The following is a 1,153,433-nucleotide window of genomic DNA, read 5'->3' as shown; positions in this document are numbered from 1 at the left end:
GTAGCAGTTCATAGATAAAATTATGTATTCACAACAACAAAACACATGTCGACAGAAAACTAAAGTGGCATTATCAATTTGGCAGTACCGTACGGTTTTCGCTCTGACACTAAGGATTAGTGAAAGCAGCAAGACGAATTTTGCTCGAGCGTTTTCTTACGATTCCCTTATTGAGTTTGTATCTTCCTGCTTGTAGCTCTCCTACAAAAGAATTAAAAATCTGGCTTTCAGCGAGTCTCGATAGGCGAACGAAAGCAGCTTGCACCTGGTAGCCAAGCATGTTACCTGGGAACTGTTTTTCCCTAAAGTGGGTAGACATCCTTTTGAGGTTGAATTGTTGGTAAATGCTAGTCGCCGGCTGAAGTGGCCGAGCGGTTTAAGCGCTAGAGTCTGGAACCGCGAGACCGCTACAGTCGGAGGTTCGAATCCTGCCTCGGAAATGGATGTGTGTGATGTCCATAGGTTGGTTAGGTTTAAGTAGTTCTAAGTTCTAGGGGACTGATGACCTCAGAAGTTAAGTCCCATAGTGCTCAGATCCATTTTTTTTTTTTTTTTTTGAGATGCCAGTCAGAAGTGTGCCGTTGGTGTAAGTGTTTCGGTCTGTTGAATTTGTACCTATGATTTTTCTATAGGTTTTTTCTGTCCCAAATAGAGAGTTGAAGTCTCCCATTGGTATTTTCGCGTCATCTTGGTGAAGTGTGCGCATAGTGTTTTCGAGTGTGTTTTTCGACATTTTCGGTGTTTTTCTTATTTTCGATTTTGGTGGGAGCATGTGCATTGATGAGTGTATATTTTTTACTGGTGCTCTGAATGAGCATAGTCATAAGTCGATTGTTAATGGGTGTGATTTCTTTGACAGAGTTGATGACAGATCTGTGTTCGAGAAATGCCATGCCGAAGATTGGTGCGCCTTTTGCTACCTTTTGGTTTATTTTGCTCTTGAAGATGCAGTAGTTTCCGTAATGCAAGGTTTCATTGTTAGGTAGTCGTGGGATTTGAAGAGCAAGGATGGGAAATTTTTGTCGGTTGATTTCTTATGTGAGATTATTTAGTTTTCGTGTTTGGATCATTGTCTCGATGTTTAGTTTTCAAATGCATGTTTTCTGCTTGTAGGGAAATTTACCAGAGAACTTCGACATTCTCTGCTGTGCTAGCCTGGACTCCCCAGAATCCGAAAATCCAGCTGCCGTCTGTCTACGGGCGGGTTGTGTACCCCCTGGGATAAAGTTGACTTTACTTGCACAGTTCATGTTTGCTTGTGTTTCATTGGTTTGGCCTGGGTGATATCAGGACCGGACAGGACCAGAGGGTGTTGAAGCCATTCGAAGCAAATATTTTTAGCCGACCTCATTGAGCTAAAAGACGGTGACCAAAGTAGCCGTGATTTTCACTCAGACGTGTCTGGAATTTGGATTCAACGGATTGAGTAGCGGTTCAGTATTGTGGTACTATTTGGTTCACCCTAAGTATTTGATTTCCTCGGTACCACCCATATGGGGGATGCTTTCCCCTACCCGCCACACGGGATTATTATTATTATTATTATTATTATTATTATTATGTCATCAGCAGATCCGATAAGGTGCATCGTCCCACCACTGAAATAGTTGTGTATTGTTCGATTCAATATTTCCATCACATATATATGTGTTATAATTACGTTACATTGCTGCTAGTACGTATTTCTCACTTTTTCTTAGACAATTCCTACTTCTTACTCCATCAAAGGAATTTATGTGCGCAGCATTCTTGCAATACAGACGTTCAAATTATCCGTTTTCTGTAATTTCATTTCAATACCAAATTGTTCTAATCGGATTCAGCCAGTCAGTCTTAATGTGAATATCCGACTACAGGTCTCATCATATGATAAACTGGTAAACAACATTCTTAGTCGAATTATTGACTCAAGATCACTTAACTATGCCAGAGCCTGAATTCTTAAACACTATGGAATATAATAATACAATGTGCTTATTACAAATAAGCTATTTAAAAATAAATATATGAAGTAACTAGATAACAGTTTATTTACAGTAGCAGAGTCCCATCCTTCATAGCAGAGCAGTGCAAGATTCGTTTCAGGGCCAAGAGAGGATAAAGCGTTGCCGTTTGTTCCACGATCACCGAACATGAACCACATAGAGAATATGTGGGCAGAGGTAACAAGGTCATTGCCACGTGAACCTACAAATGCAAGCGACCTTTGGACGAATATAGAAAACGGATAGTGGGAAGTAAACCATCACGCTAAACTGTCGACGACTTAGTGAAATCACTGCCCCTACGCCTTCGAGAAATGATGGTGGGTGGGTTGGTTGCTAAAAGTATACTCGTCCACAAAATCCATGTGGACAATTATCTGATAATCGGTCAAGCTTTGCTTTGTCGCAGCTCTTTAGCATACAAGTTCATTTACTTTCAGTCTCCTCCTTAAAATTCTTGCAATACAAGGTAATTGAAAAATCTCATCCACTCAACGCCAACTGAGGAATTGATTGGTGCATGTGTTGTTCAACAGACAATAGTCGTCACCCTCATTGGAATTAATGACTGTGTGTGTGTGTGTGTGTGTGTGTGTGTGTGTGTGTGTGTGTGTGTTTACGTGTTCACGCACAATCTGAATCAATACTATTAACATTAGAGAGACAACCAACAATAAATATTTAAATATTGCATCAAATATGACTGTAAAGTATTTTAATGCGAAGAGAAGTTACAACGGAATTTTTACCCAACCCACGGCTTCCATATTACGTTACGTAAGATGTATTAACTCCATAGTATCGTTAGCAGAGACAGTGCGCTCTTGTTGTCGAGGCTCGCGGCAAGTGCAGCGTTTAGCAGTGCCCTATGCCGCCGCGATTTGTTTATGTTGGCTGATAGTGGAAACTGCAGTAGACGCTTCGCCATAAACAGAAAGAAATCACCTTGGCTCTGACTGCAGTCAGCGGACATTGCTGCCTGCGTGTTCTTATAGTAACCAACGTGACACTCTACTCACAGGTGTCATGGAGCAATTGCAACGGGTATCGTGTCATTAGTCATCAGAATATTAACCAGTGATGAAATGTCCAGTCTATTTGAATCCCAGGAAAATAGGAACCTACTCACAAAGGAATGTGAGGTGATATCAAAATTTATCCAACATACAAAAATTAACTGCAGGGCTTTCATGTACGCAGCACACAAGGAAATATTATGTCTTTGAAGTGTATGTTTTATTTCTTCTTCTCATATCAACGCCCTTGTTTTAATATGAAGTGAGAAAATAAATACGAAAAACTAAAGTTCTTGAGAAGCATATGTCATTTCCTCTTCTCATGTCACAGTTTTCGTTTTAGTATGAAGCAAAAAAATAAACATTTTAGCGTTCTGAAGCATAATACTACACCAGATTCTTATCGTGGACGCTATCGGAAACGCAAAAAGCAAGGAGCTGTCCATTCTTTTGTACAACAGTCTGTTTCCTTTCATGCATTACTCTCGCTCGGAGATTCTTATTTAAGGGCTTGTGGGCATCAAGTTCTTCAGCGGAATATGCCTTATTTGTGCTAATTACGGTATGGAAAAAATGCAATAAAGACGAGTTTCCTAGGGCAGGGGGGATATTTGCACATGTCTGTATTCAGCAATGACAGCCAGCTGCCACAAAACTTCACAGAATCCATGCGGTAGGCAACACGACTGTGCGTACACTTCAGACTTTACTCAGTAAGACTTCAGGAGATGGACAGAAACGTCAAATTAACGTCGCTTTCCGAGTCGTATTCAAGTCAGAATGAGGTGTTATTATGGTAGTTGAGCGTTCTAGCAATTACACTTTGATAATTCCCATATGAGTATTCCGATAGCCAAAAGAACCCGTTAGTGTGAAACCATCGAGAACTGCATTAATATCAAACTGCAAGAACTTGAGACAATACGTGGACTCTTCTCTTCGCTGGGTGACCTAATTCTGTTATTTAGGATTCTCTCCGTCCTAGGCGGAATGCAAATGGAACTTCACATTCATGAGGCTCTTTCCGCTATTCTTGACAAACATCAGCAACTTGTAATCATTGCGAGTTACAACTGTGTGATGATAATGGTACAGGCTGTCAGTAGTTGTGGTGTTGTTGTTGTCAAACTGCTTGCAGTAACGTTAATAGTGTCGCATATAATTTAGCGCTGACTACCTACTTAAGTAAAGATAGTGTTGTGGCGTCATCGCTTCTCTTTATTTGGCATCAGCTTGAGTAATCCGATTTAACGAACATAGTACGCCTTTCGTGAGCTGCTAATGGTACAGTATGACTACAGAGATCATCGTGTGTGTATTACATTAATTCTGCAGTGAATTGCTTAACAAATATTACCCTCAGCTATGCAGCTGGAATGACTCATTACACAGACAGTCTATGTTGCACTTGGTTAAGTGATCAGTTCACAGCAATCCTGCTTATACTGTTCGTAAATACTTGTATACTGACCATTCGTTATTTGACTAAATGTGCACTACAATCTGATCAATCTGTTTCGCATGTACATGACATGGGGTAGCGCCGACACAAAGCAATGACTAACGGTTGGATGCCGTTGAAGTCCCGTTACATTGACGGCATGACAAATTTTTGCAAATCACCTCTATTGCCTCAAAAACCAATTGCATCTTAAATATCGAAGGACCGACGTTCACACTGTCACAGCGCATTGAAATACAGAAACGACGGCAGATGAAAATTTGTGACCGACTGGGCTTCGAACCTGGACCTCCTGCTTCCTAGACAGAGGTGCTGACCACTGCACAATTTTTTTTTTTTTTTTTTTTAAGGTTGAGAAGACTTTCAGCACCAGATAAGCAGAGGCAAAGAGGGCAGGGGTCGAAGATCCGAGGCCTGGCCACAATGTCTTCCCCGTGCCTGTCACTAAGTAGCTGCATCATGCCGAAGTATTCCATGTTTGTTCCCATATATGCCTTAAATTGTAGAACAAAATTGAAGTAATAATTAAGGTAAAATAAATTACAGATTACCGCCTCTAATGGCGTGCGTTCCTTGTAGAACATAACTTACAACAGTGAAAAGGGTGACGGAAAAATACATAACAAACATTCATTCAGAAATATGTTCACAATTTAAGATATTATGCACTGGATGCATAAGAGGTCTGTAAGGAAGCCATATATTTTTCAACAAATGAAAGAAATTTCGGAGCCGGAGTGGTTTTGCCAAGTTAGAACAGTTCTGATTTTAGAACTAACATAAAAGAAGATTTCAGGAATAAAAAAAAGTGAATGAATAGTATTCTGCTTCTAATCAATAAAACTGTCCACCTATTTGTAGCCTACATAAATCAACAGATAAAAAATTTTGAAACCATTCCTTATACTTGTTATTCTTCTTCAGCGTAAAATGTTCTTCTGCAATATAAAACATGTACTCCTCTAAGTTCGAAGTTTTGTTTCTTAAGACGTAAAACAGAAACTGTCCCAGAAGCCACGAATAACTGTTATTCTTTGCGGACGGATAACATTTTCCAGTCGGGTTGTAAAGCTTCAGTTATCGGTGTATGACTTTCTGTTGATAGTGCTAATTTCTTCCTAGTCCAGTTCCAAATTGTGATTCTATTTTTACATAAGAAGATGTGCGCTACAGTTTCCACAAGCCGACATTTGTCGCAGTATGGAGATGGTCTCAATTTGATTTTCCATAATCGTTCCGCTGTGGGTATGGTTTCGTTTACAACGTCGTACCATACAGCACTGAATCTAGTTGACAGAATATTATTGTTGATATTTTTACAGACGTTCATCCAGTTTTTAGTAGGTTAATTTACCAGAATTGGGTTATGAAGACGATGTCTGGTAATATAATCGTGGTCGAGCGGTTCTAGGCGCTGCAATCTGGAACCGCGCGACCGCTACGGTCGCACGTTCGATTCCTGCTTCGGGCATGGATGTGTGTGTTGTCCTTAGGTTAGTTAGGCTAAAGTAGTTCTAAGTTCTAGGGGACTGATGACCTCAGAAGTTAAGTCCCATAATGCTCAGAGCCATTTGAACCATTTGCTAATATAACCATAGAAAGTTCTAGTGTTGGTTTGTGCTAGTGGAAGTCTTATACAGCTTCAATCGATATAGTACTTTCGGACGTAATATAGGCTGGCATGCTACATTAACAGGAGCGTTCCTGTCCCAAGGATCTAACGAGAGGAACAGAAGTTTCGTGATGCCTGTCTTAGTGGGATGTATTAGTTTAAAAGCACGTCTTTAATTCCAAGTCCTCCGTTTTGCCTCTACAGAGTCACCGTGTGGAAGGATGGTTTGAAGATATTTTGTTTCCACACATACCAAAACGCTACAGCTAATATTTTATGTGCGGTGACCTGCGGTATCGGTAAGACTGCTGGGACATGATATATTTTGCTATGTATGTACCTTTATAAACTGAACTTTCTGCAGTCGGTCTAACGGTCGCATGTCACTGTCCTTAAACAAGATTCCGATGACATTAAGTTTCCGCTCCCAATTGTTCGTTGCCAAGCACTTGCGATTCGCCCTTAACCACAATCCGAGTTGGAGTCTCTCTTCAGTTACATCTAACCGGTGCGCACCTACTGCACTATTGTAAGAACCGAGTTGCAGTATTTTGCATTTAATATTTTCTAAATTTTGGTAAGATCTTATGGGACCAAGCTGCTTAGGTCACCGGTACCTAAGCTTACACACTACTTAATCTAACTTAAACTAACTTACGCTATGGACAACACACACACCCATGCCGGAGGGAGGACTCGAATCTCCGACGGTGGGCACTGTCGGGACACAGCAGGCAACCTCTCTGCAGCACCAATCTACACATGCTCCTCGTCAGGCGCGAATTCCCATCTTTGCCGCATACCACATACGCGATACCTCCCCCCCCCCCCCCTGCCAGTCACCCCACCCGCATCCCTCGTCCATTATCCCACTCGCTTGCGGCCACACTGTATTCCCGCGAGGTGTTTCAGGAAGAATAGTAAATATTGTAGGAGGTGGTAGTAAAGACAATTTGCAGAAAAAATTCCATATAACATGTGTCCAATTTTGATTGAGTACATATAGCTGGGTTCAATGCATTTTCGTTTCGTATGTTGGTCCTTACAGAACCAGTTGTCTACACTTCCTTGAAAATGAGCTTCCAGTGTTATTGGAAGAGGTTCCTTGGGCTGCAAGAGTGCGTATGCTCCTCCAGCATGCCGGGGCTCCTGCACATTCTAGTCGTCAGATGACACATTATCCAAACTTAACATTTCCCGGAAGATGAATCAGTAGATATGGGCACTCTCCTTGGGCACCAAGGTCCCCGGACCTTATCTCTTTGGATTTTTGCCTGCGGGGATGGATAAAGGCGAAGTCTACAAAGAAAAAGTAAACCCAAGAGCCGATTTGAATGTTCGGATTATGAATAGCGCAGCCCTCATAAAAGTACGCAAAGACGAGCTCAGAAGAGCTAGACGTGGTGTTAAGAGAAATCATATGTGCATTGAAATTGGTGGCGAATTTTTGAAAATCAGCTTTGAGCGTCCTTCATTTGCCTTTGCTTTGAGTTTGTTAGTGTTACCTACTAACAGCCGTATCTCTGAACTCAATAAAAAGTGGGCGCATCTACATGGAATTTTTTATGCAATTCGTCTGTGATACCACCTGCTAAAACATCTACTATTCGTCCTGAAACACCCTGAATATGGATATATGTGTGGTGTCTGTTCTTTCGGACATGTCCAAAAGAATGACACTACGAATCCGGGTTGGAACCTAGTCAGGCAGAAATTTTCATCTGACCCCGTTCTATTTTAACGCCCATGACAGCCTGGACATTTGTCCTTCGATATTTAATTGATTAACAAGGCTGTCTATCTCGATTCGTAGTGTCTGTTCTTTCGGAATTTCGGAAATGTCCGAACAGACACACACACACACACACACACACACACACACACACACACACACACACACACAAACACACACGCACACACAGACACTTATGTGCTATTCGGAAAATGTTTGGCAATTCAGTGATAGTGCCAGACAGGAGCTGCAACAATCTACTCATTTCACTAGATATAGTTGTAATTTTCTGAACAATTCCTGTTTAATAAGTGACAGCGACAGTGTCTCTCATCGTTTACTTTGTCGGAAACCTGCTTCTTTCTGCCCTAGCCTATACTACAGCAATGAGTGATTGCTCACATTCTTGATACCTCACTGGACGTGCTACTCCAACTGTAGCCGTACATTCAAATCCCGCTGGAAAAGTATGTTTCGACTCAGATGGGTTTGGTCCTCCCCTACTGTTATTGAAAACGATCGCAGCGAAATTAAGTATAGGAATCCTATGAAACCCTTGATTTCATACTGCGGTGTTGTGCAGACGAAGAAAGTAGTTTTTCACAATTATCAGATGACAGATGGAATTTGTCAGATTCCACTAATTATAGCAGCAGTATTAATTGTTGTTTCTTTGAATGTTGGAGCTGGAAGAGTAGGAACATCAAATTTTCGCCATATGGAATGTTCGAATTCACCTTAAGTCTTTACGTTTAGAGAAAAGGCAGAATATCCGCCAGAAAAGCTGGCAATTATAAGCCATCTCATGTCTGTCTTCTGGCGGATGTGACAATGACAGTGATCTCAATAACAATATTGTACTGCAAAGATACATTGCTAACTCAACCAATGGAGAAGCTCCAAAATTGTGAATCGCTTCTGGTGAATATGCTTTCAAGGTTTCGGTCCGATTAAGACAGTAAAACACAAATAAATTGCCGCAGTTATTCATTTATGACATATAGTTAGCATTCAGCACATCGATGTATTACAAGTAATTGCACTCTAGCCCCGAATCCTAGTTACAGAAATGCGAATAAGACTCATTGACATATAATGAGGATCTTGGGGCGCTTTCCACCCGCAACTTTGAGACGCAGCTATAGTCACTTCTGAGGTCCGTCACAGAACTCATCAGCTGGTATCCTTCCTGGAAATATAACTGAAACTTGGCAACAGCGCAGAATATGTTTGGCAACTCTGTGAGCGACAAGTTATTTCCTTGATGGCACAGAACTATGCTGCTAAATTCACTTGATAATATCATGTCATTTCAATTGAATACTTTGAGTGATTTTCCCTTGAGATGTGACATAAAGATATGAGTTAATGCATCTGAGTCAACGAACGAGATTTGTGTTTTGTTTTACAATGATTCTTTTTTTTCTTTTTCTTCCTCAGAGGATGCATTTCATTTAGTGTTTGTGAACTGACTAATTTTGTATCCAAATAAAATACCAATAAATAAATGTTCAAACAAAAAAAAATCCAGGTTCCTTTAAATTTGTGTTTTGTTTTAGAATGATTTTTTTGGAGAGGATGCATTTTATTTAGTGTTTGTGAACTGAATAAAAAAAAAAGTGGTCAGCGCGACACAATGTCAATCCTAAAGGCCCGGGGTCGATTCCCGGGGCCGGCCAAAGTGAACGTGCTGTTCTAGGCGCTGCAGTCCTAAACCGCGAGACCTCTACGGTCGCAGGTTCGAATCCTGCCTCGGACATGGATGTGTGTGGTGTCCTTAGATTAATTAGGTTTAACTAAGTTCTAAGTTCTAGGGGACTAATGACCTCAGAAGTTGAGTCCCATAGTGCTCAGAGCCATTTTTTTTTTTTGTTCGATTCCCGCCTGGGTCGAAGATTAAAAAAAAAAAACAAGTAACATGCTTGGCTACCGGGTGAAAGCTGCTTTCGTTCGATTTCGAGACTCGCTGAAAGCCAGATTTTTAATTCTTTTGTAGCAGAGCTACAAGCAGGAAGATACAAACTCAATAAGGGAATCGTAAGAAAACGCTCGAGCAACATTCGTCTTGCTGCTTTCACTAATCCTTAGTGTCAGAGTGAAAACCTTACGGTACTGCCAAATTGATAATGCCACTTTAGTTTTCTGTCGACATGTGTTTTGTTGTTGTGAATACATAATTTTATCTATGAACTGCTACATTTTCATAATACTTGCGAATGATACAGGAAATGAAGTAAACACAGATCTTTTCGAAGTCAAAAGTCGGTAATATCCTACTAGTCGTGTTAAAATAGGCTCAATCGTCTTACAGATACTTAATGCTTTATTAAAATAGACTGCCGTCGTGATGTTTCTGTAGTAAGCTGAATTAAGTTTGTATTAGTATAGTGAATATTTTAGTTGCGTTTTCCATTAGTTTACTAAACGTAACAGTAATCATCAAAGAGAAATTAATCAGCATCAGAATTTTCTTTCACGATATCTAAAACAATCAGACAATGCTAAAGTTGTTTAAAAATTCTACGCCCGTAGAAACCTACTGGTTCTAACGATGTCATTAAACCAGTGTAGTTTTAAGAGTATTTTCGTTAGAAATGACTTGCCTTGACGGTTGATCGATCAAGAGCGGGAAAGGTAAAAGTTTACGAGTATATGACGAGAGGGAAAAGTGTTTGAGAGAGGACTTCCCTATCAATACAAGTGCCTGAGAGACGACTTTCCTACTAATCTCCTGGGTAGTTTTGTTTCTCAAATCAACAGAGTGCCTTATCATGCAGTAGCACAGGTGATGCAATTTTGTTGCTCGATTTTCTCACACTGAGACCGAAAGATGTCTCAGCTGTTGGCAACAAATTCCTGTTGTGATGCACACACCCCTTGGGGCAGAATTCGTAGCCCAAAACACTCTTTTGAGGCTATCATATGTAAAATATTATGTTCACACTACTCTTTGCTCGAGTTTACGTCTTATGATGGGGCTCAGTCTTTCGTTTCTTCTTAGGAAGTTAACGATAAAGGCATCATAACACGTCACCAGTAACAGTACTGCATAGGAATCCTCAATGAGCGAACTGATGACGTTCACTAATAGTCGCTCCGTTGATTTTTGTTGTTTCGAATTGGAGCATGCAGTACTCCTACACCAGACTTCTGAACTTTGCCTGCTGAATGCAAATGTCACATGATGGTTAAAATGGTAATCCATCACATACATCAGTAGTCGAGACTTCCTTAATGTGGAAAATCATTCATGCCAGAACGATCTTTGTAGAAACAAGAATATCTTTTTCTGGCGTATTTTTCCCAAAAGAACTCGCTCCACCCACAGTTCACATCACTCTAGCTGCCTCCTCTGCATTCACCCCTCTGTTATACCAAAAGTAAATATTGTGTTGCAGATGATACACCTATTTCCACTTGCGACTCAATTTTACTAGGGTTAACCGTTGTTCATGATTTTCAAGTACTCAAAATCCAATGCTTAACGCAAGTTAATAACAAGAACTTCCAATTCGAAAATGACGGTACATACACTGACAGCGTCGCGCTGCGTTCACATGGGCGGCGCCGGATTTCTGGTGACGGGTGGCGTCTGGCCGGTGGCCGGTAGCCGCTGCAGCGCGAGGAAACGCTCGAGCGTAAGCTGTTATGATCGCGACGCAGCCACGAACTGTCGTGCGGAATTGTTTCTGAAAGTACTTGTAGTTGCTAGTGGGTCGAATGTGAATCGAATTATCTTCGATGTTCAATCAGACTCAAAACTTTAGACGAGGGCCGAAATGTAGTAAAAAAAAAATATAATAACAATACAGTTGGACGTGAACAGGTGACTATAAGTTTAGAACGCATGACTATTACAACTTTTTTTTTCTGCACCGGGCGGCTAACCCTCTTTTTTTATGCCTTCTTTGGCGAGCTACTTCAACTGTATTCAAAAGAAAACAAATACTCCAATTACACTGGTTTCTCCTTCTAGTAAACAAAAAGTAGTCTCCTTCCTGTTGATGGCGAAGAAGCAATCTTTTGGAACAAAAAACGTTTCTCAAAGCCGAAATCAAATTTCTTTTTCCTTTAAGAACACACTATGAGGAATAAATAAGGAAAAGTATTTTTAATTTTTATTATTATTATTATTATATATATAAGGTCGTCGTGCGACTTGTAGTTAAAGACCAGTTCTTACAGGAGCCCCTGAAGTGTCTCCGCCTACAGCATGCCAGCTCGTCCAAACGTGTCTTCTCATCGCGTAGGCGTGGGTTCTGGGTAGCAGATCTATTCAGTTCGGTTCGGTTAATACAGTTTTCAGCTTCTCAGGGCTTGGACGTTCCAGCTACGAGGTGGGTCATCGAAAGTGCTCCGTAAGAAATTGGAAAAATATTGCTTATAGCGTGCGTTGCGTATCAGGGCGCAGTGTCGTTCGTTGAGATAAGTCCAATATCCTAGCGTAGACTTGTCGCCAGAAGTAAAAAGATAGCTGATCGTGTGGCCACAGATCCAATTCACAGAGTGAGTTTTGGTGGAGGGGTAGAAAGTCTTATCGGGGTACAAAAGCATGTGTACATCGATCTGAGCTGGTGTCTGTCGAGTAAGAAACGCCAAAATTCGCCGCGCAAGTGTCCAAACGTCGAACGCTGTGCTACAGTGGAACCGGTGGACATCCGTGTCATCCACTCCACAGTGGGTGCAGAGGGATGAATCGGCTAGATGGATGCGGTGCAGATGATCGCGGTTAACTTGTTTGCCATTCACGGTGATGTACCACGCTGATTGAACGTCTGATTCGAGAAAACGCGCATGGATCGCCTTCCATATGTGTCGCCACACGTACTGTGGATACTTACGTTCGGTAGGGTTGTTCGGGCGGCACTGTTGTAACAATTCGGAGACTGTTTTCGTAAGATACAAACGTGTAATTGGTAAGGACCGGTAGACATAGCTGAACTCCAGGAAAAATCGTTGGATGTAATAAAAGGGGGTTGGAATGGTCGATACCACTACTGGGGCGGACAAGGAGGCCGGCGCAAAGTTGTGAAGCAGGAGGCTAGTAAGGCTCTGCGGGCAACGATGCCAAAGTTTTAGTTGGGAGCTGACGTAAAGTGCCTTGACACGAGTCGGCAGGTGGATGAGTCCCACCCCGCCACGATCTCGCGGCAGTGCAAGGGATTCATATTGCACCTTGAATAACATCCCCGAGCTGACGAAGGAGCCGAAAGCCATCAACAGTCGTCAGGCCAGGAGATTTGGGACTGATAGTATTTGAGCCACGTGTGGTATACGTGAAGCATGATGCATGTTCACGTATTGCGCGCGTTGGACAACGTCGAGAGATCGTAGCCGGTGATCTGCGAGATTTGCTTTGATTGTCTGTAGCAAGCGTTTACCATTGATAGTCGCTGAGCGGCGCAGATCTGCTGCGAAATCAAGTCCAAGACATCGTATGTTTGCGGCGACACTAAGGGGGGCAACGCATCTCTCCGGCAAGCCCTCACCAATGAGCAGGACCTTCGATTTTGACACATTGAGGCAGCTCCCCAACGCTTCGCCGTAAGTCGCCACCCATGTCAGTGCTGCTCGTTCTTCATCTTCACTGCGCAGATATAGTACTATGTCGTCTGCGTAGGTTGTACAACAAAAACGGTGGCCGTGCACAGCCATACCTTCCAATCGTTGGCCCATGCGCTGGAGCAGGGGTTACAAGGCGAAAGCTTACAAAATCGTGGAAAGAGGGCAGCCTTGTCGTACAGATCGTGCGATGACCAGGGGCGGTGTGAGGCGACCATTGTACATGATTTTACAGGTTGCACTACTCAACAGGTGCATAACCAATGTGACAAAACCACCAGGAAAACCCATTTGCGGAAGAACTGTCCGTAAATAGAAGTGGTCAACACGGTCGAAAGCCTGGCTGAAGTCCAGTGAAGCCAAGGTGCCAAGGAGACTTTGATAATGCGCCAATGCTATCATGTCTCTGTAACGGCAAAGGGCCGTACGGATGTTGTTGTCGCCTCCTAGGCAAGTCTGGTCGCAGGATGTGACGTAACGTGCGACCTTCTTGAGTCGCGATGCCAGTAGCCGTGAGAATATTTTCATGTCGCTGTAGAGCAATGTAATTAGTCGATAGTCCTGGACTCTCGATAAGCCGTGCGGTTTATGTACGGGAATAATAATGTCATCTAAAAAGGCGCTCGGGACCACTGTCATCGGTGGCATCAGCTCTCGTGCGATTACCGTCCACGTGGAAGCCAACAAATAGTGAAAACTTTTATAAAATTCGATGGGTATACCGTCAGGTCCAGGAGATCTGTTATCGGAACCCGCCTTGATAGCATCTACCACTTCATCTGTGGTTACGTCGTCTTGGAGGTCATACACTGCATCCTCCGGAAGAGTGTTCGTAGTACGCTGAGCGACTTCCGTGATCAGTGCTGCAGAATGCGGTACGGCTGCGTATAGCCCGGCAAAATGAGTATGGAGAGCACGACCGATGCTTTGTTGGGTGTCGTGCCGGCGCCCTTCCACATCAGTGAGGACTTGGGTCAGAGCTCGTCGTAGTCGTTGTCGTTCCTGGAGGAGGTGGTACATCGACGGACGTTCTTGAGGGATACGTTTAGAAGCACGAGGACGGACTACAGTTCCTTCCAAGTGACGCCGCATGATAAAGGAGATCTGCGCCTTCGTGCGATGGACCTTCGACTGCCGGGCTGGCGAGAAAGGCATCGTCGCACAGTCACGTAGAATGGTGTAGTAGAAGTGCAGGCCATTAGTTTGCCACGCCTTAAATTCCTTCCCGTAACTCATCAGTGTCTTCCTGAGGGTCGGCTTTGCACAGGAGAGCCACCATGATAAGGTGGAGTCATAGGCTTCTCGACGATGCCGGCAGCGTGCCCACGCTTCTTCGACCATACGGCGACAGTCTGAGGAGGTCAGGTGAGCGACATTGAGTTTCCACAGACCACGACTATGCCACACTCGCTGTCGGGCGAGAGTGACGTCACAGAGGTACGCATCATGGTCTGAAAAGGCCAAGGGCCAGACTTCCGCATGACGTGTGCCATCAGCAAGAGAGCGCGTAACGTAGATGCCATCTATGCGGCTTGACGACTGAGAGGTGTAGAATGTATAGCCCGGTTGAATTCCGTGGAGCTTCTTCCAAATCTCAACAAGTCGTAGACGGTCGATGGCCACTGAGAGAGATGCACAAGTTGAATGTCGCGGGAGTTGGTCCACGGGTTCTTGTGTCGAGTTAAAATCCCCACCGAGTACCAAATCGTCCTGCGGACCTCTGAAGAGGGGTGTGACGCTTTCGGCAAAAAAAGTTTGTCGGTCATGACGGTGGCCAGAGCCGGACGGAGCGTAGATATTAATAATACGCACGCCGAACAGTGTGAGGGCCATACCTCGCGCAGTGGGGAGGTAGATGACGTCCTCTGCAGGGAGTCCGTCGCGTAGCAGGATGGCGATTCCGCTACCGGTGTCGGATGCGGGGGAAACATGTGCGTTGTATCCGGTGGGAACTGGGAAGTCAGCCACAAACACCTCTTGTAAGAGTGCTATATCAACATCCGCAGAGTAAATAGTGTCTCTGAACATGGCCAGTTTATGGGGGCACGAATGGTGGCAATATTCATCGTGGCGATGCGATATTGCGGTGTACGGCCATCCACAGTATTTGCCGAACGTGCGGTAGAAGTAGCCGGCAGGTGGAGACACGCCGGTGGTGCCGCAGTGGTGATAATTACTGGCGGGGTGCCAGCCCCGGTGTCGTCGCGGTGGACTCCTGTGCAGACACGCTGGCAGTCTGTTCCACTTCTTCTTCAACGTCATCGGCCCAGGAAGCTGACGACGTGGACATGTGCCGGGCACGTACTTCCGGAACGGGTGTTGTGGATTCCGCAACATGAGTGGCAGGAGGACCGCCGTCATCATTCGTTGACAACGGTGAGGACACGTCCCAGGCTGGGAGAGGAGGCGTCACAGGAGGGGCGCCTGTTGCTGCCGCATCGCGTGACTGGGCGCAATGTGGGAGATCACCGTCAGACATCAGGTCGACATCTCGCGGGGGCGTCTGAGAAAGGGGGTTATCGGAAGGCGTTCGTCGTCGTTTCCTGTGTTTGGGAGGCGACCGCTGTTTTCTGATGTGGCCTTCTGAATCAGAATGTGGTCGCCCGTCCTCTGACGCCAAAGGCAGACGCCGGCACGACACCGAGGTCGACGTCAATGGTTCCAACAGGAACATCGGTTTCGGTCTGCAACCCTGACAGTCCTGAAGCGAGCACAGGAGGCGACGCCGTGCTTGTGTCGTCGGCGCGTTCTGCTGCGGCGGGTGGCGTTGACGATGCTGCTGGCGCAATCGGGAGTGGCACGACGGGGTCCTGTGCAACCTTGGCGTAGGTGGTGGGCTAGGACGTGCCGTCGAAGCCTGGGTCTCTTCACGTAACGGCGTCTGTATTAAACGGCGGTGTAAGCATTCGGAACGTACATGGCCCTCCCGGACACATCCTGCGCACGATCGTGGCTGTCCATCGTACATGACGATCGCCCTCACACCGCCAATCAGCGGGTACGATGGGACATGTTTCGTCTCCTCAATTTTTATTTGCCGGACGCCATTAAGTATGGGGTAGGTCGTAAATGTTTGCCACTTCTCTGCGACGTGACCCAAGACGGTGCCATATGGCTGGAAAGCGGCAATGACCACATCCTGAGGCACCTCGAACGAGAGCTCAAACACCCGCAATGTCCGGAGACCGAATCCAGCAAGGGCGACTGTCACAGCACCCATATGTCCATCAGAGTGTTTAAATTTTAGTCCGGTGGCATGACGGTGAATTACGTCAGTGCAAATTTCCTCCGTCGACATCTTGATGTAGACAACACTTCCAGTGATGGAAAAATGTATGCCGATGACGTCCTGGGGGTTCAAACGTAGATCCTCTCGGATGAAATGTTCGACTTCGAAAGCTCTGGGTCGTGGATGTTCGGCCTGAAACGTTACTTTGATCGTTGCACGGCGGTACGGGTGTTCCATGGAGTACGTTAGTACTGGACTCGATAGACACAAACACCGCGACGCGGAAGTAAACACCATCGAGAGCAGAGCGTCGGACGGTGCGCGGAGCAGCTCCGCACGCTAACACGGCTGTGAGCCGACGCCACTAGACTACGGGCTCACACAAGCGCACAGCGTCTCTGAAGTAGACAACACTTCCTCCTAACACTTCTGCGTCTTACAGTGCTGCCAGATTGTGCAGATGTCCGAACTTAAGAGTTGTCAGGGGCGGTAAGTTTTATTGGCCACCTTAAGTGAACTTCTCGGACTTAGTCTCTGTGGCGGCCGGCCGACGGTCAGTTTTTCTGTCTAAGACTGTACATGTCAGTTGGCTGCATGGAATCAGCCTGATTATATGGGTCCACGTGAAAATGTGACAGAATGGCAGAATAGGGGCATCGTTTTAGGGCATGCCTAAGGCCACAATGCGAACGAAGTTACCTGGTTGGTTGGTGTATCAAAGCAGTTCAGAGTGTCCACAAGCCGGCCGCGGTGGCCGAGCGGTTCTAGGCGCTTCAGTCCGGAAGCGCGCGACTGCTACGGTCGCAGGTTCGAATTCTGCGTCGGCCATGGATGTGTGTGATGTCCTTAGGTTAGTTAGGTTTAAGTAGTTCTAAGTTTTAGGGGACTGATGACCTCAGATGTTAAGTTCCATAGTGCTCAGAGCCATTTGAACCATTTGAAGTGTCTACAAGAAATGTTGTACCTTTTAGAGGCATGTAACACAGCATAACACCAGTGATCGTAAAAATCGACTGGGACCAGGCTAAAGTGTCACGTGCTATCAGTGACAATTTATTTCAGATCTCGAAGGAGTTGCTGTTGTCAATGAAACAGATCTCTTTCAACAAGTGCCGGGCGAACACTGCGAAGAGAAGTGCATGCAGTGGACACTTTGAGGTGATTTTTGCAGAAAGACATAGCGCCCCATAAAGCTGCAAGCCTTCAACTTGCCAAACAATATAGAAACTGGGTAGAAGCTGAGCGAAGATATGAAGTGTGCGACAGATTACGATTACATCTCTTTACAAATAACGCAATGTGTCGAGCATATTAACTGCCGTGTCCGAAGATTGGTTCAGGTCGAAAGCGAGTTGATGACTTTTGGATTTTTTTAGAAGCAAGACTTTGTCCTACTTACTCAGGTTACTGTAAACATGATCTAGGATGTTTATCTGAACATTCTCAGAGACAAAATGTTGCCCTTTTTTCCACATTTTTATGGGAAGTAAGCTGTGGACATTCCCATGTCCCTAGATGACAACAGCTGTGTTCATAAGGTTGATTTGATCATTTCTCAGACGCCGTACTTCACGTCGAATCGTCCACTAAACGACCTGTCCTTAATCCTATACAAAATGACGTGATTTGTTTGGAACAGAATGTGAGAGATGGCAGGACCGTCGGACACGGCATGCAAAACTTCACGCGGCGCAATGTTCAGCACGCCTGCGGTCCGAGACTCGGTCTGTCTGTCTAGGCTTTGCTCGGTACTTCTCGGAACTGTTCGGTACAGCGAGATATTTCGTTTAACAGGGCGTTGCGACACTGCTTGTTCTGGCATTTTGCGGTCGGTAGAAATTCTTAAGCTCCTCTGAATCATAGTGTCAGTGCTGTTTCTTCCTCACCGCATATTTGTTGTATAAGGAAAGCTCCTTGATCGAGTACTTATCTGTGGAAAAAGCGACAGTCTAGAGATCCATCGTCTCAACACATACAAATGATTGGCAATCACACAAGGGATCCATGAGAATTTTCAACATCTATTATGCAGTCACACACGCGACAGGCACCGAACATTTGCTATGGAACTACATTGCAACACCATGCAGAAATAATTTACGTATTTAGCTGACGATGAATGAGTAAGATAGTAATATCGTGGAAGGAGAAACTTCTGCCAAAAAATTTGGCCACTTCCCTGAGTTAAATTACTTTATGGAAAACGGCAGCTTTGAAGAACTAATTGTGGGGTTTAAGGCATTACAGGAATAGTTCTCTAAACGTTTTGAGGACACTGACAGTCTTACAGCTGTTTTGAGCTGTTTTCGAGGCTATTTGTCATTTCAGTTGAAATTGCACCTGTACATGTGCAAACGGAACGGAATAATGGTTCAAATGGCTCTGAGCACTATGGGACTTAACTACTGTGGTCATCAGTCCCCTAGAACTTAGAACTACTGAAACCTAACTAACCTAAGGACATCACACACATCCATGCCCGAGGCAGGATTCGAACCTGCGGCCGTAGCAGTCGTGCGGTTCCGGACTGCGCGCCTAGAACCGCTAGACCACAGCGGCCGGCAAGGGAATAATCTGCAGTGCTGTTCCAGTTAGAAAAACAATTTCTTTTACGATAAAATTATCCAGGAGTACTACGTTTTTTTTTTTCCTCAGGGAAAGCTTTCGTGTCTCCACAATGACGTTTAAAAGTGATACAATGTTTCGAACAACATATGTGAGTGAAAGGCTTTTTCGATTGCGAAACTAACTGATTCGACGGTTACATGGCAACCAGAGTAGCGAAACTACCAGCGCCTGTCCACATGCCGACTGCTTGTACTAGATATAAATTTTATTATGTCTTCAGCGCGCCTAAAATAATTAAATAATACTTAAAATATATTGTTTCCAACCTATGGTGTTGCGAAATACGAAGCCAAGCTGCATGCAAGACATTCAGTGTTTCTTTAGTGATTGCATTGCCTTGTAATTGGTCCACATTGGCTCTTTCCGCCTCTTCCCGCTCAGGCAGTGTGGCGTGATATAAAGATAAAAGGAGATAAAGATGAAAAGTGGGCAGACAGGCAACAGAATTCCGCAAGCAAGTGAGAGCACTGCATGTGTGTAGCATTCTTGGTCATCCCTGCTGTACAGGATCCAATAATGATTACCCTCAACTAGATACGGCATAGTTCCTGTCTGAAAAACTCCGTGAACACTCTTTATCGTCGTAGTAAGACAATTATCAATGATAGGGGCAGTGTACACGATATTAATGTGATATCTGTGGGGAGTGAACCATTTCTTTTTAGTCCAGATTATTTATATTCCAGTATATGCAACAAGAGGCAGTTAGTCGGTTTTTCTAGTTAGAGTAACTCCTTATGTTTCAAATTAAAATATCGACCGGCCGCTGTGACCGAGCGGTTCTAGGCGCTTCAGTCCAGAACGACGCTACTGCTACGGTCGCACGTTCGAATCCTGCCTCGAGCATGGATGTGTGTGGTATCCATAGGTTAGTTTGGTTTTAGTTCTAAGTCTAGAGGACTGATGGCCTCAGATGTTAAGTCCCATAGTGCTTAGAGCCATGTGAACCATTTAAAATATCGAACATTTGTGAGAATCGTTCGAAAACTCATTACGATAAGTAGTATGTTATCCTGACAGAGATAAGAAATATGTTATCCTTAACAAGAACTATTTCTTGGCATCAAAAGGTCATTGGATGGTATCTTAAGACAGCGTAAGCATGTACAGATCGGTTTCACGTGATCTGATCCGTTGTCAATAATATGTTACCAATAAAAAAGTATCAGTCCTGAGCAAAACTATGAACGTGAACAAATGTAGTGAATAATGAAAAATGTTAATGTTTGTGCAAGAAAATCAAAGTATATTACACATTATCTGATCAAATGTATCTGCACACCCTTCGTAAAGAGGAATTGACCACTAGATGTCAAGAGAAGCGGACCCGCCATGATAAGCGGTGTATTGTCAATTTCGATTCTTGGCGAAGAAATGCTGGCATTCCTTCGGGAGGGCGCGTGATCCTACTGGCGCCATTTCTGCGCGAGTTCCATCTCCCTGACCCGCATCGTATCATCTTTGCTGGGTTATGTGTTCCCTCTGGGGCAGTGTACTGGTGAGCGGTGTGTCGGATGCTGAACTGGACGGGTGTGCCTGAGTAGTCGGCGTACTGCTGATTTCAGCGAACTAACACCGTTGATCTTTGGACTATGAGATGGCTGCCTTTTCCTGCAGCTTTTACTATTGATACCGGCGAGTTTAGTGGGAAAGGAGCGCCCCTCGACGCGTGCAACCTGGTTATGACGTGCATCAGTCAACTGTGGCGTGTTAAATACGCCGAGATATAACCAACAACTTGTTAGCAGCCACGAGCAGCCGGACAGCATTATCGGTGCCTACTTGGAGTCCTGAAGCTGTTGGCATCCTTAGCATTGGTTTGAAATTATCTATGAAGATTGTTTAGTAAGTACTATACTTAAGGATTGTTAATTATGCCCGGAGTGAGCTGGCCGGGAATCCTGTTTCTTTTTGCCTTTCGGTAACCACTTTGGGGCTGTATGGCTCAATCTGCAGGTTTCTGTACGCACCAAGCTAGTATTTTGCAACGATAAACTTGCACCTAAAATCATGGTTTCTTGTTATTGTGTAACTACGGATTGCAATTTCTGTCTGTTGTAGGCTTCATGGCTCTTCCTCAGACGAGTTATTGGATTTGACCTATAACTAATGTATGGACGTGTGGTTCACGTGTGTGTGCGTACTTGTATTTGCACTCTCCCTTACTCCGTGTTGGGGAGCCCTTCGGGTTATAGGTCTACTGTTTAACGGGCCATCTGTCATTTGGTGCGTACCCCAGTTACCTTGTCTATTAGCTCCTAAGAGGCCACAGAAAAGGTATACCTTGATATTTTAAATCTTGTTTCAATTAATATGTAGTTATTCTTTTAAATTACCTTGTACAGTGCTTCTTGTTCTTGCTGGGAAGATTAACCTGCAATGTTATGAGCGGGCCGCTCCCAAACTAAAGTTTTAGTAGCTGAATTTTCAGTTGCGCTTTTAAGTATTACTGTGCATTTCAGTTTATCAGACTTGCTGGTTGTTATTTGCTATATGTTTATAGCCTCGCATCGGCAGCGGTTGACACGTTGCTGTTCTGCTGGTCCGGGACAGGGACGCGTTTTCTTCTGCTTCGGAAGCCTTCCCATCAAAGGGCGAGGCCTAAGTGTTGGCAGGTCACATACGATTGTGGGTCTCCTGTTCCAGCCTCAAGTTGAGTAGTTTGTTTCATGCTATTGATATCGTGCCACGGCGGGATGTCGCTGGATTAGGAAGTAACTGATTCAGTGTTCCTGTTATGTAAGGCCCCTGTGGGCGTGTGAAGAATGTGTTTGGACAAATTGAGCACCGAGTTTCTCTATTTCTTTAAAAAAATGCGTGTGTAACTGTCATTATCATTTTAATTGTTCTAGGGATCCGGTAGTTTATTTAAGTACTTAATGTGATTTATGTGGAACAGCCTTGTGGTCACTCAGTGAAGTACTACTGTTGCTTCGGTTTTACGAGGCCTGTTCAGAAAGTAAGCTCCGATTGATTGCCAAATTGAAACCACAGTGAACATCAGAAATGTTTTACTTGTAACAATTAGCTACATCTTTCAGCTACTTCTCTACGTAGTCGCCGTTCTGACTTAGACTTTTGTCATATCGTTGTACCAACTTTTCAATGGCCTCATCATAGAAGGCAGCCGCCAGTGCTTTCCGCCAATTCTCCACGCTGGCCTACACCTCGTTGTCTGTGTCAAAACGTTGTCTTCAAAGACAGTGGTTCATGTGACCAGAGATGAAACTCAGGGGGAGGCAATTGCGGACTGTATTGTGGGTAATCTAACATTTCCATTTGAAAACGATGCAGGAGCATCTTCATTGCCCCTGCAGAATGCGGCTGAGAATTTTCGTGAAGACGAAACAGCACGACAGTTATGTAATGTTAGCTGCATAGCTTCAGGCGAAATTTCTCACCAGGCCCTCGTACTTGGCGGCAGACACTATTTTCTAGACATCTTTACGCACTCACTGCGAGCTCAGAAATGAGAAGAGCGACGTGATGCTAACTGGGGTTATACTAGAGACACTACCCAACACATCTGTGCAAAGCTTTATCGGATTTTCGTAGTCGTTTCCATTTCGCGACCGATCGGAGCTTACTTTCTGAACGCCCCTCGTACATGTGGGTAGCCTTTGGGCAGATTGGCCGTATCTTTTCTATGTCAGAGCCGAATAAATAGTGGAGGTGTATGCATGTTAATGTTTTCTTTATTTAATGTTTGTTGAACCTATATTCAAGTCCTGTTGTGGAATTAGCCCACAGTTGTGATCTACTTACGGGGACAGAGTACCACCGCAGGTTTATTTAGTTAACTGTTTGTTGTGGGGCCACCATTGTGTTGCACGATGGCCGTATTTTGAGTACTATTTGTAATTTCATGTATAATACACATGCATTTATACATTGTGAATTTACTTTAAAAGTCTTGACTACTTGTATGTATTTCGCCAGAATCTCGGTAGCCGTCCGTTTAATTCATGACTGAATTGTTATTAAATAAAAATATTTCTTTGCGCCCCACTTCCACGGGTTTTCGTTAAACTAATCCCGATCGTTGTTGTTGGTCTCAACAGACACTTTGCTGAAAGTGTCCTCAGCACCGCTGTAGCCGTGATAGAGGTGAAGGGTGGATACTAATGGCTGTCCGGATACCTTTCATCAGACGGTGTACACTTCGGACGATTAAAATTGCAATAACAAAGATATCAAGTATCGAAATTTTGATCTTAGGGCGTATACAGCACAGTAGCTTTCAGGGCATACAGAGTGCTAAATTTGGTGCACAGAGCTGCCACGTCTGGCGCAGCAGTGACTCTAACACGGCTGCACATGGAGTAGAACATAGATTGAGAGGTTTGGGTATATTATATCTTGCTGCTTCAGCTCCATGCTAGACTTCATCAGTCGTTATGGCCAGCAACTGTAGACATGCCAGTGTCTCGAGAACTGCTTGGCAAGCGACGTCATCGGAGAACAGTTGTAACCTCCCCCTCACTTACCGACCTTAATGACAGTGAAAAATGAAACCGCGTGTACCTAATGGGAGTTTTGGAAAAGCAATCGTCACCGAAGTTAACCTGTCGGTAAAGAGGGAGGAAAGGGTTACATCTAAATGAAAGGAAATGTGCTAATGAAACTGGTGGAAATTAATTTTGAAAAGGGATAAAGTTAATAAAGAAAGTAAGTGTGCGGCCGTTACGTTAACAATTAACTATCGGTAATTAGGTATTTGAGATTTGGGGGAAATTACGGTCGCCAGTCCTAAGGACAATTACTATAGTAACTGAAAAAGAAAGGTTATTACACATATAATTAGCACTAGAAGCGTGGCAACTGAAGGTTGACACGTGTAGTGTGAAAACTGAAAGTTTGTCAGAAGTAATAAATTTCGCTACACTCTGACTTAATTTAGCAAAAGAATTACTAAAACCGGGAAATCGAAAGTTAATTTAGTGACTGAAGTTAATAGTGAGCTTTCTTTCTGAAGCACATCGAAATTCAGTAAAATACGGTTAGTCTTGGACTACCTCAACAATCATTTCAAAAGCTACTTGAATCTACGCAATTTAGAAAGAAGAGATTTAACTTTGAACTTGAATTAAATGATTCTGAACAATTAACAATAGTAAAATTTAGTACGTACCAAGCTGAGCTGCAGTCACAGGTAAGCTAAAATACGGTAACAAAGCTCGCACTCTTAATTCGTGCTTGTGTAATCTGAATATTGTAGCCAGCTATTAATGCCATAATTGAACTTTGAAATTAAAGCAGTGAAAACGAGTTAGCTATATTACTTTAATGCTGGCGTTTGAATTTCAACGACACTCGTGTTCATTTCGGAAAAGGAAGGGACTCTGCTTGGTGATGCAATTGGGACAATGAGCAACAAACGTTCATGCTAAGTTGCTGTAATTATAGTTACGAAAATGGAACAAGATTAAAAGCTGAGGTCTGCCATACAGCTCTAAAACTTTACGTGCGTCCAGTCTTCCTTGTCGGTTGATTGAAGGTTTGAAGCCGTCGGTCGAGGAGGTGGCGACAGTCACTCATTGTCGGCCGTCGCTGTTGCAGAAGCTGGATGTTGGCGCGCCTTCTTCTCGACACGGTCACCAGACGAAACGGGCTCTTGATGTGCGCTAGTTAATGTTTCCCGTCCGCGACACCATGTCAGAAACTATCATCGCAAGTCGAGCGCAATTACATGCTGCCAAACCCCGAAAGCGCGGCAACTCGCGGGAGCGTCACACAACACACCTGCTCCACTCGCTACTCCCGCCACCCTCCTTCTGTTCTGCCCGCGCTCCACGCGGCAGAGTTCACACTACCAAAGATCCTACACACTTTGATTCTTCACACGACCTATCGACGTAATCGTTCGATAGCAGTTTTCCCTAGGCAAGACCCAGCGTAAAAATACAAATAATATTTACGAAACAAACCAATTATACATCGACATAAGTGCATAAATATATATATATCCAAACAGTAAAGCAATTACAATATATAAAGAGACAGAAATGTCATATCTTGAGGTAACAAAACAAGGAAAAAAATAATAGTACAATAGATGGAAATAGGAGGATATGCATTTCCGGCGTTACACAGTCACATATTCTCTTTATCGGCGTAGGTCAGTAAAAAACGGCAGAATGCCTTATTACGTTGTCTTATTGGAAGGTAACGTCACGGAGACATGGAAATAGGGTACAGCCACCGGACATAGCACGTAAGTACTGGTACACCTGCCTAATAATGTGTACGGCCCCCGCGAGCTCGCAGAAGTGGCGCAAAACGACATGGCATGGACACGAATAGTGTCTGAAGTAGTGCTGGAGGGAAATGACACCATGAATCCTGCAGGGATTTCCATAAATCAGTAGAAGTACGAGTGGGTAGACATCTCTTCTGAACAGCACGGTACAAGGCATTCCAGATATGCTCAATAACGTTCATGTCTAGGGAGTTTGGTGGCCAGCGGAAGTGCTTAAACTCATAAGAATGTTCCTGGAGCCACTCTATAGCAAATCTGAAGGTGTGTGATGTAGCGTTCTACTGCTGGAATTGTTTAAGTCCGTCGGAACGTACACTGGGCAGGTGAACTAGGTGATCATAGTGGATGTTTACGTAAGTGTCACCTGTCAGAGTCGTATTTAGACGTATCAGAGGTCCCATACCACTCCAATTGCCCGTGCCCCATCCCATTACAGAGCTTCCCTGCTGACAAACAGGGTTCATAAGATTCATGATGCTTTCTCCATGCCCGTAAAGATCCATCCACTCGATGCAATTTGAAACGAGATTCGTCCGACCAGGCAACATGTTTCCAGTCATCAACAGACCAATGTCCGTATTGACAAGCCGAGGCGAAGCATAAAGCTTTGTGTCGTGCAATCATCAAGGGTAAACGAGTGAACCTTTGGCTCCAAAAGCCCACATCGATGATGTTTCATTGAATATGTCCCCCCGCTTAGCTGGATTGTAACGTGCTCGCCTCCCAAGCAAGCGGGCCTGGGTTCGGTTCCCGGCCAGGTTGGAGGTTTTCTCCGCTCGGGGACTGGATTTTGTGTTCTTCTGATCATCATTTCCTCCTCATCACCGGCGAGCAAGTCGCCCAATGTGGCGTCGAATGAAATAAGACTTGCACTTGGCAACCAAATTTCCCCGAACTTGGGCCTCCCGGCCATCGGTGCCATACGCTCTTTTTCTCTTTTTTTTTTCATTGAATATTTCGCACGCTGACACTTGTTGATGGCCCAGCATTGAAATCTGCAGCAATTTGCGGAATGGTTGCACATCTGTCACATTGAACGATTCTCTTCGGTCGCCGTTGGTCCCGTTCTTGCAGGATCTTTTTCTGGCTGCATCGATGTCTTAGATTTGATGTTTTACCGGATAACTGATATTCACGGTACACTAGTGAGATGGTCGTACGGGAAAATCCCCACTTCATCGCTACCTCGGAGGTGCTGTGTCCCAACGCTCGTGAGTCGATTACAACACCATCTTCAAACTAATTTAAATTTTGATAACCTGCCATTGTAGCAGCACAACAAGTGGCACTGGGTGTTTCTAATTTGCAAAGAAGTCAGTCTGATTGACCCACGCCAGGGCAATAGAGTGCATTAAGTACGAGTGTGCCGGACTCTTGTTGTCTTGTATAGGCGTTGCCGACATCGGCTCCGTATTCTACCTCTTTACATATCTCTGTATTCGAATACGCATGCCTACACCAGTTTCTTTGGCGCTTCAGTGTATAACGGCCATCCTCTGAATTACGAGCTGAGCCAAGCAGAGGAGTTCATTTTTACCCACTGGTAGACTTTAGCGACTTTTAGCCACGAATGCAACCTTGCGACATTCATTCCACATGGGTACATAGATAATCCGACTAGTCGCTATTTTGAGACGAAGTTGAAATGGCAGGCGGAAGGTGCAGAGGTCTGTCGTCCCCACGACAAAAAAGGCCATCACGCTAAATATGAGATAAAACAAATGATGCTTGAGAACGATTACCGTGTCATCGTCATTACATGCGTATTTGCATGTGGACAAGATGTCACAGGACGGTATTATTACTAATTCAGACAACGACTGAACAGATGAATGTAAAAACCCTTAACTTAGTGTGTCGTGTTTTGGCCTCTCATTCTGCACAAAGCTCTCCCAAATACCGCTCGTGTCTTAATCGGAAAGCTGCGGAAATATGTCAGGGAAGCAGTACTTCATGCACCCTACGGTCGTCGCATGGGTCAACGAGACTGACTTATTTCCAAAGTTGAAACAGCCAATTCGATAATACTCATTCACTAACGTTAAAGGTTTCTCCCATCATTACCCGGGTCATTCACCATCCGTGCAAAGATGACGTTCTAGAAGGAATTGTGTAACTTCCGCAAAGTTACGAAGTGGCCATTAAGAAGCAGGTAGACCATATTGAAGAACTGTAAAAAGAATTGACATGGAAACAATTAAAAAAATTCCTGCATCATCTATGAACTGACCCTCGTAATTATAAATTCCGACACCAATCTGAGAAGGCGTGTACCATATAAGGTGTGAAGTCCAGTGAGCGAACTTTGACTTACGTAATCTTCTCTTCGCAAAGAGGAAAGGTGTCTAAAAGTTTTCTTTCTGACTTTGGAAGTTAGTGTATTCTTGGTGCTGCCACCATGCAATCCGACGCTCCCCTGCAGCAGGGCTGTAGCTGCCTGCCCGCCTCCGCCATCACCCACGCTGTAATATCCTCACGGACGGCAGTCGGTAGTTCTCGCCACTGATTACAAGGAGCGCTAATTTTTGGCTTCCGCGCCCCCGCGAACCGACCCTCGTCAGCCATTAGCTACCGGAACTCTTTAATGTGGGGCAGTTACGGAAGGCATTCCGCCAAGTTGAGCCGAGTTCATCCGGCAGGCGGCAGCACCAGCGCGGCGCGGCGTACCCCCGGTGACTCGTGACTCGTACTGCTGCGGTGTTTGCTCCTCGCTGGCTGGCTGGGAGCCTGCGGCGGTCTCCTCGGCTCAGCACGCACGGGGGAGGCTCGGGGGCGGCGAGAAATGCTTGTGTTTTGCATAGCAGCCGCCACAGGGAATTTCCAACTTTGAGATTCTTGAGCAGCATCTGCAATGAACTTTGCTGTAACAGGTTTTCGTAATTTCGCTGTTTTTATGATGTCACAGACTTGTTTCGTACAACTTCGCCCGCGTGCGGACTTCTTTCAGTCTTTCATTATTTACTGTGGCCAGCAGGATGACAAACAGTCAAACGAATAATCATTCTCTAGTGTAAAATTTTCATTTCTGAAAATCTGTCCCCGATTTTTGTAGCCATAAATGCAGCTGTTGACGATCTAGAGTTCCTGTTGGCAAGCATATAACTGGAACACCAAGTTTGCTAATCACAGAATGAAACATGAAGAAATATTTTGTGAGTAAAACTGTCTAGATCCCTTACAGAACACCTTGAACGACTAGAGGAGGAGGAGGAGATTAGTGTTTAACGTCCCGTCGACAACGAGGTCATCAGAGACGGAGCACAAGCTCGAATTAGGGGAGGATGGGGAAGGAAATCGGCCGTGCCCTTTCGAAGGAACCATCCCGGCATTTGCCTGAAGTGATGTAGGGAAATCACGGAAAACCTAAATCAGGATGGCCGGACGCGGGATTGAACCGTCGTCCTCCCGAATGCGATTGAACGACTAGAAAAGGCCGTTTTATATACAAAGCAAATATCTCTTTGCTTGCTGCGGAGGTTGGCCACGGAAACAGACTTGGTAATAGATCAGTTTCATTGAAAAGACTCGCAGGATGCCTCGTAGACGCATGCGCGAACGTACCGTCAAATCAGTGAGTTTGAAAGAGGGGACGTTATTGGCATGATCATGAGAGGATGTGATGCGTCCATCTGGGAAATTGCATCTCGTGTGGGACGAAGTGTTTCAGCAGTGAAACGAGTGTGTGTAGAATGGTTCACGGAAGGCAGTAAAACACGATGAGGTGCGTCAGATCGCACCACACAGATCGACACCTCATCCAAATTGCATTGTGGGAGAGGTCTGCGTCCTGCTCGTCTCTAGCGCAAAAATAGAACAGTGTAACCGCCATACCCTATCAGGTGTGGCGTTCTGTGGCCGTTCATTTTGGTATGGCTTACGTGGGCGTCGTTCGCTTCTCCACGTACCTTTGATGAATTTGCATAAACATGCTAGTGGTATCGCTGTATGTAGCGACGTCACTGGGGACAGGAATGGCACCACACAGTATTTTCGGACGAATCGAGGTTCTGTATGTTTGAAAATGAGGGCCACTTTTTGATTCGCAGCAGACAGGACGAGTCACATCACAGTGGCTGCATTCGTAGAAAATGTACAGCACCAAATCGAAAGCTTATTGTGTGGGGTGCTATAGGGTATAACCACAAATCACATCTGTTGCGTGTCCAAGGTGTTGTGATCAGTGTGACCATACTTGAATGACATCCTGTGACCTGTAACCATATCCTTTTTGTACCGCACCCCAGACGCCATTTTGCAGCAAGACAATGCCCAACCACATGTTGCTGCATGAACTTTTTGGTGTCACAGGATGTTAGCCTTTTACTCCGGCCCACACGTCACCAGTCTTATCGCCAATCGAAAATGTGTGGAATATGGTGAAATGACGGGTGCTGTGCTGTGACCCAATGCTAGCCACCACAGACAAAATGGTTCAAATGGCTCTGAGCACTATGGGGCTTAACTTCTGAGGTCATCAGTCCCCTAGAACTTAGAACTACTTAAATCTAACTAACCTAAGGACATCACCCACATCCATGCCCGAGGCAGGATTCGAACCTGCGACCGTAGCGGTCTCGCGGTTCCACACTGTAGCCCCTAGAACCGCTAGGCCACTCCGGCCGGCCCACCACAGACAACTTCGGAACCAGGTGAATACAGCATGGACGCTATTCGCATCTTATACACGTCAACTCCATCACACACGTAACAAGTTATATTGTCCATGGCAGGCCCTGTGCCTACTACGCAACAGGACACATGCTGCACTGAGGTGACTGAAATGCTAATCATTTCCACAGAACATACTCATGTACATGTCCTGTGAATATGAACATCGTAACTCTAGTCGTTCAAGGAGTTGTGCTTCTTCTGAACATGAGTGTAGACATCTTTATTTACTACCGCAGTTTCGCTACTGTAATGACCAGAGTCAGACTCGGTACTTGCGAAAGAAATAGAGAAGACAGCGTAATAAATAAACACACTGCATGGCAAGGGGGGTGGCGAGCCAAGAAACAAAGAAGGAAACGACATGAAACATCACGGGCTGAGAGGATATGTATTGTTGTAGCGATCGTAAAATCGAGTCAAATTTATGAATATCTTGGCAGTATGAGAGCACTATTCAATAGGATGTGGTACCCAGTCTGGCCTGGATACGTGCACTGATTCAGTTGGCAAGGGTCCCAGAGAGCCATTGTATTCTGTCCTGTTGCAAGCTGGCCGATAACTGTTGTAACTAGTGTTTGATAACCATGGATCCAGGAGTAACGAGACTGTACTTCTAAAAATATTGGAAGAATGGGACCTCTCCCTAATTCAACGGCACACTCGCCGGCAAAAGACAGTGCGGAGCGATTGACGGAGTCCATGCTTCCTGGTCATGCCATTACCCCAAACTCTGCCGTTTGTGTTGCGTAGTTAACAACAGCCTTCGCAGTCGGCCTGCTGCTAGTCTCCAACCAATGAAGCGGGATGGCACAGAATGTTGCAGGGAGATCGTTACTTCTTCTCAGACGACAGATGTGGATGGGAAGAAGTTGTGATGTACTTGGTGGACAAAATAGCGATCCTCCCTTGTGATGGTGGTACGTGGCTGACCAGAGTCTTGACGAGTATTCCTGCCCTCGTTCCTAAACTGTCCAAAACTGGTCCACTGGCAGATCCGAATGCCCACAAATGTATATAACGCACCATTCGATCAGACAGCCAAATAGCGACTCAAAATGAGACCCGTTGAAAACCCTGCCAAGTGGTAGTAAAGCTTTGAAACTAGTACGTAGCATCTCCGTGTCCTTCATAGTGATCAGTCGGCATTTTATGCTGTTCACGCAGCTTACATACCTTCAAAGCCTAAACTCGTACATCACAAATTCACTCTGGTGGCCAATCTGTCAGTCAAATAGTGTTGCAACCCTAATTACTTTCATTCCCGCCGATGGTGTGTACGTTCCGAAGGTACCGGGTACTTACAATTAAACCGGTCGTGTTCCCAGTATTGCAGTGCAGGGAGTGTACATAGTAAGACGCTGAAACATCGTAGGAACGTCCATTAACTGGTGCACTCATGGGGGTATTCTGAAAAAAATTATATTTGCTCTTTCTGCCACCAAGTCAAAATAGGGCATTGTAAGCTGTCAGAATGTGGTGTGGGTGCTGGGAAAGGAAAGGAACGATCAACATCACGATAACAATGGTTCTAGCACGTTTATTAAAATATGGTGTCCGCCCCTGGTAGCTGAGTGGTCAGCTCGACGGAATGTCATACCTAACGGCACGGGTTCGATTCCCGGCTGGGTCGGAGATTTTCTCCGCTCAGGGCCTGGGTGTTGTGTTGTCTTTATCATCATCATTTCATCCCCATCGACACGCAAGTCGCCGAAGCGGGTTCAACTCGAAAGACTTGCAACAGGCGAACGGCCTACCTGACGGGAGGCCCTAGCCACACGGCATTTCCATTAGGATATGGTCACAAGTTACAAAATATGTTCCAAACGATTTCTCAACTTTGAAACACACTGTAACCGTAACCTGTCATGGTCGACAGTTGCTTGCAACACGGACGGTGTAATCAGAGCGATATGTCGTCATACACTACTCTTCAGATCTCCTGATACAACCCAGACAGACATCATCTTTCAGATAGCCCCACTACCATAAGCAAAGTGGATTTAGGTAGGAGGAGCTGGAAGGTCACATATCTTGAGACTGCCTTGAGATGATATGGTCGTTACCGGATTTTTCTCGAAGCAAATGCCGGCCAGTGTGGCCGAGGGGTTCTAGGCGCTTCAGTCTGGAACCACGCGACCGCTACGGTCGCAGGTTCGAATCCTGCCTCGGGAATGGATGTGTGTGCTGTCCTTAGGTTAGTTAGGTTTAAGCAGTTCTAAGTTCTGGGGGACTGATGACCTCAGAAGTTGTCCCATAGTGCTCAGAGTCTTTTTTTTCTGTAAATAAGTTGAATGCAAACAAAAGGCAAAAGCTTACTTGGTTCAAGGAGCACAAATCATGGGCTGCCAACCAATGAAAACGGGAAATGTGATTTGACGAACCTGATATTGCACATTGGTATTAATATAAGTTTTCACAAGAACTGAAACATATTAAACATGTTAGCAAGACACAAAATTTAAACTTTTTGTATTACAATCTTACAGTTATGTGTCCATCATGAATAAGCGGTTTTACTTACTGTCAATCCTGTCACATTTACGTGTTAACAGCCGTTTCACGTATGAACGAATGAAACACGGATAAGGGATATTCTACACAGTGGGATTGCCTCAGATTTGTGTTCACATTCTCACATCTTTGATTTTTATATACGTTTGGCACGTGTACCGTATGATGGTGAAACAATAATTCTAAACAAGTTTCAAAATAAAACTTTTCATGGAGGGAGTAGGGGATGATGTTCGAGATATCCCCGTACCTATAATGATTTGGTGCATTTATGCAGTCCCCAATAAAATCCATTCGAAAATGACAGTTGAACATCAGTTACTGAGGTTAGATTACGAAAAGACAATAAAATTAAAGAATTTAGTTCCAAGTTTCTGAACGAAATAAACGATGACGCCACAACGAATGAAACAGCGACTATACATGCGTTTGTGGGAGTCTGTGTCGGTGCTTTGGTTTCTTTTTCTTAATTCGATTACGAAAAAAATTTAGTACATAAGAAGCTAGCTCACATCTCCATAGGTGTATTTCTGTTCTCCCTACTTTTTTGCTGTCTTATTGGCCTTACACTTAACATATGGCACTGCCGGACTAAAATAGAGACGTAACTTCGTTACAAGATAGTTGTGCGAAACATTTCTGTGTGTGAACCTCTGTACACAAGAATGACATTACTTAACTCTGTTTTATATTTGTTCAATTCTGAATTTTTTCGCTCTATTTCTGTACTGTAATCTAGTGAACACTTGCGGATAATGTTTTTTTTGTTTTGTTTCATAATATTTATTTTTCTATTCCAGTTAATATCCATGCACGCACGAAGACATGCAAGTGCTGCAGATATTCCTTTCTGCAGTTGACGTACCTCTGCAGTTAACTGTCGCAAATGTCTTTTCCACAAACTATGCAGATTAGAGGTTTTTGTGTGTACAAATACTGTAAATTCAGGAGGGCACGTATGCGATCAACAACTGCTTAAATGCCAAACAGAGACTGTAAATACACACGATTCAATAAGACAAAGACATCACGAGAAGAAATCACGACTGAAAAATATCCATGAGTGTCGTGTAGTATCGGGTTGCGTGTATGGAATCTGCGACTTGTGAACTATGATCTGCTTTATGCAGTACCACCATAATGCACCAAAACAATTAACGCCCACCTCTACCTTCGTTGATGCGGCCTGTCGCACGACGAATACATCCACCGCACCGCATAAAGCAAGCGAAACAAGTGTAGTGTCTAGCAAAACGATGAGGTAGCCACCGGTCTCCCAGAAACATACAATGCTGAGTACATTGAAGACGCTTTTATTAAAATCTAGCGCAGTCACTCTGAATTAAATTTCTTCTACTACTTTTCCTGAAGCACTATCCCTGTCTTAATTAGAAACTGTCGCGAGATCTGCAGCGTGCAATGTTGGAGTACTGATTAGCGTGGCAAACTGCTGGTCGCTTTTTCCCCAGTTTAAGGCCGCTGATGAGGAGACATTAACTTTTTACTGTTTATAATTTATAGAAAGTTCTCGAAATTTCTTATGTATGCAGTGTTTTTTACATTCTGAAATATTCAATCTTTCTATAAATAGTGGGGCAACCCGCCAAGGTGGCAGTTCTGTCTTTACATTGATATCTATAATAAACTTGCTTTCAATGTTACTGTTGTATCTAAAGCATTGTATTTAATTGAAGACTTCGCTTTCGCATTTGGACTTCATTGTGCTTACGATGTGACAATACACACCGAGTGGCATGTGAACAACGTCAACGTAGTTAGTCCTGTGGCAGCTTGAACTAAGAAATGTAAACAACGGAAGTGCATTCGACCAGTGTTAAGTAGTGGACGTGCTGCTGTAGTGTGTCAGTGTTGTTGCTTCACAAATCGGCATGCAGCAACATCTCTAAAACAACAGTTCAAGAGACTGTCCAGAATATTTTGAAGTAGACGAAAGTGTGTGCAAAATTTTTCCCGCAGGCCTTGATTCCCGAACAAAAACAACGACGCGTGGACACCTGATCGGCTTGGCTGAAATGCAAAACACGGACAATTCTTTTATGTGAAAAATCACCACAGGTGGTGGGACTTGGAGCTATCAGTACGAACCTACCGAAACACGATAAAATGCAGAACTTCACGTGAAGTGTCAATGGCGCTTAAGCCAAAGTGAGTGGCCGATTGAACAACATCCAATAGAGTAATTTTTCTGGCAGTTTCAAATGGTTGTGTGAACGTTCTGTGCGTTATTCGCAGGGGTGAGGAGCGAAGAGGGGGGATGGGTAACCATGTAGGACACGCGGAGTATTAAAACAACTATCTTAACGTTGATCTATGTTTTATTTCTCCATTCTCTAAACTTTTTGGACCGAAGGGACGAATATGCCAAGCTGTAAGGCCTCAAATTTATGTAGTACTGATGAAAACCAATTCCACTGTAATAAGGAAAACAATACATAAAGTTCCACAACGAAATTTTTCCGCTGCAGTACAGTGTGTGCTGATATTAAACTTCCTGACTGGTTAAAACAATGTGACAGACTACTGGGGTAAGTGCTCCGCCAAGGTAGGAAAAAAGCACGACTCACGATTCCTCCTCACAGATTTGGTTCTGCGGTACTCCATCTCCTACCATTCTGACAGCTTTACTTCTTCCAGTATCTCAGCTGTGAGGGAGGTTCGCCAATCATGTTTGCGTATCTCATTAGGTAGAGTGGGGCTGGGCAAAGGTCAGGTGTCCGAGTACCGGTCTAGCATACAATCTTAATCTGCATGGACGTTTCAGTACACAGTATGTCATATGAGATTCGCACATGTTCAGCATCTGCCGGCCGTGAGTTCATGTGAACACGTGAATGCGTAAACTCGTTCATCTCTCGACCAGCCTCACCGGGGCTGATGACTCTCTCCACATTACTTTGCTGTCAGTGCAGCTGCAGCTAAGAGGAATAACAATTAACATTCCCAAATGACATGAATTAAGGTAACATGTTCTTTTATAAATATGACGTACACAAGTTAAATGCAGTGCTATGTTTCTGTGACTCAGCTTGTAGCAGACAGGGGTGTTTTTAAAGTGCGCAAAACCTTATCGATCGCTGACATCCCTCTGAACAATGTGTTGATTCAAAGATGGTTCAAATGACTCAGAGCACTATGGGACTTAACATCTGAGGTCATCAGTCCCCTAGAACCTAGAACTGCTTAAACCTAACTAACCTAAGGACATCACACACATCCATGCCCGAGGCAGGATTCGAACCTGCGACCGTAACAGTCGCACGGTTCCAGACTGAAGCGCCTAGAACCGCTCGGCCACACCGACTGGCAACAATTTGTTGAGGCCGCAAAGAAAAATCCACTTTAAGACAAAAAGAAAAGACGCTCCACAGGTGAATAATTCGGATGGGACAGAAATCGGTAGATGTGCTGTACATGTACAGACAAATGATTACAATTTCAGAAAAAGTGGATCATTTATTGAAGAGGAAGAGTTTCACAGATTGAGCAACTCATAACCGCGGAAACTGTTGTACACTGTCCAAAGAATCCACGATCAATTTCCCATACACATCAACTTTCGAAGTGTACATTTATAGACGTCCAAATTTTCATTATTGATACGGAAAACTGTTGATGATATGCTCCTTTTCCCCCACCCCCAGAGACCAACGTAAGGAAATGTCTCATAAATGTGCAGTGATCATGGTCATATTAACTGATTTCTCTACTGATGCAATACGCAAATTCATTAATTAACTTCTTTATGTAACGCCATTAGCCACAGTTTTAAAATTCCATAGTTTGTTTCGAAGCTACGACAGACAGTTTATGTGAAGATCATCTAATGTCTAAATGTAGATACGATATATTTCCCTTACGTACACAATATGCCACTGTCAAAGATAAATAATAGATAACATGTCGCGAAACAGACACAGCGGCGGAACTGCAGCAGAAAAATAAAGGTTCCATCCATGAAGATGAATCACACCAAAACAAAATAAAATATTCTACAGCCAGTAGCAGCAGACGATATACTTTCAAGAATTCATACCGACTCAGGACCTATGTTACTAAAACTTAAAGCAACTTGACAATGGCGTAATAGGAAAAGTAAAGGTTTCCGCAGCCATAAACGGTATATGACGTATTTTCTAGAACTCGTACAGTTTTGCGAACCCATGTTGCAAGTTGTTAATACAAAGTGTTTATGAAGTCCTGCTACCATTCCAAAAAATAGTAGCTTGGAAACTGCTCGAGACTGCTGCGTCTCTGCCAGTTATGGTACACAGCGATGGATTACTAAGGCACCGCGCTCCAAGCAGTCGCAGCTTAGCCTCACACGTAGTACGGTGAATCGCCTCCCAGACGACAAGCGCTATTTTATGCTTCCATTAAAAGACACTCAAAATGTCCATTTATCCGGTAATAGTAACGTCTGCCGTGAGTGAAACTCTGAACTATTCGAGGGATCTCTCAAGAAGAACGCAGAGGCAAATAATACGAGGACAAAATATTTATGCAGTCGCATGCACACACTCAACCAGCTCCGTTTCCAGTTCCAGTTGCGTACAGTGATCGGACAGTTGTCATTTGCAGTCATCAGTAGTAGTTTCACCTGTCGGACAGTTAACGTCGATTTTCAAGGAGCAGTCGAGATTATAATTAAAAATTATTACTGTAGGAAGAGCGAATTTATAAACTCTGTAACTTAGTACAATTACATTAGGTAGTAAGTAACACGTTAGGTGCAAATGTTTACGTATTCTTACAAAGAAAAAGCTGAGCACATTTTGATGGGCGTGGTCTGCAAAAGTTATTGCGGAAATACTTTCATTCATTCATTCATTCATTCATTCATTCATTCATTAATACTTGTTCTATAGATCATGAATACGACATTTCGTAATAATGTAAAACGAGTCACTTTAACGGAAATTTTCTTTAGACAAAATATTTAATTAATTAATTAATTATTTTTACAGTTACTACTTCATATCTAAAAATTCATCTATTAAGTAGAAGGAGTTGTCATTCAGAAGTTCTTTTAACTTGCATTTAAATGTTAATTGGCTATCTGTTAGACTTTTAATGCAATTTGGCAAATGATCAAAGGTTTTCGTGGCAGCATAATTGACCCCTTTCTGTGCCAAAGTGAGATTTAATCCAGAATAGTGAAGATCATTCTTTCTTCTAGTGTTGTAGCTATGCACTTTGCTGTTATTTTTGAATTGGAATGGGTTATTAATAATAAATTTCATAATACATGTATTGCGGAGTTACTATGAATATCCCGTCAACCTTAAATAAATGTCTGCAAGGTGATCTTGGGTGGGCTCCAGATATTATTCTGATTACACGATTTTTTGCAATGAATACTTTCTCGTTTACTGACGAATTTGCCCAAAATATGATGCTATATGAAAGCAGTGAATCAAAATAGGCGTAGTAGGCTATTTTACTGATTAATTAATCACACAAATTTGTAATAAGTCTAATAGAACAAGTAGCTGAACCTAATGGTTTCAGCAGATCATCGATGTGTTTCTTCCAACTCAATTTTTGATGAATGCACAAACACGGAAAATTTGAATATTCTGCCTTAGCAATAGACTTCTGTTCATAGTCTATATTTATCAGTGGTGTTATGTCAATGGTGTTATGCCATTTACTGCACATAATTGTATGGACTGTGTTTTTTTTTCACAATTTAGTGAGAGTACATTTGCAGATAAGCACTTAATAATTTTCTTAAAGACATTATTTACAATTTCCTCAGCTGATTCTTGTTTGTTGGTTGTGATTATTATCCTTGTATCATCAGCAAAAAGAATTAGCTTTGCATCTACATGAATACATAGTGGCAAGTCGTTAATATACCATATATTAAGAACAATGTTAAGAACTTCATTACAACTCATAAAAACAGATACATGTTTCATAGTTCTACGTCCCTCTTATCACTACCATTCTGCACAACCCATTGCCAGCGATATAGAAGCCGCAGGATACCTTTGGCAACATCATCTGTGTTGAGATTCCGAATGGAGTGGCCTGTTGCCCGACGAATCTCTGTAGCTGTTCTGAAGCAAATGCCATGAAATGCTTCCTTCAGTTTAGCAATCAAGATTAAGTTGGTTGGTTGGTTCGGGGAAGGAGACCAGACAGCGTGGTCATCGGTCTCATCGGATTAGGGAAGGATGGGGAAGGAAGTCGGGCGTGCCCTTTCAGAGGAACCATCCCGGCATTTGCCTGGAGTCATTTAGGGAAATCACGGAAAACCTAAATCAGGATAGCCGGATGCGGGATTGAACCGTCGTCCTCCCGAATGCGAGTCCAGTGTCTAACCACTGCGCCACCTCGCTCGGTCAAGATTAAGTCACGAAGTCTTTACTCCGTGGAAGGTGGTGGGTGGTACAGCACTTCGTAGCCCCACAGATCAAACAAATCAGTCACAACTTGTGCCTTATGCATCCGAGCGTTGTGCTCCAAAATGATCGACGGGCCCTGCAGGAAGTGTAGCCGCTTCTTTCTCTAAGCTGGTCGCAGGTTGTGCTCCAGAAAGGAAAAGTTAACAGAAATAAATTTCCTGTAGGACTCACCCGTCATTTTAAAAAACAAAGCACGCATAAGGCACAAGTTGTGACTGATTTGTTCGATCAGTGAGTTAAGGAAGTGCTTCACAACCAACGACACTCCGCTTACTTACGCCCTTGGACTACAACTTGATTCCTAAATTGAAGGAAGCACTTGACGGCTTACACACAAGGCTCTGAGCACTATTGGATTTAACTTCTGAGGTTCAAAAATGGTTCAAATGCCTCTGAGCACTATGGGACTTAACATCTGATGTCATCAGTCCCCTAGAACTTAGAACTACTTAAACCTAACTAACCTAAGGACATCACACACATCCATGCCCGAGGCAGGATTCGAACCTGCGACCTTAGCGGTCGCGCGGTTCTAAACTGTAGCGCCTAGCACTGCTCGGCCACTCTGGCCGGCTTGACGGCTTAGAGCTGTTAAAACATTTGCTGGGCGACAGACCGCTCCACTCGCATAGTCATCTGGCCCTGCTAAGGGCAACCTACGACTTCCAAATCGCTGGCAACATGCTATGCACAGTGCCAGTGACTACTATGAAGGACAGTAAAACTTTGAAGCATGCATCAGTTTTGTTTAAGTTGTAAATAAGTTGCTGAAATGCGGTTGTAGGAGAAGAAGTAGAAGTAAGGGTCACAGCAGAATATGGGATTGATAGTAGGAATGAGAAAAGAGAAAGACTAAGTTGTGCAATAAATTTCAGATAGTAATAGCGAATACTTGTCCAAGCGTCACAAGAGGAGGAGGTATATTTGGAAAAGGCCAGAAGATACAGGATGATTTCCGTTACAGTACATCATGGTCAGGCGGAGATTACGAAATCAAACACTGGATTGTTAGACCTGGCCAGGAGTAGACATACTCTCAGAACAAAATTTAGTTGTGATGAATAACAGGCTGAAGTCGTTTAGAGACTAATCAGGAAGAACAAACGACCAACGAATTGTGATACGGTAGCACTAAGACATGAAAAGATACGATTGAAGTTCTCTCAGGGTATAGATACCGAGAGGAAGAACAGCTCAGTAGACAGTTCAGTTCAAGACTAATGGACATCTCTAAAAAGAGCAATCACAGGTACAAGGAAGGTAACTGCGAAGAAACCATGAGTAATAGAAGAACTACTTCAGTCGATCGATGAAAGAAGGAAGTACGGAATTGATGAGAGGAATTCATGATTAGAGAAATACCGGTCACTTAGTAATGAAATAAATAGGAATTGCAAGGAAACTATAGCGAAATGGCTGCATCAGGAATATGAAGAAATGGAAAAAGAAATGATTATCAGTATGATGGCTCAGCGTATAGGATCAAAACAACCTTCGATGAAATTAAAAGCAAGGGTGGTAACATTAAGAGACTAACGGGAATTCCACTGATCATTGCAGAGCAGATAAATGGAAGGCATTTACTAAGCGGAGTACTTGTCTGATGACGTGATAGGAAAAAAAAACAAGAGTCGTCAGGGAAGAGATAGCAGATCCAGTATTAGAATTTGAAAGAACTCTGGATAACTGAAGATAAAATGAAGCAAAAGGGATGGATAACATTCCACTGAATGTCCATAGTCATTGGGGAAAGTGGCAACGAAACGATCATTCAAGTTGGTGTGCAGGATGTATGAGTCTGCAGTTATACCATCAGACTTCCAGGAAGTCATCCATACAAAACAGAAGATTCAAGAGCCGACAGCTGCGTAAATTATCTCACAATCAGCGTAACTGTTCATTCATCCAAGAGTAAAATACAGAAGATTGGAAAAGAAAGCATGATATGTCAGATGGGGATGAGTATGGCGTTAGTAAAGTTGAAGGTACGAGAGAGGTAGTTTTGACGTTGTGATTGATGGAAGGAAAAATAAAGAAAAATTAAGGCACGTTCATAGCATTTGTGGACCTGGAGAAAGCGTTCGACAAATTTTAACGGTGCAAGATGTCCGCAATTCTGAGAAAAATCGGGACAAGCTGTAGAGGAAGACAGGTAATATACAAAATGTACAAGAACCAAGAGAGAATAATAAGAGTGGATGACAAGAATGAAGTGCTCAGATTAAAAAGGCTGCAAGACAAGAATGTAGTTTTTCGCCCGTGCTGTTCAATCTATGCATCGAAGAAGCAATGACAGAAATAAAATGAAGTTTCACGAGGGGGATTAAAATTCAAGGCGAAAAGAAGGCAGTGAAAAGATTCACTAATGAAAATGCTATCCTCAGTAAAAGTGAAGAAGAATTACAAGATCTGCTGAATGGAAATAAAAGTACAGAATACTCACTGGGGAAAGACGAAAGTAATGAGAAGCTGCAGAAATGAGAACAGCAAGAACTTAACATCATGTCTGATGGTGAGAAAGTGTGTGAAGTTAAGATGTTCTGCTACCTAGGTAGCAAAATATCACATGACGGACTGAGCAACGACGACATAAAAAGTAGATTAGTAATGGCAAAAAAAGGCGTTCATGGCCAAGAGGAGTCTTTTAGTATCAAACATAGATCTTAGTTTGAGGAAGAAATTTGTGAGAATGTATGTTTGGAGCACATCATTGTATGTTAGTGAAACACGCACTGTGAGAAAACTGAATAACAGAGAATCGAAGAGTTTGAGATGTTACGCTACAAATGAATGTTGAAAATTAGGTGGACGATAAAGCAAAGAATGAGGAGGTTCTGCGCAGCATCGGAGAGGAAAGGGTTATGTGGGAAGCACTGACAAGAAGAAGGGACTGGATGGTAGAACATCTGTTAAGACGTCATTGAATAACTTCCATGGTACTAGGGGGAGTTGTATAGGGTTAAATCTGTAGAGTAAGACAGACTGTATACTTCCATCAAATAACTGATGACGTAAGTTGCAGATGCTACTCTGAGGTGAAGATGTTGGCACAGGAAAGGATCTAGTGGTGGGCCGCATCAAATCATTCACAAGATTGAGGACTTAAAAAACGAAAAAAAAAAACAGTTGCCACTATTAATGTTCCAACACTCACGTGCTGCCGCTGTTATTCTGTTTTAGATATATTCTCCTTTGACGTGACCGTGGTAAGACTGCAAGCATGTCATTTTCCTAGAGACACGTAACTCTCCAGCTGGGGCTTCAGTTGCTGCTACTGTTATGTTAGGAATCAGCGTTATCTGTGAATACAACAGAGATGGAACATCTTAAGTTGTAAAAAGTTTATCAGCTCTCAACGTTTATTTCTTTAAGCTAGAATTACAGTGTGCGCTCTTCTCGACGCTCGTAGCACATCACAGCGGTATTCGAGCTCTTCCCATGTACAGGCCAAAAATGCAGCATCAGCGGTTGTGATTGGTACATTAATTCGTGCACGGAGGGTAGAAAAGTCAGTGATTGGTGTTGTGTATTCGCTATATTTAGTGTTGTCCCACGATATTTGAAATAGCACCACAGAAAGAAGTCTAACTGCATGACGTCGGCGGAGCACTGGGGCCACGCGATGAGACCATCATGGCCCATCCACCTCTCAGGAAATATGTAATTCAGTACGCCCCGCATGTTCAACATCCAATGTGAGGGTGCACTATTATGCCATAAGATAAAGGACGGTTGCATCTCTTCGATCTGCAGTACCTGAAATTGTTCGAACACGTCCGCGGAAATACTTTGCGCTATGGTGTTCTCTGATGAGATAAATGAGTTTATACCATACCATACATTAGGCTACACCAAACATTAAGCTTCGGGCAATTGTAGATCATATGTATTGTGTGGGTTTTCAGAGCCCCAAATCTTAATGTTGAGGTGATTCGCATGACCAGAAATGTGAAGGCGTGGGCCCACACAAATTCTAGCAGAAGGTAAGAATGCTTTGAGAGCTGCTCGACGATTTACAGCAAACCACGATTCCCTGTCTCTAATAGTTCTTAAGTTACGGTTTTTTAAACATGATATTAGGAGATTTTATGGGTACTGCATATTGTTCACACACGTACCATTATTTGAAGCTGTACGATCGCCTCCCCAAAGAAAGAAATACCCAGAATGTTACAGGTAAAAGTGACTGAATACGATCTACTGAGTAATATTACATCAGTATTTACGTGTTTTGCAGACTAATAATTGTAGCCATTAGCTGTATGTTTTTAGCTTTTTTAGTACCTCCAATTACATGTGGCAAGAGCAAGCCATTAAGTCTTATTTTTCCCATGGAAACACGTCAAGTATTGATGTGTGGACACGTGGACGCAAAACTTTTAATCTATATTGACAGGCGTCGTCTACTTCCTGGCTGAGTTACAGCCTTGCAGAAAACATCAGTTCGTAAAGCTTGTAACGTGTATGTAGGGAAACTGTTCGATGGAGAGGAAAAGCAACCAATACATTGATGTCTTTCCATATTAAGGTACCACATACAAAATTAAATGCACTTACACCCGTTGCATCATGTATGCATAAAATATTGGCTTTCAGCGGCCTGTAACACACAAAGCTTTCATTGATGATTCGTATGACACGGGTAGGATGTCGGAACTTCAGTGGTCAGAATAAATTCTACTTCAGACGTCACAAGTGATGAACTTCGTCTGTGACAGACTTTATAAATTAGTTCCTCGTTAGTTCTTCCCGCTGTCGTGACGTCACGAACAATGAGAAAGTTTCGAGCTCGGTATACACGATAACAATTTGGAAAGTACTCGACCCCGCCTGCCGCCTCGCTCCGCGGCTTTTGTGCTCCGGAATAAACTGCAGGGGAATTTGTCTCACGAGTCGGTGCGCTGCGCCGCTCGGGTGTTACACTGCGCATCAAAACAGGAGAGCAGCGTTGCGCCATTCCGGCTAATGAGCTCAAGCAACAAATCCGAAAGTCGCATCAGGGGCCGTGCGAGTAGTTTGGCCCGGCTGCCTCCCCTCGCTAACCAGAGAGGAGGAGCACTCTTCGAACAAGGCAAGGCGGGAGTAAGTTTGCGGAGCGCGGGCGGACACGAGTGCCCTAGAAAGTTATCTCGTCTGGAAGGCAAGAGGCGGCGCGGCTGCCGGCAGCGCCTGGCCGCTAGGCAACTCCACAATGCGTGTGCCCTGCTGTGCTGTGCTGCGGAGTGCGGGGCCGTGCCTAATGTTACGGACACGGCTTGTTGCCGGCTCGCCTCTGGATCAACAGGGCCTCTGGCACCACTCTCTCCTCGCCTGCCACGTGCACACTTGCACTGCATCAGCCACTAAACTTGGTAGAACGAATTACCGAGATGGTTGCGTCAGAAACAAGTACAGTGCGTCAACTTCAAAGTCTTATCATACCTGGTAGTAGCAATTGTGAGTTTCCAGTTAACAAGGTACACAGTCAATTAGCTGCTGATTTTTATTTGTTTCGAAACCGCTAAGGAAATCTTCTTCAGAAGAGCGAAGAGTTACTTGGATTACATTATGTAAAGCACGTCATATATATAAGGAGCTGAGCACTCAAGTCACGTACAGACAACATGATTAGAATACATTAAAACTCTAAATAAAAGAAAAAGGTGTGGCAACTGAACAGACAAACTGGCGCCTAAGATACTTCTGAAACCGAATGTGCAATTCATGTGCTGTTTCCACAGTGATAAACTGTAGGCAAGGGTTTATAATTACAGTTCACACACACCTCTACATACATACTCCGCAATCCACCATACGGTGCGTGGCGGAGGGTACCTCGTACCACAACTAGCATCTTCTCTCCCTATTCCACTCCCAAACAGAACGAGGTAAAAATGACTGCCTATATGACTCTGTACGAGCCCTAATCTCTCTTATCTTATCTTTGTGGTCTTTCCGCGAAATATAAGTTAGCGGCAGTAAAATTGTACTGCAGTCTGCCTCAAATGCTGATTCTCTAACTTTTAACAGGCACAAGAAAGTGCAGTTATTTTAAAAAGGCAGTGTTTTTAAATGGAAAAATATCCACTGACACTTTTCTTTAGGCGTATGTTTTCTGATTGATTTGATGCTCCCTGCCACGAATTCCTCTCCTGTGCCAACATTTCATCTCAGAGTTGCAGTTGAAACCTACACTCTCAATTACTTGCTGGATGTACTCAGTCGTACTTTCTCAGAAATTTCCTCCTCAGATTAAGATCTGTGTCCGACACGAGCATATTTCTCCAGACCAGGAATGCCCTTTTTGCCATTAACTAGCTTGCTTCTTATATCATCTTTGCCCCGACCATCATGGGTTATTTTTCTGCCTTAAATTAATCTACTTCGTGTTATCCAATTCTGAAGTTAAGTTTCTCGTTGTTCTCATTACATTCGTCTTTCATCAGTTTACTCTCAATCAAAATACTGTACTTAATAGACGGTTCGCGCCATCCAACAGATCCTGAAATTCGTCTTCACTTCGACTGAGGATAGTAATGTCATCAGCGAATCTTATCATTGATATCCGTTTGCTGTGAATTTTAGTTCCACTCTTGAAACTCTCTTTTATTTCCGTCATTGCTTTATCGAAAAGTAGCATCGAAAGACCACATCCCCGTATTTTGACTTCCAGCGTTCTTGTTCCTCTTGGTTATTGTAACCATTCTATATTACCCATCTTTCCATATACCTTGCCCCTACTTTTCTCAGAGTTTCGAATACCTTACACCTTTTGATACTTGCGAGCACTATCTGTATGTCGACAAATCCTATCAACTTGTTCTTGATTTTTCTTCGTTCTTGCTCCCATTATCAAACGCAACATCAGAACTGCCTCTATGGTACGTCTACATTTCCTAAATCCAAACTAATCGTCATCTAACATATCCTCAATTACATTTTCCATTCTTCTGCATATTATTCTTGTCAGTAATTTGAGTGCGTGAGATGATAAGCTGATCATACGATAATTCTCTTGATATTGTCGCCAGTCTTATACTTTCTGCACAGCAAAGTGAGCAGTCTTTTTGTTGTTACTTTTCCAACGATTTTAGATATTCCGATGGAATATTATCCATCTCTTCTGTAGAAGACGTATAAACGACTTTTAAATTCTGATTCTAGTGCTGGAGTTTAGACAAGTCCCCCGCTCCCCCCTCACAGAGGTCTTCAATGTCTTTCCACCTAACCGCTCTCTCCTCTGCATTTAGCTGTTGAATTGTCATGGACATTACGAAAATGAAACTGGAGAAAAATACAGAGGTCTTTAAGTTTGATATGTTGGCACTGAACCTTTTTGTAAAAGTATCCGAGAGATAAGCTAAAACTGAAAGGCAGTGTGGCCGAGGTCGGCTGTTCCGTTGTAAGTACCACCCAAGCGGTGCCCTCTTGTATCTGTCGTAATATGAAGCAAGAAGAGTGACCTGAGCTACTAAGATTACACGTTAGCTCACTTTATACGACAAAGGTGCTAGATAAGTAGCGAATGTTGTAAGTGGAACTGTTTGCTAATTCCAAGAGTATCAGATGTATGTATGTACGGACGTCCAAGTGAGCAGTGTTTGTGGGAGCAAGTAAACAGTCGAAAGGCTTCATAGAATGAGTCAGCCGGAAACGAGAATTCTACTTAGCAATGTTTACACTGCAATAGACGATTCCGGCTTCCTACCTATTCGAGTTATGTTCATATCTGGGATACTTCCGCGAAACGTTTCCACCATAACATTAACAACCGATTTTTAAATCACTAGATTTGTCTCTCCAACTACTTTCGAACGCTGTTAAGAAAAATATGTCATTATAAATTTTTAAAAAAGCATACTTTCTTCAGTGCCTCGTTTGATACTAGTAGTAAATGTATTAAACAATTAAGTCACCTACGCCTGTACCTAAAACCATATGCCGAAAACCTCGTTGCGGTATCTTCTTTGTTTTATGAAATAAACGGGGAGCAAGTTTTAGGTGATTTTTCCCTTCTTAATAGTAATATTGGAGAAGAGTTCCCCCATCCTGTGGGTATTTACCCCTTTGGAGGAAACAAAATATTCTGAGAGGTAAATACTTATTAAAGTATGCTTGAGTATAAAGGAAAAAGGAAAGTTAAGATCTCTTTCATCACAATTCTGTCAGACTCTGCATTCAATAAGGCAACCGAATTATTGCCTAACTTGTCATTTATTGTCTTGGCAGCACCTTATTCGGTGGCCGAACAAGCCAACAAATTTAAATGATTTCAAGTCCTGAATTTCTTTGCGTCGGAATGCGAGAAAATATTGCGAATATTTTTACAGCACAGAATAAGATCGGTATTTTTCTACGAAATTGAGGCTTTGTAAATGAAAGATTGAAGCTGAGGGTATTTATATGTTCTCAGAGCTAGCAATAATGCTTCACGACAGCAAATGCTCACTCTCGGATGACGTAAGACAGCAATATTCATCAGTAATGAAACAAATATTTTCGTGATTTTCAACATCGACATACATACGTCAGGACTCTAAGACGTTTTCTGGGAATACAGGTGTTCCTCCAAATACTCGATTCGAGCAGGGTCCCGTTCTTAAGATTACGCGAGGGCAAAACTCTGAATGTAGGATTTGATCAAATATAACTGACACTACTCTGACACAATTCATCAAAACATCGTCAGTAGGGCTTTAAATTGCCTCAGAAATTTCATTTTCCAATAACTGAGTACTACGTTCCATTAGTCCCGCACACGGTAGTGTATAGACTGGCCCATAACCGTAGGATTCAGCGATACCAATATCAGGTCATATTAGAAGAAAGGCTGTGCGCTTGCATCTGTAGAATTCAATATTAATCTCATTTCACATTTGACCGAACACGAAGAAGTAGCTAGCACAACACAGGATTATCTGTGGAGAGGCCAGACAAACATGTCGATCCTGAAGAGGGTCAGCAACATTTTTAGTAGTTGCAGAGGAAACAGTGTGGATGATCAACTGATATGGAGATGTGATATCCAACATGGCCTTGCGGCGCTGGTACAGCAAACGGATAAAAGTAATGCGATTCCACAGCCGATATTTTTTCCGAAGGCATGCAGCTCTGTTGTATGGTTAAGCGATGATGGCATCCTCTTGGGAAACAAAGTAGTCCCCTATTCGGATCCCCGGTCGGGGCTTCTCAGAAGGATGTTGTCATCGGAAAAAACAAATCTGGCAGGCGAAGAGTCGGAGTCTGAGATCCCTTAATCGATCTGGTAGGTTACAAAATTTAAAAAGGGAAATAGTCAGGTTGAAATTATAGATATAATGAGAATTATCGAAATACAGTGGCAGGACTAACAGAACTTCTGGTCAGGAGAGTAAAGGGTTATAAATTCAAAATCAAATAGGAGTAATACAGGAGTAAGTTATGTCAATAAGTAAGAAAATCTGAATACGGTTAAGTTGCTATGAATGACATCGTAGCCAAGACAGATACAAAGCCAATACCAGTCACGATATCACAACTTTATAGGCAAACTAACAGTAGATCATGGGGAGAGAGAGAGAGAGAGAGAGAGAATGTATGACGAGATAATATAATTTTTTGAGATAGTTAAGAGAGAGGAAAATTTAAATGTGATGGAGCACAGGAATTCGAGAGTAGGAAAAGGAAGTGAGGGAAAATTAGTAAGCCGGCCGTTGTGACCGAGCCGATCAAGGACATTCTGTCAGGAACCGCGCTTCTGCTATGGTGGTAGGTTCGAATCCTGCCTCGAGCATGGATGTGTGTGATGTCCTTAGGTTAGTTAGGTTTAATTAGTTCTGAGTCTAGGGGACTGATGACCTCAGATGTTAAGTCCCATAGTGCTCTGAACCAACTGAAAATTAGTAGGAGTATATTGACTGGGCGAAAGGAATGAAAGAGGAAGTCGCATGGTAGAATCTTGCATAGAGGATAATTTAAACATCAATCACAATCGGTTTAAGAATCATGAAAGAAGGTAGTGTAGTCAGAGAAAACTGAGGGCACTCGAAGGTATCAGATTGATTATTTAATAGAAACACAGAGATTTCGGAACCAAATTTTAAAACTGAACACGTTCCCACAGCAGATGTGACCTCTGACGATAATTTATTGTTTATGAACTGTAGATTAAAACTGAATAATGGTAGGAAATTAAGGAGATGAGGCCTGGGTGTTGAAAGAACAAGACGTTGTTGAAATAAGTTTCCTTTAATTTACGTCGGATCTGTTTCATAGAAACAAAGTCCTAATGCGCTGCAGCCATAGTGGCATCGTCAAACGTTAAATGCGGAATCATTTCACGATGCCACTGTGGATGCAGTATATTAGGACTTCGTTTCTATGAAACAGATATGATGATGGTCATTAAAGACCTAAACCGGTAATCTGTTAACAAAACGTTTGTGACCATAGACGTAAATTAATGAAAACTTATTACATATACGGGTCACTGTTTTTTTTCGAGACGATGTCGTAGTTTGTGAAATATTGTTGTAAGTTTTAGAGGGAGCATTAAGCAGTGACTGACTGAAAAAGGGGAAAAGGTCAGAGTACAAGACGAATGGGTAGTTTTTTGAGATAAAGTGGTGAAGGTAGTAGACATGTAAAAGACAAGACCTAGTATAAAACACTGCATATCACAGGGTGAGATTGACAGAAAGTGCCAAATGCCTAATGAGCAATGCAAGACGACAAAACAAGGCATCTGAAGTTCTTACAAACAGAGGAGAAGAAACTTGGAGGCCTCTGGAGAAAAGTGAAGCAGCTATATGAACATGAAGAACTCAGATAGATAAACAGTGCTAAGCACAGAAGGGAAAACTGGTAAATGCAAGTATCCTATAGCGGGAATACATAAGGAAAATGAAGTAAAATGCATATTACAGAAAGGGAAGAGAAAGTAGGTGAAAATCAGGTGGGAAATGCAGGGGGTGGAAAAAATTTGAAAACGCGAAAACGGCAACACGTTACCACGCCTAATACGGTGTAGGAAAACCTTTGGTGTTCTAAACAGCTTCCACTCATCTCGGAATGGTTAAGTATGGATCCCGCATGGTTTTGTAGAGAATCGTGTACCAATATTCCTGCAAAATAATGGGCAGTACAGATACCGATAATAGAGGTGGATGGCGATCACGCGCCCTTCTCTCCAAAGCAGACGACAAAGGCTCAGTAATAGTGGCATCTGATGACTGATGACTTGCCAGGGGAGAAGCAACATCCTCGACCGCAAAACCAATCCTGGACGATGTAAGCTGTACGCTCAGGGCCCCTGTCATCTTGGCACACACCATCCTAATTGAGGATCAAACATTGTACCATGGGATGGAGCTTAACGGTCAAAATGATCACATAACCGAAAGGAAGAAGATGCTGTGATAAGCAAATGATTAGCTTTTCAGAGCATTCACACAAGGTTGGCGCCGGTGGCGACACCTACAACGTGCTGACATGAGGAAAGTTTCCAACCGATTTCTCATACACAAACAGCAGTTCACTGGGGTTGCCAGGTGAAACGTTGTTGTGATGCCTCGTGTAAGGAGGAGAAATGCGTACCATCACGTTTACGACTTTGATAAAGGTCGAATTGTAGCCTATCGCGATTGCGGTTTATCGTATGGCGACATTGCTGCTCGCGTTGGTAGAGATCCAATGACTGTTAGCAGAATATGGAATCGGTGGGTTCAGGAGAGTAATACGGAACGCCATGCCGGATCCCAACTGCCTCGTATCAACAGCAGTCATCTTATCCGCATGGCTGTAACGGATCGTGCAGCCACGTCTCGATCCCTGAGTCAACAGATGGGGACGTTTGAAAGACAACAACCATCTGCACGAATAGTTCGACGACGGTTGCAGCAGCATGGACTATCAGCTCGGAGAACATGGCTGTGGTTACCCTTGACGCTGCATCACAGACAGGAGCGTCTGCGATGGTGTACTCATTTACGAATGTGGGTGCACGAATGGAAAAATGTCATTTTTTAGGATGAATCAACGTTCTGATTACAGCATTACGATGGTCGCATCCGTGTTTGGTGACATCGCGGTAAACTCATATTGGAAGCGTGTGTTCGTCATCGCCATAGTGCCATATCATCCGGCGTGATGGTATGGGGTGCCATTGGTTATACGTCTCGGTAACCTATTGTTCGCATTGACGGCACTTTGAACAGTGGACTTTACGTTTCAGATGTATTACCACCCGTGTCTCTATCCTTCATTCAATCCCTGCGAAACCCTACATTTCAGCAGGATAATGCACGACTGCATACAGAAAATGTTCGACTGCTGCCCTGGCCATCACATTCTCCAGATCTCTCACCAACTGAAAACGTCTGGTCAACGGTGGCCGAGCAACTGGCTCTTCACAACACGCCAGTCACTACTCTTCATGAACTGTGTTACCGTGCTGAAGCTGCATGGGCAGCTGTACCTGTACATGTCATTCAAGCCCTGTTTGACTCAATGCCCAGGCGTATCATGGCCGTTATTACGGCCAGAAGTGGTTTTTCTGGTTACTGATTTCTCGGGATCTATGCACCCAAGTTACGTGAAAATGTAATCACATATCAGTTCTAGTATAATATGTTTGTCCAATGAGTACCCGTTTATCAACTGCATTTGTTCTTGGTGTAGCAATTTTAATGGCCAGTAGTGTAGTTCCCTACGCACAGTCATTGCTCTAGTTAGACTGCTGGTAGTTCTCTGGAACTCACCAATGATTGTTTCTCCTGATTTCATGCGATTTTTTAGAACTACCCTCGGTAATACTCGACAGTCACTGTCTGTCACTAAATGAGATTTGCCTGGCCTTGGTTTATCTGTGCTTGTTGCTTCACGTCTTCACTTCACAACCACATCACCAACGGTCGGGCACCCTTAGAAGAGTTTAAACGTCACTGATGGATTTGTCAGTCAAGTGACTTCGGATGACTCGTTCACATTTGAAGTTACTATCTCTCTTGATCGACCCGTTCTGCTGTTCTCACCTCGTTTTATACTTGTGGGTCCGCCTCTCGTGACATCTACACATTACATACGGTTTCCGGATACTTTTAATTAGACAATATTCTGTGACGACAGTCACATACTGTAACACTGTAGCTCACACACTGACATTTTGTCCAGCTCACAGGACAATGGCGGAACGAAGGACAATATTTAAAATATCAACATGATGTCGGCTTTTAGATAGGTAGTAGAAGCCGAACTGGAGGTGGATAAAGGAGTAACTGGCCTGCGTTTGTTAAAAGAACAAGTCAAGATAACTGGAAGAAGTAATTTATGAAATTCTATACCATGGTGGACAAATCTAATAGCCCTGTTCTTAAGACAGAGTGCTCGGTTGCCCTGTTATAAAAATTTAAAGAAGAGATAAGAACATGTGTAATGTTGTGAGGGAATCAAACTGTGAGGCGGCTATGAGGAGAGAGACTGCTTTGAACATATATACTCTGAGACAAAATAAATGGCGCAACACGGAAGAATTATCTCAATAGGACGGAAATCGGTATACGTAATGAAAATGTACAGACGAACAAATGATTACAATTTCAGAAAATTTTATATGTGTTTCAGAGAAAGATCTTAGAAACTGAGCAAGTGAGTACCGCATTGGTTCACCTCTAGTCCTTATGCAAGCAGTTATTCAACTTATCATTGATTGATAAAATTGTTGGAGAACCTAATGAAAGATGTCGTGCCAAATTCGGTCCAATTGGAGTGTTAGATCGTCAGAATTCCGAGCTGGCCGAAGGAGCCTGCCCATTATCCTCCAAACTTACTCCATTGGGGGAGGGATGCACCTTGCTGCCCAAAGTAGGTTTCGGGAACCACGAAGACAATCAGTAGAAACTTTCGCCATGTGCGGACAAGTATTATATTGCTGAAATGTATACCCAGAATGACTTGACTCATCGCTGGAAATTCTACAGCAATCAGTGAAATTCCATTCAGAAGATGTGTCTAGCGGCGCCCAAGACGGAGGTGGGATACTAACCTGACAGTCGCCCGTCGTTCGGCAAGACAACAAGGAGTGATGGTCGGGAATGTCATTTGTTTTCATAGCAGGCCTCCTGCAGTTGTCATCCGTGGCATCCTTACAACACAGCGATAAGTCGACGATGTTCTACGCCCCGCTTTGTTGTCCTTTACGGCTTAGGGCGAGAGTTTCTACTGTTTGAGTCCCTCCTAACCTACTCCCATCTTGGCGAGCGAAATCACAGAACCTCTCCACAGCTGAGAACGTTTAGAGCGTTGTGAGCCACACCTTAAAACAGCTCTGGATTTTGACCATCTAACGCGCGATTTGGTCACGATTTGGCACCATTTGCTTCAGGAGAACTTACAACAACTCTATCATTCAATGGCAAACTGAATAACTGCTTGCATAAATGCCAGAGTTGGACCACCGCTTTATGGTGTTGCTCAATTAGTCAAGCACTTTCTCTTAAGTAAATAATAATTTTTTTCTGAAATTATAATCATTCATTTGTCTGTACATGTGCGTCATATCTACCGATTTGCGTCCCATTCGGAATTTGTTGGTGGAGCGTTTATTTTTGTCTTAGAGTGTATAAGAGTTTATTTTTGTCTTATGGTGTATATGTGTTTAGAGTGCTAAAAGGCAATAACTATTATCCACAGACGCAACACTGCATCACTGAACATCGACGGTCCTTACGATTTGTTGAGTGCTATGAGTCGTTGCTGTTGGTAAAGGGTACTTTAGATTTCAGCCAACGGCAGTGTGGTTCTTTAGTTGCTAACCAGTGTCCTCGAATGTATAGTGACTTAGTGTCTTAGGTAAATGGCTCAAATGGTTCAAATGGCTCTGAGCACTATGGGACTTAACATCTGTGGTCATCAGTCCCCTAGAACTTAGAACTACTTAAACCTAACTAACCTAAGGACATCACACACATCCACGCCCGAGGCAGGATTCGAACCTGCGACCGTAGCAGTCTCGCCTAGAACCGCTAGACAACCGCGGCCGGCTCTTAGGTAAATGTCTCCACTCCTAGTACACAATGAAATCCCCGCGCCACTAGAAGGGCTAAAACTAAATGACGATGCTCAACCCCATTTTATCAACGCAGCGTCTTTAGTGTATTTCAGTAGCGTGCACGATGTATCCAATTTTGCACGTGGCAACACGACTTGTACACACCGTTCAGTCACTGTGCCTCCAAGGACCCCTTTGAAGCTTCGACCGTGAGCACGTTGACACTTCAGGACTTCACCCGGAAAGCTGCAAGCCGAATCATCGGTCTACACTACACCAACAAAATTTGAAAATTCTATCACTCTGAACGTCGGGAAGTAGTCACCGGCATTCAACAATGTTCACAACATATAAAAATTATACCTCCTCTGTGTAGGTAAATGAGATTGCAATTTAGACCTAGTCGTTCGTAAGTCTAATTTGTAAAGTGTTAGTTAAAATTTTAACCTTTGTACACCATGTCAGATATGACTTTTTTATGTTTTCGTTACTTATCCTGAAATGCAGATAAACGTCTACTCAAGATTCCTTTAGTCATCTGAAGCGGTCTCTCTCGTCTTCGCTATAGGGAGAAGTCTGGCTCTGCCTCCTGCCCTGGGTGGGGCGCGGGGTGGGGTGGGGATGCAGGAGGCCGCAAGGCGAACGACCAATACTGCTGATTGCCGCCGGCCGGTAATCCCTCTCGGCCATTGTTTTACTTACGGGCGCAATTGAAGGATTAGCCGAGACCGCAGCCGCAGCGCGGTCGCTATGAGACGTGGCTCTGCGGCTGGGCGGACTCCGCCAGCTTAGGCGGCCTCTGCAGGGCTGTCCAAACAGCGCGGCCAGACAAACGCTTCCACTCCAAGGCGCTCGCGTTACTGAGCCGCTGTATATCCTCCTGGTCTGGAGCCGAAATCCGTGCAGTCACGTCTGGTCGCACGGAAACGACGCCTAGGAATCAACTGCAGTCCTGTAACTTACAAATCAAAGAGCAAAGTAGCAAGGTGGATGTTCAACGTCCCGGGTCGGATAACATTCACAAAGTGGACAAAAATAAAGACAGAAGTCATTCGTGGTCTCGCTTAATCAGTCACAGTGACACACGCCTCAAGTGATTTATGGAAAGAAAGAAAAACAACGTAAATTGAGGGATTTGGACTCTTCTCTCCCGAAAATGGATACAGTATCCTAGTCAATGTGCCACCTCTCTGGATCATTTATGAACTGTCAATAAAACTAGGTCGCTTTAACAAGGGAACGAACCTTTGCATTATTAACTACGTTACGGATTTAGCGGTATGAAACATGTCACTTCAGTAATTTGACAGTAATTGTCTTTTTTCACGATGTAGGGGTACGTAGGGTAAAATCACTCACTGTAAGCTGCATGTTCACTGGCTTCGTCCACCCACTACCCCACGCTAAGTGTAATAATTAAAAGTAATGTAACGCAGAATAAGAACAACACACGGTTAGGTGCAGAAACTAAAATTACAATAACACGACCGTTCGCCGATTTGCGGGGGAGGAATGTGGTGTCACCGCCAGACACCACACTTGCTAGGTGGTAGCTTAAATCGGCCGCGGTCCATTTAGTACATGTCGGACCCGCGTGTCGCCGCTGTGTGATCGCAGACCGAGCGCCACCACAAGGCAGGTCTCGAGATACGGAATAGCACTCGCCCCAGTTGTACGACGACTTTGCTAGCAACTACACTGACGAAGCCTTTCTCTCATTTGCCGAGAGACAGCCTTCAGCTAAGTCCATGGCTACGACCTAGCAAGGCGCCATTAGCCTTACATAGTTTGATAGTTATCGTATGAAATGTCTCATCAAGAACGTTGTAAACCAACAAGAAATAAAAGTTAAGTATTCGAGGAGCTGCATACTTTTCTTATTAGAATTCACTACTTATCCTGTTCCAGAATTCACGCCCGTCTGCGTTAGATAGCGTGCATTTCGGCCTCCTTGGCGACGAGGCAAACGTGTTCTTTCTAATTGCTTACATTTACTTGTGTCATGGCTTCGCCAGATGTACTGTCCGAATTTTATCACTTGCAGAATCAGCAGACGCAGGCGTTATTGGATGCCGTTGGCCAGCTCGTCCAGGGGCAACGTGCCATACAAACCGATGCGGCAGCCGCCGCTTCACCGCTACCGCAGCCACAACATGCAGTTGCACCGCCGTTTCGCAACTTTGACGCGGCGCACGAATCCTGGACTGAGTGGTCACGCCAATTTGGATTTCAACTCGCCGCCTACAGAATTCAAGATAACGAGCGGCAGCCTCATTTATTGGCGTGTGTAGGGGTGCAAACGTACCGTGTGATAGTGAAATTGTTTCCCCGACGCGACGTAGCAACTCTGTCCTAAGAAGAAATTTTGTCGGCGTTGGACGCCTATTTCAAAGAAACAGTCAATGTCGTTGCAAAAGGTATACTTTCTTTCATACAAAACGTACGGCCGGTCAGACTAATAGGGAGTGGGTTGCAACTTTGCAAGGCCTTACAAGGGATTGTGCTTTTGAATATGACTGTGGCCTTCCTTATTCAGATACAATGGTACGTGATGCAATTGCACAGAACGTTTCTGATGTTCGCATACGGGAGCAAATTTTGAAACTAGTTAATCCCTCCCTTCAACAAGTGATAGACATACTGGATAGACAAGACACACTTGACTGTGCTCAGGAATCATTTTCAACTTCGCCAGCCGTGTGTAACATTAACCGGACCGCCGGGCGCGCTGCGCTGCCCGGTAAACTGCCCTTGCGCACGTCCACGCAGCGGCCGCCACGCTCTAAACCAGGTGTGCCACGCCAGCATACAAATGCAGTGAAATCATGCCCGCGGTGTGGTACTAGACATTCGCGTGAACATTGCCCGTCACGCCAAACTATTTGCTTTTTCTGTAATAGGAAAGGACATGTTCAAAGTGTTTGCCAGAAAAAGCTCAGATCAGACAATCACAACCATTCCAGGCCCTTTGCTTCGAGGCGGAATCGAACCAAGGACACTCAGGCTCGTGGACCTTCGCCCATGGACATTCATGTAGTTACTTCCACCCCGTCCAGTGCCACTTTCTCTAACAGTGACTGTGTTCGTCCCACAAAAAGTGTGCGTCGACGTCGCCGGAAATCACGTCAATTAGCAAGTGATTCTGTACCAGTGTCTGTTCAAATTGCACAAAACAGTCGCTCTTGTCGTCAGCAGGACAATAAACTTTTTGTAGATTTGGCAAGGTCATACCATTCCAGCTCGATACCGGAGCTGCAGTTTCATTGCTCAATCACGACACGTACAAACAACTGGGCAAACCTCCGTTGCGTGCTGCAACTGTTAAGCTCACTACATATTCAGGACAGAAAATTCCTGTGATAGGACAGTGCACTCTTCTTGCAACATACAAGGAACAAACAAAACTTGTGTCATTTTACGTTCTTCGTTCTTCTACTGCAGTGAACTTGTTTGGTTTAGATTTATTTCAATTGTTTAACATGTCTATAGTCAATCAGGTCCTATCAGTGAATCAGACTGTGCCTTCAGACAGTGTTTCTCGTCTGTGTGAAGAAATTGCAAACATTTTTGCACCGGGCCTTGGTTGCGCTAAGAATTATGAAGCACATTTGGAACTGAAAGTCAACGCGCAACCGAAATTTTTCAGAGCGCGCAATGTTCCTCACGCATTGCGTGATGAGGTCGCAAGAACATTAAACGATTTAGAATCACAAGGTGTAATTGAACGTGTGCAAGCTTCTCTCTGGGCCTCAACCTTAGTAATTTTGCCAAAACCTTCCGGAAAACTGAGACTTTGTGTGGACTTCAAGGCAACAGTGAATCCACAACTCGTGATTGCAACTTTTCCCTTACCCCGCCCGGAAGATCTTTTTGATAAACTGTGCCCGGGTAAATACTTTTCGAAGTTGGACCTAGCCGATGCGTACTTGCAAATCCCAGTGGACGCCGAATCCCAGCGCGTCTTGGTGGTTAACATGCATCTTGGTTTGTACTGATTCAAAAGACTGCCATTCGGGTGTGCATCCGCCCCTGCATTGTTTCAGCAATATTTACAAACTGTTTGTGCGTCGGTCCCTACTGCTGCGAACTATCTGGACAATATTGTGATCTCCGGAAAGACAGCCGACGAGCATTTAGCACCCCTACGAACATTATTTCAGGTATTGCGACAAAATGGTCTTCGCTTGCGGAAGGACAAATGTGTGTTTTTTGCTCGTGACTTACCATACCTGGGACACGTAATCAATGCCCAAGGCATACATCCGAGTCCAGAGCACCTCTGTGCCATACAAGATTTGCCTTCGCCACAGAATGTGAAGCAGCTACAGAGTGTGTTGGGTAAAATTAACTATTATCATCGCTTTCTGCGCAATGCCTCTTCCATTTCAGCTCCGCTTCATCGCTTACGCCGTACAGGTGTTCTGTTCGTCTGGACGACGGAATGCGAACGCGCCTTTCGCCAGTTGAAATCGGCGTTGCTTTCTAATACTTGCCTTACGCCATTCGATCCCCAGAAACCCCTTTTGTTCATGGTAGATGCATCGGATTTCGGGATCGGGGCTGTGCTTGCGCACAAAGATGAGTCGCATGATCGCCCTATTGCCTTTGCGTCCAAATTGCTCTCGTCTGCGCAAAGAAATTATTCCCAGATAGAGAAAGAAGCTTTGGCTCTCGTGTTTGGTGTTACTAAGTTCCATGATTTATTGTATGGTCGTCACTTTACCATCATCACAGACCACAAACCTCTGTCGTCGCTTTTTCATCCGAACAAGCCTGTACCTCCGCGTATAGCGCAGAAATTCATTCGCTGGTCTATTTTCCTCTCGCAGTACCGCTACGATATCTTGTATCGGTCCACTGCTAAGCAAGGAAACGCCGATGCGTTGTCCCGTTTGCCTGTTGCTGAGGATAAAGCATTCGATTCTTCCGAACTTGCTTGCATGTTCATTGATTCGGAAACGGATGAAGTGGTCGAATCGTTTCCGATTGATTTTCGTCGTGTAGCTACAGCCACAGCTGCTGACCCTGTCCTTGCTACCGTTTTGCGTTTTGTTGTTACGCAATGGCCTTTGTCAAAGTCTCGGATCGAGGATCCGTTGGTTCGCCGATTTTTTGCTCACAAGGAGAGACTTTTTGTTCGACGTGGTGTTTTGTTGTTGCGTTCTGATAATGATCAGTCCAGAGTCGTGGTCCCACGTTCGTTACAGTCCTCTGTTTTACGGCTTCTTCACCAAGGACATTGGGGTATAGTGCGAACGAAACAACTTGCTCGTCAGCACTGTACTTGGTTCGGAATCGATGCTGCGATTACGAATTTGTGTTCTTCTTGCATGGCGTGTGCCGAACAACAATCCGCACCGCCGCGGAAAGTCTTTGCTTGGCCAAAAGCCACTTCCCCTTGGCAGCGCTTGCACATCGATTTTGCTGGTCCATTCTGGAATGCTCGATGGTTGGTTCTGGTAGATGCCTTCAGTAATTTTCCTTTTGTTGTCCGGATGTCTTCCACGACGTCCTCTGCCACCATCCAAGCGTTGTCTGCTATCTTTTGCATTGAAGGTCTTCCGCAGACTATTGTTTCCGACGATGGCCCGCAATTCATGTCTGCAGAATTCCAGTCATTCTGCCAGGCCAATGGTATTCAACATCTGACATCCGCGCCGTTTTCGCCTCAGTCAAACGGTGCCGCTGAACGATTGGTCCGGACTTTCAAGTCACAGATGTTGAAGTTGAAAGAGTCGCATTCTAGGGAGGACGCGTTGTTGCTCTTTTTGTCTTCGTATCGCTCTCAGCCCCGAGATGGTCGCTCGCCGGCTGAGTTGCTCCACGGTCGTCCTCATCGAACCTTGATGTCTTTGCTGCATCCGCCGCATCAGGTTCCTGTGCAGCGGCAGACTCCCGCTTTTGCTCCCGGCGACGTTGTATTCTATCGCAACTTTCGAGGTTCACGGCGTTGGCTCGCAGGGCGCATTCTTCGCTGCCTCGGACGCGCGATGTATTTGGTTTTGGGGGCCTCTGGTGAGGTGCGTCGGCATCTCAATCAGCTGCGCTTCTGTCGTCGCCTGGGTTCTGCCGCTCCCCGTCTGCTTCCAGCGACGGTGCCGTCCGGTCAGCGCCCTGGGGACCCATCTTCTGGCTCGCCTCATCCCCAGGTGTTACCGACGATGCCTTCCATTTTGCCCCATGGCGACGCGCCGCCGCCGCAGCCGCCGCCGCCGCCGCCGCCGCCTGTTCTCCCTCCGGCGCCGCTTCGCTGCAGCCGCCAAGAGCCTCCCTGGGTCACGCGCCGCCGATCGCTTCCCGTGACCAGCTGTCCTCCGCCATGGAACTCTTGCCCGCTCCGGACCCCATGACGTCATCGCGCGTCGGGTACCCCGACGCAATGGAGGTCGACCCTTCGGCCCCTCCTGTCTCTTTAAGGGCGCATACACCGCATGTTGACGTGCACCCTGGACTAGGTTTTCAGGCGTTTCCTAGCTCCCCTCGGACCGAATGGCCGGGTGCGGGTGGCACAGCCACGCCTGTTGTTAGGCTCCCCACCTCATCGCATACGTCAACATGGGGTCCTCCCCACGGCGGGCGGAAGCCTTATAACACGACCGTTCGCCGATTTGCGGGGGAGGAATGTGGTGTCACCGCCAGACACCACACTTGCTAGGTGTTAGCTTAAATCGGCCGCGGTCCATTTAGTACATGTCGGACCCGCGTGTCGCCGCTGTGAGATCGCAGACCGAGCGCCACCACAAGGCAGGTCTCGAGATACGGAATAGCACTCGCCCCAGTTGTACGACGACTTTGCTAGCAACTACACTGACGAAACCTTTCTCTCATTTGCCGAGAGACAGCCTTAAGCTAAGTCCATGGCTACGACCTAGCAAGGCGCCATTAGCCTTACATAGTTTGATAGTTATCGTATGAAATGTCTCATCAAGAACGTAGTAAACCAACAAGAAATAAAAGTTAAGTATTCGAGGAGCTGCATACTTTTCTTATTAGAATTCACTACTTATCCTGTTCCAGAATTCACGCCCGTCTGCGTTAGATAGCGTGCATTTCGGCCTCCTCCTATCTACAAGGTGTTGGCACATTTGCCAATACATCATTATCCACCTACGACATCACTCAGACAAAAAGCACGATTTAACTACTGTACAAATAAGACTTAGTAAGTGGTTTAACATCGCATCAACAAAATACATATCCACTCAGGTCAATTACAAAGTTGGGCGCAGACCAAAGGAAACCACCTCGTCTTGTGCCATTTCCATCACGGCAAAGTAGTGGCGCCTATTGGTCTGAACAAAATATTAACAATTACCACACACAAGGAAAAGTGGCCCTAATGGTCACAGTTTTATGTGACTCACGGGACAGCATAATTGAAATGCGGAAAGAAAGAATTGGCTACCACTAGATGTTTACTCGAACTAGCCCTTATAATCTTTTTTAGAACTTTGAGGAAACCAAGATATGAAAGTATTCTTCAGCAAACGATGCATCGAACTCCTTGTGACCGTGAAACAAAAGAAATGTTCAGGAATAGGTTTCAATTAAGGGTGAAAGGATTTACAGCATAAGATGCACTGATTCCTACGATTAGTAAGAATAGTCATATGAGATCCCACTACGAATCACAGTAAATGGAAGAAACACGAAAGTAATAGGGAGTAGTAGAAATCAGAATTGCGAGAAACGTTACATGTAAATTGGTGACCACGATGTAGACGATGTTGAGGAATTCTGATACTTTGTAAGCACAATAACTTATGGCAGACAAAGGACACAGGCAGGACCTTCCTGGCCAAAGGAATTTATTAGTATCAAACATTGGACTTAATCTAATGAAAAAGTTTCTGCGAATGTACGTTTGGAACTTAGCATTGTATCTAAATGAATAATGGACTGTGAAGTAACCGAAAAAAAAGAGGCCCGAAGCGTCTGAGGTGAGGTGCTACAGAAGGATGTTGAATATTAGGTGAACTGATACTACACACATCAAAAAAAGTTTTGCATCAGCTCGGTTCCCAGAATTCCTGCAGATAGATGTTGACTGGGGATACTGTATCACAGACACAGTCCATTTGACTGTCCAGAGATATCACTAAACACGCCCAAAGTTGTGAACAAACATGCATGAGCAGCGCCTATTAGACGGAGGGGGTGCGACAGCCGATCAGTTCCAGTCATTCCACCACGAAGGAGGTATACGGTCCGTGTTGTCTGTAGTTCAATCATGACTAGACAGTCAATACCGCGGCTCGATCGCGTCCGCATTGTTACTTTGTCCCATGAAGGGCATTCAACAAGGGAAGTGTCCAGGCGTCTCGGAGTGAACCAAAACGAAGTTGTTCGGAGATGTAGGAGATACAGAGAGACAGGAGTTGTCGATGACATGCCTCGCTCAGCCCGCCCAAGGGATACTACTGCAGTGGGTGACCGCTACCTACGGATTATGGCTCGGAGAAACTCTGACACCAACGCCACCATATTGAATAATGCTTTTCGTGCAGCCCCAGTACCTCGTGTTACGATTCAAACTGTGCGCAACAGGCAGCATGATGAGCAACTTTACTCCTGACGTCCATGGAGAGGTCTGTCTTTGCAACCAATGCACCATGCCGCGCGGTACAGATGGGCCCGACAACATGCCGAATGGACCGCTCAGCACTGGCGTCAGGTTCTCTTCACCGATGAGCATCGCATGTGCCTTCAACCAGACAACAGTTGGATACGTTCTTGGAGGCAACCCGGTCAGGCTGAACGCCTTAGACATTATATCTTACATGATTCTCCATCGTTAACTGTGCGTATACAATGAAGAGCCAAAGAAACTAATACACCTGCCTAATATCGTGTAGGGTCCCCGCGAGAACGCAGACGTGTCATGGACTCGACTAACGTCTGAAGTAGTGCTGGAGGGAATTGACACCATGTATCCTGCAGGGCTGTCCATAGATTCTTAAGAGTACGAGGGGGTGGAGGTCTCTTCTGAACAGCACGATGCAAAGCATACCATATACCCTCAATAATGTTCATGTTTGGGGAGTCTGGTGTGGTGGTCATCGGAAGTGTTTAAACTCGGTGTGCTCTTGGAGCACTGAAAACTCACGCAGCGCAACCTGTTTAGCAGAGATGTTACCCGCTATTACTGAGATGCTATTGAAGCTTTACTTTTCCGCGTAACATCCAAAATACTACCAGAACCACAATTTCTGTATAAAACGTATAAAACGAAACCCTTACAATTACACTACCAAAATACCAAAACTCACCTCTTACTTTTAGTGTCTCATTAACTAATCTAATTCCCTCAACATTCACCACTTTAATTCGATACATTCATTTATCCTTGTTCAGCTTCTGTTGATTTTCATCTTACATTCTCCTATCAAGGTGCTGTCCATTCTGTTCAGGAAGCCTCAGAGTTTTTGTTTCTTTCCCCTGAACATTAATTCCTTTACCAAATTGTTCTTTGGTTTCCCCTAATTCTCGCACAATGTACAGTTTGAATAACATCGAGGATAAGACACAATCCTGTCTCACTTTCTTCTCAAACACTGCTTCCGCTTCAAGCCTCTCGGTTCTTGTAAATGGCGTATTGCTCCTGTATAAATTGTTAGTAATTTTTCGCATCCTGTACTTTAACCGCATCCTGTACTTCCGACCCTATAGTCGGAATTCGTAGTCAGTGTTGTCAATATCTTTCCATACAATGCTGTGTCTATAGTGTAGGAGAAATCCTCGGATCAGATTCCCAAATTTCTCTGGCAATCAAAATGATCTTCCTCGAGGTCGACTGCAGTTATGACCACACCTTAGACAGTCTGAATTGTTGTCAGATCTCCCCTCAAGGTCACAGTCACAATCTCCTTCCCCCATTTTCCTGTCGTCTATGCCTATTTCCTTCTGCACAAATAGTTGGAAATTGAAAATACGAGGAGGATCTTTGTCCTACTGACTGGTGGTACTGCGCCGGTCTGCATGTGTGACAGATTTCCCTTGTATATTTAGTACATAATTTATACAGCGTGTTTTCCTGTGAGCGTGCAAAAAAAGGACATAGAGAATGCTCCAGTGAACAATTTGAGATACGGAACTCGTAGTAGGAGGAGCCAGGTTGAGGAATTGTGTACTGTTCTGACTAGCAATCCTTTTTTCTGGCTTATTTACAACTAACTGGCGTACAAGTTTACACGTTATATGCTGTTTATTTACTTGTACATTCTCAATTTCCTGCAAGAAAACGATAAGGATGAGCCTGATTACCAGGGAGTTATGACGCATGTTTTCTTTATTTTATTTGCCCATAAGGTGGCTCTGTTGTATCGTATTTACATTTTCCCATGAGAGAATGTGCTATCAATTAACGGCAGACCAATTCGTTACTCAGTGCTATTCAAAGACGCACAGTACCATCCGATGGAGTATTACCGGTACAATATTTCCTGGTATCTGGATTGGAAGGGGAGGTCCTATTCCATGGCCTGCGGGGTCACTTTTCCTGAATCCTCTTGATTATTTCCTATGGGGATATATATAGTCAGTTGTGTATGAGACGCCGGCGTATACGGAGATGGAATTACCTGTCAGAATTATAGCTGCCTGTGATGCGGTTCGAAACATACTAGGGGTATATGTCAAGGTGCGTCAGAAGCTTGTTCGCCGATATAATGGTTGCATTGAGGTTGATGGCCGTCAGTTTCAGCACATCTTCTAAGATACAATACAAATGGTATATTCATTGTGCCAATGATGGTATTTGCAGTTATCTAGTGTAAACAAAAATGTACATAGTAATGTGATTTTATTCCTAATAGCTCTTTAAGGTGGTTTCTCAGACCCGGATTCCTAATTCAAATTGTTCAGTGGAGCATCCTCTATGTCCTGTTAAATTTTTGCACGCTCTTACGGAAAAACCCTGCATGTCACGTGGTCACTTATGGTTACTGTGTATTTTCCAAGATAACGTTACCATAATTAATGTAATTTGTGGCCCTACAATACACGGCTGGAAATAGGGTCGGAGGACTGCCTCTTGAAGTGCTTCTTTATTCCATAACTTACAAGGGAACCTCCCCATCGCACCCCCCTCAGATTTAGTTATAAGTTGGCACAGTGGATAGGCCTTGAAAAACTGAACACAGATCAATCGAGAAAACAGGAAGAAGTTGTGTGGAACTATGAAAAAACTAAGCAAAATATACAAACTGAGTAGTCCATGTGCAAGATAGGTAACATCTAGGAGCGACCGAATTCAGGGACGCCGTGGTCCCGTGGTTAGCGTGAACAACTGCGGAACGAGATGTCCTTGGTTCAAATCTTCCCTAGAATAAAAAGTTTACTTTCTTTATTTCTGCAAAGTTATGATCTGTCCGTTCGTTCATTGACGTCTCTGTTCAGTGTAATAAGTTTAGTGTCTGTGTTTTGCGACCGCACCGCAAAACCGTGCGATTAGTAGCCGAAAGGACGTGCCTGTCCAATGGAAACCGAAAACATTTGATTGCGAGGTCATAGGTCACCCGATTCCTCCACAGGAAAACACGTCTGATATATTCTATACGACACTGGTGACGACATGTGAGTCACATGATAGGAGTATGTTGTCGACCCACCTAACTTGTACACTTGGTGAATGGGTAAAAAGATTCTTCTACCTTGCCCAATTTAGGTTTTCTTGTGGATGTGATAATCACTCCCAAAAAAGTGTGAAAACATAAGAGTTTGTCACATAAACTGCAACAAATGAATGCAACAGTTTCACAGTCGCACAGTTTTGTCTGTGCTCTGTCAAAACATATGTTTTTAACGTTTTCAAATTTTTCCGTGTGTAGACCGTCAAATCATGCATATGTCCAAGCAAATCTGAACATGTCCTAGAATTTTGGAGAGCGAAGTTGATTATATGTGAGTGCCTGAAATTTTGATAATTGTCTGAAAATAAAAAATTAAAATTTTCTCCCGAGGGAAGACTTGAACCAAATACCCATCGTTCCGCAACTGCACACGCTTCCCACGGGACCACGGCGCTCATGTGTTTACAGCAACCTGATGTTGTCTATCTTACACATGGACTACTCAGTTTGTATATTTTGTTTATTTTTTCGTAGTTCCACACAACTTCTTCCTGTTTTCTCGATTGATCTGTGTTCAGTTTTTCAAGGCCTATCCACTGTACCAACTTACAACTAATTCTGAGGGGGGATGCGATGGGGAGGTTCCCTTGTTAGAAACCCACTATCGCCTTCAGGTACGGTGCCTTGTTAATGTGTTCTACTCTACAGTCTGTGTATCGAGTTCTGGTACTGCAGTATACTGGTTAATATCCTGTATTATTCTGTATATAAGGGTGCCACTCAGGATGGGAGTTTCTCTCCCTACTGCTGATATATAGCGCTGTTCACCGGTTCACAGAGCCTCGAAAATTATTTCCATCCTTTAAATATATCTTAGGTCTTAGGGTTATATAAGCAGTTTTGATCACTGAAGGTGATAAGTACTCTGCACATAATTATTATTGCTACATCTTGGATCTTTACAGTACGTACGAAACTTTGACAGCGGCAGTTGATCAGTTTTCCGTGTCATCAACATATAAGAGAGTGAAGATGGGTTCCACCACTGTTAGTTGGCTATGGTGCCGATTTTGTAAAAATGAGTAAACATTAAGTTTTACTAAAAATGGCTAACGTCAACACACCTGCCAACGATGCGATAACATTGTACCACACTCCACCTCACCTACAATCCATGTATTTTTGTCCATATAAGGGGCAGCTTTCACAGCTAGGATTGTGCTCATGAAAGTTCCTGTTGGTAGACATTTGGAAGAAGAAGAAAGATCATCTGAAGAATACTTTGTAGATTGAAAAATATATACGATTTATTCCAGAAATGCATTTTCTTTTATTGGGGCTACTGGAAATTAGTTTAGGTACACAGTACCATCCTCGGGCTACGTCCTGTTTTGACACACATACATGGGTACCAAGCGTGATGACTCCAAGCCACAGGATGGGCTGAGCATGGCACTGTGTACTGAAAATGGGAACCAATAGACAAAATAAATTATTGCCACTTTAGATGATAACATGTTTTTTTTCTGATTCTGGTGGTCGGTGTTCCATCCAACAGTATGCCATGAATATGTTGTTTGTAGATACTCTGGTTGGGTGGGGGATCCGAATCACTGTTGGATACTAAAGAGACCAACGAACACTTGGTGGCGTATTGGAAAAGAAAACAAATAATCGCGTACAAAAGGTTTAATTAAATTTTGCACATACATTTACAAATTGGAAACAACTCTTTCGTCACTCTCACTTTCTGCAGTTTTAAAAACATCCATCCCAGTTCTTAACTTAAAATTTAAATCTACAACAGTATCACCTAGCTCTTTCCCCAACTAGTAATCTTACAAATACAAAGAAGGTATGAACATGTGACCTGTAATTGGAATTTTCATGCTCATCACTCCTCTGGTAAAGGATTCCGGATTAGCCCTTATTCGGATATCTATGAGGGAGTGTCAAAGGGAAGGTAACCATGAGAATAAATTTAAAAACTCAACCAAAGGCCAATTTCCTACGAGTCAGGGTGTGGAATTTCAAGAGTTTGAACTTGGTAGGGAAGCTAGAAAATCTGAAACGGGAAATGCAAAGACGTCTAGATGTAGTGGTGGTAAGTAAAGTGAAATGGAAAGAAGACTAAAGATTGCTGGACAGACGAATATAGGGTAATACCACCAGCAGCAGAAAATGGTATAAAGGTTACACAATACAAAAGTATGGCAGAAAGTGAGTTACTGTGAACAGTTCAGTGGTGGGGCTGTTCTCATCAGAAGCGATAACAAACCAACACCAACAACTATAATTCAAGTACACATGCCAAATTCGCAAGCAGAAGATGAAGAGATAGAAACTGTATAAGCGGATATTTAACGAGTAATTTAGTATAAAAACGGAGGTGAAAAACTTATAATCAAGTGGGATTTTAATTCCTTTGTAGAGGATGGAGTAGAAGAATTGGCTATGGGAGAATATGGGGTCGGTAGTAGGAATGAGAGAACAGAAAGACTAACTGATTTCTGTAACAAATATCGGTAATACCGTTCAAGAATGACAAGAAGATGAGCTATTCTCGGAAAAGGCCTCGAAATATGGGGATACTTCAGTTAGATTACATCATTATCAGGCAGTGATTCCGAAATAAGATAATGGATTATACGGTATACCCAGGAGCGGGTACAGACTCAGATAACAATTTAAAAATAACGAAGCATAGGCTGAAGAGTAAGAGATCGGTTAGGAAGAACCAGTGAGCAGAGAACGGGGATACGGAAGCACTAACATATGAAGAGATACACCGGGAGTTCTCTGAGATTACAGATACTGCGATAGTGAATAGCTCGGTAGAAAGTTCAGTGGAAAAGGAATGGACATCTCTAGCGAAACGCTGTCAGAGACGTTGCAAAGGAATAGAAAGCTACAAGAAATCTGTGAGGAAACAACTGGTAGCAGAAGAAACACTTCAGCTGATCGACAAAAGAATCGACAGCGAAATTCAGGAGTACAGAAATACGAACACTTAGGAAATAAATAAATATGAAGTACAGGGAAGCTAAGTCGGAATGGCTGCATGAAAAATATGAAGAAATCGAAAAAGAAATGATTGTCGAAAAGAATGACTGAGCATACAGAAAAGTCAAAACGTCCTACGATGTAACTGAAAGCAAGCGGGGTAAGATTAAGAGCGTAATTGGAATTCCACTATTAAATGCAGAGGAGAGAGCGGATAGGTGGAAAGAGTACATTGGAGGCCTCTATGAGGTGGAGAACTTGTCTGATGACGCGACAGAATACAAATCAGTAGTCGATGGGGAACAGGTGGGGACTCAGTTATTACACCAGACTTTGAAAGAGCTTCGGAAGACTTAAGATCAAATAAGATGAAAAGAATAAATAACATTCTATCAGAATTTCTAGAATTATTGGCGGGGGGGGGGGGGGGGAGGGGGAGCAGGATTGACAACAAAAAGGCTTTTCGCGTTTGGTGTATGGACTGTATAAGACTGGCGATACAGCATCAGATTTCGGATAAACACCACCCACAGAAATCCGAAACGGAGAAGAGCGAGAATTATCGCACAATCAATTTAACAGCTCATGCAGCCAAAATGCTGACAAGGAAAATATACTGAACAATAGATCTATTATATGAAGATCAGTTTGGTTAAGGAATAGTAAAGGCACCAGAGTGACAATTGTGATTTGTGGTTGACAGCGGAAACAACACTGAAGAAAAAGTAAGACACGTTCATCGGATCGGTCGCCCTAGAAAAATCTTTCGACAGTGTAGAATTGTGCAAGATGTTCGAAATTCAAGGAAAAATAGAAGAAGGTTAGAGGGAAATATGAGTGATATCCAATACGTACAAAAATAAAGAAGGAACAATAACAGTGGAAGAGAAAGAACAAAGTGCTCGGTTTAAAAAGGATGTAAACCAGGGTGTAGTCTTTCGCCCCGACTGTTCAGTCTATACACCGATGAAGCAATGACGAAAAACAAAAAAATAAAAAATAAGTATATAAAGAGTGGAATTAAAATTCAAGGTGAATTTTCTGAAATTGTAGTCAGCTGTTGTATGTTACATGTACATCACATCTGCACATTTCTATCCCATTAGGTTATTTTCTATGTTGTGCATCGTATTGTTTCCGTTTTTTGTCTTAGAGTGTATATGCTATGCATAGTATATCGATATACTAGTATTAATAGTGTACCACCAAACACTGTTACTAATGAGGTGACAATAGGACTGACGCTGGCGGTGGCGCCACATCTGCTGATGCTACTGCTGCCACTGCTGGACCTCAGGTGATTTGTGCTCGTTGGTGAGTTGACTCTCAACTTGTGGTTGAGTGTGATTTCAGTTATACACCTTAATATAAGGCACTCTTGCTAAAATATCGGTTGGTCTTATTAAGTCACATATTATAGCGATAGAGGTAAGTATGATATAAATGTAGCCATCTCGGGTAATAAATTATAGTGGTTTAGTTATTGGGTATAAATTAGGTCCTAAAACACATCTGAAATCCGGCAACTATCTAGGTTGGAACAGTACCACTAGCCGATAGGACAAAGCCCCAGCTACGATTTTGAATTTCATGCCATTTATAAGTAAAGCAATTGGCGTAGAAGGGAGGAGGAGAGGAGGGAGAGAGGAATGTGGGCAATGGTCTTGACATTGGGGGCGATTTGGCAATAGCAATAGCAGAAGCTTTCTACTAATACAGCCCCCATACTGGCTCCTATCAGATTTCCCAGCCGTCTGTAAATAATTCGTCATACAGTCGTGATTTATTAAACTCATTGTGGGAATATGCATCTGTTTATTTTGAGATTGGAATAACCACCATGTCCAGTTAGTCTATAGGTATTTCCCCTTCCCGTACATCTTGCTCACCATGTGGAATAGTTTTATCATGTCTGCGTCTCAAGAATATGGAAGTTTGTGCTTAGGTATTTCACAGTGTTCTGTTAAACTCACATTATCATGGTCTCTCACCTCTTTCTCATCTAATTCCGCTTCCCTTTCTGTATATTGTCTTCAAGTTCATTCACTGTGTGTGCCCTACCATGCACTGTTAGCTTCCCCTTCTTCGCTTAGTACTGATTTTCCAGCAGTGCTGTTGATATTCTTACAGCTGATTCTTTGTCCAAAGGCTTCTGTATCTTTCCTATGGGCGGTGTACATCTTCCCCGTAATTATACTTGCTTCTACGGCCTTTTATTTGTCCTCTAGCCAAGCCTGCCTAGCCAGTATACATTCATCTTCTACTGTATTCCTTTCCTCTGTTTCAATCAGTTGCTGTGTAAGGCCCCGTTTGAAACTCCCAACAATCTCTACTTCTTTCAACATTCAGGTCGCATAATTTTAATTTCCTACTGTTTTTCAGTTTCTTCGCTTCACTGTACGATTCAAAACCAATTAATAGCGGTCAGGGCCTACATCTGTCCCTGAAAATGCCTTGCAGTTTACTATCGGGTTCGGAAACGTTTGTCTCACCCCTGTATAGCCTATGTGCAACCTTGCAGTATCTCCTCATCTCCTCGACGTATACAACCATCTTTCACGATCCTTAAATCAGAATCATGCTTTAAGTTGATGTAAACACGAATGTTTTCGGGGCCTTAAAAGTCTTCAGAGACGCAGACCGTTTCATGTGGTACAATCATACATCACTGCGTCAGCTATAACTGCAAGTGGCCTTATTGATGAAGGACACTTGTAGTGGTACGAACTTAGAATTATCTTAATACCTTCAGCTGCTGACGGGTGTTGATATATATCAAGGGGGACAGGTGAAAATGTGTGCCCCGCCCGGGACTCGAACCCGAGATCTCCTGTTTACAAGGCAGATGCTCTGTCCAGCTGAGCCACCAAGGGCACATAAGATAGTGCGACTGCAGGAATTACCTCGCGCAGGCCTCCCGCGAGACCCACATTCTCACCTTGTATGTCCACACAAAACATTCGTAGTGTCCCACCCTAACAGATATCCATATAACTTGTAGTGGTGGCTACAGTATGGTACATTTTTCAAAACGACGTTCTGTACACTACACATTAATGACTTTAGAGATAGTATTCACTGTAGTGTCGTGTTTTTCACAGGCTGCACCTTTACGTATGAGTAAATTGTCCCCAGAAACAAATGCATTGTTATCCAGTTATGTGAACATGTCATCATGCCAGTCACATGAATATTTCAGAGTAATAATGCGCTGGAATACTGAGAAATTCAGTTTATTTACAACACAGATTGGTTACAAATCAGTTGTAGACTACTACACAGTTCCAGTGAACGAAACCGTTATCAGGCGAATTGTTAGGGGATATAGTTCGTATACAACGAATGGTATTACCAGCAGTCACGAGCTTCTTTTACTTTTGAGAGAGTGGAAGCGAAATCTTAGAAATTATTACCTGACAGGGATTCGGAGACAGACGCAGTACGTCTCGCCAAAATCTTTTTCATAAATTCCCGAAGTAGTACCTCAGGGAATAAATCACAAATATTCATTAGATCAGTGCGTATAATTCCTGTAGGGATTGCTCGAATTAATTCTAACTTTTTAAACAGTCATTCTTCTCAGGCTTGATCTGTAAGGTAAGGAGCGTTGAACATTTCCCTCATGTAGGGTAACACAGCCATGAATGTGTTAAAGGGAGTGGCATTGTTACACTCAGCTATCGCTTAAGTAACAGCTATTTATTTGATTGCGTTTCGCCCCATGTGACGCAAAATAAAGTAACTGTCTTTTAGTAAGGAATCTTACTAAGCGGTACAAATCCGGGAGCTTAACATAGAGATCACATTTCGTTACATAATTTATCTAATCACTTGCCTACGGCCAATCTTACACGTTTTAAATAATGAAATTATTCAATTATAGAACGAAAAATGTCAGTTTAGAACCTTAAAGAATGTAGTCTGAGCCATTTGCTTAACATCCTAGTCATCTAACGTAGAGGATCTCTGTTGTAGTCCAGGTACATATGTCAGAGACCGAACGATCTGTGCACGGTTAACAGGTGTCAGTTTTCATGGTCGTAACACTTCCTAGAAGCGAGTGATCACAAAAGCGAAGACCTTAAATCATATGAAGTGGTATCAATTATGCTGTTACTGATCTTTGAAGGAAAGTGTCATGGTTGTACTGAGTGATGAGTCTATCTGACTTAGTGGAACCCAAACGTAATGGTGTAGAACACACGGCAATCACGTTCACCGCAGTCTGAAAGAGATGATGTTGAAAATATGAGCTGCTAAGACATATTACTTTGGGTCGAGGTTCACAGCATGTAGAAATTCCTTTGAAGGACTTCGTAGTCGCCGTTGACGCTATAAATTACGTTACTTTGCAGTTTTTTGTTCACATGTTGAACAGCTGTGGAGCATCTCTAACAGTAATCACATTCTGTTTTAGAGCAGTGCGAAGGGAGAAAAATGTGGTGGAGGTATTATAGTGGTCTAAGCATGCAAACAACGGTTACTTCGGTAAGCATATCACTGATTTAAAAATAAATGAAAACACTACTGTATCCTCCACAGAAACGAATCCCTATAGAAATTAACTCAACGTTATCAATCCCGCACGAAAAGGGAGAAAATAAGAATTACTGAAGTCTAATTTCTCTTTCACACCACCTAATTAATGTTCTTCACCTACAACCCTCTTCGCAGGGACTCAACTCTAAGCGAAATTACCTCATTTAATAGCTGTATCGACGGGTAGGGGAAAAAATTGCATTCCTTAACAGCTAATGACTTCTTCTCATTAGCGCACTCTGCTAAGTAGTTATCGACTTTTAAAATTAATTATTCCGCCTTATTCCAGTTGAGAAACGGCGTTCGTTCGCGGCCTTTGTTTTTGTCGGGGACTTCCCAAGATTAATAACACCGTTGGTAAGAATAGCAAAATAATGCGCCTTTTGTAGCACGGACCTGGTTATCTCCATTAAGGAACAATTAGTGATATTAATGATAATGCAGTTTTGCGGCCGAGAGTTGGTGGCTTGGAGCTCCTATATCATGGTCCGTACTGCGGATATGGTGGTGGGAGGCGTTGTCTTGGTGGTCGGTAAGTCGGTGTGTAATCTAGTACAAAGACCGGGCCGGGCCCCTGGCTCAAGGTGGGGACATCTTTTAAAATTTCTTTATTTTTTAACTAGGACAACGATGTACCGGCCTGCAAGCTAGCTTACGGACGCGCGCCTCTTGAAACTGGTGATAGATGAAAGCATTGTTTACTTCGCGCAATATTATCACAATTTTTAAATGAAATTAGTTCGCTTTATCGTGTTGAAAAATCGTTTATTCCGACTGCAATTTCAACACGTAGTCATTTTCAAGCATTCTGAAATCGATCAGTCGTCAAATATAGTACACGTTAATATGAAACTGACGACGGCTGAAAATGAATATTTCAGAGCTACTTATGTGGGATGTTGTAACACACTCAGAGTAACACAACGCTGTGACATACTGTGAAAGAGCAGTTACATGTGATGGTGTGAATTTATCTGCAGCTCCATACACTATACACTTTAGGAATCTAGTAAAATAATAATACAAACACTGCAGTATAAATTCATTCGTACATGGATCAAAAGCGACAAAGCTGTAAACATACAAAGAGGATGAGTTCTGAATTCAAAAAAAGGCTAGTGTATGGAGCGATGTCATCTGGATTGTGAAATGTGGGCGCAGAAAGGAGGAAACCGACATAAATTAGCGTTTTTGACTCCATACCCCGTACCTTTTATGTCTACAGCTTTGCCGCTTTTGTGTTCCATTTAGCATGTCTGCTACACGAGATTTAACATCTTTTTAACGTGAATGGTACATGGAACAGCAGATAAATTCACACCACCACACGCAACGGCTCAGCGTGTGACAGCGTTATATTATTGAGTGGGCTACAACATTCCATGTAGGTAGTTCTCAAATATTCATTTTCAATCTTGGTCAGTTCATGTTAAGGTGTACTATATTTGAGGCCTGACTGCTTTCAGAATGTTTGAAAACGAACACGTGTCGAAATTGTAGTCGGAATAAATTACGTTTCAACAACCTTAAGCTAAATGATTTCGTTAAAAAATTTCATGAAACCTTTAGACCCAGTCATCAAAAAATTACGAACACAACTATTTCTGTATCATGAAAATATGTGGCCCTTGCTTGTTGTTAACTGTAATGTGTTCTTGGCTTTCTTTCTTAGGTGGATTTCAGTGATAACGAAAGCTTGCAGTGACTCCCCGTGATGTTCTTTAGGAGGAACAGACTGTCCTGAAAGATACAGCGATGGTGTTCCGTCGTCAGTAGTTGGTACTGAGCCGTGGTGACTGGCGCTAGTTATGCTCCACTTGCTTCACTGTTGTCGACACTCGGCTGGTCTTGCATCTCTGACTGTTCGGCCTTGAGTTTTCCGGCTTGGCTTGTGGCCGGAGGCTCTTTCTGGTCGGCGTTCAACGCGGCAACATGTTTTGAAGGTAGGCCACACTCTCGATCCGCTGTGCCTGAGCCTCGCCGTCCTTGCCGTTTTGCCGCACGCTGAGTGTACGGTGCTGATTAGTTGACGCTTTTGCGTGCGAAACGGTGGCGGGTCCGCCATGTCATGCTGGACACCTTCTCATCGTGTAACAGGAAGCGTTAAGCTACATGTGATTAATATTCTGCTGTTAACCTGTGAGGATTTGTGAAACTTCTGGTGGCATGTTGTACCTGCCGGAGATCAGTTAAGGATATTTCTGAATAAGAGAGTGTTATACTGAAGTTACGAAGTCTAAGGCTTTGAAGTGTTGTTTCCGTGAAGCGGAATCTAATTATTTTGGGAAATGCAAAAGGTAACAGAGTTTTACTGCTTGGTTTAAAGTTCCTGGCAGTGTTAATTTGATGTAATATGTTAGTCAGTGTGCTTTTCGCCGAGTTTTGGTTTTAGACTTTCTTTGATATGAAAGGCAGAGCTTTTGTTAGTGTAATTTTAATTGTTCTTTTATTCGGTAAATGCCTCAGTTTGGTTTTCAGTTATGTTACAGATAGTCTCGTAGTTAGTAAGCCTTGCATGGTCGTGAAAAGGGCGAATCACGAGTTGCATTTGGCTGCCGCGTGAATTATTTGCTGTTACAGAAATGGTCTGGTATGTGAGGCAGATGAGGTTTGTCGCCTTAGAGGGCAGGCTGAGATTGTGTGTTCGGCGTGTTTTCCGGCCTGGCTTGCAGCCTGATCATCTTCGAATTGCTTGGCGATTGCTTTCCACTGGTTTGTTCCGAGTACCACCGTGTATAAGACACACTTCCATCCTTTAGTTAAATATCCGGCCTGTCCGCCGGGACGGACGAGATCTTTTCATAAGCAACGCAAGGTGAATCATTAGCGTTGTGTAAATTTTGGTTACGTAAGCAACGCACTTAATAGCGTGCATATGGTGGTGACTGTCAGTGATCCTTTTGCAATCAGATCTAACTGTTATTTTTAAAAATGCTGTTGTTAAAGTAGTTCATGATCATATAGTTTTTCTAAGTTTGGTGAAGGACAAGCATCCGAAATTTAAGGACTTGGTCTTTGGTAATTCCATTTTCTATTTTGTATTTTTTAAAGAGAACAAAGGTTCGAATTAAATTTTTATATTGTTATTCCGATCCTGTATTTTTGTAATAATGAAATTTGTTCTTCAGTTGAACTTAAAATTATGTGTCAACCACGAGTTTGTCCATCAGCAAAGATCCCTAGCTTCCCATCTCCTTTGAGTAGCTGGGGTTAAATTGCAATTTTGGTTTCCCATCCACGTAACTTGAACAGGAACACAGCTCAGATGCAGAACAGGCAGACATATTTCGTAGTGAAATCATAAAGAGGAAATTATTCTGTTCTGAGTGCCTATACTTCTAAGTGTCTGATCGGACGATAGTAATGGCATGTCATCGGTAGCAGTTATAGCTCAGCGTGTTTCTACACCACCTTGTAAAACGCCGAGCAACGTATTCCATGAACAGCTAAGAATGTTAGCCGTTAGCCATGTAAAATATGTCACAATGAAACATAAATCGCTGTAGTGTTTCCTCTTACCTACATACTGTTTGAGGAGCACTTCTTCTCCCGAATGTTTACACAAAAAGAAACGTCTGTCAACATGATGCTATCCGTCAAAGCTAGCCCTTATACAGGTTCAGCATTAATAAAACCTAAAAACAGCAGGGACTGATTCCTGACTAGAATTGGAGGAAAAAAAGTCCTATGAATATGTGTCCCAAAATGCATCGTTGTCACGGTAGATGGCGCTGACGAATGAGAGTTCCTCTGACCAAGTGCCGTGTGTTCCTTGTGTGTTGCAGGCTGTGTGATCGACGCATCTCATAGAACACGGGTGTTTCATGTTTTCTTGGAAACGGAAGGTATTGCACGCATGGCGTGGCCTGCTCGCTCTTCTGATTTGAACCCCATAGAGCATGTCTGGGACGCACTGCGGAGACGGGTTGAATCACGTCAGCATCTACCAGTTACTCCCCAAGTCTTGCGACCAGCTCTGCAGGAAGAGTGGACGTCATTGCCTGAACATGGGATTGAGGACATCACTCACAGCGTGCCATGTCGTCGTCAGGCCTATACTGCTGACAGAGGTAGTCACATCCCATACCCAGCACTTCGTGGCGTTTGCTGTGTTATTCAGTGGTTTGGCATTTAATTAATTTGTAAATGGAAATGATAATCTTATTTTATTAGATTGAGTAATTACTAAATATTTTTTCTCCCGGCTAAAGATTTGATCAAGTTGCTAAAGAACTCCAAGTTAACGTCGTGTTAAAGTGTTGTCTGTAAGTTGTGTAAGTGTCACTAAATCACAGTTCATACAACAGATTCTTTACAACTATTGATTAAGATGGAAGCAGTTATCTTCAGCAAAATGAGCATTAAAACCACCGAATATCAGCCGCGCACAACACTGACGTATGTTACCTAAAACAATATTCTTCGGAACTCGGGCGTAGTTAATTTCGGCTCCATACATCAGCTAGAAAAGTTTCTTATAAGGATCGTGCTATGAGCACTGTTTTTAAAGAACCAATCTGATTCGAATCATTTTCATTAAAATGAGTTCGGGACCACCGGTGCACATTTATTTTTACACATTTGCATTACCTTCGGCATTTATTCTGCAGAGTTGCGTAATTTGAATTTGAATTTGCTGCTGAGACAATTGTTAAGATGGCGGCAGACAATTGATAGAGACTATCTATTGTTAGAGCAAATAAGTAAGTATTTAAAATGCTTATTAAACGCTATAAAATCTACTTTCGTATTGTGCACTATTTAGACTTCATCAAGCAAACTTTTGGTTTGTTTCTAAGGAAAACACAGACAAAAACGCGATACAAATCGCTATCATCAATAGCTGCGCTCCTTGCAGCGGAAAGAAATAATTAACACAGATAATACTTACTGAGAGAGGAATTAAAGTTACAATAATTATTCACTCATGTTTATAATAATAATGAACTTTATTTTCAAGTAATAATTAACAAATAATTACAATTTCTTAACAGAACTCAGTTCGATATGCGTCCGCAACCTACAAAAGCCAACCAACAAAAGGTAAAAACAAAGGAAGACAAACGCAGATCTTAAAAGGAATTTACAATTATCATTGTCTTTGTACGATACACATCGATATGTCCAATTACATCAGAGAATATTGTATAAATAATTAATATTTATCATTGTTTTCACTATTTTTTCATATGTCGAATAGATAATGTTTATAACTGTTACAGGCATAATTTCCTCTCGTCGCACTGTAGCTAAAATTTATCTCGTGGATGTTACAACTTCAATCAGTTGCCAGAATGTGTGTGCAAATCCGTTTAAGTTCTAAAAAACGAAGAATATTTTTGTCTACCTTTACGCATTTCGTAGTTGTTTGCGTTCTGTATTTTTTACATTGCTACAAGCGCACATGAGTTCTCAAGATCTCATCACGATACCTGACAGCAGTTAAACATTACTGATTCACCAGTACGATTTCACGAAGAGCTGTTCGAGTGGTGAGCATAAATCCTGCGCATATCTTTAGGGATCCTCCTCTATATTGATCTCTTTCCACAGTGTTTTGGTCCCGCAACCGTATTCCACGTTCCCTCCAGAGGCGAATCCGTCGAGAATCACTGTCCAGACCAAATCGGTACTCATCTGTGAAAAGAACATTGGACAATCGTTCGATCGTCCACGTGGCATGTTGACGACACCGCTCTAGACGTTCCCTTCCGTGAAGACGCGTCAGAGATACACATGCAGCAAGTCTCCGACGATAAAGGCCACTCTGCTGAAGCCTTCTGTAGAGATTTTGCCTCAATAAAAAACGTTGCTGCGATGTCAGCTGCCAGTTGTTGTGCAGTACTAAGGCAGTACCGTTGTACGCTTGCAGACAAATAATCGTTTCTCTTTCTGATGTCACACGTGGTCGGCCCTGCTATGGTCTTCGGTATACAGTTTCGGTCTCTATAAACTCGCCACATCCAAGAAACAACAGAACGATTCACCTTATGCCATCGGGCCACATCGGTTTGCAACTGTTTTACTTCCATTCTTCCTATGCTTCTCTACTGCAGAGAGTCTGGTAGGAGTCTTGTCTGTGCCATACTGTACCATCTGTGACTGTGTACTCAGAGAATGTGATTGTGGGACTTCCGACAAATAATATTCCGTTGGTTTGGTGGATGCCCTGACGTCATCGCTAGCGTGGTTGTCCGTTGACCAGAATGCCATCTTCCTTGAAGAACACGATCTTTCGGACAGGTGTTCACAGTTGGTATGATTATATCGTGACTTAGACACAAAAGGGCAAATGGCGGTTTGCTTCCTAAATTTTTGACACCAGTGTATGTATGCTTGATATGTGCTTGAAGTTGTGCAACGTTCTTCTACCAGTAATTCTTACCAGAGGGTATCGAGACAATAGCACATTTATTTCTCCCCGTTTGATTAGAAACATTTTGTAAGCGTATTGAACATACAGATTTATTTACGTTTTGTTTTTCATCACTGTTGGTAGAAGCACATATTTTTTTTATAGTTACTGATTGCTTTATCTTCTTGAGGACGTATCTGATGGTAGTTTACATGTTATTACAGCTGGTTGGGCTGATTTACATCCTGAACAAAATCACCTAATGTTGAGAAAGGAATATAACCTCATTCATGTTTTATCAAGTACAAGGTGTACAACTTTGCTTCCATCGTTTGCCGATAGGTGGCGACAACGGAAAATAGCGGTCGAAAGAAACACATCGCAGACGTCAGGCAGTTACCTTGGACCTCGGTCAACATAACCACATTCAAACATTAGTCGATTTGTGTCTGCATCATAAAGTTGTTCTTCATTGAAACCGTCAGTTTACAAGCCTAATTCTCGTCATTTGCGGGAGGTGTTACTATTTTGTTTCAATATGAAGAAAACAGCGGCAGAGTCTGATAGAATGCTCTCAGGTACGTATGGTAAGGACGCTATTAGTGAAAGAACGTGTCGTGAGTGGTTTCAACGCTTCAAGAACGGTGATTTTAACGTCGTAGACCAGCATAGTGGTGGAAGAGGGAATGGTTTCGAAGATGCAGTATTGGAGACAACGCTGAGTGAAGACTCGCATCAGACTCAAGAGGAATTGGCACGATTAGTGGGAGTGACACAGCAAGCCATTTCGAAACGTCTCAAGGCTATGGGCACGATTCAGAAAGAAGTAACTTGGGTCCCGTGTAAGCTGAAACCACGACACGTTGAACGGCGTTTGTGTGTTTGTGAACAGTTGCTTCAGACGCAAAAACGGAAACGATTTCTGTGTCGCATTGTGACCGGGGACGAAAAATGGATTCATTACGATAACCCTAAACGCAAAAACTCATGGGAATATCCCGGCCATGCTTCCACGTCGACGGCCAAACCGAATATTCACGGCCGGCCTTGGTGGCCGAGCGGCTCTAGGCGCTTCAGTCCGGAACCGCTCGACCGCTACGGTCGCAGGTTCAAATCCTGCCTCGGGCATGGATGTGTGTGATGTGCTTAGGTTAGTTATGTTTAATTAGTTCTAAGTTCTAGGGGACTGATGACCTCAGATGTTAAGTCCCAGGGTGCTCTGAGCCATTTCGAATATTCACGGTTCCTACATCATGCTCTGCATTTGGTGGGACCAGCTCGGCGGCGTGTACTATGAGGTGTTAAAACCAAGTGAAACAATCACAGGTGCTTGTTATCGAACGCAGTTAATGCGTTTGAGCGGAGCATTAAAAGACAAACGTCCGCAATTCAGCGAGAGGCACGATAAAGTGATTTTGCAGCACGACAACGCTCGACCCCACTTTGCAAAAGAGGTCAAAACGTACTTAGAAACGTTAAAATTGGAAGTCTTACCCCACCCGCCGTATTCCCCAGGCATTACTCTCCCTATCATCTGTTTAGATCAATGGCGCATGGCCTGGCTGACCAACACTTCGGATCTCATTAAGAAGTCACAAATTGGATCAATTCGTCGATCGCTTCAAAAGATGAACAATTTTTTCGACGCGGGATTCGTACACTGCCCGAAAGATGGGAGAAAGTAGCGGCCAGTGATGGAAAATACTTTGAATGATACATGTGCAACCAACTTGTTGCATAAAAGCCTGAAATGTTGGGGAAAAAACGGCGGAAGCAAAGCTGTAGATAAGAAAAATTCTTTCTTTTGCAGCATAATTTGTTTGTTTTTACCATACTTGTATAGTCCTGTTTCAAATGATATATGAAGCAGTACAGATTGCTAAGAGTGCGTCAACGGAATAGCAGAATACACAAAAGAGGAAATTAAATTTACTCATGAGCAAAAATAGCTGGAGATCAAGCACACACACACTTACACAAACACACACACACACACACACACACACACACACACACACACACACACACACATAGACAGGGTATTCTGACACATGTTGTACACAAGAATCATGGATCTCACATACAACTAAGTGAAACAGACATATATTTGTTACGAAAACGCTTTAAATACAACATTAACAAGAGTGAATTAACAAACGCAGACATGAGGGACAATATAACAGAGGCAGAACATTTTGTGACAGAGGTAAGAAAAAACCGAAACAACGACATAAATGAGGAACTAGTCAGAGGATTGACGGCATTAGAAGTCAATGGCTTCATGATAAATAAGGGCGCCTCAGGAGCTATAACGACAGAAGAGCCTTAACTGTCAAATCAATAAAGGGAAAAACTTTATGAAAGGCGGGTAATAACTATAAAAGCAGACCAATATATTATTACTGAGGCAACGGATGAAAGGAAATACAGTAACAAAATTTTATTACAGAGAAATGAAATCACTGAACTAAAATCTTAAAATCTGATCAACTATCAGACTTCAAACAAAGCTAGAAACCAATATAAAAGAATTCAAAACCAAAGTCACATAAAATCTGAAACTAAATTTACGTAAAGACAGTATTCACATGAGACTGGCTGTTAATTTGAACAGTGGTCCCACATATCTCACTGCCAAGTCTTCACACAAGAACATTTTAAACAATAGGGCAACAGGAGTTTAAGTACTCCTTCGAATTACTCTAAAATATGATTTTAGATACATCTTGTCAAATACATAGCTGTTAACTTTGACTGTGAAAGATATAATTATTTATTTGATGACACAAAACATTGTAAGAGGAAAACCGAAAGGAAACTCGGCAATCCCTAACACTGCTACAGAAGATCTTATACAAATCATAAAACGGTTTAGCTACTGAATCCTACTGAATCACACGGAACTGCATCTTTTCCGGAGCTCATAACGATGGATAATCGCCGTTGGACAGGATAGATTTGAAAACGTATAGTGTACTGATGGGAAGCGCTAACACGAAAAGTTCTCCAATGCAGTTTCTTTTAAAGTATGACGATTGAGATAAGACTGCATTATTAAGGATATTATGTGTACTTCGTTGCATACTTTAGAAGTTATTTTAGAATGTTGATATGCAGTTTGATTTGCAGCGAATATTGCGCGCCAAAGGCGACGAACGGTTTCTTTGTTACAGCTTGGAAGTGAACGGTTGAATTCCATAATGATACATCTACAGTCATATAAATGCACTAACAATAGTTGAAATTAAATGTTATCGTATCATATAAACTTGGTAATACAATCTGAATTCGGTTTTGTCTCCATATTTAAGTAACCACTTAATGACGTAATTTAACCTTACCGATTAGTACACAGGTCGCAAGATACAAAGAGCAAATTATCGGTATTAAGACTCCTGACGTGTACTCTTGTCATGTTGTCCCCCAGTACGGAGAGAGTAATGTAGAAATCAGTCACAATTATTTGCACTTGCGCAATATTTTCGGGGTGAATCAAATTCAACTTGCACCTAAAATAGTGCAAAAATGCACAGTGCTATCGATGTGCAATTTTCACAGAATGTATTGGTTGTCAGGGGCTCGTACTGTTAACCAACGAACACATCGTAATAACACCCTTTTTTTTTCAGGCATCACCCTTTTAAATGGAACAATGCCTATTGACATTAACAAACTAAAAGTAAGATAAATCAGAATGTTTACAAGATAATTTAGTTTGAAAAGTTCCCATACCAACAATTGTGCAATATCTTTGGTAGCCCACATTAAAGAACAACGAAAATGCAAACACTAGTTACATGGTTCCTTACCAGTAACGGGTAAGTTGTGTTCAAAATGTCCACCGACAGCGGCAATACACTCTTCCAGTCTCTTATGGAATGACTTCTGTATACGTACCTATCATTTCAGAGGAGATGTCTCACCAGGCTGCAGTAATATTTCGTCGCATATTGTCATGTGCAGCTGATATGCCCTTGTAGACAGCGTCTTTCACAGAAAACAGATTCGGGGAACGGGCCGGCCAAAGCACAGGTCCTCTGTGTCCAGCCTAACGATTTGGAAACAATTCGTGAAGACATTGTATAGTACTTCACTATGGGCTGGACAGCAGTCATACTGGTACAACAGGATCCTCCTGGTCTGGAAAAGAACGTCTTCTACCATCTGTGGAACATGGTCTCTTAGGAAGCTTCCATACTTGTCCCCATTCAGTGTTCCATCTACGTTACATGGCCCTATAAGCTGACGGCTCACTATCCCGCATCACACTCACGCTCATGCACGCGGACATTCCGCCTGGCGAAGGCAACGAGAATTGTCAACAGTTCAGTAGTGCATGTTTTGGCGGTTAACCTGGCAGTGATTGTTAAATGTGGTTTCACCACTAAACAAGATACATGACACATGTGGACTCCCTTGTTTTAATGTCCATAATGGTTTCCATGCAGCTGTTGATGGAGAGACATGTGATAGTGATGCAACCTATGTCGATGGAGAACGCGTGGAGGACTTTCCTGACTCATGCCACTTCCTCCTGCAGTTTCAAGGAAGCTAACATGCGGATCAACTGCAACAGCAACAAGAATATTGATTTCCCCCTGTTCTGTAGTCACTTGTTTCCTTCTGTAACATCTTCTAGCTCCTACAATACCACTTTAACGTAACTACTTGAAGAGACACCCATGATTTAGGGGTATTGTTTCTGATTGGTTATCAAGTCACCCACAATGCAGGTTTCGAACATCGCCACTGCTTAGGTTTTGAATAAAAATCAGCACTGGCGGACGGTGACTACTGGCATAAGAAGCCATCCTTATTCAGCCAACGGCCCTGTCAAATAGGACGGAGGAGCGGATGGAGATTGAGGACAGTCTCTTGTAACTGGGCAGGGAAACTGCTACTAAAAGCGGAACAATCAGCAGTGATCAACGGCAGGAGGATGCGCAAGGCAGTGGAAACCACTGCATTAAAGATACTGTGTGTATCCACAGGACATGATCTCTCCACTTGCAAATGATTTCGGGATACTCTCCCATTCTGTTTTCTGGGAGCAAACTGCCAAGGGGGTGATGATCTTGAGAAAAGGAGTGAATAACGAAAGAAAGGATAATGTTCTACGAGTTGGGGTGCTGAATGTCGGTGGTTTGAACCTGGTAGAAAAGGAGAACGCTGACGCTCAATCTAGTTGTAGTGGGCGTCAGCGAAGTGAGCTGGAAGGAAGACAAGGACTTCTGGGTAGACGAGTATTAGGTAATATCAACAGCGGCAGAAAATGGTATAACGGGAGTACATTCGTTACGAATTTCAGTGATAAGGCTATTTCATTGCAGTTGACAGCAAACGAAAACCGCATCGACAGTTCACATTTACGTGCTAAAGATGAAGACCTAGAGAAAGTAAATGAGGATATAAAACGAGCGATTTAGTACATAAAGAGAGATGAAAATCAAATAGCATGCAGTTGTGTATGGAGTAGAATAAGGTGTTGCGAGAGAGTATAGGCTTGATAGAAGAAACGAGAGAGGAGAGAGCCTAACCGAGTTCTGTAATAAATATCAATTAGTAATAGCGAATACTATGTTCAGTAATCACAAGAGGAGGTGGCATACTTGGAAACGCGCCGGGAGGTACGGGAAGATTTCAGTTAGATTACATCACGGTCAGGCAAAGATTCCGAAATCAGATATAGGATTATGAGGTGTACCCACGAGCAGATGCAAAGTCAGATCTCAATTTAGTATTGATGAAGAGAAGGCTGAAGTTTAAGAGACTAGTAATGAAGAATCAGTACATAAAGAAGTGGAGTACCGAAATACTAAGAAATGAATAGATACGTTTGAAGTTCACTGAGGCTAGTAGACACTGCGATAATGAGCAGCTCAGTAGGCAATACAGCTGAAGAGGATTGGACGTCTCTAAAGAGGGCAATCCGAGAAGTTGGAAAGGAAAACTACGAAGAAACCATGGATAACAGATGAAATATTTCAGCTGATCGATGAAAGAAGGAAGTACGAAAATGTTTAGGGAAATTCAAGAATAGAGAAACACTAGACACTTAGGAATGAAATAAACATGAAGTGCAGGGAAGCTAAGGCAGAATGGCTGCATGAAAAATGTGAAGATATCTAAAAAGAAATGATCATCGGAAGGACGGATTCAGCATATAGGAAATTTAAAAAACCTGTTCGGACGCTGCAGTTGGTAATGGAAGCATGACTGAAGAAAAATCAAGACACTTCAAGGGATTTGTCGACCTGGAAAAAGCTATAGCAGTGTAAAATGGTGCAAAATTTTCGAAATTCTGAGAAGTATATGGAGAAACTGTATGGAAAGACGCAGAAGCATCGCGGTTCAGGACTGAAGCGCCTAGAACCGCTCGGCCACAGCGGCCGGCGGATCACGAAGTAGACGAAGTTAAGGAAATCTGTTACCTACGCAGGATAGTAACCTATGATGGAGCAAAGACGACGTAAAAAACAGACTTACACTGGCAAAAAGGCATTCATGGGCAAGAGAAGTCTGCTACTATTAAACATAGGTCTTCCGTTGAGGAATAAATTGAAGAAAATGTTCCTCTGGAGCACAGAGTTGTCAGATAGTGAGACATGGACTGTGGGAAACCAGAACAGAGGAGAATCCAAACGTTTGAGATGTGGTGCTACAGAAGAATGTCGGAAATTAGGTGGACTGATAAAGGAAGAAATGAGGTAGTTTTCCGTAGAACCGTCGAGGCAAGGGAAATATAGGGAACACTGACAAGAAGAAGGGACATCTGTTAAGACGTCACGGGATAAGTACCATGGTACTAGAGGGAGATGTAGAGGGTAACAACTGTAGGGGAAGACAGAGACTGAACTACATCCAGAAATTATTGAGGATGTAGGATGCAATTTGTACTCTGAGGTGAAAAATTTAACAAAAAAATTAGGTGCTTGATAAATAATTTCCATGATGGTTAACGTCTATTGGGATATCTCGCTGCATAAACCGTACAACGAACTGCATTCTTCCCACACTCTCTATTCCGAATTATTCAGCATTGCTAAATCCCATCCTACACTCACGACCTACTGCTTGGACTGCCACGCACTAACTTGCAAGCCAGTGCACTCAAGGAGCAAGCATGTACACTGTAAACAAACATAACAACATCGTACCTAGCAACTAGGCAGGTTGAACGGCACAACCAAGTGTCGGTGTGGGAACTTTTCAAAATAAAGTATATCGTAAACGAATAGCACTAGAATCCTGAAACAAATACCATTGACATTCCAATTTACCCACCTTTTAGACTGTTGATATCAATAGCCATTGTACCCATTCTAAGTATTATTACAACCTGATTATTGGCTAACAACGTAAGCCCCTGACTACCAAGCAATCTTCTGAAAACCGCACGTCAGTAGCACTTTCGATTTCCGCGATACATGCTGTGAAAAATTTCATGTGATTCACGCCGTATATTGGTCAGAAACAGTAAGAGAAGTTTGCAAAAGTATTTCAGGGTAGGTTGTGTTTCAAGAACAATGGCTCAGTACCCGAGTTAATCAGTATCGAAGTTATCCAATCACGCCATTATATAAGTAATTTCAAGCAGCCCATCAGAGACGATACGAAAACTGGACATAGGACGGTAGTATGGACTGAACGCGATTCAAAGGCTGAGCAGTCTCGTTCGCTGTCGCCTAAGCTATGAGAGCAGCATACACTAATTGAATCTGGCGCTATGCTTGAATTTGCGCGCATAACTGCCTGATTAGATAATTTCAGTGGTAATTAACTCGGAAACGGCACAAATTAAGGAACTTTTCTAACAATTATTTCGCAGTACAGCCTGCCCAAATTCGGAGTAGGTATTAAAATCCATGGAGAAGAAATAAAAACTTTGAGCTTCGCCGATGACATTGTAATTCTGTCAGAGACAGCAAAGGATTTGGAAGAGCAGTTGAACGGAATGGACAGTGTCTTGAAAGGAGGATATAAGATGAACATCAACAAAAGCAAAACGAGGATAATGGAAAGTAGTCGAATTAAGTCGGGTGATGCTGAGGGAATTAGATTAGGAAATGAGACACTTGAAGTAGTAAAGGAGTTTTGCTATTTAGGGAGCAAAATAACTGATGATTGTTGAAGTAGAGAAGATATAAAATATAGACTGGCAACGGCAAGGAAAGCGTTTCTGAAGAAGAGAAATTTGTTAACATCGAGTATAGATTTAAGTGTCAGGAAGTCGTTTCGGAAAGTATTTGTATGGAGTGTAGCCATGTATGGAAGTGAAACATGGACGATAAATAGTTTGGACAAGAAGAGAATAGAAGCTTTCGAAATGTGGTGCTACAGAAGAATGCTGAAGATTAGATGGGTAGATCACATAACTAATGATGAAGCATTGAACAGAATTGGGGAGAAGAGGAGTATGTGGCACAACTTGACAAAAAGAAGGGACCGGTTAGTAGGACATGTTTGAGGCATCAAGGGATCACAAATTTAGCATTGGAGGGCAGCGTGGAGGGTAAAAATCGTAGAGGGAGACCAAGAGATGAATACACTAATCAGATTCAGAAGGATGTGGGTTGCAGTAAGTACTGGGAGATGAAGAAGCTTGCACAGGATAGGGTAGCACGGAGAGCTGCATCAAACCAGTCTCAGGACTGAAGACCACAGCAACAACAACAACTCAGCCTGCCCTGCAACTTCAGTACAAGTTTTCCTGGCTTTCTGACAACCGTTTACATGTATCAATTTCTGAACGATAGTAAGGGGTGAAAGCAAACTGTGTAATTCAGCATAAAACGCTTCGATTCAAGTAACAGTGTTCGTGTGTTGACTGCAAAGAATATCCTTATACCATAATATTTTATCACGAGTGTTTTTAGTCCAGTATTACTTTACGTCAATCACCCAAAATGGCTGACAGAGTGATTATGGATGGCCGTGATCAGTAGGAAATTCGTGGTTGAGTCTCTTCCTTCATATTGAGATATTAATATAACTGAAATCTTGTTTTTCACGTTTCGTCTGTTAGGTTAGAATTAAATTATAATTAAGTCGTATACTGGGTGAGCTAGTACTCTACCTACAAACTGTCAGACGTGGTAGTACAGATCAAAACAAGGAAAAATGTAGATTAAAAATGGAATCTGCTCATGACATAATTATCACGACGTTCCAGAAGGGAACCACAACTGACTACATAACGAGACTTAACCCCCATTAATCTATCTTGAATCGCAACTGGTGCGCAAGAAGCAGTTTGCGGTACGGCTTTCAGTTCTTTTCGGACATGAACGAGAAACTTCATGGATTTGCTAACGAACTTCCTCAACTATATGAAAAATACGCTCCCTCAAAGATCGGAAAAGTAAGAAGGACACCTGTACCTCGGCTAACTAAAGAACTAAAACAACTCATGAAAATTAGAGATGCTGCACAACGGGCATACAAACGGGGCCCTTTGTTTGAAACAAAAGCGGAGCGGAGTCAGTCAAGCTGTGAGAAATGTAGAACTCAGTCACGTCTGTACATCTACATCTACATCATACGCCGCAAGCCATAAACTGGTGTGTGGCGGAGTGTACTTTCGGTACCACTATCTGATCCCTCCAACCCTGTTCCACTTGCGAACAGTGCGTGCGAAGAATGATTGTCGGTAAGCCTCTGTATTGGCTCTAGTTTCTCGAATTTTCTCCTCGTGGTCAATACGCGACATGTGTTGTCCGACTCCTACTGAAAAGTGCTGTGCCGAAATTTCAGTAGTAAACCTCTCCGTGATGCACAACGCCTCTCTTGTAACGCCTGCCAGTGGAGTTTGTTTAACATCTCCGTAACGTTCTCTCGCCAGCTAAACGATCCCATGACGGAACGCGCCGCTCTTCGTTGGATCTTCTCTATCAGTTCTATCTGATAGGGATCCCCGATAGATGAGCAATACTCAAGAATCAGGCGAACTTATAAGCCACTTCTTTGGTAGATGAGTTACATTTCCTTAAGATTCTTCCGATGAGTCTGATTCTGGTGTCTCCTTTTCCCACAATCTGTTTTATATGGTCATTCCACCTAAGGTTGCTCTGGATAGTTACGCCTAGATATTTTACGGTAGACGCTGTCTCTTGTTCCAGAATGAGATTTTCACTCCGCAGCGGAGTCTGCGCTGATATGAAACTTCCTGGAAGATTAAAACTGTGTGCCCGACCGAGACTTGAACTCGGGACCTTTGCCTTTCGCGGGCAAGTGCTCTACCAACTGAGCTACCGAAGCACGACTCACGCCCGGTCCTCACAGGTTTACTTCTGCCAGTATCTCGTCTCCTACCTTCCAAACTTGCCCACGAAAGGCAAAGGTCCCGAGTTCGAGTCTCGGTCGGGCACACAGTTTTAATCTGCCAGGAAGTTGCTGTCTCTTGTTATTAATAGTGTAGCTGTACAGTAGTGGATTTCTTTTCCTATGTATGCTCAGTCTGCAAAATTTATTTATGTTCAGGGTCAGCTGCCAGAGCCTGCACTAATCATAAGTTCTCTGCAGGTCGTTCAGCAAATTCTGTCTTCTGGCGTTGCTACTTTGTTATAGAGAACTGCATCATCTGCTAACAGCCTTAAAGAGCATCCGACGCTTTCTACTAAATTGTTTATATATACTGTAAACAGCAACGGTCCTATCGCACTTCCCTGTGGTACTCCGAATATTACCTGTACATTAACCGGCAACAGAAAAACACCAGCTGTCCCATGGAAAAATATGCATGGTCTTAATATAGGCAAAGAACCCAACATGTATTTCACTCCAGCTACAGCCACAGGTGAACGGCAAACGAAACAAAGATAAATTGATTACTTCGTGGGGTTAAACGACTGTGGCCACGAAAACATGTTACTGAGAAAAGCGTCAAAAAAGCCTTCATACGTATCAGATCAGCATCTATTAGACACGATGGCATCCTAGTTCCTCTACTGCCCACTGTAGCACGTATCTTCAAACTCTCCTTAACCACAAGCGTTTTCTCTGAGACCAGAAAACAGGGACCAGTTAAGAAAATATCTAAAAAGGACTAGCCACAGCACCTCTGATTACCGACCTACGAGTCTTTGCATTCTTCCTGCACTATCCAAGCCCCAAGAATATATAGTCCACGACATACTAGACCAATACCAATCAGGTTTCCGTAAACGTCGCAGCACAACAACTGCCTTAATGAAGGTAATAGACGGTCTGATAATTGGCATGATTGCACAGGAGGCGATTGCCATGTGCTTCTCAGACTTCAGCAAAGACTCTGTTGACTTGGACATTTTACTTGCAGAAAACTTCTCGCAGAGCGCAGTGTAATGGTTTCACTCATACTTGACGAATCTCCAGCAATGCTTCACGTCCATCATCTTAAGTACCAACGGAGGCTGGCAGTATCTAGCGTCCCCCAGGATTCGATATCAGGTCTCATACTTTTTTCCACAGTATGTCTGCGATGCGTCATGAGCTTTGTCCTACTGCCTGTGCAACATGTAGGGTGATGATCTTCAAGCGTTACGCGTATTAGAAGAACTAGTCGGTTGCCTACAATTAGTACAACATAAGGTGAATTTGTCTGCGCAACTGTACGGCCCCAGGGCCGATAGAACGACGCGGCCGGGCTGGCCGTCACGGCTGATCCAGGCGAGCCACTCGCGTTATCAAAGGAACGGTTGTTGGAAAAATCCCGAAGTTGGGAATCTGGACTGCTGTTACTCGCATGTCCTTTGTGCAAGATACGCTCAAGGAAGTGGCAGAGTGTCAGAAAATCTTAAAGATGACCGAGTCACAATAATTCGCAGTCACATTGCACTATAGCTATCGTCCCTGAGAGCTACGTATCTATCTGCTTTATTTATTGATTTACGACTTTTTTTTGCATACTTTTCATTATGCAAATGTTTGTCAGAACATCGTATTCCCCACATATACACAGCAAAAGAATGCAGCTTGAATACCTCATTTTCTTTTTATATTTGTCTTTTTATTTAATGTATAGTTTACTAGTTTGGTAGTAACTTTATTTTATTGCAAGATATAATTTAAAAGTGGTAAATCGCATGTGTTGGCGGACACCACGTTTGTAAAAGAATGCCGAAAGACACTTCTGACAAGCAGGCCTAAATAACTGTTTAAATTATATTAAACGACAATACGTTGTCGTTTAACATAAGATCACTCTCGCAAGAATGCGGCTTTATTTATTTGTGAACCAACAGCTGCTTCATTTACTGTAAATGGTCTGAAGATAACCGTGTGTTTGTAGCATTTCTGTTATTTAAATACTTATAACACCGGGTGTCCCAAAATAATGTATACACTCTTTGAAACTGAACATCTCGTTAATGAAAGGGGTTAGAAATAAGATTATAGTGGTGTTACGAGCCTCATGGCCCGAGTTAAGGTGGTAAATGTTCAAACTGGTGTCCGTCCATTGCAGTGCACCGTCGACAACGACTTACGACTAAGCGACATGCCAACTTAACTGTTTCCAAGGGAGTAGCATCACAGGCTTGCTCAATTTGCTCTCTAAGATCATCCACTGTGTGTGGTCTCACTGCGTAAACTGTTTTCATGAGAGCACCCCACAGAAAGAAGTCTAACGAGCGGGATATTCTACACTCCACCTTCGTCATGTCCATCTGCCAGGGAATGTACGACTGAAAAATGCCCTCACATCCAGGTGAAAGTGAGATGGCGCCCCATCATGTTGAAAGTAATAATCTTCATTTCCAAACACAACATTAAGACCACGAGTTATCACTTCCAACATCTCCGAGTCGCCCGTGACAGGTTTATCAAAGTAGTACGGCCCGATTAACCATGCAGAAGACAGACCACACCAGCCTATTACTTCTCGTAGATTAACATGCCTTTGTTCGGTCACGTATGGATTCTCCCTGGCCCAGTACACGCAATTATGGCAGTTAATTGTTCCATCAAGTTTAAACGTCGCTTCATCTGACCAAAGAATTCGATCTTGGCATCGTTGCTCTTCTTCACATCTGTTAATGAACCACTCACAAAATTCGCTTCACCTATCAGGATCATCCTCGTTAAGAGCATGGAGAAGTCTTGGAATGTAAGACTTAAAGTACTGAGACCGCAAATTTCTATGAACACTGCCTCTGCAGACCCCAGTCTCACGAGAGCATTGCTTCACAGGTTTCTTCGGGGGATCGTGTGTATGCCTGGATTACTGCATCATCACTCTCATTGTCTGTTGAACTTCTCTTTCGTCAGCTATGTCCCTTCTTCATATCGTGCTCCGTTCCTTCGAATTCAAACTTATCTTTGATTCTTGTAATTGTTACTGTTGTCGATGGCGGTGTTCCAAATTGAACTCTCCAACGTCGGCGTACCGCACTCACACTCTCTGTTTTCCAGTAACACTTTAGCACCCATTTCCGTTGTTCAAACGATAACGCCATGTTTGCTGACAATCCTGAAACAAAAGAAAGCATTGTTTTCTTTTTCACCGCCATCTAAATTATTACCCATAAAAATTGTATTTCTGTCTCCTTTAATTAAAGAGAGATTCTGTTTCAAAGAGTCTATGTATTATTTTGGGACACCCTGTATATTACTTTAGTGCAGGAAAGCGGTCAAGTGAGTCAAATCATGTCTGTAGAGCTTGAGAACGATGTACTCTAGGTGGTAATGGCCTTCAGCCAATGGAAGTTGGACAGTGGCTGAACACTGCTGGAGTCAAGCGGCGACAGGAATTCTAGAGTTTGGATCGAATGCTGGAAGAAGGCACGCCGCCTATTGTGCGTGATTCAGTGGTGTAGGTGATAGATTCTGGGCGAGGAACGGCCGCTACAATACTCTAACGTTTGAAGGGGCTCTAAGTCCACAGAGATCTGAATTTGCTCCGCTTATATAACGGAAATGCGGACAGACAGAGTATGGGTTACTAAGTTTGTATCGCTTATATTAATTTGTGAATCATCTTGTTGAACTCTGAACTGTTCCGAGCTGATCAGTATTTCGTATACTGTGATCACGAATGAACTTAGTTTCCGCGAGTCTTGGATGACTGTTTCGTTTAAGGATTTTGCAACCATTCTCGTAACGTCCTCTATGGACCTTTACTGCGTTTGATGAGGATATTTTCTGTTTGTATTTTGACAGAATATCGTGGAACCACATACCGTTTATTTGAGACGTCCAGTCTTGAATAAACATTGTTGAACATAATTCTCTGTCGCCTACATCAATTACAGACCTTAGAATGGAACCCTTGTTGTTAAATTATTCGTTTAACTTTTATATTTCTGTGTATTTTATTAACTAGCAATCCTATCCAGTACAAGGACTAATTAACGACAGAATCGCCACTGCAGGTTATTACTTGCAGTTAATTAGCTGCAGCGTGTGAAAGCAGACATGCGCGGCTCAATCCCATGACTAAATCGAGCCATCATTTTTAAACAGAGCTGTGCAGAGCCCCAGTACCTAAAATACGAGTAACGGCGGATGAAGAAGCAACTGGTTTGCTGGTATGGGATGCGGTTTGGAAGACCAACTACTCAAGCAGTAACCGATAGGTAACGTCGCAACCTCCAGCTATAGCTATGTGCAGAACCAATAAACCCGAAGGCAGCTATCGAGAATCTCAATATTGAGCTGTGCGCTCTATCAAAATGGACACTGGATGTAGCGTTAAAACTCAACCCATACGTAACACAAGGAGCATTGGTTTCTCATCCTAGAGTCACTAGACGGAAATATCGATAACGCTTACCATCTTTAACCCTAAATGGGACAAATATTAATTCTCCCTCAGCAGAGAGTCTAGGTCTAACACTAGATGAAAATATAAATTTGACTGAACACTTAACCCACTTTCCAAGAAGGCATCAGCATCTCCCTATGCCCTACAGAAATGTGAAAAGCTCTTCCCTTCCTGACCCAAAAAGAAGTATTAGAAACACTTTTACTTCTAATTATGTATTACAGTAATTTTATTTTGTGAAGCCTTTCTCAGGATAGTTCACACAGCCTGGATCTGATTATGAATGCCTGTGTTTGTTACATCTGTGATGTTCTACTCTTTTACCATATTTCACCAATCTCTCTGCACACACCCACAAGTGAGGCTTCCATATTCTCTGTTGTCAACGTACACTCGTATTTCCCCTCGACCTTAAAGCTCTTGTCTGAACAATATGGCAGAAACACACGTTACTATCAGAGCAAAATCTTTTTTGTCCCCCCCCCCCCCCCCATCTTTCAGCCTCTTTCTCGAAGTCCTTCTCAGTAGCAGGAACCTTACTCGGAATAATCCCCTTATTTATATTAGAGAACTGAATAACACCTCCTGCATCAGAAGACAGTTAATGCTATATCAACTAAGCAACGATGATGATTACCACGTCCCTGCACGTACATGTTACCTGTACACATCCTGTACACATCCTTCCTTCCATGCTGATTTTCCCTTTTCCCCGTGTTCTTAGCTGTTGCAATTTACTTACATTTCTTTTCCCCTAAATATGTCTATGTCGGGAAACATGTATTTTCTACATCTACACCTACACAATATTTCTCATGTCTGCCACTCTCATTGTTATTATTGTTATTTATTTATTTTCTCAGACGTTATGTCTGGTCAAAAATGGAAAGTGACGCGGACCTTGATCAAGCGTGACTTCCTTTTAACTGTACGGTATATGTTATATTGCATTTAGGAACTTGCGGGTGATTGAACATGTATCAATAATTACGGATTTCTGTAGTTGTATATATAAGTTTGGATGTAGCTGTATTGCATTGATGTTCTGGTGGATATTGTGTGGTATGACTCCTGTAGTTGATAGTATAATTGGTATAATGTCAACTTTATCCTGATGCCACATGTCCTTGACTTCCTCAGCCAGTTGGATGTATTTTTCAATTTTTTCTCCTGTTTTCTTTTGTATATTTGTTGTATTTGGTATGGATATTTCGATTAGTTGTGTTAATTTCTTCTTTTTATTGGTGAGTATGATATCAGGTTTGTTATGTGGTGTTGTTTTATCTGTTATAATGGTTCTGTTCCAGTATAATTTGTATTCATCATTCCGCAGTACATTTTGTGGTGCATACTTGTATGTGGGAACGTGTTGTTTTATAAGTTTATGTTGTAAGGCAAGCTGTTGATGTATTATTTTTACTACATTGTCATGTCTTCTGGGGTATTCTGTATTTGCTAGTATTATACATCCACTTGTGATGTGATCTACTGTTTCTATTTGTTGTTTGCAAAGTCTGCATTTATCTGTTGTGGTACTGGGATCTTTAATAATATGCTTGCTGTAATATCTGGTGTTTATTGTTTGATCCTGTATTGCAATCATGAATCCTTCCGTCTCACTGCGTATATTGGCTTTTCTTAGCCGTGTGTTGGATGCGTCTTGATCGATGTGTGGCTGTATTAGATGATACAGGTGCTTGCCATGTAGTGTTTCCTTTTTCCAATTTACTTTCTTCGTATCTGTTGATGTTATGTGATCTAGAGGGTTGTAGAAGTGGTTATGAAATTGCAGTGGTGTAGCCGATGTATTTATATGAGTGATTGCTTTGTGTATTTTGCTAGTTTCTGCTCGTTCTATAAAGAATTTTCTTAAATTGTCTACCTGTCCATAATGTAGGTTTTTTATGTGGATAAATCCCCTTCCCCCTTCCTTTCTGCTTAATGTGAATCTTTCTGTTGCTGAATGTATGTGATGTATTCTATATTTGTGGCATTGTGATCGTGTAAGTGTATTGAGTGCTTCTAGGTCTGTGTTACTCCATTTCACTACTCCAAATGAGTAGGTCAATATTGGTACAGCATAAGTATTTATAGCTTTTGTCTTGTTTCTTGCTGTCAATTCTGTTTTCAGTATTTTTGTTAGTCTTTGTCTATATTTTTCTTTTAGTTCTTCTTTAATATTTGTATTATCTATTCCTATTTTTTGTCTGTATCCTAGATATTTATAGGCATCTGTTTTTTCCATCGCTTCTATGCAGTCGCTGTGGTTATCCAATATGTAATCTTCTTGTTTAGTGTGTTTTCCCTTGACTATGCTATTTTTCTTACATTTGTCTGTTCCAAAAGCCATATTTATATCATTGCTGAATACTTCTGTTATCTTTAGTAATTGGTTGAGTTGTTGATTTGATGCTGCCAGTAGTTTTAGATCATTCATGTATAGCAAATGTGTGATTTTGTGTGGGTATGTTCCAGTAATATTGTATCCATAATTTGTATTATTTACCATGTTGGATAGTGGGTTCAGAGCAAGGCAGAACCAGAAAGGACTTAATGAGTCTCCTTGGTATATTCCACGCTTAATCTGTATTGGCTGTGATATGATATTATTTGAATTTGTTTGGATATTAAGTGTGGTTTTCCAATTTTTCATTACTATGTTTAGGAACTGTATCAATTTAGGATCTACTTTGTATATTTCCAATATTTGTAGTGACCATGAGTGGGGTACACTATCAAAAGCTTTTTGGTAATCAATGTATGCGTAGTGTAGCGACCTTTGTTTAGTTTTAGCTTGATATGTCACCTCTGCATCTATTATCAGTTGCTCTTTACATCCTCATGCTCCTCTGCAGCAGCCTTTTTGTTCTTCATTTATAATTTTGTTCTGTGTTGTATGTGTTATTAATTTCTGTGTAATGACTGAAGTTAATATTTTGTATATTGTTGGTAGGCATGTTATGGGGCGATATTCAGCTGGGTTTTCTGTGTCTGCTTGATCTTTAGGTTTCAGATAAGTTATTCCATGTGTAAGTGTATCAGGGAATGTGTATGGGTCTGCAATGTAACTGTTAAATGATTCAGTTAGATGTGAATATGTTGAGGTGAATTTCTTCAGCCAGAAATTTGCTATTTTGTCTTTTCCAGGGGCTTTCCACTTGTGAGTAGAATTAATTGCTAGGGTGACTTCATGTTGCAAAATTATCACTTCAGGCATCTGCGGTATCATCCTGTATGTGAGTGCTTCTGCTTGTATCTACCGTGCATGCCTGTTATGTTGTACCGGGTTTGACCATACGTTGCTCCAGAAGTGTTCCATGTCTGTTATGCTTGGTGGATTGTCTATTTTAATGTGTGTGTTATCTATTGTTTGGTAAAATTTCTTTTGGTTTGTGTTGAATGTTTGGTTTTGTTTCCTTCTATTTTCACTTTTTTTGTATCTTCTAAGTCGTTTGGCCAATGCTTGTAATTTCTGCTTCTTTTCATCTAACTGCTCTATAGCTTCTTGTTGTGAGATTTTACCTAACCTTTTTCGTTTTTTTTCTGGCATTTCATTTCTTATAAATTGTGTTAGCTGTCCGATGTCTTTTCCCAGTTTTTCTATTCTGATCTGTAGCCTGTGTTGCCATGCTGGTTTTGTGGGTTTCTTCTGTGTGTTGGTTGGTTCTGATCTCTGCCTAGTGTGTTTATTTAGTGTAATGAGTGCTCCTATATAAACCAGTAGTTGTAGCTCTTCCATAGTTGTGTTTTCATTTATTTTGTTGTGTATGATTATGTTGATAGTTTTTATTGTTGTTTCGACTTGTGGGTTATTTGGCAGTCTATGCAAGAATGGTCTAATGTCTGCATTTGTGTCTTTGTATTCTATATGTGTCAGCTGGAATTTCTCTTCTATATATAACATGTGTGTCACTTCGTGTTCTATTTGTGCTTGTTCTGGTGGCTGTCTTAAGATTTCGTTTTCCTCTGATTGTTTAATTGATGCATGTTGGCCTTTGTTTGTTTGCTCTGAGATGTTTGAGTCCATTAGTGTATTTTCTTCTTCTTCTTCTTCTTCTTCTTCTTCTTCGTCTTTTTGGCAGAACACACCGGAGGCCTATTCCTTTCCCGGGCCTCCACGGGGTTTATTATTATTATTATTATTATTATTATATTATTATTCCTGTTATTATCATTATATATCATTTTTTATTATTATTTTTACTTTTTTCATTATTAGTGATAGTAGCTACAGTATTAGAAGTACTGCTGGTATTACATTTATTTTGACGTAGTATTATTCACTCACATTGTCAGTACATACACTCACATCATTTTAGTACTACTTAATTAAGTTTTTATTTCTTAAGTAACTACGTATGAAAAAGGTATTGTATCCATGAAAACGTGTCCAATGTGAGATAGGGCCTGTTGGCCCTAATCAGGTCATATTAAATGAATAAGTAAAAAAATATTTTGAGAAGTAGTATTAGGGACCATAACAAGAAAAAAATCCAGTAAATATCCACTAAACACGGTCTCTAACGCCATACATCAAGATCTGTGAGCAGTTGCTCATTTCCGCTACTGCGAAACACACCTACTCTACTAACAAGTCTTTTTCTTGTTGTGGTCCCCACCTCCTCGCAAAACATGTACAGCAAAGTGTTTTCAGTAGAAAAGATGTACTTCACTGCATCGAAGATGAACAACTCACAGCTCGTAAGGCACGTTGTTTGGAGTCCATGTTTACTCGACATTCTTTTCGTGTTCTGGTCCATACTACCATTACTGAAAATTTGTTGATGAAGTTCTGGGCCGCGCGGGATTAGCCGAGCGATCACAGGGCGCTGCAGTAATGGACTGTGCGGCTAATCCCGGCGGAGTTTCGAGTCCTCCCTCGGGCATGGGTGTGTGTGTTTGTCCTTAGGATAATTTAGGTTGAGTAATGTGTAAGCTTAGGGACTGATGACCGTAGCAGTTAAGTCCCGTAAAATTTCACACACATTTGAACATTTTTTGACGGAGTTCTGGTTCAATCTGTACATTAGTCGCACTATCTCTTTCTCGTGGAAAAAAAACCACTACACTGCTTAACGAGCTACTACGTGGCTACATTTTGCTCCATATATGGCGCATTCTGTATTTAGCCTCTGTGCAGGACATTTGTCGTTTTCAATACTAATGATCGCAGCTTACTGGGTCGCATTCCACGTGTAGCTGGTCGCAGTTGGCCCCGGCGTATCAGAACTATAGAGTCCGCATTTCGATTGTACGATCGGACGCCTGTCGATAAGCAGAATCCGGGCTCGGCGAGGCACGCACGCGTGCCCAGTGGAGCGCGATTGACGGCCACTGACATCACGCCACGTCATGTCACGTCACGGCAGCGCGTCAGACGCACACGATCACGCACCATGGCCGGAGGAGCGCGCTCGCACAAATGTGTGGTTACACACACAAACACACACACACACAAGCGCGAGTGGGTTTGCGCGTGCGTGCACGCGTTGCACACACGTTCACATCACTGCTTTCTCACGACGCCCCGTGTTGCACGAAACAGCTACCACCTGTCCGACGGCATTTAGCAATTGACAGCTTGAGAATGAGTTCCATTTTACGAGACCCTGCTAGATGTTAAATCCACAATTTTACGTCCTCGCTGTCTGACGACTGCGCGATTCTATGTACGGGGGCAGTACACGTCACCGCAGGTCCGCTTTATGGTCGGTTTATACAGTTCTTACTTGTCAGATCCGAGCTCGTTTAATGCTGAATCGACAGATTCATTTTATGTGCCCTGAGTACTTCCATCGGGTTAGTAAAGGATTAGCTGTCCAGAGACTTCGAAAACCTGTTTCGCGGTCTTCTGCAGAAGCTGGTTGCCTGGTTCTACTTCCCTGATTACATAAATTGATAACTCAGGCTAGATGTAAGATACAAATATGAAGCTGGTGTCTAATTGTTTACAAACTATCAAAGTTTTTTTTCTGTTTTAGGTTCGCAGTACGTAAGTAGTGGATGAGGTGCAGTGCCCAAGAAGCCATGTTAACCAATCAGGACAAGGCATAGTGTGTCCTGTGATACCATGAGACACGATCACCAACCACAGTGCAGAGACACTTCCAGACAACATTTGGAAGGAAACCACCTGATCTCAAGAGCATTAAAGCCTGGTATGAGAAGTTCAAGAACACAGGATCGGTTGCTGACCTTCCGAGGTCTGGTCGACCAAGAACCTCAGCAGACAGAGTGGAAGCTGTCAGTCAGTCTTTTCTGCGAAGTCCGAAGAAATCGGTGCGCAGGGCCTCACGTGAATTACAGATGTCAAAAAGCTCTCTCCACGACATTTTACACAAACGTTTATTGTTTCGTGCATACAAAGTGCAAATCGTTCAGGCCTTGTTGTCCAATGACAGTACACGTGGATATGACTTTGCGGTCGAAATGCTCTCACGTATTGAGGACGATGATGGTTATCTCAGAGTAATTGCCTTTTCCGACGACCGACCTTTTTTGTCAGTGGCGTAGCGAATCGCCATAATGTGCGCATTTGGGGTTCACAACCCCCTGGCGAGGTCATGGAGTGCACCAGAGGAAGTCCAAAGGTGAATGTTTGGTGCGCGCTATTGCACGATCGAATTATCGGGCCATTCTTCTTCGCTGAGGCTACCATCACATCTGCAGTGTATCTGGACATGTTGCAACTGTATGCTGTTCCTCAGCTGCTTCAGTATCAACCCGATGTCTTGTTTCAGCAAGACGGTACACCGCCTCATTGGGGTTAGGACGTCCGTGCCTATCTCGATATGACCTTTCCTGGGCGATGGATTGGTCGTGATGGGCCAACGGTTTCGCCTCCACGCTCTCCTGACATAACCACATTAGACTTCTTTTTAAGGGGTTATGTCAAGGACGAGGTCTGCCGAACACGTGTACCAGATCTTGAAACCCTGCGGCAACGGATAACCACAGTCGTTGAATCGATCCCTCCAGTGATGTTGGCTAATGTGTGGACGGAAATTGAATATCGCCTAGATGTGCTACGTGCTATGTGTCAAAAAAACTTTGATAGTTTGTAAACAATTAGACACCAGTTTCATATTTGTATCTTACTTCTAGCCTGAGTTATCAATTTATGTAATCAAGTAAAGACTTTTGGGATACTCTGTGTTTTCAGCGTAATGTCTCCTTTCAGTGCTCCACAAAACTCTTTCTTCTTCTACTAGTATTTCTGTATTACTGTTTTTCGTAAGATAAGATTCTACATCAGTATGAAACGTAATTACTGTTTTAAAAGATGTACAGAAATATGTGTGTGACTTTCCGTTTCTGACTATGATAGTATCATAACTAAGAACAAAAAGAAAAGTGATGGAACAGGAAAGAAAACATTACTCCTCCAACAAATTATAAAGAAATCAGTTCTCAACTCTCTGACGGCGAGTTTTCAAATATCCACTAATGTCTCTGTTCTGTATTGGTGCAACGTGATACAACGGCGCAGCAGCGACCAGATGCTCCCTGCAGGTAAGGATTTTTTCTGCCCGCCCGTCCACACAATACACGGCCGGAACCGGCCGGGACATTGACACGGGCCGTAACCACGAAGCAACGCGCACGCACCACTCTGTTTCGTAATGTAGTCTCTAAATACAGTCCACTTTCACCAATCATTCACGCACTTTCATTTCAACCGCCCTTGCTTTGCAACGAGTGATATGCATTCTTTTGAACTGTGGAAGGAGCGAGGCAGCGCAGAATTTACCGCGCGTTTTGCGGTTGCCTACGTTTTGATTCTCCGGGCACGGATATAACTAGTCGAATATGTTCCAGCACAAAAGTTCTGTGCTTTGATTTGCACCTACGGCGAATTACGAGTATCCGGCTATCGTGGCTTTCTGAGTGATTCTCCGAGACTACCATACGCTCCGCATGTCTCTCACGCATCAGCAGTGATAGACATCCGCACTAGAGCTCTCCAAGGTACAAACGCCGCGAGAATTGTGTTGTGAAGTAAACCTCAAGCCAGCAGACGTCGTAACACAGCCAAGCAGTTCCGACGACACGACACCAGTGTATCAGTGAGCCCTGCCCTTCGTCGTCTCCGCCAGCAGCTGCAGCCCAATCAGCGCTCTACAGGTACCGTCGTCCCGCTCTGCGAGCAGCCTGGCTCTAGTTCCTTAATCTATTATACTTTGTGCTAATCTCCTGAAGCATGGATCCTATTCAGAAACGAAATTTAAGTAAGAAAAGAGCAGTAATCAAGTCACGAGTGACAAGACTCTCAACATTTGTTAAAAGCTTTCAAGATGGATCCAACTCAACGACACTGCTAAATACAAGCAAGGATGAATACAACGACATCAACATTCAGTTAGATAGTAACGATGTAGAAGAATCTCATAATGCAGACAGGGAGTCGTTTGAAGACTTGTGCTTAGATTCAGAATCAAAGATAGCGACACTTCTCCAGTCAAATGTTGTGTTACCACCTAAGTCTGTAAGTTCATGCAGTTCGCGTGAAATAAAGCTTCCAGCAATTTCATTATGAAAATTCAATGGTAACATAGCAGAATTTACGCACTTCTTCGATACCTTTAAGGCATTAGTTATCAGCAATGAAGCCTTAACTGATGTCCAGCGATATTATTATTTATTATCATGTGTGTCTGGTTGAAAACTTACCGGTTACAGAAAGTAACTTAACATTGAATGGGATTTAATCGATCAAAAGGGTAACAATCCCAAGTTAATTGTTGAATTGCATGTAAAAGAACCTCTGAATCTGCCCACCGTCAAAGTTTAACCTGCTAAGGACTTACAGATGTTAATTAATCAGATAATAAGGAATCTGAAAGCGATTGAGGTAATGCAGGCCGGCATTCCATTGCATGAAATATTGCTGTCGAACATTTTGTTGGATCATATTAGTGTGACTCTGAGGAATCAGTGGGAATGTAAAACAGGTGACACCACATTTCCGCCTCTGAAAGATCTGGTGGCATCTGTAGAAGCCAGCTGCCAGACGTTAGAGCTCATTCATCCAAAAAAAAATGCTGCCACAGTCCCAGCAGCTGGCCGCGATGCATACTAAGGCAGAAGGCTACAGTTCTCCACGTACATTTCTCGTGACTGCTCCCGACTGTGCGTTCTGCAACTCAACGCATAAGCTAAGTAGGTGTCCTAAGTTCAAAGAGAGCGACACTGCTAAAAGAATACACTTCGTAAAAAGACAAAAACTTTGTTTCAACTGTCTGTCAACTGCCGTGCCGGCAACTGCTGCATTTGTAGAAAGCACCATAACACATTATTGCACAAGGAATAAGCCAGTAAAGAGAGTGACAGTAGAAACCAAGAAACGGATGTATAACGACAGCAAACATACTGCACAGTGAAAGTAGACCACCAACGTGCAGAAGTATTATTATCTACTGCACTTGTAAACATCAATGACAAAAATGGGAAGGTATACAAATGCAGGGCATTTCTCGGCAATGCCTCACAAATGAACTTTATGTCTAGGATCTTAGCAGATCGGATGGGACTACAGCTCAGTCGCCATTCGATACCAATAAGTGTCATCAACGATGTTCAAATCGCGCAAGTTTGCGGTGTGTATATTTCATCAAGAGTTGCTGACTACAGTACACATGCAGTCTGCGCATTGCTATCGCGTATAACAGGGTCACTGACAACAGAATCCCTTGAAACCTCCACTTGGCTGCTTCCTAATCACGCAAGGTTAGCTGACACATCATTTAACAAACCTGGTGAGATTGATCCTCTGCTTGGAGCATCGATCAACTGAAAAGAGATAACCACCAAACCTAACAGGAAACATCATTTGGTTGGATTGTGTCAGGAAAGATAGCTCCTCATTCAGTTAAGTCCAACGCTCGAAGAGCGCTGTCATGCCTAGCACGCAATACCATCCTTAACATTCAGGTCTAAAGGTTCTTGCAGCAAGAAAAATTGAAGCCTGTTTCTGTGCACAAAAAAGAAGAAAGTGAGAAGAGGATGGTGGTGATGGTGACGACGATGTTGACGGAGAAAACGACAAGTCGGGGGACGAAACAGATCCATTGCTTGATCAAACCCTGGAAATATCACGTACAAGAGAGAGAAAGAAGGTGGAAAGTTTCACAGAAGAATTCAGTGAGCTTAAAGAAACGGAGGCAATTGAAATACCAGAAGGCAAAGGAACTCCGCTGGGTGAAATACCAAGAACTAAGGCATTCCTCAAGAAATTCAAGGCGATGCTCTAAAGCAGCTTCACAGAGCTCTGTTCAACATTTGAGAAGTCACTCTTGTGAGAAATAACATATCGAATTTCTGTGGGTTTCATTTTGACAAATGGTCAGACCAATACGAAAAGAAGATGAAAGAGATTAGAAAGATGTGGAAGAGGAGCCTGATGAAGGAGCTAACAGTGATGATTCAAAATCCAAGCCAAAATCAAAGAAAGGTCGCAGAAGCCAATCTAAAAAAAAGCATCCAAGAAAGCTAATGCTAAAAACACTCCAAACAAAATGTCTGAGAAGAAATCTTCAGCTAAAAAACGGAAATCCTATAGTAAGAGTGTTGACGAGTCTTCATCTGAAAACGAACTCCTCTCAAAAAAGACAAAGGCTCCACCTACAGATGAAGAAACGAAGTCGTATCTCAAAGAAATTTTCGAAGGAGCTAACTCGAAGAAATAACAATGAAGACTGTTTGTAAGCAAGTATATGCTCATTATCCACATTTTGACTTGGCACACAAGAAGGATTTCATTAAAGTAACGGTAATGCCGCTGCAAGTCGTAGTGATTATCGTACCTGCACTTCACATGCATTTTGCAGAATACTATGCAATTGTAAATAAAAATGACCACATTAAGAGAATGTTATTTGACTTAATTATTGGTTTATAAAATAACAAGAAGTAATATCTTGCAGTTGCAAAACCCAAACAACTTTAATAGAAATACCTTGGGAAGAACTCCAGATGTCTACTGAAGTGTGCTTCTTTGTTTCATGTTTCAACATTCTACTTTAATAGAACTGTGTACTTTTAAGAGTAGTTTCAAATTACCTTTATTACTGAAACTTTTTCATTTTATTAATACATTTTAGGCACTTATCATTAACATATTATTCCAGAGAATATTCTATTCAGTACCTTTTCATTAGTTACGTGATCTACCAATGTATGTGTGCACAGAATTCTGAAATTGTGTATATTGACAGTAAGAGATACATTAACAGATACACAGATTAGTTAAAGACTATGAAAAAGTGCTGAAAGCTAAAATAAGAAAATGCATTTAACAGCTGCGGCACCTATGCTCGCCACTGTATATTTCTACCAAAGTACAGTAAACCCCCTAGGTTATTATTCTTTGTACACTTTGATGTTCGATACATGATGAAGATCTCTTGATTTATATGTGCTTATGGTGTCAAGTTCCACAGTATTTGCATGTGCGTTTCGCTGTATGTGAAATGGATCTTCGTACACCAAGAAAACTAGCTAAGAAAAACTTTCCTGTATGAAATAAATGATGCGATTTGAGCAATACTTTCTGGCCTACCTGTATTTTGATGTTCACTCGTGAATTCTGTAGCTTCTTCCTTTTATCTGACACTTTCTTGATGTTTTCCAATGCTGAATAAATTATTTCACTATGTCTTAAACGTAGTTGTGTCTGGAAGGCTACTAACTGTTTTATACTATCGTCGTGGATTATTCTTTAGTATAAAGAGTGGAGGCAACGTTGTAAAATCATTCGGTAGTTCGTTAATGATATTTTGAAAATCAGATTGATTGAATCCTACTTTCTATGTTGATGATAGCAATACAATCTGCAAAGTTTACCTAATTCTTTCATATTGCGTCCTGAAGGGTTACAACATGGCTTAAACGTGATATAAATATTTGTCTAATGCTTCTACGTATCAAAGTTTTTAGCAGTATGTAAGAACGAAATTGTGGGCCATTATGAGAAATTACTTTGTCATCATGCCCTACTTCTTTCAGAAAATTCTTTACGAATGCTATACGAACAGATTTAGCAGTAGCTTTCCTGAAAGGTGTAAATGACACAAATCTAGAGGTAAGCTCAACAGCTACAAAAACAAATGAATGACCATGACTGGATCTGGTAACAGTACCGAAAATGTCAACAGCAGCTAATCCCCTTAGTTCCACAGGAATGATTGGAAATAATGGTGTTATGTGCGTAATGGTAGACTGTTTTGCCTTTTGGCATAGATTGCATTTTGCTTAGACAGTATGATTTCGCTTTTCCATATTGTTGAAGTGACATGTATCCCGTAACTTAACGGTGAGAAAATGTTCATGATCAAAACCATCGTTTTTCTGAACTGATGAATTTCCTCTTATACTCGCATTCCATTCATTGTGTCCTGAAAACACATCATGTTCACCAAAGAAGTGATCACCATCTTCAAAATTAGTGTGTTCAATGTGATCTCCAACGTGAGAATGAGTAAACCTACTGTTATCGTTATCGCGACCGATCTTTTCTTCGATACTGGCAAGCTGTTCCTGTATCTTGCTTACGTTACGCTTATTTTGCTGATTAATCGTCACCTGACCTTCTTTAAAATGTTGCAGGGAATGAAATTCTTCGGTATCAGTGAACAGAACCCGCTGAGTATCGTCTAATCTTTAATCTGAATCATAATTTGCATCACTCTCCCTGATAATACTTCGACTCGTTTTGCAACAGTTACAAACTGATATTGCTTCTTTGAAACTTCAGTATTAGTCTGTAACTATAATGACTCGAACTTTAGTGCTAATTCCTCTGTTTGCAGTTCTTATTGAACATGATCACGTCTGGACTAAAAATTATTAATATCTGACTTGAGTTCCTCACTTCCTGACTTTTCGACCGTTCTGAGATTTCCTCGAATTTACGATTTAAATTGTCATTTATCTCACCACGAAACAATTTGAAGTTATCTTCCTATGTGCTACTAGATTCGTTGATCTTTGCAGTTATCTCAGCATAAGATTTTTTGATCTCAGCAATTTGAGTAGTATTAATTGTAAAACATTATTACTGAAACAGGGGAAGACAAAATTATTTCTCTCTGTTTAAGCACTATCTGAATATCTCATAACAAAATCGGACTGTGCTGCGATATTTTGATCGCCTGAATTGCGTGTAGTTTCTTGCAGTTCATCAAACGTGAGGCAAATAATAGCCTACGATGTGATTACTCACGGTATTGTTTGGAAGTTCCCTGATTTCATTATCCTGAGAAGAATTTTCTACACCATGTCTCAAATTATCCGAAACTTCATTTCATGCTTCTTCTACTGTATTGTCCATTCCTGCCCGTGCTCTAGTTTTCATTGTCGTTGTAACAATAAAGAAGATGGCACAAAAATGCAAAATATCTATCTTAAAACAAAACTCTTAACTTCACTGTTACAAAATAAATACTGAACTATAAAACTGATGAAATAAAAGTTATGAACTAACACAAAGCAACGCGCAGGCAACAAAAATGCTATGCAACAACTACTAAGTGCAAATGCATTTGCAAGGCGAAGCATCTCTAACTGCTAAATCGTCCAACGAAACGAAATCCTCGCTCACTGGCCAGGCGAAACGCGTTCGTAATGATTATTTTAAAAGATGTACGGAAATACGTGTGTGACGTTCCGTCTCTGACAATGATAGTATTGTGACAGAACAAAAAGAAACACCCACGAATTATAAAGAAATCAAATCTCAACTCTCTGAATGCGAGTTTCAAAATATCCTCTAACGTCTCCAAGCAACTGTCTTGCACTGCTACTCTACGCAACAAACAACTTACCTCGTCTTGCCACTGAAACTTCGTGTTCAGCTCACACTAAAATATTTCAAAAATCAATGCTGCCATCCATGCAGAGCGCAATGCATGGACTAATTGAAACAATTACTGCCATATTTTTATACACAGAAATTGAATGGTCTGGAGGGGTTTGGTCAACTAACCACAAAAGATGTAAAGAAAAATGAAGGAAACCAGTAAAGCTTTTAATTCACTATATTCTGAAAATTGATTAATTAAATGCAGAGAAACTTTTCACAGACTTAATCCATCCACAGTATCAGTACTCAATAAACACTTCATTGGCCACAGTAAAGATATGAATATTAGTCTGAGTGTATCCACGCACAAATCTGACAAAATCCTTCCAGTGCGCAAGCAACCAACAACTACATGCAGCGAAAAGACAAATTATCAAAATCCTCAGTTAATAGCACGATCTCGGCAGGCTACGACCTCCCATGTCACGCGGCTTCTCTCCACCGCACTCTGCGTCCGACCACTTCCGATTCCCCTCGACAACTGCTCGCTCGCTACTACTAGCGACAATAATATCTCAGAGTTCGTGTGTGCACAAAACAGAATGAAAGACGCCCAACTTTCGAAATTTTTTAGTTAATCCTTACCGAAGTTTTCCAGAATCGTATCACGCGCATTCATAAAAGTGTCCATATACGAGGCCACTGCTGTTTTGATTATCTTCGGTTCTACATAGCTGTTTCAATCCATACAAGTTTTACTCTCTATTGTCCACTTTCAGTACAAAAATCATTCTAAATTCGCGCATTGCTATCATGAAATGTATAAATTTCATTACGATTCGCTTCTATAAACAGATGTATAATTTCATCGTGTTATTAATAAGACTTGGTCGAAGTTCTGACGCATTGTGATATTTCTGCATGGTGTGCAACAAACATTGAGAATGAACCATGGTACAAGATATCTTAATAGGTTGTATTAAGCATTCTTACGCTTTTCCTTCTATACATCACGAAAAAAGTTCAGTTTCTAATATTTCAGGGCTCTTAAATAGTACAGCAACTTAAAAAAGGAATATGTATCGAAAAGGTATTCGGCCTATCACTTATAAAAAGCATCTACTTCTTATAACAGCGATATAAACATAGTCGAAACACCACTGTGACTTCAGTGTAATTTTAACTATGCACCTGGCAAGAATAAGATTTATTATAGTGCGACTGGGGCCTTAACTTTGCAGGAAATTCGAACAGGACCTTCTGTATAACTCAAATGTGGGTCGATTCAACTAAATACCCAGGAGCTGAAATTACCAAGAGCTTAAACTGGAGCGATAACGTAGACAATATTATGGGGAAGGCGGACCAAATACTGCGTCTTACAGGTAGAATGTTTACAAGTTCCTAGAAATCTACTAAAATAACTCTCTGTGTTCATGCTGCATCAGACATGAGTTTGTCTCAAGGTATCAGAACCAATCACGCTCTTCTTCAGATAAAACTCCAGTATTTGATTTGACTCCACATGAACAAGAATATGTTAAACAAGGATGCCGCCGAAAAAAAATTCTCTACTGTTCTGGAGAGGCTGCCTTTATAGACTACACTTGTCCGACTTTTACTGGAGTGCAACTGGGAGGCAGCTCGTTTTGTATCATCGAAACACAAGGGAGAGAGTGACATGAATATGACATGCGAATTCGACTGTCAGTAGTCTTAAAAGGAAGTTTTCGTTGCGATGAAAACTTTTCATGAAATTTCAGTCACCAATTTTCTCCTCCAGGTGTGAAATATTTTGTAGTAAATTGTGACATACGAGGGTCGTTCAATAAGTAATGTCCACATTTTTAAGAAGCCATTAATCTACATAGATAGACGTCCTTGTAGGTGCTTCACATTTGATGTTTGTTCGGTGCACCGGTGAACGTTTGTGTTCAGTGTATGGCGATGCTGCAAATGATAGGAGTACACATCATTACAGGGCCCCCACCAGCTTGAGCATTCCCCTGCTGACTTGAAGGATCCACGGATTCATGAGGTAGTCTGTACACGTCCATCTGCTCGATACAATTTGAAACGAGACTCTTCCGACCAGACAACTTGTTTTCAGTGATTAACAGTCCAATGTCGGTGTTCACGGACCCAGGCGAGGCGTAAAGCTGTATGTTGTGCAGCTATCACAGGCACACGAGTGGGCCTTAGGCTCCGAAAGCCCGTATCGATGATTTTTCGTTGAATAGTACGCACGCTGACACTTGATGATGGCCCAGCATAGCGATCTGCAGCAGTTTGTGGAAGGGTTGCACTTCTGTCAAGTTGAACCATTCTCTTCAGTCGGCATTGGTCCCGTTGTGGCAGGATCTTTTCCAGCCTGTGGCGATGTCGGAGATTTTATGTTTTATCGGATTACTGATATTCACGGTACACTCGTAAAATGGTCATGTGGGAAAATCCCCACTTCACCGCTACCTCTGAGATGCTGTGTCCCACCGCTCTTGCACCAACTGTAAGACCATCTTCAAACTCACTTAAATCTTGATAATCTGCCATTGTAGCAGCAGTAACCGATCTAACAACTGCGGCACACACTTGCTATATAGAAGGTGCCGACCGCAGCTCAGTATTCTGATTTGAAAGACGTATGTATTCATTACCAGCGATGGCGAGGCATGACAGAATCTCTGACCAGAGAGTTATTTATCGTTGCTTGTCTGCGCTTGACCGCGCGAGTCGTCAGTAGCATGTAGCGAGTCGACAGGAACAGTTAGTCTGCGCGAATCTGCAGTAGTAGTCAGTCGGCAGTAGTAGTAGCGAGTGGACGGTTGTACTGAGCAGAAGTCGGCATGCGTCGGCGGCGTGCTCTTCTCGCGACTCTGGTCATGATTCGGGACGATATGTATTGTTGTAGAAGGTAAAGACGCAGCATTGCGCACATCTAGTAATGTATGTTAATTGTAATTGATTTGTTAAAAAAAAATGCCCCAATAATAATTTCTTTTATAAGGTAACTCATTTAAAGAAAAACAATCATTTCAATTTAAAGAATATTTCCTATGCATTTCCTCCAAGAATCAAAATTAAATATACGCCAGCATTGCACGAAGCTGTGTTGATAGATAAGAGCAGATATAGATGCAGTTTTTATGATGCAGTTTTTATGATGCAGTTTTTATTGAGGTAAGAATTTTTTGCTTTTGTTACTCAGAATACAGGGCCGAAGGTCAGCGTTGCTGCCCCTTATAAAATTTATCAGGTTTAATTATTTCTGTTGAGATGTTAGATACGGTTCATGGTTCATTATCTAATTGTGTGGTTTTTGGTCAATTTTCATTTAACAATTTTGTGGGGAGTTTACATTTGGCTCCAATTTGCATTCCTATTTAACAATATTATTTGCGGAGAGGTTACAATATCTTCGAATTCGGACGGCTATACCACTTTCTTTGGAGCTTTAGTGTATAAATAATGACAACAGTATTAAGTGAAAGGAGCTAAACAATGGGAGGTAAACTGTTCAGATTTTATTATTTATTTATGTTGGCGCCATTGGCCACTGGGACAACGGCGATACGTGGAACTGTTCAGTATACTGGAGACGAGGCCGACCACGGGACGCGCGTTAGCAGGAAACAGAAGTAAGTGAGCTGCTTCGATGGCAGGGAGTGGACACTGCCGAACCGAAAACGTGCTAGGGGTCGCACCGCATGTTTACAGCTTGCCATGTTGTGTGGGACGTGTCTGTAGCTTGTGTAGATGCTAAGTAAAACCTAGTGTGAGGGTAATTAACAGTGGTACGTGTTTCACCAGGCCAGTGTGTGATAGGTACAGATTACATGTATTAAATTGTGACTATAACAATAAAACATCGTCAAAATGTGGAAAATTCTATGTTACATAAATGCCATTTGTACATACTTTTCGAGTGCGGGTTGGTCATTCTGCAAATCCTTACAGTTAAGACAGCAAAGTTTATAAACTTCTTCTTAAAGTTTCATTGTGTACGAATTTTCGACTATGTGGAAAACTTCCATTTCGCGTGAATATGGCGGGGTATAAGTGTGTTCTTTAGTTCTACGATGTTCTGCGGAAACCGACTTACATGAATTCTGACCAATACTTTGTAGGACCCGTTTCTAACACATCAAAAATGTTTTGTGTCACTTCGGTTCAAAGTGTTTCGGAACCTGTATAGAAAATTGCAATGGAGATAATCCACCCTTCTGATTGCTCGTGAAAACCACACATTGCGTATTGTACCACCATACAGCGAGACCTTCAGAGACGGTGGTCCAGACTGCTGTAAACCCGGCATCTCTAATACTCAGTAGCACGTCCTCTTGCATTGATTCATGCCTGTATTCGTCGTGGCATACTATCCACAAGTTCATCAAGGCACTGTTGGTCCAGATTGTCCCACTCATCAACGACGATTCGGCGTAGGTCCCTCAGCGTGGTTGGTGGGTCATATCGTCCACAAACAGCCCTTTTGAGCCCGTCACAGGCATGTTCGATGTGGTTCGTGACTGGAGAACATGCCGGCCAGTCTAGTCGAACGATATCGTTATCCTGGAGGAAATCATTCATAAGATCTGCACGATGTGGCGCCTATTGTCGTCAATGAAGACGAATGCCTCGCCAATATGCTGCCAATATTGTTGCACTATCGGTCGGAGGATGGCATTCACGTATCGTACAGCTGTTACGGCACCTTCCATGACCACCAACAGCGTACGTCGGCCATCCCAGAAGGTCGGGGAACGTCTACCTTGCTGCACTATCTGGAGCCTTTGACACTGACCGGCTTGCCTTCAAACACGTCTCCGACGATTATGTGGTTGATGGCATATGCGACACTCATCGTTGAAGAGAACGTGATGCCAATCCTTAGTGCTCCATTCAGCATGTTGTTGCGCCCATCTGTACAACACGGCATGGTGTCGTGGTTGCAAAGATGGAACTCGCCATAGACTCGGGAGTGAAGCTGTGCATCATGCAGCCTACTGCGCACAGTTTGAGTCGTTACACGAGGACCTGTGGCTGCACGAAAAGCATTATTCAACATGGTGACATTGCTGTCAGGGTTCTTCCGAGCCATAATCCGTAGGTAGCACTCATCCAATGCAGTCCACCCTTAGGCGACCTGAGTGAGGCATGTCATCGACAGTTCCTGTCTCTCTGTATCTCCTCCTCTTCCGAACAACATGGGTTTGGTTCACTACGAGACGCCTAGACACTTTCCTTGTTGAAAGCCCTTCCTGGCAGGAAGTAACAATGCGGACGCGATCGAACCGCAGTATTGACCATCTAGGCATGGTTGAACTACAGACAACAAGAGCCGTGTACCTCCTTCCTGGTGGAATGACTGGAACTGATGGGCTGTCGGCCCCCCTCCGTGTAATAGGCCCTGTTAAAGCGTGGTTGTTCACATCTTTGGGCGGGTTTAGTCTCTGAACAGTGGAGGGACTGTGTCTGTGGTATAATATCCACAGTCAACGTCTATGTGCAGCAGTTCTGGGAACCGTGGTGATGCAATTTTTTTTTGGTGTGTGCATTTCAATGATAGCTTATCAGTGATATGAGTCTATTTCACTTCTGAACATGATAATTAAAACTTTTAAAACCAGTAAACTAAAGAAAATAAAGGTTTCCTTGTTTATCTGGCGAGTGATATTTATCTGGAATTCTCAGTATATTCTCTTAATTAATATTTTCATAAAATATGAAAGGCAAACGGTAATTTGGGATAACAAATAAATGTCCAAGCATTTTTATCGACACGTAAAGAATGTGCTCAAAAACTACAATTTGTTTCTATCTCATCGAGAGAGAAAGAGAGATCACATCTCTATAGGACTACATGAAAATACCTTCCACTGTACATCGTCGGCTATCCAGATAATTTGTGACGAAATGCGTTACGGACGGTTTCCCGCTAAACTGTGCGATGAGACAGAATCTTTTACGAAAGTAACGAAGTTAGATTTTCTACAGAGACTTAAAAACAGCTCTATACTAGTAAAAATGCGGCGTTTATATCTTGTGAAAGATGCCAAGAAAATTATCGCTTGATCTTTCAAAGTTCCTTTGTACAGAAGTTAGCCCATCAGGTCGTCCGCGCCAAAATCCAAGCAGCCTGCCAGGAACATTAGCGCCAAACTAGTTCTTCGTTCCTTTTCTTCAAACTAAAACGGCTCTAAGCACTATGGGACTTAACATCTGAGGTCATCAGTCTCCTAGACTTAGGAATAGTTAAGCCTAGCTAACCTAAGGACATCACACACATCCATTTCCGAGGCAGGATTCGAACCTGCGACCGTGGCAGCCGCGTGGTTCCGGACTGAAGCGCCTAGAACCGCTCGACCACAGCGGCTGCACACCTAGACTACGTTTATCACTTCCAAAAAAGGCACATTTTTGCTGGTAATGAGCATTTCAAAAGAGGTAACTTACGGACGCACAGATGTCTTTACGTTGACGTATTTTAGCCCGCTGAAATGCTTGGATTTGTGCGTGCAATGAACTGACTAACAGACTTCAAGCCGAAATAACTCGGAAACCGTGTAATTTAATCGAAGTTTTTTCTTAACAAGTATTTCTCAGCACAATCTCCCCTGCAACACCGTAACAAGCTTTTCAGACTGTTTCTGACTAAACAAGAAGAGGCGCCACCGACTACAGAATTCAGAGCAGATCGTTTCTGGGCCACAATTATTTCAGCGGCCTGCTGTGCACAGATATACCGTTGCAGTTGTCCTGTATGTTACTCGCGTGGCTGTGAAAGCCTGCTGGTTGCCTGGACCCGCTTGATGCCCAAAGTGGTATCTGTAGCTTCCGTTACAGACTTTCATGGCTTTAAAGAAAAATTCCATAATACGAAATCAAAATGTTCTAAGAAGTGTACGTTGATAACTATGACCAATCAAGCGATAACCACTGATGTCTTCTTGAAGTAACAGAACGACTCAGTCTGGAAAATACATAGCTTCGTTTATATCTACATCACGTGTGACAGAAAACGCTTTGTTTTATTCTAACGAAACCTGAGTAAAAGCGATGTAAAGGTACTGATGCAGTAGAAAACTTTCTATATGTTCGAAATGGTTGAAGTGTGGGGCTATCCTGAGTAATGTGAAATACAGAACTAAAAAGAAAAATTGTGTGTGAATATTTTCAATTTCAAATTCCAGCCACAAGATGCCATTAGTCCAGCCCAAAAATACACGTCTCCTTTCTGTGTGGCAGAGGTAAGCTAAATGGATGGACACCCCCGCTCTAATGAAAGTTTGCTCTATGACACATCCTGTTCAATACTTTTACATCATAAATTCCCTTTTTACATCGACTTGAAGCTTGCTGTATGTTTTTATTCCTGACTCAGTAAGTGCCTTGGTACTTTCGTATGAACTCACTTTTAGCATTCTAGGCAATAGACAGCAACTTCATATGATTCAATGAAATTAAGTTTGTTTTCGTGATTTCATCGAACTTTAGTACGTGTTGCAGAGCCTTAGTAAAAAATTTATTTTCCTTTGATCATGGTTATCGATATTACAATGCCTCTGCAAGAAATCTGTATTGTCGGTTACATACATCATCACTGGGTATGCATATTGACCTGAAAATCTAAATATCCTGAGAGACTTGAAGAGACTCCTGCAGGATGTTATTTCAGTAACGGCATACATTAATGTAGCTGCTCGAAGTATGAAAATTTTGTCGACTGCAGCAGCATTTCTATTATAGAATGGACATATGTAAAATACGAGAAAAGAATTTTTCTCTGTTAACAAAGTTAGAAATGGCACTCAATGGAAGTGTAACGTTTGCTGTCTTCAGCTGGAGGCATTGAAGAATATTGGAAGATGGGTATTTGTTCTGCAACTTTGCGTTACTTTAGAGGGTTAGGAAATTAACGACAGCTACTTTTCAGCAGACGAAGAACGCGGCAGTCACCTAAGTTAATATGAACCACTGTAGGCATATGGCTCTTTTGCTCTCGGTTCACCTCTTTTTAGTACTTTTGGGGTTACTTCGGCCAAGTAAGAGGAACCTGGTGAATATCTCATTTCCAGAAAAAACATTACATCTCGTGGTCGATTTCCGAGTGAAGTACTTATTTTGTAAGTCACATAACGCGGTGTGAAGCTCATTTCAGCCGATTTACACCCAGTTTCTTCAAGGCGGTTGGCGGAAGGACGCTCTGCTGTGATAGGTTAGACCAGGCTAAGACAGCCAGCTTCGTACGGGGCCCGCAGTAGACGCTTTGACATTCTATTTCCATCCAGTCTCACGAGTATAATTCAGGATGTACAAATGAAACCACAGTTTACTAGGGGCTCACTTTTCGTTTTTGCCATTTGGTTTTCCCGATCAGCTAGTGGAATTTATAATTTTGTAATAAACTCTCACTGCGTGAGTGGTGCGTGATCCAATTAAATCTGGCCGATGTGTGCTGCGATAATCGCGGGAAGTAGGTCCTATTGCAACTGCGTGCGAGAGATTTGCCCACACTCAACTTCTAGATGTGACTTACAATGTCTACGAAATAAATTGTGTTTTAAAGACGTGTCCGCAGTTGCCATCTTCCTATAGCTACTCGTTTCAGTATCCTGTTGATATAAAATATGTTTTATGTCGGAATATGGCCTCTTTTAAGCCTGTGTAACTTCGTACCAGGCACGGCTTAGAGAAATGTATACTCTGCACTGTCAAAACAAACCGTAGAACCATATTTCTCGTGTCGAGATGGAAGTATCCGCAGGTACCAAAGGTCAGTAAATTAACTCTCCATAAACAGTTGACGTCTCACAGGACATAATGATTTCATTTGCATTTCTTCAGAGTTAGAGAAACCATTGCAAAGTAATCAACTTCTCTGACCGCGCTCTTACATTTATGCCTGTTTTAATGAGCTTCTGTAGGTTTTAAATGGGCAGCCAAGTCAAAATAATCATGAGGTTAACATGGAGGAGAGAAAAATAGTCAAATCAGACCCATTTCAATTTTATGGCTTATAGGTTACTAGCTGCTTATTAATGTTTTAGTACAAGGTCATACGATCAAAAGCTTTTACCGAAGAAAAGTAGAATAAATTACGTTTGAGGCATATATGGGCAGGGGTTTGAAGATTTGTGTTAGGTGGGCTGATGTAGACAATTTTGTATAACTATCCCATATAAAAATTTCTACGATGAGGAGAGTCCATAATTTTCTTCGTGTATGCCATATCCAGATGAAACCACCCCTTGTTCATTAGATCCTGAAGAGCTACCAAAATGTGGAGTTGTTGATTATACGTTTCACGAGCTGGTACAAACAGTCCAGGTATTTTATTTGGTACCAGTATTATCTAATTTAGCTGAAAAGATGAGTGTGATAGGGTACTTGAGTTCCTCAAACTAAAAAAGGATATGTGGAGACCTAGTGACACGCCTGTTGCCATCTTGGATGACGGGAGTATCCTCAGAACACTCATCAGGAAGATGTGGAACAAACAGCAACACGTTTCCTCCACGATTATTGATTTAAGTATTCAAATTCGTGTTCGCGGTAACCTCAATGGACCGTCAAAGAACACTTCCGAAACATTACAGAATTACCTTCAGCTTGAACTATACGTTCCACATACTGCTAGTTAAATGCCTCAATGCGCGGTCGGGGCTTGTATGCCTGGTGTCAATAGGAAACAGGCAAAACCATGTCTCGTCAGGATACACTACACTCCTCCAGTCCAGCTACTGTCCAGTTTCGCACTCCTGCTAGTAATCTAGTTGCAACGGTCCTGCGTCCATTGGGAAAAGCAGTTACTGTCGGTTTTAAGGCCTTGCGCCACCGCACTATTCGCCCCGATGTCCTGGCGCTAATAGCATAGACACATAGGGAACACACACGACACAGATCTGTAAGATCACGGTATTCGTGACAAGTCGAGAAAACTGCCCGAAAACACATGTGCTACAAAACGCCACTGTTTTTTGCCCGTGTACCCCGACATCAATATGGGTTATGATCACCATGCACAAGTACACAGGTCGCGCAATGGGTTGGCATTCACTGGATCAGGTGGTCGAGCAGCTGCTGGGGTATAGCCTCCCATTTATGCACCAGTGCCTGTCGGAGCTCCTGAAGTGTCCTAGGGGTTTGAAGACGCGCAGCGATACGTCGACCGAGAGCATCCCAGACGTGTTCGATGGGGTTTAGGTCTGTAGAACAGGCAGGCCACTCCATTCGCCTGATATCTTCTGTTTCAAGGTACTCCTCCATTTATGCACCAGTGCCTGTCGGGGCTCCTGAAGTGTCCTTGGGGTTTGAAGACGCGCAGCGATACGTCGACCGAGAGCATCCCAGACGTGTTCGATGGGGTTTAGGTCTGTAGAACAGGCAGGCCACTCCATTCGCCTGATATCTTCTGTTTCAAGGTACTCTTCCACGATGACAGGTCAGTAGGGCCGTGCGTTATCATCCATCAGGAGGAAGGTGGGACCCACTGCGACCCTGAAAAGGCGAACATACTGGTGCAAAATGACTTCCCGATACACCTGACCTGTTACAGTTCCTCTGTCAAAAACATGCAGGGGTGTACGTGCACCAATCATAATCCCACCCCACACCATCAAACCAGGATCTCCATACAGGTCCCTTTCAAGGACATTAAGGGGTTGGTACCTGGATCCTGGTTGACACCAGATGAAAACCCGGCGAGAATCACTGTTCAGACTATACCTGGAATCGTCCGTGAACATAACCTGTGACCACTGTTCAAATGACCACGTACTATGTTCTTGACACGGGCTTTCCTGTCACTAGGGATCAGTGGAATGCACCTTGCAAGTCTCCAGGCGAATAAACCATGTCTGTTCAGTCGTCTGTAGACTGTGTGTATGGAGACAACTGTTCCAGTGGCTGCGGTAAGGTCCTGAGAAAGGCTACCTGCAGTACTCCGTGGCCGTCTGGGGGCACTGATGGTGAGATATCGGTCTTCTTGTGGTGTTGTACACCGTGGACGTCCAGTACTGTAGCGCCTGGACACGTTTCCTGTCTGCTGGAATCGTTGCCATAATCTTGAGATCACACTTTGTGGCACACGGAGGGCCCCTGCTACAACCTGCTGTGTTTGACCAGCCTCCAGTCGCCCTAGTATTCTGCCCCTCATAACGTCATCGATATGTGTTCTCTGAGCCATTTTCAATACACAGTCACCATTAGCACGTCTGAAAACGTCTGCACACTTAGTCGCTGCACCGTACTCTGACATGCACCAACACTCCTCTGCGTATGTGGACTGCTGCCAGAGCCACTGTGCGACGACCGCAGGTCAAATGCAACGCATTTGATTTAAGCCTGCAAACCGCCCACCAGAGCGTTGTTTCACCATGTATCAGCATTATCCTTAATTTATGAGCATGAGTGTATTAGGTGGAATTTTTTCCTTCTTATGTAGTTCACCTGAGGATGCTGTTTCACTGCAATGAAACCAGTTGTGACAATAAAGAAATCAGTTGTAACTGCTGTGCGATTCATTTTACTTCTATTCATTAAAACAGTTGCTGTTTCCGAGGCGTGATATTTATCTCTGGTCCCTGTCGGCTGAAATCCTTTTACTTTACATAGCTGCGGGTGGTAAATTATTCATTGTAGATACGTTGAACGGTTCTCTTTGGTGCACCAACAAACTACAAAGTTCCCTCAAGGTGTAGTCCGTGGTACGTCCAAGCACGTATCTCCTTTCTGTCGGTGCGTCACGTCTTCTGGCCTACCCATTCCACTGCCCTGATTCAATACAACCGACTATCACATACATATCACCGCCTCTGCCATGACCTACGTCAACGATAGAGGGTCACCTACCCTCCTCTTACCAGTTCTACAGCGCTACAAATCGCCTAGAGTGATCATTTAAGAGTGGGTGGGGACTAATCTTCTGTCTGGTTAAATTTCATTAGGGGTGATTTAGCTGACCCTGCCCCTGTCGTTTTATGCATTCCACAATGTTATATCTGGTCTTCAAAACCAGCATGAGATTTTTATATTCTCCCACTCGCTCTGTACAAACTATTAGTCGTACAGAAAAAGTGAACAGGAACTTTTTGTATGAAATTTAATGTAGTTAGATTTTTAGTAAGATACGGTTTGCTGGAGGCCAATGTTTTCTACTTATTTATGAAAAACGTACGAAAGTTACCGTCAGAAACAGCTCCACCCCCCACACTCGGCTTCCCCGATCAGGATTTCTAGTATGTTGTTCGTGGCACTCCTTCCTACCACAATGCAAAATTTTCCCACTACATGAACTATTCCTTATACTGGACGCTTTTTGGTCTGTATTGACTGGGTTACTACGCTACCAGCACAGTCGGCTATTTCGTAACATTATTAATTGAAACTTGCCCCCGAGTATAATGAAAACGAAACAACTATTGTAAACATTACACTGAAACTAATTACATTAACAAAACTCGATTGCCGGCCGGTGTGGCCTTGCGGTTCTAGCGCTTCAGTTTGGAACCGCGTGACCGCTACGGTCGCAGGTTCGAATCCTGCCTCGGGCATGGATGTGTGTGATGTCCTTAGGTTAGTTAGGTTTAGTTAGTTCTAAGTTATAGGGGACTGATGACCTCAGCAGTTAAGTCGCATAGTGGTCAGAGCCATTTGAACCATTTGAACAATACTCGATTCAAACATAAACTATAGCGGCACAGTAGATTAGTAGTCAGAAGGCCTGACGAATACAACGATGCAATTGTTTATTTTGTGCTACTAAAATTCACAAAATTAATAGAAAGAATTAACACAAACGTCAGTTTTACAGTTCGTAAGTGCTCAACTAAGTTAGTGGCGTAATAAGGCCAGTCAATGAAGACCAAAAAACGTCAAACATCACGAATAGTTCATGTAGCCGGAAATTATTTTACAGCGGAAGGAGGGAGCGCCGCCGGCCACGGTGGCCGAGTGGTTCTAGGCGCTTTAGTCCGGAACAGCGCAACTGCTACGGTCGCAGGTTCGAATCCTGCCTCGGGCATGGATGTGTGTGATGTCCTTAGGTTAGTTAGGTTTAGTTAGTTCTAAGTTCTAGGGAACTGATGACCTAAGATGGTAAGTCCCATAGTTCTCAGAGCCATTTGAACCATTTGAGAGAGCGCCGCGAACAACTGGCAATGGATGAGTGTGCTGGTGCAGCTGCGTTTGAAGGTCAGTCACGGTTTATACTTTGTGTTGAATACCTCGACAACGTAATCCGGTACAACATTGAACTGCATTACACTTTACAAGAAAAGATCCTGTTTAGTTTTTTTAGGACTAATAGTTGTCGTGTAGCAAAAGAGAATATGAAAACGTCGCGGAGGGTTTCTGAAGGTCAGATACTACATGTCGGGTTGCATGCAGCGACAGCGGTCGGGTCAGATGAATCTCCCTGTATATGACACTTCCAATATTTGAAAGTGGTTTTAAAGGGCTGAAAATTTACTGAACCGCAACTGAATTATAACTATCGACGATTTTTCATTTTCTTAATCAAAAAAACTCGTTATCTTCCAAGACGGTTCGACATTTTTGGTGGGCTATTTTCCAAGAATTTGGAACTATAAGCCAGCTGAGATTGATGATAATTGGGATTTGTGGATTACAGTAGAAGTGAGCAGTAAGTGATTAAATTTATTTGTGAAATTGTATTTTAGAGTGAGTGTGGGCTTTCGACTTAGACTCGTTATTAATTATGATTGAAACTGACGGAGTTTCACTCAGTAGTTAATCACCCAAAATGAATAATTTTATGACAGCACAGGAACCCAGTTTGTTGTTTCTTGTGGTCATTATTCCGAAAACTGCGTTGATGAAACTCAACTCACTAGTCTATAAAGGCTCTTCAGCTTTGTGTGACTACTGCAAGCTAAATCCATTACAGCTTGCTTATTAACAGTCAATCCTTGATCTCCTACCGTTCCCCCTCCACAATGCCTCCCCCATTTCCCTTAATTACCAATCTCACGATTCTTTGATGTCTCAGGATGTTTACCTACCTCTTTTCTTCTTTTAGTAAAATTGATTTGGTTACCCAAACTACAGATACAACATAAACGACTTTAGGAAGCACCCTTTTAACTGTGCAATTTTTTAACTGAAAAGCATGTTGCAATACACTGAAACTATAGATTTCTCCCCAATGAGGTTCAATAACTTACATCAGTTACCTGATATACTCAACTAATATTCAGCATTCTTCTGATCAGCACATTTCAACACTTTCTATTCTCTCCTTGTCTGAAATGTTGATCGGGCATGTTTCTCTTCCACGTAAGTTTACACTTCACACAGATAACTTCAGAAAACAGGTCTCCTAACGCTGAAATTTATATTCGATGATAAACTTTTGTTACTGAGAAGTGCTGTTTTTGCTATTCCCAGTGTGTATTTCCTATCCGCTGCACATCGGCTACCGTGAATTATTTTATTATTTTAGAACCAATATAGCAAAAGATACGAGGCTCGTCCACAATGTAAGTTCCATTTGGTTACATAAATCAAACGTGTAAAGATACAGAAAAAATATTTATTGTACAAAAATGTACAACTGTTAAACTAGTTTTATACATAGCTTCCGAAATTTCTAGGCATTTGTCACAACGTGGCACAAGTTTTTGTACGCCTTCTTCATAGAAGGTTGCCGCCTGTGTATTCAACCATGTGGTAACATGTTCTTTCTGCTCGTCATAATCGTTGAAGTGTTGACCACCACTGACAGATTTTAGGTGTAAGAAGAGATGAAAGTCGCTAGGTTGTGCTTCAGTAGTGTGAACCAGTTCCTCAGTAACCACAGACGGGCGTCCACTTCGTTCTTCATCGTGCACTTGATGACGTCCTTCATTGAACAGTCTGACCCATTTTCTAACGATTGAATCACTCATAGCAGCCGGCCAGAGTGGCCGAGCGGTCTAGGCGCTACAGACTGGAACCGCGTGACCGCTACGGTCGCAGGTTCGAATCCTGCCTCGGACATGGATGTGTGTGATGTCCTTAGGTTAGTTAGGTTTAAGTAGTTCTAAGTTTTAGGGGACTGATGACCTCAGACGTTGAGTCCCATAGTGCTCAGAGCCATGTGAACCATTTTGAACTCATAGCATTTTGTCCGTAAACCTCGCAGATTTGCCGATGAATTTCCTTTGTTTTAACTTTCTTTGCATTTAGAAAACGAAACACAGATCTGATTTCACACTCGGCGGCTTTTTCAATTACGGCTGACATTATAAAGAAGAACTACAAAGCACATGTCGGCAGCAGCGATATGAAAATGGCGTACATATCTTCTCATTGAGTCAGAGTAACTGCCGCGCATGCACGGTACAGCGATCGTAGCGCTTCCGCGGATATAAATAGAAACGGAACTTACTTTGTCGACGATCTTAGTATATAGTACTTACAGGGTCTCATATCTCATTCTAATTCTCTCAGCATCGTCTGACTTTGTTCGTCTATGTCCCATTTATCCTAGTTGTATTTCTGTTGTGGTTCATCTTACAAGCCCTTTTCAAGACCTATCTACACTGTTCAGCCGGCCGCTGGTGGCCGAGCGGTTCTAGGTGCTTCAGTCTGGAACCGCGCGACTGTTTACGGTCGCAGGTTCGAATCCTGCCTCGGGCATGGATGTGTGTGATGTCCTTAGTTAGGTTTAAGTAGTTCTAAGTTCTAGGGGCCTGATGACCTTAGATGTTAAGTCCCATAGTGCTCAGAGCCATTTGAGCCATACACTGCTCAGCTAATCTTCCAAGTTCTTCGCAGTGTCTAACAGAATTAAAATGTCACGAGCAAGCCTTTAAGTACCTTTTTCTTCTCCCTGAACTTATATTCGCTATTCCTCTTCGGTTTCCTTTACGGCTTCCTCAGTATATATACTAACATCGAGGATAGTCTACAACCCTGTCTCACTCCCTTCCCAACTATAACATCCCTTTCAAGTACTTCGTCTCTTGTACCTGCATACCCGTAGATAACATCCCGTTCCCTGTCTTTGCTCCCGCTACCTTCAGAATTTCAAGTTTAGCCGGTTGAAAAGCCGTGTAAATAGAATAGTTTCGCAATTGTTTTGAACTGAATTAATTTATTGCACAGATGTATCAACATAAACAAAACTACATTTCATTGATGTCAGTGCCATCTCAATGCCAGGCCGATAACTTTCCACGTGTTTGGTGCTACGGCAGCGGCAGGCGTGGGCGGCTCGCATTCAGCCAGCGGACTTGGCAGCGCCGGGGTCCCACAGGTGTCGGGTGCTCCTGAAGGGGTTCGTTAGGGCTGCGGAACGCTGATTCAGGCCATTCTTACGCCGGCCACTGGCCTCTCCGGCGAAAAACTCTGCGCCGGACTGCGGCTGCGCGCACATTCTGCGGCCAGCGTCCGGCCAGGAGGAGCAATCACGCAGCACAGCGCAGAGCAGACCAGTACTCGGCCGCCTCTATACTTTTCTTCTCGAGCCCCCCCCCCCCCCCCCCCCCCAGCCCTTGGTCAGAGCTTAGACTGTCCGTCCCGCTCCGCTTGTTCCTTACACCTGTAATTCAGTCGATATTGTCCGAGCGGACCGCTGTCCCTAGAGCAAAACTGCAGCCACCGGTTAACCGTTACTGCTGGCGGCAGAGTCGTCCGATTTCGGTCGGAAGTGGACTGCTCTTCCGAAGCGATTTGGTACTCGGGACGAAACGAGAAAAGGAAAAATCGCTCAGAGTTTTCTCCTGTACTGGGCAATGGAGATGTGGCAGTAGCTGAACGTGAATAGGGCAATGGATCTGCGGCAAAGCAACACACTTGCGTTTCAAATGTTTCACATAATGGAAAGATGTAATAGGCGACGTTCCTTCGTATCTTTTACTGAAGCTATTTTAGTTAAATTACATCACAAAATTCAGCTCATCTCTTCTGCAAGCACTACAGATCATTGTTAATAGCCGACCGCGGTGGCCGAGCGGTTCTAGGCGCTTCAGTCCGGAACCGCGCGACTGCTGCGGTCGCAGGTTCGAATCCTGCCTCGGGCATGAGTGTGTGTGGTGTCCTTAGGTTAATTAGCTTTAAATAGTTCTAAATTCTGTGGAACTGATGACCTCACATGTTAAGTCCCATAGTGCTCAGAGCCATTTGAACCATTTTAACATTGTAATTTCTTAGACTTTCCCGGCGATTTGATGACATCTCGTGGAAATCGGGTTTTCTGCCAGATATCAGCGTCTTCCAAACACGATATTTCGACGTCATTACTTGACGTCTTCATCAGGTGTGACCTGAGACTGTCTCAGGTCACACCTGATGAAGACGTCGAGTAATGACGTCGAAATATCGTGTTTGGAAGACGCTGATACCCGGCGGAAAACCCGATTTCCACGAGATGACATTTTATCATTGTTCATATTTAAGAATCTTCAAAATGTTTTATACTAAAAAAATGCTCATAAATATATGGGATGCATAGTGAATGAAGACTCTTCAGGCCGCTGTGCGTCTTTTGCAGTCCTTTATTCGAAACACTACCGGTTTCGCACCATTACAGATGCATCCTCACGTGGTGCACTGTTTGTTAAAATACAATTTTATAACACGATATTGTAAAACAAAAAAATGGAAATAACTTTCATAATTTTTTTTAAAAAAATACTTGTCAAACGTGCATTAAATGAAAAACAGTAAATTATTTTTTTTAAAAATACCAATACTCACTTGATTAGCCTCCAAACTATTGGGTAGTTACTATCTCCCATAGTTCAGCAGTAAATCGGAAAATTTAATCCATTATATGCTGTCGTCACTAGTAATGCGACGAAAAGTTATGACAATTACAAAATAGCATGTAATAACAGTTTATGTTTCTGCAGTGCAGTAACACAGCCTACCAACAAATAAATATTTGACAACTTATTATTTCGTAATAGCTTAATTTTATTGTTTTTTTGTTAATGAATCTGTAACTGTCCTCTATCATGTACAGGTTCCTTACAATGTGACTCCGTTATAAAACTCGGATATTAGCAAAACACAAATGATTACTATAAAATCACTCCATTTTGGAACGTCAGTTCAGTTTTTATGGAAGTATGTACATAACAAAATATATATGACTGTGTAAGCTTTTATAGCCAGGCTGTTTCTTTCTCTCTTTCTTTCACTGGTTCCATGTCCTGCACTGACGCAGGGTCGACATTGTTAAGAACGGATTTGGTAAGGTTAGGATGAAGGGGTGGCAGTATGCCCTTCCTGCCGCCACCCCGTACCCCCCGGGGTGGAATTTGTGTATCCCAGCTGTCTGCGGCTAGTGTAGTGCATGGAATAGTGCGAACGTGAGCAGATGTCGGCGGGTCGTGTAACTGAGGCGGAACGTGGGAACCAGCCCGGTATTCACCCAGCAGGATGTGAAAAACCGCCTAAAAAACACACCGTCCCTCATCGTTAGTCTGCTGGGCGGATTCGATCCGGGGGCGGCGCGCCTACCCGAGTCCAGGAAGCAGCGCATTAGCGCTCTTGGCTATCCTGGTGGGTCTTTTTATGGCCAGAGTCTATTTCAATAAAGTCCTTGTGGGTCATAAAACATTCAGTCAACTGCTGCAGGCAACCTCCATCAAGGAGCCTATCGCCCTGACTAAGACTGATGGCAAAAGTCATCACACACCCAGAAAAAGTATATTCACATGAAAGAAGCATGGTAACTACTTATGAATTAGGCAGAGGTTTGCTTATTTTTTCACTGTCTATTCCGAAAAGCATGTAGCATAGCTTTCTCTCCGATGAAAAGTGACCAACTGCAGTGTCCAACCACTTCGTTCGAGGGGGAGATCTGGCTGCCTTCCTTTCACCACTTTGATACGTCCACGTAAACGCTTTTTTTACCTCGATAACATCACAATTTTCAAGTGTAAAATTCTAGGTTACTATTCGAAGACTGAATCTTGTCGCCCATCAGGCAACCTAGCTTCTCGAGCGTTTCCAGCATGTTCACTACATAAATTGTGTGTCGTTTTTGTTACCTGGTCGTTTCAACCACCTCTTGAATTAAATTAAGCCGACCTTTAAGTTGCCTCCTTAACCCACTAGCTTGAGTCTGCAGATCCAGGTAATTAGAATATAACTTTTCCAATTAATATTTCCATTCCTTATAATTAGCATCCAACTTATATTTTAATTTAGAGCGATTAGCTCTCATTTTCAACCCTGCTTGCTGTTTATCAGATTTCATTTCTGACCTTAACTGCTTCTCATCAGATTTCAATTCTGTAAACATACCTATCATAGCAATGAGTAAATTCGAGGGTGCCTCATTTCCACAACCGCTACCTTCTCTATCAACTTCCTCCTCCTTTAGTCTTTCAGATATCTCATCACTCAAATCTTTATCACTATCACTTTCTACTGTTTCTGATAGTGTTTCATCATTGTTCTCTTCGCCTAATGTAACAGCCAATCCCGTCTCATAATCATTCTTCTCTTCTACTTTTTCTTTGGTTAATTATCAGATACTGTCTTCAAAAACCTGAAATATACAGCCAGAAGTTGCAGTGCAGCCGTTATGTAGACCAGCCGCCGGCTGCGTTGTGTGTGGTGCCGACGGACCCGCCAGCTGAGAGCGACACCAGCGCTCACCATCACTCGCTGTGACACGTGTCAGCAACCCACACGGAGAGCTCGAGGGACTGGAATGTGTGACCCCTTTGACACTGCGGCAACAAATCGAGCGAGCTAATGTTCCCACAGCCCGTTCCGGGGAACACAACAGCCGTGCCGTTCGTGGTCGCCACGTAAATGGCTACGTCGAGCCTTGGACCTCACTCCAGGCAACCAGCGCTGGGCTGTCCGGCACAGACCCATGGAGTGAAGCAGCAAAAGTCTTGGGTAACGAGCTGAGCCGCATCCTGCTCTGACGTGAGCTGCCGGCATCGTGCGCTGGTATTGAAATTGTCACGCTACTGCTTATCATACAGGGTGTCCCAAAATAAAGTATACACTTTTTGAAATTGAGTATCTCTCTAATTAAAGGAGATAGTGAGACGCCCTGCTAAGCCCGCAGGACAGGACAGGTAGTTTAAGTTGTGGAAAGGAGCCAAAATAAGAGGCTGTCAGTTATACCTTTTATTTGATCAAACGTTACAAGAGCAAAGAAAAATTAAAAAGAACACAGCTTTAGTTGTGGAACTTAATTAGCAGCGTAATGCGCCATACAATCTCATGTCTTAAGGGCAAGACCAGTTTAATTAAAAAACGGCTGAAAGCCAATAAATTAACGCTCAAGCAAAATCAGAAATTTAAAATGCAAAGGCTTATCTTAAAACAGTTCCTCAATTTGGCTGAAGGCCCAAATAATCTGACAGTTTAAGAGCAAAACAACTTAAATTCAAAATCGGCTGAAGGCCCAACCCTTAAAACTCAATAACATTAATTTTAAAAATGCCAAAGGCTTTACGTAAAACAGTTCTTAAATTATGCTGAAGGTCCAAACCATCTAACACCTTAAGAGCACATCAACTTTAATTCAGAATCGGCTGAAGGCCCCAAGAATCTAATACTTTAAGAGCAAAACAACTTAAATTCAATATCGGCTGAAGGACCAACACTTAAGTCTCAATAACATTAATTTTAAAAATGCCAAAGGCCTTTCATAAAGCAGTTCTTAAATTAGGCTGAAGGCCCAAACCAAGAGCCTTAAGGGAAAATGAACCTTAATCTAAAATTCGGCTAGAAGCCATACAAGTAAAAACAACAAGAACAAACAACATAAGGCAGTACACCCAGGGACGCTCAGAAGTTCCGAGGGTCGGACTGGAATTCAAACACTTAGGTGTTTAGGTGAGACAGGCAGTTGGCCCAACCATTGTCGATCCGACGACAACCCAACCGACAGACAGTCAACCGACCCACCAACAAGATAACCTCCGCTTCACCTGACCAGCTCACAACAGGGAGTTCAATGGAACAACGTAAAAGGTATTGGCGCCCACAACCAATTATACATTGAGCTGTCAAACTACACACCGTGCTGGACAGTGACGATGAGGAGAATATGTAGTGTTGGCAGAAGAGCCAACACCGTGTTGCTAGAGGAGGCCGAAATACACGCGTTTAAGCTCACGCAGATTGGCGTGAGGTCTGGAACAGGACAATGTCTTGAGAATTACAAATAAAGTACGAAGATCTTGGAATACTTAACTTTAATCCATAATTGGTGTACATCTCTCTTGACGGTACATGTTTTGTAATCTCAATATAAACTGGTTATGGCGCCTTGCTAGGTCATAGCAAATGACGTAGCTGAAGGCTATGCTAACTATCGTCTCGGCAAATGAGAGCGTATTTGTCAGTGTAGCATCGCTAGCAAAGTCTGCTGTACAGCTGGGGCGAGTGCTAGGAAGTCTCTTTAGACCTGCCGTGTGGTGGCGCTCGGTCTGCAATCACTGACAGTGGCGACACGCGGGTCCGACGTATACTACCGGACCGCGGCCGATTTAAAGGCTACCACCTAGCAAGTGTGGTGTCTGGCAGTGACACCACAAAATACACTGCCTGAATTTACGTCAACGGCCAGGGCAGGTAACCGGAATGTTAACGGCCAAAAGGCAGAAGATTCCGCTGGTGCACTTCAATTCAACTAACCAAGTACAGTTAAATTCCACCGGAGGGTGGCTAAAATTTGCCAACTTGAAAACACACGATGTTTCTTGCAGGAATATCCCAACAGCCGACAACGAATTCCAAACGACACAGTGTGAACAGCCGTGGCCGCCCTGTGTGGCCGTGCGGTTCTAGGCGCTTCAGTCTGGAACCGCGCGACTTCTACGCTCGCAGGTTCGAATCCTGCCTCGGGTATGGATGTGTGTGATGTCCTTAGGTTAGTTAGGTTTAAGTAGTTCTAAGCTCTAGGGGACTGATGACCACAGATGTTAAGTCCCATAGTGCTCAGAGCCATTTGAACCATTTCTGAACAGTCGTGACTTGCTGGCAGATTAAGTGAAAACTCAACTTTCATGTCCACGATCTGTGAGCCACGAACCTCGTAGCAATGGGAACAGCACCACACACTCCGACACCGCATAGAGGCCGGCAGCGGGCCCGTCCAAACCACGTGCTGCGGAGATTTCCTCGCTGCTCCAAGCCAACCGACCAACTGCATGCACACAGCCCAGCTGGAAACCATAAGCGCCAGGCCAAAGATAGTCCAAGGTGCGAATATCGATACACACCGCTGCTGCCACCCGCGGAAAGGGAGGATAACAGCATAATCGTGATAACCGCGGGAGACTAAACACAGAATAGTAACGAAGGTTTAATCCAACACATAGCATGAACCAGCCACGGCTCAGATAGAAATGCAGTTTTTGTGGATAATTATTAAGAAGGCAATGGAAAACATAACAACACTATCTTTTGTTCTAGGTTTGTAAACATGCTGTTATTTACGGCTCAACGGAAATGCGTGCTAAAGTTTTACTGGAAAACAGAGAATGTGACTGAGGTATGATGATGTTGGAGGTCTGAATTTGGTACACCACCACCACCGAGGGTAACAACTGCAATAATCTGAGATAAGTTTGACATCAGAGGAACAGCACAAGATCTGAAGAATTGACATTGTGGAAGAAAGAGATGTTCAGCAGTTAATGAAAGGGTTGATGCAGTGATCCAGGCATACACACAATCCCGAATAAATCTGCAAGGCAACGCTCTCGTGAGATTGGGACCTGCAAATGCAGTGTTCATAAAATTCAATGGACTCAGAAATTGAGCCTTACATTCCAGGACTTTCCTATGCTCTTAACGAGGATGATCCCAATACCTGAATTTTGTGAGTGGTTCGTTAACAGATGCGATGATGAGCAACATTTCCACGATCTAATTCTTTGGTCAGATGAAGTGACCTACAAACTGAATAGAGCAATTAACTACAATAATTGCGTGTACGTGGCCAATTAGAACGTATACATAACATAGGAAAGACATGGTAATCTACCAGGAGTAGGAGTCTAGTGTGGCCTGTCTTCTGGAAGGTTAATTGTTGTGTACTACTTTGAAAACACTGCCACACGTAACTCTTACTTAAAAATGCCGAATATGTTAACTCCTGGTCTTAATGACTTTTTTTGAAAACGAAGGTTATTGTTTTCAGCAGGGTCGTGCACCACATCACTTTCACACTGATGTGAGGGTATTTGCCAGTTGTACATTCCCTGCAGGATGGATAGGACAAAGAGGGACTGCGGAGTTACCAGCCTGATCCCCTGATTTAACTCCTCTAGATTTCTGTCTGTGGGGTACACTCAAGAATACAGTTTACACTGCAAGACCACAAACACTGGATGATCTAAGAGAGCAAATTGAGGAGGCCTGTCATACTATTCCATTAGGAACAATACAGTTGGCATGTCACTCTGTTCTACATCATTGTCGATGGTGTATTGCGACTGAAGGAGGCCATTTTCAATATTTAACACGTTTAGTTGGACCTTAAGGTACACCAGAAACGTTGTACTGTATTTCTGTCTCCTCTAATTAAAGAGATACTCAGTTTCAAAAAGTGTATACATTATTTTGGGACACCCTGTACTACTCACCTATTGCAGCTTGATATTTTCCTTAAAACCAATCGACTCCCAGTACAGTACTGGCAGAAAAGTCGTCAGAGTGGCGTTCTACTTATCAGGAGGCGATTGAAGAACCCGCTTATTTGATCTATTTGCTTACACATTCGCGATCCTGAACAAATCTTAAATTATTAACATCTTTGGCGCAGGTGGAAACTCCTGCAATTGGGGCCTAATATTCTAATCCCATTAAGATCGCATCGGTTCGTTAGACTGGCGGCTCTAAATAATGATATGACTGCGTTGTAGTTAAAGTTATTCCCTACGTAATAAAAGTTGCGCTGTAAATTACTCTTCAAATCAAGGACTACAGTTTCTTAGTATCACACAATTAATGTCAGACTACAAAACAGAACAAGGAGCACAGTTATAATGCACTTCAGATGTATTTTTCAAACAATACTACACACTTCACCGTATGTTTCCTGTCTATCCTTAAATATTTCAAGTAATTCCTACATTAACTCTAATAGGCACTAAAAGTGTGATCTGATTCCACTGAACTCTATACGTCAGTCAATCAGTTATCTAAACTCTGCAATGTCTTCACATGGTAATGCCGTGATGACGCTAGAACCTTTCAGGGATGATAGAGTAGGGGTAAATGTATCAAGATCTGGTATGGGATCCTGGCCCTTAAACGACTAAGTCGAAAGTTACAATCGAACATCATCCTGATACTTCTGATAGAGCACCTCTCCTACTGGAAGCACTTTCCATATTTTGAGAGCAGGTAGTATGATAAATAAAAAGATAAAGATCTAGTAAACATGGGCAGTAAAGTGAATACGTTAAGAGCCATGAGCACGTGTTCAGTAGAAGAGATGTGTTCAACAGTAGCAAAGATGAACAATTACTCAAAGGTCTCAAGGTATGCTCATTAGTGCCAATATTTTTACTGGACTGGTTTTTCTTATTCTGTTCCCTACTTTCTTCTTTTTTTTTTTTTGGAGTCACCAGTCTTCTGACTGGTTTGATACGGCCCGCCACGAGTTCCTCTCCTGTGCTAACCCCATCATCTCAATGTAGCATTACTCAGATATGTGTTGGGCGTGTTCCAGTCTCTGTCTTCCTCTACAGCTTTTGCCCTCTACGTAGTACGATGGAAGTAATTCCCTGATATCTTAATAGATGTCTTAGCATCCTGTCTCGTCTCCTTGTCAGTATTTCCCAAATGTCCCTCACCTCTCCGATTGCGCGCAGAACGTCCTCATTCCTTACGTTATCAGAACCCACCTAATTTTCAACATTCGTGTGTAGCACCATATCTCAAATGACTCGATTCTCTGCTGTTCCCGTTTTCCTACAGGCCATGTTTCACTACTTTATAATGCTCTGCTCCAAACGTACATTCTCAGAAATTTCTTCCCCAAATTAAGGCCTATGTTTGATACTAGTAGACTTCTCCTGGCCAGTAGTTCCATTTTTCCAGTGCTAGTCTGCTTTTCATGTCCTCCTTGCTCTGTCCGTCAATGGTTATTTTACTGCCTAAACAGTAGAATTCCTTAACTTCATCTGCTTCGAGACCGTCAGTCCAGATGATAAACCTCTCGCTGCTCTCATTCCTGCTACTTCTCATTACATTCGTCTTTCTTCGATTTACTCTCAATCCACATTCTGCACTCATGAGACTCTACATTCCTTTCAGCATATCATATAGTTCTTCTTCATTTTCACTCAGGATAGCAATGTGATCCGCGAATCGTATCATTGTTGTACTGTCACCTTCAATTTTAATTCCGCTCCTGAACCTTTCTTTTTAGTTGCATCATTGCTTCTTCGCCGGACGGATTGAACAGTAGGGACGATAGACTACATCCCTGTCTCACACCACTTTAATCTGAGCACTTAGTTTTCGTCGTCCATTCTAACCTATTCCCTACTGGCTCTTGTATACATTTTATGTGCATATAGCTTACTCGTAGTTTTCTCAGAATTTCCATCATTTTGCACAATTTTACATTGTAGAATGCTTTTTCCAGGTCAACCTATGAACGTATCTTGATTTTTTTCTTTAGTCTTGCTTCCATTGTCAACCGCAACGTCAAAACTGTTTCTCTGGTGCCTTTAGCTTTCCTAAAAGCCAAACTGATAGTCATCTAACGCAGCTTCAATTTTTCATTCTTCTGTATATTATTCCCGTCAGTAGCTTGGATGGATGAGCTGTTAAGCTGATTCGGCGATAATTCGCTACCCCTTCTCAATATATGGTTAATAAAAAGCACGCAGTACGAGACGTCCAGCGTCAGAGCTATCAGAACGATCTTCGTTCATAACTTTCGATTCAGCTGTTCCAGGACCAGGGCCGCATCACTCAGGTTAATACATTTACCCTGCTCCATCAGTCCTAAAAGCTTGTAACATCAGCACTGAATCACTCCATAAGCCGTTATTGTCTTCTTGGTAGCAGAGGTGTTGCGAAGCTAACGTTTGCAGTATGAGAAACACCTACTCAGACAGTATGACGACGTCTGAAGCATCGTGGACGGCCAACGAAGCTACCACAGCTGCGGTTTGCCTTGACGCGCTAGCAAATAGTCACCAACAGTCGTGTCCAGACAACACTGGACGCAGGGATGGGAGCACACCATATTTTCAGACAAGTGCCAGTTCTACGTGCAACATCACGATAGACGTCCTCATGTGTGAAGGCTCTGAGGAGAGCGCCTGGATCATCACATGGGCCTGGCACCTGACGTAATGGCATGGGTTGCCGTCGGGTTCTCAGTGCCATCACCTTTCCTTCGCCTAGGCAGTAGAAGACGTTTTATGCCCTATTCATTAATGACTGAGACTGTGCTCATCTTCTGGATGTCGTTAATGTTACGCCCGACTGTCCGTGTTGTCCGGCACTAGCTCGTTACAGAAGGTGTCACCCCGGCCAGCTGATTCTCTAAATTTCGTACCTCCTGAAAAGCTCAGGTCATGAGTAACCGATAGGCTGGCACGCCTCCAGCCACCAGCCAGTGCTGTTCATGAACTCAGCAGCATGGAATAACATACCGGCGTTTAACATCATCATAGAGAGACAGAGAGAGACAGAGAGGGACAAAGCCAAGATTTTAAGACCTTTATTCCAATCACTAGTTTCGACATAATCGTGCTGCTATCTTCATATGGACATTACACTGTGTCAAAAGAAAATACGTAATCGTTAATCTACACGAGATACAATCACTTTTTGGGATGACACAAATGTTAGAAAAATTTTTGTATACCTCTGAGTGTGTGTTCACACACATGTGTTCAAATGGCTCTGAGCACTATGGGACTTAACTGCTGAGGTCATCAGAGCCCTAGAACTTAGAACTACTTAAACCTAACTAAGCTAAGGACATCACACACATCCATGCCCGAGGCAGGATTCGAACCTGCGACCGTAGCGGTCGTGCGGTTCCAGACTGTAGCGCCTAGAACCGCTCGGCCACTCCGGCCGGCTCACATACGTGTGTCGCCGACATATTGAGAACAACTTGTAAGTATATTAAGAAACTCCACATTTATAAAACAGAATGTTCCTAGATAGGTAAAGGTACAACATCCATAGAAACAATGGAGTTATAACTACACGCCATGTCGACGACCTAACGTGGACGTGTTTCCAAGATGTCGAAGAAACATGTTTGTGAACATACAAGCAGTGTAAAGGTTTTTTGTCATCCCAAAAAATGGGCACATCTTGTGCAGATTACCGATTACCTATTCTCTTTTCATACAGTATAATGCCAGTTTGCAGACGACAGCACGATTTTGTGGAAACTGGTAATTGGAATAGAGGTCTTACAATTAAGCGATATATATATATATATATATATATATATATATATATATATATATATATATAGAGAGAGAGAGAGAGAGAGAGAGAGAGAGATCGCCCCAAGAACAACCGTAAGATATATATTACATCATAGCTCAGTTCGAAAGGCCGCCCCAACCGCATTAGAGCCACTTCTGCTGCGAGATGTGGCAGCTATGAGTACTGAATTTTAGCGCACGGTAGGACTCCAAACCACCAACATATTTATTCAAGTATACTTCGTAATGTACTATATACGAAACTTTTCGTCATGTGCTATCTACTGCGAGCTCCTTTACAGAGGAAAAGAGGATAATGAAAGGAATCATTTGCAGATAGGGTTAAAAAATCACTGTTCATCTATGAAATTTTTTCTTTTGTGCTAGACGTTTGTTGAAAATGGAACCTCTGTGAAAACTGACACTTCCGGTTCTATAAATAAGGAAGTAAATAAGGATTTTTGCAGCCAAGATAGCATGTTGAAATATTGTAATTTCTTCAATGACCGGTTTTGACGGACTCTAGCTGTCACCTTCGGATCTTTTGGAAACAATATTGCTATGGATGAGAGAGTACACTACACTAGTAAAACAAAGACGTCTCACTGACTTGTGAAATACATAAAACAGAGTATATAAGAAGTCCGTAGCACCAACAATGTGCCCCAGAGTGGATGCAAGTTCTTTGGTGCAGCCGTTGTAACTACAACCCTTCATGAAAATGTGCAGCTTATAAGAATAAAGAAGTGTTATCCAAGTACATACTGTTTTCACTCTAGTTTCCAACAGTATTGCCATTTTAATATTTTTAACCATAGATACCATGATAAAGGTTGTGGTGTGTAGTAAGAGGGAAAAGTTCCACGAATCTGGAGTTATTTGACGTGAGGATCTAGTGCAGCAAGCTTTTCTTTATTATTTAATTTTATTTCTTTAGGTTTCTTGAGTAGGTGGATAGTACTATGACATCACATAGTTAAGCCAGAAGTTATACCATGGATTTGCGAAGACCATAAAAAAATCTCGGAAACGTCACTAGTAATAGCAAATATTCAGAAACGTGTATATGCAGGATGAGTCACGTAACACCACATTTATTTCGTGAACAGTTACATATATCCAAACGCCAAGTTAGGCAAATTATATAGCGTAGATGGGCAGGTGTACTTTTGTCTAGGGGTAGCGTCTCTGATTCGTAATCAAAACGTCTTCGGTCCCGGGTTCGAATTCCGTCGCTGATTAAATTTTGATAAATAATCAGACTTCCAGTGTAAGAAGTCACCGGCATTGTCAAAGAGGGCGGAGGAGCGGACAGAGCTTCAGAGCACTCTCTTACCCTTTTGTTGGGAATCTGCCCCTAGTACGTGGAAGAATCAACAACGATCAACAACATGAGGATGCAGATGGCAATGCAAACCACTGCTTTTTTCTTGTCATCAGTCTTCTGACTGGTTTGATGCGGCCCGCCACGAATTCCTCTCCTTTGCTAACCTCTTCATCTCACAGTAGCACTTGCAACCTACGTCCTCAATTATTTGCTGGATGTAATCCAATCTCTTTCTTCCTCTACAGTTTTTGCCCTCTACAGCTCCCTCTAGCACCATGGAAGTCATTCCCTCATGTCTTAACAGAGGTCGTATAATCCTGTCCCTTCTCCTTTCGAGTGTTTTCCACATATTCCTTTCCTCTCCGATTCTGCGCAGAACCTCCTCATACCTTATCTTATCAGCCTACCTTATTTTCAACTTTCGTCTGTAGCACCACATCCCAAACGCTTCAATTCGCTTCTCTTTCGATTTTCCCACAGTCCATGTTTCACTACCAGACAATGTTTATTCCAGACGTACATTCTCAGAAATTTCATCCCCAAAGTACGGCCCATGTTTGATATTAGTATACTTCTCTTGGCCAGTAGTTCCCTTTTTAAGATTGCTGGTCTGCTTTTGATGTCCTCCTTCTCCGTTCGTCATTGGTTATTTTACCGCCTAGGTAGAGAATTGCTTAACTGCATCTATTCCGTAACCATCAATCCTGATGTTAAGTTTCTGGCTATTTTTGTTTCTGCTACTTCTCATTACCTTCGTCTTTCTACGATCTCCTCTCAATCCTTACTCTGTATTCATTGGACAGCTCATTCCGTTCAGCAAATCATGTAATTTTTCTTCACTCAGGATAGCAGTGTCATCAGCGAATCGTATCACTGATACCCTTTCAGCTTGAATTTTAATTCCACTCTTGAAACTTTCTTTTATTTCTAACATTGCCTCCTAAATGGCTTTAAGGACTATGGGGCTTAACATCTGAGATCATCAGTCCTATACAGTTAGAACTACTTAAACCTAACTAACCTAAGGACATCACACACGCCCATGCCCGAGGCAGGATTCGAACCTGCGACCGTAGCAGCAGCGCGGTTCCGGACTGAAGCGCCTAGAACGACTCGGCCACAGCGGCCAGCTATTGCTTTCTCGGTGAACAGATTGAACAGTAGGGGTGAAAGGCTACATCCTTGCCTTACACCCTTTTTAATACGAGCACGTCATTCTTGGTCGTCCAGTCTTATAATTCCCTCTTGGCTCTTGTACATATTGTATACGACCGGTCTCGCCCAATAGCTTATCCCTACTTTTCTCGGAATGCCCGACATCTTGCACCGTTTTACATTGTCGAACAGTTTTTCCAGGTCGACGAATCCTATGAACGTGTCTTGATTTTTCTTTAGACTTGCTTCCATTATTAACTGTAACGTCAGAACTACCTTTCTTAAAGCCAAACTGATCGTCTTGTAGTGCATCCTCAATTTTCTTTTCCATTCTTCCGTATATTATTCTCGTAAGTAACTTGGATGCATGACCTGTTAAACTGTTTGTGCGATAATTCTCGCACTTGTCGGCTCTTGCCGTCTTCGGAATTGTGTAGATGATGCTTTTCCGAAAGTCGGATGGTATGTCGCCAGACTCATATATTCTACACACCAACGTGAATAGTCGTAATGTTGCCACTTCACACAACGATTTCAGAAATTCTGTTGGAATGTTGTCTATCCCCACTGCCTTATTTGACCTCCAAAACTCTTTTAAATTCTGGCTACCCTATCTCTTCTAAATCGACTGCTGTTCCTTATTCTACAACATCAGACGTCTCTTCCCCCTATTCCCTCCTCTGCATTCAACAGTGGAATTCGCGTTGCACTCTTAATGTTATCACCCTTGCTTTTAATTTCACCGAAGGTTGTTTTGACTTTCCTGTATGTTGAGTCTGTCCTTCCGACAGTCATTTCTTTTTCGATATCTTCACATTTTTCCTACAGCCATTTCGTCTTAGCTTCCCTGGTCTTCCTATTTATTTCATTCCTAAGCGACTTGTATTTCTGTATTCCTTAGTTTTTCGGAATATTTTTGTACTTCATCCTTTCATCGATCAATTGACGTATTTCTTCTGTTACCCAAGGTTTCTTCGGAGTTACCTTCTTTGTACCTATGTTTTACTTTCCATCTTCTGTGATGGCCCTTTCTAGAGATGTCCATTCCTCTTCAACCGTACTGTCTACTCATCTATTCCTTATTGCTGTATCTATAGCCTAAGAGAACTTCAAGCGTATCTCGTTATTCCGTAGTACCTCCGTATCCTAATTCTTTGCGTATTGATTCTTTCTGACTAATGTCTTAAACTTCAGCTTGCTCTTCATCACTACTATATTGTGATCTGAGTCCATATCTGCTTCCGGGTACGCCTTACAATCCATTATCTGATTTCGGAATCTCTGTCTGACCATGATGTAATCTAATTGAAATCTTCTCATATCGCCCTGCCTGTTCCAAGTATACCTCATCGTCTTGTGATTCTTGAAGAGGGTATTCGCTATTACTAGCTGAAACTTGTGACAGACCTCAATCAGTCTTTCTCCTCTTTCATTCCTTGTCCCAAGCCCATATTCTCCTGTAACCTTTCCTTCAACTCCTTCCTCTACAACTGCACTGCAGTCCCCCATAACTATTAAGTTTTCATCCCCTTTTACATACTGCATTACCCTTTCAATATCCTCATACACTTTCTGTATCTCTTCATTTCATCTTGCGACGTCAGCATGTATACCTGAACTATCGTCGTCGGTGTTGGTCTGCTGTCGATTCTGATTACAACAACCCGGTCACTGAACTGTTCACACTAACACATTCTCTGCCCTACCTTCCTATTCATAACGAGTCCTACTCGTGTTATATAATTTTCTGCTGCTGTTGATACTACCCTATACTCATCTGACCAGAAATCCTTGTCTTCTTTCCACTTCACTTCACTGACCCCTACAATATCTAGATTGAGTTGTTGTATTTCCATTCTCAGATTTTCTAGATTCCCTACCATGTTCAAGCATCTGACATTCCACTCCCCGACTCGTAGAACGTTATCCCTTCGTTGATTATTCAATCTTTTTCTCATGGTAACCCCCCCTTGGCAGTCCCTCCTGGAGGTCCGAATGGCTGACTATTCGGGAATCTTTTGCCAATGGAGAGATCTTTATGACACTTCTTCAATTACAGGCCACATGTGCTGTGGATACACGTTACGTGTCTTTAATGAAGTGGTTTCCATTTCCTTCCGCAACCTCATGCTGTTGATCAGCTGATTCTTCCGACTTTAGGGGAACAATGGAGTTCCAACCCTAGGACAAGAGACTGTACTGAACAGTAGGTAGACTTCTTATGCCGGAAGTCTTCGGCCGCCGACTGTGATCCTTATTCAAAGTTCAAGAGGTGGCTTGGTTCGAACCCGGGATTGAGGACGTTTTGATAACTAATCAATGACGTACCTTTAGACCACGGGTGTACCCTCCATTACTTCTTACCTGCTGTAATGGAGACTCAAGTGACCAGGAATCTAGCGTCCAATCGATACGGTGATGAGGCTAGGAGAGCCGCTGCAGGCGACGTCGTTCTGTTAGCAAAGGCACTCGCATCTGTCCTGCCACAGCCGATTAGCGTCAAATTTCGCCTGAAATTTGGTAGAAATTTCGTATTCTCGCTACACTCTTCTCGCTGTGGATTGAATTCCCTAACGATTTCCGAAATGGAATGTCCCATGCGCCTATCTCCGCCTATCTCCAGCTACCACTTCGCGTCCTATGTCTCTTATTTCCCGTCGTGCGGCCATAAATACGTCACATTCACGTGAACCGCCTGAGTATAAAAGATAGTTTTGCCAATGCACTGCTCTTTTATTAACCTTGTGTACGCGATACTACCGCTGGCTGTGCATATGCATATCGCTATCCCGTGACTTTTGTCACTTCAGTGTATGTAACAGCGTGCCACTGTGGCTGAAATACATCCATTGAAATGTTAATAGGAGTTACTGTTTTTGAAAGATGAGTACTATATGAAGTACGACCCAATATCTCGTATGGCATAAGGGTATTTATTGTTAACGTATATTAACATTTAACACAAAACTTACGGACTGTAACTATGAGCAAGATATTGTCAGTGTAACTATACTGTTTACGTACAGTATTTACTATTTTTTAACTTTTCCGGTAAATAACTTATTACATTATGTTACAACTTTTTTTTGGTCATCAGTCTACTGACTGGTTTGATGCGACCCGCCACGAATTCCTTTCCTGTGCTAACCTCTTCGTCTCAGAGTAGCACTTGCAACCTACGTCCTCAATTATTTGCTTGACGTATTCCAATCTCTGTCTTCCTCTACAGTTTTTGCCCTCTATAGCTCCCTCTAGTACCATGGAAGTCATTCCCTCATGTCTTAGCAGATGTCCTATCATCCTGTCCCTTCTCCTTATCAGTGATTTCCACATATTCCTTTCCTCTCCGATTCTGCGTAGAACCTCCTCATTCCTTGCCTTATCAGTCCACCTAATTTTCAATATCCGTCTATAGCACCACATCTCAAATGCTTCGATTCTCTTCTGTTCCGGTTTTCCCACAGTCCACGTTTCACTACCATACAATGCTGTACTCCAGACGTACATCCTCAGAAAATTTCTTCCTCAAATTAAGGCCGGTATTTGATATTAGTAGACTTCTCTTGGCCAGAAATGCCTTTCTTGCCACAGCGAGTCTGCTTTTGATGTCCTCCTTGCTCCGTTGGTTATTTTACTGCCTCGGTAGCTGAATTCCTTAACTTCATTGACTTCGTGACCATCAATACTGATGTTAAGTTTCTCGCGGTTCTCATTTCTACTACTTCTCATTACCTTCGTCTTTCTCCGATTTACTCTCAAACCATACTGTGTACTCATTAGACTGTTCATTCCGTTCAGCAGATCATTTAATTCTTCTTCACTTTCACTCAGGATAGCAATGTCATCAGCGAATCGTATCATTGATATCCTTTCACCTTGTATTTTAATTCCACTCCTGAACCTTTCTTTTATTTCCATCATTGCTTCCTCGATATACATATCGAAGAGTAGGGGCAAAAGGCTACAGCCTTGTCTTACACCCTTCTTAATACGAGCACTTCGTTCTTGATCGTCCACTCTCATTATTCCCTCTTGGTTGTTGTACATATTGTATATGACCCGTCTCTCCCTATACTTACCCATACCTTTTCAGAATCTCGAACAGCTTGCACCATTTTATATTGTCGAACGCTTTTTCCAGGTCGACAAATCCTATGAAAGTGTCTTGATTTGTCTTTAGCCTTGCTTCCATTATTAGCCGTAACGTCAGAATTGCCTCTCTCGTCCCTTTACTTTTCCTAAAGCCAAACTGATCGTCACCTAGCGCATTCTCAATTTTCTTTTACATTCTTCTGTATATTATTCTTGTAAGCAGCTTCGCTGCATGAGCTGTTAAGCTGATTATGCGATAATTCTCGCCCTTGTCAGCTCTTGCCGACTTCGGAATTGTGTGGATGATGCTTTTCCGAAAGTCAGATGGTATATCGCCAGACTCATATATTCTACACACCAACGTGAATATTCGTTTTGTTGCCACTTCCCCCAATGATTTTAGAAATTCTGATGGAATGTTATCTATCCCTTCTGCCTTATTTGACCGTAAGTCCTCCAAAGCTCTTTTAAATTCCGATTCTAATACTGGATCCCCTAACTCTTCTAAATCGAATCCTGTTTCTTCTTCTATCACATCAGACAAATCTTCGCCCTCATAGAGGCTTTCAATGTATTCTTTCCACCTATCTGCGCTCTCCTCTGCATTTAACAGTGGAATTCCCGTTCCACTCTTAATGTTACCACCGTTGCTTTTAATGTCACCAAAGGTTGTTCTGACTTTCCTGTATGCTGAGTCTGTCCTTCCGACAATCGTATCTTTTTCGATGTCTTCACATTTTTCCTGCAGCCATTTCGTCTTAGCTTCCCTGCACTTCCTATTTATTTCATTCCTCAGCGACTTGTATTTCTGTATTCCTGATTTTCCCGGAACATGTTTGTACTTCCTCCTTTCATCAATCAACTGAAGTATTTCTTCTGTTACCCATGGTTTCTTCGCAGCTACCTTCTTTGTACCTATGTTTTCCTTCCCAACTTCTGTGATGGCCCTTTTTAGAGATGTCCATTCCTCTTCAACTGTACTGCCTTCTGCGCTATTCCTTATTGCTGTATCTATAGCGTTAGAGAACTTCAAACGTATCTCGTCATTCCTTAGTACTTCCGCATCCCACTTCTTTGCGTATTGATTCTTCCTGACTAATGTCTTGAACTTCAGCCTACTCTTCATCACTACTATATTGTGATCTGAGTCTATATCTGATCCTGGGTACGCCTAACAATCCAGTATCTGATTTCGGAATCTCTGTCTGACCATGATGTAATCTAATTGAAATCTTCCCGTATCTCCCGGCCTTTTCCAAGTATACCTCCTCCTCTTGTGATTCTTGAACAGGGTATTCGCTATTACTAGCTGAAACGTGTTAAAGAACTCAATTAGTCTTTCTCCTCTTTCATTCCTTGTCCCAAGCCCATATTCTCCTGTAACCTTTTCTTCTACTCCTTCCCCTACAACTGCATTCCAGTCGCCCATGACTATTAGATTTTCGTCCCCCTTTACATACTGCATTACCCTTTCAATATCCTCATACACTGTCTCTATCTGTTCATCTTCAGCTTGCGACGTCGGCATGTATACCTGAACTATCGTTGTCGGTGTTGGTCTGCTGTCGATTCTGATTAGAACAACCCGGTCACTGAACTCCTACCTTCCTATTCATAACGAATCCCACACCTGTTATACCATTTTCTGCTGCTGTTGATATTACCCGCTACTCATCTGACCAGAAATCCTTGTCTTCCTTCCACTTCACTTCACTGACCGCTACTATATCTAGATTGAGCCTTTGCATTTCCCGTTTCAGATTTTCTAGTTTCCCTACCACGTTCAAGCTTCTGACATTCCACGCCCCGACTCGTAGAACGTTATCCTTTCTTTGATTATTCAATCTTTTTCTCATGGTAACCTCCCCCTTGGCAGTCCCTTCCCGGAGATCCGAATGGGGGACTATTCCGGAATCTTTCCCAATGGAGAGATCATCATGACACTTCTTCAATTACAGGCCGCATATCCTGTGGATACACGTGACGTGTCTTTAATACAGTGGTTTCCATTGCCTTCTGCATCCTCATGTCGTTGATCATTGCTGATTCTTCCGCCTTTAGGGGCAATTTCCCACCCCTAGGACAAGAGAGTGCCCTGAACCTCTATCCGCCCCTCCGCCATCTTTTGACAAGGCCGTTGGCAGAATGAGGCTGACTTCTTATGCCGGAAGTCTTCGGCCGCCAATGCTGATTATTTATCAAAATTTAGGCAGTGGCGGGGATCGAACCCGGGACCGAAGAGGTTTTAATTATGAATCAAAGACGCTACCCTAATGTAAGGCACATGATACATATATATATATATATATATATATATATATATATATATATATACATATATATATATATATATATACCGGCGCGAATTTAATGTCACTGATACTGAAAATAAGCGGGATACCCAAAGCGTTGCGAGCATACAAAAACACCAATGGAAAAACAGTCAGGATGTAATTGATTACTTGTATAAGGTATCAACAACACGGTTTTGTGCTGTTTAATGTGTCCAGCGAGGCTGCAAGAATCAAAACGTTTATATTAGGTTTTTGTATAAGTTTGCAGCGTTTTTCCGTATGTTTAATAAACACAACAGATGCACATAGCAGAGACTTCCGTAATCAGTAACATCTTCTCCTTCAATATTTACAAAAGTGTGCTAACGTTGAGGTAACTTTCCGATTCCGTGACTGTGGATATCATGTAGTTTGAGACGGAGAACTCGTCGAGCCTCGTTCGCAGCACATTCTCATCCGGAAAGAAAGCTCCTTGAATGTTCTTCCATGGAGGGCGGAAAAGGTCAAAACTTACGGGCGCAGTTGGATAAGGTGGATGAGGAACGATTTCGCTAACCAACTCATAGCGATTTTTGTTAGTGTTGTAGAATGCAGGCGGGCGTTATCAAAGAGCAGCATCACTTCACGCAATACTGCTGGTCGTTGTTGTTGGATTGCGTCTGCAAGATGTCTCAGCTGTTGACAATAAATGATGGCAGTGATGGTTGCAACTTGAGAAAGCAATTCGCAGTACACGAGATGCATAATATTATCTTTTGTGGATACGCTTTTCTTTGCACGGGGAGTTGCTGTTTTGTATGGGTTCAACCATTGCTTTTTTTTATTTATGTTAGTACAAAGACTCTATTTGTTGTCAAGAGGAATGATACAGGATGGGAATAGTCGGTGTTGTTCACGAGGCAGTTGATGACTTGCAAGCAGAGATGCATGTATTGTCACCCGCTGATTTCTGTGATTTTGATTTACAGCATGCGGTACCCACACAGCCGATTTTGAACCTTCCTCGCTGTATGCAAAACTCGCATGGTAGTGGGATGATGACAGCTGATTACATTTATCAGTTCTAGGGTTCACTTAGGTATATCATTGTGGATTAAAGCGTTTAAACGATCTTCATCAAGCTCGGATGGTTTTCCTGAACGTTAAGAGTTATTAATGTCAAAACGATCCTCCTTAAAACGAGAAACCCATTTTCTTGCCGTGCTCTGTCAAAAAGCATTATCCCCATACACGGCGCAAATGTTTCTGACTGCCACCGCAGCTATCATCCGTCTATTGAACGCAAACAGAAGCATATGTCGGAAATGTTCCAATTCTTCCACTTGTCAGTCCATTTAAAGCGTCCACAGTTCCACTCACCCATCTCCAAATGACAAAATGTAAACTCAAATAGGAACGAGAAACTACAAACAAAAGTGTCAATCGATAAATAAACCCACAGCAACTGGAATACCAACATGGAAAACAAAAACGCTACCAATTTGTCCACCAATCTTGCATTATCTGGGTAGTGGTGCAATAACTGGAGAATGGAAGGCAGGTAAGGTATCTCCAGCTAGTGTTTTGGGCGTAAGTAGAGGACTCTTTGGTTAACTGTTTACTTCATGCACAGCGTGTCTGCACTGCTACGATTTCTTTGGCTTTGAACTGGGTGTTGAACATCTTTACCCTCAAAATATGTTATACAGGAAAATAAATCAGAGATTGCTCAGGTATCAAAAATTTCATTTCCTTATCAGTTAAAACATTCACTATACCTGCAGTCTATACTACGAGCTTCTTGTTGATCATTGTAAAAAAATAATAGCCCCACAATCCATCATCTTCTCGAGGGTAGCATAAACTTGTACTAAATTTTACTTATGAGGTGTCATTCGATTTCAGACTTATTTCTGAGGATAGCGATACAAATACGGTAAAGTGTCAAGAACTGCATAAATAATAGCAGTTGCTCTGACTGGCGGTAGGTGTAGGTGCTGTGAACTTACTGGGTGGGGCAACACGGTGAGGGCAGTCACCCCAGGGTGAGCTGCGTCTCTGGACCGGACCGCCAGCGCCCGTGCCGTGCAGTGCCGAATTGCCGCCTATACAGGGTCGCTGGGGCATCCAATGTGACAGCCGGAAGCAGCCTAGCATTAAGGCCTAATGCATGGACCGCTTCGGATCAATAATACTAACTTGCCGGCTCTCCGCCGGTCACTCAGGGCCGATACCAGGCAGCGATCAGTCACCCCCACGGCTTACAACGCAGCCGCGGCAGGCGCTGAATCGCCCGTACTCTGGACGTCTCCAAGGAAACAGGCGTACTGCTGGCGTCTCGAGTGTTTCTTCGGACCTGTAAACCGTACGAGGAGACTAAAATTATCTTTTCCAAATATGCTGGATGTGAATTGTGAAATGGAATGTTATGTCTTCTCCTCGAGTCAAAAATTTTGCTAATGTGCCCGTGAAGCTGCGAACAGCTAAGTTACGTTGTGATACAGCATTCAGATTGCTATTATTAAGAATTATGGTTTAGCGATGATGAGGACGGTACTCAGTTGCGACAAGTGTCACTTGCATACTAATTGTTTCTGCGAAGGAGCAACGCTGTCCTTCAGCATCAGCATAGTGATTAATTGAGCACTGCAAACTCCATGATTAAAATGTGTAAGATTATTTTTCACGTTTTTGTTGGTGTGACGGTGGTTGTGTGGATGGGAGCGGGGCGGGGAGGGGGGAGGGGATAAAACTGAAGCGTCTAATACAAGTACGACAAAAGGGCAGCGTATAGGCTGTAGGGTACCATACAGCGCTCAGAACTCCTTTTGACAAACACATTTACCAACTGTTAACCCAAAAACTACATGTCTTGGCATTTGTTTAGTGTAACAATGATGTCTGGTTTTACCTCCTTTACCACTGCTTAAGACTTCGGGATGTTTTAAAGGCAATAATCGAGATAAGCACTCGAGTCCCTTAACCACAGTGTCACCTTACTTCCGATCAAAACACTTTGTTTCTGGTTGTTTCCGAGAAACTGAAAGATACCAGCGACCTTAAGTCATTCAAGTTTGTCTAGTTATCTTTAAAAAGAAAGTACAGAACAAATACTTGGGTTTATCGTCCAGTCGACATGTTGGTTGTTTGGGACATAGCATAAAATCGGTTAAGATACGTATCAAAATCGCACTAATATGATTCAATAAAACCATCCTGGAATTTAAAGCGAATCAGTAAAACCGAAAGAAATCTAAATCATGTTTACGGTACCAGGATCTGAATCCTGGCCCACACGAATTCTAGTCTTGTATCTTAGTGTACTGTCATGCGGTCAGTCACGACTTCTTCCTCTGTGCCGGCCGCGGTGGTCTAGCGGTTCAGGGGCTCAGTCCGGAACCGCGCGACTACTAGGGTCGCAGGTTCGAATCCTGCCTCGGGCATGGATGTGTGTGATGTCCTTAGGTTAGTTAGGTTTAAGTCGTTCTAAGTTCTAGGGGACTGATGACCACAGATGTTAAGTCCCATAGTGCTCAGAGCCATTTGAACCATTTCTTCCTCTGTGCCGAACTCTTCATCTCACAGTAGCACTTACACTCGAAGTCCTCGGTTATTTGCTGGATATATGCCAATCTCTGTCTTCTCCTACACCGTTTACCCACTACAGCTCCCTGTAATGTTAGGGAAGCTATTTCCTGATGTCTTAAGACGTGTGCTACCATCCTCTCATACTTCTTATCAAAGTTCTGAACGTACTGCTTTCTTCACAGATTCTGCAGAGAACCTCCTCATTTTCAACATCCTTCTGTACCACCACATGTCAGACACTTCGATAATCTTCCTTTTCACTTTTTGCGTATCCATGATTCACTTCTGTACAATGTACATTCTCAGAAATTGCTTCCTCATTTTAAGGCCAGTGTATGATACTAGTAGATTTGTTTGACTAGCAATCCACTGTTCACCTGTGCGGGTTTATTTCGTCCAACATTCGTTGTTTTGTATGCAGTTAGCAAAATTCCTTAACTTCGTCTACTTAGTGGTCCCCTGTTTTGATGGTAAGTTTCTCAGTAATCTCATTTCTGTTACTGCTCATTACTTGCGTCTTTCTTCGATTAACTATCAATCCACAGTCTGCGCTAAATACATTGTTCACTCATTCTGTATGTAATGTAATTCTTCCTCCCTCTCACTGAGGATTTGAATATCATTATTGAATCTTGCCATTGATGTCCATTCGCCACGAACTTTAAACCAACTTTCCTCTCCCTGATTACTTTTTTGTATTATAGGCTGATCGGAAGTGGAGAAGAATAGATTCTTATCATACACATTTTTTTGCGAGCAAGTCCGCACCCGTAGCTCAGTGGTAGCGTTAGCGCCTATCACGCTAGGGGGCTTGTGTTCAATTCCCGGTAAGGGGACTGGGTGTTATGTGTCATTCTTCACATACACGGAAGTCGCCGAAGTGGCGTCAACTAATAGACTGTCAAAGAGGAGGGATGGGATGATAGGACATCTGTTATAACATGAGGGAATGATGGTACTAGACGGAGCTGTAGAGGGCAAAAACTGTAGAGTAAGACTGATACTAGAATACTTGTAGCCAATAACTGAGGACGTAGATTGCAAGTGCTACTCTGAGATGATGAGTGCGGTTGGCGCAGAATTCGTGGCGGGCCGCATCAAATCACACAGAAGACTGATGACCCCCTTCCCCAAACAAAAAAAAAAAAAAAAAAAAAAAAAAAATAGGACAAGGAGGCAGTGTGACAACGGTATTATATTCAATCTCGATTTCACTTACGTCGAGAAACAAGGTATATTGAATGCTGGCCTTCAAGAGGCTAATATTTCATTGCGTAAAACATATACGATTTGATACAGCAGTGCGATGAAAACGGGCAGAGCGTACATAGTCAGCCTGTAACACGTGTCAGTGGCATTTTGCAGTGATACTTAGCAAATTCCCCACACATAACGGTTCACTCAAGTCTATCTGAATACTTGTTAATGACCAATAACGTCCAGTAAAAAATGTCGTGTGACTAGGGCCTCCCGTCGGGTACACCGTTCGCCGGGTGCAAGTCTTTCAATTTGACGCCGCTTCGGTGCCTTGTGCGTCGATGGGGATGAAATGATGATGATTAGGACAACACAGCTCCCAGCCGGAAGTCGAACCCGGGCCCTTAGGATTGACATTCTGTCGCTCTGACCACTCAGCTAGCGGGGTAGGATATAACGTTCAGTAAGAAAAGGAAATACACAAAAAATGAAGTTGCACATTCATGTACTGAGATGACTACGTTCAGTCAGCCGCACCCAATGCTAATACTCCTTCCGCACGCGGCTCATATGCCGCAGAAACTCTTTGCGCTTAATCAGACCATGAACAATGACCATAACACGTTGAGACATGCTGTGCCTGCTCCCTACTCAAATATCTCACGTGACGGACAACCCTGGTCAAAAGACTTCTGTCAGGCCTGGCCACCATTCGGTATGTGCAATATACGTGTTGGAACAATAGTAATTGAACATGTTTTTAAATGACATGTTGTTAAAATATTGAGAGGAAGCTATGTATTATATTCTGCAGGAACCGAAATAGCAATTGCGTCAACCGACCATATTTTCTCTTGCCAGCTGTGCTCTATCTTGTACAAATAGGTTCCGTACACATGTTAATCCCCACATTTCTGATTAAATGCGCCTAAACATGCAATAAAACAATTGTATAAGCCATTCAAGACGTGGCTATCCTTTCATATAACTGTGGAGAACTCTTTGTTTTGGCATTTTGTAATCATAATAAATATTTTTATTTACAATAAATGGACAGAGCCCGCCGAAGTGGACGAGCGGTTCTAGGCGCTTCAGTCTTGAACCGCGCGACCGCTACGGTCGCAGGTTCGAATCCTGCCTCGGGCGTGGATGTGTGTGATGCCCTTCGGTTAGTTAGGTTTAAGTAGTTCTAAGTTCTAGGGGACTGATGACCCCAGAAGTTAAGTCCCATAGTGCTCAGAGCCATCTGAACCATTTTGTTACCCAAGAATTTCTACTAGCCTCTTCTTTTTATCTACTTGATCCTCTGCTGCCTTCACTATTCTTGTCAATCGTTCGCTAATGCCCCATCTGAAACCGTCTATAACCTCTGCTACTTTCAGTTTATCATGGTCCCATCTCCTTAAATTTCCACCGTTTTGCAGTTTCTTCAGTTTTAATCTACAGTTCATAAGCAATAGATTGTGGTCAGAGTCCACATCTGCCCCTGGTAATGTCTTACAATTTAAACCCTGATTTCTGAATCTCTCTCTTACCATTATATAATCTACCTTCCAGTGTCTCTAGGCCTCTGTCACGTATACAGTCTTCCTTCATGATTCGTAAACCAACTGTTAACTATGATTTTGTTGTGCTCTGTGTAAAATTCTACCTGGCGGCTTCCTCTTTTCTTCCTTGCTCCCAGTCCATATTCACCTACTACTTTTCCTTCTCTTTCTTTTCCCAGTATCGAATTCCAGTCCCCCATGACTATTAAATTTTCGTCTCCCTTAACTATATGAGTGATTTATTTTATCTCATCATACATTTCTTCAATCTCTTCATCATCTGCGGAACTAGCTGGCATATAAACTTGTAATTCTGTGGTAGGCGTGGGCTTCGTGTCTATCTTGGCTACAATAATGCGTTCAATATGCTGTTCGTAGTATTTTATCCGCGTTCGTATTTTTTATTCATTATTAAACATACTCCTACATTACCCGTATTTGATTTTGTATTTATACCCCTGTTTCACCTGAACAGAAGTCTTGTCCCTCTGCTACCGAACTTCACTAATTCCCACTACATCTAGCTTTAACCTATCCATTTCCCTTTTTAAATTTTCTTATCTACCTGCCCGATTACCCGATTAAGGGACCTAACAAACCGAGTACCGATTCATAGAACAGCAGGAGCAGTCCCCTCCCGGAGATCCGAATGGGGGACCGTTTTACCTCCGGAATATTTTACCCAAGAGCACACCATAATCATTTAACCATACAGTACAGATGCACACCCTCGGGAAAAATTACTGCTACAGTTTCCCATTGCCTTCAATCTTTCGCAGTGCCACCTTCGGTACGGCTGTCTGTATCGCTGAGGCACGCGAGTCTCCCCACCAATGGAAAGGCAAGGACCATCCATGGTTCATGTGACTGCAGGGGAGGGGGGGTGGAGGACGGGAGAATTTAGGCCTACTCTTCGTAAATCATTTGGATGCTGGTCTCCTTATTTACGAACCGGCGAAATTGAAAGAGTTCATGCTGCCAAAACATTACGTCTGATCACTGTCATTAACAATACTACCAATAATAATAACAACTGCAATAGCAGCTGTAATAGTAGTAGTGGCAAGAGTAGGAGCAGAAATCCAAAGTAGATCCCACAGCAGTGTACGCCCGTTACATAATCCAGTTGTGTAATGTTGTCAGTTAGTTCGTTTATTGCTGTGAAACGAATTATAAAGCAACTTCTAGTCTGTTGTGGGAATTACTTACAAGTCGGAGAAGGTATTTTCATAACATATCTAAGCATTCGTCATGTGCATGTCTCAGTTTTAATGTCTCACACTGAAGCGCCAAAGAAATTGGTATAGGCATGAGTATTCAAAGACAGAGGTATGTAAAGAGGCATAATACGGCGCTGCGGTCGGCAATGCTATATAATACAGTGAGTGTCTGGCGATTGTTAGATCGGTTACTGCTGCTACAATGGCAGGTTATCAAGATTTAAGAGAGTTTGAACTTGGTGTTATAGTCGGCACACGAGCGACGGGATGCAGTATCTCCGAGGTAGAGATGATGTGGGGACTTTCCCGTATGATCATTTCACGAGTGTACCGTGAATATTAGGTACCCGGTAAAACATCAAATCTCCGACATCGCTGCGGCTGAAAAACAGATCCTGCAAGAACGGAACCAACGATGACTGAAGAGAATCGTTCAATGCGACAGAAGTGCAACCCTTCCGCAAATTGCTGCAGATTTCAATTCTGGGCCATCAACAAGTGTCATGGTGCGAACTATTCAACGAAACATTCACATGGGCTTTAGGAGCGTAAGGCCCACTCGTGCACCCTTGATGACTGCACGACACCAAGCTTTACGCCTCGCCAGGATCCGTCAACACCGACATTGGACTGCTGATGACTGGACACATGTTGCCTGGTGGGACGAGTATGGTTTCAAATTGTATCATGCGGATAGAGGTGTACGGGTTTGCAGACAACCTCATGAATCCATGGAACCTGCGTGTCAGCAGGGGACTGTTCAGGCTGGTGGAGGCTCTGTAATGGTGTGGGGAGTGCAGTTGGAGTGATATGGGACCGCTGATACGTCTAGATACGACTCTGACAGGTGACACGTACATAAGCATCCTGTCTGATCACCTGCATCCATTCAGTCCATTGTGCATTCAGACGGACTTGGGCAATACCAGTTGGGCAATGTGACATCCGACACGTCCATAACTGCTATAGAATGGCTCCAGGGACGCTCTTTTGTGTTAAAAACCTTCCGCTGCCCACCAAACGTCCCAGACATGGGTATTATTGGGCGTATCTGGGATGTCTTGCAACGTGCTGTTCAGAAGAGATATCCACCCTCTCGTACTATTATGGATTTATGGACAACCCTGCAGGATTTGTTGTGTCAGTTCCCTCCAGCACTACTTCAGACATTAGTGGAGTCCATACTAGGCCGGGTTGCAGCACTTTTGGGTGTTCGCGTGAGCCCTAAACGATATTAGATGTAACAGTTTCTTTGGCTCTTCCGTGTAGATGCATGGCATAAAGTACCAAGAATGTGTATAGAGGGCGGGCTGTGTGAAGAAGATGTTGTTCATTCGTTCGTTTCACTGAAACTTCAACCACATTGCTTTAAGAGTTAATGCCAGTATTTGAAAAAAGATGTAATTATCGGTACGTAATCGATATTACAGTCTCACACATGGCAATGATATTAATGATATATCGAAAATAATTTTTTTTCGTCGGCGAAACAGAATAAAACCTTTTTGGCTTTACCCACCAGAGCCGACCGGAGTGGCCGTGCGATTCTAGGCGCTACAGTCTGGAATCGGGTGACCGCTACGGTCGCATGTTCGAATCCTGCCTCGGGCATGGATGTGTGTGATGTCCTTAGGTTAGTTAGGTTTAAGTAGTTCTCGGTTCTAGGGGACTGATGACCACAGCAGTTATGTCCCATAGTGCTAAGAGCCATTTGAACCATTTTACCCACCAGAAAATTACATTTCTCTCCTGGTGGAGTAGTTACCCCCAGATTGGGAACCGCTGCACTAAAGATATTCTTGAATTTTCAAATCTGTGTTCTGTTGCCAGTGCTGACTCATTGCCGTAACGGATAGTGACATCTGTCACTAGAACGCTGCTGGTTAGGAATACCGTCTTTTTAGACATCTAGTCATTAGATCCTATCTCCACATTTTCCCTCCAGGTGCCCTTCACAGTATGCTGATTTTTCAGACTTGAAGAACGAGAGATTAAATATCTTCAACATTTCGCGGCCCTGTCAGCAACTGTATAAATATTAATTTTAATTTTAATAATCAATAGCCTCAGTTTTTCCTAGAATTTACCTAGTTTTCAGTCGGAATAACCCAACCTTCTTCAGCATAACAGTAACTACCGTTTGTCCATAGTGGACATCGTCAAGCTAAATCTACAGCTCCATAAATTATCGTCAGTCTATGAAACTTACCTGGAAACTGCCTCGGCTCCACTTCGCGACCGTGATGCGGGAGCCACGAGTGCTGTACTGGAACTGTTGACGGCTCCAGTCCACTATGGACAAACGGTGGTTGCTGTTATTCTGAAGAAGGTTGGGTTAGGTGCAACTGAGACTGTTGATTATTATAAATAAAATTAAGAGCTATAATACGTTTAGTGGATGTCTTGTCACCTACTGAGGATACTTGATGACATACGTAAATTTTACACTCATATAATTTATTTTCACACAATAATACACAATGGCAAGTGAAATTTGAATGTGCTCCTCCGTTCTGAGTAAGATACATTTTTGCAGGACACATACTCTCTCTCTCCCTCTCTCTCTCTCTCTCTCTCTCTCTCTCTCTCTCTCTCTTTCTCTCTCTCTCTCTCTCTCCGACACATACACATACAAACAACTGACACCTGTCAAATAATCGTTGGTTGGTGGTTTTGCGGAAGGAGACCAGACAGCGAGGTCATCGGTCTCATCGGATTAGGGAAGGACGCGGAAGGAAGTCGGCCGTGCCCTTTGAAAGGAACCATCCCGGCATTTGCCTGGAGCGATTTAGGGAAATCACGGAAAACCTAAATCAAGATGGCCGGACGCGGGATTGAACCGTCGTCCTCCTGAATGCGAGTCCAGTGTTCAAATAATCGTAAAAAGTACGCAAACGCCAGATACATTGTTACTGGGCGAGCGTACTGTTGCATCTGAAACTGCTGAACATATAATAGCATACCATCACGAAATCAGACACTGTTTTGGTGATTAATCTCTGAGAGTGCGTAAAGAAGAAGGCGAGAACCGCGGCGTCTGGAAGGCGAATTTACAGCAGACCGCCGGAGGAGCGAAAAGCGGGAGTTTCCAACGGAGTAAGTGCGGAGGAGTCAGCAGGCCAGATGAGGTGCAGGGAACGCCGCCGGAATGAAATACGTGTAGCGAAACGAAATTACGGGCCAAGTGGCGGCGAGCTGCGAACCCGAGATTGTGAATTCCGGGGGCGCGCCGAGTACAACAGCGGCGAATTGCGGCCGAGAGGGTCTGACTGGGCAGGGCCGGCACGACGCCGCCCATGGGAACAGCCATACCCGCTCCAGACGTGTGCGGTGGCTATCCTCCGCTACGCACCTAAACCGTCAAGTGGCCGCTGCCATGGCGTATGGAGACCGAGTTCGGTGAAACTAGACAATGGACCTGTCGGTTTCCACTGAGGCTAAACCTGGAAGTCGTCACTGCGCGCAGCAATGAAGTAATCCCAGAAATGAACACGAATACACGGATTATCATTGGCAGCGGGTGATGTCGGAGTGATAGTAGGTCACAGGTAGGTCACGCTGTGTTAGTCATTCTTCACGTCCAACCTACCCTACTCTGCTTTCCCGGCTGTGACCGTATGACATAGCAAAGGAAATTCATAAAGCTTACGTAGGTATTAGGCTCGGGCAGATAACTGCCGCACCATGAAAATGCCATTCAATAAAAGTCACAATCGGTTAAGCTTGAACACGTAACGTGTTAGCATTCCAAAGATGTCGAAAAGAGTAGTGTGACGTCCCGTCTCCCCTTTTGTTGTCGCTGTCGATGCTGAGCCGCCGCTGCTACAGCTCGGTCGGTGGAATGGAGACGCGATGCGCAGTGATGGTTGTCCCCGTCGGATAACGTGGAACAGCACCTGAAAATCTCTAAAGAAAATTGTTCCTCGCGTAATGTATGAAAGTCCGTTTGTGAGTCCGCACAGTCTTCTCAGCGATGCGAACTGCTGATTTTAATTGTCTGTTATGGTTTTATGATGATTTGCTATGCCTGGTTAGTTAGTTATTGCAGTATTGAGTGAATCTTTCATCACCGGCGTTGTTTCACACCACTGAAGCGAGGAAAAATTCATTTGCGGCTCAGTATCAGTAGTTGCTGTTGCGTTGCTAGGCAGAATTGTTCACCAAGGCACGACGCAAATCCAGAGATAATCTATAAGGTTATCTTGCTTTCGTGCGTCGTGATATTATTTCGACAAAACACTCCTTTCAATGCTCAATGTTCATCAAGTCACTCTCTCAATTAAAATGTTCACAGTTCATTAATTTTGACTATCAATTATCACACAGTTCAATTAATGATGGATCCAACACGTAAGATTTCCATTACTGACGAACAATTTTATTGTTCCTTCTTAGCAGTTAGTTTATAATCATCACACCACACGCACACCGATGGATCAGATCAATTACGATTCTTTTCAGTTCGGTGATCGTGACAATTACGACAAGTTTTACAATCAGCGTATTTGTACTATCTTCGTGTAGCCGTATTAATGTTTCCTACTCCAGGCTAATCAGGTATTGCAGTCTTCGATACTATGTCCATTCTTCGTTGTAACTGTTTACTCTGATGAAGGTTGAGTCCAACAATAATACACTCCTGGAAATGGAAAAAAGAACACATTGACACCGGTGTGTCAGACCCACCATACTTGCTCCGGACACTGCGAGAGGGCTGTACAAGCAATGATCACACGCACGGCACAGCGGACACACCAGGAACTGCGGTGTTGGCCGTCGAATGGCGCTAGCTGCGCAGCATTTGTGCACCGCCGCCGTCAGTGTCAGCCAGTTTGCCATGGCATACGGAGCTCCATCGCAGTCTTTAACACTGGTAGCATGCCGCGACAGCGTGGACGTGAACCGTATGTGCAGTTGACGGACTTTGAGCGAGGGCGTATAGTGGGCATGCGGGAGGCCGGGTGGACGTACCGCCGAATTGCTCAACACGTGGGGCTTGAGGTCTCCACAGTACATCGATGTTGTCGCCAATGGTCGGCGGAAGGTGCACGTGCCCGTCGACCTGGGACCGGACCGCAGCGACGCACGGATGCACGCCAAGACCGTAGGATCCTACGCAGTGCCATAGGGGACCGCACCGCCACTTCCCAGCAAATTAGGGACACTGTTGCTCCTGGGGTATCGGCGAGGACCATTCGCAACCGTCTCCATGAAGCTGGGCTACGGTCCCGCACACCGTTAGGCCGTCTTCCGCTCACGCCCCAACATCGTGCAGCCCGCCTCCAGTGGTGTCGCGACAGGCGTGAATGGAGGGACGAATGGAGACGTGTCGTCTTCAGTGATGAGAGTCGCTTCTGCCTTGGTGCCAATGATGGTCGTATGCGTGTTTGGCGCCGTGCAGGTGAGCGCCACAATCAGGACTGCATACGACCGAGGCACACAGGGCCAACACCCGGCATCATGGTTTGGGGAGCGATCTCCTACACTGGCCGTACACCACTGGTGATCGTCGAGGGGACACTGAATAGTGCACGGTACATCCAAACCGTCATCGAACCCATCGTTCTACCATTCCTAGACCGGCAAGGGAACTTGCTGTTCCGACAGGACAATGCACGTCCGCATGTATCCCGTGCCACCCAACGTGCTCTAGAAGGTGTAAGTCAACTACCCTGGCCAGCAAGATCTCCGGATCTGTCCCCCATTGAGCATGTTTGGGACTGGATGAAGCGTCGTCTCACGCGGTCTGCACGTCCAGCACGAACGCTGGTCCAACTGAGGCGCCAGGTGGAAATGGCATGGCAAGCCGTTCCACAGGACTACATCCAGCATCTCTACGATCGTCTCCATGGGAGGATAGCAGCCTGCATTGCTGCGAAAGGTGGATATACACTGTACTAGTGCCGACATTGTGCATGCTCTGTTGCCTGTGTCTATGTGCCTGTGGTTCTGTCAGTGTGATCATGTGATGTATCTGACCCCAGGAATGTGTCAATAAAGTTTCCCCTTCCTGGGACAATGTATTCACGGTGTTCTTATTTCAATTTCCAGGAGTGTATCTTCAATAATTAAAGTTCATTAACTCGTCGTACACTATCAGAATATCACTTCAGTTCTAGTTCTCAAGGCAGAATAACTGAGAACAAAGGCCGCGCATCTCTGTCACACAATATTACTTTTTTTAAAAAAAGAAACAGTCTCGCAGCGGTCCGTTTGTAGTACTACAACAAAGGGTGCTCTCTCTCGACTTAATAGCAAGTAGACTTGGCCACTGTTTCTATGTTTCGATACAGTGTATCGATACGTGGAACTGTTTCAGTGTTTCGGAACGGCTATGGTTCACTGTTTCGAAACAGTGGTGTTTCATTCCACCCCTGTCTCCGATAACTGGACCAGATTCGGTCTCGAGCCAGACACAGAAACTGTATCATTGTTTCAAAATAAGGCTGTTTCAGTCCACCAGTGCTTGGAACGGACTAATTGTATCGAAACAGTGATGTTTCATTCCCCTCTGTGTCGGACGAGATTCCGGTTCGGCACAGGTACTGAAACACATTTAACACACCACTTCATGAAACACTTTCAAGAGTGTCAAAATCTGACAAGCAATAGCATGAAGCTTAAGATATCCGAATATAAAGCTTCGTTTCTAGCTGACTGTCATATTCCGAAATGGCGTAACATCTGCTTTATAAACACTAACCAAGCAATGAAACAACGCATACTATTCACATTCAAAATAATACATATGTGAAAATCATTCAGTTAAATTACACTTATTGATAACGTACGCTTCTCTGTTCATGTAAAGTAATCATATTAAGAAACGTAAGTAAGCCTACAACATTTTGAAAAAAAAAAAGTCGTAGAGTGACAGTTATTAGACATATACATAAATTTGATGTAGGTATAATTGCAAGCAATATGTTTGACATACACTGGTAGTGTAATGGTGAACAGGAAGGAATAGGAAGCGTGGTGAATTTATAATAACGGTTCGAAACACCTTGAAAGACAAAATTTTTTTCTGTTATATTTTGTTATTTATTCGAATTATTTGGCGTTATTTGTGACTCTATAGTCACTGTGCCTATTATCCACAATGATTCCCTTTGTGTGCATGGAAATTAGCAGGATGGGTATATTACCCACGCTAACGGAATGTGGGAATCCCAGTAGCATGTCCTTTGTCTCTGCAGTTTGCTCCCACCTCCAGTTTCGTTCGTGGTGGCTCTTCTGTCTTCAGCTATGGCTGTCTTCAGTCAATTGAAAAGTATGAAAGTCACACGACACGAAAGCAGCGCATTTGCTGCAGAAATACGAAACTGCCAAGACGACTAAGTGATAATTTCATACTTTCTGCGATATGATTAGCGCTATCGCACCTCATTTGTGTTTATGTGGACATACTTATACAGTAGACAGTCAAGATGATAAAATGTGTAGGTTTATTAGATTACAAACCACAAACTGTTTCACTGTTTCGAAACAGCGTATCGAAACATTACATTGTACTGTTTCATTTGTTTCGAAACAGTTACGTGTTTCAGTTTGCCCATCTCTAATAGCAAGCAAGCTACCAAGCGACCAACTTTTCCATGATCGAGCATTGTAGACGCACTGAATTTCGTTTTCACTGTGTTTACAACTCTCGTTCACAATAACTGTTATCTCTGACCGACATATTACTTTGGACTTAACTTTCGTCGTACGGATTTGCAGTTACTACTGAGATGTTTGATAGCTAATCAAAAATAACATTTCTTCCTTCCTACCTTTATATCATGCCATACTCAGTAATTATTGAAAATGGTGTTCATCAAAACTTTAAGGTGTTATATTATTGTCTAAGTTGTCGTACCTGTCGGGGTAACACTGTACCCTACTTTAATTTGTCTTGACATTCTTATTTGGGTTTTCGGGTTTCTTGAAGTGTTACAGTAGGCAGGAGTAGCGCTATCTTAATTCTGCAAAGGATGCACCAGAGTGTGTTACAGGGCTTAGTGGTTGATAGATAGGTACAAAGTGAGAGTGTTGTGTTAACAATATTCATCAGAATCGACAGAAAATCGGCCACAGAAGTGCAGCAGTACCTGCCGACATGGCAAGCAGGAGAAGAAGAGAAAGAGGAAGTATGCGAGAATTTTGGATGGGTAATTCAGTACGTAAATTGAGATGAAAATCTAATAGTCGTTGGGAATGCAAGGTTATTGCAGGGGAAGCAGTAGAGGAAATGTTAAGAGAGGAAAAGGGTTTGGTGGTAAGAATGATGGGGGAGAAATTCTGATTGAGTTCTGCAATAAATTTCAGCTGATAATAAGCAACAGGTCTATTCCGCTCAAGAATCACACGAAGAGGAGAAGGTATACTTGGAAAAGGCCGGGAGATACCGGAAGATTTCAATTGCATCACTGTCAGGCAGTGATTCCGAAATCATATATTGAATTGTAAGGCATACGCTTGAGTAGATATGGAGTCATACCTGAAGTTAGTACTGATGAACAGTAGGCTGAAGTATAAGAGACAGGAAAAATCAGTGCGCAAAGAAGTGCATATGGATATACTACAGAATGAACAGATACGCATGACGATGTGTAAGACTGTAGATACTGAGATAGTGAATAGCTCAGTATGCAGTTCAGTTGAAGGGGGTTGAACATTTCTAAATGAACAATCACAGAAGCTGGGAAGGAAAACTGAGGTACAAGGAGAACAAAGGCGAAGAAAGCTTGATTAACAGAACAAATAGTTCAGCTGATCGACCAAGAAGAAAGCACAGCAATGTTCTGGAAAGTACAGAAAATAGAAATATATGTCACACATGAATGAAATAAACGGGAAGTGTAGGGAAGCCAAGACGAAATAGCTGTGTCACAAATGTGAAGAAATCAAAAAAGAAATTATTGTTGGAAGCATTGCCTCAGCATACAGAAAAGTCAAAACAGTTTTCGGTGAAATTAAAAGTAAGGGCATTAGAATTAAGAGCGCAATGGGTATTCCAATGCTAAGTGCAGATGAGAGAGCGGACAGGTGAAAAGACTACAAAGAACGCCAGCATGAGTAGGAGGGCTTGTGTGATACGCGATGGAAGGAGAAACAGGAGTCAACAGGGACGAGATAGGGGATCCAGTATTAGAAATAGAGTTTGAAAGAGCTTTGGAAGTCTTAAGATCAAATGAGGCAGAAGTGACAGATAAAATTCTATCGGAAATCATTGGAAGAAGTGGCAACAAAACGACTGTTCACACTGGTGTGTAGAATTTATGAGAGGAGCGGTCTGCAATCACACTTCCACAGAAATATTGTCAACACAATTTGAAAGATCTCGAGAATCATAATTGTGAGAATTTTCATGTTCCGGCGTAAAGTCAAGCGCCGGCATACCATTCGAAAACGTTACAGGAGAGAGAGCTGTGAAGGAGAAGTCACCCAATAGCACTCCGACTGTCCCCTCTGTAGGACATCAACGCGACAGCAGCGGCCTCTAGGAGAAGATAACATAAGCGCCACTCCGGACTGGTTGCAACCCAGTTCTGCAGTAGCATCAAGACCATCGACCTGGATAGAAGCATCCACTGCATTATTTCACTTGTATTGGAATCGCTACAATGAAGGACACTGATTACATTTCCTGTTGCCCTTTGCTTGTGACACATCTATGTGTTTCTCAAAGTTAAGTAATGTTAATTATTTTCTGTAATAAAATTAATTAATACGATTTGCTTGAATTGTTGTCTAGTGATCCGAAAATCAGGTTTCCTAGGCATACTACATTTGATGAGGAGGCAGGATAGAACATTGGCTATGAGCAAGAAGAGCCCCGCACTTGGCTACCACAAATTTTTGATATTTTGTGGGATATTGTGTTTTGCTGTCGCTTTAATTCTGCTTTGTCTTTCGTTGAAGTGGTGTGTTTACTTGCTTTAACAGTGTCTCTTAGTCTTTTTGCTAATCAGTGTTTTCAGGTTAGCGTGACGGAAATTTTCTTTGTTTTTGTGCTTATTTTTCTTGCTTACCTAGTCTGTTTATTGCATTTGTCCCTTCTGATAAGAGAAACCTACCTCTCCCACCCCTGACCAGGAGTCCCAGCTGCAAGCGACAAAAGCAACACTGCTAACACAAATGTTTCAGAGTCAACAAACAGCAACTCTACTGAATACAGCACAGCAGCTACTCACCACTCAAGTCACCAATAAGTGCAGCAGGCCCATACAGCGGCTCCGAGTGCCATACCACCGTTTCGTCAGTTTCATGAGCAACGAGACAATTGACTCCAGTGATTTCAACAGCCTGAGGCCCACGTGATTGCTCACAACGTACCAGGTACTTTGAAACTCCATTATTGTTTGTTCACAGTAGGAAGTGCAGTGTTTCGCCTCATTCAGAAATTCTTCCCTAACGCCACTCTGAGTGAACTTTCCGAAGAACAGGTTGTGGATTCGCTAACAAACTATTATGACCAACAAGTAAGTGTGGTAGCAGGTAGGTACCAATTCTATAATTGCGAGGAACGGTCAGAACAAACTTATCATGAGTGGGTATCATATTTGCAGGCTATGACGCGGAAATGCAATTTCAAATGTGCCTGTGGCGCTTTATAATCAGACTACAATGTAACTGATGTAAAACTTAGAGAACAGATTTTGAAAAAGCCCAATCCATCGTTTCAGCACGTAGTGCAAATGCTAGATCAGTACGAGTCAGGTGCCATGCCGGCCAATAAATTTGAGCAGCCACAAATTTGTCGGGTCGAGTCACCTCTTGCTTGCGACCCGCCCATTAGGTACAACAGCCTGCGCACACCATGCTGCGTAAACAGGGAGCTACACAGGCGAACAGGATTAAGTCATGCCCTCAGTGCTATTCGTGGCAGAAATGTCAAGACTACCTGTCCAGATAAGCAGACTGTTATGCTTTTGACAACAAATGTCACGTACAAACTGTATATTTGCAACGGAACAAAAATCAGAATTCTGCCCACTCACAAAAATCTCATCACAAGGCCCATGTAATCAGTGCTGTGTATTCAAAGCCGGATACAGGCATTAGTAAAACTAGCAAGCAAACAGTCTCTTCAGTGCAATGCCAGTTCAAAAACTTTTTGTTCATTTGCATATTAGTGGAAAACATGTGCCATTTCAGTTGGACACGGGTGCTTTTTCTACATTGTTGGATCGTAACACTTATCAACTTTTATGCTCCCCGTGCCTGTCTAAAGCTAGCACGCACCTGACGGCTTACAATGGACTAGACATCCCCATTCTCGGAAAATTTGCCTGTTATATACCGCTCGTATACGTGAACTGTAACATTATCTGTGCTACAGTCACGTGATTGTGAGAACGTATTGTATTTGTTTGGCTTTAACAATCAGGACAATGTGTTGTCAATTCAATGCTGAAGACAGAGTAGCTAGCTGGCTGAAATAATTCTCGGAAACCTTTTCTGAAGGTTTAGTCAAGGCTAACAATTTTGTCGTACATATTGCTATGAAAGACAATGCTCAGCCGAAATTTTGCCCGGTCAAAACTGTTCCTATTGCATTACAGGTCAAAATCGCTGCTGAACTTGAAGAACTGCAAGATAGCAGAGCTATTGCGCCAATACAAGCTAGTCAATGGGCAAGTCTACCGGTTTTGCTCACCAAACCTCCAAGCCGCCGTCGCCTCTGTGTTGACTTTAAGTCTACAGTCAACTGGCAAACTGTGATTGATAGTCATCCATTGCCACGCCCAGAGTATCTCACCGACGGATTAGGCTCGGGTCGCTACTTTTCAAAAATTGATTTGCGCTACGCGTACTTCAAATACCACTAGATGAAAAATCCCAAAGGTGTGTGTTGTGAACATTAATTTGGGCTTCTTTAAATATTTGCGTTTGCCTTTTGGCAGTGCTTCCGCACCCACCATTTTCCAGTGATATTAGGAACAGTTGACTCCTCAAGTGCCAGACTGTTCAAACTATTTGGACGATATTGTCGTAGCGGGTCGTACACCTGATGAACACAGTGCAAATTTTCGTGCTTTGTTTGTTGTGTTATCTGATGCAGGACTAAAGTTTTTCTTTTTTTTTAGGTCTGAGTGGCAATATCTTGGTCATGTAATAAACAGTCAAAGTGTACATCCTCTTCGGTCACATTTGTTATCCATGCGTGATTAGCCAGTTCCTCGCAATGTCACAGAATTGCAATCAGTATTAGGGAAAATGAACTATTATATTCGGTTCATACCGAATGCTGCGCAAAACGCAGCTCCATTGCATCGCTTTCATCTCAAGAACGTCCCCTTTGTTTGGACAGATGAGTGCCAAGAAGCTTTTCAAAAACTTAAAGAGGCATTGCTCAGTGATCGGTGCTTAGTTACTTTGATACGGACAAACCTGTAATGTTGCAAGTTGACACCTCCTCTCACGAAATCGATGCAGTGCTTTCGGACTGAGTGATAAAGACAGCCTTATTGCTTTCTCATCAAAAGTGATGTCCAAAACTCAGGGTAACTATTCACAAGTGGAGGAAGAGGCTATGGCTATTGTGTATGGTGTCACCCAATTCCACCACTATTTATAAAGCAGAAAATAAATTCTACTTAGTAACTGGTCACAAGTCATCTCAGTCCTTGTTCCATACGATGAAGCCGATTCCTGTAAGAACTGCCCAAAAATGGCAAAGATGGGCTTTATTGTTGTCTTAATATCAGTACGAGATTGTGTATCGTCCGAAGGCTAAACATGGTAATGCAGCCGCACTTTTCCGTCTTCCGATTGTCCCTGATACAGACTTTGACACTTCTGCTGCATCTTCTTGTCACATCGATCCCCAGTATTCTGGATTGCTTCAATCCTTTCCGCTGAACTATAGGAAAAGTGCTCAATCCACGGAAGCTGATTCAGAGTACAACATTTTGCTAAAATACTTCCGCACATTTTGGTGTCGCTCATTGTTTAGCATAAATAACTCTGTAGTGAGCCGATACTTTTGCAAATCGGCATAGCCTCGCCATACAACAAGGAGTGATCTCGTTCAGTGACAGTGGACAGTCAGCTATGTTGATATCTACAGCTTTGCTAAAAGAAGTGATGCAGTTACTTCACCAAGGACACTGGGGGATTATTGGTACGAAACAGTTAGCGCGTCGACCTGTACTTGGCACGGTATGGACAGCCAAATGGAACAGATGACGCCACAGTGTCACGCATGTGCGGAAAATCAGTCCGCACCGCCACAAAAATTCTCTCCTTGGCCTAAGCCGCAATCACCAATCCAACGTGTGCGCACAGATTTTGCGGGACCTATTTGGAACATTCCTTGGTTGATTGTGGTAGACGCTTATAGCAAGCTTCCTTTTCCTGTGCCAATTAACTCGACAACGTCACGTAGCACAATTCAGCTGTTGTCCTCTACTATTTGCTTCGAAGGTTTGCCTGAAGTCATAGTGTCGGACAACGGCCCACGGTTCACGTCGAATGAATTTGAAACATTCTATGAACGCAATGGCATACAGCATCTAAATAGTGCACCGTTCCATCCACAGTGAAACGGAGAAGCGGAACGTTTTGTCAGAACTTTCAAGCAGCAGATGGCCATACTACGCACCGCACACACCAGGGATCAAGCGCTGGATCTGTTCCTCGTCTTCTGTCGTTCGCATCCACGAGATGGCCCATCGCCGGCGACTCTGCTTTACGGCCGCCGCCATTGGACACTGCTCCACCCGGTCCACCCTTCTTAGCATCCGGCGCCGAAGGAAGGCCGCAAGAATCGCTTCGTGCAACCTGATATTGTGCTTAAAATGTTTTTAGGGGTAGCAGACGATGGGCACGAGGCAAAATCCTTCGTCGACTTGGCGCCTGCGTGTATCTCATTTCAGACTCAGATGGATTGTAGCGCCGACATCTTATACAACTACGTCACTGTCACCTGCACGGTGATCCTTCTGTGTCTCTTACCCCAGATCCACGGATCTCAAGAACAGCGAGGTCACAGTCCCCGCCTCAGGGTGTCATCACGGCAGCGCGGGACGGAGCCTTCCCCCCCTCCGCCTCCTCTCGTCCTACCGATTGGGCTGGATCTCCCCACACCGCAGTAGCCGACGCCTTCTACATATTGCTATGGGCCTCAGGAGGTGGGCGCGTACCCTCCTGGTCGTCATCCGGGGGCCGTCCCCGTCAAAGCGAAGGCCAGATAGCGGTGTACGACTGCAAGCCTGACGTCCCCTGCTGCCACAGCTTTCAGTCCCTCAGAGCATCCACACTCCTGCCTCCCCCGCCGTTGTCGAGCTGCCTATTCGATGATGGTTGTTCATTGTGTTGAACACACCGTCCCTGTTAAAGGTGCAGTCATCAGAAAACAGGATACGTCGGCGGTAGTTATGAACTTCGAGCAACCGTAGGCAAAAGTTGGCACTGCGAGAAAAGTCATTCTGAGTCATCGCATGAGCTTTCCGCAGCTTTCAAGGATGTAGGTGCACATGTTGCTGAACATAACACTCTGACACGTGGTTCACATCCATGTTGTATGCTACATCTCCGGTGCTCGTAACAGGCTGCCCTGCGAAACGCCGACCTACACTGTACGGCATGTCCTTGGCCGCCCAGTGTGACGTAAGCTGCCCATTTCACGTAAACGCCTCTACCGTGTTGGTGCGGGCTGGAGTGATGTCTGATGAGGTAACGTACCAGGTGATCAAAACGTCAGTATAAATTTGAAAATTGAATAAATCACGGAATAATGTAGATAGAGAGGTACAAATTGACACACATTCTTGGAATGACATGGGGTTTTATTAGAATAAAAAAAATACAAAAGTTCAAAAAATGTCCGACAGATGGCGCTTCATCTTATCAGAATAGCAATAATTAGACTAACAAAATAAGAGAAAGCAAAGATGATGTTCTTTACAGGAAATGCCCAATATGTCCACCATCATTCCTCAACAATAGCTGTAGTCGAGGAATAATGTTGTGAACAGCACTGTAAAGCATGTCCGGAGTTATGGTGAGGCATTGGCGTCGGCTGCTGTCTTTCAGCATTCCTAGAGATGTCGGTCGATCACGATACACTTGCGACTGCAGGTAACCCCAAAGCCAATAATCGCACGGACTGAGGTCTGGGGACCTGGGAGGCCAAGCATGACGAAAGTGGCGGCTGAGCACACATCATCACCAAACGGCGGGCGCAAGAGATCTTTCACGCGTCTAGCAATATGGGTGGTTCTAATAAAACCCCACGTCATTCCAAGCATGTGTGTCAATTTTTACCCCTCTGTCTACATTATTCCGTGGTTTATTAAGTTTTCAAATTTATACTGACTTTTTGATCACCCAGTATTTCGTAAAGCTGGGAAGCTACTCTTGCATTCCCTGTACACGACAATCCAGTCGGCGTATTCTGCAGCTTTTTACGCGACCACCATTTTTCATTTCCATTTTAATACACGAATGACCAAAAACTATGGGCAGCATGAAACTAAAGAACCCAATACAATACTGTACTCTACCGTTGTCTTCCTTAGACTGTGGAGCACTGTGTTTTTCATATAACAAATGAGGCATGCAACAAGTGTTGGTTTGTTTACCTACAGTACCGTTTCGGAAATCTTAGCGCGTCGACTATCTCAGAGCAAATCCAATTTACATTGTCTCTTGACCCCTTGCCTAGTTCATGTCATCAAACCTTCTTACATCCTCCTCCGCATTTCAGAGACGCTAGCATCCAACAAAGCGTTTTCGAACATACATATATTAGCAAATTTGCTCATGTGTTACTCAACTACCAACCACCAGGCCTAGTAACCTTCAATTTCACACATCCTATATTAGGAAATATTTTACACTAGCTGCCTGTCAGAAATCAAATCTGAATGTTGTTTATTTGTGGTGAGGTGTATAAGAAATCAGTTTGTTCAGGAAGGCGATACTTAACACCATGAACGATCTCAACACATCGATACGGCTAACACCGGTCGCGCAAGACCTCGTAGACACGTATCGCAGTTATAGACGGGAGGAGAACTCCTTTGTAACAAGACGAGTGTGTGCGGCGACAGCGTGGCTGCAGGTGGAACACCAGGGACTATCAACACTACAACCTTTGTTGCAGTTTCCCTTCTCGCGGTGGCAAAGGAAAGCGAGCCGACAGTGGAGTGTTCAACGTTATTACAGACAGGATTGGCTCCACGCCCTCTGTTCAGAGAATTCCCGCTTCTGCGTATACCATCACAATGGGTGAATCTGCATGTCGGGGCTGTATCCGCTAACGTCGCACGTGTCTAGAACTTTTTTTTCATCAGTCTTCTTACTGGTTTGGTGCGGCCCGCCACGAATTCGTCTCTTGTGCCAATCCCTTCATCTCACAGTAGCACTTGCGACCTACCTCCTCAATTATATGTTGGATGTATTCCAATTTCTTTCTTCCTCTACAGTTTTTGTCCTCTACAGCTCCCTCTAGTACCATGAGGTTATTCTCTCATCTCTTATCAAATGTCGTATAATCCTGTCCCTTCTTCTTATGAGTGTACTCCACATATTTCTTTCCTCTCCAATTCTGCGCAAAACCTCGTCATTCCTTACCTTGTCAGTCCACCTAATTTTCAACATTCGCCTGTAGCACCACATCTCAAATGCTTCAGTTGTCTTCTGTTATAGTTTTCCCACAGTCTGTGTTTTACTACCACACAGTGTTGCACTCTACACGTACATTCTCAGAACTTTCTTCCTCTAATTAAGGCCAATATTTGATATTAGTAGACTTCTCTGGACTAGGAACGCCTTTTTGGATATAGCTAATCCTGAAACGTCCCCTTAGAAAAACTTATGAATTACTGTGCTGATAAACCTCTTACATTATTTTCTTTTCAAATAGCTGAGCAGAACTGAACGTACTCAGACATTTCTCATTTTACTTATTCTGATCATCACTATATTGACACACAATATTTTTAGCGCAACGCAATCTGACTTTCAATAATCCCTACAAAAGAATGGCCCTGACTAACATTAACCTATACCTTTCACAAATCACTTACCTCACAAAAATCTTCTTTACTCGAACTACTGCAATACAGCGAGCGCCACTACTGCCAGCTAAATAAAAGATTCAAACTACTGAAGGCACTAACTACTGATAGGCATAGTTAGCAAAAGAAAGATTTTGATAGAGAACAAACAATGTATTTACCTTAACAGTGTTCAAATTCATTATATATAGTGTTGCGCAGTTGGAGGTGAGCCGCCAGCAGTGGTGGATGTGGGGAGAGAGATGGCGGATTTTTTAGAGCGGATGATCTGGACGTGTGTCCATCAGAAACAGTACATTTGTAATATTGGATATCATGGACTGATATATATATATATATATATATATATATATATATATATATATATATATATATATATATATATATATATCAGTCCATGATATCCAATATTACAAATGTACTGTTTCTGATGGACACACGTCCAGATCATCCGCTCTAAAAAATCCGCCATCTCTCTCCCCACATCCACCACTGCTGGCGGCTCACCTCCAACTGCGCAACACTACGCGCTGATAACATCCAGCTGCCCAACTCTACAATGGCAGACAACAATGCAAACTAGCCACAGACTGCACACAGCACAGCCAGTGATTTTCATACAGAGCGCTACGTAGCGTTACCAATAAGAAAACCTAAACAGCCTACTTACATAGCCCCCATGCTCCCCACAAAAATTTTACAAATTGTTTTGGGCACTGGCCAATACATATTTGTTAAAATTTTTTCACAATTACAATAACAAAGAAGTCAAATGCATACTCTTATTCATACAATGTTGGTCAAAAGCTAAAATTTTCTCACAGTCCATAAAGACAGTCCTGATCGTTCATCACAGTAAAATTGCAGTGTTTTTCTCAAAGTCTAAGCAGTAAAAGAAAATGCACTCGGAAGTAGTTGATTTCCATGCAGTCTTGAAGAAGTAGTGTTGTCCTTCCAACAGAAAGACAGTGCTGACTCTCGACATCCAGACAGGTAACAGGCCACAACAGAGCAAACCCACCGCAGAGTCAGTCGAAGTTTTGAAGAATATTGGTAGGTAGGTCATCATAGAGTAGACCTACTATAGTCCTGGTAGAGATTACGGTATTGGTGGGCCACCAGAGGTGCAGACCCAGTGCAGTATAATGGTATTGGTGGGCCATCAAAGATGCAGACCCACTGTAGTCCTTTTAGAGATAATGGTATTGGTGGGCCATCAAAGATGCAGACCCATTATAGTCCTTGTAGAGACGGCCAGCAGCCATCTATTGTGACTGTGCAGGTGCACAATCACCATCGAAGAGTCTTGCAGAGAATATAGCAAGTCCATAAACCAACACTTGTGCACACACAAAGTTTGTGGAATTGTCCTTAGAACCAGCAGTGCTGTTAACCAGTCCCTTGCTGAATTATCAACACACGTGCAAACACTAACAGTCCCTACTTCTCACATATTGTCCATATACTATGACCAACAGAAACGTGTGCTGTGAAATGTAACTTACAAGTTACTTAATTTGATGAACTGGTGTCAATTACAATTTTATAACATAAGAATAAAATAAAAAAATACATCATTAAAGAACATAACAATACAGATACCATTTGTAGTAAAACAGGCTTTACAAAAGAATAGAAATAAACATGCACATCAGTGTTACAAGAATTATGACATAAGTACATACACAAAGATCAGAATAACTTTTGAAACATCAACTTCACATATGAGCAACAAAACAGAACAGATAAATAATGTGTAAACATCATTACAAAGTAAATAAAATAGTATTAGAAAAATTCTACAACATAACTCTCATCAGCTAAACACATAAAGACAAGAAAAACACAAATACACAAGGGTACACAAACACATAGCAGAATTACACAAGAGGAACGGGCAGGGTTTGTTTTCAGTGTAACATTTGGTACTGCAGTCCAACCCAAAACTTCATTCCATAGATCTTTCATCTTATTTCAACATTTGTTTCCACCAAAAAAATCCTATCCAAGCATGCTTTCTGTATTTATATGTTCACATATTTCTTACCTCATTATTTATTTTCCATTATCGTACGTCATCATTTATTTCCAAGAAAATCCTACCTATACCTGCTTTCTGTACTTTTTACATATAAGTTCTCAATGCATTTCTTCCAATTCATCGCAACTCAATCTCTCATATAGTCTACCCCCTCTTAAGCTAACTTAAATCTACTGAGCTCAGATGCTAAACTAAGGGATGAGGCAATACAGCAGCACAAAACAATTAATACAAACAGCAATGACAAAAAAATAGAAATTGGCAAAGCAAGCAGCAGTAAATGTAATAACTTATATATGAACATGACAAACCCACAAGCACAAAAAATAGTACACTAAAGACAACAATGCAGATAAGGGAAATGTATATTCACATCTTAATATCTATGTCACTAAAGTGGTGCACCACAACTTATTCTACAAAAAATATTACCAAGTAGTTGAAAAGAAAATTATGTATGGAAGTCCTGTGAAGGGAAAAGTCTTTTTGTGCTCCTTCATTTTTTTTAAGTAGATCATGAAGTTATTATTTACTGGATCTGTAGGCATAAAATATCTATATTAGTACATCTATAAAATTTTATTGTAACCAATGCTGCAGTGCTGCTAGAAACTAGATATTAAACAAAATGAGCAAACTCTCAACTAGAAAGACAATAGATGTAAAATATTTCTAATCAGTTCATTAGGCATTTTAGTAAATATCATAAATTAAGAGCTCCAAAGTATAATCATATGTTTTCAAGTTTGAGCGTCTCATATTTGCGATGCTTTCTAATAAGAAATGTCAATAGCGAGGATAATGGCCTCCTTTTTTCTCCACCTGTGCCTCTGAAAGGCACACACTAATGACTTTTTTCCAGACGACTGTCGCGCAGCTGGGTGCCCACCACACATTACGTGAAGGTCACTTAACTTTCTTACCGAAATATTTACGATACCAGTTTTTCACTACAGTGACAGTCTCATATAAAAAATTTTACAGGTCGAGAATTTGCGTTGCAAATGTGTAGAAACAAAATCCTATGAATATAACAGTGTGTAAAAAATTTTCGGCTGCATTGTGATACATTCACGCATTTTCACACATTTCATAACTCTTAAAGCACGATTCTCAGCTTATTGATCATAAACATACCTCAACAGCATAATACACAACGTCATCATAATAATAACATCATAACAGTTCAATCACATCTCAGAATCATCGCAGCTTCTTTCAATAATTTCAAGATCTTCAATAAAGTCATCTACCTCTAACATACTTCAAAAGTCATGATCCCTTACCAAATACAAAATTCAAAGCTCTGGTAGTATCACAATGGTTCCGAAAAAACATGAACAGTTCACAAAGTAGAGACAAGATACAATTTCATAAGTGTGAAATTATTCAACTGTGTTATTGCATAAACATGTGCCACTGACATAGTAAAAAAATTTTTGTTTCTCTGTTAAATAATCAGATAGCTGTGTAATTCAGTGTTAGAGAAATATGGTACCGATGTGTAAAGTTGTATAAGCAAATATCATATTAGCTAGGGCTCCTTGTGCTTGACAGACACATGGTACACAATGTAAGCGTGTATCCTCCTGAGGATTAATGTAATTATACCCTCAGGTGTTACAGATTACAGAATGGAATGAAATGTATCACGGAAAACTTTCTTAGTAATTAAAAAATCTTTAAAAATAAATGTTTTAAGTACAAAATTAATCACTCAAATACGTGTACTGCGGCGCTAAATTGTGCGTCTTGTTGTAACATAGTCTCTGTCATTACTTGAGGGTAAAAAATGTGCCAAGTGTCGTAATTATCGTCGTCCGTAAGCAAAGTTCTGTAAAAGTCAATGTACTTACCTCGTAATAAATGAAGTGAATTGCTATGCATATAGATATCATAGTTGTTACGCTTATTGCCGTGATGAAGTGAGTACTGTACTGTAACGTATTGTTGTGCTATAGAAAAGGTTGTCTCATTGTAGCTATACGAGGTGCATTCAAGTTCTAAGGCCTCCGATTTTTTTTCTCCGGACTGGAAAGAGATAGAAACACGTGCATTGTTTTAAAATGAGGCCGCGTTCATTGTCAATACGTCCCAGAGATGGCAGCACCGTATGGCAGATGGAATTTTACCGCCAGCGGCGAGAATGAGAACTGTTTTAAATACTTAAGATGGCGACGTTTTCCTTACTTGAACACCGTGCAATCATTCGTTTTCTGAATTTGCGAGGTGTGAAACCGATAGAAATTCATCGACAGTCGAAGGACACATGTGGTGATGGAGTTATGGATGTGTCAAAAGTGCGTTCGTGGGTGCGACAGTTTAATGAAGGCAGAACATCGTGTGACAACAAACCGAAACAACCTTGGGCTCGCACAAGACGGTCTGACGACATGATCGAGAAAGTGGAGAGAATTGTCTTGGGGGATCGCCGAATGACTGTTGAACGGATCGCCTCCAGAGTTGGCATTACTGTGGGTTCTGTGCACACAATCCTGCATGATGACCTGAAAATGCGAAAAGTCTCATCCAGGTGGGTGCCAGGAATGCTGACGGATGACCACATGGCTGCCCGTGTGGCATGTTGCCAAGCAATGTTGACGCGCAAGGAAAGAATGTATGGGACTTTCTTTTCGTCAGTTGTGACAATGGATGAGACATGGATGCCATTTTTCAACCCAGAAACAAAGCGCCAGTTAGCTCAATCGAAGCACACAGATTCACCACCACCAAAAAAATTTCGGGTAACCGCCAGTGCTGAAAAAATGGTGTCCATGTTCTGGGACAGCGAGGGCGTAATCCTTACCCATTGCGTTCCAAAGGGCACTACGGTAACAGGTGCATCCTAAGAAAATGTTTTGAAGAACAAATTCCTTCCTGCACTGCAACAAAAACGTCCGGGAAGGGCTGCGCGTGTGCTGTTTCACCAAGACAACGCACCCCCACATCGAGCTAACGTTACGCAACAGTTTCTTCGTGATAACAACTTTGAAGTGATTCCTCATGCTCCCTACTCACCTGACCTGGCTCTTAGTGACTTTTGGCTTTTTCCAACAATGAAAGACACTCTCCGTGGCCGCACATTCACCAGCCGTGCTGCTATTGCCTCAGCAATTTTCCAGTGGTCAAAACATACTCCTAAAGAAGCCTTCGCCGCTGCCATGGAATCATGGCATCAGCGTTGTGAAAAATGTGTACGTCTGCAGGGCGATTACGTCGAGAAGTAACGCCAGTTTCATCGATTTCGGGTGAGTAGTTAATTAGAAAAAAAAATCGGAGGCCTTAGAACTTGAATGCACCTCGTACCACAAAAGTTACTACTAAAACATGTTTTCCTTTCCATAAGAATTCAGAAAAACTGTGCAGATATAAAACAGATACAGCGCAAAAGCAATAATATAAATTGTGTCACTCATTAGTAGCGTCGTGATATAATCGTGTAGCTGTCAAATAAACCAAATACTAAGTCATCTTTAATTCCACAGAAAGTGCTTCAAATAAAGAATGTATTTTCAAGTAAACCAAAATGTTGCATTAAAATCTCATTAGCAGTACCCGTATATGTAAGCCTTATAGTCGTTACATAATCGTGCAACTAACAAGCAAGAATGTACACACACAATAACACTGTGTCGTCTGTTCACTATAACAATGCACTCGTAAATACTGTCTAAATATGTTCCCTAGGTTCTAGACTGGATAGTTAACTTCAAAACATTGTTGCATGTTAACAGTTTCTCAGTGTGACAAATTGTACCAGTAGCGTGAAGTGAAAAATTTTATAGCAAAGACTAAGTTAAAGAAGCAGATTATCTCTCAATAAGCGGTTTTACATGTGAAGTGTGGTGCAATCCTTTACTCTTCATAGTACTCAGAGTTTGAACTTGAATGCAATTATCATGCGGTATACGTTGGTAAAGAATACTGAAATATTTCTCAAGGTTAGCGTCTATGTTATTTTTCTCTGAGCGAGCCGGCGCACGTGGCTGCCTGCGGTGCGAGTCATTGTCTGCTATCTCTTTGTTGGCGCGCGTCGTTATTAGGATTTGGAGACCTAACTTCTACAAATTCACCTTATCGAGAGGGCCCTGCCTTGTTTGAATCCCGCCAGTTCTGATGCAATTCAGGTCTGTCGTTACGATTATATCGTTTGTCGTCATGTCGGTAGATTCCATAGTTTCTTTCTTGTCGGTCACATGGTGGAGAATTTCTCCCTGATTCGTAACTGCAAGCTGAACCGTTGCGTCTGAAGTTATTCTGTCTCCCTTGATAATAATTATTTTGGTTCCCATATTGTCTGTTTCTCTGATTGTCTCTGTGATACTCATTACCACGGAGAGGTGATCATTCCCTGTAATTATTACTACTCTGCCAACGATTGTCATACGGGTGGTGTCTGTTTTGGTCACGATAGACGTTGTAAGAATAGCCTTGTCGTGTCCATTTATTATTTCTGTCATCGCGGAATTGTGACGGATGTGACCTGTAGTTGTTGTGCTCCTGTTTTCGAGTCCGCGATTGTCAGTGTCAATTTCCAGTTCTTGTAACAGTCCCTGAAAAGCTTCAATGTCGTCTTTGCAACGTCCTGCCAAAATAATGTGTCGTAAATGTACAGGCAAGTTCATTAAGCAAATGCGGATGAGTTCTGAGAGGCTGTATGGGTTTGTCAGGTACTGATTCTTGTGCAACATGTCTACAAAATATTTCACAAGACTGGAAAATTCAGATTGTTCGAAATGTTTCATCATTATGATGCTATGTTTTACCCTGTCTTGTGTAGCTTGAGACCAATATGCTGAGAGGAAGGCATGATAAAATTCTCCTTCACTGTGGTAATCGTGAATGACCGATCGCATTCTTACAGCTGGTTCATTCTCTAAATAGCCACACATAAATTCTAATCCGTGCTCTAATGACCAGTTGGGAGGAAAACAATGAGAGAATTGATGGAGCCACGCTTCTGGATGAATGTCGTTGCCCGAATTCTTAAATGTATTGAATTTACGTGTAATAATGAACAGCTTATAGTCAAAATCATCATGTCGGCGAGTCGCATGTCGGTCATTGTTATGTCGTTTCGGCGGTTCCATTTCAAAATTCGGTGCACCTTGCCAATTTCTTTCATAATTTCCGAAATGCCCTGTGTTATTATTTCGTGGCTTTTCCTCCTCTGAAATATGTAATTTTTGTATCACTTGTGCCAACTGATCTTGTACTTCCCGGATTTCTCTTTTGTGTTGCGTATTAATTTGATTCTGATTTTGTTTGAATTTATTAATTTGTTCATACTCTTCGGTGTCAGTGATGGCTACAGGTCTTGTGTCATTCAGATCATCATCTACCTTTGCAGATAAGTTAGTGAACTGATCCGAAAGTTCGGCTACTTTCTCCGATAGTGTGCTCATTTCCTCAGTGTGTTTTTCTGAACTAAGTTTCAGAGTGTCCATTTGTGTTGGAATCGTATCTACTGTGTCCTTTAAGTATTCCTGAGTTTTTGCAAGTTGATCGGTAGATGCAACTGAGTCAATTTTAGCTTGCAAGGTCTCATGATTTTCATGAACAATAGTTTGCAGTTCTTTTATGGCTGCTTCATGATTCTGTAATGTATTTCCATGCTGCGAAAAAATATGTTGGAAATGCTCACAAATTTGTGTTTTTACGTCATTACAGACTTTTTGACATTTCGATTCGATTTTATGTAACTCAGTAGTTAAATCTTCAAGTGTTTGTTCAAGCATATGTTCGACTGAGTCTAACTTTTGAAGCTTTTGTTCCATTGCGTCTTACTGTTGCTGTGTTTGTCTCTGGTGTTGTTCCATTGTGTCTAACTTTTGATGATTTTGTTCCATTGTGTCTAAATTTTGTAGCCTTTGTCCCATTTGTTGCATTAACTGTAATAACAATGCACTGGTGTCTGAAACACGTTCCTCAGTGCTTTTCGGCAGTGAAGTTGCACCGGCAACATTCACATTTTGACAAGCAGAAAATGTGTCTTGACTTATTTGAGAAAACGGTGAGGACCCAAATCCTGAATCTGCAGTATTTGCAAGATTGTGTCCTGTCATTCCCGATTCCTGAGGCGGGCTGTTGCCGACCGATCGATCGATAATGCTTCCCTGTTTACTAATTGTTTCACTGTCTACATCATTGTTTGCCGCCCGCTCCATTTCCCTATGCACAATTACCAAATTACTATGTTGAACATTCGTTAATTCATTACACGGTGGCGCTAACACACTGCTTTCGTCTTCACTGTCATTTCTCAGTTTACTTTGGAGCCTAGTATTACGTTTTTCACACGCCATAATTGTCGCAATATTTCACATAACACAGAAAAGCACAATTTGAAGAACAAAAATAAGAAAACACATTAACATAGCACTGAAAATAACATCTAGTTAATCGCAAGCGCAGCTACGAAATACTTGGTGCAAATCTACATGCATGCCACAACTGTTTTACTGTACAACAATGAAAGACTGCAATTACAAAGCAGATTCTCTCTACAATTACGCGCTAGCAATAAACAAAAGCTACACTAATTACACAAACTACAAGAAAAAATCAGAAGATTCCAGTGAGGTATCCTCGGCCAAGGGTCGACATATAAAACGTCCCCTTTGAACAATTATACATGACTGTGCTTAAACTGACACACAATATTTTTAGCGCAACGCAATCTGACTTTCAATAATCCCTACAAAAGAATGGCCCTGACTAACATTAACCTATGCCTTTCACAAATCACTTACCTCACAAAAATATTCGTTACTCGAACTACTGCAATACAGCGAGCGCCACTACTGCCAGCTAAATAAAAGATTCAAACTACTGAAGGCACTAACTACTGAAAGGCATAGTTAACAAAAGAAAGATTTTGATAGAGAACAAACAATGTATTTACCTTAACAGTGTTCAAAAGTCATAATATATATCAGTCCATGATATCCAATATTACAAATGTACTGTTTCTGATGGACACACGTCCAGATCATCCGCTCAAAAAATCCGCCATCTCTCTCCCCGCATCCACCACTGCTGGCGGCTCACCTCCAACTGCGCAACGCTACGCGCTGTTAACATCCGGCTGCCCAACACTACAATGGCAGACAACAATGCAAACTAGCCACAGACTGCACACAGCACAGCCAGTGATTTTCATACAGAGCGCTACGTGGCGTTACCAATTAGAAAACCTAAACAGCCTACTTACAATCTGCTTTTGATATCCTCCTTGCTCTGTCCGTCATTGGTTATTTTACTGCCTATGTAGCAGAATTCTTCAACTTCATCTACTTCGTCACCATCAATCCAGATGTTAAGTTTCTCGCTGTCGTCGTTTCTACTACCCTTCATTACCTTCGTCTTTCTTCGATTTACTCTCAATCCATAATTTGTACTCATTAGATTGATCATTCCGTTCAGTTGATCATGTAATTCTTCACTTTCACTTTCACTCACTGTAGCAATCTCATGAGCTAATCGTACCCTTTCACCTTGAATTTTAAATCCACTCCTGAACCTTTCTTTTATTTGCATCATTGCTTCCTCGATCTACGGATTGTCTGTATATTGAGCAAGCAGTAAAGGAAACAAAAGAAAAATTCGGAGTAGGTATTAAAATTCATGGAGATGAAATAAAAACTTTGAGGTTCGCCGATGACATTGTAATTCTGTCAGAGACAGCAAAGGACTTGCAAGAGCAGTTGAATGGAATGGACAGTGTCTTGAAAGGAGGATATAAGATGAACATCAACAAAAGCAAATCAAGGATAATGGAATGTAGTCTAATTAAGTCGGGTGATGCTGAGGGAATTAGATTAGGAAATGAGGCACTTAAAGTAGTAAAGGAGTTTTGCTATTTGGGGAGCAAAATAACTGATGATGGTCGAAGTAGAGAGGATATAAAATGTAGGCTGGCAATGGCAAGGAAAGCGTTTCTGAAGAAGAGAAATTTGTTAACATCCAGTATTGATTTAAATGTCAGGAAGTCATTTCTGAAAGTATTCGTATGGAGTGTAGCCATGTATGGAAGTGAAACATGGACGATAAATAGTTTGGACAAGAATAGAATAGAAGCTTTCGAAATGTGGTGCTACAGAAGAATGCTGAAGATTAGATGGGTAGATCACATAACTAATGAGGAAGTATTGAATAGGATTGGGGAGAAGAGAAGTTTGTGGGACAACTTGACCAGAAGAAGGGATCGGTTGGTAGGACATGTTCTGAGGCATCAAGGGATCACCAATTTAGTATTGGAGGGCAGCGTGGAGGGTAAAAATCGTAGAGGGAGACCAAGAGATGAATACGCTAAGCAGATTCAGAAGGATGTAGGTTGCAGTAGGTACTGGGAGATGAAAAAGCTTGCACAGGATAGAGTAGCATGGCGAGCTGCATCAAACCAGTCTCAGGACTGAAGCCCACAACAACAACAACCCTTTTTAATACGAGCACTTCGTTCTTGGTCGCCCACTCTCATTATTCCCTCTTGGCAGTTGTATACATTGTATATGATTCGTCTCTCCCTAGAGCTTACCATACTTTCTTGAGAAATCGAACATGTTGCACCATTTTACAGTATCGAACGCTTTTTCCAGGTCAACAAATCCTATGAACGTGTCTTTATTTTTCTTTAGTCTTGCTTCCATTATGAATCGCAGTGTCAGAATTGCCTCTCTCGTACTTTTCCTAAAGCCAAACTGGACGTCATCTAGCACATCCTCAGTTTTCTTATCCATTCTTCTATATATTATTCTTGTAAGTAACTTGGATGCGTGAGCTCGTGCCGACTTCGGAATTGTGTGGATGATGCTTTTCCAAAAGTCAGATGGTTTGTCGCCAGACTTGTGGATTCTACACACCAACGTGAAAAGTCGTTTCGTTGTTACTTCTTCCAATGATTTTAGAAATTCTGATGGAATGTTATCTATACCTTCTGCCTCATTGGACCTTAAGTTCTCCAAAGTTCTTTTAAATTCTGATTCTAATACTGTATCCCCTATCTGTTCTAAATCGACTCCTTTTTCTTCTTCTATCACATCAGACGAATGTTCCCCATCAAAGAGGCTTTCAGTATATTCTTTCCACCTATCCGCTCTCTCGTCTGCATTTAACAGGGGAATTCCCGTTGCACTCTCAATGTTATCACCCTTGCTTTTAATTTCACCGGAGGTTGTTTTGACTTTCCTGTATGCTGAGTCTGTCCTTTCGACAGCCATTTCTTTTTCGATCTCTTCACATTTTTCCTGCAGCCATTATGTCTTAGCTTCCATGCACTTCCTCTTTATTTCATTCCTCACCGACTTGTATTTCTATATTCCTGACTTTCCGGAAACGTTTTTGTACTTCCTCCTTTAATCGATCAGTTCACGTATTTCTTCTGTTACCCACGGTTTCTTCGCAGTTACCTTCTTTGTACCGATGTTTTCCTTCCAAACTTCTGTGATAACCCTCTTTAGAGATGCCCATTCCTCTTCAGCTTTACTGCCTAATGAGCTATTCCTTACTGCTGTATCTACAGGCTTAAATAACTTCATGCATATCTCGTCATTCTTTACTACTTCCGTATTCCCCTTCCTTGCGTACTGATTCTTCCTGACCAATGTCTTAAACTTCAGACTACTCTTCATCACTACTATATTGTGATCTGAGACTATATCTGCTCCTGGGTACGCCTTACAATCCAGTATCTGATTTCGGAATGTCTGTCTGACCATGATGTAATCTAACTGAAATTTTCCCCGTATCACCCTACCTTTTCCACGTATACCTCCTTCTCTTGTGATTCTTGAACAGGGTATCCGCTATTACTGGCTGAAAGTTGTTACAGATCTGAATTAATCTTTCTCCTCTCTCATTCTTTGTTGCAATCGCACATTCTCCTCTAACCTTTTCTTCTACTCCTTCCCCTACAACTGCACTCCAGTCCCGAATGAGTATTAGCTTTTCATCCCTCTTTACGTACTGTATTACCCTTTCCATATCGTCATACACTTTCTTTATCTCTTCATCTTAGGCTTGCAACGTTGGCACGTATACCTGAACTATCTTTGTCGGTGTTATTTTGCTGTCGATTCTTATGTGAACAACCCTGTCACCGAAGTGTTCAGAGTAACACACTCTCTGCCCTACCTTCCTATTCATAACGAATCCTACACCTGTTATACCATTTTCTGCTGCTGTTGATATTACCCGATACTCATCTGACCAGAAATCCTTGTCTTCCTTCCACTTCACTTCGCTGACCCCTACTATATCTATTTTGAGCTTTTACATTTCCTTTTCAGATTTTCTAGTTTCCCTACCACGTTCAAACTTCTGACATTCCACTCCCCGACTTGTAGAACGTTATCCTTCCGTTGATTATTCAGTGTTTTTCTCATGGTAACCACCCCTTTGGCACTCCCCACCCGGAGAACCGAGTGGGGGGACTATTCCGGAATCTTTTGCCAACGGAGAGATCATCATGACACTTCTTCAATTACAGGCCACTATAAAATAAATAAAATAAAATAAAATAAAATATTAATTATGTATTATTGTATGATAGTGATTGGTTGTACTTAATATTTGCGTGACGTTTAATTATTCGGTATCAGACGCTTGACAATGGCTTTTTCGTAAATGTAATGTTATTCGTAGTTGACCGTGAAATAAGACTCAAATAATCGGACTTCGTATTTAAATCGTTTCCAAAGACTGCTGCGGTAGGTGCGGACTCATATCTAAATCTCAATATTAGAATAATTTGCCAGCCATGTCAATACGTCGTACAGAGGTGACTGTCTACTAAACATAAAAAGTTTACACAGTTAGTTAAATCAGATATATTCAATGAATAAGCCTACAGTTCATAATCCTACTTACTTTTATAAATATAAATTCTTTTCAGAATCGAGTGCCTAGTATGGTTGCAACTCGCAGTAATTTTCTATAACATGAAATATGGCGGTGTGCCAGACAATAAACTAAAATACGTGCTTCTCGCACCACTTCAACCAGAGCTCTCGTTTCTTAATCAAAACATACGAGTAACGTAATTGTGCTTTTGTTTTATCAGCGACACAGCGCTGCAGTTGTGTGCCATAGGCTTTATTTATTTGTCACTGATTATTTATTTAATTAATATCTCGCGTTTCCGAGGAAACTCACGCTCGGCATGCAAATGTGCCTTTATATTGCCCCCTGAATTGCGAAGCGAAAGGACACTCCTGCAGGCGAGCAATTCACCTAAAGGCACAAGAAAATCTAAGTTATCTACAACTATTTACATGACTTACATTATACACATTATACACATTATATACAAACTTTGAATGACGCGGGTGCGCCGTAAAAGTTCTTAAGTTGGCAGATAGAGTGCGCGCTTGCGCAGAAGCGTCTGTGTGACTGCCGCTATGTCGTACAGTTAGATCACGCGGCACAGTATTGCAGTTCATATTGTTCGTGTGCGCGCGTTTCTCAGTCGTTGCACAAAGAAAATATTCAACCAAGATTACATATGAAGACTACATTCTATGACAGGTAACTTAGTTTTAAATTTACAATATTTGTTATAACACAATACAACTTAGATTGTTGAATGTTCTTAGTTACATAGTATTGTTTTGAAATACTTCAAAGAAAAATGTCCGTATTTTTCAGGTGCGTTGACCTATACACATCGTGTCGTTATTACAGTTTATATTCATCTACTGCACAGTACTGTTTCACAGGTTAGTGTCGTCGTGGTAAAGTTTTTTGATCACAGTAACATCGCTGTATAACAACGTGATTGATACATAAGCATGTCCATCTCCTATTTCCATTATAGTCGTTGTGATGCAGTTCGTTGTGACAAAAAGCATTGTTTATTACAGATCAGACGTGACCCGTCGAGTAATTAGTCCATACGCAGTTCGTTTTCGATATTCCGTGGAAGCTTGGTTGCAGAACCTCGGACGGCACATAGCTGGCGTCGATCCTTGGACAGTCCAGGTAAGAGTGTCCGTCACATTTCGAGAACATTTCATTCCCTGAAGTTCCAACCAGAATTCTTCCACCCGTCGTGTTGTTTTCTGGACAGGCACTTTGTGTCCATTTAATCCAGTTAACATCTTGAAGTTGGGTACTGTAGTAATGTCACTAGACGATGCACGAATTATGCACTTCACATATTCAGTTTTTTTTTAAATATAGCTCACCTAAATGTTCGTAGTTACTCATCGCGTTTACAAAGGTACGATGCATCATGAATGTCATTAACAGTTTCTTTCACATAGGTTTCTGCGTAGTTGCAGACTTAGTAATGTACGTTAATGTCCGTGAACAGTGGTGCACTACGCATTTTTTTTTTAAAAAGTTTTTCACATTTTGGCACTCGTTATCGTTCAAATTTTCACACAGTAACAGTTACATTATACATCAGTTAAAAAAAAAACATAAGTAATCATACATATACACGTCACATATTTTCTTAGCATAAACATAATACAGTTACACATAAACATGTTTTCATCATTATTACATAGCTATAAATTATTACATAGTGTCACATTTGATTACATGGATTGCAGATATTTACGTCCTCTTTAACGGTTTTGCTGGGATTTTATCGATGTTTTTTGTGATGTCATCTGAAATTAAGATAGGTTAGACACAACATTCATTACATCAGTAGGCAAGACCAGGCGTTTTCACTACTCAATAAATATTCAAAATAGTAAAAGAGAGAAAATGTTCGATTCCTCGCGTTTTGTGCGTGTGTGTAGAGTGTATGTGTGGCCTTGACTACTGATAGATGCCTTTCGTGTTGAGAGATGTGCGTCTAATCTATTTCTCAAAGTAAAAGATCGCTTCACAGATGACGTCTGTCGGTTCGTCAGGTGTCATACCAAGTCAGTGGTACCTACAGTCACAAATGTTCCGTGAAAAATTTATATATCATTCACTGCTACGTAATCATAAATTTTACTTTAATATTCAGTCTTCTCGGTGGTGCCGCGGCGTTGAAAGAAAAGTTCTTCTGTCTTCAACTGCGTCACTGGAACCGCTGAAATGAAAATTTCTATACTGCTTATTATCTGTGTTGTAGCAAACAGAGTTTTGCGAGTTGCTTAGCAATGTTTTCATGGGTATGACTTTGACATTATTTGGCATGAAATGCTCTAAGATCTCGGTGTGCGTATAGCCCAATAATTTTGATAGTTCTAGGATGTTGTAACAGATACGCACCAGGATGCGGTATGTTAACAATTATATAAGGTCCTTCATATAGCAGACGCCACTTAGCGTTGCGTCGTTTGAGTGCTACAGATTTATGATGAGTACGAAGTAGCACAAGCATTCCTACCTCGAATTTTTGTTTTCTTTTTATTATGTTTCTGTGATGTTTGTTTCGTATCTGTGCGTGATGTGTCAGTGTATTCAATACTTCTTTTATTTTCTGTTCAGGTGTGATTTCCTTGTCTGACAACTTAGGTAATGGTTCTATCCATTGATCGTTCTGTTTGCAACTGAACATGATCTCGTTAGGTGTGTAATTCGTATCGTAAATATTTAAGTTATTGTGTACGTCTTCGAAAAGACTTAGGTAGGACACCCAATTAGTATGTTTTGATGAAATATAGGTCCTCATGAATCGGTTTAGTTCTCGGAAAAGTCTCTCAGTCGCGTTACATTGTGGACTAAACCTCGAAATAAATATACTTTTAATGTTATTGTCCTTCAAGAAATTTCTCCATTTGTACCCAGAGTAGTATGCTGCATTATCTGACAGAATTGCTTTAGGTTTTCCCACGTGCGTCAGGTAATCACTTGAGAATCTTCGTATTATAGCATTTGCAGAGGCGGATTTTAAAGCATAAAGTTTTACATGTTTAGAAAATATATCGTAAAAAGCTAAGATATATTTGACGCCTCCAGAGCTTGCTGGATGCGGTCCACTGATGTCAGTACACAGAATTTCCAGGGGTTTACTAGGTAAAATAGAATGTAAATCTGTTTTTGTGGATAAATTCTGAGGTTTTGATTTTTGACATATGACACATGTTTTTAGTTCCCTATAAATTTTTCTTCTCATATTGCTAAAATAACAGTATGTACTGAGCTTTGCCAAACACTTTTTCGTCCCATAATGACCCCAAACTAAGTGTGTGTGCCAAATTAGATTACGTTCAGACTCTTTGGGAATGCATACACACCAGTTAGTAGCATTTGGATGTCGGCGGTAAAATAACACATCATTGTGTAACTTGTAATACTTAGTCAAAGGATGGTTGTGTTTTCCTACCAGTAATGTTATTATCTTATACCAGTGAGGATCAGATTTTTGTAATTCAGCCATGTTTCTGCACATATCAATATAATATTGGTGATACTGCTTGTCTTGCATTAAGAGAATCCTGTAGTCATTTATATTTTCTAAGTCACTGTTGGTGTCATTCATACCTTGTGGAAGTCTAGACAAAGTGTCTGCAATGGTGTTGTCCTTACCTCTTATGTACTTAATTTCAAAACAGTAGTTCTGAAGTGTAACTGCCCATCGTGATAGTCTAGGATGTACAAGTTTACAAGTTAACAAAAATGTCAGGGCCTGGTGATCGGTGTAAATTACCGTATGTTTTCCAAATAAATAATAATTGAATTTCTTGAATGCCCATACTATGGAAAGTGTTTCTAACTCAGTAGTGGAGTATGTACGCTCACATTCAGTTAGAGTGCGACTCGCAAACCCAATAATTCTTATCTGTTCCTCCTCTTTATTCTTTACAACTTGAAATAAGCAACAGCCCAAGCCAGTACGTGAAGCGTCACAAGTCATACAAAAATCTAAATTGAAATCTGGATGGCTCAATATGTTAGCATTCACTAAAGCATGTTTAATTGTATTAAAGTCATTCTGGCACTGTTCCGACCAGATCCAAACTTGATTCTTTCTGAGTAGATTTAGCAGATGTTTACTGTTCAAAAGTGGTTGTGGCAAAAAACGCCTGAAAAATGAACATAGCCCAAGGAATGATTTTAACTGCTTTTTAGTTCGAGGGCTAGGAAAGTTTCTGATAGCATCTAATTTACTGGGATCCGGACGTATGCCCTGTGAATTAATGATATGTCCTAAATACTTTATCTCACTGCAACCAAATTTTGATTTTCTTAGGTTGGCTGTGACTCCAGCTTGTGCAAATTTTTTTAAAATTCTTTGAAGAGTGTCAACGTGTTCATTCCAAGATTGTGTAGCTATCAGTATATCATCTACATAGTGTGTGACTGTCTCAACTAAATCGTCGCCAAGCACGGTATCCAGGGCTGTAATGAATACCCCAGAGCTGACATTCAGTCCGAAGGGTAGAACACAAAACTGATAGGTTCGCCCCCCGAACATAAATGCAGTATATTTCCGAGAATCAGGAGTGATACCCACCTGCCAAAACGAATTAGCGAGATCTATTGTGGAAAAATATTTTGCATCTAGAAATTTCTGTAATTGCTCTTCTAAATTTTCAGGTTTTGTGTGAACCGGTAAAATTATTTCATTAATAGCTCGTGCGTCTAACACTAACCTAATGCTTCCATTTGATTTTTTGACAACAAGTAGAGGACTACAATAAGGTGAGGTGGATGGTTCAATGACCTTCCAGTCTAATATTTGTTTTAATTCTTGCCACACAGCAGGTCGTTGAGATAACGGTACGTTATATGTCTTATGGTAGAAGATCTTGTGAGGCTTAACTTCAATCTTGTACACATACGTGTTGATAACACCTAATCGTTTGGTAAAAACTTGTAAATATTTGGATAACAGTTCCTGTAGTTTTATACGTTCATGTACACTGAGAGCTGTAGCTTCACTTATCTTATGGTCAAGCAATGTTTTCAAGTCCATTAGCTCTGTGTCAGATGAGTGTGTTTGCATGTCTTGAATGTCTTTGTCAAGTACTAACTGAACCTTGTACCCTGTACAGTGTTTGTCATGCTTTAGAGTTCTCCTGTCCAAATCAATAATAATTACACTGCCTTTATCATTTAAAATACATTTACCTTTGGAGAAGTCTATAATGCAGTCCTTCTCGCTCATAATATCTATTCCTAATATGCAATTTGTCACAAGGTTTTGTACAACCAGGAATGGCCATTGTACGGTTCCATTACCTATTTTAACGTTTACAAAAACTTGCTTTGTAACCCTACATGACTTATTACCTAGAGCGGTAGTTATTTTACAGTTCTGGGCAGGAAACTCAGGCACAGGCTCCAATTCACACATCTTTTTATAGAAATTAAAAGACAAAACGCTCCAGCTGCACCTGTATCTAGGATAATAGTAGTTGGAATCCCACCTACTACACCAGTAGTAGATGCTAAAACAATTTCATTTGTGTTTAAACGACATTGTGTACTGTCTTGTAAAAGTTCATCTGATATATTGTCATTGTGGTTGTATCTTATAAATAAAACAGGTAGCTTTTGTTTAGAATTATTAGGCACATCAATATTTTGTTGTTCAATTGTGGTGTCAAATAACTGATTAACGTTGAAGTCGCCCCCCAAGAATTCTTCAGCCACGACCTGGGGCAAAGTAGTGACTGTTTCTAGTTTGTTGGATTATCATTTGTACTAGGTACTGACACAGATTGGGGTTGTGCATCAGGTGTCATTTCTATTATATTCACATTCGGATATTGCCTATTATGATCTCCAAACTTTTGCGGTTGTTGTTGCTGTTGCGCATTATAACTTACCTGTCGGTCGTAAGGTATGCTCCAATTATGTCCTGGTGGCTGCTGTGGTAAAGCAGTATTTGAATGAAAGTATTGATCGCTACGAGTCCAGCCTTGATGCTGTCTTGGCTCGTAGTTATTATTATTTCTATTTCTGTTTGTGTTTTTGTTGTTACATTTGTATCCGTTGTTACCGTTGTTGTTATTACCGCGGTGCCTTTTGTATGGATTGCCGCATGAAGTGTTATTACTGTTGTAATTGTTGTTTGTATTGGAATACGCGTGTTGATTTTGATTTCCGTATTGAGACGGCATGTGAGTTTGCTGTTTTTGCTGTACCGCGTATCCAACTGTGGGCGCGCCAGAATTGTGTTGGCAAGCCTGCATGTTTTGCATACCACTAGTGTAAACATTGTGGCTGCTGTTTTGCCGCGCGAAGCGCTGATCTTCAAGTAACATGTCAACCGAATCTAAAGCTGTTAAAAAATAATCTGAATCGTCATCCGGGATATGTAGAAGTTTTTCCTTAATGTTGAAAGGCAATTTGGCCTTCAACGCTCGGAGTATATCACGCGTTGCGACTGGTTAGTCTAAAAAATGTCCCATGTTCAAGTATTTTTCAAAATATCTGCGTAAGTTACCATTTTTACTGTTAAAAGTTTCAGGTTCTAAAATTTGTCTTCTGAGTCGCTCCTGGACGGATTGCGACCAGAATTTGTTCAGAAAAGCACGCTCAAACTCACTGTACGTGGTACATACGTCAGATTGACTGTATGCCCAGACAGCTGCATCGCCTTGGATGTAACCGACAATATATGAAATCTTTTTCCGGTCACTCCAAGTGCGTGGAAATGCGTTACTAAAAGATTTAAGAAAAATCACCAGATGAATGGTTCGTTTTTCTGGGATAAAAGCCTGAAATTGCCTGTGTTTTATTAAGCTTTCTTCTTCCTTTGCATTATGATATGGATTTGTTCCACTGTAATTACTGCAATGCTCAGCTGGCGAGTAATTACGATAATGTTGCTGTAGTTTACCATGATAATAGCTTGTGTTTGTGTTTGCACGTTGTGGTATGTGTTGTTGTCGTGGTGTGTTTTGTTCTTGTGTGTATGTTGTGTGCGGTATGTGTGCGTCACACTCGTATGTATATTGGTTTCTGAACTGTACATTTTGACTGATATTTTCGTTACATTCAGACTGTGGTTGATCGGTGAATTGTCTCATGGGTGCAGTGACGGATTGTACTGCATCACTAATCAGCTGTTTGTTATTAGTGATGTATTCCGCTACGGAGTCGTGCACAATTGTTGGTAAATTTTCACGTATGCATCTATCAAAATGTTTGTCTTTGTTCTCTACCCATTCATGAAATTCTTTATTAATATTCTGAAAATGAGCAGTGGCATCAGATTGTAAGATGTCAGTCAGGTGTTGTTCAACATCGTCAAATTTATTCTGCACGTCAGTAATTCGTTTTTCAAGGTTGTCGTGTACTGAAGGATATGTTTGAATTTGTTCAGTAAGAGCTTCACACGTGACATTAAGGTTTTTTAATTGTGTCTGTAAAAGTGCTACGTCATTTGTAGTCTTTTCTTGTCTCGTATTAAGCTTGGAAAATTTCGTACTGAGTTCAGTCATCTGTTTGGTCAGTGTGGCGTCTATAAGTTCCACACGTTTACACAAAGTGTCATTACATGCCTTGATTGCTATGAGGTCAGATTTAATTTCGTCATTTTGTGTCTTTAAGGTTGCCATGTTTTCCGCGTTCTGTTTCATTAGCACTTGTAACATGTTGGCAATGTTTACTGTTTGCAAGGTCTCTGCCCCCGCCGCGTCATTAGACGTGACGTCATGTATTAACATGGGCTCTGACTGAGACTTTGAAATTTTTGTGGTGGACGGCCTATTGTCAAAACTTCCGTTAACACTTGCGTCAATATTTGATGAATCGTCACTACCGGTTGCTGTCGTAAAGTCATTTTCTAACATTTGTCTCTCGTCCGAGTCGGATTGCGTCTGAATAGTATGTCTTTGCTGTTCCATCTTTGCGTATTGTTTTCTAGTTATGACCATGCCACACGTGATATATATTTCAAGAAATTAATGTTTGACACTGGTTTTAAAATAAAATGCAGTTGAGCATGAATCGCTCGTAGCAACAATGGCTGTTTGTTAATTTAAAAATGTAAACTGAATATGGGATTATTGTTAATGGCTGCTGTCCATGTTACAACGTATCGTACAGAAGTCGGCCATATTGTACACTCGTGTATTGGTATTGTTGCAGAAGTTATTGTTTAAGGAAAAGTACTGAGAATGAAATTTATCACTGAAAACTGCTACGCGCGAAAGAAATACTACAGAATCTACTGAAGAGCTAATACACTGAATTATGCGTCTGGTCAAGCCTGCCAATGCAAAGATGCTGCGTCTTACCTTATTTTGCTGGAAGCTTCATTGCGTCTTCCCGCAAAATTTTAGAATTGGAAAATATCTTCAGATCTTTGTTATTTCTCATACATTCACGACCAGGTCCAGATAGTTAATTTTTCACATGAAACAAAGAGAACAGTGCAACAAATGACAAAATAACAAGTCCGACACGCAGTCGCCAATATAAAATAAATAAAATAAAATAAAATAAAATATTAATTATGTATTATTGTATGATAGTGATTGGTTGTACTTAATATTTGCGTGACGTTTAATTATTCGGTATCAGACGCTTGACAATGGCTTTTTCGTAAATGTAATGTTATTCGTAGTTGACCGTGAAATAAGACTCAAATAATCGGACTTCGTATTTAAATCGTTTCCAAAGACTGCTGCGGTAGGTGCGGACTCAAATCTAAATCTCAATATTAGAATAATTTGCCAGCCATGTCAATACGTCGTACAGAGGTGACTGTCTACTAAACATAAAAAGTTTACACAGTTAGTTAAATCAGATATATTCAATGAATAAGCCTACAGTTCATAATCCTACTTACTTTTATAAATATAAATTCTTTTCAGAATCGAGTGCCTAGTATGGTTGCAACTCGCAGTAATTTTCTATAACATGAAATATGGCGGTGTGCCAGACAATAAACTAAAATACGTGCTTCTCGCACCACTTCAACCAGAGCTCTCGTTTCTTAATCGAAACATACGAGTAACGTAATTGTGCTTTTGTTTTATCAGCGACACAGCGCTGCAGTTGTGTGCCATAGGCTTTATTTATTTGTCACTGATTATTTATTTAATTAATACCTCGCGTTTCCGAGGAAACTCACGCTCGGCATGCAAATGTGCCTTTATACCACATGTCCTGTGGATACACGTTACGTGTCTTTAATGCAGTGGTTTCCATTGCCTTCTGCATTTCCATGCTGTCGATCATTGATACATGGCTCTGAGCACTATGGGAATTAACAGCGGAGGTCATCAGTCCACTAGAACTTAGAACTACTTAAACCTAACTAACCTAAGGACATCACACACATCCATGCCCGAGGCAGGATTCGAACCTGCGATCGTAGTGGTCTCGCGGTTGCAAACTGAAGCGCCTAGAACCGTACGGCCACCGCGGCCGGCTTCTCAACAGAATCCATGTTTCAGGAGATTAGCGCAAATGATAACAGATTAAGGAAATAGAGCCAGGCTGTTCACAGAGCAGGACGGCGGTACCTGTAGATCATTGACTAGGCTGCAGCTGCTGGCGGATACGAAGTCGGACGGCGCTTTCTGATGCACTGGTGTCGTGTTGTCGGAATTGCTTGGCTTGTGTTGCGACGTCTGCTGGCTTGAGGTGCACTTCACAACACGATTTTCACGGCGTCTGTACCTTGGAGAGCGCTAGTGAGGACGTCTGTCACTGCTGATGCTTGAGAGAAATGCGGAGCGTGTGGTAATCTCGAATAATCACACAGAAAGCCATGATAACCGGATCCTCGTAATTCACGGTACGTGCAGATCAAAGCACATAACTTTTGCGTTGGAACATGTCCGAATATTGTATCTGCCACGAAGGACCAAAATGTAGGCAGCCACAAAACGCGCGATAAATTGAGCGCTGCCTCCCTCTTTCCATAGTCTAAACGAATGCATACACTCGTTGCAAAGGAAAGGTGGTTGAAAATGAAAGTAAATGATTGGTAAAAGTGGACTATATTTGGATATTACATTGCGAGACACAGTTGCGGATGCGTGCGCACTGCTTGGCAGTCACGGCCGTCTCCCTGGTCCCGGCCAGGTCTGCCGTGCATTGGGAGGTCGGGCGGGCAGAAAAAATTCTTACCTCTAGCGAGCGCCCGGCCGCTGCTGCACTCTTGTGACACGTTGCACCAATACAGAACACTCACAATAACATACACATCATATTTATTCACTTCATTTAGATGTACACAGTTAATGAAGCAGGAAGTATTTTATATGTAGGCACTGTGTTGTTGTGTTACAACCTGACCGATGTGTAGGAAGAATCCCACCTCTTGTGCATTCGAAATAGGGGCGAACGCAGTCAGTGGCATCCGTAGACGTCTTCTTAACAAGGCAAACCCTTCGATCATGTCTTGCAGGCTTGCTTATGTTCAGTAACACGCTGTAATCGGCTTTATGTTACTCGATATGTATACCTATGTCTCCACTAGCTCCCGCGTAAATTAAAAAGTACAGTTTGGCGCTTGCCTTTTCCTCTTTCTATTGTCTAAAATGTTTATTTATTGCGACTGAGAGAATATTTCTCTTCTTCAAGCGACTGCAAGCCTATCAGGTTGTGTAGAGGGCTGTATAAAAAGAAAGACGATTACTGTCCGAAATGCCTTAGGCTGTAGGGGGTGGATGGGGGGTGGCGGCTGGGTGGTGGCGGTACTTGCAAACCACATACGCAAATATGCACAAGGGCATAAATACAGTCACAATTCCAAACTAAAGGCGAGTTATAGAAATGTACACGTTACAAACGGAACAGATATGCGTAACATCAAGGCAAAACCACATTTTTCGCTGTAGTGAAAGTAAATCATAACGCTAGTGAAAAAATTACGCGAAATTAACATCGCTAACTTTTCAGAGAGCCTGTGCCCCCATTAGCCATTTAAAGTGTTACAGGTTCGTGAAAATGGTTACTGATATAACGAAATTAACAGCAATTACCTAAGTCAGGCAACACTCCCATCTATCTGAAAAGGAAGGGGCAAACGTTTATTAGAGTTTGGTTCTCAATAAGTATCTCCAGGGCTGCGATGTGCGAAACAATAGTCAATGGCCGACGGTCTCCGGTCCAAACAAACGACAAGGCTCATCAGCTCATCTAGCGGTTGAGAGTGATGAAGTCCATATTTTCGTTTGCGGTCGAATGAGAGCACATTGTTCACAGAAACTCGCGACAAAGTGAAAAAGAAACCGAAAGCAATACATAAAATACGGCAGCAGTCGATATTTCATTTCAGAGATTATTGTCATTTATACTGATAATTACCACTGTAGGGAACGAAGAAAGAATAAACTTCTGCGAGCTCTTTAAGAAGATAAATAGGAAAAAAGTTCTGTTTTGTTCACAAGCAATCAGAGGAGCAGCAGTTACGAAGCGTTGCATCGAATCATACACCGGCAATAAAATCGTAGGCCGAAGCAGTCTCTGTCTCTAACACCATAAACATGAACGTAACGAACAGGGTCACATTTATTCACTTAAAAACGGTAGGCTTTTAATTAACGTTACTTCATACACAGCTGATATCTGTTGGTTTAATATGTAGTGTAATTTTTTTGCCGTGGTGTATGTTTTCCCTATAATTCTGTTAGCCCCTTATTTCTAAGAAGTTTCTTTGAAAATATTGGAAACTACCGAACCCGGCAATGCCCTACAAATGTTAAATATGTAAGGGATATATATCATAAACGCCCTCCCCATCTCTTCCTCTGCCACCTCCTCCCCTCTCTCTTTATCCATCTTCTCCTCCTTCCCCCCTCTCTATGTGCGTCACTTCCTCCCCTTTCTCTCTGCCCATCTCCTCCTTCCCCCTCTCTATGTCCATTTCCCCCCTCCCCCCCCCCCCCCACAGCCCCCGTTTGTCTTTTTACCCATATCTCTGATGTTGCCCTGTTTATTAGAAAGGAAACCTCGTTTGGGAATTGAAGTAGCATAAAGTGAATGGGTGAGTCAGTTGGGATAGTTGGCGTGTGGGGTATGAGGACACCTCTCTGGCTGCTGGATCTGTGAGGACAGTGACTCATTGACAGTAATTAGCATAGTTATTATCAGCAAATGGGTAGGATTACGAAGTTTCGGATGATTCAGATGCTGTAGTAGCGTTCATAAACCGATAAGCCATTAATTCAACTTACCTTTTTTGTAAAAGCGACGGCGAGGAAGAAATCAAAACAGCACATTGCTGTCTATACAATTTTTTTCTGAAATTATATAAATGTAAGGAGAAAAAAATATATTCGTGAGAAACAATTTGTCTAATGGTCTGCATGCTCTACTATCTTAGTTCAAACTGACAGCGAAACGAACTCATATTTTCACTGCACGGCACAGCAATCAGCTGTATCAGAGAATCTCGACATTACTGTTTAAAAAAAATTTGTGACAGTCTTTTTATTGTGCCTATCCGCTAAATGGTGAGTAGAAATTTTGCTTTTCATAAAATTGTTACTGTTTAATAAAGTTGGTAGTAAATTGGTTAAGAACATTTTGCAGGTGGCGACTATTCGGAGGCGTGGCAGAAGGATGGTGTGCCAGGAGGCAGCCGCCCAGTTCGACACTTGTCGGTTCCCCCGGGAAGAGGAGGTGGTTGTACTCTGTGTACGCCGGTGGGCCCAGTTAAAGAAGAGTGCCTTTTAACCATTTATTTCTCCAAAATACATCTCTCCTTTGGCGATGTTACTGCAGTCCTCGGTCGCTGCTTGTCTGGATGCGCCGCAAGCACCCCGAAGCCACCCAGGAAGTTGGTGTTGCGTCTCCATTCTCGGCGCTCCTAGAAGGTGGCACGCGCGTATGTGCTTTACACACGCCACCGCAGGAAGTCCTCGATCCCCTCCAGTAACTGTGGCTCATACCTGCTCTCTGAACCACGATGGTGGTTGTCGTGTGGTCGAGAAGTGCGCCGACCCTTGCCTGCCCTGCAGGTAGACCCCGTAGCTCCGCTGAAGTGTCAGGAACGCTGGTGTCCTGGCCAAAGTCGATACGGAAGACCCCAGGCCTTCCCATCTGCATTGGAAGCTGTCAGTAGCGCCGAACTCTGCCGTTTACGGAGAGGAAGACTGAAATGCCCTGCTCAACGTGCAGGAGGGGACAGATAGAATGAATTGTGGAAAGGGGCAAAATATGGGGCTGTCAGTTGCACTCCAGCATACAACATTATTGTTTGGTCAAACATTAAAAGAGCCAAAAAAAATTTTTTATACACACAGCTTTAATCTTTGGGACTTAATTACCGGCTGAAAGCCACTTTATTTTAAAAACGTCTGAAGGCCAATAACCTAAAACGCAAGCATAATCATAAATTTAAAAGGCAAGCCATATCTTGAAACAGTTGCTTATCTAGGCTGAAATAAACAAGTTAAATTCAAATCGGCTGAAGGCCGATGACTTAAAAATTCTAACATTTTTAAAATGCCAAAGGGCTTACGTGAAACGGTACTTTGAACTCGACAGAAGGCCTTAATAGCAAAACAACTCTAATTTAAAACATAAAACCGGCTAGAAGCCATACAAGTACCAACAACAAGATCAAATAAAAAAAAAAGGCAGTCCACACAAGGGCGATCAGATGTTCGACGGTCGGCCCGTAATTCAAACACTAACGCTCGCTCAGGTGAGAGAGGCAGTCGGACTAACCATTCACAATCCGACGACAACCCAACCGACCGACAGTCAGCGGACCCACCGACAAGATAACTTCCACTTCACCCGACGCGGGCACAACAGGGAGTTCAACGGAACAACGTAGAAGATATTGGCAACCAATCATACACGGAGCTGTCAAACTACACACCGTGCTGGACAGCAACAACACGATGAGGAAACTACACTGCCTGAAATTTACGTCTACGCCCAGGCCAGGTAACCGGAACTTTAACGGCCACAAGGCAGAAGATTCCGCTGGTACACTTCAGTTAAAATCACCAAATACAGTGCAATTCCACCGGAGGGTGGCTAGAATTTTCCACCTTGAAAACCACGTTGTTGCTCGCGGGAATATCCCAGCAGCCGACATCGAACTCCAAATGACACAATGTGTACAGTCTTGACGTGCTGCTAGGTTACATCAAAACTCAACTTTCGTGTCCAGGGTCGGTGAGCCGCGGACCTCGTAGCGATGGGAACAGCGCCACACTCTCCGACACCGCGTAGAGACCGCCAGCAGGCCCCGGCCAAACTACACTCCTGGAAATTGAAATAAGAACACCGTGAATTCATTGTCCCAGGAAGGGGAAACTTTATTGACACATTCCTGGGGTCAGATACATCACATGATCACACTGACAGAACCACAGGCACATAGACACAGGCAACAGAGCATGCACAATGTCGGCACTAGTACAGTGTATATCCACCTTTCGCAGCAATGCAGGCTGCTATTCTCCCATGGAGACGATCGTAGAGATGCTGGATGTAGTCCTGTGGAACGACTTGCCTTTGCTATTCTCCCATGGAGACGATCGTAGAGATGCTGGATGTAGTCCTGTGGAACGACTTGCCATGCCATTTCCACCTGGCGCCTCAGCTGGACCAGCGTTCGTGCTGGACGTGCAGACCGCGTGAGACGACGCTTCATCCAGTCCCAAACATGCTCAATGGGGGACAGATCCGGAGATCTTGCTGGCCAGGGTAGTTGACTTACACCTTCTAGAGCACGTTGGGTGGCACGGTATACATGCGGACGTGCATTGTCCTGTTGGAACAGCAAGTTCCCTTGCCGGTCTAGGAATGGTAGAACGATGGGTTCGATGACGGTTTGGATGTACCGTGCACTATTCAGTGTCCCCTCGACGATCACCAGTGGTGTACGGCCAGTGTAGGAGATCGCTCCCCACATCATTATGCCGGGTGTTGGCCCTGTGTGCCTCGGTCGTATGCAGTCCTGATTGTGGCGCTCACCTGCACGGCGCCAAACACGCATACGACCATCATTGGCACCAAGGCAGAAGCGACTCTCATCGCTGTAGACGACACGTCTCCATTCGTCCCTCCATTCACGCCTGTCGCCACACCACTGGAGGCGGGCTGCACGATGTTGGGGCGTGAGCGGAAGACGGCCTAACGGTGTGCGGAACCGTAGCCCAGCTTCATGGAGACGGTTGCGAATGGTCCTCGCCGATACCCCAGGAGCAACAGTGTCCCTAATTTGCTGGGAAGTGGCGGTGCGGTCCCCTACGGCACTGCGTAGGATCCTACGGTCTTGGCGTGCATCCGTGCGTCGCTGCGGTCCGGTCCCAGGTCGACGGACACGTGCACCTTCCGCCGACCACTGGCGACAACATCGATGTACTGTGGAGACCTCACGTCCCACGTATTGAGCAATTCGGCGGTACGTCCACCCGGCCTCCCGCATGCCCACTATACGCCCTCGCTCAAAGTCCGTCAACTGCACATACGGTTCACGTCCACGCTGTCGCGGCATGCTACCAGTGTTAAAGACTGCGATGGAGCTCCGTATGCCACGGCAAACTGGCTGACACTGACGGCGGCGGTGCACAAATGCTGCGCAGCTAGCGCCATTCGACGGCCAACACCGCGGTTCCTGGTGTGTCCGCTGTGCCGTGCGTGTGATCATTGCTTGTACAGCCCTCTCGCAGTGTCCGGAGCAAGTATGGTGGGTCTGACACACCGGTGTCAATGTGTTCTTTTTTCCATTTCCAGAAGTGTATGTCCCGCCGAGAATTCCTCACTGCTCCACTCCAACTGCCCGACTCCACACATCAGCAGGGAGACAGCACTAAAATAACTGAGCAATCGACATCACAAGCTACACACAGTTTCACGAACACATGCACGAAGGACTAGACAATACTAACGGCAGTGACTGTGCAGTAACAAGGACGAATCACGAGTCGGCACACGCAGGCAACACTTAAAGCGACCGCCGGCCAACATACACGTCGTCCGACAAGACGACCGACCGACGACCGGTCCGCACTCAAGTGATATGAATCGGCAACCGTCGGGCGAGTCATCGCTGTCCGGACCTCACTGCAGCCGCGCCGCGACTGAACTTCTGCCGCTTGCTAAGTCAAACACTGCCAGGTCCGAACTGCAAAGATAATAGACCAGGGCTTATATCGATAAACGCCATGTGCTGCCGCTCACAGGCAGGTAAGGCGGCAACTCAGTGACACCAGTAATTGAAATTAAGATAACGAGGTGGTAGTACAGTAAAAACAGGATGTCAAATGAGATACGGCACGGACACGAGCCACGTACGGCTCAAACACATCTCTCCGTCGGCTGCTGGCAGTGTTGAGTACGAGCAGGGCTTATACACAGCGTTAATACTGTCTCAGGGAATCGAGTACGCGCGTCCTGTTCATCGACCCTTCTGACCAACTGCCTTCTGAACTCAAAAGCTGGAGCATTTATAGTGTGAAATAACGGCTGGTGTTGACCCAACGTCACTTGTAATGAGCGCATGGGCTTTCCTGATATCAGTGATTCATATCGCGCCCTATTTTCTTAACACTTTTGTTATACCAACAGACTGGTCCGTAACATTATTCAGTACGCCTTCTTGCGTTAGCTTCGCGGCTTCTTACTTCACGTAACAAGGTGACGTGACATCCCTCAGTCATACCTCTCTACTAATCTCCTGCGGATTCTAGCTACCCACTTCGTGCAGAATACCGATGTCCTGCTTTCCGCCTGACCTGCTAACATCATGAAACGCTGTCGTTTCGTTTCGCGCTCGTTGACACTTCCTCAAGGAACACAGACTGAACGAGGTCTCGCAATTATGAAATTCTGCGGCCAGTGCCTGATACAGAGTTGGTACATAACAATTTCATGATTCTTAGTAACAACGTTTCCACTTTACACACTGAAGTGTCAAAGAAACTGTTATAGGCATGCGTATTCAAGTACAGAGATATGTAAACAGGCAGAATACGTCGTTGCGGTCCCGACGCCTATATAAGACAAGTGTTTGGTGCACTTGTTAGATCACTTACTGCTGCTGCAATGTCAGGTTATAAAGACTTATGGGAGTTTGAACGTGGTGTTATATTCGGCGCACTAGCGATGGGAAACAGCATCTCGGAAGTAGCGATGAAGTGGAGACTTTCCCGTACGACCATTCCATAAGTGTACCTTGAAAATCAGGAATGCGGTAAAATATCACATCTTCGACATCGCTGCGACGGAAAAAGAGTCAACGACGACTGAAGGGAATTGTTCAACGTAACAGATGTGCAACTCGCCGCAAATTGCCGCAGACTTCAATGCTGGGCCGTCAACAGGTGTCAGCATGAGAAACATCATCGATATGAGGTTTCGGAGCTAAAGGCTCACTCGTGTACCCTTGATGACTGCACGACACAATGCTTTACGGCTCGCATGGACTCTCAACACCGACATTGGACTGTTGATGACTGGACACTTGTTGCCTGATCGAACGAGTCTCGTTTCAAATTTTACCGAGCGGACGGACGTGTACGGTTATGGATACAATCTCATGAATTCATGGACCCTGCATGTCAGCAGGGGACTGTTGAAGTTGGTGGAGGCTCTGCAATTATATGGAACCGCTGATACGTCTAGGTTTAGCGCCCGTAAACCTCAAACACACACACACACACACACACACACACACACGTCTAGATACGCATCTGACTGGTGACACATACTTAACCATCCTGTCTCATCACTTGCATCCATTCTTGTCCATATTACATTCCGATGGACTTGGGAAATTCCGGCAGGACAATGCGAAACCCCACACGTCCATAATTGCTGCAGAGTTGCTCCAGGAACCCTCTTCGGTATTTAATCACTTCCGCTGGCCACCAAAGTCCCCAGACACGAACATTATTGAGCATGTGTGTGATGACTTGCAAGGTGCTGGCCAAATGAGTTCTTCACCCCTTGGTACACTTAAGGATTTATGGGCAGCCCTGCAGCATATACGGTGTCAGCTCCCTCCAGCATTACTTCAGACTTTAGTCGAGTTGATGTTTCGTTGTGTTGCGGCACTTCTGCGTGCTCGCGGGGGCCCTTCACGATATTAGGCAGATGTATCAGCTTTTTTGGCTCTTCAGTGTATATTACACATACATTTCTGTATGTAATATTATAAAAATACCCAGAGTATTTCCGTAAGAGCTTGCATAAAAGCAATAACACATAGAGAATGCTCCAGTGAACATTTTGGGGCCGGCCGGTGTGGCCGTGCGGTTAAAGGCGCTTCAGTCTGGAACCGCGTGACCGCTACGGTCGCAGGTTCGAATCCTGCCTCGGGCATGGATGCGTGTGATGTCCTTAGGTTAGTTAGGTTTAATTAGTTCTAAGTTCTAGGCGACTGATGACCTCAGAAGTTAAGTCGCATAGTGCTCAGAGCCATTTGAACCATTTTTTTGAACATTTTGGGGTAGGAAACTTTTGGGTTGGAAAAGCCGGCTGAAGAAGATTGGAAGTAAACTTGTCTACCGCTTTCTCTAGCATTACTCTTTTCCACCTTATTTACAACTAACATGCGTGCAAGTTTTCAAGTACTGTGCTGTTTATTTACGTGTACAGGGAAACAAGGAGGGCGAGTCTGACTACTAAGAAGTCATGATGTGAGTTTGCCTACTTTACTTGTCCATGAGGTGGCTCTGTTGTATCGTATTTGCGTCGTGCCATGAATCAGCGACAGATCTGTTCATTAGTCGTTGTTATTCAGAGACGTACAGCACAATACGGTGGGGCAGTACCAGTACACTTTCGCAGAACTCAGTCAATGCACCTTGTGTATTGGCAAGTACATTGCAAAGCTCTCGCTGCTGAAAGGCTGTATAGGGAACGAATTCCCAACAGACATCATTCGTCATATTACGGTATATTGATAATTTTTACTTATCGACCGTCTGACAGCAACTGAATAAAACACAATCTTAGTGCCATACGCGTTTCGCCTTTGAATATCTGCATATGTTAGCTATTTAATTTACATTTTTGTCACTGTGCCTATAAGCTGTGCCTATAGCTAACATATGTACATATTCCAGGCCACTGATGATGCCTTGCAGAAAATAAAGGCGAAACGCGAATGGCACTAAAATTGTGTTTTATTCAGTTGCTGTCAGACGGTCCATAAGTAAAAATTATCAATATACCGTAATATTACACGCAACTGAGGAAGACAGGACCAAAAAAGTTGAAGATATCATTCGTCATATTTTTTCATATTCTGGTAACAAACTCTAATAACGACTTGTCTTTATAAGATGGTATAAATAGATGCTGAGAACAGATTACTAATGTTATATAAAATTTTTTATATCGGTAATCATAGAACATGCCTTTAAACGTCAATACCACTGGTTATTGTTGAGTTATGATTCTTTTTACCTAGTCAAGGAAATTATTACACCTTGTTCCAAGATTTCCTTACTTCAGTGTACTGTCCAAAGAAAACATGGATGAAACTGTTTTCAAGGGTGCCTGAGATTCGCTTTCAAGTGAGAACTGAGTGACATCTTTTTTTTTTTTTTTTAATAGTTATACAGGGTGTCAAAATTCCCCTAAACTCCTAGGACTTGTAGAGGAGTTAAGTATTTAATAATGTGAAGAGGAACCCATGTCCGGAAACGTACTGTTTCAATTCAGATGTGTAACACGACTACGTCTGCTGAGGGAAAGAGATAAGTCTCAGAGCTGCTTATCCTGGTATGTAACAGAGTAGACAGGAAGACGTGTATTTGCTCACTCTCCTCTACAAGCCTTAGAAGTTTGTAACGGGAATTTCTGAACACCCTATGTATAATTTATTTTGACTTGGCACTGCATCCGAAATGATTCAGTTATTCGAAACAAACAGCCTCGCTCGTAAAACAGCACGTGATTGCAACTGCTGGCAGTGAAACCTCATTATTCTCATCAGATGCTGTACATCAACCTTTGATGGAGACCTCAGACACGTATAGCATGGAAACACCGCACAGACTCTGGCTGCCCTTACTTTCAAGTGAAGAAAAATTTCGGTAAAAGTGTTATCGCTTTGACTGTAACAAAATGACAGCAAAAGTTTCACAGAATCTATCAGACTGCTAACTGCACTATGCTGCTGTGAATCCACAAAACCGAACAATATAGCAAGTCATGAATGTATACACGTCTAAGTCGGGGAACTGATCTTCAGGTGAACAGTGCACGACAACCGCTCTGGTCCCCTCCTGTGACAAAAACAGTTCCACTCGTCGTCAGAAGTTCAAGGAAGTCTTATATTTCCTTACTTTTTCAAAAAAATGTTCAAATGTGTGTGAAATCTTATGGGACTTAACTGCTAAGGTCATCATTCCCTAAGCTTACCACTACTTAACCTAAATTATCCTAAGGACAAACACACACACACACACACACACACCCATGCCCGAGGGAGGACTCGAACCAGCCGCACAGTCCATGACTGCAGCGCCTTAGACAACTCGGCCTTACTTTTTCCCTCACAATATTCTGTCATTGATTTCATAATGTAAGATGTTTTGTTGGCAGAAGAGCCAACACCGTGTTACTAGTGGAGGCCGAAATGCACGCGTTTTAGCTCACGCAGGCTGGCGTGAGGAGGGAAGAACTATACTGACGTGAGGTCTGGAACATAACAGGGAATTAGAATTCAGAAAGCGGACGTAATTAGTTCGATACTTAACTTTAATCCGTTAAGGATGAACGTCCCTCTTGACGGTACATGATTCACAATATTATCTGTTCAGAAGCCATAGTAACTGAATATGGCGCCTTGCTAGGTCGTAGCAAATGACGTAGCTGAAGGCTATGCTAAACTGTCGTCTCTGCAAATGAGAGCGTATATAGACAGTGAACCATCGCTTGCAAAGTCGGCTGTCCAACTGGGGCGAGTGCTAGTAAGTCTCTCTAGACCTGCCGTGTGGCGGCGCTCGGTCTGCAATCAGTGATAGTGGCGACACGCAGGTCCGACGTATACTAATTTAAAGGCTACCACCTAGCAAGTGTGGTTGGTGTATGGCGGTGACACCACATAAGATATCACGAATATGATGTTTCGCACTGCAGCGCTTAAGTTAGTATTCAGCATTAATTCTAATTATAGTCTGTGAAATGCAATACATAGATAAGATCGGATTCACTGTTATTGAACTTAGTACTCTAATAGTATACTCTCCCTGTCACAGACTGGTGAAAATGTTCATGTATCTGAAGACCTTACATAGTTCCACCTAAACCAGTACAGACACTAACTATATAAATCGTCATTATTATGCACAGCAAGTACTTCTTCCCTACTTTCTTTAGCACGAAACACAGATATTTTTGCTAAAAGGTTTGTTAAAATATACTTTTTGACCTACTTCTTATAGCTAACTCCATCATACCTGTTGATTATGCTCGGCTCTTTCATTCACTCGACTGATGACCACAGATGTTAAGTCCTATAGTGCTCAGAGCCATTCATTCACTCCAACTTATTCCTGTACAACAGGATTTTTCCAGGACGTAGTAATAGGTCTGGCTCATTCAGAGTTACATATCCAGTGACAAACAAGAAAAAATCGAGACAGGGACGCTACATAATTGAGTGTTGTTATTAATATAATTAAACAGGGGTGTCAGACAAAAGATGGTGGTGGAGGGGGGGGGGGGGGGGGGGGAAGGCTTGATCATGCCTTTTCGTTTTTACTATAGATCACTAAATGTGCAATGCAGAGCGAAACCGTAAGTATTTTTTCTTCGGAGAATTATGCAACGTGAAACGCTTTTGTTTCATTGCGATTATGCAATGTCGACTGATGATCAAGACTGAATACCTTTAATCACATATTTTCAAAGATCCGTGTGAGGTACAACTTGAGATATACATATTCTGAGAGATGGTCTGAGGGGGAGTGTTAGGAAAGGTGGTACGTCCATAGGAAGAAGAGTTTTGATATGAGTAAAACGGCTACCTTTCATCATTACCATATGACGGTTACTCTACTAAACAATCCAAAAATTTTACAAATAAATTAATACCAGTCTCTTAACATAGACAGAGGGTAGGACTAAGGACTTCAGTCAGAATGTGATCTTGATCATCTAACAGGAGGTTTGGGAGACAGACTTCGCAAGTCTGCAAGAATCTAGTAGTTTCTCACCACAACTTGTTTAAACAATCTCACAAGAGCACCTGCGGGAATGTTTACTTAATTACATCACTACGAGACAACTGTTAATTCAGAAGAGGGAGAAGGGAGAGGGGGGGGGGGGCACAGAGCCACGGTCAAGTTCAAGCTCTTCAAGGAAAGCATAGGCGTTCGTTTTACGCAAGATTCTCTAGGCTATAGAATGCAGCTATCCTCCACTGGTATGTTAATAGTTGACAAAACGAGGCTCCATGTTCAAAGTAAGGGAAGGTCATGGCAAGAAACGGATTAAAATCTTTGAATAATAGGTGAAAATTAATTGTATACATGAGGGTTCGTCCTACACGTAATTGTGTGCACTTTTGAAATGGTGCTGGTCTCTGAGTCACCCGCGTGATTTTAGGTGCTCACTCAAAGGATGAGTTCAGTCCACATACAACAAATCATTATAACGCCACGATAACCTAAACTCTACAGCCAAGAAGACGTTATGAGAAAATCTCTGAAAGTGATCGATTTATTCAATTCTTAGAACCTTATACAATTTTACATGCTATGAACATCATGCAAAGACTCTCACTTGCGAATCCTGCAACTCGTTGTGATACGATATTTACGGTAAAATGAAATATTCTGCTTGTTTTATATTTCACGTAATGAATCCCACTCTGGGAAATAGTTAAAAGCTAACGGAGGTGTTAAAGGTACATTGTCAAATCTTCAGCAGACACAAAGCCCCGGAAAGTACACCCGCGGCTACGTCGACCTACGTTCCGGGGAACGGCAGTAATTACAGCTCGGCAGCGGGACACAGAGTTTCCGGATTTCCAGTGACGACAATAACAGGACCCTCTGAACAGACATGTCTTGTTACTGAATATCTGTGGTGACAGCAATGGAGAGCTGGTACTAAAACTTGTGTGAACGACTCTCCCTGACCTCCATGTGTACATCTAGTCACTAATAATGTACAAAATCACTCAGAGGATGGGGCAAAGAGGAAGGGGCTTGCTGGTTATGATATAAAATGAAGAAAGTCGTTTCATCGCATCGTTTTCCCAAGTTCTTAGACCGAGCGATGTGGCACAGTGGTTAGCAAACTGGACTCCCATTCGGGAGGACGACGGTTCGATCCCGCGTCAGGCCATCCTGATTCAGGTTTTCCGTGATGTCCCTAAATCACTCCAGGCAAATGCCGGGATGGTTCCTTTGAAAGGGCACGGCCGACTTCCTTCCCCATACTTCTCTAATGCAATGAGACCGATGACCTCGCTGTCTGATCTCCTCCCCCGAACAAATCAATCCCTCCCAAGTTCTCAGCCGCCGCTCAACCCTACGACAAGTAAAACTTTGTCTCCAGAATGAAATTTTCACTCTGCGGCGGAGTGAGCGCTGATATGACACTTCCTGGCAGATTAAAACTGTGTGCCCGACCGAGACTCGAACTCGTCTCCGCAGTATCCTTTCTTTCAGGAGTGCTAGTTCTGCAAGGTTCGCAGGAGAGCTTCTGTAAAGTTTGGAAGGAAGGAGACGAGGTACTGGCAGAAGTAAAGCAGTGAGGACCGGGTGTGAGTCGTGCTTCGGTAGCTCAGATGGTAGAGCACTTGCCCGCGAAAGGCAAAGGTCCCGAGTTCGAGTCTCGGTCGGGCACACAGTTTTAATCTGCCAGGAAGTTTCGAAACTTTGTCTACCAGACTTGAGAAATGAAACGCAGAAACATAATGATTGAGGTAATATGAAATTGATTATTACATAAGAGTTTCAATCGCTTAGTGTTCGAGTTAACTTTCGACCATCACCTGTCGTTCTTGGTACTGCTCCGAGTTAACTTTCGACCATCATCTGTCGTTCCTGATACGCTCCGACTTCGGCCGCTGGTGGCCGAGCGGTTCTGGCGCTACAGTCTGGAACCGCGCGACTGCGCCGGTCGCAGGTTCGAATCCTGCCTCGGGCATGGATGTGTGTGTTGTCCTTAGGTTAGTTAGGTTTAAGTAGTTCTAAGTTCTAGGGGACTTATGACCTCAGCAGTTGAGTCCCATAGTGCTCAGAGCCATTTGAACCATTTGAACTGCTCCGACTTCCTTTACGGCACCTACCACAAACGTCTATATGATTCTCCTTGAAACCCTACAAAAGTAGCAAATTTTATACAGGATACAACGTTATTTGACTACCGAGCATTCCTTCACTGAATACCTGTCGCTATTGTAATCCCTTCAAGAACCCGTTTTCTCTTATGTTCAAAGAACCTGTGTAGGATAGTATGAATACTGTGTATCAAATCATAGCAATAAAAGCAGAAGACTAGGAATTAATGGTCTTTAAGTAGTGTCTATTTAATAAACCAGTATTTCCGTTTCAAAACCACCTAGGTTGTACGTTACTCGTGACTGCATTTGTACTCTACTTAAACGAACGCAACCGCTATATTCACAATATAGGAGGGTACTTAACCAGAGGTAAGTTGAAACTTCCCCAATGATATGGTGTGATACGATTTACTGCTACATTATAGTCAAGAGAAGCAGGAAAGTGTTTGAGGCAACGTCGTTGTACACAACACAATCGTATTATTACTAACATCACGAAGAATTCCATCGCAGGGCGTTGTATCTTTAGGTATTATCAGTGCCGCATTAAAGGCAGCAACACCGAGTAATACTGCAGCCGTGTGGGGAATGGAGCTACAGCGCCAGAAACAGCATGAGTCACTAACAACTGGTGCACATAGCAGGGCGTCAAAGCGAATTGACGTTCGCATCCAACATATTTTAGCACATCTGCTGTCCACAGCTAATAACAGCAATGCAGACTGTGTTGCGCGAATTAGCTGCAGGAGTGTCAGTTGGCAAGGAAGTAATTATCCGCAAGCGATCCGAGCGCCAACGGGGGCGCTGTTGCAGCACCAGTGCGCTGCAGTGCGCAATACCACTAATGCCACGTAAAGGTTTCCGCAGTACCTAACACGGTTAAACTTCTACAGGCCAGATAACGTCAGTACGGCGCGATGGAATTCGGAGATCACGTACTGATCAACTGTCCTAGATATGAGACCGTTGCACAGTCTCCATATCGTGGCACGGATTTCTGCCGACAGTCTATTATACTAAATACCCACAATAGGAGCGGATAACTTTCGGAACGTGAATTAGTCAGCCGCAGAATGTATTAGTGGTTTTGAAACGCGGTTTCGGATACGGATCACTGTTCGACGGTGGCCAACGAACGCTTTGTATCCTAATCGCCAAGACCGTACCTACATGATCTTCTCCAGCGCTGAGGCAGCAGTTTCCACCACACTAGCTGCGTGGGCTAGCCGCTTGGTCTCAGGCGTCTTGTCACGGATCGCGTGGCTGCCGCTGTTGGAGGTTCGAGTCCTCCCGCGGACATGACTGTGTGTGTTGTTGTTGTCCTTAGCGTAAGTTAGATTACGTAGTGTGCAAGCCTAGGGACCGATGACTTCAGCAGTTTGGTCCCATAGTCCTTACCACAAATTTCCAATTTTTTTCCACCACACTACTCGCATTAAACTTGGTCGCCGCGATCATCTGGTTCATCACAACAGAGCTGCTGGAATACGTTTCTCAGTGAGCTTCTTCATTGTTATTCAGTAATGGTTCAAATGGCTCTGAGCACTATGGGACTCAACTGCTGTGGTCATAAGTCCCCTAGAACTTAGAACTACTTAAACCTAACTAACCTAAGGACATCACACACAGCCATGCCCGAGGCAGGATTCGAACCTGCGACCGTAGCGGTCGCGCGGTTCCAGACTGTAGCGCCTTTAACCGCGCGGCCACTCCGGCCGGCTATTCAGTAATGCGAATTAGGAGAAAAGTAAGGGAAATGGCACAGTAACTGCTGTAGCCTGAGAAACATAAAATGGATGACACGGAAGAGGGGTCCTTCGTTGATATACTGGTCTGCACTCAACCACCACATACAAACTACAGCCATCAAAATCTTTTACTAACATCTGCACACAGCAGGAGACTGCACGTTTCTCAGCAGCGTGACAGCTTGTAAAATACATCTGTCCAAGTCTGTTTAAGGTGCCAGACTTCCATTAAAATTGGATGAATACAACCCGTTTGCTTCAGAGAGACCTACATTGTGCTTTTAGTATTCAGACTAACTGTGGGATGAAAAACAAAATGAGTGGCTCTAATACTGAATATTGTATTTAAATTGTATGCCTTTTACCACTAGGTCGCTAGTACATGCTCCAGTTGGCAGATCGAGTGGAGGAGAATTTTGTTGCATAAAATGTTTCAGCTTACAGTGTTATCAGCTTGTGTTGAATGCTGTTTTCGAAATCAGAGGATGGTCCAGTTTATTGTTACAATTCGGCTCCAATTTAGTAAAGGTGCCAGACTCTCAAACGCCACATTTCTTGTCAAACCCTGTCTATTCAGTAGAACATTATGGGAAATGAACAGTCTGGAGAAGCGGAGAAGGTTGGCCAACGTGAATAGTCGTTTTGTTGCTACTTCGCTCAATGAGTGTGGAAAATGTGATGGAATGTTATCTACACCTTCTGCCTTATTTGATCGTACGTCCTCTAAAGCTCTCTTAAATTCTAATACTGGATCCCCTGTCCCTTCAAAATTAAATCCTGTTCTTTCTTCTGTCACCTTTCCCCTCATAGTGACTTTCATTGTATTCTTTCCATCTACATGCTCTGTCCTCTCCATTAAGCAGTGGAATTCCCGCTGCACTGTTAATGTTACCATCCTTGCTTTTAATGTCATCAAAGGTTGTATTGAATTTCCTGTATGCTGAGTCTGGCCTTCCGACAGTCATTCCTTTTTTGATTTCTTCACATGTTTCGTGGAGCCATTCCGTATTAGCTTCCCTTCACTTCTTATTTATTTCATGACCCGGAGACTTGTGCTTCTGTATTCCTGAATTTCCCTAGACATTTCTCCACTTCCTTCTTTCATCTATCAACTAAAGTGTTTCTTCTATTACCCAAGGCTTGCAGGTATGGTTTTCTGTCCAACTTCTGTGGTTGCCCTTTTTAGAGATGTCCAATCCTCTTCAACTGTACTGCTAACTCAGCTATTCGTTATTGCTGTATGTACGGCCTTAGAGAACTTCAAGCATATCTCGTCATTCCTTAGTACTTCCGCATCGCTCTTCTTTGCGTATTAATTCTTCCTGACTAGTCTCTTAAACTTCAGTCTACTCTTCAACTCTAGTAAATTGCGATCTCAGTATATGACTGCTCCTGGGCGCCCCTTACAATCCAGTATCCGATTTCGGAATCTCTGTTTGACTATGATGTAAGCTAACTGAAATCTTCCCGTACTGCCCTGGCTTTTCCAAATATACATCCTCCTCTTGCGATTCTTGAACAGAGTATTCGCTATTACTATATGAAATTTATTACAGAACTCAATTAGTACTTCTCCTCTCTCATTCCTTGTCCCAACTCGATATTCTCAAGTAACCTTTCCTTCTACTCCTTCCCCTACCACTGCTATAATTTCAACAATAGGATTAATTTCAACATCAACCTTAATTCAATATACTATGACTTAAGTTACACTAATGGCCATTAAATATGCTACACCAAGAAGAAATGCAGATGATAAACGGGTATTCATGGACAAATATATTATACTAAAACTGTCATGTGATCACATTTTCACCCAATTTGGATGCATAGATCCTGAGAAATCAGTACCCAGAACAACCACCTCTGGCCATAATAACGGCCTTGATACGCCTGGGCATTGAGTCAAACAGAGCTTGGATGGGGTGTACAGGCACAGCTTCCCATGCGCTTCAACACGAGACCACAGTTCATCAAGAGTAGTGACTTGCGTATTGTGACGAGCCAGTTGCTCGGCCAACATTGACCGGACGTTTTCAGTTGGTGAGAGATCTGGAGAATGTGCTGGCCAGTGCAGCAGTCGAACATTTTCTGTATCCTGAAAGGTCCGTACAGGACTTGCAACATGCGGTCGTACATTATCCTGCTGAAATGTAGGGTTTAGCAGGGATCGAAGGAAGGGTAGAGCCACGGGTCGTAACACATCTGAAATGTAACGTCCACTGTTCAAAGTGCCGTCAATGCGAACAGGAGGTGACCGAGACGTGTAACCAATGGCACCCCATACCGTCACGCCGGGTGATACGCCAGTATAACGATGACGAATACACCCTTCCAACGTGCGTTCACCGGGATGTCGCCAAACACGAATGCGACCATCATGATGCTGTACACAGAACCTGAATTCATCCGAAAAAATGACGTTTTGCCATTCGTGCACCAAGGTTCGTCGTTGAGTACACCATCGCAGGCGCTCCTGTCTGTGATGCAGCGTCAGGGGTAACCGCAGCCATGGTCTCCGAGCTGATAGTCCATGCTGCTACAAACGTCGTCGAACTGTTCGTGCAGATGGTTGTTGTTTTGCAAACGTCCCCATCTGTTGACTCAGGGATCGAGACGTGGCTGCACGATCCATGCGGATAAGATTCCTGTCATCTCGACTGCTAGTGATACGAGGCCGTTGGGATCCAGCACGGCGTTCCGTATTACCCTCCTGAACCCACCAATTCCATATTCTGCTAACAATCATTGGATCTCGACCAACGCGAGCAGCAGCGTCGCGATACGATAAACCGCAATCGCGATAGGCTACAGTACGACCTTTATCAAAGTCGGAAACGTGATGGTACGCATTTCTCTTCCTTACACGAGGCGTCACAACAACGTTCCATCAGGCAACGCCGGTCAACTGCTGTTTGTGTATGAGAAATCGGTTGGAAACTTTACTTATGTCAGCACGTTGTAGGTGTCGCCACCGGCGCCAACCTTGTGTTAATGCTCTGAAAAGGTGATAATTTGCATACCACAGTATCTTCTTCCTGTCAGTCAAATTTTGCTTCTGTAGCACGTCATCTTCGTGGTGTAGCAATTTTAATTGCCAGTAGTGAAATTTAACTAATAACCTTCAAAGTTACAATTAAAAAAATAATATTTTAGGCTTTAGTATACAGATTCCAGCTCCCAATGTCTATTAGATTTTGATCTCCCTTTATGTACTGTATTCCGCTTTCGCTATCCTCATACACATTTTCTCTCTCTTCTACTCCAGCTTGCGACGTCGGGTTGTATACCCGAACTATCGTTGTTGTGGTTGGCTTGCTGTCGATTCACCCCCAACTATATCTAGATTGGACCTCTGCACTTCGCTTCACGGGAGGAACTGAGCAGTCCTGCATCCCCTCAGATGTGCAGTCAATTGACCACAGTAGCAGACGATCGTGAGGGTAAGCCTCCAGCACCTAGCAGAGAACGAAGGGTGGTGTCTATATTATAAAATTAATAAATCACATATCTTCTGTTAATTCGTCTGACAACATGTCCAGGAACCTACCACCCTTAAAACACTAGGAGCACCAGCCGGGAGTGCTGGTCACTACAATGCCAACGCCTTGTGACACAAAGATGAAATCCTGGCATCAAATGTATCTTCAGAAACGCATTGTCTCCCAGTTTACTCTACATGGATGTTAGTACCTGTTGACTGCAAATGCTTCTGTTGTATCAGTACATCGTAGTTGTAATTATGAACTAAACTGCATGGATTGGATGTCAAGGTTTCTGCATCTGAATTTAGTACGACATGAGCAGATACGTAGTAGAGAGCAAGTCAGTCACCGGCAAAGAATTTTCCAGCGCCATGCAGAGGTTTCAGACTGGACCAGGAGCAACTACCAGTAGCGGTAATCGAGCAAAACGAATAAAGTGAGCCATCTCGAAGAATTCGACATTGTAACAATTGACAACGCTTTTGTAGCTACGGAAGAAGTTTTCCTGTTTCTTTTTTTTTTTTTTTTATATCGTTCTCTTGCAGAACATGAGTATTTTGGTCTTCTTGATGTAGTTATCTTTTCTGTAAACAGTTTCACATTGAGTTTAATAATAATTCTCTCTTATCTTGATTATCGTTAGTTGCTTGATGACAGTATAGCGCCGCACACTTTTAGACCACGAACTATCAAAATATTAATGCTAAGTGAAGATGCCGACAGTACCTCAATATCACACAGTATTTGGAGAGCAAGTGAAATTGAAATGGTCGCCGTATACCTTGCACTACATGAAGAGTGTGGAATTCAACGTGAAAGGTATTTTAGATTTGCAGTCACGCTTTCTGAATTTCGTTTGTGGCAGGGATGGTTGTTAATACTGGTTACATATTTATGGAAGACCTCTATGTATTATCTCTTTCAACAGCCATTCGACTTCATACTCAACTTCATTTTATCGAAAAAATTATTAATGAGCACATCAAGAAGGAGAAGGCCTTTCTATTCACCTCCTACCTCCCCCCCCGGAGACACACTCTGGTTCGACCAGTTTGCAGAATGGCAAATCAAGCGTCCATGAATTGCATTTTACTATTCGTGCTACTGGAAAATTGGGTTTTTTAGGTATTTCCGGAAATTTGGAGATGTAATATTTTTAGGTAATTCTTACTTGTAAGATTTATAGCGAGAGTATTTTGGCTCTCTTTAAGAAGAGTTGTGACAATGTGGGACATACAGGATTGTTCTATTTACAACGTCGTATTTGATGCCTGCGATTACTTTGTCTCTGTGTAATGCTGGTATAAGTAGTTACGGAATGTAAAGGAGAGGGTGAAACACAATCGGAGACTACTTCCCTGTTATGGCACCAAAGAAGTCATAAGTACATCGTTACCATGCGACGGACAGCACATCATCAACACGCATCGTCTTATTTTCATTCTTTAAGCACAAAAGAATCCTTTTATGTCGACTCTTTCTTAAGAACGAAATACTTTTATGGTCACTGTCTGAAACAAAAAACCAGCGAGTCATACATTTTTCTTGCATTTGACCAAACCAAGTTCCAGAACTGCTGCACATTCATCATCATTTTAAACTACAGCATGTATATAGTTTCACGATGAACTAAAAATGGATCAAATGGCTCTGAGCACTATGGGACTGAACTTCTGAGGTCATCAGTCCCCTAGAACTTAGAACTACTTAAACCTAACTAACCTAAGGACATCACACATCTATGCCCGAGGCAGGATTCGAACCTGCGACCGTAGCGCTCGCGCGGTTCCAGACTGCAGCGCCTAGAACCGCCAGGCCACTCCGGACGGCGTCAATGCTCTTTTTGAAGGATAACTGGTATTAATTTTGTATACCCCATGTGAACTACATTGTAATAGGTTGTTGCCTGAACATGATTACCTACCACAATGAAAGCACTTAGAATTCTATCGCAAACGGTTACCCATTGCGTAAACTAATACACGAACACTCGTCTGCAAAAGATAACGGCGAGACTACTAAATTCTAGTAGCAGTTTGAATAAAAGGAATTTGCTAATGTCGGGCAATATCTAATGTATGCCAAGATAGGTAGCGACCTGAAAAGAGGATTGTGAAGTAAAGAAACGAAAAACGAAAATTGTTCATTGTGCAAGAAACTGAAATGTGCCTGCATGTAAGTAAAAAATCAATAAAGACATTAATTATACAAATCAGGCAACAAAGATTTCATTATTTGGTGTTTGTCAACTTGCATGCGTTATAAAATCAATTAACGATATATTTATAGTCTCTGAGGGTATCTTCAGTATTAGAAAAGGAATGAGCAGAGAAACACGCCCTATTGCCCAGATGACTAAGTTTATCCATGATATAAAAAGGGTATTAAATGTGTTCTTTTATGCGCGGTGGCCTCAGAGTTCTTTAATGTCTTATTTTGTTCTTCCACACAGAAAGCACTGAGGTTATCGTGAACTCCGCACTGTTGTTTCCTCAGCTTGCCAATGAAACGCTTGCGACAGTATTATTGTCGACTACCAGAAGTCGAAACTGTTTTCCCGAGTCAGTTTCCACCGAATTATCCCTCGTAAAGAAGCTCTACTACGAGGCAGAAAAGGCGTGTAACAGAAGTGCTGAAAACAATCTTTTCTGCCCTTATTTACTACGTCTATTTACGGCGGTATTTTCCCAGTCTTGCTCTACTGCATACGCACTTACGAGTGTGTACCATTCTCCACATCGTGAAGCATACAGCTAAGAGGTAGCTGTTCTCGATTAATTCCGTTAATGGAAAAGAAGCAGATAATGGCCTATTTTCAGCTCTGTAGCGGCTGTGCAATAAATAACGCTATAAATCACCCGGCCTTCCCAGAATATTCCCAGAGCGCCGCGTCCTTTGCCGCGCCTGTCACGCGTCGTGCTCCGTGCTTTGCTTTTCGGTAAGTGCCCGCGCCGGTTCTCTTTGCGCCTGCGCACAGGGATCTTGTCGGGACACGTGGTCGTCGCCACCGTCCACCGTGAAGTAAGGGGCGGCGGTGCAGGTGAAAGGCAGAGGGAGGGGGTGGTGATGTGGTGAAGGAGGGTGGGAGGGGGGGGGCATCAGCGGGGCATTAATCACGGCGACAGGCGCGTCAGCAGGCCAGGCCCTGGGCTCTCCACCACTCATTAGCCCCGGCCTCACACAGCCAGCGGCCTGTCGTAAAAAGCGGGACACACCTCCAGTCGGCTCGATAGGGGTGTTAAGTACTTTTAAAATGACTGCTTTTGACCGCGTCGCTATTGTCATTTCCATTGTCCTGGTTGCTTCTGATCACTAAGCAAGGTGACTGCTCCGAATTTTGTTATGATATTTAAACCCATGTAACATGGTATTGTCTGACGCGAATGGTATTCAGTGATCCACGACGTGAATACTGGATAATGGCGAGTCTTCGACAGTGATTAAATATTAAAATTAGCTGTTGAGCTGAAGTAAGTGTGTTGATATTCTGTAACGTTATTGGTGGCTTACATATGTTTAAAATAAGAAGTCGTGGATGAAACCGCTCTCTAGTAAGATTTTACAACTGAGCAGGTTGGCTAGGAAACAGGTTCAAAACGGTTCAAATGGCTCTGAGCACTATGGGACTTAACTACTGTGGTCATCAGTCCCCTAGAACTTAGAACTACTTAAACCTAACTAACCTAAGGACATCACACACATTCATGCCCGAGGCAGGATTCGAACCTGCGACCGTAGCAGTCGCGTGGTTCCGGACTGCGCGCCTAGAACCGCTAGACCACCGCGGCCGGCTAGGAAAACAGGGTTTCCTTGGTAGAAATGTGCTGCATATGAACTCAAGATCTGGGATTTATTGACTCAAATTTTATTAAATTAAAATCTTTATTTCTTTGATACTCAAAAGATACCTGTAGAAGTTCAACTCAGTTAATCAGTAAGTGTATTATTCTTTAAAAATCAGAACGCACAGAACCAGGACCAAGCATAATGATACAATCGAAGGGAACTATCGACCGACAGTTACATTTCAAACGAGAACAGTTCCATACGTTTTTGAGTGGGCCATTTGAGCCATTTGAACCATTTTTTTTTTTGGGAAATTCGTATACCACCATACTCGGACATCCGCCTCATTTAAACATTACAGGACCGGAGGGAGATTATGCACCGCTACTTCGGCTGGTCAAGAGCGGATAAATCCGCAGCAGGCTCCTTGCAATTACGAAACAATGCCGTGTTACCATGGAAAACTAGCGTACAGAGAATTTTCAGGCTTCCACAACAAACTCTGATAACATACACATCAACTGATGCGCCAAATTATCATTTGTAACATGCACAATGGACAAAAAGCACAGCATCCCAAGATGGTTCTTCCGCAAAATTTCATACTTGGCGGCTAAATATATTAAAGCCTCCGAAAACAGCTTCTTGCGGAATTTAAAGAGCTCTCGCGGAAATGTACGAGCAGCCACTTGAACAGGGCGTAATGTGAGAGTAGCACTACCAATCACAGCTTTCAAATACCCACAAGAAGATAAAATCGAGCGACTACAGCCAATGCACTGCATAACATGTCTAATGCACCGCGATGCCAGTCCGCAGCTCCTGGTCGTGCGGTAGCGTTCTCGCTTCCTGCGCTCGGGTTCCCGAGTTCAATTCCCGGCGGGGTCAGGGATTTTCTCTGCCTCGTGATGACTGGATGTTGTGTGATGTCCTTAGGTTAGTTGGGTTTAAGTAGTTCTAAGTTCTAGGGGACTGATGACCATAGCTGTTAAGTCCCACAGTGCTCAGAGCCATTTGAACCATTTTGAACCCGCGATGTCTCTCAAAGTTCAAAATTCCAGCTCACCGTCGGAACAGCCGACCAAAACTGCTATCGAACGCGTCACACCTCACAGGACGGCCACACGCTGTTTCTCATCATAACAAGGCTAGTAATGCGGCCCGCGGCGCTCACTCACTCCCGTCGTCTGCTCCGGTCTGCTGTGACTGCCACACATCGAGCCACTGCCGGCACCGGAGTCTCGCGGAGCGCAGCCCCGCCTCCCGCACTGTCCAGCCACCGCCTTTAGTCCAGGGCGCTGCTTCAGACCCTCCTGTTCACCACCGAACATGCTCCCTCTACCAACCCACCAACGATGTCCCTGGAGTCGAACACGTCTCTGGCAAAATCTACCGAGATCTTTCAATGTATTACAGACCGAGGTTGTAGTCCAAGGATAATTAATATACACTCCTGGAAATTGATATAAGAACACCGTGAATTCATTGTCCCAGGAAGGGGAAACTTTATTGGCACATTCCTGGGGTCAGATACATCACATGATCACACTGACAGAACCACAGGCACACAGACACAGGCAACAGAGCATGCACAATGTCGGCACTAGTACAGTGTATATCCACCTTTCGCAGCAATGCAGGCTGCTATTCTCCCATGGAGACGATCGTAGAGATGCTGGATGTAGTCCTGTGGAATGGCTTGCCATGCCATTTCCACCTGGCGCCTCAGTTGGACCAGCGTTCGTGCTGGACGTGCAGACCGCGTGAGACGACGCTTCATCCAGTCCCAAACATGCTCAATGGGGGACAGATCCAGAGATCTTGCTGGCCAGGGTAGTTGACTTACACCTTCTAGAGCACGTTGGGTGGCATGGGATACATGCGGACGTGCATTGTCCTGTTGGAACAGCAAGTTCCCTTGCCGGTCTAGGAATGGTAGAACGATGGGTTCGATGACGGTTTGGATGTACCGTGCACTATTCAGTGTCCCCTCGACGATCACCAGTGGTGTACGGCCAGTGTAGGAGATCGCTCCCCACACCATGATGCCGGGTGTTGGCCCTGTGTGCCTCGGTCGTATGCAGTCCTGATTGTGGCGCTCACCTGCACGGCGCCAAACACGCATACGACCATCATTGGCACCAAGGCAGAAGCGACTCTCATCGCTGAAGACGACACGTCTCCATTCGTCCCTCCATTCACGCCTGTCGCGACACCACTGGAGGCGGGCTGCACGATGTTGCGGCGTGAGCGGAAGACAGCCTAACGGTGTGCGGGACCGTAGCCCAGCTTCATGGAGACGATTGCGAATGGTCCTCGCCGATACCCCAGGAGCAACAGTGTCCCTAATTTGCTGGGAAGTGGCGGTGCGGTCCTCTACGGCACTGCGCAGGATCCTACGGTCTTGGCGTGCATCCGTGCGTCGCTGTGGTCCGGTCCCAGGTCGACGGGCACGTGCACCTTCCGCCGACCACTGGCGACAACATCGATGTACTGTGGAGACCTCACGCCCCACGTGTTGAGCAATTCGGCGGTACGTCCACCCGGCCTCCCGCATGCCCACTATACGCCCTCGCTCAAAGTCCGTCAACTGCACATACGGTTCACGTCCATGCTGTCGCGGCATGCTACCAGTGTTAAAGACTGCGATGGAGCTCCGTATGCCACGGCAAACTGGCTGACACTGACGGCGGCGGTGCACAAATGCTGCGCAGCTAGCGCCATTCGACGGCCAACACCGCGGTTCCTGGTGTGTCCGCTGTGCCGTGCGTATGATCATTGCTTGTACAGCCCTCTCGCAGTGTCCGGAGCAAGTATGGTGGGTCTGACACACCGGCGTCAATGTGTTCTTTTTTCCATTTCCAGGAGTGTAATTATGAAAAGAACAGCGAGGTTTCCTTGACTGGACATTTATTGTGGACTGGAAATGTCATATCTCCGTTTGATTCTTTAATCTGTTATTCAATGTTCCGGATCTTTCGTAATAGAGGTGAAAAGCGTCAAAGCTTTTCATGTTTTTAATTAAAGGAGATAACTGCTTTTAAAATCAGTCATTAGTTTATTGCAATATATGAAGTGTGATGGAGGTGAATTATTGTGTCATTAAGCGTCGGCAAAGGACTATGATTCTTCTCTTTGCAAACTTGGTGCACTTTGTGCATGAAAGGAATTCTTCTGATGCGTTCCTAGCTGGGAAGCCCGGCGACCAGGGGGACACAGGTAGTGCCCACGGGCGAGTGGCAGTCGCGCGCCAATGTCGGTACGCTTCACAGAGGGCAGGCCCCCAGAGGATTAGCGACAGGCGAAGGCGCTACATACATCAACACGCTGCCAAGGGAGGCCCTGGACATTCGCACGTGTGCCTGAGACAGCGGAAACTACATACTAAGAGCGAAAAACAGTTTTGTCACGATTCTAGGTAACGCGGACAGAGCGGCGAGTTGAATAGCAACAGCACGACTTGGGTGTCGAAGTGGCTTGAGGAATTTTGGCCGTTTCCGACGAACAGAACACCTGGGAAAGTAGAGGCAATACCCAAAGGGAGAAGTCTTGGTTTATTTGTATACTCTGTCTCACACAGAGTATGGCTCTCTTTTCCTCGCGGAATGCGACGGCAAGGAGGGAGGAAATTTTGAAAGGGAGTTCTTCAAAAAATGGTTCAAATGGCTCTGAGCACTATGGGACTTAACATCAGCGGTCATCAGTCCCCTAGAACTTAGAACTACTTAATCCTAACTAACCTAAGGACATCACAAACATCCATCGCAGAGGCAGGATTCGAACCTGCGACCGTAGCGGTCGCGCGGTTCCAGACTGTAGCGCCTAGAACCGCTCGGCCAGCCCGTCCGGCGGGACTTCTTCATTGGCAAGAATCTAACGTTCGCTTTGAAAAATAGTTCGAGCTACGTAATTTGCGGAAGGGCGGAGACAAGACGCTGGAGGGGAGCGGCTCTCTCTCTCTCTCTCTCTCTCTCCAGGTGCGAGGAGCGCACTAGTATTGGGCATTCCGAATTTTGCTTCTGAGGAGGCAGGAGTTCACTCTTGACTGCTTCCGATAAGTGGCAACGATTCTCTTATCGCTTGTCATGAGACAATGCACTTTGCATTCGTCGCAAACAGCGTAGAGAGCAAAGTTTGTTAGATCCAAGTAGGCGAGCTTCATTCACTGTGCGCGTTATCAAGGGCTTAACTCAGGATCATTTTGATTTACTACAAGTCCGACGACGGTGGTTCTGTTAGAACAGTTTTGAGCTTTGTTTAATGCAGTTTCACGTAGGTTTGAATTTGCAGATGGACGCTTACCGTCGTCCAGTAATGGTAACTTCCAGTAGCAGGTTTTGGTCACTATTTTCAGCGTAGGGCATGTTAGACGCTATCAACTACGACGCTGGCAGAGTCTTGTTGCAGCCGCACGCAATCAGCCGACTCCACCGCCACGCCGACCACGCTATGAACATGGTAAAACAGAAAACACCCGCCTTCCTAGCTGCGCATTCTTCTTTCGCATTCTTCAATTTCTTTGCAATGTGTTAGATGCTCATACAGACGCAAGGCACAGTATTCACCGTTTGCCCGTTAAGAGAGTCATATGTTCAGCTGTTTTTTTTTATTCCTTCCTCATTTAACACACCATGTCAACACGTCTCGCGTAATCTATTTATATGTTAAATTAGAATGAAGTCATACAATGCTCATGTTAAAAGGCAAATACCAGGGCAGGCACCTTACAAAATTCACTTCTTGTGAGCTCTTAGTGACAATTCAATTCTATTTGTTGTCTTTTTTTATTTTATACTTTCTACAGTATCTGGCGACCCAAATTTTTTTAATTTTTGTTTATCATTATTTGAATAATTTGTGAGTGATTGTTAAATGAATTTGATAAAATTTCAATAATTATTTCATGCAGTTTCGCTGAATAAACCACTTATATGTTGAATAGCACTCCTTGCATTTCATTTATAGAATTTAAATCAAAATTCACACTTCTTCCTCCCACACGAGGTATCATCCAGAGGCAGCACAACACCCCCTCTGTGCAGAACTTCTTTTATAACACGCCCAGCAGATGTGATGCTAAATCAAACAATCACGCTGCCTCTCTCAAATCCGAGAAGGTAATGATATATTTCCTTTGTCTTGTACATTTAGGAAACGAAAAATGACGGTTTCGAGTGAGAACGGTTATTAGTGAATCGCAGATTTCAAACTCCATTATGGACTTTATTACTCATTTCAAACAGTTTAACTACAATCCGTTTTAGGAACGTCCTCTACACCAAAGTACAACATTAATCGCTTCACTCTGAAACTTTATCACTGTCAGGACGCAGTGCGAATAAGTAACATGGAACCACGTTAACGAAAGCGACCAACCAACGCCCGCTCTTACACAGTATCAGTGGCTAGTCTGCTTCGACAAGCGCACACGCGAAGCAACAACATCACTACATCACAACGCGCTGTCAGGGAGCAACGACTGCTCTAATTAGCAGCACTCGCTGAACGAGCGGTACCTGCAGTAACGTAACAGGGCAGTTGAGATGAAAGTAATGGTCAGTTTCCGACAAATGCCACAAAGAATAAGAAAAAATTTTTCTTTGGAGGATATAAAAGCCTTACACTCTGCTGATGCCTTCCAGTTCTTCCGTCTGCTGTTGCCTGTTGCCCTTCGTTAGCTATTCTACACTGAATAGTCGTGCTGCGTTTCCCTCCTGTTAGTGCCTCACGATATTCTTATCCATTCTAACGAACATTCATTGGTTAGAAGTTAGCACACAGGTACTCTACTCATCTTTTTAGTAATACGTCTTTACATGCTACTGCTGGTTCGTATGGTGTAAAATGTAACTCATGTACAGTCCAGTGATTCGTTGCACAAGTTACAGAAGTTATCTCCCGGGCCTGAGTGAAGTGTTTCCTAAATTCCATACATAGTAATCGTCTTGTTTTTATTACTGCCTCCACGAAACATTCTTTCTTCTTGCTATTACTTTCATGAATTAGCCATACCTTGCTCGTTTTCCATCTGTTCAGAAAAAAATCGTAAGACATTTCACTTTTATTTTCTTTTTCGACCATTAATGTGTTCTGCTGCTTACACCATTCCACCCTCATACACCGTTGGCCATTAAACTTGTCGCACCCTGAAGGTGGCATGAGCAGATGTCAAACTGGCAATAACTGTAGAAGATGACTGGCAATGCAAATGATCATCATTTCAGTGCTGACTCACAACATCAGTAGCAGTAACCCCATCTACATTCCGTAGACAAGGGAACATCAGAAACAGTTGTTTGTGAGAAGAAAGTGTTATGCCTCACGCAAGATGAAGAAACGTATATGAGCACTGTCAAAATGCGACAGCAGCAGCGTCATAACCTACCTAGACAGTGGTTTACTGTTCCGTGATCTTGTTGGCTGTGATGTCATCAGTGTCATGCGAATACGGAATCGATGGGCTCAGAATGATCAAATTCATTTCCACACAGAATCTTAAGGGCTCCAAACGACTAGTGCCTGATACCACATAGTATCGCACAGTGACGTCACGTGTGCATACAGACAAAGAATAGGTGTCTGGAGCACCATGGACTGTTGGCACGACGACCATTGTTGCGTCTTCCTTTTCATTCCAGCGAATAACAGCACACATAAATTACTGCACCGAACTGCAACACTGGACAGAAGAGTGTCAACACTGTGAATGGAAACATAACAACTTGGTTGCGCTATTTGAGCCGTACCAAGAATCGATGTTAGAAAGGCTTGCATGAATGCCCTGTGGCTCGTGTTGTTATTGGCCAAGAAGTAGGAAGGAAGTCGTGCAGCGACGGTTAGCATCGAGTATCAGTCACCAGTCTACCTGGGCTGGAGAGTGTTGGGTAGCAGCTAGCCTCTATACTCCTCTCACGTAACTGTGACAGGCAGCTTTGGGCATAGAGTTCTGGCTGGTTGTCTGCCTCTTGTTACGGGCAAATACTGCAGACTACCTGTGTGTCATTTCCTCGGTGCCGTGTACTGAATATAAGGCCCAGGCAGGCACTGCACAGTTACACTCAACAGGTACAGGTTGTGAGTAGGCAGATTTCTCACTGCGGTGTATAGAGTAGGGCACTCGCATAGGTGTTACGTCTGCACAATGCAGTACGTCTGGATGCGGGACCGACAGGATCGGCATGGTGCTCAGCTGTGGCTGCAACAGGACAGATATTCGCCACTCCATTAATCGCTATGCCACACTGGCCGGCCGTTGACAAGTATACTTGTAACATCGCTGGGCAGACATTGTGGTTGATCGTGTGTATAAGCAACGTTGTTTTGGCTGTCATTACAATTCGTTACAGCTTTGTCCTTGTAATTGTGTCTCTCTTGTCACATTTGTGAGAGTTGTTGAGATGAGTATTGCCTCCTCGTATGGGCGTGTGTCTTTGATAAACCGTGCATATTAGTGCATTGGTCTCTAGCAGAGGTGAAGAACTTGTAATGAATGTCAAGATTGTTTCTCATTCGTCCAAGGCTTTAAAATCGGTGTTCAGTCTGGCTTGTCTTCTACTCACTTATACCTGTAAATGTGTGTATTTTAAGTGATGTTTTTATTGATAAATTAAATTTTGAACCTCCCCACAATTCGATTACTCTTAAAATTCTACTGTTCTGGTAGCGTCGAGATTATCGAAATGGCCACCACTTGATTGTGCAAATATAAATCCTTTCACTCTGTGGCTATGGTACAGCAACCATGATATGTTTTCAGAAGGGAGAAACAGTCTAGGTTTCAAAGACAGCAGAAGACTTATTGATTTGTTTAGCTTTTTGAGGCATCTTCAAAATTTGCCTAGGAACTGCGAGTGATGCATTAGTCATGAGTACCCAAACTTCTGGTGTGCGCCTTCAGCGAAGATATACAGTTTCGCTTAGTAGGGCCACACTTCAAATCTTGGCAAATATTGATATACAATTTGTATACAAATATTTGAGTTATCTGCAGTTCCTAAACAAATTCTGAAGGTCCCTCAAAAAGGCGAAACGTGTCAATAAACCTACCACTGTCTTGGCAAACTAGACTGTTTCTTCCTTCTGATTATGCAAAGTTTAGTGTACCAGTTGTGCTGAGATTATGTGAACATTTCGGTTGTAAGGTGTCAGGCAAATCCGACACCTTCCATGAAAACCCTGACGTGATAAGCAAATCCAGTAGTATGTCACATAGCTCTGAATAAATCGTGACATTAAATTAACCAAAGTAATACGAGTAAAGAGTGAGCAAATGGAATACCACAGACTAACACAAGAGTGCCTAAATGCATGTCATACCTTCCCACCGTGAGACAGACGCAGTTCCGAGGGGAGAAACGAAAACAGAAGCCGAGAGCAGAACCGTGTTAAGCTAGAAGGCCCTACGATAAGGGACGGACGGACACCCACGTCGCCAGCTAACCGCTAGGACCACCCCCCAGCCCATGTTAAACGCTAGAGCCCTCCAGAAGAACAGTATAGATCTTACGATAACACAAAAAGGGTTACCCCAGCCGCAAGTTTTAGCGCGAGACTTTTTCGCGTCTCTGTTACGTCGGGACCACCCCCCAGCCCATGTTAAAAGATGGAGCCCTCTAGAAGAACAGTATAGATCTTACGATAATACTAAAAGGACCACACCAGCTGCAAGTTTTAGCGTGAGACTTTTTCGCATCTCTGTTACGTTGCAAACTTTAAAAACATTGCCCCACCACGAAAAGTATAACGTTTCTCATTGGATAGACAGAATTTTTGTAGGCGGAGCTTAAAGCTAACATTGAGACCCTGATTGGTCAGATGAAAACACAGCCAGATAGTTTTTTTTTTAAACCAACTTCGGTAAATTGTAGTAAGGAGAGGTTAGGAGAGAGTTGCTTCCGAGATGGCGAGGTGAGCGGAGCTGTGCTGCCCGCCGCCCCCTGACGAACACCAACAAGGTAATGAACGCAAGCGATGCCGCATAACAGCGCATAAAGCTTCACTCAGAACTGCAGAAGTTTCATCTGTCACACCCCCTTTTTACGTAATACTAGTGTCGATCGTCAATTAAAGCTCATGGTGTTCACATTTGCCACTTGAAGTAAAAATCAGAAACGCGATGATTTTTCTGTTATATAGTTATTGAGAAGCCACATCAGCCACTGTAATTTACGACAAGTTAAATAAGTAATTAAAGATAATTGAGGGTCAATGTAGACCATTTTGTTAGTTTTCTCTTTTGTGAAACTTAATTTAAACCTAGATTATAGATGTGATATGCCATAGGTCGTCCTTCGATCCATTGTAGAACTTGGAAACCCATTCAGGGAATATTCGTTTACATTTTTGTTGAACGTAGTTGGTTTTTACCATCCTGTATTAAAACATTTCCTTTTATCAATAGTGCAATTTATAAACAATGTTTAGTGAGTAGAATAAAATTTCCAATGGTAAACTTAACTGCTTTTTCGACGTTATTTTACCAGCTAACTAAAAATAGGAAAGCCTTGAACCCCTTCCACTAAATTTAGTTAGTATTAAGATTCTTACACAGGGAGTGCAGTGGAGCTGACGCTGAAATCATTAAGTATTTGGTTATATCATCGCTAGTCTCACTAAACTTTTCTGAACTCTACATGTCATGTGTGGTCTGACGTCTCCTTACCAGCAACAGGTCCCAGGTTCAAACTAGTCAATTCCCTAAAAAACACGCCCAGAGCGTCGTTGCGCGAAAGTGGTAGGGAGACACGACGTAGAACAAACAGACACCACGCGGAATGTTAGACAGTGTGTACCGTGCTAATTGATTTGTACTTGTTGGGTATGTCTGTGGAAAGTGTTGTGTCGAAGACCTATTTTTAAAGACATTGGTAACTATTTGTAAAAGTCTTTCGTGATTTTTAAGAAGAAAATACCGCTGACTACGAATCTGCTGTTACATTTACTTTTAAGTATTTGTTGTAACATTCTTTGTTTTGAAATTTATCATCAGCATCCAATTTTATTATCACTTTTGTTGAACGATTGTCTCAGTAATGTCTATATGGTTGAATGTTGTTTTTTATAATGTGCTGAAAACATTACAGCAATTTTTTTACTGTAAATTGTAAGATGAAAATTTTGTTTTCTTATTGCCAATTGTGATGAAATAAACTTGGTGTTACATGTGTAAGTGCAGATATTTCTATTGAGGATTGAGGACATTGTACTGAACAACATTACATCGGTATTTATTTCATTTGTTTACTAATAACTATAGCTGTTACAGGCAGGACGTTTTTAGATTGGTTAGAACCTCCTTCAACTGCACACTGCACGAGCAAGCCATTAGTGTTTATTTTCCCCTGAGCAGTTGGTCAAGTACTGAAGAATGGTTGCATGGGCGCAAAACAGAGAGTTTGTGATAACAGATGTAGTCCACTTCAGGGCACAGTTGGAGCCATTGAGAAAACATCTGTTAGAAAATTATGTGTTGTCTTTGTGGGAAGACTGTTAGATACGGAAAAGGACAACTAACGCGCTGTAGTAGGTGTTTATTAAGGTAAAAAAGAGCACAAACTGTGTTCTTATACCCGTAATGCAATGCATGTTTGAAGATTACACTGTGCCGGATCAGCTACGATGAATTCGCTTTAAAGTGAAGTGAAATGTCACGTTCCGTTTTCATTAATAAATGATGAATTGAATTTACGTCCAGTAAAACCACCTGTACACTCCACTGTGGCCCATGCCCACGCTATCTATCGTGTCATCATTGACTGATGTGTACTTAGGGATCGCACCTGAAGATGACGGCTAGATGGATCGCCAAAATATTGTGTAGTGAAGACGATCATATCCGACAGCATTCCCGTCAAGAGCATAAACATACTGGTGCCTTGCTAAAATTTAACATTTCAACTGTATCATTACTACGATAAATACAACTGTACACTGCACATGTTTTCTTATCAACAATTCATTATGTTTTACATTTCTTATAGTTCATCTTTTATGTAGTTTTCGTTTTGAGATATCTCTTACACTGTGATTCTTTTTTAAGAAATAAAAAAAAACCTCTTTACGTAGGAGGCACTCTAATCACAACTCACCCAAATTATGCCTAACTTGGAGCTATATTGTTAGTGTGGGACTGCATGACTGCATGCCAGGGGTAAGGGGCTGTCTATATTTTAAGGTTACCCTTTGTACCATGCTTAACCTGTCATAGAGAAAAGTATTTTGCAAATATTTCCTAAATAACCTTTTAACTATGTACTGCATTTTCTCGTAGTATGACATAATACCAGTACTTGACACCGACACCTGCAGTCACTCTCAAAATAAACATTCAGCTGTAGGCTATAGTAATTAATTTTTCTCTTCTTATACCTATTTCCTCTTTAACCACCATAGTTGCCCCAAAGGTATTTCAGGGACAATATCAGTGGTTTACGTGCGACTGACGCTTAAAGAGAGGATGAACAAGAAAAAATTTACTTTTACAGCGCTTTGCAGATCTGGCATTCGACTGCATGGACGTGGGGATTTGCTGACTGAGATGCTGTAAAACTACAGGCACATTCCCCAACTTATCTTTCATGGATTCCACTGAAACGCACCCAGGTGACTACGATGAAGCACTGTGCCACTTCCTGCAGAGTATTCATGGCCTTCTATCTTTATCTTGATTAACAGTTGAAAGGAAATAGCAATTTATTACCGGTACAGTCTGGGCTACGTACATCTTAGTAATTTTACTCAGTCCAGCTATGTGACACAGATAACAACTTCTGTTCGTTGTTAGGTAACATGCGTGACTGTTGTGTATTGTTAAGGCTGTGGCTGCAGCAACCCTAATTTCGTTTTCGTTTTTGGGTCTTGTGTCCTGTAAATTATCATCACTCAAAATAACTGAGATTCATTTTATGTTAATTCTATTTGAAGTGAGAGTATTATGAAGTGAGAAAATATGTGCTCACTTACTCCAGAATCATTGTTGGTAAATCAGACTCACGTCTGTTATGGATGAAACTGAAGAATTATCAAAGCAGAGGACCAACCGATAGCTATAGCTGACATTTGCCTTAAGTATTTGTTTCCTTTCAGTTCCACGACTGTGTGGCAGTGAACAAAAACTCGCATGAATAGTAACTATTACTTACGCTGCAATGTCGCACCACCAGCAGAACTGAAAGACTTCATTATGGTAACAGGCAAACAAGGTTGGCGCCCGTGGCGACACCTACAACGTGCTGACATGAGGAAAGTTTCCAACCGATTTCTCATACACAAACAGCAGTTGACCGGCGTTGCCTGGTGAAACGTTGTTGTGATTCCTCGTGTAAAGAGGAGAAATGCGTGCCATCACGTTTCCGACTTTGATAAAGGTCGGATTGTAGACTTCCGCGATTGCGGTTTATCGTATCGCGACATTGCTGCTCGCGTTGGTCAAGATCCAATGACTGTTAGCAGAATATGGAATCGGTGGGTTCAGGAGGGTACTACGGAACGCCGTGCTGGATCCCAACGCCCTCGTATCACTAGCAGTCGAGATAACAGGCATCTTATCCGCATGGCTGTAACGGATCGTGCAACCACGTCTCGATCCCTGAGTCAACAGATGGGGTCCTTTGCAAGACAACATCCATCTGCACGAACAGTTCGACGACGTTTGCAGCAGCATGGACTATCAGCTCGGAGACCATGGCTGCGGTTACCCTTCACGCTGCATCACAGATAGGAGCGCCAGTGATGGTGTAGTACTCAACGACGAACCTGGGTGCACGAATGGCACAACGTCATTTTTCCGGATGAATCAAGGTTCTGTTTACAGCATCATGATGGTCGCATCCGTATTTGGCGACATCGCGGTGAACGCACATTAGAAGGGTGTAATCGTCATCACCATGCTGGCGTATCACCCGGCGTGATGGTATGGGGTGCCATTGGTTACACGTCTCGGTCACCTCTTGTTCGCATTGACACCACTTTGAACAGTGGACGTTACATTTCAGATGTGTTACGACCCGTGGCTCTACCCTTCATTCGATCCCTGGGAAACCCTACATTTCAGCAGGATAATGCACTACCGCTTGTTGCAGGTCCTGTACGGTCCTTTCTGGATACAGAAAATGTTCGACTGCTGCCCTGGCCAGTACGTTCTCCAGATCTCCCACCAATTGAAAACTGGCTCGTCACAATACGCCAGTCACTACTCTTAATGAACTGTGGTATCGTGTTGAAGCTGCAGGGGCAGCTGTACCTGTACACGCCATGCAAGCTCTGACTCAATGGCCAGGCGTATCAAGGCCGTTATTGCGGCCAGAGGTGGTTGTTTTGGGTACTGATTTCTCAGGATCTATGCACCCAAATTGCGTGAAAATGTAAACACATTGATTGGCGACTCCATGGAGTGTTCTGTGTACCACGACCAGATAATGCATATAATTGGAAGGAGAAACAGCATTTTTGTATTTTTTTGTTTTATTATCCGCAAAATCGATTTTCGGTCACTTAGTGGCCATTCTCAGTGCTAGAAGTTAAAAATTTCACATAACTGTCAGATAGTATAAAACAGAAAATCACAATTACACCTGCGTATAAACATAACAGTTGGTAGTAACATACCTGTAATATACAATACGCAGGTGTAGTTGTGATTTTCTGTTTTCTACTGTCTGATTGTTATGTGAAATTTTTGACTTCTAGCACTGAGGATGGTCACTAAGTGACCGAAAATCTATTTTGCGGATAACAAAACAAAAAAATACGACCAATGCTGTTTCTACTTCCAATGTAGTCACATGTCGGTTCTAATATAATATATTAGTCCAATGAATACCCATTTATCATCTGCATCTCTTCTTGGTGTAGCAATTATAATGGCCAGTAGTGTAGTTAGTTTGTCGACGTAATTAGAACCCTTTTGAGATTATGCCACCTAATTGTGGGTATCCTCGCTTCAGTTTTGCGTTCACACTGTTATCATTCTGACACAGTGAACCTCTGAGATGGGCCGGCAACCGTGAGGTCCACCGAGGCGTGGCGAGTCGCCCAGAGCGCGTGGCGGGCAGCCCACACCCTACAGTGTGGGCCAGCTGCGGCCCACGGCTGCCAACTGTCACCGCCGCCAATAGCCGTTAGCTTCTAACTGCGCGCCGTTACCGCAACAGCAATATCCGCGCCGCGGGGAAACCCCGGCTGCAGAGATTTCCCGAGTGCCGGTCATTACCGTAACGGCGGCTGTATTGCAGCCAGACACGGCCCGCTCCGCCGCCTCCGCGCGAGCACTTGCCGCTGCAGCGCCGACCTACTCGACGCTTAAATGAAATAAAATAATCGCGATGGTAGGCGCCGAGATAAATAATATGACACAATTCCACGAATAATTCGTACCGTGGTCATGAAACGCAACAGTGGTAAGTGCATCTACTTCTAATTTTCATGCTCGAGACAATTTCTCATGTACAGTGGCGCAAGTCTTTTAAGAAGCATTTGATGTCATGAACTGATGAATGGGACACACAGGCGTTGACAAAATCCTGACACAACCCGCAGAATGATCGGCCACATTGTAAAGATTATTTTCTACCACTCCTGGTTCTTAAATCCTTCCATTAGGTTTCTGAACGTAGCCCAGCCCTTTATCACTGTACAGTTTTGCTCAGACTCTCGCAGTTAGTCTGCGGTCCTTGTAATATAAAAGTGTCTTCTACTTCCAATCTGTTCCATGTGTATTAAGTATCAATTTTGCACCCTTTGTTCATCACTCGTATCTCAATATAGCATATTCGTTAGACCTTCTGGAGTGTTCGTTCCCTTACTAGTCTTCGCTTAGTAGGGTTCATCGTATCTCCTTTTGAACTAATCTCTGGCTACCTAATATTTATTACATTCCACAAGGTATGGCTTACGACCACTTGAAATAAGTTAGTGGTATATTTACTGGTCTTCCGGAGTTTACATCTGAAACGCAGACAAAATTAAACGGTACCACAACATTTTCTGATCTTGATTGCTGCACATTGGCAAATTTTTTGGTGACTGCATAATGAGATGTCCGGCTCCACAGCTGAGTGGTCAGCGCAGCTGACCGATATGCAGAGAACGTGAATTCAGAATGAGATTTTCACTTTGCAGCGGAGTGTGCGCTGCCAGTAAGTTTCATATCAACGTGAGTTCAGTTCGCCGTTCTGGCAGTGATTTTTCCTGGGTGGAAGACTCGAATGGGGCCCACGCCGCATTCTGACGTCAACTGAATGTTCTTGTGGTCTTCAGTCCTGAAACTGGTTTGATGCAGCTCTCCATGCTACTCTATTCTGTGCAAGCTTCTTCATCTCCCAGTACCTACTGCAGCCTACATCCTTCTGAATCTGCTTAGTGTATTCATCTCTTGGTCTCCCTCTACGAGTTTTACCCTCTACGCTGCCCTCCAATACTAAATTGGTGATCCCTCGATGTCTCAGAACATGTCCAACCAACCGATCCCTTCCTCTAGTCAAGTTGTGCCACAAGCTCATCTTCTCCCCAATTCTATTCAATACCTCCTCATTAGTTATCACATTTCGAAAGCTTCTATTCTCTTCTTGTCTAAACTATTTATCGCCCGCGTTTCCATACGTGGCTACACTCCATACAAATATTTTCAGAAACGACATCCTGACATTTAAATCTATACTCGATGTTAACAAATTTTTCTTCTTCAGAAACGCTTTCCTTGGCATTGCCAGTCTAGAATTTATATCCTCTCTACTTCGACCATCGTCAGTTATTTTGCTCCCCAAATACCAAAACTCCTTTACTACTTTTCGTGTCTCATTTCCTAATCTAATACCCTCAGCATCACTCGACTTAATTCGACTACATTCCATTATCCTCGTTTTGCTTTTGTTGGTGTTCATCTTACACTCTCCTATCAAGACAGTCCATTCCGTTCAACTGCTCTTCCAAGTCCTTTGCTTTCTCTGACAGAACTGCAATTTCATCAGCGAACCTCAAAGTTTTTATTTCTTCTCCTTGGATTTTAATACCTACTCCAAACTTTTCTTTTGTTTCCTTTACTGCTTGCTCAATATACAGATTGAATAACATCGGGGATGGGCTACAACCCTGTCTCACTCCCTTCCCAACTACTGCTTCCTTTTGATGTACCTCCACTCTTATAACTGCCATCTGCTTTCTGTACAAATTGTAAATAGCCTTTCGCTCCCTGTATTTTACACCTGCCACCTTCATAACTTGAAAGAGAGTATTCCAAACAACATTGTCAAAAGCTTGCTCCAAGTCTACAAATGTTAGAAACGTAGGTTTGCCTTTCCTTAATCTTTCTTCTAACGTAAGTCGTAGGGTCAGTATTGTCTCACGCGTTTCAACATTTCTACGGAATCCAAACTGATCTTCCCCGAGGTCGGATTCTATCAGTTTTTCCATTCGTATATAAAGAAGTCGCGTTAGTATTTTGCAACTGTGACTTATTAAGCTGATAGTTCGGTAATTTTCACATCTGTCAACTGAATAGCTACACGAATAAGAAGTAGCGGCTCCAATGTCTGCAAAGCCGAGAACGGCTTGAAGAGAGGTGTTCCGACTCCACAGGCTTGCATACCTTTTCCAGCCTGTCACACCTGACTTCGCGAGTTTGTTCAGATCTTTTCCTGTACGACGCAACTTTCACTATTATGGGTCCAGGTTTTTAAGATCCTCTGACTTCTGTCTATGTCACTCAGTGTGTCACCTGAAAGAATAGCTTGTCCCGGACAAGACTGAACACTAATTCTTCAGTATTCCCTCTGTTGCTCTCAAGAATCCCGAACACTCTCTGAGATTATTGCGTCTCTTGTATGCAACTCAGTTCGTCAGATATCTTGATCAGCTTCTTTGCGGGCAATCATGCACTATATTCAGTTTCATTCGAAGATGTGTTTGGAGCACGGATCTCGTTTGCTTTCCTCTCTGGAGTCTCCAGTACTTTAGCCGCAGTGGCAGCATCAGTAACGCCTGCACAACAAGCCCGAGCTTGTCTTTGTGGCTCGGGCGCCGCACTCAGCCTTCCCTGGCGCAGCGATGTCGGGTGGTGTGGTCGCAGTTCGTGGTCTCGGCTCGGCTCCGTCTGGCCGTTGGCGGCGCTGCACGTTGCTCGACTGTTACCCGTTTGAAATGTAGTTCCAGGTCACAGATTTTCAGAATCGAATATTAATTTGTCAGTAGATATTCGTCACTCGACTTTCGTAATATCTACAACAACCTAACTGCTTAATAAAACCTCCAAAATACTGGTAAACTTGCGGACGAATCTAACGTGCGTCACACACTTGACGCCATCTTGCTAGTTGTATTATTGTGTGACGCATGGATCAGAAGAAATGACGTCATCAATACTGAGATGAGTGAAAAACTGCCGCATCATGCATAAAGTTTAAATTTATTACTTCTTTGCTACTAACTCTATTCGCACCAATTTTTGCAGACAGCATCCACATACGCTGTTGAATGGACCTACACAAATATGTCATTGTACAACACATGGCACAAGAGACGTGATGTCATCAACACGGAGTTCCATATTTCTTTGTACGACTGTTTCATAATCTCGGAGATGTTTTCACCAATACGTGGTCATGAAATGTTTTCGATATTACACTAAAAGTAGTTATTTTTTGTTTTAGTTTGTAAGAGGAAACTGACAAAATGAATACCAGGACAATGTGGGATTTGTCAACTAGTAGCGAATAAAAGAAACCGTATGCCAGGAGCCACATATCCCTAACCAAATAGAACATCGTCTGTAAACAGGAAAATTTGATGTTAATGCCTGCACCAAGTGGATTCATGCAGCGTCTATGGATATTAACGAACTTCAGGGTGTCCAAAATAAGGCACTGAAAATAATATTAAAGGAGCTACGGCTGGTTAGAATTTCAAACCTCTACAAAAACTTAAAAATTAAAAATAAGCAATCCACTTCGTGTTTGAAAACTTTTACCACAAACTTTTTTATCAGCCAACACACTAATTCATCACTTACACAGAAATGACACACATGACAAGCACGAAAATAAAAGTGAAAAGTTGAAACTGTTAGCACGTCAGCAATGGAGTATGATCACTTTCAGCATGTGCTCCACAACTGTTTGTTTAAATAATGAAAGACCAATCCAGTTGCACTGTAGAAGTTTATTTAATTCGCTCCTGGTTTCGGCTTTTATGTTAAGGAATTGTCAAGTGGTTCTGAAACTTTCATAAATATGTTAGATATACGTATACATCTATACAATTGCAGATGGAGAAACAAGCCTTACATATGAATACGTGCAGACAGAACATAAAATTTATAGCAGTGAGGTAATGTTGGAAAGCCACAAGGGAAATTCTCAGCGATTTAAAATCTTGCTTGTTGAATGATATAGTGAGAATACCGAAGCCATACTAGCATCCAAGCTGTTCTAACAAACTGTAAAGCTCCCCGTCTTTCAAGTTTTTGCACCCGGAGAGCTGATTCTGTACCTGACCTGAATGACCTGCTCATTGCAGTTATGCCACATTTTTACTAAAAAACTACATTTAACCTCTTACTTGCCAACCACACAAATTAAAATTTGCGAGGAAGCCAGAAACACAAACCTTCATCAATCCAAAGAATAATGTAATCAATTATACAATCTTGAGGACACAATATTCCCAAGATATCATTAGACAAGTAAAATCTAAAATCAGCCAGACTTGTACTTATAACTTTCACACATTACTTCTTCACTTTAACTTTTATATTCTGGGTGTACATATACATAAGTTAGCCTCGTTTCTTCAGTTATGTACATGGATATATTTATCACAGTTATGGCATTTTCAGAACCACTTGACAATCGTTTAACATAAAATCCGAAACCAGTGATAGACTAAATAAAGCTATACTCAGTAATTGGAGAGGCCTTTTCATTAATCAGTATTAAAAAACCAGGATGACTCCATTAATATTATAATCACAGACTCATATACACCGTACGTCAACCACCACTGTAAATAGTAACTTGTCCGTTTTTATAATGACGAAGCATGATATCCAATATGTGAGTGCAAGAACCCTTGTAAACTAATCTTTGTTTAAAAATTAGTTACAAACTAGTCTTTTGTAACCCAACTTGATATATGTCTATACACTGAGCTGTAGTTTGTAATGTTGTAGGTTTGTTATTACATACATGTTAAATGTTTTGCCTCAGTCCTGTGATATTATGTTAGTCATACAAAACGTTTATGTAATTGATTGCAAGGAACCTCAGGTTTGAACGCTACAAAAGAGGAAGGAAAGAAGTAAAACCAGTCCCTTCACTGAACATCTTATAAGGGGCCTTACTGTCTCGAAAACCCAGTTTCATATGAGACATTACAGGTCAGTAGTATACCTCAATGGAATCCAACTATAAAAACTGTAAAGTAGACTAGCAAAAAGATTCCGAGAAAAAGGACTCTAAGGTTTTAAGAGCACTTCATACACTTGTCAGTCATGAGCCAAGGCAGCATGGTCAAATGGCTGGATATGTGGCGGACCCGTTTACCACGTGGGCGATTCGGGTTCGATCATATATTTACATAATATCTTTTTATTGTTGTAAAAATTATAACAGCGTTTAAATAAAGCTAATGTCCTAAAATGTTATCTTCGACATCTGATATGCTAATATGAGAGTCTAACGACAGGATTGTATATCGAAATTCTCAAAAGTTTTCTAAGGTCTTATGTGGGAAAAGAACAATTTCTACTAATTATTGACTGTTGGGGAGGACAAGCAAAGCCTGAATTACACGACGAAATCTTTCAAGTTGATTAGAGATAACCAATATGTACAAATAAAGTGATTCCTCCAATATGTACTTCCGTTGTTCAACCTCGTGACTTCTACTTTTATGGACAGATAAAAAAATCTAATAAAGCAAGTACCCAATTGCGCTTCCGTGAAGAGTGTACATATAGTCAATAATGCATCATCAAATGCCATCGCCAATTTTGATGAAATTTTCGATATGCCTTGTACACTTCCAGGCTTTCTGATGAAATAGAAGTTCTCATGAATGTTAACAGGGTATCTTTTTCAACAGGTCTTTTGAAATTTGTTTGTTCGTGCAAACAAACGTCCTTCAGAAATTGTACAAGATGTCAAATTATTTTTTTCAATGTTTTTATGGTAATTAATATTCTGATGCATGTATGTGAGATACGAAACCGACAAATAAAAAGGATATGGTAAAATGTTTTACACAGAGAAAACCCTACCCGAAATATGGTTACAGAGGTAATTAAAGCTTTAATTTACCTCCATTGAAAACAAATTTGAAGTTATTTAACTTTTTAAAAAGAAAATATTAATCATAATTCCACATTTTCAATTAATTACCAATAACAGTCGTTTCATGAATAAAATTAATTTCTTTATCATGTAATTCGTAATATTTTAGATAATTAACTTTATTTAAAATCGATTTTGGCAAATAAAATATTTCTAGTGCAGCTCATATGTGTGGAGGATGTTTTTAATACATATTTTAAAGCTGATATAGTTTTTAAAACAGTAAAAGATACAAAATCAAAAGTTACTCGAAGCTAGGATCGAACATAGATCGCCCGTGTGAAAAGAGAGGCCGCGATAGGCGCAGCAATGTCGCTGTGATACCAAAGCATATAAATTGACCAGAATATGAAATGCAAATACGCTACTGGTCATTAAAAATGCTATATAAAGAAGAAATACAGATGATAAACGGGTATTCATTGGAACAATATATTACACTAGAGCTGACATGTGATTACATTTTCACGTAATTTGGGTGCATAAATGCTGAGAAATCAGTACGCAAAACAACCACCTCTGGCCGTAATAACGGCCTGAGCATTGAGTCAAACAGAGCTTGGATGGAGTGTACAGGTACAGCTGCCCATGCAGTTTCAACACGATACAACAGTTCATCAAGAGTAGTGACTGGCGTATTATGACAAGCCAGTTGCTCGGCCACCATTGACAAGAGGTTTTCAATTGGTGAAAGATCTGGAGAATGTGCTGGCCAGGGCAGCAGTCGAACATTTTCTGTATCCAGAAAGGCCCGCACAGGACCTGCAACATGCAGTCGTGCATTATCCCGCTGAAATGTTGGGTTTCGCAGGAATCGAATGAAGGGTAGAGCCACGGGTCGTGACACATCTGAAATGTAATCTCAGCTGTTCCAAGTGCCGCCAATGCGAACAAGAAGTGACCGAAATGTGTAACCAATGAAACCCCATAACATCGCGCCGGGTGATACTCCAGTGTGACGATGACGAATACACGCTTCCAATGTACGTTCACCGCGATGTCGCCAAACACGGATGCGACCATCATGACGCTGTAAACAGAATCTGGATTCATCCGAAAAAATGACTTTTTGCTATTAGTGCACCCAGGTTCGTCGTTGAGTACACCATCGCAGGCACTCCTGTCTGTGATGCAGCGTCAAGGGTAACCGCTACCATGATCTCCGAGCTGATAGTCCATGCTGCTACAAACATCGTCGAACTGTTCATGCAGATGGTTGTTGTCTTGCAAACATCCCCATCTGTTGACTCAGGGATCGAGACGTGGCTGCACGAGCCGTTACAGCCATGCGGATAAGATGCCTGTCATCTCCACTGGTAGTGATGCGAGGCCGTTGGGATCCAGCACGGCGTTCCGTATTACCCTCCTGAACCCATCGATTTCACATTCTGCTAACAGTCATTGGATCTCGACCAACGCGAGCAGCAATTTCGCGGTACGATAAACCGCAATTGCGATAGGCTACAATCCGACCTTTATCAAAGTCGGAAACGTGATGGTATGCATTCCTCCTCTTACACGAGGCATCACAACAACGTTTCACCAGGTGACGCCTGTCAACTGCTGTTTGTGTATGAGAAATCGGTTTGAAACTTTCCTCATGTCAGCACGTTGTAGGTGTCGCCACCGGCGTCAGCCTCGTGTGAATGCTCTGAAAAGCTAATCATTTGCATATCACAGCTTCTTCTTCCTGTCAGTTAAATTTTGCGTCTGTAGCACGTCGTCTTCGTGGTTTAGCAATTTTAATGGCCAGTAGTGTAAAACTTCGGTTCCCTTTTTCTCGGACCCTTTTGACCAGTGCGCTTTAAAACTTTTATGGGTGGACACTCTTGACATATATTGTATTACTAACCTGCTGAAGTCGCATACTAAATGGAATTTGCGAGACCGTAAGGACCCCTTTTCGGCCCAGCCTAGTTTCATCGCATTATAGGTGAAATTTTGGGCATTTCCGATAATGATGAAAGTTGAAGAACGAATCACTGACCCAATTACAGTAGTACCTTCACTGTAGTCACACATCGGAAACGCCAGATGAGCAGCGACGCAGCGCCACTACTTGCTCCGGCGCTGGTTCTCCAGGGTTGACTCACACTCCAGTAGGGCCTTCCTCTCGTAGCGGGCGGCGGCTCCAGTTTTATTAAAAACAGGAGGGCGGCCGAGTTCGGCCGAAGGCAATTTCTTGGCCCGTTCCGACCGCGATGGTGCGCCTGCGGCGCGCTTCTACGGCCAACTGTACGAAATTAATGAGAATTTTCCGAGCAAAATTAAAAGGAATTTTGTTTCCCCGCGAGGGAGGCAGCAGCAATGGGTGGGGCAACGTCGAGTGCACCACCGCAGACAGACGCGATTATATGCACACAAGCCGGCAAACTTCCTTCACGTATATATATATTTCATCGCGGCTTCCCGAGTCTATTTTCTTTACTCAGACAATTCGAGTACCGCAGACTGAAGAATGTGGGATATACCATCTAGCACGCAATCTTCATCCCAACTCTGTACTCACTAATCAGATGCTGCGATGGAAGACTTTGTAGCCGTAACAAAAGTTTCCGTAATTTTATGAGGGCTCTTCTCTTTTAGAGAACACTCCAGAGCTGAGAGCACCATTTGTTAAGGTAATGGCTTTTTGGTATGACAGAGGGTTGAATCTTTTTTCCTCTCTTCCCTCTCCGGCCTAACTACCTCATTTGTTTGAAGTTTCTCTTCGCGGAGTGAGTGGCAGTCTGACAATCAGCATTTCTTGCCGCTTCTGAAGATGGCGCTCCCGTGCTAGGGGCTGGAATCATCATCACATCACTTTCACACGTAACTAACGCTATCAGTAACAGAAGTGTTATCAAATCTATTACAACCATATTCAAATTATTGCTGTCGATGTCATTTCTATGGAAGCTTACGTAACCAACCATGTTAATACCGTTCGTATAGCGAGAGTCCTGCTTACATGGACACCACACGGCAAGTGGATATTAGTAATTTTTTATGTTTATGGTACGTGAAGTTCAGAACTCTTTATCATTCCCCCCAAGCAGATCAATGCAGTATGAAAAAATTTACTTTGACGTTTTCCAAGCATATTTATGACTCTAAAGTAAAGTAGAATTTTCGACAGATTGTGAGACTGTGCGGCAGAAAATTGGTTTTCCCTGTGTTTGGTTCGAAAGCTGGGTGATGAAATTTTACAAACGAAAGTGCATGTTCTGCTCTTTTATAACCATGCAGGTCTCGCTTCCACAAAGCAGTCTGGGGACTGCAACAGTTTTGTAGAATTTGAGTATCATTCTTAGTTTTGTTTTTAAAGTTTCTGTCAATTGTTCCACACACCAGGTTAAATTTACTAAGCTTTATTTCTACATCTTAGATGTAGCCATATGTCACTCCCCATCCTAGGTAACTGAAGTGGTTCACTTGCTCTAAAATCCTTTGATCTACCACTGTTTTGGTTCAAAATGCGTTCTTTCACCATCAATGCCATTGTCTTAGTTTTTCAGTTGATATCTCCACCTCAAATTCCGCACTTATTTAATTAAGTAAATTTGTTTATCTGCTAGGATCACTCTTCTTTACCTGCTAATATTACTGTATCGTCAGCATATAGTAAGTTATTTAAAAGAGTCATCTTATCTAGGTATATACCTTTTTGAAATTCTGTTTTCCACATGTGCATTGTATCATGTATGTAAATGTTAAACGAAGTTGGGGAGATATAACAGCCTTGTCGTACTCCCTTGTTACTTGGTATCTCATTAGATATATTTTCGTTGAGATCTAGAGTGACAGTCATGTTCTAATATATACCTTTTATAGCATTTATTAGATGTTTTGGATACATGCATTTCATCACTATCGTCCGTTTCCTTTCTATGGATATTATCAAAAACTTTTTCTTAATCTATGAAGGCAGTGTATGTTTCTTTATTATATTCTCCACGCTCTTGTATAATCTGTTGTAAAATATCAACTGAATCTATCATAGATCGTCCTTTCCTAAGACCCATCTGTTTTTCTTGCAGTACTGCTTCTGTTATGCTTTTAAGTCTCCTCTTTAAAATATTAGCATTCATCGTGTATGCTGGGTCTAGTAAACTTATTCCTCTGTAGTTATTGCATACGCTTTTGTCTCCTTTTTAAAAACTGTTATCACTATAGCAGTACTCCAGTCTCTGGGAATACTTTTGCTCTTACAATATTCGTTTAACAGATATAACTGTCATAGATGAACCACCATTTCTCACTATATTAACAATGCAACATTAATACCATCTCTTCCTGTCACTTTTTTCTTCTTGATAGATGTTAGATCTGATTTTATTTCATTGTGGTGTATTTCATTTAATCCCTTTTTATCTATTGTTTCAGTTTTGGTTTATTTGCTGTATCATCATATCATAATTCTTGGTAATGATCTACCCACAGTTCTTCTTCAGTATTGTTTATTTGTGTTATGTCTTTCTCTGTTGTTTTAAAGTTTTTAAAAAGTTATGGGCCATTCTGGAAATTAAAAAAAATCCATCCCTATGATCTTGGCATGACTTTGTTACTACACACTTATTAATATTTCTTGTCTCCATATAAGATTGCACCTATGAGGTTGCTTATGTTTTTACATATGCATCCTGTTTTTCTTTAACAGCTTTTCTTAGATGCTCAATCTAAATTTTTAGGCCCTTTCTTTTCCTTTATTTTCATTTTACTAAGAGCTTCTCCTGCGACTGTATATATCTCATTCTTTAGATTTTGCCATTCTTCTTCTATGTTGTCTTTAGTTTGGAAGTTAAGTAGCTCCTCATTCAATCTGTTTTGGTAAAGATGCTTCATGCTCTCCTCTTCCTGCAAGTATACTTTATAAATCGTTTGACGTTGTTGGTTTCTTAATTTTTTTGCCATATTCTTTAATTTTGCAGAAGGATCTATTCTAGAGATTAGTAGGAAATAATGTGAGTCTATATCTTATCCTTCATAAACTCTTGTATCTGTTATTTGAACCACTAGCTTACTGAAATGTAGTCAGTTACCGATCTAATATTTCTTGCTGAAGTATACTTATGTACATGTTTTTTCTTAAAAAGTGGTTTTGTAATTTTTTGATTACTGCAAGTGGCAAAATCTCTAATAATTTTTCTGTTTCCTCAAAAAGGTCCTGTAATATTTGTTACTATGATATTTCTTATTCTGACAATGAAATAACTCAACATAATAATTTGATCAGTAGCGCTGCACTTATCTAGAGTCTTCTGCAGCTGTTCACAGAAGATTCTAGACCCATCCTTTTTTAATTTTTCTGGTGCATATACGCTTATGATAGTGGCGTTGCCTCTTTTCAGTTTCAGTCTAACTATGAGTATTTTTTCGCTTATATACGTGCAAACTTTTGACATCTTTTTCCTATTTCTTACTCAGGCATAATGCCGCACCTTCGCTTCCCCTTTGATTTTGTTTAACTCCACTAAGAACATAACGTATTCACCTACTTATTTATCACCTCTCATTTTCATTTTCGTGTCTGTGTGCTGCAGTATCAATATTTACATTAAAATCACCAGCAACCAATATTTCCTTCTTTTTTACTGTAAGATGGGGCAACAGAGCTTCCAGATTTTTTAGTAAGAGGTTAAAGTTTCCTCAAAGTGCTCTGTATATTCTTATTATTATAAAGGTCTTGTTATGAAATACTACTTCTATTGCACAGACTTCTAGGTTATGCTCTGAGCAAAACTGATCAATTCAGTATTCTTGAAATTAAAACAGTTTCTGACAAATATGGCAACTCCTCCTTACTCCATATTTTCTCTACAGAAGTACGAGTAAGAGGCTACCTTAAATCTTGTAACATTTAACATATCTATACCAGGAGTCACATGATGTTCAGACAGGCAGATTATATCAATTAGTTAGGCCAGCTCTAATTCTTCATCACAGGTTAGTAACTCATTAAGCTTATCCTTCAGTCTTCAGACATTCTAAAGCAATAAGGATAATTAATTTTGTTCACTGGCTGAATTACAACTGGCTGAACGTATTTTTTCTGTCAGTCTCTGAACATCTCCAGTTTCACTTAGGTGCTGTTTGCATGGATTGTGTAAATTAAAGTTTTTTTCTGGCAGCTTCTTCTATGAATGTGAGCATCATTTTCAACCTGTATCTGAACATCTTTTGTTTCTTCACTTCCTAGTCTAAGAAGTCTGCTGTTCTATCACTTGTAACCACTTGCACTTTACCACAAGTGATACTGTCCCCCTTAAGTTATTTGCTATTAGCCCAGATAGTTTTCCCTTCCCTTTCCTGCTGATGCGAAGGCCATGCCTACTACAGTCCCACCTAACGATAGAGTCAACAGGAACGACACTAATATGAGACCACACACTGATCCAAGCAACCACTCCGCCTCTAATTACCAGCACGCTTTCTTTTCTTGTTTTCTTTTTTGTTTGGCGTAGTGTAAACACGTAACGTTTAAGTGTTAATACAAACAAATTGCGGTTAAGTGATAAATGGATATTTCCTTACCTTTCATTTCGAATTGTTACATAATAATTGTGATGCGTCACGCCTAATTCATTTCCTCAAGTGGAAGTGGAACCGTCGTGGAAAAGAGACAGTGCGTTTCCGGAAATGGATTCCTATTCAAAATATTTTCTACTCACTCCACTCCACAAGTCCTGGAAGTTTGTTACGAGAATTTTCTAACATTCTGTAGATGATAAACTGGAACAATATATCAGCTGCTCTGGGAATGTCAATCACACAAATAACTGTACGTGTTACTGAGATACATATATTTTCTGTTAATAATTCAATAAACGTCTGCTGAAATTTTTTTCCACACGCCCTCTTGTTGACAATTTTCCTTACAATTTTTCTCTCATTTCTGAATGATTGCGAATAACGTTTATAGTTCACGTACAATAAAATTTTAGAAAAGAGGCTGCGCTACATCATTGATTACTGATTTACCATGTATGAAGTTATGTGCCCTCAACCCATGACCTTAAATATGGGAGACGCTCGTTTAACACTTTTACATTGTCATGTAACGCTCACTTGCATTATTACTGTATATGCCGCATCTTCCAATAACCGGGAACTAATTATTATTTGGAAAAACCTAGTTATCCGTAAGAGACTCCTGAACAATATTCTTGATACAGCCACAGGACTTTTCTTTTACAGTATATAGTTAATTATAATTCGTTCCTTGGTTATGATATTTATGCAGTCATAACATAAAATTTGTGAATACTATTATTCACAGAATTCAGTCACATAATTTGCAAAACGCTGTAATCTCATTTGTAAACGAAACTGCAGGAAAATCAGTCGCGGACTGCACACGCTGTTTGTTACCAGTAGGCCGGGCTGATGTGGCCTAGAGGAAGGGAATAGGAGGAGGCAATGGAGTGCTGTCGCTTCTTACATTTAGAATTACTGTACAGGACAGACGTTTATCCATTGCCAGGCAGAGTGGCTGCTGCCATAGGGCCTTGTTAACCAGTGTGCAACAGTGTTGAAGAAGGTTTCCTTCGTTGGCTGTAGGGATAATACTTTTCTATTGTACTGTTCAGGATGCTAAACCATTAACCGAAGAACCCATAGTTAACCAAACTTGCTGAAACTTGCTGATTTCTCACAATGGTGACCTAGCCGGCTACCTGGTTTGCGTATACAGTTGAGACGACCCTTACTGCCACATTGCTGGCCTAATTTGCGAGCATATTGGGATTTGGTTATGAAACTGAGATGAATACTCCTTCAACCATTCCGAAGACGTGTAGAACTACAACTGGCTGTTTAGGGCACGAAATGCGTATCCTGTGAAACTCTCTTCATCCCGGTATAACAGCTGCAAACAGTTTCCACATGGACATGTTTACTGTAGTCTGTCTTGGTCTCTCTCTACAATTTTCACACCCAAAACTTCCATCCTTTATCAGAATGACTGTGCGTTAATGTCCCATAATGTGTCCTAACAAACCATCCCTTCTTTTTGTCAAGTTATGAGTTTCTTTTCTGCCCACCACAGTAGCTCTTCCTTACTTATTCAAGCTATTCATCTAATCTTCAGCATTCTTCTGTAGTTACAAATTGCGTAAGATTCTTTTCTCTTGTTGCCCGTACCGTTTAGTGTTCAAGCTTTCTTCCACATAAGGACATACTGCGGAAAATACTTCTAGGAAAGTGATGCTAACATTTAAACAAAATATTTCTCTTTTACACTAAATATTTTCGTGCTACTACCACTCCATATTTTATGGTCTCTTTACTTCTGTCTTCGTCAGTTATTCACTGGTCTTCTACTCTCTTCAGCTTCCCATTTCCTCATCTCCTTTCCTCATAATCACCTAATTCGAATATCCCAGATCCACCTCTATTACTTCTAATTGTGTTCATCGTATAACTTATTTTCGAGATACCTTCCATTCCACTTAATTTACCTTCCAAGTCTTTTGCCATCTCTAATAGCATTACAGTGTTATCAGCAAGCATCGGCTTTTCTTTAATTTATCTCCGTGAACTTTAACTACATTTCCAGATTTCTCCGTAATTATCTGTACTGCTTCCTCAATGCACAGAGTAACATGAGGGCTGTGTAACAACGATGTCTAACTCCCTTCTCAATTACTGCGGTCTGGATTTGTGCAAGCCGCAAATAACATTTCGCTCTCCGAATTTCTGATTACTTCACAGTTTCAGAGAGTATATTTTACCTTTCTCTAAAGCTACATCTTATACAGGGTGTTACAAAATGGTAAGGCCAAACTTTCAGGAGACATTCCTCACACACAAATAAAGAAAACATGTTATGTGGACATGTGTCCGGAAACGCTTAATTTCCATGTTAGAGCTCATTTTAGTTTCGTCAGTATGTACTGTACTTCCTCGATTCACCGCCAGTCGGCCCAATTGAAGGAAGGTAAGGTTGACTTCGATGCTTGTGTTGACATGCGACTCATTGCTCTACAGTACTAGCATTAAGCACATCAGTACGTAGCATCAACAGGTTAGTGTTCATCACGAACGTAGTTTTGCAGTCAGTGCAATGTTTACAAATGCGGAGTTGGCAGATGCCCATTTGATGTATGGATTAGCACAGGGCAATAGCCGTGGCGCGGTACGTTTGTATCGAGACAGATTTCCAGAACGAAGGTGTCCCGACAGGAAGACGTTCGAAGCAATTGATCGGCGTCTTACGGAGCACGGAACATTCCAGCCTATGACTTGCGACTGGGGAGGACCTAGAACGACGAGGACACCTGCAATGGACGAGGCAATTCTTCGTGCAGTTGACGAAAACCCTTATGTCAGCGTCAGAGAAGTTGCTACTGTAAAAGGTAACGTTGACCACGTCACTGTATGGAGAGTGCTACGCGAGAATCAGTTGTTTCCGTACATGTACAGCGTGTTCAGGCACATCAGCAGCTGATTGGCCTCCACGGGTACACTTCTGCGAATGGTTCATCCAAAAATGTGTCAATCCTCATTTCAGTGCAAATGTTCTCTTTACGTATGAGGCTTTATTCCAACGTGATCAAATTGTAAATTTTCATAATCAACATGTGTGGGCTAACGAGAATCCGCACGCAATTGTGCAATCATGTCATCAACACAGATTTTCTGTGAACGTTTGGGCAGGCATTGTTGGTAATGTCTTGATTGGGCCTCATATTCTTCCACCTAGGCTCAAGGGAGCACTTTATCATGATTTCATACGGGATACTCTACCTGTGCTGCTAGAACATGTGCCTTTACAAGTACGACACAACATGTGGTTCATGCACGATGGAGCTCCTGCACATTTCAGTCGAAGTGATCGTACGCTTCTCAACAACAGATTCGGTGACCTATGGATTGGCAGAGGCGGACCAATTCCATGGCCTCCACGCTCTCTTGACCTCAACCCTCTTGACTTTCATTTATGGGGGCGTTTGAAATCTCTTGTCTACGCAACCCCGGTACCAAATGTAGAGACTCTTCGTGCTCGTATTGTGGACGGCTGTGATACAATACGCCATTCTCCAGGTCTGCATCAGCGCATCAGGGATTCCATGCGACGGAGGGTGAATGCATGTATCCTCGCTAACGGAGGACATTTTGAACATTTCCTGTAACAAAGTGTTTGAAGTCATGCTGGTACGTTCTGTTGCTGTGTGTTTCCAATCCATGATTAATGTGATTTGAAGAGAAGTAATAAAATGAGCTCTAACATGGAAAGTAAGCGTTTCCGGACACATGTCCACATAACATACTTTCTTTCTTTGTGGGTGAGGAATGTTTCCTGAAAGTTTGTCAGTACCTTTTTGTAACACCCCGTATAAAGACGTTTGTCTCTCTTTGCCCTACCTTCTAAGGGAAGCCGAGAGTCTGCAGTGAAACAGGCGTCGGTTCTCTCCTACTGGTAGGCTGCCAACATAACCCGGTCATGTCGCTGTAAACATGCCAGACGAACTGCAGGACGTAGCCTGAGCTTCCTCAAGGTCGACTTCTATCAGCTCTTCACGTTATTCTGTAAATAATTACCGTCGGTTTCCTGCAATTGTGGCTTGTTAAGCTGATCATTCGATAATAAACCAATCTTTGTTTAGTAGTGCATTGCCTTCTCAGATCACAATTGCTCTTCTGTTCTCCATAAGTTTCTTTAACCATCCTGTAAGCAGCATAAATTCAGCTTCTTCTTCTAATATCTCGGCTGAATACCGTCAAGCCATCTTCAGAGTGAGCCGAGGTGACTAACACTCCACTACTTGCTCCGTCCTTTTAAACCCGGGGACCGAACGACTGCGTATGCGCATACTCTCCGCCTTGAGAGTTTCACCGCAACTGTCTCGTTTCACTTAGCCACGTAGCGCCTCCTTAGTTTTTACCCTACTGCCATTTATTCTAGTCTGCTTTTCATAACCAGTAAATTGTGGTCAAAATCCACATCTGCTCCTGGAAAATAATTGCAGTTTAAAATCTGATTTCCACTTTCTGAAGTCTTCCGCTGTCTACCGATCTCCTGCACGTATACAGTGTTATTCCTTGATACTTAAACCAGGTGTTAGCGTTGATGAAATTGTACTGTGTGGAAACACTACCATGTGCCTTCACCTTTCAATCGTTCCACTTATGCTCGTAAGGCTTTTTGTTTTGTTTTTTCTACTATCGAATTTCAGTGGACTATCGGAATTAAATTTTCGTTTCCCTTAACATACTGAATTATTTGTTTTATCTCATCGAACGTTTCTTTGAGCTCTTACACCTCTGAAGAGCTAGTAGGTGTAAATACGTTTGTGATGGGTCAAGTATTTCTCATACTGGATAGAATTTTGTGTGATCCAGCTACGAGGCTAACCCCAAAAGTAAGGTCTCCTATTTTTTTATAAGTACAGACTCTGTTTGTGTGGCAATTGGTCACACTGTTATGAAGAGTGCTTCAAGCGCTGTGTGTAAACATGCGCACACCGCGCTGAGGCGCTCAGTCTTGGCTTGGCAGCTGTTGAAAATGGAGGTCCCGCCAACTGCGAATTGTGCTGTTATTCGGTTTTTGAACGCAAAGGGCACTGCGCCGATTGAAATCCATCGCCAATTGACGGAAGTGTATGGTGAGCCGTGCATGGATGTCAAAAATGTTCGTAAGTGGTGTAGAGAGTTTGCAGCTGGTCGGACCAAAATTCATGACGAATAAAGGAGCGGGAGACGGTCAGTTTCTGAGGAGACAGTGTTGAAGGTTGTGCAAGGCATGCGTGAAGATCGGCGGATCACCCTGGACTATCTCTGCAGGTTGGTCCCTGAGGTTTCCCGACGCACCGCTCGCAGAATGTTGACGGAAACATTGAACTACCGGAAGGTGTGCGCCAGATGGATGCCACACATGGTGACTGAGGGCCACATGCGGCAACGAGTTGATGCTTCCCGCGCATTTCTTCACCGCCTTGCAGCCGAACAGGCCAACTTTCTGGACTCAATTGTCACGGGTGACGAAACCTGGGCATATCACTTTACACCTGAGACCAAGCGACAATCACGCCAGTTCATAACTTTCTGAACAGCACGGTGGCGAGCTGGTATGACATGGACATACAAAAACTGATACAGCGTCTACAAAAATGCATCGACAGAAATGGTGATTATATCGAAAAATAGCTAAATGTTCAAGCTGTAAACTGATGTGAACCATTGTACAAATAAACAGGTCTATGTACTAATAAAAAATAGGAGGCCTTACGTTTGGGATTACCCTCATATCATTAACGTACTACAGCATTTCAGATCTATTTCCAAAAACTGTTTGGATACGATTTTTACATTTATACTATGTGACACGAGACAGTCATTTGATGTCATTTGGAGAGAGACGTTTGATCGTAGGTCGTGCTTAAAGGGCGCGCACGGCATATGGTAAGGCCAGCGGGGAAAGACGACGGCGAGAAAGTGGTCAGCGGCAGAACGCTCCACCTGGAGTTCCAGCAGCTGGCGGTTGCGTTACGTCACGAGGGTTTACTCCGTCCAGGACACGGCTTTAAGACAATGCTTTATCCACATTTGCGTTGATTAGACGCAAACGCATATTGGTACGACAATGCACAACACGGCAAATAAAAGAGGTGTTGAGACGAATCAACCGAGACACTGATACGATTTATAAGAAAATAAAGAAAGCTGCTACATGTGCAACTTACTGAATAATTTAGAACTTTTGAACAAGTGCAGGTGCAAAATCTCGTCGAAACGCGCCGCTTGACATATTTGTATAAACTGCAGCATTAATATTTCCATGGTAAAACACCAATTTTGTTAATTTGTTGCTAATAATTAATTAAAACTAATAATATAAAACAGATAAACGAGCAGCAAGCCAGTGTTTGATACTGGGTGTCATTGCACACATTTAAAAATTATTAGTTTTTGATATTTGTAGTTATTATGGTATGATGGAAATCAGATTTTAAACTGCAATTATTTTCCAGGAGCAAGCATGATTTTTGCATAGTTATGCTAATATTTCCTTAATGTTTTCTTACATAAATAAATTCTGATCAGCGCATCAGAAAGCATGCTTCAAATCCTTATAATGTTATTTAGTGGCACAAATGGACAAAGATTATTTTCGCACACTGCAGAGATCATTGCAAAACATTGAAACATAAATTGTGGGCAAACTATTGCAGCTACAAATTTTTGTGATGCACGTTTTTCGATGAGAATTTGAGCGGATGACAGAATAAAGATTGCTCTTCTGTGTAAAAAGCTGTGCAAAGAAGTGGTGATCAATGGAAAGCTGTTATGTGGCCTTGGGAGAGGGCAAGTTACTCTCTCACCTGTTTTCCGAATACGAAATATTATTAAAGAAATTTTACAACCTGATGCACCTTGAGCGAGGCTCTAGAAAGTTGATGGCCTGAGCAGACGCTGATGGAGCCTGGTAGGGCGCTAGAAGCATGAGGTATTTATGTGGTTCTTAGCTCATAAAAACGGCAGGTTGGGAGTTGAAAGCCCATCCCTTACTAAAACTTGCTGGACAGTCCCACAGACATACAGGTCAGAGAGGACAGCCGCTCGTTGAGACAGGTCTCCAGCAGAACAATGCCGAGCTACCCGCCGCGGCGCCAGCAGGAGCCTGGGCTGGGGCGGTGGTCTAAAGGAATGCGTCTGCACAATGGTGTCGTAAACCGAGCGTTGTGTGCAGCCACACGTAATAAAATTTCACCTGTTGTCGTGTTCGCTGATACCGCAAAAAGGTTTGTGAACCACTTCCATCGCCTGCCTCGGTTGTAAAAGAAAAATCCGGCGTCTGAGAAATGTTTGGAGAATCTTTATTACACCTCATAGCTAGGACTAACGAGCTCCAAGACACAGGCGATTTAGATAAAGATCTTTAAGGTTGTATCTATTCACTTGTTGCCATGTGAAGCGGCATGACTTTGGAAAAAATCCTCTTTCCCCCTGCGAAAATTTAAAAAAGCTAGAAGTAGGCGGTTTCCTTTTTTTTTTTTCAGAGACAAAGGATTCTTAACTCTTGCCATGGTCCGACATGACTTTATGCCGTCATCTGGGAGGGGAGATTTAGTGCCTCTAGGGCCCTGTGAGAGCTGTAGATGGGGTGAAGGTGGTGTCATTCGTGCACTTTACGGGAAACCGGGTTTCTTTTTTTCTGGAATGGTGCGAGGCACTCGGGTGTGGGACCCTGGTCTCGTAAGCACTTCTAGTCGAGGCTCTGGCATGTGTGGTTAGTACTTGGGACCTTGACAGGTTCCATGCCATCTTTTGCATGTTGCCTCTCATTTTCATCAATTTTATTAATGACATCTTGGATATTCTGGAATCCAGCCGGATGTTCGCGTAGTTCTCGCACGATATTTCAACAGTGTGCCTCGCTGTCTTCTTCAGGTGCTACCTGAGACTGGTCCTTGTGTCGACCTAGTCCAGTATTTATGCCTGGAAGGAGCTGGCGTTCCCTAATCGGTCCGCGCCGAGTCGAGTGTTTCGTCTGTGGTCCGCGCCCGCCAGACTCGGCTTCAATGGACCCCTCCAGTCGGTGATGTTCCGACTGCCGTCCACGTCCGTTTTGACCATCCTTAACGGTTGTGGTCGTCATCTGAGGTGTGTCAGATCCCATCTGAGATGTTGGGTACTCTGCCTCTTGACGGTTACTGTGATTTCCACTTCTGTTTCGTGCTGGGCGCTCCATAATCGGTCCGCGCCGCGTCGTGTGTTCCGTCTGAGGCTACTTTGGCCCTCTTTGGTCGCCGGTGTTCCGATCGCGGTCCGCACCCGGCCTGGCCGTCTTCTGAAGTCGAGTTCTTGATCTGAGTGTGTCAATTCTGATCTCTAATACCTAGTCTCACGGCTGTTCTCTCGGTCTCCACTTCTATTTCTTGTAGAATCCCGGAGTGTCCCGTGTTGAGTTTTCACAAGCTCAAGCGCTGGATTCCAGGCAGTGCTGAGTAGGTATCACGAGTCACAGTTGATTAGATTGCCTATGACCTTAATCTCAATGGATTCTTTAACGACACTGTCCCAGAATCTTGAGGTCTGTGTCACAGTCTTGGTGTTATTGTAATCCTTTGCATGACCAAGTTCCAGACAATGCTCGCTATGGCTGATTTAGTTGCCTGTCTGAGTCTGGTATGTCATAGGTGTTCTTTACACCTGATGTCCACAGTTGTAGTGGTCTGGCCAATGTATGACATCCCACACTGGCATAGTATGTTGTAAACACCTGGCATGCGTAGCCCCAGGTAATCTTTTACATTCCCCAGCATAGTCCCAATTTTATTAATGTTTTATGTCATTTTACGGTGGTAATAGGCCGAATAAGGCTAATTTAATGAGAGTATTTGTACTGAGAGCTCAATATACTTTTCACTTGCTTCCTTTACATGTTTGGTTACTTCCCTGGGTGGCCTGTGCTATGCGAACACTGGAGGACACAGCACACTGCGTTTGTGGTTGGGAGTACAAACTCTTCTACACCCCGGCACCTCAAATCCTGACCTGAGACTGACTCCACTTGCGAGTAGTTTAGACTGGGGAGCCTGTGGTGAAGTTCTTACTGTACCGACAGTGTGACTTCAAACGTCTCGGACTAATCGTTTGGTGAGGGCACACTTATTCGTTTCTGGTACAGTCTTGACGTTTGGTATCCTTGTTTGCTCTTTCGAATAACTAAGCCAAATTGGTCCTCGGTACAACCAGCGGACGGGTGCCATAGACTGAAATCTACCGTGATTTCTGGGTTCTGGTAGAGAGTAAATTGCGATCCGTCTGCCTGATCACTAGACTGTGAGATTTTTGCATTTCTTTCGTGGCCGCGGTCGGTTCACAGGTGCCGCCTTCACGTCTCACCTCCGCCGCACACTTCTCGCCAAATGCAATTTACATCGACACACAAAGCAAACAGGGTAACATACTGCCGCTCAGGCATTGTCAGGGCGCGGGCAGATCTCAATCGCCACTTGCTCTCAGCGATACCATTATAGAGCAATTTCAGTAGATTTCATCAATCATACTCAGCGTCAGATCAATTCAGACTGCGTTATCCGCATTTTTAGCGCCAGAGTACTTTACTCACTTCACTAGTTATACTGCATCTGCCACCCAGGATCCATGTCCAGTGTAGTCTTGAATCACCTGTTAGTAGTTTACAATATTCAATCAGTAACTTGTTTAGCATAATTTATGTCTTTTTAGAAAAAAATAAATGTTGCTAGAACACTAAAATCATGCCAGTCCCCATTAGGGTTACTTTTCAGCGTACCTTAGCGAACATCGGATTGAGGGTATTTAAGTTGAGTTGACAAAGAGCTGCAGGATAGAGTTCTGCTAGCTTTGCCGACGCCGGATCTGTGTTGCTCGATGCTACACTTTGGTGATAGTTTTGCGGTTCCAGAACTGTTACACTATCCGAATTTCGCGTGTGTGCGCAAACGGAAGAGAGAATTTTTCGCGAAGAATCTGCGAAGAACATTTTCAGTGTTTTTCACGCATTGTTCTTTCTATTAATTCTGCAAGTAAAATGAACTTTGCTGCAAAATTCGAGTGTCACCACACTCAGCCGCTACAGCACTAGTATGGGACTCTGTTTATTTTTGAGCATTCCGAACTGTGTTTTGGGATGCCAACGAGACCCAGTTTTTGATACGATCAGGTTGGACTCTAATTACTTTCACCACGTTTAGGTGACTAATTCTGGAGCAATGCCACTGGACTTTAGCTTTATTTAAAACAGTCGGCACTTTCAATATTTTGTGGCATCTGACACTTAGTAATTTGCGCTACTGTCGAGTGAACTTCAGATCGTCGGGAATAAGCCTGTTTTAGCGAACTTTATAGCGTGGTCAGTATCGCTATTGGGGACTCGAGCAGTAATTAAAACGACACATAACTGTTTGGAAAATAACACCAGTTACCTATATTTCGTTATGAATAGGAACTTGTGAATTTTAACGAACTTAACACTCGCATTCGATTACTCACTTAACTTCGGCCTCCTATACTGTACCCTGGTTGACATTTACACTTGTCGGTCACCAGCATCTAAAGTATTTTACTTAAGCACTTCAATAGGTGTTAAGCGCACGTGTCTGGCGGTGGAAAGGGTAGGATATCATCCCTGAGTTAGACGACGAGAATCAGCGAGTAGAAGCATTTGCAGCCCCATTCCCATTCCGCCGACTTTCGCAATTGGGGGCTAGTACGGGATTTAGGAAGCATTTGCTGCATCGTTTCCATTCCGCCGACCTTCGCTATCAGATTCCTGTACAACGAATTGCGCACAAGAATACTAACTCATTTCTTTGCACGAAATATTGTTTCAATTGATGTTTTATTTTACGATTTAGTATGTAATTAGCATAGACTTATTTCATCAAATCAAAAGGTTTTTTTTCATCTATTGAAGTTGTACAATTCTTTCAGCTAAGAGTTGCTTGTAAAAATGTATGTTACATTCTATTAGGTAATGCAGCTTTACTTTGTTTCACAACCTATTGTTCGTTCCTGAAAATTTCCTGTAATCCAAAACTGAAGAAACTAATAACGTCCGCCATTGTTTAGCGCACCAATACATTCTGTCCTTCTTTGTTTTAGGACCCAGATAAGCATAAAATGTCCATGAATCTAATTCTGCGCCGGCCGCTGTGACCGAGCGGTTGCAGGCGCTCCAGTCCGGAAACGCGCTGCTGCTACGGTCGCAGGTTCGAATCCTGCCTCGGGCATGGATGTGCGTGATGTCCTTAAGTTAGTTAGGTTTAAGTAGTTCTAAGTCTAGGGGACTGATGACCTCAGATGTTAAGTCCCATAGTGTTCAGTGCCAATCTATTTCTGCATACCATGGAAAGAAAAAAATATGTGTGAAATCTTATGGGACTTAACTGCTAAAGTCATCAGTCCCTAAGCTTACACACTACTTAATTTAAATTATCCTAAGGATAAAAACACACCCACGCCCGAGGGAGGACTCGAACCTCCGCCAGGACGAAACGCACCGTACCATGGAAAGAACTTCTGACTCCTAGGATATCACATCAGATGTGATCAATTATATAAATAATATGAGTATAAATTTATAAATAATGTTAACATTTATAGTGTATTCCTAAAGTGATGTACAGTTACTACATCATTAATAATAATAATAGTAATAATAATAACAGTAATGTGCATCTGTAGTCGAGTGTTTTGTGGTAGTTGACGCTTTGGCGTCGGGACAGCGGTACCTTGTTCTAAAAGTCACCCAGTAATCTTCTAAGGGCGACAGAAGTTGAATATTCTTCTACAATGTGATACATACTGCCGACAGAGCAAAACCAGATCATCTTTTGTGTGTACTTATACGAAGAGTGCCTCGTTTTCAGACTGACCACTTTAAATGTGAAAGTGATCAGATAGAGAATACGAAACGTTGATCAACTCATTACATATTTGTGCATTACAACTTCAACAAGATGTAACAGCAGCTACAATAATTACTGTTTTATCGTTAATTTGCACGTGTGCCCAGTTTACATCGGTTCTAAGCAACCAGCAGTCAGATAAAATGTACACAGCTTCGGATGGAGGAGAACGAGATGATTAGTGAGGTGTGACGCAGAAGTGTGACGTCGTCAGTCGTAGGTAGCGACAGCTCCGACTCGTCCATGGCCACTACAGCGTAACCGAACTCTCGTGCACCGTAAATATATCCGTGCTGGGCGCCAGCAGACCCGCCTGCCGTCCATTGTTTTTACTTGGTGTGATTACGTTTTGTTGTGAACTGTGGAGAGGGGAGGATGAGGCGTGGTAAACGAAACGAAATATCGATACGTGGCCGACGTGTTACCGTACCACCGGTCGGAAACAATACCTACAGTGTACAAAAAGAAAGGGCGAACCGCCAGTTATAAGTGTTGTAAATCAAGTTTGTTTGCAAGGCCGACGTTACCGTCCTTCACGAGAGCCCCTTCTTTTTGTACCAATCAATATATGTTCCCTTTCAAATATTGGAAGTATGAAACTGTTGTAACTTCGAATTAAATATTGACGGCTATTTAGGTTATGTATTAAAAATAGCTCTGCGAAAATTATTTTACGTTTCAACCTATGGAGGCAACATTTATTTGTGGATTGTCATTAGCGTTACAATTTATGTCCCTCCTTGCTGATATAAACAGGTAATTAAGGTACTGTTACTTATAACACCTTTACAGTAAGCAAACTGTTAACGATCTCTGTCTCCCTCGCCCTGCACCCCGCCCCTCTCTCTCTCTCTCTCTCTCTCTCTCTCTCAGATACACGTATCACTGATACGAAATTTAATTTAAGTTTAATGAGAGGTGATGTGGGAAATCCACTTCGGTAGTTGTTTACCGTTATTGTTCAAATCAAATGGTTCTGAGCACTATGGGTCTCAACATCTGAGGTCATCAGTCCCCTAGAACTTAGAACTACTTAAACCTAACTAACTTAAGGACATCACACACATCCATGCCCGAGTCAGGTTCAAAAATGGTTCAAATGGCTCTGAGCACTATGGGACTTAACATCTGTGGTCACCAGTCCCATAGAACTTAGAACTACTTAAACATAACTAACCTAAGGACATCACGCACATCCATGCCCGAGGCAGGATTCGAACCTGCGACCATAGCGGTCACGCGGTTCCAGACTGAAGCGCCTAGAACCGCACGGCCACACAGGCCGGCCCCGAGGCAGGATTCGAACCTGCGACCGTAGCAGTTGCGCGGTTCCGGACTGAGGCGCCTAGAACCGTTATTGTTATTACACAACACCAGCACTGAGTCATAGGACTATATTGGATTCTGTTTCAGGTAGATGATGTATGAATACTGGAGTTATAGAGCCTATTCTACTCCGGATATCAGCGCTTCGTAAAACTTCTAATACTTACTTAGTGTCAAGTGGACAGGAACTCATAGAGGAAAAGAAGGAGAAGGAGAAGAAGGAGAAGGAGAAACAATAAGAAGAAAGAGTAGACAAATATAGAAAGGGAAGCTTTCGCAGTGACTGATAATGCAATATGGGCAGTTGCTGAAAATTGGCACTTGCAATTTTTCGTATTGATTGTGCACTGCAAATGTCGTCATATCTGGCTACAGGCAGGTGATATGAAAGTTGCACGACCGGGCTTATTTCATTCCTGTTAAGACATGAATAGGTACTACGAGCTGACACACCAGATCGAGCAGCAAAATTAAGATTCTTATTACTTTCGGCAATACAGTTTAATACGTTAAATTCTGTGGCTCTTAAGAGTTTTGCGCACTTTCTTAATTACCTGTTCCCTTTAGGTGTAGGCCTGCAGCGTTTTGCTGAAAGCCTCCAAAACTTTAATATATGAGAGACAGTCCAAAAAAAATTGTTTTAGGTGACACACTGGATCATCTATGTTACAATATATGGTTACACTATATGTTACATTATATGGCTATTGTATCACATTTAAGTTCGACCAAATTGTACCTTTCTTTGAGACCAGGAATTCGAATTATCAGAGCAGGCGCACTGCAAAATAGGCACGAATCATTATGTTGTATGAGTTCACACGTTCATCTAACACGGTTTATTCAACGAAACGTTGTTAATCACCATTGCGTTCCATTGATCAAGGTCACTGGTTGAATCAGCTGCAAGTCCTCAATGTAACTCTCAATATCAATGAAATTAAACGGTTTTGTAACTTCTGTATTGTTCCACACTGAAGCTACTGTTCAACAGATGGTGGCTATCATACGAAACTAAACCGTAACTTCCGCCGAACTGAAATACGAACAGTTCCTACCAAAGGATTGGACACCAGCGAGGTTTCCACGTTAACTGCCCTCTGATCACCACAATAACTGCGGCTGTGGCTTACTGTTCCTGTATAGTTGTCTCCCTGGCCTCTGATATCACAAATCAATGCCAGAACGCGTCTCAGTTTTGTATAATACATTAGCATAATGTTGCAAAAAGTGTTGTCTGTGTGTCTGACTGTACAATGACTCGTAGCGGTGACTCACGTCTATAAATGATATGAAAATTTCATAATTTATGGTACAAAAACGTGCATCAGCGATTTAATACTTATACGTGTTCAGTATTGTTCTGAAAGGTATACTGCTGTGTAAAACTCAAGAAAGAAAGTAACTTTCACAATTGTTGCACCCTGCCAAGTACGGGGTGTTCAAAAAGTCTCTCTGCAGTGCCGTATGATTGTCAGCCGCGCGTGCCGTATGATTGTTAGTCCGCCTGGGTTACTTCCCTTCAAGTGGACTCTTCCAACATTCCACTGTTTCGTTTATCTCGGCCAGCGTCAGTAGTACCGTTGGTGTGTGTCGTTACGTGTTGACGTGAACGTTTAAGTTTAGTTCCTTTGTTCATTTTTTCGTTTTTGTCACTGTTAAAATGCGAATCATTGAACAACGTGTGTTTTCCGTCGAACAAGTGTTCAAAGCTGGCGGTAAATACACAGGTTCAGTTCGTCAAACATTTAATTCAGCTTTCTCTGAGACAACACTCCTACTTCGCAATACTGTGCGAGATTTGATTAACAAATTTCGAAGCACGGGTTCCGTGACAGATGCACTGAGAAGTGGTCGTCCTACCGTTTAGTCTCAGGATAAATTAATCGATATTTCCGATAAAATGTCCATGATCCGAAAAAGTAAGTAAGAAATCGCCCAGGAAATCGATGTTAGTGTCGGAACGGCCTATGCAGCTGTAAGGAAAAAATTATAACTTTTCCCACACAAAGTGACAGTCGCGCAAGAACTGAAAAATACTGATCATGGCAAGAGACTGCATTATTGTCAATGGTTAAAAATTTCGTTCAACAAAGTGGAATGGATATTCTTAATGAAATGTTTTTCACCGATGAGGCGCGGTTTTATTTATCCGGGTGCATGAACTCGCAAAATTCTCGTATGCGGAGTACTGCAAATCCATTGTGCATCTATGAAGAACCACTTCATTCTGTAAAAAAAAGAAGTTTGGATTGCAATTTCTAGACGTCGGATTGTGGGTCCCATATTTTTCAACGAAACAATAAGCACACAACGATACTGCAGTGATATTTTGTACCAATTCATAGGAAAAACTTGTGATAAGTGAAATACTGAACGGTTATTTTCAACAAGATGGTGCAACCGCGCATACAGCTCGCGTTTCAATGTCGCTGGTTGCTGATATTTTTGGTGATCGCATAATTTCACAGGGACTTTGGCCTCCACGATCGCCTTACCTGACACCACCTGACTTTTTCTTCTTGGGTGCAGCGAAAGTAACTGTCTATAAAAACCGTCCAAAACCCATCGATGAATTGAAAACTACAATATCCACTTTAACTGCTTCTGTTACAGAATAAATATTACAGCTTGTGTTTGGAAACATGATTAGACGAATTAAATTGTGTATTCAACAACAGGGGGGACACTTTCAACATTTAATGTGAAAATTTGTAAGTAAAAATAAATATTCAATAAATCAATATCTTGTATTTCACTGAGTTTCGTTTCGGTATATTCACTGCGGCATACGGCACGCGCGGCTAACAATCATACGGCACTGCGGAGAGACTTTTTGAACACGCCGTAGCTTAGTTCCATGAGACTTGGGCCATACAGTAAGCTTCTATAGTTAATTAGAGAATAGATTTGGGAGATCAATAAGACAAATAGAAATGACGCGTTTATTCAAAGATAATAATAACATTGGTGCATATGCACGCGCTGCAATACTCCGTCTCCCCACGGCACCCCACATGTGATCGACGGGAATTAAGCCGGAGGGAAGGTAGGCCGGTCCATTCGCCGAATGTCCTCTCGTTCGAAGAGCTCCTTCACCTGCGCCCTTCGAAGCGGCGGCGCATTGTCATCCGTAAAGCTCGTCAGAACCGAAAGCATCCACGAAAAGTCAGACTTGGGAAAGAAGTACAGTGTTGAAATAACTTTGATTGATGAGTGTCCCGTGTTCAAATATTTGGACTGTCAGTACAGCCATGCAACATTTTTCCCTCAGCACACGGTACCCCTTGTACCAGGAGATTAATCAAAATGGCTCTAAGCACTATGGGACTTAACATCTGAGGTCATCAGTCCCCTGGACTTAGAACTACTTAAACCTAACTAACCTAAGGACATCACACATACTTCCATGCCAGAGGCAGGATTCGAACCTGCGACCGTAACAGCAACGCGGTTCCGGACTGAAGCGTCTAGAACCGCTCGGCCCCAGCGACCGGCGAGACTGATCATATTCGACAATCTTCGCAGGTGCAGTACCTGTAATCACTGCTAGGTTGCACCGAATTACCGCGCACATGGGGCTTAACCTTGAGATGAACGAAGTGTTTTGAGTACAGCATATGCAAATTTGATCGGCAGGATGCTGAGCCAAGTCCTGTATCCGAAGTAAATGGAGGGGGTTTGCTGGTACAATGTAACACGAGAAAAGGTTAAGACTTGGATTTCAGTGGATGTGTGGTATTTCGGGTGGGTTTTATTGCGAAATGCTACGATCTATAGACAGCAGGTAAATGTATATTTCCCAGTTCGTTGGCAAAATGTCGCTTCAAGTCCTATGTCATCCTCTGGGAGGCTGGAGTTACTACGTGACCACGGAAGAGTGAGTGAACAGATCTAATTAAAACAGTCTAGCTGGTACACTCTCTCGCTGTTATAATCATACAGGAAAAATGTTACGGCAACTGCTACAATGTCAATTACTCTCGTGTAATGGCTTTTCAGCTTACCTGCTTGATGAATAAATGTCGTGCTGAGGTTCTTTCTGAAAATAAAGTTATACGCGGTGTTCAAAAAGTCTCTCCGCAGTGCCGTATGATTGATTGATTGCCTGCACAACGATACTGCAGTGATATTCTGAACCCATTCATAAGAGAACTTGTGTTAAGTGAAATACTGAACGGTTATTTTTCAACAAGATGGTGCAACCGCGCGTACAGCTCTCGTTTCACTGTCACTGCTTGCTGATGTTTTTGGTGATCACATAATTGCACAGGGACTTTGGTCTTCACGATCGCATGACCTAACACCACACCACTTTTTCTTCTTGGGTGCAGCGAAAGCAACTGTCTATAAAAACCGTCCAAAACCCATCGATGAATTGAAAACTACAATATCTACTTTCACTGCTTCTGTTACAGTAGAAATGTTACAGCTTTTGTTTGGAAACATGATTAGACGAATTAAATTGTGTATTCAACAACAGGGGGGACACTTTCAACATTTAATGTGAAAATTTGTAAGTAAAAATGAATATTCAATAAATTAATAACTTGTATCTCACTGAGCTTCATTTCGGTGTAATCACTGAGGCATACGGCACGCGCGGCCAACAATTATACGGCACTGCGGAGAGACTTTTTGAACACCCCGTATTAGGTCCCGCGTGAGTGCAATCAGGTTCCAGTAGACTATAGTTTACTTTCGTCACCAGTAAAATTCCATCGAAACGTCGACAACGGTGATGTGCCGAGTCTGTATTCCGCCACACCTTATCATATGATGAATCACTGAGAATGACATGGCGGTCGATCTACTATCGCGTGACCTTTATCGTCTAATCGGGGCATAAAAAGTATTATTTATACCCGTTCACATATGATGTTATGCCAAATAGGCTACAGAATGTAAGAAAATGGATGAGCCCTAACGCTACCTGAACGCCCAACTTCTCAAGAAACAGTTAAATGAAGAAGTGTACAGGTGCCTCGCGGGGCCTTCGTGTGCATAATATGTTAGGCCACGCAAGTAGAGATCGCTTTCATCAAAAAGATTGGCAAACACAATAACAACACAACTCCTGTGCTAGCGTGGCCGATTTGCAAAACAAAAATATAAGTTATCAAAGTTATTACGAGTATTTAATATAAAAATGACAGAATTATTATTTGATTTATTTATTCATTTATTTCGGCGAGCAGCACCATAGAAAAAATTTGTGATTACGCCAGACCAGACCTATCACTCCCTCCCAGTTTCAGGTATTTTACATTCAGCTGAACCCATAAATTGATTATCAGATACAGTAGAACTACCAAATTTCGATGCTATTTTTTGCTATTCTGAACGCTCTGTTCCCAATCACCTGGAGATCTAGTGATTTAGCGGGCCAGTAGAGACGTATGAATATCCTTCAAATGAGAAATGTGAACTTGATATCCTGTATAAACGATTATCCTCATCTTGGAAAACAGAACTCCGCGCAACGTACGCCTCATGAAGATGTAGAAGAAGCTACAGGTGGTTGACAAAGATTTTAAAATGAGAAACTCGTTTAACGTACACCGTAACGAGAATGGTGGGGCGAAAGTGATGTTATGAAAAACCACAAACATCACAAAATCACCCGCATCCAGAACTACAGCCTCCAGACAGTGCGGACTAAACGCTTGAGTCGGCACTCGATGCCTTGCATCACATGAAAACAGACAGGACTTCGGTCAGCTACTAGCCACTTTCTGTTGTTTGTCCCAGTGACGAAATGCAGCTTAATGCACTGTCTTTTGTGAGGTAACCGTCCCTAAACGACAATTTCATGGAGTTCGCTTCGCCAGTTCCGCTCGGAAGCTAGATAGGACCGACGTGCGTTCTCTGAAAGCAACTGACAATGCGTGGCAGCACTCATTGTCTTTCTGCGGCCACTGAACCGTCGTCACACAGACCGTGTGTTAGAACGTCAACGTTGGACGTGCCGAGTTTCTGACGTCACAGCATGGCGAAAGCGCGTTGGGGAATCTTCCCGAACGTGTATCTCAATGTCTAGTTTGAACGTAGATCAGTGAGATGGAATAGCGACACCTACATCGGATGACGGTATCTCTCTTCAGTAAAGAGTTGCGGGACGCCTTATTGACTTTCAGTTGAAGCGCGTGTTTACGCCTGCCGTTCCTAAGCACCAGCAGAACGAAGATCTGTCGAGAACTCGTCGTTATTTGTAAGATTTTTTTATAATAAAATGAAGGGAAAGTTTATATTGGTGTTAGAGAATTATTGCAGCTTGCGTATTATGAAAGTATACCGTTTCAAGCCTCCCCCCATGAACCATGGACCTTGCCGTTGGTGGGGAGGCTTGCGTGCCTCAGCGATACAGATGGCCGTACCGTAGGTGCAACCACAACGGAGGGGTATCTCTTGAGAGGCCAGACAAACATGTGGTTCCTGAGGAGGGGCAGCAGCCTTTTCAGTAGTTGCAGGGGCAACAGTCTGGATGATTGACTGATCTGGCCTTGTAACATTAACCAAAACGGCCTTGCTGTGCTGGTACTGCGAGCGGCTGAAAGCAAGGGGAAACTACAGCCGTAATTTTTCCCGAGGACATGCAGCTTTACTGTATGATTAAATGATGATGGCGTCCTCTTGGGTAAAATATTCCGGAGGTAAAATAGTCCCCCATTCGGATCTCCGGGCGGGGACTACTCAAGAGGGCGTCGTTATCAGGAGAAAGAAAACTGGCATTCTACGGATCGGAGCGTGGAATGTCAGATCCCTTAATCGGGCAGGTAGGTTAGAAAATTTAAAAAGGGAAATGGATAGGTTACAGTTAGATATAGTGGGAATTAGTGAAGTTCGGTGGCAGGAGGAACGAGACTTTTGGTCAGGTGATTACAGGGTTATAAATACAAAATCAAATAGGGGTAATGCAGGAATAGGTTTAATAATGAATAAAAAATAGGAGTGCGGGTTAGCTACTACAAACAGCATAGTGAACGCATTATTGTGGCCAAGATAGACACAAAGCCCATGCCTACTACAGTAGTACAAGTTTATATGCCAACTAGCTCTGCAGATGATGAAGAAATTGATGAAACGTATGACGAGATAAAAGAAATTATTCAGGTAATGAAGGGAGACGAAAATTTAATAGTCATGGGTGACTGGAATTCGTCAGTAGGAAAAGGGAGAGAAGGAAACACAGTAGGTGAATATGGATTGGGGGGAAGAAATGAAAGAGGAAGCCGCCTTGTAGAATTTTGCACAGAGCATAACTTAATCATAGGTAATACTTGGTTCAAGAATCATGATAGAAGGTTGTATACCTGGAAGAATCCTGGAGATACTAAAAGGTATCAGATAGATTACATAATGGTAAGACAGAGATTTAGGAACCAGGTTTTAAATTGTAAGACATTTCCAGGGGTACATGAGATGTGGATTCTGACCACAATATATTGGTTATGAACTGCAGATTGAAACTGAAGAAACTGCAAAAAGGTGGGAATTTAAGGAGATGGGACCTGGATAAACTGAAAGAACCAGTGGTTGTACAGAGTTCCAGGGAAAGCATAAGGGAACAATTGACAGGAATGGGGGAAAGAAATACAGTAGAAGAAGAATTGGTAGCTCTGAGGGATGAAGTAGTGAAGGAAGCAGAGGATCAAGTAGGTAAAAAGACAAGGGCTAATAGAAATCCTTGGGTAACAGAAGAAATATTGAATTTAACTGATGAAAGGAGAAAATGTAAAAATGCAGTAAATGAAGCAGACAAAAAGGAATACAAACGTCTAAAAAATGAGATCGACAGGAAGGGCAAAATGGCTAAGCAGGGATGGCTAGAGGACAAATGTAAGGATGTAGAACCTTGTCTCACTAGGGGTAAGATAGATACTGCCTACAGGAATATTAAAGAGACCTTTGGAGAGAACAGAACCACTTGTATGAATATCAAGAGCTCAGATGGCAACCCAGTTCTAAGCAAAGAAGGGAAGGCAGAAAGGTGGAAGGAGTATATAGAAGGTTTATACAAGGGCAATGTACTTGAGGAAATAGAAGAGGAGGTAGATGAAGATGAAATGGGAGATAAGAGACTGCGTGAAGAGTTTGACAGAGCACTGAAAGACCTGAGTCGAAACAACGCCCCGGGAGTAGACAACATTCCATTAGAACTACTGATGGCCTTGGGAGAGCCAGTCATGACAAAACTCTACCATCTGGTGAGCAAGATGTATGAGACAGGCGAAATACCCACAGACTTCAAGAAGAATATAATAATTCCAATCCCAAAGAAAGCAGGTGTAGACAGATGTGAAAATTACCGAACTATCAGTTTAATAAGTCACAGCTGCAAAATACTAACGCGAATTCTTTACAGACGAATGGAAAAACTGGTAGAAGCGGACCTCGGGGAAGATCAGTTTGGATTCCGTAGAAATGTTGGAACACGTGAGGCAATACTAACCTTACGACTTATCTTAGAAGAAAGATTAAGAAAAGGCAAACCTACGTTTCTAGCATTTGTATACTTAGAGAAAGCTTTTGACAACGTTAACTGGAATACTCTCTTTCAAATTCTGAAGGTGGCAGGGGTAAAATACAGGGAGCGAAAGGCTATTTACAATTTGTACAGAAACCAGATGGCAGTTATAAGAGTCGAGGGGCATGAAAGGGAAGCGGTGGTTGGGAAAGGAGTGAGACAGGGTTGTAGCCTCTCCCCGATGTTATTCAATCTGTATATTGAGCAAGCAGTAAAGGAAACAAAAGAAAAATTCGGAGTAGGTATTAAAATCCATGGAGAAGAAATAAAAACTTTGAGGTTCGCCGATGACATTGTAATTCTGTCAGAGACAGCAAAGGACTTGGAAGAGCAGTTGAACGGAATGCACAGTGTCTTGAAAGGGGGATATAAGATGAACATTAACAAAAGCAAAACGAGGATAATGGAATGTAGTCAAATTAAATCGGGTGATGCTGAGGGGATTAGATTAGGAAATGAGACACTTAAAGTAGTAAAGGAGTTTTGCTATTTAGGGAGTAAAATAACTGATGATGGTCGAAGTAGAGAGGATATAAAATGTAGACCGGCAATGGCAAGGAAATCGTTTCTGAAGAAGAGAAATTTGTTAACATCGAGTATAGATTTAAGTGTCAGGAAGTCGTTTCTGAAAGTATTTGTATGGATTGTAGCCATGTATGGAAGTGAAACATGGACGATAACCAGTTTGGACAGGAAGAGAATAGAAGCTTTCGAAATGTGGTGCTACAGAAGAATGCTGAAGATAAGGTGGGTAGATGACGTAACTAATGAGGAGGTATTGAATAGGATTGGGGAGAAGAGAAGTTTGTGGCACAACTTGACTAGAAGAAGGGATCGGTTGGTAGGACATGTTTTGAGGCATCAAGGTATCACAAATTTAGCATTGGAGGGCAGCGTGGAGGGAAAAAATCGTAGAGGGAGACCAAGAGATCAATACACTAAGCAGATTCAGAAGGATGTAGGTTGCAGTAGGTACTGGGAGATGAAGAAGCTTGCACAGGATAGAGTAGCATGGAGAGCTGGATCAAACCAGTCTCAGGACTGAAGACCACAACAACACCGTTTCAAGACAACAGTACATTGATGATCCATCAGAAACGCATTTTTCTTGGTATAGCTTGTTATCATGAAATGTTGGTTACTAACATATGTGCGAGTAAACCTGCAAGGGATGGTCACTTATTACTTGTGATTGGTGTCGTGTAATGGTTTCATTGTTTTTTAATTAATACTCATATTTTCTAATAGGTCCTAATACTTACTTGTTAGTTTAACACAAGTGAACTCTTTCAGAGGAGTGAGTTTCTTCTTTTGGCTTTTTCTACATGACATCTTGCAGCACCTGTAGTAACATATTTTGCAAAGTATTTCAAGTTTTATATTTCACATGTCATAAAAGGTTCTATTACTGAATACGAAACAGTGATCAACTAATAATGATCTTAGAGTTTTCCTAGAAACTGTGAATGGAGAAATAATTTTGTCTTATGTGCAGAACTATTGTACATTTCTATCGCACAGTTTGTAATGGAGCTTCAGTAACTCGGTGTACTTATTGGCTGGACATGGTACTTTCCTTTTTGCCTTACATTATGTTCTTGGATGTTGAAGTTTTTATTTATGTACGCTACAGACAGAACAACATTAGTAACATATGGACAACGGAGGAAATGTGTGTTTTAATACAGCTAACGTAGAAACATTACGCCCGTCCATTGTCGCGAACAAGCTGCGTCGTTAGAGAACCAAGTATAGCCAACAATTACCGCTGAGGCGTGCTGCGATTGTGTGTACCACGTTGAGGCGCACGTATTGTATGCACAAGTCGCATCATTTCTGAACGTTCAGCAGCGTTGATACTCGACAAGCTCAGCGTTGACGTTCGAAAGCAAAGAAGGTGTGTCGACGGCTTGGCGCAGTATTACGTACCTGTGTGTGATAGACTGTTCTTTGCGCATACACTGAACAGTGCGCTGAGATACCAACAATAGCTGAGATACCAACAATAGCCCACTTACACTCACAGCATGGTCAAGGGTACATCCACAGACGATAGCCTTTTTCTGACATTTTTCAGATCTCCACTTCGACCGGTTTCATTGTTGTGGTTCCGTTAGCCAACACGTGGGTACATACGACTTCGCGTGGACAGCTTAACGTCATCGTTGGAATGTCATACGACTGTCGGGTACGAGTTGTGCAGTTCTGCAAAGTGACCAGTGTGATACCCTAAGGACAGCAACTGATAAGTCTTTTCGCTGAGCTTATGTGACTAGTTACACATAAACGAAAAAAGTTACAATGAACCAACATAAAAGCTACCGAAAAAAAGATAAAAAACATAAGAGAAAGTACTTCTGCCGCAACCTGGCGATAACTGATTCATTACTGGTATGGTATAGGATTGGTAAGCAGGGCACAAGGGCGGCTGGAGTGGCATGCTAACCCAATTTGATGGTACAAACAGACCACTGGTAACAGCACAATGATTATATACCATTTTCACATTGCGGTGATCTACACCGATTAGCCGGCCGTTGTGACCGAGCGGTGCTAGGCGCTCCAGTCCGGAACCGCGCTGCTGCTACGGTCGCAGGTTCGGATCCTGTCTCGGGCATGGATGTGTGTGATGTCTTTAGGTTAGTTAGGTTTAAGTACGAGTTCTGAGTCTAGGGGACTGATGACCTCAGATGTTAAGTCCCATAGTGCTCGGAGCCATTTGAACCATACACCGATTATTCCATTGTATAAAAGCAACGAGAATTGTAGAAAAAAAATTTGAAAGAAAAACAGCCTTATAGCCCCAACTTCAAATTTAAAAAAATTACTTCACACATATATAACTGCAAATCTGAGCTCACTAATTGTGAAATGAAGTCAATTAGCAGATCTTGTGAATATGAAAAATAACAATTTGTACTACCTATTAGGTCTCAAAAATACTCACTCAAATAGTAAGATTTGCTAAATACGTGAATTAATTGTTATGGAAAAGATTCGGCAATATGATGTTACGATAGCCTGAAAGACCTACACAGCAATCAGCACATTATCGTCGTTTGACGTTCACATCGGCCGCGCGTCTGAATTCCGTGCCCTAGAGCTCAAGTGACAATAGGGCCTGCGCACACCAATAACGGCTTCTAGTACACACAAACCCAGCATTAATACACAGTTCAGCAAAATACTAAAACCAACACCCAAGGACTGGGTAGCGCCAAATGCAGGAAGAGATGTTAAACGTTATAGTGTGACAACTGCAATTACTATTAAAGCAGTACTGTATCACATAACGATGAAATTCACTATTTTTTCCTCGTAATCGCCTGGAAGCCGCTGAGCGACAGTAGTTTTTCTCCGTAGTCCTAAACCGTTTCGGTTGAAAAATCTTGATAGCCAGCCCCGGCTAGCTTTGAAACTGGTAATGCCTAGTTCTTTGGCTAAAGACAATGCTGTAAGTTGGCACATTTCACTCGTCACCGCGCATCCGTATTGTCGCTTCTGATCTACATAATCGACTTATGACCTCAGCAGTTGAGTCCCATAGTGCTCAGAGCCATTTTTTTGATCTACATAATCGCAGAGCCTTTTCTCGAGGTCCGGATGCTTCGCTTTTTGGCCGCGAAATGCCCGGCGATTACTATTAGTTTCTTGAAGCTGCGTTTTATTTTTTCGCCAGTCACTAGTACAACTCTCACTCACGTTGTACTTTCTTCCTTCAGCACGGTTTCCAATACTCTCGGCTTCTTCAGTAATTTTCACTTTTTCTTTAGCAGTGTACGAGCGATAACAAGAACTTGTAGCCATAATTAACAAGTTTGAAGACGTTAATACTTCACATCTAACATGTTACTGATGCGTCACATACTGAGGCTGCAACAATGCAATAGTATAATGGGATGTAATGTTGGAGGCGGAGCAGTACCAACAATGTTTCGAATAATCCGCACACCCCAGTTTTTCGTCCTAAAATTCGGGAAAAAACATGCGCGCATGAGTATATACGGTAGTTCATTAAACAATCTCCAATGACGTGAGATTTCATTTGACAAATTTATAAACCACAAATAGCTCTGTATCCGCATTACGACAGCAGCAATTTCTGCGTCCACCTCGACACGCTTTACGTACCTGCTAGTGTTGCCATCTGTCGCCTGCGAGTGGTAATTAAAGCTTGACGTCGAACATTAATGTGAATGGGTCGTGTGTTTCTGCCACAGCTGTGAGCGACAGCCATCTTATCATCTTAGCTGGCGGCCCAACGTGTAACATGCGTCTCTGACGACGTGTTGAGGGCGTGGGTCATCTTTCAGTGCGTGTAGCGAACACGGGGAAAGTTAGCACAGTGCGCTGCCCGGATCGCCAGAGGCGCACGCTATGCAGAGCCCATCCCAGGTCGAGGCGCAGTAGCCAGCGGACGGGTGCGCGAGTGCCAGCATGGGCCGGGATGCGATGGGATGGGAAATTGCCGCAGTAATTGGCTCAACTGTAGCTGGCCGCACTTAGGCCCCTGATTGGCCAGCGGCGCCTGTTCTCTCGCAGACTTTTGGCTGCGCCAGTAATAGCGGCGAGACCGACGTGCCGTGTCTCCTGCTGCCGAGAGCAACGACGTGGAGCTCTGACCGATAAACTCTGTTAGCATAAGCTAATTCTCAGTCACTAACGTTTTGTGGCATATAAAGAAGACTGCACATGTAGCCTTCACAGGCTTTTATTAAAGGTTGCCTTGTTAGTCAGGAGAGAACCACGAAAAAATTTCTTAAGTGTTTATTCGCATCTAATGCTCAACATCCATTGTAGCAGAAAGCAATCCCCCTACTGCGAAAAAGTATTTGCTGCACAAGATAGATGGCTTGCAGACCAGTGATGTGCTCGCTGTGAGTATATATATATTAACACAACGTGCAATCAAATACTCAGCTCCGTGTAAAGACAGTGCGTGGAACTATAACTGACGTCTTAACTATAGAAACCGATCGATCTCATATATACAAGTCCCGTGTTTTCAACATACACTACTGGCCATTAAAATTGCTACACCACGAAGATGACGTGCTACAGACGCGAAATTTAACCGACGGGAAGAAGATGCTGTGATATCATAATGATTATCTTTTCAGGGAATTACACAAGGTTGGCGCCGGTGGCGACACCTACAACGTGCTGATATTATCAAAGTTTCCAACCGATTTCTCATACACAAACAGCAGTTGACCGGCGTTGCCTGGTGAAACGTTGTTGTGATGCCTCGTGTAAGCAGGAGAAATGCGTACCATCACGTTTCCACCTTTGATAAAGGTCGGATTGTAGTATATCGCGATTGCGGTTTATCGTATCGCGACATTGCTGCTCGCGTTGGTGGAGACCCAATGACTGTTAGCAGATTATGGAATCGGTGGGTTCAGGAGGGTAATACGGAACGCCGTGCTGGATCCTAACGGCCTCGTATCACTAGCAGTCGAGATGACAGGCATCTTATCCGCATGGCTGTAACGGATCGTGCAGCCACGTCTCGATCCCTGAGTTAACAGATGGGGACGTTTGCAAGACAACAACCATCTGCACGAACAGTTCGACGACGTTTGTAGCAGCATGGACTATCAGCTTGGAGACCATGGCTGCGGTTACCCTTGACGCTGCATCCCAGTCAGGAAAGCTGCGATGGTGTACTCAACGATGAACCTGGGTGCACGAATGGCAAAACGTCATTTTTTCGGATGAATCCAGGTTCTGTTTACAGTATCATGATGGTCGCATCCGTGCTTGGCGACATCGCCATGAACGCACATTGGAAGCGTGTATTCGTCATCGTCACACTGGCGTATCACCCGGCGTGAAGGTATGGGGTGCCATTGGCAACACGTCTCGGTCACCTCTTGTTTGCATTGACGGCACTTTGAACAGTGGACGCTACATTTCAGATGTGTCACGACCCGTGGCTCTATGCTTCATTCGATCCCTGCCAAACCCTACGTTTCAGTACGATAATGCACGACCGCGTGTTGCAGGTCCTGTACGGGCCTTTCTGGATACAGAAAATGTTCGACTGCTGCCCTGGCCAGCACATTCTCCAGATCTCTCATCAACTGAAAACGTCTGGTCAATGGTGGCCGAGCAACTGGCTCGTCACAATACGCTTGTCACTACTCTTGATGAACTGTGGTACCTGTACACGCCATCCAAGCTCTGTTTGACTCAATGCCCAGGCGTATCAAGGCCGTTATTACAGCCAGATGTGGTTGTTTTTGGTATTGATTTCTCAGGATGATTGCACCCAAGCTGCGTGAAAATGTAATCACATATCAGTTCTAGTATAATACACTCCTGGAAATGGAAAAAAGAACACTTTGACACCGGTGTGTCAGACCCACCATGCTACCATGCCGGCTAACCATCTGAGCCACCGAGGGCACGGAGGATAGTACTACTGCAGGGAATATCTCGCGCACGCCTACCGCGAGACCCACATCTCACCTTCTTAGTGTCCCACCCCAACACACTCATTACTCGTGGAAGACATTCTTACAAAGTCCCGTAAGAGTTCGGGGCATATGTGTGCATCCGCACGGAAGAAGAAGGTCATGGCCGGTATTGCCAGAACTATATACTTATATCGATATGGTGTCTGTTCTTTCAGGCATGTCCGAAAGAATAGACATCATATCCTTATAAGTACTTAGACAATGTGTCTAATAGTGTATTTTAAAAACGACAGTATGCCATCTTAGGCACTGTGTAACATTAAAACACTTGATAATGACACTTTAAAGGCAAAATCATGATCGTGTAAATGTAACACTGCAAATAAATAAAACAGTCCAATGGCGGTACTGACTTCAAAGAAACGAGACGTAGTGTCGCGACTGTTATGTTGGACTATGATACACTGTATCTCTGTGTCTGCAAAAGGCGTGTGTTATCATGGCTTTGTTCAGAGAGTGGGTCGCGATTCTCGGCTGTTTGCTCCCTCCTGAAGCCGCCGCTGCAGCCACAGCGTTTGGAACAAGTTATTGCCGATAGTGAGCGGAAAAAGCGCAGCTTTGGGTGCTGTAAGTGTGCTGATATATAGGGAAATAGAATTACTGCATTAACAGTGAAGGACGCAAAGAGAGTTGGATTACTGGTAAGCACTTACCCCGTTCTAAATAGACATGTATGAAACCTATCTGAAGTTCGTCATCCTGCTCACCAGACAAAGATTATTTTAACTTAAGTGATTGATTCAGTTTTTTCGTAGAAGTGCGATGGAAAGACGATTCATTAATTTTAAAGAGGGCGTGCGCGAAGTGACTTTGGTGCTATTTAACAATATTTAAGTTTTCTAGTACTTACTGTTGTACATTTTTGTGAATTAACCCGCTTTACTGTAGGTAGCAAAGTGTGGTGTCAGCCGTAGTATATTGCTGATGTGTTATTTGTAACTGATACTGTTTTCGATGCAACGTTGGTTAAAACACTTCTGACGCATTGGTCGTTAATGAACTAATAATTATACTTAATTCTGGGCTCCATTTGTTATGAATAAACATACTTCGTGACTTACATTCTTTCTTTGTAAATAAATGAAGTAAGCAACAGTTAATTATGCCAAGGTCTGGTAGTTTTAAGAATTAAAAGACTATGTGCTTACTCAGCTTCCCTGGCTACTGCAAATGCACAACAGCTTTTGTGTTGCAGGAGCTATTGTTGTAAGCTGAAATTTGCACTATTAAATTGATGGAAGGCACAACTGGCAATGAGTGATATGACCAGGGGACTCACTCTAGCGTTAATGCTTCCAACTAAAGGACCTCATTTTGGATACGAGTCGCCTTACTTCCACTTACTATCAAAGTGGTTGGCCTAGTTCTGAGATTTCATTGCTCATTCTTCAAGTGATAGAACCTTTTTTAAAATTCTGAAATATCTTGATTTTCTAAAATTTCTTGTAAAGTTTTACTGAAACGATTTTAGAGTTTAGAAAACTTTTGATGTTTTGATTCACTCCAAGGTTTCACTTAAATTTACAAATAATAATTAAACTACCATTGTCTTGCAGTAAAAGTGAGTTTCTGGAAGCTGTAATATTTAAAATCTATCGTCTTTGATGTTTATTACAATAAATAAATTTTTTTAAAATAGTAGTTAAGCAACTCTCGCCCCGGCATCACTCCTACTCCAGAAGCTTAGAGCTGTCCGATTGGTCCAAATTGATTAAAATTGGCCTGCTCAAACTTTTGTTAAAAGTATATTGAAGATACGGGACTCTATATATGAGATCGATCTGTTTCTATTGTTAAGACGTCAGTTATAGTTCCACGCACTGTTCTTCACTTGCACGTTGTGTTAATAAATAAATACTCCCAGTGAGCACATCAGTAACTGGTCTGCAAGCAATCTATCTTGTCCAGCAAATACACTACTGGCCCTTAAAATTGCTACACCAAGAAGAAATGCAGATAATAAACGGGTATTCATTGGACAAATATACACTCCTGGAAATTGAAATAAGAACACCGTGAATTCATTGTCCCAGGAAGGGAAACTTTATTGACACATACCTGGGGTCAGATACATCACATGATCACACTGACAGAACCACAGGCACATAGACACAGGCAACAGAGCATGCACAATGTCGGCACTAGTACAGTGTATATCCACCTTTCGCAGCAATGCAGGCTGCTATTCTCCCATGGAGACGATCGTAGAGATGCTGGATGTAGTCCCGTGGAACGGCTTGCCATGCCATTTCCACCTGGCGCCTCAGTTGGACCAGCGTTCGTGCTGGACGTGCAGACCGCGTGAGACGACGCTTCATCCAGTCCCAAACATGCTCAATGGGGGACAGATCCGGAGATCTTGCTGGCCAGGGTAGTTGACTTACACCTTCTAGAGCACGTTGGGTGGCACGGGATACATGCGGACGTGCATTGTCCTGTTGGAACAGCAAGTTCCCTTGCCGGTCTAGGAATGGTAGAACGATGGGTTCGATGACGGTTTGGATGTACCGTGCACTATTCAGTGTCCCCTTGACGATCACCAGTGGTGTACGGCCAGTGTAGGAGATCGCTCCCCACACCATGATGCCGGGTGTTGGCCCTGTGTGCCTCGGTCGTATGCAGTCCTGATTGTGGCGCTCACCTGCACGGTGCCAAACACGCATACGACCATCATTGGCGCCAAGGCAGAAGCGACTCTCATCGCTGAAGACGACACGTCTCCATTCGTCCCTCCATTCACGCCTGTCGCGACACCACTGGAGGCGGGCTGCACGATGTTGGGGCGTGAGCGGAAGACGGCCTAACGGTGTGCGGGACCGTAGCCCAGCTTCATGGAGACGGTTGCGAATGGTCCTCGCCGATACCCCAGGAGCAACAGTGTCCCTAATTTGCTGGGAAGTGGCGGTGAGGTCTCCTACGGCACTGCGTAGGATCCTACGGTCTTGGCGTGCATCCGTGCGTCGCTGCGGTCCGGTCCCAGGTCGACGGGCACGTGCACCTTCCGCCGACCACTGGCGACAACATCGATGTACTGTGGAGACCTCACGCCCCACGTGTTGAGCAATTCGGCGGTACGTCCACCCGGCCTCCCGCATGCCCACTATACGCCCTCGCTCAAAGTCCGTCAACTGCACATACGGTTCACGTCCACGCTGTCGCGGCATGCTACCAGTGTTAAAGACTGCGATGGAGCTCCGTATGCCACGGCAAACTGCCTGACACTGACGGCGGCGGTGCACAAATGCTGCGCAGCTAGCGCCATTCGACGGCCAACACCGCGGTTCCTGATGTGTCCGCTGTGCCGTGCGTGTGATCATTGCTTGTACAGCCCTCTCGCTGTGTCCGGAGCAAGTATGGTGGGTCTGACACACCGGTGTCAATGTGTTCTTTTTTCCATTTCCAGGAGTGTATGTTGACCTCCATATCTCTGAAGCGTCCCCACCTAGCAAGAAAAAAACATGGTCATATTATGGGCCCCGTTGTCCCATGTAACTTTTGTCCCAAAGACTTTCAGCTCCTACTATATTTTCGGAGTTATTCTTGGTGGCAACAGTTAGTGACTCACCTTGTATACTGTAGAAAAAGGGGATGTGGCCGGAGTTAAATCCTTTTTTCTACAGTATATGTGTCGCCCTCAGACGTCCGGCGTCAGTCGGAAAGGCTCAACGGAGGCGCAACGTAACGTTAGGAACCGATGGGTTTCGTTGACCACGATCGTATACCCCAAAAGGTTTACCAGCAGGAATGTCACCAGGTCGTGCAAGCCTTCATTCTACTATCACATAGACACTTGGCATTTACTGTCTGACAATAACTCGCTCACACCGACTAGCTATAACGGCGGCATCTGACAACATGCGTCAGCGGGCGACAACGGTAGAGTGGAATTGTTGATGGAGCTACAGACGAGCTGCGCGAACTGCAGCTGGCAGAGAAACAGCGCGTTTCCATTTATCCGTCACCGGCAGAATAACCTAGCAACTGTGACATTTTTCGTGACAGCTAAAACTAATTCCCGGTGTCAGGGCCCTTTGTGGCGACGGGGGTCAAAATAGACGTACGGAGCGCAAGATGGCTCCATTTTATGAGCGCGACTCAGTGGCGACGGGTGGGAACTAGGGACTCCTGGCGTGAAGAGTGCTTGAGTAATACTGCCCTCTGTTAATATCGCTGTGTACCATATGTCTGCATCGACAGCAGCAGTGTGTAACACCGAAAATGCTGATAAAATAGTTCTGTACCATTCAAAATTTTTGTCATTTAATATCCGTTAATAACTTGTGCAGTACTTTAATTCTGAACATCTAGACTTTATTACACAAACTATATTTGATTTGTAATGGATGTAATAGTGGTTCTATTTCTGAATGTATACAATTGATTGTAATTATAATGTAAATATCGTAAATTGCTTGGTAAAAGGACGAAATAGCAGTAGCTCTGCCGTTTATTTTTATATATGTAGACTGTAGCGTTGCGAGCAGAGAGCAAGAACAGCAGCTTCAGTCATGAAAGAGAGCGGAAGTGTTGTATGTTGGGCGCTACCGCAGACGCGATGTGCAGCTACGATTGCGCCAGTGTAGGCGTACTTACTTTGTTAAGACGCTACTATTGACATAACGGTAGGAGTGAACAGGCGAAGGTAAGGTGCAATTCTAGCTATTGCCTGTTCCATATTGCTCTGGCTCTGGAGATGACTCGTGTTTCTCAACCATCAGCAGAAGCAACAGCGGCAACAATTCTTCGTCGTCCGGACAGATACAACGTCGTAAGAGTGTTAACTAACATTGTACGGGCATTACCCAGTGGCATTTCTTTCACAAACTTTAATAATTTTCGTCAATAATAACCCGCTATAGTTAAAACTTGTAGGGCACCTTTGTTGTCGTTGTCCTCAGACATTATCACCAAGCAGAATCCCTTTCCATTCCATGCAATCACCGAGTGTCGTAAAAATACGAAAATTGATTAACTATTTATTGCCAGTTCTGTTTGATTGCTAATGACCAGTTTCAGTCAATATTTTGCTGCCCCAGGAGCTGTTCATTCTTGTAATGCATAACAGAGGCTTAACTAATTTACAATTTTGAGTATTAACTTCACTCACTTAAATTAGCGTAAAATTTCACTGGCAAAACTAACAACTAAAGATATAGTGTTGTAGACTTTGCTCCTACTAACCGCTATTACTTTCCTTTGGGAACGACAGCCTTACTCACTATAAAATTTCACTAGGCACACGTGAACACGGTCAATTGTGTTGCAATGCATTATGACGATTAGGAATGGGGCGGTTACACGTGGAGACGAAACTGATAGGACAATGTCAATCTGGTATTGTTCTTGGAACGAATTTTGCATTGTGCAGATTCTTAGCAAATTAAACCCTTTCGCTTCGAATAAAGTCGCCCACGAACGGCTGTAGTACGTAGGGCACAAAAATATCTGAATTTGTATTAATCAGCAAGACACTCAACCAAAATGAAATTGATAATTTGATTGTACTTAACGAGGAACAGTCGGTAGAAGAAAGGGGAATGCTGGCAGCGGAACCCGTTGTTGAGGAACTGGCGGCTAGCATCGAAGACGCTACCGCTAAACAATGGAACTGTTGAAAATGGAATTTCTAGCATTGGTAGATGGTACGAAATTTGGAATGAAAATAAAAACCGAATTCACTGACGGCGGATACTGAAACCACTAAGAAACAACGAGAGTTTGAGTCAGAACCAGTAATATCTGGAAATATTAACGATTTGTTGAACAAGTTGATCTGTAAAATTAATGCTCAGTGCAAAGCAATTAATACTCAGTCCAAATGTAAAACTGATCCATAGTTAAGTAAATTATATGACCAGGAGAAACCAATGAAGATTTTTAACAATAATATTGGAGGTGTAACGCGAAAATAGATGAAATTTGGAAATTTGTGATAAGGTCTTATGGGACCAAACTGCTGAGGTCATCGGTGCCTAAGCCCACACACTACTTAATCTAACTTTAACTTACACTGTGAACAACACACATACCCATGCCCGAAGGAGGACTCGAACCTCAGACGGTGGGAGCCACACGGACCGTGACAAGGCGCCCTAGGCCGCGGGGCTACCCCCCGTGGCGAAAGTAGATGAACTCAAGAAAGAAGTAATTGTAATGAACATCAAAAATCTTAAGCACGACATGACAAAGGTACAGTCGAAAATAGGAAGCGTAAATAGCCGTTTTGAGACGGAAATAGAGAGGATCTAAGAGAAACTGGAACAGACTGTTGATTCCATTATTGAAAATAAAGTAATTGAAAACGTAGAGATAGCGCGAAAAGACGACGGGGAAAAAGTATCACACAAAGATACTAGAGTGAAGAAACAGTGGACTACGTGTGATGACAAAAAGCGGGAAGTGGAAACGTTAGCGACGACCATTTGGTAAGTAGTTACAAAAGTAACTGAACAAGGAAACGCATTACTGAAATCTTAAGGGAGGAGAGTTTGGATCCCCTCAAAAAACAGAGTGAATTGCACGGTATCGACTTCATTAAAAATTGTGAAAGAGTATTGCCTGAATCGTGGTTGGATAAGAGAAAAACTAGCTGCAATCGACGTGCTAGCGGGCGAAGTTAAGGGATGAGGCTTAAACATCGATGATGTGAACTCGAGCTTGCAAGAATTTGAGAATGAAGGATATTGGTCGGAGCAGAAGCAGGAGAGTGTATGGCGCGATTTCTAAGTGTCAAAATCCTGCGGCGCAAACTCTTACAGCTCGATGAAAGAATTTTGCGAGTATTGGATCCGCAAATCAGAATATTTGAGTAATCGACGTACGGAATCGGAGATTGTCTGGGAGTTGTGGACGAAGCTTCCAGATGATTCCAAGAGATACGTAGGCGGTAGTCAGAGAACGATTACTGCAGTCTTAGAAAAGTTCGAAGATGAAGGTAACTGGCCGAATAACCACGAACATTTTAAGAGCCGTGGTAATAGCAACAATTACCACAGCGGCAACAACCATAATAACAATAACCAGGCAATAATGGTAACCTCTACCATGATAATAGTAACTCACATCACTATAAAAATAACAGTCATAGTGGGAAATATAACAATTGAAGAGACAGAGGCCATTATCAAGCGAAAATGATACATGGTTCTCAGCAGAATGTAGGTAGGCAGGTGTAAAATTAATAATTGTGACAGACGGACTGAAATGGCCGGTAGTTGTTAATCGGGGAAACCATTAGCCTTGCCAGTTTGGGGCACACCGGGCGTGGGAAGACCTCAGTGGCCCAGGAGGAAGTCTGGGCAAACGTCGCTATGACGGATCGGAATGGATAAATCGGCGATGGGAGAACGTGCAAGAAGACACAGTGAGTGACGCACCCCCGGTAACAATAACTGAAGTTTAAACGGTAGTCGATGAAGCAATCAATGTCCGTAATAACGCCGAAAACAGAGTGCCGGTCATTTAGGAAGAGGCGGCCGCTGTTAAAGCAACAACGGAACCGCAGGCTTCCACTACAGTGTGACTTGCCAGCAGAATTAAAGAAACCGATATCGGATAAAACTTCCGTTATAGCGCAGGGCAACGCGGAACGCGAGGAGATAGGCTACGTCAGTTCCGTCAGATATATGACGAACTGCAGAATTTCGGAGGATTATACGGGAGGTGTGATAAAGGGGAGACCAGACAATATTGGACACTTCTCACCCCACATGAAATTAGCATTTACAAAGAAATGGAAAGCTCTGTACGGAGAGGTAGGCTTGTCCAAATGTTCTAGTAATTGAAGTGGCCAACCCTAACGACGCTGGTCCAGAAGAAAATCGGGGCAAAATATTTGGGGAGGGAAGAGTCTGCTGATGATCACCAGGTACGAGTGACTGAAAACGAAGTGGATTACATCTACGAGATTAATGTTGACGTCGTACAGTCAGATGGTAGAGGTGTGGGTTGCATGAGCTCGGGACGAGAATCAGAAGCAGAAGCACAGCATATTTCTCCAAGCAATTGCCATTTCTCCGAAGAAAATTCACCTTACTTGACAGTTAGTGAATTGCTGGGAATACAAGATTCGTTAATCGAAGAAATTGATAAAAAGTTAACAGCTTTGGGGTCAAAAGAGCTGAAACAAAATCAGAAAAGACAGATAGAAATTAAGAATGTCCAAGAACAGAAAAGTAAAAAAACCGCCAGGTATGCTGCTATCGGTATCAGAGCCTGATGGATTATTGTAGAATGATCTTGATGTAAATGAGGACTTTTTATGTAAATGAGGACTTTTTTATGGGATAACGAATCCGAAGGTGTACTGAAACTGTACTACTTTCAAGACGTAAAAGGACGGAAGAAGAATTTGTAAAAATACGTGTCGTCATCTAAGCGAGGACGAATGCTTCAAAATAGTGAAGACTAGATATGACGAAAAGAATAAAGAAGGAGGAAACTTGAGAAATTGTTATAGGATATACAATAATATCCTGTATATACGCATAGATGAGGATAGCGACACTTCGCGCTTGTGTTGACCCACCAAGCACATCACCGAAATAGTAGACTATTGTCACTTAGCCTATGGTCATTGCTGACCAAACAAATGTGCAGAGGAAATGGCTGAAACTGTGAATTTTAACAACCTGTTAAAGGGAATAACAGATAGCATAAATATTTTGATAAGTGTCAGAGGCTGAAAGTGACCAACTGCACAAATCGTAGTCCTCTGCAAAGACCTGACGTTGTACTAGAGTTCGTGTGCACGGACCTCTATGGCCCCCTGGACCTCAGGTAATTTCGCATACATGTTAGTAGTACTGGAAGTCTTTTCGAAATTCATTAAGTTATATCCGATAAGAAAAGCAACAGCAAAACCGGCTTATAACAAACTCACAAGCGATTACGTTGAGCTTATAGCCAAACCAAAAGCGATTTTGTCCGATAATGGGGTACAGCTTATTTCCAATGAAACTATGGAAGGCAATGGGGATGAGGAGATACAGATCTAGGGGTATTTCCCGTCCGGAAATGTGGAGGAACGATACATGCGCGAGTTGGGGCGATCTTTTCCGAACTTAACTGTCACCACAATCACCGGACGTGCGGAAAATATATAAACGATTTTAAAAAGTTTGACGCACGAACCTACAGGGTTCTGTCAGAGGAAATCCTGTTAGGCCGTAAGTCTAAGAGTTGGTGGAAGAGATTATCGATTTACCTCGGCGAATTAGTCTAAAAAATTGAGGTGAAGAAAGAACGTTTACGAGAGGTGATGAAAAAGAAAGTCGAGGCGCGAATACGACGTCATGACGCGCAAGCGCGGTTTGCTAAATTAGCCATTGGTGACCTCGTTCTCGTTACAGAGAACAAAAAATCAAGCGAGACTGACAATGAGATTTCAAATTTTGAATTCATTTATAATGGTCCATTTGATATTGTCAATATATCTCAGACTACCGCTTATTGCTTAGCTTTTCCTAATTCTGGCAAGCTGTTAGGTGTATGTAACATTGCTGACCTAAATTGTATCAGTTAAGAACAGATTAATCAGAGAGAGAATTTACAGTAAAAACTTACTTAATACCATAATTTTCAAAATTTATTCCAAATTTATTTCTTGGACGCGACAGTCATCAACGAATTTGCGAAAAAGTATAACGAGAAATTTACCTTAAACTGTAAATATTCTGAAAGCAACTGAAATGAAAGAAAAACCCCAAGCCATAACCAATGTGTATAAACGTCACTCTGGTATATGTATAGTTTTTAATTGTATAAATAATATGTTGTAAAAATTCTCTTACACCATGTATTATACAAGTGAATACAGATGCACTCCGGCAATGTATAAGTTTCAGGACTGTGTATACGTGTGTATATCGACAGTGTCGAGTTATCCATTGTGACAAAAATATAGGAACTCCTTGAGATTACTCAGGAGCGAGTTTTCAAAGAATGCGAGGGAGGTTGACATTCTGGAACGCCACTACAAAAACAATAAGAACATGCGTGCCACTGTAGCTCACACAACAATGCCATGTGGCGACTGATCCGCGACGATCTTTTCAGCACAATCAGAATAAAGCTTTGTTGTAAACATTAAAATTTTTCTCGACGCGTTCTTGAAAGACATGATCTCTCATAATGAGAAATGCAGTCTTATAACGATTAACTAATTTATGAAAAACTTAGTTAAGTAAACTTTGTAGCTAATGATATCTTGTTTCTTATCCTTTCAGTCATTCTTCTGTATATCTTTAACAACGAGACTTACGTTTTATTGTACACTACTGACGTGAAATGCCAATGTTCGTAACAAATGTAACATTTCAAACTTAATGATTTATTGAATTATTTAAGTTTCTGTTTTTAAATACACTACAGGCCATTACAATGGCTACACCACAAAGATGACGTGCTACAGAAATTTAACCGACAGGAAGAAGATGCTGTGATATGCAAATGATTAGCTTTCACACAAAGTTGGCGCCGGTAGCGACACCTACAACGTGCTGACATGAGGAAAGTTTCCAACCGATTTCTCATACACAAACAGCAGTTGACCAGCGTTGTCTGGTGAAACGTTGTTGTGATGCCTCATGTAAGGAGGAGAGATGCGTACAACCACGTTTCCGACTTTGATAAAGGTCGGATTGTAGCCTATCGCGATTGCGGTTTATCGTGTCGCGACACTGCTGCACGCGTTGGTCGAGATCCAATGACTGTTAGCAGAATATGGAATCGGTGGATTCAGGAGGGTAATACGGAACGCCGTGCTGGATCCTAACGGCGTCGTATCACTAGCAGTGAGATGATAGGCACCTAATCCGCATGGCTGTAAAGGATCGTGCAGCCACGTCTCGATCCCTGAGTCAACAGATAGGGGCGTTTGCAAGACAACAGCCATCTGCACGAACATTTCGACGGACTATCAGCTGGGAGACCATGGCTGCGGTTACCCTTTTCGCTGCATCACAGACAGGAGCGCTTGCGATGGTGTACTCAACGACGAAACTGGGTGCACAATGGCAAAACGTCATTTTTTCGGATGAATCCAGGTTCTGTTTACAGCATCATGATGGTCGCATCCCTGTTTGGCGAAATCGCGATGAACGCACATTGGAAGCGTGTATGCGTCATCACGATACTGGCGTATCACCCGGCGTGATGGTATGAGGTGGCATTGGTTACACGTCTCGGTCACCTCTTGTTCGCGTTAACGGCACTTTGAACAGTGGACGTTACATTTCAGATGTGTTACAACCCGTGGCTCTACCCTTCATTCGATCCCTGCAAAATCCGGCATTTCATCAGGATAATGCACGACCGCATGTTGCAGGTCCTGTACGGGCCTTTCTGGATACAGGAAATGTTTGACTGCTGCCCTGGCCAGCACATTCTCCAAATCTCTCACCAATTGAAAACGTCTGGTCAATGGTGGCCGAGCAACTGGCTAGTCACAATACGCCGGTCACTACTCTGGATGAACTGTAGTACCTTGTTGAAGCTGCATGGGCAGCTGTACCTGTACACGCCATCCAAGCTCTGAGTCAATGCCCAGGCGTATCAAGGCCGATATTATGGCCAGAGGTGGTTGTTCTGGGTACTGATTTCTCGGGATCTATGCACACAAATTGCGTGAAAAGGTAATCACATGTCAGTTTTAGTATAATATATTTGTCCAATGAATACCCATTTATCATCTGCATTTCTTCTTGGTGTAGCTATTTTAATGGCCATTAGTGTATGTTATGGTACACTTTGATGCTTGCTGATACAATGGCACAGTGTTGTAATGCTAACTACATGCATACACATAATTATGATAATTAATGAGAAGCTTAATGAGTAACTGACAAAACTTAGGTAGAAAAAACTGAACACATTTACGCATCTGCATTTCTTCGGACATTTCCTGATTCATTTTCCCTTCAGGAGTAACATTATGGAATGTGGGTTACATGTAACACCCAATGTGCAGATAAAATACTTTCTGCACCATCCAAAATTTTTCGCCGTTTAATATCCGTTGATAACTTGTACTGTACAGTAATTCTGAATCCGTAGCCTTTGATACAGAAACTATATTTCATATTTAATTGATGTAAAGGTGTATTTATTTCTGAATGTATATAATTGGTTGTAATTATAATGTAAACATTATAAATTGATGGGTAATAGCCAAGGGAACTTTGTTTTAATGTGTGTATAGCAAGGACAAAATTGCAGTAGGTGTGCCATTGTTTACCTTTACGTATGGAGAGTGCCACGCTGCAGGCAGAGAGCAAGCAGAGCAGCTTCAGTCATGAAAGACAGCGGAAGTGAATGTTGGGCGCTCCCGCAGACGCGGTGTGTAGATATGATTGCACCAATGTTGTTGTTGTTGTTGTAGTCTTCAGTCCTGAGACTGGTTTGATGCAGCTCTCCATGCTACTCTATCCTGTGCAAGCTTTTTCATCTCCCAGTACCTACTGCAACCTACATCCTTCTGAATCTGCTTAGTGTACTCATCTCTTGGTCTCCCTCTACGATATTTACCCTCCACGCTGCCCTCTAATACTAAATTGGTGATCCCTTGATGCCTCAGAACATGTCCTACCAACCGATCCCTTCTTCTGGTCAAGTTGTGCCACAAACTTCTCTTCTCCCCAATCCTATTCAATACTTCTTCATTAGTTATGTGATCTACCCATCTAATCTTCAGCATTCTTCTGTAGCACCACATTTCGAAAGCTTCTATTCTTCTCTTGTCCAAACTATTTATCGTCCATGTTTCACTTCTATACATGGCTACACTCCATACGAATACTTTCAGAAATGACTTCCTGACACTTAAATCAATACTGGATGTTAACAAATTTCTCTTCTTCAGAAACGCTTTCCTTGCCATTGCCAGCCTACATTCTATATCCTCTCTACTTCGACCATCATCAGTTATTTTGCTCCCCAAATAGCAAAACTCCTTTACTACTTTAAGTGCCTCATTTCCTAATCTAATTCCCTCAGCATCACCCGACTTAATTAGACTACATTCCATTATCCTTGTTTTGCTTTTGTTGATGTTCATCTTATATCCTCCTTTCAAGACACTGTCCATTCCATTCAACTGCTCTTCCAAGTCCTTTGCTGTCTCTGACAGAATTACAATGTCATCGGCGAACCTCAAAGTTTTTATTTCTTCTCCATGAATTTTAATACCTACTCCGAATTTTTCTTTTGTTTCCTTTACTGCTTGCTCAATATACAGATTGAACAACATCGGGGAGAGGCTACAACCCTGTCTTACTCCCTTCCCAACCACTGCTTCCCTTTCATGTCCCTCGACTCTTATAACTGCCATCTGGTTTCTGTACAAATTGTAAATAGCCTTTCGCTCCCTGTATTTTACCCCTGCCACCTTTAGAATTTGAAAGAGAGTATTCCAGTCAACATTGTCAAACGCCTTCTCTAAGTCTACAAATGCTAGAAACGTAGGTTTGCCTTTCCTTAATCTTTCTTCTAAGATAAGTCGTAAGGTCAGTATTGCCTCACGTGTTCCAGTGTTTCTACGGAATCCAAACCGATCTTCCCCGAGGTTGGCCTCTACTAGTTTTTCCATTCGTCTGTAAAGAATTCGTGTTAGTATTTTGCAGCTGTGACTTATTAAGCTGATAGTTCGGTAATTTTCACATCTGTCAACACCTGCTTTCTTTGGGATTGGAATTATTATATTCTTCTTGAAGTCTGAGGGTATTTCGCCTGTTTCATACATCTTGCTCACCAGATGGTAGAGTTTTGTCAGGACTGGCTCTCCCACGGCCGTCAGTGGTTCCAATGGAATATTGTCTTGTTTCGACTCAGGTCTTTCAGTGCTCTGTCAAACTCTTCACGCAGTATCATATCTCCCATTTCATCTTCATCTACATCCTCTTCCATTTCCATAATATTGTCCTCAAGTACATCGCCCTTGTATAGACCCTCTATATACTCCTTCCACCTCTCTGCTTTCCCTTCTTTGCTTAGAACTGGGTTTCCATCTGAGCTCTTGATATTCATACAAGTGGTTCTCTTATCTCCAAAGGTCTCTTTAATTTTCCTGTAGGCGGTATCTATCTTACCCCTAGTGAGAGAGGCCTCTACATCCTTACATTTGTCCTCTAGCCATCCCTGCTTAGCCATTTTGCACTTCCTGTCGATCTCATTTTTGAGACGTTTGTATTCCTTTTTGCCTGTTTCACTTACTGCATTTTTATATTTTCTCCTTTCATCAATTAAATTCAATATTTCTTCTGTTACACAAGGATTTCTACTAGCCCTCGTCTTTTTACCTACTTGATCCTCTGCTGCCTTCACTACTTCATCCCTCAAAGCTACCCATTCTTCTTCTACTGTATTTATTTCCCCCATTCCTGTCAATTGCTCCCTTATGCTCTCCCTGAATCTCTGTACAACCTCTGGTTCTTTTAGTTTATCCATGTCCCATCTCCTTAAATTCCCACCTTTTTGCAGTTTCTTCAGTTTTCATCTACAGGTCATAACCAATAAATTGTGGTCAGAGTCCACATCTGGCCCTCGAAATGTCTTACAATTTAAAACCTGGTTCCTAAATCTCTGTCTTACCATTATATAATCTATCTGAAACCTTTTAGTATCTCCAGGGTTCTTCCATGTATACAACCTTCTTTCATGATTCTTAAACCAAGTGTTAGTTATGATTATGTTGTGCTCTGTGCAAAATTCGACCAGGCGGCTTCCTCTTTCATTTCTGTCCCCCAATCCATATTCACCTACTATGTTTCCTTCTCTCCCTTTTCCTACACTCGAATTCCAGTCACCCATGACTATTAAATTTTCGTCTCCCTTCACAATCTGAATAATTTCTTTTATTTCATCATACATTTCTTCAATTTCTTCGTCATCTGCAGAGCTAGTTGGCATATAAACTTGTACTACTGTAGTAGGCGTGGGCTTCGTATCTATCTAGGCCACAATAATGCGTTCACTATGCTGTTTGCGCACCAATGTAGGCGTACCTAATTCCTTAACCCGGGAGTATTGAGGGCACGGTAGGAGTGAGCATGTGGAGGAAAGGTGCAATTCTAACTACTGCCTGTCTCATAATTACCTGCGACTCTGGAGATGGCTCGTGATTCCTAACCAGCAGCAACAGCGGCGGCTCAGCATTGTCGTCTGCTACATTCTTCGTCGCCTGCACTGCTATAGTATCCTAAGACTGTTAACTAATACTGTACATGCATGAACCAGTGACATTTCTTTCACAAACTTTCATAATTTTCGTCAATAATAACCTGTAATAGTTAAAACTAGTAGGGCCCCTGTGTTGTCCTCAGACATCATTACCAAGCACACAGTCCCTTTCCTTCACATGCAATCACCGAGTGTCATAGAAATGTGAGTACTGAATAACTGCTTACTGCCAGTATTGCTTGTTTGCTAATGACCAGTATCAATTAAATTTTGCTGCTTCGACAACTGTTCTTTCTTGTATTGCATAATAGAGGCATAACTAAATAGCAATTTTGGGTATTAAATTCACTCACTTAAAGTAACGTAAAATTTCACTGCCAAAAATAATAGCTAAAGATACAGCACGAATTAACAATGTGGAATTTTATTTATTCAGTACTTAGCTTAGCGAGTAACTTCTGCTGGTTTGGTATATACCTTATTGTTATGTTAAAAGGAAGCCACTTGCTTAAGTGCTTAAAGCAAATTCTATTCTGTCTTCCAATAACCTTTTTCCTAAATTTTTATCACGTTATGCTGCTGTTACTGCAAGTCATTTCTTTACGAAAGAAAATTTCAGTTATAATCAGTCATTTACTTAACGAGCAACTTCGCTAACTTTACTATCAAAATTTAGCATGTCAGATTAAGGAATGGAAAATTCACTGCTTCTTCATTGATTTATTTCCTCGTGAACTCTTATGTTGTGGAAAAGCCTGAAAACCTTCTGTTAACACGCCAGTGATTATTTGCTTTATTTTCTTTGCCGTTACTTTTCTTAAAAATCAGGATATTCGTTTCCCTGGTGAGCTGGTGACCGTTTAATTATCCTTTCTTTGCCAGTCAGTATTTCTTTTGTATTAAATATTACGTGGTACTTTTTTCCCTTGTGTGGTTCGTGAGAGATTGCACTATATTCAACCCGTTTCACAATTATTAGTAGTATTTAGATCAGGTTTAGAACAGATTCACGCTTCAGAAGGGTCTGTTGTAGACTTTCCTCCTACGAACCAGTATTATTTTCCTTGATTACCGGTAGCCTTACTCACTGTAAAATTTCATTACGCATACCAGATCACGGCCAATTATATCGCAATGTAGTAGGTCGATGAAGAAGGGGGAGGTTATAAGTTCACTACTTTAAACGGTATGTCGCTCGATAATACAGGGATGCAGTTACAACTCTGCCCTCCAAAAACATTTCAGTTATCACAATTTCTTACGAAAGTGGCGAGGAAGTGACAGCGTGGACTGCAAAGTGAGAAACCGTGAAACGCTCCAGGAAATCACAGTCGTCATCATCTTACACGGTTGCTATGGGTGTCTCTATGGACCGTCGTGTCCATCGTGATTCTTTTCTTGTGAGAAATCTCATTATTGAATACTAAGTCAGTTTCACACTCGGAAACTAATGCATTTCACCAATAAAATACTCTCCCACGAGTTGGAATGTCAGATATGGCATAACTGCTGTTTCTTCAGCTAGCCGTAGATCATGTCTGGTATTTCGTCCAACCGTTAATTGCTTTTAATGCTTTGTAAGTAATTGTTAGAGTTGAAGTGAGTAAGAGAATCGTTTTGTTCTGTTGTACGACATTACGAACGTTAGAAGTCTGAAAAATTTTTAATTTTTGGTTGCTTTGCTTTGTAGAAATTAAAACCTTCAGAATTTCATGGCCTGTTGATGACTATGTCATTTGCGACGAGGAGTGATTTCGGAATGGGTAGTTATGGGAATATAAATCGGCCGTGTACTTTTCAAAAGAAGCACCTGGTCACTCCTTAATCAATTTATTAAAAAAAAAAAAAAAAACGAAACATCCGAATGGTCAGGTTGGAGTTGAACTGCAGTCCTCCTGAATGCGAGTTTCCTGCTTGATGGGTTACGACCGTTCCTCACGATTTAACTTCACATCCTGCCTTCCCAACTCCACAGAAGTTTTCCTCCATATCTTTTGCTTATTATTTTTTATATATGAACATTTCTTGGGTTACGATGGCTCAAATTATGATTGACTTTTCCGTCAGCTCTTCATCCTCGTGGTATAATTTTCATATTACGTACACCAGTCTTCTGCAGCCTTTTACTTTCACAGTACGTCCTGATTCGCCTATATTGGAAACAGCGCACCAACATATCTGTCTCCTTATAATCTTGTGAATTTTAACATGACTACGAATTATTATGTCATTATGTAATCAATTATTATTACTGTTATTGTATCAGAGAAAGAGACTCATTTATTTATTAAGAACTTATTAACTTAAAACAAACATTTCTAATACGAGTTTTAAAGTAAACATACCTTCGGTGTGATATTTGAGTCTGTTTAGCTACCCACAGATGGATGGCTAATTCGTGCCGAAATCATTGACAGGGCTAGCCTCGATGGATTTAAGTCTTTCTCCCTCTGGTGTTTTAGTTTCAGTCATGTCGAGAAGCACAGGTCACACAAAATGGTTCAAATGGCTCTGAGCACTATGGAACTTAACATCTGAGGTTATCAGTCCCCTTGAACATAGAACTACTTAAACCTAACTAACCTAAGGACATCACAAAAATCCATGCCCGAGGCAGGATTCGAATCTGCGCTGGAACCGCTCGCCCAGGTGACACAAAAATGTAGTTGAAGACGGTAGTAGCTCATTAACTGCCATCTCGAAGACAGCCGGGTATTCACTGCTTACTGCCATCACAAATGTATTAGAAGACACTCAGAAAATTTTTTATTTCAGTGATCTGTCTGCTTTTAAATCCGCCTGCGTCTCGAGCAAGTCTAAGCCTAAATGTTTCGATTCCACAAATGGATTACGAACTCACTCAGATTCTTCAACACTGCTTCCAAAAATTTTTTGAAATTCTGCTACAAGAATACTAAATGTTCTTTGATGAAGTACTTCAACATCTTGTTATCGTCAACAATGAACCTCATGTTTGGGAACAACTCACGCAGTCCGTTTGCAGCTTCTGCATCCAGAAATTTAAATTATTAATAAATCCTTGAATATCATTTATAATACTCAGAATATCTTTCTTTCTACCTTGCAGATTTCTGTTTAGGTCATTTTAGTGTATGTAATTAGCAGAACGATATGCCAACTTTTCATCATGTGCAAATGAATCTGCATAATCATGCTCTTCAATTGTACAATATGCAAGTACGTCATCTCTAAGTTCAAACATTCTCATTAACATCTTATCTCGTCGTACCTCTGTATATAGCTGAAGTGTAGTGGGTTGTAATCCCATTTCTTGACACAAAATCTTAAAGAGCTTCATATTTAGGGGCCATGATTTGACGAAGTTCACGGATTTTACTACTTCGTCCATCACAATTTCTAGAAGAGATGGCAAATGAGAATGACTGGGTGTTGTGTGATGTCCTTAGGTTAGTTAGGTTTAAGTAGTTCTAAGTGACTGATGACCATAGATGTTAAGTCCCATAGTGCTCGAGCCATTTGAACCATTTGAAATTTGGCAAATGAGACGCTTGTCAGTTCGTCAATTAGGGTCCATTTCGCGTACTTTACCGACGATTCCTTTCACTCGGCCTGTCTTGGAAGTTCACTCGGCCTGTTTTGGAAGCTGCTCTACAGTGCAAACCCTAAAGCTGTCCTCCCACGTTAATTCATTGCGAACCGAATGTTCATTAGTCTTCGCCAGTCGCTCGTTCGAGTAGTTCTTTGCAAAAAAAGGAAATTAGCTGCAATTACATCCCCATCAACATACCTTACGTAGGAATGAAGTTCTTCGTAATCGCCAATATCGGTGGACTCGTCGATCTGAAGTGAGAACTTCCGACTGCTCTTTATTTTCTTCTTCAAAATGTCTTTGATATCACAGGGCATATCACTGATTCGGCGACTGATAGTGCCAACACAGGAAGAAATTTTTGTAGTTTCTGCAGCAGCCTAAGAACTATGGACTGTTTCTAGCGTTTGTTTACATTCCGGCATTAACATTTCTGCTATTCTGTGTAGTTTTTTTTCCTTTACGATAAGTTCGGCTACTTTATAGCTAACTTCTTGTACTTTTTTCGAAACACGTACTGTCGTAATCATGACTTGTTTCTTATTTAGTTATAACAGCCGAGGAAAATAATTCACATATTGGCTTAACAGAGAAGGATATGTTTTTGACAAGTGTCTTTTCAATTTACTGGGAACCATATCAGTATTAGTGTTTAATCACACGCAACACACTCGGGTATGGCCACGTTTTCTTTTCTTTTCCTGAGCTCGATGGTTTCACAAATTGCACGCGATGACAGACCACTCTGTACAAATAACTTACCTATATCGAAAAACGCATTGTCTAATATCACTGTAATAGAAAATTCTAGTTTAGCAATCACAGTTTTCGTATTTCTGCAAACCACAGCTGTGATAAATCTGAACTGACATTCTCAAAGAATGGAAAGTTCACGATGGAATAATAGTATTGTAGAAATGAAATATTATATTGTTGCTGACAATGTGCGGCTCTTTTGGCAGCGAACGAAAAGAGGCGGCTGCAAACGGAGACAAATATCGAAACAAGGTAATAGAGGTAATAATAGGGGGACATTTTTGCTAATGTCCGGAATTTTAAGGAAAAGCATGTACAGCGAGCCGTACACAAAGTACTCTCACGCTACCAGCATAACCAGTGCAATGGTACGGACAAGAAAACTATTTTATAAGAGAAGTAAAGGATAACAAAAATTTTGAGTAAATACATTATATTTAATTTCTGTGAAAATATAACAACTGTCATGATACATTAAGTAATTAAAGAATAAACATGCACACTCTAGCGTAAAATCGGAGGTTATAAATGACACTTAATTTCTCTGAAGACACAAAAATTCTTGGTATCTTGAAAATCAAAATCCCTTAATTTATTGTAATAATATGTAAATGTTCTCGTCGCTCCCTCCACTTTGTGACGGTAAACCCGTGTGCTCCTTAGCTGTTGTCTCAGCTTTAAGGTGTACAAAACTTAATCCAGAATTAAAGCCACTTGTACGTTTTTCTCAGGTTGTGTACGACAGCATTATTTATTTTCACTGCCCAAACGTCCAAGCAGAGGAACCTTTCTTCCATAAACAGAAAACTAAGGATTTGTCGTAATTTCCCAAAGTAGTGCAGAACGCTATCAACTGAATCTACCTAATCTGCCCCAAGTTGTATTTTGCTCATCCATAGCAACCAGAAATGTGTTTCAAGAAGCATCATATTCACTTTGTAAATCAAGTGGTCCTTTCAAATAATGAAAGTCTTTGACACTCTTTTCAGTGACATTTTTAACACATTGTAATCACTGTTAAATTCAGTAATGTGTAAGCAAGCATATAGCAGTTTTACAGGGACAATTATGACACGTCTGTCACAGATACAAACTAAAAATATGGTTAGATAATAGTGACACATACTTTGCATTAATTCCTTACAAATTCTGAAACTATGCTTTGATCTTTGTTACAATTCTAGGCATACTAAAGTATACAGGGTGTTACAAAAAGGTACGGCCAAACTTTCAGGAAACATTCCTCACACACAAAGAAAGAAAAGATATTTTGTGGACATGTGTCCGGAAACGCTTAGTTTCCATGTTATAGCTCATTTTAGTTTCGGCAGTATGTACTGTACGTCCTCGATTCACCGCCAGTTGGCCCAATTGAAGGAAGGTAATGTTGACTCCGGTGCTTGTGTTGACATGCGACTCATCGCTCTACAGTACTAGCATCAAGCACATCAGTACGTAGCATCAACAGGTCAGTGTTCATCACGAACGTGGTTTTGCAATCAGTGCAATGTTTACAAATGCGGAGTTGGCAGATGCCCATTTGATGTATGGATTAGCACGGGGCAAAAGCCGTGGCGCGGTACGTTTGTATCGAGACATTTCCAGAACGAAGGTGTCCCGACAGGAAGACGTTCGCAGCAATTGATCGGCGTCTTAGGGAGCACGGAACATTCCAGCCGATGCTCGCGCCTGGGGAAGACCTAGAACGACGAGGACACCTGCAATGGACGAGGCAATTCTTCGTGTAGTTGACGATAACCGTAATGTCAGCGTCAGAGAAGTTGCTGCTGTACAAGGTAACGTTGACCACGTCACTGTATGGAGAGTGCTACGGGAGAAGCAGTTGTTTCCGTACCATGAACAGCGTGTGCAGGCACTATCAGCAGCTGATTGGCCTCCACGGGTACACTTCTGCGAATGGTTCATCCAACAATGTGTCAATCCTCATTTCAGTGAAAATATTCTCTTTACAGATGAGGCTTCATTCCAACGTGATCAAATTGTAAATTTTCGCAATCAACACGTGTGGGCTGACGAGAATCATCACGCAATTGTGCAATCACGTCATCAAGACATATTTTCTGTGAACATTTGGGCAGGCATTGTTGGTGATGTCTTGATTGGGCCCCATGTTCTTCCACCGACGCTCAATGGAGCGCGTTATCATGATTTCATACGGGATACTCCACCTGTGCTGTTAGAACATGTGCCTTTGCAAGTACGACACATGTGGTTCATGCACAATGGAGCTTCTGAGCATTTCAGTCGAAGTGTTCTTACGCTTCTCAACGACAGATTCGGTGCCGATGGATTGGTAGAGGCGGACCAATTCCATGGCCTCCACACTCTCCTGACCTCAACCCTCTTGACTTTCATTTATGGGGGCATTTGAAAGCTCTTGTCTACGCAACCCCGGTACCAAATGTGGAGACTCTTCGTGCTCGTATTGTGGACGGCAGTGATACAGTACGCCATTCTCCAGGGCAACATCAGCGCATCAGGTATTCCAAGCGACGGAGGGTGGATGCATGCATCCTCGCTAACGGATGACATTTTGAACATTTCCTGTAACAAAGTGTTTGAAGTCACGCTGGTACGTTCTGTTGCTGTGTATTTCCATTCCATGATTAATGTGATTTGAAGAGAAGTAATAAAATAAGCTCTAACATGGAAAGTAAGCGTTTCCGGACACATGTCCACATAACATATTTTCTTTCTTTGTGCGCGAGGAATGTTTCCTGAAAGTTTGGCCGTACCTTTTTGTAACACCCTTTATATACAGAATGTATATGAAAAGATTGTACAAAATGAGTGGGCTGGTAGAGTGGGTCATAACAAGCATATTTCACGTAACAACCCATGTCCGCATTCCTTAGCGTACGGCGCCAGGCTTCATTGAGGAGCGTCGCGCGCGGCAAGAGGGTAGGCGCACAACATGCCATCCGAGCCCCCGTGGTAACGGGTCTGCAGGACAACGACTTCCATGTATGTGACATGAAGGCGAAAGAGTGGTCGGGATGAAGCTGTATGATTTTAATTTGCAAACGCTGTAGTCGATATAGTTGCAAGTATTCGAGACGGGACAACACTATACGGGTTCTCCGTCTCTTATTGGAACGTGAACGCGTTCCTTCTGGTTGTGCAAATGCCTGTCTGAAAGGTGTTACATAGCGAGCTGTACCTTTGCACACTGTGAAGTCTATTTCTCCCTGCATCAGTTTGTAAACAGACGGCGAAACTTTACTATGGGACCGGGCGGGAAATGGAGCGCTATTCTTGGGAGGAAAGGAGAGACTTAAAAGGCTGTGCATATGGGTGGCGGATGGAAACGCTCACACTGCCCAACGTTTGTACGTTTGACGGTTTCGGAATCGTCGAGTGCCAGATCCACGCACATCTACTGCCATCCCAGAGATGAGACAGGTTCACTTGTGGTGCGATATCCACTGGCACGTGTATATAAGGACTACTTCGAAACTTGGTGTATTTATTTCGTGTTACAGTTTCGGAGGCCTGACGGACGCGGTTGTCAACGCACAGTGCTCATACCAGGCCTGGAAGAGCAGGCGTTAGCACTGCTGGAAAACAATAAGGTCGTGGCGTGTTGTCCGGAGATGAGTGTAAGTCATTCCACAATTTGGCGAGTGTTTCATGAACATGAATTACACCCATCCCGCCACATAAGTTTCAAATGGCTCTGAGCACTATGGGACTTAACATCTTAGGTCATCAGTCCCCTAGAACTTAGAACTACTTAAGGCAGGATTCGAACCTGCGACCGTAGCGGTCTCGCGATTCCAGGCTGAGGCGCCTAGAACGGCTCGGCCATTCTGGCCGGCGCCACATAAGTGTCACGCCCTGAACCCAGACGATTTTCCACGTCGAGTTGAATTCTGACAGCCCTTTTCAAAAACCACTGGCAGAATTCAACCGGACTTTTCGAAGCATGTAATTTTTACGGATGAGGCATCCCTTACCCGAAAGGGTATTTTCAACACGCATGGGCACGGGAAAAAACTCACTCCGCCTTTATCGTGGTCACTAATATCCCTTCGCTGTCAACATTTGCGTGGGCTTGGTTGGCGATAATCTGGTCAGTCCATACGTGTTCCCCAGGCGACTGAACACAGATGGATATTTCTTTTTTAGAGAAACTCTGCCAGAGCTGTTAAAACGTGTAACACTCAGAATGCGTGAACAAATGCGGTACCTAAACTGTGGTGTACTTGCGCTCTTCTCAAATGCAGTGCGAAGGCATCTGAATGATACCTATGGAGTGAGAACTGGATAGGGCGCTGTGTGTCGGTGACATGACCTGCACTTTCCCCTGACTTGACGCCTATTCGGTTTTCTTCTGGGGTCACCTGAAATCTGTTGTCTTTGAAACACCCAGTGAGATTGATGAAGAGCGGATAGCGCGCATTATGGCAGCCTCCAATGCAATTTTCACTTTGCCAGGAATGCTTGAAAGAGTGCGGTGGTCACTCCAGCGTCGTTGCACGAAATTCATTCAGGCTAGAGGGCGTAATTTCGAGCTCTTTTTGTAGTCCGACTTCCTATTTACATTGATGCCACAAATAAGTTGAAAACGCTGCCCTGCAGACCTCCCAATACGACGATTCCGATGACATGTTGCGTGCCTATCCTCTAAGCGGCGTGCGACGCTGTTCAACGACGCCTAGCACTGTACGCTAGGGGATGCGAACATGGGTTGCAATGTGAAACATAAGATTTTTTAACATTGTGCAGCCCTGTCAGCAACTGTGGTAACTCAACCTGTAACACGTCACCCTCAGTTACAAATAGAAACCAATCTTCACCCAGGTTTGAGCCAAAAAATTTGGCCTTCTTCAGAAGCCAGTCACACTAAACCATTATTGCATGCTAAATTGTGACCGCGTCAAGTATAAACCTGTAGTACCGTAGTAACCAATCATAAATCTACATTACTTGGGCTGAAGAGAAATAGCAGGCCCCACTACATGGATGAGGTCGGCAGGCCGCGAGAGCTTGTTATATACCACTCTACAAGCCCACTCATTTTCTACGTTCTTTTCAGAAACACTCTGTACCGGTTCCTGTGTTCCATGAGAATACACATTGCTAGACAGTAGATGACGTAAAACTGTAGGCTGTTTGGGACTCTACCAGAGTGTAATTTATGTAGGGTGGTCCACAGGTGAGGAATCATCGTTCTACAACAACAACAGCTGGGTAAAGGGGCATTTGATGTCTATTAGTATGAGATGGGAGAGGGTAGCACATGTGAAGCTGTGTTACGAACATGGCAACCGTTTTAGAAACCTCCTTATTGAATACTCCACTCCGTCTACAGGTCACAAGTGGCCCATGGGGACCATCCGACCGGCGTGTCATCCTCCGAGGAGGATGCAGATAGGAGGGCCATGGAGTCATCACACCGCTCTCCCGGTCGTTGCGATGGTATTCTTGACCGAAGCCGCCACTGTTCGGTCGAGTAGCTCCTCAATTGGCATCACGAGGCTGAGTGCACCCCAAAAAATGGCAACAGAACATGGCGGCCTGGATGAACACCCATGCAAGTGCCAACCAAGCCCGATAGCGCTTAACTTCGGAGATCTCACGGGAACCGGTGTATCCATGGGGCAAGGGCAAGGCCGTTGCCTAAACACTTAATACTACTTCTTCAAATTTTGTTAGTAGGCTTTCATAAGATAGTTGATATTAACATGTAACCACTTTGTTGGGCTATGTGGGTTAATACCCAAGTCAGATTCTTGATTGAATGCAAGCTATAATTTTCAGATGGGAATGTTTCATACGATATATCAAACAGAGAACTGCATGGGAAACACAAATTAAAACTCCTACTGACATTTCAATAAAAAACAAACGACAGAACTTGGAGGTAGGTGATTATAATGTGGTTAACGCATTCAAGCTGGTTTTTAAAAATGGTTCAAATGGCTCTGAGCACAATGAGACTTAACATCTATGGTCATCAGTCCCCTAGAACTTAGAACTACTTAAACCTAACTAACCTAAGGACATCACACAACACCCAGTCATCACGAGGCAGAGAAAATCCCTGACCCCGCCGGGAATCGAACCTGGGAACCTGGACGTGGGAAGCGGGAACGCTACCGCACGACCACGAGCTGTGGAGAGCTGGTTTTTATGGTCGTCTTTGCATAGTATACGTGTATGACCTACACTACAAGTGGTCGTAAATGTCACCAATTCGGAGTTTGCTCAACCTGAGGACATATTGTTGACCTTCATGTCCTTTGATTCTGAAGAGTAATTCATAAAAATGCCTCTATATCTAGTCTGGCAGTCTAATTTTGCCTTAAAACGCTTCTATACAACACGAATTCATTATTTTTCTACCTGTAGCATTTCCTTTAATTTTGTGGCGCTAGAGGTTCATACAGTTCATCTTGTTCTATGGACATGAATACCTTGATACGAATTTTGATAACAAAAGTCTGTGAAACAAACTTCCTGGTAGATTAAAACTCTGTGTCAAAACGGGTCTCGAAACTGGGACCTTTCCCTTCCGCGACCAATTGCCCACCGTCTGGAATATCCAAGCACGACTCATGACCGGTTCTCACTGCTTTACTTACGGTAGTACTTCATCTCCTACCATCCAAACTGCACATAAGTTCTCCCGCATACCTTACGGGACCATGACTCATGGGAGAAATCATATAGGGAAGATACGACAGCCACAAGCTGTGGCCTAGCCAGGTCTTCATGTCTTTCCTTCTTTTCTCCAGGAGTACTGTTCTCGCAAGATATGCAGGAGAACTTCTGTGAAGTATGGAACTTGAGAGATGAGTTATTGGTGGAGGTGGTGGGTTGTGAGTTGGATAGCAGTCGAATGAGCACATTCCAGTGAAAGTCAGAGGGCCTAGGTTATAGCCTCGGTCCTCCAAGTGTTTAATCTGTCAGGAAGTATCATATACGACTTAATCGAGCACCTCTGTAAAAAGACAACGATTAATGACACGATACGTCAGAATGTGAAACTGATAACGTGATAGGAAACACAGCAGGTTGAAATGTTGTTAATATTTCGCATCTACGATCATCTGTCGTGCTCCACAGAACAACAGTTTCGCTTTTAGATGGAAGACTGGGGAGCCACAACTTTTTTTCTGCCTGATGTTTTGCTTCCGGTGCCCCAACAGACCCAGTTTCGCAACGCAACTCATTAATCGCGAACAAGATCAGACTGCTGGCAATAAAGTGGAAATGAAGCAAATTACGCTGGCCGTGTGAGAAGAGCAGCTCTGCGAGCAGGCCCACCGGACCCAGTACCGTGCTGTGTGGGCCGCCCCCGGCCACCCGCCGCAAACGCGATAAGCCGAAGGTAATCGCGGGCATCAATTGCGCAACAGTCGCTTAATGGCCACGTAGGCCTTTAATGTGACTTAAGTGCTATCAGCCTGTAGGCAAATGGCGGCCTATTGGAAGATATTAGCTGATTGCTGCCTCAAATGGCCCAAGGGCTGTGGGCCTGCCGACGCGTCTGTGCGTACCGTCGACCGGGCGTGTGTGGCCTGCCTCTGCCGTGGCCCACAGCTGCAGATGCTCTAATGAGATTAGTGACGTACTGCTACCTTCTGATATGACGTATCTCGGCGCTCGTGTGATTGCCAATAAAGCTAAGGTGTCTCTCACCCCCTACTATTCCGATTTGACGACTCTCATAAAAATGATATTTCTCAGAAGTACCATCCACTTTTATGCCTTGAGATGGTGAGGAACACCCGTTACATTCAGATCACCATACCACCGGAAGAAAGCAATGAAACAGGTTTCTCCGCTACTTCCTGCAGTTATTCAGTTCTGAATATTCAAACATATTCAAAGACAGGAGTATTTCATTTTTGTCTGGTACAAGGTAAGTAATTGACCCAGACATAATTTAAAAAAGTGCCATTCCCTCGATTCCGACCGAGGTTTTCCGGAGGGTTCATTGGACTGTAAGACATATCCCAACTGGGAATTTCTCTGTACCGTTGCCGGTACACCTGGTAATTAGGTGAAAACAATATCGACTATTTACTGGGCCAGATCATAAACAGCTAGCCCAGAATGTCTCCAGCTACTGTACCACCAAAATATCACTCTAGTGTTAAATATGATGAAGATATTACATCCGCCCCAGCAGCATTGGCCAGTAACAACAGCTCACGCGCTCACGTGCCATTTCCAGCGGCCGGTTCGGGTTTTGAAAGCTGAAGATAGTTGTGTTTATAATTCACTAGTTAAAGCCGTATATGTGTAATAGAATACAATGAATTTTATAGTTGCACACACGATTCGCCTTTACTTTTCGACGGTCATCAGCAGGGCGTAATGTGTGCACATATTTATGTGTCTACTATTTCGGTTGAGATGGTAGACAAAGAAATCTACGTTACGAAGAGTTCTGGCACTTACTGACTTTCTGAAAAGGTCCAAATTTGTACCTTCTGTTTTTGTAAATGCATCTTTACACGTGCACTTGCTTTACAGGTTCTAAAACTGTTCTTATGCCTTCAGTGGTTCGAATTTTCACTACCGTAGTACTAATACTGTGGACACACGCTTTCTCCACGTTCTGTTCTCAGCGTTGTTGCCGACGATTGAATGTTCTTACCTATTATCGAATGCTTGTTTTTGATATCTGTGTGTGTGTGTGTGTGTGTGTGTGTGTGTGTGTGTGTGTGTGTGTGCGTGCGTGCGCGTGTATGTTTGTGTGGATTAGTATATATGTACGTAATTTTTTTGGTATTTGTTTCTTTAATCAGATTTAATAGAAAGTTTGTGTTTATATGAGTCTGATCATTTATCAAATGTTGGTTTTTTGCAATAGCATTCTGGATGAGGAAGTTTCCTGTGTTCCGATGAGGCATCTGTCCTGATTACCCTAATGATTTTCGTGTCTTGTTCTGTGCTGATGGGATGAAGCCATTCAAAACGTAAAGGCGATACACGTCTGGCATGGTAAATTTGGTTTTATTCAGTTGCACACAGACATATCTGTCCTGAAAATTATCACCATAATATTATACGCAAACGAAGGCGACAGGACACCTAAAGTTAGAGATCTTTCAACACCGCTACTAGGTGATCAGCGGGAGGAGAGAATTGGTGGTATACTATTCCTGATCACCAAACAACTCGTAATGTCCTGATTTAAATACTGCACGTCTCTTCAGTGTCATTGACGTAAGGGCATCTGCCACTGTTGCTATTGATATATTATGTGCGGACAAAAGTTGTACGATTCCTTTCTTCAAATATCTCATTCTCTCACTTTCCTCTTATCATCATCAGGAACATAAACTCGACACTGCGAGGGTTAAAGAATAGTTCCATGGTGATGAGCGTGATAATAGCCACTTCCTTAAGGAATGATTCCCTACCTGTAGGATGTGGTACATAATAATAGCACTGTGCCATTAAGATAGGTAGCTAAGTTATTATGTACTGGTAGCCCTGTCAGTGAATCCAGGTGTTTAACTGCAAAGAGTAATTTGAAATTAGGTCCAAAGAGATAGGAGCTGTGAAACGTCAGGGAATGTAAAAGCAAGTTCTTCGACGTTAATATAAGGGCGTTTGAGAGTTAACACTCGGCAGAGCGAATTGGTCTCTCGGTTGTCATACCGCCACGTTTCGACTCGCACTGGACATGCTGCAAAGAGAGTGATACATGTGGCCAGTCAGAGGACAGGAGAGGGTTATGTGCAACGCTGAGAGTATGCTGAACAAAATATGTTGAAAACAGGGATGAATGTCATTTGGTCCTAATTGTTGCATGCTGCTAACTCGCTGCTGCATTTAACGAATTTGAAAGCAATATTTTATGGGCAGATTCTAAAAATATCCCAAAAAGTTTTGGTCGTACATAAAATCTATGAACGCTACAAATAATGCAATACCTTCTCTTTCTGACAGTACGGGCAATGTAACTGATGATAAACAGAGGACTGCAGCACCATTCCCCCTTTCAATTATCGAACAAACGCAAGGCTAGCTGACATAGTGTTTAGTGTATCTGCGATTGTAAAACAATTAAGATCCTTAGACGCCAGGAGGGCATCTGGCCCAGACAGTATTTCCGTAAAATTATATGTTGACTATGCTACAAATATAGCACCATTCTTATCCATCATCTATCAGAGATCATTGGAACAGCGGAAAGTTCCACGGGACTGGAAGAAGGCCCAGGTCATATCAATCTATAGAGAGGGTAGAAAATCGGTTGCACGTAATTACCGGCCAATTTCACTGGCATCGATTTGTTGTAGAATCATGGAACATATTTTATGTTCAGACATAACGACCTTTTTAGACTCTGAGAAGCTCATCTGCAGAAACCAGCACGGTTTTAGGAAACAGCGGTCATGTGAGACACAGCTGGCCCTCTTTGTGCATGATATACAACAGGCTCTAGATACCAGCTCCCAGGTTCTCGACTATCGAAAGGCGTTCGACTCAGTTCCGACTTTCGTTTGCTTCAAAAAGTGTGCGCGCTTACGGTCTATCCGATGACATATGCGGTTGGATGGTAAGGTTTTTAACAGACAGGAAGCAGTATGTCGTCCTGAAAGGGATGACTTCAACAGAAACAAGCGTAACTTCAGGTGTGACCCAGGGCAGCGTAATAGGTCCCTTGCTTTTTACGATTTACATAAACCATCTGGTTGATGGTATTGACAGCGGCATTAGACTGTTTGCCGATGATGCTGCAGTCAACAGGAAAGTAGTATCACACGAAAGTTATGAACAAATCAATGAGGATTTGCAGAAAATAAATGCGTGGTGTAATGACTGGCAGTTATCTCTCAATATTAGTAAGTGTAACCTACTGCGTATAACAAGGCGAAAATCCGCATTAATGTACGAGTACAAAATGAATGCCCAGGCTTTGGGAGCGACTATTCGAAATGATCTCAAATAGAATGATCAGATTGCAGAAGTAACGGGTAAGGCAAACTCTAGATTGCGGTTTATTGGTAGAATCCTAAAGCAATGCAGTCCTTCAGCAAAAGGAAATTGCTTACTATACGTTAGTTCGTCCAGTCTTAGAGTATTGTTCGTCTTTATGGGATCCTTACCAGTTAGGTCTCATTCAAGAGCTTGAGAAGGTCCAAAGAAGAGCGGAAAGAATCGTGACTGGTACATTTAGCCATCGCGAGAGCGTTACAAATCTCATAGAAAGTTTGAAGTGGGACACACTTGCAGATAGACGGCGCGCTAAACGGAAGGGGCTGCTCACTAAATTCCGAAATCCGATCTTCACCGAGGATGTAGAGCATATATTATTACCACCAACTTACAAAACGCGCAATGATCACCACTCAAAGATAAGGGAAATTAGAGCTCGTACTGAGGCGTTCAGACAGTTGTTTTTCCCTCCCGCGATCCGCAAATAGAACAGTGGGGGGGGGGGGGGGGGAGGGGATATGACTTTGGCACGAATTGTGCCCTCCGCCACACACCGCTTGGTGGAGTATATATGTAGATAAGTGTGGGGAATCAATAGACTGACGAGGCTAAGGCCTAGTGAGAAGTGAGTAATGAGCAAAACAGCTTGTTAACAAAGATTAAAGCTGTCACTATAGGTGGAAATCAGTAAATACTCATACTCAGGGACGAAACGGTACAAAACAACAAGAAATATTTTCAGTATCCACATGTCAATGTGAATATATTCATCGGGCTATTCACTCTCCACCGGTATCACTATCACTGCTGAAGATAACCGAGCGGATAGAAAAGCAGTGAACCTTCCTTGCTATCATTCGTTCAGTAGTAACTTCTTACAGTTCAAGAGCCTCATGTCTATTTATTCCATACATCAAAGAGTGACTGTCATTTAGTCTGGATCGTGGTATGTTGCAGCAGTAATTATACACATGGGGAATCAGTAGACTGAAAAGGCTCAGGTACATTGATGAGACGTAACTGAACAATTGAAAGTGATAACAATAAAGAATGACTGCGATTTCTTTCGTATGAGTGTAACGGAGCGTACGTCATCAGTGTGGGTTCTCTGCTGGCTTTGCTCTGTTTGCGTTGACGGTTCGTCGTTGTCAGCTATTCTCTGGCATGTGTAATTATGTAAATATGTCGACTTTCATCTCTCGGAAACAGCAAACGTCTCACACATCTGGAGACGTATTAACGCCGTTGTTGGCAGCCTCAATCGGGAAATGTAGTACTGTGTTTTGTGTCTCCTTTTTAACCTACGGTGATGGCCGCTACTTTGATGATAACCGGTAGTGAGATCCATTCAAAGATTCAACCCATAGTCTCCTACACTTTTGATAGATTTTAAGGAGAATTTCGAAACATCCACATACGCAATGGACTGGGAGCACTAAAGAGTTAACTTACATCTCTGTAAAGAGAGTCAACTTTGGTAGAAACATTACGAACAACGGTAACTGTAATAGTTGTATCAGTTGACAATCAGATTTCGACCACATGTAGGCTGCGATAGATTGTCAATCTGTTATCTCTGCGGCAGGGGGCGGCACGGTATACAGGAGATTTTCAGGAGAACGGTAGCGCTCGACTGGCGTTTAATTTTGAGTAAGCACGTGTGACGCGCGCAACATGGAATACTTCTGCATATTGTAGCGATATTATTATGGATATGACATACCACGGATTTCTGCGATATCGGCTGTGTGCCAACATAGAAACACGCTAATACCCAGCGATTGGCATCTGTTGCGCTCTTATTGATTACTGATGCTTCCGAAGCAAACTATAATTGCTTTCAAATAACGAAAGCAGGTCTGAATCAACATTTATTAATTAATTTACAACAAGCAGCAAAAGTACGATAACGCTCAGTATCCGTATAATAAATGTTAATTAATATGGGGTATGCAGGACTGCTGACTATTAGTGAAAAGGTTTACCTCTAGTTATAAGTGCTCCATTTCATAGCTCTATAAAGTCTTACCATTTGCGAGAGAACTTTTCGAGAAGATGAGTCGGCAGAAGTCATAAAATCAGAATTCCCAGTTTTCGATGTACAGGTGCAGGTCGTTTCATCCTCAGGCCGTGTACAGATTTGTTGTCAGCGGTGGCAACGCTGGTAGAGAACACGCATACGCACACTGTGCTTTCAGCATGTTAAGAAATGCCTGTAGCGAAATTGTTGACACATGCAGCGGTTCCTGGCTCAAATGGCTCTGAGCACTATGGGACTTAACTTCTGAGGTCATCAGTCCCCTAGAACTTGGAAGTACTTAAACGTAACTAACCTAAGGACATCACACACATCCATGCCCGAGGCAGGATCCGAACTTGCGACCGTAGCGGTCGCGCGGTTCCAGACTGTAGCGCCTAGAACCGCTCGCCCACTCCGCCCGGCCAGCGGTTCCTGTATGGAGAGCAGTGACAACAGTGATTTAGAAGACGTTAACAGATATAAGCCTAGGAGAGTAATTTAGAGATGTAATACATTGATTATTCCTTGCTACTGTAGCGTTATCTTGAAGCTGCGAGAAAGGCGCGGAAGCAGAGACTATGCTGAGGGCAGACGAAACTAGGAGAGATATTGTTACATGAAGTAAGCCGTAAGGGGAGAGCCTTGCGAAAATGCAGACGCCCCCACAAGCGGTCCTAGGGCGTTAGTTACTCTTCAAGGAAGTAACATGTAACTTCATATGTCGTATAGACGCTGTAGTAGGTTGTCACCGTAGAACTTTGTAACCAACAGGCACGTACTACCGTATAAAGCCAGCTTGATACCATCCCTGAGAACAGCAACGTCAGTAAGCTCACAAGGGTTAGAAAGAGAGCGAAAACGCCAAAAACTGTTGACCTAGCAGTCCCTACTCCGGGGAGCCCGAGGGGCAGGACTAAATGACGTATAACAATAATGTTGCAAGCCTTATTTGGCAGAGTAGTTACGTTTAGCTTTCAGCAAATACGGACTTAGTGCAACTGCATTAACATCCCCACCTTGGAGCATTAGGGGGGACCTAACTTAACCGTGACTGGCAGGCACCTGCAAGAGACTAGCGGGATTGGCTGGGTGGCGTTAAGTGGGGAAAACAGTGCCCCCACGCGACTCTTTAAAACCCCTACATTCCGCATTTTGGCGGAGTTCTCAGTCAGACGTTCTGGGCGCCGAATCCGTGTCCGTCGAGTCCAACTTCGAGTTGTTGACTTAAGATGCTGCTAGTGTTTCTACTGTGGTTAGCATCCACTCCTCGTACTTCTGAACAGGCTTCTGTTGTACCAGTGTTATTCATGCTTTTTCTAACCCTAGAGCTAGCCTCCAGTGTATTAGTTAGTCCTGTCTGGAATAAACAACTATTTCAAAACCCTGTTCGTCCCAGAGTCTCCACAACGAGTTCCCTACCGAGTCTCGCCACCTGCATTTCTAGTAAATGCCTGTAGGCTCAGATGGAAGAAAACAATCAAATGCCTTCACTGCGAATTGTCCTTCTGCCTTCTGCTCTGTACCGCTCTGGAGCGCAGACTGACCAGTAACCCCCTTTTTTCCCCTCTCCCACCTATGTCACGATACGACAAAGAATCTGTTCATCCATTTCTCTCTCGATATATATCCACATCCGTTTCCTGTTTTTATTTTTAACAAAAAATGTTCAGATGTGTGTGAAATCTTATGGGACTTAACTTCTAAGGTCATCAGTCCCTAATCTTACACACTACTTAACCTAAATTATCCTATGGACAGACACACACACCCATGCCCGAAGGAGGACTCGAACCTCCACCGGGACCAGCCGCACAGTCCATGACTGCAGCGCCTTAGACCGTATTTTTAACAGTGCTGATATCCCCACCGTTGAGCCCCCTTAAACCCGTGAAACACACACACACTGAAAGGTGGCTACACTGTGCCACTGCGCCAGAGAGTGCGCCAAAGAGTACTATTAAGCCGCCTCCACAGTGCCTGTTTAGAGTTCGTAGCAGTCAGAGTGCTTGTTATGAGATCGGACTGGACAGTGGTTGTCGAGAGTTCATGGGAGAGTGTGTGTTGAGAGTTCGTAGCAGGCAGTGCCTGTCGTGAAGTTGGAGTAAGATGTTGTAGTAAAGAGTGTTCCATGTTTTATGCAGTTATTTGATGGGAGAGATAGCAGATGTTATTGTAATGAGTGCATTTCGTCAATATATATGAAGGTAAAATTTATAATGTTCCTTTATTAGTTGTGTATCTGAAATAATGTGTCACTACAGGTTCAGTCAACAAAGCATCTGGCTCGTGTTCTTGTATTAGAGTGAATTTTGGTTTTCTTGCGTAATTATAGTTTTTCTAAACTTCTTTTGTCACGTCAGTATAGTTGGTATTTAAAAATTCTTGTCTTGTTGGAAAAGAACCGTGCCAGATGTGGGCATTGAGTCACACTCCCACATACAGAACAGTTACTCTTGTGCTTGGATTTTGTAGGTTTTTTAGTTGAACCTGTAGTGACACATTATTTCAGATACACAACTAATAAAGGAACATTATAAATTTTACCTTCATATATATTGACGAAATGCACTCATTACAATAACATCTGCTATCTCTCCCATCAAATCACTGCATAAGACAAGGAACAACACTCTTTACTACAACATCTTACTCCGACTTCACGACAAGCAGTGCCCACTAGTACATCTCAGTACGAACTCTTAACACACACTGTCCTCTCCGATCTCCTAACAAGCACTGACTGCCACGATCTCTTAACACGCACTGTGGAGGCGGCTTAATAGTTATGAAAGGTGGCTACACTGTGCCACTGCGCCAGAGAGTGCGCCAAAGAGTACTATTAAGCCGCCATATGCCCCTCCTCCACAGGCCAGAATTTGATGGTATTTTTGCCAGCATTGGTGGTGAAAATACCACCAAATTCGTCCACAAAAATACAGACAAAAATAAAAGATAATATTAATACCTAAATATCACATAATTAGTTAAAAATTTTGGCTTTGCACTGACCTTTCACTAACCTAATGTATGAAATACAGTAAGCAATACAACTTCTTTTCATACATGTGACTTTACATAATAGTTTACAATATACAAAAAATCAGTTTATGCAAATGTTCACATAAAATGCCTTCAATGATTAGTTTATACAAAAAAAGAACACCAACAGGTAACATCTTTTCAGTAGAAGCAGTCCATCAGTTGCACCCAGTAAAGTTTAGCAGGTACACCCAGCAACAAGTCACATTAATTCAGTAGAAACAGTTCATCAGTGGCACCCAGCAATGTTAAGCAGGTGCAGACACCAACAAGTGACATCATTTCAGTAGAAGCAGTCCATCAGTTGCACTCAGTAAGGTTTAGCAGGTACACCCAGCACAAGTCACATTAGTTCAGTAGAGGCAATCCATCAGAGGTACCCAGCAATGTTGAGTAGGTGCAGACAGCAACAAGTGACTTCATTTCAGTAGAAACAGTTCATCAGTTGCACCCAGCAATGTTGAGCATGTGCAGACACCAACAAGTGACATCATTTCAGCAGAAACAGTTCATCAGTTGCACCCAGCAATGTTGAGTTGGTGCAGACACCAACAAGTGACATTATTTCAGTAGAAACAGTCCATCAGTTGCACCCAGCAATGTTGAGTAGGTGCATACACCAACAAGTGATACCATTTCAGTAAAAACAGTCCATCTGTGGCACCCAGTAAAGTTGCAGAGGTACACACAGCAACAAGTCACATTAGTTCAGTAGAAGCAATCCATCAGAGGCACCCAGCAATGTTGAGTAGGTGCAGACAGCAAAAGGTCACATCTCTCAGCAGAAGCAGTTCGATAAAATTCACTAGCACTGATCACACAGTTCATCAGCAGAAATTAAACATGACTAAATGTCACACATCATGTTGAAAAAGTGCAGGTAACAGTTCAGAATATTTATCTTCACTAATCAGACAGTTCAGGCATGAACAATAGCTTGAATGCACATACAAATGCTTTTACAGTAAGATACAAATCATAACAAACACACAAATGATATCAGATAATTATCCTATTAACTATTACAATACACAAATACCAGTAAACCTATAATATTTATGGGTGTCAGTGCAAGCCACTACAAACAAATAAAATAATATTTAGGAGATAGGTGGGTAGGATTAGTAAAGGAAAACACACAGAACACACTCACTCATCTCTCATCCACATTAAGTACTACTGTGTAATTGAATAGTGTTAACTGTGTAAATGTAATTCTGTCAAAATCTGATGTTCATCATGCGTATCAAGTAGTACTGGCAGCAATGTATAACAGTCAATAATAGTTAGTCAACGTCATAGTCATCATGTCAAGACCAATGTTTGCCAAGCCAGATTAAATGTACTGTTGCTGAACAACTGTCAGTGAGCCACGATACGCAATTACTTCCTCTCTCCAAAAAAAAGTATATACTGCTTAGTGATTTAACAAAGTGTGTGTATAGACTGTCTTCTTTCTACTTTAGTGTTTTAGTCTGCTCTCTTCATCCTCTTTGTTCCATAAGACCAACAAAAAAAATATGCTCCTCACTTACTATACCTCTTATCCACCAAAACTCCAATAATCATCAGCATCACATAATCTCAATAATACCTCAATAATACGTCGATAAATGTAAACCTCAGCACCAATATCACCTTACCTCTTGTCCACAAACAACTTCATATACTCTCAATACCTATAATAATACATCGATAAATATAAACCTCAGCACCAATATCATTTCACTTCAATAGCAACTCTTTCCTCTAGTCAGTCTCCTCGAACAAGAACAGATAAAATCCTAATGCAACTTCAATTCAGCATCCCATACAATCCGAAGACACAGTGTCCACACACAACCTCTGTGTAATCCATCTGACCCAAATTTTCTACTCATTATAAATTATAAACAAAGAAATGCATACATGACCTCTAACAGACTTAGTTCGAATAACTCTCAGTAATTAAGTACGATTACGGAGTGTGAATGATCATAATATTTCACAGTGTGTACACCACTTCAAGAATTATGGCAAACAGAAGCAAACATGTGGAGTATTTCTTGTGTCAAGTGTCACTTCCTATTTCAATTGCTTACGAAAAATGCAGTCTAATAATTGTTAATGGTCTAAACCTCGTAATGGTATGTCATGTCGTTAGCTTCCTTCCTATTAGCATAAATTTATACAGCTTCCATAAAACCTCAGCTCATGTGACTTCAATGACTTTCTTGTACTAATGTCGTTCGTCGAATTATAGCAGTTCATTTTCTTATCTTAAAATGTAAGGCACTGAGCGTAAGCAAAACAAGCAATAGCGAGTAAATATACCAGTGGAGAACAGAATGTCAACAAGTGGATGCAGCACAATCCCTACAACGAGGCTCTGCCAAGCGAACGATCTATAATTAATCCAATAGTGTGACCTAAACTCTATGTTTATACACAGTATATCAGCATTTCTATACACCAAATTAAAGAGCAGTTATGGCAACAAAACAGAAATGTGTAAATATGTAATCCATACAAAAAGCAGCAAACATATATCTTACGTAATAAACAGGTCATTAGCATCATATCAGCATAAGCAATTAAATGTTCATGTGTCATCCTAATAAGTAAACATGAAGGCGCAAGCAGATAAATGACAAAGTACAACATACATACATAATCATAGTCAGCACAATTAATCAGATAACAATTATAATTTAAATAAATAAGCACAGCAGGCACATAATAGAAAAATATGACATCAGTGAAAAAGCATAGCAGCCAAGCGATGCACAATATATACAAATAACACCCTGTTCATTAATCAATAATTGTCAAAATCAGTAAATGTACACAAGCACGTCGCTTCACAAGTAAATTCATAGAACATAAAATTAGCACAAAGTATGAATCACGTAATCGCGAGCAGCAAATTACGTCTGAAGTACGTACCTAAGTGGAAATAGGTTACCTGTAAAATGAACTCAATTAATAGTTACCCTTTTTTTAGTTTATTAGTTTCTTCTTCGAAATTACATTCTTCCTGAAAATTTCTCGATAGCAGGTCGTCTTAACGTCGGAGACACACAGAATTTACCTGAAGTTCTCAAATATTTTACACAACCATATCCTGGAAAATACTGAATGTTAATAACAGAATTCATCAAGTCACTATAGCTTATACAGAATTTAGTCGGAGAAATTAGACTGTGTGTTTGTTTACGGCTGTCAGTGCATTCGCACTGAGCGCTCGATCAGCTGTAGGCGCGTGACGTAGGAAGCTATTGTTCGCGGTCAACGACTGCCTTGTGCGGCGCGCAGACTTGACTGTTGCTTTGAGTATGTGCCGCCGCCAAAACACAGCGCGGTATCCTTGTACTCTCCGCATGTTTACATGTAGCTGTTAGTTCTCTAAAGTATGTCATTCCACAAAAATTTTTACGTTAGATATATGATGTATTCCTTTAGAGCGTCGTGATTTAAGAGTTTCTACTTCAACAGTGTTATCATGTATAATTTTGCGAATTCTATATGGACCGTTATAAAGCAGAAAAAATTTGCGACACAAGCCTTTTCCTTTGTGCGACAAACGATGAGCCTTAATTAATACCTTTTGACCAACTGAAAAAATTTTTAAACGACCAGGACGTTTCGCTGATTTCTCTCTTCTAGTAGCCGCTGATGCAATATTTCGTAGAGCCATGTTGACAACTTCAGAATGCCGCAGTTTCCGTGAAGGCGGAAAAGGAACGATTTCAGAAATGCGATCTGTTGGTACTTTATTTTTTAATATTAATAGAGGCGGTAAAGAAGTTGAGTCATTAGGAAGTTCATTCAGAATGTTTTGAAAAATATGAAGATACTGATCCCAAGTTCTGTGATTCTGATGACAATAAAGACGGCACAATTTATTGATTTCCTTCATCCATCTCTCTGAAGCGTTAGATTGAGGGTGAAAAAGTGAAATGAAAATTGGTTTAATTTTACGACGCTGAAGAGTACGAAGCCAAATTTTAGAACGAAACTGTGATCCATTATCTGATATAACCTTGTCAACATGACCAACTTCTTTAAGAAAATGTTTGATAAAAGCGTTAGATACTGAACGAGCTGTTGCTTTGCGTAACGGTGTAAAACACACATATTTTGATGTCAGTTCCACTGCTACGAAAATGTACGCAAAACCATTAGTAGAACGAACCACTGGACCAAACAAATCGACTGCAGCCATCTCCTTTAATTTCGCTGGAATGATGGGAAACAACGGTGCTCTGTGAGAAATCGTTGGAGGCTTAGCCATTTGACATAATTTACATTTGGCAAGAACAGATCGAATACGTTTTTCCATATTATTGAAGTAACAATTTTCTCGTAATTTGTGAAAGCATTTTCGGGGACCAAAGTGTGCATAACTGAGATGCGTATACCAAATCAGTTTATTGACCCACTCATCAGGAATACAAACTAACCAAACAAAGTTGTCGACGGATTTTCGTTTAAAAAGAATGTCATTGCGAACTAAATAATGCTGTCTAATCGTTACGCTTTCCTTTCTCCTCCACTTCTCCTTAATGTCCTTCCAGATAGGATCCTTATTTTGCTCCTTAGCGATGTCCTGGAGCGAAGACGAAATAAAGTTCTCAAACGCAACACCTTGAATATACATCAAACAATAATTGTTTTCTTTGCAGTCCTCTTCAGCACTTTGTTTCAAACCCATAGGTGCACGTGATAAAAGCATCGGCAACAATATTAGAAGAACCCTGTATGTAAACAATACTAAAGTCAAATTCCTGTAGGTACAACGCCCATCGTGACAATCTGCCATGAGTTAATTTTGTTGACATAAGAAATTCGAGAGCTCGATGATCGGTGTAAACCTTAGTATGTCTGCCAAACAAAAATGTGCGAAATTTTGTGAAAGCCCAAACAACAGCCAAAGCTTCAAGTTCCGTAATCGAATAATTCTTTTCTGATTTAGAGAGAACGCGACTTCCAAATGCAATAGTTTTCTGGACTACAACGCCGTCTTTTTCTATTTCTTGAAATAAATGTGCACCTAGACCTTTGTATGATGAGTCCGTTGCCAAACAAAATTCTTTTGATAAATCCAGATGTGAAAGAAGTGGAGCAGCAACTAAAGCATCACGAAGCTGTTCAAATTCTGACTGAGCTTCCTCATCCCAACACCAATTAGATTTCTTTCCGGATAGTTCACATAAACGAGGTGTGGCCAAATCGTCCAATTTAACAAAGCGTCGAAGAAAATTACAGACACCAAGGAATCTACGAACATCACGTTTTGTAGTAGGAACAGCATAATTACGAATAGCATCTAATTTTTCTGGATCAGGAAGAATACCTTCTGTAGAAATAATGTGGCCGAGAAATTTCACCTGAGAACGACCAAATTCAGATTTTTCCAAGTTCACTGTCATGCCAACTCGTGCAAAAATACGTAATAATGAATCCAAAATTTTGTTGTGCTCACTCCAAGAACGTTTAGCAATAAGAATGTCGTCAACATAAGAAGTAATGTTGTCACGAAGATAAACAGGTAAAATTTCATTTAAACTACGAATGAATGCTGCTGAAGATACAGTAAGTCCAAACGGTAATTTCCGAAATTGGTAACAGTTACCAAAGGCTAAAAAGGCGGTGTATTTTCTACAGTCAGGGTGGAGTTCTATTTGCCAAAAACTTGCGCGCATATCAATCGTGGATAAAACTTTAATTCCATGGAAATGTTGAAGAAGTTCATCTAAATTTTGTGGGCGGTCAGTTTCAGGAATGATGATGTTATTTATCTGTCTGGAATCCAGAACCAGACGAATTGATCCATCCTTTTTAAGAACAACGTGTAATGGGCTAGTATAAGGACTGACTGCAGGCTCAATAATGCCCTGATCTAACATGTACTGAAGTTCATTCTTAACCTTGTCTCTGTAAGCCAAAGGAATAGCGTACGTTTTCCCGCGAAATGGTGTGTGTTCTTTTACTTTAAATAGATATTGTAAGCCTTGTATAGTTCCTGTGTGATGACTAAACACTGTAGCATGTGAAGTCAAAATGTGGTGCAGCTCTTCTCTTGCAACGTCATCTGGCACTTCAGCTTTCTTAACCTTTTCATTAATTAATTCTTCGCTATTAATTATATCATCCATCGCGTCCCTGTATCTATTGTCATTGTCATGAATAAACACATTGTCGTCATAATGCTCAACGAAAACATCAGAAGTAAGAAACCTTAAACATTTTGCATCTGGTTCAGATCTTGTTAAACACTCGAAAAATTTTAAACATTTCGGCATTCCAGCAACAGTCAAATTTACACTTCCTTCTTTAAAGTTCAAAATTGCCTTATGTGCGTTAAGAAACTCCATACCTAATATAATTTGTGTACTGAGTAATGGAACAATAATAAAATTAGCAGAAAATTCGTATCCTTGACAAATGAAATTTAAATTGGTCTGTTGTTTGACCTCCACACTTTTTCCAGAAATCGCACCTCGAATTGTAGTTTTAGAAATAGGTAACACAGGACAGGCAATAGTTCTTTCACATATACGAAAAACTGATTCACTAATGACATTCAATGGGCTCCCAGAATCTAATACTGCAGTGAACTTATTCTTACCCACACATACTTCAATAACAGGATGTAAAAATGCGTCTACATTATCTTCCTTTTCGTCTAATAAAATGTCTCTCATGTCTTCCAGGCGTACGTAGTGTAAAGTCGTAGTGTCATTACTTTCTGAGCCGTCTATATTGCTGCCAGAAGCCGAAGCTGCAAGTCATTGTCGATTGTTTGCGTCACGTCTTTGAGTATTCGCGTCATTTCGCGGATCAATTTCTACGATTTGCACTTGTCTCTCTGAAGTTCTGTCACGTGGAGGATGCTAATTAGGTCCCTCCTGTCTGTTGGATGCAAATTCTTGGCTGTGTCCGTTATTAAAATTTCTGTTCTCCTGTCTGTCTGCATAACTACTCCTTGTGTAATTTCGACTATCACTTCTGAAATTATTGTTGTATCTACTACCCTGATTGTTTCTGTAGTAAGAATTTCTATTACTGTTTGAATAATTTCTGTCTTGATAATACCGATTACTGTTTCCGTATGATTGATCATTCCGATACGAATTACCGCTATTGTCTGTGTAATTTCTGTTAGAACGTCTGTTATTGTCATAGGGCTGGTATCTATTGTCGTGTCTGCTACGTCTGTCATTCTCAAAATTACCCATATAACGCCCGTTCCGATCACTATCTCTTTTCTCTGGAAATCTATTGTAAATACTGTTACTGAAAAAGTTGCAAGAGGTCCCGTCGTCGTTGTCATACTCAAGTTCTTGCAACAAAGTCTTAAAAGTCTCAATGTCGTCTTTACATCTTCCGGCCAAAGCAATTTGTCTTATGGATTGTGGCAGCTTAGTTAAACAAATGCGAATTAATTCAGTCGGGCTATAAGGGTTGGACAGGAACTGATTCTTTCGAATCATGTCTTCAAAGTACTCTGCCGGCGTGCGGAACTCAGACTGTTTGAAATTACGCTGCATAATAAGACTGTGTTTAACTCTGTCCTGCGTGTTTTCGGACCAATATGCCGATAGAAATGCATGATAAAAATCATTTAAATTATTGCAATCTCTAATGAGTGCGCGCATCCGCGTCGCCGGTTCGTTTTCTAAATATCCACACATGAATTCTAGTTTGTGACTTAGTGGCCAATTTGGTGGAAGTGCGTACATAAATTGATCTAACCATGCACATGGATGTATGTCATTCTTAGAATTGCGGAAGATCTTAAATTTCCGGACAGTCAAAAAGTGTTTATAATCAAAGTTTTCGCCTCGTGGCGACAAAGACCTACCGCGTCTGTCTCGGTCCGAATGTCGATTATTGTAAAGTTCGCGCGCCTGGCGCTCTCTTGTTGCATCCCGTAAATAAAACAAATTATTTTCTTCAAACCCCTCTGCTACCTGTGATTCTAAATTTCTTCTGCTATCTTTTCCTACAATTTCGCCTTCGATCTGCTTGACTTGCTTCCGTAATGCCTCAAATTCCCTTTTCACGCGTTCATTAAATTTTCCCTGATTCTCAACATGCTTATTTATGTTCTGATACTCTTCGGTTTCTGCAAATGGTAATGGGGCTGTATCATCCGAATCTCTGTCCCCATGTAAACTAAGATTTGTCAATTTATCTGAAATTTCCTCAACTCTTTCCGATAAGTCACCTATTTTTTCTTTCTGTTTGTTTACATCTTCCGTAAGTGTCGCGACTCGGGTTTCAGTATTGACACATTTGGTAGTTAACTGTTCATATTGTCGTGTTAGATTATTTATTCTGTCATTTGGTACGGATTCCTCGATTCTTTCAAATATTTCTTCCTTATCCTTTGCACGTTGTAAATTTAACTCTGAAAAATTCTGTACTATCACGCGATCTCTTTCTTCCTGTTCTCTATCCTGTTCCCTTTGTCTGATTTCCACTGCAATTAATCTATTATTGTGAGAATTCAGAATCGGTTGTACTTCTTCCCTGATTTCTTTCTTTAATTCATCTTTCATATTTTTGAAACATGTCCCTATTCTTGAATCTAACCGTGTTTCCAAAGTTCCCATCTGTGTTTGTAATTCAGATCTAAACCGAGTTTCCATTGTTCCCATCCGTGTTTCCATTGTTCCCATCTGTGTTTTAATTGTTCCCATCTCAGTTTTAATTGTTCCCATCTGTGATCCCAGATTTAATATTGCACTCATCAACTGCCCCATGGTAACTGTTTCAAAATTATTTTCGCCCCTAACATCTCCCGCAAAACCAGTTTCCTTCGTCATAGCTGTAAAGCTATCTGTGTTCGATACTCTTTCAGAATCTTCTGTCGTTAATCTCAGATTCTGTGAATTTTCCGATTGAGAAAAATTTTGAAATGGTTCCGGACTGTCTTCCCGACTTATTACATTGTTTTCCACTTCATTATCCATCATACTGTTTTCCTCTGTTGGCGAGTTCGCCATGTTAACAATTTCGTTATTCTCACTATTCATCATTTTTGCCTTTTTCATTGATCGCGTAATCATTTACAAAATATACGAAAGATTCGTCACTGTACGAAAATCACACACAATGACCCCTTATCATACGAAAGGTGGCTACACTGTGCCACTGCGCCAGAGAGTGCGCCGATAGAAGAATCTGGAATAGTATCGAACACAGATAGCTTTATAGCCATGCAGAAGGAAGCTGGTTTTGTGGGAAATGTGAGGGGTGAAAAGAATTCTGAACAATTTAATATGGAGCAGTTGATGAGTGTAATATTAAATTTTCAATCTGAATTAAAAACTGAAATGGGAACAATGGTAACACGAATGGAAACAATGGAAACACGGAAGACGTAAATAAACAGAAAGAACAATTAGGTGACTTATCGGAAAGAGTTGAGGAAATTTCAGATAAACTGACAAATCTTAGTTTACATGGGGACAGGGATTCGGATGATACAGCCCCATTACCATTTGCAGAAACCGAAGAGTATCAGAACATAAATAAGCATGTTGAGAATCAGGGAAAATTTAATGAACGCGTGAAAAGGGAATTTGAGGCATTACGAAAGCAAGTCAAGCAGATCGAAGGGGAAATTGTAGGAAAAGATAGCAGAAGAAATTTGGAATCACAGGTAGCAGAGGGGTTTGAAGAAAATAATTTATTTCATTTACGAGAAGCAACAAGAGAGCGCCAGGCGCGCGAACTTTACAATAATCGACATTCGGACTGGGACAGACGCGGTAGGTCTTTGTCGCCACGAGGCGAAAACTTTGATTATAAACACTTTTTGACTGTCCGGAAATTTAAGATCTTCCGCAACTCTAAGAATGACATACATCCATGTTCATAGCTAGATCAATTTACGTACGCACTTCCGCCAGATGTGCCACAAAGTCACAAACTTGAAATTACGTGCAGTTATTAATGTCCTCAGGGGATTCACTACTCTAAGTGAATATGTGCCGTAGCGAGCATAGGGCCCCGAGCTGTAGTGGTGCTATTTCTCTTTTAGTTTTCTGTACCGCTGCCTACTCTTTCACTATTCTTTGCATCTGTCAAACCAGCTCTTCGACTATCAATCTATCTAGAGAGTAAGTAAACAATAACCGGATTTGATTATTTACGTAAATGAGATTTCGAAATTTACTGTTTGAACCTATTAATGTCCTCAGGGGATTCACTACTCTAAGTGAATATGTGCCGTAGCGAGCATAGGGCCCCGAGCTGTAGTGGTGCTATTTCTCTTTTAGTTTTCTGTACCGCTGCCTACTCTTTCACTATTCTTTGCATCTGTCAAACCAGCTCTTCGACTATCAATCTATCTAGTGAGTAAGAACAATAACCGGATATGACTGTTTTACCCAAAGGTGACTTTGGAAATTACCGATTGGACTTAATGTACCTATTGCAGCATTCATCGTAGCTTAAATGAAATTTTACCTGTTTATCTTCGTGACAATATTACTTCATATGTTGACGATATTCTTATTGCTAAACGTTCTTGGAGTGAACACAACAAAATTTTGGATTCATTATTACGTATTTTTGCACGAGTTGGCATGACAGTGAACTTGGAAAAATCAGAATTTGGTCGTTCTCAGATGAAATTTCTCGGTCACATTATTTCTACAGAAGGTATTCTTCCTGATCTAGAGAAATTAGACGCTATTCGTAATTATGCTGTTCCTACCACAAAACATGATGTTCGTAGTTTTCTTGGTCTCTGTAATTTTCTTCGACGCTTTGTTAGATTGGACGATTTGGCCACACCTCGTTTTTGCGATCTATCTGGAAAGTTCTTTTTAAACGAAGATCGGTCGACAACTCTGTTTGGTTAGTTTGTATTCCTGATGAGTGGGTCAATAAATTGATTTGGTATACGCATCTCAGTTATGCACACTTTGGTCCCCGAAAATGCTTTCATAAATTACGAGAAAATTGCTACTTCAGTAATATGGAAAAACGTATTCGATCTGTTCTTGCCAAATGTAAATTATGTCAAATGGCTAAGCCTCCAACGATTTCTCACAGAGCACCGTTGTTTCCCGTCATTCCAGCGAAATTAAAGGAGATGGCTGCAGTCGATTTGTTTGGTCCAGTGGTTCGTTATACTAATGGTTTTGCGTACATTTTCGTAGCAGTGGAGTTGACGTCAAAATATGTGTGTTTTACACCTTTACGCAAAGCAACAGCTCGTTCAGTATCTAACGCTTTCATCAAACATTTTCTTAAAGAAGTTGGTCATGTTGACAAGGTTATATCAGATAATGGATCACAGTTTCGTTCAAAAATTTGGCTTCGTACTCTACAGCGTCGTAAAATTAAACCAATTTTCACTTCACTTTTTCACCCTCAATCTAACGCTTCAGAAAGATGGATGAAGGAAATCAATAAATTGTGTCGTCTTTATTGTCATCAGAATCACAGAACTTGGGATCAGTATCTTCATATTTTTCAAAACATTCTGAATGAACTTCCTAATGACTCAACTTCTTTACCGCCTCTATTGATATTAAAAAATAAAGTACCAACAAATCGCATTTCTGAAATCGTTCCTTTTCCGCCTTCACGGAAACTGCGGCATTCTGAAGTTGTCAACCTGGCTCTACGAAATATTGCATCTGCGGCTGCTAGAAGAGAGAAATCAGCTAGACGTCCTGGTCGTTTAAAAACTTTTTCAGTTGGTCAAAAGGTATTAATTAAGTCCCACCGTTTGTCTCACAAAGGAAAAGGCTTGTGTCGCAAATTTTTTCTGCTTTATAACGGCCCATATAGAATTCGCAAAATTATTCATGATAACACTGTCGAAGTGGAAACTCTTAAATCTCGTCGCTCTAAAGGAATACATCATATATCAAATGTTAAAATTTTTGTGGAATGACATACTTGTGAGAAACTAACAGCTAGATGTAAACATGCGGAGAATATAAGGATACCGCGCTGTGTTTTGGCGGCGGCACATACTCAAAGCAACAGTCAAGTCTGCGCGCCGCACAAGGCAGTCGTTGACCGCGAACAATAGCTTCCTACGTCACGCGCCCACAGCTGATCGAGCGCTCAGTGCGAATGCACTGACAGCCGTAAACAAATACACAGTCTAATTTCTCCGATTAAATTCAGTATAAAGCTATAGTGACTTGATGAATTCTGTTATTAACATTCAGTATTTTGCAGGATACGGTTGTATAAAGTATTTAAGACCTTCAGGTAAATTCTGTGCGTGTCCGACGTTAAGACGACTTGCTATCGAGAAATTTTCAGGAAGAATGTAATTTCGAAGAAGAAACTAATAAACTAAAAAAGGGTAACTATTCATTGAGTTCATTTACAGGTAACCTATTTCCACTTAGGTACGTACTTTAGACGTAATTTGCTGCTCGCGATTACGTGATTCATGCTTTGTGCTAAATTTTATGTTCTATGAATTTACGTGTGAAGCGACGTGCTTGCGTACGTTAACTGATTTTGACAATGATTATTAATGAACTGGGTTGTGACTTGTATATATTATGCATCGCTTGGCTGCACTGCTATTTCACTGATGTCATATTTTTTAATTATGTGCCTGCTGAGCTTATTTATTTAAATTATAATTGTTATCTGATTAATTGTGCTGACTGTGATTATGTATGTATGTTGTACTTTGTGATTTATCTGCTTGCGCCTCCATGTTTACTTATTAAGATGACATATGAACATTTATTTGCTTATGCTGATATGATGCTAATGACCTGTTTATTACGTAAGATATATGTTTACTGCTATGCGTATGGATTGCATATTTACACATTTCTGTTTTGTTGTCATAACTACTCTTTAATTTGGTGTATAGCAATGCTGATGTACAGTGTATAAACATAGAGTTTAGGTCACACTATGGTATTAATTATAGATTGTTCGCTTGGCAGAGCCTCGTTGTAGGAATTGTGCTGCATCCACTTATTGACATTCTGTTCTCTACTGGTATATTTACTCGCTATTGCAAGTTTTGCTTACGCTCAGTGCCTTATATTTTTAAGATGAGAAAATGAACTGCTATCATTCGACGAACGACATTAGTACAAGAAAGTCATTGAAGTCACATGAGCTGAGGTTTTATAGAAGCTGTATAACTTTATGCTAATAGGAAGGAAGCTAACGACATGACATACCAATACTAGGTTTAGACCATTAAGAGTTATTACACTGCATTTTTCGTGAGCAATTGAAATAGGAAGTGACACTTGACACAAAAAATACTCCACATGTTTGCTTCTGCTATGATTCTTGAAGTGGTGTACACACTGTGAAATATTATGATCATTCACACTCCGTAATCGTACTTAATTACTGAGAGTTATTCGAACTAAGTCTGTTAAAGGTCAGGTATGCATTTCTTTTATTTAATGATGGACAAGGAACCAAAATGTATCTTATAATTTATAATGAGTAGAAAATTTGGGTCAGATGGATTACACAGAGGTTGTGTGTTGACAATGTGTCTTCGGATTGTATGAGATGATGAGGTTTGCATTAGGATTTTATCTGTACTTGTTCAAGGAGACTGACTAGAGGAAAGAGTTGTTATGGAAGTGAAATGATATTGGTGCTGAGGTTTATATGTAGCGACGTATTATTGAGGTATTGAGAGTATATTAAGTTGTTGATTATTGGAGTTTTTGTGGACAAGAGGTAAGGTAAATGATATTGATGATAAGACGTATTGAAGAGGTATTAGTGACGTATTGAGATTATGTGATGCAGATGATTATTGGAGTTTTGGTGTATAAGAGGCAAAGTAAGTGAGGAGCATATTTTTTTTTTGGTTGGTCTTATGGAACAAGGAGGATGAAGATAGCAGACTAGAACATTAAAATAGAAGGAAGATAGTCTATACACACACTTTGTTAAATAACTAAGCAGTATATACTTTTTTTTTGGAGAGAGGAAGTAATTGCATATCTTGGCTCACTGACAGTTGTTCAGCAACAGTACATTTAATCTGGCTTGGCAAACATTGGTCTTGACATGATGACTATGACGTTGACTAACTATTATTAACTGTTATACATTGCTGCCAGTACTACTTGATACACATGATGAACATTAAATTTTGACAGAATTTCATTAACACAATTAACACTATTCAGTTATACAGTAGTACTTAATGTGGATGAGAGATGAGTGAGTGTGTTTTGTGTGTTTTCCTTTCCTAATCCTAACCACCTATCTCCTAAATATTATTTTATTTGTTTGTAGTGGCTTGCACTGACACCCATGAATATTATAGGTTTATTGGTATTTGTGTATTGTAATAGTTAATAGGACAATTATCTGATATCATTTGTGTGTTTGTTATGATTTGTATGTTACTGTAAAAGCATTTGTATGTGCATTCAAACTATTGTTCATGCCTTAACTGTCTGATTAGTGAAGATAAATATTCTGAACTGTTACCTGCACTTTTCAATATGATGTGTGACATTTGGTCGTGTTTAATTTCTGCTGATGAACAGTGTGATCAGTGCTAGTGAATTTTATCGAACTGTTTCTACTGAAATGATGTTACTTCTTGCTGTCTGCACCTACTCAATATTACTGGGTGCAACTGATGAACTGTTTTTACTGAAATGAAGTCACTGGTTGCTGTCTGCACCAACTCAACATTGCTGGGTGCAACTGATGAACTGTTTTTACTGAAATGAAGTCACTGGTTGCTGTCTGCATCAACTCAACATTGCTGGGTGCCACTGATGGACTGCTCCTACTGAAAAGATGTCCCCTATTGCTGTGTGCACCTACTCAACATTGCTGGGTGCCACTGGTGGACTGCTTCTACAGAAATGATGTCACTTGTTGGTGTCTGCACCTGCACTCAACATTGCTGGGTGCAACTAATGAACTGTTTCTACTGAAATGAAGTCACTTTTTGCTGTCTGCACCTACTCAATATTGCTGGGTGCCACTGATGGACTACTCTTACTGAAATGGTGTCACTTGTTGGTGTCTGCACCTGCTCAACATTGCTGGGTACCACTGATGGTCTGCTTCTACTGAACTAATGTGACTTGTTGCTGTGTGTACCTGCTAAACTTTGCTGGGTGCAACTGATGAATTGCTTTTACTGAATTAATGTGACTTGTTGCTGGGTGTACCTGCTAAACTTTACTGGTGCCACTGATGGACTATTTTTACTGAAAAGATGTTACCTGTTGGTGTCCTTTTTTTTTGTATAAACTAATCATTGAAAGCATTTTATGTGAACATTTGTATAAACTAATTTTTTGTATATTGTGTAAACTATTATGTAAAGCCACGTGTATGAAAAGAATTTGTATTGCCTACTGTACTTTATATATTAGGTTAGTAAAAGGTCAGTGCAAAGCCAAAATTTTTAACTAATTATATGATACTTAGGTATTAATATTATCTTTTATTTTTGTCTGTATTTTTCTGGACGAATTTGGTGGTATTTTCACCACCAATGCTGGCAAAAATACCATCAAATTCTGGCCTGTGGAGGAGGGGCATATGAAAGGTGGCTACACTGTGCCACTGCGCCAGAGAGTGCGCCAAAGAGTACTATTAAGCCGCCTCCACAGTGCCTGTTTAGAGTTCGTAGCAGTCAGAGTGCTTGTTATGAGATCGGACTGGACAGTGGTTGTCGAGAGTTCATGGGAGAGTGTGTGTTGAGAGTTCGTAGCAGGCAGTGCCTGTCGTGAAGTTGGAGTAAGATGTTGTAGTAAAGAGTGTTCCATGTTTTATGCAGTTATTTGATGGGAGAGATAGCAGATGTTATTGTAATGAGTGCATTTCGTCAATATATATGAAGGTAAAATTTATAATGTTCCTTTATTAGTTGTGTATCTGAAATAATGTGTCACTACAGGTTCAGTCAACAAAGCATCTGGCTCGTGTTCTTGTATTAGAGTGAATTTTGGTTTTCTTGCGTAATTATAGTTTTTCTAAACTTCTTTTGTCACGTCAGTATAGTTGGTATTTAAAAATTCTTGTCTTGTTGGAAAAGAACCGTGCCAGATGTGGGCGTTGAGTCACACTCCCACATACAGAACAGTTACTCTTGTGCTTGGATTTTGTAGGTTTTTTAGTTGCTGGGGACTTAATTAATTAACTGTGTTTACGAAAATTTTCTTACATTGTTCTTTGCAGTCAGATAGCGTAATAATACTAGTCAGGGCCAACCGATTACGAGACTTACGTAATCGGACATACAGTTATTAAAACAAAACAAAAAAAAAAACATTTTCAATTGATTATTTAATTAAGCCCCCATGCAACACATAAATTCGAAACTGTAGCTAAAATTGTAGTGATCTCTGCATTGCGTCCCTTGCACATAACTCTGTAAAGAGGCATCTGGAAACAGGAATTCTTATGTATCTATAAAGAATTCCAGGTTCGTGGTCAGATAGCGTTCGTGATTTTTCTTTGGTAAAAGTTTTGCTGAAGTCACTTATTTCATGTACTCGCTTCAGTTCAAAGAAAATGTTTGAAGGCTCCCATTGTCTTATTTGAACTGTAATTGCTGAGATGCAGTCAGGTATTTTATCCTGCCTTGAGAACGAGTAATTACAATCCATATGATCACCTTCTCTGTGATGTGCCTAAGTTCCTGCATAACGGTTGTGTTTGTGATACCATTGTTTTAATTATCTCATGGGTATTGAAAGTCGGAGTAAGATTTAGATCCTGGTGATCAGTAATCGAAAACGATTCGAACATGCAATTCAAAAAACTCACCATAAACAAGGTTCGCCACTATACACAAGATTGAGTTCCAATACTTCATCACTTTTGACAGAAAGTTTTCAGGGTGCCGCCGCGTGGAGTGACCGCGCGGTTAGAGACGCCTTGTCACTCACTGATTGAGCGGCCCCTCCCACCGGAGGTTCGAGTCCTCCCTCGGGCGTCGGTGTGTGTGTTGTTCTTAGCATAGGTTAGTTTAATTTACGAAGTGTGTAAGTCTAGAGCCAGATGACTTCAGCTGTTTGGTCCCATAGGAATTCACACAAATTTGAACATTTTTTCACGGTACCTTCAACAAATCTTTTAAACTACAAGACTCAGACGTATCTTTAGCGATGATACAGCTTTGTAGTCTATACAATCTGCTTGCGTATGCGCTTCGTTACGTCTTTACGTCAGACTCAGGATTTATTATTTCTGTGTTGGGTCGGCCTATTATTTGTTCTGTTCCCTATTGCTGTGTTTGAAACTTTGGTTCTGTCTTTGTCATACTCTCTGCTGCACAGAAATCAACCGTATTTGTCATATAAATTAGAGATAATGAAATGGTATTCTCATTCTTTATGTGAATCACTGAGTGTGCTGGCTCCCTTCAATTTAACGGAGATAAGTACTCTGTGCAACAAGTGCTGGGAGGGAGTTTTTCCTCCATATTGTATAATTAATTGCGTTTGAAGGGTTTCCAAACTCTCAAACGATCTTAGTCGTCTTCCTCCATCTGTGTGATCATTTATTCAATTTTTTTTCAGAACCTTATTTATTTACTTCTGTACTTCTTTAGGGATCCTTTGTAGCATAAGTGGCACGTGATTTGATTCATATATCGTCCATAAATCTCTGCTTTCCTTACTTTTCTATTCTTTCTGGCTTATGAATTACTAGTTTCATTATTTCTATCCCTGATGTCATACAAAGCCAGTTATAAGCCAGCCAAACATCATGGAGGCTCTGCACACAGCTGCAGGAAGACGACAACGAAAATCATGAATATGAATCGCTTTATAATTAATGTCGTAATAAATTAGCTTTTGTTAGTGATGCAGTCATTTTCTTAAAAATAATTTAAAATAGCATTATTCATATTGAAGTAATTGTTTTTGGAGTGGTGGGATGATCACCATGAAGCAAATGGTCCACTATCCGTAACGTGGAACAGTTAATGGCGTTTATAAACAGTGCGCACGAATTGGGGGTGCGAAAGGACGCAAAGCTAACCACTAGTACATAGACATTGGAGAATGTGCAGACAATGTAGTACCTACTCATATTGATACCTATCAATTTCTTTTATTAGTTCAGTGGAATACTTTCAAAATCGGCTAAAAATATTAGAGATACGTACACTGATAAAGGGAAACATTGTGACTACTCATTGAAAGCTTTCACGACCAGTTGTCTTAATTGATGGTGAATCTTTCGAGTTCTGTGATCGTGGTCCATTAAGCGTTTTTGTTTCTGATGTTTCGTCGAAGGCTGCGTTTGGCATCCTAGGAAGAGATCCTGGTTGCGCTGGTTCCTGCCGACTCACTTCGCATAGCGCTGTCCAGAGCATGAAGTTAGCTTCGCATGGTGCTGCATACAGATAGTCTGCCTGCATCTAGCTTAGACACTCTATTAAGTGGAAACAGGAGCGTAACGCATTTGTAGTCCATTTCCATATATCTCGGTTCTTTTCAGATTCATGTTACTTCATCGAAAGCGTTCTCGGTAATCTGCTAGGACGTCTGCAAATACAAGTTGCGTTGAGCTCTGCTTATCCTGTTCTTTAGTTCAGCAATTTTTTTTCACGTCGTTTATCTTAGCATCACACTAGCGTTTACTGGGCGTTCAGCTTACGTTACAGAAATATAGAGACGAAAACAACTTGAATAACGTACTAAGCTAGCATGAAATACTTAGTTTATGTGTCTTACGCTGATTCATTTCTCGCTTTTAGCTTCCGCTAGGTGGGGGTAAAGTTCTTTACAGAAGCAAAGTATTTTTTATTTTTATTTTTTGAGTCATCAGTCTTCTGATTAGTTTTATGAGGCCCATCAAGGATCTCCTGTGCCAATCTCTTCATCCCAGAGGAGCACTTGCAAACTAAGTCCTCAATTACTTGCTGGATGTATTCCAATCCCTGTCTTCCTCTACAGTTTTAGCCCTCTACAGTTCCCTCTGGTAGTATGGAAGTCATTCCCTGGTTTTTTTTTTTTTTTTTTTTTTTTTTTGACGTCCTACCATTCTGTCCCTGTCTGTCAGATTTTGCACATATTTCTTTCTTCCCTGATTCTGCGCAGGATCTCCTCATTCCTTACTTTATCAGGCCACCTAATTTTCGACATTCGTCTGTAGCACCACATCTCAAATGCTTCGATTCTCTTGTGGTCCAGTTTTCCCACAACCCGTGTTTCACTGCCATACAATGATGTGCTCCAAACATACCTTCTCAGAAATTTCTTCGTTCAGTTAGGGCCTACGATTGATCCTAGTAGATTTCTCTTGGCCAGGAATCCCCTTTTTGTCAGTGCTAGTCCGGTTTTGATGTCCTCCTTGCTCCGTCAAGCACTGATTACCTTGCTCCAGGGGTAGTAAAATTCCTTAACTTCACCTACTACGTAACCATCAATCTTGATGCTAAATTTCTCGTTGTTCTCATTTTTGCTACTTCTCATTACTTTCATCATTCTTTGATTTACTCTCAATCCATATTCAGTACTCATACATTCAGCAGATCATGTAATTCTTCTTCACTTTCACTCAGGATAGCAATGTCATCAGCGAATCATATCATTGATCTCCTTTCACCTTGAATTGTAATTCCACTTTCGAATATTTCTTTTATTGAAATCATTGCTTCTTCGATGTACAGGCTGAATAGTATGGGCGAGGACTACACACCTTTCCTTCACTTATCAGTCGCAACGTTGGATTTGCCTCTCTGGTGCCTTTACCTTTCCTAAAGCTAAACTGATCGTCATCTAACACATCCTCAATTTTCTTTTCTATTCTTCTGTATATTATTCTTCTTTGCAACCCGGATGCATGAGCTGTTACGCTGCTTGTGCGACAATTCTCGCACGCATCAGCTTTTGCTGTCTTCGGAATAGTGTGGATGATATTTTTGTAAAAGTCAGATGATATGTCGCCAGACTCATACATTCTGTAAGGTGTCAGGCAAATCCTACACCTTACATGAAAACCCTGACATGATAAGCAAATCCGGCAGTATGTCACATAGCTCCGAATAAATCGTGAAATTAAATTAACCAAAGTAATACGATTAACGAGTGAGCAAATGGAATACTACAGACTAACACAAGAATGCCTAAATGCATGTCATACCTTCCCACCGTGAAACAGACGCAGTTCCGAGGGGAGAAACGAGAACAGAAGCCGAGAGCAGAACCGTGTTAAGCTAGAAGGCCCTACGATACGGGACGGACACCCACGTCGCCAGCCAACCACCAGGACCACCCCCCCCCCCAGCGCATGTTAAAAGATAGAGCCCCTCAGAAGAACAGTATAGATCTTACAATAACACTGTAAGGTCCACACCAGCTGCAACTTTTAGCGTGAGACTTTTTCGCGTCTCTGTTACGTTGCAAACGTCAAAAACATTGCCCCACCACGAAAAGTATAACGTTTCTCATTGGATAGACAGAATTTTGTAGGCGGAGCTTAAGGTTAACATTGAGACCATGATTGGTCAGTTGAAAACACAGCCAGATAGCTTTTTTTAAACCAACTTCGGTAAATTGTAGTAAGGAGAAGTTAGGAGAGAGTTGCTTCCGAGACGGCGAGCTGCGTGGAGCTGCGCTGCCCGTCGCCCCCTGACGCTGCCTAACCAACGACAAGGTAATGAACGCACGCGATGCCGCATAATAGTGCATAAAGCTTCACTCAGAACTGCAGAAGGCTCATCTGTTACACCCCCTTTTTACCTAATACTAGTGTCGATCGTCAATTAAATCTCATGGTGTTCACATTTGCTACTTGAAGTAAAAATCTGAAACGCGATGATTTTTTTGTTATATAATTATTGAGAAGCCACATCAGCCACTGTAATTTACGAAAAGTTAGATAAGTAATTAAAGATAATTGAGGGTCACTGTAGACCATTTTGATAGGTTTCTCTTTTGTGAAACTTAATTTAAACCTAGATTATAGATGTGATATGGCATAGGTCATCCTTCGATCCATTGTAGAACTAGGAAACCCATTCAGGGAATATTCGTTCACATTTTTGTTGAATGCAGTTGGTTTTTATCATCCTGTATTAAAACATTTCCTTTTATCAATAGTGGAATTTATAAACAATGTTTTGTGAGTAGAATAAAATTTCCAATGGTAAACTTAACTGCTTCTTCGACGTTATTTTACCAGCTAACTAAGTATTTCTTCTATTACCCATGGTTTCTTCACAGTTACTTCTTTGTACCTATGTTTTTCTCTCCAACTTCTGTGATTGCCGTTTTTAGGGTTGTCCATTCCTATTCAACTGTACTGGATGCTGAGCTATTTCTTCTTGCTGTGTGTATAGATTTAGAGAACTTCGAGCGTATCTCGTCACTCCTTGGTACTTCTGTAACTTACTTCTTTGCGTATTGATTCTTCCCGAATAATCTACCAAACTTCGGTCTACTCTTCAACACTACTAAATTGCGATCTCAGTCTGTATCTGCTCCTGGGTACGCCTTACAATCCAGTATCTAATTTTGGAATCTCTGTCTGACCATGATGTATCGCCCAGCCTTTTCCTAGTATATCTGCTTCACTTGTGATTCTTGAACAGAGTATTCGCTATTATTAACTGAAATTTATTACAAAACTCAATTAGCCCTTCTCTCACCCTATTTCTTGTCCCAAGCCCATATTCCCATGTAACCCTTTCTTATACTCCTTCCTCTACAACTGCTTTCCAGTCTCCCATGGCTATTACATTTTCATCTCCCTTTACGTACTGTGTTACCCTTTCAATATTCTCATACACTTTCTCTATCTCTTCATCTTCGGCTTGCAGACGTCGGCGTGTATTCCTGAACTATCGTTGTAGGTGTTGGTTTGCTGTCGATCTGATAAGAGCAACCCTATCACTGAACTTTTCACAGTAACACACTGTTTGTACTGCATTCTTATTCATGACGAATCCTACTTCCGTTATACCATTGTCTAATGCTGTTGTTATTACCCTAGACTCAGCTGACCAGAAATCCTTTCCTTCTTTCATTTCACGTCACTGATCCCCGTTATATGTAGACTAAGCCTCAGCATTTTCCTTTTCAGATTTTCTAATTTATCCACCACGTTCAAACTTATAAAATTCTACGCCTTGAAACGCGTACGTTTCAACCAGCGATGGCGAGGCATGACAGAATCTCTGACCAGAGAGTTGTTTATCGTTGCTAGTCTGCGCTTAACCGCGCGACAGTTCAGTTGTTGTACGTAGCGAGTCGCGAGAGCATGTAGTTCAGTTCAGAGTTGGACGCTGTTGCTTGTTGCACTCTGTCAGTGCTAGTTGCGAGTCGGAGTTGTGTGTGAGGAGTCGGCGGCGGGCGTCGACATGGTGAAAGGTGGCTACACTGAGCCACAGCGCCAGAGAGTTTTGTTTCGCCGCCTCCACTGGCAGTGATTATTGAGAAGTAGCGGAGGGCAGTGCTTGTTGAGAACTCGTAGTAGGCAGTGATTATTGAGAAGTAGCTTGCTGAGATGTCGTAGTGAAGAGTGCTTGTAGAGATGTGGCAGTAGTCAGTTCTTGTTGAGATGTGGTAGTAGCGAGTCGGTGTGGAGATATTGTAATGTTTAGAGTGCTTTTCATCAATATAAATGAAGGTAACAAACTACTTTTCTTTTTTTTTCTCATTATTTCAATGTCCTGAAGAATGCGTCATTACAGGTTCAGTCAACAAAGCATCTGGCTTGTGTTCTTGTATTAGAGTGTAATTCTGGTTTTCTTGCGCAATTATAGTATTTCTAATTTTTTTTTATCACGTCAGTATAAATGGTATTTGAAATTTCTTGTCTTATTGAAGAAGAACCGTGCCAGATGTGTACGTTGAGTCATACTTCCACACACAGAACAGTTATACTTGTGCTTTGGTTTCGTAGGTTTTATAGTTGCTGGGGACTTAATTAATTAATTGTGTTAACGAAAATTTTCATTTCATTCTTTGTTGTTGTTCTATGCAGTCAGATTGCGTAATAATACTAGTCAGGGCCAACCGTTTACGAGACACAGCGTAATCGGACATAAAGTTCCTAAAAACAAAAAATTATTTTCAAATTTAATAAATAAGCCCCCATGCACGTGGCGACCGCTGCTTCGGATCGTCCCTTGGAATTCTTCTGATTGTAAAAACAGTAGACAGTAGTATTGTTGTAGTAATTTGTAGTTTAGTAATTGTAGTCTATATTGCATGTGTAGATTTGGTAATTGGCATTCTTCTAATGGTATTTCAGAATTTAATTTTATTGTCTTGTATACGCGTTTGACAATTTAGGGCAATTATTGCAATTGTTCGATTAATCGTGTTTGAGGGAAACATTTCAGGTAAATGGTATTGTTGGAGATAAAGAGTCATTGTGTATAATTTTCGTACAGTGACGAGTGTTGTATGTTTTGTAAATGATTACGCGATCGATGAAAAAGGCAAAAATGATGGATAGTGAGAATGACGAAATTGTTAACATGGTGAACTCGCCAACAGAGGAAAACAGTATCATGAATAATGAAGTGGAAAACAATTTAATAAGTCGGGAAGATAGTCCGGAACCATTTCAAAATTTTTCTCAGTCAGAAAATTCACAGAATACGAGATTAACGATAGAAGATTCTGGAATAGTATCGAACACAGATAGCTTTACAGCTATGACGAAGGAAACTGGTTTTGCGGGAAATGTTAGGGGCGAAAAGAATTTCGAACAAGTTAATATGGAGCAGCTGATGAGTGCAATATTAAATTTGGGATCTCGGTTAGACTCACAAATGGAAACACGGTTAAGCTCACTGGGATCACAGTTACGATCTGAATTAAAAACAGATAGGGGAACAATGGAAACACAGTTAGACTCACTGGGATCACAAATAGGAACAATTAAAACAGAGATGGAAACAATGGAAACACGGTTAGATTCACGAATAGGGACATGTTTCAAAAACATGAAAGATGAATTAAAGAAAGAAATCAGAGAAGAAGTACAACCGATTTTGAATGCTCACAATAATAGATTAATTGCAGTAGAGATTAGACAAAGGGAACAGGATAGAGAACAGGAAGAAAGAGATCGCGTGAAAGTACAGAAATTTTCAGAGTTAAATTTACAACGTGCAAAAGATAAGGAAGAAATATTTGAGAGAATCGAGGAATCCGTACCAAATGACAGATTAAATAACCTAACACAACAATATGAACAGCTAACTACCAAATGTGTTAATACTGAAACCCGAGTCACGACACTTACGGAAGACGTAAATAAACAGAAAGAACAAATAGATGATTTATCGGAAAGAGTTGAGGAGATTTAAGATAAATTGACAAGTCTTAGTTTAAATGGGGACAGAGATTCAGATGATACAGCACCATTGCCATTTGCAGAAACCGAAGAGTACCAGAACATAAATAAGCATGTTGAAAATCAGGGAAAATTTAATGAAAGCGTTAAAAGGGAAGTTGAGGCATTACGAAAGCAAGTCAAACAAATTGAAGGCGAAATCGTAGGAAAAGGTAGCAGAATAAATTTAGAATCACAGGTAGCAGAGGGGTTTGAAGAAAGTAATTTGTTTCGTGTACGGGATGCAACAAGAGATTTAACAATAATCGTCATTGTGACTGGGACAGACGCGGTAATTCTTTGTCGCCACGAGACGAAAACTTTGACTATAAACACTTTTTGACTGTTCGGAAATTTAAGATCTTCCGCAATTCTAAGAATGACATACATCCATGTGCATGGTTAGATCAATTTACGTACGCACTTCCACCAAATTGGCCACTAAGTCACAAACTGGAAATCATGTGCGGCTATTAATGTCCTCAGGGGATTCACTACACTAAGTGAATACGTGCCGTAGCATGCATAGGGCCCCGAGCTGTAGTGGTGCTATTTCCCTTTTAGGTTTCTGCACCGCTGCCTACCCTTTTACTATTCTTTGCATCTGTCAAAACAACTCTTCTACTATCAATCTATCTAGAGAGTAAGTAAACAATAACCGGATATGACTATTTTACCTAAAAGTGATTTCAGAAATTACCGTTTGGGTTTACTGTACCTTCAGCAGCATTCATTCGTAGTTTAAACGAAATCTTACCTGTTTATCTTCGTGACAATATTACTTCATATGTTGACGATATTCTTATTGCTAAACGTTCTTGGAGTGAACACAACAAAATTTTGGATTCATTATTACGTATTTTTGCGAGAGTTGGCATTACAGTGAACTTGGAAAAATCTGAATTTGGACGTTCACAGGTGAAATTTCTTGGTCACATTATTTCTACAGAAGGTATTCTTCCTGATCCAGAAAAATTAGACGCTATTCGTAATTATGCTGTTCCTACCACAAAACGTGGGGTACGTAGTTTCCTTGGTGTCTGTGATTTTCTTAGACGCTTTGTTAAATTGGACGATTTGGCCACACCTCGTTTATGTGAACTATCCGGAAAGAATTCTAATTGGTGTTGGGATGAGGAAGCTCAATCAGAATTTGAACAACTTCGTGATGCTTTAGTTGCTGCTCCACTTCTTTCACATCCGGATTTATCTAAAGATTTTTGTTTGGCGCCGGCTCAGAAACCAACAGTTTACGTAAACATGCAGAAAATACAAGGATACCGCGCTGTGTTTTGGCGGCGGCATATACTCAAAGCAACAGTCAAGCCTGCGCGCCGCACAAAGCAGTCGTTGACCGCAAACAATTGCTTCCTACGTCACGCGCCTACAGCTGATCGAGCGCTCAGTGCGAATGCACTGACAACCGTAAACAAATACACAGTCTAATTTCTCCGACTTAATTCAGTATAAAGCTATAGTGACTTGATGAATTATGTTATTAACGTTCAGTATTTTTCAGGATACGGTTGTATAAAATATTTAAGAACTTCAGGTAAATTCTGTGTGTCTCCGACGTTACGAGGACTAGCTATTGAGAAAATTTCAGAAACAATGTAATTTCCAAGAAGAAACTAATAAACTAAAAAGGTAACTATTAATTGAGTTTATTTTTTCAGGTAACATATTTCCACTTAGGTACATACTTTAGATGTAATTTGCTGCTCGCAATTACGTGATTCATACTTTGTGCTAATTTCATGTTCTATGAATTTACTTGTGAAGCGACATGCTTGCGTGCATTTGCTGATTTTTGTCAATGTTTTATTAATGAACATGGTTGTTATTTGTATATGTTATGCATCGCTTGGCTGCAATGCTTTTTCACTGATGTCATATTTTTTTATTATGTGTCTGCTGTGCTTATTTATTTAAATTATAATTGTCACCTGATTAGTTGTGCTGATATGTATGTAAGTTATACTTTGTGATTTATCTGCTTGCGCCTTCATGTTTACTTATTAAGATGACATATGAACATTTATTTTCTTATGCTGATATGATGCTAATGACCTGTTTAGTACGTAAGATATATGTTTGCTGCTATGGGTATGGATTTCATATTTACACATTTCTGTTTGTTGTCATAACTACTCTTTAATTTGGTATATAGAAATGCTGATATACTGTGTACAAACATAGAGTTTAGGTCACACTATTGTATTAATTATAGATTGTTCGCTTGGCAGAGCCTCGTTGTAAGAATTGTGCTGCATCCACTTGTTGATATTCTGTTCTCTACTGGTATATTTACTCGCTATTGCATGTTTTGCTTACGCTCAGTGCCTTATATTTTTAAGATAGGAAAATGAACTGCTATAATTCGACGAACGACATTAGTACAAGAAACTTCATAGAAGTCACATGAGCTGGAGGTTTTATGGAGGCTGTATAAATTTATGCTAATAGGAAGGACGCTAACGACATGACATACCAAAACTAGGTTTAGACCATTGACAGTTATTACACTACATTTTTCGTGAGCAATTGAAATAGGAAGTGACACTTGACACAAGAAATACTCCACATGTTTGCTTCTGTTTGCCATAATTCTTGAAGTGGTGTACACACTGTGAAATATTATAATCATTCACACTCCGTAATCGTACTTAATTACTGAGAGTTATTCGAACTAAGTCTGTTAGAGGTCATGTATGCATTTCTTTTATTTAATGATGGACAAGGTAACCAAAATCCATCTTATAATTTATAATGAGTAGAAGATTTGGGTCAGATGGATTACACAGAGGTTGTGTGTTGACAGTGTGTCTTCGGATTGTATGGGATGATGAGGTTTGCATTAGGATTTTATCTGTACTTGTTCGAGGAGACTGACTAGAGGAAAGAGTTGTTACGGAAGTGAAATGATATTGGCGATAACGTTTATATGTGTCGACGTATTGAAGAGGTATTATTGAGGTATTGAGATTATATGAAGTTGATGATTATTGGAGTTTTTGTGGACAAGAGGTAAGGTAAATGATATTGATGATAAGATTTATATGTATCGACGTAAGAGGTATTATTGAAGTATTGAGATTATGTGATGCTGATGATTATTGGAGTTTTGGTGGATAAGAGGTAAAGTAAGTGAGGTGCATATATTTTTTTTTTTTTGTTGGTCTATATGGAACAAGGAGGATGAAGATAGCAGACTAGAACACTCAAGTAGAAGGAAGATTGTCTACACACACTTTGTTAAATCAATAAGCAGTGGTGGGGTTTCGGGTTCCGCTGGATAGGTCAGGAGTCCACTACACGCAACATGCTGCTACACGGGTAGCAGGGGTTGTGTGGCGTGGGCTGGGCGGTTTTTTAGGTTAGATGGCCTTGGGCAAGTACAGCAAGAGAGGGGAAGAAAACCAATGTGCACTCCGTGTGCATACCGGGGGGAGTCATTCCAGATGTGGAAAGGGTCCTTCCGGATGCCATGAACGGTACAGAGTGCACCCACCTGCAGGTGGTCGCTCATGTCGGCACCAATGATGTGTGTCGCTATGGATCGGAGGAAATCCTCTCTGGCTTCCGGCGGCTATCTGATTTGGTGAAGACTGCCAGTCTCGCTAGCGGGATGAAAGCAGAGCTCACCATCTGCAGCATCGTCGACAGGACTGACTGCGGACCTTTGGTACAGAGCCGAGTGGAGGGTCTGAATCAGAGGCTCAGACGGTTCTGCGACCGTGTGGGCTGCAGATTCCTCGACTTGCGCCATAGGGTGGTGGGGTTTCGGGTTCCGCTGGATAGGTCAGGAGTCCACTACACGCAACATGCGGCTACACGGGTAGCAGGTGTTGTGTGGCGTGGGCTGGGCGGTTTTTTAGGTTAGATGGCCTTGGGCAAGTACAGAAAGGGCAACAGCCTCAACGGGTGCGGGGCAAAGTCAGGACATGCGGGGACCAAGCAGCAATCGGTATTGTAATTGTCAACTGTCGAAGCTGCGTTGGTAAAGTACCGGAACTTCAAGCGCTGATAGAAAGCACCGAAGCTGAAATCGTTATAGGTACAGAAAGCTGGCTTAAGCCAGAGATAAATTCTGCCGAAATTTTTACAAAGGTACAGACGGTGTTTAGAAAGGATAGATTGCATGCAACCGGTGGTGGAGTGTTTGTCGCTGTTAGTAGTAGTTTATCCCGTAGTGAAGTAGAAGTGGATAGTTCCTGTGAATTATTATGGGTGGAGGTTACACTAAACAACCGAACTAGGTTAATAATTGGCTCCTTTTACCGACCTCCCGACTCAGCAGCATTAGTGGCAGAACAACTGAGAGAAAATTTGGAATACATTTCACATAAATTTTCTCAGCATGTTATAGTCTTAGGTGGAGATTTCAATTTACCAGATATAGACTGGGACACTCAGATGTTTAGGACGGGTGGTAGGGACAGAGCATCGAGTGACATTATACTGAGTGCACTATCCGAAAATTACCTCGAGCAATTAAACAGAAAACCGACTCGTGGAGATAACATCTTGGACCTACTGATAACAAACAGACCCGAACTTTTCGACTCTGTATGTACAGAACAGGGAATCAGTGATCATAAGGCCGTTGCAGCATCCCTGAATATGGAAGTTAATATGAATATAAAAAAAGGGAGGAAGGTTTATCTGTTTAGCAAGAGTAATAGAAGGCAGATTTCAGACTACCTAACAGATCAAAACGAAAATTTCTGTTCCGACACTGACAATGTTGAGTGTTTATGGAAAAAGTTCAAGGCAATCGTAAAATGCGTTTTAGACAGGTACGTGCCGAGTAAAACTGTGAGGGACGGGAAAAACCCACCGTGGTACAACAACAAAGTTAGGAAACTACTGCGAAAGCAAAGAGAGCTTCACTCCAAGTTTAAACGCAGCCAAAACCTCTCAGACAAACAGAAGCTAAACGATGTCAAAGTTAGCGTAAGGAGGGCTATGCGTGAAGCGTTCATTGAATTCGAAAGTGAATTTCTATGTACCAACTTGACAGAAAATCCTAGGAAGTTCTGGTCTTACGTTAAATCAGTAAGTGGCTCGAAACAGCATATCCAGACACTACGGGATGATGATGGCATTGAAACAGATGATGACACGCGTAAAGCTGAAATACTAAACACCTTTTTCCAAAGCTGTTTCACAGAGGAAGACCGCACTGCAGTTCCTTCTCTAAATCCTCGCACAAACGAAAAAATGGCTGACATCGAAATAAGTGTCCAAGGAATAGAAAAGCAACTGGAATCACTCAATAGAGAAAAGTCCACTGGACCTGACGGGATACCAATTCGATTCTACACAGAGTACGCGAAAGAACTTGCCCCCCTTCTAACAGCCGTGTACCGCAAGTCTCTAGAGGAACGGGGGGTTCCAAATGATTGGAAAAGAGCACAGATAGTCCCAGTCTTCAAGAAGGGTCGTCGAGCAGATGCGCAAAACTATAGACCTATATCTCTTACGTCGATCTCTTGTAGAATTTTAGAACATGTTTTTTGCTCGCGTATCATGTCATTTCTGGAAACCCAGAATCTACTATGTAGGAATCAACATGGATTCCGGAAATAGCGATCGTGTGAGACCCAACTCGCCTTATTTGTTCATGAGACCCAGAAAATATTAGAAACAGGCTCCCAGGTAGATGCTATTTTTCTTGACTTCCGGAAGGCGTTCGATACAGTTCCGCACTGTCGCCTGATAAACAAAGTAAGAGCCTACGGAATATCAGACCAGCTGTGTGGCTGGATTGAAGAGTTTTTAGCAAACAGAACACAGCATGTTGTTATCAATGGAGAGACGTCTACAGACGTTAAAGTAATCTCTGGCGTGCCACAGGGGAGTGTTATGGGACCATTGCTTTTCACAATATATATAAATGACTTAGTAGATAGTGTCGGAAGTTCCATGCGGCTTTTCGCGGATGATGCTGTAGTATACAGAGAAGTTGCAGCATTAGAAAATTGTAGCGAAATGCAGGAAGATCTGCAGCGGATAGGCACTTGGTGCAGGGAGTGGCAACTGACCCTTAACATAGACAAATGTAATGTATTGCGAATACATAGAAAGAAGGATCCTTTATTGTATGATTATATGATAGCGGAACAAACACTGGTAGCAGTTACTTCTGTAAAATATCTGGGAGTATGCGTGCGGAACGATTTGAAGTGGAATGATCATATAAAATTAATTGTTGGTAAGGCGGGTACCAGGTTGAGATTCATTGGGAGAGTGCTTAGAAAATGTAGTCCATCAACAAAGGAGGTGGCTTACAAAACACTCGTTCGACCTATACTTGAGTATTGCTCATCAGTGTGGGATCCGTACCAGATCGGTCTGACGGAGGAGATAGAGAAGATCCAAAGAAGAGCGGCGCGTTTCGTCACAGGGTTATTTGGTAACCGTGATAGCGTTACGGAGATGTTTAATAAACTCAAGTGGCAGACTCTGCAAGAGAGGCGCTCTGCATCGCGGTGTAGCTTGCTCGCCAGGTTTCGAGAGGGTGCGTTTCTGGATGAGGTATCGAATATATTGCTTCCCCCTACTTATACCTCCCGAGGAGATCACGAATGTAAAATTAGAGAGATTAGAGCGCGCACGGAGGCTTTCAGACAGTCGTTCTTCCCGCGAACCATACGCGACTGGAACAGGAAAGGGAGGTAATGACAGTGGCACGTAAAGTGCCCTCCGCCACACACCGTTGGGTGGCTTGCGGAGTATCAATGTAGATGTAGATGTAGATGTACATAATTTTTTTTATGGAAGCTGTATAAATTTATGCTAATAGGAAGGAAGCTAAGGACGTGACATACCAACACTAGGTTTAGACCATTGACAGTTATTACACTGCATTTTTCGTGAGCAATTGAAATAGGAAGTGACACTTGACACAAGAAATACTCCACATGTTTGCTTCTGTTTGCCATAATTCTTGAAGTGGTGTACACACTGTGAAATATTATGATCATTCACACTCCGTAATCGTACTTAATTACTGAGAGTTATTCGAACTGGGTCTGTTAGAGGTCATGTATGCATTTCTTTTGTTTATAATTCATAATGAGTAGAAGATTTGGGTCAGATGGATTACACAGAGGTTGTGTGTTGACAATGTGTCTTCGGATTGTATGGGATGATGAACTGAAGTTTGCACTAGGATTTTATCTGTACTTGTTCGAGGAGACTGACTAGAGGAAAGAGTTGTTATGGAAGTGAAATGATATTGGCGATAACGTTTATATGTGTCGACGTATTGAAGAGGTATTATTGAGGTATTGAGATTATATGAAGTTGATGATTATTGGAGTTTTTGTGGACAAGAGGTAAGGTAAATGATATTCATGATAAGATTTATATGTATCGACGTAAGAGGTATTATTGAAGTATTGAGATTATGTGATGCTGATGATTATTGGAGTTTTGGTGGATAAGAGGTAAAGTAAGTGAGGTGCATATTTTTTTGTTGGTCTGTATGGAACAAGGAGGATGATGATAGCAGACTAGAACACTAAAGTGGAAGGAAGATTGTCTACACACACTTTGTTAAATCACTAAGCAGTATATACTTTTTTTTGGAGAGAGTAAGTAATTGCATATCTTGGCTCACTGACAGTTGTTCAGCAACCGTACATTTTGATCTGGCTTGGCAAACATTGGTCTTGACATGATGACTATGACATTGACTTAACTATTATTGACTGTTATACATTGCTGCCACTACTACGTGATACACATGATGAACATCAAATTTTGACAGAATTGCATTTACACAGTTAACACTATTCAATTACACAGTAGTACGTAATGTGGATGAAAGATGAGTGAGTGTGTTTTGTGTGTTTTCCTTTCCTAATCCTACCCACCTATCTCCTAAATATTATTTTATTTGTTTGTAGTGGCGTGCACTGACACCCATAAATATTATAGGTTTAGTGATATTTGAGTATTTGTAATAGGTAATATGAAAATTATCTGATATCATTTGTGTGTTTATTAGAATTTGTATGTTTAGTGTAAGAGCATTGAGAATAATTTTGTAAAAGCATTTGTATGTGCATTCAAACTATTGTTCATGCCTGAACTGTCTGATTAGTGATGGTGAATGTTATGAACTGTTACCTGCACTTGTTCAACATTGATGTGTGACACTTAGAAATGTTTAATTTCTGCTGATGAACTCTGTGATTAGTGATGGTGAATATTATGGACTGTTACCTGCACTTTTTCAACATAATGGGTGCCACTTAGAAATGATTAATTACTGCTGATGAACTGTGTGATTAGGAGAGTGAATATTATGGACTGTTACTTGTACTTTTTCTACATGATTGGTGCCACTAGGACATGTTTATTTTCTGCTTATAAACTCTGATGAACAGTGTGATTAGTGATAGTGAATATTATGGACTGCTCTCTGCACCTGCTCAACATTGCTGGGTGCCACTGATGGACTGCTTGTACTGAAATGATGTCACTTGTTGCTGTCTGCACCTGATCAACTTTGCTGGGTGCCACTGATGAACTGCTTCAACTGAAATAATGTCACTTGTTGCTGTCTGCACCTGCTCAACATTGCTGGGTGCCACTGCTGGACTGCTTGTACTGAAATAATGTCACTTGTTGGTTTCTGCACCTGTTCAACATTGCTGGGTGCCACTAATGGAACTGCTTCTGCTGAGAAATGTGACTTGTTGCTGTGTGTACCTGCTCAACATTACTGGGTGCAACTGATGGACTGCTTCTACTGAAATGAAGTCACTTGTTGGTGTCTGCACTTGTTCAACATTGCTGGGTGCCACTAATGGAACTGCTTCTGCTGAATGATGTCACTTGTTGGTGTCTGCACCTGCTCAACATTACTGGGTGCCACTGATGGACTGTTTTTTACTGAAATAATTTGACTTGTTGCTGTGTGTACCTGCTCAACATTACTGGGTGTCACTGATGGACTGCTTCTACTGAAATGATGTCACTTGTTGGTGTCTGCACCTGTTCAACATTGCTGGGTGCCACTAATGGAACTGCTTCTGCTGAGAAATGTGACTTGTTGCTGTGTGTACCTGTTCAACATTGCTGGGTGCCACAGATGGAACTGCTTGTACTGAAATAATGTCACTTGTTGCTGTCTGCACCTGCTCGACATTGCTGGGTGCCACTAATGGAACTGCTTCTGTTGAGAAGTGTGACTTGTTGCTGTGTGTACCTGTTCAACATTGCTGGGTGCCACAGATGGAACTGCTTCTACTGAAATAATGTCACTTGTTGCTGTCTGCACCTGCTCAACATTGCTGGGTGCCACAGATGGAACTGCTTTTATTAAAATGATGTCACTTGTTGGTGTTTGCACCTGTTGACCATTGCTGGGTGCTGCTGCTGGAACTATCAACTATTTGTTTTTTTTTTAATAGTTAAAAGTATTTTATGTGAACATTTGTATAAACTGATTTTTTGTGTATTGTGTAATCTATTATGTAAAGCCACATGTACGAAAGAATTTGTATTGCCTACTGTATTTCATATATTAGGTTATTGAAAGGTCAGTGCAAAGCCAAAATTTTATCTAATTATGTGATATTTACGTATTAATATTATCTTTTATTTTTGTCTGTACTTTTTTTGACGAATTTGGTGGTATTTTCACCACCAATGCTGGCAAAAATACCATCAAATTCTAGCCCGTGGAGGAAGGGCATATGAAAGGTGGCTACACTGAGCCACAGCGCCAGAGAGTTTTGTTTCGCCGCCTCCACTGGCAGTGATTATTGAGAAGAAGCGGCGGGCACTGCTTGTTGAGAACTCGTAGTAGGCAGTGATTATGGAGAAGTAGAGGAGGGCAGTGCTTGCTGAGATGTCGTAGTGAAGAGTGCTTGTCGAGATGTGGCAGTAGTCAGTTCTTGTTGAGATGTGGTAGTAGCGAGTCGGTGTGGAGATATTGTAATGTTTAGAGTGCTTTTCATCAATATAAATGAAGGTAACAAACTACTTTTCTTTTTTTCTCATTATTTCAATGTCCTGAAGAACGCATCATTACAGGTTCAGTCAACAAAGCATCTGGCTTGTGTTCTTGTATTAGAGTGTAATTCTGGTTTTCTTGCGCAATTATAGTATTTCTAATTTTTTTTATCACGTCAGTATAAATGGTATTTGAAATTTCTTGTCTTATTGAAGAAGAACCGTGCCAGATGTGTACGTTGAGTCATACTTCCACACACAGAACAGTTATACTTGTGCTTTGGTTTCGTAGGTTTTATAGTTGCTGGGGACTTAATTAATTAATTGTGTTAACGAAAATTTTCATTTCATTCTTTGTTGTTGTTCTATGCAGTCCGATTGCGTAATAATACTAGTCAGGGCCAACCGTTTACGAGACACAGCGTAATCGGACATACAGCTACGAAAAATAAAAAATTATTTTCAAATTTAATAAATAAGCCCCCATGCAATGGGTCTCTGGTCAAGGTTCGGGACAAGGTATATTGTTAAATAAGGTAATGAAGCAGCATTGCGCACATCTGATAATGTAATGTATGTTAATTGTAATTAATTTGTTTAAGAAATGCCCCAATAATAATTTTGTTTTCAAAGCAATCTTTTCTAAGAAAAGAATCATTCCAAGTGAAACAATATTTCCTATGCTTTTCATCCCAGATTCAATTTATCAGATTAATTTTTGCACAGGGCCTAAGGTCAGCGATGCTGCCCTTCAATTTATCAGATTAATTATTGCACAGGGCCTAAGGTCAGCGATGCTGCCCTATTATTGTGAGTTTAATGATTAATGTTCATTTCTCAATTTTTGTGTCGAGTTTACATTGGGTGATTATTTTTCAATGTTTTTGTAGCGAAGTTACAGTCACTTTTATTTCAATTTAACGATGTTTTGTGGGAGCTCAACAACATTTGCCTCTATTACGATTAACATTCAATTATAGTAATTTACATTATTTGCGGAAAAAATATTCTCATTTCAAATATTTGTGGAGAGGCTACACTTGGTTCTATTCACTTCTTTTCATTTTCATATTTTTACGGGGAGGTTACACTTAGCACGATGTATAATTCACATTTAAATATTTTCATTTATTTTTGTGGGGAGGTTACAACCTTTATTGGTAGAACGTTGTCCTTTTTTTGGTTATCAATCTTTTTTGTGAAGGCCATCCCCGTCCTTATCTCCTTGGTCGTCCCCTCTCAGAGATCCAAATCGGGACTATTCCAGAGTCTTTTGTCAATGGAGAGATCATCGCGAAACTTTTCGGTTACAGGCCACATGTCCTGTAGATACACGTTATGTATCTTTAATGTAGTGGTTCCCATTGCCCTCTGCGTCCTCATGCCGTTGATCATTGAAGACTCTTCCACCTCTAGGGGCGGTTTCCCATCCCAAGGACAGGAGAGTGCCCTGGAACTCCATCCGCTCCTCCACCCTCTTTGACAGTGCTTTTGGCAGAATGTGGGTGACTTCTCATTCCGGAAGTCTTTCGCCGCCAACTACTAAGAAACAACTCTGCCCCGACAACCCTCACGTGCTTCCACTCCTCAGCCTGTTGCTTCTTCTGAATCTAATATTTTTCACATGGGCGTGGTCGCAGAACACTATTCTTCAAAACTTCCAAAGTGATTATGTCCATCCTTTGGTTATCTCCCTTGTTTAAATATTACGCATGGACTTTTCCTTTGTAGATCCCAACGAATCGGAGGGTCCGTATTTGCAGAAGTGAGATTTAATTGAGATGGTTGCCCAAAATTATGGGGTCGAAATTAATAATCCAGTTGCATTTTTGGCTGAGTTCAAATGAGTGTCGGTTTCATCTGCATCCATTGGTGGCTGTAAGGAATTCATAGTCGCATTAAGTTTTCCTTTCCGCTCACGTAAACCTCTATAAATACTTATGGAGACGCTCGTAGGCGTAGATGTGATCTATTTCTGCAATCTGCCGCGTCAGTAGCGGTGGACTTCTTTTCACTATTTTCCTGAAAGCGTTTCGGAAACAATTGTTGTGATCTGTTTTTCTCCACATTCCTACAGATTTTCGTCCAATGATCCATTGACAGACGCAAAGCAACTTCCCTCATTTTCACAACGTTGGGCACAAATGGCTACCGTCCAAGGCGACTGCCTCATGAGATTCGAAAAAAGAATTGTGGGGTAGAAATATTTAACATGGTGATGCGAAGAAAATGAGAAGTAATGGGTAAGAGTGTATCATTGACCCATGACTAAAAACGAAAATGTCTGATGGATAAAAAGCGTCCATTACCATTGGTGGTACAGCAAACAGTATATCTACACTACTGCCGACGACCAATCACTGAAAGCACCTTTGTTTACACTAGGGTTGCACTTACGATGAACGTAGTAAAGCATGTCACGTTACTAGAGCATTCATTCAGTACACCACAGTGACGGGTGGAGAATAACGTCTGAGTATTTGGCTGTTTGTCAGGCACCGTGACAGTCTCTCATTTTTTTTCTAATGTCTCTGCCATCTCACCCGAATGGAGCTCAGAGTCGCACAATACGATTGATGATCAGTAGACTTCCTATGAACTTTGTTTCAGAAGTTGGAAGATTGAGTCTTATCTTCCTTTCTACACACTCACCACGCAGTGTGATGCACTTACCATGCACTTCAAAATCGCCTCTAAAGATCTGTGGAGTTTTAATACGACGTCTCTCAAGGCCACTTTTCGCAGTGAGATAGAAGAATAAGTTGCTCGGTGTCAGGTTTTGAGTGTAAGTTGGGTGGAAAACCTTAGAAATACCTTTTCTGGTCAAAACTTCGAACACAGTTTGGGCAACGTGAGAACAAGCGTTATCGTAGCGAAGCTTCCACTTTGAAACGAATTGTTTTGTTCTTAGGTGAGTGATCCCCAATCAGTTGGCCTTGGGACCAGTCTGTTGCGTGCTGTGGTGCCTGCGGTATGCTTTGGACCTGCATGAATGTACAACATGCCTTTTAATCGATTTATGTGATGACCAGGGCCTTATTCGCTGACTTGGGTGTAGTGGTTGGCCGTGTTGCACCCGCTCTGCGCTACTCGGTTTCATTTCATTGTCATAAAAATACACGCACGTTGCACATGCAGTGTCCACGTTCTGCGCCGTTCATTACCACCTCCCACACTCTAATAGCAGTAAACATCAATACGATTCTGCTTTTTCTTTGCAGCAAACCATCGCCATATTCGTTGTACACGCCACCTAGACATGTGCAGATGTTTCTTTAAATGAGTGTGAACATTTCCAAATCATATATAGAGAATGCGTGGGAGTTTTCCGATAGGAAAACGATCACTGCGAATAATGGCTGTAGCAGCAGGGTTGTTGTCTCTATCAAGGTCGTGATATTCCCCTTTCATTTCGTAACTCTTCTGGTCGCCTTGAAATGGTTGTGGCAAAGAAAACTGCCTCGATCCGAATGGCAGACTCACCAAAAACTGTTCTGAATTTTTAATAGATCAGAGAAGCATTATTGTCCAGAATAGCATAAACGTTTCGCGCGTAAAGCTGATCACGAAAATCAGACACATCGAAGTTTTAAAGGCATGAAAAACGCACGGCTACGCCCAATCACACATGCAACTCTGCTGGTAAGAACGATACTGCATCTACGGAGCCTAGCATGTAGTTTTCTCAGATGGCGGTAGATGGCTCCTGAATCAGTCGATACGATTCAGAGTTACGTCGGCTTTACGCAAGCGACTCTCCTGTCAAAATCGACTACTCGTAATGGGCGCGCGTCACTTGGCTTCTTAGAAATCTGCCACAATATACGCCATGACGAAGGCAGTGACGTCAATGATACGTTGACTGCGCCGAATGTAGAGCTCTAAAATCTTGAGTCTGTAGAGCATTGAACACAATAAAATCGTCCCAATTTGGTTCTACTTGTTCTCTGACAACTGCCTATCACTGCTGTAATATTTAAGACTGTTTCACAAACTTTAGTCTAGGCTGTAAATCACTGACGTAAATCATAAGATCTCCTACTGTAAACTGACATCTGTAACGGAATTTAATAGTATCGCCTGTCTACCTGTAATGCTCCGACAGAAAGGGTTCGCTTTATCATTAACGTGGCGTCAACGAGTATATCTTAATCGAGATTAATTCAAAGTACCACGTCCCTATTGACACAACATGCTTTAAATCAGAATAAATATACCTATGCAATCGTCTGGTGGCTAGCTTTCTTCTTTCATCCGACTGGGATAAGCACAGCGAAACTTTCACACGCTTACTCCAACTATTAAGTTTTCATAAATACAATATGGTCTCGTAAATGTAATAGTATGGGATTAGAAATAAGAGATGGAGTTTACCTACATCATTTATTATTTGCGGATGATCAAGTAGTCGTAGCACAAGATGGGGAGGATGCTAACTATATGTGCAATCAACTAGCAGTAGCATACAAAACTTGGGGTTTGAAGATTAATTACCAAAAAACAGAATACTGGACTAATGATTCAGATGAGCTATACATTGAAGGAAAGAAAATAAAAAAGATAAACACTTTCTGTTATTTGGGATCCATTTTAGAAATCGATGGAAAATCAGAGTCAGAAATCAATAAAAGAATTAGTAGCGGACGGAGGGTCATTGGGATGCTTAACTCAGTCTTATGGAGCAGGAATGTAATGAGCAGAACTAAAAAATTAATATACAAATCCATATTAGGGAGTGTGGTTCTGTATGGAACGGAGACCTGGACAATTAACATGAAGCACATTAAAAAATTACAAGCTCTAGAGATGGACTTTTGGAGAAGATCAGCAAGAATATCCACGAAAGAAAAGATAAGGAACACTGAAGTAATAAGGAGAATGGAACTAAAAGAAAGAATATATGACGTAATGGATAGGAAGAAATTACAGTGGTACGGGCATGTACGACGAATGGGGAAAACCAGAATACCGAAATTGATACTGGAGTGGGAACCGGAGGGGAGAAGAAGAAGAGGACGACCTATGACAACCTGGCTCCAAAATGTACAGCACGTAATGAGGAGAATGGGCGCAGAGGAAGAGGACACACAAGATCGAAACACCTGGAGAAATATTTTGAGAATATAGTTTAAGAATGTTTATTGTTTGTATTGCAATTTCCAAGTAAATTATTATGTTGGAGATAAGCCTCTGTAATGAGGAAAAGCTCAAAGTAATAATAATAAATACAATATACACAGGATGTTCAAAAAAGTGTCGAATGAGAGGTGGTTTCGTCATCGAAACAAGAAAAATAAATGCACACATTCTGAGATGAGTCCAATAAACATGGGTCCGGAAATGCAAACTTTCTTTGACAAACACGTGTTTACAGGATGTTTTCAATGTGGCGTCCATTCATGACAATGCACGTCCCTATCCTGCGGCGTAAGGAATGATGCACCATTTGCAGTATACCGATTTGTTGTTTTACCTGCTGGCGCGCATTGGTGAGTCGAACCTTTAGTTTCCGCACATCGTCTGACGCGGCGTAAACCAATTCATTCCCGTGTTTCCTAACCAAAAGTCTATGCGAAGGAAGCCTGGGGAACGAGCAGGCCAAGGTGTGTTCCGCCCCTCCCCCCTCCCCTTCGACGAATAAAGCGTTCCTGAAATGTCTGCGTCAGATGTTCGCGCACATTGTGACGAAAGTGTGTTGGTGCGCCATCGTCCAAGAACCACCTTTGTATTCATTGCTGCAATGGCACGGCCTACACCAAGATAGGCAATACATTAATGAGAAATTCCAGATAATGCGTCCCAGTTTACCTTTGTGATGGCACATACGGCCATATTAATCTATCGCCACGTATACCTGCCCATACTTTGATTGAGAATCGGTTTGATGTCCTCTTTGCTGAATTGCTTGGGGATTTGCATCTGCCCATATATGATAGTTATGGAAATTCACAACACAATCTCTTGTGATCGCTGCCTTATTGGCAAATTTAAATCTTGGATGTGAACAGTGGATCTGCGACCCACTTCTGCAACAGCCATTGAAAGAACCGCCGTCTGCTGTGATGATCCTGTGATCTTAGAGCCTGAACGTACTGTAGATGATATGGTTACAGCAATTGTTCATGAAGAACCCTCGCCTCCCCCCCCCCCCCCCCCCCACATAACAGATTGAGACACGTATTCTGCTGCTGCTAATCATCGCAAACAGGTCCCAGTCCCAGAGGTAGCACACGCTCCTCCATGTCAGGCATGCGGACTGTGCTGGGCTTTCCGCCGTCAGTCTTTCGAGGTAAAAGGGTACTTGTGTCCCTCAGATGCTGGGAAAGTCTACCGATCAGCTATCAGAGGGCATTCTGCACTGTGCATATTTTTCAGCGTAGAGGACACGGGCTAGCAGACTACGTCCATTTGCTAAATCATAGCAGAAGATTGTTTCCGCCATTTCACTTGTCCATTGCTAACATGTGGTAAAATAGAGAAAATGTGAATGTCCTACACCACTTGTACGTACAAACAGTGTAACAATAGTAAACATATAAGTGAATCCACGTTTGGAAGAAGGAGAAACATCATGATACGTACCCAGCGTTGACAGTACTGTACAATAAGACATACAAACACGACGAAAACTAACGTAGCCTACAACACGATTCGAAGCACACACTGACTGCGACCACCTAATGGTAGATAGGGTACTGTGAGTAAGACATCATTTTACCCTGCTGACACATTTGACGCAGAGCCAATGCAACAAATGTGCTAATATTCGTAAGCGAGTGTCCCACAGCCATTCCTATAAACACATGCATTTCCGAAAAAAATGGCTCTAAGCACTATGGGACTTAAGATCTGTGGTCATCAGTCCCCTAAACTTAGAACTACTTAAACCTAACTAATCTAAGGACATCACATACATCCATGCCCGAGACAGGATTCGAACCTGCGACCGTAGCAGCAGCGCGGTTACTGACTGAAGTGCCTAGAACCGCTCAGTCACAGCGGCCGGCTATGAACTTATCTTTCTTGTTTCGATAAGTACAAGCACCTCTCAAGGTATTCGACACTTTTTTTTGTTCAAATGTGTGTGAATTCCTAATGGACCAAAGTGCTGAGGTCATCGGTCCCTAGACTTACACACTTCTTAAACTAACTGATGCTAAGAGTAACACACTCAGTCGTGCCCGATGGAGGACTCGAATTTCCGGCTTGCGGGGTCGTGTTATCCGTGTCATGGCACATTAAACCACGCGTCCACTCCGCACGGCGCCACTTTTTTGAACACTGTATAGACACATATACACATACCAGAAAGTCTACTACGATAATCACTATTAAAAGGTTAACTGTTTGCTATGGAAAACGGCTATGTGGTCAAGGCACTTATTTTTGCTTTATGCTAAGAATGTTATAGATGAGCGCTAGTGACGTGTGTTGCCTGTTCGGTATTGAGTGAGATACTCAGATCGAAGATGAACGACAGAATAATGAGTATTGAAGACGTGGGTTTCGCATAAATGTGCGAAGCTGCGCCAGACTTATGTTGCTACAGGATAGAGTGACACTTAAGACACTGGGTTACAAAAGCACTTCTGAATAAAAATCGATGCTGAAGTTTGCTGAAAAGGGTACTTACATTTTCGTTTGTTTCTATAATACGTCACATTATGTCCTATCTGTAATATCGTTTTGTTTATCAGAATTACTGTATCTTTTACCTCTTCAACTCGGAAACGTAGAAGTACACGATCATAACTCACACACAAGCTCCAATATTTACACAGTTCCTATTTTACGGTATGACTGCAAATTCTAACTGCGCAACATTAAAACAAACTGCACGAGGTGTAAGTGCCTCTGAAAAATATGAATACGCAAATATATCCAGCATGAGTGAAGTGCGATATTCTCAAAACCCAGGATCTATGTGTGGAAGAATATTCGGAATGAAGTAGAAAGCAAAACATCTTGAGTAGTAATTGTAATTTAATAGTTTTTAATACTAGTACTGTGAAACATGAAGACTATTTACGATCGTAAGAAAAACCTCATTGTTACAGAGATCAGTGATGATTCTTTGAAGTAAAGCGAAATGCGTACGACTAAATAACGCCTCTATTACAGTCGCAAAAGAGGGCCTGTAACCTATATTTCAATAGAGATCAGTCTCCATTCATAACACAGCAATTGGACGGATAAAATTTAGTCTCCTTACTGCCAATGTAACATGAAATAATTCGATATGCTGCTTCAACTTGTCACAGTGCAGCATCTGATTTCTCTTTGTACGATTACTTCTGGTTCTCTATTGTTCTCGGTATCGTCTTCTTCCTCTTCCCGATGCTTTCTGCGCTGATCTAAAAATATGCCACCTCACTTGCAGTTCGTCTTTTCTCCAATGCTCTTCAGTTCTTGCGAAACCCTCTTCTGAGTCAAGCTTCGGAGTAAATCTTCTTCTCGATTTTTTGGTAAGTTATTAGAAAAAAGGCGCGGCAAACGTGTTCTAAACAGTTCTGAAGTATTCTTGTCTCTTCCACGATATTATGCGTTTTCCCTCTCTACATACTGTCCCTGTGATATTCTTAAGCTCTTCCACTTTCAACCATTCCTAAAACCGTTCTCCCTTCCACGAAATAGGTTTCCATGCTTGCTCCTGTCCATTCACAAGCGTCTAAATCGCGCTGTGGACTACACTTCAAGGCTTCGAATTATCTTCTTTAAATTTCACCTTCTGCTAGTTACGGCCAATAAAACGTTTCCTTCTTAGAAAATGCCGCTGATTTTCCACTAATGAACAGACGTACCACACCTGTCCATCTTCATACATCTGAGTCCCACTGCAGAGTGCTCATTATTTCTTACTTCCTTGATGTCATTTTTTACGCAGATGAAATGTTTGAAGCTGGGCAAAAGCTACATACAATTTACACTGAATGGATAACATTATGCATTTATACAGCATTATTCTTTACATAAAGCCATGAAACAAATAAAGGAATTTTGAAAGACTAACTAGATACAACTTTACAACACATTTCTGCTAGGTATAACATGGGTGAGAAGTTGTTGTTCCATTCACAGAGAAGGTTGAAAGTGCTCCAATTTAGTACGCAGGCATGGGAGATATGGGCACGCCTGCTAACACCGGAAATTAACCATTTCTCGGCGCATCATTCGTGGTATTGTAATACAGCTTCTTTTAATCATTATTTGACGTTAATTTTGTTTTCGAGACACATAGCAACGGTTACTTGAAGATTTAATATTTTTACTAGGTGTGTTATCACTTGAAAGATCAAACAGCTAAAGGCAAAAAATTTTTCAAGCTTTACAATTCTGTACCTGAACAAAGAAAAGCCTACTCTGCGCACATACAAATACATAAAAAGCTATGTTTTAATGAAAATTATTTTAAATGTGAAAAAAGTTAGCTTTATTGATGGCGAAACATAATTTCGGATTTTATTTGGAACTCACAGTAAAAACAAGACAAAAACGGTAAAGAAATAAGACATTGTGTTCTGCATTGGTGCTCGTATGTATTTTTCTAGTGAAGGAAAAATGTTCTGTAATTTTTGAGTGACGGTTTTCCTATTCTTAACTTTGCAGGAGTGTTGAGGATTTATCGTTGACCCTTCTCAAGAACATTCGCTATGGCTCTGTCTTTGGTATTTAATATTTATTCCTTAATGTCGTTACTATATCCCAATTTGATATAAGGATAGTCCCTCACAAGGTCACTTTGACAACAGACAGCACTAGGAACATCGCAGGTTTGGCGCCGTGCCTAAACGAGACCGACCATTTGTGACAATGTAGTGTTAACACAAGGAGTCGCTTGTGCAAAAGGATGTGAAGTGCCAGTCTTTATTGGACTTCCTTGTAAAATCAATCTTTCCTGAACTAAATTTTCAGACATTACATCGTTTGAAACAGGTCACCGTACTTTCCAACCATGTGATACAGTATCGAGGTTCGGTTCAGGCGTGGTCACAGTTTCGCACCACTTCTTCCCCACCTAGATATGTACTTTGCTGTTACTCTTGTATTTGACGTATCACAGACACCTAGCATTTTATGGTAATAATAAAATACATAAAACATTTTATTGTAATAATATTTTGGTTACCTTACTGGTTAGTACATTACTTTAATGTAAGATAAACAAGAATAATTTACGCAGTACAAAATTGAAATGTACACTGGTTGTTATCAGTATTTCACTTAGCACTACCACTGAATAAACATCAGTAGATAATGGTTATATGAGTGTTTGCATGAAGTCCTATCTGATACTCACTCTGCTCACCTTTGGTTGTATTTCTGTTACGATATTGCTTACTAAATGGCCTTTCTCTTCCTGTCTTGCCTTACTGAATTCCCTGTTCTTTGCCGGTACTGTCAGTGGCCTCTCAAACAGCCTCAGATTTGCTGTCGGTAACAAAACAAAGAAAAAAGGTTCAAATGCCCCTGAGCACTATGGGACTTAACTTCTGAGGTCATCAGCCCCCTAGAACTTAGAACTACTTAAACCTAACTAACCTAAGGACATCACACACATCCATGCCCCAGGCAGGATTCGAACCTGCGACCGTAGCGGTCGCGCGGTTCCAGACTGTAGCGCCCAGAACCGCTCGGCAACTTCGGCAGGCGCTGTCGGTAACAGGAGAAGGCGATCTGCGGATTTGTGTTTTTACCTGACTCGAACTTTTCTGTCGTCGGTCAGCTGGCAAACCCACCCACGTCAGCTAGCCCTCAAACGAACCACAAAAAGAGTCCTGTGTCATAGGTTGTAAATTCCTAGTATCGGTAGACTTATTTTGGAATATCGACACCGACAACAGTAGTTCGGGTGTCCATGCTAACGTCGGAAACATAAGATGAAGAGATAGAGAAAGCATATGAGAATACAGAATGAGTAGTTCAATACATAAAGGCAGATGAAAATGTAGTCGTCATGGACGATTGGAATGCCGTTGTAGGGGAAGGAGGAGAGGAAAAGATTACAGGAGAATATGGGCTTGGTAGTAGGAACGGGAAAGTAGGAAAACTATTCGAGGTTTTCAATAAACTTCAGATGGCAATAGAAATAGTCTGTTCAGGAATTAGAAGCTGAGGCAGGCATAGATTCCAAAATCAGATACTGGATTGTAAGGCACGCCCAGGAGCAGGTACTGATTCAGATCAAAATTTAGTAATTATGAAGAGTAGGCTGAAATCGAAGATACTAGTGAGGAAGGAACTATGCGCAAACAAATAGGATACAAAAATACTAAGAAATGAAAAGAAACGTCAGAAGTTCCGTGAGAATATAGATACCGCGATAATGAATACCTCGTTAGGCACTTCAGCTCAAGAGGAATGGACATCTATAAGAAAAGGGAAATCACAGAAGCTGGAGAGAAAAATGTAGGTACAAAACAGGTGGTGCCACGAAACCATGGGTAACAGAAGAAGTACTTCGCCTATCGACGAAAGAAGGAAGTACAGACATGTTCAGGGAAATCCAGGAATAGAGAAGTGCAAGAGACGGGGGAATGAAATAAACGGGAAGTGCAGGGAAGCTAAAGCGAAATGACTGTATGACAGCTGTGAAGAAATTGAGGAAAAAATTATTGTCTGAAGTCCTGACTCAGTATGTAGGAAAGTCGAAGCAGCGTTCGGTTAAATTAAAAGTTATGGTGATTACATTAAGACTGCACTGGGAATTCCACTGTTAATAAAGTTATTCAATGTGCGTCACACGTGTTTGTTTTATTTGTGCCGGACACTTTAAGAATGTGTTGCCGTTTCTTTGCTGTGACACCTGCATTACGTAGCCAAGTTTAATATATGTCGTCGATGACTTCGTTTATGGAAGCCTAATCATGTCCAATATTGTGGTACTCGAGAAAGGCCGAAGGCCGGAATCTTAACATAATAGTAGAAGAAATTATCCATACAAACGGCCGAACTTTCCTGAAAAAGTATTACGTGGCACTGGCCCCAAACCATGATAAACGTATCATGTTTTGCAATGATTTCAAGCTACACCGTCTTTCTAACCATTTCTGACATTAGATACTTGGAAACTGAAATGTGTAAAAATATAAAAGCTTTTAGTAAAGTGATTTCTTGAGTAGGCTTGTTGTGATAATCCCCTTATTCGACTTGCACTTGCGTAGCACTGACAACAGAGTCACACCCGATACAAGTACTATACTTTCTCCTTTTCATTTTTTCATTCGTAATACATATATCACTAAAGTTATTAAGTTCTCCTCTATGCTGTATTTCACTAAACTTTTTTACTTTACCTTGCTTTACTTTCAGGCCCCTGATAACAGCGTAATTAAGTTTTGAGGAAATATTTTATTTAAAGAAATGCACGCGAATTAAAACCCATCTTAACAACGAGCACTTCAGAATTCGACTCATCAAATAATTGTTTGTACTCCGCAAATAATTGTTTGTTTTAAGGCTCATCTGTCTTGCTTAAAAGCCCTCATTCCCACCTGTCTATGAAACGTATTATCTTTTCTGAAAATTCGAAAGTTATTTTCATTCAGAATTAACGTATTATAGAAAACAAGAATTTTAAAATGTAAGCCTTTCAAAATTTCGCTGTTTTAGTTCTTTAGCCCCAGTTTTTCCGATTACAAAAACGTATAACTTTCCTAGAATAACATGCATGGAGTAATTCCTATAAGACCATAACGGCCTCCTTACTCAACTACATAGACCTGGAGGTGATCAACTTTGATTGCAAGTAGTCATACCGTAAAATAAATGTGTGACGGTAATATAACCGATAAAAAATTAATAACAACTTATGCTGTGAAATTTTCAATTAGAGAATTTAACTTTCCAGAAAATTCCTCATGGGCTTTTGTAGATCCAGGTCCACACCAGAAGTCTGGCCCAGTAAAAGAGAGACATTTTTGATAGCAGTTTACGTGCTTACGGCTTGTGGTTAAACAAATTCACTTCACTGCCTAATGTGTTCATGATTTTTAACTTTGCCGACTCTTTATGTAATATATAAAATGTAATACCTTTCTATTTTAACATTTTGTTTTCCGTTCTATGCTCGTCTTTGAAAAGGAGTCGAGCATAAAGCTACGGTCAGCCGGAAGCGAGCATACAGCCAGTTCAAATACTGTGTTATACGGTTTGTTCAACCTGCGTCCAGCGGTCATTGTGTAACCCTTCTTGTCATACACAATATTCATACGCTCATTTCACCATTGTATTCAATTACGATGATTGTTACAGTGAAAGTTTTGTTATTCAACCACTTGTTTAGTAGTGAATGGCCACCTTTTGTTTTACTAGCCTACGTAGTCTATGTGAGCTCTTGAACCGTATTACAGTATTGAAATTACTGTATGAAAGTTGATTATCCCATTTCTAAAAACCATAAATATAAATGAACAGAAAAACTGAAAAGTAAATTCGACAATGTTGTGTTAAATCATTAGTGACTCTTTAGAGCACATAAAGAACGAAGAGGATGATTCCGAAAGATCTACAAGACTTACACACTGCTGTATCAGGTCTTTTTTAAATTTGTTAATGGATTTTGGACATCACCATTACAGTCAGTCTTATCATTGTTTTAATGTTTAACTGCCTAAAAGCGTCAAAAGGAAACGGGGTATAACAGTACCACTATGACAACAGCAATGCATTACACTCATTTAAGCCGAAATTAAGTCCAAGTTCTAAGGAAATTAATATACATTCATTACAATATATGGAAACTTGACGTTATGAAACGTAAGTCTTATTGAGATTCACAACACTGTAAAAAAATCGCTTTTTCTAAATTCTCATTTGTCCTGCTACAGAACCGTATAGGGGTTTATACTGTGTTCGTTATTCTGTCGCTAAAAGACTTCGAATGTCCGATGGTAATTCACTAGCATAGGACACGCTGTGATAGTAGAAACCTTCTGTCACAGCCGAAGAAAATGTTAACAACTTCCACACCGCAGCATTCACATGAAGGTGTCGAAATCATGTTGAGGTGGTAGAACTGGTGCTGGCGTCTTCCATGGTTAAAATTAAGTTGTGCCATTGTCACTACCAAGTCTCTGTTGGTACCATGGATGTAGAGGAAATTAGGCACCACTGCGGCATAGTGTTACCATTTAATTCGTAAGAACGGTGCAGGTTTCAATTCCATCTGTCCACGATTTTATTCATTATGGTATGTGGATGATCGCCAGGTGACAATTTATTGTATTTCACTAAACCAGTCTATACGGCTTTCTTGGTTGGAGTATCTACTTGTTAATTTCCCTTTATTTCACTGCGCGTCTTCACCCATGAAACAATAGTGGTGTTATTTACATCTACATCTACATCCATACTCCGCAAGCCTCCTGACGGTGAGTGGCGGAGGGTACTTTGAGTACCGCTATCGGTTCTCCCTTCTATTCAAGCTGTGGGCGAACACGTATACTGTAACCTACTTCCTTTGTTTTCGGATTGCGTTTTCTTAGGATTCTTCCAATGAATCTCAGTCTGGCATCCGCTTAACCGACGATCAACTTTATATGATCATTCCAATTTAAATCACTCCTAATGCCTACTCCCAGATAATTCATGGAATTAACTGCTTCCAGTTGCTGACCAGCTGTATTATAGCTAAATGATAAAGGATCTTTCTTTCTATGTATTCGCAGCACATTACACTTGCCTACATTGAATTTATACGGGAGAGTTCCTGAATTGCTTCTGTAATGTGATATACGAGATGAGTTTTGGAGTTGTTGACGTCGTAACCATTTAAATGCGTGACTCAGATAAATCGCTGTATTTCTGCTGTGCGGACGTAGCGTCAGGGAACTTGAATTTTCGCCGTAAATTTGTCTTGCCATCTATGAATCCACTTCCTGTTCCTCTTTTTGTTTAGAGCTATTTGTGTAAATGTATCTCGAGGATAGACATGCTGCTAAATTGCCACCTAAAATTTTCTCCTTGAGTGTACTTTGAATGTATGGAAGGTGTGTATCAAAGTTCAACAAGCCATTAACGTAGGACGCGCAGAAGCAACACCACCTACGTACAAAGCCTCACATCGTGTATCGTTACGTCATGACTCGGCGTTTGCAGTGCAGGGCGGTTTGGGAGGCACTGCTCCACCTATTCAACTGAATCACATACACGAAAACATTTAACAATTTTATAGCAGACCGCACATTCTGCTTTTTCATACGTAAATCCGCAGACATGGATCATTTTTATCAGTCTTAAATCGTTAAGATTTCGTAAGCTATTGCTCCAAATGGTAAAATGACTTTCCGTACCCTCCTTCAGTCATACTTGCTACAAATTCGGGTTTTAAAATCAGTAACTCTTATCTCTCAATATAATGACCGTGTTCACTTCAGTCACTTTAATTGAAGTTGAAAAGAGCGACAATTGATCAAAGATTTCTGAAATGCGTAGCTATTCTAATTTTATTTTCATACGACCAATACCTCATTAAGCTTTTACCAGCTGCTTCTTAGTAAAAAATTTGCGAAAATGTTCCCGAATCTTCCACTCTTTACTTCAAATAGCCCCTGAGTAAAAAGGAAGCACAGTATCTACTACTACTAGCCTGCGCACACGCGGTCACACACACACACACACACACACACACACACACACAAAAGCAACAAACACACACGCGCACACACTCACAAGCGTGAATGAGAGAGAATGAGTACTCAGAGTGGAATAAAATCTAAATATAGAATCAAATATTTATTTCACCCATCAGGGGACTATGATTCACAAAGCGGAAATTTGCAATCTACGGTACGGTGTGACATTATTTGAACCTCTTCTGCACAATTATTTTAACTTTAGTTTCCTCATTTTATTGTTTACCAAAGTATTTACACAGAAAAATAGTTATGTTGTAGTGGTTTTCAGTCCAGAGACTGGTTTGATGCAGCTGTCCACGCTGCTCTTACCCTGTGCAAGCCTCTTCGGCTTCGAGTAGCACAAAAAAATAGTTCGGAACTCCTAACCGATCGACGGGAATGCCTATTTTTACTTTGAAACACAGATAAAGGAATGCTTAGGATGTTAATCGGATGTTACCTTGAGAAGCACACTTTTCTGATTTGCCTGTTGAAAAATAAAATTTCCTTTCACTTTGGAGGTTTCTGCAGATGCTGTGCCACTACATCATCTGCAGGACATGCCAACCGTCGACGATCTTTTAACACTATCAACTCATCACCCAGTAGTTAGGAACAGCTAACAATGCTTTTCATTTTCTTCGACACTGTCGATCTGTACTTTTCGAAATGGCAGGTATGATCTGTTTTTCGGACACAGATAGCAGCCGCTCAAGTCAATCAAAGGGACAGTCGTGTGCTTCAAAGCAGAATATATTTCTGTCGCTAGTTTCCTTACGCCTCTCAAATAATGTAACGAATGGTTCAAATGGTTCAAATGGCTCTGAGCACTATGGTACTTAACATCGATGGTCATCAGTCCCCTAGAACTTAGAACTACTTAAACCTAACTAACCTAAGGACATCACACACATCCATGCCCGAGGCAGGATTCGAACCTGCGACCGTAGCAGTCGCGCGGCTCCGGACTGAGCGCCTAGAACCGCTAGACCACCGCGGCCGGCTAATGTAACGAACATAACCATACATGATGGGAATTAGTAATCACAGTTTCTTGGAAAATATTTTATAACTTCTGAGCCATAGGCAATGTTTTCATGCCATTAACAATTTACTATTTTTATGAATGAAGAAGTACTTCCACAGTTTTAAATTCTTTTCTTTGAAACGAATTTGTCCAAAGATACAACTGTCATGTCATTAAAAATACCTAACACTACGTTGTGTAACATCCACGAGATAAATTTTTGGCTACAGTGCGACGAGAGGAAATTATGCCTCTAACAGTTATAAACATTATGTATTCGACGTATGAAAAAACAATGAAAACTTATAGTGAATTAATTATTTATATAATATTCTATGATATAATTGGACATATCGATGTGTATCATACAAAGACAATGATAATTGTAAAGTGCTTTTATGATCTGCGTTTGTCTTCCTTTGTTTTTACCTTTTGTTGGATGGCTTTTGTAGGTTCAGCACGCAAGACGCGTATCAAACTGAGGTCTGTTAAGAAATTGTAATTATTTGTTAATTATTACTTGAAAATAGAGTTCATTATTATTATAAATATGAGTGAATAATTATTTGTAACTGTAATTCCTCTCTCAGTAAGCATTATCTGTGTTAATTATTTCTTTCCGCTGCAACGAGCGCAGCCATTGATGATAGCGATTTGTATCGCGTGTTTGTCTGTGTTTTCCTTAGAAACAAATCGAATGTTTGCTTGATGAAGTCTAAATAGTGCACAATACGAAAGTAGAGTTTCTGTAAAGTTCAATAAGCATTTAAAATATTTATTTGCTCTAACAATAGAAAGTCTCTATAAATTGTCTGCCGCCCTCTTAACAATTGTCTCAGCGGAAAATTCAAATTACGCAATTCTGCAGACCTAAATGCCGAACGTAATACAAATGTGTAAAAATAAATGTGCACCGGTGGTTCCGAAGTCATTTTAATGAAAATGATTCGAATCAGATTGGTTCTTTAAAAACAGTGCTCATAGCACGATCGTTATAACAAACTTTTCTAGCTGATGTATGGAGCCGAAATTAATTACGCGCGAGTTGCGAAGAATGTTGTTTCAGGTAACATACGTCAGTCTTGTGCGCGGCTGATATTCGGTGGTTTTAACGATCATTTTGCTGAAGATAACTGTTTCCATCATAATCCACAGTTGTATAGAATCCGTTGTATGAACTGTGGTTTAGTGACACTTGCACAACTTACAGACAACACTTTAACACGACGTTAACTTGGAGTTCTTTAGCAACTTGATCAAATCTTTAGCCGGGAGAAAAATTATTTAGTAATTACTCAATGTAATAAAATAAGATTATCATTTCCATTTATAAATTAGTTAAATACCAAAACACTGAATAACCCAGCGAACGCCACAGTTGACATTTTGGCATTATATTGATTTTGGAAATGAAGACTTAAATGAACTGTCATTTTCTTATCACGTGTTTTTCAGTTCAAACTGTGTCTGAAGTCGGATAAACACAGCATCTGCTCCTTTTCATTGAAGTAGTTGTTGTGAATACACTTCAAAAGATGAACAGTATACACAAAATAGTACAGCAGGTGATATGTAGACGACCGCGCAGGATGATGCACTTGATTTCCACATCTGGAGAAGTAGAAAAGTTAGGTCTGCTTCCCTGCTAATCTCTTTGTCTGGTATTATCCGAACAGCCTTGGATTTTGTAGCTTCTACTTTAGGAATTAGAGTTTTAATATATAAGCATACACAATCACTAAGAACAGGAAGAATAAGTATACCATAGGTACTGGTTGAACACAAAACTTTGTCAGTGCTTAGGGCACCTCCCAGAACATTTCCACAATTTTAGCCAAGATGTTTTCAACTGAATTTCGTCGAATTATGATCCGCAATTTAGGGTGGCAATCATTAAAACAAAGAAGTTTTTCCTTGTGGCGAGATATTTCCAGGAAATTTCTATCATTAGCCTTCTCCTATTCATGCGAAATCTTTCTTTCCATTTCAAACTACTGAGGGAGAAATTATCAACGTAATGAGTTAAGAGAAATCAGAGCTCGCAAAACGAGGTTAACTGTTCCTTTTCCTGTACGCTGATCGAGAGTAAAACGATGCAGGAACATTGTTAAAGTGGTGCAAAGAACCCTTTGCTGGCCGCTTAAGTGAGAGCTGCAGGGTAGGTTTATAGATGTAGATCGGTAGGAGCATAGATTTATCATCTAAAGTTAAAGCCCCTAATTTATTTGTGATGTGACTCGTAAACTGGTCACTCTGTTGTTCCATGACGGGATCTGTTAACAGAATGAGATTTTCACTCTGCAGCGGAGTGTGCACTGATATGAAACTTCCTGGCAGATTGAAACTATGTGCCGGACCGAGACTCAAACTCGGGTCGTATGCCTTTTGGGGGCAAGTGCTCTACAATCTGAGCTACCCAAGCACGTCTCACACCCCGTCCTCACAGCTTCACTTCTACCAGTAACTCGACCGCTGGGATCTGTTAAGTTTGAGAGGTTTGTTGGCATACAGAAATTACCATTGTTTCCCATATTTTGTTAGTATGGAGGCTGACACTAGTTACGAATAGCCGCATTATCGTAGGATTAGTATCTACATTGAATTGAACTTGTCACTTCAAACATGAAACACGTTCCATCCAAAATTTTGTTTTGGTTTCGTTTCTTGGTAACTTTACTAATAAGTGTTACAATTAAAGACGAAATGTTATCAGCTGGAGCCATAACACTAAAATATACTAAATAAATGTCCTTAAGAGCATTACTTACCAACCGCATGTTGTTCACTTTAACGGAAAATTTAATATTTCCAATATATTTCACTTCGGCGTCATTAACAAACACATTGAGTAACATACGTCCGACTTGTTTACCGGTATGAAGTCACTTCGATTTTAACATTTCTTCAGCGTAGTTTTGAGTTCTTCTAAGCTATGAGACAATGCTGTATCAATAATTTTCGCTTCTGCGCCTATACTTTCCTGGATGTCAACTTGGAGGGCGCTATTTTGTGAATGCTCCTTGTGACCTCCGGTTCCTCTCGTTTTGATGTTCCATGAGTAGAGAAATGTGTTGGGTGTTCTATCAACTTCGATGGAATTCCGTCTCAAAACGGCAAACTAAATATCAAAGTTATGAACAGTAGATTAAAACTGAAGAAACTGCAAAAAGGTGGGAATTTGAGGAGATGCGACCTGGATAAACTGAAAGAACCATAGGTTGTACAGAGCTTCAGGGAGAGCATTAGGGAACAATTGAGAAGAATGGGGGAAAGAAATACAGTAGAAGAAGAATAGGTAGCTTTGAGAGGCGACATAGGCTAATAGAAATCCTTGAGTAACAGAACATATATTAATTGGTGAAAGGAGAAAATATAAAAATGCAGTAAATGAAGCAGACAAAAAGGAATGCAAACATCTCAAAAATGATATCGACAGAAAGTGCAAAATGGCTAAGCAGGAATGGCTAGAGGACAAATGTAAGGATGTAGAGGGGTATCTCACTAGGGGTAAAATAGATACTGCCTACAGGAAAATTAAAGAGACCTTTGGAGGAAAGAAAACCATTTGCATGAATATCAAGAGTTCAGATGGAAACCCAGTTCTAGGCAAACAAGGGAAAGCAGAAAGGTGGAAGGAGTATATAGAGGGTCTATACAAGGGCGATGTACTTGAGGGCAATATTATGGAAATGGAAGGGGATGTAGATGAAGATGAAATGGGAGATATGATACTGCGTGAAGAGATAGAAACAAGGCCCCGTGTTAGACAACATTTCAATAGAACTACTGACAGCCTTGGGAGAGCTAGTCCTGACAAAACTCTACCATCTGGTGAGCAAGATGTACGAGACAGGCGAAATACCCTCAGACTTCAAGAAGAATATAATAATTTCAATCCCAAAGAAAGCAGGTGTTGACAGATGGGAAAATTAGCTTAATAAGTCACTGCTGCAAAATACTAACACGAATTCTCTACAGACTAATGGAAAAAATGGTAGAAGACGACCTCGGGGAAGATCAGTTTTGATTCCGTAGAAATATAGGAACACGTGAGGCAATACTGACCCTACGACGTATCTTAGAAGAAAGATTAAGGAAAGGCAAAGCTCCGTTTCTAGCATTTCTAAACTTTGAGAAAGCTTTTGACAATGTTGACTGGAATACTCTCTTTCAAATTCTGAAAGTGGCAGGGCTAAAATACAGGGAGCGAAAGGCTATTTACAATTTGTACATAAACCAGATGGCAGTTATAAGAGTCGAGGGACATGAAAGGGAAGCAGTGGTTGGGAAGGGAGTGAGACAGGGTTGTAGACTCTCCCCGATGTTATTCAATCTGTATATTGAGCAAGCAGTAAAGGAAACAAAAGAAAAATTCGGAGTAGGAATTAAAATCCATGGAGAAGAAATAAAAACTTTGAGGTTCGCCGATGACATTGTAATTCTGTCAGAGACAGCAAAGGACCTGAAAGAGCAGCTGAACGGAATGGACATGGTCTTGAAAGAAGGGTATAATATAAACATCAACAAAAGCAAAACGAGGATAATGGAATGTAGTCGAATTAAGACGGGTGATGCTGAGGGAATTAGATTAGGAAATGAGACACTTAAAGTAGTAAAGGAGTTTTGCTATATGGGGAGCAAAATAACTGATGATGGTTGAAATAGAGAGGATATAAAATGTAGACTGGCAATGGCAAGGAAAACGTTTCTGAAGAAGAGAAATTTGTTAACATCGAGTATAGATTTAAGTGTCAGGAAGCCGTTTCTGAAAGTATTTGTATGGAGTGTAGCCATCTATGGAAGTGAAACATGGACGATAAATAGTTTAGTCAAGAAGAGAATAGAAGCTTCCGAAATGTGGTGCTACAGAAGAATGCTGAAGATTAGATGGGTAGATTACATAACTAATGAGGAGGTACCGAATAGAATTGGAGTGAAGAGAAATTTGTGGCACAACATGACTAGAAGAAGGGATCGGTTGGTAGGACATGTTTTGAGGCATCAAGGGATCACCAATTTAGTATTGGAGGGCAGCGTGGAGGGTAAAAATCGCAGAGGGAGACTAAGAGATGAATGCACGAAACAGATGCAGAAGGATGTTGGTCGCAGTAGGTACTGGGAGATGAAGAACCTTGCACAGGATAGAGTAGCATCGAGAGCTGCATCAAACCAGTCTCTGGACTGAAGACCACAACTACAACAACAAATACCAAAGTAATCTCACAAGGCATTTAAGAGACCTATTTAGCTCTCGTGATACTGTAGTTTAGATTTGTGGTATCTGCCTACTTGCCTTTGATTAAAAGTGAAGTTTTTCTTCCTGAACTTAACTTCCATGGGCTGTCAATGGCGCACCAGATTTTGGGTCACACTGATTAGCACAAAGGGCGTCGCGAATTTGCATCATACCAAAACCACGCTAATAAGTGTTAAGTTAATTGTTTCTGAGTGCCAGTGACGGTAGGCGCAGATTCTACAATAAGGTACCAACATCTGTGAAGGTTCTTTTGTGTCCTGAGTGCTTTGGGTACTTCTCCAGCGACTTTCTGTTCGCATCTTCGTTTACGCCACACATACGAGAAGTTATCGTCATTGGTTGGACGAATGCGGCTAGATACAGAGGTAAGTTGAGTTCTGAAAATTTCTTGTTTGTACTGTAGTACCTGTGAGGTGATGTAAACCACATTGTGATCCAATAAAAGAGTTACACGTGCAACTGAACTCGATACTGTTTGTGTAAAATATGCGTCATTACGAGTGAGTGTACCTTCGTGGGCGCGTGCATAGATGGCGTTCTGAACTGCCACGAAGAACAGACGCCCACTAGGATTGTCGTATCGCGAAGGCAGCAGATCGTACAGCTACCACGGCACAAATAACAGAACTTGTGAGCCGAGAGGTGTCAGCACGAACTGCGATTATTAGCAGTGGGACTACGGCTGCGCACACCTCTAGCCCGTCTTCCACTCATGTGGCAGAATCGACGGGCACTGCTCGAATTGTGCCCTTTGATGTATTTGGAGCGGATGCTAAACTATGCTTGCTACATGCAGATTCTTGTTAGACTCGTTCTTTTGCCGTTCTTGCAGAAGGAAGGCGACGTGTTGTTCCAACAGGATAATGCTCGCTTACAGATTGATCATTTAAAAGATGGAATGACGCTCCGTGGTCTTTACTTTTTGAAAGCAGAGTGATGGTCGTCTGCGTGTATAATATACACCTGGTGAGGACTGTTTCGCAGAATGCGTTCATCCAAGACTCATTGGGCCCACCCCAAGTCTTATGGTCTGGTGTGCAATTAGCTTTATTTATTTATTTATTGTTCCGTGGGACCAAATTAAGGAGAAGTCTCCATGGTCATGGAACGAGTCAATACATGAAATTATAACACGATAGTAGAAACAGATAAAAGTAAATATAAGAAACGTATTCAGGCTACAATTCGTAAGTTTAAATAAGGAAAATCAACAATGTAACACTGGAATTTGCTTCATTTTTCAGCTCTTCCCGGAGCTCCTCGACAGAATAGATGGAGTGAGCCATGAGGACACTCTTCAGTTTAGTCTTAAAACCGTTTCGGCTACTGCTAAGATTTTTGAGTTCTTGAGGTAGCTTATTGAAAATGGATGCAGCAGAATAGTGCACTTCTTTCTGCACAAGAGTCAAGGAAGTGTATTCCACAAGCAGATTTGATTACTGCCTAGTATTAACTGAGTGAAAGCTGCTAACTCTTGGGAATAAGCTAATATTGCTAACAACAAACGACATTAAAGAAAATATATACTGTCAGGGCAATGTTAGAATTCCCAGACTATTGAAGAGGGGTCGACAAGAGGTTCTCGAACTTACACCACATATAGTCCGAACAGCCCGTTTTTGAGCCAAAAATACCCTTTTTGAATCGGAAGAATTACCCCAAAAAATAATACCATATCGCATAAGTGTATGAAAATATGCGAAGTAGACTACTTTTCGTGTTGAAATGTCATTTATTTCAGATACTATTCTAATGGTAAATAAAGCAGCATTTAATTTCTGAACAAGATCCTGAACATGGGCTTTCCACAACAGCTTACTATCTATCCGAACGCCTAGGAACTTGAACTGTTCCGTCTTGCTTATAATATGCGCATTCTGTCTGATCAAAATATCGGTTCTTGTTGAACTCTCCCTCATCCTTGGTGTATATGGAGGGGATGCTAACCTGTGCTTGCTACATGCAGAATCAGACTCGTTCTTCTGCCGTTCCTGCAAAAGGAAGGTGATGTGTTGTTCCAACAGGATATTGTTTGCCTACACATTCCCTGTCAAACTCAATGTGTAATACGTGCAGAAATTTCCCTGGGAAGTATAATCTCGGGACTTGCCTCAAATCGAGCGCGTGTGGGGTATTATAGGACGAGAAGTGACTCATGCGACTCATCAACTAGCCACTCTTATAGAACTACGTGAACGTGTCGATCTGAGGAGAAAAACATATCTCAGGACAATATTGAGCACCTGTACGATCGACTGGTTGTCAGAGTCAGTGCCTGCATTTTAGCCCGTGGAGTCCACACCACGTACTAATATGGGCGTTTTAGCATTGATCGATATCTGGGACCTTGATCTGTAAGTGTCATCATTTCATGTAATCCTTATGCACTGTTGGGAAAGTTAATCCTGAGTGTATTTGTATCCTCTAAAAGGGTGCACTGATTTCTTTCCGGCTGTGTAGTTTCTCCAGGCTACTTTGTATTGCTGAACCGCAGCCGACTGGTGGGGTTGAGCAGTGCTTCCCCCCGCCCGCCTGTGGCAGCTCGTCAGCTACCTGCGGCCAGGGTGGCGGCGCCGCCCCTGTACGCGGCAGCCACCGGCAGGCAGCTCCACAGACTGAGCCTCCCGACTCAGCCGGCGCGCCGTGCTTCAATAACGCGCCGGGCCCGTGCGGGCTGCGTGCTTGCCGTGCCGGCCTGGCTCGCCTTTAATATCTCAAATGACGCCAGGGCGCACGCCGCCGCCGCTCTACGTCACTCACGCGGCACACTCTGCCAAATCAAAGCACCTGTCGCGAAAGGAAACCGGCGCCCGGAATGCGGAGGGGCGCCACCGGATATTACGGCCACGGTAGGCGCCTAAGCGCGCAGCACCGCTGTTAACGCAACTACCTCAACACGCCGGCAAGTTCCCAGCTGCTCCGGTAATACCTTCAGCGCACTTTACTATTTGTAGCACGGGCCGTGTTTTCAGTTCTCGCTAAGTGCTGCTGTTAATTAAGCCATGTACAGAACTTCGGTCAGGGCTCTGCGTGTATGTTCTGCGTAGCTATTGGCTACCCAGAGACGCCATAACGCAGGCATTCATCTATACTGTACGGAAGCATGGACGTCATTTAAGCCTGCTGCGGACAGATTATAAGGTACGCTGGTTATCTATGATAAAGCACAGTACGAAATACGTGGCAAACAAGCGCAGGAGATCGAAGTGGCTCGGAGTCTATACTCGTACGTACAATATGAACAGCAGCAGTGAACCAACCACATCTATAACAGTAGTTGCTGGAGGACCATAACAAACATCCACAGGCACACTCCTCAAGACACCGTACGTTGTTTGGCCGTGGGTACTTTGCGTTGCACTGTCGCTTGTTCCAGGCAGAGCTGTGTGGGGAATAAGCCTCCGTGCGAGTTGGAACCAATTGAATGTTGCGTCATGGCTTTTACGCGAAATATACAGAGCAAAAGTACACTACTGGCCATTAAAATTGCTACACCACGAAGATGACGTGCTACAGACGCGAAATTTAACCGACAGGAAGACGATGCTGTTATATGCAAATGATTAGCTTTTCAGAGCATTCACACAAGGTTGGCACCGGTGGCGACACCTACAACGTGCTGACATGAGGAAAGTTTCCAACCGATTTCTCATACACAAAAAGCAGTTGACCGGCGTTGCCTGGTGAAAAGTTGTTGTGATGCCTCATGTAAGGAGGAGAAATGCGTACCATCACGTTTCCGACTATGATATAGGTTAGATTGCAGCCTATAGCGATTGCGATTTATCGTATCGCGACTTTGCTGCTCGCGTTCGTCGAGATCCAACGACTGTTAGCAGAATATGGAATTGGTGGGTTCAGGAGGGTAATACGGAACGCCGTGCTGGATCCCAACGGCATCGTATCACTAGCAGTCGAGATGACAGGCATCTTATCCGCGTGTCTGTAACGGATCGTGCAGCCACGTCTCGATCCCTGAGTCAACAGATGGGGACGTTTGCAAGACAACAACCATCTGCACGAACAGTCCGATGACGTTTGCAGCAGCATGGACTATCATTTCGGAGACCACGGCTGCGCTTAGCATTGACAACAGAAAAATAAACAAATATATAAGTCCTTCGTTGAAATCCTTTGTGCTTATTTAAAATGGATCTGTTGATCGAAAATTACGCTGAGCGTTATACATGGACAATTTTTTATGTTCTGTGCGTTTAAGGTGTGAATGTGATCGAAAATCATCGGCATATTAGTGACATTTATGGAGAAATCACCACGAGCATTGGACAAGTAAGAAAAGTAATGCAATTAAATATGTTCAGTATCAAATGCGAAGTGGATTACTTTGTTCATCCCATAATGTTAGTTACTTTATAACCACTTGGTGCAGTAATTCCAAGAAGAGTCTGAAGAAAATAGATGGGTTCAGACTTAGTCATTATCCAGTGACTTTTCTCACTTCTGAAGAAACAGTTTTTGCGAAATTTTTTCTCAACACTCTAACTACCGGAAATTGTACTCAAGCTGGATACCGAAAAGACTAACTGTTGCTGACGGCCAGTCGAGTAACCAGTGCTCTGAATTTCCATGAGTGCCTCATGACGGTAAATTTATGAGCCGCATTGTCACAGGAGACGAACTGTCGTCTACAACAATGAAGGCAGCGTCAAATCGGCCGCTCATCAAGAGTTGAAAAATCGGGAGACCGATTTTTGTGAGAATGGGAATAAGTAGTCGGTATGTTAAAGGGGCTGGATGGCGGTGGAAATAGCCTTGGGGTGTATATTATGTTATCAGATTTTACATAATAATAAAATTGCTCCAAAAACATCCCATTTGTTTAATATACAGACGTTGGTTACAATCAAAACAACACTACTCGTATCGAGAGAATCGATCCAGGTTGGTTATGTATAAATAGTTACAAAAATGGCTCTGAGCACTATGGGACTCAACTTCTAAGGTCATCAGTCCCCTAGAACTTAGAACTACTTAAACCTAACTAACCCAAGGACATCACACACAACCATGCCAAAGGCAGGCTTCGAACCTGCGACCGTAGCATTCGCGTGGTTCCGGACTCAAGCGCCTAGAACCGCTCGGCCACCACGGCTGGCTTAGGCCGATACGCTGTGTGATTGTGAATCACTGTTAAGCAGCATAGTTTGATGGTTTTGCACATATTGTAATTGAAATAAAACTACATGGTCTATGCTAGGTAATATACAATAATATATACAATAATATAATATATGCAATAATATACAATAGGTAATATACACTAACAATCTAACATTAATTGTGCAGGTTCTTACATGATTAAGGCAATACAAAAAGGAAATAGTACACTACTGGCGATTAAAATTTATACACCAAGAAGAAATGCAGATGGTAAACGGGTATTCATTGGACAAATATATTATACTAGAACTGACATGTGATTAGTGGTAGTGACTGGCGTATTGTGACGAGCCAGTTGCTCGGCCACCATTGACCAGACGTTTTCAAATGGTGAGAGATCTGGAGAATGTACTGGACAGGGCAGCAGTCGAACATTTTCTGTATCCAGAAAGACCCGTACAGGACCTGCAACATGCGGTCGTGCATTATCCTGCTGAAATGTAGGGTTTCGCAGGGATCGAATGAAGGGTAAAGCCACGGGTCGTAACACATCTGAAATGTAACGTTCACTGTTCAAAGTGCCGTCAATGCGAACAAGAGGTGACCGAGACGTGAAACCAATGGCACCCCATACCATCACGCCGGGTGATACGCCAGTATGGCGATGAGGAATACACGCTTCCAATGTGCGTTCACCGCGATGTTGCCAAACATGGATGTGACGATCATGATGCTGTAAACAGAACCTGGGTTCATCCGAAAAAATGACGGTTTGCCATTGGAGCACCCAGGTTCGTCGTTGAGTACACCATCGCAGGCGCTCCTGTCTGTGATGTAGCGTCAAGGGTAACCGCAGCCATGGTCTCCGAGCTGATAGTCCATGCTGCTACAAATGTCGCCGAACTGTTCGTGCAGATGGTTGTTGTCTTGCAAACGTCCCCATCTGTTGACTCAGGGATCGAGACGTGGCTGCACGATCCATGCGGATAAGATGCCTGTCATCTCGACTGCTAGTGGTACGAGGCCGTTGGGATCCAGCACGGCGTTCCATATTCTGCTAACAGTCATTGGATCTCGACCAACGCGAGCAGCGATGTCGCGATACGATAAACCGCAATCGCGATAGGCTACAATCCGACCTTTATGAAAGTCGGAAACGTGATGGTACACATTTCTCCTCCTTACACGTGGCATCTTTACACGTGGCATCACAACAACGTTTCACCAGGCAACGCCGGTCAACTGCTGTTTGTGTATGAGAAATGAGTTGGAGACTTTCCTCATGCCAGCACGTTGTAGTTTCGCCACGGGCGCCCACCTTGTGTGAATGCTCTGAAAAGCTAATCATTTGCATATCACAGCATCTTCTTCCTATCGGTTAAATTTCGCATCTGTAGCACGTCATCGTTGTGGTGTAGCAATGTTAATGGCCAGTACTGTATGAAAAAGCTTTGAGTTTGCTGGAAGCCATAAACAAGTTGTGATGTGGAAACCGAAAAATGCAGATTTTTGAACTAAATGGGCACTATGAACATGTTCGTACTAAATGTGACATAATAACAACACAGGAGCTGTCCATTAGTTAATATTTGTTTAATTTTTATACAGTAGGGTAGACCTCGGGAGACTTGCGTTCGACAACGATTTGCGGTGTTATATCGCCGCACTGTCCTAACGGCCACTTTCGTCGGAGTTCTAACATTGATTTCTGCCCTTTTTTCACTCTGTATTTCTCGTCACTTAGCAACGCAAACTCTATGCAAACGCAGCTGCTCTTGGTCGTTAAGTGAAGGCTGTCGGCCACTGTGTTGTCTGTAACAAGCGGCAACGCCAAGCATATGGGGATCTCGGCACACTATTGACGCTGTTCATCTTGGAAACTTGAATGTGCTAACGATTACCGAAATGGAATGTCCGATTCTGCGTTCAAAATCTGCTAATTGCCGTCGTGCGGCCATAATCGCGTGGGAAACCTTTTCATATGAATCATCTGAGTACAAATGACAGCTCCTCCATTATACCCTGTGTACGTCATACTACCACCATGTGTATGCGTGCATATCGCTATTCCATGACTTCTATTATCTCACCCAAAGCGATCAGAGCGTAGTCATGTAACACATGAAAGGAGAAGAGAAGTCTTATTGTAAATGGTGTGAATTTATGCCAAATTGCATCATTGGTCCGTTATTGATCAGTCTACCGTCAACAGTAATGTTTATGTGGACTTTTACAAGAGTTTGCAGTGTCACAATTGCATCATCTGCGATTTGATGTTATTTTCCAGCAGTATCGGGCACCATCACGTGCCTTTTCTAAATACGTAGGTTGGGACTTAAATAGTGGCAACACAGCTGTGGAGACACTATGCAACTGAATCTACTATTTTCGCTGATAGCACACGTTGTTGACACACCTACCTTACCTCCGAGCAAATGGACTCGCCTGTCCCACGTCACCGGCGTGCGCACAATCGAGGGAAACACAGTCACTTGTGAGCGAGCGGTCTAACGTATCGGTGTCACCGTTTTCGAAACAGGAACAACGGAGTTGAATCAATGCACAGTATTACTGTTCGTTTTTGGAGTCTCACCTGCGACCAGCTTTGCGAAAGAAGCGGCGACACGTTCCGTGTAACCTACCCATCATTTTGCGCGAAAATGCGCGGGCGCATACAGCGCAAGCTGTGGCTGCTCTGTTCGGTCGATGGGACTGGGAAGTACTATAACATCCACCGTACTCCCCGGGCTTAAGTCTTTGTGACTTTGATTTGATTACGAAGATGAAGGAACCACTTCGTACCATTCGCTTCAGAACTGTTCCAGAGATTCGACAGGCAGTAGACCGCTCCATTCGCGCCATCAACAGAACAGGCTCTGCTAACGGTATACTATGCCTTCCACATCGCTGGCAGCGGGTTCTACACAACGCTGGTGACTACTTTGAAGGACAGTAACAGGTGCAAACATATAACTCTTTTGTATAGGTTGTGAATAAATATTTGCCACTATTTAAGTTCCAATGCTCGACTGTCAGTTCCTGGATGAGTAGAACGAGATGACCCCGGTCCCCAGTACCACCCTGCTCATACCAACTGACGTAGTCCTATGGGGGTCTGTAAGGCAAGAAGTATGCAGAATCAAGGTTAAAAACTACAGGAATTTGTGATACATTTGAACGTATCTGTCATGGTAAAGCTGGAGTGTACGTGGAGAGAAACTGAATACTAGCTGGACAGAGTCCGTGCGATTAGGCGGTTCCCAGCCTTTTTGAGACCAATATCTCTTGAAATCGGATACTAACTATTACACTCCGCTCCATCTCCACCCGCCACAACGTTGTGAAAAAAAAGTTTTCGAAAACTTTTATTTTTAAAATGACAGAATATAAATGGGTGTTTTTGTTAAACCACGACAAGTGAGTCATAAGACAACGTATATTATAGAATGACGAAGCTACTCTCAGTGCAGTGCGAGTGCTATCTACAACTCAAAAATGTTCAAATGTGTGTGAAGTCTTATGGGACTTAACTGCTAAGGTCATCAGTCCCTAAGTTTACACACTACTTAACCTAAATTATCCTACGGACAAACACACACACCCATGCCCGAGGGAGGACTCGAACCTACGCCGGGACCAGCCGCACAGTCCATGACTGCAGCACCCAAGACCGCTCGGGTAATCCCGCGTGGCTGTCTACAACTCCTACAGGAAAAAAAACGAACCTATGGGCATTGAAGGTAGACTATTTTTACAAGATTTTCTTCCTCTGCATCACTACTTCTCGTCTTAGCGACACTGCTTCAGTGACACTGCTTCACCTTCAGCTGCAATACCACTCAGAATTAACCAAGTTCAAATGTGAGCACTATATTATTTTGTTTCTAAATCAGTCGTTATTTATGAACTGACATACTGGAAGACTTCAGGCTACCAAAGCTTTGTGTCTGACCACTGCCACTAATAGTAATAATAACAATAATAGTAACTAATCAGTGTATGCCTTACAGCAGTGTTGTTTTCTTGTCACGCAGTGAATAATGAAACAATTTATTGTCCAATGTGTAACTAAACACAACTAAGAGAAGGGATTTACATGACATATTTAAGCATATGTGACATAGATGGATGCATGAATAATACAAAATATGTGTGTAGTGGCTGAATTATATGAGAAAGATGTATCTTGTCACTTATTGAAAAAGCTAGATTTTTACCTAGAACAATTTTAAATTTGTTAAAGCCTGAAATTGTAAAGATGATTTATGGACACCGTGTATTTGGGATGGCCTGCATTAGATGTCTCACCCCGTACAGGGGAACCATAAACCCATTGGGTACGCCCTGCGTATTTTGTAACAAGGGACCCTCGGTCTCCGGCACTTTGCTACAGACTTACTGCATTTCTTTTGATTTATTGCCCAAATTACGTTTGTATCTACACTCCTGGAAATTGAAATAAGAACACCGTGAATTCATTGTCCCAGGAAGGGGAAACTTTATTGACACATTCCTGGGGTCAGATACATCACACGATCACACTGACAGAACCACAGGCACATAGACACAGGCAACAGAGCATGCACAATGTCGGCACTAGTACAGTGTATATCCACCTTTCGCAGCAATGCAGGCTGCTATTCTCCCATGGAGACGATCGTAGAGATGCTGGATGTAGTCCTGTGGAACGGCTTGCCATGCCATTTCCACCTGGCGCCTCAGTTGGACCAGCGTTCGTGCTGGACGTGCAGACCGCGTGAGACGACGCTTCATCCAGTCCCAAACATGCTCAATGGGGGACAGATCCGGAGATCTTGCTGGCCAGGGTAGTTGACTTACATCTTCTAGAGCACGTTGGGTGGCACGGGATACATGCGGACGTGCATTGTCCTGTTGGAACAGCAAGTTCCCTTGCCGGTCTAGGAATGGTAGAACGATGGGTTCGATGACGGTTTGGATGTACCGTGCACTATTCAGTGTCCCCTCGACGATCACCAGTGGTGTACGGCCTGTGTAGGAGATTGCTCCCCCCACCATGATGCCGGGTGTTGGCCCTGTGTGCCTCGGTCGTATGCAGTCCTGATTGTGGCGCTCACCTGCACGGCGCCAAACACGCATACGACCATCATTGGCACCAAGGCAGAAGCGACTCTCATCGCTGAAGACGACACGTCTCCATTCGTCCCTCCATTCACGCCTGTCGCGACACCACTGGAGGCGGGCTACACGATGTTGGGGCGTGAGCGGAAGACGGCCTAACGGTGTGCGGGACCGTAGCCCAGCTTCATGGAGACGGTTGCTAATGGTCCTCGCCGATACCCCAGGAGCAACAGTGTCCCTAATTTGCTGGGAAGTGGCGGTGCGGTCCCTTACGGCACTGCGTAGGATCCTACGGTCTTGGCGTGCATCCGTGCGTCGCTGCGGTCCGGTCCCAGGTCGACGGGCACGTGCACCTTCCGCCGACCACTGGCGACAACATCGATGTACTGTGGAGACCTCACGCCCCACGTGTTGAGCAATTCGGCGGTACGTCCACCCGGCCTCCCACATGCCCACTATACGCCCTCGCTCAAAGTCCGTCAGCTGCACATACGGTTCACGTCCACGCTGTCGCGGCATGCTACCAGTGTTAAAGACTGCGATGGAGCTCCGTATGCCACGGCAAACTGGCTGACACTGACGGCGGCGGTGCACAAATGCTGCGCAGCTAGCGCCATTCGATGGCCAACACCGCGGTTCCTGGTGTGTCCGCTGTGCCGTGCGTGTGATCATTGCTTGTACAGCCCTCTCTCAGTGTCCGGAGCAAGTATGGTGGGTCTGACACACCGGTGTCAATGTGCTCTTTTTTCCATTTCCAGGAGTGTATATTAGACAGAAAATAATATATAACAGTGCACATATCGCGGGGTATGATACCTTGTCTAGAAACGGAACTGTTCCATTCACTCACAATAACAGCTGTTGAAACAGTAATGTCCACTAAAATCTGTGCCTTCAAACTTGCACTCAGTATTGCTTGGTAAAACGTAAAGTCGTATGGCATTGTTGGCTGAAAGATCTAGATGGTCAGATGCAGCCGCCTAGTTGGAAAGTTTTTTCCTAGCGTACGCACACATTGGCACCTTTCCTTCAAGAAGTGTGAGATTTGTGCGTTAAGTGTATCTAACACGTGAAGATCAGTGTAATGTGTGTGTGCGTGCGTGCGTGTGTGTGTGTGTGTGTGTGTGTGTGTGTGTGTGTGTGGGTTCTGGTGTAATGTTGGCGTTGTATGATGACGAGAGAAGCGTGAGGGTGAAACCTGGTTCCTGCACACAGCCTACTCTTTTGTAATAACCGAGTGAGGTGGCGCAGTGGTTAGCACACTGGACTCTCACTCGGGAGGATGACGGTTCGACCCCGTGTCCAGCCATCCACATTTAGGTTTTCCGTGTTTTACTTAAATCGCTCCAGGCACACAGCGGGATGGTTCTTTGAAAAGGCACGACCGATTTCCTTCCCTATCCTTGACAGAATCATAGCTTGCGCTCCTTCCCTAATGACATCGATGTCGAAGAAATGATAAGCCCAATCTTCCTTCCTTCTTTCCTTTCTAATAGCATCAAGGGGGTCGCCAGGATTGTTGTCCCCGTTCGACAGACGGGGCTTCGTCAACAGAGTCACGTGACCTCATTTCATGAGACACTGCCAAGAAGTCTGGAATTCAGTCCAGGGCACTGGCGCGAAGTCTGGTTATCATGAACTTTGCACCATCACGCCTCCTCCCACTTGCCGGAAATAAAAACAGAAAATGGGTAACAACGGTCACCCAAGTAAGTACCGGCTATGTCCGGCGTTGCTTCAGAGCAACTGGTGTATTCAACGAGGCAATGACGTTGGCTCAGGGCTCTGTTATGTCCCAAGTATGTTCCACGGCTTTGTTAGTTTTGCGTCAGAAGTGGTACATAGCAGTGGGGATGGACTTAATGATGAGCAGGCATCGTGTGTGAGATCACTTAACGTAATGTAGGAGTGGCATAGCGACGCTTTGGTGACCTGTTCCTGCGGAGACGTGACCTCATCACTGTGCTTTTGCATCTCTGATAGGGGCCTACATGAAACGGGTTCTTCCGTGTCAAATGCTTGCATGTTACAATTATTCCCATCGAAGTGCTAGCATTTTCACAGAAACACAGACGCTTATGGCAACAAACCGAATAAATCGTAATTAAACTATAAAGCTGTAACGAGCCGCCGGAGACGAGGTCCCTTATACAAAAATACTCGAAAGGCATCCATTATCAGCCCGTGAAATTTTGTTGTGGAGTTTTGGTTCACAATATATATCACTACCTTCGAGAATATTACGCAGCAGATACAAAATGAAAACTTAACTTTATCCACTATGGTTGTTCTGGTGAGTAAATGTCATTTCATACAGAAAAAGAATTAAATTGCTGATCTATTAGCACTCCTTATAGACTAATACGTATTGGGAGGTGTACAGGAATTTAGGTTAATTGCCAAATATTAACCTAATAAACAACTTTAAGTATTATATTTATGCCGGATATTTCTTTTCGGAATACACTGCTAGCACACCGTTTACTTCTTTTGTAATATGATCATAGCGCCAATATATCCATTATTGCTTTCATTCTTCATATTGAATTTAGGCATTAGTAACGCCATAGATGCTGAAAATGTTGCTCTTGTAAAATTGAAAAATGTGTGTACAGCCCATTGTGTGAAGAGATGGAATGTGCATTTGCCCCAAAACACGTCATAACGAATGCGGTGAAGTGCAGCAGTTAGTTGATTCGTAGGGCTATAATTCTGTTTGTTGTTGAACTTGTCTTGGTAGCTGAAGCAGGTTTTCAATATTTAGGCACCAAATATCGGAATGAATATGAACTGCAAAAAGCAAACAGTAAGAGTATTAATTTTTAAAATGTGGTCTTATAAATATTTAGATACTCCAACACACATCCAGTAAGAGAATGGTCGAGTCCGATGTGTCGAAACCTACTCTGAAATTTTTCGCAAGGGAAGAATACACTAAAAGAAATGCACTGTCAAAATTTTAGCTGCTGAGGCGCACTACAAGTATTTCTTAAGTATATTAAAGTTACTCAAAAACGGTTGATAACAGCGAGTTGTACAGTCCTTCCTGCCTAGCGAGGAATCGGCGAATAAGCACATGTAGCCGTGGCAAGAGAAGGAATAAAGTCCAAAGTCCAGACATGCAAATTTTAAGCACTTAAAATATCCCAAAAATGTCTCAAATCATTAATTTTTTGAAAACTGGCAGTTTGTGTCGACAGCTAAACTGTCTGTTGTAATTGTTACAGATGACTAGCAGAGACAAGAAAATGAAGGCAGTGCATGATGTTACATTACAGACGACTTTCATCTGTCAGTACTTAAGTTACTGACATGAGATATCTTACAACAGTTCCCGTAACATTGTTCTTATGATAATGTTTCATTAATTTGTATTTTACTGACTTATTTATTGACAAATGTTGATTTTGTTAAGACAGCAACCAGCCACAAATTTATGTTCAGTTCCTTTATTCAAAGGGTACCGTTACCGGTTCCGAATCGTTACGATTCATCTTCAGACGGTTTTCATGCTTTCATTACAACATGTGGTGCGTTTTATTACAGATTAATTGTCCTAAAATATAAATAATACATAATTATAAGCACGCCACAAAGATGGTTGCGTTACAGATTTTCATTGGCTGGGACATTTCGTAATTAGGACCTTGCCTAATCGGCGGTGCGGGTCTCCCGCATACGTCCCCTATGCTCCTCGGAGTGGGACGTCATCATCATTTTCCCAGATTTTCTTCCGTAGATTACTAGATTTTTGGGACTAAACAATCATTTTTGTAAACTTTTTGTCTTACGTTTCCTGAGGATACATATAAAACTCACTTGTGCTTCAAGCTTGTTCTACGAACTTCACTGGAAATGATAAAGTTCGATTTTTCTAGCAGTTGTTCCGTGGAACATGACTGATAGCTTTTTATGCAGCAAAAAATGGCTCTGACCACTATGGTACTTAACATCTGAGGTCGTCAGTCCCCTAGAACTTAGAACTACTTAAACGTAACTAACCTAAGGACATCACACACATCCATGGCCGAGGCAGGATTCGAACTTGCGACCGTAGCAGTCTAGTGGTTCCGGACTGAAGCGCCTAGAACCGCTCGGCCACCGCGGCCGGCTTTATGCAGCAGTTTAAGGGATTAGAAGCTTCATTTTCACATCAGCTACAAGTTTCTCTATAGTATGAGCTATTAATGATAATTCTTGTGCGCGTTTATTTGAAGTAAACTTCGTAGTTTTACAAGTTCCTTTTCCGTATGATTTCCTGAATCCGTTTACCAAGGTCGAGGAAGCAAGGTAATCAGTAATGTTCACCACATTTGCATTTAAGTCGGTCTAATCTCGTAGATATCCCTCAATAACGCTACACTGACTCTCACGAGCGATTCTAAATGTTTCAAACTGCTTTTCTTTCAGGCTTCTGTGAGATTAATCTTGGCGCATATTTCATGCTTTCTGTACATCTTTCTTCCATTTATACAATCCAGTTTACATTTTACTAAATGAAACCAGCTTTGCATACTGCATGAACTTTCAAGTGTTTACTCCCGCCATCGTTTAACTAAGAAGTTAAGCCTTTTCTTTGTCATTTCTTTGGTCTGGGAAGGTATTGAATTTTTATTCTGGACTTTAATTTGCACAATAGTCAGCTTCAGAGTTATTTCTTGGTCCTTCCAATTGTATTTCCTCATTCGAATGAATGTCCCAGAAATTAACTGATAAATAGCAAATATGTAGTTCTTCATGACAAGTATTGATTTCAATTGCATACCAATTTTTCTTATTTCATCTTTGCACAGTTGAAAACAATATTTGATTTCCATACCACTATGAAGCTCTGGAACCCGCACAAAGACAGCGTATTACTATTAACAAGCATATAGAAAGGAAAAACAAAAAAAATTGGATTTCAACACCATTGTTAAAACTTATTACAAAGACAACTGCCAAGCAAATCGAAGGAATAGCATCTGACAACAATTGTGTCAGATTTCAACATAGGATTATACAGCCAACAGGTTGCAAATTACTGTTCGGTATATTGACGTAGGTTGCACAACTTACTAAGGGTGTATTCATCAGACAAAGGCTGGAACGCTTTGTTTTACGAGGGGCGTTCAGAAAGTAAGCTCCGATCGGTCGCGAAATGGAAACGACTATGAAAATCCGATAAAGCTTTGCACAGATGTGTTGGGTAGTGTCTCTAGTATAATCCCAGTTAGCATCACGTCGCTCTTCTCATTTCTGAGGTCGCAGTGAGTGCGTAAAGATGTCTAGAAAATAGTGTCTGCCGCCAAGTACGACGGCCTGGTGAGAAATTTCGCCTGAAGCTATGCAGCTAACATTACATAACTGTCGTGCTGTTTCTTCTTCAAGACAATTCTCAGCCGCATTCTGCAGGGGCAATGAAGATGCTCCTGCATCGTTTTCAAATGGAAATGTGAGATTACCCACAATACAGTCCGCAATTGTCTCCCCCTGAGTTTCATCTCTGGTCACATGAACCGCTGTCTTTGAAGACAACATTTTGACACAGACAACGAGGTGTAGGCCAGCGTGGAGAATTGGCGGAAAGCACTGGCGGCTGCCTTCTATGATGAGGCTATTGAAAAGTTGGTACAACGCTATGACAAAAGTCTAAGTCAGAACGGCGACTACGTAGAGAAGTAGCTGAAAGGTGTAGCTAATTGTTAGAAGTAAAACATTTCTGATGTTTACTGTGGTTTCAATTTGGCAATCAATCGGAGCTTACTTTCTGAACAGGCCTCGTATTTTTGACTTGAGGGTAGCTGCATTAGAATCGGTCCATTGCTTTTAACCAATGCAATTTTATGGTTTATCAGAATTTTATTCTGATGAAGACACTCTTAGTAGGTCAATGTACCGAACAGTAATTTGCTACCGGTAGGCAACCTACACTACTGGCCATTAAAATTTCTACACCAAGAAGAAATGCAGATGATAAACGGGTATTCATTGGACAAATATATTATACTAGAACTGATATGTGATTACATTTTCACGCAGTTTGGGTGCATAGATCCGGAGAAATCAGTACCCAGAACAACCATCTCTGGCCGTAATAACAGCCTTGATACACCTGTGCATTGACTCAAACAGAGCTTGGATGGCGTGTACAGGTAAAGCTGCCCATGCAGTTTCAACACGATACCACAGTTCATCAAGAGTAGTGACTGGTGTATTGTGACGAGCCAGTTGCTCGGCCGCCATTGACAAGACGTTTTCGTTTGGTGAGAGATCTGGACAATGTGCTGGCCAGGGCAGCAGTCGAACATTTTCTGTATCCAGAAAGGCCCGTACAGGACCTACAACATGCGGTCATGCATTATACTGCTGAAATGTAGGGTTTCTCAGGGATCGAATGAAGGGTAGAGCCACGGGTCGTAACACATCTGAAATGTAACGTCCACTGATCAAAGTGCCGTCAATGGGAACAAGAGGTGACCGAGACATGTAACCAATGGCACCCCATACCATCTCGCCGGGTGATACGCCAGTATGGCGATGACGAATACACGCTTCCAATGTGCGTTCACCGCGATGTCGCCTAACACGGATGCGACCATCATGATGCTGTAAACAGAACCTGGATTCATCCGAAAAAATGACGTTTTGCCATTCGTGCACCCAGGTTCGTCGTTGAGTACACCATCGCAGGCGCTCCTGTCTGTGATGCAGCGTAAAGGGTAACTGCAGCCATGGTCTCCGAGCTGATAGTCCATGCTGCTGCAAACGTCGTCGAACTGTCCGTGCAGATGGTTGTTGTCTTGCAAATGTCTCCATCTCGGAGATCGAGACGTGGCTGCACGATACCCTATAGCCATGTGGATAAGATGCCTATCATCTTGACTGCTAGTGATACGAGGCCGTTGGGATCCAGTACGGCGTTCCGTATTACTCTCCTGAACCCACCGATTCCATATTCTGCTAACAGTCATGGGATGTCGACCAACGAGAGCAGCAATGTCGCGATACGATGAACGACAATCGCGACAGGCTACATTCCGACCTTTATCAAAGACGGAAACGTGGTGGTACGCATTTCTCCTCATTACACGAGGCATCACAACAACGTTCCACCAGACAACTCCGGTCAACTGCTGTTTGTGTATGAGAAATCGATTGGAAACTTTCCTCATGTCAGCACGTTGTAGGTGTGGCCACCGGCGCCAACCTTGTGCGGATGCTCTGAAAAGCTAATCTTTTGCATATCCAGCATCTTCTTCCTGTCGTTTAAATTTCGCGTCTGTAGCACGTCATCTTCGTGGTGTAGCAATTTTAATGTAGAAATTATCAACGTATGAAACGTTCCCTTAGAAGAATTATACATGACTGAGGTTAAACTGACACACAATATTTTTAGCGCAACGCAATCCGACTTTCAAAAAAATCCCTACGAAAGAATGGCCCTGACTAACATTAACCTATGCATTTCACAAATCGCTTACCTCACAAAAATCTTGGGTACTCGAACTACTGCAATACAGCGAGCGCCACTACTGCCAGCTAAATAAATGATTCAAACTACGGAAGGCACTAACTATTGATAGGCATAGTTAGCAAATGAAAGATTTTAATAGAGAACAAACAATGTATTTACCTTAATAGTCATAATATATATAGCAGTTCATGACAAATTACAAAACTCCGCCATCTCTCTCCCCACATCCACCACTGCTGGCGGCACACCTCCAACTGCGCAACGCTACGCGCTGTTCACATCCAGCTGCCGCTGCCCAACACTACAATGGCAGACAACAATGCAAACTAGCCACAGACTGCACACAGCACAACCAGTGATTTTCATACAGAGAGCGCTATGTGGCGGCGGCGTTACCAATATAAGAACCTAAACAGCCTACTTACAAACGGAAACTGTAATTTACTTTTGAAATTATAAACGTTTTGTGCCACATTATGTGCTTACCGGTACTCCGTCAATCAATGGTAGGCACCTGCTTTGTTGTGTATGGGCAGTTTGCTTCAGCTGAGATAAGGGTTTATATTTCTCCAGCCACCTGGCGAGCTACGAATTTGGAAATTTTCAACATTTTTTTAAACACCTGCTGCCTGTCTTAACAGCTAAAATTTTTACTATGTCTTTCGGTGTATTCTCCTTGTATAAAAAGTGCAGGGCAGGCTTCAGCATGCTGGATTGGACTGTTCCCTTGTAAACTCAGCCAGTTAAGGAAATTCGGAAGATGACAATGTACTAACGTCAATATGAAAATTGAATGAAAATACAGATTAAAAGAATGAGACGTTGAGTGAAAATAAAGAAGGGGAAGTGCGTTCACTGCTGATACAGAACGTTAATTCAACTGAATATGTAATAGACAGTGTAAGAAAAGCTTCAAAAACTGACATTTATCTGAAACTTAGCATAATGTATTCGCAGCCTTTTATGCTTTTGATCTCCCAAAATATTCTATAAAGGCCTCACAATGCCGAAATTTTAAGCATATATTTTCAGTCCAAGACAGTACTCTCACATTCAAACAAAGAGTTAACCGTATTTAATGTAACTCTTTTATTTCCCATAAAACAGTACAACAAGGTTAAATAATTTATTTTTCTAGGAACTATTGTTGAGAGAGTGTATTAGTAGGCTAGTGCATTACCTTAATTTAAATGGAGATTATCAAAATTTATTTGATTCTGAACATAGTAATAACGGCCAGCTACCATACATCTATGACATCTTGTGACAGGAGAATTAAGTAGTTCACTTTTATGAACTACTTTGCATATGTGGTGATACGTGTCCATAAATATTTTATTGGGGTAGAATAAAGGCTCACTTAGGTTATTAAAATGCTTCTGACGTGTTTTCATGCGCCTGCCATATTACAGTGGCAAAGGAAACATCATCGGTGTCCAAAGCTTCTGGACTTTACGGCCGGCCGGGTGGCCGAGCGGCTCTACGCGCTACAGTCTGGAACCGCGCGACCGCTACGGTCGCAGGTTCGAATCCTGCTTCTGGCATGGATGTGTGTGCTGTCCTTAGATTAGTTCTAAGTTCTAGGGGACTGATGACTTCAGAAGTTAAGTCTCATAGTGCTCACAACCATTTTGGACTTCCATCCATCCATCCACATCGACATCCATACTCCGCAAGCCACCTGATGGTGTGTGGCGGAGGGTACCTTGAGTACCTCTATCGGTTCTCCCTTCTGTTCCACTCTCGTATAGTTCGTGAAAAGAAGGATTGTCGGTATGCCTCTGTGAGGGCTTTAATGTCTCTGAGATTATTCTCATGGTCTCTTCGCGAGATATACGTAGCAGGGAGCAATATGCTGCTTGACTCCTCGGTGAAGGTATGTTCTCAAACTTCAACAAAAGCCCGTACCTATCTACTGAGCGTCTCTCCTGCAGAGTCTTCCACTGGAGTTTATCTATCATCTCAGTAACGCTTTCGCGATTACTGAATGATCGTGTAACGAAGCGCGCTGCTCTCCGTTGGATCTTTCCTATCTCTTCTAACAACCCTATCTGGTACGGATCCCACACTGGTGAGCAGTATTCGAGCAGTGGGCGAACAAGCGTACTGTAACCTACTTCCTTTGTTTTCGGATTGCATTTCCTTAGGATTCTTCCAATGAATCTCAGTCTGGCATCTGCTTTACCGACGATCAACTTCATATGATCATTCCATTTTAAATCACTCCTAATGCGTACTCCCAGATAATTTATGGAATTAACTGCTTCCAGTTGCTGACCTGCTATTTTGTAGCTGAATGATAAGGGAACTATCTTTCTATATATTCGCAGCACATTACACTTGTCTACATTAAGAGTCAATTGCCATTCCCTGCACCATGCGTCAATTCGCTGCAGATCCTCCTTTACGAAATTGTTTCCGGTTGCCAATACAAGTACAGGCTTATTAATCTGAAATTCTTTGTATATCCTCAGGCGTCATATATCGATGCTGCCAACTAATTTGGGCAAGTATATTCCGTTTCTTAAGAGTGATTCGTATTACTTAAAAAGATCTGTGAAGTATATTTTTAGTTATGGATCAGTCTCTGCTGGAACTACAGAAGGCGCAGAGTTTCAGTTCACTATTAGTTTCTACATCTCGCCTCGCGGCCTCTACTTTCTGCCCTCTAGTTGGCACTGTTTTTCTTCGTTTTATTTTTTGTACGATTTTTATAAATAATGAGATAGTTTTAGACGGCTTACAACCTGTACTGTCTAGAGTAATATTCTATGTCGATTCTTCACTATTTTTCTCCACAGGCCTGATGATAATCTAATCGTTTGGATGAGAACTCTTCATAAATCATCTATGATGTTGAACGCATACTTAATAAATAGTCTGAAATTTTCTAGCAGAAGGAAACAGTGTGCCTTACCGGGTCTTTTTGGGGACCCTTGCTGTTAGTTGACACTTCCTTATCCACTGAGCTACGCAGGAACGGCTCACGAACCGCCTCTTACCGCCCCATCTCTCCTCTATGCACAAGCCTTCATTTCTGCTAGCCTCTCTCTCCTGCTTGCCATATCTCACAGAAGTTCCCCTGGACCATCACTGCTGGAGAGAAGACTGTTACAGAAAACTGGTTTAGCCTTAGCGTAAGGTACTATTTCCGGAATGAATTTTGAACTCTCCATCGCAGGTCAAAATTCGGGTTCGAGTCCCAGTTCATGACATTTTAATCTCCCAGGAACTTTCTAAAACCCGTTTACAACGCTGCAGAGCGAAAAATCCATTCTAGAAATAATAGTTTCGTAGTTAATTCTCTACACGTGAATATCCTCCAACAGTTCTCTTCTTTCATACAGATATATCTTCATTAAAAAAAAATGTAGAGTAAATATGTTCTTTGAATCCGCAATGGAAACCAAATAAACATCAGGGTTGATTCATTCGAGTGGTAAAAATATAGATTTCAATACAGTCGATACAAATTTCAAAGCTACAAATCTACTCTTAGCAAAATCTCTAACAAATCTCCTTTCCATCTGTTTTCTCACGGGCGACTGTACATTACTACTCAAGACGCTCAGCTTAAAAAGGATATCGAGCAACAGTGCCTGGGTAAGATATCACGGTGAAGAAGTGTGGAATCACACATTAGGAGAATGACTCGCTTAACAGAAACATGCAGCCATCTCTGATTCGTCAATAACAAATTTTGTTCACGAGAAGCTCATGAACTGGATTCACGTCTGTAAGCAGATAATCTCTGACTGAACTTCAGCACAGCGCATCTTCTAGGAAGATCATTTTTAATGAACATCAAAGCTAAATTTTCTTTCTGTCCCAAATGAATTCGAATCCTTATACCCTTCGACACCATTTGGGTGGCAGTCACATACTTTCCAGCTCAAACGGGTACATAGAATATGTCGATTGCTATGAGATTACATTCTTTTTTATAAATCATCAGTCTTGTGACTGATTTGAAGCGGACCGCCACGAGTTCCTCCCCTGTGACAACCTCTTCATCTCAGAATAGCTCTTGCTTGCTACGTCCTCAGTTATTTACTGATTGTATTCCAATCTTCATCTCCATCTAAAGTTTTTCCCCCTACAGTTCCTTCTAGTACCATGGAAATCGTTCCATGATGTCTTAACAGATATCCTTTCATTCTTGTTAGTGTTTTCCACGGATTCCTTTCGTCTCCGATTCCGCGCAGGATATCCTCATTCCGTATTTTATCAGTCCACCTAATTTTCAACATTTGTCTGCAGCACCACATCTCAAACGCTTCCATTCTCTTCTGTTCCTTTATGTCCATCATTGCTTCTTCGATGTACAGATGGAACAGTAGGGGATAGAGACTATGTCCCTGTCTTACATCCTTATTAATCCGAGCACTTCGATGTTGGTCGTCCTCATTTATTATTCCCTCTTGGCTCTTGTACATATTGTATATTACCCGTCTCCCTACAGCTTACCACCACTTTTCTCAAAATTTCGAATATCTTGGAGCATTTTATATTGTCGAAATCTTTTTCCAGGTCACAAATCTTATGAACGTGTCTTGATTTATCTTTAGTCTTGCTTCCTTTTACTACCACGACGTCAGAATGGCCTCTCTGGTACCTTTACCTTTCCTAAATGGAAACCGACCGTCTTCTACAACATCCTCAGTTTACTTTTCCATTCTCCTGTGCGTTATTCTTGTCAGTGACTTGGATGCATGAGCTGTTAAGCTGATTGTGCGATAATTCTTCACTTGTCAGCTTTTGCAGTCTTCGGAATTGTGTGGATGATATTTTTCCGAAAGTCAGATCGTATCTCGCCAGACTCATACTTTCAACATACCAGCAGGAGTAGTCGTTTTGTTGACACTTCCCCCAGTGATTTAAGAAATTCTGATGGAATATTATGTCCTTCTGCCTTATTTGACCTACCCCAGAGCTCTTTTAAAATCTGATTCTAATAATGGATCCCCTATCTCTTCTAAATCACCTCCTTATTCTTCTCCTATCATGCCAGACAATTCACGCTCTGTCAGAAGCCTACAATGTACTCTTTCCACTTATCCGCTCTCTCCTATGTATTTAACAATGGAATTCCCTTTGCACCCTTTATGTTACCACCGTTGCTTTCTATTTCACCGGAGGTTCTTTTGACTTTCCTACTGAGTTATTTGTTTTGGCGGTGTCTATAGCCTTACAGAACTTCAAGGGTATCTCGTCATCCCTTAGTACTTCTGTAACCCACTTATTTGCGTATTGATTCTTCCTGAATTATCTCTTAAACTTCAGCCTACCATCACTGCTACATTTTGATCTGAGTCTATATCTTCCCTTGGGTACGCCTTACAATCCAGAATCTGATTTCGAAATCTCTGTTTAATCATGATGTAATCTAACTGAAATCTTCCCCTATCAACCAGCTTTTTCCGAGCATATATAATCCTCTTGTGATTCTTGAACAGAGAATTACCTGTTACTAACTAAAATTTACTAGCAAACTCAATTAGTCTTTCTCCTGTCTCATTCCTTGTCCCAAGCCCATATTCTCCTATAACCATTTCTTCTGCTCCTTCCCCTACAACTTCATTCCAGTCCCCCATGACAGACTGTCATCGCCCTTTACATAGTGTATTGTCCTTTCAGTATCCTCATATACTTTCGTTGTCTCTTCATTTTCAGCTTGCGACGTCGGCATATATATCTGAACTGTCGTTGTCAGTGTTGGTTTGCTATCAGTTCTGATAAGAACAACATTGTCACTGGACTGTTCACAGTAACAGAGTCTTCGCCCTACCTTCCAATTAATAACGACTCTTACCCCCTTTATACCATTTTCTGCTGTTGTTGATATTACCCTACACCTCTCTGGCAAGAAGTTATTGTCTTCGTTCCATTTCATTGCACTGATCCCTACTGTATCTAGACTGAGCCTTTGCATTCCCCTTTTCTGATTTTCTAGTTGCTCTACCTCTTCTTTTACTCATGGTCATTTCCCCTTGGCAGTTCCCTCCCGGAGATCCGAATGGGGGACTATTCCTGAATCTTTTGCCAATGGAGAGATCATCATGACACTTTCATCGTATAACTTACAAACGAATGGCAAAGATTATGGATATCGAATGTACGCAACAGTGATGTATATAATTGTTCACTTGTTATTATGACCCCTAGTTCTGCCCCGACCTCAGCAAGGCGGACATCACTGCTACTACACCTGCTTAGTGGTCGTTGTGGAGTCAGAATGCTGTCATTAAAAATGCGGATAATGCCCCTCAATATGAAGAATAAAAAGGACGTAATGTTACAGTGAGCAATTTTTGATTTCATACTATGTCTGTGTGTTAACGGAGGACCTACTCGTATATTGTGCTGAGAGCTCTATCTCAACACTAAGAGTTGGAATCGAGTATTTCAGTTGTGGAAGCTGAGTTTCTCTCCATCGTTTAGTCCAATTCGGCGTTGAATCCATACTGATAAATCACCAATACTACAAACAGTTTATAGATAATGATCTATCTTGGTGTGTATTCTTGTAATGAACACTACACGAAGGCTAATCTGTTCTACGACAAATGCTGTACACGGCCTTACTCACCTTGACATATAGACAACGTTGCTTCGAGAAGGGAACTGGCCATGGACGTAAGTATATTCTCAGAAAACAATCCACCAGGATAGGCGAGTGCGTTAAAGCTCCTACTTCGGGACACGGGGAGATGCCCCGAACCCTGCTGTAATCCGCCAGCACACAGCGCATTAACGACAAGAGAACCTGTGTGCCAGTCATTGTGGGTGTGACTTAGGTGGATTTCCATGTCCGACTAGCTGAATACCAGTCTGGCAACGACGTCCCGATTCAGTTACACGCTTCGCCAACATTTAGAAAACGTTCACACACTTGCACATGAGAACACTAGACGCAGATAGAAGTAGTACAGACGTTCTCTCATAGGAGAAAGTAGTGGTATCGCTATCTCGCCTATTACAGCCATTAGCAATACCACAACCGAGACAACATGTCTACCTCGTGCAAATACAGGATAAGGCCATGAATAACACGAAGAAGTAGAACAAGAAGTCGATAGCAAGAGGTTCGTCAGAAGAGGCTTCTGCGAAAGTATACAGAGTAGGCAACAAAAGGACCTGTTGAAGATACATTAAACACATTAGTATTTCTCCTCTGCTGGTCTCGGAGACCACTCTTGAAACGTAAGAAAGAAGTTTGATACTAAAGAGCAGAGAAGCTGCGTTTAATGATTCATAAATTTATTATACGGAAGCGGTGGTGCAAAAGAAACGCAATGCTAATGAAAGGACGTGACACGTGGCTTTGCGGAGAGGGGGTGGGTTTAGAGGGGGATGGGAGAAGTGAGATAGGAGGGCGCTAGCCGTCGCAAACAGGAGTACAGGAGTACATTATCAGGAATTCTAGTCGAACAAACCCTCACGGCGAGCCGAGTTTTCGGAATATCTATCATTTTAATGGCCATTATTTGATCCGCGGAGCTTCGAAACCGTCCATTATGATGGAAATGAGGAGTGCACGTCCTGCGAGCGGGCTCATTAGCACTATATCTCCCCCTCTCCTCCCCCACCTTCCCTCCCCCTTCCCCCTTTACTCCCTGCTTTATTAATCCTTTCCCCCACTTCTCCTCCCTTCAGGGCCAGCTCTGGTCTAAACCAGTTTCTCCTTTAATTCAGCAGCCAGCAGTCATTTGAATATCGTATAACGGCGCAGCAGTGGCAGCGCCAGAATACATCCGTAAATTATAAAACTCTGCTCTTAATCGCCTCCGGAATACACCATTAACAAGCGACCGGGATCCGCAATCTGCATAATTTAATCTGCACCGGTTTTTGGAGCGCGGCTGATATATTGTTTTAAGTCCCACGGGGCTACGGCCTGGCGGAGACACTTATCCGCGTATCGCAGATTCAGGTGCGGGGCCGCAAATACCTGCTTTCATTAAAGTTACAGCGTAAGTCCACCAGTGCTTTCTTTGTGGGTCGCACTGTGCTGATAAACGTAATCCCTCAAAAGTGAACTGTTATCTTAATATTTTTCCCTATTCGGCGCCACTGATTTAATAATCTTGGAAGCTCAGGACTCGTAAATATTACTGTATGTCGATAACTTTGATAATTTTACGTGAGTCCACACACTTTGACCCTACCTGACTACACTGTGAAAACACGAATGTGATTAAGGTGACCAATAGTCTTACTAGAATAAAAAGTAAAATATTCTCGTAAGACTTCTTAAAGAAACAAACACAGGTGCACAGAAACACAATAGCAAATTGTCTTCAACATTCAGTGTGCAATGAAGCACATCCAGCCTACGAGAGTATTTTGGAGTATAGACACTTCCTACAATTTTAAAGATGCATACCAGACTTGTCTAGTCGTTGTTGCCCTCTCGCCTTTGTATAAACTGCCTGGCAGAAATGGGGTAGGAGGGGGAGGGAGATGAACAAAATGAAACTTAACGGATTGTTGGAAGTGTATGTGACGTTATTTCGTTGATTTCAACAGCAAGCTTAATTTACGAACAGGTTGGCAGTATGAGCCCACATATGAATATGACGTTTCATCCCATCCGTCCCGGATGTACCCACTGATTCAGTTAGTTAGGGTATCATAAAGAACTTATATCATCTCCTGAGACAAACTAGCCAACAAATGTTCTAACTGGTACTTGATATCCTAGATACTGGCACTGTGACGTATATTACGTCCAAGCTGGTGCCACGCATGTTCTTTCGGGGACAGTGGGGGCCTTACTGGTCATAGGAATACATCAGCACCATTCACACAGTTCATAGAGACACATGCAATGCGTGGACGAGCACTTTATTGCTTATGAATGGACGGTGAAACTGTCGAATGTGAGGTAACACATGAATTCGCATGATTTCAATGACGAACCCCTGACCCGACAGAGATTCCTCAGTCACTACCAACAGTGACCTGAAGTCACGATAACGTCAGGAATAACGCCGCTGTGCCCCCCTCCTACTCGAGCAAGAGGGCCACTGAAGGTAGTGTAAAACTACGAACTCTCTCTGAATAAAAAGCGATGCCATTCATTAGCAATCAATTCATCCACATCACAGTACCAGACTCTGTCTTTATATTGTGGTATTACAGCAAAATACGCATGGGATAGTAATTCCCTAACCGAGCTGCTACTATTTTCCGAACAAAGGTCGTGACGATACAGAATGTTCCAAGGAGTCCTTTTGCTTGTTCTCGGATGGCAGACGAAGATAACGGATTACGATATGCTTGGTGCACAATGCGGGGACCCTCCCTTTCGGTGGTCATGCGTGGTCGACCACACCTTCACAACGAGTACGCCTGCCCTTACGTTCCCATGCAACTCAACGTGGATCACTCTCACATCTGAATGCTCCACGAATATGTATAATGCCCGATTCGACCATTCTGCTTTATGGAGACCCATAATGGGCCACTTTTCACACTCTGTGAGGTGCTGAGCGATGTCCCACACGAGTACGCATCATCTCTGTGTCCTTCAATAACTGACGTTTTTCTGGTCAGTTACATGCCCTGTCAGGCCTGGTAACAACAATGGACGCGAGCGAAACTAGTGCAATCTGGTGAATTTTCTACCTGTCACAAAGAAATACAACTCTAATCCTTTACACACACACGCCGATGGTGTATACGTGTACACGCTACATTGACAACCGACCATGTTTTCTGGGTATTGCGCATAAAACCTTTAAGGAATACAGATTTGACCTTGCTGTTAGTTATTTTATTAACAAGCTAGCTGGTCGAGCTTGAGTTCACTCTGAAGTGCATATTGGATGTGTACAGACCATCGTCGTAAGTAGTATAAAAAGTCCGTACGTAACTGAATTGTAATGGTTAATAAAGGACTGACGTAAAATAACATGGCGGAAATGATGTAGATCCTCAAACTTATCGAGGCCGATGCGGCCAACCAGAAAAAGTCAATGTAGAACTCAGAATGATGTGTTTTGAAATGTAGATCCCACGAGTGCCAAACACTGGATGGTCCTCTTGCTGGAGTAGAAGGAACCATAGGTCAGACGACAACGATGTTTAAGGAGATGTGTCAAAACCACCTCATCCCGTTTCCGTGATCTCAACGAGATCATCGAGACTGGAGAGTTGGGTTCAGAGACCGCAATTTATTTCCAGCTGAACAGCACCTTTTTCTGCAGTGCGTTGCTGACAAACTTCCATATCTGCTACGCCACCTTCTTTATTTCGCTGCATGCCGTCGTGCTCTGGAATCCAAAAGAATACTACATGTTTTCCTGGTCATGTGGGTGAACAAAGGAGTCGTTGATCATCTGAATAATTTCGTCAGCTGGACACTTCCGTCAAATAGCAGAGAGAGACTGTACCTTCCGAAGCAAGTGAGAAAACTACTCTCACTTTTACACATAATCTGCCTGCAGCGTCGTATAAAGTGTTGGTCTGACATGCGAATCTGTCAAAGAAACCTACTTAGGAGTTGAGAGGGTACGTTTCCTCAGACTCAACAACATACACTGTAAGACAATTACCATAATAATGCTAAAGTTGAACAACAATTGTGCGTCTGCTTCATTGGTTTACGAGCGTCTCGTCGGATAATGTTGTGGAAGCTGCAAAATATGTTGCCGTGCCCTATGATTCGTCTACGATGACTTTATAGCGTCACACCTTGGTGCCTGCGCTTCTCTGACAAATACTGTGCAGCTCCACAACATTAACCGACGCGACACCCGTGAACCAATGCAGCAGTTATTACGTCTGAATGTCTCATACAAGACAATTGTGCTCCTCTTTAACAAATCAACGTGGTGATCTGTGGCAAGCGTGACGTAAAATGTTAACAACTGTCACACCAATTTGTAAAATACATCTCACTGCACAACTTCTCTAGGCTCTCGTTAGCAAAAATAAGCTATTATGTCAGAATTCTTCACGCTTCTAAATTGGTTATAGTATTTTAAACGTACTTCGCCTACTTGGTACGCAATTTCAGAGCGTCTTAGTAATCTCTACGTTTCTTCTTATTATGTTAGGTATCATGCATCCATCTGTTAATACCAGGTACATGAGGTCCAATTTTAGTGCTGAAAGTACGCTGATTGACAACTGTTACGAAACAAAAAGAGTTCTACATCCACCGGAGCACTGTACTAAATGGGATTACTGATGCACTGCCGGAGGCTTGGTGTTAGTAATCATGTGATGCAGGCCGCAAACCAGAGAAAGATCGCAATAGACATAAACACGCAGTTTTAACGTTATTTTCCTACGCAGTAGCAATAATACTGCTCTAGGATGGCTGCAGGGCCATAATATGGCAATATGTCTGTTTAAAGTGGATCGAAGTTTCCTCTCAGTTACTTTCTGCGGCGGCAGTGAGAGAAAGAAAGCTGTTGCTGGCAGAAAATTTACACACACACTCACATTGCGAGGTGTGCCGAATCTTTACAATTGACCAAAATAATCTAAACAAAGCTGAATGCAGGAAAGTGGCACGTCTGCTTCTATTCACAGAGTGCTTACGACTGTGATAATGTACTTGTAGCACAAGGCTGACATGACCATTTCACATACCAGAGGTGTATTCACTTTTGGGCAGGCGGGAATGTTATTGCATGGATCCGGTTGAGCTTAGCGAACAATCTGGACTCCATGAGGAGTACAGATCACTAGTAATACATTATCAGAACCGAAATATCATGGACAATGAATTTTTCTTGGTCGTGAACAGACGTAGTGGCCGATAATAGCTATCATCACAAGAATTTCACTGTACGTCTTTAGTGCTGGATGAGTCACAAGAAAACGGAACCTCACGGAGATAGGGAAAGGGGATGGGGATATGTTAGACTTCCCTGTTGCTTTCATGAAAGAAACCACGTAACCCTTCAGTGCCGCAAACTATGTTAAGAAACTGGACAGTAATGACACTGTACGTTAATATTCAACAGACTTGAAACCCTTTAACTTCAAGTATGTCGCAGAAAATTGAATAATGTACGCCAGGTTAGGTTCTCCTTATTTTAAATATGGTACTATAGATACCCATATGTTTTGCGAGCAAGGACTTTTTAAAAACATTGAAACACCGTTGGGGGTGAGTTCGTTAGAAAAACAAATTTTTTCACCACAACGCGTGCCGTAACAGTTTAGTCCTTTATTAAGCTGGAAACCCTACAGATATTCATCACGGAAAAGCCTTTGTTTAATACCGTTAATATCTGGTTCCTGATCTTGTTTTTCCTTTAATTTACCGAATAGTGAAGGTATTTCGAGTAATGCCCTCGAAACACGCACCCCACGTCCGTACCTGAACATCTCCGAATCAGCATCATCGGCTTCGGACATACAACTCATTGCACCCGCATTTTGATTATCTTATCCCTTTGTATTCTTTACTGTTAAACGAAAGGCAGAAATGCGGAGATCCCAAAGTGCAATCCTATCAGCTTCACGAACTCTCACAAGCACCAGCTTCTGGCGTGGTTGTTAGTTTCCAACAATAATTCCCTACGTTCGAGATAACATTTAAATTTCTCCAAGGAGAAAATGTTTTAATTCGCTTTCATGTTCCTGCAAGAGCACTGCTGCAACCATAGAACTGGAAGCATCAGTTTGGACTGTAAGGGGTCACTCAGAATCTGGAATAGACAAAATGGAAGCTCTGCTTAGAGCAAGTTAAACTGCACCGAAGGAGACCTATTGACTACAAGTCTACCGAAAATCTTCCTCTGTAAGGCCCAGCTGATTCAAGGGTCCAATAAACCAGAAAGAACTGTTGCACCTTTTGAAAAACCATATGTAAAGTAGGTGGATTAAAAAAAAATCAGTCGGTACAGAATGCTGTGAGAGGGATTACGGAAGGTTAGAGTCGACAGAATACTCTGCCAGTATGGCAAAGCATGTATTGGTCAGACCACATGCACAGAACGTAAAAGGTCCATTGAACAAGACTGCTACACTCGCCTTTCACAGTCCAGAAAGTCAGCCATAGCTGACCATTGTACTTCCGCAGGATAGTCTATGGATTATTCTGCCACGGAAATCTTGCCCCGACGAGATATCTTTGGCAGTACTTTTGGCAGATTTTATTAACCGTGATGGCGTATTTCAGCCAGACAAGGCGTGGACCTGGTCATGTCTTTAATATCCTAAGAAAGGAATCATTTGATGCCTAATGACAGCACTAGCGGCACTTAATTTTATTAATATGACATCTGAACCTTAGCTCCATGAGCCCTTGTTCCGGCAGATGGCGTGCCATGGACGAAACTATTGCAAGAGAGCACTGAACTCAAAAGAAGGTGGTTATGTACTGGCTGCCTAAGCGCGTGCATCTTCGCTCCAATTTTTGGTATAAAACTGTCGACGTGGACTAGCAATCTTCAGTCTAAAACACCCACCGGAGGATAGCGCAAAGGTTGTTGGCCAGAATATCGTGGGTAGGTGACGTCTTTCGGCTGAAGTCCCGAAACGTTATGAACTACAAGTGAAACAACTGTATAATTCCGATAAAGAAACAAACTGTAAGATAATGTTTTGATTGGGCGCACGATTATCTGCGAATGGCCTATAGCCACGCCATTTCCCGTGTATACCAGAAATATGCGTGAAACGTAAGGCGAGATGGATGTCCTAATAACACATTCAGCAAGTGACTTATCAGAAATCTGGCGTAACTCCTTCATTTTGGGAGGGGATAAGCGATATGGTGCTTGGCGAACTGGTAGATCATCCATCATGTGATGCTGATATTGAACTTCTCTCAACCTGTCGGTCAGTAATTACGGAAATTAATTGAGAAGCCTTAAAATTTATTCGGCTTCGCTTCCTTCAAATGAGCAACGTCAATACGGAAAATTCTGCTCATTAGAAAAAAATGGTTCAAATGGCTCTGAGCATAATGGGACTTAACTGCTGAGGTCATCAGTCTCCTACAACTTAGAACTACTTAAACCTAACTAACCTAAGGACATCACACACATCCATACCCGAGGCAGGATTCGAACCTGCGACCGTAGCGGTCGCGCGGCTCTAGACTGTGCTGCCTAGAACCGCTTGGCCACTCCGGCCAGCTGCTCATTAGACCATGCCAGTCGACAGATCCTGTACACCCTTTTTCATTTTCACTAATTACAGCAGAGTCATCAGCGAATCCCCTCACTGATATCCTTTCAGCAAGAATTTTAATCTCACACTTCGACCATTCTTTTATTTCCGTCATTGCTTCTTCGATCTACACATTGAACGGTGGGGGCGAAAGACTGCACCACTTTCTCACGCCCAATCCGAACACTTCGTTCCTGACGTTCCAGTTTTATTTTTTCTTCTTGGTTCTTGTACATATCTTATTTTATCCGTCTTTCCGTGAAATGTACTCCTACCTTTCTTAGAACTTCGATTAGCTTGCACCGTTTGACACTGTCGAACGCTCGTTTCAGGTCAACAAATCCTATGAGCGTACCTTGATCTTTTTTCAGTCACTCCTCCATTATCAAGCGTTGGCTTCGATGACATAAGATCAGAGCAAATACCGAACCCTGTTACTATCAGCTGGATCCTGAAAATGAGGAACACTTGTGTTGCCAGAATGATAATCTCAAAGATCTGGAGTAGGGTAAAAGTGGTGGCATTGCTTAAACCAGGCGAAAAGCCCAGTACTATCTCCGGCACAATAATTCATACATCTACAATTTTTCATTTGGTCTGTGACCACTTCTTGATATATCATTTCGTACTTTCTGTTAATTTCAGTTTTTAACGTCCAGCTCCGCTCCACCTTCTTCTTCTGCTGCGGTTATATACTTTTCCTTCACAAATTCAATTTAATATCTGGCACCATCGAAGAATATTTATTGGGTACTATATTTTACCTGTTTTGTCATCCACTATCTTCACCATTTCATCTGTCAGTCCTACCAACTCATTACAACAAATAGAGATTTTGTTTAAATTTTCTTGCATTTCCTCATGATCGTCCGTTGGCAATATATCTCTTTTACTAGAGCGCTATTCCGGAACATGAAATCTGGAACTCGAAACCCGGCACCAGTTACAGCGCAGGGATAGCCGATTTTCAATGTTTCGCGTAATTAGTGAACGAATTTAAAACTTTAAAAAGGCTGTCTTAATCTACTCATTAAGCGATATAATCTTAGGTTAAACGTTAAGAGACAAAAATTACAGTTACATTGTGTGTGTGTGTTCCGAGGCAGCGGAACTGACGCCGTGCAAATTCGCGGAATTCACTCACCCAGTGTATGAGAATGAGAGCACTTGACTACCTCAGACAAAGTATGTATTTCCAACCTTTATGAAGCTTCTTCTTGCTGACACCCCCCACAGAACAATGTTGAGGGAATAAACATTCATTGGTTAAAACGTTTTCGCTTTCATGCAGTCAGACTTCATCATCAGGCTTGACGTTTTAAATTATTACTTCTTTACTAATACCTGTATTCACAGCGCAATTTTCAGAAGATATCCACGTATACCTGTGGATGTGGTTGCAAAATTATATCATCGTATGACACATAGTTAAGCAGGTATTATGTCATAAACAGTGAGATGCATGGAAAACTAGAGTTTGATTAAAATTGATAGCAAATCAAAGAGGCTATATTCATCTAGTGTTTCTTAGTTAGAGCACTCAGCGACTTCCAGCAAACTTCGAACATAATTCCAAACCGTTCGTAAACTTTCTATACCAAGGCGGCGTCGGAAACTGGATCTCCTGCTCGCTTGGCACATATTGCTTTGCAAAACATGTTCTGGTTTTGGGGGGATGCCATGAATGGGAATTTGTACTAAGGAGGGAGATATGCTAGGGTAGTCCGTGCATATGTGCACAGCCACTGTGCCAGGATGGGATAGTGGTCAGCGCATCTGTCTTGTGAACTGGAGACCTAGAACCGAATCCCGGCCTTGGAACAACTATCATTCGTCGCTTCAGTCTGCACACATATATCACAGATGACAGGTTTGAAAAGGACTCTGGATTTATATAGTTTCACCTGACTTAAGCACCTATGCCTGGGTTTCAGGCAGGATCCCACGTTTCGTTCGATGCCATGTCGCTATTTCAAAACAGTTGAACAGCCTTGGGCAATACCAAGTGGGTTGAGGCGTGGATGGGAATTAAGATTGAGGAGCGAGCCATCCTAGGATTGTCCGTGCAGATGTGCAAAACCACTGTGCCGGCGTGGTGTAATAGTTAGCGAGCCTGCCTACTGTGCAGAAGACCGGGATTCGAATCCCAGCCTTAGTTCAAATTCTCATTCCTCGTTTCAGTCTGCATTTATACATTTAACATACTAACTCAACTGTGAAGTAGTCAGACGTTTGAAGCTGTTCTGTACGTTAAAGTTCGATTTTTTAAAGAACAGCAGTTTATTGGATTACCTATGGTCAACATAATCGTTAGTGAACAGACTGGCTGGTCTTCTGATCAATCTTTTGCGAATATGTTGTGAATATTGGCGGCCTTATTGTGCTTCCTTAGGGCACATCCGCTGATACTTCAATAACAATAATAGGTGAATAAACTGGAAATATTTTTCTGAAGTTAATAAACTAAATTTGCACATTGTCTATCGACACTACTGGTCATTAAAATTGTTACACCAAGAAGATGACGTGCTACAGTCACGAAATTTAACCGACAGGAAGAAGATGATGTCAGATGCAAATGATTAGCTTTTCAGAGCATTCACACAAGGTTGGCGAAGGTGACGACACCTACAACGTGCTGACAGGAGGAAAGTATAAAAACCGATTTCTCACACACAAACAGCAGTTGACCGGCGTTGCCTGGTGAAACTTTGTTGTGATGCCTCGTGTAAGGAGGAGAAATGCGTACCATCTTCCGACTTTGATAGAGGTCGATTGTAACCTATCACGGTTGCGGTTTATCGTATCGCGACATTGCTGCTCGCGTTAGTCGAGATCCAATGACTGTTAGCAGAATATGGAATCGGTGGGTTCAGGAGGGTAATACGGAACGCCGTGCTGGATCCCAACGGCCTCGTATCACTGACAGTCGAGATGACAGGTATCTTATCCGCATGGCTGTAGCGGATCGTGCAGCCACGTCTCGATCCCTAAGTCAACAGATGGGGTGGTTTGCAAGACAACAACCAACTGCACGAACAGTTCGACGACGTTTGCAGCAGCATGGACTATCAGCTCGGAGACCATGGCTGCGGTTACCCTTTACGCTGCATCACAGACACGAGTTCCTGCGATGGTGTACTCCACGACGAACCTGGGTGCACGAATGGCAAAACGTCATTTTTTCGGATGAATCCAGGTTCTGTTTACAGCATCATGATGGTCGCATCCGTGTTAGGCGACATCGCGGTGAGCGCACATTGGAAGCGTGTATTCATCATCGCCATACTGGCGTATCACCCGGCGTGATGGTATGGGGTACCATTGGTTACACATCTCGGTCACCTCTTGTTCGTATTGGCGGCACTTTGAACAGTGGGCGTTACATTTCAGATGTGGTACGACCCGTGGCTCTAACCTTCATTCGATCCTTGTGAAATCCTAAGTGTCAGCTGGATAATGCACGACCGCATGTTGCAGGTCCTGTGCGGGCCTTTCTGGATACAGAAAATGTTCGACTGCTGCCCTGGCCAGCACATACTCCAGATCTCTCATCAATTGAAAACATCTGGTCAATGGTGGCCTCGCAACTGGCTCGTCACAATGCGCCAGTCACTACTCTTGATGAACTGTGGTATCGTGTTGAAGCTGCATGGGCAGCTGTACCTGTACACGCCATCCAAGCTCTGTTTGACTTAATGCACAGGCGTATCAAGGTCGTTATTACGACCAGAGGTGGTTGTCCCGGGACTCAGATTTCTCTGGATCTATGCACCCAAATTGCGTGAAAATGTAATCACATGTCAGTTCTAGTATAATATATTTGTCCAATGAAAACCCGTTTGTCATCTGCATTTCTTCTTGGTGTAGCAATTTTAATGGCCAATAGCGTACTTAAGTTTAAGCATTTCAAATCGTTCTAGGTCCTTCTTCTAGGACAATCGTACTAGTGATCGTAGGTGGTCTGGTCTACGGAGCTAACTGGTAGATATTAGGAAATGCTAGTTATAGATTGGTCACATTCGCTGGAAAAGCTATTGTAGAATATGTTGCAGGAACAAAGAAACAGTCAAGCAAAATTTAAAAGAACGCAAAATCCCAAGCCTGGCTATCTTTTACAGAAGCTTGGATTTAGCGCGGACTTCAATACGAGATGCTTATAAGAGTTTCCACAACGGAAATTTGTCTTGAAACGGACTAGAAAATTCAAAGAGGTTCTGGTCGGGAAGTATTCTAACGGCAAGACACAGTCAGTGCCTTCGTTGCACGATAGCAATGGAAATCTATCGACGGCAGTGCTGCGACAGCACAGTTATTAAACACAGCCTTTCCAAAGTCCTTCACAAGAGAAGACTATGTAAATATTCCAGAATATGAATCGAAAACAGCTGCGACCATTAGTAACTTAGAATTAGATATCCTCGGAGTAGTGAAGCAAGTCTTCTGGTCCACACTGCACACCAATTAGGTTCCTTTCAGAGTATTCTGATGCAATAGATCCTTATTTAACAATCATATATAACCGCTTGCTTGATGAAAGATCCGTACCCAAAGACTAGAAAGTTTCACAGGTCACACTAATATTCAAGAAAGGTAGTAGGATAATCCAATAAATTATAGGCCCTTATCATTAACGTTGATATCCATCAGGGCTTTGTAACATGTGTTGTTTTCGAACATTATGAATTACCTCGAAGGGAACGGTCTATTGACCCACAGTCAACACCGGTTTAGAAAACATTGTTCTTGTAAAACAAAACTATCTCTTTATTCACACGAAGTGTTGAGTTCTATAGACAAGAGATTTCAAGTCGATTTCTAGAAAGCTTTTCACACTGTATCTCACAAGCCGTTTGTGGTGAAATAGAATATCGTCTCAGTTATGGGGCTGGATTCTTGATTTCCTGTCAGAGAGGTCACAGGTCGTACTAACTGACGGAAAGTCATCGAGTAAAACGAAGAAGTGATTTCCGGTGTTCCTCAGGAAAGAATTATAGGCCCTGTGCCGTTCCTTATCTATAAAAACGATTTAGGAGACAATCTGAGGAGCTGTCTTAGGTTGTTTGCAGATGATACTGTAGTTTACCGTCCTGTAAAGTCGTCAGAAGATCAAAAATTGCAAAACTAATTAGACAAGATATCCCTACTGTGCGAAAATGGGCAATTGACCATAAATAATGAGAAGTGTGCGGTAATCCAGACGAGCGCTTAAAGGAATCCGTTACACTTGGGATATACTATAATTGAATCAAATAATCTAATCTGAAGTCCATAAATTCAACTGAATACCTACGAATTACAGTTATGAACAATCTAAGTCTGAAATAACAAGTAGAAAATGTTGTGGGGAAGGCTAACTAAGGACTACGTTTTTTTGGCAGAACGCTTAGAAGATGCAACAGATCTACTAAAGAGACTGCCTACACTACGCTTGCCCGTCCTCTTTTGGAGTACTGATGCGCGGTCTGGGATCCTTGCCAGATCGGATTAACAGAGCACATCGAGAAAGTTCAAAGACGGGCAGCACGTTTTTGTACTATCGAGAAATAGGGAAGACGTGTCACAGAATTTGGGGTGGACATCACTAAAATAAAAGCGTTTATCGTTGGGACGGTATTTTCTCATGAAATTTCGCTCACCAACTTACTCATCCGAATGCGAAAATATTTTGTTCCCGTCGACCTACAAAGGGACGAGAAACAGTCGCCATAATAAACGGCCTTGTCAAAGAGGGCGGAGGGGTGGACAGAGGTTCAGGGCACTCTGTTGTCCCAGTGGTGGGAAACTGCCTCTAACTGTGGAAGGATCAGAAATTATCAACGGTATGAAGATGCAGAAGGCAGTGGAAACCACTGCATTAAACACACGTAACGTGTATCCACAGGGCATGTGGCCTGTAATTGAAGAAGTGTCATGATGATCACTCCATTGGAAAAAGATTCCGGAATGGTCCTCCATTCGGATCTCCGGGAGGGTACTAAGGAACTGCCAAGCGAAATAGGGTGATTTGGGGGGGGGGGGGGAGTTAGGCAGGTTACCATGAGAAAAAGATTCAATAATCAACTGAAGGATAACGAGCTACGAGTCTCAGCGTGGAATGCCAGAAGCTTGTATGTGATGAGGAAACTAGAAAATCTGAAAAGGGAAATGCAAACGCTCAGTTTAGATATAGTAGGGGTCAGTGAAGTGAAGTGGAAAGAAGAAAAGGATTTCTGGTAAGATGAGTATAGGGTAATATCAAAAGCAGCTGAAAATAATATAACTGGAGTAGGATTCTTTATGCATAGGAACGTTGGGCAGAGAATGTGTTACTATGCACAATTCTGTGATAGGGTTGTTATTATGAAAATCGACAGTAAACCAACACAGACAACGATGGTTCAGGTGTACATGCCAACGTCGTAAGCTGAAGATGAAGAAACAGAGAAAGAGTATGAGGATATTGAAAGGGTAATACAGTATGTAAAGGGATATGAAAATCTAATAGTCATGGGAGACTGGAATGCAGTTGTAGGGGAAGGAGTAGAAGAAAAGGCTGCAGGAGAATATGGGCTTGGTAAAAGGAATGTGAGAGGAGAAAGACTAATTGAGTTCCGTAACAAGTTCCACCTAGTTATAGCGAATACTCTGTTCAACAATCAAAAGGTATACTTGGAAAAGGCCAGGTGATACGGGAAGATTACAGTTAGATTACATCATGGTCAGACAGAGAATCCGAAATCAGATACTGGATTGTAAAGCGTACCCAGGAGCAGACGTAGGCTCAGATCGCAATATAGTAGTGATGAAGAGTAGGCTGAAGTTTAAGACATTTGTGAGGAAGAATCAATACGCAAAGAAGTGGGATACGGAAGCACTAAGGAATAACGATATAGTGTTGAAATTCTCTAAGGGTATAGATACAGCTATAAGGAATAGCTCAGTAGGCAGTACAGTTGAATGGACATCACAGAAGCTGACAAGGAAAACATAGGTACAAAGAAGGTAACTGCGAAGAAACCATGGGTAACAGAAGTGCTTCAATTGATCGATGAAAGGAGGAAGTACAAAAATGTTCCGGGAAACAGGAATAAAGAAATACAAGTCTCTGAGTGATGAAATTAATAGGAAGCGCAGGGAAGCTAAGGCGAATTGGCTGCAGGAAAAAAGTGAAGACATCGGAAAGGAAATGATTGTAGGAAGGACAGACTCGACATACAGGAGAGTCAAAACAACATTCGGTGACATTTAAAGCAAGGTTGATAACGTAAAGAGTGCAACGGAAATTCCACACTTAAATGCAGAGGAGAGAGCGGTTAGGTGGAAAGAAGACACTGAAAGCCCCTATGAGGGGGGAAGATTTTTCCTATGTGATAGAAGAAGAAACAGGAGTTGATTTACAAAAGATAGGGGATCCAGTAATAGAATCAGAATTTAAAAGAGCTGTGGAGAAGATCAAATAAGACAGAAGGTTCAAAAATGGCTCTGAGCGCTATGGGACTTAACATCTATGGTCATCAGGCCCCTAGAACGTAGAACTACTTAAACCTAACTAACCTAAGGACGTCACACAACACCCAGTCATCACGAGTCAGAGAAAATCCTTGACCCCGCCGGGAATCGAACCCGGGAACCCGGGCGTGGGAAGCAAGAACGCTACCGCACGACCACGAGCTGCGGACTGAGACAGAAGGGCCACATAACATTCCATCAGAATTTCTAAAATCACTGCGGGATGTAGTAAAACGACTATTCACGTTGGTGTGTAGAATGTTTGAATCTGGCGACATAGCATCTAGCTTTCGGAAAAGCATCATACACAGAATTCCGAAGACAGCAAGAGCTGACTAGTGCGAGAATTACCGCACAATCAGCTTAACACCTCATGCATCCAAGTTGCTTGCAAGAACAATATACAGAAGAATGGAAAAGAAAATTGAGGATCCGCTAGATGACGATTAGTTTGCCTTTAGGACAGCGCCGGCCGCGGTAGCCGAGCGGTTCTAGGCGCTTCAGTCCGGAACCGCGCGACTGCTACGGTCGCAGGTTCGAATTTTGCCTCGAGCATGGATGTATGTGATGTCCTTAGGTTAGTTAGGTTTAAGTAGTTCTAAGTTCTAGGGGACTGATGACCTCAGATGTTAAGTCCCATAGTGCTCAGAGCTTGAACCATTTTAGGACAGGTAAATGCACCAGAGAGGCGATTCGAAGTTGCAACTTAATAATGGAAGCAAGACTGAAGCAAAATCAAGACACGTTCATAGTATTTGTCGACCTGGAAGAAGTGTTCGACAATGTGAAATGGTGCATGTTCGAAATTCTGAGAAAAGTAGGGGTAAGCTATAGGCAGAGGCGGGTCATGCACAATGGACAAGAATGAATAATAAGAGTGTACGACCAAGAACGAAATGCTCGTAGTAAAATGGGTGTAAGACAAGGATTTAGCCTTTCGCCCCTACTGTTCAATCTGTATATCGAAGAAACAATGATGGAAAAAAAAGGAAAGGTTGAGCAGTGGAATTAAAATTCAAGGTGAAAGGATATCAATATACGAATTGCTGAGGACATGATTTGCTGAACGGAATAAATAGTCTAATGAGTACAGAGTATGGACTGAGAGTAAATCGAAGGAAGACGAAGATAATGAGGAGTAGTGGAAACGAGAACAGCCAGAAACTTAACATCAGGATTGATGTTCACGAAGTCGATGAAGTTATGAATTCTCCTACCTAGGCAGTAAAATAACCAGTGAAGGACGGAGCAAGGAGGACAGCAAAAGCAGACTAGCAATGGCAAAAAGGGAACAACTGGTCAAGAAAAGTCTACTAATATCAAACATGGGCCTTAATTTGAGGAAGAAATTTGTGAGAATATACGTCTGAAGTACAGCATATGGACTGTGGGAAAACCGGAACAGAAGAGATTCGAAGCATTTGAGATGTGGTGCTACAGACGAATGTTGAAATTTAGGTGGACTGATAAGGTAAGGAACGAGGAGGTTCTGCGGAGAATAGGAGAGGAAATGAGTATGTGGAAAACACTGGTAAGAAGAACGGACAGGGTGATAGGACCTCTGTTAAGACATGAGGGAACGACTTCCATGGTACTAGAGGGAGCTGTAAAGGGCAAGAACTGTAGAGGAAGACAGAAATTGGAATACATCCAGCAAATAATCGAGGACGTAGGTTTTAAGTGCTAGTCCAAGATGAAGAGGTTATCACAGGAGAGTAATTCGCGGGGGGCCGCATCAAACCTGTGATAAGACTGAAGAGGAAAAAAAAAGAAGAAAAGGAAAAAACATGAAGGGAAATCGGAGCTCCCACGGAAATACAGATGCTCGTTTTTTCCGCGCACTGTTCGAGAATGGGATGTGGAGAACGATTGTGAAAGTGGCTCGATAAACCATCTGCCAGGCACTTAGGTGTGAATTGCTGGATATCCACGTACATGATTTAAATGAAGATGTAAATGAATTTGCTGTCTCACGATTCCATGAGATGTAACGGTCTCTCCAAGGATTCGAAAGGTTAACACGCTAACATGAAACACTCGGGAGACTTCTTGGTGTGAAAGTTTTTACCGTTTGACCATTGGAACGACACTTGCGCAGCAAGCCAAGAGCAAGCAGCCCAGCGCTCGGTGTCATTTGCTCATCAGATTTCCCATGTACTTTACTAAATAGTTACATATTTGTCGTTTGAAGTGTCAGTAGGATATTCACGTATGAGTGAGTGTAAAATAAATGCAAACTGAGCCGAAACTCTCGATTGGAATGACTTAATTTTTTTTAAAAAAAAGAAAATACTGAAACGTTAGTTTCTTTTGTATCGGTAGACAGTTTTATTTCTTTTGAGAATACGTTTTGAGGCTATTTGGCAGTTGTCTCTTCAGAATTAACTGGTTTGGCTCCAAGCGTAGCAAACAAAATTTCCCGACGGATATACGAAATAATTCCGCAAAAGGTCGTGACTTTTATAATTTAACAGCCATATTATGCTCGTATATGGAAGGTTAATCCTCACTAAATGCCCGCACTTTATACGAGAATCGAGTCTAAACCTGTTGCGGGAGGTAACGAACTATTTACTCTCTTTATTGTAATATCGACTTTGAAACGCTAACGGCTACACCATCAGGAACACGTGTTGCCTATCGACATACTGGAGAACCACAAAATGTATTATTTCATGATCATGGATTGTTGGCAGATACGGTCCCCTTTTAGTAGGTTAGCTAAAAATGAGCTGAACTTTTAAGCGATCCATAATTATGAAATATGTTTTGCGTCTTCTCAGTACATCGATAGTCAACGCTTGAGCATGATGTGTAGTCGTGAGCGCTTTGAAATTAACAGCGATTAATATTCTTCATTGCATATAGGTGTGTGAAGTGGATATTATAATAAATAGAATAGGTACCGTATTTTACGAGGTGCATTCAAGTTCTAAGGCTTCCGATTTTTTTTCTCCGGACTGGAAAGAGATAGAAACATGCGCATGTTTTAAAATGAGGCCGCGTTCATTGTCAATACGTCCCAGAGATGGCAGCACCGTACGGCATATGGAAATTTACTGCCAGCGGCGAGAATGAGAACTGTTTTAAATACTTAAAACGGCGACGTTTTCCTTACTTGAACAGCGTGCAATCGTTCGTTTTCTGAATTTGCATGGTGTGAAACCAATTGAAATTCATTGACAGTTGATGGAGACATGTGGTGATGGAGTTACGGATGTGTCTAAAGTGCGTTCGTGGGTGCGACAGTTTAATGAAGGCAGAACATCGTGTGACAACAAACCAAAACAACCTTGGGCTCGCACAAGCCGGTCTGACGACATGATCGAGAAAGTGGAGAGAATTGTTTTGGGGGATCGCCGAATGACTGTTGAACAGATCGCCTCCAGAGTTGGCATTTCTGTGGGTTCTGTGGACACAATCCTGCATGACGACCTGAAAATGTGAAAAGTGTCATCCAGGTGGGTGCCACGAATGCCGACAGACGACCACATGGCTGCTCGTGTGGCATGTTGCCAAGCAATGTTGACGCACAAAGACAGCATGAATGGGACTTTCTTTTCGTCGGTTGTGACAATGGATGAGACGTGGATGCCATTTTTCAATCCAGAAACAAAGCGCCAGTCAGCTCAATGGAAAGCACACAGATTCACCGCCACCAAAAGAATTTCGGGTAACCGCCAGTGCTGAAAAAATGATTGTGTCCATGTTCTGGGACAGCGAGGGCGTAATCCTTACCCATTGCGTTCCAAATGGCACCACGGTAACAGGTGCATCCTACGAAAATGTTTTGAAGAACAAATTCCTTCCTGCACTGCAACAAAAACGTCCGGGAAGGGCTGCGAGTGTGCTGTTTCACCAAGACAACGCACCCGCACATCGAGCTAACGTTACGCAACAGTTTCCTCGTGATAACAACTTTGAAGTGATTCCTCATGCTCCCTACTCACCTGACCTGGCTCCTAGTGACTTTTGGCTTTTTCCAACAATGAAAGACACTCTCCGTGGCCGCACATTCACCAGCTGTGCTGCTATTGCCTCAGCGATTTTCCAGTGGTCAAAACAGACTCCTAAAGAAGCCTTCGCCGCTGCCATGGAATCATGGCGTCAGCGTTGTGAAAAATGTGTACGTCTGCAGGGCGATTACGTCGAGAAGTAACGTCAGTTTCATCGATTTCGGGTGAGCAGTTAATTAGAAAAAAAATCGGAGGCCTTAGAACTTGAATGCACCTCGTACAGACTGTAAGGCACACTTTCTTCTTCGAAAAATTGGCCCAGAAATTCAGGTGCTTCTTACACACGAAATCAGTTTAAAAATGTCCAGTGTTTGGTTTAAAATTCCCAGTAGTCTTAAAACTGGCTGTGTATTCGATACCGCAGGAAACTTATCTCTTTCTGGCAACAATGGATTCAACTGGCGGGAACTACGAGTACACCGATGCGACGCACACGAGTTGCGAGGATTCCCAAACCTTGCTAACACTGTCTCCCTCCCACTCCGCCAAAACAAACTCAGAACATTGTCTAGCCTATGATGTGTCATTGCAGTGTACGGTTCCAGTTAACTTGAAAGTGATTTGTGTTATCTGTTAACTATAGTTTTATTAGTAGTTAATTTCGTAATGGAAAGAAATAAAAGGTATTTATGTGATGAACTGAAAGTAATAGCGTATGCAGTAGAACATGGAAACTGTGCAGGTGAGCGGCATTTTCAACCTCCATTAAGAGAAAAATTCTTTCGCGATTGGCGAGCCAGGAAAGAAGAACTGAAAAAAATGGGGGAGACTAAATATGCAAGTAGAGTACTGAACCTAAAACGGCCCAAACTAGAAGACGACGTTTTTCAGGGATTTTAATAGACAGTTCGGTTTTATAAACTGAGAATTTCCTTTGTTTCAGTCTGGCATTGCAATGAATAATAAAAGTTTTAAAAACCCTATTTTAAATGCTTAAAAATTAAGGTGTGTCTTATAGTCCTTAGCGTCTTATGCTATAGTTCATATAATACGGTAGTTCATTTTTCTCCGAAACAAATGCATATCAGCTGTCGTTCCTCGTTTCTTCCTGGAAGACGGAAAGTCTATTATTCGCAGTTGGTTTTATAATGTTGTGTCTCATACATCTCAGGATATTTAGAATGAAAAATATGCTTCCTTCTCTTTGTTATGGCTGCAGTTTATCGCGCCAAATACGCTCCATTCGGAAAATAACACGTTACAGATCAATATCCACATCTACATCTTAATCCACAAGCCACCTAATGGTGTGTGATGGATGGTGCTTTCGATACCACTAGCTGATCTCTCCAACTCTGTTCCACTCGCAAAAACTGCGTAGCAAGAATGATTGGCGGTAAGCTTCAGTATTGGCTCTATTTCCTCTAATTTGCTCAACACGCGAGATGTATGTGGGGGGGGAGTGATATGTTGTCCGACTCCTTCTGAAAAGTGCTGTTCCGAAATTTCAATTGTAGGCCTAAATCTCTTCGTGATGCATAACGCCTCTCTTGTAATGTCTGCCAGTGGAGTTTGTTTAGCATCTCCGTAACGCTCTGTCGCCAGATTAACGATCCCATAACGAAACGCGCCGCTCTTCATTGGATCTTCTCTATCTCCTCTATCAGTAGTACCTGATAGCAATCCCAGATAGATGAACAATACTCAAGAATCGGACGAGCAAGCGCCTTATAAGCCACTTTTTTCGGGGATGATTTCCATAATATTAAGAATATTATTCGCATTGGGCGGATGTCGTATTCAGTAGTGTAGCTTACTGTCCACTAGCCGTATTGCTGTCGCGATGTACAAGAAAACTGAGATTCTACACTCCCTAGCTAAGGAGGAAACGATCTACAGACCGGAAAACATCGTAGTTAGGGAAGGAGTTCAATAACGCAAATCTTACGTTCGAAGCAGTATGACGTTATTAACTAATACCATAAGCATACTGAAGAGCCTCAAAAAAACAAAATGGAACAAAAGTATATCTCCTATAATTATTATTATGATAAGTCACTACAAACAAGCAAGCAGAAAATCCTTGTGGACATCATTTATAATGAAGCCGTAGACTGCTTATCGAAGCGAAATGTGCCAATAAACGCCGTGTTTAATCGATGACAAAGCGAGAAACGACAGATGCAATGTGATTCGACCAAGTTCTCGTAAGGAGTATATTATAATACGGCGACCATATACGACACGAAACACTGTTGTGGAAACAAACTTTTGCAAACTCAATGTCACATCAGACGGTGTCTATTGCAAACTGTGTCTTGAATATTCCCTCCTGTGTTTTACCATAGACTGCATGTGTCTGCCAACATTTTTATTGTAAATACAGAACATGTGTGTGATCTAGTTGTACTCTGCTGTATCGATGCAGAACGCAGAGATACTACAGAGACCATAAGTCTCCATCCAGAAGTAATACGTCGCACGTCCATAGTTCTTGATGTGAGGCGTAAAAAACTTTCTAGCGAATAGGCTAAGGGTCTCAGTGCTAGTAAGTGGGCAGTCAGATTCCATATAAATGGATGCCAACTGTTTTTAAATGACAAATGGCGTAGCAGGCAAAGTTATAAACATCTAAAAAAGTGAGTCAATAATTTTTCGGCTACAATATCAGACGTAACACAGTTACACTATACGTAACAACTGAAATTCTTCTTCCCAACATACTTTTGCGTAAATCAGAATCAGATGTCAAAGTAAACTTACTGTATACATTGTTCGTCTCTGCATTGCTCTCACACCCGTGACTCATTAGTAGAACTGCATCCATGGCGCGCAACTAAGATGTTAATTGAGCCGCCTCCCACTTCGAACCGTATCGTTCAGCCCACTCGGCTCTCTCAACTTCATTCGTCAGCCCGAAACACGGGGCTCGAAACGCTTTGCTGGAGCGAGTCAAAGGCGCACGAACAAATATGTCTGCAACTCATTTCACTTCTTATGTGAGAAATCTACTACCATTTCTTTTCTCAATAACAAAGTGAAGTTTGGGAGTGAATAGTGTGGGTCCCAAAGCTAGGAACGTTGCAGTGACTGGGTGCATAACAAAATAGCGTTATCTCCTTGGTTTACTGATTGATATAGAAGCCAATGACTTGCAATAATAATTATGTGAATTTACAAAGATCGCGTTGAATTCCCAACCCACGTGTTCCAGATAGAATTCGAGGAATCTACATTATGCGACTCATGCAATGAAGAAGACGAAGTACACCATCCACTTTTTTCCTGCGCCAAATGCGATACACAACATAATGTTTTACTGATGCACTGATTAACGCAGAGATTCTTCCTATAACACGAGGTACAGATTTTTTTAAACAAAAATAGTGATATGCTGTTAAACGTCTCGTTCAATCGCTTGTATATAGAGTAGGCCATACGCCAATTGTCAAAACTGAGTTTGGTCCAATAATACAAAACAACTGAAAATGAAAATTTATTATCAACGGGAAGACATATGTAAAGTTCACGGAACGTACATAGGATGCTCAAAGTAGCTTCTATGCTGTTCTTCGAAAACACTGTATCTTTTCATCAGTGATTAAAAAATTTTGTCACAAATCTTCCGGAACTGCAGATTTTCAAATCCTGATTTGATTGGTTCCTTCAAATACTCAAGATCACGAATCTCGAAATCTACTTTCATTTTCTTTCCTCAATAACCAAGTGAAGTTTGGGAGTGAATAGTGAATAGTCTTCCTTTCTTTTATTTGGTGTTTAGTATATCCCAGATTGAGAGGTTGAGAGGTAGGGCACTTTCCAAAGGTCCCAAGTCTCCATCCGACACACAGTTTTAATCTGCCAGTAAGTTTAATGTCAATGCACACTCCGCTGCAGAGTGAAAATTCCCTTCTACAAACATCCCTCCCTCTGGCTGTGGCTAAGCCATGTCAACACAATATCCTTTCTTCCACAGTACTAGTTCTTCAAGTTCTGCATGAGAGCTTCTGTGAAGTGTGGATGGTAGGAGACGTGGTATTGGTGGAACTGGAGCTGTGAGGATGGGTCATGAGTCGTGGTAGAGCACTTGCCCGCGAAAGGCAAAGGTCCCGAGCTCGAGACTCGGTCCGGCAAACAGTTTCAATCTGCCAGGATGTTTCATTTCAGCGATGCAGAGTGAAAATTTCATTTTGGAGACAGGGATGTATCTGTTCACTCTGTCATTCACAATCATAGCTACTTCGTCGCTGAAAAAAATGTTGGGATCGGTTTGGTGTACAACTCGGAGAACTCCATACACCTGTCCGGATCATTTTCACTTAGGCGTTGAAGTAAACTAGGCCAGTATGGTCAGAATTCTAGAATTCTTTGTAGACCTGTTCTTGGTATTCCACATCCTTTGGACGCTTTTCTTAGAGATTTAGTCGGCGACTGCGTAAATCATTTGGGCGACAAAATTAAGTATTCTTTTCTGTAGTAATAGGCTTTGGCCTACCGGAACGAGGAAGCTCCGCTGCCTACGCAGTCTCTTTAAATTTTAAATTTAACTTTCGAATATCTTGCTATAGTGGAGTTGGGGAAACATTCCAGAAACAAATTACAAACATCACTGCAGTTATTGTCATGTTATCACCACATTTTGAAAACAAATACACGCTGATCTCTAGTTAACTTTCTATTCATTATGTCTCAGGTAACAATAAACAACATAACCTCAAACTGCTAGTGTCAGCTGATAATAGGGTAATGTCTACTATTCAGGTGCACCTGATTACCACTAAACAAAGTCTAAGGATTGCTAGTGACAACTGACTTACAGCCCACCCTGTAAATTTGATCTATCTAGATATACTGCACACATGATGTATATGGTATGATATTAAGGGTTTTTAGTATGTACTACCTTACTTGTTTTGCTGGAACCCAGGCCGTAATTGGTTTTTGATCTCGTCAAGTAGCCCCCTTCAGTGTGTTCTGTGCTTGACATCTTCTCGATTGTTCCAAGCATGCAAATTCCTTAACCACCTGGCACACCATCTTATTTTCGGTCTACCTAAGGGCCTTCGCCATTCTGGTCTTTTCTTCAATGGTCTCTCAGTCTTGATACCCCTTTTCTTCAACCTCTGGTCGCCAACAATACCTGGTTCATTATACACCTCTCTAAGCTCACTGTTTTCTTTTCTTTTTTTTCTCCTTCGCCATTCTCCTCAGTCACAGATTGGTCGAAATGTCTTCCACGGGATTATGTTTTCGAAACCTACATTTTTCTTTCTGTATATTTGTCTGTTCTCCATATTTCTGCCCCTTATCGTAATACGGGACTCATTACAGTATTATGTATACTTATTTTGCCTCGAATTGATAAATTTCTCTTCCACAGTGGTTTGTTGAGTGAATTTCATGCTCTGGATGCCACCTTTACCGTAGCTTTTTTTTTCTTATTTCTCGTCATTTGATTTATTTACATCGACCCCCAGATATTTAACTTTTGCTACTTGAAACACGTGGTTATAAATATGTAAGGGTTCTCACCTTTTGGCTAGTAATTTCGTTCTACCCTAATGAATTTTGTTTTCTCGTCATTTACCCCAAAGAAAACTTCCTTTGGCTTTTGAAATACCATTCTTGCCAATCTTATCAAGTCATTTCGGTTTTCAGCTATTAGTACAACATCATCCGCGAAGGCTGGTATATTAATTTTTATTCTTATGCTATTATCCTCTTCTGCTTCATTTGTTGCTTGGGGTGGCCGAGCGGTTCTAGGCGCTACAGTCTGGGACCGCGCGACCGCTACGGTCACAGGTTCGAATCCTGCCTCGGCCATGGATGTGTGTGTTGTCCTTAGGTTTAGTTAGGTTTACGTAGTTCTAAGTTCTAGAGGACTGATGACCTCAGAAGTTAAGTCCCATAGTGCTCAGAGCCATTTTGAACCAGTACTTCCTGTATTATTACACTGAACAAGAGTGGTGATATTCCATCTCCTTGCCTGACTCCTATCTTTATAGCAAAAACCATGGTTTGTCCTCCGTCCCGTTTCAATATGCCTTTGAGCTTCCAGTGCAACTTTTACGACATTCGTAATTTTCTACGATTTTTCTAACTTCTGCATTTCCTCCCACAATATTTCTCTGTTTGTGCTGTCGTATGTTTTCTTAAAATCGCCAAATAATATTACCGTTGATTTTTTGCATTCCCAATATTCTGATATGGCTTCCTTCGGTACCAATATCTGATCAGTGGTGGATCTATTCTTCATAAATCCCAATTACTTCTCTTCTGGAGAGTCTAGGAGAAAATTTTGTATGCTGTGCTAATTAACATGACGCCTCTATATCTTTACATTCTTGTTTATCGTCTTTTTTTCTGGATTCGTATCGTGATTCTTCTTCCACACAGATGGATTGTTTTTCATTTCAAATGTTGGTCACGAGTTGACGTATTTGTTTCGCAATTGTCTCTCCTCCCTTCTTAAGTAGTTCAGCCGTTATTCCACCTCTCCCCGGATCTCTGTTGTTTATTTAGCACAAGTATTCTGATTTTGTCTACTGCCTGTATCAATGCCGGAGGTGCAGCTAAGGGTTGTACATTCTGATATTTATGTTGTTCCTTCGTTTCTGTACTTCCATCTCCTACATTTAAAAGTTCCTCAAAATAGTCCTACCAAATTTTCATTCCTTTTGTTCTTTCCCCCAAATATGTATTGCCATTTTTATCTTATTGCTACACATTCGTAGCGTGTATCACATTCTGAAGAACCTAACTGTCCTATAAAAATCTCTTGCATTACATGATGTTTATTCCCCTCTTCTTTTTTAAACGGACTTGCGACATGCTCTCTCTTTTTCCTTCTGACATGAGTTTTAGTTTCCCTGCTATTTTTATATGCTTGTCCGCTTACGTTTGAATCTTCCTGTAAGTGTTTTTTCTTTGCTGCACTTCTTTGTTTCATTTTTTGGTCACATTCTTCCGAGAAATGCGGATTTTTCTTTCTTAATTGTTTTCTTCCACACATTTCCACTACCGCTGTTTCCGCATTTCATTTTATCATTCCCACTAGCCTTCAGTGCCGAGATGGTCTTCCATCGTTAGAAACTCAAATCTGTTTTTAAGCTTACTGACAAGTTCCCGTGCCTTTTCATTATCGTCAGTTTATCCGCGGCGGTATTCCATTTGTACTATTTCTTCCCCTTGTCTTTTATAGAGCTATTTGTTGTAGCACCCATGTCGTGACTAAGGAGCGGTCTGTACCTACCTCTGCTCCTCGTATGGTCTATCACACTCATTATACCACTTCTCTGCCTTTCATTTACCAGGAGTGGTCTATTCAATTTGTTATTCTACCACTTAGTGATACCTAAGTTGCCTTGTAGATATTCTTCTGAATAATTTATTCCTTACGTTGGTTGCACTTGCACAGTTAAGAGGTCTCACTCCATTATCATTACTTTCGGCATGTAAGCTTTCTATCCCTGCTATTCCTTCCAAATAGTCTTCCTACCGACTTTAGAACTGGCGTCTCCAACAATGAGTTTCATATCGTATCCCGATTTTTTATAATAATCTCTTCAAAGTGTCATAGAAACTGTCTTTCTTTTCATTCTCTGCGACGTGTTAGGGTATGTAGCATTATTATTGTTATAGTTGTTAATCTACATCTTAGTCTTTTAACCGCTATTCTGTCATCAGTTGGTTGAAACTCAATTACTGATGCTTCTACTCTTTTGTCGATCATTAAACTTACTCCGTTTTGAAATTTTCCATCTTCCAATCCACTACATTACAGAATATGTTGGTCCGTTTCCAGCTTTTCTATTCCTTGCAAAATTTATGGTATAATTAATTTAATAACAGTTTCTAGAGCTTGCACGTTTCAAGCATTTATTTTCTGGCGGAAAAACTAACTTATCCGAGCGCAAAAAATGCAAATACTTTCCTGTTTCCTTAAAAGACTTTGACTGAAAGGTAGAGTACCAGCTGCCTCATTCTTCCTTTCTCAGCACCTTGAGATACTTTGCTTACGTGAAACTGAAGCTACACAAAAATAATTTTACACCTCAGACATTACTTTACATAAAAAAATTTCTGTATGTGTTTCATATGTATGTGCAACTGCAGCATGGGGTTCGGAGATGAAATCGAGACACTTAGAGCACGTTTCTCCTTGCTGTGTCACATTATAAACTAGATTTTCGCCCCACACCTAATTTTGCCTAGGTATTTTACATATTCGAGAGGGATAACGTTTAATTTTTGTATCTCGGAAACGGATAAAGATACGAAGATTTTCAAGGTTGTTAGACACCTGGATCATAGAAATACGTCATAAAAATTAAAATCATTTCCTGTGCATAGCCGTTTCAGAACCCTCGCCTGGATTTCCTTACTCGAAAACCAAGTCTTTGTGGTTTTTCTCGGTAGTTAGTAAATATTTTTGAAATCGAGGAGATGTGTCTTCTAGATAAATGCCTATAGCATACACTGTTAAAATTTGAGCAGTTTGTTCTGGTTACTAATTCTCTAGATATCTTCTCGTACCTTTTATTACGTGTTAGGGTAGTTTTGAACCTCTGTATCTTGCAAGCGGATAAAGATATGTAGAAAATTTTCAAGACTTTTCGAGATCTGCATATTAGGAATACATCGTAAAACTTACAATCACTTGCTGTGCGTAACCGTCTTGGAATCTTCACCTGCGTTTTGGTTCACTGGTAACAGCGAAAACATTGTAAAAATCCTTTTTGTGGGGTTTTTCGAGGAACCGCCAATGAACTAATGGTGTCTCCATAAGTCCCATAGAGCCCATCGTAGAACAAATCAAATGCAAAAGGAATCAATAGATCTTCTATATTTGTCTTATAAGGAGGAAGTGACTACATTCTGTAAGGTGCACAAATGGCCCGTAGATCAAGGGCTATGCAAAACACTTAAATCTATCTTTTTATCACCTATAGAACCAGAGATACGAGCACAGGGAGGTTCCGCATTTATGCGCGGCGTTTTGGAAAATATTAGGTGTGAGAATTACCGAACTGTCAGTCTAACAAGTCACGGTTGCAATATACTACACAGACGAATGAGAAAACTGGCAGAAGCTGGCCTCGGGGAAGACCAGTTTCCATTTCTTAGAAAAGTAGGAACACGCGAGGTAATACTGGCCCTACGACTTATCTTAGAAGATAGGTTAAGAAAACTCAAAGCTACGTTTCTAGCATTTGTAGACGTAGAGAAAGCTTTTCACAATGTTGACTGGAATACTCTCCTTCAAATTCTGGAAGCGCCAGGGGTAAAAATGCAGAGAGCGAAAGGTTATTTACAATTTGTACAAAAACCAGATGACAATTATAAGAGTCGACGGGCACAAAAGGGGCAGTGTTTGAGAAGGGAATGAGACAGGGTTTCAGTCAGTCCCCAATGCTGTTCAATATGTATATTGAGCAGGCAGTGAAGGAAACAAAGGAAAAATCTGGAGTAGCAGCTACAACCAGGGAGAAGAAATAAAAAAAAAAAGGGAGAAGAAATAAAAACCTTGTGGTGTGCTAATTCCGTCAGAAATGGAAAAGGACTGGGAAAGGCAGTTGAACGGAATGCACAACGTCTTGAAAGGAGGATATGAGAGTCAACAAAAGCAAAACGAGGGTAATGGAAAATAGTTGCATTAAATCAGTTGATACTGAGGGAAATAGATTAGGAAATGAGACACTTAAAGTAGTAGATGAGTTTTGCTATTTAGGGAGCAAAGTAAGTGAGGATCGTCAAAGTAGAGAGGATATAAAACATAGACTAGCGACGGCAAAGGAAAGCGTTTCTGAATAAGAGATATTTATTGACATCAAGTATAGATTTAAGTGTCAGGAAGTCCTTTCTGAAAGTATTTGTATGGAAGTGAAACAGTTTAGACACGAAGCGAATAAAAGCTTTTGAAATGTGGTGCTACAGATGAATGCCGAAGATTAGACGGGTAGATCACGTAAATAATGAGAGTTAATGAATAGAATTGGGGAAAAGAGAAATTTGTGGCACAACTTAACTAGAAGAAGGGATCGTTTGGTAGGACAGGTTCTGAGGCATCAAGAGATCACCAATTTAGTATTGAAGGGAAGCGCGGAGGGTAAAAATCGTAGAGGGAGACCAAGAGACGAATACACCAAGCAGATTCAGAAGGATAAGTATGTATGTATATATGTACGTATGGTATTCTGCCTTACGGCAGGTCTTGTCATGGGTTAAGCCTCTTCCACTTTTGTCTGTCCATAGCCAGTCTTTTCATTTATAAATAGTTGCCTCCTTTGATATTGTCCAGCATTTGATATCTTCTTTTTCCTCTTCCCCTTTTTCCTTCCACCATTCCTTCTACTCCTTCCTTCAATAAACAGTCCCTCCTCAAACAATGTCCAATCCAGTTCCTCTTTTTCTTTCTGATGACTTTAAGCAAGTTTCTTTCTTCTCCAACTCTTCTTAATACTTCTTCATTCCTTACTCGGACTTCCCACTTCACTTCTTCCATTCTTTTCCATATCCACTTCTCTAGCGGTCTAATCTTCTTTCTTCTTCCTTCCTCAATGTCCAGGTCTCCATACCATATAGTGCAATGCTCCAGATGTAGCATTTGGCAAGTTGTGTCCTCAGATCTTTGTTTAGTGGTCCACAATGTAATTTCTGTTTCCTCTTGATTCCTTCTTTTGCTATTGCAATTCTCTTCCTAATTTCTGTTGAGCAATACATATCTTCCATTATTACACTTCCCAAGAAATTGAAGTTATTCACTTGCTCTATTTCCTCTCCCCCTATTTTCATACGGGATTTTCTCCCTTCGTTTTCTTCTTGTTGAAGGATGTATGTTGCAGTAATTAGTCGGAGATGAAGAGGCTTGCACAGGATAGAGTAGCATGAAGAGCTGCATCAAACCAGCTTTTTGACTGACGCATGCATACTCACGTTTATTCACTGTTCAAAGAAGTACGTAGAAACTTCCTGGCAGATTAAAACTGTGTGCCGGACCGAGACTCGAACTCCGCTGCAGAGTGAAAATCTCATTCTGGAAACATCCCCTAGGCTGTGGCTAAGCCATGTCTCCGCAATATCCGTTCTTTCAGGAGTGCTAGTTCTGCAAGGTTCGCAGGAGAGCTTCTGTAAAGTTTGGAAGGCAGGAGACGAGGTACTGGCAGAAGTAAAGCTGTGAGGACGGGGCGTGAGTCGTGCTTGGGTAGCTCAGTCTGTGGAGCACTTGCCCGCGAAGGGCAAAGGTCCCGAGTTCGAGTCTCGGTCCGGCACACAGTTTTAATCTGCCAGGAAGTTTCATATCAGCGCACACTCCGCTGCAGAGTGAAAATCTCAAGTACGTAGAAGAAGAGGCACTAAGAATGATACTGTGTGAGGATGGTGGGATGCTTAAAAAATAATCATTTCAGCAGCGGTGTCGAGACCGTGTGCATCAGACTATAACATCAATTGTATTTGCATTCTAAGGTCTCAGCACAAGGCCAGTACGACAGAAAAGTAGCGGTAATGCACCTGCGGGTAAGCGCTAGCAGCACTCTACACAGTTCTCGACCATTTAAGCGTTGGGTGCAGCACGGCACCGCTCCGTTCTCGATGTTTTCCCCGTCACGGGTGACGGCACAAACGCGACCGGTTCGACACTGGATGCATTTTAGCGGCGCAGAAAGGCCCGAGTTAATATCGCAAGTGAGAGGGGCTGGGCGCCGGTGATGCGACAATTGAAGCGTCTCCTAAACAAAACAGGGCGCGTCTACGTGCCTGCTGTGGCACAGATGTTGCGCCGGCCGGGGCTCGGTCCGCAAGGGGCAGGGAGGGAAGCGCCGGGCCCGCCGCTGCAGGGGGGCTGTACTCGGAATTTCAATTACCCGGATGTTGTATTATTGCAAGGGGTACGCTAAAGGAAAAAGTTTGAGTGAGTGCCGGGGAGGGAGCGGCTCTGGCACGGCTGTAAGGGGGGGGGGGGGGGGGAGGAAGCGACCGTGGAGGCAGGAAAGGAGCACAGGGTAAGAGCGGCTTTCAGCGCCAGCAGCCCCCTCTCGGCCTCCCACCAGCCCCTCCTCTCACCCCGCCAACCTCCACACTACCGACCCCTCTCACCCTCTGGCTCTCTCTCTCTCTCTTTTTGCTTGCTTCTCTTCGTCCGCATGGCAGCGCAATGGGAAATGCACAGATGACGCCAATTCCAGCTCATCCTTTTTTCCCCCTCTTTTTTTGGGAAAACTCCGCCGTTACGTCTCGGCGAACGCAAAAACAACTCGGCGGAAGTGCGCGGGCGCCAGTCGAATAAAGGGTTTCCGTGTATGTTTATTATTTCTGATGCCGAATCAACATATGCTTGTTTCTCGCCAATGACTTTCCGGATGGAATGTTTGATCGATGTGTACGTGGGGTTCGATAACTTAAGCTGCCTATTGCCTCTGGTGGCCAGCACAGTTTGTGGGTACTAGAGGCTCCAAAGATGAAACCGTATGAGAATGTCGAGATCTGGATTAAGAGGGCATGGTTCTTATTACATTTCTAATTGGTCTTTCTAGGAATCAAAAGTGTTTCAAAAGATTTACTGTTCATTGCCCTCTGCCCTATACTGCAAAGCACCGACCATCCTATTTCCGGTGTTTGTTTGGTTTTTACAGTGACTCGTCGTCTGCGATATGAATCCCTATGCATTTGACCGATGATATTTGCGTTAGTTCGATCAATTTTAGTATTACATTATTTTATCTAACTTGACCAATAAGTGCACATACATGTTTTACAAATTAGGGACGTTGTGCTTCTTATCCCTTATACGCCAAAAATTTAATTCTGAGTAATATAGCTAAATTATGTTCTTATGTAATATAATACAAGAGAAAAGTAATGAAAAAATAATTTCTATCTAAGGACACAAGTTTTATTGGAAAATGTTCTGAAGCACTGCGATGTCAACCCATAGTTTGTTATATACGAAGATAGCGTTATATGTATGCTTCTCGATTTGAAATATCTTGAAATAATTGTTGGCTTTGGTGACACAGAGTTAACACATGATTGTGCATAAATAACTTTGTAACTGACCCCTTTGTTGGTCCATGTAGGTCAATGACCAACTTGGTCCTGATGTATAGGTGCTGATGGCACACACTATACGGGGCGTTTCTGTTTCTTTGCTTAAATTCCCCTTCCGATGAACCCCTTGATTTTCTGCATACAGATGATCTTGTGTTTAGACTGCGCAATACTTCTGCCTAATCAAGAGGGAATTCTGCTGAATTCATTGTTCCCTCTGAAAATGTCATCTCTTTCAGCACACATTTGTGCAGCGACCAAGGACTTCCTCGTCATGTCAGTAAAACAGTAAAACATAGTACATGCCATGTCTTGCTCCTCAATAGTATTTTGTATCTCCCCACAACACTACACTGCTTATCAGATTTACCTCACCCAAGTGCCAGTTATATTCTCCAACAATCAAAGGCCTGTCAATGGAAATATTCCTTTTCTGAGATTTGTCATAGCATAGCAACTCTGTTTTAGGCACTTCCCCTAGAAAGCTAGATTTGGCATCTTACTGTCCCTCCAACCAACCATACAAAAATCTAGCTTTTGTACGTCCATCCTTGTTATCGGAGGTCAGGGGGACTTCTCTCGTTCACTTGTATAACAAAACAAATCACCTAATGCCGCCCTTATGATGTCATCTGCTCCGCTGCTATCAGCTAGATGCTTAACTGAATGCAAACGTTATTTTTCTGAAATTATTTCACAACTGCTATTTTACTGTTTGAAATTCGGTTTCTTCTAATAGTGCCAAACCTTAAGGATTCCATCTTCATACAGCTGCTTCAACGAAGGAATAACTGATGATGTCTTGGAGTATCACACGCCAGGTATCAAACTATATTTGAGGAAGCTACCATGTTTGGTTCTCGGTCTCTTACAAAATTCTCCTTTCCTGTTTTAAACCAGGCTTGTAAACAAACCCCGATGCACCACTGAGCACAACATTCTTTTTGTAATATCAATTGTGTGTTTTGTGACATGTAATGTTGCATGCTGTTACAAGATTTTGTGAAGCACATTTGTTCATAAACAGCCAGATCTTTCTCAAGGGGCAATTTTCTAAATGCTTCATTGAGTTTGTTTGCCGTAGGTCTTACTGAATGAACTGACTCCCTCATCTTGAGCATCAAGCATGAAATAGTTAGTTTCTGAAGGCCGTATTTGTGCAATGTTTTCGTTAGGCTAACTACTATTAGGTACCGACCTCGTTTGTGCCCTTCACTATTGAGCACACTTTCCTGTGTAATCTGTAGTGGTCAAGTATTGCGAAACTGGTGTCTGCAATGTAAAATATCCAAGTACATCAAAAACAATTCTATTTCATCACACTTGTCTGGTGTCAAATAAAAAATACTGAACCCTAATAACGTACCTGCAGCCAGACAACACACCAGTAGTAGAGTAAGCTTCGTTCTGGGGTTCTGTTAGTGCAGGTTGCCTGCATCAGAGAAAAGCATACTTTCAGGGGGAAACCTGTTGTTCTCTTTTGACAGAAAGGTCGTTAATCTACTGTTCTGCTTAGTGGATTATGACCATCAGAGATAATCCACCTCTGAGAAAAATCTCCGAACTCATCCTCTACCCCTCCTCCACCTCCTCCCCTTCCTCTTTCCCAACCCTCTGGGAACCCCCTACTACGAAAAGCACACTTTTGTTATCAAATTAATTAACTAATTAATTAAATCGATCATTTAATTACCCCTTCCCTTCTGGGATATCTATCAGTCGTCCCCTATCCCCCCTAGCCTGGAAAATATAGGGAAAAAGACTCATTTGAGTGTCTGTTTGGATGGAAAGTCGATTGCAGCAAATGGAATATTGTTTAAACAACTTCTGGTAGACAGTCAATGCGTGGACTATTCTTTTTTTGAGCAATTTATGAGGAAAATGCTGTGTATGAAATATAGTTTATTTATTTAAAGAATTTGTTGCGAAATTGATGGCAGTGTTTGGAATAATGTTTAATTAACCATTTTGAGGGTGACAAGACGCTATGGATTACTTAAACAATTGTGGAGTTTTCTTTATTCCTATCACGCAACTTAACTCACAACGTGAAATTACACTGTTAAAAATGTTTCTCACCCGGTGCAGGGCATTGTGCTGTGCACCCACATGCACAACAACTTTGTGGGACCGACTGCTTTATGTGGCCAACCACTTCATTGGGCCGACCATTTCATGTATTCCTGCATTAGTACACCGCACTAAGATTGCTCGGGCCCCACAACTGAATGTCAAATTAATCCCAAACAAAAACATCAGGTTGTTGCAAAATGATGATATTAATACCAGAAAAAATCCTGTCGAAACACATTCTCTCTCTCTCTCTCTCTCAAATTACCATGTCCTGTCGCATTTTCTTGCTTCCTATTGTTGAATAATAGAATTGGAATATTTGATGGGTCTAGATCCTGCAACCATCCAATTTGCAAACTATACTGTTTCTTTTTCCTTTGCCTCCTACTGGTGGATACTGCCATGGTTGGATCATTTGATGGATACAGTGGAGGTACCCGAAAATTTCAGATTTCAGCTCAGTTGCATGCTTTGTCCGTAAACAATCTGTGGAGATTTTTGGCCTGGTGTGTGTCCTCGTAGTACCACTATTGGAAATAATAAATTAATCGATTGGGAAACTGACACCGTCGTAAAATATGTAAAGAGTCCTTTGACGAATAAACGGGTTTTTCAGATTCTTAATGGTACATTTTCTGGTAGAAATGCTGTCGGCGATTTGGAATCAAGTCTCTCCACATACTTGCATTGGATCCTGTGGAGTTGTCCTTTGGCTTTCCTGTTGTGACTCTGTCTAACTGACCCAGTTCGTTTGCTAAAGTTAACATAATCCGCGACTAATATTTATACCATAATTATTGGATGTGTAATAATTTATGTAGTCCTCAGTATTTATTTCAAAATAGAAAATAATTTAGGAGAAACACCCCACTGGTCAGCACCAAGAAGGTATCAGCAAGAGAGAAGTGATCGTACGCAATAAAGATACGCATTCCTAAGGCTACATGGTTCTGCACTTAAACGCGCTGTAATGTTAAAGCTATGTATTTTCTAAAATATTAGTCATGCAGTGTCCAGCGCTCTTAACACCCTAATGCAAGACATGTATGTCCAGCATCTGACATACATCCACCTTGCAAGTTTTCAATGCCACCCACAATGATGACAAACTTTCAGATGATTGAACTACTTCGCTCTATACCAAAGAAAAATGTATATTCATTGTGATACATGCACAATGTAGCTTTCCAGAGGTGTAAAGCGCCAACTGTTCACATCCCATATGGGGTCATCAGTAGTGAAAATGTCACTTGCAAAGAATCAGTCAAATGCCTAGCAGTGATGTCTGAGATATGAAATTACATGCCATGCTGCTCTAACTCATAAACAGGACATCAAGCAAATGTATATGTTGAGTCTGCATTACCTCACAAAAACGGGTCACAAACTTAGAACCATAGCAGTTATGAAATTGGAGACTCGATTTATGTCCAAATGTGGCAGACAGATGGACTATTTTGCATACATCTTCGTTCATCTAGAGGAGGGCGTTGAAATAGGTTTTCCATCGATAGAGATGACTCATGATACATGTGTGGGAATCTCTCTGGTGACCGTGGTATGCAGATGTTTGCTGTTAATGAAATCATGTAGGCAGTGCTGTAAGTCACACACAGAACATGCAGTTGTATGTAAGTCAACCGCAAGTTATACCACACAACTTATGCTCCCTGAGAGTACAACGGAAAAAATGGTTAAATGCATAATAAATCACCTGCAGCAACATCTCTCTCTCTCTCTATGGAAATCCTACCACTAAAACCATTAAATCATACCTTGTTGCAAACCCTCTCAACTGATCACCCCATCTACTGTCTATCATCCATTAATGCAGATCCATGTCAACTTAGAGGCAGATGTTTAATGTGGATGACCACCAAATATAGAGTAATAAATTTATATATGTCATATCATTAGCTGAGGTGTGTCCCAAAAGTTATCGGGAACTACCTTATAGATCTTTATAAAATGTCCTTAGGTAATGAGTATTGTATGGCCAGCTTAGGAACTGCAGTACACAACTATAGAATGGGTCATGTGCTTGAACATGTGCGAGATTGTTTAGATATCTTAAACCCTAAAAACAGTATTTACAAAATGTTTCTCTGTACTCTGCACCAATCACAACCATACAGTGTCAGCTAACAAATGCCTTGCAGAACAGTTGCTCTATGCTTCTTTAACATCATTCTACTATATGTCTATTGAGGTCATAGCGATACATGCAAGTTGACTGCTGTCTTTGATGCTTTTCTCGAAAAGCGAAGCTTCTACCTATACTACACACCGATATAATGTGCTAACCTCCTCGTCAAGATTGTGTCTGGAGAGATCTTGTATACTTGGGTGGGTGCTGCGAGTAAGATTGGTGTGGAAAAGGCTTTACAGCAGTTACAGCCTCAGATCCTTCTGTTCCTTCACAAGAGGATGAATGTAATGGGTATAGCACTCTCCTACCTCTGGTCAGTTGCCAATTAAATCAGTGACAGTGTCGTAGGAAGGGTTGGTCAAAGACAATTTAGCGAAATCTTTCCATCTTCAACTTTATCCTAAGATCATAAGAACACTCTGTGACTACCATCCACCCATCCACATAGGGAAAAATGGACAATCGTAATCATAAATTGTGCACTATGATCGAAGTGCTACAAATATGTAGATAACCTGTCTGCATAAGAATAGGAAACTATCATATATATACAGGGCTATTACAAATGATTGAAGCGATTTCATAAATTCACTGTAGCTCCATTCATTGACATATGGTCACGACACACTACAGATACGTAGAAAAACTCATAAAGTTTTGTTCGGTTGAAGCCGCACTTCAGGTTTCTGCCACCAGAGCTCTCGAGATCCAGTGAGACAAAATGGCGGCAGGAGCCGAGAAAGCGTACGTCGTGCTTGAAATGCACTCACATCAGTCAGTCATAACAGTGCAACGACACTTCAGGACCAAGTTCAACATAGATCCACCAACTGCTAACTCCATTCAGCGATGGTATGCGCAGTTTAAAGCTTCTGGATGCCTCTGTAAGGGGAAATCAACGGGTCGGCCTGCAGTGAGCGAAGAAACGGTTGAACGCGTGCGGGCAAGTTTCACGCGTAGCCCGCGGAAGTCGACGAAGAAAGCAAGCAGGGAGCTAAACGTACCACAGCTGACGGTTTGGAAAATCTTACGGAAAAGGTTAAAGCAGAAGCCTTACCGTGTACAATTGCTACAAGCCCTGACACCCGATCACAAAGTCAAACGCTTTGAATTTTCGGCGCGGTGGCAACAGCTCATGGAAGAGGATGCGTTCAGTGCGAAACTTGTTTTCAGTGATGAAGCAACATTTTTTCTTAATGGTGAAGTGAACAGACACAATGTGCGAATCTGGGCGGTAGAGAATCCTCACGCATTTGTGCAGCAAATTCGCAATTCACCAAAAGTTAACGTGTTTTGTGCAATCTCACGGTTTTAAAGTTTACGGCCCCTTTTTCTTCTGCGAAAAAAACGTTACAGGACTCGTGTATCTGGACATGCTGGAAAATTGGCTCATGCCACAACTGGAGACCGACAGAGCCGACTTCATCTTTCAACAGGATGGTGCTCCACAGCACTTCCATCATGATGTTCGGCATTTCTTAAACAGGAGATTGGAAAACCGATGGATCGGTCGTGGTGGAGATCATGATCAGCAATTCATGTCATGGCCTACACGCTCTCCCGACTTAACCCCATGCGATTTCTTTCTGTGGGGTTATGTGAAAGATTCAGTGTTTAAACCTCCTCTACCAAGAAACGTGCCAGAACTGCGAGCTCGCATCAACGATGCTTTCGAACTCATTGATGGGGACATGCTGCGCCGAGTGTGGGAGGAACTTGATTATCGGCTTGATGTCTGACAAATCACTAAAGGGGCACATATCGAACATTTGTGAATGCCTAAAAAAACTTTTTGAGTTTTTGTATGTGTGTGCAGAGCATTGTGAATATATCTCAAATAATAAAGTTATTGTAGAGCTGTGAAATCGCTTCAATCATTTGTAATAACCCTGTATATATATATATGTATATATATACTCCTGGAAATGGAAAAAAGAACACATTGACACCGGTGTGTCAGACCCACCATACTTGCTCCGGACACTGCGAGAGGGCTGTACAAGCAATGATCACACGCACGGCACTGCGGACACACCAGGAACCGCGGTGTTGGCCGTCGAATGGCGCTAGCTGCGCAGAATTTGTGCACAGCCGCCGTCAGTGTCAGCCAGTTTGCCGTGGCATACGGAGCTCCATCGCAGTCTTTAACACTGGTAGCATGCCGCGACAGCGTGGACGTGAACCGTATGTGCAGTTGACGGACTTTGAGCGAGGGCGTATAGTGGGCATGCGGGAGGCCGGGTGGACGTACCGCCGAATTGCTCAACACGTGGGGCGTGAGGTCTCCACAGTACATCGATGTTGTCGCCAGTGGTCGGCGGAAGGTACACGTGCCCGTCGACCTGGGACCGGACCGCAGCGACGCACGGATGCACGCCAAGACCGTAGGATCCTACGCAGTGCCGTAGGGGACCGCACCGCCACTTCCCAGCAAATTAGGGACACTGTTGCTCCTGGGGTATCGGCGAGGACCATTCGCAACCGTCTCCATGAAGCTGGGCTACGGTCCCGCACACCGTTAGGCCGTCTTCCGCTCACGCCCCAACATCGTGCAGCCCGCCTCCAGTGGTGTCGCGACAGGCGTGAATGGAGGGACGAATGGAGACGTGTCGTCTTCAGCGATGAGAGTCGCTTCAGCCTTGGTGCCAATGATGGTCGTATGCGTGTTTGGCGCCGTGCAGGTGAGCGCCACAATCAGGACTGCATACGACCGAGGCACACAGGGCCAACACCCGGCATCATGGTGCGGGGAGCGATCTCCTACACTGGCCGTACACCACTGGTGATCGTCGAGGGGACACTGAATAGTGCACGGTACATCCAAACCGTCATCGAACCCATCGTTCTACCATTCCTAGACCGGCAAGGGAACTTGCTGTTCCAGCAGGACAATGCACGTCCGCATGTATCCCGTGCCACCCAACGTGCTCTAGAAGGTGTAAGTCAACTACCCTGGCCAGCAAGATCTCCGGATCTGTCCCCCATTGAGCATGTTTGGGACTGGATGAAGCGTCGTCTCACGCGGTCTGCACGTCCAGCACGAACGCTGGTCCAACTGAGGCGCCAGGTGGAAATGGCATGGCAAGCCGTTCCACAGGACTACATCCAGCATCTCTACGATCGTCTCCATGGGAGAATAGCAGCCTGCATTGCTACGAAAGGTGGATATACACTGTACTAGTGCCGACATTGTGCATGCTCTGTTGCCTGTGTCTATGTGCCTGTGGTTCTGTCAGTGTGATCATGTGATGTATCTGACCCCAGGAATGTGTCAATAAAGTTTCCCCTTCCTGCTTCCTGGGACAATGAATTCACGGTGTTCTTATTTCAATTTCCAGGAGTATATATATATATATATATATATATATATATATATATATATAGTGGTATATGTTGGAGAATTAACCATGAAGGCACAGTCATCTACATATATTCGCAATCTGGTATGTGGTACCTGAAAACTAGTGCAGGGGTGAACCAGTGATGTTGCGGAGACTCTGAAGCATGCTTCCGTGTCATTGTTTGGCGTTAAAATAATGGAAAAACTGGTAAAATTGCTAAAATTGATCACACTGTCAACTATGGTGCTTGTCACAATACATTGTCCCATATCGATGGTATCTTTTCCACCCCATCAGTCCACTGGTATGTTGTTCATTAATACATGATGACACAACATCATCACTTGTTTTAGATGGATAGAGTCTTGTTGGGAGCAGCATATTCCAGTGGACGACCAACACTAAAACAGTGATCATGTATATGGCTACAGTATGAGGAATCAATGCTCTTGATCTCTTCACGATGGAACACCTAGACATCGGCTGCCCGTCACTGTGAAAGATGAGATTAAATGTAGAGGTCATTACCGTTGGGCACGTGATTGGAAATGCTAACACAGTGACACAAATACATCCAGTTTCAGTACGTTGAATGTCTTCCACACGTTTTTTAATGAGAAACACCACCTCTGTCTTGTATTTCAACCACCTGTTGTGTTGTGGGAGCAGCTTAGTTTACACTATGCCATGTCCAGCTTTCTGTGAGATCCCAATGGATCGAAACGAGTATAATGTCGTTTTAGCGCCTGATGCAGGACTCGAAGTCATAGTGTAAAAAAACAGAATGTGTGTCCATGTGTAAAACTGTAGTCAAACACTGCTTGGAAGTGGTACAGCAGAAAAAAACAATGTATCAAATTGCTTATGACAGAAAAACACAGGGAGCCTCTCTTGTGATTGATAGTCTTTATGGTTTGTGCAAGCGACTTTGACTACTAGCTACCGGCCACATTAGACCGTACCCGTATATTTAAGAAGATCGCCACATACACTATGTGATCAGAAGTATTCAGACACCTGGTTGAAAATGACTTACAAGTCTGCGGCCCCCTCCACAGGTAATCCTGGAATTAAGTATGGTGTTCTCCCAGCCTCAGCCATGATGACAGCTTCCACTCTTGCGGGCACACGTTGAATCAGGTGCTGGCAGGTTTCTTGGGAAATGGCAGTCCATTCTTCATGGAGTGCTGCACTGAGGAGAAGTATCCGTGTCGGTCAGTGAGACCTGGCACAACGTCGGCATTCCAGAACATCCCAAACGTGTTCTATAGGGTTCAAGTCAAGACTCTTTGCAGGCCAGTTCATTACACGGATGTTATTGTTGTGTAACCACAGCCACAGGCCGTGCATTACGAACAGCTGCTCGATCGTGTTGAAAGATGCGATCTCCGTCCCCAAATTGTTCTTCAGCCGTGGGAAGCAAGAAGGTGCTTAAAACATCAATGTAGGCCTGTGTTGTGGTAGTGCCACGCAAAAAACAAGGGTTGCAAGCCCCCTCCATGGAAAACATGACCACTTCATAACACCACCACAGTCGCGCGGGGTAGCTGCGAGGTCTAAGGTGTCTTCCCACGGTCCGGGCCGCTCCACCCATCGGAGGTTCGAGTCCTCCCTCTGGCATGGGTGTGTGTGTTGTCCTTAGCGTAAGTTGTTTCAGTTAGGTTAAGTAGTGTGTAACCTTAGGGACTGATGACCTCAGTAGTTTGGTCCCATAAGACCTTACCATAAATTTCCAATTTTCTAACACCACCACCTTCGAATTTTTCTGTTGGCACTACACACGCTGGCAGATGACGTTCGCCGGGTATTCGCCATACCCACGCCCTGCCATCGGATCGCCACATTGTGTACCGTGATTCGTCAGTCCACAATATGTTTTTCCACTGTTTAATCATCCAATGTTTACGCTCGTTACTCGAAGCGAAGCGTCGTCTGGTATTTACTGGCGTGATGTGTGGCTTATGAGCAGCCACTCGACCATGAAATCCAAGTTTTCTCACCTCCTGCATGACTGTCATAGTACTTGCAGTGGACACTGACGCTGTTTGAAATTTATGTGTGACAGTGTGAATAGATGTCTGAATAGATGTCTACCTATTACACATTACGACCCTCTTCAACTGTCGGCAGTCTCTGTTGGTCAACAGACGAGGTCTGCCCGTACGCTTTTGTGCTGCACATGTCCCTTCACGTTTCCACTCAACTATCACTTCTGGAAGAGTGGACCTAGGGATATTTAGGAACGTGGAAATCTCGCACACAGATGTGTGACACGAGTGACACCCGATTACCTGACCACTGTCCGCAGCTCGTGGTCGTGCGGTAGCGTTCTCGCTTCCCGCGCCCGGGTTCCCGAGTTCGATTCCCGGCGGGGTCAGGGATTTTCTCTGCCTCGTGATGACTGGGTGTTGTGTGGTGTCCTTAGGTTAGTTAGGTTTAAGTAGTTCTAAGTTCTAGGGGACTGATGACCATGGATGTTAAGTCCCATAGTGCTCAGAGCCATTTGAACCATTTTTGAACCTGACCACTTTCGATGTCCATTTCCGCGGAGCGCCACATTCTACTCTCACGATGTCTAATGACTACTCAGATCTCCTTCTGACTGCAGAACCTGTATATAGTTTGGGAACGCATTGCAATGCAGTGGCAAAAGCCTTGTCTTCTATCCATTTCGCCAATGATGTGGAGTCCACTAATTTCCACGGTAAGAAACACTACTTAACTGCTTATACTGTCTTTCTACTGCCTCATGTAGCAGGAGAAAGCTTTGTGAGGCGCTGGCCTTATACATTATATGCTGTTGGCAGAGCTATGACAACATGTTCTCATTTCCGCCAAGTTGTTAAAACATCATCCAGTGTCATTAACTCAGCTCGCTCTGTTTCTCCGCAGGATGCAGAAGGCTCTAGACATTGGCTCTCCTACTTCTGCTCATTTCCGAATTAAACTGGAACGATCACACGGACAAAGCTGCAGGGAGGATGGGATAGAGACTGATGAATAGCTACAAGATGCCGAAGGACTGTCTGATCCACTGTGATTTTTTTCTGTATGGCGTCCTTAGCAGCTACTTTCGAAAAAGCCGACTGGTTTTGATTTATGAGAGTGCCACAAATATGATTCACCAGTGACTGTAATCATTAAAAGACGTCTCAATAGGATTCAACGGAAGTATGTAGTAGAATGGAAAGATTTGATTCCGGATTGCAAACAGCATTTCTACAAGAAAGCATAGCACTAAGATCTAACAAGGCAATGTATTGATCACAGCATTTTGTACATTTCTTAAGACCTTAATCAATCATTGCAGTTTTAAGTGATTCCTCACATCACATACCATCTACTGTACGTGAAAATTTTCAGCCAGCCATCATCTGCCCTCGCCTATAACCTCGTGGGATTGCAGCATCTCTGTTACACCGTCCACATGACATCCAGATAGATGCATTACAAATACGTTTGTTAGAGTGGGAAATATCTGGCTGCAGCAAGAGGGAGTCGCAAATATCAGCTTAATACCACGTTCCCTAGCCGAATCTCTCCCTAAATTCGGTGATTAGGATGATTTTATTACGAGTTTACACTGACTGACACATGCACCCACAAGTTCTGTGTATTAATAGACACCCCGTGATAGCTATCTGTATTCAGTGTCGACGTATTTGTGTGGAAGACCACTTCATTCGGAAGCAATACCATATCTCGATTATAAGCACGTATAGTTTTTAACATGGATATCGTCAGTGACTCTTGTGTGTGCCTGTAGAGATAGCTTTTATGTGTGGGGTGGCAGTGACATAGTCGTGAACGTGTTTTTAATACCATTGTCCTTCAGCAAAATGTATGTTGTTGGCGGTAGAATCCTTCTGCGGGCAGCTTTGAATGTTGCTTCTCAATAGTGTTCCGCGGAAAGAACTTCGTCTTCCGTCCAGGATTCCCTTTGGTACTACCTGGCAAGTGTACTCTGACTGCTGAAAAAAAGTACTCGCCATGCAAAGTGACCCCCATGATCAATTTAGTTAATTAGCCAATCAATTTGATATCAATGACATGCTGTGTGGCGGGAGGAAGTGATGGCTACGGTACTGTGGATATGATTTGGAGTGGTAATCAGGCGAAACCTCTTCGTTGCAGGGGCATCTTTCAAATTTCATTCTCTCACCTATTCAGAGAGAGACGACCATCGTAATAAAATCACATGTATCACCTATTTCATCAAGTGATACATAGTACAAACCTGATATTAACAACTTCCCTGTGCTGTTACCTTAAGAGGCTTCATATGATGGCGAAGCAGTTGTTTACCTTAAGAGAGTTTGAACGTTCAAATGGCTCCGAGCACTATGGGACCTAACTTCTGAGGTCATCAGTCCCCTAGAACTTTAGAACTACTTTAGCCTAACTAACCTAAGGGCATCATACACATCCATGTCCGAGGCAGGATTCGAACCTGCGACCATAGCGGTCGCGCGGTTCCAGACTGTCGCGCCTAGAACCGCTCGGCCACTCCAGCCGGCAGTTTCAAAGTGAGGAGGCATCCTGTGAGTGAGGCAGAGCATGGTCTTAGCACTCTGCCACTAACAAAAAATGGTTAATCAGAGAGGCAGACGTGTGGAACAGTTTTCTAATATCAGTTTTAGAGGTCTTACAATTTTTAAAAAAAATATGCATACGAAACAAAGCAAATTCAATTTCACAGGAAAGTCAATAGTTTCGACAGATATACACTTAGAAATAATTTGTACCACTGGAAGTTGTGTTACAGTATGAACTAAATCTGCCGAAAATTTCACTTTTCTATCTCCAATGGTTCAGAGGAAAATGTTCATTGTACACTGGAAAATGAAAGTTCCGGGAAATGAACATAAAAGATATTATAAGGATTTACACCATAAACTGGTACCTAAATGTTACACACGAATTACTAATAATGGAAAACATAACATCTAAATCAATTATGCTAAAAGCACTATTCATTTCATATTTAGTGTACTGAAACTCTACACCACTTCCAAGTTTCTTCTGTGAACTACTCGTCGTCTTAGCTTCACAATTATCTTCCGCTGAATTACGTTGACTCACATGTAGAAACTGTTTACCCACACGTATATGGCGAGCTTTAGACACTTCCTTAAACACTTTACCACTACACCTTGGCATTTTAAACGGTAAATCTTACAATAAAGCTATAACACAGTCGTAATTCACACACTAGCAGCAGAACTGAAATGTTTATATTTCTGCTCCACAGACAATCACAGTTGCCAACGATAGCTAGCGGAAGGCAAAGATAACACGAGGTAAACAAATCTACAGCGTTCTATACTCTTCCGATGCTTTTATGACAGCAGGAAGTAATAAAACATCGCAAAAAAGAAGAGTGTCGTCTAGAAAAGTGGGCGTGGCGCTGCGCAGTGACTGAAAAAAGAAAGCTTTTTTATCATTTGTAGTTCTAATCCGTGAAAATTAGTATTTTTAACATGCTACGGAACTATCTGATGGGAAATTCTTTAAACATTTGTTACCTGTTTTGCGTACGTCCCCCCTTAAGCTGATTAGAACAATTTTTTTCTACCTGATGATAGAATACTTAGAGGAAATATAGCTTATGCCATTAAACATAGCTTATGCCTTAGATTTTGCGTGAGGAACTCGAGGTGTATGGTCAAGAATACCGCTGTCTCTAATTGGATAAAGTGGATTTGTAAAACTGGGGAGCGTGTCTATGTTGCGGTGGAATGGGTTAGTGCCACTGTATACAGCCAAGCATAGCTACTTGTTTCACATTGCACCACCGCTGACGGCAGGAGTGGTCGCGAGGCCTTGGCGACCAGAAGTAGAATTATCTCAAGCTGTGACATGCGGTTAGGTACAAAGAATGGACTGACCTGTCTCATCTGGTTCACAGCAGCAAGTGCTGCCGAAGTGACTAGGGTACTGTGTGAACGGTTATAGAAGCAGATGTGTCTGTTGCGTGAGAAGACTGAAAATGCTGGGTGCTTGCACTGGGTGGTTGTTCCCCCAATGTAAATTGATCAGTTGAGTGCCGTCTCCAACCTCTGAGCCTTCGGTACGGCGCGCCTGTGGATGCTGGGAGATGGGCATGCAACTTCCGGCACAGCCAATACATGTGGAAGTCTCTCCTCACCGGCACTCGCCTGACGATGTGATGCTCCTGCCGGAGGCGGAAGGCGCGACCGTGTCTCCTAGCGGTCGGTGGATGGAGAGCACTTCACGATCGTGAGTGTGTATTACCGGGAGAAATTTTTTCACCAGATACGTTGGGTGGGAACGTTGTGGTGGAGGAGATGCATTGAAGATCTCGGATACATTTAGCACTACCATCTATTTGTGGCGGAACTTTCGTTACTTGATTTGCTTAACAATTGCTCATGATACTCACACACTGAAAATACCTTTTATTACAAACAAATGTTCTCACAAGATAGAGGTGGTGAATGTTTTAAGCGATCTATTTGATTAATGTAAATTGTTAAGTATATAATTTGATACGATAGTGAAATATCGAAATTGTGGCAGCTCTCCCTTTGTCTCCAGCAATCCCCAATAGGGACACAGCATTCTGAGGAACGATAGAAACCTCCATCTGCTTGTTTGGAGACGTTGGTTTACAGAAAGAAACAGCGAGGGGCCTCTTGAGAGAGACAGAGACAGGAAGCCAGTCTAGAATTTTCCAATCAACAGAATGCCACTACTTGATGCTTTGTCTGGGGGCTGCGAGATCAAAGGAGGCCGATATCTGGTCCGTGGTCTGTGGTATGCAGTAACGTTATCTGTAATTAGGACGCAGGGCGGTACCGACGTTCATGGCAATGGCCTGATAATAGACACAGATGTGGGAGACCCCAACTGGTGGCTACTACACTGCACTTCATTCCATTTCTTGCTGATTACGGATATTATGTCATGGGAAGTGGGGGTGGGAGCTGCAGACATGAACTGTGTCCAAGTGAGGGAGCCCTTTTAGGAATTCTATAGTACTTTAAAAACCCACTCGCAATGGAGAATTCCTGATTGATCAGTTTATTGTTTCCGATAGTGGTATTGCAGGCAAGCACACTAGTTGAAAGCGTCCGCCTTTTGTTTAAAGCCATAGCATGCAACTGAGCTGAAATATGAAACTTTCAGCTTTCTCCAATGCAATGGACTTCATACCACATGACCTAACTGTGGCGGTTGCCAACACTAGGAGGCAAGGGGAAAGAATCCAATAGGGTTAGGAAACCGGATGTTTGAGGGATGAATCCCTCCAGATATTCCAATCCTAGTATCACAAATAGGAAACAAATAATTGCGGTAGAATTTGGCTGCCTCTTGAGAGAGAGAGAGAGACAGACAGAGCATGTGGTTCGGTATGAATTCTTCAGATATCGATATCAAATTCTTGCCGCCACTGGACACTTTTGTTGAGGGATTAACACAATATTTGGTCTGCCAGTCATGGGGACTGAACAAGCGTAGGGAGGCCTGCATTTGAGGGAATACACATAATGGTTGACCTGACGAAGTGCTCTGGGGTGTGCATGTGCTGTGCCCTGATGTCAGTGTAAAAGCTTTTTAGTGGTGTTATTAAATGTGGTGAGTTAAGTTGATGGTATTGCTTTCACGATTGGGGTAAGAAACGCCTCAATTCCTTAAGTACTCTCTACTGCGTTGTCAACCTTATAATGTTGACATAATTTCCTGTGGTGTTGCAGTTCTTCTTTTTATGTCCGTGCTTGCTCCGAGATTAGGACGAGGAATTCCGCCGTATGCAAGACACCTTTCTTCTGTTTTATTTCACCCATACATGTTTCAGCACTTTTTGTGCTATCTTCAGTGGGTTACTTATTATTTAGTTTGTTGAATTTTACGTTGAGTGTGGTTTTTTTCAGTTTGACATAAATAGTATTCCATACTCTGCAGTCAATCTTGCAACAAAATCTTTAAATAAAAAATAAACTATATTACAGACAATGCTTTGCATCTCATAAATTGTTTCAAGCAGCAATTATTCACACATTGCCTTTGTCTACCAGAAGTTTTTTAAACAATATTCCATACACTGCAATCAAGTTTCAGGCAAATACCTGATCAACTGAGTCTTTTTCCCATCAATTTCCAGTTGCGGGAGGGGAGGGGATGGGAAGGGAAGACTGGGGGATTTCCTAGAGGGAGTAGGTTAATTAATTAAATGATTAAACTAATTTGTGAATAAATTTGATATCAAAAGTGCGCTTGTATCGGCGAGTGGAGTTGCCAGAGGGGTGGGGGAGGCGGAGAAGGACAGGTGAGAGGAGAGGTGGGGCAGTTTCTGAGACAGGCAGATTATCCCCAGGGAGTCATAATTCACTGAGCAGAACAATAGGTCAAGGACCTATTAGTCAAAAGAGACCAATAGGTTTGTCCCTGAACATGTGCTTGTCCCTGTTGTAGGCAACCCACGCTAACAAAATTCTGCAGAACAAAGGTTAACCTAGTACTTGTAATTAATATTAGTTGGATGTAAGAGCTTAATAATAATGTGTGACCCACTTTGGCGTTCACTGGCTTCTTAGGGAGTGGCCATACATCCAACGTTTCGCCCTATCCTTCCTTGCTAATTCCTCAATACTGTATTGTAAGATGGGTATGATTGGTCATATAAGACGTTCTCAACACAGTAGGGGCTACAGGTCACTAAAAAGTCGTGTCTGAAGTGCTGTGCGTAGAACTACGAACTGATCAGCCAACTCATGAAGAACTGCACCACGCTGCAGTTTAGTGTTAGTAAAATTTATCCATGAACACATGCAGGAACTTTACAAGTCCGTTGATCTATTGCAAGCAAAATTTTAAGCACTTGAAAAGTGAATGATGCGTCGCATATCTGCCCAGGTTAAGCTTGTACCAGCTGAGACAATGGACTGGCCCATATAGAGCCGACAGTCTATCGGAAAACTCACAAATCGGACTGATTATGCTTCCTGTTAAAATTATACAGATGCGCGAGTTTATGGGCTGATTTCCTTGTTCTGTTTCAGTATGCCAAATTGCAAGGGATTCACAGGTAATTTTTTCATATAGTCTCTCATTGGGCATGTACAGATGTTTCAATGAATGGAAACTCTACTCAAATTTTCTCTACCGCAAGCGTTCCATTACAGATGAGAATTGCACCAGCTTTTACGTGATGTCCTTGATTATTTCGTGGGGCTTATTCTGTTTCAAATGATGTTTTACTTAAACGATATTTTGTTCAATGGAATCAAATTTTGGCATGTTTTCTTGTAATTTTAATATTCTTCTTCTTCTTCTGCTACTTCTTCTTCTTCTTTTTTGTTGTGCCCTAGTCCAGTCCGCTTGGTTATAAACAGATTTGTCATGGTTCATTTAAGGGATGGCCAGTGCCCATCCTGTCATCACCCCGTTACTTAAATGATATTTTGTTCAATGGAATCAAATTTTGGCAATTTTTCTTGTAATTTTAATCTTCTTATGCTTCTTCTTCTGCTACTTCTTCTTTTTCTTCTTCTTCTTCTTTTTCTTTTTTGTTGTGCTCTAGTCCAGTCCACTTGGTTATAAACAGATTTGTCATGGTTCATTTAAGGGATGGCCAGTGCCCATCCTATCACCCCATTATGTCCCAGGACTGAAAGTGTGTAACCCAACCAACTGCCTGTACTGTTAGTCTCGTGAAAGTGAGAACAGACGTTCTAAATGTCTGCGAATTGTGTAACTGAGGCAGGTCATGGATAGCAGCACAGTATTCACCTAGAGGGGTGTGAAAAACCACCTAAAAACCACATCTAGGCTGACCATCACCCCATCTCTCAACGTTAATCCGCAGGGCGGCGCACTTCCCCGTCCTATATGCAGCACTTTAACTAGTACGTCTGTCTGGACGTGTCCTTTTTCTCTATATTCCTTTTTTCCCTTAATTTTACTGATTTAATATTTTTTTTTTTTTAATTTCTTTCTGTGAAGTTGGTCAAACACTGAGTGGATGCTTCGGTTCTATTCCACAGATGAATACGCCTTTAAACGCGCTTCTTCGCCTCTGTTTTTGTTTTCGTACGACTGTATTGCCTATACGGCAACTTTTTTAATACTGGTTTTACTCTTGCGGCGGCCTTGAAACAGTTCTCAGCCTTCTCAGTTTCCGCCGTGTCGGCCGCACCACCTCCATAAGGCTACTCGACTGTTTAAGCTAATAGAATAATGAGACGGAAATTTAAGTTCTACTATAAGTTGAGTGATATTGACGAAAGTCACAGGAAGAACATTGACACGTACTCCAATTCAATAAGAAGGATTTCATGTAAGAACATCCATCTATAAGATTTAGTATCGCTAGTGACGAATGAGAAAGTGCTACTGGTAACTGTCATTAATATGAAATATTATTTTCTGTATTTTATGCGTTTGTGTTAAGAATTAACTGATATACTATGTCTGAACCGTAAAAATACCGGAAACATAAAAATATTTGTATACGTGTGTGGTATCCATGGTAATTATATGTAGGAAAGTATGGAGTCTTGGCAGATGGTGTAACCGGCGCTCTCAAGAGAACAGTTAAAAGCTACGATATGACCGAGTAAAGTATTACAAATATTCCATTGAAAAAGTGATGATCTGAAGAGATTTAAATTTGAATAAGGACGAAAGAGAGAGCTAATTATACAAAAATATTAATAACAGTATCTTTTGTCTGTCGTTGTTATGCCAGTCCCACAACGTCACAAAGTGTCATAGACAGTGATGGCAACCAATGACGGCGTGAATAATGAAGGGTAATAAACTTTTGTAGTAACCTGAATCGAAGTAACATCAGTGTGTTAACTGGCTTCAATGCCTGTGAGACTGAACTACCCTCTAAGACGAAAAAATCGACACACCGCAAAGGAATTATCTGCATGGGACGGAAATTGGTGGATGTGACGTATATTTACAAACAAACAAATTTTTTCCGTTACAGAAAATCTGGATGATTCATTAAGAGAAAGATCTTCACGAAAAGAGCAAGTCAATAATGTTTTTGCCACCCTCTGGCCATTATGCATGCAGTTATTCGATTGGCCGTGCCTCATAAATTTGGTGAATGTCTTCCTGAGAGATATCGTACTAAATTCTGTCCAATTGGAGCGTTAGATGGTCAAAATCCCGAGATGCTTGGAGGGACCTGCCCATAATGCTCAACACGTTCTCAAGTGGGGCCTAATCCGGAGGCATTTCTGGCCAAAGTAGGGTTTAGCAAGCACGAAGACATGCAGTAGAAACTCTCAACGTGTGTGAGATTGCATTATCTGCCTGAAATGCTGTGAGCGTGCCGCTGATGACAACCAAAGCCATGCTGCTATGGAGGGAAAAAAAAAAAAAAAATAAAAGCAGACACCTGGTTGTCGGGCCATATGGTGGGTGACTGCCAGGTTGGTTTTCCACCGTTCGCTGGAATAGATACGTTTTCGGTCTGTAATATCATTGACCAAAGTAGAATTAACTGTCTTCAGTGATAAGTTCCGCTTCGAAATGAGCTCCAACGACTAACAAAGACCTGTCTAGAGATGACCCAAACTGCGGTGGGTTACCAACGTGATTGTTGCCAATTATACAGCTCAACAGCCGGGTCTGATGGTCTGAGGTGCAATTTATTTTCATAGCCGGTCTCCTTTCGATGTTAACCGTGGCACCCTAACAGCACACCGGTACGTCTACAATATTCTACGATCTGTTTCGTTGCCCTTCGTGACAAGCCATCCTGGGCTTACATTTCAGCAACATAATGTCCTTCCGCACACTGACAGAGTTTCTACTGCTTGTCTTCGTGGTTTCCAAACCCTAATTTGGCCCGGGAGGTCGGCAGATCTCTCTGCAATTGAGAACGTTTGGACCATTATGGGCTCTGCCTTCCAATTAGCTCGCGTCACTTGACCAGTGTTTGACGCTATATGCCTAAGGAGGATATCTATCTTTGTCAAAATTATTATAAAAAAAGCGTATTGAAGATTAATCGCACGCTTAATTGGAAATAATTTACTTAGGACATCACGTTCGGGTTCTATAAATGTTGCTCGATTGAGAATGCTATTTATACATTCACTCATCATGTAGTACAAGCGTTAAATAATATTTCACAAGGTGATATTTTTTGTGATCTCTCCAACACCTGCGATGGTGTGAAGGATAATAGCCGGCCGCGGTGGTCTACCGGTTCTAGGCGCGCAGTCCGGAACCGCGCGACTGCTACGGTCGCAGGTTCGAATCCTGCCGCGGGCATGGATGTGTGTGATGTCCTGAGGTTAGTTAGGTTTAAGTAGTTTTAAGTTCTAGGGGACTGATGACCACAGATGTTAAGTCCCATAGTGCTCAGAGCCATTTGAACCATTTTTTTGAAGGATAATACTCTCTTTGAATAACTCATGTTTCGTGAAATTGGCTTTACATACAACTGGTTTGAATCAAACTTGACAAACAGAATGCACAAGAATGTGCCAAATAATTTAGACTACGGAAAGGTAGAACACAAAGGGAGTCATACAGGGTTCAATCCTGGATCCATTCCTATTCCTCGTTTAATAATATGTGAGTAATCTTCCACATAACATTCAACAAGTAAAAATGGTACTTCCTGCAGAGGATACTAGAGCTATAATAAATTCCATTAGAGGGAGAGCGGCAGATATTTTCCAAAGAATTATTAACTGCTTCTCAGAAAATGAGCACGCCCTAAATTTTGAAACAGCACACTACACTGAGTTCTGTGCAACAAACAGAGCCATACCGACAACTGGTGTAGCATATGAGAAGGCGTTAATAAGTAGGGTAACATGCTCCAAATTTTTTGCTGTACATATTGATGAAATCTTGAACTGGAAGAAGCGTCTCAAACAATGAAGTTCAGCTTATTTTGCTCTTCGTATAATTGCTAATCTTGGAATCAAACGTATCACACTCCTGACGTGTTTTCCGTATTTCCACTTAATAATGTCGTGAAGAATAACTGTCTGAGGTAACTCATCACTTACAGAGAAAGTTCTGATTGCATAAAAACGAGGGGTAAGAGTAATGTGTGGTGTTCATCCACGGGCGTCAAGTAGGTACCTCTTCAAGGAGTTTGACATTTTAATTGTGCCGTCACAATACATATTTTTGGTAGTGAAATTCGTCATAAATAGTCCATCACAATTTGAGAAGAACAGTAATACGCCGACGTAGAAGGCTAAAAGGAAAGGAAAAAATACTTTTAGTATCCACTGTTAAAGTTGTCAGTGGCTCAGAGGGGAACTCATTATGCAGAAATAAAAATTTTATATCATTTTCCCAATAATATAAAATATCTGACAGGCGGCGAAGCAAGTTTTAAATCTATTTTAAAATCACTTCTCCTGGACAACTCCTTCTATTCCATTGTCGAACTTCTACTTAAAAAGTAATAGCCAGAAGAAAAAAAATTGTTTTTGAGTGTAATTGCATGAGCAGGAATGAAATGATGATATGTTCATTAATGTGAACCTAAGTTATGTATACATATCCTGTTAACTGATTCGTTTCACATCATCTTGACAACAAAATCGTCCCAATGATCTGTGGAACCTCTGACTGACTAATTAAATTACTCTACAGCAACTTTAGCAAACAGCGTATTACAGAATAACTGCTTGCATAAGGGTCAGTGTTGGACCAAGACGTTATTAACTTGCTCAGTTTGTGAAGCTCTTTTTCTTAAAATAATCATCAAAACTTTCTGAAAATGTAATTGTTTGTTTGTGTGTAAATGCATATCACCTCAATCGATTTTCACCCTATTCGCATAAATCCTTCGTTTTCTGTCTTGCATTTTCTCTGGTTTTTCTTTCGGGTGTGTTATCTAAATCATGATTCAACAATTAGATGCTGTTAGTCCTGTGTTTCGTGTGAAAGGAATTTGCCATTTCAAAATATATAGTTACATTGCTGGAATTTCTTCGAAGATTTGTGTGTATGGCCTCAATTTGCTTTCTTTTGCTGAAATATGAATGAGCAAGACAGAAATCTTTTCTTTTTATGCTGCATTCCATTCACTAACTGCGAGCGATCTGTCTGATTGAAATCGTCTCAAATGTGATGGGGAAATATTTTACTTTTTATGTATTTCCAGTGATGTGCAGCCAAATTTACATCGCTCACGAATGATTGTTTTATAGAAACTAAACATCTGAGAATTAAAAAGTAAGAAGCACCATAGTGCTTATGTTCTACAGGATTAATTTATTGCGTTAATCTGCTCCCGGCTTACAAGGCCATCATCAAACTTTAACATACCATTGTCGCAGATGTTACGATGTTTATGAATAATAACGGAAGAAATGTTACACATTTGGACTGAGGCACAAACACGCTGTAAAAGATATATTTGAAAGCGTGGTGATAGCGCAATTTAAAAGGTAAGAAACTGAACAATAACGATGTATAAATAGTGGCAACAGGAAAAACATTAACTGTAAACTAGAAAACCTTGGCTGCACAACAGTTTACATTAATAAGTAAACCTAGTAAAATAAAATAAAGAGGGAGCGAACAGGAAAAATATTACCGCTACATTCGAAAACCTTGTCTTTGTAACAGTTTACATTAAATAAATAAAATAAAATTCGTTTTTGTGCAGACAAGAAAGTGATACATGGAAAGTTATACAGAAACTAATTAAAATAAATATTTAAAAATTCTAACACCAGAATATATGGAGTTCTACAGTTCTATTGCGTAGCGAGTGAACCACTGGAAATTAGACAAACTTTTGTAGACAGAGAATATATTTACGTCGGTTTCACATTTTAACTGATTTTATTCCATTTGTATTGATATTCTTCGCGCAATGGTTGTTAATAGCCTCACAGCTGTTACACAGTACTGTTATTCTCAAGGTCATACGTTTATCGCTTGTATGTTATTTTAAATTGATGTATTTCGCTGCAAGCACTGAAAAGGGCAAAAAATTTTAAAAAATACGCACCCTGTTTCACTCTACTTAACTCGTGGCTGCTCAGCCATCAACAGCATTTTTACGACTGTGGCCCGCACAGCTGTTCCAGGCGTCATCAAAGTCAGCCGGCTGAATAGCATACGTCATTACAGATACATGCCTTTAATGTTTTCTTTCTTACCTATTATGGTGCACGAATGTATGTAAATCCTAATGTGCGACGAATTGAGATTGTGGTGAAAGGCTTATACCGATTTCGAGAATCGGACGTTCTTTGCTACTAACGCATCTCTGTGACTTACCGAATCGAAGATTTTGTTTTATGGACTCTTTGTGAAGGAAATGGAGAGATCTGATGTGTGAGGGGAGGAGAGAGATTGTATTGTTGTGAGACGCCATTACATTATATGATTAATGTTCAAATAGCTTTTTGCACGAAATAAAACCCAATAACTAACATCAAGTATTCAAGTTGTGTACATTTCCATACCGAAATTAGTCAATAATCACTGTACAGATATTACGAGACGTGGATGCTCGGAGGTGAAGTTTGGAACGATAGTGCGAACCTGCATTTTCCACGGTCAGAATTCGTCGAGAGACTATCTGCGAATTTATAAACTTTAACTTGCTAAATTATTGTATCTATCATCCATATTCATCAAATAACATAGCACGTAGGTTTGTTGATCGATTTGCATTGCGAGTAAAGGTTTTTGGAATTTCAGGTGGAGCAGATAACGACGAGGAATTTCCGCAAGATCGCCACTGCGCAATACATCTCTTGCTCTACTGTGGTATTTAAAACAGAAAATTTATATTTTCCAACTTTTGTGGAGAGTAAAAATAAAAGCAAAATGTGGTGTCACCGCCAGACACCACACTTGCTAGGTGGTAGCTTAAATCGGCCGCGGTCCATTTAGTACATGTCGGACCCGCGTGTCGCCACTGTGTAATCGCAGACCTAGCGCCACCACCAAGGCAGGTCTCGTGATACGAGAGAGCACTCGCCCCAGTTGTACGAGAACCTAGCTACCGCCCAGTTGTACGAAGCCTTTCTCTCTCATTAGCCGAGAGACAGAATAGCCATCAGCTAAGTTAATGGCTACGAACTAGCAAGGCGCCATTAGCCATAAAGTGATTGTACTTAAAGTCTCCTGTGTATCGTCAAGATCGATGTACCACAATGATATTAAAGATAAGTATTAATCCTGCTCCGTACTTTTCTTCCTAACATTAATTACGTATCCTGTTCCAGTACATCACGCCCGTCTGCGTTAGTCTAGCTTGCCTTTTCAGCCATCTCAACTTCACGGTGTCGGCCCAGCTACCGACACAACACAAATAAGGAACTACAGTAAGTCAACTAAAACCAATAAGTAAACCAATAATTAAAATAAAAGCACACATATAGAATATTTATTTATAACAATAAGTAAATAAAGAATATTTCTAATTAACTAACCAATAATAACTATGTAAATCAGCACTTTTAATTTCTTTCTTTGCAGTACGTTATCTGTAGATGATGGCCCACTATTAAAAACTGAAACCAGTCACATTTTTACTAAATGACTGTCTTATCGAGATTGTTCTTCAATAATTTTACGTAACCTGCAGATCGCTGTTTCCCGGAATATTAACTAAAAATACAAATGATTGTAGTTTTATGCTTCGTAACGAGATTAGGCAGTTGTTAAAGTGTTATGGATATTCTTTAACGTATGATAAAGGAAATTTTGATTTTTATTGTTATGTTAATCGTTGACAATAGTCATCTTTTCATCTTGCTACACACATTTCGATAACCATACAGGAAATCGTTACACCATTTACACTCTAAGAAAGATAATTTGTAAACTTTGGCGGTCGATGTATGAAAGTGTGACGCTGCAGCGTGATTTTACCGCGCAGCTGGCAAGGATAACAAAAACGGGACATGTAGAGACCACGGCGTAAAGTCTTTGCGAATTTCATTCCGTGTTCTCAGTTGAAGAGAAACTGTGTTTCGTAGTCAAGCGCTTGAACAGTATCAGAAAACGTCGGAATTTGAGAGAGAACATGTAGTTTGGTTCAAAGAATCCGGCTGAAGTAATAGCCGAATAGCTCGACGTGTCAATATTAGCGGTGCCACTATTTGACGATGGTGACAGGACTGTGTGAACTAGAACGACAGGTCCGAACGATCGTCACAGAGGCACTCAGAGCCCCTAATTCATCATTACCAGTGATCCGAAGTGCTACTGCTGCTTCAGGTTCCGCAACCATTAATACATGGCTTACAGAAAGGAGGCTTAGCTCACGTCGCACCTTGCGCAAGATATCTTTGATCTCTGTACAGCCGCGCGGGATTAGCCGAGCGGTCTCAGGCGCTGCAGTCGTCGACTGTGCGGCTGGTCCAGGCGGAGGTTCGAGTCCTCCCTCGGGCATGGGTGTGTGTCTTTGTCCATAGGGTAATTTAGGTTAAGTAGTGTGTAAGCTTAGGGACTGATGACCTTAGCAGTTAAGTCCCATGAGATTTCACACACATCTGAACATTTTGAACCTCTGTACATTAACAAGCCATCTGTAGTGATGATGGACACATTCGAACTAGACTCTGAATTAACGTAGTAAAATTGTGTTCAGTGATGAGTCCCGCTTCGAAATGATCCCCGATGACCAGAGGAGACGTGTCTAAAGGCACCCCGTACTGTGCTTGGATACGAATTTGTTGCCTGCCATACGGCCCGATAACCAGGTGTGATGACCTGGGGAACCATTTCATTTCCTAGGAGGACCCCTTCGATTGTCATCTGCGGTGCCTTACAGCACGGCGGTAAGTCGACACATTCTGAGACATGCTTTGTTGCCCTTCATGGCAAGCCATCCTGGGCTTACATTTCAGCAAAGTAATTCCCGCCCACACAGCAGTTCTACTGCTTGTGTTCGTCCATGTCAGACCTTATCTTCCCCAGAGCAAGGTTTCTGGGTCTGTCCATAGATGAGAACGTTTGGAATATTATGGACAAGGCCCTACAATCAAATTGGGATTTTGACAATCGAACGCGTCAGTGAGACAGATTTTGGCACGATATCCCTCAGGAGGACACCCAACAACTATGTCGACCAAAGAAAAGCCGAATAATTGCCTGAATAATGGGTAGAGGTCAACTAACGTGTAACCAGCATGCTCAATTTGTGAAGCTCTTTCTCTTGATTAAATCGTCCTACTGGTTCATAAATTTATAGGTATTTACACTATGTGATCGAAAGTATCCCGACAGCCGCAAAATATACGCTTTTCATGTTAGCTGCATTTTGCTGCCACCTACACCAGGTACTCCATATCAGCGGCCTCAGTAGTCATTAGACATCGCGAGAGAGCAGAATGTGGCGCTCTGCGGAACTGAGACTTCGAACGTGGTCAGGTGATTAGGTGCCCCTTGTATCATACGTCTGTAGTCGAGATTTGCACACTGCTAAACATCCCGACGTGTCAGTGAAATGGAAACGTGAAGGGACACGTACAAATGGCTCGGAGCACTATGGGACTTAACATCTGTGGTCATCAGTCCCCTAGAACTTAGAACTACTTAAACCTAACTAACCTAAGGATATCACACACATCCATGACCGAGGCAGCATTCGAACCTGCGACCGTAGCAGTCGCACGGTTCCGGACTGAGCGCCTAGAACCGCGAGACCACCGCGGCCGGCGGGACACATACAGCAGAAAAGCGTACAGGCCGACGTCGTCTGTTGACTGACAGAGACCACCGACAGTTGAAGAAGGTCGTAATGTGTAATAGGCAGACATACATCCAGACCATCACACAGGAGTTCCAAACGCAACCAGGATCCACTACAAGTACTACGACAATTAGGTGAGAAAACTTGGATTTCACGGTCGAGCGGCTGCTCATAAGCCACACATCACGCCGGTAAATACCGAACGACCTCTCTCTTGGAGTAAGGAGCGTAAACATTGGACGATTAACAGTGGGAAAACATCGTGTGGAGTGACGAATGAGGGTACATAATGTGGCGATCCGATACCAGGGTGCGGGTATGACGAATTCCCAGTGAACGTCATCTGCCAGCGTGTGTAGCGCCAACTGTAAAATTCGGAGGCGGTGGTGTTATGGTGTGGTCATGTTTTTCATGGAGGGGTGTTGCACCCCTTGTTGTTTTGCGTGGCACTATCACAGCATAGGCCTACACTGATGTTTTAAGCAGCATCTTCCTTCCCACTGTTAAAGAGCAATTCGCGGATGCCGATTCCATCTTTCAACATGATCGAGCACCTGTTCATAATGCACAGCCTGTGGAGGTGTGGTTACACGACAATGACATCCCTGTAATGGAATGGCCTGCACAGAATCCTGATCTGAATCCTATGGAATATTTTTGGGACGTTTTGGACCGTCAACTTCGTGCCAGGCCTCACCGACCGACATCGATACCTCTCCTCAGTGTACCAATCCGTGGAGAATGGGCTGCCATTCCCCAAGAACCCTTCCAGCACCTGAATGAACGTATCTTTGCGAGAGTGGAAGCTGTCATCGAGGGTAATGGTGGGCAAACACCAGCTTGAATTCCAGCATTACCGCCGGCAGGGGTGGCCGAGCGGTTCTAGGCGCTACAGTCTAGAACCGCGCGACCGCTATGGTCGCAGGTTCGAATATTGCCTCGGGCATTGATGTGTGTGATGTCCTTAGGTTAGTTAGGTTTAAGTAGTTCTAAGTTCTAGGGGACAGATGACCTCAGAAGTTAAGTCCCATAGTGCTCAGAGCCATTTGAACCAGCCATCATTACCGATGGGTGGCCAGGTGTCCAGATACTTTTGATCACATAATGGATCCATTAAAATACGACCGTTGTCAAGTTCTCAGACACAGGAATCACTATCGCTGAAGTAGCTACTCCTGTTGGGATCGCGAGGCTGAGTGCATAAAAAAATGGTTCAAATGGGTCTGAGCACTATGGGACTTAACATCTGAGGTCATCAGTCCCCTAGAACTTAGAACTACTTTAACCTAACTAACCTAAGGACATCACACACATCCATGCCCGAGGCATTATCCGAACCTGCGACCGTAGCAGTCGCGCGGTTCCAGAATGAAGTGCCTAGAACCGCTCGGCCACACGGCCGGCGCTGAGTGCGCGCTACTCCAGTTCTCCCGCTAAGGGAAACTGCAGGCGGTAACTCATGTTAAGCCCGTATCTACCACACGGTAGTCAGTAATGTTCCCCACTCAGATATGGAGGCATTACAATAATTTCTATACTATGTGCCTTAAAACGAACTCTTTCTTCGTGAATTCTAAGTAAGTTCTGTGTACACGTGACGTCTCTTGGGGGTGAATAGCCAATTTGGATGGAGTAATCACAAGTACTTGGACCACGCAGTGTGGAAAGACGAGTGTTCTGTTTCCATTGTCTCCTCAGACTATATCTAGGGAAGGAAGGACTGGAACGGCATCCACTCAGCGTTTGTGAGAATAAATCAGCTGCGTGAGTAAAGAAGCAGCGGCGTCCCTAGGACTCAACTACTGGCAATAACGGCTGTAGGGATTGGCGACATGCTGATCACATGCCCCACGATACGTAGTATCTCTAAAGTGTAAGCTGTGTGACAGTGAACATAATAGAACATAAGCAGTAATTTTATTTAGAAATAATTGTTAGGGCTATGTTTTTCCTCTAAATCTATAATATCTAATGGACCATAAACAGTAAAGGAAAGTACTGATAAGAAAGGATGACAAATTTTTTCTCAAAAACTTTGTTTTACAAAAAACGCTCTTAGAGTAGACACAACTCTACATGAAAATAGTAGTGGAATGAAAAAGACATGTGTAGGATAAACATGTTGCGCGCTGATAGGTAGTTGACCCTCAATATAAACAAACTTGACATATTGTGCATAAATAGACGCAACGTCCCTTTACGATCAAACGGTTGCTGGAAGCAGTTCCACATAATAGTTTAGTAAGAGCGAAACCGTTTTGACCGGCCGCTGTCGCCGAGCAGTTCCAGGCGCTTCAGTCCCGAATCTGCTATGGTCGCTGGTTCGAATCCTGCCTCGGGCATGGATGTGTGCGATGTCCTTAGATTAGCTTGGTTTAAGTAGTTCTGACTCTAGGTGACTGATGACCTCAGATGTTAAGTCCCATAGTGCTTAGAGCCATTTGAACCATTTGTAACCGTCTTGAAACTGCTCATTAACTCCAGTGACAGAAGCTTTAAGAAAGGAGCTTTGGATCACGACGTGGTTTACTGTCAAAATTCCGAGAGCGAATGTTCATAGAAGAGTCAAGCAACATATCACATCTCGTGAGAAGAACATGAATGTAAAATTAGAGGTCGAGTTCACAAAAATGGCTCTAAGCACTATGGGACTTAACATCTGAGGTCATCAGTCCCCTGGACTTAGAACTACTTAAACCTAACTAACCTAAGGACATCACAAACATTCATGCCCGAGGCAGGATTCGAACTTGCGACCGTAGCGGTCGTGCGGTTCCAGACTGTAGCGCCTAGAAGCGCTCGGCCACTTCGGCCGGCAGGAATTCCAAACTGCATCAAGATAAACTGCAAGTACTATGACAGTAAGGCAGGACGTGAGAAATCTTGTATTTCATAATCGTGCGGCTACTCATAAGCCACACATCACACCAGTAAATGCCAAAAGAGGCAGCGCTTAGTGTAAGGAAAGTAAACATTGCACGATTGAACAGTGGAAAAACGTTTTGTAGGGTGACTTAATACGGGGCTTAGAATATCGAGCTTGAGGATACCACTGCTGACAACCAAAGCCGTCCTGTTATGAAAAAAGAAAAGGCAGAACTCCTGGTTGTCGGGCCATATGGCGGGTGACTGTCAGGTTGGTATTCCACTGCTATCTGGAATAGATACGTTTTCGATCTGGAATTTCAATGACAGGAGTAGAATTCTCTTCAGTGATAAGTTCCGCTTCGAAATAAGCTCCAACGACTAGAAAAGACCTGTCTGGAGATCACCTGGAGTGGTGGGTTAACAAGGCTATTGTTGCCAAACATATGGCTCAATATGCGATCTGAGGTTTTCCCGCCGTATTTCCAATTTGAGCAGTTCTCGGGTATCCGACCGGGTAGCGTCGTAATTTTTCCACAATATTTCGCCAGACGTTCATGCTGCCGTCTTCAGGTGGTTCCTGACGAATGCTGCGCTGTTCCTCTCGGCGCCCTATATATACTAGCCGTTACCCCCTCCACCGTTCCTCTCCTGGTGTCTTTGGTGCGGCCGGCGCGGTGGCTACTTGAGGTGGTGGGGGAAGCGGCGCCTGGGTCTGAACTGGGGTCTGCAGTCTCCCTGCTGCCGCCGTCGGGGGCGGTCCTCGATCTCTGGGACCGCATCTTTCTCTCCAGGCTGAGTGCAGGGTTCCAAGCCTAAGTTGAAGGCCGCTGTCTTTATTAATTAGATCGTCCTGTAGTCAGATTTCGATGGCCTCTTTAGTAACGCAGTCCCAGAAATAAAAGGATTAACAGAGTATTTTTGTTTATTCGTAGGCCATAGTATGGCCAGTCGTTATACAATGGTCAGCCACGGCTGATTTAGTGGCCTGGCGTAATTCGGTATGGCGCTTGTGTTCGCGGCACCTCTCTTCTACGGTGCGGACTGTCTCCCCAATGTATATGATTTTCCGCACTGACAGGGAATTTGATAAACCCCTGGTTTTAGAAGGCCTAGGTCATCTTTCACTGAACCCAGTAGAGTCAAGGTTTTTGCAGGGGGTCGGAATACACATTTCACATTGCGTTTGCCCAGGATTCTACCGATTTTTCTTGAGGTGTTTCCGACAAACGGAATGCACGCCAATGACTTGTGTTCTTCTGTTTCTTCTTCTTGTTCTCTTGGCGCAGTCTGTCTGAGTGCGTGTCTTATTTCCTTCTGGTTGTACCCATTATTCCGAAATGTTGTCTCGAGGTGCTGCAGTTCTGCTGCTTGTCTTCGTGGTTTACAAACCCTAACTTGGCCGGCGAGGTCGGCAGATCTCTTTGCAATTGAGAACGTTTGGATCATTACGGGCTCTGCCTTCCAAACAGCTCGGGATTTTGACGATGTGACTCGTCAATTGACCAGTGTTTGGCGCTATATGCCTCAGGACGATATCCATCTTTGTCAAAAGTATTACAAAAATAACGTATTCAAGACTAATTGCAAGCTTCATTGGAAATAATGTACTTACCACATCTATTCAGTCTAGGGGACTGCTGACCCTAGATGTTAAGTCCCATAGTGCTTAGAGCCATTTGAACCATTTGAAACCGTCTTGAACATGTTCATCAACTCCAGTGGAAGAAGCCTGAAGAAAGGAGCTTTGGATCACGACGTGGTTTACTGTCAAAATTCCGAGAGCGAATGTTCATAGAAGAGTCAGGCAACATATCACATCTCGTGCGAAGAAAATGAATCTAATATTAGAGGTCTATTAGTTCATAAAAATGGCTCTGAGCACTATGGGACTTAACATCTGAGGTCATCAATCCCCTATACTTAGAAATACTTAAACCTAACTAACCTAAGGACATCATACAATCCATGCTCGAGGCAGGATTCGAACCTGCGACCGTAGCAGCGGCGCGGTTACAGGCTGAAGCGCCTTTAACCGCACGATCACAGCGGCCGGCAGTAGTTCCCACAGAGTACTAACAAAGTGGTGTGATGGGGCGGGAAGGAGGGAGGGAGTGACAGTGGTACGTGAAGTACTTTTTATCACACAACCTAGGATAACTTGCAGAGAATCAATACGTATATTTTCCTAGAGTTAGGAAAAGAAAATCTAGATCACACAGTCGTTTATTAAAGGCAAGGCCCGTTTCGGCCTCTAGTAGTTGAAAACTTCAGCGAATGCACCATCTCGCTGACGTTGATGGTGCTTGCAACTGCGGTTTTGCGATTGGGGTCGCTATTGCAAGCTTTATCAAATTAGCTGAAGTGGCCTACTACTAGAGGCCGAAACTGGTAATATTTTTTATAAACGACTGTGCGATCCAGACATTCCCAATAGTGTTATCTACCTTTAAGAAAATTGGATTTCGTATCTACGACATTATTGAACCCACCCATTCGGCTTCGTAAGTAGGCTACGACGGACAGACACAGTGAATGTCGGTGAAGGTGTTAGCATCATCTTAGTTTCTGCGAGCGTCGACGCTGAAGTGTGGCTGACAGGGAGGTGGGCGACACTTGAAGGCGGCGTTAAATATAGGGGGGCGGCGACTCGCATGCGGAGGGCGGGCCGGTGCAGTGGCACCTTTGCCGTCGGCAGGCGGCCGTGCGGTATTCCTGCGGCGTGCGGGCCGCGCCCACGCAGCGCAGATAAATCAAACGGAGAGGCGGCTAAAGCCACCCGCGGCCAGCCGCCGCTGCGCCACTGTACCATGGCGCTCCACGCAGAGCTGCAGGGGGCTCTCACCGGCACCAGTAACGGCCCAGACTGGCGCCTGCAGCTCGAGAACCCCAAGTGAGTACCTTGCGTAGCAACGGCACGTCTGAGAGGTGTTTCCAGATCGATCCATGCTGCCACTACAGTCAGTTGAACTGAACTACAAAAAAAGTCAATAATAGTTTAGGCAGTACTATAGACGACGCCAGCAGGTTGACTGATCAAGCTATGCTCCATCATCAAAACAAAAAAAAGAAAAAAAATTAGCAGACGTCGACTTTGATCTGATGACGGCATTTGGCACCTGGAGAGCAGCAAATATATTGATAATGATTTCAACGACATCCACCAACAGATAGCTTGTTGCCTTGGCCACAACAGTGCCATCTGAGGCTACGCTTTTATAGGGAATGCTCACAGCAGAGAGCTCAATACAACGGTACAGCCTCACCCAGGACTATATAAAATGTCCAATACTACCTTTTTTTATATGCATCCGGATAGTTATCAGACAATTCAGTACAGTGAGGCAAGCAGGCAACGGAAATACACTTGCTTCCTGTGGTGTCACCGCCAGACACCACACTTGCTAGGTGGTAGCCTTTAAATCGGCCGCGGTCCTTTAGTATACGTCGGACGCGCGTGTCAAAAAAACTGATTCAAATGGCTCTGAGCACTATGGGACTTAACTGGTCATCAGTCCCCTAGAACTTAGAACTACTTAAACCTAACCAACCGAAGGACATCACACACATCCATGCCCGAGGCAGGATTCGAACCTGCGACCGTAGCGGTCACACGGCTCCAGACTGTAGCGCATAGAACCGCACGGCCGCTTCGGCCGGCGACCCGCGTGTCGCCACTATCAATGATTGCAGACCGAGCGCCGCCACACGGCAGGTCTAGTCTAGAGAGACTCCCTAGCACTCGTCCCAGATGTACAGCCGACTTTGCTAGCGATGGTTCACTATCTACATACTTCTCATTTGCAGAGACGACAGTTTAGCATAGCCTTTAGCTACGTCATTTGCTACGACCTAGCAAGGCGCCATATTCAGTTACTATAATTACTATCTTCAGGAATGTATTCTGAACAGATAATATTGTGAATCATGTACCGTCAAGAGCGACGTTCATCATTAATGGATTAAAGTTAAGTATCAAACTAATTACGTCCGCTTTCTGAATTCTCATTCCTTGTCATGTTCCAGACCTCACGTCAGTACTTCCCTCCTCACGCCAGCCTGCGTGAGCTAAAACGCGTGCAGTTCGGCCTCCACTCGTAACACGGTGTAGGCTCTTCTGCTAACGCAAAACTTCCTACAACCAACTGAAAAATTTGAAAGTGGTCAAATTCTGCCCCTCGAGAGGAGGGTTGGTCCTTTCGGTGAACTGCCACTCAAGATGGACGTGCTACATTAGTTGTGCAATGATGGTGGTATCAGTGGTCACTTTGTAACGATTCATGTTGAATCTTACTGAAGTTTCAAATAACTTCCAGACGTTGCCTGTCCGTTGCAGTTTGCCTTGAAAATGGCGGGGTGTTCTTCCGCCGAAAATCGGCGGTCGCTGAAAGTGTTACCTGGCTGAATTCCCGGAAATTATTTGAAAGTTGTATACGCCAGGCGAGACTCAGGTCTCACGTTACTTAAGTTTCTTCTGCCTGGTCCATTGTTGAATGAATGCGAAATTTTCATGCTCCACAAAATTTATTCACATTAATTGACATCCGAACTGCACACTCGTCATGTAAACAGAACACGGACAGACATCACTGATCTCTTTGACTTCTAAAAGTAACTCAAAACTGACTTGTCACAGCATCGCTGCATCGCTTTATATAGAATTTTAAAAATAGCTTCCAAAATAAAGCATTATTAATTTTGTACGATTTCCATGTTAAAATTAAAATTTAGAAAACATAAAGAAACTGATGTTACAGCCGAATAAGGTATATAATACAGTATTAAATGTCATTGTTAATCTTTAGTTTTCCATAAGAAAATCATTCTGAACTTTAATTACAATAATGTATCTTGTATTATTGTAGTTATGTTATTAATTACTGTTCGGATTTGGTTGCTAACATTCAATGGTAGTACAGAGCTCATGCTTTATCCGATTACATACATAAGATGTACAAATAAGGCCTCAAATTCTGGAAATTGGAAAACTGTGAGGTGTAAACAATTGGAGAGTTAATTAGAAATCTAATTTCAATGAATATTAATTGCAGAGGAATACATAAAAATGAATAACAAATGCAAATACATAGCTTGGAAATAAGTTGTAAGCTGTTTCTCAAGATCATGAGGTCTTCTGTTACTTGATTTTTAGATTACCATTTTGTTAATTAGAAGCATTGATTTTTCATGCTGACGTCTCGGAAATCTCTAGTTATTTATTACTAAGGACTTATTACTTAAATTTCTTGATTAGTTACTTAATTTAGTATATGTACATAGTTTTCTCAATGACAACAATCCACCGATGATTATGACAACGCACGTCCTTCCAGAACATTCCATGTGGTTTCGCTATGAGTATCAAGTCTTTTATCAAATAAGACAGAATTATATGTATAAAGACACTCATCCAAGGCCTTAGAAAGCACTGAATTGCCCGATAACTTTCCGGAAGCATATAAAAAAAAGTAGTATCGGATATTTCGTATGAGTCCTGGGGGAGGCTGTACCGTTATAACGTGAAGATTTTGACAGATGTAGACGAGTTTCTGGACGTCCACACAGCACACATGCCAGGATCGTCCTACTTTAAGGGCAGCAGTTGCACAAATAAGAGTGCTTGTGAGCCCAGACGTTTCGATACGAATCATTCTGAAGCACTTATTAGCAGTGGGAGTACGGAGACGCACACCTCTAGCCCATCTTCCACTCATGCCGTAACATCGACATGCACGGCTCGACTTTTGCACTCAGAAGATGACATGGACTACGGAACAGCGCGATGTCGTCTTAAGCAATGAACACACACGCAAGTGAGAGTCGTTTGAGGGTGCAACATAGATATGGTGAGTGCTCCCCCGTAGAGTGCATTCGTCCAAGTCACGCAGTCCCCACCACAGGCCTTATCGTCTGGGGTGTTGTGAGCTGCCTTTCATGTGTCTGGACGGGAGACTAACAAGCACTCGAAATGCGGAGAATGTTATCAAAACTATTATTTTGAAGTTCTTGCTACAGGAAGGCGATCTGTTTTTCCAACAGGATAACATTCGCCCACACACTGCTCGTAAAACTCAACGTGCTTTGCAAGACCTGCAGCAACTTCTCTCTCCAGCACGACCTCCATGCTCGTCTGAAGTTGAGCATGTGTGGGATATGATGGGACGAGAAGTGATTCGCGCGACTCTTTATGAGACGGCACGCACCTCTCTCAATTTAACAACACTGTCAATCAGATTAATATTCATATTTTGGGTCACGATTTCTCTGTTCCCCAGTACTACATTTCGTAGTACTGGGCAAAATGTTCTTATAACGGCATGTGTAACCTGTAGAGAACTTGTACCTCTGGGACCGTAGTGGGGGCAACAGAGAACAGGGAGAGATATGGATTAGTGGCCATAAATTTTGGGGGCAGGGACCAGGCTGTATGAGTGATTCTGGAAAGCAAGTAAATTCACAGATTTCATATATACTAATTAAAGATGTAGCTCACGATTTGAATGTTATTGAGAAGATCATAATTTTCTTTATGTAAAAATAGTTACAACTAGTATCACTAGTCTTTTTATGATTAAAGCAATCTTCAGCCTTGAAATCTTAAAAACTACTTGAACCGGTCGAGCAGGAGTGGCATAAGTTATCCCAGGACAGTATTCGCCATCCATACGATCGACTGGATGCCATGGTCAGCGCCAGCAATGCGGTGCATGGAGGCTGCACTGTGGTGTCACCGCAAGGTACCACACTTGCTAGGTTGTAGGCTTCAAATCGGCCGCGGTCCGTCAGTACACAGCGGACCCACGAGTCGCCACTGTCGACGCTAGCAGACCGAGCGCCGCCACTCGGCTGGTCTTACGAGACAAGCTAGCCCACTGGCCAGTTCTATAGCCGACTTTAATAGGAATGGTTCACTTGTTATAGCTTCAGAGATCTCATTTGCAGAGACGCTAGTCAGCATGTCCTTCAGCTAAGTCAGTTGCTACGACCTAGCCAGGCGCCACGTACAGCTTATGCATTGACAATATTGATCGATATGTGTGAAGCAATCAGAATGGCAAAGAAGTATTCGCAGTTCATTCTATAACTGCACTTGCAAATATTACTGTACAAAGTCAAGGTCATCGTTCACCGCTGACGCTGAATTAAAGCTAAGTATTTAATTTTATTCCTGTCTACTAACTTTCTAATCACCTAGTGCCGGCCGGAGTGGCCGTGCGGTTCTAGGCGCTACATCTGGAACCGAGCGACCACTACGGTCGGAGGTTCGAATCCTGCCTCGGGAATGGATGTGTGTGATGTCCTTAGATTAGTTAGGTTTAAGTAGTTCTAAGTTCTAGGGGACTGATGAACTCAGAAGTTAAGTCGCATAGTGCTCAGAGCCATTTTTTTTTCTAATCACCTAAGATGTTCCAGATACAACCCGTCTAGTATAGTTCATTGATCCTCACGTCAGCCTACGTAATCAAAGCGTGTAATAAATAGCCACACATCGTGGTCAGACTAAGAGTCAAATCGCGTGACTCAGCCGGGTCACCCTTTTCTCATGAGGCCCATAGTTCCGCTTCATACAAAAATGGTTTAAACCGCTCTGAGCACTATAGGACTTAACTTCTGATGGCATCAGTCCCCTAGAACTTAGAACTACTTATACCTAACTAACCTAAGGACATCACACACAGCCATGCCCGAGGCAGGATTCGAACCTGCGACCGTAGCGGTCGCGCGGTTCCAGACTCTAGCGCCTAGAACCGCTCGGCCACGCCGGCCGGCTCCGCTTCATACATAACATGCACCATGTACTAACATGGGTTTTCAGCATGGGTCGATATCTTGTACCACAGAACTTCTTGTGTTGTTGATCTGCAAATGTAATCATTCCATGTACTCTATATGCCCTGTAGCAACACAATGACCGTTGTCAGTACTCACAATATGTTTCGAAATTAAATATTTCTAGCTAGATTTGGAAATACGAACAGGAGGAGAATGGAGGACATTAGTCGCTTAAAACATTGCTGCATCCTCATAATGATTAAGTATTATAGGAACAGAAGAAAGACTGAAAACATGTTTTTAATAATCTGACTTAAATACGTACTCGCAATTCATTTTGCTTATTGCTGGAATTGTCAAGAGGTCTTCTTTGTCAGAATGCATTATTCATTTTAAAAATGTTTATTCTCTTCCTCCTTCCATCAGACTACATATCAGTGAAGTATCGTCCACTTCCATAGATGAACGATCAATGCGGCAGAATGCTATGTAATGGGCCCGTGTTCGTTTCCCGGCTGGCTCGGAAATTTTCTCCGCATGCTGGTGTTGTGTTGTCTTCATAATCATTTCATCGTCGTCACACGCTAGTGGCATCAAGTTAAAAGACTTGCAGCAGGCGACCGGTCTACCCGAATGTAGGCCCTAGCTAATCGCGCATTCCATTTCAGTGTAATTTCATTAACACGTTATTATTTACTCTAGGAATATTTTCACAATTTTCTTCACAGGCGAAGATTGTTGAACTCCAAGAAATATGTCTAAAGGCTTGGCATTTCAAAGAAAATGCGATGTTTGAGGAAACGGTGTTGCATCATCCAATTGCACGCTACCTCATCATCAACTAGATATATTTTCAGGGAACGGCAGCAATTGATTGGCGTGATATTGACTTGCACTGAGTAGTTTACATGGAATATTGTTTGCATGAAATCTTAATTATGTGATTTTGACTAAGTGAATTAGGTAAAACGTTTATTATCAGACTAAAATAAAAATCTTAACACCAGTCACGGACGATCCGACTGATCGACTGCTGCCTACATTGAAACTTATGCCTAAATTCGTCATATTTCTGCCAGGGTGATGACCACAGTGTCTAGCTACACGTGATCAAGAAAATAATGTTCCTATAACACCTGCAGTGACTCATAATTCATATCAAATAAAAAAATAGAGTACTTACATATTATACCTATGTAAACCACCAATTTAAATCACAGCTGCAGTTCACCATCCACAGTGGATTTGTTCGTGTCAAATGTGATCAGCACATCGCCTGTCCCTCCAGCCGTCGCTGCCAGCGGATGAATCCTGACGCTTCCTTATCCAAGTAGCTACCCGTTAAGCCTCACGAGGATGCTTTGAGCTCGTTGCAGACCTCCCTAACACACAAAGAAAATTTGATTAGGCATCGGGAATTGAAACAGGTTTTTCGCATTGACTATTATAATTTTTTTTAATTTTGATCTTTTTCTTTAATCAAGCAACAAAGGATTAAAAGACATTTGTTACCAGTGAGCATCGATTTAAATCATCTGCCTAGTAAACAGAAGACCTGAGTTCGAATCTCGCTCCGGCGGAAATCTTCAACTTTCGCCATTGATTGAAATCAGTGCCCACTTTCAGCTAATTTCTTTAATTATTTTGTATCTTGATTCACAGTGACTGCAGGATGAAAATATTGTTTATTATTTCGGACATGTCCAAAAGAATTGACGTTGTTTTTCATCATTGAGGATAAAGGGTAACGTATGGCATCATCCAGATGAGGGAGATCTTCGCTGAGACCTCAGAAGTTAAGTCCCATACTGTTCAGTGCCATTTGAACCAAAACATTTTTCTATCCATGCACTAACGAACTTATGTGCACTACAATATTCTTTAATAAGAACCTTATTTAAATGTTTGTGTTACATAGATTTAAAATATTTATTATGTGAATACAGTTTTAAAGATTTTTTTTTCTAATTTTATGTAATGAAGATGTAATTAATTTCACTGCTAATGAAATGTTTGAATTATTTATGTTCAAAGTTGCAATTGCTGAGGTTGTCTATGTCTACATCTACTTACGTACTCCGCAAGGCACTGTACAGTGTGTGGCAGAGTTAGCCTGTACAACTACTACTACTCATTTCCTTTCCTGTTCCACAAATAGAGCGAGGGAATAACAACTGCCTGTATACCTCCGTATGAACCTTAATTTTTGATAGCTTATCTTCGTGGTCCTTGCGTGAAATGTATGTTAGTGGTAGTGGAATCGTTCTGCAGTCTGCTTGAAATGCTGGTTCTCTGAATTTTCCCAATGGTGCTCCCTTCCGGGGCTCCCATTTGAGATCGCTATGGCATGCGTATTGTTCGAACCTTCTGTTAAAAAATCTAGCAACCTGCTTCTGAACTGCTTCCACATCTTCCTTTCATCCGACCTGATACGGATTCCTAACTCTTGAGCAGTACTCAATGACATATCTCACTGGTGCACTACATGCGGTCTCCTTTACGGATGAACCACACTTTCCCAAAATTCTCCATAAACCGAACTCGACCGTCACACTGCCATGCTCGTAAAACTTATCCAAAATGCAATTCATTAAATCCCAAAACAGCAAAATATTTCATGCATCTCTACTTCCATTAGACGTATGTTACGTCACTGCTTGTGACAGATTCAATTCGATTTCACATCGTTCACCTGTGTTAGCTTTAATGGTTCAGTTTGTGGATCTGTGAAATGTGCATTGTAAATAAATGTCGGGAAGTAATAAACTTGTCAATTAATTAGATAAACACGTTTCACAACTATAAATAGATTTATGGAAGACTTTTATGTTCCTTCAACCGTGTATTCACACTTCTCTTTGTAGTTCCAATGTAGACCTTGCCACACGTACACGGAATCTTATATACACCACTTGCAGACAGAGAGGAAAACAGACAAATCAGCCGTGGCGGAACACGCTCTTCAATCAGGTGACAAAGTAGTGAAAATTTTGGAAACTGAAGTTTTATGTACTATGACGAACTATTATCCACGGCTATACAGAAAAGCCATCGAAATATATAACAGAAAAGAAGAGGCCATGAAACTCAATGATATATGGACTGTGGCGCTACAGAATCGATGAGAAGTTTCTATCTTTGACGTTTTATAATCGATAGTTTAAAAAAATTTATCTTTGAGAATGTTTATCTCTGCTATCACGTGAAATCCAGACCACGCCCACTTTCGATTGTATTGAGGCCGCTCTTCGACGTCCGATTCGTCAGTCGGCAAGACTCAGCAAAACCAGGAGCACCTCCAAACATGTCCAACGTAGCCTTGGACGTAACGTCAGGGATTGAAGAGTTCCATGGAGATGGCCATACAACGCGGAAAAGCCTTCCTTGTATGAACGGTAATCACTGCGCGACTTGAAAGTTTGTGGTAATAATATATGCTCTGCATCCTCGGCGAAGATCGGATTTCGGAATTTAGTGAGCAGCCCCTTCCGTATAGCGCGTCGACTATCTGCAAGTGTGTCCCCACTTCAAACTTTCAATGAGATTGTTAGCGCTCTCGCGATGGCTAAGTGTAGCAGTCACGAAACTTTCTGTTCTTTGGACCTTCTCAATCTCTTGAATCAGACCCAACTGGTAAGGGTCCCACACAGACGAACAATACTCTAAGACTGGACGAACTAACGTATTGTAAGCAATTTCCTTTGTTGAAGCACTGCATCAGTTCAGGATTCTACAAATAAACCGCAATCTACAGTTCGCCTTGCCTCTTACTTGTGTAATCTGATCTTTCCATTTGAGATCGTTTCGAATAGTCACACCCAGATACTTGACGGATGTTACCGCTTCCAAAGACTGGACAATTATTTTGTACTCTAACATTAAAGGGGATTTTCGCCTTGTTATACGCAGTAAGTTACACTTACTAATATTGAGAGATAGCTGCCAGTCATTACACCACGCATTTATTTTCTGCAAATCCTCATTGATTTGTTCACAACTTTCGTGTGATACTACTTTCCTGTAGAGTACAGCATCATCGGCAAACAGTCTAAAGCCGCTGTCAATACCATCAACCAGATCGTAAATGTAAATCGTAAAAAGCAGCGGATCTATTACGCTGCCCTGAGCCACACATGAAATTACGCTTGTTTCTGTTGAAATCATCCCATTCAGGACGGCATACTGCTCTCTGTCTGACAGAAAACTTTCTATCCAACCGCATATGTCATCGGATACACCGTAAGCGAGCAATTTTGGAGCAAGCGACAGTGCGGAACTGAGTCGAACGCCTTTCGAAAGTCGAATAATAGAGCATCAATATGGGAGCCGGTATCTAGAGCCTGTTGTGTATCATGAACAAAGATGGCCAACTGTGTCTCGCGTGACTGCTGTTTCCTAAAACCGTGCTGGTTTCTGCAGATGAGCTCCTCAGAGTCTATAAAGGTCATTATGAACACAAAGTATGTTCCATGATTCTACAACAAATCGACGTCAGTGAAACTGGCCGGCAATTGTGTGCATCCCATTTTCTACCCTTTTTATATATTTCTATGACCTGGGCCTTCTTCCAGTGCCGTGGCACATTGCGGTGGTCCAATGATCTCTCATAGATGCTGGATAAGAATGGTGTTATATTTGTAGCATAGTCAACATATAATCTTACGGGGATACCGCCTGGGCCAGATGCCTTCCTGGCGTCTAAGGATCTTAACTATTTTACAATCCCAGATACAGTAACAACTAAGTCAGCCATTCTTGCTTTTTTTCGATAATTAAAAGGGGGAATGTTGCTGCAATCCTCTACCGTAAACGAGTTTTTGAAAGCTACTTTTAGAATTTCGGCTTGTTTAGAATCATCCGTTAAATTTTCGGTACTGTCAGAAGAGAAGGTATTGAATTATTTGTAGCTTTCATACTAGTTTATACATTAAGAGCAAATATGACTCAATTGTGGTTCACGTTTTGTACATCAAAGAATACTTCGTTCAACTTGAGTTTCTGTGCCACGGAACTACACTGACTAGGACAATGACGCGTCAGCCAGTGTGATAAACATGTGAACATTAACATGAATGATATTGTAATAAGTGTGTGAGATGATTGAGTATTTTTGCAGCAGAACAACGGTGAAAGTGTATTTGAGATCATAATATATCAAAGATTTTTGAGAGTACAACTAACTTTTAAGTGTGCTTTGTGTAACTGAAGGTCTTATGTAGTCAATCTAATGGTATTTCCCTGATGCGGTTCTAATATAGTTTCTTAATAGGGTTTCATGTCAGTTAAAATGGTAAGGAAATTCTTCATACTAAATGTCTGCAAGTGTTTGATTTTTAATAATACAAACAAATGTTTCTTAGAGATATCATTTCAACGAACTAAGCTGTTAACATTTAGGCAGCTGCGGTATATAATTACATTTCCTGTATGTAAAATGCATCCACGGGAAGAATTAACTACAATAGATACTGGTATAATTACCTATTGCAAAAGAATTCAGGACAAATGTTTACTAACAGTCAATGTTATTTATTCTAAATATCCTGAGGATGCTACTTTAAAAAGAAAGTTTTGTGATGAAGTGTGAGGATGTCAAATACTTACACAGTGATTTGGGATGGAAACTCTATAATGTCAGATTCAAAATAAGAGATAAATATAAAATTTATCATTTTTTAAGCATTACACTACGAAAGCTTCAGAAATTTCAGTAGGATTCTTAGGACCAGAATGTTAAAAAAATTCTCATTGCTAGATTCCTCAAAACGACTTGATAAGATACAGATGCAGAAATCAGTAAAACACCACAGTTACACAAAACATAGAATGATAAAAATACGATTTTTTGACGTCAAACACAATAGTGCTTCATTCGCAATTTTTAGTGATATTAAAATACTGACTTTCACCTGTGTTAATTTAAAGTTAGGGATTATGTTAAAATTGATAAACATAGAACAACTTGGAGAAAGATAAGAGAATTTGCCCAATTTAGTTGTAACAATCTGAAATTTACGTTGATACTAAACGGAGATAAACAAATCCAAGGTGATATGCTCTTGAATATAAAAAGCTATGCACAGCCTGTTGTTTCCTTCGGAAAAATGGAATTAGCAAAGGCAAAACAATATTTATATATCTTGAAAACATTATGCGAAATTATATTTTAGGTACTGTAATCCAGGTTTTGATGATTCACTTTACATTTTCACTCATTCATAAACTTCTCACTAACAATAAACGAGAAAGTTATTTTAAGGACATCTGTGTTAAAAATTGCAAACACAGTATGTAATATGGTAAGACACTAAGTCGGTGTATAACTATAACCATGGAATATGTACTGACATACTTCTTGGAGAGTTATCAATTGACAACGGCGCACATGTGGAATCGATGTTGCAAAATAAATAAAGAAACCTAATACTAGTCCAGAGGAACACGTCCTCCTTTACGAAGTACCATCGAAATTCAGATGCTCGTAAACAGCAAATTACTTATCTTTCTCTTTACGTTATATAAGCTTATATAGCTTAAGATTGCACTTCACCAAGTTATTTGGTAACGATGCCTCATATCCAAATACATTACGAGCATGAAACATTTGGTGACTTCGCTAATGCTACACACTCAACCAAAGATTTGTGGTGTTATGGCCACTGCTATGATCCGCCATGATTTTACAGTCGAAGCGGCAATATCATGTTTTAACTTGCGAGGAAGTGATACCGTCCCGAGAGCTGTCTATGGGGGAAGGTCTGTATTTCTTAGGTGGATTTAAGGTGCCTGATGCTTTTTCATGTTGTTGTTGTTGTTGTGGTCTTCAGTCCTGAGACTGGTTTGATGCAGCTCTCCATGCTACTCTATCCTGTGCAAGCTTTTTCATCTCCCAGTACCTACTGCAACCTACATCCTTCTGAATCTGCTTAGTGTATTCATCTCTTGGTCTCCCTCTACGATTTTTACCCTCCACGCTGCCCTCCAATACTAAATTGGTGATCCCTTGATGCCTTAGAACATGTCCTACCAACCGATCCCTTCGTCTGGTCAAGTTGTGCCACAAACTTCTCTTCTCCCCAATCCTATTCAATACTTCCTCATTAGTTACGTGATCTACCCATCTAATCTTCAGCATTCTTCTGTAGCACCACATTTCGAAAGCTTCTATTCTCTTCTTGTCCAAACTATTTTTCGTCCATGTTTCACTTCCATACATGGCTACACTCCATACAAATACTTTCAGAAATGACTTCCTGACACTTAAATCTATACTCGATGTTAACAAATTTCTCTTCTTCAGAAACGCTTTCCTTGCTATTGCCAGTCTACATTTTATATCCTCTCTACTTCGACCATCATCAGTTATTTTGCTCCCCAAATAGCAAAACTCCTTTACTACTTTAAGTGTCTCATTTCCTAATCTAATTCCCTAAGCATCACCCGACTTAATTAGACTACATTCCGTTATCCTTGTTTTGCTTTTGTTGATGTTCATCTTATATCCTCCTTTCAAGACACTGTCCATTCCATTCAACTGCTCTTCCAAGTCCTTTGCTGTCTCTGACAGAATTACAATGTCATCGGCGAACCTCAATGTTTTTATTTCTTCTCCATGAATTTTAATACCTACTCCGAATTTTTCTTTTGTTTCCTTTACTGCTTGCTCAATATACAGATTGAACAACATCGGGGAGAGGCTACAACCCTGTCTTACTCCCTTCCCAACCACTGCTTCCCTTTCATGTCCCTCAACTCTTATAACTGCCATCTGGTTTCTGTACAAATTGTAAATAGCCTTTCGCTCCCTGTATTTTACCCCTGCCACCTTTAGAATTTGAAAGAGAGTATTCCAGTCAACATTGTCAAAAGCCTTCTCTAAGTCTACAAATGCAAGAAACGTAGGTTTGCCTTTCCTTAATCTTTCTTCTAAGATAAGTCGTAAGGTCAGTATTGCCTCACGTGTTCCAGTGTTTCTACGGAATCCAAACTGATCTTCCCCGAGGTCGGCTTCTACTAGTTTTTCCATTCGTCTGTAAAGAAACCGTGTTAGTATTTTACAGCTGTGACTTATTAAACTGATAGTTCGGTAATTTTCACACTTGCTTTCTTTGGGATTGGAATTATTATATTCTTCTTGAAGTCTGAGGGTATTTCGCCCGTTTCATACATCTTGCTCACCAGATGGTAGAGTTTTGTGAGGACTGGCTCTCCCAGCGCCGTCAGTAGTTCCAATGGAATGTTGTCTACTCCGGGAGCCTTGTTTCGACTTGTTTTTTCATATGCAAGCAAAAGTAAGGAAATTTATAGAGATTCCACAACTTAAGCTTATATGTGCCCTAACACCCATGTAAATGGAAAATAGAGGTATTCTCTCGTAGCCAAATGCGTAAATGTTGCAGAAACAGTGGCTGCTAATTTAATTTTCCAACCTGATTTCAGATTGTCATGTCTGTGAACGTCTACGTTTAGTCTGTCTGATTATCCTTCCTGACTCCATGCATTTGTTAATGTTTGTATCTGATAGAAGTGTAAACGGGCTGTGTTACGAACATGGGACAACCCTGGCCGGCGCCAGATACGAACATGAATTCTCTGTTGGGTGTGAGGAAGCGGGTGGTGAGAGTGTATCCACGGATGGCTTCTGATGAAAGAATGATCAACTCCAATAAATCGGTTGCGGGACGTCTGAGCGAAGTTTGCTCCGCTCGGAATATTCACGGCGGTGACGGAGGTGGCTGGCGGGCCGTCACCCGGGCGGCCTCTGCTAGGTCTGCAGCTGCATTGGCGTAACTCGAATCTGTTGCCTCGGAGGCCGCGCTACTGTCTTTCAGGCTCTTACTGCGGTTGTTGGAACCAGGCCTCTGTTGTGGTGATGGCTGGGGGCGGGGACCATCCTCTGCTGTAGCTGTCTGGCGTCGACGGGCCAGCGTCTCCGGCTCTGACCCCGGTAACAGTGTTTGTGGCCTCAGCGTCCCAGGACGATGGCGACAGTGCGTTAACGCAACGCACCCCAAGTGATGACTCCCCTGACAGGGGGCTGCATGCTATGGCGTCCGACGATTCCGTAACTGGGTGAGGTCTCCTAGGCGACGGTCTGCATTACGACGGTGATCATTACGATGATTGCAATGGCAGTGTAGACGCCGAAGTGGTGGCGGCTTTACCACCTCACGATGGACGATGTTGGCGATCTGACTGCCGATCCGTAAGTATGGCTTTCGGCTTCTGATGTCTGCTGTTCTTCATCCTCAGTAGGTCAGTGAAATATTCTGGTGTTTCTCGGCGGAAGTAACACACCTGATTACCGCCCTCGGCGTTGACACTCTGGCGTGCGGACGGGCTCCTCCTTGTCACGTCCACCGCTGGCTGGTAACAAAAAATGGTTCAAATGGCTCTGAGCACTATGGGACTTAACATCTAAGGTCATCAGTCCCCTAGAACTTAGAACTACTTAAACCTAACTAACCTAAGGACAGCACACAACACCCAGCCATCACGAGGCAGAGAAAATCCCTGACCCCGCCGGGAATCGAACCCGGGAACCCGGGCGTGGGAAGCGAGAACGCTACCGCACGACCACGAGATGCGGGCGGCTGGTAACACATTGTTCTACTTCGTGTTGTTTAAATCGGCTCTCTCCTGACACAGCTTTGCCTTGGTACGATAGCACTTCTGGCTCCCCATATTCTTTCATATTTCAACTAATTTAATTACTACAAAATTCCTATCTTTAAGTAACTTTATCATTCTCATCATTCGATCCCATACACTTCACCCTTCTACGGAAATAATGCATCGCCGCATTCTGCCTCTACGTCTGTTTATAGTCGACTCGATTTGAATGCTTTTGAGCCCCCTGCAAATACTGGATTTGTATCAAATTTACACTTTCCACAACCTTTGAACTGTACAATGTGGCTTGTCCCTTACTAATTACACTACATTTGTCCCTCTTATACAAAATTGTTCCTTACCGGCCGTGAGCACACCTAGTCTTCGGTTTCATGACTGTTCACTCATTACGCTGCCTTGTCGGGGGTGTCCCGTTCTGTTCGGTTCGAACCCATAGGATGAAGGTTGGGAGGGGTGGAATTTGGGAAACTTCTCTTGAACAAGAAATACGTGAATTCGATCACCACAAGGTACATACAATCAACTGATGTTGATGAACCATTCATTAGTTACCAACTGGTACTGCTGCTGCTTATTTCTGTAGCTTTTATCGTACTCTCGGTGGTGTTCCACGGTAACACCACCCGGTTGGGTGGCAACCACCTGATCCGACGAGGTGAGCAAGCCCTCATCAGTGGCATCGTTAACAAACGAAAGGCGTAAAGGCGTCAGGTGGGGGGAGGGGGGAGGGGGGGGCAAAACCGAGGAAGGTAGGTCAGGTACGCAAATTAAGGAATGGACCACAGTGATGGCTATGGTTCCTGTCATCCGAGATGGTACGCGAAAAGAAAAATCTAATATCAGTCCCACATGCCTGTTCTAGAACTTAGCAGATACTATTGATTCCCCATATTATCCTGCTTCCTTCGCTTTCTCCTTTTTCTCCTCCTCGTGTGTCGTTTCTGTCCCCCTCTACAGAAACTGGCGTCATAAGAGGCAAATTGTCCTTAAACGGCGGAATTCGGCTTACGCGGATTATGTAAGGGCGGGTGGGGAACTGCAATTTAACGTTAACCGGCGACGTCCTCTTTTTTACCTGGTAAGAACCATTACACTGTGACACAAACTTCTCTGTTTTCCCCTTCGACACATAAGGATTCGTTAAAATAACCCACTAATCCACATGGTAGTTAGCCGGCCGAAGTGGCCGTGCGGTTAAAGGCGCTGCAGTCTGGAACCGCAAGACCGCTACGGTCGCAGGTTCGAATCCTGCCTCGGGCATGGATGTTTGTGATGTCCTTAGGTTAGTTAGGTTTAACTAGTTCTAAGTTCTAGGGGACTAATGACCTCAGCAGTTGAGTCCCATAGTGCTCAGAGCCATTTGAACCATTTGAACCACATGGTAGTTAGTTAACATTGCTTACCCATCATGCGCCCTTTCCTACTTCGCTAAAGCCTTCATATTCATGTTTTGCACTAGACTCCAGGTAAGTTTCACTCATCTAGTGAAATCCTTCACTGAGAGGATATCTTCTTGTAGCGGGGTTTTGGAAAACTCAACGAGCGACAGCATCTTGTGACTAAAAATTACTTCATACGTGGATAACCATGTGCTCTGGTGAACTTTTGAGTTTTATGCAGCGACGACGTAAAGTACTGACACTGAAGCAGGTTGCCCAATGTCTCTTTTATATTAGGCATAGGATAAGCATCCGACACCGTTTTGTGCCTGAAGAACCGGTAGTCACAATACAAACGATATTCTTTGCCACCATCTGGTGATTTTTGCTTACAATTACAAGAGAAGCGGACCAGGAACTACAACTAAATTCTATCAAAACAATGTTCAAATGTGTGTGAAATCTTATGGGACTTAACTGCTAAGATCAGCAGTCCCTAAGCTTACACACAACCTAAATTATCCTAAGGACAAACACACACACCCATGCCCGAGGGAGGACTCGAACCTCCGCCGGGACCAGCCGCACAGTCCATGACTGCAGCCCCCTAGACCGCTCGGCGAATCCCGCGCGGCTAGGCTCCATCATGCCGTGTCTAAGTTGCTCATCTATAAACTCTGTCATAATCCGCTCTAAATGCCTTGGAACTCGATACAGTCGTTTGTAGATGGTGCTTCACTTCCAGTACGAATATGGTGCTGTACTAGCGGTGTTGAGGGTAATGGAGAGGGGTTGAATAGTTCCACTTACTCACTCAACAGCTTCTCCATTAATGCTCTATCCTGTGCTTCCTAATATACTACCTTAGTCCTTAGCTCTGACTAGCCGACGGACCTCCTGGCATTATGTAGTTTGTAGCACTCCTAAATTCACAACTAGGGTACCTTGCGACAACTTTACTTCCTTGGGACCAACATTATCAATAATGACAGGCACTACCCTACTCCTGGATGTAGGATACGCTACGTCTTATAAACCAACCAATTCCATCTCATACTATGTTGTCGACCAAAGGTTCAACGACGCACAACGAATCCCTCGCATTTCAGTACCAATATCGATCCAGACTTTCTTTACCTTTCGGCGTGCGATTCCGCGAATTGACCTTAAGGGACATTGTACCCAGTTTAATTGGGTTCCCTTGGCCAGGGGGCGGATCTTGCGACAGTGAAGGTATTCCGGCTGCAGAGCCTAGCTGAAAAAAAGTTTCATCAGTTCTACTGTATGCCGTTCCAGGGCAATTATGGCGCAATGTGCAAACCAGGAAAAAGTCCGAGAACCACACCGTAACTACCGCTAACCATGGGGAGAACTTCTACATCCACTTGGAAGTTACCCTCAGCCACCCGGAACTTCAACACTCCAGCATGTCCTCCACCTACGCCACTTAACGTCCACCGTGGTGCAGTTAACCCGTTTGCCTCTAATACTCGCTTACTTGGAGCGATACCTGAGAACCAGTATCCAACAACGTTTTACATAATTTATCCCCCACAGAGCTGTTCAGAGAAATATCTGTCACTGTTTTGTCACACATGCTAACTTACTGTGAGCATGGCACAGTGGACAATACCCTCCTAGCGGCGTTTAACTACTGCCCGTAAAATCAACTCTGCGATTGAGACTTTTGTTGTTGCCGATTCTTTTTACAACATTTCCGATCTGAGTGACCAAATTTCTTACGATACCTGCAACTTTGCTCCCCGCGATGTATTTGTACATGACCCTTTCTCCCACACAGAAATCAGTTTATGTCCGTACTAAACAATGTCTTACATTCACTTGACCTAACCTGTGATTCAATTTTCTCTAACGATGGCGCAATATTCACTGCTTCACTCATATACTTAGGAAATTGTAAACGAACTTTTCCTATTGTAGCCCCCTCAAAAATGCATCAAGAGCCCTCTGCTCTGCTTCCTGCAAAATTATCGATATAACCCTACGATCATCCGTGAACTCATAGGTACCTACATTGATTTTACGAATACAGTCGGTGAAACTTTCAGTAGATTCATCATCCTTAAAAAAATACCTTAGTAAATTTCTCCCGACAATATCATGCGGTATTGTTCTTACAATATCTCTCTAGTAACCATTCCTGAAAAATTTCAAATATTTTAGCCTACAACAGATTCTCATTACACATAACATGTGCTCTAGCGTCTCCCCTTAACATCGATTTAGCGACACGTAGTAAGTGCTCCTTACTCCAACCGCCCAATTTGGCGGCTGCAGCCAAAGTTTCAGAAAAGATGAAAACACCTTCCCCCCGTTTCCCTGAAAAGGGGGCAACCAGTATCACAGATGTGCCATCGAGGGTGGATGGATTGAGATGTGACTGCTCCCTCTCTGTTGCTCTAAGCTCATTTACCTCTATCTGTAATTTGTCAGTATGATTCCTAAGTCATTAGAGAACCTGAGTGGTTCAGAATTCGTTTGCCTTGACTACAATTTAATCAAGAGGTATGCCCAAGGAATACAAAAATGACAGGCAAAAGACAGGAAAAGGGGCAACCCAACAGGCTCAACACCAAAACAACAGAAACTGGCACTTATTTCCTTTGCTGCGTGGGACATCGTTGCTGTAGGTGCTCTATACTGCCAGCTCTTAAGTCCGCAGGAACCGTCCACCACGGTCCCTCAGCAGTCTTCCAAATATTACACCAGTGTAAACGGGTCATGTTACAGGCACGGGTCTCCACTGCACATCGCCGGATTCGAACGTGGGTTCTCTGCTAGGATTGAGGTAGAGGACAGTAGAGGTGCATCCACAGATGCCTCCTTACGACAGAATAACAACATTTACAGATCGACTGCAATACACTGGTGGTGGGCCCATTGGGCCAGGTTTGTTCCTCTCGTAATATTCTGGGCGGCAACGGATGTGACCGGCAGACGTTTAACCGGGCGCCCACTGCTGCGTCTGTAGCTGCGCTGGCGCTACTCGAATCTTCTGCCTCGGCGGCCGCGCTCAGTCCTTGCCCGCTCTTACTGCGGTGGCTGGAACCACGCGTCACCTGCATCTGTTGTGGTGGCGGGGGGGGGGGGGGGGGGGGCGTGGCAGCAGGACAGATCAGTGACCTGCCTTAGCGACAGTCCCCTGCTGCAGCTGTCTGGCATCGGCGGACGAGGGTCCCCGGCTCCGGTCGCGGTCACGGCATTTGTGGCGCCAGCCCAGCATCCCACGAAGATGGCGACAGTGCGTTAACGCAACGCACCCGAAGCAATGACTGCCATAACGGGTGGCTGTCTGTTGGTGGCGTCCAACCATGGTCAAGGCGATGGCCTCACTGTGGCGCCTTTCAGGCAGCGACCTGCATTACGTGAGTAATTATTACGATGACTGTGATGGCAGTGACGACTCCCAACGGATAGCGGCGCTGAGTGCCGCAGGGGTACACTGCACACCAACACCTCACGATGGATCATGTAGAGCTGGCAGCCGGTCCATAAATACGGCTTTCTGCCGCTGATGTCTCCAGTTCTTCTTCCCCAGCAGATCGGTGGAATATTTTGGTACATCTCGACTGGCGTGTCTGACCCGATTACTGCCCTCGATTCTGAGACCCTGGCGTGCGGCGAGCTGCTTCTGCTGGCTGGTAACATGGCGTTACTTCGGGCTGTTAAACTCGGCACTCCACAGAAACACTTATGCCAAGGTATTATACCACTAAACTGTGCAACAGAATTTAACCCACGTTCGGCTTCTGGCTCCCAATATTCCTTCACATTTTAACGAACTTCATTACAGCTTAACTCCTCCCTTTAGCTAACTTAATCTCTCTCATTATTCGACCCTCAGCACACTGATAAATTATGACAGCTTGCATCACATCACAAATGAAAGCCCAGCCAGAGCCTTTCAAGGTGTTACAGTGCTCCTCGTTACCGTAATCAGTCCAATGTGGGAACGTCCTAATTTACAACTGTGTTCAAAAGGAATGTAAACACTCTGCTATAACACATTTAGTGCTACATAATATCTTATGCGACATGACTCACTGAAGTCGTCAGGATGTATTGCAGAACAAGATCTTAATGTTTTATTTTAGTATGCTGTCCCACTGCTATGATACTATTTCTATGTGAATGCTTGTATTTCTAGTTTATTGATCCATGTGTTTATTGTCATAATTCTATGTAGAATGCTTACTATTCTTACGTCTTTCATATTTATGTTCATGATACATAAAGTTACATAGTAAATAATTTACGCTAATATTCAATGGTCAAATACTTATGTAGATGTAGAAATGTAGATTTCTGAATACAGGTAACGGAATATCGGTTGCTACAAAATAAAAAAAAAGAGTGAGGGGGGAGAGAGAGAGAGAGAGAGAGAGAGAGAGAGAGAGAGAGAGAGAGAGAGAGCTTTACCCGCACAATTATAGAGTACAAAAAGATATTATTTATTTTCAAGAAATTATTGAAATGTTGCTAATATCTAATAGTTCCCAAAATATTGAATAACACAAGAAGTTACCTTTATGAAGAGTATTAACACCAGTACTACTGCAGCCTATATCCTTCTGAATCTGCTTAGTGTATCTCGCGTCCGTCGGCCGTCGTAATTTTTTTTTTTTTGCTCCTCAGTCTACTGACTGGTTTGATGCGGCCCGCCACGAATTCCTTTCCTGTGCTAACCTCTTCATCTCAAGGTAGCACTTGCAACCTACGTCCTCAATTATTTGCTTGACGTATTCCAATCTCTGTCTTCCTCTACAGTTTTTGCCCTCTACAGCTCCCTCTAGTACCATGGAAGTCATTCCCTCATGTCCTAGCAGATGTCCTATCATCCTATCCCTTCTCCTTATCAGTGTTTTCCACATATTCCTTTCCTCTCCGATTCTGCGTAGAACCTCCTCATTCCTTACCTTATCAGTCCACCTAATTTTCAACATTCGTCTGTAGCACCACATCTCAAATGCTTCGATTCTCTTCTGTTCCGGTTTTCCCACGGTCCATGTTTCACTACCATACAATGCTGTACTCCAGACGTACATCCTCAGAAATTTCTTCCTCAAATTAAGGCCGGTATTTGATATTAGTAGACTTCTCTCGGCCAGAAATGCCTTCTTTGCCATAGCGAGTCTGCTTTTGATGTCCTCCTTGCTCCGTCCGTCATTGGTTATTTTACTGCCTAGGTAGCAGAATTTCTTAACTTCATTGACTTCGTGACCATCAATCCTGATATTAAGTTTCTCGTTGTTCTCATTTCTACTACTTCTCATTACCTTCGTCTTTCTCCGATTTACTCTCAAACCATACTGTGTACTCATTAGACTGTTCATTCCGTTCAGCAGATCATTTAATTCTTCTTCACTTTCACTCAGGATAGCAATGTCATCAGCGAATCGTATCATTGATATCCTTTCACCTTGTATTTTAATTCCACTCTTGACCCTTTCTTTTATTTCCATCATTGCTTCCTCGATGTACAGATTGAAGAGTAGGGGCGAAAGGCTACAGCCTTGTCTTACACCCATCTTAATACGAGCACTTCGTTCTTGATCGTCCACTCTTATTATTTCCTCTTGGTTGTTGTACATATTGTATATGACCCGTCTCTCCCTATAGCTTACCCTTAATTTCTTCAGAATCTCGAACAGCTTGCAGCATTTTATATTGTCGAACGCTTTTTCCAGGTCGACAAATCCTATGAAAGTGTCTTGATTTGTCTTTAGCCTTGCTTCCATTATTAGCCGTAACGTCAGAATTGCCTCTCTCGTCCCTTTACTTTTCCTAAAGCCAAACTGATCGTCACCTTCTGTATATTATTCTTGTAAGCAGCTTCGATGCATGAGCTGTTAAGCTGATTGTGCGATAATTCTCGCACTTGTCAGCTCTTGCCGTCTTCGGAATTGTGTGGATGATGCTTTTCCGAAAATCAAATGGTATATTGCCAGACTCAAATATTCTACACACCAACGTGAATAGTCGTTTTGTTGCCACCTCCCCCAATGATTTTAGAAATCTGATGGAATGTTATCTATCCCTTCTGCCTTATTTGACCGTAAGTCCTCCAAAGCTCTTTTAAATTCCGATTCTAATACTGGATCCCCTATCTCTTCTAAATCGACTCCTGTTTCTTCTTCTATCACACCAGACAAATCTTCACCCTCATAGAGGCTTTCAATGTATTCTTTCCACCTATCTGCGCTCTCCTCTGCATTTAACAGTGGAATTCCCGTTGCACTCTTAATGTTACCACCGTTGCTTTTAATGTCACCAAAGGTAGTTTTGACTTTCCTGTATGCTGAGTCTGTCCTTCCGACAATCATATCTTTTTCGATGTCTTCACATTTTTCCTGCAGCCATTTCGTCTTAGCGTCCCTGCACTTCCTGTTTATTTCATTCCTCAGCGACTTGTACTTGTGTATTCCTGATTTTCCCGGAGCATGTTTGTACTTCATCCTTCCATCAATCAACTGAAGTATTTCTTCTGTTACCCATGGTTTCTTCGCAGATACCTTCTTTGTACCTATGTTTTCCTTCCCAACTTCTGTGATGGCCCTTTTTAGAGATGTCCATTCCTCTTCAACTGTACTGCCTACTGCGCTATTCCTTATTGCTGTATCTATAGCGTTAGAGAACTTCAAACGTATCTCGTCATTCCTTAGTACTTCCGTATCCCACTTCTTTGCGTACTGATTCTTCCTGACTAATGTCTTGAACTTCAGTCTACTCATCATCACTACTATATTGTGATCTGAGTCTATATCTGCTCCTGGGTACGCCTTACAATCCAGTATCTGATTTCGGAATCTCTGTCTGACCATGATGTAATCTAATTGAAATCTTCCCGTATCTCCCGGCCTTTTCCAAGTATACCTCCTCCTCTTGTGATTCTTGAACAGGGTATTCGCTATTACTAGCTGAAACTTGTTACAGAACTCAATTAGTCTTTCTCCTCTTTCATTCCTTGTCCCAAGCCCATATTCTCCTGTAACCTTTCCTTCTACTCCTTCCCCTACAACTGCATTCCAGTCGCCCATGACTATTAGATTCTCGTCCCCCTTTACATACTGCATTACCCTTTCAATATCCTCGTAATTTAACATATTATTAATGTTATTATTATTTTTTGACTGTAGCCGACTTACGCGGTGTGCCTTAATAAAAATGATATTTCATTTAACTCTGATTTACAATTAAATGCTTTCCTGAAGTTCTCCTTTTTAACAATATTAATCTCAAATTATTTGTTATGTTAATGAATGTTAGACTCGCTGAATCTTAAAACATGAGCATATAAGTTGAACAATGTAATAAACTTTTCATATTAATTTCCTCGGCTAGTCAGTTCACTTTGAAGCAAGAAAGCTTTAGTTATTAATTACAATTGCGGCCCACACACGCGCGAGAGTATTTTTCTTACCTCCGTTAACCATTGTATTGTAGTCGGAGTCCTGGCTCTGGCTCTCGGCTATGGTACTGAAAATAAGAGTCTTAAAGCTATGTATTCAAGACAAGAGAAGAAGTGAAGACGACTAAAAAATTAACAAAAGAGCGTATCTTGTCATCTCTTTAGATCATTTTGTTATAAGTTATTCCTTTGCAATCGAAACCTACCCAGAGAAATTATTATTTTACGGCTACATGATAAAAATATGTTATTCAATTTTTTTAGTGTCTCTTCTTTATAAATACTGTTTTTTAAGTGTTTTCATAATATAGCACTGGGGACGCTATATTGCCCCCCGAAATGTTTATGTCATAAAAATGTTCGTGTTTTTTGACATAAATATTTCCTCTTTCATGTCCACAGTATCCACACGCATATTTTTCTTTCACAGTCTCATACGTGACATCGTATGTTTAAACCGTTGTAATTACTGAGGTGTGTTGCACACAAAGTGTAATACAGAGGAAATTATCTACATAACAATATAATATACAGTTGGTTACGTATACAGTCATGTACAAAAGGACATAGAATACAATTAGTTTCATTTTGGCTGCTTCTTTTTAGGTTTGCAACTTTTGCAGTGTTCAAAGGTATACAATCACGAGTTAGTCCGGAATATTTGAAGTCCCAGTGGTGTCAACTGTTCGCTCCCCATTTGGCGCGGCCGTAGGGAAACCCTGGGGAAAACCTCGGCGGAGCGACAGACTAACTGCTTTGATTACTTTCACTTAAATGTTTCTGGGATGTCATTGGAGTACAGGATGTGCATACATTACAAATAATGCAACAAAAGTTGAACTATGCAAAGAAATGAGGTCATTATAACAATTGATTACGGTGTCGTTGATCTACGCCGCGACGTTTAGCTCGCGACGGCGTCGGTTGGTGTGTTCGGTGCTCGGCGTTCGCGGCGGCTGCAGAGAGGTCAACGCCCGCTCGACGCCAGCGTGTCTCTCGCCGTCGCGGAACGTCAGAATCAGCTGATCGGCTGCACGGTTGGCGATGCGCTTCTTTCTCGCCCGGGCGTGGCGGAGTGGGATGATATTGGCCCCCCGCGCTTGTTGGCAGGAGTCAGCTCTGCTACGCATCTCCGACGTAGTACATGAAACATACACGCAACCAACGTAATATTTGTTTCCCGCTGCAGATGGTTACGCTAGTGGGAAAGAAGCATTTATTAGTGCGGCAGTTGTTGTTAAGTTTTCGCCAGTTTCCGATTGTCCTGCAGAATACATGACATGGATCTTCTCCCGTGAATGAAGTTTTGATGCGCCACTGTTTCCATTACACGTCAGTTTTTGTCTTGATAAAATTATTTATGTTTTCGCCGCACTCGCAGGCACTGGTGAGTGTCCCAGTACGAGCTTAGCACAAACGTTCGCCGTTTCTGCGGTCGCTGTTTTGCAACAGTCCACGCATCGCATTCCAATCTCGCATTATTGTGCTCACTGAAACTACAGTCTGTCCCAAAAATATTGACTGTGGGTTCACTTCACGTTAACAGTTCACATTTATAAGCAAATTCACAGTTTTTCGTGCGTAATATTGGCGTTTGGCGTCCTTACCACTGTTGAACGTTCAATACTAGCACTTCACTGTCCGTATCACAGTTCCAGCTTCACAGTTTTTCACACTGCTTAAAGTAACTGTTTCGATTAGTTCACAAACAGTAATGTATTTCATTCAGTCTGAACTGGATTTTGACTCGTGCTGGATTTTACCAGTCTCTCGCACTAATTATCTCTTCTCATTTTCCACTTAGAGTCGTACTTGCCTTCAGATTTTTTGACTATACAATTGTATTTCCGTCTCATCTGAGGTCAGTCCCCATGTCATGTCTACCCACTCATTGCGTACTTGCCCTCCAGAGCCAGGCTCGATTTTACAAAACTTTGCCTCTCGCATTATTGTACACATTTTATAATCTAGGCCTAGCGTGCAAGTTCCTAGATTAATGTTAGATTTGTGGCTTTTGTTTACACTACAAATTCGTGCAAATCTCTGCCTTAGCAGATGGCAACATATTTTAACAGTGCTTAGCGGTAGTCGCGTTTACTGATTTGCTTTGTACCTTGTCCACAACACATGAGGTACCTTGGGTGATGTGCATCCTGCACATGATTGAGCATATTTCAGGATCGGTATAGATATAAATGCATGGAACAACATATTCACTATAATATTGAATTTCATAAGTTGCATTACTACTACAGTTTAAAAATATTCATGACACACTAATGAAAAATTCTTTCATCATTACATGCTGTTGAATTTTTTTAAAAATATTTTTTAAAGCATTTTTCAACATGAAATTTGTAAAATATTCTTAAACCTACGTTCATTTTTTTTTCTTCAAAATGCAATTGCTTAAAAATACTATTATTCCTTAACATCTACAAAATTGAATCGCACTAATCTTGTGTGCCTCATTGTCTTTAAATGTTACACTAAAATCTGAACATTTACTCACAAAAAAATACACTCTAAACCTACTACACACATATGTAAACGTTGCTCTACTGAGCGAACTTCTTTAAGTCTTTGTATGGATAGAGTCATTTAATCTCTTCCGATTCTACGTCACCCAACAAATAGCTGCATCCATGTGGTATGTCTATGATTTTGTAGGGCCCGGCATACAACGGTTGCCATTTTTTATTCTTTTTCGCTAACAGAGATGACTTGGGATGAGTCCTTATTAGCAGCAAGCCACCTGGTTGATACACTGTTACCTTCTTTATTTTCTTGTCATGCTTCTCCTTTCGGCGCTCCGTGCACCTCGTTAAGTTATTTAAAGTCTCAGCTATAATTTGTTCGTGAGGTACAACTTGTCGTGGTACAGTTGGTAATGGTGACAGCCAGCTGTCGGTTTCATTCTTTCTAAACATGACTTCTAGTGGAGTATAACCGGTGGCTGAATGTGGCAATCTATTGTGGAGTTCCTCAAAAGTCGAAACGTATTCTGCCCACTTGATGTGGCGATTCGGAATGTAAGTTTTCATGAATCTGTTCAACTCTTTAAAGGTACGCTCTACAAGACTGCTCTCCGGGTGAAATCGAGCTACAAAAATGTGTTTAATACCTTGCTCTTGTAGAAACGTTTTCCATTTGAGACCAGTAAAATAGGTGGCATTATCAGATAATATGATCTGTGGTTTGCCAACATTAACAAAATAATCTGTTCGTAATTTCTGAATGAGAGGTGTGGCCGTTGAAGCTTTTACAGGATACAATTTTAGAAATTTGGAAAAGGCATCGTATACATATTTCACACCACCTCTGCCAGTGGGTAGTGGCCCTAGAATGTCAACAGAAACTAGTCGTAATGGTTTGCTAGGAACAACAGGGTGCAATTCACTTACAGTGGGCAGATTTGTAGGTTTCGTCCTTTGACAAACTACACATGACCTTACAACATTCTGAATTATTCTTTTCATATTTTTAAAATGACATTGTCTTGCGAGAAGTGCTCTACATTTTTCAATACCCACGTGTCCCCACGAAAGGTGCACGTGCCAGATTAAATCACTGATACATACTTCCGGTACACAGATACACTACAAGTGCTTGTTAACATCCTTCTGGTAACACAATACCCCATTTTGCACAGAATAATGGCTATCTGTCTGATTTCCACCCGAAGATAGGAGTTCTTGTTTGACTTTTGCCAAGGCGGGATCTTCGTTCTGTAAACTACGCAGTTGCTTGCACGCCTGCAGGAACTTTTTTCGACAAGTAGGGTCTTTCATAGCTAAAATTTTGTACTCTGTTGCCTGTTCTAGTATTGTTGTTAGCTCAGGCAGACCTTGCGGCAACCGTGACAAAGCATCAGGTACTACGTTGTCACAACCTTTTATATGCATTATTTGAAATTGATATTCCTGCAGAGCAAGCATCCACCTAGTCAACCTGTCGCGCATTAACTTACATGTCAGCCTGATGATCACAGAAAATTTTTAATTTTTTCCGTACACATAATACCTGAACTTCTTCATGGCCCATACTACTGCTAGTGTTTCGAGTTCGGTGACTGTATATGATCGTTCACAACTTGACAACACTCGGCTTGCGAAACCGATTATTCTTACGTTCTTGTTTCCACCTTCCTCATCGATTTGGAATAAACAAGCGCCTAGTCCGACAATGGAAGCGTCTGTAGCAAGGCAAAATTCCTTTGACATGTCAGGATGTGACAGTAGATTAGCATTTAGAAGGGCTTGTCGTATTTGCTCAAATGACTGCTGGCACAGTTCATCCCATATCCAGGGTGTATTCTTTCTCAACAAGTTTAACAGGGTATTATCATTTAAAAGCTGGTCAGGTATGAATCGTCTGAAAAATGACACTAGACCCAGAAATGCCTTTAACTGTTTCTTGGTTCTAGGAGGAGGGAAGTTCTCAATTGCTGCCATTTTCTTCGGATCGGGCACAATACCTGTAGGTGATATTACATGACCAAGAAATTTTATTCTCTCCCTGCCAAATTTGGATTTTGCGAGGTTTGCTGTTACGCCTACCTCAGAAAATCTTTTTAGTACGCATTTCAGCGTGTCCATGTGGCTTTCCTAATCGGGAGTAGCAATTAATAAGTCATCGACATACAACGTTACTCGGTCCAACAAATCTGGTCCTAATACTTTATCGAGCCCTGCAATGAAGACACCTCCACTAACATTTAATCCAAATGGTAAAACTTTAAATTGGTAACATCCGCCGGCAAACACAAAGGCAGTGTACTTTCTTGATGATTCAGTTAGTGGGATTTGCCAATACGACGAACGCATATCGACAGAGGTCAGATATTTAACTCCATAAAACTTCTGTATCTGTTCATCCAGGTTTTCTGGTCACGTTCTGACATGTACAATTATTTTGTTAATATCGCGCGCATCAAGCACGAGACGTATACTGCCGTCCGCTTTCGCTACTGCCACGAGCGGACTGCTGTACGGAAAATAGAAATGGTTCAATTATCCCCCAATCGAGCATTTTTCTTATTTCCTTCGTAACTGCCTCCTTCTTTGACCACGGGATGGTGTAGTTTGCGTGACAGAAAGTATCGTGAGGTACCACTTCGATGTTATAGGTGTAGCCCTCGATAACACCGGGTTTTTCCGAAAACACATGCTCATAATCTGTAAGTAGCTGAGCCAACTCGTTTTGTTGTGCTTCAGTCAAATGTTCTGACTCCCTGACTTTCATGGCTATCAGTTTCCTTTTTTCCCCTCTGTCTTCAGTAATAAACTCTTTATAATACGCTTGTCTTGTACTTAAATCAGAATATAAATTCATTACCTGTATTCCTTCGAATATAGACTGAAAGCTCCGGCAATATTTACCGTGCACTTCCCGTGTCCTCAACAATGGCAAAACTACACGTCTACCCTCATTCATAAGGCTTACTTCCCTGCACAAGAGGTAGATTTTTGCGTCCCTCTGGCGTAAAAATTCCATCCCCAGGATGCAAGCAACACCTGATCCCTTAACTACTAGGAACGAGCTTTTCATTGCTTCATTTCCTACCGTAAACTCGACTTGCACCTGGTGCTTTATGATATGAGATTGTGCACCTATTGCACCTGTTACTCGACAATTCTTCACTGGCAATACTGGTATTCTATTATTTTGACTCAAGTACTTGTAAAAATTTGCACTCGTGACATTGGTTGACGCACCGGTAACGACTATTATCTGTATTGGTGATCCGTACATATCTGCTTGCAATATAGCCTGCACAACACTTTTGTCGGTTCGGTTACATTTCTGCGGTGTGTCTACAAGTTCCTTTTATATTTTTATTCCCTCATTGTATCTCAACATACAAAGTTTATGGCTGTCATCCGTGAATGTGCCCACACTACACCATCCTGCAGCCAACAACGGAGAGCGTATTGTTGTCTGTCACCTCCACTAACCTCACATTGTGGTTCTGGTTGTTGTTGTTGCTACTGTTGGGTTGGCCGCCCTGCCTCCCCGATGGCGTATTTTGATACTGTGTATGGCCCTGGTTTTGCGGTGGTCGGTTGTGACTTCCTGACATGTTCTGTGACGGACCTGGGTTGGCGTTCCATTGTGGCGCTGTGTTTTGTTGCCACTGTGGTGTCGGTTCATTACAACCACGCCACTGGTTTCGGTTGTTCCGCCATTGCGGATTGCCGTTACCATTATATTCATTACTCATGCGTCCATCATGATGTCTCTTTCGATTTTGACGATTATAACCGTTGCCGTTATAACCATTGCCATTGTTTGTGTCTCGATTCTGTTGCCGGTGCTCTTGCCTGTTCCCGTTACCATTTGGTACTAAGTTACTACCGTTACTGTGGCTGCTATTGGAATCGGCTCTTTGTTGATTACAGCCTGCATGGTTCCACTTGTTTTCGGTTTTCATATCTTCGATCAATAAGTCAACAGAATCCACTATTTCCATGAATTGCTCTATACCGTATTCTGGCACATTGATGAAATATCTTTTAATTTCACTGGGCAACTTCATTTTTATTAATCTGATTATGTCAAGATCGGACATTGGCTCGTCCCAGTACCTGGTTTTGTTTATATAATTTTTCGAAATATTTTCGTAACGTTCCCATCTTAGGATTGTACATTTCTGGACTGTACAACTCCTTGCGTAGTCTTTCTTGGACGCTATCGGACCGGAATTTTTACAAGAAAGCACCTTCAAACTGTTGTATCGTTAGACATTTTTCGGACACGTCGCTCGCCCACAGTGCCGCGTCACGTTGAATAAAGGAGACCACGAACTGCATTCTTTGTCTTTCCGTCCATTCCCTGGGAAACACATTCCTGAAGCTCTTAATAAATACCACAGGGTGGACATTTCGTTTTTCGCTATTGAAGGGTTGGAATGTCCTGTGTTTTATTACATAGTCCTCTTTTTTGCACATCTGATTGCTACATTCTGTGACACTCATTACTTCGTGATGTGCGCTGCACGGTATCGCATGTTGTTCGTGCTCATAATTCACATTAGGTTGCGGTTGCGCACTCGCACCCTGCATACAGTCTGCGTTATTATAGTAATCAGTACGCGGAGTTGGATTCATTATCTGTCCGCCACTGCTTACATTGCTTTCCAACGCAGTCTCCGCGCGACCTCCTGTTGCCAATTTGGCAACTCCGCTGTCACACGGGATTTGATCTGTGTTAATTCGGCACGTATTGCGGCAGCGCTAGCGTCAATATTTATACTCGTGGCCGCAGTCGCTTGTTCTACAGCTGTTTTTACGTCGCTTTCAATCTTTACAGATATCTCGCGATCCTTTAATGGCTCTGAGCACTATGGGACTTAACATCTATGGTCATCAGTCCCCTAGAACTTAGAACTACTTAAACCTAACTAACCTAAGGACAGCACACAACACCCAGCCATCACGAGGCAGAGAAAATCCCTGACCCCGCCGGGAATCGAACCCGGGAACCCGGGCGTGGGAAGCGAGAACGCTACCGCACGACCACGAGATGCGGGCGCGATCCTTTATTTCTAGCCATTCGTTTAATTCTTTTTCTACTTTTTGAGCTTGCACTTCCAAATACGCGTCAATACTTTTTCGTGCATCTATCTCCACATTATCCACGCGGTTGGTTAAAGCCTGGACATTGTCTTCAAGCCTAGACTGCGATATCTGTAATTTTTGCATCTCGCCGGCTAAGCTTTGCACAAGATCGGGGATTTCTTTTCAAGCGTCCCGCATCTCGGGAAGTTCGCTTTGGATACTATCTAGCTTCGCTTCACTGCGCTGCTCTTGCTCAATGAGCTTTTGCGTTAATTTTTTCTCCTGCTCATGTAGCATCTGAGCCAGTTTTTCGTCTCTTTGTTTTTCCCTCTGTTCTGACATTCTTTCTTTTTCCCTTTCTTTCTGTTCTCTTTGTTGCTCTTGCTCATAGAGCATCTGAACCAGTTTTTCGTCTCTTTGTTTTTCCCTATGTTCTGACATTCTTTCTTTTTCCCTTTCTTTCTGTTCTCTTTGTTGCTCTTGCTCATAGAGCATCTGAGCCATTTTTTCGTCTCTTTGATTTTCCCTCTGTTCTGACATACTTTCCTTTCCCCTTTCTTTCTGTTCTTTTTGTTGTTCTTGCCCATAGAGCATCTGAGCCAGTTTCTGATCTCTTTCCCTATCTCTTTCTTCTAACCTGCGCAGAAATTCTGCAAATGGGTCTGCAATCGGTGAGCATACTGATGCCCCGCTTAATATAACACTCGATTGGCCCCCCTGCCCAGGCAGTGGAGTTGTTACTCTATTCCCATTCTGCTGTGGAGCGCCCCCCGCTCCGGAAATTATGTTATCCGAGGTGGTGGCTTGGGATTCGTTTACGTATCGCAAATGACCCTCACTTTCCATATTAACAAAATTTTGTTCGTCTGGCACGGATGCTTTAGCTTGTCCTATCTTACCCATAATAAAGTCACTTTAAGCCACTGACGAATCTTTAACACTGATACACACAAGAATAATTATCCCCTCCAAAAATAAACATATAAATACACAAAACGAATAATTATCCTCTCCAAAATAAACACATAAATACACAAAACACCGAAGGTATCTCATGTGCACATGGGTTCGATATTCCGCACAGAGCTACACAGGATGCTTGCACAATAGGCCTTACCTTACTTATTTTTCTTTCTCGCAATCCCTTTTCTTTTCTACACATTCTCTTCTTCAGCTCACCTCAGGGTGAGGTTTTATTGTTGTAGATATAAAAGAATTCATATAGGCATTAATATTTTACAACAATTAGACACACACATAATTACATTCATTACAATAGAATCATATTGATCGGGCCCCAAAGTTGCGGCGCCAATCTCGCGTCCGTCGGCCGTCGTAATATAATATATTATTATTGTTATTATTATTTTTTGACTGTTGCCGACTTACGTGGTGGGCCTTAATAAAAATGATATTTCATTTAATTTTGATTTACGATTAAATGCTTTCCTGAAGTTCTCCTTTTTAACAATATTAATCTCAAATTAGTTGTTATGTTAATGAATGTTAGACTCGCTGAATCTTAAAACATGAGCATATAAGTTCAACAATGTAATAAACTTTTCATATTAATTTCCTCGGCTAGTCAGTTCACTTTGAAGCAAGAAAGCTTTAGTTATTAATAACAATTGCGGCCCACACACGCGCGAGAGTATTTTTCTTACCTCCGTTAACCATTGTATTGTAGTCGGAGTCCTGGCTCTGGCTCTCGGCTATGGTACTGAAAATAAGAGTCTTAAAGCTACGTATTTCTGCAACTTCGTGCGGCTGTGGAGAAAAATTAATATTATGTTAATAGCGGGCGAGTATTTCGCTTCTGCTAAGTTTTCGTAAGTTAATATCGCCATGTAATGGCGTCGTTGGCTGCATCGGCCGCTGCGATTGTTGAACTGTAAATTACTTGAATGCAGGTTGATTCAAGGAAGGCGGACATGAAATCGGGATCACCTCTTACAAATTAAAAGCGCACAATAATATTAAATGAATATATTATATGCTTAACTCATCCATATATGCTTACATTTGCCAGCACTTGCAAGATGTCTGTCTATACACAATCAAGACAAGAGAAAAGGTGAAGACGACTAAAAAATTAACAAAAGAGCGTATCTTGTCATCTCTTTAGATCATTTTGTTATAAATTATTCCTTTGCAATCGGAACCTACCCAGAGAAATGATTATTTTACGGCTACATGATAAAATATATTATTCAATTTTTAAATGTCTCTTCTTTATAATTACTGTTTTTTAAGTGTGTTCGTAATATAGCACTGGGGGCGCTATATGTATTCATCTCTTGGTCTCCCTCTACGATTTTTACCCTCCACTCTACCCTCTAATACTAAATTGGTGATCCCTTGATGCCTCAGAACATGTCGTACCAACCGATACCTTCTTCTAGTCAAGTTGTGCCACAAATTTCTCCTCTCCCCAATTCTATTCAGTACCTCCTGATTAGTTATGCGATCTATGCATCTAATCTTCAGCATTCTTCTGTAGCACAACATTTCGAAAGCTTGTTCTCTTCTTGTTGAAACTATTTATTGTCCACGTTTCACTTCCGTAGATGGTTACACTCCATACAAATACTTTCAGAAACGACTTCCTAACACTTAAATCTATACTAGATGTTAACAAATTTCTCTTTCTCAGAAACGCATTCCTTCCCATTGCCAGTCTACATGTTATCCTCTCTACTTCGTCAGTTATTTTGCTCCCCAAATAGCAAAGTAACTGTCCACCTTGTTGTGCAAAACGACCAATGGGTGAACAAGTATTATTACTAAATTAACGGAGTGTGTTCTGTATCTCACGAATAACATTTCTGCACTGACATCTCCCAAACGACTGAAGGCTATTCCAGTTGGTATCATTAAGTTTTGAAAGTTTTGAAAGTTTTTACAATACCTTCCGAACCTTTAATCTTGAAGACTTTTTTAAATTACACTTAATCTTATGGCTTTGTATTTCTGTTTTAGCACACACTCTGAAGGTGGGCTGCCATTGAAAAAGGTCAACATTTTTCAACAACTGAGCAGTTCATGTCTAGCAACCTGTTCAGTTTTAACATAATCCCCTTCATTTTATTCATGTTCGCAGAGCTGATGAGCGACTTCATGTTGCACCTTAAGTTATTCTAAAGAATAGTCATCTAGAGACAAGGAAACGGAAATTCATTCAGATCCTTACTATCGTCCTTCCAAAAAAGAATAATAGTCAGATAATGGCAGTACGGTCTGAGAAAAATTATAGTCACAGTTTTGACGATGTAGGCAGCCTGGTATATACCAACTATGAAAACATTGTGAACGAGAAACACAGTTATACGCTGTTGGATACTTTTAAAGGGTCTATTATTTCTCGGAAGAGAAATAGTTAGTAATTTGGGCGCTAACGGGTTGCTTGGGGATTGCTCTTAGAAACACGAGGAAATTACACAGGATATGACACTGCCCCGCGTCTGGTAGCTGAGCGCACTACAAGGCAGAGCTGAAAAGTGGGCCTCGCAGACAGAGCCCGGTGGCGGAGCCGTCTCTGACACCTGTTAGTCCTCCCTCCTCCCGCGCAATCCACCACCACACCAACGTCCTACCACCACGCGATATTCGCTTTTGATGGACGCATTCCTCTCGACCGCAGGCGCCGCCGCCTCTCCACCTTTTACGCTCACATACTTTTTCTCATTTTTCTAATTTTATTGCGGCTTCTTATTTTCTCTCCCTCGGGCAGCTTCACATTCTTAAAAGAGCGTCCATATTTCACCCTCAACTTCGTAAACTGCATTTCCTTGCGTCTTTCTTTTAAATGACTTGTGAACTTCTTTGCATATTACAGCGGTAAAGTTATCTGGAACATTTATTACGATTCGTGTATTAAAAAGTTGTTATTTGGCAGTAAAATTTTTATATTTTGCATCGTTATTTCTGTCGCTTCTGCGGACGTCTGCGACTGCCATGTCGCTTGTGTAAAGTTATCGGATGGCCATAGAGTTCTTTTTAATGATGGAGTATGAAGCCAGTCTCTTGCTTCCCGTCATGTCTAAAGTCTCAGGTTTATACTAACTTAATAACACATTTCGTATGTACATATTTCGCGTCTTCTAAGTAGTAAATCCGTCTTCTTACGTCTTACTTGAAAAGTAAAACAATTAATTCATCTTTACAGAGTTTCTCCATCTCACAGCTGTGTATTTACTCATTAGTATAAAAAAAGAAAAGATTTATGATTTATGTATTATTGGCTTACGGGGATTAAAATTTTATACCTATTTTTGTATCACTACGTACTGCAGGTTTAGCTATCTAGCAGCTACCCACATCGATAGTGTCGGAGGGTACTGTAGTTAACAGAATAGGCAGTTCTGACTGGCCTCGTGTGAAAGGCATGGAAAGGAAAACAGAGAGAGTATTTACTTCAGTAAGGAGCAAACTAGAACATTCGTCAAAGAGCCATATGTCAGATGCCGAAGAGGCTGAATCACACAGGGTCCTACAGTTCGAAATTATGAAGCGATTTCCACGATTCAAAATGAACAATGAAAAGAGTGAGGTCATCCACATGAGAAGTAAAAGGAATCCGTTAAACACAGGTTACACGACAAATTAGTTAAAACTAAAGACCATAAATTGGTTGAATACTTAGGAATTACCATTACGAACAGCTTAAATTGGAAAGAGCACACTTAAAATGCTGTCGGGAAGACGAACCAAAGACACTTACAACATGCAACAGATCTACAAAGAAACCTGCCTGCTCTGTGCTTGTCAGCCCGCTTTTGGAGTACTGCAGCGTGGTGTGGTACCATTACCAGATAGGATCAACGGAGCACATAGAGAAACTTCAAAGAAGGGCGCACCTTTTGTATTATCGAGAAATAGGGGAGAGAGTTTCTCGGACATGATATAGTATTTAGGTGTTCGTCAGTAAAACAAAGGCGTTTCTTATTGTGGCGGGATCTTCTCACGAAATTTCAATCATTAATTTTCTCCTCCCGGTGCAAAAATATTTTGTTGACGCAGAACTACATAGGGAGAAACGATCATAGCAATAAAATAAGAAAAATCAGAACTCGAACGGAGAGATATAGATGTTCGTTTTTTACCGGGCACTGTTCGAGAGTGGAACACAGAGAATCACTGTGGAGATAGTTCGACAAACCCTTTACCAGGAATTTGTGAGTGATTTGAAGATTAGCCATGTAAATGCAGACGAGAATGTACATTCTTATCAGATTTTATACGAATGAAATTATAATGTAGACTGCTGCTAAATGAAAACTAGCTTCCAGCACTAGATGGTATGAGGCTTGCTTATCACTTAAGTGCCGGCCACGGTGGTCTAGTGGTTCTCGGCGCTTCAGTCCGGAACCGCGGGACTGCTACAGTCGCAGGTTCGAATCCTGCCTCGGGCATGGATGTGTGTGATGTCCTTAGGTTAGTTACGTTTAAGTGGTTCTAAGTTCTAGGGGACTGATGACCACAGATGTTAAGTCCCATAGTGCTCAGAGCCATTTGAACCATATCACTTAAGTTTTTCAGCAGGATGTAAATTATTACTTCATTCACGATACAGATCACATAGTAAGAACCTCAGAAACCTAGAGAAGTAAATGTACTTCACCACAGCTACATACACCTATGTAGTTGTTTCTTCGTTTCCTCGTTATGATTAAACAAAGTCGCAAACTAAAAGTCATAGTAGTTTGGGAGCGTCAGTGTTGATCTGTCATGCGTAAGATAAATAACACCGTCCTATACTGAGGTAATAATTTTCCTTCACATATTGGTCACTTTGTACATAGATCTGGGCAAGCCACTTAGAGGGTATTGTCGTGAAACATAGACACAATATAGTATTTCGGTTATGTAGAAATACCAATAAAAATCTCATGTCCTAAATAACATCTCATTACTTCCAGAGTCACAGACACTCACGCACACACACACTTTTGTGAATTATGCTCGTTCTTATGATTTCGTTCTTTCGTTCTGGCAGACGTTCTGAAGGTGGGGTGCACCCTAAAATGTGCCAACGAAATGAAAAATGTTTTGAACAAGTGACTAGTTCATTGTCCGAAGATCATTCAAATGAAACCTGGTCAGTGCGTCAACCTTTGCCTTACACGTAAGGTGACACCACTTAACTGTAGATATGGTGGCGCCATTTATTGGTAGAGAGACTGACGCGTGCGCGCCGTTTGATGTTGCATAGCGCCAGTGTTGTTTCACACCGACGAGAAGATGGTCACACAAGTTATCGTCCACTACCGTACATGCAAGCGAATAAGTAGAAACAACGAGTAGTGATTCGATTTTTGGCGGCAGACGGAGTTGGAGGCAATGAAATGTATCGACGGATGAATCCTGTGTACGGCGAGTGCAGTGTGAGTCGTTCAAGTGTTGTGGCATGGCGCAAACGATTCCTTGAGGGGTGCGAGTCGCTGGAAGACGATGCTCGTCCTGAAAAGACTCATCGCTAGCACATCCACCGTACAGTCCCGACCTTTCACCGTTGACTCATGTGTTTGGATCTCTAAAACAAGCTATTCGCGGACGTCGATTCGCAAAGGACGACGACGTGCGTGATTGGGTCCAGGACTGGATCCGACAGCAGGCTACTAACTTCTTCAAGGATGGAATGTCGCAATGGGATAAATGTGCCAACAATTTTGACGACTGTTTTTGAGTATGTGAACTGTGTATAACTATATTTTTGAGTTAATAAAATCGTTACTGTTACTGTACAGTAGTGACCGAGTTTCATTTGTATGGCCTATTTGATGCGATAATTTTTCAAACATTTTTATACTATTTTTCGTATTTTCACTCTGTGACCTACATTTATGCTTAGGACTTATTTTGTTTGGCAGACCTTATGAAGAGGGGCTACGCCCAGAACAAGTCAACATTAAAAACGTTTTTGAAGAAGTGATCAGTTTATTCCAGCAACCTATTCGGTGTAGACATAATTCCTCTCATCTTTAGAGTAGCTTGTAAAGTCCTCCGACATTCTGATTTCTACTTTTTGTGGTATCATAGTTCATGAAGCATCTCGTTCCGTCGTCATCTCCATCAGATGACAATACGTGATTACGTCTATCTGCTCAGAACTGCTCCCCTTCTCGACAGATTTTGAATGTATTGCGCAGATACACATTAGAATTCCTGAAAGAAAAGGAAATAGGTCTCATGCACTATAAAAGCCGAGAATATTATTCATAGAACATGTTTAACACGAATTTTTTAGCAGGAGATAATTTTTTCATCACTCATTTTATGTAGCAGGCATAAATAACCTATCAACTTTGAACTACAAGATAATGTTATTCACTTACCTTTCTCATAACCCTACTAGCAAAGCGAAAGGTAAAGTGCAGTAATCTTTGCCTGTAGATTTATGTACACACTGACTAAGAAGCTTATCCTAGGATTAAATAAATTCTGTGACCGGGCGGAAGGGGGGGGGGGGGGAGGGCTGGTGCTGCTGGCACGCTACTTGCCACTCTTGTACCTGCCTCACAGACAGCACTGCTAGCACGTGCCCCGATTGGCTAGTGGTTGCTTCCTATCACTGGACTCGTTGAAACATGAATAACAAAGTTATTTTAATAGAAATGTAGTCTCCTAGAGGACTGTAGTTGTAGCTGAAAGGGAGGAGGCAACAATGCATACTGAGAGAAACTAGTCAGCTTTTCTTTGTCTCATCCGGCCATCCTGATTTAGGTTTTCCGTGATTTCCCTAAATCGCTTCATGAAACTGCCGGGATGGTTCCTTTGGGCCGATTTCCTTCCCTATCCTTCCCTCACCCGAGCTTGCGCTCCGTCTCTAATGACCTCGTTGTCGACGGGACGTTAAACTCTAATCTCCTCCTCCTCCTCCTCTTTGTCTCATGAGTCAACACGGAAAGCAACTATCCTATTCGTAGGACACCAGACGACAATGGGATAAGTTCAGTAACATTTCTTTCAGTGTAAGTAAGTGAGGCACTCGTTTCACACTAACTTTCAGAAAAGTATAGTTTTAGTTCCTCGACTAGGGTAGCTGGATTTAAAATCTGGAGTAGCGGTGTTCAGAAGCCCTGTGTGCATTAAAACATATCAGTTTTTCTAAGGTTTTCCTAAAGAGGGTGAGGAAGTTCGTGACTGTGTGTGTGTGTGTGTGTGTGTGTGTGTGTGTGTGTGTGTGTGTGAAGCAGTAGGCAAATTCCCTTCCCTTTTCATGTCCCACGTGAACTTGTGATGCAACTCCAAAGACCTCGTCGTTGCCAGCACACTAATATTAATTTTCCTTCATGTTCATCTCAGCCAATGTTGTTGTTCTCGTCGCGTATTCGAACACACTGCACACTATAATTCAAGATGACGTGTTGTTCTTGTGATCTTCGTTCTTAAGAATGGATGCCAGCAGCTCTCCACACCAGTAAGTTCTGCGCAAACTGTTTCAACTTTGCGTAACGAGTGCAGCTTACCAGTACATCTATTTGAACCTGGTTACTGTACTGAAACCTTGGTCTCCCATTACGATCTTTTCGCCCAACCCCCCCCCCCCCCCCCTCTTGGCCCCCTCCACACTCCACGCTTGGTTACGTTACAATTTCACGATTTCTGGTGTCACATGGTGTCCTACGAATGAAACTATTCTTTTCGTCACGTAAAGTAGATGTACGGAAATGAAGAAGTGCTCCACAGTCAAGTAACCTCTAATTTCGATCATGCAAAGAATTTTACTCTCAGTGTACAATTATTTATTATTTTGTTTTCGGAAAATAAGGCGATATTATGATATGTTTACGCCACGCCTTACTAAGGAATAGTAGCGAGCCGTGACGGTGTGATCAGTTCTGGAGTCTGAAATGGCGAAATAAATCGTTTTAACGGACATATTGAGGCATATTACCCCCTTGTCAACATATTGTTCCTGAGGGGATCACGAGAGTTTATAGCCATCATGGATAATTTAGGAATGAATCCTCACTTTCTAGCGAAGTGTGTATTGATCTAAAACTTACTGGCACTCGAACTAGCACTAAAATCCGAAACTTTTGCTTTCGCTTGTAAATACACAACCAAATGAGCTATTCACGCCCAGTTCACGACTCACCTCTCCATGAATAAGTATTATTACTGCCACTTTTATGCAGATTTTCCTAAATAGTGTAGATAACTTCTGACATCTCACCAGGAGCTACTCCGTGATAAACGACAACAAGCGCACGCACTAACTTCGCCTCCTTTGTTCTAGCTACCATAAAAAATAAAAACGCGTAATCATATCCATCGGACCGTGCAATGCCAAACGGCCGTCGTGTCATTCTCTGCCAAGTGACGTCATTGTGGTGCCATATGGTAACGGCGTGGTTAGCACACCGTTCTCCTGGACTTCTTCGGTTTTCAATTCTTGGAGCCTCTACTTCTCATATAAGTGGCTAGTGAACTGGTATCATGAGGATGAGCACAGTCCGTTCCAATGCTCCACCCACTCACCCCCCCCCCTCCCCCCTCCCGAACACATGGACAAATCGCTGACAGTACCGAGAACTGAACTCAAATCCTACGCATGGCAATTTAAAACGCTTGCAAGTACACCATTACTGCCACAGCTATCAAATATCGTTGCAGTTAATTACTGACAATTGGTTACTTTATTTATAATGACTGGCTTTTTGTCGAGAGCCTTCCGATCCTATTTTGCTTCCGACGGTTGCCTCACTGTCATCGCTTCAGCGATATGCAGTCTGCTTCAGTCCTCTTGTGGATAAGAGCAGCCGTTGATGTGTCTTACCATCGCAATCATTCGAATACCGTCTGTATTAACTTCCTTAATTGACTAACACCATTTCTTTGCATTATTAGTCAACATTTTCAGTTGAGTGTTACCTCCTCACATCTCTAACAGCATGCAACAATGCATACTTACCTTAAATCTTCTACAATGAACTCAAACTTAATATGCACCTGATGTGTGTAAACATAACGCTATGGACAGTAATAGTAGCAGTCTTTGTATGTCAAGCGCTGGTTAATTCGCGTATAAAATATTTAGGATTTGTAGGCAGGAGTGTGTGGAGGATTTACAGTCTTGAGTAAAAATATTGTAAGAATTGTCCCTAGGAGTGTAGAAAGACAACGAGAAGGTCAAATCAACTTTATCACCTGGTCTATTATCTGGTGTACTATGAAGCTTCTCAAACTGTGAATGATTCTAATGCAGTACCAAATCTGTACGCACTATTATATTAACACAAGAGTCAAGCATGGCCAATCAAAAATTACAGAACTGCAGCGCTCAAATAACAAAGAAATAATAATAATAATAATAACAATAATAATAATAGCGCTCAAATAACAAAGTAATAATAATAATAAACCCCGTGGAGGCCCGGGAAAACAATAGGCCTCTGGTATGTTCTGTCAGTCGTAAAAGGCGACGAAAAGAACAAACCACTAATAGGGCTAACCCCCCTTCTAGTGTCATTAGTTGGTTCAGGACAGAACTAATGAAGCCTCAGACAAGCGTCGTCATGGTCAGGAACGACGCTTGAACCCTATTCCCGTCCACAATGGTAACGACATTGCTAGCGACACGGAAAATGATTTAAATCCAAGTAGAGGTGTTTTGCAGGATATAACTCCTGCAACCACTCTAGAAGGAAAATGAAGACAGAGGATGAGATGGTCAGATGAAGTTAACCGACACCTCATGTTCTGTTATTACCAAGCAACACACTTAGGAACCAACACAACTGGATACGGATCACAAGTTTACACAACATTTATTACCAGATACCCAGAATTAAAATTTTTAACAGAACAATAACTAGCTGATCAGATCCGTGTAATAATCAAAAATAACAGGATACCCCAGTCAGAATTAGAAAACATCAAACAACAAGTACAACAAATAATGGAACAAAATAATGTGCAATCAGAAGAAAAAGAAAATGCAGTAACGGACTCAAACATCCCAGAGCAAACAAACAAAGAACAACACACATCAATTAAACAATCAGAGGAAAACGAAATCTTAAGACAGCCACCAGAGCAAGCGCAAATAGAACACGAAGTGACACACATGTTAGATATAGAAGAAGAATTTCAGCTGACATGTATAGAATACAAAGGCACAAATACAGACATTAGACCATTCTTGAATAGACCACCAAATAACCCACAACACAGAAAAAAACTGTAAATGAAGAACAAAAAAGCTGTTGCAAAGGAGCACGAGGATGTAAAGAGCAACTGATAATAGATGCAGAGGTGACATATCAAGCTAAAACTAAACAAAGGTCGCTACACTACGCATACGTTGATTACCAAAAAGCTTTTGATAGTGTACCCCACATGTGGTTACTACAAATATTGGAAATATACAAAGTAGATCCTAAATTGATACAGTTCCTAAACATAGTAATGAAAAATTGGAAAACCACACTTAATATCAAAACAAATTCAAACAATAGCACATCACAACCAATGCAGATTAAGTGTGGGATATACCAAGGAGACTCATTAAGTCTTTTCTGGTTCTGCCTTGCTCTGAACCCACTATCCAACATGCTAAATAATACAAATTATGGATGCAATATTACTGGAACACACCAACACAAAATCACACATTTGCTATACATGGATGATCTAAAACTACTGGCAGCAACAAATCAACAACTCAACCAAATACTCAAGATAACAGAAGTATTCAGCAATGATATAAATATGGCTTTTGGAAGAGACAAATGTAAGAAAAATTGCACAGTCAAGGCAAAACACACTAAACAAGAAGATTACATATTGGATAACCACAGTGACTGCATAGAAGCGATGGAAAAAACAGATGCCTATAAATATCTAGGATACAGAGAAAAATAGGAATAGATAATACAAATATTAAAGAAGAACTAAAAGAAAAATATAGACGAATACTAACAAAAATACTGAAAACAGAATTGACAGCAAGAAACAAGGCAAAAGCTATAAATACTTATGCTATACCAATATTGACCTACTCATTTGGAGTAGTGAAATGGAGTAACACAGACCTAGAAGCACTCAATACACTTACACGATCGCAATGCCACAAATATAGAATACATCACATACTTTCAGCAACAGAAAGATTCACATTAAGCAGAAAGGAAGGAGGAAGGGGGATTATCGACATAAAGAAACCTACATTATGGACAGGTAGACAATTTACGAAAATTCTTTATAGAACGAGCAGAAACTAGCAAAATACATAAAGCAATCACTCATATAAATACATCGGCTACACCACTGCAATTTCATAACCGCTTCCACAACCCTTTAGATCACATAACATCAACAGATACGAAGAAAGTAAATTGGTAAAAGAAAACACTACATGGCAAGCACCCGTATCATCTAACACAGCCACACATCGATCAAGACGCATCCAACACATGGCTAAGAAAAGGCAATATATACAGTGAGTCGGAAGGATTCATGATTGCAATACAGGATCGAACAATAACCACCAGATATTACAGCAAGCATATTATTAAAGATCCCAATACCACAACAGATAAATGCAGACTTTGCAAACAACAAATAGAAACAGTAGATCACATCACAAGCGGATGTACAATACTAGCAAATACAGATTACCCCAGAAGACATGACAATGTAGCAAAAATAATACATCAACAACTTGCCATACAACATAAACTAATAAAACAACACGTTCCCACATACAAGTATGCACCACAAAATGTACTGGAGAATGATGAATACAAATTCTACTGGAACAGAACCATTATAACAGATAAAACAACACCACATAACAAACCTGACATCATACTTACGAATAAAAAGAAGAGATTAACACAACTAATCGAAATATCCATAACCAATACAACAAATATACAGAAGAAAACAGGAGAAAAAATGAAAAATACATCCAACTGGCTGAGGAAGTCAAGCACATGTGGCATCAGGATAAAGCTGACATTATACCAATTATACTACCGACTACAGGAGTCATACCACACAATATCCACCGGTACATCAACGCAATACAGCTACATCCAAACATATACATACAACTACAGAAATCTGTAATTATTGATGCATGTTCAGTTACCCGAAAGTTCCTTAATGCAATGTAACATATTCCGTACAGTTAAAAGGAGGTCACGCTTGATCAAGGTCCGCGTCACTTTCCATTTTTAACCAGACATAACGTCTGAGAAAGGAAAGAAATAATAATAATAATAATAAAACTAAGCTCGACATGAGCTGAAAACTCAACTTAATTTAGCGGTAATAATTACTAATAAACCAGAAGAATGTATAGATCCATTTAACTCCGAGTTGTTCTGTATTCTACCCACCTTCACATTACCTCTACAGATCTTTACTACGCACGATATGTGAGATACTAGCCTCGAGAACATAATGGAGTTTACGGAGATTATAAAGAAATAGCTTCTGACCTGTTACCTAGCAGGTCTTGCCATCCCTGACGAATTTCACGAGTTCCACGTTGGAAAAGTTAGGTGCGGGGGGACATTTTGCTATTTGTTAATCTCCTGAAACTATGTTAGCTTGTTTGTGAAGCCTTATCGCAGAGAAGAGTCGCGCTGGAAGGCTCGCGATAAAAGACATCAGGGATCAAGTGGTTAACAGGACACAGTACATTGGTTTTTCTCTCTTGATGACGTAGACCTAAGGGAAGTCCGTACGGATTTACCTCTTATACCAAAACTATGATGAAAATTCTAAAATAAGAAAATACATCAGCTGAGACTCCGAGTCAGTTAAAATCCGTGTTATCAATGATATTTAAGTCTGGAAGGAAGGTAATCCTCCCGATTAATACATCTACCCAAAAAGGGAATACGTAAACTTTTTTTTAATTTTAGTCTTCTGACTAGTTTGATGCGCCACAAGTTCTTCCCCTGTGCCAACTTCTTCATATCAGAGTAGCACTTGCAAACTACGTCCTCAGTTACTTTGCTAGATGCATTCCTATCTGTCTTCTTCTACAGTTTTTGCTGCTACAGCTCCCTCTAGTACTGTGGAAGTTGTTTCCTGATGTCTTAAGAGATGTCCTATCATCCTGTTAACACATCAGGAAATAGCTTCCACGGTACTGTTGAACTAAATAAATGTGGTTGGCAAAGATGTGGAAACACAGCGAGAAATATATTCTTGAACATGAATTCAGGGGCTAGTTAAACCTGCAGGTTATTCTATCGGGCCACGAACAGCCATGTGGAGTGTAGTAATAAGCTGCAAGTGATAGTCGTGGTCGGAGTGTGTTCTCTGTAGTTGTGAGTGCATTACGTTGGAGCTAAGTGAATTAGAGCGTGGGCAAATTATTGGTGTTCTTGTAGTGGGTGCTTCCGTAACAAGGCGAGCAGAAGTGGTTTGTGATGCAAGAGGCACCATATCGACGATTTATACCGCATACCGGGAAAACGGAAAAATATCTGCTAAGTCACAACACGGACGTAAATTTGTGCTGAGAGATAATGACAGCAGGTCATTGAAGAGGATCATGGAGATAGCTACAAATGTCACCAGGGAGTTGAATATCACACTCACGAACCCTGTCAGCAGCAGAACGACACGAAGGGAGCTCCATAAACAGGGATTTACAGGGCAAGTTGAAATTTCATAAACGTTCATCAGTGATGCAAATGTTCATAAAAGGAAAACAGTGCTGAAGCCATGAAACCTGGACTGTGGAGCAATCGAATGAAGTCATTTGGTAGGATTACTATTTTTGCACTCTGTGCAGAACTTCTGATTTTTCAAGAGTGAAACATGGTGGGGATTCGGTGATGTCTCGGGTAGCCGTATAACGGTATTCTATGGGCCCCATGGTTACACTACTAATCACAGTACTACCGAGGACTATATGATCATTTCGGCTGGTCTAGTCCGCCCCACAGTAGAATTTTCGTTCGTCAGTGGTGATGTTGTGTTTGAAGAAGAGAGAGCCCCGGTTCACACAGCTTGCACGTGGCATTTTGCAACAAGAATGGTATAAGATCCGGTTGAAAATCATACAGGACCTGGATCTGTCCATTGTGAGAGGAATGGAAGCTGTTTTGAATGCTAACTACCGGCCGCAGTGGCCGGGCAGTTCTAGGCGTTTCAGTCTGGAACCGCGCGACTGCTACGGTCGGAGGTTCGAATCCTGCCTTGGGCATGGATGTGTGTGATGTCCTTAGGTTAGTTAGGTTTAAGTATTTCTAAGTTCTAGGGGACTGATCACCTCAGACGTTAAGTCCCATAGTGCTAAGACCCATTTTAACCATTTGAATGCTAACTGGTTGCCTACGCCGTATTAGGCATAGTAACTTGTTTGTGATGCTTCCATATGTTTGTCCACCCACAAAGTTTATGGGAAAACAGAGTTACGGTAACAACGTAATTAGATTTAATAAACTTAATAGGTTTGCAAAAGAGCGATACGCACTGTTTTTGTACTTAACGAATAGGCAGTAAGAAGGAGAGTGTTCAGTTTAAAGGAAAATTTTGTATTTGTTGGTTTAGAAAAGGCTTTTCATCACGTACCTTACTTAAAATTCTGGTTCGTAATATACGAAAGAGAATTTCCGTATCATTTGATAAGTTCTGTTGAAGTCTTATAGGGACACAAACAATCAAAACAAAAGCATATCAATGTAAGACAGTAGAAGGTCTGGAGACATTAATTTATAAATCGCAGTTTCCTTGCTGCAATGTTACAATTTCCACTCTCATTGCACCACGGATTCTCAGAAGTATGCATTACTATTTGGGCTTTCGTGAACTATTAGTAATCTCTATATTGGTAACCATTTTACAGCCAGAGGAAAATTACTGTTTAGTAAAATTGCTTTGCACAAAAAACGACACAAGTATCTCTGTGATTTTGTTTGCAGAATATTTAGCCAAATATTAAAAAACAAATAATAGGAAACCATTAGAATTTCTTTGAATTATAGAATGAATTTATCGAAGATCACTCTGTTTTACTTATTTTCTGCTCGTTGTTGGCATACTTTGTAGGAGCCTGCTGAAAATTCCGACTTTTCTCGATGTATGTCGACGCAGATAATTGGGTAGTGGAAATTACTTACATATTTCTTATATGACCTCACACAGAGGGAGCAAATGTAGGGATCATTCTTGGCTCTCGCTTAAATTCCAGAGCACCTATTTTTTTACTGAATAGTTCCGCGCCCGTTTTAAACAGAAAATACATAGAACATGGCCCCACCACTGCTGAGCCGCAGTTCTGGACGTAGAATTACTTGCTGGAACCTGTAACAAATATGCTAGGATATCACAAGCAATCTTTCGCTGTTGACTATCTAGTTCGAGAAGCGTTCTCTTGGCAATAACGATTATGCTGATGGTGCATAATCATAGTTACTTATCGTTACTGTAGGATGGCAGTGTATTTAGCCTCATATCCTTTAGAGATAAATATGACAAAATGTAATTTCGCGAGGGGAGGAAGTGTAAAAACCTTAAAGAGATTCTGTTATAACGAACGATTCCTGAAAAGTCGTAAGACACAAATATTTGTTTAGGGTAACATCGTAGTTAATAACAGAAAAGCCTTGTGGTATTCATAGACACAACCAGAGAAAGACTTCGTTCACAAGTAGTTACGAAACTAACGTGATGCAAGTTGCTTTTGGTGAATGGGAAACCAGTTTTGACATGTAGCAACTCCATGTAAACGTCTTGATCTCTAAAAACTTTCTTTACGACGCATTTCGAGTCATCATCAGCAGATAACTGTGGCAAAATTTACACAAAAGACAAATTAGAAAAGCTAATACGTAGTATTTACGAGACCGAAGTCAGATCAGGAATGGACGTACATACTAGCTACAAATACTTACGATTTGCTTAAGAAAACTCATAAGTGAGAAAAACTAACAGTCTCATATACATCTACCGTTAGGCGATATTTGCAAAAGATGTTACCTGGAGATTTCGCTTGCCATACTGAGAACAGCAGAGTTGAGGAACGTATTGTATTAACTTGGCGCCGGATGGCGTTGAAGTCAAGGATCGAGACAAACCAAGACATAGCTTTTATGCCACAGTCATCCTTTGATGAGGACTCGAAATGCGTCATAAACAAAGTTTTTAGCGATCAGGACGTTTCCATAGAAATACTACATGTCAAGCCTGGATGATCGCATACCCTACAAATGGAATACTTCATCAGTGAAATGGAAAAATACTCTTCGTTGAACTCGATTACGAAATAAACACACACGGTGAAAAGAAGGGGAGCTGCCCCCCATTAGTCGTAACCCGCGGTGCTCACTCTGCTAATCATACTGCATCGTCACTGAGAAGGTGTTCCTTTTGTAATATGGCTCGGCAAGTTCTTAATCATAGAAAAATATTACACTGTCTTCCGGAGTAAACGCATGGACAAATATTGTATGAGAAATTTCAGGACAGCCGCATGTATGCGAACACAGGGGTGTAGTTACGCATTTCAAAGCAGATACACTCAGTACCAGACATAACACATACAAGCTAAATGGACATCGCCAACCGCCAAAACAGACTCGAACAGAATAGAATGAAGTGCGCATGTTTCCTTTGAACTTCCAAGCCGTGCAGACGGGAAACCGCACTATCAATTCTCGTCGGCGAGGTCTCACTCGTCTCAAAGATCTTAGACAAGGTAAACTAACGCAGCGGTTGCAAAAGAGACTGCTCCGATAAAGCGCCAGTAGACACATATATTGCATCAAAGATTACTCACAAGAAGCTGGCGCTTGAAACATGACACATGGATGTTGACGTATCAAAACCGACAGCTTTCGTACTTTAGTCTAAGAGGCATGATATTGCTGCCCGAAAAATTGTTTTCAGGGTATAGGGCCCTTTGTGTAATTCACTAAAATGAAAGGCTGAAGGTGTTTTATTAATTTTTTTTCTCTGCAGTTCTTGTTACATTACGACCAATCGTCACGAGGTCGAACTTACGACTTCTACAAGCACGTTTTCCATATAACAACACTTGTTCCTCTCAAACACGTAAGTTCAGAGATATGTTCCACAGTTATTACCCTGATTTCAACAAAGAAGAATTTCTCTTACAAACCATTTTAAAATATTATTTCCAATCCTTTTAATGTTCAGTGATAATACTAACAACAATAATTGCAATGGTGAGAAGTCTTCCGAAGTACGAGAACATACCTTTCCAGAGGAGTCAAGCAGTATGTTGCTCCCTCCTACGTATATCTCGCGAGGAGACCATGAGGTTAAAATCAGAGAGATTAGAGCCCACACTAAGGCATACCGACCATCTTTCTTTCCACGAACAATACGAGACTCGAATAGGAGGGAGAACCGATAGAGGCAATCAAAGTACCCTCCGCTACACACCGTTAGGTGGCTTGTGGCGTATGGATGTAGATGTAGATGTAGAATGTAGCCAGTTACATATATACAAAATATGAATGACATTTTGAATAAAATCATCTGAGTGAAATTGATTTTCGTGTAATCATTCTGTATGCATACAGTACACATAGCCGCGCGGGATTGGCCGAGCTGCCTGAGGCACTGCAGTCATGAACTGTGCGGCTGGTCCCGACGGAGGTTCAGTCCTCCCTCGGGCATGGGTGTGTGTGTTTGTCCTTAAGATAATTTAGGTTAGGTAGTGTGTAAGCTTAGGGACTGATGACCTTAGCAGTTAAGTCCCATAAGATTTCACACACACAGTACACATACAGGGCGAGTAAGGAGGAAACGTACATGCTTTGAGGGTAATAGTATTAGTGATACTGAATAATAAGCTTCATTTGGACGTATGCCCTACTGCGAATGGTTTCCGAGATAGAACACATTTGATATTTGTTGTTATTTACTTTATGTACTATCAGACATTGTCACTGTTTACAATGTACCGCAGTAGTGTAGAGTAAGTTGAGACGAACAGTTGGATGCGGGACATTTGTGGTCTATCAAGTCGGGAAACTACCTCAAATTGGCCTACAAGAACTACATACGCTACAGTGCATGCGCGTCGAGCGAGTTTCTCAGCATTGTCGCGCTCTCTTCGCACAAACCATTAGTTCTAGAGAAAAAATGAATAGGACTCTTTTTGTAGGAAATTTAATGCATTTTAATTTTGTACTGCGACATGTTTTCGCTGGTCGGTGCGGTTTTCGAGTTATTCACGAAAAACCTACAAAAGTGATATTAAATGCGTTCCATCTTGGAAACCATTCGGAATAGGGCATACGTCCATATGAAGTTTTTTTTGTTCAGAATCACTAATACTGACACCCCTCAAAGCATGTACCTTTCCTCCTGACTCTCCCTGTATGTATTACACGGGAGTAATATCCACATTAGCCGGCCGAGGTGGCCGAGCGGTACTAGGCGCTTCAGTCTGGAACCGCGTGACCGCTACGGTCGCAGGTTCGAATCCTGCCTCGGGCATGGGTGTTTCTGGTGTCCTATGGTTAGTTAGGTTTAAGTAGTTCTAAGTTCTAGGGGACTGGTGACCTCAGATGTTAAGTCCCATAGTGCTCAGAGCCATTTGAATCATATTTGAATATCCACATTATGAAGGCACACTTAAAATTGATATTGTACGGAAGTTTTATCGAAGTGTGTGGCTTGCGAGTTCACCTTATCTAGTTCTTTACAAGAGAATCGGAGTGCATTATTGACCAGTTTCATTGTACACGATCACTGTAGTTGAAAACTGATACTGCAGAAAGTGACCACATGAATAAAGTTGTCTGAGGAAAAGTTATAGATTCGGTCTTGGATTTTTTAACATTTGTACTTAAGTCATTCCTATAAAAGGTATTTCAATGCCTGTGTTATTAAGAAGAACGATTCAATGTTCCTTCATGCATGCATGAATTATTTAATTTCTGCACGAGAACAAGTTGTGACGCAGGAAGGACGACATATGCAAGTTCGGGTCTGACCGTGAGCCACGCAGACCCATGAAATGCCCAATAAATAACATAATAATTCTGAGTTCACACTCTAAACCGTGAAAAAATGGTTCAAATGGCTCTGACCACTATGGGACTTAACATCCGAGGTCATCAGTACCCTAGAACGTAGAACTACTTAAACCTAACTAACCAAAGGACATCACACACATCTATGCCCGAGGCAGGATTCGAACCTGCGACCGTAGCGGTCGCGCGGTTCCAGACTGAAGCGCCTAGAACCGCTCGCCACATCGGCCGGCCTAAACCGTGAAACTAAGCATTGTAGGGACAAATAAAAAACAATTTGAAACGAATAACTGACGAAAAGTTGACTAGAAGGGCTGCAATGCCGTATAGTGCGGAAGAGAAATCTCGAGAGACCACATAGTAGATAGCTTCGAGGTGTGGCTCCAGGTCTGGCGGTCGCGTAACCCACAAAGCGTGGAAGAAGAAAACAGGGAGGAGTCTAGCAATGTCAGCGACACCTCTCATTGTCTCGGCCATCATCACAAGATATACGTCATCCGTTTGTCAATGAGACGTGCAGTTCGACGTACAATCCGGTGAAATGAGAACATTTCTCTCGGGTACCTCGACTAAGACACTTACGCCCTGCGGCAGTCTTGTAAAAAATATTATCTGTAATAACGGCGACTGTCGACGGCGGGCGGCGAAATGAATCGTGAAAAGAAGAAAGAGCGTTGTCTTGTCAGAGGCGGCGATTTCCCGGTACAGACAGTGGGGGGCGGCATTCGACGGTGGGTAGTGTAGACGGAGGTGGGTGTCGGCTATGGGGTGGAGGGGGGAGGGAGGGGGCGCCGTGTTCCGGCGCGCGCCATGCTGCTGGCGGAATTCAATTTCCTGACCGCTGATGACGCATGACCCGACACCCGCGGCCGGAACCAACCGCTGCAGGGGCTGGCGAAGCTTCGTTCCTCAAGGTGGCGGCTATAGCGATCTTTTCAGCCTGTAGTCCTTCATTGATTTTTTAACGCTACCGACAAACCTCTGGCGGTAAAAAGATAAGGTTAATAAGAGTACAGTTGGCAACCTGATGGCTGATCCGTAAGACAGTTCAACAATACACTTACGGAATTGGAAAGAGTTACGCCATGAAAAAAAGTGTCATATCTGCGAAAGATCATGGAGTCGTTCATCACATAACGGGTGTAAAATGACTGAAGATCCATTCCATCTCAAAGTGATGTCCATCATCATGAGACGTGAGTCCGCCACGACCTTACTCATTCTAGTATATGTTGTAGTATGAAAGCAAACACCCTCCGATATAATTATTAGGAACTTCTTGCCATGCCTGCGGCCACAGTGTGTAAATTCATGGAGACTGATGTGTATAACTGGTATGATGATGTTTGGTTTGTGGGGCGGCCAACTGCGCGGTCTTCAGCACCCGTTCAGAGTCCCAATTTTTTCAGGGTCCAATTTTTTACACAGTCCTATCTACCCACTGTCACGAATGATGACGATGGTGATGAAATGATGAGGACAACACGAACACCCAGTCCGCGGGAAGAGAAAATCCCCAACATGGCCGGGAATCGAACCTGAAATCCTGTGATCCAGAGGCAGCAGCGCTAGCCACTAGACCTCGAGGTGCGAACATTTTCAAATGCGAATCGTAGAGCCTTTAACGACGATCGCGTGTATGAACTAATTCCCACTGTACTCTTATTGCTGCTTCTCAAAACCGACTGGGGCGGAACTTTAAAGAAGCCGGAGGAATCGTATGTTTCTGTTTGACAAATTAGCTACCGGTATACAGCGTGTCCTTTCTAAGAGCTGTGATGCCTATTTTCTTTGGTGTCTCGGCGTATGTGCCCAGTTTCAATTTTCTGTGTGTAGCTGGAGCCAATCCAAGAAAATGTTGCCCATCCCCTCTTTCACCCGAAGCCCAATGTCAACGGAAACAGACAATTGTTCTACGTTCCAAACAAAATGATTTTAAAGCGGGATCGTACACATCCCTTCGATAGAATGGCCCAAATGGGTCTAGTAAGATTTTTTTTCGATCTTTATTAGCAGCGAGAGTGAAACCACTACTGCAGCATTGACAGTCTTGCAGATGTATTGCGGCAGCGGTCAGTGAAGTCCGGAGTGGTGATGTCCCCGATGGAGTTCAAATGGCTCTGAGCACTATGCGGCTTAACATCTCAGGTCATCAGTCCCCTAGAACGGTCGCGCGGTTCCAGACTGAAGCGTCTAGAACCGCTCGCCCACCACGGGCCGGCCCCCGATGGAGTACTGGTTATACTTTACATTCTACGGTCCCTGTCAATATATATCGATAAAATGAATATCTCTATCTTTAATGAATGAACCACTACAGACAAATGCGAGATCATCGCTAGGATACAGAAATGTAATGTTAGCCTGTTAAAGAACGAAACTGCAGTGATTGCTCTGTAGAGAGCATCAGTATATTTTCTCTAGATTACTCAAGGGAAAAGTATGAAAACAACATAATTAAAGGCAGTACACCACAAGGAAATTTTAGTCTAGTGGGACGACCTCTACGCGACACTGGGTGTGCTGCGCTTTATTGCATTGTGAGTAATGCATTCGAAGTGTCAGACTGTTTTGGCTTATCTTTATCTCTATTTAGTGCCGGTACTTGCATTGAAATATATATGTACAATAATTATCTTGCAACACTTGTAACCTCCCCACAGAAATTTTGAAAGACAAAAAAATAATAAATGGGAGCCAAGCGTAACCTCCCTGCAATTAAGTCTACTGACAAAGACAATTAAATGTGAAAAATCGCAATCTGTCTCAAGTGTAAGCTCCCACAAAAATAATGAAAGATAATTCAATTTCTTGGAAAATGTGTACGCCTAAAGCGGTGTTAGATCTGTTGGTAGCAACGGAAAAATTTCTGGTAAGGTCTGGGTGCGATAAAAGTGGAGCATTCAACAAAGCATGTTTCAGGTTCATGAATTCAGAGTGTGGTTGCTTATCCCAAGACCAAATACTGTTTTTACCTGTTAATTGACATAATCTAGGCGTGTCTAAAGCAGAGTGATGAATAAATTTGCGAAAAAAGTTAATTAAGCCCAAAAAACCACGTAATTGTTTCTTCGTCGTAGGAACAGTAATGTCACGTAGAGCTTGAAGTTTTCCTGGATCAGGCGCAATGCCTTCTGCTGAAATTACGTGTCCAAGAAATTTTATAGAAGTTTTGCCAAAATGCGATTTACTGAGATTAACTGTGAGTCCTAGTGTATGGAAAGTTTGTAACAGACGTTCAAGAATCATATTGTGTTCACACCAGTTAGCTTCTGCGATAAGAATGTCGTCTACGTACGTCGTAATTCTGTCCTTAAGTTCTGTCGGAAGTATTGTGTTCAAACCGCGAATAAAAGCTGCTGAAGAAATAGTTAATCCGAATGGTAATTTGCAAAATTGATAACAGTCGCCAAAACAGAGAAAAGCTGTGTATTTTCTGCAATTCGGATGAAGTTGAATTTGCCAAAATCCCGATTTCAAATCTAATGTCGAATAAATAGCAGTACCATGAAATTTCTGTAAAAGTTCCTCTAAAGTCTGTGGTCGATCTGTTTCATTAATAATAATGTCATTAATGTGACGTGAATCAAGTACGAGGCGAAGTGAGCCATCTTTTTTCTTAACAATATGTAGCGGGTTTATGTACGGACTAACTGCTGGTTCTATAATTCCTTGGTCAAGCATATCCTGCAATTCTTTTTTAACCTGCTCTATATGAATATACGGAATGGGATAATGCTTTGCTTTAAATGTGTCGTGCTGTTTGACTTGAAATTCATGCATAAAGCCGGACATAGTACCAGGAATGTTGTCGAAAACTGGAGCTTGCTGTAAAAGAATTTTGTGTAGTTGCGTGCGTTCGTCGTCTGTATTTGCACTGCTCTCTTTAACTTTATCAGAAATCATTTGCATTACGTCGTAATCAGATTCGTCTGGAATATTATAGTTATGTACGTACGTATCGGTAAACAATGTGGGATTACAGTCTATGTTACGTGTTGCGGAAATGACCTCTGTGCGGTTAATTGTTCGTTCTTCCGCAGATAATGAGTGCTGAAATTCTAAAGCCAATTGCACATTTCCATCCTTTAACATTAAATAAGAATTCTGGAAACCAATAACTGCGTCGTGTTGTACCAGAAAATTCGTACCTAAAATAACGTGTTGTCAATAAAGGAACAATCCAAAAATTTGAGTGGAAAGTATGACCTCCAATACAAAATGATAAATACGTCTGTAATTTAGCGTCTACTCCTTTGCTCGATACTGCTCCTTTCACTTTCGTTTTGCCTAGTGGTAATGTGGGATAAGTATTCTCTTTGTTACACTCTTTAAAAGTTTCTTCATTTATTACTGACATAGGTGATCCGGAATCGATTACTGCTGAAAATTTCGATGAACCAATTTTAATTTCGATAACAGGATGTGAAATAGTCTTCTGAACAACTGGTCTTTCCTGTAAAAGAGTGTCTCGTATGTCGTCAAAAGTAATAGCATTTTCGTGAACAACATTTTGCGTGTCAAAAGTAGTGCTTGTGTTATTGGAAGATGCGACCTGTACAGTATCTAGTCAGATTCTATCTGACGTGTTATTATTATCAGGAGGATGCTGTGGCATTTCTACTATTTGAACAGTTCTATTACTTCTTCCAGACGTGTTACGCTCTGGATGATACCTACTGTCCGGTTCATTCATGAGAATATGTTCTTGTGGATAATTTTGCTGTTGGTATGACCGACTGTTGTTAGATGTACGCTGAAAATTGTCCTCATTATTTTTACGTCTCTCGTAATAGTCATTCCTATACGGTGCATTGCGATAGGAACTGAAATACTGTGTTTTCTGTACGTAGTTGTTCCTTTGCTGCCGTGCGTTACTATTTGTTGTACCAGGGACTATACGTTCACGCGGCCAAACATTAAAGTTAGGTTGACCTTGTGCATTACATTGTTGTTTAGGTATGCTAACCGGCTGGTTTTGTTGCTGTTGTTGTGAAAAACCTCTGTTGTTGCTAAAATGTGGTTCCTGTTGCTGAAAATTTTGACGATATTGATAATCAAAATTTTGTCTGCTATTAAAGTTCTGGTGATTGTCATTCCTAAAGCGTCTGTTACCTTTCCTATTAAAATTACGTGTCTGATCATAATTGCTGTACGTCTGTTGGCCTTGGTTGTTATATGAAAAATTTTTGTTTACGAAAGAATAATCTGATTGTTGCACTTCTAATTGCTGTAACAGATCTCTGAATGCCGAAATGTTTTCTTTTTGTTGACCCGTTAGAAGTGACACTCTTAATGACCTTGGTAGTTTAGAAATGCATAATTGTATCAGTGCAGATTCACTGTATGGTTCACTTAGGTACTGGTTTTGTTGGACCATGTGCTCAAAAAATTGCGTGACACTAGGATAATTTGAGTTCTCATAATTTGGTAAACTAATTAATTGATCTTTAATTCCACGCTGTGTCGTCTTCGACCAGTACGCTGACAGAAAAGCATTCTGAAATTCCTCTACTGAATAACATTGTCTCGCGATCGGCCTCATACGAGTTGCCGGTTCGCCCTCCAAAAAGCTGCAAATAAATTCCAGTTTGTGCGTTACGGGCCAAGTCGGTGGAAAAGCAAAGCTAAATTGTTGAATCCAATCTAGCGGATGAATCTGTGTTCTGTCATTCTTAAACACTTTAAATTTTCTTACTGACAGAAAATGTTTGTAATCGAAATCATCGTCTCTGTGTGATGGAACAGGTTCAGGATTGTAAGAGAATCTGTTGAACTGTGATTGTACGGAATCTAAGTCCCGTACTCTCTGTAGATTACCCAAATTATACGCGCTGCGCGAGTCTGACAAATGTTCGCAAAGTGGCGTCTGCTGTGATGTGTTATTAACTGAAATACTTTTTATCTCTGTTACTTCTTGCTGTAAACTTGACAATTTTCTACGCTAGGTGTTATTAGATGAATCGATCTCATTAATTGTCTGCTGTAAATTTTGAAATTCAGGTGTTTGGTTAAATGAAACCGGTGCAGTATCGTCTGATTTATTGTCATTAGTATTTTCGATAACATCAATACGACTGGCCAATTCATCACATTTATCAGTCAGTATTTTAACCTGATCATCGGTTTTAGAATCAGACGCATTAATCTGTTTTTGCAACTTACGTGTAGTTTCGTTCAGTTTTTTAACGTCAGCTTTGACGACATCGGAATCCTGTGTTAGTTCTAATTGTTCGAGTCTGTCGGTCACTGTTTGAAAATCTGTTGTGTATGTGTCTGTTTTCGATTTAAGGTCAGAAATCTCATCACGTAATTCAGTGTTCAACTGTTCGATGGTATTAATTTTGTCCGATACTGTAGCAATATTGTTGTCTACATATGTTTTTGTTTTCGCAGACATTTTACGTTTGTCTTCCTGTCTCTGTGCAGTGATTGTTTCCATTACCTGACGTTTTACTTTATTTTGATCCTGAATAAATTTACGGAAACGCGTATCACTGTTTTGTATGTGAACACTAAGACGTTCATTAATTTGAGAGTTCTGTTGCTCGAATTTCGCGTCTATCTTTTCATCCATTGTGCGCGAAAGTTCTGCTGTCATTGTTTTAAACTCGTCGAGTAATTGTGTAGCTTTTTCAGAGCATTGTTTAGCGACTGTACTAATTTCCGCTCTAAGTGTTTCTGTTGCGGCTGTTTGGATTTCCCTTAATTCTTGCGCAACAGACCTAATTTCTTCGCTACTTTTCTTTGAACAAGCCTCAATTTCCTCGCGTAACTGTTCCTTAGTGTCATGACACTGCGCGGCAACGGCTCTAATTTGTTCACTAAGCTGTCTGGAATTGTCGTCTAATTTTTCATTAAGCTGTCTGGAATTGTTGTCTAATTTTTCATTAAACTGTTTGTTCTGCTGTTTGACCTGTTCACTAAGTTGTTTGAGATTTACATCATTGTTGTCTAATTTTTCATTATTTTCATTAAGTTGTTTAGTCATTTGTAGCAACAATGCCATAATTGGATTCGACACAAAAGTAGCATTTCTATTCTCTGTGCTGTTTAGTGGTGGATCTGGAATTGTCTCGCTTTCTGTAACCATTTGGTTATTCTGAGATTTACAAAAAGGTTTGCCAGTCAAATGTACACCGTCAGTCACTGTTTCGGAATTAAATAAATCCGTCGTACTTTGTGTATCCTGTTCATTTTCGTTAGACAAATTTGTGTGTTCGTCACGTGAATTTAGTAAACCGGTTGTGTTAAGCTGGGCAGCGCTCATTACAATAGAGCGTCCCGCGTCATCGATTGTCGTCAAATCAACAGATGACATAACCGAGTTCGTTTGTTCATCATTAAGACAAAAATCATCATGAGTGATTGGAACGCATTGATTGTCAGTGAACGCAGGATTGTCATTACATTGCGAGTCACTAGTACTATTCATTCACAATACTTCGCGATACACTATTCACAGTCTTTCGCGGCATTTTTACAATAGTCACAATTATTCACAAAACAAATAAGCACAAATGCAAAAGGCAACAAACAAAAATACAACAGAGCAACGAATTGCCGTTGATCTGTTGAAAGAAAGTCACAAAATTAGTAAAAGCGTTGCGCCGAATCCTATTTATATTTAAGCAAATAAGAGCAGATATCTGACTGTTTTTCAAAAGATTCTCAACGAAATTCGATCCGGGAATGGGTGTCGCCAAGTGTAACCTCCCCACAGAAATTTTGAAAGACAAAAAAATAATAAATGGGAGCCAAGCGTAACCTCCCTGCAATTAAATCTACTGACAAAGACAATTAAATGTGAAAAATCGCAATCTGTCTCAAGTGTAAGCTTTCACAAAAATAATGAAAGATAATTCAATGACAATGAAATTTCAGCGATAATGATAACTCATTTAGACCGAAATGTCGGTCTTTGGCCCTGTGCAAAAATCAGAATTAATTTCTTACCTCAGTATAACTGCATGTCAAAGTTCTGCTCTTATTGTTGGCCGCGGCTTGGAGGAAATGCATTGCAAGTATTATTTTTTTTATATTTTGAAATTTAACTGAAACTTTTCTTTAAAGGAAATGGAAGGAAATCGTTGGTTCAATTAAATGTTTCTTTTGCTAAAAATTGGTTTGAAATCAAAATTATTATTGGGGCACTTGTTGAAAATTAAATACAATAAATAAACTTTACATTATCTGATGTGCGCAGTGCAGCTTGGTTACCTTAATTAACAATATACCTCATTCAGCATCTTGACCAGAGACCCATGTCGACGCCCGCGGACTGCGTACCGCTCGCGACCGTACTCGACTACACTGGCCTACTGCTACCGACAGACTACTGCTCGCAACTCTCGCGCGGTCAAGCGCAGACTAGGAACGAGAAATAGCTCTCTGGTCAGAGACTCTGCGATGCCTCGCACACGCTGCATACGTGTTTCACACTCTGCTCTTACTACTGTAGCAGACGAAGTTTGTTAGAACGAAGATACTGTTAAATCGCCTATACACCTGAAGTAAGAAAGCCTTTGGACCTAAGCCACGGGGTTTAGGTTTCGTTTCCGTTGGTGAAGTTGGTCAGGGAACGTGGCGTCTACTTCCGTTAGCGGAGACGCAGTTGAAAACTTCCGTGTATGTGGACCATCTAACACGGGTTTTCGTCAGATAAGGAGCTGTCTCGTTTGCGTTAGACAGGCCACGCTACCAACTACGGAAATGGTAACAAGAAATTCCATCATTTTTGTGCTTGCTGTAAACTACCTTCGGCGTTTTTCTCGTTTAGCAGGAGAGAGTAAAAGTTAATTGTTTTTTCTCTTCCGGTATGATCTTGCAGTCACTAACGACTTATTCTAGTAGCTTCATGACAACTACAAGGAGCTATACTGCAGAGGTAGTGTGTGTTTCGCCACCGCAGTTTCTACCTTTACAGTGCTGTTTGTGCTAATGTTCCAGTGCAACTCAAGCACAATTTGGCCGAATAATAGTTGCGGGTTTCTATTCAACAGGCTGCCCTGAAGGCTGGATTTGGACCGTTAATAGTTCTTGTTCCGAACTATATGGATATCCTTGATCACGTGTTTTCTTTAGAAAGCATTATGTCCTTGTGGTTTTTATAACTACTTTCATATTTTGTGGCGTTTTCCCTTTAGCAACACGTTGTCACGTATTAACTACCTTCAGGTATTGGCCACATATATTGAAATTTTCTTCCGTTAAGTAATATTATTTGCATGCCGAAATATAGTTTTCCGTAACCCCACACTACCGGTCCCATGATCACGATCTCGCTTCCTTATATTTTATTAAAGCTGGCGTACCGCACACACTGGCACATAAATAATACGAGGTAAGACCATCATTGTAAGAGCCCAGATATGCGGGACAGACGATGAGAATATTCGTTGCGCATAATTACAGGACAAACATGTAAGGGGCCTTTTCGAGGGCATAATTCACTTAGTAGTATCATATGAGTCTTTTTCAAGGGGTAAACTCACCATTTTTGGTTCAAGATCAACTACGATATAACTTGTAACATTTCTCTTAAATCCGTGATTCAAGCACTGCAAGTCATTTTCAACGATAATTACTTTTCGTGACAAACTTTAATGCAAGGGAAATAGAGAAGTCGTTCAAAACCATCAGATCTTACGCTAAAGCTGCTGACTATTACCCCTTACTGGACTCGTCTACTTTCGTATACGTGGGACGTTTTGCGCAACATATTACCAATGACAGCGGATAGACATCATAGTGAATTTATTGTCTCCTATTTTTGGCAAAGCTAGAATACGAATGGATCAGAATTTTTCCCGTGTGCCTCCCTGACACATTACGTTTCTGTAACACGTACAAATTTACGCTCATAGAAGCAAACTGAATAGAAGCACCAGAGCCTCTTGGTGACGCGTGAGAAAGTTATGTTGGAGGTACAGTGTAGAAGACAGTGCATCGTTGTTATAGTAACGATAGTATTTGTTTCCACAAATACTGAATTACGAAGTTTCACTTACTAGCCATATTACGGTCGCTCTGAGGTTTCATAGAACTAAGGTTCTGCAGATTAGATTTTGTTGCGCACTCGGAGACTTCAATATGACAAAAAAAGTTTTGAAGAAATTTTAGGCGCCAAAGAACCACTCGTCAGTATATTAAAAAAATATCCATTGTTAATGCGCAAGTTACGAATTGCAGTCTCTCCAATAAATAAAGAACTTCATGACGGAAACAAAATGCTGTGAAAACTAAGAAGCGCAAACTTCGTCATCTCTTTGGTTTTTTGTCATCAGCATGTGATTTTCTTTTATTGAGTGGAGGCAATTACGCGACATACAGATATAAGACAGAAAGGAATTACAGACAGTGGCTGCGAGAGAGCATTGGTTTAAATCAACTGGGAAAGTTGAAAATCTTGGCCGGACTGAGAATGGGCCCGGAGTTTCCTGCTTACTAGACAAATACACTGATCGCTGCGCCATTCTGACACAGCGATCATCACAGTTACCCTAGCACGTCTCCCATCATAGCCAAATTCTCATCTTATCCACACATTACCAATGTAGTGTCCCTTCCGCCTTATCCTCATTATTCGCAGCATTTCGGCGATTCCAGCAGAAGTTCGAGCCTTGTGTGCATCCGCACTTGTATACACTGAAGCGCCAAAGTAACTAGTATAGGCATGTATATTCAAATACGGAGATATGTTAACGAGCAGAATACGGCACTGCGGTCGGCAACGCCTATGTAAGACCATATGTGTCTGGCGCAGTTAAATCGGTTACTGCTGCTACAGTGGCAGGCTATCAATATTTAAATAAATTTGAACGTGGTGTAACAGTCGGCACACGGGCGATGGGACACAGCATCTCCGCGGTAGCACTGAAGTGGAGATTTCCACTTACGATCATTTCACGAAACTACCATGAATATCAGGAATCCGGTAAAACATCAAATTTCCATCACTGTGGCCGGAAAAAATCCTACAAGTACGCGACCAACGGCGACTGAAAAAAATCGTCAATGTGACAGAAGTGCAACCAATCCGCAAATTGGTGCAGATTTCAATGCTGGGCAATCAATAGGTGTCTGCGTGCGAACCATTCAGCGAAACATCATCGATATGGGCTTTCGGAGCTGAAGGCTCACTCGTGTTGCCTTGATGACTGCACGACACAAAGCTTTACGTCTCGCCAGAGGCCTTCTACACCAACGTCGGACTGTTGATGACTGGAAACATGTTGCCTCGTCGGACGAGTTTCGTTTCAAGTTGTATCGAGCGAATGGACGTCTACGATTATGGGAAGAACTTCCTGAATTCATGGATCCTGCATTTCTACAGGAGACTGTTCAGCTGGTGGAGGGTCTGTAATGGTGTGGGGCGTGTGCAGTGGGAGTGATGTGGGACCCCTGATAAGTCTAGACACTACTCTGATCCAGTCTGATCACCTGCATCCATTCATGTACACTGTGTGTTCCTACGGACTTGCGCAATTCCAGCAGGACACTGCGAGACCCCACACGCTCAGAATTGCTATAGAGTTGTTCCAGGAACACTCTTCTGACTTTACATATTACCACTGGCAACCAATTCCACAGATATGAACATTATTGACGATATCTGGGATGCCTTGCAAAGTGCTGTTCAGAAGAGATCTCCACCCCTCGTACTCTTACATATTTATGGACAGCCCCGCAGGAATCATGGTATCAGTTTTCCCCAGGACTACTTCAGACATCAGTTGAGTCCGTACCACGTCGTAAGGAAACTGGACTTTTGTATGACAAGAAGATTTGTTTTGTTTTTGTATTCTAGTTGTATGTGTATACACACTGCCTGACGAAAAATGAGGAGCACTTAGAAAGGGAGGCGGAAATTAAATAAAACTTCTAAGTTTGAGAGATGTACGTCCTCACTTCAGAGATTACCAAGGTGAATCAAATTTCCAATGAACTTATCAGTATGAACAGTATAACATTGCATACGCTGTGGCCTGGAAACATGCACTGTTTTGGTTGGGAAAGTTGTCAGAGGAGTTGCCCACCACAAGCAAGGTTGGCCTACCACTGTTGGATCTGGTCCTTGATATCCTGCATGCTGGCGATGGACGTAATTAACGTCCGAAATGGCCCCACCCATGTTCTATGGGGATATATTTCTGGATCATGCTGGCCACAGGAGGACCTCAACAACATGCATACAGTTCATAGACATGTTCCACCTGTGGAAGACCATTGTCCTGTCGAAAACTGGCACTACAGTACTGGCGCGTGGGTGGTAACACATGAGGACTCTGGATGTCCATGACGTAACGTTGTGCGGTCTGAGTTCCCTCAGTTACCACCATTGTGAATTGATATCGTTCCAGATGTCTCCTTACACCATTCCCACAGGAGTAACACTGGTGTGCCTCTCCAAAATATTGGAAAAAGGAGACCTCTCCCTGTGCCGCCATTCTCGTCCACGATGTTCATCAATGGTTGCGTGGAAATAGAATCACCGTTAAACACAATGTAACTCCATTCATCAGCAGTCATGCTTCCTGGTTGCTGCACCACTCCAAACAGAGCCGTTTGTGTTTTAGCGTTAACTGCAGCCCACAACATGAAACGGTAATATCCTAGTCCGGCTGCTGCTACTTTGCGATCAATAATGCAGGATGACACAATGTTGCAGCAAGACTGTTACTTTTCCTCGGATGGGAAGCATGGATGTGAAAGGGTTACGATGTGCACAATACGGCGATCCTCCCTTATGATGGTCAGACGTGGTTCACAGACACCTAGATGAAAAACAGCCTGCCGTCACATTTCCATGGAGTTCAGTATTGGACCAGTGTCACATCCCAATGCCCCACAAATCTGGATACCGCTCGAGTCGACCAAATTGACTACCAAACTGAGATCCCTTTCAACCTCAGTTATGTGCTGATAATACTGTCTCACATGGCATCTACATCTCCTTCACAGTGATCACCCAAATATATGACGCTGTTCACGCCGTTTATATATCCCATCGGGCCTGATAACAACACTCATTTACTTTGCAGCTGTGTCACAGCATTTCCCTATCCACTTCCACAGTGGTGTGTCTAACTCAGGCCTGTGTGGTGACGCTCCGTTTGGAGGAACGCTGGTTCAAATCCTGGTGCTATAAAATTTTCACTCTTAGTGTTGGAGGAGAGGCGTTGCCATACATTCCTGGGTAGCACTCTTTGCGCTAATGTCCTGTATTAAATTCGAAATCGGTACACAGTGTCCCATGAAGTGACGTCGTGTGACCCTCTTGATGGTGATCCATTTGTCGCACGGGGTCATTAAGCTTGGCGATCAACTTGGTGCTGTTTCAGAGAAATAATCTACATGCTGTCACCGGATATCACCCTGGCTCTGTAACAACACAAAAGAAATAGTACGCTCATTATAGATATGCACTTGGCACTTCGTATCAGGACGAAGAAAAGCAATGGCAAACCATCTTACTAAAACGTTGCCTAGAACAGTGATGTAGTACTCCTGCATCTGTTCCTTTATGCTCTTTGGAGTATGGGACTACTCTGACAGTCAATTATATACCTGCAGATGGTACACTTGTGCGAAGTTACCAGGGCGTGCTGGAAAGAAATGCTACGAATATTTTATTTGACAACTCTTAAAGCATTTTAAATAAAACAAGTTTTACCAACATTCTACACATAGTAATTCTGGCGACGAATACATCTCTCCCAACGAGAGCCCAGGTTTTGGATACCACCACTGTAGAATGTTTGACTTTGTTGATGTTGCCACTAGCCCACCTCTGCTAGATCCTTTTCATCAGTATTAAAGGTAAGTCCTCGAAGGTGTTCTTTATGTTTTGGAAATAGATAAAAATCAGGTGTGGGCAAGTCAGGACTGTGTGGAGGATGATCCATGCCGTAACTCCACGGCGTCAGATTCTGTAGTCTGGCATTTTCATGCTGAAGGAGAGGGTGGCCCATGTGTGACAGAAACTCGATTACAGCATGCTGTTCTCATGTGCCGACATAGCTGCAGTACACACCACCACGTTACGTCCTAAAGTTCGGAGCTATCCTGTGGCTGAGAGTTTGACCTTTCGTCAGTGAAACGGGAAAGTCGACTGAGTGAAATCCGTGGCATGTAGGTAGAGGTAACATACCGGTAGTTGTTTCACGCAACCTTTCTCCTCTAAAATTAACCAAAAATTTATTTAATATGGGAAAATTAGAAGGATATTTATCCTTGTTTTCATCTCTGTATTCATCGTCTGTTTTATTTAATAATTATTATTGAGTGGTGCTGAAACGGTGAGTGTGCCCTGGTGTCTCCTCACTAGCTTCACCCGATTTTCAGTCATACACCACATTCTGTTAACCACTTTCTCCTGCACCAGTCTTCTGACACTTAACATCTGCTGCAAAAGATGGCGCATGCGCGTTGCTCCTGTGCCAAGACCCACTAGCTGCTGGTCTACTGCAACCTTCCTTGTGTCTATTATGGCTTGAGATTTTCTAATTCCCGTCGACGTTTAACATTATTCGCAGTAACATGACGAATATGCACAGAATGTCCGGCACTTTGTGACGAGAACCGTTGCAGCGCCTTTCGTTTGAAGGAAAGTGAGGTGGCGGGAAGTGGCAGCACGGCCTCTGGGGCTGGCGGGACTGCGACTACGTGGCGGCCGGCACTTCTGCTTTACAGTGCGGTGCCTGGGGACCGGCTGTCGGGCTCCGTAAGCGGTAGCCATATATTCTGAGCAGCGGGTGGCGCGTGTTTGTGTTTGTGGCTGAGGCGGAGACGTCGCGTGACGGCGCCGCATAAGCAGCAGCCGCGGCCGCAGCCGACTGCCTGCCTGCCACGTGCGAGCCGCGTGGCGCGGGGCTCGGGGCGCCGCAGCGCCGCAGCGCCAGCTCTGCCGGCAGCCTGCACTCGCACAGCACGGCGCCACACACTGATGAAATAAGGGCAGCAGTATGCATGTGCCGTAGTGGTAACTGACACAAAATGGAAATCAAGCCTGTGGTATGCTATTGTACGTCACAAGAGAGTTTCTGATCCAGCAGGAGACGACGGAAGGAATTATACTGTTGGTTCTCAACGTGCAGTGACTGCCGCCTACTGACGGAGGCAGAGTGGCCATCAATATAAGTACATCAACCACCAACAGAGAAGGTAGCAGCTATAACTGAAGGCCGTAAAGTGTTTCTCTACCTAAACTCAAGTGACCACAATGCGACTAAATGTAAGCTACAATATGCCAATAACCAAATTAGGGAACTGTATACAGTGTAGCTGGCAAGGGCCGACATTGATAAATCTGACTGGGACGGACTTAGTTCTGCCTCTGTGAGATCGATACCCCTGCGTTTAGATTTCGGTACGATGTGCATTGAAAATGCTCAGGAAGTCTTTACTCCGAGGAAACGTATGGGCAGGACTGTAAAAACACTATGGATCATATGGCTCCAGTCGAGTTTACAGCGACGAGGAGGATTTATCACTGTTCAGTAGGACAATAGAAAGAGCCGGAAGATGGTAACTGTACAAGAAAACATTACAGTACAAAGCTGACAGAAACAAAATGGGCACATACGGGCCAATACTTGAGGGAGAAAAAGCAGTTGGACGTAAGCAGACTATATAGGTTGCTTACATAGAACGTTTAAAGGCATATCAGTTCAACCCATCAGAAGAGGTGATGGAAGAACGACAACACTTTAGACGGTTTAAGCTTTGTGTCTGCTTCGTTTGCTTCTTCCTGACGAACACACCGACACTGATAACGAATACCAGGTAAAAGTCAGGAAAATATTCGACCTGGATCATAACGAGCCAGTTGAGGTAACACCTTCTGCACAGGATCAGGGAGTATTGCAATCATGAAATAAGAATTAAACATCAATTGCGGACGAAACAAACCCCGTAGTTGTAAAAACGATTGGACAGTTTATTCTGACGTACTTGATCCCTCACTTTAGCGAGACCTCGGTGAAGACTTCCGCATGCTGAGAAGTGTCACAACATTTAATACTACGCAGTACTAGAGATAAGGGTCAGACAGCTCTCAAGAGCTGTAGGAAGATATGCCTATTGAACATTCTAGTTAAGATCCAGGTGAGCGCGTTGTGTAGTTAGATAGTTTCAGGCCTACAGTAAGCTCGTCCTACATAGGCAGTGTTCAGTGAGGCTTCAGGGAAAGAAAATCCATTGACGACGCCATCAGCAGGGCCCTAGAGATTGTTAAACATGATTAACAACGCGAACGCGTTCGACAACTTACAGTTGCCAACTATCACACGTAGCTTCATAGATTGTTGTAACGTTCATACTATTAAATGATACACTAGGAACCAGATGTATTTAAAAGGAAGGCTTTTATAACGGTTGTATCTTCTAAAACCTACTTATCTATCCTATACAGTCTCTCTTCGATTAGGAGAACTTAGTCGATGGGGTAATGGCGTAGGTGATCTTGGCTGTATCTGTGGAAGTTTCAGACGAGGAAAGGATGGGCGGTGTCTCCGAGAAGATGCGAATAACGAAGTAGCTACAGCAGCACACAAAACTAGCGACAGACTAAGCTCAAATGCTAGGTATGTTGGACAGGAAAGCTCGTATTTAAAATTGTAACACCTCCATATCACACAGCAGTGTTTGCAAATATTTAAGAGTCCAGTTGGATGAAAGGATGAATTTTATGATGAAGATTGTAAGATGGCGAAGTAGTTTACCCCTCACATGTGATTCTCAACGACACGCCGATACGACTGCTACTTTGGAAGCGGTTAACTTAATTTGCATAATGAGTTGTGCATTGATCATTGGGCATATACGTGGCTTTCATGAACACTATATTAATAAATTTGCATTCAGATAAATGAGCATATTTTATAGCAACGTGGAACCAAGTGAAAGAGGCCAGTCGCTCAGGTTATGATGCACAAGCGAGAAATGGAAATCCACTTTAGGAAACATACGTGAGCGACAACAAACTGACCTTCACCACAGAGAGCGAGTTTAAGACAATGGTCGGGCTCGTCCTTGCGCATTTCTAAGGCAGGTGGGGAAAGCCCTTTGAGTCGCAGTTTGAGTAAACACAAGGATCATGTGATCCTGTCGTGAACGGCGCATGGGCTTCACGTGTGAAGACACCTGCCCTAGCTAAACTTAAACGCCCTAAGAAAAGCTCAGACGCTGATTGAACTAAAGGGAGACTAGGAGGGAGATGACGACGTTATTACGACGCATATGTTTACTAGGAAGATTCTGATAGGCCTGAACAAGCAAGTATGGAATCTACCGAGGGCCTGATATAACTGTTGGCGGGGCGCGAGGCCGTGGTACAGCGGAGGAAGTTCACGACAGTATAGTCGATTGGATAATTCGGGCTTTCTTTCGAGAGGCGTCGAGTGTCGCACGGGGCGCGTTCGCCCCGTTGTGATGCAGAGGGAGGTTTTCCTGACAACACTTTTGGTTCACTAGTCTCTGTTTCAGCCATATTTATGCTGAGTTCCTCGTAGATCTCCAAAGCAGAGAAAACCAGATGAGTCGTTCCAGTTAACGTTGAGGGCAATATTATGCACGTCACCCAGCCTTGGCGAGCGTACAGAGCTATTTTGTCTTTGCCTAGGGGCACATACAGTCTTCCTTTTCGCGGAAATTGTGGGAACTTTTCGACTGGTTATATTGTGTCAGAGGCCAGCGTAGTGTTATTAGGTTGTCACGTACAAGGCACGTCGCACGCAGCAGCCAACCACCACTACCACTGTCGCTGCACACTTCGAAAGGTAAATGACGCATTGCTGAGGTACTGAAATGTTGAAGTCACTAGCGTGTCTTCACGTTAGAACTACGTAAGCTCTGATTATAGCTAGAAGTCCCTCGTGTTCGTGATAGCCATACCATCATGAAGTTAAATTAGGATAAGTCATACAGGTGATGGGGAACATTGCCCAGCTGCAGGAGCTTAGTTTACGTTTCAGAGGGAATATTTCTGACGAAAATTTCAGTTAAGATTTCCACTTGCACTTTTGTCATATTTTTTCTTATTTTGTTAAATTTGATGAATGTACCTTTCTGTCTTGTATATTTGACATACGATCTTCTAGAATGTATAAGATTTTCATAAGATTAGCATTTTCGTATCCTGGATCTGAATTTATGTGGTAACTTATGTAATAAAAAATTCTAGGTACAAGAATGGGCCGTTTGTGTGTCCTTAAAGAGAGGTCCCCCCCTTCCTCATTGACATATATGAGGTACACCGAAAACAGCAGTTCTTCTGAAGTCTGACAGTGGACACTTCTGAGAACTCCCTACCTGGAAGAGCCTGAGTTCACAAGCTTAATATTTTCCTTTTGAGATCACTTCTTGTGCGCTAAGTGTTGCGGCAGGTTACACAAAAACCAAAACGCTCCACACGTTAGAAGATAAAGCTATCCACAGAAAAAGCGGAAACCGTAGTTTGAGTCAATATCGTGACAAGCTAGTGTTCCACGCCACTATATTTAATGGCACAGCTGGCTTCGAAACTAGTGTATGGGTGCATGGGCTACAATTCGAGAACAGCAAACCCACCCTCAGACGAACGCTGTGTAACGTAGTCCTCTGGCTTCCTGGAGGTCTTCGTTCCAACAGCAATATAGAGGATTGCTACATCGGCAGTTGGGGAAGAGCGATATAAAGCAGCATTTTATGAGTGAAACTGAGGCAGGCTTCAAAGAGTGCAAGTAATGACAGGTGTGAATATAATTAACAGAATCCAGAGCTGGGCATGGAAAACTGATAAACGGCAAAGCGACTGCAAAAATCGTCGCCATATTGACGAGTTGCGCTACACAGTAATTAGATATTCGATCTGAAGATGACAAGGACACGGTCGAGACCGATAATCGATATAAATGTGTAATACCATTTGGACAGTCTGTTCCTTAATTGTATTAAAAATGCTCACGATGTTCTCATCTTGTCTTTAGTTATGAAGGGAATACCCATTATTGTACGATTACACATTTGGGAGACCAACAATGGAAGCAGTCACATTCATTAAATATCTAAGTGTATGCGTACAGAATGATTCAAGTGTAACGAAAACATATATTGTAGAAAAAATGCAGGTGCCAAGCTTTCACTGGAAGAATCCTCAGCAACTGTAGTTCAACAACGAGTAAAGTAGTTACCTGCACCCTGGTTCAATCGACTATTACTGTGCATCAGTCTCAAATCTCTGCCTAACAAAATGGACTGAAGAAATAAAAGTAAGGATTACAGACAGACAGGCTGATCTTAGGGAAGATAATGGGCTCATTGCACATAGTTGAGGGTAAAATTATAGAGCTTCCAGGTCACGCGGAGACTTACCATCCATCGTTCTTATTGCACAACATTCGTGACTAATCTCAAAGATACGGCGTGGAGGGGGGGGGGGGGGGGGAGAAGACAGTAACATACACAGTAATCTCAACCAGGACCACAACTCTAAGCAAGCTTTCGGAATATATTTTGAAGCAAGGTGGAAAATAAGACCAGAAAATATGATGAAATGATCCTAAAGATTTTTCAAAGATTAGGTGCTTAGTGCATCTTTAGATAAGGCACGCTCCGTAACGTTAAGAGGTATATCATTCTGAGATTATGAAAAGCAGTGTAAGTTCGCAGTGTTACAGTCGTGTGTCTTCTATTCGTCCAAGTTATCGCATACACATGAAGCACTCAGCAGTAAAGAATTGATCTTACTGAGAAGGGACAAAGTGATAAGATCGAATATTAAAAAGGAAACAATTTCTTGTTGTTCTACAAGTACTATTTATTTGGTGACGGATCGGCTTTCGACTTCTAACCCCATAGTCATATGAAAAGTGAGAGTTACAACCACTCACAGATGAACCGACGTGCGACTTATACAAATATTAATGATATACGTAAAGAAAATACACAAAAGATGGTATATAAACCCTTTACAAAGGAAAATATTGCTCACTATATTATATGAAAGTCATTATATTAAGAAATTCTTGTTGAATGTAGTACTTGGAACCATGCGAGGGTGGAAGGGGAGTGGAGTGTGATGGTGATTTCAGTGGAGCTAAATTTCAAGTCGTCTTTATTGATAAATAGTCAATCAACATCTAACGCTTCATAGTAACAGCAAATACAAAATCGTTGATAGTAACACAATTTAACAGCCACCTGTATTTCATTACATTTGCGAATACAACAGCAAATCCTTCAGCTTGCAAGTCATTAAAGGTATATACACGTTAGTTCTCTATTCCTTTAAAACTACTCTTCAACACACAACTCTACAGTCATACATACCCGACACATATCAGTTGACGTGACATATATCAAGCTTTTCACTTAATCTTAGCACAACTAATGCACTACATCTTAACACGAGAAATGATGGCAATCTTGCATCAACAGATCTCGCATATTTTCCACCATGTGTCATACGATCTCAGAGCAGTAAATATTTAAAAGTAAGCACATGGTGGCGGCTTTCATGAATTAAACCTTTCAATAGCAGATGAGATTCTCTTTATCATTAAAATACAAATGACTAAAGTATATGTAAGTAATAAAAGACGAAGCTAATAATAATTATACTCAATGTATGAATGAGGAAGAATCTTGGCATCACAAACAGACGCGTCACTTACGCTAAGGACAAATACACTAGCATACGTAGTTTAACACGAACTCATGCTTGGGTGCAACATTAAATCGATGGAATGCATGACAGAAGCACGATGAAAAAGATGCAACTAAAAGGGCAATGCAGTAATAAAGCGCAGTGAAAACTTTAATTGCACTTACATATGGACTGTCCGAAAATATTTTAATGCATTAAGATACACTCCTGGAAATTGAAATAAGAACACCGTGAATTCATTGTCCCAGGAAGGGGAAACTTTATTGACACATTCCTGGGGTCAGATACATCACATGATCACACTGACAGAACCACAGGCACATAGACACAGGCAACAGAGCATGCACAATGTCGGCACTAGTACAGTGTATATCCACCTTTCGCAGCAATGCAGGCTGCTATTCTCCCATGGAGACGATCGTAGAGATGCTGGATGTAGTCCTGTGGAACGGCTTGCCATGCCATTTCCACCTGGCGCCTCAGTTGGACCAGCGTTCGTGCTGGACGTGCAGACCGAGTGAGACGACGCTTCATCCAGTCCCAAACATGCTCAATGGGGGACAGATCCGGAGATCTTGCTGGCCAGGGTAGTTGACTTACACCTTCTAGAGCACGTTGGGTGACACGGGATACATGCGGACGTGCATTGTCCTGTTGAAACAGCAAGTTCCCTTGCCGGTCTAGGAATGGTAGAACGATGGCTTCGATGACGGTTTGGATGTACCGTGCACTATTCAGTGTCCCCTCGACGATCACCAGTGGTGTACGGCCAGTGTAGGAGATCGCTCCCCACACCATGATGCCGGGTGTTGGCCCTGTGTGCCTCGGTCGTATGCAGTCCTGATTGTGGCGCTCACCTGCACGGCGCCAAACACGCATACGACCATCATTGGCACCAAGGCAGAAGCGACTCTCATCGCTGAAGACGACACGTCTCCATTCGTCCCTCCATTCACGCCTGTCGCGACACCACTGGAGGCGGGCTGCACGATGTTGGGGCGTGAGCGGAAGACGGCCTAACGGTGTGCGGGACCGTAGCCCAGCTTCATGGAGACGGTTGCGAATGGTCCTCGCCGATACCCCAGGAGCAACAGTGTCCCTAATTTGCTGGGAAGTGGCGGTGCGGTCCCCTACGGCACTGCGTAGGATCTTACGGTCTTGGCGTGCATCCGTGCGTCGCTGCGGTCCGGTCCCAGGTCGACGGGCACGTGCACCTTCCGCCGACCACTGGCGACAACATCGATGTACTGTGGAGACCTCACGCCCCACGTGTTGAGCAATTCGGCGGTACGTCCACCCGGCCTCCCGCATGCCCACTATACGCCCTCGCTCAAAGTCCGTCAACTGCACATACGGTTCACGTCCACGCTGTCGCGGCATGCTACCAGTGTTAAAGACTGCGATGGAGCTCCGTATGCCACGGCAAACTGGCTGACACTGACGGCGGCGGTGCACAAATGCTGCGCAGCTAGCGCCATTCGACGGCCAACACCGCGGTTCCTGGTGTGTCCGCTGTGCCGTGCGTGTGATCATTGCTTGTACAGCCCTCTCGCAGTGTCCGGAGCAAGTATGGTGGGTCTGACACACCGGTGTCAATGTGTTCTTTTTTCCATTTCCAGGAGTGTATCTTGAATGTAATGTATACCTCACTTTGTCTTAGAACAGTGTTATATTTTTTAAGGGCATCGTAGCATCACCCCAGACGGAGAAGAAATTATTTTTCATTTGGAGAATCATGAGGTGGATGAATTTACTTTCGATAAGCCTCCATAAGAAGTCGAAACACCTCCTTCTAACGGCGAGGAGCATGAAGAATTACAGATGAAAGTGGCAGACCAGTGCAAATTGAGGCGCAAGTGCTAATTTATGTAGTTAGCAAACAACAAGAAAATTAGTGGAGGAAGAGACCAGAGAAGGCTTAATAAAAGCATTAAAGACAGTGCGAGAGAATTTAGCAAATAGGAAATTGGGCTATTTTAGCCATGAAGGAAGGGGTTACCAACAATTTAAGATATTTTTTGAAAATGGCTGTGCAACAATAATAGCCACGTTAGAAACAAGAATTTATAGTTTTGTGCAAGAGGCAAATGTCGATTTGATGAACATATCGCAAAAAATTAATGTCTAAGAATGAATAAAATAAAACGAAAGTTAACATTGTTGGTATGTTCATTGTGCAGGAAGTGTCATAAGGAACTTGATATTTTATTACTGGCAGAGGCATTCAAATCACTAAAACGTATCTCACTGTTAGTAAATCCTTGAAAATTTATTTCTTTTGTATAGCTTATGACTTATGCTTAGAGAGGGATGTTAGTTTTTCCCACACCACTAATATCATCTCTTTATTAGGTAACAGGTCATGATACATTCATCTTTTTTGGGTATCAATGTAAGAAATACATTGCCTTCTCCATCAGATATTTCTGTCTCAGCTATAGTTTACTGATCATGCATGCACAAATTAAAAAAGTTCAGTGATCATTTAAGAGTTCAGAATGACTGAAATTGTTTTTGATTAACAAAAGAAAACTGAAGAGCTAATATGATAGAAAATCAAACTGAATAGTAATTGCTCATTGTAGGTATAAACAATAAAAATCATAAAACAATATTTTTTCAACTGCTATTGTATGTGTCTGTACTGGAGAAAAATTAAGAAAAAATTATTGGGCAAGATATATTTCACAACAGTTAATGGGATAAGTCAAAATACATTAGTTTATATTATGTTGTTCCTATATTATGTATTCTTATGTTATTATAGTATATTATTACAATTAATAACTTTTAATAATTTCCGTCCTATGTTCATTTCCTGGGATACGACTTCTACAATGGCCTCATAAACCCGAAGTATAATACTACATATTGAGCTTAATGATATTCGAGGCTAGTATACATTGAAATGAGTAAGGAATCCTGAGTGGCCAAAAATCTGAGGTTCACTGCCAAGCGATCCTCTGGTGGAATCGTTTCCCGAAAGTTCGTGTTGGTTCTGGACACGAGAGGAGCCACAAGAGACAGGAAACTACCAAAATCTTCCACGCTCCTGCTCAAATAGTATTTGAGACTTAACTCTTGAGCGAGCATTGTGCAAGCTCTGGGAGTAACCTGTTAGCGAAGGAACGATCGTTGCCACCACCTTCACTTCCTCTGCGTTTCTCTCCTTTCTTCGTCCTCGGATCGTGGTCTAGTGGCTAACGTTGCTGCCTCTGGATCACGTGGTCCCGAGTTCGATTCCCAGCCGGATTGGGGATTTTCTCTGCTCGGTGACTGGGTGATTCTGTTATCATTTCAGCACCATCGTTATAATTCATGACAGTGGCTGGATTGGACTATGTAAAAACTGGACTGTTTGAAAACCGGGACTTTGTACGGGCGCTGATGGCCACGTATTTGAGCGCCCCACAAACCAAACATCATCTCCTTTCTTCATCCGAAAGGGCAAGTGGACCAGGACATAAATACGTAAGTCTTCCACATCGTACTGGGAAACCATCGCGAATTCCGAACGTCTCTGCGCCACCAAATGCACTTATAGCAACTGCTAATGGTAAACGCACAATCAAACTTGTCCCGGTGACGCGTGTCCTTGATGTGCTTGCTTGTGTCGATACAAATCCCAGATGTAATCATACCTTAACACCACAATGTATGAGTGATTTTCGATTAAACGAAATTGAATCTGGATAAGTATATGTAATATCCTTGTAAGTGGCATGCAACTTCATCTGTAGTTCCCTCTGACGATGACCTAAGAAGCCAAAAGTCGGTCCATGACAATTAGTCGTTGCAGAACGTCAGGAAAGTGCTTCCTTTTTAATGTTATTGTCGTGTTCTCTCAAATAGTGATGGGGAATTCCGTTAATATTGTTAAGTTGGAGCACGTAATTTCAACACGACTTCACCTTATTGAGTGATTGAAGTTCACTAACATGCTAGGGCCTGAGTGAAGCTGCATAATGCAATGCAGCAGTTGGAGCCTCCGCTCCCGTGACTACGGGCAGACTGAACAATACGGCGTGCATATACAGGGTGATCGATAGTCCTTGCCCCAAAGGTGCAGTTGTGACAGAGAGAAGCCCTAGATTCGCTTCTGAAATGTGTGTCTCTGTTTAGAGACTCAGACTCTTTTTCTGTCGAATTTCCTGAGGCAGGTAGTATGCAGCACACTTTCTTACGAAACCCTGCTAGTTTGGTGAATTCTCGGGTTCCGAGGACGGTGAATTCAATAAAAAGACGCCTAGGTTTGTTGTGAAGTGTTAGCGAACGTTTTAAAAAGTTGCTCCCCATGGCGTAATCTATCGTCCCTACAAGTTTGACGCAATGACTTTGTAACACCCTGATTATCAGCGACGTCAAAGGTCACTGCCTGGTTAGCCATCGCAATGTTTCGCCTAGAAAAATTTTTACACCTACGTCCTTTGTGAAGTCCTTAATGGTGTCATTTAACCATGTTACCTCAATATCCAGCGGAGAACACCACAGAAGACACAGATTGATCGTTCAACATAGCTAAACAAACAGTCAGCAGATGAAAATACTTGTGGAGTCACAAATGTCACTGTGATCCGAGAATAGTGTTAGAGACGTTTATGTCACAATTTTTACAAAGCCATTTTTAGGACGTTAGTGTCCAAGGTAAAATCATCAAATGCCAGGAATTATATCAAATACGGACTGAAGGCGTAACGCTTTAAAGATGAATTACATTCATTTTGCAGTATTATCATCCTCAAAGTTTCATCTGAAATCAAACTGGCAAGTGATACAACTGCAGCAACACTGTAGGAAGATACAAATTTGATAATATACAGAAAGGTACAATGATAGATGGGCCTACGAAGCTTCCTACCATCGTCGAACAAAATCTGTTAAACGAGAAGAGGCGGCCGGAGTGGCCGAGCGGTTCTAAGCTTTACAGTCTGGAGCCGCGCGACCGCTACGGTCGCAGGTTCGAATCCTGCCTCGGGCATGGATGTGTGTGATGTCCTTAGGTTAGTTAGGTTTAAGTAGTTCTAAGTTCTAGGGGACTGATGACCTCAGCAGTTCAGTCCCATAGTGCTCCGAGCCATTTGAACCATTTTTAAACGAGAAGAGGTGGAAAGTAGGGAGGGTCGCAGGTACCAGTACGACCTCTCAGAGGTTTAAACAATGTAGAGCTTCACATGAGTAACAATTATTGTCGTCTGCATCGAGCTGCTCTCGTGGATGAATCTGTGGCAAGCGAAGATGTCAGGTGGAGTTCTGTGGCTTGTGCAGAATGCATGGAGAAGCAGTTGCCAACAAGAACTCTTCCGGATCTTTGCAAGAAACTGTTTCAACGACCGAACCGACTTTCCATCGAGAGCGTCCCACGTCGCTGCTGAGCTTGTGTGGCACTAATGAGAGCATTTAGAACCTTATCACATCCACCAACTACCACGTCTGAAAAAAATTTGTGTTTCGACCCCACTGAAGAGGTTATTCAATTTGCACATTAGGAAAAAAATTGGACGTGACGCATTGACCTTAAGGGTACCACGACGAGAAATAGCCGATGCTTTGAAATAAAAAAAAATATTCTGCAGTTCTTGAAATTTTACTCGTGGAAAAAATGACTTCACTTTGGGTGGCGTGATTTCTATTTTCGTAGTATCGTTCGTGGAGGACACCCAGCGGTCTCACGAGATCTGCTTGGTCAAACTGTCGTAAGTATGACCCACCCTACCCAACCCTGTGAAATGTGCAAGGCGTTCTGTATTCGGTCCGCGCCGCAAGGAGGAAGTGCTCCGTATGACAGCTGCACCCAGTAAAACTCCATTACGCCCCAATCATTGTGCAATCATTCACCATTATTAATTTTTCCAACTTTTAAATATACAAGTACAAAATACAAACCTTTAGAAAAACATGCTGCATCGTAAGCATTGAAAATGGTTTATACTTGTTTTTAAGTCAATATTTCTATTATATTCAGTTAGCTGTCGTTACTATATGAAATCTCAAAATCGAGTGTTCAGTGTTACAAAAACTCTGTGGGATTTTTGACATTGTTTGTCCCCAACACATGATCAGTATCTGGAATGAAACTGGTTATTTTAGCCTCAATTCGCTTTCTACATTAAATCTATTCCCGAACTTATTTATCAAGAAAATTGAATTCAAAAAGGCTATTTAACATAGATTCGCTGTCACAAAGCCTATCAAGTATCTCAGCACAATTTTGGCAATTGCCGCATACCCTTGTCGAATACTTGTCCATAATGGGTTGTTTTGATAAAAGATTTTAGGCTCTGGTTACACGGGTATTTTCAACTTTTTCAGTAATTTTCTTCAAATTGATTTTTGATCCGTTGGATTACACCCTCGGTTTTAGAGAAGTATTTCCTAAAAGGAACATGAAAAATCTTGGCTAGTGCTCTGGTAGATTTCTCATTCATATGAATGAAGAGTAAAACGTATAATCACAGTATGAGACAAGAAACTGAATTAAATTATTATTAGTTTTGAAAATCATAGTTTTTGAAAATTAATTCTTTCAGATAAAGCTACTGTTTAAAGAAAATGTGTGTCTATAATAAGGCCTATTGGAAGTATCTGCTTTAAATTTAAGAATGCATGTAAGTCAAAGATATTTGAGACTGTAGGTCAAAGATTTAAGGCGTTCTATGATTGTTGTAGATGCCGTTTATCTATTTTCGTCTAGACGCTTTCAGAAAATCATGTAAGAGCAGAAATACGTCGAAGGAACGTCATTCTGCTTTTTGACCCCATTGCTGAAGTTTCACGACCATTGCATCTGCTTCGTCTTGCACGAAAAACTTATGAATGTCTTTGCCCCGGAGAGTAAAGATCAGAGAGGGAACAGAAAATATCCGGTGAACTCGCAGACTGTGCTAACCATTTATCATCGATCACACGGTCTCAGTACGACTTTGAAAGTTCTCCACTCTCCATCCATAATAAAAATTATGAGTTATTCGCTGAGTACGATAAGTCTTCACAATAGTTTACCTCTAGCCAGCCACAGATCGTGGATCGTGGCAGTGAAGTAGACATTACGTGTGTTCACTGCTAGTTTCACCGCACAAAACACCAGACAGCTTCGAGTTTCTAGGTCTTGCTCTTACGAAGTTAACATTGTTTACTGCATTGTTAAGAGTTTCTTTGACACACTCGTTAACTGCAAGTCTTTCTGTGTGCTGCAAGAGCCCACTGAACTAAGGAAATAACTGACACAACTTTGACCAATATCAGACATAAAACGTACTCCTTCCTCCCCCCCCCCCTCTCTCCCTTTCCCTCTCCCCCCCCCCCCCTCTCTCTCAGTTGTCAGACCTAAACACTTTCAGCAATTTACTTCATTCCCTTCCTCAAATTTCTCGACAGATTTGAAAATCTCTTCCCCAGTTGCTTCTATATTTCATCAACTCTTCTTTTCATAGTTGTATTTGATAGAAGAAATTTATTTATATTTTGTGTTCATTTTTCTTCAAACAAAGCATTATTTATTAATTTGGCTGTGGATATAATAAGTTACTCTTCTATAGTTCGAGGCGACCCTTTCTTTGCAGTTAACAAACATAGCTCATAAGAAACTGTTCTGTTTTTAACACTACTCCATGATGCACACTACTGGCCATTAAAATTGCTACACCAAGAAGAAATGCAGATAATAAACGAGTATTCATTGCACAAATATATTATACTAGAACTGACATGTGATTACATTTTCACGCAATTTGGGTGCATAGATCCTGAGAAATCAGTACCCAGAACAACCACCTCTGGCCGTAATAACGGCCTTGATGCGCCTGGGCATTGAGTCAGACAGAGCTTGGATGGCGTGTACAGGTACAGCTGTCCATGCAGCTTCAACACGATACCACAGTTAATCAATAGTAGTGACTGGCGTATTATGACGAGCCTGTTGCTCGGCCACCATTGACCAGACGTTTTCAATTGGTGAGAGATCTGGAGAATGTGCTGGCCAGGGCAGCAGTCGAACATTTTCTGTATCCAGAAAGGCCCGTACAGGACCTGAAACATGCGGTCGTGCATTATCCTGCTGAAATGTAGGGTTTCGCAGCAATCGAATGAAGAATAGACCCACGGGTCGTGACACATCTGAAATGTAATGTCCACTGTTCAAAGTGCCGTCAATGCGAACAAGAGGTGACCGAGACGTGTAACCAATGGCACCCCGTACCATCACGCTGGGCGATATGCCAGTATGGTGATGACGAATACACGCTTTCAATGTGTGTTCACCACGATGTCGCCAAACACGAATGCGATCATCATGATGCTGTAAACAGAACCTGGATTTATCCGAAAAAATGATGTTTTGCCATTCGTACACCCAGGTTCGTCGTTGAGTACACCATCGCAGGCGCTCCTGTCTGTGATGCAGCGTCAGGGGTAACCGCAGCCATGGTCTCCAAGCTGATAGTCCATGCTGCTGCAAACGTCGAACTGTTCGTGCAGATGGTTGTTGTGTTGCAGAAGTCTCCATCTGTTGACTCAGGGATCGAGACGTGGCTGCACGATCCGTTACAGCCATGTGGATAAGATGCCTGTCATCTCGACTGCTAGTGATACGAGGCCGTTGGCCTCCAGCACGGCGTTCCGTATTACCCTCGTGAACCCACCGATTCCATATACTGCTAACAGTCATTGGATCTCGACCAACGCGAGCAGCAATGTCGCGATACGGTAAACCGCAATCGCGATAGGCTGCAATCCGTCCTTTATCAAAGTCGGAAACGTGATGGTACGCATTTCTCCTCCTTACACGAGGCAACACAACAACGTTTCACCAGGCAACGCCGGTCAACTGCTGTTTGTGTATGAGAAATCGGTTGGAAACTTTCCTCATGTGAGCACGTTGTAGGTGTCGGCACCGGCGCCAACCTTGTGTGAATGCTCTGAAAAGCTAATCATTTGCATATCACAGCATCTTCTTCCTGTCGGTTAAATTTTGCGTCTGTAGCACGTCATCTTCGTGGTGTAGCAATTTTAATGGCTAGTAGTGTATTTAGTCATCGAAACGTTTCTTTTCTGCATCCGAAACGAATCAAAAGAATTCCATAAACATTCGGGATATTTGATAAAGGTCTTTCATGTTCCGATAGTTTCACACATTCGTTGAACAGCGTTTCGAAAGAAATAACGCACTGTTACACTTGCTCTTCCTCGTCACGACAATACACAAATCCGAGATCTGACTCGCCATTGGTTTACTAACAGCCTCACTACTTACAGAAACTGACTGCATCACCTTACGCCAAGACCCCGTCCGAAAGCAAGAATCGATATTGACATAAAGTAGCAGTAAGTAGCAGCAGATACAACATTATGATAAAACACACAATCACTTACTGAAGGTGGATTTACACACGTAAGTGATGCAATAGTGCCGGGACTGGCCCCTGGTCCCACCGACGTGGTTGTAGGAATTTAAATGGCATCGTTCACACACGGCGGTGGCCGTGAAGGTGACAGTACAAACAGAGCTGCCGCCGTTGCAGTACCTAAGTGTTACTCATTCTCTTCGGTTTCACATTGTCATATTCTTTCTTTAACGAGTTTCCTTATATTGACATTGATAGATGCATTTTGACACAGTGTGGAACCATTGCGTTAAATTCTGATTGTAAGGCAGGTGTGCTTCAGTTGATACAGTTATTTAGTGACTTACCATATGAGCTAGATATTTTTGTGGAAATTAACAGAGAAAACAGTCTTTACAAATCGCTATAACCTCAGTCATTGCAGTCATCCGCTCAGTTTTCATTATGTCTGTTCAGCTCCAAATCTCATTAAATCCGCATCTCCATACACAAATTGCGGTGTTAATACTTCTTCTGTTGGATTTTGTACATAACTGTGGGAGAAAGTGAACGGTGCACAGAGCTATGGCACGGCGAAAGTGATATTCTGAAATTATACTTGTGAAAATTACAGGCAATGTTCAGTAAGAATTTTATCTTTTCTCTCTCACTCTGTCGTTACTTTTCTACTACTTATCTATAGTAATTATTGTACGTGCCGAAGCGCAGTATCGTACTATCAGTTCTCCAAACCTGCACAAACACAATTTTAATTTGCAGCTAAGAAAACTCATTTAATTTTTATTCAGAATTATAGCCATGGCATTTGAGTCAGGAGATGTAGTGGCTTACAGCCTCAACTCACATTCGAGACACCCGTGTTCAATTTTCTGGTCGGCCGTCCACATATCGGTTTTCTGCGGTCAGCCAGATGGTTCAGTGTAACTGCGGCGATGGTACCTTAAATCCTTATATGTGCTACAGCCCATTCCTTTCCCTCCAGTGGTAAGAAATCCGATCAAAGCTTCGTCTCTAATAATCTTAGCTGCGGAAGGACGCAAAAGATGTATCTTCCTTCCTTCCTTCTATCTTGTTGTGTCTGGGTATTAAATGACCAGATTCGAGTTAGTCGCCCTGACGAAGGATTGTGTCTGAGACACCAGCCGTATGGAACAAACTATGATGGGCTTCTGGCATGGTTTGTGTTTATGCCATGAGGACGCAGTCAGTGCCTCGCGTTGGTCCTGTGGCATAGTCTGCAGGGGTGTACACTACCAGCCACTTGGAAAAAAGAAAATAGCACCTTCTTTAGACGTATTCTGATTGTGTAAGAAAAGAAAAAGAGGGCAGGCCTATCCTTAGTGAATGGTACTGGATAGCGATAGGGCATGTCAACTCTTATTTCATTCTGTACTCGCTGACCGTGGCGACTGACGAGTGAAATCACTGAAGTTGAAAGCAGCTTTTACATGCCAAGCGGGGAAGCCACGAGGTCAGGGGCGCCTTGCCACGGTTCGTGTGGGTCCCCCCGTCAGAGGTTCGTGGCCTCCCTCGGGCATGGGTGTTTACGTGTTCTCCATGACATAAGTTAGTTTAAGTTAGATTAAGTAGTGTGTAAGCCTAGGAACCGATGACCTCAGCAGTTAGGTCCCATAGGAACTTACCACAAATTTTTCAAAAAATTTCGAAACGTTTATCTTGTCTTGGACTCTCGACAAGCGTTCACTGCCCAGTGCCACACTACTTGTGGCCGATAAGTGGGCTACAGCCGATGAATTGGGAACCGCTGCGGTAGATGGAAAGAAACAAAACTTGGTTAATTATCAAGAGCGTGAAGTAAGGATTTTCTTTTTTAGACCCACCAGGTTAGCCGAAGGCGCTAATGCACTGGTGGTTGCTCTCGGGTAGGTGCGGCGGACCCGGATCGAATCCGCCTGGCGGATTAATTACGAGAGCTGGTGTGCCGGCCAGCCTAGATGTGGGTTTTAGACGGTTTTCCACATCCCACTAGGTGCGTACTGGGCTGGTCCCCATGTCCCGCCTCAGTTACACGACTCGCAGACATTTGAAAATTTTCGCACTGTTTCATGGCTTACGCTAGACGCAGACATCTGGGTTACACTCATTCCGTCCCAGGGGGTACGGGGTGGCGACAGGTAGGGCATCTGTCACAAACATCTCCAAGTTCATAGTAACAAGACCGACCCCGCGTAGTAGCGGGACAAAGGCCCAAGTAGATGATGATGATGAAGTAAATGTTTTTGACGATGTTAATATGTATTTAAGAGAATTGAGATAGAAAGTTCAAACCCAGTAAAAATGTGTAATCTGACATATACACTCCTGGAAATGGAAAAAAGAACACATTGACACCGGTGTGTCAGACCCACCATACTTGCTCCGGACACAGCTAGAGGGCTGTACAAGCAATGATCACACGCACGGCACAGCGGACACACCAGGAACCGCGGTGTTGGCTGTCGAATGGCGCTAGCTGCGCAGCATTTGTGCACCGCCGCCGTCAGTGTCAGCCAGTTTGCCGTGGCATACGGAGCTCCATCGCAGTCTTTAACACTGGTAGCATGCCGCGACAGCATGGACGTGAACCGTATGTGCAGTTGACGGACTTTGAGCGAGGGCATAAAGTGGGCATGCGGGAGGCCGGGTGGACGTACCGCCGAATTGCTCAACACGTGGGGCGTGAGGTCTCCACAGTACATCGATGTTGTCGCCAGTGGTCGGCGGAAGGTGCACGTGCCCGTCGACCTGGGACCGGACCGCAGCGACGCACGGATGCACGCCAAGACCGTAGGATCCTACGCAGTGCCGTAGGGGACCGCACCGCCACTTCTCAGCAAATTAGGGACACTGTTGCTCCTGGGATATCGGCGAGGACCATTCACAACCGTCTCCATGAAGCTGGGCTACGGTCCCGCACACCGTCAGGCCGTCTTCCGCTCACGCCCCAACATCGTGCAGCCCGCCTCCAGTGGTGTCGCGACAGGCGTGAATGGAGGGACGAATGGAGACGTGTCGTCTTCAGCGATGAGAGTCGCTTCTGCCTTGGTGCCAATGATGGTCGTATGCGTGTTTGGCGCCGTGCAGGTGAGCGCCACAATCAGGACTGCATACGACCGAGGCACACAGGGCCAACACCCGGCATCATGGTGTGGGGAGCGATCTCCTACACTGGCCGTACACCACTGGTGATCGTCGAGGGGACACTGAATAGTGCACGGTACATCCAAACCGTCATCGAAGCCATCGTTCTACCATTCCTAGACCGGCAAGGGAACTTGCTGTTCCAACAGGACAATGCATGTCCGCATGTATCCCGTGTCACCCAACGTGCTCTAGAAGGTGTAAGTCAACTACCCTGGCCAGCAAGATCTCCGGATCTGTCCCCCATTGAGCATGTTTGGGACTGGATGAAGCGTCGTCTCACTCGGTCTGCACGTCCAGCACGAACGCTGGTCCAACTGAGGCGCCAGGTGGAAATGGCATGGCAAGCCGTTCCACAGGACTACATCCAGCATCTCTACGATCGTCTCCATGGGAGAATAGCAGCCTGCATTGCTGCGAAAGGTGGATATACACTGTACTAGTGCCGACATTGTGCATGCTCTGTTGCCTGTGTCTATGTGCCTGTGGTTCTGTCAGTGTGATCATGTGATGTATCTGACCCCAGGAATGTGTCAATAAAGTTTCCCCTTCCTGGGACAATGAATTCACGGTGTTCTTATTTCAATTTCCAGGAGTGTACAATATTATATGAAACATATGGAATGTATTTGCAGTTGCGAATACGGACAGGCATCACCCGTATTACGGAATGACGACAGTGGGATTCGAACCCGGATTTCCCGCTTATCGCCTTACAGTTTAGCTATCCGATCACGACTTCCGGCCAGGCCCACACTTGTGTGCCTGTCTAAAAGAACATCGTAATTCTGAAAACACAGGCAATGCAAATATCACATCAAATATTAGGTTGGAGCACACGTTCGTAGCGTTTTGTTCTCCATGTTGGTATTACGGTCGCTATGGGTTTATTCATTTATTGTCATTTTTTATCTGTAGTTGACTGTAGCTATTTGCGTTTACATGTTGTGAATTTGTCATTCGGAGATAGTGAGTGGAGCTGTGGACGCTACAATACGGATTGCGACGTGGAGAAATCTGACCTTTTAAGACATTCTTCTGTTTACTTCAGCTGAGGGGTGACAGATGCCTTGTATGGGGATAATGCCGTTGGAGAGATAACGGCAAAACAAAAACTGGTTTTCCGTTTTACAGAGCATCATTCAGGCATTAGTGGTTCTCCACATTCAGAAAGATCTTCAGGGTCTGATGAAGATCATTTGAACTCATTAACCCACAATGATCCACCTCATCGTACTCGAGAACTGGCAAATGGCAACAACCATGGTCATTCCACCATGTGCGGCACTATCAAGCAATAGGGGAGATTCAAAAAGCGGGGGCATGAGTACCGATTGGTCTGATCCAAAGTGACAAAAATCACCGGGCTCATATAGCTGCATCTCTGCGTGCTCGTCATCAATTGTCTCGTGGACAATACCTACCATTCCTACCCTGTATCGTTACTGGGGACGAGGAATAGTGTCTTCATGCTAATATAAATAAAAGAAAGCAGTAATTGAGTCCAAACAAAGCAGCATCTCCCCGTACAAAGACCTGCATGCATAGGTAAGGTTGAAAGTAGACATGTTGTGAGGTGAGAAACGGAAGAGAATTGATAATTGTGGGTGAGGCATAGACCAAATGAAACTTAACAGCTACTTCCTTTCCTATACCTATTCTGTGTGACCACTGGTATTTGTCCCTTCTTTATTTTAATACAAATTGTTCTTTGGTAGACTCCTCTTTTCTGTTGGAACAGCCCTCAAACATGGTGGAATTGCTTTATCTCTGGTCCACAGCCGGGGGGGTGGAGAGGGGGGAGAGGGAGGTTGGGAAGGGGGGGGTGAAGGCCGAGAATGAGAAGTGTCTTGACTCTTTCGTATTTAGTGGTTATCAAAGGGACTGGGGTTGCACATGATAATATGTAACATAGTGATCTAGTGATCATTCTATCTTTGTGGAGTCGGCTAGTGGTGATGGCATCCGACTTATTCTACTGATTTAGAAGGGATATTTGTATGCAAGCTAAAGATTGTTCTAATCATTATTTAATTGTTTATTAACTGAATAACATAACAGTCATCGTCATAACCACGGTTAAGACAAATATCAATATCACTATGATTTAGACAAGAGGTTACCTTTTGCGTACGAGAAGTGTTTGCTTTTATTGCAGTTTCGGTTACAAAGCGACTACCAGGATGGATGTAGGCAACAGAGATGGATGGCCAAAAGGTGAAAGATTTTAAAAGGGAACGGTGATAGTACAGGCCGCATGCGGAAGAATGGAAATACACTGAAGTAGATGCATGTTACAAAAGAGACAATGACAGACGGCGTAAAACCATTTGCCCGGTAAGATCCGCTAACTACAGGAGGGCAGCGACAGATGGGCTAAGGCATCTGTCCTCGAAAATATGCTAAGTACTAGAAATGGAGATTCAGAAGGGACTCTCTCATGACAGAAACATGGTGGCATCTCTCCCACGCCTTCCTGTTGGTTATTGGAAGAACGCTGGGCTGCGCTGCATCTCAGTAAGGGCTCTATACTGCCCTTGAACTTCGGCCTGTCGTTTTAGCAAACACTGTAGCGGCGCATATAGCTGATAAGAACGACTGAGTATTGAATGAAAAATCTCAGTGAGATGAAAATACAATAAGCATTATTGGGTTTCTTGCTCACCACTTAGCGATTGACAACTTGGGTTGTGCATTTTTTTCTCTACATAAATTCTGGAGTAAATAATTGAGGTAAACATTATTGATATTCGCATTTTGGTAACATGTGTGTAGATATTGAATTGTGCATGCAATTTTGAAAGTTTTATATGAATTCCGAAATTACCGATAAGGTGTGGCTTTTGACCCTCAATCCACATCTGAAGGTAGCTCTCACTAGACCACAAGCTGCGGACGAAGAAAGGCGTTCTTGCCAATGTAGGCAGTATAATAATATAGCTGATAAGAACGACTGAGTATTGAATGAAAAATCTCAGTGAGATGAAAATACAATAAGCATTATTGGGTTTCTTGCTCACCACTTAGCGATTGACAACTTGGGTTGTGCATTTTTTTCTCTACATAAATTCTGGAGTAAATAATTGAGGTAAACATTATTGATATTCGCATTTTGGTAACATGTGTGTAGATATTGAATTGTGCATGCAATTTTGAAAGTTTTATATGAATTCCGAAATTACCGATAAGGTGTGGCTTTTGACCCTCAATCCACATCTGAAGGTAGCTCTCACTAGACCACAAGCTGCGGACGAAGAAAGGCGTTCTTGCCAGTGTAGGCAGTATAATAATTACCTATAATAATTATTTGTTATGATTCTGTATAATAATTATGTGTTATTTATGACTGTTCAAAGCAGAAATCTGGAAGAAAAACAAGTAAATTACGTAAAGATTTATTATAGGTTAAGCGAACATTTTAGATACTTTGAACCGTTAAGCCACACTATTCGGAAGCTGCAGCAGCCGAACAAGGAGGCTCATGATCAGCGAAGTTTGCGCAGTAGCAGTCAGCACTTCGACAGTTCAACGACCGAGTAGTCGGGAAATGCTTCCAAGGACAACAACGACCAGCGCAGTTCGCACGTCAGTGGTCACTTCTCCAGGAACTGTCAGCATACTGAACCCATGTGCGTGACGTATCTAGCGATGCGGAGGAGGACGACAGGCAATTGCCCACCACGGCCGGCACGGTCGAACGTGAGGGTCGCTGATTCCGGAACGGAGCACTCCGCGCCACGCCTTAGCCGCTTGTTCATAACGCAACGAGTGAATTCACAAGGAGCAGCCGCAGAGGATCACGGTCGCGGTACTGAGGGAAGATTACACCACCTGTATGGCTGTAAGCTTCCCCACTTTCCTTGCACCACTCATTAGAACATGGGCCTTGTTGAGGTGTAGTGTCTGTTGACAAGTAATGAAACCAAATGGCCCATACTGTTTTCCTCGTACTAATATTTACAAAATATTTACAAGAATAATATTCAGCACAACTAATAAAACAAACTTCGTAAAACACGTAGAAAACGCATGATCATCCTCAAAGTTGTGGTGTAATACAGTGACTGTCTTCCTGCAGGTCTCGCGCTGCAAAACATGGTTATTCTGGCTTTTGAGGTACGGGACAATGTATTGGGCCTAGTATTTCATTACCTGTGTTTACTTACGTGGTTACAAGACAGCACATCAACGATACTTTTACGATGCAAAAGATACTTGAGTTTAACGTGATCGACGTCAGCTTTGGCCGAAATGTTCTTCGGAAACGGACGGCTCTGTCTTGTGGGTTCTGATTCAGGCGGTGCCGACGACGAGTCGACTGCAGCAGCAGCGACAGCGGCCAAGGCCAGACAAGGCGCGCCACCCCCGCTTCTTCCGTGCGGCTGCCGCCTCCGCACCGCCCCCGCGATCCGCAAGGCTATAAGCTATTTACTACAGGAAATTGTACATCAGCGCCGCGATGGGGCGCGAACTGTTGCCATGTCGCCCGCAACCTGCCGTTCTCCGCGGATGTCTCCACCGAATCGGGGCCGCAGTGCCGTCAGAACACAACCTCTGGAGATAAGCCTAATGGAGCAGCCAGCCCAACACAGCGGGTTCATCTGTTGCCCTTCAAGAATTTCCGTAGGCTACTGCCAATTTCGGGTAAGAGAGGCGACCTTGTCGTATAGAATTTCATATCGAGTATTCTGCAACAGTATACCGAGTAACGGAGTGGCCAATCGTTACCATACACTGTAGTCAGCACAAATATTTCTGCACCAAGTTAACAGCGATTATAATTTACACTATTGACGACACTTCGATAGCTTTTGTAGATTTCACAGTATACGTGACTACAGAAAACCGTTCGGGGTAAGGACTAGTTGAAAAATTTTGTTTTTACCAGTGACATGTGTAGAAATGATAACACACAGGGTGTTTGGAAACTCCCGTTACAGACTTATAGAACTTGTAGAGGGGTTGTGAATACATAGTATATTAAACAGGAAGGGAGCGTTTCCGCTCTGCCGGCAGGAGTGGCCGAGCGGTTCTAGGCGCTTCAGTCTGGAACCGCACGACCGCTACAGTCGCAGGTTCGAATTCTGCCTCGGGCATATATGTGTGTGATGTCCTTAGGTTAGTTAGGTTTAAGTAGTTCTACGCTCTAGGGGACTGATGACCTCAGATGTTAAGTCCCATAGTGCTCAGAGCCATTTGAACCATTTTTGTTTCCGCTCTACCACGGTTTCGATTCAGATGTTTAATTCATCCACTTCTCTTCGAGGAATTCAATTAGATGTGACGCAGTACTATTTTTAGGTAACAGTTCAAAGGGAAAAATCCAGTTAAGACTTAAGCACAGTTGTTTGTATTAACACTTAAACATTACGTGTTTACATTACTCCAACAAATACAAAACAGAATGTGGTACGAACAGAACAGGGCAGACGCAATTAAACAGAGGCTCGATGTGGAGATCACGTTGTTAGAGACATTGTACCTACGATGCATTTTCTGGCTTCACTCTCCATCCCACATGATGTGTTTCCAACTTGCAATGCAGCATGTGTTCATAGAAAAGACAATGATAGCCATCGTAGAAATAGGGACTTGTTTCCACCGTAGTCGTTGTGTCGTGTGTCGATCATCAGCACTAAAACGAATACAAGGAACCTGAGGCGAATCGGTTCTAAAGAAATGCAGAGGATATGAAAGCTACTGCAACGCTGGGATAAAAATCAAGGTAGATTCGTACTTGTATTTCTGTACTCCAGATATCAAAATTCCTTGTCACAGACGTGGAAGAACAGGTAAAATGTGAATGTTTAGGCATTGTCAATGATACACTAACGTCCAGGCAGCCGATGCAGGAAGAATAGAAATTTTTTACTTGGTGAATGCAAACATTACCGGAAAAGGTGTACAACAACCTACAAGATATACTATGTGTACAAAAGTGTACGGACACCTGGCATAAAATGACAGTTCGTGGCGCCCTCCATCGGTAATGCTGGAATTCAATCCGATGCTGTCCCAAACTTAGCCGTGATGACAGTACCCTCTCTCGCAGGCATACGTTCAATAAGGTTCTGGAAGGTTTCTTAGGGAATGGCAGACCATTCTTCATGGAGTGCTCCACTGAGAGAAAGATCGATGTCGGTCGGTGAGACCTGGCACGAAATCACCGTTCCAAAACATCCCAAAGGTGTTCGGTCAGGACTCTGGGCAGGCCAGTCCATTATAGGGATGTTATTGTCGTTTAACCACTCCGTCACAGGCTGTGGATTATGAACAGGTTCTCGATCGTGTTGAAAGATGCAATCACCATCCCCGAATTGTTCTTCAACAGCAGGAAGGAAGAAGGTGCTTAAAACATCACTGTAGGCCTGTGCTGTGATACTGCCACGCAAAACAACAAGGAATGCCAGCCGCCTCCATGAAAAACACGGCCACACCATAACTCCACCGCCTCCGAATTTTACTGTTAGCACTACACACGTTGGCAGATGACGTTACCGTGCATTCGTGGTACTCACACCCTGCCATCGGATCGCCACATTTTGTACCGTGATTCGTCGCTGGGCACAACGTTTTTCCACTGTTCAGTCGTCCAATGTTTATGCTCGTTACACTAAGCGAGGTGTCGATTGGCATTTATCGGCGTGATGTGTGGCTTATGAGCAGCCGCTCGACCATGAGATCGAAGTTTTCTCCTCTCCCGGCTAACTGTCATAGTACTTGCAGTGGATCGTGATGCAGTTTGAAATACCTCTATGATGGTCTTGATAGATGTATGCCTACTACACATTACGACCATCTTCAACTGTCGGCGGTCTATGTCAGTCAACAGACGAGATCGGCCTGTACGAATTGTGCTGTACGTGTCCCTTCTCGTTTCCACTTCACTTTTACATCAGAAACAGTGGTCCTAGGGATGTGTATGAGTGTGGAAATCTCACATACAGACGTATGACACAAGTGACACCCAATCACCTGACCACGTTCGAAGTATATCAGTTCCTCGGAGCGCCCCATTTTGTTGTTTCACCGTGACTAATTACTACTGAGGTCTCCGATATGGAGTACCTGGCAGTAGGTGGCAGTGCAATTCGCCTAATATGAATTCGAATGTTTTTTGGGGTACCCGGATACTTTTGATCATATAGTGTACATATTTCAATGTGAAACATCCTGGCTGTGTGCAGGATCGAGAGTGGAACTCGACGTCTTCGAGTTCGAGTTTCAACCTGTCAGGAAGTTTCATATCAGTGCACACACCGCTGCAGAGCGAAAGTTTGATTATGGAAATATTTCAATATGTTAAACAAGTTCACACAGAGATAATGAATGCTTGGCGACATTTCTGATGAACTTCGTACGAAATGCAACAAGTGGAGATACGCCAAGACTGCTTGATTTTATCTACCAGAGCGTCGTATTTCAGCCGAAGTTTTATTAGACAACACTTTACAGGTCGCGACGCTCGCGGTATACTGTCGGACTGCTTCCGAACAGAAAATCAGGGCACATATATACACGCCTCGCTAAGTGATTAAGGATGCGCAGACGCTTATGGGGATCCTACATATTAATAAAAAAAACTTTCCACTGTGTCTGTCTCCGTTACGAGTGGTCAGAGAGCCTGACAGTCATATCGGGTACCTGGACTCCGTTCCCTCCTATCACCAGGAATCTTCCCTTCGTGGAACGACGAAACGGGGTGTACTTAGCCTCGTGGTTCAAATTAGAAGCTACTTCAATGAGATGTAGCGGCCCTAGGAATGCTAAACCAACTGCTGGGGGAGCGGTGCACTGAACATCCGGCTCTCCACACCGCATCTCGATGACGCCATTGGATGAAGATGATATGGAGGTCACTCTGGCCGATTTTGCCCCTCTTTGGCCAGAACGCGGAGTGGGCTTGCACTGGACATCACTTTTGTAACAGCGGAGCTGACAGTCATTCCATATTGTCTACAGTTTAAATACCAACAACGGAAAGAATTATTCGGCATATAATTGGATTACAGTCCTATGCTTACGTCCCTGAAGCATTTATAGTACGAAGGAGGTAATAAAATCGCTGCGTACGAAGCACAGGAATTTTTGTCATTATTCCATGATCGTGCTGGCTGAAGATTCATTGAGAATTTAATGAAGTGGTAGACAATGTGGTTACGGAGATAACACAGGATGAAAAAAATGGTTTTGTATACTTTAAGCAACCAAGTTCGTACGAAGAATTATAGCTTCAACTAGAGAAGTGTGCAACAAAGAATGGCAGGAATCCTTCAAACCTAGAGGAAGGGCTTACCCACAGTTACAGCATTTGATAAATGTGTGCCTCCTAGATGACAAGCGCCAATATTCAAGGATCTTAGGCTTCGTGGAAATATTGTTTTCTAACTTTTATGTGACCCACTGGAGCAGTTACATATATGAATGTCAGAATAATAATTTTAAATGCCCACCATAAGCTGTCAAATCTGAAGCCAACAGCAGGCATTTACTATGGTTTTATCTTTCAGAAATGACGTCGAGGCTGTGGACCAATACATGAAGACACTTGTATAATACTGCGTTCTGGATTTCCTTTGTGAATTACAGCGTCATGGTGTTGTGTAGGCCTATCAAGACATCGGTGTCTTTCCTTATTGGATGCTGTGCCACTAAACGTCCGTCAGGACATATTGTTTCAGCATGACAGCCCATCCGCTCACTTTTCTCGTCGTGTTCGGGAACATCTGGAAAAACGAAAAAATTGCGGCCCTGAGCACTATGGGACGTAACATCAGAGGTCATCAGTCCCCTAGAACTTAGAAGTACTTAAACCTAACTAACCTAAGGACATCACACACATCCATGCCGGAGGCAGGACTCGAACGTGCGACCATATCAGTCGCGTGGTTCAGGACTGAAGCGCCTAGAACCGCTCGGCCACCGCGGCCGCCCTGGAAAAACGATGCGGACTGATATGGATGGGGCAAGGTAGAACAATTGCATGTTCTCCAAGATCACCCTCCGTGGTCGAATGAAGAGACTGGTTTATGAGACTCCTGTAGAGACAAAAGAATATCTGGTGGCACGCGTTCTTGTCATTGCAGAACAGCTTGCAGAGACACCAGTTGCGATAGAATGGGTGTGCCATAACATCATTCGTAGATGCAATGTGTGCACCAAAATTGGTTGTCGCCACATGACAAAAACTGTTTAACTGTGAGCACAATGTTTGTGAAAACTGATAAACTTCCTCTTCTTTCTTTAGTTATTAATCAATGGAATTGTAAAACAGGCGATGCACTTGGCCATGCCTAATAAGTTACTTGTAAAAGCGGTCGCGTTAACAACATGTTTTCAAATGGTTGTAGCACGGAAAGGGTAAGTTTCCGTACATGGGTTTCAGTTCAAAAGTTCCCTCTACAAGTCCAAGGAGTTTTTAAGGGGAATTCTAGAGCACTCTGTATACATAGTTCATCCATCATGAAAATTAGAATCTCGACGATTTTTGCGAGTTATCGATATCGGTACTAGGAAGATATTGGTCCGGGAATTCCAGAACCGTATCAAAATCCTTGCAGTAGTTTCTCAGACTTGCTCAGACACACAAAAAGCAACGAACAGCGGACTTCAGTTTATGTGTTTCGGGCGTGGGGAGAAAATATAACAAAACATTTATTTTATTTACGTACTAAAACATGACTGGAATTAACATTTTATGTTTGCATGCAGTAATGATCGTTTGTTATGCTTTTGAAGGGTGATGACTGTAACGTAGGCTCAAACAGAAAAAATCTTTTTGTACGATACAATTACAATTTAACAATTTTCAGTTTTTTTGACCCTACTTGTAGTGTGAAACTTCGCTGCTTGCCGAATTTCATGATTCTAGTTCAACAGAAATTACCCTGTGAGTTAGTTAGCGAGTTTCAAAATAAGTGAAACAGATGGCCAAATCTTCTCATCGCATTGACTTCGCAGCTTAAATTTTTTATAGCGGCAAAGGACCATAGATATTAATATGCGACGTAAATGTGCACTTGATACACCAATCGTTTCCAGAGAAAGAGGGCTCTTACCTGACGAACAGACAGATAGATGGATAAAAAACTACAAAAAATTTTTTTTTCGTCTGATATAATTAACAGACTAACAATTCTCTGATTTCTTCATTTGCTTGTAGTGTGAAACGTTGCTTCTTGCCAGATTTTATGATCACAGGTCAACGGGAAGTGTCCTCTAGGTTCTGATGAGTGAGTTTTCGATTATCAAAGTGCGTGACATAAATAGCCGTATGATTTGGCTGAACTGACTTAGAAGCTTTAAATTTTTACATCGCCAAGAAATCTTAGACCTTAACATGTGATATAAATTTAAGACTGATTGGAATACCCATTCCTAAGAGAAAGTGTTCTTAACAGCCGTACAGACAGACAGACGGGCGACAAAGTGACGATATAGGGGTTCCGATTTTGCAGTTTGAGGCACGAAACTCTAAACAAGACTTGTAAATAATGTCATCAGGAGTGAATTTATGCAAGGAAAAGAAAATCTGAATTAAGAATGAAAATAAATATCCAACGTTGTCTCCAGGGTCTATACTGAAACCGTTCTCTTTTTCATATTGTGTTTGAGTGCACAGAAAGGGAAGCGCCTGAGAATGGCTATCGTCCATGGAGATTCCGCAATAATTTGGCTGCACTTAGTTCGATTATCCATCCCCATTATCCACTGATTCTACATTGGCAATGAAAGGAAGGATAATGGTAAGTTAATGATATCGTTTCACGTGATTACGTCCATTGAAGAGCGCAAAATTATTCTTCGCTCACGTTCACGTCTGGCAGGATGATAGTGCCCTGAACGACACGGCTGAAAATTACTGAGGGTTTGTCTCTCATAACCTTTGGATATGAATATTTCCGAGTTATAGCGATCTCTACTGACAATCACTGTTAATGTCCCACTACCGTTTTCAAAGGGAGTTGATATAGATTATTTGCAAGAAGTAGTTTCACATATGATCATTTAAGAAAATGTAAAGAACATATGTAAACATACGATGATAGAAAATTATGTGCATCAGTGAAGTCTGTTTAACAGAAAATGCCAATGAGTTCTCACAATGTATAGAGGTGTATAAGAGCGGCAATAACGCTTTAATTCATTTTGAGAGCGATATATCTACCTTTCTCCCTAAACATCTATTTGTTTTTCTTTTTGTTAGTATCTAAAAGTTATTAAATAACTAACAATGCATTAAAATCACAGGTACCATTGGTAGCTGTCATAGCAGTGATGCATAGAGAGCGAGGATATATTTGTGCATATACTCTTCTTTCCTTTCTAGAGGATTCCTGTCATTCCGTAAATATTTCTGGAGAGTAAGCAGAAATCTGTTATGCAATACTACGACGATCATTTCTTCCTTCTTATTGATCAGTATGTTGCTGACAATGCAGTGACTGTCATCGTCGTGTTTGAATAACAACGTCCGGTGGAAACATGTATGTTTATTCTTGAAGTAGGATTTGCGAGGTGCATATTTTTATTTATTTACTTAACCTGATTTGATCAGGGTCATCATGCTGTCTAGGGCTTCACACATATAGTACTTTTTTTACATAATCGTTACCTAAGAAATAATAATTTTTTAATGACAAATAGTATTAAAGTTATATGAGTGTCTATAGAGACAATATGACAGTGAACTAATAAAGATAACACTGGCAGTACTCCTACTACTACTGCTGTAGCTGCTGGCGCTAATAACGATAATAATAAAAACAATAAGGTCAAAAAACAATAATATCGTTAAATTTAAAATTTTCCCGAAAAATTAAACGTTCGAAGTGATTGCGGGATTGCAGCTGGTGGTCGTGAACTCCATTCCACGATATTTCAACTCGGTATCTCCAGTCATCTTCCGGTGAGTCATCGAAGACTGGCGAAGACGCTCGCTCGTTCGTTGAAAGCACTGGCGTCATCAGCCAGGTGTGGGGGCAGGGTAAGCATCCAAGCTGCTGTTCCTGCACAGATCTACGTTTTTGATGTTGGTCTATCAGTCTGAATTGGCATCTCGTGACATAGAGGCGCTCTTGTAGTCAGCATCTACACAGCGGGAAGCACTATGCCCGCGGTAGGTCAGGCCAACGGTTTGTGGTGGGCCTGGCAGCCCAGACCACGAATTAAGCGGCTGCCAGTTGCTGCTTTATTGCTGAACACCCTGGCGGACTGGCGGGAGCGATCCCGCAGGACGGGTGTGCTTGTTTCCTCGTGCAGCAGCCTCATTGAGTAACGAACGAGGCGGCTTGTGCAGCGCAAATCCCAGCTCCCTGTTCTGGACGCGCTGGAGGGTCGCAGTGTGCGTCGCAGCTGTATCAATCTCACAGCACGGCAGTATATTTACAGGCGAAGAAGTTCACCGGTCTGCCATACATAGCTCGCTGATAGCTGTCAGAAGCACCACACTGGGTGAGCTGATCTTTTCAGTTCCACCGCTCGGCCTTCCTGGCCGGCAGATGTACACTCTTCAACTTCGTCTGTCTCGTTGTTTCCTTCCTCTCCTATCTATCCCACAGCCGGCGGCCCCATGGTTCTGTCCTTTCCCCTCTCCTCTGCCTCCTGTATACTGCAGATATGCCCAACCCCCCCACCCCCCACCACAACTGTTCACCTACTCCACTTTCCTGATGACACCGCCTTCCTGGCCCTTTATCCTGCCCTTACATGGTCCCAACGTAGCCTTTAAACTCACGTTAACAGTTGACTACCTGTAGCAACTAGTGGCTCCTTCATCTCAAACCTTCCAAGACCCAGCTCCACGATTTTTACCTTTTCATTTATGGTCGTCCCATCCTCCTTACACAAAGCCCACAATAGACTTCACCTCCTGAAACTCCTGTCCAGCTGCACATTGGGGCTGCATGTTTCCACCACCCTCCACATCTACAAATCCTTGATCCATATCCTTCTTTGTTATGTCACTGTCACCTGTATTCCTGCCTTGCCCAGACTCTACAAAGCCCTCCAAATCCTTGAACGACATGTACTCTGCCTTGCCTTCCGTATCTGCCTCCTGTACCCATGGATCCTTTATGATCTCATTCCCTTCCCACATCTTCTACTTTTCCTCGAACACATCCGCACCCAATACATCGTCTGCAGACTCGATGTCCCCCCCCCCCCACACCCTGATGTTGTCTGTCCTCTCTCCCCCATCCCATTGCTGCACCTTGACCAAGGTGTCCATCTCCACACCTTCAACCACCTTTCCTAACACAATTTCCAGTGCCTACCCCTTCTGGAAGATTATCCCTTCCTATCAACAACTTCCCCTCCTCAGGGCTCCATCTCCCCTCCTCTTCCCTTCCCCTGAGCGGGTTTTTCCTCCCTCCTAACCCCTCCCTTTCCAGTGCACTGCTCTCTCCTGACTTAACTTCCCTCTCCACCTCTTCTCCTGCTGCTTTGTGGGCCCCCCGACCCCCTTGCTTTTCCTCCCACCCTCTGCAGCCCCCTTCCTCCTCTGCCTCCTTCTATCAACTCTTTTACCTCTTTTCAGGCCTCCCCTCCCACGGCAGGTCCCTCCTGGCAGTTTTTATTCTTGGTAGTGTGTGCTCCGTCTTGTGATTTGTCGTCGTTCTGGTGTGTTTTAATACTGTGACCACCCTTTAACTTGCGCATGTAACTTCAGTGTATTTTTACATGCTACACAAATCGCCAACTGTGCTTTTTATCACAATGTGGACATTTTTTTAACGTGTACGCCTCTGTGTACGTATATTGTATCCTCCCACTGACTCCCCTTACTATGTAAGTTCTTATGTCTCCCCTCATCGGATTTTATATGTATCGTTTTCATCTTTTTACTAAACGTACCAATCGGCTGAAGAGGGACCGATTGTGGCTCTGCCAGGCCTCCCGTGACCTTTTAAGGCAGGGGAATGAAGTCACAATAAAAGAGAAAAAAAGGCTACGTCAGTCTTCGAGGGCTCACCTGAAATGACTGGCAGGTGTCGAAATATCGTGGAATAGAACATACAACGATCGTTTGCAATCCCGAAATCTCTTTGAACAACGGTAATGTTACTGGCAGAGATGAAAGGAATTTATCAGTGTGCAAAGTAGATGTTTTCAAATCCTGAGTTCTGGGAAAAGGAAATGAAGGAGACTGCACCATCTAAGAATGCTGGTAAATAAGGAATATCTACTAGAAAAGAAGAATTTGTAGGGGTAATGAGTGTGTACATATATAATATCAGTCATTATTGTTGATGCAATAGAATTGTCATTAACTGTCTCCTGAAGCTGTAGGTGTTAGTCAGTTCTCTAATACAGTGTGGGATAGTATTCTGCACTGGGGCTCCTGCTACTAAGGACTAAGAGAAAATCGCTGAAAGATGCAATAGAGCCGGCCGGAGTGGCCGTGCGGTTCTAGGCGCTACAGTCTGGAACCGCGCGACCCCTACGGTCGCAGGTTCGAATCCTGCCTCGGGTATGCATATGTGTGATGTCCTTAGGTTAGTTAGGTTTAGTTAGTTCTAAGTTCTAGGCGACTGATGACCTCAGAAGTTAAGTTGCATAGTGCTCAGAGCCATTTTTGATGCAATAGAACAGAAAGAACTGTGCTCTGATAGGAACAGATGTTTCTGCAATGTTGTTCAAAGAAGAGATATGAGGAACAGCGCACGATGATAAGACAGTCGAGAAGACAGAGGATATAGAAATCACTACTCTTGTCTACACGCAGCAAAGATAACTGGGCATATGGTGGCGAAATATGATCAAGGGGTCTAACATCACAGATATGACGAACACCGGCATTCATAACCAGTCATAGGTTCTGTGAGCTTTCCTGCAGAATAACATCGTCCGTAAAATATGTGTGTACCATATGTGTGTGAGTCTGTGTGTGTGTGTGTGTGTGTGTGTGTGTGTGTGTGTGTGTGTCGTCAAGTTATACTGCAAACGTCTCCGCCTGTAAAACTGAGAAAGTCGGTGGTCGCCCTATAAGGGCTTATCTGTTTCTGGAGCAGCTCCTATGAACTGCATTACTAACGTCAAGCATTAACACAGTGTAAATATATTTCTTGCCAGAAATAGCAGACTATTTCATTGAATTACTTGTAATAAAACATGCGTTGTATGGCGTACTGTGACGAAAGTATTTAGACGTTCATTAACGAACTCTGTGGACACTGGGAAATCAGAAAGAGGGGCAGAAGAACGGCGTTAAAAAATATGAAAGAAAAGTGCAAAGGTGTTCAAAAATGCATCAACACAGACTGGTTCGTTAATATGTAATATAGTGGGACATGTCATGGAAAGCTGGAACCCAGTAGGAAAGGAATATTTGACTCTTGCAGTACATTCCTCAGCAGATGGCATATGTCATATGTCTAGTACACTAATTATTTACTTTAGCTCATGCATGATACATTTCTGTAAATTATTCTTCTCAGTCTTTAGGCAAGGAATTGTATTGTGAAACATCGTTGTAAATGACCAACTATTTGTTTTTATGCTCAATGCTACCGGTTTCGCTCAGATCAGTCTGACCTAACGAACAGACAAAATCTTGAAATGGCACAGATCACAGAATGTTTACAAACTAAAAATTATGGCGTTAAATAACACAGACATGTACATGTACGATATAACCCAAAATACTACATGCACCTGTGATGCCTATACATTATCTGTATTACAGCTACAGACCCTCCCTATCGATCTTCCTCCTTTCGCCAAGATTCATAGCAATTTGCCTTTGATCTTTGCCTCTTTTTTTTTTCCTACATGTCCGTTACAGCTTACATCCGTTTCAAATGTATGTTCGTCATGAGTGCATAACTTACATATCAGTGTCTTTTGGAGATTATTTTCTGTAAACAGAAGCTATGTTTTTGTACCTATATCGAAGTTGTTCGCTTCAAACGTTGTAGTGACAAGCTGGTTACGGTTTGTTACATAATTTCTACGTTATTTAACGTTATAATATTTATTTTGTCAGCATTTTGTGTCTCGTGCACTTTAAAGAATTCGTCTGGCCATCAGGTGATCTGCTTGATAGTGGTCTACTGATCGAAGCAGGTAGAGCTGAGCATAAAAATAAACAGTTGTTGGTCATCTGGAATGAAATTCCACAGTTATTTGACAATTGTGAAGCATCACTTCATCATAAATCTAAATAAATGACATCAAACATTCTTTTACCATTTTGTGCAAAGTTGGGTAAAATACACAAGCGGGAAAACAAATTTCTGCTTCATTGGAAAAGTGTATTATGTATGTCAGAAGTACATAGAAATTATTCGTCTAATTTATTTATTTTATTCTTTATTATCAGATTTTAAAGATGTTCTCTTAACAAGTTCAAGCTCAAAGGAATACCATGGAGTTCTTAAGTTTTAAGATGCGCTTCTCATCAGCTGTCATTTTGTTAACAGCATTTTATGTCAAGTGGAGATTATTTTTCTTTGTACCTAACATGTGTATCAAAGCGAGTCTTGTAAATACATAAAATTACTAAATGCCATTTATTATCCATGTTGTAATGAAATGATCATGCTGAAAGAGTGCCATGTCGCAAAAGGTAGACGTAATGTTACAAACTGTGTATAGTGGAAACGAGAAAAGATTGTATCTAAATGCTATTCACTTTTTAAAATAAAAATATGGAAGCGAGGTCTTCCTCTTCTGATGCACACTTCACTTCTTCTTCTGTTTCATTATTGAGTAATAAGTTAATTTTCTTATAAATGTGTCTGCAGTCATTTTCAAAATCCATTAGGATCACATACACTAATCTAGTTTACGGGTTTTAATACTTCAGGTCTCCGTGTCAGAACAGCGCATGCATTTTTTGCAAGGCCAACAGCCGATATCTTATCGTGTCAGGTCGTTTCACCATTATGTACAAAGAAAGTCGAACACTCGCATTATTTTTCTACGCAGTTCGAATTAATAGTATTTGTGCGTTCAAGTCAGCATAAAATATATTCACGTTCGATGCTATCAAACTATGACGACGTACAATAGCCAACAGCGGCTCTTATATCTACAAGACATCGAAATTGCGACGACCTAGGTTAAAAAAAAAAGTGAAAGAGAGCATACAAAATAATTATAAATATTTTATGATGTCTGTTAAATTAATAACCACATCGTGTCATCGCATTTGTGACGTGTCTTTCACAGGTGCAAACCCTTTATAAATGCATTTCAAACATTTTTATAAGAGATAAATATTTTTTTCAATTTTTTTCTGTCAATAAAGAAGGATACGTTACAACATTCACCTGAAAAAATATGAAAAGTACTGGATGTTGGCCTGGTGCACAAATCTGATGAACTATTTCCTGGATTCGGGTTGTCGTCTAGAAAAGATACTGTATGTACTGTGTGTATCATAACCATAGTTTGGGGCCACCTGCATAGATTTGCACATTTCATTGAATTCCTTGTATCATGTTAATGAATAAAACCTTGGACACAGACGGAAAATGAACGCAGTTGAACCCACACTTTTTTACATTGGTTTCGCTATTTCTTTTACAGTATGAACTGAATATAAGTACTGTTTTCTCACAAATATATAATTTGAAATTTTAATTTGAGCTTTGTTCCAAAAGACTATAATCAAAATTATGTATATATACTGATATATGTATGGGCTCAGTACTTTAAATCGATATTATTAGAAGATGGTGGTCTTCCAGCATATCTTGTAGCATGAGCCGAAAGGCAGTATGCGATTTGCTCTGACAGTCTTCTGTTGTTTATACGGATGAATTCGGCTGAAGACTTGTAAAAATCTCTACAAGATGAGAGATGTGGAGGAATTATTGCGAATAAGTCAATATTCGCTATGTTTGACGCCTGCGTGGGCAACGGCAGTCAGTCTCTCCCAAGAGTTCTAGACAGAATTACCTAGATATATACGTAGAGATCTTCACGGGATCCGGGTGGATCGTTGTGGATGTCCATCGTTAGATGGCACTGTATTCAACCTGTCGGCAATTACTATAAAAATATATTGTTTCGGCTGTTTAGAGTGTATAAGGCAGTCCTATAACGTATGCTATTGGTATAAAGAAGTTATGATTCACAGACTTCTGTTTCTTTATGGGTGTTATATAATTCTACGCCTATTCTTATTTACACAGCCAATACTGATGGGTTAAGGAAAAAAGCAGCAAATTTAATGTCAAATTGAGTCACTTAATTTATAAGGAGTGTATAATTGTAGATCATGTGAAACACTATTGGGAAAGCTGTGTACCAGATGTAGAAGTATGAAACCGCAGTTTCCCTAAAGATGGTGCTAGCCGTCAGTGTAGGGCGGTGAGACCGCGTCTGCAGCGCCATCGGCTTCCTGTAACGGCTGACGACGAATGTCAACACACCGTGGCCCAAGTTCCATACATCGGTATCTGTTTCACACTCGTAAATATGCCGAATTTTGAGCCTACGAACTATGATTTGCGGACAGCATGATTTCTGTTATCATTTGAAGAAAACTGCTGCAGAATCACATCGAATGCTTGTCTAAGCATTTGGCAAACATGCTCTTGGGAAAACACAGTGTTTCGAGTGGTTCAAAAAATTCAAAAGTGGTGACTTTGAGGTGACAAACGATGAGCACGGGAAACCACCGAAAAAGTTCGAAGACAATGAATGGCAGGTCTTTTGGATCAGGATGATACTCAAACTCAACAGGAACTCGCGAAACAATTGAATGTGACGCTATGTTAAATAGGCAGGAAGTGAGAAAATGGGTTCCACATTAACTTAGTGAAAGACAGCGAGTAAATCGAAAGGCCATTTGTGAAATGCTGCTCGCTAGATACAAAAGAAAGTCGTTTCTCCTTGTACTAGGGACTGGTGATGAAAAGTGGATATATTTTGAGAATCCCAGGCGTCGTAAACGGTGGGCGAATCCAGACAAACCATCGACATACACTGCAAGATAAATCGCTTTCGAAAGAAGACAATGCTCTGCGTTTCGTTGGATCAGAAGGGTGTAAGCTACTAAGAGCTGCTAAAACCTGGTGAAACCGTTAATACTGATCGCTACCAACAGCAAATGATCGATTTAAATCGATCATAACTTGAAAAACGACCGGAATATGGGAAAAGGAAGACAAAGTCATACTGCTCCATGATAACGCCCCATCACAGCACAGCAAAAAGGGTCAGTAAAACGATCGAAGCGTTCAGTCGGGAAATACTAAGGCATGCGGCTTATTCTCCAGACTTGACTCCGTACGATTATCATCTGTTTGCATCACTGGGACTCGCTCTCGCCGAACAATGCTTCAGTTCGTGCGAAAATGTCTTGCTGATTGGTCCGCATCAAAAGAAGAACTGTCTTTTTGCCGGAGAGATGGGAGAAATATATAAAAAGCGACGGAGATTATTTTGATCAAAATATTTTTTTCAGTTTCAGACAATAGACGTGTAATTATTGCAACCAAATTCCGGTTTCATACTTCTGCACCTAGTAGTTATACTGTGAGCTCTCTTGAAGTTTTTGGCGAGAAACCTATTAAAACTTACCCCTTCGCTGTTCTTTGTTCCACAGCGAGACAGTGTGTTTGCATGAGACGAACCTTAGCGGAATTGGTCTGACTTCCCAAGTTTTATTGTATTCTTTAGTGTCACGGCAGTGCAATCTGGCTCTAACTGTGTTTCCACTATAATATGTTAAGTTGCAGAAGGATGCTGTTGGGTTTGACTTATGCATACACATCTTAGGGTTTTATCTTAATTTGTTTTGGTATGTGTATCGAATACTGTCTGCCCTGTGGCTTTTAATGTTAATAGTTCTCCTGTGTAATAATACCAGATTTTCTTAAGAATTTATTCAGAGTTCTGCATTTTTGTGTGTTTACATGGTGTATGTGTATTCTGTTTCAGGGGCGACCTGAACTAATCTTCTGGGGCTACGAACATCGGTCGCGTAACTAGACGGACCCGAGCCGCCCCAACAAATATTCATTTAGCAAGGAGAGATTCTGTTTTGGGTAGACTTACCTAAAAGTCCATATGGGAAGAGCGGAGCTCCCAAGAAGCTTGAAAAAGATTAAAACAAAAAAGTTTTCAGAATGCGGACCATAAATGGCCAGACAATGAACGAAACTAGTAAACATAAACATGAGATGAAAGAGAGAAACATCGGATTACTAGCCATGCAAGAAACAAGATACTGTGACGAAGATACAGCAGTTAAGTCATAAGGCATCATAGTGCTGAAAGGAAAACGAGGCAACAGAGCACGAAAGGAAAAACACTTTGGTACATAATTCATGGGAGACAAGAGACATGGATGGCAAAACCGAAATGAAGAGCAGGTCAGAAAGAATATCAACGCTGACAATCACAGAGTGAAACAAAAAGTATACCATAATAAATAGATATGCACTTACCAATGAAAAGGCCAAAAAAGAGAAGAAAGATTTAGATAGTATCTGGGAGAAGCTAAATGATACACTGAAAAGCATACAACACAGACAAGACAGTCGTAGGTGATTATAATGCACAGATTGAAAGGAAAACCAACGTAACTGAGTATCGCGCAACTACCCAGCACACCAGAGGAACACACTTCAAGGCCAAGAAAAAGACGTGGACAAGCCCATGTACCCGCCTTGGGAAACTCCAGACTTACTACGCAGCAATCAATCGGATAAAGAGATCATGAACAACGAGTTCAGGAAGAATAGAATCCGATCACCATCTTCCAGAAGTCAAATAAGGACAGGCAGTGGCAGTCAATACAGAGGCACGAAACATGAAGGAAGACAGTGACAAATTAAGGCGCTATCCATTCAAATACTAGGAACGCATTGAAGTATACAGCGAATAGTAAGACATGAACTGAGCGTGGGTAAACGGACTGTACCATGGGAAAAGGGAAATAACTAAAGGAAGCACTAGTGATGGAACACGGACTGTCAGGAAGCGGTATAGAACCGTAGGAAAGTCTGGAGAACTCGAGCAGCAAGAAAGACCGAGAAAAATGGGAGGTTATCCTAGGAGTAAGGAAGGACGCTGCCAGAACAGTAAAATGGCCCAGAAGACAGAGTGTAACGCAGAAAATGGAGTACACTGAGTAACCTTTAGGAAAAACGACAGTAGAAACGTTTTGCGGATATTCAAAAAGAGTCCGACTGGATGAAAGGGTAGAGATCTATTTATAAGAGATAAGAATGGAGAACTTACCCTTAGTGCGAAGGCGAATTATAAGATACGTGCAGAACACTTTCATGGCATTCTGAAATGCGAACCGCCTGAAGGTGGAGTGGAAGTGGGGACAGGCATAGAATAGAGGGTGTCACGCCTTACATACAGGTATGAGATCGCACAGGCCATAAGTGATCTGAAGAACAATAATACAACTGGGGTGGATGGGGTAACAGCTGGTATGATAAAGTGGCCAGGAGACAAGGCGTTAGCCAACATGACCAACATTATCTGCCGTGTCTGCAGAACAAAGAATTTACCAGAATGATGAAGGAATGCGATCGTAATGCCGATACATAAGAAGGAGAATAAAACAGATACAAACAACTATAGAGGAATATCACTGCTAGAGCTCGGCAATAAGGAGCTGTCAAAACACCTCTTCAAGATATCGGCAGAAAAGATAGAAAGTACAGCTGGAAACTATCAAGCTGGATTCAGGAAAGGAAGAGGATGCATAGAAAAGATATTTACCTTGAAACAAATGACAGAACACAGGGCCTTAAAGAACAAAAGGGAGTAGTAATCTTTGTAAACTTCACGAAGGCGTATGAGAGCATTGGAAGGATCCTGATGGACAGAGGACTGGACAGCACTACATAAGAGCTAATATTACGAATTCTGACACCAAAAAGGCAAGGGTGACTTTCAGACGAGCGCTATTCAAAAAGTTTGACTTCAAAACCGGTTGCAAACAGGGAGATGGATCATCACCAATTTCTTTCAGCGCAGCACTGAAGTGATCAGAGAGTGGAGAGCAATAATGGAAACGACGGGAATACCAAAGACGCGTGTGGGGGAGAAGGACAATAGGTTGCAGCTTGACTGCCTAGCCTTTTGTACACGATGTAGCGATACTATGTGAGACAGAACAAGACGCAAAGACACACCTCGACAACGTACGCAAGACGCCACCTAGAGTGGAAATGAAAATCGCCAGCAAGTTTAAATACGACTGGGAATTGGAAAACAAGAGAATACACTGGGCAAAACGTGGACAAATACCTCGAAGGAAATGTAACGCAAAGACATAGGAGTAGGGAGCGAATAACAGGATAAAGAAGATGGGGTCAGCTTCTATATAAGCAGAGATATATACAGAAGAAACATATCTACAGACGGAAGGCTCAGACACTACAAGGCAATAGCGGGTAAAGCGGTGTTATATGCTGCTGAGACTACAGGGTGGTGCATTGATAGTGACCGGGCCGAATATCTCACGAAATAAGCATCAAACGAAAAAACTACAAAGAACTAAACTCGTCTAGCTTGAAGGGAGAAACCAGATAGCGCCATGGTCGGCCGGCTAGATGGCGCTACCATAGGTCAAACGGATATCCACTGCGTTTTTAAAAAAAATAGGAACCCCCACTCTTTGTTACATATTCGTGTAGTACGTAAAGAAATATGAATGATTTAGTTAGACCACTTTTTTCGCTTAGTGATAGATGGCGATGTAATAGTCACAAACGTATAAATACGTGGCATCACGTAACATACCGCCAGTGCGGACGGTATTTGCTTCGTGATACATTACCCGTGTTAAAATGGACCGTTTACCAATAGCGGAAAAGGTCGATATCGTGTTGATGGATGGCTATTGTGATCAAAATGCCCAACGGGCGTGTGCTATGTATGCTGCTCGGTATTCTGGACGACATCATCCAAGTGTCCGGACCGTTCGCCGGATGGTTACGTTATTTAAGGAAACAGGAAGTGTTCAGCCGCATGTGAAACGTCAACCACGACCTGCAATAAATGATGATGCCCAAGTAGGTGTTTCAGCTGCTGTCGCGGCTAATCCGCACATCAGTAGCAGACAAATTGCGCGAGAATCGGGAATCTCAAAAACGTCGGTGTTGAGAATGCTACATCAACATCGATTGCACTCGTACCATATTTCTATGCACCAGGAATTGCATGGCGACGGATTTGAACGTCGTGTACAGTTCTGCCACTGGGCACAAGAGAAATTACGGGACGATGGCAGATTATTTGCACGCGTTCTATTTAGCGACCAAGCGTCATTCACCAACAGCGGTAACGTAAACCGGCATAATATGCACTATGGGCAACGAAAAATCCACGATGGCTGCGACAAGTAGAACATGAGCGACCTTGGTGGGTTAATGTATGGTGCGGCATGGGAGGAAGGATATTTGGCTCCCATTTTATCGATGGCAATCTAAATGGTGCAATGAATGCTGATTCCCTACGTAATGTTCTACCGATGTTACTACGTTTCTCTAGTACCTTCCGCCGCAGAAGTCGAACACGCGCCAGAACAAATGGACGTGGTCAGCCCATAGAGGGCTCCGCCTCCGCGGCGGCTATTCCACGCAGCGGCTCTCGGCAGCCAGGGCGCCACCGCTACGCCACGTGCAGACAGCGGCCAATAGCCGCTCCCTTCGGTTTAGTATATAGGGACGCGCTCTGCCCTAGCCCAGCCAGTCTGGTACTCGCTCTGGATTTCGTTTCTATCTCGGCAGTACTGCGTTCTGGTCCTTGCTCGTAGTTGACCTTTGCCTGGCTCTGGTTCTGAGTGGATTTGCTGTTGGTGTTTGGTGTTGTGGTTTCCACAAGCCTCCGTTGTTTATCTCTTCCTTGTTGTGTCGGTCATAATCGGTCGTGGTCGGCTGTTGTCAGTTGTCGTTGGTCTGTCGTCCGACTCGTCCTGTGTTTACCCGGTGGTGCGTGCTCCACCGCCGGCGGCCTCACCGCCTGGCGGCTCCGATCCGCAGCCCAAGGCGTTCCCGCAGTTGGTTTTGGTTACTACAGTTTCACTGCATGACAGAATGGCGATGTACTTCCAACATGATGGATGTCCGGCACATAGCTCGCGTGCGGTTGAAGCGGTATCGAATAGCATATTTCATGACAGGTGAATTGGTCGTCGAAGCACCATACCATGGCCAGCACGTTCACCGGATCTGACGTCCCCGGATTTCTTTCTGTGGGGAAAGTTGAAGGATATTTGCTATCGTGATCCACCGCCAACGCCTGACAACATTCGTCAATGCATGTGGGACCATTAAGCTGTTGAGAGGAACGTCGTTACACGTATCTCCAAATGCACTTAGGTTGAGGGACATCATTTTGAGCATTTATTACATTAATGTGGCTTTTACAGGTAATCACGCTGTAACAGCATGCGTTTTCGGAAATGAGAAGTTCACAAAGGTACATGTAATACATAGGAAGAACCCAAATAAAATGTTCAAACGTACCTACGGTTTGTATTTTAATTTAAAAAACCTACCTGTTACTAACTGTTAGTCTGAAATTGTGAGCCATATGTTTGTGACTATTACAGCGCCATCTATCACAAAGCGAAAAAGTGGTCTAACTAAAACATTCATATTTATTTACGTACTACACGAATATGTAATAAAAATGGGGGTCCCTATTTAAAAGAACGCAGTTGATATCCGTTTGACCAATGGCAGAGCCATCTAGCGGGCCAACCATAGCGCCATCTGGTTTCCCCCTTCAAGCTAGACAAGTTTCGTTCTTTGTAGTTTTTTCGTTTGACGCTTATTTAGTGAGATATTTCGCACAGTCACGATCAATGGACGACCCTGTATAACACATGGAAGATCAGGAGCAGCACATCTGGAGAAAATAACAGAAGAAAATACTGAGAAAAATGCTAGACTCGAAAGCAGGTGGCAAGGGATGGCTATGATAACCTATGGAAGAACTCTACCAGAACATGTAGACAGTATCAGGAGATATCAGACTGAAGAAAGTGAGATTTGCTGGGTATGTAATGAGGATGAATATGGAAGAATGAGGAAAAGAGCATGGGACAAGAGGACAAGGGGGACAAAAGGAAAAGCCTGATCCAATGACAGAATGAAGAAAAAATATGGGAATCAACAGGAAGGACAAGAAGAAAGATAGGAACCGCGTGGGTTGTTGAATTCCGGAAGTGGATGAAAGATATAGAGGAGAAGCAAGTGCACACCAACCAATATGCTGGAGATCGGCAACAGAGATGGATACAGAAGGAGGAGAGTGTCACCACCGTACCACAAAAGAGAAGAGCATACTGAAGATCCCTGAAGAAGAGCGGGGGAGGATAAGAGAAACGATGAAGAAATTCTGGGAGGATAAGAAGGACATACAATCCATAAAGTGATCCTACAGATGTCGTAACGGAACAAGAAGAAGAAGAAGAAGAGGAAGAAGGTGAAGAAGAAGAAGAGGAATTATTATGAAATTTCGGGGTATGTGTAATCTGAAGTAGCCTCTGTTCATATTTTTGTTATTGCTTATGTCTTAACATTTCATGTACTACGAAAGATCTTTTTATTTATTTTTTACTTTTTTAATAAATGATGTAGTTACCACGTGCGGCCAGTTTGCTACGTCAAGTTGCCTTGCTAGGTGGAGTGGTGACAGTCGCCGGCTTCTGATAGACAACTGCCTACCTACGTTGTTATGTGAGGAGCGTTCAGCAAGTAATTAAGATTTCTTTTTCTTAGCTAATTTTAGTTTAAAGATGCGGCATTTGCTGTGGGACTTCGATGAAGTTGCGATACCTTGCGGTTCTATACGCAGCCTTCAAAATGGCGTAAATAGCGGAGGTGCGTTTCAAGCAGACAGCTGAGTTCCTTTTGCCGGAAAACCAAAGCATCGCAGATATACAAAGGTGCTTGCACAATGTCTTTGGCGACCTGAAAGTGAACTGAAACACGGTGAGTTATTGGGCGAGGCGTCTGCCATCATCTTAACCAGTTAAGGCAAACCTCTCTCATCTCCCGCGTGCAGGCCGGCCACACACACAGTTGTGAAATCGAATATGATTTATACCTTTTCTTTCAACTAAGTTTGTTAGATATATACCTTTAAAATTAGGTTATTATTAATCAATGTCAACTTCAGAGTGTTCATCTCCACAAAAATGCAAACGAATTTCTCATTGTACGTGACAATGCAAGGCCTCACACAAGCCACCACACCCAATGGGGGCTCACAAGACTTCACTAGACTGTTCTTCCTCACCCAACCTACAGTCCAGATCTCTCAGCTTCCGGTTTCCATCTGCTGGGCGCAACGAAAGATGCACTCCGGAGGGGGCGGCACGTTGATGATGAGGATGTTAATGATGCAGCAAGACTTTGGCACCGCTGAAGTCATCGGTCTCTAAGCTTACATACTAATCTAACTTACACTGACTTACGTTAAGGACAACACACACACAACCATGCCCGAGGGAGGACTCCAACCCCCGACTAGGAAGTCACGCGGACCGCAAGGCTACCCCGTGCGGCAAAATAATATATTTATTTGTGATAATTGGCAATTTCCATTACAAGCTCGTCGTTGCAGCCTTACACCCAGTGAGGTGCTCGTTGGTGTGGATACTCCGTTACTAGAGCAAACTAATGTTGAATCAAGATGCGAATGAGTTTAGGTCTGCATAATTAAATCACGTGTGCATTAATGCATTGTTTACGCTTTGTGAGAACATCTGTTTAGCATCCCAGTAGTCTTCCATTAGGCACTCTTTTAGCTTTATTTCATTTGCCTCAAAGTACGGGAATATATTGGCTGACTACTAGTACGTCTGCTAGCGATTGGCTGTCTTTGTAAGTATATAGCAGACGCATAACGTGGAAATCCAACGCGAATGTATTAGCGAGGAATGGAGACAAAATTAAATCCTCGGGAAATCACTGATCTTGTTCTTAGTGCCTGATTATTTCTTCTAGATTCTGATTGTTTTGTGTATTCATTATTGTGACCTATCATAGCACATGTAGCAGTTGATTTATGGGCCTAAATGAAATGTGCTGCGTAGTATGTTTCTTGTCACACAGAGCTAAATGTACGTTATTACATAAACTAAGTGTATTGGGCGAACCCTGCTGAAATATGAATGAACGGAGTGCTACAGTGCGGAATGCAACAGAGCTATATGAATTTAGTAGAGTGGACAAGATTTTCGTGGAGGAACGTCTAAAACTTGGGCGGCGACGGCGTTTTCTGCAGCCGTGTGGAGGCCGATACCGGAGACTGGCCTATCTGAGATGCAGCTCCCGCGCCAGCCGTTCTCATCGGCTCTGTCCTTCGTCCTTCCTCCTCCACCTCCTTCTTCTTGTGCATTCGATTTCCGACTGTAACGTGTTTCACCAATAATTGCTAGCTCCCCTCCTTTCTTACGGATCGCCCTCTAAGCGCAGCCTTCGGAAATATCCGTTTCATTATCACGTAGAGGCGGAGCTTTCCCGTGGGCGGGTATACATTTAGTTAAACGGTTTTCGATTGCCTGCCGCCCGTAATGGAGGGGCGTGCCGTCCCTCTATACTGCATTACCCGCCGAAGTCGTTTCGTGCTAGACCACCTGCAGCCGACTCAGGAGCAGCGGCGTAGGACAGTGTCGCATAAGGTCAAAAACATCACATTGAGTTGTGCATCAAATTATGAATATATAACCTTCCAGAACATAAAAACTCATAGCAGTGTTTCATAGAAGAGTTCAGAACAAAAGATTGTCTTTAAAAAAAAAAAAAAAAAAAAAAAAACTCTCAGCTAATGGGTAGCAACAAACGTCCAGCCGCATTAAAATGATACAACTCTCAATAACTAGGAATACAGTACCGGCAAATACTCTTTCATTGTTCCATAACTTTCACTTAAGGTTTCAGACAAAATTCTGTGAACGGGCACTGCGTGAGGTCAGATAATCTATGTCATCACTGATGAGTGTCCGGTCCCGGTAGCTGAGTGGTCAGCGTGACGGAATGTCAATCCTAAGGTCCCGGGTTCGATTCCCGGCTGGATCGGAGATTTTCTCCGCTCACGGACTGGGTGTTGTGTTGTCCTACTCATCATCATTTCATCCCCATCGACGCGCAGGTCGCCTAAGTGGCGTCAACTCGAAAGACCTGCACCAGGTGAACGGTCTACCCGACGGGAGGCCGTAGCCACACGACATTTCATTTCATCACTGATGAGTGACAGAAGGAGTTGAGTTAGAATGTAAATGACAGGGTGGTGTACAAGCTCGAGAAATTCGTCAGACATATCTCGTAAGGGTGCAGTACCCTACATAGTGGGTGAGGCAGAACTCTACCCTGTGCGGCTGGTCCCGGTGGAGGTTCTAGTCCTCCCTCGGGCATGGGTGTGTATGATTGTCCTTAGGATAATTTAGGTTAAGTAGTGTGTAAGCTTAGGGACTGATGACCTTAGCAGTTAACTCCCATAAGTTTTTCTTTTTTTAAAGAAGAAAAAAGATCTCTCCGGCAAACTTGCAGGGATTGTTCAGGAATAACTTTTGAATTTTAGCACGTGGGATGATGTTTGGTTTATGGGGCGCTCAACTGCGCGGTCATCAGTGCCAGTACAAACTCCCAATTTTTACACAGTACAATTTTTTAACCCAGTCCAATCTAGCCACTTGTCACGAATGAAGATGATGCCGATGATGGTGATGAAATGATGAGGAGAACACAGACACTCAGTCCCCGGGCAGAGAAAATCCCCAACCCGGGCGGGAATCGAGCCTGGGACCACGTGATCCAGAGGCAGCAGCGCTCGCCACTAGACTACGAGCTGCGGACATTCTGGTATGTGGGATCCACGGCCTCCGACATATCGTTACAGAGTTACTGCGTTTCGTTTGTTTTGTAGCCGCAGATGGGGGTGCATATGTATTGCTCTGAAAATAGTGCACTACAGTGCAAATGTTGACTCTATGTGTTCTCTGTCTTGCTTGGAAACAAAGTTGCTTCATTCACTCATTTTACTTGCTGTTGACGACAGTAATGCCTATTTTACCCCTCAAGCTCGCATTCAGCGCAGCTCCGTTATGTTGTGGATTTGATTATCTGCAACTGTTAGTTGTACGCTAATACTGATACATAGCAACAGGTTCAAATGGTTCAAATGGCTCTGAGCACTATGGGACTTATCTTCTAAGGTCATCAGTCCCCTATAACTTAGAACTATTGAAACCTAACTAACCTAAGGATAGCACACACATCCATGCCCGAGGCAGGATTCGAACCTTCGACCGTAGCGATAGCGAGGTTCCAGACTGTAGCGCCTAGAACCACTCGGCCATCCCGGCCAGCAGGAGTAGTAGCAATAAATTTAGTAATGAAGAGTAGAGCTCGCAAGTGGATTCACTGAATGCAGTAGAGGAGCTATGCTGTATTGTTCCTGTAGAGCCGGCATCATCATCACTTCTGCGTCTGTAAGCAGGCGCCTACGAGAATCCGCATCGTTCCGTGTTAGAGTTTATAGAACTAAATTGTGCAACCAATACAGTAAAAATAATTGTTTTTTTGAAATGTATGTAGCATAGAGAGTTGAGTTATATTAATCAATAGTTTTAAAACTGAACTGAAATTGTGTTTCCTCAATTTAATAATAGAAGAAACATCATTCGCAGTAGGAGTAGATAATATAGTTTGGAATTAGTGGAAATCACAATAGCAGAAGAAGAGAAAATTCTACTGTAGTCATCAACGGAGACACATTCCAAACTTATATAAGTTTCATGACCATAATCCATTGACAACCATTTTGTTCTTAAATGGACACATCAATAATTTACAAAACCGAATCCAGCGTTTCATTAGGCCAAACAAATAAATTAAATAGGATTAGCCAATCTTTTGAGCAACACTCTAAGTAACTATTAATCAACTCTTGTCTGTTATAATGCACGTACAGAAGTCAGTAGCAAGACATACTTGATCATTCAGGTGCCGCTACTTATGGATTTTATACAACCTGCAACGCCCTCAAAAACCATCCACGAGATTTTCATATACTTTCGCTTGCTACATGCAAACTGTTAGCATTACAGAAAAGAATGAACAGGATCTTTTTGCAGGAAATTGTACTTAAATTTTGCACTGGGATACGTTGTCCACGGAGGGCACCGTCTGGAGTTATTCTAGAAAAATGCGTTTGATGGTAACTTTTGTAATTTTTTTCTTGAATAACTCCAGAACTCTGGCCTTGGGTTAAAGTGTATCCCAATACAGAATTTTACTAAATTAAATTTCCTACACAAGATCCTGCTCCTTTTTTCTATATGGCTAACAGTTCGCTCATAGCGAGGGAGAAAATATGAAAATCTTGCTCGTGGGATTTGAAAGCGTTGCAGGTTGTATAAAACGCATAGGCAGGGGCGGCTGACTCGCTCTGTGTATCTGGAAACGATAAAATTCGGTTATATGTCGAATAGAAGAACACAAGATGCAGATCAGCACAGACAAAGAGGATTTTTCTGACCAAGAGAAGTCTGCTGGCATAAAACATCAGCTCAATTTGAGCAAGAAATTTCTGAGAATGTATGTTCAGAGCATGGTACTGTATGAAGTGAATCGTGGACCGAAGTGAAACCATAAGGCTAGAGAGTTAGAGCGTTTGAGATTTGACTTTGAAAATTACGTGGACTGATGAGGTAAGAAATTAGGTCTTCCACAGAATTACCAAGGTCAGGAATCTACAGAAAAGCAACAAAAAGAACAGAACGGTAGTACATCTCTTAAGACATTTTAGTGGTACTTGTGGGAGCTGTAGAGGTTAGAAACTATAGGGAAGACACTGACTAGAATGTGTTGTTGTTGTCTTCAGTCCTGAGACTGGTTTGATGCAGCTCTCCATGCTACTCTATCCTGTGCAAGCTCCTTCATCTCCCAGTACTTACTGCAACCTACATCCTTCTGAATCTGCTCAGTGTATTCATCTCTTGGTCTCCCTCTACGATTTTTACCCTCCACGCTGCCCTCCAATGCTAAATTTGTGATCCCTTGATGCCTCAGAACATGTCCTACCAACCGGTCCCTTCTTCTTGTCAAGTTGTGCCACAAACTCCTCTTCTCCCCAATTCTATTCAATACCCCCTCATTAGTTATGTGATCTACCCATCTAATTTTCAGCATTCTAGAATATATGCAACATATAAACGAGGACGCTGGGTAAAGTTCTACTTAGAGATGAAGCGGTTGGCATAAACGAGGAATTTGTGGCGGTCAGCATCATACCAGTCAGATGACTGATGGCCCAGAGAAAATGCGTATTGAGGCCGAGAAGCCACTGACCTTAATAACAAATGTGCCTCGTCGCTGAGACTGGTGGGAAAGACGCTTTCATTATCAAACAACTTACGGGAATTCAGACAGGCAATATTTACAATGACCGCCGATATTTTGGCGGGAGTACACGCCACCTTTTCCTAGGCACTAACTGCAACGTACAGGCGATGTACAAGTAAATTTAAAACCTCGGTTCTTAGAGTATTTAAGGAAAGATAACAAACACACACTGAACACTAGTGCCACCAAAAATGACCAACGTTAGATGTATCGATAGTGAAAGAGCAGGAACTAGCAGATGAGGTAACATTGACTCTGTCCCTCTGTTTTATGACAACGAAGAGAGCAGGATACCATGCAGAGATTTTTTTTAAGAAAAACCTCCATCTCTGGTTAAAGATTGCTCGCTAATTTAATCTCAACACCTTTTTAATAGCACTGTCCCAATACCTGGACGTGCATGCGAAGATCTCGGTATTTTTATGTAACATAGGTTGACCAGTACCCAAACAATGTTCGGCAATAGCCGATCTACTTGGCGGCTGTAATCGTGTGTGCCGTTCATGCTCAGTACATCTTTCCTCCACGGTCCTGATAGTCTGACCAATGTATGCCATGCCACAGGTACAAGGAATGCGATACACGCCCGCCTCACGAGAACCAAGATCATCCTAATAGAATCCCAAAGCGCTCCAGTTCTAGATGGAGTTCGGAAAACATATTTCACACCGTATTTCCGTAAAATATGACCCATCTTATAGGAAAGGATTCCTGAGTAAGGCAAAAAGGCAGTAGACTTCGATGTCAACTCAGTATTATCATCAGTCACCCGATTCGCAGTTGGTCGATAGCGCAACGCACGTTCAATCTGTCTTTCACTATAACTATTCTGACGAAATGTAGCTTCAAGATGGGCCAGCTCAACTGACAAACACTCAGTGCCGGAAATAATATGTGCTCTGTGAACCAGGGTACGAAGTACCTTTTCACGCTGAGCCGGATGGTGACAACTATCATCCTGGAAATACACGTCAGTGTGAGTACGTTTCCGGTAAACTGTATGACCCAATGATCCATCACCCTTTCTCCTAACCAAAACGTCAAGAAAGGGAAGGCAAACATCCTCTTCCGCCTCCATCGTAAAACGAATGTTCGTGTGGATCGTGTTCAGATGTTCTAAAGAGGCATTCAGATTCGACCTACCATGAGGCCAAACAACAGAAGTATCATCAACATATCTGAAGTAGAATGCATGTTCCTCGAAGTCTTCCATAAACAAATTTGCAATCACGGGAGACAACGGGCTACCCATTGCAACTCCATCTGCCTGGTCGTCACGACCTGGTCGTTGAATAAAAAGTAAGTGGATGTCAACACATGTCAAAAGAGATTAGTTAACACCAAGCATAATCTCACTAACCGCATTCCCTCCAAATGAAGTAAGAAATCAGCTGATTTCTTGATGTTCGCACCGACCAACTTGTGTGGGCTTAACAGAGAATCAAGATGTTTAGCTACACGATAGGTAGGAGCGCCGATATTGCTCGCTAAAGGACGGAAAGAAACCCGTTCCTTATGTATCTTCGGAAGGTGATATAACCTAGAGGGAACAGCACTAAAGGTGTTAACATTCTTGAAAGTGTCCTGCGACAAACCACTTTCCTTCGGGGGCCTATCGGTCTTTCTGTCAACAGTTTTCGTGGGTCGGCATCGATCCTGCAATACGCTGAATCAGATAACAAACATTGCATCTCTTAGACATAATCCTGTTTGTTTAAAGCACGGTGTTATTGCCCTTGTCCGCAGGTAAAACAACAATGTCAGGGTCAACTTACAGAGAGCGTAAAGCAACCCTCTCTGCTGCTGTTACATTACTCTTAGGTAATACACGACAAGCATCCCTCCTAACCTCCTCTGCAGCCTCAGGAGGTAGTTTGCAAACTGCCTACTTGATTGAACTAATAAAATCGCCTACCGACAAACTCTTCGTTGTGGGTTCAAAATTTGAACCCATCTCTAGCACGGATATGGATGCGTGGTCAAAAGATTTCTCTGTGAGATTTATCACAGAACGTCGAGATATAAAATAAGACTGCGAGTGGAGGAAACGTCCAAACCTTACCAAATATCGAGCAGTAACAGAATTGTATTCCCAATCAGCTTGAGTCCATGAAGCACAGTCCAACCAATCCCACGCGACATCAGACAATTTCGAAGCAACCATTAAACGGAAACTAAACAATGGAAACAGAATTCGAACGTCGACGAGTAAAAGGAATCCTATCACGCAGAAGAGTCAAGCCCGCACCTTGCTTGATGCGATTGGTGACAGGAGAATTAATATGGTGCACAACCTTGGCAAATGTTGGGACACGAGCTTCATCACGACACCTCAATTACAACGACAAAGCACATTGCAGTCTAACTCAACAGCTACTAAGTTTATCCAACTTTCGTAAACACCGATACATTTCCTCCCCGTAGAGGTAAATAATGTGAGGCCTGAGTTTCTTCAGGCATAAACAATTTTCAAACAACGCGGTGGTACCCCAACTGTGGAATGACGTCGATGTCGCTTGAACTGAGGTCTGGTGAGTAAGGTGAATAGTGGATGACCCATCTTGCAGCACTGCCAATCTAATACTTAATGTTTCAGGCGCTGATCCTGAGCCATCCTCGTATGCGGTCTCAATCTGTCGGTTGATTTCATAATGTTTGGCGTGGGCTTTCGAATATATTTACTACAGTTACGGACATGGCACACTTTCGCACGATATAGCATAGCTACCAACACTTTCTGGAATGACCATAATATTTAGAATTTGATGCAACAATAACAAGATAACAGCACCGCAAACCACTGTCCTGGCATCAGCTGAAGACGCTCCACAAACGCTTGTACAACAGCACGGAAAAAATCTCAGGATGACCGCACGCGGATTTCAAGCGTCGTTCATCGTCTGAAATTGTTTACGAAACTTATCTATCATCAGCCTTTGCGGACTCTGCAAGAAACAAAACGTCAGATGTCAATGACGGCTAGAATTAAAATATGGGACTAATGCGAGTACGAAATGATGTATTGAGAGCGCGGGTCGTATTCGCACTTGTCTAAAAAGACAGGGAAACCAATCGTTGAGAGGTGAAGGCCTCTTTGAAACGAAGTCTGAACCATCTGTGATCCAACTAGGATTCGGTACCGCGACCTTTCCCTTTCTTAGTTAAGTTCTTCACTAATGAACCACCACGTCCGACATGTATACGGAAGGTTCATTACTAAGTTTAGATCAGTGACTTTATGGTTCAAATGGCTCTGAGCACTATGGGACTTAACTCTTGAGGTCATCAGTCCCCTAGAACTTAGAACTACTTAAACCTAACTAACCTAAGGACACCACATACATCCATCCCGAGGCAGGTATCGAACCTGCGTCCGTAGTGGTCGCGCGGTTCCAGACTGTAGTGCCTAGAACCGCTCGGCCACACCGGCCGGCAGTGTTTTTATGTAGGGCTATACAGTCTGTAGTAGCGAGTGAAAATTTGTACCAAGGCTGAGAATCGAACACGATTCCTCTTACTTACTAGGCCGGTGAGCTAGGCACTAAGCCACCTTGTCCAGCGGTTTGGAAATCTACACGGATTAGGCTGGCACACCTCACTTCTCGATGCAAAGTCTCACTGCCGCCCCAGTCTACTTTAAATTATTCCCTCACACACGAACAGAAATGCCGACACTGTCCGTGTTCTGGAATAACACCTCATCATGAAACGTAACCGGGAGATCCAGCCAGGAACTCAAACAAATTAAAACAGAATTTGAGAGAGTTCAGTGGTCTCATACAGATATGATTTTGTGTACGTAGAATGAAGCGGCGAGTGAAAATTTGTACCAAGGCCGGGAAAAGAACGTGGTCTCCTGCTTACCGTTCATGTGTAAGGAGGAATTTTAAAGTAGGCTGGAGCGGCAGGGAGAATTCGGATCGAGGAGCGAGTCGTGCCAGGATAATTCGTTTAGTTTTGCAAATTGAAGCGCAAAGTGGTTTAGGGGCTAGCGCAACTGCCTAGTAAGCAGGAGACCCTCGTTCGACTCCCAAGCTCGGTACAAATTTTCACTCGCCACTTCAGACTATATACAGAGTGATTATAATTAAAGTTAAACATTCAAAACACTGTAGAAATAGCACCACTGGTCAGAATGACGCCAAATTGCAACGGAATATTATCGGAGAAGGGAGAAAAGGTACGGCAGAAGAAAAAATTTTGTGTAAAAATTGATCAATAGATGGCGCTGTATATTCAGAATACGTAAGCGAGAACACCTGTCATGCGCACGATCCATTGAATTTGGTATAAACACGTCGAGTAGACGGATTTTCCTCCTTTCGCGTCTGCGACGGTCGCTATGACTGCTTCAATCGAGGATCGCGCTCTGCTTGTAAAGCTGCATAACAGGAATGATGGCTGTGCACACGTCGCTCTGCAGAAGTTCCGGACACTTAAAGGTTTGAAGAAAGGTGTTGATCCGATGATTGCCGTTGGTCTGGAGAAAATGGTTCGGAAATTCGAGAAGACAGGTTCTTTTGGTGTGCAATCTGGTAGCGAGAGGAAACGAAGTGATTCGATGTCAGTGGAAGCAGTGGCCACAGCAGTGCAGGAGGAGACGAGTGGTGGTGTGCAAACATGTAGTGCATGGCGAACTGCCCGATTATTGGACATACCCGTGAGCACGGTGCCTAAAATCCTACGAAACATCCTTCTTTGCTATCGATTCAAAATCACCCATGTGCACGAGTTGCTTACTGTTGACCTGCCAGCAAGAGAGACCTTCGATTTAGAATTTATTGCTCGCCTGGAAGTGGACAATGATTGGCCACGGAAGATTTTGTGAACAGACAAAGCCCACTTACATCTGACAGGATATGTCAGTACACTGAATTGTCGAATATGGGCAACGGAAAATCCACACCGAAATCAACCAGTATCAATTCAGTGTGGTGCCGGTTTACGGCATAATTCATCTTAGGGCCATATTTTTTCGAAGAGACAGGTACTGTACTGTCAATAGCAAGCGCAATGAGTGTCTTTTGCGCAACCACGTCAGTCCAGCTCTCCAACAGCGTGGATGTGTGGATGGGATCATTTTTATCCAAGATGGTGCACCTCCGCACATTGCAAATCCAGTTAAGCAGCTGCTGATGCGCCATTTCGGAAATGCTAGAATTATCAGTCGCCGTTTCCCTACAGCCATTTCACCTAATCTTAATCCGTGTGACTTCTTGCTGTGGGGCTATCTGAAAGATGTTGGGTTCAGTGTTCCCATTGCAAACTTACCTGCATTGAAGGCACGCATTGCGCCACACACGCTGAATGTGATCGCGGAAACACTTCGATCAGTTGTTGAACATGCTGTTTCTCGATTTCAACTTTTAGAAAACGGTGGACAGCATATTGAACACGTTTTGCGCCAGTCATAGGGAAATTAATAATCCTATTTGTATTTGACTGATGCTTTTTATGTGGTTTTTGGCCTCAGGACAAATATAAACAGATTTTTCCCATCCAATGTGATATGACCTAACCGTGGAGAATGGGCATACGTAACTAACCGTATCACACCTACACACCCATGCACACTGTGTAGTACAGTTTGTTTAACGTCAAACGTACACCTTAGGCATTGTTGTATGATTCATTTGTCATTTGTAGTCGACCACTATTAAATTATTATGCTTGCAGCGCCATCTATTGCTACATTTTGTATCTATTTATTTTTCTTCTGTCATGCGTTTTCCCCCTTCTCCGATAATATTTCTTCGCAATTTGACATCATTCTGACCAGTGGCGTTATTTATACAGCGGTTTGAAAGTTTAAGTTTAATTATGGTCACCATGTACATTAAATCATATGATACCAGTAATGTCTCTGAAATCGTGTCATTTCATTTCGATGAGTTAGTGTGCGAGTGTTAAATATGACGTTATAAAGCAATTACTCGTGAAAATGCTGTATTTATGATGACCCCTTTAGCTGAATTTCCTGTGGATAGACCATTTCTGTATATGACCCCATCTGAATTTGGCTTATTGCCAGATGGTAGTAGAATTGTGCATTGTTCTGCAAAAGTAATTGCACGAAACCCCAGAATTGCTTTCCCAACAAATTCAAGTGAGACAGAACTTGCAACGTTAAATCAAAACAAGAATATGATAACTAGTGTGGATATTACTTTAAAAATACCTGGTGTTAATGTAACGCCTACTTCATTTGTTACTTCAGCTCCCATGGAAACTTCTGCTATAGATCATAAACGTAACTTTCCTCCAATTTGGAAATCATGGTACGGGTACAAAAATGATGAGGATAATTTTTTAACTACGGTACCTGCGCATCAATTTGGACAGCCTATTTATTTGAAATATTATTATGCATGTGTGTCAAGTACAAAAGAAAAATGTCTACATAACTGGGGTTGGAAATGTGTTCAATCGTGTGTTTCTGAAGTAGATGCAGATGCTCGTACAGGAAGCGTTATTGTTAACTGTGACTATAATCGAACTTAAGGTTTCCTTAAAGTTCCAAAAGTATCTAATGTTGATATGTTTCCTGTTACATGTACTGCTCAAGGTGTACCTCAACGGTACACAGTTAATGGGGATAAGCACTGTAATCCTTTTATGACATGTGATAGTTTTTCTAAAACTTCATTGGGACCATGGCGAATTGAAGAACAGTTAGTAGGAGCTATTACTCCTGTAACGGATACAAAAAACTCTGGTTATAATAATTTAATAGAAAAGGCTGATATAGCTTCTTCTGGGTACAACATTAGACTTCATGATACAAATGTTCAACCAAGCCTTCATGGAGGGATAAATCCTATGTATACTTTAAGTACCAGTAGTTTAAATAGTGATACTACGAAATATACAGATACTCAAATGTTGTTTGAAGTTATTGCAGAATGTTCTGTATATTATGATGGCTTAGAAACCCATTATCCTAGAGCAAATGTACCAAATGTTCAGGTATCTGATATGATTTACATATCTACTGTAACAAGGAATGAGGAATCATCTGTGTATAAAGGACAATATGAAATAAAACAGACATAAATTTAATATTTGTATTTATTACAAAGTGTATACAATTGTATTTACATATACAAATAAAAGGACATATTTCTTTTATTTGGTGTTACAATTTATTCACCTTAATATGACACATCATACATTTGTAATACCTCAAGAAATGCTAGAGGATAAGGTTTTTTAGCAGCATTTTTTAACTCATCATATTTTGACCATCGAATGGTTTTCGCTCTTATGTCTTTAAAGTGTGGATGGGAACAAACAATAAGCTGGCTGTTACTAATCAGGAAAACTGGCGTCCTCCGCAAAATGGCATCACCTTTATATTTCACTCGTATGTTACATGCAATACCTTCACAAACCTTTTTGAAATCCTCCAGAGCACCATCCTCAATGGATATCTCTTTACCGACAACAATTCTTCTATCTACTACATCTTGCATAGCAAACTGATTCGTTTTGTTATTACATCGGCCTATATGGCCTACATTTAATGCTAATGATATTATACAATCAAAGAACCAGTTTTTACCTGAGTTAGGAGTACCAACTACACACAAGGTATTTGGTTTCTTATTTGGAATATAAACTTCATTATTATCAATCTCAGTCCATTGATATAGTCCTTTTTTCTTAAACCAGGACACAATATTTGTTAGAAACTCAGGAGCTTTATCCGTATCCCCTCCTGATTGAAACAATAGTAACCTATTGAGCCATGCTACAGAATCACCTAATGTGTTATAATAGTCCCATGTAGTATCACAATTGGCATAAAAAACATCGTTTTCAGATCCGGAACATAAAATCTTTTCTAATCCTTTCAGGTCTAGGTCATTCACAGTCTTTTTATATAGCTGTAAGCCCATTTCAAAATAGCGTTTAAATTTAGGGTCAATTAGATGCATGTAAAATGGATGACATATTGGAATAACATTTGTTATATTCTCTGGAGGAATACAATTAGATGACATTAGTAGGGAAAGTATCTTTTTCGCTGCGATCGAAGGACCGCACCACTTCCCTGTAGGGATTCGTTGCCTTCGCGAATGAGGGTGTTTACTAACTGCATTATTTTTGTGTTCTTGTTCACATTCAGAAGCATGTCCACCTCCCTGCCCTTCCAATATTGCGAGGGATCCTGCGACACTATTTTGCCATTGTATAATTTCAGAGACACCAGTAAGTCGCCGATCGGCTCCTCTAAGCCATACTTTTCCCCTGCCTGGCCCCTTCGACACGAAGAAGTATAACAGAACATTGAGCCAGTCGATGTCAGAGATGACTGTGATGGCCCTTGTTCGTCTTTGAGACTTCTTGAGGCAGGGGGAAATAACTGGATCAAATCTGAGCCGGCATCGACATCGTCGGGATAAGTATACGCAGTCGTGGATGACGTGGATGTGCTCCCCATGTTGTCGATACATGATAATTTCACCAGGGTGTCTTTGTGCAACGCAATCAAGTCTTCTACACATAGTGTCAACTTCTTCCTGTGATCAGGTGACAATGATATCTGTGAAGTACCGCCTTTGACTGACTTAACATATTCGCATAAGGAATTCAAACCAAACAAACAGTTTTGCGAAGCGTGTTTGTATTGAATTAAACAACTCAGGATCTGTGATAATAATGTCCCGAAAACTCCATCGACGTCCTCCAGCTTCGATTGTGTATTGCTCATCAGAAACAGCACAGCCTTCAGAGTTGGAGTTGTTGCATGCGCCTCCAGCAACGTCCATATTAGGGTCATCATCTCCAGGATCACACCCATGGTTACCAATCTGCAAACAGATTTACAACCAGGTCATCATCATCAATCTGAATCACTAGCACTATCAATAAACCCACCACATAGCACACTACGGATTAACGGTGTATTCGCACAAAATCTGCACCAATTTCTCAGTTCCTGCGCACAAGGTGGTTCGAAGTATCCCAACTGGTGTATGCTTGATTTAAATATTAAACTTTGATGTATAACCCTTATCACTGTTGTAAGACTTTCATCAAATTGTAATGCAATACATTTATCCAAACATCGTTCACATATTTTGAACATGGCAGCATCGTTACCAGCTACTGGACTAAAGGCGCCATATAATTCAAAAAACCGAAAATAAATTTTGAACTCATTATGGCGAAATAAATCGTCATATAAGTTACACATTTTTAAATGACATATCTCATCCAACGATTTGTACATCTCTAAACGAAACTTTTTACCACAATCTGCCGCGGTTCGTAAAATTTCATGTATCATGGCACATTAACAGATTGAGTATATATAAAAGAGTTATCTAACCTGAACCGTCCAACACATAATTAAACTTCTCACGTCGGAAATAAAAAGAATATCTTTCTTCAGTACTATTGGTAGAGGCAAAGTCAATACATCTAATGCATTACGGAGGTTCCCTACAATTACATGTCGGGACAAATCTACTAATGAAGACACCATTATTCTGTAATGTACTTACGGATGTGGGTTCTGACACAGGTGATGCAGACGACGACGATGCAGAAGATGACGCTGATACTTCTGTAGACGACATGGTACATCAACTACCAAACCCAGGCCTTATATACCATTATCATGTTATGCAAACATAGCGCGAAAAACGATACGAATAACTAATGGGGCAAAGGGCGCTGATACTACAAATTGTACACGCGCCAACCTTTTGCTGGTGTGGGTGCTTGCCCAGATAAGGTCCTAAACGGACCGTTATCTCAGCGTCACATTGACAGCCGCCATGTGACCCTGGGGACCCGGCTGACCTTGGGGACTCGAAACGAAACGGCACTCAGTGCCATGCTTCATGTCGTCTATATACATTGCCAAGGGTCCCTAGACTTTAGTTCCTAACATAAATTTCAAATGGACTCCTATACGCTTTCCCGAGAAAAGGAATCTTAGCAGATAGGCAGACGGAGTGTAATAAATGGCAAAAAAATATTTTTTATATCTGATACTTACAAATTAAAAATTTTCGGATGTTTTTCTTTACTTTTTATGTGAAATGTTGCTTCTTGGCGAATTTCATGATTCTAGGTATTTGATGAGTGAGTTTGGCAAGTATCTATTATATCACGTGCCATAAATAACCATATCTTTTGATTGCGATGATGTAAAAGCTTAAATGTTTGGTCCACCAGCGGACGGCAGACTTTAGTGTGAGACATAAATTTCACCCACGTACCCATGCCAGATCCTCAGAAAAAAAGGGTCTTATCAGTCTTACAGACAGGAACACATAGGACTAATGATCCTATAAGAGTTACATTTTTACGTTAAAAAAATAAAAAAAAAACGCTGTTATTACCGTCGATATACTACGAAGTAACAACCAACCTTGGAAAACTGAATTGTTGTGTAGAGAGACCTTAAATGCAGTTCATCCACTTAGAATGGGAAAACCTGTTTCAGATGATACTTTCGTAGTGTTTACTGTAGTTAAAAGGTTACTCGCTATGATTATTTAAATTTTTTAAACATGGAGACAAAAATTCGTGAATACTTAATATGTTTGAAAGTTTATGACCCACCTGTCCTGTTTTTAGTTTATCGACCATATTACAAGAAATGGGAATGGAGATTGCGGTGGCACAGGGAACATTCGAAAGCATGAATCTTACCTGACATTGTATCGCATCCATCACTGAGATCGACTGACTTCAATTTCCGACTCCGATAAATTTGGTCATTGCGTTTTTCTCCACCCTCTACGGATTTGAGGTAGTCAGAACGACGTTGTTTGCTACGAAGGCAGACGGATGGGAGAGAAGAGGGGGCAGGAAATAACAGGCGTCGTTAAATAAGATCGCGCCGGCCGTAACTCGTGTTATTCCTGTCATGCTCGTCGGGCGGCTGTAACAGCTGAATATCGATCTGTTGCATGCTGTCACGTACAGGTGCCTAGTTCGAGTCAAAGGTGTAACGGCCTCCTTTTGTGCGGCCGCTGCTCGATACACCCGCCGGCTATCGCCTGTTTGCGATTTTTAGTGCCCCTAACCGCATTCTTTCGGCCAAGCGAAAATGCTGTCTCGAGCTGCAGTTCGGAAACAATGTGCGTGGCATGAAATGCTAGCCAGTGCCACATAGAATTTATCGGGGAGTGTTGTTAACACACCAGAGCCGACGGGCGTACTAGCTACGTTCATTGTGTTTTAATCATAGAGTGCGACAGACGTATATCATACGTTGTTCACTTCCGCCTTATTTGTTTGTGGTTTAAACGCGTGTTTTACGTTTGTAAGTGGGAAGACTAATTGTTTGGCTTACCGTAAGTGCACTGTTGATGGCTAGCGGGCGCTAGTCTCTCGTGAATGGTATCAATATTACGTGAATTGCGTGGGGGCTCGGATATTGTTGAAGGTTGTTTTGTTCTATGTCGGCTGCCATGTTGTGCTATTGTGTGCATCCTTCCCGTGTGTAAAAACAATTATATAGTGAATATGGCTAACAGACATCGCTTGTCAAACTTAGAGATTGAAGAACTCTTGAGAGATGGCTCAGAACTTGCTTATCTTTCGGACGACATCGGCGATTTTTCAGAAGACGACGATGACTCACGTGAGCTGGAGAGCAGAACCTATGCTGCTGCTAGATGTGATGGTAGTGAGTATGAAGAAGCTGATGCACAAGTTCCTATTAGTCAGGTTTGTCATTCAGTTCAACAGCCTGCACTTCATAATGAATAGTGACATTTTGATGCACTTCCAGAATTACCTCTGTTTGAAGAAATGAGTGGAATTCAGGTTCCTGTCGATACGTTATCAAAAGAACTAGACTGTGTGTTGGTACATTTTATTCACAGCATGTTTCTAAAAGTAAAGCCAGAGACAAATATACGAGGGCTGTCCAGAAAGTAAGTTACGATCGGTCGCGAAATGGAAACGACTATGAAAATCCGATAAATCTTTGCAAAGATGTGTTGGGCAGTGTCTCTAGTACGACTCTAGGTAGAATTATGTCGCTGTTTTCATTCCTGAGCTCTTAGTGAGCGCGTAAAGATGTTATAGAAAATAGTGTCTCCCTCCAAGTACGAGGGCCTGGTGAGAATTTTCCCCTGAAGCTATGTAACCAACATTACATAACTGTCGTGCGGTTTCTTCTTCAAGACAATTCTCAGCCTCATTCTGCAGGGGCAATGAAGATGTTCCTGCATCGTTTCAATTGGAAATGTTTGGTTACCCACAATACAGCCCGTAATTGTCTCCCACTGAGTTTCATCTCTGCGCAAACGAACCGCTGGCTATGAAGACAACATTTTGGCACAGACAACGAGCTTTAGGCCAGCGTAGAGAATTGGCGGAAAGCACTGGCGGCTGCCTTCTATGATGAGGGTATTGGAATGTTGGTACAACGCTACGACGAATGTCTGAGTCAGAACGGCGACTACGTAGAGAAGTAGCTGAAAGGTGTAGCTAACTGTTACAAATGAAACACATCTGATTTTCACTGTGATTTTCATTTCGCGATCAACCGTAACTTACTTTCTGGACAGCCCTCGTATATGCTACTGATACAGTTTCTGATCTTCGCCGTCAGAACAGAATCAAACCAAAATCTTTATGGGAAAAATGGAGAGCAGCGAGAATACATAAAATTCATAAATGTTTTGCAATCGTTTTCCATATGTATGTCCTAAAGAAACCTGAACGTAGGAATTATTGGCCTGAAGACCCTGTGCTTGCTTCATCATTTGCTTCTCAGATAATGTCACGGGATAGATGTTTTGCCATATTCAAGATGCTGCATGTGAACAATAATGGGCTGTGGATACCTCAACAAGAAGCAGGCCATGACAATCTGCGTAAAATAAGACCTGTTTGGGACTTTTCACAGAAAGATGCAGAAAAGTCTTTTATCCATCACGAAATCTGACTGTGGATGAAGCAGTATGTCGTTTTGAAGGAAGAACTGGATTCCGTGTTTATGTGAAAGACAAAACAGAGAAATGTGGGATAAAACTGTATGTCCTGGCCGAGCGGTTCTAGGCGCTACAGTCTGGAACCGCGCAACCGCTCCGGTCGCAGGTTCGAATCCTGCCTCAGGCATGGGTGTGGGTGATGTCCTTAGGTTAGTTAGGTTTAAGTAGTTCTAAGTTCTCGGGGACTGATGACCTCAGAAGTTAAGTCCCATAGTGCTCAGAGACATTTGAACCATTTTTGAACTGTATGTTCAAAAATGTTCGAATGTGTGTGAATTCCTAAGGGACCAAACTAATGAGGTCATCGGTCCCTAGACTTGCACACAACTTAAACTAACGTATGCTAAGAATAACAGACACACTCATGCGCGAGGGAGGACTCGAACCTCCGGCGGGAAGGAAATTGTGTGTTGTAAGTGATGCTCAAACAGGTTACATGTGCAATACCGAAGTTTATACTGGAGGAAAAGGAAATGTTAAAAATTCTGTCAAATTCCTGCTGCTGAGGCTATGTTCCTCTTACTTGGGAAAAGGACGTGTGGTATACTTCGACAGATTTTATAGAAGTCCTACAGTCCTTAAAGAACTATGGGAAAGAAATACTTTGGGAGTTGGAACTGTGATAGATAACGTGATATGTCTGCCAAGAGACCTAATAAATCAAAACTGACATTTGGTCGCAAATAACATCTTTTCTGCTTGAAATGGAAAGACAAACGTTTTGTACACATGTTGTCAACACAGCAGAAGATGACTGCCTGGTACATCAATGAAAAATCCAAAAGTGCATACGTTGAGGTAGTAAAGCCAGACGTTGCCCTGGGCTACAGCTTGTCTAAAACAGCTCTTGACAGAGGATACCAGCTGATAAGCTACTATCCCGTCCAGCGAAAGACTCTAAAACGGCGGAAAAAGATTTTCTTCCATATTTTTATGAGGGCAGTTGTGAATGCCAACATTATTTACAGTATCAGAAAAGTGTGCATTAGCAGATTTTATCAGTAAATTATCAAAGCAATTGGTTCAAAAAGGAGGAGCGGAACTAAACGAAGACACACATTCAGCATCTGGAGTTGTAAGTGCAAAACAGACTCACAGCACGTCATTTTCCTGAGAGACTGCCACCAACAGAAAAAAACAAACCCAGCTAGAAGATGCAAGGAAACAAGGGAAAGCTGCAGGAAAGGTAGTTGGGAAAGAGACCAGATACTACTGTAGGCTAAGTAACACAGGCCTTTGTGTTCCCGAGTGTTTTGAAAGATTACACACCCGAGAGAAGTTCTGAAATTTGTAAAAATGAGAAAAAACAGTTCACAAGGAAAGACTTTATCTATAAATGAAGCATTTAGAATTTCCTGCTGACAAGTGATTTTAAATCAATAGCTTACCATTCCTTATAACTAAGAAAATTTTGTCCACTTCGGGGATAAATACAACTGCTGAAAAACAGTATCTTTAGAGTAATATCTCCAAATTCATGTATAATTTATTTGTGCTAAACGTATACTTATTCATAAAGAGAAAGGTGGAAGGTTAAGCTGATACACTGCCTAAAGAGGTAAATGGATTAGTGAATTTATTAAAAAATTGTAAATTGTAGCAAATTTACTCAGGATCCGGATATTAACCGGACTGCCGACTCGTTAGGCTAGAATGTGTTAAGTGTCGTCATAAGGTGTATTATCGAGTTACTGTCTAAAGTTGGCGTGACAAAAAAATGGTTCAAATGGCTCTGAGCACTATGGGACTTAACATCGGAGGTCATCAGTCCCCTAGAACTTAGAACTACTTAAACCTAACTAACCTAAGGACATCACACACATCCATGCCCGAGCCAGAATTCGAACCTGCGACCGCAGCGGTCACGCGGTTCCAGACTGGAGTGCCTAGAACCGCACGGCCACCACGACCGGCTTGGCGTAACATTTCCAGTCCAACAACAAACTGCTGCACAATAATCTGAGAGCAAACATTCGCGTGGAGGCAATGTACGATGCAAAATGAAGCTATATTTTTGACACAGATAGTACTCTGTGAAATGGAAGCGCTCTTTTCCATCGCCTGCGTGTTCAAAGTGTGCAGTTTCAGCAAATGTGCCGAACTGAAATGTAAAGCACCGTGTATTCTTTCGGACGAGCAGTATTTAATAAACAGTGGCGGTATAATTTTAACACAATGTTTTTACACCGACAGTTCATTACTGCAAAACATCGTAACATTATATATTCCTAATCGTAACATTATATTCGTACTCCATTGGGTTGAGGAGTTCTGAGCAATTGGACGTGTTGTGAAAGCGAAGTCGATTAGTTTGGCTTCGTAGAGGTTTAATGAATCCACACCTCCCCAGTTCTCTATCGGTGGTAGCCCTAGGTACGGCCCTGGGTCACAGGCTCTGGATAAATTGACTCTTCCTTAAGCTCCAGGGTCGTAAAGACGATACGCGCACTGTATTCAATGCTCTGCCCAAAGGATACTGCCTACTGGTGTGTAAATGGCTGTTATGGTAAAACAGTCAGCGGGCTACCTTAGGTACACCTACTAAACCGCAGTAGAGTTAAGCTATAAGTATTATAAATTTACTATAAACGAATCAGTTACAGTAACGCAGCACAAATTAGCTATAAGAATGTATTGCAATGTAATGCGTTTCAATACGTTTACTGATTGCAGTGCCTCCATTTTAGTAAAACTGATCCACCAATATCCGTACATAAAGATACACAGTAGATGAGAAAACTGAAATACTGCCCGTCAAACACACTCAGTGTAGTATGCCACACAATATAACAATTCTAAATGAGTTATTGTCAAAATGTGCCCGTAAATGGTTACTTTTGCCGAGATTTTAGTGAAACGTCTCCTACTCGCTGAAGTATGCCTGTCAGTGAAAGTTGCTGGGAATAACTTAAGGAAAGTTACAGTAAAATAAAATCTAGGCTCATGCATATTTTCTGATTAAACTAAAATTTTGTTTTTTATTATTGAAATAGTACCATCAGACAAACTTTTAATACCAGAAATGCCGGCCTGACTGGCAGTGCGGTTCTAGGCGCTACAGTCTGGAACCGCGCGACCCCTACGATCGCAGGTTCGAATCCTGCCTCGGGCATGGATGTGTGTGATGTCCTTAGGTTAGTTAGGTTTAAGTAGTTCTAAGTTCTAGGGGACTGATGACCTCAGAAGTTAAGTCCCATAGTGCTCAGAGCCATTTGAACCAATACCAGAAATGAACAGTGTTCGACCCACATATAGAAATAAAAATTCTTGCTTAAAATGGATCAGGACAATACATAAAACAGAATAATTATTCTAAAACATCTATAAATGTATGAACCTGAGGAAAAAATCCATTTCGGTCGTGTGACTTTACAAAACGACCATTATAAATCGGCTCATAGAGTCATACTCAATAACTAACGAAAGTAACTGCTTCTGTAACATATTTAGACCCTACTGCAATCAACCTTCATCATCTACGAAAAGGGACTGATGACCTCATATGTTAAATCCCATAGTGCTTAGAGCCGTTTTCACCCTCTACTAAACTAATCCCGAAGGACAGCACTACTACACAGACTAACTACTACACAGACATGGAAAATACTGTAGAATACACAATAGCTTCTCACTAGTATACAGTGATGGGATTACATCTCTACGTATACAGTATTTTCCCAATAAAATATAATACGCTTATACATCACAGCCACACCACGCAATTCTGTAATTCACTACACTAAACTCCTCACGGCATATCCATACACTGTTTCCCCACAACAAACGCAAGCCGAGTCCCTCCATCTCGGCGCACGCAACACCACCGTAATTTACTCGGCCAAAAACTATTGACGTCTGCCACTAACTTATGTGGGTCGTAAAACTACATTCCACTTCGTGCTCTGCACTGTTTTGCGGTAATTAACTTCTCTACCGTGCGTGTTATCTGACTGCGAGCTCCCATCTTCTTCTGGACGCTGGCAAAAGACGACTTCAACTACTCAGTTGGACGATTTAACTGGTCTCGCCGTGCATCGGTCACTGAGATTGCTGCACTATCACTTCGCTCATTTCACGGTGGTTCTGTCCATGGTTTCTCGGCACCAATGAACTCACTCTCCTGCTCTATTACTTTCTAAACTGAGGCCAACGGCGACTACTGAGGTCAGCAATGCTGAAGCAATGCAAGTGCGACGGTCGAGCCAGCAGTGATCTGATGGTACCCAACAATTTGACAGCCACTGCAGCGGTGGCCTCCGGCATTGGTTCAAGGTGTTGTAGCCGCTTTTCCTCCATACGACTGACTAGCTTCTGCCACGATCCCAGCCCGTGACAACTTCTTGGTTTAGTGACGCCAACGCAAACAAGTGGGCTGGCGTACCATACCAGGCACAAGCGCCACTCTATAACTTGTCTCCACTAACGCTAGGGGCCTCCTGCTCTGTTCAAGTCGATGCTACTGCCGGCTCTCCTAACTGTCGACTCTACTCCACCAACTTATTCACCCCACTCCACCAAAGCTCAGAGATCTTGTTGTCCACACAACATCGAACGTACTCTCTGGTGCAAGCTCAGCACCACACCCATGCAGACCAACTGACTGGGCAGGACAGAACAGACGCGTGCCGCAAAATTTGAGATTTACAACACATTACCAAATAAGTAATGCTACGTAACTCCCATACAATTCTAAAGTCTAACCTCCTGTTCATTTACAGACAGTGCTGAAGCCGACGCACATAACTTTTATGGTGAACCCACTAGTCTTTCTGGGGCAGCAGCATACTACAGTTGGTGAAGATCCTTTCCATAATAAAGTCCTGCCGTTACAGCTCAATGAGTGACAAAATATAAAATGTCTCCAGATTCTTAAGATTATCATACGTATACACTTACAAGCTCTACTTCTACTATCTCGTCAAGACGCTCAGTAGCTGAGAGGTTAGAAGTGATGCAGCAGACGATGCACACACTATTCTGTGCTTTTCAAATCAGTCTCAAAGAAACACTTTGCCCTGACATGACCAAGTGACGCAAATTACTAATGTAATTTACATATAGTTATTGGTTGCAGATGACTATGAAGAAATGCGTATTGAATGAAATCTGGGAAATGTACAATAAGACCGGACTAGCAATATTTTTTTCTAAAACAAAATATATGTCTGCAGTAAGTAAATAGCACAAAGTTTCATAAATGGAAAACAGTTGAGGCATTTCTACAAGAGTAAATATCTGCGAGTTATAATCTTAGATTGCGGTTCCAGTAAAAAATAAACAAGACAGAGACGTCTACACTGTGCGGCTACCCCGCGCGGCTAATCGTCTTAGATAAAGTGGCATATCCTGTTACTGGTTTGATGTAGATCCTGAAGACTACCACGTGTAAATCTAAAGAGAGAGCTAGGATTCGTAATCATAGTCATTTGAGTGTCGAGGAAGGTCGTCTTGCGTCGGTGTTTGGTCCTTGGGTGTCTGTTCTTGTATGTGTTTTAGCGTTATAAATTTATTTTCTTACAACTCTCATGCTGATTCCTTAAGTCGTATACGATGTTCATTTTTTTCTGTTTGGTGTCCATCAGTGTAACACAAATTCCTTTTGACTTCTATAATACCTCTCCATGAAATTTTCATTTGTATACAAGTATACGTGGTATTCTTATGACAATCGGTATCGGCTTGTCGAATATTGCATTTTGCACTTTCGGACGGCACATTTTTACTCGCGCTGTCACTTACTGCTTGATTATTGGTACAGTAATTCTATTCCCTAGCCCTCGATATAATCATTTTCCTTCCATTTATCCTAGAATCCGACTAATTTTCTTTTCTTTTACTATGTCTCCAAGAACAGAATAATGATACCTAAGACGAACCTGGTAACTGGATAGCTCCTTCATAGCCTGAGAAGTTGCTTTTGACCGTATTCGTAACTCTTCAGACTCTCTGCTAACTTGACATTATTTCTTGTATTCCGACATTACACTACCTCTTATCGAATCTCAGTTCTGTTCCCTGGGCATTTTGGAAACTAATTTATACCCTACACTGTCCTTTCTCCACAGATCGAGAAATATAACTTACAAAAAAATCTGATACTCCAAGCTCAAAAGTATATACCCTCGGAAAAAGAGGTAAATAACGTTTTCCAGTGTGGAGTCCTTAAAGCAGTGCGTGTTAGGTCTTACGTTTCTTCTGAATCACTTGGTTTTACACCTTGTGTGGCGTCAAGAGAAAGAGTTCTGTGCACTCGCTTTACCGCGAGCGGACGAAATCTGGTATGTCCACAACACTGGCACTCTGCCCCTGTCGTATTTCCACGGAAAATGCATCTGTTAAGTGCAGCAGCGAACTCCTGCATGTGAGCAATTATATTTTCTAAAACTTATATCTGACGTCATTACTAAAGTACTAGTTTGACATCAGCAACTGGCAACAGTGCGGTTGTCCGCCGTGGGAATAAATAATTGGAACTGTTCCGATCAAAGTGGGGAGATGATTTCTGGCATTCTTTCTTTTGTGACACAATCGCGATTTTCCAGCAGTACAGATTCTATGGAGCTGAACAGGAGGCAGCATAGATACATACGGTTCTTCGATTGAAACAGCAACATTTAACAATAATGAACCAGATCGCCTGTAACGAAGTTACACTTCGTAATATCGCAGTAACTTGTAGTTCACTATTACGTCCCTCAAGCACTACCTTATCATGCGATTCCATTTGTAATCGTGGTTGAACTCCGACAACGTTTTGCTTTGTTCCGTACACATCAGTTCGACGTGGAGACCATTTCAGACCAAACACAACGACAGGGAAGGAATTAGCAGAAATCAGGCATGCACTCATCAATTAAACGAAGATTTATAGTCGACCCTCAAAAATAGTATCCTGTGTCTTAAACACTAAACCACTTCAGTTTTTGTGTAGCGTGACATATTTTGAAACACCGCAAATGGTACATTTGTAACGCAGACATGTTGTAAGTTTTGTTTCTAATTAGCCGCGCGGGATTAGCCGAGCGGTCCAGGGTGCTCCAGTCACGGACTGTGCGACTGGTCCCGGCGAAGGTTCGAGTCCTCCCTTGGGCATGGGTGTGTGTGTTTGTCCTTAGGAGAATTTAGGTTAAGTAGTGTGTAAGCTTAGGGACTGATGACCTTACCAGTTAAGTCCCATAAGATTTCACACACATTTGAACAATTTGCTTCTAATTTTATGAAAGAGTTCATTAATTGTCAGTGACAAACAGTAAGACAGAGACCCTAAAAGAATATAACGCTAACCGATTTAAATGAGAATAGAGAAGAACAACATAAAGTTACTTAGGTCTTTTAGGTAAGAAAATTGGATAACTGTACTGCAAAATTAAATTCTTCAATTCTGTATTGCTATGCCTATATCGAACAGAGCAAAGTAAACAGAATTATTCGTATCTGATATTTATGAAAACTATTGTATCTTGTTGTTGTTGTCGTTGTTGTTGTTGTGGTCTTCAGTCCAGAGACTGGTCTGATGCAGCTCGCCATGCTACTCTATCCTGTGCAAGCTTTTTCATCTCCCAGGACCTACTGCAACCTACATCCCTCTGAATCAGCTTAGTGTATTCATCTGTTAGTCTCCCTCTACGATTTTTACCCTCCACGCTGCCCTCCAATACTAAATTTGTGATCCCTTCATGCCTCAGAACATGTCCTGCCAACCGATCCCTTCTCCTAGTCAAGTTGTGCCAGAAATTTCTCTTTTTCCTAATTCCATTCAATACCTGCTCATTAGTTATGTGGTCTACCCATCTAATCTTCAGTATTCTTCTGTAGTACCACATTTCGAAAGCTTCTATTCTCTTCTTGTCCAAACTATTTATCGTCCATGTTTCACTTCCATACGTGGCTACAATCCACACAAATAATTTCAGAAACGATTCCTGACATTTAAATCTATACCCGAGGTTAACAAATTTCTCTGCATCAGAAACGCTTTCCTTGCCATTGCCAGTCTACATTTTGTATCCTCTCTATTTAGACCATCATCTGTTATTTTGCTCCCCAAATAGTAAAAATCATCTACTACTTTAAGTGTCTCATTTCCTATTCTAATTCCCTCCTCATCGCCTGATTTAATTTGACTACATTTCATTATCCTCGTTTTGCTTTTGTTGATGTTCATCCTGTATCCTCCTTTCAAGACACTGCCCATTCCGTTAAACTGCTCTTCCAGGTCATTTGCTGTCTCTGACAGGCGAAAGGCGAACCTCAAAGTTGTTATTTCTTCTCCATGGATTTTAATACCTACTCCGAATTTTTCTTTTGTTTCCTTTACTGCTTGATCAATATACAGATTGAATAACATCGGCGATAGGCTACATCCCTGTCTCATTTCCTTCCGAACCACTGCTTCCATTTCATGCCCCTCGACTTTTGTAGCTGCCATCTTGAATCTTAAACTTAAATTAAATTGTTGTACAACAATTCAACCTGTGGTCCGTTTTTATGCTTAAATCAACTGAAGGTAAAATAAAATTTTTCTTACGCTTCTTTCACAAGTGCACGTGCGATCAAATAAGACATTGATATAATTTTACTCTTAGACCATTCCATGGTTTTCTCTTGATAGCTAATAACTGTTGACATTTCCAGCCTGCAGATATTTCTAGATTTATTCGACCAATATTTCGGTTGAAAACCGTTGTAAAAATCTTGTGCAGCTGTCATTTTATTTTGAAGATGGCCGTTCGCTCTTTCTGTCAGTGAGAAGGGGGAGGATTCAGATATTCTTTCCAAATACGTAGCTGTTATTAATCAAGTCAATGTTTTCATAAGTGAGACACGTTTTATGTAGCCCACGATGCGTTGCAAAAATTCTTGTTTCACACCGTGAATTAAAGAGACGGCCTGTTACAAGGTTTATTCCAGAAATAACAGTTATCACAATCAATTAAATCACCCACAAACTATATTTTATAAATTCCATATGTCTACGTTGTGACACCTGTTGATAATGAAACACCCTGAAGCGAAGCAATGATTCATAATACCGGATTGTTATGGGTTGTGAAAGTGGGAACACCGTTTGGATCTAATACATGGCTTCTAAATAATGCGTATTATTAAGCCGGAATAAGCAGTGAAACCATCGATGAATCTGATGTCATGCCTACTTTCTTGTAAAGTTTCACAACCAATTTGTGGCGGCAACTTCTTAAGTCTTATGCTAATGAACATGTAAAAGAATTTTCACTTCAGGAAGTGCAATATTCACCTGAATATAAGTAAGCTGCAGATAAATAAATAGAGTATCAGCAGATGAATTTCATGAATATTGTACAATACGCTTTAGACGCTCATACACCGAACACGGTTAGTTGAAAGCTATATTAAAAAACCGTCAGCAAAGCAAGACAGATTAAACAGATGCTTAAGCGCAAAAGCGAAATCACTGTTTTGTTGCCAAACAACAGCCGAATGAAGCCTGTTTGAAAGCAAGAACAGTAATGAGAGGCATCTTCGTCGTACAGTGACGACAGAATGTTTAGACGACTGAAAAATCACTTGTGTCATATCCAATATGATCTATATCGTTTTAGGATTACTGAAATATTTTCTTGCTCACCAGTTATGACATTTTCGTGACAAAAAGTCAATATAGATTTTGCTAACAAGGAGCATGTTAGATGTCTCACTCTGCTCTGCCCTTGGTCGGGATGTTAATAGACAGTTGCGTCTAAGCTGATCCGATAAGCTTGACTTCACGAAGATTCCTCTCTGTCACCTGCTGAACCTTACGAAAGTTAGACCAATTTGTGATAGGATCGAAGACTTCCTTGTTACTGTAACGCAGCACGTCCAGCTGAACGGGGGAAATAAATGTCGTAGCAGGTAAACCCAGAAGAGAGTTATAATACCATTACAGTTCACATTGCACATAAACAACGTTAAGTAAAAGTTTTGTTGCAATAGGGCTCACTGTTGCCACATCTGTATGATAGTATTCTGCTACAGCGACTGCCATTGAATGGATCACGATATTCTTATATTTTCCATTCATACCTATGTTCTTCCAGTAGTGTATTTTCGTATGGTCGTGTAGCATAATCCATCAAATATATTTGCTTATGTTTCAGTCACAGTGCTTGACTGCAACCCAACTGCACCGATTTGATCAGCTCAGGTAAATAATATGCTAAAATATTGGCTTAACGAATTCTTACTGAGAGCCTTCTTTTCATTAGATGACATGCTGTTGTAACCGGTGCACATTTTATTTTTCCGGCCAACATTCTTTTAACTTCAATGCCCAAACCGCACGCCATCCCATTCGTCATCGGTCTTTCAAGCCGGCAGCATTGTCTGATAAAAATGATGACACGTTTCTCACGCCTTCTCGGCGTGTTATTTAGTGTGTTGAAAATTTGGTGGACTGCTAATATAAGGTACGAGGAGGTTCTCCGCGGGATCTGTGCGGAAAGGAACACTTCGTAAACATTGACAAGAAGGAAGGACAGAGTGATAGGTCATGGGTTAAGCCATCAGGCAATTACTTCCATGGAACCACAGGGAGCTATAGGAGCTACAAACTCTAGGAGAAAACACACATTGGAAAAAACAAGGAAGGAAGGTTAGGGTTTAGCGTCCCGTCGACAAGGAGGTCCGTAGAGACGGAGCACAAGCTCGGATATTATCAACGATTGGGACGGAAGTCGGTCTTGCCCTTTCAAAGGAATCATCCCAGCATTTGTCAGGAGCGATTTAGGGAAATCACAAAGGAACTCATAATAAGACAATAAGAAGAATTTAACTATAAAAATACAGAATATCACTACTGTGTTCCGTAGAAACAAATTTAGAGATTGATACGAGGAGGGGACTGAAGTAAAAGAAATTATGGAAAATTAACGATGTAAATGAGGAATCGTGGGTTAAATGTCTAACGCTGTTGTTTAATGCTAAAAACTACCAGAAATTAAAAAAAAGTATCACAGACCAGTATACAAGTAAACAGCGGTGTAATTGTGTCACATTCAGACGTAGAAGAAGCTACAAGTCTGCTAAAAATAAGAAGTCACCTGGGAAAGATAGGCTTCCCAATTAATTACATAGTATGGATGACATATATTGACTGACTAATAAACTAGGTTAGTTAACAATCTTATAACGCGTAATAAAATTCCAAATGAGAGGTGGACTAGCATCGCTGTTCTCACGTTCAACGAAAGAGATAGGAAAGATTGTCCCTGTGAGAGAGGCATGAATATACTCACTTCAATTCTTAAATTCATGACAATAATAATAGGCAATTGAAACAAAACGGAAACATCATTACCCTCGCAGAGGAGCAGTACGGCTGTAAATCCAATGCGTCATGCACAATGCATTAGGCAGCTTATCGTTGTTTTATTACCTTGCAGAAAGCGTAACTAGCTGTATACGCGTTAACTGTGTTGTTAGACAAGATGACGCCTTGACCGGCTACTAAAGTCATGGAAGAGGTTAAACAAGGTAGTGGCTGATACTGGTTTTAGAATGGAAGATGAAGTAACAAAATCATTGTTATGTTAACGATGCAGTTGTACTAGTAAACAGTGAAGATAACCTACAAAAAGTTTTACGTATATTTAAAGTAGCATCCAAAAGCCTAAATATGGTCACATCCACTCAAAACAGTAAAATTATGACTTTATCTGTTGAATCGATTAGATGGAAAATGGAGGTAGATGGAAAAATTACTCAACAGATATATACCTTGGTACTGAATTATCCAACGGTGTGAATGTCGAAAAGTAGGTTAGAGAAAAAGCAGCAAACCCTAAAAAGGAGGGGCTGGTTGTGCAAATGAAATAATTTCAAAACAGGCCCTAGGAAAAGATGCAAGACAAGAACATACAAAACAACATTGAAACGAACTGCGATATACGCAGCTGAGACATGACCAGAAACATTCAGTACTAGAAGACTTTCGGAAACTACGCAAACGAAACTTGTACGAAGGATTGAGGGAAGACTCTGAGAGATACAGAGAGAAGGGGAATCACTAGCAACGACAGTAAAATGGACTTCATTTATGAGTGGATGTGTAACATGAAGCATGATGGGAACGAATGCATAGACAGGACGACTGTGAAAATCATAAGTAATTCACCAGCCGGTACAAGGAATATATGCTGTACAAGGAAACGATTTAATGACAGTCTCAAGGTAGAAGAGGCGTACTGACGGAACAGGGTTTACCCAAGGAAGAAAGAAGGAAGAAGAAAAAGGGAAGAACACTGGAATATATCCAACAAATAATTGAGGGCCATTCACAGATGAAAAGGTTGTCGCGAGAGAGGAATCCGTGACGGGCTGCATCAAACCTATTTCCCCTTCTTTTTGCCTTTTCAAATGCATCTAATGATGATTTAATATCTATAAAGCGGTCAGTAAATCAAGTACAAAATTCTAGGATCAAAGACATTTAAAATCCCAAAAATATACTAATAGTCAATTGAAATGGCTTCACAGGAGTGAATACTAAATTAAACGATATTTCAATCCAGCCAATGGCACTCTCTGTGGCGGAATGTTACCACGCACATAACGTGCGGAAAATGCTGGAAACCCAACTACGAAGTTCGTTGACAAAGCGCTTCCCGCGATTGTGTCGTTAGCAGACTGTAGTGATTTTCAGGAAGATCCGATGAAAATAGGTGCAACGAGCAAGTACAGGCAGTAGGTCCTCGACGTAAATAAATGTGCCATCTGGCATGTAAATTAATCAAGAACTTTTTGATGCCCGACTACACGGTTTTCGAGCAATCAATGGAAACAATCACAACAATTGCGTGGTTTAAAATTGAACGATGACATAAAAATAGTTGTAATAAATAGAAACGCCAGGATAACATTAATTTCAAGCGTCTTAACGAAATTTAATTGATAAATGAAGGAGATAGGTCACCGTATATCTACATCTACATCTACATCGTGATTGCGCAGCTCTTCACAATAAAGTGCCCGGCAGAGGGTTCAATGAACCACTTTCAACCTGTCTCTCTACCGTTCCAATTTCGAACGGCTGGCGGGAAAAATGATTACTTAAATATTTCTGTGGTAGCCCCGACTTCTCTTATTTTATCGTGATGATCATTTCTCCTTATGTAGGTTAGTGCCAGCAGAACGTTTTCGAAATCGGAGGAGAAAAATGGTGATTGAAATTTAATGAGAAGGTCCTGTCGCAATGAGAAATGCCTCTGTTTCAATGATTGCCACTCCAATTCACATATCATGTCTGTAGCACTATCTCCCCTATTTCGCGACTATAGAAAACGAGCTGCCCTTCTTTGAACTTTTTCGATGTCTTTCGTCAGTCCCACCTAATGCGAGTCCCAAACCATACAGCAATACTCCGGAATAGGGCGGACAAGCGTGGTGTAAGCAGTCTCATTAGTAGACCAGTTGCACCATTTAAGTGTTCTGCCAATTAATCGCAGTCTTTGGTTTGCTCTCCCCACATTATCTATGTGATCGTTCCATTTTAGGTTACTTGCAACTGTAATCCCTAAGCATTTAGTTGAATTTACGGCCTTCAGGTACGTGTGACTGATCACGTAATCGAAATTTAGCGGATTTCTTTTAGTACTCATGTGAATAACTTCACAGTTTCCTTTATTCAGAGTCAATTACCACTTTTCTCACCAAACAGATATCGTATCTAAATCATTTTGGAATTCGTTTAGGTCATCTGATGACCTTAAAAGACGCTAAATGACAGCAACGTATGCGAACAATCTAAGAGGGCGACTCAGATTGTCTCCTATGTCGTTAATATATATCAGGAACAATAGAGGGCCTATAAAACTTCCATGGGGAACGCCGGATATTACTTCTGTTTTACTCGATGACTTTCCGTCTATTACTATGAACTGTGAGCTTTCTGACAGGAAATCACGAATCCAGTCGCACGACTGAGGCGATACTCCGTAGGCACGCAGTTTGCTTAGAAGATGCGTACGAGGAACGGTGTCGAAATCCTCCTGGAAATCTAAAAATATGGAATCAATTTGACATCCCCTGTCGATAGCTCTCATTATTATATGAGTATAAAGAGCTAGTTTTGTTGCACAAGAACGACATTTTCTGAATCCGTGCTGATTATGTGTCAATAAATCGGTTTCTTCGAGGTACTACATAATGTTACAACATACTATATGTTCCAAAACCTTAATGCAAATCGACGTTAGTCACATGGGCCTGTAATTCTGCTGATTACTCCTATTTCCATTTTTGGGTATTGGTGTGCCTTAAGCAGTTTTCCAGTCTTTAGGTGCGGATATTTCTGTGAGCGAGCGGTTGTATATAATTGCTAAATATGGATCTATTGTATCAGCAGTACCTTCTTTTGGAGGAATCGTGAGTATTTCTTGACAGTTCACGACCCTTATCTGACGTTAATAGGGGACACCAGAAAAGAGTAGTGTTTCTGGACAAGTTCGTTTATTAGGCGCATATGTGTCAAGCAGATAATCAATCAATTCTAGAAGCTGGCGTTACTGAAGAGGCGTTGTGAGTCAAACATTTTTAAAATACGAAAACCACCCTTAAATGATTCTAGCATAATGTCACCTCCTCTGCGTCTCGAAGTAGTTGCTCACGCGCACTACATGCTAAAGGAACACAAGAAGTACTCTCAGTCAAACACTGTAATTGTTGTATCCTAGCCAGTAATGCCAACCGAGCCCGCTGCCAAAAGATTGGCAGCATCAAAGTACGGACGCCGTCCGCATAAGCAGCGCCAGAGAGACAGGAAATCGCCGCAAGTCTGCGCGCGCCACCGCTGGCTTCTGGCTTCTTAAGCGCTGGAGTCGCGAGCGCTAGGACAGTTCTGTATTCGCCGCTCAGTTGTATACTCGCCGCCGAATTGTGTACTTGCTAGTCAGTTGTGTGTTCATCGCAGCAGAGTTGTTGTTTGTCGTCAGCCGACGCTGACCTAGCCGCACCTACTCGAACTAGACAGATCTCTGTAGACACGGAGTTCACTATTGTGTTACTGTATCTTCAATAATAAAAGATAAGTACCGACTTTTATTTAATATAAGTGTTTGGGCTTTCATCTTTCTGTTCACTGTTCCAGCGGACCGGTCGGCCCGCTATTAAAAGTGTGGCGGTGACTTCGTAAGCCATTTCTACAGCCAAGTGTTTGTCGCTGCGAACACCGCCACAAAAGTAATGTTAGTTATGGTTGCTAGTTACTCTAACGAGAACCAAGTCGTTACGTATTTTTGTGGTGGTGCGGCTTGTGGAGCGCGGGCTAACTTCGTTGCCGACGCATTTCATGGGGCGATGCGTGCCGACTCGAACGTGGCGTGCGCTCGCCAGGATTGCGTGCGACGGGAAATTACGCGAGATTTCGTTAACTGATGGTTCGAATCCCTTCCCGCCGCTGACGTCGCAATTACCATGCCGATAAATCGATCACCGCCTAAATTGGTCTCCAGCCGTAGTTAAATCTTCAAACAGGCATTTAAAAGCGTTCTAGCGCTTTCGTTCACTCGTGAAGTAAGTACACGCTGCGTTATCTGTGCGTTAAATAATAGGTTAAAATAGAGACTGCTTAGTGCACGATTTCTTTGTTGGAGTGCAGAGAGTTGCTAATATTTTATAAAGCCGAAGGTGTAAGTAACAAGCGACTGAAGTTAGTACTAGTAATTTATCTCTGTCGCACCTTAATGTTGTAAAAGTTAAGGAGTGAGCTCTTCACCTCACGTGCGTCCACACCGATTAACTTACGTATCAATTTTTAATGATGCTCCTTGGTGAAGATGCCGTAAAGCTTCTCAAAACCGCGGGTTCTTTGTGTACACCCCCGACACAGCATTAGGTGTTCCAAAGGACAATATTAAAGGAGCGAATTCACAGTTACAAAGCGTCATCACCGGATAAATGTCCTTGAAATCTTTTAAATTTTTGTGGAATTTCAGTCACTTAGTGAATTACTTGACTTAAAACTGCACAGGGTTGAATTCACTCAGTCCTGGGGCAGAAATAGTTCTAAGCATAATTTCAGTTCCTTTGAAGTTATCATATTCACTCAAATCTGAACGTAAGGATTGTAAATAAGTTAGCTGTTACTGGAAAGAAAGGCGAGTGAAAGTCTCAAATGCTGTATACTAAAATATGAGAGTTTATTGTTAAAGAAGGCTGAGGACCTCTGAAAGAAAATAACCGAATCAAGTGCTGTGGGCCGGCCGCGGTGGTCTAGTGGTTCTAGGCGCTCAGTCCGGAGCCGCGCGACTGCTACGGTCGCAGGTTCGAATCCTGCCTCGGGCATGGATGTGTGTGATGTCCTTAGGTTTGTTAGGTTTAAGTAGTTCTAAGTTCTAGGGGACTGATGACCATAGATGTTAAGTCCCATAGTACTCAGAGCCATTTGAACCAAGTGCTGTGAATAATGTGAGACACAGCCAGAGTGTAGCGCCTCCCGAACTGAAACAATGTAAACACCACTCGGAAAACAGAGAATTTCTGTTCTTCTACTAGCAATGTTCAACAAAAACAGAGCAAGTACGCGACTTATGCTACTAAAATTCAGAGGTAATTCATCGACAGAAAGTAGAGATATTATTAATTTCTGCGAATAAAGCCGCCTAGATTGCTCAATGTACTTTTTTATTCATAACGACGATCTGTTTACTGTCATCATCATCATGAATATAGAACTTAAAACTCTTGAAGCAAATTCCATTATCAGAGTTCTTATAACGTACGCCTAAGCCGAGCGCCTGAGATCTCATACTGCGTGCATTTCGCATATCCTTAAGCCTCTCGGACATATTATTATTCTGCATACTTTGCCCAAAAACCATGTTGCGTGCATGAACGAGCTGTTTCTTTGACTAAGCAAAGCTAATACTAAAATGTAGTCTAATGTGTACCAGTAACCAATTTCGCTCACAAAAAACCTGAAAAAGTATTTTCATTCAAAACACAGAATACTATATGACGAAAATTTAATTACGTATTCTGACATGACGAAGTTGACAGAATTTCTTCACTAATCCAGTTTTTGTCGTCAATCTCCTAGCTTCGTATGTAACAACCTCATAATCTTACAGTAAAATTTACACCTAAGGACTTCAAATATTTGCTATGTTTTCCAATCTTTCCTTGCCTTTTTCACCCACTATCGTTCCTTCCAGTAATACAGAAGGTATTCCCTGACGTCTGAAAACATGACCTTTCGCCATGTCCCTTTTTCTTGCTTATGTTTTTCGTATGATATTCTTTTCTGCGCCGGTTTCACGAAGAACCCTCTCATTTCTTACTGTCTCAACCCACTTAATTTTCTCGTTCATCTGTAAGACCATACTTCAAACGTGTCGCGTCTCTTTTCCAGTTTTCTCCAACAACCTGATTCAGTTGCATCAATTCCGTGTAAATTCTCACATACTTATTTCTCAAGTTAAAGCACACGTTTGTGGTTTTCTTTTCGCCGTGAATGGTTTCTTTTCCTGCTTTAGTGTGGTTTCTATATCCTGCTTACTTTGCTAGTCATGGAGTGTTTTCTTCATAACGAAGCAGAATTTCCTTACCAGTTTTAATGTAAGTTTGTCACTGATCTCACACTGCGACTCTTTGTTATTTTCGTCTTTTCTTGATTAACTCTCACATCAATTAATATTCGCTTCGTTCAACGGATCCTGTAAATCTTCCTCACGTACACAGAGAGTACAAATGTGCTGTGGGTAAAAATTACGAGATAGAAGTTCATCAAACCCCGACAAATAACGATCGCGTGATTCCCGTTTCCCCAGAAAGACTCTAGAAACAACAATTACAAATAATTACTTATCCATTCAGGCTTAAGGAAAAGATAATGAATGACAGTTTGTGACGGCTAATTTGTTGTAGATAACGGTCATGTTTTGTACATCATAATGTTTCTAAGGAAAAATCAATATCGACTGGACCAAATGTCAAGGCTTCTGAAACCTAACAGTGTATTGAAAATGATGCAATTTTGGAACCCAAATCTCACTTCACCACGTAACGTCTGTTTTTCATCCTGTCACTAGCTAAGCATCATAGTGTCACTAGTTTATGCACAGTAACTCAGTCCTCATAGCGTCACAAACAAAAAGCATTTTTATGCCAATCAGAGAAACGCGTCAGTAGATCATACATTAAAACGACAAATTTTACTTTTGAAAGCGATCACTTCCCTGGTATGTTAGTTGATTAGTTAATAAATTATGTCGGCATATTTGCTGCCCGTTGGCATGCCTCAGATGCAAATTAATTTGCTTGCGAATAAACACAGCTATCATATTTTTTCCCATTGTACTTATAACTCGATAGATGGATGATAATGAATGCCTAAATTCGGTGTCGTCTCTTCTTCTCAAACATTTTTCATATTTTAAAAAAGGTTTTAAGTTTTATTATTTTTTGAATGCACTGTTTGATAAACCAATTCGATGTTCATGTTAGGGAACCTACGAAACAGTTGCAATAATAAGCACATACAAATTTCAAAGAGATTATAAAGTTCATAAAAGTACGTTGATATTTCATTAACTACGCTTCAATAGTTTTAGCTTTCTAGTGCTGATGGTGCCATAAAGCTGGTAATCATTTCGACTTTGGCAGAAACTGGAACATGAACAATTGCTACTGCCTTTCTTACTCAGTGAAGGATTATACTGGCTGATATGCTATTATGAGTTCCTGTAAATATCCGAAAAAAAACTCGCTTCCTAAATTTATAGCAGACGACGTTCTGTACTTAAATACAAACATAGCCCATCAATCTTATTACACAATCTTCAAAACTGTTAAACGCGGTCTAGAATATAGAAATAACCCATAGCAGTCACGAAAAAAAGGTAGCAAGAGAAAAATTAATAAGGGAGAAAACAAAAGAAAATATTGGACTCATAAATGAGTCAAGGTACCGCCTGCTCGTGGAATGTGGGAAGGTACATGTGTGTTATCGTACTGGCACTTGTTACATCTGAGGTGTTTGAAGAATGTCAGCCGAGAATGGCTGCACTGTTCTCGGCCTGCAGATAAATGGCGTTAATGTCAATGCGGTGACACGTGTTATGCCACGTCACAAATCTGTTATCAGGTAGATCAGCAATTCCTTTAGCACAGCTTCTTATGTCGTCATGTTATGTATGTTCCACTGAAACTGATGACGTCAAATACTGCGTCGTCAATAAAATACTTCACTTTGTACGGTTTACATCAACGGAAATTGGTGAAGGTGAGTGAGGACCTGGAACTTTAAAAGTGAGTGAGTGAACGGGAACGCGGCTTATATACCTTAAACTAATATGATTCACATGATGTAACAATGAAGGATTTTCGACTGGTGTTTGGTTAGTGAACTCTGAACTAAGCGGGTCGCCTTCGGAACGTGAAGTATTCGTTTCCACAAAGTAAACAAGATGTACTCTTCTTAAGAGCCTGTGTACGTGCATACGGTTCTCGTTACAGACAGTGTTCCGCCCAAGCTTGTCGCTACTTCTGACCCCACGCAGCAGGCACGAACTTTCATTAGCAATAACATCCACTGACAAATACAGCTACAGGCGATACTGGGATGAAACACTGTCAGCCTCAACAGCCCTGTCCATACTCACAGCCCGGTGAGGCATTTCTTTGTCATCAGTCGTCTGACTCGAAGGATGCGGCACGTCATAGCTTCCTCTCATGGGCCAGTCTCTCCACCTCTGAGTGCCACATCTCACGAGGTGGCACAGTGGTTAGCACTTTGGACTTGCATTCGGGAGGACGGCGGTTCAATCTAGGGTATGGCCATGCTAATTTAGGTTTTCCGTGAATTCCCGAAATCGCTCCAGGATGGTTCCTTTGAAAAGGCACGGCCGACTTCCTTACCCTCTTTCCCTAATCCAATGACACCGATGATGTCGCTGTCAGGTCTCCTCCCCCAGAACAAACCAACCCAACCGTCTCAGTGCCACGTACACACTACGGTGTCGTTTATCTGTTGGATATAATCTAGTCTACCCAGTTTTTAGCCTCTCTAGCTCTCTCCAGCACCGTGAAGAAGGGTTGAATGAAAAGTAATGGCTCCACCTTCGTTAATTGGGTTTGGATAGGAATATTTAATAAATCAAACGCAGAAATAATCCTTAGAATGTGATCTTTAATTACCAATATCCACTTTTCCACATAATCACCAGCCAATTGGATACATTTCTGCCAACGATGAACTAGTTTTCTGAAGCCGTCATGGAAGGAGTCGACACTGTGGTTACGCAACCACAGTCTGACAGTCCTCTCAACGCCTTCATCAGAAGCATAATCATGTCCCCGCAGGTCGTCTTTCATTATCAGGAACAGAGGGAAGTCAGATATTTCTAAATCTGGACTGTACGGAGGATGCCGTACGGTGGTGAGATTCAATCTCTGAAGCTCTGCTGTGGTGGCACGTGAGGTGTGTGGTTTGGCATTGTCATGCAGCAGGTAAAAATTTCACTTTTCCTTTCGGATCCATGTTAGGCGTCGCTTCAGAGTTCTCAGCGTCGTGATGTAAGGCTCTGAATTTATGGTTGATCCACAATCAAGGAAATCAACATTTTGGTTGTGAAACTCGGTGGTTGCTGTCACAGGACTCCAACTCTGTTTGTCACGCAGGTCAGATGTTCCCGCTCCAACACCTCGCCCAACTACGCACAGTACTGACATCAACACAATCACCATAAAGTGCTTTCATTCTCTGATGAATCTCCTTTGGGGTGACACTTTCTGCTGTCAAGAATTCAGTGACTGCACGTTGCTTAAATCGAATTGACCGAACGTCTGCGCAGGATTCCATACTTTACACTGTAACAACGCAACCTTTCAATGCTCTAAGGCTTCCCGCCAACTGGTGCTGTAGAGAAGAGGCTACGGAAAGGCAATACCTGCCGCATACCAGTGCTGCCAACTGCTGAAGAGTTGTGAAGGTGGAGGCATTACATTTCAGTCCACCCTCGTAAGTTGTTCGCTGACGCCCAAACAGCGCTCTCGCCGAATATGCGTACAATCTCCTGAAGATTTACTATCGCTCCAAACAATTTTCAAAGTCTCTCTTTAGTGCAACGTTATAAACGCTTCGATTCTCAAACTTTCCGGCTTTCCCTCATTTGATGGTTCACTTCCTTACAATGGTGTGCGCAAAACGTACTTTCTCACATATTTCGTCCTCGGAATAAGTCCTAGTTTTGATAGTATAGTTGGTGTCACGAACAATAACGATCTAGTATAGACTTGTGCACATCAGTGCCACGACGTCACCGACAGCCTCTGAGCGTTAGGCAGTGTTCTGACCGCTCTACTGTGAATGTCGGAGCGAACGCGAGCGTTACACATGACCGTAGCGAGTTATTTTGCGAACCTCTATTCCATTTGTTGGCATCCGTCATTGCTAATGGTGATAGTGAGCAAGAGATTCTGCACAAGCAAGCGAGAAACACAATTTGTGGGACACATACTTTCACAAAGAGTAAAACACCAACAGAAAAACAATCCCTTCCCGTGTCTTGACCTCTACCAAGTTCATCTTTCGTGGATCGGACTATAGTAGACTATTCTGATGACAACGTGTGCCCTCTTCGGTTGTGGTAGTCTGCTTTTTATGACCTCCTTTCTTCGTCCCTCAAGTATCATTTTGCCTCCCACATACTGAACTTCTTGACTCCACCTACTTCAGTCCCTAATTCTGGTGTTAAATTAATCTTACTCCTACTAGTCCACATAATTTTTGTCGTTCTTCTGTTTGGTGTTAACCTAACGTATGTGCTCACCGGAATGTCTATTCGAGTCACCAAGTCCTGCAGTTCATACTCACTTTCACTGAGGACACTGGTGTCATCAGCAAATCTTGCGACTCATATACTGTCGTCCTGACTTTCAAACTCAATCCTGAACCGTCATTTAGTGCCGTCATTGCTTCTTCGGTGTATAGACTGAACAACAGGGGCGAAGAACTACATCTCTGACATACACCGATTTTAATTACAAAAGATCTATTTTGTTTTTCGCTCTTGATTCTTGTAGATATTGTATATTGCTCGTATTTCCCAAGAGCCTACAGCTATTTTCCTGGGAATTTCGAATATCTTTCACCATTATGAATGATAGCTAGCTTTAGATTTAGATAAATGTAAGTTAATGCAGGTGAGTAGGAAAAACAATCCCATAATGTCCTGATAAATCACGAGTAGTGTGCTGGTTGACACAGTCACGTCGTTTATGTATCTGGGCGTAACACTGCAAAGCGATATGGAATGGAACGAGCTTGTGATGTTTGTGGTAGGGAAGGGGAATGGTCGACTTCAGTTTACTGGAAGAATTTTGGGAAAGTGTGATTCATCTGTAAAGGAGACCGCATATAGGATGTTAATACGACTGATCGAGTGTCTGGGGATGTTAATACGACTGATCGAGTGTCTGGGACCCGTACCCCAAATGGGATGAAAAGAAGACATCGAAGTAGTTCAGAGGGGGCAGTTACCTTTATTACTGGTAGGTTCGAACAACATTCAGGTATTACGAGGATGCTTCGAAAACTCAAATGGCAATCCATGGTGGGAAGGCGACGTTCTTTTTGAGGAACATTCTTTAGAAAATTTCGAGAATCTGCATTTGAAGCTGATTGCAGACCGATTCTACTCCCTTCAACGTTTAAGGACCACGAACAGAAGATACGAGAAATTGGGCCTTAAACTTAGCCACATAGATAGTCGTTTTTCCGTCTCTTTATTTGCGGGTGGAACGTGAAATGAAATAAGTGGTGGTAAAGGGTACCTTTCGCAACGCATCGAACGGTGGCCTGCGGAATATGCATGCTGATGTTAAACGCTTTTCTTGGTTGACAAAATCTATGATCTTGTTTGACTTTACCTAAATGTTCCTTCCATTTTCAACTGCAATGTTTGCTCTCTGGAGCCTTTACCTTTCCTAAAGCAAAACAGATCGACATTTAAATTATCGTAAACAGTTTTCCATTGTTCTCTATGGATTTTCGACAGCAACTAGGATGCATCGGCCGCTAAGCTAATTGTGCGCTAATACTCGCACATTTTTCCACTTGCTATCTTCAAAATTTTGAGGACGATACTTTCCGAAATTCTAATGGTATACCTCCTGACTCATACATTGTGCTAACCAACATGAATTCTCATTTGGCTCCCTCTTCCCCCAATGATTGTAGAAATTTCGAAGGAATGTTAACTAAGTCTGTAGCCTAATTTGATCGAAAATTTTCCGAAGCTTTTTTAAACCCTGATTCTAATATTAAATCCCCCTATATTTTCTATATCGACTCCCATTTCTTCTTGTATCACATCAGTAGATGTTTTTGGCCCCATAATGGTATTTATAGTTATGCAGGACATTAATTTTGTTACCCACAACATTCTGACCACGGGTATATGACAGTGCGACTTGCATTATGTACTGGATATCTATGTAACACATAAACTAAGATTGCTTCAAGTGATGCATCAAGTCTGGATGTCAACCTTTCAGCTGTCCGTCCCCGGTAGCTGAGTGATCAGCGCGACAGAATGTCATTCCTAAGGGACCGGGTTCGATTCCTTGCTGGGTCGGACATTTTCTCTGCTCAGGGACTGGATGTTGTGTAATCCTAATCATCATCACTTCATCCCATTCGACGCACAAGTCGCCGAAGTGGTGTCAAATCGAAAAACTTGCACCCGGCGAACGGTCCACCCGACAGGAGGCCCCAATTACACGACATTTACATTTTTACCTTTCATCTTACACTGTAGCATTAAAAAAATAAAAACAACTAGTGGCTGATATGTCTTTGTGCATGTAACTATGCTGTTAAGGAAGCAGTTATTATCATGGTGCACTACAGCAGACTTTACATCACCATCAGAAACGAGGAAAACCTCACATGATAGTTAAATTCGAAGTGACATAAACGGTCACACCACGACGCCTGTGTGACGGCGGGGTCCGCGTTGCGGTGCGGACGCAACAAGTAGCAGCTGTTAGGCCGCGCACAGGTGTGCCGTGTGTGGTCGTGCGGCGCAACAGGCTGCGGCTTCGACGCCGGGCGCCGCGTGCGCCATTAACGCTCGGTCGGCGTACAGCGTCTTGTCACGCGCACTTGTTGGCGCCCAGTCTTCCTCTATCCCTTTCCCCTAATGTCACGCCTGCTCCTGTGCATGCGTTGGCATCACACGCATGCCTTTCCGGCTCGCGTATTAGACCTGACACGGAGACCAAAACTCTCTCCTCGATGATTACCTTCATCTGTTTCCTTCTGGAACTCTTGGACGAACGAAGCACTATGGGTACCTCACGATCGCTGTTTGAGGAATGTATATTGATTCTGGATGAATTAAAATATATTCCTCGAACATCGATCGTGCGATACCTTTTGTGCTACGATCGTCCAAGGGTTCGAGAAGGAAACAGAGGAAGGTAATCTTCTCAATTAATACACCGACCAAAATCTAGAAAACATCAACCTCCTTTTCTTGTTTTTAGTTGTCAGTTTACTGACTGGTTTGATACGGCACGCCATGAATTCCTCTCCTGTGCCAACCTCTTCATCTCAAAGTAGCACTTGAAACCTAAGTCCTCAATTATTCGCTAGATGTATTTCAATCTCTGTCTTCCTTTATAGTTTTTGCCACCTACAGAGGCTTCTAGTGCCATGAAATTCATTCCCTAAAGTCTTTACAGATGTCCTGTCATCCTGTCCCTTCTCCTTGTTAATGTTTTCCACATATTCCTTCCCTCCCCGATTCTGCGCAGGACCTCCTAATTCCTTAACTTAACAGTCTACCAGATTTTCTACATTCGTTTGTTGCACCACATCTCAAATGATTCGATTCTGTTCTACTTGTATTCCTGTTTTCCGACAGTCTATGTTTCACTTCATCCGATGTGGGCTCCAAACGTATATTGTCAGAAACTTCTTTCTCAAATTAATGCCTCTGTGTGATGCTAGTAGACGTCTCTTGGCCTGTAGCGACCTTTTTGACGGTGCTACTCTACTTTTGAGGCCATAATTGCTCTCTGTCATGATTTACTTCACTTCATCTATTTCGCGACCATAAATCCTAATGTTAAGTTTCTCGCAGTTTTCAGTTTTGCCACTTCTCATTATTTTCGTTGTAACCTCCCCACAATTTAAAATAAATAATATAAATAAATATCCTCATTCAGTGTAACCTCCCCACAAAATTCTTTCCAATTTGTAACTCCCTACAAAATTTTTTCTGATTTAATCTAAGCTCGAAATTCATTCACATTTAGCGTAACCTCAAAACAGGAAAATTCCTAAACCTCTCAACAGTAAAAATTATAATTATGTCGTTCACATTCAGTGTAACGTCCCAATAAAAAAAATTAATTCAGTAACCTGGTAATAAAACAATGTAACTAACCTCTCAACTAAATTGTCGCTCACTTATGACTTTTCAATAATTCACTGTGAATTTAACCTGGTAAATTTTGGACGACAGCAGTGCTGCGTCATGGCCCTGAAAGATCATTCTGAATAAAGAAAATGGAAAAATTCTTACCTCAATGAAATCGCCGGATATATCTGCTCTTACAATAAATTTTTCCGGCACAGCTCTGTGCAATGCTGGCCGATATATCTCTCATTTATGAAAGGAAGCAACTGATTTTTCTATTGCAATAATCGGGATGATCATGGATGGGAGAAATTAGTAAATTCTTTAAATTGAAATGAATGGTTGTTAAAAGTTACTTTTTATGAGGAAGATTATTATTACGAGAGTTTTAAAACATTTACATGCGACTTGAGATAACATTACTACATATGCGCGAGGCTGCTTTTTACCTTATACAATAATACTCAGACTCCGGCATCGCTGCACCGCGACCGGGCCAGCGAACACGATACACCATACCAGACCAGAGCAGACTCCAGACTAGCAACAACTTACTGCTACAGCTACACGGTTCCTACTGCAGTCAATACTGCTCTCTGGTCAGAAATTCTCTTATACTTTGCCTATTGCAGGCAACGCATGAGTAATACATCGAAATTACATCTGCTCGGACCTCTTACATAACCCTCAACTGTGGAGGGGGGGGGGGGGGGGGCAAAAATGTGGCAGACTCCAGACCAGACAAGCGCAGACTAGCGACTAGCAACAACTTACTGCTACAGCCACACAGTTGGTACAGAGTCAATACTGCTCTTTGGTCTCAGATTCTCTTATGCTTACATATCACAGGCAGCGTGTGAGCAATTACATCTGCTCGAGTGCGCTAGCAACAAATTCCTTAATCATGGACCTCTTACATAACCCTCCACTGGGGGGGGGGGGGGGGCAAAAATTTGGCAGCGATGGTGAGTCAATTGGACTTGCCATGAGCAACAAATTTTTCTAAAATCACTTAATTAACTAAGTTTACAGTCACAGAGTGTGTACATATATATATAAGTGCAGAACATGAAATGAAATAGAGTGCACATGCACTGAGTACAGAACATATCAAGCAATGACAAAATGTATACGCAGTGATTACAAAACACATTAACAAATGACATAAAGTGCACAGGCACTGAATATATTTTTTACCATTTTACAAGAACTAGGATAGGAAAGGGAAGGATTGCATTATGGTTGCAGCACAGTAGGTTGCACGTAGCTGCACTGAAAGTCCCTATCTTTCTACAGAAGCACAACACCAAGTGAGACAATCTGAAGTTCTCTTCCGTGAAGTATTAATCAATGTAGCCAAGACACTGAAATGTCGTATTAATATTCAATGTTATCATTTTGGTAGTACATTAGGTACACCAAACAGTGGGACCATAATAACATCTCCATCGTTCAAGGTGGTGGACAGCATGATGTGTCCACACCACACTCCTGCAGAATCGATACTTTTTCACCAACGTAGAATTAGTGCAAAGTCCAAATATAGTGCTCCATGATCATGAGGGTGGACAGGACAAACGGATATTGCAGTAATTTCTGGTAATTAGGTCAGAAGGTGAAGGACATTCAGTATTATGCTAATCATCATAGAGAATTACACTAGTCTATTAACCGATTTGAGTAATTGTTGGCACTCATTGCCTAGTTACTATGTATGGAGTATTACAGAACATTATTCATAAGTCATCTGACTACACCAAATATTGGCACTCATTGGCCAGTTATAAAAACCATATTTATGCATTGTTCAGAAGTCATCATTCAAAACAAGAGTTAATTAATGGCATAGCATTAACATAATTCATCTAATTATAGTAATCATTGGCACTCATTGGCCAGTTACAAAACATTTTTATGCATTGTTCAGAAGTCATCATTCAAAACAAGAGTTAATGAGTGTAGCATCAAGCTACTGGTATTCATATATAATAGCGTGTAAGTGACATTTGACAAATTTAAAATATAAGAAACAGTGGCATTCATTGGCCAGTTACAAAGTATTCATATAGTTGTATAAAACATTATTCAGTATTATTCAGAAGTCATCATTCAAAATGAGAGTTAATTATTGACATAGCATTTATAGAGTATAACAAAAATATTATTTACAGAAATCACTGGCATAGCATTTACGCATTATTACAAAACATCATTCAGCACTACTCAGAACTCATCATTCAAGTGACATATGACACATCCAAAATGCAACACACTGCAACTATTACTCAAGGTCCATGGTCCAATAATACATAGATATAATGGATTCAATACATCTGACAAATCTGCATTATATTTAGTAGTATAAATATCTCTTAAACTAGTAGCATTATTTGGGACTGGTAATAAAAATGGTTCAAATGGCTCTGAGCACTATGGGACTTAACATCTATGGTCATCAGTCCCCTAGAACTTAGAACTACTTAAACCTAACTAACCTAAGGACAGCACACAACACCCAGTCATCACGAGGCAGAGAAAATCCCTGACCCTGCCGGGAATCGAACCCGGGAACCCGGGCGCGGGAAGCCAGAACGCTACCGCAGGACTGGTAATACATTTTTTTGTGCCAGCAATGCATTGCGTTGGGATCGATAATTAATTGCTGGGGCATGAAAATATTTGCTTTTGACTTATTGCTGTAAATAACGATTAATAACGTCATTCGTCATGGGTCAGCTGTAGCAAGGTTATAAATAAGTAGAGTATATGTGATCACATTCATGAATGACACACACACAAATGAGCAAAAAAAATGCAAGTACTAGAACCGGTTTAATGACTAACTGCTTACAGCAAATTAATTTCATGAATAGCTTCTCCTGGAAAAAATACAAAATAGATTATTAAGCTGAAATAAGAAACGCATATTATGCTGAAAAGTAGTGAACTTCGAATTAACAGGTACTGAAACGTGCACTCAATATGTATGTACTCTAGCTGTCCTTTCCAAAACATTCAGTCATTATACCATGCGGTATAAGACATACTGTCAAAACGAACTGCAACAAATACTTAAATAACTACATAACATTTCTTAAGTAACAGTAAATATAAAAACTTCATCATTATTCTCATCTGCAAAAAAAAAAATTCATTATTCATATTACCATAACTTCATTACTATCATCACCTGCAAAGAAAAACCTCATTATTCATATTAGCATATTCTTCATATAACTATTCATCATCAGTCATTATCATCTGCAAAAAAGACACTTCATTATTCATTATTTATATTACCATTTACTTCATACAACTATTCGTAGTATAGAGTTTCTTATTTCTAGCATATTTCATCACTAAAACTAAGATGTGTAGTTCTGTCTGACAGCCTGCATCAATCACCTCGTATTCTGAAAGAAAAAAAATAGTTAAGACTGCTATCATACGATGTGTATAGTATATTCTTGTTAATGATTGTTAATTCTGATCCATTTACTCTTCATCACAAGGTATTCCATTTTCTTTCGTTCATTCCTAAGGTGAAATTCTCATTTCATAGCAATCCACTGTGGTTTGTTTAAGTTATTTCTTTTACACGTTATTGCTTTCTGAAAATGATGAATAAGGATTAATATCTTGCATTTAAATCATATACCCATTAAATAAAAACTGGTTTCTAGTGATACAATTAAGCATACAGCATAGCATTACAGAAAACCTATTATGTCAAAAACATAGAGAGTGTTCAGGTGCAAAAATGTACACACAGTCTCATAATTGTAGTAGCCAAAAGTGTAGAATAGTCAAGATATTGAGATATCATAAGGAAAAATGTTAAAGTCAACTGGTGTTTCTTATATCTTAAAGATTTCGTAGTGCATACAAACAAAAATTCTGTTTTCGATAGGAAAACAATCATACATACACAAAAAATAGAAAATGTGCACACTCTGATATACAACGACAGGAAAAGCGACCTGCTAACCTTAACTTGCGGGGTACTTGCCAAGAAAAAATATGATAATCATCAGTAAGTAGTCTTATAATTATAATTGCATCATTGGTCATATAAAAATCGGGAAATGGCATTACAGTGTGATAAATCATAAAATATTTTCATTCAATAAAGGGTTTAATATTGGAGACATGGTGATTGCCTTTACTTTTTCTGGTTCTCAGAGTTTCGACGTGTACGACATTGGGGTGAGGAATGCTGCGAATTCTGTATGGACCTGCATATAGAAGCTCAAATTTACTACATCTACTCTTTCCTCTGTTGGATAAATAATGTGTGCGTACTAATATCTTCTGTCCAATGTGAAAGTCACGGCGTGTACAAACCAGTTTTTGCTGTCTTCTCCGGCGCTCTGCGGCACGTTTGATGTTATTGAGTGCAATGTCAATTATTTCATGGTGGCGTAGTCGACGAGATGTAGGAAAGGATACTAATTCTTTAATTTTGTTAGGTGGTTCAACATTTTTCAGTATAACAGTCGGAGATAACTTAGTAGATTCATTTGGTATGGAGTTAATTACATCCTGGAATGACAGTATGTGTGTATCCCAATCAATATGTTTCTTATGGCAGTATATTCTACATAGTTTACCAATTTCTTTCATTAGTCGTTCACAAGGATTCGAAGAAGCGTGATACATGAATATATAGAGCGGAGAAAAATTTTCTTGCTCCTAACATACGTGTCCATATAGCAGATCGAAACTGTGGTCCATTGTCGGAAATTACTTTCAATACATGCCCTACATGAAATAGAAAATTTTTACAAATGCTTTCGAAACCGATTTAGCAGTAGCTTTGCATAACGGAGTGAAGGTTACAAATTTTGTAGTGAGTTCAACAGCGACAAAGATGTAGCAAAAACCTCTATTAGATCTGGGAATCGGACCAAAAATGTCTACAGCGGCCATGCGTCTCAATTTAACAGGTATAATGGGATGTAACGGAGGAATATGTGAAGTCGTGTCTGACTCTATGATCTGTGTAAACGGTCGTATGTCTTCCATAAAGAAAATGCCGAAATCTCGTAAGTGCCCATACAACACATAATGTTTCAAGTTCTGTACAGAATAATTGCGTTCAGCAGGTGACAGAATGCGACTCCCAAAGGCGATGTTTTTAATTACTGTAGAACCATCTTCTTCAATTTCCTGAAAAATGTGCCCGCCTAAAGCGGAGTTAGAACTGTCGGTGACAATGGAAAAATTTCTGGTAAGATCTGGATGTGATAAAAATAGTGCATTCAACAAAGCTTGTTTCAGATGGACAAATTCAGAATGTGCTTGGCTATCCCAGGACCAAATACTGTTTTTACCCGTCAATTGACATAATCTAGGGGTGTCTAAAGCAGAGTAATGAATAAGTTTACGGAAAAAGTTAATTAAACCCAATAAGCTGCGTAGTTATTTCTTCGTCGTAGGTACAGTAATGTCACGTAAAGCTTGAAGTTTTTCCGTGTCAGGCGCAATGCCTTCTGCTGAAATTACATGTCCAAGAAATTTTATAGAAGTTTTGCCAAAGTGCGATTTGCTAAGATTAACTGTGAGTCCTTGTGCACGAAAGGTTTGTAACAGTTGTTCAAGAATCAAATTGTGTTCAGACCAGTTAGCTTCTGTAATAAGAATGTCGTCTACATACGTTGTGATTCTGTCTTTCATGCAAAGGTGTGTCTCGGATGTCGTCAAAAGTAATAACATTTTCGTGAACAAGATTCTCTGTGTCAAAAGTATTGCTTGCGTTGCTGCAAGATGCAACCTGTACTGTATCTAGTCAAATTCTATCTGACGTGCTATTATTTGCGGGAGGATGCTGTGGCATTTCGACTATTTGTACTGTTCTGTTATTTCGTCCTGATGTATTAGGTTCGGGATGATATCTACTGTCTGGTTCATTCATGATAATCTGTTGTTGCGGATGATTCTGCTGCTGGTAAGACCGACTGTTATTAAACGTACGCTGAAAATTGTGCTCATTACTTTTACGTCTGTCATGATAGTCATTGCTATACGGTGCGTCGCGATACGAGTTAAAATGATGTGTTTTCTGTACGTAGTTATTTCCTTGTTGCTGTACGTTACTATTTGGAGGAGCCGACGCTATACGTGTAGGCGGCGAAACATTAAAGCCTGGTTGACCTTGCAGACTACATTGTTGGTTAGGTATGCTAATCAACTGGTGTTGTTACTGTTGTTCAGAAAAACCTCTATTGTTACCAAAATGTGGTTCCTGTTGCTGATAATTTTGACGATACTGATAATTAAAATTTTGTTTGTTGTTAAAATTATGCTGGTAGTTCTTGTCATTTCGCGAGTGTCTAATGAAAATTGTCACTTTCGGTAAAACTTGTCATATCAGGTTTTCTTTATTCATTCTCAATCCTAGATAGATCGATAGTTCAAGAGCTGTTTTGATAGATATAAATGATAGTAGAAGAGAAGGCAGCAGTGCAGAAAACTAAAGATGAAATAGCACTACTACGGGTCTGGGCCCTGTGCACGCTACGGCACATATTCATCGAAGCGTACCGAATCCCCTGAGGTCAATTACGCACTGCAAATAAATTTTAGTTTCTGCGTTACAGGCCAAACTGATGAAAATACAAAAGCAAATTGTCGTATCCAGTCCAATTCTAGTTTCTGCGTTACAGGCAAAGCTGGAGAAAATACTGAAGCAAATTGTCGTATCCAGTCCAAAGCGTGTACCTGTGCTCTGTCATTTTTAAATACCTTTAATTTTCTCACGAATAGAAAGTGTTTGTAATGAGAATTATCTTCTCTGTATGTCTTAGCAGGTTCAGCATTGCATGAGAATCTGTTTGTCTGTGTCTCTTCGGATTCTAAATCGCATGGTCTCTGTAAATTACTTTAGTTATACTGGCTGTGTGGGTGTGACAAATATTCCGAACGTGGCGTATGCTGTGACGTGTTAGTGACTGAAACAATTTTCATTTCTGTCACTTTAAAACGTTCGTCAATTTGGCTGATCTGTTGTTAAAAGCTCTTATCGACTTCCGCATCCAGCGTGTGTGAAAGTTCTGGTGACATTAAATTAAACTCGTCGCGTATCTGTGTTGCGTTTTCTGAAAATTGTTCAGTGACTGCACTAATTTCATCTCTAAGTAATTTAGTTGTGGCTACACGTGTACTACTTAATTCTTGTACAACAGATCTAATTTCTTCACTACTGTTCCTAGCATAAGTCTTACATTCCTCACATAATTGTTCTTTAGTGTCATAACGTTGCACGGAAACGGCTGTAATCTGTTCACTAAGTTGTTTGTTCTGTTCATTAAGTTTGTCGTGTTTTTCGTTCGACTGTTTGAAACTTTCATTAAATTGTTAGCACGATTCATTAAGTTGTTTGTAATTATTGTTTAGTTTTTCATTAAGTTGTTTGAAATGGATGTCGAATTTTTCATTACGTTGTTTGTACGATTCATTAAGTTTGTCGTATTTTTCATTGAGCTGTTTGCACGCATCATTAAGTTGTTTAAAATGGTTGTCGTGTTTTTCATTGAGTTGTAGTAATAATGCAATAACTTGATCCCAGCCAAAATTAGCGGCTCTATTTTCTGTGCTGTGTGATGATGTATCTGCATTTGTCACGTTTTGTGTAACCATTTGGTCATTCTTTGATTCACAAAAAGGTTTGCCAATCGGATGTGCACTGTTGGTCGCTAAATCGGAATCAAATAAATTTGACATACTTTGAGTACATTGTTCACCTTCGTTAGAAACAATTATCTGTTCGTTACGTAAATTTTGCAAATCGGGTGTGTCAAGGTGAGCAGCGTTCATTGTAGTGGAACGTGCCGTGTCATCAATTGTTACATTTACTGTGGACATAATTTAATTTATTTGCTCATCATTAGGATCAATATCAATATTAGTGATTGGCACGCACTGATTATCTATAATTAGGGGATTATCACTATTAGACTGAGTGTCGCTAGTATTATCTGTCACATTATTCGAGTCGGCTATTTCACTCATTGCACATCGCGATGTACTGTTAACAGTTTTTCGCGGCATTTTTCACAAATAAAAATTAAGCACAAAATGAAACAAAGACGAAGCAAAAATGGAACATACACAATTACAACAAAGAGCAATAAATTGCCGATGATCTGTGAAAGAAAGAGTGACAAATTAGTAAATGCGTTACGCCAGATGCAAACTACATTTAAGTAAATAAGAGCAGATACAGGTATATGACCACTTCTCAGAAATTCACAAAGAAAATACGATCCTGGCTAGTTGTCGCCAAGTGTAACCTCCCCACAATAATTTAAAATAAATAATATAAATAAATATCCTCATTCAGTGTAACCTCCCCATAAAATTCTTTCCAATTTGTAACCTCCCTACAAAATTCTTTCTGATTTAATCTAAGCTCAAAATTTATTCACATTTAGCGTAACCTCAAAACAGAAAAATTCCTAAACCTATCAACAGTAAAAATTATAATTATGTCGTTCACATTCAGTGTAACGTCCCAATAAAAAAAATTAATTCAGTAACCTGGTAATAAAACAATGTAACTAACCTCTCAATTAAATTGTCGCTCACTTATGACTTTTCAATAATTCACTGTGAATTTAACCTGGTAAATTTTGGACGGCAGCAGTGCTGCGTCATGGCCCTGAAAGATCATTCTGAATAAAAAAAAAGGGAAAAATTCTTACCTCAATGAAGTCGCCGGATATATCTGCTCTTACAACAAATTTTTCCGGCACAGCTCTGTGCAATGCTGGCCGATATATCTCTCATTTATGAAAGGAAGCAACTGATTTTTCTATTGCAATAATCGGGATGATCATGGATGGGAGAAATTAGTAAATTCTTTAAATTGAAATGAATGGTTGTTAAAAGTTACTTTTTATGAGGAAGATTATTATTACGTGAGTTTTAAAACATTTACATACGACTTGAGATAACATTACTACATATGCGCGAGGCTGCATTTACCTTATACAATAATACTCAGGCTCCGGTATCGCGACCGGGCCAGCGAACACGATACACCATACCAGACCAGAGCAGACTCCAGACTAGCAACAACTTACTGCTTTGTAGCTACACAGTTCCTATTGCAGTCAACACTGCTCTCCGGTCAGAGAATCTCTTATACCTTTGCCTATTGCAGGCAGCGCATGAGCAATACATCGAAATTACATCTGCTCGGACCTCTTACATCGTCTATCTTCGATTTACTCTCAATGCATAGTTTGTACTCATTAGACTGTTAATTGCACTCAGCATATTTTGCAATACTTCTTCACTTTCACCCAGGATAGCAATGACATCAGCGAATCCTATCATTGGCATCCCTTCATCTTGAATTTTAATTCCACTCGCAAACCTTTATTTTATTTTTATAATTGCTTTTTCGATGTATAGATTGAACAGTAGGGGCGAATAACTATATCCCTATGTAACATCCTTTCAATTACGAGCACTTAGTTCTCGGTTGTCGACTCTTCCTATTCCCTTTTGGCTCATGTACATATTTTATGTAACCAGTCTCTCCACATACCTTACCCTTACTTTTCCCAAAATCTTGAACCATTTTACATTGTTGAACGCTTTCTCCAGTTCGTCAGATCCTAAGAATTTCGCACACCTTGCACCATTTTACCGTTCAAAAATGGTTCAAATGGCTCTAAGCATTATGGGACTTAACTTCTGAGGTCATCAGTCCCCTAGGACTTAGAACTACTTAAACCTAACTAACCTAAGGACATCACACACATCCATGCCCGAAGCAGGATTCGAACCTGCAACCGCAGAAGTCGTGCAGTTCCAGACTGTAGCGCGTAGAACCGCTCGTCCACCCTGGCCGGCTCATTTTACCGTGTCGAACCGTTTTTCCAGCTCGAGAGATAAAATGAAAATGTCTTGATTTTTCTTTAGTCCTGTTTCCATTGTCAAACACAACTTCAGAAATTCCCCTCTGGTGCCTTTACCTTGCCTAAAGCCAAAGTGATCGTCATCTAACACATTCTCAACTTTCTTTTGCATTCTTCGGTATATTATTCTCGTAAGTACCCTCAATTCACGAGTTATTAAGCTGATTACGCGATAATTCTCGCAACTGTCAGTTTTTGCAGTCTTCGGAATTGTGTAGATGATATTTTTCCGAAATTCTGATGGTATGTCCCCAGACTCATACATTCTACACACCGACGTGAATAGTCGTTCTGTTGCCACTTCCCCCAATGATTTTAGAAACTCTGATTGATCTTAATTCCTACAAAGTTCTCTTAAAATCTGATTCTAATACAAGACACCCGATCTCTTCTAAATCGACTCCTGCTTCCTCTTACAGAGGCCTGTTTCCTCCAACAGGGAAAACTCCTTCCACTTATCAACTCTTTCCTCTGAATGTAACAGTGGAATTCCCGTCGCACTAGTAATGTTGCCACCCTTGCTTAGTTTTCACTTTCCTGTACGCTGTGTCCGTCCTTCCGACAATCCTTCCTTTTTCGATATCTTCACATTTTTCGTGCAACCATTTCGTCTTAGCTTCCCTGCACTTCCTATTTGTTTCATTCCTCAGAGACTTGAGTTTCTGTATTCCTGAATTTCCCTGAACATTTATGTACTTCCTTCTTTCATTGATAAAACTAAAGCATTTTTTTTTCTTACCCCTGGTTTATTCGCAATACCTATGTTTTTCTTTCCAACTTGGGTGACTACCCTTTTTGAAGATTTCCATTCCTCTTCAACAGTACTGCCCACCGAGAATTTCCTTATTGCAGTATCTTTAGCCTTAGAGAACTCAAGCATACGTCAGCATTCCTTAGTACATCCGTATCCCACTTCTCTGCGCACAGATTCTTCCTGACAAATCTCATAAACTTCTTTCTACTACTACATTGTGATCTGAGTCCATATCTGCTCCTGGGTACCCCTTACAATTCAGCATCTGATTTCGGAATCCCTGTCTGACCATGACGTAATCTAACTAAAATATTCCCGTATCACCCAGCCTTCTCTAAGTATACCTCCTCCTCTTGTGATTCGCAAACCGAATATTCGATATTTCTAGCTGAAACTTGTTACAGAACTCAATTAGTTTTTCTTCTCTCTCATTCCTTGTCCAAAGTTCATATTCTCCTGTAACCTATTCTACTACTCCTTCCCCTGCAACTACATTCCAGTCCCCCGTAACTATTACATTTCCATATACGTATTGTATTACCGCTTCAGTGCCCTCATATACTTTCTCTGTCTCTTCATCTTGAGCTTGCGACGTATGCGTGTATACCTGAACTACCGTTGCTGGTGTTTTTTTTTATCGATTCTGATAAGAACAATCCTATCACTGAACTGTTCACAGTAACACATTCTCTGCCTACCTTCCTATTCATAACGAATACTACTCTCACTATACGATTTCCTGCTGTTGTTGTTATTACCCTTAGCTCATCTGGCCAGAAATTCTAGTTTTCTCTCCATTTCAGTTCACTGAACCCTACAATATCTAGATTGAGCCAATGCATCTCCATTTTCAGATCTTCTAGCTTCCCTACTACGCTCAGAGCTCTGACATTGCACGCCCCTACTCATAGAACGTTATAATTTAGTTAGGTATTCAGTCTTTTTCTCGTGGTCACCTCCCCCTTGGCAGTCCCCTCCCAGAAATCCGACTGGGAGACCATTCCGGAATCTTTCACCAACGGAGCGATGATCATTACACTTTTTCTGTTGAAGGCCACACGTCCTGTATATACACGTTACGTGTCTGTAATGCCGTGTTTTACTTTGCCTTCTACATCCTTATATCGTTGATCATTGCTGATTCTTCAGCCATTGGAGGCAGTTTCCCACCCCAAGGACAGGAGAGTGCCTTTAACCTCTCTCCGCTCGTCCGCCATCTTTGATAAGGCCGTTGGCAGAATGATGTACAGATTGTCGAAAGTTCTCGGCCACCACTGGGGATTATTAATCAAAATTTAAACGGAGACTGGTCTCGAACCCGGGACTGAGGACATTTGATTGCTAACCACAGGCAATACCTCTGGATCACGGGGAGACGCAGTTTCCAAACCTGATGGAGTGTTCCTTGTCTTCCTTTGCCATTCGACACAGTTCCGCATCGAAGCCTAGTTAACAAAATGCTGGAGTGCAGCAAATCGTACCATCTTTGTGATTATGCTGAGGAGTTCCTTGCAAATATAATACAGCTTTCTTAACGGAGAGATACTTGCAGAGTTGAAATGAACTTCCAGCGTAGCCCAACTGTAGGTTTTAGGACTATTACTTTTCACAGTATACAGAGTGGTCCATTGATAGTGACCGGGGCAAATATCTCACGAAATAAGCATCAAACAAAAAAATTACAAAGAGCGAAACTCGTCTAGTTTGAAGGGGGAAACCAGATGGAACTATGGTTGTCCCGCTAGATGGCGCTCATAATAATATGATATGTCACAAATTACCTTGAAACAACTCAGTGTTAGGATCAGAACACCTTGGCTTCTTAGCGCAGCCAGACAGTATAGCTGTACTATCTTCGAGTTTCAACAAGCCGGCTGTGCATCATCAGCGTGAATCCATACACAGCCCTCCGTACGAGTCAGTGTTCCGTTTACCCCTCTAACAAGACTCGCACTCGTTAGCTAAACGGCGAACAACCATGTACAACGGGGCCACATGGGGTGAGCACGTACCTTCACCAAGGTTTTATGACCACCCATTACAGAATTGTAATGAAAGAATGAGGGGGGGGGGGGGGGACTAACTAATCAGGAAGAAAAAAATGGCTCTGAACACTATGGGACTTAACATCTGAGGTCATCAGTGCCCTAGAACGTAGAACTACTTATACCTAACTAACCTGAAGACATCACACACAGCCAGGCTCGAGGCAGGATTCGAACCTGCGACCGTAGCGGTCGCGCGGTTCTAGACTGTAGCGCCTAGAACCGCTCGGCCATCCCGGTCGGCAAGCCTCTTGTCAACAACTGCCTATTAATATGTGTCCACAACGGATCCTGATCTGGCTTGGCCTTAAGGTTGCCAAACAATTGCGGTACTCTGGCTAACGCACCGCACACACTGTCATGAGGCTCCCCAGCCTCACCTTCAGCTCCAGAGTCCTCCTCATCAAACATGCAGCTAAGCACGTCTGCTACCTGGTAGTTGGAGCCTCTAATATGGCGTACCTTGAAACGGAAATCTGATGTGCAGACAGCCCATCTCGAAATTCTACCAGTTTCCCGGGGCCTAACCCTAACCCAACTCAATGCCTAAACCCAATTCTCTGCGTTCAAGACGAAATATAAAATTTTCAAGGCCTCACAGTCACACGCCGAATATCTAAGTTAGGGACGCTAAAGGACATCTTTCACCCACATCTGCCTGTAGAAGAACTGCAGCGACCACAGCCTCCGAAGCGTCAGTATGAACGACTTTATGAAAATAACTAACGATTCCTATAAACCTGGCCATCTCCTTTTTACTCCTAGGTGGAGGAAATTTCTTCAAGTCTGTTGTTCACTCTTGGTCGATCCTAATGCCATCACCTAAAATGAGGTGTCCCAAGCGATGAGATCTGGCGCCTGGCGAGCGTAATATTCGATGTCTTGAATGTTAACCCAGCAAAATTAAGCCTGAACAACACCTGACCAAGGTGAGAAAGGTGTTCCTCGAACGAACTGCTATAAACAATCACATTATCAAGATAGTTGTAAACACACAGAAATTTTAAATCCCCCCCCCCCCCAGACACGATCCAATAAAAGAGAAAGAACAACAATTGCCTACCTGTACGGCTCTTTATTAAACTCATAGAGATTCCAGTCCGCGCAAAAGGCGCTGACATGCTACGATTCTCCGTTCAGGTGAATTTGGTAACAACTTTGATTCAAGTCGAGTGCGGTGAAGGGACTAGCTCCAGAAAAACCACGTAAAACAGTCTTGAAGAGCGGGCAAGGGGACTGATTTCCCTGATCTTTAGGAACAAGAAATATTGGTGAATCATTGGTGAAGTGCAAGCCCTAATTACCTCATCCCGCAACATAGCACTGATCTTCTGCCACAAAATTTTCATTTTGTGCGTCGAAAGGCGATAAGGGGCTGTCGAACAGGAACATCGTCAACTAGACGAATGTTATATTGAATCAAATTAGTAGCACACAGTTTGTCACACAACGGACCCGGAAACTCACCAAACAGGTCCAACAAATGTCTTGCCAATACCGCAAACACCCCGGTTTGGCAATTTACAGAGTTAATGAGGCTCGGACCGCAGAGGCCTATCTTCTCCCCTGGAGAATATTTAAAGAACAAGGTACAACTTGCAAAGTGAAGGACCAGCCCCGTCTGCTGAACAGAGTAGCAACGGAGGAACAATGTGACCACAGATTCCTTAATTATGAGAAGTCTGACCTGCCATGAGAGGTTACAAACTACTGCGTACCTTGCCTTGCCAACCACAGGCCACTCTAGCCCTTTGGCCGAACGACATCTCTGGGACGACGAACGCATCGGAAAAGATTTACACAAGTGGCCAAACTCCAGGTATCATTTATAATCAAGCAAGGCGGCAAAACTGCCAGAGCCAAAAACTGCCTGTCCAAGATGGGCACAAACATGAGGAAGGAAAGATCTTTCCATAGACCGAATACGCATTCAACTAAACGGTAACTTCCTCTGACACGTTCGATCTCTCCCGCCGCCACGACATTGGCTGTTATGACTAGGACTTCTAACAACAAGGCATTCGCACACAATATGGTGACTCTTACCGCTGTAGAAACAATGCGTGTGACTGGACCAATCAGGTTTGTATCGTGATATACTTCCGTCTGACCCGCGCTGCTCGTTAGAAAATGTGGGTGCCTCAATTGACTCTAGAAGTTCCTGTAATTTATTAAAGGTAGTCGAGCAGCGTGAAAACACCAAGCGAGACCGATCCTCTTGGTGCATGCCTTCTAAAACGTTGGAGATACTATCAGATTCGGTAAGTTCCATGTCGAGAGCTGACACCGCCGTATGCCCTCGTTCTAAATATTGACTCAATGTTTCGGAAGATTCCAGCACCGTCCATTAATATCTCCGCTCAAGCTTATTTTATATATGCATCGACGACTTTCTCTCTGCACTTCGAACCCTGAGCTGTTCTATGGAATACTGATGCCTCAGTGTTTCAGAGACTAAGATACCCAGGGTCCGTCTCGTTACTGTATAAAGCTGCAAGGTGCCATATACACAGGGCATCAGCATGAGACTCAAACCGGACAAGCAGCCACAGCACGTGCTGCAATTGATGCACATCATCAGCAGACAATTCAGATATACCGGTAAGGAGGCACATAACAGTATTAGACTAAGCGATCAGTGGGAAAACTACCAAGTAGTCGGGTACTACACTGCTTATCCCAAGGAGATGATAATGACTTAAAACTTCCTGCTCCGATCCCGCACCCTCGTTCTCTAAACTCAAGGATGCCGCCCTAACTTGCAAATCCCTTATCCGACTAGGTAGCTGTTTAACCCCTAGCTTCTCAGAAACCTTAAGTTCAGTATGACTCATATCCATTAAGCGGTTCCTCGAATGAACTAGGTGTGCCTGGATCCTACAAGACTCCTCATAGGTGGATACATTATGTTGTATATCATCAAAAGTGGCTGAAATAATAGGAAGAGAGGCACTTACCCCCCCCCCCCTCCCAATGGTGCCCGAAGAAAGGCAAAGCGGACTATCCAGCGCGGTGCACAACATGGCTGACAGTTCTGAGACGCTAAGTGGTATACGAATGCCACGAACCTTTAATTCATACAGCAGTTGCTTCCTCTTAGATTGCGAAATTCCAGGGAACCCCTTAGAATCCATGATAGGTAGTGGCCACCTGAAAACAACCGAAAGAATTAATACAATAACCACAGGTATGACTAACGTAGTAGGACCACATTTCAAAGGAACGACAAATGACGTCAAAGGATAGACAACTAACCCCCCACCCTTGTCAAACAGATCGTAACCACGCTCTGCGTCTACCAGTTAAGATCGTCAACAGGGGTCGGGATTCATTTAAGTAAAACACAGGCAAGAGCAGCCCAACTTGATGCGTCATTTACCATTACCAAACAAACATTTTTATTTGATAACAGTTCAGTCATGAGTGAACTGACAGTTACCAAGATTTTTTCCAAAATACACCCCAATAGAAGGTTTTTAAATCAAATTTACCGAGTAGCAGGACATTTGCATTACACGTAAAATTACAAATAGTGCTAAAAAACATCAACTGTGCAACACGATGGTGGCCCAACTACAAACAATTAATTTAGTAAAAATAAAATATTAATTAAATAATAAGTTGAATATGTCTGTTCCACATAAATCATGTTAAGTACTTAAATAAACTGCAGGGTATCTAGAACACAATTAAAATGATAATGTCAACTGAACCCTTAATTTTCTAAGGAAAACAAGAAACTCAGTGCCCAGTTTGCCCAAAGACTTTCACCACACGGTCGGCACAACTAGATTTCAACTGTGGCTAACCCTACAACAGAACTTGAATATGTTCAACAAATATTAAGTCAAACCATTAAAATGCATACGTCACCACTGCTTATTCTGGTCTCATATAGACATGCTACGGCCAAACTGCCCAAGAACTACCCACATGTAAAACCAAAGTAGCAGTAGTACTTCACTGACTGGATACAGGCTTGTTCCACACAAAGCACGTTAAGCAGTTAAATAAAGTATCTTTCCCCTAAAATGCAATTTAAAGTTTGGAAGGTAGGAGACGAGATACTGGCAGAAGTAAAGCTGTGGGTACCGGGCGTGAGTCGTGCTTCGGTAGCTCAGATGGTAGAGCACTTGCCCGCGAAAGGCAAAGGTCCCGAGTTCGAGTCTCGGTCGGGCACACAGTTTTAATCTGCCAGGAAAGTTTCATATCAGCGCACACTCCGCTGCAGAGTGAAAATCTCATTCTAAAAATGAATTTGTTTCTCTTTTAATTACGATTCAAACACTTCAAGAAAGCCATGTTTTATTTGGAAAGCAGAGGCAACAGTGTTTTGAACAGTGACTAGAAACTGTTTATTGTAGACGTGCCAACCCTTAGCAATATTCAGTCGGACAGAGAGACAGACAAGACGGACAAAAAGGCTCCACCAACATGTATTAACCTTTACGACTGATTTCTGAGAAACTGACCTCTTATTGATATATTATACATGAGATGTTCATTGCCCCACAACCCCCATCCATCCACACATTCTCTGCTCACATAATTAATGGACGTCCCGTTTCTAAAGGTGGACCGTAACCACATCTATGCAAGGTTTCATAACGTTTTACCTCATCACTGTTTAATGCTGTAGTTATGGCGCAAAATGGGCGCTACAAAAGTGATACGCCGCTTGTACACCTTGATCAGCGTACTTAGCCAGTCAAGTGCACTTGAAGATTATGTCAGCTGCGGGAAGTGGAAGAGGCCGTCCGAAGTGAAACGCGAGGCATTTCCCGCCCGACGCCTGAGGAGTCGTCTTGTGGCGGTCGGCCCTGCGTGCCGTGCTTTACGACCCTTCGACTGGCTGCTGCATGCAATGCGACTATCGACCACGCCATCGACGATAAAACTGTAATAAAACGTTCCGAGAAGCGGGTAAGCTCGGCCACGGCAGCCGCCGTCCGCAGCGCAAATCACGGCAGCGCCGACGCCGGAATTAAACATCAGCTGCGTCCGAGCGCGGCGACGCCGGCGTAGGAGCGCAATATAATGCTCCTACAAGTAAAGAACTGGCCGCGCTGTCTCTCCACATTACCCGAAGGTTAGTATCAAACTGCCGCGCCAGTCTAAGAAAGGACAGACGATTGTGACTGCAACAGCACAAAGAGTACCTCGTACGCGGTCAAAAGGGGGTAAGATGTATTAAGAAACGCTTTAGTATCAGGAAAAATACCGTATTAACCAGTCTTCCCACTGGTTTGTTGGTGTTCGCCGCGACACCCTTTTTCGTGCTAACCTCTTCATCTTAGAGGACTACTTACGCCAGATTTTCTCAGTGTTTGTTGGACATCTTCCAGCCTCTGTTTTCCACAGCAGTTTTGGTCCTCTACTGTTCCCTCTAGTACCTTTTGCCTTCTCACATATCATATCCTTTTCTTCATTCTAGTAAGTTTCTTTCATGTGTTCCTTATCCAGCTCATATCTTGTCTTTTGAGTCAACCTGATTTTCAGGATCTTTCTGTTCGACCTTATCTCTCTCATTTTTCGGTTTATTCACAGTCCATTGTCGCTTCCAAACAACGCTGAGCGTCGGACGTAAATTTCCTCCATTGTCGCTTCCTAACAACGCTGAGCTTCAGACGTAAATTTCCAGAAATTTCTATCTCAAATTAAAGTTTAAAGTTTCTTCTTTTCCTGTTTTCACAATGTCTATGGTTCACTTCCAAACAACGCTGGGTTCCAGACGTACATTTGGAAAAATTCATTTCTTAGATTAAGTTCAACCTAACAGACTTCTCAGATCACTGAACTACAAACAGTCAAATATTCAAATCATTTCTGATTCAATGTTGTTGTTGCTGTTGTGGTCTTCAGTCCTGAGACTGGTTTGATGCAGCTCTCCATACTACTCTATCCTGTGCAAGCTTCTTCATCTTCCAGTACTTGCTGCAACCTACATCCATCTGAATCTGCTTAGTGTATTCATCTCTTGGTCTCCCTCTACGATTTTTACCCTCCACGCTGCCCTCCAATGCTAAATTTGTGATCCCTTGATGCCTCAGAATATGTCCTACCAACCGGTCCCTTCTTCTTGTCATGTTGTGCCACAAACTTCTCTTCTCTCCAATCCAATTAAATACCTCATCATTAGTTACGTGATCTACCCATCTAATCTTCAACATTCTTCTGTAGCACCACATTTCGAAAGCTTCTATTCTCTTCTTGTCCAAAATATTTATCGTCCATGTTTCACTTCCATACATGGCTACACTCCATACAAATACTTTCAGAAACGACTTCCTGACACTTAAATCTATACTCGATGTTTACAAATTTCTCTTCTTCAGAAACGCTTTCCTTGCCATTGCCAATCACATTTTATATCCTCTCTACTTCGACCATCATCAGTTACTTTGCTCCCCAAATAGCAAAACTCCTTTACTACTTTAAGTGTCTCATTTCCTAATCTAATTCCCTCAGCATCACCCGACTTAATTCGACTACATTCCATTATCCTCGTTTTGCTTTTGTTGATGTTCATCTTATATCCGCATTTCAAGACACTGTCCATTCCGTTCAATTGCTCTTTCAAGTCCTTTGCTGTCTCTGACAGAATTACAATGTCATCGGTGAACCTCAAAGTTTTTATTTCTTCTCCATGGATTTTAATACCTCCTCCGAATTTTTTTTGTTTCCTTTACTGCTTGCTCAATATACGGATTGAATAACATCTACTTCTCTTTCATGCCTCTCGACTCTTATAACTGCCATCTGGTTTCTGAACAAATTGTAAATAGCCTTTCGCTCCCTGTATTTTACCCCTTCCACCTTTAGAATTTGAATAATAACTATGTACAACTAAGCAAGAAGCTGAATGTATTCGTTGAACAGGCTAAGTCTGCATCGTCGGAGATTTACATCCGTCAGACCGAAACTAGATCTAAATGTATCAAGAAATCGCTACATATATGATTGCAGAACGACATCGCTATAGACCACAGTGTTCATAGTACTGTCAGGTAACACATACAGCTGCGGCCTTGATGATAACATAGTGTCCCCTAAGACCAGAATACTGGAGCCGCCTCTTAGTGCCTTTCCACTATGTGGCGATGTGACCAGTCATCCCAGGGAATTCAAGTCGTTGGGAAAACTCGTATAAAGGAGGAAACATTCAACTATCGTACAGGAAAGATCGGCCACAAGTTGTAACATGGCATCAGGATGACCATTTATCGCAAAGATTTACAACCGACACAACACATGCCTTGGCCAAACTAACGTTGCACAGGATCTGTGACGGAGACTTAGGAAGGTTGCTACGTTTGTTTGCTATGGCCATTAGATGAATTAACGACAAAAATGGTTCAAATGGCTCTGAGCACTATGGGAATTAACATCTATGGTCATCAGTCCCCTAGGACTACTTAAACCTTACTAACCTAAGGACATCACACAGCACCCAGTCATCACGAGGCAGAGAAAATTCCTGACCCCGCCGGGAATCGAACCCGGGAACCCGGGCGTGGGAAGCGAGAACGCTACCGCACGACTACGAGCTGCGGCCATTAATGACACAAACAAACATCATATAGTAAAATGTCTTACCCACAGTGAATGGACACACAAGCAGTATCGGACTGTTGCCGATTAGCTGACATATTTTTGCATATATTGGATATATCAAGAGGACAGGACACCAAAAAGCGTAGTTCCAATCATCTTCCGATTCCGGAAGCAACGGGGCACGCAGATGTACCGTAAAATATTTTTGGTTTTCATTTCTAATATCTTTTGTCTCCTGGTCTGAAACGTACTTGGTATCAGATAGTGAATTTAACATAAATGTTGAAATGTATGTATGTATGACACTTCGTACTTCTCTTCTTTCGACATTACGCCTTAAATTTCAGTACTACGTTCTTCCCCTGCGTCTATAAAAATTTGCTATTTGAAAAGCCACGAACGAAAGCTAAAAATCAGAAACGCGGCACTTCTATTAAGTTAATATATCTATGGGAATCATTCTGTTCACTTTTCCACATAATCAACATAGAGGCCCAAAAACTGTATGGACCTAACTGTAAGTTTCGTTCGTCAGCGTGAAAATTCTGCTCCTTTTCTCCTATACTTTATCAGCGTTTTTGAAGTTTTTTAGGAGATTTGTAATTAATTATATTTTAAGTTCACGTTGCAAGTGAAACGCACTTGCCGCCAGATCTGCCAATAATTAATTATCTGATTGGCTTTATTCTAGGTGAATAACTTTGATAACCCCAGTATGCCATATTGTATTATACTAGATCTTTAACCAGAAATGAGGCTTACCGTATACAAATAAATTTTTGTTGTCTCTCACAATTAGCATTTCAGTGCTAACGCGTCTCCATACATGCTAACATACGTTTGCTTCATTCAACATAACACTAAAAAAGAACTGATCACCGTCAATCAGTAGTCGTATTAGACTATTTTTAATAATCAAGGAAGACTGAAAAAAATGACAAAAACCACTGAGGGAAGAAATGGGCAAAAAAGGAATTATCCGTTTGTGGAGATGGTTCTATATTTTTCATTGTGTTGGTTCATAGGTAAGTGCAACCGTCGGTTCCTTCACAGTCGTGTAATGTGTTTCCTTTTAATTTCAGCATAAAAAACTGCATCAATTGCACGAGATATCATCTCGGTAATTCAGAAAACTTATCCTCGTATTGAGAGAGCCCTCGCTCATTCACATGTATTTATTCATTCGTTAATTACCTTATTTTTATTGCTATAGACTAATTAAATCATTGTAACCTTGCAGTTGGACGGTGCCAATGTGTTTTGAGTACTTCACTTCTGGTAGCAGGAAGTAATAAACTGCGTAATGGCAGATTCCCCGGTTCCAAACAACGTTCTATTGATGCTTCCCCTGGTTATCGGGTGAATTTCGGAACTGAAAATCCCCTACTAAATATTCCCCAAATATGAATCCCTTGGAATTTGTGTGAAAGGAGCGAACTTCTCTACTTGTCAGCATAATGAAGTCATACATTTATTTTCTTACGAGTACAGCTCCCAGAACGTTGAATACAGGACAAAAAAGCAAATTTCAGCATCTGAGGTTATAAATAAACGATAGAACAGAGCATTTTTCGAAGCAACGTGCCCTTCAATTTAGAGCGAACTCTCATGACATACCACAGCGAAAGTCTTTATGACAGGATTGACTGAACCACAAACCGCCATTTTGTCCCGGATAAAGTTCAGAGGGAACGATAATCGACTGAACAAACCGTCACCGCAATTGTGCTGGGCTACAGTAAGCCATTCCATTTTGCCCGCAATTTATATCTCTACTTCATTTCACGCCTGGCCGGGTAAAGGTTATTAGCAAAGTTTCAATAAAGTTCTGCGGCGTGGTTTCCGATACGATTCTAATTTGAGCGTGGACTGGCGGGAGCCAACTAGATCGGAATTTGAAGACATGGGATGAATGTACATATATACATCCTCTTGTATACGTACGACAGATATTCAGAGAGAAAGAGAGAGAGAGAGAGAGAAAGGAGGATAAGGATGAAGAGAGTGGGAGGGAGAGAGGGAGGGAGGGTGGCAGAGACTGGGAACAGGCAGGGACTGATGGCTACACGTCGTGATAAACAGAGTGTGAAAACAGGAAACACAAAGTAGAGTGCAAGTATATAGTGTACTGATTCAGTACAACAGAAATAAAATTCGTTTAGCTAATTTCTAGGACGCATAGAAGCCCATACGGCTGAACAGAATACTCCGAATTTGCGTATTCGACGAAGTTTATTTTCGCTCACTGAGAGAATGGTTGAGCTGACGGTTAGGCGTTTAAACAAGGGTGAAGATGTTGAAGTACTCGCTTTATTTCTGGGAGTAATGTTTCACTTCGGAATTTCACGTACGCGTATAGTAACTTTATTTTTTCTGTGTAGATTTACGTACGTTTTTTTGTTATTTTGTCTAATTTAAATAATTAGGAAACATTCACTGGTTATAGACGGTGTATAAGAAGCGTTTTTCCTGCAACTTCCAATATAATAGGTTAACTCAATGATTATTTATAGGAGTAAACGTAGGAGCGTTGCTCCTTTTGAAGAGTTACGAACATAGTTTATGAAATTATTTTCCAGAGATGAGTTACAATTTTTTAATGTAACTGCTTTTTTCCTGTATCGTGTAGCTGAAATCAACTGTGTGCAAATTAATTTAAATAAAATTTCCATCAGCTTTAGTGAGGGAGCTAGATAGATTAGAAGTACATGGGTGGATCCAACAAACTCAACATAATGGCCTGTATTTAGACTGATGTTATTTTTGTGGAATTTCGAACGATTGCTCATTTTCCTGAACGCGTAAGTAACTGCGCTCTTTAAACAACCAGATGGGGGTATGTGGAGTTAATGGTGTCAAACCGTCTTTGGGTCTCCTTCCACACAACATTTTATGTGTGGTGGTTACAATTTAAATTGCCTGCGGTAATAATCCCTATGTATTTAACTGAATTGAAGACATTTAAATTTGTGCTGTCTATTTTGTAGTCGCAATTTAATGTAATTTTTTTAGTATATATTCAGAGGACTTCAGACATGTTTTTGTTTAGGTGCAATAGCCACTATTCGCTCTATACATATATCTTGTTTAAAAGTGAACAGTTGTTTAGGAGACCACTACGTCACAAAATTTGTTGGCATTTAAATTATTTAATAAGTAACATGTTTCGAGGTACAAACCTAATCTTCAGGCGACAATGGTTGTACAAAATAATTTAACAAAAGTATACACGGATGCTATAGTTCTTTTGCAGAATTTTGGCATGTGATGCCTGGGGAGAAACAAAACTACTATAAGGGAACATTCGCTTCGTGTATTGATCTGCTGTTCTCATATATTTTTTCTTAAACAATCGTTCACTTTGTTCATGTGTAATGGCCGTCTGCTTGAGGTGTGTTCAGTTACCAACGTTTCTGTAGCTCCTTGCAAGTTATTGATATTCAAAAATTTAAAAAGAGTACTCAAAACACAATATCACAATCAATAAGGTGGAAGTCAGTTGAAAGATTGTTTCGATTTAACTATAGATATGTCAATCCTGGCGTTGTCATTCAGCTGCAATGTCATCTATACATGTTACATTGCATGTTGGTCGACGAAATATATACAATAAGGGAGACTGTGACAGTTTTATGTTAAAATGGGCGTACAAAAAGTATTTACAGGAAGAGCAAACATATAGCAGGAACAATTTTTACATACTTTCTATTATTAACAGTACTGAATTGAAGTTCACGAAGAAATGTATGTTGCTGAAATCTGTTATTTCATTTTAGATCTTCTTTTCTTCACTTTTGATTGCGGAAGAATATTTCCATTTCCTCGAAGACCTCCATCTCCATCTCTTCTCTTAATTGTACAGTGCATTAAGAGCCATGTGACTCCAATAAAATGTGCCGCATCTTCTATGTCTTTCGTTACAGCTGACTCGTTAGCTTTATCAAGTCTGAAAGAATCATGTTCTTTGAACAAGTTTAGAAATTTTTACCTGTTTGGCCAATGAACAATTTGTCTGAGTGGCTGCTTACTCCTTTATGAATTCATGATTTGCTTATTTTCTCAGATGATCGTGAGATGTTATGCAACCATTTCATCCATAAATTGTTGATGGTGGTAAAAGTGATCCTAAAACCTGTCTTTTTTTTAATCAGCTGGACTAATTTTGGCTGAAATAACGGTGACATCCGGTATAATTATACTCTTAGGTTTTTGTATGTTGTTGTGAGTGGTGGACGAGTCAGTTCATTTCCTTTGCTTTTTGTTATGTGGTGTGAAAATACATATTTCTTTTGTTCACAGTAGCCATTTTGTCTGCAACTTATCAGACCGTGTTCATTTCTGTCTCATTGACACGAGCAGTGAGCGGGAAGTACTGTGATTTGTTTAAGGAAGCTATGAATTCATCTATTTTATGTAAGTTGGGATGTATGAAGCCCTTATCAATGGAACTCAGTCTGTTTGTTGATTTTCATTGTACATTGATGCCCAGGGTCTGGTTTCTATTAGTTATTGTCATATCTAAAAACAATTGTTATCTTTCTGGTGCTCTACAATGAAGTGAATATCTTTGCATAAACTACTCGATCTGCTTAACAAAGTTTCTACTTCTTCTCCATCCCCATATTAGTTTTGTAAAACTGAATGTAGCTGTTTATACCTTTGTAGCCAGGACGTTTCATATGTATAATTATGAGTTTAATAGAGACATTAGTTTTGCGAATTTTGGTTAGCACTGCGACTTTCCAGAGGTTTGATTCATTATTGTTAATCTGTAGGTGTCTTCACTCGTGAACAAGAAATATGTTTTATAAAAATGCTTATTTCGTCTAATGCAGAACCGTGTGGGAGGATGTGAGATATCTTGCATGTGGCCATGTTGAAAAAAATCATCCATCTTATTTACGTATTCACATTTGTCAATAACCACTACTAGAATCTTTATCAGCTTCCAGTGTATTTGCCTCGTTGAGCTTCTTGATATTTTTAAGCAACTGGTTCTCCAGCTCAGCAGTTTTTACTGGATATTCGTTTGAGTAGTATTTCTCTCTTAATTTACATGATTTGTGAACTCATAGTACTTGTTCCGTTTGCTTCAGTTTAGAAAGGTAAGGTGCCATAACCACTCGTGGGAAAAATCTATGAGAGCTCTGATTCTTCATGGTAGAGGTTGAAGAGGTGGATTAAAATGCATGGTGAAAGAATATCAGTGACAAGATCCGCTGATGTAGCCTGGATGTATTGAATGAAATGGACAATCTAATGCGTAAAGAATATGGATTGAGAGTAAATGAAAGAAACACCAATGTAATGAGAAGTAGCAGGATGAAAATAATGAGAAACTTAACGTCAGAGTTGGCAATCACAAAGTAGAAGAAGTTAAGGAATTCTGCTATCTAGGCAGCAAAATAAACCGTTATGGACAGAGCAAGGAGGACACAAAAATCGGAATAGCACTGGCAAAGGGAGCATTCCTGGCCAAGTTAAATCTACCACTATCAAAGGCCTCAATTTGAAGAATAAGTTTCTGAGAATGTACGTCTGGAGCTTTGGATGGTGATAAAACATGGACTGTGCAAACACTCGAACAAAAGAGAATCGAAGCATTTGAGATGTGAGATGATCAGTAAGAAATGAGGAGGTTCTCCGCAGAATTGGCGAGGAAAGTAATATACGGAAAACACTTCCACAAAGAAAAGATAAACGATAGGACATCTGTTAAGACATTAGGGAGTCAATTCTGTGATACCACAGAGGGAGCTGTAGAGGGTAAAATCTGTAGAGGAAAACAGGAATTGGGATACGTCTAGCAAATAATACAGAACATAGACTGCAAGTGCTACTCTGGAATGAGAAGGAAGGCACAGGAGAGGTGTATGTGGTGGGCCGCATCACACCAGTCAGAAAACTAATGATTAAAAAAAATCTTGGGGTAGTTTATACACTGCTTTTGTAGCTCATCTCCACTTCCTTTCAGAATTGTTACGTCATCTGCATGTATAGCGATATTAAGTTTCAAATGGTAGGGAGCTTTGATCTGGGAGTGGTAAGGCGCTGGATGTAAAGAAAATAATCTGTACATTGCATGTTTTACAATAGCACAGAGAATTTAAAAGAGAAAAAGAGAAAAAAAGTCATTGAATTTCATAACATCAGAATACTGCCTCAGAAGTGTTAACGAAGCTGAAATTTCTCTTTACTTAGAAATCGATTTTACAAAGATCCCAGTACACATATAGTGCGATTATAAAATAAACCTTATAAACAACCAAATGCACAGGATGATAGATAATACTGTACTGGCTCTAAAATAAAATGAGATCATTAGTAAATTCACATGCATAATTGAGGAAAGACTAATTCAAAACAATGGAGCTGAAAGACGTGTATTAACAAACACGTCAACACCAGCTTCAAGTTGGCATACGCCCAGAGGGTTGCTAAAACATACTTAAAGAAATACACATGAGTAGCAAAAAGCATAAGGACCCAAACGTGTCAGAGGAAATGAGGGTTTACAACTGAGTCATTTGACCCATAATTTTTTAGCAGAGTAGAAATTTATGTAACTTAATAAACTACAAACTTCTTCAACGCTTTGATCTTAACTGACAATGTGAACTTAAAAGAAGTGGCGAAGTTAGAATTTTGCATATAAACGCCTCACAATAAAAACATTATAAAATACGACACTTAGAAGAATACATATACCAATTGCGCTCATATATCAAATGCCATATGAACGTCTCTTTTAATAGAGCAGGGTTTAACTTGGGATGGTCATACTAACTGGATGCTGATCCACGTAAAAGGCATCGCCCACAATGGCCAGCAGAATAGGACAGCTTATTAGAAGATCACCATACGAAACTCAGTAGCAAAACAGACGCACTTTATCGAACTGCAGCAGACACTTAACAGCGTGACGCTCGCCGTTGTTCCTGCATCAGGCCCAGGATAATTTAGGAGAGTGTATGTTGGTACATTAACCAAGCAATGCAGTAGGGAGCAGGGTTAGCCGAATTCTAGAGTATGGCTCGGTACCGCACAGACAAAGGGAAATGACGACCCTCCAGGACGCATTGACACGCTCCTTAGAGTAAATATAAGCTGTCCAAATCCAACTACAGCAGGCAAGCCCAGGAAGCTGTCCAACAAGGCTACTTCTGTGTCACTCAGCCAGCAGAGAGCCTCTTGTGTCAGCTGCCCACTAGACGCTGCAATGGCGACACCCCCTGAGATACCAGAGTAACCATAAGTAAGCAGAGAAACCAAAGATGTTTTTCCAGCACAGGTGTCGAGGTGAGCGTAGACAGGGCTCGAACATATTTATTTCTACCAGTCTGTACATGAGGATTTACTACCTGCCTCTAAGTTTTAATCAAAGCATTTATACAGTGTGCTCTAAAATTCCCCTTATAAACTTCTAGGGCTCGTTGATGGAGTAGATAATATGGTCGAGCTTCAGTCTGGAACCACGCGACCGCTACGGCCGCAGGTTCAGTTCTTGCCTCGGGCATGGATGTGTGTGAATTCCTTAGGTTAGTTAGGTTTAGGTAGTTCTAGGGGACTGATGACCTTAGACGTTAAGTCCCCTAGTGCTCAGAACCATTTGAACCATTTTTTTTTTTTTTTTTTTTTTTTTTTTTTTTTTTTTTTTTTTGAGTAGATAATATTCTGAACTAAAATCCATCTCTCTAAACCTACCGTTTCCGTCCTACAGTCCATGCAAAACATCTTGGTAACGAGACCACTTTTAGAAATAATTTAGTATGCTTGACCCAATACTTCACTTGCTTAACAATTTCACTCATTAGTAATCCAATAAAGAAAAAGAAAACGTAAACAGTTTTCCCAGACAATATGTTTGCAGCTGAACTTAAACCGTTTTTGTCCTTTTCAAAGGAGAGTTGACATTCTGATAAACTACAAATAAGGTCTGATGTTCCGACAACCAAATTCGGTGCTTACATCGTACCTAGGAATGATGTTGGTGCACACGCTCACTCATACCTGGAGTCTTTTCAAGCTGTCCTGCAGCGACCACAACTCGTACCACCAGATCTTCTTCTGTCGACAAGAGCCTTATAAACCAAACTCTTCATTCGACACCAGAGGGAAAAATCTAGTGAAATCAGATCCGGTGATCTAGAAGGCCATACGATTGGATCACTTCTATCTATCTATCTGTGTCCGAATAGCTGGTCCAGATGTTCCCGAACATGATGTGAGCGTAAGTGGATCCACCGTCATGCTGAAACCACATGTCTTGACAAACGTTCAGTGGCACAGCATCCAACAACACGCCCAGTATTTGTTGTAGAAAGATCAAGTAGATGGGAACCATGAGCTTGTATGGAAGCATGTATGGTAAGTCACATGACCATCCTGAATATCTGCCCACACATTGATACCAAATCTATGTTGGAATCTCTGTACTAGCATGAGATACGGCTTTTAGTCTGCACAGACGTGGCTGTTTCGAGAACTGAGAACATAGACCCTAGTAAATTTTCATTCATCTGTGAAGAGAATTCATCATGGAAATATTAGGGGCTCCTTGATTAAGAGGCGCAGAAAATGGGTACAGAACTCAACACGTAATGCAAAATCGATTGGCATTAGTGACTGTGTCCTCTGGAGTTGGTATGGGTCTATTTGTTAGTCATGCAGAACATAGACGATGCGGAGGAGCAACATCAATCGCATGAGCTATTTCTCGTGTACCTGAATGAAATTTTCACTCTGCAGCGAAGTGTGCGCTGATATGAAACTTCCTGGCAGATTAAAACTGTGTGCCGGACCGAGACTCGAACTCGGGACCTTTGCATTTCGCGGGCAAGTGCTCTACCATCTGAGCTACCCAAGCACGACTCATGCGCCGTATTCACAGCTTTACTTCTGCCAGTACCTCGTCTCCTACTTTCAAAACTTTACAGATGCTCTCCTGTGAACCTTGCAGGACTAGCACTCCTGAAAGAAAGGAGCACTTGCCCGTGAAAGGCAAAGGTCCCGAGTTCGAGTCTTCGTCCGGCACACAGTTTTAATCTTCCAGGAAGTTTCTCGTGTACCTGTTGACGAGTTCTCTTTAACGTGATGCAATATGGTCCCTTTCAGTTCGGGTGTCAGGCGTCTCCTCGGAGCACCACATTCACGCCTCCTAACAGTGAAGGTACCCCTCTCTCGAAGCGTGATTGTGGTAAACAGGGTATGCGATGTAGTCAGGCGTTGAGGATAACGATCATGGTAAAGGCGACGAGCAGCTCTTCCATTACCATGTGCTTCGCTGTATAGAAGTATCAGTCCGGTGTACTCTGCAAAAGTGTATGCAGCCACATTGCCCTAACATTTGCAGACCCATGAATCAGGCTCAAAACCGGTCAGATGGACAGGATAGACGTTAAATGACTTCAGTCGATCCGACCTTACCGCTCTCCACCATGACTGTCCGGCTGCCTAGCAAACACGTCCGCAGCTCATGGTCTAGTGGCAGTGTGGCCTTGCGCATCGAGCGAGCAGGTCGTAGTTAGCTTGCGCCTGTGCCGCAGCGCCGCTTGTGTCGAAGCTACTCAATCTTGTTGGTGTATCGGCCGGTGTCACATCGTAGTTTCGTAGCGGAGTTTATTGTCGTTGTCCTCTTGGCGGTGGTGTTTTCTGCCCGCGCCATGGGGTCTGTCAAGTCTCCAAGTCAGTTCCTCGTCGGGCTACCGTCCGTTTCAGTTTTGACAAGAGTACGCGTCGTTTTCGACTTGGCTCTTTAGAAATTCACGAATGGTTATCTGACGTTATCCGTGTTACACCTGATCAGGTAGAAATTGATTACTGTGAATCTGATTTGTATGCATTCTTTGTGAAGTTTTACGATCCCGTTAAAGTACATCGGCTTTTCTCTCGGGTTGGTTCTAAGGTGTTGTTTATACATCGAGATGGTTCTGTTAGTCAGGCCTCCTTCAAAATGCGGCACTCGAGTATACTCCGGTTAGAATTTGTAACCTTCCTCCTGAAGCGGACGATTCATTTCTTAAAACGGCGTTGCTTCCCTTTAGAGTAATACGGCATATCCGATGCGAACGCTGGTCAGCACAACATCGCTTCCAGTGTTATAATGGTATCCGGACTGTGGATATGTGCGTTAAAAAGAACATTCCTTCCCACTTAATTGTTTGTGGTTACCGGATCCATGTTATGTATGCAGGGCAAGAAGGAACTTGTTTCTCTGTAACGAAAGCGGTCATCTCAGATCCGATTGTCCTCGCCGCACTGCTGTTCTGACGACGTCTTCCTTTAACATTAGCCGACATAGTGTCATCTCAGTCGGCTGTCAGTAAATCTCCAGCTTTAAGCGATGTACGAGCTACATTACCCCCTACTTCTCGCTAATTTCCATCGTTACCGGCGCGTCCCATTGCGGCCTCTGTCCATGAGGGAACGACGGCTCCAGCAGCGCAAGTCAAACGCCGGCGGATTGAGGTCGGTTCAGATTTCGAGGACGCCCAACTCCAGTCTCGTTCTTCTGATACTGCGTGGACAGAGGGTGCACCTTCTGGCGGTAATGAGCTAATTGTGATTCCAGTATTACCAGAGATGATGTAGCTGCTTCTGTTGATGTTGAAATGTGTGCTGAATCTGTGTACCCCACTTCACCCGTAGTCGCGACGGTTCCCGTGCGTTCAGATGTTCCCGCAGTGACGTTGCCTGCTCGCCAGTCCTTACAGTGTTCCAGTGAAATACCACCCCTCCTCCACGCCGAGACGCTGGAGCAACATGATTCTACGGGTTCTCCTCCTGATAGTCAGGAGATGCCATCCGACACCGGCACTGCATTACCTGTCTCTTCTGTACCTGATGTTTCTGTTAGTCGCTCTGAGTTGTGCTCCCCTATTTTCCGATGATTGCTCCTCTATCAAATCTGAATTTGACGTGCCCTCAACCCTTTCACATCAAGAGTGTATGTTTTCACGGAGTGGTGTGAAACAGCAGTTTCAACCTGCACGTGTAGCGGCGCGTCGTAAAAAAGAAAAACGAGGATTCCTCGGCTTCCGGTAGGGAGGATCAAAATTATACCTTCTTTCCACCGCCACCGGACGTTGAGGTGTGAAGGACGTGATGAGTGTACTTTCCTTAGTGTTGTTTCATTTATCTTACATGTGTTAACGGATGCAGGCATATACATTTCTAACCCTCAATATTAATAGGATATATTCCCAATTACGGCTTGCTGCCTTACGCCAGTTTACCATTCCCAAGGTAATATTGTGCGTTTACAAGAGGTATTATTTGATGTGTTTTGTCTTCCTAGATACTCTATGTTTTTCAATGTCGCTCTTGAAAATTCTACCGGTATGGCTTTGCTTTATCGAGATGGAATCCCGCTGTAGTTTTTATGACCTCACCCTACTTTTTCTTTACGCCCCGTCTGGATCCGGTCGTTCATCCAATCACTCGCGGTTTTCTAAGGAAGAACTTGTTTGTTTACTCCGACGGAACCCACGCTAGGTATGGTTAGGGGGGGGGGGCGATTTTAACTGCGTCTTACGTCGTGTAAATCAGACCTCAAGTTATACATAGTGTCGTGAACTTAATGATATGATGACGTCTTTGCATCTTTAAGATGCTTGGGTTTGGGAGATATCCTACATTGGTGCGGTTTACGTTTTTTACAGCTACTTCAAGTAGCCGATTGGACCGCTTTTATTTATCTGCCCCGATATGTAGTCAGTTTCTATCGATTGATGTAATTCCTGCCAATTCCACTGATCACTGTGCTGTTTCAATGACTTTGAACCACGTCCCGCAGCGGGTCCATTTTTCGCGCCCTTTATGGAAGCTAAACACTCTACGTCTCACGAACCCCTCTATGGAAGGCATCATCGCAGACGTATGGTGGCGGACAACCCAGTGCCAGACGCGTTATCCCTCACTTCTAGAATGGTGGGTTACATTTACTAAACACCGGATTCGAAATGCACTCAAGCATTATAGCGCTGAAAAAGCAGCTGAAATAAGGCGAACCAGGGAATTTTATTATGAAGTCCTTCGCGATCTTTACGATAATGCTCATGATCCCCCCTTGAGAGTCGTCGACGTCCACCGTGTGAAGGCAAAACTTCTAAAACTCAAACTTAGGCAAGTGGATGATGTCAGATTCCGTTCCAAGCCTCGCTCAATCGTACAGGATGAATTGACCTCTGTCTATCATCTTCTTCGGCTTCCCAAGCTTTCTTAAAAGACGTGTCTTACTACCATTCGGCCTCTAGATGGGCGTGAGTGGCCCTCCCAATCTGATATCATGCTTGAACTTTACCAGTACTTTTCCGAACTTAATACTGAAGTGGTTCCAGACAGTCCACCGTCTGTTGATTTTACCTCCCTCCTTCTATAGTGTTGTTACGCCAGCTGTACAGGAAGAGCTTTTCTCTGTATTCCATCAAGGCGATATACTTGATATTGTGGCTCGTTCTCCCTCCCACGAATCGCCTGGCTTCGATGGGCTTCCCAAAGAATTTTATATTTGATTCTGGTCCCTGATAGGAGATACGATAACTGCTATGTGAATGAAGTGTTTCACGGAGGCCTTCTCCCGCCCAGCTTGAAGGTTGCTAAAATTGTCCTGATACCTAAAAAGCCGGGACGTTTGCGTCTGGATCATGTTCACCCAATACCTTCCTCCAGCCATGATTACAAAATAGTGGCGTGAGCGGTAAATAGCCGACTATCGCTGTTGTTGTCTACCATCACTGTGATCCATCAATGTTCATCCATCAATTGTGATCCATCAATCTTCCGGGTCGTACTCCCCTGACTCCCGTTGCAGAATGTCGTGATTTAATTTCGATTGCTTCCACCATTCCCGTGCTCAGCGCTTTTCATTGTTTTTCACCAAGCTTTCGACCGCGTTAATCATGGCTTCCTTACACGAGTACTGACAACTGTTAGTTTTTGACGATGCTGCACGGCGACTGTTTAGCTCTCTGATTTGTGGTATTCGGGCGCCTATTGACGTAAATGGCCGTCTTACTGTACGTAGGCTGTTTAGGTTTTCTTATTGGTAACGCCACATAGCGCTCTGTATGACAATCACTGGCTGTGCTGTGTGCTAGAGTTTTGACGATTTGTGAATGAGTCGTTCATTTGAACGACTCTAAATAAAGAATCGTAAGAATCGAATCGTCGTTCAAACGAATCGTGAGAACGATTGCGTGTTTCCGAGTCGTGACGATTCCAAGTTCCAACGATACATCGATTCTTAGTACACTATGCTTCGAAGGTAACTTCCGAATCATGCCGAGTCCTGCCGAATGATTACGACCGCCAGATGGCAGTCAAGTGGAGGATGCGTGTGAACAAAGGAAGGTCGAAACGAACAAACAAAGTTCGTGGGCCGTAATATTACTCGTGAAAACCAAGCTATGAGCCAAACCACGTCTGCCTCACTGCTATTTTGTTACTATAAAACAGACGTCTGTAGTTTGATACGTTCCAGCCTTACAACCAAACTGGCATACCGCGTAATTTTGCACCACCTTTCGCACAAATCGACTACTCTTTCCTGGTATACTGAAATAAAACAATAGATGCAATCAAATCAAACGTGACCTTTCATCAATTAAAGCATTACACGTATAAATCGCGAATCACACTTGTAACGTCATATGCATGTTTACTCATAAATAAACTATTTCTGGCATATCTTATCATGACACAGTTCGATTCTAACCCCATTGACAATTTGGGACATGTCTTGCCATCTGTGAGTAAGATGTAGAACTTTTTGCATTCCGTAAAAATCGTGCCATCACAGACTAGAATGAATCGTGAAAGAATCGTGAACGAATCGTAGGTATCGATTCGCAATGTCAGATTGAATCGTAGGAATCGAATCGTCAAAAAGAATCGTGTTGCCCAACTGTACTGAGTGCAGTCTGTGGCTGGTTGGCATTGTTGGAATACTCGCCATTGTAGTGTTGGGCAGCTGGATGTTAACAGCGCGTAGCGTTGCGCAGTTGGAAGTGAGCCGCCAGCAGTGGTGGATGTGGGGAGAGAGATGGCGGAGTTTTGAAATTTGTGAGACTGGATGTCATGAACTGCTATGTATATTATGACTTTTCAACACTATTAAGGTAAATACATTGTTTGTTCTCTATCAAAATCTTTCATTTGCTAACTATGCCTATCAGTAGTTAGTGCCTTCAGAAGTTTGAATCTTTTATTTAGCTGGCAGCAGTGGCGCTCGCTGTATTGCAGTAGCTTGAGTAACGAAGATCTTTGTGAGGTAAGTGATTTGTGAAAGGTATAGGTTAATGTTAGTCAGGGCCATTCTTTTGTAGGGATTATTGAAAGTCAGATTGCGTTGCGCTAAAAGTATTGTGTGTCACTTTAGTGAATGTTTGAGTACGTTCGGTTTTGCTCAGCTGTTTGAAAAGCAAACAATGTAAGAGGTTTATCTGCTTAGCAATTCATTAAGTTTTCTAAGGGGACGTTTCATATGTCGACCCTTAGCCGAGGATACCTCACTGGAATCTTCTGATTTTTTCTTGTAGTTTGTGTAATTACTGTAGCTATTGTTTATTGCTAGCGCTTAATTGTAGAGAGAATCTCCTTTGTAGTTGCAGTCTTTCATTGTTGTACAGTAAAACAGTTGTGGCATGCATGTAGATTTACACCAAGTATTTCGCAGCTGCGCTTGCGATTAACTAGATATTATTTTCAGTGCTATGTTAATGTGTTTTCTTATTTTTGCTCTTCAAATTGTGCTTTTCTGTGTTATCGTGTGAAATATTGTGACAATTATGGCGGGTGAAAAACGTAATACTCGGCTCCAAAGTAAACTGAGAAATGACAGTGAAGACGAAAGCAGTGTGTTAGCTCCACCGTGTAATGAATTAACTAATGTTCAACATAGTAATTTGGTAGTTGTGCATAGGGAAATGGAGCGGGCTGCAAAAATGGAGTAGGCAGTGAAACAATTAGTGAACAGGGAAGCATTATCGATCGATCGGTCGGTAACAGCTCGCCCCAGGAATCCGAAATGACAGGACGCAATCTTGCAAATACTGTAGATTCAGGTTTTGGGTCCTCACAGTTTTCTCAAATAAGTCAAGACACATTTTCTGCTTGTCAAAATGTGAATGTTGCCGGTGCAACTTCACTGCCGAAAAGCACTGAGGAACGTGATTCAGACACCACTGCATTGTTATTACAGTTAATGCAACAAATGGGACAAAGGCTACAAAAGTTAGACACATCGCTTGAACAAAATCAGAAACAAATGGGACAAAATCTTCAAAAGTTAGACACAATGGAACAAAATCTTCAAAAGTTAGACACAATGGAACAACACCAGAGACAAACACAGCAACAGTTTGACGCAATGGAACAAAAGCTTCAAAAGTTAGACCCAGTGGAACATAAGCTTGAACAAACACGTGAAGATTTAACTACTGAGTTACATAACATTAAATCGAAATGTCAAAAAGTCTGTAATGACGTAAAAACACAAATTTGTGAGCATTTTCAACCTATTTTTTCACGGCATGAAAATACATTACAGAATCACGAAGCAGCCATAAAAGAACTGCAAACTATTGTTCATCAAAATCAAGAGACCTTGCAAGCTAAGTGACTCAGTTGCATCTACCGATTCGGTTACACAACTTGCAAAAACTCAGTAAAAACTTAAAGGACACAGTAGATACTCTGAAAATTGGTTCAGAAAGACACATAGAGGAAATTAGTTCATTATCAGAGAAAGTAGTTGAACTTTCGGATCAGCTAAATAATTTATCTACGAAGGTACGAGTAGATAATAATCTGAATGACACAAAACTGGTAGTCTTTAATGACACAGAAGAGTGCGAACAAATTAGGAAATTCAAACAAAATCATAATCTAATTAATACGCAACAGCAAAGAGAAATCCGGGAAGTACAAGATCAGCTGACACAGGTAATACAAGAATTACGTATTTCAGAGGACACTCGCGCTCCAATACGGGAAGAGGGACATAGAAATACGGAACAACCACAAGATAATAATACAGCGCATTTCGGAAATTATGAAAGAAATTGGCAAGGTGCACCGAATTTTGAAATGGAACCACCGAAACGACGTAACAATGACCGATATGCGACTCGCCGACATGATGATTTTGACTATAAGCTGTTCATTACTACATGTAAATTTAAAACATTTAAGAATTCTGGCAACGACATTCATCCACAAGCGTGGCTCCATCAATTCTCTCATTGTTTTCCTCCCAACTGATCATTAGAGCACAGATTAGAATTTATGTGTGGCTATTTAGAGAATGAACCAGCTGTAAGAATGCGATCGGTCATTCACGATTGTCACAGTGAAGGAGAATTTTACCATGCCTTCCTCTCAGCATATTGGTCTCAAACTACACAAGACCGAGTAAAACATAGTATCATAATGATGAAACATTTCGAACAATCAGAATTTTCCAGTCTTGTGAAATATTTTGAAGACATGTTGCACAAGAGTCAGTACCTGTCAAACCCATACAGCCCCTCAGAACTCATCCGCATTTGCTTAATCAAATTACCTGAACATTTACGACATATTATTTTGGCAGGACGTTGCAAAGACGACATTGAAGCTTTTCAGGGACTCTTACAAGAATTAGAAATTGACACTGACAATCGCAGAACGCAAAAACAGGAACACAACAATTACAGGTCACATCCGTCGCAATTCCGCGATGAAAGAAATAATAACTGGACACGACAAGGCTATTCTCACAACACAAATCGTGACCAAAGCAGACACCACCCGTATGACAACCGTTGGCAGAGTAGTAATAATTACAGGGAAAGATCACCTCTCCACGGTAGTGACTATCACAGAGACAATCAGATAAACAGAGAATATGGGAACCAAAATAATTATTATCAAGGGAGACAGAATAACTTAAGACGCAATGGTCCAGCGCGCATTTACGATTCAGGGAGAAATTCTGAACCACGTGACCGACAAGAAAGAAACTATGGAATCTACCGACATGACGACAGACGATATAATCGTAACGACAGAGCTGAATTGCATCAGAACTGGCGGGATTCAAACAGAGCAGGGCCCTCTCGACAAGGTGAATTTGTAGAAGTTAGGTCTCCAAATCCCAATAACGACGCGCGCCAACAAAGACACAATAGGCAATGACTCATACCGCTGGCAGCCACAAAACTTACTTATGAAACTGACGACGCAGGTGCCGTAGCTAGTAATTACGTAAAAATGGAAGACATTAGGGACGTCTTACTCCAGGAACACGACGTAAAACATAACAACATTGCATATCCTGTGATTGACATTACAGTAAATGAGGTAAAATTTACGGCAGTACTTGACTCTTGCAGTCCCATTTCAGTAATTAGTGAAACAGCCTTTAGCAAATGCAACTAATCGAACGATTGTCCCACACTTCCGTTACGTAAGATTAAATTACAAGGTGGAACCTTTGGAAAAAGTGTAGATGTACGCCAACAAACCAACTTAGAATTCTTTTGTCAAAGCCACAGCTTCTCTATGAACTTTCTTATTGTTCCACTATTGTCGACGGAAATTATATTTGGAGTAGACTTTTTGAATGAATACAAAGCAATCTTAAACTTTCACGATGCTGAAATAAGTTTAGAAAAAGATGGTAAGTCAATAGCTTTGAAATTTGAAGATTGGCTCTCAAACCATGACGAAGAAATTAATCAGCTTTACCTCTTAGACAACAGTTCGGAATTTTCGACGGAACTTAACACTAACAATCACTCTGCAAGTACTGACAGGGATGATATCGACGGCGCATTTGATAATAATGAATTAATGTAGAACAAAATTCAAACAATTGAGAATTGTAATGACAGTGATAGGCAAGAACTTTTTGAGATTTTACAAGCACATTCCACAGTTTTTACTCACAAAACAGGAACAATCAAGGGGTTTCAATACCAATTTCGTGTTCGTGAGCATACTAAATTTTGTTTTTGACCATACGTAATTCCAGCACATTATAGGGACCGTGTTAGAACAGAAATACAATCTATGCTTGACGACGGCATTATTGAGCCTGCAGTAAGCTCATACAACAATCCATTACATGTTATTGAGAAGAAAAATGGATCGATGAGGCTTGTCTTAGATTCGAGACAAATTAATACTATCATCTTTCCTGAAACAGACAGGCCGCAAACTTTAGAAGAACTTCTTCAAAATTTTAATGGTGTAAGAGTGTTGTCTTCTGTTGATCTCAGATCCAGCTTTTATCAGATCGAACTTCATCCAGAATGTAGAAAATACACAGCTTTCCTTTGTTTCGGCGTTTGTTATCAGTTTAGGAAACTTCCTTTTGGTGTGACATATCTTTGGCAGCATTCATTCGCGGGCTAAATTCCATATTACCTGAGTTCTTAAAACGTCACATCACCTTATATTTGGACGATATTCTGATAGCAGAAGCCTCATGGGAACAACACAATCGCATCCTCAACAGCGTGTTACATATTTTTGCAGAATCTGGAATTACAGTTAACTTAGAAAAGTCTGATTTCGGTAGGACAAAGGTGAAGTTTTTGGGACATATTATTTCTTCTGAAGGCATTCAGCCGGATCCTGAAAAGTTAGAAGCAATCAGAGCCATTCCAGTTCCATCCACAAAAAAACAAGTCCGCAGTTTTCTAGATCTCGTAAATTTTTACCGTCGTTTTCTGAATATGCAAATTCTAGTTACACCAAAACTTTGTTCTCTCACTGGAAAAAATACTATTTGGAACTGGGACGAACAAGCACAGTTGGAATTCAATTCTTTGAAAGAATCACTACTTAACGCGTCAATATTAGCTCATCCAGATCTGTCACAAGATTTCTGCCTTAGCATGGGTTCTTCTAAAGTCAGTCTTGGTGCCCATTTATTTCAAGAAGCCACAGAAAATGACACTACTGTTCAGAAAACCATTGCTTTTGCTAGCCGAGTGCTAACAAAATCTGAAAAAAATTATTCCATTACTGAATTAGAAGCTTTAGCTATCGTTTGGGCATTTAACAAATTCCGTTTCTTTCTTTCTGATAATCGCGTAAAAGTATACAGTGATCATCGTGCATTACAATTTCTTATGCCTTCAAAATTAAATCATGACAGTTTACAACGTTGGGCATTGTTTCTGCAAGAATTCCACTTCACAGTAGTCTACATTCCCGGCAAGGAGAACATTGTTGCGGACGCATTGTCACGCGCACCGGCTGGGCTTGAGAAAAGTAACACAGAAGGCAACCTCGAGAAAAATTTCAGTATTCTTTACATTCAGAAAGTCGCCTTTGAAAACTTCATCACCACATCTTTAAAGGACATTGCTCACGAACAAGATAAAGATCCGATTTGGAAAGACATCAAAAGTAAATGGCATGAAAAGACACACATTCATTCGGCATTATTACCTGGTTAGAAACAACATACTCTTCAAACGCTGCACTGTTGATGACAAGCTATGGGTACTTTGCATTCCAGACGATTTTGTTAATAAGCTCATTTGGTACATTCATTTCAGCTACGCACATTTTGGTCCACGAAAATGTTATCATATTCTTCGAACGACTTGTTATTTTAACAATATGGAAAAGAGAATTCGAAGAGTCTTGTCTATTTGTAAACTTTGTCAAAAGGCGAAACCATCTACTATCTCACATCGTGCTCTGTTGTTTCCTATTATTCCTTCCAGATTAAAAGAATTTGCTGCTGTTGATCTCTTGGAACCCCTTGCCAGAACATCGAATGGATTTTCGTACGTTCTAGTCGCTGTTGAACTTACTTCAAAATTTGTTTCTTTCACTCCGTTACGTAAAGCCACTGGACGGTCTGTATCCAACGCCTTTGTTAAAAATTTCTTACGTGAAGTTGGCCACATTGCTAAAGTCATTTCAGATAACGGACCGCAATTCAGATCTGCTGTTTGGTCACGCATGCTTCGGAATCATAAAATCAAACCTGTTTTTATTTCATTGTACTCACCACATTGTAACCCGTCTGAACGGATTATGAAAGAAATCAATATGCTTTGCAGTCTTTATTGTCACAGAAAGCATCAGCATTGGGACAGATATTTACACTTATTTCAAAATGTGCTGAATGAAATGCCTCATGATTCCACTGCTTTACCACCTACTCTTGTACTGAAGCATGAAGAACCACCGAACAGAATCAGAGAGCTTGTACCTTTCCCGAATACACGTAAACTTCGACACAAAGACATAATTGATTTGGCTCTTAAAAATATAAAATCTGCAGCAGACAAAAGGAGAAAACTACATGGTAAAGCAAATGCTAAGAAATTGTATATTTGTCAGAAAGTTCTCATTAAAGCTCATTCATTGTCACATAAGAAGAAACACTTGAGTCACATACTCTTTCTAGTTTACAATGGACCTTACAGAATCCGACGTATACCACATGATAATTGCGGTGAAGTTGAAACTCTGCGAACTAGGAAGAGTAAAGGTTTACACCACATTTCACATGTAAAACCGTTTATTGAAAGATAATCTGCTTTTTAACTTTGCCTTTACCATAAAACTTTACACTTTACATTACTAGTGTGCTTTGTCAGACTTAGACTCTGTTAGCATGCAACAATGTTTGAGGTTAAATATCCAGTCAAGAACCAAGAGAAATTATTTAAATAGAAATTACGAATGCATTGTTATAGTTAGCAGATGACACAGTGTTGTTATTTGTAGATTCTTGCTTGTTAGTTCCACTATCACGTAACAACTATAAAGATCACATACTTAAAACATATACTGGCAACGCCAATGAGATTTTCATGCAACATTTTGGTTTACTTGAAAAGACATTCTTATTTGAAGTACTTTCTGTGGAATTAAAGATGACTTAGCATTTTGTTTCTTTGACAGCTACACGATTATATCACGACACTACTAATTTGTGACACAATTTACATTGTTGCTTTTGTGCTGTATCTGCTTTATATCTGCACAGTTTTTTCTGATTTCTTCTGGAAACTAAAACATGTTTTAGTAGTAGCTTTTGTGGTATAGCTACAATGGGACTGCCTTTTCTGTAGCACAACAGTACGTTACAGCACAGTAGTTTCTTCATCATGGCAATAAGCGTAATAACTAAGATATCTATACGCAAAGCATTTCCATTTTGTTTATCATGAGGTAAGTACATTGGCTTCTGCAGAACTTAGCTTTCGGAGGACGACAACTACGACACTTCCACAGAGATTATCTTTGAACAAGACGCACAGTTTAGTGCTACAGTACACGTATTTGAGTGATTAACTTTGTACTTACATCATTTATTTTTAAAGATATTTGAAGTACAATGATACAAAGGTTTTCCGTGATACATTTATTCCACTGCTGTAATCGGTAACACCTGAGGGTATCATTACATTAATCCTCAGGGGGGTACACGCTTACTTTGTGTATCATGTGTTTGACAAGCACAAGGAGCCCTAGCTAATATGGTATTTGCTTATACAACTTTACACATCGGTACCATGTTTCTCTAACACAGAATTACACAGCTATCTGATTATTTAACTGAAAGAGACAAACATTTATTTTACTACATCAGTGACAGATGTTTACGTAAGTACACAGTTGGATAACTTCAAAATTATGAAATGGTATTTCGTCTGCACTTTGTGAACTGTTCATATTTTTTCGGAACCATTGTGATACTATGAGAGCTTTGAATGATGCATTTGGTAAGGGATCATGATTTTTGAAGTGTGTTTGAGGTAGATGACACTATTGAAATGAGCAGAGAATTTTCTTTAGGGTTTGAAATCATTGCAGAAAGCTATGACGTTTTTGAGATTTGGCGGAGTTTTTGTGATGTTATGATGACGATGTGTATTACGCTGTTGCGGTACATTTATGATCAATAAGCTGATGCTATATGAGGAATTTGATTATGCTACGTATTTATTATGATGAAATATTGAAGAAGTGTCTACGAATATGTATATGTGTAATAAAGCAAGGAATAATGAGTAGTGGTTAGGGACTCTGGTTTGTGAAAAAGGATGTTGGAAACCGAGAATCGTACTTTAAGAGTTATGGAATGTGTGTATATGCGTGAATGTATCACTATGCTGGCGAAAATTTCTTGGACACTGTTATATTTATATAATTTTGTTTCTATACATTTGTAACACAAATTCTCGACCTATAAAATTTTTATATGAGACTGTCACTGTAGTGCAGACTGCTGTCATGAATATTTCAGTAAGAAAGTTAAGTGTACTAATATAGTTATTTTATGCCTACAGATCCAGTCGATAAGAAATTTATGATCTACTTCCAAGAAAACGAGAGCACCTAAATAGAAATTTCCCTTCACAGGAATTGCATAAATAATTTCTTTACAATTTGGTAACTTATCTGCTAGTGTAAGTTCTCGTGATGCATCACTCTAGTGTTAAGATGTGACATAGGTATTAGACATGGCCATTTTTAGTGTAATATTTTTTCTGCTTGAGCTATGTCATGTTTAGATATAAGTTATTTCATTTGCTGCTGCTGTTTGCCAGGCATAGTGCTACTGAATTTGACTTTGTATTACTCTGTTAAGCCTGTTTTACTACTGATTTATTTTTCTTGTTTGCTGCACATTGCCTTATATTAGTTGTAATATTGCAATTGCTTTGCTAATTTCTATAATGCTGCTTGCTTTGCAAATCTGCATATTTTGTCATTCTTGTTTGTGTTAATTGTTTTATGCTGCTGCATTGCCTCGCCCCTTAGTTTAGCATCTGAGCTCAGTAGATTTAAGTTAGCTTAAGATGGGGTAGGCCATATAAGAGAACAAGTTGTGATGAATTGGAAGAAATGCATTGAGAAGCTATAAGAAAATGGTTTGGCTAAAAATGTATTTTGAAAGAGGATATGAACCAAAAAAGTAGGGTTTAGGGACAACAGGTTTAGGTAGGATTTTCTTGAAAATAAATGATGAGGTAAGATAATGGAAAATAAATAATGAAATAAGAAATATGTGAACATATAAATACAGAAAGCATGCTTGGATAGGATTTTTTGGTGGAAACAAATGTTGAAATAAGACGAAAGATGTATCGAATGAAGTTTTGGGTTGGACAGCAGTACCAAATGTTACACTGAAAACTAACCCTGTCCTTTCCTTTTGTGTTATCCCACTATGTGTTTGTGTACCCTTGTGTATTTGTTTTCTTCCTGTCTCTGTGTACTGTTTCATAGAATTTTTTTCTCTTCTAATACTAAGCTACATTCACTACGATGAGGAATACTGTTATCCTCAAATATAACTGGCGTTAATAATATGTTATTTACTTTGTAAAGATGTTTAGACATTATTTATTCTGTTTTGTTTTAATGCTTATGTGTGAAGTTGTTGTTTCGAAAGTTATTCTGATCTTTTATGTATGTACTCATGTCATAATTCCTGTAACACTGATGTACATGTTTATTTCTATTCTTTTGTAAAGCCTGTACTACAAATATTATCTGTATTGTTATGTTCTTTAATCATGTGTTTTGTACCTTTGTAATTGTATTCTTATGTTATATAATTGTAATTGACACCAGTTCATCATATTATTAACTTGTAAGTTCCATTTCAATGCACACGTTTCTGTTGGTCATAGTATATGGACAATATGTGAGAAGTAGGGACTGTTAATGTTTGCACGTGTGTTAATAATTCAGCAAGGGACTGGATAACAGCATTGCTCGTTCTAAGGACAATTCCAAAAACTTTGTGAGAGCACAAGTGGTGGTTATGGACTTGCTATATTATCCGCAAGACTCTTCAATGGTGATTGTGCACCTGCACAGTCACAACAGATGGCTGCTGGCCGCTTCTACAAGGACTACAGTGGGTCTACACCTTTGATGACTCACCAATACCATTATTTCTACAAGGACTGCAGTGGGTCTGCACCTCAGGTGGCACACCAATACCATACTCTCTACCAGGACTACAGTGGTCTGCTCTGCGATGACCTACCTATCAATATTCTTCAAAACTTCGAATGTCTCTGCTGTGGGTTTGCTCTGTTGTGGCCCATTACCTGTCTGCATGTCGAGAGTCAGCACTGTCTTTCTGTTGGAAGGACAACACTACTTCTTTAAGACTGCATGAAAATCCACTACTTCCATGTGCATTTTCTTTTATTGCTCAGACTTTGAGAAAAACACTGGAATTTTACTGTGATGAATGATCAGGGCTGTCTTTATGGACTGTGAGAAAATTTTAGTTTTGACCAACATTGTATCAATAAGTGTGTGCATTTGATATCTTTGTTATTGTAATTATGAAAAATTGTATCTAATCATTATTGGCCACGGCCCAAAACAATTTGTAAAATTTTTTGTGGGGAGCATGGGGGCTATGTAAGTACGCTGTTATGTTTTCTTATTGGCAACGTTATGTAGCGCCCTGTATGAAAATCACTGGCTGTGCTGTGTGCAGTCTGTGGCTGCTTTGCATTGTTGTAATACTCGCCATTGTAGTGTTGGGCAGCTGGATGTGAACAGCGCGTAGCGTTGCGCAGTTGGAGGTGAGCCGCCAGCAGAGGTGGATGTGGGGAGAGAGATGGCGGAGTTTTGAAATTTGTCATGAACTGCTATATATATTATGACTATTAAGGTAAATACATTGTTTGTTCTCTACTAAAATCTTTCATTTGCTAACTATGCCTATTAGTAGTTAGTGCCTTCTGTAGTTTGAATCTTTTATTTAGCTGGCAGTAGTGGCGCTCGCTGTACTGCAGTAGTTCGAGTAATGAAGATTTTTGTGAGGTAAGTGATTTGTGAAATTTATAGGTTAATTTTAGTCAGGGCCATTCTTTTGTATGGATTTTTGAAAGTCAGATGGCGTTGCACTAAAAATATTGCATGTCAGTTTAAGCGCAGTCGTGTATAAATTGTACAAAGGGGACGTTTCAAGTCTTGACATGCAGACAGGGAATGGTCCACAACAGAGCAAACCCACAGCAGAGTCAGTCGAAGTTTTGAAGAATATAGGTAGGTAAGTCATCACAGAGCAGACCCACTGCAGTCCTGGCAGAGATTATGGTGTTGGTGGGCCATCAGAGGTGCAGACCCACTGCAGTCCTTGTAGAAATAATTGTATTGATGGACCATCAAAGATGCAGACCCACTGTAGTCCTTGTAGAGACACCCAGCAACCATCTGTTGCGACTGTGCAGGTGCACAATCACCATCGAAGAGTCTTGCGGACAATATAGCAAGTCCATAAACCACCACTTGTGCACTCACAAATTTTTTTTTTGAAATGCCCTTAGTACCAGCAATGCTGTTATCCAGTCCCTTGCTGAATTATTAACACATGTGCAAACACGAACAGTCCCAACTGCTCACATACTGTGAATATATTATGACCAACAGAAACGTGTGCAGTGAAATGATACTTAATTTGAAGAACTGGTGTCTATACAATTATAAATTTACAACATAAGAATACAATTACAAAGGTGCAAAATACATAATTAAATAACATAACAGTACAATATATATAAATGACCTAGTAGATAGTATCGGAAGTTCCATGCGGCTTTTCGTGGATGATGCTGTAGTATACAGAGAAGTTGCAGGGTTTGTTTTACTGCAGTATTTTGCAAACAAAACTTTCTTTACTTCTCGGAAATCTCCCTTCGTTCTTCATTATTTCCAAAAAGTTCTATCTATACCTGCTTTCTGTACTTTTTCCGTATAACTTCTCAATGCATTTCTTCCAATGCATCACAACTCATTCTCTTATATAGTCTACCCCCTCTTAAGCTAACTTAAATCTACTGAGCTCAGATGCTAAACTAAAGGACGAGGCAATGCAGCAGCACAAAACAATTAATACAAACAGCAACGAAAAAAAATTCAAACTGGCAAAGTAAGGTACAGTAAATCTAAATTACCAAGCAAATGCAACATTACAACTAATATGAGCCAATGTGCAGCAACAAGAAAAATATCAGTAGTAAAATTGGCTTAACAGAGTAATACAAAGTGAAATTCAGTAGCACTATGCCTGGTACACAGCAGCAGAAAATGCAATAACTTATACCCAAACATGACAAAGCTCAAGCAGAAAAAAATTGTACCCTAAAGACAACAATGCAGATAAGGGAAATGTCTATTCACATCTTAATATCCATGTCATTAGAGCGGTGCACCACAAAAACTTATTCGATGAAATAAATTACCAAATACTTGAAAAGAAAATTATGTATGCAGTTCCTCTGAAGGGAAATGTCTTTTTGTGCTCCCTCATTTTTTTTGGAAGTATCACAAAATTATTATTTACTGGATCTGTAGACAGAAAATATCTATATTAGTACATCTATTAAATTTTACTTTAACCAATGCTGCTGCAGCTAGAAACTTGATATTAAACAAAATGAGCAAACTCTCAACTAGAAAGACAATAGATGTAAAATGTTGCTCATCGTTTCATTAGGCATTTTAGTAAATATCGTAAATTAAAAGCTCCACAGTATAATCATATGTTTTCAAGTTTGAGCGTGTCGTATTTGCGATGCTTTCTACAAAGAAATGTCAATAGCGAGGATAATGGCCTTTTTTTCAGCTGTGCCTATGAAAGGCACACACTAATGGCTTCTTTCCAGGCAATTGTCGCGCAGCTGGGTGCCAACAACGCATTAGGTGAAGGTGGTCACTTAACTTTCTTACGGAAATATTTATGACAGCAGTTTCCGCTACAGTGGCAGTCTCATATAAAAAATTTCAGAGGTCGAAAATTTGTATTGCAAATGTGTAGAAACAAAATCCTATGAATATAACAGTGTTCAAAAAGTTTTCATCGGCATTGTGATAGATTCACGCATTTACACACATTTCATAACTTTAAAGTACGATTCTTGGTTTCCAACATCCTTTTTCACAAGTCAGAGTCCCTAACCACTACTCATTATTCATTACCTTATTACACATATATATATTCGTCGACACTTCTTCAATATTTCATCATAATAAATATGTAGCATAATCAAATTCCTCATATAGCATCAGCTTATTGATCATAAACATACCTCAACAGCATAATACACATAGTCATCGTAATAATAACATCATAACACCTCAGTCAACTCTCAAAATCGTCGTCGCTTCCTCCAATAATTTCAAAACCTAAAAAAAATTCTCTGCTCATTTCAATAGTGTCATCTACCTCAAACATACTTTAAAAATCATGATCCCATACCAAATATATCATTCAAAGCTCTCATAGTATCACAATGGTTCCGGAAAAATATGAGCATTTCACAAAGTACAGACAAAATACAATTTCATAAGTGTGAAGTTATCCAACGGTGTAATTGTGTAAACATGTGTCACTGATGTAGTAAAAGAAAGTTTATCTCCCAGTTAAATGATCAGATAGCTGTGTAATTCTGTCTTAGAGAAATATGGTTCCGATTTGTAAAGTTGTATAAGCAAATACCATATTAGCTAGGGCTCCTTGTGCTTGCCAAACACATGGTACACAAAGTAGGCGTGTACCCCCCTGAGGATTAATGTAATTATACCCTCAGGTGTTACAGATTATTGCAATGGAATGAAATGTATCACAGAAAAACTTTGTATCATTGTAATTCAAATATCTTTAAAAATAAATGTTTTAAGTACAAAATTAATCACTCAAATACGTGTACTGTAGCGCTAAACTATGCGTCTTGTTGTAAGATAATCTCTGTGGAAGTGTCGTAGTTATCGTCCTCCGAAAGCTAAGTTCTGCAGAAGTCAATGTACTTACCTCATGATAAACAAAAGTGAAATGCATTGCGTATAGATATCTTACTTATTACACTTATTGCCGTGATGAAGAAAGTACTGTGCTGTAACGTATTGTTGTGCTACAGAAAAGGCTGTCGCCTTGTAGCTATACCACAAAAGTTACTACTAAAATATGTTTTACTTTCCAGAAGAATTCAGAAAAACTGTGCAGATATAAAACAGATACACCGCAAAAGCAACAAGGTAAATTGTGTCACACATTAGTAGCGTCGTGATATAGTCGTGTAGCTGTCAAATAAACTAACCACTTTGTCATCTGGTATCTCACTGAAAGTACTTTAAATCCAGAATGTGTTTTCAAGTAAACCAAAATGTTGCATTAGAATTTCATTAGCAGTACCAGTATATGTTCTAAGTATGTGAGCCTTAAAGTCGTTACGTAATCGTGCAACTAACAAGCAGGAATGTACACACACAATAACACTGTGACGTCTGTTCACTATAACAATGCATTCGTAATTTCTGTTTAAATAAGTTCTCTTGGTTCTTGACTGGATATTTAACTTCAAACATTGTTGCATGTTAACAGTTTCACTGTGTGACAAACTGTACTAGTAGCGTGAAGTGAAAATTTTTATGGCAAAGACTAGGTTAAAAAACAGATTAACTTTCAATAAACGGTTTTACATGTCAAATGTGGTGTAAACCTTTACTCTTCCTAGTACGCAGAGTTTCAGCTTCAACGAAATCATCGTTTGGTATATGTCAGTAAAGAATACTGGAATTTCTCTCAAGGTTAGCCTCTGTGATATTTTTCTCTGAGCCAGTCGGCGCAGGTGGCTGCCTGCGGTGCGAGTCATTGTCTGTCTCTTTGTTGGCGCGCGCCGTTATTGGGATTAGGAGACCTAGCTTCTACAAATTCACGTTGTCGAAAGTGCCCTGCTCTGTTTGAATCCCGCCAGTTCTGATAAAATTCAGGTCTGTTGTTATGTCGGTAGTTCACATAGTTTCTTTCTTGTCGGTCATGTGGTGGAGAATTTCTTCCTGAATCGTAACTGCGCGCTGAACTGTTGCATCTCAAGTTATTCTGTCTCCCTTGATAATAATTGTTTTGGTTCCCATATTGTCTGTTTCTAAGGTAATCTCTGTCATATTCATTACTATGGAAATGCGATCTTTCTCTGTAACTATTATTACTCTGCCAGTGGTTGTCATATGGGTGGTGTCTGTTTTGGTCACGATTTGCGTTGTAAGAATAGACTTGTCGTGTCCAGTTATTGTTTCTGTCGTCACGGAATTGTGACGGATGTGACCTGTAGTGATTGTTTTCCTGTTTTCGCATCCCGCGACTGTCTGTGTCAATTTCTAATTCTTGTAACAGTCCCTGAAAAGCTTCAATGTCGTCTTTGCAACGTCCTGCTAAAATAATATGTCGTAAATGTTCAGGCAATTTGATTAAGCAAATGCGGATGAGTTCTGAGGGGCTGTATGGGTTTGAAAGATACTGATTCTTATGCAACATGTCTTCAAAATATTTGACAAGATTGGAAAATTCAGATTGGTCAAAGTGTTCCATCATCATGATGCTATGTTTTACTTGGTCTTGTGAAGCTTGAGACCAATATGCTGAGAGGAACGCATGATAAAATTCTCCTTCACTGTGGCAATCGTGAATGACCGATCGCATTCGCACAGCTGGTTCATTCTCTAAGTAGCCACACATAAATTCTAATCTGTGTTCTAACTACCAGTTGGGAGGAAAACAATGAGAGAATTGATGGAGCCATGCTTGTGGATGAATGTCGTTGCCAGAATTCTTAAATGTTTTGAATTTACGTGTAGTAATGAACAGCTTATAGTCAAAATCATCATGTCGGCGATTCGCATATCGGTCATTGTTTGGTCGTGTCGGCGGTTCCATCTCAAAATTCGGTGCACATTGCCAGTTTCTTTCATAACTTCCGAAATGCCCTGTGTTATAATTTTGCGTCTTTTCCGTATTTCTAAGTCCCTCTTCCCGTGTTGGAGCGCGAGTGTCGTCTGAAATTTGTAATTTTTGTATTAATTGTCCCAACTGATCTTGTACTTCCCAGAATTCTCTTTTGTACTGTATATTGATTTGATTTTGATTGAATTTCCTAATTTGTTCGCACTCTTCTGTGTCATTAAAGACTACTGGTTTTGAGTCATTCAGATTATCATCTACCTTCGTAGATAAATTAGTGAACTGATCCGAAAGTTCGGCTACTTTCTCCGATAGTGTACTTATTTCCTCAGTGTGTTTTTCTGAACCAAGTTTCAGAGCATCTACTGTGTCCTTTAAGTTTTCCTGAGTTTTGCAAGTTGCGTAACCGAATCGGTAGATGCAACTGAGTCAAATTTAGCTTGCAAGGTCTCATGATTTTCCAGAACAATAGTTTGCAGTTCTTTTATGGCTGCTTCGTGACTCTGCAATGCATTTTCATGCCGCGAAAAAATAGGTTGAAAAAGCTCACAAATTTGCGTTTGTACGTCATTACAGACTCTTTGTCATTTCGATTCAATGTTATGTAACTCAGTAGTTAAATCTTAACGTGTTTGTTCAAGAGTTTGTTCCAATGAGTCTAACTTTTTAAGATTTTGTTCCACTGTGTATAAGTTTTTAAGATTTTGTTCCACAGTGTCTAACTTTTGAAGCGTTTGCTGCGTTTGTCTCTGATTTTGTTCCATTGTGTCTAACTGTTGCTGTGTTTGTCTCTGATTTTGTTCCATTGTGTCTAACTTTTCAAGCTTTTGTCCCATTTGTTGCATTAATTGTAATAACAATGCACTGGGTCTGAAACATGTTCCTCAGTGATTTTCGGTAGTGAATTTGCACCGGCAACATTCACATTTTGACTAGCGGAAAATGTGTCTTGACTCTTTTGAGAAAACGGTGAGGACGCAAAACCTGAATGTACAGTATTTGCAAGATTGTGTCTTGTCATTTCGGATTCCTGAGGCGAGCTGTTGCCGAGCGATCGATCGATAATGCTTCCCTGTTCACTACCTGTTTCACTGTCTACGCCATTGTTTGCAGCCCACTCCATTTCCCTATGCACAGTTACCAAATTACTACTTTGAACGTCTATTAATTCATTACACAGTGGTGCTGGCAAGCTACGCTCGTCGTCACTATTATTTCTCAGTTTACTTTGGAGCCTAGTGTTATGTTTTTCACACGCCATTATTGTCACAATATTTCACACGATAACACAGAAAAACACAATTTGAAGAGCAAAAATAAGAGAACACATTAACATAGCACTGAAAATAATATCTAGTTAATTGCAAGCGCTGCTGCGAAACACTTGGTGCAAATTAACATGCATGCCACAACAACAATGAAAGACTGCAACTACAAAGGAGATTCTCTCTACAATTACGCGCTAGCAATAAACAAAAGCTACACTAATTACACAAACTACAAGAAAAAATCAGAAGATTCCAGTGAGGTATCCTCGGCTAAGGGTCGACATATGAGACATCCCCTTTGAACAATTTATACACGACTGTGCTTAAACTGACACACAATATTTTTAGCGCAACGCAATCTGACTTTCAAAAATCCCTACAAAAGAATGGCCCTGACTAACATTAACCTATACGTTTCACAAATCACTTACCTCACAAAAATCTTCGTTACTCGAACTACTGCAGTACAGCGAGCGCCACTACTGCCAGCTAAATAAAAGATTCAAACTACGGAAGGCACTAACTACTAACATTCATAGTTAGCAAATGAAAGATTCTAATAGAGAACAAACAATGTATTTACCTTAATAGTCATAATATATATAGCAGTTCATGACAAATTTCAAAACTCCTCCATCTCTCTCTCCACATCCACCACTGCTGGCGGCTCACCTCCAACTGCGCAACGCTACGTGCTGTTCACATCCAGCTGCCCGATACTACAATGGCGAGTATTACAACAATGCAAAGCAGCCACAGACTGCACACAGCAAAGCCAGTGATTTTCATACAGGGCGCTACGTAACGTTGCCAATAAGAAAACATAACAGCCTACTTACAGAGTCAGCACTGTCTTTCTGTTGGAAAGACAAAACTACTTCTTCAAGACTGCATTGAAATCCACTACTTCCGTGTGCATTGTCTTTTACTGCTCAGACTTTGAGAAAAAAAAACTGCAATTTTACTGTGATGAATGATCAGAACTGTCTTTATGGACTGTGAGAAAGTTTTAGCTTTTGACCAACATTCCGTCAATAAGTGTGTGCATATGATATCTTTGTTATTGTAATTGTGAAAAAATTTTTAACAAATATGTGTTGGCCAGTGCCCAAAACAATTTGTAAAATTTTTTGTGGGGAGCATGCGGGCTATGTAAGTAGGCTGTTTAGGTTTTCTTATTGGTAACGCCACGTAGCGCTCTGTATGAAAATCACTGGCTGTGCTGTGTGCAATCTGTGGCTGGTTGGCATTGTTGAAATACTCGCCATTGTAGTGTTGGGCAGCTGGATGTTAACAGCGCGTAGCGTTGGGCAGTTGGAGGTGAGCTGCCAGCAGTGGTGGATGTGGGGAGAGAGATGGCGGAGTTTTGAAATTTGTAAGACTGGATGTCATGAACTGCTATGTATATTATGACTTTTCAACACTATTAAGGTAAATACATTGTTTGTTCTCTATCAAAATCTTTCATTTGCTAACTATGCCTATCAGTAGTTAGTGACTTCAGTAGTTTGAATCTTTTATTTAGCTGGCAGTAGTGGCGCTCGCTGTATTGCAGTAGCTTGAGTAACAAAGATCTTTGTGAGGTAAGTGATTTGTGAAAGGTATAGGTTAATGTTAGTCAGGGCCATTCTTTTGTAGGGATTTTTGAAAGTCAGATTGCGTTGCGCTAAAAGTATTGTGTGTCACTTTAGTGAATGTTTGAGTACGTTCAGTTTTGCTCAGCTGTTTGAAAAGCAAACAATGTAAGAGGTTTATCAGCACAGTAATTCATAAAATTTTTCTAGGGGACGTTTCATTACTTCCCCCATCGCAGTGTGTCAGGGCGTCCTTCAAGGGGGTCCATTACCTATGTCGCTCTACGTGCAGTTTCTGGAACCCTTATTGCGATCTTTACATGCTCGTTTGGGTGGCTGGTCTCTGTTGGGAGAAAGGTTTACCGTTCGTGCGTATGCTGATGATATACCACTGCTGAAGGAAGCTTTGGATGCCTTTTGCAGTCTTGTGGGAGCGCGGGCTAATTCCCAGAAATGTCGCTTATTCCGTTTGCGAGGAGTTGATGCTGTTGAAATACCATGGGCTTTGTTGGTCACACGATATCGATCGTTAGGTGTTACAATTGACAGTTGTCCGCTAAAGATGGCTACGATAAACTGGAAGTGTGTCACGGATAAGATTCAGTGAGTAATCATTGAACACAAGCGTCGCTCCCTCTTACTTCTTCGTAATGTCCGCGCCATGGAAACGTATGTGTTAAGTAAGGCTTATTTTATTGCACAAATCTGTTCACTTCTTGGGATGATGTACCGCAAGTTGCATAGTTTAACTGGCAGGTTTATCTGACACAACTCTAAATTTCGCGTGCGTTGTGGAGGCATGGCGCGCTCCCGTCTGCTGGGAGGTTTGGGTCTCCCAGACATTCGGGTTAAGGCTTCTGTCTTATTCATCCGTAGCACCATTTTAACACGTCTACGGGCCCCTCAGTCACTTACAGCTCACCTTCATGACTGTATCCGACTGGCGAGTTTAAAACCTCCAGTAGATATTGGTAGGATTAGTTATGAACTACGACACGTTAAGGAACTTTTTCCTGAAGTCAGTTATTTAGGAGTAAATATCCTTTCCCAAGCGAATCTCTCCCTAAAAATGCTGTTACGCCGCTGGGCAGTTACTCATAGTATTCCCTCTGTGGAAGCCCTGTCGACAGAAACGAATTGGAAGATTGTTTGGTCTAACGTTAGCCTCCCGATTTTCCCGATGGAAGTGACGTCCTCGTGGCATCAAGTTGTTCATGATATTGTACCTACCAACTTGGGACTTTTTCTTATTGGCCTCAATGTGACGGATCGCTGCAATCGTTGCCATAAAACTGATGCATTATATCATCGGTTGCTCTCATGCGGTCATGACCATTGGAGGTGGCTTCACCGACATCTGGCTTTTCTCCTCAGGACGTCGGAGGCGGCTATCTCGAGGGAGATTCTCGTGCGACCCGATACAACCTTCTTTCCCCAATCTAAGAACAATGCCATCATTTGGCTTGTTGGACATTATGTCCACTACGTGATGGTGAGTGGATATGATGCAGATCCATGTGCCTTTTTCCAATACACGGCCACAGCACATTGGACGGTGCTCAGGATGCCACGTTATCGTGAGCTTTTTTCTAATATGCTGTATCTTGTTTTTCATCGACAAGGAGTTTGATGAGTTGAAATCCCCCCCCCCCCTTTTTTTGTGAACACTCTTGTTTAGATTTAAATGTTACACGATGTAGCAGTGACGGAAGAAACAAGTTGTGGCACGTTGAACTTAACGCCATATTCCGACATATAAGTTTTCTGATTTAACCCTTTTGTTTTTGTCGAAATGACTTCGTTTGTTTTATTTTAGATGATTGCCTTAAGTAAGAGCTTTGGAGCAAAAAAAAAAGAAAAAAATGTGGCTAGTGTTGCTGCCTCTGGATGAAGCGGTCCCGGGTTCGATTCCCGGCCGGGGTGGGGGGAGGGGGGGAACTGAGTGTTCTTATCATCATTTCATCATCATCATCATCATCATCATCTGATTGTGGCTAGGTTGGATTGTGTAAAAATTGGGTTTTTTTAAGTGCGCTGATGTCCGCGCAGTTGAGCGAGTGCCCCACAAACCAAATATCATCATCATCATACCAAGTACACGTGTTTACAAATGGCGGTAGCACAGAAACGAGACGTTTCTAGACATCATTTCCAATTTTCCAATCTTGCATTTCCTATCGGTCAAAATAAAAAAAATAAATAAAAATGTGTGTGAAATCTTATGGGACTTAACTGCTAAGGTCATCAGTCCCTAAGCTTACACACTACTTAACCTAAATTGTCCTAAGGACAAACACACACACCCATCCCCGAGGGAGGACTCGAGCCCCCACCTGAACCAGTCGCACAGTCCAAGACTGTGGCGTCCAGACCGCTCGGCTAATCCCGCGCGGCCCAAAGTAATGAGCTTATCGGAAGAGTCACGTTGGAAATCACTCTAATTGGGGTTTTAGTGAAGAAGAATATTTGTTTACGACGGTATCATCTCCACCAAATGGGAATACGGACGAAGCCAATTCCGTATAACCTATAGTGTCGTTCATACCCTATACTAGTCCTAGAAGTTTGTACGGGGACTATTAGAGATTTCTCCAGTTTTGTCGTCACTCGTATTGATATTTTTGTCTCCTTCTATAAGATTTCTCTTGCTTCAATAGCATCTGTGGGATACCCAGCTGTAATCATTATGTCCCATACTTTCTTTCTGTTCACACTGTCAAAAACTTTTCCGAAGGCAGTAAAAGAAATATGTGCCTCTAAATTTACCTCTCGTCGTTCCTCTAAAATTATTTTTTATGGCAAATGTGTTATCACTGTATAAACTGCCTTTCTAGAGTCGACTTTGGTCTTCTAATAGGAAAGGCACAATTATTAATAATTTTTGTAAACATTTTATAGACTGAGATTGGGACACTAATTCCACTATAACTTTCACAGTTTTTTCCGTTTAAAAACTGATATCACTTCCGATATATTCCGAGAGTTCGTTATTTTACACGAGTGCCAACATTCATTTGAAAGAACGTAATTATCGTGAGTCACAAAACTGGCCGGAATATTTTAGTAGTTCCATATTAATACCACATGGTCCACACAAGCGCTTTCCAATTTCTAACAGTTTCTAAAACAACTTGCAGTTCGTCTGCTGTAGTACTAATACATACATCAAGAAAAGTTTTGCATCATCCCAGTTCCCAGAACTGAAGATAGACGTTGACTGTTGATATTGTATCACCGAAACAGTCCCTTTGACTGTTCAGAGATGTCACTAAACCCGCCCAAAGATGTAAACAACCATGCATGAGCAGTGCCTATTTGACCGAGGGGGTCCGACAGTTACAGTCATTCCACCAGGTAGGAGGTACACGGCTCGTGTTGTCTGTAGTTCAACCATGCCTAGACGGCCAATACCGCTGTTCGATCGCGTCCACATTGATACTTTTTGCCAGGAAGGGCTCTCAACAAGGAAAGTGTCGAGTCGTCTCGGAGTGCACCAAAGCGATGTTGTTCGGACATGGAGAAGATACACAGAGACAGGAACTGTCGATGATATGCCTCACTCAGGCCGCCCAAGGGCTACTACTGCAGTGGATGACCGCTACCTACGGATTATGGCTCGGAGGAACCATGACAGCAACGCCACCATGTTGAATAACGCTTTTCGTGCAGCAACATGACGTCCTGTTAAGACTAACTGTCTCTCTGTGCGCAATAGGCTGCATGATGCACAACACCACTCCCGACGTCCATGGCGTGGTCTATCATTGCAACCACGACACCATGCAGCGCGGTACAGATGGGCCCAGCAACGTACTGAATGGACCGCTCAGGATTGGCATCACGTCCTCTTCGCCGATGAGTGTCGCATATGCCTTCAACCAGACAATCATCGGAGACGTATTTGGAGGCAACCCGGTCAGGCTGAATGCCTTAGACGCACTGTCCAGCGAGTGCAGCAAGGTAGCGGTTCCCTGCTGTTTTGGGGTGGTATTATGTGGGGCTGACGTACGCCGCTGGTGGTCATGGAGGGCGCCGTAACGGCTCTACGATAAGTGAATGCTGTCTTCCGACCGAAAGTGCAACCATATCGGCAGCATACTGGCGAGGCATTTCGCGACCTCATCGCGCACATCTTGTGAATGACTTCCTTCAGGATAACGACATCGCTCGACTAGCGTGGCCGGCGTGTTCTCCAGACATGAACCCTATTGAACATGCCTGGGGCAGATTGAAAAGGGCTGTTTATGGACGACGTCAACCACCAGCCACTATGATGGATCTACACCGATTCGCCGTTGAGGCGTGGGACAGTCTGGACCAACAGTGCCTTGATGAACTCGTGGATAGTATGCCACGACGAATACAGGCATGCATCATTGCAAGAGAACTTGTGCGGGATATTGGAGGTACTGGTGTGTACAGCAATCTGGACCACTACCTCTGAAGGTTTCGCTGTATTGTGGTACAACATGCAACGTGTGTATTTCATGAGCAATAAAAAGGACGGAAATGACATTTATGAAATTTCCTGGCAGAATAAAACTGTGTGCCGGACCGAGACTCGAACTCGGGACCGTGGCCTTTTACGGGCAAGAGCTCTACCAACTGAGCTACCCAAGCACAACTCACGACCCGTCCTCACAGCTTTACTTCCACCAGTACCTCGCCTCCATTTCCAATTTTCTGTACAGGTTCCGAAACTGTCGGAACCGAGGTGACGCAAAATTTTTTTTTTGGTGTGTGTATAATTGGATCTGGTTTCCCTTTATTTCTAAATCTTCTATTTGGCATATTTTTTTAATAAAATTATGGCCACTGATCTTCGTCGATATACATAGTTCTCCAGTACCTTTCTCTGCTCTGGACCAGTTTTCCATTAGTTTATAAGCCAAAGTTTTCTTCTCACACATTTCCTCTTCTCCTTTAGTTATAATATAATCCTTTCACACTTGGCTCACTAAGCTAGTAATTTGTTTGGCACGGTTCAATTTTTTCTTGAAGTCCTCTAGAGTTTCTGGTGTTTTATTCTCAAAGACTTTTTCTGTGTTCTTTCATTTTCTTCAATAGCCTTTGCCATATTTTCCTTTTAAACGTTTTATACATTTCTTTCCTTAAATTCTTCTTGTTTGCTAACGCTTCAAGTGCCGTTATTTCTATCAATTCCTTAATATTTTGCCGTTCTTTCTCTACTTCCTGAATAATTTGCTTGTTAGGAAAATATTTATACATCCTACTTTGACAGAAATTTCTAATACTTTTTTGTTTCTTCCATTTAGCTATCATTTTAACTGTTGCGATGACTTAATTGTGTCCCGAACAGATATCGCTCACTCTTTATTTTATGTATACATCTTGAACCTGATCACATATCCTGTTGTTGGCGATTATGAACCCTATTTAAGATACATAACCTCTAGCATTGCCTATAATATCATGTATCTCTTATTTGTCAATAAATTATATTCGTGATCATCAGCTGGCATAAGGTTGCAATCTATCTAATTTCCTAGCCATTTTTCTTTAGGTGTTCTTTGCCAAACGTATCTGCAACTCTTGATATATGCGTACTCTAGCATTTAAGCCTCCATAAATGCGAAACCAGTGTTGAAGATCACTTGCAGTTCGTAGTAGAACAGTATGGTTCTGTTTTCTTCCCTTCTTCAGGTGCAGATACATCTATTATAACTGAATGTCGTCTGTCAGTTTTAAATTTACGTGCTATAGTTCTTTTATTAATAAAGGAATGTTATATAATTTTTCTTTTCTATCGTTTATTTACAGGACTGCCACATGACAACTCGCTCGTCTGTTTTGAGATACTTCGTTATATAGCACTGTATATCGATCAAGACCGATTATGTCTCTTTACTTCATTTTTTGTTCCTGTCATACTACCTGTATCAGTTTGCTTCTCTCTTAACTTATGATCCAACTCCATTTCTTTGGTTCCAATTCCACTTACGTTCCATGTAACTATCTTTACCGTTTCTGTGATACCTGACCGTTTTAATTTAACTTGCCTAGGTCGTCTCCATGATCCACATTTTTCCAGCTCCGGCTGTGTATTGCGAAGAGAGCTGGTATGTAAGAAACCTACTGGGAACGCTACGACCACTGCGGATGTTAAGACCATGGGGATGCCATTACACAGCTTCCTAGCTCACGGCATATATTTCGGAATACCATTTCCAGACAGTTTGCGATTCCGAGGCTCCGAGATCTGGCTGTCCTACAGAGATGTCTTCCGCCTCTTGTAGCGTCGGGATTTTATGTAACATTCTCTTGCGCCATCTCAGACTTTCACATCCTCCTGACTAGACGGGGTTAGGGATTTTCTCTGCCTCGTGATGACTGGGTGTTGTGTGATGTCCTTAGGTTAGTTAGGTTTAAGTAGTTCTAAGATCTAGAGGACTGATGACCATAGCTGTTAAGTGCCATAGTGCTCAGAGCCATTTGAACCATTGGAACCTGACGAGAGAATGAAAGTGAAAGACACCACAGGCCTCACATCTGGTACTGACTGGTCAGAAAAGAAGGGTCGGCCGTAGAGGACAACAGGAAATAAAACACTAGTCTGATACAAGTAAATGTAAATAATGCCAGACATAGGTAAGGGCACTTGTGATTAGCAGACTATATACACCTAAGAAGGCAGTCCTGTAGGGGTTCTCTTTCTCTGGTCTCTCACCTGCAGACCAATCTGGCTGGCTGATGCTGAAAGTAACATACTTCACATCAGCAAAGCGTTGTAGCTCGTTGACACATAGAAGCTTCTCACCGCTTTAAGGTGGTAGTTCATGAGCAGGGTATGTATTCTACGTAAGAATGTTTTATCGAGCGAAAACTTGTATATTATAGAATGAGGGGAACCTAATTGGTGCGGTGAAGTTGAAGACTATTAAGTAGACGGCCAGGGTGGCCGAGCGGTTCTAGGCGCTACAGTCTGAAACCACGCGACCGCTACGGTCGCAGGCTCGAATCCTGCCTCGGGCATTGATGTGTGTGATGTCCTTAGGTTAGTTAGGTTTAAGTAGTTCTAAGTTCTAGAGGACTGATGATCTCAGAAGTTAAGTCCCATAGTGCTCAGAGCCATTTTTGAACTATTAAGCAACTTAAGCTGCTTCGTTACAACGACAGTCTCTACATCCAAAGAAGTAACGTTGTCGGCTGGCGTTGTTGTTTCTAATTCTCGAGTATTTATTACTTCTGACTTGGTGGCGGAATTTCGGAAAACCTTCTTTAGTAACATTACCTTCACTTTAGCGTTGTGAAGACAGGCCAAACCGACTTCGTGGAGTCTCCCAACATTAAGCCTGTACGTCCGTATAATCAACATTTTCACCCATCTTCTCAACGATGCAATAATTTAGCGCACTGGCCCTTTTCATCTTGCCGGGCAGCTGCACGTGCCATGTGAAACATTCAACTACGACCGGCTGGCGCATATTGACTGGCGCACGGTCGCGCACCTGTTACGACTCATTTCCGACCTTGCGCAGTGATTTCCGGGACAGTCGGTGGAACGCGTCGATCGGATTAGCGGGAGTGGAATTACGGGGATACGCGCCCGGCGGCCGGCCCACGCTAAAATTAGCCGCACGGTCGGGGAGGCGCGTGGGCGGCCGTGACGTGTAGGAGAGCGTAGCTCACTTGTCACGACGCTATCGATTGTGAGCGGGCGCAGGAGTGCGTGCGTCGCATCAGATGGTGGCCGGCGGTGGGGGCGGCGCGCCGCTGGGGTGGCACGGCTCGATAGCGCCGGCCGGCGCGGACCTCGGCGCGGCGGGGGCGCAGGTAGCCCGGCGCGGGCGGACGCGCTCGGCGCCGCTGGCAAATGGTGTTTGGTCTTCCATGTTTGGCCAGTGTCGGCCTCACTGCCAACAGCTTATCTGCACATGTTTACAAGAGTGTCCCGTGGCTATCTCTCTTGGAACTAGACTGGGGACGAAATAGTAACGCGTGATGTGTGTGAAAAGGTGAAGCATCCTCCGTAATAACCTGAGTCACAAAAAGCAGATTAGCACCAGCAAATGTGGATCCCTCACTAAAAGAAGTCCGCTAGTCTCATACGTCCGAGAGCACTGTACCGAAACGAGTCATCAACTGTAGCAAAACCGGAAAAAAGAAAGATACAGGACGAGAATTATTGAACATTATGAAACAAAATCCTCATAAATTCAGAACGGTTACGACGTACAAACATCGCGGTCGGCAACAGGAATGATGGGAATTACACTACTGGCCATTAAAATTGCTACACCACGAAGTTGACGTGCTACAGACGCGAAATTTAACCGTCAGGATTAAGATGCTGTGATATGCAAATGATTAGCTTTTCAGAGCATTCACACAAGGTTGGCGCCTGTGGCGACACCTACAACGCGCTGACATAAGGAAAGTTTCCAACCGATTTCTCATAAACAAACAGCAGTTGACCAGCGTTGCCTGGTGAAACGTTGTTGTGATGCCTCGTGTAAGGAGGAGAAATGCGCACCTGCATGTTTCCGACTTTGATAAAGGTCGGATTGTAGCCTATCGAGATTGCGGTATATCGTATCGCGACATTGCTGCTCGCTTTGGTCGAGACGCAATGGCTGTTAGCAGAATATTGAATCGGTCGGTTCAGGAGGGTGATGCGGAATGCCGTGCTGGATCCCAAAGGCCTCGTATCACTAGCAGTCGAGATGACAGGCATCTTATCCGCATGGCTGGAACGCATCGTGCAGACAAGTCTCGATCCTTGAGTCAACGGATGGGGATGTTTGCAAGACAACAACCATCTACATAAACAGTTCGACGACGTTTGCAGCAGCATAAACTGTCAGCTCAGAGACCATGGCTGCGCTTACCCTTGACGGTGTATCACAGACAGGGGCGCCTGCGATGGTGTACCCAACGACGAACCTAGGTGCACGAATGGCAAAACGTCATTTCTTCGGATGCATCCAGGTTCTGTTTACAGCATCATGATGGTCGCATCCGTGTTTGGCGACATCGCAGTGAACGCACATTGGAAGCGTGTATTCGTCATCGCCATACTGGCGTATCACCCGGCGTGATGGTATGGGGTACCATGGGTTACACGTCTCGGTCACCTCTTGTTCGCATTGACGGCACTTCGAACAGTGGACGTTACATTTCAGATCTGTTACGGCCGTGGCTCTACCCTTCATTCGATCCCTGCGAAACCCTACATTTCAGCAGGATAATGCACGACCGCATGTTGCAGGTCCTGTAAAGGCCTTTCTGGGTACAGAAAATTTTCGACTGGTGCCGTGGCCAGCACATTCACCAGATCTCTCACCAACTGAAAACGTCAGGTTAATGGTGGCCGCGCACCAGTCACTACTCTTGATGAACTGTGGTATCGTGTTGAAGCTGCATGGGCAGCTGTACCTGTAGACGCCATCCAAGCTCTGTTTGACTCAATGCCCAGCCGTATCAAGGTCGTTATTATGGCTAGAGGTGGTTGTTCTGGGTACCGATTTCTCGGGATCTATGAAAATGTAATCACATGTCAGTTCTAGTACAATGTATTTGTCTAATGAATACCCGTTTATCATCTGCATTTCTTCTTGGTGTCGCTATTTTAATGGCCAGTAGTGTATTATGCCTACGAATGGTTTGTTTAGCGACGAAGCCCACTGTCATTTGGATGAGTTCTTGTATAAGGAAAATTGGCGATAGTGAGGGACTGAGAATCAGCATTTCGCCATCGAGAGCTTACTTCACCCTCAACGAGTTACTATGTGATGTGCAATGTCCAGTCACTGAATAATGCATGCGATATTCCTTGATAGCACAGCGACTACCGAACGGTGCGTGAAGGGTTTGGAGTATCATTTCAACTCCATTATCCAAAGTGACCATGATTTCGTCAAGTTGTGGTTCATGCAAGACGGAGCTTGATCGCATCGAAGCACGAGAGCGCTTGATGTCCTGGAGGAGCACTGTGGGAACCGCATTCTGGCTCTGGGATGCCCAGAGACCACTGTCATAGGCCGCGATTGGTCCCCATAGACTCTGGATCTGGAGATATCCGATTTCTCTTTGAGGGGCTGTATTCAAGACAAGATGTACATCAATAGCCCCAAAACCATTGCTGAGCTGCAAACAGCCATTCAGGAGGTCTTCGACAGCATCGATTTCCGACGCTTCAGTGGGTTATGCAAAATTTCGCTATTCGTCTGCGCCATTTTATAGCCAATGATGTCAGGCATCTCCGAATATCTGTAGTGACGTTTACATGTTGAATGAAGTGTGTGCATGCCATAGTTTGTAACTAATATGTTTTTTCACCCTGTGTTATTCGCTTTAATGTATAGTCACACTTAACTTTTGTCTAATGATCACCGTTTTGCCAGCGGGCCTTTAATAAGTAATCAACACATTTTTTTCTGAAAACAGATAGACTTTTTTATTCAGGATTCCAATAGACAATACTATTGCTTCCTCACTAGCTGAAAAAAACTATTTTTCAACGCATCTCCCTTCAACGCGGAAGCCTTACAGGGAGGGCTTGTATACCCTCATAGTATCAATCTACTGGTCAACATCGGAGCCAACATCTTGCAGTCACCCACGTACTTGTTCCTGTGCATTGCGTTCTTCACGCGGCCAAACACATAGAAGCCAGAAGGTGTGGGATCCTGGGTGTACGGAGGATAAGAAAGAACAGTCGAATGAAGTTTCGTGAGCTCCTCTAGAGTGTGCATACATGTGTAACGCCATGCTTTCTCATGGAGAAGGAGAACTTCATTTGCATTTTTGTGGCGACGAACGAACTGAAGTTTCTACAGTTTCCTGAGGGTAGCACAATACACTTCAGACTTGATCGTTGCATCACGATGGAAGGTATAAAACAAAATAGCCACTTCAGTGTGCCAGAATACCGTCGCCAAGTCTTTGACACCTCATGCTATCGCTCACACATCTTTACTATTTTTCCTTAGCACGCCTTTTAGAAAGCTTCTATTGCATATTCTGAACTGTTTACCATCCAATTTTGTTCTCTATATAACAAATGCTCTCAAAAATACATCCTAAAACTTAAATGTAAATTCGAGGCTAACTAATCTGAAGTAGAATACCTGTGGAACACATCATCATTTCCTTTGGGCCTTTGTCCCACTTCAACGCGGGGTCGGCTATTGTAAGCCATGAAATAGTGCGAAAGTTTTTGCAACTGTATGCGAGTCGCGTAACTGAGACGGGCCGTGGGGACTAGCCCAATATTCACCTAGTGAAATATGGAAAACGGCCTAAAAATCACATCCAGGCTGGCCAGGACACTGACCCTCGTCGGTAATCTACAGGACGGATTCGATCTGGGGCCGGCGTGCCTGCCCGAGTCCATAAAGCAGCGCATTAGCGCCCTCGACTAACCTGGCTGGTATCTATGGAAGACATGTATTTGCTATTCAGTTACTTACCCTCATTTGTAACAATTTTTTGTCCACCTGTTTACAGACTATTTAATAACTCTCATCTAGCAATTTCCCTCTCCGATTTTAACTGCCTTCTGTCTGGCTATGGCGTTTCATAAAATGAGAAAACACTGTCTTCTCCGTTTTACAAACCATCAACTACTTTCTTCTTCCAATGCAGCAGGTAGTTGTCGAAGTTTGAATACATACGGTGAGAGTAGTACAGTGCCATTAGATTGTCTGTGATACTGAACTGGTAACGCATTTCATTTTAATTGTCTTTACCTTTTTAGGCTAATGCTGTTCGTGTGGTATTCACTGCTGTTGAGAAAAATGATAGTAATGTTCTCTTCTTTGTTTTTCGACCTCTTTTTTTCGCGCATTTGTACATATACTGCCGTCTTTAGCAACTGTATTAAAACTCTTGTTAAAAACAGACGTGTCACTGTAGGAGTATGGTTTTTCCTCTTACAATTTTGTTTCTTATGATCATTAAAAGTTCGCATGTTTTAATTCTTACTATGAAATGTTTTTATTCTTTTCGTTACTGTTGGTTGTTTGTTGTTTATTCCGTTCTTATTCTCTCTCCAGGTGTATCAATAAATAAATAATGTACCAACTCCGTTATTACCGGTCGCTAGCTCGGGACCCTGTCTAGCAAGCATTGGAAAAGGAGGAGGTGAAGAATTAGCAAACTGTTAAAAATCTGAGTCCATATGGCTCCGGATGGTAGTGCCCTGTGAGGGCCCTGCCTAGGTTTACAGGTGAAGCCTAGGTAGCTGTCTCTAAGGCGGAAGACGAAATCTGATTTAATTCCCAGTGGTGGAGAGAACGGAAGAGCCTATTGGAGGGAATCACGAACAAAAAGTCTAATTTCGGACTAACTATCCGATCTTATCTTGAAATTCAATTCCTTACTTTGAATGTAATACAATTTCAACTGCAGTATGGAAAGTCCACAAAACGAATACGCTACTCCAGGTGGTAACTCGAGAGAGAAGTCCACCAACGCGTCACGCAATGCACTGGGGCAAGAATTCTGGTGAGTCCCAACAACTGCAATCAGAAGGGGAATCGGAGCAACCTTGGAATCCTTCTAAAATAAAATTCATCTTGCCACTTTAAATGTAAATTGTCTAATGAAGACTGGTCAACAAAAAGAACTAGAAATACTTTTAGAGAAAAACAAAATTCTGATTTTAGCAGTTCAAGAAACAATGTTCCTAGATGAAAATGTAGTTGATTCTTCTAACTGCAGAATCTTCAAATGCAAACCAGCAATCAAAATTATGAATCAGATGAGATTATTAGGTACAGCTTTCTATGTACATAAAAGTATATTAAGAAATGCTATGGAATATAAATTCACCTCAGAGAGACTATCTTTCCTAACAGTTAAATTCAAAAACAACTTAACACACTTGTCAGTTGCTATACACCAATAAATGCAGACATCAGGAGAAATCCATAAACGACACCGGAATTGTGGGACTTCTTAGAAAGTGAAGTATCTGAAATTCCAAAGATGAACACTACACTACTATTAGGCGACTTCAGTGCACACATAGGAAGAGAAAAGAAATTTATAACTGCAGTAGGACACTACCCAGAACATAAAAGAACCAGTGCAAATGGTATGAGGCTGATGAGTTTGTTTCAAAGCTCTCACCTGAAACTAATGTCAACCTTCTTTAGGAAACTCGCAAGAAATGCTGAAACGTGGATATCTCCCAATCCAATGTTACAAGAATTTTAATTACATCATATGGCTATTTCGCAAAAATTCCAATGAAATTATGAATGTGAAAGTAGTAAGGAATGACGAATTTGATTTTGATCATTACCTCTCTAAAATGTGCCAACTCCTACCTAATAAAGAACAAAGAAAGTCACAAAGGTTAATAAAATATAATACAAACAGGATTACTATAACAAAAGAATCAATAATAAATTATCAAGACAAAATTAAGGTGGCTATACATGGAAATTACCAAGAAATATCCAGAGCAATTAATAATGCTGCGCAGAAAACATTTGGGTCAATAAAAAATAAAAGGAAAGTATAGTGGAATGAAATATGTGAAAAAGCCATAGCAGAGAGAACTAAAAAGTGGGAAAAATGGAAATTCTTAAAGAAAATTCAAGATTATGATGAATTTAAACAACAAAGGAAGAAAACAGCCAGCTTAATCAGAAACACCAAAAGAGCATTTTCAAAGGAGAAACCTTTTGAAACAGAGCAAAATTTTGCAAACAATATCACTCGTGACTTGTATCAAATTTTTAAGAACGAATTAAGTGGGTACCAAACTCCAAATGTCTGTTTCAAAAATTAGAACTGCAAAATTGGATTAAGCAGTACTAAAAGTTGTGAAATACTAGCAAGATATCTTCATCAGCTTCTGAACTGTCCTGGAACAAGTTATAAATTGGAATTCTCAGGATAATTTGCAAGAAGATTTACCACCAACTATAGAAGAAATTCAAGAAGTAATTAAGACCCTCAAACAGAACAAAGTTATTATATTTTATTTTTACACGCCAAGTTCCGCAGGACCAAACTGAGAAGCAAATTTCCAAGCTCATGGAACGTGTCTACATGAAAATACAACATAAAAGTTATAATAGATAAAAAAAATTATGAACCCAGAAAAGTGAAACCTAAAGTTTAGCAAACCGAATCAACAATACAACAAGAATCAGCTTTATTTTTCAAGGAACTCCACGACGGAATAGAAGGAGGGACCCATGAGGAAACTCTTCAGTTTCGATTTGAAAGCGCGTGGATTACTGCTAAGATTTTTGAATTCTTGTCGTAGCTGACTGAAAATGGATGCAGCAGTATACTGCACACCTTTCTGCACAAGAGTTTAGGAAGTCTGAACCAAATGCAGGTTTGATATCTGCCAAGTACTAACTGAGTGAAAGCTGCTTATTCTTGGTAATAATCTAATAATATTAGCAGAAAATGACGGTAAAGAATATGTATATTGAGACGACAATGTCAAAATACCCAGACTTGTGGACAGGGGTCGACAAGGTTCGTGAACTTGCACCACTTATTGCCCGAACCACCCGTTTCTGAGTGTTAGAAGGGGAAGAGTTATCGCAAAATATAAAACCATACGATATAATCGAATGAAAATAAGCAAAGTAGACTAATTTTCGTGTCGACCGATCACTTACTTCAGAGTTAGTGGAGAAGATTCTATTATAGCTGATTTTTTGAAGTGGTCCTTCCCTAATATAGCAAAGGAGCTAAATTTACTCTTTGACGAAATCTGTGGAACAGAGAAATATCAGAGGAATGGAAAGTTTCCTTGATACATCCACTCCAGAAAAAGACAGTAAACAGGATATAAACAACTATAGAGGAATCTCTGTACTGCCAGTAGTGTATCGTATATTTTGCAAGATTCTACTAACCGGAATAGAGACAGTCTTTTAGGTGCATATCAAGGTGTGTTTTAGGAAAGGAAGGTCATGCTCAGAACGAATAATCAATCTCAAGTCAGTAATTCGCCACAGATTACTTAATTCAAAGAATACCGTAGTTATGTTTCTGGATTTCAAAATAACGTTCGATCCAGGGTGTTTGGTTGGTTTGGAGTATAAAGGGACCAATCTACAGGGTCATCTTTCCCTTTTGATTCCGTTTACAGACAAACCATAGATAAAATAAATTGAGAATTGGGCGTAAAGTCAAAACTGGCAAACATAATCAGTGAAACACTTACAGATGCAGTATGAAAAGTAAAATTTGTTGCAGAAATTTCACAGCCTTTCAAAACAAAAACAGGTATACGACAAGGTGACGGCCTATCCTCAATTCTTTTTAATAGTGTGTTGGAGAAAATAGTAAGAGTTTGGAACAAAAAACTTAGTGAACTCAACATCTCGCCTATAGAGTTAGGAAGAGGAAGCAAAAGATCGAAATCAACTGTCTTGCATTTGCAGATGATTTTTCTATACTTTCCAAAAATGTAGTACCTGCGATAACACAAATAAATACTCTGGAAGAAATACCCAGCACAACTGGCTTAGGAATTTCTGCAGAGAAAAACAAAATTTTGTAACAAATGTTATGGATGCTCCAGAATTCCTGAAAACTGGTATTGGCCAAATAGAGAGCGGCTCTAGGCGCGAAGTCCGGAACCGCGCGACTGCTAAGGTTGCAGGTTAGAATCCTACCTCGGACATGGATGTGTGTGATGTCCTTAGGCTACTTAGGGTTAAGTAGTTCTACCCCTAGAAAGAGGGAAAGATGACCTCAGATGTTAAGTCCCATAGTGCTTATAGCCATTTGAACCATTTGAGCTACTTCTACCAGCATTTCCATACAGCGTTGTTACTGAAGTTCTGGTGAACGAAAATGGGTCCATTTACACTGGTACCCCATATTCCACGCCACGTCATAACGTATAAATCATCAACTACTTGGTGATCCCTTCCAGCTTGGATTCCGGTCACTCCTGTATCTGTGATTGTGACGGTTGATTTCACCATTGGCAAAAATGTTTGCCTCGTTACTGAACAAGATACCTTGTGAAATTGCTTTAGAGCCCACGTGTTAAACTGCATACATCTGTTTGGGTCATCCACTGCTAGGTGCTACAGTAGCTGAATATTGAGTGGATGCTTTTGATAAGCTTGAAAGATTCGTACGATCGATGAGTTGCTGATTCCACATTCTGCTGAATAATGTCGCGCGCTGCGGTAAGGGCTCTTCTCGAAGGACGCCATTGTTGGGATCTTTCTCGTCAGTAGCACTTTTTGGACTGCCACTCCGTGCTTTGCGAGCCACAATCCCAGTTTCTTGGAAATTAGAAACTGAGCACCTGACAGCGTTGTGGAAGTTAGAGGTCTTTCTGGGTGACGGTTGTTACAATCTGCCGCTATGACACTGAAACTCTGTTCTCCAGACATCAAAAGAGTCTCAGTCCTGACCCCCTTGGACAAAGCCATCCTCAGTTACCTGCAACAAAGAAAGGTGGTGTAACTTCTGAACCTTAACTGCTACTTTGGATCTGTTTACAGAATGAGTTTGTCAGAAAATGCTGATGTATTTGATATATTACTCGACCCCTTTCTATAACAAAAAAAAACCTTACATTCAAAATGGTGGCCATACCATACAAGATAAACCACCCTACCCATAGCTTACTGCAATATTCAGGTTTCCCCATTCCTGCCGGGTTTCCGAGATAACGAGACTTCGACTTTTGACTCGCCCTATTTGTGGAGATGTGAGAACTTCAAAAGCCTATTTCGTAGGCGTAAAAATGAGATCTGCAGAAAGGATAAGTCAGTGTACCACGCTGACAGAGAGCGCTACATGCTTCATAGACGCTACAGGCGACACGTGTCGCTTTCATGGCGCGGCCCGCGAGCAGCAGCGCCAGGGAGACGGCCTCGCCGTGTTGCGCTTCTTTTGCAGGCTACCGCGGCTGTCCCCGGTGCCAGACACGGCCACGGCCGCCCCCACCCCCACCTCCGCCCCCGCAGCTGACGCTTCCCACGGCCATCGCTCCGCCCCACAGGTGTCACGCGTAGCGGCCGTCGCCCCGCTCGCTCTTCCCACACACAACAACGCCTCTCACCGCGCATGCGCACCGCCTGGGCGGCACTCGTTTCGTATACTGTGTGTCACTGTCACCATTGCTTCGTATGCTCACCCTCTGAGACACTCTTAAGGAATCAGGTGATTCTTTCGTTAACTGCGAATATTCTATAAAACATTTTCGGACTTTTACCGCATTACTTCAGGATATATCCTCGAACCTTCTGCTGTTACCTCCATCGTCTGAATGCTACCGTAAGACAACGTCTCTCTTCTTTTCCGGGTTTCTCACAGTGCACTCTTTCTTTGGTTTGACCTCAGTCCATATTCTGCAAAATCAGACATTTCACCTAATTGAACAGGTTCTATAATTCATCTTCAATTTCACTGAAGATAGCAATGTCTTCAGCGAATCTCATTGCTGATATCATTTCACCCTGAATTTTAAGCCAACTCCTAAACCTATCATTCCTGGCATTCCCTTTTTGATGTAGATATTGAACAGTATGGATGAAGACTGCACTCCTGATTTGAATCACTTGTAATCCAAACACTTCTCTCTTGTTCTTCCATTCTAGCTGCTCCCTCTATGTTTTGTTACATAGTGCGAACTACAGTTTTTTCCCTACAGCTTATATATGTTATTCGAGAACCCTTTTACTTTGTTTACCTGAAAGTCTTCCACTTTCAAACTGACTAGTAGTGGAGCCTCTACACTTCTACTAAAATAGCAGACAGTTGTTCCTCCTCGTAGAGGTCTACAAGGCACTGTTTCCACGAATCAGCTTTGAGACTCTGCTTCTGGTAGTGTAAGTCACGCCCTTGACTTTAATTTCATCGAAACTAATTTCTCTTTTTCTTTGTGCTGAATCTGTCCTTCTGTTCTCGTACGCCGGTCGCTGCCAGTAACTTTCTCCGTCACGTTCGTTTTAAGGTTTTTTCCTGCCTTTCCTTTGGTCGCGTTTCCGTTTCAGTTTAATTTTAGAAATTATTTCTGATAACCTTTCAGCATTCATTCTTCATAAGCGTTCGGTCTCACTTCACTTATTTTATACTAACTTTTTTGTGTGGCTTATGTGTAGTTGATTTATGAAGTTCGTGATTCGCTTTGTTCTTTAGCATCTTATGAGATTTATGATAAATCTCTTCTTTCTACCGTAGATTTGCGTTTCGTACTTCTTTCGCATCCATAAACAGTGTTGGTAGAAAATTAGTCTCAGAAACTTTCAGTCACGTTGTTTCCTTTTTAAAAAATATTTGCTGATTGTTTCGAAAATATTTCTATATTTATTCGCTTTATTTTGTCTGGGCCAAGGTATCTGAAATGTTTGCCTTGTTCTGTTATTTTATGACTAACGACAGTGTAAGACTATGTTTGATATTTATCTCTCCACCTAAGTTCTCAGTACCTTTGTAAAATATTTGGTTTCAAATAATGAACAACTAGCTGCAGATTTTTTAAATGCACGTCTTTAGCATCAAGAAGTACTTCCAACGCATTGTACCCAAGTGCTTGCTTACAGCCTCCAACTACGAACAGCTTCGTCCGTGTTTACATCAAATAGTGTAGGACATAAACTTCATATTCGTATATTATATATCTTCGTATATGCTCTTCACTGCTGATGTCAGATGTAGAAAGTACCATTTGTAGTACATCATATATTACGTAGTTTTCCCTTAAATCACTATTAAAGGCGTTCTGTCAGTATCTGTAAGTATTAAGAATAGTTACACTACGGTTTTTATGAGTTGTTTTCAATAAATGTCACCGACGTGTGTAGTTCACTGACCTATTGTGAATCTCATTTGTTGTTCAATAGGGCTATAAGCTCTTTAGTTATCGCAGCCTTTCTTATACACTGACATTATTCCTTTTACTCCCAACACCAAATAATATACTGTAGCTATCTTAAAAGAAACGCAATTCCCTCAAACATAATTAACTTTTTCTGTAATTCCATCCACACCGGTTGATTTGAAAAACCCCGTGTGTATCTGAAATGGTTAGTCTGAACCACAAAATTAATTAAGAACCAGACTTACCCCTAATCCTGGCTGAAATTACTGTTCACAATGAGACTAGCGCGAAGAATTCCTTACCCTAGCTGTGAATCCTGAGCTGGAGAATTGCACAATATTAAATATGATTTTAAGAGCCGGCCGGGGTGGCCAAGCGGTTCTGGGCGCTACAGTCTGGAACCGCGCGACCGCTATTGTCGCAGGTTCGAATCCTGCCTCGGGCATGGATGTGTGTGATGCCCTTAGGTTAGTTAGGTTTAAGTAGTTCTAAGTTCTAGGGGACTGATGACCTCAGAAGTTTAGTCCCATAGTGCTCAGAGACATTTGAACCATTTGATGTTAAGAGAAGGTGTAAACAGAAACAAATAATAAAAGAACACAATTTGTTCAATTAAAACACAAACATAAAACACATTGGACTATGAAATAACTTCAACTGATGTTACAATTCTGCCTGCTGGTTTTCAGAGTTACTCGAATGTGACGTGCCCTTTTCACGGTACTGATGTTCAAAAAATGACTCGCAAGCTTCTAACTAAATGAATACAGTGACTGTTAGCGTGACGAATGCAGTTGTTTGACTAAATACGGACCAAAGATTGTCCTGAATTGTTGGTGCTGCTGATGATGCTCACTATATATAATCAGCATGAGACGTGCAGAGCGCTGCCTTCAAGCCTGTGCCTCAGAAGTTCCGGGCACGCGTCGTGCTTCCGCCCATACGAGCTCTGGACCCCTATCGTCTGCTAACATCTCTCTATCTCCGAACAAACTTCGTCACCCACCTTCGTCACCATCTCCAGAGTAGCTCCTAGATCCACAGTCGTCTCCAGCTCTGAATGAACTTTCCTAGGTTTTCCTCTTAATTTTTGGCTGAATCGTAGAGCCTCCTCTTCCCTTCCTGCGAAACAAGACATAAGAACACTCAACCAGTCAATGACACGATAGCAAGTATCCCTCCCAAAACGACGTGTTGCATTAAAACTTCAATAACTTTCCGAAACACCACCCCCTTTTTTAAAAAAATGATACTGCTTGTGCTCCGACTTCCTGGCTCCACAAGCACTTTTCTGAATTACTGGGTGCCAACCCAGTAACTAGCCTCGCACCACTCAGATCAGATGTCCTCAGAAAACGAAAAAACAGCGTTCGAAGACAGGCCCTCATATTTCGGCATGTATTTTTTGTGTTGTGAACATAGATGAGCACCTGTCACTCGCTCCTGCGGTTCCTCCCCTCGACACTGCTTGGCCGCTAGGCTGTAGGTGTGTCTTAAACGCACAATAGCACCAGGCTCTAGCACTTTCCCCCGGTGAGCCTACCTTCACAATTACCTGAAACATATTGCGGTGAGTGAATGTCACAGGTTCAACTGGGTTCTCAGCTCAACTTTTTTCATTACGCCGGAGATAGCCCAGCCTCTCACAGATTCAGTGTATACCCGTATGCCACACAGTCTCAGAAAGTAAAAGGATAAAGAAACCTGCACCATGTTGAATGTGGTTAACCCTTAACGTCCCAGGTGCATTCTCACAGACGGCCAGAGTTTAATGTTACTCTGTTCCCAATGCATAATGTTAGGTTACGGGATTACAACGTTGTGTAATGCAGTAGTTTCCTTTCCCAGCAGCCGCTTGAATAAGACGTGGACCAATGCATTACTGTTTCTTTCATGAAAGCTGGCTCTGAGATCGTGCCTGGGACTTTGCGTTATGGACTCAGTAGCCAGGTTTACGTCAACTGTTTATGTTTGACGGACCCTGACTTTGGGGATACTTTCATATTTCAAATTGTCTGAGGACACATTAGGAAGTAATGTTGGATTACACATTGAAAGTGAACATCATACATTATAGGAACACTGCGAAAGTGAAGATGAATTTATTTTGCCACTTGTGAATTCCTTGAATGAAACAGGTGATCAGAATGATGTAGACAGAAGTGTGGAGGCTGAATCTTTAGTAAGAGTTTCCACCAGAAATACAATAGGTCGAATCAAATATCGCTGTACGCTGAAGCCTCTTACAACGATAGCGAACGGCATTACTTTTCCTCAAGTTGGACATAAATGGATTGAATGCGTTTGCTTCACAATTCGTGCAAAGGTAATACTCAAGTGAACCATTTTAACTTTTTAAGAAGCTTGTAAATTCACTGGTGACGCCACAGATAACAGACGGTTCTACGACCATGGTTGGTTGGTTTGTGGGATTAAAGGGACCAGACTGCTATGGTCATCGGTCTCTACGACCACGTAGGCTGCAGATTCCTCGACTTGCGCCAAGGGGTGGTTGGATTTCGGGTTCTGCTGAAAAGGGTATTAGTCCACTTACACGCAGGAGGCGGAAACACGGGTAGTAGGGGATATGTGGCGTGGACTGGGCGTTTTTTTTTATGTTAGAGCGTCTCGGGAAAACACAAAAAGAGTTTCAGTCTCAAACGGTGCAGTCCGAACACCGGAAAAACTTAGATACACGAACCATCGCTATAAACGCTGTAAATTGTCGTAGCTGTGTTGGGAAAGTACCAGAGCTCCAAGCCCTAGTAGAAAGCACTAATTCTCAAATCGTTATAGGCACTGAAATCTGGCTAATGTCGGAGATAAATTCAGTTGAAAATTTTGTTAAAAATCTAACAGTTTTCCGAAAGGATAGGCTAAACCCGGTTGACGATGACGTGTTTGTTGCTGTTAGAAGTAGTTAATCTTGTCGCGAAATTGAAGTAGATAGTATGGGCATAAGTCATTCTTGGTAACCGGAATAAAGTAATAATGGGATCTTTTTACCGACCTCCAAATTCAGATGACACAATTGCTGAAAGATTCAAATACAACTTCAGTTTAATTTCAAACACGTAACCATCTCATACAGCTACAGTGCATTCAGTCTGTACACCAATGTGTCTTCCAGAATTTTTGATAGGTCTATTCTTCATCGCAATTTTACACTATCTTCGTCTTAGCTCCATTTATCGTTAAGGTTTGCTATTTCATCAGCAGCATGCAATATGTGTTCCAACTCTTTCTTGTTTTGGTATAGGAGTTTTGTGTCGTCTGGAATCTCATTTTTAGGTTCCTCTCAGCACTTTTTTATTTGCTCTTTCCCGTTCATTAATGGCAGTTGAGTTTTGTGCATATAGTACATTACTCTCCCGCCTCTGAAATTTAATCTCAGTTTGTCTCAGTACGTCGAATATTTTAATTTGCATACCATTATCGAACGTTTAATTTATACTTTTTTCATTGCGCGGTTTAGGTACCAAACATGATGTGATTAAATCTATTTTCCGCGAATGTTTAACAGAAAAAAATTTAGAGAACCGGCATTTGAGGGTGATTGCAGAACGATTCTACTGCTGCCAGCGTACATTTCGCTTAAGATTTGCGAGATTGGGGCTCATACCAAGGCATACAGACAGTTTGCGAGCGAAAATGAGAAGGAAATGATTAGCAGTGGCACAGGGTACCCTCCACCAGGTACCATACGGTGACTTGCGGAGTACGTATGTATATCTACACTCCTGGAAATGGAAAAAAGAACACATTGACACCGGTGTGTCAGACCCACCATACTTGCTCCGGACACTGCGAGAGGGCTGTACAAGCAATGATCACACGCACGGCACAGCGGACACACCAGGAACCGCGGTGTTGGCCGTCGAATGGCGCTAGCTGCGCAGCATTTGTGCACCGCCGCCGTCAGTGTCAGCCAGTTTGCCATTGGATACGGAGCTCCATCGCAGTCTTTAACACTGGTAGCATGCCGCGACAGCGTGGACGTGAACCATATGTGCAGTTGACGGACTTTGAGCGAGGGCGTATAGTGGGCATGCGGGAGGCCGGGTGGACGTACCGCCGAATTGCTCAACACGTGGGGCGTGAGGTCTCCACAGTACATCGATGTTGTCACCAGTGGTTGGTGGAAGGTGCACGTGCCCGTCGACCTGGGACCGAACCGCAGCGATGCACGGATGCACGCCAAGACCGTAGGATCCTACGCAGTGCCGTAGGGGACCGCACCGCCACTTCCCAGCAAATTAGGGACACTGTTGCTCCTGGGGTATTGGCGAGGACCATTCGCAACCGTCTCCATGAAGCTGGGCTACGGTCCCGCACACCATTAGGCCGTCTTCCGCTCACGCCCCAACATCGTGCAGCCCGCCTCCAGTGGTGTCGCGACAGGCGTGAATGGAGGGACGAATGGAGACGTGTCGTCTTCAGCGATGAGAGTCGCTTCTGCCTTGGTGCCAATGATGGTCGTATGCGTGTTTGGCGCCGTGCAGGTGAGCGCCACAATCAGGACTGCATACGACCGAGGCACACAGGGCCAACACCCGGAATCATGGTGTGGGGAGCGATCTCCTACACTGGCCGTGCACCACTGGTGATCATCGAGGGGACACTGAATAGTGCACAGTACATCCAAACCGTCATCAAACCCATCGTTCTACCATTCCTAGACCGGCGAGGGAACTTGCTGTTCCAACAGAACAATGCACGTCCGCATGTATCCCGTGCCACCCAACGTGCTCTAGAAGGTGTAAGTCAACTACCCTGGCCAGCAAGATCTCCGGATCTGTCCCCCATTGAGCATGTTTGGGACTGGATGAAGCGTCGTCTCACGCGGTCTGCACGTCCAGCATGAACGCTGGTCCAACTGAGACGCCAGGTGGAAATGGCATGGCAAGCCGTTCCACAGGACTACATCCAGCATCTCTACGATCGTCTCCATGGGAGAATAGCAGCCTGCATTGCTGCGAAAGGTGGATATACACTGTACTAGTGCCGACATTGTGCATGCTCTGTTGCCTGTGTCTATGTGCCTGTGGTTCTGTCAGTGTGATCATGTGATGTATCTGACCCCAGGAATGTGTCAATAAAGTTTCCCCTTCCTGGGACAATGAATTCACGGTGTTCTTATTTCAATTTCCAGGAGTGTAGATGTAGACGTAGAGTTGAAAATTAAAATTCTAATATTTGCGACTTGTTGAAAGTTATTATCGTCACAACAGGGAGAGAGTGATTTTGACAAACTATATAGCTCAAAGTTAAATGATCTGACTTGTTATTTGAAAAAGAAAATCACGGCCTTTTAGGGCTGATGCATCTTCTCTGAATATTTTGCTATGGTAATCCTTCTAGTATCTAGAAGTGTTTCTAGATGCACAATACCTGTTTCTCTCCTAGTTATTTGTGAAGATCATGGACCAAAGCTGCTGACATAGTGCATTATTTTTTCCATTGGTATGTAAACTCCTGAAGCTGCAACCTTACTGTGGCGACAGATGTGACTTCGCATTTGTGTTTTATAGTTATCTTAGCTAAATTCACTGTTGTGAAAACTGGCATTGCTTTCCCATTTTGAATATTTGTGTATATTGAAACTGGTTCTGAAAATGAGGTCGAAATTTTTCTGATTGGTAACTGCACGAAATATTAACCGGTCATTCCGCTAATGCATCGTGTATATCTCTAGCTTTTCATCGTCTATTCTGGGGCAGTTATATTTTGTATGTATATAAAAGAAAATATATATAAAAGAAAATTATTTCTTCAAGGATGTTGTTAGACATCACAGCTATAGGGTCTGAAGTATACAACTCTTAATTTGTGTATTTGGTGGTTTCTGTTTTATGGGAAATAGATCGTTGGCAAAGGAACAGTATTCTGCCTAATGCTAATAAAAAACAACAACAAAGAATATACCGACCACAGTGAAAGCCTGAAACGTACAGTCATAGGGCACTTTCTGCTGAACCTACAGTGTTATAAGTGCGCTCTGCCTGCCAGATTGTGCAGGGCAAACCGACACAGACACACTCCAGTTCACGGTTTCCATTTTTAGTGAAAACTCGTTAAATGAAATACAGGAATCTTTCCTTTGTCTTCTGTGTTAAATAACGTAATGTTATGACACTCAGTTACAACACCAAGATAGTGCCAGGCATAGCTGTCTGTTATTTACGCTACTGGCCATTAAAATTGCGAAATTTTTACCGACAGGAAGAAGATGCTGTAATATTCAAATGATTAGCTTTTCAGAGCATTCACACAAGGTTGGCGCCGCTGGCGACACCTACAACGTGTTGACATGAGGAATGTTTCCAAGCGATTTCTCATACACAGAAAGCAGTTGACCGACATTATCTGGTGAAACGTTGTTGTAGAGCCTCGTGTAAGGAGGAGAAACGCGTATCATCACGTTTCCGTCGTTGATAAAGGTCGGATTGTAGCCTATCGCGATAGCGGTTTATCGTATCGCGACACTGCTGCTCGCGTTGGTCAAGATCCAATGACTGTTAGCAGAATATGGAATCGGTGGGTTCAGGAGGGTACTACGGAACGCCGTGCTGGATCCCAACAGCCTCGTATAACTGTCAGTCGAGATGACAGGCATCTTATCCGCATGGCTGTGACGGATCGTGCAGCCACGTCTCGATCCCTGAGTCAACAGATGGGGACGTTTGCAAGACAACAACCATCTGCACGAACAGTTCGACTACGTTTGCGGCAGCATGGACTATCAGCTTGGAGACCATGGCTGCGGTTACCCTTGACGCTACATGACAGACAGGAGCAACTGCGATGGTGTACTCAACGACGAACCTAGGTGCACGAATAGCTAAACGTCATTTTTTCGGATGAATCCAGGTTCTGTTTACAGCATCATGTTGGTAGTATCCGTGTTTGGCGACATCACAGTGAAGGCACAATGGAAGCGTGTATTCGTCATCGCCATACTGGCGTATCACCCGGCGTGATGGTATGGGGTGCCATTGGTTACACGTCTCAGTCACCTCTTGTTCGCATTGACGGCACTTCGAACAGTGTACGTTACATTTCAGAAGTGTTACGACATGTGGCTCTACCCTTCATTGCATCCCTACGAAACCCCACATTTCAGCAGGATACTGTACGACCGCATGTTGCAGGGCCTGTACGGTGCTTTCTGGATAGAGAAAATGTTCGACTGCTGCCCTGGCCAGCACATTCTCCAGATCTCTCACCAATTGAAAACGTCTTGTCAATGGTGGCCGAGCAACTGGCTCATCACAATGCGCCAGTCACTACTCTTGATGAACTGTGGTATCGTGTTGAATCTGCATGCGCAGTTGGACCTGTACACGCCATCCAAGCTGCACAAACAGTTCGACGACGTTTTGCAGCAGCTTGGACTATCAGCTCGGAGATCGTGGCTGCGGTTACCCTTGACGGTGCGTCACAGACAGGAACGCCAACGATGGTGTACTCAACGACGAACCTGAGTGCACGAATGGCAAAACGTCATTTTTTCGGATGAATCCAGGTTCTGTTTACAGCGGGCAGTGACATCGGTGGTGGAGCTGCGGTACTCGGCTGCCGTTGTCGTCGCTCGCCGCGGTCAAATGGTTCAAATGGCTCTGAGCACTATGGGACTCAACTGCTGAGGTCATTAGTCCCCTAGAACTTAGAACTAGTTAAACCTAACTAACCTAAGGACATCACAAACATCTATGCCCGAGGCAGGATTCGAACCTGCGACCGTAGCGGTCTTGCGGTTCCAGACTGCAGCGCCTTTAACCGCACGGCCACTTCGGCCGGCTCGCCGCGGTCATCGGCGTACTCTGTCTTCTTCGTACGAATCAAGGCGTGGACTACAGCCGTCATATTCTCCCCGAGAGTATAAGCAACTGTGCTGATACGTAAAGCAATTCTCGTTTATTCTTCAGTATCAGTTGCACATTTTGTATTAGATGAGATGTTTCAATCTCACTAGATCATCGTCAGATCTAAAATGAAGTCGAACTCAATATGTGCTGTCAAATGTTTTACAATAAGTAGAAAATAATTGTACATTAGAGGTACAATTTATGTAAGTAGCTGCGTCATCAATTCTTTTTTTCTGTGTCAGAATTTCACACAAAAGTAGTGTGTTTTGCAACTGCGGTCAGTTAAATTAGTATCTGGTAGAAGTGTAGGAGAGGGAAGTGGAATGGGGAAGAGGTGAAAGGATAAAAATGTAGTGAAGGTGATTGGGAGGGGAAATAAAGCAATCAGGGGGAGTGGTGAGGGTGTCACGAGTTTAACAAGACAGGTCTTATCTAATTGGTAGCTTCTATCACGATCCATTGGGTTTTACCGCATGCGGGTTTCCACGTGTTCTTTAATAAAAGAGGCCCAAAATGATGTTGCTGTGGCCAAAATTACGTTTTTTCGCTCTCAGTTGAATATTCGGTGCAGATACAATGATTAGCAACAACGGACTTCCTTAGTTACAGAAAGCGAGTACAGTGTTCGTCCACAGCGCACATGGTCTGCCTATGTAAGCCATACCACGTCGACAAGATGTTCGGTAGACTCTAGCCTACCGCAGTAGGCACAGCGCGCTTCTTCTGCCGTCTATGGCTCACCTAATAATGACTGACAAGTACCTAGTCGAAATATCGTGGATTGTAATTAACGATGGCTGGCAGCAATCCTGAAACTTCTTAATATTCAGTTTGCACGTATAATTTGAAAATTCACAATATCAGAGGTCTTTGGGCACACCGCAATTATGTAACTCACTGTACAACTTTCGAAGTCCGGTATAACGCATTTGGTTCTATTAATCAAATATTCATCTAGGCAATGAAATATTTGCCACGGTGTTCCCAGTGACCTTGAACGATTAAAAGTAGACATGGCTGTGCTACAGCGTCGAAGACCTTTTGAAAATCTACTCCATATAACGTCAAGCTGTTACGGCAGAGCCGGCCAGGGTGGCTTAGCGGTTCTAGGCTCTACAGTCTGGAACCGCGCGACCGCTACGGTCGCAGGTTCGAATCCTGCCTCGTGCATGGATGTGTGTGACGTCCTTAGGTAAGATCGGTTTAAGTAGTTCTAAGTCTAGGGGACTGATGACCTCAGCAGTTAAGTCCCATAGTGCTCAGAGCTACTTGTTACGGCTGACTATTTCTTTTCCTTAACCCATGTTGATTGCCCTGGGCAACAATGAAAATGTTTCGCGCTTAAAAATAGTAAATTTACATGTATTTCCATCTGCTGAACTAAAAAATCACCATAAAAATGACAGATTAGCTCTTGTTTTGAAGATAAAGTGACATTTCATTTTTTAGAGTGAAGATTTTAAATTTGGAGATTTCTTTTTTTTAGGAGTTGGCACACCTGTCAAATAACAAAAAACAAATGCTCTTCAGCTGTTTGTAAGTCATAAACATAAATACTGTTACTGTGACTGTGAATTACATGTAGTTTCTACTCAAATTAATGTAAAATTTCTGGTTCGCGAGTGCTTTTTTAGTGTAAAATTTGTAAAATTGCCACGAAAATGTGTAAATATGGTGAATAACTTCAGTTATATTTGTGGTGAAATAACATTTTCCTCACAGAAACGCAATCTGACGCCTCTCTTAAAGACTGCCTATCAGTATTATTTCGGTATGAAAGTAGGGGACCAGCTTGTCTTGGTCTCCAAATATATGTTGCAAAGCATGTTCAGTTACACTGTGAGAATGGCTGAAAAGGAAGAAACGATCTATGGCTTGCGCTGTGCCTATGATTTGGCGGGAGCCTACGAACCATACAGATGACTTCTATTTCTGCCTGACTCCACCTATAAAGGCAGGACTGTCTATGAAGAAAAGAAGAACAGTTCAGTACCCGAATCTTCCATCTGCTATTCGACCCATTCCACATTCGGATAGTTTACCAGTTCCTACTCCACCCTAAAATTGTGTATTTGAAGTAGAAAATGAAGGCGGTATGGAACAAGAAGAACCAAACAAGGCTTCCACATACCATGACCCTGATTTTGAGGGTAAAGATAATAAACCGCACAGACTGAGTGAAGCGGAATTGAGTGATCTCATTAGAGACCTTGGTCTCTAGTGTTAGTCTTTATGTAGGGATTCTGCGGAACTCCATTACAAGAGGCAAGCTAAAAGACGACGAAGTCGATAGGCCACCGTATGATTCTCTTCAGGCATGACCGTCTGCGAAGTATTTTTCCAGCAATTTAGAACTCTTAGCATTTAATTATCAGTTAAAAAAATCAAATGCACTTTCATTGTTGGTTGTTGTTTGTTGTTGTGGTCTTCAGTCCTGAGACTGGTTTGATGCAACTCTCCATGCTACCCCATCCTGTGCAAGCTTCTTCATCTCCCAGTACTTACTGCAACCTACATCCTTCTGAATCTGCTTAGTGTATTCGTCTCTTGGTCTCCCTCTACGATTTTTACCCTACACGCTGCCCTCCAATGCTAAATTTGTGATCCCTTGATACCTCAGAACATGTCCTACTAACCGGGTCCTTCTTTTTGTCAAGTTGTGCCACATACTCCTCTTCTCCCCAATTCTATTCAATACTTCATCATTAGTTATCTGATCTACCCATCTAATCTTCAGCATTCTTCTGTAGCACCAGATTTCGAAAGCTTCTATTCTCTTCTTGTCCAAACTATTTATTGTCCATGTTTCACTTCCATACATGGCTACACTCCATACAATTACTTTCAGAAACGACTTCCTGACACTTAAATCTATACTCGATGTTAACAAATTTCTCTTCTTCAGAAACGCTTCCCTTGGCATTGCCAGTCTATTTTTATATCTTCTCTACTTCGACCATCTTCAGTTATTTTGCTCCTCAAATAGCAAAACTCCTTTACTACTTTAAGTGTCTCATTTCCTAATCTAATTCCCTCAGCATCACCCAACTTAATTCGACCACATTCCATTATCCTCGTTTTGCATTTGTTGATGTTCATCTTATATCCTCCTTTCAAGAAACTGTCCATTCCGTTCAACTGCTCTTCCAAGTCCTTTGCTGTCTCTGATAGAATTACAATGTAAAGCTGCATGCCCTCGGGAAAAATTACGGCCGTAGTTTCCCCTTGCTTTCAGCCGTTCGCAGTACCAGCTCGGCAAGGCCGTTTTGGTTAATGTACCAGCTCAGCAAGGCCGTTTTGGTTAATGTTGCAAGGCCCGGTCAGTCAATCATCCAGACTGTTGCCCCTGCAACTACTGAAAAGGCTGCTGCTCCTCTTCAGGAACCAAACGTTTCTCTGGCCTCTCAACAGATACCCCTCCGTTGTGGTTGCAACCACGGTACGGCCATCTGCATCGCTGAGGCACGCAAGCCTTCCCACCAATGGTACTTCCACCTTGTGTATATCATAGAAACTAGAGTAAAACAAAAATTCATTGTCATATTTGTTTTTCTCAACCCAAAATTAGTAGGAATTGCCTCATGAAGTGCTCTAAACATTCAAAAAATAATTTTTTTGTTGCCCAGTGTTATTTGACAGAAGCCTGCTTTCTTCCAGGGGAGCCACCAAGTGCGAACTTATAATATCCTTGAGGATCCTGCAGCAGACGGCGTAAGTGGTGCCGCTGTGTAGTTCTGAGCACCCGACCTATTATTACCCCTTTTTGTAAGCAGGAGTGACGCGCGCCCCTTTTCAGACAGATTTCGTTGTGGCAGCAGTGGCGCCGCACAGGAGCAGTCTGCCCTCTTGCAGTTCCGCTGCGGCCAGCACCTGCAGCGGGCAGCGCGCAGCCATTTGTCTGTTCCCGGGTGCGAAGCCGAGGTCGCAGCCGCGCCGAGAGCGCCGAACAATGGCCCGCATTGTCTCACACGAGCACCGACACTCTAAATCGATTTTTATATTTTTATTGTCTCGCCACCGCCGCCGGCGCCACACTTAGCAGGGGAAAAGTGCTTCTGTTGTCGGAGGCAGGAGGGCTGCGCGGGAATGAGGATGGGGCGACGGCCGAGTTCCTTTGTGTGTGTGTGGGCGGGTGGGTGTGGGTGCGTGGGTGCGTCTGCGCGTGCGCGCGCGCACGCGAGCATCTGTATCTGTACCTGTGTGTGTGTGTGTGTGTGTGTGTGTGTGTGTGTGTGTGTGTGCGAATGGATGAGGGCCGGAGGGACGAGTGAGGCACCCGCACCCACGCTTCTGTTTTCTGCGCTCGTGTGAGTCAGTGTTTGCGAGAGGCGTGCGTGCAGAGCCGAAACAATTTTCATTTGGAGACGGGAGGCGCGAACGACAGGTGTGTCGCTGGGGGAGATCCCCGCACCCCTCGCTGCCAACGCTTGAATGTGCGAAAGATACAAGATGGCTGGCGCGCTCTCCGACAGCGGCTACGGTAATTCTGTGATGCATCGGGTGCTCCCATCCGTGGCGCACAGCCTGTGCGCTGCTCGACTGGCTCTTTCATTCTCCGGCCTTGCGTTTCTGAATCCTTTCCTGTGGAAATCGTGCGTGCTCAAAGTTCATACTGACAGGATTGCTGACGGCCATTTCTGCACAATTTCAAATGTTATCCTTGTCTGTGACGACATTTATTTTTGCCATCTATTTAATCGTGCCTTCCATCCTACATGATGCACGTTTATATACTGCCTGATCAAAAATACCCGGGCAAATGTTAGCGGCCATAAATATGGTACAGGTCCACCCTTAGCATTTATGAAGGTTCGAACCCTGCTGAAGACACTTTTAACGAATTTTCTGAATGCCTGTTGTGGAACGACAGCCCATTCTTCCTCAGGGGTCAAAACCAGAGAAGGGGGGAGCGAAATCGACGTTCTAACTGATCTGTAAGGTGTCCCACTAAGCTCAGGTCCTGACTCTGGGCAGGCATCGGCCCAACAGCCCACATTATAAACGTTACTGTTGTAGCAGCCCTTTTTCTGTTTTCGCTTTTTCGTCTAAGAGGTGAAAGTTTGATTTTATTTTTTACACATTGACTGTCATTGAAGGGTTTTACTTTTATTTAATATTGCCCAATGTTAAACATGGGTCACTACACGTATAGTCTTCCCAACTCTGAGAGAACCAATCTTTAGTAGCTTTACTACTAATGTTTACAGACGACGATACTTCAACCTTTCGTTCAATTGTTTTAGTTACGAATGGCTAGTCTGTTCTTGGCATGGATCACGTAACCTTAACGTTTATTAATCTAAGTTAAATTAATGGTCAAGACTTGTATTATATTTCAAACTAACAACGTCAGTTTATTGACAAGAATTATTCACAAACAGGTTCACTCATACATTTTCATTCAAAGAAGTTCTTTAATTGGAAGTCGAAGTAGGATTCCCGCTACCATAAGAGATGTTAGATAATATTCCTGTCACTTTCGGTAAATAAGTTATCTCTATTTAATATCCGCAAACTGTCATTAACTATGATCACTAGTCACGTGAAGTTAAAATTTCCCACTATCACAATTCAAAGTCCGAATCCGGTTAAAATTCTCAAATCAGTAAAGCGTTTAAATATTCGCACATTAAAGCCAAAGAGATTACTATTCACCTTCCCGTTTATCTAATCTGATAAATGGCCAAATTAAAGTCTTGAATTGACAGTCCTCAAAAACAATCTCGTCACGATCTATTCTTGAGCCCCGTTTAACAAAGTCCCAATTGTTGTTCTCTAAAGCTGTACATCCTAAATAACTTCCGAGCTAGAACAGACTAGAGACTGGAGTATCGTAATTACAACGTATGGCTATTTATACTTTAATGAACACTATTTTTTGTGTCCCAGACCTACGTTCTATGACTATAATATTGATTTTCTTACGTAATGGAATAACTAATATTTTGATGTTTTCTACTGTTTTCCCCCTTCCCATGTCTCTAAAATTTATAATTAAATTTTCTTTTTCTTTTCTTTTGCTTTCTGTACTAGATGTTTCCCTGTGTTTGTTTTTTATTTATTTTTCGTAATTTCTACTTGTAAAGGGAGTTGGGTCATTTTGTGAATTGATATTTCAAGGACATGGGAGCTAATTTGGGAGCTATTTTTGTTTTTTCAACACCGAGAGGCGCTGTAGGTGTTACATCGTCTACAGATCATTGCCTCACAGAAGTTGTGTTATGACAGGGGATTGAGTGCATTGTCATGCTGATACAATCATCATCTCCAAACTGGTCCTCTACTGTACGCAGTAAACGATGATGTAAAATGTGTTCATATCTTTACATATTTATTGTTTCCTTCAGTGCACAGAAGGGACAACAACCAAACCACGAAAAACATCTCTTAAATGTAACATCACATCCTCTCTACTTTACCGTTGCACTACACTTAACAGCTACATTTTTTCGTCAGATTGTCACAGAACATAGCGTCGTTCCATGGCTCCACTGTCCAGTGGCTTAGCTACCCTACCGGCCATTAAAATTGATACAGCAAAAGAAATGCAGATGATAAACTGGTGTTCATTGGACAAATACACTATACTAGAACTGACATGTGACTGCATTTTCAACCAATTTGGTTGCATAGTGGCTGAGAAATCAGTACCCAGAACAACCACCTCTGGCTGTAATAACGGCCTAGATACGCCTGGGCATTGAGTCAAACAGAGCTTGGATGGCCTCTACAGGTACAGCTGCGCATGCAGATTCAACACGATACCATAGTTCATCAAGAGTAGTTACTGGCGTATTGTGACGAGCCAGTTGCGCGGCCACCATTGACCAGATGTTTTCAGTTGGTGAGAGATCAGGTGAATGTGCTGGCCAGGGCAGCAGTCGAACATTTTCTGTACCCAGAAAGGCCCATACAGGACCTGCAACATGCGATCGTGCATTATCCTGCTGAAATGTAGGGTTTCGCAGGGATCAAATGAAGGGTAGAGCCACGGGTCGTAACACATATGAAATGTAACGTTCACTGTTCAAAGTGCCGTCAATGCGAACAAGAGGTGACCGAGACGTGAAACCAATGGCACCCCATACCATCACGCCGGGTGATACGCAAGTATGGCGATGACGAATACACGCTTCCAATGTGCGTTCACCGCAAGCGCGGATGCGACCATCATGATGCTGTAAACAGAACCTGGATTCATCCGAAAAATTACGTTTTGCTATTCGTGCATGTAGGTTCGTCGTTGAGTACACCATCGCAGACGCTCCTGTCTATGAAGCAGCGTCAAGGGTAAACGCAGCCACGGTCTCCGAGCTGATAGTCCAAGCTGCTGCAAACGTCATCGAACTCTTTGTGCAGATTATTGTTGTCTTGCAAACGTCCCTATCTGTTGACTCAAGGATCGAAACGTGGCTGCTCGATCCGTCACAGCCATACGGATAAGATGCCTGTCATCTCGACTGCTAGTGATACGAGGCCGTTGGGATCCAGCATGGCGTTCCGTGTTACCCTCCTGAACCCACCGATTCCATATTCTGCTAACAGTCACTGGATTTCGACCAACGCGAGCAGCAATGTAGCGATACGATAAACTGCAGTCGCGATAGGCTACAATCCGATCTTTATCAAAGTCGGGGACGTGATGGTATGCATTTCTCCTCCTTACACGAGGCATTACAACATCGTTTCACCAGGCAACGCCGGTCAAGTGCTGTTTGTGTATGAGAAATCGGTTGGAAACTTTCCTCATGTCAGCACGTTGTAGGTGTCGCCACCGGCGCCAACCTTGTGTGAATACTCTGAAAAACTAATCATTTGCATATCACAGCATCTTCTTCCTGTCGTTTAAATTTGGCGTCTGTAGTACGTCATGTTGGTGGTGTAGCAATTTTAATGGGCAGTAGTGTATTTACGCCTCCTCATGCGTAACCTAATACAGACTACAAATTGTGTGGCTTATCAGAAGATGCTAGAACATAGTACACCTTTCTTTTTAACCCCCTACGCACAGTAATTGCGCTAGCTGGGGTGTTGATAGTACACTCCTGGAAACTGAAATAAGAACACCGTGAATTCATTGTCCCAGGAAGGGGAAACTTTATTGACACATTCCTGGGGTCAGATACATCACATGATCACACTGACAGAACCACAGGCACATAGACACAGGCAACAGAGTATGCACAATGTCAGCACTAGTACAGTGTATATCCACCTTTCGCAGCAATGCAGGCTGCTATTCTCCCATGGAGACGATCGTAGAGATACTGGATGTAGTCCTGTGGAACGGCTTGCCATGCCATTTCCACCTGGCACCTCAGTTGGACCAGCGTTCGTGCTGGACGTGCAGACCGCGTGAGACGACGCTTCATCCAGTCCCAAACATGCTCAATGGGGGACAGATCCGGAGATCTTGCTGGCCAGGGTAGTTGACTTACACCTTCTAGAGCACGTTGGGTGGCACGGGATACATGCGGACGTGCATTGTCCTGTTGGAACAGCAAGTTCCCTTGCCGGTCTAGGAATGGTAGAACGATGGGTTCGATGACGGTTTGGATGTACCGTGCACTATTCAGTGTCCCCTCGACGATCACCAGTGGTGTACGGCCAGTGTAGGAGATCGCTCCCCACACCATGATGCCGGGTGTTGGCCCTGTGTGCCTCGGTCGTATGCAGTCCTGATTGTGGCGCTCACCTGCACGGCGCCAAACACGCATACGACCATCATTAGCACCAAGGCAGAAGCGACATCGCTGAAGACGACACGTCTCCATTCGTCCCTCCATTCACGCCTGTCGCGACACCACTGGAGGCGGGCTGCACGATGTTGGGGCGTGAGCGGAAGACGGCCTAATCGTGTGCGGGACCGTAGCCCAGCTTCATGGAGACGGTTGCGAATGGTCCTCGCCGATACCCCAGGAGCAACAGTGTCCCTAATTTGCTGGGAAGTGGCGGTGCGGTCCCCTACGGCACTGCGTAGGATCCTACGGTCTTGGCGTGCATCCGTGCGTCGCTGCGGTCCGGTCCCAGGTCGACGGGCACGTGCACCTTCCGCCGACCACTGGCGACAACATCGATGTACTGTGGAGACCTCACGCCCCACGTGTTGAGCAATTCGGCGGTACGTCCACCCGGCCTCCCGCATGCCCACTATACGCCCTCGCTCAAAGTCCGTCAACTGCACATACGGTTCACGTCCACGCTGTCGCGGCATGCTACCAGTGTTAAAGACTGCGATGGAGCTCCGTATGCCACGGCAAACTGGCTGACACTGACGGCGGCGGTGCACAAATGCTGCGCAGCTAGCGCCATTCGACGGCCAACACCGCGGTTCCTGGTGTGTCCGCTGTGCTGTGCGTGTGATCATTGCTTGTACAGCCCTCTCGCAGTGTCCGGAGCAAGTATGGTGGGTCTGACACACCGGTGTCAATGTGTTCTTTTTTCCATTTCCAGGAGTGTATTTAGGAACTCACGAGTGATTCCTTCCGCTATTTAAAGCGACCTTTACACCCTCCCTCTGTAGCGCTCAGCAGACCCCGTCCGTCAGTGCATTTTTAGCTGTGATCGTCTCTTCTCTTTTACAACGGCAGTCGAGTTCGGCAGCTTATGAACCTTTTAACTGTTCCTGGTGGACTATACTCAGGTGACACTGAAGCGTTACATGGACAGATCCACGTAAATTCGCGTAAATTTAAATTCGCAAAAACGACGGAAAAGAGAAAAATGTGCACTTATCTTTTTACTTACTCTAAATAACTTTAAACCAAATTACCTAAAGTAAATTAATTTTGGGAAATTTAATTATTATTTCATAATACATAATATGTTAAAGATGTAGAGGCAATCGTAAGTGGCTCATTGCAACAGATTTTATTTTAGAAAGTAGATGAAGAGCTCTCCAGACTGATAGGACTTGCCATAGCTGCTTTCTTTGCTTGTCATTAATTAATCTTTCTTTTGTGAGCAGACGCGTCAACACCCACTGCCCAGTCCACCCTGGAAGTCAGTGAACTCTTGTGAACGTCCCGTTCTCCAGTTGCTGTTTCTCTCCACTTACAACTCCCCGTCTCCTTTTGCACTAGCAGGTCTGCCCCTCGTGACATACACTATGTGGCTGAAAATTACGTACAAGTTCGTGGTGGCCTTCATCGTTAATGCTGGAATTCAGTATGGTGTTGGCCCACCCTCTGCTTTTCTGACAGCTTCCACTCTCGGAGGCATACGTTCACTCAGGTGCTGGAAGGTTTCTTGGGGAATCGCAGCCCATTCTTCACTGAGTGCTGCAATGAGGAGAGATATCGATGTCGGTCGGTGAGGCCTGGCACGAAACTGGCTTTCCAAAATATCCGAAAGGTGTTCTATAGGATTCAGGTCAGGACTCTGTGCAGCCCAGCCCATTACAAGGATGTTGTTGTGTAACCACTCCACCACAGTCCGTGAATTATCAGCAGGTGCTCGATCATGCTGCAAGATGCAATCGCCATCCCGGAAATGTTCTTCAACAGTGGGAGGCCAGAAGGTTCTTAAAGCATGAATGTAGGCCTGTGCTGTGATAGTGCCACGCAAAACAATAAGGGGTGCTAGCCCGACCGCACCATAACACCACCACCTCTGAATTTTACTGTTAGCAACACACACGCGGGCAGATGAAGTTCACCGGGCATTCGCCATCCCCACACGTTGTCTTCGGATTGGCACATTATGTATCGTGATACGTCAGTCCACACAACGTTTTTCAACTGTTCAATCGTCCAATTTTTACGCTTCTTACACAAAGCGAGGCATCGTTTGGCATTTACTGGCGTGATGTGTGGCCTATGAGCAGCCACTCGACCATGAAATGCATGTTTTCCCATCTCCCGCCTAACTGTGAAAGTACTTGTAGTGGATCCTTATGCAGTCTGGAATTCCTGTGTGATGGTCTGGATAGATGTCTGCCTATTACACATTACGACCGCCTTCAACTGTCGGCCATCTCTGTCAGTCAACAGACCTGGTCGACGTGTACGCTTTTGTGCTACGTGTAGCTTCACGTTTCCACCTCACTATTACATCGGAAACAGTGGACCTAGGGATGTTTAGGACTGTGGATATCTCGCATACAGACGTATGAAACAAGTGACACCCAATCATCTGACCACGTTCAAAGTCTGTGAGTTCCGCGGAGCGCCCCATTCTGCGCTCTCACGATGTCTAATGACTGAGGCCGCTGATATGGAGTACCTGGCAGCAGGTGGCAGCACAATGCATCTAACATGAAAAACACATGTGTTTGGGGATGTCCGGATAGTTTCAGAAGAAGACTGCCTGAAAACTAGAAAACACACTGAATAATGACACACATCATTTTGCGGAGCGTCTCTAGAAGTCTCTATTCGTAACGAACACCGAAGCATAGTTGCGCTATGGCACAGGCGTGTTCAGAACATGTAAACAAATCACTTCGAATCAGTTCGCGCCTGCAGACAGGCAACTCAGTGAACGATCTCAAAAGTCGGCCGCTGTCACACCTTCCCAGAAATTCATATCAGTGGCGTCAATGAATTGCACGCACGTATTGAATTTTGACGTTTGACAAATGGCAGCCATAATGAGCACCAGTAACATAAGTTATAAGTTAGATAGATTCCTTGCCCACCGCTACATGAACAACGACCAAAATGGAAACAAAAAGAACTCGTGAGCTTTAGCAAGAGTACATTCCGGCAGTAGTTCTCGCTCTGTCAACATCGACCGAGAAACTTGGCAGGTCCTGACACAGGACGGTTTACGTTTGTTTCATTTATTTACATTTAATTTCTATTTAATAAAAGTCTTACTCTAAATTTCTGGCATTTCGTTTTCTGTCCTACTTCAGACGGCACGAATTTATCACACCGTTTTTCTCTGTCTTTTACGGTTACTATTCCCATTTTCTGTTCCTACTGTCTTCATTTTGTAAATAGACAAGACATTTTCGGAAAAGAAGAACCCTTAGATAATAAAGATATGTTCATGAAAAAAAGCTGCCATTGGCATTTTTTTGTTTCCTAGCAACTTATGTCAGTTTTCCTAGTAATCTCTCGTAAGCGATTGTTTCAAGTGTAGGAAGAGGTAATATTCGTTGGTGTGCGGTACGAATTGTAGGATGGTTGACTGAAAAGTTTCCAGCAGATATTGTTGTACTTCATCATTGGTATGGGCAACACGGTACAGATGCGGGTATTAATACTCTACTGCAGTACCTGGGTTTTCTTTGTCCATAGCGTAAATAGCCGAGTGTCCGACGAGAGGGAATTCATCGGCATAGTCCTGCTCGTTGAACGAGTGCATCGGTGTGGATAGCGGAGATGCGAGTCTGCTCTTACCATGATCTTCTGTAGGGACACTTTTTAAGTCTCACGACAAGTGTCCAACCTTGCTAATAAGATTACTGCCGAAATATGAGCTACACACAATTCCTGATGAATGTGAGAAGCTGTAGAACTTTTATACATGTTTTTGTTGTTGTTGTGGTCTTCAGTCCTGAGACTGGTTTGGTGAAGCTCTCCATGCTACTCTATCCTGTGAAAGCTTCTTCATCTCCCAGTACCTACTGCAACCTACATCCTTCTGAGTCTGTTTAGTGTATTCATCTCTTGGTCTCCCTCTACGATTTTTACACTCCACGCTGCCCTCCAATACTAAACTGGCGATCCCTTCTGGCCTCAGAACATGTCCTACCAACCGATCCCTTCTTCTAGTCAAGTTGTGCCACAAATTTCTCTTCTCCCCAATTCTATTCAATACCTCCTCATTAGTTATGTGATCTACCCATCTAATCTGTAGTACCAAATTTAGAAAGCTTCTCTTCTTGTCCAAACTATTTATCGTATATGTTTTATTTCCACACATGGCTACACTCCACACAAATACTTTCAGAAGCGACTTCCTGACACTTAAATTTGTACTCTATGTTAACAAATTTCTCTTCTTCAGAAATACTTTTCTTGCCACTGCCAGTCTACATTTCATATCCTCTCTTCTTCGACCATCATCAGTTATTTCGCTCCCCAAATAGCAACACTCATCTAGTTCTTTAAGTGTCTCATTTCCTAATTTAATTCCCACAGCATCGCCTTATTTAATTCGACTAAATTCCATTACCTTCGTTTTGCTTTTGTTGATGTTCATCTTATATCCTCCTTTCAAGACACTGCCCATTCCGTTCAACTACTCTTCCAAGTCCTTTGCTGTCTTTGACAGAATTATAATGTCATCGGCGAACCTCAAAGTTTGTATTTCTTCTCCATGGATTTTGATACCTGCTCCGCATTTTTCTTTCGTTTCCTTTACTGCTTGCTCAATATTCAGATTGAATAACATCGGGGAGAGGCTACAGCCCTGTCTCACTCCCTTCCCAACCACTACTTCCCTTTCATGCCCCTCGACTTTTTATAACTGCCAGCTGGGATCTGTACAAATTGTTAATAGCCTTTCACTCCCTGTATTTTACCCCTGCGACCTTCATAATTTGAAAGAGTGTGTCCCAGTCAACCTTTATACATACGAGTAGAAATCCATTATACAATATAAGAATCCAATATGCATAATAATCCAATTTCTGAAGTCATTGCGCAACTGCGGCGTACAACGATTTCGAAGCTATGGGTCTTTGGCTTCAGTCACAGTCACATGACCTGTCTCGACCAGCACATTCTGGAAATCGCTCATCCACTTGTAAGGTGACGAACAGCGGATGTGCATTGCCCTTCGTGAACGAACTGCCCTGGCGCCGAGTTGGCGGGACGAATTCAGGAGGGCGCGAGAGGGATACATACCTAAGATATCATACTGCAGCGACTGTGTTGTTACAAAGTACGATACAATGCTCTTTCTGACATGCAAACATGTCCAAAGGAACACTGCATCGTTCTTCGTAGCAACACAGGCACTGCAATATTGTATTGATCCGCCGATATCGGGCAGCGACTTTCAATTAAAATGTCCTCTCCTGTACGAGAATTATATAACGTGTGGCCGAGTACTGGTTTTGAAATAATGGCTTTGAGCGCTATGGGACTTAACTGCTGAGGTCATCAGTCCCCTAGAACTTAGAACTACTTAAGCGTAACTAACCTAAGGACATCACACACATCCATGCCAGAGGCAGGATTCGAACCTGCTAGCATAGCGGTCACGCGGTCCCAGACTGTAGCGCCTAGAACCGCTCGGCCACTCTGGACGGCACTGGTTTTGAGGCAGGAAAGACGACATATGGAAGTTTGGGTCTTACCGTGGGTCGACGACGCATAGCTAATGCAGTCAGCCTTCAGCGGCGCAGCGTTAGGACGGTGGACGTCCCTGCCGCACGAGTGCGTTAGAGGTGTTATCTTGTGTAGCGGTGTGCCACGGTGGTACATAGAAAGAATCATGGCATTGTCTTTAAAAGAAAACAGACACAGATATTGAGTTTTCTTAACGAATAGGCTCGACCGACGTCCTACGAGAAAGAACATTATTTACGGGACGAGGTAAAAGTCGAACCTGACGTTCTAGTGGGAATACACTTATCTATAGTGAGCAGCGTAGTCTATGTCAAGTTCATCAATGAAGCGATATGTGACGAACTACAACTCAGACACCGAGAACGAGTTTCTTTCTGTCATGAGGACGGGAATGTTAGAGCGGTACAGTTTAACACGCCGGCATTGGACTACCGACGATCCGCGTCTTTGAGCTTCCATTCGAAGTGCGAGAAAAACTGGTGACAGATACCTCGCGTCCTTACGCAACGGTTCTATCGCATGTGGCTGAAAAACGTGCGAGTTTAAAGACATATCGCGTCCTCAGTGGCGTCAGACAAATACTTATCGGAACAAGAAATCATGTTCCGTCATACCTGTACATCGCTGGTTGTAGGGCGATTGTGATCTATGATGGACAACCACTAACACGCTCAGGGAGTGGGAAGGAGGGACACGTATGTTCTGAGCGTACCGAACGAAGGTTGTTACAGCTGCCACGGGATGATGCACTACACATAGACACACACCCACCCACACACACACACACACACACACACACACACACACACACACACACACACACACACCGCATTAGACGATGCTCCCCATGACCTATGTCGCGGCATAACGCGATGATGTAGGCCGCACTAGAGAAACGTACCGGAACGTACATACAGAGGCCGATCGTGGCTATCATCGGAGCAAATGCGTTGGGCAGGACCGCCTGCAGCCGTCACAGGACACCCTTTCTTCGGTGCCGCTCTCGGCACCTTCGGATACCGCACTTATAGACGTCGATAATTCTGCGTTGCACGATTCCAAAGTCACCCCCGATAATAGAGAGCCCATTCTGACCTCTGATGCCGAGGCTCGGAAATGGAAACTGCGCCATCTCACGGTGAAGAACAACTAACCAGATCCAGCAAGCAACGCTGAGGCACTTCCGGACGCCGAGCAGACGACCATGGATAGAGAAGAACTGCGTAGCGCGGATGCAGGGGTGGACTCCAAACACAGCGGAGGAGTCCGATCGATGGCAACAGGATACTGCAGAGGCTTGGCTCCTACAATGCACGACAACGATGGGACGCTGGGGGACCCGTCACAAGATCGACCCCAGTGAGGAACAGATGATGCTGGAAGAGCTGCACCCACACACTCTCCCGGTTTAAGACCGTAAGAATGCACATAGTAACGGCACATCACACGAGGGGATGGCGGGGGAAGGTAGAAAGCCATGTAACAAGTTTATCGGATTGGGTCTGCTAACATCAACAGCATTGGGACGCCTGTAAATACGAGTATCAAGATGATCAGTGACATGTTAAGGGTTGCAGACATAGACACAGCGCTGTTACAGGAAGTTCGAGTACTTCACTCCTCGGACTTTTAGGACTGTAATATTTGCGGTTCCCCTAGTGACGAGAGAGGCGATGACACTGAGATACTGCTGAAGGAACGGATACGTGCAGACTAAGTGGAGTATTTGCTGTTACCGTAGGTGGAGTACGTTTGATCACTATTTTCCGGGTGATCAAAAAGTCAGTATAAATTGGAAACTTGATAAACCACGGAATAATGTAGATTGAGAGGTAAAAATTGACGCACCTGCTTGGAATGGCTCTGAGAACTATGGGACTTAACATCTGTGGTCATCAGTCCCCTAGAACTTAGAACTACTTAAACCTAACTAATCTAAAAACATCACACACATCCATGCCCGAGGCACGATTCGAACCTGGGGATGCTGAAAGACAACATCCGACGCCAATGCCTCACCATAGCTACGGACATGCTTTACAGTGCTGTTCACAACATTATTCCTCGACTACAGCTATTGTTGAGGAATGATGGTGGACATATTGAGCATTTCCTGTAAAGAACATCATCTTTGCTTTCACTTACTTTGTTATGGTAATTATTGCTATTCTGATCAGATGAAGCGCCATCTGTCGTACAGTTTTTGAACTTTTGAATTTTATTTATTTATTTATTTTTTGTTCTAATAAAACCCCATGTCATTCCAAGCATGTGTGTCAATTTGTATCTATCTACATTATTCCATGATTTATTCAGGTTTCAAATTTATACTGACTTTTTGATCACTCGGTATATACGGTCCGTCATGGTCACATAAGAGAAGAGAAAGGGCAGATTTTTACGCCCATAAGGTTACACGGTTGTTCCGGGGACATACGATACTTGCATAGTCGGCGGAGATATTAATTGTATGATCGACAGGAAGGACCAACATCCTAACTGCACTCCTAGCCAAGAACTTCGGGAGTTGGTGAACGGGAATTAGTCAATACTTGGGACCTGAAGTAACTCAACAAACCGGGATATAGTTTTTATGTGAGCCACTCCGCTAGCCGTTTGGATCGAAGCTCTGTTTCAAGGGAGTTAGTGATGCCGACGGTAGAAATGGCTCTGAGCGCTATGGGACTTAACATCTATGGTCATCAGTCCCCTAGAACTTAGAACTACTTAAACCTAACTAACCTAAGGACATCACACAACACCCAGTCATCACGAGGCAGAGAAAATCCCTGACCCCGCCGACGGTAGAAGCAAAAACCTATCCGACCGTGTTTACAGACCATGAGACATATATTTGTACGGTTATCCTTACCAGACAGCAGGTATGGAGACGAAGGGGTAGTTGGAAGATGAACGTTCCCACATGCGTCATGCAGAATACCGACACATGGTGGCGGACACGTGACATGGCTGCCTCCGTCGAAGAAATTCTTATGGTTCCGCCCTAAAGTGGTAGATCGAGTGCGCAAGCCAGCTTTACGAAGGACTTTAACAGATTATGGGAAGGAGGTTTCTCGATGGCAGCGCACAACCTCTGACTTTCACTTTACACCCCTCCCGGAACTATTCGCTCAACCACGTACACCAGAACGCCAGACAGTCGTCCAACGAGTAAACGCGAAGTTGATATAACTTACGGCGCTAGGGATGGCAAGTACGAAGATACGAACGAGGTCGTAGGACTGCCTGGCCAACGAACTTCCCTCGATGCACTACGTGGAAAAGGAAAGAAGACGAAGGACGTTAATTCATGCTATCGATCTCGGCGATGTCCGTTGTTGTTCAACACATTGTATTCGAGCGAAAGGATGGTCCACACGGAGCTGGGGACATTCCTGGAAGAGACTTCAGACGCGACGCGTGTTAACGAGGAAGCGGACGTTTTATCAGAAATTGCGTGCCAGGAGCTGCAGGAAGCGATTATACGAGGTACCACCAAAAAGTCCCCAGGTGCTGACGGATTCCAGCGGGAATTTTACCCTGCCTTTGGGACCATTATGACACCGATGTGTTTATGCATGTTTAATGAGCTGCTGCGGCAAGAAGTATCGGTTCATGTAGAATTCACGGCCACGTGGCGGCAAACGAATATGTGATTATGGCCCCTGAGCTTCCTTAATAGTGACTGCAAGTTCTTTTTGCGCATATTGGGCAATCGTACCAAACGTCCTTGGTGGATCGAATACATGCCTATCAGATGTGTCTTGGCGGTATCAAATGGTTGGTTCAAATGGCTCTGAGCACTATGGGACTCAACTGCTGAGGTCATCAGTCCCCTTGAACTTAGAACTACTTAAACCTAACTAACCTAAGGACATCACACACATCCATGCCCGAGGCAGGATTCGAACCTGCGACCGTAGCGGTCTCGCGGTTCCAGACTGTAGCGCCTAGAACCGCACGGCCACTCCGGCCGGCTTGGCGGTATCAGTAATATCCACACAGCCCCCGTGGGAGGTTCGAGTCCTCCCTCGGACATGGGTGTGTGTGTTGTCCTTAGTGTATGTTAGTTTATGTTAGATTAAGTAGTGTGTAAGACTAGGGACCGACGACTTCAGCAGTTTGGCCTCATACGAGCTTACCACAAAAATATCCACACATCCTTGGGAGACTATCGCGACGCCATCGTCCTCGCGGTCGCATGCCGCCTCCGGGGGCACTGGTTGCTGTAGATCTCGGTCATGCCTTTGAGCGGGTGGATCATGTGTACCTCGCGGCGGTGATGAACAGGATGGGTGTCTCGCCACTACTGACCACTGCTGTGATGCGGCTGCTGTACTGCCCTAGATTAGTGATGGGATCAACGCCGGGATTACAGAATATTTTGAGATCTTAAGATCCGTCAGAAAGGGTTGTGCCTTCTCGATCCTTCTATACGCGATCACCTTAGAACCATGCGTTGCAGGGCTTTGCCGCCGACCTACTGGCATATCCCAGCGGCATCTACCATACAAATGTAGAGCATACGTTAATGAATATGTGTTCCTCGCCGGGAATCAGAGGGATACTCGATCAGCAATGGATTGGCTGCAGACGTATGGGACAGCAGCTGGCAGCAAGGCCATCTACTGAAAATCGCAATTCATGCATGTGGGGCGTGAACGAGAACCAGGAACGGAAGGACCCTTACCTGTGGTATTGCCCTTCATAAGTATTACGTTTCATGAGACGACAGGAACGGCTGCGGACAACTAACGACGGTTATTGCTCCGACCTCGCACGTCAGTACGACTAAACGCACTACGATGGGTGGATATGCTACAGCGATTGTCACTCGTCAGCACTTACCTTGCTCCCATGATGTGCCACCTGAAACACCTTCTCCCCTTGACGCGCACGATGGCTATGAGGATTCAGGCGGCTATTGGGTACTATGTAACCTTGGGACAGCTCTTTAAGGTACAGTATACCACTCTTGTCCTCCCAGCATAAGAAGGGTGCCTTGGTTTACTCAACGTACACGAGAAGGCGCGTGCCATGTATATTAATACCATGCTCAAACGGTGGTGCAACAGGAAGCACTCCCTTACGGGGACGATCATCGAAGAACAAGTACCAACATCCAAAATTCCCCGGTCAGTGTCTGACATATATCGCATGCGTTAAAGAATTTGCGCATGTTGATCGTTGAACACAGTTAAGTTCGGGCGCAGTTACCGAAGCCAGCATCGAAGGGCGTGCACTTCCTGCTTCTTCGACAGTGATCACCCATAACAGGGTGGAACGGAAACACCCAGCCATTTATTGGCAATTGGTGTGGTGCACGGTACACCACCCCCATCTACCTACAATAGTCAGGTCAACATGGTACGTTGTAGTGAACCGGAAATACCAAACGAGTGACAAAAAGTACACAATACATTTGGCGGATTCGCCCATGTATCAGCCATGCAACATTCTGGATACGGACGACCACCGGCTGGTCAGCGGCGAGGCGTTGGACTCTGACAAGAAAAATCATAGCGTTCATGCGGCGCACTGCACATACAGCAACATCTTCTGGTATTGTATGGTGTGGCAGGGACCACAGAAATGACTGTCCATTACACATATCGAGATACAAGTATGAACGTACTGGATTATTCGCAATAGGTGCAAAACTGTTACGGCTACGAAAGTGCAAGGTCTGGTATGCAAATTTTCTAGGAACGGCTTTTGCGGGCGCGGTGGATAGTTGGAGTGTTGCGAGTGCGCCAAGATGAGTGGCGGCGCTGTCGTTTGCGGAATATACCAAGTTAAGTGATAAACTAAGGAAAATTACGTGAGTATGCGACTCTTGAAGAACTGACAGTTGCAAAGCTAGCAGTGGAATCCTTCTTTTAATTTTGTTTAAATACATTTAATGTTCAAGGGTACCGGAGGTGACCTCACTTTGACTTTACTGTTATCTCAAGGTAGGACGGCAATGAGGTTCCTTCCAGGAAAGTTTTAATGTGTAAAGACATACCATACTAACTGAGATTTTGTGGATAATAAAGTTTTCTGTTTCCCCTGCCTTCCTTAAAATAAAAGTGGTCAGAGCTTGTGCCTAAAACAAAAACAGCGAAACAAAGCAAAAAAAGAGCGGTTAAGGCAACCGATTGCGTAATGCGGGAAGTCCGGTTTCCTGTCTCCGTCTTATACAGCTGATGGTTGTTTGTACTCGCAAATGCGAATTCATCACACCTACGATGTTTTCCGATAAAACTACCACTGTTTAAACTGCGAGGCATTCCATACACTCGTTATCCTTCCAATGGATAAATTTTCAAACGAGTCACTTAACCAAGGGATCAGACACTGGTGAGAAAGTCTCTAGTTCTTAACACAGAAGTCACAGCACAGTGAGTGAGCTAATTTAATAATAAAAAAAACGACAAATACAGATGTTTAGGGAAGGTAGATGTACATCTCGTAAAAGAAATTAGTGTAAATAATAGTTTTAGTACAAGAGAAAGAGGGGTGACTTGGTGTGAGGGAGTTTTGGTACCAACCTGTTGGCTGATGTAGAAACTGAATAGCTGCAGGTAATAGGAAAAGCATTCTACTGAAAAACAGTAAGTCAGCTCTCTCTAAGATGAATTTTGAGACACGTTGGATGTTCGTTCCCCAGGAGCGACACCACTCATACCTTCGAGCAGAGCACGGCAAGCATCATTACCTGATTTCTCAGAAACATCACCCTGTGAAAGAGATGTGAAAGTAACGAACTCGTATCTCGGCTTGTCCGTACATATCCGACCGTTTCTTAGAAAATGTCAAAGTTTTTCGTGTTAATTTATGTGCCTTTTGGCGAGTAAACGATCCACTGGAAGCGATGGCACAGTGGCTGGCGTCGTGGCCACACTCTTTTTGACCCCTCTCCCATATGTTACAAATCCGATAATTATTTTTATTTTTATTTTTGTTTTGCATTTATCTACCTACATCCGTAGAAGATTTTTACACGAATGTTTTCCAATGTATAATGAAATAAGGTTGTCCTTATACATCTACTAATGTATGTCAGTTGCATCAATGGAAAAAAGAAAAGAAAAAACTATAAATGGATGAAAAAATTGTTTGATATTGTTTTTTGTGAAGTTTCTGTTGTGTATCTTGATTCACAATCAACGTCAAGCACCAGTTTTTAGAAAGGTGGTCCGTTATACATTGTTTTCAGCGAGACTATTGCCAACCTTTGAAATGTTGAGCAATGATAACAACTTGTCTCTCCTGAGTGAGATTCGTTCGAAGAAATGTTGCTGTGGCAAATCTGCCTTCGCGCGATGCTCGTGGTGTTCTGAATTTCCATCTTTCGAACTTTTCTAGCATCAGTATAATCCTTAAGAATGCACCAATCTTTCTGAAGAATAAAATATAAGAATTAAGAATTTATGTAAGAATATGAGAATTTAAAAATATTGTAACACCTGAAAATTTCATACACACGTACATGACGTAATAAAACTATGTCACTTATTGTAAAAGGCAGTTGTAATTTTACATTTAATTTAAAGCCATTGTATCTCATAACTTGATAAGAAACATTCGCGTAGTTCTTCTACAGACATGGGCAAGCAAATGAAAAAAAATATAATAACTGTAAACAGTAATCGGATTCGAATCCGGGACGCAAAAGGTAAAAGGCAGCCAGCTGATCGTGCGCTGATAGGCATCTAAACTACGTCAAAAAGTTTTGCGGTCATTTTCTCAAACATGGTAGAGTATCTACGGACAAACCGAGACGACTTTCGTTTATTTAGGTTCTTCTTCCACTGAGCGAAGTTTCTAGCAAATTGGGTTATGTTCAAAAAATGTGTGTGAAATGTTATGGGACTTAACTGCTAAGGTCTGCAGTCCCTAAGCTTACACACTACTTAACCTAAGTTATCCTAAGGGCAAACACACACACACACCCATGCAATTGGGTTATGGTACTTCTGTGTTCACCTTGCAAGTAGTATGTCTCGTGGAAGTTCGGTGGCACACTTGTTATAGATTTATTCGTTAGAATGTAATTTATTTATTTGATGGTTTTGCCTGCCTATTTATTCAGTTATTGTAACTGAATATAAACGCAGCCACTTGGTATGTTGTGATTTTTAAGGACTTTTATTAACTAATAAATATTCTTTTAATGTTCCTGATGGCACGACTATTGTAATATCACGTTAATTATACTGCAGCCTCGCTGTTAGGACTTTCTCATGAAAACCATTCTAATGTCAGTTATTTCCTAGATGCTACAGTCTAGTGGTGACCCTTATGTACAGTAAGTAATTTTTTCCTATTATTCCAGCATCATCCGTTCCTCTGTAACAGGATCTCATTATCTCGAATGTTGATTGATGATGGTGCACTGTTGAAGGGAGCAAAGGAGTTCAGAGAACACCCGTTAAGAAACAACACAAGGAGACAGAAATCCCACAAACTCAAAACAACTAGTTCAGAATTGGCGAGAAGCTGGCCCAAAGTCACTCCTTTCTGGCGCCAGTCATTACAGTTGATGAGCTCTTGAAAGGCGTCGAAGCAGCATGGAATGATGTACCCCTACCTGTATGTGTCAGTCTTAGTTCAGATGCCCAGCCACCTTAAACCGCTGATGGTGCGGGAGGTGGCAACTGTGTGTACTAAATTTCATACCCTGAGTTCCTCCAAACCTGTTACAAATTTAATTTTTTTTTTTGCAAGTACCAGAATAAAAAATGCTTCTATCGTAGCACAAAAAAGACGAATATTTGGAATATTTGCTGAGAAAAGTTGGGGATGTAAGAGAAGGTAACTAGCTTTCGGACTGGTCAGACAGCTTCAAAAACATTTAAATCAAACAATTTTGACATATTTGCGTTTTCTGACTTGTCAGTATTACTGTTCAGGTCATGCAAAATAATGCACAGTGTCAAGTAAAATAATGTGATATGTGATGTCATGTGTGTCACATGACACATACCATCACGTCATCCAGCATGGTATTTGTCACGTCGTAGGGTATGACACAATGTCTCATTAAAGTTTAGGATACATGCATCCCCGTCTGTGATACTTCCTAATATAGATGCACCCCCACTCTCTGATACTTTTGTAGACGAATTGAACTCCATAGAGCACATACATCGGTGTCCGTTTGTTCATACACCCATCACCATTCACGTGACAGAGGTTGGGTCTAACAGAGCTCACTGCTCTTGGGATGTGAGAAAGCGCGATTATGTCGATATGCTTTCATTTAAATGTCTTCGGTGGTGCCAGACAGCCCTGCCTTGGACGCATCCGCCTTACATTTTGATCTCCATCTTCTACTCTTCCCCAATCTTGACATTAGACCGCAACAGCCTGGCAACTGATACAGAATTTTGTTGACTCGGGCGACGAATAATCCGGTATAGTTCCTTTTGTTCTCCTTCGAACCATGTCACGTATATCTTGGCAATGGATATAGCTTTCATAAAAGATCAAGACGACCATTAACTATATGTATTCGTCGTGTCTCACGTATTAAATTATGAAAACATTTTTCTATGAATGTAAAATTAGAATGAAGCTAGATTTTTGAAAGCGAGTTTTCAATTTTGTCGTAAGAATGCATCCCGCGGATTCAGTTCACGTTAGAACGAAGTTTACATGCTACATTCTGCTCGGCTCTAAACCATCGTATCTTACCAACGAATAAAAATTGTTATACGGAAAAATTTGTGTTTGACTTTATTCATTTGTGTTCCTCCGTGCAAAGCTTGCCCGCATCTCGTGGTCGTGCGGTAGCGTTCTCGCTTCCCACGCCCGGATTCCCGCGTTCGATTCCCGGTGGGGTCAGGGATTTTTCCTGCCTCGTGATGGCTGGGTGTTGTGTGCTGTCCTTAGGTTAGTTAGGTTTAAGTAGTTCTAAGTTCTAGGGGACTGATGACCATAGATGTTAAGTCCCATAGTGCTCAGAGCCATTTTATTGCAAAGTGTGAAACGATTCATATAGAGTATAGTGGTGTGACGCTTCAGAAACCTTCCAGAAAAATTCAAAGAAACATGATTCTTTTAAAAAAAACTGTTAAAATTTATTTTACAGTTGGAAAAGGGTCCAGTACATCGGTGGACTACGTTTGCACCAACACCTTCGCTCCTGTCCGAAGTTACACTACTGGCCATTAAAATTGCTACACCACGAAGATGACGTGCTACAGATGTCAAATTGAACGGACAGGAAGAAGATGCTGTGATATGGAAATGATTAGCTTTTCAGAGCATTCAGACGGGGTTGGCGCCGGTGGTGACACCTGCAACTTGCTGACATGAGGAAAGTTTCCAAACGATTTCTCCTACACAAACAGCAGAAGACCGGCGTTGCCTGCTGAAACGTTGTTGTGATACCTCGTGTGAGGAGAAGAAATGCGTACCATCACGTTTCCGACTTTGAGAAGGGTCGGATAGTAGTCTATCGTGATCACGGTTTATCGTATCGCGACACTACTGCTCGCGTTGGTCGAGATCCAATGACTGTTAGCAGAATATCGAATCGATGGGATCAGGAGGGTAATACCGAACGCCGTGCTGGATCCCAATGGCTTCGTATCACCAGCAGTCGAGATGACAGGCGTCTTATCCGCATGGCTGCAACGGATCTTGCAGCCACGTCTCGATCCCTGAGTCAACAGATGGGGACGATTACAAGACAACAACCATCTGCACGAACAGTTCGACGACGTTTGCAGCAGCATGGACTACCAGCTCGGAGACCATGGCTGCGGTTACCCTTGACGCTGCATCACAGGCAGCATCGCCTGCGATGGTGTACTCAACGACGAACCTAGGTGCACGAATGGCAAAACGTCATTTTTTCGTATGAATCCAGGTTCTGTTTACAGCATCGTGATGGTGGCATCCGTGTTTGGCGACATCGCGGTGAACGCACATTGGAAGCGTGTATTCGTCATCGTCATACTGGCGTATCACCCGGCGTGATGATATGAGGTGGCATTGTTTCCACGTCTCGGTCACCTCTTGTTCGCATTGACGGCACTTTGAACAGTGGACGTTACATTTCAGATGTGTTACGACCGGTGGCTCTACCCTTCATTCCATCCCTGCGAAACCCTACATTTTTGCAGGATAATGCACGACCGCATGTTGCAGGTCCTGTACGGGGCTTTCTGGATACAGAAAATGCTCGACTGTTAGCCTGGCCAGCACATTCTCCAGATCTCTCACCAATTGAAAACGTCTGGTCGATGGTGGCCGAGCAACTGGCTCGTCACAATGTGCCTGTCACTACTCTTGATGAACTGTGGTATCGTGTTGAAGCTGCCTGGGCAGCTGTACCTGTACTCGTTATCCAAGCTCTGTTTGACCCAATGCCCGTTATTACGGCCAGAGGTGGTTGTTCTGGGTACTGATTTCTCAGGATCTATTCACCCAAATTGCGTGAAAATGTAATCACGTGTCAGTTATAGTATAAAATATTTGTCCAATGAATACCCGTTTATCATCTGCATTTCTTCTTTATGTAGCAATTTTAAATGCCAGTAGTGTATTTAAGAGTGATCGTTTTTGCTCGGAAAATCCTATTGGTGCACATAGAAATGGCGCCATTAGCTGGGCATTAACTTCAGGCCAATTAACATCTTTCGTCAAAGGAATTAATCGATCCCACAATCTGCCAGGGAGCCAGCTCCGGTTCGCTGGTCGAACTTTGCTCAATATACTGTAATACTGCTACTTTACGACAGATGTTCGCATAGTTCTGCAAAAGGCCACTGATCCTATGTAAACCAAAACTGTTTCCCCACATGTTCCTAGCTCAAAACGAAACCGAACTTACACACCCTCCCCCTCCCAAGCCACATTTTCAGATATATATGCTACAGGTCATCACCGCTGCAGCGATAATATACACGCACAATAAGAAAAATTTCGTTAATTGCTATTCTTTCTAGTGTTGCGGTTTTAGTAGTCAGCGGTGTAGTTCCGAGTCTGTCTTACCGATAGACGTTCATTCGGTACAGCACTCGCCTCGCAAGTCTGACACGGCAGCTGCGAAATGCCATCCTAGCTACAGGGCACTGGTCGGGGACAGAGAAAAGCGCGAGCGCAGCGTTTCCGCGCACTCGGCCCGGCTGTCGGTGACACAGGAATTGTGGGTGGGGGGGGGGGGGGGGTTGCCCGGAGTGGCGCGGCGGGCGCCGTATGACGTGCGAGGCGAGGACGGCCGGCGCCGTGTCGGCAGGTATTGGAGAACGCATAAATTGACGCGGCCGCTGTCCGCCGTGTCCAGCAAGTCCGCTGGCGCCACGCCAGCGTCCGACACGGGCGCTACCGGGTCCGAGCTCCTGTACTCCCACCTACTGCCCCATCTGCTCCCTCTGTACCACTTTGCAGTTCTGCAAATACTGCCCACAAATTACTTCACGTAAGACGTACAACGAGGCAAAAAAATTGCACCAACTTCAAAACATGACTATGCCTAACATGGTGTAGGAAAGCCATTGTCATTCAAAACAGAATCCAGTCATCTCGGAATGGATGCATACAGCTCCTGTATGGTTTTCAGGGGAATATTACACGTCTTTCTGTGAAACAGGGACAAGTTCGGGAAACAATGGTGGAGGTGAACAACGATCACGCAAATTCCTCTCCAAAGTAGACAAAAAAGACTCAATAATACTGAGATCTGGTTACGTTGGTACCAAGGGGAGAAGCGTCAATTCATTCTCGTGCTTCCAAAAAAACAATACTGGCCATTAAAATGGCTACACCAAGAAGAAATGCAGATGATAAACTGGTATTCATGGGAGAAATATACTATATTAGAACTGACATGTGATTACATTTTCACGCAATTTGGGTGCATAGATCCTGAGAAATTAGCACCCAGAACAACCACTTCTGGCCGTAACAGCCTCGATACGCCTGGGCATTGAGTCAAACAGAGCTTGGATGGCGTGTACAAGTACAGCTGCCTGTGCAGCTTCAACAGGATACCACAGTTCATCAAGAGTAGTGACTGGCGTATTGACCAGACGTTTTCAATTGGTGCTAGATCTGGAGAATGTGCTGGCCAGGGCAGCAGTCGAACATTTTCTCTCTCCAGAAAGGCCCGTACAGGACCTGAAACATGCGGTCGTGCATTATCCTGCTGAAATGTAGGGTTTCGCAGGGATCGAATGAAGGGTAGAGCCACGTGTCGTAACACATCTGAAATGTAACGTCCATTATTCAAAGTGCCTTCAATGTGATCAAGAGGTGACTGAGACATGTAACCAATGGCACCCTATACCATCACGCCTGGTGATAAGGCAGTAGGGCGAAGACAAATACACGCTTCCAACGTGCGTTCACCGCGATGTCGCCAAACACGAATGCGACCATCATGATACTGTAAACAGAACCTGGGTTCATCCGAAAAAAATGACGTTTTACCATTCCTGCACCCAGGTTCGTCGTTGAGGACACCATCGCAGGCGCTCCTGTCTGTGATGCAGCGTCAAGGGTAACCACAGCCACGGTCTCCGAGCTGATAGTCCATGCTGCTGCAACTGTTCGTGCAGATGGTTGTTGCCTTGAAAACGTCCCCATCTGTTGACTCAGGGATCCAGACGTGGCTGCACGATCCGTTACAGCCATGCGGATAAGATGCCCGTCATCTCGACTGCTAGTGATGCGAGGCCATTGAGAACCAGCACGGCGTTCCGTATTACCCTCCCGAACCCACCGATTCCATATTCTGCTAACAGTCATTGGATCTCGACCAACGCGAGCAGAAATGTCGCGATACGATAAACCGCTATAGCGATAGGCTACAATCCGACCTTTATCAAAGTCGGAAACGTGATGGTACGCATTTCTCCTCCTAATACGAGGTGTCACAACAACGTTTCACCAGGCAACGCCGGTCTACTGCTGTTTGTGTAGGAGAATTCGTTTGGAAACTTTCCTCATGTCAGCACGTTTCAGGTGTCGCTACCGGCGCCAACCCTGTCTGAATGCTCTGAAAAGCTTATCATTTCCATATCACAGCATCTTCTTCCTGTCGGTTAAATTTCGCGTCTGCAGCAGGTCATCTTCGTGGTGTAGCAATTTTAATGGCCAGTAGTGTATTCCTGGTCATCGGGACTCAGTTCGTGGTGGTACTCATCCCTACAGAAAATTCATTAAATGAGATTCCCGGCCACGATGACCAGTGAAGACGTGTCTGGAGTCACCACAGACAGTCGTTGGATACTATGCTAACTGTCACACGCCATACTGCCTGACAACCAGGGATGATGCCTGCTTAGTTGGGTGGAACGTGCTTGCCTCCCACGCACTGGGTCCGGGTTAGATTCCCCGCTGGGTTGGGGATTTTCTCCCCTCGGGGACTGGGTGTTATGTTGTCCTTCTCATCATTCGATCTTCATCATCGGCTGCAAGTCGCCCAATGTGGCGCCGACTGAAATAAGACTTCCTCTTGGCGGTGGAACCCGGGTGGGACATCCCGTTCAACAGTGCATACGACCATTTCATTTAACAAGAATGATGGTCTAGGATGCCATTTCATTTAATAGCAGGTCCAATTTCATTGTCATCCGCATTACCCTTACAGCACAGCACTATGTCGACGGTATTCCACGCCTCGTTTTGTTGCCCTTCATGGCAAGCCATCCTGGCCTTACATTTCGGAAAGGTAATGCCCTTCCGCAGACGGCGAGTTGTCGTCATGCCTGCCAAACACAACTTTGGCCAGAAAGGTTACCAGATCTCTCTCCAACCGAGGACGTTAGGCGCATTACTAGCAGAGCCGTCCATCCAGCTCGTGACTACGACAATGTAACGCAACGAGTGCACAGAATTTGGTACGATGTTGGTCATGAAGACATCCAAAAACTCTATTAATAAATGTAAAATCAAATAACCGCTCGTATCAGGGCCAAAGGTAGACAAACCCTTTTTTTGCCTTGCTCACTTTTGTGGCGTCGCAGCTATTACGTGACTGCAGATTTTTGCAGTAAGTTTTGTTACGTTATGGCAAGCTGTTTTGGAAGCCTGCAATATAGTAGCATTCGGCGGCGGCCGACTTGGGGCCTGCCGTATGCGTCATAGACACACCTGTCGCTAAAGCGAACCTTCAGAATGCTCCCTGTGGTGCATACTAAAATCACTCATTCACCTCACCTAAGAAACTAAAAAACTATGTTAAATATTATCTGTTTTATTCCAAATACATGACCTTTTGTTATTCAGACGAACTTTGTGTCAAAATTTGATACCTCTTACTCTAATAGTTTCAGAGATATAAAAAAAACATTAAAAAGTACTTAACCGACACATAAGAAAGTAAATTCAGATAGGAGCAACAACAGTTTCTCTTTTGGTATTATTTGAAAACATAAACAGGACTCTCAATGTGCAGAATTAATTAATTGAGATTTTCATATTAAAATTTTAATTTTAATTTTCGTAATATAAAATTCAGACAAAATTATTATTTGTGTCTTATGTCGTTGTGAGAGTAAATGAGAGTGAGTGAGAGTGTGTATGTGGGACACACGTTAAATTTTCAGATTAATATTATCTAATGCATTGCGCAATCACAGCGTGGGAAAGATGTCTGTATCCACATTGCTGACAACGTCTGTCCAAGCGTACTTGTTTTTGTAAGAAGGCAGCCAGAAAAGTTATTTGTAGAGTAATGCTTTCCTGAAGTTACCTCAAGAGTAATTTTCGTTTAGTTTCAATTAATAAACATTGCAGTAATAATTTGCTTGTCGAAGTGACGCCAATGAATCTGATGTACTGATTGGCTCAGAACAGTTTAGGGGCGAATATGATCTTGAAAAATTGATCTGATTGGCTATTCGTTTTGATCGATCAATCAGAGTAAAGTCTCTCCCGCGTGTTGGTATGAGTTACATTCCGTGAAAGCATCGGCATTCAGAGAGTCGTCGACTAGCTGCCGGGCGAGAAGGTCATATCAGACGTGTCCGAAAAAGTTATTTGTAAAATGGAGAAGTGACTTATTTCGCGTTCGGTTTATATCACCGTGCAAGCAGATGCATTTACGGACAGTTCTGTGACGTTTGGAGGACTTTAGAGTGTTTGTTGTAGAGAAAAATGCGTGTGAAACTATCGGCCTTTGTGAAGAATTCGGCGTGGTGTGTTCAGTATGCACTTACAGGTCATTTTTTGGCGAGCATCTTCCTTTGATGAATCCATTGTAAAGGACCGAGTCTGAAACTCATTTTGTAGCAGACTATTGACTCTTTAATCTTGTAACATTTCGAGTTGGACTTAGTACATTTCTGTCTGTCTTGCGTGTGATATAAGTTGCATGAACTAGTATCTGATGTGCCATCGACGTTAATGTGGGCTTGTTAACACCGTAACAAAACACAATAAAAAATTTTAGTATCGGAAGCGGACATTTTCAATGAATGAAGCAAGCATCCACTTTTGCCCGTTATTACTAGAGATTTACGGGTTTATTTTGTTACCTGAGTTACGAGGACTATGCAGTCGTAAGTATGGAGGATGGTTTCCCTCAACGCTGCTTTTAACATCGTCTACATCGTACCTACGAATGCAGTGCATCGGATGGTGAACGAACGCTTTACGGGGGTAGGTGTACATTAATTTGCAGCTTAATTCACACAGTGCTAGCGAACCTTCTAACACCCGTTCAGCCTCACTTTGTGCAGCTGTTTCTCTCGAATAAATCATACAATTTTTCTGAAACTGTAATTATTCGTTTGTTTATGCATGTACGTTGCATCTAACGTTTTTTGCCCCGTTTTGGTTATCCCGTCGCGGCAGTTGTTTTCTAGGTCTTTGAGTGCATATTCAGCTGTTTTATTAAAGGTATTTGATTTACATGACAGACTTTGATATCATATTATTTCATCTTCAGATGTGTTTTTGGCAGTCCATCATAAATTGACCAGTAAGTTGAAATTGTATGACTGCGAAATCGTTCATCTGAATTTAATACCAGCAGTAAAACAGGACAACTGATTGTACGGTAACAGTATATTAACGAAACATGGCTCAATGCCCTCAAGATTCCATAGATGACCATCAGTCACATGATAACTCAATCATTTTTATCCGTTATGTGACGAACTTATCCACAATGTTGGATAAATATCAAACTGTAGCTTCATGGCGTAGCAACACAAAGGTTCAAATGGCTCTGAGCACTATGAGACTTAACTTCTGTGGTCATCAGTCACCTAGAACTTAGAACTACTTAAACCTAAGTAACCTAAGGACATCACACACATCCATGCCCGAGACAGGATTCGAACTGCGATCGTATCGGTCGCGCGGTTCCAGACTGTAGCGCCTAGAACCGCTCGGCCACCCTCGGCCGTCCGTAACAATACATTCCTTTCCCATCAGATGTATTTGATTGCAAGTCATTCAGATATTGCAACACATTTTGAAAATGACAAGGAAATACATCACCCCCATGAACCATGGACCTTGCCGTTAATGGGGAGGCTTGCGTGCCTCAGCGATACAGAAAGCCGTATCGTAGGTGCAACCACAACGGAGGGGTATCTGTTGAGAGACCAGAGAAACGTGTGGTTCCTGAAGAGGGGCAGCAGCCATTTCAGTAGTTGCAGGGGCAACAGTCTGGATGATTGACTGATCTGGCCTTGTAACACTAAACAAAACGGCCTTGCTGTGCTGGTACTGCGACCAGCTGAAAGCAAGGGGAAACTACAGCCGTAATTTTTCCCGAGGGCATGCAGCTTTACTGTATGATTAAATGATGATGGCGTCCTCTTGGGTAAAATATTCCGGGGGTAAAATAGTCCCCCATTCAGATCTCCGGGCGGGGACTACTCACGAGGATGTCATTATCAGGAGAAAGAAAACTGGCGTTCTACGGATCGGAGCGTGGAAATTCAGATCCCTTAATCGGGCAGGTAGGTTAGAAAATTTAAAAATGGAAATGGATAGGTTAAAGTTAGATATAGTGGGAATTAGTGAAGTTCGGTGGCAGGATGAACAAGATTTATGGTCAGGTGACTACAGGGTTATAAACACAAAATCAAATAGGGGTAATGCAGGAATAGGTTTAATAATGAACAGGACAATAGGAATGCGGATAAGCTACTACAAACAGCATAGTGAACGCATTATTGTGGCCAAGATAGATACGAAGCCCACGCCTACCACAGTAGTACAAGATTATATGACAACTAGCTCTGCAGATGACGAGGAAATTGAAGAAATGTATGATGAAATAAAAGAAATTATTCAGATAGTGAAGGGAGACGAAAATTTAATAGTCATGGGTGACTGGAATTCGTCAGTAGGAAAAGGGAGAGAAGGAAACGTAGTAGCTGAATATGGATTGGGGGTAAGAAACGAAAGAGTAAGCCGCCTGTTAGAATTTTGCACAATGCACAACTTAATCATAGCTAACACTTGGTTCAAGAATCATAAAAGAAGGTTGTATACATGGAAGAATCCTGCAGATACTGGCAGGTTTCAGATAGATTATATAATGGTAAGACAGAGATTTAGGAACCAGGTTTTAAATTGTAAGACATTTCCAGGGGCAGATGTGGACTCTAACCACAATCTATTGGTTATGAACTGTAGACTAAAACTGAAGAAACTGCAAAAAGGTGGTAATTTAAGGAGATAGGACCTGGATAAACTGAAAGAACCAGAGCTTGCAGAGAGTTTCAGGGAGAGCATAAGGGAACAATTGACAAGAATGGGGGAAAGAATGGGTAGCTTTGAGGGATGAAGTAATGAAGGCAGCAGAGGATCATGTAGGTAAAAAGACGAGGGCTAGTAGAAGTCCTTGGGTAACAGAAGAAATGCTGAATTTAATTGATGAAAGGAGAAAACATAAAAATGCAGTAAATGAAGCAGGCAAAAAGGAATACAAACGTCTCAAAAATGAGATCGACAGGAAGTGCAAAATGGCTAAGCAGGGATGGCTAGAGGACAAATGTAAGGATGTAGAGGTTTATCTCACTAGGGGTAAGGTAGATATTGCCTACAGGAAAATTAAAGAGGCCTTTGGAGAAAAGAGAACCACTTGTATGAATATCAAGAGTTCAGATGGTAACCCAGTTCTAAGCAAAGAATGGAAAACAGAAAGGTGGAAGGAGTATATAGAGGGTCCATACAAGGGCGATGTACTTGAGGACAATATTATGGAAATGGAAGAGGATGTAGATGAAGATGAAATGGGAGATATGATACTGCGTGAAGAGTTTGACAGAGCACTGAAAGGCCTGAGTCGAAACAAAGCCCCGGGAGTAGACAGCATTCCATTAGAACTACTGACAGTCTTGGGAGAGCCAATCCTGACAAAATTCTACCATCTGGTGAGCAATATGTATGAGACAGGCGAAATACCCTCAGACTTCAAGAAGAATATAATAATTCCATCCCAAAGAAAGCAGGTGTTGACGGATGTGAAAATTACCGAACTATCAGTTTAATAAGTCATAGCTGCAAAATACTAACGCGAATTCTTTACAGACGAATGGAAAAACTAGTAGAAGCCGACCTCGGGGAAGATCAGTTTGGATTCCGTAGAAATATCGGAACCCGTGAGGCAATACTGACTCTACGACTTATGTTAGAAGCTAGATTCAGGAAAGGCAAACCTACGTTTCTAGCATTTGTAGACTTAGAGAAAGCTTTTGACAATGTTGACTAGAATACTCTCTTTCAAACTCTGAAGGTGGCAGGGGTAAAGTACAGGGAGCGAAAAGCGATTTACAATTTGTACAGGAACCAGATGGCAGTTATAAGAGTCGAGGGACATGAAAATGAAGCAGTGGCTGGGAAGGGAGTGAGACAGGGTTGTAGCATCTCCCCGATGTTATTCAATCTCTGTTTTGGGCAAGCAGTGAAGGAATCAAAAGAAAAGTACGGAGTAAGTATTAAAATCCATGGAGAAGAGATAAAAACTTTGAGGTTCGCCGATGACATTGTAATTCTGTCAGAGACAGCAATGGACTTGGAAGAGCAGTTGAGTGGAATGGAAAGTGTCTTGAAATGAGGATATAAGATGAACATCAACAAAAACAAAACGAGGATGGTGGAATGTAGTCGAATTAAATCGGGTGATGCTGAGGGAATTAGATTAGGAAATGAGACACTTAAAGTAGTAAAGGAGTTTTGCTGTTTGGGGAGCAAAATAACTGATGATGGTCGAAGTAGAGAGGATATAAAATGCAGACTGGCAATGGCAAGGAAACCGTTTCTGAAGAAGAGAAATTTGTTAACATCGAGTATAGATTTAAGTGTCAGGAAGTCATTTCTGAAAGTATTTGTATGGAGTGTAGCCATGTATGGAAGTGAAACATGGACGATAAATAGTTTGGACAAGAAGAGAATAGAAGCTTTCGAAATGTGGTGCTACAGAAGAATGCTGAAGATGAGATGGGTAGATCACATATCTAATGAGGAAGTATTGAATAGGATTGGGGAGAAGAGAAGTTTGTGGCACAACTTGACCAGAAGAAGGGATCGGTTGGTAGGACATGTTCTGAGGCATCAAGGGATCACCACATTAGAATTGGAGGGCAGCGTGGAGGGTAAAAATCGTAGAGAGAGATCAAGTAAGCAGATTCAGAAGGATGTAGGTTGCAGTAAGTACTGGGAGATGAAGATGCTTGCACAGGATAGAGTAGCTGGGAGAGCTGCATCAAACCAGTCTCTGGACTGAAGACCACAACAACAACAACATGGAAATACGTGTGCATGCATACACGATAGCCTACTCTAAACAAGGAGAATATCTGCACCAACGTTTATCTTGATTTTCGAGATCGATGAGGAAATATTGTTTCGTAGAGATATCGTACAAACGTAATCCTGGTGGATAACCTTGATAAATGTGACATAAATGGCATGTGTAATGAGATGCTTACTACAGTCTATGAGAAGAAAAAAAAAGTTCAAATGTGGGTGAATTTCTAAGGGACCAAAGTGCTGAGGTCATCGGTCCCTAGACTTAGAACTACTTAAACCTAACTAACCTAAGGACATCACACACATACATGACCGAGGTAGGATTCGAACCGGCGACCGTAGCAGCAGCGGGGTTCCTGACTGAAACGTCTAGAACCACTCGGCCACAACAGCCGGCTATGGCACCTCTAACCACGCGGCCACACCGTGCGGCTCCATGAGAAGAAATTTATTTAGTGGCTTTGCGTGTGGTAAGCATTTTGTGCACGTTGTCATGTCGCATGAAAGGCAAAAAGCACAGAAAACTTGTCGGGATAGAATTACGTGGGGCAGGATTATTAAGGGGAGGCAGTGGCACTCTTGCACTGATATGTTTATAAATCTATATCACTGTCACTTTTTGTTCAACGTCACTGAAATTTTTCACACTTGTGTACAGGGACCCATTATGATTTCAATAATTTTTACAGGATTTTTAATAAAATTTTAATAATGTAAGGGAATTCTGAGTTCTTTGTTACATTATTATTTTAAGCTACACTTTTTCTTTATTTCCAGACAGATTTGGCAAATTTTTTATATGGTAAAGTAATCTACACTCCTAAATGTACAATTAAGACCAGTAACGTTTGATAAATTATTTACATTATTTTCTGTGATATTTTGGATTTGAACATTTTTAGGGATAAATTTCCCATATGTTATCAACCATATGTTATCACTTGAATATTGCTTCCATGTTAAAGAAAAGGTGTGCCAGATATTATCGATATCTTTCCAATAGTTTCTTATATGTGTCCCTGAAAGGAGAAAACCTTAAGTTGCAGAAAAAATGTTTTTAAGTTTGAATGAAATGTTTCAAAAATTTGTAATTATACCTTAGCTGAAACTACCCTTATCGATATTCCAGTTCTTCCTCATCATCCTCTGCAGCTCTTTTAACTTCTCTGCTGCTTTGCCTAGCAATTTTTTTTCTATTTTGTGTGCTGAAGTCTCCGCCTTCGCGATTCGTTGCTCATCGATGACCCGCAGTACTGCTCGTTGAAGCCTCTAAGTGTAAGGCCAACTTTCTGAGGATGGGAAGCATTGCCACATTACCATCATTATCACTGCTGCAGCTTCCAAGGCAGAGGTCTTCACTACCAAATTGGAAACAAACAGAGCCTTTGGACATCCCTTCCAAGTAGGACCATTAAAATTTTCATTTGGGTTTTGCCTTTATAACCCTCCTACCTCTCAGGCTAGTTAGGCTTTTCTATATGACCGTGTACCTAAAGTCCCTAATCTGTGGGGAAAGGTCACCTACTCCGAAGAATAATGCTAAACCGCGAGAAATAGATGAAGTTATAACAGAGTTGCCACTGCTCGGTACTTTAGCAATGATGATTAGAAACGAAGTTCGGTTAACTTCATATATTTTCATTACGTAAACTAGTTTTTTCAAAGTTTTCATTAATGCCAGTTCTTCATCGGAACAGTAATAATTAAAATGAAACTGTACTTTATACTCGTAGGCAATATTACGTAAGAATAGTTATTGGCGTCATAACGTAGGAACAGTACCTAACGCACACTTTGAAGTACTTCATACCACACATGTCACAGTAGTCAAATAGTAATCCAATAGCAAACACATAAAACATATTATGTTAATTTTCAAATATCAAGTAAAGTAAGATTGTTTACTGGCTGTGGACAGAAATTTTTTGTAACGTTACTCACCGTAATACTGACTGTCGTGACTGTAGAAAGCAGAAAGATTGTTTCAATTTACTCAATGGTAAGAACTGTCGATTACTTAGCAGTTAATCTGATATAATGAAAATTATAAATCATGCCACAAGCTTTAAATTATAACTGTGCTTTGACAATGAAATTCAGTGTCCAACCTACGTAAGGTTTTACTACCAATTTTTTATTATGCAAATTACTATATTTTTAGCAAATGAATTAATATTGGCTTTTGCATCATTCTATTTCTGACATTATTCACACTACAGCTAAAGGCTTCATTATTAAATAATTGACCAGAAGTAGTAAAAATTAAGTTTTGATAGTCTAATAAATTAATGTTCACTTCATTTTCAGTTCATTTTTTAAAAATCTCATTTCATACAAAGGGATATGATGGATACTAACTGGATGATGACTTACAAAAATACTTTACGTGACAATATGCACGAAAACAATGTTATTTAAGCAATAAAATTTCAACTACACTGGTCAGCCTATTATTCTTCAAGTTACAAAATATCTAGATCTTACTTCACTTTATCATGCCGTTCGCTTGTCGAGTGACTTCATTTAGCAGTAAAATAGGGCACAGATTGATCTTCTTGCCTTATCATAGCCAATAACAAGGGCCCACACTACTCTTATTGTTATATAAATTACTCTTGCTACATTTGTACTATACCAAATAAACGGCATAGCTTGCCCATATTAAACATCCGCCAAACGAAATGTTTCAGTTTTCACTGCTCCGCACTTCGGCAGCAGACTTTTTATCTCCGCACTTTCGCATATCCATACCGACGAATACACACAACCAACGACACCAATCGTCTCATCGCGACTACGAAATGCCACTTTTCTGGTGCGCCCAGCGATAATGCATTTACAATTTATTACGCTCTTTGACAATATCTTTTCTCTGACTAGATCAGCAAGTCTACTTACAAAATGTTAACATTCCATGCGTATACTCTTTCTGAAATAACAAATAGCATTGGGTAACTTGACAACATATTTTCAAGAATAATATTCAGCACAACTAATAAAACTAACTTCGTAAAACATGTAGAAAATGTATGATCATCCACAAAGTTGTGGTGTTATATGTTTTTCCATGCAGACATTTTTCTAGCTGTTCTGGTGAAGCCAGTGCTCGAAAAGTTGGTTTAATGCCCATTACAACCTCATAAGGAAGGTAATTTTTATGGCTGTAAGCTTCCTCATTTTCCTTGCACCATTCATTAGAGCATAGGCCTTGTTGAGGTGTAGTGTCTGCTTTCCTCAGACTATCCACATCTGTGAGATTATTTCGAATCGCAGCACCATAATAGACTTACAGGCTGTCAATTCTCTTCTTTGTTCCAGAATGAGATTTCTACTCTGCAGCGGAGTGTGCGCTGATATGAAACTTCCTGGCAGATTAAAACTGTGTGCCGGACCGAGACTCGAACTCGGGACCTTTTGCCTTTCACCGGCAAGTGCTCTACCACTTGCACTTGCCCGCGAAAGGCAAAAGGTCCCAAGTTCGAGTCTCGGTCCGGCACACAGTTTTAATCTGCCAGGCAGTTTCATATTAGCGCACACTCCGCTGCAGAGTGAAAATCTCATTCTGGAAACGTCCCCTAGGCTGTGACAGAGCCATGTCTCCGCAATATCCTTTCTTTCAGCAGTGCTAGTTCTGCAAAGTTCGCAGGAGAGCTTCTGTAAAATTTGGAAGGTAGGAGACGAGGTACTGGCAGAAGTAAAGCTGTGAGGACGGGGCGTGAGTCGTGCTTGGGTAGCTCAGTTGCTAGAGCACTTGCCCGCGAAAGGCAAAAGGTCCCAAGTTCGAGTCTCGGTCTGGCACACAGTTTTAATCTGCAGGAAGTTTCTCTTCTTTGTTAGTCGGTCTATACCTCCCAGTGGCTTCACAGCCTCTAGTTGCTTGCCTTTATTGCCTGCAACAAGTTTTCTGACTCGCTCTCCCATCTTCCTTTGACTATTTCCTAAGCACTTCAGTTTTTCAGTAGCGTAGTCTTTTTCATAGGGCTGGCTTTCACTACATTCTTGAAAGCACTAGAGTCTCCATTTCCTAAATACTGTGTGTATCTTACGCCATACTTCCGCAAATACTTATGGAAAATAAGTTTCATATCAGGAGCTTCCATCCGAGCACTGGACCCTACATAATTCCTGCTACAGATATCTTTATGAACTTCTGGCCCATCTGTTTCTTTATGTGCATCGTTATATTTCTTGTGCAAGGACCATGCGGAACAATATTTAGACAGCACCTATAAGTCTACTACTAGTCCAGTGTCGACCCTAATGTCTGTTGAAACTCTATGCGGTGAAACGTGACCCCTCTTCATCCAGAAACTGTCACAGGAAACTGCTGTATATTTGATAATAGTTGCATCACAATTTTCTTGAATTGCCCCCTAGACTGCCATTTACATTCTCTCTTCACTTACTTCTGCAACTGCACTGACGAGAGTAGTGTTCATTGCTGTAAATTTTGCGGGAGCTCTAATGTTCTAAATACCACCATTTCTTCCAATCACTTTACATATTAGTCCATAAGCATATCTCATACTGGTTTCATACATTCTGCGACTGGCCATCCATGTCTTGAATGGTGTGTGAGCATCACAGTTTTGACATAAAATATGCAGAGTGCAATCCAAACCTGCTCTCTTTCCATCATCCACGAAATTTACATTTCCTCCACAAACAGAGCGAGTACCTGTGCCACCAATTCCAGATCCACAATTCTGAAACCAATGTTTCCGTTATGATTTGTTTCTTCTGACAAAATATCATTCCAAGGTTTTAGTTTAGATGCACTTGGAGACAAGTTAATGTTTGCATCTGCAGGCCCGACCCTAGCCTCAACAACAGCTCTTCGCTTTATATTGGAAATATAGGACTTAATATATTTTTAGAGACTTTAACAGGCCTAGGCATTGTAAAAAACGATCAATATATTCAAACTTGCCCAAAGAATGACACAATAAATCCAAATTCATTCAAATTCCACGCAGCACAGAACTTGTTTAGAAAGCTCCACAGCCTTCTATGCCACACTGCTTGGACCAGAAAATGGCTCGACAACCTTCTATAAAACACTGCTGTGTTGTATACAAAAAATCACAGCCTTCTAATGGTATGTTTTTAGGGTTCACAAGCAAAACTGAGCAAGAAAATTTTTCCTCCCCGGTTAGTGGGCATGGCTCATTACCCTGCTTATGGTTTTAATTTTTTGTACCATTTGTAGTGCGAATTTCAGAGAAAAAATTTTGGGATAATATGTCAATTATGCTTACTTCCAAAAAGGAAAAAATTGTGACTTTCATGATTTCTGACACCGTCTCCCCCTAAAGATGAAAGCCCGAAAACAGTCATAGCTGACAAACGTCTTTGAATTGGTAAGCCGATTCCAAGCTAAGGGATTAAATAAAACAATGCGATAACGACTATTATTCTGATTGCAAAAGTGAAGTAGTTAAAGTAGATTATAAAAGAGAGGAAATGAACAAATCATTGTAGCAGATTGCAAACAAGAAAGATTACCTGCAAGAATACTCCTTCACTACAAAAGATGAAGAACATCTATTGAAAGACCAAATAGAAGACTGAAACTTCAGACACAGATTAAAGCCTCATCACATGATATGGTCTGCTGCTTGATGGAAGATACAGAACACAACTTATCAGCATCGAAATTTCACATTTTACGTTAACACAATTGTTATGTCGATGGACGCATTTTCACTTCAGATTTAAGCGCACCGAAGCTAAAATGCTGTAGAGTGGTATTTCAGTCCCATTTTCGTGTTAAGAATGTAAAACTTTTTCATAAATACGGTACAAAATTAGTAAACGATGTAGTAATTCGGGGTAATGCAAGCTGTTAATAGAGTATGGTGGACTTTGATACTGCTGCACACAAACCCGCGTCGCCGGTCGGTGTGGCCGAGCGGTTCTAGGCGCTTCAATCTGGAACCGCGCGACCGCTACTGTCGCAGGTTCGTATCTTGCCTCGGGCATGGATGTGTGTGATGTCCTTCGGTTAGTTAGGTTTAAAGTAGTCCTAAGTCTAGGGGACTGATGACCTCAGATTTTAAGTCCCATAGTGCTGAGAGCCATTTGCACCATTTTGAATAAACCAGCGTCGCTTAGGTTGACTAGGTCTCCCGTGCACAGTGGGTAACTGAGTGGGTCACGGCGGGAAAGAGATTGGCGGTTTGAAATGCCACCAGGCAGCAGGTATACCTCCACAACTCTAATACGGTTGAGGCACTGATTACAGTATTAATTTTGATGCACGTTAACTGCTGGAACAAAACCGGATTTGAACCAGAGTAACCTACTGCTTCCCATTCTTCATACAATGTGGGAACAACGTCCAGCCACAGATTCGCCATCCGGAAGAAACAGTCGCAGACGCCAAGTACGGCGATGACAAATGTTTACTATCTAGAAAAGTAATGCTACGTAGACGCGGCGTAACTATGCTCTGCCCTTACTACAGTAGCTTTAAGTACAATTTCATCTTGCGGTGTGTGCTGCAGGCTTCACGAAAATGTGAGATAAGCGATTTGGCAGACCTCTCGTGCATGCCTCTCCCTACGTCAGCACGCATGTCAACGTGTACATTGCGGTACAAGTCTCTTTCTCTTCAGACAAAAGAACCGGGACAGTTCCCACATTTCTTGTTGGTGTATAGTGCATCGGAAAACTATAATGTAAAATACTGAATTTCATTAGACCATGCGATATTTGGTTGAATGTTTATGGACCTCATTGATGCTATGTTGGAGTTCATAAACCCCGTACAATAAGCGCTTCAATAATTTACCAAATGGAACCCGTATCACAAAACAGGCCAAAGTAGTAACACATGGGGCTTTCCGATCACCAAGTGGCCCGACCGTGTCCTTCTCAATAAAATACCGCTATTAAATAAAACACTAACAGTTTGTTTTATAGCTCCCAGTAAATCGAAATCACGTTAATGGATCGACTATTTATCTTATAATATTATATTTCACCAGTAGAATTAATTATCTCTAACTGTCTTCATCAACATACACATCTACATCACTATTCTGCATTTCGCACTTAAGTAGCTGGCACACTGTCCTCCGAACCACCTTCAGACTATTTAGGCGTTCAGTTCTCAAACAGTGCGTAGGAAAAATGAACACTTAAATCTTTCTATACGAGCTCTGATTTCCCTTATTTTATCATATTTTATCAGGATTATAACTACTCCGTATGTAGGTTGGTGACAAATGTTTTCACATTCAGAGGACAAAGTTGGTCACTGAAATTGCGTGAGGACACTCTCGCCACCAAGCAACTCGCCTTTACTTTAACGATTGCCACCCCAAAGTCACTTATCATATCCGTTCCACTTTCACCCATACTTATCGATTGTACAAAAAAGCTGCCCTTCTTTAGTCCTTTTCGCTGTCCTTCGGCAATCCTATCTTGTAAGCATTCCCTATCGCACAGCAGTACTCTAGTAGCGGACGAACAAGTGTAATGTTGGTGGTCTCATTAGCAGACGTGTTGCATCTTCTGAGTGTTCTGCCAGTGAAACACAGTCTTTTGTTTGCCTTCCCCACAATATTATGTATGGGATCGTCCCAGTTTGTATGATATTGCAGTGCCTGTGATGTTCAGAAGAACGCTGCAGTGTGCCTTTGAATTGAAATGTCCCTCCTCTGTACTGGAATTACATAATGGTGCACGAGTATAGGCTGTTACGCAGGAACGATGACGTATGGAATTTTTATCTGTCCGTGAGTCGTGCACGGCTAGCCACGCGGTAATAGACAGTAATGTAACATTGATCAACTGTAAATTTTGACAAGTGGCATTCCAATAACAAATAAATGTGACTAATGAAATTGGACAAAGAGTGGACTAAAGAGTGATGGTGCCCACGTCAAAGTACATACAATAGGAGACTGCTTACTTGATTTATGCTAAACATGAACTCTATATGAACGATAATGAGATTTTCACTCTGCAGCGGACTGTGCGCTGATATGAAACTTCCTGGCAGATTAAAACTGTGTGCCGGACCGAGACTCGAACACGGGACCTTTGCCTTTCGCGGGCAAGTCCTCTACCATCTGAGCTACCCAAGCACGACTCACGCCCCGTCCTCACAGCTGTACTTCTGCCAGATGGTAGAGCATTTGCCCGCGAAAGGCAAAGGTCCCGAGTTCGAGTCTCGGTCCGGCACACAGTTTTAATCTATATGAACGATGTTTACAGCGCAAATCTGTAAGTAGACTGATAAAACAATTCGTACAGGCCCGCGAAAGGCAAAGGTCCCGAGTTCGAGTCTCGGTCCGGCACACAGTTTTAATCTATTTGAACGATGTTTACAGCGCAAATCTGTAAGTAGACTGATAAAACAATTCGTACAGATGTGATCAGTAATGAAAAGAGACTTTCTGTGAATGCCTTTCAAACTCTTAACATGAATGAAAAGAAAAGACATCCAGTTAGTAAATAACTTGAGAACTAACTAAAATAACAACCACAGCTGATGTAGGAATGAAGGAAAACATGTGTAGTGTCAAATATTATGGCACGGACTGTGTCAGCGCAGCGGCCAAGAATCAGTGTTTTGATATCGTAAAGTATAGTGAAAAGTTGCGTAGTGAAATGCAATCACGTGCGTCGCTTACGGGCACGATAAACAGTGAACTCTGGTGCAGTGTGCATTATGAGTTCTCCAGGAATTAAGCTAGACTACATAGTGATAACAAAGACTCACACAAACATTAAATACTAATGGCTATGAGCGAGTGAAGTATGAATCGTAACAAACACTAATTCCCTTCCTTGCAGCCTACCAAAGTATTACCTGTGTGAACTGATTACGCTTGTTCGTTGTTTCATACAGTTTGATGGTACGAGCTCCTGAGTTAGCTGCAGCTGGACCTCATAGCGCGGAGAGCGGCGCGTGTTCCAGCCTTCCTTCTCGCAGCTGGATCACATCTGTAACGGCAGACGACGCGTTCCGGACCGGCGTCCGGCGTGAGCTGTCTATAACTGTCACGCGCAATTATATAAAGCAAGAGTGAAGACTGTAAATCTAACAAAAGCATTACTAGTTTGCTATACAAACATGACATTTATTTTCAATCAAATTTCGAGTTCATCCAGAACATCATAAGAAATCGCAAACAGTTTGTTAACCACAAGTATACTATTTTCCAAATGTATGACAACTTTTACGCAAACTCTTGGACTGGATTGATTATGTTCAGTGAATTTTGTAAACTTCGTTAAAGAACTGATGTTTTTCAAAAAACTTTTGTAAGTATTACAAACCGTCCCAAATACATGTTTGCTGCCTATTGACGTTTGTGGAAAAATACAACATACGAATTTATTTTGCTATACAAGTGTCAGGTGAAGTAGTCTGAACGCTCCGGGGTGATTTTAATCCTGAGTTTGCCACAGTTCCGTACTCCAAATGGTGGAGCAAAGACATATATAGTCCCAGGAAGTCTACAAAGTATTTATTCAGACTACATCTACCTTGACGATATACTATAGTACAATACACCACTAGTAAACACAGCAGTAATAAATGTTCAAATGTGAGTTCGTAAGGGACCAATCTGCAGAGGACATCGGTCCCTAGACTTACACACTACTTAAACTAACTTAAACTAACCTATGTTAAGAACAACACACACAGTCATGCCCAAGGGTGGACTCGAGCCTCCGGCGGGAGGGGCCGCGCAGAAGCAGTAATACAAATATTTTCTGCAATAACCGAAAAGCTGCTTTACACTAAACGAAATAAAATAATTATGAAACGTTGGAACCCCAAGTAATGTATAACCCGTAATTTTAGTTCAATGCACTCATTGATGAAAACTGATGCGACTATATGTAATACACGAGATAAATTTCTGCCATAACATTTCATGTAAATATCTTAAACAGTCCAAGGGGTTTCGTGCTATCTCTTGGCATATTTTTCGCTGTGAAAATGCTCGAAAAAAAAAAGACTTAATATTTTTCTGTAATATGTAAAAAACATTGACATTTTTTCATGTGAAGAGCATCGAGTGAAAAGAGAAAGACAATAAGCACGGTTTATTATCTGTGTAAGCAATGCCTATAGAAGACTATATATACTGTGTTAATTTTCATTTATCTGATAAAAGAGAAGACATTCTATCCTTTGGAGTAGTACCGCTGACCTAGCAAGACGCACTCTTCCTCTGTTCCATATTAAAAGGTCTATAATAAGTGTAGTAATTGTTAACTTACGTAAATCATTTTCAGAATACAAAGTTTTATTAGTTGCGATCTTACTCTATTGTTGTCCGCCATTACGATCTCTACAACCATTTTTGGTAATTACAGCTTTTCTAGCCTAGATGTTATTGAGCTAACTTATTCAGTTTATGCATTTTTGAAAATATTTAAGTATGGCAACCAATATTTTCATTTTATGATTCAAATTTTGCAGCATTGGGCCACAAATGTCGAGTAGGTTATTTTTCACATGAGAGCCATTACAGAGAAAGCTATAACTAAGTATGCTTCATGCATCTAAAATTGACAAAACAGTGTGTTACTGATAAAAATAAATACATACGAACCCCAAAGTTTCAACGCCTGAGACCAAAAGAGATCGTGTCCCTAAGTTGGTTTCGGTTTGGTGCAAAATAAGGTACCTGCAAAATAACGTAAGTTCAATGAAAGGAAATAACTGTAATCACTTATTTAGCTCACAGAAGTTTTGGGTGTAATAAATCTGTAATAAATGAAAAACACCAGTTTGCTTTTGTTCTACAATATTACTTTTATTGTTAACCGATTTTCGGCTTACAAGGCCATACTCAGTGAGTATTACCACCAAAGAAGTTACAATGTTTGCAAACAACAATGGAAGAGAAGTGACACGTCTACACTGAAGTACAAACATACAGTAAGTAACCTCTTTGACAGTGTCGTGGTAATGCAATGAAAAATTAATAATTTAACAGTACATAAATAACAGTTGAGTAGACAGGAAAACCTTTAACAGAAAATAGGAATGGCATGCCTACATAACAGTCTTCATTAATAAACAAAACTAATGAAATAAAATAAAATTAGTACTAGACAAGGCTACATCAGGAGGCATGAAACATGGAGAGTGATACACAAACAAATTAAAAGAAGTGACAATTATCAATGTACTGGATGACTAAGAATCAATGTCACCTCTATCGACGTAGAATAGCGTGCAGAGATTTATGTACATTCCGTCAATATGCGTTTCTTACGTTAATGTTATTAGTAACTCATATTTTCATTCCCTGTAGTGTTAATACATTTTGATCAAAATCAACAGTTCCTGGGAATTTCGGCCCAGTGCACTGCCAGTGACTCATATGGAATACTGTGGATGGCCCATATATCTTTGTGAAACGCCCTGTAGATCCTTCTCGTGGCGTGGTGGGTAGACAGAGAAAGGAATCCCTTGCCTAACCTTCAATTTGCAGACCTATGAACACAATCCAGTGACCTACCTTAAGCTGCCCTTATACACCACACACCTCTCCTCTTCATCTTGTTACAACTTCAGAACACAGTGTAACCCTTAATGCGGCCCTACTGCCTCTATATGTGGTATAACAATTTAATATTTCATCTTACCCCACTTCATGTAAAGATAAAAATTAATTTTATACCACTAGAACAATATTTTTAATATCTGCGGATTTTTTATTCGCTGCAAAGCAGAAACTGTTAATGCTACAAAAAAAACTAATGGGCCCTTTTGTGTAGGACACTTAAATTAGTGTAATTTTCCGTGGGGAAATATTTCCGCAAGAAGCAGGGGTTTTCGAGTAATTCGGAAAAAAACTTTAAAAAATGACCTTCCAATCCACCCCAACCACAAAGCTCACACACCACTGGTTAGTATATTTAGTATGTTGTTCAGGACACTCCCTTCTAACACTGCACAAAAATTTGCGGCTACACGATTTATTTCCCAAAATTCCCATCGTCGACTGAATTAATAATGCCACACCCCACTGTCGTATTTTAGTGCCATATGGTGCGTCCATCATCGCTACCTTTCTTCAGAGAGTGGAACCGTCTTCCTACCCCTCACTGTAGTACTCGACATTGGTGCTTAAGAGAGAGAATTACGCTATTAACTGCAACATCCCAATACAACATTAAAATTAGCGAATAAAATGCGATCCTTGAAAAAGAAATGTCACTAGGCCTGGGCGTTCAATAGAGCTGGAGATCCGGGTTCGAATTTCAGCCTCGATAGAGATTTTCTTTCATTCATAGCTTCAGTCAGTATACTAGTGCAATTCGGAAACCAAGGTCCGATTGGGCGCGGAATGGAAACCACAGTGAAATTTCGATGAAGCTTTGCACAGATGTGTTGGGTAATGTCTCTAGTATGACCATCGATCGCGTCACGTCGCTCTTTTCAGTTCTGAGCGCGCTGTGAGCACGTAAAGATGTCCAAATAAACAGTGTCTCCCGCCAAGTACGAAGGCCTGGTGAGAGATTTTGCCTGGTACCAAGCAGCCCACATAACATAACTGTCATGCGTTTCGTTCTTCTTCTCGGCCGCACTCTGCAGGGCAATTACGATGCTCCTGCAGAGTTTTTGATGAGAAGTGTTTGATCACCCACAATACGGCCCGTAATTGACTCCCCTTGAACTTTGTCTCTGCTCACATGAACCGCTGGCTATGTAAACATCTTGGCACAGGGAACGAGCAATAGACTAGGGTAGAAAATTGCTGGAAAGCATAAGCGGCTGGCTTCTGTGAAGATGGAAAATTAGTACAACCCTTCGACAAATCTCTATGTCGGAGCGGTGACTATGCAGACAAGTAGTCGGAAGGTGTAACTAACTGTTGCAAATTAAACCCTTCTTGATCTTCACAGCGGTTTCAATTTCGCGACGATCGGACCTCACTTACCTAATAACCCTGGTATATATTAGAATGTACGCTTGCAGCCTTGTAAGCATGGCTGTTGTCATCTTGCAAGACGAAAATATCGTCAGAATGCTCATGGTAAGGTGGTTGAAGAACGGGAAACACTTGCTCATCGAAAATGTTGGCTCATTTTCATTATAGTTCGAACGACTGAGCTCAAGTCACGGTGCGAAACACCACAAAATCACTTCCAATATGAACTACATCCTACATGTCCCATGGGTTAAATGTCTCATTGGGCCATTTGTGCGCGTCATTTGAAATAAGGCAAAGTAACGACTCGTTGGACCATAGTACACGACTGTAGTTAACCAATGTAAAGTTTATTTTTTATTTATCGGTATGTGCTGCTGCGAACGATGTCCTTCTGTCTAGGTGCTTTGATCTTCACCACGAAGACTGGTTACATGAAGCTCTCCACGCTAGTCTCTCCAGTGCAATCATTTTTATCCCCTAATAACAACTGCAGTTTATGACCGTTTATACCTTGTTTCTGGATACATCCCATGCTCTCACTTCATAGTATATAACCCCAACAGTTCTCTCAATTATCAGATTGGCTTCCTTGCCACAGAATACATATTAACAACTGCTGCCTTCTTTTTGTCAAGAAGTGGCAGATTTGTTTCTTCGCCATTTGGACTCAGTACCTCCTCATTAGCATTAAGTTGGTGGGTAGGTTCGTAGTTTTTTTGCTTTGCATGTTGGTATTCCGGTTGCTACTTGTTCATTTACAGATTGACATTTTTATTTGTAGTTCAATGTTGCTGTTTGAATTTCGTCATTTGGAGGTAGTGTGGAGCTGTGAACGCTAGAGAATGGAGTACCAAGCCGAGAAATGGGAACGTTTACGACATATTCTTCTGTTGGAGCCCAACAGAGGGGGAACAGAAGTGGAGGCAGCCAGAAACATTTGTGCCCTGTATGAGGATAATGTTATTGGACGTAGCATGGTAATAAACCGGTTTTATCGTTTTAAGACGGATCGTTTTGACAGTAGTAACTCCCCCAGCTCAGGAAAATCTTAGGGTCTTGATGAAGGTCGTTGAAACGTAATAATTACAATGATCCGCCTCAGTGTACTCGAGAACTGGAGAATGTGATGAACTGTGATCATTTCCAACCAGTATCGGGTGAATGGGTAAAACAGGCTTTAACCCAAATATCAAAAAATTCAGCTGGTAATCATGTGGGCACCTCTCGTTGATCGTCATCCATTGGCTCGTGAACAACCCCGGTCATTCCTATCCTGTAACGTTACAGGTGTCGAGAAACGATGTCTTTCTGCTAAGACCGGGCAAAAGGAAAATAAAAAATTGTTGAGTCCAAACAAAGGAGGAACTACCCTACAAAGACCTGTGCTCATCCACAAAAGATAATTTTAAGTATCTGGTGAAACAGCGATGCTGTGGTGCACTGCGAACTGCGTCCCCGAGGTGTAACCATCGTTATTGTCGTTTATTGTCAACAACTGAGACGTCTTGCAGACGCAGTCCAAGAACAACAACTAGAAAGACTGCCTGAAGTGATGATACTCCACGATAACGCCCGCCGCGTTCTGCTGGACTGACAGAAAACGCTGTGCAGGAGTCGAACTTGGGAGTCATTCCGCATTCGCCTTATTAATCTGATTTTCCGCTCTCAGATTTTCTCGTTTTCCGATTTCTATCGAAAAACCTTCAAGGAAATTCGATTCCGAATGAACATGCTTCGTCGCGCTATCCTCCTAAAAATCACGTGAATTCTGCAGTCGTGGACTCGAAAAGTTACCACAGCATTGGCAGACTGTGTGGCAGTACGCCACATGACGTGAAAAAATAATAATGAAGAATTTTGCAAATTTTACAGAACTGACGTCGTAACGAAATTAATACTATCGCAGAAAAATCGAAAAGACTGTGTAATCAACTAATATGATCTGTGATTGTTATTGTAATCTCTGTTCCTTTTGATAAAGGATCAGACACACTTCCCTTTTGTTTCTTGGCTGTGTAAGAAGCCGTTTTGTGACGATGCCCGAAAACGTGTAAATTTCACGTAATATTTAGACTAAATATAATCAAATATTACTCAAAAGTGTCGCTAATAATTTACTGTAACAATTCCTTTATTCATGAAGTGATATATACTAACGATTTATGCAAATTTTATTGGAGAACACTGGCTCAGAGGTCAACGCCATTGTCCTAGATGACAACGGCCTAGAGTCGTAATAAACATTTTTATATTTTCGAATATGGACAAATAATTAAAAATGTGGAAATGCAAACCTACGTTTGTAGCATTTGTAGACTTTGAGAAAGCTTTTAACAATGTTGACTGGAATACTCTCTTTCAAATTATGAAGGTGGCAGGGGTATAATACAGGGAGCGAGAAGCTATTTGCAATTTGTACAGAAACCAGATGGCAGTTATAAGAGTCGAGGGGCATGAAATGGAAGCAGTGGTTAGGAAGGGAGTGAGACAGGGTTGTAGCCTCTCCCCGATGTTATTCAATCTGTATATTGAGCAAGCAGTAAAGGAAACAAAAGAAAAATTCGAAGTTGGAATTAAAATCCATGGAGAAGAAATAAAAACATTGAGGTTCACCAATGACATTGTAATTCTGTCAGAGACAGCAAAGGACCTGGAAGAGCAGTTGAACGGAATGGACAGTGTCTTGAAAGGAAGATATAAGATGAACATCAACAAAACCTAAACGAGGCTAATGGAATGTAGTCGAATCAAATCGGGTGACGCTGCAGGAATTGGATTAGGGAATGAGACCCTTAAAGAAGTAAAGGAGTTTTGCTATTTGGGGAGCAAAATAACTGATGATGGCCGAAGCAGAGAGAATATAAAATGTAGACTGGCAATGGCAAAGAAAGCGTTTCTGAAGAAGAGAAATTTGTTAACATCGAGTATAGATTTAAGTGTCAGGAAGTCGTTTCTGAAAGTATTTGTATGGAGTGTAGCCATCTATGGAAGTGAAACGTGGACAATAAATAGTTTAGAAAAGAAGAGAATAGAAGCTCTCGAAATGTGGTACTACAGAGGAATGCTGAAGATTAGGTAGGTAGATCACATAACTAATGAGGCGGTATGGAATAGAATTGGAGAGAAGAGAAATTTGTGGCACAATTTGACTAGAAGGAGTGATCGGTTGGTAGGACATATTCTCAGGCACCAAGGGATCACCAGTTTAGTACAAGAGGGCAGTGTGGAGGGTAAAAATCGTAGAAGGAGACCAAGAGATGAATACAGTAAACAGATTCAGAAGGATGTAGGTTGCAGTAGGTACTGGGAGATGATGAAGCTTGCACGGGATAGAATTGCATGGAGAGCTGCATCAAACCAGTCTCTGGACTGCAGACCACAACAACAACAACAACAACAACAATTAAAAATAAATCTATAGTAATGGCAGTCAGTTTCTCTAATACAGAACTATATCCATTTAAAGTGATTTCAGTTAAGTTTCAACTTGATCCCCGCTTACCGGACATTGTGAGAATCTCCTCAACATTGCAGTTTAACAGAAATTTTAATGCAGCTCTATGTTATTGGTGTCTTTTGATATTAAAACAGCTTGTCTGGCAAACTAACTGTGACAAGTACAGTAACAGCCAATAACGTAAATAATTTCTCAGTTGTGAAGCAGGCAGAATAATACTAACTCCAATTTTAATTAACGTATAAATACCAACAATACCAATACATGAAAAGGGCCACCACTACTGTTGTAAAGAGGATATATTATCGATGACTGAGGTCTCTGTTACGTGAATCCATTGTGTTTAATCAACTTCTGAAAAAGGCTACGAACTTACACACAATACAGTTATTCGGTCTTTTATAGTATCACATTTCAAAGGTCTCTATTCTATTATTGTCTCAACTACTTATGGGCCTCGCTTCACTTGTGCACAAGGCTACATCCCCGACAAATGGAGTCAGAACAGAGTTCTTAACATTTAAATTTGTTGTATTTGTTGTAGAATCTCATACTCGTAGGATTTTCTAATGGCATCATTTTCACCATTCACGGTACTGTTTATTTCAGTATCGACTATTTTAATTTCGACCTTAGGTCATTTGCAAGTAGTTTTAGGCACTGAAAAACTAAAATTAGTCAACGTTACTAAAAAGAATAAAAATGACGTGAACCTCTAAGGCTCGTGTCAGACGTGGGATCCACCTCATACAGATTATGTTCATGAAAAAGAACTAAACAAATATTGCAGTTAATTTAGCCTTCGAAATCAGTGATAAGATAATATTTTAGATCCCTCGATTTGTCGTTGTGAGATAAGAACTTACCCTCCGCTAGTCAGCATCCACTCATCGCTGAAACTGCGTAACCATTTGAAAATAAGTCATATGAAGGATGTAGGTATCATGAACGATGCTAAATGATCCAGTGCGTTAGGAATAGATGTCAGGTACGAATGTGCGTTATTGCTGATTCACTCAAGTGTGCAGCGTCTATAAATGGTATCATACTCCGTAAATAAGTACCCTCCATTTTACTCGCTGGTGTCGTTCATGTAGTTAAAACGGATGTTAAGTAATGTAGAGATAGAGGGAAGCGGTAGAGGGAAGAAGCGTGTACGCCCAGGCATTGCATGATAAACTTCCGTATACTCTGACGGTAATGTCGAGAGCTTTCTATAGACGGAGTGGGCGATGTATCTAAAACACTGTCATAAAGCTGCCTCTGTCGTTAAGCACCTCGCGGGCTTAGCAGGTATTAGGGCCGCTGTCGGAGCGGTGGAGGTTTACGCGCGCGTAAAGCTGATTGTGCCTGATTGACGGAGGCGGGTGGCGCGTTGCGGGCTGCAGCTCTTTGCGCAGCAGGGGCAGTGCCTGTCGAGAGCGCACGAGAAACGAGAGCATAACGTCCTACGAAAAGTAACACAACGAGTGCAATATTGTTTCTCGGTGAAACTGGCTGCCATATTTTACAATCTACTTAAGTAACCAGTTCATATACAATTTCAAGGGAACGATCAGTAACACTCAGTAGGGATAGCACGTCGATTCAAATCCCCGTCCGACTATCCACTTTTAATTTTTTCATACTTTCCTAAAATCTTTTAAGTCAGATGCCAAGATCGTTCCTTTTAAAAGGACGCGCCGGATTTCCATCTCCATTCTTCTCTTACCTGAGAATTTTCTTCGTATCTAATGACCTCGTAGGCGTCGGAATGTTTAACTCCCATCTTCCTTTCCTCCTTTCAATGGACATAAATTGGCCATTCATTGCTGACCTCGAACTGATGGAAGGTGTAGCTTAACAGAGTGACTAAGTCGACACCGTTTCTGTTCTTTCACGAGGCCATATTTACACTGAGTTCTGCACGATGTATACGTGAAGTTATCGAGCACAGTACTCGCCTGTCATCTGAATCCTGTACTTTCCCGTGCTTTTACGTTGTGACGTATCAGTCTAGTTGGACAATGTTGCCACGTAAGACATATTTCCCACTTTTTGTAAGCTATTGTGCTTGAGGTTGTGCCTTGTTCTTGAACTAACAAATAGATGTGTCACTGTTTGCATCCCACATAGAAGATATCGAACAAGAGCTGTTTTGAACTTTTTACGTGGTGATATGTTAGTTTACGGGTCTTTATTGATGTTTTTTCTTTTGTCGTGGATGAAACAATTTTTTGATGTTGCTACAAAAGATTCTCACCCTGTTCATCCATTAACATCTACATTAAATAAGCTTTGTTTCCTTAAGAGAGAATAATTGTCTTTAAGAGTCAGTTTTAGATTAGTATGTTTCATTTAGGGTTAAAATACCACCTGGCAGTTTTACGCGTCGAACTTGAGTGGAAACTGGATAATTACACCCAAAGTAGAACTTTGTAATTCTCTCAACTTTTCCATGTCATTCTCAGAGGATGCGTTAAAATTCCAGTATCAATTAGAACCGAGCGGAGAAGCCGCAGGTATCAAAATTATGACGATACTGGTCTGCAGCTTGCTGACTCTGTAGTGGTTAGTGAGGAAATGAACAGTAGAAAGACAGTTAAATGGTATAATATCCATATGTAATGAAGTAATAAGCAAACAGTAGCATGGATGAAATTTAATTTCTTTACCCTTTTCGGCCACTTACTGCTCTTCTTCAGAATGTTATACCGTTCGCATTATTTGCGACTGTCAGTACTAAGAAGCAAACAGCAAAATCCCTTGGTCTTGTCGTTTATAGCGTCTGTACAAAATTAATATATAATAATAACCACATACTAATTTAGTACAGACGTTATGATTCATAAGTGTTTATTATATATTTTTCTTCCCAAACAGGAGTTGTCTTCTTCATTGTTATATGATGAAGGATTGAGAAAGGGGTCCACTATCTAATGTACAGAGTGACAGAAGTGGAATATACCCCGAAAGTTACCGTGAAGGTTTGCTGGTCACCCATAGGGTGCCTTAGCAGAGGGTGTATAGAGGTATATCTGACCATAAAAACTCTCTGGTGAATACTTGGAAAATGAATACCCAAATACACGAAACCCAGTGAAGAAAACATCGACGGCTAGGATGTCGGAAGAGAATTTGCTACAAGAGGTGGAAGACAACTCTTCAGGGCCGGCAGAGCTCAGAGCCTGGATGTGGCAGTCGGTCTAAAAATGGTAATCCAAAATACGAGTATTACTCAGCGGGCTTACAAGCTGTGAGGTGGCAGGCCTATCGCCCTTCTTAACACTGCACAGTGCTCGTAACGCGACTAGGGGATTTTGTGCATACAACACCTCTTCACAACACACGGCGTCGGATGAAAAAACATGGATTCTGAAGTTGAGCTCGGGAAGTCAATGAAACAAGTAGGTACCATAAATAAACTAAAAGTAGCTACATTCAACGTAAGAGGGATTAGACAAAACGAAACAAAGCTGCAGTGGTGTCGCATTATGTGTCACTGCCGAGCAAAATTACGCGATGAAACTTCGACCATGCATAGACAGAACTATTATAGCATAGTACAGAAGGTAATTGACAGAAAGACTCAATGAGACGAAAAAGAATGAATATTCAAAGATAATAATTGGAATGAAGCCGGCCTAGTACATTAAGAAATGCGCGACATGGTTCTTAAGAAGGTTCGTGTTGACCACGGACAGCAATGAATGCTTTGCAACGTGCTTCCATGCTGACCATGACGTTCCATTCCTCCACCAGCATTGTTGACAAGTGCTGGGTGGCCGCTGATGCATGAGGACTCGCTGAAATACATCTCGCAAACCCGTATCGTATGTGCTCGATGGGACTTAAGTCAGGCCAGACCAGTTAATTAGATGAATATCCTCTCGTTCCAAGAGCTCCTCAACCTGTGCTATCGATGCGGTCGCGCATTATACTCCATAAAAAAGAAGTCAGGGCCCTGAAAAGATGTTTACGGAGAAGGAGCACGGTGTCACAATAACAATGACCGGTGAGTATCAGGTCAGTACGCCCATGCAACACTGTTCCTCCCCACGTCATGACGCCTGGGCCACCAAAACGATCACGTTAGACAATGTTCCTGTGTGCATTAAATGTTCCCACCTCTCGCTAAGTGAGGGTACATCCAGAATCGCAACTCGGACTGAATCTGCTCTCATCCGAGAAGAGCAAGAACCTTCTCTTCGTTGGTCCAGTCTCCATGCTTTTGGCATCAGAAACGGTGCCACTGATGTGGGGATGTCAACTGATCGCAATGTACTGGTCGTCGTCCAAAAAGTCCACCATTATGCACTTGCCGGGCCACAGTGGAGCGTGAGATTATGTGCCTTGAAATCCTGTCAAAAGCGGTTGCAATTGCACCAGCTGTTCTATGTGGGTCTCTTCTTGCCTGTTGCACAATGTAGTAGTCATCGGCTGCTGTAGCTGACAATGGACGACCACCTCCTATCCCTCAGGCAGCAGTGCATGTGTCTGGTACGCTCCCCATGCACGTGAAACAATGCTGCGAGCAATACCAAACTCCTGGGCTGCACTGACAACGCTTCTTCCAGTTTCCCGATGAATCTTCCCGAGTGAAGTCATCCAGATAGTTGCTCTGGGCCTTGTTATAATGAAGAACATCACCACAATGCACGGTAACTGTTCGCTGACTGACACACACTGTCTTATTCCATTCCTTCAAGTACTTAGTGTTATGGTGTGTAGCCCCATTTGGCGCTATAATCACGATTATCTCAGGCAATATGACGTCCGATATTCTTTGCACTACTGGGACGCCTTTGCCAACATGCTACCTCACTTTCATTCGTTTTCATCAACTAATTAATAAGTTATGTTACTTTATCTCTGTGGTCCTAAATTTTTCAGATTACTGTAGATCATTAATTAAGATGTACAAAATTGGTATACTTATTACAAAAGAAACAAAATAACGTTGAAAGGCACAATAGAGTTCGATCACTATAGTAAGATATACAGCAGAACCCGTCAGGGTAGCCGAGAGCACTAACACTGCTTTCTGGGCTCGGGTAGGCGCGCTGACCCCGGATCGAATCCGCTCGGCGGATTAACAACGAGGGCTAGTGTAAAGGCCAGCCTGGATCTGGTTTTTAGGTGGTTTTCCACATCCTGCTAGGTGAATGTTGGGCTGGTACCCACATTCCTCCTCAGTTGCATGGCTTGCAGACATCTGAACACATTCGCAATGTTCCATGGATTACACTAGCCACGGACAGTTGGGGTACGCTAATTCCTTCCTGGGGGGGGGGGGGGGGGGGTACAGCATGATGACAGGAAGTGCATTCGGCCACCCCTTAAAAATTAACTTGACACATCCGATTAATCAGCATCCCCACCAGTCGGGATTCATGATTCGAAGGAGAGTAGGATATACAGCGGAGTGGCTCAAAATAGAGGAGTTGTGAGTGGTAATATCAGTAAACAACAAATAAAAAATAGAATATTACATAATTACTGACAATATTGTCACATATGAAAGTAAAATTGACAGATGCTATTTAGTCATTGTACATATATAAAAACCTGAAGATGGAAAGAAACCATTAGGAAAACTCTTCCATGACTACCTGATACCGGTCCCAAATAAAGTAAATAAAATATATCACCGTCTCATTCGCGGAGATTTAAATTTTAGAGTTCATATTTTTTGCATTTGTTCGATAGCTAACAATCTGTTATACTTTCGCCACTAGTATGTAACTAAAAGACACTGGCTGTCATGCAATGTTGATAGGACTCTATGGGTAAAAAAACCGCTGATGACGTTCTGTTCAGACTACTTCAGATGAGTTTGAGCGTTCATTCCTACAAATTTTATGTATGTTGCACACTGCAAAAACTACACAGATGCCGCCTACTTTTAACAGAGCCCACAAAAAAGAAACACTGCAGAATAAAAGACAGAAACTGAGGAGGAGTACACTGAGATGGTATAGTGGTATGTACTTATATAGATGGCGGTAGTAGCACGTACGCACCGTATAAAAGGACAGTGCATTGCAGAGCTGTCATTTCTACTCAGGTGATTCATGTAAAAAGGTTGCAGTACCACATTGGACTTATGGTATGTTTTGGAAGGCGACAGAAGATTCTGAGCTACCACCCTGACTCCAGTCGCTTTACCTAGCAAACCACTCGCTTGAGTACCTGACCCATGCATCTGTTAAATTTATTTTTCCCTTTAACTTGTTTGTTGTTGATATCTTGGATTAGAGGTTATCACAGTTATCAGAAACTAAATGAATATGAATGATGAAACAATATTAATCAAATGGTGGTCTGTCATTGTGTTTGTACATTGTATATGAGTGATTAATATATCAACAGGGTATTGATCTTTCATATAACTACTAGCACAAGTTTACTGCTAAAATTTTGCACCAAAATACGTGTTAAGCCTGATGAGAAAAATAAAACATTATCTGATAGCAGCACAAATTTGCAACTAACTGTAAACAACTTTGTGTGGTGGCTGGTTGGCAAAGACTAAGGTTTTATTGATTGAAATACACTCCTGGAAATTGAAATAAGAACACCGTGAATTCATTGTCCCAGGAAGGGGAAACTTTTTTGACACATTCCTGGGGTCAGATACATCACATGATCACACTGACAGAACCACAGGCACATAGACACAAGCAACAGAGCATGCACAATGTCGGCACTAGTACACTGTATATCCACCTTTCGCAGCAATGCAGGCTGCTATTCTCCCATGGAGACGATCGTAGAGATGCTGGATGTAGTCCTGTGGAACGACTTGCCATGCCATTTCCACCTGGCGCCTCAGTTGGACCAGCGTTCGTGCTGGACGTGCAGACCGCGTGAGACGACGCTTCATCCAGTCCCAAACATGCTCAATGGGGGACAGATCCGGAGATCTTGCTGGCCAGGGTAGTTGACTTACACCTTCTAGAGCTCGTTGGGTGGCACGGGATACATGCGGACGTGCATTGTCCTGTTGGAACAGCAAGTTCCTTTGCCGGTCAAGGAATGGTAGAACGATGGGTTCGATGACGGTTAGGATGTACCATGCACTATTCAGTGTCCCCTCGACGATCACCAGTGGTGTACGGCCAGCGTAGGAGATCGCTCCCCACACCATGATGCCGGGTGTTGGCCCTGTGTGCCTCGGTCGTATGCAGTCCTTATTGTGGCGCTCATCTACACGGCGCCAAACACGCATACGACCATCATTGGCACCAAGGCAGAAGCGACTCTCATCGCTGAAGACGACACGTCTCCATTCGTCCCTCCATTCACGCCTGTCGTGACACCACTGGAGGCGGGCTGCACGATGTTGGGGCGTGAGCGGAAGACGGCCTAACGGTGTGCGGGACCGTAGCCCAGCTTCATGGAGACGGTTGCGAATGGTCCTCGCCGATACCCCAGGAGCAACAGTGTCCCTAATTTGCTGGGAAGTGGCGGTGCGGTCCCCTACGGCACTGCGTAGGATCCTACGGTCTTGGCGTGCATCCGTGCGTCGCTGCGGTCCGGTCCCAGGTCGACGGGCACGTGCACCTTCCGCCGACCACTGGCGACAACATCGATGTACTGTGGAGACCGCACGACCCACCTGTTGAGCAATTCGGCGGTACGTCCACCCGGCCTCCCGCATGCTCACTATACGCCCTCGCTCAAAGTCCGTCAACTGCACATACGGTTCACGTCCACGCTGTCGCGGCATGCTACCAGTGTTAAAGACTGCGATGGAGCTCAGTATGCCACGGCAAACTGGCTGACACTGACGGCGGCGGTGCACAAATGCTGCGCAGCTAGCGCCATTCGACGGCCAACACCGCGGTTCCTGGTGTGTCCGCTGTGCCGTGCGTGTGATCATTGCTTGTACAGCCCTCTCGCAGTGTCCGGAGCAAGTATGGTGGGTCTGACACACCGGTGTCAATGTGTTCTTTTTTCCATTTCCAGGAGTGTATTAACCCTGGCTCGAAATATGGATAACGTAATCTGAAACTATCTAACACTGAATAGACCTTGACGGGTTTATTCCACACAGAATTTATACTACATTGGTGCGGCTGAGTGCAAGCTGTAAGATTGTGTTCTTGTTTGCACTAACAAGCCGGAGCAGCCATATTATACCCCTTTTCTAGATGTGCAGCACTGTCTCAGGTTACGGTCGTGGCTCAAGCGTCTGCACAGCAGAAGTGTGCTGCGCTTGTAATTCTCTGTCACGGGTACGAAATGTGCAAAGTCGTGGCTGGCGATCTGTTAGACGACTCAAAATTACTCTCTGACACAACCCAGAAATCTCAGCAGATTACAGTCTGACACTCCCATTCGCTAGTCATACCACGGACCAGTCTCACTCACTTATATGGCAGTGTGCACAAGATCAAACATCAGAGTGGGCGATCTGTCACGAGTAAGATTGCCCTTGGCACAGTGCGTTTTCAAGATGACTGAGTTCTAAATAACGGTACAGCTAAGCCCTTACCACTGACTCCCAAACAAGATCAGAGCTAGTGAGAAGACACGCCCCAAGACAAGTGTTTCTAGTGCAAATGACTCCTAATAAAAGTCAAGAATAGAATCCTTTCCAGATTAGAAACTCCAGACCAGTGTCTGAGTCAGAAGACCCACTCCCCTCACTTCCCATCAAAGATCGGAAAACTGCCAAAAAACACTTAAGCAAACACCCTCCACAAGAGTTTTTCGCCAATCACAAAACTGCACAAGTTCGTCCACTCATCGGCAAATGCTAATCCGAATCCTAATAAACGTTAACAATATTCTTCTCTTTTCAGGAGAAGCTGTCAATCCCTGGCTCACAAATCCCTGCACATTAGGCAGCGTGTTATTTTGAGTTTCCATATACCTGTAACGTGACCAAAACATTTATCATAAACATCATTAGCTGGATGGCCTGAACATTATCTCGTGTCCGACCATGGGCTTTCGTGTCCCAACAAAGATCATTTCAGAGACGCCGTAAATGTTGTCTGCCTTTTAAAATTATTTTGAAGGCTTGATGGTTTTCAACAAACTCTGTCGGCTGAGGGACGCCACCACCTGATGGATTCCTCAATAGCATCTGGTCTATCGGGAACGTGGAAACGCACGAATTTTTATGGCTGCCGTACCTGTTCACAAAGGGCATTTAGGATGCCGTCGTAACATGTTGGTAGGACTATTTAGACTTCTCTCGTGCGCCTAGCCCCTGCTGTGGCAAGAGGTGCTTAACAGGCACGTCCAGGCAGGCTGGTTTTCTGCACCTGTCACCAAACGCATTTTCTGCACTCCATGGGAAAAGTTTCCGGGGCCAGCACTGAGTCACCAGTGAGTGCTTCGAGATGTTCCTTTCTCTAGGAGCTGCACGTGGCTTTCAAGCCCCAAATGTTCATTGCAAGATTTACTGTTAAATGACAAAACTGGCTGCTTGATCTTAAATCCAGGAAAATACTATTCAACGCGAGCCACCATAAAGACGCCGCATGCATTAACCATATACATGGTTCCATCAGTATCTGGTCATGCTGATAGCGTCTTGTCCTCTCATAAACGCCATATATTTAGTGAGAAGTCTATTAAATTGTACTCTTGATAACGGTGAATAGTGTGAGAGTGACTCAGCCTCTCTCACTGTCGCCCACCATAGCTGATTTCCACATGTGTAACTTCACCTACTCACTCACACAATGCTACATGCGTGCAAGATGCATGGGTGCACGTTGCGGAATTTAGTATTATTGATGTGGACACAGCCTTCGTTGGTACACCTCAGCCTTCAAATAGACAGTTACTAAAAGGATAAAAGGCTTTGCTGCAGTATATCTTCCTTTTTCTTTTTTTCTTATGCACTCTTACCATTTCTGAGATCACAGACGAATAATGTCCCTAATCACATTACAATTCTGCTGATTTTGCAGCATTCTCAGCCTCAGTGCTTTGCCTCTGCTCAATCATCCACAACGTTTCAATCATCCTTGATACATAAACCAATAATTGTAACTCATTATCGAAATCTAAACAAACAAATAACATGTGTCATCTATTAATCTCTTTCCTAGGGCGGTGTAATATTGTTTCTCCTACCTCCTAGACCTTTGAAAATCATTCGCATCAAGCTACTTAACCAATGGCTGCCAAATAATCTACTCTAGATGCAAAAAATTAGTTTCACAAGAAAAGATACTGGATTACATTATTTGTGAAACGTGAATCATCCTATCGCTACCTCCACAAGGAGCCCAGGGGAGACACGTTACATTTACAAAGACGAGCAGATATAACATGGCGCTAAACACACACAAATGGTTCCTGAACTGGCTGAAGCATCAAGGTGTAGCAAGGTCGATGCAAACTGGGGGTAGCCCTTCTCTCAGAACTTTATGTCGGAGCAGCTGCGGATGGTTCTGGTCCCCTATGTGGCCAATGGCAGCATCAGTGAGGCAGCTGGACTGTTGGCATCATTTCGATCTGGCAATGATTAGCAGTCTGGGGCAGAGTTGGGCGCGATCGACAGGAAATGTAATTGGAGGGAATGAGACACCAATGTGGTTGCATAGAGCCCAACACCCCCCCGCCCCCCCCCCCCCACTCATGTGGCGGCTCTCAGACCCTATCTCATCTCTGAATCCAGTAGCTTTAAGTGAACATCTCACCTTCGATTAAGTGGTGAGACAGCGATGCATTTAGCGTGCAACCTATCTCCTAGTGAGGATTTCCGCTCTCCCACTGTTCCAGTGTGCAACTAATGGTGTCGTCATGTCGCTGGTACCGTCAGCATCATGGTACACGGCTGCAGGAGCAACTGGTGCACATTGTGACCACCTAGTTCTGCACGCCGTCTGTAAATGTAGTGTATCCTCCTGGAGAATCCCTCTGGGCCTTGTTGTGGCACCAGCTCGTCTGTGTGGTAAATCAGCAAGTAGCTCGAAACAGCATATTCGAACACTCTGGGATGATGATGGCATTGATACAGAGGATGACACGCGTAAAGCTGAAATACTAAACACCTTTTTCCAAAGCTGTTTCTCAGAGGAAGACCGCACTGCAGTTCCTTCTCTAAATCCACGCACAAACAAAAAAATGGCAGACATCAAAATAAGTGTCCAAGGATTAGAAAAACAACTGAAATCACTCAACAGAGGGAAGTCCACTGGTCCTGACGGGATACCAATTCGATTCTACACAGAGTACGCGAAAGAACTTGCCCCCTCCCCACCCCCCCTTCTAACAGCCGTGTACCCCAAGTCTCTAGAGGAACGGAAGGTTACAAATGATTGGAAAAGAGCACAGGTAGTCCCAGTCTTCAAGAAGGGTCGTCGAGAAGATGCGCAAGTAAACTCTGGCGTGCCACAGTGGAGTGTTATGGGACCGTCGCTTTTCACAATACATATAAATGACGTAGTAGATAGTGTCGGAAGTTCCATTCGGCTTTTCGCGGATGAAGCTGTAGTATTCAGAGGAGTTGCAGCATTAGAAAATTTCAGCGAAATGCAGGAAGATCTACAGCGGATAAGCACTTGGTGCAGGGAGTGGCAACTGACCCTTAACATAGAAAAATGTAATGTATTGCGAATACATAGAAAGAAAGATCCTTTATTGTATGATTATATGATAGCGGAAGAAATACTGGTAGCAGTTACTTCTGTAAAATATCTGGGAGTATGCGTGCGTAACGATTTGAAGTTGAATGATCATTTAAAATTCACTGTTGGTAAGGCGGGTGCCAGGTTGAGATTCATTGGGAGAGTCCTTAGAAAATGTAGTCCATCAACAAAAGAGGTGGCTTACAAAACACTCGTTTGACCTATACTTGAGTATTGCTCATCAGTGTGGGATCCGTAACAGGTCGGATTGACAGAGGAGGTAGCGAAGATCCAAAGAAGAGCGGCGCGTTTCGTCACAGGGTTATTTGGTAAGCGTGATAGTGTCACGGATATGTTTAGCAAACTCAAGTGGCAGACTCTGCAAGAGAGGCGCTCTGCATCGCAGTGTAGCTTGCTGTCCAGGTTTCGAGATGGTGCGTTTCTGGATGAGGTATCGAATATATTGCTTCCCCCTACTTATACCTCCCGAGGAGATCACGAATGTAAAATTAGAGAGATTCGATCGCGCACGGAGGCTTTCCGGCAGTCGTTCTTCCTGCGAACCATACGCGACTGGAACAGGAAAGGGAGGTAATGACAGTGGCACGTAAAGTGCCCACCGCCACACACCGTTGGGTGGCTTGCGGAGTATAAATGTAGATGTAGATGTAGAAGGTGATGTGAGGGATAGGCCCCCAGTCCAGCAGTCCCATTCACAATCGCTCAGTCGGTGGTTGCTGTCGGCAGTCATTTACTTAGCACATGGCCCATCAGTCAGGCTGTTGAGGAAGTGACGTGGCATCAATGGTGGGCCACCCTTCTCCAGAGGACCACCTCCATTCACAGCGACCTGAAGCCAGCCAGTTTACAGCAGCCAGGTGTATGGCACAGCTCCCCCTCCACTGCCACTTACGCTGGGCTGCTAATGCGGCCCCAATACTCATTCAGTGCTACCAACCAGACCTCCACTTGGTAGGTCTCTGGACCACACCTCCTCAGTGTTCTCCTTCTGGGTGCCACATTTTCATTGTCAGTGGCCACAGGGTGTTGCCTCGCGATCCCCCACAGGGTGCATCAATAGTGGGTTTGACAGCTCTCAAAATCTGCATTCTCCTCGTAATATGCAAGTGCTTTAGAAGTTCTACGTATATAGTTTCTTATGTGTAAGAGAGCAACCCAAAAAATAAGTTCTTAGGATAAATACATTGGGAGTACCTATATAATTACTTGTGTGATCGGAATAACAAAAAAAGTGAAATGAAGTCTGTGTTATTGTATAGACTACTAATGACATCCTTAACATTTACACGTGTCTTCAGTATATAGCGAGTGTTTCTGGTCTGTGTGAGAGAGTTCTCATAGTATTATTTCCCAACATGCCTTTCTCCTATGATAGGCTGATACTCTATTCACTCTTCACCCAGCTTGCTCTTTCCACACAACATTTCGTATTAACTTATGCTCTTTACCCAACATCTATCACCTTTACATGTAAACCCTTTCTACCCACAAATTATGAGTACGCTACGTATACTTCTCCCGTTCTTGGTGCTTCTGGCAGCAGTGTCGCCCAATGCTGAAGTGGTGCTCTGTTTTTTGACACCTGCTCCAGTATCCGCATATCTGAAACTTATAAATGTCGTTAGTCCCCACTTACTTGGTGTTCCTCTTGTTACAAAAGCGCCACCAGGTTCTCTTGTTGGATCGCCGCTGCAACAGTATACGAAAAGGTAAATTTGGTTCTCCGATGAAGGTCGGTCCTCATTCTTACCAGTGATCCCCTTCTCATTGGACACCTACTTTTCCAGAACCTAAGTACACCACACCACCGTGACTCACTCTGTACATACTTATTCCTCATAGTGTACATTACCTAGGGTGCTCCGTAAGCGGAAGCAAAACACAAATACGTTGAGGAAAGTTTAATCGCATGACTGGCGATGGCCCAGAATCCCAACAACTTAGCGTCTCCACGTACTTAATGTGTCGGCACTAATACCACTCACAACACACCCGAAAATCGAGACAACCATGCGCAGTGGCATGGCTGCAACCTCGTCATCTCTCAACAGCTGAAAGCAACGGACTCCCATCTCTTGGGCAGTGCACAAGATACCGCGGAAAAGATATAGAAATAATCTCACAGGCCACAATGATATTATGGAAGACACTTCTACGAGAACGATACAGCTGAATTTGATGTTCCTAATGCAGTCGTTTCTTGACTAACATTCTTATACTCTTTGGAGCGTGATAATGAACCACAACAGTGCGGTCGGAAGACAAAGTTGCCATTTGTCACAAAGGTAAATGCAGGCTGGGCCCTGGGCACAGGTCAGTCAACGGGCAGAGGTTATCATGTCACAGAAAGGCGTCAGTTAAAAACAGCTGTTACTTATGACGAATTTCTATATAGTCCTGACTTTGACTGTCAAGTAGAAATTGAACGCGTTGATACGATGCTGTAACGACCAAGCTACGCATTTCACCACGTAACTCAAGGAGTCGTACCATAACCAATTACAGATACATCAATTTCAGAAATTCTGTAAACAAATGATGTAGACCGCTCTACGCAATGTCACCTAGAATTTGTTAATACCCTGAAGTTCTTTGTCAAATTGATTCTAACCTACCTGAGCTACTATAAACACCTATTCTATAAATGGTTTCACATGACAGATATCGTGAATACCCAGGGACGTCTTTGATGTCAAGGTTTCGAGTTCCAATGTGTTCACAAGAGTGATCCTGCGGATTTAGAAAAGTCTACTGTAGGCAGGATAAAATTATAGGCATAACTGTTCCTGGTGGTTAGACAGACGGAAACTTTTCACCAACACCGTTTGACCAATGCGGAATTCTCTTATACGCGCCTTTCTGTACCAGACCTCCTTCCTTTTCAACCCCGCCTCACGCAGTCTTGTGAGTGCAACGTCAACAATTTGCTTGTGCTGCACTCAGATTCTCGGGTGGAAGTCTATGACTTAACAGATTAGATCTCTGTATTGCCTGCTCTTGAAAATAGTTACTGGTGCTATCTTAGTAACTCAATGTGGCAACTCGTTTCGTCACATCCTGGAAGTCGTGTAGGGAAACATTCCAGCTTGCATGTCGTTTCGCGCAGTGTATACGCAAAGGGTTCCCAGGATTTTCATTATCCTTCCTGGCGGAGACGATTGGGGATGACGTATGGATAAACATATCAATTTATCCAGTATTTCCTTAACATAACTTTACATTTCTCTGAGGGGAACTGAGGTCCATTGTTGGAGGTAATCCTATTTATATGGCCTACCTGGGTGAGGAAATATTTGCAGAAGGCTGAGTACACTGTCTGCTCTTTTGCGTAATTCAGGATGGTCAAAATGACATACTTGGATGTCTGCTCTACCACTCCTAGGATGTAGCTATCATCTCTGCCTGGGAACCCAAGAAGGCCCATTAAATCGATTTCAGCGAGATGTTTTAGTCTGGTTGGAATTATGGGGTGCAGAGGCGCCTGCATTGTCACCGAAGTATTTCTGTTTCTGGCGGGCTTTACACACCGCCAAAAGCTTCCGAATTCGTCCTTCCATATTTTTAAAATGGCACAATGTGCGTAATTTCAGGTAGCATTTCCTGTCTCAAAAAGTACATAGCTAAGGTGAGTGTGCCAGATAACCTTGTTCACAAAGTCATCTGGAATGCAAACATGGCAGGGCGGTCCTTCCCTTCGCTGTAGTATTCCATTCTGCAGTAGGTAGAACTGCTTAACCTTACTTTCCATCCTGTCCTATAATCTATACTTCAGAGCAAGCTGATGTAGCCTTCGGTGACGTCAATGACGACTATCGTGTCATGACTTCCTTTTCCTCCTGCAAGCGCTCTCTTGTGTCTTGATCGCTGCTGATATCCTTTATGCTCGTGGTGACTTAATTCTGAAAAGGCCAACTATTTAATATAATACAACTGAAATTTTATTCTAGCGGGACTGCGCCACTTCCTTCCAATCCCAAAGGTGAACATGATATCACATTCACGATTACGGTCTTCTCTCCTGGTATGTGAGTAAGAGTGAAACCCAACTTCTGTAGCGAGAGTGCCCATCTCGTGAGTCTCTTATTGCTAAGCTTCGCCGTGAGCCGAAACTCCAAGGCCTTGTGATCGCTGGAGACTCTTTTTTTCTGCCATATAGAAGAAATTGAAATTTATTGAAACAAAATCTGATCGTCAGTACTTCAAACTCAGTTATCGAGTGGTTTCTCTGGCATTTACTGAGGACACAGCTTCCAAAACCAATGGTCCTATGCATAATGTTCCTTCTTACTGATATCTCTGGAAGATACTATGCCCAGGCCAGAATACCAGCTGTCCCTCGCAAAATTCCTCCGCCAGGTTTGGGTGCGATAAAATCGGTGCATTAACCAGCGCTGGTTTGAGGGTCTGGAGATCATCTTCCGCCACATCGTCCCAGTCCGACGGCGCCTTCTTCCTCTCAGCTGGCATAATCGCGGTGTAGCTATTTTGTTCACGTGAATGAATGTATTGTAGAAATGTGACACCGAGAAAACGACAGAGTTGTTTCTCAGTTGTTGAAGTTCCAAATTTTGCCATTGTCTTGAACTTTTCTGGATATGTCAAGGCTATTCCTTGTTTCATGGAACAGTTTCAAATACCATTAAGTCCACAAATGGAGGCAGATGAGGACACGTTTAAACCGAATGGCAGCCGTTTCAACTGGCAACATCTACCAAAGGCAAGGAATGCGGTGTATTTCCTGCCTTTTGGATGGAGTTTAATTTGCCAGAAACTGGATGGTAAGTCGAAGAACGAGAATACACTTGCGCCTTAAAAGCTATGTTGGAGTTACTCCAACTTCTTGGGACTATCTTTTTCTGGTTCTTGATGGTATTAATTTGCCACGATTCCAGTACCAAATGGAGTGAGCAATCAGACTTTTCTACTAACTTGAGAGTGCTGTTGTATGTGGAGGTCGCTGGTTCAATGATGTCTTCGTCTAGCATATTCTTTATCTCTAAGAAAAGCTTGTGACGATTGGCCAGGGGGAACTGGTAAGGTGGTGCAAAGAATTTTGTATGCTCACGCACTCGGAATGCATATTAAAATTTACGGATAACTCCCGTTTACGGCACAAATACATCCGCATTTTCAAGCAAGACTTCTTCCAGGTCTTCCCTGTCATTCATTGAAATGTTTTCTACGTTCCCTAGCATGTTATCAATGACATTGCGCACCTACCTACGAGTTTTTCCATCTTCTTTCACGGTGCAACAACGCCAATTACTATCTTCCACCCGTTTTGTCGTGTAATTTAGGTTGAGGCATTCTAGAGAAATTTTCGCCTCTATTGCATTATCAGCACATGTAATTATCTTGGCGTCATCTTTTAGCAATGTGAGCTCTTCTCGTCTCACGTCCTATACGTCCTGATGTTGGTTCGGGATATCCAAGCAGAATATTATTTCAATTGCTAGCGAAGGGTCGACCAGAAAATTAGCTTCCAAGGTGTACCATTGGTTTGTATCTGTACCTCCGTGTGCTTTCCTCTCAGAGTGCCAGTAATTTCGCTTTCTTCAGCGCATGTGCTGGCCATGGGTGATTGGCAGTGCATCTCTTGTACGCTGATTCCGAGATTGCCGTAATGTGACTTCTACCATCCACATTTGCAGTCAGGCTGATGTAGCCTACGGTGACGTCAATGACGACTATCGTGTCATGACTTCCTTTTCCTCCTGCAAGCGCTCTCTTGTGTCTTCATATTCTAGCATATTGATGTTGCTCGTTCCGATTGTTCCTGTGGCCTTGTTTTGAGCTGTGTCCGCAGCAGAGCGTCAATTTCTATCTAAACCTCTGCTTCGTTCCCCCTGTGGCGGGTTGAGTGCCCTATTCTGGATATTATGATATTGTTAGTTTTATTGGTGCCATTGACTGTTGTTCTCCAAGTTGTTTCTTTGTTGCTGTGGTTCTCTAGTACCGCACTAGAACTGGTTTGGACTTCGTTTGTGACAGCACAGTTTAATACTGTAAATATTTTTATTTATTTATTATGAGTAATGTAAAGCATATATTCTTTAATATGTAATGTCTTTGATCTACTTTAAAGAAATGTAAAGGTTTTGTGACATGTTTACTCTTTGCAAGTCAAGTTCTTTGTATTATTTGGAGGGGAGTAGCATTTGACTATGTTTATTTGTGTTGACTTATTAATATGCTTGAATGATGAGATTTTTTAAAAATATGTTTGATGGTAACTACGTTGTAACTGGTTCATACATATGGACATGGCATTATATAAAGAAAAACCCAATTTAGTTCCTCTCTGCAACGGAAGCGAGTTGGCGTGCATGGATAAGGTGGATGTGGCGCTCGTATGGGCACCAAACGAGAGAGCACAGTAGGCTCGGATTTAATATGCGGATGTAAAATGGTGCTCTTGATTTGGGAAAGGCTCTAAAATTATTATTAACAACGCCATGAAAAGGTGAATAGAGCCCATTATTGCCAATGGAAAGACCACCTAGCCACCACATACTCGTCACCTTCATTGCACAACCACTTCGTCACTCCCACGAAAGATCAGAAATGTATTAATGTGTGAAACAGTGATGTTGTGTTTGGTTCTATGGAAATATAATGCTAATGTTCAAACATGTGTTTGAACAAAGTGTCCAGCCTATGCACTTTTCCAAGTAGGATCCTCTCCGTTAAGTAATGAAATCCGAGAATGTCCTTTGCATAAAAAGCATTAACAATTCTATGGAGCATTTTTTTATGTGTGGCAAAGCTTTAAGCCAGTACACGTAACGTGCTGGGCAAGAATTACTTGTTTCTCATACATATAACAGCGACTGTCCATGTTTGAATGTTTTGAAACTTAACTAGAAAATGAACTTAAAAATCAGTTTAGGAAAGAGTATTACTTGGAAAAGACAGTACTAATGTTTGCTGATTTGAAATTATTTTCAAAACTTACTTGTTTCACAAGCGGTACTTATACTACATTTGCACATTTTGTCTAGAGGTTGTTTGAAGTAGAATTTTACTGAAGAATTGTCTCTGTTTTGTAGAGGTTATTGTCTGGGTAAAAAGTGTTAAAATAGTACAAACTTAATGATCTCAGATTGAAAGAGTAATCCAATCCTAGCTTAATGATACATAAATTTTAAAGGGTATACAATTTTGTTGTTACAATGAAAGGGCTAGTTTGTGGGATCACATTTCTTTTCCATCATAACAAAGAGAATAAATCAGCTTAGTAGGTTTCTAGCTAATGATTCTTGAAGTAATCACTGAGAAACAAAGATAGAAGGTTTGTATTTGTGTGTCCTATTCGCTTCTGTATAGTGAAACTGCGTATTAATTGTACTTGACTATTATTATGTGTTATCTGGTCTTGGGTGGTTAGTGAAGGGCAGGTTTAACCAATATTAGTTAAAGACAAAAGTAATGATTAAAGTAAACAAGAGAAGGGGATCATTTTGCAAATATAGTGACTACTTAACTACTAAAGTGACAACTACTGCTATCCACTGTGTAATTTATCCATTGCACTTCATAGAATGGTATTTAATGAAAGTCCGCTTTGAAGTAGTAAAAACAGGTTCTTTATGAATAATGCTTTTACATTATTATGCGGAATTAGGTTGACGACCGTATAACTATTTCACTTAACAGTAATCAGTTACTGTTGCTCCTTGCAAAATTATTTCTTTATGTAATCTGCCTACAGCTATTCTTACGAAGGTAAGATTCGATTCCAATTTTCCGTTAGGCAAACTCGGTCACATTTCTAAATTCCTCTCAGAGGGCAACATTTACTGCAAGTTTAGGCAGTATTTGGCAAATTTACTTTCGCTGTAGTGCTATACGTCGCTGGCTTGTGACAAAAATAAATCTTGTAGTCACTAGGTACATTGCATGTCAGTATAACGAGCGGAGAAGTAGTGTTATACGTTGTTCTATCCAGTTACCTTTTTGCCGTACGTTGTAATTATTGTTGTAATTGCCTCGTCTACCTCTGTTCTCCCACGGTGGCTGGTTACTTCCTCTTCCACGGTGGCTGGTTATTCCCTCTATTGATGGAAATGTTATTGTTTCCTTTTGGTCGTCTGTTGTCACCCCCTACTAATGAGCCTTACCAACTGCAGTCGTTGTTTCTTTTTCTGCCTCTTGCGTTTTGTATATCGTTGACATAGTGTAATTCGCATATCGCCCTGTTAGAGGATTCAGTGGTATCGTTGCACTTACCGATGACACGTTGTTGATAGTGCAGTGGTAATTTGACGTAACAGTACCTCATAATTTGCTTAGCACTGTACGGGTGGTCCAAAAACTGATTCTGTTTAATTAGCGATTCAAAGAACCTCACCGAGTTAAGGACCCTGACGCTTTTAGAAATTTGCCCAGCATAATCTCCTGTTTGACTCTTTTCTGCGTGTCTTGCGACCAATGTGTTGAGGAACGCGTCCATGAACTCGGTATATGAGCGACAAACTCAGCGACACATTCGATCCCTCTAAAAACCCGCAGATAAATTCCAGCTTGGATTTCAGTGGCCACGATTCTGGCAGCACTTCATCGTATTGGGGTATCCAACATTTTCGATTTAATGTCACAGTATTCTCCTTGTACACTTGGGAATATTGAATGGGTAAGAAATGTTTGTGGTCGAGTGGGCCGGCCGCGGTGGCCGTGCGGTTCTGGCGCTGCAGTCCGGAACCGCGGGACTGCTACGGTCGCAGGTTCGAATCCTGCCTTGGGCATGGGTGTGTGTGATGTCCTTAGGTTAGTTAGGTTTAAGTAGTTCTAAGTTCTGGGGGACGTATGACCTAAGATGTTGAGTCCCATAGTGCTCAGAGCCATTTGAACCATTTGGTCGAGTGGTTCGACATCAGCTGTGAAGCGCCCATCTCCATAAGTCGGTGTCCAAACGATCCTCCACTGTTAGGGCCTCCTCTTGTGTCGTCAGAATCACGGAGTAATATTAACCTTCGCCGATGACGTACACAATTGTGTTCTGGTTCGGCTTCCATCATACTCTGCATCTCCGACGCTGCTTGCCTGTCGTGCGCCCTATGACGGCTGGTGTGTTCTGGGGCATTCGTCTTTGTGCCCGTGAAGTAGCCTCCTGTTACGCATCGCAATGCCGCAACACACGCTCTCCTCTCCTTTCCTGATCGTGAGGTGTGCTGTCGTAACAGATCATAATTCCAATTACGCAAGCCGCTGACGTGCTTGTTGGACGTCTTTTGCTAGTTCGTTTTGCTATGCCGTGATACGAGTCTGCTGTCCCTTAAACTCTAATATTTCTGCCTGTTTGCGCTCGATCTGCTCGATGTGCTTCAACTTCTCGCAATTTTTTTTTTTTTTTTTCATTTCCTGTACGTTGCTTTTTCCACCATTTGGAGCGTGACCTTTTGTTTCAGATCTCGGTTTTGGCCTCTTTTACATGTTCTTTAGCTAACAAAGCGTACTTTGAGCTACTAATCCTGCCGCCCACATCGCGTTTTGCCTCTCTCGCGACCTCTTGCGTCACTGTCGATGTTTTCTTGGCGCATTCTATCTCTTCTCTAACGTCCTGATTTCCTTCTAAACCTGCTCTGTAGTTTCAACAAGCTGCTCAGTTCCATCCGTATCTCCATCGTCTCCTTAGAGACTAATTCTTTCATTTCCTTCGTAGCAATCTCCTCTGTCTCCTGCCACTTTTCCCGACTCCTGCCTCTTCTTCTCCGCATCCTGCATAGATCGAAAGAGGGCCTCAAATTAAGATCCACCGCTAATACCTCCAGGACTCGAGGAACGCGATTCCATCGTTCTGTGATGTTTTGTTGATGAGTTTGCTCCGCTACTCTCACTAACGCTACGTCTTGCCATGCCTGCATTCCTGCCTGGCGCTATGTTGTGGTTTCAATTCCGCGCTCGTTGTCTCACTGAAGTACCTCGTCATAATCAGAAAATTCTGCGTTCGACGTATCCGTATAGTCAGTTACTACATCCGCCTGAGAATTCTCCGCAACTTTTTCCTGATCAATGTTACAGATCTTACATTCATCCATTTGTGACGAGATTTAGATATTCCCACTACTTTGTGGCCAACGTGTCATGCTTCTTGTAAGCATGCATTCAGGTTTCTACTCAAGAGAGATTTCAATTGCTTCTCGTCGCAATGCGACACAAATGTACCCTGAAATTGGCTCTGGTGAGGCACTAATTCTAAATCGCTGACAAAGCATATCAAATAAATAAATAAATGCCGTGTGGCTAGGGCCCCCGTAGACCGTTCGCCTGGTGCAAGTCTTTCGTGTTGACGCCACTTCGGCGAATTGCGTGTCGCTGGGAATGAAATGATAATGATAAGAACAACAAAACGCCCAATCCCTGAGCGGAGAAAATCTCTGACCCAGCCGGGAATCGAATCCGGGTCGTTAGGTATGACATTCCGTCGAGCTGACCACTCAGCAACCAGGGGGTACTGTATCAAATAAAAACAACCATAATCAACAATAAATGTAATGGCCATAGAGAATCTACCTTCCCTCACGTTAACACAACGCCGTTCTTCGTCAGGAACAAGAAACAAGAAATACATATATGACAACATATGAATGAAAAATACCAACCAACAACATGCACAAAATATAAAAATCATTAAAATATTTAGTTCCAGCAATTCTTATGGATACGCGAAACTACTTTACCTCAGTGCACCAACTGAATTTTTACATGTGAAAACCGAAATCTAGTAACGGAAATCGTATATGACGGTCACAGAAAGTGCCATTAATTCAGGATCCTGGCAGCGAACACCAAATTTCAATACTGCACTGGAGTTGCGGTTTGTTTAGGAAGGCGAGAGGTGACTCTGGGTTACCGCCCTGGCAGCGAATCACTTTAAGTAGCAAAACTTCTGCTCGACTATGAGCCCCATGCGTCTGCTAAATTCATTTTGCCCTTTCACTGTGTTTGTTGTTGGTAGCCTGCATTAGAGATTATCACAGTTATCAAAATCTAAATGAACATGAGTGGTGAAACAGTATTAATGAAATGGTCATCTCTCATTATTTTTTTATATTGTAGATGGGTGATTAATATATCGACATGTGTTACTTTTCCTCTAGTGGCTTTGTATTGTTGTGTCGTAGGATTTGGGTGGTGTGGACTCCTGGCTGGGGGACGTGAAGGCGTGGCCCAGTTAAACAAGTAATTCATTACAGACGAAATATTCTTCTTGACAAGAGAGAAAAAATAAGAAAACAGGAATTAATTTACAGCCCAGGTTAAAATTCTTGGAGATAGAAGTCAAAAAGGGTTTACGAACACGTAATATCTGTAGTACAATGGAAATGAAATTCTAATTGACTTGGCCCTAACAAACACAATCAGGCCGACCACAATAAGAGCTTACAATATAACGCCCCTCGTCAAAGGCACAGAAATAACAATAAAACTAGCTTATGAAATTAATCGCAGAACAACAAATTAGGAGACAGCTAACTTTCTAACTGGTGAAGGCTATCTACAAGAGCACCCAAATAAATCTAAATCCAAAAGGGACAGTTAAATGGAAACGAAACAGTTGGATAAAAGTAAGCGAACTGTTTATTATTTCAAAAGTAATCGACATTACTGTTAATAGCCTACGGTATCCCACTGTGAAGCAAGACCGGTAGTGCCTTCATGGAAAATGTTTGCGACTGCCAACGGAACTACGATTATCCATCTCTTCCTCCAAAGCAAATCAACGAGAACAAATGACTTTCTTCGGAGCTCCAAAAATACGGAATTCCTTGGGGAGAGATCGGGACTGTATGGAGAATGAGCACGGACTATCCAGTGAAACTTCTGCAGCGTAGTAAAAACAACCTTGGCATGATGTCGTCGGGCAACATGGTTCCGTAGCCAAATGCAGACATTTTTGCCTGAAGGAACTGACTATCTTCCCTCACAGCGGCGATTACTTCTCAAATAACAGACTACTTATATCATTAAATTTGTCTCATTTTCATTTGGCTTCCCCGTATACGGTCTGTCCCATCACCAGGCAACTAGTCATCAAAACAAATCTATCATCAATCATCAAAGGGACTACCTACACAAACTTCTAAAACCTATTTTCTGTACAATACGACATGCAAAATAGATCACTTTCACAGGATAAAGTGACGAGATAAATTTTGGTAACATGGTACATAAGGAAATCAGTGAGACTCACAGCGCTGTATTGACAGAATGTCCCTCTGTAGCCTTCAACGGCACATACAAAATATCATGCCCACGCAACGTAAATAATAAAATCAAAGTGGCTCGCGCTTTTAAATAAAACATCTGGACGCTCAGCATGCCGTCACAGGACAAGCAACACGCCACTTTCCACCCATGTACCTTTCGTGTGTTATATTACTGATCAACCGACATAACGTATACCCTTAACTATACACTATGTTGCATCACTCGGCTGAGCAAAATACTACTGCTGCTCACTAAAGTACCCAGTTAATGTTACTCTTGTAATCTGGAAGCCGCTGTCTGCATCTCCAATGCTGGCTCTAAGCACTAGGGGACTTAACATGTGAGGTCATCAGTCCCCTAGACTTAGAACTACGTAAACCTAACCAACCTAAGGACATCATACACATCCATGCCCAAGGCAGGATTCGAACCTGCAACCGTAGCAGCAGCGCGGTACCAGACTGTAGCGCCTAGAACCGCTTGGCCACAGCGGTCGGCTCATCTCCAATGCAATTGCTGTCCTGTCACCCAGGAAAAGACATTACACTCTAGGTTGTTTGGGTCCACATAGTGGGCACATCCCGCGCTGAGCGCTAGTTACCTACCAACGGCTGCTTGAGGTACCACATTGAAGAATGCTTCCCGTTCTTGGCTCTCCAGAAGCTAACTGCTACAGCTGCACCACAGGAAACACCGGAGTGCATGGACGGCCCTGCTAATGGCACACACGGCACTATGAACAGGCGGTGTAGTCAGCAAAACAGCTCTGTATTAAATGTCCAAATATCGTGTATTAGAACCGTTTTTAAAGTTACGTAGTGAGGAAAGGAATGTTTTTTAACTAAAAATACGACAATATTTAGCTGTCTGAGCGGATAATATTGCCTTAAACGGAAATAATAACGTGAAGAATAATTTCTTTACCGTTTTGCAGCGTTAGCCACCCCACGGAAGGTGAATCCACTTTGCGCTCGTTTTTCGGCATCCCGCGCATATACCTCTACCTGCCGGGACTGCCTTACAAAAAAAAAAAAAAAAAAAAAAAAAAGAACTTTCGTCCCTCCTGCGTTGACTACATGTCGCTTCTCAGAAAAATACAGCTTCTAGTTCGCCCATGTACCACTTTCAATAAAACAGCACAACATTACACTGCTTTTACTAACATGAACAACAGTCTCTAACACAAATTGTGACGTGTGTTACCTAACCGAATACTATTATTAGCAAGGCAACTATTTATGTTTTAAATTTGTCTCCAAAGCGAGGTATGGATAACGGGTTTCGATTTTCAGGATTGGTAAGAAACACAAGTTATTACACAAGGGAAAGTTTATATGACCTACCTGGATTTGGTTTTATCCGCACTCCTGCAGCAAACAGCTTGCAGCTATGTAGCCTCACGACAGATCCATTAAAGGAAAACTATATCTACGAAGATTGCTGTGGTCACTGGCTCTCAAGGAGAAATTTCAGTACTTTATTTCAGTTTATACTTCTTTAATTCTGCCCGACGTAAATTTATGTTAATGACTTTTTTGACAACAATTTTACTTGGAAACAAGATAGATGCGGACTGAGATATTCTTAAGTGGCTTAACACCTGCCTTTTTTACTCTGAATAATTACGTGAAGTTAATATTCTGATAAAGCAAATTTCAAGGTAAGACATCTCATTAAAATGAACTTTATTTTGACATACCAAAGCGACCACACTTCTTGCCTCTTCAAATTGCAAGTAAACAATTACTCTTGGAAGTTACTTTCATATGACACAGCAAGATTGTTGCAATACCAAAATTGATTACCTATGGTCTTTTGAACGTACAGAGTGACACAAAATTTACATTAACAAAATAGGAAGGGAACTTTGGATCGCTATATAAATTTGGGACAATGATTCTAACAAATACTTGTAACAAAACTGTATTAGAACTTTGGCAAACCATGGAGTGGACTGTAACATTCTGATACACTGCTAAAGACTGATAATACGAAAATGTCTTGCCTTGTTCGTTGCAGTCGTATCTGTGTTGGTGCTTGCTGTATGAAAAATTGAATAGGCGCTTCACGTCTTCAGTCATGGAGTTAATTTATAAGTGCCACCCAACTGCGGTAGCCATGTTAACCTGCTGCGTCATCGGCTCCATATTCCTACTTCCGTACAGAAAATAAACTGGAGACAACTTGAAGAATTATAAACTACTGCTAAACAAAATATTAAGCATTTTCACACCGACTTGTTATTGTTTAAGGCTAACATCGCCAGATATGGCACGCCACGGTACTTACAAAGTCCAGGCTCGAATGCAACTGGTTTTCGTTGTTTTCCTCCCTTGCAATGCTCGCGCCAATGTCATCCAAAAGAATGACGGTCGAAAACCCATAACGGATTCCCTAACTTTATGATTTCAAATTGATTAAATGAACTACATATTCTGATACCCTTAGAATGTTACAGTCATTACATTTGTAGCGTACATTCATTCCTATATTTTGTTTTTCATAAAATTATTAATATTCCGTCGGCAGATGTGTTGCACACATACTGAGTGTTACCTAACAACAATCACTTGCTTTACATATGTGATCAGTGTCTTACTAGATTCACTGCGTGGGGTAGCCAATTGGTCTTGGGCGCCTTGCCACGGTTCGCGCGGCTCCCCCCATTGGCGGTTTGACTCCTCCCTCAGGCACGGGTGTTTGTGTTGTCCTTAGTGTAAGCACGGACGTAAGGAACGTTTCAGGCCAATAAGGGTATTGTTTGTTTTGTTACACCACTGAGCGAGCCTCTGACAGGACACTGTGTCAACGGCATCTCGGAGGGTGCCTTTGGACGCACAGTATTAAAGCAACGCCAGCCATCCAACGTAATCTGAACGCACGGCGTCGCTGCCAGTGGAGCAGCAGCGCAACGCGACCTCTGCTGACGCCTGTTAATTGTCGGCGACGCGCCGTAACGAGCGTTTTGACATATAGTTGCGGAATTACCGTAGTTAGCCGCGGGTAATTGTGCCGCGCCGGCTCGAGATCAGAATCGCGGTCCCATTTAGTGGCCAGCGTTCGCTCGTTATAACGTAGTGGACGTAATGAGTAAAACCGGCGGGTCCTTACGCCTGCGAATTAACGGCCTCCGATAAGATTAGCGCCAGCCGGGGGAAACAGCCTCATTCTGCATTCTTCGCCTGCAGCTTAACGTCGAGTCCACGCCGTGTGAACACGCATTTGGCACGGAAAATATACATAATTCCTTCATATACATTCTATGGTCCCTAAACCAGGACGGCAGGTATACATAGCTTCACAGTTGACTGTCCCTGCCACCCACGCAAGGTTACTACACACCTACTGGCAAGTGTGTTTCATTTACGGCATTTTAACTGCACTTCTGCAGTTGAAATTTGCGATTACTCACCGCACTGATGTCATTTTCAGCGTGGGTTTGATTTCCATAGCGTGTTACAGCGCAATTACCTGTGTGCCTATTTGGTCATTATACTCTCAAAGATAAGCACTATGTTTCCACACAAGGAAGAATGAGATGTTACAATTCTGAGGAAATTTCCACTAAATAAGTGACAATTAATTGGAACCTCTATGGGTGGGGAGCGGGGGAGGGGGGAGGGAAGGTACATGAAACACCGAAACACTTCGAATAAAATACCTACGAAAATGAAGCAGGAGTAAAGGTACTAGGGCTGCAATCGGTGGCAGTATGGAAACCGTTGTGAAAGTCAAAAATATTTTATTTGCAACAGTTAGCTACACCTTCCAGATACTTCTCTACATAGTCGCCACACAGACTCAAACATTTGTCGTAGCGTTGTATCAACTGTCCAATTCCCTTGTCTTAGAAGGCAGCCAACTGTATTTTCTGCTAAATCTCTACTTTAGTCTACAGCTCCTTGTCTGTTCCAAAATGTTGTCTTCATAGCCAGCTCTTCATCTGAGCAGAGATGAAGCTTAGGGAAGGCACTTCGGGCTGTATTGTGATTGACGAAACACTTCCCATCGAAATCGCTGCAGGAGATTCTTCATCGCCCCTGCAGAGAGTGGCCGAGAAATATCATGAAGAAGCAAACACATGACAGTTATGTTATGTCTGCTGCATGATGTCAGGCAATATCTCATACCAGGCCCTTATTATTGGCGGGAGACGCTATTTTCTACGCTCCCTGTGCGCTCATAACCAAAAGAATGACATGCGCGATCCACAGGCATACAAGAGGCAGTGCACAACATATCTGTGCAAAACTTCATCCGATTTAGACCTTACTTTCCGAATGGCCTGCGTATAAAGAAGTGTAAGAAATAGCCACTGGTGCCCCCAATACTTATCATCTCACATTAAACACCTATCATCATTCCACAACCGCAATACCAGATCGGATACGTCTAGCATCTTGGCTGTACCTTTACATAACACGAAATCTTTCTCCGTGTCATTCTCCATCTCAGCCATACGACTATGGAACACGCTTCCCTGTGATCTGTGTCTTATCCAGAACCACTCAACATTCAAGAGGGAACTCAAGACTTACATATTAGGGACGGTATAGCCACCATTGTTGTGCCCCTCTCATCTTTTTCTTTCTCCTCTCCATCATAGCTTCGAATTTTACCATTCTATTTCTCTTCCTCTAACCTATCTACCTCTTCTATATCTCTTTCACCCCATTCTATCGTCTTACGTCTCTGCTTGATGAGAATAACTCACAAACTTCAAGAATATAACGAGTAAATTCCCAACTAGCAATAGGACTGATATTCATAAAAGAAAATTATGTTTACTTTCATATACATAGTCATTAATATTATTATTATTATTATTCTTGATTGTTATAATTATCTTTTGATTGTTATAATTATCATTCTACTACTTTTATAATCTCTATTTTTTTTCTTTAACATTAATACTGTATAACATGTTATATGTCCTTAATGTTCTGTGGAGACTGAAATTTGTTGAATCTGAGTATGCCTGGTTAGGTGTAAGAGAGGGCCTGAAGGCCCTAATCTTGCCAGGTAAAATAAATGCATAAAATGCATAAAATAACTTTGTTCGTGATTTGCTACAAGACGTCACTACCATTACAGTCAACTGTCCGTTCTAAGTGTAGTAATTAAAAAAGTGAATCACTTCTCAGAATGGAAATAATTATGTACGACGGAAAGAGACCCAAGATTACATTATACTGATCGCTTCATGTTGAAGATTTAATAACCTTCAAATGAAATGTGCAACCGGTAAAGCACACAAACTGAATCAGAGAAAACAAAGCGAAGAAGCAAGCAGGAGTGGCAGAATCGAGAATGAAAATTTTCTGAACACGTAAACGAGTAGAAAGCAGTAAAAAACATTAAAGGTAACCAGCAAGCAACTCTAAGAATCTGTATAGGACTAAACTGACTCAAGAATCAAGTTACGAGGGTTGTCCAGAAAGTAAGTTCCGATCGGTCGCGAAATGGAAACCACAGTGAAAACCAGAAACGTTTTATTTGCAACAGTTAGGTACACCTTCCACCTACTTCTCTGCATAGTCGCTTCTCCAACCTCGAGTGTTGTCGTAGTGTTATATCAACTTTTCAATATCCTTGTCATAGAAAGGAGCCGCCAGTGATTGCGGCCAGTTATCTGCACTGGTCTGCAGCTCGTGGTCTGTGGAAAAATTGTGCCTTCGTAGTCAGCGGTTCCTGTGAGCAGAGATGACACTCGATGGGAGCCAATTACGGACTGTATTGTGGGTGGTGACACACTTCTCATAGGAAATGCTGCAGGAGCGTCTTCATTGCCCCTGCAGTGTGCAGCCGAGAATTGGCATGAAGAAGGAACTGCTCGACAGTTATGTTTTGTGGGCTGCATGATACAGGCGAAATCTCTAACCAGGCCCTCATACTTGGCGGGAGACGCTATTCCCTGCGCATCTTCACGTGCTCACAGTTCACTCAAAACTGAAAAGAGCTACACGACACGATCGACGGGCGTTCTAGAGACACTGCCCAACACATCTGTGCAAAGCTTTATCGGATTTTCCCATTGGTTTCCATTTCGCGACTGATCGGAACTTACGTTCTGGACAACACTCTTAGTTTACTATCAGCTTCGGCATAGGTTACAGAAGTTCATTACGACGCAGCACAAAGAGGAGTGGTAACCAGCGAGACAAATTACGATTCCGAGTAGCCGATGTAATCAAAGTTCACGCAGCGATCATCTGATTAGAAACACAGTCCAAAACACATCAAGCTTGTACAAACATACAAAATAAATCCACAGTCAATACCCAAAGAGGGAAAACCTCAGTACAAGGAGTAGTTGAACACCGCGTCAAATTACGTGGTCTGGATACGTTACCGCAGACGGGTATTTAAGGGCAGGACTCCGCCAGATGGCGCGCCTGTTCTGTCTCGGCTTACAAGACTTTTTTTATTTTAGGTATCACAGAAATGCGTCTACTGTTATCGGCATGTTACATAAGTTTTACGTCGTTTAGTTATCAAATTAATTAGCATTTCATCCTTTCTGAGGCTACATGTACGGCATCATCACAACTGACAGTTCCGTTGTCATCTCGTTCTTCCTTCCTCCCCTTCTTCTTCTTCTTCTTCTTCTTCTTATTATTATTTTGTCTGCTTCACTGTATGTTTAGTGTGGACACACAGCACTGGTCTGGAAACCTTTCTTCAAAATAAAAACTATATCAGTGTAAAGTACTGACATGGGCTTGAGATGAAAAAATATGTCTATGGGAAAGAAAAGTCCGAAAGTGGTACGTTAAACGTGTTAACTGTGGAAAAACTTATGGACATTGTATTCGAAATTGCGGACTATAGAAACATAAAGAAAAGACATTAGTGTAACATGCTGATATATCCAGGAGTGGTGAAGCAAGGCATAGAAGGAGCAATAGAAAGCATTCCCGAAATTTATGTAACATGTTATCACGGATGTTAAGTAAATCAAATACTCAGGAATGAATAGAATCACACAAGGTAGAAGTGCTGAATGATATTAACCGTATCAGAACAGTAATTCGTTAAAAAACTGCAGTAACAAAATGACAGATATAAAATAAGTACCAACGAAATATGCTTGCTGACTTCTGCGATGAAAGCTTGTAGCCTCGTATAAATTTGCAAAATTATTATTGCGTTTATTTTTGGAAAGATGTTCTCTCAGTGGGAAAACACTGATGGACTCTATTATGACACGCGCAAAGTGATAGCGAGCTGTATCTACGGAAGTCATACACTGTTCGGTCTCGTTAGCAACACCAGTCAAAAGTCTCAATAATCACGTTTTCGGTGCGGACTGCTGTGAAAAATGCAGGAAGAGAGAAACTGAGTTTCTGGAAGGTGCTGCCATGGATGTAGAGCCATGCTGATGCCTGCGCCGTGCCCAGCTCGGTTGAGGATCAATGGTGCGTAAAGCTCGACCGAAGTTGTGCCACAGATTCTCGATTGGGGTTAAAATGTTGTGATTTCGGTGTCCAGGGAGTACGATAAACTAATCCTGGCACTCTTCGAATAACGCAAGTACGCTGCGGTCTGTGTGGGACGTTGCATTGTCTTGCTGTTAGCTGACATCATGCCGAAGAAAGACAAACTGCATTTACCGATTTGCATGGTCCCCAAGGATAGCTGAAAACTTGTATTGATTTGTGGTGCCTCTCAGAATGACGAGATAACACAGGAAATCCCACGAAAACATTCCCTTCTCTAGCCTAGACCCTTCGGACGATTGTTAAAGGGTGTTTGCTTCCAGACGTTTCACGCCGATGGAGTATAAAACTTGATTCATATGGAAACACCACCTGTAGCCGGTCAGTGGACTTAGAGTTGCTGTAGTGAAGTGAAAATTCCAGCCTTCGTCGCAGATGAACAGCGGTCAGCATGTGTTCATAAATCATACGTGTGTTATGGATGCCCAAACACAGCAACATTCGCCGTACGGTCGTTGACGAGGCACTGTTGATAGTCTCTCGGTTCATCTGGGCTGCCAGTTGCTCTAAATTTGCACGTCTATTCGCCCCAACATAGCTTCGCAGCTGTCTTCATCCCTGTCATCTAGGGCCCGTCGATTTTTAATAGCGCCATTTCGTCATGAAGGTATTCTTCCGAAACACGGTGGCACGCGAATAGTTTACAAACTGAGCCATATGGGAAGTGCTTCGCCCATTGACCCGAAAGCCGATGATCGTGCATCTATGGACGTCAGATAAATCACTCCGCTCCGCATTACGACGACAACTGTTCTGTTGTGCGCGTCCCCCGAAACGTTTTATATATCCTCAACTGCTACTGCTAACACCTGCCGTCTGTGAGTGGGTAATTTCATGAAGATGTACAATACAGGTGGTGGCTACATTAGTGTGACAGTGTATGAAACAATAGACATGGATTACAGACTCTTAAACGGAGAAACACTCCAAAGGTGATTCGTACAATTTTCTCCATCTTGTACGAGCCATCTTAGTTCTAACACAACATCAAGCAACAAACAATCTTTTTACCACTCTGTACCTTTCTCTGATTATAAAAAATATTGTTCCTATATGTGTTCGTTTGGGAAGGGGGAAGGAGAGTGGGTCGACAGGGCGTTGATTCCGTGATGGTGTTAGGAACTTTAAGAATCAATTTGTGGTAAGGCACACTAATCCAACAACGATCGAGTAGGAAAATATGAGTGAAAATATAATCAAGCATAGCACAGGCCCCAAGTTCCGGACCCTGATAATGAGGTACAGAATCTCCTCAATACCCTCATGAAATTTCACCTGTTGTTGGTAGGGACGGCACACTTAAATTGCCATCTGTCAGTAATACCGAAAATACTAAGTCTACGGTACAGTAATACTGAATTCCATTTACTTGCACAACTTACGCAAGCTGCTGCATATACAACAGTTGTGCGAAATGGCGTCCCCCAGCGTTAATTCAATCGCGGCATCATAGCACAAAGTTCCCTGGTACCCGTTCCAATATCCCCGGTGTTGTTTGAACAACGTTGCAGTCAGCAAGAGTTATTGCCAGAAAATCCTCTTCAATCTCGGCAGTTGTCTCCTATATAAATCCTTCCATACGGCCCCACATGAAAAAGTCAACTGGGTGAGATCAGGTGAACTTAGCAACAACAATATCGTACATGTATTCCACTCTAGTAGCGATCAGACCGCTTTTCACGTTGAAATTTCGAGTCCGTAGGTTCCAGATCAGGGTCCTCTACGTCAAATTGATACATTTGTTCTTCTCCGTCATTCCTGACAGTTTGTAACATCATCACTGAATGGGACCTTGTGTAATGGACGTAAGTGCAAATATTGTTCTTGGTGATTGAAGACTGTGTAATGTGCAATGTGACTTTACAAACAAATAATTATAAACATTACACATCTATGTTTTTAGATTAGTTAGTTCCTTGGAGAACATGTGGCAAGAGTAAGCCGTTAATGCTTATATTCCACTGGGCAGCAAGTTTGGTGTTGTAGTGTGGATTCAAAATGGTCAATCTGTACTGGCAGTTCTACTCCACTTACTGGTGTTGCTATGGCGGTACAGAAATTATCAGGTCTTAAAATTTTTGACCTGTTTGTGGGAACAATGTTCGAAAAAGAGAAAAAAACCAACACACCGATGTACGTACATATGGAGGGACGACATATTCCAATATCTGCACTTATCCGCGTTATATCCTGTATATACAGTGTGCTCAGTAACAAGAAAGTCAACCAGCGGCTAGGCCCGCGAATTCGAGCGACCCTCCGGACATAATTAATGTCAGTTGAAGACAGCGCTGAGTCTTTGGCTAACTACCATCTCATTTTGTATAGCTTTGTTATTGCGTTTTAGAAAGCCAAATTAAGAGTGCGTTCGGTGACACCGTCTATGGCAGGCGGCTGGAATTTTCGTGAGCAACGCCCTAATTGGCTAATTTCAATGCTAATTAACTCTGAAACAGTGCAACGTATCGAATTTCTTTCTGAATAATTATTTCTCAGCACAGCGTACGCTGCAACACTCTTATAAGTTTTTCATTTTGTTTCTGACCCCCCACCCCCTCCACATGTGCATTAAGTCTTCGTAAAGATTTGTAACTACGTGCCACGCTGGGACTCAAAGCTACACTTTTCCTTTCGAAGACACCAAGTCACGACTCCCGGCACACAGTCATGGAAAGACAGGCAGTGTCACTCTCGTTGAAACCCTGTTGATAGCCACTTGAATTTGGCACCCAGAATCCTGCCTCTCCCAATCGATACTCTCACGAGCTCAGATGCATCCATGATTCACCATCGGCATCTATGATGTGTTTTATATAGTTTGTGGTACAGTCCTGCATGGACAGCTAAACTATCAGTTTTGTATAAATGGTCCACCCACAGCCCAGGGCTAATTTCCAGCGGCGCACACACCTCTGCTGAGTCAAACTTTGCGAGGAATTAAAACTATGTGGCTGACAGAAATGCGACTAAGCATACTTTCACGCTCTATTTTCTACCGTCATATATGTCTCATCTGGTTATGGACCAGTACGCTGTGGAAATTTAAAAACTAGGAGAGAATTTCGGCTGAACTGAGACAAGAGCGGAAGGCCATGAGTAGTACCTGGATACTGGATAATTGAATTGATGACAGATTTTTTTTTTTTTTTTCGAAAGGAACGAGGTCGGGTTTGAGTCCTCTGCCAGAACGCTACTTTAATCTACCGGGAAATTTCATATCTGCATAGTGCTGCAACAGAATGTAGCGTGTATGCTATTCGCTAGTTTCGTTGTTAATCAAACTGTTAAAAATGAGAAGCTCAATATAGGCCTACGTTGCAATTCGAACCTCAACGTGCGCGATACGTTTAACTGAAAACCTGTATTCTTGACGGAGTCACCATTCTGTGAGAGCAATAAAGGAACTAAAAATGCTGCGTTTGACGGCGAAGATTAATTTTGTGCTATACCAAACACTGATCACCTGTTATAAATATCCTTCCTACGGACTAGCCTGAATTTCATGCAATGATGGAATTTGAAATATGCCGCGTACACGCGGACCGAACGCCACGATACTGATACTCTAGGTCTGTTACACTGTCCTGCAACATTAGTGTGACCACCTGACTAAAGCCTGAATAAGAATCACTTTAAGCGTGTACCGCTGCGAGACATGAAGGAAGAGAATCAATAAGGTTCTAGTAGGTACCGACAGGGATGTGAAGCCGTGCGACTGGACCCATGCCGGAGGAGCCATGCCGACTTTACTACCGTGACCAGCTGCGCTAAGTTCCTCGATTGAGGATCCATGGCACGAAGAGCCCGATCGAGATGGTCCCACAGATTCACTGCTGGGTTCAAATTCGGGGAATTTGACGACTAGGAGAGTACGGAAAGCTCATCCTGAACTCTTCGAACCAAGCACGTACACTTTGAGCTATGTGACAGGTTGCATTATCCTCTTGGTAGATATCTTCCTACCAAGGAAAAACAAAATACTTGTTGGGGTGGACATGATCCCCAAGGACAGATGCATCGTTGTGTTGACCTGTTGTGCCTTCCAGAATGACGAGATCATCAGATAATGCCACGAAAACATTCCGCATACCATAAAGCTATGAAGCTCATCCCCCAGCCGTGACCCTTCTGACGTCTGATGAAGAGTGTTTTGCTTGTTATGTGATTCGTCTGAAAAGGCCACCAGTCGCCTCTCAATGGACGGCCAGTTGCGGTACTGGCGTGCAAATTCCAGCCTTCCTCGCCGATGAACAGTAGTCATCAGGGTAGCATGAACCAGGCACCTGCTTCGGAGGTCCATATGCAGCAATGTTCGCTAAAGGTTGGTTGAGGATACACTTTTTGTTCATTTGGGCAGTCGGTTGTTCAACAATTGCAGGTCTATTCGCCTGGACACATCTGCGCACTCGTCGTTCACCCCTGTCATCTATGGCCTACAGTGATCCTTAGTTTCCTAGGCGCCGGTTTTGGACAGAGCTGTTTTCCTATGCTCAACATACTTTAATATTGACGGCATTCGAATAGTTTATAAACATAGCCGTTTCGGAAGAGCTTCCTCCCTTCACCCGAAAGCCAATGATTATGCCCTTTTGGGCGTCAGATAAATTGCTCCCTTTCTGAAATACGGCAACTACTGTACTGTTTTCCGCATCACCTCGACACAATTTAGATGCACTCTACTGCTAGTGCTTCCATCTGCCGTCTGTCAGTGGTTACTGCACGAACATATGCTATGATCACATTATTGTTACTGGACTGAGATATGTTGATCAAAATATTTAATGTCTTCATTACAGAAGAAAGGCTTTCCGACAGGTGATGAATGGTGTTAGTACAGCATGGATATAAGTGGTGCCTGACCTGTGTGTATGTTTTGTGTTTAGTTTGAGGTGCCTACGTGGACGGTGTGGTGAGGGGGTGAGGGAGAGTAATATGAGTTCTCGTTTGGCTGCGTTGTTGACTGTTTAACTGTGTTCGTGCGTTTTGTTGTTGGTTTGTTTATTTCGGTGCGGAAGTGTTCCCCAACAACTACGCCAATAAACTATGTGATGAAAAGGTATCCGGACAACTGGCTGAAAATGACTTACAAGTTCGTGGAGCTCTCCATCGGTAACGCTGGAATTCAATATGGTGTTGGCCCGTCGCTAGCCTGGAAGACAGCTTCCACTCTCGCAGACATACGTTCAATCAGGTGCTGGAAGGTTTCTTGGGGAATGGCAGCCCATTATTCACGGTGTTCTGCACTGAGGAGAGCTATCGATGTCGGTCGGTGGGGCCTGGCACGAAGTCGGCGTTCCAGAACATCCCAAAGGTGTTCTATAGTATTCAGGTCAGGACTCTGTGCAGCCTAGTCCATTACAGATTGTGTTGAAAGATTCAATTGCCATCCCCGTATTGCTCTTTCACAGTGGAAAGCAAGAAGCTGCTTAAAACATCAGTGTAGGTCTGTGCTGTCATAGTGCCACGCAAAACAACTAGGGGCACAAGCCCCCTCCATGAAAAACACCACCACACCATAACACCACCGCCTCCGAATTTTACTGTTGGCACTACACACTCTGGCAGATGACGTTCACCGGGCATGGCCATACCCACATCCTGCCATCGGATCGCCACATTCTGTACTGTGATTCGTCACTCTACACAACATTTTTCCACTGTGCAATCGTCAAACGTTAACGTTCCTTACACCAAGCTAGGCGTCGTTTGGCCCTTATCGGCGAGATGTGAGGCTTATGAGCAGCCGCTCGACAATGAAATCCGAGTTTTCTCATCTCCCGCCTAACTGTCATAGTACTTGCAGTGGATCCTGATGCAGTTAGTAATTCCTGTTTGATGGTCTGGATAGATGTCTGTCTATTAGACATTAGGACCCTCTTCAACTGTCGGCGGTCTCTGTCAGTCAACAGACGAGGTCGGCCTGTACGCTTTTGTGCTGTACGTGTCCCTTGACGTTTCCATTTCACTGTCACTTCGGAAACAGTGGACCTAGGGATGTTTAGGAGTGGAGAAATCTCGCATACAGACGCATGACACAAGTGACACCTGATCACCTGACCACGTTGGAAGTGCGTGAGTTCCGCGGAGCATCTCATTCTGCTCTCTCACGATGTGTAATGACTACTGAGGTCACTAATGTGGAGTACCTGGAAGCAGGTGGTAGCACAATGCACCTAATCTGAAAAAAGGTATGTTTTTGGGGGTGTCCGGATACTTTTGATCACTTAGTGTAAGAACCAACGGCCTTCAACACAATTACCAACACATCGGCCGTCTTAACTAACATCTTTACAACAATCGGAGGTGCAGTGCACGCACTGCCCCCATGCATACGTGACAACATATCCTCCATAAGGTTATAGGCTTCGTCATCACATATGGTACACGGCTCGCAATGGCCTCTCCAGGCCAGCGCATTGCTGTCATACAAACAGCTTTCACCACACTATTTACACTCTCCATAACTAATACACCACAACTGCCCCAACACAGAGACAACGAAACACTGACGCAGATCCTCTTCTGGAACGCAGACGGGATCGGCAACGAACGGCCTGAACTAGCCGCGTTCTTGGAGGAGAAGGGAATCAGGATCGCTTTCGTGTATAAAACTGCACTCCAGCCACACAGACAACTACGCTTTCCAGGCTATTGCGTCTACCGTACCAACCCAACGAACGGCGCGGCTGCAGGTGGAACAGCAGTCATAATACATCGAGACATAGAACACATAAACATCGAGCTCCCCGCACTTGAAAGATTAGAGGCCACGGACGTCAGGGTCAACTTCAACGGATCGAACGGTACACTGTTATCGGTATACAATCCTCCTGGAAACATCAGAACACGCGATATCAGCACAATACTCAGCACAATACCGCGAGTAATAGCTGCTGGCGATCTCAAAGCTAAACACCCTGATTGGAACTCACGCATACGAATCGCCAACGACAGGAAACTACGCGAACATGCACTAGGCCAAAACTACATCACACTAGCGCCGGCCGAGCCGACGCTCATCAGAGGGTGCACAGGCCAGACGTGACAGATATGACCCTAATCAAGGCTATCAGTGTCAAACTCAATGCTAAAGTTGTAAACGCACTAGCCTCAAAACACACCCCTTTTATGCTTCACACGTGAGAGACACTGCAGTGCAATGAACCACGCAGGACAGTGAACCACGAACGCGCGAACTGCGCGTTGGTCAAGAAATCGCTTGATAGTCGTATCCCAGAGACTCACGACATTACGCAAACAGCACAGATTGACGAAGCCGTTGAGGCCTTCACAGTTGCGGTTCAGGGCGCAATAGCCGACAGTGTTCCAGCAATCACACCACAACAACGCTCAGTGGTCCTGCCCCGGAAATCCAGGGGAGACCTTAATGAGAAACCAACCTAGGATATATTGGCAGAGCGACAGGCGCCCGCAGTAGAAACAGCACATTAACAGGCTCAACGGTATCTCACTGGAGAAGATATAAACATTTAAATTCACAAAGTGGGACGTTCGCAGGGCTAGATCCCACGCAATCTGGTGTGTGGAAACTAACCCGTCACTTCACAAAGGAGAAACACTACATACCAAATCCACAAGAACCTGACGGACCAGCATACTTCTCGGACAAGAATAGTGATATGATGGACAGAACACTATCAGTAGCTTTCACACCGAATCTGATTACCTTCGACCCGCTTTCACACTTGATACGGACCAGGGGATCACAGGACTTGTTGCCCAGCCTACACGCGACTAAATAGGAAGTTCTAGGACACATGAAATCTCTTGAGTCATCATGCACACCACAGCTAGAAAAGCTCCTGGTCCCGATGGCATTCAAAAGCGTGTGCTCCTGGACCTTATGGATTAAGCTGTCGAGTACCTGACACACAGTCCGCAGCTCGTGGTCGTGCGGTAACGTTCTCGCTTCCCACGCCCGGGTTCTCGGGTTCGATTCCCGGCGGGATCAGGGATTTTCTCTGCCTCGTGATGACTGGGTGTTTTGTGATGTCCGTAGGTTAGTTAGGTTTAAATGGTTCTAAGTTCTAGGGGACTGATAACCATAGATGTTAAGTCCCATAGTGCTAAGAGCCATTTGAACCATTTGAACCTAACACACACTGCGAATGCCATCCAGCGACCCCAACACTTCCCTGACTATTGGAAGGCGGCCATGGTCCTGTTGTTCAGGAAGCCAGTGAAAGACCGCTCCTTCCCGCAAAATTACTGACCAATCAGCCAACTGTGCTCATTCAGCAAGGTTGTTGAGAAGGTTATTCTTGAACGTCTCACTAGGCACTGCATCACTAATAACATCCTGACGCCGGAGCAATTCTGATTCAGGAATCACCACACAACTCCTCCGCATAGTAGAAAACCGTGTACTGGAACAAATCACACGAGGCAGTAACACCGACAGAGCAATAGGGGCGTGTTCCTGGACATTGAAAAGGCCTTCGATCATCTACGGCACAACGGTCTCATTCGCAGACTCAGTGATGTTTGTTTCCCCGACGGAATCATACGTCTCATACACTTTTATCTCATAAACTGATACTTCCACAAAACGGGAGCACCCGAAGACAGCACCCTGCCTGGCAACCTCCCCCCCCCCCCTCCCCTTTGTTTAACCTGTACATCCAAGCTATACAAAACACGACATTAGCTACCTACACGGAAGACTCTGCGATCCTAGAGAAAGGCTGGAAACCGACTAACATTAATTAACGATTACAGAGAGCAGTCAGAACTGCCGAGCCTTGGTTGGAACGATAGCGTGTTATTGTAAACGTCGACAAGTGGTAGTCTGTTCTGTTCGCACGCAGACCGAAACACCTGCACAAACAAAACAGACACAACACACACACGTCTCTGTAATAAAGTCAGGTACCTCGGTATCTGGTTGATCCAAAAACTTTCTTGGGGGGGGGGGGGGGGGCACATTGAATACATAACCAACCGATAGAACACGAGGCTCAAACAGCTTTACCCCATGCTCAACAGACAAAGTACGGTGAAACGGAGGGTGTCGAGGCCCATGTGCACAACACTAACTAGACTACTGCCGAAGTGTGCAGCTCCATTTTGGGAATACACAGGTTCAACACCCCTCGCAGCCTGTGGATCATACAGAACAAAGTTCTACGTATCATACGCAATGCTCTATGACACACACACACAACGCGGGCCTTCACAGAGAGTACTGCCTTGAAACTCTCACGGAGATACTCAAAAACTTACCACACGACTGTACAAGAACACGAGACATTGGAACAATCCTTTCACCCTTAATCTAGGTACGATCACATCCATAGGCGAAAACACAATCGCCCAAAAACACTACTACTTAGGGTCAATTAAGGACCTATAGATAATACCAATACACAAATATATATATATATATATATATATATATATATATATATATATATATATATATAAATTACTTTCTAATACATTATGGGAGTGGCAGTGATCAATGTGTTACAAATATTTACTATTAAAAACAGTCTTGATCACGATTTATTTATCAAGGCGACCGGTTTCGACCACTGCTGTGGTCATCTTCAGACCATTGAATAGGAACCTCTTTCTGTTGGAGAATCACTACTAGTATATTCTCCAACAGAAAGAGGTTCCTACTCAATGGTCTGAAGATGACCACAGCAGTGGTCGAAACCGCTCACCTTGATAAATAAATCGTGATCAAGACTGTTTTTAATAGTAAATATAAAAAATACTGGTGAACTTGTGCACCACAGCAAAATTAACTGTCACCGTCAGGTGTAAAGTAGCCGACCAACCGGCAACGCATGGAAGCCGTACTGTACTGTAAACGCAAACAAACCCAATCAAAACCCTTACACAGTTACCGATTTATGCCGAAACACCACTTATATAACAATCTTGGCGTGGTACAGATACAGACGCTGCAGCTGGCCCAGGAGACTTCGCAGGTGTCCAGTCTAGTCATACCCCTCCTAGAAAGAACTGACAGTCTTCATGACGACGTAAGCTATAACATTATCGAGCATTGCACGTTAGCCATAACTGACAACCATCTTACCCTCGCATTAGCTGTCGCAGATGGCAAGAAAACGCTACTGCTCTTACTACCCGACCAGACTATCGCAGAGGTTTATTAGCCTTGGCGCTTGTCTTAGCAATCATTTTTTCCTCTGCCCTTGAAACCGCTACCCCTCTTTCGATTTTCTTCCACTACCTATCTCGTCGATGCGACCGTGTTAATGTGTAATCCTACCCAGACGCACTGATATCATCATGACCCCACAACCCTTAAAGTCCTCGATTAGTAACTAACAAATACAGAGGTAACAGAAGATCTTTTGTGATGGTCACCACGTCAATGTGGGCGTGGAGGGGCTCAATCATTTATGAAATAAATAATTAAATAAAAAGAATATTTTCATGTGGAGAAGGGGAGATCGCATCACGCAACACAGCATAGAGAAAGGAAGCGCACGGATAACTTAGCGGCATCTTTCGTAGTTCGAAAAAGGCGGTATCAGAGGCATGAGAGAAAAGGAAGCATCATACCAACAGATGGCACAGACAGTTGACTGTAGTACAAAGACTGCAGGATAAGTGGTGACGAGACGGACTCAGGAAAAATGTCTGACAAAGAGCGTGGATGTCCGCCCTTCCTGAAAGACTACACCACAACACTGGTGGTACCTGATGTCATGTCGTTCGTGAGCAGGGAACCAAATGGCAAATTCTAGCAGGATAATGGACGGCTCCAAACTACCGTTTATACTACAGATGCTTTGAGGAATGGAGGGATCCTTGACTGACACTGCTTGGTCGCCTGATTTGTCAGCTACATCGCATGTTTCAGGTGCGATGGAAAGACGTATTCTTTCACACCAGCCACCAGTGAAGTATCTTCTTAAATTGTCATAACATACAGTTTACGTATGGATAGAAATTTCTCGAGTTGACATTCAGATGTTGTCTGCCTCCATGTCACAACGAACATAGGAGTTCCTGTTGAAACGTCCCCTTAGAAAAATTATAAATGACTGTGCTTAAACCCCTTACGTTATTTGATTTTCTAACAGCTGAGCAAAACTGAACGTACTCAGACATTTCTCTCTTTACTTATTCTGATCATCATTAAACTAACACACAATATTTTAGAGCAACACAATCTGACTTTCAAAAATCCCTACAAAAGAATGGCCCTGACTAACAATAACCTATACCTTTCATGAATCACTTACCTCACAAACATCTTCATTACTCGAACTATTGCAATACAGCGAGGGCCAATACTGTCAGCTAAATAAAAGATTCCAACTACTGACTGCACTAACTACTGATAGGCATAGTTAGAAAATGAAAGATTTTGATAGAGAACAGACTATGTATTTACCTTAATAGTGTTCAGTTCATGACATCCAGTGTCACAAATTTACTGTCTCTGATGGACACACGTCCAGATCATCCGCTCTCAAAACTCCGCCATCTCTCTCCCCACATCCACCACTGCTGGCGGCTCACCTCCAACTGAGCAACGCTACGCGCTGTTCACATCCAACCGCCCAACACTACAATAGCAAATTCCAACATTGCAAACCAACCACAGACTGCAAACAGCAGAGTCAGTGATTTTCATATAGAGCGCTACATGGCGTTACTAACATAAAAACTTAAACAGTCTACTTACACTGTGGGTAAATCAAAAAATGGTTCAAATGGCTCTGAGGTCATCAGTCGCCTAGAACGTAGAACTAATTAAACCTAACTAACCTAAGGACATCACACACATCCATGCCCGAGGAAGGATTCGAACCTGCGACCGTAGCGGTCGCGCGGTTCCAGACTGAAGCGCCGAGAACCGCTCGGCCACACGAGCCGGCTGGGTAAATCACACCTCATCCTGATACAGATGACGGATAACAGTTCCGAATGGAATGAATGTTCAATAGCTTAACACCTGCGATGTGTTGAACGACTCTACAAACTCTGGTTAGTATAGGATTGGTGTTTCACCGTCTAACACGGTGCACTTTCGTGTGTACAGTAGCGCTACTTCTTGATGATAACCTGTAGCATCAGGAGACCGCCTAGCCCGTTGCCTCTGAAGCCGCCCACACACATCGGCAGCAGACCGGCTTTGTGTGTGTGTGTTGTGCCGCGGTGCGGTCCTGGTAATGAATCGATTTGCTGCTCCATGTCGTTTGATGTCGCGTGCCGCCGCGGCCTGTGTGTAACTCGCCGACAAACCAGCCGGGCTGCCCCCGCTGCACAACCGCACTCTAATGGAAGTTTCAATTTGCCGCCGTCGAAGAAGACGGGAGGCGCCCCTCTGCGGTGCCGTTACTGGCGGCTTTGCGGCTGACCGAGCCTTTGTCCGCCGGCCGCAATCTCTGCAGATGAAAGACTGCGGTTTTCAAGTGCTACCGCTTGTCAGCTGCTGCTGCAGCTGCTGCCGACCGCTTCTCCTCGACTGTCTTATTTGTCCGTCCTGGCCCAGAGGCGTAGTATTTCGGTACTTGCTTAGCAGTTGAACTTCGTAAAAAGAGCCAAGTGTAGCGATCAGCATCTCGTCAAGATGGAGGTCATTAGATACAGAGCTGCAGCTCAGTTGGAAAACAGAGAAGAAAGTCTCGAGTGGATTCGTTATAGAGACCAGCAAGAAGGAAATACACTTTCCTCTCCCCGCCACTTCGCCTTACGCCAAGCCACGCTATCCCCACCTCCTCCTTTAAAGTGGTGAAGAGCTTCAATCGTTACAGAATTTTTACAAATTTATTAAAAAGTGTCCACATGACACTGCTAAACAGTAACTCGCTTACATTCTGGTATTACGAGGTCTAGTGTGATCGGATATGACACAGTTTTAGCCGGCGATGGGTGACATAGTTTATGGAAGGTATCGATGCCCTATCCTGATAATGTTAAATTTAACATACTTATATCCCGTTTTCTCATGATTTATCCGAAGTAATAAAAGAAAAGTTTACTAAGACACAGAGTCATACTTTATATATTCGCTTAATCTACTATCAATGATGTAACTTTGCTAGATAAATATTTCAGACCTTTGCCTTTAACTATTTTCTGAGATAAAAGGAAACTGACAAAAGAGCAGTTATCAGAAATCGCACTTCTACTGAATGAAGACACAGCCTAAAAAATGGCTCTGAGCACTATGCGACTTAACTTCGGAGGTCATCAGTCGCCTAGATCTTAGAACTAATTAAACCTAACTAACTTAAGGACATCACACACATCTATGCCCGAGGTAGGGTCCGAACCTGCGACCGTAGCGGTCGCTCGGTTCCAGACAGTAGCGCTTAGAACCGCACGGCCCACAGTCTAAAACTACACAACATTGTACTACTTATCTTCTTAATCTTTATCTTCTTAAGGTTCAACTAGATGGAGCCTCTTTCTCTACCTGAGGGATGCCGCTGCTTGTGTTGTATTTTTGCCTATAATTTCTGCCTTGGAGACACACTGTCTATCCAGTTATATAGGATTGCTTCTGTATTAAGGCCAGATTTCTGCCTTCACTTCTGTCACTGAAGGTGATCAAAGCATCATTAATGCGAATCTTCACTTTTTTAAGCCCACAACCCTGATCCGTACGCCATTGTTGAAAGACCCATTTACATTTTGCGTTTTTTCGGTGAGGTATTTTTTCAGAAGAACTGGGGTGCTGGATCTCAATATGCTGACTTTATTACTGGTCTAAGAGCTTCAGGAATTTTGTTCCTATGGGTATGTTTGTTTCCTGTTCCCTCAGATAAGCAACACTGCGTGAATAGTGGCAGAAATCAATGTGGACCTACGACGAACACATCCATTGGAACAGTGCGGCTAAATTTGGCGTTAATGGGCTGTGGCAGCAGACGACCGACGAGAGTGCCTTTGCTAACAGCACGACATGACCTGCAACCCCTCTTCTGGACTCGTGACCATATCGGTTGGACCTTAGACGACTCGAAAACCGTTGTCTGGTCAGTCGAGTCCGGATCCGACGAGTCCCCATTTCAGTTGGTGAGAGCTGCTGGTAGGGTTCGAGTGTGATGCAGACCACACGAAGCCATTGGCCAAAGTTGTCAACAAGCCACTATGCAAGCCTGTGGTGGATCTGTAATGGTGTGAGGTGTGTTTACACGGAATTTACTTGGTCCTCTGGTACAACTGAACCGATCGTTGAATGTAAATGGTTATGTTCGGCTGCTTGGAGACCATTTGCAGCCTTTCATGGACGTTATGTACCAAAGAAAAGTGGAATTCTTATGGATGACAAAGCGTCATGTCACCAGGCCACAATTGTTCACGAGTAGTTTGAAGAACATTCAGCGCAGTTCGAGGGAAGGCTTTGGTCCCCCTAGTCATCCGACGTTCATCCCATCGAACATTTATGGGGCATAATCGAGAGTTCAGTTTGTTTCCAAAATCCTACAGCGGCAAAACTTTCGCAATTATGGACGGCTATAGAGACAGCGTGGCTCAATATTTCTACAGGGGACTTCCAACGACTTGTTGAGTCCACGTCACGTCGATTTGCTACATTTGCCGGGCGAAAGGACATCCAACGCAGTATTGGCAGGTATCCCATGACTTTTGCTACCTCAGTTTATAATGAACAGTCGATTTTTCAACATCATTTAATAAATTTTTTCTGTAATCATCGATGCTTAATTACTTTGCTGATGAGTGTTTCAATACTTTTGTTGTACATATCACACAATGTGATCCAGTTTTGGGAGCGTACTTCTTTTGCTATTATTCCTTTGAATTACATAAAAATATCTAAAATGTTTCTCTCACAATCTACTCTGCCCCTCCCAGGAATTATGTTTCACTAACCCCACTGTCTGGGTAATCCAAAGTGTCAAAGCATCTATGTGTACCTCTTGAAGGTCATGGATATTTGGGGTAGTTAGATGCTATATTAATTCATCCATGCCTGTGCAAAAGAATTTAACATCTTTTGGTCTCAAATTTCTTCACCTCATAATCATCATGAAAATCTACAAGAAATGTCTTCGAAACTCTAAAATAAACTTTCCTACAGCTATTGATCTGTCAGAAACAGTGGTATGTCTAATAATGCAATTGCAAACATATCTCTTTAAATGTTGCACTGCACTAGATACACGATCGGAAATTAGAGCAGCAGCTCGGTGTATACTTTCACAAAGTGTTTCTATCTTCACATCAATCATTTTACGGAAAGTCCGCTTTGATACGCCAAAAACCCTGTTATTCAAAGTTTGAACGAAAATTCGTTTCGAAATTATTGTTTGCATTCATAGATTTCGCATCATTAATGTTGATATACATTGCATGAACGCAGCTAAATGCACCGATAGTATGCAGAGAATTTTGCTGAGAATAAGATTATTGTTTAGACACTGTTTTAAAATTATGTAGTAAACCACGTAACTTTAATACCGATATCGTAAAGTATTTTAATCAACTTCTTTGGAAATCTCACGTCGTTGATGCTAGGTGGTGGTACCATTTTCTCTGGGCGTAATGGTACATTAGAGTGAACGGCGTGCATACTTTTCGGAGACTCAAGGTTGGTATTGTTGTGGTCTTCAGTCGAGAGACTGGTTTGATGCAGCTCTCCATGCTACTCTATCCTGTGCAAGCTACTTTATCTCCCAGACCTACTGCAAGGTACATCCTTCTGAATCTGCTTAGCGTATTCATCTCTTGGTCTCCCTCCACACTGCCCTCCTATACCAAATTGGTGATCCCTTGATGCCTCAGAACACGACCTACCAACCGATCACTTATTATAGTCAAGTTTTGTCACAAATTTCTCTTCTCCCCAATTCTATTCAGTACCTCCTCATTAGTGTTGTGGCCTATCCGTCTAATCTTCAGCGTTCTTCTGTAGCCAAACATTTCGAAAGCATCTATTCCCTTCTTGTCCAAGCTGTTTACCGTCCATGTTTCACTTCCATGTATGGCTACACTCCATACAAATACCTTCAGAAAAGACTACCTTACGCTTAAATCTATACAAGACGTTAACAAGTTCTCTTCTTCAGAAATGCTTTCCTTGTCGTTGTCGGTCTTCATTTTATATCCTCTCTACTTAGACAATCAACATTTATTTTGCTTCCCAAATAGCAAAACTCATCTGCTACTTTAAGGGTCTCACTTCCTAATGTAATTCCCTCAGCATCACCCGATTTAATTCGATTACTTTCCGTTATCCTCGATTTGCCTTTGTTTGGTTTATATTCTCCTTTCAAGACACTGTCCATTCCGTTCAATTGCTCTTCCAGGTCCTTTGCTGTCTCTGACGGAATTACAATTTCATTAGCAAACCTCGAAGTTTTTATTTCTTCTCTATGGATTTTAATTCCTAGTCCAGATTTTTCTTATGCTTCCTTTACTGCTTGCTCAATACACAAATTGAATGACATCGGAGATAGGCTACAACCTTGTCTCACTTCCTTCCCAACCACTGCTTCCCTTTCATGCCCCACGACTCTTGTAACAGCCATCTGTTTTCTGTACAAATTGTAAACAGCCTTTCGCTCTCTGTATTTGATCCCTGCCAGCTTCGAAATTTCAAAGAGAGTATTCCAGTCAACATTGTCAAAAGATTTCTCTAAGTCTACAAATGCTAGAAACAAACGTTTTTTTCCTTAATCTATCTTATAAGTCATAAGGTCAGTATTGCCCAACTTGTTCCATCATTTCTAGGGAATCCTAACTGATCTCCCCCGAGGTCGGATTCTACAAGTTGTGTATAGAATTCGTGTTAGTATTTTGCTGCCGTGATTTACTAAACTGATAGTTCGGTAATTTTCACACCTGTCACCACCGGCTTTGTTTGGGATTGGAATTATTATATTCCTCTTGAAATCTTAGGGGAAATCCCCTGTTTCATACATCTTGCTCACCTGATGGTAGAGTTTTGTCAGGGCTGGCTCTCCCAAGGTTATCAGTAGTTCTAAGGGAATGTTGTCTACTACCAGGACCTTGTTTCGACTTAGGTCTTTCGGTGCTCTGTCAAACTCTTCACGCAGTATGATATCTCCCATTTCATCTTCATCTACATCCTCTTCCATTTCCATAACATTTCCCTCAAGTACATCGCCCTTGTATAGGCCCTCTATGTATTCATTCCTCCTTTCTGCATTCCCTTCTTTCCTTAGAACTGGTTTTCCATCTGAGCCCTTGATATTCATACAAGTGGTTCTCTTTTCTCCAAAGGTATCTTTAATTTTCCTGTAGGCAGTATCTATCTTACCTGTAGTGATACATGTCTCTACATACTTGCTTTGGCATTTTGCACTTTTTATCGATCTCATTTTTGAGATGTTTGTATTCGTTTTCGCCTGCTTCATTTACTGCATTTTTATATTTTCCTCTTTCATCTATTAAATTCAATATCTCTTCTGTTACCCAAGGATTTCTACTAGCCCTCGTCTCTTTACCTACTCTACCCTCTGCTGCTTTCACTGTTTCATCCCACAAAGCTACCCATTCATCTTCTACTGTTTTTCTTTCTCCCATTCTTGCCAATCGTTCCAGTATGCTCTCTCTGAAACTCGCTGAAACCTCTGGTTCTTTCATTTTATGCAGGTCCCATCTCCTTAAATTCCTACCTCTTTGCAGTTTCTTCAGTTTTAATCTATAGTTCATAACCAATAGACCGTGGTCAGGGTCCACATCTGCTGCTAGAAATGTCTAACAAATTAGAACCTGGTTTCTAAATCTCTGTCTTACCATTATATAATCTATTTTAAACCTTCCAGTGTCTCCAGGCCTCTTCCACGTATACAACAATCTTTCACGATTCTTAAACCAAGTGTCAGCTATTATTAAGTTATGCTCTGTGCAAAATTCTACCTGGTGGCTTCCTCTTTCATTCCTTGTCCCCAGCCCATATTCACCTACTACTTTTCCTTCTCTTCTTTTTTCTACTATCGAATTTCAGTCCCCCATGACTATTAAATTTTCCTGTTCCTTCACTATCTGAACAATTTCTTTTATCTCATCATACATTTCTCCAAGCTCTTCGTCATCTGTGGAGCTAGTTGGCATATAAACTTGTACTACTGTGGTAGGCGTGGGCTTCGTGTCTATCGTGGCTACAATAACGCGTTCACTATGCAGTTCGGAGTAGCTTAACAGCGCTCCTGTTTTTTATTCATTATGAAACCTAATCCTGCATTACCCCTGTTTGACTTTGTATTTATAACCATGTATTCAAATGACCTGAAGTCTTGTTCCTCCTGCCACCAAACTCCACTAATTCTCACTTTATCTCGCTTTAACCTATCCATTTCGCTTTTTAAATTTTCTGACCTACGTGCCCGATTAAGCGACCTGTCATTCCAGTCGTAGAACGCCATTTTTCTTTCTCCTGCTAGCGACCTCCTCCTGAGTATTCCCCGCCCGGAGATCCAAATGAGAGACTATTTTACCTCAGGAATATTTTATCCAAGAGGACGCAATCATCATTTAACCATACAGTAAGGCTGCATGCCCTCGGGAAAAATTACGACTATAGTTTCCTCTTGCCTTCAGCCGTTCGCAGAACCTGCACAGCAGGTTAGGATTACAAGGCCAGATCAGTCACTCATCCAGACTGTTGCCCCTGCAACTACTAAAAAGACTGCTGCCCTCTTCATGAACCACACGTTTGTCTGACCTCTCAACAGATACCCCTCCGTTGTGGTTGCACCTACGGTACGGCTATCTCTATCGTTGAGGCACGCAAGCCTCCCCACTCACCAACAGCAAGGTCCATGATTCATGCGAGGAGGAATACTTCTGAAAAGTAACCTGTGTGTGAATCGTCTGGTTTGCACATTAAATCAACACTGTCCAATTCCGCAGACAGCCACGTAAAAACAATGAGGGGTAAGTTGTTTCATTGCCCACCTGTATCAGCAATGAGCATAATAATCGTCGTTAGTGTCACTAAGATCAGTCAATTTTCAACCGGCAGCTATAATAGCTTTGTGTCTTTCACATGATTATGATGTTTCAATACATACAATGGAACCACTATTTTTTTCTTTCGTTTTATTTTTCCTCTGCAACAACCAAAATATTGAATATGGTACACATTAACAGATAAATTTTTGTTGTTTCTCCCAAATATTTTATCACGCTTCAGAGCAGAAGTTTCGCGAAATTTAATGCATTTTAACAAGGAAGATAATCAGAGACGATGAGGGTACAAACCTTCAATAATGGAACATTTTGAGCAACACGTATCTTGTTTTGTGTGAACATTCACCACAGCATGTTTGTTCGCAACCTTTTTGTTAATTTTCTGTGCATCCCAGCATAATGGCCTGTAATTTGTACGCATCTTAACGCAAAGTTTTAAAAAAAATTTTAATGCCGACTGGGAAATCGAACTTGGAAGTTTTCTAATTCTGGTTACTCGGTTCATAACATTCACGTTTTCAGACCGCAATAAAAAAGTATTCCTGTTGTTCTTATATCTTCCCCTAATCTCACCCAACTTGAGAAGCGGACGTTTGCAGACAAGTGTGCTACTTATTTGAAGTGACCAACTGGAGTGGTGCATTGGTTTGGTGAACAGCTTTTGAAAGTGTTTTTGTTGTTAAACCCAACTCAAAGCCATCTAACACTAACATCATCGAATTTAATCATCGTTGAAACTGATTGACGCATTATTTACGATTATATCGTCTTTAATAATAGATGAAAATGAAATGTTACTCCATTCCAATGAGCCATTAGAATATCGAGGTTATGTTCCATATCTACAAGAAGAAAAAAGGAGAACAAGATCTTTTAAGCTGTATGAAAACTCTGGTGCAGAGAATATAAGAATGATACTTTTACTAGTAATATCCCTTATACTTAACTTTTGAAGATGAAGGGAGTTACGTATCTGCGCACGCAAATCTCTCGAAGTTGATGACGCCACAGAACAGGCATTAATGCAAGTAACTCCACATAGTAACAGCACGTATGAAGTAAACAAAGGGTTTCATATTTTTTTCTTGCAGTTTTGCCTTGTTAAGTCACTTATCAATGATAAAATTTGTTGATGACATTGTTGTCTTCAGAGAAAGTGAAGAAGAAAAACAGGTTCTGCTAATGGATTGAACAGTCTAGTGTGCACATAATATGAACTGAGAGTTAATCGAAGAAAGACATAAGTAAAGAGAAATAACAGAAATGAGAATAGCGAGAAACTTAACATCAGGATTGGTGATCACGAAGTTGACGAGGTTAAGTAATTTTGCTACCTAGGCAGCAAAATGACTCATGACGGACAGAGTAAGGAGGACATATAAAGCAGGCTATCACTGGTCAATATAAGACTAAACGGAACAACGTTCATGTTACTAGACGGACCTGTAGGGGGTAAAAACTATAGAGGGAAACAGGGATTGGATTACATCCAGCAAATAACTTAGGACAAAGGCTACTCTGAGATAAGATGTTGGCGCAGGAGAGAAATTTGTGGTCGGCCGCGTCAAACCAGTCGGAAGATTGATGACTCAAAAAAAGTCACTTTATTCCAAGTAAAACGTGCTGATAGGTTTAAAGACGACGTGTTTAAAGATGGTGTTGTCTTCGAAGTGGGTGCCATCTGTTGTTGCTAAACATGTTCAAGAAACGACGAGTAAAAAATAAACTGAACTTTCACTACCTATCCTATTTTTAAGTCATTTGTCAAAAACAATTTTCTCCACCAACCGTAATTTTAGATACCACTGTATTCTGGTTAATACTGGTTTCGATTTCAGCTTCAGTGGTTCCGATTTTAGACTTATTAGAACAGCAGTGACACGACGAACAACAGGTATCACAAAAGCAATGTAGGCACAATACAAATGAAAAATCAAAATATAATTGGCAAATTCAGAAATTTGTTTTCTATATGAAACAGGGTAAAAAGCCTCACTACCTGTGGTTTTTACCTAATGAGCATTTTGGGCATAAATAACAGTAAACATTTCACACCTGTTTAGTTTTCTCTCTGTGTGTGTCTTAGGCACAGATTAAACCTCTAAACTCTACAATCTTCCTGACTGAAGGTGTGTTACCGTCTACTTATCCCTTCAAAAGTGCTTTTCATTCTTTGAAAGTCCTAAGGAAAGAGAGTCAATTCTGTGTATTCAGTATGTTGGGAATCAAGACCATTTCCGAAACACGTTTGTTTTTCTCTGAGATTTGTTTCTTTGAAACAGAATATTGATACATTTTAACCATAAATGTTCAATGTGGATGAAAATATTTTCACTGACATATTATCATTCATCTCCATACAGAATAATAGCTGTAAAGTTGATCTTATTTGAAAATTGTTGAGGCTTTCGTGGCCACTTGTTGACAAACTGCCTATTGGCTTCTGTCACGGGTTCTTCGGCCGACGTTCATCTGATGATTTTTCTGACGTTTCGCCAGCACGAGTGGCTGGCATTGTCAAAGCTTCACCCTCCATTGCCAGTTCACCACCGGCAATGGAGGGTGAAGATTTGACAATGCCAGCCACTCGTGCTGGCGAAACGTCAGAAAAATCATTAGTTGAACGTCGGCCAAAGACCCCGAGACAGAAGCCAACAGGCATTTGATCTTATTTGTCAGTCCCAAACTTTTCGTTGTATTATCCATTTATGACGTCTGGCTTTCCCTTTTCTGGGCTCACTTCTTGATCGGTGAGAATCGGAGATAACAATACAATTGCCTGATTTTTGCCTTGGTCATATTACCGAAGTGCAATATCAGTCTCAAAGTAGACAAAAATGTGAAGCATACATCACAATCACATGAAATTTGCTTCATAAGAAGCAAATAATCTTCATGGTCTGGCTTGTTACATCCTGGCGTATAATATTTCAAGAAAAGCTGTAATTCTATAATGTACAGATATTTTAGGTGCAATGAGTGTTGTTCACTGAACGTTTCTCTGATTATTCGGTCTAAGGCGCTACAGTCATGGACTGTGCGGCTGGTCCCGGCGGAGGTTTGAGTCCTCCCTCGGGGATGGGTGTGTGTGTGTTTGTCCTTAGGATAATTTAGGTTATGCAGTGTGTAAGCTTAGGGACTGATGACCTTAGCAGTTAAGTCCCATAAGATTTCACACACTTTCTCTAGTTATTCTTATTTTGTCATTTGCCTACGACAGTACAGTATTCAGCACAGCATCAGAAAAAAAATAAAATACCAGCTACCACCGATAATTCCAATTTCAACATTTCTAAATATTTCATTCAGTCCGGGAAAGTGAACAACGACATCTTCAAATAAAGTGCATGTACATGTCTGTTATATTGTACACCTTTCCTAGTCAACATTTTTTTCCATTGTAGAATTCGTTGGTGTGGTTTTTTTTTTTCAGTTGGAAATTCGTTAGAAGGTCTGTCAGACTCAGATCAATGATTAATCTGGAATAAACCACTTCGTTCAACATCAGTCTCATATTATGAGACGCAGAAGTGTAGATCATTGAGAATTCTCCGATATCCAGCCCGTATAAGAGGCCTGTTCTTCAGTTTTCGCAAAGCTACGTTACAGTGAAACTTTATTTCCTTCTATCAAGTTATATTCAGTCCAATGGCACCTTTCATGAGAAAGATTCAGCTAACTGAACGAAACTTGTCCTAAGATCCGATAGGTGAAGGGAAATTGTAGACACACTTGCTTATTGATGGAAAAAGTCTTGTGATATGTTCGCTTCGAAGAGCAAGAAAGTACAACACCTGCTCCAGTGATCGAATACCGATCTAGATTAAGATTAAAATGAGTTTTGAAGCTGTCTTATTCTTACCATGTGAATCACTGCAAATAAAACGTATTTACCGAATGTTTATAGTTAAAGTGCAGAAATGCTAAGGTGTTAATGCGGAACCGATTTTCACTGGAAAAAAATAGTACCAATTCTCGTCCACCAGGTGCATATCTGGCGCTGTAGACTGCTTGTATGACGGTATCACATCCACACTTCCATCTGGCAAGCCATAACTTGTGTGAATAGTATGTCTATCGAGAAGAGAGGCCGTGACACTGTTACATATGAACGGCAGAAATTATAGTACTGCGTTGAGATAGTAACGTCGACTGAAACGTCTGAGGAGAAACTCGATGTCATTAGATGATTTAAAGAAAATGACAATGAAATTCGGAAACGGGTGAACTTGGTGTGACACCTGGAAGGCGAAGGCGTCCTTTGCCAGTGGAGGTTACTGACGAGGATGCCGTTGCTGTAACTGACTATGCAGTAGGTGACTTGGGTAGTGCTAGTGCTCGTGCAGTGTAACGAGAATTGTCTGTACCACGGTCAGTGGTACGGGAAGTTTCGCGGTCCATGTTGCAATGGTACCCGTACAAGATTCAGACGGTGCAAGAACTGAAACCACAGTAGCCGTAGCAACGTTCTGAATCTCTTATTCCGTTTCTGGCACTGACTGAAATTGGTGACATGCTCATGGGCAACGTTCTATATTGCGTGGAATCGTGAGGCATATTTTACACTACAGGGCGCAGTGAATACACCGAACTGCCCAATTTGAGGTACTTCTACACAGCGTGTGGAGCACAAAGAGTCATTGATCTCGCCGTATGTCAAAGTGTGGTGTGGATTCACAAGCACCCTTATTCTCGGTCTTCTCGTGTGGGTACTGCTTTCGAAGAGCACAGCTGTGTGGAATCAATTTTTTGCATTTAAGGTGGGGAAACACCTCATGCCGCTCGCCCACTGAAAGATTTGCTTAATGCAGCCTTCCACGAACGTGTCATCTCCAAAGATTTTTCAGATGCCGGGCTTGCAAGATCACTTAACTTGAATTCATGTGACTTTTGGTTCTGGGGATATTTACGGGAACGCATTTACCATGGACACGTACTGTTACTAACTAATCTGAAGGCCAATATACACGAACAAGCGCTCAGCTTCCACTATAACTGCTGCTAGCAAATGTTTATCACTTCGTTTTACGGTTGCAGTATTTCGTTGACATCTCCAGCGCTAATATTGAAAAAAACTGAGCAAGTGGCTCTTAATAATAAAATCAACATTATTCCGTTGTTATTTTTTCGAACTTTTCTGCAACGCCCCGTTTCTAATCTATTACACGCGGAAATATTTATATACGTCTATCTTGCATCCACAAATACAGATTTCCACCTGGTAGCCAAAATTGGAACTACTTTTTTCCGTTATAAATTGCTCCGCATTAATACTTTATAATATCTACCAGGCTTTCCTGCTAACAAGGGAACCTCCCCATCGCACCCCCCTCAGATTTAGTTATAAGTTGGCACAGTGGATAGGCCTTGAAAAACTGAACACATATCAATCGAGAAAATAGGAAGAAGTTGTGTGGAACAATGAAAAAATTAGTAAAATATACAAAACCGAGTAGTCCATGCACAACATATGCAACATCAAGGAGAAAGTTAGCTGAGGAGCGCCGTGGTCCCGTGGTTAGCGTGAGTAGCTGCAGAACGAGAGGTCCTTGGTTCAAGTCTTCCCTCGGCTGAAAATTTTACTTTCTTTATTTTCCCAAAGTTATGATCTGTCCGTTCGTTCACTGACGTCTCTGTTCACTGCAATAAGTTTAGTGTCTGTGTTTTGCGACCGCACCGCAAAACCGTGCGTTTTGTAGACGAAAGGACGTGCCTCTCCAATGGGAACCGAAAACATTTGATCACAAGGTCATACGTCAACCGATTCCTCCACGGGAAAACACGTCTGATATATTCTATACGACACTGGTGACGGCATGTGCGTCACATGACAGGAATATGTTGTCGACCCACCTAACTTGTACACTCGGCGAATGGGTAAAAAGATTCTTCTACCTTGCCCGATTTAGGTTTTCTTGTGGATGTGATAATCACTCCCAAAAAAGTGATGAAAACATAAGAGTTTGTCACATTAACTGAAAATAAAAAATTAAAATTTTCAATTGAGGGAAGTCTTGAACGTAGAACCTGTCGTTCCGTACCTACTCTCACTAACCACGGGACCACGGCGCTTCTTGACTGCCACTGTCCTTGATGTTGCCTATCTTCGTATGGACTACTCAGTTTGTATATTTTACTAACTTTTTTCATAGTTCCACAAAACTTCTTCCTGTTTTCTCGATTGATCTGTGTTAAGTTTTTCAAGGCCTATCCACTGTGCCAACTTATAACTAAATCTGAGGGGGGTGCGATGGGGAGGTTCCCCTGTAAGCGGTAATGGTAGGCTACATTAGACTTCCGCGAGTATCTGCATTTCGTACCCGCCCGGCTAGCCGTGCGGTCTAATGCACCGCTTCCCGAGCGGTAAAGCGTGCCGGTCCCCGGCACGAATCCGCCTGGCGGACTAGTGTTGAGGTCTGGTGTGCCGGCCAGACTGTGGATGGTTTTTATAGCTGTTTCTCATCTGTCTCGGCGAATTCGGGCTGGTTCACCTTATTCCGCCTCAGTTACACTACGGCAGCGATTGCTGGGCAAACACTGTCTCCACGTACGCGGTGAGGCAGCGGTGGGGTGGATGGACTGCTGGGCCTGCTGTGGGGTTGTGAACTACTGAGGGCTAATCAGGACGAAGCCTCTCCGTCGTTTCCCCGGTTTAATACACAATACACACACCTATACTTTAATTATAAGCACCCAATAGGCTACCTGAGATCCCATCATTTACGTTTACATACATATTCCATAAGTCAATGTAAAGTGCTTGGTGGAGGGGATATGTTCTGTCCTTTTTCATTCGCGTATCGGAAAAGGGAAAGTTGAATGCCCGTATATCTGAACGTGACTTAATCTCCCTTAACTGATTCTCAGGTACACGGTATACGATAGTCGCAAAGTCTTCTTCGAATGCAGGTGCTGTAAATGTACCCAACAGATTGTCACAACTACGTCATCCTTCTTCCAAGAATTTCCATTTACGATCCCCGACAATTTCTGTTCCACTTTTGCTTGGAGTACACCAATTTGTTGGTGTCATTGAAGACAGTATTCGAATTCATTCCATGTCTGTAGTCATGCTTACTTGATAAATATTTGTAATGGTAACCGGCTTCCGTCCGAATGTGACTGTCTTCAGAGCAATTATAAGATGGTGGTAGAAGGTGGCAGTGAATGCAGCAGGGCCTGTGACTCAACGAACGTCAATTGCTTAGCACCTGTCACCATGATATAAATGGTCTGAAGACGGTTACATTCTGACTGAAACAGGTTACCGTTGTAAATATATAAATATTTTATTTGCGGTGAAGATTGTTTTAAGACATTTGAAAGCATATCAGCTTGACGACTGATTTTCTTAAACTGAAATAGTCTCAAAAATTATTACTTGATAGGGAATACTGGAACCGTAGTCTAGCTTCTTGTTGGGATTTCTTTGCAGTTGCACTGCGTATTCCTTGAGGCCATCCAACAAGTTTTCCATTCGCCTTTTCTACTGCATATTGGTTCTTAGCATAACCCCAAAAAATATGTATGTTGTGACGTGCTCAAAATGTTTACTACTAATCTTGTAACCAAATACTATACAGATATTTATTACTGTTGTAGGTATCCTACATATATTCACATTTGAAAACTTGTCATTCATTAGCCGGCCGCGGTGGTCTCGTGGTTCTAGGCGTGCAGTCCGGAACCTCGAGACTGCTACGGTCGCAGGTTCGAATCCTGCCTCGGGCATGGACGTGTGTGATGTCCTTAGGTTAGTTAGGTTTAAGTAGTACTAAGTTCTAGGGGACTGATGACCTCTGAAGTTAAGTCCCATAGTGCTCAGAGCCTTTGGACCATTTTTTAACCCTCGCTTGCTCCATGGAAACTATTGGTTATACAGAATAAATTAACACTGTCCTTTTGATGGAAATTTAATGTAGTTTAATTTTGTACTGGGATACGTTTTTCCTAAAGGTGGCAGTTTTAGAATTATTCAAGGAAGAAGTACAAATGTGACATTCAGACTCATTTTTTTTAGAAAAACTCAAAATCGCGGCCTCCAACGAAAACGTACGGCTGTACAAAATTTAAATACATTAAATTTCCTCATGAGCGTCCTCTTCGTGTTATCTGTAGGACCAATAGTTTGCCCGTAGCGAGTGAGAGATTATGAAAATCCCGTGCGTGTTTTTTGAAGGCATTATACGTTACGTAGATAGGGGCACATCAATCACTCTGTTTACCTCACAAACAACTGAGTCGTTGTGTACTGAAGAGGGACGAGCTTGTGCTCCGTCTCTAATGACCTCGTTGTCGACGGGACGTTAAACACTAATCACCTCCTGCTCCTCTTGAAGAGGGAGAAATATGTCGCCGAGCTACTCATAAAATTTGAAATAGATTGACAACGGTGACGAGAGCAGCCAGATTAATGCACTGTGGAGTACTCGTGCAGATACGGGAGGACGTGTCAGCTCACAAACGAGCATAAAGTGATTCGGCCATCTGGGTGCACAGTGGGCGCCGCCCGCGGCTGAGCAACGGCTGCAATTACGGCGGGGCTGGCGTTTAACCCCGAGCCCCGACGGCCATAAATAGCCCCGCAACCTGCCGCCACTGTGATTTACACGGGCCGCATCCCGACCTGTGGCTTATACGTCCCTACCGTACCACCAGCCCTACCTAGCAACCCTGCTACCTCTAGCTGGGAGCCTGCCTCATCCTACCCTCCCAAGGCCCCTGTAGGACTCGTGTGTCCTCCACACTGGCGTTCTGCCACTGTTTGCCTCACTGAGACGATACGATTCAAGAGTGGTACCCTTACGACAGACAGGTATTCTATTTTCAGACACTTTGAATAGCTAATCGTCCCGGAAATGAAGCATGACTGAGTGATGTTACCGTTGAACAATGTACAGTCAGTTGTCATGTCACGGGAAGGCACTGGACGTGATTTTTGTAGCATATCGTTCCTCCTCAACCCTCGAAACTGAGCACGACGAAGCATGATTCTTAGAGGTGTAACGTCTCTACAAACACATCGATGGACGCGTCTTTTAGTAATACAGACAAATGCTGTGTATTTATTGCTGGGTTCATCGACCGTGCACATATATCGAAAGCATCCCTCAGATGCTGCTCCATTGTGTCAGCTCGTACAAAACTCAGCTCGCCCTTTACTCACACGATATCCTACAGACCATGAATGGAGGGCTGCAGGCAGGTTCCATATACCTAGATTTTCGGAAAGCAGATTGTTGACGAAGGTCCGAGTCCACAGTTTAGGTTCCCAGTTATGTGAGTGGGTCGAAGACCTTTTTAAGTAACTTTTTAAGTAACTTAACCCAGTACGTGGTCCTAGACGGTGACTGTTCATCAGAGACGAGGATATCGTCAGAAATGCTCCAGCTAAGTGTAATATGGCCACTTTTATTCTCTACGTACGTAAATGACGTGACGGACAGAGTGAGCAGTAATTCACTGCTCTTCGCTGATGATGCTCTGTTATACGGAAAAGTGTCGTGATTGAGAAACTGTAGGAGTATACAACATGACTGAGACATAATTTGTATTTGGCGTGATGGATGGCAGCTCGCTCTAAATATAGAAAAAACTAAGTTAATGCGAATGAGCATTAAAAACCAGTAACATTCGAATTCATTATGAATAGGGTGCAGCTTGACTCAGTAACAACGGTATGAGACGGAACGAGCACGTCAGATTGGTAGTAGGGAACGTGAATGCTCGACTTCATTTTATTGGGAGAATTGTGGGAAAGCGTAGTTCATCCATAAAGGAGACTGCGTGAAGAGCGCTAGTACGACCTATTCTTTAATACTGTTCAAATGTCTGGGATCCACACTTTTTTGGATTAAAGAAAGATATCGAAGCGATATAGAGATGTGAACCTAAATTTTTTACCGGTAAGTTATATCAGCACGCATGTATTACGGAGACACTTCGTGAAGTTAAGATGGAATACCCGCAGGGATGATAAAGCTGTAACCGCAAGGCACTGTGGCGCAAATGTAGAGAACCAGGATTTGAGGTCAACTGTTGAACCATTCTAATGCCTCTAAGGTACAATTCACGCAAGGACCATGAAGATAAGGTGCCTGAAAGTAGGGCTCGTACAGAGGTTTTTAGTTATTCGTTTTTCTCTCTCTCTATTTGCGAATAGGACAGGAAACGAAATGACTAGTTGTGGTATAAGGTACACTCGCCATGCACCGTAAGGTGATTTGCGAAGTATGAATGTAGATTTAGATGTAGATGTATTCAGATTTTGTAACCTGGAAGGTCAAGCCAGCCTTGTGAATTGTTTGGAGAGTTCATCAAGTCAAGTGCATGTGGTCATGTTGAATTCTCCTTTTTCAAACACAATCTCCATCAGCGTAACATGAGCCGAAAAACGGATGTTGATGGTCTTCAAAATCTCAGCATAATGTGCACTTACGGCTGGTCCCTGCAATCACACAATGGCAGCTAATTACGACAGTGTGGGCTGTAACTGAGCTACTTTCTGCTAGGACACAAGCTACAGTAATTGACACGCAGCGTGTGATTATTAGCAGCTGGCTCGCGGAGCAAGGTGCTGGCGGTGGAGGTGTTAACTGTCAATAGGGTGCCCCGGCAGGGCTGGATCAGTTAAGGAAAGTGACCGGTGGACGTAGAATTGTCCCTGGCGGCCCACCCAAGCGGAGATGAGGTGGTCGACGGTGACACACTGGCAAGGTGGTGACTGTACTGTATGAAACATACGATCTGTTAAGTAGGAGCGAAGTTGGCATTAAACACAGATGGTAAAAAATATCGCCTTAGTTCTATCACATCCTTCACGCAGTGTCCAGAAAGCATTACTTTATTTCTTACTCTTCCCTGAGATACACAAAAGAGACATGATGCAGCCTACGTGTCGCACTTTGGGTCTGTGTTTCTTTGTAGCCCCCCCTAAGGTCTAGAAAATGAGTCATATTGCGTGCCTCAGTCGGTAAAGCGACTTCAAAAATGAGAAATACTTTTTTCGGGAAATTCTGCATCAAGCGCAAGCAAAATTCACTTTGAAACAGCTTTCAAGGCAAATTTGACTCATTTGCAGCTTTCTTCCATATTAATTGGCAGAAAATATCGTTTCAAGCATGCCTTGGAGATGAGAGGCAATTATAGACACTGCGAGCGACTGTACGTATTAGTTCTTATAATTGCATCTTTTTTGTTCATATATGATGTATGTATATGTTTTAGTTAGTTGTCAAACAATTTTTTTTTACAAAGTAACCTGATCACTATCTTACTCAAAAGGCTGTAATATGGATACGTTACAGACGTGATACATTAAAAGTGAACACTCCATAAAAATCATGGCAATGAGATGTGCTCATTGCGGCTTTACAGACGATTAAGGAAATTACAAAAGATTTTTATGGATGTTATGCTGGGCAGCAGGACCTAAAGATAATTACATCATTGAAGTTGTTATTTTGCGTGAAATATTAAATGAAAACTGATAACGTTAGAAAACACAACAGTGGCCTGTATGTCATATCGTGCATATATATAAGAAGTTACCGATTGTTACATAAACTATACATATACAAATGCGCCACAATCATAAATCCTACGTAACCTACACATAGTGTGAAGACAGCGTGAGTAACCCAGTTCCTCATAGAAACAAGCCAGGTATTTACAACCTGTCATTAGCCATTAGATATACTTTAAATTACTATGCAAATAACCATTAATAAATGTACAAATATAGAGTCGCAATGGGATGTAGTATTGCTGGAACCATAGCTGGCTTATTCCTTAACAGCTTGGAAGAAAAACTTTTTTAAACAAAAAAACACAACTAATTAAAAAATCATGTACTTACTAGTACAGTTATGTAGACGACACTTTAACGCTTATAGAAGGTAACTCAACTGACACAGACGAAATACATCAAGCACTGAATCAATTACACCTCAAAACGAATTTGACCATAGAACACGAAACTAATAAAACAATTAACTTCCTCGACCTAATTATTAAGAACACTAATAACAAACATTGCTTCGAAATTTACAGAAAGCTTACCACAACAGACTGTGTTATCAATGCACATTCATGCTATACAAAAACCCACAGACTCGAGTTCTTCCACACAGTTCTGAACAGATTAATAAATCTACCACTACAAGGCGAAGAAATCCAGAGGAAAATAAAAATTTTAGAACACATAACCCAGCAAAACGATTATGACACCAAAATTGTAACACAATTATACCACAATAAAACAAAACCTGAAAGGCACAGTATACATAAAGAAATAACACTGAAGATATACACATCGTCAAAGAAGAAAACAAAATACGTACCCATCACCTATCTAGGAAACATCTCGAACAAAATCAACTAATTATTCGACAAAACCGACATCACATTTGCATTTCAAAACACACACAGCCTCAAACAAGACGTTCACAAAGGCTGCTCGAAAATTCCCATACACAAGGATCCCGGCGTTCACAAAATTTCGTGGAACACATGTCACAAATTGTACATAGCGCTGACTGATTGAAACTTCAAAATTAGATACAAAGAGCACACCAGAGGAAGTGAAAGACAACCCAAGCACATTTTTTCAACATTTACAAGCAGAGAAACACTATGTAAAACCCATAAATGAAGCTCTAGAAATCCTTCGTATTAGGCTACAGGGAACATTGATGAACATCCTTGAGGAAATAGAGATATATTCACATGCATACAGCAATCCAGCAAATTTACTGACCGAACAAACCTACCAGAAGCACAAAATGTATATAGAAAATTCTATTCACATTATAAATCGGGAAAACTAGTAAAATAATCATATCAGTGACTCTAAACAACACATATCCATAGTAACATCGATAACAGCATGAGCGTTATAAAACAGAAACACAACACCAACATAGATAACGGACAACAACAATTATTATGAAAAAATAAAAAACGTAAACTAAAGATGTCAAATAAAACTAAAACTAACTTGCGACAGTAACATAATTAGAAACAAACCCAGATGATGAAATAATAATAAATAACTGAATTCCACACATCACTTATTTATAATGGTAACTTTGTAAACATGTAACATTGTTGATCTACTGTCATCGAAGCTGCAGAAACGTGGTATATATGGAAAACAAGTAACATCCGATATACAGCTCCACTGTACGCCTGGGAGAAAGTAATAATTTCAAAACAGATAGAACATGACAGCAATGATTTTACGTGAAAGGTAAAACATCCAATGATATATTATAAATTTTAAGATCTTAGTTACAAAACCATTATATTAAGACCATATCTTATCTATGTATTTCCTGAGCACCTGACGATGGCAATTTACTGAAATGGGTTCATTGTGAGTGATAAAACATAAACAACTTACATAGCAGTGTAGCTGGCTATTATTCATAAATAATCATGTCATTAAAAGACATATTTTGCACTGCGGGCCCCCAAATAATAAAAGTTATCAACAAAGGTACATTAAACCACTAGGAAAGGTCTAATAATAAAATGTAAATCGTTTGCATGAAAGGATATGTACCTAAAGAGCAGAAGGATGCACTTTCTTCAAGCGGGCGACAAGTATTTCACGATTTTAATGTAGCAATTAGCTTAAAAACCCTGCATTGCCAGGGTAATTCATGTTTCCAGTTTTCAATTGGAAATGAAAACCAAAAATGAACTGTTTTTGTAGTGTATATATCGATAAAATTTCATTTCCATGTAGGCTTACTCATGAAAACTATTGAAATTGTGATACAGTCGTACAAATATGCGTATGATACAAATGTGTAGGAGCAGTATTAAAGTAAGAAACATAGTATGAAAAATACAGTTTTTCTGTAATGTTTATTTCTGTATGTTGGGCGCAGATGCTTCGCGTGTCCACAATGTGATTTTGGAAGCGTTAGTGTAGCAACGCCTCTTCGTAGTTCTATAGACTGCTATTGTTTCCACCTGCAGACTTTTACGCTTCGCTGTCGAAAACTGCCAAAAGCACTGTCATGTTTCAGGGATTTCCGTAAGTTCACTCGACTGTAGCTGTGTCGCGGTAATAAAGAATAAATCTATTAAAATTTCATGCATGACGCTGCATTTTTTCACGCGTCACCTGTGTTTGTAACGTCATATCTCTTGAACTATGTGTCGAATGACAATATGCAGAGCGTTTGCAGTTAACTGTAACTAATGTAAACAGGAACGTATACACTAATGTGATTTTATTCCTATTATCTCCTTAAGCTGGTTCTCCAACCGCAGGTTATCGACCTGAAATTGGTCAGTGGAGAATTCTCTACGTCCTGTTAAATTTTTTCACGCCCTTTCGGAAGTACGCTGTATTGTGTAGGCATGTTCAGCGTCATTTGTACATACTGTCTGCGATATATGTCGAGAATATAGTTAGTAGCAAAGAAATAATAAATTTAAACGTCATGCATGATGCAGCAGTTTTTCATGGACCTCAGCGGGGATTTATGCTGCCATCTATCCTGATCTATAGGTCATACAATGATATCATTTTGTAGGTACAATCAGCGGTGTATCTAGATACTGTGTGCATGATGTGTTGCGGATAGAATTTCTAGCAAAGAAGTAATTAATTGAAATGTCTTGCATGATGCAGCAGTTTTTAACGCATATAACTGTTTATGAAGTCATACGTCCTGAGTTACGATAGATAGGTCGTTTTTACCTCCATAGCGACTGTTGAATAACAGGAAGGGATATATGTACCAAGTATGGCGGAAATCGGTCCAATGTTTACGAGGAAATGTGGAACATACATCCATACACAAATTTTTATAATACTAGTGTCGACTGTGGTAGAATTTCGACCAGTTGAGTTAGTGAATCAGATCTGTGATGGAAATTGTCGTGCATCTTAAAGTGACACATATCACGTAAAACTGTTTAGCCTCAGAACTGACCCATAGCAAATGCTGCATTGTAGTTGCGAATGTTCTTAAAAGAATTCTTTGATTAATCTGTAATTGGTCGATAATTTGAAGTGAGTCTCCGATTCAGTGTGTTTAAAAATAAATTTTGTTTTAACGGCAGCAAATTGACTTTTCCCTTATGACAACACACTGTGAAGCCGTTGCGTCGCTTAAACTCAGATGCGAAATGACCTGCATTACGAAATGTGCACTAGAAATTCATTAAACTGCGATTATAACTCCCAAATTTATCTAGTATTACGCTCAGTGCACATTTCAATTTATCTTTCAAATAGAATGAGCATTATCAACTTCCACATTATTCCTATTACTTTGTGTACACAAAACTTGCGTGTGTCTCTAGCTCTTCGTCGTTCAGCCACTATGACGTAACAGTTGTGGTATTTAAGCTGACAGATATGCGTATGTTACTGCAAATGAACCGTATGCAACGTTTAAATATGAATGTCCCTAGAATTCGATTTGCCGAACCGTTGTTACTTTTGTGTCTCATTTTTACCGTAGCACCTGACCGATACGCGGGGCAGACTTTGGTATCACTCCCATTTTAGATGGTCACGTAGGAGATGTTAATACGTGATAGAGAAGGTACCGTCAGAGCTACGAATATGAAAAACATCTACTTCCATTCTGCCACTCTTAACGGCTACGTGCACATGCTTTCTTCTTTGTGCAAAGTACGTTTTGAATAATATAAGTGTCGTTGGTCTCTTTGTCTAATTAATATTAAAAATTGGTATTTCAATTTTCGTGTTCACGTATTAACGTTATGATGTATGTGCTTCAGACTGCAAAACTAGATATAAGCATGTTTGGGAATTTCGCTTGTAACTTACATAACACTATACTCTTTGTATCGGCAAGCCACTAAATGATCCTAATAATTGTGGGAGTATTCTGTCATTATGGGTATAGATTCACATAGACGTAATTTTTAATCGTGGTCATTGTTTGAATATCTTGTGGATTCATTGGTGGGTGACGTAACGAAAAGCATTTAACGGCGAGCTTGCATCGCAAACACGACATTTGGACCGTGGGTTTCAGTTCTTAGTCCGAGAATGCTTTTACCTTTTTGAAACGGTATTGTATCGGGGGTTTAGTTAGCTGCAGTCGAAATAGTCTGGGCGGCAAAGCAGCCATTTTTACTTCGTGCCAGTCACTGGACGCAGAATAAGGACTTGGAATAATTTTGTAAAGTGCGGGCATATACTCAAACTTTTGGCTGGACTTGCAATATTTGACGGTAGTTTCCATGACTTTAGTTTGAGCGCCCTACGAACATTAACTTTAATTGTGGGACACGAGGCAGCTGACAGTCTGAACTATTTTGCTGCAGTTCACATTCTCATGAGTTACACTTGCGCTTGTTTTTGCTGTAATAACTTAGAATAACGAAACTTAATTTTACGTCGTCGTTAATAGTGAGAAAAAGTTTTGCCCGACTTAGAGTTCTTGCTTACAAATTTCGCGATTAATGGCCTGTGAAACGAACTTCGCACGCATGTGTTCCATTTATCCGGCTGTGCTCCACAATATTAATATTTGTTACTCTTTGTTTTCATTTAAATCAGCAAAATGTGCAAGGGCACCCTTCGTTTTTGCAATAGACATTTATAGATGTAAACGGCAATTGTCTTGTTTTGACAACACTGTTAATCTCATGGGATTTATTCATGTAGTGCTCTTGTTTATAAACTTTCCGCCAAGCTTCGTAATAAACTGTATTGGTCTAATAGTCAATTTTTAGCAAATGAATGTGCTTTAGTGTGCTGGAGGCACTGAGTGGACCATGAAAAAGTCTAGGTCGTAGATCGCCCGGGTTATAAAACTGCCGGTGCAGGCGTAGCATGCACTATAGATTCGTGAAGGATATGCGATACTCTCGATGTCATTAACAGAACACTGTTCGGGCGTTGGTTGGTGAAGCCTCTGCGCAGTGCCTGTCTCCTTAGTCCAAGTGTAAAAAGGTTTCTGACGCCTCAGATTGAAATCAGCACTGATCTGACTGACAATAGACTACTGACTGCATTTTGTGGCTTTGCAGAGCCGAGGTGACGTCCGCTCGTTAAGCAGTTCTGTTCGTAGGGTGTGCCCTGGTGTGACTGCATCTGTCAGTAATCGACGAAAAATTTCTTAATTGGCTATCATATTGTAGAGCCTTAGAAAGCTAATCATACACATAGCGGCATTTTCCTGGTGTGCCATAGGTTGTGGGTTCGAATTTTGTCAGGTGCTTTAATATTCTTTTTTTATTTTCAACTCTTTATCTAAATAATTTAGAACACTATTTCATTAAAATAATTGGATTAAATGTATCTTTTATTTTCTAATGCTCTGTGACGTCATTTTCATCATCATAATAATTATTTCATTTGCTCTTACTTTTCTTTGAAAAAAGAAGGATTGGGATCTCTTTTCACGCCATGTTCATTGGTTTCTTTATCTGTAATAATAGTTAAATGTTTCGAAACGCCGATCTTTTGATTAAAAAACAAAAGACCAAATAATCTATTTATATTGGTTGCGAAATGATACCTTAGAAATACTTTTCGCCACAAGAGGTACATTTTTATGGTACTCGTTATATAAACATATAGTAATCACACAAACATTGAACATATAAGTAATTTTTGCACTATGGGCAAAATTACGCAGATGAAGATTCGAATGAGAGAAGTGATTACAAATAAAACGAATTAAAGCAACATGAGAAACAGAAATAATGAATGAAATAACATGACTAAAAGTATAAACTGATAAAATCGAAAAATTAAATCAAAGTTAATACATAAAAATAACTAAAATCACAAACAAAAAGATTCGAAATGGAAAAAGAATGACTGGTAGACAAACCACGAGCAAACGATATAGTTAATATGATGAAACTTCCTGGCAGATTAAAACTGCGTGCCGGACCGAGACTCGAACTCGGGACCTTTGCCTTTCGCGGGCAAGTGCTCTACCGACTGAGCTACTCAAACACGACTCACGCCCCGTCCTCACAGCTTCACTTCTGCCAGTACCTTATCACCTACCTTCCAACTTTACAGAAGCTCTCTTGCGAACCTTGCAGGACTAGCACTCCTGAAAGAAAGGATACTGCGGAGACATGGCTTAGCCACAGCCTGGGGGATGTTTCCAGAATGAGATTTTCACTCTGCAGCTGAGTGTGCGCTGATATGAAACTGCAAGGTTCGCAGGAGAGCTTCTGTAAAGTTGGAAGGTAGGAGACAATGTACTGGCAGAAGTGAAGCTGTGAGGACGGGCCCTGAGTCGTGCTTGGGTAGCTCAGTCGGTAGAGAAATTGCCCGCAAGGACAAAGGTCCCGAGTTCGAGTCTCGGTCCGGCACACAGCTTTAATCTGCCAGAATGTTTCATATCATCGCACACTCCGCTGCGAAGTGAAAATCTCATTCTGCAGTTAATATAATGATTGAAATGACACGACAAAGGATTAAAAAATTAAAAAATTACGTTTAAACAAATTAACTGAATTTTGTATCCCGTCTGGTAGGCGGCGCGTGGGTCTGTTCCTTTGAACTGAAGGGCAGGCCGAGTGTAAAAAGTGAGTAGGAGCAGTAAAAGGTGAAATGCTTCTGTACAGCGTTTAAATTTAAATCACCTTCACTATAGATAGAATTAGGATTACGTTAGGCTTACGTAACTTTGGCTTTGATGAGCACCTAGGTGCGAAGCTGCATATCAAAGCCAACATCGGCTATAAGTTACAAAGGTAATATCTGCAGTGGCTCGCCCAGCATGAAATAGAAACAATGTTGCTTGGTCGTCTATTTGGAATCAAATGGGCTGAATCCGGAGCGGGGCTCGTAGACCTGCACAGCGCCGGCTAGAGGACGCTGTCGTCGGTGTCGGTGTAGTGCCAACCTACAAACTTGCACCTACGCCGTGGCATCGTAGCTATCGATACGACAATAAATAATCATCAGAGTAATTTCTGTTGAGCTAAGGGAGGATATACAAATAAAATAAAAATTATATGCTCCTGGCTGTTTGCGCCACGCGCATGCGACTTCTTTGGTGCCTAGGTAGCGATTGTTGCGTATGCCCTATGTTGGTTTCTTACCCATTGCTGGGATACCAGAGATCGTCTGGCCGCAAAGGGTTCGTAAGCAGTGGCGGATGTGGACACAGAGACACGCTCGGCTACCCAAGGGAAATGACTTGCTGTCAGCGGTGTGGGCAACTGATGTCCTGGTTTACCGTGTACGTGTGAGCGCTGTTTGAGGCCGCACATACACTGATGAGCCAAAACATTATGACACCTGCTTAACAACTTGTTTGTCCGTCTTCCGCACGATATACGTCACTGATTCTCGGTACCACGGATCCAACAGTTTCTTGGTAGGTTTGTGGACGTATGTGGCATTAGATGTCTACGCACAGGTCATGTAATTTGGGTAAATAACGGGCCGCTGATTTAACTACTCGGCGACGGCGCCCGATAGCGACCCAGATGAGTTCCATATGATATTCATCAGGCAAATTTGGCAGCCGAAACATCAACATGAGTTCATCCAGTGCCCCTCAAACCGATGTAGTTCGGTTCTGGCTCCGAGACACGGACAATTATACTGCCGAAAGATGACATCGTCGTCGGGCAAGACATCAAGCATGAAGGGATGCAGGTGGATCGCAGCTCTCGGTGTGTCTTTGATTACTACTGTAAGACCCACGTAAGCGCAGAAGAATGTCTCCCGTAGCATAATACTGGTCCCACCAGCCTGCTTCCGTGACGAGCTACACTTTTCGAGCCGTCGTTCACCTCGGTGACAGCGTTTGTGGAGACGACCATCAATCTGGTGTAGCAAAAATGTGATTCACCCGAAGAGCCAACATGTTTCCATTGATCGACGGTCGAATTCCGATGGTCCTGTGTCCACTGCAATCGCAGTTGACGCTGTCGTTGGTTCAATATGTGAACAAGTAGGGATGATCTGCAGCGGGGCTTCATGTTCAACAATGTACGGTGAACATTGTACCCCGAAACACTTGTGCCTGCACCAGCATTGTGCTCTTTCAGCAGATATGGCTCAGGTCCCATCTGTCCTACTTTACAGAGCAGACAAGCCTTAAGAACGCCATGTTCTGTGAAGAATAGTGGATGTCCAACCATTTAGAGCCTAGTGGTAGTTTCACTATCTCTTTCTGTAGATGCTCACGACAGCAGCAAGTGAACATCCGACCACCTTCGCCGTTTTCGAGGTACTCGTTCACAGGTTTTGCGCATAAATAACTTATCCTTTGAGAAAGTTGCTTATCTCAATAGGATTCCCCATTTGCAGCCCATATCTTCGCTAGGGTGATCCCCATGCGTCTCTGTTGCGCTTGCATATTTTTCATGGCGCGTGATGTGCCCACAACGTCATCGAGCGGCATCCAGCCTCGTGGTGGGCAGTTGTAATAATGTTTTGGCTTATCATTGTAGTTAGAGGGCAGCTGCATGGCCTGTGGAGTATTATTCGCACCGTCACGCCGGGTGGAGTATAACTGAGAGCTATGTATGCCCATATTGTGCACTACATGGGAAGACCTCATGTAGCGGGCAGTTATATTGTTCTCAAAGTATCTATAAGCAACAGTATACTGATTCCTTTCCGACCTACTTGATTTTGACGTCGTTCCTCCAGTCATCTGCTGTGAGGCAAAAGCGCTCTTGCGTTTTGCTAATAGGATGTGTACAGTACAGTGTACAGTCGATTCTCTGGGCGCATATTCGCGATTTGTGATGAACGCGTATTAGATTTTCATTTTTTCGTCTATTCGCCACGTGACTAAGCATCGGGACGTGTTGTTTGTGTGTGCAGGCTACGCTTTCTGTCAAATCATTCTGTAAGTTACCTGCCTGGCTAATTGTTGTTGTTGTTGTGGTCTTCAGTCCTGAGACTAGTTTGATGCAGCTCTCCATGCTACTCTATCCTGTGCAAGCTTTTTCATCTCCCAGTACCTACTGCAACCTACATCCTTCTGAATCTGCTTAGTGTATTCATCTCTTGGTCTCCCTCTACGATTTTTACCCTCCACGCTGCCCTCCAATACTAAATTGGTGATCCCTTGATGCCTCAGAACATGTCCTACCAACCGATCCCTTCTTCTGGTCAAGTTGTGCCACAAACTTCTCTTCTCCCCAATCCTATTCAATACTTCCTCATTAGTTATGTGATCTACCCATCTAATCTTCAGCATTCTTCTGTAGCACCACATTTCGAAAGCTTCTATTCTCTTCTTGTCCAAACTATTTATCGTCCATGTTTCACTTCCATACATGGCTACACTCCATACGAATACTTTCAGAAATGACTTACTAACACTTAAATCAATACTGGATGTTAACAAATTTCTCTTCTTCAGAAACGCTTTCCTTGCCATTGCCAGCCTACATTTTATATCCTCTCTACTTCGATCATCATCAGTTATTTTGCTCCCCAAATAGCAAAACTCCTTTACTACTTTAAGTGCCTCATTTCCTAATCTAATTCCATCAGCATCACCCGACTTAATTCGACTACATTCCATTATCCTTGTTTTGCTTTTGTTGATGTTCATCTTATATCCTCCTTTCAAGACACTGTCCATTCCATTCAACTGCTCTTCCAAGTCCTTTGCTGTCTCTGACAGAATTACAATGTCATCGGCGAACCTCAAAGTTTTTATTTCTTCTCCATGAATTACTTATTCAATATTCAGCAACCTTCCGTAATTCACTAGCGTCTTGTGGTTTATGAAAATGTTAATGTCAACTGTAAGTTATCTGCCTGGTATATTATCTATTCAATGATCGTCAGCCTTCTATAATCCACTGCTGCCTTGTGTTATCTTGAAATAGTGTTTATCGTTTCCAGTGCTTGTGAAGTTGGCTTAAAATTCATAGGCGTTCTGTATTTAATTGAAATACTGTTTAGCAGTTTAGTATTTATTTAATGCTTCATTTATCTGGTGCAAACCCAGAGAAAGGGCTCATTATATGCTCTGGTCGATCTGGTTGCATTCATCAAATCGTTTTGTAAATTCCTCATACACCTGTGGATAAGATACCTATTCTCTTAAGACATTTGTCCGGCTGATTATAGTATCTCCGCAGTACCTGTCATTATGCTATGTTCCTAACCAGTCAACTGGGTAACAATCATCCGGTGGTTGGCTGATTTTCCGTTTCGGCACCGGGTCTAGCGATTCCGTCTGTACATTTTGTCGCCTACTGCCGCTATTAGCTGCCAAGTAACCCCTGAATTTAAGGCTATCAAGTAACCCCTGAATTTAAGCGTTTGCTTTGCTCTGGTGTTTTATATTTCAATTGTGTGTCGTTTAATGTAACTGATTTCTCCCAAATCCTGTTTAAGTAAATCGGTGCAACACTGTTTTGTGATGGTCACCGTCCGATACTTCAGTTACCGCCCATCTGTCGTAAATATTATTTAAGTTACTTGTGTTGTAATACTCTCCATTTAAGATTGCTGAGTGTTGGCGGAAACTGATCACTACGCCCGAACCATCGTATTTCGTAACGGAAACTTCATATAAACTTCTGTTACTTGAAGTGATTCAGTCGTGGTAGATGTTTATGATGTGGCTTTACGCTGTTTGCTCAATTTCTCTGTATAGTCATATCCTTAATCAACTGATGTTCTTGAATTGTCTGTTAACGAGCAACGCCGAAGGGTGATTATAAACTCCCTTGCAACTGCTTAGTGCTTGAACTATCGGGTAATTCCATTCTGGCCGGCCAACGTGCGGGGATCATTGCCGTCTTTTAAAATCATCATCGTACTCCCATACATTTGAACGACTGTATTTCACTTGATATTTTCTCATTGTAAGAAGTTAACCTTTCTGGTATTAAAATTGTTGTATACTTTACTTTGCGGTCTCTGGACCTTATCTCTCCACAACTAGCTGCCAACTGCTTAACTGTAATTTTATGTATAACATTTCATGTAAGGATAGGCCACGACCCATATTTTTCTCTTTCTTCCAGTCATCAGACTTGCGACAAGTTTGATACGGCCCGCCACTGAATCCTCTCCTGTTCCAACCTTTTCATCTCAGAGTACCACTTCCACCATACATCCTCAATAATTTGCTGAAAGATTTCTATTCTCTATCTTCATCTAACGTTTTTACCTTCAACAGCTCCCTCTAGTACCAGAGAACTTTTTCCGTGATGTCTTCGCGCGTATCCTATCATCCTGTCCCTTCTTCTTGTCAGTGTTTTCCATACATTCTTTTCTTCTGCGATTCTGCAGAGAAGCTCCAAATTCCTTATCTTATTATTACATCTAATCAGTAATCTTCCGTAGCATCACATCTCAAACGCTTTATTCTCTTCAGTTCCTGTTTTCCTACAGCCCACATTTCACTCTCCCACAATGCTGTGCTCCAAGCGTGCATTCTCAGAAATTTTTTCTTACCTGTCTTACAGGCTTTTCAATCGAAGCTCTTCGTTCTTGGTCTTCCTGTATTATTTTTCCTATTGGTTCTGGTACATATGGTATATGAGCCCTCTTGTCCTATACCTTACCCTTGTTTTTCTCAGAATTTCGAGCACCTTGCACTATTTTATATTGCTGAATGTCTTTTCCAGGTTGCCAATTCCTATGAACGAGTCATGATTTTTCTTCATCTTGTTTCTAATGTCAACCGCACAGTTATAACTGCCTCTCTGATACCTTTACCTTTCCTAAAGCCAAACTGATCGTCATCTACTGGACCCCCGTTTTCTTTTCCATTGTTCTGTATATTATTCTTGTCTGCAACTTGGATACATGAGCGGTTAATCTGATTTTACGACCATTCTCTCACTTGTTGACCCTTGCTGTCTTCGGAATTGTGTAGATAACGTTTTCCCGAAAGTATGACGGTATATCGACAGTGTCACACATTCTACACACCAGATTGAGGAGTTACCATTTTCACCTTGATCTTAGAAAATCCGATGCAATGTTATTTGTCGCTTCTGCCTTATTTGATATTAAGTATTCTGAAGCTCTTTCAGCTGCTGATTCTAATGCTCAGTCCTCTGTCTCTTCGCTGTGGATGATGTTTCTTCTTCCATCATGTCATCCGACAAGTCCTCTTCACAGAGGCATTCAAAGTTCTCTCCCCACCTATCTGCACTGTACTCTGTATTTAACAGGAATTCGCACTGCGCTCTTAATTCTGCCGTCCTTGCTTTAATTTCATTGAAGGTTGTTTTGATCTTCCGTATGTTAGGTCAGTCCTTCCGACGATCATTCAGTTTTCAGTTTCTTCACATTTTTCTTGCAGTCATTTCGCTTTTGCTGCCCTGCACTTCCTATTTATTTCATTCCTAAGTAATTTGTTTTTCTGCATTCCTGAACTTTCCTAAACTTACTTCTACTTCCTTCTTTCGTCCATCAGCTGAAGTATTTGTTCTGTGACCAATCATTTCTTCGAAGTTATCTTCCTAGCACATATACCTTTCTTCCCGACTCTTTCGGTGGCTGCTTTGGATACATTTATTCATTTTCAACCAGATTACCTATTGAGTTATTTATTATCGCAGTATCTATAGCCTCAGAGAACTTCAAGTGTATCTTTTAATTCGTTAGTACTTTCGTATCCCACCTCATTGCGCACTGATTCTTCCTGATTCATATCATATTTGCCCAGTTGCGCTAAATAAGGAAAACGGGTATATCTGTCGATTTGGTAAAGTTAATGCCTATAGGAGTCATTGAGGTCCATGAATCTAAACTGTGCGATTTGTAATCACAACACCTGTCATAGTTGATGTCGCTGCCTTTTATTACTCACATTAAGCATTTAACGACGCATTTTGACAATAACTTTTACAATCAGTTTCACAACAAATTACACGCCATAATGTTAAACGTAACGCCCTCAGCGACAGCTGTGGTAGTAGTCTCTAATCTGTAATCAATGCGCTTTTGCACAGTGTGAGAGTTAAGTGATTTGTTTTGTCGGTTGCAGTTTAAAATGAGTGCAAAGTATTTGAAGCGCCAAGAGTCAGTGTTCCTTGTAAATGATCCAAAGGGGTGAAAGCTTTTATATGGAACTGCCGCTAAAATTCTTAGAAAGTCAAAGAAGTTCGTTGGGAAGTGGCTCAGACGATATTTAGAGCTGTAAACGTGCACGACGTGCCTATTTGCACTTATATACAGCCAATTTATATTCTGAAAAATGTGAAATATTTGTCCAAAACGCTTTCTAAGATCCGTTAAGAGGCTCCTTGGTTCGAACGAAACAAACTGGGTGCTACAAGAGGACAATGATCCGAAACACCGCAGCCGTATCTGTACAGCGTGGAAACAAGTCAATGGGGTGTCCACGATGGGTTGGCCTGCAGTGTCTCTGGGTGCAAATCCGATCGGAAATGTTAGTTGCTTATTAATATGAATCTGAAAGGAAACCCAATATATACTTTGAAGCAACTGTCATATAAAATTAGGACGATATGGAGATCGTTATCTAAAGAACGTGCAGAAAATGTCGTGGAAAGCATTTCAAGAAGGTGCCAAGGTATAATCGATAATGGCGACGATTGGATAAACTATAAAGTAATTGTGCAGTTAGTAATAAAATGTATTTTTATGTAAACATATATTTATAATAGTGTCTTAAATTTCATACAGATAACGGCGTACACTTTCTTGTGGAACTCACCGTAAATATCAAATCGTTACTTATTCATTCTGTACGGTATTACGTGTTTACATGACAGAGTCCCTCGATAGACTGTGTAGCGACCACTTCCACCAATTTCTCTGTTTCCCATGCAAGCAGCAGTATGTCGGAGGTCGACCGTGTCCGCTAATGTTCGTAGCGTTAATTTAATTTCTTTTCCCAAAAGCTTTTTTTTATATGATATTGCAAATATGTAACATCGGTATGACTATGGCTTCGAGTGTGGTCAGCTAGACTTCTTGATACGTTGTTTATTAATTGTAGAGACTATTATGTGAATGATATCCACGGCGGATGGTGGAGCCATACTTCTAGTGAACAGGATGGCGTTCATCTCTCCACGTCTTGTGTGGTTGCAGCCACGCTTCGATAGGAATCATGTAGATGCATAATGTCCAATTATAAAGACGGTAATTTCATAGGCATACGAGTACTTATTCCGACTGAAAGTTACAGTAGTCATATTGTTGCCATGCGGCCGACAGCACGCCTAAGACAGAGGATGACGTGTGTCGGCGAAGTGTGCTTAGGTCAGCAACTGGCCTCCGGTGACGGCCAGTGATCAGCGTCGCCTCGTTGAGTAGGAGGCAGCTGAGTGGAGGTTACGTGCTAAGTACTCCAACGGCGTAGCACCGCTTTAGCTCCCTGGCCGTCGGTCGGTGGGCCGTTAAGACAGACTCCGCAAGAGCGATAGCATTAACAGGGCAGGTCCGCGGATAACTATGGTAGAAACTCGAGTACGCAGAGTTAAAGGAAGGTGGCAACAACAACAGGTGAAGTGCGCCAGCACAGGGCGATGAGTAGTAGCAGCAGAGTTTGCCTGCACGAGGCAGCTAGGCAGGCTCAGGAGCCAACCGCAGGCTGCCAAGTAGCAGTCCTGTGGTGGATGAATGTCAGCCAGTCGGTAGCCTCCAACCTGAAGACACCAGATCAGCAGCATCTGTATTTAGCCACAACTGGCCAACGCAGAGTTAGCGAAGACAGCGTGGAGCGGCGTCAACTCGATGACCCATTTCAGGACGACGACCTGTGTAGGCATACCCCTGTAGCTGGCTTCTGGCTGTGACTGATACTGCTTGTCCAAAATTGGCAGCTTTTATGCTTGCCCAGTTCACCACTGTTTCTGAAACGGGAAGTCACTGGGGTATATGGAGTGGTTGATGGGTAATCATGGCATCACCTGTCGTATCGTCGAAAGATCGTGTTGCTACACCATAGTCGGCAACACAAATTGGTACCACAGACATTAGCAATGTCTCGCTGCAACCTTGAACAACGAATGGGGTAGGCTGAAGAAGACACGCCTTCTCTCTCAGCACAGCAGAGCCTTTGCACAGAGGTCAGTTCAGATACAAGCATGGATGCACTATGCCCAGTCCATGACCTAAGCTAAAGCAGTCAACGAGTAACGCTAAAGTGTTATTAGAGTCTTAGACGGAAATATACTTTTGTACTTTCATTGAACAGCTTGTTAATTGCAGCATCAAGTGGTACTTTAATAGTCAGTGACAGTTATGGCAAACAACTGTATAAGCTTAGTAAATCTTTCTAGTCATTCATATAATAAAGCGAACTAATACTTCACATCTTGTAACTCCAAAGACAGCAGTCACTGAAACCACAGCTATGGCCGCTCAATTGTAGTTTCGCATAGTTGTACCATCACTGCTTCGGTTCCCCACAGTTTCCTGTGTGTCAGTGGCATCACTGTCACAGCCAGTGTATCAGTTCTGCCTTTCAGATGACTCAGGTGATAACTTCTGCAATATCAACATAGTACGGATACGGATTCTTGAACCGTGCTGAGTGGCCGCGCGGTTTGAGGCGTCATGTTGCGAACTGCGCGGCCCATCCCACCGGAGGTTCGAGTCCTCCCTCGGGCATGGGAGTGTCTGTTGTTCTTAGCATAGATTAGTTTAAGTAGTGTGTAAGTCTAGGGGCCGATGACCTAAGCGGTTTGGTTCTTAAGGAATCCACACACATTTGAACGGATTCTTGAACAGGAGCACATACCGGCCCCTGCTCTTGCGGTTTCCAGCGAGACCCTGCCGCGACGTTTCTCTGCTAATCCCATCATGGGACTCTTCAGCGAGGCTAAGCGAAGCCATGGTGCAAAATGGTAACTAAAATTTGAAGTAATGTTTATTGCCATCAAATTTTTATGGGAGCTTATATTTTTTGACTTAGCTGAAGGACATAAACTCGCACCGCCTGCAACTTTTCTTATCCGCTGAGTACTTGTATACTGATCCTCTGTCATAGTGGAGTGTGTAAGCTGTCCATGTCTTCTGACAATCACTGCTACGGCAGTGAATGTAGTTTCGTACTGAAATAATATGAGGGTAACTCAATTATTACTCACAATTTAGTTATATTTTTGTTCATTTTGGTATTAGTACTGTCGTTTTACGTTGATGACGCGTGATTTGTTTATTTATTGTTAGATCTTTGCAATTTTCAAGCTGCTACACTAGTTGCGTTATCGCTGCCGTGCTGTTAATCATGGCTGCTCCCCTGTTTATTTACAACAAAGAAGAGCAACGTTCAGTGATCCGTTTTTTTATTTTCTCTTTTTTTGTGGTTGGAAGGCGTATCAGGGGCCGAAATTCATCGAAGACTTTCGGTACAGTGTTTTGCCACAACAGAGTGTCTACGAATGGATTGAAAAATTCCGAAATGGTCTCACAAGTGTTACGCACGATGAAGGAGCCAGACGACCGTTTGCCGCCACAAATGAAGAAACCATTGAGCGTTCACGTGAGATGATTGTCTTACACAGACGATTAACTACTGACGAAGTGGAACATCGTCCGCAAATTAGTCACGGTTCTGCGTACGAAATCATCCACAACAGACTTGGGTTTCATAAAGTTTGTGTGAGATGGGTCCCAAAACAACTCACACAGTTGCCTAAACAAACGCACTTGGACACCTGCAAGAAACATTTGCATCACTGCGGTAACGAAGAGGACAACGTCTTAAACAGGTTCATCACTGGTGACGAAATCCATCATTACGAGCCGGAGAGTAAACGGCAGCGTATGGAATGGAAACATTCAAATTCGCCGTGCAAGAAAAAGTTAAAGACCCAACCGTCCGCAGGAAAACTGATACTTACGGTTTTTTGAGACGCACAACGTACAGTACTGGAACATTATGGGGAAAGGGGCACAACAATAGAGTACGTAGCAGTGAGATGCTTACTGCAAAGCTAAAGCTTGCAATTCGATGCAAACGCTGAGGATTGTTGTCAAAAGATGTTGTGTTGTTGCACGACAATGCCCGTCCGTAAACTGCTGCCCACACTGCTGAAACGCTCCAGAAACTCAAGTTTGAAGTACTGGATCATGCTCCATATAATCCCGATTTTGGCCCTTCTGACTATCTCTTGTTTGGTCCACTCAAACAGGCATTAAGGGGCCGTCGATTTACCTCTGACGAAGCAGTGAAAGAAACGGTGCATTCCTGGTTCGCAGCTCAACCGAGAACCTTCTTTTATGAGGGCATCAGGAAGCTAGTACAACGATGGACCAAATGCGTTGCAACGCTAGGAGACTATGTCGAAAAATTATATTATTGTAAGTTTCCTGTTTGATTACAATAAAATTTTACAACTACTTTACGGATAATAATTGACTTACCCCTATATAAAGACGTACAGTGTGGCATTGTCATCACATTTTTCTGCATCACGAACAGTGTCGTCTATGCAAATAACAGTCCAACCTCTGTCAAATAACGTTGTCTGTAACAGTTTTTAAGAGGCCCCTTGATCCTATATCCTCTCTCATCCCCTAGGGCTTGACGCTGAACTTTACCCTCCGAAAACATGTAACGAAAGAATAACAGCCGCAGCATCCACTGGTGTACGCTCGTGAATAAGTGAAGAAAAAGGGAGTTCCCTTGTAGGAACTTGTACGTGAACTGGTTACAGCAGAGGGCCAAGGGCGTAGCGTAATGTGGGCACCGTGGCGTACACTAATAGAGTCCTCGGGGGCGAGCTGGCTACTTGTTCGAGTCGCGCGGAAACATTGATAGATATCGACCTGCAGCTGCATTATTGAGGCCGGCGTGGCGTAGCAGCCGTGCGACACTCTGCCGGCCAAAGGCCTCGGGCAACCACTGGTCTCACCACAGCAACAGGCAGCGGCGCGAGCTCAGCGCGCCTAAGGCACCGTGAATGTACAAAAAATTGACCAGGACACAGACAACAATATACTCACATACCCACAACCACCGTAAAAGTGCACACGCCAGGATTTCACGGTATTCTGACTTCCACTCAGGCGATAAAAAGTCATGAACCAGCGATATGCACATACAGGGTGGTCCAATAATAGTGACCGGGCCAAATATCTCACGAAATAAACATGAAACAAAGAAAACTACAAAGAACGAAACTCGTCTAGCGTGAAGGGGGAACCAGATGGCGCTATGGTTGGCCCGTTAGATGGCGCTACCATAGGTCAAACGGATATCAACTGCGTTTTTTTTTAAATAGGAAGCCCCATTTTTTATTACATATTCGTGTAGTACGTAAAGAAATATGAATGTTTTAGTTGGACCACTTTTCCTCTTTGTGATAGATGGCGCTGTAATAGTCACAAACGTATAAGTACGTGGTATCACGTAACACTCCGCCAGTGCGGACGGTATTTGCTTCGTGATACATTACCCGTGTTAAAATGGACCGTTTACCAATTGCGGAAAAAGTCGATATCGCGTTGATGTATGGCTATTGTGATCAACATGCCCAACGGGCGTGTGCTCTGTATGGTGCTCGGTATCCTGGACGACATCATCCAAGTGTCCGGACCGTTCGCCGGATTGTTACATTATTTTAGGAAACAGGAGGTGTTCAGCCACAAGTAAAACGTCAACCACGACCTACAAGAAATGATGATGCCCAAGTGGGTGTTTTAGTTGCTGTCGCGGCTAATTCGCACATCAGTAGCAGACAAATAGGGCGAGAATCGGGAATCTCAAAAACGTCGGTGTTGAGAATGCTACATCAACATCGATTGCACCCGTACCAAATTTCTATGCACCAGAAATTGCATGGCGGCGACTTTGAACGTCGTGTACAGTTCTGCCACTGGGCACAAGACAAATTACGGGACGATTACAGATTTTTTGCACGCGTTCCATTTAGCGACAAAGCGTCATTCACCAACAGCGGTAACGTAAACCGACATAATATGCGCTGTTGGGTAACAGAAAATCCGAGAGAGCTGCGACAAGTGGAATAGCAGTGACCTTGGCGGGTTTAAGGTACGGTGCGGCATTATGGGAGGAAGGATAATTGGCCCCCATTTTATCGATGGCAATCTAAATGGTGCAATGTATGCTGATTTCCTACGTAATGTTCTACCGATGTTACTACAAGAGCCGGCCGGAGTGGCCGAGCGGTTCTAGGCGCTACAGTCAGGAACCGCGCGACCGCTACGGTCGCAGGTTCGAATCCTGCCTCGGGCATGGCTGTGTGTGATGCCCTTAGGTTAGTTAGGTTTAAGTAGTTCTAAGTTCTAGGGGACTGATGACCATAGCAGTTAAGTCCCATAGTGCTCAGAGCCATTTACTACAAGATGTTTCACTGCGTGACAGAATGGCGATGTACTTCCAACATGATGGATGTCCGGCACATAGCTCGAGTGCGGTTGAAGGAGTATTGAATAGCATATTTCATGACAAGTAGATTGGTCGTCGAAGCAGCATACCATGGCCCGCACGTGCGCCGAATCTGACGTCCCTGGATTTCTTTCTGTGGGGAAAGTTGAAGGATATTTGCTATCGTGATCCACCGACAACGCCTGACAACATGCGTCAGCGCATTGTCAATGCATGTGCGAACATTACGGAAGGCAAACTACTCGCTGTTGAGAGGAATGTCGTTACACGTATTGTCAAATGCATTGAGGTTGACGGACATCACTTTGAGCATTTATTGCATTAATGTGGTATTTACAGGTAACCACGATGTAACAGCATTCTTTCTCAGAAATGATACGTTCACAAGGGTACATTTATCACACTGAAACAACCGAAATAATATGTTCAAACGTACCTACGTTCTGTATTTCAATTTAAAAAACCTACCTGTTATCAACTGTGCGTCTAAAATTGTGAGCCATTTGTGACTATTACAGCCCCATCTATTAACAAAACGAAAAAAGTGGTCCAACTGAAACATTCATATTTCTTTACGTACTACACGAATATTTAATAAAAATGGGATTTCCTGTTTTAAAAAACGCAGTTCATATCCGTTTGACCTATGGTAGTGCTATCTAGCGGGCCAACAATAGCGCTATTTGGTTTCCCCCTTCAAGCTATACAAGTTTCGTTCTTTTTAGTTTTTTCGTTTGACGCTTATTTCGTGAGAAATTTGGCCCCGTCACGATCAACGGACCACCCTGTATACAGATGGCCGCAGTATCGCGTGCACAAGGTATAAAAGAGCATAAAAGGGCAGTACAGAGGTGGGGCTGTCATTTATACTCAGGTGATTGGTGTGAAAATGTTTTCGACCTGACTATAGCCGCACAAAGGGAATTAACAAACTTTGAGAGCGGAATAGTAGTTGGAGCTACACGAATGGTACATTCCACTTCGGAAATCCTTAGGACATTCAACATTCCGCAATCCACAGTGTCAAGAGAATATCGAGAATACGAAATTTCAGGCATTACCTCTCACCGCGGACAACGCAGTGGCCACGGCCTTCAAGTAACGGCCGAGAGCAGCGGCGTTTGAGTAGAGCTGTCAGTGGTAACAAGCAAACAACACTACATCAAATAACCACAGTTGTGGGACGTACAACGAACTTATCCGTTAGGACAGTGCGGCGAAATTTGGCGTTAATGGGCTATGACAGCAATCGACGCGGGTGGCTTTGCTAATAGCACATTACCTACGGCGCCTTTACTGGCTTCGTGATCATATTCGTTGCACCATAGCCGTCTAGACAACCACGGCCTGGTCATCTGAATCCACATTTCACTTGCTAATAGCTGAGGCTAGGGTTCGACTGTGGCGTACATCCCCCGAAGGAATTGACCAAGTTGTCAACAACGTACTCTGCCAGCTGGTGTTGGCTTCAAAGTGGTTTGCCTTGTGTTTATATGGAATAGGATGGACTGGATCCTCTGGTACGGGCACTTGGATACCATTTGCAGTTATTCATGGACATCCATGTTCACAAACAACGATGCAATTTTTATGGGTGACAATTCACCTTGCCACAGGGCCACAGCTTTCATGATTGGTTTGAAGAATATTCTGGACAGTTCGAGCGAATGGTTTGCCCACCCAGATAGCTCGACGTGACACCCATCGAAAATTTATGGGACTTAATCGATAGGTCAGTTCGTGCACAAACTGCTGCATCGGTAACATTTTCGCAATTATGGACGGCTATAGAAACAGTATGGCTCAATATTTTTGCAGGGCATTTCCAACGAGTTGTTAAGTCTATGTAACGTCGAACTGCAATACTACACAAGGCAAACGGACGTCCGTCACGGTAGTAGGAGGTATCGCACGACTTTTACCACCTCAGCGGGTAACTTTTATTGACATCGGGAATTTGAATACTACTAATCCTGGATGCCATTTCAGGATCGTATCAAATGCGGCGTCTCGTTTGAAGGAATCAATTTCGCTTTCGATTTATCTATGTAAAAGAAAGTAGTCGCCAAATGACGTCCGATGTCACACGAATTAAGGCGTTTAATTTACTTTCGTCTTACATGCACTCCTACCTTAGAAAACTAATGTTATGGCTTATAACTGAGTTCTGTCTTTGTATGAAATTTAGTTCACAGCGAAATCTCGAAACATTTTTAAAACTGTGTGAGTCAGTTCATCGTACACAAGAATAAAAAAAAAATTCAAAATTTCACAAGCGTTGCTCTTCAAACTTCGTCGTGCTTGGATTGTTCAGAACACGGAGTATTTGACCAGAAAAGACAAAGTTTGCATGTTCAAGTCCTGATAAGTCAACGATTCAACGCGCCACTGCAGAGTGAAAACTCATTCTGCTAGCTGTAGCCACCTTCGAATTTCAACCCATCATGAATCCGCACTGTACAGTTTTTGTAAAAGTTATACGAAACTCACGAGAATGAATATTTCTTTCCACGAATTATTGGTGTTCTAAAACTAATTTGTGAGATATATGTGTACTTCAGGCTCTCCGCTTGTGTGTGTGTGTGTGTGTGTGTGTGTGTGTGTGTGTGTGTGTACGCGCGCGCGCGCGTGTGCGGACGCGCTTTCAATCAGTTTCCGTAATTATGTAATGTGGTCTGAATGTGACAGCGAGTTGCTCTTTGTTTCTGTTGTGAACAATACAACGGGTGTGGTTTGGCGGCGCCAGCTTACAAGGCGTGTAGTGCAGTAATATACGTGAAAGGAAGTGAACTGTGTGGACTGGTGTCTAGCAGGCCGCACTGTAGTCCCAGTCAACGAAAGAAAATTAAGGAAAAATATTCGTGTAGTCACAATATTTTTTCGAATGTAGGAGGCATGTCAAAAATAACATACTAAACATTCAGATCGTGTGGTGTGAGTGTGGGGTTGGAGGAGTTTAAGGGTCACTTTTTTATGTGTTCCTTGAATAACTCAAATACCGCGGCTTCTAGCGAAAATGATCCCCAGTGCCAAATTCAATTACATCACAGTTTCTACAAAAATGGTTCTATTTATTTTTTTCTGCACTAAGAGTTTCTGCATTGCAGGGGATAGAAAAATAGCAGTTATTAAAAGTAGTGTTTTAGTGGTACAAAATTAATGTGTAATGTTTAATATCGTGGGTTAATAACAACTATTAAATGTCCTTACAAAAAAATGGTTCTAATGGCTCTGAGTACTATGGGACTTAACATCTGAGGTCATCAGTCCCCTAGAACTTAGAACTACTTAAACCTAACTAACCTAAGGACATCGCACACATCCACGCCCGAGGCAGGATCCGAACCTGCGACCGTAGCACCAGCGCGGTTCCGGGCTGAAGCGCCTAGAACCGCTCGGCCACAGCGGCCGGCTAAATGTTCTTACCACATCTAAGTGCAGCGGAACCGTATGAAGGGATTAATTGTGTTGCGAGTGGTGTGGAAAGATGGGAGTGGAGGGTAGACGCAAAACGGAAGGTAGGTCGCCTAGTTCTGGTAATGCCTTTCCTCCGTGGGTCTGGAAAATGAAGAATGAGCTGGCGATTCCCCTTTCTCTCTGTTGTACTACGTGAAAAATAAGCAACTCAGGATATTTCACAAAGTTTGTAACCTCCCCACCGTAATTTTTAAAAGGAAAGACAATACTTAATACAAATGGGAGCCGAGTGTAACCTCGCCCACAATTATTTTAAAATGAAATGACAATATTATTTAGAAATCCTAATGGACATTGCGCTAAGCGTAACCTGCCCACAATGAAATGTACTGACAATGGCAACAAAAATGTGAAATTCGCAATCTGACTCAAATGTAAATTCTTCACAAAAATTAAAGTCCATTCAGTGATAAGAAAATTCAATTAAACCGAAATATCGGTCTTTGGCCCTGTGTAAAACAATCAGAATTAAATTCTTACCTCAGTATAACTGGATGTCAAATTTCTGCTCTTATCTTTGCGCACGGCTTGGAGGAACTGCATTGCAAATAATAATATTCCTTTTTTCTGTGATTTTACTGAAAATTTTCTTTAAAAGAAGTGGAATGAAATGGGAAGTGCAATTAAATCTTTAGTTCAATAAAAAAATAAAATTTTTGAAAAAATGCTTTTGAAATCAAAATTATTATTGGGGGATTTGTTGGAGATTAATTACAATAAATAAATTTTACATTATCTAATGATTATATTAATTAACAGTATACCTCATTCAGCATCTTGACCAGTGTTGCCGACCGCCTACATCACACACCCGCACTGGGCTGCTACTCCTGACCGACCGCTCGCAACTCAACCGAGCTACCGACTTTCACGACTACAGACAGAGTACTGCTCTGCATAGCGACAACTAGCGAACTGCTCGCAACACTCGCGCGGTCAAGCGCAGACCCTCTGGTCAGAGACGCTGCAATGTCTCGCCATCGCTGCTGCGTTACATACGTGTTTCATAACCCTCCACTGGGGGGGGCAAAAATTTGGCAGCGATGGTGAGTCATTTGGACTTGCCAATCGCGGCAAAATTTTCCTTTAATTAATAAACTTCTACAATTTACAGAATATTTAGATGTAGTACAGAATTAAATGTTGTGCACACGCACTAAGTACAAAATATATAAGACAAAGACAAGATATGAGTACAAAACATAGTAGCAAATCAGAAAACTGTATATAAAAATTATTTGACAGATAACAAAGTGCACAGGCACTGAAAAAATTCATTGGCATATTCAGAACAAATGAACAGACTGGCAAAAAATATTATGTTGACAAGTGACATGAGTGCACATGCACTGCAGTTGAGAACATATCAGTAAATGATGAAATGTATATACAATTAGTAACAAATGACATAAGTGCATACGCATTGAAGTATTGAATATACAGTATAGTACAAATCATATTGAGGAATGAGAAAAGTGCACAGGCACTGAAGTTCAATAGAAAACATATTAACACCTAACATAAGTGCACATGTACTGTAGTTCAGAACATATCATAAAAAATAAAAATGTATATACAATATAAAAGACAAGAGTGTACATATACTGTACTTCAGAACAAATCGAAAAATGTCTTTAGCATTTTCGCAATAAATAAACATAATGGCAAAAAAATCATGTCCAAAGTGCACACGCACTGAAAAAATGTCTTTAGCATTTTCACAACAAATAAACATAATGGCAAAACATCATGTCGACCAGTGCCATAAGTGTACTCGCACTGGAGTTCAACAAATCGAAAAATGTATAACCTATGAACATAAATGATGTTACCAAAAAAAATTTTTTTTTCTTTATGTGACAAGAATCAGGATAGGTAAGGGAAGGATTGCATCATGGTTGTAGCACTTTAGATTGCACACAGCTGCTCTGAAAGTCCATATCTTTCCACTGAAGTACAACACCAAGTGACACAACTTGAAGTTCTTTTCCCATCAGAATTTATCAGTGTAGCCAAGACACTGTACTGTCGTAGTAATGTTCCATATTTTCATTTTGGCAGTACATTAGGTACACCAAACAGTGGGACCATAATAACGTCTTCATTGCTCACGGTGGTGGACAGCATGTCGTGTCAACACCACGCTCTTACAAGGCACACCAACGTAGAATTAGTGCAAAACCAAAGATAGTGCTCCATGATCACTAGGATAAACAGGACAAATGGACATTGCAGTAATTCAGGGTAGTCAGCTTATGAGGTGAAGGACATCAAGTCACATAACATTGACAATTACAGACTTAATTAGCAGTTTGTGGCATTCATAGCTCAGTTATTGAACATTTCTGTACCAAGTATGTAGTATTACAGAAAAATGTTCATTAATTGTTTTACATAGAATCAGTAGCCTTCTTTTCCTGGTTACAAAGCATTATGAAATAATCGCATTCTTTTCCAGTTACAGAGTATAATTAAGAATCATTAACCTTCTCCTAATTACAGTTAATTAATCATTTGTCATTCCAATAATAATCATTAGCCTTTTCCTAATTACAGTTAATTAATCATTTGTCATTCCAATAATAATCATTAGCCTTTTCCTAATTACAAAGCATTATTAAACAGTCACATTCTTTTCTGGTTACAAAGTATGAACATTGAAAACAAGAGCTAATTAATGGCATAATTAAGAACAATTCATCGAGTGACATTAATTATTGGCACTCAGTGGCCAGCAAGTATTGAATAGAATAAAACATAGTTCATCATTCAGTATTATTCAGATCATTACGAAGTCATTATTAAAAATCAGCTAATTACAGTCATAGCATTAATAATCATGGACATCATAAGTAGTCTCATTACAATAAACAGTGGCAGTTATTAGCTAGTGACAAAGCATTATTTTATATATATACCTTCTCCTCATTAAGAAGTCATTACTGAAGTGACATACTATTCAGAGCTAATCAGTATTATTCAGAATTTTCTCAAACTGGTATCACTACTTGGGACTGGTAATACATATATATATATATATATATATATATATATTTTTTTTAAGCAATGCATTGCGTTGGGATCGATAATTAATTGCTGAGGCATAACACTATTTGTTTTTGACCTATTGCTGCAAATGAGGATAGGTAACGTCATTCGTCATGAGTCAGCTGTAGCAAGGTTATGTAACAAGGCAGTATATGTGATCACATTTATAAATGATAAACACAAATGGGTAAAAAAAATAAAATGCAAGTACTAGAACAGGTATAATAAGTAACAGGTTTAGTAAGTATCATGAAAAGCTTCTCCTGGAAAAAATACAAAATGGATTATTAACCTGAAAGAAGAAACTCACACTATGCTGAAAAGTAGTGAACTTCGAATTAACAGGTAGTGAAATGTGTATAAAAATGTGTTCCATAGCTGTCCTTTCCAAAACTTTCCGTCATCCTACTATGCAATGTAACACCTGCTGTCAAAGCAAACTGCACCAAATACTTAAATAACTACGTAACATAAATACCTAACTTCAGCATTATCCTCATCTGTAAAGAAAACTTCATTATCCATATCATCATAACTTCACTATTATCATCACCTGTAAAGAAAAACTTCATTATTCATAATCCTTCATCATTATTCGTCAGCATTCATTATCATCTGCAAAAATCACTTCATTACTCATTACATAACTATTCCTTATCTCTAGCATATTTCATCACTAAAACTAAGATGTGTAGTTTTGTCTGACAGCCTGCATCAATCACCTTGTATTCTGAAAGAAAAAATTAGTTAAGACTGCTATTCTACGATGAGTATAGTATATTCTTGTTAATGCCTGCCAATCCTGATCCATTTACTCTTCCCCATAAAGTTATTGCATCTTCTTTCATTTATTCCGTAGGTGAAATTCCCATTTCTGTTGAATTTATTTCTTACAATCATCATTTCTTTCTGAAATTGATTAACAAAGATTAATGTCTTGCATTTAAATCATATACCCACTAAATAATGACTGGTTAATGGTGACACAATTAAGCATACAGCATAACATGACAGAAAACGTAATATGTCAAAGACATTGACAGTGTTCAGATGCAAAAATGTACACAGAATAATACGATGCAGCAGCAAAAAATGTAAAACAGTCACGATGTTGAGATGTCATAAGGCAAAAAAAATAACGTCAAAGTCGACTGGTATGTGTTATATCTTAACTATTTCACAGTGCATATAAACAAAACTGGAATACAATCGTACATAAAAAAGACAAAATGTGACGTTCGTTGTGTTCAGCTTGTATAGAGTGTAGTTAATAGAGACGAGAATTAAAGCCTTTAATGGAAAAAAATGTAATGAAATTAACATGTCATTAGCTAACATTGCATAATTAGTCATAAAATACGTAAGTGTGAAAAAATATGCACGGTCTGATGTGTAATGACAAGAAAAGCGACCTGCTAACCTTACCTTGCCGGGCACTTGCCAAGAAAAAATACGATAATCATCAGTAATTAGTCACGTGAAATAATTGCGTTAGTAAATGGCATTATAGTGTGTTGAATCATACAGTGGTTTCACTCAATAAACGGGTTAATGTTTGAGATATGGTGATTGCCTTTCGATTTTCTGGTTCTCAAAGTTTCGACGTGTACAACATTGGGGTGAGGGATGCTGCGAATCCGATATGGACCTGCGTATAGAAGTTCAAATTTACTGCACTTACCTTTTAATTTGCTGGATAAATAGTGTGTACGTATTAGTATCTTCTGTCCAACGTGAAAGTCGCGGCGTGTACAAACCTGTTTTTGCTGTCTTCTCCGGCGCTCTGCGGCACGTTTGATGTTGTTCAGCGCAATGTTAATTATTTCGTGGTGTCGTAGGCGACGACTTTTGGGAAATTCTATTAATTCTTTAATTTTGTTTGGAGGTTCAACGTTTTTCAGTATAACAAACGGAGATAGCATAGTGGATTCATTTGGTATGGAATTAATTACATCTTGGAATGAGAGTATGTGTGTATCCCAATCAATATGTCTTTTGTGGCAGTATATTCGGCACAGCTTACCAATTTCTTTCATTAATCTTTCACAGGGGTTCGAAGAAGCGTGGTACTTGGATATATAGATCGGAGAAATGTTTCTGGCTCGTAACATGCGTGTCCATACGGTACTACGAAATTGAGATCCATTGTCAGAAATTACTTTCATTACATGCCCTACATGAAATAGAAAATGTTTTACAAATGCTTTCGAAACAGTTTTAGCAGTAGCTTTGCGTAATGGAGTGAAAGTAACAAATTTTGAAGTGAGTTCAACAGCGACAAAGATGTAGCAAAAGCATCTGTTAGTTCTCGGAATCGGACCAAAAATATCTACTGCGGCCATATGTCTTAATTTAACAGGTATAATGGGATATAATGGAGGAATATGTGAAGTGGTGTCTGATTTAGCTTTCTGCCAAATTTTACAAGACGCTAAAACTCGTCGTATACGTTTCTCCATGTTGGTAAAATAACAGTTCTGTCTCAGTATAAGAAAACATTTTCGTGCTCCGTAATGTGCGTAGCTTAAATGAGTGTACCAAATTAATTTGTTAACCAGTTCGTCAGGTATGCATAATAACCAATTGTTGCTGTCAGGATGAGAGCGGCGAAACAGAATGTCATTGCGTACAGTGTAGTGGTTTCTAATCGTAACATTATTTTTATCTTGCCAAAGGTGTTTAATTTCTTTCCACACATTGTCTTTATTTTGTTCTTGTGCTATGTCCTGTAATGACGATGAAATAAAGTTTTCAAATGCAACTTGCTGAATGTACATGACACTGAAATTTGCTTTGCAGAAGTTGGTTGCTACATCTTGCTGATTGTTGCTGAGAGAACGCGATAGTGCGTCTGCTATAACATTTTGTGTACCGGGAATGTGAACTATTGTAAAATTAAATTCTTGTAAATATAGTTTCCATCTACTTAATCTATCGTGCGTGAATTTGGCCGAAAGTAAAAATTGTATCGCTCTGTGATCTGTGTAAACTGTGGTATGTCTGCCATAAAGAAAATGCCTAAATCTCGTAAAAGCCCATACAACACATAATGTTTCAAGTTCTGTAACAGAATAATTTCGCTCAGCAGGTGACAGAATGCGACTTGCAAATGCGATGTTTTTAATTACTGTAGAACCATCTTCTTCAATTTCCTGGAAAATATGTACGCCTAAAGCGGTGTTAGAACTGTCGGTGGCAATAGAAAAATTTCTGGTAAGATCTGGGTGCGATAAAAGTGGAGCATTCAACAAAGCATGTTTCAGGTTCACAAATTCAGAATGTGCTTGCTTATCCCAAGACCAAATACTGTTTTTACCTGTTAATTGGCATAGTCTAGGCGTGTCTAAAGCGGAGTGATGAATAAATTTACGAAAAAAGTTAATTAAGCCCAAAAAACTGCGTAATTGCTTCTTTGTCGTCGGAACAGTAATATCACGTAGAGCCTGAAGTTTTTCCGGATCAGGTGCAATGCCTTCTGCTGAAATTACGTGTCCAAGAAATTTTATGGAAGTTTTGCCAAAGTGCGATTTACTGAGGTTAACTGTGAGTCCTTGTGCATGAAAAGTTTGTAACAGACGTTCAAGAATCATATTGTGTTCAGACCAGTTAGCTTCTGCGATAAGAATGTCGTCTACATACGTCGTAATTCTGTCTTTAAGTTCTGTCGGAAGTATTATGTTCAAACCGCGAATAAAAGCTGCAGAAGAAATAGTTAAGCCGAACGGTAGTTTGCAAAATTGATAACAGTCGCCGAAACAGAGAAAAGCTGTATATTTTCTGCAGTTCGGATGAAGCTGAATTTGCCAAAATCCCGATTTCAAATCTAGTGTAGAATAAATAGGTGTACCGTGAAATTTCTGTAGAAGTTCCTCTAATGTCTGTGGTCGATCAGTTTCATTAATAATAATGTCATTAATGTGACGTGAATCAAGTACAAGGCGAAGTGAGCCATCTTTTTTCTTAACAATATGTAGCGGGTTTATGTACGGACTAACTGCTGGTTCAATAATTCCTTGATCAAGCATATCTTGCAGCTCTTTTTTAACCTGTTCTCTGTGGATATATGGAATGGGATAATGCTTTGCTTTAAATGTGTCGTGCTGTTTCACTTGAAATTCATACATAAATCCGGACATAGTACCAGGAATGTTGTCGAAAACTGGAGCTTGCTGTAAAAGAATTTTATGTAATTGCGCTCGTTCGTCGTCTGTAGTTGCACTGCTTTGTCTAACTTTATCGGAAATCATTTGCATTACGTCGTAGTCAGCTTCGTCTGGAGTATTATAGTTGTGTACGTACGTATCCGTGAACAATGTGGGATTACAGTCTATGTCACGTGTTGCGGAAATGACCTCTGTGCGGTTAATTGTTTGCTCTTCCGCAGATAGTGAGTGCTGAAATTCTAAAGCAAGTTGTACATTTTCATCCTTTAACATTAAATAAGAATTCTGAAAATCAATAACTGCGTCGTGTTGTACCAGAAAATTCGTACCTAAAATAACGTCTGTTGTCAATAAAGGAACAATCCAAAAATTAGAGTGAAAAGTATGACCTCCAATATAAAATGATAAATGCGTCTGTAATTTAACGTCTACTCCTTTACTCGGTACTGCTCCTTTCACTTTTGTTTTGCCTAATGGTAATGTCGGATACGTATTCTCTTTGTTGCACTCGTTGAAAGTCTCCTCATTTATTACTGATATTGGTGATCCGGAATCAATTACTGCTGAGAATTTCGATGAACCAATTTTAATTTCGATAATAGGATGTGAAATGGTTTTCTGAATAACTGGTCTTTCCTGTAAAAGAGTGTCTCTGATGTCGTCAAAAGTAATTACATTTTCGTGAACAACATTTTGCGTGTCTAAGGTAGTGCTTGTATTATTGGAAGATGCGTCCTGTACATTATCTAGTTAGATTCTATCTGACGTGTTATTATTATTAGGCGGATTCTGTGGCATTTCGACTATTTGAACTGTCCTATTACTTCTTCCAGACGTGTTACGCTCTGGATGGTACCTACTGTCGGGTTCATTCATGAGACTATGTTCTTGCGTATGATTTTGCTGTTGGTACGACCGACTGTTGTTAGATGTTCGGTGAAAGTTGTCCTCATTATTTTTACGTCTGTCGTAATAGTCATTCCTATACGGTGTATTACGATAGGAATTGAAATACTGCCTTCTTTGTACGTAGTTGTTTCCTTGCTGCCGTACGTTACTATTTCTTGCATCAGGGACTATACGTGCACGCGGCGGAACATTAAAGCCTGGTTGACCTTGTGCATTCCATTGTTGGTTAGGTATGCTAACCGGCTGGTTTTGATGTTGTTGTTGTGAAACACCTCTATTGTTACTAAAGTGTGGTTCCTGTTGCTGAAAATTTTGACGATATTGATAATTAAAATTTTGGCTGTTATTAGAATTTTGGTAGTTGCCGTTCCTAAAGCGTCTGTTATCTTTCCTATTGAAATTACGTGTCTGATCATAATTGCTGTATTTTTGTTGACCTTGGTTATTATAAGAAAAGTTTTTGTTTACAAAAGAATAATCAGATTGCTGTACTTCCAAGAGCTGTAAAAGATCTCTGAACGCTGAAATATTTTCTTTTTGCTGACCTGTTAGAAGTGACACTCGTAATGACCGTGGTAATTTGGAAATGCATAATTGTATAAGTGCAGATTCACTGTACGGCTCACTCAGGTATTGGTTTTGTTGTACCATGTGCTCAAAAAATTGCGTCACACTGGGAAAATTTGAGTTCTCGTAATTTGGCAAACTAATCAACTGATCTTTAATTCCGCGCTGTGTCGTCTTCGACCAGTACGCTGACAGAAAAGCATTCTGAAATTCCTCTACCGAGTAACACTGTCTCGCGATCGGTCTCATACGAGTTGCCGGTTCGCCTTCCAAAAAGCTGCAAATAAATTCAAGTTTGTGTGTTACAGGCCAAGTCGGTGGAAGAGCAAAGCTAAATTGTTGAATCCAATCCAATGGGTGAATCTGCGTTCTATCGTTTTTGAAAACCTTAAACTTTCTCACTGACAGAAAATGTTTGTAGTCGAAATTATCATCTCTGTGTGATGGAACAGGTTCAGGATCGTAAGAGAATCTATTGAACTGTGGTTGATCGAAATCTAAGTCCCGTACTCTCTGTAGATTACCCAAATTATACGCACTGCGTGAGTCTGACTCATGTTCAAAAAGTGGCGTCTGTTGTGGCATGTTATTAACTGAAATGTTTTTCATCTCTGTTACTTCTTGTTGTAAATTTGATAACTTCCTACGTAACGTGTTGTTAGATGAATCGATCTCATTAATTGTCTGCTGTAAATTTTGAAATTAAGGTGTTTGGATAAATGAAACCGGTGCAGTATCGTCTGATTTATTGTCATTAGTATTTTCGATAACATCAATACGACTGGCCAATTCATCACATTTTTCAGTCAGTATTTTAACCTGATCATCGGTTTTAGAATCAGACGCATTAATCTGTTTTTGCAACTTGCGCGTAGTTTCGCTCAGTTTTTTAACATCAGCTTTGATAACATCACAATCCTGTGTTAGATCTAATTGTTCGAATCTATCTGTCACTGTTTGAATATTTACTGTGTGTGTATCTGTTTTTCATTTAAGGTCAGAAATTTCATCCCGTAATTCCGCGTTCAATTGTTCTATGGTATTAATTTTGTCGGACACTGTAGTAATATTATTGTCTACATACGTCTTCGCTTTCGCGAATATTTTACGTTTGTCCTCTTGTCTTTGTGCAGTGATTGTTTCCATGACTTGTCGTTTTACTTTGTTTTGATCCTGAATAAATCTGCGGAAACGCGTATCACTGTTCTGTATGTGCTGATTAAAGCGCTCGTTAATCTGAGTGTTCTGCTGTTCGAATTTCGCGTCTATCTTTGCGTCCATAGTGCGCGAAAGTTCTACCGTCATTGCTTTAAACTCGTCCCGTAATTGTGTAGCTTTTTCAGAACATTGTTTAGCGACTGTACTAATTTCCACTCTAAGTGTTTCCGTTGCGGCTGTTTGCATTTCTCTTAATTCTTGCGCAACATACTTAATTTCTTCGCTATTTTTTTGTGAACAAGCTTCAATTTCCACGCGCAACTGTTCCTTAGTGTCATGGCACTGCGCGGCAACGGCTCTAATTTGTTCGCTAAGTTGTCTGGAATTGTCGTCTAATTTTTCATTTAAGTATTGTTTGAGTTTTTCGTTATCTTGTTTGTTATCTACACTCTGTTGTTTGACCTGTTCACTAAGTTTGTCTTGTTTTTTGTCATTATTGTCAAGTTTTTCATTTAAGTGTTTGGAATCATTATCCTGTTTTTCAGCCATTTGTCGTAAAAATGCCATAACTTGATCCCACCCAAAAGTAGCTGTTGCATTCTCAGTACTGTGTGGTGGCATATGTGCAATTGTCACGTTTTGTGCGACCATTTGGTCATTCTGCATTTTAGAAAAAGGTTTGCCAGTCAAATGTACACTGTCAGACACTATTTCGGAATTAAATAAATCCGTCCTACTTTGAGTATCCTGATCACTCTCATTAGAAAAATTTGTCTGTACATCACTTGAATTTTCCGAACCGGGTGTATTAAGCTGGGGAGCGCTCATTACAATAGCGTGTCCCGCGTCATCAATTGTCGTCAAATTAACAGAAGAGACAATTGAGTTCGTTTGTTCATCATTAAGATAAAATTCATCATTAGTGGTTGGAATGCACTGATTGTTAGTGAACGCAGGATTGTCATCATTACACTGCGTGTCACAATTACTATCGGTCACGCTGTTTAAGTCGGTAATTTCATTCAAAATACTTCGCGATACACTATTCACAGTCTTTCGCGGCATTTTTACAATAGTCACAATTTTTCACAAAATAAATAAGCACAATGCAAAAGCAACACACAAATACAACAGAGCAACGAATTGCCGTTGACCTGTAGAAAGAAAGTCACAAGTTAATAAAAGCGTAGTGCCAAATCCTAATTATATCTAAGCAAATAAGAGCAGATATCTGACTGTCGCTCAAAAGACTCTCAACGAAATACGATCCTGGACTGGGTGTCGCCAAGTGTAACCTCCCCACCGTAATTTTTAAAAGGAAAAGGACATGATAATACTTAATACAAATGGGAGCCGAGTGTAACCTCGCCCACAATTATTTTAAAATGAAATGACAATATTATTTAGAAATCCTAATGGACATTGCGCTAAGCGTAACCTGCCCACAATGAAATGTACTGACAATGGCAACAAAAATGTGAAATTCGCAATCTGACTCAAATGTAAATTCTTCACAAAAATTAAAGTCAATTCAGTGATAAGAAAATTCAATTAAACCGAAATATCGGTCTTTGGCCCTGTGTAAAACAATCAGAATTAAATTCTTACCTCAGTATAACTGGATGTCAAATTTCTGCTCTTATCTTTGCGCACGGCTTGGAGGAACTGCATTGCAAATAATAATATTCCTTTTTTCTGTGATTTTACTGAAAATTTTCTTTAAAAGAAGTGGAATGAAATGGGAAGTGCAATTAAATCTTTAGTTCAATAAAAAAATAAAATTTTTGAAAAAATGCTTTTGAAATCAAAATTATTATTGGGGGATTTGTTGGAGATTAATTACAATAAATAAATTTTACATTATCTAATGATTATATTAATTAACAGTATACCTCATTCAGCATCTTGACCAGTGTTGCCGACCGCCTACATCACACACCCGCACTGGGCTGCTACTCCTGACCGACCGCTCGCAACTCAACCGAGCTACCGACTTTCACGACTACAGACAGAGTACTGCTCTGCATAGCGACAACTAGCGAACTGCTCGCAACACTCGCGCGGTCAAGCGCAGACCCTCTGGTCAGAGACGCTGCAATGTCTCGCCATCGCTGCTGCGTTACATACGTGTTTCAAGTTATACCGACCTTTCCGGGGCTCGCCGGTATTTATTTTCTGCATAGTCATTAACATTTCAAGGAATACCGATTTGAATGATTAATATTACTAAAGAATGAAACACATATGGACAGAATCCATCTAAATCTCTGCACACTGTTCTCAAAGTCAAAGGGAAATTGATTCGTAGTCTTCATGTACGGCAGCTGTAGCGTTCTTCCCGGGAAGACAGCTTCCTCCTCCACGAGTGCCGGTGGCCTTTCATTTTACGTCAGGCTATGCCTCTCCAGCATTTCCTAGACAATATAGCTTCACTGCACTCGTGTTTATGTAGCATAGTTATTTTCAAAATATTAAGTCATTATTTATTTGCAGTTGTTCAAAAAATGGTTCAAAAGGTTCTGAGCACTATGCGACTTAACTTCTGAGGTCATCAGTCGCCTAGAACTTAGAACTAATCCAACCTAACTAACCTAAGGACATCATACACATCCATGCCCGAGGCAGGATTCGAACCTGCGACCGCAGCGGTCACTCGGTTCCAGACTGTAGCGCCTAAACCGCATGGCCACTCCAGCCGGCTTGCAGTTGTTAAATGGGCTATTATGTAAAGACGCTAAACATCTGGAGCTGTCAGTTGTCTACCACTCTGAAGAGCCTGTCGCAAGTGTAATATGCTGTCAATACATATTCGACAATGACGTATTCATTCTCTCCACTTTCAACGGCTGTAAAACTCTTTGTAGCTTGAGTGTGTCAAATGCATCACAGCAGCGTTATCAACTCGCCAACATTACAAGAGATCCAGAGGCTTAATCTGTCTCTCTCTGTAGCAATAGTAGACCTCCCTGGTACTACAGAACACAAAAATTGAACAGAAGTTATGTTAAAATCGGATTATTGTTCGAGATTTAAGTATGATCAGTCCTACTGCGTGACACATAATGACACTCACGTTGCAGGATACACTGTGCATGTGGGGTAAGCTGCTGCCCACTCTCCAAGTGGCTGCAGCACTCTCATATGGCTTTGCAATATGATGGCAGTGACTGACAGCACCAAGGCGCCACAGTTATCAGTTCAATCCGTTCCCGGCTACGCTAAATAGGTAACTGACAACATCGCACTTAAAAAATTCAGCCATTGTTTATAGGAACATATTTTACATAAAATATCACTTAATAACTGAAAACGACTATTCAATAAACTAAAAATAACGCCACTATACAACGTGAGCACGAGTTCAGTGAAGTTGTTTTTTTTTTTTCCTCTTTACTTAAGAGACATATACAGGAAATTCTGAGGAGAAATAATCTGGCTGTAACCTTAAAAGCGAGTGATTAAGAACCAAGTTCCCCTCTAGCAATGTTGAAAAGTTTGTGGAGATTTACGTAGAATTAGTCCATGTGCTTATCTTGCGTTGGTATTATTAACAATAGATATCTGCGTTCAATGCAGTGATAACACACTTCGTGGAAAATAAACACCCCCCCCCCCCCTCCCTACGACAGCGCCCTGCGTTGCCAGTGATCAGTGATCCATAAGGAGAGCTGTGAAAGGGTCCGTACAGCTTTGTGAAATGCCCTGTAGTTGATTTTTGTGACATAGTGCAGTGCAGGGAATGGGGAACTACCTGATCGCTCTTCATTTTGCAGACCTCTGGTGTAAGGAAGCATATGACCACATCCGGCGACCTATCTTCACTCACTCTTCCAACCTCCGTCCTCGCTTTTCCACATTAACACCCATAGAACACAATTTATTCCTTAACACGGTTATACTGCATGTAGGCATGGTGTACACATTTAGTATTTGTTCTTGACCTACTTCATTTAGCGATAAACATCAATTTTATACCATTAAAACACTATCGTTAAGAGTCTGCGATTATTCCATCCCCTGCAACGAGGAAACTAGTAGTCCTGGAGAAAATATGAACAAGACCTTCCTTTGTAGAAACCACGGTTTTGGAGACATTCAAGAGATACATAAATAAGCGACTTTTACACGCCCGCCCTCCCTCACCACAACACTCACAGCCCAAATATCAGGAATTTGAGTGCGTTGTTCATAAAAATCCTGTCTACCCAGGTAAAAAATTTGCAACTACACGAACTTTTTCTCGCACACGTCATTTATGGTCTTTGTCGATTGAACTACTGGTATGGCTTGTTTACTGAATCGTATGGTTTAGATTACGTGCAGGGCTCTCTGTATGGTAGTACAAATGCCCATTAAAGAAATTAATAACTGTCACGATGGATGTTTTAAGGGATCAATTAAAAAAAAAAAGGAAACTGAAACACGTATGTTGTGTGGCGGCGATAGCGAGGCATTGCAGAGTCTCTGACCAGAGAGCCATTTATCATGGCTAGTCTGCGCTTGACCGCGCGAGAGTTGCGAGCGGTACTCTGTCAGTAGTAGTCGTTGCGAGTCCGTAGCTCTGTCTAGTTGAGAGCAGTACTCTGTCAGTAGTCGTTGTGTGCAGTACGCTAGTAGTCGTCATGCAGAGCGGTCGGTCAGTGGTAGCAGTCCAGTGGGATTGCGTGATGTGGTCTGGCGACAACTCTGGTCAAGATGCTGAATGAGGTATACTGTTAATTAATATAATCATTAGATAATGTAAAATTTATTTATTGTAATTAATCTCCAACAAATCCCCCAATAATAATTTTTATTTCAAAAGCATTTTTTCAAAAATTTAATTTTTTATTGAACTAAAGATTTCGTTGCACTTCCCATTTCATTCCACTTCTTTTGAAGAAAAATTTCACTAAAATCACAAAAAAAGAGAATATTATTATTTGCAATGCAGTTCCTCCAAGCGGTGCGCAACAACAAGAGCAGAAATTTGACTAGGTGTTGCAATGAGGTAAGAATTAAATTTTGATTTTTTGCACAGGGCCAAAGACCGATATTTCGGTTTAATTGAATTTTTGTGGGGAGGTTACACTCGGCTCCCATTTGTATTAAGTATTGTCTTTTTCTTTTAAAAATTTCGGTGGGGAGGTTACACTGTGGGAAGGTTACAAAACATAGCTTTCGTTCCGTATTCGACGACTTTCGTGTTAACCTGTGATCGTCACAGGCCTTTCCTGAACCAGTCACTACAGTAATTCTACACATAAAGTTTGCAAGCTCACTTGCTATGAAGCCCGCACGTCAGGATTAAAAGAAAATAACATCCCGCGAGGAGTAAATACCGGAGGAGCTTACAGTCTCAAAATGCTTGTTCTGTACATAGGCCATTGTTATTTTAGAAATCGAACGCTCTTCCTCTGCATGTTACTCTGCCAAGAAATGTAGGTCACATTTAAAAGAGTGACCTAGACACGAAACCAGTTTATGATTGGTTGCAGTGCTTTTTCTCGTTCGTAACACAGCGAACAGCCACCGTCTTCTCTAGCAATCAAACGAGCTACAACTTTTATGAGAGGTTTACGCCAGACAGCCAGAGCCTTTCCGGCTCCTCAACAAAGTTTTGTGAAAGAAATTACCGCAAAATGCCGGGACCAATACCCCGCAATAGCCAGAAAAAGAAAGAAATGTTCCTCGGAAATGTTACAAAGCAAAATCTGTAAGAGTGCGGAACTTCCAACTTGAAATTGTGCTAATTTCCTGTGCGAAATTGCCAGTCAGACGGTAAAGTACTGCGACCGACGACCACTATCATGCCTGGCAGCCACGCCACACCGAACCATTGGTAACCAGTTGCTGCTAACGGGGCGGCAGCAGAGCAGCGAATCAGGGCTGCGATCTGGGCATTTGTCCATGGCGGTGCGCGACCACGTGGAACCACACACTGGCTCCGAATGAAGTCGCTGCATGTTAATCTGATCATTAAAACTGCATTTTGGTCAGTGATAGCCGGTTTCGTTATTTCCGCAGATTAGAAAATAAACGACGAAATATATTTTAACGAAGGGCCCAGCTGGACCCCGGGTTTGGACTGTGGCCGCATGCCAGACGATAACAACGTATTGATTTCGCGATAACTGCTAGATTACCAATCGGGAAGCCATAAAACTGAGGTTTAATAACCGCAGCAGTGTAAACAGCGTTGGCGGCGGCCGCAGTGACACGGGGAGGGATGCCGCACCTGCCTCTGATCTCGTGGTCGCAGCATATCGTTAGCCGTCGCTTAAGCCGTCGGCACACGGACCGTGCTGTCGAACGTTAACGTTGAGCGTGCCAAGTTCAACGCGCTGCTGAAGGCTCAGGAATAATGCGACTTGTGCATACGGTACGTGGGCCCCAACGTGATATACGCGATCGCAACGCACTCCAGCGGCAGTTGAGCGATGTTTCTAGTTCGTAAATCACACTGTTTACTCATCGGGCGCGCGTAAAATTCCCACGTTAACTCTATTAAAACGCACGTTTCCTCCATCGTCCACGAAAAGGAATCTACCATGTCCAATCAGTAAGGACAGAGACACATAAAAGTTCCATTGCAAACAGTGCGGTACAAATTTGGAATACTTCTCCGCATAAGATAAACATTATTTCACCATTCCCACATTTTAGTAAAACCCCAAGGTCAGTCTTACTGGATCACTGTTCCTACCCAGTATCAGAATCTTTGCAACATCTGAATTACGAAGTGTAAAAGAAAAAGGAGCAAAATATCTTTATGGAAGTAGCGCAAGCTGTCCTGTAGATTAAGCCAATCGAACAAGGTCACCCCTCAAAAAAGGTGAACTTATATTTACTTAACATCAAATATCATAGTATATACTTGTACTAAACTAATAATAAAGTATCAGAACCTAATAAAAACGCTAATGTTAAAAAATGAAATACAGCGATGTTAATACGCGAACCACCGCCCCAAATATCAACTAAATACCAGACAGTTACGCTACTCATTACGCTAATCTAACAACACGCGGACATATCTCGCAATTAATCCAAGTATGTTACCCGTTGCAGAAAACCTTATCGTAGATACGTTACTAATTGAAATTTAATTATAACAAATTGTACAAGAACAATGCATTGTGGGTGGATCATCTTTGTGTCACTGCCTTCAAATAACCTACTCTCATAAGACGCAAGTTACAATAATTCTTTTGTCATGAATAGGACGTTTCTCGTTATTTTACTGGTACGAATCGCACAGTTAACAACGGGTTTTCCAATGATTCTGAATTTGCTGATGCCCAGAAACGGCATATATACGTAGAGGCTCGAAATGAATGCCAATATGGCGCCTCACAACTCTGTACTGAAGGGAGACGGCGTGCGTGTGACGTAGGTGGCGTTGTGCAATCTCACTGGTCAACGCTAGGACGCACGCTCAGAATATGTGACATGCCAGATATTGCTCTGCACGTTCGGAAAGACTCCCGAACGTGCTATTCCACGCTATGACGTCAGAAACGTCGCTCAACGCTCAACGTTCGGATGCATGGTCCGTGTGCCGACGGCTTTAGGGAGGGGGCGGCCATCCTCGCCATCGTGTACGTTATTAAAGTGTTCTACTCAATCCTCGCAACGCGTTTTACTGTTCAGTGCCTCAGTCGGCAAAAACAGAACTCTGACAGGATTACTTTGTTGTCTGTCTGTCTGATCATGGGTTAAGAGCCCTCTCTCTCAGGAATGTCATGAGGTATGGAGGTGAAATTTATATCCATAACAATGTTGACTGGACTACTCTCTTTCAAATTAAAATGTGGCAGGGGTAAAATCAGGGAGCGAAAGGCTATTTACAATTTGTATAGCAACCAGATGGCAGTTATAAGAGTCGAGGGACATGAAAGGGAAGCAGTGATGGTGAAGGAAGTGAGACAGGGTTGTAGCCTCTCCCCGATGTTATTCAATCTGTATATAGAGCAAGCAGTAAAGGAAACAAAAGAAAAATTTGGAGTAGGAATTAAAATCCATGGAGAAGAAATAAAAATTTTGAGGTTCGCTGATGACATTGTAATTCCGTCAGAGACAGCAAAGGACCTGGAAGAGCAGTTGAACGGAATGGACAGTGTCTTGAAAGGAGGATATAAGATAAACATCAACAAAAGCAAAACGAGGATGATGGAATGTAGTCGAATTAAGTCGGGTGATGCTGAGGGAATTAGATTAAAGTAGTCAAAGAGTTTTGTTATTTGGGGAGCAAAATAACTGATGATGGTCGAAGTAGAGAGGATATAAAATGTAGACTGGCAATGGCAAGGAAAGCGTTTCTGAAGAAGAGAAATTTGTTAGCATCGAGTATAGATTTAAGTGTCAGGAAGTCGATCTGAAAGTATTTTTATGGAGTGTAGCCATGTATGGAAGTGAATGAATAGAAGCTTTTGAAATGTGGTGCTACAGAAGAATGCTGAAGATTAGACGGGTAGATCACATCACTAATGAGGAGGTATTGAATAGAATTGGGGAGAAGAGGAGTTTGTGGCACAAATTGACTAGGAGAAGGGATCGGTTAGTAGGACATGTTCTGAGGCATTAAGGGATCACCAATTTAGTATTGGAGGGCAGCATGGGGGGTAAAAATCGTAGAGGGAGACCAAGAGATGAATACACTAAGCAGATTCAGAAGGATGTAGGTTGCAGTAGGTACTGGGAGATGAAGAAGCTTGCACAGGATAGAGTAGCATGGAGACGTGCATCAAACCACTCTCAGGACTGAAGACCACAACAACAACAACCGAGATCTATGAGTCCTTGTTGGTGTAAAAAATGTGAACTTCTGCGTCAACGCAATCATAAATTAAGGCGAATAATGTCGCACACGAGGGTAGGTTGTTAAGTCCGGTAAATTTCCATGAAAGAATGGAACATTTTGTTGCGTCTTCATGGTTGGTAAGCTCGATTATTCCGAGGATAGCGTAAAGAATTTCTACAATATACAGCGTATAGTTCATTATTGACACTTGTCTGAATTAGTCGGTAGGTCGAGTGATATTGAAATTGGAGAAAACCGACTTTTATGCTGTTATTAAATATTTTCATTTGAAGGAGTGGACTGCCGCATGAATCAAAACAGTATTGGATGAAGTTCACACGGATTCTGCACCATCATTGAAGATCATTTACTTTTGGCTGACGAATTTAAAAGCTGCCGGACAAGCACCGAAGACGCAGCCCGTTCTGGCTGCCCAGTTCGGGTCACCACAAAGGAAATCACTGACAATATGAATAACATGGTAATGCAAGATCGTCGAACAACAGTGCCTGAGATTGCTAAGAATGTAGGCATCTTAACTAAGCGAGTGCATAATATCCTGCACGGAGTATTGGCTATGAATAGGACCGACGCGAGATGGGTATCGTGATTCCTCTCAGTCGACTAAAAGCGCATCCGGTACAACATTTCAACACGATATCTGGTGATATTTAAATGCAATTCGTAAGGCCTTTTGCGCCGATCTGTAACTCTTAATCATTCCTGGACCCATCGTTACACACCAGATTCAAAACGGCAGTCAAAACAGTGGACTGAGGCTGGTGGAAGTGCACCCGAAAAAGGCAAAGCAACTTTGCCAGCTGCCAAGATGCCGGCCATTGTTTTTTGGGTTCCCCAAGAAATAATTGTCATGGATTACTTGGAAAAAGGGAGAACTAAGACTGCACTCTTTTGTAATTAATTGTTGGATCGCTTGAAACTTACATTAGATGAAAAAAATTTCAAGGTCGTTCTCTCTCATCAAGAGAATGGACCATCCGACAAATCAACGATAACAGTGGCCAAGTCGCACGATTTTACCTTCGAACTGGTTTCTGTTCGCCCTAATCACCAGAATTAGCCCCAAGTGACTTCTTTCTAATCCATAACTTGAAACTTAGGCTTTCTAGAAAGAAATTTTCATCAAATGAGGAAATGATAATTGAGAGGCTCAAATGGCTCTGAGCACTATGGGACTTAACTTCTGAGGTCATCAGTCCCCTAGAACTCAGAACTACTTAAACCTAACTAACCTAAGGACAACACACACATCCATGCTCGAGGCAGGATTCGAACCTGCGACCGTAGCGGTCGCTCGGTTCCAGACTGTAGCGCCTAGAACCGCTCGGCCCCCGGCCTGCTAATAATTGAAGACAACGAGTATTTTGTAGAGAACCTGTTTTACGATGGGATAAAAGACCTGGAGTATTGCTGAACCAACTGTGTATTCTTCAAAGGAGACTGCATCGAGAAATAAGGTGTCCTGTTTATGAAACAAATATTTTTCCTTGCTTTCTTAGCAGACTTATCAAACTACGGTCGTATTTTAGCACTCGCTAACTCACTCATCACAACGTATAGGGGTATTTCCCGAAATCATGAAATTTTGGAAGCAGCAAGACTTCACAGTACAAGTAAAGGGAATAATCCTGAAAGTTATTAAAATGTCATTTTGTGACAATTTATGTTTTTTGCCGTTTGTTGTTCGTTTGTCTGTCTGTCCGTTTTTTAAGACCCGTTTTCTTGTACGGAAGCTAAAGAACGCTAGCCCTACTCACAATCGTCGGTTTTTTTTATTTTTTTATTTTATAAAGGCCCTGATAATATCCAAAATCAGGGAGTACGGTTAGCATGTTGTGTGACACAATAAACTGGTTATTTATCGAAACGGAACGTTTGTTCGGAAATTCGTCGTCTAACTTCTGTGTGGCGCTATCGTTAGAGGAAGTTTTGTGCTCCACATTTCGCTAAGGAACCCAATAAGATTATGATACCATGCAATATCTATACTATACATAGTGTTCAAACTTTTGACCTCCAATTCGACTACATGTGTGCATCCACGGTGTGGAAACTCAGATACCAAGCTTTTGTGTTTCTTAAAGACATGTGGAACAGAAACTCGAAACCATTTCCGAATCGTTCTCGAACTTTGACGCTACCCAGCGTCCAAACCGTGTAATACTTCCGTCTCGAAAAAATGATTCCTTTTTCTATGCGCAGCAGCTATTAATATCGATATTGTCTTAATGTTGCATCAGACATACTGGAAGTGTACTGATCAATCATAAAATTGTGAAAACCTTTTCTCTTATTTTATTGGCTTTCAGTGCACCCGTATAGCCACTCCAAACACAAAGTCTTGAAAAGATAAAACAAACAGCAATTTCTTGGTGAATAATACAGAACTCTAAATATACAACGACGTGGGCAGTTAAAGCAAAATAAATTTCAAATCGCCCCCCATTAAACACACACACACACACACACGCACACGCACGCACACACACACACACACACACACACACACACACACACACACACACACACACACACACACACACACACAACGCGCCCGCCCCCCCCTCCCCCTCCCCCTCCCGCACACGTCCCTCCTTAACAGTTATAATTTAATTCCAGCTTTAAAAACAATTGTCACTCGTAATTTATAAATGTTTCACTTCTTCGTAAACGAAAGGATCAACACATGAGAAGAAAGTCCTCTTGTAGCGGAACAGCTCTAAAAATGTGTAAATTAATTTCAGACTGATGTCGAAACGTACAGCTAGTGCAGGAACAGAATGACCCTGAAAAATTAAATATGGGGAGCTACTGCCCCTGCTTATGTGTCGAGAATTACTATTATTTCAGTGCAATGACACACGTCTAATGCAGTTTCTCACCAAGAAGTTAAGCATGGAGTGCGAAGCATGGAGTGTGGACAAGCTAATATCAGGACTGGATGTAGCCCTGGCTTTCAACATGATCACACATCTAGACACAAGGATCGTATAAAATTATCCGCTCCAAAATATTGCACACAAAGACATCCACGCAATCAAGTTTCGTAAAACACTTTTCACAAAAAATATTATTTAAATGAGGATAGCTGTTTCCATTAACGATCCACAACGCCGATTTACTCACAATGCAGCAATAGTACAGCATGCGGATTGCAGCAGTCAAGCCTAAAGCACAGAAACAGATTCAGTTTTAGGTTCGTGACATACAGGCACATTGCATCTGTATGCTCGCAGTCATACTACATTGATTATAAATAATTACAGTAACTCATCGACGTAAATGTAACGTAGCAGCAGAAACTGTGTCATAATGTCGATATGATAGTTGCCAGGTGCAATGCAACGTAACTTTTTCTATAATTTTGAGCCAGTAATTACGTTAATCGATTTTTGACTGTCTTCAGGTTATTAACTAGAAAGCGACAATGACTCATCGTCCTTGGTTATAATTCAGTACAGAGGGACAAAGATTGATCTAGGATAATATATCATATACGGACAAAAAAACAACTAAATATAATTTTATGTACTATATTGTCCATTACAATGCATGTAAAACTACTGAGATGTCACTCTATAACACTTAAAGCGGCCTGAGGTACAGCAGTTCGTTATAGCAATTCTTCAGCGCATTACCGAAACTGTGGACACGGAGAAAGATATTGCCAGCACTTCCGGCTTCGACAATGAGCAGTTTCGCACTTAATTAGTCCTAGTGTACATCATCGAGTAATAGTGCGGTCGTCTTTTCCACACATATAATCCTCTTGATACTCCCAATTTTCAAATGCTCAGCTCTGCGTCTCGCTTCTATTCGCATTTCTCGCTAGCCACACTCGTAAGTGCTATGTGTTCGCTGCGCAAGAAACAGTTCTGTCAAAAGTGCTACAGTGTTCTACTGACCACTTGGATAATAAGTGTTGTTCACAAATATTTTCCAATTTAATAACTTTCATTGTTTTAATGCGTTCCATAACAATTGACTTTACACTATGAACTTTAAAGAAAATCTGTATATGGTAATTCACAAATATTTGAACTAACACGTTTGTAAGATTTACATCAACAGCCAGCAGATGACGCCACAAGCTTATCATCTCGCGTGTATCTACAGCCAGTGCAGCAGATATAGTTCGGAAAAAAATAGTATCTGCATATATATGTAGCCTTACTATTATAGTAACATATATCTAGATGTATAACATGTAAGGTCTACTTGCGTGATGTAGACTATCTACGTGTATTAAAACCTCTAGCCTTGAATAAGCACACCCGGTCACGTGCAGCGCATTTGAATTGATGGGGAGATGACGAAGGAGGAACTTTCTCGGTATGACGCACTCATACAGGGTGATCTAGCTCAGATACCTATCTCAAATATTTTTGGAGACGTTTAAGATAGCCTTACTCTGTTCTCATACAGATCATCACTCTGGAATGCTCACAAAACAACATTCAGTCTCGTGTTAAATTATGTTGTTTAACAGAGACGTCGATATCAGCCTCATTTTCCAAATGACGATATAGTAATCTGTGTTGATAGATCATACTCAGACGAAGTAAACTGTATTCCGCTCCCCGAATTCCGTTATGAATTTTCGGGAAAATTACAATATATATAGCTCATCAACAAAAAATTGCTCTTAGGACTAAGGGACTTAACACCTGAGGTCATCAGTCCCCTAGAAGTGAGAACTACTTAAACCTAACTAACCTGAGGATATCACACATATCCATTCGCGAGGCAGGATTCGAACCTTCGACCGTAGCGATCGCTCGGATCCAGACTGAAGCGCCTAGAACCGCTTGGCCACAGCGGCCGGCAACTCATCAACAAAAATAAAATAATTAAACAACATTGAAGTTTAACGTCCCGTTGAGCGATGACATTAGAGACGGAGCACAAGCTTGGATTGTTTCAAGGATGAGGAAGCAAATCGGCCTTTCATTTTCAAAGGAGCATTTGCCTGGAGCGATTGAGGGAGATCTCCGGAAACCTAAATCCGGATCGCCTACGCGGATTTAAATCACTGTACCCCCAATGTAAGTCCAGTGTGCTAACCATTGCACCACCTCGCTTGCTCGGTAGCGCAGTCGAAAATTAATTCACGTGAATCTGAGGTATTGGGTTGGGAACGACACACTAAAAGTAGTAGAGAAATTTGGCTAATTGAGGAGCAAAATAACTTGCGATGGCCGAGGTAAAGACAGACAATGAAATAAAATGCGTTTCTGAAAAATAGAAATTTATTAACAGAAATATATTTAAGTGACAGAAAGTAGTTTATGAAAATAGTTGTTTGGAACGTACACTTCCACTGCACATAACTTGAACGACAAAGAGCAAATACAAGAGGAGAACAGTATTTTTGAAATGTGGTGCTACAAAACAACGAATGGACTGGGTACTAACTAATGAAGTGGCACTGGAACGAATGAGGGAGAAAAGAATGGCACAGATTGACTACAAGAAGGGACAGGTTTACAAGACGTATTACGAAGAGTCGGAGAATGGTTAACTCAGTAATGGAGGAAAGTATGTTGGAAAATTATTATAGAGGGACACCACCACATGAACACAGTATGCGGGTCCAAATGGACATAGGGTGTCGTAGCTTCGCAGATATGTGACCTGCACAGGACAGACTAGCGTGTAGAGCTACGTCAAACCAATCTTCGGGATGAAAGCCAATTTATCAACTTTCATTTCTCGGCTTAAGTTCGTAGTTTGTGCACTGTGTTATGGAGGAGTTTAAAATCTCATGTCACTGTAACAAGGTGAACGTATGAAATAGTTAACTGTGGTTTTCTGTGAAGTTCCCATTGGTTTCTACAGATGAATCTGGAAATAAAAGGATCTAACCAAGAGTTATACCCCTTAAAACGGAGTTTTTTGGCGTACTTTGTCTCCTCACTATCAAAGGAAAACTATTGGCCCGCTAAATATACATGAAACGACAAACATACAAAATTTCATTCAACTGTCTCGCGATACTACTTTAGTGACAGAATATAAACTTATATGTTTATTCCAATCGAAATAACAGGAGAAGAAATCATTTACAACATGAAATTCCGATTTAAGAGCGATAACCAAGGCGTAGTAGTACACGTGATACGATAGAGCCATAAGATGGATCCGTTACAATTTTTGTCTTCATGCTACTGCATTAGAGGAATAATAAGTCACGAGCAGGTTCTGGTTCTGTGTTTCTGGTGGGCATGATCTGTGTTTCGTCATTCCGATCTTTACGATTTCGGACGCCATAACACAGCGCTATGACGGTATAATTAGTTCTTATTTTGGTATCAGCTCACGAAGTTATTTATATCAAGCGGAAATGTAATATTTAGATTTTCTTGCAAATTTATGTCTTCCCCGTCGTTAGTAACAGCTTTCAATATACTATTGAATTTAGATAACAGGACTGCAGCCGTCCACAGTCGTTGCTACAGTTCTATGTAGTTGCCGGAGATTCCAACACTAATCAGCATCTATGGATTTGTACTTACTGTTAGACCTTAAGTTCAGTTTATTTAATGACAAATAAGCAACAGCATTACCTTAAACGTTATCGATGATACTCGACAGCACATTGTTCGTGAAACGGAGGAGACTCACTACCCAATAATTGTTACCAGGAACGGATGGGTCCAGTTAAAGTCTACAAGGGGAAGATTTTCTCGAATAGCAATTATGTGCACTTACGATAAACACCCAGGATCATGAAATGGGTTACACCCGAAAGCACGTGGAGAAAAATAAAGTAAATCTGCCATTGTATACATTATCCACTTTATAAGTGAATTTTAATCATCGTGACGACGATATATGTAGATTTCGTAGGCTGTTGTAGCTGCAAATAAAGTCTCCCGTCCGTAGAATCCTAACAAGCACCTGCCTCCATTCACATGTTGTATCATCACGCCTGTGTGTTTACCTAATGGAGTAGACGGGGAAATAACGCTCAAACGAGGTGGTGTTACAAGACACATGACTCACGTTAGGGACGTATATTATTTTCTTAAAGTGTTTAAAGGAAATACCCTCACAGGTCCTTTCATAGCGCCTCAGTTGATTTCATTCTCCCTCCACGTCTAGCGTGTGTTCTGATGTCAATAACTGAGTTAAAGATGGAACGCAAACTTAATCTTCATGATGATTTTCTTCGGTATAAAACAAAATTTATTGCTGCCAGTCACATTTTCCTTTATTTATTTCCTGCACAGCGTGTTATGGAAAATAATTCAAGTTATGAAATCCGTCTTATGTTAATCATGCCATTTTAGGCATGTGGTGTGAGAGTTACTGCAGTATTATGGTGTCTTTTATGAGATTTTGTAACTACTGGTGTGTCTATCTTTGCACACAGTAGCGAATTTGAAAAAAAGTTGTACTTACGGATTTCTTTTTGCCCTCTTAGAAACTCACACATATCATATTCACTTCCATACCTGACGGTCCACAGTACACGTTAAAAATAGCAAGAAAAAATAACAAACAACCACTAATGTATTTTAGTATTTTCAGCAAAGATGTTGTAACAGATCGTTCGTACAGTGTGCATACTATTTAGTACTGCAGAGAGTAATTTAGTATAGAGCCTAAATCATTATTTGTGTATACACTGATCAGCCAGAACATTATGACCACCAGACTAATAGTTGGTACGTCCATCTTCGGCACGGATAATAGCGGCGACGCGTAGTGGTATGGTAGCAATGAGGCCTTGGTAGGCCGCTGGAGGGAGCTAGCACACACAAGTCACCAAATCCCCGTTAATTCAGCGGCGTGGGCGATGGGCTCTGATGTCACGTTCAATCACGTTCCAGATGTGTTTGATAAGTTTCAGATCTGGCGAGTTGGTGGGTGTGGGGGATGGGGATCAATTCTTCAGTTGAAACTCGCCACTGTGTTCCTCGAAACACTCCATCATATTCCTAGCCTCGGGACACGGTGCATTATCTTGCTGGAAGCTGCCACTGCCGTCGGCAAACATGATCGTCATGAAAGGATGTACGTGGTCTGCAACCAGTGTACGATACTCCTTGGCAGTCATGGTGCCTTGCACGAGCTCCACTGGTTCCATGGATGCCCATGTGAATGTTCCCCAAAGCATAATGAAGTCGCCGCAGGCTTGTCTCCGTCCCGCAGCACAGGTGTGAAGGAGCTGTTCTTACAGAAGACGACGGATTCGCGCATAACGAACGAAGTATCGGGATTCATGAAACCATGCAACGCTCTGCCACTGCGGAAACGTCCAGTGTCGATGGTCACGTGCCCATTTCAGTCGCAGTTGCCAATTTCGTGGTGTGAACATTGCACACGAATGGATCTCGACCGCGAAGTGTCCGGTACGCTGCGTGTTCAGATACGCCTGTACTCTGCCCTCGAAGACGCGACAAATCTTGCAGTTTCCTAAATGCTTGTGCCGAGCCTCTGGGCCATCACAGTCTGGCCTCGGTGGAACTCAGCTAGACAACGCCTTCCCCATTCTACACACAGACAGCACGCTGACTGATACTTCATGCACCGTGCATGTGTCTGACTAGCAGTCATTCCTCGCCAAGTGATGCTGCTATCGCCTGGACTGTTTTATATCGATATTAGGTCGATGGTCATAACGTTATGACTGATCAGTGTATATTATGTACAAGAGTACTTATTTTCATGCACGACTATTTTATTTGTTTACATACAGTGTCGAAACATCTGTACAGACTTACTGATTCACTATGAAGCTTTTCATTATTCAATATACTTCTTAATGTATACAATACGTTTTCAAATTCGTATCAAATTTTTGCCAATAAATCATTGGTTTTACAGTCATAGACTTTCAACAGAATTTATGCAAAAAGCACTCCGTCGTCAGGCCACGAGTGACCTACCGGGATCAACCGGATAGGAGGGGCGTGAGTCAGCCCACCGCTCTTCCGGTCGTAATGATGGCATTCTTGACCCAAGCCGCTACTATTCGGTCGAGTAGCTCCTCAATTGGCATCAAGAGGTTGAGTGCACCCCGAAAAATGGCAACAGCGCATGGCGGCCTAAATGGTCACTCATCAAAGTGCCGACCATGCCCGACAGCGCTTGACTTAGATGATATCACGGGGAGCGGTGTATCCAATGCGGCAAGTCCACTTCCAACAGCATTTATACAGGATAAAATATAACTTAATCTTCCTACCGTTTGCTTTTTTGGCAAGGTAATGATTTTTATTCACCATCTAAGCAGTGACAACGTTCGAACCCGGGACCCCGGTTGGTTTTTGATCAGTACTCAAATAAGCTGCCTTTTTTTAAACTTTTTCCTTTTGTTCGTTATTGTTCTCGTCAAAAAAATGGTTCAAATGGCTCTGAGCACTATGGGACTTAACTTCTGAGTTCATCAGTCCCATAGAACTTAGAACTACTTAAACCTAACTAACCTAAGGACAACACACACACACATGCCCGAGGCAGGATTCGAACCTGCGACCGTAGCAGTCGCGCAGAACCGCTCGGCCACTCCGACCGGCTGTTCTCGTCATTTAGTCTGTGCGGACGTCATATGACACCCGCCCAATTTCATCCTTGAAAGCAGTTCTAATAACTCGTCTTATGTCTTGAGCACACTTTTATTTTTCCAACACCTTAAGCTTTTTGACTTTTCGTCATTTTCAAACACAACACAAGACAGGTATCGGAAGATTTGAAAATATGATACATTTCGCCATTTATAAGAGACGTAGTACAACGAGTAGAATATGGCTTCTCAGCCTTCCAGTGTTATGTCGGTCATATCGGTGGTGAAATGTATCATATTTTCATATCTTCTGATATCAGTGTGTTATTGTATTTTGAAGCTCTGGAAATGACGGAAAGTAGAAACACTTAATGTGCTGGTAAAGTTACAGTGTGTTCAAGACGAGAAAAGTTGATAAAAGTGCATCCAAATGGCCGCCTCGTGTCACAGAATTTGTTACAGAGGGCAACCAGCCTTCTGAACGAACACGGAGAGCAACTTTGCCCGCGCCCCTACACTACGTAGAATAATGTAATTTTGCCGGTAAATGTTCAAATGCGTGTGAAATCTTATGAGACTTAACTGCTAAGGTCATCAGTCCCTAAGCTTACAGACTACTTAACCTAAATTATCCTAAGGACAAACACACACACCCATGCCCGAGGGAGGACTCGAACCTCCGCACAGTCCATGACTGCAGCGCCCCAGACCGCTCGGCTAATCCCGCGCGGCTTGCGGGTACATTCAGTGGATACTGTCTGCAAAATTCACTGCGAATTCACTTGTAAACGACGGTAACTAGCACGTTCCACCTGTAGCAGGCACTGTCTCGTCCGAGTCCACGGCAACGCCTCGCGTGGGAACGGCTTTACTGTGGAAGACTCGTGAATATAGCCGCAACAACTAAAGATAATTTCGGTAGCAAGAGACCTCCAACATTGAATTTCATTTCTTTAAATCCATCTTTCCTAAAATACTGAAGAGCCTCTCTGCAAAGGAAATAGACGTTTGATTTAGTGAGGCGCGCGCGACTCTTGCTATTGACCGCACAGCAAGTCTTTTGTAGCCGTGTTTCAGAGAGCTGTCGACGTCCCTTTGAACGACTTGCAACGAATGGGTGCGCGGCCACGGGATACCAGAAGACTAATCGGGCACCGATCGGGTCATGGCAGACACGCACAATCGACCGCAGAGAGTCGACCGAGTGTAATTGACGCGGCGGCGTGCGGCTCGTGTTTGGATTCCAAACCGAGCAGCCAGCGACGCCGGCCCGACACCCACGCCGCCGCCGCCGCCGCCACCGCCGCCGCCGGCACCGCAGGCGTGCCACTGCGCTGCGCGGCGCCTTTGTAACCGGCTCGTGCATATTTGATGCGGCAGAGATGGCGCCATTCAGGGGGCGACGGGCCACCCTTAACGGCGCGGCAGCCAATGTGACCTCGCCACCACACACCTCACCCGCGATAGCGGACCGCAGACCTTTTCCCAGCTCGCCTTATAAGGAATCTGTGCGTCAAGCGGGCGCACACTTTCCACCAAAGACGTGACTCCCAAAGTCACGTGAACATGAAGTTGGTACTGTCTGAATGTTAGTTTACCCCAATGTACACAGTGCAAACTACATATGCGCTACTGGCCGATAAAATTGCTACGCCACGAAGATGACGTGCTACAGACGCGAAATTTAATCGACAGCAAGAAGATGATGTGATATGCAAATGATTAGCTTTTCAGAGCATTCACACAAGGTTGGCGCCGGTGGCGACACCTAGAACGTGCTGATACGAGGAAAGTTTCCAACCGATTTCTCATACACAAACAGTAGTTGACCGGCGTTGCCTGGTGAAACGTTGTTGTGATGCCTCGTGTAAGGAGGACTTTGAAAATGGTCGGATTGTAGCCTATCGCGATTGCGGTTTATCGTATCGCGACATTTCTGCTCGCGTTGGTCGAGATACAATGACTATTAGCAGAATATGGAATTGGTGGGTTCAGGAGGGTAATACGGAACGCCGTGCTGGATCCCAACGGCCTCGTATCTCTACCAGTTGAGAGACAAGCATCTTATCCGCATGGCTGTAACGGATCGTGCAGCCACGTCTCGATCTCTGAGTCAACAGATGGCGACGTTTGCAAGACAACAACCATCTGCACGAATAGTTCGACGACGTTTGCAGCAGCATGGACTATCATCTCGGAGACCATGGCTGCGGTTACCCTTGACGCTGCATTACAGACAGGAGCGCCTGCGATGGTGTACTCAACGACGAACCTGGGTGCACGGATGGCAAAACGTCATTTTTTCGAATGAATGCAGGTTCTGTTTGCAGCATCATGATCGTCGTATCCATGTTTGGCGACATCGCGGTGAACGTACCTTGGAAGCGTGTATTCGTAATCGCCATACTGGCGTGTCACCCGACGTGATGGTATGGGGTGCCATTGGTTACACGTCTCGATCACCTCTTGTTCGCAGTGACGGCACTTTGAACAGTGGACGTTACTCGAACTCGGGACCTTTGCCTTTCGCGGGCAAGTGCTCTACCAACTGAGCTACCGAAGCACGACTCACGCCCGGTACTCACAGCTTTACTTCTGCCAGTACCTCGTCTCCTACCTTCCAAACTTTACAGAAGCTCTCCTGCGAACCTTGCAGAACTAGCACTCCTGAAAGAAAGGATACTGCGGAGACATGGCTTAGCCACAGCCTGGGGGAGGCAGAAGTGAAGCTGTGAGTACCGGGCGTGAGTCGTGCTTCGGTAGCTCAGATGGTAGAGCACTTGCCCGCGAAAAGCAAAGGTCCCGAGTTCGAGTCTCGGTCGGGTACACAGTTTTAATCTGCCAGGAAGTTTCATATCAGCGCACACTCAGCTGCAGAGTGAAAATCTCATTCTGGAAACATCCCCCAGGCAGTGGCTAAGCCATGTCTCCGCAGTATCCTTTCTTTCAGGAGTGCTAGTCCTGCAAGGTTCGCAGGAGAGCTTCTGTAAAGTTTGGAAGGTAGGAGACGAGGTACTGGCAGAAGTAAAGCTGTGAGTACCGGGCGTGAGTCGTGCTTCGGTAGCTCAGATGGTACAGCGCTTGCCCGCGAAAGGCAAAGGTCCCGAGTTCGAGTCTCGGTCGGGCACACAGTTTTAATCTGCCAGGAAGGTTCATATCAGCGCACACTCCGCTGCAGAGTGAAAATCTCATTCCAGTGGACGTTACATTTCAGATGTGTTACCACCCGTGGCTCTACCCTTCATTTGATCCCTGCGAAACCCTACATTTGAGCAGGATAATGCACGACCGCATGTTGTAGGTCCTGTACGGGCGTTTCTGGATACAGAAAATGTTCGACTGCTGCCCTGGACAGCACATTCTCCTTATCTCTCACCAATAAAAAAGTCTGGTCAACGGTGGCCGAGCAACTGGCTCGTCACAATACGGCAGTCAGTACTCTTGATGAAGTGTGGTACCGTGTTGAAGCTGGATGGGCAACTGAACCTGTACACGCCATCCAAGCTCTGTTTGACTCAAAGCCCAGGCGTATCAAGGCCGTTATTGCGGTCAGAAGTGGTTGTTCTGGGTACTGATTTCTCAGTATCTGTGCACCCGAATTGCGTGAAGATGTAATCACATGTCAGTTCTAGTATAATGTATTTGTCCAATGAATACCTGTTTATCATCTGCATTTCTGGTTGGTGTAGGAATTTTAATGGCCAGTAGTGTACAAATTTGTAGAGTTATTCGTGGCGATAAAAAGGAACACTTTTGTTTTGTGACACAAATGTCACTGGTGCACCGTTTCCACACTGGAAGTCCTTGAAGGGTTTGTAGCTGGACCTCTCTTAGGCCAACGTTCAAAGCTGTTTTGACCACTTTGTACTGAACGGCGTCTGTCTCAGTCACCTTCATCAAACTAATGATTGACTTGCTTCCCGCACCCCAGAAAAGAAGGATTGCATTAGGAATCAAATTTATTGATTTTGTTTCCTTTTATGCCGTATATGCGTTCTGTGTTACCCTCAACCTTACCTTAATAACGTCAGCTTTGTGATGTACGAATGTATGAACAACAGGTAGGATATGTGCGATCGTAGTAACAGGATAGTTTTACTGGGTCTCGTTTTAGAAGCGTGGGAGTGTCCTTTGAATATTTAGCCCTAAAAGCTGGTTTGTGGCATGACTGGACCGGAGAAAACACTGTATTCCTCGAATTTTTGTTTGGTGAACGTCTGGGAGACTGAGTAATGGGTGCTGGCATTCTTAGTATCTACCCTAATTGGGTGAAGCGTTCGGTGCCGTGAAGTCGTTTCTGTGACGATCGGCTCGTGGTCACCACCCCCTCCAACCCGTCAGAGAGAATGCACCAGAGCACAGCATGTCTGGGATGTCATAGGAAGATTTTTGGTTACGCAGAGCCACGGTCTCACGGTGTGGTGAGCAAGACGTGCTGGTCTCAACCACACTTGGTATAACACGTTTTGGTAGACAGTCGTGTTAGCCTTTTCTTTTCCCAATGCAGGTAATCTGTTGAGTAATCAAATTTCGCTTGAGTAAACTTTATCGGTTTTTCAATATAGTTTCCAGAAGGGCGACTTCTTTTTCACTAGCCACACTCGTTAAGATTTCTCCATAGTGCTCTACAGGCTGCCTTGAACAGGTTTGACGGCAATCGCTCGCAATTCGTATGAAGTATTGGCGAATTTATCATCTGGTGTCTTCCCTCCGCTGATGTAGCTAGTGCTTGAGATGGTAATGCGTTCGATAGAGCAACCTTTCCCCGCCTTTCAACTAGCACAATCCTTTGGTGAAAGAATGATGTTCACAGTATTTGTTAGTAAATTATCCTCCTAAGGGGCCGTAGTTTAAGGTAATTTCTACTTGTTAAATGATTGTTGATCTAGCGGAGACTATATTTCGGTTTAATAAATGTCCTTATTCATGGAGGACTATTCGATAGTCTTCTCGCTTATATGCTTTCCACCGCTGCCTTCCACAACCTGTGATAAACAAGAACAGTTGTCCCGCTTCAGAAATGTCTTTTTACATCATCGATGAAATTAATTCCCAAATTGTACTGAAGTAGTTTAGTCGGATGTCGTTGAGGGCAAATTTCGTTACATTCTCTTACCGACCAATAGGGAGGCACTGCATGGTCTTGATAGAAAGCACAACAGCAGTAACAAGTTTATTAGATATGGCGAAAGGTTTTCTCCGTATTTATAATAATGCTAATATTCAGAATTAAAGTTAAATCAAATTAAAAGAATGGTAGGCATCGTTTAGTATGCAACTCGTTGACTTTGGAATCTGATTTCCCATGCAATTACTTCTTATCACCACGAAGGTTGTCATTACTGCCGTATTTTCTGTATAACAGACTCGGTGGAGGAAATTACCACCTCTTTCTCCGTGAAGTACTACCAAATATGTTGGAGAATGTCCCGCTAGTAATTAAGCAATTGTAATCTAAGATAAAATAAACAAATAAAGTGCAGAAAATGATGAAAAGGATGCACCATGAAGGAACTAGAATCCACATGGGGCGAAAATCGATAGATGTGATGTACTTGCCTAGACAAAGAATTTAGTACAATTTCAGAAAAACTGAATGATTAACTCAATAGAAAGAGCTTCACGAAGTTGAGCAAATCAATAACGTGTTGATATAAGGAGTTATTCGGCTTCTCAGAGATTGATACTGTTGTTGGGTGTCCTGGTGAGGGATATCGTGACAAATTATGTCCAAGTAGTTAGAGCGTCCTGCGCGTAATGCTTCAAACATTCTCAAATGCGGAATGATTCGGCGTCTTTGCGGGCCAAGGTAGGGTTTGACAAGCACAAAAACAAGTAGAAGAAATGTTAGTCGTGTGCGGGCGGGCATTTTCTTGATGAAATGTAAGCTCGCGATGGGTTGCCATGAAGGGTAACAAAATGGAGCGTAGAATACTGTGGAAGTACCGCTGGGCTGTAAGGGTGCCACGATTGACAACCGAAGGCGTCCAGCTATGAAATGAAATGACACTCCAGGCCACACTAGGCAGTCCGCAGCTCGTGGTCGCGCGGTAGCGTTCTCGCTTCCCACGTCCGGGTTTCCGGGTTCGATTCCCGGCGGGATCGGCGATTTTCTCTGCCTCGTGATGACTGGGTGTTGTGTGCTGTCCTTAGGTTAGTTAGGGTTTCAGTAGTTCTAAGTTCTAGGGAACTGATGACCATAGATGTTAAGTCCCATAGTACTCAGAGCCGTTTGAACCATTTTGAGCCACACTAGGCGTCTCCAAACACATCTTCGGCCTGGAATCTCATTGACTCAACTTCGTGAACCTCTTTCTCTTGAATAAATGATTCAGTTTTTTTTCTGCAATTATAATCATTTGTTTGTCTGTGCATGTACTTCACATCAATGGCACCCGCCATACGGCGGGCGACAGTCGGGTTGGTATACCACCACTGTCTGGAGCACCTACAGACATGTCTTCGGGCTGGAATCTCATTGATTCAAGTTGACTGGTTTCATTGATGAATCAGGCTTCGAACTGAGACCCGATGACCATCGAATACGTCTGCAGCCACGCCAGAGAGTGGTGGCATACCAACCAGACCATCTTCCGCCGTATGGCGCGACAACCATCAGCTATGGCCTGGGATACCATTCTGTTTCATAGTAGGTCCCCTTTGGTTTTCATCCGCAACACCGTTACAGTACAGAGGTCCGTCGACGATATTCTACGCTTAAATTTGTTGCCCCTCGCGGCTACCTACCCTGGGCTTATATTTCAGCAAGGTATCGCTTGCCTTCATACGGTGAAAATTTCTACTGTTTGTCTTCGTGCCTGTCAAACCCTGTCTTGACCAGCAAGGTCGCAAAATCTCTTCCCAGTTCAGAAGCTTTGGAGCATTATGGGCAGGGCCCCCCAACCACCTCGGGATTCACAATGTAACGCACCAATTGGACAGAATTTGGCTTAATATCCCCCAGGAGGCCATCCAACAATTCTGTCAGTCAATGACAAGCCGAACAACTATTTGAATAGACACCAGCTGTGGACCAACGCGTTTTTGATTTTCGCAGTTTGTCAAGTTCATTCTCTTGAATAAATCGTCAAATATTTCGGAAATCTTTATCATTTGTTTGTCTGCACATTTACACCACATCTACCGTTTCCGTCCCATTCAGATAACTTCTTCATGGAGCGTCTTTTCTTTTGGCGAAAAATCTGTTTCATTTGAACGTGTTACGCAATAATTAGCACACAGGTGATAACTGTGCATTGATTTAAACGGACGGCACTTTCATCAATAACTACAAAACAATATTCATCACACGACAGTTCAACAATGTCTCGGAACTTCATTTACGTCAAAATATTCATGGACACCTAGAGCGGAAATGAATATCTATAAATGTTTCCTTTATATCTCCTCCAAGCACAATAAAGTTTTGCATATGTAGTTCCGTTACACTAGTTTTCTTACACCCGGTATAAAAACGTATTCAGTAGTTCAGTGAGGCTTCAACTCAGTCAGCACCATTTTAGAGGGTAAAAAGATAATGCGTCATGTTGTACGATATAAAAGTACAAGTGATGTTACTGGCTGGCTAATATAGCCCTTAATTATGTACGCTGGACCAAGTGAATTTACAGTAGTGCAGTGTATGCTAAAGATTCGGTGTACAGGACCGTTCAATGTGAAACGCATCTCGGCAGATCGGACAGCATTACTTGTTTCATTATGGTAAACGTTGTTTGCACACTCTTCAATTATGATAGTTTCTCGCTTGATATCATCAGTTATGTGAAGTCCTTGTCGAGTATTACATAAAACTGTTAGTTTTGAATGATACTATGCAAATCGTCACATTTGGACATAGAAAGTTCACGGTCATGTTTTCACAGGCGCGCCATACAAAATATTTGCCCTCCGAAAGAAAGTTTAATTTCCGTAAACATCATATTCAGTCCAGTATTAGCCACACTGAGTCTCATTCTATTCACATCTAAAACAAAAGTAGTAGTCCTCCGCATGCAGCCTTGTCTCTGCGTTTTTGTAATCAGCACTTCTGTTGCTTGTATACAAGGTGCTAGTGGAAATTCACGCGGCGATGCGCGGAGGATACAACCAACACTGTCATACCTTAGCAAAAGTTCTTGCCGGTAACCCGAGAAAATTCTGTTCCTACGTACAATTTGTCCAGTCACTCGCTGACCAGTCTGGCTTGACAATAGAAGACAGCAAAAGGAGACCCGATGTTTGCGTTTAAGAAATCATTCACCAAGGAGGGTCGCAAAGACTCCCGTCTGAAGGACGAGGAAATAGGCATCCCTGTCGTAGAGAAGGAGTTCAAAAAGTTAGAAACAAGTAAGTCGCCAGGTCCGCATGGAATCCCAGTTCCCTTTTACAAACAGTACTCTGCGAAAAGTAAGGAACGATTAGTCGCGAAATGGAAACCACAGTGAAAATCCTATGAAGATTGGCACAGGGGTGTTGGGCAGTGTCCCTAGCATGCCTGTCGATCGCATTACGCCGTTCTTTTTACTTCTGAGCACACAGGGAGCACATAAAAATACCTAGAACGATAGCGACTCCCGCCAATAACGGGGGCCTGGTGAGAAATTTCGCCTGAAGCTATGCAGCCAACATTACATAACTGTCGTGCGTTTTCTTCTTCAAGACATTTCTCAGCCGCATTCTGAAGGGGCAATGAAGATGCTCCCGCATCGTTTTCAATTGGAAATGTTTGATTACCCACAATACAGCCCGTAATGGTCTCCCTCTGAGTTTAATCTCTGCTCACATGAAGACAACATTTTGGCACAGACAGCGAGCTGGAGGCCAGTGTAGAGGATTGGTGGAAAGCACTGGCGGCTGCCTTCTATAACGAGAGTATTGGATAGTTGGTACAACGCTACGAGAAACGTCTAAGTCGGATCGACGACTATGGAAATACGTAGATGGAAGTTGTAGCTAATTGTTGCAAATAAAACGGTTTTGATTTTCACTGTGGTTTCCATTTCGCGACTTATCGTTCCTTACTTTCTGAATGGCCCTCGTAGCTTAAGCACGCATTTATCGAGAATCTCTCACAGAGCGGAAAGTCTCAAGCGACTGGAAAAAAGCACACGTGGCTCCCACATATAAGAAGGGTAAAAAACTGACCAGTAAAATTACAGAGTAATATGCCTAATATCGGTTTGCTAAAAAAAATTCTAGAACGTATTCTCGGTTCCAATATAACAAGATTCCTTGAGACGAGAAAGCTTCTGTCCACAAACCAGCACTGACTTAGAAAGCATCTCTCGTGCGGAACTCAACTTCCCCTTTCCTCGCACAGTGTCCTGGGAATCAAGGAAAACAAGTAGCTTCCACATTCCTAGAGTTCCGGAAAGCGTCTGACACGTTGGCTCACTGCAGACGAATGTACAAGCATACGGCTAGGTTCCCAGATAAGAGAGTGGCTCGAAACTCCTTGAGCAATAGAACCCAGAACGTAGTGTGCGATGGCGAGTGTTTTTCGGAGACACGGGCACCGTCAGGAGTGCCCCAGAGAAATGTGATCGGAACGCCATTATTCTCTTTATACAGCACATAAGCGATCTGACAGACAGGACGAGCAGCAGCGTGCAGCTTTTTGCTGATGACGCTGTGGTGTACAGGAAAGTGTCGTTCAGGGCTGCAGAAGACAACAAGATCACTTAGACATCATTTCTAGTAGGTGTGATGAATAGCAGCTAACTCTAAATGCAGAAAAATGTAAGCTAATGGAGGTGAGTAGGGAAAACAAACACACAATTTTTAATACATTAGCAGTTTGCTACTTGAGATAGTCAGATCGATTAAATGTCTAGCCATTACGTTACAAAGCGATGTGAGATGGAATGTGCACGTAAGGAGGGTAGTAGGGAAGACCAATGGTCGAATGCGGTTTATCGGAAACATTTAAGGAAAGTGTGGTTCATCTGTAAAGGAGTCCGGGAATAGTACGCTATAGAGATCCATACCTGAGCGTTGCTCGCTCGCCAGTTCGAATTAAACTAAGATATCGGAACAATTGATAGGCATGCTACTAGATTTTGTCACAAATAGGATCGATCAATACACGAGCATTACGGAGGTACGTTCAAGTTTGAATGTATGGATTAAAAATCCTAGGTCAAGATCGCAGAAACATCTTTATTGATAACTAGTTTCAGTTCACTGACGAGCCATATTCAGCCAATGAAAAACTATTATTTTTTTTAGAGTATATCAACGACCAGGCATTAAACATGGTCGTAATGTGTTGAGTTGAAATCCTTTGTTTAACAAACACACAAGTTTGACACTATGAGCACTGGACCGGTGTCATAAAACTTTTTGTAACCAATAACAACCTTAACATTCAGCAGGTACGAGTCCATACAACTCTTCAGTTTAATAAGAGCGATTCAGGTCGACAGATTGTGATGATTTTTAATGTCTGTTGGCTGATACACAACGAACAAAATAATAATAATTTTATATTGATCCTAAGATGGCTCTTCAATGAGCTGAAACTCCACCGAAGCACCAAAGAAATTAGTATAGACACGCGTATTCAAATACAGAGATATGTAAAACAGGCAGAATACGACGCTGCCGTCGGCAACGGCTATATAAGACAACAAGTGTCTGGCGCAGTTGTAAGATCGGTTACTGCTGCTGTAATGGCAGGTTATAAAGATTTAAGTGAGTCTGAACGTGGTGTTATAGTCGGCGGACGAGCGATGGGTCACAGCATCTCCGATGAAGCGATGAAGAGGGCTTTTTCCCGTACGAACATTTCACGAAAGTACCGTGAGTATGAGGAGTCCCGTAAAGCATTCAGTCTCAGAATTCGCTGCGAACGGAAAAAGATTCTGCAAGAACGGGGCCAACGACGACTGACGAGAATCGTTCAACGGGACTGAAGTGCAACCCTTCTGCAAACTGCTGCAGATTCAGTGCTGCGCCATCAACAACTGCCAGCGTCCGAACCATTCAACGAAATATCATCGATATGGGCTTTCGGAGCCGAAAGCCCACTCGTACACCCTTGATGGCTGCACGACACATAACTTTACGCCTCGTCTGGGCTCGTCAACACCGACATTCGGCTGTTGATGACTGGAAACATGTTGCTTGGTCCGATGAGTCTTGTTTCAAATCGTATTGAGCGGATGAACATGTAAAGGCAGGGAGACAACCTCATGAATTCATGGATCCTGCATGTCAGCATGGGACTGTTCAACCTGGAGGAGGCTCTGTAATGTATGGGGCGTGTGCAGTTGGAGTGATGTGAGGCCCCTGATACGTCAAGATACGACTCTGACTGGGGACAAGTACGTAAGAACCCTGTCTGATCACCTGTATCCGTTCATGTTCACTGTGCATTCCGACCTACTTGGGCAATTCCAGGAGGACAATGCGACACACCACAAGTCCAGAATTGCTACAGAGTGGCTCCAGGAACACTCTTCTGAGTTTAAATACTCCCCCTGGCTACCAAACTCCCCTGACATGAACACCGTTTAGCATATCTGGGATGCCTTGCAACGATCTGTTCAGAAGAGATCTTCTTCCCCTCGTACTCTTACGGATTTATGAACAGCCCTGCAGGGTTCATGGTGTCAGTTCCTTCCAGCACTACTTCAGATATTAGTCGAGTCCATGCCACGGCCGGCTGAAGTGGCCGTGCGGTTAAAGGCGCTGCAGTCTGGAACCGCAAGACCGCTACGGTCGCAGGTTCGAATCCTGCCTCGGGCATGGATGTTTGTGATGTCCTTAGGTTAGTTAGGTTTAACTAGTTCTAGGTTCTAGGGGACTAATGACCTCAGCAGTTGAGTCCCATAGTGCTCAGAGCCATTTTCCATGCCACGTCGTGTTGCGGCACTTCTACGAACTCGAAGGTCCTACTCGATGTTAGGCAGGCGTACCAGTTTCCTTGGCTCTTCAGTATAGTTACCAGTTATAATGCTTTGTAGTCTTGACCTAGGATTTTTAATTCATACATGTTAACTTAACAGATCGCTTATCTCCCTATTTGACAACGTCGAATAACAGCAAATTGAAATGGGAACTCGTGGAGTGAAGACTAGGTTCTTTCCGTGAAATACTATTGGGTAACCATAGGGAAATGATAACTGAAGTTGATTGCAGAAAGATTGTACTGCCGCCAACGTGTATTTTGCTCAAGGAAAATTAAGATAAGTATGATAATGGTTCAAATGGCTCTGAGCACTATGGGACTTAACATCAATGGTCATCAGTCCCCTAGAACTTAGAACTACTTAAACCTAACCAACCTAAGGACAGCACACAAAACCCAGTCATCACGAGGTAAGTATGATAAATTAGGGTCCGTAGGGAGGCATATAGACATTCAGTTTTCTGTTGCACAGTTTTCAAGTGGAGAAATTATGGAAGTGACTAGCAGTGGGACAAGATACGCTCCGCCATGCTACATACGTTGGCTTGCGGAGTATTCATGTAGACGTACATGTACTTGTTTCGAAAGGACTCGTCTGATTCCGCACCAGGGTGACGTAAATTTTAATCTGCGTATAGGATAACGAAGTTTTCTTAACGAGAAAAACCCATTAGATTTTACAAGGACATATCTTTCCATGCAAACTTGTGATACTTTTAACAATATCAAAGATTTCATTTACTTTCCGCAAACGTTCCATGTGCCCTGTATAGGACGGACGACAAACTTTCTGCCGACAGTCACCATTAGTCCCATACGTTTGCTATCCAGTCTGGAGTAACTGCACATAGTCAGAGTAACACACACACACACACACACACACACACACACACACACACACATCTTTCTGATGTGACAGGTGACCTTAGAGGTCAACGGCGCAATGTGAGATCCGTACGCTGTAATAAGTGTGGTGCCGTACTCCTGACGAAAATCACGACGCACAGCAGTAACTTGATTGTCACCTGCCAACGGAGAACCCGAAAGGCCTTTTTTTGTTGTTTTACCATCTTTTCGAATTGTGAAATGAGCGATTGAGCGAGCGAGGAGGGTGACCCTACCGGAAACCGCACGAAGCAACAGCTTACAGCTGCCGTCAAGATAAACATTTAGTTTCGAAGGGTAAGTTTAAATCTGCCCCAAGTTTCTATCTTCATTCAAATAGAACATATAGTCTTGTTAAATTGGAAGAATCTTTTGGGAATACCCTGTAGTATGGACGCGGGAGAACTGATACAAAACAAATATGGATATTTCTTGGCAAGGTCTCAAGCGTACAATGCCGCATATCTCCTTCAAATGGTTCAAATGGCTCTGAGCACTATGCGACTTAACTTCTGAGGTCATCAGTCGCCTAGAACTTAGAACTAATTAAACCTAACTAATCTAAGGACATCACATACATCTATGCCCGAGGCAGGATTCGAACCTGCGACCGTAGCGGCCACGCGGTTCCAGACTGAAGCGCCTTTAACCGCACGGCCACACCGGCCGGCGCCGCATATCTCCTAAATATTCGCTTTTGAAAAGTGAGTCATTCTTTCGTACTGGTAGATTCAATGAACGTCTTAAATTTTCTTTTCTGTTTTAGAAAGATAGTATTTTGCAGCATTAGTTTTCCGCAGAACCACTTCCAATACTACTCAGAGTCGAAACTCAATCTGTTACCAAAATATCTCACAATCACATTAAAATGTCCGCCCATCGTGCCTGTAACAGAAGCACGCGTCCTGCTCCTGGTGCGGTTACTCACATTTTCTTGTTTCAGCCAAAAACTTTCCTCAGTCTAGATAACATTTTATACCGATGAACTGTATCACTGACTGTAGCATCAAATTTCCTTAAATACAGAATAATATTTTCAAATCATATCATAATTACAATGTACAGTTACACTAATTTACCTACGCGAAAAACAGAATCTAATTCAACCGTTTGTCACAAGATATACGTTAACTACCTAAGTGATATTTTACACAGTGAACTTAGAGAATGGAAAAAATGCTTGCACAAACGGATCAATGAATACTTGTTAATAACGTAAGTACCCATTTCAACACAACAGAAGAACATGAACAGTGACAGCGAGTTTGTCGTGCGGTAAATCAGATGATGTCGCAACGACACTGGAATGTTTCGACGATGCCCCAGTTAGCTGTATTGAGGTGATGATATCGACTGTTGTGGGATGAAGCCATCTCTGCGTCTGGGAAACAAAATATCTACCGTTTCTAGTAACTCAATACTCACCTCTGATGGCATGACGTTCCAACGTTCTTATCAGTCGGAACGGTTACGGCCTTTACGGCGAGAAATGAGCCATGACTGCTCCAGTGGACCTGGCTCAGCTTCTTCCTGCGCCTGATGCAGTTTTGTTTATGTTTCTATGGAAACGTGTCAGTGTTGCCGGCGATTATAGCGTTCAGCGTGGCCGTAGTCAAAGGGAGGCAGTGGAGGTTCAGTGGTTCGGCTCCTTGTATCAGCTAAATGAAATTACACACGACTTAGTTGCTGTTTAGCGAAATTAAAAAAAAATCTTTTTTGAGCTCAGTTGTGGCTTTGTTAATCAGTTCAGTTCCAGCTTGCTGAATTTAATGTAATTGCTGCCTTTATTGGTTTAGTGTTGCGTGCTGTTGCGATAGTTTCTAATTTTGGATGAATTTGTAACAATAAAGAAGAGAAAAATTTACTGTAATTGATCCACTAGCGTTGTGATAAGTTAAAAATAAGTACTCACTACTATAATAGCCTAATTATCTATCTACAGTAGTTTAGTGTTAGCACTGGAGTCGTTATATGGAGGTTGGTAGAACTTTAGATATTTCATTATTTCACAAGGCAGCGAAGCGGTAAGTATCATTACAAATAACATTAAATTAAAATCAGTGCGTAAAAATACACTTGTATTTGTTTGTGGCACTCAAAAATTACGTTGATCGAAAAAAATATATCCCAACGGTGATGGTTGCACTTCTTTAAAAAAGTTGGTCAATATTCTATTTTTAAAAGCCAAAATGCTAAAAATGACCCATTCTGGTCACCTGGGTGACAATCAGCTACGGTAATCAGTTCCGATGGAACGATTTGCAGGGGTTTGTGAGGAGTGGAAGGGTTAGGGGGTGATAGCTAATTCTGCAGTTCGTTCGTCCAAGCCGAATGCGCTGAATGTGCTCTGCATCCCGCCCTCCCCCTTTCGTCCACAATCTATTTACGGTCTTGTAATACTATAACAACTGATGTTAGTAATTCCATGTGTAATTAAATCTTAAAATATACATGCATTCATGCTCTAACCAATGATTACACACGCACAATTAAAGGAAAAACATACAATGTCAGACTTGAATCTTTTGTGGTCATGCATTTTATTTTATTTTACAAAAATGTACAACCAGTTTTTCCAATTTCTCCCTCGACTTGAGTTAGTTCTGCGTGTTGGGCTGTTGAGTTAGCAGTTCCTAGATTCGGGAGGCGACGTTGTCTGAATCCATATGCCGGTAACCTTGAAAGTGGTTGTCTGTGTATTCCCATTTGCAGTTTACGCAGATGCCGGGGTGGGTCCCTTACAATAGGCCACAACCAATTCATTCCGAATACCTTCCTTTCCTTACAGATTCCAATTCCCTTAAAGATGCAATCCCTCTTCCTACATGAAAAGAGCTACATCGAAGACAAGCCAAGCTTCTCTTCGGAGACTCCCTACTTTAAAAGCCATACGATAAATAAATAACAATCCAAATTCTCCTCATGCAGGTTCAGGCATATGTCTGTCAGGACACTCATTAATGCAGAAAATGATCTTTTCTACATTACAAGATGTGAGAGATGCATACTTAAATGAGGAAATTTTGGAAAGTGTAATGTTGAATAATTCGGGATCTTTTGCGTTTTCACCACCAAAAACTGTTCTAGCTCCTCTGTCAAATTATTTACGGTGTTACAGCACTCCTAAGTAAGAAGATTGTATCACCGCTTGGTGAAACCTTGAGGGTTGTTGTTGAACAACATGGTTCATCATTGTTTATGGACATTGTAAAAATAAATGGAAAACATGAGGTCTTTTTAAGGTCCTCTTCAATAAATCGGCACCCCCCCACCCCTCTAACAAAAACTTGGTTGCGTCCTTGTGTTCAGTATTGATGGCAGGATTTTGCAACTAGCGCTTGAAAGCTGGTAACAGCGCTAGTATTATCTCAGTGCCCTTTCGGCGTATGGAGTACAGTAATCTGCTTCAGACGCTGCAAATAGCTCAGTGTTAATCGACAAAAATGCGGCATATCAACGCATAATCAAATTTCACGGCTCAACGCTCACGTTTGTGATCCGTTCTCTACGGTTATCAGTTTGAAGTAACTCACCCCGATTTCATAGAATGCAAGGGTCGAACAATAAGTAGCGAAACATTTTTTTCTCGCAAAGCAGAATGGCGTTAATAGTGATTCATATAAATTACATTGCCCACCAGTTCTTCGGCTGTAAAACCCTGTTTTTCAACGTACCTCCAGTTCAGTTCTGTAGCCTTCCGCCATTTTAATATGAGATCCTGTGCTCCGTCGAGGTAGCACTGTAATGGTCTGTGTCTCAGCAAAGTTCTTACTGCATCAATAACTTGCCCATCAGTGCTGTAGCGCTTCTCACAGAGCCCATCCCGCCGGCCGGGGTGGCCGAGCGGATCTAGGCACTACAGTGTGTAACAGCACGACCGCTACGGTCGCAGGCTCGAAACCTGTCTCGGTCACGGATGTGTGTGATGTCCTTAGGTTAGTTAGGTTTAAGTAGTTGTAAATTCTAGAGGACTGATGACCTCAGAAGTTAACTCCCATAGTGCTCAGAGCCATTTGAAGAGCCCACCCTTCAGGGTGCCAGAGAGATGCAAGTCAGAAAGTCGGTGACATCAGGGCTGTAGGGCAGGTACGGAAGAATATTCAACCGAAGTTCCGTGCTCTCCTCTCAGGTTCGCACACTTGTGAGGCCTTGCGTTATTGCGGAGAAGGGGAAGTGCATTCGCATTTTTGTGGCCACGAACATGCTGGTAATTGTTTCTTTAGTTTCCTACGAGTCTCATAACAGACCTCCAAGTCAGTCACTTAACCTTGAGGGAGGGCATCAAAGAGAAGAACCCTTTCAGAGTCCCAGACAACTTCAGTCACGACATTAACGGTTGAAGATGCTGTTTCGAACTACTTCTTCTAAGAAGACGCGTTATGATGTAACTCGATGGTTTGCCGATTTGTTTCATGTTCAAAATGTTGAATCCATGTTTAGGCTCCTGCGACAATTTTTGACAAGAAATCATCACCAACAGCCTCATACCGACCAAGAACATTGCCACAGATGTTCCTCCTTTCATCTTTATACACTTAAATTAAGCTTCGAGAAACACAGTGGGCACAAATCATTTACGGAGATGTCAAGTAAAACACTGAGTAGCTTGATTATGATTCGTCGATCACCACGAATAAGAGTGTCCGCACGTTGCTAAACTGCAGGCGTCGTAACTGAGTGCGACCGACCTAAGCGTGGTAGAACAGACAGATTTCCTTCTTGTTTCACTGACGACGGCCGCTTCGTCCAGCGACTTAACAGTGCTTTTATCCTTTATCCAGCGTCAGTCGAAATTCTGTAAACACCTTTATATATTTGCGACAGTCTGGTTTCCACAAAATCAATTCAGTAACTGTTCATTGCTTAGGACCCATTCGGCTGCCGACGTCATTTTGGAGACTGGTTACACAGTTGCCATCTACTGGGAGTTACTGGAAATATTTGAGATAACGCTGAAATGTTTAACGAAGTCGCATGCAAAATTAAGATTTTTCTCGAGCTAAAATTGTCAGAGAAAAAAAAGTGTTGCAGTGCTTATTGAACGTCCCTCGTATAATACTCTGCAGCAGCACATCTTTCTTTGCTTTCTTCACGGTAGAGTGAAGAATCCCTGAATTCCTTGCTGCTCACAATTTCTCTGGACGTGGCCAATGCTGAATGCGCTGCTGTACTCCCAAATGTTTATCACGCGCTGTCTCACACTTTCGTTCCCAAATTTATACAGCGAATATTTCAAAACAAATAACTCATCACTCTCTAGAGGCAGGCATTATCCAAAACGTTGGAAAACAATTATATTACGTAAAACATCTTTCTTAAGTAGCTTACTATTGACTTTACAAACCGCACAAGAAGCTAAAGGTAGCACTGGCAAGGAGAAAAAAGCATTCGTGGAAGATATCAGCTCCAGCAATCGACATCGAGCGAAAATTTGGGCCATTATTCTGGTAGTACGTAGTTAGGACCTTCTGAAGGAACAGCTTTTAAATACACGCCCGCATAGCTTGCATGTCACTCGCTCTGTTGCACTGCGGCCACTTAATGCCGGAGTGCGAAGTGCTGTACAGTGGAGTGGATAAAAAGTTTGTGTTTATAATGTCTATGGACCAGCAAGTGATAGTACGGTATTACCCGGAACGGTACGGAATGACGGGCAAACTTCAACGTTTCAACGGCAAAAAACCGGTACCTCCTGAAACTTGTGACTGGTAAACACAGTTATATGTGCTTATGCGGCTGACGTTTATACAAGGCAAAAGAAAGCTTAAGGTGCTTGTTTCCTGCTATTATTTACACCTTTCAGTTTCAGTGCACAAATGACATTAGTTAACAAATTCAAACTTTTTTTCTGCATTTGGTTTGTAAATGGGTAGATTTACCTAATTTTGGGGAGCTGAATACACTGGTAAAATCAGTTTTTCTCTATGACGTCACATTTCCTAGATACACAGCAGAATAAAAAATGATAAACCGAAAATAGACACAATTAAATCAAACAAAAATACACATTCAGAACGTTTGAAATCAATACTATTTTGTATGTATATATGTGCATGATGCCAATAAAAGGTCCAAATTAGTTCAGAAGATATTTTCACCTTTAATCGTTTTTTGTTTTTAAAAAATGCGACGACGGAGCCCTTATTTTGTTTGCCGTTTCATCACTCTCCCTAAAAAGACCCCAGCAGTAGTCACTCATCATCGAAGGGTTATATTGGCCTTGGTAACGGTGTTCCATGGTAAAAATATCTTCGAGAAAGCATTCACCAGGCTAATCGTTTAGGGCTCCCAGATTTTCCGGGAAGAAATCAAGGTGAGAATGTAAAATGTGAATTTTAAGCGACATTCTACACCCCATGTTCTTACAGTTGTCCAACAGATCATTCACTATGGAAACACAGTTTCTGTCTTTTCTGTTACCCAAAAGTCCTTCACAATTGCTTTAAAAGAAGACCAAGCAGCTAACTGGATATCTGTGAGTTTGATATCAAAGGTTGGATCTTTCAGCAATTTTCTTATTTGTGGTCCAACAAATATATCCTCTTTAACCTTTGCCTCACTTAATTTAGGAAACTTTTCTTTTATATGATTGAAGGCCTCAACTTGTTTATCCAGAGCTTTTACAAAGTTCTTGATAAGGCCCAACTTCATATGAAGGGGAGGCAAAAAGATTTTATCGAGCTCAACCGATGGGGTATTGTTCACTTTTACGTTTCCAGGAACATGTGACTCCCTTATAGGCCATTCATTGACTGTGTAGCGGTTCTTGGTGTCACGGCTGGTACAAAAGCACAAAAAAGAGTAGTATTTCGTGTATCCAGCCTGTAAACCTGTAAAGAGTGCCACAACTTTTAAATCACGGCAAAGCTGTCATTCATGATCCTTATATTTGATGATCTCTAGCAGTAAATCCATGGTTTCATAAATTTATTTCATGTCTACTACGCAAGTCAAAGGTACCGATAGAAATGCATTGCCATTACGCAGTAGTACTGCTTTCAAGCTAGTTTTACTTGAGTCAATAAATAGTCACCACTCCTGTGGATTACGTTGTACATCTAGCTCCATCAACAGACCATTGACATCTCTACATACACACATTGAATTCTGCATATCGAAATATTGAGCGAAGGAAGCACCTCTTGATCTGAAACTGGAATTTTTTGTCCCTGGAGCTATAAGGTTCCGTTGCTGTAGTCTCGACCGCTAGAGTTCAGCTTGCTCTTTCGAAAGTTTTAGATCGCGATCCAAATCGTTCAATTCCTTTTGATTAAAGAGATGAGGTGAAGTGTCATGATATTGAGGACAGTACTCTTCTGTATGTTCAATACTTTCTGATTCACTTGACATGGTGTCTGGTTCCGTGGCTTTCACTTTACGGACAAGAACAGGCAACCCCTCATCATGGGGCACAGGCAAATGCGTTGAAGATACATTTGCATACTTTATTTTATGTCTAGCTTTGCTTGAATGTCCAGAGATATTTGTAAGAGAGATATAACAGTCTGAATAATTGTCATTAGGCTCACACCTTACCACTGGAACAGCGAATGGCATGGCTCGGCGTTTTTCTTTCAACCACTTGGTTAAGATTATGCAGGCAATATGAGGTGCTAAATTTTTATCTTGATCACCAACAGGACAATTAAAATACAATTTATATGCCTTGTTAACCAAGTCAGTGATTGGTTTTCTTTCGGCTTTTGGAGCGAATTTCCCACGCACATAACAAAAGTTGTCGGGGTAGTTTAGACAGCAACGAGATTTAATAGTTGTCATTTTTCTTGGGGAAGTTTTAAACACAAGAAGATTGCGCTATCTTTCATAGGAAACACTCACTGAGGATCTCTTTCAAACCACTGGATTACCACGCCAACCCTTTACTGACGACCTGTATATCTCCTAGCTCTCCTCCGCAAATCAAAAACAAACAATTAAACATCAAAACAGAAGAACAGCAAAACGCGAAATACTGTATACGAAATATAAAAAAAGCTTTAAAAACTCAAAATCGGTATGTGCTAGAACGTTTTGAAAGGTATATTCGGATTCTACTCACCAAAATACGTACTAGTTGATGTATCACATCCCAGATGCAAAATGGTTGTTGACTAGTGGAATAGAAGTGCTAGACATAGACCAGAATAGTGGGCTTACGTTTGCTGTTTATTTGCTAGAGGATGACGATGACTGTAATGAGGGCATCCTTTCACCACAATCACATTCGTCGATCAGCATCATTGGTAAAAAGGTATGGGGATGTGAAAAACAGGAAGTAAGTGATGATGAAGCGTGATTTGAATATAAAATATCGTCGGACAGCACTTTATCGTTGCCTGTAACGGAGGAGTATACGAAATGAGATGTCGCTATTTGGAAAAATAAAAAGAAAGGGAGTATGTCTTTCAGGACCATCAAGAGGAACTTTAAACTACTCACAAAAAAGGAGATATGTACATCTGGAACAGGTACCTTGAAAACCAGGGTATGATCGATAAAAGCTTCCCAAGGTCAACACAATCTGTCTGCGTGAATTTAATAACGCTTTCAGGAAGCAAATTACGATCCACTAGGCGAGTACACAGAATCGGAGCGTCAAAATCGCAAAGTACGAGGGAGTAGAAAAGCTTACTACATTTGCAGGGTGGGTGTATCCTCTCGAGAAGAAACATTGTACTGTACCGCAAAAACTAATACATGTTACTACAACTAAACAGTTGGGTAATAAGTCTACAATAACTGCTGCATGTGAAGAGTTAACACCAGAGCTCTTACGGATACGGCCGGTAGACAGAAAGCGTTCGCAGTGGATCATAGTGGTCGATCTCTTGCCGAAAAGGGAAAGAAGGACTCGATACAGTCGTGCAGTCTATCAGTAACACGACGCACTGCTGCATAATAACTCCAACGACACCTTCAGATGGACGATTGCTGTGACCTTTGTTTGTAGTTTGAAAAGAGCCGACTGGCACGTTTTTGGGCCGAGTCAAAGTGTGTTTCATGTGGACAATGTTGTAGCAGTCGACTTATCTTCTGGAAAAGTCTACAAGGAACATTGTCCACAGAGCTCGGTTTCTAAAATCGTACAAAGTGACAATGGAATGGTTTTAATCGTGGATTCGTTTTCCGGCCACAAAATTTGTCAGTGAATGAAGAGAATGTAGAAGAAGACACTTCAGTGTCTGTACTGATGATACTACCGGGTGAAACAAGATACTGTCATCCACCGGTTTTATTATTTTTGGCTTTTGCATATTGAAGGATTCTGCCCGCAGGTTTAGCACGTCGACGTGACTTCTGGGGGTGGATGTGAACTTCCGCCTGACTAAGAACATCTTTCAAATGGAGTCTCTTCTTTACAGGGTGTTACGCGCACCAGTATTTTAGCGAGTCTTCCAGTAGGCTTGGTACCGTAGTGGCTATACTAGTGAGCGGCCAAATCACTTTCAACATAGAGTCAAATCCTGTTTTGATATTGGTAACATGCATTGTTCATTGTATAAAAAGTGTGCAGTTTCTAACATGTAGCTGGTGCCAGATATCTCTGCGTTTTGATTATTTTTGTGTTGCGACTCACGAAGGCAGTGTAAATGAATGAAACTAAAGAATGTCTCTTTGTAAAAATAGTGTGGCACCTTTTAAATATTAACACGCTGTAGTGTGCGTTATTTTCTTTGGATTGTGAAGCTGACTCTGTCAAAGTAAAGCACATTTGCTGGAATTGAACTATTCTTCAATAGAAGGGTACTGGTTGTTACTTCTGTGTGCAACATTTGGCGCTCTGCCATTAAGCGGTCGCAGAGGTCGGAGCGAGTGACGAACTGGCGAAGCTCCCGCGTATTTAAAAGCTGCACTTTCAAAAGGTCATAACAGCATACTACCAGAATAATTGGCCAAATTTACTCGCGGAGACGATTTCTGGGGCTGCACTAGCTCATGTACTTTGCTTTCCTTAAAATACGAGGTTAAGTTACAGATGTTTGATCGTAAAAGGAAAACATTTTAATTAATGCAGTTCGACTAGAGAAGATTTTCTGGCGAACAGATATTTGTATTATAAAATTGCAGCATAATGTTCTGCATAAAAACTGGATTAAATGGAGCAAAACTTACAAAATTTGTATCTTCGCACTCTGGCAGTCTCATCAAGCAGAAGGAAATGTACAAAACTTTATTACTTGCGACATAATACTCTTCTGCAGCGGTTATACACAAGAAACGGTCTCTATTACACTATTTCAAGTAATTGGACCTCATTTTTGAAACGAAGTCCTCCACCTAGGTAACATCACAACGTTGCGTATCAACACTTAATAATACTCAATTCATTAGGAGTAATACACAGCCCCCAATAAAGTATATTTCTTTTAATGTAATGTTCTCTCAATCGACTCATTGATCTTTGAACTTTCTTGCATTACCTGAAATTTCGTACAAAACTACTTGTTTGCAGCAAAATATGTCGCTTAATCAGCGATAGCAAAGGATCAGAACATGCAATGATAATAATAATAATAATAATAATAATAATAATAATAACTGAAAACCTGATTCAGTTGAGCCTAATGGAAGAAATCCTGGACGCTGATACATGAATAGGGTATGAAGTACCTTCTATAATGTCCTTATAAGCACACTTGACAAAAGATTACTCACCCCCGGGATCCATCACATTAATAAAGGATAACACAGCCTCTAACCTTGATCTGGTCCTAGTCTGCCGCCGGCCGGGGTGGCCGAGCGGTTATAGGCGCTACTGTCTGGAGCAGCGTGACCGCAACGGTCGCAGGTTCTAATCCTGCGTTGGGCATGGATGTGTGTGATGTCCTTAGGTTAGTTAGGTTTAATTAGTTCTAAGTTCTAGGCGACTGATGACCTCAGAAGTTAAGTCGCTTAGTGCTCAGATCCATTTGAGCCTTATGTTTACCAGTGCCCAATCCAATTGCATGACACTCACGACCTGTCACAGGTACCACCACTTGCCTCTACTGCCATCTACTGCAAGTAGGCAGAACCAAAGTCTTAGAACAAATAAACCACATTAAGTTGAAGCCATTCATTACTGATTAGATCCCGTAAGCTACCAAATTGCCGGAATGTTGTCTGCTTAATTTCGCCCTCTTCTCCAAAATCTGACATTTTATATGGGATTAGGATCGGCTGATTCAGCGAACAAGTCAAAATGCGATAAGATGCCTGATTGCCGTGTGAAACGATTGTTGTCATCTTGGATGAGCGTATTAAGAAGAAAGGGGAACACATAATCACTCATAATTTTGAAGTAAGCAGCCTGGTTCATGTGTGCCTTCCTCAAGGAACAATGAACGATCTACTAGTTTTCGGGCATACGGCTGCAGAGACTCTATGTCTCCACCTGATATTTCGGTCGTATATCTGTCGGCCATCTTCGGGTGAGTCGACGGACACTCGCTACGTTCATTTAAAGCCTCGAACCGCGTCACTGCCAATGCACCCACATGTACATAAATGCCTGACTTGGTTTCGGACAAATAACTATGCATGAACTATAGTTAGCTGATCGATCCATGCTGATGCGTCAGTGTGTCATTAGGAGCTGCACAACAGCGACGTCTGTATGGGATTATTAAATTCTTTGCCAAATGAATTCATGATCCTTCCTTCACCACCGAGTCCGAAAAGACGAAATCAGCACTAGGATTTCGACATTGTCCGCCGCGTAGAGAGACTGGTGTCGGTGGAGTGCTCCGTAACAGCCGATTTATTTGGCTGTAAGAGCCGAGTGTATCCTCGGTGTTCCGTGTCGCTTTCATGGACCACAAGCGTCGTCTGCCCGACATGTGCAGGGCGATGCTCGCAGGGGATCTTGCCTTGCGGAGCATCAAGTCATCTTTGACTGAACCCAAAATAGCTGCTGAAATCGGCGGAGAGCAATATATCTCTAACTTCGTATTTTGATTGGCATCTGACCTAGTTTTTATGACAAACTTTCCACATATGGCGGGAAAAACCATGGATTTGATTAAGCCATCGTCCTCATTCTCTAAATCCACCTTAGCTTTTATCCGTAGCGCCTTACGTATCTGCTGTGGCCGGTATGTATCGTTTCAGAAATTTCCTTGAAGTGTAGAAGCTCATCCTGAAGACTGCTCTCTTTGACACTGATATATGCTATCTGCATGTAAATACATGTCTGCGTGAATTGGTTTCCGGTAAACCGCGTGTCCCAAGATGCCATCACCTTTGCAATGAACCAAAACATCTAAGAATGGAATGCATCCCTGCTTTCCATTGTCACTTTAAATTGAGTAATTCCATGGAATGGATTTAGATGATTTCCAGCGCCATTTCTTCAATGTCTTCCATAAAAGAATTTTCCACCAAGAGCGACAAACGACTACCAGTAGCAACATCGTCAGTCATTATTACGTAAAAATTAAATTTAGGCCAAAACATGTTTAATCAAAGCTGTAACCTCCTTTATCAACACTTTTGTCAGTAAGAGATAGAGATTCTGAAAGGGGAATAGCGAAATCACAATAAAGCTGAGATCGTCTTGAACGAAGTATGGAAACCGGCGCTTTCTTTAACAACGTCGCAAAGCCGTCGCTGCAGTGCAGCTCCTATCGATAAATCGATATCCCTTAACCACAGATTCCGTTCTTTCATATGTCTTCGTCACCGAACGACGTCAGTGGCGCTTGCGTTTCTACTGTCACTTGCACAGTGGCACCGATCAATGATTTAAAAGGAGGGAGCGGGTATTGAATCTTCAGCCTGCCGGCTCAATCTGAAGATGGGCGAATAACACTGACGTGACGAAAGTCAAGGGACAGCAACACGAGGGACAGCAACATGCGCATATAAAGACAGCGATACGCGAGGTACAAAAGAGCAGTGCACTGGAGGGGCTATAATTCGTACTCAGGTCGTTCGCGTGGGAAAGTTTGCGACGAGATAATGGCTTGGTAGCAGGAATGAGAGGGGAGAAAATGTGTTCAAATGTGTGTGAAGTTCTAAGGGAACAAACTGCTCAGGTCATCGGTCCCTAGACTTGCACACTACTTAAACTAACTTATGCTAAGAACAACACACACACCTATGCCGAGGGAGGACTCGAACCTCCAGCGGAAGGGGCCACGCAGTCCACGACATGACGCCTAAAACCGCGCGGTCACTCCGAGCGGCTGAGAGGGGTAAAAGACTAATTGATACCTGCAATAAATTTCAGATGGTAATAGAGAATAATCTGTTCAAGAATCACAAAAAAAAGTAGCTGTAATTAGAAAAGACCTGGAGACACGGAGACATTTCAGTTGTATCACATGAGAGATTCCGAAATCCGATATCTGATTGTGAGGGTACCCGTGAGCAGAAACAGACACATGTCACAAATTAGTAATGATGAAGAGTGGGCTGAAGTTTAAAGGAAGCGTCCAGTAAAAACAGTGTGGAAGTGGGATACTGAAGCACATACTAACGAGTGATAAGAAGCATTTGAAGGCGAAGTTGATGCGGTAAAGGTGTGAAAAAATCTAAAAAGAAATAATGATCGGAAGGAGTGAATCAGTCTGCAGACAAGTCTAAACAGCCTTCAGTATCAAGAGTGCAATGGGAATTCTTCTGCTAACCGCAGAGAAGAGAGCACACGTGGAAAAAGTAAACTGAAATTTTCTATGAGGGGGCGAATTGCCCACTGACGTGATAAAAGGAGAAACTGGAGACGACATGGAAGACACAGGTGATCCGGTATTAGAATTTAAAAGAGGAAGACCTGGGAGAAAATAAAGCAGAAGGAATAGATGAGATTCGATTGGATTTCCCAAATCATTGGGGGATGTAGCAACAAAATGACTATTCAGATTGGTGAGTAGAATCTAAAGGTATGAGACTGGCTTCACACCTTCAGACTTTCGGAAAAATATCATCCACACAATTCCGCAGATTGTTACGTCTGGTAAGTGCGAGATCTGACCTGTAATAAGCTTAACAGGTCATGTGTCCAAGCTGTTGACATGACTATTACACATAAGAACCGAAAAGAAATTCCAGATCATATACAAGTATTCGTCTCATAGTGGTTCATGGTATGGGTTCCTGTTGTCATGTCCTAGTTCATGAACCACGGGCAACGTATGAGTGGCCAAGTAAGTGGTCCCGACAGTCGGGATACCAGTTACGTTGGAATAAGGCTGGGCATCTCGGACATATTCTGAGTCATGGTCACCTTTGTGCTCATACGGCGAAGACTACCAAATCCACCGGTTAGTCTCTCAACCGTTAGGGGTAAAACTCAATGGGACTCGGGGCAAGTAAGGCTAGCAACCTGCTTCCCTGGTACTTTAAATATGATGCTGGCAACAATCAGAGCAAAATGCCTCGAACATTTGGAGGTGACGGAGTCCCACCTCTAACTGACAAACCAGGGACTCCTAAGATACGGCTTGGCAAGCAAATGGTAATGAGATGGGGAGCTATTAATATCAATGGGAGCTACTCTGGGAAGAAGGTAGAGCTGGCAGAGGCCGCAAGTAAGATGGGGCTAGAAGTTTTAGCTGTTAGTGACATTCGGGTAAGGGGTGAGAAAGAAGAGGAAGTGGGAGAATACAAGGTCTACCTGTCAGGAGTCAAAGCAGGAATAGCACAATGGGATGTAGGGCTTTACATCAGGAAAGAAATGGAACCCAGCGTAGTTGCAACTAGGTATGTAAACGAACGACTGATGTGGATAGGTTTGACAATGTCTAGCAAGAAAATTAGGACTGTGTCAGTATATTCGCATTGTGAAGGGACAGATCAAGATAAGATAGATAGTTTTTATGAGGCACTCAGTGGTGCAATTGTTAGAGTAAAGGACAAGGACAGTGTTCTGCTCATGGGTGATTTTAATGCCAGGATTGGAAATCGAACAGAAGGGTATGAAAAGGTTATGGGTAAATTTGGAGACGATATGGAGGCCAACAGGAACGGGAAACAACTCTTGGATTTCTGTGCCAGTATGAGCTTAGTAATCTCAAACCCCTTTTTTAAACATAAGAACATTCACCGGTATACTTGGGAAGGCAGGGGAACCGGATCTGTCATTGACTATATAATAACAGATCAGGAATTCAGGAAAGCTGTGAGAGACACACGTGTACTCAGAGGATTCTTTGATGACACTGATCATTATTTAATCTGCAGTGAAATTGGGATTGTGAGGCCGAAAGTGCAGGAGGTCAGGCCCATATGTAGGAGGATAAGAGTGGAGAAACTTCAGGATAAGGAAATCAGGCACAGGTACATAACAGCGATCTCAGAAAGGTACCAGTTAGTTGAATGTAGTCAATTACAGTCATTGGAAAAGGAATGGACAAGGTACAGGGACACAGTACTAGAAGTGGCTAAAGAATGTCTTGGAACAGTAGTGTGTAAAAGTAGGATGAAGCAAACAGCTTGGTGGAATGACACAGTCAAGGCAGCGTGTAAAAGGAAAAAGAAGGCGTATCAAAAATGGATACATACTAGAACTCAGGTAGACAGAGAAAGTTATGTTGAAGAAAGAAACAAAGCCAAGCAGATAATTGCAGCATCCAAGAAGAAATCTTGGGAAGACTTTGGAAACAGGTTGGAGACTATTGGTCAAGCTGTTGGAAAACCATTCTGGAGTGTAATTAGCAGTCTTCGAAAGGGAGGTAAGAAGGAAATGACAAGTATTTTGGACAGGTCAGGAAAACTACTGGTGAATCCTGTGGATGCCTTGGGCAGATGGAGGGAATATTTTGAAGAGTTGTTCAATGTAGGTGAAAATACGATCAGTAATGTTTCAGATTTCGAGGTAGAATGGGATAGGAATGATGATGGAAATAGGATCACATTTGAGGAAGTGAAAAAATGGTCAATAGATTGCAGTGCAATAAAGCAGTTGGGGTCGATGAAATTAAGTCGGAACTCATCAAATACAGTGGAATGTCAGGTCTTAAAAGGCTACACAGGATAATTGAAATGGCCTGGGAGTCGGGACAGGTTCCATCAGACTGGACAAAAGCAGTAATCACGCCAATCTTTAAACATGGAAACAGAAAAGATTGTAACAACTACAGAGGTATCTCTTTAATCAGCGTTGTGGGTAAAATCTTCTCAGATATTGTTGAAAGGAAAGTGCGAGTATTAGTTGAGGACCAATTGGATGAAAATCAGTGTGGGTTTAGGCCTCTTAGAGGTTGTCAGGACCAGATCTTTAGCTTGCGGCAAATAATGGAGAAGTGTTATGAGTGGAACAGGGAATTGTATCTATGCTTTATAGATCTAGAAAAGGCATACGACCGGGTTTCTAGGAGGAAGTTATTGTCTGTTCTACAAGATTATGGAATAGGAGGCAAACTTTTGCAAGCAATTAAAGGTCTTTACATGGATAGTCAGGCAGCAGTTTGAGTTGACGGTAAATTGAGTTCATGGTTCAGAGTAGTTTCAGGGCTAAGACAAGGCTGCAACCTGTCTCCACTGTTTTTCATATTATTTATGGATCATATGTTAAAAACAATAGACTGGCTGGGTGAGATTAAGATATGTGAACAGAAAATAAGCAGTCTTGCATATGCGGATGACTTAGTTGTGATGGCAGATTCGATTGAAAGTTTGCAAAGTAATATTTCAGAGCTAGATCAGAAATGTAAGGACTTTGGTATGAAGATTAGCATCTCCAAAACAAAAGTAATGTCAGTGGGAAAGAAATATAAACGGATTGAGTACCAAATAGGAGGAACATTGTTAGAACAGGTGGACGGTTTCAAGTACTTATGATGCATATTCTCACAGGATGGCAACATAGTGAAAGAGCTGGAAGCGAGGTGTAGCAAAGCTAATGCAGTGAGCGCTCAGCTACGATCTACTCTCTTCTGCAAGAAGGAAGTCAGTACCAAGACTAAGTTATCTGTGCACCGTTCAATCATTCGACCAACTTTGTTGTATGGGAGCGAAAGCTGGGTGGATTCAGGTTACCTTATCAACAAGGTTGAGGTTACGGATATGAAAGTAGCTAGGATGATTGCAAGTACTAGTAGATGGGAACAATGGCAGGAGAGTGTCCACAATGAAGAAATCAAAGAAAAACTGGGAACGAACTCTATAGATGTAGCAGTCAGGACGAACAGGCTTAGATGGTGGGGTCATGTTACACACATGGGAGAAGCACGGTTACCCAAGAGACTCATGGGTTCAGCAGTAGAGGGTAGGAGGAGTCGGGGCAGACCAACGAGAAGGTACCTAGATTCGGTTAAGAATGATTTTCAAGTAATAGGTTTAACATCAGAAGAGGCACCAATGTTAGCACTGAATAGGGGATCATGGAGGAATTTTATAAGGGGGCTATGCTCCAGACTGAACGCTGAAAGGCATAAACAGTCTTAAATGATGATGATGATGATGATTATGATTATAAATAAGTATCAGTTTGGCTTCAGGAAAGACAAAGACACCAGAAATGCAGTTTTTACGCTGCGCTTGATAGTGGAAGCAAGAGTGAAGAAAAATTGAGACACTTCCATTGAATGTGTCGACCAAGAAAAAGCATTCATTCAAAAGTAAAAATCGTGCAAGAAGTTCTAAATGATGAGAAGAAAAGGAGTGAGTTATGGGGAAACAATGGTAATATACAATATCTGCAAGAATCAAGAGGGAACAACAAGACTGAAATATCTTAGAACGAAGTGCTCGGATTAAGCAGGACGTAGGACACGCGCAGTGTTCAATCTCTGTATCGATGAAGCAATGATGGAAATTAAAGAATTGTTCAAGAGTGGGGTAAAAATTCAGGTTGACAGGATGCCAATGATAATATTCGCTGTTGATGTTGCTATCCTCACTGAAAGTGAAGAAGTTTACAGAATCTGTTGAATGAAATGAACAAAATAAAAGGAAAAAGACTAAAGTAGTGAGAAGTAGCAGAAGTAAGACTAGCGAGAATCTTAACAACAGAGTTTTTGATCACGAAGTAGACGAAATTAGGGACCTCTGCTACCTAAGCACAAAATAACCCATAATGAGATTTTCACTCTGCAGCGGAGTGTGCGCTGATATAAAACTTCCTGGCAGATAAAAACTGTGTGCCGGACCGAGACTCGAACTCGGGACCTTTGCCTTTCGCGGGCAAGTGCTGTACCAACTGAGCTACCCAAGCAGGACCCAGGCCCCGTCCTCACAGCTTTACTTCTACCAGTACCTCGTCTCCTACCTTTCAAACTTAACAGAACCTCTCCTGCGAACCTTGCAGAACTAGGACTCCTGAAAGAAAGGATATTGCGGAGACATGGCTTAGCCACAGCCTGGGGGATGTTTCCAGTTTTAATCTGCCAGGAAGATTCAAAATATCCCATGACGTACGGAGCAAAGTGGACATAAAAAGCAGACAAGCGAAGGGAAGAGGTCATTCCTGGGCATGAGAAGTCTACTAGTGTCAAACACATCTGAGATTGTACGTTTGGAGCATTGTATGAGTGAATCATACCTAATGGGAAAACCGGAATAGAAGTGATCGAAGAGTTTTAGATGTGGTGCTACAGAAGGATACCGATAATTAGGTGGACTCGTAAGGTAAGGAGGTTCTTCACAGAATCGGCTAAGAAAGGATTATGTGGAAAGGAACAGGATGATAGGACATGTGTTGAGACATCAGGGAACAGATTCAAGACACTGGAGGGAGCCTTATAGGATGAAAACTGTAGGAGAATGGCCGCATTGCCGCAATCAGCAAAAAAAGAGGAGACTGTACTACATGGCTGCGAGTATACACTTTCTTTATAGAGATACTGGGCACTGAAAATTGATACACGAACAAATCGCCCAGTTTCATTCAAGGTGCGACCATCTGACCGTCTGAATATGACAGCTTCATGCTGCCAATCTATCACACCTCTGTCTCACCGTTCAGTTCCAACCGACCAACAAGCACACATTACTTCGCTGCCGTGACATACGTCCACGATGAAGGGTCAAATGACGATGTGGTACCATTTCAGCACCATCTATAGCGCTCAGAAGCGGCCAGTGTGCTCCAAGGGGCTGAATAATATCTGATGATAGGTAAATTGTCGAAAGAACAGACATCACACTTTCATATAATCGATTCGCCAAATGGGCAATGGATCCACCTTCTTCAGTGCGGATGCACAAGTACATCCGACCTGCTGCGGGGATCCCAGCCGAGCGGTCTAAGGCGCTGCAGTCATGTACCGTGCAGCTGGTCCCGGTGGAGGTTCGAGTTCTCCCTCGGGCATGGGTGTGCGTGTTTGTCCTTAGGATAATTAAGTAGTGTGTAAGCTTAGTGACTGATGACCTCAACAGTTAAGTCCCATAAGATTTGACACACATCCGAATTTTTATTTTGGGGATCCCAGCGTACCCAGCATGGAAGAAATGGATAGGGACTGAGGATAGGTAGCGCTCGATGGGAATGTGGGTTGACCGTGAGGCGCAAGCGGGATAGCACTGTGTCCCGGATGGTGCAGTGGTTATCGCACCTGCCTAGTCAGTAGGAGATCCCAGGTTCAATTCCCATGCTGGTATATACTTTCACTCGTCGCCGTTGATTCCTCGTAATGCCCTGATGCAGCTGACAGCAGTAATTTCTTTCCTTTCTCCCCCCCCCCCCCCCCCCCTCCTCCCACCTTCAATTTACCTATCATCAGATGTTATTCAGCCCTTTGGAGCACACTGGCCGCTTCTGAGCGCTGTAGATGGCGCTGAAATGGTACCAGTTGGTCATTTGACCCTCCATCGTGGACGTATGTCACGGATACGAAGTAATGTGTGCTTGCTAGTCTTTATATAATATGTGATGAGGTTATGAGACAGTACTAACGGGAACTCGAATGGTAAGACATTAGCATTCATGAAGTAAGAAGTGGTTTTATTCAGTCAGCTTTCACAGTCTTAATTTGCAGTTCTTATGTGGGATTATTTTCCCTCATCTGCCGTAGTGCTGCCGCGCCATGTTGTATAAGCATTACGCCTCTTAATATTTCCAGAAATTTCCTGCACAGTGGACATCATTAACAATCGCGTTTCCCGTGTTTGACCAGAGTTTAACTAGCTTCAATGCTTTTTAAAATTACATTACAATGAGCTGCATATGTCAATGACGCCAAACATTCCCCGCCAATTTTCTACATCATTTAAATGCCGAAAAGTACAATCATAATATTATATGAAATGAGTCTCCACAAAACGAGGCACAATCGATTACGTTAATTATGCGTATGTCAAACTGTTTAAAGCGTCTGAAAATTATTAACTAATTGAAAGCAGTCAGTGCGGAATTATTATGGGTTTGAATTCATAAACAGGTGTGCAGAGAGTCGAACTTTATATTAACAAACTACAACCGATAATGTTATTGAAAACTTGTTAATTACATATCCAAACTATTTATCTAAGAAAAACCAACAGTATTAGCGAACAGGAAGCACCATCGACATAGTCTGAGAAGACCTGACATTTCTCGATGCTTGATACGCACTATCTGATCAAAAGTACGCGAACACCCCTCTGCAACACTTGACAGGGCGGAGGACCCTGCAGTTTGCCAGTAGGTGGGAAGTTTGTGTCGTGAGTGCAGAAGCAGCAACAGCAGAATGGGTGCATAATGAGGTTTCAATGACTACAAACGTGGACGAGTTACAGGATGTCAGTCTGAGTAATATATCCATCATTGATATACCAATGTTTCTACCGTTCGACACATCGTTTTAATGATGAGGTTGTGAAGAGGAAATGTGAAGGAACCACCACAGCTAAAGGAGGACATTGCAGACTTCATGTAATAACGGACAGGAACCGTCAAGCATTGCGGGGAGTGGTAGGAGAAAATTCGCATGAAACCAGGGGAACAAATCACTCGTGAGTTCGAAAGTGCTACAAGCATCCATCAAGCACAATGACTGTACATAAGGAATTATAAACAGTGGGTTTAAAATGATCGAGGCGCTCCCCATTAGCCACGCATTTCTGATGTCAATGCTAAGTGACGCTTGAGGTTGTGCAAAAAATGATGCCACTCGACAGTCGATGAATGGTAAAGAGTGATTTGTGGTGATAATTCACGCTGTACCCTGGTGATCCAATGGATGTGTTTGGGATTGACGAGTGCCTGAAGAAAGTTACCTGCAGTCATGTGTAGCGACAACAGTGAAGTACGGGAGTGTTTTTCATGGTTAGGTTGTGGTCTATTTATTGCGCTCAAGTGAACGCTAACTGTAGAAGGTCAAGAAATTTTACGGCATTGTGTACTACGCAGACAGTGACTGTTTATATCAATGTGACACTGGCCTTTACAATGAAGCAACTTCTGTGAGGCAATGGTTTGTGGACAATAACAGTCCTGAAGCAAACTGCCCTGTCCACAGTCTTGAACTGAATCCAATGGAATGCCTTTCGGATGAATTAAATCGTCGACTTCGCTCTTGACCGAGATCCCAGCGTCCAAACGTGATCTGGTTTCAGCAGCTGAGGAGGTATGGGCTGTCATTCCTCCACAGACATTCAGACCCTTGATTGAAAGTATCCCTAGCAGACTTCAAGGCCTGATGGAGTTGCGGGCACGTGACGCGGTAGCGAAAACATTGAGCAGGACAGACGCGAATGGGATATCTCCCTAGCGAAGTTCTGGGCTGAAAATGGGGAAATCCATTCAGCTAAGCAACTTTGACAAAGGACAGGTTATTATTACATAAAGCCTGCGAACGAGTATCTGAGAAATGACTAAACTGGTTGAACGGTCACTTGCTACTGTGTGAGCATCTACAGAAAGAGGAAGAAGGGCAGTGAAACCACCACTAGGTGCTAAATGGTTGGACGTCGATGACTCTTCACAGAACTTGGGGTTTACAGGCGTATCTGCGCTGTAAAGTAGGATAGATGAAGTTATGTGTGGCATCTCCCGCGAAAGAGCACAACGCTAGTGCACGCACAAGTGTTTGGGAGCACTCCGTTCATCGTACATCGTTGAACATGGAGCACTGCAGAAGACCACCTCTACGTGTTCACACGTTGATCCAACGACGTCGTCAGTTACGATTGTAGTGCGAACAGGACAATTGGGATTCGATCGTCGATCTATGGAAACATGTCGGCTCTTCGGGTGAATCACATTTTTGCTACACTAGGTCGATGGTTGTCTCCTCAAACGCCATCATCGAGATAAACGGCAGTTCTAAACATGCAGCGCGACACGGACACAGGCTGGTGGGCGCAGAGTTATACAGTGTGTTCCAAACAGGGCTTTACAACTTTGAAAATTCACATAAATTAATTCATAGTACCTGTAGAAGTGATTGTAGTGTCAATTTGTAGAGAAATACATCACGTTTTGTCTCGCGTAGTGTGCCGAATCGCACCGTAATTAGCGCTAACAGCAGTTGCGTTGAGGAAAGTTGCCTTCACTGGACCTGAGCGTGGTAGCTGCGTATTTTGGTTTGAAGAATCGAAATCGGCGACAACAGTTCAAAGTAATTTCCGTACCAAGTACTCTAAAGACCTTCCTAATAGGCCTACAACTTACGAGTGGCATAAATGTTTTGTAGAAACTGGGTACTGGGTAAGACATGGGAAATCATCAGGTCGTCCAAGCACATCTGACGACGTCGTTGAGCGAATGAGACAACGTTTGGTCAACAGCCCTACGAAATTGATCCGGCGTGCAACTTGCGAACTGCAGATCTCGCATACGACTGTTTGGCGTGTGTTGAGAAACCGTGTGCATTTGAAACCGTAAAGATTGAGAATTACACAAGCAATAAAACACAATGACAAAATTGCTCGCAAGAACTTCTGTGTGGATATGTTAAATCGATTACATGAGGATGAACATTTCTTGGACAAAATCATCTTTTCCGACGAGTTGACTTCCCTCTTAAGTGGGAAGGATAATGCCCATAACTTTAGGATTTTGGGCAGTAAATATCCTCATCCAATATGATCGTAATAGCCCAAAACAACTTTTTTGTGCATTCGGCAAGACTAAAGTGTACGGCCCCTTTTTTCTCCGTGAGAGAACCATCAACTGGATAGTGTAGCTGGAAATGTTACAACAATTTTCCATACCACAGATCGATGAGGATGACCAAGAATGAAATGTTTACGTCATGCAAGATGGTGCACCACCCCACTACCCGGCTGACGTCTGGGATTATTTCAGTGACCGCTTTCCAGGTCACTGGATTGGCCGTGACGCACAAAACTGCATCACCCCCACGTTCCCCAGACCTGACAACATTCCATCAAGGATATAATTTTTCTAGCTTCTTTACCTGAACATAGAGCAAGAACTTACGCCACCACTCAGCAGGTTACACCTGTAATGCTACAAGGGTTTGGAAAGAAATTGACTTCTGATGCGCTGTGTGAGGGATAACCAACGGAAGCCACAACAGCATCTTTAGTTTATGGTAAAAAAATTTAAAAAACTTTATATGTTTCCCTACAAAATAACACTAAATCAGCTCTGATTCTTCTTTCAATAAATTTATGAGAATTTTTAAATTTGAAAAGTCCTTTTTTAAAACACCCTTACTATGGGAGACACTCGCTTGCTCCTGCATGGGACCTGTAATAGTAACCGAAAACACGCTGTCAGCTGCAAAACCACCCGCATCCTTTCCTGCTTGAGCCAGAACCGTGTTACAGTGGTTTAAGGATCGTTATGGTAAGCCGCGCCGAGTGGCCACTCGGTTTGAGACGCCATGCCCGGGTTGCGCGGCCCCTCCCACCGGAGGTTCAAGTCCTCCCTCTTAGCATAAGCTAGCTTAAGTAGAGCGTAAATCTAGGTACCGATGACCTCAGCAGTTTGGTCCCTTAGGAATTCACACACACACACACAGACACACACACACACACACACACACACACACACATACATACACACATCATTATGGTGAACCCTATCGGGCGTCATCACTGCGCATGCAAATCAGCCACCCGTTATTTACGCGAATTACGTAACCTGTGTGTAGAAGTTTAATGCAATATACCTCCACAGATCTACTAAAAAAGTTCCAAAGACGTCCAGGCTAGCTATTAAGCAGGTGGTCCTGGCTCACCAGTTTTTTAGCTGTTAGTACACGCGATGTAGTAATAAGATTTTCATTTCCGCCTCAATAAAATAAAGTAGACTTAGAGCTTTTGACAATGTTAACTGGTATACTCACTTTCACATTCTGAAGGTGGCAAGGGTGAAATACAGGGTGCGAAAGGCTATTTACAATTTGTACAGAAACCATATGGCAATTATGAGAGTCCAGGGGCATGAAAGAGAAGTAGTGGTTGGGAAGGGAGTGAGACGGGGTTGTAGCCTATCCCCCATGTTATTCAATCTGTATATTGAGCAAGCAGTAAAGGAAACAAAAGAAAAATTTGGAGTAGGGATTAAAATCCATGGAGACGAAATAAAAACTTTGAGGTTTGCAGATGACATTGTTATTCTGCCAAACCTAGCTAAGGACCTGGAAGAGCAGCTGAACGGAATGGACAGTGCCTTGAAAGGACATAAGATGAACATCAACAAAAGCAAAACGAGGATAATGGAATTTAGTCGAATTAAATAAGATGATGCTGTGAGAATTAGATTAGGAAATGAGGCACTTAAGGCAGTAGATGAGTTTTGCTATTTGGGGAGCAAAATAACTGATGATGGTTGAAGTAGAGAAGATATAAAATGTAGACTGTCAATGGCAAGGAAAAGCGTTGCTGAAGAAGAGAAATTTGTTAACAGCGAGTGCAGATTTAAGTGTCAGAAAATCTTTTCTGAAAGTATTTGGATGGACGGTAGCCCTGTACGGAAGTGGAACATGGACGATAAATAGTTTGGACAAGAAGAGAATAGAAGCTTTCGAAATGTGGTGCTGCAGAAGAATGCTGAAGATTAGATGGGTAGATCACGTAACTAATGAGGAGGTACTGAACAGAATTAGGAAGAAATTTGTAGCACGACTTGACTAAAAGAAGGGATCGGTTGATAGGACATGATCTGAGGCATCGGGGAATCACCAATTTATTACTGGAGGGCAGCGTGGAGGTAAAAATCGTAGAGGGAGACCAAGAGAAGAATACACGAAGCAGATTCAGAAGGATGTAAGTTGTAGTAGGTACTTGGAGATGAAGAAGCTTGCACAGGATAGAGTAGCATGGAGAGCTACATCAAACCAGTCTCTGGACTGAAGACCACAACAGTAACAACAATAACAAAATTAAGTTACATAACAAGGTTATTTTTGTCTCCAGGCACATGTCTTCACTAATGGAACACACTGAAATTTTCGAGCGACTGTACCATAGCACACAAGTATAGAAAAGTGAATGGTCCATTCCACTCATAATTTGGAGAAGGGTTACGCCTCAAGGAGGGGGCGCTAAAAATATCCTGAGCTACCGTCAGTTTTACCATAGTAAAAAATAATTAAGTCACATGCAAAGTTTAAGAAAGTTTTATTTAAACTGATTATACAAATATGCAAGACAATGTCATCTTATGATATAAAAAAGTTACAACTGTGGTTCTCTTCCTTAAATGATGAATTCAATGTGCCTATTCTTGCTGGCAAATTTGTTAGTTACTTCGTCAACAGGACAATCAATGTCAGGGTGAGTGTTCAACAGAGCTAAGTCATTAAGTCGATCCTCCTTCATTGTTGACCTCAGCCACGTCTTTGTACGGTGCAGTGTTGTGAAACTTCTTTCTACTTAGCAACAGATGCAGGTAGACAGGCAAATATTTTGTACAGCGTGTGCAACGTAGGATAGTCAGACTTGGACAAACAGACAACGCTTGCCTAACAGAATCCCTATCATTAAGGGCGTTTATGCCTGTTTGATTGTATTGAAGGATCTCTCCCCTTAGCCTCTTTTTAATCACAAAGAGTGATTCGTCTTCAAAGAACGGTAGGTTAGTTAAGCACAGATTCCATATCTCTGCCAGATCATTACCGCCAGGTTTCAGTAGTTGTGTGGGAAAAAGTATGTTGAACTTTAAATAATATTTTCTTCAGCAAATCGTTCTCTCATGTCAATCGTAACATGGTTCAGTGTAGGAACAAGAACAGTTCTTTTCCAATTTGTCATAGCATCATCATTATGATCGCAACTTTCCCTGTGTCTTTGACTGTCTGTAAGACGAAAAATATTCATCTCCATGTCTAAGTCTTCCATAAGTGCCTTCGAATCTTCAACAATAAGAGAAAAATGGCTATCACCTTTAGCTCTCAAGCCGTCGTACACCTTGATCGTCGAATCTAATTTTGTTTTAGCCATCGCGACGTCCAAGCGAGGATCTTGTCAGATTTTGTTGACTGGATGTGTTATGCTCATAATGTCACACACTGTAAGCAGAGTGATAATAAACTCGCAATTAGAGAGAGCTCGAAGGAGAATACTGGCTTTAGCAGCCGTTGTGCTATCTCTCCAACAATGTATTTCTTTAAGAACTTTGCAAACTATTCCGAGATCAGCTTCGAATCGAATAACTGCATAATGTCGCTCAACCCATCTATTTTGACAATGTGACTTCAGCAAGTGTTTTAGGTGACTCTTCAATGTTGAACCGCTTGCTAGATGCTGTGAAGAACGACACTACTTCAATAGTACCAAGTGAGTATCTCACTCTTGTAACTTTGCAACTGCGAGAGACAGCGAAGTTGAGCTGATGACTTCGACACGCTGCTGCTTGTGTCTTGATATCCTTTTGTTGTTGTTGTTGTTGTTGTTGTAGCCACGCCTCCTTCCAATTCTGACATACTAACTGAGAAACCATCACAGCCTATACCCACACAGTTCTCCGCGATCATTTGCGTTTTTTAATAGACGCCCATCATCTCTGTGCCCCCACAGAGGAATATGATTGTTTTTATTATAGGTACAAGACAATCTCTCTTTTCCCTAATACTTTCCATTCTCTGTCTCGACAACTGATTTATGACCTCAAGTTCGCGGTAGTCTCGCGTCGCCAAAAATAATTTAGCATCTGTTGAGCTTCAACGTGGTACTTGAGCTGAGAGTGGGTCTCAAGGTCACCATCTTTACCAGTAAGTTCTGCAAACACTGTTAGTGGTTCAGTCACAAGTTTCTGGGCGATAATGGATTTCTTTCCTCCAATCATTTAATTATTCACAAAAATTGAACAGTTAATGCAAAGAAGTCCCTTTTTAATTTCTGAGAGCACCAGCCATAGATACTGTTCAAAGTGATTATCGTGCACTTGTCTGCGTTCAACCCGTCCGCACTTGTTGTGATCGGAAGTAGGAAAGATATAACCTTTCTCAGGTTTCCTTGGAGCCTTGAGAAGCTTGAGTTTTGTATCATCACTATTATTTCTTGACGCTAAAATATCCAAATGATTGCCAATATCCGTGGGATTAAAGGAATCAGTCCACGAACTTTCCTGTGAAAGTTTCGACTAGCTGCTGGGTTCTGCCTGTACATCTGGAGGTGTTTTTGCGGCTGAATAGGGACCGGAATCTTCAGATGTTTCTAGTTTTCTTTTTCTCATTACATAACGATCTATTTTGTTACCTTGTTACGACGTAGCTAAAATTAGATGCCAATTATTCTCGAATAAACACATTATTCGCACTGATAAATGCAACACTAGTACACTTAGCACTGAAACACACGCAATCACACTCCGCGCATTTCTAATCTCACTAAGCATAGCGCTGACTGAAGTCCGTGGTAATAGCCAATAATCGCAATAGTTCACTTTTTATCACTTCCAAGTTATCGCGGAGATTGTTGTTTTCAAACTGACTACCTGGCAGCGACTCTGCTTCCCTTACATATGTGGCCGGGTTGTTTCGAGAGCATTCGCTGCCAGAATGTTCACTTCCAGAGTTTTATGGAGTATGAACAAATACCCATTGCGAAAACGACGAGCCTATATGCACCTTACGATGTTTAATATAAGGGAAATTCCAATGACGACGTCATCCGACAATTTATGGATGTGGAACTTTTATTGTCGACTCCGATCCTTTATAGTGCATAGTAACAATGTGTTTTCCGAATCTTCTCGAAAGTCACTATTACCGGAGATAAACACATCAATAGTTTCCCATACCTAACTCGTATTACACGTAACAATAGTTTCCCATACTTAACTCGTATTACGAGTTAGGTATGGGAAAATATTGTTACGTTATTAGTAAAAACATTATTACGAATATCGTAACAATATTTTTACTGAGAAATTACCATGAATTACTGTTATTAATACTTCACAATCAATTGATCACTCTCACTCTTGACTAATCTTCACACTTGCACTTGGCTACAAATAGGACTTCTTATGTATTCATTCTTCAGTCTTAATATTTCTGCTTGTGAATGTAAACTATCTTCCTATTCGGCGAATAGTCCGTATTTGTAACATCGAAGGTTCTCCGTACAAGAAAACAGTAGAATATTTGCGACTTTTCTCGAACAAATGCGAGACACAATAACGCATGGAAATCACTAGAATCGCCGCCGTATGTGTTAGCTATCTATGTACCTGACAGAAACGTATAAAATACAATGATGTGCACGCGCGTGCTACATAGGAAAGTACAACTACTCGGTAACTCGATTCAGTCAAGTCGACTGATGAAAGAAACGAAAGAATAGGGGGGGGGGGGGGGGGCACCCCGCACGCCCCTTATATGTTTCACACTCGTATAGTTGTCATGACTATAGCGACATTAACTACAGGAGTTAACAATCCGAAAGTATAAGTCTTTTGCGAAATTAAATAGGAGAATTAAGAAACTGTATCTACTGGGCTTAATGTGCTGAACAATATCTGGTATCACATAACTCGGTGAGTGTAACGCGAAGTTCCAGATTTCAATCTGCAGTTCGTTCCGAGATCTTTATGTCACTTATTACCTGTTTTGTCTCTCGAAATTGCATCTGTATATGAAATATACAGAAGTAGCAAACTGATCCCTAGCTTCGAGTTCACGATAATTTGTAGGTCTTCCTATAAATGACCGGTTAGCTTAGTTTAGGGCTGAAGGCCGCTTTTATTTATTGTCCATCTTACAGAGACAGATGCTCTATCTCCTCCTGTATTCTGATTAGATCATATATTGCATCTCTCCAGACGTGTGGAAATGTCTACATCTATTTTCTATGTTAGTACTACATCTTGGTTGAAAATAGGGCAACTTATCCAGCAATATTAACAAGATAGCTTGTTGTTTCAAACACTTTGCTGGGAGGGGCAGCTTCGTCGAGTCACATTAGCCAGAGAATACAAGGTCTGTTAGAAAAATATCAGACCTTTAGCCGGAAAAAGCTGGCTTACCTGGAGTGTTGGGCATCTAATCGTCCTCAAAGTAGTGCCCTTGGGACTCCACATAATCCCAGCGATGCAGCCATAGTTGGAAGCATGCCGGGAAAGCCTCTTTCGGAATTGAATTTAGTACGGCTGTCGTTGCTGCCATAATGCCCTCTCTTGTCTGAAACCGGTTTCGTTTCAAAGGTCTTTTGCGTTTTGGAAACAGCCATAAATTGCAGGATGCAAAATCAAGAAGTATTTTGAAGCACGGTAATCTGGTATTTTGTCGAAAAAGTCTGAATGAAATGCGAGGAATATGCTGGAGCACCGTCGTCATGGAAGCGCCAATTTCCTGTTGACCGCCAGTCTGATATCTTGCATCACATCCCTGTAGTACTTGTCTGACCCTGTGATGCATAGTTGTGGTGTACCATACCGCGGTAGTCAAAGAAAGCAGTCGGCATTACTCTGACGTCGTCGCGCACTTGGTGAGCCTTGTTTAGTCTTGGTGACTAGAAATGCTTCCATTGTGGTTTCCAGATCGTACCTGTAAACTCAGGAATCATCATCAGTGATTGGTGTTCATGAACTCGGGGTCTCTGTTTGTGGAGTTGAGTATGGCTTGTGAGACCTCAGCAAGAAGTTGCTTTTGCCCCGTAGTTAGCAGTAGCCCGATCATTTCGACGGACCAGAGCGTGACTCGTTCTTCACCCATGTGCAGCCGACTTTAAACCGATGGTACCACTCCTTAATGTGTGTGACTCCCATAATATGATTACCGAAAGCCTTCTGAATCTTCCATCCGGTTATCGTCTCGTTTCTGACAAAATGTCATGCATTGGTGCTGCTCCAGTAGTTCCATTATTTCGCCTGCAATGAGAAACCGACACGCGGACTGAACACCACAACTGAACACTACAGCGCTCAACTGCTGATTTCCAGCAACTGAAGCCGTCGACAGGGGAAAAATGTCACGCATGCGCCCGAAGATTCAAGATCGGCTCATGCAAGCGCGCTATTTTTAGATTTAAATCCATCAGGTACTCGCAACAAAAGTCGAATACTTTTCTAGCAAAACCTTTTACTTTCGTCAACAATCACCTTAGCACACCTTAAAGACATAAACCTTTCCCTAGTTAATGGTGGATTTCCGTGAATTTTCTGTTACTCCTTTCATCGAAATAATGTTCAAGGAAGGCGCTGCGATTAGGCTTGCCGCCATAACTGTTGAAGTGGGGAAAACACGATTGTTGGCTTGGGAGTCTGTTTATTATTATGCATTGCCATTTCTACTGGAATACATGCGACTGCACGTCAGTCCACAATAACGCCGTTTTAAGAGTACGTCGCAGTCAGTAGACAGATAAATTACAGGTGTGTTGTTTTGTGTTGCTTAGAGCGAACGGAACGTCATTAACCGTGTTTGAGGCTTTTTTAAGAAAAATTTAATGAACAGAACTAGACTTCTGTTTCAACCTACACCTGTGTCACACCAATCTCCAGAGAGTTATCTTAACATAATTTGCGCAGGTGGCCACCGCGAGGTACTCTTAAACCGGCGTTATTGTGGATTGACGTGCAGTCGCATGTATTCCAGTAGTTCAGTACACTTAGACGGATGCTCTAAGTTATTGTTTTTCATTCATTGGACAACAGTTCTTAGATTTCATAGAAAGATTGCGTGATACCAACTGTATAATAATTGGACATAGATTTGTAGTTCTCTTTCCAGAAATGAGGAGCATTTGAAGACCACCTTTCCCGTCATTCTGAGGTGTGTCACAATTTGGCCAACAATGTATAAATCATTACGAAGTTATACGAAGAGTATTCGAGATTTCTATAACGCGCCAAGATCAACCGCTGTTTTTTAATAAATGAGCTGTAATGGAATTCAGGAATTTATTTCAAGTAGATTAGCTACCAACACTTCCAGTCATAATAACATAGATTGACTGCTTGCATCTCTGAACGAATCCAGTACGTTATGAGAATTACTTAAAGAACCTATATACATCAGCGAGAGAACTGCAGAGAATAGGTATGAGGAACTTTTACGCGCCGATTCAATAAGGTAATTCGCGGAAGTTGTAACTTAACTTTTTGCCGTCTCAAGTGGAGGAAACGACCAGTAGGTCACCTATACCAATTTGTGGGCACTGGTAACACCAGCTGAGAAATATTTATGTAGGTTTAGTACCATTCTACCTCGACCACTCATTCTTATGATACATAACGTATTCTTTATTCACACCATGAGGACTTTATGACATGATTTGTATCGCGTCAAGTCTCCAAACTATAGACATTTCCAACTTCATAAAACATGGTAGTAAAAGGGCCACTCAGTATATCGCAAGTATTTTTAATTTCCTACAGTAAATCTACTATTTCTTCAGTTACTATATTATTTCTAACATTCAAGACTAATTTTTGAACTTTTAGTGTCTGTAGCTCAATTCCCGAACAACAACCCATAGGTTTGTTTTACTCACATAGTGCATAACTTCAAGTTCAGTTTTTAACTTTCGCAAAGCGACTGCTGCTGTTAGAAACTGATTTTCCGTATAGAAGTCAAGGATTTTCCTTTTTATGACTAGCTGCTTCAATTTATCGAATATAAACTTCTGTTACCTGACGGAATTATTTTTTGTTGTTGAAACAAACTTAGAGTTTCTCGAGATCTTTTTAAATTCGTTTCACATTACTTTGGCTAGTACCGAAACATTATTACTCATTACAAGATGTGATATGAAACTTCTCGAAACGAGCTAATTTTGTACCACCAAATAAAGAATCGCAGTGATGACAATTGATTTAACACAATGGCGCATGGTCGAAAACAAGTACAAGCCGATGAACTTTATCACGACATCTATCTCCCACCAGTATACAACAACGAATGGTCGGACACTTTTCTTACTGATCTGATAAAGAAACCTGTACGCACGTCGACAATTAAAAGCTAAAGGCAGCACGTATGTTAGTTCACAGTGCGCGTGTGGCGTACGATTCTCAAATCCCGTCGAGTGAGATACATTTGAAGACAGTGGTCCGACAAAATGGTTATTCTGAGACACGGATACGCAGTGCGTTCAGGTCCACGCAAGTTCAATCCATGGAGCAGAATGAAGATACGAAGACACCCACCACTTGGGCCTTCTTGCCGTATTTTGGTGCAATGTCGTCAAGAACCAGAAGATTCCTCGGAACATACGATATTTAGTCTGTTTTTCGACCATTTGCAAAACTGAGGAACCTGTTCGTTTCGGTTAAGAATGGTTTTGGCTTGAGCAAACGAGATGTGTTCAAAATGGCTCCGAGCACTATGGGACTTAACATCTATGGTCATCAGTCCCCTAGAACTTAGAACTACTTAAACCTAACTAACCTAAGGACAGCACACAACACCCAGCCATCACGAGGCAGAGAAAATTCCTGACCCCGCCGGGAATCGAACCCGGGAACCCGGGCGTGGGAAGCGAGAACGCTACCGCACGACCACGAGATGCGGGCAAAAACGAGATGTGCATTCGATTCCTTATCAGTGTGGGGCGGCACGTGTAGGCCAGACATGTCGCACAGTACAAGAACGTTGTGTTGAACATCAGCGTCATACACGCATACGTCAGCCGTAAAGGTCAACAATTGCAGAACACTGTTCGGATACAGGACATCGCATGATTTATAAAAAGACGGAAGTTTTATCCCAAGCATCATCTTTTTGGGACTGCGTCAGTAAGGAAGCAATGCATATCTGTACCGCTGATAACCTCATCGATACGGATTAGGGATTTCAACTTAACACAGCCTGGAACCCTGCATTGGCTGATATTAAATTACGAGGAGAAAATCGATATTTCGATAACAGAACTGTCATAGCATTGGTCTACATTGGTTTTGTAGTGAGAAACGTCTGGCCGCGTTGTAAGCATAGCGATTTTCGGCAGTGGGCGTACGAGTATGGCGCTGTTGTGGTTGTGATCTTCAGTCCTGAGACTGGTTTGATGCAGCTCCCCATGCTGCTCTATCCTGTGCAAGTTTCTTCATCTCCCAGTACCAACTGCAACCTATATCCTTCTGAATCTGCTTAGTGTATTCATCTCTTGGTCTCCCTCTACGATTTTTACCCCCCACGATGCCGTCCAATGCTAAATTTGTGAACCCTTGATGCCTCAGAACATGTCATACCAACCTGTCCCTTCTTCTAGTCAAGTTGTGCCACAAACTCCTCTTCTCCCCAATTCTGTTCAATACCTCCTCATTAGTTGTGTGATCTACTCATCTAATCTTCAGCATTCTTCTGTAGCACCACATTTCGAAAGCTTCTATTCTCTTCCTGTCCAAACTATTTATCGTCCATGTTTCACTTCCATACATGGCTACACTCCATACAAATACTTTCAGAAACGACTTCCTAACACTTAAATCTATACTCGATGTTAACAAATTTCTCTTCTTCAGAAACGCTTTCCTTGCCATTGCCAGTCTACATTTTATATCCTCTCTACTTCACCCGTCATCAGTTATTTTGCTCCCCAAATAGCAAAACCCCGTTACTACTTTTAGTGTCTCATTTCCTAATCTAATTCCCTCAGCATCGCTCGACTTAATTCGACTACATTCCATGATCCTCGTTTTGCTTTTGTTGATGTTCATCTTATATCCTCTTTTCAAGTCACTGTCCATTCTGTTCAACTGCTCTTCCAAGTCCTTTGCTGTCTCTGACAGAATTACAGTGTCATCGGCGAACCTCAAAGTTTTTATTTCTTCTCCATCGATTTTAATACCTACTCCGATTTTTTCTTTTGTTTCCTTTACTGCTTGCTCAATATACAGATTGAATAACATCGGGGAAAGGCTACAACTCTGTCTCTCTCCCTTCCCAACTACTGCTTCCCTTTCATGCCCCTTGACTCTTATAACTGCCATCTGGTTTCTATACAAATTGTAAATAGCCTTTCGCTCCCTGTATTTTACCCCTGCCACCTTTAGAATTTAGAATGAGTCTGGCGCTACCTACCTGCAGATCACTGCACATGACTGATTTCCGCTGTAGCGCATTCTTCGCGCGCATGTTGTGTAGGGTGAGTCACGAGGCTTTCCCCCGGTTGCTGGAGGCTATTCCTTAGGTTATTTGCAACAAAAAAATTAAATACAGTAATGTGATCAGATCCATAATTAAGGAGCTACAACAGAATTCCGAAACATGCCACGGTGTATGGAGCGCGCTACACTTGTGTTAACAGTACACACGATCAGTCTTAGGCAGACAAGTGTAGCGAGTGGTATGTTTGCATAACAACCACGTTGCTGATACTGCAGTCACTGTTAAATGTTATTGTCTCCTGTGTACTGTACACTTTCCGATGCCGTACAAGTTTTCATCGCAGGAGTATGGAGAGACGATGCACATTTTGGGCTTCTGTGATGGCAATGGGAAATCTGCTGTTGCCTAATATCACCGTTCGTATCCTAATTGTAGGATTTCGAGTGGCAAAGCATTTAGTGGAACATATCGAACATTGCTAGAAACTGGCACTTTCAAGTACAAGACGCCTAGCTACCCGATTAATCTTTCCACATTCTGAGGTATGTAGGTTTCTCCATGAGAATGGACTGTATTCTTTCCATGTGAGCCACATGATTGTGCCAACGGTTTGCACTTTTGTAACTGGTTAAATGGATATGGCAAGTCTATCGCTTCATAATGTTCAGTGATGAGGCAACCTTTACAAGCAATAGCATCAACAAGATGAATAACATGCATGTCTGGGCAGACGAAAAACCCCTATGCCACGGTAGTATCTCAGTTTCAACGCAGATTCAGTGTCAATATCTGGTGTGGTGTTTCGTGTGACCAGTTACTGGGACCGTTTATTCTCCCGGGAAATTTAAATGGTCAGATGTACAGTAACTTTTTACGAGAAGACCTACCGCAGCTTCTTGCAAATCTCTGGAAACAAGACGCCACATGTACGTCCAACATGACGGGGCACCTGCACACTTCCACCATGTGGTAACAGCTTATCGTAATGAACAATTCCCAAGTCGATGCATAGGTCGCTGTGGCCCTATCAACTGGCCTGCCAGATCCCCAGATTTAACACCCCTATATTACTACATCTGGAGGTAGATGAAAGACATCGTGTACGAAGTTAAGGTGGAACCATTAGAAGAATTGGTACAACATATTTGCAATGCCGCAACGTCATAAGGAACGAGCATGAGAAATTACGAAATGCTACTCGTGCGGTTCACTCCCGTGCGAATCTTTGCCTTCAAATGAAGGGGTGAAATTTTGAACACTTGCTTTATATCCACTCTGAATGCAAGAGACTGCTACAAAATTGTTTAAATTAATTGTGTGCATTTTTGATAGTGAAATCCAATAATAAAATTTTTTCTGCCGTTTTCCAGAGTTTTTCAATTACTGTAGCTCCTTAATTATGGATCTGATCCGATTACATTATTAACATTTTTTGTTCGAAATAACCTAAGTAATACCCCCTAGTAACAGAGGGAAAACCTCGTGACACACCCTGTATACATGGTGGCCCATTGATAGTGACTGGGCCAAATATCTGACGAAATAAGCATCAAAGGAAAAAACTACAAAGAACAAAACTCGTCTAGTTTGAAGGGGGGACCAAATAGCGCTATGTTTGGCCCGCTAGATGGCGCTGCCATAGGTCAAACGGATATGAATTGCGTTGTTTTAAATAGGAACCCCCATTTTTATTACATATTCGTATAGTACGTAAAGAAATATGAATGTTTTAGTTGAACCACTTTTTTTGCTTTGTGATAGATGGCGCTGTAATAGTCACAAACATATGGCTCACAATTTTAGACAAACAGTTGGTAACAGGTAGGTTTTTTAAATTAAAATACAGAACAAAGGTACGTTTGAACATTTTATTTCGATTGTTCCACTCTGATAGATGTACCTTCGTGAACTTATAATTTCTGAGAACGCATGCTGTTACAGCGTGATTACCTATAAATACCACATCAATGCAATAAATGCTCAAAATGATGTCCGTCAACCTCAATGCATTTGGCAATGCGTGTAACGACATTCCTCTCAACAGCAAGTAGTTCGCCTTCCGTAATGTTCGCACGTGCATTGACAATGGGCTGACGCATGTTGTCAGGCGTTGTCGGTGGATCACGATAGGAAATATCCTCCAACTTTCCCCACAGAAAGAAATCCGGGAACGTCAGATCCGGCGCACGTGCGGGCCATGGTATGGTGCTTCGATGACCAATCCACCTGTCATGAAATATGCTGTTCAACACCGCTTCAACCGCACGCGAGCTATGTACCGGACATCCATTGTGTTGGAAGCACATCGCCATTCTGCCATGCAGTGAAACATCTTGTAGTAACATCGGTAGAACATTATGTAGGAAATCAGCATACACTGCACCATTTAGATTGCCATCGATAAAATGGGATCCAATTATCCCTCCTCCCATACTGCCGCACCACACATTAACCCGCCAAGGTCGCTGATGTTCCACTTGTCGCAGCCATCGTGGATTTTCCGTTCCCCAATAGTGCATATTGTGCCAGTTTAAGTTGGTATATGACGCTTCGTCGCTAAATAGAACGCGTGCAAAAAATCTGTCATCGTCCCGTAATTTCTCTTGTGCCCAGTGGCAGAACTGTACAAGACGTTCAAAGTCGTCGCCATGCAATACCTGGTACGTAGAAATATGGTACGGGTGCAATCGATGTTGATGTAGCATTCTCAACACCGACGTTTTTGAGATTCCCGATTCTCACGCAGTTTGTGTGCTACTGATGTGCGGATTAGCCGCGACAGCAGCTAAAACACCTACTTGGTCATCATCATTTGTTGCAGGTCGTGGTTGACGTTTCACATGTGCCTAAATACTTCCTGTTTCCTTAAATAACGTAACTATCCGGCGAACGATCCGGACACTTGGATGATTTCGTCCAGGATACCGAGCAGCATACACAGCATACGCCCGTTGGGCAGTTTGATCACAATAGCCATATAGTAACACGACATCGAGCTTTTATGCAATTGGTAAACGGTCCATTTTAACACGGGTATGTATCACGAAGCAAATACCGTCCACACTGGTGGAATGTTGCGTGATACCACGTACTTATAAATTTGTGACTATTACAGCGCCATCTGCCACAAAGCGTAAAATGTGGTCCAACTAGAACATTCATATTTCTTTACGTACTACGCGAATATGTAATAAAAATAGGATTCTTATTTTAAAAAAACGCAATTGATATCCGTTTGACCGATGGCAGCGCCATCTAGTGGTCCAACCATAGCGCTATCTGGTTTCCCCCTTCAAGCTAGACGAGGTTCTTTGTAGTTTTTTCGTCTGCCGCTTATTTCGTGAGATATTTGGCCCGGTCACTATCAATGGACCACCATGTATACATGGGAGTCGACATGCGGATACCGGCAACCGCACCTCGCCTCCAGCAAGGTTCAACCACCTGAGGATTTTTAACATTTGCGTAAATATTTGCGCGTATGTTCCCGCTGTCGACTTGAATACGAGGCTGAAACGATATTCACCGCAACGATTTCGGAGATTGTTCAGGGTTAATTTCAGACTATTTCTGTGTCAGAGATGTCTCGTACAGAGTTATTGAATTTCATTTTAATTGTTAAACTTATTGTCTTTTTATCTATATTTCACTGAACATATCTGCACAAGAGCGAAAAAGATTGACGTTACGCGCTGTGTGTCTTGGTTGGAAACAAACTTGTTCTGTACACTGGCGCTACTTGCTGCTGACAGCAGTAATGGCCACGTTAGTCTTTACTCTGGAGAGTGCATCCAATACTGCTCGGATCTGCCTTGTGTTTATTTTCCTTTCAGAGTTAGTTGTGCTTTAGAAGTGAGGAGGAGAAGAGGGTTAGGGTTTAACGTCTCGTGGACAATGGGGAGGATGGAGAAGGAACCAGCTCGGCATTTGCCTTAAGCGATTTAGCGAAATCACGGAAAACCTAAATCAGGACGGCTGGACGCTAGTGTTAAAAGTGATAGACAGTGTTGTTGTTGCGATCTTCAGTCCTGAGACTGGTTTGATGCAGCTCTCCATGCTACTCTATCCTGTGCAAGCTTCTTCATCTCCCAGTACCTACTGCAATCTATATCCTTCTGAATCTGCTTACTGTATTCATCTCTTGGCCTCCCACTACGATTTTTACCCTCTACGCTGCCCTCCAATGCTAAATTTGTGATCCCTTGATGCCTCAGGACACGTCCGACCAACCGATCCCTTCTTCTGGTCAAGTTGTGCCACAAACGTCTCCCCAATCCTATTCAATACTTCCTCGTTAGTTATGTGATCTACCCATCTAATCTTCAGCATTCTTGTGTAGCACCACATTTCAAAAGCTTCTATTCTCTTCTTGTCCAAACTATTTATCGTCCATGTTTCACTTCCATACATCGCTACACTCCATACAAATACTTTCAGAAATGACTTCCTGACATTTAAATCTATACTCGATGCAAACAAATTTCTCTTCTTCAGAAACGCTTTCCTTGCCATTGCCAGTCTACATTTTATATCCTCTCTACTTCGACCATCATCAGTTATTTTGCTCCCAAAATAGCAAAACTCCTTTACTACTTTAAGTGTCTCATTTCCTAATCTAATTCCCTCAGCATCACCTGACTTAATTCGACTACATTCCATTATCTTCGTTTTGCTTTTGTTGAGTAGTTTCGATACATTTTTCAGACAAGAAGATGATCGATATGCATCTCGCTCTTGGGTTCACGTTAAGCAGTTAAAGAGCGGCACAACGAAGCTGTGCTAAGATGTTCCCCCAGCGACATCGGTATATTTTTGCGTTTCCGTACACTCTGTGTTTTGTTATGCAGTTTTCTGTGATTCCCAGTTATTGGCTTTCTCCCTGTTTTCACAGTAACTCACCGAACAGAACATGATTACATGACTGCTCCGTTACAAGGTACCCGAGACGACGTGTCCATTGTGCCATAAACTCAGACAAAATCACTGAACAGCCTCCGAAATTTTGTCGTGCGAATTTGCAATTAACTAACTAACTTCGTCCGAACAGACCTTGGAAGGCCCAACGTACCGACCGGCCCCCGTGTCACCTTCAGCCCACAGACGTCACTGGATGCGGATATGGTGGAGCATGTGGGCAGCACACCGCTCTCTCGGCCGTATGTCAGTTTACGAGACCGGAGCCGCTACTTCTCAATCAACTAGCTCCTCAGTTTACCTCACAAGGGCTGAGTACACCCCGCTTGCCAACAGCGCTCGGCACCCATCCAATTGATAGCCCAGACCGACAGCGGTTAACTTCGGTGATCTGACGGGAACTGGTGTTTCCACTGCAGCAAGGCTGTTGGCGAGTTTAGGATTACCCTGGATAAAATTTGCACATCAAAGGAAGATACTTTCAAGATTTCGAAGAGAAGCAGGGGACTGATGACCTCAGATGTTAACTCCCATAGTGCTTAGAGCCATTTGAACCATTTCGAAGAGAAGCAACACATCGATGCACGTTAGGCGATGGAGACTCAAGGAAATTGTGAGGGTAGGAGTCAGTCATTAAGAAGTCGAAAATAAGGTGCCGTTACATACGTTTTTAGAGTACACTTACCTCCATTCTGCCTTTTTTCCGCCAGTTTAAAATAATGGAATTTCTAACACTATCACCTGATGGAGTGGTACCTATAAGAAAATAGTGATTATTGAAATGAAATGATGATATTATCATTTGGTATTGGTGGCCAGGAGCCCGTATCTCGTGGTCGTGCGGTAGCGTTCTCGCTTCCCACGCCCGGGTTCCCGGGTTCGATTCCCGGCGGGGTCAGGGATTTTCTCTGCCTCATGATGGCTGGGTGTTGTGTGCTGTCCTTAGGTTAGTTAGGTTTAAGTAGTTCTAAGTTCTAGGGGACTGATGACCATAGATGTTAAGTCACAGAGTGCTCAGAGCCATTTGACCCATTTTGGTGGCCAGGAGTCCCCAGCTGGGGAAGTTCGGTCGCGAACGTGCAAGTCTCTTCCGTTGGCGCCACAATGGACGACATGCGTGTCGATGATATGTTGTTGTTGTGGTCTTCAGTCCTGACCTGGTTTGATGCAGCTCTCCATGCTGTTCTATCCTGCGCAAGTTTCTTCATCTCCCAGTACCTACTGCAACCTACATCCTTTTGAATCTGCTTAGTGTATTCATCTCTTGGTCTCCCTCTACGATTTTTACCATCCACGCTGCCCTCCAATACTAAACTGGTGATCGCTTGATGCCGCAGAACATGTCCTACCAACCGATCCGTCCTTCTAGTCAAGTTGTGCCACAAACGTCTCCCCAATCCTATTCAATACCTCCTCATTAGTTACGTGATCTACCCATCTAATCTTCAGCATTCTTCTGTAGCATCACATTTCGAAAGCTTCTATTCTCCTCTTGTCCAAACTATTTATCGTCCATGTTTCACTTCCATACATGGCTACACTCCATGCGAACACTTTCAGAAATGACTTCCTGACACTTAAATCTATACTCGATGTTAACAAATTTCTCTTCTTCAGAAACGCTTTTCCTTGCCATTGCCAGTCTACATTTTATATCCTCTCTACTTCGACCATCATCAGTTATTACGCACCCCAAATAGCAAAATTCCTTTACTACTTTAAGTGTCTCATTTCCTAATCTAATTCCCTCAGCATCACCCGACTTAATTCGGCTAGATTCCATTATCCTCGTTTTGCTTTTGTTGATGTTCATCTTATACCCTCCTTTCAAGACACTATCCATTCCGTTCAACTGCTCTTCCAAGTCCTTTGCTGTCTCTGACAGAATTACAATGTCATCGGCAAACCTCAAAGTATTTATTTCTTCTCCATGGACTTTAATACTGACTCCGAATTTTTCTTTTGTTTCCTGACTGTCTGCTCAATATACTGATCGGATAACATCGGGGAAAGGCTGCAACCCTGTCTCACTCCCTTCCCAACCACTGCTTCCCTTTCATGCCCCTAGACTCTTATAACCGCCATTTGGTTTCTATACAAATTGTAAATAGCCTTTCGCTCCCTATATTTTACCCCTGCCACCTTCAGAATTTGAAAGAGAGTATTCCAGTCAACATTGTCAAAAGCTTTCTCTAAGTCTACAAATGCTAGAAACGTAGGTTTGCCTTTCCTTAATCTAGCTTCTAAGGTAAGTCGTAGGGTCAGTATTGCCTCAAGTGTTCCAGTATTTCTACGGAATCCAAACTGATCTTCCCCAAGGTCGGCTTCTTCGATGATAATGAAATGACAATGTAGACAACACAATATCCAGTCCCGGAACAGAGAAAATTCCCGACACGGGCTGGAATCGAACCCGATTCCCGTGCTTGGTAGGCAGACGCGCTGACCTCTCAGCTAAGGAGGGGGACTGTGATTCTTACAACTGTTAAAAAGAAAGAAATGAATTGTTATCAGAGGTCGTTCGATAGTGGGTACGAAAGGTATAGTTCGTTCCATCGTATAGTTGTCGTTGCCCGGAACCGAAAGTGAGCGCCCGAGATAGGATTGTAAGGACGATCCGGAAGTTTCGGCTGCCGGGGCAGCAACGAGTGGCCGGCCGTTTGTTATCTGCGGTCGTTACCTGTAGCTGTAGTTGTAGCCGCGGGCTCTGATTGTAGCACCTGGGCGCCAGGCACAGGGCCCCCTGCCGGCATTGTGTTTGGCTGCGGCCATTGTCGCGGCGCCGTACATCACGCTATCTCCCCAGAAAAGCCTTTCTCGGCGGCCTCTCGCCCTCCCCCTTAATCGTCAGTTTTGAATGCGTTCCATTTCGAGGAGGAAACGGTCCTCTTTATGGGAGGGCTATGGCGCTCTGCTCGCCTATCGCTTGTTCTTTTGTCCGCTAAGGGTGCTGGTCGCTGCCCGGCCGTGGTATGAAACCGCCGAGTCCCGGTGGACGTTAAGAGCGCTTTTCGAAGGGTAGAGACGCAGGGGATGATGAAACTGCTGAGAAAATAAACGAATAACTTCACTGTATTTTGAACTAAGGAATTCGTTGAATATTTATCTCTTGTTAACAGTCTATGGGACAAGACAGTGGAACAATACCTGTAATAATAGAATCGACTACATGAACTTGTTCGCTCTCACGGTCCACGAATGCAGACCTACGTTCAATTTTTTTGCTCCACAAACGCGCGGATTTTCTCTCTTATTTCCACAATTCTGCAACTTCTGTTTCTTAGTTTTAACACTGAAATGCAGCTTCAGGTAAAGAACGACTCGTTGTTAGTTTTGAGTTCGTAGTATGCTGAAAATACCTGCTTCTACAGAGGAATGAGGTATAAATACATATTATATGTATATATTAGACTTTCGGTAACTGTTCTAAATGGTGAGAATTAGTTCACATTTGCATACATTCAGTATTTTATTATAATATAACGGCGCTTTCTGAGCTTCCTAGAACGTGGACCTCAGGTCAAAACGCAGATAAGAGAAAAGGATGTTACACGCTCTACAACTAAAGACTGTGAAAGTCTCTAATGAAATCATGAGAAAGTTTGATCATTGTGACTGATTTTTAACATAGAACAAATGTTACAATCGTAGAGTAAAATGGTTGTTACACATTTTTAATAGTTTTATGGACATGTGATTGCCAGTTGTTAGGTGATGTACCAAATAGCAAATAAAAAGAGTGTCGGCGACTGAATACACAATACGTGCTAGCAAAGTTATAATTTATTATAAATATGCCATTCTGTTTGCTAGGAGAACATTCGTGAACAGTGAATTTCTCTGACAGCGAAGACGTAGATGATGTAGAAAATCGGCTTAGATAACCAAGAATAGCTATTTCGCAACCAATTGCTGAAGCTAGGTTTGACAATGTTGAGCACCTACCAAAATTTCTTGATGCAACGAACCTTTCAAAATACAGAAAAACTAAACTAAACATCACCCGAACAGGCTATGAAGGCCCAACGGTACCGACAGGCTGCCATGTCATCCTTAGTCAAGAGTTGTTCCCGGATGCGGAATTGGAGGGACATGTGGTCAGCACATCGCTCTCCCGTTCGTGTGTCAGTTTACGAGACCGGAGTCCCTACTTCTCAGTCAAGGAGCTCCTCAGTTTGCCTCGCAAGGGCTGAGTGCACCTCGCCTGCCATCAGCCCCGGCAGACCGGATGGTCACCCATCCAAGTGCTAGCCCGGCCCGGCAGCGCTTAATTTCGATGATCTGATGGGATCCGGTGTTACCACTGCGGCAAGGCCGCTGGCAAAATACAGCAAACCTAGCTGCAATTCCAGGACGTCATGTGCATCAAATATGAAATTTATTTACGTATTGTGGAAAGTAACTGTTTTGATACTTCTACTAAAAGTAAAAATATTTTTAAAGGTCATAATTTTATCTTGGAACTCTTCTATTTTTCCCGTGATTGCATAGAAAAACAATAATATCAGAAATTGAGTCCGCCTTGATGTAAAACACCTTGTTATTCTTTTATTTCGAGAAATTTTTGTATGATACTTACTTTCATTCATTTATGAAGATATTTTGGAGCGTCAAAAACTCTTATATTGGAAACCGTATGCTGTATCTAAAAAATGTTAATATTAAGAAACCTGTTTTTTCTGTACATTAGCATATGCACTTGAGTGTTTCAAATAAAATAAATTTCTTAATGTTAAGGACGAGAAAATACAAAGCAAAGGCTAATAAGTTTTCATGATAAGTGAGACTGGAAGTCCAAACACGTGGACGTCTGTTTTTACGTTGCTGAATCACCAAAAAATATTTCTTTAGCATTTCTGTGATGCTTGTGTATTGGTTTGTTGTAAATACGAAAATAAAAATGTTATGTGAATTTTTTAAATTTCAGGAGTGAAGATGTTTTACCGGACGTTGTTTGTTCCATAGATACGAAAGCAACATCGGCAGTGACCTTAATGTTTGCCACATACGCCTACGATCTGTGAAACAGGATCAGGAGCACGATCATTTTGTTCGGTGAAGACGCTGGCGTCTATAAGGAAATATCGTATTTGGTCGATGGTAAGAAATCATACAAAGTCTTGGACAAAATTTCCACTTGCCGTAATGAATGACAGCTCCCTCTTTAAATTTGGGAGAATGTAATATAACGCCTACAACAAACAAAAAGAAGAGAAAGAAGAGATAATCACTGCTAGGATTTTAATAGGTCGGTATAGCTCACACTAGTAACAGAAATGATCGGGGAATTGAAACAGCGATCTTTGGAAGTAAGGCTAGTGGAATAGGAAAGAAAATCAATAATATTCGAGCGAGGTACCTACCACTATGCACTAAGCAGTTGTTTGTTTATTGTTTCTGTTTTAGACCTCTACTTCCGTAGGTCCAAATTGAGGACCAAATCTCAGTGGTCATGGCACGAGTCAGTACATGCAATTAACACCAGAAAAGTTAAGGACAGATGAAGGAAATTGCAAGAGTCCTATACAGACTAGAAGCTGATGAGTATAATCAACAACGTAACACAGGAATACGCTTAAGGTTTTTGCAGATTATCCTCAACAGAACGGGAGAAACGAGCCATGAGGTTGCGAGAATGTTTCCAGGAATTAGTTCAGCGAAGCTAACGCCAATTGTAAATTATCTAAGGTCCCTATGTGTGATATTCTGTGCAACATTTAAATTTTTAATGCCGTAATCTAAATTCTGGCAAAAGGATGTACGTCCGGAAAGAAAAAAAAAAGTGTTATGATCCACTTGCAGGGAGTACCAAAACCTTCATTTGAGCGAAAGGCTACTATTACTAACAATCAGGACCATTTCTTATACATTTGAATTTAACGTGCACAAATATCAATAACCGTCAGGCAAGAGAATGCGTCTTCTGTTAACCTGTGGAGATGAGATGTACAAGGGGCATTCAGCAAGTGATGCAACATTTTTCTTCTGACAGCAGGTTGGCTTTATTCAGGATTCCAACGAACCATATTAATTGAACGCCATTCCACAATATTCAACCGAAAGAGGAACCAAATTTTTCAGGTTTTTGTTTTCCAAAGATTTTAAACTTGAGCGTAGATACATGCTCCAAACCGCTACACCGTACTGAGAGAGATAACGTTAATTTTATGCATCGTTTTGTCTGAAGAGATGACCTTTTACGTCAGTGGTGTACTGAACCGACAGAGTCGAACATATCTGCAGATACCATGCAAACCACTGTGAAGTGCACTGAAAATTTTACATCGTGTATTTTCAAAAATGGTTCAAATGGCTCTAAGCACTATGGGACTTAGCACCTGAGGTCATCAGTCCCCTGGACTTAGAACTACTTAAACCTAACTAACCTAAGGACATCACACACATCCATGCCAGGAGGCTGGATTCGAACCGGCGACCGCAGCAGCAGCGCGGTTCCGGACTGAAGCACCTAAAACAGCTCGGCCACAGCGGCCGGCCGACGTGTTAGGTCTCTTCCCCTACGTTCCCCTGCAAAGCGCGGGAGGAATGAGTGCTTAAATGTCTCTGACGGCGCTGTCGTCTTCTTCTTTTTCTTCTGCGATTGTCCCGCATCTCCGCAGGTTCGGCATGATTATTAGCGGATTTGGCTCGGTTAGTTTGAGGGATGGACAGATGCCCTTCTTGTCGGCACCCCGTTGTCTGCCAAGTACCCCAAGCGTCTGCATGTGGCGTTATTCGTATGAAAGTAAACGGAAGTGTTCTAAATGTTTGCCAATCGTGTAACTGAGGTGGCACTTCGTTATCAGCCCGGCGAGAACCTGTCTAAATGCCGCATCCAAGATGGCCGACACAGCGGCTGCTGTCGTTAATCTGTAGGGCGGATTCGTTAATATTACTGTAATACTGTCTTCAATACACTTCCGCATGACAGCTGACTCTAATCTTCAAGCTCCAGTCACATCATGTTTCTCAGCACTTCCGTGACCCTCTCCCATGAGTCAAACTAACTTCTAACGATTCGTGATGCCCTTGTCTGTACACGCTCACTATCCCCTGTTAGTCCTAGTTCGGATAGGTTCCCCCACACTTGAGCAGTATTTTAGACTGTGTCCCGTCATTCTTTTGTATGCAGTTACCTACGTAGACTGCCCACATTTTCCCCGAAGTCTGTCGCCTGATTCAGTTTCAGCCGAACCCATGTGCTCATTCCACTTCATGTTCTCACAAACTGTTACACCCAGTTCCTCAAATGGGTTGACTGACGACAGTTCCTACTTTTTCTTATTGTAGTCAGAGGTTACTGCTTTTCTGCGGTTTATAAAGTGCGCACTTTTCCACCCGCGAACATTTAAAGTACGTTATCAATTTGTGTATAACATTTTCGAGATCTGATTGGATAGATGCGCGGTTTCTTCACGTGTTAATACGTTATCTGCAGAAAGGCTGAGCTTAATATTAATATTGTCTGCCATGTCCTTAACACATGTAACGTGAACAGCAAGAGGCTAACAAGCTTCTGTGAGAAGCAAGTGAAGCTCCGTCTACATCTGCTAATGACTCTCCATTGAAGGAAACATGCTGCGTCAGCCCTATCGAGACATCCGCCTTCAATTCACAGGTATCTTCTCATATCCCAGACAGTAGTTCTTTCGTTAACAAGTGTTGGTGTGTTACTGAGCCAAATGATTTTGAGAAGTCAAGAAATACTGCAACCACTTAACTTATGGAGGAAAAAAAAAAGAAGATAGATGGGACTATAGACCTACGCTGTCCGTTGTTTTGACGTCAGATTGGGCGGGGCCTGCCCCCATCTGAAATAGCCAAGCATTAGCAGATAACTGTTTACGATTGCTTCTTGTTCATTCTTTCTGTCATGCGCACCCAATAACGATTTTAAATACTAAAAACTGCAATGCTTACATGAATAACATAGTGTCAGGAAGGCTGGACGTTTTTCTATTTATAAATGAGTATTTGCTCAAGTAGTACGACACATTTGGCCTCGTTAGTGTAACTTGTTTTTTGTTGGTATATTTAGAATAAACGAGAAGTGTTGTGAAAAACATGCTTTCATAATTCATTTAATTCCACTTTTACTGTATTTGTATCGATAGCAAATGAAGCTGGAATTCTGAAACCAATGATTGTTTCCTTACTGGTTCTGCTTCCTGTTTGTTGAACTTTCAGCTTTCATACATTTGCACAAAAGTTTTAATGGTCCAATTTGAAAAAAAAAGAAAAAAACCCTACGTATTCTTCGCTAGCCCATAAATTTGTGCGAAGAGGGAAGACGCAAGGCATGGTAATGTGTCTTGTTCATGTCAACAAAAAAATGGTTCAAATGGCTCTGAGCACTATGGGACTCAACTTCTGAGGTCATTAGTCCCCTAGAACTTAGAACTAGTTAAACCTAACTAACCTAAGGACATCACACACATCCATGCCCGAGGCAGGATTCGAACCTGCGACCGTAGCGGTCTCGCGGTTCTAGACTGCAGCGCCTAGAACCGCACGGCCCATCTCAACAAAGTGAACGATTGTTGAAATGTCAAAGAAACTGAACTGCACAGAGGCGCATCTCCATGAAGAACACAGTTCTTGTATTATTAGATTGCCAGTGCATTACAACTTCTTACTTTGAAATTTTACATATGATGCGTCACTCAGCATGTGGTCAATAATAACAGACATCAGGGTAAAAAAAAGATATAATTTTTGTGCATGCTCTGGCATTGTGCAATACTATAAATTTGATTAAAGGAATGGTCTGAAACGCTTTGACGCCGTAAAAGTGATATTTTGTCTTAATATGTATATAAGCCATCTCTTTTATAATAATGATAGCCTAAGCTGTCTAACATAGAGGTCTACCTTCCCAAGAGTAGTCTCTTTGCTTCTTTCCGTTCGTTTCTCGGGAATAACAAGTCTTATCACAATTGGAATGTATGTCTACTTGGTTCATTTGCGTCACTTTTCTTTTCAGTTTCATTTTGGCGTTTTCGAAGCATATAAGTCCATACCACGTTCCGTGGTGCACCAGCAGTGAGTTGGGTTCATGTTCCACGTACTATTTACACGACAAATCTTAATGACGCGGAACGAGTCGTTTTATATTAACGTATATTTTTTTCTTTTTGTAAATCAGCATCCACGGTTATTATTTATTAGTTTCTGTTGGTTTTTTAATTGAAAAAAGACAGGTGTTAGTAATTCCTGCTCACGACGATGTACACATTGCAATAATAGATAGACTTCTGCGGCATAGAAGAATTTGTCAAAGAGAAATGTTTCCAGTGTAGTTTCAAATTTTATTTTGCTGTCTTTCAGGCATTTTGTATCAATGGGTAAGTGATCAAAACTTTCGGTTGCAGCATTTGAACTACAGACAACAATGTGGAGTAATGAAGGTGATATTTTTCTTCTGGTAATGTAAATATGTACGTCATTGTTCATGTTGAAGTGCAGTGGATTACATACAATGAACTTCACGAGCGAATTACACCATTAAGCGGTTAGATTGCTACTCATGCTACTCACACGCCGAGTAGCAGGCAGGCGCGAAGAAAAGAGTGTTCAAATAAGTTTTCGGCTAAAGTCTTCTTCGAAAAGGAAGAAAAGCACACACACACACACACACACACACACATTCATACCCACAAAACTCACAACACTTGACCGCTATCTCCGGCTGTTCTAGCTAGAGTCTTTTTTAAAGAGGCAGGAAATGTGAACAACGAATAATTATCAGCGAGAGTGTTTTAGGGCATGAGATGCGCGTTTGAACCATCGTCCACCCGAATGGGAGTCCAGTGCACTAACCACTGCGTCACCTCGCTCGGCGTGACGCAATGACTACTCTTTTCTCTTTTTTACGTCCATACTTTACTACTCTGACCCAGGCATTGCAATATGCGAAAAAGAGAGTGAGTTGGGTTTTTCGTGACCACTGTTTTCGGAATTTGTGCTGGTTGCTATGGACGAGGTCATTCCGCTTATTAAGTGCCCTCACACTTCTGAATAGTGTTGTTTCAAATTGAATTAAAAAATATTGTAATTTATGTCTTGTGTTTCAATCGAATTTCCTTATTACATTGTGTACAGAAACCAGTATCGACATGAGATGAACGTAGGACAAAAGATCAGCAGAAATTTATCCAAGATGGGATAAGATTCTGAAATTGATGTTTATCGTGTGATTCAAAGCGTGTCGTATTCCAAGAACCAAACTTGGAACGAATTACAAAAAACTTATTGTAATTCGAATGATCGATCGTTATCCACTAAGCAGCATGCAATTAAGCTTCACTACTTTAATACCTAAACATTAACGATGTTTCAGTAGTGCATGATAAGTACTTCTTTTCATATCATTAATATGAATGCAACCTTTTTCATTCAACGATCAGAGATTATATCCACACATATTTATGAAATATAGATGGAAAATAGAAAAAAATTATTAAGGTGCACTAATGTTAGGCTGACATTGTAAACTAAAAATAGGTAACATGAAAGTTAACGAGTTAGAAAATCCTACTGGGTATCAACACTAATGCTACGTTAATGCTTTTCAGAATGGAGGAACAGCGAATAAACTACAAAAAATGCTTTTTAACTTTGATGACATGTCGCCTGCGACAACTGAAGTTGAATTAAATGTCTTTCGAAAGAAGGATTTGTTGGGTGGACTTGGGCAGTTGCCACTAGATGAATGCGACCAATTGCCTAAACAACTCTCAAATGTGTAAACAGAACAGATTTTAAGTGCCCATGGCTGAAATCAAGGCAGTTTACGTATTTTCAGTTTGTCATGTTATTGCGCAGTCTTGCTAAGTTAACTGCTTAATTCGCAGCTTTGATTACCTGTGACACTTTGTACCATATAACAGAGTTTCACAAGATCCAAATTCCAATAGAGGACAACTCTTCGGCTTGGATATTCCACACTTACTGATTCCACTTTTGCGGAAAAATTTGCATTTTCTTTTTTCTCCTGATGTATGTGGCTCCATAGATAAAATACAGACCTACAGTATAATAAGACTGTCTTCCTCAACGTCCACAGCAATAGCTGTGCCGTATAAAACTGAATATACAGTTAGCAATCCATCACAGGTGTTCTACAACCACAGACAAACTGTGAAATACTCTTATGATTCCGTAGTGCAGCGCTTATGAGAAATGGGGATGGGTGTTGGAAATGTGTACTGTTGTCATTATCGTAGTACTGGGAAATCGGAAAGAAATCCGCGTGCCAGAGGGTTGGACCGGGCCTCTTCTGCGGCTCGACAAGTGTGTACTAGCAAGTGACAAAGAAGAGATTGACGGCACCGATTTAGCACGGTTGCGTTAGGGTTCGAATCCACCATGACTGCAGACACACGCCGAAATCGGCAAAATTTCCCGTGAACAGCTTGGAGGAAAAAAAAAGTAAACAGATAATATGAACTGAATGCTTAACTCACAGATTCCCCTTCCAGCTAGACAATGTTAACGATATGTCATCAGTTTAATAGAGTCGCAGACAATGACTAATAGAAATTCGTGATAATTTTGCAATGAATAAAAAGCCTGTATCGATATTCAAGGAGGGAGCAACTACCACCTCTTGTCGCCAGACAATATCACTTAAGATTGTAAATCTACGCCGGCCGAAGTGGCCGAGCGGTTCTAGGCGCTACAGTCTGGAACCGCGCGACCGCTACGGTCGCACAGGTTCGAATCCTGCCTCGGGCATTGATGTGTGTGATGCCCTTAGGTTAGTTAGGTTTAAGTAGTTCTATGTTCAAGGGGACTGATGACCTCAGCAGTTAAGTCCCATAGTGCTCAGAGCCATTTGAACCATTTTTGTAAATCTACCTGCGCTCTCCAGGAATCATAAATAATGTAATATGAACTTCAAATGAAAATGCTTTTTTCCTCTTAAGAGAATATTAAAATCCCCATTCAGTTGATTATGAGTCATTATCAGTAGTACTTGACTCTACTGTATGGAACTGCTCTTTATTCGGGTTCGCTTAGCGCTTAGTAAATCGATTATTGCTTAAATCTCTCAGTCGGATGTATGAAAGCAATGCATATGTATAGCGTGTCTCAGAGGCCGTATACTTCCGTTGGTGAGGCCTATTATGAATAATAGTGTGTGTTTATGCGATGTAAGTTTTCGTGGGTGAAGACCCACGTAACATGGTGGTCGCAATTGGATGTGAGGTGTTGCACGTAATTGATTATCTGTTCTAATTTAATTCAGTTGAGATTACTAGATGAGCATTACGTGGCTCAATAGAACCGCATCTTACAATTGGGACGGATCTCAAGCAGCCCGCTCGTCTTCAAGGGGCGGAGAATGAAGAGGGTTTCAAAAGGAAAATTAACAAATGTTAATCAAACGACACTGAATTTATATCATCGAGATAACAGTGAAAACTACAGAGTGCACTGAATACAAATGTTTCTGCGCCTTAGCATCGTTCGAGAATAGGCAGAATGCTGTACGTTATCTCAGCCCTGACCTACGAGTCCCTTTTTATAATACGATAAATGTTACGAAAGTGAACTAAGGTCGTAATATTCTGGTAAGTGCTCACGAGAAGAGTGTCTCTACGATTATCTTTGGTTACTACATAGAGAATCTTTGAACCTGTAGCAAATGTTTATTGCCTGTCCGCAAACAAATGGCTACTCAGATTGTGAATGTGACTGCGCATCGGAGCAGTCCGTGTCAGTTCGACGAGCACATGGACCACGCCGGGCGACGACACGGGAACTGCCACACCATCCATTTTTGCAGTCTACGTCCGCGTAGCAGAAGTAAGTATCCTGAGACAAATTTGCTTACTTTGTTGATTAAATAATTATTTCTGTGACAGTCACAGTTTGGTATCACACGTTCTACAGAATGTTATGAAACAATTTTCATGTAACGGTAAACCAGGTTCAAAGTTATGAACAGCAGTCAGTCACTAAGCCGTCTTAAATGTTCGTTCTGATATAGGAACTCAACTGTCTGACGTTTATTCGCATAACCAAACATCTAAGATGCAAAATAGGAAGGAAAGAACCTTAATTCACAATTTACATTAGATTTTCCTTTCGAACAGTTTCCACATTGTTCATTTCTAGTGGCTTCTGACGAATTTAGAAGAGCTGAGAGTCGTGAAGAAAACTGTAGTAAGCAACAGTTGGTCTATAGCGTTAGTTATGTCTCCACAGAAAATATCTGTATTGTAGATATAAAACACCAGTATTATTTGATTTTTGAGTGTTCACGCTACAGGTTCCTCTGTTTAAAAGAACTGGACGCATCGTAACTATTTTTCCGCCGATGATACTGCGTTCGATATTTGGTGTTTGATTTGATGTAATACCTACTTTCCTGATTATCTTTGATGGATTCAATGTTGATGTAGAATTGAGAAATTAGTTGACGACGTTTGTTTCAGCAGGAAGTGTAGTAACAGCAGCATATTTTTGGTATCACTTTTAAGCAAAAGCCGAAGCATTTGCAGTGACATATGGAAAGCCTGGCATGTTTGACGGTCTGGTGTTAGAGCCGTGCAGAATCTAGCAGTCAGTGAAATACTGATTAATTTTTTTTTGATGACAGCACCGAAATTGTATGTATTATCAACGTTAAAATTGATGTGATGTACATCTGGCCCTCATACAAAATTTCTGTAAAATTGTCAGACGTATTTGTTGAGTCATTTCATCACGTCTGTGACTGTGTAGGAGGAATAAATGAGTCGGAAGTAGATGAATTATGGAAATAATAATTTCTAAAAGAAAAATGTTATTTTATGATTGTAACATGAGCTCTAATTAGTCAGCTTCACAAAATGACCGGATCGCATGTATCATATTTACGTATTCAGCTGAAAGTTTAGCTGTATCTATAAATATAAAATCAATGAAAAACATTGGGCGAGTTTCTGTATTACTGAAACGCTATCTCGGAAACCGGAACATTGAACAATTGCACCATGAGGACAACAGAAACCCGATTTTCACTATTTCGAGTCATTATTGATCGAATTAAGAAATTAAAAATGGTGTCATTACATACTCATTAAGAGGTAAATCTTATGTTAAAAGTTTAACGCTGTAACACAAGTATTACAGTTAGAAGTTGTGTGTTTGGTTTGAGGCAGCGTAACTGAAGGCCCACAAATATACGGATTTTATTCACTGGGTATTTGGGAGTAAGACCACTTAGCGAATTGCAACGAAGGCTATACCCATTCTGAAACCTTTACGAAACTTTGTCTTGCTGACACCCCCCACCTCCAACAAAATTGTGGAAGGAAGGAAGTTCTTCATTTACTACGTTTTCACTGTTCATGTAGTTACATTTCAGCGTTAGACATGACGTTTTAATTTATTACTTCTTTACCACTAATGCTATTGACACTAAACTTCGTATACAGTATCTACACATATCACTTAATGTACACGCAACATTATCACTTAATATACACTACGTGATCAAAAGTATCCGGACACATGACTGAAAATGACTTACAAATTCGTGGCGCTCTCGGTAATGCTGGAATTCAATATAGTGTTGGCGCACCCTTAGCCTTGATGACAGCTTCCACTCTCGGAGGCATACGTTCAATCAGATGCTGGAAGGTTTCATGGGGAATGGCAGTCCATTCCTCACGGAGTGCTGCACTGAGGAGATATCGATGTCGGTCGGTGAGGCCTGGCACGAAGTCGGCATTTCAAAACATTTCAAATGTGTTCTATAGGATTCAGGTCAGGACTCTGTTCACGCCAGTCCATTACAGGGATTTTATTGTCGTGAAACCACACTGCCACAGTCGGTGCATTATGAACAGGTGCTCGATCGTGTTGAAAGATGCAATCGCCATCCCCGAATTCCTCTTCAACAGGGGGAAGCAAGAAGGTGCTTAAAACATCAATGTAGGCCTGTGCTGTGATAGCGCCACGCAAAACAACAAGGAGTGCAAGCCTCCTCCTTGAAAAACACAACCACACCATAACACCACCGCCTCCGAATTTTACTATTTGCACTACACACGCTGGCAGATGACGTTCACGGGGCATTCGCCATACCCACACCCTGCCATCGGATTGCCACATTGTATACCGTGATTCGTCACTCCACACAACGTTTTTCCACTGTTCAATCGTCCAATCTTTACGCTCCTCACACCAAGCGAGGTGTCGTTTGGCATTTACCAGCGTGATGTGTGGCTTATGAGCAGCCGCTCGACCATGAAATCCTAGTTTCCTTACCTCCCGCATAACTGTCATAATACTTGCAGTGGATCCTAGTTCAGTTTGAAATTCCTGTCTGATGGTCTGGGTAGATGTCTGCCTATGACACATTACGAGCATCTTCAACTGTCGGCGGTCTACGTCAGTCAACAGACGAGGTCGGCCTCTACGCTTTTGTGCTGTACATGTGGCTTCACATTTCCACTTCACTACCACATCGAAAACAGTGGACCTAGGGATGTTTAGGAGTGTGGAAATCTCGTGTACAGACGTATGACACAAGTGACACCCAATCACCTCACCACGCTCGAAGTCCGTGAGTTCCGCGGAGCGCCCCATTCTGCTCTCTCATGATGTATGCGTCCCTGATATGGAGTACCTGCCAGTAGGTGGCAGCACAATGTACCTAATATGGAAAACGTATGTTTTTGGGGGTGTCCGGATACTTTTGATCACATAGTGTACCTGCAAAATTATATCATCATACTGCTACGTACAGTTCAGGAGATGTGAGTCATGAACACTGAGATCCGTGAGAAACTAAGTTTTGCTTAAAACGAAGCGCTCACTACGCAGACTGTACTCCCGCAGTGTTTGATAATGACAACTCTTAGCAACTTCCAACATACTTTAACCGTATTTCAAACATTTCCTAGATTTCTCTTCCTTACGTGCATAAAGACAAATTTATAACACATTAAGTCAATTCTAAAGTAATCAGACGCTTGACGCTGTTATGCTAACGTGACTTATTATTTAAAGACTCGAGGGCTTACTGCTTGTGGTCTAACACACACCTATTAGGTGACATTAATGTGTAATGTGTCCAACCTCCGCCTTTATGGAGGTTTGAACTCTGCTGTGGTCACTTTCAGTAAGGGGTCTGAATATCTGTGGAGGAATAGCAGCCCATTCCAACTCAAGAGCCGAAACCAGAGAAGACAGCGCTGTTGGATGCTGATGTCTGCAGCGAAGTCCAAGTTCTAATTAATTCTAAAGGTGTTCCATTAGATTCAGGTAGGGACTGTGGACAGGCCTGATCAATTCAAGAATGTTATTGTTCACAAATCGGTGCCTCACGGATGCTGCTTTATAACTTATACAAACAGTTATCATCTCCGATGTAATCTTCTACTGTACGCAGTGCACAGAGCTGTAAAATGTGTTCATATCCTTCTGCAGTTAGTGTTAACTTAAATACTAAAAGGTGACCACACCCTAAAAACGAAAAACACCCCTTTTACCGTATAATGGTTAGGGAGGGTTATAATGTGAATTGCTCAGAACTGACTTAGTTATGCAAATGCGCGTTTAGCCGCAACAGAAATTGTAAGCCCAGAAATTCAGGCAGGTATGGGCGCGTGCGGGCTAAGAAACGTCGTGGCAGTTCTGGAACATTGATTTGAGATTAAATCAGTGGAGTTTTGGTGTACGGCTTGATATTTACCTCGTCTCCCCAACGACGTACAATAATGCTGCGTTGGTTATTCTCTCTTCGTGTTACCTTCTTCTCCGAGAAGGTCCATTTAAAAATAAAAGTCCTTGTCGCATCGAGATGTGCTGATTAGCACGTAGCACGCTGGTAAGAATGAAAACTTTCGAATTTCACATATTACAACTTTTAATTAGCACACACTTGGGGGAGTGCAGGAGAGATGTACGTCTTTATCACACCTGCTCAAAGGACAAACAGACACCGAGATCGGTGAAAAAAAAAACAGTTGAGGTACATAAAAAATATTGACAATAAAGCTTTCAGTTTTCTGTCAGACAGAATCATACCAACCTACGATATCTTTGCCGCACGGGGACGGCGGAATAAGAATTATTAGAAATGTTCAAATAACTTGCGGGTTTGTTGCCGTCGTCCACCACAGCCAATATTTCGACAGGAGCAAAGCCTGGAGGACTTTGAGGAACGTGCATTGGAGTCAGCGACCTCGAAACCTGCGTGTTTTTCAGATATATAGACGATACTTTTGTTGTTTGGCCTCATGGTAGAGAGAATTAAACCGGTTTTTGGAACACCTGAATTCAATCCATCCGAATATTCAGGTCACTATGGAGGTGGAATAGAATGGATGCCTTCCCTTCCTTGATGAGTTGGTCAGAAGGAAGACTGATGGTACGTTGGGACGTTCTGCTTATAGGAAGCCTACTCACACTTACTTGTATCTGCGAGCTGATGGTTGTCACCATCCAGCTCAGCGTGAAGGAGTACTTCGTACCTTGGTTCACAGGGCCCACGTTATCTCAGACCCTGAAAGTTTGGCAGCTAAACTATCACATCTCGAAGTCACCTTTCGTCAGAATGGTTATAGTGAGAGGCAGAGCAAACGTGCGTTGCGCTATTTAGCCTTCTGTGCAACGGGCGAGTGGCGATAGCAATGAAATGGTACCTACGTCTACGGCCTTTTTGCCTTACGCAGGAAGGATTTGCAACAGGATTGGCCGTATTTTGCGGAAATATGATGTGAAACGTGTTTTTCGGCCACCTTCTAAGATTAAGGCTCAGTTGGGGTCCGTAAAAGATGATCTTTGTTTGCGTAAGGTTGGTGTCTATCGTATTACTTGCAGTTGCGGCATGTCATATATTGGTCAGACAACCAGGACTGTGGAAGACCGGTGTATTGAACATAAGCGTCACACACGCTTACAACAGCCGAGCAAATGCGCTGTTGCAGAACATTGCCTTGACACCAGTCATCCTATGGAATACAACAACACAGAGATTCTGGCGTCCACGTCCAGCTACTGGGATAGTGTTATTAAGGAAGCTGTTGAAATCAAACTATCAAGCAACCTTATAAACAGAGATAGTGGATTTTGTTTAAATGCTACTTGGAATCCGGCTCTGTCGCTCACCAAATAACAGAGGGACAGAATTAGTGCTACCTCACCTGTTGATTAATAGTCACTATCGATATTTCTGATGTTGGTCATCTTTGGTTGTGTGTTGACTCTGCGGTTACTTGTTCTGTGTGTGGTATCTTCCTTGTTTCTCCTCTGTGAACCGAGGTATTAAATTCCCTAGCAGAGTGCTTCCTCCTTGCAGTTGTGCCTTGAGAAAGGCAGGGTGTGCTCCTGTCGAAATATCGGCAGTGGTCGACGACGTCACCCGTCAGCAAACCCGTAAGTTATTTGAACATTCAATTTGCCGGGAAAAGTTAAGCTCTCACATCATTAGAAATATTTATTTATGTGTGTAGGCCATTTAAAGAATCTAATAACCGTAACACCACCTCCTCCGCTCTTCACTGTGGACGCTACAAGCTGTGGGCAAATCCTTCTAGTAGTTCGTTACGGGTTATAGTGTGATTCATCATTCCAAATCATTCATTTCCAACTATCCACTGTCCAATGGCCTAAATCTTTAAAATACTTTAACCGTTGTATGTAGCTTCAGGAGAACTTCCCGACCGTTATACCCCTCTGTTTATAACTCCTTACGCACTATCGTGCTGCCTGAACTGATGGTGTATCTCACGGGTGATTCCTTCTCTTGATTTCAGACGATTTTTTCCACCGTCCTCCGTAATGGTCGATGGCGCCTGTACGTCATCATACATCAGGTACGCAAGGTTTTCGTTTAGCTGTGGTCTTCCTTCGCGTATTCCACTAAACAGTCACATTGTTAGTAGTTGACTTCGCAGTTTTCGAAGAGTTGTAATGTCACTGATGGATATGTCACTCAGGTAGCATACACACAATGTTTAGATCACTTTCGAAGTCACTGAGCTCTCCTAAGCTACCCATTCTCCATCTTCATGAAGACAATACTCCCTGCCTCCTTTTATACTGGCGGGCCCATCTCTCATTACATCTAGCGCTCAATAACGCATTATATAAAGGTGTCCAGATATTTTTTACGAGAGCGTGTATTTACGCCATTAGGTTCATTGTGTATTATCACTTGAAATTGATAAGTACAAGAATTTAATTGGTCGCGTGCAATAGTGGTAATGTTCCAACATCGAATAAGTTTTCCTTGTTCTATTAGTTTTATGTCTAGTGTGATGCGGTTGGACACAACTTCCTCTCCTGCCTCTTAGTCTCTGAATAGCTCTTACAGCCAACGTCCTCAGTTGTTTGTTTGAAACATTCCCGTATAGTCTTTCATTATCTTTTATGCCCTCTACAGTACCCTCTAATACCGTAAATGTTATTCCTTAATATTTTAATATTACGTCCTATCGTCCTGCCTCCTCCTCTAGTCAGTATTGTCCACATATACCTTTTGTTCTTGCTTCGTCTTGACTAAATTATTTTTCTTCTGAAGTAAAAGAATTCCTTCGCGTTCTCTACTACACAATTCTCCATTTCCACGTTAAGTTTGGCGTTCTTCTTTCTTTGGTTTATTCTGAATCCATATTGTGTGGCCATTTTATACCATTCAACATCGTCCATAATCAAACGGCACTTTTGCTGAGGATATCATATTCATCAGATAATAATAACATTGATATCCTTTGAGTTATTTTCATTTTGTAAAACGTAATGTTTGATTTCTATTTCTGAAAACGATGGAGTATCTTTTAAAACGGAAGATGAGTGACGTCCAGCTCATATTATTTTTTATATCAGTATAAGGCTTTGCTTACACTCGTTTGAGTTAAAGTGTGAACTTAGAGAAAGATTTGGAAGTGCTACATTATGAGTAACAACTTTGTGAATCGTAAGGCGACTATCACTCAGTAAGCTACCTTAAATTTTAATCTTGCTGCAGCTGTCTCAAGCATCATAAAGTAATGTATGAGATATCTGTTAGTGGTAATGGCTGTGTAAAACGAAGTACCTTAGTTATTAAGTACTTCACGTGTTTGTCGTAGCATTCCAGTTTTCCATTTTTTGAGAATGAGAGAACTAGTGACTTGGGGAATGTATATAAAAATCAAGTAAACTTTGCTTCATATTTGCCTTTGAGGCACAAGAACTGAACATCGTAACCATGGTCTTTTCACGTTAATTGAAAAAAGTACGATAAATTGAAAATATTTTACCACCTTTTGATTACCGTGCGATAGAGCGGCTTGAATAAAGATGGAATCATTTTACGCTAATATCGCTCTAACAGTAGAACTTGGTTTACTTCAGCTGCTAGCTGTTTAGCAGTCTGATACAGAAACAGCACTCTCGCCAGAGTTAAGATCTCCTGCAGAGAAGCAACATAACGATGTTCGTTCAGATAATGCCCGCCGCTGGATATAACTACCTCTTAAATATGATCCTATCTGCTTGGCAGCAGTCGTGAGTGCTGTTACCACTTGTGGCAGACGGACATTTATTGTGGCCGAGGTTCATTTCTGAGCGTTCGTGTATCTTTCTGCATCGCTCGTTACAGTTCCATGTAACTGCACTTGCTTTTTATGCTTTTTATCAGTAGCTGTGGATTCTTAAAGCGCGTGATTATGTTCTCCAGAATGATCTGACGTCTTCTCTTTATGCTACAATCCATATATTTGTGTAATGTTTCTTAGCCAGCAACAACTTTTAGCTAGCGTCCAATTACGTTTATTAACCAAAGGGTATTTTCAGATTTCAACACATCAGACTGTGTGCATTGCCGGGAACTATCAGCAGAAAACGATATTTCATCTTCCTCCCCCCAACTGTGAGCTGTACCAGCCATTTACAGTGGAACCTAGACTTAGATGTGGTATCCACTCCGCAGTGAAACTTTTAATGCATCCAATACAGAAAACATTGCCAATGGTCAACTAAGCGATTAGTAACATAAAAAAATTTACAATCAACTCAGTTGTGAACCCGAAACCTATTGGTTGCGTACGGCGACGCTGTTATTTTGATACAGTCCCATACATGTTATGCTGCTGAAGTTCTCTTAGAAGCTTCTATCAATTGGCACAGTAAAGGTATATATTTTCGTTAGAAAATAAATCTTAGGAACGTCAGGAAATTCACCATGTTGTCCGCTATAACTTAGCGGAAACCGTAGCTGGATATATCTGTTCATACCGGATACATTTGGGATGGACTGTCTTAGTTGCCTCATTTTGTACAAGTCTCTTATTCCTCGGCATTTTACATAGTGAATTACTATATCATCTCCATTGTCATGTACTGGCGAATCTCCAGTCATGCATAAATCTGTTATGAATCGATCTCTGTAGTGGTTAGAAAACAAGCTTAAATGCTAGAAACCTGATAAAAGAAATCCTCAATCTAGACATAGTGGGGCTCAGTGCAATGTAATGGGAAGAAGATAAAGATTTCTGGTCATATAAATATAGGACAATACCAATAAAAACCGATAATGGTAAAACGAGAGTAAGATTCCTTATAAATAACATATAGTTAGGTACTGCGAACAGTTCAGTGATAGGTTTTTCCATCAGATTCGACAGCAAAACATCACCGAGAATGATAGTTTCGGTACACACACCGATGTCGCAAGCAGAAGATGAAGAGACAGAGAAAGTAAATGAGAATACTGAACGGCTAATTTAGGACTTAAAGGGAAATGCGAATCTAATAATTATGGGAAAGGGGAAATCGGTTGTTGGAATATAAAAAATAGTCACGGGAGAATATGGGCTCTGGCTCTGAGCACTATGGGACTTATCATCTGTGGTCATCAGTCCCCTAGAACTTAGAACTACTTAAACCTAACTAACCTAAGGACATCACACACATACATGCCCGAGGCAGGATTCGAACCTGCGACCGTAGCGGTCATGCGGTTCCAGACTGGAGCGCCTAGAACCGCACGGCAACACCGGCCGGCGGAGAATATGGGCTTGGCAGTATGAATGAGAGACGATAAAGACTAACTGAGCACTGAAATATATTTCGGACGATAACAGCGGACACGCTGTTTGAGAGTCACAAGAGGACGAGGTAAGCTTGGAAAAAATACGGAGACAAGGAGACAATGGAAGATCCCAGCTGGTCAGACAGATATTCCGATATCAGGTACTGGATTGTAAGGTGTGTCCAGGTGCATACGTAGACTCAGATCACAGTTTACTAATGATGAAGAGTGAACTGGGATTTAAGGGAATCTCTTAGAAGAATCAGTGTGGAAAGAAGTGGGACACGGGAATACAGAGGAATGATGAGATGAATCTGAAGTTCTCTAAAATGTGGATGCTGCGATACACGAACGCCACAGTTGGCAGTTCTGCTGTAGAGGAATGGGCACTTCTAAAAAAAGGCAAAAAAAAAAAAAAACTTGGACAGGCAAACATAATTACAAGGCAGGTAGCTGTGAAGAAACGTTGGGTAATAGAAAAAAATTCTTCAGTTGATTTTAGAGAACAAAAATGTTTAAGAACATTCAGGAATACAGAACAAAAGTCACTTAGAACTGAAATAAACAGGAATTACAAAGAAGCCAAAACGAAATGGCTGCAGTAAAAATGTGGAGAAAAGAATAGGAAGGACTCATTCACCATACTGAAAAATTAAAACAGCTTTAGGGGATGTTTCCAGAATGAGATTTTCACTCTGCAGCGGAGTGTGCGCTGATATGAAACTTCCTGGCAGATTAAAACTGTGTGCCCGACCGAGGTTCGCAGAAGAGCTTCTGTAAAGTTTGGAAGGTAGGAGACGAGGTACTGGCAGAAGTAAAGCTGTGAGTACCGGGCGTGAGTCGTGCTTCGGTAGCTCAGTTGGTAGAGCACTTGCCCGCGAAAGGCAAAGGTCCCGAGTTCGAGTCTCGGTCGGGCACACAGTTTTAATCTGCCAGGAAGTTTCAGCTTTAGGGGAAATTAAAAGCAAGGACATCAACGTTAGAAGTGCATTAGAAATTCCATTGCTGAGTGCTGAGGGGAGAGCGTATACGTGGGAAGAGTACACTGAATGTTTCTATAAAGTGAAGGATTTTCGTGATGATGTGATGGAGGAAGAAATGGGAACCGATATAGAAGTCATAGCGGATCCAGTGTCTGTCAGAGCTCAATAGAGCTTTGTAAGACTTGCAATCGAATAAGGCACGAGGATATAGTACTTCAGAATTTCTCAAATCATAGGAGAAAGTAGCAAGTGTGCGACTGCTGAAATTGGTGCGTACAATTTATGAGTCTGAAGACACGCCGCCGGACTTTCAGAAAAACAACATCCACACAAAATGGTTCAAATGGCTCTGAGCACTATGGGACTCAACTGCTGTGGTCATCAGTCCCCTAGAACTCAGAACTACTTAAACCTAACTAAACTAAGGACATCACACACATCCATGCCCGAGGCAGGACTCGAACCTGCGACCGTAGCAGCAGCGCGGCTCCGGACTGGAGCGCCTAGAACCGCAAGACCACCGCGGCCGGCTCAACATCCACACAATCCAAAGATAGCACTGGTATTTGAGTGCGATTAACTGTCGGAAACTCAATATAACGACTCGTGCATACAAGTTACTTAGAAGAATAAATTACTGAAGAATGGAAAGGAGAGCGGAGAATCTGTTAGATGATGAACAGTTTGGCTATCAGAAAGATAAGGGTGCAATAGAAGCAGTTCTGACGTTGCGATTGATAATGGAACCAAGGCTTAGGAAAAATCAAGTCGTGTTTAAAGGATCTGTCGACATGGAAAAGTGTTAGACAGTGTAAAATAATGGAAGATATTCAAAATTCTTAGATAAAAGAGAGTAAGTTGCATGAAAAGAAGACAATATGTAGAATAAAATATGTGTAAAAACCAAGCGGTAACAGTAGGAATGGTAGACGAAAGATGAAGTGCTCATGTTAAAAATTGAATAAGACTGATATATAGTGTTTCACCCCTACTGGTCCGTACAAACGTCCAAGAAGTGGCTGAAATAAAAGATAATTTCAAGAAGGGATTAAAATTCATTGTGGAAAGACATTAGCTACAAGATTCGGTGGTACCATAGCTATCCTCAGGGAAACTGACGAAAAATTACAGGACTTATTGAATGGAATGGGCAGGCTAATAAGTACAAAACATAGACTGAAAGTAATCCGATGGAAGGCGAAAGTAATGAGGAGTAGCAGAAATGAGATTAGCGACACGCTTAGCTACCACAATTTGTGGAGGAAGTAAAAGTGTTAAGGCATTCTGCTGTCTTGTAAGCAAAATAACACGTGATGACGAAGCAAGAAATACATAAAAAGCAGACTACCAATGACGAACAGTGCATTGCTGGCCAAAATAAGTCTGCTAGTATTAAATATTGGCATTAATCTGAAGAAGAGTTTTCTGAGAATGTACGTTTGGAGCACAGTATTGTGTGGTAGTGAAACATGGACTGTGGGAAAACCAGAAGAGAAGAGAATCGAAATTTTTTAGATGTGACGCGACAGAAGGATGTAGAAAATTAACAGTCTGATAACATAAGGAATGAGGAGATACGCCGCATAATCGGCGAGGATAGGAATTTATGGAAAACTCTGATAAGAATAAAGGACAGGATGATATGACATCTATTAAGACATCAGCGAATAACTTCCATGGTACTAGAAGCAGCTGTCGATGGTAAAAAGGGCTTGGGATACAATCAACGAATAATTGAGGATGTAGGCTGCAAGTACTACTTTGAGTTGAATAGGTTGACATAAGAGAGGAATTCATGATGGGCTGTATCAAATCATTCAGAAGATTGACGACCCAAGAAAAACTGCCTAAACTAGTGTGCTGACCTTCTCTTCACGACAAATGCTCTACTGGATTTTATATTGTACTTATATAGACCATGAGAAAAAAGATAAGGAGTAGCATCCATTTCCAAGACTAAATCAATTTCATACTTTCGTTTTGCTACATTTGAATCTATTTGTGAACAAAATGTAGGGTGCTATGTTTATTTAGTACAGCAAGTAATAGTGCTATTGCATGTAAAACACGCTGGTTTCCCTGACAGTGACAGTGTTGTCTGCGATGTGGGGGGGAGGGGGGCGGAATCTTATGTTTTTGCGACGAATATCGTTCAACGTTCAAAGAACGGTGGGTACAAAAATGAAACTTTATTCGTCTGATCCATCTGACGTTCTTTAGAATTTTTCGGCAATGGTTCACATCTCCAACAAACATTTTATTCTAGATGGTATTAATTCTGATTAATACAGGTTTCTAGTCCACTTTCACGAAGATCAGTATGTTAATAACTTATCGTATAATTTATTTTAGACCGAAATGATACACTGAACGTAGTTTATATAGAAGAGCAGAGAGTACTTTAACGCATTTGTTATCTACAATATTACGTACATTATTTACAAATATTCACACCTTTGCCGGCCGGGGTGGCCGAGCGGTTCTAGGCCCTACAGTCTGGCACCGCGTGACCGCTACGGTCGCAGGTTCGAATCCTGCCTCGGCATGGATGTGTGTGATGTCCTTAGGTTAGTTAGGTTAAAGTAATTCTAAGTTCTAGGGTACTGATGACCTCAGAAATTAAGTCCCATAGTGCTCAGAGCCATTTGAACCATTTTTTGTACTCAATGATTCGTTGGCATAACACCCACCATAATCAAAGGAGGCATCATCCTATCCAACTTTAGTGAGATCTATTACTGCCAAAGAAAAGAAAAAAAAATGAGATAAAGTATTTAACAAACCTTCATTCGAATGATGATTCCAGCAGATCTGTGAACTCAGACTTTAATAAAAAAGATGTACTAACAGTCAAAACTCAACTTTCAATTTGTGGTTGTACATAATATCTTGGTTACCTGCTTCTCACTCAACCTTCAGGAACATCCGCACTTCATACTCGCAGACAGAGTGACAATAAAAGGAAGTATGATAGATGTGTGCTTACATGTTGCTATTTATCTAAGTCACACACGTGCCCTAAAGTCAATGTAGCTCCCGCTCGGTCGCAGGAGCAGTACTTGAGTCGAAGGCTTGGGTTTTATCACTTTCGCAGTACCTAACCGGAAACTAATTACAATACCCAACTCAGGAACTGGAACATTTCGCATCTAAGGTAATTACGCCGCACAACAGTTACCGCGCTGCAACGTTTAAGATTGCACGTGTTTCACATTGTACTTCCAAATGCGACCTTAATCAACTTTATATGGTGACCAACAACTAAATACAGAAAGTGAGCTGCTTTAATCAACGTAAGATATATCGGACATTTGCTCCACAACTTTTCAGAATTGTCTTAACTCCCTAAATATGACTGTAAATAATAAGCACTGATAGATCAAGATGAGAAAAACAAACACAGCAAATTTCATACTACAACGGACTTCACCTCCAGCCGGATACACCACTGACTGTCTTATTAAACAACTTCAAATACCAATGGCCAGCAGATAAACCGTATCTGTAAACCCACTAGGTCTAGGGCACTGCAGTCATGGACTGTGCGGCTGGTCCCGGCGGAGGTTCGAGTCCTCCCTCGGGCATGGGTGTGTGTGTTTGTCCATAGGATAATTTAGGTTAAGTAGTGTGTAAGCTTAGGGACTGATGACCTTAGCAGTTAAGTCCCATAAGATTCCACACACATTTGAACATTTTTTTGTAAACCCACTGAAGCACAAACAGCTAACTCAGGCTTAGTTGTAAAACATTAAATATGAGCACCAGCGCTTAAACACGTATTAAAATGTTTGGTGGACTTGGCCCCATCAGTTCCAGATGCGCTGCATTATAATCACGTCACCCTGTTACTATTTACAAATATGCAATTTTAAGGAATACTTGCAACCAAAGACGAGCCCCTTCAATAGATATGCTTGTACCGGAACCAAACCCGCACGTCATGTATATTTCTAACACAGACGGACTTGTGCGTGGGAAATGCCACCGATGAATCATCAGCACGCCAGATTTAATGGATGTGAGGCTAATCGGCGCAGTACTTAGAATCATATAAATATTTAAAGAACAATTAGTGCAACGCTAACCACAGCTTAACAAGCGTCACACGAATTCCTCTCAAAAAAAAAAAAAGTGCGCAAACATAACAACATATCACGAAAACTGATAAATTCTTAATCCCTGCTCGTGTTTCCTTACCAATAGCTAAAACTAATAGAAAATCACAATATTGTTGAACGTGCAAACATCGAAGGCCAGAAGCTAATCGAGATAAATTGCTATGTGTAACTACACAGTTCTTCAAAGGACATCGACTACAAAACAAAAATAGCAAAGAACAAAATAACTCGTAACAGTTCTCAAAGAACACAACATGCCGTGGCCCACCGTGAAAATTCCGTCCGACTCACTCCCGCTCACTGGGCCGCCGCCGGATCTTCCCTAGCTAACAATAGAGGACATTGTCCGCTTACCTAATACACAAGAATCTGAAGCAGCGGGTCTTTCAAATTAACACTGTAGACGACCATGGCCGAAAGCGAAAGAAAACCTCGCGATGAGTCCCATACTGTGCAAACTCCCCCCTCCCCGCCTCTCTCTATTTGTGTTGCCACAGGTCGCAAAATACGCGAGGACTCTCGACTTGACTCGTGTAGGTACCGTGAGCTTCCGTCCCAATTGCAGTTGTGGTATCTGGTCCCTATTTACGTTAACTTGCCTTACTTCAACAAACGGAACTGTGACAGGTGTCAAGAACTCAGTTATGCATAATGGTGCCTTGAGCCTTGGTAGCAGCTTCTTTATGATGTTGTCACAGATCTACTCGTTGCCTGCTAATTCTTGACGAAGACCACGTCCCCCTCACGATATGGATTCACCTGACTCCACGCACTGTAGTTCTTAGCTTCCTGTCTATGCGCTCTATGGAAGTCTGGCTTAGCTGCCTTTCACTTCTGTGCAGTTTTTTCATCACTAATCTAAGGGGGCAACAAATCCGGGGTGCCGCAAACATTACTACGTGGTGAGCTAACTGCAAGGGTTAAAAGTAACTGAGCAGGATTTGTCTTATGTGCTTGATGCCTGACAGTGTGAAAGGCAAACATGAGCCATTAGAATGACTGATCGCACTTTCTTTGGCTATTCTGATGAAAAGCTATATGCACTGCCCGAAAGTTCCGATTAACTGTTTCAGCAAATTACGGGTTTTGGTAGTAGGAATTGTTTCTAATGTTATCTATGTCTAAACCAAAACAAAAATTCCTCAAAAATGGAAGCTAAAGAAAACTGCGTTTTACTAAGGCAAAACACACCAAATTTTTGTTGTAAAGTCAGCACCACTGTTTGTGAACTATCACTCGTAGTGGGAAACAATTAATTCAGTATAGAAAGCAAGTCGACACAGACCAAAATACATTTGTGCTATAGGCTTCAGTCCAACAAAGTCCCCATATAATTTTTCAAAAAGGGCCTTCACTGTGGTGGACATCAGGTAACCAGCTTTAGTGTTCTATGTTGGCTTACTCACGGCGCAAATTTGACAATTCTTTATTCTACCCTCAATATCCCTATCCATACCCTTCCAAATAAGCTTCCTGCGAATTTCTTCCCATGTTCTTAAATAACCAAGACGTCCCTCATCAGGCATTCATGAAAATGTTTAAATATATACGAAAGATCTCTGTTGATACCATCTCCTTAAGCTTTTCATCAACCTCCGCTCTCTAGCACAACGCTCGTTCCTCAATTGAGTATGACGGCACCAACAGCCTTTATTTAGTCCAACCTTAATGGATTTAATGACTACATCTTGGACTCGATTCTGCCTAATCACTCTGCACGATGATGAAAAGTCAGTTAGAATCAAAGAAATTTGCTCAGGACGAGAAGACTTGCTTGAAATCCTTTTACGCAGTATTTTGCAAGTTAACAAGTCTACTAAGACGCATTTTCCCTAAACGTTCACAATATAGAACCTAAATGCCAGTATTTGGGTTCTCCGTTGCGCTATTCGCAGGGTGTTACGAGGCCAGCCCAGGGTCCAACTCAACGCCTGGTCATCAGTCTAGATCTGGAAGGTGGAGCGTTCAACGAAAATTTTTATGAACGACAAGAACTGCCAAAGCCTCCAGCTCATAAACGAAAAATTTTCTCACTGCATTAGATAATCCTATCAATCAGTACGCAACAGGTTGTTTACCTCGATCTCCTTCTTCTAATATCATAATTCGTAGGCCAAATATCCATGTGTCCATGTGTACAATGATCTTTTTCTATCGAAACTGGGTAGTGCAAAGGCGGAGCAGCCTTTGCCTGGAATGCAGCTTCTTGTGATGGATCTCGTTCTAACTTCTGTCCCTTTCGTCTAATATGATTCAGCGGCACTGCCTTTTGGACAAATTGAGAAAGGGATTCCTTAAAAATATTTACCATTCCAATAAAACTGGCAGCTCCTTTGGCATCTATAGACCTAGAACGATTGAGAACTGCCTGCATTTTCTCTGGATCAATGATTACTCCCTCCACAAGAGACTATGTGAACTAAACACTGAATTGATCACTGTGCAAACTTCATCTTATCTGGATTAACTATCAATCTAGCATAAATTAATTCAAATAATTCCAACCTTCGTCCTTAGTCATATTATCCACAACTGGATCGTCAAGACATGGAACACAAATTCAAATTTAATATCTGCAAATAGAATCTATGCATTGTGAAAAAAGATGTGCTCCAGTGCTACACCAACAGGTACCCCTAAAACATCAAATAAATTCCAGTCTGTGATGAAAGCAATGACATCCCTAGCGTCCTTATGAAAGGGAATCTGATTACAAAGCTGGTTCTGATCAAATACTGTCAACATCACCGTACCATTGAACCAGGCAAAACAAGAATGGAGTTCAGGAAGTGGAGCAGATCTAAGAAATACCTTTCTGTTAAGTCACCTATAATCTGAAAAGGACTTGAGTCTCCTCGTGGATTAGTTACTAAAAGTAATGGCGATCCCTAAGGTAATTTTGACAGCATAGTGACTCTCTGCTCTAACATTTTCTCAATGGGCCTTTTAAAGTCCTTTACTCTAGCTGGTGATAATCGAGATGGGTCTTTCCTAACGAGAATTTGATCTGTGAGTTATATTTTATACTCCAAATTAGAATTAATTCCAAATTTCACGGTCAAGACATCACTAAAGCACATACACAGGTTAATGAACTTGAAGCCTCTGCAGGTTACTCAAATGCTCCAAATCCTTCTGTGGTATTTCCCTTGTTGGTGCTTTCTTCCCATCATCCTCTGCAATACTTCTTTGTATTAGCTTCTTTTGGCCACCATCATGCTCACGCAACGAAAACGTGAAATTTTGAGCAAACCTGAAATAACAATTACCGTCTGTGCGATCAACAACTACTCAGTTCTTCCTTATGAAATCCTAGCAAACAATAAAAGGAGTTGACAAATTAGCAATTATCCTAGCTTTAAACTGCCACATAAAGCGTTATATTTAAAAAAAAAGCAACACCCCCTCTGAGCTCCATTCGAGTGTTCTTAGATTCCTGACCGTTTTTTCCCGTGTGACACAACTACACTTTCTACTGACTCACTGCTGGTCCAACATTAGTACGATGCTGCACTGATCCACAAACGGGTTCATTATTAATGTAACAGCATATGTATGGAAACTGTTTAGACTGCCTCCCACACAGCACCTGGTTAGGCAGCGAGGACGACCACAAGCACAACACCTTAAATTACCTTGGGCTGCATGCAAGGTATCTCACATGGTTCGGTTTCAGTTGTTCGTTTCTCTTTCCATCGCTCATCGACTTATGTGCCCCTCCCCCTCCCACCACCCCTCCCCCCTTCGCGTTTCTAACCATACCACTCAAGAGAGAAACATCCTAGGGGTTGAAACTTCCTGGCAGATTAAAACTGTGTGCCCGACCGAGACTCGAACTCGGGACCTTTGCCTTTCGCGGGCAAGTGCTCTACCAACTGAGCTACCGAAGCACGACTCACGCCCGGTACTCACAGCTTTACTTCTGCCAGTACCTCGTCTCCTACCTTCCAAACTTTACAGAAGCTCTTCTGCGAACCTTGCAGAACTAGCACTCCTGAAAGAAAGGATATTGCGGAGACATGGCTTAGCCACAGCCTGGGGGATGTTTCCAGAATGAGATTTTCACTCTGCAGCGGAGTGTGCGCTGATATGAAACTTCCTGGCAGATTAAAACTGTGTGCCCGACCGAGACTCGAACTCGGGACCTTTGCAAGGTTCGCAGAAGAGCTTCTGTAAAGTTTGGAAGGTAGGAGACGAGGTACTGGCAGAAGTAAAGCTGTGAGTACCGGGCGTGAGTCGTGCTTCGGTAGCTCAGTTGGTAGAGCACTTGCCCGCGAAAGGCAAAGGTCCCGAGTTCGAGTCTCGGTCGGGCACACAGTTTTAATCTGCCAGGAAGTTTCATATCAGCGCACACTCCGCTGCAGAGTGAAAATCTCATTCTGGATCCTAGGGGTTCTCACACAACATCGCTCTCTGTCAGTCTTCTGGCTGCGTACACTCGAGAATATGTCGCAAAACTTCTGACTCATTAAATTCTGGACACAAAACTCTTGCACTCTGCTTAACTCTACCTACATAGCAGGTAAAGTGCTCTTTAAGCCCTTGTTCGCGCCTATAATGTGAATTAATGAGCTTCTGCCTGACCCTATCAGTATGAATTCCCTTATATCCTCTTACAACGTTCCTTCAATGTTTCACCCTGAATAATGGCACCTTGCACCTTCTCAACGAGGCACCATTAACCTTCATGACTATTACCTGTAACATTTCTTCTTGTCTCATTTAAGGCTCCTCCCTTCTCTTCTAATTTATCCAAAAAACACAAAAAAAAGAACTGCATGTGGAATGGAACTTACTTAAAGCTCACTCACTACCAGTAAAAAAGCTTCAAGCAGGTTCAGCAACCTGCTGAAATGAGGAATGACAGTACTCCCTGATTTAAGACTAGCTAACCACAAGGACAGTGAAAAATACTTCTCTTGCAGTTCTCCCGGCTGTGGTCCATTAGGCGTAGTGCTGATCGCTGACAACAAATCGTTATTTCGGTTCCTATATTGTTTCACCTTCATATCAAGCGTGTGGAAGCGGCATCTTTAACTGAAAGAACCCGAGAATTATCAAACTCTTCTAATGCCTTATCAATGAAAGGAAGTGCAGATTCAATCTTTTGTTCATCCTCAGACAACAATACCAGTGGCTTGGATCGGACTGCCTTCGCCTGTTCCAACACCGAGACAGTCCGTAGAGTTTAGTTCCCTAGAGTTTAGCCACTCTAATACTAATCTGATACATCAACTCCTCCTTACCAAGATAACTAGGGTCACGAATCAGTCTTTGTTCCACCTTGTAAGTTTCGCTAACTTAACAAATTACTCAATCCAAATCAGCAACACAAAAAATCTTAAAGATTTAAACTGTAGCATCAAGGTATAATCCTGATAGTTTATTCTTTTCACAATCGTAAAAGACCTCTCATACAACGTCCAGGTGACAGACCAGAACCAGAAACCCCTACCACTCTGTAAGACTGAACTTTCATGTTTTACAACGTACTGATAAATGCGACTCTTGCCAACTTCATATACGCTGTAGTATAACCTCTTACAGAGAGGAGAAACTAAATAGAACTAGTGACCCGCGTTAACCAACGTAAGATATATCGAGCATTAGCCCCTCTACAATTCAGAACTGTCTTAACGCCCCGAGAAACCTTTGACAGGTTAAAAAGACTTCATCTCTAGCTGGCTACCCCGGTAACTGCCCTACCTAACGGCTTCAAATAACAGCCAACTACTAAAACTTACAGGCAAAACATTAAATATAGGCACCAATGCGTAGTGTTGTAATAGAAAATTTGGTGAACTTAGTCCCATCAAATCCAGATGCACTGCGTTATAACAACGAGCAGCATCTCACTGTTACTACGAGGGGCGTTCAGAAAGTAAGCTCCGATCGGTCGCGAAATGGAAACGGCTATGAAAATCCGATAAAGCTTTGCACAGATGTGTTGGGTAGTGTCTCTAGTATAACCCCAGTTAGCATCACGTCGCTCTTCTCATTTCTGAGCTCGCAGTGAGTGCGTAAAGATGTCTAGAAAATAGTGTCTGCCGCCAAGTATGAGGGCCTGGTGAGAAATTTCGCCTGAAGCTATGCAGCTAACATTACATAACTGTCGTGCTGTTTCTTCTTCAAGACAATTCTCAGCCGCATTCTGCAGGGACAATGAAGATGCTCCTGCATCGTTTTCAAATGGAAATGTGAGATTACCCACAATACAGTCCTCAATTGTCTCCCCCTGAGTTTCATCTCTGGTCACATGAACCGCTGTCTTTGAAGACAACATTTTGACACAGACAACGAGGTGTAGGCCAGCGTGGAGAATTGGCGGAAAGCACTGGCGGCTGCCTTCTATGATGAGGCTATTGAAAAGTTGGTACAACGCTATGACAAAAGTCTAAGTCAGAACGGCGGCTACGTAGAGAAGTAGCTGAAAGGTGTAGCTAATTGTTAGAAGTAAACATTTCTGCTGTTCACTGTGGTTTCAATTTGGCAATCAATCGGAGCTTACTTTCTGAACAGGCCTCGTATTTACTAACACTCACAATCAGTTTAAGGAGATATTGGCATCCAAAGGCAAACCTTGTACAGGAATTGAACCTTACCTCACGAACGCTACTAACGCTGACATACTTGTACACAGTAAAATGTCAAAAAAATATCGTAATCGCACCAGATTTAATAGATGTCCTCACAATACTAAAGGACCACTAATACAACATTAAAAATAAGTCAACAAATGTCAAACGAATTCCTCTCAGTGAAAAGTACTCAACCTCAACAGCATCTCACGAAAAGTGATAAATTATTAGTGCCTGCTTCACATCCAAACCCTGCCAGAACCCACCGCAAGGTGAATGCTCAGCGGTCGATACCAGCTACAGCGGTTCAGCATAAGGCAAATAATATAAGAAGCGGTCATAAAACCGACAATATGGCGGTCACAGTTTGCCATCCTGTAATTCAGTATTTTCTTGTACTTACCCCTCCCTTTCCCTCTTTCCATACCCCGTTTTCAAACACACGTCACTGCAGTAGCAGCGTGACCTACACGAGTCGAAATGGCACAGTGTCACAGATCTTTTGTCAAAGACCGATCATTTACCGTCACTCTGACCATCTAACACGCCCTCTTTTACGTCAACGAAGCATGCAGTACATTGTTTACCCTTTTACAATTAATCTGAGCCGGCCGCGGTGGTCTCGCGGTTCTAGGCGCGCAGTCCGGAACCGTGCGACTGCTACGGTCGCAGATTCGAATCCTGCCTCGGGCATGGATGTGTGTGATGTCCTTAGGTTAGTTAAGTTTAAGTAGTTCTAAGTTCTAGGGGACTGATGACCACAGCAGTTGAGTCCCATAGTGCTCAGAGCCATTTTGAATTAATCTGACTCCTCCTTCCTACATACCATAGTGTTTTCGTGGGTCTGTCGTTTCCAGTGATAAGAGAGTAAGCTTCTGAGTCCATGTATACGTTATCCATAGAGGGAAATTGGACATTGGTATAATAAATTTAAACGTCACGCACAATGCCGCAGTTTTCATGCGTCTCAGTGTTAAGACGTTATATCTCCTGAACTATGTGTGGTACCGTGATATACATCTGTAGGTGCATTAAGCTCCGTATGTAGATACTGTATACGAAGATTATTGCGAATACAGTAACTAGCACAAAAATAATACATATAAATATCATGCACGATGCGATAGTTCGTCACACATCTCATTGTTTACGACGTCATACGTCCTGAACTAAGGTAGCTAGGTGTTGCCTAACAGTAAAGGATACCATCAGGTTATCTTCCATTCGGAAAGCGGTTGCACTCAGCAACTGTTATATTGACTTGTAAATTATAGATTGCAGCAATCAGTCACGCTTTTTAAATTTTATTATGCAGATCTAGATTTCGGCTAGAAGCTAGCCATTCTCAATGTACTATTATTTTCGCTCAAAGCATGTAAGTCGCTGTTGATCGGGCTTCACCGTGAAGGGACTTACATGCTTTGAGCGAAAATAATAGTGCATTGAGAATGGCTAGCTTCTAGCCGAAATCTAGATCTGCATAAGAAAATTTGAAAAGGACGACTGGTTGCTACAATCTATAATTTACAAGTAAAGGATATGTCGACGAAGTTTGGTTGAAATTCCACCCTTTGGTTAGGAGGGGATTTGAACACACACACACACACACACACACACACACACACACACACACACACACACACACATTGACAAGGACATTATTATCTGCATCCTTCATCTGAATTTTTATTCTGTTTCATCCACTATATTAAGCGTCATCAGGGGTATTTATGTTTCTTATTCTTTCGTGTGCCCTTTGGGCTCTTGTGTAGGCACTGGATGAAAACATATATTGACTATGTAAAACCTCGTACTTCTTGCTATGCCAGTTCATAGTAAAACCTCGAGCTCACAACGATTTCCGCCATTGTCATCGTCAGGAGCAACAGTCAGTTGATCCTGAATATCACGACGGTAGAAATCGTCGAAAGACGTCCGAGAATGTTTTATAGAACGTACCGTTGCGAAAGACTTCGTTCAAATTGTTTGTTTGTCACATGTCTATTGAAACACGTAATTGTGTCGTACAGTCGATTGAAAATCTGTATTCTTTACATCTAGAGCCTATACAACAATGTCTTTTTCGAATTAAAATAAACATTCAGTTTTCAAAAGAAGGTTAATATTATTCATAGCTACATGATGTATATAACTGGTGAAGAACGGCTGCAGATATTAACAATACAGGAATATCAGTGACATCTGATTATGATACCCAACGTGACTGAATTATTATCTGCCAGTTGAATGTTAAATAGGGAGATGGGAGTCCTACATCGGGTGTCTTTACGGCTATGAGGGAAGCGAATGGGTATTAACTAGTAACAAGACTCGCACGTTGATTCCCTGGGTGTAATTTCAAGTTTTCTGTGCAAACAAGGAGAATCTGTAGCATCCATCAAAGTGAAGAATTGACGGAAATGCCAGTAGCTTATTACATAATGAGTTCGTCATGATAAATCAAATGCTATGTACGGCTGAAAAAAGTATTCTGATATGAATGTAAAACAATATTACGTAATTTTGCTAAACCTGTCTTAATTCTGACTTCGTGAGTTGATGAATGCATGAACTAGTGAAAAGTCTTTACAAATGGCTGAAATGAGACAAAACATGCAGAACGAGTAGAGAGTGCACCAGTAATGCTTGATTTAGATTTTAAAAATATCAGGTTCAGAGAAAAGAGTGAAGGAGGATTTTAAAGCCTCGCTGACGGCGAGTTCATGATGACGGAGTGCGCGGTGTAAAGAGAGCGCAGGAAAGGAATCTCAGCGTACAAACATGTTGTAGACATAATTCGCACAGACATCAATAGACAATGACCGACAGGGAAGCTATGCGCAAACGGAACGCTCGGTAGTTGAACTTCAGCTGCGCGCGCGGGTGGAGAGCCGCGAGGGGATGGGGCAGTAGGTGACGACAGCAGCGAGGGAAGGTCAGAGAGGCAGATCGATATTTCTAGTATCGACTGTATTAGAGAGCACGAGCGGGCATGCCGCGTGCGCCGCCCCTGCAGCGCTGCCGAACCACCGGAAATCGATATCGCGCCCTGCATTATTGAGCCGTAATTGCGTGAGTTGTCGCAAGATGGCGGCCGGGCGGCGCGCGGCAACTTGTTAGATATGAGGGGAGGCACCTACTTGTTGCTCTCGCCTGCTGATGCTGTTCCCGCACAAAGGTAAGCCGGCGCACCAGCGCGTAGTCTCCCGCTGTACGACACGCCACCTGTTACTGCCGCTCCGTGTTCAACCAGTGCTCCGTTACACTCTCAGTTACACGTCCGCCCAAAATGTTAGCGACACTCCATAATACGATTGACACTGGTAATTTATAGAACAGTGCTCGTTGTAAGACAGATGATTTCAACTATTAATAGCTTCGGTGACCGTGGAATCGACGTCGTTTTTTAATCAAGAAACATCATCGTGTGTAAAGTGTTGTGCTGTTTTGTTGGTAATGTTCAGTATCAGGTTTTCTGTAAATCCAGGTGAATTCTTGCAGTAGGTGAAACGAGCAACTAGCTACTTTGAGTTCGAAGAGAAAGTTTATTTTCACACAAATGTCCACATATTCCTCCCTTATGCAGTGCTGACGACCCGTTTGTCGGCAGTTTCCAGTCGCGGCGAACAATTTTTGGAATGATTTGGTAAAAAACGGAGTCGTTTTTCAATGACTTTTGTTAGCTGAAGAAACTGCTCACGTTTCCCGGAATTAACAAGGACACTTTTCGACTTCTAGAAACATTGTCAGTGTTGATCACAACAAAATTGAAATGATCTTATGTCACCATTTCCCGAGGAATCCTATTTGGTGTTGTTACATGTTTAGTGCTAGTCTTTTTATGTCCACTTGGGCGTCGATGATGATGAATCTAACCCGTGACTCGACAGTCTGAAGGCAACAACGCTAAACACTTTTCTTGTTTTAGATTTTTTCGTCTTGCCTGGGACCTGTTTCTTCGTCATATTTTCGTCAGTGGTCCTGGGCGGATGTCGCACATCACTTTTCAGGTTGAATATGAGACCTTCACTTAGTTCTCTTTTTATTTTTTTGTTACAGAGGTTTGCTAGTCCTCTGACCGAACACGAACAGTTACCGTGACGGCTAACTAGTGGACCACGAGAAGCGGGCTGGAGCATAAAATTCAGCACACTACTTCGTCACATAGGCACTTACACAGAATAATGACTATGTTCTGTCAAGCTTGACAAAATATCTCTGTTCAAAGATTAGCAAAAATCACTCAATGTAGAGGGATACAAGGGTTTGCACTTCACAAAGTGATTAATTAAGCGTCATTTCTGGAATTAATCGCGTCATTTCTCGAATTAATGGCATCAAGCAACTAACTGCTAGAAAACGTATGCGGCAGTATTAAATGAGAGACCATACAGCATTAATTATAATCATATCAGACCGTCTGCGTTCACTCATTGCTTGTATAGTGGCGTACTGCCGCTCTTCAACAGCAAAGTGTTTAATGAAAACATGCGGTCTAGTATAGTCTGTAGATCAATAGCAAAATGATTGACACAGTCTCTTCGTTTAAATGTCTTGAAGTGACGTTGCAAAGCGGTATCAAATGAAACGAACATGTGAGGACTGTGTTGGGAAGGTGAATGGTCGACTTCGGCTTACTGGGAGAAATTGGGGAAAGTGTGGTTAATCTGCAAAGGAGACAGCAGATACGAAGCTAGTGTGACCTATTTTGAGTACTTCTCCAATGTTTGGGTCCGCATCCAATCGTATTAAAGTGAGACATCGGAGCATTTCAGAGGTGGGCGGCTAGATTTCTTACCAGTAACTCGAACAACATGAAAGTGTTAAGGAACAAAGGCGACGTTCTATTCGCGAAAAACTATTGAGAGAATCGACATTAGAAACTGACTGCAGAACGATTCTGCTGCCACCAAAATACATTTCACGTAAGGACCACGAAGATAAGATAGGGGAAATTAAGGCACATACGAAGGCATCTACACAGTCGTTTTTACCCCGCTCTGCGAGTGGAAGTGCAAAGGTAATGACAAGTAGTGGTACAGGGTGCACTCCGCCACGCACCGAACGGTAGCTTGTGGAGTACGTATGTTGATGCTGATGTAGAAAGCCGAACGCTTGCACAGAGAGGATGCTTGCGTGGTCACAGGGCTCATTTGTTCGCAATAAATGCTGATATGTCTCCGTCAATCGCAGAAATGTACGATATCACTCAAGAAATTCTACTTACGATTTCGCAGGAATCAATTTTAGGGGTGTAATCCAACAACCTTTGTCAAATCTGACAAGTCACACAAAGGTGGGCTTGGACAGAGAATTACGGAAATCATCTTGGAATGGGAAATAATCTGTATACTCGGCGCAACGGAAGTAACCTCTTCCACGTACTTTTCGATGTACATGCATAAAACAAAAAAAAAATAGAGGGATGAAAAGGAGAGTTAGAGAAATACAAGATGCCAGAAGATTGACGTCTTTCAGTGATCTTTGAAGTTTTAAATGAAGAATTTACTTCCTGCGTCATAAGGAGCACTCTTTGTAATATGTGATTACGTGTATTGTGTTAAAAATAATGTATTCAGTACGAGATACAACATTTGGATTTAACATCACTGCAGAAACTATTTTAGTCACGGCAGTTACAATTCATGGTCAATGTCTACGATAAACGACACTGAAGGAAACTATGATTTGCCTCAAAATAATTGCTTAGCAGTAATGGTATGGTTCTTTGAAGTTCCTTGTGTACGTCTTGTAGTTTCGAATGTTAAAATCATTAATACAAGGGCGTGCTAAAAAATAGCTCCGATTTTATGTGATAAGTGTGAAAGCTTTTGGAGTAAAACAAACACCGTTAACATTCTACATCTTTATTCATCATGTCTACATATTAGCAGTCCTCTGTCACTAGATGGTTCCGAATAGGACATATTCAACATTTCGACACCTTGGATTCATTGTCATCAATGATCCCTCGTACTGTCCCGACTGGGCCCCATCCGGTTTTCATCTGTTTACATAACTTAAAGAACACCTTCGAGAACGTCGCCTTGATGTTGATGAAGTGGTGCAAGAAGAGATGGGGTTGTGACTCCCTCAACGAAGTCCAATATTCTGCAGTGACGGTATCAACAGACTGGTCTCTCGGTGCAAGAAATACATTAGTGCCAGCGTGACTACGTCAAGAAGTAAATATGCCGACATGAAGAATACTGATTTAGAATGTTAATGACGTTTGTTTCATTTGAAAGGTTTTAAGAGTTCTCACAAAAAAACTGCTAACCTTCTTGTGGTGTTGCAGTACTTCTTATATCCGTGGACGAGGAATTCTATCTTATGCAAGACACCCTTTCAGTTTCGTTTTACCTAGACATATTTCAGCACTTTTTGTACTATCTTCAGTGGGTTATTTTATTTTCTTACTGTAAAAAACAGTTTTACAGTAAAAAAGAAAGTAACCTACTGAAGATGCACAAAAAGCGTTGAAACGTGTCTGGGTAAAACGAAACTGAAAAGGTATCTTGCCTAAGGCGGAATTTCTCGTCCTAAAAACTACTTTTCAAGATGTCCTCTCATATTCAGTGATGAAGTGAAATTGAGCATATACATCTAAAACGAAGATATGGTTTAAATGGCTCTGAGCACTATGCGACTTAACTTCTGAGGTCATCAGTCGCCTAGAACGTAGAACTAATTAAACCTAACTAACCTAAGGACATCACACACATCCATGCCCGAGGCAGGATTCGAACCTGCGACCGCAGCGGTCGCTCGGCTCTAGACTGTAGTGCCTAGAACCACACGGCCACTCCGGCCGCCAAAACGAAGATATGTTTACATAGTAAGGACGAAATGAGCTGCTTTCAGAGATTATGATCAGTCAATGGAGAGCGATCGCTAGTTCTCGCTTTTATCTTTTACGATTAACAGCAAATTTTAAAACTCAATAAAAACAATCTCGATCGCCTTTTAAGATTTTTTATTTGTTGGCAACTGGTTTCAGCCCTTCTCTTGGACCGTCTTCAGGCTTGCACCACCTTTACGGCTGTTGGTGGAGGCAGACGGAGCGAGATCCGCAGAAGTCATGGTCCAGGGCTTTAACCGGTTGCCAACAAATAAAAAATCTGAAAACTCGACTGAGACTGTTTTTTTGCTTTTTTGTTTTTTTTTTTTTTAACATTTTATAGCGATCGCTGTGCTCCAGTCAGGAATGCTTTCTACAATTTCAACTACAAATTGACCACTTTCAATGTCAGAGACATACGACGTTTCCGTAGCAAGAAGGCTCATTTCCTTTTTCCGGTATGTGTGAAGCCTATGTACAAACTATCCTCAACCTTTAGAGTGTACCTTATATGGATGGGAGAAGATGATAAAAGGAGAACATTGATACAATGAATTAATAGTAATTATTAGGCAATTTTTATTAAAATAAACAACTTACGAGACATACAGCAACAATTTAAACTTATAACAACTGTAGCGACCGACACATGAAATACAATCAACTGATGAAACTGATGTCAGGGTTCAAAATTATTGGGCTCCATTACTTCCACACGTCGTTTAGGGTTGTAACTGCCTCTTGAGCAGTACTCTCCAGTCTGTATTCTGCTGAGAGTGCATCGCAAGGTAAAGTTAACTAATGCTTGTTGATGCATCACCTTCCAAGTGATCTAAGCCCATAGCCTCGCTTTCCACTATGCGAACATTTTTTTCTAGCGATCCTTGGCCAACTCTTCGTAGCTTGAACTACCCAGTTTCTCGGAAGTTCTATCCACTGCGATAAATTTCATCCTGTTAGAATGACGCCTTGCCCAATTTCTTTCTTACATTCGTTCAACTTTCCGGACACTACATCTTTTGAAACCCTGCAGTAAATGCATGTCTGCAAGTTCCTGTAACGAATAAGAATTCATCTTCGAAGCTAGCCGTGTACTCAAAACAGTGACTGACACCATCGTGGACATTTCACAGATTTTTGAGTTTTTGTTATTAATGGAACACTACAGCAGTCCCTGCAGGAGACAGCTGTATGACAGTTAGGATCTTACGCCAACTACATAATTTTGATCTTAGTTGTTTGTGACACTATATACACTCGAAATACTTCTGTATTTCGCGCGCTGTGAGCTCAAGCGGTATTTATCCTTTTATTCGCATTACGGAATACAGTGAGATAATCTACTGCTAATATCTTAGAAAGATATGTAAGGTTTTATATGCCCACGAATGAGCCTGTTTGTTATTGTACTTCCTTTACAAAAATAGATTACATTTTTGTTAGTCATCTCACTGCGGTTAATCAGGAAGTAGTTTCGATTATCTTGCATCATCAGTTTCATCGTCTCAAACATTGTGCTACGGATTGCCAACAAACACATAATTTCCTTCATCATGCAGAATGTGAGTTATTTTTAGTAGCGCCGTATGTGAGATGACATAAATATATACGATGTAACGCTCATGCTCCAGAACAGTGGTATCGATAAAGCCTCTTGTAAGCATTATCGAATGTTTTTAAATAACTGGCCTTTTTTAACTGACTGAGTGCATTAAAAAATGTTACTTCATTGCTAATAACCAGGCCAAACATGCGTTGGAAACCATGAGCTGCCTTGACAAAACATTATCACTGATGCAGACGTATTTCGTGTATATTTTGTCATCTTCATCCTTAATTACGATAGCACCATAAATATTTATCAATGAGTCTGTACGGAAGTGAATGTATACGACCACATTTTTCAGCCACAGTCCCATATCCACTTAGCAAAGAAAGGCCAAAAGCTCAACCCGTTGGTTGATTAAATCAAGAACGAGCTGGCTCAGCGTCCTGATTTAGTACTAAATGACCAAACAGAGCTACTTACTGTAAGTAGGCTGTTTATGTGTTTGTATGTTCGTAGCACTATGTAGCGCTTTGCATTAATAACTCTGACAGCGCTGTGTGCACTCTGTAAGAGATTTTGTGGATGGTCGCAGTAGCAGTTGGAGGTGAACAGCCAGCAGTGATGGAGGTTAGAGGTTAATAATTACCAGTGCTGGAGGTTTGCAGTATGAGCGCGAGCGGACAGTCTGAATGTGTATCCGTCATGGAGATTTTTTACTGATGATTATATAATTTGTTTTGAACTGGTTTTCACTTGATTAAGGTAAAATCTACTAAATACATTGTTAGCTCTGCAACAAAATCTTTCCTTTGCTAACCATACGCCTATTAGTAGTTAGAGCCTTCATTAGTTAGAATCTTTCATTTAACTGGCTTTATTGGTGTTTACGGCACTGCTGTAGTTCGTGTAATGAAGATTTTCTGCGAGGTAAATGGATTATGATATTAGGATTTCTTCTTATTGAGGACCATTCTTTTGTATTAATTATTTGAAGTCAGGTTAGAATTTTTGAGCAGTCAGATTGCGTTGCGTTAGGATATTGTGGTGAGTGTTGATTTGATAAGAATAAGTAAGGAGAAGGTAGGCTCTGTACGTTCAATTTCATTCAGCAGTTTAAGTAAAAAACTTAATTAAGAAGTTTCAATACTTCCTCTCTTATAAACTTCACTTAATCATCACGGTTTTCTGATACTTTGGACACTTTGTGTTCGATTCTATTCTTCCATTTTTCTTTATTTATTTATTTTATTGTGATTGCTTGCGTACTCGACGTATTCTGTTCTTACAATTGCTTATTCTATCTTTTACTCTTTTTCGTTATCACGTGCCATATATAACAGCTCTTTAAGCTCTTCTTTACTACTCTTGTCAACTACTAATTTCATTTTGCTAGGATTTTTAATTACTTTTAATTGTTACGCAGACCCAGTTTCCCGAGTTTAGTAATGTTTGTCCTGGTTTTCTCTCTTTGTATTTATTTACTGTTCAACTTTTAACTTTCTAATTGCATTACCACTCGTGATTCACTCTGTGGGGGTAGCATATTTTCCTATGTTGCTTAAAAGTATTGCAAGTTCTTTGTACCTCTAGCAACAAATGCAGCCAATAGTATGTGAACAAATGATCAAATTTCAGATGTAAAAAAATCTTTTTTTTTAACTTTCAGTGCTATGAGTGTGAATCCTGAATCCTTCCTGGTCATGCTAACAAAGTTTTATGAATTTATTTGTAAAAATATAGGAAGTGGAAATTAAAATGTCCTGTGATGCCTCTCCTGCTCCAAGTGGGCCAGTATGGCGACCAACCCCAATAAATAAACGATGGGCATACTGGATTATCACAATCAATAAAGCGTGACAAAAAAGTTAGCATTTGGTTTCCTTCATGACTACATGGTCCAATTAACTTAAAAAAGTTATGACTTATTTGGTGTGAAGCCCAAAAATAGTTTTCCCTTAGTTCACTGCGAACAAGAGGAATATAATATTTTACAGAGGAAGAGATTATTCTGATTTTAAGACAAAATTATATCCATGATAATGTTAATTTAATGCTGCACATATGCACATGACTAAAGTGTATGCGTATCGTATCATCGGAAAAGAATTCAGTAACATTTGTGCTAGATAGTTATTTCCTAGAAATGTTATGATTTTTCCTTCTAATAATTTAACCATAAGTCATAATATCTGGGACACGAACAATAAATTAAAATTTGGTTATCTGACTTACGTCACATCTATATTTTCCATTCATAATTTTATATGTTTGGACTAGTTATTGATCCATGGCAGTACCAAAATTTATCTGAATAACATGAATACAATCACTTATTCACTAGTTTACAAGTGTAATCAAACACAGAGCAAGAAGCAAGATCGTATTGTTGCTTTTAAAAATGGAATAATAAGGTATACACTTCGCATTATATGGTCCATGGTAAAAAAAAATAAGATGTCTTCTCAGTATGTGGGCTAGTGTACGTTCAATCGCGTCAGTATGGGAACTGGGATGTATACGAGTAAACGGCAGCAAATGAAGCCGATATAAATTTTAAATTTTCCTTTGGTGGTTCGTGCCAGGCAGTTAAATGCGATTTGCAGAGTATCCGTATAGATGTAGAAGATAAAAGGCTTAGATTAAAAGTATTCAGTTTTACGTGTTGATACACCAAGGTTCATGAGACCGTTTCATTTTCCCTTTATATGTGTACAAACGTTTTATTTAATAATCTGTTCCTGATATGTGAGAGGGATATCGTTATTGTATAATCTGTACTACTTTCAGCTCTGCACTCAAACCTTTTGTATAAAATCATATGCTAATTACAAAATAACCTCAAGTCATATGTACCTGATTCGCATTTAACATTAATAGTCAAGTCAAGATAGAAGTATTGTCATGCTGCTGAGATGATTTTAGTGTTCTTAGAACAATGAAAAGATATTGTCTGTGTTGAGCTGTACTGAGAAGCGTAACGGCATGATCTCCTTATGAGGATATGTTCCGACAGAGAGATGCTGCTGATATAAATAATTTCTTTTTTAATTTAAAATAACTTACCTGCTGAATACTTAAAAAAAGTTCCAATGTAACCATGTCGTAGATGTGTTGTATAATACCATGATGTGATACTATAACATTATATGTTTCGAAAACTCTTTCGACAATGTAAATTCATGAATCGCTATTAACTGGGGATTGGGGTGTTCACAGCACCCCAGGTGTAAAAGTTTACAGGTATTTAGTGAAGCATGTTGGTCACACTATTGAGCACCTTTTTACCTTTGTTCAAAGGGATGCACATTGTTGCAAAACCATTTTTCGTGTCTTTAAATATACGCAACAATGTACACAACAAGTTTTAAACGCTGGGATGCTGATAACACCCCACCTACCTAGAAGTGCAACTTTCTTTGTTGAGCAGTGCACATCACGATGGCACATAAGGAGGAGCAAAAACGTCTTAGAAGGCTGTTGGAGGAAGTTTTTTTATGAAGATGAAAACTGTGAGATTCCAAAGATTGAAGATTCGGATGACAATGAAGAAGAACAGTGCGAAGAAAGCGATCATTCAACTGCAAGTGATCAATCTGATGAGGATGCTAGTGAAGATACGGCTTCCTCCTTTCCAACATCACCAGAGAGGTTTATGCTTTATAAGTATTAAGTAACTAAATGGATGACTACACCTAAGCCTAATAATATCAGAACAAGGAAGCGAAATGTAGTAACTCAGCTTCCTGGTACCAAACTAACTGTTAAAGACTGCAAGACTGCTGTAGAATGCTTTGGTGTGTTCATAAATGAGCTAATAATTCGCTCAATAGTAGAGTGCACCAACCTTTATATTGATCGTATTAAGGCCTTCTACAGGAACAAAAATAGATGCAGAAGTAATAGAAATACGATCTTTCATTGGACTACTTACAATTGCTGGTTCTTATAGAACAGCTAAAATGAATTTACAAGATCTATTTTCTTCACAGGGACTAGGAGTAGAAATATTTCACACTACTACGTCCCTGGACAGATTTTTGTTCCTTATGAGGTGTTTGAGATTTGATAATATTCATGATAGGGGTCAACGTAAGAAACTGGATAAAATGGCTGCAATACGGGAACTATTCACCTTGTTCAATGAAAACTGCATACAGCATTCGAAGTTATATTACAACTGATAAACAACTGGTTCCCCTCAGAGGTAAATGTCCCTTTTTGGTGTATATTACTGGCAAACCTGCCAAATACGCTATATAAAAAAAACAGACATTATGTGATGCAAGGACTTGGAATACATCTAAAATGGAAGTGTATGCGGAAGAACAGCATGAAGGGCCATTTTAAATTTCTAATTCAGGCAAAGAGGTCGTTTTGGAACTTACTGAGGGGATTCAAGGAACTGGACGAAATATGTTGTTGTTGTGGTCTTCAGTCCTGAGACTGGTTTGATGCAGCTCTCCATGCTACTCTATCCTGTGCAAGCTTCTTCATCTCCCAGTACCTACTGCAACCTACATCCTTCTGAATCTGCTTGGTGTATTTATCTCTCGGTCTCCCTCTACGATTTTTACCCTCCACGCTGCCCTCCAATACTAAATTGGTGTTCTTTCGGATGGTAGATATTGCTTGCATTAATGCTCAAGTTATAATGAAGATCAACATCCCCAGTTTTGATGTGGAAAGAAGACAATATATAAGACAGATGGGGCAGGAGCTTGTGCATTCTCATTTTTTAAAAAGAGCTTCAAACTCGGCTGTACCAAGATCCATCCGGCTGAAGGCAGCTAAGATCTCAAATACGAAGACCTTACTCCAGCAGTTTAAAGTAATAAACGCACATCAGGAAGATACACAGTTTGTCCAAGAAATGCTGACAAAAAAACAAAATTCTTCTTTTGCAAGTGAAATCAATTTATATATTTAAATAATATGAAAACATCTGCAGTAAATGTAGCAATATCAACCTAAAGTGCCATACATTATGCTGATTGGGGTTACAGTGGCTTTTTCACAGGAAGCCTACCGTCATCATCTGTTCCGTACCTTCAGCCGATGTTTATGCAAAATTTAATTTCAAAAGAAACCCCAATTTCTCTACTCTAGTTCGTCCCATGTATTGCGTGGATTTTGTTTCGGTTGTCTAAGAGACTGGTAATATTCAATATCAGGTTTTATCGTATCATTCAAAATAGTATCAACTTCTTATTGTTACAAACGTGTGCTTTATGCGCAACATTAGGCCTACTGGTTATCGTATTTCAGATTTCAAAACTACGTTGAGTTCAGACACAGAGAAGTCAGTACTATCCCGCCACTATGACCGCATCAGCATGTACTTCTTTATACTGGTTTCGTATGTCCTCAACCATCAGCCACAAGCCGTTTTGTAGTTTAATAATCGCATTTTCGGCTCTATGAGCAACACATTGACAGCACGGCGTACATAGCCTCCTTGTAACATGCTACTATGCCTACTGAGTTACAAATTCGATGATTTACCTTCATAGATGGTTCAATGTTTGCAAATAATACTAGGATGGTGTGAGCTGTGGAAGGAAGTATATAGTAGAAAAATCGATGTGTCACTGCTCTGTTTCATCTACGTGTTGCCTCCAATAACCTGTTAGATGTTCAGCTGTTTGAAGCCACTAGGTTACTTAAGTGCACACCCTAGGCTTTTTCGCCCCTTAAATTTGGCTCATGTAGTTAAAGAGAGCATTCCACAAACATATGTGCTGGAAGTAGTTCGCGATGGTTAGGATACCTATTGTCCAGCAGTTAAATACAATGAATGGAAAAGAGCCTATTTGCAGACCACGTTCTGATTTACTTTAGGCAGATGAATACAGATTAATTCGAAACGTTTATCTTGCAAGAGAGGTAAAAACAGTTACTTAAAAGGTTAAATGTTTAAGATAAAAATTAAGAACTTCCTACGATAACCTCTTCCACAATTAGAAAACTATTAAGAGTGGTTTTTGTACCAGAGTAGGAACAAATGATTGCAAGGAATATGTTTGATTTCTTCCAGGTCTACGTCAAGAGGATGCTACGTAAGATAAAGAACCGTGCTAATGTTCCAGACCTTCGTGGAGTCTGACGAGTAGTAATTCGGCTTGTTGTTGTTGTGGTCTTCAGTCCTGAGACTGGTTTGATGCAGCTCTCCATGCTACTCTATCCTGTGCAAGCTTCTTCATCTCCCAGTAACTACTGCAACCTACATCCTTATGAATCTGCTTAGTGTATTCATCTCTTGGTCTCCCTCTACGATTTTTACCCTCCACGCTGCCCTCCAATACTAAATTGGTGATCCCTTGATGCCACAGAACATGGCCTACCAACCGATCCCTTCTTCTAGTCAGGTTGTGCCACAATCTTCTCTTCTCCCCAATCCTATTCAGTACCTCCTCATTAGTTGTGTGATCTACCCATCTAATCTTCAGCATTCTTGTGTAGCACCACATTTCAAAAGCTTCAATTCTCTTCTTGTCCAAACTGTTTATCGTCCAGTTTCACTTTCATACATGAGTACACTCCAAACAAATACTTTCAGAAACGACTTCTTGACACTTAAATCTACACTCGATGTTAACTAATTTCTCTTCTTCAGAAACGCTTTCCTTGCATTGCCGTATATGTACATACGATTTGTAAAAAGTAATACATAAGCGAGATTTTAGAGTGCTTAGAAAGTATTAAAGAACACCTTCCTATGTGACATAACTCTCACAGGTGCACCGTTTCCCCACTAGGGACCCTGAAAGACTTTGGAACTTGTGACGTTCGGCGACCGTGTTCAAACTGCCATGTAATGAATATTGTTTTAGAGGTGACACTGAAAATGTTCTCCGTTTATATTAACGCACAACTAGCGTCTAAATGTTAATGATTGTGTAACACGCACAGAACAACCAGCTGCTCCACAAATAATTCCCGCGTGTTCTGCCAAACGGACTAATAGCTCTCCAGGTGCGTCTGTGTGTGCCTCGTACACAAAATACTTCGTATCTTCCCAGTAAATCCATGGGCAGTTAATAACACGTACAAAACAGTTTACATTACGTGGCATTTCGAACCCAGTGTGAACATCAGTAGCTTCAAACTTTTCGTGGACTCCAAGTGGGAAAACTCTTGCAGAAGGGACGTTTGTGTCACATAAAAAGTCTTTCTTTTTCCCTCCTCTACACACTCAAAAATCTTGTACACATATTTTTTACACGGTGAATTTTTACTGATGAGGTTACAGAAAAAAGTAATTTCTCGGTATGTGTAGGGCACTGCAGACCATGCGATTGAGGGCGACTGGTGGGCGAGCTAAGACCTTTATCCTTTTTCTTTTTTTTGTACTTTCCATTATTATCTGCAAGGGGTGGAGTGGACTGTATGAGATTTGGCCCATTTCAAAGTCGCGGATCTTGTTACGCTCGCTCATAGTGAGGCAGAGGGGTTCCCAGTTTGGAATAAAATGGAGGGGATTACCACTTCCGAAATTTCCCTTACAACCAGCGGAAACCTTCAGAAAACCATTGTCGAACGGGGGGGATTTGCTACTAGTTAGGTTTTTTTCAGGAGTAAAGTTGTCCGTCGCCTGAGACAAGAATGCAGTGAAAATGTTTAATTGCAAGAAATTCATCGTTCGAGGTACCACGATGCGGTCATATATAATTGTCGATGAAGAGATTTGTTGATCAACGGCATTCTCGAATGTGGACGCTCACCTCCGTAGCTCTGAGCGTTCACAATAGCTCCCCAACTAACAGCTAACATGTGACTCCGCATGCCTATTCATAATGGCGCCTTCCCACGACGAGGCCCCAGCACAACCTAACAAGCATATCCGTGACATTATACTTTTCGTGAGAAGAAATGAGCGGAGGGAATGGTTTTTGCGACCTGAACGCAGTCATTCTGCACAGCATACATTTTTTGACATACACTACTGGCCATTAGCAGATGATAACGGCAGATGATAGCAGATGATAATCGGGTATTCCCTGGACAAATATATTATACTAGAACTGACATGTGATTACATTTTCACGCAAATTGGGTGCATAGATCCTGAGAAATCAGTACCCAGAACAACAACCTCTGACCGTAATAACGGCCTTGATACGCCTGGGAATTGAGTCAAGACGCGTTTTGTGACGAGCCAGTTGCTCGGCCACCATTGACCAGACGTTTTCCATTGGTGAGAGATCTGGAGAATGTGCTGGCCAGGGCAGCAGTCGAACATTTTCTGTATCCAGAAAGGCCCGTACAGGACCAGCAACATGTGGTCGTGCATTATCCTGCTGAAATGTAGTGTTTCGCAGAGATCGAATGGAGGGTAGAGCCATGGGTCATAACACATCTGAAATGTAACGTCCACTGTTCAAAGTGCCGTCAATGCGAACAAGAGGTGACCGAGACGTGTAACCAATGGCACCTCATACCATCACGCAGGGTGATACGCCAGTATGGCGATGACAAACACACGCTTCCAATGTCCGTTCACCGCGATGTCACCAAACACGGATGCGACCATCACGATGCTGTAAACAGAGCCTGGATTCATCCGAAAAAATGAAGTTTAGCCATTCGTCCACCCAGGCTCGTCGATGAGTACACCATCGTAGGCGCTCCTGTCTGTGATGCAGCGTCACGGGTAACTGCAGCCATGGTCTCCGAGCTGGTAGTTCATGCGGCTGCAAACGTCGTCGAACTGTTCGTGCGGATGGTAGGTGTCTTGCAAACGTCCCCATTTGTTGACTCAGGGATCGAGGCGTGGCTGCACGATCCGTTACAACCATGCGGATAAGATGCCTGTCATCTCGACTGCTATCGATACGCAGCCGTTGGGATCCAGCACGGCGTTCCGTGTTACCCTCCTGAACCCACTTATTCCATATTCTGCTAACAGTCACTGGATCTCGACCGACGCGAGCAGCAATGTCGCTATACGATTAATCGCAATCGCTATAGGCTGCAATCCGACCTTTATCAAACTCGGAAACGTGATGATACGCATTTCTCCTCCTTACACGAGGCATCTCAACAACGTTTCACCAGTCAACGCCGGTGGTCAACTGCTGTTTGTGTATGATAAATCTGTTGGAAACTTGCCTCATGTCAGCACGTTGTAGGTGTCGTCACGGGCGCCGATCTTGTGTGAATGCTCTGAAAAGCTAATCATTTGAATATCACAGTATCTTCTTCCTGTCGGTTAAATTTCGCGTCTGTAGCACACCATGTTCGTGGTGTAGCAATTTTAATGGCCAGTAGTGTACATTATTTGACCAAAAAGTATCTGGCAAGCACTTTGAGTTGACTCTAGACGTCACGAGAGGCAGGTACGCCAGTATAAAATGCGGTTCGGAGTGTTGTGTTGTCAATAGAGACTAACCACAGCAACATTAAGACCAGGCAGACCTCACGTACTGACGGACGCGGATCTCGAGCTTTTGTAGTTGTACAAATTCGCAAATGATCGGGAGAAGGAATCACTTGCCGGTTGAAAAGTGCTACCAGAAACCCAAGCAGCAGAGTGACTGTGTGTAGGGAGTTCGAAAGTGTGTGTTACAGTTCTCCAGAATACAACTCCACGTGCGCTACAGTGTGCAGTGCACTATGCCTTAAACACGACTTTGTCGTCTTCATCAGAAAAGAGTACGTTACGTTATTTCATAGTCGCGGAAGGAAGTGTAGTCTCCGTACAGATGCTTGGTGTGTCCATCTGAAGAATACGGGTTTAAATCCGTCGGAACCATGGTAAAGGTTATTTGAAAACCACAATTTATTGCAACTGGTTGGCTGTTTTTTATACCTGCTGTTCTGTAACCGTTCCTACAGTGACGCCACGTTAAAAACATTAATTGTTGACTTTGAAACGTTTCCCAAAAGTATCCGAGGAATGAGCTAAAAGTTTAAGTCAGGTGGCTGGAATCGACCCTTGTGGCCTTAGTTCTGATGGGGCGCCTTAAATGAAGCTTCTGAATGAATGTGGAGGAATGGCACCCCATTCTTCCTCCAGAGCCGAAACAGGAGAATGTAGTGAAGTTCGACCGTCGGGTCTGGAGCGAAGCCGACGTTCCAACTCGTCCCAAAGGCGTTCCACTGGGTTTGTATCCGGACTGCGGGCAGGCCATTCAATTCCAGGAGTGCTGCTGAAGACAAACTATTGCTTCATAGATGCTGCCTTATCACAGGATTCGTTGTCAAGCTGATGTAAACACTCACCGTCTTTGAACTGTTTGTCTACCATATGCGATATATAGCACTGAAAAATCAGGTTTCATTCTTCTGCATTTTTAGTTCTCTCAAGCGCAATAAGGGGATCACATCGTAGCCACGAATAACACCACCATACCGTTACGAGATCTACTCCACACATCACTGTTGGCACCACACATGATAGCACGTAACGTTTTACAGGCATTCACCATTCCCGTTCCTTCTATCGGATCACCACAGGGCCTAGTGTGATTCATCACTAGATATCACTCGTTTCCTAACATACACTGTCCACTGGCGCCGCTCTTTAAAGCGCCTTACGACTTGCTTTCGTTGACTATACAAATGTGTGGCTTGCGAGAGCCAAAATGTTCTACGACCCCTGTCCGTCAGTGCATATGATCTACCTTGTTTCAGTTTGGCTGTGTTCGCTCCACCGCTTTTCGACATCACCATCACATCACCAGTAGTCAACTTGGGCAACTTTAGAAGAGTTTAAATGCCCATGATGGATTTGTTACTCAGGTGACTAGTCCACATCAGAAGTCATTGTACTCTCCTCACTAACACATTTGGCTGTTATTGTCTCTCTACTGTGAACACAGTACTCTCCTCTTCCTTTTACTCTGGTGGTTACTGGTGGTCAATTCTGGAACTTACCTTCCATCAGATAGTTTATATACGGCCAACTGGTGCCCTCGTGGATAGTTCTGCGTATGTATCTGGCCAACTGTTTACTTGTTTCCGTAAAACCTGTTTTTAAACATCAGCACACACACATTTGGAATAGTTGTCCTGAAGCACACTCTGATATTATAAAAGTTAGCCTAAGGTTCCTGTTAAAGAAATGGTTGCTTTTCTTGTATGTTTATCGCATAAAATACGGTCAAGGACACGTATGTTTAATCTTAGTAGAGTAGATCTATCTTTTTGCTTCATACATCGGCGAAGCCTAACCTAAGGTCTCCCCCTGGGGACGTCAGCACAGCAATAGCGAATTAATTGGTCATCTTCAGGAGCCTAAAAAATTAAGAATGTTATATAACATTAGATCTTGCTCATACATTTGTGTATAGTGTAAGAAGTGTATTACAAAATCTTCCTTAGTATTTGTTTAGCAGATGTCAATATCTTCTTCACAGAAGCATAATGGTATGACATTTCTGAAACTACACATATTGTATGTGATTATTGTAAACACAGGTAGACAGATTCATAATTTATGGTAAATTAATCACATCTACGTGCATGTAAGTTGTTGTATGAGCAGCAAAGCATATACATAAAAGTATACGAAAAGTATGACTATGGTATATAAGAAAGTTTCATGTATTGCATTTAATATGTGAAAGGAATCGACTAATTTTCACATTTTTTAAGAGATGCCATACCGTCAAAATAGTGTCAATTTTTCAGTGCAACTGATCATTCAGCAATCCTTACGAATGTGAGTACTGAGATAGTGCGGGAGTTCAGTCGTGCGCAAAGCGTTGCGGCCGTACAACATGCCATGGGTCGAGGAAGAGACCCCCATTCCCCGCGCAACGGACAGAAGGACAATAAAAAAACTTAAAACAATGGCGTGAGGCGGGTTTTGTACTCAGTGTCAAGCACGAGGGGCCTGGAAAGACAATCAGAACGTCGAAAAAATGTTCAACATGTTAGTATAACTCTGCAACGAAGCTCAAAGCGATCTGTCCGTTGCCACTCCAGAATATTACAAATCCCTCGCATGTCTGTGCATATAATTGTGCAACATGATTTAAACTGTCATCCTTATAAGCTGCACGTGGCTCAACAGTTAAGGGCGGGAGGTAGAGTCAGCAGACACAGTTGGTGCACAGTATTTCAGAAAAATGTGACGTGTAACGGTGCAAATTGTCATCTGTATGTGTTGGTCAATAAACAAGACTTCCGTTATTCCTTGGACACGAACCTTGCCCGGCGAGGTCACCGGATGTCTCAGGCCCCAAATTTTTTCTATTTCGTCTAAGTATTTTCGCGTCTGATCGACAATTGCCTTTTGGTGAGCTGAAAGGCGCAGTTCGGGAATAGACAAACGCCATTTCTCAAGACTTGTTTGAGATCATGATGGAGATCTTTCGCGAAAGTCTTCAGCAATGTCTCGCCATTGGTGGAAGCAATTTGCCTGATGTACGATTCAACAAATAAACTTCTGTTCTGCTTTTCAATAATGGAAATATGTGTAAAACAGTTATCTGTTAGTTACATTGGTGTAAGTATATGTTAAATTTTGTAAAGACTAAATGAAAATGCTATACTTATCGTGGACACCTTGTGTGTACGGCAAACCTAAAGCCATGTACAAGTTGGAGAAACTGAAAACAGATTCTTTTGAAGGAGATGCGCCTATATTTTCCTTGTGTCTGTTGCCACTGGTGCTAGATCTTCTTGTTCTATTCCCTGACGGGACGTAATTTCTTGCTTTCTGAACTTCTTCGTCTGCCAAGTAATCTTCTTGCTCTTCCTCCGTAATTATATATTATTTTAGGTATTTTGTTTCCATTCATTCTTCTGACATTATCCTCTATTTATTTCTGTACTATTCAGTCTGTTCTGCAGTGTGATTAACTTCAAATTATTGTCCAGTTGCCATGCTTATAACTATGTGAGGCAGGCTACTGCTACCCGCTCTTAGCGAAAACCTTGTCCTCGCAGCAGCCTGTTGATACCAGTGCTGGAACGTTGTTAGGGTGTTTCTCGCCACCTTTTTATTGAATGTATTTAATAATTTAACTGAAACTTTTTATTTGTGTTGGTATATCACTCCCGTTTGCGAAGAAAATAGATGAACTCATTTACTGTGTCTATTTTCTATTCATTTATTACAATTTTGCTTAGACCGTCTTTCGACATTTAATATCCGCGTTTTGTATTTGCGTAGAAACAGTTAAGCAACAGCACTTAACAGTTATATTTAATTTATAAGTGGTTTATTCAGGGGGTTTTCTCAGTACACCAATAAGAATTTGACACACAGCAGGGAAGCTTGTCGTTAATTTCGTTGGTTATAGTTGTTAGTGGGAAACGCCTTTTGTCATTGTCTCAGAATATCAATACCGTAGGTATTAAGAAATATGAGAGTTAAATTTTAGCTCTGTCGTAATCATAAAGTTGTTTTAAGTTTAGCATTCTTCTACAGAGGGCTGGTAATTTCTTGAAATGCTTGTGCTTTAGTTAAATTACTGTTGTCAAGTGATGTGGTATGTTGCTCCTGTCTAATATTTCGTACAGCATACACCCGTATTCTACGTCAGGGACTTTCAAGGTGACACTAAACAGCAGATGCACTAGCCTGTTGATATGTATATTATTCTTAATATTTTTTTATGATGAAAAATGTATCGGCCGAACAAAACGTGCCCTTCTTGAACCCGCTATGATCCTATAGCACAATATTTTCTAAAATATTTCTACGTCTGTATTACTGTCTTTGAGAAACTTTTACGTTTATAGAAATAATTTCTTTGCTGGATTTTGTACATAAGTGAGTGATAAATAACTTAAGAATGAAACGCTACACAGGAGGTGCTGCAGTATTGGTTGAACTTGGGCCACCGCCCTAGAAAACTGTAATAATGCACAGGTTAGAGATGAAAAGCAAAAGCAGCGGATTGTAAATGTAACCTAAATGTCGACCTAGGTTTACATAGTTTAAATGCCTTGCATTCCTTCCCACTGTAGGCAGTTTCTAGTAACCTGTATCTGTGCTGCTCACAAGCCATGTTTTATTGCCCCAGATATCTGTGTTGTTTGCGATCACTGCTCTAGTAACTTATATGCCTGACTTCAGTCGATTGTGTTCTAGTACTTCATAAGACTGCATTTGCGCTTGATCTTCTAATGCGACGTATGAATGTCTTTTGCATGCAGTTTTATAGTACATATGATTAACTTTTGCACGCTGTGTTCTACTTGTTCTTGTGACTAATTTCGAATGCGATGTTAGGATGACGCTCGCCACTGCCAGGAAATGTAGGAAGAGCTGAAGTACGTGAACACAAGCAACTGAATAAGCGCTTTTTCGCACTGTCGTTACCTCCTCGCTCCTGTACCTGTATTTCAAAAGACCTCACTCTTAGCGTAGCCTGTCGCTGGTTCTGTTGTTATGTCACTGACGTAAATACATAGCTGGAGTACTACAGTGAGAAGGAAGGTTATGTTGTAACGTGCCGTTATAATCTAAACACGTAGATATGTACTGATTGAACACACACAGGCCTCAGATACGATAGGATTAGGAAGGAAACTGGCCATGCACTTCTCAAAGAAATTGTCCCGCTATTCACTTTAAACAATGCTGACACTTAAAGGGAAAGTATGAAGGATATTTACTGAGGTTGGAGTCCAAATGGCTTAGAGCCCTTCAGATTCGAAGCAGAAGCCCGTATTGAATTCGATCCAGTCCCTCCTTGCAGTCATTCTTAAAGGGACAAAATCGACACATGTATAGGTAATTTTCAGGAGTACCTCAGGGGCAAGTGATTCAAATGGCTCTGAGCACTATGGGACTTAACTGCTGTGGTCATCAGTCCCCTAGAACTTAGAACTACTTAAACCTAACTAACCTAAGGACATCACACACAACCATGCCCAAGGCCGGATTCGAACCTGCGACCGTAGCGGTCACGCAGTTCCAGACTGTAGCGCCCTAGAACCGCACGGCCACTCCGGCCGGCTCAGGGGCAAGTGAAAGGTCTATTACTGTCTAAAATATACTCGTATTTTAGCGATTTAGTGGATAATGCTGTAAGGTTCTTGAGGCTATTCGGAGACGATGCAGTTGTGTATAGGAAGGTTGCAACGCCAGAAGACTGTGGCGAAATGGAGAGGATCGACGACTGGAACAGGACTGCAGTTGAACGTAGACGTAAGTCACTGTAGAGTATTGCACGTAAACAGGAGAAGGCGGTCCACTACCGTTCGATTACACTGTTAACGTCACATTGCTGGAAACGTACATCAGCTGTTGTAAACTACCTAGGAGTAATCATCTGGAATGCCTTAAAGTAAATATAAAATAAACTGTAGGAAAATCACATGCCAGCCTTAGATTGATTGGGAGGATGAACCTTAAGGGAAAGTAATGCTTTCACGAAAGAAATCACTCCCAAAAAGTTAACTGCATGTCAGAAGTACGCTTTGGGAATACCAATCAACAAAACTACTCAATTTATGATCCATCCCTAGGTCCACTGTGTCTGAAGTAATTTGTGAAGCAGTACATCTACATCCACATACATACTCCGCAATCCACCATACGGTGCGTGGCGGAGGGTACCTCGTACCACAACTAGCATCTTCTCTCCCTGTTCCACTCCCAAACAGAACGAGGGAAAAATGACTGCCTATATGCCTCTGTACGAGTCCTAATCTCTCTTATCTTATCTTTGTGGTCTTTCCGCGAAATGTAAGTTGGCAGCAGTAAAATTGTACTGCAGTCAGCCTCTAATGCTTGTTCTCCAAATTTCCTTAGTAGCGATTCACGAAAAGATCGCCTCCTTTCCTCTAGAGACTCCCACCCGAGCCCCTGAAGCATTTCCGTAACACTCGTCTGATGATCAAACCTACCAGTAACAAATCTACCAGCCCACCTCTGAATTGCTTCTATGTCCTCCCTCAATCCGACCTGATAGGGATCGCAAACGCTCGACCAGTACTCAAGAATAGGTCGTATTAGTGTTTTATAAGCAGTCTCCTTTACAGATGAACCACATCTTCCCAAAATTCTACCAATGAACCGAAGACGACTATCCACCTTCCCCACAACTGCTATTACATGCTTGTCCCACTTCATATCGCTCTGCAATGTTACGCCCAAATATTTAATCGACGTGATTGAGTCAAGCGCTACACTAGTAATGGAGTATTCAAACATTATAGGATTCTTTTTCCTATTCATCTGCACTAATTTACTTTTATCTATATTTAGAGTTAGCTGCCATTCTTTACACCAATCACAAATCCTGTCCAAGTCATCTTGTATCCTCCTACAGTCACTCAACGACGACACCTTCCCGTACACCACAGCATCATCAGCAAACAGCCGCACATTGCTATCCACCCTATCCAAAAGATCATTTATGTAGATAGAAAACAACAGCGGATCTACCACACTTCCCTGGGGCGCTCCAGATGATACCCTCACCTCCGATGAACACTCACCATCGAGGACAATGCATTGCGTTCTATTACTTAAGAAGTATTCGAGCCACTCACATACTTGGGAAGCAATCCCATATGCTCGTACCTAAGTTAGGAGTCTGCAATGGGGCACCGAGTCAAACGCTTTCCGGAAGCCAAGGAATATGGCATCCGTCTGATACCCTTGAGCCATGGTTCGCAAGATATCATGTGAAAAAAGGGCGCGTTGCGTTTCGCAGGAGCGATGCTTTCTAAAGCCGTGCTGATGCATGGACAGGAGCTTCTCTGTCACAAGCAAATTCATTATATTCACCTGCAATGTCCATTCTTCATTACAAGAAGCCTTTCTTGGCCTACAGTCAGTGGAATTGGGTGTAACTAGGAACTTAATTCAGACGATGTCATTTATGAAATGGGAGGAAGAAAAGTAGCTTTCTGTATGCTTACGAACGACTCTCATATTTAGAAAAAGGAAGTTCCCAGAATAACTGCAATAAGTTTAATGTTCTTTACGTCAACTCTTTCGAGTTTACTGCCATTCTCAAGTAACCTGCGAGTACAACATTGAATGTATGGTGCCTGTTCTTGCGACTAATTATAAATTGGAATTATACATTCGTTATTGCGTCTAGTTTGATTTGATGTCCATATTGCGTCTGCAATAAAGTGCCATTGCCTAATTCGTACTGATTCCGTGATATGTAGTAATTATAAACGTGTGTAATACATTTTGACATTTAAAGTCTGTGATGTCGTGTAGATGGTCTCACGTTTTTCTGTTTTATTTCCTTTTTTTCAAGTCAAGAGTCTTCTGACTGATTTGATGCTGCTCGCTATTAATTGCTCTCCTGTGCCAACGTTTTCATCTGAGTGTAATTGCAACATACGTCTTCAGTCATTTGTTGTATACATTTCAATCTCTGCTCTGTCTTTCTGTACCGTTTTTACTCTTTGCAGTCATCCTGCCCCTTCTTCTTGTCACTATTTTCCTTATATTCCTTTCCCCACCGATTCTGCATAGAACCTCATCATTATTTAGCATCTCCAATTAAAATATGACCATAGTGTGTCCTTTCGGCATTCTGTGTAGTATTTGTAACGCAGTTTCAATTTTCTTGGCTGTGAGGTGTTTGTTTTTAGAAATAAATAGAAATAAAAAGGAGCTAGACTGACTACTATTGCTGTTTTTGGATTGTTATTCGAATCCGCTACTGATATTTCATTCTGTTTGCCCGGTACAGAAATTACTGCAGTCGTCATAAGTGACTATGTATATTCTCAGATTGGTATATTCTGAGATTCTGGTCTTGCCTGAATGCATTTTTGTTAGGAGACTGTTAATAGTATGGAAAGCCGGTTGGGTACGCTTGGTGCTGAATAGTGCACTTATCTTGTTTAATATTTGTCCTAAGGCAACCAAATAAATGCTGCTGGTATGAGTCGACAGAGAATGGTTGGCCGACGTCTTGTAAATTAACGTACTAGCGGTTTACTTCAGCTCATCATATAGGTACAGTGAAAGTTACACACACTCGAAATACTGACAGTTGCCATACCGTAGTCAAACTAAGTGGATGGTTACAAGAGCTGTCTGCTAAGGCGACAGCTACTAAATATTAACAGTTACTTCGTTTACACGGAAGAAAACTGTTAAGATAATTATCCGAATAATCTATGCTGATAGTAGACTCCTATCGGTAGGCGGGAAAGCATATTACTGAAGAGCACAAAGGGAGTCCCGAGCCAGAAAGCTGCGTGGCTTGAAAGTGAACTAAAATGAACCGAAAAAAATCCAACCTCCATTCAGCTGACTACGGTTCGATTATAAATAACCAAATAGTCAACTGCCGATCTCACGGCATTTCAGTTGCACGCGCAATTGCTTATACGAAGTACTACGTGACCTGACTGCAAACTGCGTTCTTCCTTCAACCCTTCCAATATCCTGCCAGCAAATGCTGCAAGCGTACCGTATTCAAATATTCTTTGTTTGGCGGGCGAAGTCCGCGACTTCATCGTTCACGAGAAAAGCATATGCCACATTTTGCATATATTTTGAGATTTTTCGCAAGGATAGAGGTTCATGCTATGAGAGGCGGCTTCAACAAGCGGAGGGACGATCTACATCTACTTCTACATGGATACTCTGCAAATCATATTTAAGTGCCTGGCAGAGGGTTCATCGAACCACCTTCAAAATTCTCTATTATTCCAATCTCGTCAAGCGGGAGGATGGAACGAACACCTATATCTTTCCGTACAAGCTCTGATTTCCCTTATTTTATCGTGGTGATCGTTTCTCCCTATGTAGGTCGGTGTCAAAAAAATACTTTCACATTCGAAGGAGAAAGTTGGTGACTGGAATTACGTGAGAAAATTCTGTCGCAACGAAAAACGCCTTTGTTTTAATGACGTCAATCCCAAATCCTGTACCATTTCAGTGACACTCTCTGCCCTATTTCGCGATAATACAAAACGTCCTGCCCTGCTTTGAACATTTTCGATGTACTCCGTCAATCCTATCTGGTAAGGATCCCACACCGCGCAGCAGTATTCTAAAAGAGGACGGACAAGCGTAGCTAGGCAGTCTCCTTAGTAGATCTGTTACATTTCACTAAGCGTTCTGCCAATAAAATGCAGTCTTTGGTTGGCCTCCCCCACAACATTTTCTATGTGTTTCTTCCAATTTAAGTTCTTCGTAATCGTAATTCCTAGGTATTTAGTTGAATTTACGGGCTTTAGATTTAACTGATTTATCGTGTAACCTAAGTTTAACGGATTCCTTTTAGCACTCATGAGGATGACCTCACACTTTTCGTTACTTGGAGTCAACTGCCAATTTTCACACCGTTCTGGTACCTTTTCCAAATCGCTTTGCAATTTGTGTCGATCTTGTGATGACTTTATTAGCCGATACACGACAGCGTCATCTGCAAACAACCTAAGACGGCTGCTCAGATTGTCTCCCAAACCGTTTATATAGATAAGGAACACCAAAGGGCCTATAAACTACCTACGGAAATGCCAGAAATCACTTTGTTTTACTCAATAACTTTACATCAATTACTATGAACTGTGACCTCTTTGACAGGAAATTACAAATCCAGTCACATAACTGAGACGATATTCCATAAGCACGCAATTTCACTACAAGCCGCTTATGTGGTACAGTGTCAAAAGCCTTGCGGAAATCATGAAATACGCAATCAATCTGAATTCCCTTGTCAACGGCACTCAACACTTCATGCGAATAAAGAGCTAGTCGTGTTTCACAAGAATGATGTTTTCTAAATCCATGTTGACTGTGTGTCAATAGATCTTTTTTTTTTGTTTTTTTTTTTTTCAAGGTAATTCATAATCTTGGAACACAATATAGGTTCCAACACCCTGATGCATAACGACTTTAATTATATGGACCTGAAATTTAGTGGATAACTACTATTACCTTTCTTGAATATTGGTGTGACCTGTGCAACTTTCCAGTCTTTGGGTACGGATCTTTCGTCGAACGAACGGTTGTAAATGATTGTTAAGTATGGAGCTAATGCATCAACATATTCAAAAAGGAACCTAATCGGTATACAGTCTTGACCAGAAGGCTTGCTTTTATTAAGTGATTTAAGTTTCTTCACTACTCCGAGGGTATTTACTTCTACGTTGCTGATGTTGGCAGCTGTTTTTGATTCGAATTCTGGAATATTTACTTCATCTTCTTTTGTGAAGGTATTTCGGAAGGCTGTGCTTAGTAACTCTACTTCAATAGTACCTCCATTGCTATCGCGCAGAGAAGGCATTGATTGTCTCTTGCCGCTAACATACTTCACATACGACCAGAATCTCTTTGGATTTTCTGCCAGGTTTCGAGACAAAGTTTCGTTGTGGAAACTATTATAAGCATCTCACACTGAAGTCCATGCTGAATTTCGAGCTTCTGAAAAAGATTGCCAATCCTGGGGATTTTGCGTCTGTTTGAATTTGGCGTGTTTGTTTCGTTGTTTCTGCAACAGACTTACACTTTCTGCAAAGACTTATTTGTGTGTGCAGCAGAATGGCTAGCAATTGTATGCTGCACAGTTCGAATAAGTTGCGAGAATGACACCGGTAACCGTCCTCGATACCTCTTGGTATTTCGACTGCGGAACAATACGACATTTTCAAGTAAGAAACGAAATGAGAGAGCACTGTGGGTGACAACTTAATCCCTACACCAACTATTAATCAAAAGACTGCGTATACAGAATGACAACACACGCAGATGCGTGTTGCGTTATTGACCTGTCGTGAATCGGGTGAATGATGAAAATAATAATGTTGTACCAAAGCCCACAGTTTTTTACACTTATATAGGTAGTATTCCATACAGTATTGGTCGTATTCTGAAGATGTATGGATTTAATTGTGTTATTTAGACGAATTTCTGAGATTAGAGCCCTTTCAGGGTCTGTAAAGCTTGATCTCAATTTGAGTAAGGCGGGTTTCTAGCGCATGCCGTGACCTACGTATTGCACACGCTTACTACGGCCGAGCAGATCTGCAGCTGTAGAACACTCCTCATGTAATGGTCATCCAGTAAAATACAACAACATATAGATTTTAGCTATACTTCCAGATATTAACATAGTACTGTTAAAGAAGCTGTACTAGTTTCGACCCTTAGCAAGTACTTATTCATTTAGCTAGTTATATTCGTCACATTCGCCCTGGGTTTATTTATCGATAACCACTTTGCATGATAAGGTGGCTATACATTGACCTAAATTCTTGTTGCTTTTTGTTATTCTCGTCCAGAAAGCGTATTGATTTGTGACCCTTAGTAGTGACATGTCTCCTTATTACACCTGCGCACTTATCATTAACTTTGCTTATATTCCTTTTTTGATTTGTATTATATGAAATGTAAACGATGGTTGTGAGAAGGACTACCCTTCCTTACATTATACTCTATTTGTAAGGCGAACTTGTCTTCCTTTTGTCATTCCGTTGTATTCACTTCTCTTTGACTGTACAGGTAGTGTGCGATAAACGCAAAAATTTTCTTTACTGCTTTAGAATTTAATAACGCTAAAACCAGTGACTTCGGAAAGTAAGTTATACATGTTGACCCACGCCAAGACTATTATGCAACAAGAGTGGCGCGTTGTCAGAAGAGATTATATGTTCCCGGTTTCCTGGAGACTCCGCTCTGAGGTGGCGCAGTGGTTAGACACTGGACTCGCATTCGGGAGGACGACGGTTCAATCCCGTGTCCGGCCATCCAGATTTAGGTTTTCCGTGATTTCCCTAAATCACTCCAGGCAAATGTCGGGATGGTTCCTTTCAAAGGGCACGGCCGACTTCCTTCCCCGTCCTTCCCTAATCTGATGAGACCGATGACCTCGCTGTCTGGTCTCCTTCTCCAAACAACCTAACTCCGCTCTGTTGCGGACAAACAAAAGGTGCATCACAGTGTGACAACTGGAAACGCACTGTAACACTGAAGTATGCGAGACAGTACTATGCTGGCCGACAAACCTCTGAAGTAAACGAAGATTCACCTTTAAATTCTGTTTGTGTATGGATCAAATACAAAGTCGCGGCAGCCGTAGTGACATGGCACCAAAATTTTACCAATGCCGCACAGACTTGTGTGATACTGATCGAAAAGTCCTCATTTTGCACAACAGGATTTCCATTTGTTAGACAAGGTGAAAGAACATATCGGGGTACAGAGATTTTCCTACGAGGAAAATGTTTACACAGCGGTTCTGAATGGCTCTATGACCCATGATACGTTTAACTTACTTTTGAAGTTCCCTCGTTGGTACGAACAACGGATTTTGAATATGTGACAAGATAAGTTTTGTTGGCTCAGTGATACAGGTCAGTGTATACACCCGCCTGTGGTACGGACAACGTCCAGGCTGCATCGAGTTTCTCTCCACGTACGCTACAGTAACTCGACGGTAACGTGTTAAAAATGCATTGTGAATGTATTCGTGCAAGTTCTGTAGGTCTGTAACCTTGGTTGTGCGCATCTGATCCTTTGCAGAACACCATAGGGAAATCTGTAGTGGTCTGTGCACACATGATCTTGGAGGCCGTCGAACGTACCATCCTGTTTCATCTGTCTAGGCAGTACCTTTTCATCCAGTGGTTGACAAGCATTTAGCGACGATTGAACTGGTGCCCATCTAGTTGGAATATGACGTCAGTCTGCCACTGCTCCAATTTTGGCAAGGCAAATCTACCTATAGAAATGTAAAGTTAATTTATTGAGGCCTTGTTTTTATGTATGCATAAAACACCAGATTTGCACTACTTCAGAAACACTATGCTAATGAAAGAGGTTGTATCACAATGCGGTAGTCAGTCTGAAACTTTTCGAACCTCTGCAATGGCACTATGTTATTCTGAAACAGAGTATGCGTGTCGTGTTTGGTATAATACAACGCATGCCAAACAGACGCACATAGCTCTCAGTGACACTTGCGGAATAATAACATCATTCCAGTAGAATGGCTTTGCCACCTCACAGGAATAGTACTATCTCCTATTCGAAGAGAAATATATACGAATGAGGAAAGGAATGATGTGGAGCAGGAGAGAACGAATGCTCTGTACGGGTACGAGCCGCACCCACAATGACTGGAGTAGTTTCCTAAGGACATCGATGGCACTTGGAACCACTTCTGAGAAAGCTGTGCCGCAACAACTGGGGCTGTGACCTACCTTTCCCCTGGATGGACCAGAGATACAATTTTGCAAGACAGGGCTACACTGACCAAGATGATATTCCGTGGGACTGTGGAGAAGACCATACTGTCGGATTGTGTCCGGCCTCCTGCACAGAAGATGAACTTCATCAAGGAGCAAAAATGCATTCGAAGTGGTCAAGTTTTGGGCAAAAGTAACATGGTAATAATTATGTGTAGAATATGAATGTTTCTGATACGGGAATAAATAAAAAAAGAGGCTCTAAAGCTGGCGGTCTCTGGTTAAAATGGTTCAAATGGCTCTGAGAACTATGGGACTTAACTTCTGGGGTCATCAGTCCCCTATAACTTAGAACTACTTAAACCTAACTAACCTAAGGACATCACACACATTCATGCCCGAGGCAGGATTCGAACCTGCGATCGTAGCGGTCGCGCGGTTCCTGACTGTAGCGCCTAGAACAGCTCGGCCACCCCGGCCGGATGGCGGTCTCTGTTTTTGAAGTAAGTGCAGTTGTGGAAGGGCCGATATCTTACTGGTAAGCATATAATTAGAATGTTAATAAATTATGTTAGTGAGCAGTGTAATCTGAGGAAATAATGAATTAGCTAAACATTATTATGTCTTTCAAACAGGTACCGCGTAATAATAATACACGCTAAAACAAGCTACAGTCTGCTTCAGTTTCTAGATAGAAAACTCACAAGTAAATGGGTTATAGATGAATTAACAAATGTTAACAGAGTATGTAGTCTTTCTTTATTTGCCATCTTTTGGTTTTTGGCTGACTTAGTCCTGCCCACCGAGGAATGAAAATCCCATGCACTGCGCTCCTTCGTTAACTCTCTAAATATCGGCGATTGTCGGAGACGTTACCTACCAGCATTCCAGAAACATACTTGAAGATTTGATTCATCTTGGTTGTCCTGCGGTAGAATGTTTGCCGGGCTGCTGATCGCATAAATATATCTTCAGCGTCTCTCTACCGGCAGATATCGATTGACGAAGCATGGACGGATATCATTGTGAAGGCTCGTAGCATACGTGCTGTGTGGCATATATTCCGCTCGAGAGACGTGACGTGATGGGACCTCGGACCACAAAGCAAAAATGTTTGAATAAGGCACACGTCCTAGTACAGGGGTAAGCTAGAGACGAATCACAGATTCAGCATTATACAGTCAGCATTTAAATTTGGTTTCAGAATCGTAGATCATTACAACTGGAACTTTCAGAATAAAAAACTGCCATCACAAATCTTTTACTCTAAAAAAAGTGTACAGATACGTGTATTAACATTGAAACCTCCTTGGCGAGAATAATCACTTCAGCTGTAGCGACGAGAGTGCAGTCGCCAGAGCGGCTCAGGCGGTAGGGTGAGTTGCATGTATGATTTACACTGCGCCGTGTGTTTGTAGAAGAGTGAGAGGGGGAGGGGGCGGACGAGGAGCGCTGGGGGGATGGCGGCGGCGGCGTCGGCGTCGTCGTCGGGCGGCGTCGGTCGATAGGCGAGGCTCGCCGGCCAGCGCGCGCGGTAACAGGTGTTGCCAGATACGGCGGCGAGAATCGATCGGCGGGCGCGAGTGTAGCGCCGCGGCGCCAGCGCGCTGCGGGGGTAGCGCCGGCGGCGCATGCGCAGAGGGTCGCCGCGCCGGCCGGGGCACGCGCGGAGCCGACATGTGAGCCGGCCGAGCTGGATGTCGCGCGCCAGCCGCACCAGTCAATCCGAGCCGCCGACGCCAAGCGAACACGCAACTCGCCATGTAGCCGTCCCTGCCCTCGTTGACTGACGCACACACTCTCACTCTCCCTGTTCTCGTGTGCGCGCGCGTGTGCCGCCTCTACCGCCGCACCACTCGCCATCGCTGCTGTTGCTGCTGTTGCTGTTGCTGCTGCTGCTGCTGCTGCTGGTGCTGCGGCACAGCCGGCCACCGCCGAGACCAATTGTTGCGCCAGCTAACAGGTGTCAGCACCAGCGACGGTCGGTGGCCAGCCTCGACCACGGCCGTTCCTTCGCGGCCACAGGTCCCCCGACATCAGAAGCCAGCCACCGTCAGCATCGTCCCCTTCGAGCCGCCGCTCCGCGAGCCACTCCCTCGACCGCTGCGCGCACCCCGTACTCTCCGATCGCCGAGTCGTGTGGCCGTTTCGGATGGAAAAGCTCCAGCTGCATTACAGTGAACGGTTTCGGTCTGCTCTCCCACCTATGTGATGCCGGGTACCGACGAAACCTGAAAGCTGTCTCGCGGCGCGACGGGAACGTTTCATGTTGCCACTCTCGTGCGCAGTAGAACCGAGGAACAACAGCAAGAAGAAGAGAAAGAAATATGAGAGACGCTATGTGAAATGAGGGCGGTGCTTCGAGCTTCGTCGATTCGATTGTTCGCTACAGTGCGGGAGACATTTTAAAGAGGAAGGGACGAGCGCTAGCCAGAATCGGGCGATCTCGGAGTTGCGCAGAAATCCGGTGTGGCGAGCCACCCGTTTCGTTTTACCTCGCAATATAGATTTGTCCAAGATATGTGCTTTCTCCGAAGGGATTCCTTCACGTCTCTGCGCCACATTTGGTATTACGCTACTTACGGTTTGAAATCTCCGAGCCGTCCGACGGTAGGAGTGTGAGCTCGTGTGCTGTATTCGGTCCCCGGTGCGGAGTCGTTGGACGGCGCGATATTTGCTGGAGTGTATGCGTGTGCGGTGGTTTTCCAAAGTTGGCGGCGATGCAACTTGTTGCATTCGTGTACACAAGGTAGGTCCCATGCGCTTCCCGTCTTGACGCCGCCCGAGCCAGCTCTTCGGTTCGCTCCCACTTTAAGCTTTCTCTCTTTTCTCTCTCAGGAGCAGCACTTCTGACTTTCTTCCGATTTCTCTCACTGCTGCTGGTACTCCGATTTCAGTGCTACTGTTAACTGAACGCTATCGCTTCTGACTGTGTATCTTTGTCTGTACGTCGTATTTACTCCCAACTGTGTACAATAACTGTCGATATCTCTCTCTCCTGTCACGTCTGACGCCTAACGATTTACACAACCTCAAGCAATATTTTGAAAGGAGGGTCAGTTTCTTCGACTACTGGGATACAATTAATGTACCTTCAAGACAACGAAAGCAATATTTAAAGTCTCAGATTTGAATACAATTAGAAGAGAAGCTAATTATATTTCGACACGCATATTGATATTTAGTCGTTTATATTAGATGATACAAAATATTTTAGAGAGTTTATTGGAAGAGTAGAGAGCAGAGAAGAGTATTTTGATCATTTTCTGTATCCGAGTATGAATTCCGCGATATTTCCGACCGGGAGTCCCTGAAACGGACGTGCGGCTTCTCGAGAGAAGGATTAGACGGAACTCCCGCGCTGACGAAGAGGAGGCAGGAGCGAACCGTCGAGTGCGCGACAGAGGCAGCCGGCCGAGCAAGATGCCGCGCTGCTACATGGTGAAGAAGGCGTGCAACAAGTACCAGGGGGCGGGCGCCGGCTCCGGCCGGTCCGGAGGCGGCGGGGGCGGCTCGGCCGGCGGCTGGGCTCTGCCGCCCCCGCACCACCAGCAGCGCGACGGCAGCGGCGAGCCGCCGGGGCCCAACAGCCCCACCGAGGCGGCCGTAGCGCCCCCCAGCCCCCCGCCCACCAACAGCTTCCGGCCGCTCGAGACCGTCACCAGCCACAGTGAGTATCTCAATGCGTTCCGTTCAGCGGCCAGCGGCGGCCCCTGCCCCTGCCGCTGCGCTACCCGCCTCTCACGTCGCCACGCTCGCTTAGCGCAGAGAACAAGCGCTGCTTCTCCTCCAATGGTATTTAAATACTGCCCCCGCATTTCTTCCACATTTGATCTGCTCCTTTCCATCTGTTTACTCTAAATGCAGTTAGTGCTCGACATACTGGAAAGTAGCTGCCGCTAACAGGTTGTTGGTTTCTCGTTGCCACTCGTAACAGAAACGTTCGAGTAAATGTCCATGAAACTGCAATGAAATGCGCGGTCACTAGAGGAACAAATCTATGGCGACGATCACATACATTCTCCCTTCTGCTGTCTGTTTCCTGCATCACTGCATTATTTCACGTAAGACGGGTTCATGCGATTTGCTCAGCGTTGTACTGATGAACAGGCATAATTTATTACTCGTAAATTTTGTAGCATATATGAGTGGAAGTATTCCTAAAACTTGTGAAAAACTGAAATAATTAAACAATTCTGTTGCCCCGTAGGGAAGAAAGTATGACGATAGACTTTCACTGTATTATTAAAATAGTAGATTTCCTTCACCGGTGTACTTTTCCATTATATATATTAAGATTTGATTTCACCGCTGTACAGCGTTGTCACAATTAATAGGAATTAAATTTTCACGAATCTGAAATAGCGGTGTAATATAACCGCTAATGACGATGACAATGTGAGTCGTCGCGAAAATACTGTGCTAGCAAGACAGTGCACGACTGAGAGTTTTGAACGCACAACACCCGCAACACCACGATACTACAAGCAGTTCCGTGTTGTTATATAAGAAAAATAGACTTTCTGACTTGTTACTATCAACGGTATCCAATAGTACGTGAAAACATTTGCACGTCCCATTCGTACGGTTCATGCATTCGTCTGGCTTTTTGCCCAAAGAACCTTTAGTGTTGTGATTTCTAAGCTTTTTCTCCTTGTCGTAGTTTACTGTAGGCTGCTTGGAGGACGTGTAGGAGACACTATATTAGCCGCTGCAATTCTAGTAGAAACTTGAAAATAAACCGTCATGCATTAATCTTAAGTTTTTTGTCAGTTCACGCACGTAACCTATTTTATTACACGAATCTTATACAGGGAGCTAATTTACAAACTTCTGGTATTACTGAAACAAACAGTTCAATACACAGAAATTTACGCGTATGATAGAGATTCGTTCCTCACTTACTTCCAGTAGGTGTATTATTCATTGATTATTTGCTTAAATATGGGCCAGTATTTCAACTTAATCGACTGTACTTGTCAGGGCATAGCTAGCCTATCCTCTGCGCACTTTCGTACACTAGTGTATATGAGGAATTTTTACGTTTCTTGCGAAGTAGCATAACCCTAAAATAACAGTGGATTATATTTGACGATTTGGTTAATTTCTGCTGAGCACAATACGTATTATAAGCATCAGCCTCTCATCATCCGTATACACAAAATTCCTGACGGCATAACAATGGGAATGAATTTTTTGAGAGATTATTCTGTGCCTTTCTGCTACGGCATATAATGAAGCTACTTTATTTAAAATTAAATCATTGTTTAACAGACATTGGCTACATATCACGGAAACTACTACAAGCTAAGTTTCTTAGCGCTATTTAAACAGGTCATCATTGTAGTGGTCGGGCTCTAAAACCGTTCAGGCGTTAGGCGAAAATTTTTAGAATTTCAGTATATTTCGTATGGTGACTTTTCAACTTGTGGCACTATTTGACGTTTCAGCAACAAGTGTGTTAAACGAACAACAAGTTGCCGTCTACTTACAACGAACTAAAAGCTCAGTAGCCATGGCACTCACGTTCTACCACAATGTCTGCTATAATGTTCCCTACAGTTTGGAGGATTTCGGCCGATCATCAAGAATAAATGTATCTGAACGAACATTCATATTGTACAGTAGCATCATCAGCCGAGAGAGGCGTCCACGTCGTCATAAGTATGTCGAGAACATAAGTTAGCATAAATTACAAAAATTTCAAATTGAAAACAAAGATGATTTTCTGTGTTTTTTAATCCTAATCGAGGGAGTAATTTTATTATCAAATAGTCTGACTTAGACTGTGTTTCTGTTTACAGTTGATAAATGATAGAACTAAAATAACTGTCCGTACAAAATCATTTATAGCCAGCCTGTGGTTTCATTGATCTTTGTTACGTAACATCTTCACGGAAGCTCCAAAATGGCTCTGAGCACTATGCGACTTAACTTCTGAGGTCATCAGGCGCCTAGAACTTAGAACTATGTAAACCTAACTAACCTAAGGACAGCACACACATCCAGGAAGCTCCAGGCTGGCACTTTATTTGCTTCTGAGAAAAATAATTAAGATTTTAATTTTGTACTGAAATCACACTCCTGGGTTAATCTACACACTGGTTTTGAATTAACAGCATTTACTGATATACATTAAAGCTTTGCATAACACTATAACTGCCTAGGTCGTACAATTTTACAGATCCACATGAATATTTACACCAATTTTGGGTAACTTCTCTGTGATACACTCGTTAGAGAGCCGTCATAACTATGTTGCCTTCGCTAAAAAGGAAATCTTCGTCTTAGAAGTATAATTATGCTTAAGCACCTCATGTTTTGCATAGTCAGTCTTGAATATAATCAATAATATGTAAAGAAAAATATTTGGCTATTTCGTGATGAAGATGAATATTAAAGGTCTCTTCAAACCTGTGCAGTGTATATAGTTCTGGAGCAAAATACTCATTCAAATATATCTGATTTAGAGTATGTACGATACTTCTTGGTACATAAAGTATGAGTACCTGAATTACTAGGATATTAATCATTTCGATTTGTTGTTCCATACAATGTTAGTAATCAATACTTGAAAATTCAATTCTGTCCAACCACATAGTAATGAATCTTTGCGATATGTTGCGTGTACTACCTTGAATTCATGGTGTTTAAATAGGCTCGATGAGTAACTTTGGGGGGAGAATTTAAGTGTCCTACAGAAACTGCTGTAATGTTATAGATTTAAATATGTATAAATAGTGTGGAGGCATATTTGAGAATCTACATAGAAAAAATTTTAAATTTCTGATAAGAGTAATGTCTTTTCTGAAGGTATTGTCTGCAGTGTAGACTTGAATGGAACCGAAAAATGATGGAAAGACAAATCAGACAAGAAGAAGATAGAAGCTCTTGAAAAGTGGTATCATTGTAGAATGCTGAAAATTAGAAGTCTATATCGAATAACCAATGAGGGGGGAAAAGAGAGTCAGTTGAGTAATGGAAGGAATTGTGGGGAGTAATATCTGTCGAGGGAGAGCAAGACTCGAGTACTGTAAGCAAGTACAAATGGAGTAGGTTGACGCAGTTATGCAGAGATGAAGAGATTAGCATTAACAAGTTATTAGAAGAGTTAAACTTTTAGTTCTATGTTTCTAAGAGATGTGTTTTTCTATGCATATTAAGAAGAGTTAAAAACGTAGCACTGCATGCAAACACTTCACATATTTTCTGATACAGATCATCTTTCTAGGTTTAGCTGCACCTGTAAAATAAGTATGTTTCACACACATCACGTTAGTTGTTATGTCGGATTTCGTTCAGTCTTTTAAATTATTTTATCATTGTACAAGAGACATCTTCTTCCGAAGCTGTTTTCTTGATTGTGAGTAAACGATTGCGTTTTTGTCAGCACTTCAGCTCTTGCCTTTCAGCTGATGATTTTCTCTTATCGTCTTTATGAATATAATCATTGAACATTCCTGTCTCTTTGCATGTGTCTTTTATTACCTTCATTTTTTTTCTTTCTTAGGCTAAAAGGAATAAATGTCTAATGTGAAATAGTAAGCGACTGTTGACAAAAATATCGACTACTTCTTATCTGTCCAGTGACAGAACAGAACACCTCACAGTTCCAGCATCATTTTCTCTAATTAAATAACACATAATTGCTATATTGGCAATGCACATTGAATTCCCTTTTCTTTTTATGTGATTCCTCTCCATGCATACTTTTACTAATATTTAGGTACCAATAATACCTCATTATTTACAGAAAATTAAATATTTGGTTCCTATGTTTCATGAATTTAGAATTTTACTTTATGCTTTCGTAACACTAAATTATGTGTGAATTTTTTAAACAAACAAAAATAAAATATACCCGATCGTAGCCTTTCGTGACTATTGCCGCATGCAAGAAAGCTTCTCTGGGTGTTTTGCCGCGTCACCAAGATTTTTTGCCTTATTTACTACTGGTCACATACTGCGATCGGGTCTTACATTGCAGGAAATAATTTCAATATTTATGAGCGGAATGCAGCATTTTTCCAGTAATATAAGGAGTGTCCTGCCGAAGGCAAAATGCGACATTCCCTGAAACAATGTTCTGCAAAGCAACATGGCGAGGTGACCACGTAAGCGGAAAAATATATTGAAAAAACATTATTCCTTGGGTTATCGTTTGTGGTATATATAAAAGAAAATCTGATTAAATTTGTAAGATACGAGTTACTTTTTTCCAGTACACACTGCACTCATTACGTTCGTCAATATGTCACCTGTATTCGAGTGGTCCAGCGATATTATTTTAAATCTGAAGAGGAGTCTACATTTCGTAGAAGAGGCATGTAATGATCGTGTACGTTTTTCCAGATATATTTTCTGCGTGCACAGATATTTCCGTCCAGATCGTTCGAACATAGCAATTGAAGACAACACGTTACATTATAGTTCACAAGTACAACAGAGATTACGTGGATTGCGAACCACGTCAGAAGACGGATGTTTCTCGGTAGTTTGTATATAGATCGTTATATATTTCTAGTATTAACTACAGACAGAAGCCAAAAATTTCATCGTCAGAAAATAAACGATCTCGGTCTAATTTTTTGCTCAAAATTCAGTCATGTTTCTCCTTTTGCAGACCTTTAAAATGTAGCTGGTACGATGTTGTACCAATCACATATATATTGTCCCGTAAAATCCTTTAGCTCATGTATAAATCACAAACCTCTTATAGTGTGACCGAAAACATTCGCAAATGGAAACGTAAATGATTGAATGGCTAGTCGTGAAAACAAAAGGAAGGAAGATTGGCTTTATCGTCCCTTCGACATCGAGGTCGTTAGAGACGGAGCACAAGATCGGATTGCGTCATGGATGGGGAAAGACATTGGCCGTGGCCTTTTAAAAGAACCGTCCCTGTATCTGTCTGGAGCGATTTAGGGAAAACATGGAAAACCTAAACCTGGATGGTCGGACGCAGGTTTGAACCGTCGTCCTCTCGAATGCGAGTCCAATGACGAGAAAACAGTTGAACATATGTGCAGATATTAATCTGCAAAGCTATATGTGTGAATGTATCGTTTGCTGGTTATTGACTAATGTCAACAGAAGGTAAGATATCTTAGTCCCATAATCACTTATGTTTTTACAATATTTTATTAAATCAAATACAGAACGTCGAGACTATGGAGAAAATATAATTTTTCAACACATCTGCTTTGAGTTGATGGAAAGTGGCAGAGGAAGCTCACGTGATGGAAAGTTCATGAGTTGTACCCAGTAAATTCATTGTACGGAAACGGCATTTTTAAAGTTGAGACTGTAAAAGTTTAGAAGTTTTCTTTTTATGTCTCTGCAAAGACACATGGTCATATCCTTTTCCTCTATAATTCTGAATTTGTCATTGTATAAACACCTGTAAATGACACTGCGGTACAACATCTGCAGTTCCTAGAAGGTCCTGCCATGCAATTTGCTGAATGTAAAAAGTATTGCATGCAGAGAAGACGGTAAAAAAGGCACAGAGTTCGTTACAGAAAACAATCGAGGCATCACAATGTGGCGATAAACAACAGAATCCCTGGAATCTGTTGGACTACATGCCAGGAACCATATGATCTCCATTACTACCTTCAGAGCCACTGCATGTGTGCATTGGCTGATTGTGCAGTTTCACAACAGCGAAGACATTCTGATTAGTGCTGGTTCTTCTTTTGCAACGTTTAATAGCCTCGCTGCCGTTTTTAAACATGCTCGACTTCTGAAACGACACGAAAAAAGTCTGCTCTGTTGCTGACTTCATTACCAGAAATTTTAAATAGTATCTGAAAAACAAATCATCATTAAGTAATAAATATCTCATGTATGTTTATCACACAGAGTAAAACAATTAACTTCAATTAATACTGATGATAAGTACAATCCTGAAACTAGTGATCGTGGATTAAAACGTGTCGGAGATAATTGAAGTGAAGCGGTAGACACAGGAAGTACTGATTAAGTTTGGCTAAAGGTTCCTACGTGTCAGAAATGATGCATTAATAAATTCAAAAGTCGGTGGAATCATGCAATCATCGGGAATTTTCGTCAAGACATAGCCATAGCAGTTCAGAATCTGATCCCTGACATGAACCACACAGGACGCCTCCAGTAAGGTTTAAGGGTACGTAGAAACTCAGGGATGCTTACTTTCGGATGACAAAAAACAGTTATTCGAAAAATTATGTTTCCTCTCTGATTTAGTTGACAGATTAATTCAGCAGTTGCCGTGGTCCTGAGTTTTTATTTGTTTATTCCAAAGTTTAGTTCCTGTAACAAATGTTCAACTGTCTTGGAATGAGGTAAAGAATGACAATATATTTTTGAATTGAGGCAGAATCGTAAGAAGCAACAAAATGATACATTTACATCTTTATTTATTTTAGAAAAATTTCTAATAGAGAAATAATTGCAATAAATATGCATCGAAAAGCGTATTCCAAATATCAAGATATACAACATTAATTTCACTAATAATTTGAATTTCGAAGCCACTTTGTGCCACACATAGGCTAAAATGTGAGGGGTACTGCCTGTCCTAAATACGTGCTAAGAATTTGTGTATACGTTCCACGAGAGACTCTGTGAGACTAAATAATACCATTTTGTCTTTACGCCGTACTTAAATATATTCTTATGTTTAGATAGGCATAATATTTAAATAATAAATCAGTGTAAAGTGGAAAAACAGTTACCGATGAATAATTTTTAATTCAGGCCAATGAAACATGTATTCGCTTGCTATTCGTACTCTGGCAGTAGAGCGTCTGAAAGTTTATAACCAGATGCATTAAATATTTGACTTAAAATGAATGTTATTAACACTGATTGATATCTAACATGGTATATTGTTCTGCGTGCGTTCAATTTATGCGTTAAATTGATCGATTTTGAATCATTAATGAATAATGCACTACATTTCAATAACATCACATAAAGATGAATTAAACATTACTCTTTATTGTATATGTATATCAGACTGTACTGATTGATCATGACAGGAAGGTGCTGGAAATGTACTTACGCCAGAGACCTAGGTAGTGTCGGTCTGGAACCAACATTCGTTTATCGGTGAAAAAACAGTAGTGTTTCATATGAGGTCTAACCTAGCAATAAACACAGGACTTTAGTATCTGTTCAGGATACTACTTATACTCACAGAAATGGAAAGCAGGATGATTAGGTTTTAACGTTCCGGTGACGACGAGGTCCTATGTTCGTAGTGGTTTATCTGAGCTTTCCATCATAAGGAAGAAGCATGTGCATTTACTTTACACTCAGATGGGTCTGGATATATGATTCCACATTTATAGTAGAAACCTGGCATTTGTTTAATACGCGTTCTCCCTCACTCTAGACATAAACTGTAGGGCTGAAGACACGTTTATGCGAGGGTGTTTTATTCGTCACCCGTGATATGTTCTGTGACGTTTCGCTTATGGCACAAGCGACAGAAGAATTTCGATTTGATGCGTAACATATATTGTACGTGTAATGCTGAGATAGTGCTGTATTAATCAGTCACAGAGACATCTATATTTGTATCTACATCTATATCTACATATACTTACATTCTCCCCAAGCCACCGTATGGTGTGTGGTACTCTGTACCACTTCTAGTCATTTCCTTTCCTGTTCCACTTGCAAATAGAGCGAGGGGGAACCGACTGTCTGTATGCCCCTTTACGACCTCTAATCTCTCTAACATTATCCTTTTGGTCCACAAGCGAAAATTACTTTGGTGGCATCCTCAAATGTCAATTCTCTAAATTTACACAATAGTCCTTCTCAAAAAGAAGGTCGCCTTACCTCCAGCAATTCCCATTTCTGTTCCCGAAGAGTCTCCGTGATAACTGCCTATTGTTCGAACCTACTGGTAACAGTTCTAGCTGCCCGGCTCTAAACCACTTCGGTATCTTCCTATAATTCGACCTGGTGCGGATCCAACAGTACCCACCTATGGATCATACTGTTGTTCTTTATTCGATCTCCTTTAGAGATGAACCACAATTTCCCAAAATTTTCCCAATAAACCGAAGGCGACCACCCGCTCCCCTACTACAATCCTGCCATGCTCATTCCATTTCATATTTAATAGACTTGAGGTGGTCAAGCAGCTCCTACTAATGCCGTAATCGGACACTGTGGGTTTGTTTTTCCTACTCATCTCCATTAGCATAGATTTTTCTGCATTTAGAGGTACTTGCCATTCATCACACCAACTAAAAATTTTGTGTATGTCGTTCTGTGTCCTTCTACAGTCACTCAACGACGACACTTTCCCATACACCACAGCATCACCAGCAAACAATGCTGGTGCCCCAGGTCATTTTTGTATGTAGGAAATAACAGCGCTCCTGTTACACTTCCGTATGGCTCTCCTGAAGATACCTTTGTATCTAATATATCATTTATAAAGATATTCGTATCGGCATTATTTTCATGCATTCCTGACCCCGACGTATGATCTCTATATTTTATTTTTCATTTTTTAAAACTACAGTTCAAGGGATTAATGCCGAATACACCGGTTAGCTATAATGTTTGGCCCCTAACTTTCATGTAAATTTCATCACGACACATGGTACAGCAGTTGATAGTCGATACGACATACATGAACTCCTTGCTATATTTCGCAGAAAGTGTATTCCGCAAGAAAATTAAATTATCTTCACATAATAAGTACATTCAATCGTTTTTCTCTGCTCAGAAAAATTCTGAGGTACGAAATTTAGGCAATTCGACTTTGATACTCTCTCATAATTTTTTTTTCATTTGTCTAAGGTGCGTATTAGTAGATAAATTTTTCTTGTTCTGTAATATCGGAAGCGGAACAAAATAAAGAAAGATGTGAGGAAACTATTCTGGCTAAACAACGGGATTAGCCAGCAGTTGTTTCACATTCCTTCTGTGCAGTGTCGCTGAAGGGTTTTAAATGTTGAGATTCATGAATTAGTTAAATTTACCGATTGCTGCCACGGTATCCTGAACTGCTTTATCTAAATCTGCAGACGTGATTGATCATGTAAAATGTCAAGTGACGCATTGAAATTAATTTTTGGAGAGATTTAGCAATTAAAATTATGATACAGCGCTTTCCGAATCATGATATTCAAGAAAAATCTTTAACCAGTCAGCTCTTACTACATTGACAATGGACAGGACCAAAAATTGATAGGCGCTGTCTAGTCTAATGCAGAAAATTTGCTGATAGTCAGAAAGTAATGTTTGACAGTAAATTTTTGTCCTATGTTTCTGCGCTTATATAGTATAACCTAACAGAATGACCCAGAAATTTGTATGAAACAGTAAGTATTTCGTACATGAGTTTGTAATGAACACCTTTGGTTCTACTGATTTTATTTTCTGTACTGTGCTTTCCTCTCTTCTGAAATAACGGTAACACCTAAGAGGAACTATATTGTAATTTTATTTGGTGGGTGAAATGCTTTGTACGGAACTTTTACATGGTTCGTCTTACTATACGCTTCGGTAACTTAATATTAGGCCCTACACTACATGCATCATTATTTTTAGCCAATGGTTCACTGATATGTTGTCACTTCGTTTCAGGGAAATCTTCTTAACTTTCTTAGCATATTGTTAAATACAATGTGTTGCAGTACTGTATACATTATTTACGAAAATATAATATCAAACTTTTGTCCCATTTCTCAGATTCCAGTGCCAGATGTCAATAGAAAGGATAGAATTGATTCTAACCTACGGTTTTATTCCGTGATTTATTTCAGAATACTTTTCAGTCCTTTATCAACAAGCGAACAGTTACACAGGGATCAAGAATTTATAAACTTAAAAAAATTCAGTGCTCTTTCGTAGCATTTCTTGAGAACAAAATATGATGAATCTAGTAAGAGACTATCGACAAATATATTTCATTCGATTGTGCCCTTGTTTCTTATGGAATCAGTCAATTGATAGGTTTGCGACCGTTGTCTTTCAGGTTTTAGTAAACAATGGGTGTTCCATAATACGTGGATGAACTTTTGGTCAACCCTTTATTGAATTCTATTCTTCCTTCACTTTTTTAGCTTCGGCGCTTTCTCTGAAGGAGCAGGACTTAATCTTCTTGTCTCTTTCCCGAGCTGTACTACATGTCTACTTTTGTTCCTCTTTGCCCCAACAGTTCTTAACATGGACGTATGTACAATAGTAGTGAGTAATCACTACACCAACTAGCAACCTCTGTGGTTATAGTACTTTTTCAAGTAACTCGACAAATCTTAATTAATAAATGAATCGACTTATAGGGCCATCCCCAATGTTTCAGTTAATTTTCATTTTGCTGCTGCTGCAAAGTAGAAAACTCCAAGCGGAAGCCATCACTGAATTTATTTCAGGTTAATAGCTTTTTTGGATTATCGAAAGCTTCTTTTTATTGGTGGACTCTGTTTAAGATTCCCTTTTTTCTTCTGGTAACATCTATTACTCCACTGCTTCAACAGATTAATTCTTCAACTCCATGAAGTCGCTATTCATTCTCTACGGTTGCGGCAGGCATTCTGGCTTTGACCAGAGTTATGCTTGATCTTTATGCAATACTAGATCACAGTTAATATCTATGTAATATCGACTCAGCTCTGAGCAGTTAGTTATTCAGTTGATGATATCTCTTATTAAGCACGTATGTCATCTGTGGAGCAAAGCATGTCTGTTTATCTCCTTGGAAATTTGTTTTTTTCCTTCCTCGGGTACACCCTCGTTTCATCTAGCGTCCTTTCACGTAGTAAATGAGTAATATCAGAAAATGTGATAAATTCGTTCGAAATGTGACGGTGCTACCTACCTGTGTCAGATGTGCTCTTTGTAATTTATTCGTTTAGTGATCTGTGAGCGACACCATTCACTGAGAACAAATGTGTTGACGATAGCGTATCAGATGCCGTATTCGGTGAAATACAAGATGAAATAAATAAGAAACACCTTCATTAGTGGAAATATGAAGCCTTCCCAGAAACAACTGTATTCCAGTTTTACCATGGGAGGAATATTCCCCAGCTATGTAGGTTCTAATTCTTATCGAATGTAATCGACAAGTTAAAAGTTACACATGACCCCATCAGATTTCATCTTATACAGACTGCCTGACGTTATTTGGACATCCGTAACATAATACATAAAGGACAGTTAAACGCAAACGAGACATATTGAGCAAATTCTGTGAAGTGTTCATTGTTTCAAAAGTAATCACCGTAACTGTTAGTATATTTAGACCACTGTGAACCATGTAGGTCAACGCCTTCACCGAAAAGTGTTTGCTTTTGCCTACAGAACTATGACTGTATCCAGGCGTGTACTTCCCCATCCGGAGCAAATCGACAGACGCGAATATTTTCTTCAGGCTCCAAAAATGTGGAAATTGGTCCACATCTTCCAAAGGTTTTTTCGACTACGCTGCAGAAGTTTCGCTAGGAAGCCCTTACACATCTTCTGTATAGTTCTGATATCTCCCCATGCAGTTTCCATAGTTTTAGAGCCCTGGAGGAAGACATTCACGGCCGTCGATTTCCTCCGGAAGAAGTGCACGCCCGGATACAATCGCGGCTCAGGAGGCAACCGCAAACATTTTCCATGAAGACCCTGATCGTCTTGTCTCGCAGTTACATAAATGGATTAACAGTAATGGCGACTAATTTTAAAATAATAAAGCTCAGTAACTTTTTTCCATCTTTCTCGTCTTCATTTGACCATACGTTATGCACTGACACAAACTTCGAGTCAACATTTTAGAGACCGTTATGACCGTAGGATCAGCTTTTTAAAATCTGTTGGTAACATTTTAATCTTTTGGCTTAGTGAAGGAATTATTTTTCTATTTTTTCTTTTCAAATACAGCTGCCTTCTTTCGAACGCCACTCGAAGCATTTCAGAAATGAGTAGTCCTGGCACGAGAAACGTTAAGTGTTTTCCGAAACGCTTAGTATCTGTAGCCAGCATGCATGTTAGGTACAAAACCAACATATACGGCACACTGCAATTCCCTGCAGCAAGTGTACGGCACCTAAGGAAGTAACAACAGTGCTTTGTTAAAAGCAATGACTTCTTTAGTGCCACAAGAAGTAAATATGTTAAGAACAATAAAGAAAAGTGGTCGTCCTTTTAGAGATGCTAACATAGTTAATATTCCGTATCAGTTAGCAAAAATTCTTATAAATTGGATTGTTAATAGAATTGACTGGATAATACTTCTGAAGAAAACCACGATTCTTTTGTAATTAGCAGTTGTTGTTGTTGTTGTTGTTGTGATCTTCAGTCCAGAGACTGGTTTGATGCAGCTCTCCATGCTGCTCTATCCTGTGCAAGGTTCTTCATCTCCCAGTACCTACTGCATCCTACATCCTTCTGAATCTGTTTAGTGCATTCATCTCTTGGTCTCCCTCTACGGTTTTTACCCTGCACGCTGCCCTCCAATACTAAGTTGGTTACCGAGCGAGGTGGCGCAGTGGTTAGCACACTGGACTCGCATTCGGGAGGACGACGGTTCAATCCCGTCTCCGGCCATCCTGATTTAGGTTTTCCGTGATTTCCCTAAATCGTTTCAGGCAAATGCCGGGATGGTTCCTTTGAAAGGGCACGGCCGATTTCCTTCCCACTCCTTCCTTAACCCGTGCTTGCGCTCCGTCTCTAATGACCTCGTTGTCGACGGGACGTTAAACACTACCCACCATCACCACTAAGTTGGTGATCCTTTGATGCGTCACAATATGCACAACCAACCGATCTCTTCGTCTAGTCAAGTTGTGCCTCAAATTTCTATTCTCTCCCATTGTATTCAATACCTCCTCATTAGTTATGTGCGCTACCTATCTAATCTTCAGCATTCTTCTGTAGCACCACATTTCGAAAGCTTCTATTCTCATCTTGTCTAAACTATTTATCGTTCACGTTTCACTTCCATACATGGCCACACTCCATACAAATACTTTCAGAAACGACTTCCTGACACTTAAATACACCACGAAAAACTACGCTTTCTGATCAATAGTGTGAGCACGTTTATCAGTAGACATTAATATGTCGTTTGTCCACCCTTCGCCTTTATGACGGCTTGAGCTGTGCTGGGGACCCCTTCCATGTTGTTTCTGAATGTCTTTGGAAGTATGATAGGCCATTCTTCCTCAATATCCGAAACCAGAGAAGGTTATGGTGTTGGACACAGGCTCCTGGAGTGAAGTAGACGTTATAACCTCTCCTAATAAAGGAGTTCCAACTGATGCAGTTTGTTACCCTACGCAGTCCAGTTTATATCATAGATGTTATCGTCTACAAACCACTGCCTCACAGATGCTGCTTTACAAGATGCTGCATTGTTGAGCTGACACAATCATCGCCTCCGAACTGCTCCTCAGTTGTACGCAGTACATAATGCTGTAAAAATGAAATCATATCCTTCCACATTTAGTGTATTCTTTACGGTATCAGTGGTACCACGCCCTACTGCGAAATACATCCTCTTTACCGCAACACCAACTGTCCCACTGTTCACTGTTGGCACTACACGTTATTTCAGGTAACGTACCCCAGCATTCGTCAATATCTAACCCTTTCATCGGATTACCACACCGCATAGCATCTTTCATCACTTCAAATCAACCGTTTCCAGTCATCCACTGAGGCTTCGGTCTGTACACCGCCTCAAGCCTCGCTTAACATGTACTGTAGAAAAGTGTAACTCAAGAGGAGCTGGTCAACTATTGCACTCCCTGCGCAGAATCATTGTGCTGGTTGTACTTCTGATAACACATTGTACCTCGAGACTGATCTCTTCTGCGTATTTCATACGATTTTTATCACCATATTTGGCAATACTCGATGGTCTCTGTTAGTCTGTACACGAATTCTGCCTCGTCACGTTATATCTGTGGTTGTTCCTTAGTTTTTCCATTTCACTGTCACATCACCAAAAATCTACTTCGTCAGCTTTGAAAGAGTTTAAACGTCCGTGACGGATTTGTTATTCAGGTGACATCCAATGACTAGCCAGTGTTCAAAGTCACTGAACTCTTCTGGCCGACCTATTCTGCCAGTACTGCCTCTGTACTGACAACACAGTATACCCCGACTCCTCTTATACTTGCGAGTTTGACTCCCGTGATATGCGAGTAGCTCGAACTCTTCTTAAATACTAGAGCCTCGTACGTATTCCTCTTCGGCGAGTGTTCGTCAGAGACAAGGGTGCCGTTAGGAATGGCCCAGGGACGTGCACTTATTCTCTATGCGCATAACAGATCTGACGGATAGGGTGGGCAGCAGTCTGCGATTGTTTGCTGATGACGCTATGGTGTACGGAATGGTGTCTTCAAAGAGTGACTGCAGGCGGATACAAGGTGACTTAGACCAAATTTCTAGTTGGAGTGATGAATGACAGCTTGTTCTAAATGCAGAAAAAGTAAGCCAATGCAAGACATAACGTTGAACTGCGTTATGAAACAGAACGTGTACGTAAGGACGGTAATAGGGAAGGCGAATACTCGACTTCGATATATTGGGAAAATTTAGGAAAGTGTGGTTCATGTGTAAAGGAGACCGTGTATACAACAGTAGTGTGCACTACTCTTTGGTAACGCTCGAGTGTTAGGGATCATCACCGGTTCCGACTGAAGGTAGACATCGAAGCAACACAGAGGCAGAGTGACAGATTTGTTACAGGTATATGATCGAACAACAAGTAAGTGTTATGGAGATGCTTCAGCAATTCAAATAGGAATTCCTGGAGGGAAGGCGACGTTCTTTTCGAGGAACACTATTGAGAAAATTTAGAGAAGTGGCATTTGAAGTGGCGCTGAGGCTCTGAGCACTATGGGACTTAACATCTGAGGTCATCAGTCCCATAGAACTTAGAACTACTTAAGCCTACCTAACCTAAGGACATCACACACATCCATGCCCGAGGCAGGATTCGAACCTGCGACCGTAGCGATCGCGCGGTTCCAGACTGAAGCGCCTAGAACCGTTTGGCCACACCGGCCGGCACACTTGAAGTGACTGCAGAACGATTTCACTGCATGCAACGTACATTCCGTGTAAGAAACACAAAGTAACATAATTTAGGGCTCGTACGAAGGGATATAGACAGCCGTTTTTCCGTCGCTCTATTTGCAAGTGGAACAGGAAAGGAAATGGCTAGTAGTGGTACAGGATACCCTCCGCCACACACCTTACGGTGACTTGTGGAGTATGTATGTAGATGTAGATGTAGGTTTAGTCGTCAATTATGCATTACAAAAGGGTCTCCTGATACTGTTAATCAGGTAGTGTACGTTTCACTACTGAAAGTTATGCTCAATATTATGTTCCTCAAATCACTTAATGTGTTTCTTGACGTCCTCTAAGATTATTTGTCAGTGATCGTACGCTGATTGAAAAGCTACGATTCGATTCTCTGTTCTAGTATCGAACGTCCCGTCCACAAATAATTTTAAGAAGTTGCAGTATTAATTGGCAGAAAATACGCATGTAAAATTAATTCATTAGTTAAAGCTTCCGGGCTGAGAGGCCGTGGTCGATTTATAAAATTGCTTCCTGACGTTTCGTCTGCAATCGTGGAAGATATTTTTCGAGATAAAACGGCTCACAGGCCGGATGTTTTAACGGAAAAAGACGCCGGCCGTGATAGCCAACCTTGTATAAATAAAATTCGTGTCGAGTCTACCCATAACTAATAAGAATTACACTGTCAGTTGTAAATTTCATATTTATGTTTTTAAGATACCTTGTTGAATATCGCATTTAAACAACACAAGGTCAATCTTACCTCTTAGTAGCGTTTTCTGTTGTGGCCTCCATTCCAAAGAATGATCTGAAGCAAATCTCCGCATAGCTTACCTTGTACAAGTCTCTTACTCTCTACCTAACTACTGTACCCTAAAAACATTTGAATCTGCCTTTAGTACTCCATCTTTGACCTTTCTCTACAACTTTAACGCCCACACCTCCTACCACAAAAAATTATCTATTCGTCGATATCTAAGGCTGCCTGCTCTCAACTGATCCATTCTCTCAATCAGGTTATGCCATAAACTTCTTTTCTCTCCTATTCGAATCAGTACCTAGTGATTAGGTATCCGATCTGCCCACATTTCAAAAGTTTCTAATATCTTCTTGTCCATATTCGTTGTCGTCCACATTTGAGTCCCGTATATTTCCCGAAAATATATACACATAATAGGCATTTGATTTTGCATTAGCTTTCAAGATATTCCTGTTTTTTCTTGAAATTGCGAGACTGCTCGATGGAGATCCTCTTTGCTTCTATCGCCATCACTTTGCTATGCGAACAGCAGCCAAATTTATGTGCTACCTTCAGTGCCTCATTTTCGAATCTAATTCGATTACATTTCAGGACTTTTGTTTTAGTTTTGTTGATATTCGTCTTGCAGCGTTTTTCAAGACACTATCCACTCCGCCCAACTGATGTTTTGAATAGTCCGCCTTCTCTGTCAAAGTTTTAAAGTCGTAAGCAAATCGCAAATCTTTCATTTCTTCTACATGAGGTTTAATTTCCTTTTTGAAATTCCTCCTTTGCTTAATATCTGGTTCCTCAGTGTACAGGTTCATAATACAGAGTTCACTGCATATGGTCGTGCATCGTCTATATAAAATTGTATTACTGATTTTTGTTTTAACATTTACGATCGACATTAAGATGATTTTTATGGATTCAGAAATCTACAGAAGGAGTCATCATTTCAAATGCTATCCACTTCACGCAATCGACAATCAACGAAGTTTTTTGCTGACAGAATCGATACATACACAATCATTGTCTCAACGCAATGACCAAAGAGGCCAATGTTCAAAACAGATCTCTAGAATTTCAATGCGATGAACTAAGTAACATGCCTACATGTTTATTTTATGTACGAGGTTCACTAGAATGTTTGTGTTAGTTTATATATCGTTCTGTCTCATTTCTAAGACTTCTTTCATTTCAAAACAGAAGAAAGTTATCGCATTTTATCAGAGTAGACGATTCCGTTTTAATGTGTCGTATCTTAACTCCACTGCAGCCACACTATCTTGTATTGTGGTTGTAGCGCCTCTAGTCACAGCACAGATCGACTTCCATCTTCGGTTACCCCCTTAACGTGTATTGGTTTTCCTGCGCGTGTGCTGTTGTCGGTGAAAAGCAAATTGCCTCGGCGTTTTCCGGTTTTGACGGATGAGGTGGCTGACTTGATCGTAATAAATTGAGTGCCAGATCCGAAGCCTTGCTTAAATTGAAATCTGCGTCCATGTTAACCAAGTTTTCCGATATTCTTACATTGATAGACTACTATATAATGTTGCCTCAGAATATAGATGCGTGGACCACAATACATTACCTGTTGTTAATATGTTTTTTATGCTCTCAAGCTACCCTGCTAAATCGTACTGTGTGTAGACGGCTGGAATAGACACAAAAATTATTGTTTACTTGTTCCTAAAATTTAAATACATGCCATTGTTCAGTAATTCCGAGGAAAACTCAGAAATCGTATCACAGTGGTAGAATACTTGCTTATATCCTCATTTTCCAGCACGGATAACTACCAAGCTGACGAATATTCTCTTATTTTTTCTCCAGCGTGCTCTTCCTCTTCGAGACTAGTCACACGTAACTGTTATTGTCAGTGTGATTTACTAAAAGTTCCATTCGCATGCAAACGCATTTGTTGTCACAATACGTTCGTACCTTCGGTCACTTTCAAACGGTGAGTTACTCAGATGTTTTTGTGGTCATCAGTTCGAAGATTGGTTTCACGCAGCTCTTCAAACAAGTCTGTCCTGTGCAAGCCTATTCATCTCCACAACACTGCCGCAACCTACACTCATTTGAAGCTACATTTAATAGTCCTACCTTGATCTCCTCCTCCAGTTTTTACCCCCAAAATTTTCCTCCATTGCCAAACTGGCGATTCAGTACTGCCTCATGATTTGTCCAATCAAGCCATGTCTTCTTTCGGTCAAGTTGTGATCTCTTTTCTTCCAAACGTGACTCGAAAACAACCCAATGTATCCTTATAACCTGCAACGTCCTTGTAGTGCTCCACAGTTTAATAGGATCTCTTCTCTTCAGTTAGTTTATCGTTACAATATAAGGACGTATACGATGCATCTTGAAAAGACAATGGTACTAGCTACATAAAGCGTTTTTGTTTTCCATTTTAGTATTGTTATGCCTTATTATTTACAGTTATACTACAGGCCTTTGTTATTAGTACCTTGATTTGAGGTGCTTACTATGTTTTACATTCACTATAGCAAATTCATCGCTTGGAAAACCAGGTGGGACTATGTATAAAGTGCGCCAACCACAAATGAAATTGTTTTGCACCGTTCCATTGTTGTTCCACAAACGAGAGCCCACAACTATTCCTTCATTATTGATTTAGCCAACACAGTGATAAATTGTGACGTTATACGTCCAAGCGAGCAGCGGTAATATAAAATAAAGAGCGAAGTGGGTAAGAAAATATTTACGTGCCGTGTAACAAAGTGACCCAGATTACGAGTTAGCTGCATAGTCCCAGAATGAGGCGGTTGTCTACAAGATAGTAAAAAAAGTGGTTCAAATGGCTCTGAGCACTATGTGACTTAACTTCTGAGGTCATCAGTCGCCTAGAACTTACAACTAACCTAACTAACCTAAGGACATCACACACATCCATGTCCGAGGCAGGATTCGAACCTGCGGCCGTAGCAGTCGCTCGGCTCCAGACTGTAGCGCCTAGAACCGTACGGCCACTCCGGCTGGCTACAAGACAATCAATAATCGAATAAGCGGTTGGCTGGGACTCGATGCAACTGGGTCGTTGATATAGGGTAACACCTGACTGTGGCAACAAAGTGACATAATGAAACTTTGTTTTAGTATTGTTTAATTAAACAGTGCTTTAGCGCATATTATTTGAGCTTACGTCATTGTTATTTAGTTAAACTATAATTAAAGTATGTTTTCCCTGTGGCCGTGCGGTTCTAGGCGCTACAGTCTGGAACCGAGCGACCGCTCGGGCATGGGTGTGTGTTTTGTCCTTAGGTTAGTTAGGTTTAATTAGTTCTAAGTTCTAGTGGACTGATGACCTTAGAAGTTAAGTCGCATAGTGCTCAGAGCCATTTGAACCATTTACGTTTTTCCTCTCATATATTTTTCGTTTTGGAACATAAAGACAGTTACTCTGTACATGTGCGCAAAGTACTCCATTCGCCTGCTCGTATTATGATAAATGGCGCACCTGGTCGAGGGTTAAATCACATATTCGCATATTCCATTCACAGCACCAATTGTTTGCAGATTACTGCGAGATACTAACTGTCTTCCTCAGAGTTTTTGCCAGTTGAGGTTACTCAGAACTCTTTATATGATTTCCAGACAACGTGTACTGCATGATAGGAACATAGTGACCATCGTGTAGTGACCTGTTTTGACTTTTTGGTAAGACGTTATGAGATAGTATGTTTAGAAAGAAAGGAAAATGAGACAGTATAATACTGTAAAGCTTAATTACAAATCAAATCAACACCTATACACAGCTGTACACATCTGATTCCGTTATACAGTGACCCATCAACTGAACACGTCGAGAGATGTTATCACAATGTAAACTCTGGTGCTCTGTTCAAATGCAGGCTTCAGAGAACTACATAATAGCATCAAATATTAAACGTAACATATAACGGTATACTCATAATTTTTACTATATGGACCTCGACTACAACTGAATGAAACACATTTTTCTTGCCACACGCGTTTCGCCTTTATTTTCTGCAAGGCATCTTCAGTGGCAGGTTGCGTAGACGATTTTCTACATATTACGCTTCCGCTGCATTTTTGGTTTTGTTCCTCTTATTATAAATGCCAATCTGCGGTTTTTTCCCACATTTCACAGCACTAGGAACTGAACATGGCCGGCCGCGGTGGTCTAGCGGTTCTAGGAGCTCAGTCCGGAACCGCGCGACTGCTACGGTCGCAGGTTCGAATTCTGCCTCGGCCATGGATGTATGTGATGTCCTTAGGTTAGTTAGGTTTAAGTAGTTCTGAGTTCTAGGGGACTGATGACCACAGATGTTGAGTCCCATAGTGCTCGGAGCCATTTGAACCATTTGAACTGAACATCAAAACAAGTTTTCAATTCCTAGTGCTGAGAAATGTGGGAAAAAACCGCAAATTGGCATTTACAAGAAGAGGAACAACACCAAAAATGCAACAGGGGCGTAATCTGTACAAAATCGTCCACGCAAACTACCACTGAAGATGCCTTCCCGAAAATAAAGGTGAAACACATATGGCACGAAAATTGTTTCATTTAGTTATAGCCAGGCGGTCCATAAAGTAAAAATTATCAGTATACAGTAGTATACAGTAATATTACACACAACAAAGGACTACAGGGCTGGCCAGAGTGGCCGAGCGGTTTTAGGCCCTTCAGTCTGGAACCGCGCGCGACCGCTACGGCCGCAGGTTAGAATCCTGCCTCGGGCATGGATGTGTGTGATGTGCTTAGGTTTAAGTAGTTCTAAGTTCTGGGGGACTGATGACCTCAGATGTTAAGTCGCATAGTGCTCAGAGCCATTTGAACCATTTTTTGAACGCCTTTTGAACGGAAACTATTTTACACCAGGAGCCGGATAGAGGACGCCCGTCTGAAAACGCGATTCGCGACTTGCTAACTATTAGCTGATGGCCACAAGCATGCACAGCGAGCCAGTATGAAAAAAAAAAAAAACCTGTCAAATCAGGCTGTTGTTTGACAACGGTTGTTTCTTTCTGGCTTACTAAGAAGTCGAAATCGGTCTAAATCTATTTGTATATCTTTAGACTGATAAATAAAAAAATAACTTATACGTTTGTGCTAAGTAGCTTTGAATATGTTCATATTTGTTGTTAACATTGGTCCATGTGGATCTTGCAGTAGTGTTACATTCATTTACACGAATGAATCATTCTCGAGGTGTACGCTGCGTGGACACTTAGCATAAGGTCGGCCTAGCCGTTTATCAGTTGAGCCACACAGTAAACAAATGCAGCGTACGCTGTTGGAGCGAGCTCAGCAGGTAGCTGCCCTTTAAAGTGGCCTTTCAGCGCCACTGCCGAGAAAGCGTGACGCACGCGCTTCGTTATCTGCGGCCACCGGCGGGCCGCCATTTTGTAATCATACAGCTGAGGTCCGCACTAACCTCCGCAACATCGACCCCTCGGCCGCTCCTCCTCCACCACACTCATTCTTCGCTTTCCCACCGCCGCTGTCTCCCTTTCTTATCTGCGTTTTAAACCTTCACCATTAAGCATTTAATCTCATTACTCTGCCCCTCCTCGCTTTCGGTTCGCGTGCCCCTCACCCTCCACCCACCGCCCATCAATGATGTCCACCCCTTCCCTGGGGCCTCCCCCTAAATAAGCCCGGTTAGTTGTTTTAAGGGTGCGCGGCCCGCGGGGAAGTGGTCTCGCCAGGGCGGCAAGATGACGTCACAGCTCTCGGCGGAGGCAGCGGCAACGGCGCAAGTTGTTGAACAAGTGCGCCAGTAATTACATTTCTTGTGCGCGCGGCGGTGCTAATGATCGCAATAAACATACTCGGCCTGCTTCTTCTGATTATGGGTTTTAGCGGAGCTCCCTAGCGGCGCACTAGAACACGACCGAGCGCCATGTGGCCAAACGACGTGCTGCAATTTCCAGCGACGCTCTATTGCTAATACTTGTCGCCAAGGCTTGCTAGGAATTATTCGTCCAGTTTTTAAAACAGACCGTCTCAGTAAAAATGAATAATACATACGAAGAAGTAGTTATTGCTAAATAAAATAAATTTCTTCTTCTACGCAATCATGTTCGCCTTAGACTTATAATTACGTTACTTTCGTGATCTATATGATAAGAAAACATGCAACTAAAGTCATAAATCAAGTCTTAGAGTCGCGTGCCTCAATCCGTTCAAATGGCTCTGAGCACTATGGGACTCAACTTCTGAGGTCATCAGTACCCTAGAGCTTAGAACTACTTAAACCTAACCAACCTAAGGACATCACACACATCCATGCGTGAGGCAGGATTCGAATCTGCGACCGTAGCGGTCGCGCGGTTCCAAGCTGTAGCGCCTAGAACCGCTCGGCCACTCTGGCCGGCGCTCCATTGGTGGTGTAGAAAAGTTTAGCTTCTAAGTCAGTAAAATCAAAATGTACTGCCATTTATGTCACATATTTTGGTAGTCGCAAATACTCATTAAAACCTACAGAGTATATTCCGATGACCTAGAATCATGAAATTTGGCAAGTAAAGCAAAAAAATTACATAACTGTTAACTGTAATTATATCACACAAAACATTTTTCTTTTGTCGTATGTTATCCGACTCCAAAGTTAAAATTAAAACCCTTGGAATTCCCGGCATCGCAGGGCCGATAGCTTAGCAATATCACTGGAGATAACAGGCAAAAATCATCGAGGTCCTCGATTCCCGGGATGGATGAACTGACTATATACATAGTTAATGTTGTACGGAGGCCTCAGAGCGCGAGTCTTACTCGTACCTGACCAATTTTTATCATTATGGTAAAAGATGCTTCTGAGCCTCTAAAGACCTCCATTTATGTCCTTAAAATTAAAACCTCAATTTCTTATTGCTGTTAGATATACCAAACCGTTGGGGCCACACGTCTTCACAATCAATACTACTGCCAGTATGTAATTTTTGTAGCTATTTTGGTCGTAATTACATCTTCTTTGGAGAAACATCTATAGTAGAAATAAGACCGGAAGATAATGATGTTAGTCACTTGAAGAAGAAACGGGTGTACCGAGAGGCATTTCTTATGATATCTCACAGTACTGCCCTTCGCTGCTATTCTTCTTGCCGCTGAAAATGTGAGATAGCTCCGTGTTGTAGTAGTTTTTTTTTGTTAGCTAATCTCAAAAACCAATGAAAATGTTAAATTAGAAATTACTAGTATGTACCTGAATATTACGCGCCTAGCAGCAAAATAATATTCACAAATCACATACAAACTTTACTCTCTTCTTTAAGTAAATGCCGCCCGGTGTGGCCGTGCGGTTCTAGGCGCGTCAGTCTGGCACCGCGTGACCGCTACGGTCGCAGGTTCGAATCCTGCCTCGGGCATGGATGTGTGTGATGTCCTTAGGTTAGTTAGGTTTAAGTAGTTCTAAGTTCTAGGGGACTGATGACCACAGATGTTGAGTCCCATAGTGCTCAGAGCCATTTGAAACATTTTTTTAAGTAAATGTGTTTGATATACATACCTGCTTTTCAGTAGTTTTGAATTTTGTATTGTGCCAAATACGTGTCCTCCACCTTTCAACCTTCAAGGAAACCATTATGAATCCGACCTCTCTCCTCCCTACATCACATCCTGGATACGCCACTATTAACGTCCGCGTAAATAATTCGTCTTCCGTAAGGAATACGTCGACTAGATTACTGAGAATTTCCTGGTAAACTGCTGTTCTTCCGGTGGCTGAAGAGTCGAAAAAGACGAAGTTGTGTTGCAGTAAGAAGACAATGGATAAATAAAGGCGCTCATGGGTGTAAATGGTAGTTTTTTATGGTAAAGGCTGATGTATTCTCACAAGTAAGCAATAGAGCAATTAGTATTAGAGGGCGAAAGCGAACTACAGTACAAGAGAGGGTCTTACAGAGAAGAGAATTCACTTCTCGTGGGCTGAGGGCAGTACGAGCCGATTCCTCTTGCCGCGCTCTCTACTATAAACGGCTTTGAAACAGTTGAATCGTCAGTTAGTTCGGAGTTCTTGTTTTCATAAACACTGATTCACGTATTCAGTGATTTTGGTTTCAAGGCACTGTGACAGAAAAAAGTTTCTATGCAAGGTAAATTGCCTCTCAGGGGAATAGGGAATGGCTGAAAAGGAGCAGAACCGTTCAATGACAAATGCGGAAAAAATATTGTCCGATTTTTTCATTCAGAAATGTCCGAATTTCTACGCAGTACGATTTGGAGCTATGTTGTGGAGAACATAATCCCTTGATCGACGTAATCCAGATCATTTCTTCAGCAATGCCTCCGAAATTGTTACAGCACATGAAAATTTCTATGCTGATTCAACGAGGTACTAATCTGAGGCGCTAGCCAGATAGAACTGATAAAAGGGATAGAAGACATTCAACGAAGAGAGGCGCCATATAGCACGGATCGTTCAGCTGGCGCGCGAGCGTTGCGTATGCCCAACAAACCCCAGTGGCAGACACTACAAAATAGGACTTGTCCATCACGGAGAATTTTACTACTCAAATTTCGAGAGCGCACTTTCCGGAAAGAGTCTGACAAAATATTATTTCCTCCCACATACGTCTCACGAAATGACCACAACGAGAAAATTCAAGAAATTACAGCTAACACAGAGGTTACCTGACAATCATTCTTTCCTTGCCCCATTCGCTAATGCAATAGGGAAGATGAGACTAGTTAATGGTACCATAACTATCCTCCGCCACACACCGTCAGGTGGCTTGCGGAGTATCTCTGCAAATGCAGAAATTCCTTATGAACTGCCATGTTTCGGGAAAAAGAAGAAAAATAAATCGGTCCCACATTGGTCTCTTCGATGGATAAGTGTTTCGATGGTTGCTTTGTTTATGGGTGCTACCATTAACAGTATCTCCGGTCTCTTACAGTGCCTTAACATTTTTTATTTTCAATTTAATTCTACTTTTATTACGAAACACCGTTGTGTCCTGTAGTGCCTTAATATATTTTTATTTAATTTCTATTTTTATTGCAAAACTTCGATGTTAGCACATTGGTATGCCCAGTGTGCAACTGCTCGATCACCCTACACGTAAGTAGCATTTCTGAAAATATACTCTTCGATCTAATTAACATTTCCGAACGTATGGAGTATGATAAGTCTTTCAAACTCAGTGTAGCATGGGCATCTTCCTTAACAGCTCAGTATCGCTATCCAACTCCAGGAAAAATATTCAGTGACTTTGTTGCGATAACCAAAAATATATGCCAAACAAGGAGTTAAACTACAATAAACAGTGGCTGCATTGGTATCCTCTTCGATAATTCGCTATATATGCGGATGGCTGTAACACCAACAATAGTGGGTAAATTTTCAGAACCATGTATTTCCTTTCCCATTTAGAGATAAGACGATGAAATAGATTCTAAGTAGCACTCACTGCCCTTTGCAGATCCAGAATGAACGACCTATTAAATAAAATCGTGAAACATCAAGGGGTAAATGACCGGAGGGTTGTAAAACCAGTAGATAAATGGAACTTTGAAGAAAGAAGCAGCCAGACTGAAATTTGGCGGATGAATACAAAGGACTTGCTCTTCTCAGAAAGATACTTACAAAGCCTAATAGACTAGTTCTTTGGTTTTGTCGTTAGTCTGTCATCTTTAACAAATACGCTTAGAAAGGATTCAATGAAGCGCAGCATCACGGGTTTGCTAACAGTTGTACAGAATTTAAGAGAGTGAGATAAGCTGCGTAATAATATTATCTTCTAGGAATCTTTAAATCTCACTGCTTGGCTATTCTTCTGTTTAATACTTGTACCCTGTATGGAATGAGATAAATTAACTGCTTTCGATATCTTTTAGCACACGCCTATAAAAGTGGCTGTGACAGCACCACAAATAGTCCCATCATTCAACTAGTCCGTATCCAGCCTTGAGGATGATTAATTCACCGTGTTTATTCTAAGTGTTTCTATCATTATATTATCTTCTCCCAATTCAGTATTGTACCATAATTCGCTCCACCGAACGTCAGTCTGTTTTTTATTGGTACAAATAGATGTAATCAATAAGTAAGCAATTTAGACAATTTCTAGGTTGCGTCGAGAATTTGAAAACTGAGTAAAGTTCTGTTGTTTTTCGTTAAAACTGTATTTGTTGGTTGGCTGGTTTTTGGGGGGAGGATACCAGACAGCAAGGTCATCGGTCTCATCGGATTAAGGGCGGATGGGGAAGGAAGTCGGCCGTGCCCTTTGAAAGGAACCATCCCGGCATTTGCCTGGAGCGATTTAGGGAAATCACAGAAAACCTAAATCAGGATGACCGGACGCGGGATTGAATCGTCGTCCTCCCGAATGCGAGTCCAGTGTGCTAACCACTGCGCCACCTCGCTCGGCGTATTTGTTAACTTCATGATATATAGGTCGTAAAAGATCGTCAGTTTTATATGAAGAGTGATTTAGGCACAAAGGGACCGCTGTGAGGGACAAATCTTTACAAGATAAACAACATATAAGGACTGTTAAATATAAGTCTCTAATGCAAGTTTCCTGTGATAGAATACATTTTACCCATACCATGTTGGCACCCCACGTGTACCGTTCCGGCGAAGGAGGCTCCAGGTGGATACATCTCGATATCTGACGCTTACCATCAGAGATCAACCAATATTATGTACCAGGTCGTTCATGTTCGTCGTGCTAAGCGGTGAGCAATACGAATTACGTAGGCTAAAATAATAAGAAAAGTTGGAAGCTACCTGGATGCGCAAATACTTAGTTCTGAAAACGCATTCGCTTTTTCGATGTTGCAGCCGCTATTAAATTTAAGAAGGAATTCATCTCGACCATTAAAAGCGTTCTTTATTGCTCCTTATAAACATTTAACATGTATTCGCCAGAATGTGCCGACAAAATGTGAACCATGTTCAGCTGTGGCTAGGTATTCACATAAGATGACGTCTATAAGTCATCACAGTCTAGAGGCGTATGCCACAGCATCACTCCCAACGTCTTCTCGTAGTACGCAATGAGTAAAACAGTAAGCTCCGAATACACAGGCAAAAGAGCTATTTCGCCTTCAAATCTTAACTGCAGATTCGTTCCAGAAGACCGCCCTGGAATCTCCTATGCTGACTGTGAGGTATTTCAGTTTAAAGCTGCGTGCAGTCCTTGTCTCCTGCCATTTGAACCTATCATATACATTTCTGCTGTTACATTTGCGTCCTCAGATTGTCCTATTTTGGCACATTATGTTCAGAACAGCAACAATGAAAGGGATTGGTTAAACTGGTGTATAAATTAGTACGTAATTTGCATTTATGTCTTGTATATAAGAAGAGTGTTTCTGTATTGAGTGACCACATTTATAGTAAACAAGATATTGTCGTACTGTCAGAAGTATAGATTTTCTTGTTGATTATAATTTTACAGTCCCAAAGGAAGGTTATTTACTTCATTTCAGTTACCTATGTTGGTCAAGAAAATAGTCCTTGATAATTATTTCATCGCCCCTACTACAACCTATTACACAAAGATACCCGCAGAAAGATGTATAAAACACCGAAGTTACTTAGCTGTATTTTCCATAGATAATCAGCATGATTTCTGTTGAAATGATGTGGAACAAGTGACTTTATAGGTTATAAATGCGTAATTTTTAAAAAATATGACTGCATACTGGCCACTTAGAAATTTCTAAATCAGACAGCGACATAAATGTAACAATTATGGGCATATTACTCATTGTTACTACTTGTGTTACGAGTGAAACCCAGTGAAGTACGGAAATATTTATCTGAAGTTCTACGCATGCCTCGGTACAGAAGTCATTTTCCAGAAAAAGATAGTAAACCACAAGATCCCATTACCCAAACTAAAGGAATTAAACAGGGTGATTCTAACTGAACTCCACTCTTTCTTGCAGCACAAACAAACGTGATCAGAGTAATAGCTATAGCAAAATTCTCTTGAAGTCATATACAAGAATCAATTTTTTAGAAGCTGTTAATAGAAAAGCAAAATTTAGTAGTTTCTGTGGACTGAGTGTCTCCCAGATGAAGCTGGGTAGCAGAAGTCGAGACATACCAGGACATGAATATGACGCTGTTGTGTTCTGCATGCAGAGCAAGTCAACCAAACTGTTCCCTTCAGAACATTTACGGAACTACTAAATGTATCGTAGTAATGTTTACAAGCGCTGACAGTATACAAAGGTGAAAATTATTTGCCGCATGTTGTCTTCATCAAACAAGGTACTGGAGAGCCAATGATTTTCTTTAAACTATGCTACGTTCAATTAAATGGTTATGGAGAGTTTATAAAAATTAACTGTCCACGTTTATAGTGACTTTCTTTCAGGAAGCGTAAATTCGTAATGTGCTACACTTTTCGTCTCCATTACGAAAAGTTCCAGAGAGGTCAGAAGAAGAGCCGAACTACATTTTTTTTTCAAGGACTCATTAGACCATTAAAGGTGTGTAATTCTCTTAAAATACACATGCTGATCCACATTTCGGTATATAAAATTGAAAACATGTCCCCAAACTTCGATGACTGTTGGTACATAATTTAGAAAATCACATTCGGTCTGCTACTCATATCGTTTGTGGATCTAAGCGAGATTGTCACTTTTGCATTCTCTGCCATTTGAACAAATTGCGCTGAAAATCCCATTTTCACATCTGATGAGGCGCAGTGAACAAACAAGAAACTGAATATCAAAACAAAACAAAAAAGTTTGTTTTTAATCTCCAGCATTACACAGGAAAACCTAATCAGCGTCTTATTTTATTAAAATTATACTTGTCTTTCTGTCGAAGTTACAATGAGGTTCAAAAATGGTCCAAATGGCTGTGAGCACTATGGGACTTAACATCTGAGGTCATCAGTCCCCTAGAACCTAGAACTACTTAAACCTAACCAACCTAAGGACATCACACATATCCATGGCCGAGGCAGGATTCGAACCTGCGACCGTAGCGCTCGCGCGGTTCCAGACTGGAGCGCCTAGAACCGCTAGTTCACGGAGGCCGGCTTGCAATGAGGAGTATTCTTTATTTGCGGTGACTAGCTTCGGACACCACACCCATTATCAAGCCATCGCGTTCATCATAATTATTGAATCTTTATACATACAGTAAATTTGCAAATATTCACAGTCGGCAATCACCTGTAACATATGCAACATCATCTACAACATATTTCAGTGGTATATTATACTGGTTGTGTTATGCTTCAATAATTACCATGAAGGCAATGGTTTAATAATGGACGTGGTGTCCGAAACCAATCAGCGCAAATAAAGGAATTTTCTCATAGCAACTTCCACAAAATTACAAATAGCAGTTTAAAAAAAACAACGTGTGTAAAGCAGACAGAAGTTTTTCTGTTATTTTAGTTGATAAAATTGTGGGTTATTGAGTTTGCAGCAAGAAAAAAATGAGGAATGAGATTCACCATCCCGTCGACACGAGATAATTGGAGGCAGACCTCAGTCTCGGGTTCAGGAATATGTGGAGGACACCTGCAGCGTCCTCTCGTAGGAGCCATTCCGACATTCGACTTAAGTGATTACACTAAACTACAGAAAATCTTATTTTTATGGCCGGATGGGTATTTTAACTGGAATTCTCATCAACACGAGTCCGTTGTCTGAACCAATGAGCAACCACTGTGTGTTGCGTGTTCAGGAAAACACTGGCCACTTTGAGTGCTTTCGCTTGTACAAAAAAAATTGTTAACAGTTTCTCCAATATTGGCGCCTGGGCAAGTAACCCTTCATGTGAATGGAAACGATCGATTCCGAACATGAAGTAACGCTACTGGGCAGGCACTGTTCTCCAGTAGTACCAGAATATCTCACTCTCAGTAGAAGTCCACTGACCCAGCGGGCAGCGAGGAAGGAAGGGCATCTGCACTTTAAGACTTCTGCTCGCGGCGAGGGAGGCAGGCGGCAAACCGTGCGGCTAACGCGGCTATTTGTCGCAGGCGGCGGCACTAGAGAGGGCGAGCCGTCCGCAGCGTCCACCATACGCGGCCACCGCCGCCGCCGCCACCCCTGACAGATCAACAGGTGACGTCGGCAGCCCGCGGCCGCGCGCGCTCCCGTCTCGTCGCCATTTACCTAGGCACACTTTTGTTCCTCCTCCCAAGTCGACCTGTTGCGTGAGCCTCCTCTACTTCACTTCCGGACGGTGTTCACCGTCGAACGTTCTTATAATGACCTCGTACTGCGTGCTGAGGTTTGCAGCGCGAAGTTCATGGCGTACCCTATGCCAAATCCTGAGCACTCCCGAATCAGATGCATGATAACAATGTAAGTCATAGTTCATTTCACTCTCTGTTGTCGAACGAAGGGTAAGCTATTTATATGGCCTGCCCGGGCGGGAAGGAGCGCCTTGTCCCCGCACGAATCCGCCCGGTCGGATTTGTGTCGAGGTCCGGTGAACCGGCCAGTCTGTGGATGGTTTTTAGGCGGTTTTCCATCTGCCTCGGCGAAAGCGGGCTGGTTCCCCTTATTCCGCCTCAGTTACACTACGTCGGCGATTGCTGCGCAAACAAGTTCTCCACGTACGCGTACACCACCATTACTCTACCACGCAAACATAGGGGCGGGGCTACACTCGTCTGGTGTGAGACGTTCCCTGGGGGGTCCACCGGGGCCCGAACCGCACAATAACCCTGGGTTCGGTGTGGGGCGGCGGAGGGGTGAAGTGGACTGCGGTAGTCGTCGTGGGGTTGCGGACCACTGCGGCTGCAGCGGGGACGGAGCCTCTCCGTCGTTTCTAGGTCCCCGGTTAACATACAATACAATACAATGCAAGCTATTTATATGAGTTTAAAAAGCTTCGAAGTGAATAGGAGCAGCGTAGTTGAAACGTCTTGAATGCAACCTATTCTCACACACCTCTGGTGAAATGATACCCTGAGTGGATAAACAGCACCGCTGCCAGCAGCAGTCATACACAGTCTGAAGTGAATGTAGGCAACATACATGTCACAATGCAAAAATTGATAAAACAAATAGACAAGTATACAAGCACGTTCGTATTACAACTTATTTCAGCACACGCAGTCGTGATCGCATATAAATGGTTTATTTTCACTTTTAGATGACCTGGCTCGATCTTCTAAGAGGTTATCTTAAGATCTTACGTATCTTGATGGCCGTAGGAACCGTTAGCGAGGATAAGATTCATTTGTGCAACTGCTGTGTTCTCCTCGCCTGCACAGACGGATCTGCTTCACGCTGACGGTTCCTAAGGTCATCAAGGAATGTAAAATCTGAAGATTTTACATCGATCGAAACCCGTATTCCAAAAGTAAAAATAAACAATTTAAATGCAATCACAACTCTGTGTATTGAAATAAGTTATAATGTTAATAGATAAATGTTTTCCCTAGAACAATGTTCCAAAAAAATTTGGCGGTCGTATTTCATCACGGCACAATTCACTTAGTACCTAGGAACAGACTGATTGTGTCTGGACCTATGGTAATTATGGTACATAGCCAGAAAAGAATTTGCACAAATCTCTCGAAATTTCACTCCTATTAATGAGGAATAAGACTCATCGTGTGCTTAGATCGACAGATCGACCTCGGCGAGCCCATCTAGAAACGTAGAACAAACATGTTCAAACTAAAGAGTGACCAACACAAAGCGATGGGAACAGGGTTATGGTCTGGGGATAATTTTGCACCACTACCTTAGATGGAAAACACTCTTTGCCGATATGCTTATAGAACAATTCTTGGAATTCACCTGTAGTTGGTTGTTCAGCAGTACCGGTGTAATACTTATATTTACACGGCTAGGAGAGCCTGCAAAAAGGAGGAAGAGAAAAATTAAGACATTACATTCTTATCTAGAGGCTGAATAAGGCGCCTTAGAACCCCACCGAACACAGATGGAAGCACCTCACATGTTCGGTGTGTGAATCTTCCATCAAGCACCCATTAACAATTGTACTAAACACCACAGGCATCATCGCTCCTGATACTATAAAGCGATGCACGTCTCTACTATATGATCGTCATACTTCAGGCAGCCGCACACACAGTGTTAATTCCTTATCCCAGTATACGTTACGTACCGTCTCGTAGCAGTTTACAGTACTGTTTCATCTTCATCTACATCATTCTCCTCAAGCCATTAACGGTGTATGGCTCTGGATACTTCTAGTACCACTAACTCATCCCCCTCTATCTTGCTCCATATGCGAAAGGTGGGCGGGAAACATTATTGTCGGTTAGCTTCTGTATTAGCTCTAATTTCTGGAATTTTCTCGTCGCGGCCTTTTCACGAAATTCACGTGGAAGCGAACAATGTGTTGTCCGACTCTTCCTGTAACAACTCGAATGACCTCTATGTCGACGGGACGTTAAGCCCTAACCTCTTTTCCGGGAAAAAGCTCTTTCAAAGTTTCAATACCAAGCTTCGCAGTGATGCGCAACGCCTCCCTTGTAAAGTCTGTCACCGGCGTTTGTTGAACATTTCTGTAACGCCCTTGCTCCGACTAAACGATCCTGTAACGAATCTTATCTCTTATCAATTATACCTCGTAAAGATCCCAGATTGATGACCAATGCTCTGAACTGGCTGAACTAGCGCTTGTAACCCACTTCCTTTGTGGAAGAGTTACGCTTCCCTTAGTTTCTTCCTATGAATCTCAGTTTGGTATACACTTTCCCTATTATTTATTTTAAGTGGTCATTTCGCGTAAGGTCGCTCTAGACTGTTGCTCGTAGACACCTGACGTTGGATATTATGCCTAGCAATGTGTCATCAATAGTGTAATTGTACAGTGGTGGACATCTTTCCCTGTGTATGCGCTTTACATTAATGGTCAGTTGCCAGAGCCTGTGCAATTCATCAATCCTCTGCAGATCCTCTGCGTACTGATACCGTCTTCCGGCGTCGCTACCTGCTTATAGAAAACCGCAATATCTGCGAACCGCCTTAAAGAGCTTGCGACGGCTTCTACTAGATCGGTTTTAACATAGTAACCAGTAACGGTCCTATCACAATTTATTGGGGTACTCAGGAAATTACGAATGTTGATATTGCCCCGTTAAGGGCGACGTATTGAGTTGTGTCTGCAAGGAAGATGTCCGATATTCGATAACTTCGTGTTTTTCTCACTAAACGGCAGTGCGGGACGGTGTCAGATGCCTTACTGAAGTCAAGGAACAAAGCACAAACTGAGCGGCGTTGACTGCAGCGCTGTGGAACTCATGGAGGAGGAGAGCGAGCTGATTTTCGCAAAATCTCTATCTGCGGAATCCATCTTGATTTTTATACTGGAGATTTTTGTTCTCCAAAAAGGTCATAATTCTTGAGCATAAAACAAGTTTCGTAATTCTACAACATGACAAGTACGACGTTGTCTAGTTTCATTTTTCATTATGACCTGTGTCTCGGCTTATCGGACTTTCCTCATGATCCCCGCACATAATTTTCGTAAGCTGATGGTGGTATACATTTCTCAACAAATTCAGTTACCAACATATTGCACCGTGCTTCAAGCGCCGTCGAAATAGTTCACTCTCAGCGTCCTAATTATGATTGTCATTGAATCTGCTACATCGCGGTTCTTACTGGAAAATTCTAAATATATTTACTAGTAAAACGCAATTACATTTTATGGCTAATGCAAGCACATGATTGAAACAAAATTGAACTTCTAAAAGCCTACATGCCGATAAAAGCGTCCCCATGCGCCTCAGTATAAAAAAGGAGACGATATTGCGATGATTTTTGCAGTATTTCGTTCCATATTCTTCAGGTAGAATTTTGGATTCATAGATGTTGACTGATAGTGATCATCAGTGGTTCAAATGGTTCAAATGGCTCTGAGCACTATGGGACTTAACTTCTAAGGTCATCAGTCCCCTAGAACTTAGAACTACTTAAACCTAACTAACCTAAGGACATCACACACATCCATGCCCGAGGCAGCATTCGAACCTGCGTCCGTAGCGGTCACGCGGTTCCAGACTGTAACGCCTTTAACCGCTTGGCCACACCGGCCGGCTGATAATCAGTGGATTGGTACCTTCCCCAACATATCCACATGTACAGGGTGTATCATTTCGTAACTCCATGGTCAATCTTCCAAGATGTTTATGTAATCGCAAACATTACTAATATTTCTGCCATTTACGTCCTTTTTTGCTTATAGCTTATAAGCGAAATAAAAACTGAACCTTAAGCTGCCGGCAAACGTGCATCGGCACAGCATGTCGAACCGATATGCGGAAAGAACTGTAGCTTTGAAGAAATCTATAATAATAGTTCTTAATTTATACGGTTTTCGGAGTTGAAATACTTACGTTATCTATATTTAGGACGATATCGTGCAAAGACCCAAGTATTGTGAAATTCGCCACTGTATTATTTCGTAAGTTTTCGCCAGAAAAGTATTTAGCCGGAAAAATATTGTGTGAAATGTTTTCCAAAGAACGACCATTACAAGTGAGTGTGGGGTCCGAACAAAAACATAACTAGCATTTTGTTTTACATACATATAGCATTACGAGCAGTAAAAGTGAGAACAAATCCTACAATTTATTGTTGAAGATATGCATTACGCTTCCCCACGTATCTGACAAGGCAGTTATGGCCATTTGAATGAGAACAGATCAATGACTTTGTGGAAAAAATTTTAAGGTATACTCAACTATTTTAGTTCTACATTCAAACTTCACTTTCTGCAAAAGTTTGATTAGTTCTGTGTACTTCGTGCTATTTCCTAAATGTTCACTGATTAGAACTGTATAGAGGTGGAGCAGCGTTCATAGGAAGACCTTTAGCAGATCAGTGTGCAGAACACCATATGACTCGTGATCCTGTGCAGTCTAGTTAGCCAAAGTTGCCATTCACCGATTAGTGAATTAGCGTTGAGCAATCCACAACCCATATTATAAGGTGTTTTTATTAACCGGTTTCTTCCTCTCAGCATTTCCACTTAGTAGAAAATAGGTATCAGTCGGCAGCACAAGTGCAGATGCCGGCCAGCTTCTCTCTAGTATGCATAATTGAAGTTGTGGTGCAAAGAAAAGGAGAAGTGCCATGTGCGTCTGACTAACCTAAAATAAAGTTAAAAGCCGTAATGATGCAACTATGAAGATTTGTAATCTGTGTCTTAAATCCGCTTTCTTTTGGAGTCACTGAATACTCTTGTCCCAGTTTTTCTGATTTCTAATTCTGACATTGTTTTAACTTCGTTTCTCATTAATAGTATGCTTGCTGCTTATTTTATCACATTTTTTCCTTAATATCACAGCAGATTTTCTAATTTGAAGCAAGTAAGTGTTCATGAAAGGTGTCAAACGTCGCACTATTGCGATGACTTGTATGACACTGGTCCCGTTACTAAATACTCACGCTAAGTACATATTTTTCTTAACGAAAATCAACTACTGATACACATAATTTATACCTGTGAAAGAAGTTATCGTAGTATCACGGTCAGTTCCATAAACCACTGTTGTATAATTGGTGAGGACTGCTACTGCCTGGTCAAAGCACCGTTTCTTTTGTTAGTTTACTCATAGCGCATAGAGAAACGACCTTGAGCAGGCGAAGCTACGGATTGCAACTGCATTCACGCAGTGTCTCTAGATGTATTCACGATTAAAATTTACGAAATATATGCACACTATTAAACCAGAAATTAGACCTGAAATAAACCAGTACCGATTGGACTTGTAGTAACGCCACCCGGAACGAATTTTAACGTTTTTGTGTTTATTTATGAAGCAAATATAAGTGATACGTATGGTTTTACTTATATATACAATGCTCTGTACCCACGGATGAGAGATATTTTTTTCCTTTGTCTTGTGTGATAAACTGTTCCATTTTGACGGGAGTGTACCTTGGCATTTGTGTCTTCAGCATAACGTAGACGAACATATTAGGCGTTGAATCATGATCGCTATGTATCTGCCCAAACTAATTCGACCCATTTTCGAGGTCTCATTTGAGTGCTTGTATTGCTATTATTTTCAGACGTATAGTAGTGCTGGAAAACTTAGCAAATATCAGTGAAATTTATTTATTTTTTGCCAAATTAATACAGGAACGGTGTGCAGCTCTAAGCAATACCCATCATTCCGTTATTATATTTCGTTACAGTCTATTCTTAATTATGACAGTGTGGAATGATTAAAAGATTTTCACACTTCGTTTGCTTTTTTCCCTTCCAAAACTTACTTTTAAAAGCTCCTTATTACTTTCGTAGTTCTCGAGGAGACTAAGATATTAGCTGGAATGTACACAACTTGCAGAGTTATATTGTTTTTCGTACTTAATTTTGACGGCTGCTCTACTTGCTGTTACTCACTTTGCACATTGTGAAAAAATGGCTCTCAGGCATTCTTACATCTTCCTGGGCTCTCTTCTTCTCGGTAGCTTACTGCTTACACATTTCGTACCACCTAAATTCACAGAACTGCTCGTATGCTGAATAACTTCTCAGTGATGTTCGAAATACTACGCTGTGACTGTTGTATTTTTCCCAGTCCTCAGCGTTCTTCCTTCTTTGCGATTGATATGTAGGGTACCATTCCATACACAGTTCGCAAATTTCGTTTATCATGCATCGCTGATACGCTGTCTTGTTCAGCATAGTGACCATTTACAGAATCTGAAAAAGATCGTTTTTTTCGGGAGGACGACGGTTCAAGCCCGCGCCCGGCCATTCTGATTTATATTTTAGGTGATTTCCCTAAATCGCCTGAGGCAAGTGCCGGGATGGTTCTGCTGAAAGGGCACGCCGCTTTCCTTCTCCGTCCTTCCCAAATCCGAATTTATTCTTCGTCACTAATGATTTCATTGTCCAGGGGACACTAAACAGTAATCTCATCCTCCTCCAGAGATCAATGTTGGCTGGTTCATCCAGCTTTTATTGTTCATTCCAAAAAATACATTCCGAAACATGATACTCGTTTGGTAATGATTTTGAAGCTCGTGTTATCAGTTACAGCAGATTATAAACCGTGTGCTTATCAACAATTAGTATTGAAACCGATCTTTATGCGTCACAGTGTAGAGCGCGAATCTGGGAGTGTTAATGCTTTTTCTTCCTGTATCTTTTTCGCATTTAGCAGACCTTCTAAGATCGCTCGTCTCTCATTATCGATGGGGAACATTACCTGCTTACGATACCGAGCCATTTCGTCGAGTAATGCATGCAGCTTCCGTTTGGGTGGTTTTGCGCGATCCGCATTGCGTCTATCATCAAATCTTTGAGATACATTGTTAGTGGATTTTGTACCTAATTCGAGATACCTTGCTCAGCGAAGACCAAAATTCACTGTATTATATGTTACCGAAAGTACTGCAGTTTGAGCCGCATTAACCCGCTGTTTACACCTAGCCGTTAACAGAAATTCAACTAAGTTCAGAAATCACGGCTCATTTAATTTCTAAATGTTATTCCTATTGTTGCTTCCCATTCACTGAATCTGTAGGTTTTTTTCTACTTGTGCTTAGGAAATGAAGGAGTAGTTAAATCTGAACTGCTGTGTAGATTTACACTTAGTAATTTATGTACGATCGGATACCTAAAATGTGCGATAAATATTTAAACAGAACAGTAACAGATAAAGAAACGTTTCTGATATCACCTGCCACCGTGATTTGGGGGAATTGCTTCGATATTTGTGAACATGGTTTTATACTTTATCAATGCCAGTTATTATTAGAGCAAATAAAATATAAACACACTTGCTTTGTAAGTTTAGTTACTACAACAGGTACAATATCAGATATAAAACCAATCTTCCTATGCACGTCTAGCTTCAAACTAGTCTTGATAGTTGTTACAGTGAAAAAAATTACTTGGAATTCTACTCTGTTTACGAAAGGGAGTATCTTGTAGTTTCAAATGTTGCATGCCAGTTTTATGTAGTACACTAAGCTTCTTAAAATACGAGGGCAGTTCAATAAGTAATGCAACACATTTTTTTTCTGAAACAGGGGTTGTTTTATTCAGCATTGAAATACACCAGGTTATTCCCCAATCTTTTAGCTACACAACACTATTTTTCAACGAAATCTCCATTCAATGCTACGGCCTTACGCCACCTTGAAATGAGGGCCTGTATGCCTGCACGGTACCATTCCACTGGTCGATGTCGGAGCCAACGTCGTACTGCATCAATAACTTCTTCATCATCCGCGTAGTGCCTCCCACGGATTGCGTCCTTCATTGGGCCAAACATACGGAAATCCGACGGTGCGAGATCGGGGCTGTAGGGTGCATGAGGAAGAACAGTCCACTGAAGTTTTGTGAGCTCCTCTCGGGTGCGAAGACTTGGTGACGTCTTGCGTTGTCATGAAGGAGAAGTTCGTTCAGATTTTTGTGCCTACGAACACGCTGAAGTCGTTTCTTCAATTTCTGAAGAGTAGCACAATACACTTCAGAGTTGATCGTTTGGCCATGGGGAAGGACATCAAACAGAATAACCCCTTCAGCGTCCCAGAACTCTGTAACCATGACTTTACTGGCTGAGGGTATGGCTTTAAACTTTTTATTGGTAGGGGGGTGGGTGTGGCGCCACTCCATTGATTGCCGTTTTGTTTCAGGTTCGAAGTGATGAACCCATGTTTCATCGCCTGTAACAATCTTTGACAAGAAATTGTCAGCCTCAGCCACATGACGAGCAAGCAATTCCGCACAGATGGTTCTCCTTTGCTCTTTATGGTGTTCGGTTAGACAACGAGGGACCCAGCGGGAACAAACCTTTGAATATCCCAACTGGTGAACAATTGTGACAGCACTACCAACAGAGATGTCAAGTTGAGCACTGAGTTGTTTGATGGTGATCCGTCGATCATCTCGAACGAGTGTGTTCGCACGCTCCGCCATTGCAGGAGTCACAGCTGTGCACGGCCGGCCCGCACGCGGGAGATCAGACAGTCTTGCTTGACCTTGCGGCGATGGTGACACACGCTTTGCCCAACGACTCACCGTGCTTTTGTCCACTGCCAGATCACCGTAGACATTATGCAAGCGCCTATGAATATCTGAGATGCCCTGGTTTTCCGCCAAAAGAAACTCGATCACTGCCTGTTGTTTGCAACGCACATCCGTCACAGACGCCATTTTAACAGCTCCGTACAGCGCTGCCACCTGTCGGAAGTCAATGAAACTATACGAGACGAAGCGGGAACGTTTGAAAATATTCCACAAGAAATTTCCGGTTTTTTCAACCAAAATTGGCCGAGAAAAAAAATGTGTTGCATTACTTATTGAACTGCCCTCGTATATGGAAACGATGACACTTATAAATGTGTGTATGAGAGAAGGTATTCTGTGTCCAACATAGCGCAGTTAATCCGCCAGTAACAAAAGAGAGCACTTGGTACAATTCGCATCCTTAACGTCCGTGATCGTAACTGATTCGGTTTGTGCACGTGCGACAGGGTCAGCACTGATTCTGCGAAATTTATATATATCGATTACCAGAGCAACTCGCTCGAGGAAGTCGAACAAACCCTAACGATCTAGAAAAGCTTGTCCACTATTACCAAAAAAATCGAGAGTTTGCCCAAGCTCTAATAATGCAGAAGGCAGTTCATTCTACGGACCAAAAGAATGGAAAACAAAGAACTGATGAATGTAGTCTTCCACAAAAAGAACTTACGACATTTAGTTGTGACCCTCGACAGATATAGGGCATTAAAAAAGCTAGAATTGACGCGAAAAAAGAAGCCTAAGGCAAGAAATGACAAATGGATGGAACTGAATGGTGCTAGTTAGGTAACTAACGCAAATAGTTAGAAAACTGCAGCCCAAGTATTTGTGTATCCCTTTTGGTGTAGAAGTGGCCATGTCGACAAAGTAGATATCCATTAAAGACGCGACGAGGATTGTGACAGTAACTCTTAAATGCATACCAATGCCACGGCTGTCAGTATCCGCCAATATTGCCCCACCAAATCCCTAACAGAAACAATCAATAACATATTTTGTTATTTGGCACTGTAAAATTGGATTATATGCCATATGTTGTGTTAACGTGTGCCGATAAAACGCCTTAGGTCAAGTTGTTAAAACTTTTTTATTTGATAATTAGTTTCGTCTCATTGAAGAGCCATCTTCAGAACGATAAAATGTTTATTACCTGATTACGTGAATACCACCCATATCGTCGTAATCTATGGAGCTTAATCGCTCTTATTGTCATCTACAAACTAAAGTCCCCGTTGACTTATATCAACGCCTGTAGGCAGCTAAGGGTATTCATTTCATTGTAATTTCAAACTAAAGTAGGTCGCCATGGTTACGTACAGTCTATCACTAGCCGTATTTCCAATACTACTCTCTTGTTCCTGAAACACTGCGAGTGACGCACATGACGAGTGATATATTACATGTAACCACGACGATCTACGTTAGTTTGTATATGACAATAAAAGAGATTAGCTGAACAGATGTGTAATGCTTGATGGCTTGTACCCACGGGACCAAGTAATAACAGTTTTATTGATGTAGAGATGGTTTGCGAATGAGCTGAAAGTAGTTAGTAAATAAAGGGGTTTTAGCGATTTCAGCTTAGAAATTTTTGTCCACATACAATAACACATGAATGGACGAAACTCAAAAGATCCAGACTTGCCATTTCACGAAAGTTTGAACAATTTATCCCGCACTCGACTATTATCCAGGGAACCAGTTCGCGTAAGCAATGACAAAATCATCGCAGAAAACTTTGTTCTAAGAGAAATGAGGAAATCAGTGGACGTCCTTCCACGAACATGAGAGTATAGGAAAAACAGACCCGACCGTTCGATCGCCGGTAGCGTATCTACCAGGAGAAATAAGGAGCTCCCCCTATAAAAAACACCTAACCTACACAAGAAGGACGACGCGAGAGTTTCTGAATATTCTCTCGCTCTCTTCGCGCAAACTATTAGGCCTAAAGAAAATTGGAATAGAACCTCCTTTTGTAGGAAATTTAATGTAGTTTACTATTGTTGTGGGATACGCAGTTGGATAAGGCCCGCTGTTTTCACGCTATCCAAGGGGAACGTACAAAAGTGACCTTCGCCTCTGCACTCACTTCCGATAGTCAGGATTTTAGTATGTTGTTCTTGGCGCAACTTATTACCGTTGTACAAAACTTTATGACTGCATGAATTGGTTCCCATATTCGACTTTTTTTGTTCTTTATTGACAGGATGTAATCGGTCGGCACTGTCTTTAAGATCATTAATTAAAACTTTTACAACGTTACGCAAAATTTAATTACATTTACAATTCGATCTCAGGCCTTACAATCACGGAGGTTTCGTAGCGAAACTTCAGATAAGCAAAATGATTAAATTCTTAATTTTAAGCTCTTCGAATCTTAAAGTTGGTTTAAGATTTACACAAAGGTCAATTTCACATTTTGTAAGTGTACGAGTAGGCTAGTGCACTAATAACTCAGTCTTATGAAGACAAAAAATTCGAATATAGGAAATAATTTCTACGGTCGCAAATTCCTGTACAGTAGATGGAGGGGGTTCCACGAATAACATACTAAAATCTTAGCAGATAGGGGATGTTTGTTCGGATGAGGGTGCGCTTGAAAATCACTTTCATACGTTGTTATTGAGTAATTCGAAAACTGCGGCCTGTATTGAGAATTTACCTTACCAAGAAGTTATTCATTTCTTTCTCTAATATTATTGGTTTGCTCGAAGTCAGGGAGGGAATACTGGAAGTCACACGCTAGGCGCGTTTGCGGTAGCTTAGGTGGTTTATATTCAAATAATTTGAGGTAGATTCCCGACTTGATAGAACACAAATGCCCTATATCAAATTGTTCCTTGATTTCCTCTACACCACTATGGTACGTTGTAAATAGCTATCGTTTACACCCTGTTCAGTTAGCATTCTAAGGTCACAACACATTGAAAGAACGTAACTCACGTCCGTACAATTATTTTATATAGAAACGAAATGGCACGAAGGTAGTAAGCAACACAACAACGCCGGTACTGTGTTTCATCGTCGTACGTATCATGTATGTTCCGTGCTTACAGCGTTGCACATCATTCGTCATACCCCAAACGGGAATAACAAGGTCAGTTTTGATTTAACACGGGGTATGTACTCACAGCTGGAAATAATAAGAACTTGACGTCGAAAATGGACAGATACACTGCAGAGTTGCCGGCAAACAGCCTTCAGTATTATCGAATATAATATTAGAAACATGAAAACCGTTGTTGAATAGTTCTCCATAAATACGTACTCTGAAAAATTTGTTAACTGTTTCTCAGATTTAAATTTGAGCAATAGATTCTTACTTTTAACTGTATTCTTTCAAATGCTTGCGTTGGTTCTGAATCAAGATCTTTCTTTTCCAAATCTGGCTGTACTATTCACTAGATAAATAGTAGGAAAGAACACTTTGTACGACCGGTGATTGGTGTTCACTCTTGATGATGTATTGTAGGAATGAATGAAAAGTTATCTCATAGCTGGAAGGAGAATTTTTCTTTAATCTGATACATTCTCAGTAGCTATGGATTTCCAGGCGTATGTGTTGGTACCGTTTACGTAATTAAATAGCTAGAGACACAATGTTACTTTTGCTGTCATGTTATCTCCACTATACTTCATCTGAATATAGGATAGCTTCTGAAGCACTCTACAACTTTTCTTTACATCTTCTGTCATTAAACAGAAGAAATAAAGTATATCTTTGAAACGTGGCTTTATCTTGGTGGTTATTAAATTTTATCGCATGATTCTACAGCATGTTTCTCTAACAGTACTGGGAAACAAATGCATTTTGTCTCAAAGTTATTATCGTACAGCTTTGCTTTAGCTTCGGCAAGTAAGTACCGACTGAAGACGACAGCAGTCAGAAGACTTCAAGGAAAAAGTCTTATCAGTTGTGGGTGTTGGATAGGTATTAACAATACTCACACGTAACTATGTGCGGTCAGTTGAGAAAAAACGATTCCAGGACCTACTATACAGTTGTAAATTACACTTCGACTGTTTTAATGACCACACTGTTTCATGATAATTTAAAAAGAAACAATTATTTCTCTCTTTTGATGAACACAAACATCAGTTATCACTATCTTGCAGAACTAATGAATGACTCGCCGTTGGTTTGGATGTGTTTCCGGTATTTCGGCACACGGTTTTTAAATTACTTTCTAACCTCTCAGCAGCGATGACATTTCCAGGGAATCCTTAAACTTTGATGATAGGGTAGGATATAACACGTGCCTGGACGTGAATTTTTGAAGGTTTTGAGTTCTGTTATTGTCACTGAGGAAGTCTCAGGGATCTGATGATTTTCTATAACAACTGCACACTTAATTTATCAATAAAAATCAACTTTTGGCAATGTGAAAAGCAATGGCAGTCAAAAGTACTTCATGTCACTAATTTCGATTGTTTATGCAGGAGAAGAGCGGGACTGTGTCGTACTCTAACAGAAAGCAGATAGTTCTGTTCAGTGCTTCAAAATAACTAAACAACATTTCATCTGAACGACTCTAAATTCTCTGTTTTTTCCGTAAAGCGCTTTCTGGTGTTTTTCTCTTCCAGTCGCTTACGGAAGATAACAGAGCTTTGTATTGTGTCATACTTCACATACAGTTTTTATTTTATGAGCTAGTGGTGTTGGCAATGCCTAAGGGCTGAGGATGACACGGTGGCCGGTCGGTATCGTTAGGCCTTCAAGGACAGTTTGGACGGTGTTTGTTTCTTTATATGTCACACTTGGCGTACTTCCTAAGGTAAGGTGTGTGCATTTCTCTAAAGAAATAAATTGACCTTGCAGCTAATATCGCAGTGTTCATTAACCCCCTAAGGCTCTGACATCTGAATGAGCCATTATGTTATCAGCCTAACGTTGTACGTAAAACAGCATACAGGACACAACATTGTGCTGTTGAATTAACAGCTAGCAATGATAACCGTTTGTGACTTATTCACATTCGGTAACTGTCAAGCTGCATCATACCGCAGTTTCTCTTACTGTTGGTTCCTCTTGTGCCCGTAAACTTTCTGTGCCATGCGTTTGAATGTCATTCCGGGAGTGAACCATAAAGTGCTCCGGACGACCATAAAATTTATAGCTTTGGCTGATGCATCGAGAGAAAACTCGGAGAACGGGTGAGAGCTGAGCTCCCACAGAACTGCAGTTTTACGGTATTCGATTCTTTTTTCTCTGAGCCTGGTTTTGAAGAGAACGTGTAAATGACGCTTTAGAACTTCAGGCGAATTTTTTCTCTTCATGCGCGAGTACAATATGTATTCCGACTTACTCGCGAGCGGAATGTAAATCAGCTTTCAGCAGCGAATATTCCTCAAGATACTGCGTCATACTATGTAACTGCAAACAGCACGAGCATCTGAGTGGTAAACCTCATCCTTGGGTATTGCTGTTTCTAGTGGAAATTTAGTACGTTTGCCTACTAACCTGTACATGACAACTTTGCTGTTGCGGATTATTCATGGTCCCAAGTATTCCTGCAGAATGCTGTGTCTGCTTACTTTAGGTACTGCCTAGAGATTGTTCGATGACTAAATAAAGTTTAAGACAGTTCATGCCACTTCAAATACCAGTTTTAGCATTTTGTGCACAACCGGCTTTCCCTGCTGCTGTTAACATTTTCGTCATTTAAGCTGGTCTGTACGATAGTAAATGGTAGTTTTGTGTCTTCCTTAAAGGATGAATTTCGTGTGAAGTAGAGAGATATTAAATTCTTCAACTGCTGGACGAGGAAGATTAGTGTTTAACGTCCCGTCGACAAAGAAGTCATTAGAGACAGTGCACAAGCTCGGATTCGGAAAGGATGGAGAAGGAAAGCGACCATGTTCTTTCGAAGAAGCCACCCCGGCATTTGCCTTAAGCGATTTAGGGAATTCACTGAAATCCTAAATCAGGATGGCAGGACGCGGATTTGAACCGTCGTCCTCCCTAATGCGAGTCCGCTGTGTTAATCACTGAGCTGCCACGCTCGGTCTCTTCAACGATTTCCGTTATACGACATAAAGATAACATATTATCGCAAGATCCATTCGTTTGGCTACGTTGCTGTTATATCGATTTCTGCGTTTGTACTTGTACTATGAGAGGACTGTATTGTGTTTGACGTAGTCCAACGGTATACCTCCGCCACTCCATTTTCGGCTGGTCACTGTAAGGGCAATTCATGAGGAAATTAAACAAGAAATTTGACTTTTCTTAAAACAGGATCTTCAAAGTATTAGTAGTGTTCAATCAAACATAGGCGCAAATTATGTTTTGATATGGAAACTCTACGTTAAGTTGGTAATAATTTCCCATTTCAGTTCTTCTGCCTCAATTATTTCTCGTGTAAACTCTAACCGCTATTTTCCTCTCCTATTTTGGTCTTCTATGGTTTCCTCTAGTATCCGTGGATGTTTTAATTTAGCTGCCATGATACTCACTAAATCACAATGTTGTGGCTGCTACTGATAAGCTGCAAGTACCCTTATCGATCACTTTCCAAATGCAGCAGCAAAAATAAAATTAAGTGGTTTAGTTGAAGAAATAATAGAATATATTAAAAATTCATTCCACAACACTTTAAGCAACTTGAAATATCACCAATATCCTCGCTGAAAATAATACAATCATAAAAATTCTAAAAACCAAACACTTACGTGTGTTGATGGAATTTCAAACAGAATTCTAGAAAGTTGTTCCAACTTAATTAGTAATGTCCCTAGTCATCATCATCATCATCGTCTTGGGCAGTTTCCAGCCTCTAGCCGCGTCTGTTTGGAACATAGGCCTCTCCATCGTCTTCTGTCTCGACACCGTCTCTCCGTCTTCACCTTGGTCCAACCTTCTCCTTTCTTTTGGACGCATTCCTCCACTCCCTTTAGCCATTTGCCTCTCGGTCTTCCTCTTGGTCTCTTTCCTTCCAGTTTCATCTCGTGTATTGTCCTGGGTATCCACTTCTCCTCCATTCGCTTAACATGCCCATACCATCTCAGCCTTCATTTCTCTATCTCCTCCTGCAATGGTTTCACCTTCATTAACTCTCTGATCGTCTCATTTCTTAACCTTTCTACCTTTGTCACTCCAATACTGATCTACAAGAATTTAATGTCACTAGCTTGTACTTTGGTTTCCTCTCTTCCTTTTATAACCCGGGTTTCGGATGCATATGTCAGGATCGGAACATACTGTGACCGGTGTGCAACCTTTTTACTGGTTTGGGGTACATCCGTGCTCCATATCAGGCTTCTGACACTCTTCCGAAATGCTTCTGCTTTTCTCCCCCGCTCGCTTATTACTCTGTCGTTTTTTCCACCCTCCTGCATCAGGTTCCCTAGGTACTTGAAACTCTCCACTCTCCTCAATCGTTCCCCACCAACTGTTATTCCAGTTTTTCCTCTCTCCTTAGTTCTTGTTGTGATAATCATCTCACTCTGATTTACACTAAATTTCATCCCATATTCTTGTACCGTTCGTAATGTCCTTAGTAATATATGCCAATCATCATTGTCACCTGGCATTTTATCAGACAGCTTTAAATATGCAATTGTTAAACCTCTACGACAAGACAGACTTTAACTGGAATCCAGTTTCCTTACTGATACTTTTATCCAAAATGCTCGAAAATGTACTCACACTTAAGTGGAAACAATTTACTTAGCATATCATAGTTTGGATTCCAGAAGAACTGTTCGACTGAGAATGATATTAAAATGTACACATAGAACAGTAAAACCTTTAAATAAAGAAATCGCCAGCTGGTGTATTTTGTCATCTTTCCAAAGTGTCTGATTCTATAGACCTTGTTACTCTTAGAAAAACTCAATTTTTATGGAAATGATCTGAACCACAGTTAACAAACAGACTTAAAAATCATATACTGAATAATTCAAACAAAGTCGAAAGGTTAGAATATTTTAATGACCAGGAAGAAATCGTAACGGGATCCCACAAGGTCCAATTTCGGGTCAACTCCTGTTACTTATATATGTAAATGACCTTTCACTTAACATTCAACAAGCAGAAGTGGTACGTTGTGTACACGACACTACAGTTATAACAATTCCCATTATAGATACAGAAACATAAGAAATGCAAAATGATGTTTCCCAAAAATTATAAACTGGTTCTGAATAAGAACATTATATCCAGTTCTGTACAGCAAATAGTCACAACAACGACTGATGTAGGACATGAGCTGTAGTCAGTAAATAATGCTGAATGCTCCAAATTAATGGGTGTACATACTGATGAAAACTTGAATTGAAAGAAACATATTACTGAGCTTCTCAAACAGTTAAGTTCCCTTGCTTTTTGTCTTTTTGTAATTAGTAATCTTGGAAACAAAATAACCAACATAGTGGCATATTTTACATATTTACACTCAGTAATGTCTTATAGAATAATTTTCTGAGGTAGCTCATCACCAATAAAGGAAGTATTGATTGTACAAAATCGAACAGTAAGAATATTATCTGGTGTTTACCCACAGACGTCATGTAGGTACCTCTTCACAGAGCTAACCATTTTAATTGCACCGTCTCAATACATGTTTTCGTTAATAAAATCTGGACTAACTTATTATCAGCAAGCCCAAACCGCTAAGTATAGACACTTCAAGTTTGGAGAGGGTAGGCATCGTTTAAGAAGTTATTGTCTGAAATTTCACTCTTATAGGGGTGAAATAGGGGAGGAAATGCTATTTTAATGTGTGTCGCTAAGAAGGGAATTTCGAAACTAGAACTACGAAACCTAGTACTTGCTTCCTCAATAATAAAATGGAAAATATATGTTTCAGCATTTTTCAAATTCAATCACTAAGGAGGTAAAACACTGGCTGAAAGTTTTTTTGAAAACAAATAATCAGTAAATAGTTACTAAAGGATTTTAGGGCTACATTTATGACAACTATTATTTGACTTCTCAATTAGAAAAAAATACGTGTTTCAGTGTTTCTGGAGATAGAACCCCTAAGGAAGTGAAATAGAGGATGAAAATTTTAAAAAAACTCTTTCCTTGCAATAAAAAATTCTAAAGCTTAATTTATGAAAATTAGTATTTCACCTCTCGGTTAGCTATAGAGAAATATTTCTTGGGGATGAAAGCTTCTAAGGAAATATCTCCATAAGAATACAAAAACGATTAACAAAAACTTTGGACTCAAGCGAGCAGAATGGGTTTTTGGTCGTAAGTTTATCTGGGAAAGACCATGCTTATATGACCGTAATTAGCGTGAAATGCTTAGAACGTATTGCAATTTGTGATAAACATAAAAATATGATTAAATAAAAAAAAAGTCTTAGCAGGCCATACAATCGACGCGAATGAAGCAGGGGGTGATAAACTTATTCTTTACAATTAATTCATCACAGTTTGAAAAAAACATTGATGCCCAAACATACAACACGAGAGAGAAGAAGACCTTTACTACCCATTATTAATGCTTTCAGTGGCTCAAAAGAAGTTCTATAAGCCACAGCGAAGACGTTTGATCATTTTCTCAATATGAAACGTCTGACAGGTAGCAAAGCAAGTTTTAAATCTATCTTAAAATCGTTTTCTCTTGACAACTACTTCAAACGTCATAGCTAGGTATACAAACTTGTTTGTAAGTGTAACTGTATGAGTTAGACTAAAATAATACCATGGTCATTAATGTTAACTTTAATCAGGTATACATTCCCTGTAAAATGACTTGTTCCACGTAAATTCGAGAAAAGAATCATTCAAATGCTTTATGGAACATTTAACTAACTAACTGTCCCTAATTGATGTTGATTTTCCGAGTGTTCCTTTCTTTGCTGATTTTGCGGAGATCCATCTTTGTTCTTTTCTTATTTGTACACGTAATTTTCAACATCTTTCGATAGTACCACATCTTAGACGATTCGGTTCTCTTTTTCTTTACGTTTTCCCACAGTCCCAGATTTACATGCATGTTGTGCTCCAGAAACACATTTTCAGAAATTTATTTCTCTAATTAAGACCTCTGTTCATCATCTATTGACATGAAACACCACCTTTGCCTGCACTAGATTCGTTACATATTCGCTCCTTCTTCCGTCATGCAATAGTTTTCTTCTATGGAAGTTTGCTGATCATTTCGTTTCTGATACTCCTCAATACTTTCGTTTTTCTTCGGTTCACTCTCGTTCCATACTCAGTGGTTAGTAGATTGTTCATTCAGCAGGTCTTGCAATTCCTCAGCAACTTAAGAGGTCATTGCTGTGTCGTCAGCGAATTTTGTCGTTAGTAACAAGACACGATGAGTTTGTATCTCACTTTGGAACTTTTTTATGCCTTTTATTTTATATAACGAACAGTTGCTCCGGTTGATTATATGATACAAAATGTGCAGTCCACGGTAGTGATGAACTTCGGTGAACTGTAAATTACTAACAAGGAAAAAGAAAATAATACATCTGGATGTTATGAATACTCGACAATATGAAATTTTAGCTCCCCTGACAGTGGAAGAATGTATCTATCGCAGACATAGTCGGTTTTAATGCATTAACTGTTATTATTGATTCCAAAATTACAGCTGCATTTATTATTTTAATTATCCTGATGAAGCAGCAGAATGTCCGTTCCCTGTACATAGCTTCGATTAACGCGAGAGACGTTGGTGGTATGAAACGATTCCTTCGTCAGTTCTTTGGCCAATCCGTTTCCTGATCCCGAAGACTAAACCAGTTGTCCCAGTTTGATGACTTTTTGCAGGATCTAACTAAACACAAAAGGAAGAGAAAAATGAGAAAGATGATAAGAGACTGAGATGTGAAACTAAATGTTTGTTTAGATGCCTTCTTCTCCACTGAACCAGACGAAAGATGTCTGCGTTACATATCAAACTAGATTTGAATGATAGATAGCAAACAATCAAAGGCTCATCGTCGTATCTTCCAACAGTCCTATGGGCCTCCCACGTTGTTGCCGAACGAGGCATAACGGGAAAGATAAAGTGACTTCTGAATTCGTTAATGGATGTTATTGAGCTGATACGTTTTATGCACTACGCGATCATACGCTACACTGACACAATATGTCGTCTCAGCAGAATGGGTGGTGGTGTGGTTAAGTTGAAATTACCACTGTACTGGTCCAGCCGGTATTACTGTACCGGATTTCATAACAATTCTGCGTAGTCTGAGAGGTCTAGACGCACACACACATAGACAGTAACTTGTAGCTGTTCCATAGTGAGGCTTATCTGATGGCGTGATTGATAAACACGCTTCCCACGAAGGCATATAACGTGACAAAGAACTGAAATATGTGATCTAAATTGAGAACAAGGGCACAGCCTATTATACGATAAAGAGATCCATAGCGAAGATCTGAACCGTTAGTTAAAATATACTTCTCGTGCCAGGGAAACTACGAATCGTGCATTTTGCCAGCTTTATGTGATGTTTGAGATATTATTGTTATCTGCATTTACCATACTTATTGTTTCACTTCATGTGACTATATTTTGCGTCATTTGACGTCTATATCCATTCTCAGCAAAACACTGAGGAGTGCATCGCAGAGAGTAATTTTTGAAACACTTGTTGTGGCTTATTTCCGATCATTCAAGCATCATTATTTAGACAGTTTTATGCACGCAGACGTAAGTTTAATTTTACTCTCGCGAGCAGTACAAGGAGTGTACGTAGGGGACTGAAGATTATTTGACACTTCAAATCAATTGACTCCGGTCTCCTTTACTCAAGAGCTGACAGATGCCGTGTATTCTCGAATTCGTTGCTGTGCTTTTCTTCCTCGTTTTCGTTGCGTACTGCGTGCTTGCCTCTAATGCTGTTGCCACCATGTACAGGGGATATATTAATTAATAGCGAAAATTAACCCAAATGAAAGTATACAACAGCAGAAGGAAAACCTTATCGGTGCACATGGATCCCCAAACGAGCCGCCTGCAAGTTTACCCTGAGCGTGTGGTTGTGAACTGCAACGACGTCTTTGTGAAATATTGCACTAGCTAGTACATATTTATTCCAATTGTAAGCTTTCCGGTTAAATAGTCATGTAGTTGACTCGGATTTGATGTTACTAATAAGCTCCTTACGAGTCACCACATCAGCGACATTCCTCACTAAGTGTGTGGTAGGGAGTAAAAGCGACCATCTCACTGGACCACACACACATTCAACCAAATGAACTTGATGGACGAGAGTGTCTTTGGTTTCTGCGGCGGAATCTTCCAGGATTGCTGGAGGATGTTCCACATTCGCAACGTTGGGGAGTGTGGCGGGGTGAAGGCATATTTTGCTTCAGGTATAAGGCGATAGCTAATGCTCCACTGCAGACCACGATTTATAAGTTATGAACGCCCTGTACCTTCATCTTCAAGATTACCTGACGTCAGTCCTCTGTTTTTTCTCTCTAGGGTCATCTCAGAAGTGAAATTTACACTTGAAGTGTTAGAGCAGCTAGTTGGATAGCCTTTTCAATAATTACTAGATTATGTGAGGTTAACTGAAAGAATTCGTAAATCACTACATAGACGAATGCAGAATTGCGTCCAGATGGAAGGATGAAAATTCGGCCCATCAGTACCGACCGACCGTCGTTTAGTCGTTCGTCATTAGATGCGATATGAAGGTTCGTATGGTTAGCACTTCGCTCCACCGACAGCTTTATTTAGTTTTGGTATATTGATGTCACACAGGGCACATGTATGTAGAAATGAATTTATCATCTTCAAAATTGTTTGATACACGCTATTACGAAGCAAAGTATAACAAGTTTTCTGTTCTCCTCTTTGAACTCAATGTTATCAGTTACTCTTCAGCGTAGCCCTACAATTAAACAGTTTCAGATACAAGATTATGATTTTCTTTTATTTTCCCCTTTGTACAACACCGCAGCTTACAGAGAGGTATGTGTTGGACCCCGGCCCACTGTAGAGCATCGCTTCCTGTAAATACAAGGAAACTTGTTCCAAAATCTTGATTGGCAAGGTGGGGATGGTTGCTACATTTAATTTTCTGCTAACAGTAATGTAAACCAGCTAAAAATATGGAGTCATGCTGACTGAGCGTGTATCGATTTGTGTATGTCAGACAGAATTGTGGCTGTCTTCGAGAAATGAAACGCAGTGAACTGGGTTACTTACATCATCTAGTTTGTGTTGTGTTCAATAAAGTAAAATATTGCCTTACATATGAAGCATCGTAATAAAATGGCATGTCGTCACTGGTACGTCAATGTGTATCAGGAACGACTGGGCTTCAACCTCCAGAAATGCCATTGTTTGTTCCAAAAACCATCGAGATTACTTAAATTGGTAAAAGAAACACTTTATTTCATTAATTAAATTTTACATGCCAATTTTCTTTAAAAAACGTGCTTGCAAAATAAACTAATTCTGCCAAGCAATATTACATGGTCGATCTTTAATATCTGTACATCAGTTTAAATTTCAGCTTTTCTTTTCTGGTACAAGTCAAGGCTTGCGAACTCACATACACAAATGTTCCCACAAAAATATTTTGCTCGTTGTTAATCAGTTCAGGAATTTTTCAAGACTAGTGTTCTCTTGGAGAAAAAATCACTCTTACGTGAATATTCCGAAAGGTCTATGTCACCTTGCCACGGTTCGCGCGGTTTCCTCCCGTCGGAGGTTCGAATCTTCCCTGGCTCTGAGCACTATGTGACTTAACTTCTGAGGTCATGAGTCGCCTAGAACTTAGAACTAATTAAACATAACTAACCTAAGGACATCACACACATCCATGCCCGAGGCAGGATTCGAACCTGCGACCGTAGCGGTCGCTCGGCTCGAGACTGTAGCGCCTAGAACCGCACGGCCACTCCGGCCGGTTGAATCTTCCTTCGGGCATGGGTGTGTGTGTTGTCCTTAGCGTAAGTTAGTATCAGTTAGATTAAGTAGCGTGCAAGCCCAGGGACCGATGACCCCAGCAGTTTTATCCCATAGGAACTTACCAATTACATCAGCAGTTTGGTCCCATAGGAACTTACCAGTTACCACTTACCTTACGTGAATTTTCTCTTGAGATGATTTTCAATCTTGAACTGCACATACGTGCATATCATTTACCCCATATTGTCACTAAAAACACCTCTGTCAACAACGTCCATTTAAATACTTGTGTTCACGATTCTCCATTCGAAAGACTAAGCTACAGCTGTCAATGTGGAAAGCCTATTAACAAGGACTATGGCCAGTTAATAATTTAAAAATTGCTGGCAAAGGATGTGTGTTTTTGCAGCTTTTCACTTCAGGTTATCAAGGAAAACAAAAAGGAGTTATATGGTAAGCACTTTAGAATGAAGTCTGTGCTTACGTCAGCACCGGGTAAGATTTCGGGAGAAGAGGGTGGGAGCTTTCGGCAGCTATGGCGCCTCTGCTATGTGCCGTTACGCCAGCGGAACACCAGAGCCGTTGCAGCAAGTGTCTTGACGACAGTCAACAACACAACAGCAGCAGGAGCAGCGGCAGTGGACACGGAGACTGCAGCTGTAAGAGCCCGGAGGCAGCGCGGAGTTATGATAAGCAGCTAATATAAATGCAGGTCGCGGAGAAACAGCGGCGCGGCGCGCCAAGTGGCCCCGGGAGCTGGCGCCGCCACGCGCCCGCCGCGCAAACCTTTGACATTCGGCCGCCATTGCTGCAGGCTGCAGGCGCGGCCACAGCCGGAAAATTGGATCGTGAATCCGCGAATCGACGTTTCCGAAATTGAATTCCTCCTTTTTCTACTCCCACGTCCCACGATCTCTGGCGTTCGTCTCTTCTTCTTCTCTCTGTCTGTCTTTCTCCCTCTTGAGCCCTTCCCCCTCTCCCTCTTTTCTTTCTCTCTCTCTCTCTCTCTCTCTCTCTCTCTCTCTCTCTCTCAAAAGCACAAGTCTCCCAGTCACAGTAAAGCGGTACACACCGTAAAGACCGTAAGTCCTTCATCAGCCAGTCTTTGCATTCCTTTTGCTTGAGATCAGTCGGAAAGCCCAATGCACGTAGCAGAAGTTAAAGAGAACGCGAAGAGAGCTATAACACACGTTATTATTCTTTTAAATCTTCACATATACTCCGCACATCAAAGCACAGTGTACGATGGGGGACACTTCGTAAATAAAAGTATATGGGAAGCTCTATTCACGTATGGAGCGAGGGTTAAATGCGTGTCTGTATGCCTCACTACGTGTCTTACATTCATTTCACTCCCGTGACCTTTAAGCGGGAAATATGATGTAGACGGGAGAATCACTGTTGTATTCATAGAACACCATCACTATACATATATCCACTGCAGAGTTTTAAGGTCAATGACACGACTCTTTCACACTCCAATAGTACACCACTAAACATCTGCATGTTCATTTTTTTCAAAATTTCTGTATAGCATTAATGTGAATCGGATGTACATGGTCTGTCGTCCTGTATGAAGACTATCATGTATAACTCAGACCTAATGTGGATGCATAATACTCTATTATTTAATACTTGAGACAATTGCTCTTTGTCGTACAGTGATATCCCGAAATTAACTGAAGAAATAAACACATTTCCTTTACTTAGCATTTGTGACGGATGCGATAGTAACTAACGAAGAATAGATAACAACATTATTCATCATATCGACAGTGTATTTATCGTAAAGTTTACGTAAATAATAAAGTTGTCGTTGTAAATCTAACAAAGCAACGTCGCATTAGCTTAATTTATTTTCACTACTTTCGTAAACATGATGTAATACGTTCATAAATTTGTAGATAGTTGTGAATGTCAATCATTGTGACCTATATTACTGTAAACTATTAGTTCTTTAATATTTTGCACTAGCTATATCAATGGAACTGGAGTGATGTGAATATGTTCCAAGTAATGTAGTAAACGGCTCGAGATGTGCGTAACGTTTTCGGTAACTGTTGTTACGGAAAACAGTAGGTATGTTTCATTAAATTTCACGTTATCAACTTCTGTTATTGATCCAAGTATGCAACACTTGAATTTTCTCAATTAAATCATGTACTTTTGAATCACTTTTCCTATGTAACAAAATCGATATTACAAAATACATCGTTCCAGATAAGAAAATATTTGTTTCAATGTCTGAGTTCATAATAAAATAGTGAACGTTATCCATGCAGCATAATACTCAGCCTTTTAGTTTATCTTTTGTGAAAACATAATTTAGGTTCTCCCAACCGTTGAAGCTGTCATCATAATGGGGGACTGCATGTATTTTAATTTTTTAGTTACATTTAACGCTCCTAAATGCTATGAGGATGCCAGTATGAGATTTTAGGATATATAAAATTAAATGGTGTTCACCAAAGGTCATCTGAGACCCATGAAATAGGGATTTAGGAAGTAAAATTTTCGTAAGTCTCATTGATGGATAGACCCATCCATTACTTACTCCCCTCCCACCGCCCCCCCCCCCCAAGTAATGATTCTCAAAAATGGCTCTGAGCACTATGGGACTTAACTGCTGAGGTCATCAGTCCCCTAGAACTTAGAACTATTTAAACCTAACTAACCTAAGGACATCAGACACATCCATGCCCGAGGCAGGATTCGAACCTGCGATCATAGCGGTAGCGCGGTTCCAGTCTGTAACGCCTAGAACCGCTTGGCCACTCCGGCCGGCAATGATTCTCGACATTTCAAAGACAGGCACCAGGAGACGCAAGAGCTAGCGCGAAGAGCGGCTTTCAACGCAGCTGACATGAGGAGTATAATCTAGAGTAACTGATGAACGCCCGCCTGGCTAGCCGCGCTGTCTACGCGCTGCTTCCCGAGCGGGAGGGAGGACGACGGTTCAATCCCGCGTCCGGCCATCCTGATTTAGGTTTTCCGTGATTTCCCTAAATCGCTCCAGGCAAATGCCGGGATGGTTCCTTTGCAAGGGCACGGCCGACTTCCTTCCCAGTTCTTCCCTAATCCGATGAGACCGATGACCTCGCTGTCTGGTCTCCTTTCCAAACAACCCAACTCCCGAGCGGGAAGGCGTGCCGGTCCTCGCCATGACCCCGCCCGGCGGATTAGTGTCGACGTCTGCTGTGCTGGCCAACCTGTGGATGGTTTTTAAGACGGTTTTCCATCTGCCTCAGCGGATGCGGGCCGGTTGCCCTTATTCCGTCTCAGTTGCACTATGTTCCTGGGGAGTCCACTGGAGGCCGAACCGCACAGTAACCCTGGGATCGGTGTGGGGCGGCGGTGGGGTAAGTGGACCAGCCGGTATTACTGTACTGGATTTCATAACAATTCTGTGTAATCTGAGAGGTTTCGAGAAAATCTAGACGCACACACACATAGACAGTAGCTTATAGCTGTTCCGTCGTGAGGCTTATTTGATGGCGTGGATGGTAAACACGCTTCCCACGACGGCATATAACGTGACAAAGAACTGAAATATGTTATCTAAATAGAGAACAAGGGCACAGCCTATTATACGAAAAAGAGAGCCATAGCGAAGATCTGAACAGTCAGTTAAAATATACTTCTTGTGCCATGGAAACTACGAAGCGTGCTATAAGTAGGGTGCATTTTGCCAGCGTTATGTGATGTTTGAGATATTATTTTTATCTGCATTTACCACAATTGTTGCTTCACTTCATATGACTATAGTTTGCGTCATTTGATGTCTATGTCCATTCTCAGCAACACACTGATGATTGCATCGCAGAGAGTACGTTTTGGAACATATGCTGTGGCTTATTTCAGATCATTCAAGCTTCATTATTTAGACAGTTTTATGCACACAGACGTAAGTTTAATTTTAGGCCTAACCGCACAGTAACCCTGGGATCGGTGTGGGCCGGTGGTGGGGTGAGCGGACTGCTGTAGCCTGTTGTGGGGTTGTGTACCACTGAGGGCTGCGGCGGGGACGAAGCCTCTCCGTCATTTCTAGGTCCCCAGTTCAATACTTACATACATTCAACTGATTAACAGTTTAATGTAGAGTTACTAACTGCAGCTTATATTAGACGTGTATGAAAGAGTAATGTACACAGTTTTTTTGGGAATCAAGTGGGTGACGAGATCACTTGCTAGAAAAAGTTAACAAAGAATAAATCTTTACCGCTTTTCCAAAATGGAGGTGGAAAAGGAAGACATATCTACGCCCTACTGTCTGCAACGTGAACGCACGGTGGACTCCGTAAGTAAGTCTGTAGTGGGCCGAAAGTTTAATCTGTTACCGGAGTTTTAATATCGCCCGGCGAATGAACAAACGACAAACAACTAGGAGCAAGTGGCAGGGAAGTTTACTAACTTCATTGGAGCGAAGGCGTCTCCCGGCGCTCCTGGTCGATACTGACGGATATTAAGTGAGGCCTCGGAGCGATCGCTCGCATGGTCGCTGCCTATAGGTGACGTAATCCGGAAATCGATAAAGGAAGACAGCGTCCCGCAAGCGGCCGCTGTTGTTGTTTACAGAGGCGGCGCGGGCGCTGGCAGATCCGTCTGGAAACAAAACCCTCCAGGTACATCCTCGGCGCAAACAAGCTACGAGCACCAGCTTATATAAAATAACACGGCCACGGCTGTTCTTTCAAGACGTGAGAGTAGCTTCCACTAACACTGCTGTCTGGTAAGACTTTATATGAAGTACTACGGAGAAGAACGTGCGGTAGATTCTAGCTTCTATGGGATTTAGTCTTCCGGACATTACTGCACGCTTCGTTTTGTGGCAACACTGCTAACATCGGTGTGATGTAAAAAACCGAAGTGATTTACAAACGTGTAGGAAATATGATTGTAAGACTTATTCTATGCTTATTTAAATATTCTAGAGACTTGTAGGATCAAATATTGGTGCTAAGAATTGAGCGAATATCTGGACAGTCTAATCTTTCACACACGGAAAAAAACTCTGTATCTCTTCCTTAACTAGAGTGATGATCGCCTTTCATGGTTTGTCTCGTCTGTATGGGAGTACATTAATGAACGGCAATATCGCAACCAGGTTTTGACAATTGCTTCAATTTTTTCTATTGACTGACTCCTGTTTCGTTCTCAGTTACTCCAGTTTCTCGGAGGGTGTATGCCGTATACAGTACGTTTACCATCTCATACACTTACCCCCCTACCCACCACCTATCCTCCCTCAGTGGCGCGTTTCTATTTTTAATAGGCCGCGTGGTTTGAGGCGCCATGTCACGGATTGCGCGGCCCCTCCCTCGGGCATGGATGTATGTGTTGTTCTTAGCATAAGTTAGTTTAAATAGAGTGTAAGTTTAGGGACCGATGATCTCAGCAGTTTTGTCCCTTTACATGCATTTGAACATTCATTTATTTTTAATATTATTATCATTTTAGCAAAATTTATAAAGCTTTGACTGATAATTAAATCCCGTCAGCTAGTTATCTACACGATTTTTCTCCAGAGAAAATCCCGTCACTGTCTTTGTTCGATGAAACAAAACATAAAAATCGAAATGTAGCACTTCCTTTACTCTCGTTGATTGTAGCAGACTTGTTTGTAGTTACGGAACGTATGATACCGTTGATACAAATGAAAACTGATGAGTACAGAAAAGACGTCTCGGCTAAATTGTTCACTGTCAATCCATATTTTTTTTATGTTTCAAAGCTAACGGATCCAACCGGCTAGTATCGGCGAAACAACGTTTTTAGGAGGAAAAATTCGTTCAAATGGCTCTGAGCACTATGGGACTTAACTTCGGAGTTCATCAGCCCCCTAGAACGTAGAACTACTTAAACCTAACTAACCAAAGGACATGACACACATCCATGCCCGAGGCAGGATTCGAACCTGCGACCGTAGCGGTCGCGTGGTTCCAGACTGTAGCGCCTAGAACCACTCGGCTACACCGGCCGGCTTTTAGGAGGAAGTTATGTTCCAGTGAAAATATAAAATGTGTTCTTTTTTCTATGTATTTTCATATTTTAACTGAATGCATGTTGCATGTCTGACATAAGACGGGAAATAACATTGAGTTTCCTAGAATCTATTAAAAAGTGCCTAAAAACGTTACTCAGGCAGGCTCATGCACCAGACTAGCGGTTGTTAATCCGTCAAGCGTAATAGATTTGGATCGGACCGACATTTCTGTCTCACAAGACATCGTTCTATTTGTTAAGGTATAAAAACTGGCCTTAACGACGACAGCTATTTGAACTCGTAGTAGAAAAATGTTAAAATTTTCGAAGTTTAAGAAGCACAGAGGTACATTTTGTAATGATCTGTTTTTATACGGTTAACTGTCGATACCACGAACTTCAGACAGAGCAGCCTGAAACCAAACTGTAACTATACAATTTATCATGGAACTAATCGTAAGATACACTGAAAACAAAAAGGAGAGTCAAGTGTTTCGAGAAACTATTTGTGTAAAACTAAGGAATAAAACAGATTAGAGATGTTTAAAGAATCTTTGAATTATGCTCGAAATCATGTACGGCAAATGAGATTCTGAATGAGAAAGCGCATTCCATTTCCTGATATTTGAAAGATTCTGTATTATAAATTCTTGAAACCGAAAAATTGTAGGACCTTTCGTACACCTTCGTGCACATATGACTGCACAGTGTAAGTCGCTCATCGAGTTATATATCTGTGAACTAATGTAATGTCACGAGAAAGATTTATGATTCTTATCATTCAATTCGTAATATTTAGACAGAAATACATACTCTTAAATAGAAGAGGAATGGAATGTTACTTCCCGTCACATATCTTACGGTGTAATCAACAAGATTTCATCTCTGTAACAATGAAACTTGTAATGAAAATACTACAATTTTGAACATGACTGACGTTTGCAGCAACCGTATAAACAAATTTGAAAAATATGTAAAAATCAGCCAACTGGTTGCATAGGTTTTCTATATACCTCGACCAGGTTTCGTCACCTCTAAGGGTGACTTCATCAGAAGGTAAGGTAATTACATGAAGAACATATCGTCAAAGATGTACAGTGATTTAAGAGCTGAGTTGCTGAGGTCATAAAAAAAATGGTTCAAATGGCTCTGAGCACTATGGGACTCAACTGCTGAGGTCATTAGTCCCCTAGAACTTAGAACTAGTTAAACCTAACTAACCTAAGGACATCACAAACATCCATGCCCGAGGCAGGATTCGAACCTGCGACCGTAGCGGTCTTGCGGTTCCAGACTGCAGCGCCTTTAACCGCACGGCCACTTCGGCCGGCTACTGAGGTCATACATTAAAATATAAAACATAATGTTCTTCAAAGAACATTATGTTTTATATTCTAATGCATGACCTGTTCTTCAAAGAATATTATGTTTTATATTTTAATGTATGACCTGAGAACCTCAGCTCTTAAATCACTGTACATCTTTGACGATATGTTCTTCATGTAATTACCTTACCTTCTGATGAAGTCACCCTTAGGGGTTACGAAACCTGGTCAAGGTATGTAGAGAACCTATACAACCGACTGGCTGGTTTTTACATATTTAAAAAAAAAGAAAAAAGAAAATACTATAATTAACATAGACTGAACAGTATTCGTGAAGTCGCCGGCAAATGGATATTGTCATTCGTCAGTTGATCGAGATGTTGGTTTCGAAATAATGACGTCATGTGTGGTCTATACCATTCATTGTCTACGGTATTACTTAACAGCAAAGTCGAAGTTGGCGCAGCTGACACAGCAGGGAGTGACCAAATTCGCTTGGAACGAGGTGTAAGAAGGCGAGCCGAAAGTAGTGAGAAATATTCAAGTGGTGAATTCTTCGTGCAAAAATAACAGCAGAATGGATATTGATGTGACACTGGGAAAGTCTGATACCCAAGGACGAAAACACCTGTCCTCCTTTTCTGTTTCAGTCAGTTCAAATGGTTCAAATGGCTCTGAGCACTATGGGACTTAACATCTATGGTCATCAGTCCCCTAGAACTTAGAACTACTTAAACCTAACTAACCTAAGGACATCACACAACACCCAGTCATCACGAGGCAGAGCAAATCCCTGACCCCGCCGGGAATCGAACCCGGGAACTCGGGCGTGGGAAGCGAGAACGCTACCGCACGACCACGAGCTGCGGACTTTCAGTCAGTCCAATACTTTCTTGCACTATATGTTGTCTTATTAACTTCATATCATACATTTACCAGTTTGATAATGTTGTATGTCACGCAAGATATCGCTTTTTACTTGTCTCTAACTTGATGCACATGGGCTGATTGTAAAGAGCAAGGTATTTCTCAACCATGAGCATACAGACAGACTACTAGCAAACTGTTTGATGAGGCTGACTGCGAAAAATATTGCCTGCATGTCTCAAGATGTTAATTCGTTTCGACCGTGTGTCGGTTCAGCCTCCTTCGAACATGTGATAGGAAATCTGCTTCAACATCTTAAATGGAGGACATGCCTTTGCTGTTTGGATGATATTGTCGTTTTTTCAGACCTTAGTAGAATATCTAAGCCGCCTGACAACAACGCTGAAATGTGTTCAGACCCCCTAAATCTGGGAGGTGCCTCTTTGCTGCCGAATAAATAAAATTCTTATGGCATCATAAGAATGGCGATGAAGACCATGCCAAACCAGTAGTCACAGATTTTTCGACTTCTCAGCACTTCTCATGTTGTAAGACGTTTTCTCTGAATAGTCCCATACTAACTGCGATTCGTAGAGGACGTCTGCACCAAGGCACGCCCCTTGCAAGAAAGAGTGCAGGGAGATCCCAAATTCACCTGGGACGAGGTACAAGAAAGATCTTTCCTTGTCCTTAAGGAGGCGCTGACACCTTCTTCAGTCCTAGCATTGCGTGACAGGCAAGTCGAGACAGAACCTCACATTGACACTAGCGTTTGTGGAATTGGTCCATTTCTAGTGCAAATTCAGGAAGGTGCTGAAAAGGTGATAGCTTAAACTTCCAGACTGTTTTCCAAGTCTAAGATGAACTAGTTTACAACCAAGAAACAGCGTCATCTAAAAGTTCAAGCCGTATTTATTTGCTAATCCATTCGCTGTTGTGACGGTCCACCATTGTCTATGCTGGCCTAGTAGCCTGAAAGATTTGTCGGGTTTACTGGATAGGTGGGCACTTCGGCTTCTGGAGTGCAATATCACAGTGGTATAAAAAAGTAGACACAAACACAAGGACGCCGTATGCCTTTCAGAACATCCTTTGATGGAACACAGCAGCGCGGATGAAATCTCAGTTACCGCTGCATTAAAAGATGTTGAATAGAGGGAAGATCCAGCATTTCTGAAGGCCATAGAACACTTGATGAAGGAGGAACCGAGCAGAACAATTAGTAAACGGAGCAATGTGTGACAGAGACTGTGATCCATTGGGGCAGGAATGGTCGCTCATCATCTCAGCTCATCTACGGGCAGCTGTACTGAGGTATTTCCATAATGCTCCAACATATGGTCATCTGGCATTCGTGAAGGCTAGACGGAATCAGCCTCAGATACCACTTGCCAAGTCTCTATGAATCTGTTAGATACTATGTGATCCAATGTAAGAAACGCCAAAAGTGAGAGCATGTGAAAATGGAAGCATGTGCCACACCGGGGCACCTAGTACCAACCCATCCTGTAGCGGTGCGATTGACCGAGATGGAATAATCTCTTGGAAAAGTTGCTAAAGTTGACGAATAGGAATCTATGAATAATATTCTGCACTGACCACTATGGTGTCATCAAAACTGTGCTGATTGCTGAAGCTCCAGAAATTGCAAAATTTCTTGTGGAAGACATTCTTTTGAACCACACGTGATTATCTCAGATCGTGGAAAAGTTTTTCAGCCGAGGCTAGTATCAGAGGTCATTTCGCGTTGTGACATCACCCGCAGGATGACAACTATCTACGATTCACAGACGAATGGCCTTGCTAAACACTTCCAAAAGGTGCCGGTAGATTTTCTCTCGATGTATGTCGATATCGAACACAGAGACTGGGATACAATATTGCTCATCCTGACATTTACAAACAATGCATTAAAGGGAAACACTAAAAGCTTTGCATTGTTCCATCTGCTCAACGGTGGCAAGGCCCAAACGACAGTGGATACACTGGTCCCGTTTCACCCTGGGGTGAATGCGGATGAATAAGTGGGACACCGCGCATCACCAGGATCGAAGAAGCAAGGCATGTGGGTCGCATACGATTCCTGGACGTCCAGGAGAAAGACCGAGATCGCTATAACGCCGAGCACTGGCCGGAGAGATATAGTCTGGGAGATTTCATAGAATTTTCACTACTGTAGGGAAAGTAAGACTATTAGAAAAGTTACTAAAGTGCTGCACTAGGTCATGTCACATTCTTAGTCACTTGTCGGATGTCACGTATGAAGTCGAGAGTTACGATCCTCAGTCAAGAAGACGCCGTCCATATCCTCTGAAGCCCAAAGCCCAGCTACAGTCCAGAGACGCAGACCGACGGTGAGAGGTTCAAGAAAACTGAAGATCCACTCGACGGTCGGAAAGCTTCATCGCGGGGGGAGGGGGGGGGGGGGCTTTCCTCAAAGCTCGTCATGTCGAGGAGGATGTAACGACACGACCAGAACGCAAGCTTTCCCCAGCCCATCACAAAGAGGACCAATGATAAGATCTACATCCGGGGAGATGTAATCGGCTCTTATGAGGATAGGAAGCGACGACGCTAGCAGTGTCATAGTATTCATGTAGGGGCTAGCGTCGTTCGCTGGTGGTTCAAATCCGACGTCTAGCGGTTATTTCTTTAATTATGTTTTCTGGAAGGCTCTTGAAATATTATCTGTTTGTAGCGTTTGCGTATTCTGGGATATTAGATATTTGTCTAAGTAGCTGCACTTTACGTCCTAGAGTTCATTTATTTACTGTCTGTACGTTAGTGATCATAATAAACGTGTTTCCAGTGCTAAGTACGATTCTGTATCCGTGTTGATTATTACCTGACACCATAAAACTGCTGTTTGTGATCGTCATTATCACCATTTCACTTAACGCTACAGTAGTTAACACAGATATGGAGACTATGGCTACATATGGAATGCATTTTTTTCCAATCGTTTCTGCCTGAGTTCGGAAAAGTCTCTGTGCTATACTTTTCTCAGTGGCAAGTCTTCTATTTTGTGCCTTGACTTGCTGAACAACTTACGGTTTGCGGGTTACACCAGTGGACGAGAGAACCGTTTCAGATTTCTTGTTAACAACATGGGAATAGGCGTCTTTTTATGAGTGGAATGTTCCCTAAAGGCGGTTGGATAGCATGTCCATCGAAGTGGGCTAGCAACTAAAAAATATCCTTTTTCAAACAGAAGCTTATAAATGCTAAAATCTCTTGCTACTTTCGAGACTCTAGTTCTTATGCTACTTTATTCTCCGACACTTATGAGAGACATTCTAAAATATATGCACAGTAAAATATAAACACTTTTACTAAAATATTTATGGGGTTGAGGAGGGGGAGCGGAGGGCTCTAGTGACTCACATGACACCTTAGTCTCATCAGCACATAGTATATTGTACATAAGGTGCTTCTTTAGAGGAAATGGTGAGACACCTCAGTCAATTTGTTTAACTTCCATGGCTATACTCATAAAATTGCACTTAGTAGTAGACCTCGTTCCGAACAATACTGCAGCTGATCTACGTGTCAATATAACTTAACTCCTATACAGTTTCTTCACTCCAGCACCCGAAATTTCTAAAAAAAAAAAAAAAAAAGAAAAAACCGTGTTATTCATGTGACTGTGTGTCCTCCGACAAGGAGACGAATGGAGGTGATAAACTTCATGAATTATAATTTAAGGTCGAATGTTATTGGCGCATTTGACGATTCGGCTTTTGTTATGTAGTGCTTCTCCCCTGGTGCCCAGTGGTTGTGGAAACGGGATCAGTTGGATGCTGTCCGTGGAAGTATTTATGACTACGCGTGAAGATGCAGCATTACGAGTAGAGTATGTCCATATTTTGGCTTCTGGAAACTAACTCAGGACACTAATGTTTATGAACATGCCTGAGTGTATCTATCAGTTATGGTGGTGTAATGAAGCACGACATTCGCAGTCTTGTTTAATCCCTTTTTTATTCAAGCAATGTCCCGTTTCGGATATTCCTTTCCATCTTCGGATGGCAACATACATTGGTTGAACAGCGCTTGGCACAATATGTGGTGTTGGATTGACGTTCCAAAATTGGGCATAGGTTGAATGAAAAAAAGAATTGTATGACATAGTGATTACTGATGCTTCGTTTTGGATCACATTGTATAGAAATCCTGACTGCGCTGAAAAATCTGTACAACAGGATGAAAACAATCACCTTGATATCCGAAAAACATCAGTTCTGAAAATAAGAACTTAGTCATATCTCACTAGGCAGAAATGGAAGAATAAGTGCTTGTCACCTTTTTAGTTGATTTTTTTGTCGTTCTTATTGCAGAAAGCTAGCGCTGTCGATGGAGTTTGACATAAAAGAGAAGTGACATCGTAAGATTAGTTACATGCTGGCAAAAGAAGACAGTTTCAATCAATAAACACAATTATTGAAATATACTCAGTGAACAATTTGTTATTAAAGTTGCAATCAGTTCTTTGGTGCTGAAGGTTATTCTCATCTTAAACTTCAAATAAATTAATACTCTCTGTTTAATAGTTCCATTTCACAGACGATGAAAGTATTTGAATTCAGGGTGATACGTGTTAGTGCTGTTTGATTATGTATTTATTATTCAGTAAACTACTGATAATCATCACAGTCTTGACGCAGTCTTTTAATTTGCAGAGCAGTACAGTAAAACAGCAGGCGATCCTTACGGTCTGTGGTTTTCCTTGCATAATCCATCAGTCACTCTTTTTACTTTTTCGTGCAAAAATCGCCCACATTGTCACAATTCGTTGAAGTCTTGATTATTCATTAATTAGATGTTTTGTTTTCTCATATCATGAACTCCATCCATATCTCGTCTTCTATGGTTCCAAACACTCTACTCTTAAACAACAACAATCCACTAACGATCAATAATTATTTTAACTTTCACAACAAATAAAATTAAAATAATTACAGAATTCGTGCAGATAAGAAGCAGTTCTTTAAATGCGATTTTAACATTCTTGCATAAACATTAACGCAAAAATATTATACACTGAATAATAACAAAAATTATTTATTTAAGCCGATAAGACTATGTGAAAAACTGTGCTGTCGACACAAAGCCTTATGTTTCGATATTTTTGCCTGAACCCTTACTCAATTACTGAAATATTTTTTAGTGTAGCTTTCTACTCTAATTAATGGTACTAATCCTGTAAAGGCGGAAATACAGATTAATGGCGACAGTTCCTTTCATTTTTCCGATATGACAAAATTATCGCTTATATGTGAATCTGTAAACAATTTTCCATGTTAATGGTGGTTGAGCGCCAGGTATGTGGGCTGAATTACCTGAAGAACTACGACAACCAACGTATTACAGTCCAGCTTAAGTTATGCCAAGATGCTTTACTGACTTTCACTTATCTTCAACTGGCGTCATCAGTAAAACGTTTACGTCGATTGCCTTTAGAACGCTTCAGCTGACCTGAACAAAACACTTATTCTTTTAACTGCCACGTTTCCCGAGTTGAGTATTTCTGTTTAATCAAAAGCTAGGTGCCCTTTCATTTGTTCTGTTATATTTGGCTCATTTTGTCGCGCTGCCAATCATTGGACAAACATTTCTAGTTTTATTATCGGGCTGGAGCACTGCAGTATTCGGCATGTGGCCGACAACTGTGTTTGTTTACTCAGAAGTTAAGTCTAATATCACTTTACAGTTTTCTCATACATTCCAAAACCACTTACGAAGTCAGTTACATTTACAGACTTAATATTGGCGACCTAATAAATCAATACATGACCTTGAATGATTAAAATATTCTTTATGTACAGTTTATCTACTGTAGTGTGCCGCGTAAGTTGTTCTTAATAAAATGTGAATTTATGTACTAGGATTCATCACAATTAATGTATTTGTTGTTGATGAATTACAAGTAGTAAGTAAGAACTGAAGAACTTCGTTTTTTGTTTCTATGCGGTATTCCTTGTTTTGTTCTGTTTCTTACTGACGTCGAGAATGAATAAGAAGAACAGGGAATGCCAGATTCAGTAAATAATAAAAAGTGATGGAAAAAGCATACAGATAAAGGCATATGTGCCATACCGAGAATTGGTGGAACAAACGGAAATTGCGCTTCCTGTCGAAATAAAGAAATGTTTCTAATACGGGTCGTGGTAGGGGAAGAGGCTTTTGTAATACGTCCACGTCGACGGGGTGAGGCCAGAGGCTGTGTTTCGTTTTGCGCGGACTGCGGCGCGCCGGTACAGAAGAATAAATTGCTACGCGGCTATCAACGGCCCCGCCCGGAACAAAAAGCAGCGAACGTAGATGAATGCTCATATTTTTAATCACTGCACATATCTGCGTGGCGAGTATAAATTATTTAAAAGAATTACCTCGCCCACACTTATTTGCACCGCCACATTTATTCAGACCATAAAAAGCATTTTTATCGTTTTGTGATAGCGCGGACTGTGCAGTATATTTACATGCTGCGTATCGTAAAACAAAATTTAGTTACTCATTCTCCGCTTCTGAAATTGTCAGCGTAAAAAAATTGGACACAGTGGGATGTTCTGTGGAGCTTCCTGTGCTGAAAGGTACGCCGCATTGGCGTCTCGTTTTCGAAATGTTGTCCACGTACAGTAGCTAAATGTGGGGATGTGTGTATTTACAATAGCACGCAAACGCAGTAAAGTCCTGCAGGGAAGTGAATAATTGATTATTTTAAATCAAATTGCTTCCTCTTTATTTTCTCCGTGCAGCATAATACGACGCATGCGAGATGTATTCTTTCCTTAAATCTATGCTAAACCAAAATCGGCTCTTTGAAAATGCAACGGCGTGTAGCAGTTGTGTATTTTACCGTCATTGGTATCTCATTGCGGGTATATGCAGCCCATCGCTCACAACGTAAATTATTTTAATACCCCCTAACATCAAAGACATATTGAAATGCGGTATAGTTCTTTATATTTAAGACTGATGAATTTTCTGTTCATTAATATACCTAACCACATGTCTTTGTCACTTTATGCTTCGTAAGAGTGGTATCAGTGGATCACGAAATGATGGCAAATCATATTAATATAAAACGAGAAATGTTTCTCCAAAGTAGCAAGGACGAAACTAAAGACAGTCTTACATAACGTTCTTAGCACCGTTAAGCCTTGTTTCCACTGACATTGCAGGTATATCGCTATATCAGCAACATTTGCGATGTTAGTTTTGCTGAAACGTGTTTAAGCAGACAGTGATATGTGATGTCACTATATTGACACGCAATGTGAACTACTGAATATTTCAACGAGCGAGGTGGCGCAGTGGTTAGCATACTGGACTCGCATTTGGACGTACGACGTTTCAAACCCGCGACCAGCCATCCAGATTTTGGTTTTCCGTGACTTATACAGATGACTCCGGGCAAATTTTGGGATAGTTGCTTTCAAAGGGCACGGCCGATTTCCTTCCCCATCGTTGACACATTCCGAGCTTGTGTTCCGTCTCTAATGACTTCGATGTCCACAGGATCTTAAGCCTAATCTTCCTTCCTTCCTTCACTATATATATATTTCAAATGGTTCAGATGGCTCTGAGCACTATGCGGCTTAACTTCTGAGATCATCAGTCGCCTAGAACTTAGAACTAATTAAACCTAACTAACCTAAGGACATCACACACATCCATGCCCGAGGCAGTATTCGAACCTGCGACCGGAGCGGTCGCCCGGCTCCAGACTGTAGCGCTAGAATCGCACGGCCACTCCGGCCGTCTATATGTATATTTCCAAGATATTACGTAGATCGTTTTAGAAATACATACTTGTATAATTATCTGCGCCCAAGTATAAACTACAGAGTATCGTAGCTGACACTTAGTAAACTAGCATTTGTCTGAAACGTTCATCCAGTATTTTCATCTGTTTACGATATGCTGGAGTGTCTGTCTTAACCCACAAAGGCTTAATATTTTAGAACGTAACCATTAGCAACTAATTTCTACATATCTCGAATGCACTAAAATTACTTCTTGCTTTCATGCTGTTTACCAACCATAATGTTATGTCTGGACAATTTTCAAATGATTTTGTATACGTTTTTGTATGTATTTATATATATATATATATATATATATATATATATATATATATATGTGTGTGTGTGTGTGTGTGTGTGTGTGTGTGTGTTAGTATCTAAAGCATTTGAAGCCATTACTTTCAGGTGTTGATGGACCATTAGATAACTGAAACTGACCGATTTGTATTGCTTTCGATTTTGATTACTTGCAGAGAGTTAGTTAACTCGGAAGAAATTAATTCGATATCCGTGTAATTGACAAAAGTTTTGCACATTACCAGACAGCTTCATTCCGATAACAAGCAAATTTCGTCGTAAACAGTTTTTGGTACAAAATAGACGAATCGTCACAGACGTTGTCAATTATGAGTATACTAAAATCTCATCGTCATCTGCTTGTTAACGCCAGTTCAAGTTTTACGCCATGTGAACGAATAGTTTTGATATCGAGTTTCTTTTTTTCCGTCTCTGACGATCTCACAGTAGACCATATGTTAAACATCAAGCACATTTTAGAACCTTCTCCTTCAGCTTAAAGCAATTCACTAACAGACAACACAAAACTCCACAATTGCGCCTCTTTCATTCTTCCTTTAGCTGTTTACCCCTTCTCTCCCTCTCTCTTACTCGCATTCTCTGCATGTATATAAGCGTGTGTGTGAGCGTGCGTGCGTGCGCGCGCGCGTGAGTGTGTGTGTGTGTGTGTGTGTGTGTGTGTGTGTGTGTGTGTGCGTGCGTGTGTGTGTGTGTGTGTGTGTGACTCAGTGAGCGTAGGTGGTGTCTGCTTGTTTATACATCGTGCGACTTGCCTCTTAATTTCCTTAATGACAGAGGTTTGTTAGCTACACTGAAAATTTTTCTCCGTTACTTTTAAAGTCCGAAAGAGCCTTAACCTATTTTATATCTCTATTTAACTTAGTACTCTTGTTGAAGCAAGGAACGTTCCCCTGTATGCCAGATCGAGATGCGATTCCAAACACTTTTATTTTTCGGGCTGGCAGTTAGATGTACGGATGACAAAGTATTTGTGATACTCCTAACGGATGGCAAGGATCTAACTTCGAGTGCTGGATGGACAAACAGGTTTAGTCACTCAGAATGCTACACAACACTACATACAGCCCGCAGAGTAAATTCGTAATATCACTCTACATTCTTCCATAGTTTTCCGTTTATTTGCTCACTCAGTTTCATCTTTGTCGGCCCAAAGCTGCTTCTTCCACGATCAGAGACATACGAATATCTACAACAGTATCAGTGTAAAAACATATATATTGAAAACGAAGTGATTTTTTTTTGAAGTGGGGGGGGGGGGGGGGGGGGGAGACTGTATCCTCAGTCTATGAAATTACATTCTAAGCTCCGTACCAATTTGCTTTGCGCATTATACGTCATAGCAAGGCACATCCAGTTAAAGGAAATATTGGAGGCTGTGTTTACATTAAGACATATGCATATAACATAGTTCATTTATCCTATAGAGCCTTATGCTATTGTGTGACAACGTTTCCTTTGTCTTCTTCCTCTGTTATTTCACACTATAAACCTTAATATCATGACTGTCCAGTATTTTCACTAACCGAGACACACATTTCTCATTGTGATAACGCAGAAGAATTTCCAATACTTGTTTGACTGACTCCGTTCAGTCTTCTGGAAACGTTTTCTTGCAAGTTTCATTTCGTGTTTATTTATTTCTGCATTCCTTGTTTGCATAATTAGTGCTTCGAAATTTTGAAGTTTTCTTGTAATAAAGAAACAGGTAAATAAGCCATCTTTCCAACACCGTACCATTATATTAACTCAGCCAACACAACAAGCATATCTGGAAATTATAGTGTTGTTTGTGTGTCATCGTTCTCTAAGAAAACAATCCCAAGCTGTACTATGCGAAAAAGATCAATTTGTGTTCTCCGAATCCGTCCTAACCATGAACATTTTTAATCGTATTCCTTCAAATCCCCGCTATGAGAACATATATTTCTTACGTATGATTTACAACATCCATTTTCTCAACAATATCATCGACTAGATGATATAATACTACTATTGTTATAAGGATGCTACATTGAGATATGACTACCAGAAAGAAATCTGTGATAATGGTTGCTATGTCCTCACACCAACTGTTTCTCTTGAATCTGACACAGAAGGTACAGTGAACAGGTCCACTGCTGTTGGACGACGTCAGTTTTCTTAGGAGGAACTACGGTAAAAATTCACTACAAAGAGAACAATTTAGTCTTCCATATTAGTATGTGCAAGAGGTTGGAGCTCATGTACTTATGTGTACGTATTCAATAATTTAAACTGTTAAAAATAAATAAAAAGCGTAAAAGAGCAAAATGTATGAATATGTATCCACATCATTTTGTAAGAAATTCATGTCTGTAGCCACACTCACTTGTTTGTATGAGAACTTATGCGACGCCGAAATATTTTAATTTTATGCATTTATGTTGTTTTGAATTCTTAATGAATCGTTTTACTTCTAAATTAAGGATTGTTTTGAATAAACAGTAATTCATAAGCATTACGCCGTCGTACATTATCAGTCGAGCAAAGTTATTATTTGTAAGTTAGAGAAAACATGGAAAAACAGAAACAATTTCTTTGCTATAGTAATTTAGTGCACTCGATGTTTCTTTATTCATATTGAAGAAAGTTAAGAATATATATATATATATATATATATATATATATATATATATATATATATATGAATACGATCTTTAGCTAGAAGCTGGTTATTTATGAGTAAGCAAAGAAATACTAAATAATTGCTATACAGCATATCTTGCTGGCCATACAGAGTGAAGATACCGGAACGAGATTTTCGGCGAGGCTTGCAATTGTGTTGTATGGATAACACTCTCAACCCTCCTATGAACCACAGCACTGAAACAAGTATGGTTTCTTTAAATGGATCGTAATGCATTCTCAATAAAAGAATAATACAGAGGTATAAATCATGTTCATGTTGTGGATGAAACTTTTCACCAAAATATCCGAGGAGTGTTCTAAACCAAATGGGTAGGCGGCCGGAAATGGCTAGTGCGGTAGTGCAGTGTAGTCACCTCCTTTTACAACAATCATAACTCATCTTGAATCTATACCACATAAAGTAGCGCCAAAAACAATGCGTTTTTCTCAGTAGCGTTGGCCTATCGTGTTGCTGCATGTACCGAATGAGGAGTCATTCATGAGAGCCCCCCTTCCCCCCCCCCCCCCCCCCCCCCCCCCCCCCAACGGCAGAGTATACACGGTTGATTCCATATTTCTTGGCGTTTCAACTTCGGAACATTTTCGGATACCTTTCCGAAAAGTTTTAGTGCTAATATTATACTTGCATTACCCGTGCAACAAAATGATGCGTTCTTCTGCGAACTACAATTCTGAGGAAAACTCGTTTCTGTATAGTAGTTTTGAGAACATTTCTCATAGAGAACAGCGGTCTGACAAAAAGTACTTTAAAAATGAACACAAACAGTCTCGATCGCAAAAACACTTCACTTTGTTGGTAACAAGTTTTGGTCAGTTTTTACCTGTCTTAGACCGACTTACCATGATGGTAGGCGGTGGCGGAGAATGAAGCGGTTATTGTCTCTCTATGAAGGTCAAACGCTACTTTTGATAAGACTATATAAGACTACCGATAGCATAAATTTTACTACAGGCACTGTTGTTACAAAGAATAAAGTCAAGTTGAAAGAAGTTGGGTCTTTCGCTGCTGTGGATGTGCTTTCGTAGGAGGCGTACTGAAATTTGAAACAAATGTGTAAAATCTATTCTGATACCGAAATACGTAAATCTCATTCCAGGACAAGAGAATTACGTGAAAAACCCAAGACAACAGAATTACGTGAAAAACTTTCAAGAATTTGTGGAGCTTGCGCTACACAATACTAAATGCAGACTAGGCGGTACATCAAATAATTCGCTGCGAGAAATCAATCCGTCCTCAATGAAATTTACGTATGCCATCTGACCGCAGAACGAAATGACTCTTATTAAAATATTGGCCCTGAGTATTGCTAATCTTTATTGTCTTGCAAACAATCACTGTATCAGTACTGTTATTGTAACTACATAGCTAATGAATATAAAAATTAACGCATCTGACTCATTTATAAAACTGCTTGAAAATACACAAGATAGAACATTACTGAAATGTTTTACTTACATTAAGCCTCTGAACTGATACTGATATTATTTCCACAAAACACTCTGACAATCACTGCACCTTACAGTGGACATGACTTCGATGGCATTTAAATTTATTGGCCTTCCTGTGCACACGGAACGCTCGTCTGCTCTGCAGCCTGTCACTATTACGATAATTATGAGCCTGTCAGAAATCAAATTTCATCTGCCGTATCTGCGATGTGCAGTGCAAGACGGTATCTTACCAATTTTCATAAAATTATTCTCAGTACACACCTCGCGATGTGCAATGTGAGAGTGCAAACACAGTCATGAAGGAAAATGAAAATTGGAAACTAATCTTAACGACTGATAAATGAGAACAAAGATTCCAAGTCTGACTATGCTTCATTAAGTCGTGTCAACAATATATCTTCTCATAAGGTTCTCACACCTGTACAAGTCAGCAAAAGTATTTCTTAATAACTCTCTTGCGTACAGTTGCCTTCCTTCAAACTTGTTTCAAACATCAAGTGCATGAGCTTCTGTACAAAATTTCTGTAGCGAACTTTAACTACACAGAATGTTCTGGCAATATGAAGCAACACAGTTACAAATATACAAAAATGCTGGATTACTTTGTAAGGTGGCTTTTATCATTCTTCCATTAATATAAATTCATGAGTACCTTTAATAAAACGTATTATACGAAAATCTATTTTCATATAATGCTTCACTATACGGTAGACCAGCTTATCAAACCAAGTACATTGCCAGACTGTCCAACACGCACTGACCCCACTACTGCCTGACTTACTTTTACCAACATCTTTGGTCTCAAGCCAGTCTTACAAAGAAAATGATTACATTGATACTACAAAGGTTGAGTACATTTATGAAATTAACAACTTTACTTACATTTACGACCAAAACTTCCTGGTACTCATGATGGCAAACAGGACAGCAGACTTTCAAATTTAGTATCAATAAAGTAGATTCTTTTTCGCTGGTAGCGGCTGGTTGACTGTGCCAGTTTTCAGTGTGGAAGCATTGCTGAAACTGGCGGCGCTGAAAGTGGCAGCTGACATTCGTGGAGTTAACAACATCCACTCAGTTCACCGCCACCGCCTACCATCATGGTATGAGGTTATGTTTTGTGGTCAAGAATGTGTGTGTCCATTTTTTAAGTGCTTCTGTATGTTTAACCGTTCACGAAATAAAAGGTGTAGAAAACTCACGTGGTTCACCCCATGTATCGTTAGGACAGAGAAAGAGCTGTAAGTCATCATGGAAAAACAATGACAACTTTTCTGGAATTTAAGCCTGTATGGATAGAAATGATCTTGAGGAGAAAGGCGCATCTTCATCAGATAGATTCGTGTTTTGCTAAAAATCAATGGCTTTCCAACGTTTCATAATGTACTTGTTTTGTAAATGAAACAGCCTTTTTCTGCTGCTAGGTACTTTATTTATCCCATACGCGTTTCGCCTTCTTCTGTTCTATGGCATCATCAGTGGGATCTATAACGATACAGTTTTGTTAGTTTTAGATTATTAAACAGTTCACTTATCGATTTTTTTGTAAAAAAGTAATTACCTACTATTTGATGATCTTAATTTCCTCACATCTGGTCTGGAGGTAGCAGTACCACTTTTATCGTTGCCATATAATCACTACTTTGTGTTCTGACCTTCCTCACTCTGTTCACCGTATTTATCACTCTTTTTTAGTCTTTTGTCACTCGATACAACTATTTCGTCGTACACTGTTTTTTACAACGTAAATATTGCGACTCCATTACGTATTTCATCCTCTTTGTTATGTTTACCTATTTTTTTACCAACCTGACGAAGTATATGTTCGAGACTAACTTCTATTTATGATGACGAGTTTATTCTTTTTTTTTTTGGGGGGGGGGGGCGTGTACTAGCTGTTAGCGAGTGGTTGAAAACACTTTGGTAACAGCTGATTTGACTTTTCGTTTCAATATTCGGTGGGGAGTTCATGGACGAGTGAGTGTAAAGATGTTGGGTTTCATTATTATAGTGGACAGTATTATTATATTAATCCTTTCAGGGAACATTATTCTATTATTTTATGTATTAGTGTAAATAATGAATTGCTTGGCATGTGTAATTGGTCATTCAACAGGATTTTCCTTTCTACTTTGGTTTTCTGTATGTGGTAATTTTCTTGCATGGTTAGGAGATACTTTTTATTGCTGATTTGCTGATTCTAATTATTTTCATGTCATCTTCTCTAGTGGTAGGTTTGTGGTCATTTTCTCTCAGGTTTTCTGCAATGTGAAGTGGTTTGTCACATATTTCTTGGCTCTCATGTGTTCTTTGTATCTGATATCAAATGTTCTCCCTGTTTGTCCTATGTGTGTGCCTTGAAAGTGTTACACTGCAGTTGATATATACCTGCCTTCTGGTATACGTCTCTGTTTTCTGTCAGTTTTGGGGTGTATTTTTGTATTGAATTGTCTGTTGTGTATGCTATGTTTATTCCCTGTCTTTTGAAAATGTTGGTGATTTTATGGGTGAGTTTGTGTTTGTGTATCATTGTGTACGATCTTGTGTTTCCTTTAATCTTTTTCTGATTATCCTGTGTAGTCGTTATGGGACTGCCTGTTTGTGTTTGGTTCTGTTGTGTTATTGTCTGTGGTTTGGAGTTTTCTGCATTTATTTTATTTTAAATAGAGTAACTAGCAGAAGAAAAAGGCAGTTTTATTTACAAAACAAGTATTTAAATGTTTGCTGCGGAGGGTGGTCACACAAACAAACTTGTGTTTCATAATATGTTTACGCGCTTACTGCGTAAAAGTATATCTGCTCCGTAAACCCGCGTTTTCTAAAAATATTGGAATAGCGATCGGTGTGACGTCTCAGCTGTTACATGAGCGCGGTGTATCGACACGGCGAGTGGACAGCGGCGTGTGCGTGCTGCAGCTAGTACTGCCTCGCGCCTGCAAAATTAATGCCTGCCTACGCGGATGGCCTTCTCGGAATCAGGCTCCCGAATGACGGCTGCTACGCCCAAGGCGCGTGCAGGGAACAGTGCTCGATTTCACATACTTCTCCTCCAGGGCCAGACGCATTCGAGATACTAAATTGTCCTTCGTCTTCGGCTGCCAAACTGCAGTAAAAGTCATCCGGTAGATGACTCAACACAGAAACCTCTCCCGACTACGCTGGACTCCCAACATCATCTAAATTCGGGGCAATCGACTGGACTCTAGAAATGGCGTAGACGCTTGCATCATCCCTACTTTGATGTTCTGTTCCTTTCCGGCGAATGGATTGACTCTGCAATGAGTCACAGGGGCCATGCATAATTCTGAGGCGGAGTGGTGGGCCACATGCTGAGGCTGGCCAAACCATTTATTCGGCAATGACGACCCTCTTTCCAGACACCTCGGTAGAATGAAGTACTATTAAGACGTCCGTGATCGGGCACTGATTCGTTCTTCATCGTTAGTACCCATTAGTATGCACAGCTTCTGACCTTCGGCTAGCTGTACGCCACACTTTTGACGAATAAAACCATTTGGCTCAACTGTGGTCTGTTGACTTTTAAATTACGTCCCGTCACTCGAAGTCCCAAGCGGCTATAACACTTATCTCAAAAATATGTCTGGAGTGTAGGTCTCTTTGCAAGTGGAAACCGTGACTCTGCATCAAAGATCTAATTTCCATCAAGCTTTATTTCATACTTTGCTGAGTAGTATTCTTCATTCTTCATACTATCCATCTGTTGTCTCTTATTTACTTATCTCTGCATAGCTTTCGCCATCATTTTCATCCTTCACCTCCGCTTTCAAAATATACAATAATTTTATGAAATATGGAATGTAACTCATTATTTCACTTGTAAATGTAGAAAATTCTGTGTGGTAAAATTAATGTCGTGTGGCGTCTATGGTGGCGCCTTTCGACATCGCGTTAGCAGCTTGCGTGTAAATTTGCCTGCTTATACAGTCAATTAGGATCTAAATTGGACCTCGCGAAGCGTAACTACCACACCCAGCGGTCATCAGGAATCTAATTCAGGCTCTGGGTTAGTAGAAAGCCATGAGAAGCGCAAGATCATTGAAGAAAATATCAAGGAAATAAAATATTAGATTTGTCGTGAAAAAAAATTACAGTCAATACGTACATATACGTAACGACATTCCGCAATCTCTCTTATGGCGTGCAATTGAGGATAAGTCTTATATCACAATTACCCCCCCCCCCCCCCCAACCAAAAAAATAGTTCTGCTCCACTCTAACGGGATGGTGGACAACTGTTGACAAGATTCTGGGATGACTCTTTATGGAGCGTAAGTTCTCGATTTTTATAATGTAGAGATATGAAGTGGAATAAGTTCATTTGTTCATTCATTTGACGCTTAAGGAAATGGCAAGGTCTGATCCATTGGTAGCATACTGGGAAACTGAAGTTTATACTGTTGCGTGGTCCTTACTCACATATTGCTCATTTGTTCCTATTATAGTACCCACAATCCACAGTGCAAATTTAGTAGTATTCTAAGACTTGTCGACTCTTGTCTTTCAGTGAAATAATACTGCGAGACCTTTGCTTTTGCTTCATAGATTGAGGTCCACAAAAAGTGCTGTTACTTGTCTCGCAATATATTTTTTGTTTAGACAATGTTTACCTCGCTGATCTCCAGTGCAAATCATACGCTACCATATGTCCGTCACTGACTACACTCAGTTCAGCTAACCTCCTCTAGTAGTTACAATCCTTACCAACACAAAGTGCCACAACAGTATCACTCATCGTATTGTTACACCGGCAATAATCAAACATCGTTTATGAAAGAAAACAAATAACCGACATATCAGAATTTAGCTTTATGTAGTGGAACCATAGTTCGCTAGCACAAGAAATGTAAAGAAAATACAAACGGTTTGTACTGGTCCTCGAAATATCGGATCGAACTAACTGGTGCATACGGTGAACGTCGGTGCAAATGGTGACAGGCTTGCTTAATTTACTAATGAGTGAATCACAGGATTTAACGCGAATCTGCTAACAAACATCCCAAAACCATCATTTATGGTAGGAACTATGAATGTACTTCATGCCCCTGCCGGTTTTTCCCATGATCGTGCAGAGGAGATGAAGCCAATGACAGATCTCACAAAAGCCTCTCCTCCTGTACTCCATCAATCAATGGAATTAATACACTGTGAAGACAAAAGTCGTGGGATAACGATATGTAAAATGACGATGCAGTAGATCAGTGCATTGGTGGAGCTGTCATTTGCACTCGGATGATTTATGTGAAAAAGTTTCCTTCGTGATTATGGCCGCACGACGGGAATTCACAGACTTTGAACGCTGAATAGTAGTTGAAGCTAAACGCTTGGGAAATTCCATTTCGGAAATCGTTAGGTAATTCAACATTCCGAGATCCACAATGTCAAGCGTGTGCCGAGAATGTCAGATTTCAGGGACTCTCTCTCACCACGGACAACGTAGTGGCCGACGACCTTCACTTAATGACCGAGGGCAGCGGCGTTTGCGTAGAGCTGTCAGTGGTAATAGGCAAGCAGCACTGCGCGAAATAACGGCAGAAATGAATGTGTGACGTACGATGAACGTATCCGTAGGGACAGTAGGTGAAATTGGACGTTAAGGGGCTATAGAAACAGAAGAACGACGCGAGTGTCTTTCCAAACAGCACGACATCGCCTGCGGCGGCTCTCCTGGTCTCGTGGCCATATCAGTTGGACCTTAGATTACTGGAAAATCGTGACCTAGTCAGATGAGCCCCATTTCAGTTGCTAACAGCTGGAGCTGTGTTAGATTGTGGAGCAGTCCCCCCAAACCATCGACCCAAGTAGTCAACAATGCACTGTGCAAGCTCGTGGTGACTTCATAAGGGTTTGGGCTGCGTTTACGTGGAATGGACTGGGTCCTGTGGTCGAAAGGAAACGATCATTAACTGGAAATGGTTATGTTCGACTACGTGGAGACCATACGCAGTGATTCATAGACGGCGGCCGTGGTGGCCGTGCGGTTCTAGGCGCTTCAGTCCGGAACCCCGTGACTGCTACGGTCGCAAGTTCGAATCTTGCCTCGGGCATGTATGTGTGTGATGTCCTTAGGTTAGTTAGGTTTAAGTAGTTCTAAGTTCTAGGGGACTGATGACCTCAGATGTTAAGTCCCATAATGCTCAGAGCCATTTGAACCATTCAAAGACTTAATGTGGCCAAATAACGCTGGAATTTAATAGATGACAATGCGACGTGTCACTGGGCCACAATTGTGCGCTCCTGCTTTAAATAACATTCTGGGCAACTCGAGCGAATGATCTGCCCATCCAGATCGCCAGACGTGAGTACCATAGAATATTTATGTGACGATCAGGAGCTCAGTTAGTGCACGAAACTCCTGCACCGGTAACACTTCCGAAACAACGCTATAGAGGCATCATCTGCAGCAGTTCTGCAGGAACATCCAACTACTTTTTGTGTCAATGCCACGTCTAATTGCTGCTCTACGTTGGGAAAAAGGAGGTCCGACAGGAAATTGGGAGGAATTCCGTGACTCCATGACTTTTGTCACCTCGGTGTATATAGAGCAATAAAGCGTGCCCTCCACTATGCGTTTCACGGTGTTTCACACAGTGTAGGTGAAGAACTGTGCGTCACGCATAATTAGCTAAAATTCCAATTATATCCGAAATTAATTCTGTTGGATGCAGAAAAGGTGTAACCAACTGTGAAAATAAAATAACTATGGGACTTTCACTACCAATAAAGTTTTATTCTATGGTACAGCAAATTCGAAACGTGGCGTTTCGTGGAGCTTGCTGCAAGCATGAGCTTGCCAACCGTCGCAGGGGTGGCTAATGCAGATGCTAATTACCCGACCCGAGCAGGCCAAGGAGACCCGCGATGATTAATGGCGCCGGACGCGCGAGATGGCGGGGCAGATTGTCACGCGTCGCCTTGTTTATCCGGCGGCTGTCGCCCGCTTCCGAAGCACGGCCCTCGATAAACACGTCACGTCGATGGGCTGCGCCGCTGGTGCCCCTGCCACAAACAAATAAGCCGTGGAAGCAACTCCCCAGTCTCTGCGTCAGTGCCGAGTGTCAGTGGTCGACCTTGCACAGCTCCTTGGTACCTGCCGAAATAGAATGTCTCCAACATTCCAAAAATACACGAGGAGTACATCACTCCACTATGCTGTACACCTGCGCATCCTCTTGGAAACATTTCGCCTTTGAACAACTTTACCAGAAATTCTAAAACTGTGAGCTCTTGAAATCCCTCTTCAGCCTTTGAGGCAATTTTCTTCGAGTTCTTCGTCCACATGCTATCCAACATTTTACGGACTCATCCGTACCTCGTTACCACCCTAGAACTCTGTGCATTTCGTACTTATCATAGAAAGTATACAGAAATAACCGCGTATTTTTTCCTCTAATATCGTAGTAATCTGATGCTAGAATTTCCCTATAACATTACACCTATGCACTCTCCACAACCTCCTTTATCCAAATCTAAATCGACCCTGACAGTAAGACCAATTAATTACAGAGACTTTTGCCAGTCCTGTCTGACAGCCTTGACCTCTCCTCGTCATGACATTTCGTCTCTCATTTTCATTTTCCTCATTACTCAATCATTGATTATACCTGTACTGCTATAAGAAACACTCATTCTTCTTGTTCCTCAGACATTATCCTTCAAATTCTTTGCGGTGCTTTTTTGGCACTGGAGCATGCAATTCACATAAAATAAACAACTCAACAAAGGCCGTCTTCTTTATTCTTCATCTGATTGTCATATTGAGAAACTTAATATTTTTTCTAGTTCAATAGCCGAAATATAATTTTACGTAATTTTTATTTTAGTAAGTGAATCGATTACGTTTACAAGTGTTTCTGTATTTTAATTCGCTAATATGGTTCAATGAAGAACACTGGCGCCTCAACCTGCGTGCCTATTTGTGAGACATGAAGTTTAGTCGTGTAATAATAATTTAATTAACTGTGGTAAGTTCCTATGGGACCAAAGTGCTGAGGTCATCGGCCCCTAGACTTGCACACTACTTAGTCTAACGTAAACTAACTTACGCAAAGGACAACACACACACCCACCATGCCCGAGGGAGGACGCGAACCTCCGCCGGGAGGGGAGGGGGGTGGAGCCACGCGAACCGTGGGCAAGGCGCCTCATATCGCCCGCGGCGTGTAATAATATAATAAATACCTAACATCAGGCTTTTACTGAAATACTCCGTGAATCCTGTTGAATTTTGTGTGTAACATCGTTTATCTCATCGTAGAGAGATTGAATTAGCAGATTTTATTGTTTTTTAATTAATATTCTGATTCTTAGAAGCTAATTTTCATCATGTCATCTGCTGCTGGGACTGAGGAACTGTCTTTAATATAGTGTAGTTGCACGGTAAATTTTGGCATGCTTTGTTTCAGAGAAACCGCTGATAGTAATTCGTAATGCATTGCCTGTGTAGTTTTATGAACATTAATAACGTACGAACAGCGGAAAGCATCAGAAAAAATTTACACGACCATACACACGCAAAAATTTCGCGGTCTTACTAACATCTGTTGTGACTGTATCTGTGACATGACATATATTGTGTCAGGGAAATGTGGTCTCAGCATTAAATTTAAAATAGTTGCTATCCCCAGGTTCTGAGGTTTTCGAGAGGTTTCCCCTTGTTGTAAGACACATGCTGGAACTGGCAATCCACTGCCTAGTGTACCCGATTTGGAGTACCTCTACTGCACTACCAGCTGGCTGGAAAGTCCCTGACTGTTCGTTCGATGGCACGGTACTCCAATTGCTTGCTCTATCTTTATGGGTAGGGAATGAAAAGAAACTACAATAAAAAAATAAGTGAATCTTAAATGCAGAAGTCTCAATGAGTAATTCGTTAATTCATCTTTTCAAATCCTACATTATACGTAGTTCAAGTAAAACATTAGAGCAGTAAGAAACAAGAGTTATCATTTTCTCGCCTCAGTAGTGACCTGTTGAGACGAACTTTCGTGGAACAAGTTACGCTACGACAAATCTGCTGCCTTGTGGTTAAGTTCGAAGACTCGGTGTGGGCTTTTACCCCCCGCAGTGCATTACCCTCACCTACTGTACTGAAAAGCAGCCTCGCTAGTTCCACCATTCTCGGAATAAGAAATCACTTTCCATTGAAATGGCTCTGAGCACTATGGGACTTAACAGCTATGGTCATCAGTCCCCTAGAACTTAGAACTACTTAAACCTAACTAACCTAAGGACAGCACACAACACCCAGCCATCACGAGGCAGAGAAAATCCCTGACCCCGCCGGGAATCGAACCCGGGAACCCGGGCGTGGGAAGCGAGAACGCTACCGCACGACCACGAGATGCGGGCTTTCCACTGAAGATGTGTTAGGAACAGAGAACATTAACTGACAGAATGTAAGTACTGTTTATGCCTTTGAAAGACAGGACAATGTAACTGCTGGAGTGGTATAAAATCAAAATTCGTAAAAGCCATCCATGAAGATACCGATGAAAGAATTGTTCTGGACTTTGGCGTCTCACAAAGAGTTCAAATGGTTCAAGTGGCTCTAAGCACTATGGGACTTGACATCAGAGGTCATCAGTCCCCTACACTTAGAACTACCTAAACATAACTAACTTAAAGACATCACATACATCCATGCCCGAGGCTCGATTCGAACATTCGACCGTAGCAGGAGCGCGGTTCCGCACTGAAGCCTAGAACCGCTCCGCCATGAGAAAGTTCCTTCGCCGAAACATCTGGGTGGACGACAGAACTGTCAACTACCACCACCTAACATTAGTTTTGTTATTAAAGAAGGATTATTTAACGTTCCGTTGGTGATGATGTCATTATAGACTGTGAGCACGTTTTTCGTATCGAAATTTGAATCGTTATCCTTCAGAATTAGAGCCCAGAATATAACCACTACGCCACATTGCTCAGTACTATAAGACGTACCTGCAGAGAAAGTTCGAAGGCATCTTGGTCTGTACTGGCATGCATTAAAGCTGAGTTAGCAGATTTTAGTTTTCAGATCGAAATACGGGAGGTTGACATTACGGTGCCCCATATAGATGTATAGCCGAGGAGCGCTAATGTCAGAGGTAAACCGGTTCGAATCCTTTTGGTGGATGAAATACTCACTGCCAGTAGGCGAGAGAAGGAGAGGTGGTAGCGTACAGTTTCTGTCTACTATTCTTTGCGGCAGTGTCCTAGGTTAAATTCAAAACCTCTCTGTTGTGTCTCAAGAAGTGAAGCTTGTGACACCGTTGGCGGTGATCCGTCCGTTAATCTCAGCGAACTGCTTGGTGCTTTTCGAGAGGAGTAGACTACGTGTCTCACCTTCCCCCTTCCCTGCATCCATAACAGCACAAACCTAAAACTACGCTGTACAAGTACTCATCACAGTCATCCACACGACACATGTACGGTTATCAAATCGTTAACAGGTGGGAGGAAAGCAACGGCAAATAATAGCCACTAGGACGGGGTTGCAGTATTCCTGCATCTGTTCCCTCTAAACTCATTCCCTGAGTATGGTGCCACATACTCACGCACGCACAGACACACACACACACACACACACACACACACACACACACACACACACATACGCGCGCGCGCGCCTGCCTGTATGTGTGTGTGTGTGTGTGTGTGTGTGTGTGTGTGTGTGTGTGCCTGGCCAAGACTGCTTCGATAACTTGAATGCGGATGAGCAAGAGGGTCCGAGCCTCTTGCGGTAATACAGGACCCGCTGGGAGCAAGTAGGTGGATGGACATTGTACGCTACCTATCGTGCGGGAAAGTAAAAATTTAGGTCGGCTGGGGAGTGTCTCCGTGTGGCCGAGGAGGTTAACGCGGCCGCACACGTTAAGCGGGAGATCCCGTTTAGAATCCAAGTCCGCCACAAATTTTCAGCTTTATTTCGATGCCAGACTGAGGCTGGAATCGGCCCTTCCTTCGAAATTTAATACTGTTCCCCTCACTATACATTGGTACAGTAAAGACGATGGTATCTGTTTCAGTAACAACGATGTTCTAATAGTGCGGAAAAAATTGAGTATACAGTACCCTATCGTACAAAGAACCCTTTATCACGCACCCTATACTGATCTACAAATTACAAAGTGTAGAATCAAACTCTTGATGTGCTGAAACTTCCAAACAGGTTAAAACTGTGCGCTGAATTGCGGCTCGGACATGGTACCTTTTCCCTTTGCGCGTAAATGCAATACCAACTGACAAGGAGACGGCACGATCGTGGGGTCGGGGATTTGTCCACAATTTTGTGTGCTAAAAGAGGACCCCTAACACCTCAAGTGGTTAAAATATTAGGACGCACTACCCCGAAAATCCCGGGAAAAATCGATCCAAAGTTTCTTAGGTGTCTTATGAGTATAAATTGTTAGCACACTTCCGAGCCCCCGTCTGGCCTAGCGTCTGCACGGTAGCTCAGCGTGTTCGGTCAGAGGGTTCGCAGCCCTATGTAGTAAAAAAACTGAGTTAACCGATCAAAGATGAACTTAACCGGATGTCTTACGACGTCCGCCCCAAGCACATACAACGAACAAAAAAGAACAAAATGAGAATTAAAAAAAAAAAGCTGTTTAGGGCTCAGATTCTTACGCCAGAGGTCTCGTGTTCAACTCCTCCTCTGGCCCCCTTTTTTTCCCTTCTGTTTCATTTTCTTTGGTTATTCCACCAATTATTCAGAAAGTTTCCCAAACCTACATTATCTTTAACAAATTAGTTACATTATTGAATAAAAATTATTTTCATTTTGTCCAACAACACAATTCATGGCGGTGGGTTTTCCACTGTAAAGTATATGAGGAGAAACATTGTTATTCTGATTAAAAAGGCAAATTCGATTGGGAAACATTCAATTTTTATACATATAATAATTATAAACAAGAACTGCAGCGGTAATTATCGTAAAAACAAACAAAGCTATAATTTTTGCGACATCTTGCGCAACATATAAAAGCGGATTTTTTACAATCACAGGGCGTTTGCAATAAATCTGTACAAAAACATGCCCCATTAACATTTACGAAAACGTTTCGAGTTTCTGACAATTTTGAGGCAAACCAGGCATATTAAATCATGTCTCGGAATATTGGTGACGATAATTGATGGTCAATTATAGATTGAATTTTATACAATCTTCCCGGGAATTATTTTCACGATTCTCCTGTAACAATGCGCTGCAATTTTGCAAGCAACAGAAGAACAATAAAGTGCAGGAGAAGGTATCGAACCCGAGACCTCTGGCGTAATGGTCCGATCACTAACCATGTGGCTCGGATTCTTACGCCAGAGATCCCGTGTTCGATTCCTCCTCTCGCACCCTTTTTTCCCTTCTGTTTCATTTTCTTTGGTTATTCCACCAATTATTCAGAAAGTTTCCCAAACCTGCATTATCTTTAACAAATTAGTTACATTATTTAATAAAAATTATTTTCTTTTTGTCCAACAACACAATTCATGGCATTGGGTTTTCCACTGTAAAGTATATGAGGAGAAACATTGTTATTCTGATTAAAAAGGCAAAGTCGATTGGGAAACATTCAATTTTTATACATATAATAATTATAAACAAGAACTGCAGTGGTAATTATCGTAAAAACAAACAAAGCAATAATTTTTGCGACATCTTGCGCAACATATAAAAGCGGATTATTTACAATCACAGGGCGTTTGCAATAAATCTGTACAAAAACATGCCCTATTAACATTTACGAAAATGTTTCGAGTTTCTGACAATTTTGACGCAAACCAGGCATATTAAATCATGTCTCGGAATATTGGTGACGATAATTGATGGTCAGTTATAGAATGAATTTTATAAAATCTTCCCGGGAATTATTTTCACGATTCTCCTGTAACAATGCGCTGCAATTTTGCAAGCAACGGAAGAAAAATAAAGTGCGGGAGGAGGTATCGAACCCGAGACCTCTGGCGTAAGGGTCCGACCACTAACCATGTGGCTCGGAATCTTACGCCAGAGGTCTCGTGTTGTGGCGGCGGCTCGACAATGGACTAATATTTTATACTCGTAAGGCACCTAAGAAATTTTGTATCGATTTTTCTCGGGAATTTCCGAGTTGCGCATCCAAATATTTTAACCACGTGAGGTGTTAGGCGTCCTCTTTCACCACACAAAATTGCTGACAAATCCCCGACTCCACGGTCGTGCCGTCTCCTAGTGAGATATCCGTGCACGACCCACAACCAGTCTTCACAGTTTTACATTTTCCAGTGCCACTTTACAAAGTTCACAGACGTTCCCCTCAGTGCCTTCATGGAAAAAGAATATTGCGGTGAATGTTAGGAAGATTTAAAACTGGACACAATCCACTGCCTTGTGAAAATTTATTCTGTATCTTATTTGCAGGACAGGTAGGTAATAAAAATTATAGTCTTCGAGAGGGATTTAACATATTAGTACTCTGAAGTACAACTAAACATCTCAAAAACACCAACAAGTTACATGGATTTGCTTTCGCCTGAGGAGCGGGCATCGTATAGTGCTGTCAGGGCGAGCAGAGTGTAACGTGTAGTGAGTCGAGGCCAGCAGGCGGGCGAGGAATCTGAGCTGGACGCGAGCGGGCGCGGACGTGCTGACGTTATTGGCTGTGTTTGCCGACAGGCTGGCCTCGCCAGCAGGGTGTCAATATTTCAATGCGGCTGACACTGGCCTGCCCACCCTGCTCTCGCGCGGCCCGTGGATCGCTCCGTGTCTGTCGACAGTTACCGCCCAGCTGGTCGGTGGTGTGGGGCGGCCACGGCTGCCCTGTCTGGCGATCCAGTTACAGCCGACAAGAGGAGCAGCCGACTACCGCGTGTAACTGTTCGGCCGGAATCCCTTTACGGTGCTGAGTACGATGGACATGTATAGCCCAACAGCAGAATGCCAGGAGACATCTCCACCTGATAATATTTGATTATTGGAAGTTGTACATTCGCAGTGAAAACAATGCAGAAGTGCAATTTCTTTGTAACTTAACAATAAAGAAACTTTTCAGTAGTTTCAGAATCTATGTTACAGCGCTTTCCCTGATTTCATAAATTCAGCACTGATTTCAAACAGAAAATATACAGGGTGATCAAAAAGTCAGTATAAATTTGGAAACTTAATAAACCACGGAATAATGTAGATACAGAGGTAAACATAGACATACATGCTTGGAATGACGGGGTTTTATTAGAACCGAAAAAACAAAGTTCACAAAATGTCCGACAGATGGCGCGTGAAAGATCGTGTGCTCAGCCGCCACTATCGTCATGCTTGGCCTCCCATGTCCCCAGACCTCAGTCCGTGCGATTATTGGCCTTGGGGTTACTTGAAGTCGCAGGTGTATCGTGATCGACCGACATCTCTAGGGATGCTAAAAGACAACATCCGACGCCAATGCCTCACCATAACTCGGGACATGCTTTACAGTGCTGTTCACAATATTATTCCTCGACTACAGCTATTGTTGTGGAATGATGGTGGACATATTGAGCATTTCCTGTAAAGAACATCATCTTTGCTTTGTCTTACTTTGTTATGCTAATTATTGCTATTCTGATCAGATGAAGCGCCATCTGTCGGACCTTTTTTGATCTTTTGTATTTTATCGGTTCTAATAAAACCCCATGTCATTCCAAGCATGTGTGTCAATTTGTACCTCTCTATCTACATTATTGCGTGATTTATTCAGTTTTCAAATTTATACTGACTTTTTGATCACCCGGTAGGTTGTATCGTGCAACGTCACTAATTTCCAGCCAACCCGTTGCAAATAGAATTTAAAATTCGTTAACTAGTTTTCAACGCCAACTAGTGGCGTCTTCTTCAGAAGAAACTGCTACCTTACATGTGGTTAAAAGGGAATTTGAGCGACATCGCTCTAGTTAAAACATTAAAACCACAAATAAAACCATTTCCACCAGAATACATGACAGGTGCAGTCAGAATTTTAAAACAATACATAAATATGCCACTAAGGGCACTACAGTGGTATAGACAAGCCTCTACAAGCCACCACACGTTGAAACGCAGAGGGCACTGCTTACCGTCGTTCCTCCTTCCCTTCACTGTTCCTCTCACGAATTGAGCTACGGAATATGTAATTCTATACCCTATCGAACGAGTCCGGTTTCCTCTAGTGTTCACAGTCCTTACTCGAGACGTACGATGGTGATGCCACCGGCGCGCCAACTTTAAGACACCCGTTTGGTAAAGCACTGTCTCCTGCTGCGTGAAGAATTCCGTAACTGTCTGCTGCACATTCTCATCTGATAGGACTCTTCGACGCTTCGGGCCCCGTTATGAAGGTCCGAAGGCGCGATAATCGCAGGGGGAGGGGGAGGGGGGAGGTCAGGATCATAGTGCGGGTGCTCGAGTATCTGCCACTTAGCCTAACTTCAGCGTTACGAGTTTTGTAATATGGGGACGTGCGTTATCATGCAGCAGCAGCACGAATCTTGCCACACCATTCCACAGTGGTGCTTTCCGGCAAGCATCCTGCCCCATACGCATTCTACATCCTCTGATGGATGTCGGCGCTGTTTGTCCTTTGACAGTCAAGAAAGGAATAATGGCACTTTGTCCTGTTTGAGCACGTTTGGTAATAAATTTGCCATAGCTCATGTTTCCGCAATTATCACTCGAACGTCGGAACAACACGGGTGCCACACTAATCCTTTTCCTATACATCGATACTTATGTACCCACATCGGAGTCTCCATACATTGCTTCTACGCTGCACCAAAGCCCTCAAAGGAAAAATTTTTGACCGTCCCTTACAGATGCGTTGGAGTTCTCCCAATAAACCAAAGTCGATCGTTCGCCTTTCTTACAACCGAACTCACATACTCGTTTCATTTCATGTCACTTTGCAAATGTATTCCTACGTATTTAAGCGATGTAACAGTGTCAAGTAGCAGACACTGATAATTTGTTCAAATAGTAGAGGATTTTTTTCTACTCATTTGCATTAGCTTACATTATTCAATATTTGTAACAAGCTGCCATTCATCGCATCAAATAGAGAATTTTTTCAAGCCATACTGCATGCTCCTAGAATCACTCAATGACTACACTTTCCCGTACACTACATCGTCACCGGGAAAATGTCGGGGATTGCTGTTCAACATATCGTTTATGATCGTTTATGTATGCTGAGAACTTAAATAGCACAGGCCTGACGATACCTTTGTCTCTGAAGAACACACGCCACCCAACGAAATGTACTGGGTTCTGTTAAATAAACGTCATCGTGCCACTAAAATGTCTGACAATCTATTCGTTAACAGTCAACAGCGTGTCACTGTGTCAAATGCTTTCTGTAAATCTAGGAATACATTAGGGGGACTGGAAAGTACGTTTCAAATAGGACTTTACAACTTTAAAAATTCATATAAATTATTGAAAGAAGGTACAGAGCTGGGTTTAGTGTTATTTTGTAAGGAAACACCTCAAATTTTCTTACCTTAAACTACAAGTGTTGTATGTGGCTTCCGTTGCTTATCCTGCACACATCCCATTGGAAGTCAATTTCTTCAGAAACTCGCTGTAGCATTGTAGGAGTAACTTGCTGAGTGGCGGCATAAATTCTTGCTCTACGTTCAGGTAGAGAAGCCGGCACAGAAGGCACAAATACGATAATTTTGGTGAATACCCATAAAAAAATCGATTCGAGTGATGTCTGGAGAATGTGGGTGCGATGCAATTTGCGCATCACGGCCAATCCATTGACCTGGAAAGCGGTCACTTAGAAAATCCCGGACGTAAGCCAGGTAGTGGGGTGGTGCACCATCTTGCAAAAAGTAAAAATATCGCTCTAGGTCATCCTCAACGATCTGTGGCATCAAAAATTGTTGTAACATATCCAGGTACACTTTCCCGTTGTGCTTGGACAAACTGATGATTTCCCATGTCTTACCGAGCACCCTGTTTCTACCAAACATTTATGCCGCTCATAAATTGTAGGCCTACTAGGAGTATTTTTAGCGTACTTGGTACGCAAACTACGCTGAACTGTTGTCGCCGACTTCGATTCTTCAAACCACAGCCGGCCGGTGTGGCCGAGCGGATCTAGGCGCTTCAGTCTGGAACCGCGTCGCCGCTACGGTCGCAGGTTCGAATCCTGCCTCGGGCATGGATGTGTGTGATGTCCTTAGGTTGGTTAGGTTTAAGTAGTTCTAAGTTCTAGGGGATTGATGACCTCAGATGTTAAGTCCCGTAGTGTTCAGAGCCATTTTCTTCAAACCAAAACACACGGCTAGCACGCTCGGATCCAGTGAAGACAGCCATCTTTATCGCAACTGCTGCCAGCGCTCCTTACGCTGCAATTCGGCACTAGCGAACTACTTGAGATAAAAATTGATATATTTCCTTACAAATTGACACTACAGTCACCTCTGAAGGTACTATGAATTAATTTATATGAGTTTTTAAAGTTGTAAAGTCATTTTTGAAACACCCTGCAATATCTTTTCTGTATCTGTCGATATTCGTCATGTATCAGCTCTTTGTATACTTCAAAGTCTTGTCCATGACGTATTTAAGTTAGAGTGACTTGCTTACTCGAAATTAATTAAAACTTAATTTTTTTCCAATTAATGATGAACTGTCCAGTCACATACCAGAAGAGGTATATATCTAGGATCGTTTCTTTCGACTTTCGCTAGGGTGGTAAGACAACAGCTATCTTTATCCAAGGCCGTTAGACGTCCGTGAATTCCAAAGATGATTTTCTAAGTTCAGTCCGGCAATTTTGACCTTTCCGACTCGTATAGATCACGAAGACCAACAACTGTAGACAGTGACATGTTAAGTTCGAAAGTGGAAGCAAATCCATGTTAGACAACCGAAGAACTGACAAATAATCTTAACCAATCTTTGTCGAATATCCAAGAACATAGGAAGCAGATTGGTGAAGACAGGCCAAACTATCCAATCCACCACATGGAACTTATTGCTTCAGCGAATCAGTACAGGAGCATTTTACGGTCGCTTGATGACTGCAGAAGAAAATTGCTCCTCTATGATAATCCAAAACGCAAAAGGCAATAGCTCTCTCTGAATTAATCGCCACATTATACAGCTATGCCAAGTTTACTCCCGAAAATGGCGCTTGTGTGTGTTTGGTGGAGTATTCGCGGAGTCGTTCGCTTTGCAGTGCAGAAACCTGAACAAATTGTGAATGCAGATCTTACCTGCGAACAACTGGATCGAGTAAATCAATCTTCAATTCTAAAGCAACCGGCAGTTTTCAACAGAGGAAGCGTTACTCTGCAACACGATAATGCATGACAAGTCTACCAAGACGAACTCCGGAAAAAATTAATGAATTTGGTTGGAAGGTATTTCCTCACCACCATACTCGTCCGAAATTGCACCATCATATTTTCATTTATTACGATCGCTAAAATACATTATAAGTGGCAAAAAAGTGAAACATTGGATGATTTCCAAAATCCCACCTTCAGGCATTTTGTTCAAAAATCAGTTGAGTTTTATCGATCCGGCATTTAAAATTTGCACACTAGACAGCAAAACGATGTGGTTTGTAGCGCATCGCGTGACCAAAGGACAAAAAGGGTTTCGAACGAGTGAGGATTTTTAAATCGGTGCTGAATTTTGGACAGAAGCTTTTGTCTCTCAAGGAAATTTATTATATTCGAACTTACAATAATGTCATGAATTCTCTAGGAAACCGACATTAAGCATAATGGTGCTCACTGGCCTGATGGTCCACTGGAGAAGCGCCCATTGGAAACGGAGAGGACGCCGGATTGAGTCCCTATCAGACCATTGAACATTTCATTTTGACTTCGTCATAGCCTTCACCTTTCAATGATGTCAAGTATCCCCAGGAAAGACGCTTGGTTAGTATTCCACGTTAAACTGCCAGTCTGCTTTCCGCAGTAAGATTTCGGGGTAATATAAGGACATGCAAATCATCGAAGTGGCGTCTAATTGATAGCCTTGCATCAGGCCGTTGTGCAAGACAGAATTATTATACCAGCCGCAGAGAAGGCGGGACTTAGTTTCTCTTCTGGCAGCCACATCTAGCATATCATCGATAGCCACGTTACGCCACAGTCTTCTCACCTTCACGGCCACGTGACTCTGCATACGGCGTCTCTCTCTACACCGCGTCTCTCTCTCTCTCTCTCTCTCTCTACTCAGTGGTGTTCGACTACACGTGATGGACTCGCAGGCCTGTCGTAAGGATATCTGTGCTCTGTGGCCCAGGCCGTGTGGAACACTCTGCGTTTGCTCGCGGAATTATCAAGTGTCACCGATCACATTCTGCAAAAGACGCTGAACTTCTGAGAGTCAAATAACTGCGTTTCAACATTACTTATTTTCTCTTGTACTATACCTTTTCCGTCATACAAGAAGTTAGGTGGTGTAAATCGTATCTATGTGTGATGGATAATAAATACTGCAGCCCTAGAAGTGTTTATTTATTTTCTTCATTTTGCGAACAGATTCAATGCAGATTAGTAGCGGTAATGAACTCCCGGTGAGTCCATTCATGCAGTGATGTAGTTTTGCCGGCGAGATCCGTGGCGCGCCGCTTGTTGGCATTGCTGTTTCCCAGCAGGTCGAGAGTCGCTGGTGCGCAGGGCTGCCTACGTGTGGGGAGCCAGCACGCAGGCGATTTGTGACACTGCGGCGCCCGGCGTGTACGAAGCACTGCCCGGGGAGCTGTTCCGGCGGCGCTCTTAGGTTGTGCAATTACTCGCCGGCGCGCACCGCGACGGAAATACGGGCCCGCCGAGCACCGAGCGCTCTGCCGCAGTCACAATATTGTTCCTGCCGGCCGCGACGCCGCCGCTGTCCGCTAGCGCCGCCTTTTGTTTGTCCTCGCTCGCCGCTCCTAGTTCCTAACTCTGCCATCTCACTGTAAATGTTCCTTTTGCGGCCAGATCCGTCTGCGGGGCGAGATTTGTCAGCAGAGTCGGAATGTTGGAGTTCCGCTAGGAAACCAATGGCACAATATTGTTCTAGGTCCGGTCGTGTTTCTGGCTCAGGTGCTTCAGCTGAAGTGCGTGATCAGCAACCCTTCCGAAACTTCTCTGAGCAGATGACTTATAAGGGAAATTCAATTCGAAATAAATGCAATACAGGTCTTATTCAACATTGATTTCATTCTTTTCATTATGACACCTCTCGGGTTGATTAGATTTCCACAAATAGAAATTATATAAAAAGCTGAAGTTCACGAACACCGGGTGAGTCCGCAGCTCGTGGTCGTGCGGTAGCGTTCTCGCTTCCAGCGCACGGGTTTCCGGGTTCGATTCCCGGCGGGGTCAGGGGTTTTCTCTGCCTCGTGATGACTGGGTGTTGTGTGATGTCCTTAGGTTAGTTAGCTTTAAGTAGTTCTAAGTTCTAGGGGACTGATGACCATAGATGTTAAGTCCCATAGTGCTCAGAGCCATTTAAACCATTTTTTTCGAATACTGGGTGATCAAAAAGTCAGTATAAATTTGAAAACTGAATAAATCACGCAATAATGTAGATAGAGAGGTACAAATTGATACACATGCTTGGAATGACATGTGGTTTTATTAGAACCGAAAAAATACAAAAGATCATAAAAGGTTCGGCAGATGACGCTTCATCTGATCAGAATAGCAATAATTAGTATAACAAAGTAAGACAAAGCAAACATGATGTTCTTTACAGGAAATGCTCAATATGTCCACCATCATTCCTCAACAATAGCTGTATTCGAGGAATAATGTTGTGAACAGCATGTCCGGAGTTATGGTGAGGCATTGGCGTCGGATGTTGTCTTTCAGCATCCCTAGAGATATCGGTCGATCGCGATACACTTGCGACTTCAGGTAACCCCAAAGCCAATAATCGCACGGACTGAGGTCTGGGGACCTGGGAGGCCAAGCATGACGAAAGTGGCGGCTGAGCACGCGATCATCACCAAACGACGTGCGCAAGCGATCTTTCACGCGTCTAGCAATATGGGGTGGAGCGCCATTCTGCATAAACATCGTACGTTCCAGCAGGTGTTTATCGGCCAGGCTGGGGATGATGCGATTCTGTAACATATCGGCGTACCTCTCACCCGTCACGGTAGCAGTTACAAAACCAGAATCTCGCATTTCCTCGAAGAAAAAAAGGCTCGATAACGGTAGATGTGGTAAATCCAACCCATACCGTGACTTTCTCGTCGTGCAATGGAGTTTCCACGACAGTTCTACGATTTTCGGTAGCCCAAATTCTGCAGTTGTGGGCGTTGACAGAACCTCGAAGCGTGAAATGAGCTTCGTCGGTCCACAACAGGTTCCTCAACCAATCGTCATCTTCCGCCATCTTTTGAAACGCCCACACTGCAAATGCCCTCCGCTTCATTAAACCGCCAGGTATCAGCTCATGATGCAGATGGATTTTGTACGGATAGCGTCGGAGGGTACACCTAAGTGCCAACCAAACAGTAGAGTGTGGGATTCCGGTGCGACGTGCAACTGCGCGAGCGCTGAGTTCCCCGTGCATAGACCGAACCCGCTACAGAATCCGTTTCTTCCTGAATTCTCTCAGCAGCGTTACGCCTTGTGCTCGATCGGCCACTACGGGAGTTATCGTCTAAACAACCCGTGGCTTCGAACTTCGAAATCATTCTCGCCACAGCTGCATTTGTCAACGGACCTTTACCCGTTCGAATCCCCTTCCTATGGCGACAGGATCGTAAAGCTGAACTAGCACATTCCCCGTTCTGATAATACAGCTTCACTAAAAGCGCCTTTTCAGGTAACGTCAACATGCTGCGACTGCTGGCGCATCTGATTCTGTCTCTCATTACAGGTCCTTTTATACACGACTGTCATGCGCAGTCACTGACTTTTCGCTGCCCTGCGCCATCTGTCGGACATTTTGTGAACTTTGTTTTTTTTCTGGTTCTAATAAAACCCCATGTCATTCCAAGCATGTGTGTCAATTTTTACCTCTCTATCTACATTATGCCGTGGTTTATTAAGTTTTCAAATTTATACTGCCTTTTAATTACCTGGTATTTTGAGTTTGATGCTAACGTGAAAATGCACTTATTTTGCAATCTAGATTTGTTTCACGTTAATACACTTTGCGTTACGTACTATCAGTGACTAGTTTCAACATCCGGAGTACCAATGTCTCCTCTTTTTTTTTTTTTACGGTGTGGTAGTTCAATGACACAATAGTTTGTGCTTAATGCCCCTAAGTTTTCATGTTGTTAACTCACCTACGTGGGCAAGCACAGTGTTCTGTATACATGCGATTTTTATTCGTTTTTTTTTCAAGTATTATCTGTGTTGGTTCATTCAGCGCTCGGCATAGAATAATTGCATAAAATAGGCAAATTCCAGTTTTACCCAGTCGTAGGTAATCGGTAAGAGTAATTCTCTTGAATCCCAGAAAACACAGTTGATGAAATTCTAGCCAGAAGAAACTGACTTCATGTTAGTTTTGTGCAAGACCACCGGCTTCCAACCGTTGCTTTGATAACTGTACAGTTCTTGATGTGACCTAATGGGTCCATATCTTTCCTTTCGAGGCGTAAAATCACTTGGATTCATTTGAAAAAGCTTACAATTTTTATGATGGTTTGCACTCATATATTCGACACCCATTTACGACAAATCTTTCTTGTTGTTAACTGTATGTGACTTGCATCGTACTTCTTTTTATGAAACCGCTATGTTGTAAGGTGTTTGATACACCTTTAATCGCCGATCATTCGATAGCGTAAATACTGCGTCGATAGCTCCATTTGCGAATGTAGCTTTGCGACGTAGTTCACGACAAGCATTTGTAAAACTTCAGATGTTGTGGAAAATATTTCTATTCAAAACGTTTTACCATAGCGTAGAATTGCAGTTATTTAACTTGAAAGGTTAATAGCCAACATTGTTAACTGAAAAACTCACACAAAGAAAACTATTGTACGTATAAAGTTGATGCTTGACTTTCATTATTGTGGACTGCTATAAACTTCTGTGAATCGAAGACTGCGTAAGATCGAAATTTTTTTCCCATGTTTCAATGTTTGCCCTAAGGTACGGAACATTACATCACTTAATTTTACTATCAATACTTGATCTTTTGCCTCCAACATCTGATCACGAAGATTACACGTTGTCTGCGTCTGTAGTATACAAAAAGTCTCACCGAGGAATTTTCCAGTACCTCTGTCCAACACTATACATTTCAATGGCTACATAATTGATTGTCATTAATAAGCAGAAGTAGAGGACAAAATTTTCATTTTTGTTAGCACTTACGGACCTGAACGATACAGTATCATTGCCCTTCTACACCGTACTGCTCTCGTAGCTATTATTAATGCCTGTAATATAAATTTCTATTTTGGATACATGAGGATCAACCACGAACACTTGTTCACCACTAGAAAACTAAAATTTATAGCAGTATCTTGAGTAGAAGCTAATGGAAGCATAGATTCGAGACAGAATGAGACGAATTTTTATTCAGAAAGTACGAGACAATGTTTGTAAGTGCGTTAATGCGTGGCAGAAAGACAATTTTTCGTATCTCTTTTCATCCGGATAATGCGGCGCTGATCTGATTTCAGTCAAGCACCACAGTATGTTTCTTAAATAGAATCAAGGACACTTTTGTGAATAACCAGCTTGTTCTCTCACTAAATGCTGCGTATGTAGCAAAATATCTTATCCAAATTTGTTTGTGTACCCGGGACAAAAGATATCGCAGAGTAATGGGATATACACATCCTAAGGATTACCTTCAGAATGACCTTATCACTCTCCAGCAAAGAGTGCATTGTTATTAAAAGGCATACTCGACTCAGGTTTTACTCTTGGTTCACTCATACTGGCTGAGCTATTCAGGCACTATTCGGCGACCTGTCTTGACACATTTCTGGTAGGTTTGAAACCGAATTTCACTTACAAGGTGTGACTTTCGCCTCTGGGGTTGGTCGTTTACGATATTTTAACTACCGATGACCTTACGCAACTTCACATATCTGCGAGTGGTATACCATCCATTTTAGATACGTTGGAAAGCTCACTATGGTACATCAATAAATCGGGCAACGAAGTAGAACATCGATAGATAATGGATCATTTATGTCATATTTTCCCGTTTCCACATCAATTGAATTTACTTTACCAAGTCCTCACAGTCGACATACGCAGGCACACAACTTCAATGTCATGACTTATGGACCGTCACACGAGCGCCTGGTAAGCAACTACACGATTTACGGTGCGCCGAAGCCATCAGTGAGTCGTTTTAAGGGCGACTTACACTTACGAGCTACTCGCATTTTAAGGGCGAACCAATTTGTTGTCCAGTGGTTTGAAATGATGCGGCCCACATCTGGGTTGTACAAGTTTTCCCACCGTTAACCCTTTCCCTATACCACTATAAGTTTAATTACAATCGATCAACCCAGAGGTAATGGATTAGCAGTTGACTGCACACATCTTCTTGCAGTTTGTTGTATAATTTCGTTTAAGCGGTCTGACACAAAAGGAATCGATCTGAAGGTAGATATTTTTCTACTTGTAAGTTAAGTTAGTGGCCTTTTTCGTAGTACGACCAATCTCAGCCAACGATATCTGCCTTTGATCCTTTCAGTACTTGGAATTATTTTGTATGTTATTTTCTCTCATGCTACACAGTGACTCATTGTCGTCCAGGACATAATACGAACTGGCCTGTTGCAATCTCCGAGGCCAGTGCCACTACGTTGTTCGACTTTGTTATAATTTTTTTCACTCAGTCATTCCAATTGGGAATGTATGATCATCGACCTACCTTCTCATGTACATCTGTGTCAGTATGTCCACCTGCAGAGACTAAAAAGTATAAAAACATTTCGTCTTTACACACTGCACTTAAAACACTTTCTGGATGAGTGCTACCAAGATAAATACAATGACATTGACTGTCATTTCGTCAGTGGACCAAGTTAATACAAACATGTGCTTTTTCACACCATCAGTAACGAAACTCGATATCGTTTTTAACTTCTGAAAATTATCCGACATGTCAGCAAGTCTGAAAAGTCGGAGTCATCTGCTGAACGTAGTGGAAGCCACCGAGTCACAGTTCTCTTAAAATGAAGCTTCTTACAAAGCGTCTTATAGACTACCACAACTCCGACCCCAAGAATTAATAGATATCACCTTCGATCGTTACCCGAAGACGCGTTGCACTTTCATCTAATAGTGGCTGTTTCTGTAGGCCATGAAATTTTACTGCTAATTGCTATTGAAAATGCTCAGGAGCTCAGGTAACTATTCCAGCATTCAGTGATCTCTATGTACAGGTCACGTCCTGTTTCGTAATGCTGTTTCATATTTGTTTACTTTGAGGCAAGATAAGTGTTGTATTAGAAAACTGAAATTCTGAGAAGGTAACCAACATTCTGTGACGGGTTTCTGACTTCATTCCTGTAAATAATCTCTATTGACGAAAGTTTTATGAGCCAGATGTGGAAAGACGCCATTTTATACCAAAATTACATAAATTACAATTAAATTCCGTGACACAACGCAGAGTCAATATATATCTAACTATCTCCTAGCTCGTTTAACTATAATCGAGTAAGCAAGCCGGAAATCGCCTGAATTCGTGCTATGTGTTACTGAGGCAAATTTGTGTTTGTCTGAGCCCAAACCGAAGAATGTTACGGCTTTCGGTTCTCGCTGTGAGAAAGCGTTTATTCAGATCCATCAGTCGAGGCAACAAAATTTTATAGCCCCTCATTTCCATAACTTTATTATTTGTTTACTCCTACAGTTCTTCGGTATTTGCGAACTCGGATGTGGAACAGTTATGGCTATATACCGGGCCGACCAAGATTTAAGGGTAATAAAATTATGATTTCACACTAGCCAGCCAGTGTGAGCACTTCTTACGTATTCATGTAAACATTAAGTCCTGCAGATTTTATACTAAGTTATCTATTACGTTTCGTTGAACATTTCTAGCATCTAACTCACCCCATAACACGAACTGAAGTCCAAATCGCAACTCTTCCTGAATACTTCACATAAACAGCCTCTGTTTCGGTTGTTGGAGCTTTAGTGCATCGGATGGACGTAAATTTATGGTAGATTAAAAACTGAGATAAAGTGGAAAGTACTCGGAGGTGAAGAAATATTGTGAACGTTTTTGATAACGTTGTAAACAGTGCGTGGAATAATTTCAAATAATTGTATGATTTGCTTACGTGCATGCCGCGAAAACCTAAAGATCCTGTACTTGCTAGTGCGTCAAAATGGGCAAAACACCTTAAAACTAAAAACTTAACCATATATAGATTTAAGTGATTCACGAATTAATCAAGATAATGTATCAAAACAATAAAAATTGTCACAGCATTCGTTCTTCGTCTAACTTACATAACTACATAAGTTCATTTCGCACACCGGAGATTAATGACTTTAGACCAATGGGAAAGAATATGGTGACACAACGTTGCAAGTAATCTGTCTACATATACATGTAAGATTCTCAAGCTACTGTACAGTGTACGGTAGAGGGTTCTCAGTAAAAATATAAGGGATTTTATGTATTAGTCCCTTTGCTTATTGATCGAGTGAAAATGACGGTGTAGTCTCAGTAGTCGCTGTAATCTGTTTTATCATATGCTAATGATCTTCTCGCGAGATATTAGTTAATGGCAGCAGAATTGGCGAACAGTTTTATTCGATTACCGTTGCTCCAAATACACCCAACACTGTTTCGCGAAAGGTGCTTTATCTAAGGATTCCCATTTCAATGACCCGAGGATTTCGTTTATACATTCATATGGGCCTTGTAGGTCTACGAGCTTCGCAGCACGTCTTTGATTTATTTCGGTGTCTGTTGTAATGATTAAATATACGGACTACATAAGCTAGAATCATATTCCTGAACAGACTCTGCAGGCCAGTCAGACATCCATACATTCCTCGAGGGGTGTATAGTGTGAATTGCAGCGTTCTGTCTTGTGCTATCCTGCTGGAAAATGTCATGTTGTGCTCTGATCGAAAGTGTCATTTAGTACCCTACTCGTGGGGGCTGCGACCACAGAGCTTACCATTCACATGCTGACGATCATTCATCTTTATTTCTATTATTATTAATCAATACAAAGATTAATTGATAACAACATCTTTTTGTATTCCTGTTATCCTCCGCCAAGTCTCTTTATCCAGTGCATCTTCCTTGTCGATGCTGCGATGTTCCATTACTCGATTTATGTGAACAGTCCAAGAACGTCGAGGTCTTCCACGCTTACGTCTGTCGGGTGGTTTCCATTCATAAACTTTCTTCGGCCGCCGATGATCTGGCATTCTCATCATGTGCCAGTACCATTTTATTGATTTTCTTTCAATTATATCTATCATTTTATCATTTGCCTTCATTCTAGCTCTTACTTCATCACTAGTTTTTCTTTCGATTCTTGATATTCTGGCACTCCTACGTAAATAATCCATTTTCACAGCTATTAGTCTTCTTTTGAGATCGACATTTAAGATCCATAGTTCTGGTCCATAGCACAGCACTGATTCAACCATTATCGTACTTCCTTTCCTTATTGCTGTTGGAAATATTCTCATCCCACCAAAAAGAATTCATGAACCCTAACACTTTTTTGCTTTACTGTATTCTGTATTTTACTTCTGTATGTACCAATCCATTTTTATTAATATGTGCCCCGAGATATTTAAATTTCTCTACGTGTCTCATAACTGCTTTGTCATCGATGTGTACTTCAAATTTAGCATCACTATTCTCCTCCAAATACTCTGTTTTTGTTAGACTCATTTGTAGTCCTCGTCTGTTGTGTTCCTGATATAACCATCGTATCAGGAACTCAGAGTCCTAATCATCTTGTGCTATAATAGCTTGATCGTCAGCAAAACTTAATGATAATGTCTGTACATCGTTAACAGTGATTCCCATTTCTCTGCAGCTGGTCCTCCAATTTCGGACAGCCACTTCTACATATAAATTGAACAAGGTGGGTGACATACTGCAACCTTGTCGCAAACCTTTGGGGACATTAATAGGTTCTGATAACTTTGAATCTCGTTTAATCTGTAACAAATTATATCTGTAGATTTCAATAATAATTTTTAAAATGTGATCATCCATACCTATATCTTTCATAGCATCCCACAGCTTAGATCTAGGGACTGTATCGTAAGCTTTTGCCAAATCTACAAAGGCAATGAGTAGCTCCTTCCCTACTGCTATTCGTTTTTATAATTATCAAATTAGTCGCGAGGTCATATCCTATATCTCACCACACCATGATTCCAGGAATAGGAATGTCGAGAACCGCTGCTTCATGTGAGATTTAAACTGGTCATTTGACGACACTTTCGGAACAGAAAAGTTGTTCATCGCGGAACAATATAGAATGCCACACAGTGTCCCATATGAGAAGACTACAACACACATTAGTGTTTTGTTTATGGTACGGTGTCAGTGACAAACGGCTACTCAAGATCATAACCCAGCTTCCAGTAATCTAATACCGACGACTCATAGTGACACTCTGCCTGTAATCTCTGGTGATTTCTCAGTTATTTTCATCTACCCAATCGTCAGAACCAACTGAACAGCTCTATGATCTCTTCGTGCTGGCATCTTTCTGGAGTGGCCCATGCCCTCCCCCTTCGCCGCAGTTTTTCGGGGTCTATCTCACCAACATTTGTCCTGTAGTTTATGGGACTAGTGCGAACTGTCTGCACAGTTTGTTGTTATGAGGCTCCCATGTAACAACTTATGCCAATAATTTGACTTTCCTAAGATCCTTGCTCCAAGTGCTTTTGTAGATCATAATCTGTAGTAATGTATCACTTCTGAGCGAATTTACTGAGCATCGTTAGTAATTTTCCTGATTATGCTGTTGTAATGGAGTATGACTTCAACTGGGCAGGTGTAGATAGGGAGAGTCATGATATCAAAACTGGTGCTAGAGGTTGGGATTCGTGTGACGTTATTCTGAATGTCTTGTTCAAAAATTACTTCGAGCATATAATTAGAAAACCAACTAGTGAAATGAACGTCGTAGAACTTCTAGCAACAAACAGACCTGAACTTACCGAATCAGTTAACGCAGAGTAAAATGTCAGAGATCATTAGACACAGCAAGTATGACTGCGCACATTATAAGACAAGTTAATAAAGGTACGAAGACATTTTAGTTTAGCAATAGTGACAGGATACACATTGCAGAGTATTTGAGTAGTCAGTATCAAATATTCAGTGATGAGGATGAAGGTGTGAAGAACAAATGGAAAAATTTCAGAACTGTTGTTGAATATGTCTTAGACAAGTATGTTCCGAGCAAAGTCTACAGAGACGGGAAAGACCCTCCGTGGTTTAATAGTCGTGTTAGAATACCGCTACATAATAAAAGGGAACTTCGTATCAGATTCAAAAGAAGTCAAAACCTAGCGGACAAAAGAAAGTTGAACAAGAGAAAATAAGAATAAGGAGAGCAATTAGTTTCAATGAGTTTTAAAGTAAAATTTCGTCAACCAATATCAGTAAAAACCATAAAAGGTGTTGATCTTAGATAAAATCCGTTAGTGGTTTGAAATCCCTTATTCTTTCACTCAGTGACCATACCATACTGGCACTGAAATGAAAAGAACAGAGAGAAGATCGAAGTACTAAATTCGGTTTCTTGAATTCGTTTCACCACAGAAGATCGTGACACAGTCCCTACTTTCAGTCAACGTACGAAATTCGAAATGTTATATACTGAGATAATCCATCGCGGAATCGTTTAGTCGTGGAACATCAGGACCAGATGAGTTACCCCTAAGATTCTACAAAGCTTATGTGAATGAACTCGCTCCCCTTCCAGCAGCAGTTTATCGTAGATCGCTGGAGCAATGAAGGACTGGAACAATCGCAGATGCTTCCAGTCTTCGAGAAGCTGCGTCGAACAGATGCACGTAATTATAGGTCCTTACCACGCACGTCAGTCTGTTATAGAGGTATGAAACATGTTTAGGCTCACATATATGTTGTTTTGGGAGAACAAAAGTCTCCTCTGTAAAAATCAACACGAACTGCGCAAACAGACCTTGCGGAACTTAGATGGCTCTTTTCTTCTGTGAGATTAATAGGCTGTAGACAACAGCTCTCATTTTGATGCTGTGTTGACTACAGGAACGCATTTGACATCGTCCCGCACTGTCGTTTAGCGAAAAAAATACGAGCTTATCGAGCATCGGTACAGATGTTCTAGATTCAAGACTTCCCTGCAGATATAACTCAATAGGTCGCTCTTAGAAGAACAAAATCAATTGATGTAAAGGTTATTTTCTGAGTCCCCAAGGAAGCACGATATGGTGGTTACTTTTTAGAGTGTATCTAATTGATCTACTGTAAATCATCTGAAGGCCTTTAAGACTGTTCGCACATGGCGCAAAAGACAGTATCGATTTTCAGAATGAGCTGAATGGTGCGGAATACGACCGCTGATCCTCAACGTAAATAAATGTAACAGATTGTGCAGACATAGGAAAAAAAGTCCCTTCTTTATTGATGAGAAAGTATTGGAAACAGTGTCTACCGTAAAATACCTAGGAGTAACTATCCAGAGCGACCTTAAGTGAAGTGACCACAGAAAACATATAGTTGAAGAAACAGATGCTACACTGAGGTTGATACGAAGAATCTTAAGGAAATGTAGCTCATCCACGAAGGAAACGGCTTGTAATGCGCTTGTCATTCTTGAGTATTGTTCATAGATGTGGGATTCTTTCCAAGTAGGACTGACAGAAGAGATAGAGGAGATCCAATAAAGAACGCTTCGTCACGGGATCGTTTAGTCGATGCGAAAGCATTACCAAGATACTCAACGAGCTCCATTGGCGGACGTTACAAGAGAGATGTTGTGCACCACGTAGTGGTTTGCTATTGAGATTTCGAGCAAACACTGTCCCGGAAGAGTGGAGTAACGTATTAATGTCTCCCACATACATCTTGCATAATGACCACGACGAGAAAATTCGAGAAATTAGAGCCAATACAGGGGCTTACCAACGACCATTCGTCCCAAGCGCCATTCGCGAGTGGATCAGGGTACGCTGGATCAGTTAGTGGTACCGGAAGTACCCTCCGTCACGTACCATTATGCTGCTTGCGGAGTACGATGTAGACTGAGGCCACACGTAGTGGCCGCGTGGTCTAAGGCACCATGTTACGAATTTCGCGGCTCCTCCAGTATCAGGTTCGAGTCCTCCATCGGGCGTGAGTGTCTGTGTTGTTCTCAGCTTAAGTTATTTTAAGCTACCTCAGCAGTTTGGTACCTTAGGAATTTATGCACATTTTGTAGTTTTAGATGCAGATGTCCGAAAGATGGCGCTAAGTTGTAAGTCCACATCGTCTGAACACGCTGTGTTACAGTCTCGACCTGAAAAATTCCAGTGATCAGCCAACGGTCATCGCTTGTGTTCTTGATTTGTAGAAATTACTACTCTCTGTACTGAAAATGCTCCTATAAGGATGCAGTTTTAATGGACACATCCTAGAGGTCAAAAAAGAAAGAAAGAAAGAAAGAAAATAGAGCTCGGTTTACTGCACTTCAGTCCTTGTGTTGATGATCTGATACTTCCTCTTTCCGTCAGTGCATTTGGCAGCTGAATCTCGTTCATCTGTTCCTTTGGTCTTGGAATACTTCCGTCTGCATTGTACATTGACTGTCGCAAGTTACAGAGCTCTGCGATGACGTAACGTCTGGGGGAGGCAGCAGTGATCGGCGAGAGCCGGCTGTGGCTGTTGGCCGCTGGCTGGCCCCGCCGTCATGTCTGGCAGGTCGGCCAGCAATTTGCGTCCGCTGTCGCCGCGCGAGTGCCCATTGACATTTAATTAGAGGCGAGCGGCGCTCCGCTGCCAGACCCACGCCACGGCCGGCGGCCGCGCTGACGCTCACATCCACGCCCGCGCGTCTCGCCTCTCGCGCTGCCACCGGCTGGCAGCCGCCGGCGGACGCGGCCGAATATCCGGCGCGCCGAACGCCGCCGCTCCGACGGGAAATTAGCTTCCAAAACGCGCGCTTTCTTTCTCAGCGAATTCATAATTTACTCTGGACCGGCACCCAACGAGTCCCGGATGAGTAACGGCCTGATAGCCGAGTGGCAGCAGTGCCGCACTCGATGGTAGAATATTTCATCGACAGATAATTTTACGTAGAGAGATTTGCTCCCTTACCCAAAATTGCTGATACATCAAATTAATGCTTGGTCAGAATGTCCAATGACGTATGAATTTCGACTAACATCGATGTATATTCGTCTAACACGATAGCTTATGAAAATAATGTAACGTTTGCTGGCTCTGAGCACTATGGGACTTAACTTCTGAGGTCATCAGTCCCCTAGAACTTTGAACTACTTATACCTAACTAACCTAAGGACATCACACACATCCATGCCGGAGGCAGGATTCGAACGTGCGACCGTAGCGGTCGCGCGGTTCCAGATTGTAGCGCCTAGAACCGCTCGGCCAGCCCTACCGGCGTAACGTTTGTTACCCATAGGTAAACAAGACTGAGAGATGCCTCGGGTCTATAACTGCAGGCAGAGTTCTTTAAATCAAAATCTTAACGTGCGAGGGTTATTGGCAAACCAGTAACGATAACTTGAATGGTAAACCGATAGGTGCCTTGAATCTGTTGGGAAGAGAAGGAAACGAAGTCAGTTTCTGAATTCGAAATCAGAAAATAATTCAAAATTGCTACCCTGGAATAGTTCTTACAGTACCAAATATTCCTTTGGCGGGAAACGTGTACCGTATAAGAAAGTGACTCGACTATACATTGATATTAATGTTCACCTCCCTATGAGTCTTATGCAATAGACAACGCCTCCAAACACCAAGTGCGAGATTTTCTTATTCTCTCGCTCGCTGCGGGCAAACTACAAGTCCTACAGGAAAAATGAGCAGGACGTTTTTGTAAGAAAAATAATGAAGTTAAATTTTATACTGAGATACGATATCGCCGGAGGCCACGGTTTCAAAGTTGTTGTTGTGGTCTTCAGTCCAGAGACTGGCTTGATGCAGCTCTCCATGCTACCCTATGCTGTGCAAGCTTCTTCATCTCCCAGTAACTACTGCAACCTACATCCTTCTGAGTCTGCTTAGTGTATTCATCTCTTGGTCTCCCTCTACCATTTTTACCTCCCACACTGCCCTCCAATACTAAATTGGTGAATCCTTGATGCCTCAGAACATGTCCTCCCAATCGATCCCTTCTTCTAGTCAAGTTGTGCCACAAACACCTCTTCCCCTCAGTTCTATTTAATACCTCCTCATTAGTTATGTGATCTACCCATCTAATCTTCAGCATTCTTCTGTAGCACCACACTTCAAAAGCTTCTATTCTCTTCTTGTCCAAACTATTTATCGTCCATGTTTCACTTCCATGCATGGCTATACTCCATACAAATACTTCCAGAAACGACTTCCTCACACATAAATCTATACCCGATGTTAACAGATTTCTCTTCTTCAGAAACACTTCCCTTACCATTGCCAGTCTACATTTCATATCCTCTCTGCTTCGACCTTCATCAGTTATTTTGCTCCCCAAATAGCAAAACTCATTTACTACTTTAAGCGTCTCATTTCCTAATCTAATTCCGTCAGCATAACCCGGTTTAATTCGACTACATTCCATGTTTCGAATTATGAAAGAAAAATGCATCTGAAGGTCACTTTCAGTACGTTTTCTTCTGTGTAACAAGAAAATTAGGACCGCTAGCGAAAACGTCTTCCAGCACAAAATTTAACTACTTTAAATTTCCTCCTAATGCGTTCTGTTCGTTTTTCTATAGGATTAACAATGTGCACGTAGAGAGCGACTGGAATATGAAGATTTCGGGCATTGTTTTTGAAGACATTGTGGGTTACTGAAGACACATAGATATGGGCCGCTGAATCAACCTATATAACTAAAACAAATATCTTGCAAATGAAATGTTAAACAGGGCGTAAGAGGAAAAACACCAGACTCGTTCTGGGACAAAGCACAGGCTTAAGATCTGATTTATGACATTGTGTGGAGGGAAATACGATTCCTTACTTTTCCAAGATATTCCGTTTAATTTTAACAGTAAATTACATTCCCTTTCGAATCTAGTTGCTTATTTTTGTTACTGTAAAAAACAAGGCAGCCGTGTTTGTGTCCATATATTAGGCTCATTGTTGTTGACGGTCAGAAGTCATTCATTTTCTTTCGGTAGCTGATCAAGCACACACACTATCAGTAATAATGTTTATTCATCAAGAGACCAATGATATTAGAAATTAGAGGAACAAACAAGTCGCATTCATCTATAGCGGAACTCTCGGTAGCTAAGGTGCAGCAAAGGGGCACGAATGTCGATAGAACCAACCGAAAAGGGAATTAGCATACACTGCTGGACGTAAAATTACATCTGGAACAAAAGCAAATCATAAGGTTGTGCTCTGTCCTCAGGTTACCTCACAAGGGCTGAGTGCAACTGCTTGCCAAAAGCGCTCGGCAGACTGGATGGTCACCCATCCAAGTACTAGCCCAGCCTGACAGCGCTCAATTTCAGTGATCTGCCGGGAACAGGTGTTACCACTGTGACAAGGCCGTTGACATGTGCAGTGTACGACGTACGGTGATTTAATTTGTATGTGATTTGGTAGATCCAATGCACAGAGCTGCTGCTTGTGGCAGCAAACAACGCTATTAGCAGTTTGGAAATGGAATCGAATTCACTTTCGCTAACAGATGTACGTACACCGTTCCCAGCCCCTTCAGCTATGTGTGACACCTCATGAGACTGGCGGATGGTTGCGTACCAGTATCTCGGAAACGCATGAGAACATGTTTTCAGTGCGTAAGAGCAGGTCCTGACGAGAGTGAAACATCCTCTGTATCGAAGTATGTTAGAGCAGCCTGGCAAACATGCAGTCTTGCGTTATCTCCTTGAAGGTAACGTCACGGAGACGTTAATGACAGGACACAGCCACCAGTCTTAAAACATTATAAATGTGATGGTTGGTATCCAAATCACCGGCTGGGAGAACCACAGGTGATCGTATTCAGTACCCAAAGGTACTCTACACCATCACCCAGGTGATAGGCCTATACTATGATGATAAATTCAATCTGTTAACGTTTGTTCTTCTCAGAGCCCCCAAGAATGTACACGTTCGTTGTGATGCTCTACGTAGAACTGGGAATCGACCCAAAAGACGATGTTTCATCACGTCTGTGTCCAATTTTGTCGTTGGACGCACCACTTCGTCGGCGCGCTTCCCTACTATTGCTGCGTCAACGGTCGTGGTACTGTCAGTCAGTGGTGCTGCTGACTGTCCGTATGGATACTTGCCTTGTTGCTAGAAAGGGGGTATCCTGTCTTAAAGTACGAGATGCCGCTATATGATCCCGCACGGGCAACGAGCAAAAGGGCTGTCGTCTCGGTTGATAGTCGCGTGAGATCGTTCAAATGGCTCTGAGCACTATGCGACTTAACTTCTGAGGTCATCAGTCGCCTAGAACTTAGAACTAATTAAACCTAACTAACCTAAGGACATCACACATATCCATGCCCGAGGCAGGATTCGAACCTGCGACCGTAGCGGTCACGCGGTTCCAGACTGAAGCGCCTTTAACCGCACGGCCACATCGGCCGGCGCGTGAGATCGTTGTAATCCTGCAGAGCACTGAATGTAGCTATATGATCCCGCACGGCCAACGAGCAAAAGGGCTGTCGTCTCGGTTGATAGTCGCGTGAGATCGTTGTAATCCTGCAGAGCACTGAATGTAGCCCGCCTGAACCCATCTATTTCACTTTCACATAACAGTCTTGCTTGGGGCCCCAATAAATGTGAATAGCACTATCGCGTAATGGTAAATCGCAGCCTTGTTAAACATTGATCCTGCCACGGTAGAATCCCATCACAGGCTTGTACATGTTTCCATGTTTTATACGGGTTAGAACACCGTCTTCTTAGAAAGCATGTACCTTCAAATACGATTTCTGAGTAAGAGAGCCACTACGTAATCCTTACTTTGGTACTAAATGTAATTGGTGTTACTATTTTGAACCGTTCTGTTCAAATTATAATCATATGCCTATCGAAGCATGCTGTTAATCAATGTTAATTTCTAAGTTTCTTGCAAGCTACTTTCTTGGTGCTGCAGTTTCAGTATCTAGCAGTGTATTTTTACTGTAAAATTAAAATAAAAAAACCGTATTTTGCAGTGAATTCCAAACGGAAAGGTAACTTCCAGTTGAAGAAGCTACGATTGGTCTGCTTTAAAAATGCTGTAAATTAGGAGAAAAAAGTTTATTTTCTCTCTAAAACTTTAAATGTTATGTATACTGTCTTTCAAAATTTATGTTAATTACCTAAGCGATCACATAATATAAACGAAAATGTTCAAGGCAAAAATGTTCAGTTTGGAGAGTTTTATGTAGCGATTTTAATTTTATACCATATCCGATTTGCATTACGTAAGTTAACTAATTTTCGTCTAGCTTTCAGCTGATTTTAACTTTACCTCCAGTTCTGAGAAGATTTTTAAGCGATACGAGGTTCTCCATTCATTTTAACCCCAGTGATTTGCCAAAAACTCATTTTCCTAAGGAAACACCCAGACACCAGTTTTGAGTGAGTGTTATGAGTGTTGGTGTAAACTGTGGCTTATAATGCACCACTACAAGTAAGTCAACCCCCTTTTAGTTTCCTACAGCTATGAAGCACACAAAGGGACACTTTTGAAAGTCGTTTCCTCCACTTCTGTACCGCAGTGGAACTATATTTTCTTATCTGATCCTTTACACTACTATTATTGACATTGTGTGTAACGTTAATTTTTTATCAACCTGTGACGGTTTTACAGCAGTTTTTCGAGGTTTTTTATTGACTTAGTGGGAATTAAAAATATTAACATATAGCTCGGAAATGCTGTGTGCTATTACATTTAAATGTGTTCGTTACATGAAAATAGTAGTTATCTAGCACGATTCTTTTCACTCACAGGATTAACTGTCTCTATAACGGGACTTCATGTTCTCTCCACAAGATCAGCTGCAATAGCCTTCTTCAATTGGTCTTTATGTAACTCATTTGTGATGTGACATCAGAGCATCTGGATCGTGGATGTGACTAATATACAGCTTCGAGACTGAAACTGTATTAGTAATATTATGAAATGGTACTGAATGAAAACAAGGAAGACATTGAAACTCAAAGTTGATGCAATTTTTTCCCCATTTGACAAGGATTAAAGTGATAACAGGTAGACGTCCTGATTAAAATCAGCAGTGCCTTGGGCTTCAGTCATTACACGTGCAGAAATGCGCCTTACACAGCGTACTCCTTAAAGATGTGGCAAAGTGCTGTAACTTGTCAGCTGTGAATAAATTTTCGTATTCTATAATCTGAGCATAATAAAAGTTAATTGTGCCAACAGCAGCGATTATTAAGCAAATTAGGGTGGAACATAGCTTCTCATCTGAATTTGTACAATTTACTCTCAAAACACCGATCACAAATATGCACAATAACTACACATTGATTTAGGTGCTTTGGGAAGATTAGCTTGTTTTGCGTGCACAAGGGATATACGACGTTCCGCGCAGTAAGATGTCCCTTGTGAAGTAGCAGGGCTGCCTTGTTGACTCTCATCATTGCAGCCATGACGATAATACACAGATGTCACTCACCTCACTTCGGTGAGGAGAGAATGAGGCATCGTGGAGTTCCGGGGTTGTTATCTTACGTTGTCGAGATCAAACCAGCAAAACGAATTGAAACATAGTAAAAAGTGAGCCAAAAGTGACGTTCTGGTGAACCGCAGTGGAGCCTCAATTTATACTGGACGCTGATGTTTTGTTTTTGTTGAAAGTCATTTATTGATAGATTTCCATTAGTAATTGCAAACAACAAATCTGGCATGGCACTTTAAGAGTCACGATGAAATGTCTAACTGGGTACCTACTCAACCATTTGGCAGGAACTGAGTGTAGCGTACTCGAGGGTATGTTGAGAATATTTAGGGATTGTGGTATCTATCAGCTATGGCCTACAAAGTATTTCCGAACTAAAGGAGTAACAAACGTTTTCTGCAAGAATCTACTGTTAATGATACTCTCGAAATACAGCTTTCGGTGGGATGTGAGAATTCTGTATAGTTCCTTTAGTGAGTGTTACGTATCGTTAAAATACCGTTGACACACTTTATGCAATGAAAATCTTTATTCGGCCAACATTCTGGGGTACTCATTTTTAAGTTTTCAGGCGTTTGATTTTTCGATAATTATTCCACTTAACACCTGTGAGGATTTGACCTTTTTTTTGGGCATTGCAACTTATTGAAACAGGGCTTCAGCCTAATGATAGCACCCAAAACAACGAGCATTTCGTTTTAAAAAAGAAAAGTACGGAAGTAGTTTATACGGAAGTAGTTTATTACCAATGGAAAAGAGCTTTAAGAAACATATTCATTATAATATGATACTTCTAACAATTAGCTGTGATAACTCTGTAAATAAGAAAAGTTGAAATTGTGCGGCATTGTTAACTGGGAGAGACGCCAAGGGCGGTTCGGTCGCTTCATCTGAAATGGTTTCCCTCCCCACTCATGGCGGCACGTTTCCTTCGCATAATGTGAGTATTGTGTGTTAGTTTGCTGTCTCAGTGCAGTAGAGCTGACTATGATATGTGAGTGGATATGTGGTGCAGTCATACCACGAAGCTATCTTCATCGCCACTGCGGGCTTCGCGTCCGCTAGGCAGCTACTAAACAATGCTGCCAGGAATTCAGAGGAGCGTATTCTAAGTCTCACCGGTAAATTACGCACCATATTTGTCGAGGGATTACTGGTAAATGGAAATGCCACGTGGCGAGGGCTCCCGTTGGGTAGACCGTTTGCGTGGTGCAAGTCTTTGGAGATGACGCCACGTTGGCGACTAGTGTGTCGATGGGGATGAAATGATGATGATAAGGATAACAGAACATCCAGTCCCTGAGCGGAGAAAATCTCCGACCCAGCCTGGAATCGAACTCGGGGCGTTAGGTATGACATTTCGCCTCGCTGACCACTAAGCTACCAGGGGCGGACGAGGAATTTCTGGTGATTCTCGGCTTAAGTCCGATGGATATCGTGGTACGTTACGGGACAGCGCTGTATTGGTTAGGGCGTGGATAATGTGGTTGTGGTTCAAATGGTTCAAATGGCTCTGAGCACTATGGGACTTAACTTCTAAGGTCATCAGTACCCTATAACTCAGAACTACTTAAACCTAACTAACCTAAGGACATCACACACATCCATTCCCTAGGCAGGATTCGAACCTGCGACCGTAGCGGTCACGCGGTTCCAGACTGTAGCGCCCAGAACCGCTCGGCCACACCGGCCGGCAATATGGTCGTGTACACGAGATCACAGAATGTCATATTACTGATAGAAGACATTTACGAGCCTCGAAATTATACGAATGGCAGTCTGGCTGGGACAAAGCACTTCAAGGCGTGCTTATAGCATATTCCCGAGCATCGGGAACAGACTCAAACTACTCGACATCGCCCTAGTCGAGGTATGGTGCACCTGTTCAGTCTGTAAGATCAAGTAGACGTTCTGAACATTAAAATAACGCCAACAACTCACAAAAAGCGTTTCCTCCGTTATAGATAACGATATGCACGTTGTTGTTGTTGTGGTCTTCAGTCCTGAGACTGGTTTCATGCAGCTCTCCATGCTACTCTATCCTGTGCAAGCTGCTCCATCTCCCAGTGCCTACCGCAACCTACATCCTTCTGAATCTGCTTAATGTATTCACTCTTGGTCTCCCTCTACGATTTTTACCCTCCACGCTGCCCTCCAATACTGAATTGGTGATCCCTTGATGCCTCAGAACGTGTCCTACAAACCGATTCCTTCTTCTAGTCAAGTTGTGCCACAACCTTCTCTTCTCCCCAATCCTATTCAATTCTTCCTCATTAGTTATGTGATCTACCGATCTAATCTTCAGCATTCTTCTGTAGCACCACATTTCAAAAGCTTCTATTCTCTTCTTGTCCAAACTATTTATCGTCCATGTTTCACTTCCATACATGGCTACACTCCATACAAATGCTTTCAGAAATGTCTTCCTGACACTTAAATCTATACTCGATGTTAAAAAATTGCTCTTCTTCAGAAACACTTTCCTTGCCATTGCCAGTCTACATTTTATATCCTCTCTACTTCGACCATCATCAGTTATTTTGCTCCGCACGTACAGATGTAATTAAAAGGCACTTAAACCTACTAAAACTAAACTAGACTAAACTCCGTCCGAACAGGCCATGAAAACACAACGGTACTCGGGGCCGCCGGGTCATTCGCAGCCTACAGGCGTCACTGGATGCGGATATGGAAGGGCACGTGGTCGGCATACCGCTCTCCCAGCCGTATGTTAGTTTACGAGACCGGAGCCGCTACTTCTCAATGAAGTAGCTCCTCTGTTTGCCTCACAAGGGATCAGTGGAGTCCTCATGTCAATAGCGCTCGACAGATCGGATGGCCACCCATCCAAGTGCTAGCCCGGCCCGACAGCGCTTAACTTCGCTGATCTGTCTGGAACTGGTGTTACCACTGCGGCAAAGCCGTTGGCCGACTTTAACCTACAGATATATATATAAATTAATATGAAACCTTTTTTAAAAAAAGGGAAAGAATGAAAGAACGAATGAACGAATGAATGCTTAGGCTATATGCATAAGTGTGCGTGAAGCCGATAATTGCCAATGCACGCAAATACCAGGTTGGGCAATGTAGAATAGTGTAGTAACAATACGTTCAGATGTAGATATAGTTGTAGTTAGTCGGCAAAACTCGAGTTACGCCGAGGCTCCCAGTAACACATCTCATTAATACCAGCTCGAAATTATTCACACGGGAACTGGGATAATTCGTTTTATTTTATGTTTTTAAATTGATTTTTATTGTAAATTTTCTGTTTTGTTTTGCTATTAATATTATGAATGGTTGCTATTAACGTAATTGCATAAAAAATATAAATCATTGTATGTCACCTTGATTAATGAATAGGTGCGTCCTATTTATAGTTTCCACATAATACGTTAAAAATTCGTGGGAATAAATTGAAACTGAAAACAAAAGGTTTAGTATGATGGTTTTGTTGTTCATGACTATGAGACTGGTATGAGAGAAAGGTAGGAGACTGATGCCATCATATGGTTACACCTCTTGTTAGTTTCAAATACACTGCCGTGCTTGATGTTACAACCGAGGCATGGTTCGTCCGGAACACTGCCACGTCCTCAATTCATGAGTCAGTGCAATGTAGTTTGGAGTTTAATCCGGGAGACTAGTGAAAAGTATGTACATCCGAAACTGTACGTCACCACGTCTATTTCACTTGGCGACCAAGTAATACGATGAAAATTTCTCCCAGAATCAATGTCCCAATCGTCTAATTTAGCGTCTACCTGGGGGCCGGCGGGTGGAATAATAGAATATATGTTTCGTATTTATGCTGTTTGCCGTTCTCAACACTCGCTCTCTAACTACAATATTGGCAACCAGAAAGTGAATAGCAAAACGTGAAGCCTGTAATTAGAATTCATAGTGCCCACTTCATCTGAGAAATACATTTATAGCTACAGCTTATAACTATGAGGAATTAGGAGATTGTCTGGGATTCATAATCAAAAACCATTCTCTAAAATGTTCACTATATTCTGAAAGTCAGAGACCAAAAAGAATCCACACAATCCAACTACCAGAGCAGTTCAGAGTCTAATGCGCTGATGCCACTATAACTGTTCAAATTAAATGTTTAAGTGAATGCTCGCCATAATTTGATGATAATGTTCATCAAACGCCACGCTAATAATGGTAGAATGTCTGTCCTGCGGCGGCACGTGAAAATACGACATACGCAAAATGAAGATAGATCATTAAAGTCATCCCAGAATTAACACTTCACTCGAAAACGATTTCATGGTTACGTGTATCCCGAGTAACTTATTACGGCATCCGAGGCTGTTCATAGCAATGATACCGCGAGACGCGACTCCCGGCACAGGTGGTGCGCTGTCTGGAGAGAACGGGGGCCTTTTTTTTCTCGCGCAGCGTTCTTACATATAAAGCCGCGGTGCGGACGGCTAAGGGAACGCCTGATCAAATCTGCTCTCCCGACTAGCCGCTGGGTTAGTAATGCACCACTTTAAGTTATCGAATAAATCATTGCTTCCTTTGCTGATGGCCGATGAAGCTCTCAATTTAAATGTACAATAAGCAGACAGGTAAGTAATCATAATAAAAGTCTGACGTGGCTAAGTCAAATATTTTGGGCGAGATAATTAATTTAATTACACTACACGCAGTAGACGAGCTCTGAACTTGCCCTTTGGAGATTCGCTATCGCTATAGTTTTATAGTTATTCAGTTGAAACTTCTCACATATTTATGATTATAGCGGATCTCCCTTCTACTTAAATTTAAACATCCTAGCTTTATTAATTCGCCTACTTAATATATCTTGTTTCCTTAATTTCTAAGACAAAAACCAAAAAATCATGAATTTAAACTAAAAATTTTAATTTGTGAGATCCAGAATACTGTTTCTACTAAATTATTATGCAAAAGGAATCTAAATATAAATTTTTAAGTTTCTAGCTCTTTTCTGCTGCGCCAATGATTTTTACAGAAAAACATCCAAATTTCGAAAATGGTTAAAGTTATTGAACTGATATCCAACACATACTGATTTTGTATTACTCCTGACCTGCTAGAAACGTTTCAGGTTATTTACTTCATTTTAAAGTATTGCGCAATATTTATGACGTCAGAGCTAGTTACAGCGGACTAGGATGGCACACAATGGAAAGACTGATGTGAATTTTATAAGGCGTGACTATGCTGCTTCCCTACATCACCCTCTACTTAATTTTTTTGAATGTAAATGAAAAAAATTAATTACAGAAAGGGAATCAAGAGTACAATTTATCTCCCTACGAAAATTAAAATTGAAATGTAAACGTATAGAAATATTAAAAGAAAACTTATTACCTACTTCAATTATTTAAATTGCTGGCATGTTCACTGCCTCTTAAGCAACATTATCACTCAAAATTTAAGCAAAATCAATGAATCACTTTGGCATACATATTGCCTTAGACACACAAACACATAAAAATATGTAAAATTATGAGAATCTTAAATCCATTAAATTGTCTGTAAATATTTTTACATACACAAATTCAAAGAAAATAACACAGTTATTCATCATACATAAACAGATAATTATATCTTAGCAGTCTTTTCTAAACCTGAAAGAAAATTTCACAAATCATGACAGTTTTTACACACGTTGTTGTAGCCGCTTTGGCTGGTGTTCAACACTTCCATTCACAATGGTAGAGGAGGGGAAGTTGCTATGGTGTGTGTCCTTCACGTCCACTCTAAATTAAATGGAGAAAGGGGAGGGGTTACTGTGAGTTGTGTCTAAGTCACTCCACGCTTTCACGCAGCTACGAGGCTGCCATTATCTGGTTTGTCCTGTAGAACAAACAAAAAGAGTGCTTCAGACTCTGTTCACTTAATATCTAAGGGTGGGTCACAATGAAATGGGGATATATACATTTTATCTTTCAATATGTTACTGGAACAAAGTTAACTGAACTTTTTCAATTTTACTCTCACTGTTACTTAACTGTCATAAAATCGGTAAAGAAATGGCTCAAAACGCCGTTAGTCACGTACTAGACAAAATTTATGTTCAAGGCATACAATCATAAATACTATTTAATCTCAATTTATTATTTCTGGGCCGGAAAATTGAACCAATGCTCGGTACATTCCTTACAAATCTGTATATTATTTACTTAACTGACTCATATTCGATTACCTTATTCTTAGAGATAGTATGAGTATATTTGATTAGCAGTTGTCTTCTCAGCCGCTTTGTACATTGAGTAACTTGTGGTAATAGTACAGTTATGAGTGTTCAAAACACACTACGTTTAGTTGACTACTAAATCCACTTATAGGTCCTCTGCTGCTGTGTCAGTTCCACATCTGCAATTATGTACTTACTTCATCGAAGTGTATTTATGCTGAGCTATAAATAATGTTCCACGTCTGCTTTCTGCTACTCAATTATGTTGCTAGTGTATGTACTTATTTAACACTCACTCTATTAACATTTAACGCATAGGATAGCACATTTATTTCATATCTATAGTGTATTGCAGCTGATGAGTTTGCTCACGTTGCAATCCATTTCCACTTGATCGGACGCTGAAACCACAGGTAGTCTCTCTCGACCTACCACTAAAGTGCATTAAGTAATTATGGCCAAGCGTAATGCTAAATTCCTTAAACCTATAGGACACCATGAGCTGCTCTGTCTCATCTAACATAAGGGTACCTTTGGTCGCATTCACGCCTCCAACTCATAACCTCAATATGTGTAGGCGTGTCCTGTCACACACTACGCCAAAGAACGGCCAGCTCCAACCTTATAAATATTTCAAGGACGTGTCCTTCACGTCTCAACCACAAACACTGTTCAGTTCTATTACACTGCCATTCCTTGCTACACAAGGTGAGTTCATTCTTATAACTTACCTGCATATTTTTCATAACACTAAGCAATCTCTTTTACTATTAATTAGTTAGCTCTACAGCATACAATAGGTTTCACTGCCACTTCAGATCCTGCTTGTACACGAATTTGTATATCTTTTTAAATTACTGTTGGTGGACCATTTCAAATAAAACAACAACTTTCTACTTATAATATTACCAGGGTTCTATACGTACTTGTTACTCAAATACCTTTGTATCTTAATTACATCATACTTCAGTGTTGTTTATGTCACTTTTATGTTTGTCACATTAGGTATTTTCTTCACTAATCGGTGGATAGAATGGTTACAGATATCATGGCTTGATAGCCATGACAGAAAATTTTTGTATTGCAAAGAAGGAGTCGAAACTTTGGTGGATAGGAAAGATGAAGATAGAGTGAGACCTGAAATGGTAAAGAAGATCTCACCCAGCTGGGACTGCGAAGCTGCCACACTGTGCAGAGGTTACAGAACAACCTCCTCCCTACAGAATTCATTCACTACCTATGAACTTCTTTAGGTTGATCACGTTCCTGAGACCAAATAGCTTTTTACTCTTAGGGTACTCTAGCCTATATGCATTGTCACGTGGTTTTCCTATGATCCTGAAAGGTCCTTGGTATACGAACATGCATTTATTCGTTTCTGCATTTATTTTCTTTGATTTTTCCTTGGTTTTGACAAGGACTAACTGACCTATTTCAAAACTGGTGGGTACAGCTTTTGCGTCATGACGCTTCTTTCTTTCTAATGTTCTTTTCGTTATATTTGCCCTAGCCCTTAACTTCTTTTCGTCTCTGGATATTTGCGTTAGAATAGGGAATTCTACCATATCTGCAATCACATTGTGTGGTTCTTGGCCAAACATCAATTCGCAAGGCGCAAAACCAGTTGCATCATGCCTTAAGTTGTTAATTACATTCTCAAAATACTTCATGTGCTCTGCCCAACTTGAGTGTTTCCGAGCACAATAAGTCCTGCAAAGCCTATTCAATGCTCTCATAATACGTTCACTCATATTTCCGTGGGGGAAATAGGCAGATATTTTCAGATGTCTCACTCCGGCCTTATCCAGACATTCTTTAAATCTATCAGAAGTAAATTGAGACCGATTGTCTGACAGCAAATTCTTCGGAACGCCAACGTTCACGAAGAAATCTTTTTCCAACTTTTCTACCAACGTTTTTGCATTTGCTCTTTTAATTGGGTATAGCTTAACATATTTACTAAATCCATCCACAACAACAAAAACATGGGTGCACCCACCTCTCGAAGCAGGAAGAGGCCCAAACAAATCACAAGCCAGTAATTCTAGGATTTCAGTTGGCTCTACTGAATGCGTATCCCCTTGTATTCTGGTGTTAGCAGCCCGGACTTTCTGGCACACTGCACAAGATGCTAGACGCTTGGCAACACGGCTGTACATGTTGTCAAACACAACTTTCTCTTTTAATTTTGCAATGCACTTCTTTGCACCATAGTGCCCATACCTAAGGTGTACATAGTCGATTAGTAAGTCTACATGTTGTGAGGGAAAGCACAGCTTCCACTCAGAAACACGTACCTTTTTCCTCCTAAATAGAATACCTTTATGCGGACAATAGTAATGCGAAACCTTAGGATAGTTCACATTTTCTAAATAGCTATTCACTAATGTCAGCTGGTCATCTGCATCCTGCTCACGTCTCAAGTTCTTAATCACCCTCTTTAATGCACTTTCTTCCTTTACTTCGTGCAACGGAAACATTAGTACTTCACTTAAGTCAGTTGCTATAATTCCCGCGTCATCACATAGCTCCGCACTTCTAGATAACCCATCAGCTACCAGATTGTCTTTCCTTGAATATATCTAACCTCAAGGTCAAACTGCTGGAGATACAATGACCATCTTACCAAACGAACATTCCTCAACTTACAGGTCTTTAAAAAGGTCAACGCCTTATGGTCACTGTAAACAATTATCTTGTGACCTAATAGATACTGCTCAAATTTCTGTACCCCAAATACAATTGCCAATGCTTTCAGTTCTGAGATGCCATAATTTCTCTCTGCTGCCTGTAAAGATCGACTTGCGAAAGCTATAGTCTTGTGCACTTCTTGTTCGTTCTCTATTTCTACTTGGAATATCTCCACAGCTATACCATAGCCACTAGCATCAACAGACATACAGAATGATTTTTCAAAATCAGGATGATATAAAATAGGACTATTGATTAAAGATTGTTTAAGCACCTCGAACGCGTGTTGGCATTCTGCTGTCCAAACCCAAGGGGTATTCTTTTTCAGCAGGAGGTGAAAACAGGGCGCATTAAAAGCCTGATCACTAACAAAACGCCTATAGAAGGCGAAAAGACCGTACATCGATCTCAACTGCTTCTTGTTTCTGGGAGCCTCAAATTTTTGAATGACTGCTAGCTTGCCTGGGTCAGGCAGAATACCCTTTCCACTTATCATATATTCCAAGAAACCTATTTCCTCTTTAACGCACTCTGTCTTTTCAATCTTTAGTTTCATGCCACCTCTCTCAATAGCCTCTAACACTTCCTATAATAAAACTATGTTTTCTTCCCAGGTAGGTGTTGCTATTAACAGATCATCTACGTAGACTGTGATTTTATTAATTAAGGCTGGTCCTAAAACATGGCACATCACACGTACGAAGGCACAAACAGAGATATTAAGTCCGAAAGGTACCACACGGTATTGGTAACAAACTCCTTCGTACAAGAAAGGTGTGTACTTCCTTGAACTTTCCGCCAGTGGCAAATTCCAATATCCACACGTGATGTCCACAGAAGTTAAGAATTTTTCTTCCCGGAACTTCTGCAATAACTCGTCCATGTTCTGCGGTCTATCACTTTCCCTAACCACTATTTCATTCAACCAACGAGCGTCCAAGACCAATCTGACACTCCCGTCTCTTTTTGGTACAACAACAAGAGGATTATTGTACTCACTGACCGCTTTTTCAATCACACCTCACTTTAGCATTCTCTGTATCTCCTTTCGAACCGCCTCCTTCCTAGCTACATGTATTTGGTATGGCTCCCTGAAAAACACTTGGCCAGGTTTCACCTTTAATTGCCATTCATAACCTTTGACCACGTCAGGTCGATTTGAAAATACCTTATGATGCCTTTTTAAAACCTGTCTCAGTTCTTCCTTCTCATTAGCTGAAAAGTTATCGATTTCCTGCAATTTAGCTTCTATTTTGTCCAAAATAATTGCTTCTTCTTCTGTGTTTAGCTTACTTTTACTAAGATTAACACCTTCGTCCCAATATCTCCTATTTTTCAGAACTCGTATAAGAAGCTCCCAAGTTTCATCATTAGTTACTACATGTTTATCATTAAAAGGTACCGTAATTACTCCGGTTATCGGCAAGACCAATTTTAACTGGCTTCTTTCAAAGTCAACAACACTCTGATATTTCGACAAGAAATCTATGCCAATTAAAACCTCAATACTGAGATTGTTTACAATTAAGCATGGATGATCAATTAAATTACCATTAATATCAAAGGGCAGTAAAACTTCTTGCTTTACCGTTTTTGACACCTTGCCAGTAGCACCAATTATTCTTAGTCCTGATACCCTCATTACTGTAAGCTTGTCTTTACCAGGTAATGCATCAAAGAAAGACTGAGATATCGCACTCACCTCACTTCCACTGTCTAAGAGACAACGTACATTGATACCCAACATATTCACTATTATTATAGGGTGGCTTATTCTAGGTTGTACAGGTGGTTCCTAAAACTCATTCAATAGTTCCTTTTGGATTTGTCTCCAAACTAAAGTGATCGACATCTGTCTTCATTACATTTAGGTCAAGGTGTGTAGGGGTTTCCTGAACTACATTTTCAGCTGCCATTTCGAGTCGGTCTATTAATTTCAAATCGAAACACCGCACGACTTCATTACATTTAGTTTGCTGAACATAACCCAAATTACTGTAGTCTGAGCGATTCTTCGCCTCCAGACCGGGGATTTGACTAGTTACAGCTAAATCACTTTCACTATTATCGTCGTGCTCTTTCTCAAGTGACAACTGGTCACAGCTACTGGGTTCATCGAACCCCAACAGGCTATCCTAATATTTCTGCTCTATCCTTGGATGCTACCGACCCATTACCCGAATCCTCAGTTTGACTATTCTGATCTGTCTTACCAATTACTGTAATTACTGGCTTAGGAAAAGTAACCGCCTGGCGAGCGCCAGTGTCTTCATAGATGGGAACTAGTTTTCCTGCCTCGGCCTACTACTGTTTCCTTCATTTCCATTATAGTTAACTGGCACAGCATTGCTTTCCGCACTGTTGTTTACCTGCATAATTTTGTTCGGAACAAAATTACTATCATTTGGATGCCATTGTTGGTTCTGATAATTATTTCTCCAATTCCTACCTCTCTTAGGATGACGAACACCTACTGTTCTGATGTTTACATTGCCATTCTGCTCGTTCTTAAAATTACTGCTTGTGTTATTACCATTTCTGTTATTACGTGCTTGCACGTCGTTGGCAGCAACACGCTCTACACGTTCCAAATACTCAATGAAACGATCAAGATTGTCTCTAGGGGCAGATATAATTCTAGTTTGCCAATACCATGGAAGTTTGGCTTCAAGACCTAGGTTTATCATTTCAGGTTTTAGCTTTTCGGCCAAATGTGACACACGTGAGATCCATGACCTGGCAAACTCTTTAATAGATTCCTTGCCTGCATTGAAGCGTTTTCCACTCCAAAATTCTCTCAACACTTCAATTTGCTTATTGCTAGACCAATACTCATTAATGAAAACTGTTTTAAATTCCGCTAATGTTTTACACTTCAACATAACATCAGCTGACCAACGCATGGCGTCACCTGCTAAATGGCTTCTACTAAATGAGATTTTCTCTCGTTCAGACCAAGTTGGTGGAATCACATCTTCAAAATAGTTCCAGAAATCCAGCGGGTGGATATTTTTATCTGGATCGAACCGCAAGAACTGCCGACACCCGATAAAAGTGGTGTTTGCAGCTACAACTTGTTGCATACTACCATTACCAGAAGTTACTGAAGCTACTTTACTCTCAATGTTAGCAATGTGAGTACTAATATTTTCTACTCTCATTTCAACATTATCTACTCTTTGCACAATATGAGTAGTATCAGTTTCGATTGCGTCTACTTCTGCTTGACATATGTTTACTTTTATATTAACATCTTTAAACCTATCTGAGCACAGTTCAGATTCCGCCTCGATCTTTTCTGTTAACTCGTGCTCCAGCTTCGCATCTTCCATTTGGAAGTCTTTGCGGACCTCAGCAACTTCCGATTTTACTGTTTTACACATCTCAGATAACTGTTGAGCAACCTTTTCCTTAATATCCTCATGGTTGTAATCAGTTTCATAATTTAAACTGTCCAGTTCCTCTTTCAACTTATTGCAGCCAGTCTTGAAGGAAGTTTCTAATTCAGCTTTATTGGATTCTAATTTATTGTCCATTGCCTCAAACCATTTATTAAAATTGGTTTGGCTGACCACAATCCTGTTTTTTACCTCAATTATATCAGAAAAACACGAAAATCATGAATTTCAACTAAAAATTTTAATTTGTGAGATCCAGAATACTGTTTCTACTAAATTATTATGCAAAAGGATTCTAATTATAAATTTTTAAGTTTCTAGCTCTTTTCTGTTGCGCCAATGATTTTTACAGAAAAACATCCAAATTTCGAAAATGGTTAAAGTTATTGAACTGATATCCAACACATATTGATTTTGTATTACTCCTGACATGCTAGAAACGTTTCAGGTTATTTACTTCATTTTAAAATATTGCGCAATATTTATGACGTCAGAGCTAGTTACAGCGGACTAGGCTGGCACACAGTGGAAAGACTGATGTGAATTTTATGAGGCGTGAGTATGCTGCTTCCCTACATACCGCCAACGCACGAATGTGTCATGTTGACACTTAGTCTACTAAGGCACACTAGTCGTTAGGAATATAATAATTATGAATAAAAAAGATTGCTGATACGTCACTGCTACATTACAGTTGCCCCTATACGTTGAACAACGGGGCGTACCAAGGGCCGTACGTGTGTTCAGTTTTGGATCTTATACTTAACAACTCACAAAAATGTTTGAGACACATTTCAGTGAAGAGCATTACATTTTTATCTTATGGACTCTCCATTATTTAAGCGTATTGGTATATTCTGTTATATGTATCACTGCTCCCTTCAACAACTACTTCTCTGCTACTTTCGATATCGTGCAATACAGGACGAATCCGAACTCCATCGAAGTATTTTCAGAAGTCGCTCGTGGGCATTCTTTGAGAATTTGGCGTAAGGGACCAGTAATGACTGGTGGCACGTTCCAAAATAATGATCTACGAGTGTGTTGAATAAGTAATGCAGCGCATCTTTTTCCTGAAAGCAGGTTGGTTTTATTCAAGGTTCCCATACACTATATTGTCCCCTACTCCTTTCGCTACAAAACCCTATTTTTCAACGTGATCTCCATTCAGTGCGACGGTCTTACGCCACCTTAGTGGGAGGCTCTATATGCCGCATAGTACCACACTACTAGTCGACGCCAAAGCCAACGTCTTGTTGCTGTGTCAGTAACCCACGTACTGCTTCTCGTGAGTGCATGCTTCATTGGGTCAAGCAGATGGAAGTCGGAAGGTGCGAGATCCGTGCTGTAGCTTAGGTGAGGCAGAACTGTCTAACGTGGTTTTGCGAGCTCCTCTCGGGTGCTTGGCTCTGAGCACTATGCGACTTAACTTCTGAGGTCATCAGTCGCCTAGAACTTAGAACTAATTAAACCTAACTAACCTAAGGACATCACACACATCCATGCCCGAGGTAGGATTCGTACCTGCGACCGTAGCGGTCGCTCGGCTCCAGACTGTAGCGCGTAGAACCGCACGGCCACTTCGGCCGGTTATAAATTATGTTTTCATCAGCTAAACAGAAACTAATTCTATAGAACCATTTTAACAACTGTTAAGCATTCAATTCGTTGTAAACTTAGAGAAATTTTTATGTTATATTGTTTATATTATAAAAAACCATTAACAACTGTATAGCAATAACATTTTAATACTGATAAGTGTTTTCTGTTGGATTCAGAAGCATCTGACCCACTTTGCATTCCAAGCTGCTGGATTACTCTGCACTGTTAATGAAATAAATAAATGTGCATTACTGTTACCATACAACAAACACTGCCGAGAAAACAAACCGAAAACAGAACCGAGCATCACTGATTGGAAGCTTGAGGACAAAGAGTAAAGTGAGCATTACTGATGTCAACACCAAGTCCCATGAGTGAATGGAACAATTTTGTTTGCAAACAAGACAGACAGTGCATACCGTCAACAACGGTAATTTTTTGTGGATTTTTTGGTGTAATATAGATACAGAAAATAAATAAATCGAATGAAATACAGTTGGTCTGTAACGAGCCACTAGTGCCCACTGGCCTGTTGATTGAAAATAGTCAGAAACTAAGCATGGACAAGCTCCTAATTTTGTCGGTGGTGTTCCCATTAACCCTGTGTAGTCCACATAAACCAATTATATCTCCAGCAAAGAAGGTGGTACTCAGCCAAATAGCGTATTTAAAGGTATACTGAGAAAGGAACTAAATTACGATCGTCGTTGTCTTCTCATCCAGAGAAGAGACACAAAATTAAAAACAGATATCCGTGGGTCTAGTACAACTTGGCAGTTTCTAAATACACCGATGTGCTTCCATACACAAACTACCCGTGATCAGGCCGACAATAAGAAGATGAAGGACCTGTGTAGGTTGTCTGGACATTCATTTCGTGTATGAACTAACACGAAACGTTTGTATCACCCGTTGTTGCTCCGTACCTGCTGAACGTTATTGTCCACCGAATCGTAATTCTTGCTGGGGCTCGCAATCAGACAAAATGCGGCCTGCGTCTCAGTTTGTTTCATTTCCTGATAAACCGGCCGGCCCCTTTATTGTGCGGGAGATGGCGACGCTGATTGCATTGTGGCCTCAGATTGGCCCCCCTCGGGCTAGCGCCGCCACACTGGGGACCCCTGCCCGGCGGGATGCCTAGTCAGCGCCTGCTGCCGCTGCCTGTGCCTCCCTAGTTTGTTTGCGAGCACTTTATATGGCGCGCCCACAGCGTACACGCAAACTGTGTCTCTTAATGTCCTAGGCTTATCTATTTTATAGGAAACCATTCCCCAAGAAACTGAAATATGAAGTAGAGTAGTATAAGAAGGCAAATCCAAACCACGGCCCATCATCCCCCGCCGTAAAATACCCCAGCACTTGCACAGACTTGCAACGATAATTCGTATGATGAGAATTTCATTTTGATACGGGAAATGACACTTTTTTTCTGACGCGTGAAGGACTCATTAGATGCTTTCAGCGTAGCGTAAAGATGCGATGGACGATGTCAATATTTTACGACTTTGGAAGTGTGCAACTAAAATACTATGCAGCCCGCCCGGTTAGCCGTGCTGTCTAACGCACTGCTTTCCGGTCGGGAAGGCGTACCGGTGCCCGGCAAGAATCCGCCCGGCGAATTAGTGTCGAGGTCCGGTGTGCCGGCCAGTCTGTGGATGGTTTTGAAGACGGTTTTCCATCTGCCTCGGCGAATGCGGGCTGGTTCCCCATATTCCGCACCATTTACACTACGTCGGCGATTGCTGCACAAACACTTTCTCCATGTACGCGTGCACCATGATTACTCTATCACGCAAACATTAGGGCTACACTCGTCTGATATGAGACGTTCCCGGGCGGTCCACGGTGGTCCGAGCCGCACAACAACCCTGGGTTCGGTGTGGAACGGCGGTGAGGTGGGTGGACTGCTGTAGCCTGTTGTGGAGTTGTGAACCACTGAGGGACACGGCGTGGAAGAAGCCTCTCCGTCATTTCTAGCTCCCCGGTTCCATACAGTACACTACAATATAAAACACTATGCTGTGAAGATCGAAAGCTGAACGTTTAGAATGCTTGTTTCTGGCGATGATGCAGCTAATCACGCGTTATCATCGAATGAGAGGGTGGGGTGTTTTATTTTTACAGGTTTGCCTCAGATGACTGTAAATGAATACAACACTTAAGGACAGTTAACAGGTGAATAGGTAAATTTAAGGGTGATAATGTATCACTGAAAATGATGGCTGCTCTCTATGTCCATACATTGGTACGACCGACGAGGTTATCATCAAAATCCGCTGTGTCCTGTCCAGGGATCACCGATTAAATGTGTGCGAGCCAGCTAATATTGCGAAGATACATCAAAACATACCTTTCAGTTGGTACTACGAGTGTTACCCATTTACCAAAAGCGAATTCGAAAGTACGTTCCTGACGAGTGATGCCCGAAACGTAGTACCCGTTGTTTGAAATTGCAAATAAAAAGTGGATTCTTATGGGTCAGATACAAAGATTCACAAAAAGGAAGCGGAGAGTAAATGTACAACAAAGAAATTAATGGTGGTTCCATCTGTAACAACGACTATTACTACGCTTCTCTTGGATTTACATAGAATTGTGCTCATGTACTATCTTCGCAGAGTTATAGCACAACAGGGCACGAATTTTCGTGGTAGATTAAAACTGTGTTAAAACTCACCAACCACCCTCACAGCTTCACTTCCGCTAGTACCTGGTCTGCTACATTTTATGCGGGGTCGAGAGTAGTGTTTGGGTAGCTCAGTTGGTAGAGCACTTGCCCGCGAAAGGCAAAGGTTTCGAGTTCGAGTCTCAGTCCGGCACACAGTTTTAATCTACCAGGAAGTTTCATAACAGAGCACAGTCCGCTTCAGAGTGAAAATTTCATTCTGGACCACAGGGCACGATTACGGCTCAGTAAACCTCATACTAACCTTTGTTATTCATGCTGCGGATCCTCATCTTTTAGAAAAGCAAGATGTCTTCCACTATGACAACACACCTGAAATTGTTTCCATATAACTGAGTGATCTTCGTTCGAATGGCTTCCACAAGCACCGTATTCACCATTTTGTCTCCTAGCATTTACGTCTTGTTCTTAAACCTGAAAACATTATCTGGATGAACGTAGATTTACATCAGAAAAGCCACAAACGTTGGTCAGAAGAGGAAGAGACGGATATTTTCAACTATTAGATGAATCATATTTTTCTGGCTGTAGTAAGCAGCTCAAAATCGTGTGTTTATTTAAAAGAGCACGCTATTGACAACCAGCATCAGGTAACTGAAAATGTTACCGATGGCTCACGTTTACTTTGGAAAATGTTTGAAGTTAACATACAACGGATGAAACCAAGAATTTCCCTCGACAAAATTTTAAATTTTTATTTTTCCTAACATTACCTTGTTGACTTCATGTTCAAAAGAAATATGAGAAATCTAGTGGTTCGTTATTCACTCAATGTGGCAGTAGTTTTGAGTCGTGTGTTTATCAGACTTGCTATGTTCTGTACTTTAAAGAACATGTGTGCCTTAGCATACTCTTCATAGCATGTTTTTCGAGAAAATTAGCTACATCAACTTGCGTTTATTCTTATCAGTGCATGGCAGCCACCGATATTCATCAAAACTGCCAAATAACAAAATATTAATAAATAATTGAGTGATGTGTTGTAAGACACGTGCACCTATTTCAGACATTTAATCTACTGAATGAAGCTTTCTCTGTTACTTATTGATCTCAGTTTTTAGAAATTAAAATTTCTTGCAACACTCCATAGTCTATATATTGCAACTCACAGTTTTTTATGTACATATTGTGCCATGATTCATATTTTCGTAGTTTTTCCTCTTTTACATATGCCATATTTCATAATATCAGCCAACCTGAAACAACAAAACCTTCAAATATTGGGTTTTGTGTTCTACAGAGCATATCCTACTTCAAGGGGTATCCAGAACAGGTTATTGCTCGTTCCAGAGATACCGGTGCTGCAATCAGTGAAATTAATTTCATTGAAATGTCAGTGTTCAATCATCGAGTATGGCTTCTCATGTGTTCAGGTATACTTGTGGCGGATTTGTTCCTAAAATTCCTGTAGCGTGTGGAAACGTAGTTGTGGGATTGCGAAGGACATTGATTTGCGGTGCATGTGGTTCAGTGAGCTGACGTCGTTTTTGTGGCCATTGGCATCTGAGCGGCATAGCGATACTGAACAACATGTTCCGTCTCCTCTCGACGTTCTTTCCATCCTCTCCGCCAGCGGTCTCTCTAGGTTTTCTTATGATGAGTTTTAAAGCAAAGTGTTTGTAGAGTAGTTATGGATATAATCATCATGTTAAACTAGCTGGGAATGTTTGTGCTTTTGCCGTAGTGCAGACTCTATTTTGATTGGTTAGTAGATGGGTGCTCCATCTCAGCTTAGTGTAGAATCTTTCCCTTAGTCTTTTACCATTCGTTTATAGTCAGTGACTCAAAGATGGTTTACGTGTTGTTTTCTGGGATAAGAGGCTTTGCAACGGCGACTACCCAATCTGATAGTGCCAAATGAGAAAGTGCTTGACGAAACAAATCAGCGAAATCAACGATCATGCCACACAGGCACAGACAAGTCAAATGGGTTGCACCACGAGGGGAACTCTTTGGCTACTGTCAAATATAGCACATTGCCGACCATTTTATTGTCATTTCATTCCAGCTGCCACATGTGTTTGGTTTGAAATTTTAATGAGTCTTAAAATACCTGAAATTTTAATGAGTCTTAAAATATCAGCTTCCTTTAAACTTAAAATACCTGCTAATTTTGTATATTTTTACTTAAAATGTAAATAATGTTTCGCGTGTATGTGAGGAAGATAAAGGTACATGTGTTTTTAACTTGATTAATCTGCAATGTGTGGATGGGAGATAAGACTAGAAATCGAATGTGAGATGACGGAAGGGGCGAGGAACCATTCATTGATTAGTATGAATTGTGTGGAATACATAATAATTGTATCTTTTCAATATGGATAAGGAGAGGTGACGCAACTGCTAAATCACGAGATACTTTAATTTGTTATTATATTCCGATGAAAACATTCCAACATGCTAGTCTAGTTGTCAGCACAATTCAGAACTTATGTGAAACAACAGATAACTGACGTTATTGGGAAAACACTAGGTCCGTGAGTGCTGCTTGCCAACATATCTTTTACAATGAATGTCGCCTGTCCGTGCAACGCAGTCGCTCGCTGCCTTGCTTGCTACCTGTTGTTCGGGGCGATGCGACGCGGTTGTTATGTTGTGCTGTAGATGGTGGCCGTTAATGTCCGACGGTATAATTCATGACGCAGCTGCGGGCCGAAAACAATTACTGTCACGTGACTCGCCGGTCTCTCGCCTTTGAAGTGGCGGTCACGAAACGCACGCCGTTCAATTAAGGCCAGTACTAGGGCTGCCGTCTTCAACTTCTGTGTAGTCCTGCCAGGTTTAGCATCGACTCTTCCTCCTATTAATGGCGCAGGGCTTCCCTTCTGGAAATGCCACTGACTGCGCCCGCTGCCGAAGTGAAAAACCTACCGTGTTATTTGGTTTGTCTTAAGTCCCTGTTTCTTCGGAACTACCGTCCGATCAGGCAGATGTTTCAAAATTTAATCGATATTCAGGAGGTCCAAAAGCCAGCTGGCTTGGTTTCTGTTACTTTACCAAATTTTCACAAATAGCGCATGAGAGAAACACGGGGAAACATCCCTCTTTGTGTATTCGAAGTCCGTTCCAGTGACTCATTGACCTCCCGTAATTATATTTATCTGTGTTTTGTGTTTATTTTGGTAGAAATTGTTTCATAGTATCCGACGACTTACCAGAGTCATTATTCTCAAAGCCGTCCTGATAGAAATGTTTATACTGTCGTCATAATTTTCAGCAGTTCAAAGTTAATTTTATCTATATAATAATGTTTTTACAACAGCTCACAATAAATTTTACACAGTTCGAAATAAATTTTTAAGAAGTCCGCCGTTTTCAATTAAGTGAATATCTCGAATTGTATCTCTGTGATCTTTTGTGAGCGAATCAGTATCCATGATACTACGTAACATATATTGCGCATTCCTCACCGTAAAGAAAATTTCAACTGTGCTAAGTCCTAAACCTTGGTTCTAACGAACTAATCACTGTTTTAAAACGGTGAATTTTAGGTGTAACTTCTCAGGTATTTCGTACAGGCTGCCATCACGCCAAGTAAATTGCTTTTTAGTAGTTTAACTAAGGAATTAAAAAGTAGCACTGTCCTATTATCATTTTTTCTAAAATAACCATAGCTAAAACTGCTGCGTGTGAAACATGTGATGTCGCGGAAACAATGCGGACCAGCAAAAATTCTTGTGCAGGTAGATTCCTTTTCACTCGCACTACCATTTCTGTTACGTCACGAAAAGCCGACTTCTTTAATTGAGACAGTACTTATTGCTTTACGCTGAACGATTTCTAAAACATATTTGGCAGTACGCGGCTCTTTTAGCTTCCTGTTACGACCGCAAGAAATATTCACCTGTAGCTACCTATGTTGCATATGGTGTTGTTGTTACGATATTGACCGGTCTTGTGGAGAGAGTTCCACTGACAATGAGAGGTAAAGAGGTAATGGCATTGCGTGTTATCTCTTGTGGGCGAACGTATTCCACACGAGCATTAAACTAGTTTGTAGGTACTGAATAAGAACAGAACCAAGTACCTTTAAAATATATTTATTCATGTCATCACCAGTGTCGCTCATTTTTTAACTATACAGTATTGAATTTAGAGTTCTATTCACAGGCTATGATACAGCCAAACAACATTTCAAATCACGTTTTTACCGTTTACGGTACAAGGGACTCGCAATAGCGGTGGAATCGTCGAGCGTACGAAAACACATATTTGAATGCGAACATATCTTTGAACAGATTTCTCTTAAAGGTTTCTGCTAGTGGCTTAGGTCAGTTACGTACATTATACATTCCCCAGTAAACATCCATAGCAATATTATAAACTCTAAATCGTGTTTATCTTAACTTCTCATAACTAATCTGCCTATCCGATTTTGATGAAATTTTATCTGGAGATAGCTTGAACACTGAGGAAGAACGAAGGCTACTTTAGAAAGTGCGCGGAGCAGTATATTTATTGCACTAAAGATTTTTACGCGAATTAAGGAAAAATATTTTATTTTTGGAATAAGATATTTACTCTTAGGCTTTTTAACTTTACCGTATTTCTGAAGGTGCTTTCATTTGTTGACAGGTTCTACATAATACGATTCAACGTAATGAGTACAATGTTTATACAATCCTAAATGTGTTCAATCAACACTTCCATCCTGATATTATTAAATGGGAGGGTATCTCTGTCTGTTACATTATCACGACTAATTGCTGAATCAATTTCGATGCCATTTCTCATTGAGACAGCTTGTACACGAAGGAAGGAAGTAGGCTACTTTAGAAAGTAAATAAAAAAAATAGATCGTCACGAGTCTGAACTAGGGAATGGAACATCATGTCTTTACATGAGTGAACATACGCCATCTTAAAAATCATGAAATTTGTTCATAATGTACGCATTGTATAACGTGTAGGTACGTCAATGTGCACTTTGGAAATGTCTCCCAAACATTTACCGCTTAGCAGCCAAATTGCGCTTGCCTTTGGTTCGTGTTCTTGGGCTGTGTGGTGGGAAGGGGGGTGATGGCCGGCGTACATCACGAGCTATGCTTATGCCAACAGACAGACGTATGAGGGCAGCTATTATTATTGAATGTAAACTAGTGTATTTACTCCCCATCACTGGTCATAGCAAAAGTGTTGATATGTGAGCAAATCTGTGAGTAATAGTTAGTTTCCTGTGTCATTATGAGTGTGAATGTGTATTGAAATATATTTATGTAATGGTAGGTTTAATGCTGAGGCCTTGCAAATCGCGAGTAATGTGCTGGCTGACTATGTGTCAAATTGCAAAGAGAGAGTTCAGAAGTTCCATGCTCATTCTGTCATAGCGTTTTTTACTGTCGTTTATAGATTATGTCCACTCGTGTTATGGTATTTAACTGATAGAAATGTCAAATTTCACTCAGATTCCCCTGTAAATGGCTGTGTAAGTTAGTTCCAGGGCTATAAGATCGCAAGGGCGTGTCACCTACAACAAGAACATGTCTATAAAAACACTGTGCTGCATAGACAACCTTCAGACTGTTGACAGGCTTGATTTTCCTCTCAAAAACGGAATGTCATGTATATTTGTTCTAAGAATGTAGATTTCACTCTATAGTGAGCACTGTTTTGTAAACGTGAGACATGAAAGGACAGCTCAGTCAGAAACAGCATTTTCCACAAATATAAAGTTCCAGAATCGAATCGTAATCTGATGTTGTTGTTGTGGTCTTCAGTCCTGAGACTGGTTTGATGCAGCTCTCCATGCTACCCTATCCTGTGCAAGCATCTTCATCTACCAGTACTTACTGCAACCTACATCCTTCTGAATCTGCTTAGTGTACTCATCTCTTGGTCTCCCTCTACGATTTTTACCCTGCACGCTGTCCTCCAATGCTAAATTTGTGATCCCCTGGTGCCTCAGAACATGTCCTACCAACCGGTCCCTTCTTCTTGTCAAGTTGTGCTACAAACTCCTCTTCTCCCAAATTCTATTCAGAAATTCCTCATTAGTTACGTGATCTACACATCTAATCTTCAGCATTCTTCTGTAGCACCACAATTCTATTCTCTTCTTGTCCAAACTATTTATCGTCCATGTTTCACTTCCATACATGGCTACACTCCATACAAATACTTTCAGAAACGTCTTCCTGACGCTTAAATCTATACTCGATATTAACAAATTTCTCTTCTTCAGAAACGCTTTCCTTGTCATTGCCAGTCTACATTTTATATCCTCTCTACTTCGACCATCATCAGTTATTTGGCTCCCCAAATAGCAAAACTCCTTTACTACTTGAAGTGTCTCATTTCCTAAACTAATTCCCTCAGCATCACCCGACTTAAATTGACTACATTCCATTATCCTCGTTTTGCTTTTGTTGATGTTCATCTTATATCCAACTTTCAAGACACTGTGCATTCCGTTTAACTGCTCTTCCAAGTCCTTTGCTGTCTCTGACAGAATTACAGTGTCCGTCATCTGATACACAATCTTAATCTACCAGGAGGTTTGATGAACATGACATATTTGATTTAAAATGTTTTGATTATTCTTGTTAGAGATTTTAATATCAATTTAATTGAAAGTATCGCCATATTCGTTAAGGATAATAGCAACGTTTGGTTGTTTTCTGGTCCGCTGTGTCGCACTGAATGCTGTCCTGACCTGCTTTTACATTCCTGAAGCTTTTCACAGTTATTGCAGACTGTATATACGTTTATTGCCGCATTGTGTCAAACGACGACCTATAGAGATGGCTCGCTACTATGTGAACTCAAAAGTGGGTATGGCAATAAAAGGCCGTGGAACATTGCCGCTCCGTTTCATTTCCTCCCTCGCTTCGATCACCAAACAACTGGCCATCCTGGAATTCCGGATCACAGACGCCCTGCCTCACGCACCTCAACGCGCGCACGCGTCGCCGCCCGTAACCTGGTACGGCGTCGCTTCCGGCAGAATATCACAGCGGCGAGTGGCCCTGCGAGTTTTTCGGTCCGCGATGCGCCGGCCGGGAGTGCGCGTCGCGCGCGACTGCTCGCACATTGTGGATGATGACAAATGACGTTCGCAGCCGTCACATCCGGACGGCGTTTGTTTATTTGGCTGGTGGCTGCGGCCGGACGGTCTCCTGACAAAGGGGCGACAGCGGCGGAAGCGCGAGATACACGCACCCCGGCGCTCGCACCTGTCAGCGTCCCCGCGCTTAACGCCTCCCGCAGCGCAGCCACAGCTGCGTTGTTTATGGCGCGCGCCGCACAAGCGCCGATGCTTTACAAGCGGCCGTTATGGCGCCCCCGCAGCATGAACTGCGGGCCCTGCCCTGCCCCGGCGCGTGTTTTAACTGGCAATCGATTGCAGGAGCCGAGGGGACCTGAGCGACAGCCCGTCCGTCCTCTGCTCTGTGTGGTGGCACACCGCCCCTGCAGCCAGCGCAGCACTTCATTGCATCGCAACATTGCCGAATGGCCACGAGAGTGTTCCGCAACACGTTACGCATTTCTAGAGCTTCCTCACTGATGAAAATATGAAATTAAGAGTGATCGGAGGAGTTATACAGGGTGGTCCATTGATAGTGACCGGGCCAAATATCTCACGAAATAAGCATCAAACGAAAAAACTACAAAGAACGAAACTCGTCTACCTTGAAGGGGGAAACCAGATGGCGCTATGGCTGGCCCGCTAGATATTGCTGCCGTAGGTCAAACGGATATCAACTGTGTTTTTTTTAAACTAGGAACCCCCATTTTTTATTACATATTCGTGTAGTACGTAAAGATATATTAATGTTTTAGTTGGACCACTTTCTTCACTTTGTGACAGATGCGTCTGTAATAGTCACATACGTATAAGTACGTGGTAACACGTAACATTCCGCCAGTGCGGACGGTATTTGCTTCATGATACATTACCCGTGTTAAAATGGACCGTCTACCAATTGTGGAAAAGGTCGATATCGTGTTGATGTATTGTTATTGTGATCAATATGCCCAACGGGCGTGTGCTATGTATGCTGTTCGGTATCCTGGACAACATCATCCAGGTGTCCGGAGCGTTATTTAAGGAAACAGGGAGTGTTCAGCCACGCTGATTTCCTACATAATATTCTACCGATGTTACTACAAAATGTTTCACTGCATGACGGAATGGCGATGTACTTCCAACATGATGGATGTCCGCCACATAGCTCGCGCGCGGTTGAAGCGGTATTGAATAGCATATTTGATGACAGGTGGATTGGTCGTCGAAGCACCATACCATGGCCCGCCTGTTCACCGGGTATGACGTCCCCTGATTTCTTTCTGTGGGGAAAGTTGAAGGATATTTGATATTGTGATCCACCGACAACGCCTGACAACATGTGTCAGCGCATTGTCAATGCATGTGCGAACATTACGGAAGGTGAACTACTCGCTGTTGAGAGAAATTTCGTTACACGTATTGCCAAATGCACTGAGGTTGACGGTTATCATTTTGAGCATTTATTGCATTAATGTGGTATTTACAGGTAATCACGCTGTAAAGAGCATGCGTTCTCAGAAGTAATAAGTTCACAAAGGTACATGTATCACATTGGAACAACCGAAATAAAATGTTCAAACGTACCTACGTTCTGTCTTTTAATTTAAAAAAAACCTACCTGTTATCAACTGTTCGTCTCAAATTGTGAGCCATATGTTTGTGACTATTACAGCGTCATCTATCACAAAGCGAAAAAAATGGTCCAACTGAAACATTCATACATCTTTACGTACTAAACGAATATGTAGTAAAAATTGGGGGTTCCTATTTAAAAAAACGCAGTTGATATCTGTTTGACCTATGGCAGCGCCATCTAGCGGGCCAACCATAGAGTCATCTGGTTTCCGCCTTCAAGCTAGACAAGTTTCCTTGTTTGTAGTTTTTTCGTTTGACTCTTATTTCGTGAGATATTTGGCCCGATCTCGATCAATGGACCACCTGTATATTGCCGAAAAGAAATTGTACACCTGGAAAGACGACCATGATTCTGATTCAGTGACACCATGTAGAACTTGAGGCATAGTAGATGTACTGATAATGGGTTCAGCGTTATCCGCCAACAGGTAGCGTACTGGCATAGCTACCAGAGTGACATACGTGTCTACTCTTTTATAGGGAATGCTCACAGCAAGAAGGCTTAATGTAGTGTGAACGTATGAAGCAAGCAGGCAGCAATGCCACGAGATGGTCCTTTCGGAGAATTGGTACAATTTGCACATGCTGAGCCAGTTGTGCATCGATGCTCACGTGGAAGTTGTCACGCCATTAGACGAGGTTCTGGACGTCCACAGACGGCCACCTGGATAGTCGTATTGTAGGGACAGAAGTGGCAGGTCGTAAAGCAACCACGGCACAAAGTAGATTGTCTGTGATCCCCGACGTCACTACAAGGACTGTTGCGAACCGGTTATTAGGAGTAGGACTACGGGCACCTACTCCTCTGGCCCATCTTCCACTCACACCACAGAATCGACGTTTACGGCCCGACTGGTACCGTCAAAGGCCTACTTGGAATAACGCGCCATTGTCTTCAGCAATGAAAGCAGGTTCTGCCTGCTCGTATAAGATAGTCGCTTCTGAACAAGGGAAGTGTCAAGGCGCTTCGCAGCGATGCTGTTCGGACACGGAGGAGATACAGAGTGACAGGAACTGTCGATGACATGCCTCGCCCAGGCCGCCCAAGTGCTACTACTGCAGTGGATGACCGCTACCTACGGATTATGGCTCGGAGGAACCCTGACAGTAACGCCACCATGATGAATAACTATTTTCGTGTAGCCACAGGACGTCGGGTTACGACTCAAACTGTGCACAATAGGCTGCATGATGCGCAACTTCAATCCCGACGTCCGTAGCGAGGTCCATCTTTGCAATCACGACACCATGCAGCGCAGTACAGATGGGCCCATCAACATGCCGAATGGACCGCTCAGAATTGGCATCACGTTCTATTCACCTATAAGTATAGCATGTGTCTTCAACCAGTAAATCGTCGGAGACGTGTTTGGAGGCCACCCTGTCAGGCTGAACACCTTAGACGCATTGTACAGCTAGTGCAGCAAAGTGAAGGTTCCCTGATGTTTTGCGGTGGCGTTATGTGGGGCCGACGTACGCCGCTGGTGGTCATGGAAGGCGCCGTAACGGTTGTACGATAGGTGAATGGCATCCTCCGACTGATAGTTCAACAATATCGGCAGCATATTGGCGAGGCATTCGTCTTCATGGACGACAATTCGCCCCCCCCCCCCCCCCCCTCGTGCACATATTGTGAATGACTTCCTTCAGAATAACGACATCGCTCGACTAGAGTGGCCAGCATGTTCTACATACATGAACCGTAACGGACATGCCTGTCATAGAATGAAAAGGGCTGTTTATGGATGATGTGACCCACCAACCAATCTAATAATCCACCCCGAATCGCCGTTGAGGAATGGGACAATCTGGACCAACATTGGCTTGATGAACTTGTGGATAGCATGCCACGACGAATACTGGCATACATCAATGCAAAAGGACGTGCTACTTGGTATCTGAGGTGCCGGTGTGTACAGCAGTCAGGAACACCACCTCTGAAAGTCTTGTCCGCATCTCGTGGTCGTGCGGTAGCGTTCTCGCTTCCCACGCCCGGGTTCCCGGGTTCGATTCCCGGCGGGGTCAGGGATTTTCTCTGCCTCGTGATGACTGGGTGTTGTGTGCTGTCCTGAGGTTAGTTAGGATTAAGTAGTTCTATGTTATAGGGGATTGATGACCATAGATGTTAAGTCCCATAGTGCTCAGAGCCATTTGAACCATTTTGAAGGTCTCGCTGTATGGTGGTACAACATGCAATGTGTTGTTTTAGTGAGCTACGAAATGGGCGGAAATGATGTTTATGTTGATCTCTCTTCCAATTTTCCATAGAGGTTCCGGAACTTTCGGAACCGAGGTGATGCAAAACTTTCTTTGATGTGTGTAATATACTTAAATTTCGGCCGGTGTTCTGTTACTATCAAGAGTACGTAGAACAGGAGAAAGCAGAAAAATTTGAATATATATATATATATATATATATATATATATATATATATATATATATGTATGTATGTATATATGTAACTTTAGATTTACCACATGAAAGAAACAGCTCCACAGTTTCTACAACAATGTAAGTTTAGGATTCCCAGCATGCTGGAATAACTGCAGGACAGAAACTCGTGTTGACCAGTTCGATACAAAACAGCCGATTTATTTGTTTAATTGACGACTATTTGGGAGTTACCTGAACTCATTGTCTCTCTGGATGATTTTAAAATGAGTTGAGAACCCGAAACAAGTCATCAGTTTAACAAATAAGTGAGTCTTGCAACTTTGGCTGTTTCTGTATCGAATAGGAATGTAATTTTTTCTACATCTGCAGCTACATCTAGATATACACTCGCAAGCCAGCTTACGGGGCCTGTCGTAGAGGTATCCTGTCCTGGTACAAGTCATTTCTTCCCCATTTCCACAATGAACTAATATGTAATTTCTAGGTAGTCTTGCTTGCGCAAACGTTCACCAAAAATAGAATAAATGCTCTATTTATAGAAGATTTAAAGTTCGCAAATGCACATGGAACACTATTTTTAGACATAGTCACCCTTTTTGTCAATGCACTTTGTAGGGCGAAGGTTGAACTTTCTGATACTTTGGTCAAAAGTATGTCCCACCTCTCCTTCGACATGTTACTTGACGCACTATGGCCTTCACCGTCGGTAGAAAACCTTTCTTGATCCGTAAAGAGGACCTTTACGGTGTCGAAACAGTGAGGTCCTGATTTTTCATGCAAAATGAAAATCAAAACTGTAATGAAATATGCATGGATGCATCTATTGTAAGTTTTTCGTGGCATAAAATTTATTTCATCTTACTTCCCGAAAAGTTCTATGTTTGTGACATGTTACTCCACACCTGAACACATTCGATGTACGTTAATTATGTTTTACATATCACGTGACTATGATGCAACAATCGAAACTGGCGTGAACTGAACAATAATAAACTTTCCATTTTCTGACGATAGCCTTAGTGGAACAATGATTGTAATAATTAACAAATTCTTAGCTGCTGTTAACCCAGAGTAAAGAAAATGATTTACTTCTAGCATATGCACCAGATAGGAGTCGACTTGTATCTAAGCGGGAACGTAAAGTGTTCGGTGGACTACACCTGTATTGGCAGCTCGGGTTCGTCCCTTCCCCAGGGTGTGCTGCGGCATTGCGTTGCGTGGCAGCCGACTGTTAGCAGGGTGCGACAGGCAGGGGTGCGGACTGACAGGTGATGCGTGAGTCAGCGCGGACACGCGCACAGGTGCGTGAGTCACGGCTGAATCAGCTCACGCCAGGCACCAGTCGAATGCTTCTGGTAAGCTGCCTGGAAGTAGGGAAGTCGTGGGATGCACGCTTATCGTTCATTCATGGTTATCCGTAAGTACCTCCAAAGTTTCAGAAGATAGGTTGTGAAAACTGGGGAGACATACAGAAAACAGATATTTTCTGTGGACAGAGCGTCTCTACAAACTCGTAACTCACATTACAGGTGCTTAATATAAACACCCAATGTGATGATGCAATGTGATACGGGCAGAAGAGCACATGCTGCACGTCATTGTGGTCAGTTCAGGAGCAACGACGGCAGCCCGATATCGAAATCTGTTCTTCTGGTATCTGCGGGCGCGAACTAATTCGATGCAACAATATGGAGTAAAGGAGTATCTGTATCACGGACAGCCAAGCCGTGCAAAAATGCGTGCATGGACGTTGTGCTGCATGCGCGAAGTCCGGGTGTCGCCCTATCTCGGCACTACTCGATACGTCTCGCCTTTGATAGGTCCTTCTCGAAACCAGTCGGTACAACGAGACATTCCAGCACTGTAGCTGCCGGCATTTGGTGCGGACTTCCCTCAGTCTGGTAGAATCTTAGTGTCAGCGCTGTTTATCCAGTGATATTTGCTCGCAGTGTAATGGAAGTTCACACGTACGGTCATAAACATCTAAAATGAATGAGAATCATAATTCTCTTGCAAAGGGAAGAATAAGAATTCCTATTATCTATTATACATTTGTGCAACTGATAGATACCGCTAGTTTGATATGAAACAGCATTAATAAAACACCGTAAACAAAAAAATTAAACACTTCGTTGACGATTAAACAGCAAAAAATTATAACAGTCTACAGAAAGTTTGTATGGGTTTCACTGTTCTACACATCAAGAAGCATTTGTGTTAAATTTTCAGGCATGGGAGACGACATGAAACTGACGGTACAAATAGTAAATTTTCTTAAGTCAATGCATTACTACACTGTTAGTTTTAACCATTTTGGATGAAACAGAACGTAGACTGTGGAGAAGCACGTTGCCTAACCTAAGGGGCATTTCTAGAATGATCATTCGATTTAGGATCATCTGATTGTTGAAATTCAGAAGGATAAAGGAAAGCAGGAACCAAAATTAGACGAGCGAGAATCGATTGAAGCCCTCTCATTTTAAGTGCACTTGACTACACTTTGCTCTCGGTATGGGATCCAGAATGTATTGCAGACCTCGCATTTAAGTGCACTTGACTAAAATCTGCCCTCTGTAAGATGCTGCAAGGTAAGAAGCAACTTATTCCTGATTTGATGGGAAATATTGATGCATTTAAATAGAAAATTGCTTTGTGGAAGGGGGAACTTATGACTAAAAGCACCGTCCATTTCCCTAAGGTTACTGACGCTATGTATGTGAAAGCCTTTTTTCGATTATGAAAGTAAGTAATTCACGATTACGTGCGACCTGAGTGACGAACACCTGCGAAATTGGCTGTGTTTGTCCGTATGCGGACAGTTTGTGCCAAATTAAATTTTATTGTGTGGTCAGCTACCAAAAGTAATTCCATAAAGCTGGAAATATGTTTCGTTTGTGATCTATGTTTTGGAAAAATATAAAATTCAGCCGCATGGAAGCCGTTCAGTGTTCTTTGCGTAACTGCTTTGCCATATACTGCGGCACGTTCGTTGTTTCGTCATCTTTCAGTTCAGACAGCGTGGCGTGGTAGTGAGGTGAGTTTGCAGTCAGGCGAGAAAGATCTGTATGCATGTGGATGCTCTGAACGTGTGCAGAGATCTAGGTCATGCCTTGCCTATACATGTTCTGAAGTGCGTGACTTCTAGTGCAGCTACGAAACAGTAAGTATTTGGAATCGAAACTTGGAGAGATGTTCTGTGCAGTAGCATGTGTCACTTTTCCGTATGTCTTGTATGTCTTACTTCGGGATTTACCAGAGCTTTCGACTCCACGCGGTCTACTGTTTGCTGTTGGTACTATCTCATCGACGTGTCTTTGCTGTATTAATGAACAATAAGAGTTTAATAATAAAAATAGCTGTGAAACATGGAAGACACTACATTCTGGGACGCAGGTCATAAGTACACTAAAAAGTAAATAAAAATCATTACTAACGATTCAGTTCTACTGTCGAGTTTTTGCTTGCCCAGCGATCTGGTGACATCTTACGGCATTATCTCCATTAGCCATTGTAATTCATTCTCGCCATCGCAGTTTAGTTTGTTAAATGTAATTAATATCTTTCGTTATACATTTAATATCTATTTACTCGTTGGTTTTTCCCTTATTTCCTCTGAATAGTATCATATAGTTTTCGAGTTAACTAAAAACTAGCACCTTTCAGCACGTTATTCTGATATGTGAAGATGGATCTGTATGACTCTTTGCTTTGGTCAGTGCGTTTGGAAATGAATGTAGACTATAATAACTTAATAATAGAGTATAATTCATTTAGAGATAAATTAGATTTTTCATGGGCAATATCAAATTCTACTACTACCTTTGCTTAAAAATCTTGCTAAATATTTATTTAATCATACATCTTGTCTGAAAACTTTTATTAAAGATTTGTTCAAACACAACAGAAGTCAACACAGTGGTAGAATGTAATTTCATTAATTGAATCAGGAATCTGTTACATTTTAAGCTGAGCTTATTCGTAGTTTCTCACATATAACTTGCATTCGTTCCGCACAGGTCGAATGTCACGTGACTGTTCGAGCAGGTTCGATGCAGTACCTGCGGCGTATCGGGAAACTTCGAGCCCGTTCGACTACGAGTGGCATCTACCCAGCCCTAGTAAGTCGTAAGCAAGTGTGGGTTTGACCAGTTCTTCGTATGCCTTGTTATGTAACGATATCTTATGAAACAACGCAGAAGACGGTAAAAGGTGCCCGAACTATCACGACCCAATGTTCCCACATCTTTGTGCTTGTGCAATACAATAATACACTACATGTTTTAGTTAAAATTAAGTTTTCAATCTGGTTGGTTTGTGGGAGGGGATCAGTCAAATGGTTCAAATGGTTCTGAGTACTATGGGACTTAACTGCTGTGGTCATCAGTTCCCTAGAACTTAGAAGTACTTAAGCCTAACTAACCTAAGGACATCACACAAATCCATGCCCGAGACAGGAATCGAACCTGCGACCGTAGCGGTCGCGCGGTTCCAGATTGTAGCGCCTAGAGCCGCTCGGCCACTCCGGCAGGCGGGGATCAGTCAGCGAGGTCCTCGGCCCCATTGGATTAGGGAATGATGGGTAAGGAAATCGGCCATGTTCTTGCAAAGGAACCATCCCGGATTTTCCTGGAGGAATTTTGGGGAATCACGATAAACCTAAATCACAATAGGCGGACTCTGGTTTGAACCATCGCCCTCCGGAATATGAGTCCATTTTGCTAACCACTGCGCCACCTCGCTCATTTTCTCAATCTGTCGCAGTTACTTATTGAAGATTTCGTTTCACTGTACCTCTAACAAGGGCATCATTATCAATTACTTCAAGGAAGCTGTGCTAATCTGTTTCAGGCTTCGTGTTTTCCCAGCTACAGACCTTCAGTCATACAGGTTTTTAATTTTGTTATCACAGAAAAATTGTTCATTTGATGCATAATGACAAGTTAGTCGTCTACTGGACGTTTGTATAAAATATTTATACTCAGTTGGTGTCTGCGATACGCTAAGCGCCCCTGTCACATTGAAGAATATTACAACTCCTATTCTCAACGCATAAGCGGCTTAGCTAACTTGATCGAACATAATTGCTGTTAATCATGTAGTGTTCAGAAAGCGAAAGTGTTAAAGGAATATCGCTCCTGTTACTTATCTACAATAGTCTTTTGACGGTATTACTTCGAGCGACTCTTGATAAGAGAGATGACTGTGCAGCTATCAATGGAATGCCGACGAATTTCTGAATCGTGTTTAGTGGATTGGATATTCTTTGTCAAACAATGTTCTTGAATGTCGTAAAGTCCACGAAATAGTCGAAAATTTGCTTCTGCAGCTAGCAGTTGTTTTGCCATTTCCTCTGTCTACTATGTAACAGTTATAGCTATTCCACTTTGGGCCTTATATTGACTCTTCCGCACTTCTAAAATCACTGATAATTGAGATACCCTGCGGTAAGTAGACAATCGACACCTTGTTTGTAGCGATGACCTTTGCTGTAATCACAGAAGTGTTATTCTGATTTGGGACAGGCAAATTAGTAATCAAGTTTAATTAGGGTACGTTCGAGATCATTTGGGAATATACCTTTGATGTAATCCATTATTCGCCCATTCTATGCCTTAATTTATTTATGTATCATGGCAGGTTTAAGTTTACTTGGCATTCTGTTAATCTAAATAGATGTTCTTCATATTTTACATTACGTTTATTATCCCACACTATTTTCTAGAGGACTTGTATCTAGTATTGACCCAAAACTTGGAAACAGTTATGGAATAAAGGATAGAAACAGGAAGCTGGCAGCGATGTAGCTGACAGAAGGGATGCGAGAGAAGTTCGATAAAACGCATTAAATGGCCAAAGCTGTTAATATTTTGGGATAAAACTATGATGTTAACAACAGATAATGTTTCCGTTGTTTCTTAAATGCAGCAGGGTATTTAAGTGTGCGAAGAGTACAGAGTAGCTTGGTCCGGACGTAGGCAGCAACAGTGGCGGGTGAGTTTACGAATGTTATTGACAAGGGATCTGTGATGCGTATGGTAGCTATGTAAATTGTTTAGACTTTGTAGATGTAACGTACAGAAGCATTCATGGTTAGTCCAAAGTGCCTGAAGTGGGCCGGACCAATATGCCGGCAAGGCTGGATGCGGTTTTTAGTTGGCTCTCCACATCCCACCAGATGAATCCCGAGCTGATTCCCACACCCGACAACAGATACACGCTACGCAAAAATTTGGAAAATATCCCCATACTTGCGCGCAGACAAACTGATTAAAAAAAACGTTCAAATGTGTGTGAAATCTTATGGGACTTAACTGCTAAGGTCATCAGTCCCTAAGCTTACACACTACTTAACCTAAATTCTCATAAGGACTCGAACCTCCACCGGGACCAGCCGCACAGTCCATGCATGACTGCAGCGCCCTAGACCGCTCGGCTAATCTCGAGCGGCCAAACTGATTCGGTCCTGGGGAGTGAATAAGAGACTGATGGCCATAGGTGTCCCTCGTGCCGCCTTGGGTTATTTTCCAGTAGCAGAGTCCGAGCATTATAATTGATTGCATTCAAATTTACATTTCATGTCCTGCAAAATATATTCCGAAACCATCGAACATTATGTGCCGCACATCACTTGGAGGTAACAGTTCTAGGTGTTAATGCACTCCAAATAGTACGTAAGGTAGTGAGGAAGACACGTATGCCAAGTAGGCTACAAAACCGGCGCTACCAGCGCCGCGGCACGCCGCAAGATGGCCGCCGCGATAGACGCGCCGTGCTAAGCACCGCTTCGCGTGATCCCAAACCCACACATCTGCCTCGCACCGCACCGTTGACTTTGTGCTGCCGATCGGCCGTCTTTGATCGCGCCTTATACAAGCTACACAACAGGCGCCGATAACGGCCCTATAGACGGCAGTTTGTTACAGATTGTGGAGGGAGATGACCGAGATAGTGTGCAACGTGTTACGAAACAAGCACAGATAGATTAGAACTACTGTTTCATTATGACGGTCGAGAGAAAAAATTAGAGAAAATAAACATGACATAAAAATAAGATGGTGCTGTTGAAAAAAATACACTGCTCTGCAAAACTTACGGACGTGACAGATAAAATAACATAATACCGGGTGATCAGAAAGTCACTATAAATTTGAAAACTGAATAAATCACGGAATAATGTAGATAGAAAGCTACAAATTGACACACGTGCTTGGAATGACATGGGGTTTTATTAGAACCAAAAAAATACAAACGTTCAAAAAATGTCCGACAGATGGCGCTTCATCTGATCAGAATAGCAATAATTGGCATAACAAAGTAAGACAAAGCAAAGATGATGTTCTTTACAGGAAATACTCTATATGTCCACCATCATTTCTCAACAATAGCTTTAGTCGAGAAATAATGTTGTGAACAGCACTGTCAAGCATATCCCGAGTTATGGTGAGGCATTAGCGTCAGATGTTGTCTTTCAGCATCCATAGAGATGTCGGTCGATCACGATACACTTGCGACTTCAGGTAAGCCCAAAGCCAATAGCCGCACGGACTGAGGTCTGGGGACCTGGGAGGCCAAGCATGACGAAAGTGGCGGCTGAGCACACGATCATCACCAAAAGACGGGCGCAAGAGATCTTTCACGCGTCTAGCAATATGAGGTGTTTTGTTTTGGTTCTAATAAAACCCCATGTCATTCCAAGCATGTGTGTCAATTTTTACTTCTCTACCTACATTATTCCGTGGTCTATTAAGTTTTCAAATTTATTTTGACTTTTTGATCACCTAGTATGATAACGATTCGATGGAAATGGCTGAAAATGGGGGCGCATGTTACCAGACGTGTCCTGGTCGTGTACAGACGTGTCCTGGTCGTGTACAGATATTTAACGTCACATTGAGTGAGCTCAGCGTTGCTATAGCGCCAAGAACAGCAGACCCGCAACATGATGTAGTAGAAGGAACGAAAAAAAAAACAATATGTTTCAATCAGGGAGCATTGAAGTGGCAGTGCTTTGCGGTGGCATTCTTCATTACAGTGTTGTCCAGAGACAACATTTAGATGACTTCATGCGGCAGGAGAGTTTGGTATTGCTAACAGCAATGTTCCACGTGCGTGGGGAGCATTCTGAACAACAGCCGCTGCTGCCCGAATGAGAGGAGGTTGTTGCTCAAGATCTACAACAGCAGTAGATTATCGCTACAACTGTGCAACAGCGGGTACAATTGCAAGCACATTTAACAGGACAGGCACTGTACACGACTAGGACACCTCTGATACCATGCTCCAGCATTTTCATTGATTTCCACCATATTGATATTATGTCACGGTTCAGGACTTCACAGTAGCACGGCAGCTGTGCGTGAGTGGTCCTTTTGCTCTCCGGCTGGCACGGTGTCTTCCATTGACACACGCACATCCGCGGCATCGTTTGCGAGGGTACCAAGAGCGTAGGGACGGGACCAACGAGGAAATGGCTTGAGTGCTCTTCTCGGATGAGAGCAGATTCAATCAATATAATTATTCTGGACGTACCTTAGATGGTGACAGGAAGGAATACGAAATGCACCCAGGAACAATGTCGAATATATTCGTTTTGGTAGTCCACGTGTTGTCGTATGATGAGGCGAAATGCTGCATGTGCGTACTGACTTCCAAGGCTTTGAAAGCGGTATACTCGTCGGTCAACTCTATAATGAGACGGTACCCTTTCCCCATGTGCGTCTTTTCAGTGGAGCTTTCTGCCCCCACTTTATTTTTATGGATGACAGAATATGTGACTGCATCGAACAGTGCGAGTGAAGGAGCTCCCGGAATGGGAGGGCATTCTGCGAGTGGACTGACCTGTCCGTTTTCCCGATTTTAATCTCACCGAGGACGCGTGGGATGCTTTGGGGAGATGCACCAACCACCGTCAGTTGTCAACCGCGCTGGTGAAGGTCTGGAACGCCCTACCACAAGAATTTCTTATCAACCTTGCTGCCAGAACTTTGCTGAAAGTCGTGACATTCGCAGTGATCGCACGCACTATTAAGAATCTTCTTCTACCTTTCGTGATGTCCAGCGGAGCACCATAAATGGTGGTTACTTCAGTTTATTGTTATCTTTGGATATGTCTTTTCTCTTCGTCTCACTGCGTATTTCTTTCAGTTACGTTCTGTATTATACTGTAGCAGTTCTTTCTATGAATGGTCCAACTTTCATCGCGCTGTCACTTAGCGTTGACTCAACATGGAAAAACTACTTTAATCCTTACGTTATGCACACCAGAGTATTTTGTTTTTTTTTTTTACATTATGACTGTGTGTATACATTCTTTCTACTTTCGATTAACGCGATCGTAAACGGAATTAATTACATTCACAGTTACTTAGACATTCTTATATAGTTTTTTTTTCTTTGCGGAATTCTTTCACTATTTTCCTTAAGGCAAAGATTTTCTTTAATATTGTTCCCTAAATGACAGTTATTCTGATATTTATACCAAATTTCCAAATGATTCACAGACGGCAGGAAACCCAATTCCAAGGAAGACAGATACTGATACATCTAAATATTACCGAACTTTCTGTTTAATTAACGGTCGTTGAGAAATATTAGTACTAATTACTTGCAGAAGCACCGTAATACTGGTAGAAGACGGCCTAGAGTAATGTTGAGTTTGCGTTCAGGAGTCATTTAGGAACAATCGAGGCAAAATGACCCTACAACTTACTTCAGAACGTAGTTCCAAAAAGTCACTGCTACATTTTGTGAATTTGTTTATTTAGAGTAAACCTTTCCGACGGTTGAGTGGAATGCTGTATTTGAAATTCTGAAGATAGCAAGAATAAAATATACGAAGTGGAAAGTCATGTACAATTTGCACAGATATCGGACAGCGGACACAAGAGTCGAAGGAGATGAAACGGAAGCGATAGTTGAGAGGAGAGTGAGACGAGTTTGTAGGCTATCCCCGATTTATTAAATCAGTACATTGAAGCTGTCAAGAAATTCAAGGAAATGGTAGAAAAAGATTTCAAGTTCGATCGGAAAAAATAAAGACTTTCATGGTTGCCAGTTAGAATGTAACGCAGTCAGAGACAGCAAAGGAATAAGAAATTCAGTTAAATGGAATTGACTGTTCAGAATATGTACCGTGCTCCAACAAAACAAGTGTAATAGAACGTAGTCTACTTAAATTAGGTAGTTCTGCCGAATTAGATAAGGAAACGAGTCACTAACAGTAGTAGACGACTTCTGCTATATAGGTAGCAAGATAACTGACAATTGCAGAGATCCAGAGAAAATAAAATGCGATATGAACGGCAAAAAAAGCTGCTCTAAAAATAAAAAAAGGGTATACATGGAACTGTTAGATAAACTTTCCTGGGTCTATTTGCCCTATGTAGAAGTGAAACGTAGTCTGTGCTCGTTATCACCTAAACAGAGTTCAGAATGATTTTAAATATCTTCTTACTAAGTACGAAAGATTAGATGGGTAGGTATGCTAACTAATGAGATGGCACTGAGTCGAATGAAGGAGATAGATTAATTTTGTACAAGTTGACAATTTGAGGTATCAAGGAACAGTTAGGTCGGTAATGATGGACATTGTTGAGGTAAACACGTGGAGGACGATCGAGGGTTCACTACACTAAGAAAGTTAAGGTTGATGTAGGGTGAATGGCTATGTAAAGATGAAAAAACTAGCGTGAGATGCAGTACCTCGGAAATTTGCAACAAACTAAAGGCCACAGCCACATATAGGCGGCAGGGATGGATATATATCATTAACAGATACTTTTGAATTGTTTCACCGCTCATTTCACACTCTAAAAATTAGGCACTACCACTAAAAAATAATTTTATTGCTTAACAATGCACTATTGGACATAGGAGGTAAAAGTAAAGTATACTACTTGTGCAAATATTGTCAACTATTTCTTGTGTTGCGTCCTCAGTTGCGTGTAATATTTTGTTGATAATTATTACTATAAAACCGTCTAATAACAACTAAATTTAAAAATTTCTTATTGCCACACGCGATTCGACTTTATCATCTGCAAGGCATCTTCAGTGGTCTGGAATATATGCAAATGACATTTAATTTTCACAACACTAGAACATGAACATTTGTTTACTTGATGTTATATTTTGGATGTTGTTCTTGCATTGGTGCAAGGTATTTTTTGATGTTATTTGTCACAAACATTTTCTTATCTTGTTCTAAGTAAAATTTAGAATGTTCACAGTTTTGTATGTTATATAGGGGTCCTGTTTCCTTAGTATGCTTGCTATTCTGTGTGACAGTTTATGTATGTAAGTAATACTGTACCATGGGCCTTACTTCTTTGTGATGTTGTCATCCTCTATGTGCCTTTTGTGAATTTGTGGGTTGGGGTCTTATATGTTTTCATGCAGTCTGCTTGTGTTGCAGGTGTTGTGTTTGCTTCATGCTTGTGCTTTAAGTTTTTTATTGAGCGTGTGTACTATATGTTTACCATACACATTATTCCTAGCTGTTTGTACGATTGTACTCATTTTTTTCATATTTTACCTTAATGGGTGGCGTCGTGTTTATTCTAGGTAGCATGTGTCTTAATGCAGCTAGATTCTTTATGACTGGATGTGCAATGTACTATTGTACGGATGACTGTTGGCTTTCGACACATTTTAAAAGACTGTCCACCATTTTTATTTTGTATTTTTATCTGAGAAAATGTATTTGGTTCTCTTTTTCTCTTTCATGTATGAGCTTCATGTTCTGATGTGCTTTATGTATTTCTGAGTGCAGTGCATATATTTTTTTATTTGGTCCATCAAACAGACAAATAATGCCATTTCACATAATTATCTGTTTAATGTATGAATTTAAACCTTTCAACAGTTGCTATGTTTTCAGGTATCTGGTTTTCTAAACGGCGATAAAAAAGTTGGCTAAGGTTCCTGGGTTTGGGAATACCATATGTAGTACTCCTTCTTATGGATCCTTACATATACTTCCTGGAACTTATACCCTTTGACTGTTGCGCGCAGTATTACGTTGGCAACTATACCTTAGAATTCTCTAACCTCAACCGAATAGAATCGTATTTCTTCCTTGACATATGCGTTTCCCTATAATTATTTGCAATGCATCTGCAGTGGGCAATACATAATTTCGTGCGGCAGACAGCAGAAGAATAACAGCTGTAGAGCGAGCAGCTACGAAATTTTTAAGAAGAAATATGTACTACGCTACGTCATAGATAACCAGAAAGAGCCAGAACTATTTGTGACCTCAATATACAATATGTAAAAAGTAAAGCAAAATAGTTTGAACAGACACACACACATATGTATATATATATATATATATATATATATATATATATATATATATATATATATATATATATTTAAAGTAATAATTATCAACATCATACAACAAATATCTTCGACTAGAAATGTAATGTGTTATCAATGGAGAGCCATGACTTGCATTTGAAATGCACATTTATAGATATTTTATTTTGTAGTAGCTGAAAAGAGCTTCAGTATTTAGCATACGCTCAAGAAATCGTAGTTCAGTTTGTCTTCGTGCCCCGTATTATGAAGACACTGAAATGCCTTGCAGCTTTAGTGGAAACAAACAGATACTTCATTACCAGTTGCTGCTGTTTGCAGCCTCGGATGTACTAAAGCAGCTAAATTGTTTTAGATTGTAACATATGTCAAATTAAATGAATGGATAAATACTTTCGATGCTGTCTTAAGAATTCGGTATAGCACTTCTTGGTCCCAGGTTAGTTCTCTGGTTGTACAATCCAATGAGATAAAACGTAAACCACTTTAGAAAAGAAGAAGGTATGAAACAGTAATATTTGGACGGTGGTTAAGTTCTTATTTGAAAGATTATCTCCGCCAATTACTTTTATACTTCTATCACTCTGCCTCTTCGTAGCATTTATGTCGTTCTCGGACGTCTAGCTCATCAGTCGTCAGGTTTTAGCGGAAACAGTAGCACTTCTGACGCTGTCCAAAACATCTCTGGATGAAAAGTCAGGAAAAGAGAAGTTTCATGGACCAGACCCATACCGCTCGGAAGATTCAAAGTCCACTAATAACAAAATTCTGTGCTGAGAGAGTGTTTTTAAGCTATACACCATTTTTATGTATGATATTCATCACGGAAAACTCCTAAATTACAAATTATGGTGTAAGGTGGTCATAGTGGTTGATCGCAAAGTTCATTAGCAAGAATGTCTCTGGCAGTGCTTCGAAAGTAGCCCTTTGCAACATCAGCACATGTTTCCACCTGCTCTGAGACAAGAGACCTGACTTGCAGCTCCCTGTTTCGTAGCAACTCCCTCCGTAAACTGAGCTTCAGCATTACTGCATGTGGAAAGCTAAAGCAGATATTCTTGTTAGGGAAACGTCCTGAGATATATAACTTTCAATGCATCACGACAGCAGCAGCAGAAACTCTTCCCTGCAAGTTCTGCACTCAGGCATCCCTTCCTCGAACTATCACGGCAGCTTCGACGTTGCGCTCCTTTCTGTGACAGCTACATAAATAACCAATAAACGGCGCCAAAGACTCGGAGTTCTTTCACTGTCGTCCGCCCCAGCTCTCCACGCTACGCACCAGATTCTCCAGGAGGCGGCGGCAACATGACATGTCTGCAACTCCAGATTAATGAGACCAACTCCGCGACAATCCGTCTTCCGGATGTACCCAGTTTATCTGCGTCAGCCGCATCTCACAGGAAATGCCTCCACTCCATTCTCCTAGGCCATATCTCGGTCACGGTTAGCTCGCTTCGTGGAAAGTAACTAATGGTAACTCTCTCATTTTTGAGAAAACCATTTCAGCTACCGTCTAACATTCATGATTTGTGTCTGTTTGGATACGCTGGCTGTTTCGTATTTCACCATTCGCTATCTTACGTTGTCGCTAAAAGGAAGAAAACGATGGTGACTGTAAAAATTTGGAATTGAGGACACTAATAATCCTCAACAATTTGACAGGTGTAGATATTTAGCAAGAAATTACAGGCACGGTAAGAAAATTGAGTAAAGGGGATGGTGTTCCTGCTTATGTGAATGTCCAGTGGTAAGAAGGAAACATATCGACATGATACAGATGTGGCGCGGATATAAGGTTTTTGATATTTTGTCACATATTACTTCATTTTCCCGGTGTGCAGCCTAGTTAGCTGATCTTTCCTTCTGTCGAATCCATGACTCTGTTTTGGCCGTCCAATCGTGCCTGTTTATAGGCTTAAATGCTAAAACCACGTAATACAAAGCTATAGTGTGGAGTGAAATGCGGATGAGTCACACATACCACAAGCGGCAGGACAGCAGCGCCATAAAATGATACTTATGCGTCATAGATATGCTGCTGTCACCTAGTCTAAACATATAACAGTTGTAACTGACCGTGCTTATTAAATAGGTGGTTACTAATTTAAATTGTTAGCAAGGAAACTGTAGAAAAAAATTTATTTCGGAGTGCAGCCGTGCAATAAAAGGTTCCAAAAAACTGTCGAAAGGGAAGCACTTGTCTCTGCTGATGTTGTATTCTGTCAGTTGTATCTCCACAGCTTCCTTGACAACTGAGTCTCAATAGGATGATGCTATGTGCTACTTCTCAAGTTTCGTGTAATCTGTGGAATGGCCGGCGGAAATATAATGTTCAGCCACCAAAGATTCAAGAGTCACACATTGTCACATGTTCAGACGTCAGTTTCATCAGCGGAACAATTTTAAGTAGACAGTTATTAAAGTAACGAGTTTGTATGTATTTTGATCAAATAGGTAATCTGTAATTATGTAATGTAGTAAAAATCTTCGTTTTCGATGTTTTTTCGACAATGGAGAATCATGGAGATACGAAAGAGGTTTATAAGGAGTAGCTACTCTCTTTCATTTTTATAAGTTGATGAATAGGCAGTTGAGATCAAATTAAGTGTAATTATTATGTGTAGGATGCTCAGAAATTACAAAACAAAAGTGCGTGAAATCTTATGGGACTTAACTGCTGAGGTGACCAGTCCCTAAGCTTACACACTACTTAACCTAAATTATCCTAAGGACAAACACACACACCCGCGCCCGAGGGAGGACTCGAACTTTCTCCGGGACCAGCCGCACAGTCCAGAAATTAAATATGGATACATCGAGAAATGCCACCAAATTGTAGAGAACGAACGCCGTCTAAAAGTGTCTGAGACACTTGTTCCAGATGGACGGTGACGGTACAGGTGACATAAGGATTATTAGTATTTGATCGATGCCTGCAAGATGGGTGTCACATTATATGACTACTGACCAATAGCAAGTGCGAAAATCTATTTTACATCAATATTTTGGGCGGTTTTAATAAAAGCCCAACAATTTTTGTGCGCTGTGTTGTTAGTCTTGAGATATGCACACTGTGAGTCCAGAAAGTGTCGGGACAATATTAATAAAAATTAAACGTTAGGATGGTGGTCTTCTACACAGTCAACTCCTGCGTGAGTAAAGTGCACAAAATGTTAAGAGAACCAAATGAAACTGTCATAAAATACTTTCTTCGGGATGTTGACGAAGTCACACATCACATTGACTTGAATGTCGGTTATTTTCCCACTGTTTCGACCTTTATGCCAGTTTCAGCACATTGTCGTTTTTTGGGACGTTCATAATGATAATACTAAACTTTATCAGAAAAGAGGTGTTCGTTATTTCTGTTTATGAGTCAAGATGTTCAGAACGAACTTTGCACACTATTTCCTCTTCTGGAGAAAGTTTTTAACGCTTGATTGCAGACATTGTCCCATTACAGTTTGTGACACAACGACGTTGACAGCGCTTTATCGTTTGCATTTCAGAACTTCCGGCATCTTGCGTAGCGCACCTTCAACTGTTAAAGCTAAGCCTTAAGCTACCTTTTTACTAAGAGGTTTGTAACGATTGCTTTGCGAAATACAGAAGAAAATGTAACTTCATATTTTATGGTTTAAGAGATTTAGAAATTTATGTACAGGAAAGTTTACCTTCTGCCATTGTTAATTTACCATAGCGTTGTAAATAACAGTAGATATTTGAACTTAATTGTTTGTAGCGTGCGTGTGGAAAAATAGATGCAACTGATGAAATCAAACTTATTGTGTGATAACAGCACACAATAAGTTCATGTACTACATGAATATCACATTAAGGACGGTAGTATCTCAGTAGGGAATAGCCTTCTGAACTCAGTATCGAGTTCCGTGGAATCACTGTTTGATACGAGGTTTTTAATCTGGACCGTTTCTTATCATTCCCGGTGTTTCATTTTCCACGCAGCACAGTGGTAAAGGAACGAGCTATTTAATAACAGGACTTTATTAAATCGGATTTCGCTTCCGGCAAAGGCTTAAGAACGAAACTTCATTGTCATATTTAGTTTCAAGAAGGATTCTACGGATATTGCTTTATAATGTCGAAAATTACTTCCGAGTTACTCCGTGAGACATAGTAACTTGCGAATGAAAGCAGTGCTGTCAAAAGCACCGAATGAGGGCTTAAGCAGAAGAACGGACGGATAACAGGTGTGTACGTTTGTCATTCACAATCAGACAAACTATACTGCACGAGATATGTAAGGTAGTATACGATAAAGAATTACCTGCTATCAGAACATCAGAGGGTGCTTAACTTTGTAATTACAATGCCAAATCGAAACATTATGATCATGCGCTGAGCAGCGTGTTAATCCATATTTGGAACGCAATAGACAAGTGCTTGTGTGTGACACGGATTCGATGAGTCCTAGGGAGGTTTCCGAAGATATGTGGTGCCAGATATTTATGCACAGGTCACGGTTCCGGACTTGTAACGTTGACGGTGAGCCTGCTAGAAGATGCCGTCGCAGAAGGCAGTAGGCATGAAAAGCTCTAGGTGATCCACAACGTAGTCCACCACTATCACGGTACCTTCGATTACTACCATAGCATAATATTGATCGCCCCCTCCCCCCCCCCCTCCCCAATCCAACTCACACACACACACACACACACACACGCATACACATACACATATTTGCGCGCCTAGCGCGGTGCACGTATCGCACAGTCTTTCGCTTGTATGTTGGTGTATCCGGATACAACCATTATCTTGGTTAACAAGAAACGTGATTCATCCTAGCAGCCGACATGTTTCCATTGATACACGGTCCAGTCTCTATAAGCCTGTGTCCACGTGAATGGTAATTTACAATTTCCTTGGTTCAACGAGAGAAATGGTAGTGGTCGGCTGTTGCGGAGCTATGTGCTCTGAACGGCTTGCTACGAAACGCTGCTCCCCGCGCCATTATTGTACCCTTCTGGGAGATGTGTCATACATCGTAGCTTCAGATGATAACTTAACCTGGAAGCTTATCGTGCTCTACACAGCTTGGAATCCTCCGAGCACCACGTTCTGTGATAGAAATGGAAATGAGCGTGTGGCGTCATTAGCCGGGAGGCCCCTTGCGGGGCAGGTCCTGCCACCTCCGTGCAGGTCTTATTGCATTCGACGCCACATTGGGCGACCTGAGCGCCGGATGGAGATGAAATGTGGATGAAGACAACACAACTCCCAGTCCCTGAGCGACCCAGCCGGGAATCGAACCCGGGCCCCTTAGGACGGCAGTCCGTCACGTTGAGCACTCAGCACGTTCTTTGATGAGACGTGTGCGTCCGACACCTCGTCGACAACTCCCGGTTTCACGGAACTTAATCACTTTCCACAGATGCTAACGACAGCAGCACAGAAAAAGCCGACCAGTAACAATGTTTCGAAAATGCTTGTTCCAAAAACATGGTTCAAATGGCTCCAAGCACTATGGGATTTAACATCTGCCTTCATCAGTCCCATAGACTTAGAACTACTTAAACCTAACTAACCTACAGACATCACACACATCCATGCCAGAGGCAGGATTCAAACCTGCGATCCCAGTAGCACCGCGGTTCCGGACTGAAGCGCCTAGAACCGGTCGGCCATAGCGGCCGGCTCTTGTTCCCTCTCGCCGGGCCATAACTGATAAGTCCGCCACAAGTGGTCCACAAATAAACAGCCAGGTGTATCAAACGAATAAAAGATTATTTGAAGACAGAGAAACATAATTCAGCTAATTAAAGACCAATCCTGAGGCTAATGAACAGAAATAAGTTTGTTTGGTTAAGCCCAAATAGTCCTTCAACCCTTGGAAGGAGAAAACAAAGTCTTAAGATTCTAAGCCACCTTAGTTCAAGAAATTCCAAAATTAACTAGAACACAAAAACAGTGCAGCTTTCTAGTAATAAGAAAAAGAAAGTACTGTATGAAGCCTTGGAACACTAAAGATACAAAACAACTCTGATCATAGGTTCTTAACACGCTCCAGGCGAAACCGCGTCTCAGTAAAGTTCTTCCCTCACTTGTTATAATAACTAAGTCTGTTCAGTGTTCACAACACATTTATAATAAGGATAAAGTGCGATATAAACACCACCAACGTCAAACAGAAGTGCATTGGGGAACAGTCAGAGTCTAAGTTCCAAATAAGTATTTTTGATTTCCACGAAGCTGAACTAAAGACAATAAAAAAAAAGTGCGAATCCAATACTCAGTATTTAGACAGGCCACACTGCAGGACCCAGAGCGATGAGGCTGGCTTGGGTGGTGACAGCATCGTGGCGACAAGGCCTGAGTGGGTTCCTGATTGTGGAAGTGAAATAAGCGTACGGTGCCTTGCCCCGAAGCCCACTCGCCGGGAACTTAGCGCTCAGGGCCAGTGTGCCGGCCACATTCGCCCTCGGCGCCAGGATACATTCGGCCTAGCTTCCTATCACGAATCTCGCATAAGAAAGAGGTTGGTGGCGTCAGCGACCACTTCTGGCGCTTTGGTCGCCGTCTGATGATCGACCAACCTTCGAGTACCTTACATAAGGAAGTGTGCTGGCCGCGTAACTTGGATGTGGTTTAGTTTGCTGGCTAGGTAGGCGCAAGGCCAGCCCATAGCAATCACAATCCGTCCTTCGTTGAAGTCGCTTATGTCAGTGAATTTCTCATTTGCAACACTTATCGTTCGTTTCAGCTCGGATTATGCAGAGCTATTGCGTGATAATGTTACAAACGTTGGCGGTTGATGGAGAACAGTAAATGTATCAATCTGCGGCAAATCCCCTGGTTCAGAAATGACAGAGTCGAAAATTATAAGCGAAATTCGATATTATAGCCTTAATAGTGGAATACGTGTACCGGTACTCTTGTTGCTAAGACTGTAGGCTCGCCAACTTAGGGAGGCGGTTGTATAGACCAAAACAAGAATAAAATGTACAGTAACCATGGGCTCTAAAGGCATATTACGACTGTTTGTTTACCTTCCTTAAAGTAAAGCACATCTCTTCTACTGAACAGGTGCCCACAATTCTTACGCTATTCATTTTAAGGCCTATATGTACAGCAAATTTTTTCTTCTTTTGGCTGAAACTACATCGTCCAAAAATATTGATACCAAGTGACTTGCAGTAAAAGAGCTGTATTTGACGGTATAGAAGATAAACAAGCGCTCATAGTTCTTAAGATCTGCATTTTAGAGCCAATATTTACTGAACTTATATTCCTGTTTTGGTCCTTACCATCACCTCTGAAAGTTGCCTACCTTACAATCATAGCAATTACAATTCCAGTACATTTATTCCACTGTCAGAGGTATTACAACGAATTTCGCTCATAACTCTTGACTCTGTCGTTTTCGAAGCTGGGTCCCTTACCTCAGATTCATACGTTTAGCCTTCCCCATCATTCCCGGAAGCTTATGACATCATCACGAAATCACCCTGTATACTTTCCTCACCGTGTAACGAGCCCTCAGAGCTACCAGGCAGCATTCAGTCTCGCGAGTGACAGTGGTCATAATGTTTTAGTTCAACAGAGTACGTATTCCTATTACAAATATTCGTACAGTGCAGACAGTTTGTCTACATTCCGTCGTAAGGGCTTCTTAACATCCTGCTTTTCTATACACGAGCTTGTTCAAGTAAGAACATTTTGCATATTGCACTACAGTTCCATATAAAAATTCAGACGTGGGCAAAAAACATTAATAAGAACTCAGAAAGTGTGTGTGTGTGTGTGTGTGTGTGTGCAAAATCACCACTTTGGAGCTTCAGATCATTTGCAGGTATGTTAAATGTATCTGAAGATAAATCAAGTATTTTATATCAGTAGGTCTTGGTAGTTGAAGATTAACTTATGTCGAGTAGGTAATAGCTGTGGGGCATGATGTACTTAATATATAAATAAAGGTGCGGACTAGTGACGTTAACCGCTAACATTTCATAAAACAGATTGCTTACTATTTTGCTGCTTTCTGGTTTTCTCACAGGATTGACAGGTGTTCTCGAAATAGAGTACGAATGCGCTGGAAGCAAGTAACATTTTGCAAGGTGTAATTGTGTCCATCACACAACGTCTGCCCTTCCAACATTATAGCTGTCGTTACAGCTAGTCCTAAGACAGCACTATGCTATAACACAACGTATAGCGACTGGACGCTGTGTGAGTTGTCCCTGCTGTTATTCGCCAGCAGCGGAAGTACCGTATTGCATGTGGTTTGGTAGTGAGCAGCGAGCGCGGTAATACCTCTCATCGGCACGCTCCGAAAAATTGCTGGTGGTGGGTGTCCGCCGGCGTTTCACGGTCCGGCGCACTCGATTTCGCGCTGACTGCGATATGCAAATGAGCTGATAAACATTTAGTTCCGCGGCGGCGCGGCATGGGCCAGATATGCATCACCCGGCGCCGCCCGTGTCGGCCGCCGTCATGCCACGGCGCTGCGATCGCGGAAGGGGTTACGCCTCAGGTTGCTGCCAGTGGGCGACACGGGTTTTGTTCTGCGCAGGGATATGGATACCCCGATGGGAAACAGACATGAGTGGAAAGTTGAAGCTGTAAGTAACAAAACAGAATAATTGTTCGAAGTGAGAAGGAAATCAAACGACCACCTGATAAGCTACGGCCTCTCGTGCAATTTACCCAGCGGGATTCGAGCTGGATAAAACCGTGGTAGAAAGGGAACTGCAGAGTTTAAGTGAGGGCTGCCACACAGTGCTGGAATTCACGCTGCAGCTGCACAGGTTCGGCTCTTCGGTGAATTCCAGCTACCTGAGATTTTTCACGTAGTGTTCAGTCCGTCACGCACTCCCGACCGGAACGTGGGCGATTAATTCTGGAGGTATAAAAATATCAATGTATTTACGATACGACCTCCCGAGACCATGGAACCATTAATAGGAAGACTCTGTCGTCGCCTACAGTTGTCATAGTACTTGGTGGGGGTCGTGAGTGAAAATGGATTTGCAAAAATGAATTAAAAAATGTTGTACATTTTACTTGACATCTATTTAGAAGTTTTGGTTAAAAACAGTCTTGGTTGCAATTTTAGTTTTTTATTTTTCAACGACGCGTTTCGCATTATTTAGGAATCTTCAGGTTATCTTTCCAGGTGGATGCGAGTGACGCCAAGATCTGCATAACGCGCTCCAGCTCACAGGAGCGAGTAACAGAATAAAATGGGGGCTCAGGTTACCTGTTACTCGCTCCTGTGAACGGGAACGCGTTATGCAGATCTTGGCGTCACTCGCGTCCACCTAAAATGATAACCTGAAGATGCCTAAACAATGCGAAAAGCGTCATTGAAAAATAAAAAAATAAAATTGCAACCAAGACTGTTTTTAACCAATAATGTTAAGCACTGGTTTGCTGTATGCCACATATGTATTGAGAGAATTTCTGTTTAGAAGTTTGGTCTTCGCCATGTACAGGTTAGGACGACCATTTAAGACTCACTCATTACAGGAGTTTTACCAAGGCACTCTTCCATGACTCGAACATAAATAGTCTCCGAAGTGGTCTCTGACCAACTTTCAGCTTGTGTTACTTCTCGTTTCACATGCAGATATACCTGTCACGGAAATGACAGAGTGTCACCTAGTTATGGCTGTCGACAATGTAAATATGACTGTGAAGTATGCAACATAGTGCAGCTGTAATGTCGGCAAATTCAACACCCACATTTATCATCGGTGCGAGATCTGCTATTTACTTGTTAAAATGCAAATTTCACTTTGAGAAAATGAGCTCTTGATAATCTGTAGCTGAGGAACTGTCTTCAAGATTTTTCTTGAAAATTTCTTAACAGGTTTTCACATAGTGCTTATGCCTCATCAGTAACCAATAGAAATGGAAGGCGTGTTCGGGTACGACAGTTCGCAAGAGGTTCCGATTGAGGCAAATTTAGTGGCTATAGGTAATGTTTTTTCTTTGGATCTGTTGATGTGAACACATTAAATCTTTTTTCTGACCATATCTTTTCGTATCCAAGAATATGAAACAATAATTCCCTTCTTCGATAACTACTAGAATAGTCCAAAAGAACAATCGCTGTATTTGCTTTAGAGATGAGAGATGTCAGTTTCAACTAAATATAACAGATTTTCGAATGAAATAACTGACATTCGAAAGTAATCAAAAACTATATCGCGTTATTCCTACAATTTGTAATGTAGGAAGTCAAACTTTGCCTTGTCATTTAGTGTAGAGTGGGCTCATCATTTCCCTTCATGTATGTGGCGCAGACAACGACGCACGACTAATAAACATAGTATTAAAACTGAATTCCCATCCTAAAAATTGTCCATTGCTATTCACGAAAAGTTGCTTCTCAGGGGCGTGTACCTAGCCACCAGACTGCCAACGCCCGACAGTTTATTTGCTGCTCTGTGTGGCCACCACACTTGATGAAATTAAGGTCCCGTTTTTTCCAGCACTAATCCTTGTGGAAATGTCGCTGACGTGGCAGTAGCCACAGTGCTGAAATGACTCGAAAACTTATGTACAAATTCCTCGCTCAAACCAATATTTATGGTGCTATCGCTAGTTTTCTGTGTCCCCCAAACTAAAAATGCGAGGAACAGCAGAAATGAAGGAAAGATACTGAATATGGTGTTAGTAGCTACTCCAGCAGTCCACAGAATATGAGTAACGCACCGATAAATGGAGGTGTGTAATAGTTCTGGAGAACTACTGGCCCACTGCCGACACTGTTCGAAAGTAAATGGTTATGGTTGCAATGTCAAAGACATCCCACAAATGCTCAGTTGTGTTAAGATCGAGTAATTAGGGACGGGGTTTAGGAGAGAGGGGTGAGGGCTGGGGGGAAGCGTGGCGGTGTTGTTCAAGAAGACAAGGTGTACATAGAGCCACCTGCGTGCAACCACGTCCCCTTGTCTAATTGAAACGCGGAAGATGCATGACGCTACTCTATACGACAGAAAAGGGTGCAGATCATCTGCAAGAATTTCCACAAAATGTGCACCTGTCATTGGTCCCTGAAGATGCATAGAGGACATATTTATGACCACATGAGTACTGTATAGTCAATTACTGATGCACTTCCTGCCTCGACTCAGCTATGTTCACATGTATGGTCGATAATATCATAGAGTGTACGCCACAAACTCAAACAGCTGCTCGCAGTTGAGGCCCGGCCTGATCAGATCACGCTACAGGGTCCACGGACGATATTTGCGAGCTCATGCCAGACACTGGCTCTCTGTGAGGGGGAGTCAGCAAGGGAAAGGAGTCGTTCGTCGATTGCTCAATCCAATGCGGTACAGTTCTAATCGAAATCTGAAGATATGTGGCTCACAGCAGACCGTCGATTTCCTTGTATGACTCTGCGGAGGTGACATGACGTCCGCTGGTCAAACTTTTGTGACCGTCCCGTGCGACGGATTGCGCCTAGGGGACTGTTGTCCATGTAATGCAGAACATTCACCCAAGCACCTCGCAATCATAAAGTGTTGTGTAATCTCCGTTATGCAACGACAGAGGCGTCTTACATACATTATCATCCTGTGTAAAAGGTCGCCAAGTGTTGCCACGGCCACGCGTTCCGTGTCTACGCTTGTCCCACGATCCTCATCTAGGTGCAGGATTCTGGCTCCCTACACGTCTCATCTTCAAATGGTACAACCCTTCGCGTAATATTTGGCCATTCATTTTAAATCGTAAGAAAAATGAACACATTGTAAAGATTTTATGAACGGGCCAGGTTTGATTTCATAGGAAACAGTTGTGCCCTGCGATTGTACTCATTTCAAGAAATAAAGGGTACAACAATTAGTCGTTAATTATGTTTATTGCACATCTAGATTCCGGCCACTGTGTGGCCATCTTCAGTGCAGTAAATGTAAATCAAAACACTAAAAACACTTATACAGGCACTTAATCCCAACTGAGCTATTCATGTCATGTTAGTCTTAAAATTTACAGCGCTGAAAATGATCACACAGTTATCCAAATCTAGACATGTAATAAACATCATTTGCGCCTCATTGCTGTATCCCTTACTACTTTTATTGAGGTGCTTTACGTAATCGAAACACGTTCACCTCAGAATACACGAAAAGTTGCAGCAATGAAACGTAAAAACTGGTAGCATCATGTAACTGCCAAAGTAAGCTGGCCCCAACGGTGGAGTGGCACACTGTCGCTAGAAACAAGTAAGTCAGTTTATTACACAGTACCCCTTGGCATATATGAAGTTCCTAGTGCAATCAAGATTAGGCGGCGCTTTTATCATTCCTTAAAACTGCTTTACTTATTCTCTACCTATAGAGGCAGTCTATACTATTTGACGTACCTGTCGGCACTCTCCTCTGAAACTGCAGCGATACTTTTTTCATGTCACCGGCCGTGCGGTGTCTGTCTCGTGGTTCCATGACCAGTTCCGACATTCAAACTATACACCATAATGACTCTGACTGAATACGTGACAGTGCTTGGTGCAGAGCAGATTTTATGTATTGCACTTTTATGTATCTTTGTCTCTAATATTGGAGGCAGTTCAGCATCGAAGAACAATCACAACAAACACGGAATTGATAGTATATTGTAAAGTGTCTAATGTCTATCAGTTCAATTAACGCTTTTGCTACTTACGGAGGCCCCAGTTCGACTACGTTGCATCCTACGTCCTGTACCTCTGGAATCCTCCAGTCAGAAACCTGTCAAGGCCACCGTATACTATCTGTAGGAAACTTCATGTCGTTGTAACTATGAACTGAACTTTGTCCCCCTATGTACACTCTCATAAGTGACCGTTTTTAGGATACTATGCACACTTGGTATTACTAAGTTATACTTATCATGAAATTCAATGTCACGTTCTGTCTTCTTATGATAACTGGCCCACTTTTTTTGAATTTTTTGGCTTCCACATTGTGATTTTTATTGAATATGATCATATTTAGCTGTTCAGGGGCTATGTCTGCTGCGTAAGTTATGATTAGCACTAGCTTGTCAGGACATACATTGCCACTCTGGCTGTTGGCTACTCTAGCCAGTACTACCTGCCACTACCCTGGCAAGGTTGGTCATCCTGTAAGCGACTTTGTGGAAAATAAAAATGATCGGAAATGAGCGTGTCGTTTCTGAGGGAAATCTCAGATAATGAAGGAGATAGCTGGATTGTCGTTATGTTTGTAGCGCTGTAGGCTCGTAGAATACGTCAGTGGTCACTGTTAAGGTACTATGTAAAAAATTTGGTCTGTAATATAGACTGAAAGCAATCGGAAATCATGATATTACAGTTGTTTCTTATTATGTCAACTGGTAGGCATCGAGAAGACAGGAGGGCCGAAGACACTTACAATTACAGTGTAGAAGGGCCTGTGTGCATTTTAGGTGTTTTATGAAATTTGTTATATAACTGAGGTACAATACTAGGTGCTTATAATTAAAGTGCTGCAGCTCACAGAGCTCCAGAGTGGCCTATAATTATTGCATGACAGCGAAACTCAGTAGATTGTCTAATGCGTTAATACAGAACCGATTTAGGCTGAAAAAATAGTTCCAGTTTTCGCCACCAGGTGCAAATCTGGCGATGTGAATGCAAGAAAGAGGCATAGAAATGTTTCCATACGTAATGGATTAGGAACTGGCCGCGGGCAGTAAAGGTTAAACAAGTGAGAAAGGCGTAATGAATATTTTGTTATTAATCACCACTTACGCCATAGCGGAGGTGTTGTTATACTGAACAACGTCAGATTTGCACCTGGTGACCAAATTTGCAACCCCCATTTTTCCAATGTTAATCAGTTCTGCATTAACGCATTAGCATATATACCAAGTTTCACTGACATACGATAATTGCAGCCCACATTGGACCTCCGTAAGTAACTGTACTATAATCAAAGCAACCCGGTACCTGAGTTATATGTAGAAACATTTTAATGCCGTGTCGAGTTCATGAACTACACTGTACTGGTAATTGTTACATCCAGTAATTTATAGTTACGTAAAGTAGCACTGCTTCAAACTCGGTCACTCAGTCGTATCGAAGTCACGGGCTATGAGTGACGTCAGAATGAGACAAAAGAGCGAGTGAGTGAGGCGGCCTGGACGGTTATTTCGGGGCAGTCGATATCGCTGGCTAGAACGCTTGTTGCTGCGTGCTCGGCTACCTGACGCTGCCGCTGCCTGGCGGAAGCCCTAGCGCGGCGGCGTGGGTGGAAGCCTCGCGCCGAGAAGCCGGCCACCCACAACCTCACAAGGGGATTACCACACAGCCGACGCCTCACGCAGCGCCCCTGCCACGGGCACGCGGCACGTCAGATACTGACAGCCCCCTGCACTCACTCCGTTCTGCCAGGAATAGCTACAGTGCAGACACTTGTCAGAAAATAGGAATAAGTGGACTGTTACTATTTTGATTCTTAATTCAAAAAAAAAAACAGCTTTACAGTTGGAATTAAAATAACAGAAAAATACGTGTCAGCCGTCTACAACAATGATTATCCAGGTTGGTTGGGTGATGGTTGATTTGGGGGAGGGGACCGAACAGCACGTCATCGGTCCCATCGGATTAAGGAAAGATGGGGAAGGAAGTCGGCCGCGCCCTTTCAATGGAACCATCCCGTAAATTGCCTGAAGCGGTTTAGGGAAATCACGGAAAACATAAATCAGGATTGCCCTACGCAGGTTTGAACTGTAGTCCTCTCGAATGCGACTCCACTGTGCTAACCACCTTGCTTGGTGATTATCTAGGAATAATTCTCATGTGCCTCTCCAGCTGCAAAGAGACGATGCTTAATCTTTGACAGACAGGAAGTCCTTAGGGTTGGTGTTGTTGTTGTTATTGTTGTTGTGGTGTTCAGTCCGGAGACAGCTGGATGCAGCTCTCTACTCTATTCTATCCTGAAGGAGCCTCTTCGTCTTTTCTTTATTACTTTACCCTACATCGATTTCAACCTGCTTACTGTAGTCAAGCTTTCTACAGTCCTCCCCTCGACTGTCGATTCCTCGATGCCTCAAGATTTCTGATACTAACCGATCCTTCCTTTTAATCAACTTGTGTCATACATTTCTTTTTTACCCATTTTGATTCAGTATCTTCTCATTAGTTCTCCGATCTACACATTCGATCGTCTACATTCTTCTGCACCACATTTCATAGAATTCTGCTCCTTTCTGTTCTGAAGAGTTAATCATCTACGTTCCTCCTGTATAAAACGCCACGCTGCAGCCAAATACTTAGATAAATGTCTCCCAAACACTTAAATTTTTATTCCGTGTTAACAAACTTCTCTCTGATAAAAATATTTTGCATGCTATTGCTAAGCTGCGCCTTACGTCCTCTCTAACACGGTCAACATTAGTTAACCTTCGGCCCAATTAAGAAATCTCATATAGTCCTTTTAGAGTCACATTTACTAATCTTCTTCCCTCAGCATTGATTGATTTAATTCATCAACATTACTCCTGTTTTACGTTTGTTGCTGTTCGTTTTACGACCTTTTTGATGCACTGTCAATTCCATTCAGCTGTTGTTCCAGGTAATATGTCGTCTCCGACATTATTACAATGTCAAATCGAGCGTTAATGCTATGAATTTCTGATAGATCTTTAATGTATTCACCTTGTAAAATGATAGCACATTCGCAAGTAGATTAGCATAGCTTAAGTAGATCCATACGTTTATGGCTGAATAACATAAAGCCTGTTGCTGAATTTTGATCTGAACTATTTCATATTCCAGAACTCTTGTCTGAGAAATACCGTGGTCGACTAATATTGTGATTCGTACGCAAAAGTGAATTATTCTTTCGCACTTTCTTGGATATTTTGTTTCATATTGTGAAGATTAAAACCTTCCTGACCTTACTGTTGGCGGAAGGAGTTTCTCTTTCTAAGAAAGATAGTTCATGAAGCTGAATTTCATTCTTGTATTTATGGCCAAATTCAGTGCAAGAGCTGCAGCTCCATGGGGATCTAACGCTAGGAATAACAAAAATACAAAAAAGTGAAGAGTTCTGTCTACGCTGACCTTCAACTCTAACCGTGAACACACAATTAATGAAATAGAATGCTAGATATGTGCTGGAGAATGTAGTTGATAAGGTGTCGAGGAAAGATACATTCTCGCGACTTGCTATAGAAACTGATACAGCTTTTAGAGTACTGTCCAAATAATAGCAGTGGTAAACTGTAACGTATCTACTTTTAACACTTCCATTCACCGATGTCTTGTAGCGTTGCATATTACGATAATTCAACCTAGCTCTCGGAAATAGTATTGCTTCCTGTTTGATATGTATTTATTATTGAATATCTTTCTCCTTCTTTTCCTCCATCGAAAATCCAATAGCCACAATTTTGTTTCTTCGTAAGGGATTAAATTAGATCCGTTAGTTCGATGTTGATTAGGTCATGCTGTCTAAAATGATTTAAAGAGAATGTTGTCACTGACGTTCATGTTATGAGAAATTCTTGATCTGAGTTTAAATTAAATTTTCCTATGGTTCGTTAATGTTATGGAAAACTGATAAATCCCAGCGTAGCAAGTTTGCGTCTTGCAGCTGGATAATGTGCCATTTGTATGCACGAAATCGTATTTTCGGCGTACCTATTCTTCATCCATTCCAGAAAGCGTACTTGTCAGCTTGTGTTATAAACTGATTACAGGAGCTACCAGTGAAATACATTCCGAACAGTAATGTTCGCTAAATAATTCCCAGAGCTACGCTGAATTCCCTACACATAGAGCAACTTCGTTAATTCAGTAGTTCAGATTCGAGAACCATATTATCGGTGAGGAAGGGAAAGTAGCATTTAATATGTACTCTAAAGAAAGTCTCATGAAGAGTGATTTCCTCTTCTTTCCCATCACTGTATTAACAACTAACAAATCATTTTCACATCTTGTCTACCGATGGGCTCTGACATTCCTAACTGCAGTAAGCAGTTTCGTAATTCGAATTTCTTCAAAATCTGCAGTATTGACAGAGTGTCCGAGGACATTCCTGATACTGGAGTGTGCACCAATATTTAGGCTTACAGTTCGAGACCTCCCGTCGTGAAGGTACTCAGTGGATCATGTATTGTCAGATCCTATGTGGGGAATAATCATTTTTAAGCGATTCTAGGTGTAAAACTAACCTAATTTATGATCCACACTATAGGATTCATAGATCGTTGGAAATTCTCCGTATATGTACAACTGCTAACACCGTTCCTTAACAAAAACTTAAATTCCTACATCGTCTCCCTACTTTCGACGACAACATCCTTTTGCTTCCATTACTGTCAGTGCTTCTGAATGAGAGGAACATAGAAGTTATAAAGCTGTTTCTTGTTCAGAAGTGTGTGCTTGACAATATCGTTTTTCACGGAGCGATGTGGTGCGGTAATTAATACACTGAGCCCATATTCTCTTGGCGTAGGATTCAGATCTCGATCAGGGCAGCCAAACATTGGCTTTCCTCCCACTCCATTAATCAAATGAGATGAATGATTTTATAAATAGGCTAAGTCAGCTATTTCCCCGTCCATAATGACTGGGATGTTGAGGAGATTTTCGGAAAACTGCGAAAACCAAAAGCATAGAAGCCTTGTGTCGAAATATTCTCACAAATTACGTCGTGCTGATGGTCTGCAATGGTCGCGGAATGTACCATTTCTGTCAAGATTTAGTCCGGAACCGTGCTGCTGCTACGGTCGCAGGTTCGAATCCTGCCTCGGGCATGGATGTGTGTGATGTCGTTAGGTTAGTTAGATTTAAGTAGTTCTAAGTCCAGGGGACTGATGACCTCAGATGTTAAGTCCCATAGTACTTAGAGCCATTTGTCAAGATTTATGTCAAGTTGAACGATGGAGAGATGCCAATAGGGCTAGTGATATATTACGAAAGTGAACGGCTTGGCCTATTACTCAGCAGTTTGCCAACACACAGCACCAGGCTCCAAGTGGCACCAAGGGTCTCCCTTAAGGTCGTGCTGTCTGACTCAGGGGACGTCTTCAACACATATTGCTATTAGGTAGATGTATCGGATAAGACTTTTATCTAATCGGGCGTAATTCTACGTTTGTTTGTGAGGCTGCTCTCGGCAGTCCTTATCATTTTAAATATATGCTGGTGCAAACTGTCTAGGTAACACATTTAAGTGCTATAATTGCAAGATCACAGGTTAATACTACTGCGAGGTAAGCCATTGCAAATGTATAATGCTGGTACACTGAAACCGGCCTAGTCGCCAGACTACTGAATGCAGGCATGCAAACGCGAATACATTGTAATATACAGGTGTAGCACGTCAGTTTGTGGGATGGAGTCCCATGCCTGTTGAACTAGGTCGGACAATACAGGGACGCTAGTTTTGTAGCCCGATGGTATCCCATATGTGCTCGATTAGAGACAGATCTGGTGATCGAACAGGTCAAGGCAACATGTCGACACTCTGCAGAGCTTGTTGACTTACAAAAGCGGTATGTGGGTGACCGTTATCTAGTTGGATAGTTGGAAAACACCACCTAGAATGCCGTTCACGAATGGCAGGACAACAGGTGGAATCACCAGACTAATGTACAAACTGTCAGAGAGGATTCGTGGGAAAACCACGAGGGTGCTTCTGCTGTCATACGAAGTCGCACGCAAGACGATAATTCCAGGCTCCGGTTCACTGCGTCTAGCACGCAGGCAGGTAACCAACACACGACCATTACTGGCACCGAGACAGAACCAGCTTGTGGTTTGGGGTCGGTGAAAAGCATGCTACAGAGTGTCTGGATCGAAGCTATCCTTGAACTAACCAATTTGTAACGGTTCATTGTGTCACTGTGGTGCCATCTGCTCCTCAGATTGCTGTTGTAGATGCAGTACGTTGAGCCACAATCATGCGCCGAACACGATGGTGTTCTTTCGCGGTAGTGTCACGTGACCGTTCGCAGGTCGGCCTTCGTGCGATCGTACATTCGCGACTACCGCTGCCAGTAGCCAAGTACAGTGGCTACATCCTTGCTAAGTCTTTTGCAGTATCACAAAAGGAACACCCAGCTTCTCGTAGTCATTTTACTTGATATCGTTCACACTCAGTGAGGTGTTGATAATGGCGTCTCTACCGCCTTAAAGACATTCTTCACTAACATCAACTCACCATGTCCAACCTCAATCGTAGCTTACGCTCACGCCCTGCCGGGGTGGCCGAGCGGTTCTAGGTGCTACAGTCTGCAAACGTGCGACCGCTACGGTGGCAGGTTCGAATCCTGCCTCGGGCATGGATGTGTGTGATGTCCTTAGGTTAGTTAGGTTTAAGTAGTTCTAAGTTCTAGGGGACTGATGACCACAGATGTTAAGTCCCATAGTGCTCAGAGCCTGCTCAGGGCCATTTGAACCATTTTTTTGGAAAAAGTGTTGCTACCATCGGAGATGCATAGAGGGTGACCAGCCGGCCGACATAGATTATTACAACATGCACCACTCTTTTGCACTTGCTAATTCTGGCAAACAAGAACATTTTGAAGTTTCCTCTACACTTGTACATTTTATGGATCTGAGCAACATTGGCTATTAGTGACATACAAAATGACAAAACAATTTTGAGTAACTCAGAATGTGATACTATGGACGAAATATTTATTCCACATTTGTCACTCTTCCTCTGTGGACCGAAATGCAAAACGCTACACCATGAATCAACAGTCCGATACTTACAAAACGTTTTGGAAATTTTAAAACGAATAAACTGTAGTTCCATTCGAGACTGATTTCCGTCGTCAACATCAGTGTCATGTATGCATAAATACACCATTGTGCTCGTTGTGGCATTGACGCGAACAAACTCCGAATGTCATTTTGTGGAATCTCTTGATCTGCTTGAAGACGTGCTGTGCCAGTTCTTGAAGACTGGTAGATGAAATCTGGTATGAACGTATATGTCTTCACAACGTATCCTAGATATGCTTCAGAGGTGACAAATTAGGAAACCGAGCAGTCCATGTAAGGACCTATCCGTCCCCCGAGGCGTTCCTTGTGTAAAATGCAATGTGAGCTCTTGCGTTTGCTTGCTGAAATGTGCAGCCTAGACATGAAGAGTGTCAGAACAAGATTTTGCAAATACTTTTAATAATACTATCAATAATTACCGAATCCGTATTGTTGTTATATCCAATAACTCCCCACCTCATGACTCATCGAGCTGGAGGACTATAGGTCTCGAGAATCACTTCGTCATGCAAACTTTCACCAGGTTGTCCACGGATAAGCTTTCGTCAATCTGGCTGCCGGAAAGAGAAACGAGACGGATCACTGAACAGCACCAAATCTCGCTCAGCGATCTAGCTGACTCTCTCTCTACACCATGCAGGTCTCTGCCATTATCGATAAACGACGGATCACAACTCACAATCTCAATATGTATTCTAGTAATCTGTTCTCGATGGTTCGTGGCGACACTCAGACTAAGCCTGTAACCAGCATGCGTATCCTAGCTGTGGTCATCCATTTAGTCGCAGAACCCCTCGCCGACCGATACTACCATCTTCTTGTAATCCTTCGAGCCAACACCACATCCTGTTGTTTTAGTTCCCCTGGGGATGCTATATTGCGATCGCCACTTCAAAAGTTACATTAAGTTGGAAATATCCAATATCCGTCAAGAACTCACGCCATTCCCCATCGGTACGAATGGTTGTTTTCTGTACTGAAATTACTCAGTCAATAACGAAATTTTAATCGCCATCCCCCCCCCCCCCCCGCCAGAACTGTAATTACACTGAAGCGCCAAAGAAACTGGTATAGGCATGCGTATTCAAATACAGACATATGTAAACAGGCAGAGTACGGCACTGTGGTCGGCCACGCCTATATAAGACAACAAGAGTCGGCACAGTTGTTAGATCCGTTACTGCTGCTACAATGACAAGTTATCAAGATTTAAGTCAGTTTGAACGTGGTGTTATAGTCTGCGCACGAGCAATGGGACACAGCATCTCCGAGCCAGCGATGAAGTGGGGATTTTCCCATACGACCATTTCACGAGTGTATCGTGAATATCAGGAATCCGGTAACGTCAAATCTCCGATTTCGCTGTGACCGGAAAAAGATCCTGCAAAGACGGGACCAACGGCGACTGAAGAGAATCGTTCAACGAGACAGAAGTGCAACTCTTCCGGAGATTGCTGCAGATTTCAATTCTGGGCAATCAACAAGTGTCAGCAGGCGAACCGTTCCAAGAAACATCATCGATATGGGCTTTTAGAGCCAAAGGCTCACTCGCGCACCCTTGCGACTGCGTTACTCCTCGCTTGGGCCCGTCAACACCGACATTGGATTGTTGATGACTGGTAACATGTTGCCTGGTTGGAATAGTCTCGTTTCAAATTGTATCGAGTGGATGGAAGTGTACCAATATGGAGACAGCACCTTGAATCCATGGAACTTGCATGTCAGCATGAGACTGTTAAAGCTGGTGGATGCTCTGTAATGGTGTGGAGCTTGTGCAGTTGGAGTTATAATGGGACCCCTGATAGTCTAGATACGACTCTGGCAGGTGACACGTACGTAAGCATCCTGTCTGATCATATGCATCTATTCATGTCCGTTGTGCCCTCCGACGGACTTGGGAAATTTCAGCAGGACGATGCGACACCCCGCACGTCCAGAACTGCTCCAGGAACACTCTTCTGAGTTTAAACACTTTCGCTGCATATGTCACTGTATATGTAACAGGTCGGCGAGGTGTCATCTCCTGGAAGAAAATAGGACAAAGAATGAAGGATCTTGTGAAACCGCATCGCACACTTACATAGCCTTAGTGCAGTGGATGTTCCTGCACAATATGTGGCGGAGTAAAACCCCATATGCGACATTGCTGTGCATTCGTGGCAGCGTGTGGAGTAAATTGTGCCTCGTCCATCCACAGCCACAAGTCATCCATTTTCATGCATGCGCATATGCGAAGGTGAGAGTCAGTCTGGAGGCTTCGTTTGATGCACATTCTGAATCTTCTAGGAATACTAGTGTCACATGCACCGCAAAATCTTTTAAACTGTTGACCAGGGGGGACACATTTCCTGTTACACTGGCTGCAGAACATGAGGCATGTGCTGCACGGACAGCTATAAGTACAGTAACTTCATCAACAATTGCCATAGGTTGGGTTGGGTTGTTTTGGGGAAAGAGACCAAACAGCGAGGTCATCGGTGTCATTGGTTTAGGGAAAGTTGGGGAAGGAAGTCGGCCGTGCCCTTTCGAAGGAACCATCCCGGCATTTGCCTGGAGCGATTTAGTGAAATCAAGGAAAAAGTAAATCAGGACGGCTGGACGCGGGATTGAACCGTCGGCCTCCCGAATGCGAGTCCACTGTGCTAACCACTGCGCCACCTCGCTCGATAATTGCCATGGGAATGGGCCTCCTCCATCATTGCTGCAGCACCTAATTCATCTATTTCTTAAGATTTCTTGTGCGTATTCTCTATCCTATTTAGTGATAATGGCTATCTTCGCAGCTGTTGTGTCAGGGGTATTCCTGCAATGCAGCACTGCTATTGCTGCCGTTTTGAGAAGACAACTTTACCAGCACGGTCTTTCTTCTCTACATACACTTTGTTTACTCTGACAGTCACTTCAGGAAAGAAATCAACACAAGTTGGCAAGCGACTAACTGTATACTCATGTCAAAACAGAAAATATTTCCCAGTTTGTCTGCTTACAGCGTCATATTTTCACCCGGTAGCAGAAAGCGGAACAATAATTCTTTTCGGTATATTTCGCCAGCGCGTCGATTAATGAACATACCTTCGACGTTTTAGCTTTCTGCGATGTATAGAAAGGGGTAGATTGGAAAGAGAGACGACTGATACAGAATCTATATTTACACCAGAAAGTAAGGATAAGGATTGGAAATGAAATGTCAGAAGGAAGCAACATTGGACGAGGTGTTAGACAAGGTTGTTGCCTTTCCCCACTGTTGTTTAACGTATACCTTGAAGAGATTATTGCGAAAATGGGAAAAGAGGAATATGTATTGGTGGAAAGAGAATAGAATGTATAAGATTTGCTGATGACATGGTATTAGTGGCAGAAAGTGAGCGTACAGTGAATAACATGCTCAAAGATCTGAATGAAGCTTGTGTGGAATATGGGATGCAAATAAACACAGCAAAAACAAAGAGTATGGTCATCAGTACAAGACGCAGACTGTCCAATATTAACATAGGGCAATCTACCATTAGACAAGTAAGTGAATTTAAATATCTCGGAAGCACAATAACTGAAGACCTAAGATGTCACCAGGGGGTGAAAACTCGAATTGCCATAGCGAAGGAGGCATTCAACAGAAAGAGGAGTCTCTTATGCGGCAAATTAGATAAAGGACAAAGGAAAAGGATTGGGAAATGTTTTGTCTGTAGTGTGGCACTATATTGGGCAAAAACATGGACACTGAGACGAGAGGATGAAAAAAGGTTAGAAGCATTTGAGATGTGGAAGTGGAGGAGAATGGAGAGAATAAGCTGGATGGAAAGAGTGAGTAATGAAAGAGAATTGGAAAGGGTTGGTGAGAGGAGATGTCTGCTGAAGGTTGTAAGAGAAAGGAAAAAGAAGTGGTTGGGACATTCATTGAGAAGGGAGTGCTTGCTAGTAGATGCTTTGGAAGGATTGGTTTGTGGGAGAAGACTGAGAGGAAGACGGAGATACAAGGTGATAGACGACATAAAGGGAAGAGGATATTATGCAGACCTGAAGAGGATGGCAGAAGACCGAACAGCATGGAGAACTACCATGTGAAAACCTGCCTTTAGGCAGAACACTGATGATGATGATGATGATGATGATGATGTATACAGTCCGTACTACAGCACTCGTAGCACCGTCAGTTTTCCATAACCACCCAGTAGAAAATCAAAGCATGTAAGTTTCTAGACGGAGTATTTTTCTGATGCCCGTTTATCTCAAAAATCGCTATGCCCGCCTCCAGAAAAGTTATTTTTTGAGTAACCCTAGTACACCTGCGCTGACGCCCGTGGATGCACAGCGCTCCATGTGCCGGGGATAGCACGACCGGCGCCTGGCCGGCCCGGTGGCACCTTCAGGAAGAGCTATTAGCGTAATGCGCAGTGTCCACCGCCAGATTACAAGGGCGGCGCGCAACCCGGCAACGCGACCTGCGCGCGAGCTGTAATCAGGCAATTACCCCGCGACCCGGCGAGCACGTCACACGCCAGGGCCGGCCCGTCTATCTGGAGGGCGCAGCGGCCAACTGCAGGCGAGACGACAAAACAGCTCGTGGCGCTGTGGGCCTACTTCCACGAGGCCGTGCCTCGCAGGCTCCCCCTATTGTGTTTACTTGTTTTTGTCTCCGGCGACCTTTTCTCCGTTGTTGTTTTATGTTTGAAGATTCGAGTCGCGTCACGTTTCGACGCTCTCATTCGCACTGTTGGTCCACTTTTTCTTTTTTTGTTTGCTGCTGTCCCCGCTTTCTTTCTCCTCTCTAAAGAAAAGCTATTGCACATTTTCTGGCGACAACTGGTTCGGGACGCATCTAGGCTAGCACGCGCCGTATTCGTGTGGATTTCGACGTGATTCCGAGGTACAGAATTTGCTCGCAGACAAACGTGTACTCTGTTTAAAAGCGCTGCAGTGCCAGATGTGACCATCGAGATTGACTGCGTACGGAAGAGGACGTTACACGAAGGCGAACTACATAATTTTCTGTACAGTGGTGTACCGTGATTCAATGGTTAAGTCTGATGATTAATACTGAAGTCAAATAGCGTGCCTAGAGATATTAAAGATTTATATGGTTTGCAACGTCCAATCTACTCTCTAAAATCGGTCTCTCTCAATCTACATAACCTGTGTAGGTGTCTTGTACGATCACACGGACGAAATGAATTCGAGCCTCGACTCCAATTCCCACAGTGCTACATTCAAACTGTAAGTAGGCTGTTTAGGTTTTTATGTTGGTAACGTCACGCAGCGCTCTGTATCAAAATCACTGACTGCGCTGTGTGCAGTCTTAATTTTTGTGGCTGGTTGGCATTGTTGGAATATTGACCATTGTAGTGTTGGGCAGTTGGATGTGAACAGCGCGTAGCGCTGCGCAGTTGGAGCTGAGCCGCCAGCAGTGTTGGATGTGGGGATGGAGATGGAAGAGTTTTGAGAGCGGATGATCTGGACGTGTGTTCATCAGAAAGAGTAAATTTGTAAGGCTGGATATCATGAACGGATATATAAATATTGATTTTTGAACACTATTAAGGTAAATACATTGTTTGTCCTCTATCAAAATCTTTCATTTGCTAAGTATGCCTATCAGTAGTTAGTGCCTTCAGTAGTGAGAATCTTTTATTTAGCTGGCAGTATTGGCGCTCGCTGTATTGTAGTAGTTCGAGTAACAAAGATTTTTGTGAGGTAAGTGATTCATGATAGGTATAGGTTATTGACAGTCAGGGCCATTCTTTTGTAGGGATTATAGAAAGTCATATTGCGTTGCGCTAAAAATATTGTGTGTCAGTTTAGTGAATTTCTGAGCACGTTCAGTTTTGCTCAGATGGTTGAAAATCAAATAACGTAGAGGTTTACCAGCACAGTAATTCACTAATTTATCTAAGGGGATGTTTCAAAACACACATTACATAATGACTTTGAAAATGCTACAAATGAATGCAATGTGAAGGAACCTTGCAAGGGTTGAACTTATAACAAGGACTGAAGTGGGAATGGAGATGTAGTGTATCTAGGAAGCAACAAATATGTTAAGGGGAAAACCTATTGATAAAATCTGATTCACTCTGGTTTACGAGACATGCAGATGATGCGGGACTACAAGGTTTTAGACATAATTCAGGAACATGACATGTTAGAGCCGGTGTCTATTACCACAGACATCGCACTATCATAAAGAAAAATTGTGCATAAAATTTCCAAGTGAGCAGTCCACTCTGGATTGAGCAGCAGCGGTTACAATATAATTACATTCACGGTTTACTATAGAAGTAATAGCAATCAAAACCTAATTACGGTACAAAGAGATAAGAAATGAAATTGGAAAAATTCTGAAGAGCAGTGCCAAATGCCAATATAATATCAGAAAGTATCGACCTGAGACCTCAGGCATTACAAAAAATAAAGATAACGTGTAACTTGAATGTGCCGTTAAAGATACTGTGGTCAGCAGAGGTGACTGACATTAGACGATGTGCAAGGTGAGCCAGAAGGGACTCACAGAGGGACTTCACGCAGCATTAAAAGTAGCCCGACTGGCACAATATAGAAATCCCAAGTGCCAATTTGATAAGCACAAATATGGGCAGTGGGAAAGCTAAATAACAAACCAGTCAAAACGCCAAAAGGCCGATGTATGGCGTGAACCGTAAACAGTACGTTAGTCAATACTTCATTCGTTTTACGCGTAATGAAAACTGGAGATGTGTCGATGACGGGTGCATGAAGAGAATCAGTAGAACAGCTCCTTGGCACACTGCTCTCGAATAATGATCACAATAATAACGAACTCCATGGGCTACTTAGATATCCGCTAGACAATGAATACACCGATACTTTGATAAATACTTCGTTTGCTGAAGAAGAAGTAGCCCTTGCCATGACGAAATTGGAAAATCGGAAAGCTGCAGGATAAGATAATATTCGCGCTGAAACTCTGATACAAGTAAAGGTACGATCTGTTCCATTCCTAACAAGCCGATTAAACGATTCTTGAAAGTCTGTAGGGTGACTGCCACCCGGCCATTACGAGAACCTGTAGTCATAAAAAAGTTGAAAGACAATGATTTGGATAATACAGACCAATCTGTCTCATTAACACTCTTGGAAACCCAGAATGAGATTTTCACTCTGCAGTGGAGTTGGTGGCAGGTTAAAACTATGTGCCAGGCCGAGACTCGGACTCGAAACTTTTTCCTGTCACGGGCAAGTGCATTACCAACCGAGCTACTCAAGCACGACTCACGACTCGTCCTCACAGCTTCAATTCGGTCAGTATCTCGTCTCCGACCTTCAGAATTTTACAGAAGCTCTTCTGCGAACCTTGCAGAACTAGCACTCCCGGAAGAAAGGACACTGCGGAGACATGGCTTAACCGCAGCCTGGGGGACGTTTGCAGAATGAGATTTTCACTTTGCAGCGGAGTGTGCGCTGATACAAAACTTCCTGGCAGGTTGAAACTATAGGTTTTTGACACTTGGAAATGTTCAGAAAAGATTCCTCTGTGACAGGCTACACTCCCACAGTGAGCTTCACAGACTTAATCAGTGGCAGTTTGGCTTCAGGAAGATACATTTAACAAAGCGATCGAAACAATAGACTCGTGTAACAAAAACAAATGGATTTCAACATTAACTGGTGTCACGGGAGCATTTGATAATTTACGGTTTCCGCTGTTTACACGGATGCGTGAGCTACAGGTATCGTAGTATCTGTACTGCAGCTTCATGCGACTAGTATAGGGGTAGTGTTGTGAAATGGTCAGCTGACACACAGAAAGCAATAAAGACAACTACTAAAGGGTGCCCACAGGGCTCGATTTGCTGTCTAGTATTGTAGGATTTGACATTGAAACTTTTCTTGGCCCAACGAGCATGTAGATGACAACACTGTATTGGCTATAGTGTCGGGGAATCCAAGATCTGAGCTGGAGCAAATGCCGAATGGGGCTCACCATAGAAAGCAGTAATTGTGCATCAACTAAAAATTAACTATTGCCATACTGAAAGCTATATGCGTACTCTTAAAACGTCAACTTTCTTTACCTAGAATGCTGCAGTTAAATTAGAAAACATCACTATCACCAGAAAAACAGTCAAATGATACCTTGCGGTCCATCACATATCCAGCGATCACAGGCGCTGGAGAGGAGGCAAGCGCTGCTTCCACAGCTGGCCTCCATTCCTTTCTGTTTTGTGCTCGGTTCCCCCAGATGTCTTCAACCCGCAGGGCAGCCAGGTCCATTGCCTGGTCGTCTTTCCAGCGCTGCCTCTAGTTACCTTATGGGGCGTCATGTGTTTGGTTTCCTATCAAGTGCTTTCTTCTCCTGCCTTCCTTGTGGCATATGATCGGTCTACTGGATTATTTGCTCTTCATACTTCTGTAGGATTGTTGGTTGTTGCATCAAGTGGTGCATTTCCTCGTTTTCCACCTTCTCCATTCCCCTTTATCAAAGATTGGTCCCCATATCTTCCTCATAACTCTACTTTCAAATATTAACAGTTTTTGCTTTTTCTCGTTTAGTCACGCTCCAGGTTTCTGAACCGCACACAGCTCCTGAGCATATCACTGTGTTATAGATTATCATTTTATTTTTCGCTGATATCGACTTTGAGCCGAGCGTCACACTGATGGAATACATGCATTTCATTCCCATTACTATTCTTTCCTTTATGTATATACTTACGCTGTTATCACTAATAAATCAACGTCCCAAGTACTTGAAGTGGTGCACTCCCTTGAACTTTGTGTCTTCTATCTCAAGAATTCTTCCTGCTCTTGTCTTCCTCCGCACTGCATCAATTCTGTTTTTTCTTGATTCATCTTTAGCTCAACCTTCTGTGTGTTGCTGTCCTTTTTCCGGAGCCTTCCTCTCAACGCATGGTTCGATTTGCTTAGTAATATTATATCATCTGGATATGCGAGACAATTGAAATTACATCTGTGCTCAAACCACTCTTCTTGCCTACATTAGCTTATTATTTTGTCTAATATGATACTGAACGGAATATGTGACTGATTAGTCCCTTGTCTGAGACCTGTCTCAATCTCGAAGGTATCTAATGTAACCCCTTGGAAACGCACTGCTGCTCTTGTCCCACCCGTACAAGTTTGCAACATTCTCAGTAGCCTGCCTGGTAGTTTAAAGTTTTTCTATTCCTGTGGTTGCTGTCGTATGTACGTTTAAAATCGACGAGCAGAATGTAGATATCTTTATCATATTCCCACTGTTATAGATGAGTTGCCTTAGAATGAGAATGCGTTCTATATCGATCGGCTTGGTCGAAAGCCACCTTGGAGTCCCTCATAATGAAAAACCTAGCTCTGCACAACACATTCATACAAATGCACACAAAGCAAGCAACGTTATGTGCAGAACTGTCCGAACTTCGACAGATAATTACAAACTACCGTTGCAGTCAGTGAAAACCAATCAAAATGCCTCTTTCAAAATGCCACGGCCATCCTAGACTTCACAGCTTATGTCTGGGCGCACGAACTTCAGTGCTTGCGGAACAGGCTAATCTAATGACGCCCAGAGTTTTCTCCTCAACCCAAAATGACTGACATGAATCCTATCGAATATTTATGTGACGTAACCGATAGGTCAGGTCGTGCACAATATGTTGCACAGGCAACACTTTGGCAATTATGGACCGCTGTAGAGGCAGCACTGATCAGAACTTCCGCAGGGGACTTCCAACGACTTGTTGAGTCTCTGTCACGTCGAGTTGAGGCACTACTCCGGGCAAGAGGAAGTCTGACACGATACTGGCAGATATCCCATGCGTTTTGTCTACATCTACATCTACATCTAAATCTACATTTATACTCCACAAACCACCCAACGGTGTGTGGCGGAGGGCACTTTACGTGCCACTGCCATTACCTCCCCTTCCTGTTCCAGTCGCGTATGGTTCGCGGGAAGAACGACTGCCGGAAAGCTTCCGTGCGCGCTCGAATCTCTCTGATTCTACATTCGTGATCTCCTCGGCAGGTATAAGTAGAGGGAAGCAATATATTCGATACCTCATCCAGAAACGCACCCCCTCGAAACCTGGGGAGCAAGCTACACCGCGATGCAGAGCGCCTCTCTTGCAGAGTCTGCCACTTGAGTTTGCTAAACATCTCCGTGACGCCATCACGATTACCAAATAACCCTGTGACGAAACGCACCGCTCTTCTTTGGATCTTCTCTATCTCCTCTGTCAACCCGACCTGGTACGGATCTCACACTGATGAGCAATAGTCGATTATAGGTAGAACGAGTGTTTTGTAAGCCACCTCCTTTGTTGATGGACTACATTTTCTAAGGACTCTCCCAATGAATCTCCACCTAGCACCCGTCTTACCAACAATTAATTTTATATGATTACTCCTCTTCAAATCGTTCCGTACGCATCCTCCCAGATATTTTACAGAAGTAACTGCTACCAGTGTTTGTTCCGCTGTCATATAATCATACAATAAAGGATCCTTCTTTCTATGTATTCACAATATTACATTTGCCTATGTTAAGGGTCAGTTGCCACTCCCTGCACCAAGTGCCTATACGCTGCAGACCTTCCTGCATTTCGCTGCAATTTTCTAATGCTGCAACTTCTCTGTAAACTACAGCATCATCCGCGAAAAGCCGCATGGAACTTCCAACACTATCTTGTCACCTTAGTGTATGTCTCTGGGTCCACGTTTAGAGCGATAATAGGAATAATCAACCTATATACTTCTTCCTCCCACGTATGTCTAGAGGATAAACAATCAAGCTAAAATTAGAGAGACTCGAGCTCACACGGAGAGTCATCAAGAACCGCATCATCCGCTACTGAAACCGGAAAGGGTAACCCTTCAATTTACAGGAGCAGACCAACGCCGGATACAGAATCAATTATTAGCCTTCATATGTGTCAGATCGGTATTGGCGATTATACTTTACCATTGGAACATGAAGCTGGTGCCCTAGGGAATATTATCAATGTAGAGAATAATATCAAGGTGTGGATAAAATACGAATAACGCAGATTTTCATTAGGTCAGAGGAGAGAATTGGTAACAGATTCGTGTGGACTGTAGTATATGAAAGTGGATTTGGAAATTAAGATGGAGTCCATGACAGTGGTAATATAGGAATAACCGCCGTCAGGCGCCTGCCATGTGATAGAATCGCACAGGCACCAGTGTCGGGAACGGGGAACGCATGCGCATGGGGTAGTGTGAGAGCATATTACACATACGGAGATAATTACGGCGGCGGGAAGAGCGGGGGACTGTTTTGCCGGCAGGCGCGCGGGCCCCCTTTCGCATGCGACGCGGGGAGCAGAGCAGAGTAGTGTAGTGTAGCGCAGTGTAGCGGCGGAGTGGCGGAGCTTTTGTGCCGCCGCCGCCGTCTGCAATCGGAAGCGAGAGGCGGCACCACGTGCTCGCTCTTAGCGTAATTGTGGCAATCAGCGGCCGCTAATGGTGTCCTGCCCTCGAGGACCATTGTGTGCGTTGCCGAGTTCTGCCGCGAGGAACAGCGACAGCCCCGAAACGCTGCACCGCGCCTGGACACGTCATTTGGAAGCCAGCAGCCGCCCGAGTGCTGGTACCTGGACTAGACCTCCTCTCTAAACCAACCAGCCGCCTCCACCTATTAGACGTCTACCAGAGCGTCCGCGACAGATTCAAATTACCAACTGGCCGAACACAACGGTTCAATCCGTCTGCCGTCCTGAAAAATGGTAACATCCTAATGCAGTCTATACTCACCTAGACAAGCGTCATCTCGGCTTGTATATTCATAACAATTAATAATTTCACCAAGTCCTTTTTGCTCGCAGTAGGTTTTCTTTGTATTTATACACTACTGGCCATTAAAATTGCTACACCACGAAGATGACGTGCTACAGACGCGAAATTTAACCGACAAGAAGAAGATGCTGTCATATGCAAATGATTAGCTTTTCAGAGCACACAAGGTTGGCACCGATGGCGACACCTACAACGTGCTGACATAAGGAAAGTTTCTAACCGATTTCTCATATACAAACAGCAGTTGACCGGCGTTGCCTGGTGAAACGTTGTTGTGATGCCTCGTGTAAGGAGGAGAAATGCGTACCATCACGTTTCCGACTTTGGTAAAGGTCGGATTGTAGCCCATCGCGATTTCGGTTTATCATATCGCGACGTTGCTGCTCGCGTTGGTCGAGATCCAATAACTGTTAGAATATGGAATCGGTGGGTTCAGGAAGGTAATACGGAATGCCGTACTGGATCCCAACGGTGTCGTATCACTAGCAGTCGAGATGGCAGGCATCTTATCCGCATGGCTGTAACAGATCGTGCAGCCACGTCTCGATCCCTGAGTCAACAGGTTGGGACGTTTACAAGACAACAACCATCTGCACGAACAGTTCGACGACGTTTGCAGCAGCATGGTCTATCAGTTCGGAGACCATGGCTGCGGTTACCATTGACGCTGCATCACTGACAGGAGTGCCTGAGATGGTGTACTCAACGACGAACCTGGGTGCACGAATGGCAAAACGTCATTTTTTCGGATGAATCCAGGGTCTGTTTACAACATCGTGATGGTCGCATCCGTGATTGGTAACATCGCGGTGAACGCTCGTTGGAAGCGTGTATTGGTCATCGCCATACTGGCGTATCACCCGGCGTGATGGTATGGGGTGCCATTGGTTACACGTCTCGGTCACCTCTTGTTCGCATTGACGGCACTTTGAACGGTGGACGCTACGATTCAGATGTGTTACGACCCGGGGCTCTATCCTTCATTCGTTCCCTGCGAAACCCTACTTTTCAGCAGGATAATGCACGACCGCATGTTGCAGGTCCTGTACGGGCCTTTCTGGATACAGAAAATGTTCGACTGCTGCCCTGGCCAGCACATTCTCCATATCTCTCATCAATTGAAAACGTCTGGTCAATGGTGGCCGAGCAACTGGCTCGTCACAATACGCCAGTCACTACTCTGATGAACTGTGGTATGGTGTTGAAGCTCCATGGGCATCTGTACCTGTACACGCCATCCAAGCTCAGTTTGAGTCAATGCTCAGACGTATCAAGGCCGTTATTACGGCCAGAGGTGGTTCTTCTGGGTAATGATTTCTCGGGCTCTATGCACCCAAATTGCGTGAAAATGTAATCACGTCAGTTCTACCATCATATATCTGTCCAATAAATACCCGTTTGTCATCTGTATTTCTTCTTGTTGAAGCAATTTGAATGGCCAGTAGTGTACAGTTATGTGGGGTCCACAGTGTTTATGGTTTGACAGATTTATTTTCTACTTAAAATTGTGCCTGCATACCCTTCTTGTCGCCACCATAAACCAAAGGACGGAACTCATATGAGCCATCTCTCTTTGAATCGTGTACCAGAATTTTTTGACCGTGGAAAACCGCCAAGGGCCATACTCCGGCTGCTTGGGCTACCAACGAATTCGACTGGAGTCTGGCTCACAACCCTCTTTGATGAAATACTGTGCACTGCAACGCTGCATAAATTTTGGTCAAAAGCTTAACCATCATGAACACATTCTTCGAATAAGTTCTTTTAACCAATGAATTATTTACTCAAAAGTAAATAATTAATTACAGCTGTGGACTTAAGGTGTGCACTAGAATTTACATATGTTTAAACAACATAAACTAATTTTAGCGTCTTCTTGCAGGGCACGTTTTTCTTTTTTGTTCTGTAGTGTTTCAACGGGTAACACCAGAACTGCAACATCTTCACATGCATCCTAAAAGACGAAATTAACGTGCATATTAAGAATGTGAACTGTGGCACTTATGTTAATAATACGACGGATTTGTTCAAATTGTTGGAGATGAAGGTCATTTGTCCAATCCTTTGTTAACTAAACGTCATACATAATTAAATTAGACGTGAAATGGAAACCAGATCATTTTCTTCGCTTTCAGTTACCGAAAAACATCCAAATTTGCTCCAAGCATTTGCTGTTTTCATTGCACTGCCGAATGTGAGTCACAACAGTCTTCATCTTAAATCTAAATTCTTTATAATTTTTCACAATTTTTCCAACTACCTTGAAAGCAAGTTCGTTAATCCAGGAGTAAGATTAATCAAATTCAGCATTTTCTCATCGGTATTGTTGTGTGTACAGCTACTCAACGTATTACAGAAAATCAATACCAACCATTCCATAAATTCTTCCATAACCTGATACTGTTATGCTCTGCTGCTTCTGCACTAAAATATCCTTCAAACCCCACCCACTCCTCACCC

The 1,153,433-nt window shown here is 42.1% G+C and overlaps 1 protein-coding gene and 1 non-coding gene across 2 annotated transcripts; both read right to left on the bottom strand.

Annotated features, from left to right (window-relative positions):
• Positions 1-71,474: 71,474 nt before the first annotated feature.
• Positions 71,475-71,549, bottom strand: Trnat-ugu. Its single transcript has one exon. It is a non-coding gene; the product is annotated as a tRNA-Thr (tRNA).
• A 500,935-nt stretch (positions 71,550-572,484) lies between these two features.
• LOC124796394 lies at positions 572,485-574,936 on the bottom strand. Its single transcript, XM_047260569.1, has 2 exons — positions 574,872-574,936; positions 572,485-574,175 (listed from the first exon to the last, which is right to left on the bottom strand). The coding sequence occupies exon 2, from the start codon at positions 573,867-573,869 to the stop codon at positions 572,514-572,516; it is 1,356 nt and encodes a 451-aa protein (XP_047116525.1). The 5' UTR covers positions 573,870-574,175; positions 574,872-574,936; the 3' UTR covers positions 572,485-572,513.
• Positions 574,937-1,153,433: the final 578,497 nt, after the last annotated feature.

This window comes from Schistocerca piceifrons, chromosome 1 (genome assembly GCF_021461385.2).
Source record: "Schistocerca piceifrons isolate TAMUIC-IGC-003096 chromosome 1, iqSchPice1.1, whole genome shotgun sequence".
NCBI classification, from domain to species: Eukaryota; Metazoa; Arthropoda; class Insecta; order Orthoptera; family Acrididae; genus Schistocerca; species Schistocerca piceifrons.
The sequence above is the reverse complement of the archived record's forward strand: the minus strand, read 5'-3'. Positions and strand labels throughout refer to the sequence as shown.

Bases quoted from the DNA above. Each gene is read 5' to 3' on its own strand.
- LOC124796394 (XM_047260569.1), bottom strand. From the start codon at position 573,869: ATGTGTAGAAGACTTGATTGCGTTGCACAAAGACACCCTGGTGAAATT.